The sequence below is a fragment of the Globicephala melas genome, chromosome 14, assembly GCF_963455315.2.
Source record: "Globicephala melas chromosome 14, mGloMel1.2, whole genome shotgun sequence".
NCBI lineage: Eukaryota > Metazoa > Chordata > Mammalia > Artiodactyla > Delphinidae > Globicephala > Globicephala melas.
Window position 1 is genome coordinate 38798919 of NC_083327.1, and position 1153433 is coordinate 39952351.

Below are 1153433 nucleotides of genomic sequence, written 5' to 3' on the forward strand. Positions count from 1 at the left end.
CACCTCAGTGCCAGTTTCTCCCCTCCTTGCCCAACATTAAGATGTTCAAATCTAAACCTGGAATAGTGTGGCCATGTTCAGCATCTTCAAAATAAAGGCAAACCTGAGATCCCCCCTCCACCCACAGATTACATTTAAAGTCAGATTTCCAAACATCTGAGGACAGTGTCTGTTTGAGTGTCTCAGTGGGATTACTAAATTACATTTGGCTTCCTGTGATGAGGTCTTTTCCTCCCCACACCCTGGCAATTACTTGCCAGTTAACACAATCAAATAACCACCTTACGGCAATTTTTCATTTTGAATGTCAGGGTAACATTTTCCTCACTCTCCTCTACCCACAGTTTCCTGTATTTTCAAGGCTTGGGCTGCCCCCCTTCCCCTCTTATTCAGCTTAAAACTGGGCAGGGCTGGGCTTCCCTGGTGGCGCAGTGGTTGAGAGTCCGCCTGCCGATACAGGGGACACGGGTTCATGACCCGGTCCGGGAAGATCCCACATGCCGCGGAGCGGCTGGGCCCGTGAGCCGTGGCCGCTGAGCCTGTGCGTCTGGAGCCTGTGCTCCGCAACGGGAGAGGCCACAACAGTGAGAGGCCCGCGTACCGCAAAGGAAAAGAGAAAAACAACAACAACAACAAAAAAAACTGGGCAGGGCTATGGGTAGTGAAGAATATTCATGTGAATGTCTGAGTGAAGGACTTCTGCCTACCTCCTTTCTAAATGCACCAGTCAGATGGAAGCAGTAAGTTCAACAAGGGCTGCATAAAAAGCCTTACAAATCAGCAGGCTGTCATGTTGGGAACCCAGATTACCTCCTGGCACTATCTGGTGTCTCCAGAAAACAAAGCCCTCTTGTCCAGGAAGTTCTGTACCACCTACGCATTCATTCCCTATTACCCCCCCCAGGGCCCACCTGGGAGAAATGTTAGGTGGGGGTGAGTCAGCAGCACCTGCATGGTGCTGTCCTCCTGGAAGAACTTGCACTGGTATCTCTGTCCATTTTTGTCCTAGTGACCGGCTCACCTCAGGTGGATGCAGGCAACCCTGATGACCTTCTACCCTAGTGCCAGAAGACTGAACTCTCTTTCTTACTTTGCCGCTAACTATGTGACCCTGGACAAGTAACTTAACGTCCTTCCACTCCTGTCAAATGGAGATAATGGTGTCGACATTACAGGGGTGTTGAGATGATTAACTTAGGTGAAATACAATTTATGTTAGGTTTCTTCTCATTCATAAACTGGGGATAATACTACCTAACAATATATACTATACTATACTATAATATGATATAATCCTATTTAGTAATAGCCTACGAAGGCTTGAACTCTGTGGAAGGCTGCAAGGAGTGAATGTACCTCAGTATTTTAAAAAATGTTTGATTTGGAGGTTAAAACCTTTGAAACATGATGCCACAAAGGCATGAGTAAAACTACAGCAGGCTTTCCTAAAGTTTCTCCTTTTGGAACAGAAGAGAAAGTAGGGCTTCCCTGGTGGCGCAGTGGTTGAGAGTCCGCCTGCCGATGCAGGGGACACGGGTTCGTGCCCTGGTCCAGGAAGATCCCACATGCCGTGGAGCGGCTGGGCCCGTGAGCCATGGCCGCTGAGCCTGCGCGTCCGGAGCCTGTGCTCCGCAACGGGAGAGGCCACAACAGTGAGAGGCCCACGTACGGCAAAAACAAAAACAAAAACAAAAGAGAAAGTAAACTGACAAAGAGCCCTGAAATCAAATGTTTGGAAAACTCCACCGTCTGTGTATTCCTTTTGGAGGTTCACGTTACACATTAGTATCTTAAAGTCCTGTGATTTAAAAAGAATGTTTATGATAAACTTGGTATTTTCACATTTACTTGACCGCTTAATAAAGACACTTTTAATCATGTCACACTGTTCATATTCCTGATTCGATGTAACACACTTTGAGATATGCTAAATCACCCTATTCCTAGTGTAGGCTAACCAAGAATTGGATGACACCAATTGCTGTGATAATTTTAGGGACAGATTTTAAATTGAATTGGAAATCAAAATGGGGGTGTTCTGTGACTATACACTTAGTCATCAGAAAATTTTTAACTTATGATTGAAAAAGATGGACTTCTCACAAAAGATGGGTTCTGTATCTTCTGGATTCAGATATACCAGCATCTTGTTTAACCAAAAAAAAATGTCATTTTTGATGTATATGGATTTTTAAATCTAATATGTCTGCTACTCAGGATCATCAAGGCACACAAGAAAGAAGTAGAGAGACCTTTATCCAGATATGCACATATTTTTTGCCACCTTCAGCTGAAGCTGGATTGGGATGTTTGTTTTTGTCATCACAGTTGTGAACACTTTGTCTTTACCCAAGGACAAAAGCCTCCAGAGTTTCACATCCAGCAGCTTATGCAAGAGGGTCTGTTGTTTATATATGCTACCCGCTATGCATGTGTTTTTCTTTTTAATCCTCCACACAACCTTTCAATGTAGGTATTATTTCCTCCATCAGATGAGAAGACTGAGGCTCAAAGTCCTTAGGTTAACTTGCTTATAGTAAGATGTAGAACTGGGTCTCAAAAGCCATGTTGGCTTGTACTCTTTCTAATCCTTATATCACCTTCACTCCTCTTCCCCAAGATGTCTGGAACTTTCTGTGGTGGCAGGATCTCATATTCCACACCTTTTCTTACCTCCGTAAAGTTACACCTGTCTTAGTGCTATAGACTGAATGTTTGTGTCTCTCCAAAATTCATATATTGAAACCTAATCCCCAAAGTGATGGTATTAGGAGGTGGAGCCTCTGGGAAGGGATGAGATCATGAAGGTGGAGCCCTCATGAATGGGATTAGTACGTTCAGAGAGCTCCCTCATTCCTTCTGCCATGTGAGGACACAGCAAATACACATATATGAACCAGGAAATGAGCCCTCACCAGACACTGAATCTGCTGGTGACTTGATCTTGGACTTCCAGCCTCCAGTACTGTGAGAAATAAATTCTGTTGTTTAATAGCCACCCACACTCTGGCATTTTGATATAGCAGGCCGAATGGACTGAAACACTTAGGAGGAAAACCATATGATCATTTTAATCAATGCAAAAAAAGCGTTTGATAAAATTCAGCACCACTCATGATAAAAACTCTTAGCAACTAGAAACTTCAAGTTCATAAGGGCATCTACAAAAAATCCAATAGCTAACACCTTACTTAATGGTAAAAGATTAAACTTTCTCCCTAAGATCAGAAGCAAGACAAGGATGCTTGCTTTCACTTCTACTCAATGTTGTACTAGAGGTCCTAGCCATTGCAGTCAGGTAAGAAAGAGACATAAAAGGCATAAAGATCAAGAAAGAACAAATAAAACTCTCCCTGTTTGCAGATGTTATGATTGTTTATATATAAAATCCCAAAGAATCTACAAAATAACTAATAGAACTAATAAGTGAATTTAGTATAGTTGCACAATACAAAATTATTACAAGAAAATCAATTGTATTCTTATACACTAGCAGCAAAAAATTGGAAAATGAGATTTTAAAAAATCAATTCCATTTATAATAGCACCACAAAACATAAAATAGTTATAAATAAGTCTAATAAAAGATGCTCAAGTCTTCCATGCTGAGAACTACAAATCACTGCTGAGAGAAATAAAAGATATAATTAAATGGAAAGCTATACTGTGTTCATTGATTGGAAGAATCAATGATATTGATTCTTATATTGAGAATATTGATCAAAATTGATTCAATATTCTCCTTAAATTGATCTACAGATTCAATATATTCTCAATCAAAATCCCAGGAAGATCTTTTGTAAAGATTGACAAGCTTATTCTAAAATGTATATGAAGATGTAAAGGACATAGAATAACCAAAGCTAACTTTAAAAAGAACAAAGTTGGAGGACTTACTCTACCTGATTTTAAGACATTATATAGCTATAGTAATCAGGACAGCTTAGTGCAACTACTTTGAAAAATAGTTTGGTAGTCTATCAAAAAGTTAAATATCCAGGGCTTCCCTGGTGGCGCAGTGGTTGAGAGTCTGCCTGCCGATGCAGGGGACACGGGTTCGTGCCCCGGTCCGGGAAGATCCCACATGCCGCGGAGCGGCTGGGCCTGTGAGCCATGGCCGCTGAGCCTGTGCGTCCGGAGCCTGTGCTCCGCAACAGGAGAGGCCGCAACAGTGAGAGGCCCGCGTACCGAAAACAAAACAAAAAAAGTTAAATATCCATCTACTAAATGACCTGGCCATTCTATTCCTAGGTATTTACCCAAGAGAAATGAAAACGTGTTCACAGAAGGCTTGTACAGAAATGTTCCTAGCAGCCTTATTTGAAATGGTTCCATATGGGTAAAAGCACAAATGTCCATCATAGGTAAATGGATAAAGAAACTATCGTATATCGATATAATGGTATGTTTCTCAGCAAAGAAAGGAACAATCACTACATGCACAAACATGGATGAACCTTAAAATAATTATGTTGACTGAAAAAAGCCAGTTACCTCCTCATAAAAATACATGCAGTATGATTTCATTTATTTCAAGGTTTTGAACATGCACACTAATCTGTTGTGATAGAGAGCGGATCAGTGGCTGCCTCAGGAAGGAGGTAGAGAAAGGAATGGATTACCCAAGGGCACAAGGAAACCTTCAGGGGTTATGGAAATAAATGTTCATTATCTTGATGGCGTTGATAGTTTCATGGGGTAAACATTTGCCCAAACTCATCAAGTTGTACAGTTTTAATTTCTGTGGTAAAGTCAGTTACCTTAGTAAAGTTGAAACACATTACACCTGTCCTGGCCCATGTGTTCAGAGCTTGTTCCCAGTTTCCTAAGGATCAGATCATAAGTAGTAAAATAACGGAGGGACTTTTGAGAACTTAAAGAAGGACCATCAAAGGCAGGAGTTTCCATCAAGATTAGACTCATTTTCTTTTTAAACAGGGTTCTTAGCATGGGAAAGCAAAGGAGTGTGTAGGCGCCTGTTGAAGGGATGTTAGCAGGCATTTGCTGTGCTCTGATGGTGCCTGGTGAACAGGACCTGGAGGTGCGGAGGTGCACTGATTGCATGAAGAGGCAGGTGGATGGCGGTGGGAGGTTGAATGACCCAGATGGTGCGGATGAGGGGCCTGACATCACCCAGAGGGTGGTGTCTACTGACAGCCACCTGCCCCTGCCTTGGCCCACTTCTGCTTGGCGTTTTCATCCGTGACTTAAATGAGAACATAAATTATATGCTTGTTAAATATACATTCAGCAAATAATCTATTGAGTCCTACAACATGGCAGGCACTGTGCTGGCCCCGCACAGATAGATCTTGGGAGCAGACAACTGGGCCGCCTAGAGCTTGAACAAGAAAGAAAAGCAGTGAGACATACATACTCACAAATAAGGTCAGGGGCCCGAGAGGCTGCATGAGTCTGGCCTTGGGTAGTTTGAGCTTTGGCTCTGAGAGGAGGGCAGCAAAGAGGATTAGAGCCACAGAGTGACATGGGCAGGTTGGCAGTTAGAATTGACTTCTGCAGACACTGGAGGGGCGCTGGTGAAGGTAGAGCAGGCAGGGGGCCCATGAGAGAGAGGACGGGGCCTGAGCTGGACAAGGGGTGGGGGCCACGCACGCAGCCTCCCAAACGTGCTACCCAGCCCTGGCATCAGCCCCTGCGACAGTAGCCTGTGACACCATGCTGTCTCCCTGGAGGGTGGAAGCAGCAGGTCCCCTGCCCCTTGGTCCACCCCTGCTCTCCAGCTCAGGTTCTGCCCACCCTGCTCTGTGACAGTGAGCATCGTGTGTCTGAGCTTATCTCTGATTGTCCCAACCTGTGCCCCTTAAAAAAGCATGTGGATTTTGGTGTCAACAGATTTGCCTACAAATATTGGCTCCATTACTTATTAGCGATGACTCTGGGCAAGTTTCTAAACTTTCTGAGCCTCCGTTTTCTCTCTATAAAATGGGCATAAAAGTATCTGCCCCGGTAGGATTATTGTGAGGATTTAAGCCTTTTTATTGTGTAAAATTTAGGCCTTTCCTCAGCTTTTGCCCCAGTGAGTCAGGATTGCTTTCTGGCCTTCATTCGAGACACAGGGACAGATGACAACAAAATTAGTAAATGTAAAAGATCAGAATTGGAAATGTTACACATTAGCTTCTAGGGCCAGGACGTCTCTAGGCAGATACAAGGTCCAGTGCAATCACCCTGTTCCATTTGGATGAACGTCATTAAAACCTCGAGGTGGAGAGGTCCTCAGTGGCCCCCATGCTGAGCTGGAGGGGATATCAAGGATGCCGTCTCCTGCATGACACAGGCTGTCCCATGCCAAAGACTCTTGCTTAGTGATTCTCAACTGAGGGATTTTGCCCTCCAAGAAACATCTGGCGATGTCTGGAGACATTTGGTTGTCATGACTCAAGAGTGATACTGGCTGCTGGTGGATAGAGGTCAGGGATGCTGTTAAACATCCTACATTGTACAGGGCAGTCCTCCACAACAAAGAATTACCCAGCCCCAAATGGCAATAGTGCCAAGATTGAGAAACCCTGGGCTAGTAAGAAAGCTGGATTCGAATTCCAGTTCTGTCATTTGTAGCTGTGTGACTTTGGGCAAGTTACTTAACTTCTCTGTGTTTGTTTTTACGTCTGTAAAATGAGGATGATAATAAGACTTAGTGCCCCGTAAGACTGTCATGAGCATTAAATGAATTCATAGTATGTGCAGTGTTTAGATCTGTGACTGGGGCATGGGGAAACCCTATCTAGGAGTTTGGTATTGAACAATCCCCTCATTAGAACCACCAGTCAGAGGTCATAGCTCTTCCCCCAGGGCCTACCCTACCCCCAGGTAAGTCTTCTATTCTGTGGGCTATACATGCCCATTCTCTGTAACTGACACAGCTCCCAGACATGTTACCACGCTGGTCTCTTTGCTGGAAGGATTCTAGCGTGTCATTATTAAAATAAGCCTCTCACAATTGTACCCAACAAACCAGATGTCCTGAAAGCACCGAGGGACCATGCTATTGCCTTCCTGGACTAGATGAACCCTTTGATGAAGGCTGTCTCTGTGGGGTTGGCTTTTATAACAAGAGCTGTGTGTTTGACCAGCTGGTACCTCCCTGCCTTTATTCCACAGAGGAGGGGTCCCAACAAACAGAGTGCTCTGGGTAGAAGTCACAGAGACTGAGGTGCTCCGATGATAAATGATGTACCAAAAAATAATTTTCACTTAGCCTAAAAGTTCAGTAAAACAAAACTCTGCTTTCCTTGAGGTGGAGTGGAGTGTTATTGAACTGGAAAGAACTTCCCGGGAAAGCCACGTCACCAAGTAGAGAGGCCCTGACATCTGCATGCCTCACTCCTCTCCGCTCCTCACTGCCCCTCACCTCCTCGGTGGGGTCATTAGTCTGATTCACTGTTTTTTATCATTTCCTAAACGCCTCAGGGAGTAGCCTCTTCTAGAAACAGGAGCCCATAAAAGATTCTCCTTCGTCTAACAGTTTCATCCCACTGCAGCCTGGAGAGTGACTGTTTGGCACATAAAACTGGGGCCCCTGCTACAGTCAATAGCAAACTTCCCTAAGTCTCCGGGGAGCCCACTTAAGCATTCCTCCCATAGACCTCTGAGAGGATCTGTTGAACTGTAAAGGCTTCAATTTGGTCCAGTTAACCTCACACTGGGCTAACTTCTGCCCTTAGCTGTGTGTTGGCAGCTACCGCTCATTCCAGGTACAGTAGTGGGCAGGTAACAGTGGAAATTAACTCGGTGGATTAAAGGAAAAAATGTTAGCCATGTCCTCCAAGCATGAGGGGAACAATAACTTGCTAAAGCATGCTGATCATAAGTGTACAGTCCACCCAGAAATCTTCATAAAAGCCAGATCAAGTGGAAATGAAGTACGTGGCCGACTCAGAGCACGAGGGAGGTTTGCTTGTCTGTTTTACATTGTCAGGTGCTTTTTACTTGCAGAATGTGTTGAATGGCCATTCTTTTCAGCTCCTATGATTATGTCTGAATCGGTTCCTTTCAAGGCATAAAGCCTTTTTAAACAACGACAACAACAACCCAGTTTTCTTTGGAAATCCTTCCCTCTAAGTTTACTGTTTCAGTGTAAGGCTGCCCTACCCAAGTGGGAAACCTACCGCCTGCTCTTTGCGTTCCCACTCAGCATCCTTTTGGGGTCTCCTCCCCACCCAGGATTACACTTTCCTTCGCATGCATTTGAATGGTGGTTTTTATCCGAGGGCTATGGTTTGTAACCAGATAATGGAAAATGGCACTAGAACAATCAGCTCAGGCCCTGGAGAGCTGCGGTCCTCTGACCCAGCCACTCATGTGGAGGAATCGGGACCCAGATTCCAAACTGCTTTCCCGCAGAACCCTGGAGTCCTCAGGGGGTTAAGGGGAAGGTGAGAGAAGCTGAGCAAATCCCAGCCCCTCTTCCTGTTCAACCAGAGCACCTCCACTCTGATATATTTTTAACTTTTAAAGTTTAACATTTACATAGAAAAGTGCACCTATCCTAAGTGTGCAGCTCAGTGATTTTTACAAACTGTAAACACCTGTGGAACCAGCCCAGCTCTAGAACATTTCCAGCCCCCGGGAGCCCCTGTGCTCTTTTTCAGTGCTGCCCTTGAAAGGGGAGCCACGCTCCTGATTTTTAACAGTATCTCATTGATATTTCTATACACCGAGGCCCCACATAGGTTTTTTTTTAACTTTTTATTCTGAAATAATTATAGATTCACAGGAAGCCGCAAAGATAGTACAGCGAGGAACATAGAGTTTTATATTCTTTTTCAGTGTTAAAAAAATCTTTCTTCAAAAGAAGCTTGAAAAACCAGTGTTGTAGTAGAAAATGGAGAGGTTTTGGAGTCAGGCCTCACGGGGTTGAGTCCACATTCTTTCCCTTAGCAGCACGTGACCCAGACATGTCCCTTAACTGTCCTGAGCTGCAGATAAGGTTCATATCGCTTTCCTGCTGCTGGTAGGTTTAAAGAAGGTGAGACAGTACACGAGCGTGCCTGTAAACTGGGGGGCGCTGCGTGGAGCTGCAGCTTCTGCAGGGCCGGGGCTCAGTGGAGCAGTGGAGGGAACAGGAGTGGTCCAGCACCGCCCGGCCGGCTGCAGCTTCGTTTGGGCTCCAGCCAGTGTCACAGAGCGCTTGGTTACCCCAGCTCTCCCGCCGTTCCTCTGCCTGCTCCCACTGCAGCCACAGCATCTCTCCAGCCGCTTGGGCAGGTGGGGTGCCGAGCAGGTGCAGCCGGGTGGAGGGGAGGCCTGACCCAGCAGGTTTGGGAGGCCACGTCCCACTCAGACTGCTGGGGCCAGTCCCTCACCTGTGGGCTGGCCATTGTGAAAGGCCACCCCACCTCCTACCTGGGGGAAGGGTGTGTCTTTTTGCTCATTAAAGGAGAACTTCCACTATGGATGGGTAACAGAAGGCAGCCTCAAAGAGTGCCCTTACTAAACCGGGAGGAATCTGACGTCCTCTCACGACTGGGAGGGGAGCTGAGGGCGGCCGTCAGCCAGCTGGCCCTGAGTCATCCCAGGGAAGACAAGCTGAGCCCACATGACCCATCTCAGAGGCCTGAACCTGGGCAGATACGTGGCTGGAGCCACCTAAGAGAGAAATCTGGGTAGAGGGATCACCGGTGGTTACCAAGCGACAAAGGCTGTGGGTTGGCTGCTGTCCACTCTGCCCAGCTCAGGCTGTACTTGCCACACCTCCAGGCCAGAGAAGGGGACGGACACGGAGGAAGAACATGCTTCTTGTGTTGCCTGCCATCTTTCAGGCTTCACAATGTACACGCCAGTGCCACCTCTGGACACCAGTGCATGGCCTGATCTGCCTTTTTGAGGCAGCCATGCCATTCTGGGAAATGCCCCCTTTCCTTCCCTGGTGGTTAACCTTTCCGGGACACCCTAGGGTGGCAGTCTTTTAAGCCTAAGGTCAGGAGGCTCTGGGGCAGAAGGGTGAGGATGTGGATGGTGATAATGAGAATAATAACAAGAAGAGACAGGACGGCAGGGAGGAGCGTGAGCAACGTGGGAGAGAATTGTCCAACAAGACGTGAACCTCATCTTCAAGTGGAAGAGGCAGAGGTCTAGATGGCCACAGTTAAGAGATGGCTTTCAAGGCTTGCTCCTGGCAGAACTTTGGTTAAGTATTAAAATGATGATCCTGAAGTGGCAAAAGAGCTCTGCAGTTATTAATGCTGTTTCCCACCATGTACGCGGTACACAGGCATCCTCTGCCAGTAGTATTCCCAAGGCCAAATGCAGAAGCCAATGCAGACCATTTAATCTAATGGGAGATTAAATCTGCCATTTAATCCGGTGTTGGCAAGTTAGCTTCAACAAAACCAGACGCTCACCTACGTGCCATAGGTTTAAGGGGCTTTTATTAAGTTTCATATCTAGCTTATATTTAGTTTGGTTGAAGTCAAGACACACAGTGAAATAATTTAAATTGATGCTAAGAGGCTTGAGGGTTTGTTGTTTGTTTTTTTAAACGGAGAGACATACTTTTTACATTTTAGAAATGCTGCTCATGAGATAATATAACAATGAGATAATGTAAGTGAAAGCCTGTCTGGCTGTGGAGCGCCATATAAATGTTCATCCTTATTGGGTTTTTTTTTCTGTTTCTTGTTTTTAATAGCATACTTTAAAAAAATCGAGGTATAGTTGATTTACAATAATATGTTTCAGGTGTATGACATAGTGATTCCCAATTTTTAAAGTTTATACTCCATTTATACTTATATTGGCTATATTCCCTGTGCTGTACAACATATCCTTGTAGCTTATTTATTTTACACATATATTTGTACCTCTTAATCCCATACCCCATCTGGCTCCCCCCGCTTCCCTCTCCCCACTGGCAACCACTAGTTTGTTCTCTATATCTATTTCTTTGTTATATTCACTAGTTTTATTTTTAAAATAAATTTATTTATTTTAAAAATAAATTCATTTATTTTGGCTGCATTGGGTCTTCGTTGCTGTGCACGGGCTTTCTCTAGTTGCGGCGAGTGGGGGCTACTCTTCGTTGGGGTGTGCGGGCTTCTCATTGTGGTGGCCTCTCCTGCTGCGGAGCACCGGCTCTAGGCATGCGGGCTCGGTAGTTGTGGCTCGCGGGCTCTAGAGCACAGGCTCAGTAGTTCTGGCACACGGGCTTAGTTGCTCCGCGGCATGTGGGATCCTCCCAGTCCAGGGCTTGAACCCGTGTCCCCTGCATCAGCAGGCGGATTCCTAACCACTGAGCCACCAGGGAAGTCCCTGTTTTATTTTTTATATTCCACGTACAAGTATTTATCTTTCTCTGACTTATTTCACTTAGCATGATACTCTCCAGGACCATCCATATTGTTGCAAATGGCAAAATTCCATTCCTTTTTTATGGCTGAGTAGTATTCCATTGTGTGTGTGTGCGTTTGTATATGTATATATATGTGTGTGTGTATATATATATATATATGCCACAGCTTCCTAATCCTTTCCTCTATTGATGGACTCGTAGGTTGCTTCCATACCTTGGCTAGTATAAATAATACTGCTGTGAACATTGGGGCACATGTATCTTTTTGAATTAGTATTTTGTTTCTTTCATATATATACACCCAGAAGTGGAATTTCTGGGTCATATGGTAGTTCTAATTTTAGTTTTTTGACGAATCCGCATACTGTTTTCCATAGTGTCTGCACCAATTTACATTCCCACCAACAGTGTACAAGTGTTCTGTTTTCTCTACATCCTCGCCAACATTTGTTATGTGTCCTTTTTGACGATAGTCATTCTGACCGGTCTGAGGTGATATCTCACTGTGGTTTTGATTTGCATTTCTCTGATGATTAACGATGTTGAGCATCTTTTCCTGTGCCCATTGGCTGTCCTTACTTCTTTTTCCCCCAGCTTTATTGAGATACAATTGACTTACAACGTCATATAAGTTTAAGGTATACTAGGTAGTGATCACCACAATAAGGTTAGTTAACACATCTACCACCTCCCACAGTTAAATTTTGTGTGTGTGATGAGAACTTTTAAAATGTACTCTTAGCAACTTTCAAATATACAATACAGTATTGTTATTTATAGTCACCACGCTGTATAATACATCTCCAGAACTTATTCATCTTATAACTGAAAGTTTGTACCTTTTGACCATCTTTACCCATTTCCCCCACTCCCTGCCCTTTAGCAACCACCAATCTGTTCTCTGTTTCTATGAGTCTGGTATTTTTAGATGTCGCGTATAATGAGAGTATACAGTGTTTGTTTTTCTCCCTCCTTGTTGTTCTATCTGTCCTTTTGCAAAGTGTTAGCTGGCTGCCCCACCGACTTCTGTAATTCTGCTCTTCCCTCTCCCTGCCCCTCCTGCCACATTCTCAGAGCAGAACCAGCCACTTGGCCCCAGCCATGAGGGGTCAGTTTCATGGAGGCCACTTCCAGGGCTCACTGAGGGAGGGTAGATTCTATCTTGCTAGACCTGGGTGGGGCCTTGGAGGTCTTATGGTACCACCCATCCCGTGCAAGATGAGGAAGTGAAACCAGAGACGCTGGACATGACCTTCTCAATGCCACAGAGGGAGTCAGTGCCAGATCCAGGAAGGAACTGTCTGGGATTCTTTTTCAATAAATTCTCTTTTCCCCATTCTTCCTGTTATACACCAGGATGGAAAAAGGTGCCAACTTTTCTGGACACTCAAGACTCATGTGGCAGTGAAGGACACAGAAAAGCCAGAGAACCCAGCCTGGGAGGATAGAAGATGCCACTCAGGACTCACTAGTGTCCAGGAATGGAGGGCAAGATGGCAGAGGGAATGGGTCAAGGTCCTTAGAATGTTCCACTGGAATGGTTCTAAGTCCTCAGGAGCTTCAGAATGAAGACTGAGGTATCTCTGTAAAAGATACGCTGAGAAGGCTCTTTCTCTTGGCAGAGTTCTTTTTTTTTTTTCCTTCTATTTTTACCCATTAAAATGGGGAATTTCAAGGATCACTTGCAGGAAGGGGAGAGGCCTATGAGGAGAAGGGGAGTGAGTCATTGCTGAAAACTGAGGACTGGGCGGGGGAGGGGACTGATGCTTTGTTTCAGGGAAGATGAGGCCTTAGTCACAGGATGTGTCAGTTATTCCAGCTTGGCAAATGGCAGTGAACCTAGAAGGACTTTCTTTCACACTGGAATCAGGAACCTAAGCCTTAGGATATTTTGAATTTAAATAAAAAACATTTTGCTGGAAATTGAAAGAAAAGTGAGTTAAAAGGATTAAACACTTTTGGAATAGTTGAGTCTGTGGGTTCCCGCCCAGGCATTACCTTAAGAGAGGAGTGTGTTTAGGTTTTTTTCATTTGTAAACCATTCCATCAGAAATCCGTATGTGGTGCATTTTGCTGCATGAAATTTTTAAATGGTAGATGATTTTAGCTATTTGAACATGTAGATATTTATCAGAAATACAAAAACAAAGCCCTTTTTTCAGATCCTAATATACAGTTAGAGGCCCAGGATCAGTCTTTAATCAGAGGCAGTCGAGAGATTATCGGCATTTAGAGGTCTGGACTATGCTCAGGACTATGGTATGTATTAAATCAAAACCATATCTCACTTCTGGAGGTAGGTTTACATTACGAGTGATGATCTTTAACTTCATTCCAGATGATTTATTATATAAGTGAGGCATAGAGTTTGGCTCATAGCAGATAATTCATGTTCTGCAGTGGATCTCCAAGTTTCCAGAAATATCAAGTCATCTAGGTGGCCAGTCCAGTGAAACTGAGTCACTATGATGTGGCACATGCTTGATAATTTGGCCACACCCCCAGGCTTAAACCCCAGAGGCAGCCAGAGAAACGTATGCGTGATTCACGTCTTTCATCTGTGACTGTCTCCTTAAATTGTGACTTCATTTCCATCAAATAACCCTTCAGTGGTTCAAACCTGTGACAGTGGCACCCGGGGCAGTTCAGGAATGGGAAAGAAAGGCTTCTGTTTCCTCTTGAAGCCACATGCCTGTGTGAACTGGACACCTGTACTTCCGTGTTCAAATGAGAAATGCTCTCCTCCCCGGAGCCCCAGCTCCATGCGTTCAGATGATTTATAGCATCGTAAGAAGGTGTGGCCATGTGAGCCACGTCAGAGCATGTTAATGCTAACAAGACATGCATCTTTGGAAGGCGCTTAGGAAATTTCTCCAAGGTCCTAAAAGCTAGCCATTTGCCTGCATTAAAATAAACTAGATGTGCACAGTCTTCCAAGTGCCCCATAAATGGCTGCAGAGGAGGGCATGAGCGTGAAGAAAATCACTTGCCTTAATCACTCCGCCTCTTCATACCCTCGAGGAGCCTCAGCCACCAGGCTCACAGGCCTTCTGATGAGGACCCAGTAGAAAGTGGGCCCACCTGCCTCTCCATTAACTTGAATAAACTGTCCCATCTGCACAAGTGAACTACCTTTTCCACGTTTAGACCAATGTCTCAAATTTCTTATAGGCAGGTAGTTAGCCCCTGACTAATTCATATGCACAAACTAATTGGGCAAACGTTAAGATTTGCTAAAAAACCTCAGGCCTAATACAACCCGGTGCGGAAGTGGGTCAAGTAGGCCAAATGCCTATCTGTTGGATGACGCTTCCTTAAGACAAGAGGCAAAGAAGCCAAGCTTTCCTGCAAGGTGGATACAACCTTTGTAAATGGCTGATGACTGTATCTCACTCAGAGCACCCAGGATATGGGACAGGGTAGGACAGAAATGACAAATAAGTCCATCTCACATGCCAAATCCAAAGAGCTACTAGTGGCCACCTATAGCACCTTGTTAAGAAGGATTCTGGGGCAGCATCCAGGCTCACTAGGAAACAGATCTGTGATTGTTTAGCCAAGTCTGCTTCGGGCACAGGATGGAGAGGCAGCAGAGTTTAGCATCCTGGGTAGGTGTCTTAGACAATAGCTGAGAATTCTGTTGATCAGTTCTTCCAGCAGGGAAGCCAGATCAAATTTAACTTGGCCTCCAATCTCTACAGGTTTTCTCAATATCCAATACAGACTGAAAGAAGCTCCTGCAGGCCACGTAAGAGATTTCCTCTAATCAGGGAGAGCCTTGGGAGCTGAGGAGATTCCTTAAGCTTTCATAGCTTCCTCATGCTTGTGACTTTCAACGTCCGTCATCCGTTTCCACAGAGGAATTAGCAGTAAGTTTTTAAATGAAAGGGGAACTGATTGCTGATTTGCTTGTTTTGAGGGATGAGGTAAAAGTGGAGTCGGGGAGACTGTGCTTTGCCCAGGAGCTGGTCATGGGGGAAGAAAGTGCTCTTTGTTGGTGGTAGCAGCTCTGGAGTGGAAAGCAAAGCAGGTCGAACACCTGGGCCTGTGTGCTGGGAGCTGTGCCGTCCTCCTGGGAGGATAGGTGATGGAGGGGGCGGGCAGGTGAGAGGGAGGTGACACGGACACTGAACAGGTGGGAGTCCCGTGTGATTTTTAAAACTACATTGAGAATGTTTTCTGACTTTTCCTCTTATAAAATGATGGTTAAAGGAAAATATTGATAATTTGATTATATAAGTGGCAATAAAAGGAACTGACCTACAGTTTAGGTAAAGAGGACATGCATGTAGGTATAAAAATGTCAGCTTCACAACCGAAGACTTGGCCTTTCCTTCTGTAGAAACAGAAGCTATTTCTACTTCTAAATCTGTAAATCTACAAAACTACACAAATGGACTAGAGCATGCTGAAGGGTTTCTTCCAGTTTATTTTTTATTTGTGAATATCATGAAGGCTACACGGATCTCTAATTTCTAAATCACAAAAAAAGTTTCTATCCCTATTAAACTGGCTTCTTTCACTATTCTATATTCCTTCATAGAGCACTGGGGCAGTACTCAGTTAAGTCTTTTAAGGAAATTCAGTATAAATTCTTTTCACGGCCCAAATATTCTTTGAAGAATGAAGAAAAACAAAATATGCTCATTTTCCTTGGAAAATCAGCTGAGGCTATTTTTTGAACTGAAACTCTTAAAATTAAATCATTTCACTTGAAAGAAGCCAGAACACACATTCGTTCTCGATGCTCCCTGCCTCTTGCCGGGTGGACATGTCCAGAGAACTGCCGTGCCAGAATTCTACAAGTCTGGTCTTTAAACCTGTTTTCCAAGCCTGCCCTCCAGTTGTTTGTGGAGAAACATGCCTTTCATGGTAAAGGGAAACATACCCAGTGTCAAGTTCCATGCTGTTAACTCTAAAATTAGAAAGTCTTGGTGGGAGGAGGGCAATGAGTGTAGGAATGATGGTAGTTACTCAGGAAGAAACTTAAATTAGATGGGACTGTACAGATGTTGTAATATGTGTTTTGTTTTATTTTTCTCACGCAGCTGGGGATTTTTATAAGAGGAGCAAGCAGGGGGTGGGGTGCAGGGTGCGCTTCCAGGGAGAGTGTGAGGAGAGAGCTGTGGCCCTTGGTTTACAGTTTGTAACAAAGCAGGAAGCCCTATCCCCCACCTGGCCCCAATTCCTTTCACCCCATAAATATTCTAGTCCTCTGTTTTCTTGATTTTTACTTCTTTTTAAAACATTTTTTAAATTTTATATTGGAGAATAATTGATTAACAATGTTGTGTTAGTTTCAGGTGTGCAGCAAAGTGAGTGTTGTACATGTATCTCTCCTTTTTCAGATTCTTTTCCCATTTAGGTTGTTACAGAGTTGAGCAGCGTCCCCTGTGCTATACAATAGGTCCTTGTTGGTTACATATTTTAAATATAGTGGTGTATACATGTCAATCCCAAATTCCCAACCTGCCTACCCTTCCCTCCTGGTAACCATAAATTCCATTCTCTAAGACTGTGAGTCTGTTTCTGTTTTGTAAATAAGTTCATTTGTATCATTTTTTTTAAGATTCTGCATATAAGTGATATCATATATTTGTCTTTCTCTGTCTGACTTACTTCACTCAGTATGATAATCTCCAGGTCCATCCTTGTTGCTGCAAATGGCATTATTTCATTTTTTTAATGGCTGAGTAATATTCCATTGTATATATGTACCACATCTTCTTTATCCATTTATCTGTTGAGGGACATTTAGGTTGCTTCCATGTCTTGGCTATTGTAAATAGTGCTGCTATGAACACTGGGGTGCATGTATCTTTAGAACCATGTTTTTCTCTGGATATATGCTCAGGAGTGCGATTGCTGGATCATATGTTAATTTTATTTTTAGTTTCTTAAGGAGCCTCCCTACTGTTCTCCGTAGTGGCTGCACCAATTTACATTCCTACCAACAGTGTAGAAGGGTTTCCCTTTTCTCCACACCCTCTCCAGCAGTTATTGTTTGTAGACTTTTTTGATGATGGCTATTCTGACTGGTGTGAGGTGATACCTCATTGTATTGATAGTTTTGATTTGCATTTCTCTGATAATTAGCAATGTTGAGCATCTTTTCATGTGCTTCTTGGACATCTGTGTCTTCATTTTCACTTCTAAAAGCAAAGTGGAAAGGGCAATGGATGGGTGATAGGTAGGTAGGTAGGTAGATAGATGTGTGTGTGTGCACTTAACTTCGGGAAAGTTCTGAAAACCTGCAGTTCTACCTCTGAACTTTCCCTGCAAATCAACCTCCTCTTATCTTCTTCTTCCCAGTGTATTTGTCCCCAGGACACTGGGGCGTCCTGACCTGTCTGTGTTTCTGAGCAAATCCATGGCGGTGTGTGTCCCAGCTTCTGTGTTTCTGAGTATCCGGCTGCCAGAGCTGCAGAGATGGGGTGGGAAAGAGAAGGGGTGTGTGTTCAGGCAAGTTCTCCTTCTGCTGGGGCAAGGGTGTGGCTCTCTTTCCTTTGGCTTTACCAGAAGGGGAGGAAGTAAGTAGAGCTCCTTGCCCTGGTCCAGGTAATGTGAGCAGTTTTGCCCTGCAACCAAAGCAAAGTTTCACCAGACCCATGCTATGCCTGTTCATTTGTTTACCTCTTCATTTGTTTAGGTCTTAGGTCATTTTACCTAAACGTTAGGTCTTCCCTTCCTGTCTACCGTGGTCAATTAGCCTCTGGAGCACAGGGACTAGGCTTTATTTATCTAAGTCTGTCTTCGCGGCTTGGTACAGCATCTGGTACCTAATGAGAGTTCAACAAGCATTTGAACAAGCCAGATCTCTTCAGCACACAGTCACTGACGTCTACCACATGCAAGACCCATACTCAGGACTGTGAGTGGGTGCTTGGGGGGTGTCACTGGTGAGTCAGGCACCTTGCAAGGTCACAGTCAGGTGAGGGAGAGGGAAGGCACCTGCGGAGGGGTGCAGACACATCCCTGAGCCTCTGAATCTGATCCTTGCTTCTTGGTGAAGTCTGCATATTTTAAATCCAGGAAATACTCATTTCTGAGTGGTGTTTCAGGTTTGTAGCCTCCATACTTCTAACATCAGCCACAGCATCCTGCCAGCTGCCCTTTGTGAGGCCCTTCTTTCTCCAGTCTTTGAGGACGCTTTGATTTGGATCCAACAAACGGCCTCCTTCCTCCCCCAGATTCTGTGACACCTCATCCCCATTTCCCACAGCCCACAGCTCTCGACGTGGAGACCTTCTAGTGACCAACCTGGTGCTGTTCGCAGCAGTGGTTTGTAGTAAAACAGCTAAAACTAATCTCAGGTAGAGCATGGGCTTTGTTCTGGAAAACTCCGTTGCTACTGTTGGTCTATAGAGCAAAGGGCTCCGAGGACAAGATCTGTAGCCTGGCCCGCTAATGAAAAGCGTGAGAGGAGTGGGGTGTAGGGGAGAGGGCCACATTTACTCTCACTAAATAAAAAATGGAAAAGGCCAGCAGAGTTCTGTTGGTTGCTAGCTGGCAACAGTGGTGAGGGACACAGACGGAGGCTGGGGTCTGGTTTTGAGCCACCAGAGGAGCACGGAAATTGTGGACAGAGTTTGCTGCTTTGTTTTAAACAATTGAGATGATGCTGCCAAAGGGGGAAAGTTTGAAATCTGAACCTCGTGGCCGAAGTTACTGGCCAATTCTCCTTTTATTTGACATTAAAATGTGGTGTAAATAAACACCCTTAGGTAGTTTGGAAATGTAATACCACAGGGAGGTCCCACAGGAGGCCCAATGGGGCCACCTGTGTCTGGAAGCCCGCAACCCCTCCGCACAAGGTCTCTATTTTAATGTGATTCCTGTCCAGTGGTGGGTGAGCTGGAGGCATCTTCTGTGCTTGTGTCTGGGCTGTAGATGGGGAGCTGGGGAGAAGGATGGCAGTGAGACTGTTCTCCAGCCTGGCTCTGGGACTTGACCTTGGAACAGTGAGACCTTTGGAAAAACTAGAGAAAGCTATGGACATATCTTTTTTGTTTTTTTTTTCTAACATCTTTATTGGAGTATAATTGCTTTACAATGGTGTGTTAGTTTCTGCTTTATAACAGAGTGAATCAGTTATACATATATATATATGTTCCCATATCTCTTCCCTCTTGCGTCTCCCTCCCTCCCACCCTCCCTATCCCACCCTCTAGGTGGTCACAAAGCACCGAGCTGATCTCCCTGTGCTATGCGGCTGCTTCCCACTAGCTATCTATTTTACGTTTGGTAGTGTATATATGTCCATGCCTCTCTCTCGCTTTGTCACAGCTCACCCTTCCCCCTCCCCATACCCTCAAGTCCGTTCTCCAGTAGGTCTGTGTCTTTATTCCTGTCTTACTCCTAGGTTCTTCATGACATTTTTTTTTCTTAAATTCCATATATGTGTGTTAGCATACGGTATTTGTCTTTCTCTTTCTGACTTACTTCACTCTGTATGACAGACTCTAGGTCCATCCACCTCATTACAAATAGCTCAATTTCGTTTCTTTTTATGGCTGAGTAATATTCCATTGTATATATGTGCCACATCTTCTTTATCCATTCATCTGATGATGGACACTTAGGTTGCTTCCATCTCCTGGCTATTGTAAACAGAGCTGCAATGAACATTTTGGTACATGACTCTTTTTGATTTATGGTTTTCTCGGGGAATATGCCCAGTAGTGGGATTGCTGGGTCATATGGTAGTTCTATTTGTAGTTTTTTAAGGAACCTCCGTACTGTTCTCCATAGTGGCTGTACCAATTCACATTCCCACCAGCAGTGCAAGAGTGTTCCCTTTTCTCCACAACCACTCCAGCATTTATTGTTTCTAGATTTTTTGATGATGACCATTCTGACTGGTGTGAGATGATATCTCATTCTGGTTTTGATTTGCATTTCTTTAATGATTAATGATGTTGAGCATTCTTTCATGTGTTTGTTGGCAATCTGTATATCTTCTTTGGAGAAATGTCTATTTAGGGCTTCTGTCCATTTTTGGATTGGGTTGTTTGTTTTTTTGTTATTAAGCTGCATGAGCTGTTTGTAAATTTTGGAAATTAATCCTTTGTCAGTTGCTTCATTTGCAAATATTTTCTCCCATTCTGAGGGTTGTCTTTTGGTCTTGTTTATGGTTTCCTTTGCTGTGCAAAAGATTTTAAGTTTCATTAGGTCCCATTTGTTTATTTTTGTTTTTATTTCCATTTCTCTAGGAAATGGGTCAAAAAGGATCTTGCTGTGATTTATGTCATAGAGTGTTCTGCCTATGTTTTCCTCTAAGAGTTTGATAGTTTCTGGCCTTACAATTAGGTCTTTAATCCATTTTGAGCTTATTTTCGTGTATGGTGTTAGGGAGTATTCTAATCTAATACTTTTACATGTACCTGTCCAGTTTTCCCAGCACCACTTATTGAAGAGGCTGTCCTTTCTCCACTGTACATTCCTGCCTGCTTTATCAAAGATAAGGTGACCATATGTGCGTGGGTTTATCTCTGGGCTTTCTATCCTGTTCCATTGATCTATCTTTCTGTTTTTGTGCCAGTACCATACTGTCTTGATTATTGTAGCTTTGTAGTATAGTCTGAAGTCAGGGAGCCTGATTCCTCCAGCTCCGTTTTTCGTTCTCAAGATTGCTTTGGCTATTTGAGGCCTTTTGTGTTTCCATACAAATTGTGAAATTTTTTATTCTAGTTCTGAGAAAAATGTCATTGGTAGTTTGATAGGGATTGTACTGAATCTGTAGATTGCTTTGGGTAGTACAGTCATTTTCACATTGTTGATTCTTCTAATCCAAGAACATGGTATATCTCCCCATCTGTTTGTATCATCTTTAATTTCTTTCATCAGTGTCTTATAGTTTTCTGCATACAGGTCTTTTTTCTCCTTAGGTAGGTTCATTCCTAGGTATTTTATTCTTTTTTTTTGCAATGGTAAATGGGAGTGTTTTCTTAATTTCACTTTCAGATTTTTCATCATTAGTGTATAGGAATGCCAGAGATTTCTGTGCATTAATTTTGTATCCTGCTACTTTACCGGATTCATTGATTAGCTCTAGTAGTTTTCTGGTAGCATCTTTAGGATTCTCTATGTATAGTGTCATGTCATCTGCAAACAGTGACAACTTTACTTCTTCATTTCTGATTTGGATTCCTTTTATTTCCTTTTATTCTCTGATTGCTGTGGCTAAAACTTCCAAAACTATGTTGAATAATAGTGGTGAGAGTGGGCAATCTTGTCTTGTTTCTGATCTTAGTGGAAATGGTTTCAGTTTTTCACCATTGAGGACGATGTTGGCTGTGGGTTTGACATATATGGCCTTTATTATGTTGAGGAAAGTTCCCTCTATGCCTAGTTTCTGCAGGGTTTTTATCATAAATGGGTGTTGAATTTTGTCGAAAGCTTTCTCTGCATCTATTGAGATGATAATATGGTTTTTCTCCTTCAGTTTGTTAATGTGGTGTATCACGTTGATTGATTTGCGTATATTGAAGAATCCTTGCATTCCTGGAATAAACCCCACTTGATCATGGTATGATCCTTTTAATGTGCTGTTGGATTCTGTTTGCTAGTATTTTGTTGAGGATTTTTGCATCTATGTTCATCAGTGATATTGGCCTGTAGTTTTCTTTCTTTGTGACATCCTTTTCTGGTTTTGGTTATCAAGGTGATGGTGGCCTCGTAGAATGAGTTTGGGAGTGTTCCTCCCTCTGCTATATTTTGAGAGTTTGAGAAGGATAGGTGTTAGCTCTTCTCTAAATGTTTGATAGAATTCGCCTGTGAAGCCATCTGGTCTGGGGCTTTTGTTTGTTGGAAGATTTTAATCACAGTTTCAATTTCAGTGCTTGTGATTGGTCTGTTCATATTTTCTGTTTCTTCCTGATTCAGTCTTGGCAGGTTGTGCATTTCTAAGAATTTGTCCATATCTTCCAGGTTGTCCATTTTATTGGCATAGAGTTGCTTGTAGTAATCTCTCATGATCTTTTGTATTTCTGCAGTGTCAGTTGTTACTTCTCCTTTTTCATTTCTAATTCTATTGATATGAGTCTGCTCCCTTGTTTTCTTCATGAGTCTGGCTAGTGGTTTATCAATTTTGTTTATCTTCTCAAAGAACCAGCTTTTAGTTTTATTGATCTTTGCTGTCGTTTCCTTCATTTCTTTTTCATTTATTTCTGATCTGATCTTTATGATTTCTTTCCGTCTGCTAACTTTGGGGTTTTTTGTTCTTCTTTCTCTAATTGCTTTAGGTACAAGGTTAGGTTGTTTATTTGAGATGTTTCCTGTTTTTTAAGGTAGGATTCTATTGCTATAAACTTCCCTCTTAGAACTGCTTTTGCTGCATCCCATAGGTTTTCGGTCATCGTGTTTTCATTGTCATTTGTTTCTAGGTATTTTTTTATTTCCTCTTTGATTTCTTCAGTGATCACTTCGTTATTAAATAATGTATTGTTTAGCCTCCATGTGTTTGTATTTTTTAACAGATCTTTTCCTGTAATTGATATCTAGTCTCATAGCGTTGTGGTCAGAAAAGATACTTGATACAATTTCAATTTTCTTAAATTTACCAAGGCTTGATTTGTGACCCAAGATATGATCTATCCTGGAGAATGTTCCATGAGCACTTGAGAAAAATGTTCATTCTGTTGTTTTTGGATGGAATGTCCTATAAATATCAATTAAGTCCATCTTGTTTAATGTATCATTTAAAGCTTGTGTTTCCTTATTTATTTTCATTTTGGATGATCTGTCCATTGGTGAAAGTGAGGTGTTAAAGTTCCCTACTATGAATGTGTTACTGTCGATTTCCCCTTTTATGGCTGTTAGTATTTGCCTTATGTATTGAGGTACTCCTATGTTGGGTGCATAAATATTTATAATTGTCATATCTTCTTCTTGGATCAATCCCTTGATCATTATGTAGTGTCCTTCTTTGTCTCTTGTAATAGTTTTTATTTTAAAGTCTATTTTGTCTCAGATGAGAATTGCTACTCCAGCTTTCTTTTGATTTCCATTTGCATGGAATATGTTTTTCCATCCCTTCACTTTCAGTCTGTATGTGTCTCTAGGTCTGAAGTGGGTCTCTTGTAGACAGCACATATATGGGTCTTGTTTTTGTATCCATTCAGCCAATCTGTGTCTTTTGGTGCGAGCATTTAATCCATTTACATTTAAGGTAATTATCGATATGTGTGTTCCTATTCCCATTTTCTTAATTGTTTTGTGTTCGTTATTGTAGGTCTTTTCCTTCTCTTGTGTTTCTTGCCTAGAGAAGTTCCTTTAACATTTGTTGTAAAGCTGGTTTGATGGTGCTGAACTCTGTCAGCTTTTCCTTGTCTGTAAAGGTTTATTCCTAGATATTTTATTCTTTTTGTTGCAATGGTCAAGATTAGGTTGTTTATTCGAGATGTTTCCTATTTCTTAAGGTAGGATTGTGTTGCTATAAACTTCCCTCTTAGAATTGCTTTTGCTGCATCCCATAGGTTTTGGGTCGTCGTGTCTCCATTGTCATTTGTTTCTAGGTATTTTTTGATTTCCTCTTTGATTTTTTCAGTGATCACTTCGTTATTAAGTAGTGTATTGTTTAGCCTCCATGTGTTTATATTTTTTACAGATCTTTTCCTGTAATTGATATCTAGTCTCATAGCGTTGTGGTCGGAAAAGATACTTGATACAATTTCAATTTTCTTAAATTTACCAAGGCTTGATTTGTGACCCAAGATATGATCTATCCTGGAGAATGTTCCATGAGCACTTGAGAAAAATATGTATTCTGTTGTTTTTGGATGGAATGTCCTATAAATATCAATTAAGTCCATCTTGTTTAATGTATCATTTAAAACTTGTGTTTCCTTATTTATTTTCATTTTGGATGATCTGTCCATTGGTGAAAGTGGGGTGTTAAAGTCCCCTACTATGAATGTGTTACTGTCGATTTCCCCTTTTATGGCTGTTAGTATTTGCCTTATGTATTGAGGTGCTCCTATGTTGGGTGCATAAATATTTACAATTGTTATATCTTCTTGGATCGATCCCTTGATCATTATGTAGTGTCCTTCTTTGTCTCTTCTAATAGTCTTTATTTTAAAGTCTATTTTGTCTCAGATGAGAATTGCTACTCCAGCTTTCTTTTGATTTCCATTTGCATGGAATATCTTTTTCCATCCCCTCACTTTCAGTCTGTATGTGTCTCTAGGTCTGAAGTGGGTCTCTTGTAGACAGCACATATATGGGTCTTGTTTTTGTATCCATTCAGCCAATCTGTGTCTTTTGGTGTGAGCATTTAATCCATTTACATTTAAGGTAATTATTGATATGTGTGTTCCTATTCCCATTTTCTTAATTGTTTTGTGTTCGTTATTGTAGGTCTTTTCCTTCTCTTGTGTTTCTTGCCTAGAGAAGTTCCTTTAACATTTGTTGTAAAGCTGGTTTGATGGTGCTGAACTCTGTCAGCTTTTCCTTGTCTGTAAAGGTTTTAATTTCTCCATCAAATCTGAATGAGATCCTTGCTGGGTAGAGTAATCTTGGTTGTAGGTTTTTTCCTTCATCACTTTAAATATGTCCTGCCAGTCCCTTCTGGCTTGCAGAGTTTGTGCTGAAAGATCAGCTGTTAACCTTATGGGGATTCCTTTGTATGTTATTTGTTGCTTTTCCCTTCCTGCTTTTAATATGTTTTCTTTGTATTTAATTTTTGACAGTTTGATTATTATGTGTCTTGGCGTGTTTCTCCTTGGATTTATCCTGTATAGGACTCTCTGTGCTTCCTGGACTTGATTAACTATTTCCTTTCCCATATTAGGGAAGTTTTCAACTATAATCTCTTCAAATATTTTCTCAGTCCCTTTCTTTTTCTCTTCTTCTTCTGGGACCTTTTTAATTCAAATGTTGGTGCGTTTAATGTTGTCCCAGAGGTCTCCGTGACTGTCCTCAGTTCTTTTCATTCTTTTTTCTTTATTCTGCTCTGCAGTAGTTATTTCCACTATTTTATCTTCCAGGTCACTCATCTGTTCTTCTGCCTCAGCTTTTCTGCTATTGATCCCTTCTACAGTATTTTTAATTTCATTTATTGTGTTGTTCATCGTTGCTTGTTTCATCTTTAGTTCTTCTAGGTCCTTGTTAAATGTTTCTTGCATTTTCTCTATTCTATTTCCAAGATTTTGGATCATCTTTACTATCGTTATTCTGAATTCTTTTTCAGGTAGACTGCCTATTTCCTCCTCATTTGTTAGGTCTGGTGGGTTTTTATGTTGCTCCTTTTATCTGCTGTGTGTTTTTCTGTCTTCTCATTTTGCTTATCTTACTGTGTTTGGGGTCTCCTTTTTGCAGGCTATAGGTTCGTAGTTCCCGTTGTTTTTGGTGTCTGTCCCCAGTGGCTAAGGTTGGTTCAGTGGGTTGTGTAGGCTTCCTGGTGGAGGGTACTAGTGCCTGTGTTCTGGTGGATGAGGCTGGATCTTGTCTTTCTAGTGGGCAGGTCCTTGTCTGGTGGTGTGTTTTGGGGTGTCTGTGGCCTTATTATGATTTTAGGCAGCCTCTCTGCTAATGGGTGGGGTTGTGTTCCTGTCTTGCTAGTTGTTTGGCATAGGGTGTCCAACACTGTAGCTTTCTGGTCATTGAGTGAATCTGGGTGCTGGTGTTGAGATGGAGATCTCTGGGAGATTTTTGCCGTTTGATGTTACATGGAGCTGGGAGGTCTCTTGTGGACCAGTGTCCTGAAGTTGGCTCTCCCATGTCAGAGGCACCGCACTGACTCCTGGCTGCAGCACCAAGAGCCTTTCATCCACACGGCTCAGAATAAACGGGAGAAAAAGTAGAAAGAAAGAAAGAAAGAAAGAGGATAAAATAAAATAAAGTAAGATAAAGTAAAATAAAGTTACTAAAATAAAAAAATAATTAGTAAGAATAAAAAATTTTAAGTAAAAACAAAGAAACAAACAAACAAAAAACGGACAGACAGAACCCTAGGACAAATGGTGAAAGCAAAGCTATACAGACAAAATCTCACACAGAAGCATACACATACACACTCACAGAAAGGGGAAAAAATCATAAATCTTGCTCTCAAAGTCCACCTCCTCAATTTGGGATGATTCTTTGTCTATTCAGGTATTCCACAGATGCAGGGTACATCAACTTGATTGTGGAGATTTAATCCGCTGCTCCTGAGGCTGCTGGGAGAGATTTCCCTTTCTCTTCTTTGTTCGTACAGCTCCCGGGGTTCAGCTTTGGATTTGGACCCGTCTCTGCGTTTAGGTCGCCTGAGGGCATCTGTTGTTCGCTCAGACAAGACGGGGTTAAAGGAGCAGCTACTTCAGGGACTCTGGCTCACTCAGGCCAAGGGGAGGGAGGCGTGCGTATGCGGGGCAAGCCTGCGGCGGCAGAGGGCAGCATAACGTTGCACCAGCCTGCGGCACGCCGTGTGTTCTCCCGGGGAAGTTGTCCCTGGACCCCGGGACCCTGGCAGTGGCGGGCTGCACAGGCTCCCAGGAGGGGAGGTGTGGATAGTGACCTGTGCTCGCACACAGGCTTCTTGGTGGCTGCAGCAGCAGCCTTAGCGTCTCATACCCGTCTCTGGGGTCCGCGCTAATAGCCCTGGCTCGCGCCCATCTCTGGAGCTCCTTTAAGCAGCGCTCTTAATCCCCTGTCCACGCGCACCAGGAAACAAAGAGGGAAGAAAAAGTCTCTTGCCTCTTCGGCAGCTCCAGACTTTTTCCCGGACTCCCTCCCGGCTAGCCGTAGTGCACTAACCCCTTCAGGCTGTGTTCACGCAGCCAGTCCTCTCCCTGCAATCCGAGCGAAGCCCGAGCCTCAGCTCCCAGCCCTGTCCGTCCCAGCGGGTGAGCAGACAAGCCTCTCGGGCTGGTGAGTGCCGGTCGGCACTGATGCTCTGTGCGGCAATCTCTCCACTTTGCCCCCCGCACCCCTGTTGCTGCGCTCTCCTCCGCGGCTCCAAAGCTTTCCCCCTCTGCCACCCACCGTCTCCGCCCTCGAAGGGGCTTCCTAGTGTGTGGAAACCTTTCCTCCTTCACAGCTCCCTCCCACTGGTGCAGGTCCCGTCCCTATTCTTTGTCTCTGTTTATTATTTTTTCTTTTGCCCTACAGAGGTACGTGGGGAGTTTCTTGCCTTTTGGGAGGTCTGAGGTCTTCTGCCAGCGTTCAGTAGGTGTTCTGCAGGTGTTCCACGTGTAGATGTATTTCTGATGTATCTGTGGGGAGGAAGGTGATCTTCGCGTCTTACTCTTCCGCCATCTTCCCCCTCTCCCCTGGACACATCCTCCTGTTCACAATACATACCACACACGAGCACAGGAATAGATGCAGTTTCAGAGGAATCCCGGGTCCCCTGAGCTCATAATTCCTTTGCTCCCGATGGTCTGGCCTCCCTTCACCTCCAAAATCAACTCTGAGTCCTTATTCCAGTGCTCAAACCTCCCAAGGCATGGCCCAACCTCCCCCTCCCCCCATGTCCCACTGCACGTTTTTACCAGGCACAGAGGATTTGGAGATTCCTTGAAGGTGCCGGGCACATCCAGGCCCCAGGCCTGTGTTCCTCCTGTGCTCCTTCTGCCTGCTTCTCTCTCTCTCTCTGCCAAATCCCAATTCACCCCCCAAGGTTCCTTTGCACTGATGCTGCTTGAATGAGAGCTTCCGCAGCCTTTCAGATGGAAGTGATTGCTCTCTTGTTAGCATTTTCAAAGTGCTTTGACTTTATTACACGCATCAGATGATAGTGGCTATTATTTCACCTCCTGTGTGTGTCACGTGACGCCATCTACACCAATGGATTATAAGCTGCTTGAGGTCAGCCATGTATGTCACTCTACCATGTCACTCTACCATGTATCCTCCTTAGGATCCAGGATAATGTCCAATTTTGAGGTTTGAGGGGCTTAGCAATGCTGGAGAGAATAGATGATAATGGCAAAGAAGCTCCCCTGCCTCGAGATGAACAGGGATCTGGGCAGGGAGGGGGCTGCAAACGACAGATGCCTGGAGTCCTGCAAAGACATGAAAAGAGCTTGGCTCTGTGTGGCTGGCAGGCCCCACCCAGCAGAGCCCCAGACCCTGACACCTTTTACGGGGCTAAAACGCAAAGGGAAAGCTCAGAGAGTGCAAGATGGCTTTTAAAATGGGCTTTTAAAAATGATTATAATATACATTTTTGCATACGGCATCTAGTAAAAGTTTTCTGGCAAAAAGCTACCATCATTCATATTTCATGTGAAACTCCAGCCCCTTATAGCATTTTTGACTCTTACAGTCCCCCCTCTCTTTTTCTTAAACCAAAGGGTTCTTTGCTCTTTACCAAACAATTTAGGCCTTGTTCTCATTTTTCACTTGGGATGTTTTAAACGCTCTCGGGAAACAGTCCTACCATTCAGAAATTCCAAAGATATCCGTGAGCCTTTATTTTTCTTCAAGGTTACAGGAATTTTCCCTGGAAACTATTTGAATTTGCGTAGAATTTTTGCCTTTCATGTCTCTTCCTGCTTTTAAAATGAGTTTCGGTAAATCCAAGTCTCTGAACTGATATTTACTTATTTATTTTGCCACATTTAGCCTGTCTAAATATGCTTTGTCATTAAAAAACAAAAAGTAATTTCAGGCCCTTCCCCTAAATTTTCTTTTAAAAATTAACTGGGCAAGATATCACAGTGTGTCATTTATTACCTTCATCATTAAGCTGGTATTGACATTAAAAGAGGAAGCCAACTGAACATTAAAAAGACATCTTTTGGCATGTCTCTTCACAGTCTGAACGAAACCTCGAAAGCCATTCCACCTTCTGGTCCCAACTTTGTTAATTAGACCCCTGAGTATGCCAAATTTCAGGAACTCTTTTATCTTTATGCTGAGACGCGACTCCAGAGAGAATGAAATACATTGGGTTTTCTGGTGCAAACAAAAGTTTGCACATCTGAGGCACCAAGGGCAGGATGCTGCCGACCTTGCTTCTCGCCCGACATTTTGGAGCAGAAAGTGACAACCTTGGCACGGTGGCCTCTTCCATACGACAAGTGTGCTGGCTGCAGAGTCACTTCTGGATCCCAGCAATCTGTCCCATCCAGGCTCAGCACAAGCTGTGGAGCCCAATCTGGAGACAGATTCTGCAAACAGGCTCCCGCACTACAACTGGGGACCCGGGAGGAGGGATTGTGTGTGGCTCTTCCTGGGAATGAGACCACTGCCTGGCCTGGTGGGCCCTTCCGGGGAAGAGTTGAAGGAACCTCTAAAGAGTACACAAAAATGGAGAGACATCTCTCCTAGCATGGCCCTGAAATTAAAAGCGGCACCTGGAGGGTCCTGAAATGCTCTGTACGTGCTTGTACAGTTGGGTTTGATCGGGTTTAGTGGGAAGCTCACAGGTTTGGGATCATGTGACCTGAGGTCATCACACTTCCTCCTTTAGTAGCTCTGCATCCTCAGGAATGTCATTTAACTTCTCTGGACCTGTAAAATGTGGAGAAAAGCATCTGCTTCTCTTCCCTCTGGGTTGCTGTGAAAAGTGAGTTGATGACCTATAAAATGCCACTAAACAGAGGTGGTGGCCTCATGACTATCTGGGGCTCTGGGCTAAGAGTCCGTACTCAGAGAAGGTGCCCTGACCTCCAGGCAGCTAGCTTTTGACTTGACTTTACCGAGACATTTGGCTGCATGGTTATTTGTTGAGGCTCATCACCCTGCTGTATTCTTACCTGTCCTCCTGCATCACCTGCGACCTTTGGCCGAACACTTCCCACACCCCTCCATCTATGCCTCTGCTACTGCCTCTGGAAGATGAGTCTGTTCCCTAATTCTGCCTATCTCGAGGAGACCTATCAGAGCAAATCAGATTCATTCACTGAACCAGCATCTGTTGAAGCTCTACTCTGTACCCTAAGGCAGAATCATGAATGAAAGGAAACTCCGGCCCTAGAAGAAGAGACCAGTGATCAGTCAGTTCTGGGCAATGCAGTTAGGTTACAAAAGAAGAATGGGGACAATGCCATGGAGGCTACGGTGAGCCCTACACTTAAAGAGCAGGGTTAGAAGGGATCTTCTTGCCAACATAATTTCATAGACACCTCTACAAAGGAACCTGTGCTGTGCTCATCGAGGGAGAGATGGTGAGAGCAGGAACCGTTCAGCCTTCTTGCAGAGGGTTGGTCCCCGAAACACCCAGAGACCCGGGAGAGAGAGGTTTCCACACTTCTTACCAGGTTCTCAGGCCTATTGTCTGGGGAGTGTCCTGAGCAGCCTGGAGTGGAGACGTCCTGTACCAAACGTAGGGTTATATAACACCCAGACGCTTTGCTAACTTGCCCACTGAAAGTCGTTTCTTATTGGGGCCAAAGTAACACTTAGCAGTCACAGTGTTTGATAAGGTGATAATGAGTGATCAAGCCACAGCACACCAGAGAGAAGTCAGGAATGCAAGAGGTCAACCTTCCCTGACTCACCGGTGGGATGACTTTTCCCAGTCACACCTTGCAGCTGGTGGAGAGGTCTCATCCCATCCTCTACCTATAGCTGAGGGGAGGACATCATCTGGATACAGATAAGGTGAGCAGGGACAGGTGGCCATAGTGCCAACTAAATTATACAGAAATTATTTCATTCATTCATTCTTCTGTTCACTTATAACTAGTTATCAAGTGCGCTGGACTTGGTGGGATATAACCAGGAAATTGCTTCTTTTTTTGTCTCTCTCTTATCACTGCACTTCCAAACTGCTGTCAAATCTTCTTTCATTGGGCGACATCTCAGGCAGATCCCAGAACTATTCAGTCCCTTTCAGGTATTAATGAACTGTCCTTTTGTTAGAGTATTAAAAAGTCCAGTCCAATATACATTTACAACTGTTTCCTGTCAAATGCAAATTCCTGCCTCTTCCCTCAGCTCAGGTTTGACCCAAGCTCAAAAAGTTTGCATAGCCTTTTATGATTGCATTGTCTCTTGCCTTTCACTAGCTGCTCATGACTCCCCGAGGTAGAGGAAGAGAGGGGAGAAGAGGGGAAGAAGCAAAAATGTCTTTTTACTTGGGGGGTCTGCTGTAACAGCCATTGGTGTCCTCTGAATACAGATGTTCTGGTACAGGTTCTTTCTCTTGGAAGGCACTTTAGTGAGTTCCTTGGATGTGCCCCATCCCCACTCCCCGCCCCATCCCACCCCCAGGGCCTGTGCCTTGCAGTACCTGGACTTGTGATGATGACCTTTCTGGCTGACTCTTAGGACTCCCCTTCAGCTTCAGAGCAATGGGATACCCCACATGGCCGTCTAATGCCAGGTTCGCCTCTCCATAGCAGAGAAAGGCCCTTGGCTGGTCCTGTAGAAGACTCAAGCCCAGCTACCATCCTCAGGGTTCACGTGGTCCACAGAGAAGCTTTCCACCTATTGTCTCAAGTCCCTGTAGCTCAGCAAGCATCCACCAAGAAGGGAGATTTTATCTCTGCTCCTCCCCCACTCTCTGAATGGTCCATCCTCACTTGGCTCAAACATGGGGGAAGCACTTCCTCCCCTCCTCCAATGAGAGGAAAAGGAAAATAAATGAATGCACAATACTTCTTACTAAAACTCCCTTACAATCAATCTAAAATTATATCTATATATCTGTATCTGTATCTCTTGTTTTTGGCCAACTCCTAACAAGTCTTACGTGGAGAGAAGCTGTATCTCTCTTTGGACCACTTGTTACCCATCTCAGTTTTGGGCATCAGCAGAAGTTCTCAAACAACAGAAAATTTCCAATTTAACCCTCTGTTATTCACTAATTCATTCATCCACAATATTTATTTAGCAAATACTCATCCAGTGTGTACTATGTGCCCAGGACTATGCCTAGGTGTACCCAGTAAAGGGCAAAACTGGCCTGGCCCTGGCCTCCTTCTGGGTGTGCTGGGTGGCTCCACCATTGCTGGCCTCTTGAAACCTTTCCAGAACATCTACATTTAATTAATCCGATACCCTATCAACTGGAACTCTGTTATTCAGCACTGATACATGACGGCTTCAAAGACAGTTGTAACTTCATGTTTGTAATAATGGTCCCAAGTGCCGCAAGATCCTAAAGTGTCTTTGAATCATCACTGATAACTTCATCATCATCATCGTTTTAGTGTTGACTGTATTTTGCTGATTTCTGATTCTTTAGCAAAGTACAAACTTAGTTATGTTTCTATTTTAATACTAAATAGACATATGCTCTAAGGTAGAGACGGTTACCTGTAATCAGAATACTTACTAAATCATATCTTCCCATTATTTGACCAGGCTGGGTTCAGAACATTTTCCTGTTTGTTTATAGAGTACATCGTAATTCTATAAAGTGTGCATATGTACATGTGTATGTAAATTTTTTCCAGTTTTTTGGGGGGCATGTGTATTTTATTAGATTGCATTTTCCTGGTATTTTCCCTTTTATCCAAAAAGTAAAAGTGCCCACTTTCCTGGCTTCAATGGATAACTCATTGAAATATTTAATTTAACTTGGTTTTTTTAATGCAAAGTTATGTGTTTTTAAAACCCTGCTCCTGTTCTTGGCACTGCCAGTCAAAAACATTCAACTTAGAATGTCTGCCTTGTTCTTGAAGTTGGAGTCTATGTGTTTTGATTTTGTGGGATTTTTTTTTTTCCATCTCATTAAACCTCAGCAGAGATGAACAGTTTTGATCTTGTGCAGGGAAAAACACCAGCGAGTCTTTAGTGTTGCCAACTATTCCATTTAAAAAGTCTTGCATTTTAACCCCAGTTCCCAGATGTAATATCTAAATCTCGTTAACCTTATAAATATGATTTTTCAGGAGCAAAGAACTTCTCCCTTCTTCCTTATTATGTCTCATTGGCATACTAGCACATAGTCCAAGTGTTGGCAGATAATAATGTCTTAAAGAGCACTGAAGCATGAGAATACCTACATACTTGCAAATGTGTTATGAAATATACCCCATTAGTCACTTTATATTTGAAAGGCAGAAAAATAGGCACTTAGCAACAACATGCTGCCGCTTGGGATTAAAGAAAAGCCATTTTATATCCAGGAAATATTACCCTTTCTTTTGGGGGCTGTCAGTGTAGCACATTTAATTACACAGAAAACTCTCACAAGGAGACTGGACTGTTGATTGTCCACATGCATGATGAATGACAGTAATGACATCCCCAACGATGGCTTTTGGTGGAGGAGATGGGGCTCATTGGGAGCCTTCCGTTCAGGTTCATAAGTCAGTCCTGTGCAGAGGGATCCCGAGATTCTGCTTGAGAGCTGTGCTTTCCCTCTGGAAAGCCCTTCTTTCCTTCCTCTCCTCCCCTCGGAGTGGATTCTGGGGTGGGAGTGCCTGTCCCCAAAACCCAGAAGTAAGAATCTGGCACTTAACACCCTTTCAGGACCCACTTTTCCCCACAGGCCATGAGGGAGAGCATGAAAATGCTGAGCCCACATTAGCATCCAATTAGATTGCATTTCCAGAAGGTTCTCTCTCACACCAGTTAGGACATGTACAAAGTAACAGGAGACAAGCAAAAGTGATGAAGAAGGAAGAAAACGTTCAAAACCTCACTTTCAGCTGGGGAGAAATTCCTTGAAGAACCCTATAGGTGCTTGCCTCTAGGCCAGTGCAGAGGACAGCCCACCAAGCCCCCAAGGCCACTCTGCAGACATTTGCTGAGCCCCTGAGGACAGCCCTGCTCTCCAGCAGTTCCCCTTTGGGCAGGGGAGCTTGGCACCCAGGAGACTTCCCAGAAGCAGGTTGTTCTCTCTGTGTCATGGGGACTTGAGAGTAGGCAGAAATTCCCACTTGAGCAAGTCAACATCTTGCCTTCAAGTCTTGGCTTCCGTTGGTTAATAGAGGGATGTAAAGTGAAGCAGTGGGGATTCGCGCGCATGGGAAAGCCAGGGCTAGAGGAGAGATCGACTCTCCCTATCTCCTTAAATAAATAAAAAGACGGAAAGCAGTAAGGGAGGGAGGGAGAAAGAGATAGAGCCAAAAATGGTACCCACGAGGAATAGATAGTGGCAATGACTGCACAACGATGTGAATGTAATTAATGCCACTGAATTGTGCACATAAAAATGGTTAAAATGCCAAATTTTATGTTATATGTATATACTTACCACAGTTAAAAATAAATAGTGTAATATACCTCAAACCATTGAACTGTACATTTTAAATGTGTGAATGGTATGGTATCTGAATTTATATCTCAATAAAGCTGTTTTTCAAAAATTTGTTATCCATGAGCTGTGTGTGTGTGTGTGCACATGCACATGAGCACAGACACAGGACAGCAGGAGAGACTGCCAATTTCTGAGTTAATCTACTTCGGGTGGAGACGTCAGAGTGAGGACTAGACAAAGGTAGGGAGGAGAAATGTAACACGGTCTGCTCCCTGTTTACAGATGCCCTGGAGGAAGGGAGAAAGATGTAAAGTACATGCATGCTAAAACAATATCATAATAGTACAGGCTTCAAATAGTTTTATAAGAGGGAGGATTCTCTGCTCTCTATGTGCTTTGTTTTCAAAGTCGGAGGCGTGGCCAGCTCTGCCTGTAGAGGCTGGTGTGACTGGTATGAAGGTGTGGCAATTAAAGATCAAGCGAAGCTCCCATTTTCCCATGAAGCATCTGATTGTGCTTAGGAATGCAGCGCATCTCTTTTGATTATGCCTTGGAGCCAATGTCCCTTTTCCTGGAGGCACACCTTCAAGGTCAAGGGGGCGTGGTAGAGGTGATGCTGGGTCTGGGTCAAAGACTGCCTCCCTTCCTGGGAGACTTTGAGTGGCTGGTGGGTCGTCGCCTGGGCTTCTTTGGCCATAAAATGCTGCTGCTGATACCTCCCATGTCTTCTGCCTGGAGTAGTGAAATCCAAACAACATGGAAAGTGAGCCTTCAGTAAACTGTGAATCACCGCCCTTGTGGAAGTTGTTCTGGGCGCACATAATAGAAAACCTAATAAGTGAGCGGAAAAAAAGAAGGCGCTGAGTTGAGAGGATACTGGGAAATCTCTCAGAAACCACGGGCAGGGAGTGAGGGTCTGAGAGCTGGGAAAACACGCAGCTAACTCCCTTTGGCTCCTCTGCACATTCACATGTCCTCATTTTCCTCCCTCTCTGCAGATCGTCTTCTTTTGTTCTGGCTTGCAGGCCAAATATGGTCACCCCGTGGCACCTGCGATTGCACACCCTCCATTCAAGCCATGAGCCCAGACTTTTCTCCCAGGTCCTCATTCACATCGGTTCAGCCTGGGCTGGGGGTGCACTCCTTGTCCGACGAGCCGTGAGTGTGGGCAGGGGTCACACCTTTGTCCATCCCTGTTGGCATGAACTGGGCAGGTAGCAGGAGAGGTGTCTTCTGCAAACACGATGGCAACATCTAGTGGCCTGATTACAGCAGTCAACGGAAGAGTGAGATATGATTTTAAGAACCTCCTCTCATAGTGTCGCTGTCTCTGCTGTTTTCTGTGAGTCCTGTCCTGTGAGCTCTGTGGAGCCTGGCCCTGGCTGGGCACTGAGGCCAAGCAAAGTGAACCAAGGTGAGGCTGGAGGCCTGTCAGTGAGTGGGGCTGGGCCTGTGGGGTGCCTCGGGGACCTTGAAGCCACCCTGCAGCTCCTCTGAAATGGGACCAGGCTGTTCTGCTTGTGCCCGAGGGTCCGTGTTGTATTTCTCACAAAATATTTTACAAATGAGTGTGGGTACAGGTCATAGAAACCCATTTTAAGCTATAGCTTCAGCAAAAAAAGGAGATTATTCTGGGGCTGCTTTTCTGGATCCCTCTGTCCTTTCCCTCCTGCTCCCCTTTGAGCCCTTCTTCTGTTTCCCGGTTGTCCACTCAGAGACAGACATGGTGAGTCCTGCATTGATCTCCTCCCATGAAAGGACAGTGGGGAAGATGCTGAACTAAGGGCTGCTGACTTTTTTTCCTTCTTATTCTTTCATTGCCTGTGGTCTGCAATTACCCGTTCCCCTCTTGGCCTTCAGAGCTGTGAGAGGGTGAGCAGGTGTTGAGAGCAACTCCGTTCTTTTTGAGTCAATCTCATTACGTGGAAAAGGTCCAACTCTCTCTGGGGAGCTGGCAGCTCCTCCAAGGCCAGACCACTCGGCAAGGCTCCCAAGAGCAGTGCTAGCCTGTTTGGCGTCATGAGGAGCTGGGCCAGGCCTGCTCGCCTCGCCTCCATGAGCAGGTTGCTTCTCAAACAGATGTACAGATAATTGGATGCCTTGGACAGACTGCAGTGGTGTAAGGTAGCCACCTTACCAGGCTTGCAGGAAAGAAAAAAGAATGACTCTCAGCTGAGGACACTTCTGCCCCTCAGGTCTGTGCCGTCCTTCCATCTCTCTTCCATCCTTCTCTGCTGTTGGACACAGAGAAGCCAGTGACTTACTTCTGGCCTTAGGCCTGCTCCATGTGCCATAGAAGATGCTGGCGGTGGGAAGGGCAAGGGAGAGAGGGAGGGGAGGTATAAAGGAGAGCAGGCCTCTTCGTTGCCCAGAATCTAAGTGGGCGAACACATTGAAGGTCCCTGCAGGACTTGAGCCTTAAGGATTAACTCTTAAGAAGCTACCAAGGTAAACAAGTACATGATTACATTCACGGCTAGTTATTTGGTAATAATAACTGGCATCTGTTCCCAGCACGGTTCTAATCAGCTTACATTTGTCAGTTCGTTTAATCTTCACAGTCCTACAAGGTAGACACTTAGATTAGCTCCATTTTACAAATGAGAAACTTGAGGCACAGACTGGTAAATACTGTGCCCAATTTCATAGGGCGAACAATGGTAGAACCAGGATTTGACCCCAGATAGCTCACCTCCAGAGTCACTCCTTCAACTGCTTCCCGCGTTATCAGCCTCTCATGGTACAAATTAAACACGGAGGACAGGGTGGAATCAGTCTTTGCTCTTGTGTGCTGTGATAATATAAAAGATGCTACTAGGGAGAAGCAATATTTTTAAAGTCTAACCATTGGAAAAGCAATTGTTAGCAACAAAAAGTTTCATGACCCATTCAAACCTCAGAGGTTAGTTTCCGATTCTGCTAACTTCCCACAAGAGTAAAACTGGCTGTTCTCACTGCTGTTAACAGAGAGGAGCTGTGACCTTAATGTGCAGGGGGAGGGAGGGCCAGTCATTATTTAAGCAATGTGATCTGATGGGAAGGCGGTGCTGGAAAGTGAACAAAGGTGGGAATTATTGCACCGCAGCTCTCCCTGACGTTTATTGTGATTTTAAAATCTGTGAGCATATGGTAACTGCTGGAAGCATGGAATAGCAGTTGGAAACCATAGACTTAAGGAACAAACAAGCTACTCTTTTTTTCTTTTTTGAAAGGGAACATGCTATTTTTTAAAATTGAAGTATAACTGATTTACAATATTATATTAGTTTCAGGTGTAGAACATAGTGGTTCAATATTTTTATCGATTATATACTCCATTTAAAGTTATCAGAAAATATTGGCTATATTCCCTGTGCTGTACAATATATCCTTGTAGCTTATTTATTTTATATGTAGTAGTACCTCTTAATCCCCTACCCCTATCTGGCTCTTCCCCACTTCCCTCTCCACACTGGTAACCACTAGTTTGTTCTCTAATATGTGAGTCTGTTTTTTATATTTTATTTTTTATCATTTTATTTTTTAGATTCTACATGCAAGTCATAACATACAGTATTTGTCTTTCTCTTGTACTACTCCTTCACTTTACGTCACCTTTTCCCACAACCCATTTTTGCTCCCAAATCTGAAGAAGACCCAAGAGGAAAGTCCAGAACAAGATATCTCCTCTTCTTCAATCCATCCCCCACACATCATGTAAAAGAGTTTTTCCTCTCCTGTAACAGAAGTTAGCATTTTGGTTCTTGGCTATGGTATTTCTATGTGCTGTGCCCTTTCCTGGTTTCAGTTGGATCTTAAATTCCACCTCTTTGTTTTATAGGGCTGGATGGAGAGCTGGAAATGTGGGGATGACATTTTGTTTGAGATCCATGGTGGCCCTTGGGAATTCAGGCCAAGGGCTACTTCTCTTGCCAGTTGAGGGAGCCCCACTGTGTGGCTAGGCAAAACCCACCCCCTCCCCTACCTGGTTATCCAACAAACTCTGAATCTTTCCCCTCTTCTCTGACTCCTTTGGGTGCCTCCTGGTGGTGATGTCCATCCCCCTCTCTGGGCCTGGTGCTGACTCCACTTAGCCCCTGTCTTAGTCTGTTCAAGCTGCTGTAACAAAAATACCATAGACTGGGTGGCTTATAAACAACAGAAGTTTATTTCTCACAGTTCTGGAGGCTGGGAAGTCCAAGGTCAAGATGTCAGAAGATTTGGTGTCTGGTGAGGGCCTGCTTCCTGGTTCATAGACGGCTGTGTCTTCTTTTTAAAATTATTTATTTATTTATTTATTTATTTATAGCTGCGTTGGGTCCTCGTTGCTGCACGTGGTCTTTCTTTAGTTGCGATGAGCAGGGGCTACTCTTTGTTGTGGTCAGCGGGCTTCTCATTGTGGTGGCTTCTCTTGTTGCAGAGCATGGGTTCTAGGTGTGCGGGCTTCAGTAGTTGTGGGATGCAGGCTTCAGTAGTTGTGGCTCGCGGGCTCTAGAGCACAGCTCAGTAGTTGTGACGTGTGGGCTTAGTTGCTCTGTGGCATGTGGGATCTTCCCGGACCAGGGATCAAACCTGTGTCCCCTGCATTGTCAGGAAGATTCTTAACCATTGCGCCACCAGGGAAGCCCCGGCTGTGTCTTCTTGCTGTGTCCTCACGTGGCAGAAGGGCTGAGGGAGCTGCCTGGGGTCTTTGTTATGAGGGCACAAATCCCATTCATGAGGGCTGTACCCTCATGACCTAGTCACCTCCCAGAGGCCCACCTTCTAATACCATCACTTTGGGGGGATAGGTTTCAACATTTGAATTTTGGTGGGGGGCGGGGAGACAAATATTCAGTCTCTAGCAGCCTCTCTCACTATCTAGTTTACATGTTTTGTCTCTTCTAAATGATAAGATTCTGGAGGGTCTGAATCATGTTTTCTTTCTTTTTTTTCTTTTTAATCATATCTGTTTTTTAAGATCTTCACATAATGCCATATGACTCCCTAAAGTTTCTAGAATCTACACAAAAAAATTGACCAAGCTTCTAACTAGTCAAAGCAATGAAGAAAATACAATTAGATACAAGAATCACAGAGTTCACAAAATAAAAACAAAGCAGTGATTATAAGTAACTATGCAATAAATTTGACAATCTGGATAAAATGGATAAATTTCTTTCTTTCTTTTTTTAATGCAGCTTACCAAAACTGACACAAGAAGAAATAGAAACCCTGGAGTCTTTATCTATTAAAAAGAAATGATTTTGTAATTAATCAGAGGCTTAAAAGCATTAAATTCTATACACATTCATATGACATTTCAGCAAGTTAGAAACAGAAGGAACCTTATCCAACTTGATAAAAGTGGAGATCAAATGACAGAACTGCCCATGAGGGACTTAGACTTGGGTCACAGGCAGAGTTGCCCTGTAGCTAGTAGTGTGGAACAAGTTAGGGACCGTTTTCTCTGACTCTGGCACCTTGTGAAGTGGGAGTTTGGGCATCTAGAGACAGCATAGCCATGACATTCTTATGTCCACTGGCAGGGCTAAGGCTCTGCCATGCAGTTTCCCAGACAATGGGCATGAATGAAATGGGCATCTGGGCAGGACAGGGAAAGCTGTGTTAGGTGCCTCCAGAGGAGTGAAGTCAGGATAGCAGAAGGGGTTATGACTGGAAGGGATATGCATGGGGCTTCTGGGGCACTGGGAATAATCTCTTTCATGATCTGGGTGCTGGTTAAAGAGATGTGTTCAGTTTATAAAAATCAATTCAGCTATCCCCTTTTAATATGCACACTTTTCTCTCTGTGTATTACACTGCAATAAAAAAGATTTTAAAATAATTTAAAATGCTTTTAGCCTCTATGTGTCCAGCACCAGGAGTTACAAAGATCCCAGTGCCTTGGCCTTTTCCCTTGAAGTTCAAGGGACTCAGAGTCTAGGGACTCCTGAGCCAAGGGGCTCAGGAAAGCTCCTGTAGAGAGGCCACGGTAACACAGCGTGAGAAGCACTGCTTCAGTGTGGCTGCAAGGGGACTGGGAGAGTCAGAGAAAGGGGCCCGAACGCTGCCATGGAGGGTCATGAAAAGTGAGTTTTAAGCTGAGGCTTGGAGGATGGGTAGGAGCCTTTTCCGTAGGCCAATGTGCAGATGTTGGGAAGGGGAGGAGGAGAGATGGTGGGAGGGAGGACATTCCAGGTCCATGAGAAGAGAAGATAAAAAACTGCCAATCTCCAGTCCCATCAAATACACAGTCACGGTAGAATAAATAATGTCCCTCAAAGCAAAATATGCAGCCTATTAATATAGGCTTATGACAGCTATTGGACACATAAGACTTACTGAGAACAGGGGTGTGAACCATGTTTTCTTTTTTTTTTCTTTCTTTTTTTTTTGCGGTACGCGGGCCTGTCACTGTTGTGGCCTCTCCCATTGCGGAGCACAGACTCCGGATATGCAGGCTCAGCGGCCATGGCTCACGGGCCCAGCCGCTCCGCGGCATGTGGGATCTTCCTGGACCGGGGCACGAACCCGTGTCCCCTGCATTGGCAGGCGGACTCTCAACCACTGCGCCACCAGGGAAGCCCCACATATTTTCTTTATTCACTGCCTGCCTCACTCCATCAGCAAGCAGTGCTGTCACCCACCGTGTCCACATACATTCATCTGTTTTAGGCTTAATGTTGAGCACACTGCCTTTGATCAAGAAATGAATCCACCACTTTTCAGAGATTTTCCTGTTTTCTGAATCCCCTTCTTCTTCCCTAACCAAGTTGCTTTGGGAACTAGGGAACTAGCTGCCCCTCCTCTCATAGTGAGAGAGGTCTGGAAGTCAGTTTCATGGGTAAACTGAGGCTCCCCCAGGTGCTTGCCCTTTCACGTAACAAGCTGTCCCAGAAAAACCAGTTTGGACAGCAACTTCTTGTCTAAACACATCTCTAGAAAGCCCCATACAGAGAACACTAGTTTCCTATGTGATATCCATTCTCTCCTTCTCTCTTAGAAACAGACCCACAATGTTATTCCAGATGGCATGTATTCAGTAAAAAGACTGTGATTCTCTGCCTCTCTTGTAGAAGATGAAAGCAGAAATTGTTGGATGGAACTTCTGGGAAATACTTTTTTGCCATTCCATCCTACCTGCCTCCTGTCATTTGAAATGTGGATGTGATGGCTGGAGCTGCAACAGCCATATTGAGGTCACAAAGAAAAGACTAAAAGAATCACAAAGACGCAGTACTAATTTTTTTGATTCTTAAGCCACTGAACCAATGCCAGTAATTATCCACACCTGCATTTCACATAAAAAAATAGACCATTGTGTTCGAGTCACTGTAGTCAGTTCTGTTACTAGCAACTGAAAGCAATTCCTAATTGATACACTGAATTAGAGAGAGGGTAGCTCAATGAATACTCAAAGGCCTTAGTTACAGGGAGCTGAACTCTTATGAAGCCACAGTTCTCAGAAATTCTTCCTTTGCTGACGAGCCCTAGTGCCAATCTTCTCTGAGTTAAGTGAGATCTTTGTGGTATTCCCAAATTTAACTTCTTCAGTGAAAATGAAACATGAAAGCCACCGGGCTCCCTCCCTAGATAAGCAGCTTTAGGAAAGCAAGTCATCATCTCCCTTTGACGTGTGGTCACCTGGTAAAAGCATTGCTGATACCATGCCTGTGAGCTACATGTTGAAGTTCTCCAACATCTGGCAGCTGAGCTGCTACTGGCTTTTTTAAGCACGAGTAAAACCAAGCATTCAAATGTTCCCAATTTAGCCCCTTAAGCATTACGTTGGGTGCCTCTACCTTGGCCCACAGCTGCCAGCAATTCAAAGCTCTTTCTTATACAGACATTTTCAGTTTTTTTAGTTTGTGCATTCTCCTCATTCCCAATGGTGGTAAAGTCACACTGGGGGAATTTTTATAGAGGCAGTCACTGTTGTGTCTTACTAGCCATAGGTTTCCCTGGGGCTGGGGTGGTTAGAAGAGATCAGGAAAACCTGCCACGAAGCTGGAAGCCCCGTGTCCTCTTAACCCCTTGTAAAGAGCCGATTCCTCACTGTAGCGAGGCCCTCATCTCAAGCAGCCAGTTTTAAGTCATAGTGGTGTCATCGGGGTGGTGGTGGGAATAGCAAACCCCACTTTCTTTCTCCTTCACACCTGGGCAGGGTGAGAAGCTGGGTCGGTGGAAGGCACAACTGTGGAACAGATGGACTCCATCCTCAAGGGCCAACCATCGCATCTTGTGGACCCCTTCATCCGCTGATGGTGCTGCCCAGGACCTGAGGGTTCTTAGACCACCCTTTCTCCGGTCGTGCTCCAGGTTAGTGCCACTTTCTGCAAGAAATGTGTGGAATCAGAGAATATCAGCACTAGAAGGTGCTTCAGAGACTGCCTCACCCCACTTTCTAATTTGACATATGGGTAAAATGAAGTCCATAGCAGAGAGATGACTTGTCTCGAGTCCCATTACTAATTAGTGGCCTAGCTTTAGGTCTTGACCTTAGGCCAGTATGTTTGTCCCAGTAACAGATTTCTTATCTAGTGTTCACTGTGTACGGGGTGCTGGTGTAAGATATATATGGGGGGTGTGTGTGTGTGAGTACAATCTTTCCCATTTTATGCATGAGGAATATAAGGCATGGAGAGGTTAAGTAACTTGCCCAAAGTCACAGCTAGTAAGTGACAGAGTCAGGATTTGAACTCAGGCAGTCTGGCTCTTCTCTTGAGCACTGCACTACCCTGACATACTAGTGCCCAGTCTTTATTCACTTCCGGTCCAGGGGAGGGATCTCTAATAAATTCCTTGGCCAGAGGATTCCTGGCTTGATATCTTACCCCTGGAGGAACGTTTCCCAAAACATGATAGCAAGTGGTACTAAACCAATGAACCAAAACTAAAACAAAACAAAAATAAATTCCATGGTCAAATAAATTTGCAATGTTGTATTAAAACAAGTTAAACAGAATTGTTCTTACCACAGAAGTTCTCAGGGCCTTTAATATGCTAATGGACATTGTGAATTCTCTAAGAGAGTCTAAAAGCATTTCCTAAACATTTTGGACCATAGAACATTTTTTCATGCAATGATGTCATCACACAACCATGTGGCTTCTGGAAAACTTGATTGAGTAAAAAAGGCAAATTGTGACTTCTTATTATTACGAAAATAGTTTTGACCTGAAGAATCCTCTAAAATGGAAAATAGTTTTGACTCAAAGATACCCCCCCAGGGTTCCCTGGAATACACTTTGAGAACTGATGTCCTAGAAAATAATATATTAAAAATAAGACTTGAAGCACATGATCATGGGCTAATTATCAACTTACCCTTGTAAAGGACAAGGAGAAAAGCAAATGAAAGAAGATAGGTGTGTTTTAAGAATCGGTCTCTCATTCTACTAACTCCTTATTTTCCCTTTTTCTTTCTTATCTTCTCTTCCCTCTCTTCTTTCCATTTAAAAATTCCTTGTTGCTCCATAAAGGATTTAAAGTAGCTTACTCTTCCAGTGAGTCAACATTCTTGTTGACAGAGACGTATTTAAGAATAAGTAAAGTGTTATTTTAGTGGGGCTCCTGACCCTTCACCCTATCCCCCCAATTCTCCTCGACTTGCACCCTAGAGGTCAACCTGAAATTTCTATCATTAGCATTTTGTTTATCTGGGTAAAGCCGTGTCTTTCTAGAAAGAGGCCTGAGTTCAGATACGATTTGGATGTGGCGGGAGGTGTGACACGTTGGGCTACAGCGCCTGAGCCTTTGCACAAGTGGCTCAGATTAGGAAGCTCGTCCTGGATGAGAATCCTGAGGGACTGGGACTCAGGATGGGGAAGTACTGCAGCGGCTACCTGCATGAGACGCTAGAAAGCGAGGTGCCCCAATGAGAAGTAGCTGCTCTTTCCTTTTTAGGGAGATATCCAAAGGTGCACTTTATTCATTTAACAATTTTACCGGGGGTCTGCCCTTGATCTGAGGTCACTGTGCATTTATACTAGACCAGAGGTCTTTGAACCTGACCTCAACCTTCAGGACAAAGCCAGTGCAGCATTCGGAGAAACCCAGACCAGGTGGGAAAAATGAAATATATGTCCGACTGGGTGGCACAGGGTCCTCCTTTGTAACACTGGCCAGTGCAATGTAATGTCCTTTGCTTACAAAGCAGTTACCCTGCGGGAGAATGCTCCCTTCCCCACAATCTGGGACCAGATGGAGAATCACCAGCTGGAGGGACAGTAAGTGTCCTCTCCCTCTTGAGAAGAGCACCACATCCCACGCTTCTTTGTCTTTTCCATCCTCTCGGTTTTGGGGCTCCTGCCAGGTGATGCTAACACTGAATCACCAGCTCTTATACTTGCCACTGCCGTGTACCATATGGTGCACCGGAGCCCCAGGTGTGTGCCGGGAGAGTCCTTAGCTGTTTGCTTGGAGCGGGCTTGCACGGTTGGTGTGCTTCTCATCAAGGCAAACCCATCCAACTAAGCATTTTATAAACAACAAAACAAGTTTTATTAGGAGTTTCCCACATACATTAGTAACACATACTCCTTTTAGAAAATACAGATGAGAAAACGGAAAAGTTGTCCATAATCCTATCACCCAGAGATAAGGACAGCCAGCTTTAGATGAGAATCCGTCCTTCCCTCCTTTTCTCTATCTCTCGCTTCCTAGGCAGCTACCGACACCTGTGGAAGGTCCCAGGTGAGGTCCATATGTGGCCAGAGGAGTGGCCACTATTCCACCCTCCCCTCCTTCCACTGATTTGCAGCAATGGTCTACACAGCAGAAGGGGCCAGATTTTGTGTGTGAATTCTCAGGCTTAGAGGGTAAATGGAGAGGACGGCATGGAGTTGGGCCCCTTTCTGCCTCAGGGATGGATGGATCTGATGGGGGGCAAGAAGGGGAGGAGGAGAGGAGCCCACTCCACAGCTCTGGGTAGAGTTCAGTGTGTCCCACACAGTGAGGATTCTGAGAACTGCAGCTCTGCTCAGGCAAGTGACGGGAGGGAGGATGTCCGTTCTCCATCATGTATTGAAGCTGTTATTTTTTCTCTTGGGACACCCCTGTTGTGGAGTGGGGTCCTCAGGCAGGAATACCACCCTCTCGGCCAAGTATCTGCCACTTTTAACTCCTGGTTCCTGCACTCACCATTGATGCTGCTTTGGTATTCCTTTTAGACTTCCTAATTTGAAGTCTATATTTAGTTTTTTCTGCACTAGAACACGCACAGCAGTTAAACATGAAATCCAAGATGTCATAAACCAGCAGCCTACTACTATTCCATATAAAATGTGTGGGGAGACATCACAAGCATTCAGGGGCTGTGATGAATCACCTCAGGTTCTCAGCATCTCGCTTAATTCTTCAAATTAAGCAGGGAAAGAGCTGGGGAACATTGGGCTCTTCTGAGGCCAGCACCGGCCAGCTAGAGCGAATCCTCTCTGCTGGCTCAGCTTCTCCACCAGCAGCCCCTACTGGCTCACCTGTTTATTCTGCAAGTAGCATTAGGAGACTCATGGGGAAATTTTTGCTTGGGGGCCCAGGATTTATATTTCAGAACTTCTTCCCCTCATTAGAGCACCGGATTCTGTAAGGAGAGTTTGAAAACAATAGCTCTCAGTGCTCTTCCAATAATACTCTTGATAATAATCCTTGGTAATTTCAATATCCTCAAATGCAGTCTTTCTCTTTTTTTTTTGCGTTACGTGGGGCTCTCACTGTTGTGGCCTCTCCCGTTGTGGAGCACAGGCTCCAGACGCACAGGCTCAGCGGCCATGGCTCACGGGCCCAGCCGCTCCACGGCATGTGGGATCTTCCCGGACTGGGGCACGAATCTGCATCCCCTGCATCAGCAGGCGGACTCGCAACCACTGCGCCACCAGGGAAGCCCCCACATGCAGTCTTTCTAATACTTAGACTCCCAGTTCCTCAACTTCCTTTCCTCCCAGTGATGGAAGGAATTCCTTTATGGAATCTTTTTTTTTCCTATCTCACATGGAATAGTGCTTTTATTTATTTATTTTTAAAAATTTTATTGGAGTATAGTTGATTTACAATGTTGTATCAGTTTCAGGTGTACAGCATAGTGATTCAGTTATACATATACATATATCCATTCTTTTTCATATTCTTTTCCCATGTAGGTTATTACAGAATATTGAGTAGAGTTCCTTGTGCTATACAGTAGGTCCTTGTTAGTTATCTATTTTATATATAGTAGTATGTGTATTTTAATCCCAAGCTCCTAATTTATCCTTCCCCCCAACATTTCCCTTTTGGTAACCGTAAGTTTGTTTTTGAAATCTGTGAGTCTGTTTCTGTTCTGTAAATAAGTTCATTTATATGGTTTTTTAAAAATTAGATTCCACATATGAGTGATTTCATATGATATTTGTCTGACTTACTTCACTTAGGTGAAGGAAGGTCCACCCATGTTGCTGCAAATAGCATTATTTCATTCTTTTTTATGGCTGAATAATATTCCATTGTATATGTGTACCACATTTTCTTTATCCATTCCTCTGTCAATGAACATTTAGGTTGCTTCCATGACTTGGCTATTGTAAATAGTGCTGCAATGAACATTGGGGTACGTGTATCTTTTTGAATTATGTTTTTCTTCGGATATACACCCAGGAGTGGGATTGCTAGATCATATGGTAGTTCTATTTTCAGTTTTTTAAGGAACCTCCATACTGTTCTCCATAGTGACTGTACCAATTTACATTCCCACCAACAGTGCAAAAGGGTTCCCTTTTCTCCACACCCTCTCCAGCATTTGTTGTTTGTAGACTTTTTGATGTTGGCCATTCTGACTGGTGTGAGGTAGTATCTCACTGTAGTTTTGATTTGCATTTCTCTAATAATTAGTGATTTGTATTTCTCTGACAGTGATGTTGAGCATCATTTCATGTGCCTTTTGGTCATCTGTGTGTCTTCTTTGGAGAAATGTCTATTTAGATCTTCTACCCATTTTTTGATTGGGTTGTTTGGGTTTTTTTTCCATATTGAGCTGCATGTGCTGTTTGTATATTTTGGAGATTAATCCCTTATCGGTCACTTTGTTGACAAATATTTTCTCCCATTCTGTGGGTTGTCTTTTTGTCTTGTTTATGGTCTCCTTTGCTGTGCAAAAGCTTTTAAGTTTAATTAGGTCCCATTTGTTTATTTTTGTTTTTATTTCCATTTCTCTAGGAGGTGGATCCAAAAAGATATTGCTGCAATTTATGTCAAAGAGTGTTCTGCCTATGTTCTCCTCTGAGTTTTATAGTGTCTGGCCTTACATTTAGGTCTTTGATCCATTTTTAGTTTATTTTTGTGTATGGTGTTAGGGAGTGTTCTATTTTCATTCTTTTACATGTAGCTTGTCCAGTTTTCCCAGCACCACTTATTGAAGAGGCTGTCTTTTCCCCATTGTATGATCTTGCCTCCTTTGTCATAGCTTAATTGACCATAGGTGCGTGGGTTTACTTCTGGGCTTTCTATCCTGTTCCGTCGATCCTTTATGGTATCTTGGCCACTCACACCCATAGCCATGCTCTTGACCTTGCCATTACTAACAACTTTGCTCCCTTCATAATCTCAATTTCAAATGTCCCACTCTCCCATCACAATTTCTCCTTCCAGCTCAGTCTTCTATTCTCTATTCTCTCTATTGAATGATTCTTCAACCTCACTGAGATCTGCAACTGATGGATCTACTACCGTTTCGCTGTTCCTCACCACCCCATCATCACCCATGAGCCCTCACTGCCCTCCTTACCCACTTAGATTATGTGGTGCCTCATTATCACCCTGCCCATTAATATACAATTGATTCCCTTCGACCCCTCCTTTCATTGTCCCTTCTTGGCAAGACCATGATCCTGGCTGAATCTCCCTCTGCCCACTGTGTCAGCACCTGCACGGCCAGGCGTGGCTACCTGGTCTTACTTTAAGTCCATCACCACACCTGCAGGTGGGTCCTTGGTGCTTGCTTGGCACTCCTACTTCATTTCCCTACACTATTATTCTCCCACTCTTGAAGACACTGATTTCACATTTTTCTCCTCCCTCCTCAAACCCTCAGTCATCTTCCCCCATCCTCACTCTTCTTCCCCCATCCTCACTCTCAGCTGATGGCCTTGCTTCCTGGTTCAGTGGGATAATAGAACAATGAGCTGACAAGTTCCACGTTCCCACCACCACACCCAGTCGCCCACCCTCATCAGAGCCTATCCACTCTGCCTTCCCTCCTAGTACCGGGATGAATTTCCCAAGAGTCGATCAGCAGTGGTCCTCAGTCCTGACTGGCAGCATCAGCATCACCTGGGAGCCTGTGAGAAGTACCAATTCTCCAGCCCCACTCCAGACCTGCTGAATCAGAATTTCTGGGGTGGGGGCCGGGAACTGTCTCTCTAAGTGATTCTTAGGCACAGTGAAGTTTAAGAAGCGCTGAGCTAGATCCCTTTCTCTCTCACCTGCTCAGGGGTTATGCCTCCAGGGGTGGTCCCCTCTCTCTTTTGCATCGTCGCACTTTTTCCTCTTTTGGATCATCGTCCATTCCATCCTATAAACAAGCTGGAGACAAAACACACAACCTCTCTTGATCCCAAATCCCACTTTAGCTACCACGCCATTTCTCTACTTGCCTCTTTCTCTTGAAATCCCCTCAATCAGTTTTTTGCTCCTACCATCCCCCAAAATGAACTTGTTAAGGCCATTTTGGCAGAAATTGGCTAGATGGTCACCCAACTCTTCCCTCTTTCTGGCGACACGACTAAATGACATTTCCCAATTCCTTTGCATGTAAATGAGCCCCGGTGACTAGTTCTTGGCATGGGAGCATGGACCTTCAGGCTGAGGCATTTGAGCAAGGGTGTGCTTCGATATAGATTGTCCCTTCCCTTTCCAAGGTAACCATGGAGGCCACACACTGAAGATGGACAGAGGCTGGGTACCTGAATCACCACATGGAAGGCCATCCACCAAGCACTGACTGGACTGTGACAGATGTGAGAGATAAGCATTTTCTTACCAAGTCACTGATTGAGGGTTATTTGTCACAGAAGTAAGCCTGCGTAATAAAATTACCAGTGACCACCAAATTTCTAAATCCAATAGTGAATTCTTTGTTATTATCATGTGACCAAAGAGCAGCATTTGGCAACGTTGAACAATGGTTCCTTCTTGCAAAATTTTTTTCATATATTCTTGAGGGCTCTTTTTTTCATTTTTTTAAAAAATTCTTAACTCACTATAATATCCTTTGCTAATTCTTCTTCATGTTAACTGCCTCCCAGCCCTCAGTCCTTGGATCTCTTGTCTGTTAGTACTCATTCCTCCGTTAATATCATCCTCGCACTTGGCTTTATGCACCTTCTCTACAATAATGATTCCCACGTTTATATCTCTAGCCTGGACCCAAGGCTTGCTTATCCAACTGCCTACAAGGCATCTCCACTTGGTATCCACCAGACACCTCCAACATAACATGTTCCAAACCAGACTCCTGATGCCTTTAGTCCTGCTTCACGCGTCATCTTCCCCTTCTTAATAAAAATGTTAGCTCCATCCTCCCACTTGCTTAAGTCAAAATAATGGACTAATCCTTGATTCTGTCTCTCATTTCCCACATCCCATTATTATCAATTCCTATAGATCTTACCTTAAAAATATCCCGGGGCTCATCTCACCCTTGCATGGGTGCTGTCAGGGTTCAAGGCACTGCTACCCTCTCTTGCTTACACTCTTGCACTATCCTCCTAATACTCTCCCTGCACACATTCTGTCCTGTCTCCACGCTGTTCTCAATAGAATATCCAGGATGATCTTTAGACACCAAAATCAGATTACGTCACTTTTCTGTTCCAGTCTTGCCCCACCCCTAGTGTTTTCCCAGATCGCTCAGAATTAAAACCAAAGTCCTTAAAATGGCTCTCAGGCCCTCCATGAGTGGCTCCCCATCGCCTCTCTGACTTCATCTCTTCTGACTCTCTCCTTGGCTGGCTCTGCGCCTGTAACACTATCTTCTTTGCTGTTTCAAGCATATTCTTGCCCGGAATACACTCGCCCAGTTAGTCATAGCCCACTCTTGCACTTCCTCCAAACCCCTGGTCAAATGCACCTTCACAGTGTGGCCTTCCTTGATAGAAACTCATGCCCACCCACCCCTGCACCCCCTGTGCCTCTTAGCACTTATCACCACCTGGCACACTAGACATTTTCTTATTTGTTTGTTTATTGTTTGCCAATTCTCACCAGAATGTAAGGAGAGCAGACTTTGTCTTCTTCATTCTGTGTCCCCAGAACATAGAACAATGTTAGGTGCACAGTAGGTGCTCAATAAATATTTGTAGAATGAATGAAAGAATGAACAGCTAAGCAAGCCAGCTGCAGCCTCATTGGCCCAGGAGAAGAAGCAAATCTCGCCAGTTGAGTTGTGCATGTGCACTTTATTTCTGGTGAATCAGAGTCCTTTCTTGCTCTCCCAGTGAATTTTGTCCCAAGGATCTTGTCTTCAAAGCCTCTTGTGTACCCTGTTTTGGACTGTCTTGGGAGACCTGTCTCTTCCTCATAGAACTGGCCTTGTAGACACTTGGTGGCATCGTTATGTGACTCTCCAGCACAGGCCTTTGCTCGTGAGGCTCCAGGGCTCCGTTTGACACTGCAGGGAGGCGTGATTCCCCCACCTGCTCTCCTACCAGGCACACTCTGAGGTCTGACCAGGAGAGCAATGGACAGCACTGGGTTCTACTTTTGAAAAACTGTAGGCAAGTAATCACGGAAACTTCAGAGGAGAGGAGGGAGGTTTGACGGTCCTTTCAGTCACAGGATTCTCGAGGAGAGATGACAAGACTGGGCAGGCTGCTGGAAGGTGCTGCTTCCTGGTCCTCCCCGGTCTCTGATGCTGTCTCTGGGCAAGGTTGTTGGAACCAGAAAACACACGGCTTTGTTGACAAAAAGCCTGTTTATTCCTAGTACACTGGACACTTTGTTCAGGAATAGTTCATCCATTTGAAAATATTGCCCTTGTAATGGTGCCAAGGTCGTTGCCTGCTGGGGTTATCAGCAGAGTACGGGCCAACTCTGCCTGGGGTATTTTAATAGGTGTATCGCTTCCCTGCCAAAGTGACTAAAGAACATTGCATAGTTAATTTGTATTCAGTTCTCTCCCTGCATGCATTCTTAATATTCAGTTTTTATTGGGACTTTAAGAGAAAAAAAGAGAAAGAAATGAATAAATAGGTTAGGATACAATGAGCTGCTGTAAAAAGGAATTTTAAGTGGTTCTGACTCATTTTGGAGTTCTCTGTACCCATTTGATAATAACAATATACTTTGCAAAGCATTGGATGGTTTTCAAAAAATTTTTATACTCATTCTCTCCTTTGATGCTCAGATTTACTCTGAAAGGAAGGGTGATGTGTCCTCTATTTTAGGTGAGAAGACTGAGGCTCAGGGAAATTAAATGGCTTGTGTCAAACAAGGTCAAAGAATTAAACATGATGGAATGAGCATTAGGATCCAGGTCTCTTAGCGCCTAGGTCAGAGCATGTCCATGCCATGGTGGCGAGCTGGGTGGTATAGGCAAGTCTCTGGAGGGGAAGGATCTAGCTGGGTTTGGTCAGAGACCCTTGAAGTCCAGAAGTGAATGCAAATGGAGAGCTGCTTTGTCGGTAGCTATGGCCTTCTGTGTCAGCCAACACAAAATAATAAACACAGTTTCTCATCCTGGAAACAGTGTGGAGACCCTACCTGCTGAGTGGCTGATGAGCATATAGCAGGTGTAGCAGGGCCTGGGGGAGGCAAGCATCCCACGCAGCAGCCCAATGGCACTGTGGGAAAATCTCCACCCTGGGCTTCAGGAGACTGGAGTTCCAGTGCCAGCTCCACAGGGCATAGGTCTACTGTGTGATCTTGAGCAAACCCTGTGTAAGATAGTTTCAATCACCTAGGCTCACCCCCTGGTAGAGACAGCTAGCTTCCATCGCAATGTAGCCATGGCTGGCGTAAAGAAATACATAGCTGGCCCACCAAGTTTGTGAATGCCACGAAGCTGGAATGTGTAGCTAATAATGACAAGTGACAGATCAGTTTTCTAGAAGATCTTGAGACTGGCTGGAACATCGGGATGGAACCTCTAAGGTAAATGGACACAGTTGTACTCGGGTTTAACAACAATTGCATCAGGGGCAGCATTTGTTATCGATTCACATCTCTTCTACTCTTAGAAAGGATTTGGGAAAGCAAAATGCACATGTTTGGACTGGAGAAGATTTATAAATTTTAGTTGACTGGAGGCTCAATGTAACTGGGGCTGACAAAGACGTTAGTGCAACCATGGGCTCTACTGACAAAGGTATAGAGCCTAGAAGGGCTCACCTTGAGCTTGCACGCACAGCCAAGTGAACACTGGGCTCCATAACAACGCTCTGTAAGAGGATCAAACAAACTGGAGCCAGGGTAAGCGGTGGGGAAATCGTGGTCTATGTCAGGGGCTATATGACCTGCAAAGAAGAGTACTCATTGGGGTGACATGATGGTGGTCGTCACGTAATTAAATGGTCAGGAGGACAAGGAGGTACATAATCTACGTGGAAAGCTGCAGGGCTGGAACAAGGCTGGTGAATGGAAACTGGAGGAATGCAGAGTTGAGATGTAAAAATGGGGCCAGGAGGCCTTGAAAGGCAGTGGTTCTGGCCCATCAGATGTGCAGCAGCTTCACCTCCTGACGGGGGTTCCTGCCCCGTGTGGGGCTGGAGCTAGGGGATCTCTTGACCGACACCAGTGATCTAAGAAAGGAGAGAATGCATGTGATACAAACTCTAAATGGTCTGTGAAGGTGAGGTCACTCTGCTTGAGGAGCTGGGGAGACTGTCCAGGCCTTCCTTCATCAACACGCGCTTTCCACTGTCTCAGGCAAGGGATAGAAGTGTGTCTACACTCACTCTTCACTAGTCTAGAGTGGGTCTCTAGGCCCTGCCCCTCCCTCTGAATAGGTCTGGAGACAAGGATGTTGCTTTGCCAAGACTTCTGAGTGTGTTTTATTTCCGTCTCACAACTGAGGACACGGAAGTAGCAAAGACTTCAGGGTCGGGGAGAAATCCAGAGGCAGCTCCTGAAGGGGCCCATCCTTGAGCGGGAGTCTGTTCTTAGCACATCTAGTGAGCCGGACGCTCTGTGAGTCTGGCTTTACTGGGGTATCTTTATTTATGGGATCTGTAGAATTAAGGTTGAGGTTTTTCTCTTTTCTTTTTCTTTTTAGAAGTTTCTGGGTTACCTGATAGGTCAGCTGAACTAATCTGGAGAAAAGAAATTTGTCTTTCAAACAGAAATGTATCCTTCAAACAATCCGCGAAGGCTGTTAGGCTTGAGAAGCTCTTAGGCTTGAGAACAGGTGAGAATGATGCCCAAAGCTTCCGGCATGAAACCAGATTGGCTTCTGACTAAGGAACCTTCCTGACGTGGGTATTTGCATTTTGGCAGGAAAATACCTGTGGCACACACACCTCTGCTGTTTGTTCCTTATAACCCACAGTTGGGTTTCATCTGGACTCCCTCCCGGGGCCCACCCAAGCCGCCTCACTCTAAGAATCACAACTGCCCCTGACCAAGCACAGGGGGCGCTCTTAGCCAAGTTTCTATCAAAAAGCCCTGCCCAATCCTGGACCTGGGGGAACCCATCTACAAATTGGGCTGGATTAAGCAAAGACTGTCTCCTGGAAAATGTTGTTAGTCCTGGTCAGTCAGGTGGTCAGTGGCTGGCTGGAGCTGGGCATGAGGCAGAGCCAGGGTTGAAGCAGCCATTTCCTGCCATGTGCTTTCAATCAAACAAAAACTTCCCATTCAGTTATCGTAGCTGAGAGGGAGCCTGATGTGACTGTGGGTGCCTGGTGTCTCCCTCCTTCCCCTCAACAACTGTGATCTCCCTGGGATGTGACTGCTAAGAGTGAGTTTGTTTTCACAGATTCCACCACAACAAGAACCAGGATGCTCTTAGAATTTATTAGACTCTTTGGCATTAAAAGTAGTGAGTGGTTTTAAGTGCAAAGTGATGGTCATGAGCAGGGTTTATAATCGTGACTTGTATAGTATTTGAGACATGCTGTTCTCTCAGTCTTTTTGAAAAGAGGTATAAGTAGGCCATGGGCTATGCTAATGAGTATTTTCACCGGGCTCCCAAAAGCTTCCTTTTAGATTTTGTTAATGATAGACATGCTTGTAGAGTTGATGCTTATTATTTTGAATCAAGGGCTAATGCTTTATTCTTGTCATTACTTTTGCAAAACACTAAAACTCACTCTGAAATTAAAGGTTTTTCATAATTTTTAAGACAATGGTTTATCAACAAGGAATTGCATTTGGCTGTGAGGGCCAGAGACCCGAAAAATGGAGACATAACCAATTAGAGGCTTTTATTTCTCATGTTAAATAGAAGTCTTAGGGCAGCGTCCAGGGCTTGATATGATGGCTTCACAATGCCGTGAGGGGCCCAGATTCCTTCCATCTGCCATCTTTAGCATGTGGTTTCCATCCTTGTGGTCATCAGGTGGCTGCTGGAGCTCCAGCCATCAGGTCCACATTGTAAGTGGAAAAGGGAAAAAAAAGTCTAAGAGCAAAATGTACATACCAGTTGGTTGGGTCCCACCCAAGAGCTTCTACTTATGTCTCATTGGCTAGATTTAGTTCCATGGTCATCTGGCAAGGGAGGCTGGAACACGAAAATATTGAGTCAGGCGTATTGATACCTCAGACAAAAGTAGAGTTCCATTAGTAAGGAAGAAGTCAGGAGAGTGTGTAATGGTCTGTGCTCTACAGAAAGGAAAATTTCTCTAATTTCTCTAAGACATATTCTATTGGCTTAACATTTTATAGTCAAAACCTATTAGAATTTCATATGAATTTTTCATTAAAAAACCACATCATGTACAATCTCTGATAGGATTTCCATAGCTGACCTACCATCACTTCAAACTAAAGCCACTCACTGAACTCTTAATCATCCCACCCAAACGTCTCTGTGTCTGCCAGTTCCCCAGACCCAAAACCATAGTTTACTCTCTTGTACTCTTTATCCTTCACATTCAGCCAGTCACAAGTTTTAGTCTCCAGACTATCTCTTAAGTCTTTCTGTTGCTTTCCACCCGCACCATCGGGTCAGCTGAGCATCCCTGCAGTCAGGCACTGTGCTAAGCTCTGCATGTGCAATGATCATTAAAGCGTTTGGTCTTGCGCTTCCCTGGTGGCGCAGTGGTTGAGAGTCCGCCTGCCGATGCAGGGTACACGGGTTCGTGCTCCGGTCCGGGAAGATCCCACATGCCGCGGAGCGGCTGAGCCCGTGAGCCATGGCCGCTGAGCCTGCGTGTCCGGAGCCTGTGCTCCGCAACGGGAGAGGCCACAACAGTGAGAGGCCCGCGTACCACGAAAAAACAAAAAAAAACAAACCAAAACAAAACAAAAAAAAGCATTCGGTCTTATGACTTCGGCCCTGCTTTCTTGTCCAGACCTGCCACTCCTTGCTGCGCACACAACACTTGCTCAGACACTGTCTTCTTCCTCCTGCAGTGTGCAGTCAAAATCTGTTTCTCAGAGGCCTCTGCAGCCTTGTACTTCACAGTACCCCTTTTGACTTTGCTGGATTAGCTGGCCATGTGGAGGGAGGGTGGATTCTAGAAAGATCCCTGTTAGCCATTTCCTGGCACTGTGACCTTGGGCAAAAATCCCTGGCTTCAAGTGGTGTATGGGCAACAGTGGTGTATAGCAGGGAACACTTGAGTGTGTTTGTCAGAACCAGGAACAGTAAGAAAATCTGAAAGAACCTTCTGTCTTAAGAAGGTACTTGACCCCCTTTGGATCAATTCAAAGAGGCTTCAATGACTCTTAAGAGGATTAGGCCAGAGGACTTCAGTGAAACTGTTGTGCTTTTGTTCCCTAGGTGGAAGCCCTTCACAAGTGATGCACACAAACAATACTTGGGGTGGGACAAGAGCTTTATAATCATCTGTCTGGGGCCCATAATGCAATTCAGCATCTCTTAAGAGCTTCAGAGTCTATAAACATTTTCAAAATATTTCATTTGGGCTTCCCTGGTGGCGCAGTGGTTGAGAGTCTGCCTGCCGATGCAGGGGACACGGGTTCATGCCCCGGTCTGGGAAGATCCCACATGCCGCAGAGCGGCTAGGCCCGTGAGCCATGGCCGCTGAGTCTGTGCGTCCGGAGCCTGTGCTCCGCAACGGGAGAGGCCACAACAGTGAGAGGCCCGCGTACCGCAAAAAAAAAAAAAAAAAAAAAAAAAAATTTCATTTAACCTTCACAATCATTGAAATGCTTGGGGGAAAAAACCCACATTTTAAGATTTCTCTTGCAGAAGCATCACCAGCACTGTCAACAGCCATTTAAAAGGATGCAGTCTCCAGACCTGTCACCCTCTTACTCTCACTCATTTTCAAGCTATTGCTTGGAAAGAGGCGAAGTGGATATCATTAGCTCCATCTGCAGTTGTGGAAATTGAGAGAGTAGTGAAGTGACTTTTTCAGAATCATAGTAGTAAATGGTAGAATTGGGAAGCTAAGTCTGATCATCTGGCTCTTGTCCTGTTGAAGTGATAAGGAGAGAAAAGGAAAAAGGTGACAATGAAGGAATAGAAACCATCTCATCCTCCTTCTACTCCTACCCTAACTCTTGCTAAGACTTCAGAGTAAAAGGAAGAAGAAAATACATGAGGAGGGTCATGCCAGGGATGGAAGAGCGGAGTGTGTGTTATGGAGAGGATGGGTGTAAAGCAGGTGGCAGTGTGAAGAGAGTGGGGTCATAGTCCCAGAAGCAGGATCATGGAAATGGCCTTGCAAGACCAGAGCAGGAAGACAACGATCTTCCAAGTACCTTCAGGCAATGTGCATTTAACAACTGGATTTGGCCTGTGGAATTTGTCCTTTTAGTTGTCCAGCATCTGTTCACTTTTCTCCTGTTAATCACATCCTAACTTCCTACTTGGGAACTACCACTAACCCTGTTCTCGATCTATAGATCTCTGAAGGAACTGAATCTACCCCTAGCCCAGGAATCAAGAACCTGACCTGGGCCTAAGCTAATCATTCTATCAAATTTCCTTAGGCAAAGTGATCGGTTTAGGAATGAGCAGTGGTCCAGTTAGAGCCAATGATATTTTCCCAGATATTCTGGGACAAAGACTCACTTTCTACTGGGTGTGGACCTGGAAGTGTGTAGTTCTGGGAGTTGCTGACAGCCGTCTGATGGGCATGAACCTGTTTCAGAATGGCTTCAACATTCAACAAGAAGTGAGCAGAGAGATGGAGATAAAATTGGACCCTGATAAACTTCCTTTGAAATCTTGTATAAAATGATCTTCCTGAAGTTTTCAGTTATGTGAGCCAATTGTTTTTTGTTGTGGTTAAACCCAGTTTGGGTCATGTCTTCTCTCAACTGCAGTCAACTGGACCCAGTTTCATAAAATAATACTTTACATACACTATCAGCAGAATCAAGGTTTGTCATATAAATTTCTTCTAATGGAACTTCTTTTTTCATAGAATTGGGAAGGTTTGCAAAGTGTTTCTGCTTCTTGCTCCAGGGAATGGCAGATATCAGACTATCCTCCCGTCAAGGACAGCCATAAATCTGTGCTTAAAACACTGCTGTCTGACATGGAGAAACATCACGGCAGCCAGGATTGGAGGCGATTATCTCTGAGAGAATGAAATACAATTCCGATCAAAAGGCCAGATTTTTGTGGAAATCGACAAGCTAATTTTAAAATTTATACGAAAAGACAAAAGGCCAAGAATAGCAAAACTACCTTGAAGAAGAAAAATCATTTTTTAGCACCATCAAATATGAAGACTTACTATAAAGCTACAGAAATTAAAACAGAATGTCTCAAATATAGACAAATAGACCAAAGGAACAAAGTAAAGATTCCAGACCCAGAAATACACAATCATTTTATTTTCAACAAAAGTGCCATTGCAATGCAGTGGGAGAAAGATGGTCTTTTCAATAAACAATATCCTAGGTCAGTTGGGTATACATCTAAGAAAAACTTGACACCTACCTCACACTATACACAAAAATCAATCTCAGCTGGATCACAGAGCTAAATGTAAAGGATAAATAGTAAACTTCTGGAAGATAATCTAGAATATCTTCATGGGCTTGGCATAGGCACTTATTTCTTAATTAGTGTGTTCTCTGGCCTATTTATCTTAAAGGAAAATACTGAAAAGTATTGAAAAAATTCAATTCAAAATATTGAAAAATCAACCACTTGACTGTATTGGACTTCATTAAAAGTAAAACTTTCACTTATTAAAAGAAACTATTAAATAAATGGAAATACAAGCCATGGAGCGGAAGAAGATATTTTCTATGTATATGGTTGACAATGGACTTGTATCTAGACTATATAAAGACTTCCTATATGTCCATAAGAAGACCATAGATAGCTCATTTTTTTAAAAAGGAACCAAAGATGTAAATTGCCCTTCACGAAAGAGAGTAATCAAAATGGTGAACAGACATAGAAAAAGATGTTCAGCATCATTAGTATCAGGGAAATTAAGTGAAAATGTAATACAAGTTAAAACCACAGCACTCCACATATAAATACTAGAATGACTAAATTTTAAATAATTGACAAAAACAGGTGTTGAAGATTTGGAGGATCTAAAATGCTCAGACACTACTAGTGGGGGCGCGGGGAGAAAAGGATACAAGTTTGGAAAACTGTCTGGTGGTGTCTGCTAAAGCTGAAGATGCCCTATGATCAGCAGTTCCACCTCTGGGTATATATTCAACAGAAAGATACCTACAAGCGTGTTCATCTCAACACTATTTGTAATAAGCAAAAATTGGACACCAGATCTGGGGTGTCCACCCACTCTGGGGTGTAGTAGACTGTGATAGATCATACCAGTCATGGCTGAACTCCTTCTCGCTGGCTGTCTTCTACTGTGGAGGCTAAGAAATTCTAAGTATTCACTTTCTCCACTTCCCTGGCAGTTGGAATGGCCATGTGACATAGCCGTGCCCAATGAGAGATCAACAGAAGTCTACCGTGGAGTTATTGGTGTAGTGTTTGCTTTCCCCTCTTTTCTTTCTTCCTTGAACATAGATGTGATGTCAGGAGCCATCTTTACGCCATGAGGCCACACATTTGGAGTAAAATACTAACCTGTAGCGATGATAGAATCGAAGATAGATGGATCCTGGGTCTCTGACCTCATCGCTGAGAAGCTAAACCAACATCAGCAGCCACTTACCTTCTCATGGCTTGTGTAAGATAACCCCCAACTTGTTTAACTTGCTGTCAGTGAGGATTCTGTTATGTGCAGCTGATGGATACAGTTATAACTGATCATGTGGCCGATGATGGCAGGTAGTCAGGGAAGTCTTCCCTGAGAGTTAATGTCTAAGCTGAGGTGTGCAGGATGAACAGGTGTAAGCTGGGGGAGTGGTCGTGGCAGAGAGAAGGTACTCCAAACAGGGGAGAAGCACAAGAAGAGGTGAAAGAGGACGTGACAGTTGTAGAGAATTACAAAAATTTAGTTTGGCTAAGGCATTGAGTGAGAATTAGGAAAAGCTGAAGTTTGAGCAGTAGGCCAAGGTCAACCTTTAAGGATGATTGTCAGCCCCATTAAAGAAGTTGGACTCTATCCTGAACTTCAGTGGGGAACCACTAAATACTTATTAAAGAGAGTGATATGATAAGATTTCTATTTTAGAAAGATTCTCCTGGAGTGTGGTGAGTGGCTCAGAGAGAGCAAGTATATAGGCAGAGAGAGCAGTTAGAAATCTATTTCAGTGATACAGTTGAGAGATGATAGTACTTACTAGGTGCCAGATGTCATTTTAAATGCTATACCTCTATGATAGCGAATGGGATAGGAACAATTGTATTACTTTGAGAGCCATTAAGGAGATAAAATATGGAGTATTTGATGATTTGATAAGGAGTGATGGAGAAAGAGAATTCATAATAAGTTTATGTTTGTGGCTTGGTTATGAATGGATGGCGACACCCTTCACTGGGTTAAGGTATGTGGTACGGAAGCATGTTTTGGTAGAAGGGGTAAAATAATTAGGATTTGGACACACTGATTTTGAACTGCTGTTGGGACCTTTTATTAGAGATGTAGGTCTGAGGATGAGGAGAGAAGTCAAAGCAGATATAGATTTGGGAGCTACCAGATGGATGGGACATGCATATTATGTCCCATCTTCTCACATTCTTCTGGCGCCACTGCCTCTTGGACCCTCAACCACTTGTTCTGCTCCAAATGGGGCCATCACCGGTTGAGTGAAGCTACTTGCATTCAGGCAGTTATGCCAGACCCTCCTCCTTGGCTGCCACCTCACAGTGGCAACATATTGTAGATTCTGGCTCCTCCCACCACTTCCAGACTTGGATGAAATGGCTTACCATAGGCCATGTGTCCTGGCATTTCAAACGAAGTATTGAATATAGGAAACAAAGCGATAATAATGGATGAGAGGTTGGTGTGGGTACAGCAAAGGTAACAGTCATGGGATCAGAGAGAGAGAAACGCTGCATCCTTTTAGAGTAAATTTTAGCAGAGGATATATAATCCTTATGTCAAGAAAGAAAGAAGCCATGGGAGATTTGAGGAAAAGGCTAATACAAGTGAAGCCAGGGAGGCTCTGGCTGGAGTGTGGCCCAGTGCATGGAAAATTAAACAGGAAGCAAGTTATATTCTTCTTATGACTCTGGGCTTTCTCTTGTGTAACTTCATTCAAATTTTTGTCCATTGCTGGTTTTCAAGGCTACTGTTGAGCTGGGGAAAGGGAATGGGACTAAGCAAAGTCAAAATGGCACAAAGATCACTGCTCTTATCAATATTCAAACATTTTTCTTAAATTAATGTTCATAAGGTTAAAAAAATTTTGTCCTTGTGATTTGTAGATATTTTGGGAAATGGAATAATCTTATATTTGCTACTAGTCAATAGCTGATATATTCACTTTTTTCAGTTTTGCTCTTATTGCTTACAAAATGCCACAACAACTGTCACTACAGTTTAGTTCCTTATACTGATAGCTAGTATTGACAAGCAACTATATGTAAGTTTGTGAGTATGGGTATGATTGTATGTGATGTATGTGTGAGAGAGAGAAAATGAGAATGAGAGACACAGATAGAGAGACCCAGTGACGAGCAGTGAGAATGTAGTGGGTTTAAAACATCTGAAAATTCTTTGATGCTTCTCCCACTAAGAGGTAGGGTGAATATTCCCTCCCCTTGATTCTGGGCCTTAGTGACTTGTTGATCAACTGTAGTGACTTGTTGGCCAACAGAGTAAGGCCAAAATTATACTTTATGTCTTCTGCTGCTAGGTTACAGAGGGCAATATAGCATCTGCCTGGTTCTCTTGGGATTCTTGCCTTTGGAGCCCTGAGCTGCCATGGTCACTAGCTGTGGAGAAGAAGTCCCAGCTACATTGAGAGCCCAGGTGTAGGTGTTCTGGCTAACAGGCCCAGTTGAGGTCCCAGCCAACAGTTGCCATCAACCACCAGACACATGAGTGAAGATGCCTCCAGACGATGCCTGTCCCCAGTTGCCGAGTTCCTCTGCTTCAGGTCTTTCCAGCTGAGACTGACATTTTGAAGCAGAGGAAAGCTGTTCTTACCTAGCCTTTTCCAAATTCCTGACCCACAGAATCTTTGAACATAATGCAACGGTTGTCTTTTACTGCTGAATTTTAGATAATTTGTTATATGGAAATAGATATTTGAGACAGTTAATCATGATGCACTTTCATTGCAACTGAACACGGTTTGCAGTAACTACTCTTACCATGAATAAACAGAGGGTTTTATGTTTCAAATATATGTCTATTTTATCTCTAATAGTTTTTATTTACCCTAAATAAGGAAGAGGATGTAAATTTTAGTGGATTCTGCAAATTAAAAGCTCCCAAATACAATATTCTTTCCAGGCCTTCCACCCAAAATACCAAATACATGTACATGTGTATGGTATGGTTTATATAAATATTACTCATTATGCTGAAGTAGGAGCATACACATAACACTTTCATACTCAACTATCAAGTAAATGTTCTTCATTTTGATTTAGGCTCAGAGGATGTTTGTTGTGGTCTAGTATGAGGCCTGTGCTGAGGGAGGCTAACATGCTAGGTCACTGGAAGGCAGAACAGAAAGGACTAGAGAAATGAATGTAGGGGAGATGGTGCTGGAAGCAAGGGACAGAAGACAGGGAGGAGAATGTTCCAGTTCCAGTAGAGTCTGGTTAGAGGTGACCAGATTTTCTACTCAGATAAAGTAAGAAACTCAAACTAGATCTCAAAGTAAAATTCCCTGTGGCCTATACATAAAACACACATGTAAAACAATGTGTCTTTGAAAGCTTGAAAATAAAAGGATAGGCAAGATCATACAAAGCAAAGGCAAATAACAGAAAAATAGAAACTGGAATTCCTAAAATTAAACAAGGTTGAATTTAAGGCAAGAAGCATGATGTTTTAGAATGATAAAGGTGTAAACCACAACAAAGACCTAGCAATTATAAATAGATATTTAGTAAATAATATAGCAACAAATTTATGAAGCAAAGGGTACAGAACATACAAAGAGAAACAGAAAAATATTAATGGTAGAAAAATTTAATTCTTTTATCTGAGCCCAGACAAGTACATAAAAATAATATTAAAGACCTAAGGAACATAAGGAACGCATATTCAAATACTGTATCAGAGAATGCAACTTCTTTAAGGTACTCATGCAGTAGTCACAAAACGTGACTCTATTAAACTAAAGAATACTTCATTGACTTGCAAAATGTAGAAATAGTGCAGGTCAAATTCTCTGACAATATTTCAATAAAACTGGAAATTGATTGTTAAATAATACAAATCTAAAAACCTTATCGTTTGGAGGATTTAAGCTCTCCATTTCCTTTTTGATCAAAGAGGAAATTAGAAAGCATAGAAAATCTACAAAGTAATGGTAACATGTATGTTACATATTTGAACCTATGGTATATAGCTAAACAGTGCTCAGAAGGAAATTTGAAGTCCTAAATATTTATATCAGTAAGCGAGAAAGAATAAAAATAAATTAAGAATCAAGTTCTGGAAGTTAGTAAAAGAACAACAAAACTAAGGGAAGCAGATGGAAAGAATACTAAAGATAAAAGCTTAACTTATTATTCGTAGAGACTTGGATGGATCTAGAGACTGTCATACAGAGTGAAGTAAGTCAGAAAGAGAAAAACAAATATCGTATAGTAACGCATATATGTGGAACCTAGAAAAATGGTACAGATGAACCGGTTTGCAGGGCAGAAATTGAGACACAGGTGTAGAGAACAAACGTATGGACATCAAGGGGGGAAAACGGCGGGGGTGGGTGGGGGGTGGGATGAATTGGGCGATTGGGATTGACATGTATACACTGATGTGTATAAAATGGATGACTAATGAGAACCCCCTGTATAAAAAAATTAAAAAAATAAAAACCAAACAACAACAAAACTAAGGCAAGCAGATGGAAAGAATACTAAAGATAAAAGCTTAACTTACTACATTAGAAAACAGAAAGATGGCAATACTACCAAATCAATCAATCCAAGATCTGGTTCTTTAGGGGGAAAATTATAAAATATATATAGATGTTAGGTAATCTAATCAAGAAAAGGGGCAAAAACACAAATATACAAAATTTTAAAAAATGAACCATAAGTAGCTGCTTTGCTTAACTATGCAAATAAATGGCTAAGTGGATGTTTTCCTAGAAAATGTAAGTTGCCAAAATTGGTCAGAACAGAAAGAAAAATCTAAACAGACCAATTAACATGAAGGAATTAGAAAATGTTTTTAATGACCTAACCCCCAAAGAGCAATGGGCCTATAGAGTCTCTCAGGCAAATTCTATGAAATTTTTAAGAAACCAGTAACTCCAATGCTATTTAAATTGTTTCAGAATGAAGGAAAAGAATCAAAGGTGCAAATTCTTTTTATGAAACCAGTGTAAGATTGATGTTAAAACCCAACAAAAATAGCACCAAAAGTAAATAAAATCATAGCCTAATCTTACCTACAAATAAGATATAAAAATCCATAATAAAAGAAACAATTCTATTAAAGCCAGGAAATAGATAATAATATGTATTATTACCATTATTTCACAATATATTGGAAATACTAGCCAACATAATTAAAGAGAAAAAAAAGAGGTATAAAAACTTGGAAGTAGGAGGTAAAATTATCATTCTTTGAAGATAGTATTGTTTACCTGAAGAATCCAAGAGATTCAACTATTATAAATAGTAATAAAATTTATTTAGAAAGCTTGGTATAAAGTTAACATTAGGAAAATAATAATCTAATTATGTAGAAACAATAACCGTTTAAAAATGTGATGGAAAAAAGACCTCATGTTGTACAAAAAATAAATTGTTCAGAACAAATTTAAAAGGGAACTGTGCAAAGACTAAGTAGAGAAAACTTTCAAATGCAAATGAAGTCTTTAAAAAAGGAAAGATGTTATGTTCTTGGATAGGAATATTCAACATTGTAAAGATGTCAATTCTCCCCAAGTTAATCTGTAACTGTGAAACAATAACAATAAAATTACTATCAGAATATTCTTTTAGAATTAGATAAGCTGATTATATACTTTTATACTTTATTTGAAGAAAAATAATTAGTAGTCTGAAAAAATTTTGAAAAAAAATAGATATAAGAGATGTATTAGTTTTCTATTGCCACAAAACAAATTACCACAAATTTAGTGGCTTAAAGTAACACCTACTTAATTAGCTCACAGTTCAGTAGGTCAGAAGCCCAGGCATGGCATGACAGGGTTCTCAGCTCAGGGTCTAGCAAGACTGGAATTCAGATGTCAGTGAGGTGGCATTCCCTTCTAGAGGATGGACTAGGGAAGAATCTGTTTCCAGTCTCACTCAGATTGTTGGCTGAATTTAGCTCCTTGTGGTTGTAGGATTGAGGACCCCATTTCCTTTCTGGCTGTCAGCCAGGAACTGTTAGGTCCTAGAAGCCTCCCATATTCCGGGCCACAAAGCCCCTTGCATCTTCAAGGCCTTCTCCATGGTAAATAGACATTGCAGCTAGAGAAGGAGAGAGGATAGGAGGGTCACATGAATCCTTCACATGCCATCGGCCAGAACTCAGTTATATGACCATGCCTAACTCAAGGGAAGAGGGAAAACGTAGTCTACTTGTGTACCCAAGAGGAAGAGGAAATATATTGGGTTAATAACTAATAGTCTCTTCCCCAAATCCCTCACACCTTACACCAAAATTAATTATAGAGGGATGAAAGAGTAAAATATTAAAATGGAGGGAAGAAAGGAAAGAAAACATGGGAGTTTTAAAAAATTTTTTAAAGTAATTTTCAGAAAAAAAAATTATAATTATTAAAAAAATAATCTCAGAATGAAAAAGGCCTTTCGAACTGACTAAAAATGTAGAAGCTATAAAAGAAAAAGAATGATAAATTTAACTAATTTTAAAATTTTAAAAATTCTTCCTGACAAAACAAAAGAAAAACAGCATAAAGGAAAGACAAGTCAAATTCTAATTGGGAAAAATCTAGCACATTGCTATCTCAACCAAAGTGCTAATTTCCTAACGTATAAAGAACTCTCAGAATTTTAAAAGAGCAAAAACACCCAATAGAATAATGAGCAAAGGATGTGAACAGACAGTTCACAGAAAAGGAATAAAATGGTTCTTAAAAGTATGAAAAGATTCTTGACTTCATTTATATAATAAGAGAACTGCAAAGCTACATCTTTAACCTGTCAGACTGGCAAAGATGAAAAGATGGATAACGCATTGTGTTGGCAAAAGGCTGTAAAGTCACGCTGCTGGGGGTATAAATCGGTCTAACCTCTGTGGAAAGCAATTCAACAGTAAAATTTAGCACATCTTTACCCTTGATCCAGCAAGCCCACTTCTAGGCATTTATCTTTAGGAATTTATGTACAGATATACATAAATGAAAAGACAGTAAATATACAATAGTACAATAGTCATGGCAAAAGATTGTAAATACTTAAATATTCATCAATGTGGAAATACAGGGAAGTACTATGGAGCCATAACAAGAGTGAGCTGTAATATATAAAGTCATGGAATACTAGTCAAGATACACTCTTAAGCAACAGAAGCAACGTAAGAATAGTATATACAGGGTTAAAAAACAAAATTCATCCGAGTAAAATTTAAAGATCTTATTATTTTTATTCAATGATTCATGCATCAGGCAGCATCTAACCTAGCAGATAGAAAGGAACTCTGAGGAGCTGTATGACATGTTAAGATTTTGTAGGCAGAAGGCAGCAGGAACAAGGAAGTTATACTAGCAAAAATCGGATTGGTTATGGCAAGGTCGCTCTCCTTTAGGGGCTGGCAGTGGTCTCTCGGGCAGATTACCTAACTAGTGCTGTTCAAGGGATTCCTGATTGACTGGTTTAAGATTCCATTTCTGGGAGTGGCTGCAACTGTAGTTATCTCATTATGGTGACACAAGTGACTCCATTTGGGGTCTGTTGTCTTGTTTTTACAATTGTATGGAAGAGTAGAATAGAGATTGACTTCTGGGAAAGGAATGGGAATTTAGAAGATAAACAGGTGGCTGTAGGAAAAGGATGCAAAAGAAACTTTTGTTTCCTAATATACCTACCTTTTTACCTTTTGCACTGTTTGAATTTTGTGCAATGTACATGTATGGTCCATTAAAAAAGTAAATAATATATATTTTTAGATTTTGGAAGCAAATGTGTTTTTTGGGTCTTCCGAGAAGCAAACCACAAGGTGAAATCAGACATGCAAGTGACTTATTAGAGAAAATGGGGAGGGAGCCGGAAGCAGCAGGGAAAGCCCCCAAATGGTGATGAAGGTCTGACCCCTGAGAAGAAGAGTGGGAAGGAAGGAAGGAAGTTCTGACAAAACCAATGGGAGTCCTTAAGCCAAAATCACCAGTGGGAAGAGTCCCACCTCCCACAGGAACGGGTGTGCCTTAGTCTCCCTGCCCTGCTTAGTCAATGGCTGGGAGCAACACCTGGAAAGGCAGCCTCAGAACTGTTGATGGACTCAGAGCACAGCAGACGGGGCCTTCGATGAGTGGCATTCCCAGCAGCAGATCCAAAATCTGTTCTGACCATCCCTTTACTGAAGTTTGCAAATACTTCCCTTTTTTTTTTTTTTTTTTTGCAGTACGCGGGCCTCTCACTGTTGTGGCCTCTCCTGTTGCGGAGCACAGGCTCCGGACACGCAGGCTCAGCAGCCATGGCTCACGGGTCCAGCCGCACCACGGCATGTGGGATCTTCCTGGACCGGGGCACAAACCCGTGTCCCCTGAATCGGCAGGCGGACTCCCAGCCACTGCGCCACCAGGGAAGCCCTTTTCCTTTTTTTTTTGCAAATACTTCTCTTACACGATGATTTACTTTGATTTTATAGTTGCAGTGACTTGAACTTTTCTGTTTTAAAACACTAACATGTTTTTCTTTAATCATTCGCTCATTCATTCATTCATTGATCCAACCAGTATTTATTAAATACTTACTAAATACTATGCATTGCGCTAAGTGCTGGGGATGCAAAGATGAGCAAAACAGACACAGGTCCCAGACTTGTGAACTGTATGGTCTGCTGAGGAGGCTGACATGAATCAAGTGATCAGACAGCATATAATTTCAAACTCTAGTAAGTGCCATAGAGAAAAAGTATAGAGTCATGCATGCATCTAACACCAATCTGGAAGGTTGGAGAAGGTTCCCCCAAAGAAGTGAAACACTAGAAGTATACGCTCATTGGAAAAACAGAGAGTACAGAAGAGTTTAAAGAACAAAACTAAAATCACCTATAATTCTAAAACCCAGGGATAACCTCAACTAGCAATTTTCTTCATCTTTTTTTAAATGTAATTGCCCAACACAGCATTGTCCAATGGAAATAGAATGTGAGTCACACATGTAATTTTAAATGTTCTAGAAGCCATATTTTAAAAAGTAAAAAGAAACAGGTGAGATTAACTTTAATAATTCAGTTTATTTAACCCAATATATCTAAAATATTGTCATTCAATATATAATCAATATGAAATTATTAACACAGTAGTTTACATTATTTTTTCTTACTAAGTCTTTGAAATCGCATATGTATTTCATACTTACAGCACATCTCACTTTGGACTAGCCACATTTCAAGTGCTCAATGAGCACATGTGGCTAGAGTCTATTGTATTAGATAGCACAAGTTATATACACATATATAGTACGTATACATGTATGTAGATATATATACACATATAACATCACATTTGAGATCTTAATGCATATTCAGTTTTATGTCCTATTTTTTCAGTTAACATTCTATCATATGAATTTTCCCATGACAGTAAATATTTTAAAAAATCATCCTTATGCACAGTATACGTTACACAGATCCACTATTATTTATTGAACCATTTATATATTATTAGATATTTAGGTTATTATCAACTTAATATATAAATCATGCTGGCTGCAATGAACATTTAATAAACACAACTCTTCATCTGTATCACAGCTTGTCACCTTACAATGCATTCCTGTTGGAGTTGCTTGGTCAAAGTGAGTGAAGGTTTGTAAGGCTCTTGAGACATTTCATAAAATTACTTTGAGAGAGGCTGTACTCATGGCATCGCCAGCAGCCCTGACAGTGTATGTCTTACTGTGACCCTGGCAACAATGACCATTGTAATTTCTTCTAAATTGTTAATTTGATTTGCCAAATTTGGCATTTCCTTATTTTCACAAACAAATCTTTGAATTCCAGAGAGGCCGAGCACTCTATCTTTCTCTTCATTAGCTAATTCATTTCTAATTTTAAATTACTAATTTTTTTTCTGTTAATGTGAATCCGTGGGGCTTCTTGCATTGAATGGGGGAGGATTAGTTCTGACATTTATGTTTATTTTATTTATTTATTTATTTTAAAGAAGATGTTGGCGGTAGGAGTTTATTAATTAATTTTTGCTGTGTTGCGTCTTCATTTCCGTGCAAGGGCTTTCTTTAGTTGTGGCAAGTGGGGGCCACTCTTCATCGCGGTGCGCAGGCCTCTCGTTATGGCGGCGTCTCGTTGCGGAGCACAGGCTCCAGACGCGCAGGCTCAGTAGTTGTGGCTCACGGGCCTAGTTGCTCCGCGCCATGTGGGATCCTCCCAGACCAGGGCTCGAACCCATGTCCCCTGAATTAGCAGGTAGATTCTCAACCACTGCGCCACCAGGGAAGCCCCTATGTTTATTTTTATAAGCTAACGTGGTTTGACTGCAAATTCCACCAACAATCGTTGAGCTTTACTCATTGGGTGATGCTGGCCTGGGTGTTAGAGGAGATACAGTGAGATGTGGCTGCCTCTCACAGGAAGCTCAGGATTGTGAAGGAGAGAGGCAGGCACACATGCAGGCTGCTGACCCACCAGGCTGTGTGCACAGATGGGATGGAGGTTCAAAGGGCCCTTGAGAGCACAGAGTGGTGCTGGTTAACTTACTCCAGATGGAAGAGGCTTCATGAGTGAGACAGGCCTTGAGGAATATGTAGGATCCCATCACGTGGAGTAGGATGAGAGGGCACCCTGGCTGAGGGATGGGCAGAGACAACAGAGGTGTGGAAACACACCTGGTATTTGCAGAACTGGGATGAGTCTGATAAAACATCAGTGGTGGGAGATGACGTGGGAAAGGCTGCCGGGCTCAGGTTCCAGCAGAATTTAAATACCTTGCTAAGGCTTTACTTTATAGACTTTGAGGATTGGTGGTGCTGTTAAGCCGTTCTTTTTTCATATGAGGAAAGAAAATCTGAATTCACAGAGCTAGCTTTTCAAGGAAAAGGGTCTAAAGAAAGGAAAGATTGTATGTCGTTAGATCTTCTGCATTCGCTTCCCACGTTGGTAGGCACCCCCAAGGTCAGCGGAGGATGGAGAATGGTAAAGCAATATGGAATTGTAATCGACTAAGTTCTGATTCAGATAGAAGAAACTAACCTGAAATCCAGTTTCTTTACAACACTTTCATCCACAGCTTTTTGCAAATTGATTTCAACTCATGATCTCCTGTGTCATAAATGAACGTGGCCGCTGAGCCAGTGGGACTTCCTGATGGAGACTATCTCATAAATGATCAGATCTTTCCACCTCAAAAATAACTAGGAGTGAAAGTGAGGTGGCCTCAGCTCCCTTGTGGGTATGTGCCCAGAGGGCAGTGCTCCTGACAGGCTGGGCCCCCTCACAGGCTTCCAGCCACCAGGCGCGTAGCTGGAGAGACTGTCTTCCCTGAAGTCAGCCTGGCGAGAAGAGACTGGCTTTGGTTCCTCAGAACCACACCCAGTGAATGCACATGCATGCCCTAGAGTGGCCAAACATCCAAGACAGTATGACAAAAGAAGGTTCCTTGTGGTGACAGAGGCTTGCCTGTCATGGCCACTGCTCTGTCAAGTTCCAACTTGAGCCAGGTTCCATCCCTCCTCCAGCCCCTCCACCTCCACCCCCTCCACCAACCCTGCCCCCACACCTACCCCAGGGTCTAGTTCTTTGGAGGAACATGAATTTGGCCACCTTTAGAATAGGCCAACCACTGGCTACTTCTGAGTCAGGAAAGCTGGCTGTAACACTCAGGGCTTCCATGACCTTCATTATCCCAAAGCCTAAGCAACAGTCTCTGAGCCCTCCCCACCTCTGGGGAAGGAAGAGGGGACAAGGCGTCGTCTAACCAGGTCTCTAGTCTGGAGAGAAGCACCTAGAAGCAGGGAAACCCTCCTTCCAGCACAGATAAGGAGGTCCTTTCCTTTCAGAACCCAGGTGTTGATGAGATTAATAAGGCATTCTACTTGCTAATTCAAGTGGAATACACAAAACCCACCCTAGCACTGGGTTCTACAGTTTTGGTTGAGGCAGTTTTTACAGATGCTAATGAACCGCTCCATTTGGCATCTCAGACAGACCCAATCCTCAGGCGATTTGACACTTGCTAATGATTGAAACTCCCTTTGGCTCCAGAAACAGTGGGGGCCAGACAGTGCAGTGCTGGCTGATTAGAAGCCCATTGGGCAGGCTGGGGCTGGGGTAGTTCTCCACCTGCCTTCGTTCTTGGGTGCAGGGTGAGTGCAGTGGAAGGAAGGTGAGAAGGTGGTGCCTCTTCTTGATGTCTCGGTTTTCTTCTGAATCCTCCATCTAGAATTCTCTGCGCAGGGGAGAGGGGCAAGAGGATTCATACACTTGCGTGTGTGCGCGCGCACACACACGCTCCACATGTCTGCTTGTGACTGTTCTCTATCTTGTCAAATAGGCTCTGTGAGGGGCTGGTGAAGGCTGGGGCACACTGTGGGGAGAATGTCTGATTGCAACCCACTCTTAAAGATTAATCCTAAATCTGTCGGTGTGTGTCGGCAGAGAGCTGGGCGCGAGACAAAACAGAGGATAAAGATTTGCATCAACATGATTGCTTTTTAAAAATATGACAATTTGCGAAGGCTTTACTGTCTGTTTAGAGTGAAAGGCACTCCTTGTAATTTACAGAGCAGTTCTGCAAGAGGGCTTCAGGGCAACTCCAGAACAACTGCCAGTAGAGGGGCACAACCCAGGTCTTCTGATTTGGCTGATTCCACACGAAGTTTCTTTTGTCATCAGCTCTGCTCACTCTGCCCTCTGTGTGGGGAGGAGGGGAAGTTGAGCAGAGGGAACATTAAATATTAGGAAACCGAAGGAAAAAGCAAAAGAGCCCGATATGGCAGTCTGCCCTCCGGAGGTTTGCGGTCCAGGAATGATGAAGGGAGACTGCCACCTATGGGCCAGGTTCCAGGGGAGCCCGCACGTGGGGCTCGGCCAGAGAGACTCCACACAGAAAGGAGGCTTCGTGGAACAGTTAGTCACCGCACCCTCTGCTCTCAGACAAAAACACTCTCAATTCATTCACAACAAATCAGCCTTTTCCTGATTTAAACAGTGTCTTTCCCCCACAATCGCATGATCCTGGGAGCTGAGTTCTGTATATATAATAGACACATCTGGACCCACCACCACGTTAAACAGCTGTGCACATCGTTTGGCCGCTCGGTGCCACAGCAGACGTCACTCCCGCACAACACCTACAATTTTATGGCTTCTTAATAAAAATGAATCAGCCTAATGGATCAGAGACAAGCATCGTCTTGCTGTGCCAACCTAGTAGAAAAGCAATAGGATAAGAACAATCGGGCAAATATCAAACACATTACAGAGGATGCCTGTGAGGGGCGGGAGGGATGGGAAATGAGAGTGGAATGGGGCACAAAGGAGAAAATAAAGTAAAATAAAACTAGAGAGGGGCCTCGCATGTGGTAATGGTAATGGAAGAGTATCATTGAATCAACTCTGCTCCCAAAGTGGAAAAAGAAAATTTACAGAATTTGAGCTTGTATGAGGGGGGATCTATTGTGTTATAGTGGTTCCAACAGTATCACACAGTTGTCCTTTGATATTTGATGTGTTTGTGAATAGCAAATTCTATCATTTCCATTCCATTCTACAATCAGATCTGCCCTACAATATTTACACAATAGTGGATCTTGACCGATGAAGCAACCCGGCTTCTGTCGCAGAGAAGGGAGTGGTGTAGGTGTGTATGTGTGTGTGTGTTTCTTTGTGTATATGAGTTTGTGCACATGTGTGCCATTGTTTATATAGATGTGTTTGTGTATGTAAGCATGTGTTTGTGTATATATGAAAGTGTGTGTGTATTTAGTAGAGGAACCCAGGAAGGAATATTGTTCTGTAACTCCAAGCCAAAGGGGGTTTAAAGCCCCTATGCCCAGCGTTGCAGCACCTAGAGGAAAGCTAAGCACACCCAGGGAAGCAGCACTCTCGAATAGGCACAAGTATAGGCCCTGGGCATAGATCAGAGAGGCAGAGCTAGGCTGTAGAACTTTCTACAGAAATCAGCAGGTGAAACTTGGGGTGTCAGGTCTGTACTTCTGGTGAGTGCCAGAGGAAACACAGGAATGAATCCATCCGAAGTAGGAGAGAGATTTCCCAGCGCACACCAGGCTGGGTGAGGGAGAACCACCCAGGACCTGCAGAAGAAGACAAGAAGCAGGGCCAGAGCCAATCTCTTAGCCCCACTGGTTGAGGGTTATTATTATCAGTTCCTTAGGGAAGAGGAACTAGCCATTGATATCAGAACCTCCAAGATGTCCTTTAGGGTGCTTTGTACTTAGGCACATAATAGTGCTAAATTCTCATAAGCAGCTTAGTCATTCTTGTTACCTTTTATGATGTGTATATTCAAGGACCTCTCTAGACGTTGTAGTATTAGAACACCTGGGGTAGAAGGCACCTCCCACTCCACCTTAGAGATGTGAATCATAACCAGGAAGATTTTGGTATCTTTAGTGTAGTATTGGTAAATAATATGTATGATTGTATCATTTATTTAAAATTTTATATAAATGATATCACATATAAATATTTACTTTGCATCGTTTTAGCTTATCACATGTATTTTAGATTTATCGATGTAGATGATACAGATCTAGTTCACTCATGTTAACTGCTATGCAAGGTGACATTGTATAAATAATTCCCATTTTATTTGCCCATTTTACTCCTGAAGGTCAGGTAGCTTGCTTCCACTTTTTAGCTGTTACATGGAATGCTGAAAAGAACGTTCTTTTGTCTGTATTTCCTGGGCCAGTGTATCTCGTGTACCAAGGTGGAATCGTTGGTCACAGGCTATGCATGTAGTAACCTTACCAGGTATTGCCCAACTGCCCTGTGCAGTAGTGAGATCACTTTACACTTCCACTGGCAGTGGGTGAAAGCTTTGTGCAGTAGTGAGATCACTTTACACTTCCACTGGCAGTGGGTGAAAGCTTTGTGCAGTAGTGAGATCACTTTACACTTCCACTGGCAGTGGGTGAAAGCTTTCATTTCTCCGTTCTCACAACTGGTATTGTTGGTATTGTCAGAGTTAAAATTTTTTTCTCCACTCTAATAGGTGTGAAACAGTATCTATTTGTTTTGCACCTTCTTGACCACTAGTGAAGTCAAGAGTATTTTCATGTGTCTATTGACTGTTAAATGTCCTTTTCTACTAATTGCTTCTTCATACCCTTTGCCTTTTTTGCTGTTTGGTGATTTTTTCTTGCTTATTTTTAGGAACCTATTATATAATTTGGATAGTTATCTTTGTAATGTTGGCTGTAGTTATCTTTGAAATGTAGGTTGCTGATACTTTTTCTAAGTCTGTGTTTGTCTTTTTACTTTGTTATTGATGTCATTTGTCATGGACAAGTTTTAAAAATTATGTCGTTCAATTTATCACTTTTCCATGATGATTTTCACTTTGTGCCCTTCTAGGATGTTGTATATGGTTTCCATAGTCTGTCTAAATGTATACAGCTTTCCCTTAACATCTCTGAAATTTACTTTTGTGCATGCTGTGAGGTATGAATCTAATTTTTCCCTTTGAAAATATTATTAGCAAATAGTCCCAGTGCCATTTATTAGTCATCCTTTCCCCACTGATTTGTAATGTCACCTCTGTCATACTCCAAATTCCTATGTATATGTTAGTATTTCTTGTTTTTTCAGAAAACCTGTCCCATGGATCTATTTATCCAAATGCTGATATCAGAGTATTTTAATTACTATAACTTTGTGATAAATCTTGGTATCTGCTAGTGTGAATCCTTTCTCGTTTCAAAATAGTTTTGGCTGTCTTGGCTCTTTACTCTTCCGAGTAAGTTTTATGATCTGCTTATAAGGTCAATAAAAAAAAATTCCCCCAGGATTTTTAATAGCATTTATTAAGTTTGTGGTGTAAATTTAGGAAAACTACTACTGTTAAGCTCTTGTCTTCCCATACATGAATATGTTACATCTCTCCATTTATTCGTTATTTTTATGTATTTCAATAAACTTTTAGAGTTTTCTCCATGAAAGTTTTTCACATCTTCTGTTAACTTACTCCTAGGTATCATATAGTTTTTTAGAGTGTTGTAAATGGTATATCTTTTTATTTTATCCTCATTCTTGAATGATAGTTGGTGTATAGAATTCTAAATTAACAAGTATTTTCTGTCAACAGTCTGAATGTATTTCTGTTAGTGACCTAGGAATAGAAGGAAAATCCCTTAACTTGAAAAAGAGTATCTAGCATAATCCTAAACAAATATTTTTCTTTATGGTGAAATGCTAAAAGCATCCCAGTTAAAGTCAGGAACAAGAAAAGGAAAAATATTCAGGTGCAATTGCATCCTAATTACGAGGAACAAACAATTAGACGTGCATTTTTTAAATTATTTATTTATTTTTGGCTGCATTAGCTCTTCATTGCTGCAGATGCGCTTTCTTTAGTTGCATCGAGCAGGGGCTACTCTTGGTTGTGGTGCACGGGCTTCTCATTGCGGTGGCTTCTCTTGTTGCGGAGCACAGGCTTTAGGCTCGCAGGCTGCAGTAGTTGTGGCGCACGGGCTTATTAGTTGTTCTGCCGCATGTGGGATCTTCCCGGACCAGGGCTTGAACCCGTGTCCTCTGTATTGGCAGATGGATTCTTATCCACTGCTCCACCAGGGAAGCCCAGAAATGCATTAAAAAAAAATACATATAGCTGGATTTATTTAAATTAAATCTGAGCTTCAGTCTTTTAACTGGCCCATTTACGTTATTGTGATTACATATTGTGATGAATTTATTCTTTAAGCTTATTTCATGCTTTCCATTCACCATGTTGGTTTTTTTTCTCTTTTTCTGACTTCTACAGAACTGATCGATTCTTTTTCTTTCAAGTGATTATATTTCTACTTTTTCCTGCTTACTGTTAAATTTAGCAAGCATACTGTTCAACAATCTGGTAGGTTAATCCATACACCTCACCTTCCTTTCAAACTAAATATTGACCTTAGGACGCTTCATCTCTAATCATTCTTCTTCTCTTCTCACATATTATTGTTTCTAGTATTTTAGTTCCATCTTTTTTCATAACTTCTGTTAGTGCTTTTGTTACGATTATTATGGACATTCAATGCTTATTTAGATTTACTGTATATTTATCAATATTTTTACTCTCCATTTGCTTCTTTTTAAAACATCTGTGTTGAGATATAAATCACACACTATACAATTCACCCATTTAAAGTTTACAACTCAGTGGTTTTTAGTGAATTCACAGACTTGCACAACCACCAGCAGAATCAATTTTAGAACATTTTCATGACCTCCAAAAGAAACCTCATACCCATTAGCAGTCACTCCCCATTTTCCTCCAGTCTTCCCAGCCCTAGGCAACCACTAACCTGCTTTCTATATGCATAGATTTGCCCATTCTGGGCATTCATAGAAATGGAATTATATAATAAATGGTCTTTTGCGACTGGCTTCTTTCATTTAACATAATGTTTTCAAGTGGTATCTTGTGATTTTGCTTTGCATTTCCTTACTGACTAATGATGTTAAGCAACTTTTCATGTATTTATTGACCATTTGTATATTTCTTTTAGAGATTCAGATCCTTTGCCCATTTTTAAACTGGGCTATTTGTCTTTTTATTATTGAGTTGTAAGAGCTCTTTATATATTATGGATACAAATCTTATCTGATACAAGATTTACAAATATTTTTTCCCATCCTGTGGGTTGTCTTTTCACTTTCTTGATGGTGTTCTTTGAAGCACAAAAGTTTTTAATTTTGATGACCCAGTTTATATATTTTTCTTTTGTTGCTTGTGCATTTGGTATCATATCTAAGAACGTTTTGCCTAACCCAAGGTCATGAAGATTTATCTCTATGTTTCGTCTAAGAATTTTATAGTTTAGCTTTTACATTTAGGTCTATGATAATTTTGAGTTAATAATTTTTGTGTGTAGGGTGAGGAAGAGGTCCAACTTCATTCTTTTACATGTGGCTATCCAGTTATCCAAGTACCATTTGTTGAAAACAATTATTCTTTCCCCTTTGAATGTTTTGCACCCTTGTTGAAAATCAGTTGACTATAAGTATAGGGTTAATATTTGGACTCAGTTCTATTCTTAATCCAGTATCACGCTGTCTTCATTACTGTAACTTTGTAATAAGTTTGAAATCTGGAAGTGTGAGTTCTTCAACTTTATTCTTCTCGTTCAAGATTGCTATTCTGGATCGCTTGGACTTACATTTGAATTTTAGTACTATCTTCTCAATCTCTAAACAAAAAGCTAGCTGGAGTTTTTTTTTTTTTTGGTACGTGGGCCTCTCACTGTTGTGGCCTCTCCCGTTGCGGAGCACAGGCTCCGGACGTGCAGGCTCAGCGGCCATGGCTCACGGGCCCAGCCGCTCTGCGGCATGTGGGATCTTCCCGGACCAGGACACGAACCCGTGTCCCCTGTATCGGCAGGCGGACTCTCAACCACTGCGCCACCAGGGAAACCCGCTAGGCACTGCATTAAATCTGTAGATGAATATGCAAGTATTGTCATCTTAATAATATTAAACCTTCTAATCCATGAGCATGGGATGTCTTTCCACTTATTTAGGGATTCTTTAATTTCCTTTAAAAATATTTTATAGTTTTCAGAATACAAGTTTTGCACTTTTGTACTTTTTTTGTACTTCTGTTAAATTTATTCCTAAGTAGTTTACTATTTTTGATGCCAGTATAAATGGAATTGTTTCCTAATGTTATTTTTAGGTTGTTCGTTGTGAATTTTTTGCTTCTTGAATCCTTTCTCACTGGTTCATTTTTCCTATTCCCTGAAGTACATCTTTATGTAGTTCTTTCTTAAAGAATCTGTGAATGGAAGATTCTCTTAGCCCCTGTGTGAAAATGTCTTTATTTTCTTAAATGATAATTTAAGTGGGTATAGGATTGTAGGTCAGCAATTCTTAAGATTTCTTCCTACTTTATTTTGGCCTCAGTTTTTGCTGCTGAGATGTCAACTCTTAGTCTAATTGATGTTCCTTGACAAACAATGTCCCCCCCCCTTTTATTTTTACTGGTTGTTTTAAGTTTTCCTAAGTTTTTTTTTTTGAAGTTTTCCTTAGTTTCACCATATGTATCTAAGTGAGGTTTATTTTATTTATTCTATTCAGTGTTTGTTGTGCTCCTTCAGTGTGAGGATTTGTGTTTTTTAATTAATTCTACAATATTCCCAGCTATTACCTATTTTAATATTGCATTCTCTCTAATCTCTTTCGAGACCTCTGTAAATGTTATATTTTCTCATTTTATTCTCCATTGTTTTTAGTTTTGCCATAAAGAATCTCATTCTGAATTGTATTTTGAATACTTCTCAGATCCATATTCTAGTTTTTTGTTATGATTTTTTATTTACTACAAAGTAAAGGAGATAACTCTCCTCAAAAAGAATATTAAATCTTAAAATGGAGGACTTGAGTTTCATCCAGTGGGAAATTTTTCCATTAAGAAGACACTATACCTTCTCCAAATATACCCTTTAAATATAGAGAATTGTTCTAAGGTGGCTATAATTTTTTAAATATAAATATTTGTTAAATGATTGGATTTATGCTAAGGGGATATCTCTGAAAATGTTGGAGGGGAAAATCACATATTTCATGATTTTACCTGTTGAACCTGATAGATCAGTAGGATGCCAACGAGCATATGCTTGGGGTCAACCAGACTTGAGTTCCAGTGCCAGCTTTGCCATTGACTAGATGTGGGACTTGGACAACTTATTTTAACCTTGCTGAACCTTGCTGAATCTTAATTTCATCATTCATAAAATAAACCCTTCAGCCCTGACATGAGGAATGAATGATTAGGTACATGTGAAGTGCCTTGTGCGAAGTCCAGCCAATGGCAGGTGCTTCCTAAAAGATTATTGTTATTTCTTGCATAAAAATCTTAATTAGAGCTAGTGCCATCATGTGAGCTATCCCCGTTTAGTATTTGAGATCTTCTCATTAGTCATGACCAATCATAACCCCTTTGCTATAATTTTGGTCTCCCTAAAATACGCGGATTAATAATCCAGGTAAGGGCTGGAATAATTGCTAGTGGAAATGTCTGTGATAAGTGATATTTCACGCACTTTTCTCCTGCGGCAGTCCCCTTGGGCAGCTATTGAAGGCCAAAAATAAAACATTCTGGGGTTCTTTCTTGCAGCAGATGGTGTAATGCAAAGTCTATCTTGGAGGCACACCCTATAAGCAAGATTTCTAGGACTCTTAAAAGAAAAACACTTAGAAAATTGATTCAGTCAAATGGAACTGCTATAAACATTCTTTCTCTGTAATTTTTCAAACTAATATATTTAATTCTGTCTGGCAGTGTCCTCTAAATTGAATTCGCATTAGATAGATGAGTCCATTGCATGAATATAATATATTGATGCAGGAATTACTCTGCCTTTGGTGGGGGTGCTCAGTATCTCCAAAAGGTGAGGCTGCCTTGCACTCACGGGGTGATGGCAAATATTGCCTTCACAAGGCTGTTCTCATGAATTCTTCCTCTAGCAATAATTATGGCAGGAAATGGGATCTTTCCTGTATGCACATTTTAGTGACTAGCATCCCTATATGTGTAGTATATTCAGATCTTTTCATGGACCTTGATTGTACAGCCATCGGAATGTAGAATAAATCTCATCTTTATTAAACAACATCAATTATCCTATTAACTGCAACCCACTGTTGTACGTGCCTGATAGTATGCTGAGCCCACACATATATTAATACATATTTGTATGTATATGATATATATTATATTTAGTCTTCACCATAACTCTGTGAGGAAGGTACTATTAGCCCCATTTTATAGATGAGTAAAATGAAGCCCAGGGAGTTAGGTGCTCAAGCCTGTACAGCTAGGCAGTGGTGGAGCTGCAGCCACCGGGAAAGTCATCTTACCTTCACCGTATGAACATGGTGAGACTTGAAGGTGCAGGGCTGCCCTCTCTTTGTTCGGGGGCCATGCTTCTACTCACCAGTCTCCCATCTAACACCTCTAGATATATTGTCAAAAAGACTGAAATTCAGAAATTTTAGCTCTGCTTAATTTAAATTGTATAATTACCTTACCTTTTACTTACCTTAACTCCACTGACACTTAGGCCAATAGTTCTGCCCCCTCTGCCCTTCCTTCTTTCCTTTTTCTTTCTTCATGTTTGCTGAGGGCTTGGGCATAAAAAGAGAAGGAGGAGAAGAAGGAGAAAAGAGCCTCTCCACTTGGGAAGCTTGCATTCTAGGTGAGCAAACAGGTGCACAAATGTGAAGCAGAGAAGGACGTGACAGTGTTTGGGGACATACTGATAATGCCACAGGTAGCACAGGCAGGACCATAACGGTATCTCCAGCCTCTTCCTCACACGAAGTTGGCCTCTGGCCTGCCTCTCTCTGGTGGGGTTAATGCGCCATGTTCCCGTGCTGTGGCCCTCCCAGCCCCTTGCCTTGGCTCTGTCTTCCTCCTTTGCTGCCCGTACCTCATAGGGCCTTTCTGGTAGAGCAGGAGCCAAAGTACCCAGACCAAGCTGACAACGTAAATTTCAAACCACTTGCAGTAAAATGGAATTCCACCTCCTAAGCTGATGGAAGGTACAATTAGAACATTACACTGGCATTAGCACACAGACTAATTTTTATATTTCTTTAGAGGGTTCTGGAAACACTGGGCCACAAGCAGGCATTTCAGAAGGACCTCCTTAAATTTTGATATCATGATTATAAAATAGATTTCTAGTCTCATCCTCTGTACTAGGTGATGTTAATCCGTTTGAGCTGTCACAATAAAATACCATAGACTGGTGTCTTAAACAATGGAACTTTGTCTCATGGTTCTGGAGGCTGGAAAGTCTTAGATCAGCGTGCCTGCATAGTTGGGTTCTAGCGAGAGTCTTCTTGCTGGCTTGCAGATGGCCATCTTCTCACTGTATCTTCGCATGGCAGAGGGAGGAAGCTCTGATGTCTCTTCCTCTTCTTATAAGGCCACTAATCCCACCATGAGGGCTCTACCCTCATGCCCTCATCTAAACCTAATCACCTCCCAAAGACCCCACCTCCTATTACCATCACATTGGGGGGTTAGGGCTTCAACACATGAATCTTGGGGGACTCAATCATTCAGATTCTAACATAGGTAGAGGTGCTTTTAGCAGCACCCAGGCTCTCTTTTCTCCTGGTCACCTTCTTTCTCCTCTCCCCCGCTTACCCTTCCTCCATGGGCTGAGTCTTCACACCTTTCCCGGGTAATTCACTAGCATGTGGGACATTTACCTTTCAGATCAGAATAACTAATCTTCCTAAAGTAGCTGCCTTCTACCACTAGTTCGTAGACCAAAGGAGGTATCTTATGTAAATACTTTATTCCATAGAACTTCTGAAGAATCTAGCTCAAACAGATATTTTTCCTTAAAATTAATTTTTGCAATACATGCACAAAATCGAAGAGTACAAAAGAGCATAACATTCATTCTTCAAAACTCATCAAATGGTATATTCCAATAGAGCTGACTTATAAAACTGGAAAAAAACTGGTTATGATATTAAAAACAAGTTCCTCTCCCATTCCTGTCCCCAGCCACCCTATCCCTCCCTGGAGGCCGCTGCTGTCAGGGAGTAGGGTATAGGCTTCCAGAGATATTCCCTGCATGCCATCATAATAACGTATCGTGGAGATGATTCCATGTCCCTGGGCAGCGTAGTCTCCCCCGTACTTTCCCCCCGTACGGATGGGCAGCGTAGTTTCCCCCATATGGATATAGCATAGTATCTGTACCAGTTCTTCTTAAAGAACTTTTAGGTTGTTTGCAATCTTTTGTTATTTTAAAGAATACTTCTATATAAGCATATGTATAGAATAAACTCTTATAGTAGAATTATTGGGTCAAATGGCATGTACACTTTAAAGCTGTGAAATAATCTAAATATACAAAAAGTATAAAGAATAATGTAACTAACACTATACCCAGCGTTATTACATCTCAACAAGGAAAATCACATTTCCTTTAGGAAGCACTGAAGTGTACAGTCACTAACTCATGGGTTATGTATTAATGATTTGGAATAAGGAGGTTATCTGATTTTGCTTTACGATCTGGAAGCCTGAATTCAAATGTTGCTAGGATTGTAAATGTATTCCATCTAGTGGCCTCATCAGTGTCCCAAGTGGATTGTGTTTCTAACCCATCAGGTGTGTGTTCCTGAATACGATTCTTTGGTGTACTTGACTGTAAACAGTGAGACGACCGAGGCCTAGCCTGACAAGGAGTGGGGGCTGGTGAGAGACCTGAATTAGCTAAGAGGTGACTGCTTGCACCACGCAGAGTCCACTCCAAGTATCCAGCCATACGAGTAAGTGACTTTACAGGGATTAATTCTATCCCTTATAAAATGGAATGAGCTTTCAATTTCATCCTTATCTTTTGAATTGATTGTGGCTTAATCTCTTCGTAAAGGCATATGTATGTGTATGTGTAGGCATAATTTCTATTATACTGTATTGTAGACCTCATACCTTCTGCAGGGATTTTAATAATGCTTTTCTGAATAGGAAGCCAGGGTTCTCTCCATGCCCCATCCCCTGCTCTCACTGTGTTCACTTTCTTTGCACGTTGCACATACAGGGTTAAGATTTTTCAGTTTTCCTTTGAATAATGATTGCAGTATTAAACACAGCCTCATAACGTTCAGCCCGCTATTTGTGTAGATGGCTCTCCAGTGCTTTTAAATTTACTTAATTAAAATTCTAGAATGATATGATTCCAGTGGGTTACATTCATCTTACTCTTACCTTCTTCAATCAGTTTTCTCTTATAACCTTTTTCTTTGCAAGAATTATTGAAGATGACTGCAGCCTAGCAGACTGCTTAACTCATAATTCATTACTTAAAAAAAAACCCTCATAATTAAAAGCATTCATTGTTAAGCACAGTGGAGTTAAACTCAGCTTGATATTGATGCAGTGTCTCTCTACCACAAGGATGTAGCTAACCTATCCTCAAAATGAAAAGGGAGAGGCTTCAGTTTTCTGAGATTTCCTATCCATCTTTTCTTTCATTTTCCTTTTTTCTTTGAACTGAAATTATCCCATCAGTTAGCCACCGAGTTTGATTTTATAATCTACTTACAGTTCAACAGGAGGGAACAAAGGATGTGCACCATCTTTTCCCTTTATGCCCAGAACATAGTAAGATTAGCAGATCACAGTTCATTGCCTGGGCATGCAAGTATAGCCATGCACAGGACAGACCTCTGGTACCTCTACGTTTCTCCCTCCCTTAGTGACAGAAAACCCACTGGATTCCAGCAGCAGCTGAGCTCTGGCAGCCATTGGCCCCAAAGCTCTACCTCCTGCCTTTCAGTAGGTAGAGGCCAGCTGGGGAGGTGACCAATCGGGTGGTTTGTATCCAGGAGAACATGGCACAGTTAGCTATTTAAATCCAGCCAGGATGATGTCAGCAAGCAGAGCTGAAAGGGTTAGGAGAAAGGCTAACGGAGAGGAGAAATCTTGTCAGGCTGTATTATTACAGAAAGCTGGGCTGAGGCTAAGCAGAGACTAACACACCCACCACCTGTGCCCTGAGCCCAACTCCCAGTGCCTCCGAACTGCCTCCTCCCAGCCTCGAGAAAGGAGGAATGGCTGCAGAAGATAACCTGATGGTAAATTATGTGGGGAGAGTTTAATTCTTACATGATTTTTTTTTAACTGGAAGAGCAGGTCTCTACTTAGATGAAAATGCACAAACCATCTCTGGTTTGCAAATTGCTGGGGTTTTACAGGAAAGCTGGGCTGACTCTCACCCGCTGATAAGAGAAAAGCATTTGTTCCCGCCTCTGGAAGTCTGTGGTCCCAGTAACCCCGGGTGAAACTTGCAGAAATGGTTCTCAGCTTAGATGCCGTTTTGCAGCACGAGCAAAATGTTCAGGCTCAGGAAATGATGCTAAAGACATTTTGAAAAATGTAAGATGGGCCTGACACAGCGCTGGCACAGGATATATGATGGAAGCAGCGTGGTGAGTGGTGATAACAGCCCCTGGGGCTTGGCAGGGAGCTGGTTTCACACCCCAGCCCGACCAACGCCCCCCTCCAGCAGGAGCCTCATCGGACTCAGGGGTGAGAGCGGAAATCTGGCCATGCCCCTGGAGGGCCCAGGCAGGGGACAGGCCCTCAGGAAGGAGGGTGAGGTTCCTGAGAGCACCTTCTTATCAGCAAAGACTTGACGATCCCCCTGTACACACATCACACTTCAAAAAATTGTGTCGGTTTTGGTTTTTCTGGGCCCTGCTCACTCCTACTTTTCCAAAGCACCTGCCGTAGACAAAGCTGGCTTGGGGACAAGAGGGGATGCGGCATTTTTCCTTAGGGTCCCTCAGGGAGAGGCCACACAATGCCTCTTACACAGGTGCTCAGTAAGAATTAGATGGAGAGGACACTCTGATTACTGCTAATGAGGGGGTAAGTTAATAACGGCGAGATGCCTGTTTCCGGGCAGATCCGCCCAGTGTGATGGGACCTGCAGTTGATCTGCTTAGGAGGGTGGCTTTTCTTCCAGATGGCCGTGGCCTTTGTGTCAGGGAAGGGCTTTCCTTCAAAGACTGGTGCTCCACAGTTGCCATGCAGATTAGGGGTCCGTTTTTACTTGCCACTCTTAAAAAAATAAACATTCTGGGCACAAGAAAGGGAGCTTTTCAACCCTGAGAGTGTTCTGGATGTTGGAGTACATGTGGCAAGACCCTCTCTTAGATAATGAGCAAGTGCTCCCAGCACTTTGGAATTATTCCTTGCTTCCACCCCAGCATTGTTCCGACAGCTCTGTTCTTAAAGATTAACTACCATTCATTTAGTAACTTTTGCTGTAGAGAGGGGAGGGGAAAACTTGATGATATGAATTTAGAGCAATTATTATATTTGGTTTGTGTTTCTCCTGCAATGCTCTTCCTTTAAGGAGTAAGCAGGGAGGTATTAATATCTATTTGCCATTTTGTTTCCCTAATGTTTTTATTGCTGCTGTAATTTTAACAAGTATGGGAAGGCAAAATATTTGAGAACCCCTTTAACCCCTTTAATTTGTCTCATGCAGAATTGAGACAAATTCTGCATGAATTCTGAAGAGGTCACTATATTTAAATGATTCAGTATAGGTAACGAAATGATGGAAAAGAGCATAATTCCATGATATTACAAAATAAACAGAGAGTATCTCTTCTCTGTCAAGCATGCCCAGGCACAGAGAGATAAAAATCTTTATATAGATACAATTCCTGCTTCAAGGTGCTCAAAATCTAGCGAAGGAAACAGACATGTATACAAATAACTGTAAGACACGGCACGTACGTGACAAAAGTAAAAGTGTAAACCGTAGAGCTGAAGAGAGCTGAAGAAGACATGACTCATTCCAGGGGTGAGCCTCTGAGTCGGACCTTAGGGATGACGAGGATCTCATCAGGCAGAATGTGGGGTGTCGCATGTGAAACTCCGCAGCCTTAAAAAAAGAATACCCTGAGTCCATATGCACAAATAGAGCAAGCTGTCCAATATGGACTACATAAATGGAGGTCTATATGCACAAATAGAGCAAGCTGTCCAATATAGACTACATAAATGGAGGTCACTTAGCAGTATATGTAGAACTAGAATATATATATGTGTGTGTGTGTGTGTATATATATATATATATGTATATATATATAGTAGTTGAGCTTATTTTAAGCTCTAAGGACAGACTGGATTAAAATCTAAACTCAGTACTTTCAGTGAATTGTGTCATTGTTGAAAATATTTTCTGTCCCTCCCTGAGGGAAGGTTATTCTTTCCCATTCATTTATACCAGGCTGGTCCTGTGACCTGCTTTGACTAATGAAATAAGAGCAGAAATGAGGTATGTGCCTCCTGAGTACACACTTTAAGAGCCATCATTTGCTTCAGCCGTGTTCTCCTTTCTCTGTATTCTGATGATCAGGTAAGTCCGACTAGAGGTGCTCCTTTGGCTTCAGCCTGGGTTCTGGAATGAAGACGGCATGAAGTAGGGCTAACTGTGGTCGACATGGCTCATTAGCATAAGCAAGAAACAAACCTTTGTTAGTGTGGACACTGAGATGTTGAAGATGCTATTACTATAGCATCACTCAGTCTGGGTTGACTGAGAGACACCTGGCAACGAACGGGATCTTATATAACTTCTTTAAACCTCAGTTTCCTAATCTATAGAATGGGAAAAATAATACTATCTACCTCAGAGGATCATTGTGAGGTTAAAACAAGTTGATTTTAAAGCACTTTACATGATGTTTAATTCATAATAAGAATTTAGTGTTAGTTATTTTTAAATAGGTACACAAAAATGTCTGGAGGAATATACACTAACCTGTTAAATAACAGTTCTCTCTTGAATGTGAGATTACAGGTGACTTTCTAATTTTTTTTTGAATTTTCTTTTTTATGCAGCAGGTTCTTATTAGTTATCCATTTTATACACATCAGTGTATACATGTCAATCCCAATCGCCCAATTCATCACACCCCCTGCCGCTTTCCCCACTTGGTGTCTATACGTTTGTTCTCTGCATCTGTGTCTCAATTTCTGACCTGCAGACTGGTTCATCTGTACCATTTTTCTGGGTTCCACATATATGCGTTAATATACGATATTTGTTTTTCTCTTTCTGACTTACTTCACTCTGTATGACAGTCTCTAGATCCATCCACGTCTCTACAAATGACCCAATTTCGCTCCCTTTTTATGGCTGAGTAATATTCCATTGTATATACGTACAACATCTTCTTTATCCATTCATCTGTCGATGGGCATTTAGGTTGCTTCCATGTCCAGGCTATTGTAAATAGGGCTGCAATGAATATTGGGGTGCATGTGTCTTTTTGAATTATGGTTTTCTCTGGGTATATGCCCAGTAGTGGGATTGCTGGGTCATATGGTAGTTCTATTTTTAGTTTTTTAAGGAACCTCCCTACTGTTCTCCATAGTGGCTGTATCAATTTACATTCCCACCAACAGTGCAAGAGGGTTCCCTTTTCTCCACACCCTCTCCAGCATTTGTTGTTTGCAGATTTTCTGATGATGCCCATTCTAACTGGTGTGAGGTGATACCTCATTGTAGTTTTTTCTTTTTTTTTCTCATTGTAGTTTTGATTTGCATTTCTCTAATAATAGTGATGTTGAGCAGCTTTTCATGTGCTTCTTGGCCATCTGTATGTCTTTGGAGAAATGTTTATTTAGGTCTTCTGCCCATTTTTGGATTGGGTTGTTTGTTTTTTTGATATTGAACTGCATGAGCTGTTTATATATTTTGGAGATTAATCCTTTGTCCGTTGATTCGTTTGCAAATATTTTCTCCCATTCTAAGGGTTGTCTTTTCATCTTGTTTGTAGTTTCCTTTGCTGTGCAAAAGCTTTCAAGTTTCATTAGGTCCCATTTGTTTATTTTTTTTTTTTATTTCCATTACTCTAAGAGGTGGATCAAAAAAGATCTTGCTGTGATTTATGTCAAAGAATGTTCTTCCTATGTTTTCCTCTAAGAGTTTTATAGTGTCTGGTCTTACATTTAGGTGTCTAATCCATTTTGAGTTTACTTTTGTGTATGGTGTTAGGAGTGTTCTAATTTCATTCTTTTACATGTAGCTGTCCAGTGCTCCCAGCACCACTTATTGAAGAGACTGTCTTTTCTCCATTGTATATCCTTGCCTCCTTTGTCATAGATTAGTTGACCATAGATGTGTGGGTTTATCTCTGGGCTTTCTATCCTGTTCCATTGATCTATATTTCTGTTTTTGTGCTAGTACCACATTGTCTTGATTATTGTAGCTTTGTAGTATAGTCTGAAGTCCGGGAGCCTAATTCCTCCAGCTCCGTTTTATTTCCCTCAAGACCACTTTGGCTATTTGGGGTCTTTTGTGTCTCCATACAACTTTTAAGATTTTTTATTCTAGTTCTGTAAAAAATGCCATTGGTAATTTGATAGGGATTGCATTGAATCTGTAGATTGCTTTGGGTAGTGTAGCCATTTTCACAATATTGATTCTTCCAATCCAAGAACATGGTATATCTCTCCATCTGTTTGTTTCATCTTTAATTTCTTTCATCAGTGTCTTATAGGTTTTTAAATTAATTAATTAATTAATGGCTGCTTTGGGTGTCCATTGCTGCATGTGGGCTTCTCATTGCGGTGGCCTCTCCTGCCATGGACCATGGACTCCAGGCATGCGGGCTTCAGTAGCTGTGACTCAAAGGCTCCAGAGCCCAGGCTCAGCAGTTGTGGCACACGGGCCCAGTTGCTCCGCAGCACGTGCGATCCTCCTGGACCAGGGCTCGAACCCACGTCTCTTGCACCGGCAGGCAGATTCTCAATCACTGAGCCACAGGGAAGCCCGAGTGTCTTATAGTTTTCTGCATACAGATTTTTGTCTCCCTTGGTAGGTTTATTCCTAGATATTTTATTCTTTTTGTTGCAGTGGTAATTGGGAGTGTTTCCTTAATTTCTCTTTCATATTTTTCATCATTAGTGTATAGGAATGCAAGAGATTTCTGTGCATTAATTTTGTATCCTGCAACTTTACCAAATTCATTGATCAGCTCTAGTAGTTTTCTGGTAACATCTTTAGGATTCTCTATGTATAGTATCATGTCATCTGTAAACAGTGGCAGTTTTACTTCTTCTTTTCCAATTTGTATTCCTTTTATTTCTTTTTCTTCTCTGATTGCTGTGGCTAGGACTTCCAAAACTATGTGAATTTTAGTGGTGAGACTGGACATCCTTGTCTTGTTACTGATCTTAGAGGAAATGCTTTCAGTTTTTCACCATTGAGAATGATGTTTGCTGTGGGTTTGTTGTATATGGCCTTTATTATGTTGCGGTAGGTTCCCTCTATGCCCACTTTCTGGAGAGTTTTTATCATAAATGGGTGTTGAATTTTGTTAAAAGCTTTTTCTGCATCTATTGAGATGATCATATGGTTTTTATTCTTCAGTTTGTTAATATGGTGTATCACATTGATTGATTTGCGTATATTGAAGAATCCTTGCATCCCTGGGATAAATCCCACTTGATCATGGTGTGTGATCCTTTTAATGTGTTGTTGCATTCTGTTTGCTAGTATTTTGTTGAGGATTTTTGCATCTATATTCATCAGTGATTTTGGTCTGTAATTTCCTTTTTTTGTAGTATCTTTGTCCGATTTTGGTATCAGGGTGATGGTGGCCTCATAGAATGAGTTTGGGAGTGTTCCTTCCTCTGCAATTTTTTGGAAGAGTTTGAGAAGGATGGGTGTTAGCTCTTCTCTAAATATTTGATAGGATTCACCTGTGAAGCCATCTGGTCCTGGACTTTTGTTTGTTGGAAGATTTTTAATCACAGTTTCAGTTTCAGTGCTTGTGATTGGTCTGTTCATATTTTCTGTTTCTTCCTGGTTCAGTCTTGGAAGGTTATACCTTTCTAAGAATTTATCCGTTTCTTCCAGGTTATCCATTTTATTGGCATAGAGTTGCTTGTAGTAGTCTCTTAGGATGCTTTGTATTTCTGCAGTGTCTGTTGTAACTTCTCCTTTTTCATTTCTAATTTTATTTTATTTTTTATTTTTTTTTGAATTTTATTTTTTTAGACAGCAGGTTCTTATTAGTTATGCATTTTATACATATTAGTGTATATATGTCAATTCCAATCGCCCAATTCATCACAGCCCCACCCACACCCTGCCACTTTACCCCTTCTAATTTTATTGATTTGGGTCCTCTCCCTCGTTTTCTTGATGAGTCTGGCTAATGGTTTATCAATTGTGTTTATCTTCTCAAAGAACCAGCTTTTAGTTTTATTGATGTTTGCTATTGTTTTCTTTGTTTCTATTTCATTTATTTCTGCTGTGATCTTTATGATTTCTTTCCTTCTAGGAACTTTGGGTTTTGTTTGTTCTTCTGTCTCTAGTTCTTTTAGGTGTAAGGTTAGATTGTTTATTTGAGATGTTTGTTGTTTCTTGAGGTAGGACTGTACTGCTATAAACTTCCCTCTTAGGACTGCTTTTGCTGTGTCCCATAGGTTTTGGATCATCATGTTTTCATTGTCATTTGTCTCTAGGTATTTTTTGATTTCCTTTTTGATTTCTTCAGTGATGTCTTGGTTATTTAGTAACGTATTGTTTAACCTCCACGTGTTTGTGTTTTTTATGTTTTTTTCCCCTGTAATGGATTTCTAATCTCATAGCATTGTAGTCAGAAAAGATGCTTGATATGATTTCAATTTTCTTAAATTTACTGAGGCTTGATTTGTGACCCACAGTGTGATCCACCCTGAGAATGTTCCATGCGCACTTGAGAAGAAAGTGTAATCTGCTCTTTTTGGAAGGAATGTCCTATAAATATCAATTAAATCTATCTGGTCTATTGTGTCATTTAAAACTTGTGTTTCCTTATTAAGTTTCTGTTTGGATGATCCGTCCATTGGTGTAAGTGAGGTGTTAAAGTCCCCCACTATTATTGTGTTACTGTTGATTTCCTCTTTTATAGCTGTTAGCAGTTGCCTTATGTATTGAGGTGTGCCTATGTTGGGTGCATATATATTTATAATTGTTATATCTTCTTCTTGGATTGATCCCTTGATCATTATGTAGTGTCCTTCCTTGTCTCTTGTAACATTCTTTATTTTAAAGTCTATTTTATCTGATATGAGTATTGGTGCTCTAGCTTTCTTTTGATTTCCATTTGCATGGAACATCTTTTTCCATCCCCACACTTCCAGTCTGTATGTGTCCCTAGGTCTGAAGTGGGTCTCTTGTAGACAGCATATATATGGGTCTTGTTTTTGTATCCATTCAGCAAGCCTGTGTCTTTTGGCTGGAGCATTTAATCCATTCACGTTTAAGATAATTAGTGATATGTATGTTCCTGTGACCATTTTCTCAATTGTGTTGGGTTTGTTTTTGTAGGTCCTTTTCTTCTCTTGTGTTTCCCATGTAGAAAAGTTCCTTTAGAATTTGTTGTAGAGCTGGTTTGGTGGTGCTGAATTCTCTTAGCTTTTGCTTGTCTGTAAAGCTTTTGATTTCTCTGTCGAATCTGAATGAGATCCTTGCCGGATAAAGTAATCTTGGTTGTAGGTTCTTCCCTTTCATCACTTTAAATATGTCATGCCACTCCCTTCTGGCTTGTAGAGTTTCTGCTGAGAGATCAGCTGTTAACCTTATGGGAGTTCCCTATTATGTTATTTGTCGTTTTTCCCTTGCTGCTTTCAATAATTTTTCTTTGTCTTTAATTTTTGCCAATTTGATTACTATGTGTCTCGGCGTGTTTCTCCTTGGGTGTATCCTGTTTGGGACTCTCTGCACTTCCTGGACTTGGGTGGCTATTTCCCTTCCCATGTTAGGGAAGTTTTTGACTATAAGCTCTTCAAATATTTTCTTGGGTCCTTTCTCTCTCTCTTCTCCTTCTGGGATCCCTGTGATGCGAATGTTGTTGAGTTTAATGTTGTCCAGAGGTCTCTTAGGCTGTCTTCATTTCTTTTCATTCTTTTTTCTTTATTCTGTTCCGCAGCAGTGAATTCCACCATTCTGTCTTTCAGGTCACTTATCCATTCTTCTGCCTCAGTTATTGTGCTATTGATTCCTTCTAGTGTAGTTTTCATTTCAGTTATTGTATTGTTCATCTCTGTTTGTTCTTTAATTCTTCTAGGTCTTTGTTAAACATTTCTTGGATCTTCTCGATCTTTGCCTCTTTTGTTTTTCCATGGTCCTGGATCATCTTCACTATCATTATTCTGAATTCTTTTTCTGGAAGGTTGCCTATCTCCCCTTAATTTAGTTGTTTTTCTGGGGTTTTATCTTGTTTCTTCATCTGGTACATAGCCCTCTGCCTTTTCATCTTGTCTATCTTTCTGTGAATGTGGTTTTTGTTCCACAGGCTGAAGGATTGTAGTTCTTGCTTCTGCTGTCTGCCCTCTGGTGGATTAGCTACAGGTGACTTTCAATTTTTATTTCTCTTATTTCTTTAATCAAATTCTTTATAATAATGAGCATATATTATTTTAGTAATCATTAAAAAATAAGATATTTCCACTTTGGAAAACTGAACAATAGTACATTTTTCTGTTACAATGGTAATTGCACCAAACTTGGTCCCTTGAAGGAAGGGGCTACATGCTCTGCCCTGTGCGACTAGGGTCTGGCTTACTGGATGCCCCAAGATAGGTGCTCAACACATGTTTACACAAGTGTAATTGATCACGGTTCCTTATCTGGATAGCTCGATGGATAGTAGGTAATGACCTACTATTTCTGAGATGAGAAACATGAAAAAGGTATAAACTGAGAATGTGTGCATTCTGAGTTTCTCATAGATCATTAATGGGGCACTGGGAATACAAATTTGGAGATCAGAGATGGAGATATGAAGCTCCTCTGAAGAGACGTGATTAGTTGAATATGTGGGTATAGAGTGGGAGCATGGGCTTTCAGTTTCACCCCACTCCTCCCCACAAGACCAAGTCCAAATATTTTTCAACAATGACACCCATTCCACAGCAATTTTCTGAGCACCTACCACATACCAGGCACTAATGGTACAGGAGTGAACAAGAAATGTTCAAATGTCTCTGCCCTCGAGCAGTTTATGTTTTACGGTGAGAGGTAGACAACAAGCAATAGTGAAACAAATAATTAAAATATAGAGTGTATTCTATAGTGATAAGGAGGAAAAACATGGAAGGGGAAAGGGAACTCCGGGTGTTGCCATGTTTGACAGGGTAAGTCAGGGTAGGCCTTGCTGAGGACATAACACTTGAGTGTAAGACCTTAAGGAGGTACCAGGTAACTGTGACTACTGGGGAGCATAGTCCAGATAGAGGGAACAGAGAGGGCCAAGGCTTTGAGGTGGGAACATGCTTGTGTTTAGAGAAGCAGCAAGGAGTTCAGTGTGTCTGGATGAGTAAGTGGGTCAGTGGTAGAAGAGTTTAGGGAGATAATGAGAGGTAGAAGGGAGGTGGTGGACAGATCCCATGAGGCCTCATCAGCAGACTGTTGGAGGAACTTTGACTTTTACTCTAAGTGACATGGGAAGCTCCTGAAGTTCGATTAGAGGATTAGGTAGCATAACCTGACTTGTGTTTTAAACTGACCAGCCTGGTTCCTATCTTGATAATGAATGGATAAAGGGAAAGGGAGAAGCTGGGAGAACATTAAGGAAGTTATGACAGTAATAGGTGATGGGTGTGTGGGCTGGAGTGGTGGCAGTGGAAGAGATAAGAAGAGGTCAGGTCCTGGATATATTTTGCAAGTGCAGCCAACATAATATACTCGTGGATTTGATGTGGCACATGAGAGAAAGAGGGAAGCAAGGATAACTCCATGGTTTTGGGCATGAGCAACAGGAATGATGGAGTTGCTGAGAGGTGAAGACCTCAGGGAGAGTGGTTTGGGGTAGGAATTTAGGAGTTCAGTTGTAGACATGATAACTTTGAGATGCCCTTAGATATCCAAGAGGAAATGGAAAGTAGGTGGTTGGCTATGTGAGCCTAGAGTTCAGGGGCGTGATCCAGGCTGAATACGTACATGGAGAGTTCTCAGCAGATCAGTAATGTTTCAACTGTGAGAATGGATGAGATCATCTAGGAAAAAGTGCAGAGAGAAAAGGGGTCTGGGGACTGAGCTCTGGAGCCCCCCACCCTTTAAAGCAGAGGAGAAAAAGACCAAGCAGCAAAGGAGAATGAATGAGTGGTCGGTGAGGGAGGAGGTCAACTGCATCCCAGCATGTTTCTAGGTAGAAGACCTGCTACAGCAGGGTCAAAGGCAATGAGGACCAAGAACCGTCCAATGAATTTAGCCGGGTGGAGGTCACAGGTGACCAGACAAGAACAATGTGGTGGAGGTGCGGGGTGGGAGGTGGGGTGACTGAAGGAGGTTCAAAGGAGAATTCAAAAAGAGGAATCGGAGACAGTTTAAACAACTGTTTTAGGGAATTTTGCTGCAAAGGAGAATAGGAGGCATGGAGCCTCCTGGAGAGAGAGATGAATCCAAGAAAGTATCTTCTTTCTTTTTTCTCTTTTTTAAGATGGGAGAAATGGCAGTGGTGTGTATCCCCATAGCACCCAGCCCATCATACTCATTTGATAAGCATTTGTTGAACTGACATGAGCGGATCTAAGGGTAAGACATGAGCAAATATCCCCATCATCCCTGAATGATGTCAAATAAGTGAAATGAGAAAAAAATTCCGATGCTTCCTATAAGAGACTGAACATTAACACTTGGAGACTTGTGGCTATGGGGATTCCTTTACCGTCTTCCTGTACTTAATACACTGCTTTTTAACAACACAGGGTCAGGATCTATTTTTAAGTGGAAACTTTTGGGTTGAAATTTTTTAAGGGCACACAAATATAGGGAAGAAAATAGCAATGACCCACATTCCCACCAGGCAGAATTAAGTATTATTAACATGTGGGCATATTTGTTTCCAGCCTTTTCATTCGATGCTCTGTTTTTAAAACCTACACGGTGGAATTATGTGCTAAAAAACATGATGTGTTCCAGTGTGTGTGTGCACACTGTGAACTCACACATACATACCTGCTCACACATTTGTGGCTTTTTGCTTGCTCTTTCCTGGAGTTTCCGAGTTGGTAGGTGCTGTGTTATAAACTGCTATGGCAATAATGGAAATCATGAAGCCATGACTTCACATGTCAGTATACAGAATGCACTGGCCGAAGAATACTTTTTTTAAACCTAAAAACTGTAAGTAATCTGTGCACACAGGAAAAAATTCCAACACTACCCTTCTGGCCTACAGTCCTTCGTTTTTTCTTTCCAGACACAACTGGCATTACCAGCTCCTTGTGAATGTTTCCAGAAATAGTACTTGCATATGCAAACATGTATTTTCTATTTTCCTACACAGATGGTAGCATACTGTTGTATACGGTTTGGTACTTAAGCACAGGGTTTTGAAAATTTTGGAAGTGCTTCTTAGCAGTAAGCTTTCTTTTTTTTAAATTTGTTTCATTGAGGTATAGTTGACATATAAAAACAGTAAGTTTTCTACATGTGCAAATTAGCAATCATGCTCTTCCTTCTTGCCTGGTCTCAGACAATTAACTCAGGGTTGTGGGCATGGGGGGAGCGTGTCAAGAATGTTCTACACTAGCTGGACAGGTCCCTTCAAATCACAGACTCCCATGTCAGTGCCACACAGTTTGTTCTGACTCTCTCTGGTTGAACTTACTTCACAGCCCACAAGAAAACCCTTTATATTTTTGGTAGCTAAACCAAAGTCCTGCAGAACACAACAAAACCAAACGGGGAAATTTGGGGCTCAGCTTAAAATACAGATGGGCAAGCCCATACTTAGTTGCTGGAATAACAACCAGCTGGGAGGGTCCAGCTAAATTTAGCTTGGAACCTTACACACTGGTCAGCTCCAAAGTCAACAGCCCCCATCCCCGCCACAGAGCACTCTCCCCCATCTCTGAAGCTGGTAGAGAAGGAACAACCCTGCTTGTCCAAAATGCTGACTTTGCAAAAACCACCTAGTCGATCTGGTGTGACTTAATAGGTTGTAAAAGCTTCGATTTACAGCTGATCAATAGGCAAACAGTGGGATTTGTTGCCGGGGGAATATAGAGCACAGGGACCAGGATGAGGCCAAACAGTGGGAAAGGTTAATTAACTTGTAAAGTTCATTGAAAATTTTCTTTAAGAAAGCAAGAAGGAGAACAAACTGGAACTGTAGGTGGGTCTCGAAGTCAAGGCTGGCCTGAAGGAAAACGGATGTGAGCAGAACCGGTGTGCTCCGCTAGCCCTCCTGGGAGGCCTCCACGTACACCCTGTCCCGGACCCCAGGGGAGGGCTGCAAAGGACAGGGAGCCCCATGCATGGGCTGTCTTGGCTTTATGACGTGGTGGGCCTCAGTTTCCTGGTTTGTTCAAGTGGCAGAGTTGGAGTAGTTGAACCCCCCCAGGCCTGGAATTCTTGGTGATTTGGGCCTCCTACAACTACCTGCCTTGCAGCCTGGAGCTCGCTACACCCTCTACCCTCACTCTCTGGAAACCCAAGTAGGGAGGAGGGACACACAGGGCCCCTAGTGCCTCAAGATGAGACCACGTGTTGAAAACATAACTTGCTAAGTGGGGAGGATTAGGCCCCTGAGAGATCCTGCCATCCGCCCCGGCACTGGCACCGGGGGAGGCCTGACAACTTGCACAGAAACTCAGATGTGAGCTGGGCCTCCTCTAGGAGAGGCACGTGACATACTTTATGGAAAAAACAAGACGAGGTTGCCAAGTGTAGCCTAGGTGGTACCCAGGGAGTGATTGCAGTGAGAAGCAGGACTTCTGTTGTGCTCACTGTGCTTGCATGTCCAAAATAATGTATGTCGTGGTTTCTGTGAGGCCCCTACCCACTGGATGGAGGTAAAGAGAAGCCAGACTGAGTGACCAGTTTCGACTTCGATGCAGTGATCACTACGCTGTCTTTAGGGTGACTTCTGTCTCCATGCTGCTCAGTCTTCCAGGCTCGCCTCCACTCCTCTGCTCCTATCTTAGAAGCTGCCTAGCGGAGGGGCGGCAGCAGAGGCCTCCCAGGATGTCATGGCAGTTGGGGGTGGGATGGGCCCCCGGCCTTATGCTGGTCTGTGCGTGTGAACACTCTCCGGGACCCCTAAGCTGTGTTTGGCTGGTTTGATGTTTCACTGGTCTCAGCTGCCTGTGAACTCCTGGTGTGTTCTTTCTCAGCCTATTTGTGGGCTCGCTGCCCCTCCCTGTGGATCTGGGCTCCCCTTGCCTCTCTGTCATCACAGACACCTCAGAATCTCCGCCACCCTCTTCCCCTGGGTCCCAGCCAGGCTGCCCCGCACAGCCTTGGGTGCAGGGTCACTTTGTCCCCCGCCACATTAGGGCCCTGGCAGATCTCCTGGCTCAAGGGGGCAAAAAGGCGCTCCAGATGCAAGCTAGACCCTCTCTCTTGCTGTGCCCTTCACATCTCGGAGGTGGGGTGTAGGGGTAGACGTCCCCCCCCCCGGAGACGGCGTGCTGCCTCCTCAAGTCCCGGTGGAACAGGGGAGGTCTTGGGGGTGTGCACTGCAGTCAGGACTGAGGGTTCCACAGTCTCACAGGCCTGCTTCAGCCCCAGCTTTGTACTGAACGGGGGTATGGCTTCAGGCCAGGGCCTTGACCGCTGCCTAACCAGGAGAAGGATGCACACCTCATAGGATGTGCTGATGGTCGATGAGATTTTCTGTAAAGCAAGCAGCTCCTTTCTGAGGCAGGAGAGCTAGCGCGTAGAAGAAAGAAGTATCCTTTGCTAGCGAAGCAGCGGGTGGTAGGATTCCTCCCTAAGAATTCTCATCCTGCCCCTGCCCCATCCCCATGCAGCACCTGAACTGGGCATGTGCCAGTTCCTGCTTTTTCTGAGTCTGTTTATCAATGTCTCAGTGACTGAAATACCCCCCTCTGATTTGGCCAATAAGTCATTTTTAAAAATAGCAAATTTTATGTTACTTCAATTATCAAATCTCCTGGGGATGAAGTCAGTTTACAGTGATCTGTCGACATTGCCATAAAGGGCGTGGCTTCCTCTCCGAGCTGGGACGCAGTGTGTGAAGGCGCCAGGAAGGCGGGCGTCATTGGCAAGTAGAGAGCTGGTTATGGCACCTCCCTCAGGAAGATGGTGAAGGAATTTGAAATCAACCTGCACACCAAGTACACTTGCTCCTTCTGCGGCAAATCCAAAAGCAAGAGGTGAGCCGCTGGGGCTCTGGTGCTGTGGTGCCTGGAGCAACACCATCACCTCCACTGTCACCGTGAAGGCAGCCGTCAGATGACTGAAGGGACTGAAGGACCGGTAGACTGCCCCAGCGGAAACGCCGACAGCTAGACCAAATGGGCGAACTTACGTAACCAAGCAAAGAAGGGTCCTGGGGCCGCGCACTGCTTCCTTAGGCTAACCCGCGGCACGGTGTCTGCTGTCTTGGGTCCACTGAGGGTAACAGGGGGACTCCCCAGAGTCGGGACGCCTTCCAGGTCCCTCTTCTGTCGCTGGCTCTCCACTTCACAAGCTCCTCCCTCTCTCTTGACAGCCCACCCCCAGGTGAACGTCCAGTTCCCTGTAGCCGCCTTTGGCTGGAGGGAAGGTTAAGGTAACCGGTTCTTCCACAGGAGGTGTGACCCTGCCAAGCTTTCATTTCAAGCCTTCTGTCGTTACCTTTTTCCTCTTTAACAGGGTTTCAGGTGTCCGTAGGTAGGGGAGGAGAGGTCCATTTTCAGGGCAATGGCTATGGGCCAGTAGGTGCTCCAGAATTGTCCCAGGCCTGGTGGTGACAGGTTGGCCCTTAGGGAACCCTGGGTAGTGAACCAGCGCCTGAGAGTCCCCTGCTTCCTCCAATCAGTGTGGTCCAGCGGGATGGGGCCTGACCCCAGGAGAGCTGATGAGAGGGGGAACTTGGGCCTCTTTTTGCGAGCCTCTCATGTTCACTTTCCTACCTAAAGACAGACCCACTTCCTTCCCGTCTCCTCACATCTGTCCCTACCTTGCCTGCTTTGACCCCGAGACTCCTAGACACATACATTATCATCCAAGTGACAGCATTTTAGATCATATTTAATGATTTCTTTCTACCAACCTTCCTGGCCTTATTTCCTATACCTTACCTCCCCTTTCCCCCGATTTTTTTTTAATTAATTAATTAATTAATTTAATTTTGGCTGCGTTGGGTCTTTGTTGCTGCCCATGGGCATTCTGTAGTTGTGGCGAGTGGGGGCTACTCTTCCTTGCAGTGTGTGGCCTTTTCATTGCGGTGTCTTCTCTTGTTGTGGAGCACGGGCTCTAGGCGCACGGGCTTCAGTAGTTGTGACTCATGGGCTCTAGAGCACAGGCTCAGTAGCTGTGGTGCACGGGCTTAGTTGCTCCACGGCATGTGGGATCTTCCTGGACCAGGGCTCAAACCTGTGTCCCCCGCGTTGGCAGGTGGATTCTTAACACATGCGCCACCAGGGAAGCCCTCTCCTCCGATTTTATTTTTCCCTCTACTGATAAAGTGTCTGCCAAGGAAATGTCATTGGAACCATCCTTTTTGTTAATAGAGGTATTATTTTATAGGAAGTCCACAAGGCATTTTGAGGACATAAAATGCCCCATCAATAATATAACTAGAGCAGAAACATTGACTTGAGACTAAAAACCCAAAAGAGGAATTAGAAACATATTGTTCCTTAACTTCAGGGGCTGGAGAAGGGAAGGAAGCAGTTTAATTTGAGGGCTATTCCTGATGGGGAATTCGGTCATGTCAGGAAAGTTGCAAGCCAGAGGGAAAATTTGGTAAAATCAGAAGAGGTTTGTTGTGTGACAATGCTATTACAATGTCTGCGCTCTTCTTGGAGGTGAACTCAGGCAACTGAAATAAGAGCAGGCAGGTTAAAATGTCAGGTTGCTGAGCTATGAGGAGCTGCCCTCACAAATATGTTGTTTGACTTCTGATTACTTCTCTCCACGATTCAAGTTGTTTAGGTACCTTGTAGAATCCAAACAAGGCCATGGTAGCTCACAAACAGGCTGGTCCGTTATCCGTTTTCTGGAGTGTAAGTTGGGACTTAGGCTCTTCATTCCACTTCTCTTTTAAAAGACAGTTTTATGTTTTGTCTTAAGCCACCACAAAACCGAATCTGGAGGTATGTGGTATCTATATAAAAGGCAGTTAAAATGTCCTTGCTGTCAGATGCAAATTCTTCAGTGCCCACACCCCATCGCCCTTACTGCAAAATTGAGGACAAATACCTCGACCCCGAGTTCCAGGATCTCTATGGAGGGCCTCAGTGGGCCTCTCTGGTTCTTTCTCACTGTTCCCCACATGGAAACAACCACCTTCTTCTTCCGTGAAGCCAGTGCCCATCTTGGCCCCCAAACCAGACCCCGTCCTTTTCTGCATTCACAGTGCGTGTCCCTTTTCATGGCCCTGCCCTCCTTTTGTCTTGCAGTAGATGCATTTACTTACCTTTCTGCCTACTTCTCCACACAAACCGTCTCCCAGACCGCACATCGTAGGGCCTCGGAGGGCAAGGACCGTGCTTACTTGTCTTTGCAATTCTGTGAGTGCTGAGAATAATATCTTGAAATAGTTAAGAGCTGATAACTATATGTTGGTTAGTGGCGTGTCAGAAATTTTTTATAAGGACATTATGAAGATAGTCGTACCTCAGTCATCCATGGGAGTTACCTGTGCTAATTTTTTGAGCCAGAGGCAACAGGAATTCTACAACCTACCAGGTAAGCCCACCTTTTAATTGAATCACTTTCAGAACAAAGCTTTTATTATTTTGGCAAACTGGAAGACAATGCGTCTGCAAATTTAAACATTTTCTCTAATTTCAACTTTCATAAAGTTACAGAAAAGCTTGTTGACCCTTTATAAACTTGGAGAGAGATATTAAGTCAGTTTTTTCTTTTTTTTAAAAAAAGGCTGGTAAGCAATTTGGTCTAAATAGGAAGGAATAAAAAAAAGAAGAAGAAGAAGACTCGGCTTTGAGATGGGCACATTTAAAAATTGTTTTCCTACTTAAGGACTTCCCTGGTGGCGCAGTGGTTAAGAATCCGCCTGCCAATGCGGATTGGGGACACAGGTTCGAGCCCTGGTCCGGGAAGATCCCATATGCCGCGGAACAACTAAGCCCGTGCGCCACAACTACTGAGCCTGCGCTCTAGAACCCGGGAGACACAACTACTGAAGCCCGTGGGTCTAGAACCCATGGTCCGTGACAAGAGAAGCCACTGCAATGAGAAGCCCGCGCACCGCAACGAAAAGTAGCCCCCGCTCGCCGCAACTAGAGAAAGCCCGTGTGCAGCAATGAAGACCCAACACAGTCAAAAATTTAAAAATAAATAAATAAGTAAATTTATTTTGTAAAAAATTGTTTCCCTACTTAAAAGCAAGATTCATGGCTTGCTCAATAACTCATTTGATGAAGGATACCAAACAGCTCTAGTTCTTCTTGCCAACTAATGATGCATACTCTGGCTATTAAAAGAGGCCTTACTTATTTCCCCCACCTTACTCCCAAAAGGAATCGAGTCAGCTTTATACAAATACACACAATATATCAAACTAAGAATAAACAAATAGAGGTAGGGAAAAAGGAAAATAAAAGATAAAGACAAGGATAAAGTTAGTTTGTAGCAATGTATGTCAGAAATTTTTGAACTTTTGAGTTTAGATCCGGGTGTCCTGGGGACCAAAGCAAAGAAAGGAACACAACTCACTGCAAATTTCACAGTGTGTCAAAGCTTAGCTCCTCAGTGTCTGCGTGCCCACCTCTCAGTGGTTTTCTTCATTTGGGTTAGTTAGTCTGGTGCCTGCCGTGATGGGCCACATGTGTTTGAAACCATGGGATAGAGGGGAGTCCTCAGTTTAGCCTGTGGACCTGCTGTCTGTAAGCACAATGCCCATTCTTTTCAAGAGTCAACCCCAGGAGGGTGAGAAAAATAAGTCAAAAGGAGAAGAACTCATTTCCATGCCAGCATCACATGCAGGGTTTTCAGTAGTGATCAAAGTTATGAGAGTTGCCTCCAAAAAGACCCTAGAAAAGTCCAAAGAGGCAAAAGAGTCCTTAACATCTTTTTGACAATTAACATTTTCCTCTTCCTGCCCTCCAGAAGCCATGATATTCTCTGGTGCCTAAAGCGCCAGCCTGCTTTCCCCAGAGTCCTCTGCCAAGTGCCCTGGCTCCACAATTGCCTCTCTTCCTTTTCCAAAGGGAAAAAAGAAAGGTGACACGCTTCTCTCTCAGATAGCCGTGTAAGTAAAATAATTAATACAGTGATGTGCATGACTGATATATACGCCACCCAGGAATAGACTGTATTTTTTTAAGAGTGGCTTTTTAACCCACTTAAAACTCGAATTAACTGACTGGAGGGTTGATTGATTAATAGATTGTGTGTGTAGAGCAGAGTGAGAGATTTTAAAACGATGACACCTTCTTTATATGTCTTTCATGCCTTTAGTGACCATTTTGTCATCCATCAAAGACAAAGGATTTAGCAACTTGACCTCCAGCTTCTAAAAACTGACTACTGTTGCCCTAGTGATATGTGAGACACACTGGAGTCACTAAGCAGTTACCTCACTAAGCCTCAGTCTTAATTATAAAGAGGAATAACAGTAGAAGTTACTTTAGGGAATTTGGACATGAAAGGAATAGGAGTGCTTTTTCTTCCCTCTTTTGCTATCAGCCACTCTCCCTCCCTCATGCCTTCGACAAATGTAAACCTACTAAACAACTGGTTTCATGCTTGAAATTGTATGTCCTCAAAAGCACTTTCCTTCCCACCCTGCCTGAAGTTGCACTGTTTCTGGATAGTATACAGTGTCTGCTCATGTATCATTCCACTGTCCAACTTCCACATATATCTCTCCTATTGGTATTGTCTCATAATTAAGGCTATACGCCTGATGGTTGGCTAGTTGTGCCAACGGGTTGGATGTGGAGTACTCACTGCTAACCACTCAGGATTTAGATGGTCCATGCCCCCCCTGCCCCAAACTGCTTTGTCCTACGTCAGTTGCCAATGGAGCAGAATTGTCAGCAGCAATCATCCAGGGATAGCACCTTGTGAATGGAGATATATATATATATGTATATGTGTATATACATAGATATATGTTCATTCTATGTGCTTTTTTGTATTGAGGTCCAAATTGTGCTTTATTTTGCCCTATGTATAGCTAGGTTCCAGATATGAGCACCTGGGTAATTTTGAGCTTCTCAATAAACAATTCCCAATATTCTGAATATGTTTTAAAATAATCACCAACAGTGACAGAGTACTTTGGTTAGACAAGCCTTCCCAAATAATAACTATAATATTGGGGAAAAGATTTTTAATGAAAATGACTATCAGAAAGCACTGAAGAATGATCAAAAGCTGAGAGAAACTAGACAAGAATCTACCATGGTGAGATTTGCTATTTGCAGCAGCTATTTGCTTTTGATAACTTCCCAATCTCTGTGCAGCTCAGAGGCAGCAAAAATCCACACTCTCACTGGGTCAGTGAGTTAGCTGGCAGAGTTTGGTATGGGATACCACCACATACCCAACAGAATTGCTAAAATTTAAAAGAAAGCTAAACGTTAGTGAGAATATGGAGTAACTGGAATTCTCATATGTTGATGTATAAAGTTGGATATACGTTGGACTACAAAATGGTACAACCACTTTGGAAAATGGCTTGACAGTGTCATACAATTAACATAGAGCTACACTTTGACTTAGCAATTCCATTCCTAGGCATTATCCAAGAGAAATGAAAACATACACACACACACACACACACACACACACACATAAACAAAAACAAAAAAACCCCGCTTGTACAAGGATGTTCATAGCAGCTTTTTTTTTTAAAACAATAGCCAAAAGCTGGAAGCAACTCACTGTCCATCAACCAAATAGTAAGACCTATCTAACAATGGTCCTTCCACTTAAGAACCAGTATGCTCACAATGGGATGCCTCGCAGCAGTAATCGAGAAGGAATTACTCAACAAAATGGATGACCCTCACAAATGTTATGCCGAGTGGAAGAAGGCAGGTTGAAAGAGGATGGTTCCATTTATGTGCAGTTCTAGAACAGGCAAAAATAATCAAAAGTTAAAAAAATCAAAACAGTGGCTTAGCACTGATTGGGGAATGACTAAGAGGAGACATGAGGGAACTTTCTGAGGAGATGGGAAAGTTCTGTATTGTGATAGGAGTGGAGGTTATGTGGGAGTGTTTATTTGCCAGTATTACATGGTTAAGATTTGTGTATGTTAATGTGTAGAAATCACCTAAAATAATGAACAATAATAGTTGTAACTGAGTGCGGGGGGGCGGGCAGTGGAGACACAGATGAAACAAGAATGGCAGAATATTAATAATTGTTGCAGCTGGAGGTTGGGTACATGGGGGTTATTTTCTGTTCACTTTGTATGCATTGGAAATTTTCCATAATAGAAGTTTTAAAAAATATAAGAGCTAAAATATAATTCCTTTTGACTACAGCAAGACCCACTGAACATTATCCAGCATTTTTAATTAGCTGGAGGTTAAAAATGAGAAATTAAGTGGCTTTCATCATGAATGTGTTTCTCTTTATTTCTTGGATCATTTTCATTTGTTTCAGTGTTCAAAAATACAAGAGAGGTCATCACTGTAATGCAGTCTCAGTAGTAAACTTTATTTTATTTTATTTTATTTTTACATCTTTATTGGAGTATAATTGCTTTACAATGGTGTGTTAGTTTCTGCTTTATAACAAAGTGAATCAGTTATACATATACATATGTTCCCATATCTCTTCCTTCTTGCGTCTCCCTCCCTCCCACCCTCCCTATCCCACCCCTCTAGGTGGTCACAAAGCACCGAGCTGATCTCCCTGTGCTATGCAGCTGCTTCCCACTAGCTATCTATTTTACGTTTGGTAGTGTATATATGTCCATGCCACTCTCTCACTTTGTCACAGCTTACCCTTCCCCCTCCTCATATCCTCAAGTCCATTCTCTAGTAGGTCTGTGTCTTTATTCCTGTCTTACTCCTAGGTTCTTCATGACATTTTTTTTCTTAAATTCCATATATATGTGTTAGCATACAGTATTTGTCTTTCTCTTTCTGACTTACTTCACTCTGTATGACAGACTCTAGGTCCATCCACCTCATTACAAATAGCTCAATTTCGTTTCTTTTTATGGCTGAGTAATATTCCATTGTATATATGTGCCACATCTTCTTTATCCATTCATCTGATGATGGACACTTAGGTTGTTTCCATCTCCTGGCTATTGTAAATAGAGCTGCAATGAACATTTTGGTACATGACTCTTTTTGAATTATGGTTTTATCAGGGTATATGCCCAGTAGTGGGATTGCTGGGTCATATGGTAGTTCTATTTGTAGTTTTTTAAGGAACCTCCATACTGTTCTCCATAGTGGCTGTACCAATTCACATTCCCACCAGCAGTGCAAGGGTGTTCCCTTTTCTCCACACCCTCTCCAGCATTTATTGTTTCTAGATTTTTTTGATGATGGCCATTCTGACTGGTGTGAGATGATATCTCATTGTAGTTTTGATTTGCATTTCCCTAATGATTAATGATGTTGAGCATTCTTTCATGTGTTTGTTGGCAGTCTGTATATCTTCTTTGGAGAAATGTCTATTTAGGTCTTCTGCCCATTTTTGGATTGGGTTGTTTGTTTTTTTTTTATTGAGCTGCATGAGCTGCTTGTAAATTTTGGAGATTAATCCTTTGTCAGCTGCTTCATTTGCAAATATTTTCTCCCATTCTGAGGGTTGTCTTTTGGTCTTGTTTATGGTTTCCTTTGCTGTGCAAAAGCTTTGCAGTTTCATTAGGTCCCATTTGTTTATTTTTGTTTTTATTTCCGTTTCTCTAGGATGTGGGTCAAAAAGGATCTTGCTGTGATTTATGTCATAGAGTGTTCTGCCTAAGTTTTCCTCTAAGAGTTTGATAGTTTCTGGCCTTACATTTAGCTCTTTAATCCATTTTGAGCTTATTTTTGTGTATGGTACTAGGGAGTGATCTAATCTTATACTTTTACATGTACCTGTCTAGTTTTCCCAGCACCACTTATTGAAGAGGCTGTCCTTTCTCCACTGTACATTACTGCCTCCTGTATCAAAGATAAGGTGACCATATGTGCGTGGGTTTATCTCTGGGCTTTCTATCCTGTTCCATTGATCTATATTTCTGTTTTTGTGCCAGTACCATACTGTCTTGATTATTGTAGCTTTGTAGTATAGTCTGAAGTCAGGGAGCCTGATTCCTCCAGCTCCGTTTTTCATTCTCAAGATTGGTTTGGCTATTCGGGGTCTTTGGTGTTTCCATACAAATTGTGAAATTTTTTGTTCTAGTTCTGTGAAAAATGCCAGTGGTAGTTTGATAGGAATTGCATTGAATCTGTAGATTGCTTTGGGTAATAGAGTCATTTTCACAATGTTGGTTCTTCCAATCCAAGAACAAGGTATATCTCTCCATCTATTTGGATCATCTTTAATTTCTTTCATCAGTGTCTTATAATTTTCTGCATACAGGTCTTTTGTCTCCTTAGGTAGGTTTACTCCTAGATATTTTATTCTTTTTGTTGCAATGGTCAAGATTAGGTTGTTTATTCGAGATGTTTCCTATTTCTTAAGGTAGGATTGTGTTGCTATAAACTTCCCTCTTAGAATTGCTTTTGCTGCATCCCATAGGTTTTGGGTCGTCGTGTCTCCATTGTCATTTGTTTCTAGGTATTTTTTGATTTCCTCTTTGATTTTTTCAGTGATCACTTCGTTATTAAATAATGTATTGTTTAGCCTCCATGTGTTTATATTTTTTACAGATCTTTTCCTGTAATTGATATCTAGTCTCATAGCGTTGTGGTCGGAAAAGATACTTGATACAATTTCAATTTTCTTAAATTTACCAAGGCTTGATTTGTGACCCAAGATATGATCTATCCTGGAGAATGTTCCATGAGCACTTGAGAAAAATATGTATTCTGTTGTTTTTGGATGGAATGTCCTATAAATATCAATTAAGTCCATCTTGTTTAATGTATCATTTAAAACTTGTGTTTCCTTATTTATTTTCATTTTGGATGATCTGTCCATTGGTGAAAGTGGGGTGTTAAAGTCCCCTACTATGAATGTGTTGCTGTCGATTTCCCCTTTTATGGCTGTTAGTATTTGCCTTATGTATTGAGGTGCTCCTATGTTGGGTGCATAAATATTTACAATTGTTATATCTTCTTGGATCGATCCCTTGATCATTATGTAGTGTCCTTCTTTGTCTCTTCTAATAGTCTTTATTTTAAAGTCTATTTTGTCTCAGATGAGAATTGCTACTCCAGCTTTATTTTGGTTTCCATTTGCATGGAATATCTTTTTCCATCCCCTCACTTTCAGTCTGTATGTGTCTCTAGGTCTGAAGTGTGTCTCTTGTAGACAGCATATATATGGGTCTTGTTTTTGTATCCATTCAGCCAATCTGTGTCTTTTGGTGCGAGCATTTAATCCATTTACATTTAAGGTAATTATCGATATGTATGTTCCTATTCCCATTTTCTTAATTGTTTCGGGTTTGTTATTATAGGTCTTTTCCTTCTCTTGTGTTTCTTGCCTAGAGAAGATCCTTTAGCATTTGTTGTAAAGCTGGTTTGGTGGTGCTGAACTCTCTCAGCTTTTCCTTGTCTGTAAAGGTTTTAATTTCTCCATCAAATCTGAATGAGATCCTTGCTGGGTAAAGTAATCTTGGTTGCAGGTTCTTCTCCTTCATCACTTTAAATATGTCCTGCCAGTCCCTTCTGGCTTGCAGAGTTTCTGCTGAAAGATCAGCAGTTAACCTTATGGGGATTCCCTTGTGTGTTATTTGTTGTTTTTTCCTTGCTGCTTTTAATATGTTTTCTTTGTATTTAATTTTTGACAGTTTGATTAATATGTGTCTTGGCATGTTTCTCCTTGGATTTATCCTGTATGGGACTCTCTGTGCTTCCTGAACTTGATTAACTATTTCCTTTTCCATATTAGGGAAGTTTTCAACTATAATCTCTCCAAATATTTTCTCAGTCCCTTTCTTTTTCTTTTCATCTTCTGGAACCCCTATAATTCGAATGTTGGTGCATTTAATGTTGTTCCAGAGGTCTCTGAGACTGTCCTCAGTTCTCTTCATTCTTTTTTCTGCTCTGCAGTAGTTATTTCCACTATTTTATCTTCCAGGTCACTTATCCTTTCTTCTGCCTCAGTTATTCTGCTATTGATCCCTTCCAGAGTATTTTTAATTTCATTTATTGTGTTGTTCATCGTTGCTTGTTTCATCTTTAGTTCTTCTAGGTCCTTGTTAAATGTTTCTTGCATTTTCTCTATTCTATTTCCAAGATTTTGGATCATCTTTATTATCATTATTCTGATTTCTTTTTCAGGTAGACTGCCTATTTCCTCTTCATTTGTTACGTCTGGTGGGTTTTTATGTTGCTCCTTCATCTGCTGTGTTTTTCTGTCTTCTCATTTTGCTTATCTTACTGTGTTTGGGGTCTCCTTTTTGCAGGCTGCATGTTCAACTTTGGGGCTTCCTTCAAATGGTAGGATAGAAACAGGACACCTATCCAGCACACAGGTCAATGAATCGGTCTGCACACATCAACATCTGCTTCCTTTTTGACATTCCTTCACTAGTCAAGGTCGTTTTAATTGTTGCTAGCAAAAACTTGCACGCCCTCCAAGCCGCACTCAGCCTAAACATGATGAATGCCGGAGCCCGGTAGTAAACTTTATAACTAACATTTCTGCAGACAGCAGACTAAAGAATTCTAATTTTATGAGAAAATTCACAAGTGTTCATGGTAGCAAGTTGTATGAGCATATAATTTGATAAACCCAAAACATTCAATTGTCTAATTTTTTAAAAATTCTACTGAACTATACACTTTAAAATGGTTAGAATACTATGTGTATTTTACCACAATGAAAAATTTATGTAAGAAAAATGTTCCAGATGAAGAGAAAAAATGGTTTTTTTTTCCCTCCACATACTCAATATTTATTTCTTTTGCCTTTGGATGTCACTTGTTACTCAGTATCACAGTTCCTGGAAATAAAATACTTTTAAAAATATTTCCAATAATTGTCTTCAAGTTTCCAACAAGCAAAGATCCAGGATTCCAGTATTCACTGAAATTTATAAACAGAAATGCTTCACGAACAGTTGCGTCATCTGTAAACTTCTTGATGAGTTTAATTTTAGCAGCTTGTTTTATATCAGCCTTTTTATTTCATAATATAAAACCCCAATTTTGGGGTGGGGGGCCAGAAGGAGAAGAAATAGTATGGCTTTCATGCATAAAGAACATTTCAGTATAAATTCACTGAAGCAATCCTTACAGAAAGAGGCGGCATTGTAGAACCAACTTTTCGTAATGTTTTAATTCGGATTTTCTTCAAGTGTATAAGCTTTCACACCCGGAATGTCTCTGGCTGGGCTACTGCGGTGGTTTTGAAATCTCTGTTTCCTGGGAACTCAGTGGTTTTAGAGACAGAACAGATATTCCTCCAGGGTAGCTTTGGGCAACCAGGCAGCAGGAACAACTTAGCAGTCCTGGCCAGGGAGTAGGGCTGGAGTGAGAGGTTTTTGGAATGAATGAATACCTACTACTACTTTCCGTCATTGAGTCATTTGGTCGGAGAGATCAAGTCTTGAGAAAAAGAGTCTGATTTCCTGCGCTTAGGCCTGAGCCTGCCCCTGGCTGTTGGAGTGAGGGGGGATGCGGGTGGGGTTGTGACAGGAGGTTTCTGCCAGAAGGAACCTCCAGGAACTCCTTCAGCCTTCTCAGTGTCAGGACAGAGTGTCTTCAATTACTGGAGGAAATGAAATTCACAAAAGGAAATAGGATGTTGTTGCAGTCGGGGGATGGATGGGTTCACTTCTGAGAGGGAAAGCTCTTCAGAAGGGACTTTCCTAATATGGCCACATGTTACCCACCCATTTCATTTTCACGGATACATCCTCAGGCTCCTCCAGTACAAGAAGATGACCATGCTTATGTTCCCACCCATTCTCAATCATCCTTGCAATACTGGACAGAGTGGGTAGATCGGGATACTTTGGGCTGCAAGGAAAACCTCAACTGGCTCAGACAAGACAAAAAAGTATTATTTCACATAGCAAGTAGTCCTGAGACAGGATGGGTTGAGTCAGTGGCTAAGCAATGTTATCAAGGATACACATGAATACCATCTTTCTGCTCTGCCATTTTAAGTGTGTCAGTCACTGGATGGTGGCGGCAGCTCCAGAGTTCAAATCCCTACATACTGTCCAGAGGCAGAACAAAGGGATTACTGTGTCCTTGTGTCTCTCCGTGAGAGCTAAGAAACCTTTCTCAGAAGACCCTCAGCAGATGTCTTTTCATGCCTCATTGGTCAGAATTGGGTCACACAACTTTTTTGGCCAGTTACCACGAAGGAAAATGGCATTTCCACAACTGGCTTAATCGAGATAGCTGGTAATGGGGCCAGCCTGCCCCAGAGCTCATGGCCAAAAAAAGTAAAATGGACAACTAGACAAAGTTGGGTTAAGTTTTGTGGACACGTCACATTTGTGGCTCCCTATATTTGAGAAATTTCCCACATGATGAGTCCCAGATGGAAGCGGAACTCACCTTCCCAGTTGGTAGGTAAGTTTGGGTGCAGGTATGTTACCTGAACTCCACCAACCAGATACACCTGCACAAGACTTGGATTTAGAACTGAGCAAAGTGAGGGATTAGATGCCAGGCAGATTCCTTTTTCCAGTGAAGCTGGAGGAGCATTTCAGATAGACAATGCCGTTTTCTGAAACAGCTGAGTGGTAACATCTCATGCATTGCATCCACGTTATAGGTGGCAGTGGCCACGGGTCTCCACTGGAGCAATCTGGTGGTATAATTTGGGTATTGTTCCAGGTTATATAGTCTTCAAGCCTGATTTTCCAGCCCTCCTGGGGATTCTGTGAGCTCCCTGTGTCCTTAAAGAAACTCCTTTCTAGCTTAAACTAGCTTGAGTTGGTGCTGTTGTTCATTACCAGGAACTCTGCAAGGAAGAAGTGAAGAATAGCTGTTGGGTAGGCAAAACCATGTCTACTCCAGCAGGGGATCAGTAGGTAGTCAGCACTGCAAACCACCAGGGGGCTGTATTCTGTGGGGTGCACCCCACTTATGATGCCCTGCTGCTGAACCTGGCTTCCTTTCTCCATTGTCCTCCTTGGGATAACTCAATGATTACTACCTTTTTCTGGAAATCTGCTCTTACTGCCTCTCTGTTTAAGCAGTTCCAAATGGCTTCATACCCTGAGAATTTTCCCCCTTGGCCTAATGGGTAGGTGTAACTTAATACTGTGTGGAAGAAACCACAGACCAGTCTAGCCAAGTCAAGCCGAGCATAAATAAAACGGTTAAAAAAAAGAGACGTTGTATATGCATGATTCTGTATCCTCTTACAAATAACTAGAAGGTAATGAACCTTCCTTGCAATTTATTTAACATTTTTATTAAACAAACAAATAAATTTATGGTAACATTAATGAAACTTTCAACAACAGAAGGAAAAATTGCACTTATAATTCTGCCCCTCCTGCTGCCTTGACAGAACTCCTTGTGCCTCTTAACACTATTATTTGCATATACCAATGCCTTTCATTAAGTGGGTACAACATATCTTACCTAACCACCAACTACACTCACTAGATATTTAGGAGGCTTCCAAGCTTACAGACTTTCTTCTATTAATTTTGCATTAAGCAGGTGCAAAACATTGTTCTTCCTCTGAATAATGCAAATCACTGAATCAGATAAACATTTTGAATGGCTTTGCCTGGCCTTGCTGTTTTGCATTGCCATCATCAGTGTACATGTGGACCCGTTTTGCTACACCATCTCCAGCAACGAGTGTGTTTAAAATATCTTATTAATTTAATAGAAGCAAAATGCAACCTTATTGCTCTTTTATTTCGTATATTTTAATTATTATTGAGGTTTTCCTACGATTCTGATCGTGAAGATTCCCTCGTTCGGCATTATCATAGAATGTTCCAAGACAGAGTCAGGACCAGGCTCATGGGTTGTAAATGTAATAGCGGTGTGCATATTATCAAGAATGTTTCAGAAGGTGCCATGTGGTTTTTTCAGGAGATGGTTTTAGGCAGAATTAATCCTTTTAGAGGGTTATTATATTGGATTGTCCTAGTTATGTCAAAGGATGGCCTGGGGGAGGGGACTTCTTCATTTGTTTGAACATTGCTGAACATTTAATTTCAAATTTTCTGCTTCGTACATAATGAAAAGTGTTCACTGAATTTGTGGCAGTAAATATAAACTGTAGTTTTGACATTTGAAAAATTTGAAATAGATTAATATTACAGAACTGCATTAGTTCTCTGTGGCATCCCTCCCAAAAATAGAATTGCTGTTTTTTAGATAAATTACTCTTCCTCTTTTTCTCTTATTTTCTCTGCTGCAAACATAAACAGTCACTTTTTTAAAAAAATTAGCCATTAAAAGAAATTTACATTTTGGCAAACACTGCTTAATTTGGAATGCTAGTATAGAATTTCTCACAGAAAGCTGGGGTCCTGGAGAACAGAATGTTCTTTTTTGAACTGCACTTTGAAAAGGGACACTAACTGTAACTCTTGCTTTTCCAGGCCTTGCCATCCTGGGGGAGGACAAACAAAAAAGTAACAAAAATAGTTTTTGCCTCCAAGTGCCCACCAATGGAAATGCTGTAACCCATGTCCTCTAAGTTCGTTTCTTCCCCTCCCAGATGACCCTCTGGGTAAAACCTGCATCAGTGGTAGCCATTTAATGTGCTCCCACTTGGTACCCCCCCTCTGCTCTGCCCCCTGGTGGCTCAGTCAGCCATTGCTGCCTCCATATAGTTTGACCTTTTGCCCGAAAGCCACCTGCCCTTTGTCGCTGCCCCCACCCTCCTGCCAGCCTCAGGTGTCAGCGGAAGCTGTTCTCGCTGAGAAGGAAAGGAATTTGTTCCTTCAATGCATTACAGCAACCACTGCGCAGTCACTCTCTGGTGAGCTCATGCCCTCAGAATCTTACAGGCCCTTTTCCTGAAAACCTCTATTCAGGTTCCCTTGGCTCTAGGTCAAAGGACATTTAAGTGACACAATGTTATTATTGCCTCAGAAAAAGTCTCTCACCTCTCCTCAACAGCTGGAACAACTTGGATAGTCACGTGCAAAAGAATGAAGTTTGACCATTACTTACACCATATAAGAATTGACTCAATATGGACCAAAGACTTCTTTTATTTTTTTTGCGGTACGTGGGCCTCTCACTGTTGTGGCCTCTCCCGTTGCAGAGCACAGGCTCCGGACGCGCAGGCTCAGCGGCCATGGCTCACGGGCCCAGCCGCTCCGCAGCATGTGGGATCTTCCCAGACCGGGGCACGAACCTGTGTCCCCTGCATCGGCAGGCGGACTGTCAACCACTGCACCACCAGGGAAGCCCCAGACCAAAGACTTTTAAACGTAAGAGTTAAAACTATAAAACTCTTAGAAGAAAAGAGGAAAAAATCTTCATGACCTTAGATTTGGCAATAGGTTCTTAGATATGACACCAAAAACACAAGCAACAAAGGAAAAAAATAATCTTGACTAGGAGTGTGGCCAGCCTTCCTGTATGACTGCACAAAAGAACCACATCTGCTTTTCATCCCGTGGAAGCTCCAGGAAGGTGACCCTACCTAAGAGGTGTCTTTTATCTCTGCACTTGCTACAGAAGCTTCCCCTGTTAGCTCCTGGGGTGGGCTATCTCCTCCGCATGACCAGAGGGGCGCTCCCTTACATGCCTTTCCTGGCTAACCGTTGATTACCATGCCTCTAGCTCCTTCCCAGGCCTCTCGCCTTCACTTTCTTCTCCCTCAAATAGCTCATGGTACCACAGACTGCTGGAACCCACTTTCCTTCACACACCCAGAAAGGAAGGCCCAAGAAACTCCCACAGATTCTTTCTCCCATGTTACAAAGCAGTCAGGGGAAAGATGTGAGGCTTGACCTCAGACTCCGGGCCCTAAGCCCAGGGCTCTTTCTTGGGTAGTTCACACCAGACCTCTGCTAACTGGAGACCTGGGAGGTTGGCGACCCCTGCAGGTGCCTGTCTGCAGGAGCCGATTTGCAGGAGAGCTTTCGGCTCACACTGACACTGACGGGAAAGGAAGGAGTTTCTTGGTGCCGAAAGGAATAGAAAGATAAGAAAAAGAGGGATGAAGGGGTTCTGACCCTTAGCCAGGCCTGTGGACCGGTTTTGAGCCCCCGAGGGAGGAGCAGGTGAGAAGTGAGGATCCTCTGTTTGTGAATGGCTGTGTGAGGCTCTGGGCGGAAGCAGTGCTGGCCCGGGCCCTGGAGACGAGGTGCACAGAGGACCAGGAGAGCCCACCCCAATGCTCCCACTCCAGGCTGGCCCCAGACCACACTCTCCCAAAGAAAGGGCTCCCACAGCTGGGGCAGTGAGATGGCGTGAGCTGAGGAGCGTGATGGGCTTGTTTCTGATCAGAGGTGAGACTGCACAGCCACAGGCACTCCCAGAAATTACTGACAAGAGACTGGCGGTAGGCGGGGCTGGAGGGGGCTGGGGGTGACTGTCAGTGGACTGATACCGTGGAACATACATGGTACACATCATGACACTCTGGCCCTGAATATCATCTTCTCAAGCCCACATTCACTTGTTCATTTATTCAACAAGTATTTATTAAACATCTATGTGTTCTGGCTACCATTCTCGTATCAAGGATACCCAAAGGTGAGCGAGAGGGACAAACCCTGTGCTCTCAAGTGCTTACCATCCTGCTTAGCTGTGCAGTTCCATTCTCTTCTCCTTGGGGTTCTCCTCTCTAGGACCCAAATGAACAAGAAGTATAATATGCAGTGAGAAAAATAATAACCAAGAAAGAGATGGTTTGGAGCGTCTTTAAAAACTTGCTACAGAGGCATTAATCTTTCTTTTTGGTGAGGTTCTCGAAAACAAGGACTGTCTGGGTGTGGGACACCTGGGCTGAGGGCTCGGGGAACATGAAATGATGCTGTTCCACACCGGATGAGCTTTCCTCATGGCAAACCATGACCTCAGAGTGTGTCCTGGCCGGAGAACTAAAGTGTGCTCTGCCTCGAGCTGTTTTAGGAGACCAGCTGGTACAGGATGCAATCACATGGCTTCTTAAGAACTTAAGCCACTTAGTGCAAAGCCTGGCAGATCTTTAGTGTTGGGTGCTAGGCTGAAACAGGAGGTGGCACAGTGCGTGGTGAGCAATGGTTGGCTAGGGGCTTGGCCCCTGCAGCTTAATTAGAGGGCAGGGGAAGGTAGGACCAGTGGGGGGGGGGTCTGGAGCAGCTGCAGCCAATGGGCAGAGAGTAGCAGGGGCCTGGAGGAGCCAGGGGGTCTCCACTCCTAGTAGAAAATGAGCTGCTTCGAACACGGCCATCTATGCCAAAAATTCCTTCTCTTAGTTTGAGTTTGAGCTCTCAAAATCAAAATGGTTTAAAAAATTGAAAAGCTTCTGTTTCTATCCATACCCTAATAAGAACTGTCACAGTGAAGTTAAAAACAACAACAACAACAAACCTGATTGACACACTGTTTATTTTAACAATCTCTGGGTGTGAACTTAGAAAACACCCAGAAAGAATGATTTCACTGAGACTTTCAGTGCTGAAACTTCACGCTTCTTGATCAGTCAAGGCCAATGCACTGTTTTCAAAGTTCAGACAGAAATTGTTTTATCCACACTGCATCATGGGATAATCATCCTGTTTATTTCTGAATTTATATTTCTTCTGTGTTCCCATCATAGCTTTTCACTTTATGAACCTTGTAGAGATGAAGTAGGAAGTGAGGGGGTGAAGTGGTTTATTTGAAACTTTTTACTTTGAGGTCTTGTAGATTCACATGCAGTTGTGAGAAACGATATGGTGAGGCCCTGTGTACCCCTTACCCAGTTTCCCAGTGGTAACATTTTGCAGAACTATGTACAACGTCACAGCCAGGACAATGACATTGTCACTAACAAAATCCATCATTGTCAGATTTCCTGTTTCACATGTACTGGTGTGTGTGTGTGTGTGTGTGTGTGTGTGTGTGTATTTAGCTCTATGAAATGTGAAGTGTCTGGGGCTCTGATGCAAAGTGCTTTGCAAGTACACAGTGATTATGATGAGGTTTTCATTGGTTTGTGGCTTTTACTTTTGCTTTCCTGGTAGATAATATTGTGGACCCAATTTATGTAATATCTTTTATCTGAATAGTATAAAGAGTTGTATGATTCTTCTCATCTCAATGAACATAGGTGCTTAGCACCTTTAGTTCTTAAAGATATTGCTATTAGCAGCCCAGATACTATCAGCTAGATTTGGGACCTGCTAGGATTCCTTCTGCCTGAATGCTGAAACTCTACATTTCCTTGATCACCTGAATTCCCACAGCTAAATTAAACTTTTTTCCCTCTATTTAAATTTTCTTTCTTGTCATATTGCCAAGATAATATATTCTTGGGCTGGTAACTCAGTACAGAAGTACATTGTTTTGAAAATCAAACAAACTGAATTTGAGAGCCCCAAGAAGTGGCAAAGTAAGCCTCCTGGGTGAGCTCCTCTAGGCCCACGGGTCTCCAGACTGGTTAGGGGGCTCCTTCTCAGGGCAACTCATTGCTGTCATCACCCAAGAGCGCTGAGAAGCCTCTCTCTCCTAGGGCCTCAAGCCCTGGAGTCACAGCCTTCTCTGGGGCTGCCAGGTTCTGTGGGGAGACACTCGTACACGGGTGTCACTAGCACGAGAGTCTTGAGGAACAAACTACTTGATGGGTCAAGTTCTTCTCTCCCTCTGTCCCTGCCTTGTCAGCACTTCCTCTGGCCTCCTTAGGCCCCCGGCCACCCTGACTTTCCCCGGGGCAGTGGCCAGCCAGGCCACACCTTGGACCTCATTGTCTGGCTCTCACAACTGAGCCACTTCTGAAATCTCTAGCCCTCAGCCCTCTCTCTGACTACAACCTCCTGCCATGGAATGCTGGAGCTTGGCTGTATCTCAAGGGTCATGTAGTTCACCCTCCACATCTCACAGGTGAGAAAAGCGCAGCTGCTCGGGGACATGCCGAAGCTAAGGAGTGGCAGACGCAGCATTTGAAGCAAGGTCTCCTGACTCCTGGTCCAGGACTCTTTCTACCGCAGCACACTCCTCATTCCCTCCCTCAAGCCACCTCATCTGCTCTGTGCCCTGGCGTGACCTCTGTCCTCTACCCTCCCCCAAACCTTCAGACCAGCACACTTTCCTCTCCCTTTACTCCCCCATACAGCCTAGGCCTGTAGCCCATCCCTTCAGCTTCAGACTTAAGCCTCTGGGCCAACCCCGGTCCTGGTTGTCCCCATTACACACTATTTCTGCTCTTCTTCCCGGGCCACGGGGCATTGTACAGAAAGCCACAGAAGTGTCCTGACTAGATCCACCATGAACTTGACCAGTGGACAACAGGAGGCAGGAGGGAATGAGCAGATACATGTCATCGTCTTCCTCTCTCCTGTGGGCTACCCCAGGGTGAGTTCCACCTTGCAGTCCTTCCAGAGGAGTGCCTGGTTAGTATAAATATCCCTACCCAGTGCCCTGGCTTTCTAAGGGCAAGGGACCATTCAAAGCCAAGGCAAGGAGGTGGGGAGCTGTAGGAGTGTCCAGGGAATGGCAGCAGTCCGGTTTGTCTGAGTACATGGTATGTGTAGGAACATGGCCTCCAGAATCACACAAGCAGGGCTTGAGTCCTAGATCCACCATTTTTACCAACTGTGTGACCTGGGCAAATGAACTAAACCGCAGTTTGCTTGCATGTAAAGTGAGAATAATTGCAGAGCTTCAGGGTTGAAAGATTTGCCAGTTTAAAGTCATCGAAGCACTTACCACACGGCTAAGTGCTGTTATACCCCCCAAATAAATCCTAGTTATTATAAAAAGGTAGAAGCAGCAGCTGCAGTACAGAACCCAGAGGATCTGGGATATACTTTGGTGGTCGACGGGCACACAGTGAGAGCTTGTGAGCAGAGACAGGCCCACCCAGGACTGTGGTCTATGACAGTTACTTGGTTGCTGCCTGTAGGATGGACTTGGAGCAGGAGGAGAATGGAGTGCGGTCAGAGGGACCAGGTGGAGAGCAGATACAAAAAGTGCCAGGATGGCATGGTAACAGGGTGGGGGCACATCAAGGATAGCACCCTGAGTCTCTGAGACTCATCTCTGAGTCATGCATCGTAAGAGTTCTCTCTTTTCCTTCTGCTGTGAAGCCAAGGATTCTTGGGACACCTCTGCCTCCTGTTTGGATCCTGGCTGAGGCCTTCAGACAGGGGAGCTCTGACCTTCACTGGGGCTGGGGTTCTCCATGCTGGTTGCTGCATGTTATAGCTTCCTCAGCAGCTCTAAAAAACGCCGAACCCTTTGCCCTGTGCTCCCCTCCACCAGCAACTGGACCAACATCGGGGTTGGTGCTGGGCACAGATGCTTTTTTTATTTTAATTAATTAATTAGTTTTTGGTTGCGTTGGGTCTTCGTGGCTGCACGCAGGCTTTCTCTAGTTGCGGAGAACAGGGGCTACTCTTCGTTACGGTGCGTGGGCTTCTCATTGTGGTGGCTTCTCTTGTTGTGGAGCACAGGCTCTAGGCGCGCGGGCTTCAGTAGTTGTGGCTCGTGGGCTCTAGAGCACAGGGTCAGCAGTTGTGGCACATGGGCTTAGTTGCTCCGCGGCATGTGGGATCTTCCTGGACCAGGGATCGAACTCGTGTCCCCTGCATTGGCAGGCAGATTCTTAACCACTGTGTCACCAGGGAAGTCCCCAGATATGCTTTTTGAAGCTCTCCGGGTGATTCTAATGGCAGCCACGATTGGGCAGCAGTGAGACCAGGGACCACAGCCTCACTTCAGGACTTGGCACCACAGCACCCTGTCTGGGCATTACTCGTTTGGTTCTCTCGTTCCAATCAGGACGAGCAACTTTCAAAATCTCTTGCCTATCAGGAGACATTCTTTATTAGTTCACCCAGACATTGTGGCAGATGTTGTCGGCATCTACCCAACAGCCATTGCCCCTTCTCCCTGATGAACAGCCTCCAGTTTGGTTCAGGTTGTGGCGGCAAAATACTGAGAGAAGATGGGCTCCTCCCCCAACCCCCAGGGGACGAAACTCAATTGATCTAAATCAATCATAGTCATAGTCATCCTCTTCATCTCTGCCAGCAACTGCTGTGGGGACACGTGACACAGTTCTGGCCAATGAGGTGTAAGGAGAACACAGCTGAGGCGTTGCTGGGACATTTTTTCCTTCTTGGTGTAAAGAGTGTATGGAGAGCACTCTGCCCCTTCTCTCTCTCTTCCCTGCTCTGAGACGCTATCATGTGAGAACGCACAGGTCAGTGCTGCCACCACTGTCTTGTGACAATGTGGGGAGGAGGCATGACTGACACTCCTTAATACCATCCCTGAGCTTCAGGGCCAACCCTGAAATAGCCCACTTTGAGATTTAAACAACATAATAAACGTCCTTGGTATTGAAGCTACTTTTCATAGAGTATCCTGTTATTCACAGCTGAAAGCTTCCAAAAGATATAGGCATCCTCACTTAGTAATGCCTCACAGGTGAGTCTGACAAAGAATGGGGGTTTCTGATGCTCTCTTCTACAGGAGGTACTTCAGCAGTTGTTTTAAGATGAAGCAATTTGTAGCTAAGACTCCTGACTCAATCCCTGAAAACGAGAACCCTCTCCCATCCAATGAAATACTAGGTAGTTAGAGACTCTTTGTGATCACCTGGTAATTAAATGGACCCTCTTTGTTAGCATCCTCAGCAATGCTTGACTTGGCTGCTCCTGCAGAGAGTGGCCCAGGTGGTGCAGGTTCCATGGTAAGATAATGTGTTTAAAGGCAAAGACCGAAGGTGCACAGATTAGAGCTGAGCTCCATTAAATAGACTTTTCATGTAATTTTTTTTTCAGTGAATACACTTTAGGACCTTTCCACAGTCTTGTGTCTATCCAGTTCCATGAAATTAGTTGACTTCCACTGCACTGTAAATTTTCACCAAGTTGCATTCTAATGTATTTGTACCTTTAAATCTGCGTGCAAAGTCTGCATAGGCTATCAATTTGATGAACGCCTCATGGGGATACGTGGTAAAAATAATTAAAGCACCGAGATTCCATATTGGCAAAAGCAGAAAGTATCTCAAACGGAATATTAGAATTCTAAACTGGTGATTTTTATTTCAAGCCAGAAGCAATTATTTCTTCTCTGTGAGGCACATCTTTGTTATGGTCATAAAAACCATTGAAGGAATTGTGAGCATGAAAGAAGTATTTATTTAACTTGTATCTTTTCAAAAATATGTCTAATGTACAAATAAAGACAGGTTACAGATATTAAATATGAAGTATATGTAATGTAAACTAGTATAAACTATAAAACACACTGGTCGTCTGTGGTTGAAAGTAGCTATCATTCTGTTGTACTTCTGCATCTTAGGGTACGTAAAATTATATTATTACCTGCTCTACCACCTATATAATTCTCACCTTAACCGCAAATCCAGAAATCCAGCAGACATTTTCAGGTGAATGGAAAGATTCTTAAGTTCCTCTTGCTCCCTATAGCCCCACACAGGATATACTTTGAGATAAGTGAGGGGAGAAAATGAAGAGCATATCTTAACAGCGTCGGCAGCCTAGGAGGTACCTCTCAATGCTGTGAACAAGAGGCCTCAGCCTGAAAAATTACATTTACATGTGTACAATGGTGTATGACACATGGGACCTGGGCATCAAAAACACCAGGTCTCAGATCACTTTACTAGCTGTGTGACTGTGGGCAGGTCACTTACCCTCTCTGAACCTCAGTTTTGTCCACTCTCAAATTGGGATAATAATCCCCAAACCAACTACCTCTCAGGCTTACTGTAAACTCTAAATAAAACAATAAAAAGGAAATGCTCCAAATGAAAGCAGTTTAGAAACTATAAAGTGCTTTATAAATGTTAGAGACGAAATGTTTTCCTTTTTTTTTTTTTTTTTTTTGCGGTACGCGGGCCTCTCACTGTTGTGGAGCACAGGCTCCGGACGTGCAGGCTCAGTGGCCATGGCTCACGGGCCCAGCCGCTCCGCGGCACGTGGGATCTTCCCGGACCGGGGCATGAACCCACGTCCCCTGTATCGGCAGGCGGACTCTCAACCACTGCGCCACCAGGGAAGCCCTAAATGTTTTCCTCTTTAATACTTCTAAGGTATAAGAAATGTCAACAATTTTGTTTCTAAAATAATTCCACTTATAAGCTTAACTATGTCAAATTCGGTTAAATAGCCATCAGGTAACCATGGAGGAACAGCCAGGTCAATATAATAGGCCACTGCTATGATATCCTCAAGACTTTCCCATGTCGTGCCCTTCAGTGAGGTAAGCTGGGCAGCTTTATTGCTTTTAAATAACTGCTGCCTATAATTCTGCCCTTGTCATTCTTTTCAATCGTTCTGACTTGCCTGGCAGACATTTCCTGGCCAACTGATCCGGTCAGCTTCACGTTCCAGTAGTGTGCTTACGAGGTCTATTTTAGCCCAAGATCCTAGGGTGCAAAGACCATAGTTAGTAATTGACTGAACAACAGGTTTTTAAACTGAAGTTTCAAATGAGATGGTAATTGTATAATCATCAGTTCCAAAATGAAGGTGAGGCAAAGTCTCCAGAGGGCCAGTTACAAAGAAACATACAGACTCCCTGGACCTAAGCGTCCAGGCTGAGGCTAAAAATAAGGAGTCAGAGAGTGGAGGAGGGGGAGGATGTATGAGAAAATTTCTTTGGAGTGTGGGGTTGCCAATTCCCTCATCTCAAACTCAGCAAGAGGGGCTTCCCAGAAACTGCAGTTAGGTGGTCCTGGGAAAACTAAAGCTCCATCCTGGGATAGCATGGAGGGGACTGCATGGGCCTGCACTCTCAGAGTCTCAGGGGCAAGAGATGTGTGGGATTTCCCTGGGACAAGATGTGGGGCCATCTTGGGATCCGTCTGAAGGGTCTGGAGTGAACCCTGGATTTCTAGGGGATGGGAAGGAGTTACAAGCAACCAATAGAATAGTACTGCACCCACCCAGAGTCTCAGGGAGAGAGGTCCCCATTAACAGGAAACTGAAGGACTCAGGAAAGACCCACGTGGGTTGCTTTAATCACAGGCCAGGCACAGCAAGCTCAAAGCCATCAGCTCCAGGAACGAGTGCTCTAGCTCTTGGCTTCTCCTTTCCCAACTTCCTGCCCACCTCCACCCAGGCTGGGTCTTAAGGAGCCTCTATTCAATGGGGAAGTGGTGAGCCTAAGCCAACCGCATCCCCTCTGGGAAAGCCAATTACAGACCTTAAGCCTGAGAAGGGAAGAGAGTGATGTGGCCTTACTTCCAAGTTAAGTTTGATGCATTTGTTTATATCTTGTACCCAACATTAGAATTTTGGAACGAAGCTGTGGTTGAGACTTAGTTACTAGAGGACTATCAGTTGTCTATAAATGAGCAGAAAATACAACTCTACCCAGCTTTCCATCCAGGGGCAGGGGAAGATAACCAACACTGAATATGTTTTTAAATGGCAGTGAGACACAAAACTAAAGTAGCATTTGGGTCATATCTCACAAGTTGTGAACTCGAAGTACTAGTTATGGTTTACATTAAATGGGCAACAGTCCCTTTGCACAATAGAGTCCAATGGCCAGTAAAAAGGACTTGATATGATAATTCAGGTCGAGTCACTAGAAAAGATTTCAACCCTGAAGAATGCAAATGCTTTGTTTCAGGTCCTAAAATTACCCAGTAATCTAATAAGTATTTATTGTTTGTTATATGTGAAATCCTGTTGGGTACTTTGAAGAATAATTAGATTCCTTTAGTTCAGGTTAGTATCATTTCCCACCTAACACCATGCCTTATGCATAGTAAGTGCTCAAAAATATTTTCAATTTAATTATTCTTTACAAGATACTTAGCACCAAGGGATGTGGCATTTTTCCAATGTTGACAACAACACTTCAGCTGAAAAATCCCCATATTTATAAAATGTGGTGCAATCCTGAATGGAGAGTGATTATGGTCTCACTTGTATTTAACACTGTAAAGTGTTGCTGAATGGTCTAACAGGAGAGAACAGAATTTAAACCAGAAACATATAAATGGGGTTCTTCTGCCAGTCAACTGTGATAATGCAGTAGGAGCAAAAAATGGCTGCTGATGGGAGGCCTAGACTTGAATCTACCGCTGTCACTCACTAGACCTCGGGCCCCGATTTTGTTTCCTATGAATGGGGATGCCAGGCTGGCTACCTCAGAGTGCCAGGGACGCTCAAAAAGATACTACACAGTGAAATACTCTTTGTAAACTCTAAAGTGCTTCACAAGTGCAAGGTCTTAATAGTAGCAACAGTTTAACATTCGTTGACTGCCACATGCATAGCACTTTAAATCTGTTTTCTCATTCAATCTTCACAACCACCCCAAGACCTAGCTAGGTACTTTTATTCCCTCCATTTTACAGATGAGGAGAGACTGAGAGGGTTAAACAACTAGTTCAAGATTATACTGAACCGCAACTTGAACCAGTAAATCCTGAATCTTACTCCTAAACACTAAGCCGCTGTCCTGCTTATTGCGATTTAATACAGGCGCTGATATCTCATAGGGGCTCAACAAACGCGGTTCCGTAAATTGCTGATTTAAAAGCAGACGGCTTCCCACCCCCGCTCTTCCAAGCTTACCGGTCGCCCTTTCTCGCAGCACCTGATGCTCGTACTCCCGGCCACGGGCCCTCGCCCACGCTCCTCCCACTCCCCGCCTGCTGGCGCCCACGCCTCAGTGTTTCTACGCATGCGTTGGGGAGACCTGCGCAAGTCCAGTGGCCCAGCGGGGGCTGAGGGACCTCTCGGACCCTCCTCGCCCGGCCCCACCCTGCTGGGCCCCGCCTGCTCTCGGTGGCTGCTGCTGCCGCCGTCGCCGCCTGGGGAAAGCTGGAGGATGAGCTGAGTCTCCGCAGTTGTCACTGTCTCCACCGCTACCTACAGGTGCTTTGGGTCTGGCCGGAAGCCCCCTTCCCTGCGCCCACTCCCAACTCATTCCCTGGCCCACTCCGCCTGTCCAGCAGCTTCCTGGCTCTGCAGGGAGGCGGCCTGGGCGTCCGGGGTAAATAGTTTGTGTACGGTTACCATGGAGACACTGGCCGGCCCGGCCGAGCGGGCGAGCCAGCAGGCTGGCTAGCTGGCTGGCGGGCAGGGTGAAGATGCTGTTGCGCTCTGCTCTGGCCTGGACCGGTGGAGGAGGGGGTATTGCCGGGAGTGGGGAAGCCGCTGTCTGCGTGGGAGGTGAGGCGTCCCCCGCCGGTTCACCCGGCACCCCTCCTGCTGTTGTCCGCCTTCTGTCCCTCTATGGGGAGAGAGGTGATGAGAGTTCCCTGTGCACGCCTGTCGGGGTCGGGCCGCGGCTGTCTTTATTTCTATACACTGAGCATTTAGCCAAGCGCGTGGTGCTTAGTAGAAACTCAGTAGTATTTGTTGAATGAGAGTGATAGACTGAGGGACTTTGTTTAGGCATACAGTGACCCAGCCAAGGTCACACAAATTGTACCTGGGCTCCTCTAGGCAATACATAGGGTCTTCGCTTTTTTTTGTGGTACGCGGGCCTCTCACTGTTGTGGCCTCTCCCGTTGCGGAGCACAGGCTCCGTGGCCATGGCTCACGGGCCCAGCCGCTCCGCGGCACGCGGGGTCCTCCCGGACCGGGGCACGAACCCACGTCCCCTGAATCGGCAGGCGGACTCTCAACCACTGCGCCACCAGGGAAGCCCCAATACATAGGGTCTTAATAAATAAGTGTATATGTAACAATATGCACTAAAATATATTGTACATACATATAATGCCTTTTATAATCCATTCCTATGAGTGTCACAGCATATCTTCCATCTCACCCTGATTTAGAATTATTTTACTTGGTAGAAAAGCAAGTACCACTCTTTATTTGTATCCTATTTTGTGAATCTATAAAATTCTGATCAATTGTTTGACATAGCTGATATTCAGTAAGATACTTAAGATTCTTTTTTCACAAAGCAAAACACCCTGGTTTAAATTTTAAAACTTATAAAATGTATGACAACACTGAACAAATGTCATTTCCTTTCTTTTGCAATTTCTTTTTTTTTAAATGCAGCTTTTCATTCATGAGTAAATTTTTTGTTGTATCCTTTTATCACACAGTGCTTGGACGGTATTTAATGTTTTTTAAGGGCCAGGCGCCATGCTAAAGCACTTTACATTAATTTTGTCATTTAATCCTCCAAACAATCCTATGAAGCAATTACTATTACTACGCACTTTTTACAGCTGAAGAAACTGAGGCTTAGAGATGTTAGAAGCCTTGCCCAAGGTTACATAGCCGCACATTGTCAGATTATTTGAACCTTTATTCCAGCATCTAAGCATTTAATCACTGCTTCTTTGGATACTCATATTAACACGAAAGTCATTCAGAATCATGGTAAGGGTCTTGAGTATTTGATTTGCAGGAAAAAGAGTATGGAGATGGCCAGTCTTTCCCCTGTTGCAAACATCCTGATAGTGCCGTGTTACATTTAGCAAGAAGCCTGTTTCAGATGACTGTTAGCAGCAGAGGTAAAGACAGATCTTTATAATTAGGTATAAACTTATAAATGACAACGCACAACTTTTCCCCTAACCAATAAGAAATATTTTGTTTGAAAAGGTCACCAGTTTCAAATTTCCTACCGCTGGTGGTGGTCATCCGCTAGAGGTCCTGTGGACATCATAAACTCAAGACAGTGATGCAAGACAGAACTCAGCTGCTTCTTTCCCTTCAAAGTGCACATCCCCTCCTGTTTTCTTTTATTTTTTAAAAAAAATATTTATTTATTTGGCTGTGCTGAGTCCTGCGACATGTGGGTTCTAGTTCCCCGACCAGGGATTGAACCCAGGCCCCCTGCATTGGAAGTGTGGAGTCTTAACCACTGGACCACCAGGGAAGTCCCTCCTCCTGTTTTTTGTGTGTGTGTGTGTGGTACGTGGACCTCTCACTGTTGTGGCCTCTCGCTGTTGTGGAGCAACAGGCTCCGGACGCGCAGGCTCAGCGGCCATGGCTCACGGGCCCAGCCGCTCTGCGGCATGTGGGATCTTCCCGGACCGGGGCACGAACCCATGTCCCCTGCATCGGCAGGCGGACTCTAAACCACTGCGCCATCAGGGAAGCCCCTCCTGTTTTCTTTTAAAAGGTCACCTTGCCCTCCCAACCTCCCTAAGTTTGCATACCCAGTGTCACCTCTGCCCCCTTCCTGCCCTCTCAGATGCCAAATCCTGTTGGTTCTTGTGTTCTTGGTGCACCTTACTCATTCTCATCTCTCTTCTTACTCTAGTTCACCTTCACTCCTATGCTTCGGGCTTTCAGTGCCCCATCCACTAATCACAGCATTTATCAAGTCTTACTCCATGCTGGGCAACTTGAAGTGAAAGCAAGAAAGCAAAAAGGGGCTAAATTTGATCTCATATTACCCCATGGCATCAAGAATCAGATGCCATTTGAAATAAAGTCCCTTGTGCTTTCTTAATCCACTGTAACAAATGTCTCCAATTCAGAAGCCATGCAGCCTTCATCTGGATATTTTCTAGCTTGGGTCTGTATTTGAAAATGGAGTCCAGCGATTACACAAATGCTGACTTTAAGCTGTACTTCATGTGAAGAGCTAAGGCTCAGAGTCTGGTGGGGCAACACCAGGTGCGTGGGCAATTCTAACCCAGTGAGGGGTGGGGTGTGCTAACAGAGACCACGGGGGACCTTGCAGAGTATGGCGGAGGGACACCTAGTTGAGGGTGGGAGAGGCATGTCCAGGAAAGCTTTCTTGAGGACCTCTAAGAGTTAGCTGGGTGGTTATATAAAAACTGCCTGATCTTGTCCCTTCTAGTTTTTTCCATCCTGCCCATTCCTGCCATCACATCATGCCTCAACATCTTTTAATTTGCTTATCAGCTTGTATTTACTTTCCTGACCTGCCATTCAGTTCTGTCTCTGCTACAACTCCAGTTTTCATTTCCAGAGCTCCTTCCTCTCCAGTGCACACCCCATATGTCCTAGATACTCTGCCTTGCCTCACTCATTGACTTGGTTGGAAATTCCTCCTCTATTCCAGCCCCAATGTCAGCCATTGTCATTTGTTCAAATTCAGAGCATTTTCCAGAACCTAGCTCAAGCATCACCTCCTCTAGGATGTCTGCCTGACACCTCCCAATCAGAAATCCCTTTCTCTTTCATAATCACATGGTAGTTTATCTCTATTTTTTGTATTGCCCCCATCAGTTTCTACCTTGTATTAAAAGCAGGTGGGTACAAGCAGGACTGATACCCAGCTGGTTCACAGCAAGAAAGCTGCTCTACTTGTGGAAACACCGGCATGTTTCTATATTGGTGTGTAAATAGCTGTAGCCCCAGGGCCTCTGAGTCCCCACCTTCCACCACCCCATCCAGTGGGTAATAGTTTCAATATCAGCCCTGGGCGTATGTCTTAGGTTGTGTGTGTGCATGCTATTGCTTAAGACTTTATCCGCCTCATAGAGTTAATTGAGATGATGTACTTGAGAGTACTTAGCACGCTGCTTGGTATTAAAGTAAATGTTGAATAGCATTAGTGGTTGGTCCTTGCCTGAGAGTGAAGACAGTGAAGTCTGTGTTCCCAGAGATCCAAGGGGAGGAAACAGTTCATCTGTACTAGCTGAATGGATTTGTTCTAGTTGTCAGGAGAAGTTTTGTAAAGTTAAAATTTCTGTGATACTGTTGTGTTATTGTGTTATGGTTCAGGCATACTTTACTATAAATAGACAAGCTTTCAAACTCTGATCGTGTTTTAAATTGGCAAAAATCATCTCTAATAAGAATTTGTAATTTAATAATTATAAAGAAAATACTCCCCCCTGAAAAAAACCCCACTTCTAACTCAGTTCACTTGCATTATTGAACATTTCCATGTTTGAATTAGTTACTAATATATTAATATTGATATGATAATAGATTAACTGAGCAGATACTACATTATTGAAACAGTTTTTCACAATATAGCTGTTAAAGTGGGATTTGCGGGGAAGAGAGAGGCAAAGGGAGAGAGAAAGCTGTGTTAGAATTTGTGGTAAAAATTTACAGACGAAAAGATTTTTAAACCCATTATGTACATCGTTTCCAGCAGTATTTGATCAATCTAAACTCCTGTATGCCCAAATAATTTACAGAGGTCTTAGAATTTGACCTCCTTCATTACTCTATGAAAGGGTATAGTTTTCAATGTAAACTAAAATACAGCCAAGGACAACCTTAGTCAGGAATGATGGTCCATTATTACTCATCCAAAGCACGTTCTCTAATCTTAATTAGTTTTGCCAGATCACCTTTGGACATCCCTAAACTTATTAGTGCCGTGTGGGGCTAAGGCATCACAAACCTCATTTGGTCTTTGGAAGAAACTTGTTCATTGTACTGAAATGTCTTTTTTTCTTACTTCAGTGGGCCTTTTAAAAACAAACCAGCAAACAAACTTGCCATGGACACTGAAGTTAGATGTTGTGGTTCTGAATTTGTATTATTATGCATCAAAAAATTATATATATACACATATATATAGTGTGTATGAAACACTTTATATTTATTTTTAATAATTAACATTGAATATTTTTTAGCAAAGAGGTTATCATATCATATTAGAAGTAAATGTACGAGGCCTGCCACAGTTTTTGTTAATTGTTCTAATGTACATAATTCCGGAGACCTTGCTTAAATTGGAACTCCTATATCAAAAATTCCTAGAATAGTGTTGCTTATCTAGTAATTTATTACTGTTTTACTTCAACACCTGGCCTTTCCATATGAAAGGAACAGCATATTGTTTGCAGTTATCATATTCTTTTCCTCAAAAACTCTTATGGAGGGTAGACAACAAATGTTTTTGTTGTCTGTTGTTAAGTAACACCTTAATGTATAGAATCATAATACAGTTAAGCCCTCTTCAGTTGTCTAAGGAATCACCTGTAGATTCTACTTACAAAAATGGTGTCTTTTTAGTTTCCTTGGGCATATGTCACAAAACTTTTTTCTTTTTCGCAGAAGTTATTCTAAAATTGGGCAACTGAGATATATGAATAATTTACAGACCTCAGTCTCCCTGGAGATACAACTTTTTTTTTTAGTGAACACTGAATGTACTGATTAGAATTAAGTTTTTAAAATCTCGACTCTTTTAAAGTGTAGAGCTGTCAGAGGTGTGTTGCCAGGTTAGCCAGGCCTCCATGGGCACACGAGCATAAAGAAGGATCTGCATTCTCATGGCCCTTATGTGTGACTTTAACTTTTTAACCGAGGGCGGTGGCCTGGGAAAGGATCATTTGATATCGATATTCGGTATTTATTCACGTAGGACATTATCTCAAGTTGAAGGTGATTTGAATCAACTCATTCAAATATATCATAGGCAAATGTAAGGCTGAACCTTTCTCTGAGGCTACATTTATAAAAGCTACATTTTTAAAAATGTACATTTATAAAAGCTGATATAGTTTGGATAGAGGCCCCATCTGACTGACTTTAATCTTTTTTTTTTTTTTTTTTTTTTTTTTGTGGTACGCGGGCCTCTCACTGTTGTGGCCTCTCTCGTTGTGGAGCACAGGCTCCGGACGCGCAGGCTCAACGGCCATGGCTCACGGGCCCAGCTGCTCTGCGGCATGTGGGATCTTCCCGGACCAGGGCACAAACCCGTGTCCCCTGCATCGGCAGGCAGACTCTCAACCACTGCGCCACTAGGGAAGCCCTAACTTTAATCTTATACTAGCATTTTATGTGGAGGGCTGTGGGAAAAAAAAGGGAAACTTCAGTTAAACATTTTAGCAGAACCCCTCTGCCCTGCCACCCAGTGTGTTTTTTATAGATTGGAGACTATGAGATGGTTTTCCCTTCCTGGGGTGTCTTCTTTCACGATTTATCCTCTTTCTCTCCAGGTTTAGCTTTCACTCTAGGTCCCTTCCCTGCGCGTCATTTCCCTTAATCGCATGTATTCCCAAAGGCATCACTGTGCATGTCAACCTATTTTTTTGAAAGCTCTTTTCCCTTCCTGATCTTCTAAGTGTAACTGTGTGGTAGGTTTTTAATTAAAAGTTGTGATTGTTTTTTCAAGTTTAATATACAGGAATGGTTTAAGTATGTATGGTTGGGTTTGAGCACTCCTTTCTAAATGACTGGATGAAAATAGTTGATATTTTGTACCCTATATTTGCAGGGTGTGGTGTCTGCCTGAAGAACATTGCACTTTAAAAGGAAAGATGCTGTCTCCAAATGATAAAAAGTTAGAAAAGCTAGATCCGTTTTACCGACCTTCAGTGTCCGAGCAGAAGACTAGTGCAGAAATCATAAGTGAAGCACGAAATGCCTTAAGAACTGTTAGGACCCAAAGACCATTTACACCACGGGAAGACCAAAGAAAACTATTTGGACGTGCATCTTCAAGAACACCAGAAAATAGACCCCCGTCTTCCTTCAGGTATTTAAAATTTCTCTTGCCTATACACTCAAGTATATATATGTATGAAGATGACATTTTCCCTTAATTCTGGTTATGGATAGTTGCTTTTCTAAGTGTGACTTCTGCTAATTATACCTCTTATATCTGTTCAAGCTTTCTAAAGATATTTCCAGACCTTGGGTCCAAGACGTTGCTTTGGTTTGAAATGGTTAATAATGATTGTCATACCAACTTTATAAAGTAATATGAACAAAGCTTTAAAAAAAATCACAGTATACATTCCTTCTTTTCATTATTCAATATTTACAATCCTCCTAAAAGCAAGAAAAGAGTTGTTAATAAAATGTTTAAAGTACTATGATTTTTAAAAATCGCTTCTTCCTTAAGGCTTATGCATTGAATGCTTTTACTTGTTTGGGGTCTAGAGTTAACTAACATACTAGAAATTTTTAAAAATGATTCTTTACAAACTAACACTTCTCTTCTGTCTCCTATACTAGCATCCATGCATCCAGTTTTGAGTCCTCTGATTCCAGACCCATCTTTGGCACACGTCTCAGTCCACTAGAGCTTGTGAGTACTTTATATTACCACGGGTGCTATGAAATGGAATTGGCCCCAGTACTTGGAATCAGCACTTCTATATGCTAAGAAAATGATCACATAGACCTAAATGTATTAATAATTTGATATGAAAGCAAATTCTTTTATACTTTTTCAAATATAATGGTTTGTATATAATGAAACACGTTTATTATTCACCTATAGTTTCATAACAAAGAGGAATTTTAGAGATATATAGTAACTTGGCAAACAAATGTTTCACAGTATCTTTTAAATTATGCATATGTATTTTATTTTCAGTAGTTACATATACAAATAAATTATAGATGCATGTACATAATCAAAGATTTGTTACCAAAAAAACCCTCCAGCAGTCTTCCATCCCCTTATTTTTCATTCTCCACTCCCCAGTGCTCTCACTTTAAACTCTTTTGGCACATTCTTTTGGTATTTACATCCAAATTTTTAAATAATAACAGTGTCTTGCTGCTCTCTGACTTAGGAGCTTGAGGAATTATCTAATGACTTCCTGCTAGGGAAGATGAAGATTTAACCCTTGTCTGTCTTCCCACACACCTCCTCACAACACATTCACCCTTTCTGTCCCCACTGCTACTCCCAGTATAGATATATCATAATTTTGGTTAGATCCCTTTTCTCTGAGTGTGATTATATAAATTCTGTTTATAGCTGAGCCTTGAACTAATGATGATTAATGATGATTACTTCTCCTTCCCTGCACCACTCTTTGTTTTCCCTGGTGTTAATAATTGCCTTGCTCTTTTAGTTTTGTATTATTATTGTTTCAACTCCAAACTCTTCTCCAGTGGCCTAAATTTCCTTCATATATTCAGACACATGAGGTATTGATTCATCTCCTTGGAGAACTTTTCACACTCCCTCCTGGACCACTTGCCCTGGGCATCTGCACACAGCTTGCTACTCCTTCCTGTGCTGGTTTTATATTTCCTGTATCCCAAGTCCTCCTTTTTCTTGATTTACTCTTGTTTTAGCAGAGTACTCCCTCCAATAGCTTCTTGAGAAAGGGTGTATGGGAAATAAATTATTTGAGACCTTGACTGCTGTTTTTTCTCTCTGGAAGTTTATAGGATTTTTTCTTTTTGTTCCCAGTGTTCTGAAATGTCCTGATGCTGAGCACTTTCAATGTGAAATCTTGTACCCTTCAGCTCTGGGAAACGTCCTTGAATCATTTTGATGTGTCTTCCCCTCTTTTCTGTTCTTTTTGCCCTTTCTGGAATTTATTATTCGGATATAGGATCCCCTGGACTGGCCCTTCAGTTTTCTTATTTTCTCTTTTCTGGTTCTCATCATTTTTTGGATGAGGCTTTATCTTCTAATCCTTTTATTGAGTCCTTTTCATTTCTGCTATGATATTTTTAATTTCCTAAAGCTTTTCCCCCTCTAAATTATCTTTTTTTAAATATATAGTATTCTGTTCTTATTTAATGGTTGCAGCATCTTATCTCAGTATATTAATGGTAGTTTTGATTTTTTAATTGTTTGCTTCTTTTAAAATCTCTGTTGCTTTTGTGTATGTTGGGGGGAGGGCTTAAAAAAGAAATTTATTTTCTCACAGTTCTGAAGATTAGAAGTTCAAGATCAAGCTGGCAGCAGGGTTGATTTCTTCTCAGATCTTTCTCCTTGGCTTATAGATGGCTATCTTCTTCCTGTGTCATCACATGGTCTGTCCTCTGTGTCTCTGTTGCAGTTTTATATTTGCCTTGGTCTCTCTTTTTTTCGTAAGAGACTCTCTTCTGATAGCTCACGCTGCTTGTTTGGCTGTTCTTATTTGAGAGGGGAAGCATGTGGAATGGATTGGTCAACCCACAGGTGATATCTACGCAAACCTGCATTTAGGGGGATTTGGCTGGGCTGTGTTGTTTGTGAGACCCTCAATAGCAATATCTTTAGGGCTTTCCTTGTGGGCTGCTCAATTCTCTGTAGAATGTTTCTTGGAGGATAAAGACTGGTTGCTAACTGTTGGGCTGTACCCTGCAGGCCTGCAACGCCTGTGCTTGCCCAGCTTTAAGACTGAAGAAAGAGCCCAGAGTCAGCAATAGAGACATCAGTTATAGGGGGCAATTTCTCTGGCTCATTAGTTACCAGGGGAACCAGCAGGGGTGCATGCCCTTCACTTCCCCTTTGATAAGCTATCAGGTGGAGATGTTCTGATCTAAAGACTAGAACAGTCACCAGCTGGGTCAGGGGCGAATATGTAGGAAGGTCAGTCATGTGAGTAGGGTTTAGGTGAAGCAGATGCTGCTCGTGCAGGGGATGTACAGAGAGCAAGAGATCAGTCATTTTGAGTGGCCTGACCATACATACACTGACTTCTAGGAGCCAGGAGGAAGAAGGTAGGAATGCCTAGCATTCAGTATGTCAATATTCAGTTAACATCTATGTTTACATTAAGTATCCTGACTCTTGACTGTGCCTGGTTAGCCTGATTCAGAGACCCTCTGTTTCATCCTCTCCGAAGAACACACTCCCCATCTAATCCTGGGTTCAGTAGCCTGACTGCGTAGAGCTGGGAGGGAAGGAGTTACACAGACTTTCAACCAATTTTCCTTAGGCACCCCTGCCTTTATGCCCCTGCTACCGCAAGTACCTGGTGATACCAGTTCCTTAGACTTTCATGGAACTGGGGCGTCAGTCAAGCTGCTTCTCAATTTTTATTACTGTTTATGTGTGTGTATGTTTGTGTGTGCATATGTTTGGGTTTTTTTGTTTTTTTGCGGTACGTGGGCCTCTCACTGTTGTGGCCTCTCCGGTTGCGGAGCACAGGCTCCGGATGCGCAGGCTCAGCGGCCACGGCTCATGGGCCCAGCCGCTCCGCGGCACGTAGGATCTTCCCGGACCGGGGCACGAACCCGTGTCCCCTGCATGGGCAGGCGGACTCTCAACCACTGCGCCACCAGGGAAGCCCCGTATGTTTGTTTTTGATGAACTATTTTAAAGTAAGTTGTAGCCCTTATAAGACTTTTTCCACAAAAATTTAAGCATGCATCTCATATTAACAGGGACAGTCTCCTACACCACAATGCTATCATCACAGATCAGAAAATTAACGTTACTCAGTGGTATCATTTAATGTATAGTCCGTGCCCAAATGACCCCGATTGTTTCAAAATGCATCATACATTCCCAAAGTACTCATCAAAATGCCTCTGTGAGGAAGATTATACTTGTTCTTATATTGCAGATGACAAAAATAAGATTCCAAAATAGGAAGCATGAACCAGTGTGCAATAAGTATTGTATTTTGTCAGCCATCGTTGACGTCTGGCTTCTTGTACCTACAGCCTTGGAAATCACTTGGGTTTTGAGCCAGCAACAGCAAGAGGGCCCCCGGTTTAGCAGCCCAGTAGGTCTGACTTGTTGCAGAGTGGCTCTCCATTCTACAGTTCTGTCGTTTGACTCCTATGCTTTGTTTTTAATATTGCTGTAATTTGGGGGGACTCACTCTTTCCTAAAAATCTAAATTTTTAGAGTTCACATGGTCCCTGTCAAAGTATAGTTCTTGGACTGCAGGATTAGGTGTTAGGCAAAGATAATGTTGGCATTTGCCTCTGTTTAGGATCACTGCAGTTAAATTTCTTTACCGCAGAATGGTTGGGTGCTATGTGCAAATCAGGCTAAGAATAACTCCAAACTCGTTAGTTTGAGTTTTTTTGTTGGAGTGGATTATTTAAGGGTCTCAGGTATATTTCGTTTTAAACCATAATTAAAGTTTGGAGCTCCCGGTCAAAAAAACCTGAAAGTGGCCTCATAACTACCTCCCCTTCCACCTTTTCTCCTCCTTTCCACTAGACCTTTTAAAGAACCCTTTGACTCTGGTGACCACTAAATTGACGAAGAGGGGAGATCAGGGGCAATGGGAGCCCAGGGAGAGGGAGGGAGGTAACGACCCCTAGAGGGTGGGGGAGGGGTGGTACATACTTAAGTTCCTTAAGGATGCAGTTGCTGAAAGAATTTGTGAAGACCTAAACAATTGAATTTCAGCACTTTTTGGATCTGGGACACTTTCTCAGGCTGGTTTGCCTTTTAATAGTTCCTCATGCAGCCCTCAGGCAGGGAAGAGGGACCCATTCCAGCTCCTACATTTAACAAATCCTCTCAACTCTTTGCACCTGTAGGCTGACAGCTCTCTGTCCCCTCCCCGCCCACCCCCTCCCCTTATTGGCCTGTGCTCCTCCCACAGCCTCCAGCAGGTGTGGGCTGCCTACACTTAGAAGCGCCCTGGGCTTCTGAGAATGACAGGAGAACTGACACTCCTGGTCCCGGCTCACCAGGGTTCCCGTTAGCACCTGTAATCTTACAAGTCAGGGGAAAGCACTGCAGTTTGCAGTCTGCCATGAGCATTTATATCCACCTTCTATGTAGGTGTGCCGTGCACAGCTTTCTCTTTCTCAGCAGCTCTCCCCCTTCCCACGACAGCTCTGAGACGTGGGGCTGTTGTGTAGTGATAGTTATTTCCGTTCTGCCACTCGGGTTAGTTAGCTGATGTTCCGATTTACAGGGTTGTATAAAGTAGGAAAAGAGATTGAGGAAATAGGAAGTTTTGTCTTTCATCATTATCATTGTCAAAACAGAGTTCTCCTTATGTTTCTGAAACTTACAAAGCCTAGTTATTTACACTCCAAGTATTTTTTTTTTTGGCTGCACCATGCGGCATGTGGGATCTTAGTTCCCCGACCAGGGATGGAACCCATGCCCCCTGCAGTGGAAGCATGGAGTCTTAACCACTGGACCACCAGGGAAGTCCCCAGGTATTTTTATTAATTAAACTTTTTACTGACATACTGAAAAGACACAGATCATAAGAGTACCGCTTGATAAATTTACGCAAACTCCACAGACTCGGTAACCAGCATTGAAGAAGAAAGAAACAGGTCATTACCAGCACCCCAGAAACCACCTTCCCAGGGTGACCACCGTCCTGACTTCTCACAGCATAGATTAGTTTCAGCCCGTTTTTGTATTTTATAGGAACCGAGTTCCAAGTATTTGACAAGTAAAACAAAACTGAATATATTTTAAAAAGAAAGGGACTTAGAAGCCCATATATACCTTTGGACTAGGGGAGGTCCAGGGTAAGAAAGAGCAGAATGCGAATGTCAAAGCAGTGTTTTTTCTTTCACTGTTTCTGAAACGGAAGGGTGACATTACAGCAGTGAATCACATGCTGGGAGTGACAGAGGAGGCCAGAGGACCTGTGGAGAAAATCATAGTAATAGAAATGCACCTACAATTGCCACATCCAAAGAGGTGTGTGTGTGTGTGTGTGTGTGTGTGTGTGTGTGTGTGTGTGTGTGTGTGTTCTGTTGCCTTACAGATTAAATTACAGCAACCTTCTGAGATGGGAGGTCTTGGACCCCCTTTTCCAGTCCTCATGTAGAGTGGGACCCCACCTTCCCAGCTGGTGATCCGGAGGAGCCAGGTCAGAAGCTGGTCAGGGCCCACCGTGCTGGGATGAGAGTCAAGGCCAGCCAGACCCCTTAAATATTCTAGGGGGTTTGTCTTCGTTGATTGGGTTGTTCTATGAAAATAGTCTTTCAGTCTTCAAGGGACTCTAGCAGTTTTCTCTAACAGGACAGATCTTGAAATCTGACTTTTCCAGTACCTTGGTTATACGCCAGTCACTGGCTAGTATTATGACACAAAACTTGAGGGAGGTAAGGTTCTCAAGTGAAGATTTAAACCCACTTGCAACATTCTCTGAATTATAAAATGAAGTGAATTTTACAAGAAAAAATTTTTACTCTTGTGCTTCAAAAAAGCCATTTTGCTCCACAGAGTGAAAGAACATTTTGTAGAACCTGACATGATAGAAATTGATGGCTTGTTTCGTTTTCCCTTGGAGAATTAAAAATGCTTCACACGCATCACTTTATATTTTAAGTAGTCCAATGAGGTATAGGTTTAAATGCGATACATAATTTAGTAAAGGTCAGTAGTAAAATGGAACTAATTTTTTATTATGCAAGCAATGACTAATTTTGCACTAGGAAAATAATGCCTTTTATCAAGGAGCAGTTAAGGGGATTTATCTTGCCATCCAGAGATAATTCAGTTATTCCCTTCTGGGTAAAAATTAGCATTGCAAAACCACATTTTCTATTTTATAAGATCGTTTATTTAGTACCCAAAACATTTCTAATAGTTACGGCATCTGTAAAAGCAGCCATTTACTTTGTCTGCGTTATTATTGTTTGGCAGACTTCTCAATCTTTGTTTCAGATGCAAGGTACCTGCAGAGTACAGACATTTTGAGATAAGAAAACCTTGAATCCACACATTCAGTACTGAGAAGGTTATACTTATGTATTTCATCTTTCATAATTAAATGTAGAGCACTTATTTGCCTATATCATACTCTTAGATTTTATTGTTGCTATTAGTTTCATGGCCTAAGTCACATTCTTATGAATATTTTGCAACAAATTAAGGAGGCTGTAAAGTAAACCGACTCTTTATTAAACAAATATAACATAATTTATACAGATAGATGAGTGTTGTCTCCTTCAGAATAAACCCCTCTGAATTCGGGATCTTTTTTCCAGCAAGGTTGCCTCAGGATCTAGGGCCTTAGCTTTTGAGACTTAAAAGTAACGTGGAACCAAATCTGGTAAAGGGTGAGCAGCTTACCGAGATATGCTAGGGAGGGAGCTAGCATATCTTGAGTCTCCATAAGAAGACTTGTATATATATCAGTGTCCCTGCAAGAAGGGAACTGCTGTCTCCATTTGATAGCTGGGCAAGTTCAAAGAAGTAAATGGCCCACCCAAGTTCACATAACTAGTAAGTGGGTTTGATCTCAGAGTCATTTACTCTTCCTGTCTATTATGCTGATTATTTTATTTATGCTTTTTTAACTGTGTTTAGAAGAATGTATCTCTATAGTCATAAAACCGATTTTGGGTTTTATTTGGGTCTGGTTTATGAACCGTTTACAGATGTAAATGACCAAGAGGATATAAAAAATATTTTGAAAAATGTTACCGTTATTGAAATAAGCAGATTCTTGAGAGGAGAACACTAATATAGATGTCTGTGTTCTATTAATGTATATGAGAAAATGAGTGAAATTCTGTGTCATATATGATAGATGACCTCACCCATTTTTCTAAATTATCTGACTTGAATGTCACACTAGATTTTTAAAAAATTTGTTAATTAACCTATTGGATTGAGAGTCACTCACTTCACACAGTATGTAAGTGATTTGAGGAACTTTAACTTGATTACTTTTGGCTAGAGAGCTAGAAGCACTTGCTGCATAAGATTGTGCTTTCATAGACAGATAATCTTGTTGCCTTGGGCCACCAGGCAACACCACCAGGCAAAAAGTGGGAGTTTAGGCCCCTGTGAGGCTGCGGCCCCAGGTTGGGTTGGAGGCCACTGCCACCTGGAGGTTAGGCCAGAGGGTGCTCTGGGTGGCACAGTGCTTGGTGCAGGTGGTTTTAAGTCTTTAAGGAACTGGAATTTTGCTAGTAATGTCCCTTTTCTAAGGGTATCAGCATAGAATTTTTGAGATGTAGCAAATAAAACATTTTCATATCATAAGTCCAAGACTACTTATTGCTCTTCTTTTTTGTGACTTTTTAATCTACATTATTAAAAATTTTTTTATATCATTAAAAAGATACTTCTGTCAAGTCCAAAATATATAAAGGTAGTATTTAAATTCCACACAGTTCTTGGCACATGTGGGTGCCCAATAAATGTTTTCTGAGCTGAATCGAACACAAAAATTTACAAAGTATGTTGAATGTACTATACCATATTTTATAGTCTCTTGTAGAGATCTGTTTGCTGGCATGGGTAAACCTTTTTTTTTCAAATACACCAAGCAGGACAGTAGAGTATTTCATACAATATAATTGACAAAACAATGAAAAAGTGTTATATACCTGACACATTAAGCAAGGTGGGCCAACGAGACGGAGAACCAGGGGGCTGGGGAGAAGCCAGGCAGGAAGCCCTGTGCTCCTCTGGAAGTGTCAGGGCCAACTCTGCGTGGTGAGTCTTATTCAAGACAAACTCATGCCAATCATTTAAAAAAAATCTCTTTCCAGAAACCAAAACCTCCAGCATCTCCTGCCACAGAAGAGGATCCCTGCCATTCCTTTCCAAAACCCCCAGTGGACCCCACGAAGATTAGAAGGATAAGCAGTGCCCGGGCGCGCTTACACAGGGCGGCCTCGCAGGGGGCTCTTCTGCCAGACATGACCCTTCCTCCTGCTCAGCGTAAGGCCACGTAACATCCTTTAAAACCTGGGGCAAGCATGTTTCTTGAGTTTGCACACAAGAGTTATTTTTATATGATGTTTTTCAAACTGCACATGATTTTTATGTTAACTTCATTAATCTTGTGCAAAAGCTGGTTAAGAAACATTTTATGGGTGTTTATTAAGGTTTTTTTAAAAAAAGTTACTTGGGGCTTCCCTGGTGGCGCAGTGGTTGGGGGTCCACCTGCCGATGCAGGGGACGCGGGTTCATGCCCCGGTCCGGGAAGATCCCACATGCCGCGGAGCGGCTGGGCCCGTGAGCCACGGCCGCTGAGCCTGCGCGTCCGGAGCCTGTGCTCCGCAACGGGAGAGGCCACAGCAGTGAGAGGCCCGCGTACCGCAAAAAAAAAAGAAAAGTTACTTTGTAGAAAAAGAATATTAGGATAAGTGTTCTTTAATGAATGCATTTACCTATTGATATATTGGAAATCATTTCTAAATTAGAGTTCAAAAAGTTGTTAATTTCATTAGGCATATTTAAGATTCATATAATGTACGCTAAGCTTAGGTCTTTGAAAATACCTTTCTGATCCCATGTGAAAATGTAACCACAAGTTGAATGGGGCTTATCCTGTGGCCACAGAAGTGCTGGCATGTATCTAAACCTGGAAACAGAGAAGCTAAAAACCTCACATCCTAAGGAATGCCCCCAATAATTGGAATCACCCCCTGTCCAGGGCACACTAAGAGTTTTTCAAACTGTAGGAAATGTCCGATTAGTTGGATGACAATCGATTTAGTGGATCACACCAACATTTAAAACAATGAAGTAGAATAAAATAGAATGGAAAATGTCAGGGCACATTGCAGACAATAAACGCTAGTATGGCTTCAAGGACTTTATTTCAGTCACGTACACGTGTGTTCAGGATCATATTACAAGTTTACTATACATTATATTTACATTACAAATTTATCATTACTATATGTAGCCCCAAAAGTTAGAAATCCCCTTTAACAGGGGCTGATAGAATTGGCCCTCCTTCAGTCAACAGGATTGATGAAGAGGAGGGATAGGTTTACACTCAGAGAGAGGAGATAATCTGAAGATGATCCCCAAAGTTACAAGCCACCACCTTAGGATCCTACTTGTTTGACATACAAGCCTTTTCTTTTAATTAGTCACCAACATTTAAATGTAGAAGATCTCATGGAAGAATCTAGATGTATGACTTTTTGTGAAAAATTGGAAGATCTGGCAAGCGCTGGGCCGCTTTCTGTGCAGCCCCCATGGGGAGTGATTGAGCTGAGTAGCCCCCAGCCCCATTAGCCCGGGATATGATCTGCAGTCCCCATGTCTCCCCTGCCCACTGCACTCATTTTCCTGTCTGGTCCCTAATGATCCCTGATGCAGCTGAAGAGGTACAATCAAGGAGAAAGGAAAAGACAGAGACAGCGCAGGGTGTGCGTGCCACACCTCGAAGGCGTACGGAGTGTGTAATGAGGCAATCTGCCTTACCTTGATGTCCCAGTTTGTTTCTCTTCTAACAGTCAATCAGGTATTTATTGAGCCCCTACTAACTGCCAGGTGCCAGTCTAGGCCAACAGAGTCCTGCCCTCAAAGAGCTCATGAGGGGAGACAGGCGATAAACTGGAAAGCCAAGAAGTAAGACAGCAGTTGGGTTCTGAGTGCTGAGAAGAAGGTGAGCTAGATGCTGGGCTAGGGAGTGACTGTGGCAGGAGGAATCGTGTCACCTCTGGAAGGTGTCCTTGAGGAGGTGGCCTCTGAGTTGAAATGTGAATAATGAGGAGAAGGCAGCCGGGCGGAAATCTGTAAACACAGTGCCCAGGCTGAAGCTGAGGCCGGAGATGGGCGCAGACTTGGCTGGTGGACCCCAAGGCCCATGTGGCTGGAAGGGGGAGGGAGCTGAGGACACAGGGCCCAGTCAGGGCCGGGCCAGGGGGGACATGGCCAGGACTTTATTCTTCCTGCAGTGAAAAGCCAGGGCAGGGTTTGAGCAAGGGAGAGACATCATCTGATTTCTGTTTCTTAATAGTAGCTGCACGTTTAGACTCACCCGAGGGACTTTTCAGATGTTGCACCACCAGGGCCCCAGTCAGACCAGTTACATCAGAAAGCATTGGTACTTACGGGAGCCGAGTCCTTGCCAAGGTGAGAGGCAACGGGCTCGGGAGCCACGGTGCAGGGTGAGGTCAGACTCGGATAGGAACAGGGTCACTTCTTGTAAACAGGATGGCAGAGCCGAGTGAGGGTTGCTGAGCTGTTGTTTATCAGCTGTTTTTGCTTCTGAGCCTGAATGCCGCACACATTTAACTCTCGGTGGCTTCCATTTGAAAATCCTGTTGCTTGCTGAGCTGTTGCCATGTGTGTGAAGGTGACAGGAGAGACAGATGTTTCCCCACCAGCCGAGGCACGTCCCTGTTTCTGTTCTTCCATCCACCCTGTGGGCAGTTGCCCCCTTCACCACTCCCATCATCCCTGGGGTCTGCGTCAGCACCCAGGAAACAGAGGCAGTAAAAAGTCATTGTCTTTTAAAAGCACACATCACCCAATTTAAAAAACCATTCTAATGCTCCAGCCTTGGACTCATTTTCCTTTGTACAGGAGCTCCTGGGCTTGTTTCAGAGTCCCTATTGTTTAGAAAAGGTATCCTTTGTTGGGTAACAGGCTCTAAAGGCCTGTGGTGGAGACTGAGACAGAGGGAATGTCCCTGCCCCTGGTGTGAAGTCATTAGTAGCTGACACCTCCCCAGGCAGGGCTGGTTTGGTGCCGTGGCAGGTTTGGAATTCCTGTTTGAAGAAAGTGAAAGAAAAGATGTGTGTCGTCGTGTTTGTAGGGCCAGCAGTTTAATCACTTGTGTTCAAATAGGGTTTTTGGCTGGAGGTGACCGTGTTGCTAACGCCCCCCTTACTCCAGCTGGACGGAGACCGCAGTGCAGGCTCCACCTTCTCACGATCTCTTTCGTCTTAGCCGCCATGGACAGGCTTCCTATGTGGGCTTCCTAAATATCCCCGGGTCTGTATTCTCCATCCCAACACTGCCCCACTGCTTTTATCACCTCTTGCCTTGTCCCTGGTCATCCAGCGCTCCTTTCCTGCTCCACCCTCCGCTCGCTGGGGGGCTGCAGGTGGGTCAGCACAAGGACCCTGGCCCTTGGAGCAGCAGAACGTGGGCACCAAGCGCCCGCGCAGACATGGCTGTGAGCAGCTGCCTTGTCCCTTCATCCCAGTGGGCCATGAAAGACGATGGTTTTCTCTCCGTGTGCCATAAGGGACAAGAGGTCAGGAAGCAAATAAAAATTAGATTTGCATCATCTTCTTGCTGAAAACCTTTCAGAGGGCCCCCCGTGCCTAAAGGAGAGCTTGCCAAACAGTTCCAGGGAACACTTTTGGCAAAAATATTAATAGCTTTTCCTTGGAGGAAGGGTCCTGTGCTCAACCTGTGCCTACTTCCCCTCCCTCTTGGAGAGCCACAGTGCACGTGAGCATAGTAAAGGGTGGGGAAGGCCATCTAGTAAAGTCACCTGTTTCGTTTAAATTCAGCCCAGCATTTTACAAACCTACTTGACTGTGGAATCTGTCTTTTGGGGAACACAGTTTGGGAAACACCGACCTAGCGCAGAAGTTGGCAAACTTCTTCTGTAAAGGGCCAGAGAGTGAATGTTTTAGACCTAGTGGGCCATAGAGTCTCTGTTCAACCTACTCAACTCTGCATTGCAGCAGACTGATTTATGGCTGCTAAAATTCGAATTTCATATAATTTTCACATGTTACAAAATATTGTTCTTTTGATTTCTTTTTTTTTTTTTGCTCAACCATTTAAAAATATAAAAGCCATTCTTAGCTTGCAGGCTATACAGAAACAGGGGGCAGGCCAGATTTGGTGGGGCTGCAGTTTGCTGACTCCTGGTCCAGGGGATGAAATCTTCACTGTGCAGCGTGCATAGTTCTGCCCCAGCCTAACATTCCAGGCCCTTCTCGCCCCTCTCCTTTGCCTGCCTACACCCCCTGCCTCTGGTCTGCGCACCAGCAATATGGAACCCTTAGAGTTCCCCACACCCATCCTGCTGTTTCATGCCTCATGCCGTCTGCTATATAATTCGCTGGACACAGGCATAATGAGAATGGAGCTCTTTGTTCAAAAATCGTTTAGAATTTCAAGATGGCAACAGCAAATCATTAAACCAAGTTCAAGGCCCTTCTAAGCATGGGGTCCTGCTTGACTGTACAGCTTCGACACACTTGAAGCTGACTCTCACGCCAGACTTTTGTTCCCTTTTCTCAGAACTCTTTTTTGGCCTCCTATTAACCCTTTGGAATGCTTTTCAGGCTCCATCTTCTCTATGAATCTTTCCCTGACCAACTCCAACCCCTCAGGACTCCCTTGCTCTCTTACTCGTCCTTACCTGGCGCAGACCACACTGTACTGAATCTCTGTCTGGACGCATCTGCCTCTCTGTTTCCCCTACTAGACTGAACAACTTCAGTAGGAAAAGTGGTTTTCTCTATTTGAAGCCCGAGAGCATGAAACAGGGTGTAGTCTATAGTAAGTGCCAAAGAAAATATCTGTGAAACAGGACAGTTCCTACACGGTAAGGCTACTGGTTGTAGAATCCTTTTGAAGTGTACCATGATCTGTTACAAAATTAGTACAACGTGCTGCACATATTTTCCAGAGAGACCTAGAGCATCGTTACTCATGTTCAGTTGAATGGTGGACATCTAGCAGGAGTAAGAGTGAGCCCCGGGGCCACTTTTTTTTTTTTTTTTTTTTTTTTTGGCTGTACTTGGGCCTCTCACTGTTGTGGCCTCTCCCGCTGCGGGGCACAGGCTCCGGACGCGCAGGCTCAGCGGCCATGGCTCACGGGCCCAGCCGCTCTGCGGCATGTGGGATCTTCCCGGACCGGGGCACAAACCCATGTCCCCTGCATCGGCAGGCGGACTTTCAACAACTGCGCCACTAGGGAAGCCCGCCGGGGCCACTCTTCGCTGTAGTAATAACTGACAGCTCGCTCCAGTAGCTTGTGAAGACAGAGGGACTGCAGCTCCTCCATCCACAAGTAGGGTTGCATTTTTCCCTCTAGGACAGAAGCTCCATGGCGGCTGGGACTTCTCAGTTCACCACTAGACCACCAGCCCCTGCAACAGCATCTGGCACATGGCAGTGGATGCTTCATAAATATTTGTGGAGTAAAAGAAACGAATACTAAAATATAGGGACAGGCTAACAGTGCTTTGTAATCTAAAATGAAGTATGTGCGTTGTAATTCAGACCTAAAGATATTTAAGGTTGTCTGGTGCTGTGGAGAGAGCCCTGGACTAGAAGTCAGGATTCGTGGGTTCCATTAATAATAATGATCATAACTTCTGGGTTTTGAGTGTGCTAGCACCACAGAAGTCACTTTACCAGGCCATTATCACTTGGGACCACTTGAGGAAGGGGAGAGAAGCTGAGTGAGCTGCCTGCATCACACAGCCTGTACTTGACCCCAAGTCTGATGGAATGCCAAGCCCATGCTCTCCCCACCATACAGTCTCGGCTCTCCCCGAACCTGCTCTGTGACCTTAGACTGGTCACCTTACCTTTTGGGTTCTCCATTTTCTCATCTGAAAAATGAAGGTTAGACTAGCCAATCTCTAAGGTTCCTTTCTGTTGTAAAATTCAGTGTTTGGAAAGCACGGAGCTTAGAGGAGCAGACGAGGTGGATTTGTTATTGTTGGTTTTTATTGGTTTGATGGTTCAAGTGCAGAAAAGGAAACCTTGAGTCATTTTGGAAAAGCTTGCAAAACTGTTTCTCTATATGAAGCTCATCCCTCTTGCCCCTTTGAAAAACATATTTTATCACGGACTAGAGTATAGTAGCAGCATCGTGGGTAAGCTCTTCCTAATGTCAATTTGCTGATGAAGAAACAGTGTTGTATTTTAAGTCTAAGGATCTGTAGCCGTAAACACAGTAGGTGTTTCAGTTCAGAGACTGGACTTCCTTTTTGCAACTTTATCTTATTCCTTTTTAGAAAGCCTTCTAAGTGTTTCAGTGCCCTCCTGTGTCCCCGCCTGGGAGTCGTCTGCTGGGCCTCCAAGAGCCGGCCCCTGCTTCTCTGATCACCTTTCTCCTCCCCTTCCCGTCACACACTCCACTTGAGCATGCCAGGCACACTCCTGCCTTTGGGCCTCCGCACGAGCTGTTCCCTCTGCTGGAAATACTGTCCCTCATCATCTGGTGGCTTGATGCCTTACCTCCAGTAAGGGTTTGCCTGCCATGCCCACCTGTTCAAAATTGCTACCTGCCCCAATTCCCAATCCCCTTTTACCCTTCTCCACTTTTCTACTTTTGCTTTTTTTCCATAGCACTTATTATCTATATACTTCATTTATTATGGTCTGTTACTTATTGTCTATTGTGTAAACAGGTGTATTGTTAGGATGTAAGCCCTATGAGGGCAGGGATCTTTGTTCTGTCACTAATGCATCCCAAGTGCTTAGGACAGTGCCTGACATCAGGAAGGTACTCAGTAAATATTTCTGAATGAAAAGTTACTAACATGATCAAATTCAGGAAGAAGAATTGTTATGGGACACAGAAGTATTTATGTGGACTTAGGTAGTTCATAAACCTCAATTAGAGTATTTACCTACAGGTAGACTCAAAGCTAATAGAGCTAAGATTCTATCCATTTTTACCTGCTGTATTGATGATGTCAAACCTAAAATAGTGGTGAGGTCTTGCATACGTTCAGGGAGGCTTTATCCGTACAATTCCAGACTTGATCACTATAAGTCATATGTAGTTTTTTTTTTTTTTTTTTTTTTGCGGTACACGGGCTCTCACTGTTGTGGCCTCTCCCGTTGCGGAGCACAGGCTCCGGACGCGCAGACTCAGCGGCCATGGCTCACGGGCCCAGCTGCTCCGCGGCATGTGGGATCCTCCTGGACCGGGACACAAACCCATGTCCCCTGCATTGGCAGGCGGACTCTCAACCACTGCGCCACCAGGGAAGCCCCACATGTAGTTTTAAAATTGTATAAATTCTTGGATTGAAAAAAATATATTGAAAGGTAGTGATTCCTAAAATAAGAAATGCTTTGACAAAACATTTCCTTGGTTATTACAGCAAAGAGAGTGGAATCCAAAGAAACAGTTACGATGGGGGACTCTATGGTGAAAATACATGGGATTTATTTAACAGAATCAAATGCCATTGGCCACTTGAGTCACCCACCTCAGCTAACGTATGACGGAGACTTCGGTGAAATCAAGGAGCAAGAAATTTTCAAAGGGGCAGCATCCTTGCCATCTCATCTCAGAAGGGGAAGGTCAGTATTCTTTTCATTTAACTTTCCAGTCAGGACAACTATGTCATTTACCAGTTTGCTCTCTGTCTTATGTAGATGATTGATTTGCATTTTCCCCTTTTATGTAAACAAAATTTAAGTTAATGATGCATGAGTAGGGAGAGATGTCTTCTCACAGCTGAATGGGGTTGATTTTACATCTCCCTCTTTAATCCTCAGGAAAACAGTCATACCTGCCAAAGTGCTGCTTTGATAGGACTGTCAGAATAACGTCTCTGCTTTATTTGGGCTGTTCTAGCAAGCCCTTGAGTGATGACTGATCATTCTGTTTGTGTTACTTGGGATTCTTGCCCGGGCTGGAATGTCTCATTACCTCCCTTTAGGTTAGTTCGCTGTTGTTGACTCCACCAAAGAGTGGACACTTGATTTATTTTATTCTGCAGTAGAAACTTGGATTAGAATATTTATTTTGGAAACTAATAGTTAAAACAGAAGAGTCCTGTGGATTTCTCTTATCTATGATATCTCACTACTAATCCCTCATAAAATGAATGATTGAGGATTACTCTATTTCATACCATGTTCCTAGATAAGGCTTTTTTCACCCCAGTCTGTGATCCTTTCACTCCCATCCCATCTAGGAACCCCTAAATTCATACCGTGTTCCTGTGTAGGGCTTTCTAGGCTTCCCCTAGGAAATTGAGGAGCAATTTTCCTACCATATTAAGAAGTTGTAGAGAATGTTCACTGTATGGACTGTGTGAATTCTTACACTGGTATTTCCCTAAAGAAGCCTTGACTAACTGGGGAACCAGGGTGGGGAACAGAGCAGGCTCTGTTTTCCAGTCCCAGCCAGTAGTGATGCTAAGATAGGCAGAAGGTCTTGCACTGGACAGGGGCACTCAGTTAAGAGATATTTTTCTACGACTTTCCATTGGGTCATTGTGGGCAACTGCCCAGTTCGAATTTGCTTAACAAGATTAAATTCCATGGGCCATTTTAAGACCAAATGCTTGTTGCCCTCACTTAGATTTGGGTCTGACTTTGGCTTGTCCACATGTTGTGTGCTTAAAACTCCTCCCACCCCTACTGGCTGCTTGGCAGCGGGTTAGTTTAGCTGAACTGACCTTGTCTGCTGACACAGCCTGAAGAGCTTTGCACACACAGAATTTATATTAGGCAACCTAGTAGTCCTTGTAATGTCGCTTTGCATTCAGAACATTTTTTAAATTAAAGTAAAAATGAAATGTCTCCTTAAGTGGAAGAGGACTTCAAATTGGGACTTTGGGAGTTGAGCACAAAACATCAAACTAGCCATTGCGACAAATCTTTTCCAGTTAGTGAATAAGAATAGGCTGCGGACCTCAGAGCTTAAACATAAAAGGCAGCAGCAAAACTTGTGTTTCTTTCAGCACTGAACTGAAAAGGAAACATTTATCTTGCTGCACCCATCCTTACAGTAATTAAAGTTGACTAGGAAAAACCAGACAAGAGCTGTTTTCTTTTTTCTTTTTTCTTCTTGCAAGCCTTCAGATGTTGCAGAATAATCTGGCAAGCCAGGGTTCATTATGTCTTCCTCAGTCTGGGACAGCAAAGGCATTTTCAGTTACATATTTTATCCCACGAACAGCAAAGGAGAAATCAGTTAGGGGCTAGAGGCACTTCTTCCTGACTGTCCAAAATTATGAGGCACTGGCGGCAGCACTAATTGTTTTCTTTTTGCCTTGTTAGGATGGCTTTTGCATCGTATAGTGATTGCGTCTGTTTTGGGTTTGCCATACACCCTGGCAAGTTTAACTTCCAGTAACATTTTGGCTTTCGGAATCTTCACCTCCTTTAGTCATTGGATGGAACTTTTGCTGAGGTGATTCCCCCACAAAATATTTTTATACAGTAGGATTAAAACAAACCGGAAAATGGAAACTATTCGCAGTTCTTTCACTAATTACATTTGTGAATCAGTCTGGAACACTTGATAGTTGTTTCTGGTAAACATTTAAGTGAATAATTCCAAGAAATGATCTTTGCTCTGCAGTGGAGTATTCCCAGTCTTGATGCTAAAGCCCTACCCTCAATTAACATGTTTCCATGTTTACACCAGAAAGTGGAAAATGAAGACTCTTGTCAGTGAACTGGGCTGGCAGGAGAAGGGAGGGAAGGGATTGCGTAAGTGGAAGAGGGGGCAGCAGGAACCGACAGTGGGCTGAGGGCTGAGAAGGAGTGCGAGCAGCTTGTGTAGGGGACAGAGGAAGTGAGGTCACGCTCCCCGCGCAGGGTCCTTGCTGCCAGTCCAGCGTGGGAGCCTCCACCTTCATGTCAGGACTTCTTGGGCCAGGGAGAGAAAGGAGTAGTTTAATTCAATGAAACCACATTGATTTTAGGGAAACCTATAATTTAGAATAAGCTCAGACCTGGGATGGACTGGAGTTTAACTTTATGCTGGTCATGATGGAAAAAGGACTTGCTGGGCTTCCCTGGTGGCGCAGTGGTTGAGAGTCCGCCTGCCGATGCAGGGGACACGGGTTCGTGCCCTGCTTCGGATAGATCCCACATGCCGCGGAGCGGCTGGGCCCGTGAGCCATGGCCGCTGAGCCTGCGCGTCTGGAGCCTGTGCTCCGCAATGGGAGAGGCCACAGCAGTGAGAGGCCCGCGTACCGCCAAAAAAAAAAAAATGCTGAGCAAGGCATCATTGCAAGCAAGGTGGGCGGGGGGCGGGGAGGAAGCACTCTCTCACTTTCCAGAAGAGAATGCAATCTCTAGCCCCTATTGAACTGTCGTCTTCAAACAGCGTGCCAGTTACGACAGTCTGTGTGTCCGTTTGAGGATTCAGTCAAGGTTTGGCAGGCCTGCTCTTAACAACACTCTGTCTTCTCTTACTTTATGTTGCCATGTTTTGAAAATAGCTTCCATTAGAATATGTCTGTGTGTATATCTCCATCCATCATCCATCCGGTGGTTCTATCTGATGAACCCCTTTATACATCTGCTTTTTAAAACCTTTTAAGGCTTTCTGTATAAACATTGTTCAAACTCTCGTGGTTTGGAAGTGTGATTTTTAGGAGGAAAGCCCAACAGCATTCAGTTGTGGAGAGTCGAGAACTCTTTGTTGGGGGACCAGAGTCTGTGGATTTAGGATTGGTTCTCTCTCAGCCACTTGATTCAGCTGTGTGTTCTTTGACAAGTCTCTGAACACTTTCAGGGAGTCAGTTTTCTAATCTATAAAGTGGAAAAAACTGTGCTCCTTCACTTCCATCTCCTCCCAGCCCTCACTATAGGCTGTGGAATGATAGCTGTTGGTTTAGAGGTGGGTACATGATCCAAGCCAGACCAATTGCATCCTTCCCTGGGACTTTTGCCAAAGCCTTTGGGGAAAGTGCTCTTTCTCCAAGTTCACAAGCTGTAAAGATGATGTTGACTTGGAGCCAACAGTGGCTATTTCATTGCCTTGTGGAGGGTGAGTCTGTCTGGGAAGTGATGTAGAAACAAACAGAGCCGAGGAATGGAGACAGTGACTGAGTTCAAGGATGACATATAAACCCCTAGATCCAGCTGTGCCTGAGGCCACCACATCCACACTGCAGACTGCTCTGTTTCATGAGCCAATATGTTCCTTTTTCTTTCTCTCTCTCTTACACTCTTCTTCCTTCCTTCCTTTTTCTTTTCTTTCCTTTTTTATCTTTCTTTCTTCTTTCCTTTATTGATTTATTTTGACAGGAACAGCTTATGGTACTTAAGATTAGGTTTATGTCGCTTGGAATATTGCAACCAAAAGAGTCTAGTTAACCTACTAGACTTTGTGAAATACAGATGAGGACGGGGGGTAATTTGAGAGCAGACACCTCCTCAGACTCCAGCAAGAAACAAATTTCACTAAAAGCGAGTCTCTTAGTTAAGAGAGGTGTATCCAGTAGTCTTTAATGAAAGAAATGACAGGAGAAGTGGGGAAGCCACAGTAGAGGCCCCCTTCAAGATCCAGAGTGTGGGGAATTCCCTGGTGGTCCAGTGGTTAGGGCTCTGTGTTTTCATTGCTGAGGGCCCAGGTTCAATCCCTGGTCAGGGAACTAAGATCCCCTAAGCTGTGCAGCACGGCCAAAAAAAAGAAAAAGATCCAGAGTGTGAAGTGACACGGGGGAATGGAGCTGAGGGTGACACGCTCTCCTCGTTTCCTGTGATCCAGTCAGTTGGTGTGTGTGTTTATGGGGGAGGGAGTTTGATAGATTAGAACCCAAGGAACCTAGCCTGTAAAGGGGCTTTTCTGTGAGTCATGAAACCTGGTACATACAAACCAAGGGAACACACACTGCAGGTCAAGAAAAATAACAAGACCTGGTGGATGGATGTTCAGGAAAACTAAAGTTGAAGCTACCGAGCACCCCAGTTCTCTCCCTCCATGGGCCATTTTCATTCTTCAACAAATACATGGCTCTGTTTCAAGTATAAGTAATGTTAGCACGAGAGTTAACATGGAACTTGAGTATGGGCTTTGCAAGGAACATAACAAAAGACAGATGAAGGAAATGGATCGCAAAAGGAACTACCCTCCAAGAATAAGGAGAGTTAAAGCAGTTGTCCATAGTGTCAAAGAAATTACAGATAATGTTGTTACCCTCTTTTTAAAAAAAGAGGAAAAGAGCTCTTTGTTGGGTTATAAGAATTCAAATTAGAGATTTTAAGCCCACATAAAGAATGCAAACATGCTCACAGTTCTCAAAAAAGAATGAAAGAAAAATGTATAAACATGGAGAGAAAAGCCACATTAGAAATTAAAAGTGAGAATAAAAGCAGCTGAAAATGCAATCAGACATGGTGGATAAGCTAGAGGAAATCATACATAAAGAAGTGAATAAGAAAATAGAAAAATGATCAGAGAGATTGAGATAGGTGTGGAAGGAACGGCACTTGCATTCCTGAAGAGGAAAGGCATCCTCATCCTCCCCCTCCCCGTCCTCCATCTTACTTTGACTAAGTGCTAGGCACTCTTCCAAGTGATTTACATGTATTAACTCATTTAATATTCACAACAACCCACTGAGAATGGCAGAGAGAATGAAAAGAAAAATATCAACATAATAGAAGACAACTTTCTGAAATAAAGATTTGAATTTGAAGCTCAAATGGACACATCATGTCCCAACAAAATTTGATACGGAGTCATCCACACTAAGACGTCTCCAGTAGTGCTCAGCACCGGAATACTACCCAGTACATAGTACACACTCCATTAGTAATTGTTGATTGGGTGGGTGAATGCGAGAAGGTATCCTATGGCCATCAGGCTGAACAAGCAAGTCACATAGAAGGAAAAAAAGGCAGGCTGCCTCTGGCTCTGTTAGAGCTCCTCTCGGTACCACAAGACAGTGGAGTAAGGCTTATGAAGTCCTAAGTACAAGAAGGATAACCCAAGAATTACATTGCCAGCCAAGTTCCTTCAGCAAAAAGGCAACAGACATTTTCAAATGCGAATGGATTTGGGGACTATGGTACTCGTGCGCTTTCTAGAAAACTTTTTGACAACAAAATGGTGAGTCAAAATTCAGAACTCAAATGGAGAAGCTATGGTAAAAGCATTCATGGCGAGTACTGACTTTGTTTTCATACTGAATTAAAGGTAAACAACTCAGGGGCTTCCCTGGTGGCGCAGTGGTTGAGAGTCCACCTGCCGATTCAGGGGACACGGGTTCATGCCCCCATCCAGGAGGATCCCACATGCCGCGGAGCGGCTGGGCCCGTAAGCCATGGCCGCTGAGCCTGCGCATCCGGAGCCTGTGCTCCGCAACAGGAGAGGCCACAGCAGTGAGAGGCCCGCATACCGCAAAAACAAAACAAGACAAAACAAAACAAAACGTAAACAACTCTGAAAACGATGGTTACGGAACAGAAACCTTGACATTGTAATATTAGCATAAAGAACCAAAACTGGTACTTGGGAGGAAGTGTGAGTACTAATCGCTCCACTTCGTAGTAGGGAATAGATTTGTCAGTAGCTACAGTCTGAAATTGAAATATATAGTTAAAAAAGAGTGATTTCAGCCTGCTAATGTTTTTCATTCTTTTCTTAACTTTAGAGAGATCTTTTAGAAACTAATGTCTCTTGTGAAGACCCATTCATCTGAAGTTCTACAGTTCCTTCAGTTTCACCTCAATTTCTGTTTCTCTGTCATATTCAAGTAAAATTTATACTTCATACTTTTTAATTACAATGACACGTATGGTATGATCCCATTTATATGTATCTTTTATCTGCCCTTCCCTCCAAGTCATCCTTCTGTTCTTTCATTCTTTTGTCTTTTCATCTGAATATATGCAAAATATGTCTGGAAGGATGTTTGCCACACATTAACGATATTTATTTCTGGGTGGTGGGATCTTAGATGGTTTTCTAAATCTTCTTTGTATTTCTTATATTGCCTGGCCTTAAAAAATAATAAATATATCATTTTTTCAAAAATAATGAAGTCATTATTCTTTTAAGAAATTAAGTAAATGTGTCTGAGAAACTTTGCATTCGGAAAAGACAGTCATCGATCAAAATGACTTTGTAGAATCCCACCTTATTTGACAGCTTCCATTCGATAAGAATTTGTTGATAAGCAAAGCCCTGCACTAGCGGGGTTGGGAGATACACAAATGGACCCTGTCCATGAGAACCTTACCAGCATGTCAGGCTCTGAGGCTCAAGTGCGGTCCCTAGACCAGCAGCATCAGTATCACGTGGGAGCTTGTTCGAAATGCAGGATCTCACGCTCCACCCCAGACCTGCTGAATTAGAATCTGCATTTTTATAAGGTATCCAAGTGATTTGAATTCACACAAAGTTTTAGAAGCACTGTTCAATGATTGACTCTAATGCTGGAGGAATGAAAGGAGAATTGAAAGAAAGCGCCTTGGGAGTTTAGAGATGAGAGCACCTAACTCTGACTTAAAGATCAGGGAAGGTTTCCTGGGGTCTGTGGAGTCTGGGATGCCCCTTGAGGCTGGTTTTCAATAGAGGTGGGGCTCTGTGTTCTTTGCTAAAGGAGCAGCATAAGCAGAGGGGGGATTTGACTTGATGGCGGCAGGTTCAAAGAAAGGCAGATGGCCCAGTGTAGCGGAAGCATGGGTCCTAAGGCTGTAGACTGCGTGGAGTGCTGACAGGTTCTCAGGAGAGTGACGCTGGCAGCCGCGTGAAGGACGATTGGAGACGGGAGAGCAGTAGCAGTTCTGGTGGGAGATGGTGATGTGTGAGCTGGAGCAGCCCACTAGGACATTGGGATGGAGAGCGGATTGTGGAAACCGGTGTGCAATCATTTCCACAATAACGCCACGGAAGAGGGTAGTGCCAGCAACTCTCCCCTGTGCTGAAGTACCCGTAGCTGCCGCGGTGAAAAGTTACAGCGCTCTTCACGTGAGGCGCCTTGAAACTGGAGCTGTGAAGGTGAAGGGGAGCGTGAAACTGTGGGCTTTTACTCTAAGCTAAGGGAATTTAAGCCTAACTAAGTTAAGCTAATGTGGTTAGCTACAAAGCAGTGTCTAATCAAGTTTCTGCATATAGAACTTGAGTAATAACCAGTTAGTGATCATTGACAAAGGTACAAGAATATATGCATAATCTTTAAAAATGTATATTTTAAATCTTGGACCATCAACCCAAGGCTATGGTTACCTTTGAGGACTTTATCAAAATTTTGATCTTAGGACCATTCCTTTACAATCATGTTCTTTAATTTCACTGTGTTTCTATTTAACCATTTAAGTAGAATTCTATTTTAGTGTTAGTTATTAAGACAGTACTAATGTCTAGAAACGGTGTATCTGGTGTTTCAGGCTGTGAAGACATGATAAAGGGACCACCACCTTTTGGTGGTGGTACTCTTAAATTGCAGTAAAAAAAAATCAAAGAGACTACAAAGCAGGGGCCAGCAAACTAAGGTCCATGGGCCAAATCCAGCCTATTACCTGTTTTTATAAATAAAGTTTTATTGGAACACAGTCACGCCCATTCATTGACCTACTGTCCCTGGCTGCTTTCACACTATAGCCACAGAACTGAGTAGTTGTGACAGAGACTGAGTGACTGCAGAGCCTAAGATATTTACTACCTGACTGGAATCTATACAACTTGAGTCTAATTCTAAAACTGAAGTGTCATCTTCTTAGGGCAAGGAAAATGTTCGCTCAAATTTCCTAAATTTCTTTTTATCATATATATCCTTTAAAATTTCCTTTTCCATTTTTTTACATGTAATTTTTTCCCAAATGGAAATAAATTTATTATATATTTTTTCTTAATTCCAGATCCCACCGTTTAGTCTGCTTCTTAATATCTTTTTAGCTATTGCTCCAGAGAAGGAGTCAACAAACTATAGCCCTGGAGCAAGATCTGGCCAGCCATCTGGTTGTTTGTTTGTTTGTTTTACAGCCCTTAAGCCGAGAATTTTTTTCTGCATTTTAAAATCATTACATTTTAAATGGTTACAAAAGTACCTACATTAATAGCCTCTGTTTTGCCACTTGGCCCACAAAGTGTAAAATATATACTGTCTGGCTCTTTAAGAAAAAGTTGCTGACCCCTGACTAAAGAACCTCAGTCATAATAATTGGAAGAACTGTCTGAATTATAGCAAAATCTGAATTTTGGAATACTTTTAAAGAAATATACTTTTCTTTCTTTGGAGTATAAATAATCCAGAAGTAGATGCTGCCAATGTGACTGACGCATGTATGGGCAGTAGTAACTCAGTCAGTGTGTGACGTTGCCTTGGCTACAGAGCTTGGTTCTGGTTGTTCAGAGTGAAAGATGGGACTCTTGTTAATGATTGGGAAGAGAGGACCTTGTTTTTGCTCTGAAACATATGGGCTACAGCAGAGAGACCTGGGAGTGCCATACCCACTATGCTTTCCTCAGGACTCCAACCTGATTACAGATGGAACCAGAGGAAGGGCAGAGCTAAGAGAATTGCAGAAAGATGGAGCCAGTGCCCTGATCACACCACACCTAAAACCCACCCCTAGTGCTTGACTTTTGGGTTACATGAGCCAGTAAATTCCATTTACTGTTTAAGTCAGTTAGAATCAGGTTTCCGTTATTTGTAGATGAAGATATCCTAATGAAATGGTCTTATTGGGGCTTTAAGAAGGATTTCACAAAAGAGCTTTAAGGAATATTTTCTGGAATTGTTTTATTCTTGGTACATCAAAAGATATTCCAAAAAAATTTAATTATGGTCTTTGACAGCGTGGAACAGAAAGCTGAGAAGAAGAACAATTATACTGGATGTTTGAATCAAGATCTAGAAACATTTAATAGGCAGAAACCCTTTGCCAAGTATAACACTGAAATTTAATAAGAAGGAGTCCAACGTAGATGGGGGAAATCTGCCTTTAGCTGCATATGGAAGAAAAGACGAGAATTGACCAACACTGTGATGTGACCACCAAAACCGCTCATGCAGTTTTGGGCTGCATCATTTAGAAGCTCTCCTCTTTGCTCCTCAGGCCATATCTTTAGCTCAGTGCTGGGTTCCAGACAAACGGACACTCACTCTGAGTAACTGAACAGGCTGACGAAGAGATTTGATGAGGAACAGTTGAAGGGACTGGAGTTTGTTAATGACAACAGTGGTGACAGCCATGATAATAGTAAACACTTGCTGAGTATTTACTGTGTGCCTGGAACTGTGCTAAGCGATTCCACATCACGTCGTTTAATCCTCACAACAGCCTTACGTTGAGGGGCACTGTTATTTACCACCCCCTCATATGCAGATAAGGAAACCAAAGCTTAGGTTAAAAACTTAACCCAAGGTCACACAGCTAAGAAGTGGCGGAACCATAGGATTTAAGCCGTAGGAGATGAACTTAAGTGGTGACCACGACATATTTAAATATTTGAAGGATGGTCAAGAGGAAGAAGTATAAAGATTTGTTTCATTAATAGAGCCAAGATCAATGGGTAGAATTTACAGTGAGACAGTTCTTCTTTAAGTACAAGGGCATCTAGTCTTGAGCAGAGAGGGAATTTCTTTTCTGGATGCCTCTCTCCCCACTTCATGCTTTCTGTGGGTCCTGAGCTGCACTGCTCCACAGAAACCCTTTTAGGCTTACCCTCTCCAGACCGGACGGTTCTTCCTCCGTCCTCATCTTCCTGGACCTGTCAATCACGCTCACTTTCTCAACATGCTGGACTGCACGAGAGCATGTTTTCTCTGTCTTCTCGCTTTGGACTCCTTTTTCTATTTCTGTCCTTTACTTGTGACTATCTGAGACAAGGCCGTGTCCTGAGCTTCTGGTCTTTGAGCCACTCTTCTGATAACTCTAGTCCCAGTGTACTGCTTTGACTTTTAACGGAGCTCCTTTCCTGATCTCCACATCTCCTTTGCTGATGCTCCGTTTTTCATCAGAAACTCAACATGGCAAAACAGAGATCTGCTTTACCCCTCAAACTGTGCTGCTCTCTAACCTCCCCATTTCTGTTATGGCAACCCTGCTGTCCTGTTCCTCCAGGTCTGCCTTTTCGTCTTTCTTCTGCCTGAAATCATCCACTGAATCCTATCAACTTTTCATTTATAGGGTCTCTTGAATTTGTTCCTGCTTCTCCAGTCCCACTATCACCTTCAAAGAATTAGTCCTTGTTACCTCCCTCCAAGTCTCCTAAATACTTTTGTCATCACAGAACTCCAAATCTCACCATTTCCTCGTATAAGAACCTAGGACAGATCCTTATTGCCCATCTAATTGGGCCCATTGATTCAACACAGAGTTTCAGACAGCTGTTCCTGATACCTGCCAGCAGAAACCTATTCCTAAGTTGCTGGCCCTGTGCAGTTACCCCCCTTACGCTACCCACCAGGCTGCTCATGCTCCTCTTTACCTTCACTCATGCTACTCCCCCCACTGAGAGCAGTGTTGTCATTTGTCGGTTTGACTTTTATGCTTTTAAGTCCCATCCTGTGGTCCACTTCTCCCTCTCAGTAATCACTTCCTCTTCAGCATCCCTCTAGTCCTTGTAACCTGCTGAATTTCACGTTCTAGTATTTGATTAGAGAATCCATTAGAATTTTCCATTAAAAAAATAAAAAACTTCCTTAGTTCCTCAAAGTAGATTTTAAACTTCTGGGCAATGTCTTATACATTCTTTATCACAGTAACACCCAGCACTGGGCTGCTCAGACAGGTGCTTGTTTACTCGGAACAAAAGAGAGAAAGAATATTGACAATTTATTAAGTTCTTCAAACGTACCAGTCACTGTGCTAAGTAGAGACATTGCCCTCATTTTAAGAAAAGGAAAACAAGGCCAAGAGGTTAAGTAACTTACCAAGGCCACGTGGCTGACAATACTTGTACCCAGGATTTGACCCCAGGTAGTTTAGGTCCAGAGCCTGCACACTCAACCACTGTACCATGATGATCACACAGAGAGTTAGTGGGTGCCAACCCTGTGCTCTTCTTGAGAACCAGTAAGACCCAGCACTGTCAAGGTTTGGTATTTGATAAGAAGGACCCTTCTTAATCGCCCCTCCAAATGGGGACACACAACTGTGGTATTTACGGAGGCAGCCTCATCACGACCATGTCCTCAGGGAGGATGGATCAGGGACTTGCATTAGATGCCATGTCCTCAGGGAGGATGGGTCAGGGACTTGCATTAGATGCCATGTCCTCAGGGAGGATGGATCAGGGACTTGCATTAGATGCAAACTATCCTGCTTGATTTCAGTAGCTGTTTAGGACCATAATGAAAAGAAAGGCTTGTCTCTGTGGTCCTCAGACTTTCTTATTTCTAGAATTGAAGTCTGGGAACTTCCTTGGCCTTACACCCTGCCAGACTTTTGGTATTCTGCCTTTTCATAGTGTTGACTTTATTTATTTCTGTCTTCTTTGAGATCTCCATTTGCATCTCTACTCTGAGAGTGTTGACAGAAAGGATCCCATCCCCATTTCTTCCTTGGATTAGCCAGAACATTTTGCTACCAGATCTATGATTTTAGTGTATATAAAAATAAAGCAATTGTTTCAGAGTATTAAATAATTAGACCCTTTTGGGGAGAGTAACTCGATCTTTTCTCTATTGTACGATAAAAGGAAGTGTTAAATCAGGTGTTTTTTAAAAAAGGAAATGTTTATGGAAAAAACGATATTTGGAGAAACGAATCCTTGGGGCTGTAGTCAAGGCCAAGGGCCAAGACACAGCACTGAACATTTGCTGCGGATCTCACTACGCAGGAAGCAGGAGCAGTGGACAGCCACAGATGTTCATGGGTGACCCTGGCCACATGAGTGTGCATTCTTTATGATTTTTGCGGCAAATATTATATTTGATGGCGAAAATGAAATTTTTGTTGTAAAACTTGCGCTATTATTCTCTAAGTAGTTTTTTTTTTTACCTTGGAATTTTGTACAGATATTTAAAAGTAAGTGTTTTAAGTATCAGCTCTAGCTAAAGAGAAGTTATGTCCTTCATAGACCATCTCTACATTGTATATAAGCTTCAAAACAAAAAACCCAGGCATATAATCCTGCTGTTGGCCAGCCACCAAATTTTCATTTGAAACACAGAATATTTGTCATCTGGGGACTGCTAGAATTTACCTTCGATTTTTTATCATGTCAAATATTTCTTAAAAAAAAATTTTTTAGAGAATATTAATTAATTTTAAAATTATAAAATGGAGACAGGAGACTTAGTGATTTGGTGGGAAGAGCAGTGAATTGGAAAAATGAGACGTGGGTTCCAGATCTGACCCTGCCATGCGATCCTCGCCACATCTGACCAATTTGGGAACAGTCTTCTTGCCTGGAGCACGTGTGTACCAGAGTGTGAGAGAAAGAGGTCTTTTCCAGCCCCTAAACACTACTAGGCTTTTGTGATTCAAGCATACCAGAGTTCTTTCTTACTGCAACAGTGACCTCTTGTGGTGTAGATCCTTAATCAGTTTTTTTGATTTGCAAAATAAACTTTGGATTTATTTTGTTGTTGTTTCTAGTAGCTGTATTTCATATTGTAAAGCAAATCTGACTTGTCTTTAAAAGATAAATCTCAGTTGAAAATTAGAGGTTGCTTGAAATGAGGTATGGAGTACCAAACTCCATTTCTGGTTTCTTTAGAAATTATATTTAGCCAACTCTTGACTCTTGACACTTACAAAAAGAGAACTGCTATGGCTTTTGTGCTGAGTGTTGTGTGTATTCCTCTTCCTCCCAGGGACCAGGGGAAGAGGCGTTCAGGGGCCTCCTTATGCTCCCGAAGCTCAGACCGGAGCAGGCTAGACACCAAAACAGGTGAGGCTCTCGTGTTCTTAGAGGTCCCCAGCACTCCTTCATCTTATCCTCAGAATCTCCATCTGTAGGATAATCATTTGCACTAAAGAGGTCTGATGTTGGCTCACTCTTTGAAAATTCCAGGAACTTAGTCCAGCTTGGTCACATGTCAGCATTTATTTTGATAAATTTTTATTATTTTCACAACAGTCTTAGCACTCTTACCATTACCCGGCTCTAGTGCCTCAAGCATCTGTAGATTACAATCTTAATGACTGCACAGAAATTATTTTGCAAAAGCACTTGGAAGGTTGCAAAACTTGACATCCACATTGTTCTTAAGTTCAATACTTGAGTCAAAATCATGGCTCCCTTAAATGAAACTATATTAACTATGTGAAATCAGCCCTTTGCAACTTAAACTGTTTGAGAAAGTATATAACAATATAAATCACAGGCTAGAAATGCTACAGAGTGTATTCATACAATGGAACACAGCAGTTAGGAAAATGAACAGAGCACATTTATAATAGTGAATGAAATGACTACAGACATAACATTACATGAAAAAATTGAGTTGGAAAAACAATGACGTGTTGTTTATGGTTACAGATCTATGTGGTAAACATGTAAAGTCAAGCATGATAAAAATAATCATTGAATTTAGAGTGGTGGTAACCCCTGGGGAGGGGAATGGATGGGGTAGGCACACAGAGAGCCTTAACAATATCTGTAATGTTTATTTCTTTGAAATAAGGAGGAGAATGAAAATATAGTTAGTATTTGACCAAACTATTTGTGGGTACACAGGTGTTTGTTACATTCTTCATACTTTTTTTGGTGCACGTGATCTTTTATGAAACCAAATTAATATTCAGTTCAAAAATATTTTATTACCTTCAGAACTAATTTCTTATCAATCAAATGACTTTTGTGACCAGTGGGAATTTCTGTAGTACTCAGGAAAATCTTAGATAGACTGATTTCCTCATCAGCATTGTTGCTAAGTATCTTACGTGTACATGCTAAAAACAGCAGCCAATAAACATTGTGTCAAGTTTTTGTGTCCAGAACTCAAAGCTGCGGTTAAGAACTATAACAACTGAGACAGCAAAATCTTCAAAACCATGCTGAAATTTCTGCTTGACTTACCCAATTTCCTGTTGAATCATAATTTTTATATTTAGCAAACTGTGAACCTAGATGAAAGTGCTTTCTAAATGGGTTGTTGCCCAGGACTGAGACAAACTGTACTTATTTGTCATCTGTGGATCTTAAAAAGTAGTCACATGACTCTAGGCTTCAGTTTCTAGGGTAGAAGCTGGGTTAGTGTATAAAATGGGAGTTTTGTGGAGAGCAGAGTTGGAGGAGGTGTGGGAGGCGAAAGGCCATAGCCGGACACCACTGCTTGCACAGGGGTTCCTGGGAGAGGGTTGAAAGCAGACTTACACCACAGTGTCTGGCAAACTGCTGTTCTGAGAAGAAACAAGTCTCAGAAACATTCAGAAGGGCCTGCGAGGGCCTTTCCTTTCCAAAGGCTAAATAAACTGCTCTGTGATTTCTGGCTCACCCCTGTAATTCAGCTCTTCCTGGGGTGAACATGTTATCAGTTTTGTTTGTCCTGACAAACGGTTTGATAATCGTGGTTTCTCATAGAGTGGTCCTGCTAAAGAGCATGTCGCATAGAAGGTGAAAAGGCTGCTTTGAACTGATTGGACTTGAGGTCTGTTTTTCTAATAAATTTAAGTGTGTCATAAATAGTTGTCTGTTATATTTTTTGCCTGGCTTATTATCTCCTGGCTTTCCCCTTGCCTTGATATATGTTGAATTTATTCGCATACTTTGGACTTTGACTGTGTCTGATACCTGGGAATATGACCCACTATGGCTTTTTCATATTGCTTGAATAGTCATGTTTACTTTTAGGATCCATAACCATGATTTATCAATGGGAGGGAAGATTCATAAAAGTAATAATCCAAAAGATGGAGATGGTGGTCTGCAATCCTTTTCCTGCAATTCTGAAACCCCAAAAGCTCTGAAAGCTGAAATACTGCACAAACTCACTTAGTGGCAGTGCCTGACCCACCCTGATGGGAGGCCAGTTATAGTCTTTGTTTCTTTAGTGTGAGTATTCCCATGTTTTGCTGCAGGGTGCTGCCTCAGGAGACCCCGCTGGTGGTGGTATGTCATGCAGTGTGGGCACCATATTGCCTTACTCAAATTCAAAATTTTCTGAATCCCCAACCGCGTCTGGTCCCAAAGGTTTTGGCTAAGGGATTGTGAACTGATATGGACTGGTTTTGTCCTAAAGACAATTCAACTGTGTGTTTTGGTGAATTCTTCCTTTGGGGTTGGGCAGATTCTGTGCAGCCTTGCTATTAAAACCATTGACAGCACCTACATTGTTTAATAACAGCTTTGTTGACATCCTTTCTATCTGCTTTGGCTGCTCAAATGCTCTTCATGCCCAGTGTGCATCGGCCCCTCTTGATATTAGGAAGGTTTGATAAAAGCAAGCCTGGACTCACAGCAGCTGGGGGCGGCCGTTTCCAGCATGGAGTGTCAGGGAAAGGCCTGTACACTGGGCGGGAGAGCTGTCCAGGTTCTCTTGGGTGATATCACCACTGCTTGGAAAATTTAATATGTGTTGTGTATTTTTTTCTCAAGAGTAATACAAGTACATGAGAGGTTTGGGAAGATACAGGAGCACATAAAAGAAGATAATAACCTGTAATCCCATTACTTGGAGATGCTCACTGTTACCCCATTTTACAGAGGGAAAGTGAAGCAACTTGCCCAGAGTCAGCTAGTAGGTGACAGAGCTAGGAGTCAAACCCAGACAGTGACTCTAGAACCAGTGCTCTTAGCAGGCTTCCCTGGTCAGCTTGTCTTGGTTTTGAGTTAAAACACCCTAAAAATATATAAGCCACACACCCTTTCACTACTCTGTCTCTCTCTGCAGAACCTTCTGATTGCCCCTATGATTTCTAACTGTCCGTGTGACATTTTTAGGGTCCAGGCACCCACTGCGGGGGCACTTAATTGGTACCAGGTCTGCTCTAAGCAGGCACGGACTCCCTGAACCAGTATAGGTTGGGTGCCAGGTGAGGGCCTTAGGGGGTGGCCTTCAGAGAAGGAAGGCTGAGGATTTTGTCTGTAGCACTGCTGCTTAGTGCCCGGCACAGCGGTGCCCCCTCTGGCTAGACTGTCAGTGTTTTAGACCTGGAGATCTTGCCTGTATGAAATGTAATCATGATTTGCAGTTTCTAATGTGATTTACATTTCTCCCCAAAGTTACCTTCTAGTTTTCCAGTTTGCTTCAGGCAGAATGGCCCTGAAGAGGTCAAGTGCAAGGGCTCTGGAGCTCTATGACCTTGGGCAGGTCACTTAATAACCCTGAGCCCCACTTTCTTCATCTGGAAAATAGTGACAGTTTGGGGACCTCCTCATAGTGTGACAAAAATTAAATACAGGCCTGCTAGATCTAAAGTACACAAGCTGTGGGAGCTATTACTCTTCCACAGCCTGCATCCTCAGGCAGCATCTCTTCTCGGTGATGTGGTGACATCATACAGCCCGATACGCTTCAGACAGTGATGATCTGTTTGTTGGTTTTTTAATCAGGGAAGTGAAATCCATATTGATTGAGTGTTACTAGATGCTAGGCACTGGGCTCAGAGCTTTGCCTATATCATGTCTTTGAATTCTCATAACCCTGAAGGCAAATATTTTAATCTCTGTTTTGCTGATGAGGCTCAGAAAGGATAAGAAACCAGACCCCTGTCACCCAGTGCATCAGTAATGGAGTTGGGATTTGAAATGAGATCTGCCAGCACCCAGAGCTCGGGCTTCCCACTGCCCCACACAGAGCCACAGGCGTGAACAGCACTGGCCTCACAATAACGTGGACATTTTATTTTCTATAGGAAGGATAGCCCCTGCAGGCCTCCCTTTCAGAAAATTTTTCATTAAACATTTTCAAAATCCTTATTCTTTTCATATCAGTAGTTTTCTATTTATTTTATATTACAGAGGGATATGTCTAAGTAAACAAACAAACAAAAAAACAACTCCAAACTCTTTGCCACACTGATAGTAATTTCAACATTTACAAAGCTGAAGACTTTATGCAGTATCCCAGAGTTTAAAGTTCTGATTTCTTTACATTATCTTATCTGAGTTTAATTTGGGATGATTTGATTAGAAGAAATGTAGTTCTAATTAGAATTAGTTGGGCTTCGGGGGCAAAGCGTAATGTAATTTTAGAGTTTGTTAATTATACGGATGGATAACACAGTCTCATGGCGGTGCTCCAGTTATAACTCCTTTTTCATGGCTCTTTCTCCTCTTCTGGGTTTCTATTGCAGACTCAAAACTCGACTTGCAAGAAAAAGATACAGAAATAGAAGTAGGTGAAGTCTTTTGGAATACAAGGATCGTACCGATTTTGCGTGAATTAGAAAAAGGTAAAAAAGAAAAAAGTTGTTTTACATTAAAAGTATCTGCACTTATTTATATGTTCCTCATTGCCCTGATATTTTCAGCACACTTTGACTATCATTTCTGTGAACATGTTCAAAAACAAATGAAGTCATCTATTTTATTTACCCAGTAATGTATGTATTAGATGTTATCAATACATGTAAACTTAATTTTCAATGAGTAAAATTATACTTTAAATGCAGCAAAAGAACCTACTTCTGAAATTCCCTTTGGAATATAAATTATCACCTCCTCTTCCCAAGGAAATGCCAGTTTGAACACTGTAGAGTGGCAGTTCATGAAAAACGGTGAAAAATTAACACATTTCAGGCCTCTGAAACCCTGACTAAGTCTCATAGACTGGCATCCTTGGCAGGTGTGCCTGTGGTTTTCTAGATCCAAACATATACAGTCGGCCCTCCATGGCTACAGGTTCCACACCCACAGATTCGACCAACTGCAAATGGAATTTTGATCCGTGGTGGTTTGAATTCAAGGATGCAGAACCCGCGGATATGGAGGGCCGACTGCACTATGTCATTTTATACAAGGGACTTGAGCATCCACGGATTTTGGTATATGCAGGGGTCCTAGAACCAATCCCCTGTGGATCCTGAGGGAGGACTGTATGTCCTCTTTCCTAAGGTTGAGCATGCATGTCAGGGAGGCCACTCAGAGCAGGAAGTGGTCTGGGATATGCCCAACCCTTACACTCTGGAATGCCCCAGCAAGGAAGGCTCACAGCCCATGGGTCTCTGCCAAGGTGACCTATGGAAAGCTTGACCTATGGAATTCCCCCCCGCATCCCACCTTCTGCCCCCTTGCTGCTCCTCAGGGATTCCACCTCTGAAGTTGAAATGGGCTCCTCTGGAGCTGCAGTCCTGGCCCAGGGCCGAGCCCAGTGCCTGGCCCACAGCACACATGAGGCCCTCACTAACAACTGTGGAATGAGTGCTCCTTGGATGAGCGAACCAGCATGGTAGCCACCAGAAGAAGCCCTAGGAGAAGCAGGGTAAATGAGTCCTTCCCACCAACGAACCAGGGAAGTTGTGCAAAAGACCTACTTCCTTAAAGGTTCAAATGACCTCACGCCTCCTGGGCTCTCTGATGGTGCCTGGCAGTGTTGCTGGTTAATGTGGGAGCCCTGGATGGGGTTTCTGGTCCTGGTGCTGCTAACGAAGCAGATGGCTGGGAATCACCTGATCTCTGTGCGCAGAGGTGCTCTCACCTGCCAGGTGAGGCATAGCCGAGGCTAGAACATCACCAGAGTCTACTGCAGCTCAAAACCCTGAGAATAAGACCATGATGACTCTGTTCCCCCAGGGTCAATCATTTTCACCCTCATGATAGCCTGATTAACATTGGGTCCTTTATTTTAGGAGATGTGCCTAAAAACTAATGGGAAGAGCAATCAATCTGGGCAAAGGTTAAAGAAAAAAACATACCAGGAGGAGCACAGTGGGGAGGATAGGAGCAGCACAAAGGCCTGTCTTGGAGAAAGTCTTCAGCTTGAAGGATTTTAAGAGCGTTCTGAGGGCTCTGTCACCACAGGCACTAACAGAGAAAACTTAGCAGGAGTTTGGGATTTGAAATGTGGATGAATCTCCCTTCTTGGGGGATTATTAAATGCTGAAGGATGACATCTCTTCCATAGACAACTTTAAGAACAGCAGGTGGTGGTAGGACTAGGTTACTTGACCCTTTGAGATCTTTCTTTCCCCCCTTCCTCCTTCCCTCCCTCCCTCCCTTCTTTCTTTCTTTCTTTCTTTGACTTTTTATTTTGACCTAATTTCAGACTTTTAGAAAAGTTGCAAGAATAGTACAAAGAAATCCTGTATGCTCTTCCCCCAGATTCCCAAAATATTAACATTGTACCACATAAGCTTTATCATTCTCTCTCTCCCTGCCCCCCTCTCTCCCTCTTGCTCTCTTTTTCTGTGCACACCCCCCCAACACACGCACACATTGTCTTTTCCCCTTTTTTGAACCGTTTGAGAACAAATAGCCATCATGATACCCATATCCCTAAGTACTCCAGCATGTATTTGTAGAAACAAAGGCATTCTGTTACGTATCTGGAAGTTACAAACCGTATTCAGATTTTGCCCGTTATCCTAATGATTTCCTTTATAGAAAGAAAATACAGTTGTTTGTCATGTCTCTTTCAGGATCTTGATGTATTTGAGGAGAAAAGGCCAATTATTTTATAGACTGCCCCACAAATCGGGTTTGTCTGGTTTGTTCTCACCATTGGATGCTTGTTAGGTGTTTGGGGCAGTGTGCAGCATGAGCGGGGCTGTGTCCTTCCCAGTGTGTCCTATCCGGAGGCACGTGATGCTGATTTGGTCCTTTACTGGTGACGTGGACTTTGATCGCTTGGGGAAGGTGGTGTCTGCCAGGTTTTTCCACTGTAAAATCACTGCTTTTCACTTTCTAGTGAACAGGTATCTTATGGGGAGAAGTTACTTTGAGTCTACCTTGCTTTCTGTTACTCCTCAAACTTTCACCCACTAGCTTTAGCCCCTTGAGGATCTTAATGGCTCTTAGATTCAAGCTGTCTTTTGACGCTACATGGCAGTTCTAACAGACCAACTGGTAGAAAGAGGTAATTTGATCAACAGTTTAAAATTTGACCCGGGAGCCTTCCTTTTTAATTTCTTTTAAGCTAAAACAGCTACTCTTAAGTAGAACCCATCAGGCTGAAGAGTTTGCGGAGGGAAGTATTAGAAAAATACCTTGACGTCTACCCACTGCCACAGAGTAGCCCTCAGCCTGGACTTGGGCTTTGTGAAGAAACTGCCAGTAACAGAAGAATAAAACAACAAAACAAAACCATTTCTTACAGTAGAGCTCAGGTTTTTCCCTTTATTTAAAGTTAGTCTAAGTCATTTCCCATCAATTCATTTATTTAAGCACATAACTGAAAGGCATGGAAGGTTACTTAGCTATTGAGGTTTAAAATTTTTTCTTAGATGTTATTGTTGAAAAGAGCTAAAAATGGCCTGAGTCATTTCCTTCTGCAGGCGCACACTTCCTCTATGCGGGCTTTCAAGAGCACATTATGGTATTTATTTAAGATTGGTTTCCTACTTTTAAATTTTGTGACGGAATCTATCAGAGATAATATTTTTCAACTGAATGCCTTATACCTTGGATCCTTGTATTCCCCTCCTGTTCTAGTTTGTGTGCTACTTTTCTTCCCTGTATGCCTGTTGGTAGGGCTACCACTTGCAAAAATTGCTTTCCTCAGAATCCCAATTATAAAATGAAGTGGTCTAGGTCTCCCGTTTCCTAACTAAAGTCTTCTTTTTATTATCCTCTTTGCTAATACGCACCTCCAAATAATGGTGGATGTGGTGACATTTTGAGATTTTGTTCCACTTGCGCCTTCCTTTCTCAGATAATGAGCATTAGTCTCATAGGAAAATGTTGATCATCGTTTTTATCAACAGACATATTAGAAAATGAATCTGCATTAAACTGTGGTATAGGCTGTCAGTACAGTATTTTCACTGCACCAGGCACTATCGGTACAAAGATGTGTCAGACATGGTTCCTACTCACTTAGCATGACATCTGTTTGAGGGCATTGGACATGTAACACAACATGCATATATATGTGAAAAATAACAGTATTTGTCGAATGTTGCATGGTACACCTTTTCTAGAGGAGCCAGAAAGTAAACAGAGCCTTGAAGGATCAAAATCAGTAGGGACGAGGGTAAGGAGAACATTCTGGGCCCTTGGAACTGTGTGGCGGAGGGTCGACGGCAGAGTCGTGAGCGGAATGCTTCTGGGGCCCTGAGCAGAGCATTGGTGGGTAGCTCATCAGGAATAAAGGAGAGCAGCTGAGATAGTGCAGTTCCGCTTCTCAATACACTCTTTGAAAGGCTGTGTGTTTTAGATAAGCTAACTGATTAGTAAAGAAGTCAACATGGTAGGAGATGGAGCAACAAAATGGAAAAAAAAAATCAGGTAGTTGGAAATGATAAGAAACGGAAAAAAAAAGAAACATAGTTCAGGAATTTGAAGATGTCCGGGGAACTAATTATGGGGTTTTACTTACACCTTCTGTGTTTGACACACTTGTAAACTTGACCTCAATGAGTAAGTTCTGCTTTGCTCTCTTTGCCCTGACAGAAGAAAACATTGAAACGGTTTGTGCTGCTTGCACACAGCTTCACCACGCTTTAGAGGAAGGAAACATGCTTGGAAGTAAATTTAAGAGAAGAAGTATTCTCCTGAAGACCCTATATAAACTTGTTGATGTTGGCTCAGACATGCTGAGCCTTAAACTTGCAAAAATTATTCTAGCAGTAAGTTTTTCCTTCCTCTGGTCTCGTAGACTGTAGCACGTAAAAGTTCTGTTTAATGCTTTATTTGTAAATATTACAAAGAAGATTAGAAATGCAGTGTTTGTTTAGAATCTTGAAAAAAAATTAAGGTGGTAAACTGACATCCCAGAATTTTGACCAGAAAGTACCATCTAAGGAACTAAGGCTGAGTACAGATAAAATGTTCAAATAAACGCTTACACATGGACTGTGGCAAGGCTTTTTAAAAAAAACTGACAACAGGCAAACACAGTCAAAACAGTCGCTCAGGTACCCTGACTGGAGATCAGTATCGGAGAGCAGACTGTGGTTTCTGCTGGGTGCTTGGTTCTATCACGTGATTTAATAAATAACTTCAGGGCTTCCCTGGTGGCGCAGTGGTTGAGAGTCCGCCTGCCGATGCAGGGAACACGGGTTCGTGCCCCGGTCCGGGAAGATCCCACATGCCGCGGAGCGGCTGGGCCCGTGAGCCATGGCCGCTGAGCCTGCGCGTCCGGAGCCTGTGCTCCGCAACGGGAGAGGCCACAACAGTGAGAGGCCCGCGTACCGCAAAAAAAAAAAAAAAAAAAGTAAATAAATAACTTCAGATAACTTGGGCTGCGGTCATAGTGGCCAGGTGCTTTATGAGGCCGCGTGAAACAGAACCAGCTGCTTGGTGGTCATAGAAGGCTCCTGTGAGGTGTTAGAAGAAAAGGCCAGACACCTTTAATAAAAGTATGTAGAAGCTCTGTCTCAAGCAAAATGATATCATTGTTTGAGGGCAGCCCTTTGTTGTCACAGCCATAAACAGTTGGAACCAAAAGATAAGACACAATTATTAGAGACCGTTCTAAGAGAGCCGCTAAAACAAATGAATGAAACTTTGTTTACCTGGTTTCATAAAAGTAAAAGCTATTAACACCCATAATTCATGTAATTTAAAATCTTAAAGTACACAGTGAAGGTGAGTGTTGGCATACTTACTAATAGTTTAGTAAGGGCGCCACTATTTCTTACTTTGAAGTGTTTCAAAGAGCAGGATATTCTGACTACACATGGCATGCAGTGTTTTGGAGAAGTACGTTCTTATTTAGCTGCCACCCTAAACTATTCACCCTCTTTGTAAAAACTGTGATGTGATGCAGAAAGCAACATTTCCTTGAAATAATGATTTCAGTAGTAGTTTAATCCCCTCTCATTGATGAAAATGGATCAGTTTTAATGAAACAGAAAGACCATAAACCACAGGGAGGATTTAAAGTCAGAAGTTATAAGTAGAGATGAAAAGATAACTGCACGCTTGCCCAGTTCCTTCTCCAGCCCTGGATTTGGGGCACCTCCTGGCCCAGGAGACCCCAGTGTGAGGCTGGAGGGCTCTACTGGTGTAGCTGCCCTGGGCTGGACCCAAGCAACCAGCTGCCCAGGGACTGCCTTTGTTTTTCATCCTAGGCATTGTGCTCTGTACCAAGTAAGTAAATAAATAAAAGAGAGAGAGAAAGGAAGAAGGAAAATGCCATGAATTTGTTAATGCTCTGCAGAGAAAATGTCATCTTGGTTATTAAAGGCGCCATTCAAATTATATACATGGCACAATTTAAATATTTTAGGGCAAAAGGCTGCGATCTGCCAGGCAGTGAACACATTCTGAACGAAACATACGTTTAGATAAAGCCCTTTCCATGACACTGACCGCCTGGCTGAATTGGGCAAGACTGCTAGGCTACAGTCCAGAGTGCGGAGGTGGGTGGGCTGTCCTTTTTGATCGAGTGTAGATGGCGGCCAGGATCGACCAACAAGTCCCACTTCCCATTTGCCACGTGAATCTTCTATAATGCTCCAGGCAAGACATCGCTTCCCTTAGACCTTGGTAATGGGGTTCTATGTAAATTTTTTTAAAGGACATCATAAAAAGCTGTTGAAGAAAAAAAAATTTGACAAAAAACTGAAGATAATAGGAGTAAAATTTTTTTAAATAACTTCTGCTAAGATTTTATCTACCAGTTTAATATTATAATTCAGACATTTAAAATTATTTATAGTTAAAAAAAAATCCAGTGAGTTTAATGTTAGTTCTGATTTCTTGCATTCTTTGGTTAAGTGGGGTTTGCCAGATAGCCATTTTCATTTTAACCTTTGTATCAAAAAAATCTTACAAAAATATATCTGCCTATTTTAAGATTTTTTTAGAGTACAAACATATATACAGTGTGAAAGCAACTACATTCAGGAAGGGAGGACAATCTAACATCCTATACAGGGGGAAAAACAGAAAAGAAATAGCAGTATGTCAACAGTGGCTATATATAGTGGCAGTGTTATGAGTGATTTTTAAACTTCCCTTTTCTTTAATTTTCCAAATTGGCTTTAAATAAAATAAACTCCTATGTTTAACATAAAGGTGAACTACCCCACTGCAAGAACCTACTTTGTGCCAGGGAGTGAAAGTGAATAAAATAACCCCTGCCCTGCAGGCTGGCCATGTAGCAGGAGAGACAGAGAGTAAACACTTCAAGTGCTAAAGGGGCTGATGAGCACTGTGGGAAAAAAATAAAGCAGAGTAAAGGGAATGGCCTGTGTTGGGGCAAGTGCTGTTTTATACAGGGTAGTCTGTATTCCTTGCATATAATTTAATGTTTTATTGTCTTTTTTGGTCTCAAAGTCATAATTTTACAGTTACCAAAAGAGAAGGTATAGGAATTTGCTCTGAATGTAAACTGACCTTATAGCAGGCCTGGAAATGGTGGGGTTTGTTGGGGTTTTTCTTAATGAAAACTCTGATACCAGGTGTTCTTTTGTTGTTGTTGTTGTTGTTTTCTTTCCCACTTTTCACTAAAAATATAAGACTTGGAGTGGGGAGTGAGGTTAGTTGTATTCATTCATTTATTCAGCAAGTTTCACTAAGTACATAGCAGATGCTATGTTCCACATGTAGAAAGAGTAACAAATCATGGTTTTGACCTCAAAGGCTCATACTGTAGTGGAAGATTGCCAACAGATTAAAATATATTCCTAGATATAAAGGGCAATATATATTTCCATTGATGCAGATTTTTTTTCTCTCTAGTCAGCTTTTTTTCCCTAGGTTTTTAAACAACATTTTAAAAATACCTAAACATTGAAAACATTTTTTTTAAGTTTCCATTTCCTTTTTTCATCCTGAGAACAGAAAGAATTTCCATTCTGCCACGTGTGACAGTTTCTGAGCCTTCCGTAGCAGAGCTTCTCAGACTTGAATGTACACACGATCCCCTGGCAAAGTTGTAAAATGCAGATTCTGGTTCAGTACGGCTGGTGGGGCCTGAGATTCTGCATTTCTAATACACACCCAGGTGATGCTGAGATGAGATGACATGGCCTGTCTGAGGAGCAGACTCTTCAGTTGCAAAATGGGAATGACTACAGCTAATTTGCAGGGTTTGCTCTGAGATGTCATGAAAAGCACCAGAGCAGAGGGGCAGACAGAAGCTGCTCCATGAATAATACTCACCTCCCCCTTTCTCTCCAGCTCGGGGCTGACCACGTTCACCTTGGTATTTCCTCCAGCAAACAGCACAGTGCCTGGTACACAATAGGAGCTCAATAATATTTGTGGATCAAATATAGAATGAATCTTTTAAAAATATGTCTGACAAATTCCATTATCTTTTTTTTTTTTTACTAGCTGAAAACTCATTAATAAACAATATTGAGGGCTTCCCTGGTGGCGCAGTGGTTGGGAATCCGCCTGCCAATGCAGGGGACACGGGTTTGATCCCTGGTCTGGGAAGATCCCACATGCCGCGGAGCAACTAAGCCCGTGCACCACAACTACTGAGCCAGCGCTCTTGTAGCAGCGCATGGTCTCTAGGCATGCGGGCTTCAGTAGTTGTGGCCCTAAATAAATAAAATTTAAAAAATAAGTAAACAATATTGAAGATAATTTTAAGGATACATTTTTTCTAAAGGAATTTTTTCTTTTTTTTAGATTAATTATTTTTGGCTGCGTTGGGTCTTTGTTGCTGCACACGGGCTTTCTCTACTTGCGGCGAGCAGGAGCTACTCTTCGTTGCGGTGCGCGGGCTTCTCACTGCGGTGGCTTCTCTTGTTGTGGAGCACGGGCTCTAGGCACGTGGGCTCAGTAGTTGTGGCTCTAGAGTGCAGGCTCAGTAGTTATGACGCACGGGCTTAGTTGCTCCGCGGCACGTGGGATCGTCCCAGACTAGTACTCGAATCCGTGTCCCCTGCATTGGCAGGCTTATTCTTAACCACTGTGCCACCAGGGAAGACCCTTTTTTTTTAAGGATACTTTTTAATTATAAAATAATGACCTATATGCCATCCTTTTCACACAGATATATTTATTTGTTCAGATGACCTCATTCCTACAAATATATTCTACACTCTTGCAATGAGGGCACATAGTATTTCCATCTTACAGTAGGTTATGTCTTTTTATGCATGGTGTTCACTGTTATACTTTTGTCACTGCTTAATATGAATAGTATTGATGTTCCACAATTTATTAAATTATTCTTAAATGTTGGGTATTTAGGATTTTTTATTTTAATTTTTACTACTTTACATAAATATGCAGCTAATTTAGACCATTTGATTCAGTCCTCCTATACTGTGTTTTTTTTTTAAAGAGTATACTTCCTTATTGCTTAATTTACTTGAATATTTTTCTGTGATTTAGAAGGTAATTTTAACCTTTGAACGTTACTTGCGATTTTCTCAGAGCATTCCAGAAATAGGCTTAAATATTGTAATAAATACATATGTATTATTTAATCAAATAATATTACTTTTTCATTTTATTTTATACAAATGATAAATATAATTGTACTTTTCCCCTTTCTTTTCTTTCCTTCACCTCCATGATGTATTCTTTTCTAGGTTAGTTTAATCTGAAATTTTAGTATCCATCTTCCTTTACTTTTGTGGAAGGCAATTACTCCATTTACTTAAATTTATCAACATCAGCCCCCCCCTTTTCCTCATATATTCTTTGAAAAATAATAATTTCACATATAAGCATGAGACTTTATGAAGTAAGAAATAAAGGCTTATCATTAAAAGGTGCTTACTCTAAATATCACTTACATTGTTTACTATAAGTGAGTTAATTAGATACCATAGTTGGCAAATATGAGGCCAAAACTTTTGAAAGTTGATTTCCTTAGAACTTTTATTTATGTTTTAAAAATTCTCTTGCCACACTTTTTAAATTAGATGTTTATGTTTAAAAATTATGGTATATCTTTATTTCCCTGCAGTGGAAATGTGATTTCTTTCTCTGCAGCTTAAAGTGAGTGGAAAGAATCTTCTTAATGTCTGCAAGCTTATATTTAAAATTAGCAGGAGTGAGAAGAATGATTCCCTGATTCAAAATGATGGCATTCTGGGTGAGTATTATTCAGCACTACCACTGAGCAAATGTTGTACTTGAGTATGAATGAAAAGTTTGGAGAGCAAAGTTATAATTAATGATAACTGGAATATTTTATTTTCTCATAATATTCAGAAGTTAAGTGATGCCTGTTTTTTCTCTGTCCTCTATGTTTTCCATGTTTCACTTAATGTATCCTTTGGAACCTAGGAGGATAGCCTGCTATTTTTTTTTAAATGCCTGTAGTAATAATATATAATTTATAAAGTGGTTCCTATTTAAAAATTCATTTCCTGGTCTTGGTTTTACTACTAGAAAAAATACATTTAATAGTGTTTGACATAATTGAAATGTTTGATCTTTTGATATAGTAGGAATGATTAGAACTGGGAAAACATCTATAACTGTTGTATAAAATTGACATCACAGTGTGTCAAATGTGTTTCAAATATGTAGATAGAGGAATTTTAATACATTCTAATTATCTAGCTAATAATGTGTAATTCTTTATATACCCTTAAATAATTAAGATGCTTAAATAGTTACCTAAACAGAAATCTTTTATGAATTAGTATTGTTGATCTAAGGGAAGGCAGCAACATGGAAAAGGCTTTAAGTCCTCTTTTTGCAACATAGGATAAATGGTCTTCTTCTTTCTTTTTTTTTTAATCCCAGCAGACAGGGACAAAGCCAGTACTGAAAGAAATTTCTAACACTGAATCAGCTCATTGAGAGTAAGAGACTAAAAACAAAGAAAGGTTCTGACAGATGATCACATTGACATTAATAAAAATTAATGTGAGATAGGCATGTTTAACTTTATCAGAGCTGCCTGGATTAATCCTAAAACCTAGTACTTGTATGTTATTTGGATGGATGTTCTTTAAGTTGTCTTGGGAAAGGGTGGATGTTATATTCGAAGCACCCCTTTCTACTGTTGAGATACTTTTAAAAGTTCCTATCTTGATTAACTTTCCATTCATACAGCAACCAGTATATTCTTTTTTTTTTTTTTAACCAGTATATTCTTAAAGGTTTGTTGAAATTTAACTCTTAAATTGCTTTGATTATTAGTTATTCTATAATAACTCAAACTGTTTGTAACCAAAAATAAAGTTTGGCAAATATTAATAAGAGGCAAGGAATTGTGGGCTTCCCTGGTGGTGCAGTGGTTGAGAGTCCGCCTGCTAATGCAGGGGACACGGGTTCGTGCCCCGGTCCAGGAGGATCCCACATGCCGCGGAGCGGCTGGGCCCGTGAGCCATGGCCGCCGAGCCTTCACGTCTGGAGCCTGTGCTCCGCAAGGGGAGAGGCCACAACAGTGAGAGGCCCGCGTACAGCAAAAAAAAAAAAAAAAAAAAAAAAGGCAAGGAATGGCACTCAGTTAAAAGAACACTTTCTTATTTACATATAATAATCCCATCTTTTTGCTGTCATTACTGTTACAGAGATTTGTCTTAGCTAAAAGTAAGCTTTCCTGTTTATGCCATGTGAGCAACTCTTCACAAACATTTGAATGTAGGTTCTGGCTAACATTTTACAAATCGTATTTGATGTTCACATACAAGTGCTTTAATATCTCTCTTTCCAGCTGTTCTACTCATCCATTTGTAATAATTCATCTTTTTGACAGAATCATTATTGGAGGTCCTGAGAAGTGAAGAGCTGCAAGCTAACACCGAAGCTTTCTTATACTGCATGGGGGTGATCAAATTCATTTCTGGAAATCCAGGATTTCTTCATGAAATGATTGGCAAAGGTGCTGTAGAAATATTGATGAATTTGATGACACAAATAAACGAGAACACCAAGAAGTCTGGTACACGTTTGCCTAATTCAGGCCACTTGTTAGTCCAAGTAAGTATTTTACTTGAAAGAGTTAGACGTGTAAAGTTAGTCTTCATGTTGTCTAATACCACTTACCTGCCAGTGGGTGTATCGGGAAACAGTTGGGCTGTTATCTGTAGCCAGGTGAGGGTGCCCAGCCTCGGGGATCAGGGTGGCAGCCCTAGCCACACCTCTGCCCCGTGTGTGCCCATTTCCTCTGGAAAGGCTATTCCATGGCTTTTCACGGAGCAGGTCTCCAGCATGTAGACATCTATTTCCACTACCCTGCGGAGAAAGCAAGCCTGGAAGAATGAAAAATTAGCACCTCTTCAAAACAATTGCATGTTATAATCAGAATTTTAATAGGCAGAGTGTTAACTTTCAGAGTTTAAGACAGGTCTAGCTTGGAGATTGTTCATGAAGATTGGTAGCTTATATCATAAATATTGTATCTACAATAAAGAAAACAGAATTTAATGACACTGAGTGGACAGTTGTTGAGGGCGTGTGTAGACGGCGGTAGCAAAGCCAGATACATTTAGTATGACCAGGGCAGGAAGAAAAAATGTGTTAGGTGTTAGAGTTTCATAACTTCTTTTGCGGCAGATTAAATTTCATAGTTGAATTATTTTCATTGGAGCTGCTTCAGGTCTCGTGTTCTTCTTTAGAAGAGATTTTACTCTTTAATAGCATTTGTATATCAGATAATAGCATCTTTGGTGTAATAATTGATGAGATTTGAAATGTGCTTGTCAGTTAATGGGGCTTGATCAAGGACTGCGTGCTCGAAGCCTTGGGGAAAGTGTGCTAAAAATTAGATTTAGGCCCTGCCTTAAAGATGCTTAAAGTGTATATGATAATTATTAATTTTGGACTTTGTGGTCTGTCTCCATTTCAGAAAAGACTGTGAAAACCTCCTTTAGTTATGAGTGATTCAAAATTCTACTGGATGTGCCACCTTTTGGCTAGGGAGACTTCAGAAACATTATTTTCATGCTGACAGTGTTATGGAGTTATTTAAATTTTTCCCTCAATGAAAATAGTTATTTGGGTTATATAATTATTATGTTTCTTGTTAAAATGCAAAAAAAGAAGTATGAGGAAGAGTGTAAAAATCACCTGAATTATTTTCACCCTTAGATAATCTACCTCCAACATTTTAGTAACCATTCTTCCATGCATTTTACATGCATATATATTATATACACTTACATATGTATAATTTTATATAATTCTTTTTATCACGAACGTCCTCTTTCTAAGAGTTGTTTTTGCTTGTTTTCTGTCACCCTCTTTTCCTCCTTGTTTCTCCTCCTGGTTCTCCCTGTTAGCCAATATTGTTCACACAGATGTGCTCAGCACCTTTTAATACACTCGTAGGTTTTCTCTTTTTTTATATAAATTTATTTTTATTTATTTGTTTTTGGCTGCGTTGGGTCTTCATTGCTGTGTGCGGGCTTTCCCTAGTTGCGGTGAGCAGGGGCTACTCTTCGTTGAGGTGCGCAGGCTTCTCATTGAGGTGGTTTCTCTTGTTGCGGATCACATGGTCTAGGTACGTGGGCTTCAGTAGTTGTGGCACGTGGGCTCAGTAGTTGTGGTTCACGGGCTCTAGGGCTCAGGCTCAGTAGTTGTGGTGCACGGGCTTAGTTGCTCCGCAACATGTGGGATCTTACCGGACCAGGGCTCAAACCCATGTCACCTGCATTGGCAGGCAGATTCTTAACCACAGTGCCACCAGGGAAACCCCACTCGTAGGTTTTCAAAAATGGAATATTCTGTGCACATCTCTTTTCTATTTTAACAATAGAAAAAAAACTCAATAGACTTATTCTTTTTATTGGCAGCATAATATTCTGTGATGAAGATGTACCTCAAATTCTCAACCATTCTTCCATTGAGATAGTCTGCTTTTAATTTTTACGTAAAAGCTTTTGGAATTCTTGTCTTGTTTTAAAAAGCTCTTTCATATATATATAGTTGTCCCTCAGCATCCATGGGGGACCTGCCCCAGATACTAAAGTCCACAGATGCTCAGGTCCCATACTCGGTCCTCTGTATCCACGGATACAGTACACCGTCCGTGGTTAGTTGAATCTGTAGATGTGGAACCTACAGATAGGAGTGCTGACTGGATATATGTATATGCATTTATATATTTATACATAATTTATAAATTTAAAAATAAAAACAAATATATAAATGTATTTGTATAGAATAAAAATATATAATTAAATCAGTTGGTATAAAGGAGAATTGAGTATTATTGTGACCCAAAATATATCAAATCCAGAGCTAGGACCTCTGGTATGCCAGTAAGTACAGTGCACTTCTCCCTACGCTCCTCTCCTTTCCCTCTTCCCTTGCTTCGGCCTCCTCAAACGCAAAACTGACTCAGTGGGTCAGATGCCCCTTTCTTGTCCCGAGGTCCTTGCGTCCCTCTAGGGCGTGGGGGAAAGGGCACGGTAGTAACTCCCTCCTCGCTGCCCACCACCGCTCACCGGGCACTGTCATCATCTCCAAAGCCTTCCTCTGAACCTGCCTGGGATCTGGCGGGGGAGGGGCTTACACAGCCCGAGGCCTCTCTCAGGAGCGCAGTCAGCAGCCCACATCCCAGTCCAGCAGAAGAAAGGGGCCCATTATTGCCTCCACCTGAGAACGTGCTCCCGCTGTGGTCACCAAGAGCCATTTGTGTCAACTGTACACTGTCACTATGTGTATGTACGTTTACAAATTTGGGGGAAGGGAGGTATTGTTTTAGGGTATTTCATTTGCAGAATCCCCTGAACTGGACATTCCCTTGTGTTTAATTGAAACAAAGAAAAACTGTTTTGTATCATCCAAATGATAAAAATGTAAGCAACTTGACTTCACCGTAAGAACAGATGAAAATCTCTACTCTTGCGAATGTGTCGCACTGACGGGCTTTTTACCAGCTCGCTCATGGGCACATTCACCCCAACAGATCTGGCCGTGGGCAGAATTGTTCAATTACACCAGCCTTCAGAACCGGTAACTCTAGCTCAAGGCATTTTTAAAAAGCAACTTTGTTCAATTGAAAAAATAAATAAATGACTTGCGGCTGTACTAATAGAATAATGTCTGTAAGCCAGAGAGAACACAGCAAGGCAAAAAGATAAGGGCAGGACTTCCTCTCCTTTATGACTTTAACTGCTGCTAAACTTTGTGCATTCTGCCATCCGACCCAGTGCGAGAGTCGTCCTGTCTCCCTAAAGCAGCCCTGTTGGAGGCCATTGAATGAGTAGAAGGCGTGTGAAGCTGGGTCCTGCAGGTTGTGTAGGATTTGGGAAACTGTCACCGAGGAAAAGGGATACGGTGTGTTTGGGGGCTGCTGAAAAGGTAGGTCTGTCCAGAGCAGAGAGTTCCGTGGGGGAGGCGTGGGAGGTGAGATTCAGAGGCTACGGTCATGGGCCTCGAATACCAGGCTGCAGAGTGCAGACTTGGAGTAACACAGAGCGGCTGGAGGTCAGTGCAAGGGGAGGAGGAGATGAGATCAGAGTGGCAGACAGGCGGGCATGCGCGAGATGTTAAACTGATAAAGGCCGAAAAGCTGAAATGTGGCAGGAGGAAAGTGTGTCAGTGGTACGGATGGATTGGAGGGTTAAGATCTCACACACAGCAGCCCCAACTGAGAGGTGTTGCTGCAGTTATTAGATTTTAGACTGATTATAATGGAGCTAAAGGATCGAGATCAAAGAATGGGCACGAAAGATAAAAAAGCTCCTCCACAGCATAGGGGCCAGTGATGCTTAGAGGAAAAAGTACTGAAGTGTTGAGATTTTTGAAAGTTTCCTTTGCATTGTTTCTTACATATATGTATTTGTGTACACGTACATATATGTTTATTACTGCACCACTGACATCAAGAGACATTGATTGCACAAGTGTTTGTGCGGTGGCTGCTTTATGCCAGGCGTGCTTTGGGTGGTTAGTGAGGCAGTGGAGGGCAAGAGAGCTGCCAGTAGGGGCCTACTTTTTTAAATTTATTTATTTATTTATTTATTTTTGGCTGTGTTGGGTCTTCGTTTCTGTGCGAGGGCTTTCTCTAGTTGTGGCAAGCGGGGGCCACTCTTCATCGCGGTGCGCGGGCCTCTCACTGTCATGGCCTCTCTTGTTGCGGAGCACAGGCTCCGGATGCGCAGGCTCAGCGGCCATGGCTCACAGGCCCAGTTGCTCCGTGGCATGTGGGATCTTCCCGGACCGGGGCGCGAACCTGTGTCCCCTGCATCGGCAGACGGACTCTCAACCACTGCACCATCAGGGAAGACCAGGGGGCCTACGTTTTGATGATCCGCATGTCCAGATAATAGTATTCTGATGCCCTATTCTTTGACAAAACTCTGGTACTTCCACGAGTTCAGTTCTACCTGTCAGATGCTTAATAGCATTTTGAGGAGAGGATGATCTTTGGTGCTCAGAGGGACCAGCACCACTTCCCACTAAGTGGAAGGATTAATATTCCCAGTCTGGCAAAACTGGAGACGGGAGTTTGTCTGCAAAATCATTAGCGTAAAGAAGGTTAATCTGTGCACGATCACTAAATTCCAGAACGTTAGGCTTTCGGGAGAGCTCCTTGAAACCTGGAAAATGAGAAATACCAGATAAAAGGCTAGGCCCTCTAGATTCCAGCATTAAATTGCATCACTTAAGGAGGTGACACAGACGAAATAGGGGTTTGTCAATATTAATCTCAGTGGATTATCAGGAGGTGTTAGGGTTCATTTCTGGCTTATAAGGCCCAACAATTGGGAAGGGATAATACAGGAACTGAGGAAAATTCCTGGAGTCACCTCCACCAGAAAGTCTGTTGTCGTTTCCATCGTGCCCCCTTTCTGGGGACTGGAGAAGAGTCTTTTGTATGCGTCACAGTCACAAACAAGCCCCAGCTTCCCTGGTGTCTCATTTGTCCTCTTGTGTCTTGGGGACACTATGTACAAAGCTGCTTTACCGTAATTGAAGCAAATCTCAAGGTACTCACATTTACAGTTAGGTAACTTGTAGGTATATAACGTAACTATTAAACCCAGGTTGATTTAAACTAATGTTCCTATTTTTATGGATTCCTGTGTATTTCCAGCCTTTTCTTCTTTACAGCCTGACCCACTTGATCTTGAGTTCAATTCTTAGAGAAATATATTCTTTCCCTGCTTCAGATTTAACATTTTTGAAGTTAGAACTGTCTGGCGCCCCCCCACCGCCCCCAGATAACATGGTTTCTTTCCTTCGTCTTACACCTGGTCTCTCTTCTCTGACCTCCAAACCTGCCACCCAGAGGGTCCTTCAAGTCCTAATCTTTCACCCTTCTTGCTCAGTACAGCTCCACTGTCCAATTCTTCCTTTTTCTGAGCGGAAGTTTCTCAGGAAGGTCGGTCCTCCCACCCCTTGGCAGTCCCTCTCCTCCACTTTGGCTCTAGAGTGTGGGGAAAAGGAGAGTGAATTAAGCAGAGATTTGACCCTGGGTAGCTCAGAAAATGATAATGTTATTGTCAGAAATTAGAGGGTTACGTAAGGGAACTGATTTGGCGAGAGGAGGGAGGGAAATGATGTAATTAGCCCTCGTGTAAAACTTGAAGGTGCCAGCAGAACAGCCAAGCGGGACTGTCCGGTGGGAAATTGGAGAGAAGACCCCGTGCTTAGCAGAGAAAGTAAAGCCAAAAAAGCAGACTTAGCGTCATCTACATGGAGTTGACCGTTGAAGTCAAGAAAGACGATGATACTACTCAAGGGGAGAGTAGAGGGAGAGAGGAGGGCTAGAGGAGGGCTGAGGACAGGTTCCATAAAATGGCCAGATTTGTGGAATAGGGAGAGACAAGAGAAGTGACCAGAAAATTCAGGGAGGACAGTGTGTGGAAGAGGGTAGAGATTTTAAGAGCAAGGATTGGTCAGCTTTGGCAAGTGCTACGGCAAGCACACGGGGGAAGAGGAATTCCGCTACTGTGTGGGGCAATCTGAGTGGGCAGGTGGGGTCGCGTCCTGTTGCAGGGGGTCTGTCCACACTCTCTTTAAATCTTAAATGATTTCTTTATCTCTGCACTTTTAAATTAAGAGATGTTTTGGGGGCTTCCCTGGTGGCGCAGTGGTTTGAGAGTCCGCCTGCCGATGCAGGGGACGCGGGTTCGTGCCCTGGTCCGGGAGGGTCCCTCGTGCCGCGGAGCGGCTGGGCCCATGAGCTATGGCCACTGGGCCTGCACGTCCGGAGCCTGTGCTCCGCGGCGGGATAGGCCACAGGGGTGAGAGGCCCGCGTACCGCAAAAAAAAAAAAAAAAAAGATGTTTTGATATAGTTGGGTTTTTGTTTTTTAATTTCTAAGCCCTAGAGTAAACTCCCCACCTTGGCTAATGCGAGTTCACTCCTGTATTGTGTATTCCACGTCCCGAGCACATGGTACTGTCGCCTTCCAGAGCGCTGATGGTCCCTCTGGCTTTGGGCCCGGCGGGGACAGGTCTCAGTGCTGCCTCATGGACTAGTGATGGGAGCATAGGCCTGAACTGGCGGTTCAGCTCTGACATTCTGTGAGCCTCGCCCTCCTCACCTCCCAGTGACTGGCCGTGCCTGGGGTAGAGGGTAGTCAGGCGAGTTAAACAAGATGATCTATTGAAGCACCTAGAACAGGACATGGCACGTAGATGGCACTCAGCAGAAATTTATTAAACAAAGTGAGATCAGAATTCCAAAACTTGAAGCTTCGGGCTTCCCTGGTGGCGCAGTGGTTGAGAGTCCGCCTGCCGATGCAGGGGACATGGGTTCGTGCCCCAGTCCGGGAAGATCCCACATGCCGCAGAGCGGCTGGGCCCATGATCCATGGCCGCTGAGCCTGCACGTCTGGAGCCTGTGCGTCTGGAGCCTGTGCTCTGCAACGGGAGAGGCCACAACAGTGAGAGGCCCGCGTACCGCAAAAAAAAAAAAAAAACCTTGAAGCTTCAAAGAGCAATTATTTCTGATAAGAAAAAATTAATCACAACAATTAAGATGACAGAGTTAAAGATGGATTTCATCTTTGTGTATTTTGTGTGTGTGTGGCTTTCCTTTTTATCTTTTAGTTTGAACTCAGTATAGGTTCACAAGATGTTGCAAAAATAGTAGAGGGGTCCTATTTACCCAGTCACCCTGCTTCTCCCAGTGATGACATCTTACGTAACTGTAGGACATTATTAAAAGGGGGAAACTGATATGAGTACGATACAATTAACTGTTTTACTTATTTGCATATTATTTTTGAGATTAGGTGAGTCTCTTTTTGTCACAGTATTTAGTTTGGTTATTAAGCTTGCTAATTTTTTAATGATGTATTTGTTAGTGGGAAGGGGAGCTATTTCTGCTTATGAGGTTTCCTTCCTATAAAGGAATACCCAGTAGTGTAATGACCACTCGGTCATCCAACTGGCATGAGAGAGCGGGCAGTCAGAGCCTACTCTTCCCTTTCCTGGGAAAGGGCTACATATAGGCAACTCTTGTTCAACTTTGACTCTCCACGGATGGCATACCTGAAGATTTGGGGGCAGTCAGAGGTCCCAAACATGTAACGCCTTGGGCTTTGAATTAGAAATAAGAGAGAGACTAAGGCAGATGGGGAAGAAAGTTGAAGGATGTAGTTTATAGCTGAGGTGGGTGTGCTTTCTAATCCTGAACCCCTGAATCAGATTTGCCCACCCAGTCACAGGCCACACCTGCCCCAGGAGGAGCAGAGGAGAACACCTGTGCTCACCAAGCAGGAAGTGAGGGGTGGAGAGTGACCAGGAGATTATGCTAAGAAATGTCACCTCACAAGGAAGGAACATCAGGTGTGGGAAGTAAGTATTCCTATGCCACCTGCTTCTGGGGAGAGCCATTTGCTTTTCAATTGCTGTCATATCTGCTCAGTCTCATCTCTTCCCTGTAGACATATTAGTTGTGGCAATAAAGAAATGTCACTAACTTTAACATGTAATTCTGAAAATCAGTGTTATTACTCTGCAGTTCTTAAAGCATTATCTTTTTCAGACTCATTTTCCTTATTTTACTGCTCTGGCATTCTATGTAGTCTAGATGACATTCAAATTTCAGCTGTATTGATACATATAATGGCCACAACTGGAAGAATCAGCTACCTACCCATTTTACCAAGGTAACTGACATAGTGGCAGTAAATGGAGAAACAATAACAAACATAGGCAAATGTTAAATAAGAGTCTCAAAGTAGGGCACTGGAGCTTGAGGGCAGAACCATTTCCTGCAGAAGTAGGACACTCATGGTAGGAATGTGCCAAATGGGCTCCACAGCCAGGCACCAAGCATTGCTGAGGATTGCGAATTAATATGACTTTCACATGCATGTATCTTAACTCCAAGAAAATGCTTAGGAAGTCTTGGAACTAGTGGTTTCATGTATATAGTGGCATCTTACAATTGGTTTCCTTTTTCTCAGGCAGAGCTGTACTAATCATACATGAGACAATATGAAACTTCTTGGGTTACCACATGGGCTCTGGTTTTGGCATATATGTGGTCTCGATCGGGCACAAATCCAGAAAATGAATATGCTTTCATTAATAGAGGGAGATGGTTTTGCTGAGGTTGGAAAATGGTGTGGCTTTGGTCTTAAATCATTTGACACTGTTTGTGGTCTCTGGCGGCTGTGTTTATTCTTTCACATCATCAGCGGGAAGTGAACCATTTTGCAGTTGGCAGTTAAGTTGAGATAAAGCTCTAGGGATTTTGGTTATGGATATTCCAGATGATTGAGCAATAAAATGAATGCTTTTAGGAGACAGTCAAATGGAGCAGGGGAGACAACAGATGAGGAGTCGTTAGAGCCCCAGATGCCCACCTACCTGGAGCTGGTAGACTTTCTGAGCTTCAGTTTCCTCATCTGAAAGTTGGAGCTCAGGATACCTTTCCTGTCTACAACATTCAGGGAGCAAATGAGATCAAGCTCACAAGATAGCTTTATAAAAAATAAAGTAGCTGCTCATATTTTTTTCATAATAACATTCAATGTATAAAAATAAAATGACTCATGATGCTAATTTTGGTAGAGGAAGCATAATAACTTTCAGACTGTTAGTTCAATTTTCAATTGCATTATGTTCCAAAGTTTTCTTTGAAAGCCGGTTTTTTGAAATTGGGAAAATATTTCTCCAAGGAATAATAATACCATGATTGACGGTGAAGTTCCTGGGCTAGCCAAAGAGCCTGTTCAATTTCTGATGCACCTAAACGGGAATTCTCTGGTGGGCTGTGAGCTGCAAGCCCCTCTGATCTGGGCCAGCTCTGATGGCTGAATGCCTCCTAGGGCAGAAGAATCTGGTGAGTTCCCTGAGGACTGAGGACTCTGATGGAGGGAGAGTGCAAAGGGAGTAGAGAAGTCATCCACTCGAGAAATGAGCAGTATATGGAGGCCCAGGTGGACCAACCAGCCCTCCCCACCGTGCGCACACCCCCCTGCAGTAGAGAATGCTGGGGATGAGGCCACAGCTGCTGGGCCTGCACTGTCATTCTTAAGTTCATCGATCTAAATCAGGAGGGCCTCATATTTTAAGGCAAATATTTCATGTGTTTGCTTAGGTTTTTCAAATAATAATTGGAAACATAATTTAAAATCGATAATGAAGTACCTAAATTGATTTTTTTAAATGCTAAATCTTTTGAATTCTAATTTTGCTTTACTAAAATGCTTTTTGAGCCCTTATAAAATAATCACTTCTTGATAGAATTTTTCCCTTTAAAATGGCTCTCCCAATGTTGACTGCATGGTGAAGACTTTGAGGCCCAACTAATTCAGTGTGAGATAGGACAGCTTTGCCAAACTCACCAGGTGTTTTACCTGGAGATGCTGATTGAGGTTGGGGCCCAACCTGACGATCAAGGAGTTTGGGGAAACCCAGAGAGAAAAAGCTGCCGCAGGAAAAGTGAGCACCACAAAGCTGTAACGTGTGTGTGGCGCAGTCATTTTCCAGCAGTAGATTAGCGACCAGAATCACACCAGCATGTTTCTTCCCTGACACATACCCAACATTTAGGTCCCCTTTTGTCCCAGACATCATCTAACAGCTGCTAATAAGCAAGGACACTTAAATTTTTATCAATCCTTTTTGTGGATTACCAGTTCCACATTCTTCTCCTTTTTCTTCTTCCCACTGGTCGCCTTCTGACTCAGTATATCTGTCCCAAGGGGTTGCACATTAAGTGATGGGAAAAAGAAGAATGGAAACTCCTGTTTTTCAGTTTGCTCTTGCTTGGTGAGATGACAGTTCAGAGGTTGGGAATTGTTCCAGTAAAGTCCTCTAGAAGCTAAACAAGCATCTGTGTATGCATCTGACTTCTACTTCTTTTTCTTTCTTTGTCATAAAGTGTTTGACATGGCTTAAAAGATTATATGCAGTAAAATAGAAGAGTACATAACTCAGTGGAATTAGGAACAATATAAACTAGAATAGAAAGTTAAGAAAGGAACAGATACATTTCTCCCAGCACGAAGCTCGGACTTCGGTGAACTCCTGCTTTGGGTGCAGGCCCAGTGGGTGGGCTTTCCTGCGGGGTGGAAAACAAAGACTCAGCGGCAGAGCACACAGCTCATTAACAATTTCTGCAAATACATCTCTGTTAAAAAGTTGGAGCGAGGCTGAGAGTTAGGTGGGTTGACTTGGAATTTGCTTTTACTGTTACCACAGTATTTAGCTAGACTCTCCTCCCACTGATCTCTTTATATTTTTCCCAGAAAAAGCCACTTGTCTGTGCTCAGCGTTCAGCCCCAGCCCCTCCCGCAGTGAGATCATTGGCTCACAGCCAGCCTTTCAAATGGGGGGCCTTCACGGCTGCATCTGCCTGGCGACCTCCTCCTGACCCTCCTCCCCGGGGATTTAAGCTCTGATTTACCACCAGCCCTCTGCTAATGCCGGCACTTTCTTGTCAGAGGCTTCTTAAAGGGGAAAAGCCTCCTTTTCTGTCTCCTGTCTCCCTTGTCCCTTCATTTCCTTCCTCCTCCTCCTTTCCTTCTTTCCCTTCCTCATCCCCTTCTCCTGATGTGTATCATCCAGTAAGCTTTTTTTTTTTTTTTTGCGGTACGCGGGCCTCTCGTTGTGGTCTCTCCCGTTGCGGAGCACAGGCTCCGGACGCGCAGGCTCAGCGGCCATGGCTCACGGGCCCAGCCGCTCCGCGGCATGTGCGATCTTCCCGGACTGGGGCACGAACCCGCGTCCCCTACATTGGCAGGCGGACTCTCAACCACTGTGCCACCAGGGAAGCCCCATCCAGTAAGCTTTTTATGGGCATATTTATTGTCCTCTGGGTAGGAAAAGGAATAAGAAACTGTTTGGACTGTGGAGGAGCTCACAGTGGGAGAGAAGGTACCTGAAACTAGTGAGTGGTTAGGAGTCTGTGATGGGTGTGGAGCAGGAAGGTCTGTTCACCTGGAAGAGAAGCAATCAACCGCTGAAAAGTCTTCACAGAGGAGAAGTGAGCCTGAGCTGGGTCCATAAACCCGAGCAGGAGGTGAGCACGTTGGAGAGGGGGCGGCAGAGTGTGATGGAGGGGGACATTCTGGGCAGAGGCAGTGGTCCGTTCAAAGGCTTGGAATTGTGAAAGGATGAGGTGCAGAGTCTGAAAGATAGAGAGGGAGGAAGGGGGAGGTGAAGGAGATGAGCTTGAGGGGGGTGAACCGCGCTTTAGGAGTGAATAGCCTTTAGGATACGGATTTTGCCCAGTAGGCCACCGGAAGTCAGAGGAAGTCTTTGAACAGGGAAGGTTGGGTTTCCAGATGCTCCCTCTGGCAGCAGGGAGATGCTGTGGGGAGATGAGCCCAACAGTGGAGAGAGTGGAAGGAGCCCATGCGGGGAGTGTAGAGTTTGGGAGAGAGATGAAATGGGCTTAAACAGAACCAGCAGCCTTGAAGATGGGAAGAAGAGGTAGAACAGGTGATCAATCAGCTGTTGAAAGGGAAGGAGGGAGAGGAGTTAGGAGCCTAGGAAGGAGCTGCTGTCGTGAATGAGATGAGTAGGGAATACACTAGTCCCCCTCCAGGAAGTCCATTTTTCTTTCATCGATTATTTTTTTATTCCTCCGCTCCTTTTAAATCATCTTAAAATCCATCTACCTGAGATATTGTCTGATTCATCCATGGTTTTCTTTCTATTTATACCAGTGTTTCCTTTGTAGGTATTAATCCATTCGTCCATTCCATCAACAAATGTTTATTGAGGACCCACTGTGTGCCAGGCACTAGATTTGGGCCTGGGGGGCACAATGGTGAAAAGACAAAGTGTATCCCCTCACTGAAGCTTCTAGTATAGAGAAATAGACAATAAAACATAATATTAAATAACCTAACATGAAGTAGTTTGTGGGGGGTGTGTGGTATGAGATGAAGTTTGAGGGGTTGGCAAGAGTCAGACCATACCAGGCCCTGTACACCAAGGTCAGGAAATGGAGTCATATTCTAGGAGCAATAGACAAAAAGCCAGTAGGGCTTAGGGTGACAGAAAGGCAAGATTCTGGAATGTGTCTGAAGTTTTGCAACTTGAGACACTGTGTTGATGCTAGTGTCATATATTGAGGCATCACTATGTATTTTTCAAGTGCATGGTATATGTTTCATGTATATTATTCTGCTAGCATCACAACTGACAAATTTGGAAACATTCAACTCACTCAACTCCCTGTGCTCCATACAATGTGATTGATACAGGCAGTAAATAGATAGGGATTTAAAATCAGGTGATGTGTCACATATAAATGTATGCTTCCACTCTTGATTGGGGCCATTTATAAAAGTTATGTATTCGGGGCAAAAGAACCATGAGCTGTCTTAACTTTTTCTGATGAGGTGAGAAAAAGGGTTGAAAGGGAGAAAAAAAACTCCACCAAAACTGAGGTTGAAACAAGAAAATCTCCTAAGAAAAGTCTGGTCCCTCCTGCTGACAGCACCCCCTGCCAGAGGTTGAGTTAGGGAGCCAGAAGATGACAACAGATTGAGGTGCCCAATCTGTGAAGCCTTGGGGGCCAGGGAAGGGGAGGCGTTTGTGTGCACCGTGGGTGGAATGAATGTTCCATGATCTGCCACGGTCTCTGTCTGTCTGGTTCAGGCCAGGATTCACTTGGGCATCTGTGCTGTTTGGTGTCGGAGTGGGGAAGCCTCTGAGTTTCCCTTTGGATTGACATAAACCAGCAGTGGTCCAGTGCCTGGGCTGTCTCTGAAGAAGGAGAACAGGTAGAGCCAGGATCCGATGATGAGAATTTTCCATTTTATGGCAGTGATGGCTTGAATAGACTTAGCTTAATAGACTGCGTTGTCGATCCCTGGTAAAGTGGAATGCTAGAATAGTTTGTTTCCCCTCCAGTGCTTTGGATACTGAACCTTTCCGGGAAGAATTTACTAAATTGCTACGTAAGTGAATTGACTACAAAAGACTTGCCCACATTTATTTGAACATTAATTTTATTTTCTCTGCTTTAAAAGGTAGTGGGTTATATTTTAACAAAATCTTTTTGTTGCGGTTGTTACAAAGGAAAACTAATCAAAGGTACATGTCATCTTAATAATTGTTTTCAAAGTTTATTAATTATGGCTTTATATTTACATAATGCTCTACAGTGTACAAAAACAGTGTTACATTTTTTCCACCTGATACACACAACCCTGGCTGGTGAGCAGGGGTTGTAACCCCCTTTTCACAGATGAGGAACTGAGGGAGCTGAGGAACGAGTGAGTGCCTCAGTCGCTTATTTAGGAAGAGATTTCGGACTTGAATCTCCATCCTTTCACTCCACGGCCAGCGATCTCCCTTCTTCTGCATTTTGGGTGTGAAGACCCACAACAAAGGCGGGGATGGGACCCATGACTTTTGAGCTCCTGTTAGTTAATCAGCAGTGGCAATGCCACGCATGCATCTCATCTCATTGAATCCTAATAACTCCAGGGCAATTATCACCATCCCCGCTTTACTGTTGAGAAAAATATGCTCTGGGAGGTTAACTAACCTAAACTGGTGAGTGGTAGGGCTGGGATTTGACCAAGCCATCCAACTTCCAAGCTGACTCTCTTAACCAGTAGCCTGCCTGTACTATCTCACGAGGAAAGATCACCCTGCATATTTAAAATTATTAGATAACAGCAACTTTCATTTTATGGATTTATTAAATTGTTCTCCATTTTCAGACAAGGGTTAAAGTACATAGCTTTTCTGAACATTTTTTACAAAATAAGACAAATTTGCAAGACATCAGTTCTTGCCACTTGGAAGAGAATGAGACTAACAGTCTTAAATATTCTTTGGCTATAGCATTGTTATTTGATGGTATTTATAAGAATATGGAACAAGGAATTTCTGTCCTGTGGAACTCATGTGGCATGTCACAGGGTCAGTGGATGATCTTATGACTTCTACTAAACCCAGATGACGATTTGCTTAACCCTGGGGTTTTGGTATACTAATTGCTTCTTAACACGAATATTTCATTCATTACTTTTGAACCAAAGTAGGCTTTCTTTGTATTCATTTCTTGGTCTTCATTTTGTGCTACTTGTGCATATAAGGCCCATGTTCTCGGATGGGAGATGCATAACAGGGCCTCGGTTTAGCTACTCATGTAGCGAAACGTATGGTATGAATTATGCTGTGCCGATTAGTGTTGCTGTATTTTCTAATTTTAAAAAATGACACTAATGTGTTTTTTTTCATAGATGACTGCTACGCTGAGAAACTTGGTTGACTCACCACTAGCAAGAAGCAAGTTGCTAAGCATCAGTGCCCTTCCCCAGCTCTGCACGGTGATGGAACAGTACATAGGTGACAAGGAGGTCTGCACCAATGTTGCCAGAATATTCAGGTAGGTAGACTAGGAAAACAAAGTAGCCTTACAAAAATGCTGATGTTTAGATTTAGGGGGTTGTTTTTAATATTTGTGTGTGTGACTGGCAAGGAATCCTGTTTTTACTTTTTATGTCACCTCAAAGAAAAGGTAAATCTAGTGGCCTGAGTTTTTAAAAAAATGATTTAAACTAATGACTTCATTTCTTATGTATTTCTGTTGTGATTCTAAACTCATTGATTTTAAGTTACTGTAACTAAAGCTGTGAGTTGTCCTAGTATTTTTACAAAACAAACAAACAAACAAAACTTCCTCTCTGCTTATCGGAGATAAAGAGCTATATCACAAAACATGGCAAACCTTCTGGTGCGCTTGGAAGCAATGCTTACGGATTTTAACTGAAAACGGAGGCCATTGCTTAGAAAGACTGATCTGACTTAATTTGTAATTGAAGGTCATTTTATTTCAGCTGTTTGGCTGAACTTTGGCTCACACATTCACTAGTCATGTTTACACTTACTTTTCTCCAGAAGCAATGATCACCTGAATCCAGGCTGCCTCAAAGCAAGATGTGGCTAAATTTCGGAACTGTCTTTAAATTATGCATTTATATTTCTTCCCTCACTGCTCTTTGCTATTGTTTTTACATAATGATCCTTCTCAAGAGACCTGGGCCTTTCTTGAACTATAATATTGTAGTTGTTTAATGAAATACAAAATTTCCTGAAGACTGAATTGGTAATTGACCCCAATATGAGGATGTGAGTCCAGCTTTGATCTTTTAGCACTGTGCTTTCCTGTCTGGGTACTTCATTCTGGGTACTTAGTCCCATTTTGAAGCACTATAAAATCATAAAAAGTTTATTTTTGTATATGGTGGCATGTAGAGATCCAATTTAATTTTTTTTTCCCCCACGTGGACAGTTTTCCCAGCACATGTTATTGAATACACCATTCTTTTTTCACTGTGTTTGAATGCCTAGTCAGTAGAACACGAGGTTCCATATACTTGCAGGCCTGTTTGTGGACATTCTGTTTGGTCCGTCTTCAGACCAGTTCCATGCTGTTTTTACTATTCTGGATTTAAGTCTTGCTGTAGGATAAGATGAATCCCTCACTTCTTTTCTCCTTTAAGATCCAAATTCTTATTTTCTCTTCCTCATGAATTGGAGAATCAGCTAAAGTCCATGACAGGAACTTTGGATTTTTTTTTCATGAAACTACATTGACTGTGTAGAGTATCTGGGACAGACGTGGGGATAATTGATTAGCATCTTTATGACATCGAGTCTTCCATCCACAAACATTTGTGATGTCTTCTTCTTTTAATAAAATTGTATAACTTTCTCCAAAAAGATTCTGTACATCTTTTGTTAGATACATTTCTTCACGGTGCTTGCTGCAATTATGAATGCAGTCTTCAAAAAAAACAATTCTAATGAGTGTTGCTAGTGTTTATGGATAGTATTGATGTTTGCTTATTAATCTTGTATCCAGGACATCTTTTTGGTACGCGGGCCTCTCACTGTTGTGGCCTCTCCCGTTGCGGAGCACAGGCTCCGGACGCGCAGGCTCAGCGGCCATGGCTCACAGGCCCAGCTGCTCCATGGCATGTGGGATCTTCCTGGACCGGGGCACGAACCCGCGTCCCCCGCATCGGCAGGCAGACTCTCAACCACTGCGCCACCAGGGAAGCCCCAGGACATCTTGATTAACATTAGGTCTAAGAGTTAGTGTATAGATTCTCTTTGATTTTCTATGCAAATTATATGCAAATAAGTACTTTTGGGTTTTTTCCGATGATTACAACTCTTGGCCCCTGTCCCTACCTTTTTCTTGGGTGTGTGGCTTAGGATGTCCAATACAAAGTTGTGAGAGTGTTGAACCAGCTGACTTTCTCCTGAGTTGAAAGGAAATATTTTTGTGGTTTTGCCAGTTGAAATTAATGTTTGTTGTAGGTTTCTGTAGATACCCTTGGACAGTTAAGGAATAATTTTCTCTCATTAATGGATTTTAAGTTTCCTTGAATACTTGCCTCGAATGTATTTTGATTATGTGGATTTTCTTAACAGATTTTCTCATGTTAAGCCATTATATATTGCTAGATTTGCTTAACTAATATTCTGTTTAGTATTTTTCATCTATGGTTATGAGTTACATTGACCTGTATGTTTCCTTTCTCATACTGTCCGTGTCTGGTTTTAGTGTCAAGTTTATACCAGCCTCATAAAATGAGCTGGGATATATTCCAACATTTTCTCTCTTCTAGAAGAATTTCTGAAAATTAAACTTACCTGTTTCTTGAAAAGTTTGTAGAACTTGCTTGAAAGCTGTTTTATCCTGGTGTGTGTATATGTGTGTGTGCATGCATGCATGCATGCATGTGTGAATGTCATTGACAACTGATTCACTTTCTTTAATAGTTATATGTCTAGTCATATTCCTATTTCTACTTGATTCAGTTTCTAAAAGTTATATTTTTATAGGAATTTGTCCATTTAAGTTTTCAAACTGTATAAAGTCATCCCAAATATTCTATTATCCTTTTAATCTCTATTCTATCTCTAATTATGCCCCTTTTGTTTATATTATTTATTTAAGAAATACTTATACAGTGCCTGCTATGTGCCAGGCAATGTTCTAAGCACTTTCCAAATACTAATTCATTTATTCCTTATAACAGCTTTAAAAGGTGGGTACTATTATTATTATCTTCATTGTACATATGAGGAGACTGAGGCATAGAGAGGTTTGGTAGTTTTCCCAGGGTCACACAGCCATGATTTAAACCAGGTAGTATGGCTCTAGAATTCATACATTTAAAAGCTATGTTACACCACCTCTTCATTTTGATATTGATTTTTATTCCTTATTTTGATGATTTGTGATGTTTCTCTTTTTCTCTTGATCAGTCTTGCCAAAGGTTTGACAATTTATTAGTTTTTGTGAAGAACCAACAGATTATTGAACCACTCTGTTGTATGTTTATTTTGTATTTTATTCCTTCTGTTCTTATCCTTAATAATCCCTATCTTCTATTCTTTGGGGATACATTATATTTTCTTCTGTTTTGATTAGAAATTCCTTTCTTTTCAGCTTTCTTAAGGTTATAAATTTTCCTCTAAATACTGCTGTAGCTGCATCTCACAAATTTTGATTTGTAGTGTTTTTGTTATTATTCAGATATGTGTTTTTCTATTTTCTTATTGATTTGACCCACAAGCTATGTGTTTTTAAATTTCCAAAAGTAAGTTTTTTAAACAGTGTGTTTTTCATTGATTTCTAATTTAATTGTACTTTGACCAGAGAATGTGATCTGAGACACTGGTTCTCTGAAAATTTACTGAGACTTGTTAATGGCCTGTTAACATGATCAAGTTTTTAAAATATTAGTGATGTTTTACCTATTAATCTATCACTTAATGAGAAATTTATGGACATCTCCCAATTTGAGGTAGGTTTGTCAACTCCACCTTGTGAGTTTCATTGTTTTCTTGCTTACTTTTGAAAATTTGAAGCTATTTTCAAGGCTTTTTGCCTTAAGGTCTATCTTGCCTGATATTAATATACCACTAACAGCCTAGTATATTTGAGCATTTTAACATTTACTTCTACTGGAGTCCCAGGAGATTGGTTGATATCCATCCAGATTTTGTGTAAATTTCTTCGCTTGTGTCTTCTGAACCACATGGGCAGTGTAAATTCATACCTTGTACATGTGTTAGAGGCTTCAGGTTTCTGTTTTTCAAAGAACTTGAAAAAAAATCTTCCCTCCTCCCACTCTGTGCCCCCAGAGTCTAGAGCAGACAGCGCGCCTCCTTGAGGCTTCCCTGGACCGGTGTGTACAGTATTTCCAGACTGCTTTTCATGCACAGAACAGTGCTTTGAAGGTCTGCATTTAAAGTGACCCTAGGTATAGTTGAACTTTATTGAAAAACAAAGTTTATTTTTATTTTTTCCATTTGACATTTCTGCAGCAAAGTTACTACTTATCATGACTGCTGTGTAGCCTTGGCCAACTACTCCAGATGTTATGCCTTGTTTTTGAATCTGATAAACAAATACCAGAAGAAGCAGGTCAGTTTTTCATACATTTAATTCTTCAGTGTGTCTTTGCATTGGTGTATTTGTGTAAGCCCATGTTTTTTTTGTTTTTTTAAATATTTATTTATTTGACTGTGTTGGGTCTTAGCTGCGGCACGTAGGCTCAGTAGTTGCAGCCGGTGGGCTTAGTTGCCCCGCAGCATGTGGGATCTTAGTTCCCTGACCAGGGATCAAACCTGCGTCCCCTGCGTTGGAAGGCAGATTCTTTACCACTGGACTGCCAGTCAAGTCCCTGTGTAATCCCATGTTGAATAAGTTTATGTTTTGAATGTATAGGTTTCTATTAGAAGCTTCCATCCGATGTGTAACGAGCTTCCCCAGGAGGCAGAGTTCCATGGAGGAGGTGGGGAGGGAGTAGTTTGAGGGAGAAATGGCCTCAGTAGGATGTGGAAGCAGTAGGAGGATTCACGATTTGGGGTGCAGGGTGGGTGGACCCCCCCCCCCAGTGTTGCTCCTCCCAGTGATCTGTGGACCCGTACATGAGAGGCATCTTTGGGTGGGGTGGGGTTAACCGGGTTATTTCCAGGCCCCACCCCAGGCCTGCTGAGCCAGCTGGGTGCACATGGGCCTAGCCATCTGCACTTTAACAAGAACTGCAGGGACTCCTGATGCAGACTAAAGTTTGGGATCTCCTACGCTGGATATAGTCTAAAGATTCTTCTGGCCCTGAAATTCTCTAATTCCTTGACACTGCTGTATTTAGAAGATGACATTTCTAGGTAAGTATTTAAAGGAAATAATTTGGTTTTAATGGATCGGACAAAAATGTGTATAGCTGTTTAAAAAGAAAAAAAAAAGGAAGAACTCACAAATGACTTCCCCTTAATAAAATTATAATAGTGCAAATGTTAAGTTTTATTAGAAGTTTTTGAATATTCGTTAAATGCAGTATATAAATAAAATGCTTAAAGTGACATCAACTCTTTAGTGGAGACGGTTTATACATGAAGACAATATATATTCATTTGAAATACAGTAAATTTTCAAAATCACATAGTAGGTATCACCAGTTTAAAACCAAATAATTTATGTATATATAAGACCATTTTAATATAAAGCTTTGTGTTTATTTATATTAACCATATCAAAACCACCTCAAAATATAATCCCTGTTTGCCACAAACAGCATTGAACTTATTCTTACCCAGCCAAGTACTTCTGCTGAGAGTGACTAAATTTGTCATATTTTACACTGTTATCAGCTATTTATTAAATGGTTACTAGTGTCTTTTTGGTTATGTAGATGGTAGAGAAATTTCTGTGCTCATATTACACCATTACTACATTTTAAAGGTGATAAAACTTTGCTTAAAGTGTTAATGTTTCTATTTAACTTTAAAAAACTGATTCACAAATAGGCACTTGAGTTCCTGATTCTGAGTATTTGGATTACAAATGCTTTCCCCTATGTATTTTGTATTTTCTTTAAATTACATACCTTGAAAGATTTCCTGGTATAAGAATTTGCTGTGTCAGGTGGAGAATGAATTTGATTAATGTACCTTAAAGTAGTCACAGTGTTAATTTAAGTGTCCATTAAGCATTTATTGATTTAGATTTTGGTACAATGTATTACCAGAACTCTAATCTTTAGACAAGTGAATTAACCCCATAGGAGCTTAGGCACTCCTAGTCCTCGTTTTCTTTTTTAAGGAAAAAATTAAAAGGGTAGAAAAGATAGTTTGCTATAACATTAAAAGAAAATTTCAATATTATATCTAAAAAGGGATTTAGTTATGGATTTTATTTTGTAGTTTTGTTTTATGGGATTCCTTTATGGGTTTTAATTGTAATATTATTTTATCATCATTGTTTCTCTTTTGCTTTGGTGTTTTGATCATGGATGTCTTAGATTAGACATAACCGGAGAAGATGTTTTCAAATGTGGATGAAAGAAAACACTTCTGTTTTACAGTTTGATTTCAAGTTATGTCGTAACCTGTAATCTGTTTGAAAAGGAAGAAAACCCATCAGTTCAGTACTGACAAATAGCCCTGTTGTCTTACGGCATTATGAGCACATAACTGTTTCTCTGATTGTAGCTTAGATGATGGTCATATTTAATAAACAGTGAAAAGTCCTGGTATCCCGCTAATATTAGATACTTGAGATGTCAGTATGGTTAAGGATATGCTTTTTCTGGCTCAAGGGACTAAATGTCTTAAAGTTTAATTGGCATAAAATTTTAACGCACTTCTTACTGAACTACTTTTCACTTTGGACCAATAGTTGTCTGTAAAGCAAAATTGGTGTTTAAAGGCCATATTCTTCTCTATTGATTTATGTTTTAATTTTGTGTTCCTGTTAAAGTTATTTTGGTCCAAAGAAGAATAAAGAGCACCTTGCAAACTAAGTACATTAATATGTTGTTTTCAGAACCATCAAGGAAATGTGTAATTTATCCCCTTAATCACCAAAATTATTTTAATCATTGTGGTAAAATCATATTCAAATATATTGCATATTTCCTTGCCTTCTTAGAGGATATTAAAAATAATTTAACCTCTCCTTGATGCCAAAGGTCAATATTACAGGTATTAATTGTTACTCTAGAGGTTATTTGTCCTACATTGGGAGCATGAGTCTATTGATAAGGTTCTTTTAATGTCTGTTCTTCTTGTAGATTTCTCTCTCCCTTTCCGTGGTTGTTAACTTTGCCTTTGGTAATCATTAACTGTCTTTTGCATTTATTTGTAATTAGCAGGGGAACCTCATAACCGAACTTGTTAAAAGTAACACCTAAATAGTCTAAAAATTGAACATGAATAGGTTCTTAGCGAGAAAGGCTTGAGGGACTCTCTGATGAAGTTTCTCTTGTCCCTTCTCATCTTCAAAAGACAATTCATGTTTCAAGATGTAGCACTCATGTTCCCTTCTCTGTGAAGCCTTCTAAGACCAGCCAATTTTTCCCTCATCAGTGCTTCATTTTATTTTTATTTTTAAAATGTTTGTAGCAACTTTATATGTAATAGTCAAAAACTAGAAACAACCAGATGTCCTTCACTGGATAAATGGCTAAACAAACTGTGGAATATCCATACCATGGAATACTATTCAGCAATAAAAAAAAGAATGAACTATTTATACACACTACAACTTGGACGAATCTCCAATTACGCTGAGTGAAAAAAAGCCAATCCCAAAAGTTTACATACTGCATGCATCATTTTGAAGACTTTAATGTAGCTAGCACACCCAGTTAGTATAGCCAGAGCTAAGGACCCAAGCAGTATGTCCCTGACCTCAACCATTTCACTATTATTAAGAAAAACTAACAAAAACTTAGAACTAGGGTGTGGGGTAGGAGCCTAGATGTCCTGACAAAGTCATGCTAGGGCATTAATGGGCAGGGCTTAATTCTCAAGGAGAATATATCTTTGTTTAAACTTGCTGTTTACTATTTGATTAGAACCCAGACACTATAAAGTTACACATTAATTTGTAGATTTCTCTCTGGTAGACAAGATAACCTCAAAGTTATGTTTTGTTACCTTTAGGCTATTAGCCAGGTGTGTATCTAACCTAGTAATCTTAATTCTAACATTCTTTTTAATGCCTGTAAACCCCCCTGTTCTTTGATTGTTCGTGGAGCCCACTTTACCATTGTATTGGCTTCCCTCATTAAATGAGATAATTTTTTAAATTGTGTTAATTTTATATTTCTTTGAGAGCCATGTTAACTTTTTAAAAATTATACTTTGACTCTATATTGTCTTTTACTTATGTAGAAGAATGAAATATTACAGTTTTGAACCATCTTTGATTTTTTTCTAGTAAGAAAAAATATGTATAATTCATATTTTCCTCAAAACCAAAATATTTTAGAAGAGCAGGGAAATTGTTCAGGCTACAAGGAAGTAGTTATGTGTCCCAACTATTTCCTAAAATCACTAACCAGAAGCTCTCATAGGTCTTTGTAAATATTTCTTCTGTGATTCTCCAAATGGTTATCATTTGCGTAGCTACCTCACCCACTGTTGGGATTTCCTAAGGACACAGTCTTTGTCTTTATAAACCTGAGATGATTCTTGGCATAACAGACTCATGATAAAAGTGCTGAAAGAATGAATTTTGAGTATGTGAGATGCTTTGGAGTCTGTAAAGTATTATACAGTATTTTTTTCTAGTCATCTAGTACTTCTTCCTTAAATGTTTACTTTCTTCTTCCTACTTTGGAGGAGGAAATAATAATTTTCCCCACATTTTTCACGTTGGTGGGCTGCCATACACAATGGCAAAACAGAAATGATGGATCTTAAATTACTTTGGACCAGCACAACATCTTAGGTTCCTGTTCCCCTTGGCCCAGGTGTCCAGTTGGATAAGATTTGTTTTTCCTCTTTGCCTAGTGATAAAAGTGATTTTCAGAAACCGCACACGACATTCTGATGTGAGTGTATTAATCTTTGGTGGCTCAAACTTTGCTCCGTCTGAGGTTTACTTGGACGCTGAGGCTTTGAACTGATCTTTGAAACATACACCAGTCCTCCAGCAACTTTTAAAATAGAGTCATTACTTCCTGGAACTATTTTTGTTTCAGCTCTAGGAAATGTTTCTCTTAGGCTAACTTGGATTGTGGACACATATGTACTTCGGAGGCTTTATAGTCTCTTAATGTACACAGATATCACCCAGGGATTAATAATCAGAAAGAGTCTATAGACTTTGTTCTGAGAGGTTAGTGTTGCCTTTGTCTTAAAAGTCTGAAGACTACATTGGCAATTGGGAGATTTCATTTTTCTGGGCCTTAGCCATAACATAAATTATGAATCATGGGGAGGGGGAAGGGCAAGCTGTGACGAGGCGAGAGAGTGGCATGGACATATACACACTACCAAGCGTAAGATAGATAGCTAGTGGGAGGCAGCCGCATAGCACAGGGAGATCAGCTCGGTGCTTTGTGACCACCTGGAGGGGTGGTATAGGGAGGGTGGGAGGGAGGGAGACACAAGAGGGAAGAGATATGGGAACATATGTATATGTATAACTGATTCACTTTGTTATAAAGCAGAAACTAACATACCATTGTAAAGCAATTATACTCCAATAAAGATGTAAAAAAAATCATAAATCATGTTATGGCTAAGTATATTTTCGAAGAACATAGAAACAAAAATCTAAAACAAACAAAAAGAAAAAGAAAAATCCTCTCTAGTAATAAATGAACTGTCACCTACGCACACCTCCTTAAGTGTTTTTTATCAACCAGGTGAGGAGCTTGGCAGGAAACTGCCCAGCCACTTCCACAGTCCACCCGGGAGGAAATCCTGCTTGGAACTAGGTAGTACGAGAGCTGATGGCTGATGGGAGAAGTAGGATATTTCCTCCCCCATCCGATGTTGTTTCCCATTAAAGGAAAAAAAAAAAAAAGAAACAAAATTGTTTGAGAAAATGTCAAAAGTAAAAATTGTTTTCCAGTTTTTTTTTTTTTTTTACATTATTCATATTCATCTCTTTTCAAGGGTAAAGTCTGACTTCAGCATATGAGAACGGATCTTTTTGGAAAGTCCTTAATCTGTCTCTGTTGAGTCAGTTGATAATGAAGGGTAGGAGGAGCATTTTCACTTTTATTTTCTACACATCTGTGTTGTGGGAATTATTTACAAGGAACATGGATTCATATTATGTTTAAACATGATATTATAAGAACAGTTAGTAGGTATTAAGGTGGTGAGATTTCTAATTCTTTCTTGATTTGAATCAGTGTCTCCTAAACTTGCGGAGCTTTAAAAATATAGGTTCTCACAGGGAACTCTACTCAGTGCCCTCTGGTGACCTAAATGGGAAGGAAATCCAAGGAAGAGGGGATATATGTATACGTGTGGCTGATTCACTTTGCTGTACAGCAGAAACTAACACTATTGTAAAGCAACTATACTCTAATACAAAAAATAAAATACAGGTTCTCAGGCCCCACCTGGGAGATCTTGATTCAGATCTGGGACAGGGCTCAAGAACCTGTTTTTAAGAGGCTCCGCAGGTGATTCAAATGAAGAGCAGGTTGAGAACCTGTGGTATACATTATTAAGATGGCTCCTGAAAACAATTTTTTCCCCCGTATCGACAGCAGAGGGTTTTCTACAAAACCTCAAGAGATTTTAAAGTGATTAAAAAAAAGCAGCCACACAGGGTCAGTCTTTCTCTACAGGCATGTGGCTGAAACTGAATCTGCCTCACAAAGTAGGAACCAAATTAGCAAGACATGCCAGGTGTTGGTGTAGGTTTCGCCAGTGAGTGGTGATAACCACATGCCTTGTGCCATTTGCAACAATAGCTGAGGAGCACTTTCTTAGCCAGAGAAAATGAGATGGGTCATTAGACCCTTACAGGAATTTTCTCTGCCAGATTTGTGTCCAAACAAGTCATCCTGAGACCAAACCCAATTTGATAACTAGGCCATCGCACCAATGGGGCTTGAGGCACTGGTCAGAGTTGGCTACCGGGAAAGGTGAGCACCGGCCCCCAGGACCCTTGAATTGGCTGCAGAAGGGAGGGCTCGTTATCCTCCGTTAGCTAGACAAGCACGAGCTGCTGTTGATTCATTTGTCAGTGAAACAACCACCAAGCTTTATGTCTGCTTTGCGACATTTCAGTAGATAGCCATATCTTAACTGTGTAAGTTTACAACAGATAAAGTTGAGGGCGATTTGTTCATTTTAAATAACGCAGGGTTTGGTTTATAACACCCCCCGCCACACACAGCCCGTCAGTGACGGGGGCATGTCAGAATATGATGGCTGTGGTACAAGCCAAGGGTTTCTAGTTATCAACAGCCTCAGAGAAAAGGAATCCACTCCTCCCAGCTCTTACGAAGGACTTCCCCAAGGAGAACAAGGGAAACTGCTTTGGCTCATGTCTGTCTCTGAGGTTGATTTGTCCAAGATCCGTGGTCCAACTAGTAACTCCCAGTTCCTACACACATAGAACCTGAGACCGAAAAATGCAGCACTTCCATCAGCTGGGTGCAGTGTGTAAGCTAGACTCTAACATTAAGTAAAGCATCTATTTAGAACGCTGACTGAAATTCAATTAAATGGCAAATCTCATTTAGAAACAAGCACATATTGTATGCTTTATGGTATAAACTGCGTTTGGTACAACCAAATGTGCAAACAGATGGGCCTAGTGTCGAAGGCATGGGCAGGGGCTGGCCATAGCAGCCTTGCGAAGCAGACCCGCCTCAGGAGGTGCCTCTGACGTCAGCATTGCCGCATTTAGCAGCTCAGCAAAATACGTTTGGGTTTGCTTTTTTGGAAAAACGTGAAAGGATTTTCCCCCATTTCTTCTGTAAATATCTACTGGGCAGGAGATCTGGTAAAATGTCACAAATAAGACTTATAAGACTGGCACTATTTTGCAAAGGTCACAGTCCAAAAGGAATAACCTTTACCTACATTCCCATCACTCGTGTCCATTGAACAACTGTCTGTCTAACCCTCTCCACTTTTAGATATGGTCAACTTCTTGTGTTTCTTTTTTTAAACAGAACCTCCAAATGCAGGGCAATCATCAGCGCCTCAGAGAGCACTGTCTGGGAATCCCCCGACATGTCCTTGCTTGTGCTGCTTTTAAAGTCATGCCTCTCTCATCCTGTTTAGACCTCTTCCTGGGCAAGCAGCTGTCTCCAGCCATGATGAACAGTGTCTGATTTGGAGCGCTCAGGCAGCGTCATGTCGAAAACGAGACCTGGAATGTCTGGAGAGTATAGGCTGAAAGCAAAAACATCTGCCCTTTTTGGAGCTGTTCACCTCCAATGCAGCCACAGCCAAGGAGCAGGCCAGAGATAGCACGACCTCTCTCTGCCTCCCCTCCATCCTCTCTGGGGCCGGAGAGGATTGGTGAGGGAGGCGCCTCCACCCCTTCCCCTGGCGCCTTTATATGGTGACTTGGCTCCCCGCTTGCCCTCCGCCTCCTGCCTGGCAGGAGCGCGCCCGTGGCTCTCTTCCCAGCCCCTCTGCAGGCACATTCCCAGTGGGTGCCGCGAGCGTTTGGCTGAGCTGGCTCCTTCTTTCGGCCTTGGCCTTGGTCTGTACCCCTGACCGGGCGGGCAGCACAATAAGCCCTTAGCTTGTCCATTCTTTCCAGCTCCTGCTGCTTCGCCCTTGTGGAACTGGCTCTTCCCCCTACTCAGCATGGAACCCAAAAGCCTGATTTATGTCTGCTGACTTAGAAAAGAACTGAGCCCAGTGAAATTCTAGCATCGTCCTGGTGCTTTTGAGTGATAGCCGCATTCAGAAGCATACAGTGGGCGCTCAGTAAACGATTGTTGACGGAATGGATAGATGGATGGAAGCATCAGGAATAATCTCTTCTGGTTTTCAAATGATTTTCTACTTAGATTCTGGTTTTGCGTCTCCAACATCTCAGATTCTTTCGCTTTGTATGGCTCAGCACTTCAGCAAACCATTGACCCACTTTCAGTCGCCTAAGATTAATTAGCATTTCTGCAGCACTGCAGTCTGTCTTCCCGATTGGTAACATTTATCTGTTCTTCAAGCCCCCTATAAGCTCAATTAATGTTGGGGTTTTGTTTGAGGTTGAGAAGTTGGATAAATGTTGCAAATTGCAAATCCTGACTGAGCTGTCAGATCCAGACTGCACGAGAACTTTTTAACCCAGATTTAAACAGGGCATCTTGGTTAGTTTAATTTTCTGGTTAAGAGAGGGTTCTGATTTTAAGTCTGTTTACAGCTCTTTCAGTTTCAACCCATTCTTGAAAACCTTTCTCAAATGTTTTCCTTGACTTAGAAGAAGTAGTCCTCTCCCAAGTAAGTAATGGAGTCTGCTGAACATCGTTGATTCTTTCTGTGACAGCTCGATAGGGTTCCTTCCCCATGGTCAACATGATGCACATGGGCTGTTTTAAGGGTTATTTTAAGGTACTACGGTAGGAAGTGTGTGGGAGTGGGGGAGGAGTGCGATCCCATTGGTGGGCCGTGGGTGGGGAATAACGTGAAGCAATGTAGAAGTGGTCACATGGGGCCAGATGGCGTGTTAGATGCTGGCTTTGGCATTTAATAGGCAGTGGATGTTTTTGAGCAAGGGGATGACGTAAGAGCTGCGCTTCAAGAAGTGGAGTTAACCTTGGTTGCAGAGGGAGGAGCCCGTCGAGGGTCTCTGACAAGAGTCTACAGACGGGGGAGCCAGGGTTGATTTTAAGACGACAGGTTGGAGGGAACTTGGTGACTGGCTGCTGAGGGAAGTGAGATAGGGAGGAATGGAAGATGCCTCTGGGGCTGAGCCTGGGGAAGGTGAGCAGGTGCGCTTAGGTGGTTTTGGAATCCATCTGTGAGTACAGAAGTGATTGTCCAAGTCCTGCCTCTTCTCTTCACCAGTGTGGGACTTTGGGGCCAGGGAGCCTCTTGAAGCCTCAGTTTCTACATCTCTGAGTAGGGGGGAATCTCCTCCATTGACTTTAGGCCAGTCGTTCTCACATGGAAAGTAACAGTCAACATGGTGGCTGCTGCTGGAACTTGACAGAGACCATTCTTTTCAGCAGTGTCCTGCTCCTTGTTTTGTTCCAGTTAATTTTATTTACAGGCATGGGGAGCCCATTCAGACTGAGTAACATGCTTGCTCATGAGGGCATAGCTTATGCTAAACCAAGGAGAACATCCCATAGACTATACCTGGGATGCACAGTTGAGTCAGGCTTTGTCCGGTAGGTGTACCTGTCTGAGCTCTGGTTGGCCGGAGCTGTTGCTGGGCTGATTCCATTTTAAGCAAAATTAGAGTCGATATGAACTGGTTATACTAGACTGCCTTCTTAAAAAAGAAAAATAAGATTCTGTCTCCTGATTCATCTTCATTTTGCTGTTTCAAAACTACATAGTTGTGGTATGAATATGCAACTTTGTGTTCAGTTTAATAAGAAGGCTATAAAAAGTGCAGTGTTGATTTATAGGTGGTTCTCAGATGTTGTCTAAGAATAAAGGAGAGCCTCTGTACCTCAAAGGAGAATGGCCCCTCGATGAAATCGTTTTCTGCACATTGTTTCTCTACAGATTGATGATTTTGGCCTTTGCCTGATTTTTCAAATCTTTACAGGATTTTAACTAAGTGATGTTTGGTAGACTTGAGATAGATTGGGCTGTGGAACAAGAAACCACCTCTCTGTACACCATCCAGGGGCAGTGCTCTGCACGGCGCAGAGGCCACCCGCAGGGAGCTGAGGGGGCCCTGCTAAGCCCTCTTGGTCAGCCTCCTTGTTCCGGATTCCAGATGAGTCCAGACAAGCACTGGCATGGGAGTAAGGAAACACCACCGCCGCCAGCCTCCTGTGAGACTGCTGCTCTTGTGGCCTATTCCCTCGATTCACAGAGAATATATTTGAGAGAGGGGATGGGGGGAGAAAAAAAAAAAGATGCCTTAGCCAACCCTGAGAAAGAGGACAGAAACAGCAAGCACAGCAGTCGCTGCAAGTTTGGTGCTGCAATCTGCCAGCCCATTTGTTGATTCTGCATGCCATCCTTCAGTTGGCACCACTGCTGCCAGGAACCACCCCCTCCTTTTTCCATCTGAAGGAAGGGAGAGAGGTGCTGCGGCAGGGTTAACTCTTCCTGCCCTGAAGCCTAAAGTTTCTTCTTCCCACATCAGGCTCAATAATCTGTGCCATGTTAGGACCCACAGAGATATTTGAATCCAAGAATTTTAGAAGTGGAAGGGGCCCGAGGCGATTTTTCAAACAAGAAAAGCAGCATCAGTCTTCCCAGATTTGACCACATGTGACAGGGGGTAGAGGTCATTTGAATTATGAAGAATGAGGACCTCTAAGGAAACCTGCTGTTTTTTTTTTTTTTTTTTTTTTAACCTGCAGCCAGGGATCTGGTCAGCAAATCAGCAGGGACAGGTGGAGGTGGAACAGGGTCAGAGAAGCCTTCTGAGTTAGACCAACCAGAAAAACAAACATCAGAGGTGGAGGTAAAGCAGCAGAGCTAGGAAGAGGGAGAAAGGAGAAAAAAAAGAGTCTAGCATCCTTCAGAAGACGGCAGTGACATTTTAGGAGGTAACTTGATTAGTCCTGGCAATGATTTAACCAATAGAATGCAGTTATTTATCGTATTCTTTGTGAAGTCATTTAAGAGCACCGATCATGTCTTTCCTGACTTGCTTAATGTGCTTTTGTGGAAATAAGAGCACAATCCAGGGAATACCGGGAAGTCCAAAAATATTGGCCATAACTGCTGTCTAGGGCGTGAGGGAGGTGGCTATCCAGATTGTGGAGATTGGGAACGTTTTGTTCAAATTAGAGAACTGCAAATTGTCACTTTTAGTGCATTGGTTAATTTGTGTACCTAGGTGCTTGGAGCAGTGCCTGGTGCCTCATAAACACAGTGTATTAGTTGCTGCTACTACTATCAGACTACTATCAGTAGTAATAGTAAGTATTACAGTTTTCAGAGGTAGGACTAGTGTAGAGTGTGATTAATCAGAAATCTTGTATCAGTTTGTGTGAAAAGCTCATATTCCTCAATTTAGAAATTCAGTGGAATTTTCCTTCAGGGAGACTAGCTCTCAGAAATAGCCTCTGTCCTGGTTGGAAAATGGTCTGCTTTGCCGCTGGGTGTTGCCAGGGTGGAGGAGTGCACTCCTTCCAGAGCCCAGGGAGGAGCCTGCACCATCGGGAATTACATGAAGTAACCATTGGTTGCATGCGAAGGGAGACTGGAGTATTGTAACGAAACTTCGTGTGCTTGGTTTAGATTTAAGGCCTACAGGCTTCAGCTTCTTTAGGGAACTGTCTGGTGATCGGACACAAACAAGGTGACCCCAGGCCCCGGAAAGGGACGGCTCTAGGTCCTCTGTCTCAAGACATGCTCCTTTTGCCCCGTGCCACATCTCTGCTTTCATTCATTTTTCAAGGTTGAACTTATCATGGTTAACGCTACTAACATTTTATTGATAGTAAAGGGTTCTTAACAGTGCCTGAGGGGAGTTCCCTCGTGGTCTAGTGGTTGGGATTCGGCGCTCTCTCGTAGCCCGGGTTCAATCCCTGGTCAGAGAACTGAGATCCCACAAGCCACGTGGTGTAACCAAAAAAAAAAAAAAAAAAACCCCAAAACAGTGCCTGAATCATCACTCACCACAACCTGTGCTTTACCTGTTTTTTTTTTTCAAATGAATTTATTTTTATTTATTTTTGGCTGTGTTGGGTCTTCGTTGCTGTGCGCGGGGCTTTCTCTAGTTCCAGTGAGCGGGGGCTACTCTTCGTTGCGGTGCGCGGGCTTTTCATTGCACGGGCTCTAGAGCGCAGGCTCAGTAGTTGTGGCGCACGGGCTTAGTTGCTCCGCGGCATGTGGGATCTTCCCAGACCAGGGATCAAATCCATGTCCCCTGCATTGGCAGGTAGATTCTTAACCACTGAGCCACCAGGGAAGTCCCTGTGCTTTATCTGTTTTGTCTTAATTTTGCAACACAATATTCCCCCCATTTTACAGATGAGTTAATCGAGTCACAAAGAAGCTAAGTGAAGTGTGACGCAGGCTGCCTGGCTCTCTTGCTGGGAGTCGTAATCCCTTAGGGTGTCTAGCTTCTTCCTTATTAGCCTTTCAGTCTTTGCTGTGTCCCCTCATGCACTAGCCTTGTCTTCTCAAGTCGATTCTAGCTCTTCAGAGCACCTTGCCTTATCCTTGTTTGTGTGTGTGTATTTCCCCCAGACCCCAGCATTCAAGATATACCCAAGGACTAGCATTCCAGTTGGGGTGGGGGCAGGAGTGGGTCCCCTGACTGGACCACCTGCTGTGATTGGTTGCACACTGCCCAGCTGAGGTTCCCCGCCCCCCCCCCACACCCCCGGCGTGAATGCTCTCCTGGGCCGGCGCATCCTGTTAGACTCCATCCTTTCTTAATGTTGGCAAATGATTCCCAGCTTCACAAGCAGCAGCTTGGCTGCTTCTTCACCAGGGCCAGGGAAGACTTTTTCAGGAACAAGCAGGAATAAGTTGGTATTGGCAGAGCAGACCCAGGCAAACCCCAGTGTCTTGTCCTTTGTCCTGGATCACCCACTCTCTCTAGGCCACACACAGTGCTCAGTGCTGCTCCCATCCCCCAGGTCCCACCTGGAGAAAAACCAACCCAGCCCTTTGCCCTTTGTCCCAGTTCCTTAAGGCTATTGCTGACTACAGATCTGATAAATTAACCTTTATCAGAATCCCTCCTGGTGACATATTTACATTTAAAAGGAGATAATTCCTTTACTGCTCTGAAAGCAGGGTAGGTCGAAGGAGGTTCGTAAATAACAGGCCACGTGAGAGGCATGGGTGTAGGAAGGACTCCAGGTCTGGGTAATCCTGGGTTCAAATCCTGACTCCACCCCTCACTGGGTGTGACCAAGGCAGCTTCTCCAAGCCAGTTTCTTGTCTGTAAATAGCACAGCGCCTGCACAGTGAGCATTAGCACCCTGGCCAGTTGTAGCCCCTCAGTAAGTGTTCCTTTAACCACTGAACTCGTATGTCTGCCTGCTATTGTCAAATTAAGAACATAATTGTTTCTGTTTCTTGTTCATTGTAAAGTGTTCTCAGCTTGGGATTTTTTAGAAACGTTTATTTATTGTGAAATATGGCTCATATACAGAAAGGTGCACAAAACACATTTGTACCATTTAGCAAACAGTTATAAAAGTGTCACCCATGTAACCACTACCCTGGTCAAGAAAAACAAATAGTGCTTTAAAGTGGTGAACACTTTGTAACAGTGGTTCTCACCTGGGGGCCATTTTGCCCTCAGGGGACGTTGAAACATTTTTGGTTGTGGTATCTGGGGAAGTGCTTCTGGTATCTAGTAGGAAAGGAATGCCACTAAACATAAACAGCCCCCCATAGCAAAGAATTATTCAGCCCCCAAAGTCAGCAGTGCCCAGGCTGAGAAAGCCTGCTGTAACACAAGCTGATTAGCAACTATGGGACAAACACAGGGTTTAGAAACACAGTGCTTCAGCAAGAGGTGAACTTTTAGGAAAAGATTTGGATACTCAAGAAACCTGTTTGGGTCAAGACTTAGATTTATATGACACATTGTTAGTAATGTCATCCCGCTCAACTAATTGCTCTCCAGGGGAAAAAAAAAAAAAAAGGCCAGGCAGCATTTCAGATGAAGGATCTGAAGTTAATAGACCTTGCTAACAGCATCAATCAGTTTGTATTCTTTCATTGTTGCCAAATGCTTTTAATCTCCTCTGTCACTTTGCACCAATCTTGGGAATCAAATACTGTACAAGTCAGAAGAAGCCAGATGTGTTCCATTTTACTATTAATTAAATTGTGAATTAATTAAATACTGTCTTCTTCCCAACAACTTGTCCCAACCCCTTCCGTCTTGTGACTCTTTGTCTTTAATTTATTGCAGGATTTAGTCGTTCGTATTGTTTTTATTCTTGGCAACCTGACAGCGAAAAATAACCAGGCTCGTGAGCAGTTTTCCAAAGAGAAAGGGAGCATCCCAACTCTGCTGTCTTTATTCCATACATTCTACAAACTGGATCTGCATTCCCAGAAGCCCCTGCGGGAAGGAGAAGAGAGGCCCAAGGCGCAGAGGCCGGCCCAGGCGGAGGACGTACTCATCAAGCTGACCCGCGTGCTCGCCAACCTGGCCATCCACCCTAGCGTGGGCCCAGCCATCGCCGCCCACCCGCGCATCGTGGGCCTGCTCCTCGCCATGCTGGGTAAGAAATGAGGCCCCCTGGCGGCAAGGGCGTTGCCGGGAGATGGACCGGAGCTCGGGTGCCATGGGGGCTTTAGGAGTACAGTCGGCTAGCTTTAACAGGCCTTCTCAGCTGTGAAGGAAAATTCATTCCTTTTCTGTTCAGAACTGCCTCAAACGTCGTCCAGATTTTTTCAAAAAAGATAAAAAAGAAAAAAATAGTAATACAAATTATTACTAAAACTCACTGTACAATTTAAAAGTGAATTTTACAGTATGTGAATTATATCACAATTTCTTTTGAAAGCATACCAATCAAATTGTAAAAAATTGGCCAAAGTAACCACAGAGTTTAAAATCCCAAATTTTTCCTGGGGTAGCCCACACGATTAAAGTTTATTTATCTTTTTATTTTTTCAGCTTTTTACATTATCAGTAATTAGAGCCCCTGGTCATTCAGGTCCCATTCCCCTGCCCACCCCACATGAGTCAGTTGGAGCTGCCATAACAGAATGCTGCAGACTGGGTGGCTTAAGCAACACAAGTTTATTTCTCACAGCTCTGGAGGCTGGAAATCCAAGATCAAAGTGCCGCTGATTCTGTTCTGGGGAGAGCCCTCTTCCTGGCTTGCAGGTGGCTACATTCTCACTAAGTCTTCCTGTGGCTTTTCTTCAATGTGTGCATGTGCACATGGGAAAGAGAATGATCTTTCTCTTCTTATAAGACCACCCTATCAGATACGGACACCACCCTTCTGACCTCATATAACTTTACCTCCTAAAATCCTTGTCTCCAAAAATAATCACATTAGGGGTTAGGGCTTCAACGTATGAATTTGGGGGAAGGGACACAATTCAGTCAATAGTATTCTACCCCAGGTCCCCCAATTTCATGTCCTTCTCACATGCAAAATACATTCATTCCATCCCAACAGCCCCCCAGATTTTAACTCATTCCAGCATCAACTCTAAAGTCTAAGGTCCAAAATCGCATTTAAATATCATCTAAATCAGATAGATATGATACATCCTGAGGAACAATTCCTCTCCTGCTTGAAGCTGTGAAACCAGACACGTTATATGCAAGATACAATGGTGGGGCAGGCACGGGATAGACATTCCCATTCCAGGCACGGGATAGACATTCCCATTCCAGAAGAGAGAAATAGGAAAAAAAAGAAAGTGTGATGGGTCGCAAGCAAGTCCCAAACCTAGTAAGGCGAATTCCATCAGATCTTTTTTTTTAAAACAAATTTATTTATTTTATTTATTTATTTTTGGCTGCGTGCGGGCTTTCTCTAGTTGTGGCGAGCAGGGGCTACTCTTCGTTGCAGTGCGGGGGCTACTCTTCGTTGCGGTGCGTGGGCTTCTCATTGCAGTGGCTTCTCTTGTTGTGAAGCTGGGCTCTAGGGGCGTGGACTTGAGTACTTGTGGCATGTGAGCTCAGTAGTCATGGCTCGCAGGCTCTAGAGCACAGGCTCCGTAGTTGCAGTGCACGGGCTTAGCTGCTCCATGGCATGTGGGATCTTCCCGGACCAGGGCTCGAACCTGTGTCCCCTGCATTGGCAGGCGGATTCTTAACCACTGCACCACCAGGGAAGCCCCCATCAGACCTTAAGGCTTGAGAATAATCCTCTTTGGTTAGATGCTTTGCCTTGCAGACCCACTGGGACAGTGGCCCTTCCTCCACAGCTCTGTCAGTTAGGCCACCAGGGCTCTGCAGGGCAGTCTTGCCCTCAAAGCTTTGGGGTGGAGGCCAGTGTGGCCTGTTGAAACTGAGGCAGTGGCCCTGGTGATCTCTGAATCACCACTGGGGACATTCTCTTCTCTACTAGAAGAATAGTGCATATTCACAGCCAAATAGCTGTACACTCTGTCCTGTCAAATCCAAGGAGTCTGACAGCCTTCCTTCGTTTGGTCCTGTCTCAGCTTCAGTTCAAATTGGCAGGGTTTCTGCTCACATAATCCCGTAAACTCTTTACTGAGTGATAGGCCAACCACACCCTTGGTATTCTCTCCAGCACATGCTTTCTTCTTTCTTGCAATATGGACAGGCTGAGAATTTTCCAAATCTTCAAGTTCTAGTTCCTTTTGTTTAACAACTTCTTCAGTTCATCCCTCTCTTATATGTTACTGTAAGCAGTCAGGAAGAGCCAAGCCTCTCCTTAAACACTTTGCTTGGAATTCTCAGCTAAATACCCAGTATCGTTGCTCGCAAACTAGACCTTCCACAAAACACTAGAACACAAACAATTCAGACAAATTCTTTGCCACTTTATAACAAGGATCACCTTTCCTGCAGTTTCCAAGGACCTGTTCCTCCTTCCCATCTGAGACTTTGTCAGAGTGGCCTTTAATGTCCATCTTCCTAACAGCATTGTATTCATGATTATTTCTGTGTTCTCTAAGAAGATGGAAGCTTTCTCTCCAGCTCTCTCCTGTCTTTGAGCTTTTGCCGGAATCACCCTGTTGACAAAAAATTAATCAGTAGTGGGCTTCCCTGGTGGTGCAGTGGTTAAGAATCCGCCTGCCAATGCAGGGGACACAGGTTCGAGCCCTGGTCTGGGAAGATCCCACATGCCGCGGAGCAGCTAAGCCCATGCACCACAACTACTGAGCCTGCGCTATAGGGCCTGCAAGCCACAACTGCAGAGCCTGTGTGCCACAGCTACTGAGCCCGTGTGTCACAACTACTGAAGCCTGTGAGCCTAGAGCCCTTGCTCTGCAACAAGAGAAGCCACCGCAATGAGAAGCCCACTCACTGTAACAAAGAATAGCCCCCGCTCGCCGCAACTAGAGAAAGCCCGCACGCAGCAATGAAGACTCAACGCAGCCAAAAATAATAAATAAATAAATAAATAAATTTATATTAAAAAAATCAGTGGATCAAAGAAAGAATTGGAAAATTTTATTCGAGCCAAATTTGAGGATTATAACCCAGGAAGAGCATCTCAGAAAGCTTTGAGAACTGTTCCACTGGTTAGAAATCAAGGCACAGTTACATAAGTTTCTTTGAGGCAGAAGGCTGTACGTCAAATGATGTGTTATTGACAGTTTACATAATCCAGATCTAAGCATCATCCTGGTGGGTCATGTGACCCCTTACAAGATCAAGAAGGAATGTTATCTTTTAAGGAGGGAGTCATCTTGATGCTAGGAGAATGTTGCTCTTTATGGGTGAACAGGTATTCCTACCGATGGGAGAGGTTTGGTCGATGCATAAGGCAGATACACAAAGCACAGTGTGGGGAGAGAGGAGGCCAAAGAGCAGAGAAGAAGTTCTATGTTTAAATTTTTCTTGTCTTGGCATAAAATATGAATTTTATTTCACAACCTTTAACATCCGTATTTCTTGTATACATCTCAGAACTCCTCCAGCCTCTACCCATTACCCAGTTCCAGAGCCACCTCCATACTTTTAGGTATTTGTTACAGTAGCACCTCACTGCTAGGCACCCAAACCTGTCTCAGTCTGTTTAGGGTGCCACAACAAAATAGCATAGGCTGGGTGGCTCAAACAACAGACACTTTCTCACACATCTGGAGGCTGAAAGTCTGAGATCAGGGTGCCGGCGTGGTTGGTTCTGGTGAGACCTCTCTTCCTGGCTTATAGATGGCTGCCTTCTCTCTCTCTTCCTCTTCTTCTAATGCCACCAATCCTATTGGATAAGGACTCCACCCATCTAACCCTAATTACCTCCTAACAGCCCTACCTCCAAATACAGGCGCATTAGAGGTGAGGGCTTCAACAAACAAATTTGGGAGGGGCACAGTTCAGTCCATAGCACCCCCCCTTCCACTTTTTAGGCCTTGTCATTTCCCATGGGCACCTCTGCCTACTAGTGTGCAAGGAAATTGACTGCCATCTAGAGTGATCTACTTCGCCACTACTTACCAGACTCTGAAAGATTGTGTTGTTGTGGAAGAAGCATTCATGCCTGATGAAAATGATGTGTTGGGGTAATCTTTGAACTTTGCCCCTTTGCCACTCATTTATTGAGTCTTCACTGCATAATCAGTCCTATGCTGTATGTTAAAAGAGGTTTGTCTTAGTTTGCTCAGGATGCCATAACAAAATACCACAGACTGGGTAGCTTAAACAATAGAAATCTATTTCTCACAGTCTGTAGGCTGGAATTCCAAGGTCAAGGTGCCAGCAGGGTTGGTGTCTGGTGAGAATCCTCTTTCTGGCTTGTCTATGGCCACCTTCTTGCTGTGTCCTCACATGGTGGAGAGAGAGCTCTGGTGTCTCCTCCTTTTCTTCTAAGGGCACCAGCCCTGTGGGATGAGGGCCCCACCTTTACGACCTCATTTAACTTTTACCACGTCACAGGCCCTATCTCCAAATATAGTCACATTGCGGGTAGGTCTTCAACATATGAATTTGGAGGGGAACACAAACACTCAGGCCAGCACAACGTTTAAAAAAGTATAGGTTGGTATCTGCTTTCAGGGAACTCAGGGTACGTGGTGGGGGAATATCAGGTGTATAGACAAGAAGCTTATGAAAAGTGCCAGCAGCATGGGGTATACAGAACATGGAAGCTGAGAGGACAGAGCCACAGAGCCCAGCTTTTGGCGTGTGGGAGTGTAAGTGACCGTGCCTTCCGTTGTTGTGGAGCTGTGTGATTTATTTTTATTTTATTTACTTATTTAATTTTTAAAATAAACTTATTTATTTATTTATTTTTGGCTCTGTTGGGTCCTCGTTGCTGTGCGCGGGCCCTCTCCAGTTGTGGCGAGCGGGGGCTACCCCTTGCCGCGGTGCGCGGGCCTCTCATCATCGTGGCCTCTCCCGCTGTGGAACACGGGCTCCAGGCGTGCAGGCCCCAGCAGCCGTGGCACGTGGGCCCCAGAGCTCAGGCTCAGCAGTTGTGGCGCACGGGCCTAGCTGCTCTGCGGCATGTGGGGCCCTCCCGGGCCAGGGCTCGAACCCGTGTCCCCAGCGTTGGCAGGCAGACTCCCAACCGCTGCGCCACCAAGGAAGCCCTATTTTATTTATTTTTTAACTGGGGTATAATTGACCGAAAACATTATGTTAGTTCCAGGTATACAACATAGTGATTTGATATTTCTGTACATTACAAAATGATCACTATCATAGCCGCGCAGTTTAAGAAGCATGTTCACATCTGTTACCTCACAGCAGCTGTGCGACAGTAGGTTGTTGTTATTTTAGCCATTTCACAGAGGAGGAAACAGCCTTAGTGAGATAAAGTGACTTTTAGAGGTCACAAAGTTAGTAAGTGACAGGGTTACTCTGCATGTTGCTGATCCTTTTTTGCTGTTTTTTTTTTTTAAATGTTTATTTATTTATTTGGCTCTGCGGGGTCTCAGTTGAGGCACGCAGGATCTTTGTTGCTGCACTTGGGATCTTAGTTCCCTGACTAGGGATCGAGCCCGGGCCCCCTGCATTGGGAGCTCCGAGTCTTAGCTACTGGACCACCAGGGAAGTCCCTGCATGTTGCTGGTCTTAAGGAAGGATTATTAAATTCTGACTGAGGTCTTTCCTTGTGACTTAATCACTTCCACATGATAACTCAAAAACCTACACGTTTAGTGTGGGACTGTCTTCCAAGCTGCTGACGGCACGTTAAACCGTCTGTGCAAACCTGCATCGAGCTGTTCCAGAAATTCAGTTTCTCTAACAACCTCAAAACTTCCAGCACTTGGACCATACTATCTCCCTGTCTTCTGATGATCCTTCTGCATCTGGAGGATCAATTCTTCTCCACCCAGAAGTCAGGGATCCAGCTGCCTCAGAGTCAGCTATGGGGCTCATTAAAATACCCTTTCTAGTTTCTGGTCTTACCCAGAAAAAGGCTTTACCTGAGGGATGGTTTTAGGGTCTTGAAATATGCATTTCAACTACTCCCCTGCTCCCAGTTGATTCTTCTGCCCCTTAAATGTTGAAACCCACTGCTCAGAGAATCACCTTTAGCCTCTCTGGCTAGTGAGGCACTGGCAGGTGTCTGAAACCCACCCGGTGAGTTCTCATCTGCTGGCAGGCCAAATCGCTTCACCTGACTGTAGCTACCTGGGGAGAGCCTGAGGACCTGCCCTTAGACACCTGGACACATCACTGTGGATAGTCAAGAAATAAAGCTCTGGATGATTCATTTTCCTGCAATTATTAATATTCACATGTGAAGTGAGAAAATTCCTGGTCTTATATGTATTTTCTGAGCTTAGAAATTACATTTCTTCCTATGAACTAAAGGTACAATGGATAATTTGTGTTTGACTTCTAGGAAACTGATGCTTTGGAGGCAGAAGAAAGGCTGAGAAGCAGATTTGGCCAGAGCTGAAAGGGTTAACCAGGGGGGCCTGGCTAGAGTCCTTAGGAGGCTAGGGCCTGTCCCCTCCATTCCTCCATCACCAAGTCCTCTGGGAGGGTAGGTGCTCTGTCTTGGTCACTGGGGGATTCCCATGTGAGGTCTCTCCAGTGCACCCTCTTGAGGTTACTGTCACTCGGAAATAGCCTACTTTCTTTCTTTTGCTCTAAAGCGATCAGTGAAACTCAAATCTGGTACTTCGCAAACTTTTTTGTGCGTAGAATCATGCAGGGAGCTTATGAAAGACACAGATTCTTCACCCTACCCTCAGAAGTTGTGACTGATCAAGTGAGGTGTGGAACCCAGGAGTCTGCATTTTTTTAAAGCTCCCCGGCTGGTCCTGATGTGGGTGGTGGAAGGTCTCACTTGAGAATGCTTCAGTCTCTGCATGTTAGAGCTCAGTGCCGTCTGAGGTTAAGCCCAAGTGAAGAAACCCTTCTCTCTAGCCTGCCATGCTGGGCAGTTGTTTGGGCAGGCAGTGGGATCCCTTGTCTGTTTTATCTCCTGAACGATTTGACCTCCCACGTAAAGCTGTGGTGGGGTGAAGTGACCTTGACAGAGGATCATACGCCTGCACCCTCCTCTTGGCAGCTCAGCTGCAGGGACGAATGTCCTGAGCCCTACGAGGTCCCCCGAAACTGGTCTCTGCTGGTTCCTACCTGGAGTCTCTGCATCAGTGCAGAAGGGCGATCAGATCCTGGGAGAAGGAGCTGGTCTTCAGAGCGCCTGCCTCCCTTAGCCAGCCTGGTAGTGGCTTTGGAAAGCAGGTCAGGGCTGGCTTGACTCTGACCTGCTCACTTGCCTGAGGGCAAGGCAGCTGTTGCCCTGATAGTCCCCAGTGCTCACTTAGTCCTCACTCCTCCCAGCCTGACACCTTTGCTGCACTGCACCCTCCCCCCAGGCACGTGGGAAAGGCATCCCTAGGGACCTTGTCCTCCACCTCTCCCCAGCCCTACTCCCCTCACAGAGGAGTTGCTTGTACCCCAGGACTCCCCTCCAGAGGCCAGTCTCATTGCAGAGGGTGTTTTAAAATAAAAAATATTTCTAGTAAGGACCAGCCTTCTCAGCAAGCGCCCAGATGCAGCGATTTGCTGCCTGAGTGGAATCTCCAAATTCCAGATTCTCTTATATTCATGAGTCTGCTACAGAGGGCTGGGTGGGTGCCTCATGCTCTTTGGAGGCAAATTATTGCCCCAACTGGCTCTGATAGGCACTCAGCAAGATGCTGTGGAAAGAGCAGGATGGATGAGTCAGGCAGACCTGGATTCACATGTGTGCTCTATGAAATCAGGCAAGGTATTTTTCTCTAAGCCTCAATGTTCTCATCTGGGAGGAGAAAATGGGCTATTAGGAGGCTGCTGTGGACTAAACTGTGTCCCTCAAATTCATGTGTGGAAGCGCTAACCCCCAGTGTGATGGTATTTGGAGATGGAGCATTTGGGAGATAATTAGGTTTAGATGAGGGCACAGGGAGAGAGCAGCCATCTGCAAGCCAGGAAGAGCCCTCACCAGAACCCAGCCATACTGGCTCCCTGATCTTGGACATTTCGCCTCCAGAGCTGTTAAATAATTTCCTGTTGTTTGAGCCACTCAGTTTACGGCATTCTGTTATGGCAGCCTGAGCTGACTGAAGCAGGTGCACCTTTAGAGTATTAATTATTGTGGGTTTAAATGTAAGTGCATTTAAAGCGTTATTAATAAATAACTTCTGTGGGGTTAAATGCATGGAAAGTGCTTGGTGCTGTTCATGATAGATGCCTAGTAGCTGTGAATGTCTCTCCTCTTGCCCCAGATGCCAGACGTTATCCCTGCTCCCAAACGTGAGGTCCTACAGGGGGGTGGTGACACATAAGAGCTACATTCCTTTTTCTGGTCAAACTAATAAATTCTTCTACCAAGGCAAGAGAAAAAAACAGATCCCTAGACACTGCCCAAGACCTTTTGTCATCAGTCCAGGGATGGAGGGAACCAGGGATGAGAATTCCTCTTTGCTAAGTTTTAGACATTCACTCAAGCCATTCCCCATGAGCCATCATTCTGGACAGCCCTCCTGTTCATTAACAGATGTTTATTTAGTACCCACAGTGTGCCACGCACTTTTATAAGCCCTTCACAAGTATTAACGCATTTAAACTTTGTAACAAATCTGTAATGTAGGTGCAGTTATTATCCCACTTTGCCGACAAGGAAACTGAGGCCCAAGGAGTTTAAATGACTTGAACAAGGTCACACAGCCAGCAGGTAGAAGATCAGGATTCCAGCTCCAGAGTTGCAGCGAAGCAAGCGAGGATACTTTTGGGGGTCCTATGTCCCTACTTTTACCTTGCCTCCCTCAAAAACACCTGGGATCTTTTTACAGATCTTCTAGAAACCTGAGGCCAGTAGGATATTTCCTTGCTGTAGAATCCATACTGAAGTCCAAGATAATTCTGTTCTTTATTCCCTTCCCATGTATTTAAACTAACAAACCAGGCAATTAGGGCCTCATTTATTCTTTCTTTCTCCAGGTATTCATTGAGTGTCTGCCAGGTGCTGGGCCCATGCTGGCTGCTGTGGGTGGAGGAACCACTGGCTGAAGGGCCAGTACGTGTTTTCTGTAGCGTAACAAATGCCTGAATTTCCCTTTGAATAGAGTAAACGTAGAAAGGTCATTCTCTTTAATGAAAAGAAGGCCGAAAGGAGGGAGAATTAAATCAGAGAATGTAAAAGCTCGCAGAGTCCTCCTGCTCAGCTCACAGCCTCCCTCTTATCCCGGAGGAACTTTGGTTTCATACAAGAGATAAAAGGCACTTCCTTACTCATAAAAAAGAATGAAATTTTGCCATTCGCAGCAACACGGAGGGACCTAGAGGGTATTATACTAAGTGAAGTAAGTCAGACAGAGAAAGACATACTGTAATGATTTCACTTATATGTGGAATCCAAAAAAAGAAAACAAACAAATGAAGACAACAAAACAGAAATAGACTCATAGAGATAGAGAACTAGTTGTTACCAGTAGGCAGAGGCAAGGGGGAGGGGCAAGATGGGGTAGGGGACTGAGGTACAAGCTACTGTGTATAAAATAGATAAGCAACGAGGATATATCGTGCAGCGCAGGGAATATAGCCAATATTTTATAATAACTTTAAATGGAGTATAATTTGTAAAAATATTGAATCACTGTGTTCTATACCTGAGGTAATATTGTTTATCAACTATACTTGAATTTTTTAAAAAAAGAGGTACAAGGTACTTCTTAACCAGTAAAACCCAGTGGGCAAATCAGGGCCCAAGACATGCGTGGGCACTGAGGTTATTCCCTCCCAGGCTGGGGAAGGGCTTCCCAGTCAGGCGGTGACCGATGCCTGGGTGGAGAGGGGGGTGAATGTACTCCAGGCACGGGGCAGGGCGGGGGGTGAAGTGGAGGGGGCGTGTGCAGGGTCAGAGGTGAGAGGCAGAGGCTGCTATAGCTAGTTTAGTATAACCAGACTCCTGGCGTTTTCCTCTGACTCCCAGACCCGTATGTCCACCTGCCTTACCTAATCTCATCAACTGTGGGTACTTGAGAAGCACCTCAAGATGTCTAACTCATGACCTTTCCTCCACCTGGCCTTTCTTCCCATTAATTCAGAGTATGGGATTGCCGTCCATCCAATTATGTAATCCAGAAACCCAGAGCTCATCCTGAGTGATTCCTCTCCCTCATCCCCCAATCTAGTCTTCACCACACACTGTCCGTTTTCCTCCCTAAATAGTTTTCCAGCCTGGCTTCCCTGTTCCATCTCCGCCATCACCCCAGCCTCAGCTTTATTTGCCATCTGGAACACCACAGGAGGTTCCGGACTGGCATCCCTGCATCTGCCCTTCTCTGCACTGTGGTCTCAGTCACCAGGAGATGAGTCTGGAGGCTGAGTGGAAGGCAGGGACAAAATAACTAAGGGTCTTATGTGCTAAGCTAAAGGCTCATTCATTCATTCATTCTTGCATTCAGCAACCACTTATTTATTTTTTTTTACAACAATGAAGTTTATTATTATTATTATTTTGCTTCAAAAATTTATCATCTAAGCTTTATTCTGATCCACCCCAAGACACTGAAATGCTACAGTTTTCTGTTTTGTTAGTTGATATTTCCGGGGGGAATTCCAGAGGGAATGATTTCTTTTCTTTTTTTAAATTTTTATTGGAGTATGGTTAATTTACAATATTGTGTTTATATATATGCACACATCCACTCTTTTTTAGATTCCTTTCCCATGTAGGTCATTACAGAGTATTGAGTAGAGTTCCCTGTGCTGTACAGTAGGTTCTTATTAGTTATCTATTGAGCACCGCTCTGTGCAGACACTGTTCTAGATGCTGGGAATGCAGTGATGAATAAAAGAAGTCCCTAGTCTTGTGGAGCTTACACCTTAGAGCTGGAAGACAGACATTAAACACATAACAAGTCAGATGGTCACATGTGTTACAGAGAAGAGGGGGAGAGGAAAGTGAGTAACAGTGCTATTTTATATAGGGTGGCTGAGGAAAGTATGTCCAGTAAGGTGACAGCTAAGCAACAGCCCAAAGGACATGAGGAGTGAGCCTGGATAACTGGAGGAAGGAATATGCCAGACAGGGGGACTATCAGTGCAGAGATTCTTGGGCAGGATCAGGCTGACATGCTCAAAAAGAGCAAGAAGACTGGTGAGGTTGGCATGGGGATGGGGGGAGCTGGGTGCTGGAGCAGCAAATGAGGCCAGGGAGGTAAGGACTGGGGCAGCTGGGTCAGGCCTGTGGGCTGGATGAGATGAGTGGTGTTATCTGAGTGAATTTTAAAGGACCACCATGTTGAGGACAGGCTCAGAGAGGCAAAGGCAGAAGAAGAGAAGCCAGTAAGGAGGTGAAAGATGGACTAGGTGGTAGCAGAGGAGTTGAGAGGCGATCAGACTGCGTGTTTCGAAGGCAGCGTTGATAGGAGTTGTAGATGGATTATGACCTGAGGGCCATTCTTTTGGGAGGGGGGCAGGTCTGGGGAACAGACGTCCAGGGTGGGGGGCCCGGGGGACCTCTGGGTCAGGGCAAACAAGCTCTGCTCAGTGGTGTTGGCACCTTTGTACACAGGAACTAGATCAGCCCGACGTTTCCAGACCCTTGGCTGGAGGGACTGAGCTTAGAGTGTTCCAAACCCTGGCCCAGAGTGGTCCCCTGCCTTTGGCGCATTTCCCTGCAGGAGGAGTCATGGGAAATAAAGCAGCAAACAGCGAGGGCAAACACTGCCCTCACACAGCCCTTGCCTGGGACAACGGCTTGTCCCTGCCACTGCTGGGGTTGCAGTGAGGATGTTGTGGTTTCTGCCCTGCAGTGAGTATTTGACACCCTTGTCCTCACTTTATTTCAGAATCTAAGTCCATTGATGATTGTGAGGAGCTGGTGATCAACACTACGGCAGCGATCAACAACTTATCTTACTACCAAGTGAAGAATTCCATAATTCAAGACAAAAAGCTATATATTGCTGAATGTAAGGTTCAGAGTTGGGTTTGGGTAGATGCATGTTCATTTAAGGTTTTGACTTTACTAACTAAACACAGAACTGGAGGCATTTATATTTTCTGATTTCTGGTGCTACTATCTAAGAGCCTGATTTAATTCTAAGAAAGTTGAATATGGGGACACATTAGTTTCTTAGTTCTGGCTAACGTCCCCTATAGTTGGAATTTTATTATCATTTTTAATTTGAAAATTATCAGTATTTAGCATGATATTGGTTTCTAGTAGTCTTTAAATTGAAACTTAAGTTCACTAATTTTATTTCTCTGGTCACAAAACCCAGTGCTCTTAAAGCTCCTTGTGAGTCACAACATGGATGGAATCCTGGAGGCTGTGCGCGTTTTTGGAAATCTCTCCCAGGACCATGACATCTGTGATTTCATTGTGCAGAAAAATGGTGAGTTAATGACACTCACATTCATAAACAGGCATGTCTTGCCAATAAACAGCTGAGCGGTTTTGCAGCTTGGGTCATGACAACGTGATACTTGTTTCTGCTTTGGGACAAGTGATGCCTCACATTCTGTTCCGTCCATCCGTAAGGCTCTCAGCTCAGGATGCCAAGACGGACCTAGGCTGTGTTCTTAGCGTTTCCCTCTCCTTCACAAGTGGTCTTCTGAGTTTTGAGATGGCGCATGTGTGCCTGTGTGTGTGTGCGTGTGCGTGTGTTTAAGAGAAACAAGTAATCTGTACACATCATTTCTGTCCATGGGAATGGACTCAAAAGACATTCTCCATCATGTACTGGAATGTCTATTATAGTACTGCTTGTAATAGTGAAAACTGGAAATAACCTAAATGTCCATCAACAGGTAAGAGGATAAATACATTACAGTATATTCATGCAACCAAGCTTCTACAGAAATGAAAATAAATGAGCTAGAAGTTCATGTATCACCCTGCGTCAACCTCAAACGTGTAATATAGGAGCAAAAAGGCTAGTAATCGGAGGACATATATGAAATAATGCCATTAAGATAGTTTTAAAACCTGCAAAACAGCCTGGGATATTATTTATGTAATACTCACATGGTAATGGAATAGGGTATAAATGTAGTTGGAAATGATAAACTCCACATTTAAGACAAAGTTACATTTGAATGGTTGCCCCCAAATATAAAATTGAATCTGTAATGTTTTATTTCTTAAACTGGGTAGCAGGTACACAAGAGTGTATACTAAACATACTGTTTGTATGTCTTAAATATTTCATGTAAAAACGGTAAAAAATACCTAATTATTTATGTTCGTGATAGAAACTTTGGATAATACAGATTAAAAAAAAACACTACCCCAGAGATAACTGTTAACATTTTAGTGTATATTTTTTTTTTTTTTTTTTTTTTTTGCGGTACGCGGGCCTCTCACTGTTGTGGCCTCTCCCGTTGCGGAGCACAGGCTCAGCGGCCATGGCTCACGGGCCCAGCCGCTCTGCGGCATGTGGGATCTTCCCGGACCGGGGCATGAACCCGCGTCCCCTGCATCGGCAGGCGGACTCTCAACCACTGCGCCACCAGGGAAGCCCTAGTGTATATTCTTTAGACTCTTAAAAACACACTTACATGTGATGCAGCCTTTGCCAAGCTCACTGTGTGACACATCAGTAGGCCAAGGTCAGCACAGGGTGGCCACCTCTCAGGTGAGCAGTAGAACAGAGCACACACCTTATTCATTCTCCCCCAACCCTTTGCCGAGCCCCTGCTGGGGGATGAGAAGACAGGACAAACAGTTCCATTTCTAGGAGTAAGGGAAGGCTGGGAGCCTGTCCTGATACGAGACATCCCCTACCCTGGAAGTCCGGCCTCACTACAGGCTTGTTTCCTGCGGTCTGCGTGAGTCTTCTCTTACAAACTGTGGCTCTGGAAGACTTCCAGGAAGATCTCCACTGGAGCCTGTGCTCCCCTCTCCCAGGGCTGTGTATTTAAACAAAGTTGCTGCTGGAGGTTCATAAGGGCCCTGGAGAACAACCAGAAGTTAGAGATGAAATGAATGGCACCTGTGTGATTGGAAGGCCCGTGGTTCCCTCCTCTCCATGGGCGGGGGCTCTACCACTGCCTGGGAGGGGGAGCTGATGCCTGCGGCAGATACAGCAATATCAGGGGACAGGGGGCCTGGGGGGCGGGGAGCAGGTTCTGAAGTGGTGGATGTTGGGGAAGGTGCTTCTGAGCAGTGGGTGAAGTCCACTTAGGAAGAGTGGACCGAGTCCCCGAGCAGGGTTTCCAGTTTTGCAAGCTGCTCCCCATTTCCCCTTTGCCATTTGAGAAATGAAACACAGCTGGGGCCCCTGAGCCTTACTGGCCTGCATTCGTTCTCTGCCCTCCCAGTTCACAAGTTCATGATTGCTCTGCTGGATGCTAAGCGTCAGGATATTTGCTTTTCTGCCTGTGGTGTTCTTCTAAACCTCACCGTGGATAAAGACAAGCGTGTCATCCTAAAAGAAGGAGGTGGCATTAAAAAGTAAGTTCAAGGCATGGAGTCCTGACTCTGTCAGGATTCAGAGGACATAGTATTCCGGGGAGCTTGGGTCCCTCTCCTCACTTCTCCCAGGCAGAGGTATTTCAACATTTGGAAGTGCCAAGCTAGGGCTAAAGAGGGGATTTAGGTTCCACTGGATGTTTAAAATAATTCAGAAGTAGGTTATTGCTACTTTAGAGCTGCTTAAATTTGTAGATATGAAATTAATTTTAATAACACTGAATTATATATAATGCATATGAAATATCACAGAAAGTTAAGCATCATGTTAAAAATATAAAAACTAAAGAGATCCTGTCCTAATAACTTCTCAATTTGACTTTTATTAACTCAGGTTAGTGGATTGTTTAAGGGATTTTGGTCCCACTGATTGGCAGCTGGCCTGCTTGGTGTGCAAAACTTTATGGAACTTCAGTGAAAATATCACCAGTGCTTCGTCATGCTTTGGAGATGAGGCCGCCAACACACTCTTAGTCCTGCTCTCATCGTTTTTAGGTAAGACCCTGACTGTGAGCTTTATCAAAATGAGAAAAAATTGTTTTCTGTGACCTGTATGGGTAAAGATTGGTAGGCATTTGGGTGGCTTTGTTTCTATAAATAACAAGAGCATGTTAAAGATGATTATAATTTGGAGCTCTCTGGAAGAGGCTGAATGTTATTTACAGTGGGATGCAAGGGCTTTTAACTCATTGCCTGATGTCATGATTTCTTCTGTGGCTTTTCCCCCTTGTTTGCATTTTCTGTAAACTGCATAAATAGAAGATCTAGGCATAAATGTATTGCTGTTGTTTAAAAAGTATATAGACATTGTCGTAATTGAGAAATACAGCTGAAAGCTACTCTGAATTAAGTCACGCTTTTCATGAACCCGTACGTGTTCATTAGCATCTATGTTAATTATGTGAGGGAGGGTCTGTGAAACTATGTGACATTACAGTGGGGCCCTACATTGAACGGTGGGAAATCACTGATGCAAACCAAAGGAAAGATGAGAGTGTCTTACCTTGAAAAATTTCTATTTTTAGGATAATTTTTTCATCCTGGGTTAGGTCTAACAGCAGTGGTTTGGGTCAGTAAATGAGTTTGAGTGTTTAAATAATCTCTTTTCCAAAACGGAGGTGTCCCTACCATTGCCTAGGCACTGTGCTGGATCACCAAGGCCGTGTGGAAAGACTCGGTTTGACTCAGAGGCTGTGGATTCAAATCCAGCCTCTCTCGGGGGCGGGGGGGGTGACTCGACAGGAGAATCTCTCAGAACCCGTCTTTTCGTCTGTAAAATGGGGACGTGATATCCCTGCCCTGTTGCAGAGAGTCGTGAAAATCAAACAAGCATCCTAAGAACACTCCAGGAAGACCAGAAGGCTGTAGTCAGACAATTCTGAGTTAAGGCCTCGCTTTATCAAGCTTTTAACCTTGGGCTTAACCTCTCTGAGCTTATATTTCTCATGTCTAAGATGGGGATGATTGATGTCCACTTTGCAGACCTGTAAGGCTAATAAATGAGCAGACCTGTACAAAGAACCTGATACCAGAGCCTGACAGAGAGCAAGGCCTCAAATCACGGTTGTGAAAGTGCTTCATAAACGCTGTGTCGTAACGACATGTTATTAAACAGGAACTCGGAACCTGAAGCTATTTGAAAGAATCGGGTGTGCTAGGTTGATGTGAAATTTGCTTTTTTCCAGGTAAATAAAATTTTGCATAAGAGTAGGAAAAATGAGCGTGACTTTAAATCATTGAGGCTCACAGTCTGCTCCGTGGACGTGAAGCTTTCTCAGGTTGCCAGGAGCAGAAGCCTGCTCAACTTGCCTTAATTCAGTTCTCAACTGTGGCAGAACATTGGAATCAGCTGTGGAATTAAAAAACAAAAACAACAACAACAAAACACTTGTTCTGGCCCCATCCCCCGGAATTGATTCAGGAGCTCTGGGTGGGAGGCTGATTATCTGCACCATTAAAAAGTTCCACAGGTGAGTCTGCTCTTCAGGCAGCACTGAGAACCTCTGCCCTGGTTAATGAAGGAGTTGAAGGTGAGGATGTCTGGGGAAGAAGGAAGCTGGGAAACAAGCGCATTGCCCAGAGCCTGCTGGACAGGCACTCAGGACCAGGAAGGTTGTTCCAGGTGGAACCAGAGACCCCCCAGTGGCCCCCTCAGTAGCGGGCGTCATCTGCTCCACCCTGCTGAGACCCAGCCGTGCTCTGTCAGCTCTTGTAGGAAAAGCCCTTCCTCCCCCTTGTTCCCTCTAGGCTCCTGCATGGCCGTGGCTTCAGCTGCCTTGAGTCTTCTTCTTGCCGCGCTCCGTGAGTGGGACTCTGTCTCCTCTGTTGTTGGCATGACTTTCTGTGTCCCACTGGGGAGATGTGACTGGTTCCGTGAGTCACTCTCCTGCGGTGTCGGGCTTTCGTGCCTCAGGCAGCAGCTGCCTCGACCACAGGCTGTCTGTGGTTTGCTTTGGCACCTAAGTCTGGGGCAGTCAATGATATATAACAAAATGGTGGGGCCGTGTGGCACCTTGAAGGGATGTGGGCACGGCCGGCTGCGCGGCAAGGGGCAGCACACCGGGCGGACACTCGACTGTAACGGGCCTGTTCCTACCTCTTCCCTCCCCCAACCTTCCCTACAGCCGGGTTGGGCTTCGCGTGCTTCCCTAACCTTGTACCTTTGCTCGTGCCGTATCCCTTACCTACCTGGCCCAATGCTGCCGGCCCTTGCAGGCCCTTCCCATGAGCTTTTCAAGCCCATGGTCATAAGAAATCTATACTACTTATATAGCAATTAATCATGAGCTGTGTAACTTGTTCTGTATTATTGTTTTGTAACTTTTATCTCTTTTTCCCCACTCTGGTGGAGACACTTTGGGGGAAGGATATTGCCTTGTGCAAAGCAGGTTCTTGATGCTTGTGGATTAACTGACAAGAGTGGTATCTTTAATAGTGCTGTATACTTTTAAAAGCACGTTCATTCTATCCTTGTAAGATCTCTCTAAGGTCATCAGCTAGGTGACAGATGAGGTAGGTAGGTCTAGGAGGGTTAGGTGACTTGTGTAAGATCGTACTGTAGCAAGGCCAGGGCTCTTCATCTGAAAGTAAACATCTAGCCCCTGTGTTTTTCTGCTGTTCCATTACATAGTATACCCTTACCCTACCCTGCCGTGGAAGGGGACAGAGGCATGGGGAACAAAAATCAACATAGTGCATCAGGGAGCCAGGTCATCACACTGTGGAGGACCGGCTGCTTGCTGGCTCTTCTCTCCACGGTGTGGGCATCAGACCCTTACTTCTGACAGGGTTGTAGCTGCGTCTGGCCAGTTGGGTGGCACCAGGTGAAATTGATATATGAGTGAGAGTATACTTAAATTTCAACTCTTCTACAAAAAGAGCTGAAAAACAGGCCATTTTGAAAACAGGATGAGCTGTTAGATCACAAAAGTCCCACACTGAAGTGTGAGCACTGTTTTTAGAAATAATGGTAGGGTAATTGATAAAGCAATGTAATAAGTTAACCAACTTTTTCTTGATGGGGAACTGGAAAAAGAAAGTAATGGTCCTCAATGTGGTTGGGATGTTGACAGTCTTTTAGAAAAGTGGCTTATAAAGAATGTTGTCTGAAACTTCCTGATGTACTGCGGCCGCTTCTTATAAACTCATTAGCAATGTGTTTATCTTGAAGTTCTTAAGTGGTGTGCCCTGGCACACTAGGCTACCGTGAGCTTCTGTCAGGATTGCCTGAAAATGGTGATTAGTATGTGCAGTTTGTTATTGTGAATGTAAACGACACTAGGTTATTTTACGTTCGTCTGTGGTATGTGGAACTTAGCACCTAGGTTATATGACGGGGTAGAGGGGGACCCAGTGTTCAAGTTAGAGGATCACACCAGCAAGGCCATGCCAAAGAGCCATCAGGTGCTTCTGGAACATGTAAGGACTGTGCCTTCTAATAGTCACAACAATAATCGAACCTTCAAGAGCCACCTGGTGCTGAACAGCAAGCTAGGAAATGGTGCAGTGAGTAGAGGAAGCTTTTATTGCTGCTGCAGGATCCTTCAACTGTAATAGATAGAGATTGTGTTATAATGGTCACTGACAAACTTGTTTTGAGTCCTTTAATCCTTTCTAATATCTTACCTAAAATTCTAGTATTTGGAAGTATGTTGTGCACAAAGAAAGTTTAAGAATAATTTGTTATCTAAATCAGCACTTTTCACACTGTGACCAGCATCTTTAAAAAATGAAGTAGCAAAGAAACAGAATATCAGAATATAGTACATGGGGCTTCCCTGGTGGTGCAGTGGTTGAGAATCCTCCTGCCAATGTAGGGGACATGGGTTCGATCCCTGGTCCAGGAAGATCCCACATGCTGGAGGGCAACTAAGCCCGTGCGCCACAACTACTGGACCTACCTCTAGAGCCCGCGAGCCACAACTACTGAGCCCACATGCCACAACTGCTGAAGTCCGTGCGCCTAGAGCCTGTGCTTCACAACAAGAGAAGCCACTGCAATGAGTAGCCCCCGCTCACTGCAACTAGAAAAAGCCCACACACAGCAACAAAGACCCAGCGCAGCCAAAAATAAATAAATAAATTTATTTAAAAAAATATATAGTACATGTAGTAGTATATAAATAAGTTAAATAAGTAAAGTAAGTATTCTATTGTGAAACATTTGCTATTTGTATATGAATATTTAAGTGTGCATATATAGTCATCATGTAATATGGACTTCTTCGGTCACAGTAAAAAAAAAAGTTTGAAAATCATAGACCTAAATTTTTCTTGGATTAGCCTCTGCTATTCTTTGCAGTACAAGTTCCAAAATTTAATACCTAGTGCAATATGACACATTTTAGGCATTTGCTGTATTTACTTTGAAACTTGAGACTGCTTTTATCTTACCTATAGGTATTTGGCCACTTTTGTTATCTTGCCTAACCCAATTTACAATTAATAGGGTCTGAGTGTAGATTAACTAATTATGTGCTAAGCCTCAAGAAAAGTAACATAGTCTTGACGTTAGATTAAAAAACCCTAAAACACTAAAATAGTGACTTGGCTAAAACCATCAAATCCAACCAAAAGCCCTGGGCAGAGGAAAGGACTGTGGGGTGCCTGGGCAGCCCTCAGCCCTAAGCTGCTTGGGTAAGAAGGGCATGAAACAAGAGAATTCATTTTTAATGAAAGTTTAGTGCTCAGAAAATCTGGAGAAGAGTGAGCAGGAAGAAGATCTAGAAATTCAAAAGCACTCAGAGTCTCACAGACTCCTTTTGTTTGGAAGTAGCCCAACGTGAAGGACTTTGAAGGCATTGAACACCATCTGTATTCTCTTTCTTTCAAGGCCCTGATTATCAAATGGGTGGGGAGAGCCAGGTTTGCTTACAGGGGTCTCCATGGAGAGCCTCGCTGAAGTGTGTGTGTCTGCCCGGAACTTATGTCAGAGCTGCATAGCTGTCCACTTGGCTGGAGGAGAGGAGGGGAAGGTACAGACTGGGATTCCAGACTTATCTTATCCTGGATGGTGACACTAACACCAATAGTGCCAAAGTACACTCTGTGTACTGAAAATATTCAGGGTAGAAAATGTGATGTAAACACTAATGAAGCATTTTATGGTAGGATTTTAATTGGCCTTGTGAAAAAAGTTTGCGAATTATGCAAGTAGCAATATTTGTGGTCACTTTAGGACTTAGTGGTTACCACTTAAGAAGGCCTCAGACCTAGGAAGTAGCAGAGCAACCTTCTGACTGGCAGGCCAGTGCATTGTCCTGAAGTCCTTCACATGGGGTCCAATATAAACAAAGAAAAATGCAGTGGCAGGTCGGTGCAGAAACCTCAGTAGCCATTTGTCTTCCTACGTGGGTTGGATATACTTATGACATTCACAGAATTCAGAGTGCCCTTGGATTAAGAAGCAAATCAAGGGCTTCCCTGGTGGCGCAGTGGTTGAGAGTCCGCCTGCCGATGCAGGGGACACGGGTTCGTGCCCCGGTCTGGGAAGATCCCACATGCCGCGGAGCGCCTAGGCCCGTGAGCCATGGCCGCTGAGCCTGCGTGTCTGGAGCCTGTGCTCCGCAACGGGAGAGGCCACAACAGTGAGAGGCCCGTGTACCGCAAAAAAAAAAAAAAAAAAAGAAGCAAATCAAGGTTGTAATATTGCATTTTTTTTTTTTACAAGTGCTTTTCTGCATTATCCATGGACTCACTTGGGATTCTGATACTCCTTAGGATTCTCAGTCTCCCACTTTTCACTTTTATTGGTGAGAGCATAAGGTGGCAGGGAGAGGGGTTGTCTTTTCAAAGAAGTATGTCTGGCTTGCTCTGAAATGAGCAATTTGATTTTTAATCAAGTTTACAGTGTCAAATTCAGCTGTGCTACTTTCCCCAAAGATTTCCTAACTTCTTTTATATCTGTTAACCACTGAAGTAATTAACTTTTCTAATGTGCAGATGAGGAAATAAACTATTAATACTTTGTTTATTCTGAGAAATTGTGATCTGACTTTTGGATGTAGACTTACATGTAAACGTTAGGGATAAATTGAAGTAAGAGCTCAAGTCAATCTAGGATTTTTTTTTTGAGAAGATTATTATCTTTTTTAAATTAAGAGACTAACCTATACTTACTTAAAAGTTTTGTAAAGAACGGAAAAGAGTTAAAGAACTACTCCCATAAAAAAAAAAAGCCTTGTTGGAATTAGAGATGATCCAGGATGAGTTTAACTCATGCCATCAAAAATTAAACTTAATTCAGTAGGATTATGTTTCTAAATAATTGCTGTAATGTTAATTTTTCTGATACAGATGAAGAACTAGCACTGAATGGGAGTTTTGACCAAGACCTAAAAAACTATCACAAACTACATTGGGAAACAGAATTCAAACCGGTGGCACAGCAGCTTCTAAACCGAATTCAGAGTCATCACACCTTCCTGGAACCCCTGCCTGTTCCTTCTTTCTAACATGATGCAGATTAACAACAGAAACAGGAAGTCAGGTCTCCTTCATTCTTAAGAAGTGGCAACATATGTGAACTTTTTTTCAGTATTAACAAATATTGAAAGTTTTTCAGGTACTGATTTTAGTGAGTAGTCTTAGTATTTTAAAAGAAATAAGCATTTCTTCTTGTTAGGTATTATGGAAAAATGAATATACATTTTGTACTTTCTGCTATGAGAAATGTAAGATGAAAATATATGCATGGGATTTCTAAGTAAATGACTTTTTCTTCTATTCTCTATTAAATAATTTAGTTCTAGTCTTAAAATCCTGACTTAACAATTCTAGAATTTAAGTGCTTGTCAGTTCAGTAAATCAACTGTGCAATGAAGACTATTAGGTTTTGTGTATAGAAATAATGGTGGTCAACACTATTAGGAATACATTACTACATAAGCATCTGCACTAATTCTTACAGCATCTAATAATAATTTTCTGGTTAGGTACCAGTATTTTTCTGGTTGTCATATTAAGAGAAGGGGTAAGCAGAAACGTTTAGAGAAGATTGCCTGTGGCCATCTACTCTTTACTAAATAAGTAAAATAGATGGAAAAGGAAGTATTTTACCTTTTTATTTTCATTTGAAATAAAATGAGTAGACCAGACAATTCTTCTACTTATAACTCTCTGTGACTAGGGAGGTGATATAATGTACTAGAAAGAGTGTAGGCTTAAGTGTACGGCAGATCTCATTTGAATCCTAGCTCTCTCCTGCTTGGGCCTTGGGCAAATAACTTAATTTTTTTTAGCTTCAACTGTAAAATGGCATTAATATCTATTTTAATATCGTGTAGTTTAGGGAAAAAAACAAAATGGGCAAATTGTCCAGTACAGTGACTGATGTATAGTAGGTGCTCAATAAATTATGATGGTAGTTAGTTTATTAGTTTGCCACTCTTTGTAGGATAAGTTTGGCCTTTGAATAAATGATAAAAACCAAAGAAATTGAGATAACCGTTGTTATCCCATATTAGCCAAAGGCGATTTGGAAATAAAAGTAGATTTACTACTCTACTCTGTAGGGTGAGAGATGAGCCATTAATAACCAAAAAGCTCATCTCTCACACTGACAAAATACCAAGACTAATGGGATGAAGGCAGGCATCCCAGACTAGATGGGCTCTTAAAATCTATTAGAAAAAACCTAAATTTCCAGGAACAAATAGACTTACCAAGGGCTCCTCTAGTTTGGGGCTCATCCCTGGTTGGGGCTCAGCAAAATCCTCTAGAGACACTCACCTTATCCATAAGTCTTTCATCCGTAATTGTATGCTAGTAGATTCACTCCAATAGTTGAAATCATTTTTAAAAAGTCTGACAGGCTAATCTCTCAAAAACATTTGAAGATCTAAGTCTTTATTTTAACCATAGCAGGCTATATGTTCTACTTTCAGTGAAAAAGCTAAAACTCTCTTCCCCCTAAAACAGCACTCTCTGTATTTATAACTAATATAACTCATAGTGGAATACCATTGTACCTGTTCTCCATGTTAGACTCATGTGCAAGCTGGACCATTTGGAACCATCTACCTGCCTTAAAAATTATGGTGAAAAACACATAAAATTTACCATCTTAACTTTTTTTTTAATTTAAAAAGAAATTTTTTATTTTCGGGGGGGGTGCACTGTGTGGCATGTAGGATCTTAGTTCCCCAACCAGGGGTCGAACCCACATCCCCTGTGGAGGAAGTGTGGAGTCTTAACCACTAGACTGCCAGGAAAGTCCCCATCTTAACTATTTTTAAATGTACAGTTCAGTAGTGTTAACTTTATTCACATTGTTCTGCAACAGTTCTCCAGAACTTTTTCATCTTGCAAAACTGAAACTCTATAATTCATTAAACAACTCTCCATTTCCTCCTCTCCCCAGGCTCTAGAAAACACCATTCTACTTTGTTTCCAAGAATTTGATTTGACTAGTTTAGATATTTCATACAGCATTTGTCTTTTTGTGATTGGCTTATTTTACTTAGCCATAATGTCCTCACAAAGTTCATCCACGTTGTGGCATGTGATGGGATTTCCTTCCTTTTTAAGGCTGAATAATATTTCCTTGTATGTTTATATCACACTTTTTTATCCATTCACTCATCAAAGGACATTTGGGTTGCTCCTCTCTCAGGGCTATTGTGAATAATGCTACTATGAACATGGGTGTGTAAATACATCTTTGAGATCCTGCTTTCAATTCCTTTGGGTGTATACTCAGAAACGAAATTACTGGATCATATAGTAGTAATATTTTTAATTTTTTGAGGAATCTCTATACTGATTTCCACAGAGGCTGTGCCATTTCACATCACCAACAGTGCACAAGGGTTCCCATTTCTTTACATCTTCTCCAACACTTGCTATTTTCTGTTGTTTGTTTGTTTTGCTTTTGTTTTTTGGGGTTTTTTTGATAGTAGCCATCCTAGTGGTTGTGAAATGGTATCTCATTGTGGTTTTGATTTGCATTTTGATTTGCTCTAATAATTAGTGATATTGAGTATCTTTTCATATGGTTTTTGGCCACATATATCATCTTTGGAGAAATGTCTATTCAAGTCCTTTGCCCATTTTTATTTATTTATTTTGAAAAATAATTATTTAAAATTTTTACTGAAATATAGTTGATTTACAATGTGTTAGTTTCAGATTTACAGCAAAGTGATTCAGATATATATATATATATAATACACACACACACACACATACACACACACACACACACATACATTTGTTAGATTCATTTCCATTGTAGGTTATTACAAGATACTGAGTACAGTTCCCTGTGCTATACAGTAGGTCCTTGTTATCTATTTTATATATAGTAGTGTGTATATGTTAATCCCAAACTCCTAATTTATCCCTCTCCCACCCCGCTTTCCCCATTGGTAAGCATAAGTTTGCTTTCTATGTCTGTGAGTCTATATCTGTTTGTAAATAAGTTCATTCATATCATTTTTTTAGATTCCACATATAAGTGATATCGTTATATTTATCTTTGTCTGACTTACTTCACTTGGTATGATAATCTCTAGGTGCATCCATGTTGCTGTAAATGGCATTATTTCACTCTTTTTTTTATGACTGAGTAATATTCCATTGTGTATATATACCACATCTTCTCTTTCCATTCATCTGTCAGCGGACACTTAGGTTGCTTCCATATCTTGGATATTGTAAATAGTGCTGCTATGAACATTGGGGTGCATGTATCTTTTCGAATTATAGCTTTCTCCAAATATATGCCCAGGAGTGGGATTGCTGGGTCATATGGTAGCTTCTGTTTTTAGTTTTTTTTAAGGAACCTCCATACTGTTCTCCATAGTGGCTGCACCAATTTACATTCCCACCAACAGTGTAGGAGGGTTCCCTTTTCTCCACATCCTCTCCAGCATTTATTATTTGTACACTTCTTGATGATGGCCATTCTGATCAGAGTGAGGTGATACCTCATTGTAGTTTTGATTTGCATTTCTCTAATGATTAGTGATGTTGAGCATCCTTTCATGTGTTTGTTGGCAATCTGTATGTCTTCTTTGGAGAAATGTCTATTTAGATCTTCTGCCCATTTGTTGATTGGACTGTTTATTTTTTTGATATTAAGCTGTATGAGCTGTTTGTATATTTTGGAAATTAATCTCTTGTCGGTCACATCATTTGCAAATAGTTTCTCCCATTCTGTAGGTTGTCTTTTTGTTTTGTTTATGATTTCCTTTGCTGTGCAAACGCTTTTAAGTTTAATTAGGTCCTGTTTGTTTATTTTGGTTTTTATTTCCATTACTCTAGAAGAGGGATCCAAAAAACTATTGCTGTGATTTATGGTAAAGAGCGTTCTGCCTAAGTTTTCCTCTAGAAGTTTTATAGTGTCCGGTCTTACATTTAGGTCTGACAGTAGTTCTTTAATCCATTTTGAGTTTATTTTTGTATATGGTGTTAGAGAATGTTCTAATTTCATTCTTTTACATGTATCTGTTCAGTATTCCCAGCACCACTTGTTGAAGAGACCGTCTCTTCTCCATTGTATATTCTTGCCTCCTTTGTCATATGTTAATTGACTGTAGATGTGGGGGTTTATTTCTGGGCTTTCCATTGATCTGTTCCATTGATCTGTATGCCTGTTTTTGTGCCTGTACCATACTGTTTTGATTAATATAGCTTTGTAGTATAGTCTGAAGTCAGGGAGTGTGATTCCTCCAGCTCCATTTTTCCTTCTCAAGATGGCTTAGGCTCTTGGGGTCTTTTGTGTTCACATACAAATTTAAAAAAATTTTGTTGTAGTTCTGTGAAAAATGGCATTGGTGATTTGACAGGGATTGCATTGAATCTATAGATTGCCTTGGATTGCATGGTCATTTTAACAATATTGATTCTTTCAACCCAAGAACATGGTATATCTTTCTATCTGTTTGTGTCATCTTCAATTTCTTTAATCAGCATCTTATAGTTTATGGAGTACATGGACTTATAGTTTATGGTCTTGTACTCTGACAGAGAAATCAAAAGCTTTACAGACAAGCAAAAGCTAAAAGAATTCAACACCTCCAAACCAGCTTTACAACAAATGCTAAAGGAACTTCTTTAGGCAGAAAAGAAAAGACCACATCTAGAAACAAGAAAATTAGGAAATGGAAAAGCTCACTGGTAAAGGCAAACATACAGTAAAGATAGGAAATCATCCAAACACAAACTAGTAGGGAAATTAAAAGACAAAAGTAGTAAAATCATTAAAAGACAAAAGTAGTAAAAGTAGTAAAATCTACAAAAGTAGTAAAATCATCCAAACACAAACTAGTAGGGAAATTAAAAGACAAAAGTAGTAAAATCATCACAATAAGCAGTTAAGAGATATGCAAAACAATTAGATGTAAAATATATCAAAACCAGTAATCATGAGGGGAGGAGAGTACAAATGCAAGTATTTAAAATGCATTTGAAACTAAGATCAGCAACTAAGACAATCATGTATATATATAGACTGCTATACCAAAACCTCATGGTAACCACAAATCAAAAATCTATACACACAAAAAAGAAAAAGGAATCAAAGCATAACACTAAAGATAGTCATCACATAACAAGAGAAGAGGACAAACGAAGAAGGAAAGAAGAAAGGCCCACAAAAACAAATCCAAAACAATTAACAAAATGGCAGTAAAAACATTCATAATGACAATTACCTTAAATGTAAATGGACTGAATGCTCCAACCAAAAGACATAGACTGGCTGAATGGATACAAAAACAAGAACCATATATATGCTGTCTACAAGAGAGCCACTTCAGATCTAGAGACACATACAGGCTGAAAGTGAGAAGATGGAAAAAGGTATTCCATGCAAATGGAAATGAAAAGAAAGCTAGAGTAGCAATACTTATATCAGACAAAACAGACTTTAAAATAAAGACTGTGGGCTTCCCTGGTGGCGCAGTGGTTGAGAGTCCGCCTGCCGATGCAGGGGACGTGGGTTCATGCCCCAGTCTGGGAAGATCCCACATGCCGCAGATTGGCTGGGCCCGGGAGCCATGACCGTTGAGCCTGCACGTCCGGAGCCTATGCTCCGCAACGGGAGAGGCCACAACAGTGAGAGGCCTGCATATCACAAAAAAAAAAAAAAGAAGAAGAAAAATCTCAAACAACCTAACTTTACACCTAAAGCAACTAGATAAAGAACAAACAAAACCTGAAGTTAGTAGAAGGAAAGAAATCATTAAGATCAGAGCAGAAATAAATGAAATAGAGACACACACACACACAAAAAAGATCAATGAAACTAAAAGCTGGCTAAACAAAGATAAACAAAATTGATAAACCTTTAGCCAGACTCACCAAGAATAAAATGAGAGAGGGCCCAAATCAATAAAATCAGAAATGAAAAAGAAGTTACAACAGACTCCACAGAAATACCATACCACAGAATACCAGAAGGACCATAAGAGACTACTATGAGTAACTCTACACCAATAAAATGGACAACCTAGAAGAAATGGACAAATTCTTAGAAAGGTACAGTCTCCCAAGACTGAACGAGGAAGAAATAGAAAATATGAACAGACCAATTACCAGTACTGACATTGAATCAGTAATTTTAAGACTTCCAATAAACAAAAGTCGAGGACCAGATGGCTTCACAGGTGAATTCTACCAAACATTTAGAGAAGAGTTAATACCAAACTCATCCAAAAAAATTGCAGAGGACAGAATACTTCCAAACTCACTCTTTTTGCCCAGCATCACCCTGATACCAAAACCAGACAAAGATATCACAATAAAACTATAGGCCAATATCACTGACAAACATAGATGCAAAAATCCTCAACAAAATACTAGCAAACTGACTCCAACAATACATTAAAAGGATCATACACCATGATCAAGTGGGTTTTATCCTAGGGATGCAAGGATTTTTCAATATCTGCAAATCAATCAGTGTGATACACCACATTAACAAACTGAAGAATAAAAATCATATGATCATCTCAGTAGATGCAGAAAAAGCTTTTGATAAAATTCAACATCCATTTATAATAAAAACTCTCCAGAAAGTGGGCATAGAGGGAACATACTTCAACGTAACAAAGGCCATATATGACAAACCCACAGCTAACATCATACTCAACAGTAAAAATCTGAAAGCATTTCCTCTAAGATCAGGAACAAGAAAAGGATGCCCACTCTCACCACTTTTATTCACCATAGTTTTGGAAGTCCTCATCATAGCAATCAGAGGAGAAAAAGAATTAAAAGGAATCCAAATTGGAAAAGAAGTAGTATGATTATCACTGTTTGCCGATGACATGATACTATACATAGAAAATCCTAGATGCCACCAGAAAACTACTAGACCTCATCAATAAATTCAGTAAGTTTGCAGGATACAAAATTAATATACAGAAATCTGTTGCTTTTCCATACACTGACAATGAAATATCAGACAAAGAAGTTAAGGAAACAATCCCATTTACGATCGCAACAAAAATAATAATATACCTAGGAATAAACCTACCTAAGGAGGCAAAAGACCTGTACTCTGAAAACTGTAAGATGCCCATTTTTTAATCAGACTATTTGTGGGGTTTTGTTTGTTTGTTTTGTTGTTTTTTGGTGGTAGTTGTTGAGTTAAAGGAGTTATTTATATATTCTGGATATTAAGCCTTTGTCAGATACATGATTTACAAATATTTTCTCCCATTCTGTAGGTTACCTTTTTACTGTTGATTGTGCCCTTTGATGCTTAGAGAAGTAAGTTTGATGTAGTTCCATTTATCTATTTTTTCTGTTGCCTTTTGGTCTTATGTCAAATAAATCATTGCCAAATCCAGTGTCCTGAAGCTTTGCCCCCTATGTTTTCTTCTAGGAGTTTTAAAGTTTTAATTTTTACATTTAGGTCTTTAATCCATTTTAGTTAGTTTTTGTGTATGGTTGTAAGGTAAAGGTCTAACTTAATTTTTTTGCATGTGGATATCCAGTTTTCCCAGAACCATTTATTGAAAAGACAGTCCTTTCCTCATCGAATGGTCCTTTTCCATTTATTTGTGTCTCCTTTAGTTTTTTATAGTAATGTTTTGTAGTTTTCGGTGTCAAGTCTTTAAACTCCTTTGGTTAAATTTATTTCTAAGTATTTTATTCTTTTTGATGCTATTATAAATGGAATTGTTGCCATAGTTTCCTTATTAGATTGCTCATTGTTAGTGTATAAAAATGCAACTGATTTTGTATCTTGTAACTTTGCTGAATAATTTATCTCCAACAGGTTTTTAAAATTTAATTTTTTATTTTGTGTGTGTATGTGTGTGTGAGGGGGGAATCTTTAGGGTTTTCTATATATAAGATCATGTCATTTGCAAAGAGAGATAATTTTACATTTCCTTTCTAATTTGGACGTCTTTTTCTTGCCTAATTGCTCTAGCTAGGACTTCTGGTACTATGAGTGGTGCAAGTAGGCATCCTTGTTTTGTTCCTGATCTTAGAGGAAAAGCTTTGTCTTTCACAGAGTATGATGTTAGCTGTGGGCTTTTCACATATGGCCTTTATTACATTGAGATCGTTTCCTTCTACTCCTAGTTTGTTGAGTATTTTTTATCATGAAAGGGTGTTGAATTATGCCGGATGATTTTTCTGCATCAATTGATATGATCATGTGTTTTTCCCCCTTCCATTCTGTTAACATGATGTATTAATTACACTGATCAATTTTTATATGTTGAATCATCCTTGCATTTCAGGAATCTATCTTCATTTTTTAAATGTGCCATTGAATTCTCTTTACTAGTATTAAGGATTTTTGCAACAGTATTCATCAGAGATATTGGTCTGTAGTTTTCTTGTAGCCGCTTTGTCTGGCTTTGGTTTCAGGGTAATGCTGACCTCATAGAATGAGTTTGGAAGTGTTCCCTCTTCTTCAGTTTTTTGGATGAGTTTGGTGTTGACTCTTCTTTAAACGTTTGGTATAATTTTTCTGTGAAACCATTTGGTCCTGGGCTTTGTTGAGAGTTTTTGATTACTGATTTCAATCTCCATACTAGTTATAGGTCTGTTCAGATTTTCTGTTTCTTCGTGATTCAGTCTTGGTAGGTTGTGTGTTTCTAAGTCATCCAATTTGTGTATTGGGTTGGCCAAAAGTTTCATTCGTTTTTTTCCATAAGATGGCTCTAGTAGCAGTTAGTTATTTTTAACGTCATTCGGAACAGTTGTTAGATTGTATGTGACAGCTGTCATATCGGCATGCGTTTAAAAAAAGACATCAAAATTGGTGAATTTTTGCGTAGCCATTTTAATATTGAAGATGGAAGAAGAAACAACATTTTTGGCATATTATGCTTTATTATTTCAAGAAAGGTAAAAACACAACTGAAACGCACAAAAAGATTTGTGCAGTTTATAGAGGAGGTGCTGTGACTGATTGAATGTGTCAGAAGTGGTTTGCGAAGTTTCGTGTTGGAGATTTCTCACTGGACGATGATCCACGGTCGGGTAGACCAGTTGAAGTTGATAGCAATCAAATTGAAACAGTAATTGAGAACAATGAGTGTTATACCTGGTGGGAGATAGCCGACATACTCAAAATATCCAGATCAAGCACTGAAAATCATTTGCACCAGCTTGGTTATGTGAATTGCTTTGATGTTTGGGTTCCACATGAGTTAAGTGAAAAAAACCTTCTTGACCATATTTCTGCATGTGATTCTCTACTGAAATGTAATGAAAACATTGTTTTTAAAACAAATTGTGACAGGCGATGAAAAGTGGATACTGTACAACAATGTGTAACGGAAGAGATCGTGGGGCAAGTGAAATGAACCACCACCAACCACACCAAAGGCTGGTCTTCATCCAAAGGTGATGTTGTGCATATGGTGGGATTGGAAGGGAGTCCTCTATTATGAGCTCCTTCCAGAAAACCAAACGATTAATTCCAACAAGTACTGCTCCCAACTAAACCAACTGAAAGCGTCACTCGACGAAAAGCGTCCAGAATTAGTCAACAGGAACTGCGTAATCTTCCATCAGGATAGCACAAGACTGCATGTTTCTTTGATGACCAGGCGAAAACTGTTACAGCTTGGCTGGGAAGTTCTGATTCGTCTGCCATATTCATCAGACATTGCACCTTTGGATTTCCATTTATTTTGTTCTTTACAAAATTCTCTTAATGGAAAAAATTTCAATTTTTTGAAATTTTAGACTGTAGAAGGCACCTGGAACAGTTCTTTGCTCAAAAAGATAAAAGTTGGGCCTCCCTGGTAGCACAATGGTTAAGAATCCGCCTGCCAATGCAGGGGACACGGGTTCGAGCCTTGGTCTGGGAAGATCCCACATGCTGTGGAGCAACTAAGCCCGTGTGCCACAACTACTGAGCCTGTGCTCTAGAGCCTGCGAGCCACAACTACTGAAGCCCACGTGCCTAGAGCCTGCACTCCGCAACAAGAGAAGCCACCACAATGAGAAGCCTGCGCACCGCAATGAGAAGCCTGCACACTGCAATGAAGAGTAGCCCCCCCTTGCCACAACTAGAGAAAGGTCACACACAGCAACAAAGACCCAACTCAGCCAAAATTAATTAATTAATTAAAAAATATATTTAAAAAAGATAAAGTTTTGGGAAGATAGAATTATGAAGGTGCCTGAAAAATGGCAGAAGGAAGTGGAACAAAAGGGTGAATGCATCGTTCAATAAAGTGTTTGGTAAAAATGAAAAATGTGTCTTTTATTTTTACTTTAAAACCGAAGGCACTTTTTGGCCCACCCAATACATAATAGTTTCTATCCTTTTTTTTTACATTGGTTGTTAATGTCCCATTTTTCATTTCTGATTTTATATATTTGATTCTTTTTCTTAATCTAGTTAAAGGTTTGTCAATTTTTTTGATCTTTTCAAACAACTCTTTGTTTCGTTGTTTCTATTGTTTTCTGTTGTCTGTTTTATTTATCTCTGCTCTATGTTTCCTTCCTTCTGCTAGCTCTGGGTTTGGATTGTTCTTTGTCTAGTTCCTTGACGTGTGAAGTTAGGTTGTTGATTTGAGATCTTTTTGCTTTTTTAATGTAAGAGTTTATAGCTCTAAACTTCCCTCTTAGCACTGCATCCATAAATTTTGGTGTGTTCTGTTTTTAATTTATCTCGAGATATTTTCTAATTCCATTTGTGATTTCTTCTTTGCAATGGCTTTTTAAGAATGTGCTGTTTAATTTCTCCATACTTGTGGGCTTTCCAGTTTTTCTTTCTGCAATCGATTACTAGTTTCATTCCATTATGATCAGAAAAGATAGTTTGTATGATTTCAATCTTTTAAAATTTGTTAAGACTTGTTTTGTGGCTTAATATGTGGTCAGTCCTGGAGAATGTTCCATGTGCACTTGAGAAGAATGTATATTCTTCTGTTTAAGTGTTCTGTATATGTCTGATAGATCCAACTAATCTATAGTGTTGTTCAAGTCCTCTGTTTCCTTATTTATCTTCTGTTGGTTCTATTCATTTTTGGAAGTGGGTATTGAATCTCCTACTATTATTGTGTTGCTATCTATTTCTCTCTTCAATTCTATTAACATTTGCTTCATATATTTAGGTATTTGGTGCCTATATGTTTATAATTGTTATAGCTTCCTGGTGAATTGACCCTTTTGTCTGATATTCATATAGCCACCTCTGCTCTCTTTCGGTTACCATTTGCATGGAATATCTTTTTCCAGCCTTTCACTCTCAGTCTATATGTGTCCTTAGATCTAAAGTTAGTTTCTTATAGACAGCATATAGTTGAATCCTCTTTTTTATTTTATCCATTTGGCCAATCTGTGTCTTTTGATTGGGGGATTCAATCCATTTACATTTGATGTAGTTACTGACAGGGAAGGACGTACTACTGCCATTTTGTTAATTGTTTTCTGCAAGTTTTGTAGCTTTTTTGTACCTCATTTCCCCTCTTCCTCCTTTGTGTTTCACTGACTTTTTTTTTTTTTGTAGTGACATGCTTTGATTTCCTTCTCATTTCTTTTTGTGTAAATTCTAAAGAGATTTTCTTTGTGGTTACCATGGGGATTACATTTAAAAATGTTATAAGAATATTTTAAGCTGATAAGAACTTGATTTGCATACAAAACTCCATTCCTTTACAGTTCTGCCCACTCCCCACTTTGTTACTGATGTCCCCCTAAGTCCCTTAGGCTCTCTTCACTTTTCTTCATTTCTCTTTTTGTCCCTCTGACTTGATAATATCAAATAACCTCCAAGGTTACTAATAGTAACTCTAAAGTTATTGATAGTATCAGTAACTCTTCAAGGTCACTGATTAGTTCTTCTCTGATCAAATCTCCAGTTGAACTCTAGTTTTTTTTCCTTAATTCAATTATTGTATTCTTCAGCTCCAGAATTTGATTTCTTCTTTATTCTGTCTCTTTAGTGACATTCTCATTTTGTTCATGCATCATTTTCCTGATTTGTCAGTCTCGTTCTTTTTTAGTTCATTGAGCATCTTTAAGACAACTGTTTAAAATTCTTTGTTAGGTAAATCAGATTTCCGCATTGCTTTAGGGTTGGTTTCTCTAGGTTTGTTTCTTAGATTTTGCCACATTCTTCTGTTTATTTATATACCCTGTGAACTTTGTTGAGATTTGGGCATTTGAAAAATAGCTACTTCCAGGGACCTATCTTCTTTGGGCATGTGTGTATGCTTTCATTCCAAGATATATATCTGCTTTTAACTGTCTTAGTTTCCCTAAGAGGCTTGTCTCTGTTTCTTCTCAGGAGCTTCCTGTTCCACTTTCTATTTTATTCCCGGCTGTACTCTCTTGGATCTCCTGCACCTGCCTACCGAACTGTAGACTCCCTGCTGCTCTAATGCACCTCTACGCTCACTTCTGTTTTCAGTGGCCCACAACCAGCATCCAAACCATGCTACCACTCCCACTAGTGCTCCAAGTCAGGTGAGACAGAATTCAGTCCCTCAAACAGCCCCCAGACAAGCCTGAATACTGGACACAAGTTCACCTTCTTCCTTTCTGTCCTGAGGGAGGAGCCACGAATTGGGGGTTTCCTCTCAATTGCATCATGCTGTGCCAGGCAAAGGGAAGGGCTAGGACAAGCAAAATGCCCCAAATTTTCTTAACACCTTTTGGTGCAGCCTTCTCCTGGTTTTGTGTTTGCCTGAGCTATAGCTTCCCAAGGGGTTTCTAGAGTTCTCACAAAGGTATTTTGGTCCTTATATTGTTGTTAGCTCAGTGTCTCATGGGGAACAAGGACCTGGAGCTTCACTGGTGATGTCACTCCCCACCTACCTGCCTTTTGCTTTCCCTTGATATTCACTAGTCACAAATATGTGACAAAATCTGAGTATCTTAATGAGTGAAATGTGCTTGGAAAACATGCTTATCCAACAAGTTTTATTTATTTACTTACCTACCAATGGTCTGTTATCAAAATAATTTGAAATAGGTAAACCATTAGAAGAATTAAAAATCTCTTAACTCTTAAATGAATTTTAAGTTAAAAATATCACCATTATTTATATGAAGTTAATAATTGTGGTAAATACATAAATGTTTAGAATTTAATCTCATTCTTATAGTAAGAGATACTGAATTAAGTTTCATCTAATAAAAAAGTTCCCCAATTTTTACCAAAAAACTGATTTAAAAATTGAATCTTGGAAACCTCAACCAGAAATCTATTCATGATTACTTAAGAAAAAAAATTCCTCTTGTGGGGGAGAGTTTTGGTATTCCATAGTGTATTCTATTTTACCATCCCCAGTTATTTTGGAAACTATTAGTTTCAAAGATTATAGTGACATTAGAAATCCTGTGTGTTTAGTTTTTTTTTTTTTTTTTTTTTTTGTGTGTTTAGTTTTGAGAAAACATTGAGTAATAAGAAACACCTGTTAAATGGGAGGTACTGAAACATCAACTTTGTATCACAGGCATGCCTTTATTACTTTCGATATAAGCACACTTTCTTACTCATTAAAATTTCAAATCATGATTTGTAAGTAGTTTATAAGCTTCAGTGAAAGAAGATAATGAATTCAGTTTATCTTGTTTTGTGATCATCCTACTACTGATTAGAACCTCTATTAGAAATTTTGTATTTTCAAGAGCAAGTGCAAAGAACAAAGAGCAGAAGCAGAATGAGTAAAAATTTAACTAAATCCAGTGCAACTTTACTTGTTGGATTCATCTGTATTGCTATGATGAAAAAACCCAGCAGCAGACAGAAAAGGGCAGAGGTATGATGCAAATTCAATGGGTAAGACCATTTGTATATTATTGTAAGCTGACTAGAAATGGGCTTATGTATATCTTTAAATATACTGAAGATAATTTTTATCTAAGGTGATAGTCTTATCTTCTCAATCTTCTCAACAGCCATGAAGGTAAGTACATCCCCTCCATTCAAAACTGTGCCTCCCATCCCACACTATAAATTTATAGGCACTAAATGGAGCTCAGTAAATGTTTTGATGAGTAAGAGAGTTATTACAACAGCTTTGATTAAATTTAGAGCTATTTCTAATTGTTTGACAGTGTCATTTTTTGTTCTGTAGTGGCTCCCTAATTAGCCTTTGTTTCTAATAATTTTTAATAATTCTATTTGACTTCTAAAACATCTCAGTCCACCTCAGTTCAAAATGGACAAGGCATGGGGCTGTACCAGTTATTTCCGAGATAAAACTTTTCTTTATATCTTTCAAAGTGACTTCAAGAGTTTGCCATTTAAGTCTCTCATCTGATTACAGAATTATTTAAGTGTGATGGCTAATGAAAAAGTCAAAAGAAACAGCATAGCTACCGATTGTGAAGTCATGACTTTTTAAGAGACTGAGACAGCAAAAAAATTGCAGAAAAATTATTCTTTATTGAAAAATACCAATAATACTGACAGACTTCAAAAGCAGTTCACGCCTCCAGAATACAAAGTACTTAATACATTTTTTTCAAGCCTGTTTGCATTTCAAACAAAGCTAGCATTTTTGTAAATCAAATTTGATAACCTGACTAAATATATTTTCCAGCTTTATTATTTAAGGAGCTGTACAACCTCTGAAGTGGGGACCATGAGGTGGGCAGGAGCAGAGGGGCAGAATGCACCTGGGACTGTGCAGCAGTCTACAGCAATATTTCCCATAACTTTGGTGCTGGAAACAAAAATACTGTACAAGACAGCTGCCCTCCAGTGTCAGAGAATCTTGGGAAACAGCATATCAAAAGGTAGCCAGCTTTTCTTATAATTTACACGCTTTCATTTAAGATTGCTTTTTGAAGAAAATCTTTAAGAATGCCACTGTAATTTAGTATCATCCAATAACTGAATTAAAAAACTGTATGAAAGAAATGAGCTGTTACCATCATAATGGTCTTTGCCGAGCTGTGAGTAATTTTAGGTGCAAAAAATATTAACACATATGCAAGTTTAATTTGAAACCACAAAAATTATGTATGTAGGCTCAGATAGTAGCAGTGTTCACTTTATTACTAATAGCTTAACTGGAACAGCCACTCTATTCATTCCACCAGCAGGAATAGCAGCACCAATATCTAAAATCCTTTATGTATCAATATAAAAGCTTACATCATTATCAAAGTCCCATTCTTTGCATGCTCCAATTCTTGTTGTTTTTTAACATAGAAGCAACAGGATTTTGAGAGTTACTATTTGCTGTATTAAAAGTTATACAGCATCTTGTACTGTCAAAAAGCAAAATACTGTGAATAGCAGCCCTTCTTCACAGCTCTAAACTTGAAGCTGCCAAGCACTCACTGCTTGTGCCAGCAGTGGCATTTCCACAGTAAAATAGCAGAAACTAAAGGAATCATGGCACAGTGGATTTCTGAATTCTTTTATCTACCATTGGTCCTGGGGCTTAGTACCTTCCCCTTGTAGGACAATATCTGCTGATCGTTCATCTTCTTTAATGGAGGAAAGGCATCAGGTCATATAGCGAGTAATGGCTCTCAGAGCATAAAGGAGTTCTGCTTGCATCCTAGCTTCTATAAGAAGCAGATTAACGTGAACCTGAATATAAGACATTATCATTTAAGATAGGATATATGTATACATATAACTGATTCACTTTCTTATACAGCAGAAACTAACACAACACTGTAAAGCAATTATACTCCAATAAAGATGCAGAAAAAAAAGAGATAGGGTTATAAGCATTCACAGTCAGTTTCAGTGCATCTAATAAACACCAGAAATGTTTTCTGTGTGCCACTGAATAACATCAGTTTCTCAAAACAAAAGCTGTCTGATCTTCTTTGGATAGATGTTTTGAGCTTGTATTTATATTCGATCACATCTCTTCTTGAAGGTTTGTTAGAATAACAACTTCCCTGCCAAATCATCATTCACAAACACTCTCTTCTTTCTCTTAAGCAGTTACAGTGATGCCAGCACTCTGAGGAGAGGCCAGCACACCGGTTCTCCCTGTCTTTATTCTTTTACTTTAAACCATAATGAGGTTCTCCCTTCCAAGGGGTATGTGAGACAGCTGATCTGGAATGTTCTTATCTGGGTTGGTAGAAGTGATGGAAGGGGTTTGAGACCCATTAGATTAGGTGAAGGAGAATAAAGATCACTGCTAAGTTAGAGTAAACACAATAGGTACTTACCTTCTCAGAGTGCTTGAACTGCCTCCAGAAGCTATCATACATTCTTTTGGTAACCTTTTCAGGAGTGCAAACAACAGTTTTGATATAAACTTTAAAGCTACGATCCAATAGCTGGTTAATTTCACCATAGTCATAGTCATCATATCTGTTAAAAGATAATGTGAGAATTTTATGTATAGTCTGTTTTATTCTTATGGAAGTACAGACATCAATAGTAAATGCTGTATTCTTTCCCCCTCTTTGTGTAGGTAGCTAGCCCCCAAAATGACAGCTTTACAATTTTTACGTTTCATTGGGGGTGGATGAATGAGTATAAAGGGGTAAGAAACAGAAGTCAGATGAACAAAAAAATTGCCAGTGCCCAAGCAACATATATTTACAATCATGAATAAGCAACCACACTGAGGAACAAATTCTGGAAACAAAGTTTGAGTATTGCTGATATTAAGAAATTAACAAATTAATCAATAAACTAACAATAACAATAAACTAACAATAAACTAAACAATAAACTAACAATCAATAAATTAACAATAATACTTATTGATACTATTACATGATTATCAATTATAATCTATTTGTGTAAATAAATTTTTTTTCTTATGTTTCCAGGAGTTCTTGGGGTCAGATGAGAAAAAAGGGGGAGAGGTGTCTGAGAGGAAAGAATCAGTCTCTAGATGGCTTCACAGTGTCTATACTTGGGAAAGGCTAAGCCAAGATAGTCGTAGGCACCAATGTCTCCTCTGCCGCACTGGCAGATAGTGCCTAGAACTGAAGTCTCCTAATTGGTTTTTAGTAGAAAAGGAAGAAAGCGGGTCCTGTATAACCATTCAGGAGTCTAAAGTCATAGCCTGGCTACTGATAAAGTGAAGAAGCAAGAGAAAGTGTGACTTTACAGCTAAAATAATCAGAAAGTACCACAGCATGGTTGTTTGTGTATGTTAGAAGGTGGTTTATGATGGCTGTGTTTAAATGTGGCTGAATACCTAACAGGATATGAAAGTTTTGTATTTTGATGAAATATCATGGGAGTAGGTACTCTTTAGAAGGGTACTGTAAGAGTTCTAAGTTCCATGAAGGTAGAAGTATGAGTGTGTCAGGAGATAAAAGATGATACAAAGGGAAAAGATACCATAAATGTTCAGAGACAAACTTTGCCTCTTCCTCTATGCTCTTGGGCCAGCTTGCTTGCTCTCCTCTTCCCTGGAGGCATCTGTTATTTAACTCTTGTCAGCATTCCTAACTCTCCCTCCTGCTTAGCTAGGCAAGAGAAAACACACCAAGCTGCAAAAAATCAAGTTTTTGAAGCACAAAATGCATAAAAATAAGCTATTGGGGAGGGGATGGTTTTGAGTATGTTAACGTAGGTCTGTGTGCATATGTGTTCCAAGCACCTGAATAATTTAGGCTAAAGGAAAATACCTCTTCATAAACATAAGAAAACAGACTAACCTTATTCCAAACATGCAGTGAATATAGTTCCAAATAGCCCGTCTTAGCATTGAGGTATCAACATCTTTGTGCATTGCCATTGTATTATAAGTAAGATTGTAAGCAATGTGAAATTTTTCATCGATCAACTGTCCTACATCTGGATAAAGACGATTTACCAAAGAATAACCATGGTCTTCCCAACAATAGTCCTAAATACAGAGAACAGAACAAATGTGAATAATTAAAACGTGGCCAACTATAGTTCTATGTCTGTCGCTCTTCGGTGCAGTGAAATTACTGGCAGCTGAAATCCACTGCCTTTCTAGTACATCCCTAGCTCTCAGTTTCACTTGCATTCCAGTTTGATGTTTTCAATTTCTATACTGCAACATGCAAAAGTTACATTTTGAACTCAGCGAGTTTAAAAACCAGTGGAATCTCTTCCCCTTACACACAGGTCACCCATATTCAGCTTTCTCTCACTGTTTCCCCCGTCAGCCTCCAGAGATGACCCATCTTGGGAGGCCACTCTCCTTTTCTATTGCTGCAGGCATTCAAATGGTCCTCAAACTTTGTAAATTTTTAATTCAAGGTATCCATCATTCATTCTTTTTCCTCCTACCCACCTCTGATTCTCAGCCCTATTAATTGTGTCTCCTAATTAGTTTTCCCAAATTAAAGTCTCCCTGCTTCCTTTCTTTCCATCTCAAGCAAAACTTAATAACCTCCCACTTCAATGTTACTACCATATTTATTTTCCTAAAACACCTCTTTGATATTATGCCATCACTATGGTCAAAACCTACAAATCTGATCATCACCTACAAATCTGATCAATTTTAAACTAACTTCCCACTTACCCTTTGCTTGAAGGTCTTAGCAGCCCAGTCAGTTTATGATCCCTTCCCTCAACCTATGCTCAGTTATTGCCTACAGTCTCCTCTGCTTACAATGCCCATGCTTTTAAACCATTCAAATCTCTCAAATCCTAATCTCCCTCCATAAAATTTTCCAGTCCACATGATCCCTTCAATTGTAATCTTTTATATTTCATGATACAACTTCACTATTGAGTAAAATATTCTATAATTCTTCCTTGTGCCTAATTCTGTCTCCTTAAACAATGTTAGTTCCTTGAGCAAAGAAAAAAAATCATAGTTCTCAAATATTTTCATAATTCTGGTAGAAGAGTTATAATAGCCCCTGCACAATAATTGGGAAAGTTGGGAACACCAACTCATCTGAATTATATATTTACCTATCTAAATGAAATATATAACAGACTGTTTAAGAAAAACATTTAAACGACAGTATGTTTCTACTGACGGATTGGAAGCGGTCTTACAAAACTACAGCACAGAATAGATAAATGTTTGCTAATTGACGATTCTCAACTTTTATTCTGGAACTAGAAGATACAGCAATTGTTACTCCTGAGATATACTTGCAAAGCACTTAGCACAGTGCCTCCTGCCAAAGTGAAAACAGAGAAGGACCCTGGTATCCTGGAGGACAACGAGGTCCCTAAGTTTCCATGGACTCAGTATATACAGAATTGTACTGGGAAGTTTTACTGTGTATTTCAAAGTTAATGATTATGGAGCTAAACAAACTGGGTCTACCAACAATAATTCTACTCCTTACCCCAGGAACTTTATTTATTCTAAGAGATGGGTGCTAAGTAATTTTGGAATAAGATTTATTTATGTGAATCCTCTTTAAGCTTTAAATTTGAAACCTTTAAAAATTCTCATTGCTTCAAATGACATTCAGTTCATATTTTAAAGGGAATTAGGTTATTGTAATCATGGTTTATTTTCTATGGTATCTGTAAAAACTCACCCAAATTAAAAAGAAAACAAAAAATCTGCTTTCCCTATAAGTCCTAATTTAAGCAAATCTTTCACTCTTTCTCATCCTCTTTCCCTTCACCCCCACACACATAATGCCTGAGATGCTGTGAGGACATTTCTCTTGTCACTCAGGCCTGGTGCATATCAGGGCAGAAATAGCCTCACTTTAACACTGGGGCTCAGTAAAACAGTGCTATAAAAGCAAGCTAGGTTCAAACACAACTATTATTTATTGTTTCGTTAGAGTAGGAACTTTAACTGGGTTTCTGCATACCATCTCTGGGAACCTACCCACTATTGTAATTTTGCTTTATGGGTGAATGTGTTTTGAATTCTGAGCAACTGATTTATGAACTTTAACAATATAATAAACATACCTAAGGGAATTACGTGTACGTAGAAAAGTTATTTTTCTCTGCATTGCTTTCTGTTCTCAAATCCAGATGGCTCTTTCTTATTTTAAGTCAGATTGAGGTATTCCTAATTGAGCATGTACATAAAACAAGTTGTCATTTTACCTGGACTCGAAATGTTGGGACGTGCATTCCATGTCTAGAGAAATCCTTATAGCCATAACTAGTATCCTCAAAGTGACGAGATACATCTCTTGCTGGTGTAACTTCTTCATCATCTGAAATAATTAAAAAAAAAAAAACACTGAAAGCCTTTCAAAAACAGGATGCTAGTTAAAATTCATTTTACCTATAACAAGTAAAAACAGGATTACCCTTTCTCTGACACTGAGTAACCAATATCAACTAAAATAAAGTCTTAAAACTGTAAAGAGAAATAGCCTACTTACTAATAAATGGAATATAATAAAAGTAGATTCTGTTATTAAAAAAATACTCATGGTTAATTTTCTGTTTTTAATTCCTCTCTTTCACAGATCCTCTCTCCCTCTGTGTCCCGACTGTAGTTTATAGATACTAGGTTCTACTGAAAAGTATGTACTCCAAGTATGAACACCCTTTTGAATAATCTTTATGGTGATAACAAATATAAACTTTAAACTTTATGCTCTAAACTTTAGCATTTGGACTATTTTTAATGTCACACAATATATAAAATGATCTCTTTAACAGCTCAAAGGTCCTAGAAACAATTCTAAAATGATGAACAAAGGAAAGAGGTTCTGTGTGTCACTGTTTTTACAATGTTTCCTGCACTGCTTCTAAGCCTTTTCAGATTATCTTCATGTTTAGGGGTCGATGAGATTATAGTTTCAAGTAAATAAAATCAAAGACTTCTCCTCAAGCTAACATCCAACCTCCATTTATACAAATTTGATTTTTTCTTTGTTATTAAGAAACTTGCTTTTAACATATACTCTTTGTCCCACTCTATTATTGTCAAAATACACTGACACACTTTATTAACTTTTTTCCTTTAAATTATCTGGTTTACATATTAAATCCTATAGCCTACATTTGATAAAGGCCAAACATAAAGGATTTACGTTGTTGTTAGTTATCTAAGAAGTAGCTCCTTTTCACAAATCATAGAATTTTAAAGCTGGAAGCAATCTCAGGCCTTTATGAATGCAATTTCCTCATTTTAAAGAAGAGGAAAAAAAGCACTCAATGTTAAATGACTTATATTCACAAAGTTTATTAGCAGTGATTTTAGTATTAGAACCCAAATCAAATGTCCTCTCTCTTAGTCTAGTGCTGTTTTCACTATAACTTCCTTTTCTACCTATGCAATAACCTTTCTAAAAGGAAAGCCATATTTGGATTAAACTTAAAAGCTTTTGCACAGCAAAGATAACCCACAGAATGGGAGAAAATATTTGCAAACGAAGCAACTGACAAAGAATTAATCTCCAAAATATACAAACAGCTCATGCAGCTCAGTATCAAAAAAACAACCCAATCCAAAAATGGGCAGATCTAAATAGAGATTTCTCCAAAGAAGGCATACAGATGGCCAAAAAGCACATGAAAATATGCTCAACATCACTAATTATTAGAGAAATGCAAATCAAAACTACAATGAGATATCACCTCACACTGGTCAGAATGGCCATCATCTTATCTCAAAGAGTAAATGCTACAGCTGTTGCTGGGAATGTAAACTGGTTCAGCCACTATGGAGAACAGTATGGAGGTTCCTTAAAAAACTAAAAATAGAGTTAACCATCTGATCCAGCAACACTACTCCTGGGCATATATATGGAGAAAACCATAATTTGAAAATACATGCACCCCAATGTTCATTACAGCAGTATTTACAATAGCCAAGATATGGAAGCAACCTAAATGTCCATCAATAGAGGAGTGAATAAAGAAGATGTGGTACATATATACAGTGGAATGTTACTCAGCCATAAAAAGGAACAAAATAATGTCATTTGCCACAACATGAATGGACCTGGAGATTATCATGTTAAGTGAAGTTAAGTCAGACAGAGAAAGACAAATACCATATGTCGCCGCTTACATGTAGACTCTAAAAAAAGTGGTACAAATGAACTTATTTACAAAACAGAAATAGAGTCACAGATGTAGAAAACAAGTCTATGGTTACTGGGGGGAAAAGGGGGGAGGGATAAACTGGGAGATTGGAATTGACATATACACACTACTATATACAAAATAGATAACTAATAAGGACCTACTGTATGGCACAGGGAACTCTACTCAATACTCTGTAATGACCTATATGGGAAAAAAATCTGAAAAAACAGTGGATATATGTATAACAGATTCACTTTGCTGTACACTTGAAACTAATACAACATTGTAATCAACTATATTCCAATAAAAAAGGATACTTTTATTTAAATTCTCTTAAAAAACAGACATTTTATTGACTATGTAATGGTTGCTTTTACCTGAAGAGAAGACAAACATGCTCTCTCTTTTTTCTATTTCAAAACGTGAAGCCATCTCTTCCTGACTTGCCTCTTCTTCATCTCGACATTCCTGTAACTGCTTCATCTTTTCCATGAGGGCTTCGACCTCAAAGAAGGAATCACTTACCTGAAAAGAAAGTGCAATTAAGGTTACATATGTCAAACACGGAATGAAACTTTTGAATTTTATTAAGTCTGTTTCATAAGAATTTGCATCTTAATACAATATAAGAAAAGATCTTCTTATAATTTTAATGCACATGGATGAATCAAAAACAATTATTTGGGGCTTCCCTGGTGGCGCAGTGGTTGAGAATCCGCCTGCCGATGCAGGGCACATGGGTTCGTGCCCCGGTCCGGGAAGATCCCACGTACCACAGAGCGGCTGGGCCCGTGAGCCATGGCCGCTGAGCCTGCGCGTCCGGAGCCTGTGCTCCAGAACGGGAGAGGCCACAACGGTGAGAGGCCCGCATACCGCAAAAACAAAAAAACAACAATTATTTGGCCTATTATATATACAGATATTTAAATTTTAAAATATAAGAGAAAAATGATTTTAAGAACACATTCTAATGTTTTACCTTTTATTACTAAAATTAGTAATAATATTACTATCAATGCTAAATTTTAAAAATTTAACACTACTTGTCGATTTAAAACAGAACTGAATATTTAAGAGTTAAGCTTTTACTTGCTCAATCAGTTAAATAAGGTACACAAAGTATAAGTGCTTTTGCATCAACTGTGTACACTGGGCATGTTGTCAATAGACAGGCATACCTCAGGTACATTGTGGGTTCAGTTCCACACCACTGCAACAAAGCGAGTCATGAATTGTTTGGTTTTCCAGTGCATATAAAAGTTATGTTTAGGGACTTCCCTGGTGGCACAGTGGTTAAAAATCTGCCTGCCAATGCAGGGGACATGGGTTTGAGCCCTGGTCTGGGAAGATCCCACATGCTGTGGAGCAACTAAGCCCGTGCGCCTCAACAACTGAGCCTCTGCTCTAGAGCCCACGAGCCACAACTGCTGAAGCCCGCGTGCCTAGAGCCTGTGTTCTGCAACAAGAGAAGCCACCTCAACGAGAAGCCCGCACACCGCAACCAAGAGTAGCCCCCGCTCGCTGCAACTAGAGAAAGCCCGCGCGCAGCAACGAAGACCCAATGCAGCCAAAAATACACTGTACTGTACTGTACATTATACTGTATACTGTACTATACTATACACTATACTGTTTATACTGTAGGCTATTAAGTGTGCAATAGCATTATGTCTAAAAAAACAAGGTACATACCTTAATTTAAAAATATTTATTGCTAAAAAATGCTCAACACCTGGGAACAGGGAGCTTATCTACTAGGGAAGTTTTTAAAAATTCTATTATTTCACTATTATCTCATTTAATAAAGGGATAACTAGGAACAGTACTTTTTCTTTAGCCTTGTACTAAATCAAAGGTGGGGAAGGACAACAATCCAACTCTAAGCATCCTAGCAACTGATGTACTCTCCCTTAGACCATCTCATAACCTTTAAGCTTTGATAAATAATCAGTGGCCATATGCAGGCCTCCAACAACAATCCAGATAGCTCAACAGAGGGTGGAACTGATGGTCTTGGGCGTTGCCAGCACAGCACAGTGATCAACCATGGGAACATGATTTTCCCTCCTGTGCTAATCTCACCATATGTAAATGCTACCTCTTATTTAGTACCTGATAAATGCCAAGCACTGTACTAGGCCTTTTAACTTCTTTTTTTTTTTTTTTTGCCTTTTACCTCTTTAGAGACATTTCATTTAAACTTTACAATAACCTTGTGTTTGACCTTCATTTAGAAATGAAAGAATGGAGGCTCAGAGAGGTTAGATAACTTGCCCACAGTCAAATATACATTAACAGTCAAATACACGTTAAAGTCAAATATATAAATTTAACCTGTCCAAATCTGTTTAAAATAATACAACTGAGAAAATCTGTGCAAAGTATTCAGAAGACTGTAATGTTGTTTCTCTGATTTCAATTTGGAAATATAAACCCTTTTCTCTTTCACTACAGCTAAAGAATGCAGAGGGAATTTTGACTCATCATATATAGAATTCAAATTTGCTTATAGAAAATTCAACTCATTCTGATCTGTTTCAAAGGAATAACATAACTGAGAAAATATAAAAGCCAGAGAAGAGAAGGAATAGAGATAAAAGCATTTTAATAAATTTACATTCACTTTTATATATATTTGTGAGAAGTTAAAACATGAAGTATTTTAAAAGGAGAAATTCCAGATCAAGGCTGATTAAATCTTCTAAAAAGTAATTAAGAAGACAGCCTGTTTCTTCTGTGCAAAAGGATGTGATCAGCATCAGGAAGTTTCTACCACCAAGTTCCACTGTTCTCAGTCTCCCCTCATCTCACTCAGTAGCTGTTCAATACCAGATGGCTCTGATGGGGCACATTGCTGGTGGCTTCTGATCCTAAAATTATTCAAATGTAACCTCCTAGAGGGTCTTATAATTTTGTATGTCCCTTAGCATCAGACTAGTGCTGAGCATTTGGAGGCAGACAATAAATACTTGCTGAATGAACAGGTATGGGGGCCTAATATCTTTTTGGACTTAATAGGGTAGATTTTCTTAAAAGCCAAATGAAAAAATAATATAACAGCAATTACTGTGATTACTCTTAGGATGATCCTATAATAAATAATAGATACTTACCGAAACATTTCCTGCTGAATTGACCTGCATCTCATCCACACTGTGATTGCCATTTGTAATGTCACAGATGCAGTAGTTACTAACAGAAGGAGGTCTGAATGTGTGGCCACCATCACAATGAATTTCTGGACTGATTCCACAGCCAAATGTGAACGAGGCAAGAGAATGATAGTGTGTAAGTAGAACTACTGCATGTACCAGTTCTGCAAGGGACCAGCTGTGCTCTTCAGCTTTCAAAAGTCCCTTGGGAAAAAAAACGAGAACATTTTTATGCTGGGGTATGGTATTGATGAAAGAATACAGTTCATCTTGGTATTTAACCTACTGAAAACAGGATTAGTTACTATATAAAACTTAAGATAAAATTACAATTTGAGGCATGTAGAACCCAGAATTTGCTAATTTTTATGAATATGTATTCACAAATAGAGCTTAAGATAAACTGATAACGACACATTCGTTATTATTTTGACTTTCTGAAATCCTGATTTAAAAATGTAGAATACATTTTGTTTAAAAGCAGTTGCCATATCTCAGATGATGGATTATGAATGCATTAACTATGTTGTTAGTGCAGTCTCAAACCAAATGTAATGAATTTGTGTTTAAAGTAGAAGCTACTGTGTAAAATACGCCTGTTTTTCTTTATTATCAGGCCTCCTCAAGGAATTTTTAAAAAGTGGTTTGAACAGCTTGACTCTGAATATTCTTAAATCATCAAATTATATTTATTTTAAAAATTATGCTCAAGGTAAAGTCTACAGTTCTTCAAAGTCTTACAAATCTGTGTCCATTCTGCTTCATTATCTATTTTATAATATGTAATTTTATATTACTAGACAATGTAACAGACATTGCATTAATCATATTCAAATCTTGTATCTCCTTGATAAAAAGATGCTTCAATTACATAAAAGAATCTAAAATATTCTAGGGAATTCCCTGGAGGTTCAGTGGTTAGGTCTCTGCACTTCCACTGCAGGGGGCATGGGTTCCATCCCTGGTCAGGAAACTAAGATCCCACAAGCCTTGAGGCATGGCCAATAAATAAATATTCTAAAAAAAGAGAAAGACAACACCAAAAATATATTGTATTTTTAAGAATTTCTACTGCATGGTAGATTCTTTTAGAGAATGTCCATCTACTTTTATTCTATTATCTTTATTAATAAATAGAACCAGACAAAACTAGTTTAAAATGGTATTTTAAAAAGATAACACAACAAGATGCCACTTTACATCTATCAGAATGGCTAAAATCCAGAACACTGATAACAACAAATACTGACAAGGATGTGGAGCAACAGGAATGCTCATCCATTGCTCATGGGAACACAAACTGGTATAGCCACTTTGGATGACAGTTTCTTACAAAGCTAATAAACACAAGCTTATCATACGATCCAGCAATCACACTCCTAGTTATTTACCCAACTGAGTTGAACACTTATGTCCACCAAAAAGCCTATATGTGAATGTTTGTAGAAGCTTTATTCATAATTGCCAAAAACTGGAAGTAACCAAGATGTCCTTCAATAGATGAATGGATAAACTGAGGTACATCCATACATGTATTTTTCAGCAATAAAAAATGAGCTACCAAGCCATGAAAAACCATGGAGAAACCTTAAATGCATACTGACAAGCTAGTCTGAAAGGGCTATATACTGTGTGATGCCAACTATATGACAGTCTGGAAAAGGTAAAACCATAAAGACTGTAAAAAAGAGCAGTAGTTTCGGGGGAAGGGGAGAGAGATGAATAGAGGGAGCATAGGAGATTTTGAGAGAAGTGAAACTATTCTTTATGATACCATAATGGTGGATAACACGACATTATGCAGTTGTCAAAACCCATAGAACTGTACAACACAAAGAGTGAACCCCAATGTAAATTAGACATTATTAATTCATCAGTTACAGCAAATGTACTATACTAATACTAGATGTTAGTAATAGAGAAACTATGTGTGTGTGGGCGGGGGGTGGTGGATGGTTGACGGGGGTAGAATATGGGAACTCTACTTTCTGTGCCATTTTTCTGTAAACCTAAAACTGCTCTAAAAATTAGTCTAATTTTTTTTTTTAATGACACCCTAGATATATTCTCTACTTACCTCAATATGTTCTTTGGTAATAAGCCAAGGTCTATGGGCTAACACTTTGTTAAGTTCTCCTAAATTCTGTAGTTTCTGAGGAGCATTCTCTAAACCATTAAGCCACTTGGGGTCTCCACCAACATGAAGGAAATCGTTTACATGGAGATTCACTAAGTAGGAGCACTGATGTCTTGCTGCAGCCTTAAGAGAAAACAAAAAGATTATTCTAATTACACATATTAAAATCTTGAACAACTACAAATCTTTTTCTTTACAATATGCAAAACAGCTAATTAAGTTTTTGATTAGTATGTTTTCAAATTTTCCATATACTACAGAAATGAAGTTTTCATATAAACATTTAAAAATTCATACACTATAGAAAGCACCTCAAAAATATCCCAAGAACAAATAAAATATCTGATCAAAGTATCTGAACTTTAGAAAAATTTTATACCTACTGTCAGAACCTCAGATTAAGAAGAAACTTCAATTAAGGTGCCAACCATAAAACAATGGAATATTATTTATAAATTGAACATGAGTACCACCACTTATGTCAATCTGAACTATCAGTGAAATAATCTTGTGTTCTACTTTATTCTCGTATTTAATAGAAAATGGTTCTCAACAGAGTGTAAATACATATTTCTTTTTCTGTTATATTTGACAGCGTACTTATTTAGAAAGAGGAAAAATAGATACTACCTAACAGGAATTCGATTAGAAGTTAGAATATAAGTATTTATTCCTGTGTTTGAAGCATTAACCATCTCTTAAAAAGATTAATAAAGCAGGCAGAAAGAATTTTTCACTGAATGTTTACAAACCATTATTCCAATGTAGTGCCGATAATGTAGGGGTAATGGCCCATCCATTTGCAGTAGATAGTGTTGAGTTTTTAAGAAACTTTCTAAATATTGTGGGTGAAAAACCATCACTAAGGTAATATTATCCAAACGACCCAAAGCAGCAAAAGAATCTGCAAATAAAGTATGCATCTGTGCGTCTTCACTCCCCACTTGGAGAATCTGTATGAAAGAGAGGAAAACCATGGTTTCAGAAATTGTAAATTGGTGTAAAAGAAAGAAAACATGCAGGGGAAGGAAAAAAAAAAGGAATATGCATGCACTGCACTCTAAGTGTCACCTAGAAGCAGATTAAATTTGGCTTAAAGAGAGGTTATAATTCTACAAATTTAACTCAACTTGTTGCAAGATAGCAGAATAAAGAGTCACATATCATGTAGTAGGGGAAAAACAACAAAGGCCGGACATTAAAGGCCATCTAGATAGGCTGCTTGCAGACTTGACCAGAATCCAGACATCCAGAGCTAAATCCAGAACCCAGATTTAGATTATCAAATTTGCAGAGCTTGCAAACAGACCCTAATGCCTTTCCTTTTAACAACACCTACTCTCCCTCAATTTACAGAGAACCAAAATTAACTAACAGTAAACAATCCCTGTGAAAACAAAGTATAGGAGCATTTACATATTTAGAATTAAAGATCCAATCTAGCATTGATACCAGCCTGTGGAGTTGGCCAAGACCAAGTAACTCGGCTTATGGGCACACATAAGCAACATCTGAATATAAGCAGGTGGCATATTATTGGTCAGAAAAAAGTCTTGCCTTTGCTTGATTAAATATGGGTGTTAGAAAAGCATCATGAAATACTAGAAATCAACATGACTATAACAGCTTTTTAATCCCACATATTCACTGCCAAAACATGATGATTAACTTGTGTAGAGCATATTGTTGACCAACAACTTGTTCAGATGCGAAGATGTGGGTCATGAAAACTTTTCCTTAAAAGCATACAGTTCACTATGTACTTTCACAAACAACATACCTCCTTTTCTGGGATGAATCTGCTTGGTCCGTGTCCTAGTGGTCGAGGAATTCTAATTCCAAGTTCCTAGAAAAGAAAACTACACCATCTCAGGCCTCCAGCAGTAAACAACATGAACTGAGGCCACAGGAATGGGAGAGAAAAACAGCCAGTTGAACAGAGACTGGCTTGTTCTGGTGATTTATTTTCATGGCCATATATATATACCAGATCCTCTGTTTGCATCACATAGCTGACAACAGTTTATAATACAACTCTGACTAAAAACAATAAAACCTGTTTCACTAAAACCAGAGTTTTGCATAAAGTACTTGGCAGAAAGTCTAGAACAGAAAGTTCAGCACATAGCAGCCAACCCTGTGGATTGTCAGTGATACAAAATAAGACCAATGTGTTTGTACATCCAAAACCCAACCAACCAAAATATCAATCCTTGTGCATCTTGTCAGGAAATGAAAAAGCCATAACCTCTACCTAGATGTCTTAAACTGAAAGAAGTATAATTATTACTACATCTATAATAACACTTCAGAAGAACAGAAATACTATGAAAAATAAAAAAGCTATTTAAATCCACAAAAGAGAAAGTAGTACAGGGCATGGTTTCTCTGTGCTTGAGTAAAACAATTTTAGAGAAATTAATTTTGTTTGTGAGTTTTCCTTAAATTTTTAATTTATAGGATCTCATCAACTTTGCTTATATTATATTTTAGAGGAGCTCAACTAATTAAAATATAAATGGTTTTCTGCCTTTTGACATAGTGAACCTAGAATTCTATACTTTATGTGACAGTGTAGTGTGGTTAACAAAAACTGACAATCTACTGTTAGGCTTCCATCTTTTCCCTCAATACAGTGTGCTAATAGAAATAAAACCAAAATGTAATTCAGACTTTTTTTTTTCTTTTTGAGGCTCATGTCCTATCACTCTAGTCTCTAAACAAAAAACCCCCTCCTTCTTTAACAACTAAATATTAACCCTTGCTTATATAATTACATACAAATATTATTTCTACCCTCTCTCTACTGCTTCCAAAAGTCCTTCATGATATAAACCAGATGCTTTCCTTTTAAAGGAAAAAAAGGGGGGAGGGGGCAGTCAGAGAAGAACATGTGGCAACAATTCAAGAAATCTGGTCCAAGTGAATGAAAACCTTTTGAGCAGAATGGATTTTTAAAAATTAAGCAGGCAGGACAAAATTGAAGAGAATCTTAATTAGGAGAACTCAAGATTCAGATTCAAAGTAGGCTGGATTTGCCAACTAAATCTAAAATTTTATATATGTTTCAAATAATCTTGTATTGGAGGTCAGTGATTTCTTACTCTGATAATTCCACACTTATACTGAAGACAGTAATGTCTAATAACCATGCCCCTCATTAGAGGAGGCACTAAATTCACTGGCCCAGCCATGTATGTGTCTCAATTTTAATATCCTACAATAAATGCAAGGAAAAAACCCACATTCCTGCTATTCAATACATCATCTTGGCACAAATGCAGCCATTTATATAAAATGATGACTCTATTGGCCTTTCTGATTTAATTACATATATTTCTAACAAAATATATTGGGCAAGACTTTAAGGCTAAAAATCAATACCCCTTCTCAGTTCTTTACTATCTTATTTAAACAAAATGCATTTTAGCAAACACCCCATTTCAGGGGTTTATTATTCATTTTCTACCTAAGAGACACTATTCTTATGACTTTAGTATACAAAAGGTGGCATTTCAAAGGAGGAGAAATGGATTATTCAACAAATGATTTTGGTACAACTGGAGAGCCACTCAGAAAAAAGTGAAATTGGAGGCTTAAATCATACTTTACTCCACAATAAATAAGATATAAGTGTAAAAAACAAAAATTAAAAACATTACAGTATTAGAAAATACCTGTGGACTTAGGTCTAAGAATGCCACAAAACCAGGAAATCATAAAATATAAGATTGATAAATTTGATGACATAAAAATAAAGACTTTCATATGGGAAAAATAAACATATAAAGTCAAAAGCAAACAGAAAACTTGGACATATATTTGCAACTCATATAGCAAAGGGCTAAATTTTTTTAATACATAAAGACAAATCACTAAGAAAACCCCCAACAACCTCACAGAAAAATGAACAAAGGACATGGACAGTTCAAAGAAAATGAAATATAAATGGCTGAAAAAATGATCAACCCTCACAATAAAACACTGAGATACAATTTTGCACCTAAAATACTGCTTAAGATCAAAAAGTTTGATGATAGGCTGTGTTGGAGAGGGGGTGGAGAAATAGCCATGCATTGCTTATACTTTCTGATGGGAGTGTTTTGAAGTGTGAGGAAAAAATATCAAGAAACATAAAAGGAGTATAAATTACTACAACCTCTAGGAGGGCAATCTGAAATACTGATCAATATTTAAAAGTTACATACCCTAATCAATAATTCCATCCTAAACATTACCCTATACTCACATTTCTAAAATGTCATGTGTAAAAGTATAATCACTGCAACATTGTTTCTAGTAGTACAAGATTTTATAAAGCAACCTAAGTGCTCATCAATAGAGTACTGTTTCAATAAAGTTTAGTATGATCATAGACTAGAATAGCATGAAGTCCTCACAAAGAATGAAGCAGTTCTATACAAGTTGGCTTTAAAAGATCTCCAAGATATATTATGTGGGGGGAAAAAGACAAAGTATATAATATGTATATATTATGTTACTATTTGTAAGGAAAGGGAAAAAAATTACCAATTCCATTTCTAGGACTTTATCCTACAAATACATTAGCAGCATGTGGATTGTGTATGTGTGTGTGTTTATTTTTTAAAAAATAAGACCAGATTCCTAGCACATGGGCCTCAAAACAAAGAGGTTGAAGTATATTGTTTTGGTTTTATTTCTATACCAAATAGATAGTTTATATATCAAACTTACAAAACAATAGCTTTACAGTTCCAAGAAAGTGACTATTAATGTTTCAGAAATGGAATATTTTCCTATAGGCATGCCAAAGGTCTTTCCCAATGGTCCTTTCTAATTCTCAAGTCTTTGAAAGTCTATCCCTGTAGCCAAATTTAGTGGCCATACTGGTATCACTGTCTCCCCTCTTCCTTGCCTTCAAAGGTCAAATCTTTCTTTTCCAGTTCCTTTAGAAATAGATTCTTTTATGTATTTTATGAAAAATTATGTGTTTTAAAACAGGATGTTAAGAAAAAGCAAACATTCTCAGGAACGGACTATAAACCTATTATGCTAAGAACCTCTTACTGTTAAGATCACATTCATTCCTTGGTGAGGTACCAGTCTAACAAAGCAGGGGACAGAATAGAAGAACTGAAGAAAGGAAAGGAATGGAACGGAGTCTCTGATATTTAAGACTCCAATTTCATTATTTTACTTATGGCTAGTTCTAGGTAAAATAGAATTTTATGAACTCTGAAACTGCATCCCAATTTATCCTAATCCAGATACTGTCAGGAAGCAGGTCATTGATTCCGTCTAGCCTTCCACAGCACACAAATTGAGCTCTTATGGGAAAAGGAAACAGGTGACAATTATCTTGAAAACAGCCAGGAAGTCTGGTTCTAGAGTTGGTGTCTTTAATTAATTACTCTCAAAAGCTCCTCTTTAAGAGCATTTGAGGGACTTCCCCGGTGGCGCAGTGGTTAAGAATCTGCCTCCCAATGCAGGGGACACGGGTTCGAGCCCAGTCTGGGACAATCCCACATGCCGCGGAGCAACTAAGCCCATGCGCCGCAAGTACTCAGCCTGCACTCTAGAGCCTGCAAGCCACAACTACTGAGCCCGCGTGCCACAACTACTGAAGCCCGCGCGCCTACAGCCCGTGCTCTGCAATGAGAAGCCACCATAATGAGAAGCCCATGCACCGCAACCAAGAGTAGCCACCACTCTCCGCAACCAGAGAAAGCCCGTGCACAGCAACAAAGACCCAATGCAGCCAAAAATGAATAAATGAGTAAATAAATTTTTTTAAAAAGCTTTTGATACTTAAAGGTCTTTTTAGATACCATTATTATTATACAATAGTATTCTTGATTTCTAAAGGGGTAAAAGTTTCAACTTTCTGGAAAACTCACTTTTGAAACACTTCCTAGTCACATGACAAATTAGTTGCTACCCTATTTTCTAGCAGGTATTGATTACAAAAAAAAAAAATAAGGCACTGCAGGTCTTCAATGGTGTGATCGTAAGCCAAACTAAGTGCACTTCATAACGTCCTAAAGGTTCCTTCAATTGTGCCTTCATATGTACCTGTAAGAAACTGAATTACAGACTTTGAACAAATTTTGGCCAATCTAAATTCAAGGAGGCAGAACTTGCCAACAGCAAATGGCCTTGTTGTGAAATGCTAACCACAGCACAAACCTCACAGGCTCTTGGTGAAGGTGTGGCTGGGAAATCTAACATGGGAACTAACAGTCTTCTCCTCTCAACAATCCTCCTAATCAGCATCTTTGAAGACATAGCAACAGCCTCTGCCATCACAACATTGCTGCAAATCTCTGACGCGATATCTGTTTCCTCTACAGTGTATACTAACACACTAATTTTCACAGTATGAAAATTCTCAGCAAATGTTGACAGCACCACAGAATGACTAATGTATGTAATGTATCACTGTATGAATCTGTGTTTATGAATTTACTGTTCTAATCAGATTTTTCAAATTTCTCAGATACATTTATGAATCCATATGAATATCTTTAACCAAAAAAATGAACAGTTTGCCACAAGTGCAAAATGAGAGCATTTGTTGGCTTACAGTGTCTATCTACATGCAAAACTAGTTGAAAAGTAAAAATGATTAGATCACTTCAATCATTTTATTTTTTCTCACTGCACTTGGTACATTATTAAACTGTCTAGATGTCTTAATACTGATAATCACAATAATATTAATTTTGATATTTTAAAAAATTACAAAAGCAGTTCTGTTTGAAACACATTTCAACAAGGCAAAAATATGCTGTGTAAAAAGTAAAAGTTCCCATCCCACTCTTCCTTATTTATGAGAATCATTGCCTATAGCTGGGTGCTAGCCTTTTGACATTTGAAATTTTTAAATAGAAATGAAGAAATCTAGAAGCATTATAAAGAAATCTTCCTATTATAACGACATGTACTAGTGCTTTTTCTAAAATTGTCATTAACTCTTTTATAGGGAATTTAGAAATACTCAAAGTTCAGGTACCTCTTTTTCCAGTGTCTGGTCTTCTATGAAATACATTCTAGAAAAATAAAAACTCACTGACTTCAAAGTACTGGCTTTGTAAGGCTGACTTAGGCCATATGTGTGCCCTATACTTTAGTCAGGAGTTCCATTCCTGGAAAGGGTTTAATTTAAAGGCACTGTGGAAGCTTGCTATTTGAAAGAGTTGTGTTATTAATTCTTTTGTAAAGTGAATAGTTTTCCTATAAAGCACTACTTCCTAATTTATCTTCCCACATGTTGGAGGTTTTAAAAATGAAATACAACTATACAAAGGTTCCTGGTGTCCCGAACACAATCCCATAGGCTCTGTAATCAATGTGCAAGCTATTGATAAAATGTATCTGTATCTTCCAGTTGACATGGCTATATTTAGAGATTCTAGATCTGGGCAAAAACCAGGATTCTGCACACAAATACCACCAGAAATAACAGATTCAAGCACAATGATTGAGGCTCAAAATGAGAACAGATCTGTTACGGCCTGCAAACAGAAACTGTAAATTCTATTTCAACACTTTCACACTCTTTTCTATGATAAAGTTTCAAAGCAACAGTTATGAGACTTTTTTTAGGTTGTTGTATTATCTGGAAACAAGGAGCACATTATGTATCCATGAATGCTAAAATCTAGAAAAAGCATTTGGTGTTCTATAGCCTTCCATGAATGCTAAAATCTAGAAAAAGCATTTGGTGTTCTACAACCTTCAGGAGAAAGTGTCTTCATTTAAGTTTATATGAATATATGTAGTATATCATGGTGTAGACTCCATTTACAAAAAATATATATACATATAAATACTAACACTGAGTCATTTTAGTGGGCAGTACAGTAGAGAAATTACCTCGTATTTACATTTCTTTAAGTCAATACTTAAAACATTCTGATTTTAATTACTATTTCTCTACTTTCTCCCTTGCCACCTTTTGAATTAAAGCCTTTTAAAGTTTCAAATTTGAGTTAAAGGTGTATTAGTAACTCTCAAATGGTGCCCTATTTGCAGCCACTTAGGAAAAATACAAAATGTTACAATTAAATAGCTCTTTCTGAAGGCCAATTCAGACACAAAAAGAGATAGTTTAATACAAGAGTAAACGCTGTGCATAACGTCATAGAGCTGGCAGTACATACTTATTCTAGGCAACATCATTTTTAACTGACCGAAATATGTTTCTTTTTCTTTCTTTTTTAAAGTAGGAGGCGAAGAGAGTGAGGGTCCCCGAATAATGTGTTTTGACAAGACGCTGAGGGGGAAAAAAATCCACAGGCTGTTCTACCGTGAGACTAGAGTTTGTTAGGTTTCTTCTGGCTTGTGGAGACTTGTACAGAAGACAACGTTATTTTGTTTCGGAGACTTCCATTTAAATGACCGAGGCAGCTGTCCCTCCCAGCCGCAACATTTTCTGCCCGGGGACGACTCTCGGTGGCAAACGCCCCCCCCCCCCCAACACCACTGGCCGCCCCTTCACCTGAGGGGCGCGGGCCAGCCTGCGACGGCCCGCCGGGCAGGGCGGCCGTCCGGGCGGTAGCTCCAGCGGCGCCCTCCCCGGGGAGCGTTCTCCGAAGCTGTTAGGGTGCGAGGGCGGGGAAGCGACGCGACCTCCGTGCAGCCCAAGCAGTTGGCCGGGTGCCCGCCCGCCCACTTGCCCGGTCCCTTGCCCTGGTACCTCGTCCTGGCCGCGGCTCCCGCCACACTGCTTGCAGCCCAGCAGCTCCGAGACGGCCAGCGAGGCCGTATACGCCTCGTTCGCGGCTGTGGCCAGGCGCATGTCAGCGTGAGGACAGCTGCGGACGCGCAAGGGAGCCGCGGCGGCGCGGAGGAGGCGAAAGCTGGCCGGGCTGCCAGTCGGCCTCTCAGCTCAGAGGCTGAGCGCCTCAGTCCGTGCTGACGGCTGAGGCAGTGCGGGGCGGGACGGCGCAAACAAACAAGACACGCGGCCCCGCCCCCTCCGTCACTCCGCCGAGTCGGCAGCCGCGCGCGCCAATGGGGGCTCGCAGCGCCGCGGCACCCCGCCCCCTTGGCGCTGAGGAGCGGGCCCTGGCGGGGGGCGGGCTACGCGGCCGGCCGAGAAACAACCTCTAGGGAACGAACTCCCGCGAGGAGCTAATCCTCGGGTCGGAATGGGCTCGGTCCGCCGGGAGCTGTGCGTGCACTGCGGCTGGAAGATGCAGCGCGAGCCGTCGGGTTTCAGTTGAAAGGCAAAAGTGTCCCTGTCCCAGCATCAGCAGCTGAAAGCTTGCCCTCCCTCCACCCGCTCGGGTCCATTTACCTAGAGCCAAACAGCAACCCACCTCTAGGCTGACCCCGACACCACCAGGGGGAATCAAATTCGCTTCACATTTTATGAACTTTTGAAATTTCCCTTCTTTCTTTCCAATAATGCCCAAACAGCGCCTACTGGGCCGCAGAATGAAGAAACAAGTAGGGGACCATGACCCATATTCAATGTAAAATTATTTTGGGTAAGCTATGTAGAAACTATAAATATCACTCTCCTACACAGATAAGCCTTGGTAGCAGATCTCTAAATTTTTTTTCTTCACAAGTATATTCGAAAGCTTTAAAATTGTTTCCTTATAAGCGCCCTAGGTTCTAAAGAAAGAATCTCTCTCTGAAACCTGATGAGGAACGTGAGAAAACAGGTCATAAAGGAACACAAATAACTGACATTGTTGGATCTGGAACACAAATCTCTCAAGTCCTGTGTCAACACTATTTCCTTACAGGGCTCCATTAACTTCTTTTTAAAAAATTAACTCCTAAATTAGGTCTCTTGTTTTGCATGTTTGCCCCGTATTTTCAAAGGCTTACATGCTCAGGTTAAAAAAAAAAAAAAAAGTTGGAACATTCTGATAGAAGGAAACAAGCAGAGTTTAAGTCAATAATACTGACAGACACAGAACCAGGGCTCATAAATGAAAATAAGTTTCAGTCTTAGGAGTGAGGTTAAAATGTCTCAGAGAAAACTGAGTTACTCTTTGAGCTCTTAAAGTGTCACATTTTAAAAGTAGCAGGTTAAAAATGGTTACTTTTTATTTATCTTCTCCAGATAAATAAAATGATGTTATATGTTCTCATACACTGCTTTTGTAAATTGCTAAAGCACCCAAAATATTTTTACTGGTCAAGAAAAGCAATTTGAGGTTAATATTGACATAGAAGAAAAGGTTACAGAGACGTCCAAGCTCTCTTCCTCTGAGCACAGCCACAAAAACAGTCTAATCTGATGCCCACTCAGCCACAAACACACAGGCAAAAATAAACCCAGTAAACCATCTAATTTGCAGCAATATGACATACCCTCCAAGATAAACTGGTTGTAGATGAATAACGTGGAAACATAAATGGACTTGATGTAGGGGTTGTGAGCTATAGAGCTACTTAATGAGGGAAGTATGTGAAAAATGGCTCTAGAAGAGTTGAGCTGTGATTTTATTTTCTGGAAGGAATAAAATAGTGGGGATTAGCTGTCTAGTAGGGCATAACCTTGTCTGTAACATTAAAATATCATTTACAAAATGGAGAATGTTTACCTTTCTATTTTCTAATGAGGCAAGAAAAAGCATGCATTTAGCTAATGCAAAAATGGTTTAAATGCAAATTAGAACTGCAAACTGTGTATACACATGTGTATATATACATATATGTGTGTATATGTGTGTATGTATATATATGTTCATGTTTGATAATTTGTGCTTGATAAATATTTATTGAAGAAACATGTTGAAATTGAATAGGAAGCTCCAATTAGGATCTTTCTCTTTCTTTCTTTCTTTCTTTCTTTCTTTCTTTCTCTTTCTCTTCCTTGCTTCCTTCCTTTCTTTCCTTTCTTTCTTTCTTTTTCTTTTCTCTCTCTCCCTCCCTCCTCCTTCTTTGAAAGTTTCAGTTTATTTTGATGCTGCCTTACATAAAAAGAAAAATAATTTTAATATATTCTAATTCAGTCCTTACTGAGACCCTTTCAAGCCATTAAATGTCAAGGTTCCTTTATGGTTTCTATAAAGACTGACTTAAGGTCTTCAAAGAGTACTGATTTTTGCTCTTTTTGATAGAGCAGTAACTGTGAATTAGTCATTCTCTTCTCTAACATAAAAAAGCTGCCTCCAAATTTATTAACCAAGAATTCCAACAGCTGTATTGACCTGCAAATATCATTGTGTAGATCTCACTTCTGGAAATGCTTTGTTCCAAATCATTTAATAAAAAGTTTATATTTTCCAAAGATTTCACTACGTGAGTAGGCCAGATGTCCTGAAGGTGCTTCTGCTAATGAACCCCCAGTGCTAAGCATGTAGTAAACCTCCTGAGCACCGATTAGTAATTGCAAAGGACTACATTTTTGATATTTACCACAGGCTATCATTATAGGCCAGCAGCTATTTACAAAATCTGCTATTTAAACATTTCCTTTCAACATTTTTTTCTTCGATGAAGAATCCTGACATCTAATCCAAGAAGTAAATCTGAAATATTTCCTTTCCTCTAAAAATGTTTTGGGAATTCCCTGGTGGTCCAGTGGTCAGGACTCCGAGCTTTCACTGCCAAGGGTGTGGGTTCAATATCTGGTCGGGGAACTAAGCTCCCACAAGCAATGAGGCACAGCCAAATAAATAAATATAAAAATAAAAATGTTTTGGTAAACCTACTCAAACTGTATCAAAGTGAGGTTTTTGCATTTGTCATTAGCAGGAATGGTCTCAACTCTAAATTTTCTCAAGAACGAGATGTTACACCCATGTAAAAGAGTGGTGTCAAATGACTTGATCTGAGCAGAGAGCTATGTGGCATTGAGAGTCCAGACGTGGCCTGGTGGTTCAAGATGGGCTTCCAGAAGGAAGAGATATCTGAGCTAGGGGGCTTAGAGGATTAGTAGAGAGGCCTTGGCAAGAAAATCGGGGGAGTGTTTGGGAGAGTAAAGACAGAGTTCTAAGGCAAAGAAACCAGCATGTGCAAAAGCCCACAGGCAGGGGAAAGACTGAGAGTGGTAGTCCGTTAGGAAAACTGAATAAAGGAAGTTCACTGGGGTCTAGAGCACAGGGTATGGAGAGTAATGGATGAAGTTTAGGTAAAACATAAACAGTAAGAAGGGACCTTGTTTAAGATTCATTAAGGACAATAAATTTCATTCTTAAGAGTAGTGTGGAGTTACTAAAAGTTTTAAAGAGTAGAATGACATCAAATTTGCATTTCAGCTAAGGTTTAGGCAAAACTAGAGGCAGGAAGATGAGCTAGGAAGGCTGCTGAGGCAATTCTGTCAAGGCAAGAGGGTGATGTGAAGAACAATGGAAATGAAACAAAGTGTAGGGATGAAGGTGGATTTGTCTCTCCAACATGATAATAAGTTTCTTGAGAAAGGAAATGATGCCTCATACTTTTGTTTTTGAAATTTAGGAGATAAATCTCAACTTATATGCTCTCCTGACCAAGTGGCTTCCCTAAATCCATTAGACTTTAAAAAATATAGTCACCTAATGAAAAAGAATATGTATATTTTAATAGAAAGAATACTAATCCGGCCAAAACGTATAATCACACTTTCATGGACCACATATTAAATCTTGAATTTTCTCATTAACTAAAGGAATTAAAGTACTATAGATCTGTAGATCTATTCTTTAGAAATTATATTTAATAATTGGTTAGATACACATAGCCATGATTTTAGCCATTAAACCAAAGAACTCCTTTAAGAGGGGGAGTGGGATTTGTTAGATTTATGTGGTTTAAGCATTCCTGAAAAAAATGCCGTATTGTCATTTAAAACATTTTTACTTGGAATGAATGCTGGTTTTTAAGATTACTTCTGCTTACTAATTTTGTCAAGATTTTTCTCCTCTAGCTGATATCTTCCTGTTTTTTTTTAATATATAGCTTGCCTGCTAAGCACTTTTTTCCTTTCAACATCACGTTTTGGGTATGTTGAGATCCTTCTAGTACTGAACGTTAATTTTATATTCTCTTATTTGTCCTCTACTTTTTCACTTCTTCAATTTAATTTTTAGAATTATATTACTTATAAAGGAGCAAGAACATTGACAAATCTTTGCTATCTTTCTCTCCTTTAGGGTTTCTTCTTTTAGAAATGCTCAGTTTTAAATTTCTACATAGGGTTTTAGAAACAGACCATCACTCATATTTGTAAACAAGTAATATTCCAAATAGTGTCAGTGGTTTTAAATTAGAAAATCACTTTCCCTCAAAGAATAAGCATGTTAAATCATGGTCAGGTTTTCCAGGCTAATGATAAGACCAATATATCAGACACTAAGAACTTTACACTTACATGGCAGATACAATTATTTCTATTTTACAAATTTGTAAAACAGAAACTAATGAAATATTGGTAACTTGTCCAAGGTTGTAAAAGTAGTCAAATGCAGACTGAGATCAGAACCTAGGTCTGTCTGAATCCAAAGCAGCAGAAGCTGGGCTGCTTCCTTAAATGAATATTTTTAAAATGTCAATAATGGTATGTTAGCTTAAGTTCTTGATTCTGATGGCAAGAAAAGAGGGCAGGAAGAAAGAAAAATGTATCTCCCTTGCTCATACTCAGGGTGAGATCTGGTTTTAAAAAACAGAAAAGAAAAAATAAATCATGGAATGAGTGGTCTTGGTCTTTGAGAGCTTCTCTCCTCTATTTCTCTACCCCTGTCATTCCTCTCAGTGTCTCCCCAGACCTTTGGTAACTTCATGCTACCCAAAGCTCCCTCAATAGAGTTTACCCAACTTCCTACCTGCTCCTCACATTACCCCTATTCTTCTTAGAATAACTGGTAGGTATTAGGAAGAAAACAGGCTTCTTATACTAACTCACACTTATTATATGAGCACACAGTAGACCCTCAATAAGAGTGTATTGCATGAGTGAACTCCACAGAGACGTTTCCATTAAAAAAAAAGAAGCTTAACTCAACTGAAAACTTAATAATGAATTTCAAGTTCAATATTCATATAATAAAAGATATGGGCCATCCAGACAAACACTCTTGGAGGCTTTGGGGTCACTATTTAGGCAGACAGGCAGGTTCTGCTTGGGAATCAGCTTGTCCTTTCCAGCTCTACCAAGCAAATTCTGTTTTTCATAGTCTCTTCCCATCTTCCCCTTTGGAACCCCAGATATTCCCAAGCTCCTTTGATTTTTCTGTTCCTGTTTTCCTGCACTACCAAGATAGTGACTATATAGGTTTGGGCAATGGTACATATGGCTGACTTGTTAAGTCAGGCAGGTACTTACAAGTCAGACACTGCCTGTATACATACCATAGTTTGACAAATTCATGAACATTTTGTAACCAAGTCTGGCTTTAAACACCCTGAGGCTTCTCTAAAGTGAAGTGACCGTAAAGAAAGTGTTGAGATATCAAAGTTAGGTGGGAAAATTCATTCATTACGACTTTTAGAAGCTAATTACTTTTCAGCATTGTTGTTGAAGTAAATAAGAAGGAATGGATTTAATCTGGAATAGGATGAGGTTCAAGAAAAAGGTGAGTGTAGTGGGAAACTGAGAGTTAGGTCTTTATCCCATATGTTCTTAGGAGTTACTGAAGGTTTTAAAGAAGGACAAAAAAGAAATACCAACTCAAAAAAAAAAACCAAAAAGGTAATGGAAGATACTTAATGTATGACATGTTCAAGTAGAAAATATTTCTCAGGCAGGCCGTGCATATATACTGTATTGTATTTAAAATAGTTTTTGAACATAGGCAGAACACTCTATGACATAAATCACAGCAAGATCCTTTTTGATCCACCTCCTAGAGTAATGGAAATAAAAACAAAAATAAGCAAATGGGACCTAATTAAATTTAAAAGCTTTTGCACAGCATAGGAAACCATAAACAAGACCAAAAGACAACCCTCAGAATGCGAGAAAGTATTTGCAAACGAAGCAACTGACAAAGGATTAATCTCCAAAATATACAAGCAGCTCATGCAGCTCAATATCAAAAAAACAGAAAACCCAATCCAAAAATGGGCAGAAGACCTAAATAGACATTTCTCCAAAGAAGATATACAGATTGCCAACAAACACATGAAAGGATGCTCAACATCACTAATCATTAGAGAAATGCAAATCAAAACCACAATGAGGTATCACCTCACACTGGTCAGAATGGGCATCATCAAAAAATCTACAAACAATAAATGCTGGAGAGGATGTGGAGAAAAGGGAACCCTCTTGCACTGTCGGTGGGAATGTAAATTGACACAGCCACTATGGAGAACAGTATGGAGATTCCTTAAGAAACTAAAAATAGAACTACCATATGACCCAGCAATCCCACTGCTGGGCATATACACTGAGAAAACCATAATTCAAAAAGAGTCATGTACCACAATGTTCACTGCAGCTCTATTTACAATACCCAGGACATGGAACCAACATAAATGTCCATCATCGGATGAATGGATAAAGAAGATGCAGCGCGTATATAGAATGGAACATTACTCAACCATAAAAGGAAATGAAATTGAGTTATTTGTAGTGAGGTGGATGGACTTAGAGTCTGTCACACAGAGTGAAGTAAGTCAGAAAGAGAAAAACAAATACCGTATGCTAACACATATATATGGAATCTAAAAAAAAAAAAAGAAAATAAATATGTTAAAATAAAATGGTTCTGATGAACCTAGTGGCAGGACAGGAATAAATATGCAGACGTAGAGAATGGACTTGAGGACACGGGGGTGGGGGGTGGGACAAAGTGAGAGAGTAGCATTGACATATATACACTACCAAATGTAAAATAGATAGCTAGTGGGAAGCAGCCGCATAGCACAGGAAGATCAGCTCAGTGCTTTGTGACCACCTAGAGGGGTGGGAGAGGGAGGATGGGAGAGAGGCTCAAGAGGGAGGGGATATGGCGATATATGCATACATATAGCTGATTCACTTTGTTACACAGCAGAAACTAACACAACAGTGTAAAGCAGATATACTCCAATAAAGATGTTAAAAAAAAATAGTTTTTGAGGAGCTGGATTTCATCTGTACCTAAAAACATATGTGAAAATGCTTTTTAAATTCTCAAAATGCTTCTGTTTGTGGGCACAAGGCAATAACTGGTTTTAATACGTAACCTATAATTTTACGTCCAAGGAATATATTGGTCTGGCATAATATAAAAAATTGTCTTCTCAAAATAGATTAAAATCAAACCTAATATCTTCAACTTATCCTGAGCCCACAGACTTCATGGAACTGAATTCTCAAGTGTTTACTTCCTTTATAAAACTGAATTTACCCACAGTTAAAATGTTTAGGCTAAATGCATATTAGTAAGTCATCTGCTTAATCACGTCTGAATTTTGAATGTTTTATTCAAACTAGAGATAATTTTAATTCAAAGAAACAAAATCCTAATGACAATATTCTAAAATCTTTTAATCAAGTTATTTTTTATTTATAACAGCTATCCTGACCTCCCTATCCATGCCCCCTCACGATGATTAGTACTACCAAGCTGTGAATAGAGTTCAACAATATGTGCTTTTCTAACAGCTCAAAGAACCCCCCACTCAGTTCCTTTGTGATAATCTTTAGTTGTAGGTCCTTTAATCCTTTAAACCACCTTCTTTCTTTGCCTCCTTCTGAGATCTCTTGTTTTTCAAGAGGGTATTAAGTTGTAGATCCTTAACCTCGTCACAAAGTACAAGGCCACATCTACAAACTACTTGCATATTACTAAGCATTTTAGAAATTAAATGCCATTCACTGGATTTTCTCATCTGTTCTTCTGCCCTCCAAAATCCTCACTGCACCTCTGTGGGTCATTATTCCCTCTGCCCAAAGGATGTGGGTACATTCAGGGCACTGTAATTCAACAAATATATTTATTTTCACTTACCACTACTATCTCTCTATTTAGCTAAGAATACTCAAAAAAAGAATGCAACTTTAAAAATTATGTTTTGTTTTGTTTTGTTATATGAGATTAAGTTTGAACAGAATTCAAGATCATTTCATTTGTAGTAATAGAAAATCTGATTTTCCTAATTTTTGGCAGTTGAGAAACACTAAAATAGGATTTTATTCAGATATTACAAGTTGGAGAAGGTAGTATTCTTTTTTAACTTGTTATATCTCTAATTTAAAAAGTATGTTTCGGCATAGGTTTATGTATGGATGTCAGTGCTATTATTTTACCAATTAACAGAAATCTTAATAATACGTAAACCCTTCAGTCATTCATTATTTATAAATATTTACTGAATACCAATTATATGCACTTAATTTCTTAAATCCTATGAACAAGCAGAAACATCTTAATTTGAGATTGGACATCTATTTTATTTAGACTTAAACCTCACATAAGTCATACAGATTGGCAAATAGATTGGGATTCTGTCAGAGATCATTAAATAGGGAGTCATCTACTAATGTCCAACTCTGAGGAAAAAAACAAAACAACAAACAAATAAGAAAACAAAACCAAAACCCCAGAAGGTATGGCAATCTCTTAACAACCCTTCTAGTTTTAGTCCCCTCAAATTTAAAATGAAGGGCAAATGAACTTCATGATCTCTCATACTTTACTTCAGCTCTAAAGTTCTACTCTGTTAATATAATTCCTGATTTTATCAAGAATTAATATGCTTTACGCTAAACAGAACCTGGCTTCCTCCTACATCAGGCTTCTTTGTACATTACCAGTGATTTCAGAATTGTATTTCTTATAAGTACTTTAGAGATATTATGAAATATTATATTTGAGCTTTCTTTTTCAAGGTAACCTACAAACATCTATAAACAGCAAATGCATTGGAAACCACCAAAATAATAATTTAGATACTGGAGTAAATAAAGCTTCTTCCATCATCTCTGTGAGTGTATGTTTGAACATTCTTGTAAATTTGTCAGTGGCGAGGAAGGGTATAGTTTGTGTGTTCTGGCCTTCTAAAAAATTCATGCCTGCCTGCATCTGCTCGAGTAAAACTATAGTAGTGAGTGGGCTGCTACAGCATGTAGGTACTTTGCTGTGTCAGTCCAGATTTCTCTGATATTATGAATACAAGAAAATACAGAAATACTGTAACTATAATCCATAACCCCTTTATTTCAAGTTTGTTTAAAACATAAGCTCATTGTTCTCACTAATTGGCTTGATAAATAATTTAACTTTACTTATTCGAACTTTAAAGAGATCATTTATTAATAAAACACCAGTTTTAGATATTGTATATAAATCAGAATTCTGGTAATACTGTTTCACTAAAGACTATGTGGACAAAAAAAAAATCAATAACACATTTGAACATCACTGTTTTATATACATGCCACATCTCTTGATCTGTACACTAGAACTCCCAGTAGGTTTGGAGAATCCATGCTAGTCTGTAGCTCCCTATGTTGTTCATCCAAGGCTTGAGTCAGGCTTTAAGGCTCAGAGAATGTTCCCAGGATTTCTGCTGGTTCTAAAAGAGTGCCGGGGAAATCTAATTCAAAGTCTCATTCCCATCAATGCCAAATAGAGCCTTAGAGAAAAGGCTCTTGGAATCACAACAGTTCAATTATGGTTTACTGAATTACAAACCAAACTTGGCTTCCAGTAGAACTTTTATTTAGGCTGTCCCGGATTTGGTCTATAACTGAAAGGACTGTCAATCCTTCTAGCCTTTCTCCAGAAAACATGTATAAAGTCAATCTCATCCTTCAGTGACATACATGCCAATATGATCAATAATAGCTTTTATCCTAAAACACAAAAAGGTGACCTAATAAATTCTTCAGTGATGCACTTTGGAATTGTTATTAACAATAAAGATATTATTGATATCCAAATAATCTTTTGTGTTTGTAATAGGCAGGTCTTTAAATAATGTATTTGCTCTTTACAATTAGAACGTGCTTTAAATGTCAGAAAATTCAACTTTCAAGTATTCAACCAGATTAAAAAAAGAATAAACCACTGTACTCTAATTTGTGCATTACAAATGTACAATTAAAATCTTAAAACCTTAAAATACTGCACTCTAAATTTACAAATTGATGGGTTAAAAAAAATGTAAACTTCAAAAGATAGCAGACAAAAGTATGTGGATCGGAGAAAGAGCAAAGCAGAGTCAAAAGCAGCAGGATACAGTTCAAATAGGTCACATTCAACTTTTGACTTTCCCGAAGAACAAAAAACAAGCTTAGCAACAGTTTTCAGCCAATCAGAAAGCAGACAAACAGGTAAGGACTCAACCGATCCAGATACCAATGCAGTCCAACCTTCAGTGTTTTTTTTTGTTGTTGTTGTTTTTTGCTTTTTTTAAAAAAATTATATAATGTCAGAGCAGAGCACAAGTTATAAAATAGGATAGACTGTCCTGGGTTAAGGAAAGATAAAATCTCTTCACCAACCCTAAACAAAATATATCAGATTTTAGTAATGTAGTGATAATTTTGTTTACATCCTTATTGTGCCAGATCCTGTATAAAGTTATCTTTAAAATATTTGGGTATTTGTAATAATATATAGAATTTTGCGGGAAATTTTCTTTCTTGTCTGTGCATAGAGGATAAGGGTAGGAAGATGTATAAGATTCTTCTCTTCTTAAATTCCCTAATACTCAATTTCTAAAATTCACGGGGGATTGGTGGGGGGGACCCAATAAGAAAATGCTACAGTGCGAATCCAAAAAATGTAAATATGATTTAAAACAACCACATACAAATACAACCTTCAAAACAAGCAAACAACAAATAGTACAGTGCCATTCTATGTAATTTTTCCTCCTTATTTCTATCACTCAATACATATTCTTGAGAGAAGAAAGTTTTCTGAGGATTTAGAAGGGATTTTCAAAGAGTTACAGATTTCATCATTGTAATGTTTAGTGCAAACCTCAGTATTTGCTCAAATTGACAGTGTTACTTGCAATAGAGACACAAAAACACTGTGAAACAATAGTTAATAATTTTCTTCATTCTGCTTTTGGCTTGCCAAATTTATAAAGTATTCTAAAGCAGTTTCTAATATTTTCTGTAAAAATCTTCAAGAACCACCTTTTGTTTTTTTCTTCAAGTACTGCTTAAATCATTTGCTAGTTTTAGTTCCCTAAAAAAAAATTACTTTAAGCAGATCAGCTTGACTTGCCATATCATCAATTATATACTGAACTTACCATGCACTAAAAAACATAAGAAATTTGCTACTGATACTGTAGGGTGCTGTCAAAAATGTATATATGTATACTTCCTCTCAATATTTCATTGTATTCTATACATCCCTAGGAAGGTAGGGGGAAATTAAACAAATATTTGGAGACTAACTCTAGGTTTTATTTATTGGTGATATCCTTACTTTATCCTTTTCCTCTATCCTCAAATGTCACAGATAACTAAGCTATGCTGTGTCAAGAAAAAAAAGTATTTTCAATACATCATTTGGGAAAGAGACACTCTACATCAAGCTCGTATTTTCCTCGGTCTCTTAAGCCTTAATAATTTAAAACAGTATCCATCTAAATATTACTGAAAGTTTCATCAATTACTTAACACTTATGTATCTATACACCAGGGATTGGTTGTGTATGTTTCTGTTAAATTCATGAATCTCTATATGTATGGATATATTGGGCCTATTTATTCAATATTCATTCAACCAATATTAATTAGGCATCTACTATCAGCCAGACATTTTTTTTCTTCCCAGTCTACCTTCTTTAAAAACAATATCCATACCTTCTTCCTTTCTCCACCTTCTTATAATTTCCTTATAAGATCCACCTACTGTAGTCTTTTTGCTCCTAAAGGGACACTTGGACTGAGAAATGCCTTAAACTGCAAAGGCAAAGAGGTACAAAGGGCTTGGAAAGCAGGATTCTGTGTTATGCAAAACACCTGATTGTTATCGTGGCACTTAGGTAACTGACTGCCGGTTGATGGAGAGCTTCAAAACCAGTAACTCAGATTTTTAGTCAAAGATTTTTTTTTTTTTTTTTTGCGGTACGCGGGCCTCTCACTGTTGTGGCCTCTCCCGTTGCGGAGCACAGGCTCCGGACGCGCAGGTCCAGCGGCCATGGCTCACGGGCCCAGCTGCTCCGCGGCATGTGGGATCCTCCCAGACCGAGGCACGAACCCGTGTCCCCTGCATAGGCAGGCGGACTCTCAACCACTGCGCCACCAGGGAAGCCCAGATTTTTAGTCTAAGATTTGATTTGACTTTTAGTCTAAGATTTGAAGTAGATAGATGCTACGCTTCATGGTTGCAGATTTGGTAATATTAACAGCATAGCTAACACATATTTTAGTTAGTATGTGTCAGGTACTCCTCTAAATGCTTTACATGTTTGAACTCTTAACCCTTATAATAACCCTATAGGTAGATGCTATCTTCATTTCAGAAATGGGAAACTGTGAGACAGAGAGGTTAAATACCTAAGGTCACATAGCAAGGGGCTTGAGCAAAGGTTAGAACTTAAGCCTGTCCGACTCCAAAGGCATGTTCTTTCTACTATACCATGATGTTGTCAGATAGTTTCCTTTCCACTGTTACTATTCCAGTGATTGTATGTCCATTAGGAAAGTGGCCAAGGGACCATGAACTTTTCTCTTCATCCCTCCCTATCTTCCCCTGTACTGTTTTCCCTAAATCTCTGTTGTATAATTGACTGTTCACCCCACCCTCTGTGACCACCCAAGTCATTAGAACATCATCCCTTTCTAGGAAATCTAGACTGACTCCCCACTGAGCCTACTGCCAGAATAAGAATGCTCCATAACATCTAGAAAACATTATAACATTTTATGTAAAAGGGAAAAATGAAAACATAAATGAAGACAAACTGGCACACAATCATTAGAGTCACTTTAACAGACTTAAAACATAAGAAAATATGGTAATTTTTCTTAGTTGTTAAATACTGTATTGCCTACACACACACACACAAAAAGTAGACTTCAGAGTGATTTGGTAGGATTAAATCTAATGATTATTTACACACACACCCCTTAAAATGTTTTCTTTCACATTTGAAAATCAGTAATTTTGGACAAAATAGGTGATTATTATACACTATTTATATAGTAATATCTCATTATACCTGAATTGACTCGTTTGACAATCTCAAAAAAAGAATCTAGAACAAGTAAGAAAAAAAAAAAGTAAAATAGATGGTACAGAGTATATATACCAAAGAATATGTACTGTACTCAGAGGAAAACCTTTGGTTTACCTCTCTTAGACACAATTTAGTTTTATTTTGTATAAAATTACAAAAAGCTTGTTTATTTAGTTTCTAATTCCACAGTAATTTAGAAGGAAGTAGGGACTACTACTGTTTACACTGACAGAGAAAGAATGATAGTCAACCATTTGATCACAAGTAAAGAGTCAGAAAAGTTCTAAAAAAGCAGAAATAAGAACTTGGATAGTACAGTAGTAGGCCATTTACTAAAAGTCTACGGCTTTTTTTAAGATTTTTTTTTTAATGTGGACCATTTTTAAAGTCTTTATTGGGTTTGTTACAATATTGCTTCTGTTTTATGTTTTGGTTTCTTGGCCATGAGGCATGTGGGATTTTAGCTCCCAAACCAGGGATCAAACCTGCACCCCCTGCATTGGAAGGTGTAGTCTTAATCACTGGACTGCCAGGTTAAGTCCCCTAAAAGTGTACTTTGATGTAATAAGCCTTAAGGAGCTCTGACAGCACCACTCTCTGACAGATTAGGGTAATAGCTAACCTCCATGATAATGATTCTTACTCATGTTGTAAAAAACACCTACAAATATTTCTATAAGAAATATAATTTAAAAGGTATGGCTAAACTGGCAAAGTAACAGCAATCCTCATAAGTCAAAAATGGCCAATAGGAGGAATCCAAGGAGGTAGGGATTACTGATCCTGGTGGCTATGAATCCCCAGTAACCTAGAGCAGCAGCATAGGGAACAGATGACAAAGCCTAGGACTTGGGAAACTGGGTGGTGCCAAACCCCAAAAGGCTAAACTATCATTGAAAGCATTAACTAGGAAAAACACCCCATCTACAAAAGGAGGTAAAAATTTTGCCTGTTTCAACTTTTGCTCTTGGTAGAAGGGGTAAAACCTCCTCTGAAAATTTATAAGCACAAAGTGGCTCACATATGAGGAGCTGGGGCCTTAAATCCCTTTATCTACCTGGTCTTAAAAGAAACAATCAAAAAACAAGGCAAGGATTCAGTTAAAGTGGGTTGGTTATGTCCCCCAGGCTCCAGTCAGAAATACAGATTATCTCTGAAGGAGATAAAATTCTGATGAATGTGAGCTTACAATAATAAAACATACCATGAAAAAAAGCACCATTAGTGAGGTCTGAAGAAACAATAATCACCTAAGACCTGCAAGACTTCAGGTGTTAGAATTATAGATGCAGAATACCAGTTTAATATGTTTCTTAAATTTTTAAAGGAAATTGAAAGTATGGATGAGGAACAAGAAACCATCAAAAAATAACCAGATTTAAAAATGAATCCAATACAGACTTTACAATAATTGAAACAAAATTCAATAGATAAACAGTGTATTCAGCATAGATGAGGAGAAAATTATTAATAAACTAGAAAGTAAATCTGAAGAAATAATCCAGAATGTTGCACATAATACAAAGAGATGGAAAATATGGAAGAAGAAATAAAAAACATGGAGGATGGAATAGAAGGTCTAATATATATCTAATTGGAGTTCTCGAAGGAGAAAGGCAATATTCTAAGAGATGACGGCTGAGAATTTTCCAGAACTGATTAAAGACACCAATCCTCATTTCCAGGAAGCACAATGAATCCCATACAGAATAAATGAAAGGAAATATATACCTTGACATAGAGTAAAACTGAAAAATTCCAAGAAAAAGGGAAGATCTTAAAGGTTATCCAAGAGAAAAGTCAGATTACCTACAAAGGAAAAACTAAACTGACAGTCTAATTTTTAACAATGGAAGCCAGAAGATCTGGGGGAAAAATATCTTTGAAGCACTGAGAGAAAATGGCCTTTCTTGAATTGTACTAATATATGAAACTATCTTTTAAGAAAGTGAATGCAAGAAACACATTTTAAGAGAGAAAAAGTAAGAGTCTACACCAATATATCCTCACTGAAGTAGCTTCAGTTCAGGAAGAAGCAAAATGATCCCAGTAAGGAAGTGGAAAAAATGCTACATGTCAACAAAGAAAAGGTTCTTTGTACTTAAGATTTTCAATTCATGTGTAAAATTCTCATCTAAGTAGGATAGTACATTCCCTAAGGATCTTAGATAGGTTTGTATTGAACATATGTTTCCATTTTATTTTCTTAGAGTGTAATGGCCAGCTCATATAACAAGCATAGGTTTAACTTTCTAAGGAACTGCCAAACTGTTTTCCATAGTGGTTGAACCATTTTTACATTACTGCCAGCAGTGTATGGGAGTTCCAGTGGCTTTACATCTTCACCAACTCTTAGCATAGTCAATATTTTTCATTTCAGTCAATCTAATGGGTGTAGTGCAGCGGTTCTTAACTGGGGGTGATTTTGCCCTGTTAGAGTAATTTGACAATGTCTGGATACATTTTTGTTTTTCACAACTGGTAGGTAAGTCAGTTGCCACTGACACGTACCTGGTAGAGGCTAGGGATTCTGCCAAACATCCTAAAACATACAGGGCAGCCCCTCACAACAGAGAAATACTTGGTCCAAAATGTCAAGTGCTGAAATTGAGAAGCCCTTGTGTAGTAATAATGCATTGTGGTTTTAATTTGCATATCTTGGATAACTATCGATATTGAACATTTTTTAATGTGCTTATTGGTCATTTATATATCTTTATTCATGAAGTGACAATTCAAATCTTCTGTTAATTTTTTTTTTAATTGGGCTGGTTGTCTTCTTGCTACTGAGTTGAAAGTGTTCTTTATTCTGAATACAAGACTTTGCCTGATATATGTGTTGCAAATATTTTCTTCTAGTCTATGTCTTGTTCTGATGATTTTCTGCTACATTAACTTCAGACAGCAAAAAAATAAAGTCATCTTTCTTCCAGAGACGAGAGCAGGTAGATATTGAAGACAGGGTTAAATAACAGTTTTTCTTTGGTATCCTTGGGTCATAAAAAACCACTTCTTAAAAAGCAATATTAGTTGATGCCACCTGGAAAACTGGGCAGCACATACCATAGAGACAAAGAGAATCCAATACTTAAAAATGATTCCCCCAATCCTAGGATCTGGCAAAAAACAAAGACTGGGCCATGTAAGCAGTGTGTTGAACAAAGAGGTACTTTTAAAAAGTCCCCAAACTATGCTTATTTGTATCAGAAAATAATAGTACCACCTAAACATGCCAAAAAATCTGCAGATGAAGAAATGAAAAAATGGTACTGGAATCACACACTGTGCCTATCAGTGACATGAGAGAAGGTATCTTTGAACTGGGTTTGAAGATTACCTTGAAAAATGTACATTAACTGTCTCATGTACATTTAGAGTCTAAACTGTTCACTTGATAATCATCTAAAATTCTTACAGTTTCAAGACTACTCTGAAATAGAGATTTAGTGTATGAAAATGATTTTAGGATACTTTCTATCCTCTCTGCTTAAGAAGATTATTTATTATAGAACATTTGCAATAATGTAAGCAGTAAATGGGGAACCAAAGTAGCAAAAATGGTCCTGAGTTCTATAAGGAATTTCAGAGAGCTACTATTTCTAAAGATTATAGAGCTCCGTGTCCTAGATTTTTTCCCTAGCTGTTGATAACTAAAGACACTATTAGGAACAATGGAAACCATGGTTTAAAACACAGTAATTATACCGAAAAGGTGGTCTCCAGACTAAATGCACTTGATTCATGGCAATTTTACTTTTCAGAACAATTCTTATGAGTAGCAGGGATGATTTTCCTTTATTAAATATTTTTCTTGAGTGTGAATTATTGCCTAAAATGCCATGAATACAGAATTTTTTTTTTTTTTTTGCGGTACGCGGGCCTCTCACTGTCGTGCTCTCCCGTTGCGGAGCACAGGCTCCGGACGCGCAGGCTCAGCGGCCATGGCTCACGGGCCCAGCCGCTCCGCGGCACGTGGGATCTTCCCGGACCGGGGCACGAACCCGTGTCCCCTGCATCGGCAGGCGGACTCTCAACCACTGTGCCACCAGGGAAGCCCTGAATTTTAAATGTTGCCATTTTTTCTACCACTTCCCCTCCCCCGTAAACATTCCTTTTCCCCAATAACAAGCAGATTTGTCTACTCTCTGCTTTTCTTAGTAAGGAAGGAAATGTTCATTATTTTCCTATATAAATTTGCATTCAATTAAAGTCTATTTTCCTGAGCTTCTTCAACCTCCTCAGTAAAGTTCTTAGATACAGTCAAAGACTGACAAATAATGTAAGTTCTTAGATAGTAGGGTAACCAACAACAGTATGTTGGGTCCCTTCTTTCCCCCTAGTATAAGTGGTAGGTAATAATTAATAAAATGGCCTTTTAACTTGGCCATAGCTTTCCCTGACACTTGGGATTAGAGGCATGTGTCTGCTTCCTCTGATTCCCCATTCTTTGGTCCTGCAATAGCATAAACAAGATCCCTAGCCCTCGAACCCTCAGAATCTGAGCTTTAAAACCTGACAAGTCACTGATAGGACCCCCTGATCCAAGAATCTGGTCTAAGGAGAGGTATAAAAATGAAAAATAAGAAGAATGGGTTCTGGAGAAGCAAGGATATCAGAAAAACTATTTAGGACTATGAATGACCACAGGAAAAAAAAAAAAGAATGCCCACAAAGGCCTGAGCAGTGCTCTATGTCCAGAGCACTCATGTAAAGGTGTAGATGCTAAGTAATTGTTTCCTATGCGTGCAGAGTATGCTAGGAGAAAAAGACAGTGGGAGATTTCTTAAGTGTATCAATAAATTAGGCAACTGGACTTTTTCATGTCTCAAAATACTATCTTCTCGACTGCCTAAAATGATTTCATCCATAAGTTTGAGGACAGGGCAGAAATAGATGAAACAGAGGAAGAATAAAAATGGCCAGGACCTGGATTAGAGAGAATTATTTCAAAAAGGAGAAATAACTGTCTGCAATTCTCAAGATCCTAAGGTCTTGGAAGGAACCATAAAATCTCACATTATATAATGAATATAACTATACATAACTGTGGAACAAAATGAAAATGTATATAGAGTTTTACAGTCCACAAATTTCCCATGGAGTGACTGTGCCATTTCTCACAACCACCTTGTGAGATGGATCTCATTATTCCTGTACTATCCAAGAAGAAACCAGCCAACCTTTAAGTGGCAGAGGCAGAGTCAGATGCAGGTCTGTCTGACTTCAGGTCCAATGTCCTTTCCTTTCCCCTACTCAACAGTTTAAAATGCAGCTTCCGAGCCCGCCCTCAGGGAGCTTACAATACAGTTGATGATAAAAGACTCAGAAACAATGAGGACAACACTAGGCAATGTGTAATTCTGTGTTAAATTACATGCCACAAACTGAAAAATATGCAGCAATGGAGAGTCAGTATGGCTTGAAAGATGGGTAGAGGGGAATGGCACAGGGGAGAGAACAAGCTTGATGAACTCTAGAGACTGAAAGGAACTTGTCTTGTCCCTGGCAAGAGATATGAGTTAGTAAGCAGTGGGAAATAAGTTAGGGTCAGTTTTAGGGAGGCTACAAAGCCAGCGAAAGAGGAGACTAGAGAAAGCAAAAGGCAATAATGGAGCCCTAAAAGCTTTCTGAGTAGTGGTATAAAGTGGTGAAAGTGGTGACTTTCACAAGTGTACAAGATGAGCACAGGCAAAGGAAACCTGAGAACATCTAAGGAAGAGGTAGTGAGACTGTTTCCCTCCTCTTCAGCCTCACAACTTTACCTAACTTCACAGTCTACCCACAGGGATCATTCCTGGACTTGTGCACATGCTCTTCCCTCTGACCACAATTCTGTTCCCTCTAATCCAGGCCCACTTCTCACTGTCAGTCTGAAGTTAGAAATCACTGCCTTGGAGAAGCCTTCCCTGTCCTCCCCCCACCCACTGAGCATAGTAAATATCTCCCTTATATACTTCCCTTGTTAAAGCACTTATCTCTCTGCATTGTAATTCCTAGTGGGCTAGCCAGTCTCTCTTATTAAACTGAAAGCTCCAAAGGTAAGAAATGACCCATCTTGTTCAGCACTGAATCCCTTGGCACATAATGGGTGAATCAGAGGAAGTAAGGAGGGGTATAAGATCAGGAAACAGATTTAGGGCTACTTTCCCTAAGATTATATGAACAGGTAAAAAGACAGATACATGTATAGCCATGCTTAAATAAGGAAGAATGTAATGTGGAAGATAGCCTCAATCTCAGTGAAAGAGATATTCCAAGCCTTCTTTCCTTCTATCTACCCAAAACCCCTTAATGAAGGAGAGGGTTGGATCAGGGTCGTGACAAAGGTAGGAAGAAGATATACTTTTTATAACCACTGCTTGAGGATAATAGGCTGTAATTTTTTTAAACCACATTTTGGCCTTAAAGGGAGTAAAGAATTTAACAACTTTCATTTAACAACTCTCTACAGGGAACACAATGCTTTGCAAGAACCCACACAGGATATTTCAGAGTACACTAAGATAAAAGAAACATAATTCCAGCCCTAAGAAGCTTTATAATCCAATAAAGAACCACACACAATGGAATTATGTTAAAGGTATAAGCAGTGCTATGGCTTCAGATGAAGGGAAGAAGTCAAGAGATCATAAAAAATGTGTCAAGCAGGGAAATGAGGTGACTGAGCTTTGATTTTAGAAGATTAGGAGAAACTTCTAGGATGGTCTGAGTTGTGGGGAGAAGCTAAGGGGAAATAGACTTTAAGACAGTGTAATGGTCTAGTTAAGGGGTAACTGGATGTATGCCAGAGTGATGAGAGTAGAAATAGAATGCAGGAGACATATTCTGTAAAGTCAAGAAGGCAGTATCTTAAAATTTGATTACGAATGCCTTAAACTTATCAGTAAGGAAAATAATGAGTTGAAGTGATACCTGAATCCTCACTGCTAATGTGAGATGAATTTTTGAGTGGGTAAAGGTTGCTCCTAAGGTGACCTCCCCCCGCCCAGCAAATTGATTATGAATTAGAAGAAAATTTATTTCCCAAGAAGCCTTTTGCTTCTTTCCACTTTGTATCTAAACAAATACTGTATAAGGCAAAGGTGGTGTTGTCAAAGATGGTTTTGATGAGATGCTTATGGATAAGATACTGAGGTTGCTTTTATTTGTTGTGACTGTTAACTTATGGACAGATGCCTCCAGCTGTTTTTATTCCATAATGTCCCTCTGCAATTATCTTTAGAGCTTAAAGTAGTATGATTAAGTGAAAAGAATCAGTACTTAAAATGAGAAGATCTTTTTCTTTGTGGATACAAGGTAACAATCAGATAGATTATACTATTAAACATTTATAAAGAAGCAGCAGTAAAGTATAATGACTAGAAGCATTGGCATTAGAGTCCAACAACACTGGGTTCCAAGGAAAAATTAAATCTCTTTTAGCCTTGATGTCCTCACCTGTATAATGTGAATGATAATATAGTGACCTTAGAAGGCCAGAGGATTACACGAAATCACACAGTGACTGGAATAATAAGTGGTCAGTAACTATTAGCTCTGAGAGCTACACAGTAAGAGCTACAATACATCGAACCAGCAGTTCTTATTTAAAATATTAATTAAATAAGTCTTTAGCACAGCGTTTGTGAAATACTCAAATTTTACTCATCCTTTTGGTGTGTGGGGCTTAACAAGGTGCATTTAAGATTAAAATTATTAGGTATCAATGTACTTTTTAAAATTTAGTATTTGTAATGCTGTTTCTTCTAATTACAATGTTTACTAAGTATCTGCAAATAATTTAATATCAAGCACAACCTAGCCTCAACTATTTTACACATTAAAAGAGAATCTATATTTTAAAAACAATACAATATTGTTTTCTATAACAATTCTTTGTCTACCTTTTATTATTGATATTTTTCCAAGAAAATCCATTGGTCAATATGGTAGAGATGGCTAGTTGTCCCTAGTGCTGATTCTCTGCTTCTTCTATGGTTAATAAAACCCCAAATCTTTAGTTGGGTATATTGCCACTCAGAAAAAAGATAAATTATCCAGCTTTCCTTGCATCTAGGTGTGACCAAGTTGGTAAGCTTTGGCCAATGTGATTATAAAGGGTAATGGAGTGTGCATAATAAATGTCACTAAAGTGAGGAAGCACATGCTTATTCTCCTAGTAAATTCTTCCTCTATCTGGAATGTGGATGTGATTCTGGAGCTACAGTGGCCATCTTGGATATCTGTCTTAGAGATGAAGCCACATCTTGAGGCTGCTGGAAAAACACGGAAGGATTTGGGCACCTGATGATTACATGGAGCTTCTGAAGCAGTCCTGGACTGCCTTCATTTACGTAAGAGAGAAAGAAACTGTCCTGTATAAGAATTATTATTATTTTTTAAGAATTCTTATATTGAAAAAAAAAGAATTCTTATATTGGATTTTCTGAACTGGCAGCCTAATGTAATCCAATCCTAAAAAATACAGACAAAATGAAAGCCAAAATTTAAGCTCACTTGTTTTCTTAATAAGTTTGTTCTCAACTTATACATGCCTGGTCTTTTTATGTCCCCTTTCTTCTTATTCCTACTGTAAACTCCCGGACACCTGTAGACATTACCTTTGATTCATTTCAATGGTGTTAAGGGAGGGAGGGAGAGGGGGGTGAGTTCATTCAGCTGCTCCACCACTACCACAGTTATATTCCTAACCTATTCTTTAGTCTACCCCCACCCACTCTAGAGTCTATTTTGCTCTTCATCCTAGAATTTCAACTCCATAAAAGAACTGTCCTCAAAAACAGCATTTATTTGTTCATTACTCAACATATTTTGAGTGCCTACTGTATTCTGTTAGTTGATGAATAAAACAGACCCTGACTTCAGAGAGCTAAGTCAGGCAATATTTTAAAATGCAGATTGAACTGTGTTCTATTATTTGTGTACTACACCTCTATAGTCCCAAATTTTACTAAAGGATCAAAGTGAAAGTAAGTGAATGTAAAAGATTGGGAGAAAACAGATATATGGAGAGGGAGCAGGAAATAAGGAGGTGTGGAGGAGGACTCTCAGGGACAAAGGCAAGATGTAACCGTATAGCAAAGGAAGAAGGAGGGAGAAGGGAAAGGAACACACACTCAATAAATTTTACTGGGCTTCATATATCCTTAAAACCTTTTTCCTGTGTTAGTGATTAATAGGGACAAGCTCATTGTTAAACTTCTGGAACCTTTAGAGAATAGCAACCGCCCTCCTTATTATTATATCTGCTGTTTGCATTGCTAGAAGCAAAGACCTTCACAAACCCTCAGAAAGCTCCCCACTATTCCTTCCCAATCCCAGCGCCTATTTAGAACTTCTACCCCTTCTCACCTCTTACTGGAACCTTCTTCTACCAGTGTCGCCTGAGGAAAGAGGTGATTCAGTAGAATGGGGAGGCAGTGTTGTTGAAATCCCCAATCAAAATTTAGGTTTAATTTTCTCACACAAACACTGCTAAAATAGAATATAACCATCATTTTTGCTACTAACTTTATTGTTTGGCAATAGAGCACTTAAAATTGGCTTTTATGGGTTGTTTTTAGGATTTGCCAGAGTGAGAAAATAAGTTCTAAGTTTCAAATAATTAATATGAATTTTAACTTTGGATTGTCGTCCCACTGTGAGACATAGAAAACCTGAAAATCATTCTTTGCCTAAAATATAAAGATGGTGCTATTGCTGGCCACATGGCTCCAGAAGAATGAAAAAACAAAAACAAAACACCCAAACAATTCAGCTACTGATGTTGGGATTTTGGTGCCTTTCTGTTGTTGTTGTTTTTATCTTAGGTGAGGGAAAATGTATTTGTTAAATACTACTAAACAAGTCTGTGACATTTAGTTCTTAATACTCTATAATATGACATTATGAAAAAATTTTTTTCTTAGATTGTGGTTTTAACACTTCACAAGTAGTTTCTTTTCCTGTTAACTTTTCAGACAACTCTGCTTAAGCTTGAGCTAAATACCTGGAGGAAGTGCTACCACAATTTTAGCTTTCTTGTTTCCAGTTGAGCAGTATTATTCTCAGTATTTCTCCATTAGGAAAGTATCATATGTTTACTTTCTAGCCTAATAAAACTGCTCTAACCTAATAAAAATTTTTGTAGTATATAAAAATTAATATGAAATAATTATGGTAAAATAAACAATTATAAATCTGAAACAGAGAAAAACAGGAACACTCTCCCACCAGTACTAGCAAAAAGGCTTATAGGATGCTTAAAAACTTTCTTTGGCTTTTGTTTAGCACCTGAGTCAGGAAACTCAGGGTCCCTTGTCTTTTTCTACAGGGTCCCTGTCCATAACATGCAGCCAAAACATAACACTTGTTATATTCCTGATATAGCATAAAAAAGCAAGAAAACATTCTAAGTAGTAAAGACAGTCTTTTCCTCCCCCATGGACCATAAGTCCAGAAAAACAAGTTACCTCATTTATAAACCATGCTATTTAAGACTCTGTGATGCAACAATACTGCACTACTCTTTTCTATAAAAATGTATTCTTCCAATTAAAATCTTAGCTCAAATGTTGGCCAGCAAAGTCCTAAAAATCTGGTTTTTTTCCCTCTTATTCTATCAAATTGGATTTAGGGAACAGAAAAAAGTATGTTTTTATTTCACACAGTAAACATCATTAGGCCCTAGAAACTATAAATCTCTACTAATTGGTATCTTTGCATAGCAGTAGTTATGGCAACCTTAATTCATGGGGATGACTTTGAAGTACTGCAAGATATTAAAATCCCCTCTGATTAAACAACGCAATTATATATCCAGCATCTAGTCCACGTCTGATATAATAATCATAGATTTCAGAGCTAAAATAATTATAAAATAAACTGAGTGAAGCTAGAATTGCAATTTGGAGAGTGTCTAAATACAAATACTTTCTATAAATGAAAAAATTGAGAACCAGAGATGAAATACACAGTTTTAATGTTGATGTATTTATCATATTATAGTGTTGAGAAACTTGGAAATCTGTGTGTAAAATCAGGGCTGGTCTTAGGATTTGATAGAGTAAATGGCTGCTTACTTGGTGTAATTTTAGAAGTGCTATTACCAAAAAAAAAAACACATAAAAATGTCACCCAAATTTTCCCTCAGAGATGGAGGGAAATGATCATAGTAAAATGATACCTAGTTGTCTTTCTTTTACATATTTAGTTGAGGTTTAATAATACCTATAATTCTATAAGCAGATTAATTCCATTATTTTCTGTTAAAATGCAAATATAAAACTCATATAAAAGAAAAAACTCAAACTACATAATGGATTCAAACCTTACATAGGCATGTAAGGTGAAAACCATGTAGATAAAATTATCCTTGAAAATCTCTTTTGAAGGTACCAGACTGAAGACAGATAGTCCACTTCTTAATAAGTCCAAAGCAGACATTTTGTCCCTCAGTATTAGAGCTGATGACTGTTTATTTGGTTCAACACCAGTTGGAGTCATTGGCTTGTGTTTAGGAGGCTTGTATAAAAAAGCCTTGTGTAAAAAAAAAAAGAAGTCTTTTAACACTTGAAATACCCTCAGAATGGTGAGACGTTCACTCTATGAGAAGTGATCAGGAACTCAGACCAATGGAGAACATAGCAGATTTCTGTTTCTTATTTTACACTCACTCAGGGGCATATGCTCATTGAGTATAATGTTAGGCAGAATTGCCTATGATATTTATATTAAAAATACATTCTGCCTCACATTGAAAATTCTTTTGATGAACAAGAATAGTTACATTTGCATAAGTTAAATGTATGAGTGATGTAATTCCATTGCAGGGGTCAGTTTTTCCTTAAGACCAGGTTTTGATGGCCTATTAGGGCAGTAGAGAAAAGAACAGGTTCTGTGTCTGTGAACAAGGAAAGATCCCATGGCGGGTGGGGAAAGACCATGGTCAAAGATAAATTTTGCCTACTGCACAAATTTGTTTAGAGTATAGATATGCATATGCTGCATAAAACCTTTAAGTCACAATACCCTACTAACCATAATATCCCACATTCTCAAACATGACAGATAACTGAGAATTTACTATAATTTCCCTTCACTTTTGCAAATAGTAACTATTAGTGTGAAAGTATCATCTTTATATTTTACTGTTTTCAGTTCAAGATGAGGCTGAATTTTAAAAAGTTAACTTGGAGGTGAGAACATCAAATTCATAAAACACAGTGTTGTCTTGTGGCTTTTCTACTAAGTACTGCCAGCAAGTGCTGGCTTCTTTATCTAGCTAAGCACTGCTTAAGTGTCTAAAGTGGGAGGGGTCATAGTCCTATCACTAGTAGTAAAAATCCTAAGTTACTAAATTATATAGAGACAATTTACATGTACAGAGTCTAAACTGGTTGACCCAAATAGCAAAATGAAGTTGACAGAAATGGGAACAAGTATTTTCATGAATTTACAAAATAAGTTTCTATTAAGAGTTCTTTTGGCTACAAATTCAGTTTTTCAAGAAACTTGTTGATAGTCCTCTTTCTCCTAACTAGAGTATTGTTCATGTAGAAAATACATTAGTCAAGTGAATTATTGTGGCCTCAAATCTGAAAAGGAAACAGGGATGGGAGAGGGGAGAAAGCACATTGAGGGGGGTTATTTCATGGCCACACACTGACTGCACCATGGCTGTGGCTGGTATTTCACAAATGTGTATGTACCACCAGCCCAATGGAGTTCTTTAGGAGAATACAGATGGCTGAGCTCACTTGGAAACCATGACTGGGAAAACAGCTAACTGGAAATACATGGCCAATTGATACGAGGTGTTATCTTCAGCATGAAAACCCCAGTTATGGGAAGAGAGATTATTATTTGAATTGCTAGTCTTCAGCTATATATAGCACTAATGAAAATTGTTTAAGCAACAACAACAACAGCAACTCCCCCTTTCTCAAAGGAAATAATTTAAGTTGGCAGGTTTCTTATTTATATGATATCAACTTTCTATTATATTTAAATATACTTCTTTAATTGATTAGCACAAAAGTATCAAACTGAAGGTTTTTTGGGGTGGTGATGAGAACAGAGAAAGGACGAAAGGGTTGAGTTTAATTAATGTTCAGACTTCTGATTTCTCTGTCAACTTAGTTGTTAAATGTGGGAAAGTTATTACGAATTTATCATTTTGGTAGTGCTACTCTACATGTAAACATTTGTCCAAGGACTCTTGAGGCAACTCCAGCAAATTACATCAGGTGTTTTGCTACAATAATTAAATTAAAACAGGAGTTCTTGGTATCACTTCCTTGATTTTATTTTAGCTTCTTAAAAACAAGTGAAATGTTAACCATCTATATGACAAACTAGTTTAAGTTTTTTTTAACAACATATTCTCAGTTTGCAGAGTGTTCATCATTTTAAATTGAAACATAAAAATAGCAGACAACATTTCACCATTTCTTCTCTCCAAGGACAACCCAGCATTTACCTGTACAAGTACCTGTGGCACTAACAAGTAACTAATGAGCCAAAGGAGGGATTTTGAGGGCAATGAAGAAGTGGTAGAAGTTTCTATAACATAAGGAATCAAGGTTCAATCACAAAAATTCCTCATGTCATGGGAAAACAACAGGGCCCATGATCAATATGTGAATAATATAGAATATTTTAATGATGTAGCACTGATTAGTTCAGAATTGATTGCTTAACTAAGAATCCTGGGATCTCTTCTCTCTTAAACCATGTCATAATTCTTGAACTATTTAAAAATTTCATAACAAAATATTCCAACGCAGCATTGAGAAATTATCTTTTAAATGACAGCAGTAAAAAAAAAAAAAAAAGGCAGTAGACCTGGGGTATAAATTAATCAAATTAAAACAATCTAGCAGATAATTTTCTAAGCCTCTAATATCCTTATGCAAACCATTTAGGACACTGATGATGAATGTATGAATGTTTAGATAGGTAAATACATAAATATTTCTAGTTTTGGCTTAAGTACCACTGAAAAATGGGAAGATTTCTGCTGCATAAGATATATTTTATTAAACATACATTTATAATAGATAGTACTTCTACCACAAATTATATAATTGCAAGTATGTGAATTCAATATGTCTGTGTCTTCCTACTATAAAAAATTGAAACAATATAAACACTATAAATTAAGACCTATTTGGAAAGAATTTTTTTCTAACAATGTTTTATTTTAAAAAAATCTAACAATGTTTTAGATCAATTATTATAGATGAGAAATATAAAAGCCTGGTCTTTGTAGCCAAAGGACCAGGAAAAGGAGAGCCTAGTAAGACAGAACATTTTTCAGCAGTAACCACTCTACTTCAGTCAACCACCACCACCAGCACCACCACCACAACAACAAAACTGTGGCCCTATTCTCACCCATGCCCGCAAAGGCTAAGTAGGGAGACTAGACTCCCACCCTTGCCCAGATGTAACAAGGTACCCTAAACTCCCTGCCAGGGTAGTGCCAGAGAAGGCCCAGTAGAGGTGGGATGTTTATCCCCACTGGGCAATAGTGCTTCTCACACCCCATGACTGGCAATGTTAGTGACAGAGACCATGTGGAGAGCCTGGACATCCACTCACACCAGAATAAGCATTCCTCCTTCCCTGTTAGGGTGGTATTGATGAGGAGGCCTAGGGGAGAGTCAGGACTTTTAACATAGCCCCGTAGTAATGAGGCCACTTCCAACTTGTGGTGTCATGGGAGCAGTAACAAGGCACTCCCACTCCTTGCAATCAGGATAATTTTATCATCAGGTGCCTTTGGAGACCTGATGGAGGGCTAGAACATGCACTCCTTCCCAGAAATAACATAGAGTCCCCCTCATCCCTCTGCTTGAGTGTTGATGGAGGCCAAATGGGGAACCTGGATTTCTACCTCCACCTTGCAGGGAAGGCAGTGCTTGCTCATCTCCCTACTGGAGAAGTTTTAGACAAAACCAACTAAAACAGAATACTAAAATAAGATCCAGAATTTCATTACATAATACCCCAAATGTACAGGTTTTAATTGAATATTATTTGTCATACCAAGGACCATGAAGATCTTAAATGGAATAAAAAAAGACAATCAATAAATGTCAATACTCAGATGAAAAAGTCATTAGAATTGTTTTAAAGAAGCCATCCTAAAAAGTCTTCAACAGCAATTTCAAACACTTGAAACAAATTAAATATATAAAGTCTCAGCTGAGAAACAGAAGTTATGAAGAAAAGCCATGAAATGGAAATTTAGGGCTGAAAAATATAATAACTGAAATATAAAACTCAATGGATCGACTCAACAGCAAAATGGAGTGGACAGAGGAATTAGTGAACTAGAAGACAGAAAAATGAAATTACACAATCCACACAACAGAGAGAAAACAGACTGACAAAAAATACAGCCTCAGAGACCTGTGGATCTATAACAAAAATCTAACATTTGTGTTACTGGAATCTCGGAAGGAAAGAGCAAAGACAGCAGGACTGAAAAAGCAATTGAAGAAATAATGGCTAAAAACTCCCAAATTTGGCAAAAGATATAAGCCTACAAATTAAGGAGGCTGAGTGAACTCCAAACAGAATGAAACCAACATTAAGACACATCATAGTCACTTCTGAAAAATAAAAACAAAGAAAAGCAGCAAGAGAGAAATGACACTTTACCTACAGGGAAAAACAATTTGAAGGACAACAGATTTCTCATCATAGAGACCAGAAGGAAGTTGCACAACATTTTTCAAGTGCAGAAAGAAAAAACTGTCAACCCAGAATTCTACACCCAGTGAAAGTATCCATCAAGAATGAAGGAGGAAACCAAGATATTCTCAGATAAAAGGAAACAAATGATAACACCAGTACACTGTAAGAAGTTATGTATATAAAATGTCATATGTAGAGCAAACACTAAAAGATCTGTACTAAGAGATACACTCCAAAAAAAAAAAAAACCTATAGATAAATCAAAATAGAATTCTAAAAAAATTCAACAAACCCAAACAAAGGCAGTAAAAAGGAAATAAAAATGAACAACAAAGGGAACAAACAGAAAACAGAAAATAAAATGGCAGGTGTAAGCGCTAACATATAACATGGATACAAACCCATACATAACATAATTATATTAAATGTAAATGGTCTAATATACCAATTAAAAGACAGAGATCAGCAGAGTGGATTTAGAAACATGACCCAACAGTATGCTGTCTACAAGACACTCACTTGAATTATAACAACATAGGCAGGATGAAAGTAGGATAGAAAAAGATATATCATGCAAACATCAATCAAAATACTGCAAGAAGTTCTGTGGATGGATGGTGGTGTTAGCACAACAATGTGAAGGTACTTAATGTTACTGAATTGTACACTTGAAAATGTTTAAGATGGCAAATTTTATGTGTATTTTACATTTTCCCCCCCACAAAACAGGAATGTCTATATTAACATAAGGTAGAGTAGACTTCAGAGCAAAGAAAATCACCAGAGACAGAGACATTATATCACAATAAAAGGATCAATCCAACAAGAAGATATAGTAATCAAATGTTCATGCACTAAAGAGAGATGCAAAATATTATATATGAAGCAAAACATGATAGAACTAAAAGGAAAAATAGGCAAATCCACATTATAGTTGGAGATCAACATCCCTCTCTCAACAAATGATAGAACTAGACAGAAAATCAGCAAAGATGTAGAAGAAACTCAACAATGCCATCAAACAACAGAATCTATATTTGTAGAACATTCCACCCAACAGTAGAATACACATTCTTTTCATATGCCTAGGAATATGAACCAAAATTGATCATATTATGGCTATAAAACAAACCTCCACAAATGTAAAAGAACTGAAATAAAAGTGTGTCCTCTGATCACAATAAAATCAAACTAGAAATAAGTTACATAAAGATAACAGGAAAATGGAAACTTGGAAACTAAACAAACACACTTAGAAATAATTCATAGATAAAAGAGAACATATCAAGGGATTTTTAAATAGACTGAAGAAATAGAAAATACAACATACCAAAATTTGTGAGACACAGCTAAATCAGTAGTGTGAGGAAAATTTATAACACTGCATGCATACATAAGGAAAGAGGAAATTTTCAAATAGATAATTTAAGTTCCTACCTCAAGAACCTCGAGAAAGAAGATCAGTATAAACTGAGAAGCAAGCAGAAGAAAAGGAATAAGAGGGGAAAATATGGAGACAGTACACAGATCAATGGTTGCCAGAGATTTGGAAGAAGAGGGCAAAATTGGATAGATGAAACACATGAATTTTTTTAGGTGATAAAATTATTCTGTATGATATTCAATGTTAGATATATGACATTATACATTTGTGAAAACCCAAAGAACTCATGGAGCAAAAAGTAAAACAATGAACACAAATTTAAAAAAATCATCTAGAGGGCTGGGGCGTTGGGTCCCAGAAAGGAATGCAGACTGTGACAAGAGAATCTAACTTAAATTACAAATGTATGAAACAACCTCACTGAAGTGGGTAAAGGAAAAATTTGCCGATCTTAGTAACTTCGAAAATGAGTAGAGTCTATAAGACTAAAGCAAAAGGAATTGTATGTAAGCACTGCACAGTCATTGCTGAAGTTGTTTTCCACATGGGTGTGGGTCAACAATTCTATACGGCTATACATATATACTAAAATTGAATGATTAAGTAAATGGATTGTGGATGATGTGAGCCAGATTTCCCACTGTTGGAGGGGGAATTTACAGATAAGGGGAGAAATCTAGAATGATCCATGTGGTAATGGATTAGAGTTAGAAGTATCACTACAAACTCATGTTTAGATTAATATAGAGATGGTTATATACAGACATATTTACAGATGCATATACACAGGTTAGTATACACATATATATTTCCTTACTCTGTCTGCTAAGAGGGCCTAAAAGCAATTAATGACACCCTAGTAGCAACAGTCACACCTTGCTGATGTCTCTCTGGTCATTTTGACAGTCTAAAGCTCATTCTTAAGTAGATTCTATAGGAAGTGATCACAGGAAATAGATTCTCTGAGCTGGTACATTTTGAAAAGTTTGTTGTTTACACTTGAAAGTTAGAAAATCCTTGTCTCACTTTCTTTCCTGGAGTATATAAAATATGCTGCTCTATTTTCTTTTGGTATTGCTATTGAAAAGTCTAATGATAATCTAATTTCTCCCTTATAAGTTAATATCACTATGTCTTGGTAATAATGGCCATTCTGGGTTAATATTCTTAGGCACACAGTATATTATTTCAATATACAGTTTCTTTCTTTTTAATTTCAGGAAAGTTTTCTTGAATTGTAAATTTTAGTATTCATTTTGTTCCCTTCCTCTGATTTCTTTTTCAGTGGCTTTTATTATCTCTATGTTGGCTCTTCTCTATCCTTAATATCTGTCACCTCTCAAAAATCCTTTAAAATTTTTTCCTCATCTCTTTCCTATTTTTAAAGTTTCCTTCCTTATTTTTCACCTTCTATTTCTCTTATGGTATTATTTACTTGGGCTTACGTTCCTTCCAGTTTAATGCATTTCTTGAAATGATTTTTTCTTCTAATTTTTTGCAGAGTTATATTACCTCACTTCTGAGTTTTTCTAATTCTTATTTTTGTTGTTCTTTCATTTATTGTTTTCCTAATGTCTTTTGTTTTAAATAGTAGGTTACAATATTTGACTAATCTTTCAGGCATGCTTTCATTGTCTGTAGAGATACTATTCAACTCCTTATTCTCTATTATAACTTTGTATATTGCTCATTTTTATGTGAAATTAGCTTTCTTGAAATTTTTGAATGAGACAGGACAGATTTTCTAACTTCACAGAATTCCCTTTTCTGTTGTTTTTGAGTAGTTTTCAAAACGGTGACAGCTTGCATTCTGCAATTTTTGGGGGCTCCACTCTCCTCTCCCACAGACTTTCTTTTCTTTTCATCTCTGTTGTCCCTATTCTGCTCAATTTTTATTCTACTGTTTCTCAATATGGGACCTTGTCTTAGAAAGAAGTCACAGAAAGGTTGGTTTTAAGAGTTCATAAAAGCTGTACTGCTCCAGTCTCTTTAGTTTTTCTTACAGTGGATCTCGCACTCACCTACTTTTGTAATGAGCAAAATTCCTCCCCATTTCAGCTACTGTTTGCAAATTGGCCTGCCATATTTTCCATATCTGTTGGCTATTTCAGGGTTTTCCTCTTCTCAGGTCTATCAGACACTGCCCCTTGGCTGCCTTCTACCTCCAGCCCAGGCATTTTCACCATACAGGTCTTGTCTTACTTTACTTCTTCCACAATTGACAATGTTGACCAATCCTTTTCTGAAATCTCCCCTTCCTGGTTTTTGGGATAATATCCTCTTTCAGGTTCCATCCTCTATTTCTGGCCACTCAATATCAATCTCTTAATGATTCTTCTTCCACTGCTGATTTCTTATAAATAGGTGTTCTCCAATGTTCCATCCATCCTCAACCCTCTTCTTACTGTATATTTTCTCCCTGGGTGATCTCACTCTTGGCATAATTTCAACAATGAACACTGATCAAGGCTGTAATTACATCTCACCCTTTCTCCTGAATTTGAGGCCCATTTATCCAGCTACCTAATATATTTCACCTTGATATCCTACAGCCATCTCAAATCCAACACATTAAAAGCCAAACTCATCACCTTCTCCCAACCCATCCCACTGCACTACCTACCAGCTCTTATATTCTATCCTCTATCTCCAAAATGAGCCTCACCATACATCCAGTTTCCAATGCAGAAACCTGCAAGTCCTTGCATAGGCTGCTCTGACTCCTTTACTAATCTCTTGCAAAGTTCTGAATATTTACACATCCTAAAAACTGTCAAATCCATCCCCTTACCCTCAACCCCATCAATTTGGTTCCTGTCCATTTCTTTTCTTAATTACAGCAACAGCCTCTTCTCTGTCTCATTGTTTGTGCCACCTTCCAGACTATTCTCCATACTGGAAAAGTCTGGAAAAGTCTTTCTAAGTTGCAGGTCTGATGATGTTATAATCCTTCATAGGTTTCCCTTTAACTTTCAGAATGAAATCCAGATTCTTCACATGGCATACAAGTCCCTTCTGAATCTCTCCAATCATACTGAGTTCAACTTACTGAGTTCGACTCAAACATGATAACTCTCATGACTGTGCTTTTGCACATGCTAATCTCTCTGACTAGAGCACCTTATCTCCTACCTCTTCAACCGGGTGCTCCTCAGTCAGGCTTCAGGAGCCAGTTGAGGCTATAGTCTTCTACAGAGCCTTCCCTGACCATTCCCTATCTGTGTCCCCTCATTTTCAATCATCCAAAACCTCCTCTGCTACCCCACATACTTCTGGAGTCAAGCACATGTTGACACCACAATAAAACCTCAGGCTTTGCCCCTTTTAGTCATTTTCCTGGGTAAGTTGACCTTCCTTCAGAGCACTTGCCACTATTTATTGCAACTGCCTGTCACCTGTCCATCTCCCCCACGTGTCTGTGAACTCCCTGAGAGTGAAGCCTTTGCCTTGCCTTCTCTGTTTCCCTAGTGCACAGAGTAAATACTCAATAAATGTTAAATAAACAATGTAACGTGAGGCATGATGTAGAAGAACTCTAAATGAAAATGAGAATTTGACTTTGAACCTGTATGGACTGAAGAAAGTGTAACCCATCCTTTGCTCTAAAAGAAAAACTAATGCCTCAACATTCAATAATTCACCCACTGTGGAACATAAGTAAAAAATGTTATATTTACAAGGTTTAAAAAATCTGAGGCAATACTTAAGCTCTGAAAATTCACTGAGACCATGAAAAGAAGAATGTCCTTCATAGATGGGCCCCCCTAAATCTTGTCTTCCAAGATCACAAAGGCTTAAATAAACATTCAGCTGCCCCTAAATGGCCCTGCTTATAGGTAGTGTAGGAGTTTACCACAGATATTCCTCCACTTACTTTGCCTATTCAACCTGAGATCTGTACCATCAGTATTGCTCCAGTGGATTTAGTCAACAAAGCAGTGGAACTACTTCTAAAGGACAGCTGTTAAAATGTAGTGACTATCAAAGAAATAAGGATACATGGTCTGAAAAGGCAGCTACCTTTTCTAGCCTTTCCCTTTAACACCACATTTATAAGATCAGACAGGAAGGGTCTCTCAAAATTTTCCACAGAGGCATTTCTAATCTTTGAGGGGAGAGAACTCCTTCCATAGTGGATAAAGTGATGAACAGCCCAAGAGTAGCTGGCCCAAAGCCAGACAATTATTTATATCAAACTTTGTATCTTAGTCCCTAATATAGCCATGCTTATTTTTAACCTAAAATAATGTTTTAAATTACTTATCAGTTAAATTACCTATTTCTTACTAAGACCTGTCCCCCCTGTAAACTCCACCCCATTTTAAATTCCAGGGAGATATGCTGCATTTACTCTAGGTGGGGAAAATATGCAGATTTCACTACAAGGTGCAACAGAAATATCATACTGGAGAGGATGGTACAGCTTACATACGACTGGAAGTGGCACAATTCCAAGCACATGTTAGATGAGAGCACTTCATCTGGGAGAAACTTAAAGTAATACTTTAAATGTTCATGAGGCAAGATATGTTCCAATTTAAAACACTAAGAAACAGTCCCATCAGTGAAAAGGAAATCAACTTCTAAGTGTACCAAAAGGGCTGTAGGGCAAACAAGAGGAAAATTTGCATCTGTTGAGGTACAAACAGGAGTATTCCATAGAAGGGAATTAATTATTATTAATGGCAAACCCTGTAAATACAAAATAAAACCAAAATCACTGGTCACATCATTCAAAATTTACCTGCAATAAAGGCAAGGCAATAGGCTCAAGTCATGACCTGTCAAATATTTACTCCACTGACATACAACCACATATCCCAGGCTGTAATAATACTCCAATTTGTGAAGTTGAGAACTATAAAAAGTGAGGGGGTGAGTACTTAAAACATTTTATCTGTTTACTTCTTTATCTCCTCCACTAAACAAGAAGTTTCTTGAGGACAGGGTCTGGGACATACTATTTCTATCCTGCTTGCTTAGCACCCTTCTTTGCACAGAGCTGGCTTTCAACAAACATCTGTAGAATGCATGAATGAATGAATATGTGAATAATAGCCATAACTTATGCAAAACTTGGAAAACATCTTGGCACATCAGAGCAGAAAAAGACGGTATCAAAAAAGGAAGAGGGACTTCCCTGGTGGCGCAGTGGTTAAGAATCCGCCTGCCAAAGCGGGGGACATGGGTTCAAACCCTGGTCCGGGAAGATCCCACATGCCACGAGGCAACTAAGCCCACGCACCACAACTACTGAGCCTGTGCTCTAGAGTCCGTGAGCCACAACTTCTGAGCCTGCATGTCTAGAGCCCGTGCTCTGCAACAAGAGAAACCCATGCACCACAACAAAGAGTAGCCCCCGCTCACTGCAACTAGAGAAAGCCTGCTCGCAGCAACGAAGACCCAACACAGCCAAAAATAAATAAATAAATTTATTTAAAAAAAATAAAGAACCCCCTCTTTTTTTAAAAAAAGAGTGGATATTTATGATTTATATTAATATGTTACATACTAATATTTATTAATATATAATATCTGAAGTCAATTATATATTATATTAACACATATTTTAATAATGTAGAACTGAAAGGAAGTTAACTTACGTAAGAACTTTTAAATTTTTTTCAAGAAGAAAATTGCATCATAACAATTAAATGTCTAAACAAACACAAAGGGGAGAAAATCTCAAGATGGCGGAGTAGAAGGAAGTGAGCTCACTCCTTCTTATGAAAACACCAAAATCATAACTAACTGCTGAACAACCATCGACAAAAAAAATGCTGGAAGCTACCAAAAAAGATACCCTACATCCAAAGACAAAGAAGAAGCCACAATGAGACAGTAGGAGTGGCGCAATCACGACAAAATCAAATCGCATACCTGCTAGGTGGATGACCCACAAACTGGAAAATAATTATAGCACAGAAGTTCTCCCACAGGAGTGAAAGTCCTGAGCCCCATGTCAGACTTCCCAGCCTGGGGGTCTGGCAAGGGGGAGGAGCCCCCAGAGAATCTGGCCTTGAAGGCCAGTGCAGTTTGATCACAAAAATTCCACAGGACTGGGGGAAACAGGAACTCCACTTTTGGAAGGTGCACACAAGGTCCTGTGCACACCAGAACAAGGGAAAAAGGCAGTTACCCCATAAGAGACTGGGCCAGACCTACCTGCTAGTATTAGAGGGTCTCTTGCAGAGGCAGGGGGAGGCTGTGGCTCACTGCAGGGACAAAGACACTGGCAGCAGCAGTTCTGGGGAATACTCATTGGTGTGAGCCCCCCTGGAGGCTGCCATTTTCTCCCCAAGACCCAGCCCCACCCAACAGCATGTAGGCTCCAGTGCTGGGATGCCTCGGGTGAAACAACCCACAGGGTAGGAACATAGCCCCACCAATTAGCAGACAAACTGCTTAAAGTCTTCCTGAACACTGCCCTGCCCACCAGAGGGACAAGACCCAGCTCAACCCACCAGTGGGCAGGAACCAGTCCCTCCCACCAGAAAGCCTGCACAAGCCTCTTAGACAGCCTCATCCATGAAAGGGCAGACAGCAGAACCAAGAAGAACTACAATCCTGCAGCCTGCAGAACAGAAACCACAACCACAGAATGTTAGAAAAAATGAGATGGAGAGGAATATGTCCCAGATGAAGAAACAAGATAAAACCCCAGAGAACAACTAAGTGAAGTGGAAATAGGCAATCTATTGGAAAAAGAATTCACAGTAATAATAGTGAAGATGATCCAAGATATCGGAAAAAGAATGGAGACACAGATCGAGAAGACACAAGAAATGTTTAAGACCTAAAAGAACTAAAGAACAAACAAACAGAGATGAAAAACGTATTCCATGCAAATAGAAACCAAAAGAAAGCTGGGGTAGCAATACTTGTATCAGACAAAATAGACTTTAAAATACTGTTTTGAGACAAAGAAGGACACTACATAGTGATCAAGGGATCAATCCAAGAAGAAGATATAACAATTGTAAATATATATGAACCCAGCATAGGAGCACCTCAATATATAAGGCAAATGTTAACAGCCGTAAAAGGGGAAATGGACAGTAACACAATAATAGTGGGGGACTTAAACACCCCACTTACATCAATGGACAGATTGTCCAGACAGAAAATCAGTAAACACAGAGCTTAAATGACACATTACACCAGATGGACTCAACTGATATTTATACTGCATTCCATCAGAAAGCAGCAGAATACATTCGTTTCAAGTGCACATGGAACATTCTCCAGGATAGATCACATACTGGGCCACAAAGCAAGCCTTGGTCAATTTGAGAAAATTGAAATCATATCAAGCAGACTTCCCTGGTGGCACAGTGGTTAAGAATATGCCTCCCAAGGCAGGGGACACGGGTTCGAGCCCTGGTCTGGGAAGATCCCACATGCCACGGAGCAACTAAGCCCATGCGCCATAACTACTGAGCCTGCACTCTAGAACCCGCGAGCCACAACTACTGAAGCCTGCGTGCCTAGAGCCCATGTTCCGCAACAAGAGAAGCCACCACAATGAGAAGCCTGTGCACCACAATGAAGAGTAGCCGATGCTTGCCACAACTAGAGAAACCCTGCACACAGCAATGAAGACCCAATGCAGCCAAAAATTAAAAATAATTAATTAAAAAATCATATCAAGCATTTTTCCGACCATAACGTTATATTAGAAATCAACTACAAGAAAAAAACTGTAAAAAACACAAACGTGTGGAGGCTAAACAATATGCTACTAAACAACCAATGGATCACTGAAGAAATCAAAGAGGAAATAAAAAAGAACCTAGAGACAAATGAAAATGAAAACATGATGATCCTAAACCTATGGGATGCAGCAAAAGCAGGTCTAAGAGGGGAATTTATAGCAATACAATCTTACCTCAGGAAACAAGAAAAATCACAAATAAACAACCTAACCTCACACCTAAAACAGCTATAGAAAGAAGAAAAAACAAAACCCAAAATTAATAGAAGGAAAGAAATCATAAAGATCACAGCAGAAATAAATGAATAGAAACAAACAATAGAAAAAATCAATGAAACTAAAAACTGGTTCTCTGAAAAGACAGATAAAATTGATAAGCCTTTAGCCAGACTCATCAAGAGAAAAAGGGAGAGGACTCAAATCAATAAAATTAGAAATGAGAAAAGGAGAAGTTACAATGGACATCATAGAAATGCAAAGGATCATAAGAAACTACTACAAGCAACTATATGCCAATAAAATGGACAACCTGGAAGAAATGGACAAATTCTTAGAAAGGTACAAGCTCCCAAGACTGAACCAGGACCAGGAAGAAATAGAAAATATGAACAGACCAATCACAAGTCATGAAATTGAAACTGTGGTTTAAAAACTCCCAACTAACAAAAGTGCAGGACCAGATGGCTTCACTGGAGAATTCTATCAAATATTTAGAGAAGAGTTAACACCTATCCTTCTGAAACTATTCCAAAAAATTGCAGAGAAAGGAATACTCCCAAACTCATTCCATGAGGCCACCATCAGCCTGATACCAAAAGCAGACAAAGATACCACAAAAAAAGAAAATTACAGGCCAATATCACTGATGCACACAGACACAAAAATCCTCAACAAAATATTAGCAATCCAAATCCAACAATACATTCAAAGGATCATACACCATGATCATGTGGGATTTATCCCAGGAATGCAAGGATTTTTCAATATCTGCAAATCAATCAGTATGATACAGCACATCAACAAATTGAAGAATAAAAACCATATGATCATCTCAATAAATGCAGAAAAAGCTTTTGACAAAATTCAATGATAAAAACTCTCCAGAAAGTCAGCATACAGAGAATATACCTCAACATAATAAAGACCATATATAACAAACCTGCAGCTAACATCATACTCAACGGTCAAAAGCTGAAAGCATTTCCTGTAAGATCAGGAACAAAGCAAGGATGTCCACTCTCACCACTTTTATTCAGCATACTTTTGGAAGCCCTAGCCATGGCAATCAGAGAAGAAAAAGAAATAAAAGGCATCTACATTGGAAAAGAAGAAGTAAAACTGTCACTATTTACAGATGACAGGATACTATACATAGAAAATCCTAAATATGCTAACAGAAAACTACTAGAGCTCATCAATGAATTTGGTAAAGTTGCAGGATACAAAATTAATACACAGAAATCTGTTGCATTTCTATACCCTAACAACAAAAGATCAGAAAGAGAAATTAAAGAAACAACCCCATTTACCATCGCATCAAAAAGGATAAAATACCTAGGAATAAACCTACCTAAGGATACAAAAACCTGTACTCCAAAAACTATAAGATGCTGATGAAAGAAATCAAAGATGACACAAACAGATGGGAAGACAGACCATGCTCCTGGAGTTGAAGAATCAATATTATCAAAATGACTATACTACCCAAGGCAATCTACAGATTCAGTGCAATGCCTATCAAATTATCAATGGCATTTTTTCACAGAACTAGAACAAAAACATCTCAAAATTTGTATGGAGACATAAAAAACCCCGAATAGCCAAAGCAATCTTGAGGGGGAAAAAAAACAAAACAAAACAAAACAGAGCTGGAGGAATCAGGCTCCCCGACTTCAGATTATACTACAAAGCTACAGTCATCAAAACTGTACATGGTATTGGCACAAAAACAGACACATACGTCAATGAAACAGGATAGAAAGCCCAGAAATAAACCCACGCACCTATGGCAATTAATCTACGACAAAAGGGGCAAGACTATACAATGGAGAAAAGACAGTCTCTTCAATAAATGGTGCTGGGAAAACTGGACACCTACATGTAAAAAAATGAAATTAGAACATTCTTTAACACCACACACAAAAATAAACTCAAACTGGATTAAAGACCTCAATGTAAGACTGGATACTATAAAATTCTTAGAGGAAAACATAGGCAGAACACTCTTTGACATGAATCACAGCAATATCCTTTTCAATACATCTCCAAGTGTAATGGAAATGAAAACTAAAATAAACAAATAGGAAGCAATTAAGCTTAAAAACTTTTGCACAGCAAAGGAAACCATAAACAAAATGAAAAGGCAACCTGCAGAATGGGAGAAAATATTTGCAAACGATGCAACTGACAAGGGATTTACAAACAGCTCATGCAGCTCAATATGAAAAAAACAAACAACCCAATCAAAAAATGGGCAGGGCTTCCCTGGTGGTGCAGTGGTTGAGAGTCCGCCTGCCGATGCAGGGGACACGGGTTCGTGCCCCGGTCCGGGAAGATCCCACATGCCGCAGAGCGGCTAGGCCCGTGAGCCATGGCCGCTGAGCCTGCGCGTCCGGAGCCTGTGCTCCGCAACGGGAGAGGCCACAACAGTGAGAGGCCCGCGTACCGCAAAAAAAAAAAAAAAAACAAGAATAAAGGAAAGGTAGTAAATATAGGAACAACTGATTTTTAAAACTCTGGGACTTCCCTGATGGCACAGAGGTTAAGAATCCGCCTGCCAAGGCAGGGGACACAGGTTCAAGCCCTGGTCTGGGAAGATCCCACATTCCGCGGAGCAACTAAGCCCGTGCGCCACAACTACTGAAGCCCGCGCGCCTAGAGCCTGTGCTCCGCAACAAGAGAAGCCACCGCAATGAGAAGCCCGCACACCTCAACGAAGAGTAGCCCCCACTCACCGCAGCTAGAGAAAGCCCGTGCACTGCAACGAAGACCCAATGCAGCCAAAAATAAAATAAATAAATAAATAAAACTCCGTATATATGAAGTAAAAATATTGCCCAATTCAGTGATAAAGCCTAACTGGTTATCAGGCATCTGACTTAACTACTTTTTCAATTTTCACCAGGTTTTGTGGCATGTCACAACCTTGTTCTAATCACATGATAGAGATAGCCAGTGGAAAGAAGAAACTTTGAATCTAAACATGTCCAAATAGAGTAATAACTGACTCAACTGGGAGCCGCTCTAGGACTGACCAACTATGCTATTAGCTGAGGTAGTGTCTGTCTGCAACAGCACCTTAGGTAGCAGTGAATATATCCCCAGACTAGAAAAGACATATGAATTTTTCTTATCATTAAAAAAAAAGTCATTTCAATTATAATGAGTCATAGATTTACCATCTTGCTAACAAATAGAGACAGTATGGCAAGTCTTTAAATATTAAAAAGCAGATTTAAATTGCAAGAGGAATAAAGTTAGTTGGAATGGTCTAAAAGATTGAGGAAATTCACTTCCTAAGAGAAGCAGACAAATACCAAAGCAGTGTCCAACTTTCAAATAACCAGTCTTTACAAGTGGGCAAGCAGCAGTAGTTCCATCCCATCTCCAAATCACAACAGACTTACACAACCCTTAACCAAGGTTTCTAAGCCTAAGGGCAAACGCTCTGTTTTCCAGTTTGACCATAAGAAGAGCAACTTTCCAAGAGCGCTCTCTCTTTTATTTATTTATTTATTTATGGCCGCGTCGGGTCTTAGTTGCGGCACGTGGGATTTTTTGTTGCAGCATGTGGGCTTCTCTCTAGTTGTGGTTTGAGGGGTTAGCTGCCATGTGGCATGTGGGATCTTAGTTACCAGCCCAGGGATCGACCCGTGTCCCCTGCATTGGAAGGCGGATTCTTAACCACTGGACCACCAGGGAAGTACCCAAGAGTGCTATATTCTTTTAGTAAGCATGTGAAATTAATAAAATACTGGTGTCAACAAATAATCACTCACCACTAGCCTCCCTTCTTTTCCAAATCCTGCTTCCAGTCTCTGGATCCCAGTCTGGTAAGGAAAGGGAAGAAGCAAAAACACAGCTTCTACTGCCTAGATAGGGGAGATATGGTCCTCAAAACATACCTTTCCATAGGAATAATATTATAAGTGGTAGTTTGTTATGGTAAAAGTTGTTCAGTTACTATAACTTTTCAAGTAAGAATGGGCTGAACAGTTTACTTGTGTGAGCTGATTCTTGAAGCTAACCACCAAGTATTAATACTACCTATACAAAGAAATATAAGTTGAGTCCTAAACAACTGATTTATAAACTTATAAACTAACTCCTGTTAAGAAACAGAGAACTCATTTCAGAGATTAGTTTCACAATGGTTTAAAATTCTTTTGGATCAGTAGCTTTAAAATTAGTTTTATGAAATTGCAGGGTTTCATGAAGTTTCAAAGAGAACCAAAATATTTTATTACAAAGATTTACTAGTTTTTTACTTACTGAACATTTGAACTGAGTCAGACTATAATGGTGTTACTTTAATGATAATACAACATATCAGCTGACTATTTTTAACATTAACAGAGTTAGATAAGCTGCAACACTGTATATTAATGAGTAACACTATGTGAATTGACTCTTTGAAAGAGAAAATGTAACCCTTTAAGGAATGTTTAAATTGGGTCACTCTTATCACCTTTACACTGGACTATTATTATGTCAAAGATAGGATTCCAAGGTATGAAAAACATTAGAAGGGTTGAAGAATTGCAAAGAGTTTAGAAATTGCAGTTGCTGGTTTTCTTTTGTTCTGTAATACAGGAGGAAAATGATAAATCACTAACGTGACATCAATAGTTTTTAGGAAAGATGTGAAAAAGGAGTTTCAAACCAAAGCCACACAGGAAGCTGCAATATATCAGAATGGAAATTCCACAAAGACAAGGATTTTTGCTTATTCTATTATAGCCTCATCTCCTTGGCTTAGAACAGTGCTTGGCACTTAGCACCTGTTCAATAAATACTTGTTGAATAAATGAGTGAATGAAAAGTATTCCTCTATACATTTCAGAAATATTTAAGAAAGTTTTAAAGATAACTCTTGTTAATGTAAAACTAATATTTTTGCTGTAAGAAAGTAGAAGATCATCTGTATCTATAAATATAAATGTGAAATGATTAAAATTGATCACAATTCTACCACTCAGAAAAAGCTGCTGCTAACATACTGATATATTTACTTTCAATTCTTTTTCTTAAGCATATTTTTAGAGTTGAGATCAAACATTACTTAAACTAGTCTATCTAGCCTTCATTGTACATTTACATTTTTAGTGTAAGCCTTTTCCAATGTTGAAAACAAGGGTCTTCTTTAATACTTTTTAAATGTTATATTCAAACATTTAAAAAGACTTGAAAACATCTTTTAGTAACAAATAAGTTTTATGTAAAGTACTGGTACTAGCTTATTCTCTAGTCATTGCTATTGATCTTGTGATTCATAGGCTTAAAGGCAAGAGTATCCTACAGGAAACATTACCATCTAGTATGCTGTTTTGAGAGGAGACAGGATATACCTCTAGTTCATTCATTTGTTCATCTACTCAACAAATATTTATTATTGGCTTACTATGGGCTAAGAATACAGTGAGCAAAACTAGAGTTACTGCTCCCATAGGGCTTATAAACTAAATCTTATAATCTCTGCAGCTAGTCAAGGGAGACAGACTAATTGACCAATCAACAAATGAATTTAAATCACAATGGTGGTAAACTATGTTAGGAATAAGAGGTATGTAGTCATATGTCTCTACATAATAGTGAAGGAGTTGGCCTAGACTGTTTGGTAATGTGTGTGTATGTATCAGGAATTGGGAGTAGGAGGTGAGTTGGGAATAATTTTATCTACATTTATTGAGTACTTCATTCAATGTTAGTCAGTCCCTGGACTGGGTACTTTACATGGCTTATTCTCATTTTCTCATTTAATAATCATAGTACCTTATCCATCAATAATTTCCCCCCATTTTACAGATAAAGAAATTGAGTCTCAGAGAAAAGTCAAATAACTTACTTAAGATTATATAGGTAGTAAAGAATGAGGTGGGAGGGGAACCCAGACAATAAGGCAGCAAACAGAGCCTAGAGGCATATGCAACATCCCACTTCCCAGCATAATTAACATTTATGCTGACATATAAAGGATTAGTAGGTGTTAATAAAGCATGAAGGGAGGGAGAACAGGGAAGAATATTCCATGCAGACTGAAAGGCATGAGAAAGGCTCTGAGATAGCAAGGACCTCAGTGAATCAGAGGGAACAACAATAACAAAGACAGTGAACTAAGCAGGAACACAGGGAATGATGGGAAACACAGAGATGAGCTGGAAGAATAGGCAGGACCCAGGCAGTGAAAGCCCTCATAGGCCACATTAAGGATGTTGGCTTCAATCCTAAATGCTATGAAAAGGCACAAGACACGTTTACTCCTTTTATTTGAAATTCAAAAACTTAAGGGTAAGAAAATTCACAAAGGCTGGATTTAATGAAGCAAGGAATAGAAGGACAAATATCTGCTCAGTTTTGAAAATATTTTCTGGGACCTATCATATCTGTACCAATAAGTTTGAACACTTGAGGAACCAAAGTGGGCTTTTAAATACCTTTTAAAATAAACTCAAATGTAGATAAATTCAAAAGAGGTTTGTTTTTTTCCTTCTGGGTCTGATGTACAACTACAGAAGAGGATTATATAAAGAGAGAGTACTAGAAAATGGTCTGGGCTTGGTTGTAACAGGTGTGGGTCAATCAGCTGATATTTAATACAGAGGCATGTGGAGGCCCCAGGTCTGAACTGGAAGCAGGGAATGTTGACATAGATTTCAGACTTAATAGTAGTCAAGAAATGATGGTATCCGAGTTATGAAAATGGAAACAAACATACCATTGAGAATAAGCTGGAAAAACTTGGGCTATTCATCAGGCTGTGGGAGGTAAGAGTAAAGGGAAAGATTATAGTAAAAGGTATTTCCAAGACACAGTCTTAAAATATCCTCCCTATATGCCAACAATCTTAATATAACAAGACTGTATGTCATGTAGAAACTATGTTATTTTCAATTAATTTGACCCTTGGGTAATAAATCTTTTGTAATCTCCATTAACATGTAGATTAGTTGCTATATTCATTTATGCAGTCCTTTGGATCACACATGTTCAGAATGCTTTGACTGCATCTTCTGAATTTTTATTTTGACAATAATAATCAATTTCATCTAGAATATACTTTCTGAAGCAACTGAAGTCTATGATCAATTATCTATATAGTACAGTTGCATTTTACCCAATTTTTTTCAATTTTCAGTTACCTGAAATTATTTTCATTGAAATAAATTCTTTGCCCATAAATTTTACAGTGAAGATTTGATTCATCCATCAGATTTTTACCCATATCAAATTTTATCATCCATATAAAATTTGATCAGTTATAGGATCTATCATTGTGAGTTGTCTTTTGTAACCATTATTTTTACCAAGTCTTATTCTCTCAAGTATGATGAGAAAAGTTGACTTGCTTTTTTTTATTGGTAAACTTACTTTGTACAGTTTTAGTACTTTTCATCTTTATTTTGGATTATTTCTTATCCCAATTTTCCCCTTGTCAACCTTTCCATTTTTAATGTTACCAGCAAGATGTTTCTCTTTTCTTAGTTTTTTTTTTTTGTGTGTGTGTAGGGGGGTGATATCTGGCTAAAATTCTCTGAACAGAGTTCTAAGTTATTGTCAATTTAATTTTCTGTTGATTATTCATATCAATGATGAACCACAAATACACCTAAATATAGACTAACTCTGGGAGTTATGCTTATGAAATAAAATTTAAATGTCATAGATCTTAAGAATATAAAGGAATAATTTGACTAACAAAAACAGGAGGTGAGGGGAAGGGAGAAACAATAAGTTCATTAATTTTCTCAGTTTAATAGAAGAGTACAGTCTAAAGTTCAAACATATGATTTTAAAATATTTTTATACCTGATTCTTATGAGCCTTTAAAAAAACAGTTAAAGCATTCCATTAGAGATCAATTGTGAAGAAATATGATTTTTGTTGAGTGAAATTACTGGAAAGATGAAAAATTATGTTACATAAATTTATATGCGGTATATCCTGACTTATATAAGGATTATCATTTTTTAAAACTGCCAATATAGTAGGCAAGAAAATAATCACTTCAAAAATTTCTTCTATTATTATGAATTTGAACCTTTTTTGCACATTTGTTGACAGTTTTTTATTTTTTCTATTTTTGTCTTTTGCTTTTTCTTATTGATTTTAAGAGCTTTTAATACACTAAGAATATTAACTTTTTTCATACATGATGCAATTTTTGTTTCTAATTTCTGGTTTATATTTTAATTTTATGGTATTTTTGATGTATCTAATTTTTATGCAGTCAAAACTATCTTCTCTGTTAAATGTTTCTTCCCTTTATTTAAAAGACCTTTCCTAACTTGAGGTTGAATTAAATGTCAGTTACATTTGTTAGTGTGAGATAGGTTCAGACTCTACTTTCCCGAAGAAGTTGAACAGTTGTTCCAGCACAGTTATGGAAACAAGCCCCGTCTCCGAGTGGGATATATTTTCAGTGTTCTAGGTACCGATCCTCACCTCTACCTGCCAGTGGTTATGTGGTGTCCCTTCCTCTTCAGCCTATTTTCTGCAGAGAGAAACCTCTCCTTTTCTGGTCTCTGAGTAAAACAGCATAGGATAACTCTGGTCCTAACCTCCCTTTAATTTATGTTTGGCATCCAACTTCCTCCACCTTCCGCTCCAGTCCTTCTTGGGTCCCGAGGTTAAGTTCAGATTCTACTCCCATGTTTTCAAGTTGTAGGGCATTTTTCAGATATGTAATTTGGTATAAACTGCTGAAAGAATATATGAAAATCAAATATGGCTATTCCAATCAACAATATGGTTCCCCCAAATTTAGGCATCAATAGAAAGGAAAAGCTCACCAAGCGCAAGTGCCTGGCAGAGATTGTTTCAAATTTTCCAAAAATTTTATAAATTACTAATCTAATTGCATATGCTATATGATACATGATATATGAAACATGATATATGAAATGTTTCATGATATATAATATATATCATGATATATGAAACATTTATTTATTTAGATGTCTGAAAATATAGACATTGGGAATAGTCTCAAATTTCAGAATTTTTACTGTCAGAATATTTTGTTCAGACAAATATAGAAGAATACAAAGGAGAAAAATAACTTAAAATTTCCTCAAAATAAACTTTCTTATGATTCATAATTAAGTAAATTTCTGATATTTTCTGGTAGCTAGACGCCAGTAAGAGCTTTATTTCTGTAACAGAGGAATCACTACATTAAAAAGAAATTTTTGAAGTTCTGTAGCTATGTATATATGGTGATGGATGTTAACTAGATGTATTATGGTGATCATTTTGCAATATATGCAAATTTTGAATCATTACATTGTATACCTGAAACTAACATAATGTTGCATGTTAATTATACCTCAATAAAAAAGTTTTAAAAAAATGTTCAGGGATTTATTGATTTATTTATTTATCAATCAATCACAGGCTCCGGACGCACAGGCTCAGCGGCCATGGCTCACGGGCACAGCCGCCCCGCGGCATGTGGGATCCTCCCGGTCCGGGGCACGAACCCGTGTCCCCTGCATCGGCAGGCAGACTCTCAACCACTGCGCCACCAGGGAAGCCCTTCACACTTTTATTGATTAAATCTCCTAGAAAGCTAACTGTTAATTCTAAGAATAGGCAATACAGGCAAATTAAAAGTAGTTATAGTCTTTAAATGCCCTGGTAGTGGCAGACAATGGACATTAGGCCAGCCCAAATTCCATTTCTTACCTGCTTCTCCCCTGCTTTTCCCCTGGCTGCCTCTACAACAGAGGCTCTAAGAACTAAACATTTGATTTCCCAGCCTTCCTTGAGAGGTCATGTTACACAGTTCTGGCCAGTGAGACACAAATAGACGTCTGTTAGCACTACCTCTTTCTTTTTTTAAAATTTTATTTTATTTTATTTTTACACAGCAGGTTCTTATTAGTTATCTACCTTATTGCTATTAGTGTATATATGTCAATCCCAATCTCCCCATTCATCCCAGTGCCACCACCACCACCCCCGAACCCCGGCCACTTTCCCCTCTTGGTATCCATACGTTTGTTCTCTGTATCTGTGTCTCTATTTCTGCCCTGCAAACCGGCTGATCTGTACCATTTTTCTAGGTTTCACATATATACGCTAATATACAATACTTGTTTTTCTCTTTCTGACTTACGTCACTCTGTATGACAGTCTCTAGATCCATCCATGTCTCTAGAAATGACCCAATTTAGTTCCTTTTTATGGCTGAGTAATATTCCATTGTATATATGTACCACACCTTCTTTAACCATTTGTCTGTCGATGGGCATTTAGGTTGCTTCCATGACCTGGCTATTGTAAATAGTGCTGCAATGAACATCAGGGTGCATGTGTCTTTTTGAATTATGGTTTCTCAGGGTATATGCCCAGCAGTGGGATTGCTGGGTCATATGGTAATTCTATTTTTAGTTTTTCAAGGAACCTCCATACTCTTCTCCATAGTGGTTGTAACAATTTACACTCCCACCAACAGTGCAAGAGGGTTCCCTTTTCTCCACACCCTCTCCAGCATTTGCTGTTTGTAGATTTTCTGATGATGCCCATTCTAACTGGTGTGAGGTGATACCTCATTGTAGTTTTGATTTGCATTTCTCTAATAATTAAGTGATGATGAGCATCTTTTCATGTGCTTCTTGGCCATCTATATGTCTTCTTTGGAGAAATGTCTATTTAGGTCTTCTGCCCAGTTTTGGATTGGGTTGTTTGTTTTTTTGATATTGAGCTGCATAAGCTGTTTATATATTTTGGAGTTAATCCTTTGTCTACTGATTCATTTGCAAATATTTTCTCCCATTCTGAGGGTTGTCTTTTCGTACTGTTTGTAGTTTCCTTTGCTGTGCAAAAGCTTTTAAGTTTCATTAGGTTCCATCTGTTTATTTTTGTTTTTATTTCCATTACTCTAGGAAGTGGATCAAAAAAGATCTTGCTGTGATTTATGTCAAAGAGTGTTCTTCCTATGTTTTCCTCTAAGAGTTTTATAGTGTCCAGTCTTACATTTAGGTCTCGAATCCATTTTGAGTTTATTTTTGTGTATGGTGTTAGGGAGTGTTCTAATTTCATTCTTTTACATATATAGCTGTCCAGTTTTCCCAGCACCACTTACTGAAGAGACTGTCTTTTCTCCATTGTATATCCTTGCCTCCTTTGTCATAGATCAGTTGACCATAGGTGCGTAGGTTTATCTCTGGGCTTTCTATCCTGTTCCATTGATTTATATTTCTGTTTTTGTGCCAGTACCATATTGTCTTGATTACTGTAGCTTTGTAGTATAGTCTGAAGTCAGGGAGTCTGATTCCTCCAGCTCCGATTTTTTCCCTCAAGACTTCTTCGGCCTCTCGGGGTCTTTTGTGTCTCCATATAAATTTTAAGATTTTTTTGTTCTAGTTCTGTAAAAAATGCCACTGGTAATTTCATAGGGATTGCATTGAATCTGTAGATTGCTTTGGGTAGTATAGTCATTTTAACAATATTGATTCTTCCCATCCAAGAACATGGTATATCTCTCCATCTGTTTGTATCATCTTTGATTTCTTTCATCAGTGTCTTACAGTTTTCTGAGTACAGGTCTTTTACCTCCGTAGGTAGGTTTATTCCTAGGCATTTATTCTTTTTGTTGCAATGGTGAATGGGATTGTTTCCTTCATTTCTCATTCTGATCTTTTGTTGTTAGTGTATAGGAATGCAAAAGATTTCTGTGCATTAATTTTGTATCCTGCTACTTTACCAAATTCATTGATTAGCTCTAGTAGTTTTCTGATGGAATCTTTAGGATTCTCTATGTATAGTATCATGTCATCTGCAAACAGTGATAGTTTAACTTCTTTATTTCCAATTTGTATTACTTTTATTTCTTCTTCTTCTCTGATTGCCGTGGCTAGGACTTCCAAAACTCTATTGAATGACAGTGGCAAGAGTGGACATCCTTGTTTTGTTCCTGGTCTTAAAGGAAATGCTTTCAAGTTTTTCACCACGGAGAATGATGTTTGCTGTGGGTTGTCGTATATGCCTTTATTATGTTGAGGTAGGTCCCTTCTGTGCCCACTTTCTGGAGAATTTTTATCATAAATGGGTGTTGAATTTTGTCAAAAACTTTTTCTGCATCTATTGAGATGATCACATGGCTTTTATTCTTCAATTTGTTAATATGGTGTATCACACTGATTGATTTGCATATATTGAAGAATCCTTGCATCCCTGGGATAAATCCCACTTGATCATGATGTTTGATCCTTTTAATGTGTTGTTGGATTCTGTTTGCTAGTATTTTGTTGAGGATTTTTGCATCTATATTCATCAGTGATATTGGTCTGTAATTTTCTTTTTTTGTAGTATCTTTGTCTGGTTTTGGTATCAGGGTGATGGTGGCCTCATAGAATGAGTGTGGGAGTGTTCTTTCCTCTGCAATTTTTGGAAAGAGTTTGAGAAGGATGGGTGTTAGCTCTTCTCTAAATGTTTGATAGAATTCACCTGTGAAGCCATCTGGTCCTGGACTTTTGTCTGTTGGAAGATTTTTAATCACAGTTTCAATTTCATTACTTGTGATTGGTCTGTTCATATTTTCTATTTCTTCCTGGTTCAGTCTTGGAAGATTATCCCTTTTTAAGAATTTGTCTATTTCTTCCAGGTTGTCCATTTTTTTGGCACAGTGTTGCTTTTAGTAGTCTCTTATGATGCTTTGTATTTCTGCAGTGTCTGTTGTAACCTCTCCTTTTTCATTTCTAATTTTATTGAGTCCACTCCCTCTTTTTCTTCATGAGTCTAGCTAAAAGTTTACCAATTTTGTTTACCTTCTCAAAGAACCAGCTTTTAGTTTTATTGATCTTTGCTATTGTTTTCTTTGTTTCTATTTCATTTATTTCTGCTCTGATCTTTATGATTTCTTTCTTTCTACTAACTTTGGGTTTTGTTTGTTCTTCTTCCTCTAGTTCCTTTAGGTGTAAGGTTAGATTGTTTGAGATTTTTCTTGTTTCTTGAGGTAGGCTTGTATTGCTATAAACTTCCCTCTTAGAACTGTTTTTGCTGCATCCCATGGGTTTTGAATCATCGTGTTTTCATTGTAATTTGTCTCTAGATATATTTTGATTTCCTCTTTGATTTCTTCAGTGATCTCTTGCTTATTTGGTAACATATTGTTTAGCCTCCATGTGTTGTGTTTTTTATCATTATTTCCCTGTAATTGATTTCTAATCTCACAGCGTTTGGTCGGAAAATATGCTTGATGTGATTTCAATTTTCTTAAATTTACTGAGGCTTGATTTGTGACCCAAGATGTGATCAATCCTGGAGAACGTTCCATGTGCAGTTGAGAAGAAGGAGTAATCTGCTGGTTTTGGATGGAATGTCCTATAAATATCAAATAATCTATCTGGTCTATTGTGTCATTTAGAGCTTGTGTTTCCTTATTAATTTTCTTTTGGATGATCCGTCCATTGGTGTAAGTGAGGTGTTAAAGTTCCCCACTATTATTGTGTTACTGCCGATTTCCGCTTTTATAGCTGTTAGCAGTTGCCTTATGTATTGAGGTGCTCCTATGTTGGGTGCATGTATATTTATAATTGTTATATCTTCTTCTCAGATTGAACCCTTGATCGTTATGTAGTGTCCTTCCTTGTCTCTTGTAACATTCCTTATTTTAAAGTCTATTTTATCTGATATGAGTATTGCTACTCCAGCTTTCTTTTGATTTCTATTTGCATGGAATATCTTTTTCCATCCCTTCACTTTCAGTCTGTATGTGTCTCTAGGTCTGAAGTGGGTCTCTTGTAGACAACATATATATGGGTCTTGTTTTTGTATCCATTCAGTGAGCCTGTGTCTTTTGGTTGGAGCATTTAATCCATTCATGTTTAAGGTACTTATCAGTAAGTATGTTCCTATTACCATTTTCTTAATTGTTATGGGTTTGTTTTTGTAGGTCCTTTTCTTCTCTGTGTTTCCTCCCACCTAGAGAAGTTCCTTTAGCAGTTGTTGTAGAGCTGGTTTGGTGGTGCTGAATTCTCTTAGTTTTTGCTTCTCTGTAAAGCTTCTGATTTCTCCGTCGAATCTGAATGAGATCCTTGCCAGGTAGAGTAATCTTGGTTGTAGGTTCCTCCCTTTCATCACTTTGAATATATCGTGCCACTCCCTTCTGGCTTGTAGAGTTTCTGCTGAGAAATCAGCTGTTAACCTTATGGGAGTTTCCTTGTATGTTATTTGTCATTTTTCCCTTGTTGCTTTCAATAATTTTTCTTCGTCTTTAATTTTTGTCAATTTGATTACTATGTGTCTCGGCGTGTTTCTCCTTAGGTTTATCCTGCCTGGGACTCTCTGTGCTTCCTGGACTTGGGTGGCTATTTCCTTTCCCATTTTAGGGAAGTTTTCAACTATAATCTCTTCAAATATTTTCTCTGGTCCTTTCTCTCTCTCTTCTCCTTCTGGGACCCCTATAATGTGAATGTTGTTGCGTTTAACATTGTCCCAGAGGTCTCTTAGTCTGTCTTCATTTCTTTTCAGTCTTTTTTCTTTATTCTGTTCCATTGCAGTGAATTCCACCATTCTGTCTTCCAGGTCACTCATCCATTCTTCTGCCTCAGTTATTCTGGTATTGATTCCTTCTAGTGTATTTTTCATTTCAGTCATTGTACTGTTCATCTCTGTTTGTTTGTTCTTTAATTCTTCTAGGTGTTTGTTCTTTAATTGTTCTAGGTCTTTGTTAAACATATCTTGCACCTTCTCAACCTTTGCCTCCATTCTTTTTCTGACGTCCTGGATCATCTTCACTATCATTATTCTGAATTATTTTTCTGGAAGGTTGCCTATCTCCACTTCATTTAGTTGTTTTTCTGGGGTTTTATCTTGTTCTTTCATCTGGTACAAAGTCCTCTGCCTTTTCATTTTGTCTTTCTGTGAATGTGGTTTTCCTTCCACGGCCTGCAGAGTTATAGTTCTTCTTGCTTCTGCCTCTTTTCTTTCTTATTGAAAGGAACATATTTGTGATGTGTAATAGGCAGCCTCCAAGATGGCCCCAGTGATCCTGGCTTCCAGTTATTCACATCTTTGTGTAGTTCCCTCCCATTCCATATCAGGGTGTGTGACCAACAGAATATGGCAGAAGTGATGATACCTCACTTCCAAGATGAGGTTATAAAAGACTACTCCCCTTCCCTTTTGGACCATTTGCCCTGGAGGGAGCTCACTGCCATGTCAAAAGCAGCCCTATGGAGAGGTCCATGTGGTAAGGAATTGAAGCCTCCTGCCAAGGCATGTGAGTTAGGATGGAAGCATATCTCCAGCTCAGCCAAGCCTTAGTTGGACTACAGTTCCAGCTGTTATCTTGACTGCAACCTCATGAGAGGCCCTGAGCCAGAACCTCCCAGCTAAACCACTCTCAATTCTCAACCCTCAGAAACTGTATGAGATTAAAAAAATGTTCGTTGTTTTAAGATATGTTTTGGAGTAATTTGTTATGTGACAATAGATAAAAAGTACAGTGATGCTGAAAGTATGAGTCATTTGGTAACCCTGAGAGTGAGAACCACATTCTAAGGATGGTAGAGAGTCATTATTAATACAGTTAAGCATCAGCATCAGCTCTGAACTACTTCAATTAAGATTTCTTTTAGAGGAAGACCTCCATCTGCATAAGCCACATGGTAGTTTTCTGTTATCTGCAGCCAAACACATTCCTAAGTGACATACTCAACAGTTCCCAAAACCCAATTACGGTTTTCAAAGATAGGTTCCTTTTATTCAAAGTTCTGACTCTGCTCAGAAGTTCATACTTCTCTTATCTTCTGGAACCCAGGTGTTCATTCCCTGATCCAGAAAAAATACCCAGGCGGAACTGCAGGCACTCCTAGTATCTAAAGGCAATGGTTAGAATTATCCTCTTCATTTAGGAAGCAATTACAATTCTTTAAGTAGCATGCCTACTAATCTTAAAATAAATCCCCTTTGATGTATCCTTTTTAAAGATCCATTCAGCTACACCACAAAACACGGAGAATTCAGGAATGGATTCTAAACAGCTGGATTATACAATCCATAGGAAAACCGGTTTCTCTTAGGATGCTCTGCTTTATCATATGGATTCTAGGAACACGTTTCAGCCAAAGAGCAGGGACTGGCTGTCTCTGCCCTGAATGAAGTACAGAAAACATGAGGCTTAAGCTCAAAAAAATCTCTCCTAAAACCCCCACGTTCCCCCTCCTAAATGTCTCTCTCTAGATGCCAAAAGATGCCAAAACTGTAACACATAACAGAAGGAAAGGTTCAGTTGGCACAGAAGTAAAAGTAACTTAGATCCAGTGACCTTGCTTTGTTTTTTCTTTCCAAGTGTACAATTGCTCAGAGATAGAGGCAACACAGCCCCAGAAGAGGAAGTAAAATTACAGGAAATCCTGATCCACACTTGTCCAAAATCATGAAACAATCTAGGCAACTGGTATTCACTTGTATGATAGCTTTTAAGTTGTCAGCAATTCTTGGCAAATATAAGAACAGAAAATAACTTCAGCAACTCTGAGCTCTAAAAGGCTTATTAGCATGTTCATGGGTCTCTTGCCCTTAAAAAAGGTGAGGCAGGGGAAGGACCTAAGAAAGGAAATTTAGCCAGAAAAGAAACCTTCTGCTCTAAGAAATAACATAATCCAAGATACCAGGAATACTATATTTGAGGAAACACCATATTTAATATGAGTTTTCCAAAATTTATACAACTTCACATATATAAATTTGTAGATAATAACTCCTAAACATTTAACCAACCCAAGGAAGCCATTTCTTAAAATTTAATTTTAAGAAAATTTCATTTTAACTTTGAGATGTAAAAAACATTCCAGATCTTTGAAGCTAGCTGAAGTATACTCCTAGATTCTAATAGGATTAGTCAAGTAAAGTAGGCACAAAATGGTGTTTCATAGTTGCTATTCCAATGATCAGTAGATTTGCCTATAATGTTCATTCAATTGCATATGTTCAGAACTAATATGACATGAACTGATTCCTTGATTTTAAAACATGGTCACTTCTACAACAGCTACATGTTAAAAAGCAGAACAGGCTGGCAAAATTTGAAATACTAGTTCCCATTCCACAAAGACCCACACAGCACTCCTTATATTATACTTAGAGAAGCTATCCTATTTATGCATAATTTTGCTTTTGACCTGTAGAATCTAGGATTAAATTCAGTTCTAATTTTCATTCTCACCTATGCTGCCCCCACCAACCCTACCAATGATTGATAATGATACATTATTATAAAAAATTACTTATGATAATTTTCCTGAAACTTTTCTTCAATTTTACTTTTCTTCCATTCACAGGAAGACAGGTCTAGACCATAACAATGAAAGTGAACTCCACCAGAGGCAAGACAATATGAGTAAGCATGGGGACTTCCCTTTTGTTACACCATGGTACTCTTTGACCTACTTTGGTTTTCTACAAATCACCCCTTTAGTTCTGAGCCTGAAAGCACCAAAGCTAGGCTCTGTTAAGCATCGTGCATTAATAAATGATAACAACACACATACACATTTATATTAAGGAGTAAATATCACCTAATCTGTGAAAAAAGACACCACTAAATAAAACATTAACAAAGGACAATTTTCTGAGGTTAGTTCCCCCCTCTCCCCAAATACATTCTAAAACACTTAAAAGGAGACTTTTAAGGGAAGTATTATAAGAAACGTTGTAATAGCATTTTCATACTAACACTTCATGTGTGCATTGCTGATCCATAGTCTTTTGTTAAAAGAGCCTATTTATAAAACTTCACAATTTCTTAGTTCCCGGACTAGGGATCGAACCTGGGCCCTTGGCAGTGAAAGTTTGGAGTCCTAACCACTAGACAGCCAGGGAATTCTCAAAACATCACAATTTCTAATTGCAGTGAGAGAGGTCTGACCTACCAAGTCTTTTTTCCTATGGGAGAAGATGCATTCTGCTTTTTCCATGGATTAGTTCAGCACTGTGGAGATTTATAAAGATTTTAGAAAAGTGTCATGTGAAAATAAACAGCAATGACAGTGAACTAATCTCTTTTAAAGGGAAAATCCCTGAAAGGCAAAGACAATTCCCTCCTTCATTTACCTTTTTAGGTCAGAAAAAGTAGGTCATTAATGACTATAATTAGTACAGTATCTGTCAGATACTCCATTCTACTTTAACTACATTCAATAGAATACTTTAATCCTGTTTAAATTATGATTAAATGAGATCAGTACTAACTGTGTCATGGAGTCATTTAGTAAGCCTCAGAAAATGTTACTGGAAGGTAGCAATTTTTCCCCCAAGACAAGTGACCAAGATAATCAGGAATAATCACGTTTTTCCTTCCCTCTTCATTAAATTTATGCCAGACAATTTTCAATGTCTCAAGAGGGAAAGCATACACTATTCTTTCTAACTTCCCCTCCCAATCTTGCCATCAGGATAGGCTGACTTCAAATCAAATAAATTTAAATGGTTAATTCAATAAATGTGCATGAGCCTTGATTTAATTTGTGATTAAAGCTGCTACAATAACAGAAAGTTAACATTTTCTTTGAAAACACATTCGACTCAAATATCTTGTAAATATTATTCACAACTCAGATGTATATCTGATTTTAAAATGTGCATAATATAAAATGAAAGCATCAATAAATTTTTTCTAATTTAAAGTTCCCTTAGGAAAAAAGAACAATGAGCTAACTAACACAGAGACTTGTGAACCACAGCTGATGCCACAGATTAAACCTAAATAATTGAAAGGCATGTTATATAAGGAAAGAAACAGCCTTGAACAAAAAATTGTTTTTTCCAATAAATTTAAAGTGTTAGAACTTTTTATTTATGTATAACATAAAAATGAAAAATTCTAAGATTCTGAACATTTTCAATTATAAATATAAATGTATTAATTATTTTAAACAAAAATTAAATGGACATATCAGAACTTATTTCCCCTAAATATTTTGGGCTATGTAGTAAACTTGACTTTACCTTCCTCCTTTAAATGAATTAATCTAACAAATATTTATTTAGCTTTTACTGTGTGCCTACCAAGTGACAGAGAAATAAATGATGAGAAAAACCTGGCAGGGCCTCTACCTACATGAAGCTTCTCTCTAGTGGAGGACAGACATTAACCCAAGAATGATCTAAATGTAATAAAGTATGTGCCCTGAGGAATAATGAGAGAGAATGGATTTAGTAAGGGAAGTCTGAGAAGGCTTAGCCGAGGAAGTTGCAACTGAGTGAGATCTGAAAGATGACTAAATGGAGTATATTAGGGTGAAAAAGAGAGAGGAGAAGCTGTCAAGGGAGAGGGAAAGACACATATAAAGGCTTTCTAGTAAGAGTAAGCAGTCAAAAGCATAGTGCACTTGAAAAAGGAACTGCAGACAGTCCGTGAGCCTGGGCCATACAGAGCAAGGAAGAGCATACTGCAAGATAAGAGGTCAGCAACTGCCTGACCATAGACAGCCTTATAGGGAGGGTGACTATTCATCCTGGTTTACTCCTGTTGACCTGTCATGATCCATCTTCTCATGATGTCCCAGTTTGGATGATAAATTATGTGAGGCCATATATAGAATTTTGCCCTTGACCAAAACACCATCAGAAATCATTATAAGAATTTTAAAGTTGTGTGTGTGTGAGAGAGACAGACATAGAAAAATAGCAGTATTATAACATGAATTTAAACATGAAGGTAAATATACAATTGCTAGAGATTCCTTCACCTACAAAGTCTGAAATGCACTTCACTGTTGGTCTCAGGGAGAACAAGACAACTGAAATGGTACCAAATCAATGAGCAATAAAACCGTTCCACAGAGAGAAACAGCTCTTGGGTGCTTGGTCACTGCTCTGTTTGAGTCCCAGTTCCCAGTTGCCCTACAGAGGTTGAGGGGGCTTCTGGCCTGAAGAGGGGTCAGGTACATGTCTGGGCCCAGGAGCAACAGTTTAAAGAAAAACAAATTGGGGGAGCAGGGGAGAGAATGCAGAAAAGAGAAAGCCCTGGGTGGGGAAAGGCCAGCAGGCTGCAGGAAGGAGACCAATGATTTGCCCCAAATTCCCCATGGGCCATACCCAGTGCGCAGTTCAATGACAATGATGGATGGGAAGGGATGAAGAGGATGTGGAAATGTTCATGAAGGAGATGAGAACAATCAAGAGAAAGTTTAGGGAACTGCTACTGAGGAATTGCCTATGCATCCTCACTATCGTGACATTTGCCTAACCTTTGAATGCTGAGGTCTCTGAGATTAATACTGTGACCACTGCTGTTTTCCCTTTGCATTTTTCTGGTGTACCTTTGCTGATTTAACCTTTTGATGATACCTTTATCAGGTGAGTCTTGTGTTACATCTTCTAATCTGAATATCTTTTCACCAGTCTATAAATTCTTCAGCAGGGGACCTTTATACATTTGTGTAGAAAGATGTTCATTGTATATTGTGAAGTTTATAAAGCATTTTATAGAGGGGAAAAACGAAACTTTCACAAGTCATCTGGTATCTAAAAATACCTGAAAATAGCTATAGTTTTAAAGAGGAAAAAAACCTTGAAAAATTTAGGCTTTCTTCTCTTTTACCCTAACTTTCAGCCTTTTACTTTACTCATATCGATGCTAAATTAAATAGGTGAAATAAAATTGAGCCATGTGCATAATTTTGGATCCAAAGAATTAACTGAAATTCATGACATGGAAATTAACAATGAATAGTCAATCATCATGAAATAGTCTTAGGATCTTAGTGAACTAATATTTACCCTTGTCACTAAACTGGCTTGGTATCTGCCAACCTTTAGCGTTCCTCCCCGCCCCCTTTTTTCCTATAGACTACGAACATTCCAAATAATCAAACAGCTATACCCTTATGTTCTTGAATTATATGCTTAGGGTCAATAAACCTAAGGTGACTCAGGCACTATATCAGACTATAATGGGAGGTAGTATACTTGACCCCAAAGCCTCATGGATTCAGCTATGTAGATAATACTCTGCCCCATGATGGACTAATTGATGTCAAAATAGAAAGTGATTTAAGGACAGTATGTAGTACTTGAGAACAAAAGGCAAGATCTGAAAGCCACAAGTTATCATGAATCACCAAATCAAAACATGGGTCGTAATCAGCTGGTTTTTTAACGAGCTTAGAGAATATCAACTATTAGAAAGAGAGAAAGAGAAAGGAAAGAAAAGGAAAAGCAAAGCAAAGAGAAAACCACAGAGAGTACATCAAGTGTAAACAAATCTACATCACTGATAATATAATGGTGTCAAAATCTGTGTGTTCATAACTAATAACACTCAGTGTTCTGTACTTATGTAAGAGGCAAAACAACAATAAACAGACCTCTCTTTTATACTTTCTACACCTAACTATCAGTCTGCAAACCTTCAGATTACCAAATACACTGTGACAATTTAAAAACAGTTACCAATAATAGTACTGAGTGCTCTTAGTTTTTTCATTAACTGTAACATATAGGCTACCTTTCACATATGAAATTGTGTTATTTGAATAAGACACATGAAATAATAATAATTAGGGGTAGTTATTTACCCTAATATTTACCCCAACCACTTCTCCTGCTATTGGACCAACTTCCTGAGCTGCCAAACCTGAAACTTTGCACTTATTTTTAATCTCTCTCCCCCCTCAGTCCCCAAATTTAATGGAGTATTAACCCTTCTAAATTCTCTTTTCTTATTATCTCTCATTTTCACATCTATTACATTAACTTTCATAAGCTTTTATTTTCCCTAACGATATAGGCATATTTGAGAATCATTATTATTATCAGTGTTCTTACAGGTTTATTAAAAAAATATAGTTTTTCCTTAATGCTGTTATTTATTATGTTGCCTCTCAGCTTTTTAAGAATAAATGTTGTTATTTAGTTTCTCCTTTTCCTATTTCCATTAACTCATTCAATTTTCATAGACCTGTTTCTTTTTATTATTCAATTTTAAAATAAATAGTAATCTATTATGCTTTAAGTAACTAAAATATAAAATCAGTTTTTAAAATCATTTAATTGACCCTCTCACACATTCCCTTCTATATGATCATGAGACAAGGGGAGGAAATTCTGAAGCAGAGTTGTTCTTCTTTCTAAAGTACCTTCGAAGGTAGTATAAGATGACTAGAGGATTTAAAAAAAAGGAAAAAAGAAAAAAAAAAAGATTATTGGGCTTAACAGGGGAAAGGCTACAAGCCAAAAAATAAAATACATATGTACTCAGGTGTAGAAAAGGTTCTGAATCACACATTTGTCTTTCAGACATTTGTGGACAGAGCGATAGTAATAGTCTCAGTGTCACAAAATACTGTCCATTTATTAAAGACAGAAAAATAACAAAACTTAAAAATATAATTTATTTTCTTTAAAATATAGTAATGCCTTTTTCCTATTATAACACAAAATACTATCTATAATTACAGTCTAAAACCAAGACATTGAAGGTTTTTTACAAAGAACTCCTTTTATTCTAATGTAGGGTAAGAGCCTAAAGAAGCTAAGAATGAGATTGCCCCCTCAAAATCTGAAAGTATCTTTTAAATGGATAAAAGAATTACCAATATATACAGAGTAGAAGGTAAACTTATGAAAATAAGATAATACTCTAGAAATTCTGGTTTTGCATGCAAATTAATTCTAATACTCATGTCGACAGGTAATACTTTGTTAGATACCATATCTTGATTTTGGGCTTAATAATATATCTGTAAGCTAATAATAAAAAGACACAAACCTACAATTTCTATTCATATCTCTTTCTCCCTAGATCCTTTGCTGTAGCTTCCTAATGAAGGGAAAAGCAAGCACAAGCCTGTTTAGGAAGCATAGATTAGTTACTACAGTTTTTTGTTGTTGTTGTTGTTTTGGGTTTTTTTGTTTCTTTTTGTTCTGAGGAGGGGGTAGAGGTTTACTATTTCTTTTTCTCCCCTGTAGTGAGGATAAGAGAGTCATGTGAAACCCTCTGGGATAGGATGAAAAAGAAAGTAGGTAGGACGCATATGTGAGTCTATTCTATTTCCCTTAGGAAAATTAGACCAATTTGGTAACTAAGATCTGGACATGTATCAGAGCACTGAGATTATCCGATGGCATTTAAACTTAATAAAAAATTAAGCCAAAGAAGTGAACTAGATAGTCTTCTATTTTCAGGAAAGTGTGACATGAAGAAAATGATTTTATCCTGGAGGGGACTCTGAAACAGCCACTAATGAACACAATGATGGCAAAGTGCTTAAATAACCCAGCAGCAGAGTGGAAACCCAAGAAATTTACCAAATAGTTATTTATTTTTAAGGAAAAAAAAAAAAGCTTAGGGGATTTCTAGGAAGATGATGGAATAAATGCTCATTCCTAGAAAAATCATAGAACAACCAAACTATCAGAATCATTGAAAAGCAGACCCAAAACCTAACAAGATAAAATTAAGAATATCATACAACTCAAATTGGTTAACTTAAGTCTAAGGAACAAGTATGAAAAACTACCCAAGGGGAAGAAAGGTTGCAAGGGGTCCAAGACACCTAAAATGGTGAAAGTTCTTAAACCACTTAAATATCCAATAGATATAAATGAATCCTATTTTAAAGGATAAAAGAATAATGACTGGCCTCACAAGGAACACATTATAGTAGCAAAAGACAGTGTTAAAAGTTTTAGAGAGTCCATGCAGAGAAAAATTGATTTGTTTGGGTCAAGAATCAATGAAGACCTGCAGTACAGCAAACATAAACCACATATGAAGTAGTAAAGAGATACCAGAACACAAAACAAACATTCAGATCTGGGAAAAAAAACAAAACAAACAAAAATCTATTATAATCTCATTACCTCCTTGGATGTGGCTATTCTGGTACAATATTAACAAAATCAATTGTTCCCTTAGATAGGTTTATTTAAAATATATTCTATTTAAACCTGCATTCTAATACCATTTAATTTAGTTGCTTTTCTGATGAATAAAAGATCATATAACTGCAAGAGCCTGCGGTCTGAATGTCCCACTGTCCTGCAGCCCTTACTGTTCAACAAAATAACTTGAATTTCAATGTCTTCCCAGCCATACAACTTCCCCTCCCCATCCACAGAGATTTAGTTTATCTGGGCACAAAGGAATTGTGTCACCTTCACTGTGGACTCCTCCACACTGTAACACACTTCCTTGAGCTCTCATGGCACTCCCTCTGCACAGTGCCCACTCCACCATCAACCTCCAAAACATCACTAATATGCAGTCACTGAGTGTAAAAGTCTTGTATGGACTGAGAAAATCTCCTAAAACTGTTGCTAAATATGATCGTTCTCCAAATGCAAAATAAGAATGAATGTAAACACTTCAAAGGGACCCATTTCATTGGCAGACCCTCATTCCAATAGCTATATGCCAATCTTATCCTCCCTCTCCCCAGACTTTTCTCTTTCATCTCTTCCCTTGTTTCTGAATCCTCGAATCTTGAAAAAGTACTCTCCCCCCCCACCACAACTGCTCTCATCTTGACTATTCACCCAAACAATTTATTTTTGCTGCTACCATCTACCAGATCAGCCCAAAGTGCTACTCTTTTCACAGCCCCAATCCGCCCATCAAGATGTCTTCCTAAACAGCATGAAATAGATATGGTATAGGTATGTCATGTATCCTCTATTTGCCTCTCCAAATTGTCTCTCTGACCTATTCTACCTTGTTTTGTGCTTCAAAATGCTCACCTCTATGGACTGTATCACTGGGGTTCCCTTGCCATCTGGCTTATAATTACACTCTTCCAATGGGAGGGGCTAACAGATTGAAAGGCGGAGGAAGAAGGTCAGGGTATTTATTCCTCCACTTACCTCCCTGCCAGGCTGAGGGCTAGCAGTGAGTATATTCCTCTATTGAAGGCCACAGTTCCTGTAAGGCTGGCAGCCTTCTCCTATAGCTGTAAATGTCATCGTGTTCCAGTAACTTCTCTGAAACCTTGTCCCTTGAAGTTTATAGCTGTTACTAGTCCAAAATGCTTATCATCTTGTTGGTTTCCCTTAACTCTGCCCACACTTTCATTAAACTCTCTTCAGGCACCCCACTTGAGTGTGCCATCCATTTCCTGCCAGAATCCTGGCTGATCCAGCAGGGAGGGAAAGAAACTAATTAAAAATTATATTGGCATCCTTAGAGAGATTACAGAGAATAAAATACTCATAATACAAGAATTGGTTGTTCTGAGAAAGGAACAATCAGAGAATAAGAAAGAGTACTTGAAAATTAAAAACATGACTGCTGAATAAACACATCAATAGAAGCACTGAATAACAGAACCAGGCTGAAGAGCAAATTTGTAATTTGGAGAACAAACTTCAGGGAACTCTCCGAAGTATAGAATAAAAAGGAAAAAAGAAAAGAAAAGAAAGGACATATGGGAAAAGGTTAAGATGGAGCTCCAACTGTCTTCACAGTTCTGAGAAAATGATTTTAATCTAGAATTCTAATGAACTATAATAAAACCTGAGGGCAAAGTAAAAATACAAATATTCAAGGGCCAGAAGGCTTACCCCCCACACACTGTTTAAGAAAAAAATAATAATACTGAGTTTATGCAATCTAAGCAAAATAGCAGTGAAATACCTAAATGGAAAACTAGTTGAAACTGTATCTTCATTACTATCATGCTAGTCCAAACATTATATCAATTATTGCTGAAACATTGCAATAGCTTTTTAATTGGTTTTCATGCTCCCATTGCTGTACCCCTCCTATCCTTTCCCACACAGAAGCCCATGTAATTTTATTATAGTTTAATATTCTATTTTATTTATTTTTTAATGTAGGTAATATATTCACATTGAAAAATACATTCACACGATTTGAAAATAAAAGGTACAAAAAGGCATTACATTTCTAAGACCCAGACAATGGGGTCCCTGCACTTTAGAGGGCCTGTTATATGCCTCTTTCAGGTACACCCCTCCAGTAGGGGAAGAGTACACAGAGCCAAGGACATATTCATCAAGACCATGCTCCAGGTACTTGAACCCTGGGACTCTCTGCCCAGATGGGCTAAGCCCTCTTCCAGGGCTCATAGGTTGTCCACCTTTGGCTGAACACAGGGCCCATCAGGACACCTCTAGGCCCAAGGAGTGGGCAAGTGGTAGCTGTATGTGGGTGTACAGAGAGTCCTGATGTGAGGGCAGGTGTCCAGCCTTCATGGTATGTCTGAGAGTGGGGTTGGGGTAGGAGGACAGGGTGGACAGGCCACATGATGGCCATATCAGAGTGAATCTGGATAACAGTATACTGCAAAAAGCATCAGTCCCATCTTTGTCCCCAGCTAAAAGGTTTCCGTTCCCAAAGACAACCACTGTTTCTGACCCAAGAGTGATCATTTTAAATAACAAATCTGGGGCTTCCCTGGTGGCGCAGTGGTTGAGGGTCCGCCTGCCAATGCAGGGGACGCAGGTTCGTGCCCCGGTCCGGGAAGATCCCACATGCTGCGGAGAGGCTGGGCCCGTGAGCCATGGCCGCTGAGCCTGCGCATCCGGAGCCTGTGCTCCGCAACGGGAGAGGCCACAACAGTGAGAGGCCCGCGTACCACCAAAAAAAAAAAAAAAAAAAAAGTCTTTTAAATAACAAATCTGATAATGTAATCTCCACCCTAAAATTTAGTGGTTCTCCATTACTGTTGGGATACAATCCAAAATCCTTAAAATGGTCAACATGGTGCTTCTCAAACTATAATATGCATTAGAGTCATTGGGGATTCAAGTCTGGTTCAGTAGGACTGGGGTGAGGCCTGAGATTCTGCATTTCTAACAACTTCCTAGGTGACACAGATGCTGCTGGTCTGTAGGCCACAGTAGAGAGGGCCTAACGAGATTAATATTCCTTTTGAAGCTATAATTTCAGCTATCCCAGTTAGGGAAGAGACTTTTGTCCTGGTATACCTACCTCATTTTGAAGCTGCAGCTGATACAGGCAGATGGGAACATGGACAGAAATGGCCCATTAGTAATAGTAGCTAACATTTATTCATTCATTCAACAAATATTTATTGGACATCTCTTTGTATGTGCTACCACTGGCTTAGGGAGCCTGGCAATGAACAAGAAAAAGTCTCCATCTTCATGGAGCTTACAACCTAGTAGGGCAGATAGAATCAACAAGTAAGTTAGTAACGATGTTTGGGGCTAAGAAGAAAAACAAACCAAGATAAGGAGCTAGAAGGTAAGAAGACTTGCTGTTTTCGACAACTGAGTCATATACAAGGATAGATTTAATGTTTTTTGCCGTACCAAGTACTAAGGTAGGCACTATGCTGAGTATCTTAAAGAGATAAAGGTGCTATTATCTCACTTATTTTGCAGGTAATAAAACTGAAGCTTAGAGATGTTAAGTACCTTGTCCAAGGTTAAACAACTAGGGGAACCAGGATATGGACCCTGACAGTATGGCTATTTCCAATTTCTGTATTAATGAACTTTTGCTGAGGAAAAACACAACCCCCAAATCTCAGTGGCTTGCAAGTATGTATTTCTTGCTTCTGTTATACAAGGGCTGGAGCTCTGCTGTGCTCAGCTGGGCTCCCCACGTCTTAATATTCTTGAAACAAGACTTAAACTTTTAACCTCTAAACTGTGAGGTGTTGCCTGCCAGTTTATGACAAACATTAAGTAACTCAAGTACCAATACCACCAGATATACCACAAGAGGATCACTAGACCAAGAGGGATAAGCTAACATTGAATCAACAAAATTTTCCCTTTGTTGGTTTAAAACTCCCAAATTTCAATCACTTAAACTTTTTTCTAAAGTTTAAGAAAAGTAAGCTTAATATGCAGTAGCTCAGTTTTAGCAGTGGTTCTTAATCTTTTGGGGTTATAATCTCTTTGAAAATCTGATAAAACTTGGGCTCTCTCTCAAGAAATAATGCTCATCAGTCTACACAATTTTGCATTCAATCTAAGGGGCAAACAGGTCCCTAGAAAAGCCAAAATCCTCAATTTGAGAACCATTAAATTGTAGCATCTGCCAAAATAAATCTCTTCGCTGAAAACTTCCTTCCACTCCCTGGTGAACAACAGTGATTCTCTTTTACTAATTATTTCATTTAACTAAAAGATACCTAACTCTGATTATTAGCAATCAGAAACATAGTTTTGTAATCTAAGACAGTTCTGCAGCAAAAAAGAACAGGGGCCTAGCTAGCTGTTAAGAACTAACTATTTCAGCTTCCCTGAAGGCAAGTTTTACTTATCAATTATGTGTGTATGAATTAGTCATCAATATTTTTATTCTATGGTGGCTGGTTTTCCGTCTATACTCAGTGGCTTACGAGTATGTTGTTGAATACAACTCTGGTCCTTCAGAAATACAAATATAATTGTAAATTATCCTAAGTCATATAAACCTTTTTTTTTTAGAGGAAGGTAAATTTGCCCACTCCTCCCCCAAATCATGAAACTTTCATAGTGTATTATTGACCTTACTCTATTTTCTTTATAAACACAGTACTATTAAAATGTAAAACCAAACACTGGAGCAAGCAGGCAAGTTGTTAACTTTTGATACTTGAGGGCCCATGTTTCATTATACAACAACTGAATCACAACCTGATTAAGCTCTCAGCAATACAACATACCCAAATTATTACGTGGCAATACAGACAGTTTAAAGTAAACAGAGCTATAAGGATGCTTAAATATACACTGAAACAAGGCCAGCTGTGTCTGTGACTTGATCGCCATTATCTTGAAAGAGAGCTAATACTATGATAGTTGTCCACAGGATCATTTTTAAAAAGGTATTGTATTTAGTCAGTGTTTTTTCAATAAAAAATGGCAATAATATGTGAATTGAACAGATCTAGGGACAATATAAACAAACAGGTAAATTTATATTATTTGCTTTCAGCAGAAGCAATAATAAAATATTTTTTCATTTTGAGAGGCAGTATAGTGTTGAGATGAATAGAACAAACTTCAGAGGCTAAATGCCTCAGTTTGAATCCCAGCTCTCCCAGGTACACTAGCCAGGTGAACAGGGGCAAGTTAGATAACCTCTCTGTGCCTCAGCTTCTTCTTATGAAATGGGTGAGTTAATGGATGACTCCAAGTACAGAACTTAGAATGGCACCTGAAGAAAAAGTCCAAGCACTAGAATGTAAGCTGTATGAGGGTAGTGATTTTTACCTCTTTTGGCCACTGATGTATGTAGTGCCTAAACATAGCAGGTGCTCAATAAATATCTGTGGAATGAGTGACTGATATCACTGTTATCAACATGGTGATTTCTGGATAGATGAAAAAAACTGAACCATTTAAGCTCAGCTACTTAAATTTGGAAACTTTCCCTTTCTTCGCATACGCCCTCCCTCTAAAACAAAAGAGAAACATAAGCATTCTTAAGTTGTACATCCAACTCTTCTAAGGCCCACAGCACCAAAATATGATCGATAAACCAGATTTCAGTTGAGCAAGAGTGCCATCTAGTGCTCATAAAAGCTACAACAAGCTGAGAATTCAGAGTAGATTTTCATAGTGTGAAGACAAAAAAAACCTATAAATGCAAAATTCGTTAGGAAAAAATCTGCTCTATCAACAGCCAAAGTCTTTGAAAGAAAGGTATTTATACAGAAAATTAAAGAATTAAAGCTTTTAAAGTTAGTATATACCATATTAGAAGAAACATTTTAGAGAGTATGCTCAAGATCTACTTACCATAAAGGTCATCCTGCTATGAATAAAGTGGTGCATTGAGCTTATTTTCTTTTCAATGGCATGTGTTTTCTGGTCTTATTAGAAGAAACAGAAGTATCCATTATAAAAATTTTGGAAAAATATAGAAAAGTATAAACCACAGACCAGAGGTAACCACTGTTAGCATTTGGAGTACATATATATATTTATCCTTGATTTAAAATATACATGGGAAAAACATTTTAATTTTCATCAAATATTTGGCCAAGATATTAAAAATGAAATATGAGAATATGATAAATGATATTTTTAAACTAAAATTGAGAGCTTTCCCTACAATTAAAAAAACCCTAGCCTCAACATTGTATTCAGTGGGGTAAAATTTTTTAAAACTTGCTGTCAGTTATGTAATCATTTTGGCCTGGTTTTGCAATAGCCAAAATTTATAAGGACTGGGCTTAAAAAATGAAAAAAGATAAATTATTTCACCTGTTCTCTTTTAGATATCACTAAATTGGTAGTATACCAATTTGAATTTGGGAGATTTGAATTAAAAATTTGGGTTTGCAATAATGTTTAATCTTGTTATTCAATTTGAGAATGCTCATAGAAGTTTTTGGCTTTATTTTTAATTCCCCTTCCCCTCAAATCATTAATACAGCCAAGATTTGATTCACAGCTCATTACATAATCATTAAATGATGAAAAGAAAGCTGTCTGCCACTTCCTACCTTTTGGACAAATGCTGTTTTTACATTTAGTACAAAGAATGGGAATTAGGGAATTTCCTAGGATCACACAGGAATAATAGGGTCAGAAGAGTCATGGGGGAAGATGGAGAAAAAAAGACCAAGAAGCTGCTAGAGGGAGGTGGGCGGGCCTCTCCAACTGAACGTTGGTAGCCTCCAATCAGTGAGGCAGTAGGGCCTTGGGGAGGGCAACTACTGGCCAGGCTGGGGTGAGGCTCCTTTATCTGGAGACTGGTTGCAAGGCTGGGAAGCGGGGCAGAGCCTGGGCTCATACTGTCACTTGCTGGACTGCACTCTCTTCCAGACATTAATTAGGTTCCTGGGCATAACCTAAATTACAACTCTCTTCATAGTAGGCAGCGAGGCCCATTCGTCCCAGCACCTAGTTTCAGGACATAAGCTGCTGTGGTAGGCTGCTTTAAAATGGCTCCCAAGGATCCATGCCCTATCTTCTGGTACTCACTCTATTGTGTAATATTCTTCTAATGAACAGACTAAGGCAGAACTGATGGCATGTCTCATCCAACATTTGGTTATAAAAGACTGACTTCTGTCATGCTAGCATTCTTTTGCTGGTATCTTGTCTCTGGTTCTTCTCAGGTGCTCTCTCTGAAGAAGCAAGTGGAGAGGCCCACATGGCAAGGAACAGCAAGAGCTGCCAGTCAATTACCAGCAAGGAATTGACGTTCTCAATCCAACAGCTCTCAAGGAACTGAATCCTTCCAACAGCCATGTGAACTTGAAAACACATTGTTCCCCACTTAAGCCTTCAGATGAGACCACAGCCCTGGATGGCACATTAACTGTAGGCTCGTGGGAGACCGTGAAGCAGAGGTCCTAGCTAAACTACAGCCAGATTCCTGACCCACAGAAACTGTGAGATAATAAATGTGTATTGTTTTAAGCCACCAAATTTGTTATGAAGCAACAGATAACTAATTCAGTTGTTAAACAAAGAAAAGCTGCTTGAGCCCACTTGAAAGCGCATACCCTGAGAATCTGTCTGGCTTTTGGCAGCCTCCCCAGTCACCACCAAGGCCTAGACCCTTCTTGTGCCCCTGGCACAACTGGGCACTTCTTTTGTGAGTTTACAGATTAGGTTCTCCTCAGTTCACCTGCCTGGTATCTCTCTCCCACCCAAGGGGTTTTGTACCTTCAACATCTGAAATAAATAATAAAACATCTGAGCAAACTTCCTAGCTCCATGCTTCAGTGACCAGACCAATATGGAATCTAAGTGCATGTGTGGCTTCTAAGATAAGCCACCCATCCTGACTATGTATTATTAGTTTTAGTGCTCTTTGGAGTTTACTATTTACCAACTGGTATGAAAATACTTTAGTATTTTAACAAGTATTGCATGCCAGTGCATAACGTCTGAACATCAACCCTAGTTTATGCTGTGAAGTTAGTTCATCACACAATATTCAAGATCTTAGTTCTATTTCCTTTCAGTGAGTTTTTAAATACAATTTATGTAATTTTTGCAACTTCTTTTAGCCAGCTCAATCTTTAAATTATGATGGTATTACCACATGGAAACTGCCAACCTAGAGTTGTTTTATTTATAATGCCCAACAGTATAGTGAGAAGGAGCTTTGACAAAAGTCACAGTTACATGTTCATACATGCACTGACACATAGCAAAAGGAAAGAAAAGGGGGGGGGGGTCACAATAAGGAAACAAAAATGAGGCCAAAATTTAGTCTGCAGGAAAGAACAACAGAGCATTAGTTACAGCCAGTAATAAGAGGTTTGGTTTGGGCATGTTGGGGATAGAAGCAGTGTGTACTTATATAAACAAACAGATAAGCTAAGAAGAAAAGTTAATTATTACATTAAAAGTTATTTGCTCCACTAAGCTGTCTTTATTACCCAACCCATTCTGATCTTTCCTTGCTCTGAATTATTGTAACGCTCTATATGTCGTTTAATTTTCCCACATTGATTTTAAGTCATCTTCCAATATAAAAATAATATGTGCTCACGAACAAAAACAAAAAGACTATAGGAAAACAGATTGGTGCTTAAGGATGTAGAGTCAGACATGCCTCCTAACTCTCAGTATTCACTACTTGAGTTAAGTTGCTTAATCTTTCTGTTTCCTCATCTATAAAATGTAAAACTCACGTCACAGAATGGCTGTAGGTATAAAACTAGATATTGCAGTAAAATGAGCCTTCAAAGGAAGTGCACAGGTAGTTTGTAAAAATTCTTCCAGAATGTGAATGTAAATGTCAAATATAAAAAGGCAAAATATAGCAAGAATTGAGTTTTGAAGATCTGGTGTGACACAGGTAGTGTCACCAGCAGTCGCACCACCTTTAGGAGCACTGAGGACCAAGGAAAGCAGTACCCAAGCAGGCTGGCAAGTGCTTCTTCTCAACAAGAAACCCTAGCTTTTGAGACGTTCATGTTTCCTTTGCTAAATAAATTAGAAATTTAATCTAATTTCAGAGCAAGTGGGTGTATTCATATTTGTTTTGCTTTGGGAAGATAGCTTCCTCAAAACCTGTAACCCACGTGAAATCTTGCAATGTTATATGTCAAATGCTTATAACAAAGCCTGGCATATAGTGAGCACTCAATAAAATTAAGTATTTATTAATTATTATTATAAAAAGAAAAATTAAAATCTCCAATAATCCCACCTCTAAAAGAGAACCAGGGTTTTGGTACTATTTTGTTACAAGCAGGTTTCCTGACATTTTCCCCTCTCTATAAAAAAATATATATTTGGCCTACTATTTTAAAAGTTGCTTTTCCACTTAAATATAATTTTTAATTTTCTTATACATTTTAAAACAACTTTCAATAACTATGTAATAGTCCTTTATACAGATGTACCATAATTTAATTAACTAATAATTTCATTATTGGATATTTAGATTACCAACTTATATATAATAATATAAACACATTTATATCATAAATAATACTACAGAGATTATCATCATACATGTTTTTTCAGATGAGTTCTTAGATGTGGAATTACTGTGTACATACACTCCCACTAACAGTTGCACTACTGTCAACGTACTACCACAAAATTTAACATTTTTAGTGAAAGTCTTGATTTGTTCTTAATTGCTTTTCTCTAAATCATTGCAAAACTCTTAACAGTAGTGGTTGTTTTCAACTTCTTTTTATATTTATCACAGTGCCATAACAGTGTTAGGCACAAAGAAAGATTTTAAATGAATTCTTACTTTAAAAAAGTATTCCCATTTCAGCCTTAGATAGAGAGGGAGGTCAGCTAGAGGTTTAGTGAGTTCAGGAAAGAAAACAATAACCCTGTTATTATTTTAAGAAAGGAAAAAGAACTATAATTTAGTTTCATTCCAACCAATAAAAAGCATTTAATACAAATATGCAGTACTAAAATGACAGAATATTTATCTCAAGGTTTGACTCTTCACATTTTACTACAAAATTACTTCCAAGTTCAAAGAAGGAGCCATTGAAGGCCAGTATAAATTGGAATTAGACACCCCTTAATCAGAACAATTCCCACTAAGGATTTATTTATAATAATAAAATGCACTAAAGGGAACAAAAAATAATAATAAAATAAAGATTAAAATACTCATTGCTTGGTTGAAGAGCCAAACACAACTCTAGCTTAGAGTGAAATTTTTGTTTAGAAATTTACTTTTATACATTAAAATGAAGAAAGAAAAGGGCTTGCCAGACACCCATACTCCAATACTTAGTACAGGCCCAATCATCCAAGATTTGTTTAAATCTTCAGCATCTAAATAAGATGAACTAAACTTTTAATGCAGTATTTAGGGAAAAAAAGCAAATTTGTTAGTAGTTTGTTAGTAGTTGTCACTAATGAAAGAAGTATAATATTTAGATTTTCCATCTTCTTTGACAAGGTTTACTGCCATATTATTATTTTCATCATGCTATACTAGATTTTTAGTGTACATGCCATAGATACCAAACCTCTGACCTAACAAATGGTATGCAAAAGTATACAAAATGGCACTTACTATTATGAGTTTGAAAATATTTTGTGCTTAACAGTATAGTTATAATGGGGTTTACAATTAGAAAATATCAGTGAAATATTTTAAAATCTAATTTATAACATATAGGCAACAAAGTTAACAATGTCTAAACAATTATGTTAGTTTAACACAGTTCAAATTGGGTAATTTCTTAAAATCATTTTATAACTTTAGTTCGTAATTTAAGAAACCAAGATTAAAATGTTCCAATTTAATCAGGTAAATGTTGAACTATGGAAAGGACAAGAAAAAAATACTTTTTACACTATTTAAACATAATCCTTTATGATCCTATGATAATTTTCCAAATAACTAAATAAAAGAATCCAAAGACTTTCAAGTATGCACAGGAAACATACAAGTGGAAAAATGATTTCTATAAGAGCTCCAAGTAATGATATAATCTGGGCTTGACTTCTTAAAAAGACAATAGAAGCCCCTTTTCTTTTTAGCTGTAAACAACTTGCTGTATGACATGTAACGCAATACAACATTTTGGGAAATTTCAAACGTTTATAATCCACGAGAAAAACACTCAACGCTCCTACACCATTTTTTTAAGCCCACAATAGTGCAGTCTTTCAGCTACAAAGCCAGAAGCCAGTTATAAAACCAGTACTTTTCCGCTACTTGTGGGGCGGGGAAGGGGATGTTCAACACTGCAAACGTTAGGGTCTAAAATAAGATCATTGCAAGGAGTTACTACAGCACTCACACTGCCAGCATTGTCATGGCAACAATGAACTAGCTAGGAGAATGCTCTTTTAACATTCAAAGCTAATCTTGAGTCTATTACTCACGGAAATATACCAAATTTTCTTTTAGGCAGTTCACTAAAGAAATCATCTTACTTGGTAATCTCTTAATGTAAAGATAAGCCTTTTATATATCATATTTCCAAGATCACAGTCTTAGCCACCTTCTTGCAATCAGCTGAAATTTATAATGACAACATAATGAAAATTATATGCCACAGTGAAACACAAAGATTCAATAGAGTTCAAATGCAATTTCAAGATGGGTCAGGGTTTAAATAGGAATTTGATATGCAATTTAATAACATCTGAGAATGTGGTTTCTCCTAGAAACCAAAGTTTTACATTTCATCCTGAAGGAAAAATAATTTGGAAAAGAAAGTAATATATATTTTAATAGGAAACATATTAAATTTTTATTCAGATAATGCAGTATAATGATGAAAAGCATGGACTCTGGAGTCTCACAGCCTGGGTTTGAAACCTGGCTCCTTTTCTTACTGAGCTATGATACCTTGGGCAAGTTATTTAACCCATCTGAGCCTTGATTTTTTTCCCTGATGCATAAAATGGGGCTAATAATACCTACTCTTACAGTGTTGTGGTGAAGATTAAATAAAAAGGGTTAAGAATATATGAAAAGGGTTAAGAACTAGGTTTCGCATATAGAATGCCTATTCTTATTACATTCAAAAATACACATTTCTTCGAAACTAGAAAGATTAAGAGACTGCTGAAAATGACTTAAGGTAACCTTGTCCCAATGTGTGGCAGATTCTAAGCGGGGCAGGCATGGGAGCTCAGGAGGAGCCCCAAAGACACCTGCCATGCCCTATGAAGCAAATTCAAGAAATCAAACATGATACAAAATCTCTTCAAGCCCTGTTACTTCTGGGGTATCTTTGGGGCCATGTAATCTTTGCTTAGTTACTTTGTTCTTAAAATCATATCAAGCAGTCTAGGCCAGGCCAGTTATCCCGCCAGAGTGAAAGGACTGTTTTGGGGACTTTCTGCTTAATATGTCAAGCTCCCACTGGGGGAAGCAGAGTAGGAACACTGATAGTGCAGCTTTAATCTCCTCAGCAGACCATCAAGGCAGGCAGTCTCTGCAGCAAATTTGCCTGAAGTATCAGACATGAATCGACTAGGCACAGAGGATTCAGCTGCTTACTGACAGCACTGGCATATAAGTCATCATTTGCTTTTCTACCTTTTTTACCCCTGAAGATACATTGGAGAGTCAGATGTTCCTAAATGGAACAATAGACGAGCATTGTATCAGGGGAGGAATCCGGTTCCCAGAGTGCTAAAACAATGTTTATAAAACCCTTACTTTGGTTCCTAGAGGTGCTATTTCCTCTAGGATGCTATTTCCTAGGGCCAAGAGACCTGGAAAGTAGGTGAAAACTTTCCCAGTTGCCCAGAGACTTGGGGTACCCTAAAGGGCATATGGTGCCAGAGGGCTCAACTTCCCATCTCCTCTCCCCCAACTGCACTGTGAGGGCAAAACAGAATACTAATAGTTAATATTCACTGAGTGCTGAGTTACAGTAAACATTGCACTTGTTACCTCATTTAATCCTCACAACTCTGTGAGGGAACTGAGGCTTAAGCAGATTATATAACTTGCCCAAGGTCACAAAGCTTGGCAGAGTAGGACTTAGAGCCAGGTCTGACTAACTCTAAAGCCCATGGTTTAAGCATGCTCCTTTACTGCTGTCCAGGTATTAAAGCACAGGCCTTGGCAATGGACCTCTCCATGTACACTTGACCCCTGGATGACACATGCACCTGTTTGCCTGCGACCCCTCCCTACTGGTGCCACGTTGACATACTAGAATGGTGCTGAACTCCAAGGAGGGGATGGATGCTACAGATCTGCCATCACCAACGGAGCAAAATTCTGAGTAAGTCCACCACTTACCCTGAGGCAGTGGTTGGTTAGAAGCATCCTTTGGTAAAGTTGGACATAGCATTAATATGTTAATATATTAAAATTTACTGTACAAAAGGCAATTAGGGGTGTAAATACATGTGGATACAAAGAGTGGGATATATGAAAGTCAATTATAAGTCAATACATAAAAATCCTAAACTCTAAACAGAAAAATCCTAAAGTAATGCCAGTTTGGAGTTTGACTCATTAGCTAAAAGACCTAGATCAAGTTCATCATCATCTTCTTTCTTATCACCAATATTCATCACCATCATCACCAATATTTACTGAGCACTTACTGTGTATCAGGCCCACTTCTACATACTTTACTGTTCACTTAATTCTCAAAACTACCCTGTAGAGTGGTATTATTATCCTCATATTACAATAAGTAAACAGTCTCAAAAAGTTTATTCGTAATTAACTTTGTACAGTATATCAAAGTTTACAAAATGCTTTACCAATATGATCTCCTTTAATTTTTATAATCACATCACAAGGCAGATATTAAAATTATGTCAATTCACAAATGAGGAAACAGACTACAGAGGTTAATTTATTCATGGCTGGTAAAGAAAATCCAAGATCTTTAAACCCTTCTGAAGCAACATCTCTAGTCAATGTGAGAGTCTGTATATTTAAAATAGATGGTTAGAAAGAAAAAAAAAAAATCAAGAAAAAGCAAAAGCTTCTTTTGTTTTTAAAGTAGAATAATGATTAAAATTAAGAGACGCTTACAGCCTTTTCTTTGATATGCCAAAAGACAGATAAGCACAGCGCTTGGCATATAGTAGGTACACAATAAATACCTCATGAATGAAATGAGAAGAAATATTCAGTGCGTTCAGTGGTAAAATCTATACTGCCTCAATAAAATTTCAATTATTTATGCTCAGAATCTCTGTCATCAAGAAAACTGAATAAATACAGATTAATATTTTATAATTTAAGACTGCCAATGTATACATTACTTGTTAGATGAAAAAATAGACACACCTTAATTTGGTGAGGTGTAATCACTATCAATGACCTTGAGAGATCTTATTTTGTGAGAAACCCCGTCTCCCTATCATTTAAATCACTTTTTACTTTTGAAAGGCTTCTCTAAATATGTCCTTCGGTACCACTGATCACATCATTCTACCACTATTTTGCAAGGCTTGGCCTTTATCACATGATCGGAAGAATTTCTGACTGTGTTTAGGCTATGAATAGCATTTGAAAAATTACTCAGTTATAATTATAGACAGCTAACACCTGCCAACTTGCTAGAAAATGAAATCATGTCAAGTTTAAAGACGACTGCAATGCTTGTCAAACAGTGAAGTGTGAAAACAGTAAATGCTCATTTTTAGTGGGGTAAACTAAGATTCTAATCAGACTTAACTGAATATTACACATAGAATTGACAAATTATCCTAGCTATTTAAGAAAGCATATGTATATGTATGTATGTGCATATTTTATATATATATAAAATACATATGTATATATTATATATGTATAAAATCTTGTCAATTTAAACAATTTTTAAGTTAAAACATTAATGCTATTCATTTAATGAATATGTATATATGAAAGTTGATTTGGGTAATATAACTAACAAAACTCACACCATAAATTTTATTTTCCTTTAGTATGGTTTAAAAGCTTAGGAAGTTGTTTGAAGGTAATTTTATAATATAATATTTTAAAAATCTATGAAGACCTTTCCCTTTTAAAATTAAAAAGAGTCAGATTTAAAGAAAGCATAAAACTAAAAGTATTTCATTTTTCTAAGGTAATTCCATATTTCATTGCAATCTTATTAGATTTTTCTATAAGTAATTGTAGAAAAGAGATAAGAACATGAGAAGACATGATTCTTGTGTTGCCAAATTTCACAAGTCTTTTTCATATAAACTGAAACATGTCACAAATGGTGACAGTCTACTAGCAGTATACAGGCTTTCAACAATAAAAACGCCTATTGTGAAAGTCCAATAAATGGTCCTAACAGCTAGCCTACAAAAACTCCCTAAGTATTTTCAGTGAAAAAGCATTTTTTTAAAAAACAAGCATCTTTTTTTTCTTTGAGCAATATTTTTTAACACCTTTATTGGAGTATAATTGCTTTATAATGTTGTGTTAGTTTCTGCTGTATAACGAAGTGAATCAGCTATATGTATACATATATCCCCATATCTCCTCCCTCTTGCATCTCCCTCCCACCCTCCCTATCCCACCACTCTAGGTGGTCACAAAGCATGAAGCTGATCTCCCTGTGCTATGTGGCTGCTTCCCACTAGCTATCTATTTTACGTTTGGTAGTGTATATATGTCCATGCCACTCTCTCACTTCGTCCCAGCTTACCCTTCCCCCTCCCTGTGTCCTCAAGTCCATTCTCTATGTCTGCGTCTTTATTCCTGTCCTGCCCCTAGGTTCTTCAGAAACTTTTTTTTTTTATTTCATATGTGTTTAGCATACAATATTTGTTTTTCTCTTTCTGACTTACTTCATTCTGTATGACAGACTCTAGGTCCATCCACCTCACTACAAATAACTCAATTTCATAAAAAACAAGCATCTTTTAAAAGACTGTTTTTCTATACACAAATGTCATGGTAAATGTATCTTTATTGACATTAGTTTAACTTGGTGTAGTAACCAACAGGAAAAAAAGCAAAGCATAAAATAATGTTCCCATAGTGTGGGTTAAACTTCCAGTCTGCCCATTGCCCCTAGTAATACCATCATCAAATATTCTGAAGAACCCTCAGATGCCCCTGAGTTTACTGTGCTAGTGTAAATGAAGTAGTAGTTCATAACATCAAGGTCAATTAAGGTCTTTCTCTCTTAATGTAATAAATGTGATCTACAAAAGCTGGGTCAAAGTAAATCCTATTTTCTATTGACTTCAATTAAAAACTAAATATTTGGGGCTTCCCTGGTGGCGCAGTGGTTGAGAGTCTGCCTGCTGATGCAGGGGACACAGGTTCGTGCCCCGGTCTGGGAAGATCCCACAAGCCGCGGAGGGGCTGGGCCTGTGCGCCATGGCCGCTGAGCCTGGGCGTCCGGAGCCTGTGCTCCGCAACGGGAGAGGCCACAACAGTGAGAGGCCCGCGTACCGCAAAAAAAAAAATAAAAATAAAAGTAAATATTTTATCATGGTGTGAAAAAAACAGACTGATTTGAGAAACTGTGACAAAGAAGAGATTATAATTGGTGGCGAGGCTTGCTTGGTGCTGATATACATCCAGCATAACTTTCATCCTTTTATGCAATTTAAGTACTGCCTTCCCTCCACCAGCATCTCCCTTGTCCTTCCACAAATTCTAAAATTTCCCCGTGCCTCTGTTTCCTCCAGTACATGCTAATTTGCTACTCATAAACACTGTTTTTAGATATGAAATTATTTATGATTAAGACATAACACCAAATAGGGCCCCATTGTTTCAAAGTTCTAAGTGATTAATAATCCTTCATCAAACCGAAGATTCTACAGCTACTTTCTGTCACATCAAAGTTTCAACAAATCCTTAAGTTGGCTGTTTAAGTTATTATCTACTCAATTGGTTAAAAGATATCCTGCAAATTTCTAATGGCTTACAAAAGGAAAATAAATATAACCCTAAAACAAAGAGAACAGCACATCTATTTTCAAATTCTTTTACTCCAAGAATGATCTGTATAGCACTTTAAGGGCACACAGTATTAAAGACAAGAAAATAATTCTAATTAAGCTAAACTATTGTTTCAGGGAGTCCTCCTGACATAAACAACCCATGACCTTAAATTGAAATCTAATAGGCAAGTGTTTAACATCCCATTTCCCTACAAAACACTACATCTCATTTATAAACAAAAACAATGTTAGAAAAATATTTTAAAAATTGATCATTCTGGTTTTTTATTTGTTTGTTTCCATGCTAAAGACCATTTGGGGCACTGTAACAGGAATAAAATATTTGAAATCTGAAAACTTAAAAAAAAAGAGTATCCGTGTTAGTTTCAATCTTTCTTAAAAGTCAGAACAAAGGAAGAGGACACTGAGGGTAGATAGTGTAGATATGATTCATCCTGTAAGCCAGTGAGTAGAAAGAACATAGGCTTTTTACTTTGTTTTCAAAGCATTTAGAAAAAAAAAAAAGTTAAAGATTTGCCTTCAACTTCTTTACATTCTTCTTCCAAAGAAGCCCAAACAACCTGAGGGTAAATAGTATTCTCCTCTGAGCTCAAAAGCAAAGAAAGAAAGTGGTCAAAGATAGGAATAAGAGGAAGCAGGAGGCTTTCTGAGGGAAAGGGACTGAGTTCTCAGTGTATCAATAAAATAAGGAAGGCCAAAAAACAGTGGATATGGAAGAGAGAAGCTCAGTGTAAACACTGAAAGAGGACTTTCATATTTGCTGTGATACCTAAGAGTCAGCAGTGAATGTTTGAGATGGACTACCTTAAATTTTTGGCTTTGACTAGACACGGCAGTAAAATAGAAATAAAAACAAAACAATCATCTTAAAAGGCCAAATCTGCTTCTAGAATGTTCCGAATCTGTTATATTTTATAGCATCATTATAAATTAGTTACATTTCCAATCTAATAGAATCTAAATTATAACTAGACCAAAGCAATATATTACCTAGTTAGATATCAGTTTTATTGGCAGCCTCTGACTAACCTGTCTTCTGTCCCTCTTCTTCCTCACCAACAGAAACCTTTGTTCACACGATGGGGGCTCTTCTGGCTCTTAGGGGCTGAATGTGGATTAATCCAAACCAAAAATAGAAATGCCCAATTTCTTTGCCAGTTACTGGCTTAGTAAAGGGCATGTGACACTGGTCAATAGAAACTGAGAAGAAGTCTGCTGGAAGGTTTCTGGGGAAAGCTTTTCTTCCCTAATAGAGGCATGGGAAAAAAACTCTTTTCCTCTTAGCTGCAAATGGTCAATGACTACACATGGTGCCTGGAGAACAAATAGATAAAAGGCAAAAAGGTAACATAGTTCAGCTAATGAATCAATCTTTCAGGCTTGAAATAGCCTAACTTCCAGACTCATTATGCGAACAATAGGAGGTTTACTAACCTCTTACTGTTAAACCTACAAACTATATATTACCCAATGGATACCAACTGGATACTCCAACTGCAACTCTACAACTATAAATATGCACCATACCCAACAACTAAAGTTTCATTTCTCCCTGGGGGGTAACAATCACTTCACTAAATGAAAGTCTCCTCCATCCCACTTAAGATAAATACTTCTTACTTGGTCTAAGTTTTCTACCTTAAGCCAAGTTACTTTCAGATAGTGTTAATTGCTGACAGGCATATAAGAAAATTTGTTTTCCTTTGTCATGGTATAGAAATGAAAAGGATCAAATGACTACTCTTGGAAAAGTACTTGGCTATTTTGGATACTCCTCATGTTTTGATGAATATACACATACTCACATTTCCCCCCTTAATTACATGTATCATAAAGACAATAGCTCACCAGTGGACTATAATAGTATATTGGGCCACTCCATTCATTTGCTTAGGGAATCAAGCATATCCAAAAGGTATTATGGGTGTAAACAAACAAACAAACAGCACAACTAAAATCTCCTATGAGAACAGAAGACCTTCCTCTAAAACAGGGAACAAATCTAATTGATCTTCCAGTCCTGACTATAGTGCCTGGCACAGAATAGTTCTCAAAAATGTGTTGAACAGATTTAAGTATGCTGACTTGAAATCAATAAATTGAGAACAGGAATACAAACAGAGAATGCTATCTCTCAATGTGCCAATTTTTTACATGTTTAGCCATTCTGAGTTGAATCCATTCTACCACCACCCTACCATATCTTCCTGACCATACTCCTCTGAGCTGACCTATAGCAATTAAGGGCCCCTTCAGGAACAGCTGCAAGAATTGCAAATGCAGTTCAGCTTTTGCTGCTTACTAGTGAATAACAAGGCATTACAGAGCACTACATTATTTTGTTTCCCTTGTGAGGCTGCAGCGTTAAGTGGACGCCAGATGATGCTGGACATTAAGTAACATACTTAAGTTTAGATTCTATCCTAAAGGATTTTAGGGAGGAGAGAAACATGGTCAGCTTTTTATTTTAGATAAATAGCTCTGCAATTACGTGGAGGATGGATATAAAGGTGGTTGAGAAAAGTGAGAGATAACAATGTCAGGAGTAGAAAAGTGGTGGCAGGGGCAGAAATCCCTTTAAGAGCTATTTCTAATCAGATTCATCATAGGCAACTTAATCTCAACATGTCCAAAACAGAACTCACCATTCCCCTCAAGTGACCCTCTACCACTCTTTTGTCTCCCGAAATGACTTAATTATTCACCAAGGAGTTCAAGCTAGAAACTTTAGAGCCATCCTTGATTTTATTTTCCTCATCTCCTATATCCAATTAAATACTATACCCCATAGGTTCTAACTCCTAGCTATCTCCCAAATCTATTCACCTTTTTCCACTTTGCCCACTACATCTTACTCCACCATTTTTGCTTTGGACTAGTGAACAACCTCCTAACTGTTGTACATTCACTCTCGACCCCCGAAATCCATTCTTCAAATTGCTTCCAAAGTGATGCTTCTAATACACCATGTATCATGTCACCATCTTGCTCAACACCCCTCAGTGGCTTCCCATTGTTCCTAGGATAAAGCCTACAACTCCTAACATGGCCCACAAGATCCTCTGTTCTCTGGCTCCTGCCTAAAAACAGAATTCCTAACTTTATGGGTGTTTCTTATGTGCTAGGCACTGTGCTATGCTTTATAAGCATTATTTCATTTTATTCTCATTGTGAGGCAGGAACTATTAGCATCACCCTCATTCTGCAGGTGAGAAAACTGAGTCAAGGAGAGATTATGTAACTTACCTAAGGCTGTAGAGTTCAGGTCTGACTCCAGAGCATGTACTTAAACTTTCACACTCTCCTCACACTGTATGCTCCAACCACACTGCATTACTTTCCACTCCTAAATTCACCTGCTCTCTCTTACCATGAGGCCTTCACACACACTATTCCCTATACATAGAATGTCCCTCTCACAAATCTCATTTTTGCCTGGATAATATCTATTCATTTCTGCTTAAATGCCATCTCTTCAGGGAAGTCTTCCTTTACTATCTAAAATTATATTGTTTATTTGTTTATGGTCTGTCTCCCTTCAGTAGAATGTCAAAATTGTTACCACTGATTCTCAGTTCTTAGAATGGCATTCATCAGGGGTTCAATTAACATTTGTTGAATGAAGGCATGAATGAATGATGTAGGGATGAAAACTCCCTAATCTAGTAACTTCATCTATTCAGACTAAGAAACAGTATTTATATAGTAGCTTCCAGGTCCCAGTCAACACTCTTGAGAACTAACAGCTGAGCCTGCGCGTCCGGAGCCTGTGCTCCGGGAGAGGAGCTCTGTCTCTCCCACAGGCTCTGGGAGAGACAGACACATAAACATGTGATTATAGCCCAATATAAGTAAAGTGCCTGTTAGAATTGTAGCTGGAATAATGTGCAATATATGCAGAGATGAGAAAGAAGGCATAAATTGATGGGAAATCTTTACAGTAGAGATTCTTGAATCCTTTTGCAGGATGAATGAGTCTTGAAATACATATCACACAGTCCATGTATTTCTTTTATGAAAGGGGAGAGCAGCATCCATTACATATGGGGCACTTTACATCTCAGTTATCATAATTTATATTATTTATTATAGTAATACACTTCTGTATTGTTATTACCATTTTATAGATGTGGAAATCCAAGCTTAAGAGAGGTCAAGTAACTTAACTCGTTCAAGGGTATGCAGTATATTAATAAAGGAGGAGAACCTGAGCCCAGGTCTGACACCAGTACCACTTTACTTACCATTATGTTAGTCCTTTGACCCTGTACTCCCCAGAACCTCATTACTTCTGTTTTCAATCTAACTCTTAACAAAACTGGTTATCTGGTTTCCCATTCTAATATAAAAAAAGTAGCAAAATAAAAGATTCAGGAAGAGACTGAAGTGAAGTATACCAACAGTAAGGTAAGGAACAGAAAGACTATAAAAATTGAACACACAAATTCAAACAAAATGTATCATACAGGCCTACATATACATTCCACCCTCAGCTGTACAAGAGTATGTACTTGATGTGCATAATGATGACCCCATTATGAAAAAAAACGGTGGTTGTAGTCACTACACTAAAAGATAGAGAAATAACTTTTGATGCTCAAAGAGGTAAACTTCAAGTACTAGAATAATTCCTCTCTAGTAACTCTGGATAAATATAAATTGTAACTATTGTTTCCACAGCGTTTGTGAGAAGAAATATCCAGAGATCTTAGAGTCTTCATTTTATACACATTATTATTTTTCTGTTGCTTTAAACTGAATTCAAACCAAAACAGAAAAACTGTTCATCTTAGCTTACATATATACCCAAGTAAATTATAAATTTAAAAAACTTCTCATACTGTGACTTTGAACACATGTGGATTGAGTAATTTAGACTGATAAGCTTAAAGACCATTTCTGACAATTCTTAATATCTAAAAATCTTTCCCTTAAAAAAAAACCTTCTAATAAATCTTCTAATAAAACAAGATAAATTGAATATGTACAAACAGGAGGAAAACTATAACATCCTTTATCCTTTGCACTCACAACTTAAATAGGTATGTATGTGAAAAAAAAAAGAATCAAACAACTTAGGCAAACACAGAGAAAGCTAGTTAAGTAACTGACCATAACAGCCTACCATTCACTCAACCTGAATCCAATTCTTCAATCTGCAGATGTCAGCTCCTTTATAACATGGGCTTTTATTATTTTATATAATTCTTTCAGGAAAAAAAGGTTGCATTTAGGGAACAGATTCTCGGGTTTTTTGCTTTGTTTTTAAGAACAAGAGGAAATTGTTTCACCAGTTATCTCGAACAAGCTGACTAGGAAATATTTCTTTATCATTTTAGAGGGTTTTACACGTGAAACTTTCCACAGAGAACACTGTTTGTAGCAATGTGAAAAGCATACTGGCTACACTTCCCAACAACACATAAAAATGAATATAAGGAAAAGTAAGTATTTATTTGTAATTAACTGTAATTTTCACATATTTTGCCCAGGAGGAATGCATTTCTTTTTAAATTTTTTTTTATACAGCAGGTTTTTATTAGTTATCTATTTTATACATATTAGTGTATATATGTCAATCCCAATCTCCCAATGGAGGAATGATGCATTTCTGCTAATACTCTCTAGAAAGACAATACTTGTTTAGTTGTATTTGAAAATTACTTTTACTTTAGTTCACCTTGTCCAATTTTAACCCCAAATTCAATGTTTTACAAAACAGTCTAAATTTAAGATGTTGAGTGGTTCAAATTATAACAACCTATTTGAAGCAAATACAAAGTGAATATCTGCAAGTAAAACTTCACATTACTAGATAAACAGTTGTACTTATAATGTTATTTCTTACCTGGACGCTCTTCAGAATAAACTCACTTTTCTCTCTTACATCTTTAAAGGGACACCTCTTAGAAAGCATAAGCAGATGAGCAAGAAGCTTATTCAACCCATCCAAAGAAACAGCATTTGCAAGGCCGTCTGCTGGACGATAAGGTGTCTCTTTCACCAAACGAAGACACTCGGTTTTTCTCACAATGATCTGCCTAATGTTTTCCAGTGCTGTCTCTCTAGTAGTTGAATCTCTACTGCACAGTCCATCCCATCTCACTTCATTCTCTCCTTCAGCCATGACAATTGGAGTTTTTTCTTTGCTGTCTTCAGTTATCTTTCAGCATGTCCCCCAAAGCACTTTGCATTTTTTAAAACGAGAAATGTAAGAATAAAATCAGAGAACTCGAATCGTCATGAAAACATACGTCTGGGTGACATTTGGAGGCAGAAGTGTCTTCGATCTACAAGATAGAGCTCGCCCTCTCCTTCTGCCCGGAGGGGCAGTCTTCTGGTCAGAGACTGAGAAAAAAAGTTGGAAAGTTGAAACCTTACAGCGCTGGCTTTGCTGGACAGGCAGTGTCGGGAAAGTGTTCTCCTCCGTCTCTCGGCGTCAGCGGATATCCTCACGTTGTGGAGCTGTCAAACCCGTACTCTGCCCAAAAAGGCTGGTAACAGCTGAACGCTCACCAGCCATTCGGCGTTTTTTGTCTGTGCAGCCACGGTGTTCTCGGGAGCGTTCCCATTCCGCCCCTCCTCCGGCACCAGTCCCCGCCTTCCGCAGCTCCTCCCTCCCGGCCAGGCGCTGGCTGGGAAGGCTTGCTGAGTCCTGGCTTGCTGGCCCCGGCGGCCAGAGACCCTGGCGCTCCCGGGTGGTCGGCAGCCTCGTGCAGCCGCTGTCTCGGTGGCAGCGTTGGGGGAAATCGTCTCCGGCCTGCCGGTTCCGGACTCCCCGGGCAGACGCCGTTTCTTTTCCAATCCTTGCGTCCTCGCTCACCGCCCGCCAGGCCAGACAAGCACAGGGCGGCCCCGCAATCCCCGAGCGCGGGGCTGGGCAGCGAAGCTGGTGGAGCGGCTGGGCCCGCGGCGCATAACCCGCCCCTTCGCCCAGCCCCATCGGTGGGGCTCGGCCCAGAGGGCGGGAGCGGGGAGGGAAGATGGGGTCCTCACCCCCAGCCCCTCCCCTTTCTCCGCCCGGCACAAACGAGGAGCCGCCCCCGCCCCTGCGCCCTGTTCCCCGCCCAAGCAGACGCGACCCGCGGAGGCAAAGCCATTGGAAAAAACCCCGCCCTCCCACAGGCTACCTCCAGACCCCAAGTCCGCGCGCGGCCGCCAACCGCTGCCCGCCGCTACGCTTGCGTGACGGCGGGCAGCGCGCATGCGCCTTAAAAGGCAGTTAAGCTGCGCCGGGGGGCGTTTTATGTGCTCTGAGGTTTGGATTCTTTGGCCTGAACAAGGGGAAAGGAAAATAAGGGACAGCTGAAGTACACAAGCACTGCAGAGAGTGTAGCACAGACGTACACCTGGAAGTTCTTGAATCTAAATTTAAGGTCAGCCTAAAAATAGAAACGGTCTCTTTATTACGCTAAACCCAGGTTTAAGAAGGCAGGGCGTACTCGCATTGACTTCTGGGAAGTATAGTTTTGGTGCCCTCGGCGCGTTCTGTTTGCGACAGAAACTACCGCCCCCGTGAGCCACTGCGACGTAGCCTGTGGCGGCCTGCGAGCCAAGGGTTAGCGTTGACGGAGATTGACTGAGAGCGTCGGTTTGGTGAGCACTGTGGGCTTGGTTGCCACTTTTCCTTTGACAGGATTTTTCCTTCATTTCCTCTGGGATTTTAGAAACCAAGCCATCTAGGGCTGTATCCTTAGTCCAGGGACTTCTGTTAGTAATCTACGTGGGAAGGACTAGTCCGGGTGCCCAATCCCGAGGGCGCGTTGAGGCGAGAATTTGGGAATGGTTGCTATCCTGAGGGTCGGAGGGTGCAGCATAAGGCCAGGCAAGGAGGATGCTGTGGAACCGGATGCTCCGCGCTGCTGCCTCTACTTCCGCTCTCTCAAGTGGGCTCGCGCGGCATGGATTAAGTACCCCTATGCAATTGCACCTGTTTGCCATTGCACAGGGGTGTGGTTTATTTGCTCAGTTAAATGTCATCGCAAGCCAGGCTTTCAAAGAGAGTTGTAAAATCCCTTTTGTATGAGACTAAAGGAGAAAGAATCCCCGGTATTCCTAAATATGAATTTTTGCAGGCTTTAAGGATACAATATGAAAAAAGACATAAAAATCTCCAAAATTTAGTATTTTTTAAAGATTCAATCATTTGTTTACAAATTACTGTTTGATTTTAAAAAGTCATTCCTCTTGAGGAAAGTCGACGTTTGAAGTGTTGTCAATGGACTGAAGACCAAATTAGGTTTTAATCCTTCACGTTGCAGAATAGATGTGTTTCTTAAAACTTAGCCTTGTTAGGTACTAAGTATGCAACAGTGGAAAAGACTGTTATCTAGTTAAACTAATGGTTAAACATACTACACATTACACACATTAAACATATAGTACTATATCATTGGGATGGCTAGAAAGATCACTTAGCCCAGTCTTGGGAAGTCAGGGAAATCTTCATCTCAGGGAAAGAGGGCCAAAAGAACAGCATATGGTGAGGCCCTGAGTGAGAGAGAGAAGATAATTTCAGGAAACTGCAATAAGCCAAAATCATACATATTTTGAGAGGGATAGCTTTTTGTGTATTGATGTACTTTGAAGCAGCAAAGAGAAAGGTACTGGGAATTTTCCAGATAGTTTCTGAAAGTCATCTATCCTTGAACAGATTTATAGTTCTGATGAATTGGTTTAATTTGGAAAGCCTTTGACATTCCAATGTTACTGGTTTAAAATCAGAATTTTAAAAAATGAGAACTTCTTATAAGTATGATTTCAAAAACCAAAAAAGCCATTCCTTTTTTTTTTCTTTTTGAGGGGCTCATCCTCCTTTGTCCAGCCCACAAAGGGTAGGGTAGTTTCCTTTTTTTTTTTTTTTCTTGCGGTACGCGAGCCTCTCACTGTTGTGGCCTCTCCCGTTGCGGAGCACAGGCTCCAGACGCGCAGGCTCAGCGGCCATGGCTCATGGGCCCAGCCGCTCCACGGCATATGGGATCTTCCCGGACCGGGGCACGAACCCGCGTCTCCTGGATTGGCAGGCGTACTCTCAACCACTGCGCCACCAGGGAAGCTCATAGGGTAGTTTCTTAAGTCCGAGTCTCCTTTTTGCTATGTAATTGAATATGATCTCATTCATAGCCATGGTTTTGCCACCACCTATGACTCTTAAATGTATAGCTCCATCCAGCTTCACCTTTCAGCTTTCTTATATACATCTTCTTGATATTTCTTGGATATCTCAAAAGTACCTCAAACTTAACATGCCTAAAACCAAATGCATGGTTATCACCTGTGAATCTGATTGTTTTCCAGTGTTCCCTACTTCACTTTAAGACACTACCATCCACTTATGATGAAAATTTGAAACCTAAGCATTAGTACTATTTTTTTAATAAATTTATTATTTTTGGCTGCGTTGGGTCTTCGTCGCTGCGTGTGGGCTTTCTCTAGTTTCAGCGAGCGGGGGCTACTCTTTGTCGCGGTGCGCGGGCTTCTCATTGCAGTGGCTTCTCTTATTGTGGAGCACGGGCTCTAGGCGCGCGGGCTTCAGTAGTTGTGGTGCACGGGCTTAGTTGCTCCGCGGCATGTGGGATCTTCCCAGACCAGGGCTCGAACCCGTGTCTTTCTTAATGTCCTTCATACCTCTGTATCCAAATTATTATTAAGACTTATCAATTTTATCTCCCAAATATCCCTCAAATCCATCCTTTTCCATGCATCTACATAAGCACGGTCTTTTCTAAACTGCCATAATCTCTTGCCAAGACCATTGCAATAGTGATTATTCACTCTGGCCTTTCTCCATTAGTTCTCCAAACAGTAGCCAGAATAACTGTTTCAAAATTCAGATTTCTCTTAAAACCATTTAGTGATGTCCTGCCTTAATCTTAAAGGCAAAATTTCTTTATAAAGCCTAATGTCATTTGGTCCCTTTCCACCTTTCCAGCCTCACTTAGTCTACCAGTCTCCACCTATCTGTGCTTCAGCCATACAGATCTTTCTTCAGTCACTGGTTCTCATATTCCTTTTTATCCATTTGTTCACTCAACAAGTATCTGTTGAGTGCCTACTATATAACAGGACATTGAGGTTATACTACTGAGCACAATGTACAAAAGTCCCTACTCTCATAATCTTACATTCTACTAAGGAGAGATAGACAATAAAAATGTGACATATATAGTAAATGAAGACAAATGCAGTGGAGAAAAATAAGAACCAACTCAGAAGGGGGATGGAGAGTGCCAGGTTTTGGGAGGCAAGGTTCACTTTTAAATAAGGTGGTCAGAGAAGACCTAATCAAAAAGGGTCATTTGAGGGGATCTGAAGTAGGAGGAGGAGTAAGTCATGCAGATGCCTGGAGGAGGAACGTTTCTGTGAAGAGAACAGCCGGTGCAAAGGCCTGCGGGTCCTCACATTTGACAAATAACAGTGTGGCAGGAGAGGAGAAAAACATGAGGTCACAGAGGATGGAGGTCATGTAGGTGATTGAAAGAACTTTGACTTTTTTGATTAAGATAGGAGGCCATTGCAAGGTTTTGAGCAGATGGGTTGCATGATCTGACTTTTTAAATTGATTACTTCTTTTAAATTGTGTTGATCATGGACCATGGAGAAGCAAGCGTAGAAGCAGAGACACTAAATAGAAAGGTAAGGTAATAGTCCAGGTAAAAGATGGTAGTGGTAGTGGGCCAGGGTGATAGCAGTGGAGGCAGTGGGAAGAGGCCAGAGTCTGAATATATTATGAAAGTATAGCCAACAGGTTTGCTGACAGATTGGATATAAGGTGTGAGAGTAAAAGAGTCAAAGATGATTACAAGTTTTTAGCTTGAGCAACTAGGAGGGAATTACCGTTCAGTGTCATGGGAAAGTCTCCAGATTTGTGTGTTGGGGTAGCAGGGTAAATCAGGAGTTTGGTTTGGCCGTGTTACGTTTGAGATGCCTCTAAGACATTACAGTAGAGGTGTGGAGCAGGCAGTTTGATAAATGAGTCCAGAGATGAGGGTAAAGATCTGCCTATAGATATAATTTTAAGCTTCACAGTAGTGTTTTGATAGTAGATAAACACCGAGAATAGCTGGTATCACAAAAAGAGGCACTCCATGGAGTTTGGGTCGATTTGGATTTATCTGCAACTATGCAGGATTTGCCAGTGAACCGAGAGAAAAACCTAGAGTGTGGCATCCTAGAACGCAAGTGAAAGTGGTTGAGGAGGAAGGAATGCTAAGTTATGTTAAATGCCGCTCTAGGTCAAGTGAGATGAGGATAGCTGATCACTGCATACAGTTACGTGGAGCTCACTGAGGATCTTGAGAGCAGTTTCAGTGCGGTAAAGGGTAGAAAAGCCAGAAGGGTGTTTTATTTGAGAGAATAGAAGACGAGCTAGAGACAGTGAGTATGGTACTGTTTTCTTTATCCAGACTGTTCCAGCCTAGTCTTTGACTCCTGTTCCTGTAGATCTTAGCTGAAATATCACTTTCTGAGAGTTTCCCTGATCTGATTAAATGCCCCTATTGCATACTCTTATTGTGCTGTATACTTTACTTGCTAATAAGTTACAAATGTAGTTTTACGATTGTCAGTGTGATAATTTGACTTAAGTGTATCTGCTTCTAAAGCTTAAGCAGGCCAGAGCAGCGGCTGTGCCAGTTTTTGCACATCTTCAGCTCCGAGTACAGTGTCTGACAGAATGAACTTAATAAATACTTGACGAAAGAATGAATGGAAGAAAAATGTAATGTCAGAATTTTCAAAGGTGTTGCACATTTACCTGTTGTTTACAAAAACACAAGATAATTAATGGATGGAGGAGGATATTTTATAATGAAAACATTTTAGAAAATTAGTCTTGAAAGAGAACAAAACTGGGACTTCCCTGGTGGTCCAGTGGGTAAGACCACGCTCCCAATGGGGGGGACCCGGGTTTGATCCCTTGTTGGGGAACTAGATCCCACATGCATGCCACAACTAAGAGTCCTCATGCCGCAACTAAAAGATTCTCCCATGCTGCAACTAAAGATCCCGCATGCCACAACAAAGATCTCGTGTGCTTCAACTAAGACTCGGCACAGCCTAAATAAATGAATAAATTTTTTTTTAAAAAAGAGAGTAAAACTTTTATTGCTAGTGAGTTGTAGTGCTCACCCTCATGAAATTGGATTTGCTGATATCTTTACCATGTTCCTGCATGTCTCATCCTGTTATAAGATAGTCGCACATATTTACGTAGAGTATAAAGTAGAGGATATCCTCTACTTTATACTCTACGTAAAAATGCGCGACTATCCTCTACATTCATTTATGCTTTAAATGAATAGTGCTCTAGTCAGTAGTGCTTTCCTCTAGTCAAGGAAAAAGCTGACTGGCTGGTCTCCGACAAGAGGCTTTCACTATGAAATTCATTGATTAATTGACTGTAAGAAAAACAGGGCTTCTAAGTCTTGTGCACTTACAAACACAATCTTTCTACATGCACCAGAGTTTGTGAGATACACACACACACACACACACACACTTGACTGATGAATTTATCAGGATGCCAGTTTATTGATATACTTTGAGATATTTGTCAAGTAGATAGCATACTGATTCTCTGACTAAGGGGTTTTCTGTTTAGGAAGATTATATGAGAAATCAGGTTGCTTAGGAGCTTGGAATCACAACAAAGGAAATTAGATGTATGTTGTGGTCACTTAATAGCATTAAGCTCTGAGAACCTCTACAGTAGAGCTTAAATTGCCTCCAATTTCTGCCCATCTGAGTTAAATTTTTCTATTCCTGACAGCTATTCTTTTTGATGAAAACATTCTGTCTTTAAATATGTTAAAACATTTATATTGTGGCCTAGTCTCTGGTCTTAGAGCCATTCTGTCTCTATAAGCTAACTTTGCATATATCTGCTCTGGTCCATTATGTACTGATTTATAGTTTAGCCTTCTGAAGGTAATATTATTTCTAAGTTTTTGTAGGCCCCACATATCACAGGGGTGTACATTGATGTTAAGCTCAACAATGAGGTCTGAGCTAGAGATGTATTATAACTATCAGCCTATTAGAGTATTTTGTTTTATTTTGCTTTTAACTTACCATGTCTGTGTGCTTACTGCGGTTCAGGCAGTCTGTTAAATGCTTTGCACTTATATTATTTGGCCCTTACATAGCTAAAAAAAAAAAAAAGAAATGCTAGAGTTCATCCAAAGCTTACTCTTAACCATTATGTTAGTGTTATACTATAACCATGGGAGCAAATACAATTGGCTATGGTGAGGATGCAGAATAAGAGCCACGGTAGTTTGAAACTGACCAGAGAAGGAAGGGAATAACCAGGAAATGGGCAACCAGGGTTGAAAATTTCAAGAAGAAATGACTAGTCAATATGGAGAATGCTACCAACATGTCTAGAAGGCTAAAGTTACTGAATGGTTTGACAGTAGGTAGTCTCTGTTACCCTATAATATATGCATCTGGTGTATATTCCCATATTAATATTGAATTACTATGCTGTATTGAGATAAAGACTGATTGACTTGGGTTGGCCTAGGGTAAAACCATGCTGCTCCCTGAAGATAGGAGAGTCTCTCCTAAAGGGCTGGCATTTCTCTTGTTCACCTCTACCAAAAATGTAGGTTCCAGATCAGGAAACTACAACTTGGATAAAAGGATTTAAGTGGGGATAGGTAACTCTGGATCCTTCTGGGTTCTCTTTCCTAGGTTTAGTCTTTAAGGAGGGGATATGGTAAGCATGGATTCTTGGGTGGTGGGTGCTAAAATAGTGCTCACCAGTTGAGGGTAGATCAGGAACTATGATAGAACAGGGCCTAAAAGCCCCAGAGAGAAAATCCTAACTTTTAAGATTCACTGCCTGGTTACTTTTTTGGTGTCTGTGCTTTCTTCTCTTTTATTATATTTTGACTTTGGTAAAGTCTTATTTAAATATCATAACTTTATCTTTGTTGTATCAAGATATATAGGGGAAAGAGTCATAATCATAGATCTGACAAGGCTCTAGCATTATAAGGGGAGCAGCACCCTTCTCCCAGTGAGGCCAGTGAGGAGGGACAGCGATAATGAGATCTCCAAGGGGAAAGTGAATATTAAGGACAAGAACTGGAGCTTGTAGATTTAACTCATAAGTTCCTCTTCTGCATGTAGAGATTCTTCTTCCATTGTCAACCTCAGAGGATCTGAATTTTATTTATTAAAGAAGGCAGTGCCATTTTCCTATCAGAAAATGACCTTTTTCAGTGCACTTACAGGGGAATGGAGGAATGAAAGCCTGATATTTGCATTCATTTGTCGAGTATTTATTGAAAACCTAATATGGACAAGCTCTATGATTGGCACTAATTATACAGCAGCATAATTAAGAAGCTGCCATTAAGAACTGCCCTTAAGCATACAACCTGCATGGAATGTAGACTGTTCTTTGAAGAAGTTTGGCTGAACAGCGAGGGATAGAGATAGGATAGTAGCTGAAGGACTGTGTGAGTGATGATGAGAGAAGGGTGATGTTTAGCAGGTAGACTCAATGGGATTTGGTGACTGTTTGGATCATGGAGATAAAAAAAGGAAATGCCTGGGGGACTACTATCCAGATGGTAAGGAGTAACTCCTTCCATTAATCAGAGTATGGAATATATTAGGAAGACCAGTCTTGGATGGAAAGATACTGAGTCCAAGTTTGCACATGTTAATCATCTTCTTTGAGGGACTTATGAGTCATTCAGGTGAACAATGACCAGACTGCTTATGAACACCTTCTGTACGTGAAACCCTAACTGTTCTTTGTGAGATGTAGCTGTAGATTCAAATAGTGAGAAGAGCATGGACCTTGGAGTCACAGTATCTTGGGTATGAATCCCAACTTTACTTCTTACTGGCAGTGTGAATTTGGTCAGTTATTTAACCTCACTAACTTTGAATGTGGGAGATGAAATAGCCTTAGTTTTCTTACCTGTAAAGGGAGGATAGTACCTGCCTTCCCAGGGCTGTTGTGAAGATTTAATGAGATAATATAAAGTTTTAGATTAGCAATTGGCACTCAAGAAACAGTATCATAAATCACAGCAAGATCCTTTTTGACCCACCTCCTAGAGAAATGGAAATTAAAAAAAGAATAAACAAATGGGAGCTAATAAAACTTAAAAGCTTTTGCACAGCAAAGGAAACTATAAACAAGACGAAAAGACAACCCTCAGAATGGGAGAAAATATTTGCAAATGAAGCAGCTGACAAAGGCTTAATCTCCAAAATATACAAGCAGCTCATGCAGCTCAATAACAAAAAAACAAACAACCCAATCCAAAAATGGGCAGAAGACCTAAATAGACATTTTTCCAAAGAAGATATACAGTTTGCCAACAAACACATGAAAAGATGCTCAACATCACTAATCATTAGAGAAATACAACTCAAAACGATAATGAGGTATCACTTCACACCAATCAGAATGGGCATCATCAAAAGATCTACAAACAATAAATGCTGGAGAGGGTATGGAGAAAAGGGAACCCTTCTACACTGTTGGTGGGAATGTAAATTGATACAGCCACTATGGAGAACAGTATGGCGGTTCCTTAAAAACCTGAAAATAGAACTACCATATGACCCAGCAATCCCACTACTGGGCATATACCCTGAGAAAACCATAATTTCTAAAGAGTCATGTACCACAATGTTCATTGCAGCTCTATTTACAATAGCCAGGACATGGAAGCAACCTACGTGTCCATCGACAGATGAATGGATAAAGAAGATGTGGCACATATATACAATGGAATATTACTCAGCCATAAAAAGAAACAAAATTGAATTATTTGTAGTGAGGTGGATGGACCTAGATAGAATCTGTCATACAAAGTGAAATAAGTCAGAAAGAGAAAAACAAATACCATACGCTAACACATATATATAGAATCTAAAAACCAAAATGGTTCTGAAGTATCTAGGAGGCAGGACAGGAATAAAGATGCACACGTAGAGAATGGACTTGAGGACACGCGGAGGGGGAAGGGTAAGCTGGGACAAAGTGAGAGAGTGGCATGGACATATATACACTACCAAATGTAAAATAGATAGCTAGTGGGAAGCAACCGCATAGCACAGGGAGATCAGGTCGGTGCTTTGTGACCACCTAGAGGGGTGGGAGGGAGATGCAAGAGGAAAGGGATATGGGGATATAAGTATACATATAGCTGATTCACTTTGTTATACAGCAGAAACTAACACAACAATGTAAAGCAATTATACTCCAATGAAGATGTAATAAAAAATAAAAATGAAAGAAACAGTATCATCAAAATGATCATCTTTATGTAAAATAGTACTTGTCCTTCAACTTGATTGATATTAATGAAATATTTATAAGGTGCTTTGTGGTTGAACTGAAAAGTGTTATTTTGTATAATGCTACTATTGTTGGCATTCTCTAAGATTTTATAATGAGATCCTTGAATTATATTTCATTTTTCCCAAATTTACAACTTAGCTTTAATAATATTTTATATTTTAAGCTTCTTAATTGGGGAAAGTTGCTATAAGTAAAAATATGGCAATTATGATTTTTCATAAAACAGCAAAATGAGAGACTACTGTATTTCTGAGCAAGGACTCCATGTCCAGCTTTGTTATAGAAATTTTTAAAAACACCATATTTCATCTGTAACATATCTATATGATATAAAAAATGTAAAGAATGTATATTTCAAGAAAATATAATTACCAATCACATAAAATTTTATTTAATGTGGTACAGTTTTATACTGCTTAATTCAGAGCTCTTATTTTTATAATGTCTACCTTATTTTTCTAGCCACAAATAAAGTAAATAGATATTATGGAATTTAGAAGAACTTCTCCAGGTCGGTAAAACTGAGTGGTTCTTTTTTTTATTGTTGAGTTTTAGGAGTTCTTTGTATATCTTGGACACAAGTTCTTTATCAGATATGTTTTTTGCAAATACTTTCTCCCAGTCTGTGGCTTGTCTTTTCATTTTCTTGCCAGTGTCTTTTGCAAAGCAGAAGTTTTTAATTTTAATAGAGGCAAACTTGTCAGTTTTTCTTTCATGGGTTGTGCTTTTGGTATCCTAAAAGTCATTGCCAGACTCAAGGTCACCTAGATTTTCTTCTATGTTATCTTCTAGAAGTTTTATAGTTTTGTGTTTTATGTTACAGGTTTATGATCCGTTTTGAGTTAGGGTCTTTTTGGTGAAAGGTATAAGATCTGCGCCTAGATTCATTTATATGTTAAGAAAGTTTCTGCTGGATCTGAAATTATTAATTACTTTGATCAATAATATTAAAAGGTGACAGAAACTTTAAAAAAACAAATAATATACTGAATATTCACAACTATATAAGTTTTGTTCTTCAAAACTGTTCAGTGAGCGAGAGGCTCGAAGTCAGCCCAAAGATGGGGCCAGGGAGAGCTTTATCTGAAACACATCAGGAGACTGGACTAACAGCTCCATTTTAGTGCCGCTCTACTGTTATCTATTGTTAACATGTGCAGTTGGCTGAGTGCTGTATGTGCAAATTGTTTGGGGAGACTTCCTACAATTAGGAATATTTTACTTCAATTAATACACCCTGTTATTTGTTCACATTGCTATTTCTTTGCTACTTTGCCTAGTCATACAGGCTTGCAAAAATCCACCTGTGGTGGATTTTTTTTTCTCCAATAGTTTCACTCTTTTATACTGTGAAACAATGACGCCATCTGAACCTTAAATATCTCCCTATATTTTGACTGACTTCAATTTTGTTTTTAAAGGAAATTTTCCTAATTATCTGCCATTTAGTAATGTGAATAGGTTTGCCTTGAAATACTTGGTTTTTCTTACTTTGGCTTGTTGGGAAACAGTTTATCAACCAATTGTTTATTATATGTGTACCTTGGTGTTTATGTGTTGCCCAGATGAATCATAAAGGCTTTTAAATGTTGAGTCTTTAGATTTTATTTTTAAGGTGTCTGTAACAATATTGATTTGAATTATGTTCTTTTAAGCCTTAAAACACCTACTTTCTGAAACACTGTCATACATACTATTCTCAGAAAAGAATTCTTTTTCTTTTTTTTGTGTTATTTTGCTTCTATCTCTCAAGAATAAATGAATGAACCACTTAAATCAGATTTACCCTTTTAATATTTTCTCCAGTTCCTCTGTCTTTGATGTTACCAGATTTACTATAATATGCTTTGAATGTCTAAATCTCCAGTATTTCTGGCATACTTTAATAGATTAAACAATTTATTGTTTTTTAAAAAAATCTAGGGCTTCCCTGGTGGCGCAGTGGTTGAGAGTCCGCCTGCAGATGCAGGGGACACGGGTTCGTGCTCCGGTCCGGGAAGATCCCACATGCCGCGGAGTGGCAGGGCCCGTGAGCCATGGCCGCTGAGCCTGCGCGTCCGGAGCCTGTGCTTCGCAGCGGGGGAGGCCACAGCAGTGAGAGGCCAGCGTACCGCAAAAAAAAAAAAAAAAAACTATATTCATTTTGCCCTTATTTAAATATTTGTGAGCCGACTCACTATATGTATATGTGTGTGTGTGTATATATATGTATATACACAATTTATGACATGTACATATATGTGTGTGTGTATATATATATATACATATACACACACATATATATATACACACACACAATTTATGACAAATTTTATAGACCAATCTCACTGCTGGCTTCATTCTTTTTTTTCCTACTCTTATTTTCCTTATCCACATATTTTATGTGAATATATACATATATAGAGGTAAGGTATTAAAATTTTGTGTCATTGTGTCATTTAAAACTTCAAATATTTCAAACAAAAAGAAAAATAAGAAAAATATAATAAAACCCTTTTACCTACCTCTTGGAATGGATAAATTGTTAATATTTTGCTTCATTTGCTTGCTTCATTCATTTAATTATAAAATCTAATCTTTTTATTGAAGTATAGTTGATATACAATGTTATATAAGTTACAGGTGTACAATATAATGATTCACAATTTTTAAAGGTTATATTCCATTTATAACTATTATAAAATATTGGCTATATTCCCCATGTTGTACAATATATCCTTCTAGCTTTTTTTTTTTTGGCTGCGTTGGGTCTTCGTTGCTGTGCATGGGCTTTCTCTAGTTGCAGCAAGCAGGGGCTACTCTTCGTTGTGGTGTGCGGGCTTCTTATTGTGGTGGCTTCTCTTGTAGCAGAGCATGGACTCTAGGCATGCGGGCTTCAGTAGTTGTGGCACGTGGGCTCAGTAGTTGTGGCTTACAGGCTCTGGAGTGCAGGCTCAGTAGTTGTGGCGCATGGGCTTAGTTGCTCCGCGGCATGTGGGATCTTCCCAGACCAGGGCTCGAACCCATGTACCCTGCATTGGCAGGTGGATTCTTAACCACTCCACCACCAGGGAAGTCCCCTTCTAGCTTATTTTATACATAATAGCTTGTACCTCTTAATCTTCTATCCCTATATTGTCCCTCCCCCTTCCCTCTCCCCACTGGTGACCACTAGTTTGTTCTCTATATTTGTGAGTCTGTTTCTTTTTTCTTATATTCACTAGTTTGTTGTATTTTTTAGATTTCACATATAAGTGATATCATACAGTATTTGTTTTTCTCTTGGGGTACATGTATCTTTTTGGATTAGTGTTTTTGTTTTTGTTTTCAGATATGTACCCAGGAGTGACATTGCTGGGTCATATGGTAGTTCTGTTTTTAGTTTTTTGATACACGTCCATACCATTTTCCATAGTGGTTACACCAATTTACATTCCAATGAACAGTGTACAAGGGTTCCCTTTTCTCCACATCCTCACCAACACTTGTTTTTTGTGTTCTTTTTGATGATAGCCATTCTGACAGGTGTGAGGTGATATCTTATTGTGGTTTTGATTTGCATTTCCCTGATGATTAGTGATGCCGAGCATCTTCCTCTTGGGAAAAATGTCTGTTCATTTCTTCTGCCCATTTTTTAATGGGGTTGTTTGTTTGATGTTGAGCTGTATGAGCTATTTATATATGTTGGATGTTAACCCCTTATTGGTCATATCATTTGCAAATATTTTCTCCCTTTCAGTAGGTTGTGTTTTTGTTTTGTCAGTGGTTTCCTTTGCTGTGCAGAAGCTTTTAAGTTTAATTAGGTCCCAATGTTTATTTTTTGCTTTTATTTCCTTTGCTTTAGGAGACAGATCAGAAAAAAAAATATTGCTGCATTTTATGTCAAAGAGTGTTCTGCCTCTGTGTTCCTCTAGCAGTTTTATGGTTTCTGGTCTTACATTTAGGTCTTTAAACCATTTTGAGTTTATTTTTGTATATGGTGTTAGAGAATGTCTAATTTAATTCTTTTATAATGGAAGGAAAAATTACGTGTGTGGTGGAAGTGCCCTTGGCAATGTAATATATTGTCTTTGTGTTTAAAAAAATTTTACAAAACAGACATCTTATGATATGTCATTGTATAACTTGCTTTTTTCACTCAATAATATATTTTTCAAAGCTTATCTATGTAGCTAAGTGTAGATTTAGTTTTTGAATTTTAGCTGCTCTATGGTGTTTCATTGTATGAATATGACAATTTACTCATTTCCCTGTTAATATATATTTAGATTATTTTTTCATTTTTTTCTATTGCAAGCAAGGCTACAATGAACATCACTATACATATCTCCAAATTAACATACGCCATTTTCTCTAGGGTTCATTCATAAGTACTAAGAAGTGGAATTGCTGAGTTATAGAGTATATACAGCATCAGAACTTTCAAATTGTCTTCCAGAATTTTACATCAGTTTACCTTCCCACCAGCAGTGTGTGAAAATTTTCATCTCCCCACATCCTTGTTATATATTGACAGGTTTTTATGCCAACCTAATGGGTATGAAATAATTTTTCATTGTTGTTTTAACTTGTGTTTTCCTGATTACATTGTATTTCCTGAAGTTGAGTACCTTTTTGGTTTTTAGCTATTCATATTTTCTCATCTGTTAACCACTGTTAATATCTTTTGTCCCTTTGTTAATTGAGCTGTTTGGTTTTTTTCTTAATGATTTGTAGAATAGGAGTTGTTTCTGTAATTCAGATACTAATCTTTTATCTGTTATATATGTTGCTTTTTAAAAAAACTTTGTCAATTGTGTCTTTTGTTGCATAGAAATTTTAATTTTAGTACAGTTTTTAATCCCTTTTCCTTCTCCTTGTTGTAAATTGTCTTGTTTGTTACAACATCTTTCTTACCCAAAGTCTGAAACATATTCTATATTTTCTTCTAAAAGAGTTCTGGTTTGTTGTTTACATGTAGGTGTTCAGTCCAGCTAGAATTTATTTTTGTCTTTGGCATGGAGTGGAGATATATGTTTATTTTTTACAATATGGGTAGTATGTTACCTCAGCACAAATTGTGACTGGTTAATCCTTTCCCCATGAAAATGCCCTCTTTTTCATAATACCAAATTCCTATATGTACCAGAGTCAGTTTCTGGACTCTTTTCTGTTCATCAGTCTGTTTGTCTCTCCTTACGCCACTGCTTTGATTACTAAAACTCTATAGTAAATTTAAGGACTTAAAAATTTTTATTTGACATTATCCCAGTGTTTCTAAACTCAAGATTTATGGCAAAAGCTTAAGTAACATTTCAACATGTTTGTAAATTTGCTTCCCTTTTATTAGAATTTTAGAAATAGATGAAAACTTCAAGATTACTTAAGTCAACCCTTTTATTTTATATAGAGAGAAAGTTGTAGAGAAGTTAAGCTACTAATTAGGATGAGGTCACAGGACTAGTTAGAACTCCATATTATTGCCACCATACCAGCAAATCCAAATGTAATGCCCCATCAGTAAGTAGCAGTGCTTTGGAGGAGTCTCTGACCCCAGGTATTTAATGTTCCTCACTTTTCTCATTTTGTTTGAACCTAATTGTATTTCCTTATATTCTTCTGTTCAAAAAAGGATAGATAATGGCTGTAAAACTTCTCTTGTGATATGTTCTTTTTTTTAGACTTTATTCATTTAGAACATATAAGAGACAAATTCTGTTTCTTGCTCTAAAATAATTTTATGCCAGTTGTTTGAATTCTGTTACTCAATTTTACTGTCTCTTCTATGAACCCTCCTTATTTCATGAGTTGTGTTAATGAGAAAAATTATAGTATCTACCAAATAATTTGGTTATATCATGATTCTGTCAGGTACTTTTGAAGGTACACTACAATTTTGGGGTACCATTTAGTCAGATACACCAGAGTAGTTATTTACTAAATCAAGTGAACTTAAATGCATGAATACTATAATCTTTAACCCTTGTTTTATAGGACAGTCTCTTTACTTCTCTTCCTTTATCCTCCTCCACTGGAAATATGAATTTCTATGTATGCAATACGGATGCTTTAGACAATTTTCTCTTTTTTTCCTGTTACCAGTTGTTATTTTGTTATCAATTACTTATCTCATGATATTTTGATAACTGTCTTCCGTGTAGAGCTGCTTTGAAGATTCTGTATATAGACATTACCTGAAGTCTGTTCTGTGGAACGCTGATTTCTCAGGAGGACCCCCAAAAATGTTTTCTGTTGCAAATAAGTTTGGGAGATACATGCTCTATCTCTGTTTTGAAAAATTCAAAATGATAGTAGAATGTTAAATATACTGATAAAATTTGCTGGTGAAGAAGTTGGTTAATGCTGTTTTACTAATTTCCCCAAATTAGTTTAATTTTATTTGCCTGGAAATCTGTTTAATTTATGGAGTAACTCTAATTAATATCCTATAAAACTAGTATTCTGTAGGACACATTTTGATAAATACTGTATAAACCATAGTGAGTTGTAGATCTATAATCTTTAAATATTTAGAATAATAAGTATATTTCCTTCTTTTTATTTCTTGTCACATTATCTTTATAATTTGTTTTCTTCCTTTACAGTGTGGCTCATCCCCTGTCACCCAATCATTCCCTTCCTCCAAGCCAAATGTTTTTATTCATTTAGCTGATCTTTATTGAGCCCCTAGAGAGCACATGTTAGAAATACAGAGATGAATAGGGTGAAGTTCTGGCCTCGAAGACCTAACACACTGATTTAATAGAGCAGAGGAGCCCCTATAGGGGATAGCCCCTCACATCTTTGTGCAGCTGTAGAGATCCATGATCAGCACTTTGCATTTACTTATTTAGTAGCATGAGAAAAATGTTCTCAGTGTATGGTTTTATGAAGAGTTTAATCATTGAATTTAACATACCAGAGATTGTAAGGCACAGCATTACTTTATGTGCCACAATGAAAGAAAAAATGTTGCCAAATATAATTTAAAGTTGAATCCAGATTTCAGAGAAGTAGAATGTATGCATTACATATACTAATAAATGTTTGTTAACTATTAGCCTTAGATGTGTTTCATTTTATGTATTTCTACATTAATTGAATCAAGTGCAACAAATGCTTATTGAATGACTATCATTTAATAAGGCCAGTGGATAATAGAGTAATGAATAAGATATGGTCTCTGCTCTTAAGGAACTACAGAGGAAGGCAGATGTGTCCAGACCTTGCTAAAATAAAACTAAGTTTCTTAAAGCAATTTAATTAAATCACACAAGCTATAATTAACAAATATGTTAAAGCTAATGCTAAATTAATGACAGTTGATGGCTTTGTAAAAGTTAAAAATATTATAGATTGGAGAAATAGTCTCAAGACATGGTGAGAATTGTGAACTTTAGGACTTCGTCTCAGTCTAAGCAAAGCTCCAGTAATGTCTTAATTTAAAATAGCTCCAGGAGGGCTTCCCTGGTGGTGCAGTGGTTGAGAGTCCGCCTGCCGATGCAGGGGACACAGGTTCGTGCCCCCGTCCAGGAAGATCCCACATGCCGCGGAGCGGCTGGGCCCGTGAGCCATGGCCGCAGAGCCTGCGTGTCCGGAGCCTGTGCTCCACAACGGGAGAGGCCACAACAGTAAGAGGCCTGCGTACTGCATTAAAAAAAAAAAAAAGCTCCAGGAGATCAACTCGGTGCTTTGTGACCAGCTAGAAGGGGTGGGATAGGGAGAGTGGGAGGGAGACGAAAGAGGGAGGAGATATGGGGATATATGTATATGTATAACTGATTCACTTTGTTATAAAGCAGAAACTAACACACCATTGTAAAGCAATTATACTCCAAAAAAATTTTAAAAAATAAAATTGTTCCAGGCAATTTGACAGTATGTATCAGAAGCATCAAAACTGTCTTTAACTTAAGTTGTATCCTAATAAAACTTTAACTTGTATCCTAATAAAAAAAATTGGTAATTTACATAAATATTTATCTACTGCCACTAAAAGAACCCTATACTTTAAAAGAATATTTAATGATACAAGAAAATGTTTATCGTATATTGTTAAGTAGAAAGGCAATTTACATAAACATTGTATGATACAATCCTAACTTTGGTTAAAATAATAAAAGATTGACTTAATAGATACCAAAGTATTAATAATACCTTAACAATCTTAGATTGCTAGAGTTTATCGTGATTGTTATTTTCTTCCGTCATTCCCAAATTTTGTAGAATGAGCGTGTATTACTTTTGTAATCGGGGAGAAAAACAGTATATATATTGTTTTCAGTTTTTTGTCAAACCTCTTTCCAAATACTCTCACCCTAATCTCTCAGCTAGCACAGTAAAATATTATGGATTTATATATAATGTAAGTATAAAAAGTTGTTAGCAGTATTCATATACATAAGAATAATATTATTAATGATTGAACTTATCAGTGCAAATGCCTTTGGCCGTGCCTTTTGGTTTTGCTGTGCTACAACCCTTGTATACCTTTCAATGGAATGTAGTCTGCGGCAATAGGAAGTTTTTAGTTCGAGGTCGAAAGGAGGCTGAGTCTGTCTTAGCTAAGGCTCATCTGAGCTGGACTGGCAAACTTGGCTGGTTGCCATAATGAAAGCAGGATTGGAGGGTCAACCCCAATTTTTGTGGGATACCAGATTAGTAGTAGTTTAGAGCAAGTCCAAAGGCCCACATTGGTTAGGCATTGCATTTATTTCTCCTCAGACTATGCCCTCTTCCTCTTTCTCCCTCCATGTCTAGCACAAAGTCTGGCACATGTTAGGCACTCAGCAAATAGTGTTGGAATTGAAGTGGGATGAAAACTGAAAATTATGCAGATTCCTAACATTTCCTTTACTGAAAAGTCATCTCAATCTTAAATGAAGTGAGTTATGCTGACACAGTCACAGGTGTAGTCTCTATTTGGATGCAAGAGAAGTTCTTAGGAACAATAAAGATATCTCATGTTTAGCCATCATAATAGGGTCTTCTCTATGCCTCTTGTAGTTTGGCTGCTAGTGGTACATTGGGAGGCCCTCAACACTTTCAGCATTTGGCACAGCTAGCTAGAAGTAAAGGATGAACATTGGAAACTAATGAAGAATTGGAAGCTATAAGAGGAAGGTCATACAAATTTTCATAGGTGCATTTTAAGTAAAATGTATTTTAATTATCTTAAGTAAGCTTCTGCCTCAGCTAGGCAGGAATATCTGGTTTGTCCTTTTTCCCTCTGTGCTATTCAATAACATATGCTATTTCTCATGTTAAGACCTTAACAGCTGTGCCAACAAGTCCGGTTTGGAAAAAAGTAAGGGCTTAATGGTGTCTCTTTACAGATCAGCCTGTCAACAACTCTGTCCATCAACAGATTACTTCAGCCCTTTAGAACAGTTGTTCACTTCAGACATACATGTCAAAAGTTGGTGTGGTTAAGATACTGCAGCTTGCTAATAGGAATAAGAATTGGAATTATAAATTTGGAGCTCTGGATGCTAAGGAGACAAACATGGGTGTGTTGCTTTTGGAAAGAATAACTCAGGCACTACTGTTAGTGACTAGAGCCCTCTTTTGTCTGAATGGCATAGGCATCGTCCTTTTACTTCACATTGAGATGACTTGTCACTAGGATTTATCTTAGAACTCTGCATGGCTTTTAGGCCTTTAATTCATTTCAGTTTAGCAAGCATTTATTAAGTATTGAATTAGGTGCTAAAGTTATAAAGGTGAATGAGACTTGATCCCTGTCCTCAAGGCTTTCAGTTTAATGGGGAGGACATGAACAGATTATTTCAATATAATATATTAAGTATATAGGTATGCAAAGGGGAAGCTTCATGGACAGATTAACTGATAAACTGTGTGTTGCATAATGGGTAAGAATACTGTAGGAAGAGAATACAATATGAACACTAGAAATGTGTTCACTCAGTATAGGCAGGCAGGAGAAAAGAATTAGATTGATAGAGAACGGGTCATCGAGGCCCTGAGAACATGCTTGATCTTTATCCTGAAGGCAGTGAGGAGTCACTGAAGAGTTTTAAGCATTGAAGTGACATGGCTGGATTGTAATTTTAGGTAGATCACTCTAGAGGCAGAGAAGAGTATAGTTTTAGTGGGACACGATCAGTGTCAGGGAAATCACTTTAGAAGGCCATTGTAGTAGTCGAGGCAAAAAATGATGAGGGCCTAGGCTAGGGCACCTAGTTAGTGGTGGTAAGGATGAGACAGTATAGGTGATTCAAGAAGTGTTGTAGGTATTGAAATCCTCAGGACTTGAGGGTTGAGAAGTAGGGGGATGATACTATTAAGTGAGATTAAAAATCTAAGAAGAAGGGCTTCCCCGGTGGCGCAGTGGTTGAGAGTCCGCCTGCCGATGCAGGGGACACGGGTTCGTGCCCCGGTCTGGGAACATCCCACATGCCACGGAGCGGCTGGGCCCGTGCACAGTGGCCGCTGAGTCTGGGCGTCTGGAGCCTGTGCTCCGCAACGGGAGAGGCCACAACAGTGAGAGGCCCGTGTACCGCAAAAAAAAAAAAAAAAAAAATCTAAGAAGAAAAAGAGTTTTTAGGGGAATGATGATATATTAAGTTTCAGATATGAGTTTGAGGTGCCTCTGGGACATCTGAGTGGATGTGAACTTTTAAAATTCAGAGAAATGGTGGTCAGTACTTGATAAGAAATAAATTATCATCTTGAGTAGATAAAAAGCAAATATATTAGGGCAACCCCCAACGTAATATTGTCGCTTGAGGAGGGCTGTTTGTAAGGAAGGCTTTAGGTATAAAAATTGGGTTTGTACAGCGGCAGTGTAAAGTTACTATAAGTAAGTTAAATATTGTGGGGAATGGAGCATTCTACTTTGTGAAAAGTCATCTTATATACCATTTATAGACTACTGTTTGGAAACTTCATAGTATGGCATGATATTAGAACAGTAGTAGATATAGTTTAGGTTTTGATAGTTCAAAAGGGACTTTTGGATTTTGTTGTTTCTCAGTATCATTATGGACATCAATGATTATACTAACAAAATTTTGGACGTGATATTCAACGTATAAAGATTTTTAGATATCAGTAAGATTTGCCGAGTGCTAACTATGAGTCAAGCTCTATTCTAAGAACTTTGTATTGATTCATCACGTATAATTCTCTGAAATACGTATATAGACTTATTATTCCCATTTTATAGGTAGGGGAAAACCATGGAAAGTTTAAGAAACTTGCCTTAGATCACACAGGATTCACCCCCAAGGAGTCTTGCTGCAGGGCCCACCTCTTAGCCACTATGCTATACTGCCTTATCAAACAGTACAGGTTACAAGTACCTTTGCTCATCTGGGAGAATGGAAATGCATTATATAAACAAAAGTCCCTGTAAAGGTAAAATTTCTAGAAATGTAAGGCGGTAAGAACTTCAGAAATAGTTTAATGTCAAGAATGTGGCGTGTGTGTGTGTGTGTGTGGAGAGAGAGAGAGAGAGAGGAATTACATTGCTAGTTAGGAGGAATGAAAACCTGACATGTCAGAAAAATTTGGGAAACAGAAGTACAGGAAGTTGAATTATTACAGGGAGGGAAGGGAAGAATTTATGTCAGAGATTAATATATATATAAAGGCTAAGTTATAAGGAAACTGAAACTCCGAGAAAAGAATGATAAAGAGTTTATCACTTCTACTTCTACCACTGTATATTTACATAATACTTTATATTTTCCAAAGCTAAGAGAAAGGAAGTAACAACTAAGATTACATGCTATGTAAGTGTCAGAAACAGGAAAGAACCCAGGTCTTACAACTCAATCCATTACATCATATTCCTTAGTAGAACCATGCAGATTCAGTCCTCAGATCCATAGAAATGGAGGGGGAAATGCCTCAGCAAAGAATTAGTCATCATTGCTAAATCCAAGAGAGTAGCAATAGCAACAGGGATGCAGTGGTAAAGAATGAACCAGTAATGCTATAATCGAACAGATTGCCAAGCTTCTAGAATCTGATAAATCTTTCCTGTTCATTGATGTATATGACAGGAAAGTCACCAAAAGAAAAGTACTTAGGTATATGAATAATTGTTTTTCTTTCTATTCTTTTTTTTTTTTTTTTTCGGTATGCGGGCCTCTCACTGCCGTGGCCTCTCCCGTCGCGGAGCACAGGCCCCAGATGCACAGGCTCAGCGGTCATGGCTCACGGGCCCCGCCGCTCCGCGATACGCGGGATCTTCCCGGACCGGGGCACGAGCCCGTGTCCCCTGCATCGGCAGGCGGACTCTCAACCACTGCGCCACCAGGGAAGCCCTTTCTTTCTATTCTTAAGAATCTGCTGTTGGTGGTTACCCTCAGAGAGGGGAAAGCAGTAGATGTGGTTGGGAGTCAACGGTCTAGGAGTAGAAATGTTATTACTTTTTATTTTGTTCTTCTCTGTGCTGTTTAAGTTTTGTTACCTGTGGGTATACTACTTTTTAGAAAAACATGTTAATAGGAGTTTCTGTATAATTGGATTATGGGCCACTTAAAAAAAATTGTTTTATTAAATATTACATAGTACATAAACCGTGCTAACAAACTTTATCCCAAGAGTTACCAAGTAGGTTGACATTGACATTCAGAGTGAATTTTCCACAGATCCACATAGAAACAATATTTTTTTAAAAAACTGTTCTTTTTTAAAAAATTCTTATTTATTTTTTGGCTGCGTTGGGTCTTCATTGCTGCATGTGGGCTTTCTCTAGTTGCTGCACACAGGGGCTACTCTTCGTTGTGGTGCGCGGGCTTCTCATTGCGGTGGCTTCTCTTGCTGCGGAGCACGGGCTCTAGGCGCCTGGGCTTCAGTAGTTGCAGCACGTGGCCTCAGTAATTGCGGCACGTGGGCCCTAGAGTGCGTGGGCTTCAGTAGTTGTGGCGCACGGGCTTAGTTGCTCCGCGGCATGCAGGATTTTCCCGGACCAGGGATCAAAACCGTGTCCCCTGCATTGGCAGGTGGATTCTTAACCATTGTGCCACCAGGGAAGTCCCGAAACAATATTTTTATAACATGGTTGGAACATCAGTGGCACTATAAAACCATTATTCTCTTGTTTCTATGGGAAAGTGAATATTAAATTATAGGTAGGGATGTGGGAAACTTTACTTTCTACAGTCTTAGAAAAATCCCTATACTCATGTATATACATATATGTATGCATTTACTCCTGGGATAGGAAATAGCTTTCCTGAGTGAAAGAGGTACTGTGGCAGGGAGTGGCAAGAGTGAGATTCAAATTAGAATTCTTTTATCAATTGCTCTAGACAGATTGCGCTGTGAGAGGGATTTTGAGGACCTTCATCTACTAAAAGTAGGGAGAAGCCAGCAGTTTGGCTGTATAACTAGTTTATATGTAAGTCACACATTTGAATTAGGGAACTCCTCACAGTGATCAATTGGTGCTTACTCTCACTCTAAAGCCATTTTAGTCCTTTAACCACCTGTTTGGATGATATGCTTGCTATTCAATGAAATTGCAGTTTTCTAAGTTCCCAGAGCAATTATGGTGTGTAATTTGTGCAGTGTTTTATACTACCCTTGGAAAAGATGGAAAGTGCATGTCTGAACAAGGAATACACTCCTTTACTGGAATATTATAAAAGTGCTAAAGGAATTTTTTTCACGGCGGCATTGTTAGGAAGGGATCAGTTTTTCTTAGAAAGGGCCAGGTATTCTGGATATAATGAAAATATTAAGATAGTATGTTTGTGGCCTGTGCGTGAAAGAAAGAACACCAAGTGTTGGACTGGGACTGTAAATCATCATCTTTGGCAGGAGCAAAGTTTGCTCTTCCTCCTGTTGTGTCTGGACTGTTACCAGGGCCTGTGGTGAATTTTGCAATCTAGTTCTCAAAGTCCCAGTGAACACTGAAGCATTTACATGCACTCTGGGGTACAACTTGTCTGATCTCACTTGTTGGTTGTTTTGTTTGTTTGATTTATATTTTTTTATGGATAAGATTTTTTTTATATTTAGAGTGAATAATTAAAAATGTTTAATGTGATGGGAAGGAAAAGGATTTTTAGAATTTTAAATAGTCTTTATTTTGTAGTTCTTACTTTTAAAAACAAATCAACACCTATATGAAATTATGTATGAAGTACCTTTGAGAGCCAGAAAATAGCCACTCCACCCAAAAGTTTCTGGGCAGGCATACATTCCATTTACTGCATTTTAGTGATTCTAAGACATTTTTTTCACATTTAAAAACACTTCTAAAATAGGGATACATCTTGTAATCATTATTGGCCTGGATTGAAATCAGATTACTTCAGAAAGGACTTGCATTTGCCTCTAGCAGTCATTTGCACTACTACCTGAGACCATTTTAAATTAAATTCTCTGTTTGAGATTTATATTTTTTTGTTTTGTTTTTTTATTTTTACCCCACTGGTAGTGTGAATTCAGACTGTAAAGCTGTGTAAGAATTGTCTTTTGGATAAAATTCCCTCTACCTGGTGCCCAGTACTTGAAAGGTAGAGGCATTCAAGTTTTCTTGCTGTCTCTTTCTGCTTTGTGGGTTTAGTTGCCATTTATTCTACACAGTATTTGTGGCCCTTCTGTTGTTCCAGCTTTACATGAGAGGTCTCCTATTTTTCTCTTCTTGTGGTATGTGAAAGAATAGTGCATCTTACAATAGGTGGTGACTTACATTTGATAAAAGATCCATCAGATGCTTGCTTAGGCCCTTACTGTACTTCTTCAGAGCTTGTTTACTCGCATTGTAGGCACAGTTGTAATAAACTCAGTGTCATTGTTACACATTTCTTTGCTCATTCCTCATCAGTGATCTTCAAACTTTTTTGCATAAGAATCAATTGGGGAGTGAAAATTATATATTTCTGTGCCTTATGCTCAGAGATTATGTTTCTGTGGACCTGGGTGATGCCCAGGAATCTTCACTTTTATTAAATATCCTCAAGGTATTCATACCTAAGTGATTGAAGAACCATACTTAGAGAAAAACTGCATACTCTATATCTAAGTGAATATTCATGACTTCAGCTGCCATCTATATATACTGATGGTTTTCAAATCCTTATCTTTAGTCTAAACCATTCTTCTTGGATGCCAGATTCATCTATACAACTGACATGTCTCTATTAAAGGCAGAATACACTCTGATCTGGGGTACATGGGCTCAAGTCCCAGCTCAGCCACTTATATAACTCTGTGACCTTTGGCAAAGTTACTTAACTTCTCAGTTGCCTCATGTAAAATGAAATTAATATAAATACCTCATAGGGTTGCCTAGACGATTCTGTGGATCAATACATGTAAATTTCTTTGACAGTGCCTGGCACTAAGCTCAATATAAGTGGTAGCTGTTTTTATGTTGTTATTGTCCCACAAGTATGTCAAGCATGTCTAAAATGAACCTTTTTTTAATCACCGCGACACCCCTCAAAATCTGTTTTCTGCTTTGACTAGAGATATATTTAATTTCGCCCTATCATTAATTTTCCTCATCCCAGTCATACATTCTGTGAATTCAGTATCCTAATTATCTCTAATTTGTCCCCTTCTTTTCATCCCCATTTCTGTTGCTTTGGTTCGGCTCTTTATTGCCTCACATAGCATTCTGGAATAGTCTTCTGTCTGGACTTCTAACCTCTGCTTGTTTTTCTCCATTCTAACTCACAGAAATCTTTATCAAAGGCAATGTGATACTGCTACTCCTCTGCTGGGTGGCTCTCATTGCCTGCGGGATAAAATCCAAACACCTGTGCCTGGCTTACAAGCCTCCTCAGATCTGGTTTCTGCCTCCTCTTCTGCAACACTCAGGCACATTTGCAATCTTCCAGCTTTGTACATTTCTTGTAGTAGCTTGCCCAAAACACCACATCCTCTCTAGCTCTTATAACTTTGCATAAATCAGCAATATAGCATGGTGGTTAAAAGTGAGAGCTTTAGAGCCAAACTGCCTGAGTCAAAAGTGTGAGGTTTAGAGCCAAACTTTGAGCCAAGTTCTGACTTTGCCACTTTAGTTGTGTTGGGCAAAACACAGTTTTTCTGTGCCACAGTTTACTCATCTTTAAAATTGGAATAATTGTGCATTATAGAGTTGCTCTGTGGATTTTAGTAAATTAATTCACATAATAAGCATTCAATAAATGTGAGGTATCCCTAGTTTTATTATTACCGTGCTATTTCTTTTGCTTATACACTTGATCTTTTTCTCTGCCCATTCTCTCACTTTCTTTTGACTGTCAAATCCTACTCATTCATCCTTTGTTTTTCAGTTTAAGAACTAGCTCCTCCAGGAAGCCATCTCTGAAACCCCCAGACTTGTTTAGATGCCCGTCCTCTGGGTTCCCATAGCACCCTTTTTAGTATAATTAAGCTATGAACATTTTAAGGGCTGCCAAGGACTATGTTTTACATCTTTGAGTGGTTAATGTATAAAGTGTGATTGTTTTATTGTTTCTTACTTGTTTTAGGTTGGGAAAGCAATTAGAAAGGGGAGGGATATATTCTACTAGAGTCAAGTAGACAGTTCATAAGCAGGCAGGAAGAGAAGAGATAGCAAGAGGTGAAAAGACAGAAAACAAAATCTGTAACAGTCTGGAACTTTCCAGTGAAAGGGCAAACAATCCAACAAATATCAGTGTGGTTCTCTAAGTATGATTGTGCATAATTAAAATTCTATTGTGATATCCTTAAGGTTAAATTGTGTTGAGTATACTCTATCTAAAATGAAAAAAAGTAGGTTAAGCATTTTAGAAATATTTCTTTTAAAACTAGTTGAAATAAATTTTGGCAATTAAATAGGTAAGCTTTAGTTATTTATCATTGTCCAACAGCTCATTCGCCCTTGGGCTGCCTGACTAATCAGTACTCCCGTAATTAATTCTGATTATTGTGTGTGCTCTATCTGTGGGAGAAAAAAAAATAGTAAAGGCCAAGGAGGATTTGTAGCAACTAATCTGAGTATTGTTAACTTTAAAATTCATTATTTGTTGACTCAATTTCTAAATTCTTTCTACATGTGATAAGTTTGCCATCAACCATTCTAAAGGGTGTTGACCCAAAACAGACTGCCAGATATTTCTCCAGCAAAAATGGGTTTATTTGGGATCAGCAGAAAATTACAATTTGGAGTCTGCAACTGTGGTGAGCCCTGTGCAAATCCCTGCAGCGCAAGGGAAGGCAAACTCTTTTATAGAGGGGAAAGGAAGTTGGGAGAGCTATAGTAAACAAAGAGTCTATGGCTTTTCATTGGCTGAATCCTTGACAGGAAAGAAGAGTATTTCTTCTACCTGCTGGACTCAGCTATGTCACAGGGCATAAGAGCTCCCCCTTCTGATCTCTCTACTCTATTTAATTGAGGTTTCTGTTTATTAATTTTTTACAAGAGAAATGGTTAGAAACACAATATACACTGTATGCAAAAGTATATACCAAGGTATAATATGTGATTTTTTAAAACTTAGGATAGTATTTATAGAATTGTTGGGTTTAACTATGACAAACATTAGTGTAAGAAGGTAGGGAAAAGTTGTTGACATATCAAATTAGTTTCAGGGGATTCATTTTACAAGTATTTTTTGGATTAGGCCCTGAGGATACAATGCCCCTTTGCAGAGCAAAGCAATTTAGATTGTAGAAGCTTACAGAAGAAATAAACATAATTGTCCTCCCTGAGATTATGTTGATATAAGAGGCATAAGACCCTTAAAAATGAAAAGATATAAGTGCTTCTACAAATATCAATATAAGCCATTGATACTCTACATCTTCACCATTTTCTACCTCTGTAGAAATCTAATTAAAAGGAAACTATTTTAGTAAGTTTTTGTTTCTTATTATAAAACTAATATGTATTTATTGTAGAGAATGTATAAGGTAGAAATAAGAAAATAAAAATCTATTGTCCATCTAGTAACATTTAATATATTTACAATTATTATTTATTGTATATAATATATTATAATAAATATTATTTAATACATATATAGTCTTTTATGCTTATCTTTGTCCTTTTTAAAAATTGAGCTATAGTTATATAATTGTATATCCTTTATTCACTTTATATTGAATCAGGAACACTTTCTCTGGACTGAATATTCAAGATAAAGTACAGGTAAAGATGATGGAGAGTCTAATCATTTAAATAATCTCAGACATTTTTAAGTTTTAAACTTATTTATATTCAAGTTCAGTAAGGAAAAATTTAACTTTCTGATTATTAGATAAAATGTTCATAAGTCTAGTTATCTTAAATCCACAAATTAATATGTTTGCTGGAAATCAGGTAGCTCTTACAGCATAGCATTGAGAATTAACTGTACACGTAACAATTAGATGCTGTATTGTAATTTATAAAATATTTGTAAAAGATTGCTTTGTACTCTTTAAAAAACAAGATATTTTACTCATGTAATCATATTTCTTCTATTCAGACTCATTTAGGATAATGAGATTGAAGAATGGTCAATAAAATTTTAATAATTATGAAATAAGCAAACCAATTTTATTGGGTATACTGCTAGCTAACTCACCCCCTGTGTTTTTTTCTCCCTTTTCATTGTCTCTTGTTTGTCTTTTTTCAACAGTGAGATTGCAAACTATTTGACTGCAGAAGCTATGCCCTGTGTGTTTATTTCTACAGGGCATAGCATATTAGATGTAGATACTAAAGAATTACTTGTTCTTACTTTGACTTTGTCTGTGGGCACCTCAGATTCAACTATATCTAAAACAGAGTTCATTGTTTTCCATCAGACTTGTATCTCCTTTTATATTATTTCTTATTTCTGTTAATGCCACCACCATCTCTTTACTTGCCCAAGTGAAATTTTGGAGTGTGGTTTTGATTCTTTCCTCTCCCCCATTTCACATATCTAGTTGGTTCCTAAGTCCTTTTGATTGTATCTTCTAAGAATCTTCCATGTTGATCTCATTTACTACAGTCTTAGTTCAGGCCTTATATTTTTTCTCATCTTAATTACTTCAGTAACCTCCTAAATTGTCTCTCTGCCTGTAATTTCTTCTCCCTCCAATCTACCTCAGGGCCATCTGAATAAACTCAGAATACAAACCTGATCATGTTATTCCCCTTTATATCCTTTATTAGCTCCCTATTGCCTGATCCTATAAAATACGAACTACTTGTGTGATATACCAAATCCTTTGTGGTTTGGCCCTCATATACCTTTTTAGCTATCTCTTATTGCCAACATTTACTCACTATGCTCAAGCCAAATTCACTAGGATCTGTCATGTCCCTCAATGATTGTATCTCTTAATTATGTTTTTCCAAATCTTGTGTTCCTGTTAAGCCTTTTATTGTTTGCTTGTTTTGATCTCTGTCTTTCACATCTTTCCTCAATGTCGTAAGCCTTTGTTAAACAACTTATATTTAAGAGTGGAGCACTAAAAAACTGATTGGAAATTCCAAATCCGTCCAATCCATTCATTTTATTGTCTTTAGTATCTTTGTTAACTTGGGCTAGTCATATTCCCTTGATAAGGATCTTCCCGTCTCCACTTGGATATGTAGACTGCCAGTATTCTGTGTACTGAATCTTCCTCCTTTCAGTCTGGTTCCCCACCCTCACCTGTGCTGAGTGTCTCCCAATCCAGAGATACTCTAAAAGTCCCTCTTCATTAAAACAACAACAACAACAACAACAACTACTGGTCTTCTTCCCAGACGAGGGGATAAAGCAGTCTTTTGGTTGTATGGAGAAGCAAAGGAGATTTGGGCATATAATTTACGTCTAAATTAAACTTTCATCCTATTCTCTAGGTTTCAGCCCTATCTTAACAACTTACAAATTTACTACAGAGGTGTAGCTAATTCATGAGCCATTTTGGAGGTTCTATAGGGTAAACTTAAAAGTCACTTTTATTACTTGAGTTAGGAATCTGCCTTTTTGCATTAGCTAAGTCTGTTATTACTTGTACATCTGTTTTCCATTTTCCAAAGTTATGTTGTTGTCATCTTTTCTGATTTCTTTGTCCTTTCAGGTTTATCTTTTTTAAAAAGTTTTAATATTATTTTAGTGGGTTTTGAAGAGGAAGCAAAAGTCAGTGTATATGTTCTCTCTCCCATATTTACCTAAACTACTCTTTCAAAACTGTTCATAATTCCAAATTATTTCTGGCTTTACTTATCTCTCTGTCAATCAGAGTTAGATAATCCCTCTTCTGTGCTCCCATAACACTCTGTGTATGCTTTTGTTATGGAACTTATCCCGTTGAATCATATCTTGTTTTTAACTTGTCTCTCCTGCCACACATCGTTGTACAACCAATCTCCAGAACTTTTTCATCTGGCGAAACTGAAATTCTACAACTCCCCATTTACCCCTCCCCTCAGCTACCATTCTGCTTTCTGTTTCTATGAGTTTGACGACTCTAGATACCTCATATAAGTAGAATCATACAGTATTTGTCTTTCTGTGACTGGTTTATTTCACTTAGCATAGTGTCTTCAGTGTTCATCCGTGTTTTAGCGTGTGTCAGAATTTCCTTCTCTTTTTAAGGCCAAATAGTATTACATTGTATGTATATACATTTTGTTTATCTGTTCATTCATTGATGGACGTTTGGGTTGTTTCCACCTTTTGGCTATTGTAAATAATGCCATTATGAATATAGGTTTACAAATATCTATTTGAAACCATGCTTTCAATTTTCTTTTGGATATATATACCTAGACATGTCATCATTTTTTATGACGTTGACATTTTTTAAGAAAACAGTCCCCCCTTTATAAAAAATAGAATGTTTTCCATTTGTGGCTTTTGTGATGTACTGAGATTCAGGTTACACATTCCTGGCCAGAATGCTGCATAAGTGATTGCAAATATTATCTTCTGCTTTTCTTTTGTCTTTCAAATTTTTTCATAATTTCTATATGTTGTAGAATGAATTTTCATGTAGTCTTTGTATCTTTTCCTTTATTTTCCTCCTGCCTTTAAACACAAAATATCTTGCCCCCTTCTAAGATTATTTTAACTATTCACTGTTTTTTTTTAATAATTTTTAAAGTTAAAAAAATTTTAACTCTGTAGGTTATTTGAAGTTCTGTACTGATGTGTGCTATTATGGAAAGGTTTAACTGGATTTTTTCCCTAGTTTTTCTAACATCATTCATTGAATGAACAACAAATGAAACATTTGTTGAATCCCATGGAAGTATTTATGTGAAGTTCTTAGATTTACTAATTTCTATTGACCAGTCAGTTTTTATATCACTGTCTTAACACCTTAGTTATTATATGTTGTAAATAATAGGTTGTAATATCTATTAGAGCATCTGTAAGGCAAATTCCTTAACCTCAAATTATTCTACTCAATTGTAAGAGTACTTTTAAAAGTAATATACATTAAGAATAAAATAAAGTTAGTCCAGCCTTTACTGTGTTTGCTCTTTGGATAAGTTAATCTAGATGCATACACAAAGAAAACCAGATAAAAGAAGCAGAGCTGTTGATCTTTCTCCAGTCTCTCCAAGGAAAAAATCTAAACTTGAAAGAATTACCAGTACGGAAACAGAGAGTCCTCCATTTCAAGAACCCATTGTAGTATCTCTGACTGCTTCCTAAATGCTGTCTCCCTAATAGTCCTATGAGATTACACAAAGATGATGCCACCAGCAGGAATAGACATTGGTTATTTAAAGGGACCATTTTGGAACAATTACTTCCCTCAAGAACGAGTGAAAATGCTTTGCAGTTAAGTATTTGTGTCCAGCACATTCTTTAGAGGGGATAGTTTCTTCATGCAGTGGCACCTTAGTTGCAGCCAATTAAGGTGTCTTAATTTTATACACCATAGAGGCAATGGATAATTTCCCTGATTGTTTACAAGCTGTCAGGAATGGTTCCAGGCATAACTTGAGTTTTCCTAAGCTTTACCAGGCTACTGATACAATTGAGGCCCACATTTTACAGCCCTTTGCCCCTACCTGTGGGACAGAATACTCCAACAAGAATTTCTGAGGTCTTTTCAATAACCTACAGCTAGACCTCATACCAAACATTCACATTCCTTGGAGGATGGGGCTTAGGCAGCTCTCTGTATTTTCAGAAAACTTCCTCTAGAAAATTCTCTCATACATGCCATGAATATGTCCTTTCCAGCTGCTCTGTCACTCTCTTGCTGTCTCTCTCTGGCTGAACAGTACTACCAATGCAACAGAACTCTTAAAGTGCCAAAACTGTGTTAGTGACCTCTGGCAACTTCCCCCTTCATTGGAATATAACATCTTATACAAAGCAAGGCAGCTAGTGCCTCAATCTTTTATAGAGATCTTGGTGAAATATTTCTCACTTTTTACTTCCAGCCCTCTCTCTTCCCTACAGCCATGTATAAGTAGATGGGACTCGGTCAGAGATGAATTAAAATGACCACCACCATACTCTACTCAGAATCACTCCTCCTCTTCTCCACCAATTAAGGCTTTGATTTTGGATCAGGGTTTCTGTACATCTGTCATATTCCTTCAGAGTTTTTCTCCTAGGATGCCTCGGTTCTTTATGTAAATAAGCTTTGAGTAGTTTTTAAGCACTTGTTTATAATACAGGGCTAGATTGTAAGGGTTAAGCTGGAACCCCTATTACAGTGAGAACCCCATGGCTTGTTTTCTCTCATTTCTTTACTGTTTCCTTTCTTTTCTTCATATACCAGTAGGTTATTACTCTGCTTATGCCAACTTTCAGATGTGTTTACACATTTAATTTAAATAAACTTTGGTCTAATTTTTAACTTATTGGTATCTTCTGAGTAGTCATTTCATATACGCTAAAACCCTTGAATTCTTTTTAATTGGTGCAAAAATTGACTTTGTAAAATAATACTATATTTGGGACAGAGGAAGCAGACAGTCCTCCCAAGGACTTCAGTGTATAGTGACTAATGGCAAAATTTCATTCTTTTCATTATTGGAGAGATTCAGCAGGAGCTGAAAACTGAATCAGATTTCTCGAGTAACTCCAAAGTTCTTTGTATAGTTTCAACCACATACCTCTCTCTGAAGATGTACAACCATGTTCAGAACATCTGTACTTTGGGGCCCTGCCTTTACTTTATTGTGAGCCAGCTGTAACTAAATTTGCTCTCTTATTTTTTGAGGGAACAGCAACTTAGATAGATGCAGTCTCCCATGGGGAGCAGACAGTGTCTAAGCAGCAAGAACCCAGAGGGACAGAGACATGGTTAGTAAATGGTAGCTGGTGCTAATAACAAAAGCAAAAATGATCGCCTCCTAAGATCAAAGAGCATCAAGTATTCTAGCAAAGCTTCCTAGGCTCTATAACCTCTAATTTAGACTGATGAGAATGTCCTGGAAGACTACACATCATGACAGTGGCTAAAGTAGAAAATCCTATTGAGTGAAGTTATGTTCCCTGCCATCCCAGGAAATACAGTCATGGAAGTATCTTCCTTTGCCCTGTGAATTGGGAAGGTAGTGAAATCACTGAAATTTTACAGTTCTCAAAAATTAAAGTAGGCTAATTATAATTCTACAAAGGAATTCTAAATTTACATTTTAAAGCAAGCTTTCATTCTAAAAATTGTGCTGGTAAATTGTTTTGTGTATAAACAATTTTCTGTTTCTTTCAGTGTGGTTATGAGTTAATTTATTTAACATTGACTATAATCTATTAAGTAGAATACATTTCTAAAATATTTAAATTACAGAAAGGAAAATAAAATGATTTGGGAACATTTAAAAATTATCTGCTAAGATGGTTAAAAGAGCTCTCCAACAAACATACAAAAAAAGCCCAGAATGACAAGGTAAAGCTATTTTGGATTTTCAGATTTTGGAACCCTTCTAAACTACATGATTAGAATGCTAGTGCATTAAGTGGAGTTGTGTCTTATTCAAGGGTTAGACTCAGAAATTGATATATCCAAAATTATCCTTGAAAATCCCTTAGGAGGCCAGTACATTAGAGTCTTAGAGAATCATGTTATGTGGGTGGCTTGTGTTTCAAAGCTGTGTTGTCTTTTAGAATATATACTTTTCTCTCTGAACCCTAGAGTCAAACTCTTTTAGAGGGGTGCTCAGATGATGAACTTATGATCAACTGAGAAACCAGCAAATTCACACCACGCATGTAACGCTCACTCCAGAGCATATACTCATTGAAAGTCAGGCAGAATTGTCTATACTGTTTATAGATTAAATAGTCATTTTTCTTTCTTTTACTGCTGAATTTATTATAGTTGAATTTGTGATAATTAACTTCGTAAAGACAAAATTCCACAGTATATGATTATGTATTTATTTTAAAGTTTCATCTGAATTTTTGTCTAATGTTTTTGTCATTCACATAGGAAAGAATGATGCTATACTGTGCTATTCCTTTACTGGCACAGTACAGAAGTACAGATAATGGATTCTGAATTAATGCACAGTATAGTAGGAAGCTATCGTAAACCTCCAGAAAGAGTGTTTGTTCCATCAATCGCCCAGAGTGTTGAATCATCTCAGACTCACTATTCTGTGAACTTAGAAGTTACCTCTCCTAAAATGCTTCGTAGTCCAAATAGCCAAGGTAATGCTAATATAAAATCTTATTTAACATTAGGGGAATGGTACAAAGTATGTTATACAAAACTTTCCATTTTTATATAGAAAATAAGATGATTGTGTATTTAACTAATCTTAGTAAAACTGCTCATTTTGACTCTGTTTCTTAAAGTTTCTGTAAACTTAAGTTACTTAACATTTTTTTATTTTGGCTTCTTCAGCTATAAGATGAAAATTAATATAACCAGCTAAGCACATATTACAGGCTTATCATTAAAACGTCATTAGAAAATAGGAAAATACTCTCTGAAGAATAAAAGGTCAGATTTTCAGAATCCTTCTAATAAACAAGATGATTAGAATACTAATGAATTAAGTAGAATTGTCTTAGTCAAGGATTAAATTCAGTAATTTCATATATCTGAAATTACCCTTGAAAATTCTTCATGAATCCAGTACATTGGAGTAACTACAAAATACAAGTAATATAACTTTTAAAATACAAGCTTAGGAGGATCTTAAAATTGAATTAGGAAAACATTTATGACTCCAGGCATACCTACACCATTACAAATTACTTTCTAAGATGATGATAGTCACGTTCTTTTTTAATCTTTTATAATAATGGTTGCCATTATTAAATAGACTGGCTTTGTGGAGCAAAGCAACTGAAGAAATAATAATCCAAATCAAAAAATAATCTCTAGCAGACATCTTTCTAATTGGATATAAACTATTTGAAAGTTAACTTATAACATTTATTTATATTCAGTTATCTCTAGTTTTTTATAATTTAAAGTTGTAACTGAGAAGAAAATGTAAGACAATATTTGAAAATTTTATAACTCTGAGCTTATCTGAATCATGAAGATATTAATATAGCTGAAAAGAAATCACAGTAGTACATGTGTAACACTTATAATCTTTCAAGCCTGACATCAGTTAAACCACTAGGTTGTAATTTTTTCTTAATGGAAGAAACTATGTTCTATCTCATATGTCCTAATTATTAACATTATATCTTGGACAAAGAAACAATAAATGTTTCTGGTTTGACTGAAACTGAATACATGAAGAACTGAGAAAAACTTTTAACTTTAAACCTAAGTTTCCTTGTTAATTAGTGGGCACTATATTTTAATTTTCTTTATCCATGCTCATACTCTTATGCCTCCCAACCTTCCTCCCTTTCTCTCCCTCTCTGTCTCTCTCTCTCTCTCCATATACATATATACACACACACACATATATACATATACATATATACATATCTTTTTGCCTTAATTTGAATATATTTATTTTATTAAATTTAGTGATTATTAGCTTTCTCATATCTCAAATTTAGGAAAGTACTAAATACAATCATAAATATATTGTTTTTGTAAGATATGTTAGAATTTGTCCCTCTTTAAAGTTTTGTCATTTTTCTTTTTGATGAGGAATATAAATTACTTATTTTTTTTGGTTCACTAACAAAAACATACTGCTCACTTTTATATGCTACTATGATTGTTAAGTGTTCAAAAATTCTCACTTAAAATATCAAGTAAATTTTTTTTCAACAGCTCTTATTTTAGCCTTAAAAACTCTTCAGGAAAAGATTCATCGTTTAGAGTTAGAGAGAACACAAGCTGAAGATAACCTGAACATTCTTTCCAGAGAAGCGGCACAGTATAAAAAGGCCTTGGAGGATGAAACAAAGGAGAGAAATCTGGCACATGAGGAACTAATAAAGCAGAAAAAAGGTAAGAACATTCAATAGTTCTCAGAAACAAGTGGTTACCAAAGTTTACAACTTAAAAATAATAAGCCCAGTCTAAGAAGATTTACTGAAATATCTTTGTTCTTATATGCATTCCAACATTGAGGGCTTGTTCTCAGACATTTTGGTATTTGCATTAAATGGATGTAATTTTGAACTTACCTCTATTATATCTGTTATCCCAGTTCATAAATTTTTGAGATTAAAAGAAAAATTAGACAAGTTGTGTTTAAGAATTATAATATTTTCAGAATACCAACAAAATGCAATATGTTATTAGCCCATAATATAATTGGAATACTTCATATTTTCACTAGTTTTTTTTTTTAATTAGAAAATATAAAGCAATACTAGTAATTAAACAACATAAAACAATAAAAATTAACTTAAAAAATTATATTTAACTTAAAAGATTAATTGGAAGAAATGGACAGGTAGGTGGAGGCTTCTGTGGAAATTATGAAAAGGACTTCTGGACATCTGTTTTAGAGATTTAGAACATAAGTTCTTTATATAATTTCACTTAAAACTTGTGGCTTTTTTTTCCTTGTAACACTACATCACCCTCATAAACAAGGTTCAAATTTGTGTTTCAACTTATAAATAGAATGAAGAAATGGGGAGGAAAAAAAAACATCCCAAGGTAATTGGACAAAAGTAGAAGAAAGAGCTGAGGAAAGTAACGAATTAAAGAATTAGAACGAGGTTGCTTATTATAAATAGAATTAACTGTGCAGTTAGTAGTCGAGAACAGAGGAAAATGGGAATGGTAGAATGCATATACCTGAGTTTCCTGAAAGAGAAGAAATGTATTGTTAGGAAAGAGACTTTAGGTCCTCTATTTTCCAGATGGTGTTGTTTCCCAGGAAGAGCCAGGTTTTTTGTTATCCCACAGGTCACTGACATCCTTCCTTTTCAGAAGTATGCCCTCTGGGAGTTTATGAGGAGGCAACGTTAAATTGGTTATATATAATTAATGAGATACACACAAAATGTATGTTCATAACTTTGGGAGAGTCAATATTTAGAACTAAAGAACTCTTGAACTTTTAGCTGTTGATTGAATTCATAGAATACATTTCTTGTTATAACTCTCTGATCTATGTGATAACTAACTGACTCATTACTTTTTCTTTTTCATAGATATAAGTATGCAGTTAAGCTCAGCCCAGTCTCACTGTACCCTTCTAGAGAAACAACTAGAATATACAAAGAGAATGGTTCTCAATGTAGAGCGAGAGAAGAATATGATCCTAGAACAACAGGTGACCATATTTTCTATAGTAATATAATATAATATATATTTTTTGTTGTGTATTTTTTTTAACAAAGTGAATCAGTTATACATATACATATGTTCCCATATCTCTTCCCTCTTGCGTCTCCCTCCCTCCCACCCTCCCTATCCCACCCCTCCAGGCGGTCACAAAGCACCGAGCTGATCTCCCTGTGCTATGTGGCTGCTTCCCACTAGCTATCTACCTACGTTTGGTAGTGTACATATGTCCATGCCTCTCTCTCGCTTTGTCACAGCTTACCCTTCCCCCTCCCCATATCCTCAAGTCCATTCTCTAGTAGATCTGTGTCTTTATTCCTGTCTTACCCCTAGGATCTTCATGCCTTTTTTTTTCTTAAATTCCATATATATGTGTTAGCAAACAGTATTTCTCTTTCTCTTTCTGACTTACTTCACTCTGTATGACAGACTCTAGGTCCATCCACCTCATTACAAATAGCTCAATTTCGTTTCTTTTTATGGCTGAGTAATATTCCATTGTATATATGTGCCACATCTTCTTTATGCATTCATCCGATGATGGACACTTAGGTTGTTTCCATCTCCTGGCTATTGTAAATAGAGCTGCAATGAACATTTTGGTACATGACTCTTTTGGAATTATGGTTTTATCAGGGTATATGCCCAGGACTGGGATTGCTGGGTCATATGGTAGTTCTATTTGTAGTTTTCTAAGGGACCTTCATACTGTTCTCCATAGTGGCTGTACCAATTCACATTCCCACCAGCAGTGCAAGAGTGTTCCCTTTTCTCCACACCCTCTCCAGCATTTATTGTTTCTAGATTTTTTGATGATGGCCATTCTGACTGGTGTGAGATGATATCTCATTGTAGTTTTGATTTGCATCTCTCTAATGATTAATGATGTTGAGCATTCTTTCATGTGTTTGTTGGCAGTCTGTATATCTTCTTTGGAGAAATGTCTATTTAGGTCTTCGGCCCATTTTTTAATTGGGTTGTTTGTTTTTTTGATATTGAGCTACATGAGCTGTTTTTGTATTTTGGAGATTAATCCTTTGTCCATTGCTTCATTTGCAAATATTTTCTCCCATTCTGAGGATTGTCTTTTCATCCTGTTTATGGTTTCCTTTGCTGTGCAAAAGCTTTTAAGTTTCATTAGGTCCCATTTATTTATTTTTGGTTTTATTTCCATTTCTCTAGGAGGTGGGTCAAAAGGATCTTGCTGTGATTTATGTCATAGACTGTTCTGCCTATGTTTTCCTCTAAGGGTTTGATAGTTTCTGGCCTTACATTTAGGTCTTTAATCCATTTTGAACTTATTTTTGTGTATGGTGTTAGGGAGTGTTCTAATTTCATTCTTTTACATGTACCTGTCCAGTTTCCCCAGCACCACTTATTGAAGAGGCTGTCCTTTCTCCACTGTACATTCCTGCCTCCTTTATCAAAGATAAGGTGACCATATGTGCGTGGGTTTATCTCTGGGCTTTCTATCCTGTTCCATTGATCTATCTTTCTGTTTTTGTGCCACTACCATACTGTCTTGATTACTGTAGCTATGTAGTATAGTCTGAAGTCAGGGAGCCTGATTCCTCCAGCTCCGTTTTTCGTTCTCAAGATTGCTTTGGCTATTCGGGGTCTTTTGTGTTTCCATACAAATTGTGAAATTTTTTGTTCTAGTTCTGTGAAAAATGCCAGTGGTAGTTTGATAGGGATTGCATTGAATGTGTAGATTGCTTTGGGTAGTAGAGTCATTTTCACAATGTTGATTCTTCCAATCCAAGAACATGGTATATCTCTCCATCTATTTGTATCATCTTTAATTTCTTTCATCAGTGTCTTATAATTTTCTGCATACAGGTCTTTTGTCTCCTTAGGTAGGTTTATTCCTAGATATTTTATTCTTTTTGTTGCAATGGTAAATGGGAGTGTTTTCTTGATTTCACTTTCAGATTTTTCATCATTACTGTATAGGAATGCCAGAGATTTCTGTGCATTAATTTTGTATCCTGCTACTTCACAAAATTCATTGATTAGCTCTAGTAGTTTTCTGGTAGCATCTTTAGGATTCTCTATGTATAGTATCATGTCATCTACAAACAGTGACAGCTTTACTTCTTCTTTTCCGATTTGGATTCCTTTTATTTCCTTTTCTTCTCTGATTGCTGTGGCTAAAACTTCCAAAACTATGTTGAATAAGAGTGGTGAGAGTGGGCAACCTTGTCTTGTTCCTGATCTTAGTGGAAATGCTTTCAGTTTTTCACCATTGAGGACGATGTTGGCTGTGGGTTTGTCATATATGGCCTTTATTATGTTGAGGAAGGTTCCCTCTATGCCTACTTTCTGGAGGGTTTTTATCATAAATGGGTGTTGAATTTTGTCGAAAGCTTTCTCTGCATCTGTTGAGATAATCATGTGGTTTTTCTCCTTCAGTTTGTTAATATGGTGTATCACGTTGATTGATTTGCGTATACTGAAGAATCCTTGCATTCCTGGAATAAACCCCACTTGATCATGGTGTATGATTCTTTTAATGTGCTGTTGGATTCTGTTTGCTAGTATTTTGTTGAGGATTTTTGCATCTATGTTCATCAGTGATATTGGCCTGTAGTTTTCTTTCTTTGTGACATCCTTGTCTGGTTTTGGTATCAAGGTGATGGTGGCCTCATAGAATGAGTTTGGGAGTGTTCCTCACTCTGCTATATTTTGGAAGAGTTTGAGAAGGATAGGTGTTAGCTCTTCTAAATGTTTGATAGAATTCGCCTGTGAAGCCATCTGGTCCTGGGCTTTTGTTTGTTGGACGATTTTTAATCACAGTTTCAATTTCAGTGCTTGTGATTGGTCTGTTCATATTTTCTATTTTTTCCTGATTCAGTCTTGGCAGGTTGTGCATTCCTAAGAATTTGTCCATTTCTTCCAGGTTGTCCATTTTATTGGCATAGAGTTGCTTGTAGTAATCTCTCATGATCTTTTGCATTTCTGCAGTGTCCGTTGTTACTTCTCCTTTTTCATTTCTAATTCTATTGATTTGAGTCTTCTCCCTTTTTTTCTTGATGAGTCTGGCTAATGGTTTATCAATTTTGTTTACCTTCTCAAGGAACCAGCTTTTAGTTTTATTGATGTTTCCTATTGTTTCCTTCATTTCTTTTTCATTTATTTCTGATCTGATTTTTATGATTTCTTTCCTTCTGCTAACTTTGGGGTTTTTTTGTTCTTCTTTCTCTAATTGCTTTAGGTGCAAGGTTAGGTTGTTTATTCGAGATGTTTCCTGTTTCTTAAGGTAGGATTGTATTGCTATAAACTTCCCTCTTAGAACTGCTTTTGCTGCATCCCATAGGTTTTGGGTCATCGTGTCTCCATTGTCATTTGTTTCTAGGTATTTTTTGATTTCGTCTTTGATTTCTTCAGTGATCACTTCGTTATTAAGTAGTGTATTGTTTAGCCTCCATGTGTTTGTATTTTTTTTACAGATCTTTTCCTGTAATTGATATCTAGTCTCATAGTGTTGTGGTCGGAAAAGATACTTGATACAATTTCAATTTTCTTAAATTTACCAAGGCTTGATTTGTGACCCAAGATATGATCTATCCTGGAGAATGTTCCATGAGCATTTGAGAAAAGTGTGTATTCTGTTGTTTATGGATGGAATGTCCTATAAATATCAATTAAGTCCATCTTGTTTAATGTATCATTTAAAGCTTGTGTTTCCTTATATTTATTTTCATTTTGGATGATCTGTCCATTGGTGAAAGTGGGGTGTTAAAGTCCCCTACTATGAATGTGTTACTGTCGATTTCCCCTTTTATGGCTGTTAGTATTTGCCTTATGTATTGAGGTGCTCCTATGTTGGGTGCATAAATATTTACAATTGTTGTATCTTCTTGGATCGATCCCTTGATCATTATGTAGTGTCCTTCTTTGTCTCTTCTGATAGTCTTTATTTTAAAGTCTATTTTGTCTGATATGAGAATTGCTACTCCAGCTTTCTTTTGGTTTCCATTTGCATGAAATACCTTTTTCCATCCTCTTACTTTCAGTCTGTATGTGTCTCTAGGTCTGAAGTGGGTCTCCTGTAGACAGCATATATATGGGTCTTGTTTTTGTATCTATTCAGCCAATCTGTGTCTTTTGGTGGGAGCATTTAGTCCATTTACATTTAAGGTAATTATCGATATGTATGTTCCTATTCCCATTTTCTTAATTGCTTTGGGTTCGTTATTGTAGGTCTTTTCCTTCTCTTGTGTTTCTTGCCTAGAGAAGTTCCTTGAGCATTTGTTGTAAAGCTAGTTTGGTGGTGCTGAACTCTCTCAGCTTTTGCTTGTCTGTAAAGATTTTAATTTCTCCATCAAATCTGAATGAGATCCTTGCTGGGTAGAGTAATCTTGGTTGCAGGTTTTTCTCCTTCATCACTTTCAATATGTCCTGCCAGTCCCTTCTGGCTTGCAAAGTTTCTGCTGAAAGATCAGCTGTTAACCTTATGGGGATTCCCTTGTGTGTTATTTGCTGTTTTTCCCTTGCTGCTTTTAATATGTTTTCTTTGTATTTAATTTTTGACAGTTTGATTAATATGTGTCTTGGCATATTTCTCCTTGGATTTATCCTGTATGGGACTCTCTGTGCTTCCTAGACTTGATTAACTATTTCCTTTCCCATATTAGGGAAGTTTTCAACTATAATCTCTTCAAATATTTTCTCAGTCTCTTTCTTTTTCTCTTCTTCTTCTGGAACCCCTGTAATTTGAATGTTGGTGCATTTAATGTTGTCCCAGAGGTCTCTGAGACTGTCCTCAGTTCTTTTCATTCTTTTTTCTTTATTCTGCTCTGCAGTAGTTATTTCCACTATTTTATCTTCCAGGTCACTTATCCATTCTTCTGCCTCAGTTATTCTGCTATTGATCCCATCTAGAGTATTTTTAATTTCATTTATTGTGTTGTTCATCATTGCTTGTTTCATCTTTATTTCTTCTAGGTCCTTGTTAAATGTTTCTTGCATTTTGTCCATTCTATTTCCAAGATTTTGGGTCATCTTTACTATCATTATTCTGAATTCTTTTTCAGGTAGACTGCCTATTTCCTCTTCATTTGTTTGGTCTGGTGGGTTTTTATCTTGCTCCTTCATCTGCTGTGTGTTTTTCTGTCTTCTCATTTTGCTTATCTTACTGTGTTTGGGGTCTCCTTTTTGCAGTCTGCAGGTTCGTAGTTCCCGTTGTTTTTGGTGTCTGTCCCCAGTGGGTACGGTTGGTTCAGTGGGTTGTGTAGGCTTCCTGGTGGAGGGGACTAGTGCCTGTGTTCTGGTGGATGAGGCTGGATCTTGTCTTTCTGGTGGGCAGTTCCACGTCTGGTGGTGTGTTTTGGGGTGTCTGTGGACTTATTATGATTTAGGGCAGCCTCTCTGCTAATGGGTGGGGTTGTGTTGTTGTCTTGCTAGTTGTTTGGCATAGGATGTCCCGCACTGTGGCTTGCTAGTCGTTGAGTGAAGCTGGGTGCTGGTGTTGAGATGGAGATCTCTGGGAGATTTTCGCCGTTTGATATTACGTGGAGCTGGGAGGTCTCTTGTGGACCAGTGTCCTGAAGTTGGCTCTCCCACCTCAGAGACACAGCACTGACTCCTGGCTGCAGCACCAAGAGCCTTTCATCCACACAGCTCAGAATAAAAGGGATAAAAAGTAGAAAGAAAGAATTAGAAGAAGAAGAAAGAAAGTAAGGAAGGAAGGAAGGAAGAAAGAAAGGGAAAGAAAGAACGAAAGGAGGGAGGGAGGGAGGAAGGAAGAAAGGAGGGAAGGAAGGACAGAAGGAAAGAAAGAAGATAAAGTAAAATAAAATAAAGTAAAATATAAAGTTATTAAAATAAAAAATAATTATTAAGAAAAAAATTTTTTTAAAAAGCAAAACGGACGGATAGAACCTTAGGACAAATGGTGGAAGCAAAGCTATACAGACAAAATCTCACACAGAAGCATACACATACACACTCACAAAAAGAGGAAAAGGGGAAAAAATCATAAATCTTGCTCTCAAAGTCCACCTCCTCAAGTTGGGATGATTCGTTGTCTATTCATGTATTCCACAGATGCAGGGTACATCAAGTTGATTGTGGAGCTTTAATCCGCTGCTTCTGAGGCTGCTGGGAGAGATTTCCCTTTCTCTTCTTTGTTCTCACAGCTCCCAGGGGCTAAGCTTTAGATTTGGCCCAGCCTCTGCATGTAGGTCCCGGAGGGCATCTGTTGTTCGCTCAGACAGGACGGGGTTAAAGGAGCAGCTGCTTTGGGGACTCTGGATCACTCAGGCACGGGGTGGGGGGGGGGGGCGGGGAAGAGGCACAGAGTGCGGGATGAGCCCGCGCGGCAGAGACCGGCAGGACTTTGCACCCGCCTGAGGCGCGCCGTGCGGTCTCCCGGGGTAGTTGCCCCTGGATCCCAGGAACCTAGCAGTGGTGGGCTGCACAGGCTCCCCGGAAGGGGGGTGTGGATAGTGACCTTTGCTCGCACACAGGCTTCTTGGTGGCGGCAGCAGCAGCCTTAGCGTCTCATGCCCGTCTGTGGGGTCTGCGCTTTTAGCCGCGGCTCGCGCCTGTCTCTGGAGCTCCTTTAAGCAGCGCTCTTAATCCCATCTCCTCTCGCACCAGGAAACAAAGAGGGAAGAAAAAGTCTCTTGCCTCTTCGGCAGGTCCAGAGTTTTCCCCGGACTCCCTCCTGGCTAGCCGTGGTGCACTAACCCCTTGAAGGCTGTGTTCACGCCGCCAACCCCAGTCCTCTCCCTGCGCTCCGACCGAAGCCCGAGCCTCCTATAACATGTTTTTAAAGAACATTTAATGTCATGGGAAGATTGTCATATTAAAAATCTTAAATAGGATATAAAGCTGTATATAGGAAATTTCCAGTTATGGTGATACATACTAGGTCGTTTGGACCAACCTTTTTGTAGAGGAAAACACAAAAAACTGGACAGAAAATTAAAAAGAAAGGGAGGGAGGGAGGAAGAAAGGAAGAAAAGAAAGTACACAAAGGCATTGTAGAGTTAACAAGGTGATGTAAAATCACCAATTCAAAAATCTGTGTGCAGACTTAAATCCAAAGAAGTTGAGCTCTAGAGAGGTTAGTTTCAGGTCCCTTCCTTCTTAGGGCATTTCTGATTCCAGAAGAGTCTGTTGAGAGGCTAAATAATACTTTTGAAAGCCATGGTTATGGGGCTAAGGAAATTTAGAGTCCAGGGCCTGCCAAGAGTAGGAACTGTGGTATATCTTCTGTGCTCTGAATGCTTTGTAATGGTGAACAAGAAGAAAAACAACCCAGATTACAGCTCTGCTCTAGGTTATCAGAGTAATCCAGAAAATCTTAGTCCCCGAAATTGGATTAAAGTGATCCTGGATGGCTAATGTTCCCAAGGACCTCAAATTATTTCTATAAACATCTCTTCTACATAGTGAGAAACTTTCAGTCAAAGATAAACAGGGAGAAGGAGATAAAGCACTATGAAAAGAGATAGCATACATAACAGACTATATAAACACTCTCATAAGTTATCTCCAGCTAGGTACTGGCTCTGGAAGAGAGAGACTTTAAAATAATTATGCTTGCTAAAATCAAGGAGACAGAAGATAGGAACAAAATTTTCAGTAGAGCATTAGAAACCATAAAATGGCAGAGCAGATTTGAGAAAGAACCAAATAAAAATTGTAGAACTAAGAAGTACAATAAGTGAAATTTAGAACTTAATGGTGGATCTAATAGCAGATTAGAAGAGATAATTAGTGAACTAGACACTGAAACTGTCCAGATCAATGAAGAGACAAAACAATAGTAAATTTAGAAAAGAGAGTAAGAGGCAGAAGTTAGAGTGAGGTCAAATTTATCTGTGATTGGAGTTCCAAAAGGAAAAGAGAAAGAATAGGACAGAAACAATATTTGAAGAGATAATGGCTGGGAATTTAAAAAATTGATTTAAAAAAAATCAGACCACAGATTCAAGAAGATAAAACCAAAGTAGGAAAAATAAAAAGAAATAAAAGAAATAATAAGACAAGAATAAAATCCTAAAAGCTGCTGGCGGTGGGGGGAAGGGTATGTTCAAAAGGACAGCAATTAAAGTAACAGTGGACTTCTCAACTGAAAATACTGAATCTGGAAGAAAATGGATATAATTAAGGCAGTAAAAGAAAATAACTACCAATCTAGAGTCCAATGCCTGGGGGAAATATCCTTCAGAAATAAAGGTAAAGTGAAGACATTGTAAGACTGACAAAATCTGAGATAGTTTGTTACTAGGAGATACATTCTAAGGAAACACCGAAGGACATTATTCAGACAGAAGGAAAGGTGTCTTAGATGGAAGGTCAGAGATGCAGGAAGGAATGCAGAACAACGAAGATGGTAAATATATGGGTAAATCTAAATGAATATTGTATAAAACAGCAATAATAATGTTTTATTTATATATTTAAATATATATAAAGGATTAAAATTAATGAGAACAGAAGCTCATAAATTGGGAACTGGTAAATATAGTTTAAGTGTTCTAAGATCTTTGCTTTATGTTGGAAATGGGTAAAGTACCAGTCAATACTGGATTTTAATGGGCAAGAATTTAATAGGTTTTTCAAGGAACTGGAAAAGTGATTCTAAAATTTATATAAAAAGGAAAGGTCCAAGAGTAGCCAAGCTATTCTGAAGAAGAATAAGGTGAGGTCTTACTGTATTGATGGTATCAAAATTAACATGATAGGGCTTCCCTGGTGGCGCAGTGGTTGAGAGTCCGCCTGCCGATGCAGGGGACACAGGTTCGTGCCCCGGTCCGGGAAGATCCCACATGCCGCAGAGCAGCTGGGCCCGTGAGCCATGGCCGCTGAGCCTGCGCATCCGGAGCCCGTGCTCCACAACGGGAGAGGCCACAACAGTGAGAGGCCCACGTACCGCAAAAAAATAAATAAAAATTAACATGATATTTGTATGGATAGACACCTGAATAAAGGAATAGGATATAGTCAGACACACTTATGTGGAAACTCAATATAAAACAAGGATGCCACTGCAGAACATTGGAGAAAAGTCAGACTTCAGTAAACAGTTTTGGGAAAATTGGTTATCTGTGTGAGAAAAAAAAGCAGAAAGAAATTGATCCCTACCATACACGAAAATCAATTCCAGATGGATTAAAGACTTAAATGTAAACGTTGGAATTTTTAGGAGCAAATACGGAACAATATCCTTATGACCTTGGAGTTAAGGGAGATTTTTTAGGCAAGATACAAAAAGTAACAAAGCAGTAGAAAAGTGGGCAAAGTTATGAAGAGGCATTTTGCAGGATAAAAGGAATCACAAATGATCATACATTTATAGAAAACTTGATCAATCTCATTAGTAACCAGGGAAATGCCAATTAAAAGCACAAGATATCTATCTATTCACCTATTCACATTTTACCTTATAAAATAACGTAGAAATTCCTATGCTAGCTAAATATTGTAGATCAGTGACTTTTAACCATTTTTTAAATGTTTTTATTGAAGTATAATTTACATCTAGTGAAATACACAGGTCTTAAATGTACAGTTCAGTGATCATTGATAAATGAATATGCTCATGTAATCCATAGTCCTACCAAATAACAGAACATTTTTTAAATAAATTCATTTATTTATTTATTTTTGGCTGCGTTGGGTCTTCATTGCTGTGTGTGGGCATTTGCTAGTTGTGGCGAGTGGGGGCCACTTTTCATTGCAGTGTGCAGGCTTCTCATTGTGGTGGCCTCTCCTGTTAACGGAGCATGGGCTCCAGGCACGCAGGCTTCAGTAGTTGTGGCATGTGGGCTTAGTTGTGGCACACAGGCTGTAGAGTGCAGGCTCAGTAGTTGTGGCGCATGGGCCCAGTTGCTCCATGGCATATGGGATCTTCCTGGACCAGGGCTTGAACCTGTGTGCCCTGCATTGGCAGGCAGATTCCCAACCACTGTGCCACCAGGGAAGTCCAACAGAACATTTTTATCACCCCAGAAATTTTCTTATATCTCTGCCAAGTTATTCCCTGTTCTATACCCACCTCCCAACAACACAACTACTATTCTGATTTATTTTACTTCAGATTAAGTTTGCCTGTCCTAGAACTTCATATAAATTGGATCATAGAAAATGTACTTTTTTGTGTCTGGTTCTTTGGTTTAACATAAAGTTTTTTAGATTAATCCATGTTGCTGTATGTATCAGTAGTTCATTCCTTTTATTGCTGTATAGAATTTCATTATATAGATATGCCACAAGTTGGTTATCCATTTTTCTGTTGATGGACATTTGGCTGGTTTGGAGATATTATGAATAAAGTTTGGAGATATTATGAATAAAGCTGCTATGGACAGTTTGGAGATATTATGAATAAAGCTGCTATGGACATTCTTGTACAAATTATTTTGTGACCATATGTTTTAATTTCTCTTGGACAAATATCTAGTAGTAGAATTGCTGAACCACAGGGTAGGTGTATGTTTATAAGAAACTGTGAAACTGTTTTCCAAAATATTTTCTTCTAAAAGCTTTTTGTTTTCATTTTTTTCCTGTGATCCATCTGCAATTAATTTTTGTATGGTGAGAGGAAATATTCAAGGTTAAATTTTTTCCATGTGGATGCCCAGTTGTTCCAGCACCACTTGTTAAAAGATTTCTTTTCTCCTGTTGAATTCATTGGGCACCTTTGTCAACAATCAATTGGCAAAGATGGAAAAAGTCTGTTTCTGGGACTCTGTATTATCTTTTGGTCTATTCTTACACTAATACCATGTAGCTTTATAATAAGTCTTGAAATCAAGTAGTGTGAATCTTCCAGCTTTGTTCTTTTTGTTGTTATTATAGATCCTTTGCACTTCTATATAAATTTTATAACCAGTGTAACATTTTCTAAAAAATAAGTCTGCTGAGATTTTGATTGGGATATTGTTAAATCTATAGATCATTTGGGGAAAAATTGATAACTCGAAAATATTGAATCTTCTGAACCCTGAACATAGTATATTTCTCTATTATTTCAGTCTTCTTTACTTTCTCTTCATAGTGGTTTGTAGTTTTTATGAGAAGTCTTGCACATCTTTTGTTAAATTTATCTCTAAGAACTTTGTATTCTTAATGTTATTATGAGCAATATTGGACTTTTTTTCATTTTTCTATTACTAGCATATAAAAATGTAATTGATTTTTATGTGACTTTGTATCCTGCAGCCTTGCTAAATTTATTCTAGTAGTTTTCATATTTTCAAAGGATTTTCTTTATACACAATCATGTCATCTGTGAATAAAGACAGCTTTATTTCTCCTTTTCCAAATTTTTTGGCTTTTATTTCTTTTTCATACTTTATTGCTCTGGCTATTACAGCTAGTATAGTGTTAATTAGGAGTAGTAAGGACTGACATCTTTGTTTTGTTTCTGATCTTTGGGAGAAAGATGCCAGTCTTTCACTAGGATATTACCTCTAGGTTTTTCATAGTTGTTCCTTATCAAGGTGTGGAAATTACTTTCTATTCTTAGTTTGCTAAAAGCTTTTATTGTGAATGGGTATCAAATTTTGTGAATTGCTTTTTCTACATCTAGTGAAAGGGTCATATGATTTTTCTCACTCCTTCTGTTAACATGGTAAGTTACACTGTTTGATTTTCAAATGTTAACCAACATTGCATTCCTGGTATAGACCCCAATCAATCTTAAAATAGTATTCTTTTTTTACATTGCTTGATTCAGTTTGCTAATATTTTGCTTAACTATTTTTGTGCCTTTGTCCATGAGGAATCTTGGTTTGTAATTTTCTTATAATGTCTGGTTTTGGTGTTATGGTTTTGTTGGCCTCATAAAATTAGTTGGGAAGATTCCTTCTTCTATTTTCTGGAAGACCTTGTATAAGAGTAGTGTTATTTCCTCCATAAATGTTTGATAGAATTCAAATTTGATAGATGCTATCTGGGACTGGAGTTTTCTTTAAATGTAAAGTGTTTTTGAATAATGAATTCAATTTATTTGTAACAGAGATTGGGCTACCCAGATTTTCGTTTCTTCTTGTGTCTTTAGAGAAGTCCCTCTTTCATTCCTGATATTACTAAGTTGTATTTTTGCTCTTTTTAAAATTATCACTCTACCTATCACTTTATCAACTTTATTGATTTTTTCAAAAAAAATTTTTTTAAAGTTTTACGTTCTATTTCATTGATTTGCACTTCATTTTTATTATTTCCTTCCTTCTATTTATGTAGGGTTTAATTTGCTATTTTATCCCTACCTTTGTATGTTAGAAACTTAGATTATTGATTTTAAAACTTTTATTATTTCTTTTTAAATGTTATATCTTGTGATTAAAACTATCAAGTTCACTGTAAACATTGCTTTACTTGCATCCCACAGATTTTGATATTTTGTATTTTCATTATCTTTCAGCTAAAAATATTTTTTAAGTTCTCTAGTGGTTTCTTCTTATATTCTATTGACTTCTCTTCTTGTACTTTTTCCCTTCTCCTTCTCCTTTTTAGCACCTTCTCTACAGGTTAAAATATGTGTTCTTAACGTACCACAGTCTGCCATGAATTAGTATTAAAACATTCACATGTAATATTAGATCCTTACCACAGTATGCTTCCACTTGTCTCCCTTTGTGCTACAGTTTTCATATATTTTATTTCTACATATGTTATATAACTCACAATACATTGTTTTTGTTTCTGCTTTAAATGATCAGTTTTCCTTTAAAGAAAATTAAGAAACAAGGAGATATTTATCCACATTTTTACCATTCCCAGTGCTTTTTATTTCTTTATGTAGAATCAATTTTTCATCTAGTGTCATTTCCTTTAGTCTGAAGTACTTCTTTTAAAAGTATGCTGGGAATTCTCTTAGCATGTATTTGTCTGGAAAAGGCTTTAGTTCACCATCATTGGTGAACGATAGTTTCACTGGATATAGAATTCTAGTTGATGCTTTTTTTCTTTTAGCACATTAAAGCTGTTCTCTCAATTGTCCTCTGGATTTCATAGTTTCTAATGAGAATTGTTATCTTCATTCCTCTGTGCATAATGTGTTATTTCTCAGGCTGCTTTTTTTTCCTTTTATCACTGGTTTTCCACCATTTGATAATGTGCCCAAATGGGGTTTTCTTTGTATTTATTCTGCTTGGGTTATTTTTTGTTTGTTTGTTTTAGATTCTTGAATACGTTAGTTAATATTTTTCATCAAAATTGGAACATTTTTAGCCATTATCCTTCAAATAATTATCCTTGTCTGACTTCTCTCTCCTCTCGTTCTATAACTCCAATTGAATGTTAGACCACAGGTCACCAAGACTCTGTTTATTGGTTGTTTCAGTTTTTTGTTTTTTAATAGACTATTTTTTTAGAGCAGTTTTAAGTTAATAAAAGATAGTTCTCTGTATGTTTTATTCCTCTGATAGTTACTTTGCTATGTTATAGTTAGAGAGGGGGTAAATCAGTGACTGGTTTGGTCACCTTGTGAATAACACCTTTATTTATTTAATACACGTTTCACTGATGATGTTTTCCATAGTAAGAAATACTATATAAAGATACATAGAAGATTTTGTTCCATTGATCTAATATCTTTTTTTACACATTATGTTTGTTTTTTAAAAGTATTTTATTTTCTTGTTTTTTGCTCATAAGCACCTAAAGTATGTACATGTATGTGCGTGTTTCTTATGACAGATTTATATTATACTTTGAATTCTTAGAAATTGTATTACTCTTGAGCCATTGGCATCACTTGCCAAACTTAGGTTTTGTTTTTTTCCTTTCCAGGCCCAGCTTCAAAGGGAAAAAGAACAGGATCATATGAAGCTGCAAGCAAAACTTGAAAAGCTTGATGTCTTAGAAAAAGAATGTTTTAAACTTACAACAACTCAGAAAACTGCTGAGGTAAGCTTCTACTTGTTTCTTTGAAGTGGTGATGCCAGGAATAAATCTTTAGTATTAAGCATAATTACACTGTATGTGAATATGCAGTAAAATTAGATTCGTAAAACTTCATTAACAACTTTTAGTAATCCAGATATGAATTCCTGCCTATAGAGATGAAAAGTTAATATATTCTATCACAGCATGAATGAGCTTGCCTTTTGATGTGAAATTGTAGTTTTGGTTTCTTCTGCAATGGCAGAACATTTTCATTCGTTAAGTAATTTACCTAAAGGATATTGAAAAGATTGCCTTTCACCACTTACAATTAAGTTAAGCCTATTCTAGATCCTGTCCTGAAATACCCTCTCCTTTTCCACCCAAATCCTATCCATTTCATAGGACTTTCTCCCAGTCCTGCTTCCTCTGTGAAGCCTTCCTTGAGGTTTCCAACACTCAGGAAGCTCACCCTTTGAAATAGTACTGGCTTCTTATTCTAAACTACACCATGGATATAAGATGAAATACTTATGTGTATAAGGTTATACAGTATATACATGGTATGAGTCAAATCATATCATTTCATGTATATTACTGTTGTTTCCCTAAGTACAGCATAAATAGATGTTTGTTGTAATTTGTCTATATTTTGAATGAAACATTGAGACCCAAGACTATAATTGTTTGACATTCTAGACCTTTAAAACCTCCCAAATTTTCATTATTATGATTTTGTTGATGAAAGTTAAAAGAGCCTATGCATATACATTCTTTGCTTTTCCTTTGTTCTTCTTGTATATAATAGCAGGTAAAGAAGCATAGGAAGAAAGCCAAGAAAAATTTAGCATCTTTTGCCATTCCTTTTTCTTACTTTCTGTTTTAATTTACCAAACTATCAAGAATCAATACCCTAAGGACTCTATTTGGAAAAGGAATATAAGATATTTGGCTTTAGTTTTTGTATAATAATCCCAGATTTTTTATTCTTTTGCAGGGCAAGATTAAACATTTAGAGGAAAAACTAAAGGAAGAAGAACATCAGCGTAAGCTCTTTCAAGACAAAGCTTCTCAGGTAAATAGAGCACTATATCATCTATCACATTAAAATCATGTATGTTTTATTGTACTTTATTAACTGAAGCCTGTATTCTAGACTCTAATTTCTGCTTCCTAGCTTGTTATTTTTTGTCTCATTTTGCTATAATACTGAAGTTCTCAATAAGTCAGCCAGTATATTTATATACTTGGATGTATTGCCAAGAGATCTTTTGGTCTTTTGAAATTCTGACAAACATATATATATTCTCAGTTGAAACAATTCCTGCTATAGATTGTTTTCAGTTTGAGATATATAAAATAATTCATTCTCTTAAAAACAGAAAATGATTGTAATTACCAGTAGACCTGGTAACTTTTTCACACAAAAAATAGTGTTTGAGGTTTTCTTTTCTTCCTCAAAAAATATTTTGTCTTTATAAATTGAGATCTGATCCTCATTATAATGTTTTTGAAGAAGAAGGAACTTGTTAAAAATCAATTTAATACATTTTTTTTCAATATTGTAGCTTCAAACTGAACTTGAAATCAGTAGAATTTTGATGTCTTCAGTATCAAATCCAAAGCGCTCCAAGGAAAAGAAGAAATCTTCAAAGGTATGCAAACACTTTATTCTTATCTTGCTAATACTTATTTCTTGCTAATACTTATTTCTTTACCTTTTTAATATTTATACCTATCCATTTCCAAAAAAAATTTGAAAAGATTTATAATACAAGACAATGCTTTGAAATGGGCCTAAAAACATGCGTCAAGTAATGATGGTTTGGGGTGTGAGGACAGAAAATTCCATAAAACCTAGGTTAAAGAAAGTAACAGCAGTTGAGTGCAAAACCTAGCTCTGAGTTTGCTTAACAGCCAAAGCAAAAAGGAGCATATAATAGGCAGTACATCTATCTTTGTGAAATAACAATAAGCCTTCCAGTTTTTCTAGAAAGACAAACATTTTCCTAGTACTAAACTGTTAGAGAAATGTACTTTGGATACTTTACGAAAGAGGCAATAAACAACACAATAGATACTGACAAGCACAATAGATCCTAGAAGCAGTTTTATATAATGTATGCACAATAAAAAGACAAAGATACAGTATTAAATTATATTGTATTATAAATTATAGTCATTTCTCTAGGTAAATTATTTATTTTTTTCTGTGCTCATAGCCTTTGGATTTGCCTAAAAATAAAGATTGGGGAAGTACTTTATAGATTTACCAATAATATTTTGTTTAGATGAGTTGATGTTTGGGGTTTATTATATTAAACTTTCTTATTTATAATGGTAAGAAAGAAAATGTTAATCCCTTTTAATCTCATGATTCTGAAATTATAGTTTTGATGACCATCATTACTGTTTACTCAATATGCATGTAGTGTTTGTGTGTGTTCTTTGCTGTGGGAACCAGGCATGCTATTTGCAAGTTCTGGCCACTGCCATAGGCTCACCCTATGGATACGATAATGGAGGAAATGTTATACTTAACTTTAGCTAGTCATTTATTCCATAAATAAGAGTTACTATTTAATAGTTTGGCTGCATTTTTCACAGATTTTTTTCTTTCAAAGAATTTGCAAAATACAGTAATGAAAAGCATTTTCCCAATGCAATTTATGTTGATTTTTTAGCTTATTTCCTTCCTCAAGTATGTTTTCTTTCTTGTCTCTACAGGAAGATTAGAAGCTGCAAAGCCAAATAGAAAATCACTATAAGTAATTTGCAAGTGGAAAAATTATTGACTTAATTTTGTATTTGTGTTTTATGGCATCCTTTGATGAGTTAGTGGAAAAAAAATTTTAATAAGGTACAGGGAGAAACAAGGTAAAAGAAATGAAGGAAAGAAAAGGTAGCTGCTGGAAGAAAAGAAAAAGTAATTAACAGCAAAATCACTTTTAAAAAGTAGTTAGTTCAAGTCCCAAGTTCATAGGATCTGCCTGTAATAATGCCTCCCTTTAAAGATGGCAGGGACACTTCGTTGCTTGCTGAAGGTAGGATCTGATTTTGAGACCTCTATGAGAGTCCTGCTTGTCTCACTGACACTCCATATCCTGAATGTAGTTCATTCAATTCATACATCTTGATTTACATAGACTAGTACCTTTAGGTAGTAAAAAGATAAATAACACAGGAATTTACAGAAAGGCAGATAAATATACAAATATAAGACAGAGTATAATAAAAACTTAATGAAGGTATAAACAAAGTACTGTGGTGCTGTATAGATAAAGAATATGTGAAGGGGTCATGCAAGAAGCAACATTAAAGGCAGCCTTGGAAAATTAGTAAGTATTGATAGAGATGAGGAGAAGTGTTTTACAGTCTGAGAGTATAGTTGGTTTTTCCACGAAACGATAAGTAATTGTCCAGTACTGGGTGTGAGATGGTGTCATATGAGACTGAAATTGAAAATATAGCTTGAGGTGACATTATGACTGATCTTCGATGCTATGTTAAGAATTTGAACTTTTATTCTATAAGTCATTGGGAACCATTGCAGGCTTGTAGGCAAATGATTAGAGCTATACTTCTAGATGGTAAGCGACAACAGTATAAGGTGAACTTGGAAGTAAAGAATCAGGCTGTTTGAATGTGGTAAGCAAGATGATGGAAGCCTTTCCTGTGACGTTTTCATTATTCTCTTAAAAGGTTAGACTAATCAATCAGAGATCTCATCCAATATAGTAATTAAAAGAATTAAATTTCTTTTACTCTTAATTATAACTGCTTGAAATAGCCTTAGACCAGACCATTGTTTTCCATTACTTGAAATTACCGTTCCTGAAGTACAGAGGTTGAATGGTTGTCCAGGGTCACCAGGCAACTCTGAGTGAATAAGAACTGACTCACAAACTTGTGATTTCTCTACCTCTAAGCCATTTTATTTCTTTAATTTTCAGAAAAAAAAATTGAATGTTTATAATAGTTAAGATATCTAAATTTTCATTTAGAGTTCGGAATATTTTGTTTTCATTATGGAATATGCTCAGTTTATTGATTATTCTCTTGGTGAAGTGTTAACTAGAGTGACCAATTCACCGCAGTTTGCCTGTGACTTTCCTAGTTTTAGTACTGAAAATTCTGTATCATGGGCAAATTGAGACAATTGGTCACCCTAGTTCAATCCTTCCTACAAAAATAATGAAATCATTTACTTTTAAGAATGTAGTTCAGCAGGGCTTCCTTGGTGGCGCAGCGGTTGAGAGTCCGCCTGCCGATGCAGGGGACACGGGTTCGTGCTCCGGTCCGGGAAGATCCCACATGCCGCGGAGCGGCTGGGCCCGTGAGCCATGGCCGCTGAGCCTGCGCGTCCGGAGCCTGTGCTTCGCAACGGGAGAGGCCACAGCAGTGAGAGGCCCGCGTACTGCAAAAAAAAAAAAAAAAGAATGTAGTTCAGCAGTGTCTTTTTAAAAATGTTTCATGAAGGAGTATATATAACAAAAAATGTCTGCTCGAAGGATAATAATGAAATTAGCACTTGGTAGAGTGACCATCCAGCTTAAGAAATAGAACATTACCAGCACTGTTAAGCCCCAGCATATATCTCTCCTAAATTGTATTCCCTCCGTCCAAGGATTAACCACAATTCTGATTTTGCTTTTATCATTCTCTGGCTTTTTTAAAAAAAATTACTTTGCCAAATAAGTATTCCTAAGAAATACATGTTTTAGGGTTATGCTTTGAACTTTATGTAAATGGACTTATTCTGTTCGTGTTCTTCAGCAGCTTTCTTTTTCCACTCAGCATTAAGTTTATGAGATTCTTCCAATTGATGCATATACCTATGGTTTGCTGCTTTTTATTGCTAAAAATATTTTTTCCTTTCTCCTTTCAGTGATCATTTGGTTTGTTTCTCACTTTTTATTATTATAAAAAACACTGTTAAGAACTTTCTTGTACATACCTCTTGGTGCATGTGTTCAGGAGTTTCTCTAAGATGCTGGGCCATAAGTGTTATGCACCTTAGCTTTACGAGATAATGTCCAAAGTGATTGGACCAGTTTATGTTCCAATCAGCAGTTACCATTGTTCCATATCCTAACCATAAGTGTCTATTTTTGTTTTTCACTTTTTATTTTGAAAAATTATATATTCACAGGAGATAACAAAAAAATATAAAGGGAGGTCCCATGTATCTTCAACCAGTTTTCCCCAATGGTAACATCTTTCATAAATATAGTATAAAGTCCAGGAAATTGAAATTGGTACAATACACAGAACTTATGGAGATTTCAATCGTTTTTTATTCACTTAGTTGTGTGTGTATATGTATGTGTGTGTGTGAGTATATGTAGTTTTATATAGTTTTATCACATGTGTATATTCATGTAACCATCACCACAATGAAGATACAGCACTATTCCACCTCTATAAGGTTTCTTCATTCCATCCCTTTATAGTTACACATCATCCTGCTCCCTAACCCTTAGCATTTTCTAATCTGTTTACCATCTCTATAATTTTATTTCATGAATGCTATATAAATGTAATCATACAGTATGTAACCTTTTTTAAAAAAATTTTATTTATTTTTGACTGCGTTGGGTCTTCGTTGCTGCACGTGGGCTTTTCTCTAGTTGTGGCTAGTGGGGGCTACTCTTCATTGTGTGCGGGCTTGTTGCTGTGGCTTCTCTGGTTGAGGAACATGGGCTCTAGGCACACAGGCTTCATTGTGGCACGTGGGCTCAGTAGTTGTGACTCACGGGCTTAGTTGCTCTGCGGTATATGGGATCTTCCGTGACCAGGGCTCGAACCCATGTCCCCTGCATTGGCAGGTGGATTCTTAACCACTGCACCACCACGGAAGCCCAGTATGTAACCTTTTGAGAGGCTTTTTTTGCTCAGCCAATTCCCTTGCAATCCACCCAAGTATTAATACATTTTTAAAAGTTTCTGTGTAGTATTCCATGTTATGGATGTGCCACAGTTTAACCATTTACCTATTGAAGGATATTTGGATTGTTTTCAGTTTTAGGCTATCACAAATAAAGCAGTTATAAACATTTGTATATGGGTTTTTGTGTGAACATAAGTTTTCATTTTTCAGGGATAAATGTCTAAAAGTGCAATTGCTAAATCATATGATAACTACATGTTTAGTTTTATAAGAAACTTCCAAACTGTCTTCCAAAGTGGCTGCATTATTTTGTGCATATGAGTGATCTGGTTTCTCCACATCCTTGCCAGCATTTGGTGGTGTCACTTTTTTTTTTTTTTTTGGCTGTTCTAATAGGTGTATAGTGATGTTTCATTGTAACTTGCATTTTCCTAATGGCTAATAATGTTGCATTTGATAAATGTCTTTTTAAATATTTTTTGTTTACTTTTTCCCTTGTCAATATTTAGAAAACTAAATGTTTAAAGAGAGGACCACCTCAGCAAATTTATTCAAAGTTTGGATCACTGCCTATTGTGGCTGAGAAGGTGAGAGGGGGAAAAATGAGGATACTTGGTCAGATAAACTCAGGCTTTGTTGTAAGTGATATTTAAATGCCATCAGTTATTTAAAATCGTTCTCAACTATTTCTTTTCCCCCGAAGTCTGCCAGTGCAGGCCATTCCAGGAATGCAAGTACCCCAAACCTGCAGACAATGCAACATTACAGGCCACATATCCTTCAGAAACTGGCTGAAGTTTCTGAACCTAGATGTCTCTACAAGCCTTCTAAATCAACTTCTCAATGTGAAGCTGTACCTTCTGACTCAGAAAAGTCCATTTCCATTTGTAACAATTTGTCTGAACTTTTGATGGCAATGCAAGATGAGCTGGACCAAATGACTATGTAAGTATTTATCAGAAGAAGTAGCAAGATATTTAGGTATCTTTTTTTCTTCTCAGTCTTTCAAACAGTGCCACTTATAAATTCTTAAAAGTCTTACTTAGCCATTTGGATTTATTTTGATCTGCAGATTTGTTGTCATTGATTTTTCATTATATTTGTTGTATTTAAATTGCATTTTAATTATCTATGTGTAATTACTACTTTTTCCAATTTAAAGTGTTTCTGTATTCCCAAGATCTGAACTGATAGACAAATATTTCTGTCATTCTAACAAATGGAGTCTGGTGACCTTAAATTGTAACTCACAAATACTTTTATAAGAAAGATTCTCCATTTGTTTTTTATAATCTTTTTAGTTAAATGAATGATTTCATTAGATAAATAGGAAAGCAATTTCTTGTTTTAGATTCTGGCTGGTCTGCATTACACGTTTGAAGCATCCATAGTAAACAATATTCTGTATGGGATATATATTTTAAGCTTCAAGTTTAAATATATATTCAACAAAAATTCCAGAAAATATGTGATTTGGGCGGCCAGCTAGTTGAACTAAGACCTCTGTAGAAGATATAACTAGTTCTATTGGCAGTGTTTCTTTGAGTAGGCTATCACCAAATCTAGGGATTTCTCAGGCAAATACTTCTATAGCTGGAATTCTTCCACAGATTCTACACTAAGAATTCCAAACTTGGAATGAAAAAGAGTCCCTTAATGCCTCTAGCTAAGGACATCAGAATATTTTACTACATTTAACTGTAAACATCAAGGATTCAGACCTTTTTTTTAGGATTCTTTAAGATCCTAAGTCTAATATATTTCTAAATATATCTAATCTCAAAGCATAAGAGCCTGTTTATAATTACCATAGATTTAATTTGATAACCCTACAGAAAGAGGCTGTCTTTGAAGGTTAATATTTAACTCTGATTAAAATTTATGATTGAACAGAATATTGTCTAATTGTGACAAAGACATATACTATAAACTGTAATAGTGCTTGATATTTGCTTTTCTTTCATAGGGAGTACCAAGACCTTCTGAATCAAATGAAAGAAACTGAAAGCCAATCAGTCTGTGAAAACATAGAATGTGAACTAGAACATTTAGTCAAGAAAATGGAAATTAAAGGAGAACAAATTTCTAAATTAATGAAGCATCAAGACAATGTAAGAGGCTTTAGTAAAAGATTTTAATGAAAAGATAATGTATCTGGATTCAGTGTTATATCTCTGTATGACCTTCCAAATTTGAGGCCTGTATGTATGGCTTAGAGAAAAGATGATAGATAGGAATCCCTTAGGCTTATTATAGAGTCATCTGTCCATTGAAATAACATGGCCTCCTATGTAACTCTCCAAGATAATTCAAAGAAAAGGAAACAAGGAAGTTTAGTTATGGGAAATTCCCTGGTGGTCCAGTGGTTAGGGCTCAGCCCGTTCATTGCTGGGGCCCAGGTTCAATCCCTGGTTGGGGAACTAAGATCCTGCAAGCCTCATGGTGTGGCCAAAAAAAGAAAAGAAAAGAAAGTTTAGTTATGTATTCAAAAATAAGTTTGGGAAAATTAAGAGGTAGGCTAGATTTGCTTTACAGCTCTCCCAGTTATCCTTTTAGCATTCTTTCCCCTTATCCCTCTCTTCCCTAATGCCTTAATGAAACCCCTTATGTCAACAGGTGTCTAGTGCATATATAAACCTGGCTTCTGAAGCAGTACCCCAACTCTAAGACTGCTATTTCCAGTTTCCCAGAACAAGCTATGCTGTGTTCCACCTGTGCTCAGCTAGCTCTAGAGGGGTGATGAGGGGGACTCTATCCTTGTGTGTAAATTCTTAACAGCTAAGAATGGCATAACAGTTTTAATATTTTAATGAAAAAATCATGGAATATTATATTTTATCCCAAGACAATGACTCCATTCTTAGTACGATTATGCTACTGGAACAGAAAGCAGAGAAAATCTTTCCAGGAACCCTCAGGTCATATCATGTAGCTATCTGCCTATGGAATAATCAGCATTCATATAAGTTGGTGATATATTAACCTCACAATTAAGCCTTCCCCACTTTTATAGGAAAGTAATAAAAAATGCAGAATTTTACTGCCTTTACTCTTCTATAGCCAATAAAGAAAGAAAGAAGGAAATGAAATTTTGAAGCAAACATTTTCACTTTACTGGCTTTTAAGTCTATAGTAAGTAAAATTTTTGTATGATTGTGTTAGGGTGAAGATTATATAACTTGTATACTTTCTTAGAATCACACAGGAGAAACTTGAAAGGAATAGAAGAATAGTCACTTTTTTTAAATTTAGGAAGTGTGTACATAAATAATATTTTGAAAATATTATTTATATTCCATAATAACTATAGCAGTATAAAATTTCAAGCATTTTTAGACAAATAGAACACCAGATACTTAGCCAATGTCTAGACCAGCTCTACAAATTAGGCTGTGCTTAAGTGAAATAGATTAAGTAATGGAGGGAATTCCCTGGCGGTCCAGTGGTTAGGATTCTGCGCTTCCACTGCAGGGGGCACAGGTTGGATCCATGATTGGGGAGCTAAGCCATGTGGCCTGGCCAAAATAAATTAATTAATTTAATTAAATAAATATTTAAAAATTTAAAAAAGATTGAGTAATGGACTGGACTTCGAAGAAATAGGTTTTGACTAGTTTATAAGTTTTGTTTAATTCTGTCTACCCAATCATTACTAGATACTCCTCAATGAGATAAAGTTATTCCTTTGCCTTTTTTTTTTTAAACTGGCATTCAGTAGTACTTTAAATTCATGAATACTTTAAATTAAAAAAAATATATATATATATATATATAGACTCTATAAACTTGATGTCCATTCCTAGCATCAAATCTTTGCTTTATTGTTAGTGTCACCTGAAAGGTCCTTCTCTCACCTCCCTGTTCTCCAGATTTTTCCCATTTCATATCTTACATAAACATTCCTTCCTCTCAGCTTCTCCAGCCCACATTGATCTTGTCCTACTTTTAGCCTTCTCAGATATATACTTTTTGTCCTACTCAAAGTTATTGTGGCTTGAATTATTCTCTAGTTGTCACATATATGCTTTGATTTCACTAATAAGAGCAGTAAACTCTTTGAAAGCAAAGATTGTTTTATTCATTATATTTTTGTCTAACTAGCACAGTGTTAGGCATGTAATAGGTATTCAATAAATAAAGACTTAACGAACTTTTTAATTTCATGTAATCTTTAAACCATCAATCCAATCCATCTACTGTAAGGTATATTTTAAGTATATTTTTGACTAAAATGTTAGATTTTTTTCTCTCCAGGTCTGCAAACTGCAGCAAAAAGTTCAGAATTTGAAGATGAGTGAAGCTTCAGCTATTCAGAAAGAAGATAGCAACTGTAAAGGATCAAAGAACATAAAAAATAGCCCCAGAAAATGTTTGCTAACTAACTCTCCTCAAAAAAACAGCAACTTTCCTCCAATACGAGTCCATAATCTTCAAATGAAATTAAGAAGAGATGATATCATGTGGGAACAGTAACACAGTAGCAAAACTGTCACCTTAAATGAACTTTGTCAGTGAGATCTTGAACTGTCTGAAGTGGTTTTAATTTAATATACCTTTATGAAATTTTGAATTATGTTTCTAGCCTCTATAAAGTGTCAAATTATATATTTTAAAATTAGTGCCTAATGACCTCCTAAGAGCCCCAAATAATAAATCATTGCTTTCTTGTTTTTCTTATTGACTGAAGTACCTAATCTTGTGTTAGAAACATTGTTCACTTTGCAGATACCTTAAGATAAATTTAAAAAATTATACTAGACTGATGATATTTAAAACTGAGTTAAATTTGAGATACAAGTGCCATAACACTTTTTCATTTAGTAGGCTTGGAACCTTAAGAACCAACATAAAATTAACAGAGTATGGAAAGGTCTTTTAACTTTCCTGGTGCTTCCTCCCTATCTTGTTTTAGAGCTGGGAAATGTTTTTCTTTTTTGGAAAGGGAAAAGCTTTGGGAAGAGGCCTTTAGCCCAAGTTTTTATGTGACAATTACAAATAGGAACCCATAGTTACTTAATTTTTAGATGACAATAACTCAGCTGTGGAAGCCTTCCTCTGCTATTCCCATTCTCTTTTACAAATCTAGCTTTGTTTTTTTTGATCTTACTCCTTTGTAACTATATTTTTGATATTTTGATTAGTGGTGCCATAAGAGATTTCTTTGTACATATATGCTTTATAATAAATTTACATTTGTTGACCTATCTTTCCAGAAGCCTATGGACACTAGTACAACTCTTCTGAACTTATTTGGTTTCTCATCAGAATCCTTTGGGGCAACTAGAGAACTGGAGTCATCAACTGAAGTAGAACTAGAAGACTGACAGAAAAGGCATAACGGAAGTGAGGAACTCAGAAGATAGGGTAGCAGTTTAAGAGATGATGATTCCGAAGGAATTGGGAGGTACATCTTTATCTACAGCTGGGGGCATGTTCAAGCTATAGGTGTGAAAGAATAAAAAGATCAACATCTTGGGGAGCTAGGAAAAGCAATTTTTTAAAAGACAGTCCTTATATCCTCCTAGGAAATCCCAAAAAGTGTGTGTAGGAGAAAGAGGGTAATTGTGGACCCTCTGTTGGGGGAGGAGGAAAACTGTGATTCAGTCTCATTGGGAGAAGAGGTGCTGTTAGAAGACCTTTCCATACCTGAAGTGGGGAGATGACTGAAAATCGGCACATTTATACTTGGAATTGTCCTTGAAAGCACCTAATGGCTGAGATAAAAGTTTCTCTCCCTTTGGTTCAAATAGTACATTTGTCCTTCACCCACTTTCACTCCCTCTCCCTTTACAGCACCTTCAGCCCCAGAGATGTCACAGACTGCTTCGTATAAACTCAGTTTCATCACCTTACCTATTTTTCAACTTTGCCTTTTCTCCTCAAGAATGTGAGTGCTCGGTGCTTTGTGTCCACCTAGAGGGGTGGGATAGGGAGGGTGGGAAGGAGACGCAAGAGGGAGGAGATATGGGGATATATGTATGCATATAGCTGATTCACTTTGTTATACAGCAGAAACTAACACACCATTGTAAAGCAATTATACTCCAATATAAATGTTAAAAAAAACCCAAAACCTAAAACTCCAACAGAAGGTGAAACTAATTAACCAGAAATGAATCAAATAGAGAATTTGAGAATGAGAAAGCAGTGGTAAAGTTGTTCTAGTTAGCATAAGTTTTGTTTTAATAATAATAATCACCATCATCTAAAATAAAATCTTTGGAAACTGTGGTTGTAGAACAGAGGTTAAAATTGACGTTTCTTCAGGTTATTTCCATCGTTATCTCAGAGTTTCATCTTGTTTCATGGTCTTCCTTTTTTTCCTTATTTTCCTAACCATTGTCCTTCCCTTTGAAAGCCATGTGCCGAGATAATCTATCCAAGATCATATTTGCTTAGTTCCTTCAAAGACCCTTTCCTCTCTCTGGTATTAGTCATTCAATTTCCTGATTTTACCCTTAATTTTGATTCATGAACTGCACCTTCTCAGCAATCTTGGCTTCATACTAACTGAATCGTGGCTGTCTTCTATGATACTGTTTTCTACTGAAATCTTGATTCTTTACATAGGGAGACATACATTTTCTAAGTGTTAACTTCTGATTTCCTTCATCTGTTTAAAGAATAATATTAGAACATTGAATAAACTACTTTGAATGCTTGCTTAATATATTCGTCATTTTATATATAAAAACATAAATGATAATTGCTAAGACAGCCTTATACAATTAATTTGAAGTTACTTACACATTTTTAAAAAATCTAACGTTGGATTAAGGTTTTGCATGTGTTCAAGTTTGGAAAGACTTGAACTTAACTCCATTAGATGATGTCTCCTTTTGTGAATCCAATTCCACTATTCTATATACATTCTTCAGGAATTTCCTCTCTTTTTTCTAGAGATCTGTTCATCCAGGTCTCCTCTTCACTGCTTTAAAAAAAAAAAACTGATAAAAAATGGCAGATATGCACACTTGCTGCTGTTGACACTTTGCTCTGTATCTCATTCTAATTTCCTGCCACCAACTCCCAGACTGATCTATATCTTGGCAATTCCCTGTGACAATCTGTTCACAGTACCATCTACTGTTTTAAAGATAAAGTCATTATTGTTACATCCTGAATAACAGTAACAAATGACCTTTACACACCTACTAAAACAAAGACTTGATGATTATTGATACATTTTTCAATCAGGACTAGAGCAAACGACCCTGATGCATGTTATAAAAATAGTAAAATTAGGGCTTCCCTGGTGGCGCAGTGGTTGAGAGTCTGCCTGCCGATGCAGGGGACACGGGTTCCTGCTCCGGTCCGGGAAGATCCCACATGCCGCGGAGCGGCTGGGCCCGTGAGCCATGGCCGCTGAGCCTGCGCGTCCGGAGCCTGTGCTCCGCAACGGGAGAGGCCACAACAGTGAGAGGCCCGCGTACCGCAAAAAAAAAAAAAAAAAAAAAATAGTAAAATTAATTCAAAGGTTTGAAGATTTTTCCCTTTCCCCTTCTTCCCTTCCTATTCCAGAGATACTTCAGCTTTACTGCTAGACTGGCTGCTTTGTTAATGTCATCAAATAAGGCAAAGAGCAGACATATACACATTGTTGTTTAACATACCACCTGAATCAGGAATACAGTAGTCCAGAATATTTTGAAACATATTTCAGGGCTTTTTCCAGCCGATCACCTCACCCAAACAATAATCCATTCCTCCCATTTCTGAGTGCCTGGGAGCAGTTGCCTTTTCAGATTTGGAGGGGACTTGGGTAGCATAAGATAAACTAGATTCTTAGTTTTTTATATTTGGCTTCTTTTTCCCTCTTGTCAGTATTCCACTTAAGCTGTTTTGTATTGTGCACCTTTCTTCCCTTCTCACCAAAGGGCTGACCTCAGGAGGCAGAGAAGAGCAGGCTTTGTTGTAGCTAATTAGAGAGGGTAGATACTGGCTGGCTACCAGCATCACAGTAACTCTTGAAGATCTTTGCATTTAACAAACATTTGCCAAACATTTTATTATGTACAGGGCTCTGTACTAAGTTCACTGTTTTTTTGTTGTTGTAGGTTATTTTTGTTTGTTTTTCGTTTGTTTTTTCTTTCTTGAGAATATGTCTAACAGCTTGAGGTCTTTACATTAGTAAATCATATAACTTTAGTGAATCATAATCATAAATCCTAGAAAACTATGTACTAGGCCAGTTTAAGCCTGATATTTGATATTTAATATGGGAGCTAATTTCTTTGTTTCCTTTCTTACAAGATTATGTATATATATAATATATAAATATATATTTATATATTATATATATATATTTACAGTACACACACACACACACACACCCTCTATATCTGCTTACAGTGCTCATTCCCAGTGTGTTAACCTTCAGTCTTAATTTACAAAGCAAACATCTCAAATCATCAATAATAAAATGTGCTGGTGTTCAGTAATAATGTATAAATTTCATTTTTTTCTTTTTCTATATAAAAATAAAATAAAATTCAATTATGCTTAAAAAAAAAAAAAAAAAAAGAATGTGAGTGCTGTAGTTTATACTTAGCAAAAAACTCACCAGGACTATTAATGCAGCCCTATCTTTCTGTGCCTTTGTTTTCTATGCACTTAGGACAATGGCCGGATAGATTTATCAGTATTGAAGTCATTACTTTTGGAAATGTATTACTAAAACAAATTACCATAAGAAATTAAATTCATTTAAGGAACACTTGACTATTTCAATTAAGAATTGAGACATTTCTTGCAAAATCAGTGTAGTGTAGTAGAAAAAAACATAGATTTCAGAATTAGGAGACTTGGGTTCATGTTGTGATTCTGCCACTTAGTAGTTTGGGCGATCAAATAACTTTTTGGAGCCTCCATTTCTTACTTGTAAAGGTGGGATTATATTACTACCTACTTCATAGGATTGTTGTGAGATTAAATGAAATAACATGTCAAAGCACCCAGCAGAAGTGTTGGCACTGAATAAAAACTCAATAAATGTTAAATCTGAGTAGCCAAAAAAAAGAAAAAATTGTCGTAGAACCTAAGTTTGCATGGGTTAGAGCCTGAAAGCAAGAGCCAAAAGGTACTCTTCAAAAAAGTGAGAATATTCTAATTTTTTTTTTTTTTCTTTTTCTATGTGCCTGGGAGGAAATTGCTTTGGCTTGTTTCCTGGCTCAGGCTTCTAGTGGGGGGTCGGTAAAGAATATAGTCCTACTATGGTGCAGAAATACATAATCACACACAGCAACTTGGTTTGGAGTTTGTGTTGTTGGGGTGACATTTATTAGGAAAGACAATAAGGAATGGTCTCTTGTTGCTCGATCACAATTACTGAACTCAAAATGTATCTCTGCTCACAGCCTGCTGCTTGTCTTTGACTCCTCAGGGGGTGGAGCAAATGATTTCCTTCCTGGATGGGGCAGTCTATGGTCAGTGTACAAGAGTTGCTGTAGCAACCCCGCAGCTGTGCTCTGCCTAGCAGAAACTCGGTAGGATATCATAGATTTTGTTCACTTAAGTAAAAACAGGTTTGTTTGTTATTTATTTAATCAGAAATTGAAAAAAATGAAATTGGAACTTTTTAGCCACGACAGGTCTCAACTTTAATGAAACTGAAACTAGAAAGTTTGAGTGTCTGAAGCAGGAGGTATTGTGACTATTCTAATCCTGGAAATAGGAGCTGGGGTCTTGAATTAACTGTACTTGTGTGGGTCATTGGCAACATTGCCATTTTTATCAGGTTGTAGCTAAAGGTAGGAGGGTTGGAGGGAAATGCTCAGTTTTTAGCAGTATAAGATTAAAGAAGGAGATACTTAATGCAGTGGGCTAACTGGCTAGGATGGTGTGCTTGAAAATTATTTCTGAGTTTTTTGTATAGCCTTCTTACTTTAAAAATAAAATTTTAACTATAAAGTAGTATTCTTAACCCATGATAAAACATCAAAAGTTAAATTAAAATTTGATTTGTGAGACATCAAACTCAGGGGAAAAGGTGGGTTGGTCATGCGCAATGGAAGGAGTGCTCACTGTGGCCAAAAATGCACCAGCTGCCGTTGTTGGTGTAGAGTAAATAGTGAAACTCCTAATGGGGTTTCCTGGAACTCTATTCAGCTGTAACTAAAGCTGTACCTACGGAGAACATTTAATTGTATGTGAAGTTTAGATAAGTATAAGCCGACTCCCAGATGTACAAGACAAACCTATCTAAGGCATAAGAGCATCTGTGAGATGAAAAAAATTCTTTATGAGTGCCATGGCACCTTTTAGTTAAAGTAAAATGAGGATAAATAAAAATAATTGACTTGTCACTGATGTGAAAATAAATTCACTTCTTGGTAATTAAATATACCTTGCCAATGCCTCAGCTTTTTTCTTCATACTTATTTTCATGTAACTTTCCTCCTTTAATTCCTTTTCTTTTTTGTATTTTGTTACATAAGGAGAATTAGACATAACAAAATTGCAAATTTAAAGTTTTAAAATATTGTCTAGACCAGAGTTTGTTTTGAGTATAGCTGTAAATGATTTACTTAAAGAATCAGGTGGATTTTTTTCCTGGTGGGTTTTTTGGGAGTGTTCTCCTTATGGGTACAGTGTCATTGCATTCTCATTTGGTGCAAGAGCCTACTAGATGCCATAGGCAATCATTAGAATTATAACAGTACACCCCCACTGAAGAAATGTATTTTTATTATATATGCACGGTCCATTGTATCCTATGTGTTTAACAGTTTTAACAGAAAATATTAGAGAAGCAAATTGATCTCTTGTTACTTTATGCTCTGAGGTGGGTTTTTTTGACAATATAAGACTTGTAAATGACCAGTTCAACAGTCTGTAATGTTGGGAGACTGGATCCAGGTTGGAGGTGGAATGTTGGGCATTATGAATTTTCTGTCAAAGGAAGATAAAAAGTTCTATGAATGGTATAATCAGCTTTCTAGAATAATCTTTTAAAATAAAGATGAAGTTATCCACCATACTTTCTGCACAGATTTTGCTTGTCTAACTTCCCCTCATTCTTCAAGTCTCAACTAACTGCTGCCTCTAAGAAGCTCTCTTTAAGCCTCCTCTTCACACCCCTACCTGCTCCGAATTCTGGCTTAGCTGCCTTTTCTGGATATTTTTCCTATCTCTGCACTTTGCACATTTTCTTGTTATCATTTGCTTGTTTGTCTTCCCATAGACTGAAAGCTCCCTGAGGGCAAGATTCTTTCTTGCTTACCGCTGTAGCCCAGCACCTAGCATAATACCTGCCCTGTGCAAGTAGCCTCTCAATAAATATTTAATAATTACATTTCATGAAAATACATTAACCTTATTATGTGGTCTCATCCGGAGTGGCCATATTGGGTCAGGTACTGCTGTTTCAGGCACCGGTTCAGCTATTCTGCTGTTTCATCTTTTAAGGATATGTGATCATATTTTACATAACCACTTGTTAAGAATACTTCAGTATTTTATTATTTGTTTCTTTGCGGGCACAGACAACAGGCACTCAGAATGATGCTTTCTTTGATATTATGATGCTAAGAGGAAAAGGTTTGAGAACCAAGGTAGTTCTTTACTTGTATATTGGTGTGTTTGACTTGTTCATTCAGCAAGTATTTATTGATCTCTAATAATCAAGGATTTGTTGATCTCAAGATACTTTGCTAGTTGCTATGGGAGATTCAAAGACACATTATACATGGATTCTGTCTTCAAGTTGCTTATAGTCTGTTAGGGGAGATAAGACTTATACATAAACATACAAGGAAAAAAAGCAATAGGTGACACAGAGGTATAATGACCAGCACAGAATAGATGCTCTAAAAATATTTGTCTACCAAACCTTTGTTTTCAACCATTGATAGATAAAGTTGGCCTGTTTGTATTTCTTCATTCACTATCTTTATATATATGGCAGAATTGGTCTCGGATTCTTAATTTTCTATAGGCTTGTTGATTGAAGGTACCAGTTCACCTAGTAATCTCAAACAAGTACTGCCACATAACAAGCATCAAATTCAAAGACATGAGTAGAAAGAATGGGTATGAAACACGGAAGTAAATGGGAAGCGAGTGGAGAATGAGGGGGGCAAAAGTCAAGCAATAATGATTTAGACTGCAACAGAAAAATAATATAGAGACAAGTTATATTCCAGAGGCCAATTATTGACTTGCACAGAATTATGCAAATGATTGCCAGTCACTTTCCTTATGAATTTAAGCCATTCAGTTTCCTCATACTTCATCTTCCTTATCACTTAGGCCAGGTCAATATTTTTCAAACTGTAGCTCATATCCTATTAATGGATTGTGAAATCAGTTTAGTGGGTCACTACCAACATTTTGAAAATAATATAGAATAGCATTGGAACTATCAGAGTGCATCACACATAGAGGAGGTAGTGGTGTTTCATGAAACTTTGTGAGTACTGAATTATAATTTAAAATGTAGTCCTAAATGTTATTTGGGAAAGAAAAAGCCAGCTCTTAATAAATGTTCAAAGGGAATGAATTTGAAAGATGTTGTAGAGGAAAGTGAGATAGCCAGTTTAAAATAGGAATACTCCTGAGGACTTCCCTGGTGGTCCAGTGGGTAAGACTCTGTGCTCCCAATGCAGGGGGCCCAGTTCAATCCCTGGTCCGGGAACTAGATCCCACGTGCATACCGCAGCTAAGAGCCCACATGTCGCAACTAAACATGCCACAAGGAAGATCCCGCATGTGGCAACTAAGACCCGGCGCAGCCTAAATAAACAAATATATAAATATAAAATAAAATAAATAAAATAAAACCAGGAATACTCTGAAATCCCCTGCTATGGCTTGTGGCAGACTACTCTTTAGCCCAGAAATACCATTTCAGATTTGTTTTGTATGTTCTACAGATAGAAGTCCCATTTTAAATGTAACGGTATTTACATTTGCTGGTCTATAGAATACTCTTTTCAAAACACTAGCCAACCTACATTAGAGGAGTGTTGTTTTTCTAATGTAGATACAAATAAATATATTCAACATGAATTCCTTAACAAATGGCCCTGTTACTCCTCACCCATTGTTTCTATCTAGACAGTGCCTCTGTGTGTTATCTAACCAAGCTTGGGTCTTATGGATAGGAAAGAAATTTTTTCTGTATGGTGCTTGAGACAACTTTAAAATGCATAAAGAAATGAGATTTGTGGGAGAAAAACTGTGTGCATGTCTTGAATCTGAAATGAGCAAAAATTTATCCCTTGACAAACCCTATTTGTCTGAGCATCAACAGTCAACAACACTAAAAAAAATTTAAAACCTGATGTACCACCCACATGACACTCTTTAAAAACATGTCACTTTACTGAGCTGATAAAATATTTTTAAATGAGTGAATGGGAGTACATAAATATCTTACCTGAAAAATACCTTCATTAAATGAACTAACTACCAACTGAGAGGCTGTATTTCTGTGACTTTTGATATCCTTTTCAACATATTTCTTCATGGCCGTATCAGCTCTGGGCTATGGTCAGAACATAGGAAGAAGTGCCATAAGGAAGTGAACATTAGAATGATGTTCATTATAATAGGATTCTAGTCACTTGTGAAAGTTTATTCACCACTACAAATTATTAAAGGTGCTTAAATCATTAAATAGATTTTAGTCTTTATGAAAAGAGGATTGTAATGTGAGCCAGACCTTCTAGTTGTAGTTAAAATAATATACTTTTGACCTAATTTTGTTTGATCTGATTAAGTAAATTTTAGGATAAGTTCTGAAAAACCTTGGAAGATATTCTTTGGTTAGTTTCCTTAAAGTTAAGTGTACAGGGCTTCCCTGGTGGCGCAGTGGTTGAGAGTCCGCCTGCCAATGCTGGGGACACGGGTTCGTGCCCTGGTCCGGGAAGGTCCCACATGCCACAGGGCGGCTGGGCCTGTGAGCCATGGCCGCTGAGCCTGCGCGTCCAGAGCCTGTGCTCCGCAACGGGAGAGGCCACAACAGTGAGAGGCCCGCGTACCACACACACACAAAAAAGTTAAGTGTACATTGACTTGTAGGGTATTTCTCAGAAAAATCTATTACTGAACTAGTACAGAATGTGAATCATTTCTTGCCTGAAATATAAGATTGCTGTTTACAGGGCACTTGTCCAGAATCTTCTTGCTGAATTGGAAAGTATTTCACTTTCCATCACTGTAGGTTCTTTTAACTTCACAAATGTGTTATTCAAAACGTAAACCCTATTGGTACACAGGAAACCCATTTAAAATTAAATTTTAAAACACTCTTGAGAATTCTATGGAACATTTTTGGTTTATAATTTATAATTTCTAGCAAAAGAAAAAGTACCTTTAATACTTTAAAAATATATTTTCAGAGATAGCTAAACCCCAAATATGTAATACATGTGAAAGAATAGCACTATTAATATCTTAAATATTGAATGTTGGAGCATAAAATTAAAAAATTACCTTCATTTTCCCCAAAATAAGCTAAGCCACAAATTTAAAGCTGGGAAATTCAGTACCAGAATTAAAAGAAATTATTTCTAGGTTAAGAAGTTCTATGTTTTACTTTAATCTCAAAAGGAACTGGTCTTTTAAAAACTTATTCTATGATTTTATGTATATAACTCTTTGGCTTGATAAACTTGGAAGAATTTATATCATTATTACATACTATGCTTCTGTCTTGTGGTGTGATTTAAATATTGGGCACCTAAGCTAAATTTTCAGAGAGGGTCCTTTTCGCTTTGTTGTTTTACCGTATAGCTCTCAAGTAGAGTGAGGGCTGTGCCTTTGGTATTTAGGTAGAATGTTTTCCTGTGATTTCTAATTCTCAGAGCCACTTCTGAGCATTTCTACGGATATTCCGCAGAAAGTGAAGTTTGATTCTCTTAATCAGTCTACTAAAGTACTATTGATACAAATTACCACTGACTGAAATAAAACATAAACCACTCAGAGACTAAAGCATTCAGAAAAGAAAAGGAGTTTATATGCAAACAAGATTTGTAAGGGAGTCCAAGCTATAGAAGGATAGCTTTCACAAATTAAAGATATGACAAGTATTTAAAAGAAAAAAATAACTTACAAAAATACCAAGGTCACCAAGTTTACAGTTACTCTCTTCAAGGTGGAAAACAGCAGTTTTCTCACATAATTGTCATATCCAAAAAAGTCATCACATATCTTCAGACATCAGCATTGCCAAAATCAGGGATACTGTTGTTTTTATCAGAGAATAACTTACAGGAAAGACTCAAGGTTTCATTTACTGGGGAAACAAAAACCAGGCCGATTGACTGTTTTTGATGATATTACTTTATCTCAGGGTTGCAAAGTGTGTTTTCAGGGGTCCCCAAGGTCACCCTTGGGTTCAGTGACTCACTAAAGAATACATAGAACTCAGAAAAGCTATTATACTCTCGGTTATGGCTTATTACAGCAAAAAGATACAAATTTAAATCAGCAACTCAAAAATGGATATAAGACAAAGTCCAGGAAACACCAGGCATGAGCTACTACTTGTCCTCTTCCAGTGAAGTCATTCAGACAGCACTTAATTCTAGCAACGATGTGTGGTATGCTTGGAGTATGGCCAACCAAGGAAGCTCCTCTGAGCTTTGTTGTCCAGGTTTTTAAATTGTGGGCTGGTCACATAGCATGGCTGACTGCACATGTGACTGACCTTCAGTCTCCATCCCCTCTAGAGGTTAAGCTGATACTAAATGGCTGAAAGCCCCCACCATAAATCACATTGTTAGCATAGATTATCTGGCAGGGCATAAGACTCCCAGGTAAACTAAAAACGTTTTTGTAAGGCAGAATATTCCAAGGGCTTAGAGGTTATCTCCCAGGAATTGAGCAAGTGTGAAATCTTTTCAGAATGTGAAAAGTTTACACAGCCTAGACAGACTATGTTAATCCTTTACTACACAGTGTTGTTTTATTTCGTTTTCTGATTTTGGAATGTGATGTGCATTGCTTACTCTGGTTAAGGTGTCAATTTTGCCTTCAAATTTCCTCCTAAGGCATGGCTTTGACAACATAAATTTGTTTAGTGTTTTTCTGATTCAATATCATTACTTTGATGTTTTGTTTTTATTATGTAAATTGATGAAAGGTCACACATATACAAAAACCTTGTAATTTGGTTAATAAAACTAGAGTCACATGATACTAAAATTTAGGAGTTAACTTTGTCTGAAGGCTTTGTAAAGTTCATATGATTGTCATTACTTTTATATGTAAAATATTGCTCTTATCAGCTCATATACCAAGACCAGAAACCAAGAACCATCCAGTTCACCTCAAGCAAGTTGCTTGGACCTTGTTTAATAATGAGATTTGAGACATGGCCATGGTTACAAAAGCAATTTTTAAGTAACTGCCTTGCAGAAAGGAGAATATTTTTATGGAACCTATGTAAAATAGCGTCATGGCCATGAAAAGTAAGGAACTAAGTAAAGGTATTTTGTGTAATTTTAACCAATTTTATTATTTTGGAATAGTTTTTTACGTCATTTTCTCCAGAATCATAATTTTTATGTTTCTCTAATAGTGTATTACTTATAAGCTATACTGAGAATTTTCATAGAATTTTTTTTTCTGAATTCCAAAGGCTCTCTTGGAACATGATGCCATTTAAAGAGTGTTTCATTCCAGTTTATACAAGTGTGGCCAATAGAGAGTTTGAAATAAAGAAGAAAGGAATTTTTCTTATATGTCCATTAGATATAGAACATTAGTCATAATTAACTAATTTACTCCTGGGTAAATAATTCTTGTTTTTCTGATTTTAGGTGAAGCAATCTATTTCACAAAGTTATCTGCTTCTGGATTTAAAGAATCCTAGAAATCCTGACTCTGTCTTTGGTAGTCTGACAGGTATTTGTTTGTCATGCTGACATCAGCTTATATTGAAAAGTCTGCTTCCATGAGTCTACTCCCTGTAGAGTCAACAGTTATGAGTATGATAAAAGTCTTTACTGAGGCTTTCACTATTTTCATGTTTCTGCCAGAAGACTCAATTTCTGGTCTGTGTAGCTCATAATAGGGACTTAAGACTAGGCAAATGTAAGGAAAAAGCAGAAACTATCTATGGATGACAAGACTCAGTGGCTCATGTTAATTTGTAATAGCCAACAATGATAGAATAGTGAAGAGTGAAATCCCTTTTTTCTGAAATAACACATAATCACTTTCTGAGGATTTAGTTAATAATTACCTTGAGAGAAAAACTATATTATGGACAGAGTAGGCATTAAGTAGTCTCCATGTTCTTTTAATTTATCCCATAAAACATCTTGGGATTATCAACTGGAAACAAAATATTTCTTTTAAAAAATTAATTTTTAAAAATAGGTTTTGTGCCAATTTTTGTAGATGGACATGACTATTTTTCTGTCCAACCTGAAAGTTACACAATTACTAAAGTATCTTTATTTTATATTAATGCATTTTACTTAAAGGCAATTAAGTTAAACTCCTCTTACTGATTTGCAAGTTCTTTTCATATTGAGGACTTGATAAGCAGGATGACTTTTACAGAAGTTTTGAGCTAATAAATAATCTGGAGTATATCGAACATATCATTTTTAACACTCCTTTTATAGGATAAATGAGCAAACCTTTGTGGCTGTCTGGCAGCTGTTTAGGAAACCCCAAAGACAACTTTGGTATAAAAGACATAGTAAAGAGTTGTTTACTCTGAATTTGGGGACTGAATTTGGGAAATGCAATATCAAAAAATGTTATCAGAGGAGAAAAGATATGAGTAAGCGATTAAATAAAGTTTACAGGCAATATTTAAAATAAACTAAGCATCAAGTAATGATACTTATTAGGGAACTTTTTCAAAGATGAGGAACTTTTTTTTTTTCCCTTGAACCATTTTTATTGACAAAAGTAAACAAACATAGAAGTTAATAAAAATCAGATCTTCTTGAGATAAACTTCACTTAGATATCTTATAAACACTCAATTCAACATCATATTATATTAATTAATATCCTCTGTAAATCAACTCTTACTTCTGACTTTTGTCTCTCTATTCTTGATAACATTATCTCAGTCATTCACTTTCATTTGTATCATTTTTTTAATTAGATTCCACATATGACTGATAGCATATTTGTCTTTCTCTGTCAGACTTCACTAAGTATGACAATCTCTAGGTCCATCCACGTTGCTGCAAATGGCATTATTTCAGTCTTTTTAATGGCTGAGTAATATTTCATTGTATATATGTACCACATCGTTTTTTTTTTTTACATCTTTATTGGAGTATAATTGCTTTACAATGGTGTGTTAGTTTCTGCTTTATAACAAAGTGAATCAGTTATACATATACATATGTTTCCATATCTCTTCCCTCTTGCATTTCCCTCCTTCCCACCCTCCCTATCCCATGCCTCTATGTGGTCACAGAGCACCTTGTGCTATACGGCTGCTTCCCACTAGCTAGCTATTTTATGTTTGGTAGTCTATATATGTCCATGCCACTCTCACTTTGTCACAGCTTACCCTTCCCCCTCCCCATATCCTCAAGTCCATTCTCTAGTAGGTCTGTATCTTTATTCCCATCTTACCCCTAGGTTCTTCATGACATTTTTTTTTCTTAGATTCCATATATATGTGTTAGCATACGGTATTTGTCTTTCTCTTTCTGACTTACTTCACTCTGTATGACAGACTCTATGTCCATCCACCTCACTACAAATAACTCAATTTCGTTTCTTTTTATGGCTGAGTAATATTCCATTGTATATATGTGCCACATCTTCTTTATCCATTCATCCAATGATGGACACTTAGGTTGCTTCCATCTCCTGGCTATTGTAAGTAGAGCTGCAATGAACATTTTGGTACATGACTCTTTTTTTTTTTTTTTTTTTTGCGGTACGCGGGCCTCTCACTGTTTTAGCCTCTCCCATTGCGGAGCACAGGCTCTGGACACACAGGCTTAGCAGCCATGGCTCACGGGCCTAGCCGCTCCGGGCATGTGGGATCTTCCTGGATCGGGGCACGAGCCTGTGTCCTCTGCATCGGCAGGCGGACTCTCAACCACTGCACCACCAGGGAAGCCCTACATGACTCTTTTTGAATTATGGTTTTCTCAGGGTATATGCCCAGTAGTGGGATTGCTGGGTCATATGGTAGTTCTATTTGTAGTTTTTTAAGGAACCTCTATACTGTTCTCCAGAGGAACTTTTGTTTAAATAAACAGTTGAAAGTTATGGCAAAAGCACAAAATGTTAGGCTCTCAAGAGTATTTTGGTAATACAAGAAACCTCTGCTATTTGGGCACTAAATACTTTTTAACTGCTTTTTGTTCCAAGTAGACATATACTCAAAGATTAATTTGTCAATTTAACAGAAAAGAAAATCCAAATTCTAGTTCTGCTCTTTTGGATGCCCTCCATATTTTATAGAGTAGGATTCACAAGTCTTTCCTTCATCTTATAAATAAATTCATTTATATCTAGCTAACATTCTGGCACAACCAGACAATTTTACTTTAAGACAAAGTCATTTTCCTTTTCCCATGATATTTACCATGGGAAATAAAAATTCATCATTTTGCATATACACCTCTTTACAGACACATAAATATTCCTTTACATTTCTTAAAAAGGAATATACCAACATATCTCAGTTTCTCATATATATCTTTTCAACCTATTAATTAATGGTCACTTACAGTGTATAAAAGCAAAGCCAGGGGTATGTTAAAACTATGTTTGTTGACCCAGTATTTATTTCATTCTCCACAAATGACTTGCTTAGATATTGTAATTTGTATCCAAGGATTATTAATTAAATGATGAACTCAATTTAATATTAGTTTAGGAATTAGAGGGAATTCCTTGGCAGTCCAGTGGTTAGGACTCAGGCATTTCACTGCCAAGTGTTCGGGTTTGAACCCTGGTTGGGGAACTAAGACGCCACAAGCTGAGAGGTGCAGCCAAAAAAAAAAAAAAAATTAGAAAAATTTCTATAAAGTTTATAATTAATTAGGTTTTTTGGGGTTTGTGAAAACAAACCCAAGCCTTTCATGAGTTATACTAGTATGCTAACATTTTAATTTACATTGTGATAAGATCAGGAAAGAGACGTATAGTTGTTTTAAGACAGCATTATTAAGCTAGTCGAATTTGTTCAAGGATTCACCTTGATTAGAAATACAAATTTTTGAACTTTGTATTTTCTATTTTTTATACTTAATTTTTAAGAGCTCTTAAAATTAAGTTTAAAAGTAATAAAGTTTATTAATATTTCTCTCTCCTCTGTCAATTTACATTGCATTACTTATTTTGTCAACCTGTAAACAAGGCAGTTGATTTAACTCATAGCTAAAAGGTTTTTTTTCCTTCTGCATATAGGCTTCATTAAGAGAAATATTTTTTTAAGAATCAACAGACTTAAAGCAATGAAAGTTGGATGTTTTCTTCCCTTTCTAAAAATTCTTGAGTTCTCTATTTTAAATTTATAAAAGTGTTCCGTAGTCTCTGTAAGCCAATCAAAAAAGGAATGCAATTAAATTTAAGAGACTTATAATCTAATTTTTCTTTAGAGCAGGATTTCTCAACCTTGGCACTATTGACATTTTAAGGAGATAATTTATTGTTTGGGAGGGCTCTCCTGTGCGTTGCAGGATAGTTAGCATCCCTGACCTCTATCCACTAGACGTCAATAGCACCCCCATACACAAACACAATTGTGACACCCAATAATGTATCCAGATATGGCCAAATGTCCCCAGAGCAGAAAAGGATCAAAATGACTCCCAGTTGAGGACCACCGCTCCAGAAATAGGCAAAGGTGCTCAGAAAATATATGCCCTCACTTAACAGATAAACATATTAATCTTATGGGAAAGCTATGAAAAGAGCTCTGGAGAGTTTATAGCTGGACTTCTCTCTCTTTGTGTGTATGCTATTTTTGTAGTACTGTTCAATCAGATCATGGGTTGAGCTGGGGGCACAACTTTAAGTTTATTAGCACCCTGTTTTTGGACACCAAGCTGTTTCTCACATCTTTACTTGACTCACTTGTGTATTTATGCTTTCTTATTTTCTTTTGAGAGGAGAGAGGGTAAAAGTTATACACCCAGAGCTTTTTAGATTTCTTGCAGTGGTCATGAATTTCTAGGCAAGCCAGTAGCAATCACTCTTATTCAATCACATTGTGATAAGATCAGGAAAGAGACATATAGTTGTTTTAAAACAGCATTATTAATATATAAATTCAGGCTCATTTGTAGAATGGTTATACAAACCAAACAAAACCTTTAAAGTCTCTCTCTACCCTTTGCTCTAAAACAATGTGAAAATAATTTCTAATTTTGTCCATTGTGTATATTCTCTTTGATGGTAAATCTGGTATTGGAATTAGATATCCCTATATAGTGAGTACAACTTTTCTGACCTATTAATCTCAAATAGCATGCTGAGGAAGAGAGAAATTTAGCTTCAGAGAGAAAATTATAATTGTAAACAGACTATTGTTAAAAGCTGTGCCTTCCTTTTGCAAAGAGGAAAAGAGTCTTTTTAAAAAATACACAAAAAGAACCAACAATCTTAGTTTTATAACATTAGCCACAGATGGATCAAATGTAATCAAAGTACAAAAAATTTATTGGCTGATGGTAGCAGCTCCAGATCTCCAGTGGCTGCTCTCCATTCCTGTGGGCACAAAAATATTTTTTTCTTAATTAATTTGAACTCAGAGTGTCACACACATGAAAAACAGCACAGAGGATATCATCAATGGTTAGGCAACAATAAAATAAATCAGTAAAGTAGGGAATGATATGAACAACTTCCCAACTTACTACTGAAACTAGTTATCAGATTGACTAAGTCAATGTCTCAAGACCCAGAAGCAAAGGGAAGATGTATCTCAGATGACAAAAGATAACAAAATCCTCAAGACAAATATAAAGTACAATCAGATATTCTGTCATAAAGACCTCATAAAGATCAGACAGTAAGAACATTAAAATCTATATTATCAACATTGCTGCCACCAAATGAGAAATTAGTGGTTGTGTACAAATCAGAACCAGCATGAAAAAAGACTTAACCAGGAAACAACCAAACAAACATAAAGAGTCAGAAAAAGAAATAGAATCAACTAGATTAAAATCCTGTTGCCGAAAAGAACAAAGCTGAAGGCATAACCCTTCCAGACTTCAGGCAATACTACAAAGCTACAACGTGGTATTGGCACAAAAACAGACATATAGATCAATGGAACAGAATAGAGAGCCCAGAAATAAACCCACACACTTACGGTCAATTAATCTTCAACAAAGGAGGCAAGAATATACAATGGAGAAAGAGTCTCTTCAAATGGTGTTGGGAGAGCTGGATAGCCGTATATAAGTCAATGAAGTTAGAATAGTCCCACACACGTTACACAAAAATAAACTCAGAATGGCTTAAAGACTTAGGTATAAGACATGACATTATAAAATTCCTGGAAGAGAATATAGGCAAAACATTCTCTGACATAAATTGTACCCATGTTTTTTTTTTCCCTAAATTTTTCAAAAAATTTATTTTATATTTTTGGCTGTGTTGGGTCTTTGTTGCTGCGCACGGGCTTTCTCTAGTTGCAGCGAGGCTGCGCTACTGTTCATTGAGGTAAACAGGCTTCTCATTGCAGTGCCTTCTCTCGTTGCGGAGCACAGGCTCTAGGCACGCAGGCTTCAGTAGTAATGGCACGCGGGTTCAGTAATTGTGGCTTGCGGCCTCTAGAGCGCAGGTTCAATAGTTGTGGCGCATGGGCTGTGTTGCTCCACAGCATGTGTGATTTTCCCGGACTAGGGCTCAAACCCATGTCCCCTGCGCCACCAGGGAAGCCCTCTTTTTATTTATTTTATTTATTTTTGCTGTGTTGGGTTTTAGTTGTGGCACACAGGATTTTTTGCGGCACGCGGGCTTCTCTCTAGTTGTGGCATGCAGGTTTTCTCTCTCTAGTTGTGGTGCGTGGGCTCCAGCACACGTGGGCTCTCTAGTTGAGGCGCATGAGCTCAGTAGTTGTGGTGTGCGGGATGTGGGATCTTAGTTCCCTGACCAAGGATTGAACCCGCATCCTTGCATTATAAGGCAGATTCTTTACCACTGGACCACCACAGGAGTCCCTGGACCAATGTTTCCTTAGATCAGTCTCCCAAGCAAAAGAAATAAAAGCAAAAATAAGCAAATGGGACGTAATCAAACTGATAAGCTTTTACACATCAAAGGAAACCATAAATAAAATGAAAAGACCACCTGTGGACTGGAAGAAAATATTTGCAAATGAAGCGACTGACATGGGTTCAATTTCCAAAATAAACAAATGGTTCATACAAGTCAATATAAAAAAAAAAGCAACCCAATCAAAAAAGGGGTAGAAGACCTAAAGAGACATTTCTGCAAAGAAATACAGATGGCCAACAGGCACACGAAAAGATGCTCACCTCACTGATTACTAGAGAAATCCAAATCAAAACTGCAGTGAAGTATCACCTCACACCAGTCAGAGTGGCCATCATCAAAAAGTCTATAAATAATGAATGCTGGATAGGGTATGGAAAATAGGGAACCCTCCTACACTGCTGGTGGGAATGTAAATTGGGGCAGCCACTATGGAGAACTGTATGGAGGATTCTTAAAAAACTAAAAATAGAGTTACCGTATGTTCCAGCAATCCTACTTCTGGGCATATATCCAGAAAAGATGAAAACTCTAATTCAAAAAGATACATGCACCCCAATGTTCATAGCAGCATTATTTATAATAGCCAAGACAAGGAAGCAACCTAAGCGTCCACTGACAGAGGAATGCATAAAGAAGTTGTGGTATATATATACAATATTACTCAGCCATAAAAAAGAATGAAATAATGCCATTTGCAGCAACATGGATGAACCTAGAAATTATCATACTAAGTGAAGTAAGACAGAGAAGGACAAATACGATATCACTTATATATGGAATCTAAAATATGACACAAATTAACCTATTTACTAAACAGAAAGAAACAGACATAGAAAACAAACTTACAGTTACTAAAGGGGAAGGGGGGAGGATAAATTAGGAGTATAAGATTAACAGATACACATTACCATATATAAAATAGATAAACAACAAAGATTTACTGTATAGCAAAGGGAACTAATATATTCAATATCTTGCAATAACCTATAATGGAAAAGAATTGAAAATATATATATGTATATGTGTAACTGAATCACTGTGCTGTACACCTGAAAGTAACACAATATAGTAAATCAACTATACTTCAATTAAAAACAACAACAACGAAAACTATTGCCACAGGAGATTCACCCTAAGACTAGAAAAAGATACACCTCAAAAAGCTCTTGAGTTGCTCCTCAGGGACAATGCAGTTTACTTGGCTCTGGCTGGTGAATACACCTCTGGTAGATAAATACATAAAATCTTGGTGGAATCTCTAGAATTGTCAAAGGAATAGTCAGACACAAAGCATTTAGAAAAGTTTACTTCCAAGAAAAGTTTGCAAGAAACTCCAAGTTTTTAAAAGAATTGGTTCATCAAATTAAAAAATACGGGGGAAACCCCACAAAATTACAAACATTACCAAGTTTGTAGTTATGCAGTCCATGGTAGAAAAGACAGAAATTTTCTCACACAGTTGTCGTAGCCACAGAGGTTATCACAGATCTTCAACTATCAATATTGCAAAAACTTGGTGATAAAGTTGCTTTTATTAGGCAGTCAGTACTTATAAACAAAACCTAAGGATTCTTTTGTTTTGGGAAAGTGAACCAGGCACAGGGACCCTGTTTTTGTTTGCTTATTTTATTTCTTTCAGGGTACAAGTTGTTTTATTTTCTTATTATGATGTACACACTTACTGATAATGGCAGCAAAGCATTGTATCAGTTTTGCTTCCATACATGTTTCCTTTAGTCCTTGGTAGTTACAAATCCTTCCATGAACAAATACTGAGGTAGTTTATTATCACTTAAGGTAAAAGACATAACAGTACAGAGGGGAAAGTCAAAGTTTGAGGGAAGATGCTTTGGATATGAGGGATATTTTTTCTTTTTTCTTGAAAGAAATTGTCATATCTTTGTGGACAAAATAATGGAAACTTAGAATGTATAGGGTTAATATACAAATGACTAAGACAAATCAAAAGAATTTGATTTTGCCTGACAAAAAATCCAGGAGAAGGAGTATAACAAAATTAAATTTGCCAGGGTATTCCAGTGAGAAGGTAAATTGTATGCAAAAGCTGACCTTGTCATACCTCAAAGAAAAATGCATGCAGAATTGTATACTTCAAGAATTTATATAATACTAAGAGGATTGAGGTCCATTTAATCCATATCCGTTAGATGACCTCTTCCAAACAGCCAGGCACCTTGGTTTTTCCCAGAGATCTATTAGAGCAGTTTTTCTCAAAATGCAGATTATGATCCATTAGTGGATCCTAACATTGATTACTAGTGGGTTGTGACTAAAAGTTTGTTTTTAATGAAATAGAATAGAAAATATGAGAATACATTTAGGTAGTACTCTCAAGTTAGTATTGAGACCTCTACTTCAGGTAAGATTTAGTAGAAAAGCCACGCTCCCACTAAAACAATAAATTACAAAGTCATATGTTTAAAGTCATTGGAAAGTTATAGACACAATGAAGACTAGAAGAATTAAAATTCCAGAAAGGGAAGAACCCTCCTAGGTCACTTGACAATCCCTGGCTATTTTATTCCTTAGAACATTTACCAATTCTGGTCACAGTGACTCTGTTTTTGGCATGGGGACTCCACTGGGACAAAGAAAAGCCAGGGGAGTTTTTGAAGGCCATGGATGCAGGCATGACAGATTTGAATTTAAATTCTGAAAAATACCACTGGATATTTGCTGAATGCTAGAGTATAAAATAAACTGGAGAACTGGCCAAGAAAGGCAGAATAAGATCTGCAGTCTCATGGTGAAGAGATAAATTCCTGCTAGCAAAAGGGACTGCATCAAACAGTCCCTCAAGTTTTGGCCAGATATTGAACTTGATGGGATGGGAGGCTAAGCTCAAAACTTTTGAAGGACAGAATTTCAGGGATGAGAAGAAAGGGAAAAGCCCAGCTGTCAGTCAAAAGTCTCAGAAGGCCATACCCAGGAAGGAAGCTGGATTGCAAAGTCATAATGAAATCTGTCCACAGTGCTTAGGAGACAAACTCCCACCAGAGACAGGAAGTCAGCAAGAAACACTTGATGAGTTTTCCTCTCAAGACATTTGCCAGATTTTAAAGCTACATGAGGCGAGAGGCTAATGAGCTAAATTAAAACCTCCAAAGGGCAGACTGAATCTCCCATAGTGTTTACGGGCTGAAAGGAAAGAGACCTTCCAAGCTATTGATCAAAAGTCCAGGTGAGCCACACCTGAGGAAAAATGACAAACAAGAGGTAGACTGTGTCTAACTAAAACCAGAATCCATCCCCAATCTAGTTCAGTTCCTGATGGGATTAAGGTGATCAGCCCTTCAAATTATGCAACTAACAGAGGAAAGGGAGAACCGTTATGAGGGAAAATAACATCATTACAAGTCCCATTTTTTCATTTTATACCCCAAATATGGCATGTAATAGATTATAAGGCTTGAAAAGAGGGAGGAAAATGTGAGTGATAAGAGAAAAAGCAGATAATAAAAGCAAACCCATAGATGATCCAGATATTGGAACTAGTAGGCTGGGACTTTAAAATAATTGTATAGGGCTTCCCTGGTGGCGCAGTGGTTGAGAGTCTGCCTGCCAATGCAGGGGACGCAGGTTCATGTCCCAGTCTGGGAAGATCCCACATGCCGTGGAGAGGCTGGGCCTGTGAGCCATGGCTGCTGAACCTGCACGTCCGGAGCCTGTGCTCCGCAACGGGAGAGGCCACAATAGTGAGAGGCCCGCGTACCGCAAAAAAAAAAAGAAAAAAAAAATGTATATATGTGTGTGTGTGTGTGTGTGTGTGTGTGTGTGCACGCGCACGCAAGGGAGCAAAGGAAAAGATGGACAAAATGGATAAAATGATGGATAATTTTGACAGAATTGGAATCTATAAAAATAATTAAATATACATTACAGATTTTAAAAATACAACAGCTAAAATTGAGAATTCATTGTGCAGTTTTAGCAATAGCTTAGACTGAACAAAAAGAGTTAGTGAACTTGAGGACAGATAAGTTGATAGTACCCAAAACTGAAGCACAGAGACAAAAAGAATGCAAAGAATAAAACTTAGTATAAGAGACATGTGGAATACAGTGAAGCAGTCAAATATATATTTAATTAGAGTCATAGAAGGACAAGAATTAGAGAATGGGGCAGAAGCAATATATGCAGAGATAATAGTCAAGAAATTTCGAAAATTGATGATAGACATCATTCCAAACATTAAAGAAGCTCAGTGAACCTCAGTACACAACAAGGATATATACAAAGGAAACCATAATTAAGTATATCATAGTTGAACTGCTGACAAAGATAAAATCTTAAAAGCAGCAAGAGAAAACAAGGCACTTTACTTTTTCAAAAAGCAACAGTAGGGCAGATGACTATTTTACTGAAATTATGGAAGCCAAGAGATATTTAAAGTACTAAAAGAAAAAAAAACTCTCAATTTTATGTCCAATTAAAATATCTTTAGAGATCATAGTAGAAATATAGATTTATTCAGACAAATGAGAGCTGAGAGAATCCATCAGGAGCAGACCCACACTATGAAAAATATGAAAGGAAGTTCTTCAGGCTAAAGGAAAATGAACTCAAATGGAAGCACAGATCTTCAGGAAAGAAGAGCAGCAGGAAAGATAAATATATGGGTAAAAAAATTTTAATTGACTTTCAAAGTAGCAAAAGTAAAAATATTATGAAGTTTATGTGTAGACGTATAATAAACAGTTGCATGAATTGTAGGAAGGAGTTATGTGGACTTAAACCATTGTAAGATTTTTATTTGGATAGTAAAAGACTGTAAAAAAAATTGCTAGCTTTAGAGTGGAAGACACCATGAAAACAAAAACTACTAGCTTAAGGTAGGCTGTAATAAGTCAAGAATATATTGGAATCTAGAGGAGTAACTATCAAAGTGTGGCCTTTTGATTTAGCAGCATAAGCATCATCTGGGAATTTATTAGAAGTGAAAATTTCCAGGTTTCCCCCAGACCTACTAAATCAGAAACTTTGGAGGTGAGGCCCAAAAATCTATGTTTGAAGAAGTCCTTTAGGTGATTCTGATGCACACTAAAATTTGAGAACTATAGGTAACTACCAAAAGAAAACGGGTATAATTAAAAACCTAATAGAAGAGGCAAAACAGAATAATAAAAATACTTGATTAATCCAGAGTAATGAAGGAAGGGAAGAATAAAGGAACAAAAAATAGGTAGGACAAATAGAAAAATAAATAAAATGAATAAAATACATAGTAAAATACATAGTAAGATTGTGCACTTAAACCCATCTGTAACAGTAATCACATAAAATGTAAATGAACTCAGTGCTCCAATTAAAAGACAAAGATTTTCAGACTGAAGAGACAAAATGACACAGATAATTTTAAAGGATTAAAAAGATACACCATGTAAATACTAACCCCCAAAACAAAAACAAAACAAAACAAAAAAACCTTCTGTGACTATATTACTAATTTGTAAGTTTGACTTGAAGAAATATGACTAGAGATGAAGAGGGACATGTCATAATGATGTTTCAATTCAATGAAAAAAAATTTACAGTCCTATTTGTATACAGCCATAATATAGCTTCAAATATATAAAACTATAATGTCAGAACTAAATGAAGAAATAGAAAAATCCATAATTATTATCAAAGATTTTAATATACCTGTCTCAATTTCTCATAAAAATCATACCAATAAATCAGATATAAAAGATTAAGAAGAAATGTGATCTAATTAACCTAATCGAACACTATTCCCAACAATAGTAAATATATATTCTTTTCAAGAGTATTTGGAACATTTACCAAAACAGATCATATGTTGGGCCATAAAGCAAGTTTAAAATATTTTTAAAAATTGAAGTCATGCAGGGTATGTTCTCAGAACACAGTGCAATCACACTAGAAATTAATAACAGAAATATAGAACCACCTCTAAACAACTTATAGGTCAAAGAAGAAATCACAATGGAAACTAGAAAGCATTTAAATGATAAATAATGAAAACACAACATCCAAAACGGTAATGCAGCTAAAATAATGCTTAGAAGGAAGTTTATAGCTTTAAATGCATATCTTAGAAGACAGGTAAAAAATTAATGATCTAAACGTCCATCTCAAGTGCTAGAAAAAGAAGAGCAAATTAAATTTAAGATAGTAAGATAAATGGTATAATAAATGACTCTTAATAAATAATAAATATGTAAATAATAAATGATAAATCAATAGGTATAGCTCAATTTGTATAATAAATTATATAAATAAATATCAATAATAGATGAATAATAAATGAGCAAAAATCAATGAAAGAGAAGGCAGACATAGAGTAGACACAATAAAACTAAATATGGGGTCTTCCCTGATGGCGCACTGGTTGAGAGTCCACCTGCAAATGCAGGGGACACGAGTTCGTGCCCTGGTCTGGGAGGATCCCACATGCTGTGGAGCAACTAGGCCCATGAGCCATGGCCACTGAGCCTGCGCGTCCGGAGCCTGTGCTCCACAACGGGAGAGGCCACAACAGTGAGAGGCCCATGTACCGCAAAAAAAAAAAAAACTAAATATGGGTCATTTGAAACATTTAATAAAATTATTAAATCCCTAATAAGACTGATCAAGATAAAATAGCAAGTACAGAAATTATCAGTATCAGGAATTTAAAAGAAGACAGCAGTATACATCCCATAGACATTAAAAAGATAAAGGGCTGAACAAACGTATGGACACCAAGGGGCGAAAGTGGCCGGGTGGTGGTGGTGGTGGGATGAATTGGGAGATTGGGATTGACATGTATACACTAATATGTATAAAATAGATAACTAATAAGAACCTGCTGTATAAAAAATAAATAAAATTAAATTAAAAAAAATATAAAGGGCTTCAAACACTCCCTAACAACATACACAAAAATAAACTCAAAATGGATTAAAGACCTAAATGTAACTCCAGACACTATAAAACTCTTAGAGGAAAACACAGGCAGAATACTTTATGACATAAATCACAGCAAGATCCTTTTTGACCCACCTCCTAGAGAAATGGAAATAAAAATAAACAAATGGGACCTAATGAAACTTAAAAGCTTTTGCACAGCAAAGGAAACCATAAACAAGACGAAAAGACAGCCCTCAGAATGGGAGAAAATATTTGCAAATTAAGCAACTGACAAAGGATTAATCTCCAAAATTTATAAGCAGCTCATGCAGCTCAATATCAAATAAACAACCCAATCCAAAAACGGGCAGAAGACCTAAATAGACATTTCTCCAAAGAAGATAGATTTCCAACAAACACATGAAAGGATGCTCAACATCACTAATTATTAGAGAAATGCAAATCAAAGCTACAATGTGGTATCACCTCACCCTGGTCAGAATGGGCATCATCAAGCTGGAGAGGGTGTGGAGAAAAGGGAACCTTCTTGCACTGTTGGTGGGAATGTAAAGTGACACAGCCACTATGGAGAACAGTATGGAGGTTCCTTAAAAAACTAAAAATAGAACTATCATACAACCCAGCCATCCCACTAGTGGGCATATACTCTGAGAAAACCATAATTCACAAAGAGTCATGTACCACAATGTTCATTGCAGCTCTATTTACAATAGCCAGGACATGGAAGCAACCTAAGTGTCCATCAACAGATGAATTGATAAAGAAGATGTGGCACATATATACAATGGAATATTACTCAGCCATAAAAAGAAACAAAACTGAGTTATTTGTAGTGAGGTGAATGGACCTAGAGACTGTCATACAGAGTGAAGTAAGTCAGAAAGAGAAAAACAGGTACCATATGCTAACACATATATGGAATCTAAAAAAAAAAAAAGTGGTTCTAAAGAACCTGGGGGCAGGACAGGAGTAAAGACACAGACATAGAGAATGGACTTGAGGACATGGGGAGGGGGAAGGGTTAGCTGGGACGAAGTGAGAGAGTGGTAAGGTATATAGGGACATATATACACTACCAAATGTAAAATAGATAGCTAGTGGGAAGCAGCCGCATAGCACAGGGAGATCAGCTCAGTGCTTTGTGTCCACCTAGAGGGGTGGGATGGGGGTGTGGGACAGAGACGCAAGAGGGAGGAGATATGGGGATATATGTATATGTATAGCTGATTCACTTTGTTATACAGCAGAAACTAACACACCATTGTAAAGCAATTATACTCCAATAAAGATGTTAAAAAAAAAAAGATAAAGGGCTTCAAAGGGCAACATCAACAAAGTGAGAAGATGACCCACAGAATGGGAGAAAATATTTGCAAATCACATATCTGATAAAGAACATGTATCTAGAATATGTGAAGAACACTTACAACTCATCAGTAAAGAACCAAAAAACTCAATTTAAAAATGGACAAAGAATCTGAATAGACATTTCTCCAAAGAAGATATACCAATGACCAATAAGTACATGAAAAGATACTCAACATCATTAGCCATTAAGGAAATGTAAGTCAAAACCACAGTGAGATACAACTTCACATCCACTAGAATGGCTAAAATAAAAAAGAAAGGTGGCAAGTGTTGACAAAGATGTAGAGAAATTAGAACCCTCCTACAATGCTGATGGGATTATAAAATGGTGCCCCTGCTTTGGAAGAGTCTGGCAAAAACTTTGACTTGAATATTTATAGCAACATTATTTATAATAGCCAAAAACTGGAAACAACCCAAATTTCCACCAACTGATGAACCAGTAAACAAAAGTGGTATAAGCATACAATGGAATAATATACAGCTATAAAAAAGGACTGATATACTGTTACATGCTAAAACGTGGATGAACTTTGAAAACATTATGGGAAACAAAAGAAGCCAGTCACAAAAGACCATGTATTATATGATTCCATTTATATAAAGTTTCCAGAATGGGCAAATCTATAGAGATAGAAAGTAAGTTAGTGGTTGCCTATTGCTGGGGGGTGGGGTGGCTTAGAGAAAAATGGGGAGTGACTGCTAATGGATATGGGGTTTCTTTTTTGGGTGATGAAAATGTTCTAAAATGAATTGTGGTGATGGTTGCACCACTGTGAATACACTAAAAATCATTGAATTGTTCACTTTAAGCAGGTTAATTATATCTCAACACAGCTGTTAAAAATATAATATAAAAGGATATTATGAATAACCTTACACCAAAAAAAATCAACTTAGATGAAATGCTCTTTTAAAAAATATTAAAATGAATATAAAAAAGAAACAAAAATGTGAATAATCATAATCTGTTAAAAATATTGGATCTGTAATTTAAAACCCTCCCATAAAGAAAATTTCAGGCTGAGATGTTTCACAGGTGAATTATTCCAAACATTTAAGGAAGAAATAATACCAACCTTAAACTTTCTCAGAATATAGAGGAGAAAGGAACAGTTCACAACATTTTTTTAAGAGGGTAGTATAATCTTGATACCAAAACCTGACATGAACATTTTAAGAAAATGACAGGCCAATTGTTCTCATGAACATAAATGCAAAAATCCTAAACAACAGTAGCAAAATGAGTCCATTTTTCTTTAAAAAACAAAAAAAGATAACAGATCATTGCCAAGTGGGATTTATTCCAAGAAAGCAGTTTTGTATTAACAATAGAAAATCTGTGAAATTCACCACATTAAAAAAATAAATGAGGAAAGTCACATGGCTACCTTAATAGATGCTGAAGAAGCAATTGACACAATTCAATACCCATTCAAGAAAAACAAAACAAAGCTCTCGGTAAACTAGAAGTAGATGCAGGTTATCCAATTCAGAACATCAAATATATGTCTTGTGTGTCCCCTCACCCAACTAAAGGTCATGTTCTGTAGCCACACTGAGGAGAAAACACTAATGTGTTTGTCTGAAAAATGCCTAGGGGATGGTGGAACTGACTTGGAAGGAACCAGGGTCCTTGAATGTCCAAGAGGAGCAGACAGTTTACACACATTTACCAAACACATTACATTAGACACATTTAAACAATTTTTTTCTTTAAGCCACTGATGACTGTCTTTTTGTTAAAACAGTTAGTCTTACCCTACTGATCCAGGAGATGGTGTATAATGTGTCACAGGAGAAATTTCATTTGTACACAGGAAGAACATGTTGATGATCAAAGATGACCAAACATAGGGCTTCCCTGGTGGCACAGTGGTTGAGAGTTCACCTGCTGATGCAGGGGACACGGGTTCGTGCCCCGGTCCGGGAAGATCCCCCATGCTGCGGAGCGGCTAGGCCCGTGAGCCATGGCCGCTGAGCCTGTGCGTCTGGAGCCTGTGCTGCGCAGCAGGAGAGCCCACAACAGTGAGAGGCCCGCGTACTGCAAAAAAAAAAAAAAGATGACCAAGCATCAAAAATGGTTTACCCAGCGAAGTTATGGAGTACCTTGCAGATCTTTGTGAAGAAGATTGAATTGCCCCATGGTGATACAGGGCCAGCTTGCTCACAGTTTAAATTCTATTCTAGCATTTGCTAGAATAAAAATCATTGTTTTATTTTGGTACCTATCACATTACCAAATTTTAGGGGTTTTAAAAATGTTCAGAACTGTGCTGATTTATGTGTTTTGATAGATGGGCTTTATCCATTTACATTTATTATAGTTACTGATATATTTGAACTTATTTCTACCATACTTCTTTTTGTTTCCTTTTTTCTCTTTTCCTGCCTTCTACTGGATTTAAAAGACCCATTTCCTATCCCTCACCCCTGCTTGTTTGGGAAGCTCTGTGTTGCACTTCCATTCTTTTGGTAGTCACTTTGAAGTTTTTGACATGCATTATACATTTCCCTATAAGACTGAAGTTATTCATTATTTCTCTTCTAAACATTCCTGCTTTAACCCCATTGAAGCCCACTTTACCTATTAAACACCCTCAAACCCTACTCAAGCTAATCTTACCATCTTTTCCTTAGAGCTTAGATTGTACCACTTTTTAAACCCACTTTTAAAAAGGGGGGGGTTGGTTTGTTTGTTTATAGTCGATAGTTAATTAAATGTATTTATTTTTTAAAAGACACTATTGAAACAATTCTTGAGAATCTCTTTTCTGAGACGTTAAATGAGGGCCCAGTGCCTGTCTCACGCAGAGTAGGTGCTCGATAAACGGAACCCATCTTTCCCTCTCCCAAAATAAACTGTTGTGTCCCTAGAGCCTGTCATACAGAGTGAAGTAAGTCAGACAGAGAAAAACAAATACCGTATGCTAAGACATATATATGGAATCTAAAAAAAAAAGTGGTCATGAAGAACCTAGGGGCAAGATGGGAATAAAGACGCAGACCTACTAGAGAATGGACTTGAGGACACGGGAAGGGGGAAGGGTAAGCTGGGACAAAGTGAGAGAGTGGTAGTGTATATATGGACATATATACACTACCAAATGTAAAATAGATAGCTAGTGGGAAGCAGTCTCATAGCACAGGGAGATCAGCTCGGGTGTTTTGTGACTGCCTGGAGGGGTGGGATAGGGAGGGTGGGAGGGAGGGAGATGTAAGAGGCAAGAGATATGGGGATATATGTATATGTATAACTGATTCACTTTGTTATAAAGCAGAAACTAACACACCATTGTAAAGCAATTATACTCCAATAAAAAGTTAAAAATAAATAAATAAACAGTTGTTTGTCTCTTTAACACTAGCCATGAGTGCTCAGCAGGCATAGATTCCTCTGGGTTGGATGCATTTCACGGACAGTTGGCAAAGACCAACCTCTCCTTATGTTAATTTTGTGAATACTGTACTTGACTGTGTAACAAGCTAAATGATGCAGGATTAAATGTTCTCATTTCTGAGCTGTGAAGTGTTGAAAGTGATCAGGAAATAAGGGCAGAATATCCATCCTTTGGGAGAAGAATGTCAGTCTGTGTTGCTGCCCCTCTTGGCTGCTGGTTGGAATGCAGCTGTTAAGGCAGCTGTTTAACTGTTTGCCCAACTTGAAAGGACACTGCCAAGTGGCAAATACTTTTCATAACAACATTTTACTTTTGCTGAGAACAACAACAGTGCATTTTACTGAGCTCCAGCAGTGTGCCAAACATGACAGATTTATAACTCTGCAGGTTCACAACCTAGACTGAACACAATGCTCATTTCCATTTTTAATATTTATAAAAAGAATGAATAGGCTCCCAAAGGTAACCTCTACACAAAACATCTCTACATCTTTCCTATTTGTTGAAAGGGCAGCAGAGTAACTTGAGAAAATGAAATACCTCTGAAAATGAAAATCTTAGAAATGTCAAAGGAAAAAAGGAAAGTTTAAATATTTTACCCCTTCTTGTGACTTTACCCCTTCTCATCCAGGACAGATGAGGGCAGCAGTAGCACAAGAAACACATCATCTACTGAATCTCCTGCAATTCGTGGGTCTCATTCTGGGTCATGAAGTTAATCGATGTTGTTCATTAAAATATTGACACTAAGTACTTAGCAAACAATTGTGTTGAATCTGACAGGCTGTGAACTGGGGTGGCAGTGGGGGTAGGAGGTGGTTATCAACTATTTTATTTCATTGTAAAAGCTATGTGACAAATATCAGCATTCAGAATTAAGAAAACACATTCAAATGCGTAAGTGTGATTTTCTTCCAAACCCAAAAGTACATGGATCATGATCATACGACATAGACCTGCACCCTCAGTCTATTACCCGTTGTCAGAAGCTCATGCCTTCAAAAAGGCTTATGGAGATATACTTTAGGCAAGTAGAGGGATCCTGCGCACACCTCTTGTTTGTTCCAGCTGAAGTGGTATTAGAAAGCAGCAGTAACCACCACTCATAACATTTAGTGTGTAATCCCCTTTACAGCCTTTATGAAGACAACAGAAGTCAGGCAGGGTGGATGCAAACTCATTTAATAAACCCTCACAGTCAAAGCTGGAACAGAGATGTTTCTAAAGGTGAGCTGGGCTGAACAAAGATGGTCAATGGATATTCTAACCTATGTTATGTTTTCTCTACTGTTTACCAAATGGTAATTAACTTGTAAATGACAGCAGTCTGGTCCAGCTGTTTCTCCAAATTACAAAAACCTACATTTCGACAAAACTGACATGATTTCTTGGACAATGATAGACAAAGTCCCATGCACTGGTTAATGGTCACTGAGGAAGTCAGCCACAAATTTTTTCTCTCTTTTTTTCAGGGATCAGAAAATTAGTAAATGCAAACCATGGATGAAAGTTATAAGATTGCTTCCACAGAAAGGATCCAGGTGTTGGAAAAAGAACTGGCTGTACAATTGACAGAACTGAAGTCTGAGACACAAGAACAGGGGACTCTTCAGGGGTCAACTCATCGAGCTTACAGGTAAATAAGGGCAGTGTGAAGGCATGGTCTTAGGGGCTTTAACCCCTACTCTCATCCCATAGTCTCCATCAGAACCCCCTCTCCTTTTTACATGGACAGTTGGCATCATCTCAAGCTCAGACTTAACTGCTGCCCCTAAGGTTTTCCTATATTCTAGAATTGTCAAGGCATTTAGAGGCAATGTGCTACCAAGGAAGAAGGAAAAGTGCTCTTACATCTCACAAATATCATTGTCTTAAAGTTCCAGAAGCTACTATACAAATCATAGTCAATGAAATCTCATTTTCTCCAATGATATTTTAACTGAATTTGACCTTGATTTTGATGAGAAATTTCAAAACGAAAATAATGTGAGGTGTTTGATAATGAATTCTGCAAAATGATGTTCTGTTAGGAGCTATTCTATAGGTAAATGCTGCCAACCATAGCAATCAAATTCTTTTAGAGAGACAGGGTAGCCAATTCAGCCCTCATGGGCCCAGGACATTCAAACTCCTCTGTTTCTGCTACTGCCACAATTGATCAAGAGGAGCAGTTATAAGGACCCTTTTAGGTTGAGTAGCTGAGTAAACACAATGTGGATGGTGAAGGTTGGAGAGGGAAGGTCTGGAGAAGAAGCAGGAAATAGGTGCATTAGTACCTCCTTCCAAAGATGATTCTGAAGAACCAGTATTTAGTGTATTTTATAATTTGGTATTTAAAGCCCTGAGGTATATGAAGCAGATCAAGATTGTGTGATGAAGTGGAAAGGGAATGGAACCATGCAAGTCGTAATTTCTCCCAGCTTTTGTTCCTTTATTTGAAAGGTTAAAAATATGTACCTTGCCTACCTTATAAAGGTCAGTTGAGATCATGCATGCTAAAGCACTTTGAAAACTATAAAACACCATGCAAAGATCAAATGTTGATATTGTTAAAACTTAAATGTCAGGGTGTCAGGCAAGGGGCTGCCCACTGTGCATTGTGGTAAGAAAGGTTTTCTGAAGTCCCTTTTAGGACAGAGTGATGGCAAATCTCTGGATACCTGTATTTCTCCACTCCCCAAAACCACCAAACACTGGACCTGAAGAATCTAACTATTAATCCAACAAACATTTATTGATCACCTTCTGTTTGCCAGGTGTTGTGCTTGGTTCTGGAGTCCATGGAAAATATCCACTCCTGATAATAACTTTAGAATTCTCATTTCCTCCTAGACTACAAAATCTATTGAGAACTGGAGGATAACTGTGCCTTAGTCATCTTTCCTTCCACCCTCCCTCCCTCCCTCCCTTCCTTCTTTCCTTCCTAGCTTCCTTCCTTCTTTCCCATTCTTTCCCTCATCTTGCCCCCATAAGCCCAGGTCTTTGTGGTTGTTAAGTGCTTCATAGATGCTTGCCGAATACATAGATGAATGAATGTATGTTGATGTATGTTGATGAACAAATGAGTGAATCTCTTTTTTTGGCTTGATGTACATACCGTGTTCACCAATCTCTTTTAGGTCATTCGCAGACACTTTGGGGTTAAAGGAAAGGCATGGTCTGAGCATGGTCTAAGCAAGAGTGGGTCAGAGAACTAAACCCAGAACCCCACCCAATCTCCCAGCATGCCAAAGAATTAGAAGACCAAAGGGCAGGGAAGGGATGGGTTTCTTCTGTTTCTCTGACTGCCTTTAGTAGCTGGTCCCCTTTCTAGGTGGTTACTGGTTCTCCACCTCCATGAGGCTGCAGCCAGAATTCAGGTACCCAGTAATCACAGAAGTTATACCTTTGATTTATTAATGCTTTTACCCTTTCAGAGCTTGTGTCTTTTTTCCATCAAAACCAAGACATAGGGCTTCCCTGGTGGCGCAGTGGTTGAGAGTCCGCCTGTTGTTGCAGGGGACACGGGTTCGTGCCCTGGTCAGGGAAGATCCCACATGCCGCGGAGCGGCTGGGCCCATGAGCCATGGCCGCTGAGTCTGCGCGTCCGGAGCCTGTGCTCTGCAACGGGAGAGGCTACAACAGTGAGAGGCCCGCGTACCGCAAAAAAAAAAAAAAAAAAAAACAAGACGTGAGGAGATAAGGGAAGGCATTATTCCAACTGCAGTTGTGAATTCAACACAAATGGATCAAGCTTAGCCTCACGTGGCTGAGGGACCTCCTGACTGTCAGCCTGGTGTTCGTTTCACAGGACCACTGCCTCCAGTGAGGTGAACTGCTGGCAAGTCTATTTTTATCTTCCCTTAAAACTTATCCATGGGGACTGATAACAGTCATATGAACATTAACCATACTTTACTGACTACAGTCCCCCTCAGATCTCAAGGTGGTTTCTCACATGTGTTCCAGAACTATCTCCTGTGGCTCCCTTGCCAGTGTTCCCGAAGTCCCATCTTAAGGAAGTAACATCTGCTCCATGGTTGCAATGTTCCCAAAGCTGCCAAGCCTTGGGGTGTATCTTACACCCAATGGGGAGAGCGCTCCTCTTCCTGATCCAGGATCCAACCTCTTATCAGGCCCCAGGCAGTGCTGCTTGTACCTCCTCATGTCAGAGCCTTTGGTACAAACAACTTCCTCATGATTGGGCCTGGACAACAGTCAGAGGGTGCTTAAGCAGACACTTCTGCTATGCTTTTCCTAGGGATAAATAATTTTTCTGAAGCAGAAAGTTTGGTGAAAATAATTTCCAAAGTATTTCATGTTTGATATTTAAGGGTCATTTTCACCCTCTAGATAATTGAGCAAGAGCACAAAAATAAAAACATTTTGTTTAAATTATTAAATAATGATTTTATGTGTCAGCTACGGTAAGATAGAGGTCAGATAAGCACAGTAGTTGTTAGAAATGTGGTTACTGAAGGAAATATGGGTGGGGGAAAGAAACATCCTTACTATTGTCAGAAATAAAGAGGTAAATCAGGGGTAGAAGAAAGACCATGTTTGTATGAGAAGGAGAGAAAAACTGGCCCAGGGAAAGGTTTAACCGGCATGAGGTGTACACAAGAGAGATTCTGACTAAGACAGAAACTTGTGGCCTTTACATGCCCCCAACATTCCCGTATAATACGATACACTTATTTAGAAATGAGCAGTTGTGGAGTTACAGATTAATCAGGGCCTATCTTTAATCTGATTTATTATAGCTTCTATAATTACAGCTTCTATTGCATAAAACTTTCTGCAGCTCTGTTCAAATGCCAAAGGACATTTCTTACTTTCAAAGAGAAAGGGAACTGGCTCTAAAGAAAACTTTACAGATGAGTAGAACAGTGGGCTATTTCAACACAACAATAAATTAGAATTTGCTAACTTGTTGGAAACTGTTAGCAGGGAAAGCTTATTTTTGCAAACAAACAGCTGATCTTATTGACAGTAGTTACAAAGACAGAACAGCCCAATATTCAGCTCACTGCTGGATCAGAGCAGGCCAATACTTCTTTGGAGAGATCTGATTTTTGTAGTGTTTTAAACTTTACAGTTCCTTGATTTGTGATGTTAAAATTCATTATTTGGAAATTCATTATATGTAACAGCATAATGTGTTATATAAAAACTATCATAAATTATATGCCATTTTCCGTCATAGACCCTGATAGTTTTATTTCCTTCTTTCCTTTTGTTTGCTTGCTCCGTTCCCCACACCCCCAACCCCGGGTTCAGGTGGCTGAGTCAAAACCCCTTGTTATTCAAGCAGATGTCATGCAGAGGGAGCTAGAGAGCTGCCTAAGGAGAGAGTACACTCCTGAAAATTTACCTTTGCTTCTGTTGCAGGTAAGAGTCATTTTGCAATTTGAAAAGTAGATCTGGAATTTGGTGGAAATGTATGAACAAAGCTGGCTTTCTGGCATGTCCTCTGGCCAGGGTAGGATTTTCTCTATATGTGTGGTTTGCAGAACTTGGTTAATATAAATGCTCTTCTTTGTTAGAGACCCATGCCATTTAAGTTCAGCTTAGTTATAGTCACTAAACAATTGACTAAGTTTCTACTAGTTACTCCCTGTGCTGGTATTATGAAGCAATACAACATTGACTAAGATAGTCGCAGACCTCAAAAACTGTTGGCTGACCTAGGGAAGATTCTGGAAATCTCTCTTAAGAAAATAACTCACAACCTGGGGGGAAAGATTTTCCATAAAGATTATTATTGCAGCATTATAATAAAAGTGAAAAAAGTTGGAATTGCCTAAAATTAATCCATTTACATTTAAGGTAGTTATCAGTATGTATGTTCCTATTACCATCTTCTTAATTGTTTGGGGTTTGTTATTGTTGGTCTTTTCCTTCTCTTGTGTTTCCTGCCTAGAGAAGTTCCTTTAGGATTTGTTGTAAAGCTGGTTTGGTGGTGCTGAATTCTCTTAGCTTTTGCTTGTCTGTAAAGGTTTTAATTTCTCCATCAAATCTGAATGAGATCCTTGCTGGGTAGAGTAATCTTGGTTGTAGGTTTTTCCCTTTCATCACTTTAAATATGTCCTGCCACTCCCTTCTGGCTTGCAGAGTTTCTGCTGAAAGATCAGCTGTTAACCTTATAGGGATTCCTTTGTATGTTATTTGTTGCTTTTCCCTTGCTGCTTTTAATATTTTTTCTTTGTATTTAATTTTTGATAGTTTGATTAATATGTGTCTTGGTGTATTTCTCCTTGGATTTATCCTGTATGGGACTCTTTGTGCTTCCTGGACTTGATTGGCTGTTTCCTTTCCCATATTAGGGAAGTTTTCAACTGTAATCTCTTCAAATATTTTCTCAGTTCCTTTCTTTTTCTCTTCTTCTTCTGGGACCCCCTATAATTCGAATGTTGGTGCGTTTAATGTTGTCCCAGAGGTCTCTGAGACTGTCCTCAGTTCTTTTCATTCTTTTTTCTTTATTCTGCTCTGCAGTAGTTATTTCCACTATTTTATCTTCCAGGTCACTTATCCATTCTTCTGCCTCAGTTATTCTGCTATTGATTCTTTCTAGAGAATTTTTAATTTCATTTATTGTGTTGTCCATCATTGTTTGTTTGCTCTTTAGTTCTTCTAGGTCCTTCTTAAACGTTTCTTGTATTTTCTCCATTCTATTTCCAAGATTTTAGATCATCTTTACTATCATGACTCTGAATTCTTTTACAGGTAGACTGCCTATTTCCTCTTCATTTGTTTGGTCTGGTGGGTTTTTACCTTGCTCCTTCATCTGCTGCATATTTCTCTGTCTTCTCATTTTGTTTAACTTACTGCGTTTGGGGTCTCCTTTTTGCAGGCTGCAGGTTCGTAGTTCCTGTTATTTTTGGTGTCTGCCCCCAATGGGTACGGTTGGTTCAGTGGGTTGTGTAGGCTTCCTGGTGGATGGGACTGGTGCCTGTGTTCTGGTGGATAAGGCTGGATCTTGTCTTTCTGGTGGATAGGACCGTGTCCAGTGGTGTGTTTTGGGTGTCTGTGAACTTATGATTTTTGGCAGCCTCTCTGCTAATGGGTGGGATTGTGTTCCTGTCTTGCTAGTTGTTTGGCATAGGGTATCCAGCACTGTAGCTTGCTTGTTGTTGAGTGGAGCTGGGTCTTAGCGTTGAGATGGAGATCTCTGGGAGAGCTTTCGCCGATTGATATTACGTGGGGCTGGGAGGTCTCTGGTGGACCGATGTCCTGCACTCAGCTCTCCCACCTCAGAGGCTCAGGTCTGACACCCGGCCAGAGCACCAAGAACCTGTCAGCCACTTGGCTCAGAAGAAAAGGGAGAAAAAAAAAAAAGACAGAAAGAAAAAAAATAAAGTTATTAAAATTAAAAATTAAAAAATTATTAAAAATAAAATATAAAAAAGAAAGAAGAGAGCCATCAAACCAAAAAACAAATCCACCAATGATAACAAGCACTAAAAACTATACCAAAAAAAAAAAAAACCAGACAGAACCCGAGGACAAATGGTGAAAGCAAAGCTATAAAGACAAAATCACACAAAGAAGCATACACATACACACTCACAAAAAGAGAAAAAGAAAAAAAATATACATATATTTTAAAAAAAGACAGCAACCAAATCAATAAACAAATCTACCAGTGATAATAAACTCTAAATGCTAAACTAAAATAAACATAAAACCAGAAACAAATTAGATGCAGAAAGCAAACCCCAAGTCTAAAGTTGCTCCCAAGGTCCACTGCCTCAATTTTGGGATGATTCGTTGTCTATTCAGGTATTCCACAGATGCAGGGTACATCAACTTGATTGTGGAGATTTAATCCACTGCTCCTGAGGCTGCTGGGAGAGATTTCCCTTTCTCTTGTTTGTTCGCACAGCTCCTGGGGTTCAGCTTTGGATTGGCCCTGCCTGTGTATGTAGGTCACCTGAGGGCATCTGTTCTTTGCTCAGACAGGATGGGGTTAAAGTAGCAGCTGATTAGGGAGCTCTGGCTCACTCAGGCCGGGGGGGAGGGAGGGGTACGGAATGCGGGGCGAGCCTGAGGCGGCAGAGGCCAGCGTCACGTTGCAACAGCCTGAGGCTCGCCATGTGTTCTCCCGGGGAAGTTGTCCCTGGATCACGGGACCCTGGCAGTGGTGGGATGCACTGGATCACGGGACCCTGGCAGTGGTGGGATGCACAGGCTCCCGGGAGGGGAGGTGTGGATAGTGACCTGTGCTCGCATACAGGCTTCTTGGTGGCTGCAGCAGCAGCCTTAACATTTTCATGCCCATCTCTGGTGTCTGCGCTGATAGACACTGCTCGCACCCGTCTCTGGAGCTCGTTTAGGCGGTGCTCTGAATTCCCTCTCCTCGTGCACCCCGAAACAATGGTCTCTTGCCTCTTAGGCAGGTCCAGACTTTTTCCCGGACTCCCTCCCAGCTCGCTGTGGCAGACTAGCCCCCTTCAGGCTGTGTTCACTCTGCCAACCCCAGTCCTCTCCCTGGGATCCAACCTCTGAAGCCCGAGCCTCAGCTCCCAGCCTCCGCCCGCCCTGGCGAGTAAGCAGACAAGGCTCTCGGGCTGGTGAGTGCTGGCGGCACCGGTCCTCTGTGCAGGAATCTCTCTGCTTTGCCCTCCGCACCCCTGTTGCTGCGCTCTCCTCCAAGGCTCCGAAGCTTCCCCCACCTCCCACTCCCCATCTCCACCAGTGAAGGGGCTTCCTAGTGTGTGCAAACTTTTCCTCCTTCACAGCTCCCTCCCAGAGGTGCAGGTCCCTATTCTTTTGTCTCTGTTTTTTCTTTTTTCTTTTGCCCTACCCAGGTACGTGGGGGTTTTCTTGCCTTGTGGGAAGTCTGAGGTCTTCTGCGAGCATTCTGTAGGTGTTCTGTAGGAGTTGTTCCACATGTAGATGTATTTCTGATGTATTTGTGGGGAGGAAAGTGATCTGCACATCTTACTCCTCCGCCATCTTGAAGGTCCCTCCTCCAAATATATTTTCTATCTTTATCCCTCCTTCTGGGACTCCAGTGATATATATGTTAAACTACTTCATATTGTTCCGTAAGTCATTGAGGCTCTGTTAAATCTTTTTCTGTCTTTTTTTCCCCCAGTGCTTCATTTTGTATAGTTTCTATTGCTATATCTTCAAGTTTACTAATCATTTCTTCTGCACTGTCTAATCTGCTGTTAATCACTTCCAATGAATTTTTTATTTCATATAGCTTTCATTTCTAGAAGTTCTATTTCATTATTTTTATTATATAAATTTATTTATTTTTATTTTTTTTGGCTACGTTGGGTCTTTGTTGCTGCACTCAGGCTTTCTCTAGTTGTGGCGAGCGGGGGCTACTCTTTGTTGCAGTGTGCGGGCTTCTCACTGCAATGGCTTCTTTTGTTGTGGAGCACAGGCTCTAGGTGTGCAGGCTTCAGTAGTTGTGGCACTCAGGCTCAGTAGTTTTGGCTCGCGGGCTCTAGAGCGCAGGCTCAGTAGTTGTGGCACACGGGCTCAGTTGCTTCGCGGCATGTGGGATCTTTCCAGGCCAGGGCTTGAACCCATGTCCCCTGCACTGGCAGGTGGATTCTTAACCACTGTGCTACCAGGGAAGTCCCTATTTCATTATTTTTAATAGTTTTCGTTTCTCTTCTTATGTTCACATTTTCCTTTCAATTCTTGAACATACTGAGCATACTAATAAAATCCCTTTTAAAGTCCTTGTTTGCTAATTTCCTCACTGGTGCCATTTCTGGGTCTGTTTCTCTTCATTAATTTTTCTCCTGCTTGTGGGTCATATTTTCCTGCTTCTTTGCATGTCTAGTCATTTTTTTGGACACTGGGCATTGCAGTTTTACATTACTGAATGCTGATTTTTTTTTGTATTCCTTTAAAGATGTTGGTCTTCATTCTGGTGGGCAATTAAGTTTTAGATCAGCTTCACACTTACAAGACTTGGTTTTTAAGCTTTGTTAGAGCAAGTTTAGAGTTACCTTTACTCTAGAGATAGTTTATTTTTCTTACTAAATTGTCACCCCTCTCATGTCTCTGCTGAATACCCCAGGTATTCAGTGAGGACTCTTCACCCTGTCTGACTGAAACGTGAACATCTCCTAGTCCTGTTTGAACTCTGAGAAGTGTTCAGTTTACAGTTCCCTAGTTAGTTATTCTTTGCACAGCCTCATGGAGTTTTGCTCTCTGTATTCAGGGCTTAATAGTCAGCAAAAAGCTCAAAGGGATCTCTATGCAGATTTCTGGAACCCTTTTTCTGCATAACTTTCTCCTCTCCAGTACTCTGCCCTGCAAACTCCAGCCGACTCAGCTTCCCAAACTTGATTTTGGAGAGACCATCGTGCTCTGCTTTCCTACTCTATGGTTCAAAAACTGCCTTCTTCAGGCAGAAAACCTGGGCTCATTTCATTTTTTTCCTTTCTCTCAAGGACAAGAGTCCTGCATTGTCTGTTGTCTCATGTCAGAAAACAGTTGCCTTGTGTAATTTGTCCTATATTCTAGTTGTTTATGATGGAAGGGTAAGTCTGGCCCTATTTATTCCATCATAGCCACTATTATTTTTATCAGAAATAAAATATTTTAAAAGAGTTGGCTTATCTGACTATCTTTAAGTATAAGTAAAATTCTTGGTCTAAGGTTAGAAGCTGTAATCTCACTTGTAATGTGCTTTGTATTTTAGAGTCATAAACTTCAGTTTAAAAGCAAACTTTTAAACTTAGCTTTAGATAATTTTATAGGCTTTTATGTCACTGCTAAAATTGTTCACCAACTGATAAATGAAACTACAATCTGTTGGAATGGCAAAATGCCTACTTGCTTCATTTAAATTTGAATGGTGAACCAGGTTTGGTTTTTTTGGTTTTGTTTTGTTTTTATCAGTTCCTCCCTCCCTCCCCACCCTCTTTAATTGGAGAGCTTTTCTCTCCAAATCAATTTTGAGACAGGTTTCTCAATTTTATTATCTTCATGTAGAAAATACATCTTTCCAAAACAATCAGACTTATTTTCCCATTATATGTGTTCTTAAGATTTAATCCAGTCTTCCTGTTATAATTGTATTCTAAGTGTTCATTTTTTCTTTCCACCTTTGGTAAGAATCTTAACCAAATAGCCTTTATTTATTTTTTTTAAATAACAATATGTACTCCACCCACCTTGCAACATCGTTGAGTTATATATATTTATTTATAAAGTAATATGTTTTAAATAGTAAATGTATACATGTAATTAGTAAATGTATAAGAATATATATGTATATGTAGAAAGTACTCTGTAAACCATGAAGCCCTATAAAAATTTGGGGTGCCATTATTTCCTCTTATTATGTATGCATTTGATTCACCTGTTTATGTATCTTACTATGCATCTATTCAGGGCAGAGTCTAGGTTGTAAATTGTTGAAGTACAAGATTCATGACTTTTGACAACCTGGGGGAGACTCCAGATAGTAAACTAAGCAAATGCTTAAAAAATGGCCTTTTGAGACTTCCAGTTCCACAAACATGAAGTAATGTCATTCCTCCAGGTTGTTCCTAAAAACTCCTGGACATAGCACAGAAAGCAAACATAGGAATATTTTGAAAGGTAGAAAGAAGTTGGGCTGCTTTCCTAAGGGATCTTAGGACTTGAGAAATGACATGGTGGTTAAGTGTTAATTTTTCTTGTTGTTGTTAAAGTATTATACAACGAGAATTACCCAGCTGGCCCAGAGTAAATATTTACACATGCTTAGGTGGAAGAGATTTTGCCATCACAGTAAGATCATGGAGCCACTTTATCCTTTTTATAAGGTAGGAGGCCCATGAACAGAACCTATGGGCTATTATTAGGTATAGTCATCATGCTTGTACATTATACCTCTAGACTTATTCATCCTACATAACTGTAAATTTGTACCCTTTGGCCAACATCTCCCCTTTTCCCCCGGCCCCCCAGCCCCTGGCTACCACTGTTCTATTCTCTGCTTTTATGAGTTCGACTTTTTTTTTTCAGCTTCCACATACAAAGGATACCATACAGTATTTGTCTTTTTCTCTGGCTTATTCCACTTAGCATAATGTCTTCCATATTTATTCATGTTGTTACAAATATTAGGATTCCTCTCTTCCTCATGGCTGAATAATACTCCATTATATGTGTATGTACCACATCTTCTTTATCCATTCATCCATCAACAGACTCTTAGGTTTTTATATTTTGGCTATGGTGAATAATGCTGCAGTTGAACATGGGAATACAGATATCTCTTCAAGATACTGATTTTGTTTTCTTTGGATGTATACCCAGAAGTGGAATTGCTGGATCATATGGTAGTTCTGTTTTCAATTTTTTGAGGAATTTCCATACTGTTTACATAATAGATGTACCAGTTTACATTCCCACAGTGTATCTTGTCAATTTCTTTTAAAGTGGTAGCTAAAGATGGGAAGGGAACTAGTGGCTGCCTTTACTTGCCAGTTCTGCCTGTGGCAGAAGATAATGGTACCTATTTTTAAGAATGAGATTTGAAGGAAGCTTTATATTATAGAAAATACATTTTTCTTCATAGGCTATAGGTAAAAATCTAAGAAGTCAACTCCAGTTACTAAATATCCTTGTGCACTGACTCTTTGCTGGGTCACTCTCCTTCAGAGTCCTAAGAATGTGACTGATCACTGTCCTTGTCAGTCAAATTCAGAATATGGAAGAATTTTGATATTCCCAAAGCCTCTTATTTGGTTCCCAAACAGTATTACACTGTACTTGGAAGCAAATGACACAAGAAATAAGGCTTGTAAATAACCAAGTTCTGTCTTTGCATCTCTCTTAAACAGAAACAAGTTGCCTACATTATGCAGGAGTACAATGTTGCCCTTCAGAGAGCTGATAGATTGTCTGTTGCAGGAGAAAACTTCCTTATGGGAAAAAACAATCCTCCTAACTTAGTGGCACAGGAAGACCTGACTGTTTACACAAATTAGTTATTGTGTCACCTACCCTCACTCAAGACTATTCACCACTACCTGCAGGTACGTGAAACAGTTATATGATGATGCAGTGCCTTCCCAGGATGGGCAGCACATTGTTTTCTCACACCTCTCACTTAGTTTTTGATTGTCAGTTTCTGTGTTCCATCCGCCTTACAAATGACAAGAAAATAATGGGTCACTAGCTTTTTTCTTTGAGACCTTTGAAACTTTTTTCTTTTGGAAGCTTGCTCTAATGAAATTACTCCATTTAGCTTTTTCAAAGATGTTTCTGTTAAACTATTTCATATTCACGCTATAAGTTCTTGTTTTCATGCTCTTGTTCTGGATTTATGCTGTCTAATGTAGATCCACTTTTTTATTCAGCAACATCTAGTGAGGGTCTAATTTATGCTAGGTACATATCCTGGGCCATGTAGGGAATATATAATCTTTGCTGAAAAGTAAGTGGGTCACAGGATGGTAGGAAAAAGGGCAAGTAAATAGTCAACTTAAATACAGTGTGGTAAGTATAATCACAGAGTAAAGAGAGTCACAGAGGAGAGGCCCTAACACAAGATAGAGGCATCAGAAAGCAGTGATGTGATCACGTTTGTTTTAGAAAGATTACTATTTTGCCACCTAATCTTTTCTTACTCCTCTATACTTCATCTCACTGATACAACCAACCACGAAACCTGGCTATCATCCTGACAATATCCCTTCCCCAATCAGTCACTATGGGATCTACCTCTGAATCATCTCTCCCCTGTCACATGGTATAGTAATGATAGTAATGATCTGCTTATAAGTCCTGGGTCCCCCACTAAACTCTGAACTCTTTGAATTTGGTCCATATCTTACTTATCTTTGTATCTCTAGCACCTCACACAATGCCTTGTCCGTTATGGGTGGTTGATCAATGTAGACCTGCCTAGAGGTTAAGGCCACTTAGAGGTGGTGATATCACCAGGTCCCCCAGCTTCAGATTTACCTTTCATGATTGGGCAAGTTACTGAGGCCCACCTCCACCTCCTTCCTCCTCTACAAAGTCAAGGGCTGCTCCTGAAACAAAGTCTGGAAGCTTCTGTGAGAACTGAGTTGATGTGTGATCTCTTGGTTGTCCCCTTCTGTAGGCCCTCCAGTATTTGCCCATCTCCAAAGTGCTGAGTGTAGCTGTTGATGAAGTCCCCAGTGTTGGTCAGGAAAATGAAAAGGTCCCTGTCAATGACATTGACCCTAACATCCAGGGTTCTGTATCTCCAGGCTCTATGAATACCAGCGTTTCAGGTAAGAAGTCTTCTTTCCCCTTGGGAAATGTGGAAAAAAGAAGATTGTGATTTTGCACATGTGCTGTTTTGTCACCTGATCTTGCTTGAAATTTCTCTATATACCAAAAAGTTATATATATATTTTTTTTATTTGGCCACACCACTCAGCCTGTGGGATCTTAGTTCCCCAACCACAGGTGGAACCTGGGCCTCAGCAGTGAAAGCACTGAGTCCTAACCAGTGAACCACCAGGGAATTCCCCAAAATTGTATCTTCTTAATTAACAAGTGTTAATTTAGTATTTTCTGATGGAAGAAAATAACAAACACTTCCCTTAGAAATTATCATCTCCATCCTGGGGACTTCTGGCAGTCCAGTGGCTAAGACTCCACATTTCCGATGCAGGGGGTGCGTGTTCGATCCCTGGTCAAGGAATTAAGATCCCATATACCATGTGGGGCTGCCAAAAAAAAAGAAAAGAATTTATTATCTCCATCTTTATAACTAGACAATTAAAATAGAGGAGAAAAGCAATGAACTTGAAGTTGGGAGTACTGAGCTCTAGGCCTATTCTGTTGTGGCCTCACTGTGAGCCTACATGTTTAAGTCATTTCATCTCCTTGGGCCTCAATTTACTCATCTCCATAATAAACCTTTCAGATGAAGTGATCTCTAAGGTTCTTTTCATTTTTAATTTTACATGATTTTTAAAGACTTTGCTTATCTGAATCAATTTAGTAGTCTTCTTGCCCTTACCTTGTATTACAGATGACTTAGAAACCTGATCAGGTTTTCACTCTGCGTGATAAATTTACCAGGTGCAGCTGGAGAGGCAGCCAACCCAGCTGTGGGGAATCAGAGAAAGCATCTCCCGGGGGAAGTCCAACCTGGGTGCTTAGAGATGAGTAGGAGTGAGCCAGGTGAAAGGAGGTGAAGGTTCTCAGCTTCTCCTAATTTGTTTGTTAACTTATAAATCATATTCTTTGTTTACCCCAAAGGACTATAGGTAGTTCTGTTCCCACTAAGTCATTCCCCAAAAGATATGTTGAGTTTCTCCTGCAGACTGTGAGAAGGGAGGGTCCTGGCTACCTCCCCCAGAAAGCCAGCACCAAGAATTTGTCAGATAGGCCTGGCTGAGTGTGGGACAGTCTACAGATTGTGGAAGAGAAGGTTGGGCATGGAGCAGAATGGTCTTCCCCATCAGCAGAAGAGGTCCTGACTCCAGTTATCTCAAAGGACTCTCCTTTTTCTCTCCCTGACTGGTGTTCATTGGTGTTAATGCTCTTGATTTTGGATTTTTTTTCAGGGCCAACAAGAACAGAAGCTGCTTTCTTTCTGCCCCAACACACAACAGAAACAGAAGAACTGAAACCTCAGCTGAGGCTCCTGCTCTCCCATTTCAGTATCCCATATGACATGGAAGAGCTAAGGGATGCTTCTAAGGAGATAGAACTTTTTTCCTTGGTACTTTATGGATTCTTTCTTAATACAAATATAGGTGTTCATAAAAGAAAATACTAGTATTTGCCACAAAGTTGAATATTCATACTGCCACAATTGTTTCTAGAGTGATAAAATGTAATAAGTGAAATTTAGACTAGCAGTTGAACTTTCTCTCTGTAAGAGTTATGAGCCCCTTGAATATCCAGGCCAGAGAGATTGTAGGATTATTTTTCAGTGGAATTTAAAGAAAATGGTAGGTTATAATCCATAGTAGATAATGTAGACATAGCCAAGATTTGGCAGTTTTATATTGTGGAGTTGTTTAGTGTCTAAAGCCCTTTGATTATCAGAAAGTGTTCCAATAGCTCTCCTATTGGCAAAATTCTTTATATTCAATAGAGTGTATATTGTGTAGTGATTTTTAAAGTCATGCAGTCTAGTCTGCTATCACATGGCGTTGCACCTCCTTGAAAAAAAATCATCCTATCAGAAGCCATGTTAAAACTTGTTTCAAAGGGAAAAATAGGATTGTATATAGAGAACCTCGAATTTACAATAATAAAGTTTTCAGCCAGAGTTTCAACATAAAGATATTTTTCTAGCTCTGGGTGTATAATATTGGTAAATATATATATTTGTTAGGTAAAAATGGTAAGTTGATTAATCCAAAAAGGCAAAGATCAAATCTGTATGTTTTTGAACACTTTTCGTGTAAGAAGGAGCCACTGTTTCATCACCATTTGCTTTGACCTTGCAGTTTTGCATCCATGTGTGTTTGTTCCAGCATTATTTTCCTAGGATTATTTTTATTAGTATGTAACATAGACTCTTTAAGCTCACTGAAACCAGTGGTATTACATGTCCTCTGGTTTCTTTGAAGGTGATGATGTTTAGCTTTTGTCTTTCTTTTCATAGCAACAGCAGCACTGTCTTCAGTAAAGAGTGCTTCTATGGGAATATCCTCACCCTCATTATCAGCGTATTATGATAGACGAAAACCAGAATCAGAACAAGGTGGTGTTTAAAAAGAGTCCAAATAAATAAAAGTAGCTTATGGCACAGTAGACTATCATCGGTGATAACAAAAGAACATGAGGCTACAGAGCCCTCCCACAGAGCAGCCCTGTCCCCAAAGGATAGCTTGTCTTCTTTATATAGAGATAGTTTCTACTTTTGATTTTCTTATAACAGTATTATGCGCAATGCTAATTGTGCTTCCAAGATAATCACACTACAACAAATTTTTTGTGTAGGAAGAATTTCTACAAACAGGAAGAGTGTTTATTTTGGTTCTCTAATGCCCTAGAGCAGCGTCAGCAAACTACAGCCTATAGCCCACCACCTAGTTTTTTTGCAATAAAGTTTTATTGGAATACAGCCATGCCATTTCATTTATGTACTGTCTGTGGCTGCTTTCCACTATAACTGCAGAGTTGAGTAGTTGCAAAGAGACCATGTGGTCTGCAAAGTCTAAAATATTTACTATCCGGCCCTTTAGGAAAAAGTTTGCCACCCTAGCCTTAGACTAGCGCTGTCTCATCGAACTTCCTGCACTGAGGGGTATGATCTGTGTCTGTCCGATGTGTTAACACTAGTCACATGTGGCCTTTGAGCACTTGAGATGTGGGTAGAGTAAATGAACTAAATTTTAAATTTTATTTAATTTTAATAAATTTGCATTTAAATGTTAAATAGCCACATGTGGCTGGGGCAACAGTATTGGACAGCACAGCCTGGGAGGTACCAGCATTAACTGGAAGAATCTTTAGCTCTGTGACTCACTGAACTTACTTATTCCAGAAACCTTTGTTGAGGCCCTAGTGTGTGCCAGCACTGTGGTAGGTTCTCTCTCTCTCTCTCTCTCTCTCTCTCTCTTTGTCCTTTTCTCTGCCTGTCTTTCTGTCTGTCTCAGTCTGGAACTGAGATGTGAGGGGTTTGACTGAGGTACCTTAAAGATTTTTAACAGGCCCCAGCATCTGGACCCTTCTCTCTAGCAATATCCTGGTCAGGCTTCTAGGAGCAGGATTTATCTAACCCTTAGATTTTCTCATTTACCAGGTGCCAGGAAAAGGGAATGTGTTTCCAAAGATGGACAGTTTACTTCCCACTTATGGTCCAACTCAAAATACATATAAATAAATATATTAAATTATTTCTAAACTTCAGAGCAGATACTTGGAACAAGTAACACGACACACAGTTATGGTAATGGGCTGACTGAATACATGTGCCCCTTAGGTATATACCTTTAAGGTCCTGTTACTGTCATAAAATCATGTTTTATGAATTAGTTTGACTCCAGGACTGTTTCAGAGGCAATCAATACCTGTTTCTGAAATTGCCTACAACCTGAGACTTTTTTTTTCTGGGCTCCGCTTCTCTTTTCTCAATCCTGTTTAGGTTTCCCCAAAATTTCAAAACATCTTCATGGAGCAACAGAGAATGCAAACATTTCCAGATTATGATGCTGAGATAGCTAAAGTGGAGAATTTGGGTTTGGTAGGACCTGGTATGGCCTTGAAAAAGAGAGCCAACTGGATTTCCTTTATAAAGGTAAGGAGACCTGTGGTGACAGTCACCTGTGAATGATGTAAGCAGTGTCATAAATTGTCCTCCAGGGAGGCCAGGCAACCTGGCAGCATCAAGTCTGTCAGATCCCTATTATCCCCTCTCCTCAATGCCCTCAGCAAACTGTCCCCTAGGAGCAAGGGTAGGTGCCTACCTGACTCAGGAGAGGCAGCTCAGAGAACCTGGCCTTGTGTGCCAGCATCTCCCAGCTCCTTCCTGCCTCGGGTCTATGTTGAAGTTAGCCAGGCTGATCTGCCTTCTCTGGAAGTTCCCACATACTCCTGTGCCCCTCTCTTTTGTGTCAGAACTCCTTTGTTGTTGTTAGTGACCTTGGCTACTTGGCAAGAACAAAGAATAACACTCAAAGTTATAATTGAGCTGTGTAAATCCAGTTTTTTAGTCAAAAACTATTGATTGACTACATATTGTGTGTCAGGCATGGCCCTTGGTGCTGGAGATACACAATTCACAATAATATGAAAGTGAGCAGATTAAATGAGATGATTTGAGGTAGTGGTAAATACAGTCGATTCTCATTATTTGGGGTGGTTATGTTCTATAAAGTTGCCACAAACACTGAGTTAAATCCTGAACCACAGCTCATAGGGGAAGTATGGGGTTAGGTTCATCATACATAATCAGTACATAACTAGTTACTGTGTGTTTCTGTTTAAAGACACTTTATTTTATATATGTTGTTGATTCATTAACATCAAACTCATGGCCTATAACTCATGCCTGAATGAAGCTTTTTGAACACATTTCCTTCTGTAAGGCACATCACAGCCTTCCTATACTTAGGAACACGAGGGAGCACTTCAGCTCTATGCTTGGGGGCCATTTTAAACAGTGAAATAGCTAACGAAAATCACAAAAAATATTAAAATGTGGCACTAACTAGACCGTAAAAAGGACACTTGTTTACAGTATAAGCTGAAACAAGAAGGTGGAATGTCAACTTGTTTGACCTCAGCTGGAAATACAGAGTTGGGTGACTCAAGCTTTTCACTATTCTGTGCATGTCCATGATTGTCCAGGAAAGCTCTGAATAGATTTTGAGATTACAAATAAGTTTTAGTGAGTAGGCAAATCCACAAATACGAAACCCATGAATAATGAGGATCAACTGTATCATGAAGGAAAGAAAAGTCTTATGTGATAAAGATGGATGGAAGGAAAGCAGAGAAACCACAGATTATTCCTAAATCTGGGACTTGAGCAAATAGGTGGTTGGTATAGGGGAAGCCAGGCTTTCTGTTTTAGATTGTTACACATGCCATTCAAGTATAAATATCAAGGAGATAGTTGGATATAACAGGCTGGAGCTTAGAGCTAGATCTAAATTTGAGAGTTGTCAGTATATTGATATATTGATATTTACAGCCATGGTACTAATTTTTTAAATACAACTTGTGAATATGAAAGGTGAAGTTTTACATGTGGAACCAAAAGGGGTTTTGTGGTTTTTTTTTTTGGCTGCGCTACAAGGCTTGTGGGATGTTAGTTCCCCAGCCAGGGATGGAACCCACGCCCCCTGCATTGGAAGCGCAGAGTCTTAACCACTGGACCATCAGGGAAGTCCCGCCACAAGGAGTTTTTGTGGACAAACTTCTCTTGCCCCATAAATTAAGTGCAATGCCCAACACTGATGGAATTGGGGTCCCTTCTGCCAGTGGATAGTGCTGTGTCATCCCAGATGGAGCTACTGCATCTCATAGGCCAGGTACAAACAGGAACTGCTGTTGCCATCTCCTTCCACAGATCTGTGAAGCCACACAGACCCTTTCCAAGACTTCACATGCACTAGCACACTTCCTAGCACTAAAGGCCAGATCCCATTTCAGAAGGTCCTTGATTCTCTTTGCTTGCAACTTTTACTGAAAACCATTCTGTTATATTGTAAGTTTGTGTGAACATGTTTGTCCACTAGATTAAGGCAAAATGTGATCCTTGGCAAAAGAAGCTTTTGACCAAACTAAAAGAACAGAGAACAGATGTATTAATGCAACTCCAAGCAAAGTTTTTGAAGGTAAAAAAATAACCATGATCCCCTGTAGATAAAATTCTGTTCTCAGAAAATTGAATTCTTTCCACTTTTAAAAAATGTTAGTCATGGTTTCACTACAAAGGCTATATTTGGAATTTTCTAATCTAATCGCCAAACTTTTATATCCTGTTAGCTTTCACTAGAGAGTAACAATTGTCAAAACAGCTGGATTTTAGTACAGCTTTAACACTTAGTCTCTGTGTGATATTGCTGTAGTCACATAACCTCTTTGAGTTTTAGTTTCCTCATCTGTGAAACCAAAATATTGGACTAAATTACCTTTTTTTTTTTTTTTGCGGTATGCAGACCCCTCACTGTTGTGGCCTCTCTCATTGTGGAGCACAGGCTCCAGACACGCAGGCTTAGCGGCCATGGCTCACAGGCCCAGCCACTCCGCGACATGTGGGATCTTCCCGGACCGGGGCATGAACCCGTGTCCCCTGCATCGGCAGGTGGACTCTCAACCACTGCGCCACCAGGGAAGCCCAAATTACCTTATTTTTATTGTGGTAAAAAAAAAACACATAGCATAAAATTTATCATCTTAACCATTTTTAAGTGTACAGTTCATTAGTGTTCAGTATATTCACAGTGTTGTGAAATAGATCTCCAGAACTTTTTCTCTTGCAAAGCTGAAACTCTCTGCCTACTAAACAACTCCCTATTTCCTCCTCCTCCTAGCCCCTGTCAACCACATTCCACTTTGTTTCTGAATTTGACTGCTCTTAGATAGCTCATATACATAGGATCATACAGTATTTGTCCTTTTGTTCTGGCTTATTTCACTTATCAGAATGTCCTCAAAGTTCATCCATGTTGTAGCATGTGACCAGATTTCCTTCTTCCTTGTTTTTCATGAACATTTATATCAGCTTTATTCACAATAGCCAAAAACTGCAAACAATCTGGATGTCCTTCAGTGGGTGAATAAACTGAAGTACATCCATACCCTGAAATAGCAATCAGCTATAAAAAAGGATCAAATTACTGAGATACTCAAGAACCTGGATGAATCTCCAGAGAACTGTGTGAGTGAAAAAAATCCCATAAATACTGTATGAATCCATTTATACAATACTCTTGAAATGACAAAATTATAGAAATAGAGAACAGATTCATGGATTCTATGGGTTAAGGAGAGACTGGAGGGGAAGGGAAGGGAGTGTAACTGTAAAAGGGCAACATGAAGGATCCTTGTGATGAATCTGTTCTATATCTTGACTGTATCAATGTCAATATCCAGGTTGTGATACTGTACTATAGTTTTGCAAGATATTAACATTGGGAGAAACAGAGTGAGGGTTACATGGGATCCCTTTATATTATTTTTTTCCTTTTTTCCTTCTCTTTCCTTAAATTGTGGTAAAATACACAAAACATGAAATTTACCATTTTAACCATTTTTAAGTGTACAGTTCAGTGGTATTAAGTAATTCATATTGTTGTACAACCATCACCACCATCCCTCTCCAGAACTCTTTTCATCTGGCAAACTGTAACTCTTTACCCATTAAACAGTAACTCCTCATTCCTCTCTCCCCCTAGATCCTAGCAACCACCATTCTATTTTCTGTCTCTATGAGTTTGACTACTCTAGGTACCACATATTATGGAAGTATACAGTATTTGTCTTTTTGTGACCGGCTTATTTTACCCACCATAATGTCCTCAAGGTTCATCCATGTTGTAGGATATGTCAGAATTTCCTTCCTTTTTAATGCTGAATAATATTTCTTTGTATGTATCCACAACATTTTATCTATTCATTTGTTGTTGGACATTTGGGTTGCTTTCGCATCATGGCTGTTGTGAATAATGCTACTATGAACATGGATGTATAAATATCTCTTTGAGATCCTGCTTTCAGTTCTTTTGTATATGTACCCAGAAGTGGAATTTCTGGATTGTAAGATAATTCTGTTTTTAATTTATTTTGAGGAAGCTCCATAGTATTTTCCATAGTAGTTGCAGCATTTTACAATCCCACCAATAGTGCAAAAGGGTTCAACTTCTCTGTATTCTCATTAACAGTTGTTATTTTCTTTCTTTCTCTTTTTTTTACATTAGTCATCTTAATAGATATGAGGTGATGTTTCACTGTGGTTTTGCTTTTCATTTCTCTAATGATTAGTGATTTTGAGCCTTTTTCCATATGCTTGTTGGTCATTTGTATATCATATTTGGAGAACTGTCTTTTGAAATTCTTTGCCCATTTTTTAATTGGGTTATTTGATTTTTAAATTGTTGAGTTGTAGGAGTTCTTCATATATTCTGGATATTAACCCCTTATCAGATATATTATTTGCAAATATATTCTCCTATTCTGTAGGTTGCCTTTTCACTCTGTTAATTTTGTCCTTCAGAATTTTTTAAGTTTGATGTAGTCATGTTTGTCTATGTTTGATTTTTTTTTTAAGATTTTTGTGTGTGTGTGATGTGGACGATTTTTAAAGTCTTTATTGAATTTGTTACAATATTGCTGCTGTTTTGGTTTTTTGGCCACGAGGCATGTGGGATCTTAGCTCCCTGACCAGGGATCGAACCTGCACCCCTGTATTGGAAGGCAAAGTCTTAACCACTGGACCACCAGGGAAGTCCCTGATTTTTTTTTTTTGACTGTTCTTTTTGTGTCATATCCAAGAAATCATTGCCAAGTTCAATATCATGAAAAATTTCCCCTGTTTTCTTCTAAGAGTTTTATAAAGTTTTAGGTCTTATGTTTAGATCTTTAATCCATTTTCAGTTAACTTTTGTATATGGTATAAGATAAGGATCCAACTTCATTATTTTGTATGTGGCTATCCAGTTTTTCCCCAGAACCATTTGTTGAAGAGACTGTCCCCTTCTCTTTTGAGTGGTCTTGGCACCCTTACTAAGATCATTTGATTATACACTCAAGGGTTTATTTCTAGGCTCGCTATTTTATTCCATTGGTCTATATGTCTAGTGTATGCCAGTACCACACCATTTTGATTAATGTAGCTTTGTAATATGTTTTGAAATCAGGAAGTGTGAGTCCTCCAACTTTGTTCTTCTTTTTCAAAATTATTTTTGCTATTTGGGGTCCCTTGAGATTCCATATGCATTTTAGGATGAATTTTTCTACTTCAACAAAAATGCCACTGGGATTTTGATGGGGATTGGACTAAATTATCTTTGAGGTTCTTTGTGGTATTAAAATAATTGAAATATATTAATATGTGTATCGTTGAAGTAGAAGTTCAGCTCTGGGACTATTATTTGATTTTTTTACCTCTAGAGGAGGAAAAGGAACATTTATTCAGCACTTACTACATGCCAGGCATTATTGCAGCAATCCTAGGAGAGACCTCACTAGCGTTCTTGTTAGGTTGACTTGTCCTGCTTTGCATGAAAAGCCAGGATTCCAGCAGGAATATGAGCCCAGGTCTGTGTCCTTACAAAGCCTGTGCTTTTCTCACACTACCCAGCTGCCTCCTCCTCTATCTCCTCACAGCTTCCTAGGAGTAGACAAACCCAAAACTGATGAGTGTTTATCTTTTCACTGGTGCCACAACACGTGTGGGGGTGCACCTGCTGTTGTGTTGAGGGGGTTGTCACAGAATTTTAAATGAGTTGCTGTGTACATATGAATAGGTACAGTGTTGAATGGAGGAACATGCCTAAGGGAATCATGATGTTTGAGTTTACTTTTATTTTTTAATTGAATAAAGTCCCACCTGGGACTTCTTTCTTATTCATGAGAACATGACCAGATTCTTGCTGAAAAGTAGGGAATAACCCTTCTCCCAACCATCCCTTCTCCTCTCTCTTCTACTCAAGATTTCCAACCCTGAGAGAGTAATGCAAGTGCTCCAAGATCATGCTGCAAAAACAGTCTCGCTGGCTTCGTCTCATCCAACATTTGTGGCTTCCCAGGGTTTGCATCAGGGCAACTATGACCAAATCTGGGAGACTATTTATAGCAACATCAACCTCTACCAGGTACAACAGGAAGAAATAACCAATACGCCTTTCTGTTCAACTCACCACCTGTGTGTAGACCTTAGAAATTTACTTTGGTAGTTTTTTTAGAGATCCTCCCCTAAAAGCTGTATACCTAGCTGGGTTTGTTTTCATTATAAAAAGTATTAAATGATAATTTGAAAGAGGGATGTAAAGAGGTGTAATACAAGATGTTCTTGCTGCCGGGACTTATACTCAACCAGTAAATACCAATGCAAAGTTGCACAGTCTAGTGCTGAACACTAGATGAGTTGGACAGATGTTAAATATTGTATTTAGAGAGAAAGTGATCTTCACAGGGTTGGTTCTATTGGGGGAAGTCTCTTGAAGGAGGAGAAAATTGAGCTGGGCTTGAAGGAAGCATAGGGCTTAGGGAAGTGGTAGTAGAGAGGGAAGTGGGGAGCCTATTTCAGGAGGGAAGCATGAACCACAGTGCAGAGGAGATACGGTATATGGAGTGTTCAAGCTCAGTTAGGTTGAGTGGAAGAGTCACGTGGAAATAGAGTGAAGAGAAGTTTTTTTGGGGGGTGGGGGGGCGGGTAGGGGCATCTTGTGAATGCCCAGAATTCCAGACTAAGGAAATTTGTGCTTAATCCTATAAGGGAAGTGATATATATACAAACCTGTATTTTAGGAAGATTAATGTGGTAGCAGGCTATTAGTTGGATTGAAAAAGGGAGAGATTGGAGGCAGGGCAGCCAGTTAGGTAGCTGCTACATAGGATAGGCATGGAGTTTGGCAATGAAAGGATGTTTCTACACAAAGCTAGTGGGTACTTATCCTTACAATGGAACTATAAGATTTTTGAAACTATAATTGGCTATTATTCATTTGTTGCTCTAAGGGAAGAGTTTTGTTTCATTTGCTTATTGAAGATGGGAAGACCTGGTATGTTTATAGTCTGAGAGGAAGGAGCAGTGGAGAAGAGATGGAAGACATGAAAGGGTAAATCTGAGAAACAGGTGACCCTGGGGAAAGAAGAGGGTATGGGATGAAGAAACCAGGTGGAGGAGTAATTTTGAGAAAAGGAGAATGGCATCATTTCCCTTGAGGTGAATGAGGTACATAGAATTTTCAGGTGCAAAAGATAAGATGCTGGAGCTTGTGAATGGCCCCGGCTGTCTCAGAGAGAGAGGAGGAGGAGGTCTGAATTAGTGAGGTAGAAGGTATGAGTGGCACATGAGGAGGGGTATCGCTGTGGGGGGAAGGCCACAGGACCACCAGCAAGAAAAGAATATGACGATGTAGCTCAGAGAGCCCAGTCGAAGTAAGAGGGCATGAATTTGTAGTGAGCCCATTCTGCCTAATAGTTCTATTACTTTCACCCCTAAAGATAATTGTAGAGTGACTAAAAATCACACATAAAGTCACAGGTATGGAGAATTTTAGTAAAATGCTAGAGAAAGAAGCACTGTCATGGTCCACCATCCCGGGGTGGGTATGGGGGAAAGTGAAGCCTGAAATGCATCTAGTGAGTTACAGACTGGCTGTAAGCAAACACATGCTGGAAGCATGCCTCTGTGTACACACATGCACGCGCACACACACACACACACACACACACCCCTTCTATACCTTTTTAATCTGTGTAGACAAAAATCTAGAGAATCTAATGAAAAATGAGTTGGCCACACAGACCAGGAGGAGATGCAGCATATCATAGCATGGCTTTCCCTGGCCCCTGAATTCCCTGACAGGGTATGCAGCTACCAGTGATACCCGCTCCTCAGCTAATATCCTGCCAGAGTTGAGAAAACAGCCACATTTTTCCTAGTCCATTGCTGTTTCGCACTGAGGTATATGTCAGCATTCAAGAAGACCTTCTACTAACAAGGGGAAATTTAAAAACATCTGACTCTTCTGCTTCTTGAACCAAACTTGTGGGGGAGGACACAGGGAATAGGGAAGAAATGAGGAGAGTGAAGGCAGAGTGAGCCCAGGTATCTCTGAACAAGACCTCTGCTCCTAGGATCCTGACAGTCAATGATGCTGATGAAATTACCTGGGAAGTTCTGGTATTAACATCTGAGAGCCATCACCACAAATCTGTTTTCTTCCTTGGCTATGAGAGTAGGGGGAACTAACCTCCTGGGGGCCGATAGTGGTAAAAGGAGGAGGGAGGAGGGAAGGAAGGAAAGAATACCACTTCCTCTGGCTAGTTACTGGCTAGTTGTTCTTGGAATTGACCAAAGGGAGAAAAATGTGAACACTGTATTTTCAAGCTGATTTATGGTAAATAGACCCTAAAGAGACTTAGAATATCTATAGTTCCTAGAGGTGGAGCATGGGGAGAAACATAACATACACACACACACAGATTACCCTACATATTAGTGTCATACAAGTTTTCCAGTTTCCCATTCATTCATTCAGTGATAATTGCATGGGTACTACCTTTTGTGCCATGAATTGTGCTGGGCTTAAGGAAAGAAACATGCAATAAACGAGTAACAAAGAAGTAAATCTACATCTCTAATGTGTGGGTGCCATGCAGAAAACCAAGAAGTAGAGGGCAGTGGGGTAGAGAGGAACATCCTCTGATAGAGAGGTCAGCCAAGATCTTTCAGAGTGGGGGGTATCTGAGCTGAAATTTGATGAACAAGGAGTCAGCCATGCACACAACCTGGAGAAGAGCTATCCAAGTAGGGAACAGAAAATAGCCCAGGGTTTAAGAAGGAAACCCTGAGGCAACAACCAATAGTTTTCTACCTTCCTTCACATTTTCCTGTGGGTGTTACTTTGTGACCTCCTCCAGTATTTCTGCTTTGGTCAAGCGCTTTATGCAGTATCAGAGCACCAATAGTAGTGTGTTGCCATTCTGAATGTTGAATACTAGTCAGATGAGATTAGGATTAAGGAAAAGGTGGCAACTGGGAGGAGTCACAGGAATGTGGATATGAATTTTAAAGCTCTGTTACTATTTTGCAAGCACATAGCAGTCAAGTATGAATTTTAGCACGTGTATGCTGGGCAGCATCCTGATTCTGAACACCAATACCCTATGAAAAATAACTTTCTTAAGGGCCTTCTGCATGAAGGAAGGCAAACCTCAGAGGACTGTTCATTTTGACAGCTCTGAGAGAATACAGACACTAAATGTAGTGCAACTTCAGAACAGTTTCTGAAAAATTCTTAGTAAATACTGTTGGCCAGTAACCTTTCTTCAGAGAGTTTTAAAATGTTTTGTATTTACTATTAGCATTGAAGGCTTTTCTTTAAACACAATTCTAATTCCACATACACTTAAAGATCTGGGTTTGGGAGATAAGAAAGGTCAGATTTTCATGTCCTTGTTAATTGACAACGATGTATAACTAGAAAGAGTTAATTCTGATCCAGATGGACTGCATTTTGGAATATTCTTTTGAAGAAAACTTAAGATAATTTAACTATAGTCCTGATCAGAAGAAGGACCAGCTACCCCTGCGTAGATACTCCCAGACCTGTAATTCTATTACTGTGTCCAATTCCATTCTTCTCAAAAACACCTGATTATTAAAATGGCTATGTACAGACATTAAATACTGCTATCGACCATCATATTTCTAAAGCTACAGTTTACGTTGGTCGCTGTTCTTTAACTTTATGGAGTGGTGAAGTGGCAGAAAACACTGCATCCTTTGTCTCTTCTGCTTCTTCTCACTGGCCACACGAAGGAGGGAAGAAGGGGACAGCCGTTTTCCCCATCTGTGTTCCTGCCCCCCTCCATCTCCAGCGATAATGCAATATAGTGAGTACGTGGCGTGCTCTCACAAAAGTGGTGTTGTATGTGGTAGCTCCAATGTACAGGAAGTTTAGGGAAACATGAAACACCTTTTTCCTGGCTTTCGTCATTAAGTTCAATAGGACATTTTAAAAACAAACATTTTCTGATGACAATAGTGACATGTATTTATCACAGAAAATTCGGGAAATATAGAAAAGTTCAAGGGAGAATATAAAAATCACCCATTATTCTATCACCCAAATATAACAACAGTATTGTTAACATTTGGTATATATCCTTCTAGTCTTTTTACTTTGTGGGTATACACAAGTAAACCGTAGAGACATTTGGGCAGGTGGGAAATACATAATAGGCTTACTTTTCCCCTAATTATTCCCTCCACTCTACCTCCCACTCCACTGCCCCTGCCAATTTTCCGGGAGAAAATGAGATTGGCAATCAGTGGAAATCCCTGAACTGTCAAAAAACATGAACTCAGCCATTCTGGTTTCAAAGACCCAGCCACAAGGCAGTGTAAATGTCAAAGAATTAACCTACCCAGGAAGAGAGAATGAACACAGGTGGTATTGACATTCTGGTTTCTCATTAGCCCTCTGCTTAACTACGCTGTGTCCAGTTCTCTTAGGGGAATACACTCATGGACTTACGGCATTTCCTAAGCAGTTTGCTTCTGTGGGCTGTGGCTGGTTCGCTTTTCCGGGAGGATGCTGGGCTGTCTATCTTTACTCACCCTAGCCTGCTGTGCCCGCTTCCTTTCTTCCTGGCAATCTGCCGGTCCAACAGTATTTTTGTGGTTTGTTCAGTCATTCCTTCAAAGTTTCTTTCACTGTAACTTGACATCACTTCCTATTCCTTCCTGTGTAATTCTGGGTAATTTTAGAAGCAGCTGAAAAAGTCACAACCCCACAGAGAAAAGCTGTGACTCCTAGGCTTCCGTCTGGAGCCATATCAGGCAATGCTGAACACAAGAGCAATATAAGTCCCAGAGGTAAAAGGCTTTGGTAGAGCCCCTCTCACCCAATATTCTGGGTCAAATAGAAACTATCAAAATTCAACCCCCCTCATGGATTTCCTATGAATTTTTTTTTATTTTAAATAACAGAGAGATGATGATCCTGTGTTCCTATATTAAGGAACAGGAGTGCACCATGTCACCTCCTAGGGTCCTCTCCAGTCCTTGGGTTGTGGGATGTTTACACAGAAATACACTGATGTACATACTTACCTGGAACAGACAGGAGCTACCTCTGCCCACAGGCAGAATGGGAAGCCATTTAGAGATACCCAGTTAGACAACTTTCTCTTTCACTGTCTCTTCCCAATATCCCTGTCCAAAGTTTTCTTCCCCACTGCCTGTCATAAAAACTGGTAGTCTATCTTTAGAGTCCTGGGGACTTTATTAGTTAAGATTAGGTTTGTGTGTCGGTCGTAGTTAAAAACAAAATAACAGAGGATTAAAGGAGATGGAAATTTCTCTATTTTTCCCTCATATTAATATCCAGGGGTAGGAAGTACAGAGCTGATGTGATGACTGCTTCATGGAGTCCTCAGGGGCCCATGCTACTTCCATCCTGAAGTTCCAACAAATGTGGCCTCCATACCTGAGATCAACACTTGGTCTGAGATGGAGCTCCAGCTGTCACATTCATGTGCTAAGCAGCGGAACGGAAAATGGGAATGGGGAAGCTGCCACTTGAGGGTGATTCCCAGAAGCTGCCACATGGCATTTTTACTTTCATTCCATTGGCCAGAACTTAGTCACATAGCTACGCCTAGCTGCAAGAGAAGCTGGGAAAAGTCATCTTTATCTGGGTGGCCATGTGCCAAGCTACATATTCAAGTACTGTGGGAGAAGAGGAGAATGGATATTGGGGAACAGCCAACAGTTTCTACCATAAGGACTTGCTGGAATTCTGAGAACCACTGTTAGAATACAAGTAACCCAGCTAAGCCATTGACAATCAGTGTTTTCATGAGGATCAGTGCCACTATGAAAGAGCACATCTTATGAGAATGGGGTATATGCCCAGGTTCAGGCAGAGAGGGCAACTAAGAAAGGGGCTGCCCAGAGGGCAGGGGTAGGACCATAGGTCAATATCACCTTCCTCACAGTTTTCCTTAAGGCCCTGGGTACATGACCTCATCGTTCTCAACATTAGGAAAGATGTCTATGGAAATAAGTGTAAACCACAGATTCTTGTAGATCCTACAGGGCTGACTGACTACTGCCATCCCTGGCCAGGAGAGAACTGGCATATACTGAACACCTATGAGGTACCAGTCACTGAGCTTTACCCACATTCTAACATTTAATTCTCACAGCAACTTATTTTTCAATTTCATGCTATTTTACAAACGTGAAAACAGGATCAAGACTTTAGATGATTAAATCATATAGCTAAAAAGTAGAGGAGTTTAATTCACTGATCTCCCTCAGCCTGGGACAAGACTAGATTAGAGAGGTTCGAGGTTCCAAACATCTACAAATATGTGTGTCCACTTTTCATAAGATGAATCATAGTAAAAACAGCGACCTCTAATTTATTGTAGAAATCCAGATTTTCATAGGTCAGGTTGAAATGGATCATAAGGCTGTTCTCCTTGTTCATCTAAATGTGCCTTGGATCATGAGATTTAATTTTGTGATGACCCAACTTTGATTTTGTTAATAATATTGTGAATGTTCATGTAATTCAACTAATGCTACTTTTTTGCTAGAATGAAAACATGAAGGAAGATGATCTTTCAGTGGAACGAGATGAAAATGACCCAGCACAAATAAGTCTTAGCCAGTGTGCTAATGAGCCTGTCAAGCAGAAGAAAGAAACAGGGTCAAATTAAATCATTTATTGGTGACTCAAGGAAATGGAACAAACACTGTGGAGAAAATTGAGTGACTGATTAATATGTAGGTTACATATTAACTCAAAAATATTTGAAGCTGAAATAAAAGCAAGAGTGTTACAGCAGACCAGATAACTAATGTTTCACCCTAGGACTGAATTTTTAATGAGAGTGATTGCTAAGAGAAATTTCTTTTTGAATTTATACATATAGAGCCATTATTTTCCTTCCAGGGCATTGTTAAAAAGTGGCTATTGTGAAGTTAAATAAAATGACTTCAGTATGGTATATGTGAATTTTTTGAACCACTTTGAGGAGAAAGGCATTTGTTCTGTTTTTCCTGCCTGCTAAAGGTACAGTTATGCAGTGGCCCTACAACTGCTGGGCTTGGATGATGGGACTGGGCCCATTGATAGAGATCCTGTCCTGATGAGGGGGACCTACTTGTCCTTTCTGTATCTGCGCCACCTGAGGATCAGGGAGCTGCAGGTATGCGGATGGCCTTGCATGTATCTGAATTGCTTGGTTGTCTGGAAAGGGGGCTTTCCTGCTACTCTGGTAGTAATGCATTTTTACACTTTGTTCTTTGTTCTGATTCTTCCATGAAACCAGGCCTTTTGTGGGGTGGTGTGTTCCTTTTCCAGCAGTAGGGTTGACCTGCCAACTTCTGGGGCCCCAGTGAGTTTCACTCTGTAGGGTGGGCCAGCAAAGGCAGGGTCATGACCCTGTTCTTTCTTTGTTTCAGCACATCTGCTTAGGAATTCTGAACTGTTTTAGATCTGTTGAGGGAACACTGACGATCAACACTTCAGGCCTTACCTTGGTTGCAGGGAGTCTGGTCCCCACCTCAGAAGATAGTTTCTGGGTAAATGTGGCAAAAGGAGGCGTGGGCACCTCGCAAGGCCTAAGCGCTCACCACTATGCCCATGGGACATCTGCCGAGCACAAGGTGAGGATTCTGCCACAATTTTTTCTTCCATGATTATCTCATCTCTCAAGCCACCTTCTTCTTAACACCTGGAATCAGTTAACATGATGAAGTAACAGGTGGGAGTTTCTAGGGAAATAGCTTTTCTGAAAAATGGTGTTGAAAAGGGAAATGACTTTTTAACCCACAATAAAAGGCAGTGTCCACTTGAGAGCAGGACATGGGCAGGGAACACTCAGCCCTGGAAACCACAATAGGAAGGAAGGAAGGCATTTCAGCTGCTGGTTTGTCCACTTGATAGTGAACAGAGCAAGAGGGGCCCTTTCTGTTATCCTGAGAACCACGTCCTTACAGAGAAACTCTTGTAAGACCCTCCTTGACATTGCTAGAGGTACTTTTTTTTTTGCCTCTTTCCTGTTCTCTAAACCCCAATTTAAAAAAATAGGTTAAAAAACAAATGTAGAAAAAATTTGAAACAGGGAAAAATCTATCCCTCCCAAAACCTACTTGTCCCTTGGTGCTTTTACTATCTCTTGAATATGTTTTTCTATAGTCTAAAAGATTCATATTAAATCCCTTTCTTTGGGACTAAAGTTGAAAATGCATACATTTTCTTGAAATGTCGTAGACACTCTTGCAATATTTTCATCTCAATCTCTAGAAGGTTTATTCCTGAAGGTGGGGTTTAATATGGATTTTATCTTCTTAAAAGATAACAACTTGACAAATGTGAAAAATAAAATCTATTTAGCTGCTAAATAAGTCATATTTTAAGCTTGTATGACCCCTGACTTATGATTGTCATGTCTTATAAGGGTATGAAATCTTATTATCAAATATTGTTAATATGCAGTCTGCAGCAGTGCTGTCCAGTAGAAATATAACACAAACCACAGGTATAATTTTAAAATTTCTAGTAGCCACATTATAAAAAGTATAAAGAAACATGAAATTAATTTTAATAATGTAATCTATTTAACCCAATGTATCCAAAATATCATTCTAACATGTAATCAATATAAAGAAATCATTGATGAGATATATATTTTTTCATACTAAATCTTCAAAATCTAGTGTGTACCTTATATGTACAGCACATCTCAATTCAGACAAGCCACGTTTCAAGTGCTCCATAGCCACATGTGATTAGAGCCTACTGTATTGAACAGTTCAGCTCTAGATATTGGAAAACATTTCCTTATTTTTCCTACCTAGTCACCTCGAGTCCAACTTTCACTCAGTATCTGGGAGACTCCTCTTTTTGGTCTCCTTCCCTAATGATTCCCCCCCTCCCATCTCCTCACCATACACAGACTTCCCTTTTTACCCCTCTGCCCTCTTCCCTTGATCCTAGTTCATGGTTTGTCAAGTCCAGTTAGTATGTTCCACAGTGGAGCTGGAGAGGAGGGTTAAGACACTTTGGAAACAAACACACCCATAAAACAAACACATCTTTCTGTTGCTGATATCCAGCCTGTCTTATATCACAGCTGTAGATTAAAAAAAGATCTTTCTTACCACTGAGCCCATCTCCCAGTTTGTTTGTTCTGTGATGGGGTGGGGCGAAAATGAAGGAGGAGAGGGGAGACAAATCCTATCCTGTCCCATTAATTGTAGGAGGAGCTTCTCAAGGGTAATACAGTTTTTCTTCCCTATGCTCTCATAAATGATAGGAATAACATCACCCTTAAGAAGCTGCCAGCAGCTACTACTTCAGTGTGAGAAACTCAAGGAAGTAGCCTCTTTCAGGGTCTTTAATAGGACCATGTGGTTTACTGCACTCCATGTATGTGGCCATGTCAGCATTTAATCTAGAATGTCCAGAATAACTATGTGATTCTTTCCCATGTAGAAGATGGAAGGAACAGATGCTAATATGTTGGGTTGATCTCACCAGGCCAGGGCTGAGGCTACTGGGAGCAAGATCGCTGGGCTTACCAGCCAGGGGAGCTAACATCGAAGAAGCCCCTGAGATGGAGACCCTCTTCCCTGGGCCCAGTGTGTTTGATCCCATGAAGAAAGTCTGGGGCCATGTGTTTGCTCAGTGATAATACCAGAAAAGGAAAGCCCCTACAACCTGTCATGGACACTTTGCCATGTGCCTCCTTTAAGCATGTGGCAGGGTAGAAAGGGCCCCAGAATGAGAGGCAGCAGGCTTCTCCTGGCTGTTTGACCTTGAGCATGTCTCTTCAGACACATAGGCCTGACACCTCATAGTGTGTTCAGGATCTGCCTGGACTTGACATGCTGGTAGCAGAGACTGTTGTGAGCAAGTAGTGGGAGATGAGGCTGCAGAAAAAAGCGGACCATGAAAGGCTAGGCTCTCCTCAGGATGTGGGACTAATTCCAAGGTTGGTGAGGAACAGAATTTTAAATAAGAAAATGGCACTCCTCATTGTTTTATAAATTCCTCCAGATCTTTGCCCAAACATAATCACATTTATTCCCTTGCTTGAAGTCTTTATGAATTTTCTGTTTCTCACAAGATAAAGTTCAGGCTCCTTGGTGAAGTTTACAAGGCTGGGTGCAAGCTGGCCCCTGCCAACCTTTCAGACCTCATTTCCCCCCACTGTCCCTATACCTTCATTCTTACAGAGCTGGGCCTGGCCTTCCTCTGAATGGGCAGAGCTGTTCATGCCTCTGGGTCTTGTGCATAATGGCCCTTCTGTCCCTCACCTCCTCTTTCCTTGATAAAGGCCTGCTCTATTCAAGTCCATCCAAACATTACCTCTCTGAGAAGTCTTTCTTACATCTCTCTGCAGAGCTGAGTGCTTCTCCCTATGACTTGTCTACCTACATTACAGCACTTGGCTCATTCTAAAACTGTTGGCTTATCTACTCCCACAGGCTATGAGCCTGTCATTCATTCATCCTCCCATTCATTCACCCCACAAATGTTCTGACCAATAAATATACTAGGCACTAGGGATACAGCAGTAAACCAAACTGTCACAAATCCTTGCCATCATGGAACTATTTAATGGAAAAAGACATTAAATAAATAAGTAAGAAACATATATAGAATGCCTAATGGTTTGGCACCAAAGCTTCTCCAGACATCCTAGGCCCTTGCAGTTGGGAGGCGCCAGAGGGCTGTGAGCAGAAATGAGATGTGTCACTTCCAGTCCAAAGCATGTAAGAGCCAATCCATGACGCTCCAGCATGTCAAGCCACAAAACAGAAACATCCTGGATCCCTGGGTCACTGCTAGAAGAGAGAGGCCTAGAAAGCAACTCATCCTGCAGTGGGCTCTGCCTGAGTGATACATTAATTTTAAGTATTGGCTACTGAGCTTTGGGGTTGTTTATCACAGAATAACCTAGGCTTTGTGGACTGGTGAAGATGGTGGTAGAAGCTGTGGAGAAAAATTAAGAAGGAAAAGGGGATAGAGAGTTGGTGATGGGATATTGCCAGGTGTAAGTAGGGTGATCAGGGAAGGCCTTACTGAGAAGGTACTATCTGAGTAAAGACCTGAAGGAAATCAGGAAGCAAACCATGTGACTGACTGAGAGAAGAGTGCCAGGCAGAGGAGAGAGCCAATGCGAAGGCTCTGAGGCAGAACCATGTCCAGCAGTGTTGCAGGAACAGCAAAGAGCTTAGTGCAGCTAGAGTGAATGAGGGGGAAATTGTTAGGAAATGAGGTTAGAGAGATTGGAAGAGTGGAACAGGTTATGCAGAGCCTTATGGATCACTTTGAGGACTTTGAGTGAGAAGGGAAGCCCTTGGAGAGTTTTGAGCCAGAGAGTGATGTGATTTAACTTACATTTTAACACTTGTGCTGCTGTATTGGGAATAGACTGAAGGGCTAAGCAGAGATTCGTTAGGAGGCTATTACATTGATCAAACTAGAGACAGTGCATCTGGGAAGACAGCAAGATGAGAAATGGTCAAGTTCTGGATATATTTTGAAGGTACAGCCGCTATGATTTCCAGGCAGTTAGGATGTAGAATATGAGAGAAAGAGAGAAGTCAGGGTTGATTCCAAAGTTTTGGCCTGAGTATCTGAAAGTTTGGTGTTGCCATCATCTAAGATGTGGTTGGAGCAGGTTTATTGGGAAGATCAGGATCTTGGTTAAGGGCATTGAAACTTTGCCATTCTTAATAGATGTTCAGGTGGCAAAAGGAAGTAGGGAGTTGTATATATATCTTCCACATAGTAGGTATCTAGTAAATGTTTGTTGAACAAAAGAAATGTTCTGTTCGTAACAGAATGGTTGTGAGGTCACAGCCAGACAATATAAATGAAAGTGCTTTGCAAAGTATATCATGCTGTTCAAATGCAGAAAAAATAGCTATGATAAAATAGCTATGATAAAGTATCACTCTGCAGGTGAGGTGGAGACTAGAAGATATTTTTTATTTTCGTTTTAAAAGATTGTAGCCAAAGGATTGGGTCAGTCACCCAACAAAGTTTGATGAGTTCTTAGACTGGGTTATAGTAGTAGTAGTAGTAGTAGTACTATTTATTATTTGAAATTAATGAAAAGATGATTTAGAAAAAGCAGGCTAGCCAGAGAAGTATTGTCTACATTGCCAAAAGGCCTAAACTTTTTACTAACAAATGATGGCAGAAATCAATAGAGTGAAAAGAATTAATGATGGGCACCAATTTTCCTATAGGTACTATACTCAAATAGTTATTTTGGCATCAGTTAATTTTCAGGCTTAAAAACATATGAATCATCCCAAAGATCAGATTATACCTTAGTCAAACAGGTAATTATTGCCACCCTTTTCTTGCCACTCCTCCAAGAATAATATTGAAGGATCAACTCTCTACACCACAAAAACATTAGAAGGAAGGTCTTCCACATGGCTGTGGAAGAAATGAAAATAAAAAGGAAATATTATAGTGACTGAGCCATAACCCTATGTGAGGTAGTTTGGCCATCTTATCTTCACAGTTCATCTCCTGTGGACATAAGTGTACATTTCAGACTCAGGAAGTCAGGGAGGGAAAGGAAAGAAATATGTATGTCTATATAAAGGGCTTGAACCATGACTTGGGGGTGGGAAAAGTGGAAAAAAAGACCATTTAAGTAGATGATGGCATTACAGTCGGCATCCTGACACTGTTACTGCTTTCCATCAGCTTCAGAACTCAATCCGGTAGCCATTTCTTTAAAGTCTCAGAAAATTCCCCTGTACAAGAACACTGGGAAAGAAAGGTCTTTTCCAGTAAAGTGGATAAAACATACCACATTAAGTTGTCCCTCTTTTCCTCAGAGGAGAGCTCATTTTGCATAACAGGCTATAGGAGCTAAATGCCAGCAGAAGCTGACATGCTAGCTTATAAATCTAAGCAAACACTTTAATTTTTGTATGTTACATGTAATTTTCTCAGCATCATTTCTGTTTTCCACCGGTGCCTATCATTTCATAAAAAACAATATGTTCACTTTTGGAACTCCTAGTCAAAGGAAGCTCCTAATTATTAAAGGTCAGAAGTCAGATTTTTTAAAGTCAACCAGCCAAACAGACAAAAACCACTAAGGGCTCTATTTAACACCTCCCACCTCAAAATATATAGGCATATACAATAGTATCTGAAAATTCAATAAGCACATACACCTCCCCAACACACACCATTTTAGAAAAGATACAGTTTTGTTTCCAGCTCAGGTCCCCCATTTGTTGGAGACTGTAACTTGGTTATAGTTCTTACTGTTGTTTAGACTCTGCTTGTTGCCCAGTGGCATTTCTGCCTTACCCACCACTGGGTGCAGGGCCCTGAGGGAAATTAATGATTTTTTTTCTAAGTGACAAAAAACTGATTGACCTTGGGGAAACTGCGGTTAGAAGCAGAGATATTCCTGAGTTCCTAACAGAAAACCACCAGGATGCAAAAAGCCCTGGGTAGGAAAATGCCAGACAAGCCCCAGAGGGAGAAATCATTAGTCAGGGTAATCAAATAACCCGTAATCTGTATTCTCTCTTCCTTTTGGCATCACTCAAATTTATCCAGTTTTAGAAGTAGATGAGGTAAGAATATTCCTATTGGAATAATATGACTGCATTAGCATTGCATTTGGAAAGAACTTAGAGTTTCTAGACACATTGCAACACTTGGAGGGAAATTTAGCAAGAGTTTGTGCTATTTTGTAATATATGTAGACTTTAATTAAGGATAATTCATGTTCATATTGTTATAAAAGGCTGCTCTAAGAATGTTTGACAATTAACCTTTCAGATCCCAGACAGAATTAATTTAGTATTAGATTGAATTCTTTGTTCTGTCTTTGCCACAGACCATTTGGGATCTGAATCATGGGATGCAGTGCTGGCATCCAACATTCCAGGGCATTTAATTTCAGCTCTTAGCTTTTATCTCTACTGGTCATCCTACATTCTAATGCATCATTTTTGCTGATGTTAGTTTACACTACGATTCGACTATTTCCATCTCTTAAGAACTTACTTTGATTGAAATACTTAGTCACATGAGCATCTCTCGCTGAGCTAGTGAGTATACGGTCATCCATTGTAAAATGATTTTCCAACTGCTGCTGTAGAAATTCCTGACCAAAGCCTTTCTCTTGTTCAAGTACGCACCATATACTTGATAATTATTAAACCTGAAAATCTCTTACTTTTGAATATTTTATTCTGAAATAGACCACTTAAAATTTTAAGCAATAATGATGTCGACAGTGAAAACTTACAGTACTATAGTGGGAAAATATTTTAGCTGAATAATGGCAATGATTACACTTATTGATTTAAGTTAGTAATTAACATAATTAAGGAATATCTTAGAAATTTCCCTGAAAAATTTTGACTTGGCTGGCATCAATTGATACAGCAGGTTAAACTGGGTTTGTTGTTAAACCACCAGGGACCTGTTTTTACCGAAGGAGAAATGTGTGTTTTGCCTTTAAATTACAGGTTTGCAGACATTTTAGTAAATATTTCATGTTAACTGAATTTTGGTTATATTTCTAAAATTAGTCTTTTAAAACTAGAAGTAAAAACAAAAACCTCTGTTGATTTAAAAGTCAGCAAGTATGAACTTAGCACCTGGTCTTGCCCATGGCTCTTTAACCGATTCTCAGGAATCCCAGTTACCCATTCAGTGTTTTCCTTCCTGAGAGGGAGCTGACAATCTGAGGGGTCCATTTCTACTAGGAATAGCTTCATAGAGAGACCTGTCTCTGGTCATTTTCATCCATTTCTCTACCAGGTCACAAAGAGGGCAACGAGTCAAATGTTGACCAGGACTGGGGATGGGCCCATGCAGGTATGGACAGATTTGCCGTGCTGTATGACATGTGGACTTGGGAAGCAACTCTTCTAGAAAACAAGCGCCAGGTAATTTTACCTAGAAAACAAAACATCTATTGAACATTCTTATAAACCCCAATATACTTTTTTAAACCCAGTGGGTCTTTTAGAGCAGTTCCCAATAAAATGAATAATTATTTAAATAACCTTAGCTAGTTGTAAGGATGTGAGTAATAAATTTTATGTTCTTTACTGTGGTTCTTTGTTACAAAAAATAAAATGTGAAGGATATGACTTTATCATAAGGGAAATTTGTTAGAGGGCTGTATAATTCAGGCCCTTTTATAATATGTATGCTTTTATCGAGAATGAATGATGATTCCATTCATGTTCATTGTCCTGTCAGGGACAAGCCTCACTTTGCTAAACACAGACAAACTGACTGACCTTATTATGGCCTTTAGAAGGGTATGCCACATGTGGGTGGGTGAGAGCAGTTGGGCAAGGATTTCCAGAATGGAAATAATAGGATTTGAAGACTGGATGTTGGAGTGAGAGAATGAGGGTGGAATTAAAATGACTTCCTCGGGCTCAGGGAGGAGGCTGTTAACTGAAACAGAATGAAAGAGGAGGAGCCTCTTTAGAGGGGAAGGTAGCATTGAGTCTAGGACACAGGTGTGTGAGGAGAGTTTGCTAAAACCCAGGTGTGAATGTTTTGCGGGAGCTGTAGGTTTGAAGCTCAGGAGCAGGTATGAGCTGAAGTATGAATGTGGAAGTTGAACCATAGTGATGAATCGAAATGTCTAGGAAAAGCCAGAGATGCCTGAAATGGGTTCCTGGGAACACTTACATTTAACGGGAAGGTCATGGAACAAGAATCCATGAGAGGAACAAGAAGGAGGAGCCAAAGAGACTGAAGAAAAAAAGAAAGGGATAGTGTTAGGAAAGCCCACAGGAAAAAAACGTTTTAATTAGGAGGGGATGGTTTCCTGTGTGGACGTGAAACATCAAGAAAGGTGAGTCCTAAAAACCAGACAGTGGGGTCAGCCATCAGGCAGTCATTGCCAGCTTTGTAGGACTCTCTCAAAAGCGTAGCAGAGATGGAAGCCAGTTACAGTGCATTGTGATGTGGTCGGAGGATGAGGAAGTGGAAATGTTTTCTTTGAATTGTTTTTCTAGTAGAGTAGAGGGTTTACCATTTCATCTACGCTCTGGTCTGTTACTCATGGAGATGTAGGTCACCCACTTTTGAAAACAACTGGCTGGACTTAAAGGGTGCAAGCCTTGGCCTTGAAAATTGTTCCTCTTTTCAAAGACAAGTGGCTTCTAGAGTTTGCGTCTGCAAACTTGATCTGCCAAACAGAACCTTACTGTGATCAGCTGAGTAAATGCGCGATTTAGACTCAGTGTAGAAACTGGAGAGGCTGCATTAAACGTGAAGTAATACAGAATCCTCAAACTCGACAAGTTTATTGGGCCAGACATGAGTTTTAAGCAGCCCCCCTTTTCTGTACTCTCCCCACCTCCACTTTCAGTTCTTCTAGGCCTTTTATGGAGGCCCCAGGCAGGACTCAATGGCAGAGAAGAATAGAAAGGCAGAGAGTAATAAAAAACAAGTTTCTTCTTACTTTGGCCTAGGGTTCATTCTGTGCTAAGCTACCAGGGCTGTCCACTGGTTTCTTCTGTGGTATGTGAAATTATTTTAACTTAAAACGATCATTGAAAATATCTCCCTCCTTTCTACCCCAAGAATGTGTTCCCTATAGAAACTGAGCTGTCAGTGCCCCCAAACTGGAAAATGCGGCTTTCTAAATCAGAAATTGTTGAAAGGGCCTAATTTTAATGGATAAACCAGATTTTTATCTAAAGTACAACTGTTTTCCCCCATTACTGATTCTACTGCCAAGTGTCCTCAGCTGTTTTTTATCGTTAACTATATTGGAATCATTAAGTCAAGAACTGTTCAAACACATTGGCTTGTCTTGAATCCTTAAAGTAGCCATATTATGTGAAAGGCTCATAAAAATAGAGCTGGTGTGAATTTAGGTGGATTAAGAGACTCAGAAGCTGGGCATCAGCTGTGCCAGTTCCTGACATTTATACCAACTGCTAATTCTCTCCACAGCCACCAGAGGACACATTTTCAGGGTAATTTGAATTAGTGTTTAGAGCACTAAAAAAAGGCCAAAAATTCTGTGACAAGATGTGTCTGACACTGATTTTCTGTTTTGCACTTTCATTTGACCTAAAATACTGTTTTTAAAAGTATTTTAAGTCCAAGAAATAAAAAAAGACTGAGGTAAAAAATATAAACACAGTCCGGTTTGAGATTATTCACTTTTCTATTTTCTCCAATATTTGATGCCTACCGTCAGTGTGCACCACGTATTACTTTGCCTGAGAGTTGGCCCTTGACATACACAGGTGACATTTGACAGGCTAGGAAGACTTCTTAGACAAATACCAGCCCAGAGTTTAAATGGAAATGGGCCAGTTAGCAAACAGATAATAAATAGCAACTGTGAGGCAGAAAGATCACAGTCCTACCCCTACTGAGAAAGAATTCATAATAAAATTATGCAAAGGACCATCTGAGAGCTTTTCAAGGTGGAGGGCAAAGCTTGAAAAAGGCTTGTCAATTTAAAAAGAGCCACATTTTCCTTCTCAACAGCTAGGGTTGCCAGGTAAAATATGACAATATTGGGGACATACTGAAAAAGTATTGGTTGGTTATCAGCAATTCAAATTTAACTAGATGACCTGTATTTTTATTTGTTAAATCTGGTAATCCTACCAACAACAAAGTGATAGTGGCAATTTAGCACCAGCCTCTGCAACCTGGTATCACCAGATTGGAATCACCAGCAAGAACCCTTACCACAAACTTCCCCTGCCAAATAACCAAACAATAGGGCTTATTGTACAAAAACAGGTCAAGGCAATACAAATACTATAAACCAGCTCCTGGGATTGCCCTGGCCCAGCCAAAAAGGTTTAAATTCGTCCAGAATGATTTAGGGAAGTTATTGTTTCTTTTCTAATCTTCCCCTAGGCTATTGAGTGGCACCCTTCTTACCCCATCACTCCTTCGTTTCTGCTTTGTCTTCTGCTATTTAATAACTGAATGCTATTCTAGAGTAGAGCCCTGTGGATGGGATAAGGTCATTTAGATCACCCTGCTTGCTTCATTTTCCCTGGGGTTCACTTAAAGGCAAGGGAGCTGCACCTTCATTTCACACTCTGAGCTGTGTGAGTTTTTAACCTGTGGAGCACATTCTGTGTCCTAAGCTTTTAGCCTCTTCTGGTGTTATCCTTTTTATACTGAGGTTGACCCAAGGCCCTTTGAACCAATGTTTCCCAAAGGGCATCCTGCAAAACTGGATGCTAAATAAAGTGCCCCAGGCTCTCCCTGCTTGAGCCTTAGCATTGAAGCCCTCAGACACTGGACTTCTATTACTAAGGCAGTATTTGATTCCTAGTCTGCTATTGATTTTCAAGTGTTTACCTCCTTGGGAGCTTCAGGAGTTGTTATTGCAAGATGGAGACACTCCTGGCTTTTCCTGCCACTTGGTTCCTTTACTCCCCGCTGCACTGTTGCCACCTATATTCAAGTAGTGCTTACACCCTCTCAATTCTTTCTGGTCTTGCATTCTTAGCTATGGGCTCCACACAATGAAAGGGGCTCTTTATCTCCTTTTAGGAAATTCCGTAGTTTGTTAAGAAGTGAGCTGGCTTCCTGGCCTCAAACTACCAGGAAGACCAACACCCAAGGAAACAAAAAATGCTCTTTCTCTAATGCATCTCAGCGTGTGCTAGGCTGTCGGGTGGGTAGAAATTGCAGGCTCAACAATCCACTCCTTGCTGTCAATTAAATGCACACACTGGGCACACCTGTGTCTTTGGTGATACAGCTACCTTGAGAGCTGAGGCCTTTCAGAAGCGTGAAACCTCCATTAGAGGAGTGGGTCAGAGAAGACTGGGGAGGGACATGTTGAGCTGAAACTCTTGGGGGGAAGTTGGATTAGATCGGCAGAGGAAAGGGATCTGTTCTGTTGTGAGACCATTGGGAGTAAAAGTTCAGAAGCTTTCAGTTAGAGTTGATTTATCCATCAGGTAATATAGACGTGGTGTTTAGGATCTAAGAGCTTTTCAGGGACCATTGAAAATATGTGAGATCTGAGAGGAAAAAAAACATGCATTACTCGGAAATCCAAAAAGAAAATACAAAACAGTTATCAATAAATGCTTAACTGACATGTCCATAAAATGTTAAAACTTTAACTGAGCACTTGTAAACATCTCATTACATTTGAAAACAATTTATAGATCAGATTTTCTCACTTCATAAGAATTCTCAAGTACATACTACCCAGAAATCATAGCCAATCATTAATGAAATGTATTGCTCATAGCCAAATAATTTGAAAATTATAAATATCATTTAACATTTTTACAGAAAAAATTGATTGGGATGTGTTTTAATGTATTTGATATAATGTGGTTCAGAGTCTCCAAAAGTAAGTGAGTCTAAGGCCTATGAAAGTTTTTTATTTTTTAACATCTTTATTGGAGTATAATTGCTTTACAATGATGTGTTAGTTTCTGCTTTATAACAAAGTGAATCAGTTATACATATACATATGTTCCCATATCTCTTCCCTCTTGCATCTCCCTCCCTCCCACCCTCCCTCCTATGAAAGTTTTAAAACAACCCTAAGACAGTAATTACATTGTTCAGAACTACTTACATATTGGCCCTTAGGTCCCTGTTTGGGATTCCAGCCCAGTGATCTCTGAAGAGCTTTTTCTGATTAGCACCATGACTGATTACACACAAATAGAATTTACACAGAGAACAGAAATTCCTTAAGTGCATAAACAAATGTAAAAACAAAATAAAGAGCATCTCTTTCTGAATTCCCACGCTAAGAACCCTCTTCAATGGTTAGTGCATGGAAGCTTCCTTCGGCTTTTAGAAAAGACTTGTGAACTCCACTAAAACAGAAGCTCCCTCGATGCTCTTGAGAGTTCTGTACGTAGGCCTTTCCTAGTGAAGTCTGATCTGGGATAAATGCCTTTATAGCTAGAGGGCACTTTCATCCTCAGCTTGCCACTCTAACCCCCTCCCCCACCATTTCTACATAGGTGAAACTTCGGCAAACTGTTAAAGCGAAAGGGTCATAAATGGGACTGAGGATGTAGAAGAGGGGTGGAAGCCACCTGCTCACCTTTGGTGATAGAGTAAAATGGGGGAGGGAGAGTGGGTCTGTGGAAAAAGGTATTGGAGATAAATGGATTTGATGAAGTGACATTGAATGCACTGTCTCATTGGAGCTTATAATTATTAGATGTTATATTATTCATTATATTACCCCCCTTTATTTGTGGAGAGCAGAGGAAGAGGGGACAGCGGTGAAACGAGTGCTTTGTCCCTCACCCTCCCTAGCTTGGTCTGTGTTGCACTGGTGCGGCAGCTGCCCACCCTGGCCTGGTACCCAGAGGTTCAGAGCTGTCCCTTTCCTGTTGATGGTGGGGGTCTTTCCAAAGCATGGAATGGGTGGAGGCTCACCTCTCTCTGCTGGGCCCTGTTCCCTGACTGTCAACCTTATTTGAAACTTCTTGGCAATTACTCTGAAGCCTACCAGCGTGTGTTGGACCCAGAGGAGAGGTTTGCCTTAGCACAAGTGATCACTGACGTCATACACAGGTGCCCAAGGTTTGATCTCAGCTACCCTTACTTCATTAAGGCCTACCGAGAGGAATGCACCTGCCTGAGGCTTCACCTGCAGCTGGTGAGGGGCTTCCTTACGTGAGTATATTTGGGTTTTAGAAGATTCCATGTGAGAAGAGGATGAAAAACACAGGCCAGAACTGAGAATCGTGTTTTCCTTTCAGTCCCAGTCCAGAATCTGGGTTTTCTAGGGCAGCACGTACACGATGTTTATTTGTAAGCTTATTTGCATTGTTGAATTCCAAGCATGACTACAATCTTAAAGGGAGGTTTCCAATCCTAATTGCATTTAACAATACCAAAGAATTGACAACCTGTTTTCATTCAGTCACAGAGTTTATAGTGAAAGAAGGATGAAACCTACCCCCTTGTAAGACATTAAAGTGTAAAATTATATTTATTTTTTAAAAGGTTGCAATTATTTCTAGGACACTACAGGAAATGATCACAGTCTGTGTCCTCTGGGGAAAGGCTAGGAGATAACGATTGTTGCAGTACAGTTACCTTAGGCCTGCTTAGAATTTTTTCATTGTAGTCAATTATTTGACAGAAAGAAGTTTTCTTGTGCCTCTTAAGATCGCCTGAAGCTGGTTGCCTTTGCTTTCCCTGGCTGACCCTCGGCTCAGACTAAGACTAAAGACAAGCATGTCTCTGTGTGAGTGAATCCTTAAAACCCATGTCTGGGTGAAAATTAGCCAAATAATGAAGAGATGCAAAGGGCTGATGTTCTGTTCTTATCATGCCAAGGCTCATAACTCACATCCATGGGAAAGTTTGACTTTTCTAATTTTAACTTTTATGTGATATTTCTAGATAGAGTGTCAGTGGGAGTATGTCCAGAGGCTTTGGCGTGAAGGCCATCCAGATGCTAGCAATACATTTGGACTTCCCCTTAACATAATTTGCAAATAACTCATTTCCATCAACAATAGCTGGTAAGTTGGTGTTGTCTTTAGACATTTTACATTTAATTTCTGGATAATTTAAGGGCATGATGTTAAGCCTAATACTATTCTACAAAGCACCTCTCAAGTATTTGGAGCTGAGAGAAGTAAATATAAAAGTCACAGAAGAGGGATCCCTTTGCATACTCAATATCTATTTACTTTGTAAATAAAGAATAGGAGACTAGAATTTAGACTTATGCCACTGGGTGCAGAATCTTCATTCCCTTGAGGAGTCCTAAAAAACCCCGGTTGCTCTTGAAATGCTGTCGTAGGATTTATCAGAGGTGCCACACAAGCCAACATATGTGAAACACAGATGTGCTTTAAATTTCTCAAAAACGAATTTCCTTATTCTAGCAAGTGTCAACAAAAAGGTTTCTGCAGGCTTATCTTGTGATACCACCTCCACCCCTTTAAGGAGCAGATTAAATTTCCTGAGATCATTCAGAGAGAGTACATGAAGTCACCCCCTTGATATGTGGTATGATTCCCCCTCACCATTCCTTTCCAGGCTTCAGGGGTACAGAGGAACCAAGAAGCTGGTGACAGGCTCCAAGTTGGTCTGTGTAACCCAAGATCACAACCTCTCTGTTGCTCCAAATGGGTGGAGAAATTGTCCAGCTCCTTTCAACATTCATCAAATATTTTTGAGCATCTACATGTTCCAGGCAGTGTGCTAGGAGCTGAGGACACAGAATGAACAATGCAGGCATGGCCCTATGCTCCTGTGAAGTGTATAGTCTAGCAGTACAGGCAGACTTGCAGTAAGAGATTGCCACAATGGGCTGTGATGTCATCTTGGTCCATCATTTCATGGACAGGCATCCCATGGGTAGGGTGCCATGGGATTTCATAGCTGAGGTTCTAACCTTTTCTTTCTTTCTCTTGAGAAAGAACCCTGGGAGCTCCAGGCACAAGACTGCATTTTCTCCAAAGACCTTTCACAGGACTGATTTTTTAACTATAGTAAGTTTGAGACCACTTCTACTGTTCAGGAAGTGGTTTTTGACAGAACATGCTAGGACTATATGGATACTAAAACCTGTCAGAGTGTCTCAAAAGCAAATGATATTTACTTGATGAGATTCCTTTCCAGACTTAGGTTTGTATTTCCTAAGATCTAGGAGTAAGAAGAATCCCATTTGCATGGGTTTAAGAAGTATTTAGATATAGAAAGGCCCTTGACTTGACTGGTGCTATATCCTTTATTTCCAAAGCAATAACCCACAGAAAAGTGTTTTATTATCTCTGGCCTCATTCATTCATAAAATATAACATTTTTATGGCAAACATGAATGATTCCAGCAGTTGTGTACAGAACTTAAAAATCGTCTTCATCCATCATCATTTTGGGGGAAAAAAATGGATAAAGAATCGGGTGAAAAATAGAAATAGTCATGGAAAGTACTTGTTTAATATTTAGATACTTTTATATTAAGTTATTTTGTTTTCAAATATTTGGCTAAATATTGATTACTGAAATGTTGACAGGTTTGCCATATACAATCTTAGAATCCCTTTTTTCAATTTTATTGAGATATAATTGATGTACAGCACTGTATACATTTAAGGTGTACAGCATAATGATTTGACTTATAATGAATCTTATTCTTTTTGGCTTTTAGAGTAAACTATGTCTTCTAGTTTTAAAAAGGTTCACATTAAAGCAAAAAGCATGTTGTGTAACTTGATGGGCTCCCTGGACAGCCTCTGAGACCCCATTGAGCTTCCAATTTTTTATGATGCCCTGGATTATAAGAGTGTTTTATTGGTCTCAAAAAATATGAAATCCAAATACCTGTAGAAACATTAAGTTCTTCACTGTGTAAAATCGTCATTAATTGTTTCTCTTCATTAAGCCCAGCTTTGACAAACATTTACCTGCTGGAGTTCCACCCTTCCCTGGGCCTGGCTTTGCACATCCCCAGAGCCCTTGAGCACCTCCTCAGGGAGGCCTGCCACACCTGCAGGCCCACATCAGCCAGTGCCCTCACCTTGCTAGAGAGACACATGCTGCAGCTGGCCCTGGATGTGTGGCTCACTCCAGCCAAGCCCAAGTCCTGGTACGGCGCACAGCTCCAGAAAGACGTAGGTTCTCTGAAAGGCGTAGGTGGGTCCTTGGCAAAGAGAATGTTTCCTCCCAGATGTTACTACTTAGCTTTGTTTTTATGTTTGGCTCTATTCCCCTCTATCTGGCCAGGGACAGATCATAGTCCTAGGGCTTGACAACATTTTTATTTCTATTTTTTTTTCATTTTTGAAAAAGTTTCTAGTTTTCATTTTCAAAGTTTCTAGTTTATCAGGATGCTGCTACAGTTATAATTTAAAGGGAGATGTACTAGATATGGGGAAAATATTTTCTGGTTTATTATTTATATTTTTAAAATATCTTTTTAATTAAATTTTTTTCTTTCTAAGATTCTTCCTAAAATGTACTCTTTTGTCCTGAGCTGAGATCTGGTAGAGGAGAGACAGCACTGAGTGAGGAGTCAGTGACTTGGACTCAAGTTCAGTCCTGCATTAACTTGCTGTGTGACTCTGAGCCTTACTTTCCTATTTTTTAACATTATGTTTGTGTATTTGAGGGGAGGAGGGTAGAAGTGAGCTCAATGATCACTAAAGCCCCTTCCAGCTCTAACGCTCTGTGGTTCAAACTGTGGCCCAGTGCCTTACATGGTGTATGTAATTGGATTTTAATTTTTTTCTTTTTCTGTTAAGGCTATCACAGTTGAGCCTGGGTTTCTAATTTGACCTTACTTGCTATTAAGATGAAGGAACTTTCAGGCTTCCCTGGTGGCGCAGTGGTTGGGAGTCCGCCTGCCAATGCAGGGGACACGGGTTCGTGCCCCGGTCCGGGAAAATCCCACATGCCGCAGAGCGGCTGGGCCCGTGAACCATGGCCACTGAGCCTGCGCGTCTGGAGCCTGTGCCCCGCAGCGGGAGAGGCCACAACAGTGAGAGGCCCACGTACTGCTAAAAAAAAAAAAAAGATGAAGGAACTTTCAAGGACCCCAGCTGCCAAAAATATTTGTTCCACAAGTCTGCCTCAGCCTCCTATCTCCTCCTGCCCAAACTAAAGTTTTATTTTCTTTTAAATTAATGTTGAGTTGATCAAAAGTAAAATTTAGAATTGTAGCAAAAGAGGAAAACAGAAAATTACTCTAAATATAACAATTCAAATGCATTTGTAATCATTATTTTTCTGAATTCAAGTATTCTTCATATACATGTTTTACATAGTTCTTTCTAATCATATCCTTCATACACTATCTCCTGTTTTTCTCAGTTAACATCATATTATATATTCTTCTGTATTGCTAATAGTCTTTATACTCACTCACCTTTACGACCACATAATTCCCTTAAGTGGTGAATCATAACTTATCCAACCATCAATGGGCATTCAAGTAGTTTCCAATTTTTCATTATTATTAAAAGTGCTATAAGGTACATCTCCATGCTCACAGATTTTTCCGTATTTTGAATCAATTCCTTTGGATAGATCCCAGAAGTGGATTTGCTGAAGCAAAGTTTAAGTCTTTTGATTTATGCTGGCAGATCACTTTCCAGAAGAGTCATGCCACTGATAGTGTATGCCACTGATAGTGTATAAGAGTACCAGTTCTGCTATACCCTACAATGTTAGTTATAAGCATGTAATGTCTGTGCTAATATATACATACTATATATAAAGGTGGCATTACACTGCTGATTTTCTTTCCTTGCTATTTGTTGAGATTAAATATTCTTCCAAATGTCTTGTTACTAATTGTATTTTTTATGAATTTTCTGTTCTTTCCCTTAGTTTATTTATCTCTTGGAATCCTAATGTCATTCCTATCCACTTACATGGGCTCTTCTTTAAAAAAAAAAAACAAACTTTAACCCTTTTGTCCATCATATTTTCTGCAAATATTTTCCCCAATTTGTCTTTTTATTTTTTAACAGAAACTTATTTTCATGTAGTCAAATCTATTTGTCTTTTCTTTTGCAATTTCTTGTATCCTCCTAAATCCAGAAAGCAAAAATTCCTCCAGATGTTTCATATTTTATCTTATTTTATTCTAACTTCTTAAGGTTTTATCTTATTTCAAAAATATTTAACTCCTTTGAGTGTTCCACCTGGAGTGTGTGTGCATGTATGTGTGTGTATATGAGTGTGTGTGTGGTGTAAGGTATGGCTCAAAATAGAATTTTTCCCCAAATTACCAGCCATGTATCCTACTACCATTTATTGAGGATTATTTTCACATTGTATTATGGTAACAGATTTTTTTTCAAATGTATTTTTAGTCCTCTTATAAATCGTAGTGAATATATGGTGTACCTATCCAGTCTCTCATTGATCCCACACTTTATTTTATTTTATTTCATATTTTTGACCGCACTGCATGGCTTGCAGCATCTTAGTTCCCCAACCAGGGATTGAACCCAGGCCCTTGGCAGTGAAAGTGCCAAGTCCTAACCACTGGACCACCAGGGAATTCCCCACACAATTTTAATTGTTATTATTTTTGAAATGTGTTCAAATTGGGACCTAGAAATGATAAATATTCAGATTAATCTTTTGTATTGGGACAGAAAATGGGGCAGGTATTGCCCTCAGAAGACAAGCAGGAAATTAGTTTAATAAATCTCTTTATCACTTTGGAAGACTTCAATTGTCTAGAAATTGCATCTCTGAGTAGGCAAGGACTTTGGTAAATAAGTGGATCTACCCTTGGGAAGCCAAACCAGGAAAGGCAAACTAGGGGGTCTCCAAACTGGGTCCTTGCTGGGAGTGGTATATTAGAGGGTAGCAAAAATGCCAGAGCAGAGGAGGTGAGCAAGGCAGAAGGACATTAAAAGAGCAATGTGGTTATTTCACCAATCACCCAGGGCTGACTGAGTGGAGGAGCACTGCAGAGGCAGTTTGGTATACTGTAAAACTACAGCTTGGGGGCTTCCCTGGTGGCGCAGTGGTTGAGAGTCCGCCTGCCGATGCAGGGGACACAGGTTCGTGCCCCGGTCCGGGAAGATCCCACATGCCGCAGAGCGGCTGGGCCCGTGAACCATGCATGGCCGCTGAGCCTTCGCGTCCGGAGACTATGCTCCGCAACGGGAGAGGCCACAACAGTGAGAGGCCCGCGTACCGCAAAAAAAAAAAGAAAAAAAGTACAGCTTGAAACTAGGAAACCTAAGTTTATTCTTGGTACTGTTGTATGACCTTAGAAAATTTCAGTGTTGCTTCAGACCCCTCACTGGTAAAATGGAAATAATAGTATCTGTGATGCCTAAATCATAGGTATCTTGTGAAAATAAAAATGAGTTAATATATGTGAAAATACTTGAAATTTTTAAAACTTCAATTAGAGTTTATAAGAAATTATTAATATTATTATTATTGGCCACTAAAATACTTGAAATATATCAGATACTTCTATTTAGGTCATCTTTATCATTTCTCTCTTTATTTTGGCTTAAAACATTTATGATAATGGTAATAGCAAATACTCTGTACCAAGCACTTTTGCATATATTAACTCACTTAACCCTCTCAACAACCCTATGATACAGTTTTGATCTATCAGTTCCTATTAGGTGCTGTTATTATCCTTATCCCCACTTTGCAGATGAGGAAACTGAGAGACAGCTAAATTGAATAAGTTGCCGCAAATCTCACAGCTTATGAGTGTCAGAGCTAGGACTTGAGCCCAGGAACTCTGGATCCAAAGTCTATGCTGCCGAAGTATTTTTCTTAATATGTCAAATTTCTGTGTGTGTGTGTGTGTGTGTGTGTGTTTTAAAAAGTATTCTGTTTTCTTTCAGCTGTTTTCAGCTAAAGTGATGGGCGATCCCTTCCTCGTGGGGGAGATAGGCCTGCTTGCATTCAAGTCTGCAGCAGACGTAGGACAGAACCAAGGCCAAGATTCTCATATGCTGCTCCTACAGACATTTTCCAAACTTTTGGAACTCTTGACCCTCTGGCATAGACTGATAGAGATGAGTCTGGGGAGTGTACACTTAGCACGGTCAGTAGGGGGACTGAGGATCCAGATGGAGGATAACAGACTACGGGTCCCCCTACCTGCAAGCCTTGCCCCATCTGTGCCCCAAGAGTAGCCAGAGTGAGCTTTCTAAATGGCTGAAATGATGACCTCCCTTTCTCCCTCCCTCCATTGTTCATCCTCTCACTCAGGCCTCCCCACATGCCTCTCTGACCACTCAGCTAGGCTGGGTTCTCCTCCAAGCACCCGGGCTTCCTCTTCATTCAGCCATTGCCTTTTAATTAGATGCTTAATATTGGTTTGTTGGTTTTCCTGCTAGTGTAAGCTCCCTAGTATCCTATCAGGGGTATGAAGCCTGACCCTCACTGGGCACTCAGTGAATACTGATTGTATTTGCTCTCAAATATAATGAAGTTGAATAGCAGAGCAGAAGCAATGGAGGGCCTAAAGAAAGGAAAGAATGAGTCAGTGACAGCATCCAGGTCTGGCAGAGGTATGGAAGGTTCAGCAGGCAGGGGGAGAGAACACTTAGTGAGTTAGGTTTTAGGTATGAGCGTGAGATGATGGTAAGACATTTAAGTGAACATGTTCCCCAAACTGGAAAAACATGGAACTTGAAGATTTGTTGCAAACGTGTATGAGTTCTTTTGTGTTCTGTCCCCATGAGAGGCCCTGAAGACGCAAAGAGTCCAATCATCAACCATCAACCACTGTCTAGGGCCTAGTGTGGCCAGGGTCTGTACTGGGGACTTTACATGCACTAGTTCATGTACTCCTCAGAATATTCTTTTGATATGATAGCTTTATGATGTCCTTATGATATATTATGATATGATAGCTTACAAACATGTTACCAGCAGGAAGGTAGAGGCTCAGAAAAATTAAGTAATTTGCCTAAGATCAAATAACTAGAAAGTAGTAGAAGCAGAATTCAAACCATGAGCCCAGATATTATTAACTGCTATGATACTACCTCCTCATAATTTCTGATCCTTGTTCTCAGGGAGTTCACAATGTAAAAGTTCCCCCTAATAAAGTTTAGTATGATATTTTAGTCATATGAACAAAATACTATGGGAGCACAGGAAATAGTGTATTTCACTCTTTCTAAGTGAATCAGAGAAAGTTCCATAGAAAAGGGCCTAGGGATGATTGTGTAACTCCAAAATTCATATGTTCAAGCTCTAACCCCTAGTACCCCAGAATGTGACCTTATTTGGAGATAGGATCTTTACAGAGGTAGTCAAGTTAAAATGAAGTTATCAGAGTAGGCTCTTATCTAATATAACTGGTGTCCTTATAAGAAGAGGTAGTTTGGACACAGACATACCCAGAAGGAATACTGTGTGAAACCACAAGGACAAGATAGCCATCTATTAGCCGAGAAAGGCCTAGAACAGCTCCTTCACTCAAAACCCTCAGAAGGAACCAACCCTGCAACACTGATCTTGGACTTCTGTCCTCCAGAACTGAGACAAATTTCTGTTGTTTAAGCCCCCCAGTTTATGGTACTGTTTCACAGCAGCCTAGCAAACTAATACAGGTGCCATTTGAACGCAGCCTTAATGTACCAAATTCTCAAGATGAAGATGTGTGTTAGAATGGGGGTAAGAGAGGAAAGGAAGGCATTCTAGACACAGAAGCCTGAAATGCCAGAGCAACATCTGAATGGATCCTGGCTGCAAGCCATGGACACGTGAGAGTAGAGCTCAGAGTTGAAGCAGGACAGAGATGGGGGTCACAGGTTCTTACACAAGGGGGTGATGGTTAGGGCCTGGAGTTGGATGACAGACTCCCTAAGGAGGGCATGGAGAAGGTGAGAAGAGGATTAGGTTTAGAACACCAGGAAACAGGTGTTGAAAATAAAGAGGAGAAGCCGGAATGTAGCAGCAGCAATGGTGGCGGGACGGGGGCAGCAGTGCTTGGCTGCTCAGCCAGTGCCCTGGCATGGGGTGGGTGCAGCCCTTTGTGGTCCGCCAGAGCCACAACCGTGTCATCAACAGCCCGGGGGAACGTCTAGCAGGGGCTGTGCACATGCGACTGGCGCCACTGCCCTTCCGAGCCATCCGGGTGACCCACGTGGGGTCCTGCAGTGTCTCCAACAAGGTCAGTGACATGGCATGGGTGGTAGAGGAGGGCTATTTCAACAACCAAAAAGAGGAGAAGCCAGTGAAGACTGAGAGAGAGTAGTCAAGAGGCAGAAGCATGGAGATCCTGGATCCAGGAGAACAAAAATGTTCCTCAAGGAGGAGACAGGCCAACCATGAGGAGCTCTGAGAAAAAATGGTGAACCTCCTATTGAGGGCAATATTGGTGACCTCAGGAGGGCTCTGAAGATAGAAGCCAACTTGTAGGAAATGAGAGTTGAGGAAGTGCCCAAGCATATCTCCTCCGACCTTAACTACTGTCTTTAACTGTCAGAGCTTAGGGCAGACTCAAAACCCTTGTGACTCATTCACTTCACACCGGACTTGGCTTACTTTTGTTTTGACTTTTGCTTTTGTGCTTATTCAGATGGTTTGGTTTTCTTACCACTTACTTTCCTTTTAGGGGAAAATAATAGCAAATGTTCTTGGCTTTTTTTTTTTTCCCTTTTAGTCTTATAAGGACTTGGCATGTGAGATGGGTTTTGAAGAGTTCCATTTGTATCTGAGGCCTGTTCACTTTGAATTTGCATCACACGAAGACAAGGTGGTCCATCCACCTCCTGTCTTTATGATCGCTCTGCTGGAGGACAGTGACCACATAGATAGGTGAGCCTAGAGAGGGTCAAAGTAAAAATAATGTAACAGTAGAATGAGTGGCCAGTAAAAACTAATTTCTATCACCGCTGGCCATGCAAATGCAATTGCATTCTAAATTCTCTCCCTTATAATCTATCTGCCATGATGTCAATGTTTTTCTTTTCCTTTCTTTCTTTTTTTATTTTTTATACAACAGGTTTTTATTAGTTATCTGTTTTATACATATTAGTTTATATATGTCAATCCCAATCTCCCAATTCATCCCACCACCACCACCACCCCTGCCACTTTTCCCCCTTGGTGTCCATACATTTGTTTTCTACATCTGTGTCTCTATTTCTGCCCTGCAAACCGGTTCATCTGTACCATTTTTCTAGGTTCCACATATATGCGTTAATATACGATATTTGTTTTTCTCTGACTTACTTCACTCTGTATGATAGTCTCTAGATCTATCCATGTCTCTACAAATGACTCAATTTCGTTCCTTTTTATGGCTGAGTAATATTCCATTGTATATATGTACCACATCTTCTTTATCCATTCATCTGTCGATGGGCATTTAGATTGCTTCCATGACCTGGCTATTGTAAATAGTGCTGCAGTGAATATTGGGGTGCATGTATCTTTTTGAATTATGGTTTTCTCAGGGTATATGCCCAGCAGTGGGATTGCTGGGTCATATGGTAATTCTATTTTTAGTTCTTTAAGGAACCTCCATACTGTTCTCCATAGTGGCTGTATCAATTTACATTCCCACCAACAGTGCAAGAGGGTTCCCTTTTCTCCACACCCTCTTCAGCATTTGTTGTCTGTAGATTTTCTGATGATGCCCATTCTTACCGGTGTGAGGTGATACCTCATTGCAGTTTTGATTTGCATTTCTCTGTCACTCAGATGGACTTCTTTGCTTCTATATGTGTATGTGCAGGTTTGTATTTGTGTGTGTATGTTTTAAACACTAATCCAATCTTGGCAGTTTTACAAAAGCCTACCTTTGAGCATATATTTGCTAGTTAATCAGAGCCTACTCATCCTTTTCTGATAACTAGGGAAACCTGATGCTGTCCAGATACAGAGCAATTAGGCCTGGAGCCTGCCTTCATGGGATGAAACACTGCTTATGGACAGACCAAATTCAGGCTTGTGGCTGAGGAGCAAGGATCTCAACATATCCAGCAGTTTGATCCATACATTTACATGTTGAGTAAGTGGTGATCCCCACCCTCAACTTCACCTTTCTGTTATGAGAGAAATTCCTAATTACTTTCACATTTCTTCCGTTAGCTCTTGTTCCATCCGGGAGTGGAAAATATGCAAGTGACCCTTGCATGCCAAGCTACTCAGAAAAATGCTTTAATGGTGGCTGTCCAGCAGGCGTCCTTCTACCACACTCCCTGAGGGGCCCGTCATGCTGATGTCAAGGTCAACCTGTAAGATAGAGAAGCCTGAGGCGTGCTACCACTACCGCCAGCTACTGTCAGGCTGCCCCATTGTTTCCTCCCTCCCCCTTTCCCTCCCTCCTCCTTCCTCCACTCCTTCCTCCTTTCCTTCTTCCCATCCTCCCCTTTTCCCTCCTTGTCTTTCTCCCTTTTTTGACCATTTTTTCCCTATCTTTTTACCTTCTTTCCTTCCCTCTTCCCCTCCCTTCCTTCTTTCCTAATACAAACTGACATATGATCAAATTCTTACTGGGTCTCTTAATTTTCAGTGGTTTGCTGATAATTTTTCCATTGTATGTGACTCTATAATATTGACAAGCTAGAATCAACCAGCAGAAAATATCCTGTTCCTCCACCCCTACCCTTTGTGGATAAATGATTCCATTGTTTTCTGTTTTATCCTTCCTGTATTTCTTTTTGCAAAAGTAACCAGATACATTTGCCCTTCTTTTTTTCACAAAAGGTAACACAAAATATATTCTCTTTCTTTTCTGAATTTTTTAGTTGTTATTGATATAATTCACATAACATAAAATTCACTCCTTTAACGTATAATTCACAAGACCATGCAATCATCACCACTATCTAATTCCAGAACATTTTCCTCATTCTCAAAAGAAACCCTGTATCCATTAGCAGTCAATCCCCATTCCCCACTTTCCTCAGCTCCTAGCAACCAGGAATCCACTTTCTGTCTCTACAGATTTGCCTATTCTGGACATTTCATACAAATGGAATCATACAATATATGGCCTTTTATGTCTGAATTTTTTCACTTAGCGTAGTGTCTTCAAGCTTCATCCATGTCGTAGCATGTACCAGTACTTCGTTTTTGTTTTGTTTCGTTTTTTACTGATGAATAGTATTTTATTATATGTATATACCACGTTTTACTTATCCATTCATCAGTTGACAGACATTGGGTTGTTTTTACTTTTTAACTATTATGAATAATGCTGCCATGAACATTTATGTACAAGTTTTTGTAAGGACATATGTATGTTTTGAGTTTTGCTAACACTTTTTATTATCTCTCTTTTTTATTTTAGCCATCTAGTGAGGGTGAAATGATATCTCACTGTGGCTGTGATTTGTATTTTTCTAATTACTTATGACATTGAGCATCTTTTCATGTGCTTATTGGCTATTTGTATATCTTTGTTAAAGACATGTCAATTCAAATCCTTTGCCCTTTTATAAAATTGGATTTTTTTTATTATTGAGTTATAAGAGTTCTTTACGTATTCTGAATACAAGTTCTTTATCAAGTATATGATTTGAAAATATTTTCTTCCATTCTGAGGATCATCTTCTTACTTCCTTGATGGTGTTCTTTGAAACAAAAGTTTTTCATTTTGATGAGTCCAATTTACCTATTCTTCTTGTATTTTCTCCATTCTGTTTCCAAGATTTTGAATCATCTTTACTATCATTACTCTGAATTCTTTTTCAGGTAGACTGCCTATTTCCTGTTCATTTGTTTGGTCTGGTGGGTTTTTACCTTGCTCCTTCATCTGCTGCATATTTCTCTGTCTTCTCATTTTGTTTAACTTAACGTGTGTTTGGGGTTTCCTTTTCGCAGGCTGCAAGTTCGTAGTTCCCATTGTTTTTGGTGTTTGCCCCCAGTGGGTGAGGTTGGTTCAGTGGCTTGTGTAGGCTTCCTGGTGGAGGGGACTGGTGCCCGTGTTCTGGTGGGTAGGGCTGGATCTTGCCTTTCTGGTGGGCAGGGCCGTGTCCAGCACTGTGTTTTGGGGGTGTCTGTGAACTTAGTATGATTTTAGGCAGCCTCTCTGCTAATGGGTGGGATTGTGTTCCTGTCTTGCTAGTTGTTTGGCATGGGGTGTCCAGCACTGGAACTTGCTGGCTGTTGGGTGGAGCTGGGTCTTACCATTGAGATGGAGATCTCTGGGAGAGCTCTTGCCAATTGATATTACGTGGGGCCAGGAGGGCTCTGGTGGTCCAGTGTCCTGAACTTGGCTATCCCACCTCGGAGGCTCAGGCCTGACACCAGGCCTGGTGTCAGGCCTGATCCTGTCAGCTGCACAGCCAGGTACGTGGGGATTTTCTTGCCTTTTGGGAAGTCTGAGGTCTTCTGCCAGTGTTCAGTAGGTGTTCTGTAGGAGTTGTTCCACATGTAGTTGTATTTTTGATGTATATGTGGGGAGGAAGGTGATCTCTATGTCTTACTCGTCAGCCATCTTGAAGGTCCCCCTGAAATAGGAGACTCCACTAAAGACACCAACCTCCACAAGAGCTAGAGGTGCAGAGGCATTTTTTTCAGAGGGTTTGCAGCTTGCTGGAATGGCAGAAAGGGAGAAAAAGAGAAGATCCTCTAGGGCAAGGGAGGAGAAGTAAGACCCACAACTGCAACCGCCATCGCTTTCGGGACTGGGCCCAATTTACCAATTCTTCTTTTGTCACTTACTCTTTTGGTGTTACATCTAAGAAACCATTGCTTAATCCAAAGTCAGGAAGATTTACTCCTATGTTTTCTTCTAAAAGTTTTGTAGTTTTAGCTCTTACATTCAGGTCAATGATTCATTTATGGTTAATTTTTATATGTAGTGTGAGATAGGGGGTCTAACTTCATTCTTTTTTTTTTTTTCTTTTTTTTTTTTTTGCAGTACACGGGCCTCTCACTGTTGTGGCCTCTCCCGTTGCAGAGCACAGGCTCCGGACGTGCAGGCTCAGTGGCCATGGCTCACGGGCCCAATTGCTCCATGGCATGTGGGATCTTCGCGGACCAGGGCACGAACCCGTGTCCCCTGCATCGGCAGGCAGACTCTCAACCACTGCGCCACCAGGGAAGCCCCAACTTCATTCTTTTGAGTGTACTTATCCAGCTGTCGCAGTATCATTTGTTGAAAAGACTCATTTTTCCCCATTGAATTGTCCTGGCACCCTTGGCAAAAATCAGTTGACCGTAAGTGTAAGAGTGTATTTCTGGACCCTTAATTCCTTTTTTTTTTTTTAAAGAATTTTTACTCCAAAGATAAAAAAGTAATAAAGAGGCAGAGAATCACATAGTTATGCACTAATTAGATTAGGCATATTGATAATATTCCTTTGAAGTTGTAGATGGCAAATTTTTTACTTTCTTTTTTTAAATTACATTATGATTTTATTAGTATTAAATATAACAAAAATTAAAACATAAAGTTATCACATACAGTGCTAGATTAACATTTAAATACAACATATAAAAAATCACAAAATAAGAAATGAAAAAACAAAAACCAGGTAAGATTTATTTACACAACAGTGTAAAGCAACTATACTCCAATTTAAAAAAAAAGATTTATTTAACGTGGTAGGTGTGCTTGCCTGTTCATAAGTTCATGCCAGTCTGGAACACAGGAGGATAATGCTACTTGCATATCTGCTGCACCATTTAATCCATTCCTTTCCTTTGTTTTTTCTGGATTAAGACTGAAAACCCTAGCTCACACAAACTAGTTGTTGTGAATGGTAATAAGAGCAGGATACTCTTTCGACTTATCAAAGGAAAGTCTTCCTTTATCTTAATCCAAAATGCGATAAACTTAATGTTTCATAATCATTCTTCAATGTATATGAAGAACTGAGCTATAATAATTCATTTTCTTCTTCAGGCACCAAGTTGAACTCAATTATTGATTCTGGGTTTCGAAAAGCGAATGGATCTTTTACCCAACAATTTTGCCTTAATGTTTCAAATTTCTCTTCTGGGAATAAATGGTTAAAAGTTTGACATAGAGAAATGAGATGCAACAATATCTCTAGTTTTATTTCTTCCAAAATGTTTTCATTAATAACATTCTCTTTGATGTGATTCAAAATCCTTGGAAACATGTAGTAGCTAGGATGGTTGCTTTTTTTTTTTTTTTTTAACATCTTTATTGGAGTATAATTGCTTTACAATGGTGTGTTAGTTTCTGCTTTATAACAAAGTGGATCCGCTATACATATATATATATCCCCATATCTCCTCCCTCTTGCGTCTCCCTCTCACCCTCCCTATCCCAACCCTCTAGGTGGTCACAAAGCACCGAGCTGCTCTCCCTGTGCTATATGGCTGCTTCCCACTACTATCTATTTTAAATTTGGTAGTATATGTAAGTCCATGCCACTCTCTCACTTCGTCCCAGCTTACCCTTCCCCCTCCCTGTGTCCTCAAGTCAATTCTCTATATTTGTTTTTCTCTTTCTGACTTATTTCACTCTGTATGAGAGACTCTAGATCCATCCACCTCACTACAAATAACTCAATTTCGTTTCTTTCTATGGCTGAGTAATATTCCATTGTATATATGTGTCACATCTTCTTTATCCGTTCATCTGTCGATGGACACTTAGGTTGCTTCCATGTCCTGGCTATTGTAAATAGAGCTGCAATGAACATTGTGGTACATGACCCGTTTTGAATTATGGTTTTCTCAGGGTATATGCCCAGTAGTGGGATTGCTGGGTCATATGATAGTTCTAATTTTAGTTTTTTAAGGAACCTCCATACTGTTCTCCATAGTGGCTGTATCAATTTACGTTCCCGCCAACAGTGCAGGAGGGTTCCCTTTTCTCCACACCCTCTCCAGCATTTATTGTTTGTAGATTTTTTGATGATGGCCATTCTGACTGGTGTGAGGTGATACCTCATTGTAGTTTTGATTTGCATTTCTCTAATGATTAGTGATGTTGCACATCCTTTCATGTGTGTGTTGGCAATCTGTATATCTTCTTTGCAGAAATGTCTATTTAGGTCTTCTGCCCATTTTTTGACTGGATTGTTTGTTTTTTTGATATTGAGCTGCATGAGGTACTTGTAAATTTTGGAGATTAATCCTTTGTCAGCTGCTTCATTTGCAAATATTTTCTCCCATTCTGAGGGTTGTCTTTTCGTCTTGCTTATGGTTTCCTTTGCTGTGCAAAAGCTTTGAAGTTTCATTAGGTCCCATTTGTTTATTTTTGTTTTTATTTCCATTTCTCTAGGAGGTGGGTCAAAAAGGATCTTGCTGTGATTTATGTCATAGAGTGTTCTGCCTATCTTTTCTTCTAAGAGTTTTACAGTGTCTGGCCTTACATTTAGGTCTTTAATCCATTTTGAGTTTATTTTTGTGTATGGTGTTAGGGAGTGTTCTAATTTCTTTCTTTTACATTTAGCTGTCCAGTTTTCCCAGCACCACTTATTGAAGAGGCTGTCTTTTCTCCATTGTATATTCTTGCCTCCTTTATCAAAAATAAGGTGACCATATGTGTGTGGGTTTATCTCTGGGCTTTCTATCCTGTTCCATTGATCTATATTTCTGTTTTTGTGCCAGTCCCATACTGTCTTGATTACTGTAGCTTTGTAGTATAGTTTGAAGTCAAGGAGCCTGATTCCTCACCTCTCTTTTTCTTTCTCAAGATTGCTTTGGCTATTTGGGGTCTTTTGTGTTTCCATACAAATTGTGAAATATTTTGTTCTAGTTCTGTGAAAAATTCTATTGGTAGTTTCATAGGGATTGCATTGAATCTGTAGATTGCTTTGGGTAGTATAGTCATTTTCACAATGTTGATTCTTCCAATCCAGGAACATGGTATATCTCTCCATCTGTCTGTATCATCTTTAATTTCTTTCATCAGTGTCTTATAGTGTTCTGCCTGCAGGTCTTTTGTCTCCTTAGGTAGGTTTATTCCTAGGTATTTTATTCTTTCTGTTGCAATGCTAAATGGGAGTGTCTCCTTAATTTCAGATTTTTCATCATTAGTGTATAGGAATGCAAGAGATTTCTGTGCATTAATTTTGTATCCTGCTACTTTACCAAATTCATTGATTAGTTCTAGTAGTTTTCTGGAAGCGTCTTTAGGATCCTCTATGTATAGTATCGTGTCATCTGCCAACAGTGACAGCTTTACTTCTTTTCCAATTTGGATTCCTTTTGTTTCTTTTTCTTCTCTGATTGCTGTGGCTAGATCTTCCAAAACTGTGTTGAATAATAGTGGTGAGAGTGGGCAACCTTGTCTTTTTCCTGATCTTAGTGGAAATGGTTTCAGTTTTTCACCATTGAGCATGATGTTGGCTGTGGGTTTGTCATTATTATGTTGAGGTAAGTTCACTCAAAAGTTCATTGCTGACTCTGAAAGAGCAGTTCTAAGGGGGTTAGAGTGAAAGCCAGACTGCCAGAGTTAAGGAGTGACAGAATGATAGCAATGTAGAAGTAGGGCATATTTACAGCTCCTGCATTAGTCTGCTGGGGCAGCCATATCAAAATACCATATACTGGGTGGCTTAAACAACAGAAATTTATTTGTTCATAGTTCTGGAGGCTAGAAGTCCAAGATCAAGGAGCCAACATGATCACCTTCTAGTGAGAGCTCTCTTCCTGGCAGATGTCTGCATTTTCACTGTCCTCACAAGGCAGAGAGAGAGAAAGTTCTGGTGTCTCTTCCTCCTCTTATAAGGACACCAGCCCTGTCAGATTTGGGCCCCACCCTTATGACCTCATCTAACCCTAATTACCTCATCTAACCCTGATTACCTCCCAAAGGCCCCATTTCCAAATACCATCACTGGGGGTTAGGGCTTCATCGTAAGAATTTAGGGGGAGACACAAGCATTTAGTCCATTATAACTCTTTAAGAAGTTGGGTCAGAATTGAAGAGGAAGATTGAGGGGTCGGAGAATTAAGAATAAAATAGATGTGATCATATTTGTAGGAAGGGACTGGAAAAAATGAAGAAAGTGAGGATAGAAACAAAAGATGGTCATGGTTGAGATTTTGAGTGCAACTTGAGGGGGTCAAGGATTTAAGGGTTCCACTTAGCAGCTTCTATGGTCCAGGCAAGGCAGTGAGCTAAGTGATGGATATACCTGAGCTCATGGGTCCTCTCAGCAGCCCTAGGAGATGGAGGACATCATCCCCTTTTTCTAGGTGAGGAAACAGGTTTTGAAAGGTTAGGGGACAGAGCCAAGATCACCAGCTGAGTGTCAGCACTAGGATCTGATTACAGAGCTTATTTTCTTCCCTCTTAGCTCACTCATAGCCTTTCAAAGACCTCTTGAGTCTTCTGAACTTGTATATTCTACTATTTCCAGGAGACTGGGATAGCCCAAGAGTCTTCAGAAAAAATCGAGATGGAAACTTTAGACTTTTTAACCCAAGATTTTTTTCTTTTGTCTCATTTTCCTTAAGTGTCCTTCAGTAATTCAGCTATGGAGAACTTATTTCTTTCTTTGAAGAAGAATAGTCTTTCCTTTGAAGGCTTAATATTTTTCTTTCAGTTAGTATTTTAGACAAATGTAAAAGAATTCCATCCATCATGCCCTGTAGTTCCATAACCAATAGGAATATTGGAAGATACAGATTTCCCTTTTTTTCTTCCCCCTCTTCCTTCCCCACCCTCCCTCCACCTCTCCCTCCCTCATTATTACATTATGCAGGGCAGCATATACAGCCCACCTCCATATGCTTAGGCTATACAAGAATGGACAGGCCTTCCCTGGTGGCGCAGTGGTTGAGAGTCCGCCTGCCGATGCAGGGGACACGGGTTTGTGCCCCGGTCCAGGAAGATCCCACATGCCGCAGAGCGGCTGGGCCCATGAGCCATGGCCGCTGAGCCTGCGCGTCCGGAGCCTGTGCTCCGCAACGGGAGAGGCCACAACAGTGAGAGGCCCATGTACCGCAAAAAAAAAAAAATGGGCACCCTGAGATGATTTTTCAGATCTTGCAGCCATGAAGTTCATCAGCTGTATTTCTTGAGAGGCCAGTATACAAAGCACTCCAACTAGCCACCTTGTAAAATGGAGAGTTTTTTCTCAGAGCACCTTAGACAACTCTATTTTGGAAATAGTCACACTTAGTGCCTCACCCCTTCATTGTGCAAAATGGTATCTCTCTTCCGTTTGCTCCCTTACTCTCTCCTCTCCTCCCCTTCTCTTCTCTCCCTTCCACTCCCTCCCACCCCCAGTGTATCCAGCCATTTACATGTATTTGGGGTCACTTATGGCTGTGAGATAATTTTATAGTCAGTACCACAAGACTTACAAATCCAACAAATTTAATTCACTTTGGTTTGAAATATTTTAGGAAATAACTTGCTCAGGTCTGAGAAATCATAGTGGAATGGGTCCAACCAGAAGAAGAAATTCCAGAATTGTGAATGGCATAGAAAGCATGCTGTTAGCTGCAACTCCAAAAGTCCCAGACACACTTATTTATCCTTCAGAAAGATTCCAGGCTACCAAAAGGTACTGCACGGGGGTGGCGGTGAAGGGTTGTTTATAATAACAAAAGTGTCCTCTTTCAAGCTAGTTAATAACAGTATTATGGGATTGAATGATGCCTAAACTCCCAGAGTCACCAGCATGTGTTAAATTTTTAAGACCTTGTCTGAAAACGTTATAAAACACCAAGAAGGCTCAGCTCCTTCTAATATGCTCCAATCTATGAAGGAGAGTCAACGGTTCCTAATTTCAGACTCGACTCTTCTCCCTCTTCTCCTTTCTCTTTCTCTTCCCTTCTTCCCCTCCTTCTTCCCTCTCTCTATATTTTTCGAACTCCAACGAGGGTAGAACATAAGGAAGAAGAATATGAACATGTCCAAATTTTCCACATCTTAAACAGAAAAGCACAGAACTACCCTCACTATTCTAACAAGGGTTTTCCCATTGCTTAGAATAATAGAATGGTACATTGTCAGAGAGGCACGGCCTCTACAGACATATATCTATAAACCAGGGTTTCCGTATTATATCTTGATCTCGTATTCTGTAATAATTTGTATTACAGAATACAACATTTGTATTCTGTAATAATTATGAATGCTCTGAATATTTTATTGAGGCATACCAATGAGACTCTAGTCTAATTCTGGCAAATTTAGAATGAAAAAAAAATAACAGGCAAAGCCACTCTACTCCTCAAGATGCCCTTAATCTGACACATGGCCAGAGTTTGAGTGCTCTAAATTCACATTCCCAATGTGTGGATGGGAGATTTAAGACCAATGTGTCTAGTCAAGAGGACCCTTAGGAGGCCACTTCAGTCCAGGTACCCCTACAGTTCAGACCAGGAGGGCACAAAGGGACCTTGGGAGTACAAACACTGGGCCAGGCTATGAAGTTTGGGAGTGAGGAGGGACTGATGATGCATGCCTCAGGCACATGGGGGTCCCCAACAAGGATGGTGACATATCAGCATCCCCACTGAATATAAGAGAAACACTTGGAGCAGGTAAGAACCACAGAAACAGAGCCACATGATCTCCTGTTGCAGTGCCCAGTATGCAGCCCCAGGTGTTCCTGTCCACCAGTCTTATTGTTATATGTCCATTCACCTCCTGCCTTGGGCTCACATGTCTCTGTTCACTTGTCAGGGCTCTGGAAGCTTTCGTGTCTATTCAACTAGAAAAGGTGGGGCTGCGGGACATTGTGCTGAACGCCTTCCTCCTCAGGAAACAAGCCATGGCTGACAGAATGAAGAACCTCGTGAGTGTAGTAAGAAGGGCTCCCTAAAGATCTCATCATCTTTTACATTTGAACAAATAAAAATTTTTAATTTGGAACCTGTTGCTTTCAGCCTATTTGGTTAGAACTATTGAAAATATAAAGAAATGAAAAAGAGAGTTCAATAAGAAATAGAAAGGAAGGAATTCAAGCTAATTGCAGTCTAGTTTTTAAAATATGTGCATTTTTCCAAGGGCACATTTTGTTTTGTCACTTTCTAAGCAGACCTAGTTTCAGCACCTACTCTGGAACATTTGACAACTCCTGAGTGACCCACAGGTGCTTAGGGCGTGTAGACAAGGTACACAAGGGCTCTTGCCATCAAATTCACCTGTTATCTTGGTTTTTCAGACACTACCACCATGTTTCTATTAAACAGTTTTATACTAACCTAATCTTTTGAGAAGTATTATGAAATTCAAACCTTTGTCAATTAAAAGTGTTGCTTAATTTTATGGATATTATTTCATTATTCATTAATTTTTTGATGAAGAAGTCCTTAGGCTAATATATAGTTATTTGGGAATGAAATGACAAGGTTCACAATCTCTAGGCTTTGTTCATACCTGTGACTGAAAAGGAAGGACTTCAATTTACCTAATCAAGTTCTACAAATTGGATATGATGGAGGCTAGACCTTCTAGATTACTGCTGAGCAATAATGGGGGCAAAGGACTCCTTTTGATAAGTAATTAAGTAAATTACTTTTTTAACTAAAATATTCAAAAAATATTGACCAAGTGAAAAGTATATTAGCTCATTAACTGCCCTTCAGGAATATCCAATGCCTATCAGATTAGAAAGGGTTCAGACAATATAATTGTCAGTTTTGTCAAGGTCTGGGATTTTAGCCTACTTATAAGCTAATAAGTTAGCCTGTTACTGTTCTGAGGATGCTGGCAGAGGACACAAGACTCCTAGGTCAGAGACAAAGAACTTTGTTACTCACAGCAGAGCCAGCCTCATGAGCCTCATGTTTGCGCCATTTCCTTTTGCTTCCGAGGTTCCACAGGGGCAACATGGAGGAGCCGAGGTACACGCAGTTTTGTGTCACAGTTGAGTAACATTGAGCTTGGGAATCCACCTGCTTTTTTTTCTAGAGAGAGGTGTTACCTCATCCCTCCAGACTGCTCTCTGCAAACATAACCCTGAGAAATGGTTCAGGTAAAGAGTGGTAAGGGCCTTGAATTCTTGGCATACTCACAAGATGTGCTGGAGTAGGAAAGACCCACAGAGGAATATCCCCCAGTAGGTTGACCTTCAGAAAGAATATGTCAGCTGTGTGGCCTTCTCCTGCTTTAACTTAGCTATAAGTTTGTACAGATGTATTAGCTTGGGGAATTCTTATAGCCAACTGTCTAATAGGAAAACTGTCATTCTCTTTTATCACAGGATGAAATTGGGAAAGTCAAGAGAGATGTTATAGCTGAATATTGCCAGAAGTAAGTATAGTATATGTGAACTACACATGCTGATTTATGACTCTGAACTCAATAAACAACAGTATTATACAGAAATCCATACAATTAATCAGCTGGTTTGTGTTTAAATAAGCCACAGTCCTACTGGATAAAAGCAAATTAAACTGCCTTCTGACACACGGAGGAAGCAGTATCAGAAGTGATGGCTAAGAGGCACTTGGAAGAGATCCATGTCTCTGCCTTCAGACAACAGCAACCTAACCAAAACAGACGTTTCTTCTTGACAGAGGTCCTCTATTCTCTTTGAAAAGTCTCCAGGGACTTATATCCTGGAACTTCCGTGAGAGATGGAACAACTTAGATTCACCTCTGTACATCATCTCTTCTTCTGACTTTTTAGATTCAACCGCCACATGTCTCACTATGCTCTTCGGGGGCAGATCATGGCATACTGCAACAGCCTGAGAGCCCTGCTGGACGATTTCCCTACCATCAGAGATACCTTTTTCGTGGTGGGACAACCACAAGAAAAGAAGGGGTCGAGGGACTCCAAGGAGGGCCTCAAGCCTGACCCCAGGTGCAGAATTCTCTTTAGAGCTTGTTATTCCCCCTCCCCATCCCACTTCTCCTAGGGGAGAGGTTTGTTAAGTTTGGTATGGAAATCTTGCTCCCTTTAATGTATTTAACCTTGATCTTCCGGTCCAGAAGGGGAAAAGAAAGAGCTAACACTCCAAGAATAAGTGTATCTTTGTATTTGAACGCAAAAGGAGTTCTTTGTTTATGGGCTGTTTGACTGCTTTTTCAATCTATGAAGTTTTGTTTACCCCTGGAGTACCCAGAGATTTTCATCAGTCACACCCTTTTACATAGGCCAGCATCTAAAGTAAGCAAACAAATAAGTAAACCTGATCTTGAACTGTTTCTGGCTTCAAATATTTTACTCAGTGGAGTAGAAGAAATATTCAGGAAAAAACAAAACAAAACAGTGATACTCCAGTGCTTTGGATAAATCAGTGTCCTTCCGTACTTCACTGATAGAGAAAAATACATATATGTAGAATGATATTAAGTGATAAGAGTGGAGCTGCTTCCATGCCTTCTTATCATGCCTTATCTAGTTTTCCAGATGTTCATAATTCAGCCTACCTAGAGTTCACTCACTTGGATGGAGGAGTTGGCATACCTGTGCTGTAAGTGACCAAATCTCCTTTGAGGAAAAAAAAAGGGGGTATTACACAGTTACACAGCCTCCAAGAGGGAGCAAAAACGCCCTATAGGGTGAGCTGCCTTCCCTCCTTACTCTTTCCCTTTTGGCATGGGCACAGAGTTTAGTTCTGAGTAAGAGTAATAATAAATATGATCACAGAACAGAAAGATGGAAGGGAATTGAAAGACCGTTTGTATCAGACCACTCTTTCACTCACTTATCATTCATGGATTATTCAACCATTATTTGTTCAGTGCTTAGTTAGTACCAAGTACTTTGTTATGTATACTGGAGTTACAAAGGTGAATGAGTCATTTTGGCTCTGGCAATAAATTCAGTCTAGTGGAGGAAATCTCTATAAACAAACAAGTCACTTCACAGATTTCAAAGATAACATGTTAGAGTTATGTGAAAGTCCCGTGAGGACACAAAAGAGGAAGTGTTGAACTCTAGCCCAGGGCCTCAGGGAGAAAGTCAAAGAAGAGGTGACAAGTAAGTTGGAGTTCATCAAGGAAAAGGTGATGGTAGAACAGACTAGAGAATGCTAGAGAATCAAAGAAGTTGAGTCTCTGCCCTTGACTGACTGATAGCTGGCTATCAAAATAGTGGCCAATCTGACCTTGATACTTATAAGATGACCAGTTTGTGGATTACCAGTGTTTTGTCTCATGAGCCCAGCCAGTACATTCACTTGGGTAGAATTCAGGATTTACCTAATGGAAGAATGCATTAGAGAGAGAAGCAGGGCAAAAAATACTTCAGGAGACTGATAATTTTGCTGAAAGTTTGACTGGACATCTATTGCCCAGTGAGGCTGAAGTGCCTCTTTCTTTCATATAAAAACATCACAGGATAATCCTCTAAGACTTCTTAGTTCCATTTTCTCATCCACCCAATAGCCATGTCAACCATTTATAAACCCAATCTACATTTGGATCAAATTTTAAAAATAGTTTACAGAACTCTAACCGTGAGTTCACTACATTCTTATTTAGGATAAATGGATTAAGGAAGTCTATTTTGGTTTCTAATCTGTTTTATTTGCAGCCACCAAATAAGGAGGTCAGGATGTAGAGAGGGAAAAAAAAATCTCTCCAACTTGCAGGTTTTGCTCTATTCCGTTATTGGTTTTTTTTTTTTTTTTTTGTAGATGATGTGTGTTACCTAAAGATTAAGGGAAACAGTCATTTAAATGGGAGAGGCTAGAGCCCTAAATCGTCTGGTCAGTTAATGTGTGATCATTTCAGGACAGGGCTTTGGTCTAGGAAAGTGTGAGCAAAGGGAGTGCCCACCCAGAGCCCAAGTCATATAGTCAGGCAGTGGATGAACAGCAACTGACTGATACAGATTCAGCAATTCTCCACTACACCCATCTCCTGCTTCCTAAAACCTCTAGATTTTAACATGTCCCTTTTGATACACTCACATGACATGGAACATGGAGAAAGGAAGTTCTGTCTTCTGTGGAAGTTTGGAAAAGGTACTGTATATAATTCTAACGCTAACCCTAACCCTAACTCCAAAGTCTATGATTCCATGCATTGATTATTAATAAGAAATGAACCTCAGCCACAAGAAGGTATAATAGGGAGAGCCATGGCCCAAGAATTAGAATGTTGGACTTTACCCGGCATAGTCATAAGTTGTTCTGAGGTCTCGGGCAAATCACTTTTCTTCAATCTCTGGGCTTCAACTTTCCATCAAATAAGTGAGGAGATTGTAGCAGCTCTCTGAAGTTAAACATGCTAAGTTTCTTAGTGCTAAATTGTCTAGAGCTTTATTCCAAGGAATAGGACTGCTCAGGAAAGACTTGCTGGGAAGGGAGCCATCTAAGAATGTTCATGAAATGATCAGTGGGAATCATCCCAGGTCAAGATTAACTAGAGATAAAGGGACAGAGTCGAGGAATGAGGGTCATGGAGAACAGAGGTCCTCACCTTATTCCTAAAATAAGGAGTTGTGTTAGATCAAGGATAAGAAATGTTTTATTTTAAATGTCAATTCTGTGTCCTGCTGTATTAGTGTCCTGCTGAGGATTCTAAGACATCCCAAACTTGTGATATTGTTGTGATTGATTGGCAATGTCATACCATGGTCAAGGAAAGGGAGAAAGGAGGCCTCCCTGCTTGTGTTTGCCATCCCCTTGACTAGAAGAGCCCCGTAGATTCTGTAGGTCTAAAATCCTAAGATGCTACTCAATCCTTAAAGGCTGTAACATACTGTTTAGTTTTAGCAGAGACACCTGCCCCTAAACCAGAACCTAAATAGAAGAGGAGCCAAGGGAAGCTCTCCTCCAAAGAATGATGCCCCTTGAGGGTTCTATGTCCTTCATGGCTCTAGAGGAGACTGGAGTCTGGAGACTGGGATGACACTTGGCCACACTCCCAGGAGCCATGGCACTGGCTGATAGAGGAGCGAAGCAGGGACAGAAAGAGAGGACACTAACATTCAAGCCCCTACTGTGTGACAGCCAGATCCACCACTATGCCACACTGCTGCTTTATGAGGATTAGAAGAAAGCACGGTTTCCCCCGGGCAGGGGTAGCCCCATGCCAGGGTGCAGAGCTTGGCAAGTAAAATATAGGCTGGATCTCAGCCACTGCTGGTTGCCTCAGGGCACAATCTGAACAACAGTACATGGTAGCCTTGGTGCCAAGCACTGTATAGCAATGAATTAGACATGGTTCTTTCCCTTCAGGCAAGGGGAAATAGGCAATTACAGTAAGTTGTGATAAAGAATAAGATTAAAGTATAAAGAAAGCACTCACCAGGAAATATTCAGTATTATCTGAAGGAGCAGGGAGGTGGGGATGAGGAGCTAGGTGGGCTTCAGAGAAGAGGGGACACTTAACCTGGGTCTTGAAGGATGACTAGTGTTTCAGGTGCACAAGGAAGAGAAATTCAGTTCATGCTGGGAGACCTGCATGTGTAATGGCAAAGAGATATGAGACAGCATGTGGACCTCCCAGTGGCTCCTGTCCAAGGTATGTGAGGATGAGTTGGGGAAGCAGAATGTACAGCACGAAGGGCAACCATCCAGAAGTCTGCCATTTGTCCTTCAACAAACAGGGAGAAGGGGGCAAGATGATTGTCAGCGACCATTTAGGAACCTACTAAAACTGTACAGACAGGAGATGTTTAGGAAGTGAAATCAGCTAGGCCAGGTGCTAGATTTAATGCAGAACTGAGTGAAGAGAAGGAAGAGGAATCTAGGATGTCACCCAGAGTCTCTGGCTTGGGTGAATAAAAAGATGGCAGTGTTGCTGTTGTTTATTGGGTACAGAGTTTCAGTTTTGGAATATGGAAAAAAATTTTTCTGGACATAAATGGTGGTGATGGTTGCACTGCAGTGTTAATATACTTCATGCCACTGAAATGAGCACTTAAAAACAGTTAAAATGGTAAATTTTATGTTATATATGTTTTATCACATTTTATAATGGAGGAAAAAAAGAATGGTAGTGCCATTAAGAGGAGAGATATGGAGGGGGAGATAATGAATCACAGCTCAGAAGCCCCTGTTGTGAATTTCCTCCCTTGGTCTCCCAGCAAGTCTCAGATGCTTCTTATTCTGGATGTTTTCCACTTTCACATACTTCCATTCCTCCATGCTTCTATCATAGCATCATGCTCGCAGGTCTAGCTGCCTCTGGAATGTAAGATCCTTGAGGGCAGAGATTGTCTTCACTTCATATCCTGTGTGTGTGCCTGTGCCTTTGACCTTGGTTTGAAAGGGAGGATGGGGAGGGGAGAGTGAGCCCACAGGAAGTGGGGGCAGTTCCAGCCCCTTTAATTCAATTATGAAATAACAGACCATGTCATCATCTGCTGCTAGGAATTTGGTATGAGGCTTAAGGAAGACTTGGAGTTGTTAAAAAAGGAAATGGACATGAGAGCTGATCAAAGGAAAGAAAACCAATTTTCCCTGGCATGACACAGCTCAGGCTGGAAACCATTTTTTTGTTGCTGCATCAATGCAATTAGCGGTGTGAGTTCCTCTAGCTGTGCTCAGCAGCATGCAACTAGAAGCAGAAAGCAGACTAGCTAGAGGGATCCAGAGCTGGGGTTTTGCTAGATAAGTGGGTCACGAGTACAAAAAGGCAGAGAACCGAAGGTGCTGGTGGGAGAGTAGTTCATGTGCTTGGCTGTGAGACCCAGTGTGGATAGGGAAGGGAGTAGTGGGGGTCAGAATGGAACTGACAGATGGAAGGGGAGGCCAGAGGGCTGGATGACGTCAAGGAGCATATTTTGTGGGGATGAAGGAGGTTTAGTGGGAGTGAATGAGTGAGAAAACTGGAAGAATAAAAGGTTGAGCTGGAAAGTAGAATATTTGAGTTTAAGTCTTTAGAGGTGATATGGTTCCCGGTGATGATAAGGTCTGGAGTGTGGCCCTGGAGTGGGCAGTGAAGGAGAATGGAGGTGAAGGGGGTGATGTCGAGCAGGTCAAGGAATTGTCAGACCACTGAGTTGGTGGGCCATCACAAGCGGGGAAGATTCCTCCTTGAAGGGCTGAGAACCAGGCTTTGCTCCTGCACTGAGCACCGAAAGGTTTCTGCTGCCCTCTCTGTCCCCCTTCAGTAGAGGGCTACCTGCTGCAGGCAGGGGTAGAAATGGCAGGAAATAATGGATGAGAAGGAAAGGATAACATTTGGTAGAGGGCCCTGTGGCTCCAGGAACACATGTGCTTCTCAGAGGCCAAGACTGAGTTCAGCCACCCTGCTGCACGCCCCATGGCCCACAGACCTGTGTGCTCGGACACGGGCCTTATGACTTTTTATTGTTGATAGTCAGTGTTTCCTTGGGGCACCTTCAAACAAATAATAGAGATAAGACGAGCTTAAGCTGGTTTTGACCTACTCCAGGACAGGATAGTCTGACTTTGTGGTTGCTGAAATAAGAGAAGTTCTCCAAACTAACACCACCATACTTTGTTCCTGAGCTTCAAATTACCTGATTAAAACCCTGAGACTTGAGACTACTCCAAGTAGAGTTTTAGTAATTTAAAAAGTTTCGTATTCAGAATGTTTGATATCGAAAACATTCAGCCCTCAGTTAAAATGAATTACATTTTACTTTAAGAAATGGAAAGGGTCATCTGAGTGTCTCCTAAGGACCCAGAAATAATGACAATCAAAAAATGCCCCTATGATTTCCAAAAGGCTCCCTAGAAGGTGAGACCCTCCCGTTGAGAGTCCTTGCTATAGACAATGGAGTGGGAATGGAAACTGGGTACAAGAGAGCAATGGGATCAATAGGACCTGAGGGATAAAGAAGGAAGGATCTAAAAATGACTCCCTGGTTTCTGGTTTTGAGGACTTGGGGATTGTGTTTCTTTTAACACAGGAGGAAGCCTGGGATCGGGGTGCGGGTAGGGGTGAGGAGTTCAGTTCTTGCCTTTTTTGACCGAGGTGCCCTGAGGCACTGCCAGCCAAGGTGGAGCAAGTTGGGACTCTGGAGCTGTGGAAGGGCTTCAGAGGAGCTGGAGACATTCTGTTTCCCAGGCCAGGTAGTGGGTACCTGGGCTTGTGTGAATCCTTACACCAGACATATATGAATTATGTATTTGTATGTAAACCAGTAACGAAGAGATAGCAATACTGCTGCCTAAGAAATGATCAAGTATTTGAAGGAGGAAGAAAGGAGAAAGAAGGAAAAGTGGGCCAGAGTCTAGAGAACCTGGCAGGAAACGTGGTGGGGAGAGAAGGAAAATAGAGGCTGGTCTCCAGAGCCTGGATTCTAGAACTAGACGGACCTGCGCTTAAATCTCAATTTCATCTCTTAGGAGCTGGATAGGAAAGATCTACGTAGCCTGGTAGGGCCTCAGTTTTCTCATCTGTGGAACAGGAACGACATAGGAACATCCCAAGGTTGTCATAAGAATTAAGTGAGAAAATGTCACCCGAGGTATGGTGCTGGCACTTAATTTATGCCCTCCGCTTCCTTTCTTATTACACCTTTCCCTCCCCCTGTGCCCACTCTTTCCTCCCGATAACAGCTGAAGCTAAAACCAGCCCAACTGCTCTTCTCCTGTTGAGTTATTTATAACTGTGGCCACTTGTGAGCAGCCTGAAAAGGAGGGCTGCTGCCCTTGGGCTTAGACGCTGGGTGTGTGTGTCACCACAACGTGGGCTCTGGGCTGTGGCTGGAGGGCGGTGGTATAAGTTCATGCCAGACGCCCCTTTTAGAAAGAGAAATGCTGTACTCCCGGAGTTTTCTTCTCATGCCGCAGGAGTTTTCAGCCCTGGCCGCGACGTTTGCTGCCTGCTGACGGGAAAGTCTTCCTCAATTTATGGTTCATACCCCATCCTTCTGAAGTGCTGATTATGTTCAAAACTCTGCCTGAAAAGGTTTGTATTTTTTTATGTGTGCCAGAATGGAAATTGGCTTTTTTATGTCCCACAGTTAAACATATCAATTTCAGAGAACATCTCTTTTTTTTTTTTTTCAGGAACACCTAATAACTGAAATCTCACAGCTCCTCATGTTTTTGCCTGCTTTATTATATTTTCCCTTGTGCCTCATTATTTCATAGTTCTGTTTCTCCATGGTCATTACTGAACACTAATTGGAGCTTCCGACATTCCTTATTAATCCTTAATTTCCTCCACAACGCCAAGAAAATCCCACCCTGATGCGCTGAAACTAAGGAGAGGTTGAGCTCGCACTTAATCACAGTCATTAGCTGGTTCCTGTTTTTTGAGGGGTCCCTCCAAGTACCTCATTTACTGATGGAGGGTGACCATTAAAAAAGAGTAGATATAGAAATACATAAAACATTCAAGTATTAGTTAAATAAAATGCAATGTTGAAAATGGCAATTTGGGAACATTCTGATTTTTCTTTGTAAGTGAAAACCTGTTTAGCAATTTAGGTTTCTTACCCTTTCTTTCTTCCCCCCAGGTTTATTGAGGTGTAATTAACAAATAAAATTGTATATATTTAAAGTGTACAGCATGATGATTTGATATACATATACATTGTGAAATGATTACCACAGTTAAGCTAATTAATACATTTATCACCTCACATAGTTACCTTTTTTTTGGAGGTGAGAATGCTTGTCTAACTCTCTTAACAAATTTCAAGTATAAAATACAGTGTTATTAACTATAGTCACCATGCTGTACATTAGATCCTCAGAACTTATTTATCTTATAAATAAAGTTTGTACCTTTTGACCAACATCAGCCCATCTCCCCCATCCCCTGGCAACCAACCACCTTTCTATAAGTTTGACCTTTTCATTTTGATTAGATTCCACATATGAATGAGATCATACAGTGTATGTCTTTCTCTGTCTGGCTTATTTCACTTAGCATAATGTCATCCAAGTTTACCCATGTTGTTGTAAATGGCAAGGTTTTCTTCTTTTTTATGTCTAAATAATATTCCTGTGTGTTTGCATGCATGTGTGTGTGACGTTTTCTTTATCCATCTACTGGACACTTAGGTTGTTTCCATATCTTGGCTATTGTGAGTAATGCTACATGGAAGTATGAATAATCTCCTTGATATACTGATTTTATCTCCTTTGGATATATACTCAGAAGTGGGATTGCTGAATCATATGGTAATTTTACATGCAACAGAATGAAACTGAATCCCTATCTTACACCAATCACAAAAATTAACTTCAGGTGGATTAAATACTTATCTGTAAGACTGGAAACCGTAAAATCAGAGAGGAAAACAGGGAAAAAGCTCTTTGACACCAGTCTTGGCAATGATTTTTTGGATACAACAACAAAAGCACAGGCAACAAAAGCAAAAATAAACAAGTGGGATAACATCAAACTAAAAGGTCTCTGCTAGTAAAGAAAAAACTCAACAAAAGGAGAAGGCAACCTACATAATGCAAGAAAATATTTGCAAACTATATATCTGATAAGGGGATAATACCTAAAATATGTAAGGAACTCTTATAACTCAATAGCAAAAGCAAAAACAAAACAAAGAAAAAAATTTTAAACCAATAATCCAATTTTAAAATGGTCAAAGGACCTGAACAGACATTTTTCCAAAGGATATACCAATGACCAATACATAAATGAACAGGTGCTCAGTATCACTAATCGTCGGGGAAATGCAAATCAAAACCATGATGAGATACCACCTCACACCTGTTAGGATGGCTATTATTAAAAAAAGACGAGAAAACAAGTCTTGGTGAGGGTGTGGAGAAAAGGGGACACTTGTGCACCTTTGGTAGGAATGTCAATTGGTGCAGCCACTATGGAAAACAGTATGGAGATTCCTCAAAAAATTAGAAATAGAACTACCCTTTATTTCATTCATTCACGGAAGAATTTTTAGGGTTTTTAAAAATATATAAAACTACTTCCTTCTGCAGTTAAATCATAATTTTTCTCTTTTCCTTCACTGAATGTTGATATTTATGATCCATTGTTTGTTTTTCAATCATGTGTTTAAACTGTGTTGATAAGTAGTTATGTTTTGCTTACAGGTATTCCCTCAGGGTAATGTTGTCTGAATATGAGTCCCTGCTAGGAATTTATTTGTGACCCTTGTAATTCATTGATAGTTAGTCATACAAACACATTTTGATGTGTTTTTGGCCTCCAATGGCTTTAAACAAAGAGAAACACTTTGCTTTAATTCCCCAGCCAGAGTTACCTTGTCCAAAGACATATATAACCTGAGTTCATGAAAAGGCTTGTTCTTTTTTTCAGATATTATCCTGTATTATACTGTGAAAATGTTTATCTAAATATTCTTGTTTAAATATATTATTCCTAATCGATGCTCATATATTTTTATATCCCTTTAGAAGCTTCTTGAAAATTATTTCCTTGTATTGATTTTACCCACAGGTAGCTTTTAGAGCCTTAAAGCTAACTCTACAGCTGATAGCCCGTCTCCATGACATTGTGGCCTACCTCTTCAGTTTGGCTAAACTTGGAAATCATCCAAATTTTGAATTTCCTCTAAGTCCTAACCCTCTGAGAGACGACTGGGGAGGAACTAAGGGTATTGGTAAGTGATTAAAGGTGATTAAAATTGCCTTCAATATTCAGTTGAAATTCCATGAAGCTCTTTTTTTTTTTCAGCTTTATTGAGGCCTAATTGAAGAATAAAATTGTCATATATTTGAAGTGAACAACTTTATATTTGATATACATATACATTGTGAAAGGATTTCCCCCATCTAGTTAATTACTATGAAGCTCTTAATACCTGGAAAGACAGGACTAAAATATTTCCTCATAAATGACAGAAGGGCAAAGGGAAAGTCCCATTATATACTGCCTCCAAACGGATTGATTCCACATTTACAGGTTAAACCATGAAGTATGCCAAGTCAGAATTTGGGGGGCCTGGGTTTTTACCCTGCCTCTGTCACTTGGTTTACTAAAAGCTGGGCACTTTACTCCCTGGCTCTATGTTTGTCATCTGTAAAACAGGGGTGACAACACCTGTCTCAGGGAGATGTTCTGTGGATTAAAATCTGTAAAAATTCTAGAAGGATGTACAAGTCCCCATTAAATATTAGCTTTGCTTTCATTCCCTTTCCCCTTCTGGGCTTCGTGAACTAATGTGGCAAGGTCAAGGCCAAGCATTCACTGTCAAGAAGCTTGCAGACAGCCCTCAGTAAGCTAACAATGACCCGGTAGTCCTGTTAGTAAGAATAGTTGAGGCTTTTGTTTTATCTGCCCAGTGCTAATCCGTGAACTCTCACTCAGCACAAGTTCTCAGATAAATGCATGAGGTAAATTAAAGACACTGAAATGCTTAGTAAGCTGGGTTTATCAGAAGCAGTGAAACTGGTCTTACTATTTAAATAATTTGACTCCCATCCTAATTATGTCATTAGTCATGTAAATATTAATCAATTAACAGCAGTATATTATAACATAGTAGACAAGGATTTTAAAGTGTGAGAAGAGCCAAAGAAATGAGGTAACATGCCTATCTAAACTTAGTGGTCTTAAAACAAACATGATATAATCTGAACCTATTCCTCTCTGGGCGGTGCATCAAGGAAATGTTCGTGGGAGATTCTGACTTGTTCCACGAGGAAGATTGATCCTATATCTGAGGAGAGGCAGCATGAAGAAGGGAAGGGGTTGGTGCTACCTCAGCAGAAAGCACAGAATTGTTGCAGGCCTACTAGCAAGTCTTCAATATAAGCATCAAGAGATTACAGAAGTTCCAAAGAACTCTTAGCTCCTTTCCTTTTGCTAATCTGGGGACTGTCGTAAGGGGTTAACTCAGAAAATAAACTAAGATGCTCTGCAGTGGAGCTGGATGTTGGGAGGGTGTGGGGCTGGACTGTAGATGAGGGACAGGAGAAAGGAGGATGGGCAAGGAAGAATGCTATCCCTGCCCTTGAGAAGATGAGATAGAAGCCAAGGTAGGGCCAGAGCCATGTTTCCAAAAGAAGTCACTGCATAGGAAGTTCTGTAGCAACTGGGAGGGAAGAGCCCTCAGGGAGGGTGATCTGGGAGGACTTGTCCTCACTTGAATCAATGGAGGAAAATAGGAGGGCTTGTCCTAAAGGGGGACAAGAAAAGGATACTGGCAAAGATAACAGGCAGGACTACACATGGCCAGTCCAGAGAGAATGATGAACCCACCAGTGCAACACTGAGGGATAGTGGTAAATGAGGCCAAATTGTTGAGGACCTAGAATTGAGGATGAAGGAAATTGGTTTTTTACTACTTAAATGCTTATGAACCGGAAACCATTGAAATAATTGGGGCCCAGGCTTTCCAAGGTGTACAACTAGAGAGACACACCTTGTCATGTTGCCAGTAAAAACATTTGTGCTCCAGGGAGAATGTGCAAAGTTTTACATACTCTGCTTCGCTGAAAATAGATAAAGAGCAAACTGAACTAAAAAAAATTCCATTCTAAGATAATCATCTTTTTTAAAAGGCTAGGCTGCTCAGTTCCTGGCCTGCTTCCCAGAGGAGACAAGGAAAACTAAGGTGAAAAGAGGAGACGGGTCTGTTCATAGACCCACCCAACTCCTTTTAGCCATTTCAGAGCTGTTTGGAGTTAAAGTGACTTTTGAAGACTTATGTGCTTTAAAATATCTTTTAAAGAGACACTTCGAATTTCAGCTGTGGTCCTCCCACTTGACTGAGGAAGCAGCTATGAGATACTGTGGGCTAGTTCTGTGGACCCTGCCAAATTTTCTCCTTCCCTGAAAGCCAGCAACTCCCTTTGGAGTCAGTGTGAAGCAGAGGGTGGAATCAGAATGTAGGAGTTTACATTATGATTTTCTTGTAAAGGATTAGGAGGCCAATTAAACCCAGACACTACACACTGAACTCAGGGTTTCATGAACAAAATGTACTGGCTTTGAGTATTCACATGGAAGCAGGGCCACTGTGATTCTGCTCTCTCTGTCTGATTTCCCAAAGGGAACCCTCCTGGGGAAAGGCACAAGAAGAGGCTCATTTGTTTCCCGGCGGAGGGTCTCCTCCCACCACCCCCATGACCACACGGCAACCATCTGCCGCCTCCTCACAGACAGGCTGCCTTCCCTGCCTGTGCCTGCCATCTCTGCTCCCACTGAGCCGTGTGAGCCCACAAGAAAGGGAGACCCAAATGAAGACTGTTACCAGTGCGTAACAAAGAAAAGGTAGGCCCTCCTCCACACCTGTACTTTAATGATAATGCCACCTGTCAGCACAGAACAATTTTGCTGGGAAGTGATCGTGTAAAAGTGCACACACAGCATTATATAAACAGTAATGGAAATAATGAAAAGAGAAAAATCACCCGTAATCCAACCATTGTAACAAGTGAAATATTTTTATTTATCCTTACTTCCTTCTAGCCCTTGCCCAAAATACATTTTACAGAGCTTTAATCACAGGGTATGTACAACTTCGTATTCTTTTTTCATTGTCATTGCAGGCGATGATAAACCTTTCCCCCTGGTTGCTGCATAGCCTGACAGAGTGTATTGCTTGTAGACCAGCCACGTTAGACCTTGAACAAATAAGGCTCACTGACCATCACTTCTCCCATCCAGTGCAACATTCTTAAAGTTCTTGTACAATTTGATCTGTGACTCCTCTTCTGGTGGAAGTTTCTTTTCAGCCCAATATGACCATCAGATTTATAGAGGATTCATAAAAACTCTAATGATTGGCCCCAATTCTTTTGTGGCTGGGAAAATACCCAAAAAACATTTTTCTGTGGTGTGTAAAACATCAAATGGATATAAAATCTGGACTGCTCATCTTTTCCTAAAGCCAAGAGCATATATTGCAAGTACATATTAGCAACCATTCTCAGACCTGGCTCTGCCCTGATCAGGCTCTCAGGGACAGCCTCCCTGCTCCCTCAGTTCCCCTGCCTTCCATGCCAGAAATGTAGGAAGAGATCCAGTACCGGGCCAGATAGGGTACAAGGCTGCTCAAGTCTGGATGAGAGGTTGACATAGAGTAACTCCGGAAATGCTTCGTGGATCTCCCATCTCACTTCTGCCATGGGCTACAATCAGGGATGGTGATCAATTTCCCAATCCTTCTCTTCCCATAGCAGGGATGTCCTCTCAAGTAGAAAACTATCACTGTGCCCACAGGGAGCTGATGAGCACTTCAGATCAGCTGACATTCTGGTAGCCCTGGAAATGGGGCCCACCCACCTGCCCCATCAGTGCTCCCTAAGGGCTTGTCATTTTCTTGCTGTGCTCTCCCATTCTAAGCAGCTCATTTCCTGAGCCAATAATAGAGATGCTAGTACAGCCATCTAGACCCAGGCCAGGTTCCTCAAACCAGTATTGAGTGCCCCAAAAGGCCTCTAACTTAAATTTCCATCCAAAACACATATAAATCTTTTGCAGTAAGGGTCCAAGAAATAAGCCAATTTAGGATCTCCCACATCTACTCCTGAAATGATGAGAATCTCCTAGAAGGATCTATGTATGTGTCTGTATACATGTATACATATATGTATACATATTTTTGCTTGCCTTGGATGGTCCTGAGTCTTCTTTAATCTATGAGCCATTGACAGGATGAGCCAGTGACAGGGCTGATTTGAATGGCATGGCTATGAGAAATGAGTGCTGGTTTATAGTAATTTCAAGCCCCTAATAGACTTACTGAGGCCTATACTTTCCCATTCCTTGTAATTTCTCTTTTTCAATCTATTTAGAGTCTGTAGCCTTATAAACACTGAAACTTTCTTTCAACAGTATGTTCTTATTCTGCTGAAAAGCAAAGCAAGCTATTACATTCCTGAGGGAGGAAGGAAGGAAGGAAAGATAAATCAGACCCTGGGTTCTAGAACATAAGGCTTTGCTGATCTTGCAAAACATATAAGTAGTATACTCACAAACAAAGAGAAGTCAATTTAGGTAAAAAGTTAGCTTTGGAGGTGAAATGGTTCACAGGGTAGCTAGGGTAGCCTGTGTTTCACAGTGAGTAAAATGTCGTCCATCTTCTAGGGTCTGAGCTTCAAGAGCTGCAGAAAATGATTGACAGCCTCCAGAGACCCCAAGACCCCACTGTGGTGTCCCAGGTCCTCCTCCTTCAAAGGGAGGTTATGTTTCTGCAGTTTGATGCTGCAGTGAGGTACCTCATCCGGTAAGGGCTGGAGTGCTAATCCTGTCCAATAAATTCTGTGGGGCAGGTGTTTCTGAGTGATCATGGAGGGAGGCCACTCTTGGCACTATTAGATAATGAGCTTTAAATAGTCGGGGGCACAACCTGATCCAGAACACTGCCGCTACCAAACACGTTCGGCTGCGGAGGCTGTCCAGGTGAACTGTGTTTTTGTTGGATAATAATATTCTTGATTTTATTAAATGTGATTTCAATATAGTTAGTTTGCATAACAGGCTGTTTTATTGGGAATCACATTTTTTATACTTCTGAAGGTGATCTTTCGTAAGAGTTTTATTTTTCAGCCCTTAATTACCTTTCAAAAGCACAGAATTTTTCACTGCACATCTGAAACCAATGGAAATCACCACCTGAGTTAAATTTATAAATAAGTTAATTTACCTCTGGCCTTGTAGGTATTAAATACTCTGCATTCAAAAAGAATGTTTATTTGGTTAATTAATCATGACTGATGAAAAAATTAGCTTGGATTAAGAGTCACAATGTTTCCTGTATAAATAATAAGCTGTGTATGGGAAGGGAAGAGGTCAGGCCTGAGGGTCTCTGCTTATTCTTAAATTGTCAAAATTAATTAACTTCATTTGATAAATTCCCAGTGTGAGTATTTAGTCAATGAGGGGGACCTGGGAGGGCAGTGCTTTTATCTGTGGATTATAATCACTTCCCACCATTAGCATGAGTGTCCATAGAGAATAGAAATGTGGGGCTTGTACTGAACCATATTTTCTCTTTCTGCTCTGCTTTTTCTTACTCTGAGCATCATGGGACTCTGCATTTAGAATGCAAATTCAGCAGGACAAAAAATCAGGCTAATTTGTTTTCTTTTGATTGACAAACAGCTTTGGGAGCTGTAGCTTTGTCAAGCACGTAGGATATAAAGGTTTTGACTAATTGTCATGATGGCCATTCATTAGCCCTCTGGGCTCTGAAATCTCAAGTCCGAATTTGCAAGGAATTTACATAGGATGAAGAAATAGGACTATACCCCAGAAGTTCTTGGATTCCAGCTCCATGTAGTTCAGCTTGCTCCGGTTCTCCCAGGGGAGCCCCTCTGCTTCCCCCAGGAACTGCTTTATGGGGCTTTCTCTGCCCTGGTGCTCTCAGTCTGCAGGAATGGAGGGCACTGTGTCCTATGACTGGTTTCAGTATATTCAGTATACTTTTCAGAGGACCTCAGAAGGAACCAGGAGTCCTTCATTCATAGCATTTCCTCCAGCCTTTTTTCTTCAGAGGTCTTTGGGGTGTGTCTGTGTTTGGAATCACACAGCCAGTGAGTAGCAGACCAGAATTAGAACCTATGTGCATTTGACTCCAAAGCCTGAGAGCTAGGATGGATGCCAGACAGCAGCAGGACTGATGGAAAGGGAGACTCCAAAGAGAAGGCAAGAGGCAGGAGGAACGGAGAAGCTGAAAGATAAATGTCTTTCCGCTTGAGGATTTTACTTAGTGCTGAACCTGCAAGCAAGGAGAAGTCCTTAGATAACCAAAAGAGACAGGAAGCTTGGAGAAGTTCCCTCGCCCTTCCCAGAGCTCACCAACTGAGTAAATATGACTGTTTACCCCAGGGAACTTTTTGCTTATGTAAACTGAAGACTTCTCCTGAGTTTGAAAAGAAGGAACTGTTACTGGAATGAGAACAGCATACTTCCATAGACCAGGGGAGGAGAAGAAGCATGTAGCTCAAGGACAACAGGACAGTGGCCCCGTAGAGTCCCCTCATATCTGGCCTCTGCTTCTCTGTGGCATAGACCAGCTCAGATTGCAAGAAAGTTTAATGTTTCTAGGCACAAAAGTTTCACTCTGCTCCTGTCGACCTGTCCTCTGCCAAGGACCTGATAGAAATTGGTGCTGTCCTCTGATGGCATCAGAATCACATTGCCCAGGGCCTGTCATTCACCTCTGGGCATGTCCACCAACCTATAAGAGTTATTTATTAGCCAGAGCAAGAAATGCCTGAGGATTGAGTTTATCTTTAATTTCAGATGAATTAATCATTTGCGCCAAAGGTAAATGCTTCAGTAGTACAATTGGTTCTAATCAATCTCATCTGTTTAAGTTAGAGATCAGCAAACTACTGCCATAGGCCCCTGCCTGATTTTGTAAGACCTGTGGGCTAAGGATGTTTGGGTTTTTTTTTCTTTTTTTAATTAATTTATTTTATTTTTGCTGTATTGGGTCTTCGTTTCTGTGCGCTGGCTTTCTCTAGTTGTGGCAAGCGGGGGCCACTCTTCATCGCGGTGCGCGGACCTCTCACTATCGCAGCCTCTCTTGTTGTGGAGCACAGCCTCCAGACGCGCAGGCTCAGTAGTTGTGGCTCACGGGCCTAGTTGCTCCGCGGCATGTGGGATCCTCCCAGACCAGGGCTCGAAACCGTGTCCCCTGCATTAGCAGGCAGACTCTCAACCACTGCGCCACCAGGGAAGCCCTAAGGATGGTTTTTATGTGTTTAAATGGTTGAGGGAAAAACTCAAGAGTAGTATTTTGTGACACATGAAAATTATGTGGAATTCAAGTTTCTGTGTCCAGAAATGAAGGTTTTTTTGGAACACAGCCAGGCGTATTCATTTATAGATAGTCTCTGACTGCTTTCACACTAGAACCACAGAGTTGAATAGTTGCAACAGAGATTATATGATTCACAAAGCTGAAAATATTTACTATCTGACCCTTTAAGAAAGAGTTTGCCACTCCCTCCCTGATTTAAAGGATTGAATTCGTTTGAAATTCAAGAATGGAGGGAAACCAGAAAAAAAAAAAAAAGTCCCTCAAAGGAATTCTATAGGACAGAATAAAACATATGGCATGCAGAGTGCCCCTGATCTGAGTGTATTATTGATGTTCAGAGTGAATACGGTAAAAAGGAGGAATTTAAGGAAATAAACCAAAGGTACCTTAACTTTCTGCGATAAGCCTGATTTAAGAGTTCATCAAGCAATCTCTCAAGAAGCAACACCAATTTCTTAGTCCTCGAATTTGTGTTGGTTTTCTCTTCATTTTTCAGTTTATCTTTATGCTCACCTAGTTTGAGGGTCTCTGAACACACAGATATTAAAGTGTGCTTCAGGGTTATCTGGGGATGTCTGGGCGACACAGAGAAGGCCCCATGTGCTCCTGGTCTCCAGCGCCTGAGAAGTGAAGAGCCACAACTTTTGCCTGGCCTCCTCCGGCCACTTTGCAGGCGTTTTTTGGGTTTCATTTTCTTTTTCATATCCTTGCATCCAGGAAAAACCCTAGCATGTGTCCCATGAATTCCCTGCTCCCTGTGGCTACAGCCAGCTAGCCTGGGATCGCATTATGGCTGACTGTGTCACACACAACATGACTGGTATTCTAGGAAACCCTTGACCACTTATTGACAGTAAGGCGGCTGGAGTGTGGCAAAACAGTTTGGAGAACGTGATACATCTATCCTTGTATTTTAGTGGACTGCTGGGGAGACATGACTTTATTAGGGGCTAGCAGTTGGCAGGTGTAGCACTGGCACAAGCAACAAGCTGACCTTTCATTCCTGTGAGTTTCCCTGTATCTTGAGTGCTGCTGGCAAGCTGCACTGGTCAGACCTACCCCAACGGAAGGCTCAGGCCAGGTTTACCAACTGAGGGTCTGAATGAGTTGTCACAGTGAGCTGTTTTCAGTATTTCTAAAGACATGATGAAAAAGACACGTTTGCCCAAAAGTTTTGCAGGTAAAGAAAATGTCACATTTCTTTCTTTTTTTAACTGGAATCATAAGAATGAATGAGATAAGGAGGAGAGGGAACTTGCTTTGGTTGAGTTCCCGCCATGTGCCAACTCTGTGGAATAGCAATCATATCACCATCTTTACAGATGAAGAAATAGAGAGAGAAGTTGCATAACTTGCCCCAGGGTCACAAGCTTGTTGTAGCAGACCTTACATTCACAGGGTTTTTCTGACTCCAGTGCCCTGTTCTTTCCTTTATATCATGTTTCTTCATCTCTTCCTACAGCTCAGATCTTAGGCTAGGTGTTTATGTGGCTTTGAGTTAAAAACAGGAGAATGCTTAATTTGGTAGAAAAATCTTTCAAAATATGGGGTACATGGAGAGGAAGGAAATAAAAGAGGATATAGTGCTAAAAATGTTAAGTATCATTCTGAGACCCCTTTCTATACATAGCATTACATTGTACAGCTCCCTAATAAGTAGTACTATTGATAAAGGAGAGATGGCACCTATCAAGGACAGTGATCTAGACTGAAGAATTAGGAACGTGAGGAAAAGGTTAACCAATGATTTGACTAACGGTGGTGCCTAGAATCTGACTCTCGTCTCTCTAGAGAGTGTATCATGTGCTATGGTTCTCTAGCTTAGAGTAGCAGTCATATTTACATCTGAACTGTATTGATATTTTTTAATAGTCTCCAAGCATCTATAAATTAATAGACCTAGTACGTGTTTGGGGCTCTAAAACTCTGCCAAAAATTGTGGTTGTTTGTGGCACTTAGTAGTTAAAAGTTCTGCACAAACTTACCAAGATAAGAGAGCAAGTCAATGTTCTATGTTCTCTTATGTGAAAATCAGTCTGGTGCAGCCACAAGAGGAGACACAGGAGAGACTCAGGAAAACAAAATTATTATACTCAGTTCCTAGAAACATCCATCATGCCATGTCATACAGGGCCACAGGTCGGGAGCAAGGAGAGTGCTTAGGCCATGACCTGGAAAGGCAAGGCAGGGCAGAGGAACAGTTTAAGATCGGCTACTTTGAATAATTCCAGCGGGCTTTGGGCTGTAGGAGAGGTCTCTAATTGCCTGTTAACTAGCCCTGGGATGATTAAAGGAGAGAAACATTGCTTCCTGGGTTGCAAGGGTCAGAGGACGTATGGCTCAGATTGGTTAGTTTGCATATCAAAGGCATGCTGGGCCCTTAGCTATCTCTAAGAATTAGCTATGCAGGGAAGGGCAGTCTCTCCCCAGCCAGCAAGGGTTTTTAAAGATGTTAAAACATCTTTTAAGATATAAGCAATACAGTCAACAGTAAGGTACGAACAAAGCTGGACCCAGAGGCTGAGAGAGAGAAAATAATTTTGTGGATTGGTGGGAGAAAAGCATAGGAATGACATGGAAGGAGTCAACCAGGAAGAGGTTTGTGGGATATTGGGCTTCTGTGCTCTTGATTTAGGCTGAAAATAAATGTTTCCATTAGAATACTCTGCTTTTTGGTACTGTTGGCTAAAGAAAAATGCACAGCCTAAAAATTGCAAATGTTTTATTCCGGGAACCTTACTGAGGACTATAGCCCGGGAGACAGTCTCTCAGATAGCTCTGAGGATCTGCTCTGAAGAGGTAAGGGAGGAGCCAGGATATAGAGGAGTTTTTACAGCAAAACAGCAAAAAGAGCAAAAAACCCATGTGGTTGAACATCAAAGGACTACTGCTAATCACAAAAAACAGACATCACAAGTTAATGATTTTAGTGATTTTCTACATATGGGAAGATGCAAGAGTCTGGACTCATTAAAATTATTTCTTAGATATGCATCTTACCTATCTAGGGCCAGTATCCTGTTTTTCTCTATCCTGAATTCCCCTCAGGGTGCACCGTTGGGGGGCAGCTGTATTGGCTGATGACTTGGTGGCAGGCAACATTCTTTGTTTAGTGGAATGGCAGGCGACATTTTTTTGTCTGCAGTACCATTATTTTAAGAAGATATATACAACCTATAAGGGAGGTATATATATAGAAAGTGCCTTGGGAGTTTAGAGGAAGGTCAGAAGTGGCTGGATAATGAGCTCTGCCTCACTGGGCCCTACTGGGCTAGAAGGTCAGATCCATGGGGGACCCATCTTTGTATCTCAGACAGTTCCTGACACAGTACCCAGTACATAGTAGATGCTTGATACATCACTGTCACATGGGTGTTGAATGAATCATGGGCCTCTTGGCAGGGCTCATTGAGAATCATGAGAAAGCATGTGAATGATATGAGAAACAGGAGAAAATGTTTATATATCCATTGAGCAACTCCAAGAGCCATCCTTGAGCTATCAGGATAAGTCAAAGTTTTTATTCAGTGTCTCAGTATATAACTGTATGCAACTATCTTTTGTTAATTCTCACAAAAACGTGAAAAGGGTGGTATGATTTTTGCACTAGTACAGTGGTTTGATATGCAAATAATAGAGTTACCTTTATCTGTCTTTGAACTTAAGTTCATAAGCCCCTACTTCTGCTGACAAAAAGATTAAACTTTTCAATTCCATGTCATTCAGCCACATTTACAGTTTAAAGTGGTCAGTTTGAGATATAAAATCAATTAATTCAAGATTATCCCCTTTTACCTTTGTTTTAATTGCCTCCTCTTTACCCTGTTGGTGAGGGAGGGATTCCGCCCTAAGGTTATGGGGATGGCCAAACACATGACACTAAATACTGGACACATGGGATCAACAGCAGTTTACTCATCACATGTACTCACAGCTGAGGGGAATAGAACATAGCATGCCATGCAGGGCCACAGAGGATTTGTACTTGTGACCAGAGTGAACAACTAGGGGCTTGAGAGGCAGGCTTTGTAGTATCAAGAGGATATAGTGCTTCCTGGCTCCCATAGGAGGATGTGATTGGTTCATTTGAATAATTTTGTGGTCTGGCAGGGAACTGAAACCACTACTTGGGGATAAGCAGGGATTGTACTTGGTCCCTTTGATAAGGAAGTTTGTTTGACTAGGGGACCTTACCCGTGGGAGCAGAGTAGGCAGGGGAACTTATAGTTAGGTCATTCAAAGCCCTCCCAATATTACCAGATGTCAAGGCAGCACTAATACTGGACCTTACCTTAAGCCTTACACCACACCCTTCTCCTCCTTTATCCTTCTCAGAGGTGATCTAAATTCCTGGGGGTGCTTATAAATCATCCCAGCAGTTGAAGAGGAGTGGCTACCTCACCCATCTCTGTCCAATCCCAGATCTCTTCTGATTGGTCTGCTGCTCAGCACCCCACTTGGACACCCCCTTGTGGGGTCTTAGGCACTCCTCAGGTCTTTCCACAACACTTGACTATCTGCTCATCTCTGGGAGCCTGCCTCATTTCCATCAGTGCTAACATCTCCCTCAGTCATTGCTAATCTCCTTTTTCTTTGTTTTTTTTTTTTTTTGCAGTACGCGGGCCTCTCACTGCTGTGGCCTCTCCCATTGCGGAGCACAGTCTCCGACGCGCAGGCTCAGCGGCCATGGCTCACAGGCCTAGCTGCTCCGCGGCATGTGGGATCTTCCTGGACCGGGGCACGAACCCGTGTCCCCTGCATCGGCAGGCGGACTCTCAACCACTGCGCCACCAGGGAAGCCCACTAATCTCCTTTTTGATATCTGCTTTATGCATGACTTGGCAAAGCCCATGGAGGATTTAGGCAAAAGATCCCTTCTGTCCTGGGGATCTTTTGGATCCCCCCGAAACTGATCCTGTTTCATCATCTTTTCTTGGGCATCCACAGGATCTAAGCTCTAGAGACAGTCTTTCCTTGCTCGCTAAACTCATTTCCTTTGGGGCAAGAAAATGATTGTAATTTATCAAGCATACTTCCTTCTCTGTGACTTACGGTATAAATTCCATGCTCTAGTCTTCAGGATTTTTGGTTCTTGATATGCAAAGCCAAGTTTTGTTCAAAACAAAACAAGAAGCTTTCTCTCTCAAACCCCAGGCTCTTATTATTTAACTTAAAATTTGGTTTTACATATCAGGAATTGCTGTCTCAGCTACTGGTCTTAAAATAAATTCAACAACTGATGTCTTTGTTCTAGAGCTACAGCTGAGCTGTCCAGTACAGTAGCCACATGTGGCTATTTTAATTTAAAAGTTTAAATTAATATTGATTTTGGTGATATAAGACTTAAAATTCAGTTCCTCAGTCATGGTAGCCACATTTCAAGTGCTCAACAGCTATATGTGGCTAGTGGCTACCATATTGGACAGTCAAATATGGAACATTTCCGCCCTGCAGAAAGTTCTGCAGCTAGACCGTGCTAGTCTAGAGGATAGCTACCTTTCCCTTGAGGGCTGTGAACTGTGAGAGTGAAGGGCAGTGTGTAAAGAAAAGGGAGTGAGGGATGATGTTGCTGAGGAAGAAACCTGTTGATATCTCAAATTGTTATCTTGCTCCAGTAACCTTGAAGAGAGTTTTGAGCTTTAGAAACTTGAGTAACTGCTGTTAATGAGATTCCCTTCCTGTTTTAGTAGAAGAACATTTTTGGCAGCTGGAAATGCTCCTGCCTACCAGTCTGTCACAGATGACATGTAGCATGGGTTGCCGCCACTGAGCAACTCTCTCGTGAAGAGCATGTTTGCTTCCCAGCTCAGCTTGCCACAGCTGCTGGATCCACAGAGCCTCCAGGTGTGTTGAGAGCTATTTATATACCAATCAAACGTGCATTGTGCTGGAATGCCCTTTAGCCTTCACTCACGTGGTAGAGTGGGCTAGGTCCCCATGGCCCGCTGTTATTCCCAGTCAGGTGCTCTCCCTCTAAACCGCTCAACAGGCTAATTGGGACAACAGCTTATCTGCTCACAGCTGGTAGCAAAACCAACACCTGATCTCTTCCATGTAATAAATAATAATGATAGCAATTACGATAACGTAAATTAGGTCAGCAGCTGAGTTGTGAACAGCCCGGTAACAACATGCGTCATCGAATGTAATCCTGGCAACTATTATTGCTCCTAGGCACTAACTATGTTATCCACCTGCTACAACTAAAGAGTTTGAGGTTCTAGAAGGCCAGAGATCAAACTGCTGCATAGTCATGGCAACACTAGGTCACAAACTGTATTAGTTATCTATGGCTTCAGAGCAAATTACCCCCAAATTTAGCAGATTGACACAATAAACATTAATTATCTCATATAGTTTCTGAGGCTCAGGAGTCTGGGAGCAGCTTAGCTGGGTAGTTCTTGTTCAGGATCTCTCATGAGGCTGTGGTCAAGGTGCTGCACCTCTTAATGGGAAGAGAATCAAAGAATTTGTGGACCGGGACTTCCCTGGCAGTCCACTGATTAAGACTTCGCCTTCCAATGCAGGGAGCATGGGTTTGATCCCTGGTCAGGGAGCCAAGATCCCACATGCCTCGTGGCCAAACAAACAAAACATAAAACAGAAGCAATATTATAACAAATTCAATAAAGACTTAGAAATGGTCCACATTAAAAAAAATCTTTTTTAAAAAAAAGAATTTGTGGACGTATTTTTTTTTTTGGCCTCACAGTGAGAACTTAGTTCCCCAGCCAGAGATCGAACCCGTGCTCCCTGCGGTGGAAGCTCAAAGTCTTAACCACTGGACCCCCAGGGAAGTCCCTGTGGGCATATCTTTAAAACCACCTCACAAGCCCAGATCTTTTGACTCCAAAACCTCCAACTTAATGTTTTATGTTACAAAGCTAAGCCAAGCAATGCCAGCATCAACCCCAGGTAAGTCTCACATTTCTACCTTCCATAGCTACAAGACAGCGACTCTTGGCCCAAGCCTTGACCCTCATCTAGACCCGAAGACAGGGTTGGACCGTGACCGTTGCGCCTGCTCGTGCTGCCTTTGAGTGTTGCCTGGGGTTAGGTGGATGCAGGTGTCCTGATTCCCTGCTACCTGAATCAACTCCAACTCCGGGAATTGTCTGAAGCCAGTACCGAGTCTGGAAGTGTAGAATGGGGTCAGGTGGACAGGCCCACTATATCCAGGACTGCATGTCATGCCCCAGGGAGTAGGGGATGCCTTGGCTGTTGGACAGTGATGTGGAGAAGACAGAGGCCCATGTGTAACGTTGTGGCATTGGTTTTGAGTTGATGCCTAGAACTGGAGCACGATGGAGATAAAGGACAAATATTTAAGGTTTGTAATATTGAAAAAATTTGAGTAAGTTTACTTTTTTTTATTATAAATATGTACTATTGGTTTTATACTATTCTGGGACTTCGAAATACTGGTGTTGACTATTTACACTGAAATCTTAAGTACCCTCAGTGTTTAGTCACTTTCTGAAAAATCAGTTTAAAAAATAAGATTATTACTCTCTCCTGCGCATCATCCGGGACTATCCATCAAGAACTATTTCTACATAATAGAGAAATCATCCCACAGCGTTCTGGTGTGCAGACACAGACATCTCGTTCATATACAAATGTCTATTTCTTATGGACATTATTATGCAGCATTATTATATTTATTATTTGGTTCTTTTAGGCATTTGTGCTGTTCCCTTGGAGAGCATTTCTGGAAGATGGAGGACCATTTCCAGTTACAAGTAGCAGCCCAGATACCCTAGAATATAAGATGCAGGTAGGATAGGTCTTCCCACTTGTCACAGAGAGAGCCGAATGCAGACTGCAAAGCAGGTGTCATTGGGTCCGTAGGTCTGATCCTTCATACTCTAGTCAGCGGTGAATAAGTTATGAGATAAGCAAGGTGTTTGGTTATGAAACTGTAAACCCAGTGCTGCAAGGTGAGTCATGTTTTCTTATGACACAAGAAAATCATGGTTTCAGCTGGCATCAGACTTGAAACAGCTGAAATACTCATGGCTAATAATGATCTGAGGGAGTGGTCATCCATTTCTGATCACTCTCGGGAACTCTTAGAGTAACTCCCAGGCTGGCAGTTCGGAGACGTGTGACTACTGACCAACCTACAGTAGTAGGAAGAGAACTCTTTAAGCAGGACTCAAAGGGAGAATTTCTTTCAATTATATGTTTCCCCCTGATTATTTAAGCAAGTATTATTGTGTTTTCATTTTTTTAAATAGAAAATATTTAAAAAGTATTATTAACAACATTAAAGTCAATGGCACATTTGCTTCAAAATAATATGGAGGTGGGGAGTGATGAAGATGGGGCAGGACTGGCCATAGGTTGGTGGTTCTTAGGGCCGGGTGATGGGAGCTATTCTGTTTGCTTTTGTATGTGCTCAAAAGTTTCCATAAGTGAAAAGATTTTTTTTTTGAAGTGAAATAGTAAGAATGGCTTAAAAAAAAATTAATCATAGTCCCCCACTAGGGGACGGTCACAGTTCATTTTGGTTTTTTTCCAGTATTTTCCCTGTGCATACATGTATCACACTATACATACACCACATACGGACACCACCATAAGGTTTAGGAAACTTGGACTTCCACACAGAGCCGAAAGTCTGATATGTTCAAGGGGGACTTTGAGCTAGATATGTTGCTCTGATTTTTATGGATTTTTTTTTTAATAGTTGAGAGCATGGGGCTTGTAAACACAACTACTCCTAATTTTCTCCCTCAAAACCACGTGTAAAGGATACATAGAAGTGTTCAAAACGGATGTTTTGGTTTCATTTTGTTCCTTTTTGTTTTTAGCTATGCCTCTGTAGGCTGAGTGACCGTGACCTCAAGGTGGCTCATGGAGAGCTGGCGGACAAGCAGCTGCTAATGGAAGATGTTCTTCTGAGTAACTATCATATGATCATGGAGCATCCCCCAGGATGGCAGGCCACACTGGACAAAAATACACAGGTATTCTTGGTGAACGGTCTACGTACTTGACCAGTGCTGCATTGTACTGAAGGACCTTTCTATCTGGGAGATGGACTAGATAGCTTCATCCATCCCATAGCCTCTCCCAGGGTCCTGGGACTGTGCTTATGCCGCACAGGAGCAGCAGTGAAGCAGGGGTAGCCCGTGAGAGCCCCTCCAAAGTATGTTCTTTCACAGCAAGTCCCATGATCAGTGGTATATCTATTTCTTTTAATTTTAAAACTAGAACAAACTTCATGGGGGGCGGTCCGTTGAAACCAATTTGAACTCCAACTGGCTGCTTTTCCTTGTGAGTCTCACACATTTCGGGCTGGACTTGGCAGGGTATGACAGAGGCCCCAGGTGAACATCTTCAGCCTGGCTCCTGTCTGCATCACTCCGCTAGCCCATGGACTCCTAAGCAAGCACTCCCTTCTCCGGACTTGCCTCCCTGAAGCTCTAACGTACCAAGAGCCAGTAGTCCTCCTAGTATCATAACTTGAAACAATTCTGCATGATTCTGGAACTAGACAGAGACTTGTCTGGACGTGGGGTAAGCTAGCCAGTGCCCCCGTTTAAAGAGTCCCCTTTTCAGAGCCAAAGTCTCTGCACCAGCCATTTCCATTTCCTTACCTTCCATCCACTCCTAAGAAACTGTGATCTGTCTTCTTCCTCATCTCATCAAGACTGCTCTCACTGAGAGCACCGTGGTCCTTGTCACTAAATCTCCTGGATACTTTTCAGTCCCCTTCCAACCTGAATCCTTAGCCGCATTTGACACAGTGTGTCCTTCTTGAAGCCTCTCTGCCCTTAGCTTCTAAAGCACAACTCTCTCCAGTTTTCCTCTGACATCGTGGGCCATGCCTTCTCAGACTTCTGTGTCAAGTGCCCTCCCTCTGCCAATCCTGAAAATGTTGCTTTTTGGGTTCTGTCCCACTGCCAGGGCTGCATTTTGACTTAAATGACTCTAGCCACTTTTGTCTTTGTGGGCCCATTTCTCCATTAAAAAACATGAAGAGTTATAGTTTACAACTGTGTTAATATAAAGAAAAATATATTAATATCATAAATTATAGCATTTTATTCAACCTAAATATTCTTTTTCTTTCTGATTTTAAAAGAAATTAAAACATTTTGTGGGCCCTAAGCACTGTGCCTTCTGTGTCTAATCAATAAGTTGGCCCTGAACACTATTAATAGATCATTATTAATTAATAATGTCTATGATTGAGATCTGTTCAGAGGCTTTATTAACTATTAATTTCTTTAATTCTCACAATAATCCTATGAGGTAGGTACTTTCATTATTCTCATTTTACAGGTAAGAATACCAAAACTCAAAAAGGTTAAATGATATGCCTAAAAGTCACTTGCCGAGAGAGAAAAGAAACGCAGGTTCCAACCTAACAGTCAGGCCCCGGAGCTCCCTCATACTCTTATCCATGATATTGCTCCACTCCTCGCCCTCTCCATGGGCAAACCCAGCTAATTTTATAACTTGGATGGCTTTATGCGATGATTCCAAAATTTATATGTCTAGTCCAAATCTCAATCCTATCAGATTCATATGTTCAACTGCCTTGTTCCATCTCAGAGATACCGTGTCCCAAACTGAGCTCATTTTACTGCCCCTAAAGGTGCTCCTCCTTCCTTATTCCCTGTCAGTTAACCACCACCTGCCCAGTTACCCAGGCAAAAAAAATCTGGACACCCATCTTTGATTTCTGTCTATCATACCCCACAATCAGACACCAAGTTCTACTATCCTATTATTTTAATATCTTTCAAGTTTTCTCCATCCTCCCTCAGCACTCCCCTCCACCAGTCCAAATCACTGTCATCTCCTAATGCTGGGCCAAGATCATAACCTCCAAAGGACTCCCTGTATTCCCTTTGCCTCCTTCACGTCCACTCACCAGGATAGTATTTTAAAATGCAAACCCGATTATGTCACTTCCCTCCTATAACTCTTCAATGACTTCCAACTGCCCTGAGAATAGAGTCTGGGTGCCTTAACCAGATCTTCACAACCTGAATCATGCCAATATCTCTACCCTCAACTCCTTTTATTTTGTCAGATGCACCATGCTCTCTCCTCAGTACCTTCATGCAAACTGGCCCCTCTGGTGGAAAACTTCCCTGTCCTCCCACTCTCTGCTTCATCATCTGATTAACTCCTACTTATCCTTCAGATTTCAACTTCCAAACCGCTCTTTCAGAAGCTTTATCTGATCTCCCACCTTTGAGCCAATACCCCTCTGTGCCAGTTAGGGTGCACCTGCTAGAAGTAACTAGTCATGACTTAAATTAGAAAGTGTATTAATCTTTCCAAACAGGTCGAGAAGGAGGCAGTTCATGTTGGTGCAGGCACCCAGCTCTGCCATCCTGGGTATGTCAGCAAAATGTCTCCCTCATCCTTGTAAGATGAAGACAGGAGCAAAAAAGCTTTCTCCTTAAGGGGCTTTGTCTTTTTATCAAGGAGGGAAATCTTTTTCAGAAGACTTCCAGTAGATTTTTCTTGTGTCTCACTGGCTAAAACTGAGTCACAAGTCCATTTCAGGCCAACTAGTGGAAAATGAAGTATGCTAGATGTGCCAACTAAATTCCACAGCGGGATTCAATGCCTCACCCAGAGGGAGCATTTGCAAAGCTGGATATAGACCAAGTAGTGCCAAGACCAAGAAGCCTGCCAAAGGGCCCTTTGGTCCTTCTGTTTACTCTCTTTTGGCCCTGTTTCTGATGGATTACCATCTTTCCCTGACAATTCTGCCCTCCCCTGCCTTGTTCTTTATCCTGTTTCCTGTTCCTTCTCCCATCCTGTAAAACACTTAGGAAGAGAAGACTTCTCTTAACAGGAATATATTAACAAGGTAAGTTTGCTTTTAAACTATTATTTATTTTAATTGGTTTTATTTTATGATTGGTTCCATTTAAGAGTATTTCAATATTCATAGACAATAGGCAGCCCTGGAATTTATACTGCCTGTGACTTAGGACTCTAGGTTTCCTGTCCCAGCTATGCCACCAGTTCTATGACCTCTTAGACTTCAGTCTCTAAGACTCCCAAGTGAAGGTGATGGATTAGCTCAGGACCTTTAGAATGGTCCCAGGAGCCCTGGGTTCCTCAGAGGCACCTTGGGGCTTTTTGAGTGGAGGGGCCCAACTACATGGCCTGTAGGCAGCCCCCTCCTTGTCACCACGCTTGGCCTTGGTCTGTTGGATATCTTGGGTCACTGAGTAAGATTTCATTTGCTGAAAGGCTTCTGAGGATAAAATAAATTTGGAAATGCATGAATTAGCTGATTGTTGAGGAGGTAGGCTACTAGGTGGAAGGGTTGCCAGCTGTTGGTGGGAGTTCACTCTCCCCTTGGTCTTGCTTGTAGTTCTTCCCCTAACCACCTCTCTTTCTGGAGGCCCCACCCCCATCCTACCCTCCCCATATGTTAATAGCACTGATCTAGGGTCCAGTTACATCATGTGGTGGTTCTTCCTGTTCCTGACCAGGAAACTTGAGTGTCCAAGGTATTGTTACCTGAATGTCCTCTGCGTCCCTTCCTGTCATAACATCATGGTCCAGGTGTGCAAAGGAAAGCTCCTTTTCCTATAACTGAGACACTGTCTTCAGGCTGAGGGTGGGATACAGGTTCCCCTTCTGTCTGTCACTTTCTGGGTAGCCCTGGCCCTCACATCGCTGGTGCAGGAGAGCAGGGACCTGAAAACCTTATTCCCTCCACGTCCTCCTGGGCTCACAGCAGCCCCTCAACAAACACTTATTTAATGAAAGCACCAAAGAATGAACGAACAAATCATAATTTTAAAGTGAAATTTCCTATTGAATAATAAATTCAAATCAAGAGACATGTTCTCTGCCTAACTTTTAAAGGATGGGAGGAGGAATAGGAGATAAGATAAACTTAAGTTTCCATTTCCTTACCCATAAAATGGGTAAAATCCCCAATTTAAAGTTATAATATAGCTCTACCACGATGGGTTGTTAAATCTTGAGTGTGTGGAAGAGCTCTTTCCAAAATGCAGAGGCTAAATATGAAAGGCTCAATTTTTCAACGGCAGATAAAATGTTGGCACCCAAGTAAAAGAGTTTTAAAGTGAGTGGTTCACAGCTCAAGCAGAAACTTGAAATGGAGACATTTCTCTCCTTTCTATATACTGTCTATTCAGGAAGGACGCTTACACTCTCTAAGCTCTACATGTGCTGCTGGCCTGTAAACCATTCCTCCTGGGGAGAAAAGTCATTCTCCAAAGACTTCATTCTGCATGAGCTGAATGAATGTAAAAGGTCATCCTGTAGGGGTCTATGACTAATAAAAAAAAAAAAGAATTTCTGTAATGCTTTCAGCCAGATTTGTCCAGAGTACAAGGATTCAGAAGTCGGTTCCAAAGCAGCCCAAAGACCTCCAGACTGCTGGGGGGCCCATGTGATGCAGTGATGTCCCTTGCTTTGCTGAGATCATTTCTGGTGCTCTGGAAGCAACTGGAAGCGCTAAAGGAGCACTGGGGCCGACTCAAGCTGTGAGGCCGGGACATCAATTCTCCCTCTCTCCACAAACAGTTCTCGGAGCTCTATGGGTGAGTGTGCTCAGGGGGAAATTCATGTGAAGGAGTGGAACCTGGGATCTGGCAGATGACTGCCCTTGCTCTGAGGGTGACGTTTGGTCCATGAATTTGGCATGCCTAGCCCCACTGATCACAGAGGAAGCTGGGCAGTGTGTCTCTGTGAACAGTGCTTTACAGGAAAAGCTGAGTTCTATTGACTGCAGGGACAGCCCTGGGTTCCACTGAGCAACACTGTATATCATTTTCCCAGAGTTCTGTCCCTGGGAACTGGTGCTTCTGAAGTGTCCCTTCAGTGCTAACTCTAAGCTTTTTAGCTCATAGGATCCCAGCGAGAATTGAGTGGGGAGTGCTGCTGCCGTGACCTCCTCTCCGCTCTCTGCCCCATTAGACCCAAGTCTAATGAGTCTCTGAGAGCCTCAGGCATCACAGCCAAGGGTACAATATGGTGCAGCATGAGGTGTTCAGTATGCAGAGTGCTGGGTTGTTTTCTCAACTTCAAGCCCTGGCTGGGGTGACTTAGCTGGTGGGAAAGGCATGTGGTTTCTGCCATGTGTCTGTAACCAAACAAGCATTCACTAAGCACCCAACCACCCCCCCAGGGCCTTACTGAGGGTATTTGGGCTCACTTTGGTGGCCTAGTCCAAATTGTCTATCTTATGAGTTATGACAGTCAGCTTTCCTGGTAAACAGGGAGTGAGGAGACTTGTCAGTATTTTGAAGAATGAAGACTGAAATTAAATGTGCCCAATGGGAAAAGGCCTCACGATTTAATATTGACTAAGGGAGTGGTAACTGTGGTGGATTTAGATGTCGATGTAAGTGTCTGTGATGACTTGGGAGGTTTATGCATGATGACAGGAAACAGAACATGAATGAAAAGAATTGTCAGAGAATCTGAAAGAGAAAAAATGTTTGTTAATTTCTGTCTCTCTTCTTTAATAGAACTCACATTCTCTACCCTAGCATGAAAGCTATAGCTAGGCGGATCGGGAAAGAAGATGAATTTGAAGGACTTATAATAAGTAGTAAGTCTACTCTTCCCCCTAAAGGAGCTTCAGAAATTGAAATAAAAACTCAGCAGGTATGCAGGAGCTATTTTTTTTTCTTTTTCTTTTCTTTTTTAATAGATCTTTATTGGAGTATAATTGCTTCACAATACTGTGTTAGTTTCTGTTGTACAACAAAGTGAATCAGCCATATGCATACATATATCCCCATATCCCCTCCCTCTTGAGCCTCCCTCCCACCCTCTCTATCCCACCCCTCTAGGTGGTCGCAAAGCACCGAGCTGATCTCCCTGTGCTATGCGGCTGCTTCCCACTAGCTATCTATTTTACATTTGGTAGTGTATATATGTCTATGCCACTCTCACTTCACCCCAGCTTCCCCCTCCCCCCGCACCCCGTGTCCTCAAGTCCATTGCAGGAGTTATCTTGAACTTGACTTGAAAATTTGCTTTATGACATTAGCATGTAAAACTACAGATATACCCAAGTGGTGTTTTTGCTAAGAAGATAAGTGTTTATTGAGGGTTTGTAAATTGCTGAACAGACTCTGAGGAAACTCAGTATGTAAAGGTATGTGGGGCTTTGATTAAGCAAATAACTACCCTTTAACATCTCAGTTCTGTAAGTCTAGGTTTTCATATTTTTATTTTCCTCAAATTAAAAAAAAAAAAAGACAATAGAAAACATAACCACTAGCATCTTAAACATAAAATCCTGCACACAGGTATCTCCCCTGCAACACGCACATTCATGGAAGTGGAATATTTAAAATAGCTCCTGTGATTGTTTTTCCGAGAATAAGACAACACAATTTCTGTACTAGTCTATTTGGTGTGTGTTGATGGTCTATGTGGAGGGGTTGTTTTCCCAAGTGTTTGTTCCTCTTGGTCCTGGGATGCGGGCTCTGCCTGGCTGTGCTTATTGTAACAGGGAACAAAGACTCTAGCTGGTTGGGTGTAAGTGCAGAGGTGCATGTCCACTGAGCATCCAGGAGAACTCAGCACTCGCCCCCACCCCCACCCCCTGCCCACACACACACCCCAGTCCCAAGCCCGTTGCTTACCCTTCTGAACTCTGCTTCCTCTCTAGCACCTGGGTCCTCTGACAGGGAGAAACGTGGGCTTTGCAAGCATAATGGGTAGAGTAAGAGCTCAGGGGTATTGGAACATAGTTTTTTCTTGATCATGTATGGAGTTTTAAATCTTCCCGTGAAATCCTCCTTGGTATCTAAATTGAGTTTCAGACCTAAGCGCTTCTTATAATAACAGCTCATGAAATTCCTGGCCACATTTAGAGACTCCAAAACACAAGAGGTCGCTTCGGACATTGAGCACTTTGCAATTGAGCAGAACCTGGTAAAAAGGGATATATTTTATCAATCAAGATGTGGGCCAGGAAGAAAAGATGTCTGTCTCCAAAAAGGTGCATCTACCCCACTTGGGAACCCAAAAAAGGAACCGTTTCTTCTTCCCCAGGAGAGAGTAACAAAAGGACTGGACCCAGCCCAAGGCCCTTATGCAAGAATTTAGGAGCCTAGAGTATAAGCCAATAGTGGAGAGTGGCTCTCAAACTCTTACGCTAGCTTCAGAAACTTCTGGAAAATCTTGAAATTCATATGATCCAGGAGGTATTAAGTTAACAGAGAGATAACACTAGTTGTATCAGAAAAGTCCAAGGAGCAGCATACTCTCCCTATAGGTAAAGTATGTTTATTTTATTACTTTATAAAATAACATTTTTATTTTTTTTCCTAATTATGAAAGCAATCCATGTGTCCATATTCATGGAAAAACAAAAACAAAAACACTACAACGCCCAGAAAATAGTATAAAAATTACTTTTTAACACCTTGGCCCAAGAAATAAGTACTTAAAAAAAGTTTTTTTTATTGAAGTATAGTTGATTTACAAGGTTGTATTAGTTTCTGGTGATTCAGTTATATATTCTTTATCAGATTCTTTTCTGTTGTAGTTTATTATAAGATATTGACTATAGTTCCCTGTGCTCAGAGAGAAGTACTTTTACCGTTTTGATATATATTCTTGACTTAAAGGGCTTTTAAGTAGAAAACATTTGTAAACTTCAGTCTCTGCTGATTAACTCATAGCTGATATAAAGTTGAAATGGCGGAAACACATAAAGCTTTTTCTTATATATAAGCGTATATAAATATATATCTTAGAAATACATATATTTGGGATAGGAAGACAATCAAAATTGTTTCATTTGAGGTCTAAAGTCAGGGTGACTTAATGGGCAAGTGACTAGTACACTCCCACAGGACTCTCACAGGGGCACTTGGGGTTTAATGCTTTGTAGGTTCCATCTTGTACTCTTCATTTTCACTTAGAATTTGTATTTTGTAAGTGGCATCCAGTGAGTCAATGGAGGATGCACCAAAGGCTTGTAGCCTGGGCTCACACACACTCCTGCTGCCTCCCCACCTTGCCAGGAGGAGTTCTCAGCTGCCTGCTCCTCTGCCCTCTGGCACCCCAGGCACCACTAACTTCCCCCTCACCATCTGCATCCAGCAATGGCTGCCACTCCCCACCCAGTGGGGGCCTGAGCACGGCGAGGGCATGTGTGGGGCATGTGTACCTGACAGTATTTCAGGGACCCCAGACTGGCAGCACCAGGCTATGTTTGATGGGTGACTCACTGGGTGTGAGCTTGTTGCCCATCCCTGGGAACCTAGAATATCCCAGGGCAGAGGTTGCAATACCCTTGGGGTTGCCCATCCGCGGTAGATAGGAGCAATGGGCCTGAAGGAAGAGGAGACGCCCACCTCAACTTCTTCGCCCCTGGCTCGGCATGAAGCCTCAGTCCAGTAGCTAGTAGACCAGGTGCATTCATGCACCAGTCACAGGGTGGGGCCCCTGGTACCCCTGCGCGCATCCCCATGCCAAGGAGCCAACATTAAAAACAAAAACACTGTGACAGGTCAAGAGAGAGACTGAAGAAGAAAGAAGAACATTTTATATTTTATAATGTTGGTACTTACATTTTATAAGTACCTTTAATGGCACTTTTTTCCTGCTTTTTGAACAAGGCCTGCGTTTTTATTTTTCATGGGGCACCATAGATTATGTGGCCGGTCCTTTCTGAACTACAGTGTCTACTCCTAACTCCTACTAATTCTGTAGGAAAATCCACAACCTTTGAGCTAAGGGGAGTTGTTTGACTAACAAAATAAATAATGGTTTCCTTTTGAGACAAGGTTCACAGACATTGTAATGTTAATTAATAACCTTTGTGGGCATCTAAGACACTGTGGTTTTATCAGTGCTTCGAGCAACTGAATTCTGTAAGCAGGACTTTGGGAAAAGGCTTTGCAGTGAGAGAGCAAGCCCCCACCAAATGGGCATCTCTGACTGTCACCAGAGAGTGGAGTGTGGTTGAGCTCTGATTACAGAACATTTAACAAGACACAAAGCGACTGTTGTTTGTGCTGTGTTTGCTGCATCCAGGCGGTTCCCTTCTGAGTCCTTGGAGAAAATCCACAAGCACAGGGCAGGTGCAACCATCTGCACGTTTCAGGGCTGTGATGCTTCTGAGACTTCCGGGTGGGGGCCCGGGGGGGAAGTGTCTTTGCTTGGCAGCTGTGCTATGTGTTGCCTTGTGCAGGGTGCTTGTCAGCTGTGCTTGGAAAGGGCCTTCAGTAAGGGGCTGGTGGGAGTCAGGCAAAGGGGAGGGGTAGAGTTATTTTTAATGGTGGTAAGGTTGATATTACCAAACCTTACCAAAACCTAGAGTATACTGGCCAATTCTAAAGTCTTGTTCAGAGTCTGTACTCTTAAGATTTTTTAAATAAATGCCAGTAATGAGGGTGTTTTGTTATTGTTGGGTTTTGTTTTTGAATCATGGTTCAGCATGATTCGGTGGAGAGGCCTAGGTCTTCTCCTGTGCTGAGTTCCCCTAGTACAAGTGATGGAGTCCCCACTGTGTGCTAGGGGTGCTTTTATATTCTTCGTCTTAGTCTTCCTGAGACCTCTGTGGGCTGGGTATGTGGAAGAGGGTGATAAAACCTGGAACTCGCACTCACCTACTGTTCATCTCAGCAGCAAGAAGCAGCCATAGTGGATTGGGCTTCCAACAGGGGCTGCTTCTTCATGCAGAGATCACCATTTGTGGTCAAGGTTAGCTTGGGGCTAGGGGTTTCTCCAGAGGGAGTTGGGAATGGAGAGTCTTGAGAACAGGGGACATCACAGGCTTGAATATTTCTCCCCTATTTCCTTCCCTCCTCCCCACCTTGTCTTGGAGCTTAATCTTTTTATATAGCTTCTGAATGAGCTTCCAGTTTGTCAGTGAACATCTGAAAATGTGGCAGCCACACCTGGTCTGATGCTAGTTCTTGGTAGCTTGTGCTCCCCTGAGAGTGATCAAAAGCAGCCCCAGATATCCTCACGGCTTGCTTAACAGAGAGATGGGCACCACTGATTCAAAAAGGCTCTGTCATTCCCCATCTTTGACATTTTGGCATTGAAGTAATTTTTAATTGATCTTCTAAATTTCTCTGAGAAGTTTATAAGGCCAGCAGCCTCCAAAGTGGAGGCATATATCCCAGGGGTGTGGGAAGAAAATACTAGAACTTCTAAATAGATTATGTCTGTATGTAAGAAGCCCATGTTTCGCGCTACACTAAGGCGTCCTGAAGTGACCACGGGGAGGCAATGCACAAGAGAATAATAAGAAAGAGTAGAGTTGACGGTACTAATCCTAGTACATGCTTATCTTTAGCCACATTATGGGGTTAAAAAAGATAACCTAATCACATCTAAGAAGTCAGACAAAACTTTTTTTTAAGTCAAAGAAACTATTGGGAATGTGGATTGAGATTCATTCTTATTGTTGATGAATCTCACCCTATGTACATCATGCTTTGCAATATTAGCCATCGATAGTACTGGAGGTAGTTATGAATACATAAACAGACATATGTTAAAGGTGAGTGAACAAAAATGCTTTTCTTGAAGAAAGCACAATCAAAACATTTGGGAGAACATGGGCTAAGTCAGCATTTCCCCAGAAGTGTGCCCTGGAATACTAACTCCTCAGCATGTTAATGCAGTAGTTCTCCCAACCCCCCTTCACTAACAGACACATGGATTACCTGAAGCTTTCCATTCCTTTGGTAGCACAAGCCAGCAAAGTACTCACTAATCACAGCCTTTGGGTTGCATATGTTTACCTAGCATCATTGATCGTTGTTTGCTCCAAACCTGTTTGTGCCAGTTTTACTTGTCATTGTGTTTGAGTAATTTAATTATTATGTAAACCAATGAAATAGGAGTACAAAAAGAAAGATCTGTTCTCTAAAAACTAAGTTGAAATAGATAAACTGTGGTACATCCAGTCAACGGAATATTACTGAACGCTAAAAAGAAATGAGCTATAAAATCATGAAAAGACATGAAGGAAGCTTAAATGTATATTACTAAGTGAAAGAAGCCAACCTGAAAAGGCTACATATTGTATGATTCCAACTATGTGACATTCAAAAAAAGACAAAACCATGGAGACAGTAAAAAGATCAGTGGTTGCCAGCAGTTGAGAGAGGAGAGAACAATGAATAACAGAGCACGGAGGATTTTTAGGGCAATGAAACTATTCTGTATGATACTACAGTAGTGGATACATGCCACTATACATTTGTCCAACCCATAGTTTCACAAGAGTGAACTGTAATGTACACTGTGGACTTTGGATGATAGTGATGTGTCAATGTATGTTCATCAGTTGTAGCAGATGTACCACACTGGTGCGGGATGTTGATAGCCGGGGAGGCTGTATGTTTTGGGTGAGGGTGCAGGGGATTTATGGGAACTCCCTGAATTGTCTGTTCAATTATTCTGTGAACCTAAAACTTCTTTTAAAAAAACAAAAGATGATGCTTTTGGATTGTTTCATGGTCTTTAAGATTTCTCTCCATAAAGAGAAACACGCCGAAAACACACACACACTAGAAATTGTAGACCACACACTATGTCACACTATGTATTATGATTTATAGAGGAAAGATGGTACAGAACTCCAGTGAGTGGGTACATACAAAGAAAAAGCCTAGGCTCTATGTTAGAAGATTGGCAAATGTTTATATTTGTGTTTGTTTGGGTCTTTTTTGTGGTACGCGGGCCTCTCACTGTTGTGGCCTCTCCCGTTGCGGAGCACAGGCTCCGGACACGCAGGCTCAGCGGCCATGGCTCACGGGCCCAGCCGCTCCGCGGCACGTGGGATCTTCCGGGACCGGGGCACGAACCCATGTCCCCTGCATCGGCAGATAGACTCCCAACCACTGCGCCACCAGGGAAGCCCTATTTGTGTATTTTTAATTTAAATAAAATGTTTAAGATAGTGCATGTCATTTTTTAAGCATTCTCTGGTTTAACAGACTTCTTATGATTGACGAACCAACTCTTAGTCTTGATTGCATTGGACAGGAGGATTTCTACTGTGTTTTGCAGGGGTTAGGGAAGAAGGGTTTTATTTGCTTTTTAAAAATAAGTTTTGGAAACTGGGAGTAAATAATGTTAGAAAGGTTCCTTTACTCCAGACTTTCTCAGAGCCTTTACTATCCTACCGTGTGTTGAATCTCCAGAGAGAGAGAGTATGAAATGTTCTTTGAATTTATTTGACCACAGAACCCTTTTATTCCCTTGGGAATATCTTTCATCACCTCAAAGAACTAGTGTTCTGGGAAGCAGTTTGAGAAACACAGGAGTACAAAATTCATACATATGCTTGAAGCAATAAGGTTTTCAACCTACCAGTTGCCCCCAGCCACCCAGCTGATCAAGAGAACAACGTGATTGGCAGTTGTGTGCCTTCAAATTTCAACTCTGCCTTGGCTTAGGATGCAGGGGCCCCTCAGGTGCAGAGCGTTGGTGGTTGTGTTAGAGAAGTGAAGTGCTGCCAAACCAGGTGCCCTTCAGAAGGAGGGGGCTGTGTGGGTGTGGGGTGTTCAGAGAGGAGGAGAGGGGAAGTCGTTTGGCCACCAGGAAGTCAAAGTTTCCTTCAGTCAAATGACCTAGGAACAGAGTGAGAGGGAAGAAAAAACCGCAGTTGTACCCCCAGTGTGCTATCTCCCTCCCATCTCCATGCATTGTCTTAAAGAAGCCATGCACACACACACCTAAAATGGGACACATTTGGAAACCACCAACACCACCTGGCCAGGAACTGTTTCTCTGGGATGAATTCTTCTCATCCTGACTTCGCCTGACTCCTGCCTACAGATGCAGGTGCATGTCTGCACTTGAACTCAGGAGGAGGAAGCATGAGGGAAGAATTCCCAACACTTCAGTAAAATATTACCCCCTTAGCTGAACCCATAGCTAAACCCCAAACCAGCTCTGTGGGCATTTGCCAGGTGAAGATCCCCAAACTAGAAGTGTGTGGCCCCTGGCAAGGATTATCTGTGAACCAGAGACCTGCCAGGAGAGTACCCTGGAAAAAGTATCCAGTTTCTTATCTGAGCATTTCTGAAACATACATGAGCTCTGTCTTGTCAAAGTTTAGACTTATGGAAGTCTTAAACATCTTAGAAGTATGAACTTCTAGGCACAACATTAACTCTTGGATTTTCTACTTCAACTATGTTAGGACAGTGGTGATATGTCTATTCACCTTTATTATCCTAAAGAAAAAGCAAAATCAGATTTATTTATGATGGAAAGTAGCCAATTGTAGAAGAAATGTTGAGTTCCATTTTGAAAAACAGGACCCCTGATAAATAATAAGTGCAAATACCAGAGGCTCCTGCTCTGTCATATCTACATTTCGGGGAGGATTTTGCTGGACGCTTGTTCTTGTGTGCACTGAGTCTCCCGTCTGAAAATGAAAGTATGAGTAGGAAATCTCATCTAAAATTAGAAACAGGTGGGGGCAGGGAGAGGCCCTGTGGGTACACTTGCTGGTGGCCAACCCCACCCCCAACAGAAAAGGGAGTGGGGCGGGGCTTGGCTTCCACCTCTGAAGCCCTACGGCTCTGTCAGTTTCAGGACTCCCCCGGAGTGGGAAGAGGAGAGAAATAGGTGAGTGAGGTTAAGAGGTGCAAGCTTCCAATTACAAAGTAAGTGAGTCATGGGGACAAAATGTACAGCAGAGGGAATATAGTTAATAATATTGTAATAACTTTGGTGACAGATGGTAACTAGATTTATGGTGGTGATCATTTTGTAATGTATAGAAATATTGAATCACTATGTTGTGCACCTGCAACTAACACAATGTAGTAGGTCAATTATACCTCAATTAAAAAAAAAAAAAAGACTCTCCTGGGGCCATGGGCGAGGAAGTAGGCCTCACACAAAATGATTAGGTACACAAGTACTTTTGCTCTCCCATATGGAAGTTAAAGAGTGTTGACATACTTCATTGTTCCAGCACTGTCATATTATTTTTAAATTTGATTTTATTTTTTAACAGATAATGCATTTACCTGGTTCAAAACTCAAAATGACATAAAACATATATATTTAGCAGGCTTGTTGCCACCATTGACCCCCTTCTGCCACCCCTATGTAATCATCTTTTTCAGTTTTTAATATATCCTTTTCAGTGCTTTTTATATATATACTATTTCATTCTTTTATTCAATGCCTATTTCCTAAGCACCTGCTATTTTCTAGGCTATATATTTTAAGCACTGTTTTGGGCATACAGTAGTCCTCCCTCTTCTGTAGGGAGTATGTTGCAACACCCCTAGTGGATGCCTAAAACCAGGGATAGTACCAAACCCTATATATATAGATATAGATATAGATATATATGATTTATATAGTATACTGTGTTTTTTTCCTATACATGCATACCGACGATAAAGTTTAATTTATAAGTTAGGCACAGTGAGAGATGAACAATAACTAAAAATAAAATCGAACACTTATAACAATATATTATAAAAAAGTTACGTGAATGTGATCTCTCTCGAAATATTGTACTGTACTCACCCTTCTTCTTGGGTTGGTGTGAGACGATAAAATGCCTACGTGATGAGAGGACGTGAGGCGAATGACGTTGGCATTGTGATTTAGCACTGGGCTTCTGTTGATCTTCTAACGACAGGTCAGAAAGACGATCGTCTGCTTCAGGTGACCCTGGATCATCGGGCCATTATGACGTCCATGGTTGGATGTCAGGAGACTATGTTAGTGGTTGGGGATCCCGGGTGGGGCGGGATGGAGCAGGATGGCCCAAGATTTCATCGTGCTACTCAAAATGGTGCTCAATTTAAAACTTACGAATTGTTTATTTCTGCAAGTTTCCATTTAATATTTGCAGACTGCAGTTGACCACAGGTAACTAAAACTGCAGAAAGCAAAACCACGAATAAGGGAAGACTACTGTACATCCTAACTGTCATGGAGCAAAAATCCTTACTCTCATGGAATTTATCATCTAGAAGGGGGTAGACAGACAATAATCAATGAACATAAGAAATAAGAAAATAATGGAGTGAGGAGGATGGTGGTGTGAAGGTTCAAAGGGGCACATTGTAATTTTAAATAGGGTAGTCAGGATAGACTTCACTGAGAAAGTGACGTTTTGAGCAGAGTTGAAGAAGGTGAGGGAGTTAGCTGTGTGGGTATCTGGGGGAAGAGCATTCCAGACAGAAAGACAGCCCATACAAAGGCCCGAAGCAGAGCATGCCTGTCATATTCATGGAACAGCAAAGACCCAAGTGTGGCTGGAGTGGAGAGAGTGAGGAAGAGTAGTAGGAGATGAAGTCAGAGAGGAAGCATGAAAGGACAACAGACTGTGCAGGAGCTTGCAAGGACTTCAGTGTTTACTCTGAATGTGATGGGGAGCCTGTCCCAGATTTTGAGTGGCATGATCTGACTTACATTTGAATAGAATCTCTCTGGCTGCTATGTTGGGAACAAAGGGTGGAAGAAGGGAGAGGCTGGTTTTGAGGCTATTGCAGTAATCCAGGCAAGAGGAGATGGTGAATCAAACAAGGTTGGGAGCAGTGGAAGTATTAAGTGGTAAGATTCTGGGCATATTTTTAAAGTAGTCACTGATGAACTGGGTATAGGGTTTGGGAAAAAGAGAAGAGTCCATGATGACTCCAAGGCTTTTGACCTGAGCAACTGGGAAAACTGAATTGCCATCAGTTGAGATGGCAAGTTAGGGAGGGAAGATCAGAAATTTAATTATGCACAAGTGAAATTTGAAATGCCTTTTAGACATCCAAGAAGAGATGCCAAGTGGATATTAGATCTAAATTTGAGGGTTGTCAGTATACAGATGGTATTTAGCCATGATACTAAATGAGATAGCCAAGGGGGTGAGTGCAGATAGGAAAAACAAAAACGGTGAACCAAGGGCTGAGTCCTAGGACACTCTAATGTTAAGAGCTGGTGGTAGAGGGGGGAGGCAGGAGGAGAACCAGCAAAAGGAACCTACAGGGAACAGTGAGGTAGAGGAAAACTAGGACAGGGTGGTGTCCCAACGTCTGGTGATGGAAGTTTCTCAAGAAAGAGGAAGTGAAAAATTGTGTGAAATGTTATTGGCAGTCAAGTAAAACCACTGGCTTTAGCCATGTTGAGGTCACTGGTGTTTATGACAAAATCAGTTTCAGTGGAGTGAAAGGTAAAAGCTGTGTGAGTGGGTCTAAGAAGGATTTTGAGAGAAGTCACAGACATTAAGTATAGACATCTCTTTCTGAGAGATTTGCTAGAAAGGGAGCAAAGAAATGAGGCAAAAGCTGACAGGGGAAATGGGGTCAAGTGGAGAATTTTTATGAGGTGGGAGAAATGTGTGCTCTTGTGAATGATTCAGGAAAGAGGGGAGAAGTGATGCTATCAGAGAAAGGCAAATATTTGGACCAATGACCTTGAATAGACTTGAGGGGATAGCCTCTCCCTTTATTGTTATTTTCTGTATCTTTCTTTTAAAAGAGAGCATTTTATACCCACTTTTCTACACCTTGCATTTTCCGCTTAATCTATGGTTCTTTTCACATCAGTACATGGAGAAATTCTTCTCTTTTTTTACAGCTGCATACTATCCCATTGGAAGGATATACTACAGTTTGTGTATTGTTTCTAAGTTTTTGCTGTCCTCAGCAATGCTATTCTGAATAACTGTGTATATGCCTCATCACATGTGTGTCAGCCCTGTTGCTGCTTCAGTGCAGGAGCTAAAGTTCATCTTCTGCGGCTCTCAACATTTCTAATGTGTGACTCTTTCTTCTCTCTTTTGGATTTCCTCCTCTTTTTTTATTAACTCTGCATTCAAATTAATTTTGCCTTGTAACACCAGGAATGTACTTAAATAGATAAATATAATAGCTCTTCATTTATTTCTGATCGTTGTGTTAGGTCCAAATAATTGTTCAGATACATATAGGGACTTTATGAAAACAGATGCCATATAGGATCAATAATTATATTTGATTTGGGATTTTTAGTTATGGTAACAAAATATTGTTCACTGGACTTCAGAGGTACTTTTCCAAATCTTTTTGTTAGGAATCTTGTTAGAGATCTTCCTTATTCCCATGTTCTGGAGGATCCTGTGTCCTCAACCACCACCTCCCCTCCCCTGCCTCACCCATTAGTTTTTGTGTATTTGGAAGTGACAGCTTGTGTCCAGTGTTATGTCTCAGACAGTTGCCATCTCGTAGCTATTAATGGTTGTTCAATATTTTCTGGTACTGGTGTTGGTATGTTTCTCCCCTAGACCTTTGGAAACACCAAGTCATGAGAGAAAACTTTTCAGTTATCAGACCACAAATAGTTGAAAATTTTGTACAGAGATTACTGGAGAATTACCAGGATGGTGGACTAGAGGTATGTACTGAAAATTAGTCATTCTAGAGTGTGGTTTGCTTTTTTTTTTTTTTAACATAAACGCAAACAACAAAGACTTTCCCTTCAACACATCTCCTAATGCTTCCCTTACTCCCTTAGAGTTGAAGATGTGAAAACTGAGGCTGAACTCAAAGTAGAAATCACATGTTACCATTTTAATTTTGGAAAAAGACTGATTTCTAATTAAGTTGGGAGAGTAATTAGAATATACATGTTGGCTAATTTCAGATTTGACCAATTCTTTAGAGTAACCTTGGAGTTTATGGATGAGTTGTTTTTAGCAACATTTCCTGTTATTGATTTTTTTAATATAAAAATTTTAAGAGAAAAACCAAAATAACCTATGAAATCACTACCTAGAAAACTTCTTTAAATGTGCAATATGAAGAAAACGTAACACCTCAGAGAGGTAACATTTTCACCCCTGTTCCACTCCATCATCCCCAGTTTCCTCTCCCAAAGGAAACCAGTATCAACAATTTGTATGTGTGTATATGTATTTGAATTCATAACTACTCCATATAATATGTATTTAACAATAATATATATTTAATACACACAACAGGCATACACATAGTCCTTGGAGTTTTTAACTGTTTACTATTGACAGGAGGTACCTTTCTAAATCAAAGGAATCTGCTGAAAAGGCAGTATGAGAGAGTGTTTGTGGATATTTGGCCATAACAGAGTTTTTAGGATCTTTAAGGAATTAAGCCTTAAGTGCAGTAGGTAGCTGTGAATCCAGTGTCCTTTGAAATTCAATCATTTTTAAAAGCCTGCCTTAGAAAAATGTGCTCAATTTTTTGGACAACATTTTCTCCACATTTACATTTTTCTAAGCTCTCCAAATAGTCCCCATAATTTTATAATAAGCACTTCAGTTCTTATTTATAAGGTAGAGAATTCACAAGCTTGCTTAGAGATACACTATTCCTCAGAATTTATATGTATTTGTTTTAAGCTTTCAATTATACCCAGTGTGGTGCTGTGTATTCTGATGAGGGGGTGAAGTAATTCTTCTTGGATCCCTGCAGTTCAGTGATCCTCAAGCAGAAGTACAGAGGTGATTAAGGTGGGGTATGCTCAGAAAAATGTTTGAATCAAAAACTTTTGTGGCTTTCCTTAAAAGGAAGGAAATTCTGACACATGCTTCATTATGGAAGATATTCTGTTACATGAAATAAACCAGTCATAGAAACATAAATGCTGCATGATTCCACTTAGATGAGGTACATAATGTAATCAAATTCATAGAGACAGAAAGTAGAATGGTGTTTGTCAGGGGCTGGCGGGTGGGGGAATGGGAAGTTAGTGTTTAATGGGTACAGTTTCAGTTTGGCAACATGAAAAGAGTTCTAGAGATTGATTGCACAACGTTGTGAATGTACTTAATGCCGCTGAACTGTATACTTTAAAATGGCTAAAATGGCAAATTTAATGTATGTTTTACTGTGATAAGAAAAGCAAACAAAAAGTTTGTGGCTCAAGATCTGCTCATCCCTTATCTATGTACTTCACCCCAACATTGAAGACAGGATCTTCTGGGAAAGAAATGTGAGTATTAGTAAACAGGGCAAACCTAGATCAGGCACAGCTGAAACTGAGGGCACACTGAAGAGGCTGGTATCAGCCTGCGGTTGTCTTGGAATAACAGGACCCCAGAATGTTAGGTCCCTCCAAAGTCTGTGCCTGGTGGGCTTCTAGTCTCTTCTGGATCATCTGCAGTGACTGGGAGCTCACTCTCTTTCAATCCCCACCCATACCTCCCCACCCCCATCCCTGGCAACTCTTGTTTCAGGCACCTCTTACTGAGCTGGATTTGGCCTCCCCACTGTCTCCACCATGGATCCTAGTTCTGTCTCTGGGACACCACAGATCACGGTTCTGACCCCTCACAACAAGCCTTGAGATAAATGAGGGCAGGTCAGTCAGAGAAGCTCAGTTGGGCCATTGCTAGCATGCATGAGTCTTCTGTAAAATTACAAGTTGGGCCAGCTCCAGGAGGACAGACCCAAACAGGTGCCCCTCTGGGTGGTGGATAACAAATATTTACCCATTCCTTCAGGCCGTACAGCCTATACCAGGGCACATGGACAGGGAAATGGTGCTCCCCTCACCTGGGTGCCCCTGCGCAGAGCAGACTGCACTGGTGTGCAAGGAAAGCCTGAGCCCTGCCTTCCCTTCTTCAGCCTAAACCAGCTTCCTTTCCTTCAACCTCTATGAGTGCCCCACCCTCCTGGTCAGGATCCTCTAAATTCAAGGTTGTCTGGCCAGCCAAGAGTACCCTTGTCCTGGGTGCTCTGCTTTGATTAACGCCCATGAATGTGTTAGGTTTTGTCACAGCTGACTTATTAGGCTAACAGCCACTGAAGCCCACACATGGCCTTCAGGCATCCTGCTACTGCCTTATTATTAGCTTTGTTCTTGTTCAACTTGGTCCACTCTTTGAACCTCTTGAAATCTTTAAAACTCTGGATTTTTATCATCCACCATACTCTCTCCCTTCCAGGTTCATGTCAGCCTACCCTCGGTATCTTCCTTCAAGCCTTTAATAACAGTGTATGAAAGGACAGGCCCCAAGTGCTGTGCTACCCACTCTGGGTCCCCTCCAGGCTTAACAGGTACTTTGGGCACAGTCTTTCAGTGACCAGAAACTCATCCGGTTGTCCTTTCATCCAGCCCATGTTCTCCGTTTGTCCAAAAGGACATCATAAGAAACCTTCTCAGATGTCCTGCTGAAATCCAGATACACTGCATCTGCTATATTTCCTGAGGGAAAAGTTTAATCTGATCTGACTGTTCTTGAACCCACGTTGGCTTCTTGTGATTTTTGCTTCCTTCTCCAAATTCTTCTCCAAAACTATGTTGAATGAGAGTGGTGAGAGTGGGCAACCTTGTCTTGTTCCTGATCTTAGTGGAAATGCTTTCAGTTTTTCACCATTGAGGACGATGTTGGCTGTGGGTTTGTCATATATGGCCTTTATTATGTTGAGGAAGGTTCCCTCTATGCCTACTTTCTGGAGGGTTTTTATCATAAATGGGTGTTGAATTTTGTCAAAAGCTTTCTCTGCATCTATTGAGATGATCATATGGTTTTTCTCCTTCAGTTTTTTAATATGGTGTATCACGTTGATTGATTTGCGTATATTGAAGAATCCTTGCATTCCTGGAATAAACCCCACTTGATCACGGTGTATGATCCGTTTAATGTGCTGTTGGATTCTGTTTGCTAGTATTTTGTTGAGGATTTTTGCATCTATGTTCATCAGTGATATTGGCCTGTAGTTTTCTTTCTTTGTGACATCCTTGTCTGGTTTTGGTATCAGGGTGATGGTGGCCTCGTAGAATGAGTTGGGGAGTGTTCCTCCCTCTGCGATATTTTGGAAGAGTTTGAGAAGGATAGGTGATAGCTCTTCTCTAAATGTTTGATAGAATTCGCCTGTGAAGCCATCTGGTCCTGGGCTTTTGCTTATTGGAAGATTTTTAATCACAGTTTCAATTTCAGTGCTTGTGATTGGTCTGTTCATATTTTCTATTTCTTCCTGATTCAGTCTTGGCAGGTTGTGCCTTTTTAAGAATTTGTCCATTTCTTCCAGGTTGTCCATTTTATTGGCATAGAGTTGCTTGTAGTAACCTCTTATGATCTTTTGTATTTCTGCAGTGTCAGTTGTTACTTCTCCTTTTTCATTTCTAATTCTATTGATTTGAGTCTTCTCCCTTTTTTTCTTGATGAGTCTGGCTAATGGTTTATCAATTTTGTTTATCTTTTCAAAGAACCACCTTTTAGTTTTATTGATCGTTGCTATCGTTTCCTTCATTTCTTTTTCATTTATTTCTGATCTGATTTTTATGATTTCTTTCCTTCTGGTAACTTTGGGGTTTTTTTGGTCTTCTTCCTCTAATTGCTTTAGGTGCAAGGTTAGGTTGTTTATTCGAGATGTTTCCTGTTTCTTAAGGTAGGATTGTATTGCTATAAACTTCCCTCTTAGAACTGCTTTTGCTGCATCCCATAGGTTTTGTGTCGTCGTGTCTCCATTGTCATTTGTTTCTAGGTATTTTTTGATTTCCTCTTTGATTTCTTCAGTGATCACTTTGTTATTAAGTAGTGTATTGTTTAGCCTCCATGTGTTTGTATTTTTTACAGATCTTTTCCTGTAATTGATATCTAGTCTCATAGCGTTGTGGTCGGAAAAGATACTTGATACAATTTCAATTTTCTTAAATTTACCAAGGCTTGATTTGTGACCCAAGATATGATCTATCCTGGAGAATGTTCCATGAGCACTTGAGAAAAATGTGTATTCTGTTGTTTTTGGATGGAATGTCCTATAAATATCAATTAAGTCCATCTTGTTTAATGTATCATTTAAAGCTTGTGTTTCCTTATTTATTTTCATTTTGGATGATCTGTCCATTGGTGAAAGTGGGGTGTTAAAGTCACCTACTATGAATGTGTTACTGTCGATTTCCCCTTTTATGGCTATTAGTATTTGCCTTATGTATTGAGGTGCTCCTATGTTGGGTGCATAAATATTTACAATTGTTATATCTTCTTCTTGGATTGATCCCTTGATTATTATGTAGTGTCCTTCTTTGTCTCTTCTAATAGTCTTTATTTTAAAGTCTATTTTGTCTGATATGAGAATTGCTACTCCAGCTTTCTTTTGGTTTCCATTTGCATGAAATACCTTTTTCCATCCCCTTACTTTCAGTCTGTATGTGTCTCTAGGTCTGAAGTGGGTCTCTTGTAGACAGCAAATATATGCGTCTTGTTTTTGTATCCATTCAGCCAATCTGTGTCTTTTGGTGGGAGCATTTAGTCCATTTACATTTAAGGTAATTATCGATATGTATGTTCCCATTCCCATTTTCTTAATTGTTTTGGGTTCGTTATTGTAGGTCTTTTCCTTCTTTTGTGTTTCTTGCCTAGAGAAGTTCCTTTAGCAGTTGTTGTAGAGCTGGTTTGGTGGTGCTGAACTCTCTCAGCTTTTGCTTGTCTGTAAAGATTTTAATTTCTCCATCAAATCTGAATGAGATCCTTGCTGGGTAGAGTAATCTTGGTTGCAGGTTTTTCTCCTTCATCACTTTCAATATGTCCTGCCACTCCCTTCTGGCTTGCAGAGTTTCTGCTGAAAGATCAGCTGTTAACCTTATGGGGATTCCCTTGTGTGTTATTTGTTGTTTTTCCCTTGCTGCTTTTAATATGCTTTCTTTGTATTTAATTTTTGACAGTTTGATTAATATGTGTCTTGGTCTATTTCTCCTTGGATTTATCCTGTATGGGACTCTCTGTGCTTCCTGGACTTGATTAACTATTTCCTTTCCCATATTAGGGAAGTTTTCAACTATAATCTCTTCAAATATTTTCTCAGTCCCTTTCTTTTTCTCTTCTTCTTCTGGAACCCCTATAATTCGAATATTGGTGCCTTTAATGTTGTCCCAGAGGTCTCTGAGACTATCCTCAGTTCTTTTCATTATTTTTTCTTTATTCTGCTCTGCAGTAGTTATTTCCACTATTTTATCTTCTAGGTCACTTATCCATTCTTCTGCCTTAGTTATTCTGCTATTGATCCCATCTAGAGTATTTTTCATTTCATTTATTGTGTTGTTCATCATTGTTTGTTTCATCTTTAGTTCTTCTAGGTCCTTGTTAAATGTTTCTTGCATTTTCTCTATTCTATTTCCAAGATTTTGGATCATCTTTACTATCATTATTCTGAATTCTTTTTCAGGTAGACTGCCTATTTCCTCTTCATTTGTTAGGTCTGGTGGGTTTTTATCTTGCTCCTTCATCTGCTGTGTGTTTTTCTGTCTTTTCATTTTGCTTATCTTACTGTGTTTGGGGTCTCCTTTTTGCAGGCTGAAGGTTCGTAGTTCCTGTTGTTTTTAGTGTCTGTCCCCAGTGGCTAAGGTTGGTTCAGTGGGTTGTGTAGGCTTCCTGGTGGAGGGTACTAGTGCCTGTGTTCTGGTGGATGAGACTGGATCTTGTCTTTCTGGTGGGCAGATCCACGTCTGGTGATGTGTTTTGGGGTGTCTGTAGACTTATTATGATTTTGGGCAGCCTCTCTGCTAATGGGTGGGGTTGTGTTCCTGTCTTGCTAGTTGTTTGGCATAGGATGTCCAGCACTGTAGCTTGCTGGTCGTTGAGTGAAGCTGGGTGCTGGCGTTGAGATGGAGATCTCTGGGAGGTTTTCGCCGTTTGATATTATGTGCAGCTGGAAGGCCTGTTGTGGACCAGTGTCCTGAAGTTGGCTCTCCCACCTCAGAGGCACAGCACTAACTCCTGGCTGCAGCACCAAGAGCCTTTCATCCACACGGCTCCTTAATTTGGGATGATTCGTTGTCTATTCATGTATTCCACAGATGCAGGGTACATCAAGTTGATTGTGGAGCTTTAATCCGCTGCTTCTGAGGCTGCTGGGAGAGATTTCCCTTTCTCTTCTTTGTTCTCACAGCTCCCAGGGGCTCAGCTTTGGATTTGGCCCCGCCTGTGCGTGTAGGTCGCAGGAGGGCGTCTGTTCTTTGCTCAGACAGGACGGGGTTAAAGGAGCCGCTGATTCGGAGGCTCTGGCTCACTCAGGCCGGGGGTAGGGAGGGTCACGGAGTGCGGGGCGGGCCTGCGGCGGCAGAGGCCAGCGTGACATTGCCAGCCTGAGGCGCGCCGTGCGTTCTCCCGGAGGAGTTGTCCCTGGATCCCGGGACCGTGGCAGTGGCGGGCTGCACAGGCTCCCCGGAAGGGGGGGTGTAGATAGTGACCCGTGTTCGCACACAGGCTTCTTGGTGGCGGCAGCAGCGGCCTTAGCGTCTCATGTCTGTCTCTGGGGTCCGCACTTTTAGCCGCGGCTCGCGCCCGTCTCTAGAGTTCTCTTAAGCAGCGTTCTTAATCCCCTCTCCTCGTGCACCAGGAAACAAAGAGGGAAGAAAAAGTCTCTTGCCTCTTCGGCAGGTCCAGACTTTTCCCCGGACTCCCTCCCAGCTAGCCGCGGTGCACTAACGCCCTGGCCCTGCAGGCTGCAGTCCTCTCCCGGTGCTCCGACTAAAGCTGGAGCCTCAGCTCCCAGCCCCGCCCGCCCCAGCGGGTGAGCAGACAAGCCTCTCGGCTGGTGAGTGCCGGTCGGCCCTGTTCCTCTGTGCTGGAATCTCTCCGCTTTGTTCTCCGCACCCCTGTTGCTGTGCTCTCCTCCGCAGCTCCGAAGCTCCCCCACTCCGCCACCCGCAGTCTCCGCCCGCGAAGGGGCTTCCTAGTGTGTGGACACTTTTCCTCCTTCACAGCTCCCTCCCGCTGGTGCAGGACCCGTCCCTATCCTTTTGTCTCTGTTTATTTTTTTCTTTTGCCCTAACCAGGTTACGTGGGGGGTTTCTTTCCTTTTGGGAGGTCTGAGGTCTTCTGCCAGCGTTCAGTAGGTGTTCTGTAGGAGTTGTTCCACGTGTAGATGTATTTCTGGTGTATCTGTGGGGAGGAAGGTGATCTCTGCGTCTTACCCTTCCGCCATCTTCCCGGAAGTCGATGAGATTAACCTGGGCCAAGTTTTAAAGCACAAGTCGGAGTTGGCCAGAGGAAGAAGGGCTGGGGAGGGAAGGCAGCAATCTAGGAAGGGAGTTATAGCAGAGTTCAGAGGAGGAGATTGTAAAGGTAGGCAGGGCCAGATCCTGAATGGCCTTGTGTGTAATCCTTAGGAGTTTGGATTTCATCCCAGAGTCAGTGGGAAGTCACTGAAGCATTTTGTCAGCAGAGGTAGGTTTTAGAAATATCATCAAAACACCTTGTGTGTGCCTGATGTTAGATGGATTGTTGTGAGGGGCTCCGAGAGGAAGCAAACCACAGAAGCACAGTTTGCTCCCAGCAGGGTCAGACTTTTGCCATAACAAGGCCTGGCACCTACCATGCTTCACTCCAGGCTGGATCTCCAGAAGAATCCATGGGGCAATCTTGTGCTCTTCCAGCCAGTGCCACACAATATGGTTCAGGTTTAAGAGTTGGTGAAGAAATCAGCCCACTGGAGGGCACTGGGCCAACGGTCATGACTCTGGTTCTTATGCAACCCAGGCGCCTGCCTTCTAGGGGAAGTTGGCAGATGAAGCCCCTTTGTGCTGCACTTTGACATCAAGCAGACTTTTAGTGACCTAGGAAGGCAGGGGTGAGTTGTAGAACAGCTTTTGAGAAACAAATTGCTCTCTGAGCTCATAAGACTTGCCAACAGAAGCACATAGGCTGTAGTCCCACAACAGATGCTGCTCAGGTGGCTCCAATGCTGCTTCTGGGAGGCCAAGTACCATCTGCAGAAGCAAAGTTCATCTGGAGAGAGGGACTGCTGGGAACTGGGAGTCTCCCTGCACCTCTCTGTCACCTGTCAGTCACTGCTGCCTGTCTGCCCCACTCAGACATGGTCCATGTGCCCATTGCAGATGCTCTGGCAGGGCCCTTACTCCTCTCCCTGCCTTCCCCTCACCCCCTATATGCCATCGCCTTGAGCTGATCTTTCAGCCCAGTCTCCTGAAGCCTCAGCAGAGCCACTGAGGGAAGGGAGCAACATGATTTCTCTGGCTTCTGGAGATGCTCAAGGGGAGTCCTGGCTATTCTTACCTCTTTGGTGTAACACAGACTCATCCAAGGCTTTCTCCTTGGCTGGTTAAAATAGCATGCTGGCTAAGAGAGGATGGCAGAGGGCCATGGTGGTTCAAGTCTGCATTTCTGTTTGTTTGGGATCCTATATCTGCAGTGGCTATGGAGGCATTAGTTTGAGAAGTGTTTGCCCTGTGGAGGCCCTGTTGGCATGCTCAAGTTTGGGCACTGCTGTTCAGGACAGAGAGGGGTGAGTCACTGTGGCTGACTCCAAGCACTGGGCCTGGCCCACCTGGATGAGGTCACCAGCCACACCTTGATGGCCCCAATGTGGTCTCATGACTTCTCAAGGCTTCAGGCTTTCAACACACTCAGTCTGGGAAGTGCTCTCTTTGTCAATACTAATTCATGTAGCCTTGGCCCTTTCACCATAAAGAAGTAAAGGTCCAGGGGATGGAATCTTGGTGTCCTTTGCCTTGGTGTCAGCAGTGGACTCTGGCTGTCCTACTGCTCACTTTCCAGGACCAGGATGGATTGCCCTCACCCACCTCCTCTGAGGGAACCCCTTGAGGAGGCCCTGGAGAGTGAGGGTGGGAGGCTGAGCGCCTCCCCTGACTGCCTGGCTCCTGCTCATAAAATCCCCCATGAGCAGAGGTTTTCATCTACTGTTTCCATTATGCATGTCTTGAGTGCATCCTGCCAAGCTGCTATAGTTGATAACCTTTACCGAAGCTTTACTATTTTTAAATTAGTATATACATTTTATTTAGGCATACATTTTTATATATAATTATTATAATTATATATACATTTTATGATTATATTAGAAAATAGAAATATGATGTATTAGAAAATACACTCATAATGTTACCCTCATTGATAGCCACTATTATTATTTTGGTGTCTTTCCTTCCAAATTTTATTTATAACTTTTAAAAATTCATGCACTTTTTTTTAACAAAATAAGATTATTCTATATGCCTTTTTGTTGTAGTGTACTTTTTTCACTTGACTATATGTTATAAACATGTTTCCTTGTCAATAAACATACATCCACAGCACAGTTTTTGGTGGCTGTTTAGTGTTTCATCCTATAGATGAATAAGACGTATTCAACCTGTTTTCCATCATTAAGTACCTTAGGTTGTTTCCATTTTTCTTTTCTATTGGAAGGGCTACTCTAAAGAACATCTGTTAACATATATTTTTGTGTATAACTTTTATTATTCTCTAAAAATAAATTCCTGGAAGAGGAGTTACTGGATCAAAGAGCATGAATATTTTAAAACCTTTTCACAGCCGCTGCTGGTCTGCCCTCCAAAGTACTACACTGACTTCTCCTGTCAGCAGTGGTGAGCGAGCCACTTTCCTCACTCCATCAGTACTGGGTTTTTATCAGTATTTGCCATCTCCGCTAGTTTGCCTGACCTGGCAAAGCGTGTCTGGGCCCTCTCTGGAGGTCAGTGGCACAGAGGTTGCACTGATAGGACAGTGTCACCAGGACAATCAAATCAGAGCCAGGGGAATCACCCCAGGCTGGAAGGAGAACCTAGTTTGTGCAGCAAACTTCCAGTGAGCCTAGAGCCGTCCAGACCCTGGAAGTGTCACAGATAAAGCTCATCAACTGAGCAGGCTGAATCTTGGAGTGGGCCCCATAGGACTGCCAGATACACACACAAACACACTCACTGATACGTGTTGAGGGACACATACAGACCTATAGAGACCTATACAAACACTCACGGAGAGAGACATACACAGAGAGGTACAGACACACAGAGAAACACACACAGACATGCATTTATGAATATAGACACACACACACAAATGCACACAGACACACTCGCTGATACAGACACACAGAGACACACAAGCACTCCCATGGACGTGCAGGTCCTAGTCAGGTAGATCTGCCCTACCTTCCACATATTGGCTCCCATTTCTCTTGGAGTCTAAACCTAAGTCTGCCTTGGACGGTTGGACTTTTCCTCTGTTCCTTAAAGACCACCTCTTCAGAAAGGGTGCCCAGCAGCCTAGAGAAAGGGATGGAATGGGACTGCCTAGAGAGGGAGAACTATGGCCCTTTGACCAAGGCAAGAAGTGCCCCTGTCAGAGGCCCCATTTCAGAGGCCCCTCTGGCTCTGCTCCAGCCCCACCCTTCCCCACGGCCAAGGGGACGTGCCCACTCCTATCCCTGGCCTTCCTTCTGGACCGTGCTCCGGATACCTGGGCACTGGAATTCCTGGCCCTTCCCCAGATCATCCTCCCCAGAGAGAGAATGGGCCTCACCACCCGTGAGCACACCCTGGCCTGTGGGGTAGACAAGGACATCTGTGCAGGGGTGTGGACAGCCAGGGTGTCTGCTTATATGCATGCAAGCCCCCCTCCCACCCGTGTGATGTGAGGTCAAAGGGAGGAAGCAAAGGGGGTCAAACTGTAAACTATGGGTTGGAGACTAGCTCTCCCTGACCATATCTCAGCATAGAACTCAGAGTAGTCCAAGGATGATAAAAATCAAACCTGGCCTCCCGAGTCCCTTTGAAGGTCTGTTTTTCAAAGTAGGAGAATTAAACATTTTCATTTTAATAGTTTGATTTATAACCTTTAAATATATAGAACACTTAGACACGTGGAACGTGGGCATCCGTTTGTACTCTTGTCCCTGGCCCTGCAAATGTTAAGAGCAGACCTGAAAGAGAGACTTTCAAGGCTACAGAGCTGATGTTTTTCCATGGAGGAGAAATGGAAGTGGATCTGTGAGCCAAGGTAACATGTGCCTTGAGCTCTGGTGTGGTGGGGCTGCCTGGGGGAGCTGCTGTGAGCGATGCCCCTTTTCAGATCACTTTCAGGAAAGACCACCTCGAGACCTGCCTCCTTTCCCTGGGTTGTGATGTGATGGCCAAAGAATGCAGCAACTTCGAGAGCTACTCCATGTGTTAAGAGCATGTATTGGAGCATGCTAGGCAGAAGCTCTGCCAGAAAGAGCAAGTATGTTCCCAGACAGGCAAGAAGTGCATTGGGGAAGGTGTGGGGAGGGAGGCCCAGGAATCACTCCAAAGAGGAAATAAAACACGGTGCAGTCTGGTGCAGGGAGGTGTTCTTATGCAAGAATTGAGGGTAGATGGCCCTCTCCAACGTTTTCTTCTCATTGGCTCATTTCCTTGGGCTCTGATCTTCTCAGCTGGGAAGGTGATGGCCCCAGCAACACTGGGTTGTATGCTTTGGAGGGGTCTAGTGGGGAATATAAGAGGTAAGCAGTAAGGCAGCTGGCCCCCAGAGGAAGATCCATAGCTGACCTTCCCACCCTCAGCAAGCCCAAGGGACTTTGTGCTGTTCCTGGTTCAGCAAAGAAGCTAGGATCCTTGAATGAACTCTGTCTTTAGGATGCACATCATGGGTCTCACTGATGAGACTTCCTTAAAATGAGATCCCGTCCTAAAGTTCAGTGGAGCAACAAGCACAGTCCTAGCTCCAGGTGGAGCCTGAGGATCTCAAAAAGAAGCACGAATAACACAGATAAGGGCTGTCTGGAGCATGGTGCACTGAATAAATATTTGAGTTTGGGTATGCACTGCTTTCTCCTCTTTAGGAATTAGACATTATACGAAGAGGTCAGAGGCCACCTGAAGACAAGGCTGGTCAGGTAGGTCAGTTATTACTAAAAAAGTTCTCCATTTCTCAAATCCACAATCTCAGCAGTAGTCAGACATGGGACATCCTGGTGTCATTTTCTTGTGCCCCTTCCTATAGAAATCCCATCAATGACTGGTCCACTGCAGAGACATCCAGGGAGTGTGCCTGTACTTTTTAAGCAATGAGGGCTTTTTTTTTCTTAGTTTTTTGGTGACTTTTGTTATTTTTTTATTGCTTTGTTTTTTCTTTCTGTTTTTTTTTTTGGGGGGGGGTGTTTGTTTTCTTTTGAGGCCAATGTGCCTTCTGAGGAGGAGGTATATAGGCTAAGGTGTCATGGGGAGGCCAGTTTGGAAATGGAAGCCAAGACAGTTGAAGTATTTTCTCCAAAGTACTTAAGTAGCATCTCTTCTGGGTTCATTCATTCAGCAGCCATTTATCGAGCACCTACTATGTGTCTGGAACTGTTCTGGGACCCTTAAGCCAACTTTAGCTTCTTCTGCCCACACTTGCACAACAGGATATTCACCTTCTTCATTAAGTTCAAAGTAGAATACCAATTCAACATCGATATATTGATACAAAGGACTCTTTTTGCAGTGGCCGTGTGGAATTCCTGAATTATTTTCCATTAAAACAAAATTTCTGCTACTAGATTGCAGAGCTCAGTCACAATATGATCATGGAAGTCACTGCTCTGACTCGACTCACGGATTGGGAGGAGGAGACTCTGGATCTCAAAAAGCAAATTCGAAAAGAAGTCCAAGAAGAATATGAAGCATTAGTTCAAGCTTTGTTTGTGACATGTTTGCACATCAAAGTAAGTGACCTGGGTCGGATGTCTGGGCAGTCCTGTGGGGACCCGGGTGTACCTGACCCCCGCGGTGGCTGTACGGAGAGATCAATAACAGAGTGAGCTTTGTGACAGCAAGAGATTGTTGGGCCCAAGAATTCTCCAGCTCCAGGCTTTCACTGCAGAGAATGAGTCAGCAATGAGTGGTCATTATTTTCCCAAAAGAGACACTGAATTTTAAATAACTTAGATATTTGCAGTTTTCCTCACTCTACTGCCATGTTGCCATCTGATTGCCGTTGAGGGAAGGGGGAGTTTCTTCTCCCAAACCCCAACAGTTTATGTCACTGTTTTGTCTATTGAATGACCATCCAAAACAGGAGAGCACAGTGCCCTGGGCCAGGCCAAACCCCAGTGTAAGTGTAGGTAGCAACAGCCGCCTCCTGGAAGCTCACTGGGCAGATTCAGAATCTGAATCAGCTTTCAGAGATTTTACAACCTTCAAAATGCCCATCAGCCTTTCTCTCACATCTGGTGTCAGGGAGCTGCTGACCTGTCAGTAAAGGTCCAGGCAGAAGAGGAGTGAGGGGGTTCCCATGTGCCCACAGCACTGTGGAAGCCTGTCACTTTCTTATGATGTCTGAGCAGCTGTAAGATGGAGACCCATGCCTAAAATGGGCTATTGTGGAGCCTGGTCCCCCTGCCCTACAAGTGAGAATTTCAGTACAAACCTACCACCCCCAAGTCCATGGCTTCCCCCAGACCTGCCGCCTTCTCTGCTATTAGATGTTCCTCAGAGCCAGCCCCATTTGGGTCCTTCCCTTACTCCCTTCCCCCAAAGGATTCCAGGATGGTCCCTGGAGTTGGTCCATTGAGAGGAGTTTCCACTGATGCTCTGCCTTGGTCTGGTTATTCCAGAGAGGAATGGACCTTTCTCCTTACTGTGAAGTGTCCACAAAACACAAATGCTTACAAATATTAAGGTATCCAAACCAACATGCATTGGGCCTGGTGCTGCAGGAGAGAGGTGAGCAGACAGTGAAGTCTAGAATTTACTAAGCCATCTTTCGGGTGTCAAATTGTTGGAAAATGTCTTAGGTTCTTTTTAGTTTCTGCCAGATTCCTAGACAAAAAGGAAATTCTCCACTTCTCTCAGGCTCAGTGAGTTCCACAAGCCCCTGAAGGTAGGGGAATCGCTGTTTTACCCCAGGGTCCCAAGAAGATGGTGAAGCTTTTGCTGTGTGGCCAGTAGCCAGGCTTCCTGCTGTGGCTCCCCGGCACTAACCTCCTGTTTCCTCTCCCGGGAAGTGGTTTAGAGGTGAAAGGATATCCCACAGTCACCCCTCACCCAAGGATGCTGGGTCTCCAAGTTGTACTTACTGATGAGCGAGCTATTTCACCATAAGCTGTTAGCCATAGACATTCGGAACGGGCTGTTTCACAATGAGATTTCTGTTGGAGCCTAAAGAGGAAGGCAGCCAGCTTGATTCCTTCCTCTAATTTATCTATTTTTATTTTATTTTATTTTATTTTTATTTATTTATTATTATATTTTTTTGCAGTACGCGGGCTTCTCATTGTTGTGGCCTCTCCCGTTGCGGAGCACAGGTTCCAGACGCGCAGGCTCAGCGGCCATGGCTCACGGGCCCAGCCTCTCCGCGGCATGTGGGATCCTCCCGGACCGGGGCACGAACCCATGTCCCCTGCATCGGCAGGCGGACTCTCAACCACTGCACCACCAGGGAAGCCCTTAATTTATCTATTTTTAATGGAGTTCCTTGTTAGTGGCTCATGGACAATGTCTTACCTGGTCAGGTTCTGCTGGGTCAAACTGATAGCAAAAATCCCTAGGTTCAAATTCCCAAGTAACCCTTTGTGTATGGGTCAGTGGGGGGGGGGTGGCTGGGGGGTGGTTTGGTTTTCCGCCTGTGACCTCCCATTCTTCTACCTGCTCAGCTTGTCTCGGCCTCTGACAACCACAGGCTCTGAGATGTGCGGGTGATGAAGCCCTGCGGGTTGAAGACAACACTAAAGGGGCCGCTAGTGAGGCTTCTAGACAATACCCGATGGAGTAATTGTCTGGGTGGATGTTGTTTTCATGTGATATTATTTCTGAAAGTTGGGTTTTAGGGGGCAAAGTGACTCTTCCTCAGCTGACCTTCCTGAACTTGAGCCTGCAATTTGCAGAAGCTGGATGAGAATCAGCTTAATTTGATCCAGAAAGTGTGTGAGCTCATCGGTGAAGTAAGAACAGAAGGGACTGACAATACGAAAGAAAGGCCTAAAGAAGAAATGGGGCTCCACCAGACCTGACGAAGAAATGAAAGAAAATCCAGCCATAGTATGTGATCTCATTTTGAGTGGGGTATCAGCATTTCATCCTAGCGTCTGACCCCACTGCTCACTCTGTTTGCATTCCTGTCCTGTTTCCCTGAGAAATCTTTGTGTCAGGCATTTGAAAAGGGCACTGGGTCTCACTGCACAATTGTCTCATCTTCTGGAAGGCATGTTTCTGATGTCAGGATTCATGTCCTTCCTGAGAAAAGTGCTGGGGGCAGCCTTTTCTGAAAGGCTTTTCTAAGCAGGAGCAGCTGCTGGCCTTGGAGCAGGACAACTGCAGCCTGGCCGCCCTGGTGTGCAAAATGAGAAGCCTGGGCCACTGGAGGCTGGCGGTGCAGCAGGCGCACTTCCGGGGCCAGCTGAGCAGGGCTGAGAAGGTGAGAGCGCTGGGGGAGGGAGGCCCGGCCCAGCAGGGGGAGGGGGTGGCACTGGCCTCCTTGGCTGCAGCTGCTGTGCTGGTGTCAGGTAGCAAGTTTTCCTGGGAACGGGCAAGAGCAGAGCCTGGGGAGAAATAGGAAAGAGCCAGAAGCAAATGGCAAAGAAGCAAATGAGAGAACAGATCAGAGTTTAGCACAAGGGAAGGGAAAAGATGGAGCGGGCAAGCTTTGTCAAAACACTGCAAATCCTTGAGTTTCAAGCATGATGATCTGAGGAAAATGAAGGAACAATAAGTGGAAAATCTGCTTTAAGGAAAATTGAAACCAGAGCACATATCAATAGTGGTTTGGAAACTTTTACTTACTGTTTCTGAAAGTCTTTATTTACTCTGATCTGTCACACTGTTCTTAACTGAAATCAAGGAAGCAGTGGCCAGCAGGAGCTGTGTTCTACCAGAAATTTTAAAGAACGATGGATGATGAAGTGGTTTAGAGACTCCTTGGGAAGCTGAAAATACGGAAAGGAAACTTATATCCTACCTTACTGTGTTTGGGATGTTCACAGGAAGCTATGCAAAGTAAAAAAGAGTGTTTGAACATCAAACTAATGGCAGAACAAGAAGTGCTTTTATTTTGTCAACAGCTATTGGCTCTAAGGCAGGCCCTGGCCAGGGCTCAGGCAGACAACGTGAGGATATGCAAGTAGCAGGAGAGCCAGGTGTCTGAGCTCAGAACCCCTCTTCCTCCCTCTCTTTGAACACGCTCTGGCGACCATACGTGGCACTCCGTTGCCTGTAGCAGTCACCAGAGGAACACAGTGTGAAGCCAAGCAGACGGCACTACTGGTGAAAGATGGCCTGGACCCTGGCTTCCCTTCTGCCTTCTTTCCAGCCCAGAAACCGGGGCAGTGGCCAAAAGGCTTTTGTTCTTATTCATATTTGGCTAAAATAGTGAAATATAGCTCATAACTAAGATTGTTCTGTGTGTTTCTCTGAGGATCTTTTTTACCCAGAGGGTATCTTGGGGTCTGGGTCTCTGCCTCTAACACATTCCTTTCACGCTCCAAGCATGTTTTCCATGAGTGTGGCCCTGCCATCAGCGTTATGCCCCAAGCAGAGAGTCTTGGTTTCCTTTCCTGATGACCCACACTAAGTCTTAATTTCAGAAGTTACTGATGCTCTATAGGGCCTGGCACCAAAATAAAGGCTTTTTAAGTCTAAGCTCTTAATAACTGTGCCAACCCTCTGAGCATGAATGAAACAGAGACCCTACGTTTAGAGAGAGAACAGCTGAGTTCAAATAACAGCCGAGGAAAGCTGGGCATATTTTAAAACATAAAATATAATTTGTTCCTTTTGGACCCTAATTCTTCCATTATTGTGTGCCAGTGAGTCATGATGTATAATTATATAAAGTCACCCTACAAATATTAATCATCATTATTAATATTATAATTAAGGATTGACCTTCTAGTGACTGTTGATTAGAAAAATTTCAGAACAGAACCAATTATTACTACTCTTTTCCTTTTCCAACCATCTAGAATCTGGCTTCCTCAGGGCTATTTTGGAAGTCGAAACAGAGACAGGATTAGCACCTCCCTTCCCCACTCACTGTACGTATTGCATCACCCTGTGTCTCCAGGTTCAGCCCTTCCATTGCTATTGCGTGATAAAGGCGGAGTGACAGGGAAAATGCAGGTTGTGGTAGATATGACTATTTGGTCTTGCTACTGGCTGGCACAGGACAGGATAGAGCAGCTGGGCTGTGGTACCCTGAGCCCAGGAATACTTCACACAGTTCTGCCCCTGGGCGCTAATGGAGGGGACAGTTGTGTTGGCCAACCTCTCATCCCCTGCCCTCTGCTGAAAAGAAAGACTCTGTGCCTTTATTTCCTTTGGCCTTTTCCTGCCGTAGGCTGAATTGCTGAAAGAATTAGAACACAGAGTGACCCAGGAAGCTCGCCACCGGCAGCAGGTGGATTTAATGAAAACCTCTAGCATGGAGAAGCTTTTGGAGGATGTGGAGCAAAAAGAACAGCACCTGCAGCTTCTTACTGAAGAGTCCAAGATGACTTCTAAACTGGGCCAGCTCCAGCAGAAGAAAATTCAGAGAGAACTCTGACAGGTAACTCCAGTGAGAGGTAGTAAATCAGGGTGTACCAGCCACAGCTGTTTGATTCTTCCCCTGTCTTTTCCGTGCCTCTCATGCCTCCAGAGTGGTGTTCCTCACCTTTGGCACTCCCAGGAACAGCAGGGAAATGGAAATATCTGTACCTGGGTGATTGTTCAGGCTGCTTGTGACAAAAGATGATGGCTTGACTGCCACGAGGCCCAGAATCTTGGCGTCTTTGTAAGCCACTTGAAAAACATATTTCTACCTGGCTCTAATCTTTGAACTAGGAGGCATCTTTTGGAAAATCTCGATGAATAATCTGGAAAAGCAGCAAGTATTATGGAAGCTATTATAAGGGAATTTTATTCATGGTGTTTCTGGAACTACAGAAATAAAAAAGGAAAGGCAAAGTGGTTTCCAGACCCAATATGTTATTCTTAAATATACCCCACAGTTGGGGCTTTCCTGGTGGCACAGTGGTTGGGAGTCTGCCTGCCGATGTAGGGGACACGGGTTCGTGCCCCGGTCCGGGAAGATCCCACATCCCACGGAGCGGCTGGGCGCGTAAGCCATGGCCGCTGAGCCTGCGCGTCCGGAGCCTGTGCTCCGCAACGGGAGAGGCCACAACAGTGAGAGGCCCACGTACCGCAAAAAAAAAAAAAAAAAAAACCCCACAGCAAAAAAAAAAGGGAGGAAATAATATAGTGTACATGCGGACTAATGCAAGTCCCAACAAAGGAGACCACAGAATGAAATTCAACACAAAGGGAAAAAACAAAAAACAAAAAAAACTGAGCACCTTCTGGGGTAGGTACTTCACACATATTCATTGAATGAATAAGTCAGTTAATTCACCAGAGATATTAGGAAACAGAAATCAGAAGTTTAAATGATTGCAAGTGTTTCAAGTGCTCAAGGAGATCAGTAAGGAGAATTTTACAAAAATAAATGACAAAAAAAAAGGATAAAAAATGTATCCTCTCACAGTTCAGGAGGCCAGAGTCTGAAATCAAGGTGTGGGTCCCTACAGGAGACTCTGGCAGGACCTGTTCCATGGCTCTCCTAGCTGCTGGGGGCTGCCTGCCATCCCCCGCGTCCCTCCGCGTGCAGCTACAGCTCTTCAGTCCTGGCCCCCTTCCCTGTCTCTCTCTCTCTCCCTGTGTTTATACTTGCTTCACTTTTTGTAAGGTCATCAACATTGGATTTAGGGCCCACCCTTTAATCCAGTATGACTTCATCTTAACTTAATCACATCTACAAAGACTCTATTTTCCAAATAAAGTCACATTTTGAGGTTCCAGGTTGACACTTTGTGGGGGACACTATTCAACCCATTACACTATTACTTTTTTTATAATTAAAAACAATTAGGAGATGATAAAAATAAATTTAAAAAGAAAAAAATGCCTGTGATCTATGCAGATAAGGCACGCTTTGGACCTAGCGACTCTCTGGCCAGGGGACTCTGGGTAAGGGTTGCAAGGGGAGAGCAAACACAAAGTTAGCCTCTGGTTGTGGGCCCTGTGTCAGGCCTGGAGACAGTGCTCAGAGCATTCCCTGCACATGATGAGTTGAACTCAGCATAAAGATCTGGAAGAGAGATCACATCTTTGCTTGAAGCCATCCCGGGGCTCCCACAGGTTCTTGGGGTAGATGCATGGCTTGGCCTACAAGGTGAACTGGTTCCTCCTCCCTCCCCACTTCCCCTCTAATAAAATAAACATAAAAGATATGACTTTTGTGAGTAAACTTCTGGCTATTATAAGGTAATAAAGGGTTCCAAGGGCTGCCTCTGTCCCTCTCTGATTAAGTTCTTGACCTTCCTGGAGCTCCTGATTTTCAGAAGGCTGAGTTTAGCCTGACCAGGATTTCACGAAGACTTGTATTCCTGGGGTAGCCTGGGACCCACACTCTCCATAGTAATACCCCAACCCACCCCTCACAGTGAACTGACAAAAGTGTGCACCAAGAAGCATCTCTGCTTCCCAAGCACTTTTCCCTTCAGATGAGAAGCCGGCTTGCCCACGAGCGTAGCATGGAGCTGGATGCTTTCCAGTGGATGGAAGAGCTACAAAGTCAGCTTAGTGACACTGAGAGATCCTCTGCCCAGAGGAGCTCACCAGGCGGTAAGGATACCCTTTCTCTCTCTAAGCTCTCAGGGTCCAGGGTTGGGATTGAAGGAGGGCCCCAGGGACTAACGATAACAAACCAGTGGTTATTGAGTGGGTGCTCCATGCTTGTTGAATGAATGAATAAACCTTCATCCTCGGTTGCAGTCAGAACTTTCTACTTCAGTTCACCTTGGAGTACTGATAGGCTCTACTAAAAAGTTTCAATCATAAAAACTGGTTCCAGTTGAAATATGTCAACTAAAGAACATTGTGTAGTTCACTAGATTTTGAAGCATCTTAACACCTTGGTCCTATAGAGGAGTAGAGTTTGCCACCCTAATATGTCTCTTTGGCATATTGTTTTAAGCTGGTTGTCTCTGAGAAAAAGCAGACATCGGAAAGAAGTTGCCCTTTTGTAAAAACTGTTTACAGTTGTAAGGGTGTCTCCCTCTTCAGTACGAGGAAGAGGAGGATGACCAAATCTCTAGAAATTTATCTATGGAAAAGACAAATCTGTGTAACAGTCTTACCCTTGTTTATTGTGCTTTTCCTGGTAACCTCCCATAGCTGACTTTCCCCCATCCTCATCATCCTCTTCTGTCTTTAGCTGAGGATGGTATTTAAGTTGAGAGCTTCGGCAACGTTGGCAAGTAACTCAGTTTTCCTCAGTCTCTCCCATGTATACATGTTATTAAACTTTTGTCTGCTTTTCTCGTGTTAATCCACCTCATGTCAATTCAATTCTTAGACCAGCCAGAAGAACCTAGAAGGTAGAGGAAAATTTCTTCCTCCCCGATAGGATATTAATGACCACATTTCTCAGATGTTATTCAGAAAGTACATCATGATTCTTGGGTCCTAGGGTCTTGAGGAGTATTATGGAAATGGCAATCAAAACAGCACTCCAGACAGTGCAGCCAGCAAATAGCAAAGAGGCCAGACTCCGGGATGTCTCTAAACTAACTTCTTCCCCTATAAGATGAGGACTAAATAAATTCCAGGTTCTCTTCTAGATCTATCAAAAATATTACCCAATCAGTAGCCACGATCAGCCTATTGTTAAGGTCAGCCAAGCTCCTCCCTTCTGTTCCATAGCATAGCTGGTGGGTGAGGGTATGGACTTTGGGGTAAGACAGCCAAGGTTCAAATCCTTCCTCTGTCACTGCTAGCTGTGTGACCTTGGACAGGTTAATTCACCTCTCTGAAAAATACCCACCTCAAAGGTGTATTCTGAGGACTCAGTGAAACAATGTGTGTCTGCCACAGAGTGTAGTAGCACTAGGTCATTGAGCAAATGTTGGTTATTACACTTGCATATATGTGTGTCCTCCTTTATGTGTTTCCTTTTGGCTACTTATAGTGTGAATGATGTGAGAAAACATAGCCTGTCAGAGGCAGAAAGATTCTTTTCAAAGGTCAAGATAGTTTGGGTTTTCTAAGAACAAGGCTGGGCTTGTTGGTAAAGCCCCAGGGTGCTCCTGCCTGCCGGTGCCTGCTGCCTGGGCCCTGACCGTGGGGCTGGCGTCCCCCGCCCCAGCCCAGGTCCAGAGAGGAAGCAAATCAAGAGCGCCCAAGGGCCCTATTTTGACCACCCACCCTGAGTGGTTCTGTCCTTGCACTCTCCTCTCCACTCTCGCTGGGGTTTTTTGTTTCTCCCTTTCCCCTCTGCCTCCAGCCCAGCCAAGCATCTTTTAAATTCCTTTCTGAGTTAACATGTCCTCTCAAACTGCCATCTGTGTCCTCTAAGACCTGCACATTTACAAAGAAGGACCAGAGTGGGGCAGGAGGCAGGTGGGGGGAACCCTAATTCCCAGGATTGGGGACACGGCAGGAGTAAAAGAGAAGCCTCTCTTTCAGGAAGCAGAGGTAGAAGTTACTCCCAAGTCTCAGCCCCTATCTGTCTCCTGCAGCGACGGGAGGGGGTTTGCTTAGGACTTTCTACATGTTGTCTACTGAAGAAAAATGCACAACCTAAAAGCTGCAAATTAAGTTTTACTTGGGGAGCTTACTAAGGACTGTAGCCCAGGAGACAGCCTCTCAGATAGCTCTGAGGAACTGCTCTGAAGAGGTAGAGAAGGATCCAGGATATAGAGGAGTTTTGCTGAAAAACAAACCATGTGGTTGAACATCATAAGATTACTGCTAATCACAAAAAAAACAAGTTAATGATTTTAGTGCTTTTCTATGTATGGGAAGATGCAAGAGTCTGGGCTCATTGAAATTATTCCCTAGGTATGCATCTTAACCATCTAGGGCCAGCTTCCAGAGCAGAGAATGTTTCCTGTTTTTCTCCATCCTAAATTCCCCTCAGGGCACACTGAGGGGAGCAGAACTGCAGTAGCTGATGGCTTGATGGCAGGCAACATTCTTCATTTACTGGAATGGCAGGCAACATTCCCTTTCCAGAGTGTAGATTCATCAGAGGTCATACCTGTCTAAATTTAGTACCAAGCACTAGAGGACAGCCAGATATTACCTATACTATTGGTGCTAAAAGGTAAAAGTCAGCCATTACCACTCCTTTCTCAGATGTCTAGCCAGAAGCGTGAGGTGACCCAGGTCTCTCTCCTTTCTGTAGAGGTGGTCACAGCAGCCTCCCTGCTTCCCAGCAGAAGCAGAATTAAGGGGCAAGTTCTCTTTACTTAGCATTAACATGGATTCCCCTTAGGATCTTGTAACTCCTGAGAAATTACAATTTGTTCTAGTTCAGTTACTCTCAAAATGCTTAAGGAAAAAAATGGAATCAATTGGCTTACAAAACTGAAATGTTCAGAGATAGATTGGCTTAAGCTGGCTTGATCAAGGCTTGTTTTTATTTTTTGAATTTTTATTGATTTACAATGTTGTGTTAGTTTCTGGTGTACAGCAAATTGATTCAGATATATACATATATATATATACATATGTGTATATATATATTCTTTTTCATATTCTTTTGCCTTAGTTTATTACAAGATATTGAATATAGTTCCCTGTGTTATACAGTAGGACTTCTTTGTTTATCTATTTTATATACAGTAGTTAGTATCTACTAATCTCAAACTCCTAATTTACCTCTCCCCCCCCACCTTTCCGCTTTGGCAAGCAGAAATTTGTTTTCTACGTCTGTGGGTCTATTTCTGGTTTGTAAAGAAGTTCATTTGTATCACATTTTAGATTCCATATATAAGTGATATCATATTTGTCTTTGACTTACTTAGTATGATAATCTCTAGGTCCATCCACATTGCTGCAAATGGCTATACTTCATCCTTTTTTAATAGCTGAGTAGTATTTCATTGTGTGTGTGTGTGTGTGCATGTGTATCTCACGTCTTCTTTATCCATTCATCTGTTGATGGACACTTAGGTTGCTTCCACGTCTTCTCTATTGTAAATAGTGCTGCTATGAACGTTGGGGTGCATGTGTCTTTTCGAATTATAGTTTTCTCTGGATATATGCCCAGGAGTGGGATTGCTGGATCATATGGCAACTATTTTTTAGCTTTTTAAGGATCTTCCATACTGTTTTCTATACTGGCTATACCAATTTACATTCCCACCAACAGTGTAGGAGGGCTCCCTTTTCTCCACACGCTCTCCAGCATTTATTATTTGTAGACTTTTTGATGGTGGCCATTCTGACTGGTATGAGGTGATACCTCGTAGTTTTGATTTGCATTTTTCTAATAATTAGCCATGTTGAGTATCTTTTCATGTGCCTGCTGGCCATCTGTACGTCTTCTTTGGAGAAATGTCTATTTAAGTCTTCTGCCCATTTTTTGATTGGGTTGGGTTATTTTTGTTTGTTTGTTTGTTTTTTGTTTTGTTTGCGGTACACGGGCCTCTCACTGTTGTGGCCTCTCCCGTTGCGGAGCACAGGCTCCAGACGCGCAGGCTCAGCGGCCATGGCTCACGGGCCCAGCCGCTCCGCGGCATGTGGGATCTTCCCGGACCGGGGCACGAACCCGCGTCCCCTGCATTGGCAGGCGGACTCTCAACCACTGCGCCACCAGGGAAGCCCTGGGTTGTTTTTTTGTTATTGAGTTGTATGAGCTGTTTGTACATTTTGGAAATTAAGCCCTTGTCAATCGCATCGTTTGCAAATATTTTCTTCCAGTCCGTAGGTTGTCTTTTTGTTTTGTTTATGGTTTCCTTTGCTGTGCAAAAGCTTAAAGTTTGATTAGGTCCCATTTGTTTATTTTTGCTTTTATTTCTATTGCCTTGGGAGTCTGACCTAAGAAAACATTGCTACAATTTATGTCAGAGAATGTTCGGCTATGTTCTCTTCTAGGAGTTTTATGTTGTCATGTCTTATATTTAAGTCTTTAAGCCGTTTTGAGTTTATTTTTGTGTATGGTGTAAGGGAGTGTTCTAATAACTTCATTGAGTTACATGTAGCTGCCCAGCTCTCCCACCACTTGCTGAAAAGACTGTCTTTTCTCCATTGTATATTCTTGCCTCCTTTGTCAAAGATTAATTGATCATAGATGTGTGGGTTTATTTCTGGGCTGTCTATTCCATTCCATTGATCCATATGGGTGCGATCAAGGTTTGAACTATTTCTTGAGGACTGATTTCTCTCTGCATCTCTGGGCCCTGAGCAGTCTGAGAGTAGACAGGAAGTGGAGCCCCTTGGGAAGCAAGATGGCTGCCACCCCTGTAGCTTCCATCCTCTGTTCAAGCTCACATGGCAGGAGTGGGGTGTGGAGAAGGGACAGTTAAAAGCAATCGAGCTCTGACTAGGCTGACTCAGGTCATGTGACCAATTTTGAACAAATCACTGAAGCCAGAGACTGAGATGCCTGGTAGGCTTAGGCCCAGCTCACATGTTCTCCCCTGGAGCCAAGGGTAGGGTCAGCTCACTCTCGCCTCCTCTTCACAGCAGCTGTTTTATTTTATTTCATTTATTTTTAATTGAAGTATAGTTGATTTACAGTATCATATTAGATTCAGGTGTACAACATAGTGATTCAATGTGTTTATAGATTATATTCTATTTAAAGTTATTATAATGCAGCAACTATTTTAAATCTTCCTGGTCTCTTCAGACTTTCAGACACTGTCCTCCTCCCCTATCAGATGGGAACTCCCTCTACTTCTTGTCCCCAGCCTACCTACATCTATACTCAGCTGCTTCTCCTTCCCTCCTGTTAAAATGGAAAAGGTGCCCCCTTTCTTCCTTGGGACAGTTGCTGTTAACAGCATCCCATGGGCTTCTGTCTTCTCAGGGGTCTTGAGCTAATCTTTGTCTGCTTCCTCTCTACACACTCATGTTTCCCACACATCTATCCTTCTGATCTAATAACCAGCAATGACTTGTTGAGCATGTATGTGCCATCATCATAAAATCCACCATAAAATAAAATTAACATCTAACCAGTTGAGCCAGAAATCTGAGAGCTATTCTTCCTCACCCTGTAAATCTAATTAATTACCAAGTTCTATTAATGTGAGTATCTCAGTCTGTCCACTTCTACCCACAAGTCCAAGTAACCCATCATCTCTTTCTCTTTCACTTGGTCATGGACCCTCAGGCAAAAGACTCCATCCAGGTTTTGACATCTTCAGTCAGAACTGATGAAGCTGGATCAGAGGCCCATTTTAAGCTCTAAAATTTTATGAATTAAATCTAGGCCTGTACATTGTAACCAGAGATACAATTTAACATTTTTCACATTATAGGCCTTATATCCCTGGCTCACTACTCCCTAAGTTCTGCTTCCACATCATCCAGATACAGCCAGTAACACCTTTTAAAGACTCATCTCATGGGCAGTAAAATAACAAGAAGGATTCAAAGGCCAAAGACTGTAAGTAATCATAAATTTGATTATGTATATGAAACAATGAAAAATGTAAATATGAAATTATGGATTTAGGGTCACTTCAAACTTACATTAAAAAATTGTGTATCAGGGGCTTCCCTGGTGGCGCAGTGGTTGAGAGTCCGCCTGCCGATGCAGGGAACACGGGTTCGTGCCCCGGTCCAGGAAGATCCCACATGCCGCGGAGCGGCTGGGCCTGTGAGCCATGGCCGCTGAGCCTGAGCGTCCGGAGCCTGTGCTCTGCAACGGGAGAGGCCACAACAGTGAGAGGCCCGCGTACCATAAAAAAAAAAAAAAAAAAAAAATTGTGTATCAGGACCTTATCTCAGTGGTTGGGTCTTAGAAAATAAAATTCTGGATTTCTCACAAAGGGAATTTGTCCATGAATTGTTGCTGAATCAGTGTGTTTATGTGGGAAGGAAGGTCTAGGGCTTCCTACTCTGCCATCTTGATGACATCACTCCTCAGTAATAAAATTCTGATGTTGAAACAATTAAGTCCAAAAGCTCTCACTCAATTACAGTTCAGTAAATGGGTATGAAAGTCAGTACCAACACCTTGCCGTGTTCTGTCTCTGAATTTTTTTTTTTGATTATCTACAATAATTAACTAGCAGCATCAGAGCCTTTATCTGAGTTCCTTGGCAGAGCAGAAATAAAGAATTTCAGAAGTCATCTTAAAACACGTGAGAAATCTACCCTCCAAAGAAATTCTTGGAATGCAGATTAGTTTGAAGTATAGCATATATTTGAAGTTTTTTTTTTAATATTTCAGCTCTTAGCTTATGTAAAACACTATTTGCATCCTCTTCCACTGCCTTCTCTGAGTGTAATAAGTATTACACTCTTTGCTCCACTGTTTTTCAGAATCCCCTCCAGAGGTTTTTATATCTAGTCAACACATTTAACAGTTCCTCCCCTCTTACCTTGAGAAAAATTAAGAGGAAAAAATATAATCATTCTGTCAGAGAAAATATGCCATCCTAAGGCCTCTTTTGAAACTGATGGTCTAGTTAGTGGACCAAAAGTTTGTTGCAGTATTTTTAGACACAGTTAAGGGGAGACACACAGAGAGGGAAGAAGCAGGTCAGGAACATACCCAATTGAGATCCTTGACCAAGTAGGGCCACATTATCAATACCCACCTTTTGCTTGGCCCACCAATCTCTGTGCAGTCATCTTTCAGCAAAAGGTGAAGTTCTACTATATGTCTATTTGTTTCTGCAAAGCCCTTTCCAAAAGGAAGCAACATTCTGTTGATTTGTATGGGACCACAAGGCTTTTAAGATTCACTCCATCCCCATTTCACTCCCCAAAGCAAATGTTCCTGCAGTGGGGCAGGTTGCTGATCACAACTCTTATGGTTGTGAAAGCTGCTAAGTAGCTAACTACATTAGTGGACATCCACTAGGTTTTAGAGATTTAGAAGGGTGATGGTCTAAGACTAATTGTTGGCCACTTTACCCTACTAAATAAACTCTAATAAATAAGGAAGTGTCTTATGGGCCCATTGGCTTGCGTACAGTATAGAGACCCCGAGCAAAAAGGCTGAGGTCCAGGAAAGCCACAAAATTAGTTGGGGCCTCTTCAAATCTATCTAAGGTCTGACTTCTGAAATAAGGCCTATGAGACAAGTGAGATAAATACAGATTGAGAGGAGTTTATACATGGCTGAGATATAAGAACACCAATGATTTTCTTTTAAAAAGTAGCACTGCACCAACACAAATGATAAAACATTAAAGAATTTATTGATTACTCCAAATATGGGATATCTTTCCTTCCTTAGCTGGAAATGGCTTTCCATTGATGGATTCATTCCTGACCAGTTCCCTTTATAACAAGAGGCAAAATATGTACAAGAAGGCACACTAAATGGCCTAACCCAGACTGAACCAATGACCTTGGTCTTATTAATTACAGTGACTTGTAATGATGCTATAACAAGAATTATTCACCATCTTTTTAAAAGGCTCCAGTATCTACTTAATATTTATATTGCAGGTACCTATTAAACACAAAAAAAGAATTGACCATGTCTTCCTACCCAATGTGGCAGAAAATGTTCAACTTTCAGGTTTTCAAGTTAAAATGGCTCCATCCAGAATCCCATTCAGACCTGACTGGTAATCATATATCCTTTTTCCAAGTTTTATTTCTATGAGCATTTGAATGAATAAAAATGATTCTAAATTCCATTAAGCCTTTTATCTAAATTTTACTATCTGTATTGTGAAGATAGCATGGAAGAACTGAGATGAGTACATGTTGTTGTCCCAGATGAAGTAGGGTTTGGCCCTGAATTTTAAAACATAAGAGTTGATTTGCTTTTTGTTTTTGTTTTGCGGTATGTGGGCCTCTCACTGTTGTGGCCTCTCCCGTTGCGGACGCACCGGACTGGGGCAAGAACCCGTGTCCCCTGCATCAGCAGGGGGACTCTCAACCACTGTGCCACCAGGGAGGCCCTTGATTTGCATTTCTACAACCTAGGCCTTGCCTCTGGTCAATGAGCAACCTCGTAATATGGGTTCTAGAGTTACTGATTAGGTGAGAGAGCCAGGAGAGAGGGCATTGCTACCAGACAGTATTCACAAACAAGTGAAAAACCAGGACAGAGATTAATCCAAAGAAACTTCAAAGCACTTATTTCTATTTGTTTCACTTAAGAACACCATTCTCTATTAACAGTCTTTTTTTTCTTCCTGTAAACGGCAAGACACTCTTCAGACTTTTGTAAAGTCCTAATCCAAGTCTTTTTGTTCAGACAGGAAAATTTATCTTGGGTAAAGGAATAAATAAATAGATGAATGGAACAGAAGAGACTAGAGAAACATATTTACATACATAAATTTATATATGATATATGTAGCTTTTCAAATTAAGGAAAAAGTTGGGTCTATTTGAATTAGATTAAATCATCACCTTACACTATACACAATGAATGCCAAATGGATTAAATATCTACATGCACACACACATGCACACGCACAGACATACAAACTTATTTCTGAAATAGGACATAAAAAACAAAAGGAAGATTGATGACTTTGACATCAAAATTAAAAATTCAACATGATATGACCAGGTATGATACCACTTAACGATTTATGACCTCTCAGCTCCAAATTCATCCTTCACTGTCTTCCATGAAATAATGAATCTGGACCCTGTAAACGTTTCTTCTTTGTCACCTGGCAAGATGTTAAGCTTTGTCAGGATAGGGTGCTGGAGGGACCCTGGAGAAGGAAGAAGGGTTTCTCTTCCAGGTTCTGGGGTCCTCCTCTAGGCAGGCTCCTGCAGTATGCATGGCTTCTGCAGCACCAGGTTCCTGTAGCACACGCAGCTTCTGCAATGCCCAACTCCAGTGGTGCATGCAGTTCCCTGGTGGAGTGCCACTGGCATGGCTCCTCCTATGAAGGAGCTTCTCCTGCCCCAGCACCCCTTTGGATGCTTCACAGCCTCAGTGAACTTCTCTGCCATTCAGCCTTGGCCACACCCTCTCCCATGAGGTCTGGATGTCAGCCCAGGAGGGTAGTGGTGGCTCCCTGTATCTGATATTCCTATATCCTTTAGAGCTCTCTTTATTGCTTACCAGCCAATCCTCCCATTACTTCAATCCCTTGTTAAATAATTCTTTATATTAAACTTTCCCCATTTGATTTCCATGTGATTTCTGTCACCTAAATGGCCCATGACCAATATAGAACTGATACCAGTAACGGAGTGGTCCTAGGAGACAGACCCACAAAGATGGGGTTTGGGGATTTGTTTGGTTACATCCTTGGGCTTGAACACAATGCCAAGCTCCTTGCTAAGGGGAAATGGAAGGCTGTGTGTAATCCTTTGCATGCAGTGGAATGACAATTAACCGAGCTACCACCTCTCGTAGACTGTGATGAAGTACCTGCTGAAGCACTACCTTGGGAACCTAAAGTGCTCCTACATTGACTCTCATGGCAGTAATGATGACCATAAGGACTGTGGTGTGGGATGGAGTTTTTTTTAATGCACTTCAGCACTTAGGGAAGAAAATGACAAGCTCAGGTCCTTTGATTCCCAGCTCAAATCATGGCCCTGAGAACCAGAAAGCTTTGATAGTAGCCTTTTAAAATCTCTTATTTCTTGTAGTTAGGAGGATAATACTGCTAAAAGTCAAGCACAAATTTTAATTGTGCAAAATGCTAAATTACCAAGATAGATGAATTTACAATCTTGTTGTTTCTCACTGCTGTTGAAACGGGCTCTCTCATTTCAGTGGTGATGATGCACTTCCACAGTAGCAGAAGCCAACTGCCAAGACAAGGTGGGACATCTATCATAAAGGGCAGCAGGGACATGTGAGTAGTCAAAATGCCTTGGCACACAGAGATGTTTGGTGGTTGATGCACCTCCATGAATGAAATCCTATGGGCAGCCAACTATTGATAGAATATTGCTTGATCTACACAGGAGAAACTCTGGTAGCCAAAACCTGACGTGAATAGGCACAATGAAGAGTTACAGCCTCTCATCCAGATTCCAGACCTAAGTCAATTCACAGACCAGGGCCCCTTAACTACAGGAGGATAGATCCCCTTGAAGGTACATACCATAAATCTTCCTCCATTTTCCTAGGTATCTATAATTATTTGCTAGAGTGACTGTTCATGAGAGGAAAAAAAAAAATCTAGACCATTTGGCATTTACTAGGTACTACCTCTAAATTAATTCTACCTCTAAATTAATTCTAATTCCTGGGAGCCCAAAACACCACTATGGCTCACCAGTCAAAATGAAGGCTTACAGTGAGGTGATAGCTTAGCTCAGGTCCAAATTACAGTAGACCCAGTTGGTCCAGTGTGGTTATTTCCCTACTTCCTGAATGTATATAATTGGAATAGACATAATTAGCAACTGAAAGGATTCCAATATTATTCTCTGACCCATTAGTTAAAGGCTCATTATGGTAGGAAGGGATAATGAAAAGCCCCTGGAACTTCCCCTTTCTATCAAGAAACTAGAAGCAATAACTCTGGGGAAATTGCAGAGATTAATGCCATCATCAAAGACTTGAAAGTGAGGGTGGTGATACCTTTAACATCACCACTTAACACACCACTTTGGCCTGTGCAGAAAACAGATGGATCTTAGAAAATGACTAGGGACTATCAGGTTCACACCTTAACCAAGTAGTGATTCCAATTGCAGCTGCTATCCCAGATGCAATATCTTACTGGAGCAAATGAGTATGCCCTTGGCACTTGTTACGCTGTTATAATGCCTTTTGCTCCATATCAAATTGCAAGGAACACAAGAGGCAGTTTGCTTTTACCTGGAAGGGTCACAATATACCTTCAAATTCTTGCCTCAAGGCTTCATCAGTTCTCCTGCTCTGTCATGATATAGTTCATAGAGACCTAGAGCATCATGATATTCCACAAACATCACACTGATCCACTACATTGACAAAATTATGCTGACTGGATACGATGAGCAGGAAGTAGTAAGTACTTAGGTACCTTAGTAAGACTCGTAAGAACTAGAGGGTGAAAGATAAATCCTACAAAACGTAACTGCAACAGAGTTTCTGGGGGCTTAGAGCATGATGAACCCCCAAGATGAAAGCCATATTGCTTCATCTCACAGTATGTTACCATGAAAAAAGAGGTATGATGCTAAGTAGGCCTTTTTGGATTTTAAAGGCAAACATATACTATATTTGAGTGTGCTACTTCAACCAACCTAGAGAGTCACCCGTAAGACTACCAATTTTGAGTAGGAAGTCACTCACGAAGGCCCTGTTGTGAATTTGAGGTAAAGTATAAGCTGCTCTGCCATTTAGGTCGTATGATCCAACAGAGCCAATGATACTAAGTGTCCAGGCATATAGGGACACAGCATGGAGCTTCTGTCAAGCACCAGTAGGAGAATCACAGGGCAGACCCCTAGGATTTTGGAGCAAATCTTTGCCCTCTTCTGAAGATAACTCTTCTCCTTTTGCACCTTGGTAGAGACTGAATGTCTAACCAAGGGAGATTAGGTGATCATATAGCCTGAGCTTCCCATCATGATTTGGGTGTTGTAGGACCCACTTAGTCATAAACTTGAGCATGCACAGCAGCAGTCAATGGAAATGGTATACAATAGACTTAGCTTGCTTGAGCTGGTCTGCAACATAAAGTGTCCTTGAACACGTGGCTCAGACTCAGTATCAACTCAATCCATACCTCTGACCTGAGGTGCTCTAACAACTAGCTGGCCAAAAAAGAAAAAACAAAACAAAACAAAATCAAGCCTGCTTTATAGATAGGTCTGCATATTGTTGGTTCCACCCAAAAGTGGGCATCTGCAGCACCAGGGGTGGACCTGAAGGACAATGGTGAAATAAAATCCTCCCTGTGAGCAGAAGTCTGAGAGTACATTTGGTTGTCCACTATGTCTGAATGAGTGATGACCACAGCTACAGATCTATACTGATTCATGGGCTGATGGTTCGGTTATCCAAGGACTAGGAGGAAACAGGATTGAAAGTCTGGTGATAAGGAAGTCTGGGAACAGGTATGTGGATGGACCTGGGAATGGTCACACACTGTGAAGATATTTGTGTCCCATGTCAATGTCCAGTAAAGGTCATCCACAGCAGAGGAGGCTCTTATTAATCCAGTGGGCAAAAAATAATGTACTCCGTGGGTGTCAGTCAACCTCATTCCCCAGCTACCCTAGTGCTTGCTCACTGCGCCCATGAACAATATAGCATTGGTGGCAGGGCCAGAGGCTTTGAATGGGCTCAACAACATAGACGTCCCCTTCCTAAGGCTGGCATGCACTACTGACAAGTGCCTAATCTGTCAAGAGCTGAGGCCGATACTAAGGCCACAGTACTGCACCAATCCCATGGGTGATAGTCATCCACCTGGTGGCAGTTTGATTACATTGGACCCCTTCTATCATAGATGGGGCAGAGATTCAACTTCACTAAAATAGACATGGATTCTGGACATGGATTGCCCTCCTGTCCGTAATGCTTCTTTCAGCATTACCACCTGACCCATGTCATGTACTCACAGAATGCCTTACCCACCATCATGGCATTTCCTATAGCATTTCTTTTAACCAAGGAAACAATTTCACAATCAAGGAAATGCTGCAGTGAGCTCATGAAATTAACATACCCCAACACTCAGAAGTGGCTGGTCTAACTGAAAGGTGGAACAGCTCAGAGTATTCGTGTGTAACAGTTGGGAGACACCACCCTGCAAGGATGGAATTCTGTCTTAAAGGTAGCAGCTGGCTTGAGACGGAGTATATGGGTCCAAGATCAAGGGGTGGCACCTCTCATGATTATACTCTCATCCCAGCAACCTCGAACTGTGCTGGTTTGGAGGTCTTAGTTTCCAAGGGATGCTTCATCTAGGGACACAACAATGGGCCTACTGATCTAAGATGAGACTGCCGCTTGGCCAGGATTCTTTTGCCGCTAAACCAATAGGCAGAAAAAGGTCTTACTACACTGGCTGGAATGATCAATTCTGATTACCAAAGGCAGGTTGTATTGCTGGTACATAATTGAGGCAAGGGCTATATCTGGAACACAGGGGATTCTCTGGGTACCTGAGAAACAGAAAAGGTTAACGAAAAATGACAGTGACCAAAACAGGTAGGACAATTAGAGGATTCAGAACCTTTGGTAATGAATATTTGGGTCACTCCACCAGGTGAAGAACCCTGACCAACTGAGGTTCTGACAAAGGGCAAAAGAAATATCGAATATATAGTGGAAGTTCATTAATTTAGAAACAAGGGCTTTGAATCTACTCCTTGTTGCCTGCTCCATCAATTATTATGGTGAAAATGGAGCTGGGCCATATGAATACTTTTTTGCTAGGTGGCATGTTTTGTCAGTAGAAGGTACTGGAGGAATTTCTCTTCCTGGTTCTGGGTAGACTCTTAACAGTGCCCAGCTCTAGCAGCGCATATAGCTTAGCAGTACAGTGTCACCTTACCCTGCACCCCGTTGGATGACTTCACAGACTGCCACTGATGTAGTATCTCCTCATGGATAGCTTCCCTGGCACCATCGCCAAGGGATTTACAGCTGTCACAAGCTTCATCCCAAGAGCCATGGTTGTATCTTGATTTCTGGAATTCAGCCACAAGGAACACAGATAGTGGCTATTCCCGAGATTTGCTATTTTGTGTATTCTTTAGAGTTCTCTTTACTGCTTTGCAGATTTTTATTTCTTAAAATATTACAGATAATATGCCCCATCACTCCAATCTACTCCTATAGTTAATACTTTTCTGTCAAATCTTCCTGTTCATATTATGTGGCTTCTGTCTCCTGCTGAAACAGACACCAAAATCAAAGACTTGAAAATAATGATTGAAGAAAGTCCACTGACCATGGGTTAGCACCCAGCATATTTTAAGATTAAAAAAATCTACAAAATGTTAAGATGATAGAAAAACAGGCAATTCACAGAGGAAGTACAAATTAATTATAGTAACCAAATAAATCATTCTACTTACTGGAATATTAAAATTTAACTTTGCCAATATCAAGTGGTAAGGATACAGAAAACATTCTGATATCTGCTGGTGGGGACTGGAAGGCAATCTCAGTGTGTTAAAAATTTTAAAGTGGAAACCCTGTGACGTAGGTGTCCATTTCTCCATGTTTACTCTAGAGAAATATTCATACATAAACAAGGTGACAGGTACAAAGACATTCTTTAGAAAACAGTAAAAACTACAAATTACAAACAACCTAATTGTGCTTCAATAGGTAGATACTTACAATATTCACACTACATATACCAACAGAGAATTTAAGAATTTGGTATAGCTAATGAGTGGAAAAAAGTTGCAGGATAATGTTAAAATAAAAATTCATATCATATATTTTTTTAAGGGTACATTTAGTTATGTGTATATAAATTGCTGAGGGGAAGAGTTTAACACCAAACCAATTCTAGTAATTACCTCTGGAAAGTGGAGGAGGGCAAGGAAGGGGAAGGGGCTAGGGATGGTCAAAGCAGACTTCACCTGTAATAGTTCAAGAAAAAAAAATGTATTTATTACTTAAATAATTAAAAATTAAGACTAAAGTCCTATCTCGAACTTTTTCTTCTGGCCAAGATGAAATAAGAGACTGGATATACCCTGAAACAAATGAAAAACTAGACAAAACACATTAAACAGTGGTTTTCAATACATTGGACTTTAGGCAAAGAAGGATAGTGATCCCTGAAGGAAAGAAAACCACCGACCCAGCTTACTGCCTTGAATTTCTAAGCCATGATGCAGGAAGGAAACAACCAGGCAGAGCTCAGTGGACTTCCTGAGTTGAGGAGATGGAGCTGAAAGTTAAGGGAGACGAAGGGAGATAGAGTTCCCAGGGCAGAGGACCAGGGAGGAGAAAACTACACAAAGTGGAACTCCAGAGATTTGCAGAGTGCACCCCTCCCCTCAAGTGTTCAGCAATGTACTGGTCAGCACATGTACATGAGGAAACTACCCAAGAAAGGTTTAGAGGAAACAGTACCTGGAACGCACACAAGTCTAGGAATAGAGGCTGTTTCCACTAGCCCAGACCAGAAAGCCTCTTAATCCAGGAGGCACTACGTACACAGAATTGGGGAACAATTAGCCCTAGAACAAATGCTCTGGTCTCACCTAACAAAGCTTAAAAGCAAGACCTGAAAGGATCCAACTGTTTCCAAGTTGGATCCAACTGTTTTCATAGTTTTCAACTATGTCCCAGAACAAAAATAACTGGCATCCAGCAAGTTAAAATTTATGTCTGGCATGCAATAAAAAATTAGCAAGCCTACAAAGAAGTAGGAAAATATGACCCATAATGAGGGGAAAAAAAAGTCAATGAACAGAAACTGACCCAGATGTTAAAAGCTGTTATATGTTCAAAAAGTAAAGATGGAACACGCAGAAACGTGAAAAACACCCAAATTGAACTTTTAAAAGTGACGACACCTGAAATGAAAAACACACTGGGTAAGATTAGAAACAGATTAGACATAGCAGAAGTTAGTGAATTTGAAGATGGTAATAATCTGACATGAAACAGAGAAAGATTTTTTAAAAACCTAAACAGTGCATGGGTAAACTGTAAGTCACCTTCTAGCAGCCTCTGTGTAATTAGAGTCCCCAACACAGAGAATGGAAAGAACAGAAAAAGATACCTGACGAAATAGCTGAAAGTTTTCCAAATGTGATGAAGAACCATAGATCCAAGAAACTCAACAAACCTCAACCACAAGAAACAAAGAAAACTACAGCATAGCACATCACAATCAAAATGCTCAAAATGGTGATAAGGAGAAAAATCTTTAAAGAGGAAAAAAAAAACATGTACTGAGGAACAAAAGATAAAGATGAGATTTCTCATAGGACACGATGCATGTGAGAAGATGATAGATCAACATCATTAAAGGGCTAAAAGCAAAAATGTCAACCTAGAATTCTATATCCAATGAAAACGTCTTTCAAAAACGAAAGCAGACACACAAAAACTGGAAGAATTCATCAACAATACCTGTACCATCAAAACTAGAAATGTTCAAGGTTAAAGGACATCCTTTAGGCAGAAGGTAGATAACACCAGCAACAGGTTATCTATACAAATTAAGGAAGAGCACAGGGATGGTAACTACATGGGGAAATACACAGGACTTTTCATTATCATAAAAAAAAAACCTATTGTGAACACCATTCTTATCAAAATAACAATTTGTCTCTAGCAATGTTTTGGGGAGCCTTCAATACACTCTTCTGGATTTTAAGGCTGATAGGTATTTATTCTCTCTTCTTAGTCCAAGTTCTGTGATTTAATATAGAATATAATGTTGCCCCAAACATGGGCCTAAAGAACCAGATTTCACATACCAGCATGTGGCTTTGTCCTAGATATTTATACCAAAGACTCTGAACAGAAACCCAATTTTACTTTATATGCAATCTGAATAAGGCAGAAAGTCACAAACAAGCTTTCAGATATCTAACAACAGATGGTATTCTGATAAATACTTGCTTAACTAGCACATAAGTAGATGATTTCTAATGATTTGAGGAAGATCAACTTGCATGTCAATCCCACAGGCATACCAAGTCCTCCCTTCAACTATCATTTCTAAGGCTCTGTTCTCCACTGATGAATATGTCCCTTAGTTACTATCTGCTAGTCTTCAGGAGCAATGAAAAACTGAGGAGACAAGCCATCCCCCAACAGACTAAGGTAAACTCACTAGCATTAAACTTCATAATCAAAATATAAAAACATACTTTAGTTAATAAAAAAGAGCAGATTAATCCAACAAACATGTAGATTTATTTAAAATCAGTTTGGTACATGATACAGATTGGTTTTGCAGTTTTTAATGAACTGAAATAGAAATTTCTAAATACAGCAGTGTCTGTGCAACAAATATCTGTAAGGTAAAATAAGGGATTTTAATAGACCTACAATCTGCATGAACAAATCAGATGAAAAATCTGAAAAGGTTTCTATATACCTTCTGGATTAAAAAGAACCCAAAAATTATTAATGGCTCAAGATACTAAACTGCTAAAGGAAGAGGGGAAAAGCCTGTGAGTTCTGTTGTAAGAGCTCTTTTTGTAAAATCTAATTCCATATTATGATTCTGTTAGAGTAGTATTCAAAATTACAGAAGATGAGAGGCTTCATCAGCTATATTTTCACAAAAGTAGCTATAGTGTTAACATTAATGTGTGGCAAGGTATTCCTATCTAGGTAAATGACAATTATACCATTGTAGCTAATTTTTACCACTTTGGGAGAATGGAAATTCTGTATGTTTTCAACTGAATCTTGTATCTTAAAGCACTCACTAAAAACTAATAGCCATGGCACCATAATAAAATTTTTTGTGAGGTACCTAAAATATTACTACTGAGGGAAACAAAAATGTGAGGTAAGCCTACCTTTCCCCAAAAACCTTTGAAGCCAGAGATTTTAAACAATTAAGGCACTTGAAAACATTAGGTATATGTACCAATGTGCAAGTAAAACAAACTTTAGCTGTACCAGCAAGTAAAGAAGAAACAGTAAATCTTCATTTTAAGAACCTTTAATTATCTAAATGTAAGGAATTCTGGCTTATGAAATGGACCAAAGCAACTTGTCATTTCTTACTATAAAATATTGAAAACCAAGTGCTAAACACAGCCACTATAGGCTAAAGAAACTAAAACAAAAAACCTTAATGACCTAGAAAAGCAAAAGCTCATTTTAAACTGATTTAAGCCTCTGAACTAATCCAATGTGTCAAAGGCAGGGAAGAAGTATCCCTCTAAACCTGAAAAAACTAGTGCTTCATAAGGTAGCTAAAGAAATAAAAGTATGCATGCTTATACTACAGCAATTGAAACTCAGAAGAAAAGGATGGAAAAGGAGAAAAAAAGTACAACCTGTTTATCCAGGGCAATCATCATTAAAAATCTACAGTAATCTGATCAACTAAAATTTTTCATGAAATTACACTGCTCACGTTTGCTGTCTCAAAACTTAAAATGATTGTCTCATTTAAAGAGTTAATAAATGATTCTAAAACAACTTCTTTCTTTCTTGCCTTACAGAAGTTACTTTTCCAGAAAGCTTCGTGGAAATCCTTTTAAGGTACAACAGTGTTAGGATAATTTTTTGAAGTACAAAGGAAAATATAATTAAATCAACTTTATCTCTATACTTTTTAACAGCCATAAACAAAACGTTGGGAGATTCAATAGATGAAAGCTTTTGACTTTGTATAACATCCTTTAAATTACTCAGGCTTGAAATAAAGTAGGTAAGTTTTCAATTAAGTACTAACAGTATGGTATCTAAAAGCAGGTTTACTACTGCTCACATCAACAGTTACATCCTCAGACCAACCTTTCCCTTCATTAATGTGAAAGAACAAATCACCAACATTTTAAGTTACAGTCTACCTTTCAGTCTGTCTTTTAAGGCACTGTTCTTTATTTTCTCAATGATATAAGGTGCTTTACAAGTATGAACAATAACCTGCTACACTTTAATGTTTTGTATCCTTTCCATTCATTTCTTTAAATCTGGAATGTAATTCCCTGTGTGGCATCTTTTTTCTAATGTAGAAAAAATAACTTATCAAGCACAAAATTTTACTCTAAGGATATTAAATTTATAAATTTATTCCACTTTTGCAACGATAGCCCCAAATCCACCTGATTGATGCTCATTTGGCACATTCTTCTCAATTCTGGTCACTAAACTACATCCTGAGTTAGGATGAAAAAATGCAGCTTTCAGGCTTTAAAATAACTACATTTAAATTGCCAAAAGAGTCATGAGGTTGTCTGCGCAGGACAATGTTTTCCATCACTTACAGAGTTACATTTGGCATGTCAAGAAGAGAGAACATAATCCCACAGCAGCAGCCATTTAAAATAAAAGAAGACAGCCACAAGGATTCATGCAGAATATTTTACATATTCCCGTTGAGCAAATAGATTTCACTGATTTTTCTTCAAGGGCGATGCTCCTATATGCATCCTTTGAAAAATTAAAGATCCTAGAATAGCGTCTTCCATGTGGGACATCTTGAAAGATAATGTTTTGGTTTCAGTGAGTTACACACCAGTCCTTGTTAATTTAGCGGGTCTGTTTACAGAGTGTGGTAGTTTCGTTCTTTAGATTTGCAGAATTTATAGAGAAAGAAAATTACAGCCTGCACACCCAAGACAAGGACAATTCCGCCAATGAAACTGGCTGCATCAAACGTAGACTTCCGCGCAGGTTGTGTAGTCGGAGCTGAAGTGGTATTAGTTGTACCTGTTAAATGAGATGAAAGAAATAACAACACTTAATAAGTCTCATGATCCTCTATAATTTCAAGACTCACCTGAGCTTCTTTTTTGCCATGTGTTAAATTCTATGAAGTATTTCCTCTCGTGTCAAGTCTTTACAGCTTCCTAATTGAGGAAGACGACCATTTACCAATCCCGTTCTTCATTCTATCCAGCAACATCAAATGGTCAATGCTGCTATATAATTTCAAATATGAAAATGACAAAAATGACTCTCCTGGCACATTATGCCCTGGGAACATGTCAAGCACTTTTAAAACCTGGTTTCTTCAGACTACATATTTTAGTTAATTGCTAGAGTAAATATTAATATTTGTGTTTAAAATTTATACAACTTTTGCATTTTACTAAATATATAAGGTAAATAAAAATTTGATTAGTTTTTCAAATTACAAAAGTAATCTTAATAATCTACAATTATAATCTTATAAATCTTCAATTTGTAATTCTAACAAGCAGAACTCACCATTAAAGACATTTAAATTTTACTCTGAAAATGTTATAATGAAAAAGTATTACCAAAGGAAATAAAGCACAAAAATTTAAATTCCTTTTCAGGCAGTAAAATGTTTCAACAAGAAACAAAACAAAAATTCCTTTTCAGAGACTAAAATGTTTCAAGTGGAGCACCAGCCACTTTAACAAAAAGCAACTTCTTTCTTTTTTTAAAATTTTTGGCTGTGCCACGCGGCACACAGGATCTTCGTTCCCCGACCAAGGGATCCAACCCACGCCCCCTGCAGTGGAAGTGTGGACTCTTAACCACTGGACCACCAGGGAAGTCCCAACAATTTTATATTTAAAATAAAGTTTATTTTCTTAACTGGAATAGCAAATAAACACTGGTTCCTGTGGCTGTATAAGTTGGCCAGCTTTAAAATTAATTACAACTGTTCTGTATTTCTTCTTGTGAAGACAGAATGGCTTCGCTGCAATTTAGAGAAAGGTAGCACAAGAATGAAACCAAAAGGATCAAAAAACCCATAAAATATTCATGAGAATCAAAACAGTATTATAAATATGGCTGGAGGGAAGGGTTCCTAACCTGTGTACCTACAGTGCCCTGTGGCATAACCTAAATATGATTTAGTTAATAACATGTCAAATCATTAATTAATAAAAAGTTAATTTTCACACACACTATCAAAGGTTATAAAGGAATATAAGAAATGGTAAGAAATATGAGGTGCACATTTGGTAGTGATCTTGGCTTTTTAGACCCTTCACAGCAAAAAGGATGGCTATATTACCTTCACTCAAATTGCCATGGTCTAATACAGCACACAACAAATCCCTAACAATAATCAGTATTTAATTTTTAAGTTATAAGAAATTAGATTTCACCTACAGGTTGTACTGAAAGGGTTTTGGAAAACCATTACTGTTTAATTCTAACATGTCATGCCAAATGTGATTACACTTTAAAAATCCAGAAGAGGACTCTCAGCAAACCTATCTTATTGCTTTAACAGCCTACTATCTTGGTCCTCCAAATACAAGAGATGAATTTCAGTTCATAACTATTCATGAATAAAATTGGACAGTGATAGCAGAAATAGTAAAAGGCAACACAGCACACACATCCTACCCCGCTGTTAGTTTAAAAAAACCTCAATTACCTGATGTAGTAGCTGTGGTGGAAGCTGTAGAAGGGGAAGGCGGAGTTGTGGTTTTAGCTGGAATGTAAACAAAATGTATTAAAATTTTAAATTTCTCAATTATCTAGCATCTTTTAGAAACACTACTACCACTTCAACATGCTTTCAAATTGTTTAGAGAATAAAGGCCAAATCTCAGTTAATGGTTCAATAACATATCTATGCATCCAAAATATTAGCTCTGAAGTATATTTTAAAACATTAAGCAATCAAAAACTTCTATCTATGTTAACATCTATGTACATATCTAGGTATAAAAATTTATGTATACACTTGGATAAAGTTGCAAAAAGACACACAGAAGGGCAAGAATTAGTATTTAGGTGAGGGAACTACAAGTTCTTTCCCAATAATCTTGCTTCCAAGACAAAAACTATTAACTTTAATAAGTCAGGTAAGAAACAAATACAATTCAGTCTATGTAAGTATCAAGATTTGCTTATCTTCTTCATTTCCAGGGCTTGGCAAACTTTTCTTAATGAGGCAGACAGTAAATATTTTAGACTTTGTGCACTGTGTAATGCACCAGCAGTCAAAGACAACAAGCAAATGAATGGACATGGCTGTGTTCCCAAAAATTTTATTTAAAAGAACAGGTGCCCTGGGGCCATCATTCCCCATCTAAATGATATTAAGAGCCCAAGGGTAAGCTCTCTCTACCATACTGCATGAGTGTCTCTAAAGAAATGCACTCATGGGAAGAATCAGTTTGAATGTAAAAACATTTTAGGAACTAAAGCACTATATTGAGACTTCTGATAGTATCGATACTACTAATAGATATTAGCAAACGCTATGATATGTTCACACACATTTATTTGTACCCCTTTCTCTCTAACTGTAAGCACCGCGGTCCAGCTCTTGGTTGGACATTTAGGTCATCTTTCATTTCTGCATGCTATGAACATCTTACAGGGTAATATTTGATCTCATCTCTGATAGGACTGATTCTTATACAGAATTCCTAGATTAGAGGGTATGGTTATTTTAAGACTCATAATCCCTTCAAAGTTTTTGTTGCTTATACATTCTGTGAAACAAAAAATATACTTCATAAATTAAACATATATCAAATTCTTTTCAATCTTAAAATACTAATTTTGTCTGACAACCTTAGGGGAAAAAATTTGCAAATTTGCTATTTGTTTCTCACTACCACCCTCTGAACATGGTAAAAGATATATATATATATATATATATATGTATTTTAATTTTGAAATCTGCACTGGTTTAAATCTCTGAAGCACCAGAAGCCCACTACATAATCAATGAAGGCAGAGCTATGAGGTTTAATTTTTGGGTATTTGTAAAAGTTGCCCTTTTAAAAAAATAATTCATTTTTTGAAATAGGCAAAACATTTACATATTTTTACTTTTAACCAAAGTATTACACTGGTAAAATTTTCAAAATCAGGCACTACTTAGGGAATACCTTGTTGACCTACCCTATGTTCCTTTCATTTAAAAAAATAATTCATAGGTTATAAAAGCTGCTACTGGTGATAGAAAATTTAGAAAATACAGTAGAAGCATTTAAGTGACTCTATCATTCTGAGAAACATGTTACTTCCTGCTGGCCATTTTTCTAGACATGTATACAACAAAAAAATAAAATTGTACTGGAACTACTTAACACAGTTTGTTTTCTACTTAATATATTTTCCACTGTATTTCTAATATAATTTAGTCATTCTACTGTAAGATATTATGTTACCTATAAATATTTTTATTTATGTTTATAATACTTATATTATTTGTACTGGTGTTAGACTATATAATTAACCTCACTGAAAGCCTATCTACATAAATCAGATTCTCCTTGCATCGTTTCTTTAACAGTTCCTTTATTTCTCACTTGCTCTCTTCAGCAGCTGACATGGAAAGAGACCATATAAAGGCTGCTCTTCAACCACTAATTACCACTCAATTGATGCATTTTCTGCAAGCAAGCCCTGACCTCCTTCCACTTCACAGAACCAAAGAGAGAAAACAAAAGACACTCAAGGAGATCACAGGAGAACCCAGTGTAGAGTAAGTAGAACTACATCAAGATTCATAAGGAAGAAATGAAAAGCAACCCACAATAGTTTTGGGGAAACTATTTCCTCCTCTGCCCCTCTCTGTTCATATCCTACCTTCTGGAAATCCGTATTCTTTCAGTATCTCTGCTTTCATCAACTTTTAACACATCCTCCTTGTCAATGACTTCTGGTGGTTTTATCAGCACACAACTGTTTGCTCTCCAAAATACTTTCTGTAGAATTTGCAGATTTCCATGGAGTGACTACTCCCATTGTAGCCATTAATTCAAGCTGCCAACATAGTATCACTGAGGGTACGGGGGGATGAGCTGTGCCAGCAGAAGCTGGTACAAGCTAGCTCAACACTGCCAAAGTCTTTCAAAATGAGTTCTAAGCCTCGTTACACCATTTGACTACTTTTTCCTCTGAAAAACTACACTTAAAACGCCTACACACACAAACACAGGTTTTCTTAGGCACACGTCTCTGGGCTTACTTCTCTGCCCATCCCTACTCAGTTTCTTATCCAGTCCTCTTCCCACCTCTTAGACATTACTGTTCCCAAGAGCCTGGTCCTCAAGCCCTGTTCTCTCTCAAAGCTGCTCCAGTGGACTCTACCACTGCCTACAATGGTTAACTTATCTGTGCTGTGTAGCAGAGTTCTCCCATCACCTCAATCATCAAGTGCTTTCCTTTCTACTTCCTAAGCCAATTTGCATACATCTGCAACTCCTCCGCTATTAGTTCTCTAGAATTACTGCAATAGCATATCTCATCTGTGTTCACTCTTGCCTCTTTCCACTCACCTCTCTACACAGTTAAAGTAAGTTATTTTATTAAAATGCAAATCTCATCATGCTTCAAACCCACCAGCAAAGTATACAATGGCACGTCCCAATCTGGCTCTTGACCTGTTGACTGTCCAGCTTAACTTGTTCTCGCCTTGTACTGGACACTCCAAATGCCAATTCCCTGACTTTATTATACTCTTTTACCTCTCCTTCACATGAGCTAACCAGCCTGCTCCACTTGGGAAGTTCCTCTCGGATTTTACCAGTGTAATTTCAAGACTCAGTCAACATCTCCAGGAAGCTGTCACCACATATTACTCAACACACACACCTTCCTACAAATCCCCCAACACACTGTGCTTCCCGACCTTTCATAGTTCCTACAACAGACAAAATACTATCTTACTTGTGTTCCTATATCCCTATCTTCTAGCCTAGTACTTGTCGTGGAGAAAATGTTTTTTAATTATTTAGTCTTACTATCAAATTGGTAAAGATTTTTACAAGGAGATATTATTTAATTGCTGTTGAAGATGTGGTAAAAAACTTTCCAGTTGTTGATAGGAATGAAAAGCATATCTTTCTGGAAAGCAATCATTATTAAGAGTCTTAAGATAATCATATCCTCTGACAGAGAATGCTGTTTCAATCAATCCTACCAGAGATGACAGCAAATACTTTCCTATAAGATATTCACTGCATGAAGAATGAAAGATGATCTAACTATCCAACCAAGAGTAGATGGGTAAAGTGCATACAACAACGTGTGCAGTTAACAGGGAGAACAATTCAAACCTGCATGGCCATATCATCCAATTTCCTAATAAGTATATTTATTTAGATACACAAAGAGAAAAGTCTGGAAGAACTGAAAACCTTTTGGTGTACCTATGGATGATGAGAATTAATTTCCTTTAGGCTTCTATATTTCCTTAGAGTTCCACAAAACGCACAAAAAGCTGTTTGCAGACTCAATGTACAAAGCTATGGCAAATCTGCTCAAATTCAATGAACGTGAAACACTATAGTTATGTTTCACTGTCCCAAATAGTACACGTTAATGTAATTACTGTAGTCCAAGACTACGTCTACTCATTTTTAAAATCATACTGATTTTTAGATATTTAATTACTAAAGTTATTCATCAAAAAAAGCTTAAAAACCTTCAAAGGAGGGGGAAAAGAGTCAATTATCTTGTATTACCTGTAGAATTGGTTGGCAATGGTGTGGCAGTGGGCACTATTTAAAAAAACAAACACACATGTAAGTCAAAGCTGTCTAAAATATCACAATCTGTAACACTATTTCCCAACCTGCAGTCATCTGAGTGCCACTTTCACAATGTTTTCATTTAAGTGCCACATATGGAGTAGATAGTTGCTCTGTCCCAATATTGGCCTTCCCTTCTTTCGAAATAGCACCAATTTTTAGTGACACCCTCCCATGCAAAGACATTTCTTAGCCTCCCCTGCAGCTAGGTAGCCATGTGCAACTGCTAGGAAGTATCTGTAAGGTAGGGGTCTCTCACTTTCCCTTCCTCTTCCTGTTGGCAGGAAAACCATTTTGATGGCTGGAACATAAGCATTCACCTTGGAGAATAAGGTCAAAGCCATTTCTGAGGAATGACACAGTAAAAACCTAGAAGGAGCCTGGGTCTAATGGTTGTAGAGATGCCTCTCTAGCCCTCTAGCTGCACTGAAACCCAGATTTCCTTTACACAAGAGCCAAACTAATCTATCAATTAAACCATATTAATTTGGGGTTTTATGTCCTTGATAGCCAAAACTAATTCTAACTGATACATCATCAAATCAGTAGAATTACTTATTCAGTTTTTCTTCAATGTATTTTAAAATTCTATACTTAATCTTACTTCTAAACAATATTATCATAAAATCACAGGTACACACACATTAGATATTAAAACTGTTTGTTCATTTACCACCTAAACCATATTATGGACTCTACATTGGGTATAACTGATCTCATACTAATCAAAGTTTCAGTTACAAAGTTCAAGTTGGGATGGGGGGAGGCGAGAGGAATGGGGAAACCCCTACCAAAATTAAACAGTTACAGGTAGTCTTTCAAGGTTACTGACACACTCCAGAAAAATCTTTTATTCTATTTATTATCTACACACCAAATTAGGAGTTTGACTTTCCAATTAATTTATAATCTTGTTAGAAAAATCAGTTTTCATCTAGGAATTTTTAAAAACTATTTCCTGGGCAGAGTAAAGGTTAAATAACCAAGTTCCCCAAACCAAAGTACAGAAAATGGAGGAATACAGAGAGGATTCATTTAACCATAGCACAAACTGATCCAGACTGTGATAATCACCAGTACCATAATCAAGAAAGTGCCAGAACAAGGTTGTCCAGGCCTGTAAAATGCAAATAAAGAGAGGGTGTAAAATACAGTGAGTATCTGGAAGAGTTAAAAAAAAAAACACAGAGGAGGAGATATCTGTACAGCACTCCACAGTATGTACCAGCAAATGACTAAATCAAGCTTCAGAACACTGTCCTTTCAGCAATCAATATGAATATACTATTCAGATCCAAGTTTGTAATGAGATTAGAATTATGGAAATGCTTTAAACCAAATATTGAAATAAGCCTTCCCGAGGCAATGATCTTCCTTACCTCTTTGTAGCCACTTTTCCCAGACGCCAATGTGAATACTTACCAGTACAGAATTCGGTGCTGTTCACCACCTTGCAATCACTAACTGTTGAATTATCTGAACAGTAGCTTTTACCTGTTATTGGAAGGGGACGGGAAGAGCAACAATTATTCACATTATCTTTGACTTTGTTACTATGCTCCAGAGTTGCTTCCAAAAATCGAACTCAGGTATAAACTCTCTAGAAGTCCACAGATAAACAAAATACTTTGTTATTATCTTTTCCCCCTTGTTTTAGACATATTACACAGGATCTCTCCAAACATCCTTTTAAAATCCACATGAATATACTGAACAGATAAGTCAGAAACACGTATATCTCAGAATTGTGGTACTATACCAGGAAGGTTGCTAGAATCCACAAGAGGGCTGAGTCAGTAGGGGGAAGTCCTTAGAAACTAATAAAGGCTTAGTAAACATGAGAGGTGCCCCATAGCAGCAGTGGGATCTCTGTTCCAGATCTCTGCTTTAGTCTTCTACACTTTCTAAAACCACTTTCCTGGATGGGAAGACTTGTAGCACCAGCAAGGGAAAGCCTTCCCCAACATATCCTACAGTAAGGCAGGCATTCAATCTCCAAAACTTGCCAACTCTGCCATACAAGAGGGGAGGGGCACACTCTTAAATTCCATTTTATCACCTAAAGAAAAGTGACCCTTATACAACAAAAAAGTTAATTTAATTCAAACTTAAGCTAATACCTTAATTTTAAAAGAGGCTTTTAAACTTTGTTACGTAGTGACATAATTGCCAGAACTCTTCAATTTTTCAATGAAGAATAAAAAGCTTAACATGTAGCTTTGGCTTTTTCTTTATATATAAAACAAAAAACCTGAGAAATTGTTTTACTGATAAGAAAAAAATGCAACCATCTTACCTTAAGAAAACAGAATAATTTATGATGTAATCCGGTGGTTCTAACAAAAACCTTATTGGCATTTCAAACTATCTCCATCTAGCTCTTTATCCCTCAATCAAATTAAAGACAACTTTAAAACTTAACAGTAGCACAAAAAAAGTCACTCTTTTCCCACCTCATTCTCCCATATCTAAGTATCCAACAATGCTTCATAAGGTCTCTTTATAGTTCATCTAGTAGGACATCTACAGAAGATAAATGCCTCAAACATTTTACTGGGGAACAGTTTTCAGGGGAAAATTCCACAGCTTTCTCTCACAGCTAATTTCAGAGTACTAGTACACTTAACCTAACCACAAAGGTCTAAAATTTCTTCTCCTTTTAAAGCTATCGAGCCTTAATTATCAAGTCTAAGAAATTAAAGGGGGGAGCATGGGAGACAACAAAAGATTTTAGGGAGAGTATTAAGCAATTGGTTTAAGTTTAAAGGAAAAGTATTTGATTTGCAAAATAAGTAATGCACACCATCCCAAATGTTTTACATAAGTTTCAAGTGTTCAAGAATACCTTGCAGTATTTTTTAAATGTTAGAACAAAACAATACTGAACTCTCAAAATTAAAGCAATCCCAAAGTTTCTTACCTTTACACTCTATCCAAAAGCAGGTAGTGTTAGCAGCATTAGGGTCAAAACAGGAAACACAGTTGTTGCGGCTTTCACAGATTTCTGGGGGTAGGAGTGGGGGTTAAAATATATAAAATCAATTAATTGGTATCTTATTTTGAGTTTGTACTAGTTACCGTTTTTAAACAACAGCAAGTATTACATACAGTACCAGACTTACTATTGCAAGAAAATGGCAAAACTGTATAACCCATCCACAGATGAATGGATAAATGTGTTATACACATACAAGGGAATACTATTCAGCCATTAAAAAAAAAGAAATCCTTTTATACACTACAACATGGATGAACCTTGAGGACATTATGCTAAGTGAAAATAGCCAGTCACAGAAGAACAAATACTGCATGATTCCACTTATATAAAGTATCTAAAATGGTCAAAGTCTGAAGCAGAAAGTAAAATGGTGGTTGCCAGGAGCTGGGAGAGGGGAAATGGAGGTTTGCTGTTCAATGAGTATAAAGCTTCAAGGAAGATGAAAAATTCTGGAGATCTTCTGTGCTAATAGTTAATACTGTACAGTACACGTAAAAATCTATTAAGAGGGTAGATCTTACGTGTTCTTTTAAAACCACACACAGAAAAAAAAACATTATAAAGTGGCTTACTAAAAAATTCCTATCATTATAAAAAACTTATGAAGCCAGAAGTCAACTCAAGAGAAAGGGGGGAAAAAGCATAAGCTAGTGGGAACGCTCAATATTTCTTGGTACCTATCTAAACAACCCCTTTTTGCACAGCAACTATTTCAGACACTCAAGAGTTTGAGTGTTCCTTAAAAAAGAAAAATACTGGAAAAAAGGCTGTTGCGAGGCCAACACTATACACAAGGAAATCACTGCCCCAAAACATGAGATGTGAACTGCAATTTTTAATAGTAATAAAGATTTATTACAGGTTGAACCCAAGCTCCGATGATGCCTATCCTGAAAAATCTGAGATCGGTAATTCATAAACGGTCCGCTCTTTCCGGGGTTTTCCATGACGGGAGGATAAGAGACAACACATCTGGAGGGGGCTACAGTCACATAATTTAACAAGTTAGCAAGGTCTTTGTCAATAATTTAAGCCAAACGGCTCTGAGACAGGACATCTAAGGCAGCTAACTACAATTCAAAGTCTGGACAAACAAATGGACTATAGAGTTAGGCTCTATACATTTTCCTAGAAGCTAGATGCCTCCAAAAAACATTCTCATTTGCTTTCCCCGTGCCTAAAAAATAGTTCTGCATAAACACATTGCATTTCAATATTTATCAGAGATTGGTACATACACCGTACCCTTTGGGGAGTGGCAGGGAGTCACAAAGTAGAAATAAGTTCTTCAGAGGTTTGTATACACATGAAAAATGCTAGTTGTTTAAAATCTTCTGTGCTTGATGATGAATATTTGGGTAGCATAGTGTATGTTATTTACAATGAACTAAACTTGCTGCCTTTCAGGCTGCAGTTTATCCAACCACCACTTAACATAAAACACAAATCATCTCCTTTGCACTCATTTCAATTACACAAGTGCAATTAACATATTTCCAAGCCTCTCTTTAAACACACACACACCCCACCCCAACGCCCCCCCCCGAAAAAAATTCTAGGAGGAAACTACCAAATAAGCGGAAAACAAATTCTGCTCTATCATCTTAGAAATAGTGCAGTTAGAATCTCCAGTATTGTACTGCAATTTCCTTTCTTCATTAAAAGATGTTTGAATTTTACCATTACATCTTTCTAAATTTAACAAATAACATTAAGTTTACTATATATGTCATTAAACTCCTACAAAATACAAAAACTAGAGAAGATATTGTAAAACAACGTGATCGGCCTAAAAAAAAAAGGTAAAAATTCTTACACTTCAAGTCTTCGGTCTATATGCCAGTTACTCCTTACCGAATATTAACTAGGATAACCAATCACACTAGACTGCAAGTTTTAAATATCTAAGGTTCTTCACCTTAATTTAAAATTTATCTTCCCTCCTCTCGTGCGTGTTGTCACGGCATTGACAATTTCTGCTGTAAGATTCAGTGTATGCCTCAACCAGTCTCCAAATCGACTGCAGAGCTTAACAAAAGGTCCTGATCTAGTTTTAGAAGAACGACAAACCTGGGTTCCAATCTCAGCCTCACAATCTACTAAACACACGGTTCTGGCGGAGTTACTTTATCTCCATCCACCTCCTAGGTTTCACCACTTATCTTCTAGTTTAGCCTAAAATACTAACAGATACATGCGAAGCACCGGGTACACGAATGGGTACTTTTTCTCCTTTGCACACAACACGGAGTGCAAAATTTTAATTAATTAAATGCTCAAGCCTCAAATATATCCCATACCTATCCGCAAAACCGATATAATTAAATATCAAACGACTTATTTTTTCAGACCTAGGGCTGAGACACCAGCAAACATTAGTTTGCAGCGTCTCTTTCCTTCTTTCGCCAACTTCGGGAGAAGCCTCCCTTCGAAAAGAAGACCTGGGTGGACAAACGACTAACCCCAGAGAGAGGGAGTTCGGTCTCATCGCCAACTTTGGAGGCGGTAGCCTCGCCCCATAATCAACCTCACTGCCGCCACCACGGAAGAAAGCCACGTCCCCTCTTCGGAGCCTGAAGTGAGGATGGAGATTACGAGGCACTTTTAAACAACACCTCCAGGCGGGCAGGACACTGTTGGGCCGGAAACAGCCCAACGGCCCCAAGGCTCAGCCGCCCCTTCCCCCCGGGGCGATCCCCAACAGCGGCCACTTCGGCCCGTCCCCGGCCGGACTCGGACGGGCCGCCATGTTGCCGGACCGCGGCCCGCCCCGGCCCCGCGCGCACCACCGGCAGGGAGAGGGCCGGCGGGGGGGCGAGAGCAGAAAGCCCGTTGGGCCGGCGCCCACCTGGTGCTGGAGTGGTGACCGTCGGGAGGGTCAGCGGCGGCACCGGCTTTGTCGTGTTGGTGGTGGTGGTCGGTAGAACCGAAGGTGCAGTCGTGTTCGGGGCCAGGGTGGTGTTCTGAGCTGCGGTCATCACGCAAAGCGAGGCCAGGCAGCCAGCGGCCAAAAGCAGCGGGCGAAAGAGCCCCGACATCGCGTTCTCCGCGCTGGCCTTGGAGCAAAAGCTAAGACACCCAACGTTGCGCCCGTCCCTCCGTCTCCTGCGGCGCCGCCTCTCAGACCCGGCTCCCCCCGCGGGAGCGCGCCGGTGTCACGTGAGGGCGGCGTGCGGAGGCGGGGAGCCGGCGATACCAACTGGAATCCTACGGAAGGGGGAACAGAGGAATCGAGAGGAAACTGAGGCAAGATTTTCCCCAAAGCGACTGTACCGGCCAAGCGAAGAAACTGCCTAGACACAGGAAACTCTTATCTGCCCTAAGGTTGCCACACAGGGCGCGGCTGGGCTTTTCTCGTTCCTGTAATAGAGAAGGCTTCCCCCCGGCTTAGATGGAACAACCTACATGATGTGGCGACGGAGTCCTGGCGAACGACCAGCTTGGTCCCACGTGACCTCCGGGGCAGCACTTCCCAGACCTGAGACCCGCTGGGCGGAAGTTGTTTTCAGGCGTTTAGTTGAGAAAGAATTAAGTTAGTACTGTCCTCCCGCGTTCCCAACGTGCTTGCATAAGTATGCTTCGTAGGACCCGCGCTTTTTTCCTTGAAAGTCGATTTTGCTGGAATTCTGTAACCTTGTGCTGGGACACCCCAGGGAAATGGAGGCACCACGCGGTTAAGGAGTTTCTGCTCCGCCGCCCACGTAATGTGAGCGGCTGAAACACCGAAAGCGGTCTCCTGCCTTCCAGCCGAGAACGCACACTGTCTACCTCTGTTACGCTTTCCCACCCTGACTTATCTAAATCTGGCGATTTCAGCCAGCGGTAGCAGCAGCCAGTCTGTGCCACAGCTGTAGTCGAAGAATCAAAGAAAGAAAGACGCTACGGGTTGGAAATCCATCTGGTCTGTTCCCACCCCCACTTTACAGGTGAAGAAACCGAAACTTAAAAAGAGACTTGACCGTAAAGCACAATTGCTTGGCGTCAGGGCCGGTTTTCGAAATGCCTGTTAATATTCTGTCACAGCTCAGGCTTTTAGTAAGGGTGAGCGCCATCTGATGCCCAACTCACAAAAATATTCAGAGGTGCATCCATGCTTATATCAAATGGTAAAACTTAGGTTATAAAAGCTGTATTTAACGCTGTTTTCAGCTATTTGTATTTATCATCTAATTTTAATTACGTGCATTTAGTCTAATAAAATAACAACATCAGTTGCTTTTGAGATCTGCTTTTCTATGGAAACCCCAAAAAAGAAGACTGCATAAGTGCTTTATCATTTTTTACCTAAACTTGAAGCCTTTCCTAACCCTAAAATCGAATCAGTGCGATGCTTCTGTACCCTCATGACTATGAATATTTGTTCCATCAACTACACTAGTTGGAGATTTGCTTGGATGTAAACAAGAAACTCGGTTTTTGACTGATCCGACCTATGGCCAGAAGCGTGAGAGTACAGACAAGTAAGTAAGTGAGGTCTCATTATCAGCCTTCAAACAAAGAAAGGTATTTCTTTTCTCAGGATATTTCTCACACGGTATTTATTTAGCACATAACCATCTGACACCAGACCAAATGAAGGCACGAGTCAACTTTTTTTTTAATATTTATTTATTCATTTGGTTGCGCCGCATCTTAGTGGTGGCTCGCAGGCTCCTTAGTTGTGGCATGCATACTCTTAGTTGTGGCATGCATGTGGGATCTAGTTCCCTGACCAGGGATTGAACCCCGGCCCCCTGCATTTGGAGCACAGAGTCTTAACTACTGCACCACCAGGGAAGTCCCTCATTGTAGTTTTGACTTGCATTTCTCTAATAATTAGCCATATTGAGCATCTTTTCATGTGCCTGTTGGCCATCTGTATGTCTTTTTTGGATAAATGTCTTGTTTAGATCTTCTGCCCATTTTTTGATACAGTTGTTTGGTTTTTTTGTTACTAAGTTCCATGAGCTGTTTATATATTTTGGAAATTAAGCCCTTGTCGGTTGCATCCTTTGCAAATATTTTCTCCCAGTCCGCAGGTTGTTTTTTCGCTTTGTTTATGGCTTCCTTTGCTGTGCAAAAGCTTTTACATTTGATTAGGTCCAATTTGCTTACTTTTGTCTTTATTTATTTTGCCTTGGGAGACTGACCTAAGAAAACGTTGCTACGATTTATGTCAGAAAATGTTCTGCCTATGTTCTTTTCTAGGAGTTTTATGTTGTCATGTCATATTTAAGTTAAGCCATTTTCATTTTATTTTTGTGTATGATGTAAGGGAGTGTTCTAACTTCATTGATTTACATGCGTATAATACAGTTTTAACATGTATTAAACCTTGTGTAATATTTAAATAACTTTCAACAAAACTAGAGAAGGATTAACAGTGAGCTAAAACTGTGTATTCGTATTCTTACTGTTCACACTGATTAGGATTGGTGATAAAATACTAGATGCTCTCCACTTGGACTATGGTATTTCCTTGATAATTGTTCCAGGGTTTCATTACACTTTAAAGCAGGTGTTCTCAACCTTGGCTGAAAATAGGAACCACCCAGACGTTTTGAAAAATACTGATGCCTGGGTACTGATTTAATTCATCTGGAATAAAGTCTGGGCTTTAGGAGTTGTAAAAACTCCCCAGGTGTTTCTTGTCTGCAGATTAGGTTGCAAACCACTACTTTACCCTTGCTTCTCAAAGCCTGGTTCATGAACCAATACCATTCATACCACTTGAAAACTTGTTAGAAATGCAGGTCAGGCCTCACCTCAGACCTCCTGAATCACAATCTGCATTTTAACGAGATCCATATGTGCACCTATTAAAGTCTGAGAAGACTGCTTTGTACTATAACCTGTGGAGAACTATTCTCCTAAGTGGCCGCAATTCTTAGTGGTGAATCCTCTACAAAATTACATCAAGCAAGACATGTTGTGAAGTTTTTGTTTCTTTATTTGGGTTTTTGCTTGTTTTACAAAGGTATGTAAGGTTATGGTACAAGCAACACAAAACTATTGGATATGCAGGAGTCTTGGAGCCCAGCCTAGGTTCCCTTTAGGCTGCCACTTGAGACACATTTATTTTTATTTCTATACTGCTTTAAATCCTGGGCAGGCTAGAGCTTTCCGCATTATATCTCTTAGTCCTTTAGGAAACAGAAGGAAGACTTGTTAATAACTCATTCCTTAGGAACAACCCCCGAGTTCAAAGTAAACTACACCCAGGCAGCTTTCTGATACCAGCATTACGCACTACTTCCCCCTGTGCGCAGGCATCCTTTGTGCTCCTCCCAATCCTGTCTTGGAGTGCTGCTTTTCAGTCGGAACACACCCTGATGGATATTCTGCTTATTAAAATGTTCAACTGATTCTGTACTGAATGGTAAAGATCACTGCCCGAGCAGCCCAAGCAAGGGTCCCAGTCACTCTTCTGAAACCCCAGACTGCCCTGTTGCCTCTCTAGAAGCGGAGGGCTCACTTCCAGCCCAGCCAAGAGCTCTAGGACCCTGCACCAGGCCTCTAGTTGCTATCCCTTCTGATTGATCAGTGTTTGCATACCTCCCTGCTGCTTTGATGAAATCAGAGTTTCTTGTCTCATCATTTTTTCTCATTCTTTTCTGTTGTCACACTTTAGTGTTTAATAACTTTTTTATTTGTTCTGCATACCTGTATGCCACAAGTCTCTCATGTATCTTTGACTTTAATATATCCCAGTGGTTCTTAACGTGTGGTCTCCAGGCCAGCAGATCATCATCACCTGGTACATGTTAAAAATGCAAATTCTCCAACCCACTCCAGATCCACTGAACGGGAAACTGGTGTGAGGCCCAGGAATCTGTGTTTTAATAGGCTCAAGCATTTCTGATGCTCACTGAAGTAGAAGAACCTATGATTCACCACGTTTTCAAAGCCCCCTATCAAGTGTCAAACTTTGTAATTTGTGTTTTAGTGTTACTACTGAGTTTGTTACATTTTGTATGATGTATAAAATTTATTGGAGATATGGACCAACTAGATTTGCAAGTTTAAGTTGCGATTCCATTTTGGGAAGGGTAGTGGATGGTATAAGCAATATAGTAGTTTAAAAAATGAGTTTCCATGAGGGAAAGAGTATCACTAGGTTGATAGAGATTAATTTTAATTTTGAGGGTATACCTTTGAATTAATTCAGTCAATTGGAAATTAGTATGTTAGTGAGAATAGCTAACACTGAGCATAACAGGGACTTGCTGTTTCTTGAAATGATGATGATGTTCTTTCTATCAGTGGCAGTTTCTCTGTTTTTTGTGGGTTGACATTCCAGATGGGAAGATAATTTTTATCAAATTTCTGCTATGTGTCAAGGATCATTAGTGGTGTCTTCACAAATTATCTCAATCCTCAAACCACCATGAGATAGATGTACCCCGATTTTACTAGTGAAATTGAAGCCCAAAAGTAGATAATAGTATTGATTTTATAAATTTACTCAGGGAACCACTGAAGTTTTAGAGCCTGAAGGGAGCTAACAACTTCTTTACTCCTATTTGTTCTTTTTACAAATGAAGAAAATGCAAGGTTAAGTGATTTGGGCACCATTTTGCTAGCTAGCTGGGACTAAAACAAACACACCTGATTTTAAATATGTATAAAATGTAAATAGTATGGAATCCTGAGGTTGCCAGCCTATTCATTCATTAACAAATAGCTGGCATTGTTTGGAGTTGGGGAAAACATATTCTTTAGATAGAATTTAAAATATTTATCTCAAATCTCCCAAAATAAACAAAATGAAACGATACCACACTCTGCTTATTCACATGGCTTGGCGTAAGACAGAGCATATGTACTTGACTTGGCCATATCAGCATTTAGGGCTAGGTCACATAGCTAACATTTTGTACAAAGCATCAGAATGCCTTTACTCTCATATTTGTAGACTTGGACAAATTTAAAATTCCTTCTGTTTAATCAAATCGGAATCTTTCATTTTGGTTAAATCAAAGTCTTATATTTGGAGTTAATTGGGATAAGCTTCTGAGTCCTCTGTAACAATCAGTTTCTCCAAACGATATAGTTAAACATAAATCATTCTAAGACAATATATTCTAAGACAGAAGTATCAGTGCATGTACCTTTAAATGATGGCAGTAAGAACCACTGCATATACAATCTGTGACTAAAGTTTCTACACAGCCTAAAAGTGGGAAGTGAGAACAAACAAAGTGACCATGAACTTGCCATCCTTTAGCGGGTTAGCAGAGTTCTACCTTTACATTGCAGCCAAACTGAAAAATAAGGGGAGCTAGCATCAGTTTCTTACACCCATGCAAATATCCCAGTTCTTTCACAATATCAGATAGATGCTTAAGGCCCTAATATGCAGGTTCATTGCCAGTAAGAATTGCTCTGCTGCTTGTTATTACATGACTCATGCCTGTAATGTTTTAACCAGGACCTTTGCAACGTGTCAGTTTCTTTCATCCCATGCTTCAGGAGTTGCTGAGAGCCTCTGCGGCAAGCCCAGCGCCCCTTTGTTTGAGGTGTCGCTAGTGTGACTGAAGGAACCCCTCCAAAGGCCCAGGGAGTGGATCTGGAGGCTTCATACAAACAGCTTGAATTCTCAGGTTGGCCAAAACTCCTAAGAGTAGAAGAAGAGGAGATACCTCCTCTTCAGTGTTTCCCAAATCTGGCTGTTAATCAGTCATTGAGGAGTTTTTTAAAAATACGGGTTCCTAGACAACACTTTGAAGGTCATATACCAGGATTTTATTAATCATATGTGTATCGAGCACTTACAGCATAATTGGTCGTATTGTAGATCCTGTCTACAAATTCCTGATCCCCTGAACCCTCACAGCAGCTCTGTGTGGTAGGTACTACTGTTTTGAGATGAGGCAATAGAGGCACAGTGAAGTTCTTACCTGAGTTCATGCAGCAAGGGAAGGGCAGAGCCAGGATTCAAACTCAGGCTGTCTGGCTCTAGAACACACATTCTTAACATTCTGCTGCCCCTGGGTCACTTGAGAAGGTGACACAGGCAGCACGCTTCCTCACCGTCCACCTCAGAGCTTAGGATAGAACCATATGGCAATAGCAATGAAGCTGTTATTAGAGAGAGAGAGAGAGGGAGGGAGGGAGGGAGAGACAGGAAAAGAGAGAGAGAGGGCAGAGAGAGAAAGAGAGAGGGAAGGAGAGAGAAAGAAAGGAAGGAAGGGAGGAAGATAGAGGTATATATAGATGCCCGATGGGAGCAAGGGAGTAGGTTAACTATAAAGGGCTAGCCAGAGGGAGGCTTTTGTGGTGCTGAAAAAGTTCTGTGTCTTTATTGTGGTGCCACTCACACAGATCTACAATATACAGGATAAAATGACAACTCTGCCATTGTCAGTTGCCTGGTTTTGATGTTATACTGTAGTGTAAGATAGGACCCCTGGGGAAACGGTGATCTGTACACAGGGCTGCTCTGTTCTATTTTTGCAATTACTTGTGAACCTATAATCATTTCAAAATTAAAAGTTTTTAAAAATCCTTTGCCTCCCTTTGGCAAGCCCCAGGTCAATTAGGGGGCTGTCTCCTTAAGATCAGCTCAAAGAGAGATTGTGCTTGGAAGACTAAACCTTCACTTAAGGGCAAGAGAAGTGCAGTGGGTCTGGGCAGAGCAGCAGTTCGACAGCAGTGGTGGCGGCAGCTGAGCGCAGTCACCACTAACAGAGGCAAGCACCTCACTGACTGCAAAGAGGGGGCTGAAACATGTTGCTTATGTCTTGCAGTGATTCCCAAGTGCCCAGTGCCCAGGTGGCTTAAATAAGAACCTCTGGGGAGAGAGCTAAGCAAATGCGCAGAATCCCTGTCCCCCATCTAGAGACTCTGCAGGTCAAGGACAGGGTCCTGTAGTCTTTGTCAAAAAGCTTCCCTAGGGGACGTGGGTTTGAGAATCTCAGCTTAAGGGGCAGCTGATAAAGCTGGATCCCAGTAACATCTCAGGAGTCCACCACCACAGGGACTATAACCCAAGCCCTTGGTTTTCATATGGTTGGTATGGCTCAGAGACAAGCATTCTATTCATAAAACCATCTAAAGTGTATATCCTTTTCTGAATGTTATGTATAAACAACGAAATATTACAATGGATTTTTTTCTGTTGCCTCTCTGCTATTTGGTTATTTACCCATTTTCTTATGGCAGAAATATAATTACAGACACCAACATAATTCTGTTATAGGTACAAATGTTTTAGGATTCAAAGGCCATTAGGTACTGCTGCTAAATTAAGAATGGTTTTGACTACAAGTAACAATAATTGACCAACAAACAGGGATCTATTTGTCTCAGATAGCAAGAAATCTAGACATAGGGAGTTGCTGGTATTGGTCCCGCAGCTCAAGAATTGGGGCTGACACCTCTGTTGTTCTCTTGGCCTTTCCTTCATGGCTCCAGCCTCTCTGCATTCAAGACTGGATAGAGGGGAAGCGGCAGGACCACTGGCATTCTGCTGCTGTCTCACTGGCCAGAACAGTATCCCATGGCTACTCCTAGCTGCAAAGGAGGCTAGAAAATTGTGTATTTTGCTTTAGGCAAGAAAGGAAAATGGGGAGGGATTGGGTGTTGGGAGAGCTAACCTACAGCATCCGCCACAGCTTTCAAATCAAATTTTAACAAACACTTTAATTAAATGTAGAAACAGCTGATCAGATATACAATAATAAATCGTCAGAAAATACTGATATGAAGGTTAGGCATAAAACTCTCCACTGTCAATAATTACACATTGTTGTATTGGTCTTTCGTTCTCTGTTGGAACCAATTCTAGTTGATGAAGAACATCTGTTCCTTCAATCAATTGCCTATATAGGAGAAAAAAATGGAAAATTCAGTCAGTGATAAATTTTCACATTTAGCTTCCATTCCTAAATTGAGTCCTATCTAGCTTAGCTAAGGCTGTTTCCTACAAATTAAATTAACATCAGTCATAAATATCTTAAATAGCTCTAGATATGTCCACTTTGCCATGCTCCTCCACACCTGCTCCGGGACCCTTCCAGTCTGTTATCCTCACTGCCATCAGAGCGATCTTTTCAAAATGCTAATGTGGTCTCACCTCCCCCACTTAAAACACTTCAATAATTTCCCATCATCCTTATGATAAAGACCAAAGGCCTCTCGCATGGCCGGCCTCCCCACTCCCCTTGAGGGTGCCTTGCAGCATGCTCCCTTGCTCTGTCGGTTCCAGCCAGACTGGCTCTCAGCACTTCAGCCACCGCCCCATGTGCCCTTCCTGCCACAGCTGTCTCCTTTGCTCTTGCCTCCCTCTGTCCCCTGGCCTGGTCACCTCCTGGCCTTCCTTCAGATCTTAGCCATCACTACCTTGGGGAATGTTTCCCAGACACCGCCCCCCTCCCCGCCCCGCTTATGTCAAGTTCCCCCTCTCCCTTATAGGAGTGATCAGTGATAAATTTGACATTTATTTCTATGCTTCTTGGATTAATTTCTGATTCTCCCCTGAGGGCAGAGACCTTTCCCATAACCTCACCACCAACATCTAAATAGTCATAAAGTCTTTTTGAATCTAATTTCCAAATATCTGTTGAATTTTTCCATTTATCCCTTGCTCATCTGTACTGCCAGTGCCTTAGACTAGGACTTCCAGCCAATTAATTCCTCACTTCTGCTAAAAAGAGATTTTTTTCAGAACAAGAACCTGGTCATGTTGCTCCCAATTTAAATGCTTTTGCTTAGTGCTCAGTACCTAGCACAGAGTGGGCACCTCATTGCCATCCACTGAATACATGAATAAAAGACAGCCCAGAGCCATGCTAGTTTGGGTCTCTGTACATGTTCGCTGGCCACAAGCCAGAACTCCCTGAGTGGAACTAGACTTCTGATGGTTCTCTCAACTAAAAAAAGGCAGCAGAGGCCAGAGAGATAGCTCTATACATAGGACTGTGCCCTCTGCCAGTATTTGGGTTGAAGCAGTGGTTAAGGGGAAGGTGCAATTTCCATTTCATGATCCTTTATGGGGACAGTGTCAGTGCTGACACTGACCATCTCTAGTCATTTCTTTTCTGGGGGGCTCTATTTTTGCCATCCCAATTAGAAAACATGACACAGAGCAGGACACAATATACATTCTGAGGATGAAGAGCAGGGAATAAATGGACAGATTCACCTCTGTCCAAAGAGGCTGTGAAGGGCTTCCCTGGTGGTGCAGTGGTTGAGAGTCCGCCTGCCGATGCAGGGGACACGGGTTCGTGCCCCAGTCCAGGAAGATCCCACGTGCGTGGAGCGGCTGGGCGTGTGAGCCATGGCCGCTGAGCCTGAGCGTCCGGAGCCTGTGCTCCACAACGGGAGAGGCCACAACAGTGAGAGGCCCGTGTACCGCAAAAAAAACAAAAAACAAAAAAACCCCAAGAGGCTGTGAAGCCTATTCTCCATATTGGTTTCACAAATACTGAATGAGCACCTACTGTGTGCACCTTTCCACTGTGACAGGTGTTAGGGCACAAAGTAAGTGAGACTCAGTTCCTATTCCAAGTTGTTCACAGTGTGCCAAGAGGACAAAGAGGCAGTTTGATTTTGGTAGTTAGGGGGGGTATTTCTGACCTAAGCCTTGAACAGGAGTTTGGCAGACTGAAGGAAGGCAGAACGTAACAAGACAAGCAAAGGCCCAGAGGCTGTTCTGGGAGGGATGGTACTCTGGTCTGACTGCAGCTCAGCTGCCCTGTTCAAAGCTTCCAAATCTACATCTCTAGCCCTTGCCCAGCTTGAATACCTACTCCTGGTATTCAGGAGCTGCCATCTGCCTGTCATACAGGTATCTTCACTTGAAACATAACTTGTCCATCTTGAATTCATGATCTTCTCTCCCATATCCTCCTTCTTGTATTCTCTACTGCAGTGAATGGCACCAGCCATCCACTCAGTTCCAAAATCCTAGGAGTTCCTCCAGATCTTCACTGCCCAATATGGTAGCCAATAGCCACAGGTGGCTATCTAAATTAAATTAAATTAATTAAATGTAGTTCCTCAGTTGCACTGGCCACATATCAAGTGCTAAGTGGCTTATGTGGCTAGCGGCTGTTATATTGGGCAGCACAGATCATAGTACATTTCCATCACTGCGGAAAGTTCTATTAGATACCATTGCTCTATACCTTTCCCATAACCTCACCACCAACATCTAAATAGTCATAAAGTCTTTTTGAATCTAATTTCCAAATATCTGTTGAATTTTTCCATTTATCCCCTGCTCATCTGTACTGCCAGTGCCTTAGGCTAGGACTTCATTTATGGCCTACTATTACCATCGCTTCTTTTTTTTTTTTTTTAAACATCTTTATTGGAGTATAATTGCTTTACAATGGTGTGTTAGTTGCTGCTGTATAACAAAGTGAATCAGCTATACATATACATATATCCCCATATCTCCTCCCTCTTGTGTCTCCCTCCCACCCTCCCTATCCCACCCCTCTAGGTGGTTACCATCGCTTCTTAACTGGCCTTTCTACCTTCATTTTCATCCTTTGCCAATTAATTCCTCACTTCTGCTAAAAAGAGATTTCTTTCAGAACAAGAACCTGGTCATGTTGCTCCCAATTTAAAATTCTCCATGGCTTCCCAGCCCCTTCAGGTGGGGGCCTGTGCTCAGCAGCATGGCACCCACAGCCCTTTGAGAGCCAGGACTTGGCTGTCTCATCTTCTCCAGCCTCTGCTCTCTCCATTTCCCCCTGGGCTCTAAGCTCTAGCCAAACTAGATGACTGGTAGATAGGATACTCCTTAGGGCCTCTCTACAGAGGTTCTTCACTCTTTCTAAAATTTATTTTACTCACTTTGCTTTCCAGCCTTCTCTATCTGGCTAACTTCTACATGACTTTCAGTACCCATTTCACCTTCTCATGAAGCTTCCCGTGACTCCTCCCCACTTTAGGGGTCCCTTATAATGAAATTAATTCCTCCCCAGCACTATCCCCAACGTATACCCCTTTGACCTATGTATGTGTGAATGGAGATCTTACAGGCTTGTATTTTGATATTCTTTCCCTGTGAAACCACAGGGCAGGGCCATCAACAAGACTGTGGGTTGATGCAATCTCCCCTAAAGGGCATTCCCAGTGTCATCCATCTGAAGACAAGGCAAGTTCATGTACCAGAAACTAGGGCTTGGAAGGAGGGTCTGTCTCAAATAGGAAAGGAAATTTCTGTATCTCTCTGGACCTTGGTAACCATGTCTGGGCTTCTGGAAGCTCAGATAAACCTGCGGGTGCTCTGTGATGATAGGGAAGAGAAAGCATCTTCCACTAGAGGCAGTTCTACAGCAGGGAAGGAGGGTAGTTATATTTTGAAGGAGTTAGTTATATTTTGTCAGATTATCTAGTTGCCTATTATGGTATTACTTTTCTGCTTCTCCCCTAGCGTTCTGTCAGGTCTTGTTTAAATATTTCAGCCCAGACTCAGCTGTTACTTGGAGGCTTAAGGGAAAAAAATTGAGATTATACTTAGGCTAGAGCAATAAAAGCAGTGCAGCGTCTCCCTGAGGCCAGTGTGTTGGTGATAACGAATTAGTGCAAGAGATTCCCCTAAAGATGAATCACAGGGAAAAAGGCAATCGCCAAAAGGAGACCAAGCACTCCTCCTCTCCACTACCATCCTGTAGGATCTGCACTGGCTTTTACTAAGGAGTTGGAGGGTACTTATTGCCTTGCCCTCTCTCCTGTATTCCCAGTGCACTCTTTACAGGGCTTGCATGTTCATGTCTCACTGTCACAGTTGTTGGGTTTTCCAACACACTATATAGGCTCCCCGAAGGGCGGAAGTTGTGCCACATCACTCTTGCCCCAGGACTGAGCACCGGGACTAGCACTTGTTAGGTGCCTAATAGAATGCTGGTTGAATGAATGGGTCAGAAGGCCAGCAGCAGTGAAGGCTGAAAAAAGATGTGGGGCCAGAGGATGGAGGACCTGGAATGCCGCTCTGAACTCTAGGCTCTATGCATCTGGGGGTGGAAGTGGTGAAGGAGTCACTAAATTTTTTAATAGTAGTCATGTTTGCATTTGAGAAAGGTACCTTTTGGAAGGATATAAAGGATCACCTAAGCATATGGTTGAGGGCAAGGTACTACCAGCAAGATGACGGGAAGATATTTAAAAGATCTAAGAAATTGTAAGAATTATTTGGATTTAAAAAATAATTGAAGAATGCATTTTCAAAATCAGAATATAGTTTATTAAGACCAGGGAAAATGGAGGAAAATGCATTATTTTAGCTTATGTAGCTGTTAAAATCATCTCTTTAAAGAAATCTCCTTTGGATGAAAATATACTTTCTGCTTTTTTCAACCTGGAAATATCACCTGCATTACACTGAAGGAATAATTGTGCTTAAATTTTTTTTTAAATTGTGCTTAAAATTAACATTGGCCTGGAATTTTTTCTGAGGATGAAGAGTCAGTAATTATCCCTGTGGAGTAGCTGGAATAATCTAATATTCAGAAAAGTTCTGACACCTTATACATCATTTCAGGAAAGACAAAGTAAGCTTCAATTTATATTCATTTCAGTAATCAAACAGATATGAAACACGGGAGTGATGAAAAGTATAGTCACCATCCATATTAGGTCCACATGCCTGTAAGCATCTTGCTAATAATATTCTAGTAATTATTACCTGAGATATTTCCATATTTTAAATTGCTCAGTAAAAATAAAGTTACTTGTAGCTTGGATGATTTTATCTCTCTCTTCACAGTGTTCATGGACAATTACATAAATGGCTTCACCTCACTTCTGCATCTAAATATATCTACATTATTAAGAGCTATGGTGTTATTCGTAGTTAAAAGAATTGACAATATCCTTGAGGCTGAAGATCCATAGAAGGATGGATGATGGATGGATGGATGGATGGACAGGACATTATACTGGCTGTGCCTAAATGGTTTCCATGCTTATTATAGATAGCAAGCTTCTTATGAAATACTTATTTCTGAACATGTTTGTCTACAGTATTTGTATTACTTTGGCTTTTAAATTCTATTTTTAGTTACCCGTAGACTATGTACAATACTTACCCGCATCTTTTTGAACCACATTTTTACATATATGAATATTATATAGACGAACTTACAATGCACATACCCAAAAGCCACATATTTTCTATCTAGATAGGGAGTTGCTTGTAGTGTGATGTAGAATTGTGACCCATTGCTGTGATGGCCTTTGTTGACCATTCCAAGAACTCCCCTTTTATTATGAGGGATTGAGAAGTTTTCATCTAGAAAAGACAATATGCAATAGGTCACTAAAATATTTCTATTTTCTTGATTGATACTAATACATAAAGCACAAACAATGCTTGGTAACAAGGGTTCTCAATCATATTTAGCAGTATATTCCAAATTGTAAATATTCTATTTGTTTCATATTACTTTCACTCAAGTGGGCTGTTAAAAAAGAGAAGCTGGAAAATCTTAGACCTATTTGAGCATTTACCTTTAGTTTATCATTAATATAGCTAAAAACAAGTGTGCTAAGAAAATGTAAAAAGAAGAACTTGAAATTAATAAAATAAAAGGAAGCACATACCTTTTTTTAGGAATAAAAGTCAGCAAACATTCTTGTATTGTTTTGGCAGTAATATTTTATTCAAACTATCAATGTGATATTAAAAATGACTCCTTGCAAACAAACAAACAAAAAAATGACTCCTTGGAGAAACCTTTCACAGACAGACCCTTCCCCTCACAGCATCTTCTGCAGACCTCTATTATAGTCTTTAAAACACTTTATGTAATTGTTTACAGGCTGTTTCATGATTGTGAAGGCAGGGGTTTTGTCTCATCATCGCTTTACCCCCAGGGCCCCCTAGCACATTACTTGGCACATGTGTGGCCTTAAATATTGATGATGAAAATAAGTTAATTTATGCTTATTTTTAGTAGTCTTTAAACAAATTTTAATTTCAAACCTTATATGGGTTGACCAAGATTTTGTGGAAAGTGATTTTTTTAGTGTAAGATTAATAAGTAAAAAAATTATATGGTGATTATTGGGCCACCATTTTCAGGAAGAACCATTTCCAGCATGAAATAAGATTTGCCTCCAAACTCAAAAACACAGAAGGAAGTAATAGAAGAGAAATTCAGTAAAAGTTTTCATTCAATAACTTTATCAAATTCTGGGAATAACTGAGAGATATGAATATTAACTGTCAAGATTTTCTTAAACTGCAATTGCTGACTATTCTTATTTTGAGTTTCAAAGCTAAGACAACAAAGCAATTAAGCCATATCTATGGTGGTTACTTTTAGCTTGTTAAACTGCACACTGAATAAAGACCTCTGAAATCTTATGAAATGAAAATAAAGTATTTTTGTGCAAATATATCTTTATAATTACATTGATACTCCATATTCATTTCAGTGGAATAGAGAATAGCCCATTAATTTCATAGAAAATCACATGGCATAGAAATCTGCCCAAGCAGAGATTCAGAGTTTTAACAAAATGGTATTTGTCATTGCTCTTAGATACTATGATCAATTTTTCTTAAATTCTGAAAGTGACTGGAAAGAAAATTTATAGAGTTATAACATTTTTACCAAAAATTCTGTGATTATGGGAGAACTTTTAAAGCATTAAGGGTTTAACTTTGTTTGAAATAGAAATCAGAATTCACCTGCTGAAGAAAATCAGTTTCTGAATTTATTTAATATAAAACTCATTCTGATGTTTATAATAAAAGCAACTACTGCTTTCTCAAGTTTGGGGAAACTGCCTCTATTCTCTCTGGTAAGGGAATAAGCAGACAATTTGGGACATTTCTATATAATTTTCTGAAGACAATAATGTCAAGTAGAAATTGGACTTGAATCCTGCAACATCAATTTTTTAAACCTACTGCCCTAATTTTACCAGCATATTTAAATAATAATAGCGATTCACTAATTACTTATTGTTATATAAAAGTAAATTGGGTATGCTACCTAGCATTCTTAAACTGCTTTAATGAAATATTTTATTTTTTATATTTTTAATTGAAGTATAGTTAACTTACAGTATTATATTAGTTTCAGGTGTACAGCGTAGTGATTCAGTATTTTTACAGATTATATTCCATTAAAAGTTATTACAAGATAATGGCTATAATTCCTGTGCTATATAAGATACCCTTGTTGTTCTTCTGTTTTATACATAGGGGTATGTATCTCTTAATCTCATATCTCTACCTTGCCCTTCCCCCCTTCCCTCTCCCCTCTGGTAACCACTAGTTTGTTTTCTATATCTGTGAGTCTGTCTCTGTTTTGTTATATATTCATTTGTATTATTTTTTAGATTCTACATATAAGTGATAACATACAGTATTTATCTTTCTTTGACTTATTTCACTAAGCATAATATTCTCTCAGTCCATTCACATTGCTACAAATGGCAGTATTTCATTCTTCTTTATGGCCGAGTAATATCCGATTGTGTGCATATATATATATATGTGTGTGTGTGTGTGTGTATATATATGTATGTGTGTATATATATATATATATATATATATATACCACATCTTCTTTATCTATTTATCTGTTGCTGGACACTTAGGGTGCTTCCATAGCTTGGCTACTGTAAGTAGTGCTGCTTTGAACATTGGGGTGCATGTATCTTTTCAAATTAGTGTTCTTGTGTTTTCTGGATGTATACCAGGAGTGGAATTGCTGGATCATATTTTAGTTCTATTTTTAGTTTTTTGAGGAACCTCCATACTGTTTTCCATAGTGGCTACACCAACTGCATTCCCACCAGTAGTGTACAAGGTTCTTTTTCTCCACATCCTCTCCAACATTTGATATTTGTAGACTTTTTGATGATGGCCATTCTGACTGGTGTGAAGTGATACCTCAGTGTAGTTTTAATTTGCATTTCTCTAATAATTAGTGATGTTGAGCATCTTTTCACCCGCCTCTTGGCCATCTGTATGTCTTCTTTGGAAAAATGTCTATTCCGGTCTTCTACCCATTTGATAGGGTTGTTTTCTTTTCTTTTCTTTTCTTTTTTTCATATGGAGTTGTATGAGCTGTTTACATGTTTTGGAGATATTAACCCCCATCAGTCATATCATTTGCAAATATCTTATCCCATTCAGTAGGTTGTCTCTTTATTTTGCAGATGTCTTCCTTAGCTGTGCAAAAGCTTTTAAGTTTAATTAGGCTATTTGTTTATTTTTGCTTTAATTTCTTTTGCCTTAAGAAACAAAGATGCAAAGCAATCTACAGATTTAATGCACTCCTTATCAAAATACCCATGACATTTTTCACAGAACTAGAACAAATAATCCTAAAATTCATATGGAACCACAAAATACCCCAAATTGCCAAAGCAACCTTGGAAAAAAAAGAACAAAGCTGGAGGTACCACCCTCCCAGACTTAAAATATACTACAAAACCACCGTAATCAAAACAGCATGGCACTGGCACAAAGATGGACACATAGATCAATGGATCAGAATAAAGAGCCCAGAAATAAATCCATGCACCCATGGTCAATTAATCTATGACAAAGGAGTCAAGAATATACAATGGAGAGGAGAAGAGGAGACAGTCTCTTCAATAAGCTGGGAAAACTGGACAGCTACATGTAAAACAATGAGATTAGAACATGCCCTCACACTATATACAAAAATAAACTCAAAATAGATTAAAGACCTAAATGTAAAACCTGAAACCATAAAACTCCTAGATGAGAACATAGGCAGAACACTCTTTGACACTGAAATATTTATTTTAAAACATGTTGATTGTGTACATGACGTTAGGAATAAATAGCCAAGTGTTTATCAGTACTTGAATGGATAGATTATTTGGGTATATTCATAATATTAAACAGTAGTGAAAATGAGAGAATTCCAGCTATAAACGACATGGATGAATCTCATAGGCAGTGATGAACGAAAGAAACAAGACACAAAGAATGCCTGCCATATGAGTCCATTTATATAAAGTCCAAAAATAGTCAATAACTCTGTTATTTAGGGATCCATACACAAGTGTTTAACAAGAAAAGCAAGGAAAAAGTCAGGTTAGTGGTTACCTCTAATAGGGAGATGGAGTTATTATTGAGGATGGACAAATGGGGTGCTTCTGGCATGCTGGCAGTTTTTCTTTCTTGACAAAGATGGTAATGTGGGGGGTTGCTTTATAATTTTTAAGTTTTTTTAAAATATATTTTTTAAAATATTTTTATTTATGTATTTACTTGGCTGCGCCTGGTCTCAGTTGCAGCATGCAAACTCTTAGTTGCAGCATGTGGGATCTAGTTCTCTGACCAGGGATCGAACCCAGGCCCCTTGCATTGGGGGTGCGGAGTCTTAGCCACTGGACCACCAGGGAAGTCCCTATAATTATTTTTAAATTGTACATATGCAGTTTCTCTATATAAGATAAATCTCACAATTAAAAACAATGAATAGCCCTTAAATGGCTACCCAGACCACATTATCTTCAGTTCTTATTTCTACTAAAAAATACTTTTGCATAACTTAGTTGCATTATTGAATATTGACAGTGCATCAGGCTCTGCTTTTTATTAATGTTTACTTTCATTTAAAGACAAGGAGGGACTTCCCTGGTGGCACAGTGGTTAAGAATCCGCCTGCCAATTCAGGGGACACCATTTCGAGCCCTGGTCCAGAAAGATCCCACATGCCACGGAGCAGCTAAGCCCGTGGGCCATAACTACTGATCCTGGACTCTGGAGCCCGTGAGCCACAGCTACTGAAGCCCATGCTCCTAGAGCCTGTGTTCCGCCTGTTCGCGCCTGTACTTTAATCTGTTTAAATGTCTGTCTGTACAAAAACACTAAAATCCTGGAGTGTAGAAACTTGGTCACATTATCTTTGTTTTCTAAGGTCCTAGTACCATATCAGCACCTAACTAAGAGTTTAAAGTTCTATGAATAAATAAATGAGTGGTGTCACTTGAATGATTTCATTTGATAAAGCTGTCTCCACATGAATTTAGAAGGAAAACTAGCTTTTACTTTTCCCTTTTCCTTTGGCCATTGATTATTTTTTAAACCTTTTCATTGTATTAAAATATAGACACAAAAAGCCATGGAACACTATATTTAGAATTATTGTTAAAGTTATTATAAGGCAAATACCCTTTTAACCACCATTCAGACCAAGAAAAAGAACTTTGCCAGCCTTCCCTCCACAGGTTCTACCTCTATCCCTTTCTTTTTTTACACTTTATCTGTTAATGAACCTAAGCTATTTCACCTCTAGAATTTCTCCCAGGCCAGAGTTTGCCGATTGCACACACGGTGCAGTTCAACAGGTTTCTCTGTTCCCTGTCCTGTGGGTTCTGTGCTAATAACTTGTGTTGAAGATGCAGATTGTTTCACCTTGATTGATATATTAGGGAGGGAATGACTTGAGCATGATGAATCTCACCCCTGCTTTAATGCACTTCCCTCTAGGAGAATATATTACTAGGAGAACCACCAGGCAAATGTAGGAAACTGCCTCTGCTGAACTGAGCTAGCTACCCAGGAACACACACACCTCAGATGTGACCAGCCACATCCGTCACCACGTATGAGCTGCGTCCACCCACATCTGGAGTTACAGCTTCCCTCTGGCTGCAGATAATGCTCCTTCCGCCACCTCAAGATCACTCACAAGCTGCAGCTCTTCCCATGCCACCTCCACAGATGTCAAGGAGTTTTCAGGGTAAAGTGCCTTATTTATTATGGTTCTGATGTATTTCTCGACCACATAATATATATAAAATTGTGTTACTGTTTTTATTAGGTTATTAACTTACTTATTAATGTGTCACCGAGGAAGTTTTTTTACCTCAGTTTTGCCATAAGTCCTGTGGTTTTCATTTCATGATTTTACATAGCACAGATTTTTAAGAACACATTATAGCAGAACTGATTGCATTTCTCGCAGATTGGAAGCTAGGTCCAACAGCTTCATCAGACTCTTGTTCTATCCCTTTGGTAGTGTGTCCTCTCAACAGAAGGCTCATACTGTCTGATTGTCTCTGTGTTTGTGAAGTTAGCAGACGCTGATGCAGCCAATGCCTACATCCATTATTTCCCTGGAGGCAGCGAAATGGTGACATTCTAATTTTGTTTTTCCTTTTCATTCTTAATCGGAATACTTTTATAACACGATGTCTCCCCTTATCTACAGTTTGGTATAGTTCCTATAGGAAAGGCAAGATAAATGCTTGATTCTTTACCTATATTTATCAGTTTTCAAGATAATGAATTCATTTCCTATCATTCCCCCAGAGGTGAGCAAGTAGGTTTTATTTTATAATATCATTATGAACTCATGGATTTAAAACATTTGTTGGGTTTCAATCAACTGTAATTACTATTCAAATTATTTCATCTTTGGCCAGTGAGAGACTCTTCAAATTGGCTCCTGAGCCCTTTGCCATGACCCCAGTAAATCTTTAATAGCACTCCTGGCTATCTGATGCCATGATAGCATGACTGAGGTTCCAGGCTCATTTCAAAATTGCCTGTCTCAGAACTGGAATCTGCCATTTGTCCCAGAGGCCCTGGTTTCTTTAATCAAGAAATGACATTTCAAAACAACAATCTAAATTGCAGGAGTCTCTGTCATTACTCGGCTGGTCATTGTTTGCAGATGAATTCCATGGGCAGAACTATAGATACAGGTATAGATTAGATATAGATATAGATACAGATATGATACTTCTTGAGTTTGAAGTGATATTTCTAATTCAAATTCAGGACTATGGAATATTTTACTTATTAACCTCTGTCGTATTTCATCTGTATCTCCTTTCTTCCACATTGAAGATTCCAGTTCTCAAGGACACAGGAAATGATGAAATTAGAAATTCCCGTAATTACTTACTTGTTTTTTCCTACATTATATATATAACAATCTCAAAATAATATTAATAATACCATCACCAGTAAAATTTACTGAAAATAGTTTAAAATTTTGCATATATTCTCCCCATTTCTTTCATTTAAAATAAATTGTTAGACTAAGCATATAGTCATTGTATACCATACTCTCACCCTTTTAATCCTCATTAAATTTTAGCTTTATAAGTAACTATACGATTAATGCTCACCACCAGTTCTTCTTTCAGGGTCCCTCTTGTAATTTGGCTGAATGAAACTCATGCTACAGTCACTGATTCCTCAGGAAGGACTCATGACAACACTATTCCCTAAAGTTTTACATGTTGATAACTCTGTGTGCCCTTTATAATTCAAATTCAGTGTGACTGGATACAAAGTCCCCAGTTCACTTTTCATTTCCTTGAGCATCCTAAATATATTACTGTATTTTCTTCTGGCATAAGAGTATGATGATAATGTACTTTTCTTCCCCTTATAAATCACTTGCTGTGACTCACTACCTGCCCAAAGAATTTTCTTCTTTTTCTTTAATATCTAATAACGTTAGTAAAATATGTCTGGTGTTGGTTGTTCTGGTTCAGTATTGTCCGGTACCTGTGTGTTCTTTCAGTAAGTAGTTTCAAGTTTTTAAGCAGATATTTTTACTTGAGGTATAAACATGCAGTAAAATGCATATGTCTTAGATGTTCACTTTGATGCATTTTAACAGTTGGGTATAGTTGTGTAATCACCACCCAAAACAAAATATAGAATATCAAATCCTTTTTTATTTCAGGAAAGTTTTCTTTGATTATAATTCTTAGTGTTTGTTCCGTTCCCTTCCATTGGTTTAATTCCTTAGGAATACTTATCATCTGTATGCTGGATCTTCTCTTTCTATCTTTAGTATTTATCACTTTCTTGTAAATCCTTTTTAGCTTTCTTCATCTCTTTTTGGTTTAAAAAAAATTTCCTTCTTCTACCTTCTACTTCTCTTATTTTTTTATTTTTGGGCTATGCCACATAGCATGTAGGATCTTAGTTCCTTAACCGAGGATTGAACCCATGCCCCCAGCATTGGAAGGGCAGAGTCTTAACCACTGGACTGCCTATTTGGTCTTGTGTTCCTTCTAATTTGTTCATTTCTGAAATTTTCTTTTATTGTTAATTCTTTTCTCTAGTTCTGTAACCTCATGTCTAAAGCTTCCTCATTTTGATTTATGAGTTCTTTCCTGTCTTATATCATTGTCTTCATGTCTTTTAGCTCGTTTTGAAATTGTTACAGTTTTGCTCTGTTCTGTGAGCCTTCTTTCTAGGGTACTTTCATTATCTGTAGCGATGTTACTGTGCTCTTTTTTTTTTTTTCTTAAATAATCATGAAAATTTCTGCTGCTTTTTAATGCAACTTTAGTTTTATGTAAAATTAGTATTCCTCAATGTTTAGAAGTAGGTGTGGCTTTAGAAGGAAGGTAGTTTTCCTAACTTCACAAAGTTCCCTCTTCTGCTATTTTCATGTGTTGTTCAGCTGTGTGGCAACTTGCTTTCTGAGATTTCCTGACTCTGTTGCCTTTCCCTCTTTATCACTGTTGTCCCGATACCTGCATAATTTTTATTCCATTCCCAGCACTTCTTCCTTCCTGAAAGAGAGGCCTTTCAGATCGGTTTTGAGAGTTCGCAGAGGTTAGACTGCTCCAGCCTCCTCAAGCCTTATGAGGGGCTCCGTGCACTCAACTGCTATTGCCTATTGTGGAGTTCTATATTCTCAGCTCTGTCAGATGCCCTGCTTTCTCTCACATACATGCTGATACCATGCAGATTTTGTGGCTGTTGGTAGTTTGTCCTTACCTGTTTATATTTGGAATTCATGTAGATACCTTGTCACCTAGTTTTGTTGTGTTATCCATGGGTCTTTAGTTTTCCTATCTAATTTTTTTGGTCTGTATTTATGTTGGGATTTCAAAAAATTAAAGAACTATGCCACCACCACTATCATCTTTCCAGAATCCCCAACAGCAGTCTTAGTAGGATGATTATCAAGGTACCAATTCTAAGTGTGAGCATGGCAAAGTACAAGGCTTAAAAATATAAATTCCCTTCTACCCCTACAATCCTAATTCTAGAAACTTATCCTAAAGAAATAACATAATTAGGCAAGTGAAAAATTTTATGTACAAAGCTGTACTGAACTGGACTGGGATGCCTTCCCACCTACCCTATTTTAAATTCCCACTTTTAGTATGTGTACTTGTAGTATATTACCCCAAACACTATCTAATTTGGGGTTGTGAAATCATCCAGTCCTGTTAAATTTGAATAATCAATTAAAATGTGACTGACAAAATTTAAAGATACATACCTTCAAATGTTGGTCCATAAATTGACTCTCCACCATCTCCTTTTCCAGCAACTATATCTGAGAAACAGCAATAAATAAACATTAACATTCTGAGACTAAAAAAGAAAATACAGTAATGGCAGGGAAAGAATGCTTTATGATTCCACTTACAACAATAACTAGAGTAAGTTACCTAATTGTTTAATATCTATACCATGAAAATATTTCTATAATGATTTCACTTGTATTTTGTAAGTAGTTTTACATTTATGATCCCATTTTTTCCCCTCATAACTCTGAAATAAGTTAAATTTAATGCAAAACCTTTGAAATGATGAAGTATTAAATTATAATTGTGGTCACGATTTAAAGAGTGTGTGTTCATATAAATTCTGCTTATTTCACAAGTTATTCCATGATACATCTTGCTTTTCAGAAAAATGGAAAGATTAAGCTGAGAGGATGAAATAGGAACAGTAAGGTCTTTTTAACGCAAGAATAAAAATAGATACTCTAAAAAGAATTAATGTTCAAATTTTTATTCCTTGCCCTATGGTGATATAACTCATGTATCTGGTATTTTAGAAAAGAAGTTCCTTCGTAATATAATGAGGTTTTTTAAAAATGATATTTATAGGACTTGTTTCACATGATATGCATTATATGCATACATTGGCTTAGGCAATGATCCTACTATAAAAATCCTCCATGCACAAGTTATTTTATCAATTCACAGCTACCAGGGAAGCAAAGCTAGCTTTAATGAAACTAGAGGTCTCTGAGGTCTGTGTTTTCCCCATCACCCCCTTTACTTCCTTCAGCTCTGTAGACCACCCTCCTTGAATAGTGCGCAATAAATAACTGTTGAAGGACTGTGCCATTTAAACTCAATATGAGTACTTTATAATAAAAGAGTCTGTGCTATTTTAAAGAAATCTGATGCAAGCATGGGGAGAGAATTTATGCAGGACAGGGGCATATAGCATTTAAATTATACTATTCATAAAGCTGGTTCAGAAGTTAACTGATAAACCTTAAGTCTCCAACTACTCTGCCTGATACTTCTGCCCCCACCCTCCCACTCACCCCCAGCCTATGGCTATTCTCAGGAGCCTGCTGCAGTAGCCCCAGGCTAAATCCAGATGTGTGGAACTTGAATGTCCTCTAGCACCAGTTCCTTCAGCTCAGGCAAATCTGCCCAGGTGATTCCCCTCCCTTGCCAACTTATGTAAATACCAGTGACACTCCCTTGCCCTCTGTCTCTAACACCTGCCATTACTCTTGCCCTTTGCTTTAGATCTCCCAGGTGAATATTTTATATTGACACCATTTCAATCAGTATTTAATATTTTTTGTGTCCATAACCCACCCCCTTGAATTCAGCTTTGGATATCTAATATTTCTATACTTCTGGCAACAAATTCAGCAATGCAGAATAGTGGTTAAAAGTAAACTTCAAAGTCAGATGATTTTGATTTCAATCTTGATGTTGGTTACCTTTTCCAAAACTGTTTCCTCATCTATATAGACAGGGATAATGGGAAGTGCCTCCCAAGTAGTTCTGAGGGTTAAAGGCAGTCATGTAGGGAGAGCACATGGTGTGGTGCCTGGCAGAGTGTCATGCTCCTTCATTAGTGGCCATTATTATTGTGCAGCATCACACACTTATGGAATGTATCCTCTCATTATCATCTTTACCATCATTCTGATGACCATGATGATGATAAAATGTATTAAATTATATCTCAAGAGATCCTTCTAAAGGCAGTAGGGCTATGGGAGCCACAAAGAGGCTTAATAACTGCCAAAGTGGCTTCATAACTTGGTATCTTCATTAACTTCATACTTCAGAAATGAACAGAATATATATTTCCTGTTTAACTATCCATTCATTCATTCATTCTTTTAACAAATTCTTAAAAAGCATCTACTATATGCCAGGCACTGTTCTCCAACCTGAGGATATAACATTGAACAAAATAGATAAAAATCTCTGCCCACATGGAACTTATATTCTAGTGAAAAGAAACAGACAATAAATCAGTTAACAAAGAAATATTAATAGTATGTCCAGTGGTGAAAAGTGCTAGGAAGAAAAATAAAGCTGGGTAAGGGGATAGGAGAGTAGCAGAGAAGGGGGTGAGGAGAGGTATATGAAGAGGAAGGTGGCAGTTTTTGAATAGGGTGGTCATGTAGTCCCTGCTGAGATAAACTCAGCAAAAATCAGAAACAGATCAGGGGTCGATGCAAGGGCATACATGGAGGAATAGCTGGGTGTAGATATCTCAGGCAAAAGAAACGACAAAAGACCTCAGGGCACACATATGCTTGATGTGCTAAGGAACAGCAAGGAGCCTAATGTGTGGAGCAGAGTGAGCAAGAGGGAGAGGTCAGAAGATGAGATGGGCTTGGGGGGAGAAGGACGGCTGTGTGGGGCCTGTTGGTCCCAAAGGGCGAGCAATAGTGCCTGGAAGCATCCTAAGGCACAACACCAAACCACACTTAGCTCCTGTACTCCGAAATTCTACTCACAGCCCTGTGGGAATCTGACATCTGAAGGAAGAGAATACTTAAAAAGCTTGGCACTTTCAATATACCATGTCATTGAATCCTCACCACAACCTGTGATATTATAATTATGATTAAGAAACTTATTCAGAGATGACAAGTGCCTTATCCAGCATGGTACAACTTGTATGTATCAGTTTGGATTTGAATTTAGTAACCAGAATTTCTTTTGCAAACTGTCCTTAAACATCCCTGCCTTGTGATCTGAAACCATGACCTGAGACCTATACACTTACTATTTGGAAATTTTACTTCAAATAAATAGACAAGTAACATGGCCTACTTTTCCCAAACTTTGCTCTGGGGCTCACAGCGGTGAGGGGAGGTCTAGCCAAAAGCAAAACAAAGAAGAACACAGCCTCTGGAAGCCCAACACATCAGAGTCAACACTGAACTAAGTATCAGGAGACACTGATATGGGCCCTTTTTTTTTAAATTATTTTTTTTAATTAATTTTTTTTTTTTGGCTGCGTTGGGTCTTCATTGCTGCTTCGGGCTTTCTCTAGCTGTGGTGAGCAGGGGCTACTCTTCGGGCTTCGGGCCTCTCTCTAGCTGTGGTGAGCAGGGGCTACTCTTCGCTGCGGTGCACGGGCTTCTCATTGCAGTGGCTTCTCTTGTTGCAGAGCACAGGCTCTAGGCACGTGGGCTTCAGTAGTTGTGGTGCGCGGGCTCAGTAGTTGTGTCTCGCGGGCTCTAGAGCACAGGCTCAGTAGTTGTGGGGGCAGGCTTAGTTGCTCCGCATCATGTGGCATCTTCCCGGACCAGGGCTCAAACCCATGTCCCCCGCATTGGCAGGCAGATTCTTAACCACTGCGCCACCAGGGAAGTCCCGATATGGGCCCTCTTGAGGATTGTTTTATACTAACAAAAAATGGAGAACAGTCTAAATGTTCACCAATGGGAAATTAATTAAATTGGCATAGCACTATGATGAAAAATTAGGCAGACCCTGAACATTTTATGTGTTTATGTATATTGACATATGAAGATGAATACTATATAAAGTGAAAAATAATAAGGTTAGAAAACAGTATTGGTGATATCTTAGAGAAACTGAGGAAAAACAGTTGATTTACATACAAGATACTTGGATTAAATCTACATTTTCCTCCTTATCAGCCTCAGAATGTTCCAGATTATAGAAAAATAATGAAACATTATTAATTTAAGCCCCTGCATATTTCATCAAGTTCAAGCAAATCGCCTTCCACACTAAGCCAATTAATTTTAAATTGCTGCCTGATTGCTCCCTATGGGATATCTCCTAAAAAGCCTCCAAAATTGAATTTTGTGCTGCTAATCAGGCACCTAGTCTGTGTAAAGCCAAAGGACTGACCTGAATGGAAAGCAAAGATGCAGACCAAAATGCTTTAGATCTTACTGCAGTTGTAACAATGTAACATCTTTGGTGAGAAATAAGCTGTTTTTCTTTCATTCTGTTTTCAAATTCCCACCTTTAGTATGTTTCTTAAAAGCACTGTATTTTCTACATACACCTTTTTTTAGGTGAGCATTTAAAATTATCTTTTGGTTAAAAAAATGTTATCCTTTTTTCTTAATTTTTGAATTTTTTTTTAATACAGCAGGTTCTTATTAGTTATCTATTTTATACATATTAGTGCATATATATCAATCCCAATCTCCCAATTCATCCCACCACAACCCCCGCCTCCCTGCTTTCCCCTCCTTGGTGTCGATACATTTGTTCTCTACATCTGTGTCTCTATTTCTGCCTTGCAAACTGTTCATCTGTACCATTTTTCTAGATTCTATGGCTTAATATACGATATTTCTTTTTCGCTTTCTGACGTCACTCTGTATGACAGTCTCTAGGTCCATCCATGTCTCTACAAATGACCAAATTTCGTTCCTTTTTATGGCTGAATAATATTCCATTGTATATATGCACCACATCTTTATCCATTCTTCTGTTGATGGGCAGTTAGGTTGCTTCCATGACCTGGCTATTGTAAATAGTGCTGCAGTGAACACTGGGGTGTGCATGTGTCTTTTTGAATTATGGTTTTTTCTGGGTATATGCCCAGTAGTGGATTGCTGGGTCATATGGTAATTCTATTTTTAGTTTTTTAAGGAACCTCCATACTGTTCTCCATAGTGGCTGTATCAATTTACATTTCCCACCAACAGTGCAAGAGGGTTCCCTTTTCTCCACACCCTCTCCAGCATTTGTTGCTTGTAGATCTTCTGATGATTCCCATTCTAACCAGTGTGAGGTGATACCTCATTGCAGTTTTGATTTGCATTTCTCTAATAATTAGTGATGTTGAGCAGCTTTTCATGTGCCTCTTGGCCATTTGTATGTCCTCTTTGGAAAAATGTCTATTTAGGTGTTCTGCCCATTTTTTGACTGGGTTGTTTGTTTTTTTAATATTGAGCTGCATGAGCTGTTTATATATTTTGGAGATTAATTCTTTGTCCGTTGATTCATTTGCAAATATTTTCTCCCATTCTGAGGGTTGTCTTTTCGTCTTGTTTATGGTTTCCTTTGCTGTGCAGAAGCTTTGAAGTTTCATTAGGTCCCACTTGTTTATTTTTGTTTTTATTTCCATTACTCTAGGAAGTGGATCAAAAAAGATCTTGCTGTGATTTATGTCAAAGAGTGTTCTTCCTTGTTTTCCTCTAAGAGTTTTGTAGTGTCCGGTCTTACATTTCAGTCTGTAATCCATTTGGAGTTTATTTTTGTGTATGGTGTTAGGGAGTGTTCTAATTTCATTCTTTTACATGTAGCTGTCCAGTTTTCCCAGCACCACTTATTGAAGAGACTGTCTTTTCTCCATTGTATATCCTTGCCTCTTTTGTCATAGATTAGTTGACCATAGGTGTGTGGATTTATCTCTGGGCTTTCTATCCTGTTCCATTGATCTATATTTCTGTTTTTGTGCCAGTACCATATTGTCTTGATTACTGTAGCTTTGTAGTATAGTCTGAAGTCAGGGAGTCTGATCCCTCCAGCTCCGTTTTTTTTTTCCTCAAGATTGCTTTGGCTATTTGGGGTCTTTTGTGTTTCCATACAAATTTTAAGCTTTTTTGTTCTAGTTCTGTAAAAAATGCCATTGGTAATCTGACAGGGATTGCATTGAATATGTAGATTGCTTTGTGTAGTATAGTCATTTTCACAATATTGATTCTTCCAATCCTAGAGCATGGTATATCTCTCCATCTGTTTGTGTCATCTTTGATTTCTTTCATTACTGTCTTATAGTTTTCTGAGTACAGGTCTTTTACCTCCTTAGGTAGGTTTATTCCTCGGTATTTTATTCTTCTTGTTGCAATGGTGAATGGGATTGTTTCCTCAATTTCTCCTTCTGATCTTTCATTGTTAGTGTATAGGAATGCAAGAGATTTCTGTGCATTAATTTTGTATCCTGCAAATTTACCAAATTCACTGAATAGCTCTAGTAGTTTTCTGGTGGCATCTTTAGGATTCTCTATGTATAGTATAATGTCATCTGCAAACAGTGACAGTTTTACTTCTTCTTTTCCAATTTGTATTCCTTTTATTTCTTTTTCTTCTCTGATTGCCGTAGCTGGACTTCCAAAACTATGCTGAATAATAGTGGTGAGAGTGGACATCCTTGTCTTGTTCCTGATCTTAGAGGAAATGCTTTCAGTTTTTCACCATTGAGAATGATGTTTGCTGTGGGTTTGTCATATATGGCCTTTATTATGTTGAGGTAGGTTCCCTCTATGCCCACTTTCTGGAGAGTTTTTATCATAAATGTGTGCTGAATTTTGACAAAAGCTTTTTCTGCATCAATTGAGATGATCATATGGTTTTTATTCTTCAATTTGTTAATATGGTGTATTACATTGATTGATTTGCATATATTGAAGAATCCTTGCATCCCTGAGATAAATCCCACTTTATCATGGTGTATGATCCTTTTAATGTGTTGTTGGATTCTGTTTGCTAGTATTTTGCTGAGGAGTTTTGCATCTGTATTTATCAGTGATATTATTCTGTAATTTTCTTTTTTTGTAGTATCTTTGTCTGGTTTTGGTATCAGGGTGATGGTGGCCTTGTAGAATGAGTTTGGGAGTATTCCTTCCTCTGCAGTTTTTTGGAAAAGTTTGAGAAGGATGGGTGTTAGCTCTTCTCTAAATGTTTGATAGAATTCACCTGTGATGCCATCTGGTCCTGGACTTTTGTTTTTTGGAAGATTTTTAATCACAGGTTCAATTTAATTACTTGTGATTGGTCTGTTCATATTTTCTATTTCTTCCTGGTTCAGTCTTGGAAGGGTATACTTTTCTAAGAATTTGTCCATTTCTTCCAGGTTGTCCATTTTATTGGCATAGAGTTGCTTGTAGTAGTCTCTTATGATGCTTTGTATTTCTGTGGTGTCCATTGTAACTTCTCCTTTTTCATTTCTAATTTTACTGATTTGAGTCCTCTCCCTCTTTTTCTTGATGAGTCTGGCTAAAGGTGTATCAATTTTGTTTATCTTCTCAACCAGCTTTTAGTTTTATTGATCTTTGCTATTGTTTTCTTTGTTTCTATTTCATTTATTTCTGCTCTGATCTTTATGATTTCTTTCCTTCTACTAACTTTGGCTTTTGTTTGTTGTTCTTTCTCAGGTTCCTTTAGGTGTAAGGTTAGATTGTTTATTTGAGATTTTTCTTGTTTCTTGAGGTAGGATTGCATCGCTATAAACTTCTGTCTTAGAACTGCTTTTGCTGCATCCCATAGGTTTTGGATCATCATGTTTTCATTGTCATTTGTCTCTAGGTATTTTTTGATTTCCTCTTTGATTTCTTCAATGATCTCTTGGTTATTTAGTAATGTATTGTTTAGCCTCCATGTGTTTGTGTTTTTTACATTTTTTTCCCTGAAACTGATTTCTAATCTTATAGTGTTGTGGTTGGAAAAGATGCTTGATACGATTTCAATTTTCTCAAATTTACTGAGGCTTGATTTGTGACCCAAGATGTGATCTATCCTAGAGAATGTTCCGTGTGCACTTGAGAAGAAAGCGTAATGTGCTGTTTTCGGATGGAATGTCCTATAAATATCAATTAAATCTATCTGGTGTATTTTGTCATTTAAAGCTTGTGTTTCCTTATTAATTTTCTGTCTGGATGATCTGTCCATTGCTGTAAGTGAGGTATTAAAGTCCCCCACTATTATTGTTTTACTGTTGATTTCCTCTTTTAAAGCTGTTAGCATTTGCCTTATATATTGAGGTGTTCCTATGTTGGGTGCATATACATTTATAATTGTTGTATCTTCTTGGATTGATCCCTTGATCATTATGTAGTGTCCTTCTTGGTCTCTTGTAACATTCTTTATTTTAAAGTGTATTTTATCTGATACGAGTATTTCTACTCCAGCTTTCTTTTGATTTCCATTTGCATGGAATATCTTTTTCCATCCCCTCACTTTCAATATGTATGTCCCTAGGTCTGAAGTGGGTCTCTTGTAGACAGCATATATACAGGTCTTGTTTTTGTATCCATTCAGCAAGCCTGTGTCTTTTGGTTGGAGCATTTAATCCATTCACATTTAAGGTAATTATCAATATGTATGTTCCTGTTACTGTTTTCTTAATTGTTTTGGGTTTGTTTTTGTAGGTCCTTTTCTTCTCTTGTGTTTCCTACTTAGGGAAGTTCCTTTAGCATTTGTTGTAGAGCTGGTTTGGTGGTGCTGAATTCTCTTAACTTTTGCTTGTCTGTAAAGCTTTTGATTTCTCCATCAAATCTGAATGAGATCTTTGCCAGTGTAGAGTAATCTTGTTGTAGGTTCTTCCCTTTCATCATTTTAAATATATCATGCCACTCCCTTCTGGTTCGTAGAGTTTCTGCTGAGAAATCAGCTGTTAACCTTATGGGAGTTCCCTTGTATGTTGTCGTTTTTCCCTTGTTGCTTTTAATAATTTTTCTTTGTCTTTAATTTTTGTCAATTTGATTACTATGTGTCTTGGCATGTTTCTCCTTGAGTTTATTCTACCTGGGACTCTCTGTACTTCCTGGACTTGGGTGGCTATTTTCTTTCCCATGTTACTGAAGTTTTCGACTCTAATCTCTTCACATATTTTCTCAGGTCCTTTCTCTCTCTCTTCTCCTTCTGGGACCCCCTATAATGTGAATGTTGTTGCATTTAATGTTGTCCCAGAGGTCTCTTGGTCTTCATTTCTTTTCATTCTTTTTTCTTTATTCTGTTTCACGGCAGTGAATTCCAGCATTCTGTCTTCCAGGTCACTTACCCGTTCTTCTGCCTCAGTTATTCTTCTACTGATTCCTTCTAGTGTATTTTTTATTTCAGTTACTGTATTGTTCATCTCTGTTTGTTTGTTCTTTAATTCTTCTAGGTCAGGTCTTTGTTAAACATTTCTTTCACCTTCTCGATCTTTGCCTCCATTCTTTTTCTGAGGTCCTGGATCATCTTAACTATCATTATTCTGAATTCTTTTTCTGGAAGGTTGCCTATCTCCACTTCATTTAGTTGTTTTTCTGGGGTTTTATCTTGTTCCTTCATCTGGTACATAGTCCTCTGCCTTTTCATCTTGTCTATCTTTCTGTGAATGTGGTTTTCGTTCCACAGGCTGCAGGATTGTAGTTCTTCTTGCTTCTGCTCTATCCTACTTGCTTGTATTACTTTTTAACCTGGAATATTCCTGGTGACACACTTTAGATTTGTTTATTTTAAAAATCAGGGAATTTTTTTAAAAAGTATGAATATCTTAATTCATCATTTGGCCATATAAAACATCCTTTAAATATATATGTAACATCTAATATTAAATATATCTAATTCTGTATGAATTTCACAAAGGCAGATAAACAAAAGTTTGGACATTTTGATTTAATGTTGCAACTAAGTTGTATTTAAGCTTTTAAACTCACCTCCTCCTTGTATCCAACCATTCCGTACCACTCGATGAAAAATGGAACCTGTGTAATGTAGCCTGATGCCACTTTGGGAAAACCCTGCTTTTCCTGTGCACAGGATCTGAAAATTTTTACATGTTTTGGGACATGCATCACAATACAGCTAAAAATAAAGAGAAAAGGTTTCATAGATTAAAAACTTAACATTTTGACAGAGATTGTCACTCCCCCCAACTTATTAAAAAACAACAACCAAAAACCTCTTACCTCAAAAATCAATCTTCCGATTGGATAAAAATCAATAGAAATGTCCAAGAACACAAAATCATGCTATTAAAATTAGAGAGAAGAAGGTAATGCAGGTCAGTGTTTTAGCAGAAAGTTTTAGAAATGACCAAAAATATAATAGAATAATGTTTTCAGTGATAAGATGATTGACAGCATTAACAGTAGATAATGTAACAGCAAAATTAAAAGAATGACTTAAGGATGTTTGTTTCATTATACCAAAATTTTACTACCTAAATAACATGCTTTTTAAAACCCTTAAGTGGTAAAGCTCTGAAGCACATTAACCTATCACACAAGACTGACAGCACATGGCCTATATATCCACTGCATCACAAACTGGGTGTGGAAAGGAACACTGGTCATTCCCTCTGGAAAAAGCAGCAGACTGGGAATTCTTTTCTTTCCTGAGTAATTCTGGGAAAAGATCCAACATGAGCCCATGGATTTGGTTACTGTGTGTTCTGGATTTTCAGAGACTGCACAGATTAGCTGAGCAGAGCCAGGCCATAGTCTTTCTGAGCAGGAAAATAAGGCCACTATATGAATAGGAGGTACCATACCAGGGGTAGGAAAGAGAGGATGATGTGCTTTTGAGTTATTTCATTCATGACCTCATACTCCCAGATACCCCCAGCTCTTGTTTTCAATTGACATACTTTCTGGTAGAGACAACTAACATTTGTGAGCCCTTGTCTAGCCCTACAAAGAGGCATCAAAGTGAAAACACTGTTGTCCATCACAGTAGCATTCATTTAGGGAGCAGAACACATCTAATGGAATACATTTCAACTCTTAGGCACCATTCTCATATATAAAAATGCTGCCTGATTTAACAAGTACATAATTTGCCCTGCCCTATTTCTTAAGAGTCTAGGAGGCATAAATGAAATCACTTTTAGTTGTATCACTATCATTATTTTATGTCGCTCTAAGCTTTTTTTTAAATTAAAAGACTGAAATAGTATTGTAATATCTGGCATCCAGGAATGAAGTATTACATCCATACTTATTATAATTAATTGTGCCTCTAAGCTTCTGTACTACAAGTTCTTAATTATAAAAGAATATTATAACTTTAGAATAAGAGGCATAGTATAGTAAACTTCATAGGCTTAGGAGGAAAAAGGACATATTGCAAGTCATAATTGATTTCTGAAGTGAGTGAGTGCATTCAGACATCATTAAACTTCCCTGGGCATCAATATATTATCTTTATGTGGTTGTTAAGAGTAGATAATTCTAAAAATTCTAATGAAAAGAGAGTGACTGTGACACAAGATAATGTCACCTAGCAGCCAAACCTAATTGTCTGCTATATCGTTCCAAACCAGAAGTAAACAAGTCCCTGGGTTTTACTCAGCACAAAAAATCTAGCCTCTGTGCAAAAAATCCAAGGATTTTCTCCGGAATCTGGGTCCTCTCTCCATACTGCCACTAATTAATTCAGGCTGTCATTATTTCTAGCTCACACTATTATAGCAGATTTCCAAATGGCCGCCCTGCCACCAAGCTTTCCCCACTGTACCCTGTTTGGTCACAGCCCTAAAATTTTTTCTGAAACACCAAAGAAGATGTTGTCATACTCTTGATGAAAAGTTCTGTTGGCTTACTTCCTTCTGGATGAAATCTAACTAACTGGTTAAGAGTGGACAGTAAGTTCAACCTTTCTCTAGTGGATCTGGTTTTGGGGTTTGTTTGTTGTTTGTTTTTTTTAAACATCTAAGCACCTTTCCTATTTGAGAAACTCCTCACAAGGTTGCACCAGCCTCCGGAGAACCTCCTCTCTTTCCCCGCTACGTGTGAGCCAGGGTGTGGGGATATAACCTGGGCTCAACTAGTCAGGTGCTCCTGCCCGGGGCCTTAGATGTCTAGGAAGTGACAAAGACCCAAGGAGAGCTGAGAAGTTATGCTTGGTGAAGGCAGCATTAGGGCCATTGGGCACCCATGGCAGCATCCTGGCTGCACATTCCTGGGGCATGACTCTGGCCATGTTTTCCTGCTGCCAGGTCTCCCTTGGTTCCTGCCTGCTTTCCAAAGCTGGTTCTCCAGCTTTCCTGTCAATTGTGAGGTTACCAACATCCTTTTTTTTTTTTTTTTTTTGCAGTATGTGGGCCTCTCACTGTTGTGGCCTCTCCCGTTGTGGAGCACAGGCTCTGGACATGCAGGCTCAGCGGCCATGGCTCACGGGCCCAGCCGCTCCGCGGCATGTGGGATCTTCCCAGACTGGGGCACGAACCTGTGTTCCCTGCATTGGCAGGCGGACTCTCAACCACTGAGCCACCAGGGAAGCCCCCCCAACATCCTTTTAATACATACTTTTTCTCCTCAAGTTAGTTAGAACAGCTTGTACTGTTGGCACCAAGAATCCTGACTGATTCTCATTTTCCCAGTGTCGTTTCCCACTAATTCTGGCCTCCCTGCTGTCCCCTGCCATTCCCAGAGTACACCATGTACTTCTAGACTCCTGACCCTTTGGGAATGAACTGCTATGAATGTTAACTTCCTCGCCACACCCTAGAGTTTCAAGCATTTTCCAAGTGCATTGTTTATTCAACAAAATATTCACTGAGCACCTCCAGTGTTTCAGATTCTGTTCAAGTCAGTGGTTGAACAAGGGTGAACGAGACAAGGTCTTTGCCTTTGCACAACTCAGATCCTAGCACTGGGTCTTTATGTAGGCACAGGCCACCATGGGCGTGAAATAATTTTCAGCATGTGGTAGCTGTTGGCTACAAGGTTTCTGAGCAAAATTACATACTTTTACCTCTATTGCCATTCCACCCTGATGGCTGTCTCTTGCTCTCTGGACCTCACGCTTCCTAGCTGTCCTCTGCCATTGGAAACCTCCCCAGTGCCATAGCTTGTCTAGTCCTGCTCTTGACAACTATGTGTCATGCTTTAAAACATCACCTTCTCAAACTTGCCATTCTCTAGTGCAGTAGCTGTCACTTAGGTGTTAGAAAGTATTAATTAAAATATTTCATGCTAAAGGTGAATGAAGGATAGGCTTGACCTTCTCTGAGGGGGAAGGTCTTAATATTTTTAAATAGATGATAATTAATGCATATACGCTTCTAGCTGGGAGTAGAAATGTTTGAACAGGGATGATCTTCTCCCGGTGCCATCTGCCTGCTGTGAGATAGGCTTGCTTTACACACCACCAAGCCAAACCCTGCCATGAATCCTTTGCAACTGGATCATAAGGTCATTGAGAACTTAACCTAGTCTCTTACTCTTTTATATTCCCTTTGCTAGGTTATCAGTAATTAATGGTCAATCAATGTAAATGCTCAAAGATTCCACTATTTTCCTTTAAAAAATTAGTGCAACTTGCCTTCGTGTCTCTTAAGAATTTGGCAGAATAATCCATAGTAAGTGCTTCGTAAAGTGCAGGAGGCTTAAAATCAACTATATCCCACACTTTGTGGGCCCATTTCTGAAGATCAAGTGCATCACCCAGGAGCTGATCGTTAATAAAACACATCACATAGGAAGAATATTCCCAGATTTCTTTCTTAAGTTCCTGTAAAGGAAAAGGACCAAAAAAATGTAGTGGGGGTTGGGGGTAGGGATGGGGGGGGAACTTAGCTAAACCCACAAGCCAGAGCTTGAATCAACCCTAGGACTGAATCTTTAAAATATATTTTTTGCCGTCTTTCAGAATTTTGCTCTCAAAGGGAATTTAAGAACATTTTCAAGACTCTGATGGTGTTGAAATCAAAGAATGACCTAACAGTGATCTTTAAAATGGTACGATCTTAGAAAATAGATGGTAATCTGGTAATAAAAGTCTGTGTGCATAGCATACTTGTTATATTAATTTGAAAACAAAATGCAATCTTTTAGCTTCATTTCTGAAGCACATTTTACTGTAGGCATAGTTGGTTAGGGGTCCTAAATAAGACATGGTTTTCAATGGGAAGGATGGAAAGAACGCTTTTTTGATGGAGGGAAATCAGACCAGGTGAGGAAATGCCTCCTGAGGGCCAGCAGCAGTTTGCGGGGCACACCAGGGGCCGTGAGGAAGAGAACTCACCTTCCATAACAATTTTTTTTTTTTAACTCAAGTAATTTATTTATTTATTTTTTGGTTACGCAGCATGTGGGATCTTAGTTCCCCAACCAGGCATCAAACCTGTGCCCCCTGCAGTGGAGGTGCAGAGTCTTAACCACTGGACCACCAGGGAAGTCCCTCCTTAACACTTTTAAGCCCTAAGCCCCTAAGAATGAAGTGCATTGGTGTTTTTATCCATACAGCACTGCCAGCCAACCTCCTAACCCTCAGTGTGTGGCCACTGAATAATGTGGCCTCTGAGTAGATCTGGTTTGTTATTACCCGGTGCCAGTCCTGGCAAAGCCATGCATCATCTGGGACAGCTGTTCTCCAATTTTAGTGGGCAGTCAGAATTAGTTTCCTGAGCCCCACCCCAAGTTTCTGATTCTGGGGTGGGGCCCGATAATCTGCATTTCTAACAACATCCCATGGGACGCTGCTGCTGCGGCTGGTCTGGAGACCGCACTTGGAGAAACGCCGGTTTGGGGAACGGTTTGCCTTCAGCTGCCAGCGTGCTCCATTCCCCGCTCTTCTCTCAGGAGGAGCTCGCTTCAGACTCCTCACTTCCTAAACTTGTTCATGCTGAACTGTCAATCGCTGAGCCTATGGGTCAGTACTCCCTGGAATGTTGAAACTCATCAGGGTTCTCACATTTTACAGGACACAAAACTTTAAAAAGGGGAGGGAAAGTTTAATTGTGGATATTTTAGCTAGCCTGGTAGGAGAAATGCAGTAGCAGGTACACTTTATTCGGAGGCTGAAAATTACGTGCCTTGTCTGGGTGTCTTCTATACATGAGGAGCCCTCATCGCCTGCCTTAAGATAGCAGGCTGGACCCGATGTTTTCTAGGGCTTTCCAGCACTAAGATGTATGATGTTGCCTTTTTTTGGAGGGGGAAAAAGGGCCTTCCCAAAGGCTCTGAAGCCATCCCTCATGGTTGGCATTACATTATACTGAGGCACTGAGGCCAGTGCAAACTAACCTCAAATGTGCTAAGAAGCACTATGTATAACATAAGACAATGCTTATGTGAAAGGAGAACAAAAAGCTGGCCTGAAGAGGAAGAAGAGGTTAAGGTGGCAAGTATCCAGGAGATGAAGGAGGGGGAAGGAAGAAAAGAAAGACAGGAGTTAAGGATATGTGGGAAGAAGCAGCACTGATGACCTAGGAAGCCTCATTCAGGCCCCATGAGAAAAGCAGAAGGAAGAGAACACAAAACAGCTCAAGGTTAGCAACTCAGGCTGACAAGGGTCAGAAACTGCAGAATGGAATCCACACCAGTGTTTCAGAGTATGGTGGGAATACGGAAGAGGAGTGGGTGCAAACCACGAAGCATGAAATCATGGCTCTCCTGTAGGTGGAGAGCACGATACGATAGGCAGTTTAGGAAGTTTGATGATAAAAATGAAGAAAAACATATTGTTTTACGTTAGGGTGCCCAACTGTCTGAATTTGCCTAGGACCGTCCCAGCTTTAGCATTGAAATTCGTGCATTCCAGCAAACCCCTCAGATCCAGGCAAACCAGGACCACTGGTCACCCTAGTTGTTGTAATGATTAGAGTTAATATTTATAGAAGTCATTAGAATAGTGCCTGGCATATAATAAGCACCATAGGTAAGTGTTTGTTATGGTTCTGTTTGAATTATATAATGAAAATGTACTGTGGCTGTGAAAATGGTATGAGACTTAACATACGGTATTCCTGACTCAGTCTTGCACCGTTCATGTGACTGAGCAGAGAGTGAAGTAAAGCAGCACCATCTGCATGGTAAATCACAGGACATCCTTGTGCAATCTAGCACAGGACAATCAAAACTGCTCTGGTCAGGGGAAATGGGATCTCCTCAGCCACTGAGAGATGCGGTTGGGCAGGGAAGCCAGGACTGGGACTCTCCACAGGACTAGGCCAAGGGTGACAAGCAGGAGGCGTACCCATTCTAGTCTGCCCCCCAACGTGAGCTGTATCTGAGCCAGGATGCCACATGTTCCAGGCAGCACTACCAGTTAATCAGGGATGGCACCAAGAGGAAACCAATCTGCCATCCCTGGATAAGCTCTGCCAGCCTTAGGGTCTGGAGTTCTCCAAGGGTACTGTTAGGGGGGAGAATGCAGAGAAGGAAGCGTCCATTAGGACACGGCTACCCTGTGGGAAGTTGGCGCCTACCATCAGAGCTCCCCTAGGCAACCCTACATGCTCCCGGGCTATATCTGTGCTGGACACCACTGAAACCTTCCAGAGTTAGGGCCAAAAAGAGTGCCAGGCCACAGTAACCTGAGTGCCCGGGTGTCACAGGAAGTATAAGTAAGTGATATGCCGGGAAAGAGGGGTAGCCATCGGCAGGAGTAAATAGCAGCACTGAGAGTTTAAAACTTACCTTTATCACATGCTTTCCAAAAGAAAATTCTGTAAATGTTTGACTCTTTCTTAAAATCAGCTGGGTAAAATGACTGAAATAATTTAGGAAAAGTACGTAATTTAGAGAAATAAAATCTAGTTGTATCAAAATTACTGCTTCAGTTTTTCCAAACCAATGCATATGTAAATAAATCAGGCAAAACTTGGCTCATTTCCCACACCCCAAATATCCTTTACCCTTTTTTTCTCCTGTAGATATTGATCCCATGCAAATTCTTGAACAGGAACTATTATAGGGTCTTCAAATTTGGATGGATAATTACTCTTCAGACTCTAGGTTTCAAAATAGAATAATTATTTTAGAGTAAGTTCTCTTTTAAAGTAGAAATCATTCCCCCCAGTTTTTATGGGGTCTTCAGGAAGTTTTATGCAACATACACCCAAGCCACAGTCTGGCTTAGATACCCCTCGCCAGCTCCCAGAGGCCCCTGTGCTTACCTCCAGTAAGTCCCTCCCCAGTCCATACTAATTGGTCTCTCATCTGAAGAGAATAAGCTCCTTGAGGGCAAAGACTATGTCTTAGTTTCCCACTGGCCTCAGTATTTGGTACATAGTGGACCATCCACACATAGCAACTGCATAAACAAATGTACAAGTGAGTTTATGCCAATAGTTTTGTGACCTGCCATGTTCTTTTAGGACCAGTTTTTCCCTAAATTAAACTCTTACTAAACCTCAGTGGATCTATGGATACTTTTTTTTTTTTTTTGCGGTACACGGGCCTCTCATTGTTGTGGCCTCTCCCGTTGCGGAGCACAGGCTCCAGACGCGCAGGCTCAGCGGCCATGGCTCACGGGCCCAGCTGCTCCGCGGCATGTGGGATCCTCCTGGACCGGGGCACGAACCCGTGTCCCCTGCATCAGCAGGCGGACTCTCAACCACTGCGCCACCAGGGAAGCCCCTCTATGGATACTTTTAACTAAAATAAATGTTATTGCTTTAATTCACTGACATATGGAGAATGACCAAAAGGATATTGTTGTGGTTATACCCCTTGGGAAAAAGAGAAGTAAATATTAAATGTGTTTTGGTCTAGACATTAAGCATGTATTGACTTAATGTATTTTGTTTTGTCTATAGGAATCAGAGAAAATTCTTACTGGTTAACAACATCTGTCAAAAAAAAAAGTTTTGGTTCCTGTTATGTTACACTTTGCCTCCTCCTAAAGCAAGGGAAGACAGTTGAGGCAGTAACAGTTAGGCATCACCTTTCTGAGCAAGTCTGAGAAGTAAATGGACCAACAAGGGAAAAGTGTCATCTGGCCACTTCTGTTGTGGTCTAAGGGGACACTGACTTGGCGTGCTTCACCCAGGGTGGACAGTCCAAGGGGGAGAAAGCCAGGATGTGAGTGTACCCTGCTTTGGGACCAGGGGTAGCAGAAGAGGGCAACAGCAATCTGGCCATTTCCTTCTTAGTCTGCTGTACCCAACCAACAGCTGATGTGTCCTTTTTCTCAATTCCAGCGTCTGTGCTCTGTCTGAGGCAGTCATACAGGATGACTGCTGTTTCTGAGGGACCATCTGGAATAACTAATAAGCCCAATAGTTTTCAAATTAAGCATACTTAATCATGCTTTCTTCATAATTTGTTCCAGAAGGGACTACATTATGTAATACTCTTTATAAATCTAAATCTTTCAGTTAATTAGGCATCAGGGATTGCTCACAAGTGATCATGTTGGAAATATATTCAAGGATCCTTTATTAACAGAACTAACTGAATTTACATTCATATATTTTCATATTCAAATAGAGCTATGGTAGGCAAAACTTAAGAAAGTGAAAATTAACATTATTAATATAATAAAGACATTGTTTGCTTGACTTAGTGTCCTCTGCAACAGGGGTTGGCAAACTGTGGCCAGCAGGCCAAAGCTGGACCACTGCCTGTTTTGGTAAGACTTGAGAACTAAGAATAATTTTTAGATTTTTAAACAGTTGAAAAAGAATCACAAGAAGAATCATTTCATGTCCTGTGAAATTATATGCAAGTCCAATTTCAGTGTCCATAATAAAAGTTTTATTGGAAAACCACCATTCATTTACATACTGTCTGTGGCTGCTTTTGCACAAGGACAGAGTTGAGTAGTCATGACTGAGAACCTATGGTTCCAAAGGCCTAATAATTTTATATGTGGACTTTACAGAAAAAAAATATGCCAACGTCTTCTCTACAGTGTGGAGAAAACATATGCCTTCAGAAAAGGAGCTAAGAAAAACAAGAGAAAAAAAATCCCTCACACTTATTAAATACAATTTGAGCCATATAACTTTGCTGATCCTATCAGCCCAGCTAACACAGTCCATAATTTCTACTTCTTTTAATGATCCATGTATCATTTTCACAGACTTCTTATCACTTGTTCTCTTCATCTTAATGTAAACTTTACCTATTTCACAAATTAGTCACTATTTCCTGACTTGATTTAAATTCAGACTGTAACTCTGTGGACTTGGAGCAGGTAAGAAGTTAGGAATTTCTTAAGATTAATTCTATTTGGGAACATTTTGTTTCAAGTATCCAGCTGGGTACTTTGGGAGGTACAGACATGAATAAGGCATTGTCCTGGAGCCTATTGGGGTTTTGAAGGAGAGAAGCTTGGCATAATCTTACAACAGCATTTCTGGAGCAAACCCCAAAGAAGTGCTGAATTTTACATTTCAACATTTTATACACTTCTACATTTCTCCTGCATTCGGGTTGTAGGAATGCTGCGGCATTACTGACCTTGCCTAATTCTTCCAGTTACTTAAAGTGTTTTTCATTTTACATTGTTCTGCATGTTTACAAAGAAATGTCTGTAGTTTCCAAAGCACTTGTGGGTCATTTGTTAAGAAATCCCATAAGCACCTAATTCAACTGGAATGCAGTGACTGCTATAGAAACTTTAAAGAAAAACAACAAAAACCCTCCCCGAATGAATAGTTTTCAAAAATCACTTGGGAAAGGAGTTTGTAAAAAAATCAGCTAGTTATATGGTAACTTTTTTTTCACAAAGTTTTAAAATCTATAATTTCAGTTAAAAATTAACGTAGGAAGGCCCGCGTGCCGCAAAAAAAAAAAAATTAACGTGGGATAAAATGTGTGTTATTCCCAAAAAGGTTCTGAACGATTCCTTCGCTCGGATCTCTCTTTAAAGGTAGCCCTTCTCGAAGTGTAACTCCCGCCTGGACCGGCCCTCGCCCTCTGCACGCAGATATCCATCCAGAGACAGCCCACCCCGGCCGGCACATCCCCTCCCTGAACCTCGACCCCCGCCACCAGGAGGCGCACGACTCGGAAGCGGGACGGGCCTTCCCGCCCTTGTGGTTTCTTCGCGGTTACCTCAGCGGCGCTCTTCGCAATTTGAAAGCTGGAGCTTTTGAAGAGCCCCACCACCTTCACCTGCAGCGGCTGCTCGGGCGGCGTCTGCGAGCTGCTCGCCATGGCTGCGCGCAAGGACTCTTCGGCTCACAAACATAGCGCGTCGCCAGGGCAACCGCGCGGCCCCGCCCCCGCCGCTCGCCGGAAGGAGGGGGCCGGGGGCGGGGCGGTCGGCGAAGGTCCGGCCTTTCCTCAACTTTGTGCCTGTTGCTGTTGAGGCGTTCGAGAAGCTGGAGAGGGCGCGCGGGCGGCCGCCACCAGCGACGAGCTTCGGAGAAAAGGAACAGGGACCCCACGCCTAGCGTGCGTCAGCGTGGTTCGCCGCCGCCGCCCCCCCCATCCACGGACCTCCTCTGGGACCCCAAGCCCAGGGTCCTCCAGCGCGGTAGTCGCCTCCAGTCAGCGCCTGATTTCACCGCAGATCGCCTTTCCGGGTTGCCGCGCAGCCAGGTTGGGGCCAGCCGGCCGGTTGCCCGGGTAACGCGGGAGTCAGTCCCCGGGCGCGGGCACTTCGGGGCCGCGGCCTTCCCGGGAGAGCGGGAGTAGGGCGAGCACCTGTGCGCGGTTCCCCGCGGGGAAGGCCGCCCGCCCGCCGCTGTCCCCAACGCGACCGTCGCTGCGGAGGCCGAGCCGTCCCGCGCCGCCGAGCGTCCCTGCCATGAAGCCCAACTTCTCCCTGCGACTGAAGGTCTTTAACCTCAACTGCTGGTGAGTGCGCCCGCCGACCCGGGTCTGGGGCCGCCGTACCCCTCGCCAGAGGCAGAAGGCCTTTCGCACAGCCAGCCCACGGCGCTCCCCTGCCCTACACCCTCGGGGTGCGGGGCAACCCCTACTTCCGGGGCCCGCGCCTGGCCCCAGCCGTCACCTCCCCTGCGCTTTTCGTCCTCAGGGGCATTCCCTACCTGAGCAAGCACCGGGCCGACCGCGTTAAGCGCCTGGGAGACTTTCTGAACAGGGAGAGCTTCGACCTAGCTCTCCTGGAGGAGGTGGGGCCGCGCGGAGCTGGTGTGGAAGCCCGGCGGGAGTGGGGGCGGCTGGGGCGCGGGCGGGGGCTCCCGCCCTGGGGGAAGGACCGGCAGGTATCGTCACCCCTCCCCTCAGGTGTGGAGAGAGCAGGACTTCCAGTACCTGAGGCAGAAGCTGCTCCCCGCCTACCCAGCAGCACACTACTTCAGGAGGTGAGAAGCCCACTGGCCCCGAAGCCTGATCTCAGAGCTGGAGGCCCTGGGCCCTGCCAGCCAGCCCTTCCCCGTGCTTCCTGCGCCCGCCTCCCTCTGCCCCAGCGCCCTCTCTTCTGAGTGTGGGAGCAGGAGAAGGTGGAATGAGGAAGACCTAGCTCTTCAGCTCATCAGATTTATCATCAGGCCATCCTGTCCGCCCACGTAAATGCCGTCTCTTTGAGCTTTGATCTGGGGTGGTACCAGCAGCAGAGGGAGAAACAGTAGCTGATAAGAGCTGGGAGACGAGGGAGGGGGAGGGGGCTGGGTATTTCTCTCCTTGCTTTTGTGGCTCTTGACTAGGACTTGGCTTTTCAGTGGCATCATTGGCAGTGGTCTCTGTGTCTTCTCCAAACACCCAATCCAGGAATTCACCCAGCACGTCTTCACCCTCAATGGCTACCCCTACATGGTGAGCCTGACCTCTGACCTCTTCCACGTCCCTTCCCCACCCCGCCGCCCTGTGACACATGGTAAAGGAGGTGGCCTTCCTAGGGCTGCAGGGGATGGGCAGAAAGAGGGTAGCAGTGCCCTGAGTTCCCGCCCCCTCCTGCCTACAGATCCACCACGGTGACTGGTTCTGTGGGAAGGCCGTGGGGCTGCTGGTGCTCCGTCTGGGTGGATTGGTGCTCAACGCCTACGTGACCCATGTGAGTGAGGGCGGCAGTGCTTAAGGCTGGGACAGGCGTCCTGGTCCTGGGAGGGAGAAGATGGGACTCCTCCTTTAGCCAGGCTGCCTTGGGGTGAGGCGTGGCAGCAGGATCTCCCAAGGCCAGTAGGCAAGGTTCACACATATTTTACCAAGCATCGTGCCAAGTGACAGATGCAAGCTTGATTTACTCCTGCCCTTGGGACCCTCAGTCTCATCTGCAATTATCTCCTCTATCTTGTTCAGCTCCATGCCGAGTACAATAGACAGAAGGACATCTACCTAGCACATCGTGTGGCCCAAGCTTGGGAACTGGCCCAGTTCATCCAGTGTGTGAGCCTGGGCTTGACAGGGGAAGTGGGATGGGGTCCAGGAACTGAGGGTGGCTAAGGCCCTACTTTTACGGCAGAGCTGGTGAGGGAAGAGTTCCTGCCTTACCATCTTGGTTCCCCCAGCCACACGTCCAAGAAAGCTGATGTGGTTCTATTGTGTGGGGACCTCAACTTGCACCCAAAGGACCTGGGCTTCCGCCTGCTGAAGGAGTGGACGGGACTGCAGGATGCCTATCTGGAGACTCGGGACTTCAAGGTGAGGACCTGCCTGATTATTTCCCCACCTACACCCTCAGCCTCTCTCCCTCCTCCTTCCCCCTGCATCCTCATTCAAGCCCACTCTTCACCTAGGGCCCTGAAGAAGGCTGTACGATGGTACCGCAGAACTGCTACGTCAACCGGCAGGAGCTAGAGCAGTTCCCCTTGGGTATCCGTATTGACTACGTGCTTTATAAGGTCAGACGTCTCCCTGCAATGTGCCTTCAGTCTCTGTCTCTCTTCATGGCATATCAGCCTATGCTGATTCTTTGTCCAACTAGTCTAGTCTTTATCAGTGGCGGCTGGAGAATGGGATAGCCAGGAACTGGTTCTCTGCGAAAGGCGCTCTCAGAAATTTCTCTGGCTCTTTTTCTAGGCGGTGTCTGGGCTATACATCTTCTGTAAGACTCTCAGAACTACTACAGGCCACGAGCCTCACGGCGGCAGCCCCCTCTCCGATCATGAGGCGCTGATGGCTACTTTATGTGTGAGACACAGCCCCCCCCAGCACAACCCCAGCCCTACCCATGGTGAGTCAGCCCCATCCTTTTCCTTGGCCCTTCCCCATGGGGCAGCCCCATCCCTCCCTCAGACCCTCACTCTCCCTCCCCACTGTCCCGCTTTGTTCTAGGACCAGCAGAGAGGTCTCCGCTGATCAGTGTGCTACGGGAGGCCTGGACAGAACTGGACCAGGGCATGGCTCAAGGTCGCTGGTGGGCCACCATCGCTGGCTACGTGATTGGTCTAGGGCTTCTTCTCCTGGCGTTGCTGTGTGCCCTGGCGGCTGGAGGAGAGATCAGGGAAGTTGCTGTACTGCTCTGGACCCCCAGTGTAGGACTGGTGCTGGGGGCGGGTGCATTCTATCTCTTCCACGTGCAGGAGGCCAAGGGCTTGTGTCGGGCCCGAGCTGAGCTCCAGCATGTGCTGGGAAGGGCAAGGGAGGCCCAGGACCTGGGCTCAGAGTCCCAGCCAGCCGGGCTCCTGGGGCAGCAGGAAGTAGACAGAGCAGAGGAACAATAAAAGCTTGACACTTTGGTGGCACTGCCTTTTTCCTTGTAGAGGCAGTGATTGGGGCCAAGGGTCGGTGTGATTGTCACAGTGTAGACCTTCAGGCTCCTACACAGCTGCCCTCCCTGCACACTCCCCCACCTCCCCCCTGTAGGCAGCCAAAGTCCTGTTTACGGCAGAAGCTTTTTTATTGTAAACAGTGAGGCCTCTCCCAGGCAGCCCTGATGAACAGGGTGGCACTGACCTGGGGTGAGGCAGTCTTCCTTGCAGAGAAGAAGACAGGCAGCCTACCCTCTTCTAGCCCTGGGGTCCTGGCCCTGAGGCCAGCTCACTGAGCCTGCGCTCCTCCTGGAAGCGGATGAGGGCATCTCGCTGGTTCACCACGTCCACTAGCTTCCTCAGGACCTGGTCCTCAGCCTGCCGGTCAGCAGCTGTCTTCAGGGTTTCTGAAGGGAGGGGTGAAACTTACTTAGAGAACAGAGAACGGGGAGGACGGCAGGAGAGGCACAACCTAATCCCGGCCTGTGTGACTTCTACAACCCCAGCTGTTTCCCACTCTGAATTTGGTTTATCAACACTAATGGTTTTCTAGCATTGTTTAGCAGCAACACCACTTTTAAAGGAATCTTGTGTAAAAGCCCAGTTGTGCAGCTGTGATTGAACTGAAGGCGCAGAATGTGGGCCTGGAGCCCCATCCTCTGGCTTCCTGCAGTTCAAGAAGCAATTCAAAAGGCAGTTCAGCCTCAGAGGTACTCAGACTAGAGGACTGTTGCCTGGGCAGTATCTGAGATCACGAGGCTTGTGCAAATACCAGCCTCTCCCCACATCCCACCTACCTTCCCGGTTCATGTAGGTTCGCAGTTCTTGGTCCAGCTGCCACTGTTTCTCCTCCAAGTTCAGCTCCTGCACCCTGTGGGGGGCAGGGATAGAAAAGGCACAGGTGTCTAGGGTGACCGAAGACCTGGCTGTGGGGCCTGGCTCACACGCCATCGCCCCCCGCCCCAACTCCGACACCCCTTACGTGATCATGAGCTCAGCCTCCTCGGCCACCAGGCTGTTTTTCTTCTGAACAAGCTGTAGCAACTGTTCTAGCCATAGTGCCTTTTGCTGTTCGGGGGAACCTGACAAGAAGGAAGAAGAGGGGCCAGTCAGGCTTCTAAGGAGGGTCACAGGAATCACGGCATGAGGAGCAGAACCTGCTGTGGGCCACAGCCTGGTAGTCTGGGGGTCGCTGGGGGTGGAACACAGGGCCAGGAGGCAGAGGTGTCCTAGGCTCATTTATCCTCCCTGTCTTCACTCACTGCTCCGGCTCCTCAAAGCCAGCTCCAGCTCCGTGCCCTTGGCCTCCAGCTCCCTCAGGGCAGCCTCGATCTCATTTTGTCGCCGTTGGATGGCCTGAGTACAAGACAGAAGGCCCAGGAGTCTGCAGATTGCTCAAGAACAGAGTCCCGGAGGAGCTCTGATCCCCAGTCTCAGAACCCTGATCCCGTTAGAACCTCCGGGAACCCCTAGGCCGCACCTGAGCCTTGCAGAACCGCTTCATCTCCTCCTCCTTAGCACGGCGCAGCAGAGTCCGACGCCACGTTGGGTAACTGTTCATGGTGCCAGAGTTCTTAGCCAAGTTCCACAGAACCTATGACAGGGTCAGGTGGATAGGGGTTGGGAAAGCTGCATTTGAAAGGGACCAGAAAGACCCTGGGCTGGAAGTGGGATAAGTTCTGATAGAAAAGGTGGAGGCCTAGAGACATGAAAGAGTCAGCCTGGGTGAGAAGACATTCAGAGTCATTTGGGCTCAAGAGGATGGGTGCTGTGGGTTTCTCCCGGGCAGGGGCCAGGGTATATTTAGTGGATGTGTGCTGGCTTGGGCAGAATAGGTGGCCAGGTTCCTCCCACTCACCTGTTCTGTGTCTGAGTCCAATGGCACATCTTCCTCTGCTTCCTCGTCACTGGAGCAGGGACTCTCTTCTTCCTCCTTCTCCACGGCCACAAGAACTGAGCAGAGAAGTGGATATGGGCTGAGATCCGCAGGACCTCCCTCCCCATTCCCCACATCCCCTTCCAAGAATCCGAATACCACCCTCCCATCCCCACCCTGGGCCAGCAGCTACCTTGAGGGCTCTGGACTGGCATTCCCCAGCCCACAAAGCTTCCCTCTAGGGCCTGGCGGGCCAAGACGGAGCAGCTTCGGGGCGGCTTGGGTGGAGCCTCCATTTCCGGGTCAGGGGTGAGATGAAGGGAGGATAACCGCTGGCGTTCTGGGCTGGAGAGGCGGATCAGCTGACGGGTGGGCTGGCTTGGGACAGGAGTGGTCCCCTCCTGGGGGGCCCCGGGAATCGAGGGGCGTGATGGCATGTTATTCTCACTGTGTGTCGGAAGGTCCTAGAAGAGCCACCATATGCTCTGGTCAGTGACCTGGCCAGGGTGGGTTGAGGCAGCCCCTTGAGACAGATGTGGGCCCTGGCGTTCATTCATTTATGCCGTCTACCGAACAGTGTGAGGCAGTGTTCTAGATACTTGGGATTCATCAACAAGTAAGACGGTACAGAGATCCCTGCCATCATGCAGTTTACACTAGTGGAGAACATTCAGTTACCCCCAGCAAAGTCTCGGGCTTAGAGAGCCCTTTCCTCCTTCCCACCCTCCATCCCACACTTCCACAGCTTTTACCTGACTCTCAGGGCCTCTGTCGCTGCTATCCTCTTTGTGGCCTGGCTGGGGCAGGTGCTGGAGGCAGTAAAAATGTCCTGGGAAGGCGGGAGAGGGGAGGAGCCATCAGATGCAGGCAGCCCGGTGAACAGATGTTCGGTTTATCAGGGAAGGTGGGGGTGACAGGCCTCTGCATTGGCTGATAAATTTCTACCAGCCTCCTGGCTTCTCAGAACACCGCATTTGGGGCTTTGGAGGGGACAGAGGAGACGGAGCTCAGGAGAAGAAAGTGTCATCTTCAGCCTGCTTCTACCTCATGCCCAGCACCCCGGTTCCCCTCCACCTTCAAGCTCCTGGCCCCCCCAAGCAGGGCCAGACCCAGAGTCCCTCTGAATGCCTCCCAGGCCCACTCACCATCTCCTGGGTGCTGCCCGTAGCCACTTGGCCATAATGTGGCCTCACAGATATGGCAACGGAAGCAGCTCCGGTGGAAGAAACGGCCATTGGCACAGAGGCGTTCCAGGATATAGAGGTGTTCCCCACACAGTGCACACAGATCCTCGGCACTGGCCTGCACCAACCCCCAGGCCGCAGGTCAGCTGGAGTCCGAGGCAGCTGCCAAGTTTTTCCCTTCCCCTCCCTGCCCTTCCAAGGCCTCTGCCTGCAGACAGGGCCCCTGTTCTCACCTCCTGGTATTGGGATGGGGGTGTCACCGGTACATCAGGCTCTGGGACAGGTGGCTCCTCAGTACTTGGGGTCTCAGCCTCTACCTAAAAGGGTAAGTGCTCAGGCCCAGAGGCAGAGGGGCAGGATCAGCTGGGGAGTCCATGTGTACAGATGAATAGAAAGGACTGGAAGGGAAAGGGAGTGAGACTAGGAAGCGAGACTGGATGGTGCGGGGGGAGGTTACAAGGAGCTGGGGTGGCGAGCAAGGCCTGGGGGGACAGGATATGGGAAAGAGTACCTCAGGGAAGGGACTGTCCGGCCCCTGCGTGCATTTACCTCCACACGAGGCTTCTTGCCACCAGCATCCTCCCCATTTCCCTGCAAGAAGTCCTACGTTCTGAGCCCCCAGTTCTCCCCTTCCCCCATTCTGAACATCCTCATCACCCCAGGGATCCCCACAAGGAACCCACTGCCCAGGCCAACCCCACCCAAACTCCCCACCTGGGCCCGGGTCCGTTGCAGGGTCCTCTGCAGTTTGCCAAGGAACAGCACAGCGCTGGCAGTGCCTGGGGAGCCTTGGCTGACTGGGCCTGCTGGGAGAATCAGGGTAGATAGGGGGCCGATACTGTACCCCCCAGAACAGACAGCTATGTGCCAGCCCAGAAGGATAGAGGATACCTCTCCCAGGCTGTCCCGTAGAGGGCACGCTCTCACTCACACTCACACACACACATACACACACACACCCTCCCTCCTCTCTCTCTCACACACACACACACACACACACACTCACTCACTCACTCACTCACACTCACTCCCTCTTCACCCCACCCCATCCTCCCCACCTCCGGGTCACCTGGGTTGTGAGGTGTGCTCTTGAAGGCACTATGGAAGTGGCTGAGGTAGGCAATGAGGCCCAGTGGGTCATTCCCTGCCACCATTGCCTGTGCGGACAACACGGGCGTGATGCCCAGCTCATGCTCTGCCATCTTCAGCGCCCAAGAAGTCGCTTCCAGAGCCCCGACTCCCTGCAGCTCTGAGGGTTCCCTGTGGGGCGTCAGGGAGAAAGGCCAGTGGGAGACCAGAACTTGCCCCATGGAAGGGGGAGAGAGCAGTAGGGGAGGGACATCGGGAAAGGGAGGAGAGGGCATAAAGGGTTTTTATTCTCTGTGCTACCTACCCCCCACCCCTCCCATGACAACAGCATCTGGCCTTGGGGGGCTTCTACCACTCACAAAGCTCTCCGTATTGAATGCATTTGATTCTCATGGGCAGGCAGAGTCAGGCGGGAAATCTATCTCTAGGGAAGCAAAGTGACTAGAGCAGGATTATTAGCAAGGGGTGGCCTGGGACGCAGCTGGGTGTGCTAACTCCTACACAGTGATCGCCCACCATTCCACACTGCCTAGAGAGGGAGGAGCTATCAGGGACCCCCAAGCCCAATGCCTGACTCACAGCAGGCCGGGCCGCAGCCGGTGCACGAGGGCACACAGAGCCAGCCCATCCACCCAGGAGGAAGACAGGTCGGTGACGTGGACCCCTGGGTACCCAGCCGTCTGCTCCTGGCACCAGTGTAGCAGCTCCTCCTGGGTGGCCACCAACGCTAGGAGAGGAAGCCACGCTGTACTGAAGGCACCAGGGCCCGCAGAGAGAGCCCAGCTGCTGGGTGCGGGGTCTATATGGGAGGGGAAAGCAGGGACCCACGCCTACTGGGCACCAGCCTAACACTCACTGTCAGCAGCACCTCCTTCATCCCAGTTTTCTCATTTGAAAAAATCTTTCTGGCAATAAAGTAGGGGAATGAATAGAGTGAAACCACTGCTGGCCACAGAGAGGGCAGCAGGCTATGAGCTGAGGGGCAAGGGAGGCCCAGAGATTAAAAGGAGAGGCAGGTTTGGGGTCTGCAAGGCGGGAAGGGGCAGACAGCTGAGAACAGTGCAGCTCCGCTGCCATCCAGCTGCTGCGTTACAGCGGCTGTTAAGAGTGCTGAAATACTCCACACAAGTTGGCAAATGGCTGCTGCTGAGCACCCCACTGCCCTGCACTCTCCAGGAGGCCCCAAACATCTCCACCACCCAGCAGTGCTCCAGCACCCTGCTCCCTGCCGCCAGCGTCTACCACTGTTCTGATCATTGGTGCTCGTGCCTCACTGCTTGGTAAATATTTTGGACATGGCCCCGGAGGAAGGCCTGCTCACCAGTGGCCGGCTTTCTTGAGTCTGTCTTGTCACTCATTCTCTGCACAGGCTCCTTGGCCTCCACATCGTACAGGTCTCGTACCTAAGGCAGCCCCTTTCAGGTCTCCAGGCAGGCGGACCACACACACCCCCGCCGCCCCCGCCCCCAGTCCATGGGGGAGGGGCTGCCTGGGTGGGACTCACCCGCAGGGCAGGGACTGGGCAGACCACAGGAGGGAAGGCCTGACCTGGGGTGCGGGAGCTGACCCGGGAAGTCTTGGCGGGTGGTGCCAGGGGTTCTGACCTGACTGGGGGTCACGGCCCGGAGGTTCAGGTTGGGATAGCGGGAGGCTGGGTCCAGCCCATACTGGGCCACATTGCGGTGCATGTTTTCTGGGGATGTCTGTGACAGGAGCTGGTACAAGCTCTCTCTGGGAGATGAGGGCGGGATCGGGCACAAGTGGGAGGGCACCATCAGCACCCACCCCTCCAGAAGTGCCAGGCCTTTCCTTCGTTCTCTTTTCTCTACGCCCCCATCTACTCAACCAGCATCCCCGACCCTACTCCTGACTCTTCCTATACCCAGCCCTGCCCCCACCCCGCCCCCCAACTCCCCAATTCAGGCCTCACCTCTCTGCCAACACCTCTAGGGGCCCAGCGCCCTCTGCCCAGCGCTTCACCATCCAGGCGGCGTCAAAGGCTGCCAAGAAGCCCCGGGCCACTCCAGTGCCCAGGGGCCAGAAGGGCTGCAGGGGCAGAAGGACAGGAAACAGCTCAGGGAGAGTCCAACAAGGGTGTCCACGCCCAGATGACTGCAGGGCCATAGCAGAGGGGGCCCTGACACACCAAGCCACCTTCTGCTCCTCCTTACAAGAAGCAGACCTTTTTATACCCCCTCCTTCCCACGAGGCTGCTTCCTCCCCCAGCCAGGGAACCCCTGTGCCTCCTCACAAGGGGTCCGGAGAGCCCCTCCCCAATCAGCGAACACTGACCCCTCACCTCCACCAGGCAGTCCCCAACCAGCCCCAGCAGCAGGCGGGCGCCATGCTTCTCCTGCACCCGAGCAGAGCTCTCTGCCCGCATCATGCTTGTGAAGTCAAAGGCAGAGACGTCGGGCCGCCCGTGGGCATCCTGGGCAAACTCCAGCTTCCCAAGCTTGCCGTGGGTGGCGAAGTCGGCAGCTGCCCGAGCAAAGCGCTGCAAAGCCTCGGGCGCCACGTTGGCACTGCCCAGCAGCCGGTCGGTCTCCGGCCAGTCCTATGTGGCCAACAGATCAGAACCAGCAGGGTCAGTTGGGCCATCACATCCCCTTAGGTGTAGAAGGTACACATCCTGAGGCCCCAGGAACGGGCTTCCCCAGACTACACAGCAGTTGAAGGCTGAGCTGGGAGGAGAATTTGAATGTCCAGCCTCCCACACTCGAGCCCTGTCCTCAACTCTCAGCCTGCCGCTCGCTGGGGGTCCCAGGTCCCACCCTGCCTCCAAGGCCCAGTATCATTACTGTTACCATACACCTGCTTTGGACAAGTCACTGAACTTCTCAGAGCCTGTTTCCCCATCATTTAGAGATAACGTACCTAACTTCTCAAGGTACTCGTGTGGATTAGGTGAGAAAATGAACATAAAACTCAACAAAGTACCTATCACATAGTAGGTGTTCAACTAGTTCATTCAGCAAATACTTTCAGGGTGCTTACTACATAGCAGGCACCATTCTAGGCACTGGGAATCATCAGTAAACAAGAGACGGACAAAACCCCTGCCCTCATGGAGCTTACGTTGTGTAGTCCTGTGGCTGGTATAAGGTGTTTAGCCCAGAATATGATTCAGGTTGCCACGTAAGTCCCAGGGGAGAAGAGCTTATCGAGGTGGAGGAAGCGCCATCGCAGAGAGGAGGGACTCCCTCCACACCCAAGGAGAGACTGTGTCCAGGCCTGGCCCCTACCTCCCAGGGCCCACCACCCAGCCCCTCCCTGCCTGGGCCCGGGCCCCACCTGACGCAGCACCCCCAGCCGTAGCAGGCACTGCTTCTTGGCTGTCATCACAAAGTAGTGGGTGTCATCCTTGTAGTACACGATGTTCTCCAGATCAATGCCTGTGGGGATAGGGCAGGGTACGAGGAATGTGCCTCGTCATCATGTGTCACCTCTCCAAATACCCCAGCCATGCTTGACCTCTGAGAGCTGGGATCACAGCTCAGCCTGCAGCAGCACCTCTACCCACACACACACAGGGGGGGCCCATGAGTTCTGGTGGCACAGCGGACCATCTGTCCCAGGCCCAGGAGGCCTAAAGGTGTGGAGCAAAATGAGAAACTTGGGTGGGGTGGCAGCTGGGCGATGTGCACCACATAGTCCACAGGCTTGCAGAGGACAGCCCGGCTTCTCCGACCGGGATGTGCACACTCCAGGGGGCGTGGCAGTGCGAAGCCAAAGTAACCATAGGGCATCTTCTGGAAGTACCACTTTCATTTTGAATATATAGCATTTTGTTTTGCTTTGTTTTTTTGAATTCCTGAATTTTATTTTATTTATTTTTTATACAGCAGGTTATATAGCATTTTTATATTAAAGCATATGTAAAGAAGCACAAAGCAAAATCCCATGCATTTTGCGAGAGATTTCTAAGACTCGTCATGCTGGGTGGCTGAGTGGGGCTGTGGCTGCTGAATCCCTGGGGGCTCAAGTTCTTTGCTGCCATGACCACAAAGATGGAAAAGTACGGGATTCCTTGGACTGTGGACAGGTCTGAGAGGGAGAGGTGGGAGGCAGGCCACAGTGAGGCACGAGGGGGGCAAACCCTGTGAGGGTGGTCCTGACCTGTGGCTTTAAGCAGGCTCTGGAAGAAGCTCTGGTTGTAGATCCTGGCCACGCCGCTGATCTCGGGCACCTGTGTCTCTTCCACCGTGCGCCCGTTCACAAAGTTGGCCGTGATGCCAATGGCCAGTTTGCCACGCATTTCCCGCACTGTGAAGCCTAGAGGTGGGGACAGGGGGGTGGTGGCAGGAGGACGACTGGTGTAACAGCCTAGAAAGGCCCACAAGGAGCTCAAGATGCTGGCTTCTTCGAGGGGAGGGATCACTCACCTTCAGGGACGAATTTACCTCCAGCTGCAGAGATGAGGACATCAAATTCATAGTTGGCCAGTTGGGCTGGGGGGCTGGGCTGGAGCTGGGCACGCCAACCACTCCCTGGGGCAGAGGGTGTGAGTGGCACAAAGGTGTGGAAATCTGAAGGGGCCCCTGTATTCCCAGGACAATCCAGTGAAATAATTCAATAAACGTTTAAAGGGCTTTATGGTTTAGAAAGCAATGACACACTATCAAATTACACCTTCACAACAGCCATGGAAAGTAGGTAAGGAAAAAAATACTTGGGGGTCCTCGGGAGCAGAGAAGTACTTACCCTTTCTGGGAGGGGGCTGAAGGCCAGTGAAAGTGACACCCCAGTGAATTTCCACCCCCAGCAGTAATGCAACTTTCAACAAAAGCAGCTGAAGTTGCCGGATGCCTGGAAGGGAGAGGACATTAGGAACAGGGACCCCAGGTTCCCACAGCCTTCCCAAGCACCAGTGTGTTCCTGGTCAGAGCCGGAGAAAGTCTTAGAAATCACTCAGTCCAACTGCCCATTTTACAGGTGAGGGCCCTGAGTCCTGAAAGCCGCCTGGCTGAAGTGAATCTTATCCACCCTGCCTCTTGGCCGGCCCAGCAGCAGCCCCCTGACCCCCTCCACTGGCCTGTCTCTAGGCCCAGGCTCACCCGCCCCTCCAGGCCACCACATGGTGCTCACTGATGTGGTCCAGGGAGCCTGTGCAGAAGCGCCCATAGAACTTCTTGGCGCCGAGTGCCCGAAGGTCATGGATAGTGAAGGGCCAGAGGTGGAGCACGTTGTGACGAGAGAACTTGGTGCGCTTTTCCACCAGCACCACTCGGGCCCCAAGCATCGCCAGCTCCACAGCAGCCCGCAGCCCACAAGGTCCAGCACCCACCACCAGGCACTGCGAATACACAAGGCAGCATCGGCATGGCATCTGGCCCCTCCTCTGACTTCCCCCACTCTCCAGGCCCCATCCCAGGCACCGGGTACCCACCTTAGTGCCGGTGCAGGCCCGGCCCTGCTGGTAGACAGGCTGGCTTGCTCTCTTGTCCAGCTTGGCCCACAGCGACTTGGCACTCCAGTAGTTGAGCTGGGCCTTGATCTTGTGGTACTGGGGCAGCCCCCCACCGGGCTCCAGCCCCAGGGCCCTGCATAGCCCCTGGAAGCTGCTCAGCACATCCTGGCACAGCTGGGCCTGCAGGACGCTCTCAAAGTGGGCATGTGCTGGGTTGATGGAGGTGGGTGAGGCCATGGAGACCTCGGAGGCTCCCAGGGAGGGGCAGGGGCACGTGGCTGCTGGAGAGAAGGAAGGAAGAGAAGGGAAGAGGCTGGAGAAAGGAGGAAGGGAAAAGGAAGGGGAGGAGAAGAAAGTCTGGTATCCCCAGGGAGCTCCAGGTCCAACCCTGATTGGCTCTGCTGCTCTCTGCCAGCTGCTCCAGTGACAACTGCTATCCCTTCCACTCCAAGTGAAATTTGCCAAATTTAGAAATGAAAAATCAGCAGTCCTGGGCACAGAGGGCACGCGGAAAGCCAGGGAGCCTCCAGCTCAGCCTTCTTGCTCAGGGATCTCCAAGCCCTGCTCCATCTCTGGGGCCCAGGGGACAGGAATTCTTACCCTGCCTTCTCGGGGCCCTGGAAGCAGAGCACGGGTAATTTCTCGGATGTGAAGAGGGCAGGGTGCCCAGGAAGAGAGCTTTCCGTGCAGTACAGACAGGGACAGATCTAACACCGGCAACCCCAGCTGCTAGGCACATGTACTGCCCTATCTCACCCCAAGCCTCCCTGTGCCCAGCACCCTCGAGGGACTCAGTGTGACGCTGGGTGTGGGGTGCATCTTATGCCAGGGGCAAAGTTCTCCTCCTTAGCGCTGCTCATTGCCTCACCACGGGGAGGAGATGGTCTCTAACCCTGTAGGTTCCACTTCCCACCACCAAAATACTGCACGGAACAGCCCCAGGATGTTGCATCTGACTGAGTAACACACAACTGGGTCTATTTCTGACTCACTGTGGTCAAAATACTTCCCTTGTGACTTGCCACTGCTCCAGTGGGCCACAGTACGGCTGGGGGACTGCGGGGGCGACAGGGCAGCAGGGTTTGCCCCTCCCAGCTTCCTCTCACTCCCATTGACGCCCCACCCCATCCCTGCATGCTCTCCCAGGAATCTCCCGAAACAAGGCCTCCCTTTGTCCCCTTCTCCCTCGCTCGGGCCCCCACGCAACTTGAGGGGTGTTGGAGAGAGCTTTCTCACGCTGGGACCCGGAGGAATCAGAGGGCACGGGGATTCCTGGAGAACTGCCCACGGGGGAGTTCGAGTAGGAGGGTGGCACTCATGGGGGGAGATCCTTGGGCTGATCCCCCTCACGCTGCTCGGTCGCCTCACCGGTCCCTGCCCGAACCCAGCGGCCGGGCCGAAGCAGGAGATGAAAATCGCCGCCGCAGGTCACCTGGATGGGGGCGGACGGAACGTCAAGAAGGGCGAAGGTCTCTCTTAGGGGGTGGGAAGGAGGAAGACCTCGGCGAAGTGGGGAGAGGGGGGACCCAACCTGGAAACACCAGGACAAATAATGTGCGAGGGGTGGACCGGTCTGGAAGGATGGAGAGGGAGCTGGACCATTGGCAGCGGGGGTCGGGGGTACTCACACTCCAGACCGTACAGTTTGGAGAGGGGCTGAGCAGGACGGAGGTGCAGAGAGACGGGCCGGACCGGCCAGGCGGAATTCAGGAGCGCCGCGAGCCACATTTCCCCGGAGGCGCATCCCTACTCCTACCCCGAGCCTCCGCGGGCGGGGGCCGCACATTTGGCGCAGCTGGACAACTTACCCGGGGGCTCGGGAGCCCGTAGGGGCCGCTTCCTGCCAGGCGGGCGTCCCAGTCCGGCGGGTTGGGGGATGGGGACGGAGGAAGGGAGTTGGAGGAGGCGCGGACCAAATGCCGGGATTACAGGGCAGCACGCAGTGTGTAGGCTCCCGCACCAGGGCACGCGGCCCGCAGAGGCTTTATTCGCGCCTCATTAGCATCTCATTACCCGGCGTTTCCCGGCTGGGGGCAGCCAAGGGCCCGCCCATGGCTGCAGGGTGGTGCCCGAGGGCGTGGCGCAGCCGGCGCCGCTTTCCGCTTGAGGGCCGAAGACCCGGGCCCCGCCTGGTGGGGGCCAATGAGAAGCGGGTCGGAGGCATCCGGAGCCCTACTGCGCACCCGCGGCCTCTGGCTCCTTCTCAGAGCCTGCGCCTGAAAGCTAGCGCTTCCCGGGAGGGCGAGGCCACCCGCCCTTGCGCAGTACGTACTGCGCGGCCGCCCCCCGAGAACTGGGCGGAGAGGGCGCTCGGATTGGGCAAGAAGTTTGCAGAAGCTGTTGGATCCGTAGGTAGCATCTGCGTCCTCCTCACCTCTCCTACCAGGAGATCCACGGCCCGGGCGCCCCACGATGGATCCAAGCTCGGGGTCCGCCTCCCCTGCAACCAGTCTGCCTCTAGACCCGGGCTGCGGGCAACCGGCACGGATTTAGAGCCCTGGAAACTCGGCAATCTGCAGCTTCCACAGCGGCATGAGTGAGCGGGCAAGAGGGTCTTGGGCGTGAGGGTACTAGACCGGCGGAAATGAGAGGGGTGTTTGGGTGAGAGGCTAGTTCCCCAATATTCAAGAATGCCTTGGAGAAAGGACCCACAGAGCTGTCAGTGCTGAAAAGGGCTTGAGAGACCTTTGGGATCAACTTCCTCATATTCCCCATAAGGAAACAGCTGAATGTGAAGGTACTCTTCCAAGGTCATTCAACTAGTTAATATTAATAAAACATCAATCTCATTTGTTAAGCATCTACCATGAATATTACCTTAATCTCAGTGATCACATGAGTCCCACTTTACTGAAAAGGAAACCGAGGGTCACAGAGGTTCTGTGACCCGCAACAAAGTTACACAGCAAGTGGCAGAGCTGGTATGGAACCCAGGTCTATCTGGACTCCACTACACCAGTGTTGATCCAATGTGACAAATGAAAGGCTGGCATCGTAGAAGCTGTTTCTTGTTTAGAAGAAGTGACATAATAAACACTAACAAAACAGGAATGAATGGGAGGGTCCTCCCCTTGAGATCCAGGGACAGAAAAAAAATGGTTACCCTATGGCTCTTCCCTTCTCTTTATTCTCACTTTGCATTTTGTCTGGAAACCCTCTGAGAACAAGCAAGACCTGTAATACTTATACTGCTCCCAGCTTGAGCTGAGAAGCAGGCAGGGAAGGGGAAATGCCTGCTCTCTGCCAGGAGAGGCCTGAATTCAGCCAGGTCAGGCTCAGGAAACTAGGACAGCCTCCCAGTTGGACCCATTCTAGCTCTTGAGTATGACTAGTTGAGTATGACTAGTTATTTGGCTTGAAAACAATTTGCCAAATATCTAAATGGAGGACACACCTGTATTTAAATACATAGTGTAAGAAGGGTTCTAAAGCCCAGTCTGAATGGGTTACCAGGCTTTTAGAATCACTCCATTTCCCTTTCATTAGCTGATGGTAAATAAGCAGCTGCGCTGATTTAGTGGATTAGCTGAGGCCCAGCAGGGGCCCTTGACTCAGTGACTTGTGGTCTCAGCCAGGCAGGGTTGTGTGGCTCTCTGAATGGCAGATGGTAAAATTTGTCTTTAAAAGAGATCACAGAACAATAATGACTTCATCAATGCTTAAAAAACGGCTGACTTGGGAGTTTCACTTTATGTTAATTAAAGATACACAGTGGAGCAAAGATCAATGGGGAATATGTTGGTTTGTAATCTAGAAGATCTGGCCAGATGCCAGCTTTGCTTCATACAAACTTACGTAACCTTGAAAAGTCACCAACCACCATGCTTCAGTCTTAAATCTAAATGGAGGCAGTTTAATTACTCAACCTCATCAACCCATTTTGATTCTAAAATCCTATTATTCAATGTTGGTTACTCTAAGAAATGTATAGTCCAGAAGGCCCAAAACAAGTTCTATTTAGATTTTCTTCAAAAAAAAAAAAAAGACCTCTAATAAAACTAAAAGAATAAATTATTATTTATCTACAAGTGTTTCTCTTCTTAATTAGAATCTTGAGTCATGATCCACATTATATGTGTATATGAAACTAAAAATACTGGCACAAACACACTGGCTAATTCATATTGGGTCAAATAAGTGGTTGATACGTGCAAAGTCAGTTTGTGGTTTTTTGGTCATGCGACACAGCTTGTGGGATCTTAGTTCCCTGACCACGGATCGAACCCGGGGCCTTGGCAGTGGAAGTGCCGAGTCCCAACCACTGGACTGACAGGGAATTCCACAAAAAGTTAGTTTTAAAAGAATCACATTCTAGGACTTCCTTGGTGGCGCAGTAGTTGGGAGTCTGCCTGCTAATGCAGGGGACACGGGTTCGAGCCTTGGTCTGGGAGGATCCCACATGGCGCAGAGCAACTAGGCCCATGAGCCACAACTACTGAGCCTGCGCATCTGGAGCCTGTGCTCCACAACAGGAGAGGCCGCGATAGTGAGAGGCCCGCGCACCGCGATGAAAGAGTCGCCCCCGCTTGCCACAACTAGAGGAAGCCCTCGCACAGAAACGAAGACCCAACACAGCAAAAATAAATAAATTAAACTCCTACCCCCATCTTCTTAAAAAAAAAAAAAGAATCACATTCTAATGTTTTTGCAAATAATCACTCCAGCAGTGGCCTAGGTCAAAAGCCTGAGCCATTAAAACCGGATCCCTTTCCTCTAATCCACATCATGTTCTGTCTTCCTGCAATGCCATCCTTACTTCACCTCCTAACCTTTCATCTCCTGAGCCTGGAGTCGGAAACTAGATCCCTAGCACCGCAGGTGACGGTTCTAAGCCACCCTATATATGACTTTACACCTGTAGGTCAGCGTGTTCAAATACCACAGCCATGGTCCTGGGTCAGGAGCCATAGCTGCAGTGTAACCAGGCAGACACAGCTCCTAATGTAAAAATAATTATCAGCTGAGACCAAAGTGTAGCGTGCTGTGGACGGATATGAAAGTGTGGCTTGATTGAGATCAGAGGGTCAGGGAGGATTAGAGGGTGAGGAAGCAACACTTGAACTGAATTCTGACAGATATGCAGACGTTAGTGAGACAGAGAGTAGGGGGAAGAAACCTTTCAAGCCTGAGAAACTGCCCGCCTTAAAGCCTAAGGCAGGAAGTTGCTGGGTATGTTTGGGGAACAGCTAGGAAGACAGTGTGGTTGGAAGTGAGAATGGGGAAGGGACCCAAGAGGAAGATGGGTTGGGGATTTTATTCTGAGTGCAGTGCCAAACTGCAGGATTGTAAGCAGAGCAGAGATAACGATCGTGTTTGCGTTAATAACATGATATCCACGCACTTAGCAAGGCACTCTGCTTGATGCTATGGGCACAATGGTAAGCCCAGACAGATCACCATTTCCAGCAGAGAAATGGGTGGGGGAGGGGAAGAAAGGCAGGCCTTGGCAGGAGTCCAGGCAAGAGGAGATGGTGATGGTGTAGCAGTTGGGATTGAGAAGTGGATGGACTCAAAATATAGTTTGAGATGAAACTGACATAACTTGATGACGGATTGGGAGTGGGGGTGAGGAGGGGCCCATCAAGAATGACTCCCAGCCTTCTTTCTTGGCTGGTAAGAGTGAGAGAATCGAAAATTTCAGTTTCTCATTCTTTCTTACCCTTCCCTGCAACTTTATCCTCTATATGCCGCTTTTTATTCAAATGCCTTCCCCAGAAGTCAAAGTGTGATGATTGCACAGACTCCGAGATAACACAGGCGACAAAGATTAAAAATACAAATATGTTCAAGATCTGTTTACCTTCCCATATTTTTGTTACGAGAGTGCTTTCATACTTCAAACATTAAGATTACAGGAAAATCTGTTCCGAAGCCACTTAATCATACTAGAATTATCTATGAGAGGTAGATTTTTAAAATGTAAACATTCTTGTTTATATCCCTAATTTAGCCTAAGGACACTTCAGTATAACTTTTCATCTAACAAGGATAAAATACAAATGAAGTAAAACCAAGAGCCAAACTATTCATTTGGAAAATCTTCAAATCCATATTTTAAATCGAATATTATGGATATTAATTCAAAATAAATAATAAATCTATGTTCTAAGACCGGGGAAGTTCCCTGAGCTCTGCTCAAATTTTTCCCTTCCTACATAGTAGTAGAAAGGGATTACAGTAGTATTTTTCACTTACATTAAAAAAGAAAAAAGCTAAGATCTCTTGCTAATGTTACCTAAACTTGTTACCTAAAAGCTTTCCTGCTCTGGTACATTTCCAGTGAGAATGGTGATATGTGCACATAGTCCAGTCAACTTAAGTGTTTGTTGCTTAATTATGTGTAAAGAATTTGAAAGCAAGATAAACTATTGCAGTGACATTCCAGCTTCTTTTAGAGGTCATTCCTTTATACCTGCTGTTTACAAAAGGCAAGGGGGATTTTTTTTCTTTTTTAGAGGTAATTCCTCCAAACCTGCTCTTTACAAAAACAAGACAAAGCGTTTTCTTTCAATTCTTGAGAGTTTAGGCTTATTTTACTTTGGAAACTGAGGATGAAATTTTACCTGAGTACTTATAAGGGTAACAAAAATAAAGTAAATCAGACTTCCCTGGTGGCGCAGTGGTTGAGAGTCCGCCTGCCGATGCAGGGGACATGGGTCCGTGCCCCGGTCCGGGAAGATCCCACATGCCGCGGAGCAGCTGGGCCCGTGAGCCATGGCCGCTGAGCCTGCGTGTCCAGAGCCTGTGCTCCGCAACGGGAGAGGCCACAACAGTGAGAGGCCAGCGTACCGCAAAAAAAAAAAAAAAAAGAAATAAAGTAAATCTGCCCAAAATATAAAATATCCTCAATCAGAAGTTTAAAAAAAGTTCAAACAGAAGTTCAGGTTAATTAAAGCATTTTCGCTTTAGTAGTAACTTACAGCCAATTGGTAAATTTCAATTAAGCTTTAAATGAATAGTAGTAAAATACTGACCTAAGTATTATTAATATGGTAGTTACTGCATTTCTGTAGAAAGATTGTAACTTTTACTATTATTGTTCTATGTAAAAAGTTTATGATTGTATGCTAAAATTTCAGACAGACCCTCAATTTTAGTCTAAAAGGCTCTATTACATAAAGCAGATCATATGTAAAGAGAAACCCAGCTTAAAGTTTCAAAAGGCTGATGGTATTAAGCCCATCTGGTGGAAGCAGCCACCCCTGTGCCCCAGTTCTGGCTCTGCCACTTACTGTGTGACTCAGGCAACGGACTTCATCTGTTGGGGCCTCAGTGTTCTCATCCATAAAACAGGCATAATAATATTACCTCGTAGGAATGTCATGAGAATTAAGTAAAATATGATTGTGCTGCAAATGGGTTACAGGTGTGTCCCAGACACTGCTTCCCGCCTCACTCCAGCTGTCGTTGTTACTGGCTGAATTGTGTCCCCCCTACCAAATTCACGTTGATGTCCTAACCCCCAGTACCTCAGAATATGACTGTTTGGAGGTAGTGCCTTTAAAGAGGTAACTAAGTGAAAATGCGATCACTGGGGTGAGCCCTAATCCAGTATGAGTGGTGTCCTTATAAGGAAATTAGGACAAACACAGAGGAAGCCCATGTGAAGACACAGGGAGGAAAAGATGGATGGGAGGCCTCAGAAGAAACCAATCCTGCCAACACCTTGATCTCAGACTTTCAGCCTCCGGAATTGTGAGAAAATAAATCTCTGTCGTTTAGGCCACCCAGTCTGTCGTATTTGTTATAGCAGCCCTACCTAGCAAACTAATATGCCGGTCATGGCCAGCGGTGCCTGGAGTCCTCTAACTGAAGGGTACTGGATAAGTCTTTTTTGTGCACCATGGTACGGAAAAGGTTTCAGAAGCCCTAAGATACAGACCTAACACACCTGGCTTCCTCCTGGCCTACAGTAAAGACTCAATATGTGCCAGATATTGTTATTATTCCAATTTATGAAAACCTAGGTGTAAGCATCTATAATGAGACTCTCACATTCCTCAGCATCATTTAACCGGTTGCTCACGTTTACAACACAAGAACCAAATGCAGAAAAATACACAGAGGAGAGGTAGAAAGAGGAGTTTCAAGAAACAGAGGGCCAGGCACAAGAACAACAGCTCATTTTGATGGCAAGAGCTCAAGTCTTCCCAAGGCTAGCCCTCTACTGACAGAAAACCAGAGATTCACCTGCAAAAGTGACAAGGTCGTTTCAGCAGTCTGAAAGCACAATATTCTACTAATCCCCAAGAAGTACCATTTGTATTTCTGCACTTATTAAAACAAGTATTTAAATTGTGCAAGCTTAGCACAAAATAAGCTGTGAAACAATTAGCCAGCAATTTCTCAGACACAATAGAAACATTTTTACGTACGTGTCATTTCCTTTGGGTGAAGTCACCGAACTTTAAAATTGAGGATGCCACCCTGGCGGTTAAGACTCCATACTCCCAATGCAGGGGGCACAGGTTTGATCCCTCGTCGGGGGAACTAAGATCCCGCATGCAGCACGGCGTGGCCAAAACAAACAAACAAAAAAGCCAATGAAACCGTAAAATTGAGGATTTCCTTCAAAGGGGCAGAATGTGTATTTGGGACACAGAAGAGAGGCTTGATTTATAAAGCTATCCTTTTCTCACTTCCCTTTGACAGCTGGTCAGATAACCCAGAACCCTTCCAGAAGAGATTTTTATGGCTGGGACTGGCTCTCACGCTAGAGATGGGTAGGCCTGTGCCACAGGAGCCCCTAGCCACCTGTGGCTACCAAGTGCTCACAATGTGGCTAGTGTGACTGAGGAGCTAGGTTTTATTTTTAATTAATTCTAATATAAATTTTAAAACTGATACTTGTTTCAGTTATTGGGGAAAAAATTATGTCTGAAACTACTTGAATATGTGAATCTAGGTTTTCAACTGTAAATTGTATAAATCCTAAAAACAGATCAAGTGTGTCCCATGAACATTAGCATCCAAACTGAGTGTGCAGTAAATGTAAAATACACACCAGATTTTGAAGACGTAGTATGAAAAAATGAATGTCAAATATTATTATATTTTAATATTGAATATTTACATGTTGAAATATTTGGCACATGTTGGATTAAATAAGCGATTTTATTAAAATTAATCTCACTTTCTTTTTATGTTTTTAACGTGGCTACTAGAAAGTTTTAAATTACACATGTGGCTCACGTTACATTTATCTAAGCACAGAGGCAGACTGTCATAAAGCTAGTTAAACTTGACTTGTAAACAGTCATATGACCATACTTCCTGAATAATTATCCGGCTACCCAGAGTGAGTAGTTAAGCATTTATCTGCTTTAATACTATATATCTCCTGGAGAAAATGTGGGCCAGTAGGCTTTGAAAAGCTGGTAAAAACACTGCACTTCAACAATAAGGTTAAGGTAAATAGTTTAAATGACTAAAGTCAAGAACCTGAAATAATATTTAGGGCATAAGTGTATTTGTAAAAATTATATCTCTAGTCAGGCCTAATATAACATACCTTGGTTGACACATATAAATCATTTATGAATTTCTGAATTATATACAATAAAATATACTTTGCTAGATATGTTAGAAAACTGCTTTCATCTTCTCTCAAACCTTAACAATTCTATATTACTTTAACCTCCCAACGCTTATTTGACTCAGGTGGAAATCAAAGATCTCTAAAACAAAGAGTGACTGACATGAAGATCCTGTTAATTTTAGGGGCGATTACCCCTACTCTCCACCAGCATTATGTTAATTAACATACACTAGTGCCCACCTTTTCTCAAAAATCTTCTACCAGTTTACTTGAGAGAAAGTGGTCAGCGTATTCAATAACATAGGCTGAGCTGGAAAAAACGTAACCCAAACATAATTTAATCTTCTGACGATTATTTAAAATCACACAACTACAGACACACGCTGGCTACTAAGTCTCTGAGGCTCAAAATTATTTTTAAGATTGGGAGAATTTACTTTTAAAAATTCTGTGTCTATTTTGTGAGATTTAACCTACTTTGCAATAAAAATAGATTATAAGTTCCTATCTAAAAAGTTATCAGACACAATACATAGATCAACATTTTCAGAGATCAATTAGAATCCAGTAGAGTATATTTAACATAAATTACACTGAATTTTATATTCCAGGATAATTAAGAAAGCTTTAACTTCACCATGGAGATCAAATATCAAAGCTGACAAAAATTCAGAATTTATTTGGGGTGAATATCTTGATCCAATTTCATACTTTCATTAGCCTTTTAAATTAAATTTTTAACAACCTGCTTTTAAAAAAACATGTAAATCTGTGTTTCTCAGAAAAGTCGAGTTTAGAATTTAAAAAAATAATCCTATTCTTTTGGCTTTCTTGTTTTGTGAATGTTGAGTTAAAATAGACATTTAGGTCATGTTGTCTTTGACTCTATCTTAAACACGACATGATGAGCCCACTGTACCACACAGAGATTAAACCTTGAGAAATTACTCTGTCTTAGGGGATTGGAAGTTATTAAAAGGACAGAGTCCCCAAAGTTGTAATCTGTCATATTCGGCCCCAACTTGTCTTGTAGTGGCAATTGTGTTGCCTAAGGGGGAAGGGACAACGAACCATTGTACCCAATACAACATATGATTTTCTTCGTTCTAAAAAATAAAAAATATAACTGGAAAAGTCAGTAAGACCATGACTATGGCTGTGAACATTTAATACTCACAGAAAAGTTTAATGCAATGCCCCCAAAGAAAAGTTACACAAGTCTTTAAGAGATGTAGTAAATGAAAATGAAAACCATTCATCAATATTGAAATGCTAAATCCAAATCAGTATTAGATATAAGACACGATATACACATCTTGCCTCTTGGATGGACGCTATCGGCTGGCTCAGTGAGCTACCACATCTCTGTAAGAATCTGTAAGTGAGCGTTGCAGAAAGCCTGACTTCAAGCACACAATCCAGTCACAGCGGGCTGACGGAGAAGAGGCTGACAGAGCAGTCAGGCACGTGTTCGGGTCAGCTCTGCTCCTGGCTGAGCGGCGTGGACTGGGGCACCTGGTGGGCGGGTGGTGGTGGAGCAGGCTCCTGTGTCAGCTGTAGGTGCTGAGCCGGATCTGAAGCGCTTGCTAAGTGGAGCTCCCCTGTTTGCTCTTGATGGGCGTGAAGACGTTCCAGAGTTTCCTTGGAAAGTGTGATGACGTGCACTGGCTCGGTCTGTGAGGGTTCCATCTGGCTTTCAATCATATTGAGGCTTTGAATGTGTTCTGTTTGCTCCTGTTGAGCTGAAAGAATTAAGTTCTGCAGTTGCTCTGGCTGCTGCGTGAGCAGGGTGAGGTTAGCAGCCTGGTCTGCCGTCATGTTCTGGGAACTCTCTGCAGTGACGATGCTGATTCCTTGGCTAGGACCAGGCATGAAATTGATGTTATGTACAGAATCAGTTACAAGAAGCTGAATTTCCTGCTCTCCGGAGGTAGAGAGTTGATAGGGCTGCAGCTGAAGAATATTCCTGACCTCTTCAGCATTACTATTGCCGGAAACGCTGCTGGCATCGGACGCGTGTTTCTCTTTGCTATGAATTTTTAAGTGAGCCTTCAAGTTGTCTAAGCGAGCAAACTGTAAGTTACACTCAGGGCAGGAGAAAGGCTTTTTGCCCGTGTGCAGAATGCAGTGTCTCCTCTTGGCACTCGAGTCAGAGAAGGATTTGCCACACACGGTACAGGAATATGGCTTTTCTCCTCTACGAGAAAATATACACTTCATTTTAAAAACAGGAAGATCTGTTTATCACTTCCTGATCATTTAGGGAGAAGCAGTCAAGAAGAGAGGAAAATCAACCTGACTGGGAAGCATAAGTCATGGGTTCTCTTACTAACTTAAGTACTTGGACCAAGTCACGCCTGCCATGGACTTCAGTTTCTAATCTTAAGAAAAAAAAAAGAATGGCAGGGAGGGGTGTTTGAGGACAGGTGGTAGATGGGGCTGTGATGCTGGGTCAGATATGATAAAATTTGATGATTCCACAGTGTGTATTTCAGATAAGAAGGTAAATAGTAATAAATTACACACCAAGTTCTTTTTTGTTTTTAGCTCTCACAGCCAATTTTTAGATTCTAGAAGCCAAATAAATATATATGATTGATTTCAATATTAAAAATTTGAGTAGCCCCTAATTATCTGTGTTAGAAGAACTACTAAATCAAATCCGGAAATAAGTTGTAATGAACAAATAATTTATTCAGAAAATATTAAATATTTAGTTTTGACTGAAGATAAATCAAAATTTAAGAAATGACATCAATAACGCAAACTTTTGCTGGCCAGAATCAGTTTTCCTGATTTGGCCTAAGTGAGGAATTTCTTTATTGAAAAGATAAAACAAAATAATAAACTGCCCAGGAACTTCTACTAGAGTAATAATTTGGGGAAAAGGACTATATAGGGACTGTATGTCACCCTACTGAATGCCAGGGTTGGATGAGGACTCCGTGTGAGAAAAGGATCTGCAAAACTTTACCGATGGATCCTGATGTGCGTCTGAAGAGAACTCTTTGCTGTGAAAGATTTGCCACAGATTTCACAAGTAAATGGCTTCTCACCTAAAAAGGGGAAAGCATTCAGAAATATACATCCAAAATAAAACAAAAAGCAAAAACCACCCCATAGTTTCACAATATAAAAAAGAACAAAGGCACGTGTTCGGGTCAGCTCTTGAACCCTCAGTAAGCATGAGTGAATGAATGAAGCACTTAGCGAGCACCTACTACGTACCTGAGCACTGTGTCCTAGATGCCAGGAGGATACAGAGAAAGTGGGTACGGTTCCTTCCCTCAAACACTTAAACACTGAAACAAGGGGGTAAGTGATTCTACAAAGGACACACATTCGCTCCTGTACAGTCCACCCTTAGGTAACTTACACTCCCACACTTTACTGCTTGACCTTCCCAAGGGCCCCTGAGTACCAGGGAGACTTGTGGATTATCCACATTTATATCTACCTTCCCAGTGTATCCAGAACCTGACCACTTCTCACCACCTCCACTGCCACCCCTGGCCCAGGCTGCCAACACCTCCCTGCAGCAGCCTCCTTGTGAGTTTGCCCACTTCTGCTCTGCTTCCCTGTCGTCCACAATGAATGAGGCAACTGGAGTGACCCTTTACACAGTCAGATCCTATCACGCTCTGCTGCAAGTGCTCTAATGGCTCCCCATCCCATCCAGAGATAAAAGCCAAAGCCCTGGGCCTACAAGGAATCACAGCTCTGACAGACCTGTCCACCCACTGCCACTCCTCACCCCAAACCTGCCTAACCTCACCAGGTACTCTCCCCTGCTCATCACACAGCCCCTGGAGAGGCCCTGAACACCACACCCCAAGCAAGCCACGCTCAGGGCCCTCACACTCATCATCCCCTCCCTCTCCCTGGCATGTCTCCGCCAGGGTCTCCCAGTGTGGTTCACTCTCCACACTGCCTTCAAGTCTCTGCTCAAGTGTCACATTACCAGTGAGGCTTTATCACCACCCAAAGCACCGCCCCAGCATGTCTTGGTCCACTTCCCAAGTCAGTTTTCCCACAATGCTATCGCCACCTTATATACTGTATGTTATTCATTATATCTCTCTCTCCCAGTCTTATGTAGGATGATCTCTGAGTCTGCCTACTCCTAGGACCCCAGTGCCTAGAACTGGGCCTCGCACACTGTTCCAGAAATCCTTGTTGAGTAAATGAATTTCACAGAGTGGGAACTGAGGCCCACATAAGATGTCGTGACTGCTCCGGACCCCTAGTGGGGTCTGGCAATTTTTTTTTTTAAGAAATAAATTTATTTATCTATCTATCTATTTATTTATTTATGGCCGCATTGGGTCTTCGTTATTGCACACAGGCTTTTTCTAGTTGCGGCGAGAGGGGCCTACTTTTCATTGCGGTGCGTGGACCTCTCATTGCGGTGGCTTCTCTTGTTGTGGAACACGGGCTCTAGAGCGCAGGCTCAGTAGTTGTGGCAAACGGGCTTAGCTGCTCTGCGGCATGTGGGATCTTCCTGGACCAGGGATCAAACCCGTGTCCCCTGCACTGGCAGGCGGATTCTTAACCACTGAGCCACCAGGGAAGTCCCTGACAATTTTAATAAGGCTTCAACAGCATTTATTTAGTGCTAGTTTATACACTGCACATACAATGACAGACTGCCATACCCTCCAGAAATGCAACTAAGTGATCCTAATGCAGGCAAGGGAACTATGAATTTGGAAAAAAAAAGAAGAAAAAGAAAAAAGAAAAATCCCACTTAACTATATAACAAGGGATGAGTGAAGTGGGGGATGGTCAGGTAGCTTCCCTTTCACAGCATCTACTAGAAAATTCAGGTGAGATGTTTCCCCAAGTTCAGTCTAGGCAGAGGACACTTGTGACAATTTGGGTGAGTCTGCGTCTTTGCAGCAGTAACTCTTACCACTCCAAAGGTTAAAACCAGGCCACTGTCATTCTTTCCACAGCTTTCCAACCAGAGCTGCGTTCTATTCTGATCTCGGTTTTTCTCCCTCTCCCAATTCCAAGACTGAGTACCTGCTCTGTCCGCCTGTCACTGTAAAGTTCTGTGTGGGGAGCACATACAACAACGTTCACGTTATCATTCAATTCCATCTGGGGTTGCAACACCTCAGGAATTTTGTTGGCAAATGTTTTCAATACTGGAAACTCTTTCCAGAAACATCCTCGAGCACAGTAAGAAGGCAAATTTTCCTAGCCAACGTGAATCTGGGAAAAGTCTTCCTACTCCTCTGGTTCCTAACTTGTTCTGGTAACGGTTACACGGCTCTACTGCCTCCGGTTCACCGACACATTCCTTCTTCCTTTGCCTCAGCTCTACAAGGATGGGCGGACCCTCAACAAAGCACAGAGCTGAGAAACAAAAAGGAAACAAAAGACAGGATCACAGCCTCAAAAAGACACATGTGGTAATCAAGTACAGCGGCAGGGCTGCAGCTGACTGAACACTCAAATGAGTGGTATCAACAATTCTGCGGACAGTATGCGTGAGGACGAGGCAGGAGCTGGCTGGACTGGAGAGAGGCCCCATTCAGGTACTAGGATAAGCAGAATGACCAAACAGCGGGTGTCGGAAATGACCACAGGGAGGACAAAGAGGGATGAGGATTCACTCTGACGAGCGTGGGACCTAAAAGGTGAGGCCAGGCCACAAAGAGCCGTAAATTCCAGGCAGAGGACCTGTGGAACTTCTGGATGTTTTTAGCAGAAGACAGACAGGACAAAGTACTAAGAAAATATATATGTGGGGACGGTGGGTGGGGGCGGCTGTAGGAATCTGTGTAACAGTCTAAGCCACAGTGCCGAGGCCTGGACCAGGAGGTGCAGGAAGCAGACAGAGAGGAAAGAGAAAAGGTGAGGTGACAGGGCCTGGGTGGCAGCGGGGCCAGAAGGGAGTTGGTTACAGGAGGATCAGACAATGGCAATGAAAGGACAGGGCAGAGACACGAGTGCAGGTTTCACCCAGGGGGATGCTGACAGAAATATTTAAGTAACTCAGAAGTTTTCCTTCCAGACCCTCTCCTCAGCTGTGCATGCCACTCATCCCACCCCACTCTGACGACCTGTGAATCCCCATCCCAGCTCCAGAGGGTACCGACTCCTGCGGGCTTGTTGGGTAGCATGGCCGGGTTTCCTACCCCATTGGCTAAAACCCACGTGACCATCTTGGTTAACGCAGCAGCATCCAGCCCCTGACCCAGCCAGGCCCGACAGTCCAGTCTGCTCCGAGTGCACATTCGACTGGCAATCTAGTTCTGTACATCTAAATTCCTCAAACAGCTGCTTTCGTTTTCTTCACAAATCAACAACGTTCACTGTAGAAAACTCAAATAATACTGAAAAGCACAAAGTGTACAAAAAACACTCAGAATTCCCCTGTAGATTGCCACCTCACACTGTGATGAAACCTTTACAGGCGTCTCTGTGCACACACACAGGTGATATACCATGTACACCATGAGATTGGCCAGTGCATGCTGGTCTGTAACGTCAAATGGGAATGGAAAATTCATCTTAAAAAAATGGTTAAAAACAAACAAACAGACATTTTAAAATGGTGTTTTGTGTTCCACTATGTATCTTGTCCAAAATTTACCTAACTAATCCCTTACTGAGGGACATTTAGGTCACTTTTAAGCCTGTGATATTATAAACAATCCTGCTTACGTTGAACATCCTTATGCAAACATCTTTTCCCAACTGGACAGCTTACCTTTTGATTCACATTGCCAAAGTTCTTTCCAGGAAGTTCCCAAATTCCTTTCCCATCAACAGAACTTAAAGATGCCCATTGCCTCACATATTTGTCAATCTAATGGGCCAAAAGAAATGCACATTTCTTTTTCTCTGACAATTAATGCAGTTAACATCGTTTCAGACGTCTACTGGCCATTCCTATGTCTTTTTCTGTGATATGCCTTTCAGGTCCCCCTGCCCAGTTTTCTCCTGGGCACTCATGTTCCCGTATTTGGGCTATTAACACTTCGTCACATATGCAGTGACTCTTTTTTTCCCAGACTAAAAATCTCGTAAGTATATCTCTTCTGTCCACTCTCTTAACTTGAAGGCCTTCATCTTTCTTCCCCAGAGCCTGGTAACTGGCTCATCCCCAGGACCTTCCCTCTCTGACCATCCTCCTTGGGCTGCCTGAGTCCTTTTCAATGCACGAACCAAAATATGCCTCCTCTCTGCCCAAAGACCACCCCCCGCTTCACCAGGGGCCTGCCCCTTGTCAGCAATCTCACTCTAGCTGTTCACCGTGGAATTCCTCACTACGGCCCTCGGATGCCAGCCTCTCACATCGTCAACCCCACGCATCCTGTTCCTGTCTGGAAACACCTCTTCCAGCTTCCTCTGTCTGTCTAGCACTTACTCTGGCTTCAAGACTCAGGTCCTTCCTCTGGGACGCTTTCCCAGACCTTCCCAGGGAAAGTGAAACACTTCTGTCCCTATGTTCACACCTCTACTGGGGCTCGTATCACACTGTACTGAGGTTCTTACTAGATCACATGTAAACTCTGGAAAGGTATGTTACACTGAGGGACCCCCAGGTCTCTCAAAGTTGGGGATGAGCAACATTAAAGGATAGTCTGAAAACATGGCTGAGATTTAGGAAGCTTCATATCCAATCCAACAAAATGAGGCTGTGAATGAAAGCTGTGGCTCAATTAACTGTGTCACAGGCAGGGGATCTACCTGGGAGTAGTGGGAGCCCACAGGGGAGGATCAGTGTTTACCTAACACCACACAAGGGACAGGGACACTGGAGGGCTGGGACTCTACTGCGGTCAGAGGCCATGCACCAGGCTTCTCCATGACCTGGGCTAATTCTCTGAACTTGCTCCCAGCTCACCAAGCAATCTTGGGATCACTAACTTGGTTTGCAGGTACAGTGATGTCAGGAAGGCGGTACTGCAGACAACAGAGAGGTGCAGTCCCTTTGTTAAGTGAACACACTCCTTTGCTTGGCATGGCTTGGCTCAGTTCCTGAAAGCCTGACCAGCTCCAGGTATGGGGAAAGAACTGAGCTGCAGCGACCTCGTTGGCACTGCCTGTCACCTTGTTTCCCTTTCAAATTGCATCCATCCCCCCCACCCCCGCCACTGAACATGCCCTCTAGGGAAGAAAGCACCTCTTGTTTATCTCTGATTTTTTTGTGCTTGGCAAAGGATATCTAACCCAGAGAGAGTTTGCACTTAAAGAGCTAAGAGAAGAGAGTCTTGGTTTTCCCATGGGTGTGGCCCTCTCGGCAGGACCCGCCTGCCCTGCTGGCGGCTGTCCTCACCACTGTCCATGGAGGCTGAGCGCCAGCTCTGCCAAGCAGCCTCTCCCAAACCTTCCTCTCTGCCCGGGGAGCAGGCAAGCGGCACCCCAACTCTTTTCAACACCAATATTGTGCATATTCTCCAGGCTAAGGACAGAAGGGTCACAGTCTCTGCTTCCAAGAGCCCAATCTTTTGACGGGTTTGACCTCTTATCTCTCAGTCAGACAAAAACTTTACAGAGTCCCTGTCATCTCCTCTCCCACCCATCGCATCCTCCACTTCTCTCTTCTGCTCCTCAGGGTAGTGGGTGGAGCAGAGTTTGCTGGGATCCTGGAAAGAGGACTCGTGCTTTCACCCCCAGTTCAAGGCCTGGTTCTCCTCAGAAAGACCAGAAGCCTCACTGACACCTTATGATCAGAAGATGAAACGTCTCACCCCGGGCACTGCGCCACGTAACCGAGACAGCTTGGCTCTCCTCCACCTCCGCCCTCCCGCGGGGGTTCTCTTCACAGCCCCATACGCTGCCTACAGGCCTGTGTGTAAGCACGGGAATCTCGACCGCTGCTCGCGGTGCCCCCTGAGCTCGGGCACAGATACCCAGCCGTCTCCTCCGCTCATGCACCGGGGTGCCAAACAGACGTCTCACGCCCCATGTGTCTAAAGTCTAACTCTCCATTTGTCCCTCCGTCTTCCCCGGGTTCTCACCCTTCACGGGAGTCTTCCTTCAGAATACATCTGGCGCTGGGCCACTCACCGCCTCCCCACCACTGCCGCCCTGCACGAAGCCCTGCGCCAAGCCCCTGTCCGGCACCACCTCCTAATGGGTCTTTCCACCCTCCTACGGGCGCCTCCGCCCCTGCCTCACCCCACACCGGCGGCTGCTGTGATCCTATTAAAATTCTCTGTTACATCATGTCACTCCTCGCAGTAAAGCCATCCCGTTCAGAATAAAATCCAAAGTCTTCACTGTGCCTTCAGAAGTTCTTGGGCCTAAGCGCACAGAAAACCTGGGGAGCTTTTAAAAATGCCAATTCCAAGGCCTCATCCCCAGTCACTTCGATCAGAATCTCTGGGGGTGGGACCAGGCTTTGTCTTTTTAAAAGCTTCTCAGGGGGTCGAAGCACACAGCCAGGCCGGGAACCCCGTGTCACACGGGCTCCAGCAGCCTCTGATGTCCACCCACACTACACACTCCTACTCCCACCGCCCCGGCTCTGCCTAGGACGCTCTTCTCCGGGGTAGACACGATGGCTCACTCACTCCCCACAGCAGCAGATCTCCATCTAAGATGGTACCTCATCAGCAAGGCCTTCCCAGACAAGCCCCCATGTCAAAGGGCAGCTCCCCCTCCTGCCTCCTGCCCCTACGTTTAGTCCTTCAGAGCACTTATCCCCACCTAACAGGTTACTCACTCGCTTGTTCTTTGTCTCCTGTTTGAATGTTAACCCCTCAAGAGCAGGGGCTCTGTCCATCTCAGGCAGTGCTGTATCCTCAGGGCCCACAACAGGGCCTGGTACCCAGTGCCTGGTACTGTTCAGTAAATATGTGTTAAGTGGATGAATTAAATTTCACAGAACCTACTAATGATGTCTGTAGAAAGACTGTATAGAGATCCATTTTCATAAAACTCATACCTTATGAGATATTTAAGAAAGTAAATGACTTTGAGAAAAATTGTGTTTTCAAAAAAATGTCCAAAGCAACATAAAGCAATCTGATATATAATGTTGGCAGACAATTTAACAGAATCATTAAACCATCAATCTAGAATAGGAAGCTTTTCTTAGAAAAACTAACAGGTTTCTTTTTAAGAAATGTTTCTTTTTAAGAAATGCTTCTTACCCAAAGTTCTAAAAGGCCCACATTTTTACTTTTCTGATCTTAAATGAAAGAATTTGACCTGCCCTAATTGATCCTGCCTCCTCTTCAACCTGGAAGCTGATTTTTCTGGAGGTGGTGATGCTTAAGTTCTAAGTACTGGTTCTAGGAGAGAAAGCGGAAAAATCCTCAGTGCCTGTGCTGCCTTAGTGTCTGCTTCGTTTTCTAAAAAGTTTATCTTGATAATCTTCAATGCTGAGGTAAATTAAAATTTAAACACGCAACCTGATTCAGACTTGTACTATTTTGTGGTATTACATGAGGTTTCATTTATGAACAATGCTCAGTAAGTACGCTCCATTTTGCTAACCTACAGACATGTGATGTCCCCACAGGATTGTGTGACAGCATTCTGCCTGGGCTTTTTATGGGACCTACTTATAAAATTCCCACACAATTTACAAAAACACAGTCTGAAGAGGGGACTCCCAGTACTTCATTTCTCGCTCCCCTAAAAACATAAAGCACACTAGAAAGACAGGGTGAGATGGACTTTTACCTGTGTGTGTCCGCAGATGTTTCTTTAGCTGAGACACATCCATGAATTTGCGGCGGCAGTGGTTACATTCCGGTAACGAGTGGCCTTGTCGCAACAATAAAAAAAGTGTCAGTGCATATATGCTGTCCCTGCATTTCTTCAGTGATTTGTGTTAAAGCACTTCCCTGAAAAATAATCACTTTAAATATGGTGCTTTAATAACACAACAATTTTAAAATTAAATTTGGTAACAGTTAATAGTTTCCTAGGCATCTCGACTCACTGCTTCCCCATCAGAGGTGGGACCCTTCCAGTCTCCCTAAGTGTTATCTCCTTTTTCCCTCAACGCACTGGTGTCACTGTGGCCAACCGATCTCAAATGATGCTCCCAATCCCCCCTCCATTTATTATCAGTTGGCAGGAAAGAAAAAAGGACAATAGGTGGAGTCAGGCTGCAGAGAGCCTGGACTGACGGCTATGGGGTGGTGACACCTCTGTCCAGGCACCACTAACAGCTAATTGACTGGTGCCCTCTTAGTCAACTGGTGCCTTGAACAATACCAATTTTGCAGGGTTTCTGCGTGTGGCACCGAAACTGCAATATAAAAATTTAATATAAATCACAAGGTAGCAGAGAGTAACCCAAGGACACCTAATTTAGATTGCTTTTTAAGAACTATTTCCCTAAAAACTCATTTATCTTCTACAACAGGAACCTACTGTTTCGGAAACAATTTGTATTTGCGTTTCTCCCCCAGCCAATCCAAATTTTCTCTCACTGTATTGTACCTGTATGAACTCGGTAATGGCTCTTTAGTTGTCTTTTCTGGCTGAAATATTTTCCACACTGATCACATGTAAAAGACTTCTGTCCTGCCAAACAAAACACGCAAAAAACTATAAAGAACTGGAATGCTCACTAATAAGGTAAGTATCACAGTGGGCCCAGATCCCCATTTTCTACAAATAACACAAGTGACTTGTCTACAAACCCAAATGCCTTCAGAGTCTACCACAGTTACATAAATGTGCAAAAGCATGTAAGGCAACAGGGAGTGATGGAGACCGGGGCAGAACTGGAGAATTCAAGTTCCCCCGCAAAGGCATCCAAAGTAAAATAATTCTAAACTCTGGTGCTTAAACAAGTCATGACTGCACACTGCACTGCCGGCAGCCAGTTTATAAACCCTAGTTTAAGGCTCGATGCTGTGCAGAACTCTAAACTACACTCTGACAGGTGCACAATTCTGTCCTTCAACGGTATCATGTGGGGAATGATACGAGGCTGAGAAAAGACCATTAACATCACGGTAATGCCCACCCCAGGAATGGGAACCTGGTGGCAGCTGGCTCCCCGGCGCAAGCCCGCTACCTGAGTGCAGGCTCATGTGCTCCAGCAGCGAGTGCTTGGTGGTGAGAGCCTTGCTGCACACGGTGCAGGTGTACGGCCGCTCGCCTGTGTGCATCCGGGTGTGGACCTGCAGGGAGTGCTTCTGGGCAAAGCCTTTTCCACACTCATTACATTTGAAAGGTCGCTCCCCTGGAATAAGAGCCCCAGAAACATGATGTAAGTAAGAATCTGCACATCCTTCTGTCCCCTCCCAAATTAAAACAACAGTGAACAGGAGAGACAACATCAGCAATAACATTTTGCAAGATGGAGCTAGACGGGTCCTACACCAGCGGTGAGGAGCGCTGAGATACACACAACCTAATTTAAGACAGAGCCTCCACAAGGTCAGGAACTGGTGGCACCTGTTATCTCTGAAAATAGGGGTGAGGGAGGATAAATGACAGTCCGTTTCAAAGGTAGTTAGGCCCCCCAGGTCCAGTCTCCTACTCCATGTAACCAGGAGACTGACCCTCTCCCCAGCAGAAGATGGAGACTGTTCTCTGAAGAGGGTAAATCGGATGAAGGATCTCTGGACTAGGGGTCTCAGGGTTAGAGGTCTCCTAGCGCAGTGGAGCCACTACGACAGGGAGAGCAAGTCAAAGTTCACATCTGGGATGAGACTCCCCCCAGCCTTCTGCCCCCTCCTGCGCTAGACGCAGACAGCCAGGCCCACAGCCCCCAGGTGGGAGGTGGAGCATCTTCTCCTGGAATGCGAAGGGCCGGCAGTAAGAGAGCTGAAAACGTGATGCCGGGTATCAGCAAGATGCCTGCAGGCCCTGTCTACATCTGCAGAGTTGCCAGTAGCTTTTAGCAAACCATTCTTGCATGTAATTAAACATGATTTAAAAAAAATCTTTTAGCAAACCATTCTTGCATGTAATTGAACATGATTAAAAAAAATCACCAGACAGTCAAGGAAGGTCTTTAGTAGTAGAAATAGATACCAAAACCGATAAGAGAAAAAGCAGCTTGCAGAAAACAGACTGCCCAAAGTGAAGAAAGCATTAAAAATTAAAAAATAAGTAAATGTTGTTATTAACAGGCTCACAGAGGATTCTAACTAAAAACAAACAAAAAAAGAATTTAGAGAACAAAAGGGCTCCTAGAAGTAAAAAAATATAAGAGTAGAAATAGAAAAACAATAAAAGTTGAAAGATAAAGTGGAAATCTCCCAAAAAGTAGAGCAGAAAGTGATGGAAAATAGGAGACAAAAGATAAGAAAATTAGAGGATGAGTCCAGGAGGTTCAACATCCAAATGGGAGGAGTTCCAGAAAGAGAGAGCAGAGTAAACAGAGGGGAATCATCTATGAAATAATTCATGAAATTTTTCTGGAACTAAAAGGTGGTTTTCCAGACTGTATGGATCTACTGGTAACCACTCAAACGGAAGAAAAGAGGCCCACACTAAAGTGATTCAATGCAAAATTGCAGAAACCACTGGGAAAAGGGAAGATGCTACATGCTGCTTTCCTTAATGAATCTCGTAGAACTATTTAACTCCTTAAACTAGCCTCTGTCACAGTTCAACAAATATTTCTCAAGGGTCTATTGTGTTCAAAGAACCAAAATTCAGGGTCTCAGTCTATCTGTACTTAAAATCTCCCGGGAGCTTTTAAAAACACCAACACTCCAGGCAATGAAATCAGAAGCTCTGGGGCTGGGACCCAGGCCCTGGTAGTTTTAGAAGCTCCCTTGGAGACTAAAACATGCAGCCAGGTTGAGAACCACACTGCTGGATGCTGCCAGGTCATAAGACAGCAGGCTGCTGGATGACAGGTTTTAAGTACCAGACCCTATACTTATGCTTACAATTAGGTTGAGGGGTAGATTACAGGTATATAACTACAGCCTGACCCAAAGCAGAGTGAGTTAGGTACGTTAAGAGAGAGCTCAAAGGAGGAGGGATTTCTGGCTAGGGCTGCACTGTCAGCCTAGCCACCATCTGAATGGTGGCTATTCAAATTAATTAAAATAAAATATTCAGGGGCTTCCCCGGTGGCACAGTGGTTGAGAGTCCGCCTGCCGATGCAGGGGACACGGGTTCATGCCCCGGTCCGGGAGGATCCCACATGCTGCGGAGTGGCTGGGCCCGTGAGCCATGGCCACTGAGCCTGCGCGTCCGAAGCCTGTGCTCCGCAACGGGAGAGGCCACAACAGTGAGAGGCCCATGTACTGCAAAAAATAAATAAATAAATAAAATAAAATAAAATATTCAGTTCTTTAGTCACACTCACCACATGTCAAGTGCTCAAAATACACAAGTGGCTAGTGGCCACCAAAATGGACAGCATAGATATAGAACATTTCCATACTCACAAAAGAGCTATTGGCCAGTACGGGGCTAGAGAGACCAAAAAGGAAAAGGCATTTACAGCTAGATGGCTGAGTGAGAGAGCTGTCCAGACAGATCTGGGCAAAAACACAGCTATGGTCAAGATGAGGAATCTTCAAGAATCATAAAGCATATTAACTTTGGCTACAGCTTGATTCCTGGACATTCAAGCCTTGAACCAACAACTTCAAATAAGTAGAGAGGTTCTGGAATCAGGTTCCTTGGGTTCAATTTCCACCTGTTGCTACACGGATGCCCTGGTCAAGTTACCTTCAGCTTTCTAGACTTAGTCTTTGCATCTGCACAATATTAACTGTCTCACAGGACTGTTGTGAGAATTCAATGCAATAACATGTATACTTTATTACAATGCCCATCACATAGACATTGCACAATAAATGAAAGCTGTTATTATTGTTACTTCTCCAAAACATATTCCAATAAGCTGTGAAAGAGTAATTACCCGTGTGGCTTCTCTGGTGGATTGCTAAAAAGTGATTATACTTAAACACTTTGCCACAGTCTTTACAACGGGCCTCGGGGCCACCGGGGCGCTTCCTCCTTCCACAGACCCTCTTGGCTGAACCCTGGTCGTCTTCATCCCCAACTAGTTTATAATCTTTCAGTTTGACGGACCTCCGAATCCTCCGCTTGCTGCACCGATTCTGGTTGTCCTGCCCATCCTGGATCTTGGGATCACAGTTCTCATCTTTTTCAGCTGGCATTTCCTCCCCTCTACCTGGCTCACAAGCTGGCTCAGATTCTTCCAATTCTTTTGCTGGAATCTGTTCATTCAGTACACCATCGTCTCCCTCTTTAACCACAAAGTTTTGTCTATTCTGAACTGAATTGTTCACTCTCAGCTGTATTTCTTCCTCTGCAGCCAGTTCTGATTTCCCCTCCTGCAGACTGTTGACTTTTCTTGGTCTTCCCCGTTTCCGCTTTGGATGATCATTTTTCTTATTAGAAATAACAACCACTGGAGCGCCAGCTGTGTTCAAAGTCGGTGGCTTTGGGGAGCTATGATTATTTTGAAAGTCTGTGTAAGCCTTTACCAGGTCATAGACTTTTAAGAACTGGGCAGTAGCCAGGATTTGTTCTGTACTTTTCTCACTGGCCTGGAGACAACCCGTGTAGATAAATTCCAGCAGGATACTAAACGTGTCGGCAACCATGCCTTCCAGCATATATATGGACTGGCCAATCTCCCCCTCTTCAGCAAACATCATTGAGAAGTATTCACTACTGGCAGCAAGTAAGGCTTTGTGGGCCCGGAAATGCACATTCTCCACGATTAAAGTAATGTCACAGAGGAAGCCTTTCTTCCTCTGATCCTCGAAACTGGCCAGGATGGTGTCACTGTGAGTGTCTGAGTGTACAACCAGCTGCCCAGAAGGCTCTGATGATGTTTCTGCCATTTTCTTTAGAAGCCCAAGAAGGATTAAACCTGAAATAAGAAAATAATGTTTAAAAAGGAGGAGGCATTCTCTAACAAGATTAATCCCAGCCCAAAGGAACCTACTAGTCACTTCACTTTGTTAGCTAAATTTCATCATTTACCACTTTTAAAAGACTATTTAAAAACTTAGCTTTGCGTTCTCATTCCTATTGTACCATTATCCACCCAGCTGGGTGAACTTCCGACATCCACGTGACCTCTCAGGGTCTGTTTTCTGCTCTGTAAAATGAAGGAATTGGGCTCAACCATCTCTAAAGTCCTTCCCTGCACTAACTTTCCATAGTTGCACAAATAGAAGAATGAAAACTACAGTGTCGTCGATTTTACATATTATTAGCCATTTTGTCTGTGACACAAAAATAGAAAGAGCGAAGAAAAACAAAGTGAATTGGGGTAGCTGCAATGAAGTAATAATAACGTATCCGGCCTCCCTCTGGAAAGGCGGCGCGGACCGCCCAGGCTGGCGCCCGACGGTGCGGGGAGCTGAGGGCGCGCGATTCCCCGGAGCCCGCCGAGCTGGGAGCGGGCCGCGGGGGAGGCCCCTACCTCCGACCCTGGACCTCTTGGGCCGGGCCCGCGAGCTGCCGGCTGGGGAGGGGTCGACACGGCTGCGGTGCCGCGCCACCGACGGATGGCCAGTGGCGGACCTACCTCTCCGGACGCCCTGCAGAGTCCAAATCGCGGGTGGCCCACACGGGGCCTGGCGGGCGCACCCACGCCGGGCCCGCCCAGGCCCCCAGCTCCGCCCGGCCAGCCTCTGCCGTCTCCGGGCCGCGCGGCTTCCGCCCCTGCGCCGCCGCCGTCGCCGCAGCCAACACGGAAGCGCCGGCGCCGGGACCCGCCTGCGCGGACGCCGGACCACGTGGCGCGCGGAGGCGCCCAGGGGCGGGGCGGGGTGGAGCAGAGCCTGAGGTTCCCGGAGGCGCCGCCAACGGAGTCCTGGCAGGTCTGGTGTTTGAGGTGAGTGGGGGGCAGAGGGCAGTAGCGGCGTTGTCCTCTGCAGTTATGGAAGTTTTATATCCTATTAGTGGCTCACTGACACCTTAATCAATTTAGTCTTTTCTCCTTTCTGGACGCTGAAGCCGGCTTTCAGGTCTCTCATGTGTGCCGAATGAATGAAAGCGCCTTTACGTTCACCGTCATCGTCGTCATCATCAGCATCAGCATCAGCATCAAAACCATCATCCAATGCCTGAGTCCAAGGGCCTGAAGAGAGAGCTGCAGTCAAACAGATCTGGGTACTGAGTGATCTTGATCAAGTTACTTATCCTGTCAACCTTGTTTACCTTACTTGTGAAATGGAGAAGTTGACACCAGTGCCAACACTGGGTGGCTGTGGGGTAAACAAGATTAAGTATGAAATGGGCTTAATTGTTTAATTCATGTCTACTATCATTAAAATGATCATTATTGTTCAGACTTTCAGCATCTTTCTTCAGTAGACTATTAAGGGTTTCTAACTAGCCTGAGTTGCAGTGTTGTTCCCTCCAATACACAGGAATACATGAGATCTTTCCAAATGCAGATCACATCCAGAGACCGAAGTCACTGCCCTGCTTAGGATCCATTTCTGGGCTCCTTTTTCTGTTTCATTGATTTATTCATCTATTCTTTCCCCAAGACAATTACAGTAGCTTATACTCTTGTAGTCAGGTAGTGTTAGTCTTCTGACTTTGGGCTTCTCCTTCAATATTGTGCTGGCTAGTCTGTGTTTTTTTGCCTCTCCAAATAAACTTTAGAATCAATTTGTAGATATCCACAAGACAACTTACTGAGATTGGGATTGGGATTGCATTGAACATATAGATCAAGTTGGGAAGAACTAACATCTTGACAATATTGAATCTTCCCACTCAGAACATGGAATATCTCTCCATTTCTTTAGTTCTTTGATTTTGTTCATCAGAGTTTTGTAGTTTTATTCATATAGATATTTTACATATTTTGTTAGATTTATACCTTAGTACTTATTTTATTTGGGTGCTAATATAAATGGTATTGTGTTTTTAATTTCAACTTCTACTTGTTCATTGCCAATATATATGAAAACAATTGATTTTTATATATTAACCTAATATCCTGCCATCATGCTGTAATCACCTATTAATTCCAGGAGGTTTTGTTGTTGTTGTTGATTCTTTTGGACTTTCTATATAGTCATTGTCATCTATGAATAAAAAAAAAATTCCGCGCTTCCCTGGTGGCACAGTGGTTGAGAGTCCGCTTGCCAATGCAGGGGACCACGGGTTCGTGCCCCGGTCCGGGAGGATCTCACATACCGCGGAGTGGCTGGGCCCGTGAGCCATGGCCGCTGAGCCTGTGCGTCCGGAGCCTGTGCTCCGCAACGGGAGAGGCCACAACAGTGAGAGGCCCGCGTACCACAAAAAAGAAAAAAAAATTCCTCCTCCCCAATCAGTATACATTTTATCTTCTTTTCTTGTCTTACTGCATTAGCTAGGACTTCCAGTGTGATATTGAAAAAGAGTAGTGAGAGGGTACAACCTTGCCTTATTTCTGATCTTAATGGGAAATCTAGTTTCTCACAATTAGGTATGATGATGATGTAAGCTGTGGATTTTTGTAAATGTTGTTTATCAAGTAAGGAAATTCTCTAGTGCTATTTCACCAAGAATTTTTATCATGAACGGGTGTTGGATTTTGTCAAATTCTTTTTCTGCATCTATTAATATGATCATGTGATTTTTCCTCTTCAACCTGTTAATATGATGGTCTACATTAATTGATATTTGAATGTTGAACCAGTCTTGCATATCTGGGATAAATTCCACTTGGTTGTGACGTATAATTCTTTTTATACTTGTTGGATTCAATTTGCTAATATTATTGTTGAGGATTTTTGCATCTATGTTCATGAGAGATATTGGTCCATAGTTTTCTTGTAATGTCTTTGTCAGGTATTGGTATTAGGGTAACGTTGGCCTCATGGGATGAACTAGGAAGTATTCCCTCTGCTTCTGTCTTCTGAAAGGGACTATATAGAGAACTGACATAGTTTCTTCTTTAAATGTCTGGTGGAAATCACCAGTGAACCCATCTGAGCCTGATGCTTTCTATTTTGGAAGGTTATTATTTATTAAGTTTCATTATCAATATAGGCCTATTCAGATTGTCTATTTCTATTTCGTATACCATAAAATTATCATAAGGAACAAGGGAAAAATGAAAACAATTTTGGAGGGAAAGTCCCTGGTGGTCCAGTGGTTAGGACTTGGTGCTTTCACTTTCGAGGGCCCAGGTTCAATCCCTGGTTGGGAAACTAAGATCCCACAAGCCACGCAATGCAGCCAAAAAAAAATTTGTTTCTTTGGACAAACAAAAACTGAAATCACTGACTGTCAACAAACCCTACCCTAGGAAGGAAAATAATGCTAGGAGGAAAGTCTGAGTTGTAAGATGGAATGGTGAGAGACGAAAAATGAAAAATCTAAACAAACACTGATTATGAAAAGAAAATGCCTAATTTGGATCGCAAACAAGTAGACTAGATCTAAAATATTGAATAAAAATAGCATTTAAGATGGGAGCTGGTGATTGGTATTAAGTGTTTTAAGGATAGAGGTATTGATTGCCTTTAGAGTAAGTATTCATGTTAAGAATAGTGGTAACCACTCAATGGATATAAATAGAATGCAGGCACTTCAAAACCCTTAGAGGAGAAAACGGAATTAAAAAGTCCTTAGTCAATACAAAAGAAGGAAGGAACAGATAAAAAAAGAATTGGAGAATATGTTGAAAAGTTAGGCAGGGCCCTTACAAGGCCTTTTATGCTGTATTAGTCAGAGTTATCCAGAGAAACAGAACCAATAGGATATATAGAGATTTAGATTTATTATAAGAAATTAGCTTATATGATTATGGGGGCTGGGAAGTCTTAAATCTGCAGTCTAGGCCAGCAGGCTCAAGACCCAGAAGAGCTGATGGTGTAGATGAAGTCTGAAGGCATGCTGCTAGAAGATTCTCTTTTGCTTTGGGAGGCTGGTATTTTTGTTCTATGCACATCTTCAACTGATTACATAAGACCCACTGACATTATGGAGGGCAATCTGCTTACTCAGAGGTCATTGGTTTACATTTTAATCTCATCCAAAACACCCTCCAAATTGACACATAAAATTAACATATACCAAGAGTAAGGAATTTTGATTTTATTTTAACTGAGATAGGGGGCCATTGGAAGATTCTAAAATGGGACTGATGAACCTGATTTATGTATTTTAAGAGTATCCAGGTACTAGATGAAAAGTAGATCCTAGAGGGACATGAGTAGAGGTATAGAGACTAGATGAAATCAGTGCAAAACATGAGAAAAGTCCAGACTCATGGTATATTTTGGAGGTAGTTCTCTTTGACAGGGCTTGTTGAGAGAGTGGATGTGGGAGTGAGGGAAAGAATGTGATCAAGGTTAATCCCTAGGTATGAGGCCAAATCAACTGAGTATACGGTATTACCATTAACTGATCTGGTGGAAAACTGGAGGAAGAAAAGTTGGGTGGATAACAAATATGGGGTGGACATATTGAATTTGAGATGTCAACTAGATAACCAAGTAAAGATACACAGTAGGCAATTATAGATAAGAGTCTGGAGTTCAGAGGTGAGAAAAGAATTTGAGATATTAATATTTGAGTTATCAGGGTATAGCCTATAAATTGTTGTAAGTAAAATCACTTACAGATAAAGAGGGAGTTTTTCTCTTTCTCCACCAAATCCATTGTCCACCCTTGTCTCCATCTTTGGCCCTGGGAGGTTGCAAGGACTTCATCAGCAGAGCCCAGCACATACTGGCTTCTGGGTGGATTGAGTCAATGGAGAACTTGGCGGGAGTTTGAAGGAAGGAGAGGGCCATGATCAGCTGGCAATTGAAAGTTGGTGAAAGTCCTTTGCCATTACGAAGGGCATCAGAAAACATCTTTGTAGGCTATGATAGTTGACTGGTAACCGTAGCTGGAAGAAACTATAGTCCAAGGCTCATTATGACTGAAAGGGATTTGAAGGGAACAGAAAGGCAACTGACAATGTTCAATGCCAATGGGGCATTTTCTAGGGACTATAAAGCACTTTATAGGGATTTTATAGCACTAATTCAGTAGTGCTCCAGTTTCTAGGCTCCATATCTCCTGTACACAGGGGTGGTGTGTATCTGTTTGTATTTTTATCTCTTACCCTAGTCTGGGAGAGTTCCTTGTAAATATGCACATGCCTGTATAGGCTAAGCAGTTTTCAACATGCCTGGCTCACAGGTTTGGGGAATGTATGTGTTCCTTAAGCCTTGGGATGACTTTCACCTCCTGGTTAGAATATCAATTTTGAAAGGTCCATTTAATTTAGATGTTACCCTTCTAAGTATTATTCCCAGAACCACCCATAATTAAGGGACCTCAGGCTTTGCAGATATACCTCTACTCAGGCCTTCATTTGTAAAAGCAAAACACAAAGACCAAAAAAGATAAAACAAAAAAAATCACCCACAGTGAGACTAAGGCATACCTATATAAAATATATCTCTCATTTTTTTCCCTGTTCTTGAACTCCTTCTCCTTCACCAATGAATTTATGAAAACTTTTAATAAATGCACTGAGAATAAAATGAAATATATAATAAAACTGAAAATGTTTTTGAAAAACCATAGTATTTATTACTTTGAGTTTTGAAGAATTTAAAACCACAGCTCACAACATATCCTGAAATTAATTCTTGGTGCCTTAAAGAATTAAATATAACACACACACACACACACACACACACACACACACACACACACACACACACGAAGAAAACGAAATAGAATATTTATTAAATCTCTGAAGATAGAAGAACTTCCAGAGCTTAGAAAAGTATTCAATATCGTAAGAGGAGGATGAACAGCTCTTACTTTGATACCTAAAAAATAGGACTTATTTACTGTGTATATTACATAAAGAATTCATGCAAAACAATTTAAAAATACCCAGTGAGTAAGAGCAAAGGGCATGAAAAAATAATTCACAAAAGAAGAAATGCAACTGATGACCAACATATGTAATAATGTTCAATATCACTATTAATTCAAGTTAAAGTAACAAGGTTCTGCTTTCCGCCCATTTATTCTTATGGGTCTCAATTCCTGTTACTAAGCCGCCTTCCAAATAGCAATTCACAGTGTTCCCAGGAGTGCCCAAGAGCACCACTTTCATCACTATCATTTAGCATCATCATCTTAGTTTTTTTAAATTCATATGCTTTCACCTTGTACTTTTGTTTCCCAGAATTTATATCAGGCTAATAATCCCAAATATGGTGAAGGAAGTTTCATTACAGCATTTTAAAATATAGTACAACCGTACATAGTCTAGCAATAGGAATGGTCAGATATAGTATATCCACTTGATGTATCTGAGTGTTAATTGGAAAGGAAGTGCAAAATCCTTTGCCTACTTTTCCGTATTTCACTGACTGTAATTATATTACTTTTTGTCTTAGGGTCTGTCAAATGGGCACTACCTCTCCTTCCTGGGTGAAATTATATGTTCTTTTAGTTGTAGTAAATATGACATCTAAACAAGCTATGAAAGAGGCACAGGCTGGTTGAGCACTCTCCCTGACCCTTGGATGGGCATTGCCTCAGCCTCTTCCTGAAGTGGTCGGGTGGCAGCCTTGAGCGTGGGGGTAATGAGCCCCAGTGAGCACCGAGGGCTGGCCACTCACCCTCTTACTGCTTCACTCAGCGAAGACATTCAGGGTCCCTGGACACCCAGTCAGAATATTCTTTCATCGTATTCAGGACACCAGTTGATGGATTATTTATAATAATATGCAAGCATAATTTCTAAACAAAAGATTTTAATAACAGGTTTTTAAATGATGCATGTTCTCCTTTCTCATTGGAGAAATGTCATTCTCCCTTCCTAGGGACACAGACCTCTTGACCTAACTTGCTAAAGGAAACACAACTTGCAACCATTACAGGTGGGGTGTGCATGCATGTAGGGGGTGGGGCTAGGGAGTCTTGGGTTCAACAGAAAAAATTTTCCTGTGTCTTCTGTAATATTTTTATATTCTAAAGTACACGCACACGCACACGCACACGCACATGCCTGCACGAGTGCCCAAAGGGCTCTGGCCAATGAAATGCCCTAGGAATACTGCCACGGTTATGGTGGTTTCCGAGATGGACTTACAGTGTAGGAGGTGGTAAAGGAAGAGCAAGGCTCTGGAGTCAGTCTGATCAGGGTCTGAATCTGGATTCTACTACTTATGTGATCTTGGGTAAGAAACTCTTCTCGTGTGTATTAATACAATGTGTGAGAATTTAATAAGGTACTGTATGTAAAGCCAGTAGCACACAGCAAACAGCCTGGAATGGTAGCCCTGTCTGTGGTTATTCTAAATAGAGTCCTACATGTAATGAACTGTAATTTGCATGTGAGTGTTAGGGACCTGGAATGTCCAGAGCTATAAGCTGCTCTGGAAATTTGATTCCCCACTCCCTACCCAATGCTCCTACCTGCTACACTCTATTAAATAGATTTACTTGAAGGAAGACACTCTGTGGAGACAGGGATGAAAAGGGAGAATCACATGGCATTTGGTCCCTTGCTCAGCTCAGGGATTAAGTTTCTCCCTCCTTAGGAGAGAGGGAGCATTCATCCCACTTCTGTGCAGAACTCAGCAGCTCCAGAACAATGATGGATGAGCTGTGAGATTTCTCACTCCCTTGGGTTTGTACAGTTCTCAGAGTGAAGCCATATTATAGAACAAGGTCCCCAGAAGATGGCAGATATCCAGTGGGTGTGGACTTGCTCTGGAGCCTGTGAGATACTCCCTACCTCTCAAGAGATTCCTGGGGGTACTTTGCATGACTACTGCCCTTCATAAAGGTGAGGGAGCTGAAGCAATAAAGTTTGGGTTTAATTGCTAAAGGAAACTTCGTATACCCATAGAAGAAAACACAATGGCTGAGGAGGCCTGTGGACACGTTAAGAACACTGTGGGAAGATGGTAAATTAGCAGTACTAAGAACTGTGAAGAGAAGAGTGAGTGGTGCCTTACGTTGCTGGTAAAACCTGGCAGCTACTGACAGCTCCCAGTCTCCTGAAAAAATAATGATTCATCTATGGGTATATCAGTAACTCTTCAAAGACTTTTGGGGTTTATCCTAACTTTGACAATAGGCTTCTAGTTTTTGTTTAAAACTTGTTTTATTATTAAATATATCATATAAAAATATATAAAACAGGCTTCTAGTTTTTAATTAACGTTGTTGAAATTGTAGGTATCGGAGACAACGTGAATGAATCTGAAGGGCATTACGCTAAGTGAAATAAGCCAGACAGAGAAAGACAAATACTGTATGGTATTATTTATATGTGGAATCTAAAAAAAAAAAAAAAAAGGTCATACTCATAGAAGCAGAGAGTGGAAGAGTGGTTGCTAAGGGTTGAGGGGAGGGGAGAAATAGATAGGAGATATTGATCAAAGGGTACAAACTTTCAGGTATAAGATGAATAAATTCTGAGGATCTAATGTACAGCATGGTAACTGTAGTTAATAATATTGTCATCATACTTGAAATTTGCTAACAGTGATTCTTAAGCATTCTTACTACACAGACACACACACAAAGTAACGATGTGAGGTGATAGATGCATTAATTAACTTGATTGTGGTAAATATTTCACAAGGTATACCTATATCAAAATCATCACGTGGTAAAGTTTAAATATGTATAATTTTATTTGTCAATTACACCTCAATAACGGTGGGAAAAAAGAGCTAAATCATTCATTTTAGAGTTTAAGAAACAAAGCCTCGTCGAAACTGAGATTTACCCAAGGTTAAATAAGATAATGGTTGTACCTTTCATTTTTTTAAAGAGACAATCTTGCTATTTCACATGCTAGATTCTTATAGTCCTGCTGAAAAACTGATAATCTTATTTTTAAAATCTCATTCAAATTCAATTTAGTAATTTTCCTCTAGCATATACTTCTTGATAATGTCATGTGAAAAGACTCCAGATTTCATCCTTCTCAAATATCCAGGCGATTTCTAACTACAGAATAATGTATCAAGTAAAGCAGCAGCCATTTAGTTACCTCAAAATCCATTTATTTTGTTGGGAAAATGATAAAGTATCTTTAGGTTCACGAAGTTTACCAACAACTCCCTATGTTAAAAGTGTAACCAATATTTCTATTTTATTTATATCCATGTTAATTTTGTTTCTTGAAGCTTTCTAACATTTACTGCATAAATGACTTTACATTTAACAGAGACTGACTTTTCTGCTGAAAATATTAAAAAGGAAAATGAACAGTAGATTCATTAAGTAAAATAAGTTACCTAAATATTCTAAATGGAATTCTAAATGGAATAACTTTTGTTAAAACCTCAAAGTTCAGGCAAAGAGCAATAAACTTTACAATTATATGAAAACGTAGGCTTACAGAAGAGCACTCCTTCCTGGCTGGCAGAGGTCTGAATTCATTTGAAGTCTCGCAGCCGTGTTGTATCACTCAGGAGGGAAAAGTACGTCAGGGAGGGCCAGATTTTCAATCTATTTGCTTTTTATCCCTTTCAGGTAACTCTTAAGATTCTGGGTGCAGTTACCCAAGCATTCTATCCATTGACTGGGTCTATATTTCTAAGAGAGAGAAAGGTCTGTAATTTATGATCGAAGTCAATGGGTCTAAACTGAGGTTCCTTGTATTTTCTGGTCATCTTGGCACCCAGGTATGTAATGAGTTCACATCTCTCCATAAACTGCTCCATCTTCTTCTTATATTTTTTTCTTGTGTACTCAGAACCTTTGGGATTAAAGGCTGTAGAAAATTTCACAGGACTGTGAATGTTTTTGGTTAGGTTAGTGAGTCATTATATTAAAGAGAAGGAGAACTTCGTGTGTGATTGAGTTGCACAGCTATGGCCAAGAAGATATCCAAATCCCAAATAAGATTTGGGGATTATTCTATTTTAGATCATAATTGTCTCTATTCACCTTCCTATATGGAATGGATTATTGAGTGCTGATTAGGTTACTCGTAGCCCCTGCTTTAAAAACTAGAAACTCAGTTTTGATATTTTTGCTAAAATATTTGCTACCAACACCGCACACACCCCATGCAAGTGACCAACCCAACTCAACAATCCTATTTATTACATTATACTACAATTAATATTAAATTAGTTCTGAGTAGCATATCATTTCTAGCAAAAAATAAATAAAAGACATACCTTTTAGATGAAATGCTATATAGAGTAGCGCAGATCTCTGTACACTTAAGAAGGGGAATTTGGGCTTTAAGCATCCTGCTGCATTCATGGCTTTAATTAGAGCAGTTGCGATACCCTGCAGGTAGGGAACGGATTATGTGTATATTTGAGTTTGTTTTATTTTCTTGTGGCAAATAGATAAAGAGGTTAGTTATTCTTTGCCTCAGATAGCCTCCTGGGGTTGAGGATGGAGCTTACAAAGATAGTTAAATGAACTCTTAGCCAGCAGGACAGAAACACAAAATACATTTGATTAGGAAAAATAAAAACTACAAAGTGGCTTAGCGCCAGCTAGGTGATGGATACGTGGATTTCATTACACAGTTCTATTTTTATATGTTTGGCATTTTCCATAACAAAAAGTTAAAAAAGAAAGGAGGGGACACTGGGCTTTGAGTTGTCTTGGCCCATCTCTGCTTCCATTGCTCAGAACTGGCCAGCTTGCCTCCCACCCTCAGGACCCTGGGCCACCTGACCAGGAATTCCAGAGACCACAGTTATCACTGCAGTCGAGATTCTGGAGCCCCAAGCAGGAAAAGAAGAGAACACCCTTTTCTGGGTGAGTGTCATCTTGCCTTTTGATATTAAACTAGATTGAAAGCTAACCATCTAGGGGAGCTGAAAAAAAGCAAAGTTAGGATTAGGAATTTGTAAGAAAGGTATGAAATTGTGCCGTAGGCAACTGTTTTATAGAAAAAAATTTTTTAAAACCCTTTAAAATAGTGTTTGGCTACTGATAAATTTGACTATATTCAGAAAGAGGTATATCTAGAGAAATAAGATGTGATTGAGTAGATAGCTTCATCCAGATTTTGAGCAAAGTATGTGTTTGGTGGTTCAGTTGTGGTGACACCTCAACTCAACTCTTTTAAGCAGGGGAAAAAAACCTCTTAGAGACTGAATTTACACATTTCAAATTAAGAAAAAGTTTTACAGACACTGAAATTCAAAATAAGAAACAAACTACAAGTCAGATGTAAATAATTATCTTACTCTTTTTTCACTGTAGTGCAGGTATTTGGGAATTAGCTATGGAAACAGGGGCTTTTCTCACATTTTATTTTCATAACCACTCAAAACCAAAATAGGTTGAAAGTGGATTTGCAGGGCTTCCCTGGTGGCGCAGTGGTTGAGAGTCCACCTGCCGATGCAGGGGACACGGGTTCGTGCCCCAGTCTGGGAAGATCCCACATGCCGCGGAGCAGCTGGGCCCGTGAGCCATGGCCGCTGAGCCTGCGCGTCCGGAGCCTGTGCTCCGCATTGGGAGAGGCCACAACAGTGAGAGGCCCGCGTACCACCAAAAAAAAAAAAAAAAAAAGTGGATTTGCAGCTTAAAATCAGGAAACTCTGCCTAGAATTTCATTGTTACCAAAATAAAAATTATTGTTAAAGAAGAGATTGCTGTAGTCTTCTAAAATCTATGCATAGAAACTCATGTAAGTGAACCTGTTCGAGATATCCAGGCAAAGGCAGACTAGTGAGATACATCGGTTCCTTTAACGGGGGAAGTTTGTAAGGAAGCTTCTGATCCCAGTATTTCAGTGGTGACCTAAGAACACAAAATCCATTAGACAGATGCCCACAGATGTGCTCATTGTGTGTACACAGGAAGGTGGATACACAAGAGACAGCTGAAAGATAATGTTCATTGCCTGTTTTTCTCCGGTGGAGAAAATGATACAAGTGGGAAGACTGGGGCTCCTAGAAATTCATGACGGCCAGCTTCGCCTGGGTCCCTAGCCCTGCTCAGCTCTCCTCAGTGTTCTTATTTTTCACAGCAACTATATAAAGCTTCCTTTATTGCCCTCACATTTCTAACCCTCCCAGTAACCCCCACATGGGGGCCAGGCTATCCAAGGAGAAGCATCAGAATGAAACTTCCTCAACTGCTCACCACAAGCAGAGCCACACATAGGCTCCTTTCTCCACACTGGAGCTTACCTCCCAGCTAAGATCAGTCTCCACACATTCTTTGCAGCCCTGTTCCACCCTCTCTCCAGAAATCTTAAATAGCAATTTCTCTCTCTCTCCCACCTTTGGCATTTCCTTCTTTACTGGATCCTTCCCAGGCACCTGCATTTTAACATGCTCGTACCTTTCCCATTGAAGAAAAAAGAAAATCCTTTTTTCACTCCTTCACTCCTTCAGTCCTATATCCATTCCAGCAATTAATGTCTTTTCTCTTTTTACTGTTAAATTTCTTCAAACATTGATCTTCACTAGAGGTCACAAACTACTGCACAAATTCTATCTGCAGATGTGATTTGATCCACACTGTAATTTTTAAAAAACAGAATCAGTCACAAAAGTTTAAAAATCAGATAAATGTAAGAAGAAATTTGGTTTCCAGCTACTTGTGAAAAACAGAAATGTGTGGCAGTAGGTAAGTAACTGCTGCCCCTTCAGCTATGTGTATGTATATATGCACGTGTGTGTGTGTGTGTGTGTGTGTGTGCACTCACATATGTATCTATCCCAGCATGATGCAGTTAACATAGATATTCAGTAAATGTTTGTGACTTAGTGAATGGTCTCACCTCAAAAATTTCTCAAGTTTTTCTCTACTCTCACAGATATATATACGATCACGATATTCTAAAGCATAGTGAATGCTACCAGGTACTAGGGCTTCGTATCTGAAAGACAAAGGAACAAACAAAAACAACTATGTATTGTATAATTAATATGCAGTACTGTATAAATAAAGTGTCAAAATATTTTATTTTTCTATCTTTGCCACTCAAGGAAGAAATAGAACATTTTCCAGTTAAGCAATAGTGACCTTTTGATCAAAATGTTAAGACTGTTATATGGACCACTTATTCCGAGTAGAGCTGTCATCCTGTACTTGCACGAGGGCAAGGACTTGCCTTTGTTTGCCATCCTGATAGGTCACTGGACAGTAGCCCTGGAGCTCGGCACACTTAGGGAACCGGCTCTTCAGCTCCGACAGTGTCAGCCTTTTGGGCATCATGTCGGCAGACGGGAGAGGATGAGGTGCTAATGGAGGCACGTATAATTCGGGGTTCTCCAAAAATCTCTATAAGAAAAGATTACAGCAACGTGACCGCTTGAGACAGGAATACTATGCCAATGAGAATCCACTGAGGCTCTCTTGCTACTGTCCCCATTTTCAGTAGCAATGTTCGTCCTTCAAACCATCTGAGAGCTGCTTTCTGCGCTACTATAGCTCCTTCCCTGACTGCAAGTGCCTTATAGTAATACTTGCAAGTGATTTCATGTAAGGTCTCTCCTACTTTCACTCACTCACTCACTCACTCACTCACTCACTCATCTACTTATACAGAAAACATTTGTTGAGCTCTTACTATGTCCCAGGCACTGGAGTGCATAGTCTTCCTGTCCTACAGTATAACTAACTAGGTGGGTGCCCTTTGGCAGGTGAATTAGCTTCTCCAGCTTCAGTTATCACTCTAAAATGAAGGGAGCAGACCAGGTACATGACCTCTAATGTCATTTCCAGTTTTAAAATTCTGTGATTATCATTTAAATAAGCAGGAAGAAATAAATGTCTTTTTCTTAAAGTGATAAAAAATTCAAATTCTTCAGAGGAAAATAAAATGTTCAGAGGCACCTGATTAGTTTTCAACTACAACCTTTTTATATCACCAATTTATGGTCATTATAATATCAGAACAAGTCTGTATTCTGTTGCATTAAATAGCAATATATGGTACACAGGAAATTAAAGTGATAGAAAAAAGTTGAAAGCACAGGAGACATACGTCGGTCTTACTTCATTTCTACTGACTCTTGACTTCCCTTCTGCACCCTTTGAATGGAATCCCCACCCAGATGCTCAGCATCCCCTTCACAGGCGGGCTCACCCTTGGGTCTCCCTACCTGTTAAGCTGACCCAGGTGGAGGGTCCATCACTGACCCTGAACTTCTGCTTTGTGCCAAAATATGTCTTGGGATGCAGTCTTAGGACTGGACTCTGAGTTGCCTCATTGAATCCAGGGTCACAGTTTCCAAAATTGGGTCTCCTGGTCCCCAATTCCTGGGTGTTCCCAGCTGTGCCCACCCCTTCCTGTTTGGTGAATTCTGAGACCGGTATTTTCTTTCCCTGGTAAATATTTGGAGTTAGGAACAAACTTACATTCAACTTCTCCTGAGAACTCATTTTATAATAGTGCCCTCTGAACTCTGCTGCAAATTCCAAGGAATCAGTTAAAGAGCAATCAACTAATTCATGTGATTCTGCCAGGCTGACAGGGCAGAACTGTCCAAATTCGCCAAGGCGAGAAATCAGTTCTTCAGGTGAGATACATAACTTGTCAATGCAGGCGGCTTTTCCTGTTATTAACAGATTAACTATTATTTTTTTTTCAGAGAAAACACAATCATTTTCAAAATGAAAATAATTTCAATTATGCTAGTACTATACAAAGGAGTACACATTGTAAAATTCCACAGAGTAAAAAGTAAAAACTTCTCTTCACACCTCCATCCTCTCAATCCAAAATCCCTTCTGAGAGGTAATCACTGTTGAGTTTGTATCTTTTTCAGATTTTTTTATACATTTGCATATACACATATATATATTTTTTGCATATAAGATGCTTGTGCCACTATACTGTAAACATTATTCTGCAACTTGCTTTTATCAGTTAGTCATGGCCTTTGACACCTTTCCATATCAGTTTATATGATTTACCTAATTCCTTTTAATTTATGCACAGTATTCCACTGTATAAATGTACATATAGTTTACTCAACCAATTATCTGTTGATAAATGTTTTTGGTTGTTTTTAATTCTTAGCTATTATAAACTATCTATATGTTATAAACTATATATGTATATACACACACATATATGTACATGTATAAATACATAGCCACTTACACACACACATCAATTTGCTACATATTTAAATTTTTTCTATGGGATAGATTTCAGGAAGTGAAAACAGTTTGTTGACATGATGTTACTGACACAAACCTCTCCTTGTGCCTTGACGGCTCCCAAGACAGGGGAAGAAACATTTTCCCAAAAGTAACTAGGTTTACCCTAACAACTCTATTTAAAAAAAAAAAAAAGCCCCCAAATTCATTCAATGGACAAGTTTAAGAGTTTCCTCTCTAGTATTCCACTAGAATGGGGACTCCAAAACAATATGAGATGTTACAGAAAATAAAATTACTTTTTTATACATCTTAATTATAATGAGTAAATTTTGATCCCAATATATTTTGTTAATGGTCCTTTTCACCAGTGAAAACTTTCACTTTTTTTTTTTATTATGCCAAGGAAGGTCTTACACTAACACTAAAATTATGAAGAATAAATCATGGATTAATTTGTTATGTGACAGTGTAAACATAAAAGTAATCCTTAGGATTGGAGTGATGTGTCTATAAGCCAAAGAATGCAGAGGATCGCTGGCAACACTGGAAGCTAAGAGAAAGAAATGAAACAGATACTCCCCTTGAGCCTTCAGAGTGAGGACAGCCCTGCCAATGCCTTGATTTGGGGCTTCTGGCCTCCAGAACTGTGAGAGAATACATTTCTGTTGTTTAAGTCACCCAGTGTGTGGTAATTTGCTACAGAAGCCTTGGGAGACTAAAACAGGTACATGAGACTATGGTTTCTGTCCTGTTGGCATTCTTTCTTGCCTTATCTTGTTCACTTGGTATAGCAAGCTGCCATGTTGGAAAGGTCCATATGGCAAGGAACTGAAGGTGGCCCCCGGCCAAACAGCTGGCAAGAAACTGAGGCCCTCAGTCCAACAGCCTTCAAGGAACGAAATCTTGTCAGCAATATATGAATGGGTATGATAGTGGATTCTTTCCCATTAGGGCCCTCAGGTGAGATCTTAATCCTGGCCCACACCTTGACTGTAGCCTTGTGAGAGACCCTGAAGCAGAGGACCCAGTTAAGCTGCGCCTGGATTCCTGCCCCACAGAAACTGTGAGTGACTGTGTGTGTGTGTTGTTTTAAGCTGCTAAGTTTCGGAATAATTTGTGATGAAGCAATAGACAAACAAATCCACTATTCCATCCATTGTTTATGATACAAACGAAAAGGCTAAGAAGCCCCAACCATCCTTTCCTAAAAAGAATATTACACTATAATACTACACTGGTGTAATATTATTCTAAAGTATTATAACGCACAGTACTATGGTATAATAATAGTGTTGTTAAAGTATATAGTATTATATAGTGCTATAATATTATACTATATGGTACTACATAGTTTTACACTTGTATGTTGCTCTTTAGCTCAGATGTGCTGACCTCACCAATCCTGACAGGTTTAGTGGCAGGGTAATTTAGACTCAAATCACTTTAAGTCCTAAAAGACACTCAAGTATCTCTTTTTCTGATTCTTGGGATAGTCTTGATGACATGTGGCAATGTCTATATATCCTTTTCTGGAATGTGGCAGAATGAGGAGGAATCTCTTTAGTTTTCTAGCCCTGACCTTGCTCCATCTCATTAGTGAGAATAAACTGGCCCCCTGACAGGGGAGGGTTATTTGAATAACATACAAAGCAAGTGGAGAATATTAAAAAAAAAATCAAAACTAAATTCAAACAATCAGGTATAGATTATCAGGTAGATGCTAAAGCAGGAAAGCAAGAGGGCAGCTTCAATTAGATTAAACTACTCAAGGCAGAGGCAAGTATATCTGGAATAATGTAGTGGATACTGTGGTGCCCCATCCGCACCCCTCTCTTCAGGGCTGATGCACCCATCCCCCAGCTGCTGGAAATATCTGTGCTAACGGATCACAGCTGCACTGGGAATGGCCCCTCTGTTACAGGTTACACCCCCTCCTGGAGTGACCTTTGGTCAATGACAAGCCAATGGGAGGATATAAAGCCTGGCCTCTCCCCCCAGTGTGGGAAATTTTGAAGGTCCATCCTAGCTCTAGTGCTTCCCTATAGCATCCAGGGAGGCTTCTGTTTCCACCACACTGCAGGTTAGTTTCTCCCTCTGCTCGGTTCTACTAGCCTCACTTCCCCACAGGTTTATCTCCTAATTAGAGTTGACATAAAATACAGGATGCCCACTGAAGTTTGCATTTCAGATAAACAACGAACAGTTTTTAGTATAAATATGTCCCATACATTTGGTAAATAATTAGACTAAAAAATTACTTGTCATTTATCTGAAATTTAAATTTAACTGGGCATCCTGTATTTTTATTTGCTTAATCTGGCAACTTGACTCCTGAGAGTACTTCCTGATAAAGCTTCTGCACGCAACTTTTCATCATGAGTCTGTTTTCAGGCAACCCAATCTGAGGCAGGAAAGGTGAAGTAGGGTAACAGAAAGATGAATGAGGCACAAGTTTTGCTTTCAAAGCCTGCTGTGGAATGTTCTACTAGTGTGATGCTATCCAAAACTTATTGGGAGTAGGTTTCTAAAACTCAGTTCTCTCTTCCCTTGCACTCTTATCTTCATCCCTTGTAATCCTCAGGTGAAAACAAATTCCCAGTCTGCAGACAAACAGGAACCAGAGATGCTGGTGATGCCCAAATAATGAAGCAAATCAAGATTCAATGAAGCCATTATTATCAGACTCCTCACTGCATTTTTCCTTGTATAAGATTCTCTGTGTCATGTTGCTCCCTCATACCTCCTTATACCTTCTCCGTATTTTCCAAAGTTAAACAAAGTCATTAACCAGATGTCTGTGAAACCCCTCCAGACAAATTCTTTGGCATCATCACTCTTTTTAGAGATATGAGATATAGATAACTGCCCTTCTATTTTGTGTATTTGGGGAGAAAAATCAAGAAACTTCTAGGAATATATAATCAAACATTTTGTTTCATGGATTCCAAATACAGATTAAAAACATTCTATGTTCAAATTAAATTTTTAATAGAATCAACATTTACATACTACTATAATTTCATAGTAAATAGTAAAAATAACTAATTCTAGATTCCTAAACAAAATTTTGCCAAGTGTCACTCCACAGACCCCTGCCCTCGTATAACTACCATTCTTGAAACTAGCTTCTTACATGGCTTTCCAAACACCATAAACTCTTCTAGTGAGAAACCATGTCTTGTTTTTAGGTGATAGGTTCACATAGACATTGAATAAATGATAGCTGCCCCATACATCCTCTAGTTGGCTTGCGGGCTATGTTAATTGATAATCCTCCCTGCCATTGAACTTAGAACTAGTTAGCGCCTAGAGACTTAGCTGGAGAGCTAAGCTGATAGCTTGAGTAGAGGCAGTCATTTATTAGAACAAATATACATGCCCACATAATTGGAAAATACTATGTATTTAAAATACTGATTAAGGTCATGGGAACAAATGTTCACATTGAATGAATTATGGTAACATGAGTTAGGCATGCATAGACTTCAAATTCACATTTTATTGTGTTTTCAGAGTTACACGTTTTCTTACCTGCTTTTATTCTTCCCAGGTATATCTGTATGTGTTTATTCACCATTTTAACCTTCTTAATGACTTCATTCCATACCCACCATTTGCTGCGAAAGCCATCAATCACATACCAGTTCTGATGTTGTTCTTGATAATATTGCCTAATCTCATCAATATTTTTGCGGTACTTTGAGTTCTTGACAGCTATAATCTGTGAGCTGTTATGCAATGGATAAGGCAAACTAATAGAGAAACAGAAGGAATGGAAAAAGCTGTTAAAAACCTGCTTTTTCTGGTTGAGTAAAGTTTATTCCTTTATCATTGTTTTCATCACATACATTACCTTGGTTCCTTTTCTTTTTCCAGGAGCAATCTTTTGAAAATCTCTTTGGAAGGCACATCCAACTCAAAGATGACCATGGGGATGACTGACCTGGCTTCCAAGAGACTCACTTGATATTTAGATACAGGGTATCCATCAATGACAACACTAATAAGGAGAAACGTGAAAATAAAAATTCCAGATGTCTTTTCTCTCAGACCTTCCTTTCTGTCTTCCGGAAACAGTCTATCTTTAAGATTAGCCCCGTACTGTTCCTATGTAACTTGATTAATCTTGTCACCTTGCCCTCTTTGTCTCTCTCTTTTTTTTTTTTTTTGGCTGCGTGGCTTGAGGATTGAACCCGGGCCCCAGCAGTGAAAGCCCGGAATCCTAACCACTAGGCCATCAGGGAACTCCCTTTATCTCTATATTTTTAACCTCAGTCAGCCCAAGAGCCAGAAGGAAGGCTGCATACATACAGACACAGCTCTGATTCATACACTTAGCATCATAGAGCTAGGTTTTAGCGGACTTCGAGAGATAATACATATTATACCTTGAACATTGTATTACTTAATTGGTGCTACTATTCTAGCATGAAACAGTGGAAAGAGTATAGGCTTCAGAGGCACACAGACTTAGATTTGAAACCTGGTCTGACCTCTCTGAGCCTCAGTTTTCAGTAAAAATAGCAAAATAATGATATTTAACCCTTAGAGTTATCTTAAAGATTGTAGATCAAGTTTGTAAAGCAATTAGTAATAGACTAATGGACATTCCTTATAAAAGAATGGCCAGCAAGGGAAGAATTATCCAACCCTGATCTTAATGTTGTAGTTTTATAGCAAACAGATAGTGTAAAATTTTTGTACTGAAAGGTCAGTGGCAGTAAGACAAGGTGTCTTGTAAATCAAGATTTTAAGAAGTACATTAAAATGTTTTAAAATTAAAAGAAAAAAGGTCCTGGCACAGTTAATAGTATTTTAGTAAGAGATTAAGCAAATACGGAAAACACTGTGTTCTAAGCTTTCTTTTGTAGTAAAATTCTGTGAGGAGGCTGGGTGTGGAAGGGCACATGGGGAGTTGGTGAGAGACCCCTATGGTATCTGGGAGAGAACCATTCCATCAGGACCCATCAGGCCTCTGAGCAGAAATGATGGAGAATTTGTTAGTCCAACCGTCTAAGGTAATGAGTGCCACTAGCAAACTGAGAAGAGGACTAAAGGCTGTCTGCAAATTCCAAAGTCAGGAAACCGACTCTGAGGTGCCTGAGCTGGGCTTGCTGGCTGACGTCACCAGGAAGGGCTGGTTAGTCCTCCCTCAGTGCTCTCCAGCTAAGTCTCTAGGCACTAACTAGTTCTAAGTTCCATGGCAGAGAGGATTATAAATTAACATAGCCCACAAGCCAACTTGAGGATGTATTGAGCTGCCATTGTTGGTTGTTTTTTTAAAAAAATTATTTATTTTTGGCTGCATTGGGTCTTCGCTGCTGCACACGGGTTTTCTCTAGTTGCTGAGAGCAGGGGCTACTCTTCGTTGTGGTGTGTGGGCTTCTCACTGCGGTGGCTTCTCTTGTTGCGGAGCGTGGGCTCTAGGTGTGCGGGCTTCAGTAGTTGTGGCTCGCGGGCTCTAGAGCACAGGCTCAGTAGTTGTGGCTCATGGGCTCAGTTGCTGCGCAGCATGTGGGATCTTCCCAGACCAGGGCTTGAACCCGTGTCCCCTGCATTGGCAGGCGGATTCTTCTTTTTTTTTTTAACGTCTTTATTGGAGTATAATTGCTTTACAATGGTGTGTTAGTTTCTGCTTTACAACAAAATGAATCAGTTATATATATATATACATATGTTCCCATATCTCTTCCCTCTTGCGTCTCCCTCCCTCCCGCCCTCCCTATCCCTCCCCTCCTGGCGGTCACAAAGCACCGAGCTGATCTCCCTGTGCTATGCGGCTGCTTCCCACTAGCTATCTACCTTACGTTTGGTAGTGTATATATGTCCATGCCTCTCTCTCGCTTTGTCACAGCTTACCCTTCCCCCTCCCCATATCCTCAAGTCCATTCTCTAGTAGGTCTGTGTCTTTATTCCTGTTTTACCCCTAGGTTCTTCATGACATTTTTTTTTTCTTAAATTCCATATATATGTGTTAGCATACGGTATTTGTCTCTTTCCTTCTGACTTACTTCAGTCTGTATGACAGACTCTAGGTCCATCCACCTCATTACAAATAGCTCAATTTCGTTTCTTTTTATGGCTGAGTAATATTCCATTGTATATATGTGCCACATCTTCTTTATCCATTCATCTGATGATGGAAACTTAGGTTGTTTCCATCTCCTGGCTATTGTAAATAGAGCTGCAATGAACATTTTGGTACATGACTCTTTTTGAATTATGGTTTTCTCAGGGTATATGCCCAGTAGTGGGATTGCTGGATCATATGGTAGTTCTATTTGTAGTTTTTTAAGGAACCTCCATACTGTTCTCCACAGTGGCTGTATCAATTTACATTCCCACCAACAGTGCAAGAGGGTTCCCTTTTCTCCACACCCTCTCCAGCATTTATTGTTTCTAAGTTTTTTGATGATGGCCATTCTGACTGGTGTGAGATGATATCTCATTGTAGTTTTCATTTGCATTTCTCTAATGATTAGTGATGTTGAGCATTCTTTCATGTGTTTGTTGGCAGTCTGCATATCTTCTTTGGAGAAATGTCTATTTAGGTCTTCTGCCCACTTTTGGATTGGGTTGTTTGTTTTTTTGCCACTGCACCACCAGGGAAGCCCGCCATTGTTGGTTTTTAATGGAAAGTAGCTCAACTCCTTTGTCCTGTGAAGGATCACTTGAGAGGCCCTCAGGATTAGGGAAATTCAGCGTGGCTGGGCAGTTACTGTCCTGGTATTAAGGTGAAATAAAACCTTTGTGATTTAACCTACGTTGTCCTCACTAAGATCCCTCGTATGCAAAGCTGAATGCCAGAAAGGAGGTAACACAATTTGCTTAAGTCCCAGGGCCTTCTCTGGGGAAAAGACTTGACAGTCCAGAATCTGCTCCCTGATAACTGAAATTAGAACTGTCAAAGACTTGATTAAGGACCAGTGGTAGGGAAGGACAAGGAGGCGCCTAATATAAAACAGCCTTGAGTAAATCAGCAAGATTTTAAGTCAATGACTTGGGCTCAAGAGCAGGGCCTTAGGTTTTATCGGCTTTTACTACTGGCTGGGACCACTGGCTGTGCCAGGGAAGCCGTGGTGGAGCGGAGGAGGGTAAACTGAAGACCAGTTCGAGCACAGGGCTCTCCTGTCCAAATGCAGCATCAAGGGAGGGGCGCTGCTTCCTGTGCAGAGAGCTGGGCCAGAGAGAGACCATCTCCACGGGACCAGTACCACCTGGGGGGACAGGGGAGGGCCACGCCTTCATCACTCCATGGGGCAGTGAGGAGTTCTGCTGGGCTGTGGAAGTCACACAGGCCACCCTTATGGATTGTGTAAACCTGGAGGCTCCTGGACAGCTCAGGGGTTGCTGCAGGGAGGGAAGTGGCCTGTTGGCTCTTCTGGTGTTCAAGCCGAGTTTTAGCTTGACAGAAAATTAAAACATGTAACCATATAGGTGTCCAGAGTTTGAAAAGCACATCACACACACTTTACAAGAGCTTTAAACTCTGTTTACGATTAAGTGTTTTACATTCCAGTGAGTAATTTCTTCAGAGATGTAACTCCATCCCACTCCCTCTCCACCTCCACGGCCCCCACTTACCCTGCAGTGTTACTTATACTTTCCATCAGAGATAATTCTAAGGCCTGAACAGCCAGTTCATCAGGCGCTGTCATTCCTTTATGAAGATGCCAATTTAGCATAAGTGCCAGCTCTGTGTCTGGTTGGTGGTTTAATACATAACGCAGAGCGTCTCCTATTGACAAACGCTTTAAGCCATAGTCACTTGAAATTTTTTTGGCAACTGAAAAACATTAAAACTTTAAACTTATTCCGTTTCACAAATTCATCAGTTAATCTCAGTTTCAGATTCTGGTTAATTGACATCAACAGCAAACTAATCTTCACATTCCTCAAAGAAATTTCAAAAATTAAAATTGCTACATCTTATTGAATTAATACTGTTCAAAGGTCGATCATTATTAGCACTTCAGGTATGTGGCTGATGGGTCTGGTTAGTGAGCCAACTCCGTGAGGTTTTCTATAACCAAACCATTGAAGTGGTTCTTTTCCTTCTGCACGAGGTAGCAACACTTTTGAGAGCTTTATAAGGCATCCTATGTGTACCATTAATATTTGGTATTATGTCCAAAATAACAATTCAGTGCTCCTTGTGTCACCGGATTAAACCATTTCCCTATGTCCATTTACGGACTCCAGGCTGCAATCAGGCTAGCTTACCCTATACAGTTAGGCGGCAGTTAATCCTTAGGAAGTAATTTTTAAAAATTATAATGGCATATCTGACATTTTAATAGTAATTTATAGCTTATGAGGTAATATTTCTTCTGTGACTTTTTTTGATATTTTCAACTATTCCATCAAGTGCGTAGAGCGGGTATTGAAGTTACAATTTTATAGATGAGAGAACTGCAGCCCACTGCAATGGAATAATTTGTCCAAGGGCACATAGATGTTGCCATTTGTTGAAAGAGGACTCAGGCTTGGCCTCTGCTTCTGCTAAGTGAGACCACAGATAATAGCTTCCAGTTACTGTTAAATGTGGGTGTGCTCTGACAGGGTCTACAGACCCTGCTTCATCACGGTCTGGAGACAGCAGTGTGTAGAGGACACTGAGACTCATCTGGTCCCACAGGGAATACAGGTTAACTGGCCACAATTAGGGCCACCCGGGAGCAACTCCCCTGTGAGAGCCGCAGAAGGCTTCATCTCAGCTTTGCCACAAACGCGAGAGTCACACCTATTTTTCTTAAGCTATGAAAACAATTAAGCATTTACAATTTGACATTTTGTTTAAAGATTAACCTCTATTTCAACAAAAATCGAGGAATCAGATTGTCTAATCTACATTTTACTTTTTGCTGTGGTTGTGGGATCTTGAACGTTAATGTACAGCTTTCTTTGGGAAATATCATTATCTTTGTGAACTTTTAGAACACAACTATTAAAGACTCTTAATCATGTTAAGACGTTTAAATGGGGAAAACCCACTTTTCATCTGAAGAGCTAAAACACAAAACTCCCTATTATTATTTCTGGTGAAAATTAATCTTTGACCTCATCTCTCCCTTTCATTCTCTATGCCGTCAGTCATTAAGTCCTGTCATTTCCTTTTTAAATATCTCTGGTATCTGCCCTTTCCCATTTTATTATCATTGCGACCAACCACTGTTCATGTGGTTATCATGTCACACGTCATCTTGAAATACCACACTCACCTATTGTTGGACTATTTGCCTTAAAAAAAAAGTCTCAAGATATAAAAAATTCAAACATTATAGTTTACCAAATGCCTTTTTCAGTAATGATTAAGATAATGGATTTTCACTCTTTAACTTATTAATACAGATTATATTTATAAAATTTTAAATATAATTTTTATGCTAATAAAATCTTAATATAACTGTTATTTGACTATATTTATAAATAATATTCGTTTGTAATTTCTTTTTTTGTATTATCTTTGTTAGGTTTTGATATCAGGGTCATGCTAATTTAAAAATGAATTTATATTTTTTATACTTTTTTAATTGTATGGACTATATTCTTTACTTTAAAAAAAACTGAAAATAAATTGGTCAGTTTATTTTCTTTCCCCTTGCTCTGGAAAAGCTTATAAAAACACAGTAAGTATCTCTTGAATTTTTAATTCTTTGAAAGTTTGACATAATTTTCCTCCAAAACCATTTGATTCTGGGCTGTTTTGGAGTGGGGTTATATTTTTGAATGCCTTCTCCTCAATGGTTATTGGCCTAATAACGTGTTCTGTCTCTTTTTGAGTCAGTTTTGATAGTTATCTTCCTGGAAAAGTGGTCCTGGTCTTCAGGAGATTCTTTTATGCTTAAGGATAGTAAAGGCAAAAACACCCTTACCTGTAGTTTTCCCAGATTTTGGAGGCCCCAGAAGTGCAATCCTAATGGGCATAGTAGGCTTAGGTTTGGGTTGGCGGATATATTTGATTGGGTTCTTCATAAATTTTTCTTTAGTTTCCTTACTAGATAAAAAATAAATATACTGACGATGGATTACAGGATGAAGTAGATTCCCTGAATTTTCAGCTGGCTTGATTGTCTCTCCTTCACTTAGCTGCAATATATGCAAAACTGAATTAATAAGTTAGCTTTATTTTAAACAGCATTTCCCCCAAATACACTTAAAAAAACAAATTTGTAAAATCTTTCTTATAGAACAAGAAAACTAATTATAATCAAGTACTGATATTAAAAAACTGTAAAAAGAATTAATTATTTTATACTCACATGGAATAAATGTAGTTTTTCTTAAGTGTTCCAGTTTCTGACAACTATAGTTATTCTACTTCCTTTATAATGTGTTTAGCATATACTGAATGTTTCTGCCAAGTAGTGTAAAGGTGTTTGGATATATTCATGGGCCAATTTATCTTCACAGACAGGTCCATTCCTAAGGTGGCGTAATGTACAGAAATGCGTCCTCCCAAAATCATGGTTTGAAGCCCTAACCCTCAAAGTTACTGTATTTGGAGACAGGGCCTTTGAGGAGGTAACTAAGGTTAAATGAGGTTATAAGAATGGGGCTCTAATCTGAGGACTGGTGTCCTTATAAGAAGAGAAAAGAGACACCAGGAGTGCATGAGCACAGAGGAAAAGCACTGAGGACACAGTGAGAAGTGGCCATCTACAAGCCAGGAAGAGAGGCCTCACTAGGAAAACCATCCCTGCTGGTACCTTGATCTTGGACTTCCAGCCTCCAGAACAGTGAGAAAATACATTTCTGCTGTTTAAGCTACCCAGTCTGTGGTATTCCATATGGCAGCATGAGTATACTAATACAGGTGGGGTCCTGGGTTATATATGGGAGTGTACTGGTAGGACAAATCCTACTAGCTTCTCTTCTACATTTTTATACAGATGAAATCCCACTCACACAAACATCAAGAGCAGACACAAAAGGGAAAAATACACCTAAAAGGCAGCCTAAGGTGTCGGTATGGAATGGAGAGGGAGGACTGGTCCCACATCTTTGCATTGGTGATGATGACGACTGGGTAATTAAATGGATATCTTTTTATATCATCAGATGGCCAAGCATCAGTCATCCCTGGACTTGACAGAGTAGGTGAGAAACAGTATGGTAATATTGCTCCTCCCCCAGAACTACACCAGGATAGTTGTCACAGGTCAATGGTGTTGTCAGCATCATCATTCTTGGGCTGAAGTAATATTCATGGCTGGGAGTAAATGTTAGGGATAAGAAGAAACTCAGGGATGGGGTGGGAATGTCTGCTCTATTTCTTATACTCGGTAATAAAAGAAAAGCTGAAAGTTTAATGATTCCATTTCAGATTCGAAAATTAAGTGCGAATTCTTACAATAGTTTCTGCTATTGCCCAAAATATCTAGCATGTATCTTTCTTCTCCATAGGTCAGAATACACAAGGTGTCATCAAATCAGAAACATCAAGTGGTCAGGCACCCAGAAAGATTCCCAACAGCCCTGAAAAAATGATTTATATGTTTAAACCCTTCCTATGACCATGCACTCATTTCTCCACAAGGCATCTTTATACAATCCTAATTATGTTTGGACATGGATCCTTAAATAGGGTTCTGACTTTGATTGCTTCTTCCCCTCTCTTGTCCATCTCAAAGAGAAGGTTAGGGTGTAACTATTTTTCAAAAGCTTTCTAGGTGATCCTAATACATGCTTAACTTTATCTGATTCTCTATGGAGGGAACGGTCATAATGTTTCTATATTTCAGCATGATATTTGAAAAGGTCTCTCTTGACATCCTTACAGTGAAGGTAAAGAAGATATCACAATTAAGTAGAATTGAAACTGATTGTATCAACATCAGCCAGGAAGGAGGTTTCAAGTAATATGCACATGGCTCCATTTTGGATCCCTTCCTCCAAAATACTTTTTATCAGTGACCAATACACGTTAATAACAACAACTTATATTAATTGAGCATTCACAATAAAACAAGCACTGCTGCAAGCACTTTACAATAATTAACTGATTTAGTAATTGTAACAATATCATGAGGTAGGGACTATTCTTATTCCCATTGTGCAAATGGGAATGGCTCAGAGAGGTGAAGTAATTTGCCCAAGGTCACTCAGCTAGTAAGTGGTGGTTTTGAACTCAGGCAGTCTGGCTCGAGAGGCCATGGTCTTCTCCACTGTGCTACTTCACTGATGGAAATAAGAAGGTACACTGGTTGAGAGGGCAGGTCACCTTTACATGACATTCTTTTATTGTCTTTATAGCACTTAATACAACCTGACAAGAACTTATTTGTTTACTTATTTATTGCCTATCCTCCCTCTCCAACCCAGCTAGAATATAAGGCCCATGACAAAGGAACCTTGTCTGTTTTATTCACTGCTCTATTCTCAGGGACTGACACAGTGGCTGGCATGTCCTTGATTAAGATTTGTTGAAAACCATCCCACATTTGAAGTTACTGAATTCCAATTACATTAAATGTTTGTCCACACTGCCTAAAAATACAGTGCTTAGAAATAAGTTTGTGACGAACATTAAAGGCACATTTTGTATGGGATCTCACACTTTCCAGAGAATTTTATATTCTTGCATTTGATCACAGTGGCCTGATGGCAGTATTCTCCCATCTTAAAGGTGAGGAAGCAGAATCAAAGAGTTTAAAGGACTTGCCTAAAATTAGATAGCAAATTGTGTCAGAGCTCAGCTCGCTAGATGTCTAGTTTGAAAATATTTCTACTACCATCTTCTGCTACAGAGTTAAAACCAAGTTGGAACTGGATGATCTTTACAGAAATAGACGAAAGAAATTTAAACCCTTCAACTACTTTCCTACTTCAGAAAGGCGAAACAACCACACATATTTTTATAGCTAGCTAAGAATACTATACAATGCTTACAATTTTTTGAACTTATCCACTGTCTTCTTAGACATGCTTTAAAAAAAAAAAGAAACAAGAGAAAGGTTTTCAGATGCATTTGCTGACATTACCTTTACAGGGTCCCAGTAGCCAAATGAGCTTATATACTTGTAGGTAAAGCTGAGCATTTTCTGGGCAAGGCGGGATGATATTGGATAACATTTCTCGAAAATGCTTGCACGATTCTCCACCAGCGGTTTCAGTTTCATATTCAATATGTATTGTACAATGTGGGTTTTCCGAGCTCCATTAATGAGAATTACTGGTATCAAAAACTTCTCAAATTCTTCCTAATGAAAAACAATCATAAAACCAAACATTTTTAGTGGGAAGGAGGCTGGCAGTATTTAGTTACAGCACATGGACATTGCTAGTAACTGATTACTTCAGTCTAGAGAACAAATATTTTTCAGCTTCCAAGTAACTGCAGGTTGGCAGCTAAAACTTTGACCCTATGTGGCTTCCACGTTGCCCTTGATTTATTAACTAGTTTTTATGATTGTAAATGGTGCTGACGAAAGGGACCTAACCCCTAAAAATATACATTTCTTTTGAAATGTTAAAAAGAAACCAAGGCATAAACCAACTCGCTTTTGTTTCATTCTCAAACGTTATTTTTTGAATTATGAAAAACGAAAAAGTAATAACCTGTATTATTTGTAAATTATTCGTATCTGCTTCAAATTTTTCTCTCAGTTCACCTCTCAGGCGTTCGACCGCATCAATTTCCTGCTCTTCATCTTCCTCACTCATCACTTCCTCATCTTTTGGAAATTCATCAAGGATGTTGTCAATATCATCTTCCTCATCTTCAGGTTCTTCCTCGCTCATGTCTTCATCTTGTCTGACAGTCTAAGGAGGAAAATATTCCCTTTTACTATACATATAAAATATGGAACAAATGACACTGCTAACTAATCATCTGGGATATTTTGGAATAAGCGGGTATTGGTTAGTATGGCATGCAACGTTCATCAACTGATATAGTAAAGTTTCAAATATCTGGCACCCAAGAAATTTAATGCCTTCAAGACTCTAACACCACGGTGATCCCATAAATAAATACCTAGACAAGATATTAACTGCTAATATTTAATGCTATAGTTGTCAGAACATTACATGTTTCTCATGGTCTTCAGTAACAATATTTAATGCAACTCAAAGAGTATATAAAACACTCCCTAGCTGTGTTAGCTTGGACAAAACCAGTTTCCTCGTCTGTAAAATAGGAATAAGGAAAGTACCTCCCTCACGTGGTTGTTGGTAGTGCTAAAATAAGTTAATACATGCAAAGCGCTCAGAAAACTGTCTGGTACATGGTAAGCATGCAAATGATAGCTGTTATTCCTATTCCTATTATTATAACACTATATTATGTTATAGTTATTATTGTCATTTTGTATAAAGCACTGTTCTAATAGAATAGTACATGCCCCTGAGGAGGCTGCAGCTTATCTGAGGAAACCAGAATTAACACATAAATGATTACTGAAGACCACAACAGGATACTGATACTAAGTGGTGTTGTAAAGGCTCGAAGTGCTACAGTCCAGTTTGCGTAACACTGAACCCTGTCCTACTGATCCTCCTGCACTGCCTCTATGCACGTCGCCCAGAATTATCCCTTGTCCCGGATGGAGCACTGCCTTCCCGTCGGAAACCTGGGAGTTATCTTGACTCCTCACTCTCCATTATTGCACATCCAGTTTCTAAGAATAGGAATCCTAAATAATACTTAAGACTCTCTCCTCCTTTCTAGTCCTGCTCTACTGTTTGCCCTCTCATTACCTCTTGCCTGCACACTTTTGATTAGCTCGCTATTTCCTGATCTTTCTAACTGATTAGACCCTGGTGCCTTTAAAGGCGCCTGGAGCTGGGATTTGGACTTGCAGGTGCCGGGAGGAAGAAGAGAGGACAAAGGGCCCTTCGCTGTTCTGTGCCCAGGCTCCTCTTTCCCCGGAAGGAGTTTGGCGTTGGAACTATGTTTCTCAGTTCTTATTCTTTTTTATTTGAATTTTGAAGCCATTTGGTTCTCTTACTACTTTTTCCTTTTTCTTATATTTTGACAATTTTTTAGTTTGAGATTTGATTTGCTGACGATCACTGGAGGCATGGTGGGATGAGTCCACACTACGAGCTGCAGACATCTTAGTTTCAGATGAACTTTTGCTCACCTCTCCAGCTCTATTTAATAGCTCTTCCAACTTGTTTGTTAATTAAAAAAATTAAACTATATAAGTTTAACAAGAAACTTTCAATTAATTTAAATGCTATATTGTAGTTTCCATGAACTTTTTTTTTGCTCTCTGGTTTTTCATACCATCCTGTTTTTGTTTTATGGATACAAGTTCTTGAATTATTTAAGGCAAATTGGAATTTTTTAAATGTTTAATATATTTCCTGTATTGTCTATTTGTTTTAGAGTCAATTATTCTGTTTGTTCATCTTGGTTCTTCCTTGTATTGATAATTTCAAATATATGGCAATCCTTGGTTGTCTATTCATTTTTATGAATGAAGGACTAAACTGATTAATTCAGAGCAACTGTAAGCTCTGGGTATGTGAGCAGGACAGGTTGTATCATGCTTCCATTTAAGATGTGAGGATGAGAAGAGGCAGGCAGGCTGGATCTTGTCCCAGATGATGAAGAGTACCAACCAACATTCTGTGGCACCTAGAATTTTCTAGACAGATTATTTAATTACTTTAGAAATTATTTACTTTTTTCTTCATGGGGACAAATGTCACTGTTACATGAGGAGCTGGTGGGATCAACCTTAAAAAATTTTCTGCAATTTACCCTCTTGGACTTTCTAGATAATCAAATATATGCAAATATTAAATTTTGTTCTTACTTTTCAGTATGTATGCTGTTTCTTTTTCTGATCACGTTGCTGTGGCTAGTTCCTTTAAATTTTTTAAAAGGTTAATAGCCTAAAAATCTTCATAGAAGACCACCTGAGAGACCCACAGGTTAATTCTTTTTAGAGAAAAAGGTTTTAGTTTTCTGTAAGTGGCATTTTGGTCCTCTGGAACAGTGCTGCTTTTTTTTCTTCTATCTAGTATCTCTCAGTCCTTATGTTAGGAGATACATGTTCTAAAATTCATCGTCTCAGAGATCTGCCTCCAGTATGAAGGAATAAGTTCATTTAGCCTCTAGCAGATAATAACCACAAGCCATGGACAACACACACACAAATACACACAGATTTTTTTTCCCTCTCTCTTGCTCCAGAGGGCTTCTGGAGAGTGAACAGAGGCAGATTTTGTAGAGTAGTCAAAATTTGGAGGGAGCGATAGGCTTAGGGTCAGTTCTCTTATTTTGTGCATTTGCGTGGAAGGCAGCCTCCGCTAGAGTGGTGGTGGCAGAGGGGGACTAAAACTCTGATAGAAAGCTCTGTCTTTTGTCACCTACAAATTGGCACTTGCCCTCTACCTCTATAAGAAATAAATTATGAGCTGCTGCAGCTGCTGACCTTCAACAGCCCTGGAAAGAAGTTCAGGATGGATCAGAAATGAGGCACTCTGTGCTCTAGAAAAAACTGGCAGAACAGGTCTTCAGATAGTTAGATATTTTTAGGAGATGATTTTATGAGCCCAATTCTTGCATCTCCTCATATCTAGAAAAGTGATAAAATCCTTCATGGCTACTCCTGGCATTCTCCTGCATGTGGCTACACTACACTTGGTAAAAGGGACCCAGGCACCAGAGAAAGAGCTAGTGTACAGGATGAGGGCAAAGATTCTGGAGCTAGGGGTAAGAGTAGAAGCAAGGCCTCCAAGGAATTGGAAGATATGCATTGTAAATCTGTATGAAGCCACTGGTTTATAGAATATTCTTCAGTCACATTTGGAGACTAAAATTCCACATGATGGCGACATTTTCCTATAAAATTAATGGAAGTAGTCACCTTGAGACTTTGAAGTGATTTCTAATGTTAAAAGTGTTTTATTTGTTGCTAAAAAGTCAGACAGCAAAGGCAATAATGTTAAGGCTGAGAAGACAAACCTGGGAAGGGCTTTATCTGCATATGGTTCCCTAACTGCTTGGGAAAAAGGTGAGTCAAGAAACTGCATATTTCTGTACAGAGAGGCAGATGATGAGAAGACCCCTGGTTCTGTGCAGGAAAGCAAGCTCCAAGGTCCATGTGGAGTCAGGATGGATTCAACTCAGGTTGTCACATTAACTGATTATAACAATTGTACTAAGTGATCCTTGAGATGCTGCACTGTGTTTAGTCTTTCCTTGTCTGAGACAGTGGCAGTACATATAAAATTCCCATCAAAAAAGTTAAAAAAAATACACAGTTTTAATCTCAGAAAATCTCAGGAACTCTCATAAAAAAATCTCAGGAATTGTCTTCCAAAAGTCAGTTTGTATAAATTAATTGTGGGAGATACACAGCCAATTTTTATAAAAGATTAAGTCTCAGAAGAGCTAACTTACAAAATCTTATTTTGTTTATAAGACAGAATATTTTATCTGAGGTGCTTGGCTGTAGCATTTGGGTCAGCTAGGTCAACTGGGGACTAGCTCGTCTCTAAACAAAACGAAATCCATGATCTTCAAGGTTTATCTTTTCAAAAAATCAGCCGATGGAAAAGAGGAGCTGTATTGAACATCCTGCACAGTATGTGACTCTGAGCATCTACAGGCTCTGCCCCATTCCATTCTTTACCTCGAGGTAAGCTATATTTTAGCCCCAGCACAACTTCACAGGCTCTCTGTCTAGACCTTATACCCAAGCTCCCAGCCTATCTCCCTGTAGCAAGAGCTGAAGTGTGAAAAGCACAAATGAAAATCCACAAGAAGCATAGTTTAATGTAGTATCATTATATTTTGTATTAGATTATTTAAACATCTTGGTTTTCTTTCTTTAAAAAATTTTTGTTTTTCTGATTATAAAAGTAATAAAAGTTCATTGTAAACAGTTATAGAATACCAAAAAGTGTAAAGAAAATAAAAATGATATATAATCTCAGAACTTGTACATAAACTCTATATCTCCATCAAGACTTCTATGCATCTTTTTGATGCTCAACGTCACTAATTATTAGAGAAATGAAAATCAAAACTACAATGAGGTATCACTTCACACAGGTCAGAATGGCCATTTTCAAAAAGCCTTTGAACAATAAATACTGGAGAGGGTGTGGAGAAAAGGGAATCCTCCTACACTGTTGGTGGGAGTGTAAATTGATTCAGCCACCATGGAGGAGAGTATGGCGTTTCCTTAAAAACACTAAAAATAGAGCTACCTTATGATCCAGCAATCCCACTCCAGGGTATATTTCTGGAGAAAACCATAATTTGAAAAGATACATGCACCCCAATGTTCACTGCAGCACTATTTACAATAGCCAGGTCATGGAAGCAACCTAAATGCCCATCGACAGATGAATGGATAAAGAAGATGTGATACATATATATTAAATAGAATATTAGCCATAAAAAGGAATGAAATTGAGTTATTTGTAATGAGGTGGATGGACCTAGAGCCTCTCATACAGAGTGAAGTAAGTCAGAAAGAGAAAAACAAATACTGTATGGTAACACATATATATGGAATCTAAAAAAAAAAAAAAAGGTTCTGAAGAACCTAGGGGCAGGACAGGAATGAAGACGCAGACATAGAGAATGGACCTGAGGACACGGGGAGGGGGAAGGGTAAGCTGAGACGAAGTGAGAGAGTGGCATTGACATATATACACTACCAAATGTAAAATAGATAGCTAGTGGGAAACAGCCGCATAGCACAGGGAGATCAGCTTGGTGCTTTGTGACCACTTAGAGGGGTCGGATAGGGAGAGTGTGAGGGACATGCAAGAGGGAGGGGATATAGGGATATATGTATACGTATAGCTGATTCACTTTGTTATACAGCAGCAACTAACACAACAATGTAAAGCAATTGTACTCCAATAAAGACGTTTAAAAAAAAAAAGAAAAAAAGAGAGTAGCAGAAAAACAACAAGAAACAAAACAAAAAAGGAACGAAATTGGGTCAGTAGAGACGTGGATGGACCTAGAGATTATCATACTAAATGAAGTAAATCAGGCAGAGAAAGACAAATATCATAAGATATCACTTATATGTGGAATCTAAAAAAAAATACAAATGAGCTTCTTTACAAAACAGACGCAGACTCACAGATTTAGAAAACAAACTTATGGTTACCAAAGGAGAAAGGTGCAGGGGAAGGATAAATTAGGAGGTTGGGATTAACAGACATACACTGCTATATATAAAATAGATAATCAACAAGGACCTTCTGTATAGCACAGGGAACTCTACTCAATACTCTGTAATAACCTATATGGGAAAAGAATCTGAAAAAGAATAGATATATGTATATGTATAACAATCACTTTGCTATACACCTGAAACTAATATAACATTGTAAATCAACTATACTCCAACGTAAAATAAAAATTAAAAAAAGACTTCTATGCATCTTTTTATTTTACATTGCTGGGATTTTATATATGTGTAAAATATATATGTTTTAAATATGTGTGTCCTTTTTTTTTGCAAAAAGCAATTTTATTTACTTACTTCCTCTTCTTTCCTTTTTCTCTCTCTCTCTATTATAAGTTCAGCCCTTCTTTTAGAAATCATGTCATCCTGTTAAAGAAAGAGACATTAAAAAATATTAATGGATAATAATAAAATTACTTTTTTTAAAAAAATTTATTTAATTTATTTATTTTTGGCTGCATTGGGTCTTCGTGGCTGCATGCAGGCTTTCTCTAGTTGCAGCGAGCTACGCTTTGTTGCAGTGCACAGGCTTCTCATTGTGGTGGCTTCTCTTGTTGCGGACCATCGTCTCTAGGTACACTGGCTCAGTAGTTGTGGCTCACGGGCTCAGTAGTTGTGGCACACAGGCTTAGTTGCTCTGTCACATGTGGGATCTTCCTGGACCAGGGCTCAAACCCGTGTCCCCCGCATTGGCAGGCAGATTCCCAACCACTGCGCCACCAGGGAAGCCCTAAAATTACTTTCTATATATTAATTTTTTTTCCCAAAGGGGAATAATATTTGGGTAGAAGGATACTTTCCAGAAAAGCATGTGATAGTGGTAATTATGTCACTTACATCTTTGGACCTCTGGACCTCTTGATCAGCTACTTCCCTCCAGAGGGATAAATGGTACTTGGGATCAGTCACTTTTTCTATAAACTTTAGAATTCCTTTTCAAAATGGATTACTTATTTGTTTCCTTTGGTGGAGAGGTAGATTTTGTACATGGAGAAACAGGGAAATACTTAGAGGCTCTTTGTTGAAAATGTTTGATAATCTTCCATCATATTATTAAGATGTAATTGCCTAAAGAATCCATGTGAGAAAAGCACATGTACTTTGGATGCATTCACACATATGGTGTATAAGTAGTCCTCCAGTCCTTCTAGGGGTCTCTAAATCTAATGCAATGAATAGGTCCTTTGATATGACCTTAAGGTTTGCATGAAAACTAACCAGCACCCCTTGGGTTTGGGGGCTCATTGGCTCAGGACTCTTGAAACTGGAGTCCCCTTAAATACTGGGAGATCAGAGAAGTGCCTTAAAGACATGCCCTGGGGGCTCCGGTCTAGGCCATCAGGACTGTGCTCCTTTTATCTGACAATTACTGAGTATACATTTCAGATAATTTATGTTTTGTTGACATTCAAGAAATATTTGTAGATAGAATTCTAAAACTGAATTGAATCAAATTAATATAGTTCATGAGCCCCAGAGAGATTCTGTAGCTTTTCAGAGGGTAAGAGTTATAAAAACTCTAATTTCCTTTTTTAAAACCAGAGTTTTACCATAGGTGCTTTAACTGTAGAGTTATGAAAATACAGTCTCCTTTGTGTTTTCATAACATATAAGGAAACCACTGTATACACCAAAAAGAAATGCAAAGTATGTATAATAAAGCACACACATATTATGAGTCTGTTTCTCCTCTGATCCTTTCACTCAAATAAGTAGTGGTCAGTGAAGTTTAACTAATTATTGCATGTCTGCCAGGTGCCATCACTGTTCTGAGCACTGCACATGTATATTCTTTCATTTTCTGCTCAAAATATACTGCAAGGCGGACAGCATTATCCCACTTTATAGATGAGTTAATAAAGTCAGAAGGTTTAATTCACATAGTATAACACAGCTAGTGTGAGGATGGTGTAAGAAACTCCCAGATAAGGGTATGAAAAAGCACATTGTATGATGGAGCTGTAAGGAGGGTTTGTATTTGTTCCAACTGAGAAATAAAGTTAGAAAGAGGGTTTGGAACAGGATTGGGAGGGCTTTAAATGCCAGACTGAGGAGTTCAGATCTTAACAGAGTGACTTGATCAAAACAGAGTTTTAGGAAGATCAGGTTGCCCGAAGGATGGCCTGGAGGGCCCAGATATGAAGTCTGGTAGGACAATTAGGAGGTCATCGTAGGAGTGCTGGGTGTGAGGTGAAAAGAATCTGAACCAGGGCAGAGCTGTGGGTATGAGAAGAAAGGTGTAAATCTGCTCTTTCCTGTTCCATATCCCTGAAATCCTCAGGGCATGTGATGTCTAGGCTGGGGCTTGATTGCTTTAGAGCTGCTCCGTCCAGTATGGCAGCTACAAGTCACTTGCAGCTCTATTAAAATTAAATAAAATTAAACATTTGATTTCTCAGCCTCACCAACTAAATACATTTCAACTGCTTAATAACCACATGTGTGGCTAGTTGCTGCTGTATTGGACAGTGAAGATACAGAACATTTCCATCAGCACAGAGAGTTCTCTGAGAACACTGGTCTAAAGGTGCCAGATCCCACAAGGAGGTAACATGCAGCTGTGCTTTGGTATGCCCTCTTCTTTCTTTTCCATTCTCATGTTTATAGAGCCTCTTGCCTGGCAGACACTTTGGCCCACTTTCTTCAGAGATCAGCAGCAGAAAAGGGAAGGATGTCAGGTAGAATGGTGTGAAGCTTGATGTCTTGCCACACCTCTCTCCTGACTTCCACAGTTCTTGGATGGCTGAGAGATTGGCTTTGATTTTGTATGGGACAGGGATGGCCTGGGACGTGTAATCTTAGTGTGGTGGAGCAAAGGGATGGATGGCAAGATGGATAGAGGGATTTCCTTTGGCAAGATGAAAAGATGAAAAGAACTTGACAACTGTGTCTGAGCAGTGACAGAGGAACTTCATGGTTTTAACACTTTGTTTATAATTTAATAAGTATCGAGTTGTGATAAGGTATTCAGTAATTTAAGTCACAGTAGCTGAAAATTGGAACTAACTGATTAGCTCTCTGACACTAAAGAGAGCTTTCTTCCATACTCTCCCTGCCAAATGTCCACTCAGTCTACGCTTATCTATTGACAAGTAGCTCACTGCCTTCAGTCTTTGTTCTTTTTGGAAAGTCTTACTAATAATGAAATACATCTCCCTGTACTTCCTCCTACCAATGGTGCTTCTTTCCCCCCACATGGAACAATGACATACTCTCTTCAGTATAAAAGACCGTCACATAATTTAACACACTTCTCATGTCCCATCTTGGTCTTCCTAGTTCCAGATTTGAAAGCCCTATTCTTTCTACTCAACCCAGATCTATAAATGTGTCCTTTCAAGACATGTCATACATATGGAATGAATCATAGAGTATGTACTATTTTCTTTGCCTGGCTTCATTTACTCAGCATAATGATTTTGGTAGTCATCCATATTGTAGGGGGTATCAATAGTACATTCATTAAAAGTACTGAATACTACTCCATTATATGAATATACTATTTATTTATTTATTTTTCCAGCTTTATAAAATTGTAAGATATTTAAAGTGCATGTCATGAAGATTTGATACGTATACATTGTGAAAGGACTTCTCCCATTTAGTTAATTAACACATCCGTCACCTCACATATTTATCTTGTGTGTGTGACAACATTTAAGTTCTACTCTCTTGCCAAATTTCAATTATACAGTAGTACAGTATTACCAACTATAGTCATCATGTCATACATTAGCTCCTTAGGTCTTATTCATCTTATAGCTGAACTTTTGTACCATTTTATCAACTTCTCCCCATTTCCCACACCTCCCAGCCCATGACAACCACTTTTCTAGACTGTTTCTATGAGTTTGATTTGGTTTTAGATTCCACATACAAGTGATACCATGCAGTATTTGTCTTTCTCTGCCTGGCTTATTTAACTTAGCATAATGCCCTCAAGGTCCATCCATGTTGTTGCAAACGTCAGGATTTCCTTCTTTCCCATGGCTAAACAACATTCCTGTGTGTGTGTGTGTGTATACACACACCACTTCTTTATCCATTCACCTGTTGGCAGACACAGGTTGTTTCCACACCTTGGCTATTGTGAATAATGCTGCTATGAACATGGGAGGAGAGATATCTCTTTGAGATAATGACTGTTTCCTTTGGATATATATACCCAGAAGTGGGATTCCTGGATCATATGGTAATTCTATTTTTTAATTACGTGTGGAACCTCCATACTGATTTCCACGATGGCTGTACTAGTTGACGTTCCTACCAACAGTGCACAAGCGCTCCTTTTTCTCCACATCCTCACCAGCATTTATCTCGTCTTTTCGATTTTAGATACCCTAACAGGTGTGAGAGGTGATATCTCATTGTGGTTTTGATTTGCATTTACCTGATGATTAGTGATGTTGAGCACCTTTTCATGTACCTGTTGTCATTTGTATGCCTTCTTTGGAAGAATATCTATTCAGTTCATCTGCCCATTTTAAAAAATTGGATTTTTTTTTGATACTGGGTTGTATGAGTTCTTTATATATTTTGGATTTTAATCCTTTATCAGATATATGATTTACAAATACTTTTTCCCATTCCCTAGACTGCCTTTTTATCTTGTTGATGGTTTCTTTTGCTGGGCAGAAAATTTTTTAGTTTGATGTAGTCCCGCTTATTTATTTTTGCTTTTGGTGTCAAATCAAAAAAAAAAACCATCATTGCCAAGATTGATGTCAAGAAGCTTATCCCTCTTTCTTATAGGAGTTTTAGGGTTTCAGGGCTTTTGTTTCAAGTCTTTGATCCATTTTGAGTAGATTTTTGTGTATGGTGTAAGATAGGTGTTCAGTTTTATTCTTCTGCAGCAGGCTATACAGTTTTCCCAGCACCATTTATTGAAGAAACTATCTTTTCCCCATTGTACATCCTTGGCTAGTTTGTCATAAATTAACTGACAATATATGCATGGGATTATTTCTGTGCTTTCTATTCTGTTAAACTGATTTATGTGTCTACAGTCTGCTATTGTACTGAATTTTTCAGTTTGGTTATTGTATTCTTCAGCTCTGTGACTTCTGTTTGGTACTTTCTTATATTTTCTATCTCTTGAAAATTTCACTTTGCTTATGCATTGTTCTCCTGACGTTGGTGAGCATCCTTATGACTATTAGTTTAAACTCTTTATCAGATAAATCACTTATCTTTGTTTCAGTAAGGTGTGTTTCTGGCATTTTATCTTGTTCCTCCGTTTGGAACATATTCCTCTGTTTTTTCATTTTCTTTGACTCTATGTGTTGGTCTCTGCCCATTAGATAAAACAGCCACCTCTCCCTGTCTTGACAGCGTGGTCTTGTGTGGAAGATGAACACAGCTCAAGCTGGCCCCTGCTCTTGGCCATCTCTTAAGCCTTTGTACTTGTTTAAGCCACTTTATTTGTTTTTAGTTGCTCCCAGTAGTTGAGGGGGTACCATGACCTATCAGTGTCCCAAATGGGAGGATCACAGTCAGCATAGGCTGATTGGAAGCTAGACACTCAAGCAGCAGCTGTTTTGATGTAGGTGATGTGGGTATTTTCTCATTTGCCCAATGTGTAGGAGTCACTCAGCTAATTTCTGGATTTCTTTCAGAGTGGATTGAGTTCAGGAGGCTCCTATGTTGCCACCTTGGGCTGGAAGCCAAGGGACCCTATCTGGATATTTACCACATTTTGTTTATCCATTCATCAGTTGATGGACATTGAACTGTTTCTACTTTTTGGCTATTATGAATAATGCTGTGTGAACTTCCACATACAAATTGTTACATGGACATGTTTTCATTTCTGTTAGATAGGTTCCTAGGAGTGGAATTGCTAGGTTCTCTATGACACTTTTGAACATTTTATGGAAACCTCTCAGACTACAGTTCAAGAAAAGATGTTGTAAGCTAATACCTGGATTTGTTGTACTACAGGCTAAAACGGCCTTGCTGGATGGTGTCACCATTCCAGGAGCTAGTGAAAAAGTCAATGAAAATTTTAATTCTTTGTGTTTCAAGATCTGCTCCACTTGCTGCCTCTTCAACGGTGCTCCAGTGTCTGGTATAAGGATACTTTGGTGCTACCACTATCTTTAATTTTACTTGCCTTGGAGTGAGAAACATTAACATGTAGATAATCATAAAGCCCTCAAATAATTCTTAACTCTTTAATTATAAATTGTCTTAATATTTGATGAAAATGTCTTCATACTGAATGTGGTATTAAAATCAGAAAACTACATTTTTGTAAAGACCACTTTATAAACTGGATAAATGCTGAACACATTTACTCTCATGCTTTTTTTTTAACAGATACATACCTTGATTTTTGCCTTCATTTCTTTGATGAGTTTTTTCCTTTCTAATTTCTTCTTTTGTTTCATTTTCCACTTTCCAATTTGGGTAGGAAGGAGGCGATCAGAAACATCTTGATGATCAATTTGTATAAAAACAGCAGCATCTGGGAAAAACCCATATTTCCCCAGAAACTGGACCTCGTCAGGATATTGCGGGAAACCATCTAATACAAAACCTGTGGAACTAGGTGGAAATTTCATAACTTACTTTATTGGCTTAAAATATTATATTATAACTATTGATTTAAAAATGAAAAAAGTACTGATAACTTTCAACTTTACATAAGACACCCAATGAATAACCAGTTTCCTATAGTACCTTTTAATTTTTTAATATTTCTACATGCTGTTTCTTCTCCCAAATGTACTGAGTTGGATTAAAATGATAATATTTTATACTTATATTTATAGTATAAAAGTACTGTCAATCAGTTTATAGACAATTACTATTAATTAGAAGCCTACTAAAAGTTGTGAGAAGATCACAGGGAAAGAGAAAATAAGTTCTCTGCTTGGGACAAGTGACCAGCCTAATGAATGTGTCACCGTTTACATAAAGAGTCTACTTGGCTGCCCTCTACCCCTTTATTGAGAATCCTTACCCTTTAGTCATTTTTCTTCTAATGATGTTTCTTTTCATGGGAAAGTTCATAACCCTCTTCCCTGGCTCCCTTTGTAACCAGCGACAATTATTAATGTTGTCTTGGCTCATGTGTAAGATGATCGTATTCAGACAGGATCATCAAACTTGCTCAAGTATGAAGAAACTTTAAGAATCATGAAAATAACTTGGAATGTTAACACATTTTCATTAGGGAGTATTTATAAAAACAATCAGGCTTGGAGAACCTGGCTTGGTTTAGTTGAGAGGTTTAATATTGGTCCCTTTTTGAATGAAAGTTTATCTCATTTATCTAAGATTTGGTTTAACTATTTATATTTAAATATACGTTCTCTTCTTCAAAGGAATAGGACTTTCATGAACATTTGACAGTTTCAGCTCTTAACTGTTATTTAGAAATGTTGTTTTCTTTCTAATTAAGTGGGCAAATTTACATATATTGGCCGTAAGATATGTGTTGTTTTCTTTAGAGGTGCCTTCAGCAAAGTCTCTTCTGTTCTAGCTGTTACTTCTTTGTCAATTACATCTAAATCTTTTACCCCTACACCCAAACTTTCTTCTGAGTTTTGATTTAGAATTTTCAACAAGCTGCCTAGTTTCTCCATCTGAATGCCCTTCAGGAATTATATATGCATCATACTGTCAAAAAATCACGCTCACTGTTATCCTTCCACACAGCTCTTCCTCTGACTCACTAGTATCCAGGTGCCAAACTTCAGAGACAGCCTTCAACCCCCTCTTGCTTCTCACATACAAAACCGAAGTAATGTAACTAATGTAATTAGTTACATTAGATCTCTAGGACAGATGCCTTTTTAAAACATGTTTTTTCCTGATTATAAAAGCAATAAATCTCACTATAGAAAAATCAGAAATAAAGTGATGAAAAAAGGACAAAATTATCTGCAACCTCATATCCAAGAGGTTACTGACATTTTGTTTTGTTTCTTTCTAGTTGGTTCTTCATTTGTTCAACTTTCTATCATATTATAAATAACTTTGTATCCTTTTTTAACATAACTGTTGTATAATAAAATTTCTTATGCTATTACAGTCTTCATTGTAATAAGTCTTAATGTAGTGCTAATGTTCAGCTATTTTATTTAGGCTATTACAATTTCACTTTTACTTTTCTTCAATCCATACGCTTTTTTTTTTGTTTTTGTTTTTAAATGTATGTGAGGTCAGGAGCTAAGTTAATGAAGAAAAACCCATGACTATGTTGCTGCCAGCAACATGCCTAAGTTTACTATGACTATTGATCTAATTTAGGGAACAAGAAATTAAAATTAAAGTGACTAATAATCCCACTACTTGGTTAGGCCAGGGACTAAGTGAAAGAGAGTGACCAGAGGAGGACTGAGACCTGCCAGTTATTTGAATTCTCTAATGATAAAGTTTTCTTATCTCCAGAATGAGAAAATAAACTTTCTGTCCCAGAGGGAAGTTGTAAGGATTAAGGAAATTAATATGAATAAAATATAGGAGAACAGTATCTGGCACACAGTAAGTTCCATATAAATGTTTGCTATTATCAGTACTGTAAGTATCATTTCACTTTCTTCTGGTGGATACTGAGGTAAGAGATTCTGGTTAGGAAATAGAGGTGAAGCCTTAAACTCTGGTGGCCTGGAATTCTTAGTTTGTTCTGTCTGGCGTCAGGCTTGTTCCTGGCTGTTGGTAAAGGGATGAGACTATGGACAGCTATTTAGCAGTGTGAACAACCACTGCAACAAAAACAAAGAGCGTTGCTCATCAACCAGTTATACAGGGGTTAAGTCACAACCCACTGCAGTCACCTACCGACAGCGTACCCTGAAAAGAATTCAGGATGAAAAAACAGGATGAGGCACTCTGTCCTTTGGATAAACAGGCCCCTAGATAGTTAAATGCATATCTCAGGAAGAATTTCAATGACCCCAGATTCTTGCATTTTCCCATACATAGAAAAGCACTAAAATCATTAACTTGGGATATCTGTTCTTCGTGATTAGCAGCAATCTTTTACCAAGATATATGCTTAACTACATGTATATCCTAGCCAAGAAATTCATACATGTGTACTGGCTCCTCCCCTACCTCTTTGGAACAGGTCTTCAGAGCTATCTCCCAGGCTACAGTCCTCAGTAAGACCCTGAATAAAATTTAAACTCACAACCCTCAGGTTGTGCGTTATTCTTTAAGTTGACAGTGGAATTAACTAATTGTTAAAAGACTACAAGGCAAAGAGTCTGGTACGTCATGAGTGTACACAGGTTTAGAATATGGATCCTTAATCACAACTACACATTATAATCCCCTGGGGAGCTCCAATGCCCAGGCCCCAACCTCACACCTCTAAAGATTTTGATTCAATTATTTTGGGGTGGGGTCCCTGGCATCAGTATTTTTAAAATAATCCTCTAGATGTTTTTTAAAATTTATTTATTTATGTATTTACTTTTGGCTGCATTGGGTCTTCGTTGCTGCATGCCAGCTTTCTCCAGTTGCGGCAAGCAGGGGTTACTCTTTGTTGTGGTGCGCGGGCTTCTCATTGCGGTGGCTTCTCTTGTAGGGGAGCACGGGCTCTAGGCGCACAGGCTTCAGTAGCTGTAGTTTGCGGCCTCTAGAGCACAGGCTCAATAGTTGTGGCGCACAGGCTTAGTTGCTCCGCGGCTGTGGGATCTTCCTGGACCAGAGCTCCTGGACCAGTGTCCCCTGCATTGGCAGGCGGATTCTTAACTACTGCGCCACCAGGGAAGTCCCTAAATAATCCCCTACATGTTTTTAATGTGTGGAATCACTAGTTTACATGAGAGTAAAGGAGAAAATTCTTAAATTTATGTTGGATTACGTTTTTAACTTTTAAGAATAAATCAAATAAAAGTCAATAAATGTATAAAAGCCTATATAAATTAAGATACCGTATGGGTTCCTTAAACCACCACTCAGAGAGAATTGCTTCAAGGATTTCGGGAGGCAATGGCTCATTTTCTGTTAGATTTAATCTGATTGCTTCTTCTTCTTCTGTAAGCTGTACTTCCTGAGGTTACAAACAAAAATCAGAAAACAAAACAAAAATTTTAAACTGTATATTAATAAATAATACTATGTTACATAGTTGATTAGGATAAGAACTGTTTTCCTCAGGTCAGTTTTTTCAAAAGTATTTACGTATTTATTTATTTTGGCTGAGCTGGGTCTTAGTTGCAGTACACGGGACCTTCGTTGCAGCATGAGGACTCTTAGTTGCAGCACGCATGCAGGATCTAGTTCCCTGACCAGGGATCGCACCTGGGCCCCCTGCATTGGGAGCATGGTGTCTTAACCACTGGACCACCAGGGAAGTCCCTCAGGTCATTTTTTATACTGTTGCTCATAAACATTTAAAAATCTGAGCTCTTTTCTTTAAACCAATATTTAATATGGTTTTAAATATTAAATGATAATTACTATTGCTAAGAGGAGTTACTAGCAATTAGCATGACTGATTTTCATACATGGTCTCAGGATACCTGTCTCATCATTTTTACTAAAACCTTGTTCAGTCTATATCACACACCTATAAAGCTTAACTGATTTTTGTCGTCTATCTTATAATTATTCAACCAAGATCCTGATTAAAGGATGGGCCAGGCAGGCAGTCATCTGGAATATAATCTGTACCTGCGTCCATTTATAGGAAATCATTTGAGAAGAAAAGGGTCCAGCTATATCAGAAATGGTTAAAAAGTGAGTTAGAATTAAGAACTTTCTCTTTATACCTCCAGATAGAAAACACCTAAGAGATATATACAAACTTTCTTATGAGGCATCATTAGAAATTAATATTTTGAGATATCCACTGGCGCTGGGACAGATTTTTTATGACGTTAAATAGAAAACGGAGAACACAATAATGGAAAACCTTACAGTCTAGGTCAGACATATCAAATAGCATAGTCCCAAATAAATGCTATATAACACTCTTGTCAGGAAAAGCTTTTCTGTTTTTTATTGGAGTCATGTAAAACTCAGTATTTTATATTCTAGATGAGCAGTAAGATCTGTATTAAACATATGGGGAGGATGACTCTTAAATGATTTTTATGGGCTATTTTTTTCTTCTTAGAAACTTTATAGAGTTTGTTTCTTTTTTTTTTTAACATCTTTATTGGAGTATAATTGCTTTACAATGGTGTGTTAGTTTCTGCTGTATAACAAAGTGAATCAGCTTATATTCTTCTCCCCCTAAGTAACACCAGTAAGCACAGTTATCTGCAAGGAGAGTATTAATATTCCTACCAGCTTCTTTGTATTTTCTTCCTCAATTGTAACATTGGCCTGAATTGCAAGCTCTTCAAGTTCTTGTTTTGCTAATTGTTCATCCTCAGAATCGTCCTCAAATTCAGGTCCAACTTTCTTCTCAGTTTTAAGCATTAATTTTTCTTGAAGAAATTCTTCAAACTGGATATGAAAAATGCCCAATTCTTCTGCCAACTGTCTTCCACATACAGTTTTGCCAGAGCCATGGGGGCCCAAAAGGCATATTCTTAATGGAGGAGCCTGCCACAGGGGGTGGGTCAGGGGGTTGGAGGATAGAAGGAGAGTGAAGAAAAGGAAGCTTTGAGAATTTAGAAAACGTAAGGCTTATTATTAACTGCCCTCCCTAAGACTGAATTATCACTTCACAAACTCAAGGATGTTTCAGCATTAGGATACCAATTAACATGATTCATTGCGTCAACCATGGTCCTCAGGGATCATCAACAACCATAGAGAATCTTGATATCAAGTGCCAAAAGGCATTTAATAAAATTAAATTAATTTTGTTCCTTTAAAAAAGTTTTAATTAAGGAAGAATGGAAAGGCACTTTCTTAGCACGATAAAAACAACACAAAACCTCTCTACCAGACAAAAAGCCCATTGATACTGGAACACTAGGGGTCCCTTCATTAACTCCTGTAATCTCTGTATTGGAGATAGGGAAGCCCCAAAACCAGAGAACCCACAGAGATCCAGATGTATGGATTGTCCATTGATGCTTAAATTGTCAAGAATAACGGTGAGAGTTGGGATGGAGGAGCAGGGAAATCTTTTGTGAATGTGGGGAAATGACCATGATATTGGTAGGTGACGGCAAGGAGGAGTGGGAGATGGTGATATATCTGGATGGAATAAGCCTCCAAGGGGCTGGCAGTAACGGATTTCGAGTAGCAGAGGGAAGCAAGGAGCACAGTCTCATCACCTTCTGTCCTTGTGAAGGAAAGGTTCAGAGAAGAGTTTAAAGGTGCAAGTATACCAGAGAAATACAGGGGAAAGACGAGTCAGGTATCTTGAGGAATAGGGAAATTTAAAAAAAAAGAAAGAAACTTAAGAGATTTAAGAAGATAGCAAGTCCACAAAAGAATATCTGAAAACAGAAATATCAGAGAAAAGAAAGAGATCTTAGAGATTAAAAATGTGACTGCTGAAGTAAAAAGTTCAGTAATACTGTGAAATTCTAAGATTCCCTAGCATGAAAAACACATGACTTCAGACTAAACATGTACCATGTGTCCAGTGCAATGAATAAAAAAGATTCTGGACAATTTTAAGAACACAAGATAATGAAAAGAAGCTCTTAAAAGCTTTCAAATATTTAAAAAATGAAGCTGACTTACAAAGAAATTAAAATCAGCCTAGTGACACTGGAGGCTACCTCACAATAAAGCAATACCTGTAATATTCTAAAAAGGAATGGTTTTCAACCTAAAGTCTATGTCCATACTAATTGTTAAACATATATGAGAACCAAATGATGACATTTTCAGATATGAAGAAAGTTAGTTGAAAATGTGTTTCAGCAAAACAAGGGTTTGAAAAACCCACAAAAGCAAGAGGAAGACATGATGTAAATATCCATTGACTTTGCCACCCAGCATTTATTCACTCTTCTTCTGTTAACCACATCTGGATTCCCCCCAGGAGACCACCCTTCATCCCTCTCAGTTTATGTGCTTCCAGTGGAACTGATTCCATCATTAGTTAAAGAATTGGGCATGACATTAAAAGATGCTCAACATCACTAATCATCAAGGAAATGCAAATCAAGACCACAGTGAGATATCACCTCACACTTGTCAGAATGGCTATTGCCAAAAAGACAGGAAACAAGTGTTGGCAAGGATGTGCACTGTTGGTGGGAATGTAAATTGGTGTAGCCACTATGGAAAACAGCATGGAGGTTCCTCAAAAAACTAAAAATAGAACTTTCTTGTGATTCAGCAATTCCACTTCTGGGTATTTATACGAAGGAAATGAAAATACTAATTAGAAAATATATATGTACCACTATGCATTTCTTTGCAGCATTTATTTGCAATAAACAAGATATGGAAGCAACCTAAGTGTCCATCGATAGATGAATGGTTAAAAAAGATGTGGTACACACATGCACACATAATGGAATATTACTCAGCCATAAAAAAGAATGAAATCCTGCCATTTGTGACAACACTGATGGACCTAGATGGTATTATGCTAAGTGAAATAAGTCAGGCAGAGACAGACAAATGCTGTATGATTTCACTTATATGTGGAATCTAAAAATCAAAACAAACAAACATAACAAAACAGAAACAGACTCATAGACATACAGAACAAACTGGTGGTTGCCAGAGGGGAAGGTGGGTACGGAGATGGGCAAAATAGGTGAAGGGGATTAAAAGGTACAAACTTTCAGCTATAAAATAAATATGTCCAGGTTGGCTGTACAGCATAGGGAATATAGTAAACAATATTGTAATAACTTTATATGGCAACAGATGGTTACTAGACTTAACTTGGTGATCATTTCACAACATACGTAAATGTAAAACCACTATGTTGTACACCTGAAACTGATATAATATTGTATGTCAATAAAAAAAGAACTGGTCATGTGATAAGATTTAAGTCAGTTGATGAATCACTTGAGAAAAATAATGAAAAAGAGAATGGTGAATAGTGAAAATAGAGTGGTATGAAATTATGTAGGTGCAGTCTCACACCATACTTTTGAATCACATTTTAAATCCCTCAGTGATGAAATTGCTGAAGTGACACCTCACTCATCCACAGGCTAAACCTCTGGCAGACAGAGCTGTGTGGAATTCAGAGTGGATACGTAGCTAGGAAGTGAAGGGATGTAGATACATGACAATTTGCAGAAAAAGTGTGGACTCACCATTAAGATTTCAGGCTTCTGTCCACAGGGTTACGAGTAAAACAAGTCAATAGATCGCAAGTAGTGAAACAGACTAAGAGGAAAACAAAACACCAAAAGAAGACAAAAGGCCACATTCCTAAGTGACTCCCATCACCAGCAGGGCCAGGGCACAACCATCGGCATACTTCAGTCATCCCTATGGGACGATTTAGGTCCATGAAAATGGCCCAAGTTATCCAGAAGAGTTTAAATTGTGTTTTATAAGTTCTGTTTAACAAGGCATTAACGTTACTGAAAGTTATAACAGTATATTGTGATTTATATATTTTGATCTTGTAGTCCCATTCTAAGGAATTATACTAATAAAATAATTAAGAGAAACGAAGGATCATATGCCCAAAGATTTCCTAAGTACCATTTCATATCCACAATGGCAAATTCACACTATAAAAATTACTGTGAAAAAATGTCTAACAAGAAATTAGTTAAAATGGTATGTCAAAATGATTAGGCAATAAAATAAATCCAATACATTTACACACAGTAAATTCAGCTGTGACTTTCTACTTCAGCTAAAAAGATACCATGTGTTGGTCTGACACAGGCATTACTGAAGAAATCCAAATAGATAATTAGATTGTGTTATATTCCAAAAAGTTGTTCTTGGAACCTAGATATTTCCATACCATGATATTAGATTGGGGACTTTACTACTGAGTAAAATGGTAGAGGCTGGTAATAAGTCCCTAAAAAAGTACGCAGGAGCGATTGTCAGGATGCGGATATTGTTTTCACCTTTAATGGTTCATCATGCGCCACATACTCCTCAGGTTGCTCCAGAAACTTTTCTTTAGCCTCAGGACTTGAAAAGTAATAGATCTTTTCTCGATATTTAGCTGCTTCTTCTGTGCTGCCTGGTTGTAGGATGAAGTTTTCTTTGAGAGCCACTGGACAAAAGTGCTTTGTATCTCCCAAATGCCTTCTCTTCTCTCTAATTCTATCTTCATTCTAGAAATATTATTCAAAGTTTGGAGAACACTATTAATGTATTATTCATGTAATACTGAAGAGGGAATTATAAAAAATGCAACTTGAATAGTATTTGATCCGTAACAATATCCATTTAAAACAATCCACAAAAGACCAGTTCTTATACTATTTAAATTAATCAAAAAATCAGGTTCTCATATCCCTCTGAGTTCACATCCCAAGCGTCTTTATTTTATAAAGAAAATGAAGCAGCACTGAGAATGAAGGCATCCCCAGCCCTCTACAGACAAATGTGTAGTAAAAAACCCCATAATGTGCTGGTGCAGGGTCACTGTGAGGTCAGTTTCTAAAATAAAATTATTTCCAAGAAGTAAAAGCTGAGTCAGGGTCGCAACTTCTTACGCTTTGAAAATGAAATGGGAGATGCCTCAGGATTTGCTTTGTTTCCTACTCAGTGGCTATATATCAAATAATTTGGAACTATTTTATTTTGTTCAATTGGAAATGTGTAATATATTTTATTTGTGATAGATGAAGAAACTGTGTGTAAAGTCCCTTAAGGACTCTTGCAATTTATTTAAAGCAAAGTACATTTAAAAAATAATTTTCTGTGTTGTACAATACATGCTTGCTGTAAAAACATTCAAAACTTATCACAATGCATAGAGTGAACATTTCCTCTCACCTTCTTCCTTACAATACTATATTGACACTCAGTAGTTTTATGTGTATCCTTCCAGACCTCTTTTTCTAAGTTTATCCTACACATCTATATACAAAAATAGACACAAATTTAGACACAAATACATTATTTTTAAAAATGCCAATGAAATAATACTTTACGTGATTATTCTACAACACACCTCTTTCCCCCCCCCCCAAGCAAGATATAATAAACAACTTCATGTAAAGGAGCAAAAATAAGACTAATCTCTACTTTTCTTGTGTCATTCTTGTTCAATTTTTGTGTCAGGGTTATGCAAGGTTCAAAATGAGCTGGAAAGTACTGATGTTTTTCTATGATGTGGAAGATTTAAATAACATAGGACTTATCTAATCAACAAGAACTGTCCTATAACTCCCTACAATTTTTTTGTTTGTTCAGCTTTTATCTTTCACCCTAAGCAAATTTTAGTAATTCGTATTTTGAAAACACTTTTCATTTTGACTTAAACATTTATTAAAGTTGTAATTTAAAACAACCATCTTTTAAAATCTGATTATATACCCCTTTCTATCTCAAATGTTATCTACTGCTCCTTCTTTTTACCTCATTGCCAGAAGTTTGTCTATTTTATTGCTCTTGTCAGTGAACCAACTCTTCATTGTTTTTGAAGTTTGTCTATTTTATTGCTCTTGTCAGTGAACCAACTCTTCATTGTTTTTGAAGTTAGGCCTACTGGTTTTATTTGGTTTTGTTTTCCTATTTCATTAACTTTTGCCTTTAATCTCCTTTCTACTTTCTTTTGGTTTATTTTGTTATGCTTTTTCCTAGGTTCTTGAGTTGGATGCTTAATTTCTCCAGTCTTTCTTGTTTTTCAATAAATGCACCTAAAGTAAGGTTGCCAGACTTAGCAAGTGAAAATGAAGGCTCCCCAGTTATATTTGAATTTCAGTTTAAAAAAATGTGAGGTAGATGAGTGGTGGGTGACAAGGTTGGGGGGTCTTTTTGGAGCAAGGGATTCTGGGAAGATGGTGATCTACAGACTCTCTCTTCCCTTCTCTGCCACCTCAGTGGTAAACAGCTGCTGGGGCAGGTGGCTGGTAACCATGGACATGAGGGGAGACAACTGTACAACACTCTTTACTGCTATGAGGGGGACAAGTACCTGGAGACAAACAACAGAGGGACAAGAGCATTAAGATGCCAAGTCTTCGGAGGAATTTTGCCTGTAGAAATCTGTGGATTTCCTGGGGGAACGTTAGCATCAACAACTACCACCCAGGAGTGTTTGTGGTCTCTGTGGCCTGCAAGAGACCAAGAAGGAGCTGTATGGGCGGGAGGAGTCCTCCCTGACCCTGCATCTGGGTAAGTATGAGGAATCCAGGTAGCTGAGCTTGTCTCAGGCCTCAGCAACAAAATAGGTGACCTATCTGCTGCTATGCTCCTGACCGATGGGGAGAAAAGTCACTTTGCCTTTCATAATTTTTGAGAATGTTGTCACCTAAAGCACTCCAGCAACAGTCCTGAACTCCACTGAGCCAAAAAAAAGAAAAAAAAAAAAAGAAACAAAACAACCATCCTTCTCAGGAAGCCTGGCACACACTGCAAGATTAGTCAGATCAAACAGACCACAAAACTCTGCAACACAGGCAGGGAAGAAACCCAATCTCAGAGTAGAAAAATGATGGAGACATTTACAGAGATTCATGTAAACACTAGAAAGAGTTCATGAGCACCAATAAAATATGTAAATGAGCTGAGGAAGAGAGTGAGCACTTGTGGTGGAATCTGGCCCCCAAAGATCCCCAGAACCTGTGACTATGATATCGTATGTGCGTGATTAAGTTAAGGATATTGAGATGGGAGGATCATGCAGGTGGGTCCAATGTAATCACAGGGTCTTTATAAGAAGGATGCAAGAAGGTCAAAGGCAGAAGGAGATGAGATGATGGACAGTAGAGGTTGAAGTGATGAGTTTTGAAGATAGGGAAGAGGCCATGAATCAAAGAATGCAGATGACCTCCAGAAACTGGGAAAGATAGGGAAAGGCTTCTCCTCTAGAGGAAGGAACATAGCCAACACTGATTTTAGCCCTCTAAGATTCATTTCAAAATACTGACTGTGAGAACTGTACAATAATTTGGTTATTTTAAGCCACCAACTTTGTAGCAATTTGGTACAGCAGGAATAGGAAACTAATACTCCACTCTAGAGACCCCAATGAATGTCTTAAATTAGAAGGCTGAGTGTAAGACAAGTCTACACATATTTGAACAAACTCTACAAATGTAAGAACAAAAAAGTAAGAGATGGAAAATTTGGGGAAAAGATAAAATATTTGGAGGATAGATCCAAGAGACCTAACTGATATTAAGTATTGTGGAAGGAAAAAATGGAAGAGATGGAGGAGAGGCAAGAATTAATTTGCCACAAGTAGAGAAAGAAATAACCTCAGATTTAAACACACGCCAAGTGCAGGCAGAACTGATAAGGAAAGACAAACACTTGGACACACCTTGATGCAATTTCTGATCTCTGAAGCAACATTAGAACTGTTGTTTCTTTTTCTATTTGTGTGTCAAAAGCGAAATATCTTTGTTGTTGATCTTTCCTATTGTAAAAACACTGCATCTCGAATGTTAAAAAATCAGACAATATAGATAAGTATTTATCTATATTATTACTTGTGAGTCCCTCACTCAGAGATAACCACCATTAACACATTCAACAGCCTGACTGAGGTATAACCGACATTAAAACACTTACATACTTAGTTTATAATTTGATAAGTTTTGACATATGTTTGATACATGAAACCATCACCACAGTCAAGATAATAAACAGATTTGTCAACTGCATAGTTTGCTCCTGCCTCTTTGTAATCCGTCCCTCTTGTCCCTATTTGCCTCCTATCTGCTCCATCCCCAGACAACAACCGCTCTCTTTTCTATCACTATAATTAGTCTGCATTTTCTAGAATTTTATGTAGGTGGAATCACATACTATGTATTCTTTTTTGGTCTGGCTTTTTCTCTTAGCATAATTGTTTTGAGATGCATCCAGGTTGGTGTCTGTATCAGTAGATCTTTTATTTGTTTTTATTTTTCTGTGTGTGCTATTCCAGGTCTAATTATTCCCCGTTCCTAAGACTAGACTCTTTTTAATATACTACCCAATGCCCTGTGAATTATGAGGTTTTTCCAGTCTAGTTGGTGGGAATAGGCATTATTTCTGGCTCTGTGTGAGATCCAAGTACTGGTCCCACTAATCTTTGGTACTTCCCAGGGCCCTGAGTAGTTTCCTTACATGCGAAGCTGATCAGTGCTCTGTTGAATACTTGAAGGGGCTGCTCTGCAGGTGTCCAGAGCTCTCTCTGTGTACAGTTCTCTCATCTCTGGTCCCTTCCCTTCTAGCTGCTTTGGTCTCCAGGGGTTCTCTGCTCTATCTCCTCCAATCCTCCAATCAACGAGTCTCCCTGGCTCTGTCTGGGTCCCTCTTCCCTGTACCACAGCCTGGACAAGGTACATGGCCTTACAGACAGGAAGATGGGGAAATCGTAGGGTGCACTTCATTTATTTCCCACCTTTCTGGGATCACTGTGCTTCACTGTCTCATGTCAATGTCTTGAAAACTGTTTCATGTATTTATCCTATTTTTCAGTTGTTTCAGGCAGGAGGGTAAATCCAATCCCTTTTACTCCATCTTTCCTGGAATGACTGTTAACATTTGAGTACATACCTTCCCAGAATTTTTATCATGAGTTAGTGTACATTTTTTTGCTTTTGTCTGTATAGCACCTTTCTTTCCCTTTTCAAGTAACATGACCCTTCTCCCTCTTCTCATGGAGAACCACTTCTTCCACATTCCAAGGTTCTCAAATGGACCAGACAGTCAGAGTAACTCCTCACCTTATAGCCACTGAGTGCATGTGACTGAGGTTGGCTCAATCATATACAAAGTCCTCTAGTTACTATGATTAATAGGGGCAACTGACTAAGCTGGGAGAAGTGAAATTCTTTCTTGTGATTTTTCCAGGTGGATGTAATGACAGAGTGTTGTCTTTCTTCCTAGATCAAAATTTCTAAGGATGTTCTCCCAGAATTCCTGGCAGCCATGCCTGCCTTATTTGGAAAAAACATCTTCGCAGATGTAATTAAGGATCTCAAGATGACATATCACTGTTCATTATCCAGGTGGTCCCTAAATCCAGTGACAAGTGTCCTTATAAGAGAAGACACGGAAGAGAGGCCAAGTGCAGACTGAGGCAGAGGCTGAAGCCAGCACAGAGGCAGCCACAAGCCAAGGATTATCTGGAGCCACCAGAAGCTGGAACAGGCAAGGAAGGGTTCTCCCGGGAGCCTTTGGAGGGAGCATGGTCCTACCTACCAACACCTTGATTTCAGAGTTCCGGTCTCAAGAACCGTGAGAGGATAAATTTCTGTTGTTTTAAGTCTTCGAGTTTGTGGTGCTTTTTTTTTTTTTTTTTTGGCCATGCCACGCAGCATGTGGGATCTTAGTTCCCCAACCAGGAATAATTGAACCCATGCCCCCTGTAGGGGAAGCATGGGGTCTTAACCACTGGACCGCCAGGGACGTCTCTGTGGTACTCTACTATGGAAGCCTTTGGAAACTAATCCTGCAGGTAAAACTGATCTGTGTTATGGTAAATTAGGAACAGTGGAAGTGAGGAAAAGACACTATATTATCAATGAAGACCATACTTAAAAATTTAAGTTTTGAATATTACAGACAGCTTGAGAACTGTCTGCAGATACAAGAAAGACACCGTGTTCTTGCAGACCAGAGGAGGGCACAGAAGAACGGCAGAAGAAGGATGACTGAGAGGAGAGAATCTGAATATTAGTGGGACAAAACGCACATCCTTTAGCCACCCTGACTGAAGGTCTCAGCAGTTCCTTAGGATAAAGTACCGAAAGCTGTTAGCAGAATCATATTGTGTAACATTTGTTGTTTGACACATACATATTTGGGTTTAAGTTAAGCAACAGTAAGTTAATTACAACTGAGTGTTTATCTACCCATTTTATTGATAAAGACCGGAATTAAAAGAATCACCTCCTATTTTATTATTGATAGATGCCCGAACTGGGAGGCTATCAGTTGAGAAGAGTGACCAAAATTGTGGTGCCAAGGGAGAAGATTGGGGCCTAAAATGAGCTGTTCCCATTTGAGCAAACCACTCATTGTTATCATGCTCGTAGCCCCTCAAAGATGCCATTGCTGTGCTTTGTATAAAACACCCACGTCTGTTAAATCTTTTTTGTTATTAATTTTTATTGGAGTATGGTTGCTTTACAATGTTGTGTTAGCCTCCACTGCACAACAAAATGAATCAGCCATACACATACAGATATCCCCTCCCTTCTAGGTTACCACAGTGCATTAGGTAGAGTTCCCTGTGCTATACAGTATGTTCCCATCAGTTGTCTATTTTATACATAGTATCAGGAATGTATGTGTGTCAATCCCAGCCTCCCAATTCCTCCCACCCCACCCCTTTCCCCCTTGGTATCCATACATTTGCTCTGTAAGTCTGTGTCTCCATTTGTGCTTTGCAAATAAAATCATTTGTACCACATTTCTAGATTCCACATATATGCATTATTATACGATATTTGCTTTTCTCTTTCTGACTTAACTTCACTCTGTATGACAGACTCTAGGTCCATCCACGTCTCTACAAATGACCCAATTCCATTCCTTTTTATGGCTGAGTAATATTCCATTGTATATATGTACCACATCTTCTTTATCCACTCCCCTGTCAATGGACATCCACTTTTGTTAAGTTTATAAAATATTTCTGTCTCTAATACCTATAGACGTTTCCAGGGGGAAAAATTTAAAGAATTCTTTTTTCATGGGCGTAATATACTGCCTAAGTAGCCCTGGCATTTCAGAGGTCAAATGAAGCTGGGTGGAGGCAAAATGTGTTGAAAATGTTTATAAAATTGAAGATCGCTGCTTGTTTTCTTGGAGTCTAAAAGTGCCCGTTACCACTCTGGATATGTGCGCTTTCAGTGATGTGACCACGGTGAGGGGCAGGAACCAAGACTCCTACCTCTTCCTCCTCCTCCTCTTCTAGCTCCTCATCACCTTCGGCCTCAGCCTGATAGTCTTCTGTTTCTTCATCATAATCGTCCACAGTTAACTCCCAGCCAGCATAGTGGAAAGGTTCTGTAGAAAAAAGAAGAAGTAGTTGGGAAGGTATTTTTAGGATAAAAGCCTATTAGCATATTACAGTAGCCAAAGATTAGGAAAATTAATTATAGGGACTGGTCTCTTAGCTTAAATGTGTATGCAAACAGGCCTTCACAAATTCTTTAAGTGACAACTGGCCAGTTTGGCCAGTGCTGTTTGTGCCTCATGGCTGTTCTGATTGGTGGGTGCCTGCACTATGACAGTTGTTAAATATTTTAAATATCATCCCTGGTTATACTGACTGTTTTGCTTCACAAACCACAGGCTTTAAACTTTCACAGTACTTTTAATAATATTACCTGCTCATGACAATAAATGTTATGATTACAGACAGCCCTTACTTTCCATGGCCTCAACGACTTTTTGAAGTAGTTCCTCTGGAGTTTTGTCAGCAATCTCCAAGTTTAAAACTTGAGTAACAGAGTCACTGATTGCTGTTTCCATCTGCCTCCAGGTGTAGTAGAAAGATCTGACACTCTCTTTAATTGGCTCCATTTCAGGAACATCAGGATAAGCGTCTTCTGGAAACTCAGGTAGTACAACTTTTGAGTAAAAGTTAAAGGAAAGAAAAAAGAGCCTTCAGGCATTATATCTTTAGTCATATTGCCAAAATAACTTATACTTTATAATACTTTAAAAACATTTGGGGCTTCCCTGGTGGCACAGAGGTTAAGAACCCGCCTGCCAACGCAGGGGACATGGGTTCGAGCCCTGGTCCGGGAAGATCCCACATGCTGTGGAGCAACTAAGCCCGTGCACCACAACTACTGAGCCTGTGCTCTAGAGGCCATGCGCCACAACTACTGAGCCCTCATGCCACAACTACTGAAACCCGCGTGCCTAGAGCCCATGCTCTGCAATGAGAGAAGCCACTGCAGTGAGAAGCCTGCTCACCACAACAAAGAGTAGCCCCTGCGCACCGCAACTAGAGAAAGCCCACGCGCAGCAATGAAGACCCAACGCAGCCAAAAATAAAAATATATTAAATAAATAAATTTATTAAAAAAATTTGAAAGAAATAAACTTAGTGTTCTAAGCAATAATATACATTTATATATTCATATTTCAATTATACTTTATTCCTTGTATTGGCTGTAGATGAATTATAAATAAAATCCAAATTATTTGGATAATTAATATCAATTTCATATGGCAACTTTAACTGTTAATAAAATGTATAACATAAAATTTGATGAAAAACTGTTATAAGTTGGCTAGATACACTTTTAATATAATAAGTTAGATAAATAAATATAACACACATCAACTGGCATACGACTGACATAGAAAGAAACAAGTAGGAAGTTGGTACTATGCCTAAAATTGTAAGAGAATATGAAAAGCACTTTTATGCACTAACTACTTTTATTTGATAATCTAACCTGTTTCAGATAATTCTTTAGTTTCTAGTCCCTCTTTGGATCCTTTTGGAATTTCTGTTCCAACTGTAGTATCCTCGGTAGGCTCAGACACTTAAAAAAAAAAATCTAATAGTGTTTGAATTTTAAAACATTCCTTTATGAAGTTCTTGGCACAAAGAAAATTTCAAAACATAGTTTAAATTGTGTATACGATATCTAATTGATAATACGGTTCTTGTTAGGTAAAGTATTGAAACTGAGTCCCCCTAAAACCGAGTTCCCCTGCCTAGTTTATGGTTAACCTCCCTATTCAAAACTTTATTCCTTTTCTTGTCCCCTCTGACCTCAATCCTGTGCTAACTGAACACTAATCAACCAAAGTCAGATAACATCATTAATGTACAAACTCAGGTTGTTTCTCCAGGGCAAGACCCCTGATCATGCACCCCCAGAGCAGAGGCTCATAAACAGTAGGCATCCTGACCCCTGAAACTACGATTAAGAAATGTCACAAGATGACAATTAACTACAGCTTCTTTGTTCTTCCCCTTTAAAAGCCCCCAACTCAAAGACCAAGATGGAGTAGATCTGAGATTCATCTCCCACTCCCTTGCTTGGCACCCTGCAATAAGCCCTTACTTTGCTGCAAACACCCGCTGTCTGAGTTTGGCTTCCTGTGCCGCGGGCACACGAGCACACTGCTTGGTTTCAGCAAGGCATAAAAATACATAATAGTATAAGGCAGAAAATGAAGAATATTCTTAAGTACACAAAAGGACGTTGACCAGAATAACAATTGGTACATACAATTTTGACTGATGACTGTTGTTAAATATCATTCAAACTCCTGTTCACATGGCATCAAACTTGCAGTGCCTGATAGTTCTTTTAATTTCTTGAGATACCCGTAAAGATATACCAAAGGATCATAAAGTGGCAATAAAGGGCGATGATATGCCAAAGTCTCAGCTGTGGGTGTTGGTGTGGTGAAACTGAGGAGCGTCTCAACTAATACCACTGCTGGAGATGTAGATCAACAACTGCTTTCCTGGATGATATAAGACATGATCCACATACAGATCTAGCATAGCTAGTTTCAGGGAAGGAAGGACTAATAATCTTTCTTCTCAGCCCATATAGTCTCTCCTAGTTCTGAGACACAAGTTTTGTGTAGACCACACACACACAAATGTTTTAAATATATATGTAGCCATTCTGTAATACTGTGGAAGCTGTCTTTTAAGTTAGCTAAAGTAATAGTTGGGTCCTCTTTCTACAGAATCTGTAACGTTTAATACTCAGGAGAACAGGGAGTAGAATGGGACAAGCCTAGGGCTGGCCTGGTGGCAGCATATTTAATTGTAAGGTGTTCAATTACCTAAAGAAAAACATAACCCTGACAAAGAGAAGAAGAACACCAAGAATATACAGAAAATTCTAAACTGTCTTAGCTTCTCTGGCTTAATCAGAGAATGCAATAGTTGGAGATGAAGAAGATCCAGCTTCAGCCTAGAAAAGCCATAGAAGATGATACTAAATATCATAAATTGAATCAGGTTTGTGCACATTGAGCTGACCTTCAGGTCTATATCTGAGAGTGCCTGGCAGGAAGTTTAAGTGAAAGGAGTATATGCGTGTTGTGTGTTTGTTGGGGGGAGTGGGGGTGGTTCTTATAAATACTCTACCTACCCTTCCTGTTGGTTACCCTACTCTACCTGCTCCATTCAGGGAGAAGTCAACAACAACAACAAAACAAAACAGCAACAACAAGGCCTATGAAAATATGCTATAATGAAGGAAAGAGAGTATTGATGCACAGATTCAGATGAAGAGCTTGCTTTTGAAGAAGATTTCTCATATAAAGCAAAATAAACTAAATTTTAGAAGATATGTACTTCGTACACTCAAAAAGCACAGGAGGACAACAGAGTCTGTGAAATAGGAGCCATGAGGCAAAAGGAGAGACCAACCTAAGATAAAGGCAGAAATACAAGAAAGCTAGTTGAAATAAGAACACAATGCAAGAAAATCTAAAATGCAATAGCAGAATTGAAATACGCATCAGGAGAGAGGCAATAAGGAGCAGAAAATAAGTCAGTGATGTGGAGGATAACAACTCTCCAAAAAATACAGAGAAAAAGGACAATGAAATGAAAACTATCAAGAAGAAGATTAATGTGGTTGAAAAGCAATAACTATCTAACTAAAAAAATAATAAAACGTGATCCTGAGAAAGGAATCTGAAACAATAACTGAAGAAAAACATTTTGAGCCAAAGACTGTGGTATGGAGACAGGAGGACAGAAGATGTTTGATGACATCTTTACACTATCAAACCGACCCTGGGGACTTCTCTGGTGGCGCAGTGCTTAAGAATCCACCTGCCAATGCAGGGGACAAGGGTTCGAGCCCTGGTCCGGGAAGATCCCACATGCCGTGGAGCAACTAAGCCCGTGCGCCACAACTACTGAGCCTGTGCTCTAGGGCCCGCAAGCTACAGCTACTGAGTCCACGTGCCAAAACTACTGAAGCCCGTGTGCCTAGAGCCTGTGCTCCGCAACAAGAGAAGCCACAGCAATGAGAAGCCCACGCACTGCAAACAAGAGTAGCCCCCACTCGCTGCAACTTGAGAAAGCCCGCGTGCAGCAACGAAGACCCAACGCAGCCAAAAAAACAAAAACAAGAAAAACCCTGGACTCAGGGATGAGACATGTCCCTTATTTAATACAGTGTTTTGGCATTTCTGTTACTTGTAGACAAATGCAGTCGCAATGGATACAGATGGAATAGTCTTCCTCTTAAGCAAGGTCAGCAGCTCTGCTTCTTAATTTAAAAAGTCAACCCTACCACTTAGTTACTTGATAGTCGAAGCACATGATCAACCCTTAATCAACAACACTGAACGTCTGTGCTCCAGAATTTAAACTTTGAATTGTTTGCTACTTAAATCTGGTCAGGTTTCTGGATAATGGGGTGGCAGGAAGCGATTTGCAAAATGTTCAGTGGTTGCTCACTCCAGGCTGCCCAGCCTGGTCCTGACAACTCAACATGGTGAGGTCAGGCTTTATGTGAGAGAGATGCATTTGACTGGAGAAAACCTGATCGGACCATGGCATTGGTTTTTGGATGGCCGTTAAGGAACCACTGGTCTTAGGGACACACTATCCGTGCAGTTGTCATTATGAGCATTGCTCTTTATATACCCTAGGTGTCTGCTGTCCCCTGTTCCTTTTCCTTGAATTACACTTCTTGTGATGGATTCAGTTGTGCCCCCCACAAATATATGTTCACATCCTGACCCCTGGTACCTGTGAATGTGACATGAATTGGATACAGGGTCTTTGCAGAAGTAATTAGTTCAGGATCTTGAGATGAAATCATCCCAGATTTAGGGTGGGCCCTAAATCCAACGACTGGTGTTCTTGTAAGAGGAGAAGACACACAGAAACAGACACACACACACACACACACACACACACACAGAGAGAGAGAGAGAGAGAGAGAGAGAGAGAGAGAAAAGGCCATGTGAAGATGAAGGCAGAGACTGGAGTAATACAGCTACAAACCAAGGAACACCAAGGACTGCTGGAGTAACCAGAAGCTAGGAAGAAGCAAGGAAGGATTCTTTCCTGGACATTTCAGAGGGAGCATGGCTCTGCCGACACCTTGATTTTAGACTTCTAGCCTCCAGAACTGTGAGAGAGTAAACTTCTGTTGTTTTAAGCCACCAAGTTTATGGTAGCTTGTTAAAGCTATCCTAGGAAACTGATATATTTCCCAATAGTCTGCTTGAAAACAAGCACTGGAGAGCAATGTGGAATTCAGTGAAGATTTAGCAAGGGAGAGATGGAGAGACTTTGTACCACACACCCTGTGACAGACACTGGTGGTAATTCACCCAGCCTCTGTGTTCCTCTTCTTCCTTCCTGGCAGACCTGTGCTTTTGTTCCAGTGTTTACCCTTCCCCACATGGCTGAGGGAGTGGGACCCTCTCTCCAGCTCCAGGAATTTACCCTGATTGGTTTAAGCCCCAAATGCTGGTTCCTTTCCTTCTGATATTTGGGGAGGGAATGTAACTATTGATTTTGAGAGTGCTAAGATTCAGTTTCACTTAATTTGAATTAGGAATCCTGAGCTCTGGTCTTTTCAGAACATAAGGCAGATGAGGAAAACATCTCTAAGTTCTAGTCTGGTAATGATGATGGTAAAGCATCAACTATGAGGCAGACTCTCTGCTGGGTGCTTTAAAGAAATGTTCTTATCCATATAAAAACTCTGCTAGGTAAATCTTCCTAGCCCTGTTTTACAAATGAAGAACTTGAGGTGCAGGATAACTCTATAACTTGTCATATAGCAGCCAATGTGAAATTTTTAAAATGTCCATAAGATCAGATTGACCACTTGCACTTAGAGAAAACTCCCATCTCCATAAGCCTCTGGCCTCTGCTTTGCTCTCCAGTTTCACCTCCCACCTCCCTCTTGCTCACCATGCTCCAACCACATTCAATTTCTTCCTTGACCATGTGAAGCTGTGCCCACCTCTGAGCCTTGGCAGTGGAGGGATCTTTGCCCAGATCCTTTCAGCGCTTTTGTCTTGCCTCAAATATCATCTCAGACGACACTCTTCCTTGACCATAATGTTTAGTGTTGCCTCTTCCAAACCACCCCTGGGGTCTCTACCTTGCTCATTCATTGAACAAACACTTACTGAGTTCCTACTATATCCCAGGTACTGGTTTAGTGTCTTCATAGATTTTTCTTCATGGTACTTAACACAATCAGAAATTATCCTAGTTATTTACTTGTTTATTCTTGTTCTTTACCCCATAGAATGATGGCTCCTTGAGGGTAGGGCTCTTGACTGTCTCGGTCACTGCTGAGTCTGTACTACCTAGGGCAGTGTCCGTTGCTTTGCATGGCACTTAGAAGGACTTCAATAAATACTTGTTGAAGGAATGGATGAATTTCCCGATGTTTATTACTAGCTGACTCTATTACATGTGCATGAAGTGCTTGGAATGAAGCACTGTGATTTGAGCCAATGGTTACTCTAAGCTCATGTTCTTGCATGTAATTGGCCTATACCTAACCAGTACATAAAGAAAGCAAATTGGGAATGAGAAAAGTTATTAAGCAGCCTCGGAATGCATAGGTGATTGCCCTTTAAAGTGTCGATTCTAAGCAATACATGTGTCATTCCATTCTAAGGCTAGAGTGACGACAGGATTGAAATGAGACTTCAGTCATCTTATTTGACAGAGATATTGATTATCTTGTGGCCCAAGACAGAAGCCAAACTTCAAAGGAAAAGATGTGTTCCCAAGCAGGAGATATAAAAAGCCTGCTTTGGGTATGTGTTAGTTTCCTGTAGCTGCCAAAACAAATTATCACAAACTTGGTGGCTTGAAACAACAGAAATGTATTCGCTCACAGTTCTGGAGGCCAGAAGTCAGAAATCAAGGTGTTGGCAAGGCTCTGCTACCTCCGGAGGTTCTGGAGGAGAATCCTTTTTGCCTCTTTGACCTTCTCCTGGGTACTATCATCTCTTGGCTGGAGTCTGCATCACCCAATGTCTGCTTCCATCTTCCAATTGCCTTCTCCTCTGTGTGAGAGGCTAATCTCCCTCTGGCTCTCTCTTATAAGGACATTTATGATGGCATTTACAGCCCACCTGGATAATCCCACATAATCTCCCCATACCAAGATTCTTAGGAACTTCCCTGGTGGTCCAGTGGTTAAGAATCCACCTTCCAATACAGGGGACATGGGTTTGACCTCTGGTTGGGGAACTAAGATCCCACATGCTGCAGGGCAACTAAGCCCATGCGCCGCAACTACTGAGCCTGTGCGCTCTAGAGCCCATGCGCCACAACTAGCGAGAAGCCCGTGTGCCACAACAAAGAGCCTGTGCACCGCAACAAATATCCCACGTGTCACAACTAAGACCCTATGCAGCCAAACAAACAAACAAATAAATACTAAAAGAAAAAAAAGAAAGATCCCTTAGGGCTTTCAAAGCCTCATTAAAACAAAACAAAAAAAAAGTTCTTAATTTAGGGACTTCCTTGGTGGTCCAGTGGTTAAGACTCTGCACTCCCAATGCAGGGGGCCCAGGTTCGATCCCTGGTCAGGAAACTAGATCCCACGTGCCGCAATTAAGAGCCTGGATGCCGCAACTAAAGGATCCCACATGCTGCAACTAAAAAGCCTGCATGTTACAATGAAGATCCCACGTGCTGCAACTAAGACCCTGCACAGCTAAATAAATAAATATTTTAAAAGAAGATTCTTAATTTAGTTACATCTGCAAAGACCTTTCTTCCAAATAAGGTAACATCTACGGGTTCCAGGAATTAGGATGTGGACGCACCTTTGGCAGCCACCATCAGCCTACCACAGGGAACTCTGGATAAAGTAAAAAAAAATTCCAAAAGTAATGGATTTATTATGTTAGACAGGATAGTATTTTTTCCTTTCTCTTTTTTATTTTGGTAAAATACACATAACATAAAATTTACCATCTTAACCATCTTTAAGTGTACAGTTCAGTGGTGTTAAATACATTCACGTGGTGTGCAACCAACACCACCATCCATCCTCATAACTGTTTTCATCTTGTAAAACCAAAAACTCTATACTCATTAAACAATAAGTCCCCATTCTCTCCTCCTCCCAGCCCCTGGCAACCACCATTATACTGTCTGTCTTTATGATTTTGACTATTTTTAAGTATCTCATATAAGTAGAATTATATGGTATTTGTCTTTTGATGGCTAGAAAAGGCAGTTTTAAGTCAAAAACAAATTGCCTACTTAAGCAATTTACAGGAGAAGACTTTGTGGAAAAGGACCCTTGGATGGAAGAAGTAATCACTAGTTAAACCAGATGCAAGCCCTTCTGTGAAACAGAATATGGTTTAACAGGGACAAAACAGACCCACGATTTCACAGACACTAATTGCTTCTGGAGAAGCCCAGTCATGTCTACAGAGCTGGCTAGAACTGACCCTGAATGGAGTAGGCTACTGGCTTTAGAACATCCAATTTAGGTTGCCTGGGGGAAATAATGAGATAAAAGGCAATGACATTAAATTGTCCCCTAGATCTGTTACATTATTAAATACCAACTGTGAAACATTGGGGATATTGGAAATCTGGAAACATTTAATGGACATTTGTGTCACATTTAATGGATGTCAGTTTCTTTTATTTCTTTTGATATTTTATGGCCTGTTTCCTTGTAAAAGGTAGGTGGGTGGGAAGATTGTTGTCAGACTAATTGGTTAAGCACTCAAGAAAATAATGAAGTTTCTGGGTGAGAGTTGAAGTCAATAAAGGTGTGGGATTCTTAAAAAGGAAATTGGGTATTTCATCCTGTTAGCTCTTCTGTCTGGCACAAGGTTCTGATTTTATACTTACTGTCCCATAAACCTAATGCCAATCCCTGTAGTAAAAACGATCTATGTTAAATTTGAGCTTTCTCATTGTAAAAATTCCCCTTAGTCCTGGTTCTTTTACCAGCTAACAGCAGGTTTTCATCCCTTAATTGCTCCAGGGCTGGCATCTAGCTGCAGGTATCTGAAAAACTTTAGTTTGTAAGAGTAATTTCTAATTCAATATTAATTGTGCTCGGAAGCATTTTATGAGCCCCGCTTCTACCACAGTGAGGTACCCTATCTTGCTGCTTAAGCCCACTCTCCAGCCCTGAGAGTGACTTTTGTTGGAAATCTGTAAGATTCCTTCTTGCCCTGCCCCGACCCACCAAACTGGACCTCTGAGGAGGGCTGGCTTCATGGGTGTATGAGCTGTGCAGTTGCTCTAGATCTCTCGCCCAGAATGGTCTCATACTTAGTTTAATGCACTTTGGTTGTCATTTTGAAATTTTTAATAATTTTATCTTTGAATTGAGTTTTGTAAGCAAAATCCAAAGGGACTCCAATGGGACAACAGGGCAGGTGTGTGAGCAAAGATATGCACGATCTCCGTCTGCCATTCTTTGCCATCTCATTCTCATGAGTGTTCCTGATGCTCTATCATGAGCATAGAATTCTAGGGGACCCACGATATGTGGGAGTAAGTGTGACTTAGTGGCTTGGGGTGGGGAGGATGCTGACAGCCCTTGAGAGACCATGGTCCCCCTTTGAACTAGAACTTGCTCCAGATGCAGAATGAAGGTGATGGATGGCATTCAAAGAGACATGAATGACCATGGAACCTCATCACGTCTCTTCTTACTCATGTTACTTTCCTGTATTAGCTAAACTGAAATGATGTGGGGCTCATAAAATGCTTCCGAGCACAGTCAGTATTGAATTAGAAACTAATCTCACAAGCTAGATCATTTCGGCTAGACTGAAAATGATGACACAGAAAGAAAGGAAAAGATAGGGCAACCCAGAGCTCCTTTTCCTTTCAGGCTTCCCTTTCCTTAATCATTGGGAAGCTAAAAGTAGAGGGCATTGCTAGAATATATGCATATTAGGAAATGAAATAAGAAGCTGAGTTAGTTTTGTGTATGAAACTGACTTAGTATTCTGGTAAGAATAAAATACATATGCATGTACAAGCTGCAAAATACAAACTGTGTAGTTTCAATGATTCTGCATATGAGTTAAGTGCTCTTAACGTTTGCATTTAAAAGTGGCATTGGGCAACATAAAGATGAACGGTAAAATTCATGCTAATAACTTAAAATTTTAATTTTTCTTTACTTAGAATGACATTAAATAGCAAACAAAAAGTACTATGACAAGTTAAAAGAGAGACCATGGAAGAAAAGAAAGAGCTTTATATTTTCGTACTTTTAATGGCTCTTTTCCCCTGCTTTTTGAACACTGTGCCCCACAAATTATACAGCAGGCCCTGCTTCTGAGTGTCAACCCCCTGGGCAGAGCAGACTCAGCTTTCCTACCACACTTCCAGCCATGTGATTTGGACTAACCGACTGCACTCTGGGGGCACATCTCTCCATTCCCAGCCTGCTTCCATTTTATACCATATAAACACATATATACACACATGCACACATATACATGCCAATGGACAAGAGTGGAGTTAAGGATACGACCCTTAATGAAGTCTAACCTGATTCATGTTCTGTTTCAGGGACCTCGAAAGCTTCAGCCTCCTCAGGTGAGGACGCCCTGGTCTCCTCGGCTACCTCAGGGGCCTCAGACCCTTCGTGAAGTTCAGACTCCTCACCTTCAATCTCCTCGTCAGCCTCAGTTTCTTCTGCTTCTATAAAAAATGAGAAGAAATAAATTATTTAGATTAAGTCAGCAAATATTTAATTGGGAATGACCCCTGGAGCATGAGGCTTAATGAGAAAGATAGATACAGTCTCTACATATTGTATCTATTAAAATGCAGTAGTAAAGGATGATAGTAATATGCTCAGAGTGCTATGGGAGCACCGGCCTAAGGATTCATTCAAAATGGGGAAATGCATATAGCATTCCCAAATATTATAACAGTCAAAGACAGGAAACAGTCCAAATGTCCATTTAAAAGGGAATGGCTATACCTGCACTGTCTGATATGTAGTCACGAGCCACATGTGCTCATTGAGCACTTGAAATGTGGCTAGTCCAAACTGAGATGTGCTGTAAGTATAAAATACACAATGGACTTCAGAGGCTTTGTATGAAAAGTGGAATGTAAAAATATATCAATAATTTTTACATTGATTACATGTTAAAATAATAATTTGGATATAATGTATTAAATAAAATATACAGTTGGCTCTCTGAATCTTCAGGTTCTGTTATCTGTGGATTCGACCAACCACGAATTGAAAATATTTGAAAAAAATTTTTAGAAAGTTCCAAAAAGCAAAACTTGAATTTGCTGCATGCTGGCAACAATTTACATAGCATTTACATTTTATTAGTTATTATAAGTTATCTAGAGATGATTTAAAGTATACGGGATGATGCGTTTAGGTTACATGCACATACTATGCCATTTTATATATGGGACTGGAGCATTCATGGACTTTGGTATCCGTGGAGGTCCTGGGACCAATTCCTCATGGATACCGAGGGATGATTGTAATTAATTTCACTTGTTTCTTTTTTCTTTTCATGTGACTACTAGAAAATTTAAAATTATGTATGTGGCTTGCATTTTATTTTTACTGGGCAGCACTAGCCTAGACTATATATTTTCTCACAGCTAGTTACAAATTATAATAGAGTATGTTGATCAGTATGCTAAAATTTAAAAAACATCACTCCAAGTTTTACATAGTTGCTGATGACACCTATAAGAAATAAATGCATAGAAGTCTTTGAGGAAGAAGATGGGGTAAATGGTGGTGTTAGAAAACCCATCTCTTCAATTCCCTTTAATATATTTTTTAAATTGACTCTTCAATTTTCTTTAATATATTTTTTAAATTGACTGAAACAAGGTATTTTCTATGTAAAGATATGAAAAACTAAATGAGCTTGTTTTCTGGACTCTTGTGGGAATTATTCCCTCCCCTGCCCCCTGCCCAGTGAGTACCTTCCAAGAATCACATTCTAGGGCTATGAGATACCTCTGGCACCTGGATTTTTAATCTAAATTGGGGTGATTAAGCACAAAGAAAAAAGCATCCTGAAGTGTCCTTATAACTTGAAGTCTGACCAGGATTGCCAAGCATGTGGCTTCCAAGTATGTGAGTTGGAATGTGGTGAATCTTTTGTGTTATATGTAGGATCACAAGGAGGTAGCATCATTTGCTGAATTCTACTAGGGTGAGAGATGAAGTTATATATACTCTACTCCAGAAACTCAAAATGTCTTTTAGCTGAGTATCTCTTATAGTAAAAAAAAAACTTATCATATACCTCCAACACGCATATATTTGGTTATCTGTAAGTTGTGTTCTTATCCACATTAGGTACATTATAAAGTGTATATATAAAATGAATTTATATAATGATGCTGAAAAATGTAAAAAGTTTGAAAACTTTTCTAGAACCCTACTGGATAATCTGTGTTCCATGTGAGTCAGGAATGAACTGAAAAGTGTTCTAAGATCCTTGTACTATCTGTGATTTTTGATTAAGTGTATATTGTATTAGTTATCTATTGCTTCATGTATATGTTGTATTAGTTATCTATTGGTTCATAATAAATTACCCCCAAAATTAGTGGTTAAAATAACAATAATCACATATTGCCCTCGCAATTACTGGGGTCAGGAATTTGGGAGTGGCTTAGTTGGTGGTTCTGGCTCTGGATTTCTCATGAAGTCACAGTGAATATGTCAATTAGAGTTGCAGAGGTCAATCTGAAGGCTTGACAGGGGCTGGTGGAGCCCCTTCCAAGGTGAACACTCAAAACCAGAACCAAGGTCCTCCGGGAGCAGAGAGAAGCACGGCCAGAAGTCCTGACCCACAGAATTTTGTGCAGAATAAAGATAGTGGTTGTTTTACAGTTTGGGGGTGGCTGGCTGCACAGCAATGGAACACTGAAACAGACTTTCTTCACTCTTCTGAGCTACGGACGGCTTTGTCAGTCTGGTGAAACTTATGGATTCCTTCTTAGAATAATGCTTTCAATCTCATAAAATAAAATAAGAAGCCAATTATACTGAATACAGCTATCAAGATATCAAAAAATTTTTTGTGGTATAGGAAATGTGTGCATCTTTGCTAATGCATTAAGTAACAAGAACTAGCAACTGGTTGAATAACTACCATAATTTTGGAATAGTGACACACATAAACAAGACATCTAAAACTGGAATGAGATATGAAAATATCTTTGTTTCTACTGGTGACAAAGTCAAGGTGCTGCTAATACTATTGTGGTTTGTAGCCTATATTAATTATTAGGTGAGTAAAATACAAAATTTCAGTTAAGGGTTAGTAAAAAATAAAGTATAATTATTTCCCCATTCAAATTCACAGACCTCTGAATTTTATCCCCAGGTTTAAAACTCCAGTCTTAAAAGAAATTTTTAGAGTAAGTTCTTCTATAATGGAGATGGAAGTTTAAGTATAAAGACAATGGGTATAGTAAGAGTTTAGCTGTTTTCTCAACTCCTACAGGATCCTTTTAATAGAAGTAATTCCAACAGCCATGTCACCTGTGACAAGCGCAACCCTTTGAAGACGCGCTGCACATGCTGTCCTACTGTGTACCCCTCTTACAGGGTGGATGAGTAGGTATCTGTGTCAGGATTCCTTTTCCTATGAATCCAGTACTGCTGTGACCATATAATTTATTATCCAAATTGGAACACTATGGGAATGAGAGGGGGGTCAAACAAATACTTCAGGAACCTGGGTATGAACCTAGACTCTCATGGGCAAATTGGGAAATAAGGTCACCCTGTCTATAATTCACTGGAAGTACTGCAGCTGTTGGCAGTCACAATACAAAATCAAATGGCATATTATTAATCATATAATCTTATGTTTGCCTTTTGCTTTCGCATGCATAGCTTCCAATAGCTTTTGATTTTCTTCTTCTATTCTCAATGTCTCTTCTTCGGCTTTTCTGAAATGAAAAGGTCCAAAATTTAGTTATCTTTGGAAATTCAGATATCTCACAATATTATAGAATTTAAGGCTTATAATGGTAAAATTAAAGAGTAGGTCATTTATAATATTCATTATACTTTTTACTTTATAATGTAAAAGTTTAATTTACTCATACTGAGGCTAGTTAGTTTTCAGAAATTTTGGGTTTTTTTTTTTGTAAGAAAAGTTGAAATATTGTATTTTAAAAACTTTGGCTATTAATTAGGAAACCTGGAAAAATTAAAAAAGGATTGTCTAACTCCAAGCTGGGATAATTTGTATCATTTTCCCTCTGATTAAATGAGAAGTGTTCACAACATAGAGTTAAATGAAAAAAGGTATAATATAAAACTACGTATAATACAAATTTACTTTTGTATTTAAAATGTATATAAATGATGATTAAAAGACAAGAATAAAATGAATCAAACTGTTAATAGTAATTATCTCTAGATGGTGGCATTCTGAGAGTTTTAAACTTTATTTCACATTTTTTGCACTTTAAAAATTTTTCCATATGAATAAGTAGAAAATTTGTAAATTTACCTTTGTAACCAGAAAAATTATTTTCTGATTTATTTTCTTTTTAATATAGTAATGATGAAATTTAAAAAGACTTGGGATAGGGAAACAAATATCTGGAGGGAATCTGTCTTTCATTAGGGTTCAAGGACTAAACCTGCCTTAATGATGAAGACAGGTATAAGGAAAGTTAGTAAAATGATGGAGAAAGACTATTTATTAAAAATTAAAACATGCATACCTTTGACCTAGAAATTCTGTATCTAGGAATTTAGCCCTCAAGTACTGGCATACTACTGCACAAAGAAGCATGTATAAGAATGTTGACTGCATCTTTAAAAATAACATCAAAAAAACTGTATCAAGTATTCACAAACAGGGGACCAGTTAAGTGGAGTAGAGCCCATTCATCTCAACAGCCCACTCTGGGGCAGTCTTCTTCAGACCGTTCTATAGGTTGGTCATTCTCTCATATTCAGTGCTTTTTTGTGTGTTCTTTTTCCCCTTTCTTTGAAAATCTTTAATATATTCTCTTCAAAGATATTACTACACCTCTCCTCCCAACAAGCATGTTTCTTGTTAATAGGGGGTGTTCGCTCACTGTGTTCTAGATACAGTCTGTGATCCAGACTGAGGTCTTGGTGTAATTCGAGTTCTCTTTGTTCATGCCCCAGACTTCTGAGACTACTGAACATTGTTTGTGCATGCCTTCCCTACTTTGTTTTGTGTGAACTGGCAATCCTTCTACTTAGTCAGGTAGGGCTCTTTTGTGAGACTTTCCTCATCCAAAACCTGGGTACTGTATGCTGCTGCTAAGAATCTAAGACCTGACAAGAAGGAGGAAGAATTTTGCTGCCAGTTTCTAGCTACTTCTATATACTACTTGGATAGACAGTCAAAGACAAATGGTGATAACAGAAATTATTCTGCATTTGACTCATACATTTGAAAACTGATGTTGGAAAATCTAGAATCAGCATGTCTGTAGATATATGGCCAAAGATGTAATTCTAAATCCTGTTATTCTTATCTCTTGTCCAACCAAGTTGCAAGGCCTTTAAATGCATCTCTGACCATTTTTTAAAAAAAATTGTTTTAAATTTCATTTTCTGCAGTATATGAGAAAAAAGCAACATAGAGAAATGGAGAAAAGTCTGCTTCAACCTGGGCAAGTCTTTTCCATTAAGAAGTTTATAAAGACATAAAAATTTAGAATCAAAAGAAGTAAAAATTGATTATAGAGATAGCTCGGAAAATTCCATACGGTAAGAGGGAGGTGAAACTTAAGAGTTGGGAGACAGTGGAGATGTCTTTTTCCTTTAAAAAAAACCTTATAGATTAAATGTATTTTAAATTATCTACTTAAAATGTAGCAAACCTTCAGCCTAGAAATCACATGAACTTCGTTTTACTGTTATGTCAATAGCTTCATATGTTCTTAAATATTTGACTATTTCTCATACACTGGAAAAAAATTAGGTAATCCCTTAAATCCTAGCAAATTGTAGCTCCATTTGTAACAGAACTTTTAAAAGCTAAAAGTAAATGTAATAAGTTTGTAATTATTGTCTTAATACTTTTAGTCAATTTTACAAACAATTTTATTAACTAATCTAAATTATACTTTATGTATTTTCGTGTTAAGTTCATAAAGGAACGGCCAATTTAGGTGAACAATGAACATCAAATAACAAAATCCTCTGACACACAGTTATCAGTTATCCCCCCCCCCAACAAATACCCACTTCCCAGCTCCATAATTCCTAGAGTTTAAAGAGCTCTCCTAAGTCCCAGCACAAATTGCTAGTATCTGAAGGGGAAAAGGAAATAACATTTGAGAAAGCTCCTATAGGTGTCATCATTAATAGTGGGAGGTTTAATGGGTTAATATAAATAAATTTAGTTTTTGAATGTCTCAGCCTTTAACGCTTGGAGAAGTAGGAATCTCAGTGGACTAATGAAAAATTTTAGTGTCTAAAGAGCTTGTTTCAGGAAGGAAGAACAATTAGCACATTAAGACACTCTTTCTTTTTCTACTTTATTTTCCAGTCTGAAGAACTTGATAGTTAAAGTTTAGTCTTGACCCCAGCCATGAACAGATGGAAGTGTGTCCACATTTTGAAATGTTCTTCATTGCACCCAGATTAGAGAATGAGCTCTTGATGTTGAACCTGTCAATTATAATAAGTAGTCTTGCTCTTTCCTTATGTAGAACTTAGGCTTTGGATTTTAGTCATATCACACAAGTGTATTTTCACTTTTTATTATATTATTTCTTTCATTTGTGGATTCTAGATAGCAAAATTATAATATTTAAGTCACAGATAAACATGGTAGAAAAAAATATCTTCCCTGTGCTCATTTTTTTACAGTGTCTTTGGAAAGTAGATATTTGGTTTAGAATGTCTGATGTGGGGCTGTGAAAACAGCCACAACTCTGTACTTTAGAGATTATGGAAGTATTTGTGAAATTACTGCTTTTCTTAGAATTAGAACTGGATCTAGTTAGTAGGCCACCATTTTGATGCTAAAGACATTTCATAAATATAAATTGTAAGTACATATTTAACAGCTATAAGAGGTTAATTAACCCAGTTTATTGTGCCAGGCAGATTTTACCTTGCCGCTTCTTCCTCTTTTCTTTTCTTTAGTAGTTCATCCAATAACCTTTCTAAAATCTTAGAGTCAATTTCTTGTTTATTCTCTAAATACAGTCTATTAAATAAATATTTTCCTGAAACACAAAGAGAACAATGTTAATTTTGAAGCTCGATAAAATATAGTGAGATATATTTTGGAAAATAACAATGAAAAGATTATTTATATCTATATCCAAATATATTTTCCTTTAAGCATTTATTTAAATAGAGCCCAGATTCTTTAAGAGACCATCTTAAATCCTTTTTTTTTTTTTAACATCTTTATTAGGGTATAATTGCTTTACAACGGTGTGTTAGTTTCTGCTTTATAACAAAGTGAATCAGTTATACATATACATATGTTCCCATATCTCTTCCCTCTTGCGTCTCCCTCCCTCCCACCCTCCCTATCCCACCCCTCCAGGCGGTCACAAGCACCCAGCCAATATCCCTGTGCCATGCGGCTGCTTCCCACTAGCTATCTACCTTACGTTTGTTAGTGTGTATATGTCTATGCCTCTCTCTCGCCCTGTCACAGCTCACCATTCCCCCTCCTCACATCCTCAAGTCCGTTCTCCAGTAGGTCTGTGTCTTTATTCCTGTCTTACCCCTAGGTTCTTCATGACATTTTTTTTTCTTAAATTCCATATATATGTGTTAGCATACGGTATTTGTCTTTTTCTTTCTGACTTACTTCACTCTGTATGACAGACTCTAGGTCTACCCACCTCATTACAAATAGCTCAATTTCGTTTCTTTTTATGGCTCAGTAATATTCCATTGTATATATGTGCCACATCGTCTTTATCCATTCATCCGATGATCGGCACTTAGGTTGTTTCCATCTCTGGGCTATTGTAAATAGAGCTGCAATGAATATTTTGGTACATGACTCTTTTTGAATTTTGGTTTTCTCAGGGTATATGCCCAGTAGTGGGATTGCTGGGTTATATGGCAGTTCTATTTGTAGTTTTTTAAGGAACGTTCATGCTGTTCTCCATAGTGGCTGAACCAATTCACATTCCCACCAGCAGTGCAAGAGTGTTCCCTTTTCTCCACACCCTCTCCAGCATTTATTGTTTCTAGATTTTTTGATGATGGCCGTTCTGACTGGTGTGAGATGATATCTCATTGTAGTTTTGATTTGCATTTCTCTAATGATTAATGATGTTGAGTATTCTTTCATGTGTTTGTTGGCAGTCTGTATATCTTCTTTGGAGAAATGTCTATTTAGGTCTTCTGCCCATTTTTGGATTGGGTTGTTTGTTTTTTTGTTATTGAGCTGCATGAGCTGCTTGTAAATTTCTGGAGATTAATCCTTTGTCAGTTGCTTCATTTGCAAATATTTTCTCCCATTCTGAGGGTTGTCTTTTGGTCTTCTTTATGGTTTCCTTTGCTGTGCAAAAGCTTTGAAGTTTCATTAGGTCCCATTTGTTTATTTTTGGTTTTATTTCCATTTCTCTAGGAGGTGGGTCAGAAAGGATCTTGCTGTGATTTATGTCATAGAGTGTTCTGCCTATGTTTTCTTCTAAGAGTTCGATAGTTTCTGGCCTTACATTTAGGTCTTTAATCCATTTTGAGCTTACTTTTGTGTATGGTGTTAGGGAGTGATCTAATCTCATACTTTTACATGTACCTGTCCAGTTTTCCCAGCACCACTTATTGAAGAGGCCATCCTTTCTCCACTGTACATTCCTGCCACCTTTATCAAAGATAAGGTGACCATATGTGCGTGGGTTTATCTCTGGGCTTTCTATCCTGTTCCATTGATCTATCTTTCTGTTTTTGTGCCACTACCATACTGTCTTGATTACTGTAGCCTTGTAGTATAGTCTGAAGTCAGGGAGCCTGATTCCTCCAGCTCCGTTTTTCGTTCTCAAGATTGCTTTGGCTATTCGGGGTCTTTTGTGTTTCCATACAAATTGTGAAATTTTTTGTTCTAGTTCTGTGAAAAATGCCAGTGGTAGTTTGATAGGGATTGCATTGAATATGTAGATTGCTTTGGGTAGTAGAGTCATTTTCACAATGTTGATCCTTCCAATCCACGAACATGGTATATCTCTCCATCTATTTGTATCATCTTTAATTTCTTTCATCAGTGTCTTATAATTTTCTGCATACAGGTCTTTTGTCTCCTTAGGTAGGTTTATTCCTAGATATTTTATTCTTTTTGTTGCAATGGTAAATGGAAGTGTTTTCTTGATTTCACTTTCAGATTTTTCATCATTAGTATATAGGAATGCCAGAGATTTTTAAATCCTTTTTAGAAGGTGTATATGGGCATGTCATAAATAACTAAAACATAAAAAGAGGTAGTATAATATATTCTCTCCATGGAAATTCTCTTTTCAAATATATTTCCTTAAGATGCAAAATTACAGAATATTCTTGGCCCCCTCATCAAAGATTAGTTGACCATTATATGTGTGAGTTTACTTCTGGGCTCTCTGTTCTGTTCCATTGGACTATGTGTCTGCTTTTCTGGTGGTACCATACTGTTTTGATTACTATAGCTTTATACAAAGTGACAGAACAATTAAAATTTAGTTCTGCTATCTTTATGTACTTAGTATTTCCCATTTAAGGTGAAGAAGGACTAATATATAGTTTTGCCCTCAGCCTCATATATTTTTCATTTAGAAGTTACAATGCTGACTGGGATGGGGTGTTAGATTCTCAGCTCCAAAGAATAATTGTAAGGGCCTGCTGGAACATCAGGTGATCCCACACCATCTGTGGCCACCTACTCAGTGGATGGATGCCTCCTTTTGTGTACCTCTAGGTCATGAAGGGACTACTGGTGTGGTATTTGTACATAGGGAAGGTGGAGTGTTTTTCATTTTATATTTTAACTAAAAATATTATCAGCAATAAAAACTTCACTTTAAATTGACATGATAAATATTTACCAACCATTGTTTTCTGTGTCTGATAAACAGATGACTAAATCGGGTAGAATTCCTTTGTCGACTAAGACCAGCCACAGTTCTTTCATAATAGGGTAGTTGTCCAGTATCCATCCTCCATATTTTGGGGCACCATAAAACCTATTCTTATTTTCTTCAACTACCTGTGAAAAACAGCAAACTGAAATTACCATCATATCTACCCAAGTAAAGGATGCTACCTTGATATATTACTTTTGTGGACCTTAATCAAGTATCTTTTGAGTTTTTCTGACTTTCAGAAGGAAATAAAAAGAGCCACTTAATTTTAAAAGAGAAACTTAATTTTAAAGCAATAAAACTATAAGTTTTAAAAGTTAAGAACAGGAAGCAAAAGCCTTTCTTAAATAAATATAACAATACATGCTTACTATATGTTATTCAGTATTACAGAATCCAAATTCTGATTCAGAAGGTCTAGGGTAAGGCCCAAGAGTCTGTATTTCTAACATGCTCTTAGGTGACAATGGTCCTTGGTCCACTCTTTGAGTAGCAAGGTCCTAGCCCAGTTTGCCTTTTTTAGTGACAATGCTCTTCACTTCCTTTTTGCTTTTCAGCCTTCAATGTGAAAGGCTTCTACCTGCCACCCAATAATAATAACTTCAACACAAGTATGGAGATTAGATGTGGATCTATGAATATACCAATTCTGAAGGCTTTAAACAAGTTTGTGGGCCATCAGGAAATCACAGAATATTAGAAGTCAAAGGGGAAGAAATCTCAAGAAGACTGGTGTAACTCTCTGGCCTATGTAGAATTTAAGATTATCTGCTTTTTGAATTTCCATCTGAATGAAGAGTATTTTGAAAAAAAGAATTTTAACACTTTGAAATGTTTCACATAATAGAATTGGGGGAAAAAAGCTATAATGAAGAAGTATAAGTGAAATAAGTTAGAGAAAGACAAATACTACATGATCTCACTTATTTGTGGAATCTAGAAAAACCAAATTCACAGAAACAGAGAACAGATTGGTGATTGCCAGAGACAGGGCTGGAGGTGGGGAAATGGGTGAAGGTGGTCAAAAGGTACAAACATCCAGTTATAAGATAAATAAATCCTAATCATGTAATGTACAGCATGGTGACTATAGTTAATAATATTGTAATGTATATTTGAAAGTTGCTAAGAGAGTAGATCTTAAAAGTTCTCACCACACACACACACACACACACACACACAAATGTAACTATGTGAGGTGACCATGTTAACTAAACTTATTGTAGTAATCATTTTGCAATATATACAAATATCAAATCATTATGTTGTACATTTTAAACGAATACAATCTTATATGTCAATTATATATCAATAAAACTGGAAACAATATAAATGGCTAAAAAATTTTACTAAGTTTCAAAGATATGAAAATTAAAACAACATCAACATATAATTTATAGTTTCCCTATCTCATTCAATTTTTTTGAAAAAAATTTAATGGCTTCATAGTATTTAGTCAAATGAATAAACCCTAATTTGTTTAATCATCCTCTTCATGTTAAACATTTATATAACTTATAATTTTATTATAACATTGTGATGATATGATGGACATCTGCATATATAAATCTTTGTCTAAGTATATATTTCTTTAGGTTAGATTCCTATAAAAAGTGTTTTTAGGTCAAAACGAATAAAGGAATGAACATTTTAAAGGCTTTTTATATACATTGTCATGTTGCTTCCAAAATGTCTATAACAATTTTCACTCCTATGTGACTATACCATTACAGCCTCATTAGTATGGATTGTTATAAGTTTTAAAAAAATCTTTGCCAATTTGACAGGTAAGAAATTGTCTTTTTTCATATTTTTATTGACACTTGAACATTAAAATTTTTCAGTTAACCATTTGTATTTCTTCTTTGATGAAATAATCTGTTTACGTCTTTGCCTGTTTTTTACATTGGTATTAGATTTTCCTTGATTTGTAAGAAATCTTTATAATGAGGAATTAATGTGTCATATTTATTATAAATACTTTCCCCAGTTTGATGTTTGCTTTAAAATTTTGATTTTCATGGTATATTTTTTAAGGAAAGGGAATCATTGTTAAGTAGCATCTTCATTGAGATTTTGCTCTAAGAGTTCCTCCATGGCATTTGTGCCTAGAGTACTTGACCATTCTAAGATCATTTCAATATCACTACACTTCCTTCTGGGTAAAAACATGCCATTTTTACATTTAACAATTAATACGGAATTAATTTTGATATAAGCTGAGAATCTAAATTGTTTTTATCCTACCAGTTAATTTTATCAACACTATTAAATAATTCTTCCTTTCCTTTTGGGTTGTGATGTAAACCTTAGTATACACTCAGTTTTTATCTATACTGAGGTCTGTTTCTGTGCCTGCTCTGTGGTTCTGTTAGTTCTTGTGTGATTATCAGACTTATAAAGCAGTGTAACATCACATTTTACTAGTTGGTAGAGCAAGTCTCTCTCTGTTATACTTTGCCAGACTGTCCTTACCAATTCTCAACTATTGGTTCTCCCAAATAAATTTTAGAGACATTTGTCAGTTTTCAAAATACATTGACATTTTTATTATAATTGCATCAAATCTATAAACTAATTTAAGAAAGATACCTTAATAAGATTTTGTCTTTACATGTAAGAAATTAGTAATGACCTAGTTTTTAAAAATAGGTTTCCTACTCAGAGATCATGAAAATTGATGACAGGTAGAACAGTGTCCTGCATTGGTCTCTGTTCTCTTGAAAAAGACAATCTGATATGAGCTTTGATGTTAAAATCCCACGTGATTTAAACTCCCCCACAATCCCAGACTCACAGTTTACCATCTATTGACACTACTCATATTACTACATCAGAAGTGTTTTAGTAGTACTCCCTGTAGATTTGTATCCTCCAGAATAAACACTGGAAAGAATGGAGCAAATTATCAGTGAAGGGCAAGGATGGGATGTTCACAGTGCTAAAGACATCCCTGACTTGGATATCTCCTCCTTTGGGATGCTCTGTCTCACCTCCCAGGATGAGATAATAGCCTTGACCTTCCTGATATTCCTATACCTTGTACATATCTAGTTACCACTTAGCACATGAGAGTTAATTATTGGATTCTATGTCAGCCTTTCCTACCTGACTGATAGCTCCTTAACGGAAAGAGCTACGTTTAATTCATCTTTGTGTCCCCAGGCTCTAGCACAGTAGGTACTCAGAATGTTTCTGAAGAAATAAATTGATGACAGAACAACCTGAAGAGATATAGAAGTTGAAAGATCTCTTTGGGAAGCTCAGAGGGGGATAACAATTTGCCTTGGGTAGAGCCTGGGGCTCAAGGATTTCACCCAATGTGTTACAGAGTGGTTCTATACTCTCAGAGAACATTTTTTTTCTTCTCATGATTTTAAACTACATCATTTTCAAATTACAGAGAAATACATAAGTTCATTGAACGACCAAAACTGATTTGTTCTCTTTAACTTTGCTCTGAACGCTTACCCAAGCACTCTGTACAAAACAGATCCATATGGTCTTTATAAGCCTTCTGATTTGATATGGGTAGGACATAGTACCTGAGGCTTTATTTTCCCCTTAGATTGGAAAATCCGTGGTGTGTCCATCCATCTCCCCCATGAACATGTTCAAGGTGGCTGGATGAAATTAGTTAGCTAGGGAGCAAAATTTGTCTTGGTTTACAAATAACCGGCTCATAGATGAAAAAGTAACTTTGGTACTTGCTTCATATAAACTATCTTTTAACCAACTGGACTGAATTAAAGACAATAAAAGTTAATGAAGAATAAATGTCAAAGCTATGAAATTATATTGCACATTTGTTGATAATTATTGAAAATTTATAAGCAACTGTTCACTGGGGTACATTACACATAACAATGTTGACTGTAAAATGCACATGAATTTGAAGGCTACAGATTTCAACACTGTCATACAGGATTCTAAAATAATTGTACATATACTAGGTTAACATTTTCTCAGTTACTGTGAAATCAATGATAAAAATAAAGAGCCTGGATTTCTTACCTCTTGGAGAACTTCGTCTAAGATTTCAGCAATTTTTTCATGTGGCTGTTCAAAGTTCATGTCCTTTGCCATTTCAACCGTCTCCTTTATTATGGAAAGAACTTCTGGATGATCTGCAGTTACCTCCTCTATCACATATTCTATTACATCTAAAGTAAAATAAATCAATAAATTAATGCCATTAATAATTTTAGTAAACAATGCTATTTGCAATAGAACATGATTGTAAATACCTAACCCAAGGAAGTACTCTTTGTGTTCCTGCAGCACATGCCCGAAAAAGGGAGAAATAGACTGGATGGGAAATAAGTCAGGAATCACAAAATAACAGAGCAGTGGCTTAAAGCCAGTGCATCAGAATGAAAGTGAATGAGGCATGAAAAAAGTCATGTCAGGCAGGAGTCAAAACTCAGGAAGCCACGGAGAAGACGTAGGAAACAAAGGCTTCCAGGGGTCAGGCTAAAACTTGGGCATCTAGGGAATGAGTCAGAAAACAAAATAAATACTTCCAATTATAAGCATGAGACTAAATGGGACAATAAGAGGACGGGAGGTAGGCAAGTTGGAGGGGATGGAAGAAAGGGTGGCATAGGCTGGTTTTTGAAGTGTTAGCCTTGATTCTTGTCTCATTGTGTGCTGAATGTTTCCTTACACGACTGAGCTGGCTCACAGGCTGCACCATGATGTAAACATTCATCCACTCCTCTAATGGGACATGAGATTGGCAGCTCCACCTGACTCCTCTACCTCTGCCTTTCCAATAGTGCCTCCTGAGCTGCCCCAAGGCTCTATCCATCAGGGTCTCATGCGAGAGCCCAATTGATCCTTGCCCAGAAAAACCCCAAAGGACCTTTGAAGAGCAGCTGCCTGCTGCCATCCCTGTCGTAAAGTGAGAAGTCTGTTCTCAGGGATAGAGAGAGCCAGCAGTTTCTGGAGAGCCAGAGTGGAAGAGGCAGGAACCCAAGATCTTCCGATAGCCAGGGAAAGAGGACATGAGGAGGCAGAAATAGCCAGGCAAAGGTACTAAATGTGACAGAAGATGCTAGTGGTCTATCCAATATCTGGTCTCCTTTTCCTTAGTAACAGAACCCTGATTTTGTTAGGGTCAGCCATGTGCCTAGCTAAAAACACTACATCTCCTAACTTCCCTTATAGTTTGGATGGCTGGTAGATAAGATGCAAGAAAAATTTGGGAAGGGGAGGCGGTGAGTCTTCTTGTTTTCTATTTAAAGAGGAACAACTCAGCTGGATGGAATGCCAATTTTTTGTCCCTTGTCTTTTCCCTTTTCCTGCACACTGATATGATGGCTGGCACGCTAGCAGCCATCTTGTGAATTATTACAGTAGCCACATGCCAGGAATGGCAGAAAAAATAGATCTCCTATCTTCTCAATATTCTTGTTCACAAAAACAATATATCACATGTTATTTTTTCTGTGTTCCTGCATGTCTAACTGTTCATATTATAGTAGCCTTTAAGATAAAGTAAGTGGATATTAATAATACTTTTTTTTAAAAAAAACCACACACATGTTACTCCTTCAAAATTCTAAAGGAACTATTTGTGATTTTTAGATCCACAGTCTAAGAGAACCAAATTACCCAAATGTTAATTTACCTTTTTTTGAATCCAACATTAGATCTTGACTAGAGTCTTGTTGACTTCTTTGAAGTGTAGACATTTTACTTGTTTCTTTTTCATCTGTGAATAAAACTCTGTTAACACGTAAAGAACAGTATTTAAAGTGTAGGTGAATCCCAAAGAAGATTGTGATATGGGTCCAGGGACCCAGGACTCATGTTCCCAATTTCTTAAAAAATTAAAATAACAACCATAATAATCAAATAGGTAAACATATCTATCAGCAGTAGAAAATAAAGATAATGACTTAACTTATGACAAAACCAAGAGTAATTTCAGTTTCATATAATGCCAGTGGATGTAAATTGAAAAAAAAAATCAAATTTTCCCTTCCTTAGGTAACTAACAGACTCTTGGCTCCAAGAGGTAAAGGCTGTGCTTATCTCAGACACAGGGGGGAGAAAGGGTGCCTTTTACCAGGGTACACTGGCAGTGTTGGCATCCCTCCAGCAGTGGATAGAGGCACTGATGACTGCTTCTACCTTGGACAGCTTCCCCCAAAGAGGGAACAGATAATACAAGGGAGGGGCTCCCTTTGTGTATGTACTGGTGCTGGGAATTCCGCAGCAGCAGAGATGGGGTTCCCAGATGCCACTTGGCCAAAATTTTAATTTCTGGATCTTCTGTTAAGTGTGTGTGTGCGCATGCATGCTGGGGGAGGAGGAGTGTCATATATAAGTTTCTGACAGTGCCCAGTTCAATTCCTACTCAGCTTGAAATAAACACAAGGCAAAGACACATCTATCTGAATCAGGAGGAGAAACCAAATAGAAAAGATCAGCCCTACATTATATAACACAATAAATTATATATGCAATTAAAAATTAAATACAAAAAGGTCAGACCAATAAAAAAAAGAATATAAGTATATATATTAAATCTCTGGTTGAGAGGAAGACTTTTTAAGCCTGAAAGTAAATGGAAGAAATCAACAAAGGGGAAGTAATGATTTGACTATGAAAATGTGAAAAATTCCTCTACTTCAAAAACAGCAAGCTGATTTAAAAGACAAACCATCCAATTTGGAAAAAAAATATGAAAAATAAGTGAGTAATATAGAAAATGTATATAGGAACCATATAACTGATACAATTTAGAAAAATGGGCAAAAGACAAAAATGGTCACCTCAGAAAAGAAGAAATATAAATGGCTAACACAGTATTAAAATACTAAACTTCAGAAATAGTCAAATAAAAACTAAAATAATATTTAAAAAGAGAAAATACCGAGGAAACTATAACATGTAGTTTGTATATTCCTGACGGGAACATAATTTGGAACAACTTTATGCAAAGCAATTTGACTGTCTGTAGCTTCATACTCATCAAACTAGTGACTCCACTTATGTCAACATGCAGACAAAACTTCATGCAGAAAATTCATTGGAAAAAAATTTACTGGAGCATTATTTGTATTAGTAGCAAAAAAATAATTTAAGTTTTCGATGTAATGAACTAGTTAAAACTATTACCTATAAATAGGGAAATTGTGCAGTAATTTTAAAGGAGGGTTAAAATATTTTCTAATGAAATTATATAATTAAATGTAACATTATAAATAAAAAATAAAGATAGTTTATATTGTATGCTCTTGATTATATAAATGGAAAAGTTTTATAAGGGTAAATAGCACTAAATGATAACATTTCATAGCTACAACTTTGGGTTTATGATGCTCTGATTCCAACCCATTAAAGGAAGCAGAGAGCTTTTAAGAAAATTTATTATTGTATGATAATAATTGTGTCACGTCTGGAAACATACAAAAAAATCTGGGGGGCGTTCTAACTGTATTAGGCTTGCTGGGTTCTATTTTCTTCTTCATTCTGGTAAATCTATTTCTGTTCTACAGCTGCTCAGTTTAAATCTGTAAGAGAGAAGCTAACTCTTTTTCTCTTAAAGTTTCCAATTTGAGGGAGGGGGTGGGTAATTTTAAGCTTCAATATAAACATGATAAAATATGGAATAAATGGGAATAAGATCCACAAGCATGGCATTAGCAGCACATTTTGTGACCGTCTTTATCATCTGACTTCATTTTGGCTTCTTCACTGTCCTCTAAAGAGCTTTCTCTTTGGGATTCAAGAGTGAACACTGCAGTGAAAGAATAATGTGCTTTATCAGCTAATCTGTTTATATTAGAAAAGATTTGGCTAATAATATTAGCAACATTGTCTTTATCATCTTCATCAAATGACAGATGCAACTCTTCTGAGCTTTTATATGCATCAGTTGGGAACTCATTTTCCTTCCTTTCAAATTCTCTTTGAGGGTCTTTTGAAGTTGACTGGGCTGAAAGATAGTAATTGGCTGTGTTAGCAAAAGGTAGCTGGGGGTAGGTAGACAGCCTTGGGCGTGTGAGTTCTGACTCAGTCAGTGTGGCTTTGGTGAATCATTTGGTCTCCTTGTCTAAGCTTCTACTGGGCAAAATGAGGATAATTAAACTGAAAACATCACTGCAACATTAACTGAGATAATGGGTGTAAACAATGAACTTAGAAAAGGCTTGGCACACAGGAAGCCTGCTCCATATTAGCTGCCATCCTCTGTATTATTATATAATTTTCTGTCTTAAAAAACCTCAGTATTCTCCACTGACAAAATTTCTTAAAAATATATTGGAGTGTGTGATGAATTGGGAGATTGGGATTGACATATATACACTAATATGTATAAAATGGATAACTAATAAGAACCTGCTATATAAAAAAATAAAATAAAATTCAAAAATTCCAAAAATATATATATATATAGGAGTAAAACCCCTAGCAAACAAATTCCAATTTTTTAAATGTTAAAAAGGGTTACCTTATTGTCAGATTTGGAATAATTAGTGAATTTGAAAAGAGATTTAGGTTTGTAGCATATAAGAGATATCATCTATTTCTATAGTCCAGTGAGAAAAGGCAATTTGTGGAAAGATGTAAAATCTGTGATATCATGCCACAATTTGATGTGAAAGGAATCACTACAGACTCCGAGAAACATTACTGAACACTGTTCATCCTCCAGAAGCCCTGCTTCCTCTCTCCATCCACGTTTCAGTTAAATGTTCCCTCTTCAAAGATGTCTTCCCTGGTTATCTTAACACTCCAGTGCCCCTACCCCAATCACCACCTGCCCGATTACTGTGTTATATATTTTTTCTATCTGTTTACTTTTTCCCCCTCTACCCCCCATTAAAATGTAACCACCTCAAGGACAGGAGCTTCAAGTGTCTTGTTCACCTCTGTTGCTCAGGGTCTAGAATCATGTCTAATACAAGAAGGTACTCAAGTGTTTTTGAATGAATTAAAGAATTCATTTTTGAATGAATTAACAAATGCATTTTATCCAGGCTCAAACAGATTGAGTAACAAGCCACCTTAGTAGTCTGGGTCAATACTTCTCAGGCTTTAGTTTGTGAGTTGTCCAAGAGTATTTATCTTTAATTTTGGTCTTAATTTTGAAGATAATATGATAAATACATAAATACATTCTTTTTAACATCTTTATTGGAGTACAATTACTTTACAACGTTGTGTTAGTTGCTGCTCTATAAAAAAGTGAATCAGCTATACGTATACATATATCCCCATATCCCCTCCATCTTGTGTCTCCCTCTCACACTCCCTATCCCACCCCTCTAGGTGGACACAAAGCACCAAGCTGATCTCCCTGTGCCATGCAGCTGCTTCCCATTGGCTATCTATTTTACATTTGGTAGTGTATATATGTCCATGCCACTCTCTCACTTCGTCCCAGCTTACCCTTCCCCCTCCCCGTGTCCTCAAGTCCATTCTCTGCATCTGCGTCTTCATTCCTGTCCTGCCCCTAGCTTCATCAGAACCTTTTTTTAAGATTCCATATATATGTGTTAGCATACGGTATTTGTTTTTCTCTGACTTACTTCACTCTGTATGACAGACTCTAGGTCCATTCACCTCACTACAAATAACTCAATTTCATTTCTTTTTATGGCTGAGTAATATTCCATTGTATATATGTGCCACATCTTCTTTACCCATTCATCTGTCAATGGACACTTAGGGTGCTTCCATGTCCTGGCTATTGTAAATAGCGTTGCAATGAACATTTTGGAATATGACTCTTTTTAAATTATGGTTTTCTCAGGGTATATGCCCAGTAGTGGGATTCCTGGGTCATATGGCAGTTCTATTTGTAGTTTTTTAAGGAACCTCCATACTATTCTCCATAGTGGCTGTATCAATTTACATTCCTGCCAACAGTGCAAGAGGGTTCCCTTTCTCCACACCCTCTCCAGCATTTATTGTTTGTAGATTTTTTGATGATGGCCATTCTGACTGGTGTGGTGATACCTCATTGTGGTTTTGATTTGCATTTCTCTAATGATTAGTGATGTTGAGCATCCTTTAATGTGTTTGTTGGTAATCTGTATATCTTCTTTGGAGAAATGTCTATTTAGGTCTTCTGCCCATTTTTGGATTGGGTTGTTTGTTTTTTTGATATTGAGCTGCATGAGCTGGTTGTATATTTTGGAGATTAATCCTTTGTCAGGTGCTTCATTTGCAAATATTTTCTCCCATTCTGAGGGTGGTCTTTTCATCTTGTTTATGGTGTCCTTTGCTGTGCAAAAGCTTTGAAGTTTCATTAGGTCCCATTTGTTTATTTTTGCTTTTATTTCCATTTCTCTAGGAGGTGGGTCAAAAAGGATCTTGCTGTGATTTATGTCATAGAGTGTTCTGCCTATGTTTTCTTCTAAGAGTTTGATAGTATCTGGCCTTACATTTAGGTCTTTAATCCATTTTCAGTTTATTTTTGTGTATGGTGTTAGAAAGTGTTCTATTTTCATTCTTTTACATATAGCTGTCCAGTTTTCCCAGCACCACTTATTGAAGAAGCTGTCTTTTCTCCATTGTATGTTCTTGCCTCCTTTATCAAAGATAAGGTGACCATATGAGCATGGGTTCATCTCTAGGCTTTCTGTTCTGTTCCATTGATCTATATTTCTGTTTTAGTGCCAGTACCGTACTGTCTTGATTACTGTAGCTTTGTAGTAGAGTCTGAAGTCAGGGAGTCTGATTCCTCCAGTTCCGTTTCTCTTTCTCAAGATTGCTTTGGTTATTTGGGGTCTTTTGTGTTTCCATACAAATTGTGAAATTTTTTGTTCTAGTTTTATGAAAAATGCCATTGGTAGTTTCATAGGGATTGCATTGAATATGTAGATGGCTTTGGGTAGTAGAGTCATTTTCACAATGTTGATTCCTCCAATCCAGGAACATGGTATATCTCTCCATCTGTTTGTATCATCTTTAATTTCTTTCATCAGTGTCTTATAGTTTTCTGCATACAGGTCTTTTGTCTCTTTGGGTAGGTTTATTTCTAGGTATTTTACTCTTTTTGTTGCAATGGTAAAGGGGAGTGTTTCCTTAATTTCTCTTTCAGGATTTTCGTCATTAGTGTATAGTAATGCAAGAGATTCCTGTGCATTAATTTTGTATCCTGCTACTTTACCAGATTCATTGATTAGCTCTAGTAGTTTTCTGATAGCATTTTTAGGATTCTCTATGCATAGTACCATGTCATCTGCAAACAGTAACAGGTTTACTTCTTCCTGATTTGGATTCCTTTTATTTTTTTTATTCTCTGATTGCTGTGGCTAAAACTTCCAGAACTATGTTGAATAACAGTGGTGTGAGTGGGCACCCTTGTCTTGCTCCTGATCTTAGAGGAAATGCTTTCAGTTTTTCACCACTGAGAACGATGTTGGCTGTGGGTTTGTCATATATTGCCTTTATTATGGTGAGGTAGGTTCCCTCTATGCCTACTTTCTGGAGGGTTTTTAAAATAAATGGGTGTTGAATTTCGTCGAAAGCTTTTTCTGCAACTATTGAGATGATCATATGGTTTTTATCCTTCAATTTGTTAATATGGTGTATCACATTGATTGATTTGTGTATATTGAAGAATCCTTGCATTCCTGGGATAAATCCCACTTGATCGTGGTGTATGATCGTTTTAATGTGCTGTTGGATTCTGTTTGCTAGTATTTTGTTGAGGATTTTTGCATCTATCTTCATTAGTGATATTGGCCTGTAGTTTCTTTTTTTGTGACATCTTTGTCTGGTTTCTGTATCAGGGTGATGGTGGCCTTGTAGAATGAGTTTGGGAGTGTTCCTCCCTCTGTTATATTTTGGAAGAGTTTGAGATGGATAGGTGTTAGCTCTTCTCTAAATGTTTGATGGAATTCGCCTGTGAAGCCATCTGGTCCTGGGCTTTTGTTTGTTGGAAGATTTTTAATCACAGTCTCAATTTCAGTGCTTGTGATTGGTCTGTTCGTATTTTCTATTTCTTCCTGGTTCAGTCTCAGAACGTTGTGCTTTTCTAAGAATGTGTCCATTTCTTCCAGGTTGTCCATTTTATTGGCATATAGTAGTAATCTCTCATGATCCTTTGTATTTCTGCACTGTCAGTTGTTACTACTCCTTTTTCATTTCTAATTCTGTTGATTTGAGTCTTCTCCCTTTTTTTCTTGATGAGTCTGGCTAATAGTTAATCAACTTTGTTTAGCTTCTCAAAGAACCATAGTTTTATTGGTCTTTGCTATTGCTTCCTTCATTTCTTTTTCATTTATTTCTGATCTGATCTTTATGATTTCTTTCCTTATGCTAACTTTGGAGAGTTTTTTTGTTCTTCTTTCTCTAATTGCTTTAGGTGCAAGGTTAGGTTGTTTATTTGAGATGTTTCTTGTTTCTTAAGGTAGGATTGTATTGCTATAAACTTCCCTCTTAGAACTGCTTTTGCTGCATCCCATAGGTTTCGGGTTGTCGTGTTTTCATTGTCATTTGTTTCTAGGTATTTTCTGATTTCCTCTTTGATTTCTTCAGTGATCTCTTGGTTATTTAGTAGCATATTGTTTAACCTCCATGTGTTTGTATTTTTTACAGTTTTTTTCCTGTAATTGATATCTAGTGCTAACAGCCATAAAAGGGGAAATAGACAGTAACACAATAATAGTAGGGGACTTTAACACCCCACTTTCACCAATGAACTGATCATACAAAATGAAAATAAATAAGGACATACAAGCTTTAAATGACACATTAGACTAGATGGACTTAATTGATATTTATAGGACATTCCATCCAAAAACAACATAATATACTTTCTTCTCAAGTGCTCATGGAAGATTCTACAGGATAGATCATATCTTAGGTCACAAATCCAGCCTTGCTAAATTTAAGGAAATTGAAATCGTATAATAAATTCATTCTTTATCATCTAGATGATCATTTGGATGGTATGTTATTTCAACGCTGGTCTTTTTGATGTTGTTTTTTATAATCTCTCCGGCACCTGGTTGGCCTCTCTTACTTGTTTATAGGCTAATAATAAAGAAGAGAGGCAGATTTATTAGGCAAAAAATGTGTTTTTGCCTAGCAAAAGCTCAATACTGCCATGTAAGAAGTAATTTCCTTGATATTTAAATAGTTTCAAGCATAGAAAGTCATGGCAAGCTTCCCAGTTTATATAAAGTTAGTGAAACTCTGATAGCAAATTCTGACAAATAGAGCATGTACACACACACACACACACACACACACACACACAAACTATAAATGAATCACACTTCTGAGTATAAAAAAAATTCTAGATTAACAGCTAAAAGAAATTCAGAAAATCAGAAATACAAGAATGGCTTAGTGTTGGAAAATATATTAGTATAATTGATCAAATCAGTAGGTCAACGGATTAGAAATTTTATGATCATCTTGATAAATTCTGAGAAGGCATGTGATAATGTCCAACATCCATTCTGGATAAAAATATTTAATAACGTTATGAATAAACATTGACGAGATCCCTTTACTGAGGCCCACTATCACTTCCACCATTTAACATCATTCTAGAACTGCTAGCCTACATAATTATTCAAGAAAGGAAATAAGCATAAATATTGGGAAAAAAGGAGTTGAAACTATGCTTCTTTTCAAACGATAAGATTGGCTATCTGCAAAACTCAAGAGACTCAACTAAAAATCTATCAAAACTAGGAAGTAAGTTTAGTAAGGTGGCTTGTTACAAAGAAACATAAAAATCAAACAGCTTTCCAACATACAGGTAATAACTACTTGGAAAATGTAATAGAAAAATAATCCCATTTAATAGTAACAAAATGACAAAATTTCTAGAAATAAACTTATTAAGAAAAGTATTGACAATACATGAAGAAAGTTATAAAATGTTAAGGAAGGATAGAAGTATTAGGCCAATAAATGGAGATTTAATCTGTCTGCATGAGAAGATTTAATAGTAAAGATGTGAATCCTCATCAATTTATTGTATAATGTTAACACAATCCTCCCACTAGGATTTGCTGTAAAACTTGACAAAATTCTCCAAGCATCCCAAAGCCTAGTACAGCTCCTGGCACCCAGTATGTACTCATTTTATGGATAAATGAAAGAATACCCAGGAATAATTTTAAAACAGAATGTTTTGAGGAGGAACTTGCATTACTGGATTTAAAATGCATCATAAGATTTTAATAATATTTTGCATTAAAGGTTGTAATATAAAGATCAAATCACAGAAAGTTCAGAAGTTTACACACACACAAACTTAAGATAAAGTTGCCCTTTCAAACATCCAGTAGAATTATGGATAATTTAATAAGTGTTATTTGTAAAATGCCTCACCATTTAGAAAAAATGAATTTAGATCTCTAGCACAAAATTTATGACAGTAATTACATATTAATTAGAAAGAAGCATTATTTTAAAATGAGATAATGCAATTTTGTATATGCCATAGGACCATAATTAATCATTACAAATATGAATAGAAGAGAGAGGGGTGAAGAATGCATCACATTCTTATCAGTGAATATCTCTGGGGAGTAAGTATGAGTGACTTTTTCTTCCATGTGCTTTTTCCAGTTTTCTGTGATCACTTGAGAGACACAGGAGATAAGAATACAGACACTGATTTGAATCCTCATCACTTGCTGCCTGTGGTCAAATCATATAACTCCTCTGAGCCTTAATTTCTTCATCCACTAAAAATAGAGATATAAATACCTACCTTATCCATATGGTTATTGAGGTTATAATTTTATAACATCATTTTTAAGGTGCAAACAAAGCTTGTCCACTTGCTATTTGACTTATGTTACCTGCCTGGCCCCTCTTGGCAACTGGGTTTGCCACCCTAGTCTAGACATAAATATTTAAGAAATCCTTCTGCTAACAGTTCAAACAACAGCAACAACCTACTTCACAGGTCTATTATGAGGATCAAATACGAAAATACATGTAATGCATTTAGCATAGCCTCAACATATAGTAAATGCTCAATTAATTTAGCTATTATTTCTTTCGTAATGAGGAAAATTTTATTAGGAAAAGAATATTTGAAATTGAGGCAGTGATGGTTATAGTAGGATGATTATATAGTAGGATGGTTATAGTATGACAGTATACTGCCACAGCTTCTGGGAAATCCAAACAGTGGTGGTTAAATCTAGTCTAAAATTGCTGGAGCTAATCTCAAATTTTGGATCCAGATCTTTGAATGTGAGGAAGATCCCACAAAATGTACAGGAAGTGCTGCACTGAGAGTATTCCATTAAGAAGAGATGTTTAGATTAAACTACTTTCATGTGTTCTAAATGGTAGATATAAATTCTACCAAAACCAATCAATAAATTTTCAAAAGTAGCCAAGAAATGAAAACTCTCATTTTTCCTGGAGAAAACTAGAAACTCGCCCTCCCCCCAACCCCAGACCAAAACTCTGTGTCTATTTTAAAAATAATATGATAAGCAGTGAGACTCAGGAAGAGGAAGAATGGTCAAGAGAAAGAACTCTGGGACTTTGGAAACGAGGGTTCAAGTCTCAGCTATGCCACCAGCTGGGTGAATATATCAGGAAGCCATTTAACCTACTGTGCCTCTGTTTCCTCATCTGTAAAGTTACGTAATTGTGTTAATGGATCACCAAGTCTTTTTCCGGTTTCACTGTTTTATAACTTTTGGATTTGAAATTAATATTCCCCAAATAGAAATATTTAATTACAATCAAGGCTGATACACAGCCTAAAACAACAGCAACAACAGCAACAACACAAACTCTACGAGTCAGGTGAAGTGTTTTCATCACAACTGGTATAAATAAAGGTGCAAATTCTGCTCAGTCTCTGCCCAGCAAGCAGATCTATTAAAGTAAAGAAATCTGAATTTGGAAACTCTGATTCCTTTCCTTAGTCGTCCAGAACTGAAATCTTTTTCTCTGTGTAAGATTCAGGTTTATGTATATTCATTTCTTCAACCACTTATTAAGAGGCTGCAATGCAAGTGTGCAAGGTGCCAGGGATATCAAGACAAGCAAACCAAGTTCTTGCCTTCAGGTAGTCAAGCTTAACTGTTGACCTAAGCTTAAAACACACATTTTAAACAGATAGTTCACCTTGTTTTTTAGCTTGTAGTTCTGAGAGAAGCCGCTCTTTCACAGCTTTAATGGCTGCTTCAGTGGCCTCAGCTATAGTATTTCTGGTTAGCGTTTCGAGGGCTTTATCAAAACGTGGTTGGACAAGTTTATCGTAGTCAACTACCTGCAAAGAATATTTGAGAAAACCAACATAAGCACAAGTTACTCTGAATATTAAGCACACTGTTCATCTACATCTATTTCTATAGCTATACCTATCCATCTCAAAAATATTAATGCTGCTGGAGGTATGTTATTCTCAGAATTCAGTGATTTTTGAGTACTTGCTTTCACGGAAATTCAATATATATATAAATATATATTTATATTTGTATGATCATGTAATATACATTCAAATTACATGTATATTTTTAAATCAACATTTTATGGATAATCTACATATAATTAAAGGCACCCATTTTAAGTACAGAGTTTGATGAGTTTTTACAAATATATACATGATGACCACAATCAAAATATAGAACATTTATATCACCCCAAAAAGTTCCCTCTCATCCCCCTTTATAGTCAGTTCCTGGCACCTGGCAACCACTTTGTTTTCTGTCACTATAAATTAGTTTTGCCTTTTCTAGAATTTCATATAAATAGAACCATACAGTGTATAATCTTTTCCAAGCTTTCCTACCTTAGCATAATGTTTTTGAGATTCATCAGTGTAACTGTATATCTCAGTAATCTATTCCTTTTTGTTTTTGAGTAGTATCATTGTATGAATATACCATAGTTTTTAATCCATTCATCATGGACATTTGGGTTATTTCCAGTTTTGGCAATTTAAAAGTACCAATGAACATTTGTGAGAAAGTCTTTTTGTGGACATTACGTTTTCACATCTCTTGGATAAATGCTGAGGAGTAGAATTACTGGGTCATATGATTAAGTGTATGTTTGACTTTATAATAAATAAAGCACTAAACTGTTTCCAGAGTGGTTAAGGCTATTTTAAAGTCCTAGCAGCAAAGTATGAAAATTGAAGTTATTCCACCTCATCACCAACACTTGGTTTTGTGAATCTTTCACATTTTAGCCACCCTAGTTGGTGTGAAGTCTCATTGCAGTTTAAATTTACATTTCCCTAATCACTGACAATTTTGAGCTTCTTTTTATGAGCTTATTGGTCATTCACTTACCCACATGTTTTTAAGCATATATTCAACTTCTGCCTAGTTAAAAAATTAGGTTAGAATTCTACATATATTTTGAATATAAGTCCTTTGTTAGGTAGATTATATACTTAATACTGAATGTTGGGATGTTAGATTTATATATGCCTTTTAAGTTTAAATAATATTTCCATACTTCTAGATTCAATTTTGCTTTTCCTTCAATATGCTTATATTACTTTATTCCATGCCAACAAAAATACATCCACACCATCATTTTTAATGGATGAACAGTACTGTATTAGATGAATATATTACAACTTAATATTTAACTAAAATACCAATTATATTTAGATATACATGATTTTGTTATTATAAACTAGGTTATGAAGAACATAGTTATGTATATGTCTTTGATAGTTTCTTCAGGAAAAACATATAGTTCAAAGGATATGTATAGATTTTAGGCTTTTATATGTATTTCCAACTGCTATCCCTAATGATTATACCCTAACCAGCAATGTATGAGAAATGTACTTTCCCAATCCTAGCCACACATCAATACTGGTCGTTAATATGATTTTTCAACAGTGAGATTGACATGACATATATCTGTTTTTTTTGGCCTCTCCCTGGTTATCAAGGTGATACTCCTTTTCTCATGTGTAATGGCTATTTGGATCAACTATTTTGTGAACTGCCTGTTTACTATCATTTTCCATTGGGGCTTTTACATATTGATTTGTAAAAACTCTTTACATTTTAAAATTATAATTCTTTTGTCTGACACATACTGTGATGGTCTTAAAACATGTCCACAAATGCTTTAATATTCCTTTCTTCAGAAGGTGAAGCCTAATTCCCCTCTTCTTTAGTGTAAGCAGGACTCAATGACTTACTTTAAATGAATATAGTATGGTGCATTTTTCATTTAAAAAGGGAAACAGGGGCTTCCCTGGTGGCGCAGTGGTTGAGAGTCTGCCTGCCGATGCAGGGGACACGGGTTCGTGCCCCGGTCCGGGAAGATCCCACACGCTGCGGGGCAGCTAGGCCCATGAGCCATGGCCGCTGAGCCTGCGCGTCTGGAGCCTGTGCTCTGCAACGGGAGAGGCCACAACAGTGAGAGGCCCGCGTACCGCAAAAAAATAAATAAATAAATAAAAATAAAAAGGGAAATGGCAAACCACAGAGTGGTAGAAAATATTCATAATGTTTATTAGAAAATAGTCATAATGTTTATAATAAAAAAAACTGTACACAGACAACATAAGGAACTCCTACCAATAATATGCAAAAAAGTTAAAAATGGGCAAGAGGCTTGAACAAAGTGAACAAACACTTCAAAAAGTGAATATCTGAATAACATATGAAAAAATGTTGAACCTCATTAGTCATCAGGGAAATGCAAATTAAAACCTCAGTGAGATATACCCATTAGCATGGCTAAAATTAGAAAGACTGACCATAACAAAAGTTGGCAGGAATGTGGAACTCTCATACACTGCTGGTAGGATAGTAAATTAGTAGAACTGGTCTTGAAAACAGTTTGGCATTTTCTACACAAGTTGACTATGTATGTATACCTTATGTCCCAGAAATTTTACTCCTAGATATACCTTCAAACTATATAAAGATATGCATGTATACACCAAGAAACAGGTACAAGACTGTTTATAGCAATGTTATTCACAATTCCCCGAACTGAATCAACCTAAGTTTTATTGACACTCAAATGGATAATAAATCATAATATAATTCAATCAATAGAATACAATAAAACAATAAAAATAAGCTATAGCTATAACATGCATAAATATCACAATTATAATGTTAAGTGAAAGAAGCTAGACACAAAAAACATAAACTGTTTTAAGTCCATAAAGTTAAAAAAATATGCAAAGCTAATCTATGGTATTTGAATGTGTGCTTACACGGTAAAACCATAAAAGAAAAGTACAGAAGTATCATAAAGTTCAGGGCGGTGGTTACCTTTGTGGAAGGAGTAAGAGGACTGATATTAGAAAGAGGCATAAGGCGGTTTCTGGGGTTCCGTGTCTGACCTAGGTGGTGGTTACATGGGGGTTTGTTTTGTGATATTTCAATGAGCTTCACTTTTCTGTACGTTTGTCATATTTTACAATAAAAAAGTGAAAAGCAAGTAGGAAATGTTACCCCTGTGTTTAAAAGAATTTAATAGCATTTGGAATAAATTCAAACTCCTTCCCAGGGCCTGCACTGTCTGACTACATCTTCAGCCATCTCCACCTTGTGCTGTTCCTCCTTTCACACTACATGCTCCAGCCACACTGGCCTTCATATAATTCCTCTACATTCCAATCCCTCATCAAATCCTTTGGCTCTATCTTCAAATTATATCCCAAATCTGCCCACTTCTTACCACCTCTACTGCTATCACTCTGGTCTAAGCTAAAAGTAATTTCTCTTCACTTACCGAGGGTGGAGAATAAGATCACTGAGGGGAGAGGTCAAGGAACTGTCAGGTCAATGTGTTGGGAGGGTCATCTTTGTAGATAGTGAAATCACCAAGAATGATGACAGTAATGAGTGTGTGGAGGAAGGGTCGGTGGGCCAGGAGGGGTGTAACCCAGGGAACAGGAGATGAGTGAAACCAAGAAAGGTAATGGGTGGCACAGTCTGCATGACATAGCAGTCAAATCTGGGGACTTTCGGGAGTGGCTATGGTCTGGAAGCTGCACTAAAGCATTGAGGAAGATGCCTTCCCCACTCTAAGCCCAGTGGAACAATTACCCAGTTGACAGTATAAAATTAAGAAAGCCAAGCACAGGGAATTCCCTGGCGGTCCAGCAGTTAGGACTCCGTGCTTTCACTGCTGAGGGCTCAGGTTCAATCCCTGGTCAGGGAACTAAGATCCCACAAGCTACGCTGCGCGGCTAAAAAGAAATTTTTAACTTAAAAAAAAACAGAAGAAAGAAACACCTATCAAGCTGCATCAGAAGAATGATTTATTAAAGCTGGAGTTTGGGGGGGGGGGTTAAAAAAAAAAAGAAAACTGAGTACAAATCCTAAAAGTCCTAAAATCCCACAAAGTATAATCAAGTATAGATAGGTAGAAAGCTAGTTAGGTAGCTAGCTAAGTAGTTACCTTTCCTTTGTAATGTTTTGCAAGCAGATTGCTAAGTGTTGTTTTCCCTGAAGACTGAGGTCCAAATATGAACACTTTAAATGGTGGTGCTGGCATAGGTGGAAGAAGATAGGGACGTGGGTTCAATAAAAATGTTTTTAATGCTTCTTCTGATGAAAGCCAGTATATTTTACCTAGAAAACTTAAAAAATGACATTATCATAAACAACTGAAAAGAGGTATGGGCAAGTTTTTAAATTAAATTCTGAAAATCTTACTTACCTCACAGAAAATTCTGGCAATCCTTGAAAAATTTTACCTTCTTTTAAAGTCACCGGACATGTATGTCCCCATCTGCTTCTCTGCCATCTGTATCTCGGTGCAATAAGTTTACAAGCTGCAAGAGTACGGAACAGCTCATCCTGTTAATAGCAAACAACATTAAAAATGTGGGCATAAGTTTGGCTGAAATTCACATTATTATTTCATTTCTTCTTTGATCATGTTCTACTATTTAAGAAATAATTCATAAAGGAAATTTTGGTTTTTTCCTCAATTGCAACCATTCTGTACTTGTCCAAAATTTAATAAGACAAATAGTTTTCATTTCTGTTTTAAGACCTTGTTTAAATTTTACTGAGCATTTTCTCTTGCAGGGTAGGATGAGCATAAGGTGGATAGAGCATTTTCTATTATCTGTTTCAGGAAACAGATTCTGAAAAATTCTTATTGAAAAGGTTTGAAAACATACCAGAATCTTAGCTAATTTACATAAGTTTTAAAATAGGAAGATGTTACATGCAGATTTGCATTGACTTAGCTGTTTCATTCTTCTTAAATGTAAAGTCTCCCTCAGCAATCCTCTGTTCGTCACCTGCAGAGTAGCTAAGAACCACTTCTCTACCGACTGCAGACTGCTGAGAGGGTCACTGTCCTAGCGCTACCTTGGCAGGGACAAGAGAACTGGAGGGAAACGACATGGTAGGCAACTGCTAGGGGGACAGGTCCAGGCTGGCTCCCTCCCACCTTCAGACATGGATCTCACATGTATTGCTGGTTCCAGAGCTGACTGTGGAGGACAGATGAGAATGGAAACTCTGGTCTTGCCTGCACTGCTGCAGTATATGAGAGCAAAGAGGCATGCTGGTTTCGGGGATGTTGCATGGATGTCCCCACCTGAAGGCTGGAAGAAGCTACATGGGAAGGAAACTGTCAATGCTTAGGGGAGCTGAATGACACTGAGAACCTTGTCGGTGGGGCACATTTGGCTACCACCCTTCTCCATGAGTCCACAGACAACGAGCTAGGGACTGAAATGTACCCAGTTAAGACAGGAAGCAGGCACTTTTTCCTTATCATCCCTATTTCCTGTCCAAACTTGAAGAAAGTGTGTGAATAGCAGACCATGCTCCTCTCTCAACTTTGAGCCCCCGAGGCTACATATCTAGCGGGGGCTGAGGGGCGATGAAAAGATGAGCTTTCAAATGAGTTTGATATCACAGCCGTAAAAATGATCATGACTGTCTCTGGTTAAAGGCAGACTGAACACATGCATTTGTGTTTGCTTTTTTCCTAAAACCTTGCAAAAATGACAGCAGAGGAATGAAAAAAGAAATGAACTCACGAGGACACGGAGACTGGGAGAAGAGACCAGAGGAGCTGACAGCTAAGCAGCCGCAGCTATACGCTTTTGTCAACTAGAAAGCAGAAGTATGTAGCAGCCGCAGCTACACACTTTTGTGTGTAGCTCCCTAGGCCCTCAGAGCTCATTGTGGTGAGCCCTGGAGACCCGGCTGGACAGATCTTGTCAATATTTCTTTACCTTGTAGCCTAGCTCCTTGGTCTTCTCCTCCAACAAGGCGTATCTCTCTGTTCCGTGCCTGCTGCGCTCCCGGTGGCCAACCACGTGCTTGTTCGTGATGAGATGTTCGTTCCAGCTGCTTCTGATAGTGGTTATGCTTTTCGATTTTGGTGTCAAAGTGCTTGAGCTCTTCCCAAAAGGATTCCAGTTCCTTCTCTGTGAAGGTGGCTGACCTGGCCGGGTCCCACAGATCCATCAAACTCTGCCTTGGCGCCGCAGCCCCGGTGGCCGACTTTCTGCAGGTGGTCGAAGTCCTGGCTTATGTCCCGCAGCCTGTCCTTCACTCGGCATGTCTGCTCTGCAGCACGTTCTCCTGGCTGTGGGTCATGTCGGCGGGACTGACGACGTTTTCCTTAATTTCTTCTGTCCTGCTCAGGGTCTCCTGAAGGTCCTTATTCTCCTGGACCTTCTCCCTGTGATGCTGAAACTCCCACCACGACTGGTCCAGTTCTTCATTGAAAAACCTCCCGAAGGTCTTCGCCTTGTGCCATAGCTTCTCCCGCCGGGGGTCCTCCAGGCTGTGGTCCTCGGTGCCGGGGCTGAGGACGTTGCTGCTCACGGCCGGCCTGGGGGTCGTTTCTCCCGTCCCGACCAAACTTGGCCAGGATAACGTTGAGACTGCTGCTAAGTTTTGCTTCTTTCTCTCCATCTTCAACTAAGCCTTCAGCCTTCAATCTCTTCCTCTTGAATTCGTCCCTTTCGCGTATGTATCTTGAAGCTCAAGCTTGTATCTTGATCAGCATGGAGCTCGCACAATTTCACAGGAGAAAGATTAAGCCGCTGGGCCTTCCCCCACAGGTGATTCTGCTTCTCCTGGCGGAACTACCCCCGACCCGGGCTCGCGCTCCGAGGGCTGCGCGGGCTCATTCTTATCCCGCGAGAACTTGCCGCTGTCGCCGGCGGCCCGCCAGGCCCGGGAGGCGGCGGCGGCGGCGGCACTAGTTGCCGGAGCTCGCGCAGCGCAGCTCGGACCTTCCGCGATGCCGTCTTCCTCCTCTGGAAGCCGAGACCCCGGCAATTGCGGGTCGGAAAAGCCCCCGGGTTTTCTGAATACTTTAAAATTTCCCTTCAGTTATGACCTAGAAGTGACTCAGTACAGAGCTTCTGTGTGCATCAGGCCCACCTTTCCTCCTCTTCAGCACCAGTTCGTGTTACATATTCCAGGTATATTCAGCCATTAAGATCTAGGGATTACACAGTACAGGATAACAAAATGACCTCTTTCCTTAAATTTATTTCCACAATTTATTTGAATTATAATATCTATGATTCTGGTATTAGTTTTTTTATTTCTATTTTTATAGGTGAATCTAAACTTCCCAGAATAGATCATATCCTCCACTTAAAAGTCCTGGTAGCCCTTTTAGCACTTGGCAATTATAATTTGATCACCATCACATCCACAATACATCAGGGCCAGGAACACAGTAGTTATTTTAAAAATTGGTTGAATGATTGGGGAAACGAATGAGTATAGAGTTGAGGGCTTTTATGTCTTTTCTTTCTTTGGTGCTGCAAAATTTTGAAACTGAACTTGGGTTTCTTTATTTCTTATTATTCCTGTGGTTGGTTGATCTGATTTTATTGTCTTTCTTTGTTTCAAAACTTTTGTTGTGTTTAGTGTCTACAAGAATATTGTGCCAATATTACAGCTTCCCAAATATCAAATCCATTTTTATAAAAGGTATCCTGAGAGCCTTTTAAACCTTGAAAGGATACAAATTAAGGTCACAACATATAGTGAAAGGGTAGACTTTCAAACAGTTAAAAATAACTTACATTTTCCATCGTGTCATTAATTTCTTCCTCTGCACTCTGAAGTTTGGTTAAAACAGCTGCTCTTTTTAGGTTCAGATATTTAAGTCGATCCATAACTGTCTAAATTTAAAGAACAAGTCTTTTAATACATTGGCATTTGAACATCTCAAATGTCCTGAAAAAGTCATGAGCTCATGTGTAGAATACTGCCTTGTTCTTCCTAGCTTCTGGTAGTTTGCCGACAATGTTTGGTGTTGCTTGGCTTGTAGATGCATCCCTCCAATCTCTGCCTCTGTTGTGACATAGCCATTTTCTCCCTGTGTTCATGCGTCTCTTCTCTTATAAGGATGCCAGCCATATTGGATTAGGACCAATCCTAATTCACTATGGCCTCACCTTAACTTGATTACATCTGAAAAGATCCTATGTCCAAATGAGGTCACACTTACAGGTATTGAAGGTTAGCTCCTCAACATATATTTTTGGGGACACAGTTCAACCCATGAGAGTCTACCCTTTGGTCCCCAAATATTCATGCCCTTCCCTTGTTAATTCCCTAATTTATGTGAGAATCCTTATCTCATTGGTATTGAGCTTCTCCATGTAACTTGTTCTGGCCAATAGAATGTGGGCAGAAGTGCCAGGGTGCCATTGCTGGCCGGGGCCTCTAGGCTTGGCAAGTTTCAACCAGGCCTGTTGGAACTTCTGCCCTTTACCTTGAGGAAAGTGTGTCCCAGGTTGTAAAAAGTAGTCAAATTCTGGATATATTTTGAAGAAGAAGCCTGCTGTATATGCTGATGGGTTGGATGTGGGATATGAGAAAAAGAGAGGAGCAGCTGGAAGGATGGATGTGACATATACTGAGAGGGGAAAACTGTGGGAGGAGTGTATTTGGGGCAGGGTGGTGGTGATGGCGGATCAGGACTTTTATCTTGCACATTTAATCTGAGATGACAATTATACTTCCAATTGGATATATTGGATATATTTAGTAGCAGTTGATTATACAAGTGTGAAATTCAGGGGAAAGGTCTGGTATAGTAATTTGAATTTAAGAGTTGCCAGCATTTAGAAGGTATTTAAAGCCATTGGGTTGGATGAAGTCTCCTAAGAAATGAGGGTAGACAGAGAAGAGTGCTCAAGGAATGAGTTCTGGGATCCTCCAACTCTAGAGGTTAGAGATGTAGAGTGTTAGAGGTAGAATGAGCTATAGTAGTGTGGGGTCCCAGAAGACAAGGGAAGAAAGGAGCAGGAAGGAAGAAGTGATGAGCTGGGTCAAATATTGCTTCTAGGTGAATTAGATGAAGACCAAATAGTCACCACTGGCTTTGATCAGGAGATCACGGATGAGCTTGGCAAGAGCATATTCTAAGTGAGGAGCTTCTCCCTAATTTGGTTGCACCACCAGCATTATTACTTATGTGGCCACCAGCCATATCAAACTAAAAATCTGGGCATTGCTTCTGACTTTTCTCTCTCCTTGTCCTCCTACATTAAGTAGCTCCCAGGTCTGTCTTCTGTCCATTCCCACAGTCACTACCCTAGGTTAGACCACCATCTCTTATCTGATGTGCTGCAAAAGTCAGAACTAGTCTTCCTCCCACCAACCTGCTTCTCCTCAGTTTTTCCTTTGCATTGCAGTCTGAGTGATCTTTCTTAAATGGAAGTAGAAGCATTTTACTCTCTGGCTTAAAACCTTTCACTGGCAGCCCACTCTCTCATGATGAGGTCTAAACTCTTCAGCATGGCTTATGAGGCCTTTCTTGCTGCAACCCCTGCTTATTCCTAAAGTTTTGGCACTACTCCACTCCTACTCCATCCCCCTAAAAACTCCTCCATCTTCCAGTCCTTCATTCATTTCCTAGAACTCACTAGGCTCTTTTTTGCCTCTGGGGCTTCACACAGACCCTTCCCTCAGCCTGGAACACTGTCCCACCTTCCTCCCCTCACCAGCCCTCACGGTCTAATTCTTACTCATCCTTAGAGTTTCAATTTAGAAATAATTACAGACACATGGCCTTCCTCATGAGATTAGGTCCTGTCCTTTTGGATACTGTGTGAGGGGAGGGACTTCTCTGACCCCTTCCCATCTGTATCCCTAGAGCTTATCATAATGCTGCACACCTATTAGGTGTTTAAGAAGAAGGTAATATATTATTTTGTATTGGACTGTATATTTTTTGCTTTTATTTTTTTATGTAATGTATATTTTTGTATTTTGTAATTTTTATGATGCATATTATTTTGTATTATTTTTGTATTTTGTACTTTTGTGTTTTCTGGTTATTTTAAAACCATGAGTGTGTATAACTTTTAAATCAGAATGCAGATATTTTTAAAAAAAGGCACAAGCTTATAGATACAGAAAGCAGATTGGTGGCTGCCAGAGGTGGGGGGTGGAGGATGGGAGGTAGACAAAATGGTTGAAGGAATTCAAAAGTATAAACTTTCAGTTATAAAATAAATAAGCCCTGGGGATGTAGTGTACAGCATGGTGATTATAGTTGATAGTACTATATTGCCTATTTGAAAGTTTCTAAGAGAATACATCTAAAAAGTTCTCATCATAAGAAAAAAAATTCTTTATGTATGGTGTCAGATGTTAGCTAGACTTATTGTGGTGATCATTTCACAGTATCTACAAATATCGAACCATTATGTTGTATACCTGAAACTAATATAATGTTGTATGTTAATTATACCTCAGTTTAAAAAAAAAAAGAATGAAGATATTTACATTTTGGGGAAAAAAAAAAGTACCTTCTCTTCCTTACATTCTAAGTGGGAAGTTATCACATGAAATATATTTAAATGATGTATTTAGTATGGTTACCATAAACAGAAGAATTACTATTATGTTTTTGCCAAAAATCATGCATTAGTCTTTCAAATTCACACATTTAAAAAAAAACCCTTTCCCAAACATTTTTTGCTTTTTTTCTGATCATAAACATCTTGAACAAAAATCTTTCTGTATATCTCCATGTATTTCCTTAGAATAAATTACTAGAAATTGGGCCTCTTTGGACAGATGATAGACATTAAAAAAAAATCTTTTGGGGCTTCCCTGGTGGCACAGTGGTTGAGAGTCCTCCTGCCAATGCAGGGGACACGGTTTCGTGCCCCGGTCCGGGAAGATCCCACATGCCGCGGAGCGGCTGGGCCCATGAGCCATGGCCGCTGAGCCTGTGCGTCCGGAGCCTGTGCTCCGCAGCGGGAGAGGCCACAACAGTGAGAGGCCCGCATATTGCAAAAAAAAAAAAAAAAAAAAAAATCTTTTGGATACATATATGCCGTATTATTTTCCAGGAAGATTGTGCCCTGTATGCTCCTACTGAAAGGGTACAAGAGCATTTCACAAACCCTCCCCACAATCCTGGATATTGGATAAATTTGTTAAATCTGCTAAGAAAATGCTGCATTTTATTCTTTGTGCTGTTTGCATTTCTTTGACTAATAATATGATTATAGAAGTATAAAAAAATATATTATTAGACATTTCTTGCTAAATTACCTGCGTATGCCCTTTGCCTGTTTTTTCTATCGAGATATTTGCTTTTTTCCTATTGAAATATCAGAAGTTTTAAAATATTTACAAAAGATACTCAGCATTTGTTTATAATAAGTATGGAAACTATTTCCCCTCATTGTCATTTGTTTAATAGTGAAAATAATATTGTATTTTCAAATATGCATATATTCTGTTTAAAAAAAGCTTTATTGAGATATAATTCATATACCATATAATTCATCCATTTAAAGCGTACAATTAAATGGTTTTTAGAATATTCAGAATTGTGCAACCATCACCACAATTAATCCTAGGACATTTTCATCACCCCCAAAATATACCCTATACCCATGAGTAGTCACTCCCCATTTATCCTGGGATCTCCCACAGTGGTAAACCCACGCCCCCCACCGCCTGCCACTAAGGAACCACTTATCCATTTTTTGTCTTTGTAGATTTACCTATTTTGGACATTTCATGTAAATGGAATCATATGATATGTGATCTTTTGTAACTTTTCTTTACTTAGCCTGTGTTCAAGATTCATCCATGTTATAACATGTGTCAATACTTCATTCCTTTTTATTGCTGAATAATATTCCATCGTATGAGTATACCACATTTTATTTATCCATTCATCAGTTAATGGACATTTGTGTTGTTTCTACCTTTTAGCTATTGTGAATAGTGCTGCTATGAATATTCATGCACAAATTTTCATTTGAACACCTATTTTCAATTCTTTTGGGTGTATACCTAGGACACGAATTGCTGAGTCACGTGGTAACTCCATGTTTAACCTTTTGAGGAACTGCCAAACTGTTTTCCAAAGTGGCCACATCATTTACAACCCTACCAACTATGTACGAGTGTTCCAATTTTTATACATCCTCACCAACACTTGTTATTTATTGTCTGTTTTGGTTTCTGTTTTTAATTTTAGCCATCTTAGTGGATTTGAAGTGGTATCTCATTATGGCTTTGGTTTGCATTTCCCTATGGCTCATGTTAAGCATCGTGTCCTGTGTCTATTGGCTGTTATCTGCTTTTCCTTTTCTTTGAGGCACTTTTGGTCACACAGAGATTTTAAATTCAAATGCGGTTTTGATTTAAATATGGACAGATGAATAAATACCACATCAAAATTTTAAGTGTCAAGATGAATTTTTCAAAAATAAGTGGTATTAAAAAAGTAAATCTATTAATGATATTTATTAAAATAAGTATAATCCAGTTGATACTTTTTTGATTTTCCAAACTGTGGCATATTCTTACTGAGCATTGCACTTACCATGAAGAGCTCCTCTGGGGGCTTATTTCCGTCTAGCTCAATGAGATACTGGGAATCGTGTTCAGCCATTACTTCCTGCAGATGATCGAACACAAGCCTCATCATTCAAGATCATTGGCAAAAGATCAGAATCTTAATATACCATGAAGAAATATTTAAAGCTAAATTATTTGCTTTATACTTGACATAATAGATGTTATTTTCAGGAGAGCTTTTACAAAAGCCTAAACTAGTCTTCTTACCATGAATTTTACTCTTTCTGTTTTTTCCATTTTTCTCTACAGTGAAGTCTTAGAGTCTTTCCCAACAGAAGTGTTTTGGGGCATCTATCTCTCTGTATGTATTCATAGAATAATAGAATAATAGAATAATAATAGAATAATAGAATAATTTCTACCAAACTGCTAGCTGAAGAATGGGGTTGGTTCATTATAATAGAATAATAATAGAATAATAATAATAGAATAATAGAATAATAGAATAATTTCTACCAAACTGCTAGCTGAAGAATGGGGTTGGTTCATTTCACTTTTTATTCTCCTGGCTGTGGGTGATGTTCAGTATCCAGATATCCATCTCTGTAAACTGCCAAACCATAACCTCTGTGCAATTTTCCGTTAGACTTTCTTCTGCTTAACATTCATGGAGCATCTTTAGCCCTTATCTGCCATATGGTTTGTAAATGTTTTGCCTTGCTATGATTTATCTTTTGACTTTGTTTATGGTGTCTTTTGCAATATAAAATATTTTTATGATGAAATCTGTTCTCATTGTTTCTGGATTTCCTTCCTTGCTTAAATTAGATTTTCTCTATCTCAAGGATATATTAATATTCTTATAAATTTTCTTCCACTATTTTTTTTACCATTAAAATCTAAAATCCAAGGGATTTTATTTTTTGACATTGGCAATGTTGAACTGTATCTGAGTCTTGTGTTCCCAGAAAGTAGGGATGGTGGGGAGATAAGACCCACCTCCACCTTTCCTCAAAGACTCGGATAAGATCCATCTCCATCTTTTTTCATGATTCCCATAGGACCTGACGGTGGCTCCCTTGTTTACCTGCCTCCATAAAAACCCAGCCCCCTTACTTTTCTTTGAGAAAGTCCTCCTTAATGAACATTCTCCCTGTTGCAATGGTCTGAACAAAATCATCTCCTTAAATGTCCAGTACATTTTGTCTTTCATAATACTGCGCAAGGTCAGGTTCTAAGTATTTCTTTTCTTCTAGACAGAAGGCACATTATGTCTGCATTATTTATTTAACCATAAATAACCATGCTCTGAACAAGGAAGTACATTATGCTTTTCTGCATTTCATATACTTTCCTTAAGCTAGATTCTTAAGAATGGACTTACTAAGTCTAAGGGTAGGAACAATCCTAAGGCTAAAGATCCTATACCAGGTCTGACCGGGAGTCAAGGTGGGATTCGAAGACAGGCGAGAATGAGGACTTAGCCTTGGATTACTCCTGAACTAGGATATAAGCCAGAAATGATGCAGGTTACTTTGCTCCCACTTGCTTTCCTCATGTCTTTTGAAGGAACACTGAATTTTGGTGGTATTGGCCTTCCAAGTGAATTGACATCTCAGCCAGGTCAGAGGAGACTGGAATTGCAGGCTCCTACCTTTGAAGGCTCTCCCACCTCCCTCCACACACACCAGCACCTTGGAACTACCTTACAAGGCAAGCTATATACTATTCAGCAAGCATCACCTAGGCCTAACGTCTAGGTTCTTGGCTTTGAAATTCTTGCACTGCTGGCACCAGGGCAATCGATTCTTATCTATGCTTTGCTGTAGGGCTTAGAATTTTTCCACTTCTGGGCTTTTTTCAGACGAGCTGTCTAAAAACCACCATACTAATTTCTATTCCTTTCAGCAGGGTATGAGAGTGTGTGCTTTACCATATATACTTGCTAGAATTAGTAATTCTTATTCCTTGTTCATCTTTTAAAATTTGATCATGGAAATATCTCTTAATTTAGATTAGCCTTTCTTTATTATCAGTAAAGCTGAACATTTTTCTACAGTCCTGTTACTCTTTTGTCTTTCATTTTTGTGAATTGTCTGCTCGTATTTCTTGCCCATTTATCATCGGGAGGGTAAGACCTTACAGGTTTTAGAAAAATCATTTCTATGACCTTTTTTTTCACATTTAAAAAATTGAAGAATAGTTGATTTACAATGTGTTAATTTCTGCTGTACAGCAAAGTGATTCAGTAGACATATATATACATTCTATTTTTAATATTCTTTTCCATTGTGGTTTATCACAGGATATTGGATATAGTTCCCTATGCTATATAGTAGGACCTTGTTATTTATCCATTCTATATACACTGGTCTGCATCTGCTAACCCCAAACTCCCACTCCATCCCTCCCCCCCCACCCTCCCTCCACTTTGTTAACCCTGTCTGTTCTCTATGTCTGTGAGTCTATGACCTTTTACTATATCAAAGCTTTAAATCTTTTATCATAGTTGATGTGGATATTTTTCAAGTTTGTTGTCTTTTTATTTGAGTGAGGTGTTTTTTAAAAATTTATTTCCAGAAGCTTTACATGTAATGAAACGGAAGCTGTTATTCTTTTTCCTTCGTGATCTCATCACTTGTTCAGCTGACCATCTGTTAAGCATTTACCACTCGCCAGAATTTGGGCACTGCCCTGGGCATTGGTGATGCTAGGATGTGAGACTTGGTCCCTATCCAACCTCCTGCCCATGAATATAGTTTTCTAATCTTCAGAATCTGATATTAATTATGCTTTATTTGATACCCAATGCCAGCCACTTAAGGAATATGTAGAATATTTTTGTTGAAGGAGAAAGAATATTATAGATAGACATGTAAATTACACTTAAGAAGCTATGTTTAAAGGCCGGGAATGGAAGAAGAAGAAGGGAGGAATCAAAGTCATACATAAGAAAACAAAAGCACTGAATCATTATGCTGTACACCTGAAACTAACACAATATTGTAAATCAACTGTATTTCAATAAAAAAAGAACCAGTTTGGTTCTCATTTTTTGGCGGGGGCGGGGTGGGCAATGGTGATGAAAATGATCCATTCATTTGTCTCTAAAGATATATAAACATTATAAAACAGCATGAAACAAATTCTTTTAGTTTCTCTATCAGATGGGAAGAGGTAATTTGAGGACTGTTTTCTATTTTCTTTGTATTTCCATTGCTTAGCATGGTATCTGGCCAAATACCAGAAAATAAATGTTTGTTGAATAAATCTCCAACATAAATTGGACAGAGTCTGCCCTGGATTTTTAACCATAAAAATATGCTTTTCAATAATCATAATTTCAGTAATCATACTTTTAAAATGCTAATTATTTTAAAAATTTCCTATTATAATATATAATGGCCTTATCATGTTTACAAATAATCATCTTTGAATGGGATAAACAGAGAAACCAGTCTGGGATAGCTCTTCTTTAGACTGCAATTTAACTAAATTAACAATTCCTTTTAGAATAAAAGATACACCTCAAGTGTACATTTGTTTTGATAAACCCATAAATGCTTTCACAAAACAATCTCTTGACATGGACTTTCCAGCCTACAACCATAAATAAATTCCCCTAATGACTTTTGAAAAATGCAATTTTCAGCAACATTCCTGCTTCGTAAGAGTAAAATAATATTGTTCTGTGAAACAGCTTTTGGAATGCAATCTTATTCTGATAGCATTTTACCAAGCTCAAGAGGAGGAGAATCAGGTAGATAATACATGAAGTGAAGAAACGTGAAAGTTATTTCAGGGTTAAAACACAGATCTCAACATTCCCATTTTCAGCAATATATCTTGTTCTTACTTCTAAAGGGTGAAGAATTATTTCCTTATAAAATTTAACAATGTGTTCGATATTTTCCAAATAATCCTCAGGCCTCTGAACTAGATGTTGAAGAATTTCAGCCACCATCTGCATTTCAGCAATAAATGCCTAAATGGAAAAGATGTTAAATATATGTTAGTCGTTACTTTATTTACAAGTCATATCCCTCCCTCCTTATACCTAGATGCCCTTTTGGGATGAGAAGAAGGGAGAAGGGCAGATTAGAAACAGGATTTTTATTTTAGAGACATAGAACACCCCTGAAGTTCCTTAATCAGATGGAATAAAGCTTTAAATTCACTTGGATACTTACTAATTTCTTTTTGCTCCCCAATAAGTAGGGAAGAGTAAAGGAATAACATCATATTTTTAGAGACAAAGAAATTAGATTTTTTATGAATACCTGAGCTTGTAGCTCATTCATTCATTGATTCATTCATTTAATAAAGCTTAAGTGCCTACTCTGTGCCAGACACTGTTCGAGGAGCTTGAGAGATGACAGAGAACAAAACTGGGGAACAGAACAGAACTGAGCCCTGGGGCTCAGAGAGTACATGTCCCAATTGAGGAAGACAGAGTATAAATAAGTAGACAAACAAATACCTCACAGGTTAGGCTGTGGTGGTAAGAGCTAAGAAGAAGATGATGCAGGGGAGAGGGGATGGAGAGTGATGGGAGAAGGTGGTCATGAAAGGGTTCTCTGAAGAAGTGACATTTGAGTAGAGCCACACAGATTTCTGGGGAAAGACTATTTCAAGGCAGAGGAAATAGTATGTGTAAAAGTTCTCAGCCCAAGGCCTGGTAGGCATTCAATATCATATTTATTATCTTATTATCATATTTGTTATCTTAATTACAATGGTATGCTTTATTCAGGCTAAAATGACACACTTTTTTTCCTATTTGCTGTGAGGTTTACCTTTTTAAAAAATCTGGTATATAGATGCTGACTTTTATCTAATGCCTTATTTGCACAGGGAAGATTATTTTATATTTTTAAAATAACAGTTTTTAAAAATTGAGATGTAATTGACATATAACATTACATTAGTTTCAGGTGTACAATATAATGATTCAATACAGTTGATCTTTGGGCAACGTGAATTTGAACTGCATGGGTCCACTTATAGGAGGATATTTTTCAATAGTAAATACCATACTACTACATGATCTGCGGTTGTTAGGATGTAGAACTGCGGATACGGAGGTTGGATTGTAAAGTTAACTTGGATTTTTAACTGCATGGAGGGTCAGTGCCCCAACCCTGGAGTTGTTCCAGGGTCAGCTGCATTTGTACATATTGTGAGATGATCACAATAAGTCTAGTTAACCTCCATCATCATACATAGTTACAATTTTTTTCTTGTGATGAGAACTCTTAAGATCTACTCTTAAGTGAAAGAACGAATGTCAAAAATTCATTTAACCTATTAGTGAGGGAACCAGCAGGATGACAAAGCTGAAGTATCTATAATAACTGAAATCAGAGTGCAAAGTTTGATATCCTGCTTAATATCCTACAGGGCAATAAAACTGTAGCCTTTGGGGCTTATCTTTTCCACTAGACAAATGATTTGTGATGTAGCCATCTACAAATTAACATCTGACTTCACAGAGTCTAGGCCCTAATAGAAATAGTATTTATTCATAATAATTTAGAAATTATAGAAATTATTTTAAACTATTAAACATTATAAATAAATAAATTTATAATAGAAATCACAGGTATATTTCAGTAGGGCAAGGACTGGCAAACTATGACCTGTCCCACCCCAGTAGGCTAAATCCAACCCGTCACCTATTAACAGATTTCTTTATATCAATTTTCCTCATTAAGTCATGGTAGAAGATTCTTTTGAGGCCCTATTGCATTATGCTTACTAGTACTGAATTTAGGATTGTTGTATCAACATTATATGTGAAATTGGGCTATAGCTTTCTTTTCATGTGCTCTCTTTGTCAGAGTTTGAAATCGGGGTTATACTAACTTCATAAATTGGATTCTGACTGGGCTACCTTCTTCTCCATATTACACTTGTCTTATATGGCTCTAACTCCTCACTCTAGCTTACATAGTGCTTGACACATAGTAGGTGACCAGTAACTCTCTGTTGCTATGAAATGAAGCAGATTAGCTGTCAGGATATGGAGGGACTTCCATACTGACAAGAAGGATGATCTTAAACTTGATGACCTCTACATTATGATCTAATGGTTCTTGAAAACATGAAATATTTTTGCTATTTCCTCAAGACTAAATGAAAACTTAAAGAAAGTGTAATTTTCTCTAGCAGCTGCTATTTTTTAATTATTTATACTATCATTTAATTTAATGATAGCAGTTTAAAAGTGTAGTATCTGGTATGGGGATATTACCTCTTCTTCCTCTTGCTCTTCTTCCTCTTCCCTTTCCTCTTCTCCTTTTCCTTCCTTTTGGGCTTCTTCCTTCTTTCTCCTACGACTCTCAATAGCTTCAGGATCCCACTGATCTCTTGTGAATATGTATCCTGTACTACTGTGCTGCCTTTGCCCCGAAATTCTTTGGCATAAATCATAGTCAGGACACTAAGGAACAACATTAGTAATTACATAAAACATTTTGAATATGCCTTTACTTCCTATTCACATATTATGCAGTATCTAAACTCCCAAATTCCTCAAAACCCTGAGCAAATTCAATACTGTTAATGGCATTTTGAATCAGATTTTATCATATACCAAGAGAGGCACAAGATACAACTTTTATGCTATGACAACACTTTTCTTTACCCAAAAGTAACACATGTGAGAAAGTATCAGAAGCTTTAAGATTAAAATAAAAAAAGAGGGTTAGAATAACAGTAGAAAGAGCCAGAGAAATAGAATAGAAAATCAATTTAGTCAGCAAAGGTACACAGGAGGATTCTGTCAGATTAGTTTGAAAAAGCTGAGAATGGATGAAAATGGGGGAATAGCCACAATCTTATGACAAAAAAAATATATCTTGTATTTATAGTATTTACTATCATTTACAGCTTTATGGATGAAGTAGTTCATAAAATAGCATCAATGAATGGGACCTGAAAGGTCATCTAGTTTAGTCTAACCTTTTCATTTTGTAAATGAGAAAACTGAATCTGGATAGTAAAACAGGACAAAACCAAAGTCTATGAGTAATTTTCTCATTTCAAGTGCTTCCACGTGTGTAATATTTTACTCAATTCTTAAACTAACCCTGTAAGAGAAATAATACAATATGATTAAAGCCATTTTGCTGATCAGAGAAGGACTGCTCTGGCAGGGTAAGGTCACAATGTCATGAGGGGAAACTACAACTTGGGACCAGGCCTTCTGATCTGTAGCCCACGCTCTGTGACACATTATTAATGATAAACTAAGGTTTTGAGCTGTAAATCCTGCTCTGAATATTTTTCACGATAAACTCTGGATGACATTCTATAGTAGTGGTTCTCAAACATTAGAGTGTAACTGTATACAGAGGACCGTAAAAAAAAGATTTCTGCTTCCCCTGTGATTTATTAAGTCTAGAGTGAGGCTCAGACATTTTAGCAAACATTGTCAGTGATTCTGATGCCAACAGTTCATGCATCACACTTTTGAGAAACAAAGGAAGCAAGAAACTTTAGAACTTTTCGTGCTCATTTTCTGATTTCTTCAGACTACTTCTATATGGAGATGGGATGGGTATTTACTGAGGCAAGACTTTTATTTAGGGTTTCTAATTTTTTCACAAAAAAAGATCTCAACCCATTCTGGTAATTTAAAAAAACACATGTATATTTGCCCTCATTTGGCAACGCAGAATACCCACATTTTGGGTCCTTGACAAAGACTATTGTCTCCTGTTTTCACTTATAGGAAGTGATTTATTAATCTTAGGGTGAATCTGAAGGTATGCCTGGGAGCAGTGATCCTCAAACTTCAGCAGCATCCATGTGTACTGGAGGGCTTCTCAACACAGACAGCTGGATGCTACCCCAACAGTTTCTGTAGTTCTGGGGTGCTCCCTGAGAATCTGCATTTCCAACAAGCTTCTTGAGTGCTGCTAATGCAGTTGGCTCTCAGACCAAATTCTGAGAACCACTGCTGTAGCAGATCACTGGCCCTTAATGCACTTTTTTTTTTGTTTGTTTCTTTAGTATACAGACCTCTTTAGAATATGATGAAAGCCATAGGCTTTTGCTTCAGAAAAATGTCCATGCACATAAAATTTGCATATAGTTTCAGAACGTTCATGGATGCTTAAGGATTCATGGATCCCAGGCTAAAAACTTCTGGTCTAGAAATCCCAGACTCTATTCCCAAATAAGGCCAAACCATCAGAGAAGTGTGTGCTGTACTGAAGTTCTATCTCCCATGAGGCCCTCTGATTATGCCCCAGCTACCTGTGGAAACTGCCATGGACACCCACCATCACACAGTATCAATGGGGTTAAGGACTTCATTCTCTACGTTAACAATCCTTATGTTGAGACCCATGTAAGATATATCTCTCATTTTGTTTTTCCTGAGGAATGGCTTGTCTTTTCATGGGCAATGCGGATTTTATATAACTGGTCACATTTCCCCTTCTGCTTTGGTTCATCAAACTTAGAACCAAATTTATGACCCAAATTTAGTGAGCATTTGGAGCCTTATGGCCTGTATATCTCTGTGTTCTTATTCCACCCAGTCTTAATTTCCTATATAATCTCTGTGTTCCATGGCCTAGACCTTATATTTGGTTTCAGTTAATTGTTTGAGATTTTTTTTCTCTCCATTATACATATGTTCACATGGGTGACATTCTGAAGGTCACACAGGGATTTTGATTGGCCTCTAACCATGACATTGGGCTGGGGCTGCAGATGACCCCAACACCCATCACTGAATGCCACCTGTCTCTCACAGCTAGCCCAAACACACCACTGAGTCCCTGCACCTGAGCTGAGGACCATCTAATTTATTCTGAGTTGTCAAACCCTTTGGGGAATCAGGCAGGGTATTGTTATAAACGGTTATCATTCATGTTCATATAAACAAGTGGTCCTCACCTCACTGCATTCTTACCACAACCCTATGAAGCAGCTATCTTTGTATCATCTTTGTGAAGAGGAAATTGAGGCTCCTAAATGTGATTTACCATGTTCTACAGCTGGTAAAGGAGAGAAATGGGAACAGGACCAACCCATCAGTGTTCTTTAACATTCGTACATCCAATAATTTGTTCATTCTTTCATTTTATTTAACTGGCAAACATATTAGGTACCACTTATTGTGCTAGTTGAGGTTTACAGGAGTGAGACATGGTTCCTGCCGCCAAGTAAGGCAGAGTCTAGAAGAAAATGGACAATTACAACACAGTGAGGTAATATGATAGAAAAGAGCAACATGAATGGTCATCAGAGAAGTATTTAACTTTCCTGTGATGAAGCAGCTGTGGGGGAGAGAGAGAGGGAGAGAGAGGGAGAGAGAATGAGAGTTAGTTAATGTTTGTGTTGGTGCGGAGGGGTTGGTTTTTGGGGAAAGTTCTGCAGAGATGATGCCTGAACTGGCGTTCAAAGGATAACTGTGATGAAGCCTGGTGAAGAGGCAAGGAGGTGTTTCCCGTGGATGGAGCTACAGGTGCAAAAGCACAGAGGTATGACAAAGTATAATTCAGACCCTATAACTGACGCATAAATTATTATTTTCCTAACTCCTTAAAACAATTAAGAACATTCCTTGAATTTAACTATCAAAAAGAATGGTTATATATACCATACTAGAAACACAACTAATATTCTTACCTTAATATTGATTATAATATCAGGTTTCAAATTTAAATTTCTAATTAATTCTATTTGCTGGAAAATAGTCATGGCATCCTGTGAAAGTGACGGTATTTCAGTGATAATATAGCCTGTAGAGTAAAACATAATTTTAAAAGTTTTATAATATTATCAATGTCTGAGAGCATGGATTTATTATTATTACTTTATAAAAATATCATTTAGTTATTGATGAATACTAATGCTGGTCTTAAAATCATCTGTCAACATTTAAAAATTAATAGTTAAGGTTATTGCCACATGAATTATAACTCTGAATAATGTTTTTCTGACAATAAATAAAACCATTGGGCTAGGAGGAGACATCTTTAAAAATTCCAAATCAATTTATTTTAGGCACATGAGGTGCCTAGAGAAGGAAGTTCCATGCCAATAATTCTTTAACTCATGTTAGGAAAGCTCATATGATGAATGGTAAAGGTATATTATAGTGGGTTGCATGGCATATTATTTTTATTTCTTGAATTAATATTTCATAATACAATGGAATATATATGTATATGTTTATATAAGTTACAGAGAGTAATAAAATACCCATGTAACCCTCATACATTTTAAGAAACAACATTATCAATATGATTTTGGCTTAGTACATTTATTGGCTTGCATCCCTACCCAGAAACCTATATCTTCTCATTGAAATTCATCCTGGATACCATCATCATATTAGTTTCCTTAATATATTTCTTTAATTATGTCACTCTCTTGCTTGAGAAACCTTTCTCTTGTTAATAAATTCTTAACTCTGTTGCTGGGAATTAAAGTCCTTCGAACAATTTTTCTGCTGTTTTATAGAATATTTTTTTCTTGGAGGAACAACTGACAGACAAATTATGGTTATTAAGCTTTGATTTTTGGCAGACATTTTATAAAAACTGAATGGAGTGAGGCTGTCAAGACTGACCAGTGTCTCCTCTGGGACATGATGGCTAGCATTAACCCCTTGGTCTGACACATTGCAATTGTGGGTGCTGTGGTGAAGGGACTGCATGACTTAGCCCTAGATTGAATTCAACCTTGGGTAATTCCAGAGACCAGTCAGTTCCCAGAGTTCATGCCCTCCCCTTCTAAGAAACAAGGGATTACACAAGACCTTCCTCCCATTCCCTCTGCTGCCAGCACTGCCCACATTTGTCTATTGTAAGTGGATGACAGAAAGATGCTTGGCACTCTGTTTGCTGTGCTCTCCAGCACCCTGCCCATTACTACAACCACTGCCACTGCCCTGAGAGCTTATCAGGCATTCCAAGTGTGACTGTTTGCAGGCATGCCAAACCTTGGGTGTACATGTATATTTGAATGAGTTTCATACTTGATCTCTTCCCTGGTGGAGGCAGCAGAAGAGTGGGTTGTTTCCACGGGGTCTGACTGTCTCCTGATAGGCCATTATTTGGGTTGCCTTAATGTTCTGAGCAATGGATTTGGGGGCTCTACCCAATGAGAGGTGGCCAGTATCATCATATCCAGACCCTGGAAATCTGTCTATGGAAGAGTTGCGGCAGAGACAGTTACGTCGCTTGTTTATCTCACCTTTGAAGATTTACAGTGGAATAACTTAGTTCTCTGGATCCAATTCTGGGAAGATCTCAGGGGGATACTTCTTAGAGCTGCTGAGCCCACTGTCAACCTCTCTAATCCCAGAGACATGTTGTGAAGATGGAAGCATAGGTGAGGATTCCACCCTCCGTCCCACTTCTCCTCGACACCATTACCAAGCCCTTGCACTCCATGCTGAAAACAGAGGAATGGTAGACCCCATGCCACTCCTTGCTGGAAGGCTCTGCGTATACTATCATAGGCAGAATAGGCACTCAGCAGGCTAATGCCCAGCCTGCATCACCCCCACCAGGGGAAAACTCAAAGACTGTTCACACCACAGCCCAGGGGAAACCAACAGGCCCATACCGTCACTTTGCGCCCGCTTCCTGGCACAGTGAGAAGAAGGAGGTATTCCCTATAGCCACAGAACTGAAGATGGTATGCTACTGCTTTTAGATCGAAGTGTTGAGAGATTCATGGATATTGGGCAGCTTAGCATCCAGCCTGTCCTGATAGTCATCTCACCTCAGCCCAGCCTGGCATGAGTGGCCATATTGGTGACCAGTGACTTACAGTACCATCCACAATGTGCTATACCTGGGGCAGGGACTGCCCAGACCAGGGCTGTCCATCAGTCACGGAGGAAAATGATTTTTTCTGCAGTCTAGAAGGAGGATGCAGAGAAGGGCTTCTCAGGGTGCCCAGGAATTGACTCTACCATTTTCTCTTGGGTGAGGATGCAGCGCATGGAAGCTGATTTTGTCTCAAGGCCAACACAGCATGACAGGTTGTGAGTGAAGGGATTATAACTGTAGATTGTGTAACTTTTTTCTAAATAGTGACAGAACCTCCAAGTATAAAAGGGCTCTGGTACAGAAAAATATTAAGATTGGATCTGGCAATACTTTACTGACAGCACATTAGCTGTCTTTAGGGATCTTGGAGTCATCAATTACCCAGGCTTACCCAGCCCCTGACCCAAGTTAATATCTCTATTTTGAAAGCCCTTCACTTCCAATATTGCTTCTACCATCTACCAGGCTGCTGGGTAAGACCAAACATCAGAAAGAATCCTTGCTTAGCAGAGAGTTTCAAACTGTGTTTAGCAAAGTGCTAGGTTCCAAAGAAATTCCTTTGGGGCTGCTGTAGGACAGGTGAGGGGAGGCTGGGCAGAAGGGGCTCAAGGTCCTGCCTTCACTGTAGCCTTTAAACGAGCCCAGTTGTGCATGACTAGACCGTGGCCATGCACTTGCATGCTGATAATGTGGAACTCAGACTCAAGAAATCATTTATAGGGACTTCCCTGGTGGCACAGTGGTTAAGAATCCACCTGCCAACGCAGGGGACACGGGTTCGAGCCCTGATCCGGGAAGATCCCACATGCCACGGAGCAACTAAGCCCGCGAGCCACAACTACTGAAGCCCACGTGCCTAGAACCCGTGCTCTGCAACAAGAAAAGCCACTGCAACGAGAAGCCCGCGCACCGTAATGAAGAGTAGCCCCCTCTCGCTGCAACTAGAGAAAGCCCGCACGCAGCAACAAAGACCTAATGCAGCCAAAAATAAATAAATAAATTTATAATAAAGAAATCATTTATAGCACTCTCCTCTGCAAGCTCTCAGGATAAGTACCAGTGCACAGGAAGTCTAGGGGAAAGAGGAATACATTAAATGACAGCAGGAGGTGCAATCAGCAAACTCCAGACGGTAGGAAACTCTAAAAGACAAACAACCAGTTTTTTCAGCATAGAAAACACAAGATGATGTAAAGAGGTAGGGGCAACTTACAGATTAAAAGGTACTTGTGACATACTGATAAGTATCAATATGTGAAACCTGTTTGGTTGGATCCTGCTTCCAAAATCAAACAAACAAACAAACAAAAAACACCAACTAGAAAAAAAATATGAGGCACATAGTGAAATTTGACAATAGACTGATTAGTAGATGATTTATTGTTAATTTTTTAGGTATGATAATAGTAATGTGATAAGTTTTAAAAGAGTCCTTATCTTTCTGAGATACAGACTAAACCATTTACAGATGAACTGATATGATATGGATTAGCTTCAAAATAAAGTAGGTTGGGGGGAATGTATGCAGAGGCATAGATGAAATAAGATGAAACAACAGTTGTCATTGTTGAAGCTGGGTTTTTGACACATGGGGGGATTTTATATCATTCTCTACTTTTGCTTGAAATTTTCTGTAATAAGAAGTTAAAAGGGTTATGAACACTGTGAATGGCAGAGCTGAGTAGATTTATTTTTCTCATGTTTTTTCCTTTCTCTTTTTGCCAATACTTATAATTTATGCCATTTTTTTGTTGCCATGTAAGTCACTCTAAATTTTCTCAAGAGGTAATGTGAGGTAAAGAATAAACAAAAAGATATTTGCCTATCTAACTTTACATATGCATTTTCAGTTTCAATCATTATACTTTTTGAGGTCATTTATTGACCTATGTCAGAATTCCGTGATTTTCCTTTTTACCTTTTTGTTCATTTTACTTCCCACATTCTGGGCGTTTTTCCCAAGTTCATCCTCTTTATTACTGATCAGTAGATAGATAAATGGATAGATAGCATATTTATATGAAATAAAGGAGATGATATCGGGATATATATCTATATATGTATGAATAGATATAGTTCATTCTGTACATAATCTATATATAGATCTACCTATAGACATAGATGATATACATATATATATATATTTTTTCATTGTACTGCACTTTATTTGTATTCCTTTATTTGTATTCCTGTATTCTTTTTGAAGATTGAATCATATAAACTTAAAATTTGAAAACAAATGTAGATTCTGAAGAATAAAAACAAGTGAACAAGCAAATAAAACTATTGGAGTTGCTCAACTGAATTCGGACTCTGGAATTCCTTTCCTATGCCAGGGCAAAAAAAAAAAAAAAAAAATGCAATTTCAGGAATTACTTGTGCCTCAGATAAACCACGAGTTTTAAGGCTGCATTGATAGCCACTGCTGTATAAAAATAAGCATACCAAAGTGAGAGACTTCTGGGGAGTTGAGCTTCTCCAACATTAGCTTTGTGACAAGTTCATCTGGAATGCTTTGGCCACTGATCAGCATCGACTGCAACTAAGAACAAACACAGATATTGTACATGATTGTATAATGTACCTGTGACACACAGCTTTTAAGGAAATTGTAACAATTTTGAAAGTTAGATTTGTTTACCATAGCTCCTGATTCAGTGTCACTGGCAATCTGTTCTTCCAAAATTGGTAAAGCTAAAATATGAATTCAAAATATTAGCACAAATTGTTATTAGAATTTCCAAGTTAAGAAACATATTTGTGTGTTTTTTAACTAGTAACAAAGATTAATATTTGTGTCACTTTAGGGTTTACAAAGCACATTTATACACATTATGTCATTTAAGCCTAACTAAAGTATAAGGTAGCAGAATGTATTCCACAGAAAACTTGTCTCTGACACTCACTAGCTAAAGGATCTTGGGGAAGATAACTTCCCAAACACCTTTGCACCTTGCATGCTTGTGCCCTGTGTAGTATGCAAGGGAATATGAGGATGAAATGAGGTTGTATATGACAGTGATTTGGAAATTACAAAGTATCATACAGAGTATACAGTAGTATTACCAGTCCAGATACTTTTATAATCATATGTAGTTACATCTACAGCCCATTAATTTTGCACATTGATTGTATAAAAGGAAAATATGCATCAAGAAATGTTAAAAATAGATGAACACTGAAATTTATCTAGCAAAAAGGGGTCCTGAGGCTGAAATTCTAATAACTTGGTTCCTTTTTAAGAGGAGATATTTCATTCCATGATGGAAGATATCCTGGGACAGAAATGACAGGGGTATAACTTAGGGGAGGACCCAGGAGCTGATTATGTCCCTAGCTGCTAATAATCTATGGAAAGTTTGGCACTTTTTAAGATTTCCTACAAGTGAATTTTATTTTGATAAAAAAGGGGAAAATTTTAAAGTTTGTGTGTGTGTGTGTGTGTGTGTTACATGTTGCAGAATTGTCCTCTCCCCCAAGTTGTACCAGATCACAATATCACTAATGGCATGTGAAATGCTCATTTGATAACATTCTTGCCAACAATGATGGTAGAAACTTTAAAGATTCACTGCCAATTTATTAGGCAAATATAGATCAGCATTATTTTAATTAGCATTTCTTTGAGTAACAGTGAAGTTAAACTCTTTTCTTATATTTGTCCATTTTTATTTCCACTTTTATGAATTACAGATTCACTCTTTTGCTTATTTTTCTATTAAGGCACAAATGGTTTTATTGATTAAAAGAATATTTATATACAAAGACATCAACCCCGGTCATATATATTGCAAAGAATGCAAAGCAAATTATAAATAATAAAAAATAAAATTTATCATTAAAATAATTAAGTCCTAGAAAATCTCCCCAAGAGCAGCTGTGAGAGTTCCATCTCTTTTCACATTTCACAGGGAGACACCCAAAACACACATATCCCCAATAGTTCTAAATTACAGAATTAGAGAATGGGAAGCAGTAGAATGGAGTCAAAGATGTTTCATAAACGTCCTAAATTCTATGACCAAAACTAAGACTAACAGAAGGGCAAAACATGTTTGATGCTATTTTAAAGATAATGTTCACTGTGTTGATAGTGATGTGTGATAAAGCAAATATAGCAAATATTAATAATAGACTAATAGATAGTAAGTAGATGGGCATATGGGTGTTCACTGTACAATGCTTTACATTTTAATGCATATTTGAAAGTTTTCATAATAAAATATTTGGGAAAAAAGATAAAATTTACCTTCTACGCGAATACACTTCCATGCCTGTGTTATCTGTTGGGCTAATGTTGTCTTACCAACCCCCTTAAAAAGAAAGATATTATTTAAAACCCAATAGAATAGCTATTTGCCAATAAAACAGATATTTTTAAAGATTCTATTGATGGTTACTATAATTACATAATATTATCAAGTAAAATTTTTTTCCATACAATAAATAAAGAATAGATCCTAGATACTTATAGCTTCATTTTTCTCTATTAACTGTCCCGTTTGCCACGTTTTATGAAGTGATTTTTTTTTTTAATTAAGAAAACAGCCCTGAAAGCAGGAAGCTGTACCATAATGGTATTCTAGGTATTGCACTCTTCCGATTGTTAAATTTTGTAATTTTGAGTACAAATCATTTTGATTATATTGAGATTCATCATTTTATTTCCTGCCTAAAGTTTATAATTGTGAATGTCTTGACAGACTTCCATTTAGTAACTTTCAAGAGCAAAAATTCCTTCTTAATGGACATCTTTGAAAAGTATCATAGTTTAAAGATAGAAGTTCACTTTAATGAAGTAACACTTACATCTGATTGCTTCCACTGTTGACTTTTAAAATTCTATTGATTTTAGAAACATAATAGAAGTTACTGGAACCATTTCTTGACCCTGTCCCAGGGTCTCTAGAAAATCAAGTCAGCCCTTAGACTCTGCTATTCCGGAGAGGCTTTATATTAACCACCTCAGGCCCTCTAATGGTAACTACCAACTAAGCTCAGAGGCTGAAAAAAGCTCTCATCTAGAGGTCCTTACTAGAACTGCCTAGGAAGGCGAGCTATCTTACGACAGCCATTCTTGGTTTCTTCCTGTTTTGCAGAAAGATAATACATAGGTCCACTAACACACTGTGGGTAAAGATGAAGCACATCCCCTCTCAGGAGCTTTAGACACTGATGAGAGTATCCTCCATTTGTCTCTTTAGTGTCCTGTCTTCACATATCCAGAGAGCCTCACAACAAATTTCACAGAAAGTTTTATATGAAAATTGAGTGTGAAATAACCTTGGATCACATACTACTAACAATTGTCATGGTGCAGTACTTTGATGAGTTAATTTATTCATAATATAAAAGCAAAGATAAATACAATCTAGGTTCCTTTTCAATAATAGTATACAAGAGGAGAGAAAGTTATAATTTACAACCAATACTATTTCAGAGTTTGTCATACAGTGAAAGTCTAACAAACACTCAAAAAAAAATTAGCACACGATGTGGTTTTCAATCTTATATGGTAACATGAGATTATGACTTTAAAAAATTAAAAAATATATTAAATAATAAGTTAGAAGAGATAACTTACTGGTTTCCCAAATACAACAAAGCAAACAGGTTTAGACAACATAAAGTTTTTGTCAGCTTCATCTTCATTAAATATATCCACAAAAGGATGCTCTTCTGTCTTCTCTTGAGAAGTCATAATACAAAATACTACAGTAAGAAAGAGTAAGATTGTTAAAGTGCCTAATTTAGGAGGAACGGGCAGGCAGGTTGGGAGAACTAGAATATTCTGTGAATTTACTTAGCCCAGAAGCCATTCCATGCCACTAAGAGATGGATTTTGCCAATAATGGCAAATAAGTTAAACTGATCTATTAAAACAATAATAGGTTCATAGTTTGAGACAGAAAGCAAAAGCCAGCTATATGCTATATAAGACAGCTAAAATAAAGTATCTTTGAAAGACTAAATTAAGGAAAAAATACATACATGTATATATTCACATGTATGTTTTGATGTGTGTATTCTATTAAAGATCAAATTAATGCACACACAACCAGCCAAACAAAAACCCAATAGCAAATGCTTTAAAAAATCAAACTAAATATGTTATATGTGTATACACATATAAATTTGTCAATGAGTATGTGTGTAGGGCCTACTAATGGCTCTAATTAGAAATCCTAATGGAAATGAGAAAATACGTAGAACTGAAAAATAATGAACATAATATATATCAAAATATATAAGCTCACAACTTAAGAAGTTAGAAAAAGAAAAATATATATTAAAAATTAATAAAATAGAAAAACATTATATAAAGAAGGGCAACAAAGCTAAATAGCAGTATTTTGAAGAGATTTACAAATAGAAAACTCTGTCAAGATTGATCAAGAACAGAAGATAGAAGGCACAATTAAATAATATTAAACATTGGTTTTTTAGAGGTGTGTTTTCTCACATCTCAAAACTAAGATTCTCCTGCATTTTCATTGTTGTTGATTTCTTTCATTAATCAGAGACTGTTCTCCATATTATATTAATTCTTTGAAATTTGTTGAGTCTTGCCTTATGGCCTACCCCATGGTAATTTTCAAAAAAATTGTCTACATCAAGTTTGTGAATTTTATTGGTTAAATCTTCCATAATGCTTACTGATTTACTGTCTACTTGATCAAACAATATTAGACATAGGAGGAAGGACCACAGAGAAAATAATGCTGCAGATATATAGATAATAAGAGGCTATCATAAAGTTATCCCAAATAAATTTGAAAACTTAGGCAAAATTGACAAATTACTAGAAAAATCAGCTTCTTAAGAAACAGAGAAAACTTCAGTGTTCTATAACCATTAAGGAAACTGAATTGGTAACTAAAAATCTTCCCATAAGGAAACCAGATGGTTTTATTGAAGTGCTCCAAGTCTTGCAATCTTATAAACACTCCTTCAGAAAAAGGATAAAGTGGAGACTTCTTACTTAATTTATGGCTCTCATATAACCTCCATACCTATACCAGAGAATAGTCCAAAAAAGCAAAATTATATGCCAACTTCATTCATGAACAAGATTTTTTTTTTTTTTTTTTGCGATATGTGGGCCTCTCACTGTGGTGGCCTCTCCCGTTGTGGAGCACAGGCTCCGGACACGCAGGCTCAGCGGCCATGGCTCACGGGCCCAGCCGCTCTGCGGCATGTGGGATCTTCCCGGACTGGGGCACGAACCCGTGTCCCCTGCATTGGCAGGTGGACTCTCAACCAATGTGCCACCAGGGAAGCCCCCCATGAACAAGATTTTTAAAAATCCTAATCAAAGTATTAGCAAGTTGAATCTAGCAATATATGAAGAAGATAATAACATCATGGCGAAGTTGGGCTTCCCCAGGAATTCAAGGATGGTTAGTATGAGAAAATTAATTTATCATATTAAAATAAATTTAAGGAGAAAAACTATATGATTATCTTAATAGATGTAGAAATAGTATGAGACAATTCAACACCCTTTAATGTTGAATAAAAGATAAACCTCTTAGCAACTAATAGAAGGGAACTTCTTTTATTGATAAAGGGTATGAATGAAAGACACCCTTATATTTAATGATTAAATATTTAAAATGTTCTTTTTAAGACAAAAGAAAGAAAAGTGTAATTATTCCCAGTTGATATGACTGTCTACATAGAAAACCCAAATATGTCACAGATAAATTTTAAGAATAAAATAATCCAATTTGCTAAATTCAAAACCATTATACAAAATTCAGTTGCATTTCTATATATCAAAAATAGCTAGAACATGTAACCAAATACAAATATGACTTAGCAGCAAAAATATAAAATAAACAGGATTAAATAGTACAAAAGATATACAAGCCCTTTATGGAAAAGTTACAAAACCTTATGAAAATACTTTAATGAATAGACTTGAAAAATGAAACAAAACTTTGTCCCAGTGGTCTGGGACATTGTTCACAGAACAATGAAAAATGGATTGGAGGGGGCTATATACTTCCAGGTAAATGTAATATGATTACATTTCTCTGTGGAAGTTAAGAATATTCAAATGGGCTTAATATACCAATATTATTTTAAGATGACAATATGAAATAAGATGTAGTAAGAAGTATTACTAGTATATTAAAAAGATTTGAGATGAAAACTTCAGGAACTAAAGGGCTGAAATTTCAAGTTTTTAAAAAATACCATCAAAATAAGTAATGCTAGTATAAAATGTAGTTGTAAAGGAGAAAATGCATCTAAACCTCTTAGAGTGATCATGCATTTATTAAGGAGTCTCCGTAAAGCACACTAAAGCCAGGGCCATAAGGCCTGGGATGGGGATATCTAGTTGGATGTCTAAGTACCTTGAGTTTTGAACCCCAAGATTACTCCCAAATGCTCTGTATTAACAGAAGCAACCTTCTCATTTACGGAAGAGAGCAGCCTCTCCATGCCTCACCTGAGGCAGATGCCTCAGAAGACAATGCTCGACTCTTACAACTTATTTCCCCTCATAGCTTCTAGAGCAGTAACTGGGGTCAAGTGTCAGCCCAGCCCAACTGGGGAGGCACTGGACAGGAAGAAAGGTGTTATGCACCTAAAGAGCTCCAGGGCCTGGCTATGAGTGTACCAACAGGAACCAGGAGAACACGCCTGGGAAAGATCTTGAGGGTGTCAGGTGAGGGGAATGCAGACTGGATAGGAGTTTATTGATAGTGGGCTGTCTCCCGTGACTCATAGTTTAACATCCTAGCTAGGACACCTGGAGCAAGTCCTAATTCACTGCTGGTAAGGTTACTTGAAGCTTGGAAAAAAACAATGGGATATAAATGCCAGAACTGCCTTGACAGGGCACAGAGGCAGGTGTTAAATACTCACAGAAGCGGCATGTTAAGTGGATTTATTATTGTTAGGCCAGAGAACCATCAGCCTACTCTGCTGTTTGGATGGACAGAGGGCACTCTTTTCATTAAGATGTTAAGGAATGAGCTAGTAAGGGAGCACTGGCATCATTACGAAGCTCAGTGATGGCTGTCCGTTTTGGGGCCAGGATTTAAAGTAAGGGAGAGGGCTTCCCTGGTGGGGCAGTGGTTGAGAGTCTGCCTGCCAATGCAGGGGACACAGGTTCCTGCCCCAGTCTGGGAAGATCGCACATGCCGCGGAGGGGCTGGGCCTGTGAGCCATGGCCGCTGAGCCTGCGCCTCCGGAGCCTGTGCTCTGCAACGGGAGAGGCCACAACAGTGAGAGGCCCGCGTACCGCAAAAAAATAAAATAAAATAAAAAATAAATAAAATAAAGTAAGGGAGAGGCCGCTATGATACTGGGTTCTCATGTGTCAGTGGGGATGACAGGGTCTGGAAGAGCAGAGGCCAGGTGGCAGCCCTTAACTGTGAGAAACAAAGTAGGTATAATTACCATAATGGGCAGCAAGCCCAGAATGGCCACAAGCAAGACCCACAGAGATCTGCGGTGATAGTGATAAATCATGGGCTCCCTAGGGGTGAGACAGCTGAGCAGTCAATGAAAGTGTTGATTAACTTACATTTCTAAAAACGAAAAAGGGTAAGTGAACCAAAGGCTGATGTCAGCAGCCACAGTGGAAGTCATGATTCCTTCATGATTCCAGAGCCCATTGACTGAAGGGACGGCAAGGAGTCCTCGAGGATCTAGCCTACAACTCCATAGCAAGTATTTATAATAGGGATTCCCCAATCCTTCCCCAAGAGAACCTACAACAATTAACCAGAGAAATAGACACTGTGGAAATAGGAATATTCTCCTCTTTGAACAGTTATAGGACACAGGGTCTCAGCTGACATCAATACCAGCAGATCCAAAATGCCATCATAGCCTCGTATTAGAGCGAGGGCAAATGGAGAACCAGTAATAAATGGAACCTTGGCTCAAGTCTGTCTTACGGTGCATCCAAAGAGTCTGAAGGATCACTCGGTGGTTATTTTCCTGGGCCTTGAGTGCATAACAGGGACTGCAGCTGGAAAAACCTTCACAGGGATTCCCTAACTGTGGAATAAGGGCCACTGTGGTTGAAAAGGCCAAGTGGAAGCTCATGAAACTGCACACCTGCTCCTTAGCCTCTGCCCTAGATAAACAATAGTAAATCATCCTGAATGAAATGGAAGAGTGCTATCCCAAAACTGTTTAAAAGATGCATTGTCCTGTTTAATTCTCTAGTCTGAGTTTCTGCAAAAACCAGATCATGACAGATGATATTGGACCACTGTAAACGTTAAGTAGGGGCAGCCCCAACAGCAACTGCTGTGCAGAGAACTTTACTAGATGGACACAGCTTCTTATACTTGATATATAGCTACTCAGCTGGAAAATGCATTTTTTTTTCAATACACGTCAAGGAGGAGGATCAGAAGCAGTCTGTATTTACTTAGAACAGTCAGCAATGGACATTTAGTCTTACACTGGGACTCTCCTGCTCTTTGTAACAAATATAGTACAAAGGGGTCTTGTTGATCCACAATATTGACAATATCAGACCTGGTGAGTGGGAAGTAGCAAGTGTTCTGGATGCCCTCATAAGACGTATGGGCAGCAGAAAATGGGAAATAAACCTACAAAGATTTGAGGACCTGTTATATTGGTGAAGTTTTAAAAGGCCAGTGGTCTGGGACATTCTGAGACATTCTCTCCAAGGTAAAGGACAAGTTACTGTACCTTACAACTTCTACCTCTAAAAAAGAGGTGCAATATTTTGTAAGTCTCTTTAGTTTTTGGAGACAGCATGTAGCACATTTGGGAATACTGCTCTGATCCATTTAAGGGGTGACTTGGAAAGCTGTCAGTTTTGAGTAGGGCCGAGAGCAAGAGAGAGCTCTGCAGCAGTTTCAGGCTACGGTGCCGAGGCCTTGATTCATGGGCCATATACCTGGCCAGATCCCACGATGCTAGAGGTAGCTGTGCTGGGTAGGACACCTTTTGGAATCTTAGAATGCCTGGCCATGGGACGTCACACGAAAGTGCCCATCGTGAGCTGGGTATGTCAGACAATCAAGTCCTCAAGTTGGGCAGGCACAGCAGTAATCCACCGAATGAGAAAAATGGAGCACTGGGATCAGGCCAAATACATTTCATAAGCAAGCAGCCTAGACGCCCCCATGTTACCTATCTCTGGTTCACCAATGTCCCTTGGCTCATACCTCATATGGAATTCCCTGGGAACAGCTGATAAAAAAACGAAAAAAAAAATCATGGATGAATCACGATATATTGGTGCAAGCTGTAAACGGAATGCTTTCAGACATTAGTCCCATTCAGGAGTAGCCCTGAGAGATGGTGATTAGGGGAAATCCTCCTGGTGGGTAGGGCTTTAAGCAGTATTCCTAGGTCCTCAATTTGGAGAACAGTGCTGAATGGCTTGGTGCAGGGCCTGGAAGGAGCAAGACTGGATGATAAGAGAAAAAGGAGCTCTGGGGAAGAAGCATGTGAATGGGGCTATGAGAGTGGTGTAACAAACATGATATATGGTGATCCCCAATGAGTCACACCCTTGTATAAGGAGTTATTGCACTGGCAGGTGGAGGTAGTTGCTGCTGCATAATTGGGGGCAGGGAGATATCTGTATTTTTGATAAATGGATCTATCTTCCTTTTCTTTTATAAACTGGGACCACACACCGCCTTGAAGAACCAGTGACAAGGTGCTGGAAATTTAATGTGTGGGGAGGGGAGTGACTATGGTGGCACAAAGAGAGGAACGTAGCAGATGTTATTAGTGCCCTGCCCCTATCCACTTGATATGTGCCTTTTCCAGGGATGGCCAGCCCAACTTCCAAGGGCTGGCATGTGTGATTCTTTGTCTAAGGACTCTTTGTCTAAGGACTCTTTCTAGCTGCCAGAACTTATTCTGCCTGAGCACAGGGCAGACTAGAAGTTACAGGGAATTAATGTTCTGCCATAGCAGCCCTCAACCAATAACTGATGGGAGTTGGTGAATAAATACCCCAGCTCCCTTTCCCCTTACAAGGAATAACTGGGACAGACATCCAAGCATTCCCCAGTGAATTCAGCCCACAGAGAAATTTGCTTGATAATATTCCCTTCATTAGCTTCCTTCCCTTTCCTGCTGTTGTTCGCTAGATTATTGCCCATGTAAACGATTTGTCCTCAAATTTTGTCTCAGGATCTACTTCTGGGTGAACAAAACTAAGACCAGGTTCGAATGAAAGTGCTTAATTATACTATAACATAATAATTGAAAACTAAATATTGGAAAACCAGAGTTCTACAGTTATTTCGAGTTGTTATCCTAAATAAAAACATTGTGCAAATACTTAACTCATGTTCAGAAGAGTTGGTTTCCATTATGAAGTGGAACAGAACTAAATATTTTTCCCAGTTAAAAGATCTAAGTCAATGCAAAATGCCAGAACTGACATGGCCATCTTTCTAGTTCTTTTTTTTATTTTTGCGGTACGCGGGCCTCTCACTGTTGTGGCCTCTCCTGTTGCGGAGCACAGGCTCCGGACGCGCAGGCCCAGCGGCCATGGCTCACGGGCCCAGCCGGTCCGCAGCATGTGGGATTTTCCCAGACCGGGGCACGAAACCGCGTCCCCTGCATCGGCAGGCGGACTCTCAACCACTGCGCCACCAGGGAAGCCCCTCTAGTTCTTAATAAAAAGGGTCCCAAACTATGAAAGAAAATGTAAAATAATAAATAATTAAATGTTAATTTTAAAAATTTGTAATTTCTTAATTTTGAATTTACAATATAATCCCTAATGCTACATTATGGATTTTAAAGTTTCCTTACACTTATAGCAGTTGAAAAATCCTCTAGCAGTGGGTTCTGCGGTTAACAGGGGGCCCATCTCCTGGGAAACCTAGCACTTCTACCTAGGCTGGGTTAGCTGTCACTAGAGTACATCTTACATCTCACAGTAGGTGCTCAGTAAGTATCTGTGAAATGAAGACATTGATACTTGAAAAGGGAAGTGGGTTTAAAAAGCGGAATTTCCGGAGATCCCGAAGTTTAGTTTTGCAAGAAAAGGAACTGGTCTGGGGTCCACGCAGGAGGTGGAATTCCATTCGTGCGACACCAAAATGCATCCGAGCGGTGGACTCCTACCCCTACTTACCTGGCCGCAGCGGACCCCAGCGGACCCCACCAGCAGGCCGTAGCCGTCTCCAGGGACTCTCTGTGGAGCGGTTGCCAAGAGATCTGCTGAGCGGTTGCCAAGAGAACCCAGAGCTGAGAAGAGCGCAAAACCTCTCGGGGGGCGGGGCCTCGGGAGGTGGGGCTGTGATTTATTTTCTCATTTTCAATATTCACTTTTGTACCTAATTTTGTATTCATAATTATAATACACTCCTTTTCACAAAAATGGAAAGTGATGATCAAAGAGGGTACAAGCATTGTCTATTTATGTTCACGCACATCCAAAGGAAGAAACCTTATTATTTTTTTATTTTTATTTTTTAAGAAACCTTATTTTAACGCAGAACTACAAAGCCAGTGCTACACTGCACTGCATTACACTCGGCAGCTCATTTTTAGAATTTACAGATGGTTAACCTCGTGCACAAGTATGTGGCAAAGTTGGTAATTTCCAACTTTAGATTATTCAAAAAAAATTGCTTGAACCACACACCCTCTGGACAATGTGGGTTTTGTTGACTCTCCTAAGGGTAAAATAGACAACAAAGAGGGCGAGGGCGGCGGGGAAAACACACTCAGTGAAAGAACATTGTTAGGTTTCCAAGAACGCAGAAGTAGGCGGGGAAAAACAGACCAACTTGGAAATGGATCTATCTGCAACTCGGAGAACCCCTTCAAAAGAAGCAATCCAGTCCCAAAAGATCTACTTTTCTAAAGAGAAGGACCAGATAAACGAGAGATTTGACTAAACCAGCAGCTCCTTTAGCCGCCCATTTTTTCTCTTGCCAGTACCAAAGATGGCGCTCTTTGCTTCCTCCCTCGGCAGTACGCAGGTTCTGGGAACCTCTACACGACCTCTCTATGGTGCACCCTCCAGCCCCGCCCCCTCCGTGCCTGGGGCTGGGCTTGCCTGGAGGTGGAGCGTAGGATCCGGAAACACTTAAGCGTGTTAGCTGGTTGTCTATACATTTGTCGACCAGGCGGCGTTTTTCTCGGCTGAAGCTGGGGTGCAGGGTCTGAGACGTCTTCTCTTCGAGTCTCCTGGGGTAGAGGACAGAGGCTGCCACAACCTGGGCCGCGGCCTGGGGCCCTGCCTTGGGGGCCCCCACTAGCTCGGGCCATGCCTGCGGCCGCCGCCCCCATTATCAGCTCGGTTCAGAAACTGGTCCTGTACGAGACTAGAGCTGTGAGTACCCTGCGCAGTGGAGCGCGGGCGGGAGGATGGCGGCCGAGTAGGTGTGGGGCAGAGGCAGCATTTACCCCCCCAGCCCCCCCATTTTCCCAGTTCCTTAATCCCAGCGGCGGGGAATATGCCCGAGGGGGCTTCGCCCAGTTATCGCACCCAGGGCTTTTGCACGTAAACATTTCCACTTAAAAGCCACGGTCGGAACACACTGGCAACAGGTGTTTGTGGTATCTCAGTAATTGTTAATGAGGTTTTATACGAGTTACTGAATTCTTTGCAACTTTCAGAAAGTCTTAGAGTTCTACAGTTCACTGGTTACAATACAGGCAGGGGTATGGAGAATGTTTCTGACCTGTGAATCGGTAACTTGTCTGTTTTCTTATTCCATGGCATAGCATCGCTGTGATTTATGTTAATTACGTGCGCTTTTATTGCTGACATTTTTGGTTCTCTTTATTTGAAAGGAAAGAAAAACTTATTCTGTTTAAAGACAGTTGATTTTGTTGGGGTAACATTATTTTGCTTTTCACTTGACTTTTTTCCAACACATTTTATTTTGTTTTATTACTTCAAATTGCCATGAAAATAGTTGCTAGTAGAATAAGCAGATTCGTTTTTATGTTTAGGTTACTAGTTCCCTAAAATTTAGGGAATGGTGTTTATAGAAATACGTACTTTGTCATTTGTGTGGTTGGAAAATAAAGTATACTTTTTTAAATTGGGGTAACAGTGGTATTAGGGTCTGTGTTTAAATTACACTTTATGGTAACAAGATTGCATGTGCTGGAAACCTGCACAATACTCTTCCTTGTGCTATAGAGTGTCTTATAAGGCACAGTCAGCGGAACTTGGGTTGTCTCTACTAGATAGAAGAGTATAAGAAGGTACTTATCATAACAGTTTCTCGGTTATAACAGGGTCCTGATAGCTTGTCTGCCTCAGGTCATCATTAGTGTAGAAACACTGTTGACCCTAAATTAGTTTTGGTGACAATTTCATTTGATTAGATCCAGACCAGCAGATGAAATTACCTAATATACTGTATTTGCAAATATATTCAGTTGTCCTCTGAGGAGAGCTCTACAGAAGTATCATTTTGAAACAAAACCTTCTGCTTTCTGTACAAGTGCTGATAAATATCCCTAGGTAGAAATATACATACTATATTTAAAATACAGAAATTTCAGCCCATTAATAAGCTGAACATTCATGAGGACTGGCTGAGATGCAAGTGTTCTTTCTAAAGCACAATTCATATTATAGGGCTTTTCTGCTAACCCTTCAGTGGCTCCCATTCTGAGGAGAGTAAACTCTATATCTCTTAGTTGCCTGTTTAGTTACTGGCAACTAAATAGATCCTAGGAATTAAAAAAAAATGGTAACAGGTTGTATTAATGAGACTAATAGCTAATGCTTTTGGAAGAGTTGTATGCCAAGCACTGGTCAAAGCACTCTACATACTTTATTATTTAATCCTCATAAAACTTCTAAGGGGCAAATGTTGTTGCTCTTCCTGTTATTATTTGGTGAAGAAGAAAAATGAGGCAAAACAGGTTAGGACAGTGCTGTTGAATAGTGTGGTCTGGCAGCTGGTGCCAGGCATAGATGGTTTGTAACTGGATGGCAACAAATTGCATATAGAAATTGAGAGTGATTAGAAACTTTTACATCAATTTGACAGAGTAATTGTATTTCAGATGAATCAGCTAAACATTGGGTTTATGGTTTATGTCTTTGGCTTTCTGTTTTTAGCTTTCTTATGGAAATTTCAAGCAAATACAAAGTAAACAGAATGGTATAATAAACTCCCGTCTGGCCATCACCCAGCTCCAAAATTACCAACATTCTGTCACCCTCTATTATCTGTAACTTGTTCCACTTCCCACCCACAACTTATTCTTTTATATGGTTCTTTTTCTTTAAAATTTATGTAAATCAAAATGCACAAATCTAAGCTATAGAATTCGGACAGAAGTATACATGTGTTAACCACACGCTTATGTTGCTGTGGAAAGTTCCCTTGTGTCCCTATCCAGTCAACTGCCCCCTTTCCCTTCCTGGCAACTGATATTCTGTTTTTAAAATGTTAGATTAGATATGCCTGTTCGAGAATTTTATATGAATGGAATTGTACAGTACACACTCAAGTCTAGTGGCTTTTGCTCAGCATAATGTCTTTGAGGTTCATCCATGTTGTTGTGTGTATCAGTAGTTTGTTTCTTCTTCTTCTTCTTTATTTATTTATTTATTTTTTGCGGTACGCGGGCCTCTCACTGTTGTGGCCTCTCCCGTTGCGGAGCACAGGCTCCGGACGCGCAGGCTCAGCGGCTGTGGCTCACGGGCCCAGTCGCTCCGTGGCATGTGGGATCTTCCCGGACTGGGGCACGAACCCGTGTCCCCTGCATCGGCAGGTGGACTCTTAACCACTGCGCCACCAGGGAAGCCCCTCTTCTTATTATTGAATAGTTGTCCATTGTATACATATTCTACAGTTTGTTTATACGTTTTCCCTATTGACTTAGACTGTTTCCACATTTAGACTGTTGTTAATAAGCCAGCTGTGAACATTCTTGAACAGTTTTATTTGTAGACATATGTTTTCACTTCTCTGGGTAAATACCTCTTAATGAAATTGCCGGTCATAGGGTTGATGTTAGGTGGTTGCACCATTTCACACTCCCATCAGCAAGGTATAAAAGTCTCCATTGCTCCATATCACTGACAGCATTTAATGTTGTCAGTCTTTTTAGTTTTAGTTATTCTAGCGGTGTATAATGGCATCTTATTATGGTTTTAATTTGCATTCCCCTAATGACTAGTGATGTTGAGCATCATTTCATGTACTTATTGGCCATTTTTATATCTTCCTTTTTGAAGTGTCTGTTCAAGTCTTTTGCCCACTTTAAAAAATTAGACTGTTTGCCTTTTTATTATTGATTTGTAGGAGTTCTTTATATATTATGGAATCAAGTCCTTCATGATATATGTATTGTGAATATTTTCTTTCAGTCAGCAGCTTGCCTATACATTTTATTAATGATCTTTTTTCAGCTTTATTGAGGTATAATTGACAAAATTGTAAGATATTTAAGGTGTGCAATGTGATGATTTTATGTATATATATATAATTTTATATACATATATACACATTGTGTTAGCAATCTTTTGATGGACAGAAGTTTTTAATTTCAATGAAGTATAATTTATCAGTTTTTTCCTTTCATAGTTATTGTTTTCTGTGTCCTATCTAAGAAACCTTTGCCTACTCCCTGAGCACAAAGATATTTTCCTATGTTTCCTCTAAAAGATTTATACTTTTAACTTTACTTTTAGGGGTGTGTTTCATATTAAATTAATTTTGTGTATGGTGTGATGCAGGGATTGCATTGCTTGTCTATTGTGGAACAAATTACCTCCAAACTTAATGGCTTTAAACATTTCATATTTCACAGTTTCAGTAGATTGGGAATCTGAGTGTGACTTAGCTGAGAGCTTCTTACTCAGGATCTCATAAAGTTGCAGATGTCAGGTGGGCTACAGTCCTCTAGACTGGGCTGGAGGATTTACTTCCAATATGGCTCACTCACATGCTTGGCAGTTGAGCTGGTTGTTGACAAGAGGCTTCAGTTCCTCACCTAATGGACATTTCCACAGGACTCCTTGAGTGTCCTTATGATGTGGTAGCTGGATTTGTCCAGAAAGAATGATCCAAGAGAAACAAGGGCAAAGCTGCAATGTCTTTTGTAACCTAGCCTCAGAAGTCACACGCCATCATTTCTGCAATATCCTATTGTTCATGCAGACCAGCCCTGTTCTGTGGTAGGGGACTATACAAGGGCATGAATACCAAGAGATGAGAGTCTTTAAGGGTTCTTGGAGGCTGGTAACCACAGGGATTGAGGTTCACTTTTTTCCATACATCAATTCTCCAACCTCATTTGTTGAAAAAATTATCCTTTATTGATTTTTTTGGTATTCTTGTGAAAAATTAGTTGAAGAAATGTGAATTGATTCCTAAACTCTCTATTTTGTTCCATTGATCCATTTGTTCTTCTTTATGGCCTTTCCAGCTTCTCTTGCTTATTATGGTTTTATAATCAGTGTTGAGATCAGGAAGTGTAAGTTTTCCAAATTTATTTTTTTCCAAAGTTGTTTTGCCTATTCTAGATCCTATGCATTTCCATATGAATTTTACAATCAGCTTATCAATTTATAATAAAAAGCCTGTTGGGATTGTGATTTGGATTTCATTGAATCTATAGATCAAATTTGGGGAGAACTGAATCTTGATAATATTGAATCTTTCAATCCATGGTGTATTTCTCCATTTAATAGGTCTTTACCTTTTCTCAGCAATATGTTGTAGTTTTCAGTATGGAAATTTTATGTCTTTAAAAAACCTATTCCTAAGTATTTTATGAACTTTTATACTACTGCAAATGGAATTTTAAATTTGATTTAACAATTGATCATTGCTAGTATATAGAAATTGATTTTTATATATTGATCTTATATCCTGAAACCTTGCTAAACTCACTGTGTTGAGAAGCTGGAGCTGGTGTATTGAATTAAGAATATGCAGATTATGACTTGCTGAATGAGGGGGCACAAGCTATCCACAGGGGTTTGGCAGGTAGCTCCCTCAGTATCTGAGTTCTCACTTTGGGGATGTGAAACCATGAGCTTGTTTTGATTGAAGGCATAGTTCGAATACATCCACACAAAGGAAGTAGAGTCACAAAATTTATTACTTATATATCTCAGAAATGTGTGGGGAGGCACAATGAACTGGGGGAAGGGCAGTCCTCCATCTCAGTTCACAAGCAAACAGGAGATAGAAAGCAGGGTAGCAAGCACCTAGTACGTTTAAGGTGGTTGGGGTAGAGGTCACTAACTTTTTGAGGGCTTAGCTCTAAGTGACTGTTTTAAAAGGTGCCCTGGGAAAAGCAAAGCAGGAATTTATGGCAGGACTCTGAAGCTTGGTGTTTATCTAAATGTCCGCACTGTTGGTATGAGCAGGGTAGAACACTGTAAAATGCCTAGGCAGCAACTCAAAATAGTGTTTTTTCTCATCACACTCATTCTAGTAGCTTTTTTGTCATTTCCTTAGCATTTTCTACATGAATATTTCTATCATTTAGGAAGAGGAACACTTCTTCCTTCCCAGTCTGCATGCTTTTTATTTATTTTTTTCTTGTCTTATGACCCTGGCTAGGACTTCTAGTACAAAGTTGAATAGAAGTGGTGAAAGCAGACATTTTCTTGTTTTGTTCCTGATCTTGGAGGGAAAGTATTCAGTCTTTCACCATTAAGTGTGATATTAGCTGTAGATTTTCATAGCTGCCCTTTATCAGGTTGAGGAAGATTTCTTTCCATTACTAGTTTGCTGAGAGGTTTTTTTAAATTTTATTTTATTAAAAAATTTTTTTAAATGAGTATACTATTTTGTTGACATTTAAATTTCACCAACAATGAGCTCAAGTATATGCTGGCCATATGTTCAGATTTTTGAAATAAAGATAAAGAAACAGACAGCTTTAAGGGTGCAGTGTATTTAACACTGCACAGTATATTCAACAATTAGAGACAATCGGGGTGGGGGGTTAACTATATAACTATACACTTAGGAGCACAAGTATAGGGACAAGCCCTGCTATTGGAGGAAAAACCCACCATTCAGGACTGAACAGAGGTCCTTGGTTGCTGACAGAATCTCCCCTTGACTTCAGACTTGAGACAAACCAAGGAGTCTGTCAGTATACAAAAACCACTGAATTCAGAATAAACAGGATAGATTGGCAAGAGCCGATTCAGATTGTGAGCAGGGTTAGCTGGAGGCTGGAAATGTTGCAGGTGAAGTCCAGGATCTGTAGATTAGAGTAGCAGTCTTCTAAAAAATGCTTGTTTCCAAGTTCCTAAGATGCTTTTCCCAAACAGGAGGAGGTCTTTTTTTTTTAAATCATGAATAGATGCTGAAATTTGTTACATGTTTTTTCTGCATCTGTATATGGCATTTCCTTTCTTTGCTTAGTATGGTGGATTACATTAATTCATTTTCAAATGTTAAAAAAAAGAACCCTTGAGGTTTTTTTTGTTTGTTTTGTTTTTTGGTATATATCACTTGGTCATGTTGTGTTATTGTCTTCATATATTGCTAGACTCTATTTGCTAATAATTTGTTAATAATTTGTTAAGGATTTTAACCTTTATGGTCAAGCTTTTGATTTATCATTTTCTTTAACATCTTTGTCTGATTTTGGTGTCATGGTAACTCTGGCATCATAAAATGAGTTGAAGTGTTCCTTTCTTCAGTTTTCTGAAAGTGGTTGTGTAAGATTTGTATAGTCGATTTACAATGTTTTATTAGTTTCAGGTGTACAACATAGTTATTCTATATTTTTATAGATTATATTCCATTTAAAGTTATAAAATATTGGCTATATTCCCTGTGCTATACAATATATCCTTGTGGCCTATTTATTTTATATATACTAGTTTGTACTTCTTAATTCCCTACCACTATCTCGCCCCTCCCCCCTTTCCTCTCCCCACTGGTAACCACTAGTCTGTTCTCTATATCTGAATCTGTTTCTGTTTTGTTATATTCATTCGTTTGTCTTATTTTTTAGATTCTACATATAAGTGATAACATATAGTGTTTGTCTTTCTCTGTCTGACTTACTTCACTAAGCATAATACCCTCCAGGTGCATCCATGTTGTTGCAAATGGCACAATTTCATTCTTTTTTATGGCTGAGTAAATTCCACTTTACACACCCCCCCACACATCTTTATTCATTTGTTGATGGACACTTAGGTTGCTTCTGTATCTTGGCTATTGTAAATAATGCTGCTGTGAACATAGGGGTGCATTATCTTTTCAAATTAGTGTTTTTGTTTTCTTCAGATATATACCCAGGAGTGGAATTGCTGGGTCATATGGTAGTTCTATTTTTAGTTTTCTGAGGAACCTCCAAACTGTTTTCCATAGTAGCTGCACCAATTTACATTCCCACCAACAGTGTAAGAGGGTTCCTTTTTCTCCACATCCTCACCAATTTGTGTTCTTTTTGATGATAGCCATTCTTACAGGTATGAGGTGATGATATCTCATTGTGGTTTTGATTTGCATTTCTCTCATGATTGGCATCTTTTCATGTGCCTGTTGGCTGTCTGTAAATCTTTGGAAAAATGTCTATTCAGGTCTTTTGCCCATTTCTAATCAGGCTGTTTGTTTTTTTAATATTAAGTTGTATGAGCTGTTTGTATATTTTGGATATTAACCCCTTATCAGTCATATCATTGGCAGATATTTCCTTCTATTCAATAGGTTGTCTTTTCATTTCATTGATAGTTTCCTTTGCTGTGAAAAGCTTTTAGGTTTAATTAGGTTCCATTTGTTTATTTTTGCTTTTGTTTCCTTTGCCTTAGGATACAGATCCAAAAAAATATTGCTGCCTATGTTTTCTTCTAGGAGTTTTATGGTCTCTGGTCTTATATATAGGTTGAGAATCCATTTTGAGTTTATTATTGTATGTGGTTTGAGAAAATGTTCTAATTTCATTCTTTTTCATGTAGCTGTCTAGTTTTCCCAGCACCTCTTATTGAAGAAACTATCTTTTCTCCATTTTATATTCTTGCCTCCTTTGTCATAGATCAATTGACCGTAAGTGCATGGGTTTATTCCTGGGCTCTCTGTTCCATTGCTCCATGTGTCTGTTTTGATTATTGTAGCTTTGTAGTATAGTCTGAAGTTAGGGCAACTGATACCTCCAGCTTTGTTCTTTTTTCTCATGATTGCTTTGGCAGTTTGGGGTCTTTTGTGGTTCCATATAAATTTTAGAATTATTTGTTCTAGTTCTGTGATAAATGTCATGGGTATTTTGATAAGGATTGCATTAAATCTGTAGATTGCTTTCAGTAGTATGGTCACTTTAACAATATTAATTCTTCCAGTCCATGAATATAAGATACCTTTCCATTACTTTGTATTATCTTTGATTTCCTTCGTCAATATTTATAGTTTTGAGAGTATAGGTCTTTCACCTCCTCGGTTAAGTTTATTTAACCCTAAGTATTTTATTTTTTGATGTGAATTTAAATGAGGTTGTTTTCTTGCTTTCTCTTTCTGATAGATAATTATTAGTGTATAGAAAAGTAACAGATTTCTGTGTATTAATCTTGTGTCCTGCAACTTTACTGAATTCATTTATTATTTCTAATAGTTTTTTGGTGGAGATGTTAGGGTTTTCTATATATAGTATCATGTCATCTGCAAATAGTGACAGTTTTACTTTCTCCCTTCCAATTTGGATGCCTTTTATTTATTTTTCTTGTATAATTGCTGTGGCTAGGACTTCCAATACTATGTGGCAAGAGTGGGCATCTTTGTCTTGTTCCTGATCTTAGAGGAAAAATTTCAGCTTTTCACTGTGAGTATGATGTTAGCTGTGGGTTTGTCGTAAATTGCTTTTCTATGTTGAGATATGTTCCATCTATATGAACTTTGATTAGAGTTATTACCATGAAAAGGTGTTGAATTTTGTCAGGTGCTTTTTTTGCATCTATTGAGATGATCAGGTGATTTTTATCCTTTTGTTTTGTTAATGTGATGTATCACATTGATTTATGGATATTGAACCACCTTGCATCCCTGGAATAAATTTCACCTGATCATGTGTCTGATCCTCTTTATGTATTGTTGAATTTGGTATTTTGTTGAGAATTTTTGCATCTATATTCATCAGACACATTAGCCTGTAATCTTCTTTTCTTTTCTTTTTTTCTTGTAGTGTTGTTGTCTGATTTCAGTATCATAGAATGAATTTGGGAGTATTCTGTTCTCTTAAATTTTTTGAATCATTTGAGAATGCTAGGTATTAGCTCTTTATATATTTGGTAGAATTCCCTTGTAAAGCCATCCAGCCCTGGACTTTTGTCTCCTTGGAGGTTTTTCTTTTATTACAAATTCATTTTCACTACTGTGATCTGTCTTTTCAGATTGCCTATTTATTCCTGATTCAGTCTTGGAAGAGTGTACATTTTTAGAAATTTAACCATTTCTTCTAGGCTGTCCAAGTTGTTAATATATAAATGTTTGTAGTAGTATTCTCCTAAGATTTTTTGTATCTCTGTGATATCGGTTGTTATTTCTCATCTTTCATTTCTAATTTTGTTTGTTTGGGTCCTGTGTTGGTTTTTTTTCTTGATGAGCCTGGCTGAAGGCTTATCAATTCTGTTTATCTTTTCAAAGAAACAGCTCTTGTTTTCATTGATCTTCTTTTTTTCCTTTGTCTCTATTTCATCTCTGATCTTTATTATTTCTTTCCTTCTGCTGACTTTGAGCTTTGTTCTTTTTCCCCTTATTCCTTTAGATAGTAAGTTAGGTTGTTTATTTGAGATTTTTCTTGTTTCTTAGGTAGACCTGTATTGCTGTAAACTTCCCTCTTAGGACTGCTTTTGCTGCGTGCTGTAGATCTTGGAAAGTTGTGTTTTTATTTTCATTTGTATCGGGGTACTTTCTTATTTCCTCTTTGATTTCTTCATAGACTCATTGACTCATTGGTTTTTTAGTAGCAGGTTGTTTAGTCTCCACGTGTTTATGTTTTTCCCGTTTTTCTTTATGTACGTCATTTCTACTTTCCTACTCTTGTGTCTGGAAAAAATGCTTGATATAATTTTTGTCCACTTAAATTTGTTGAGACTTGTTTTGTGGCCTAGAATGTGGTCTGTCCTGGAGAATGTTCCATGTGCACTTGGAAAGACTGTATTTTGCTAGTTTTGGATGAAAATTCCTGTGGATATCTATTAATTTCAAATGGTCTAATGTGTCATTTAAGACTACTGTTTCCTTATTGATTTTTTTGTCTGGATGATCTGTCCATTGATGTAAGTGGTGTGTTAAAGACCCCTACAACTAGTGTATTATTGTCAATTTCTCCTTTTATGTCTGTTAATATTTGCTTTATATATTTAAGTGCTCCTATATTAGGTGAATATATGTTAATGAATGTTATATCCTCCCTTGTGTTGATCCCTTTATCATTATATAATGCCCTTCTTTTGTCTTTTGTTATAGACTGTTTCAAAGTCTATTTTGTCTGATATGAGTATTACTACCCTACCTTTCTTGTTTTCATTTGCATGAACTATTTTTCCAGCTGTTCGTTTTCAATCTGTGTGTTTCTTTAGCTCTGAAGTGAGTCTCTTGTGGGCCTCATATGGATGGGTCTTGCTTTTTAATCTGATCAGGCACCCTGTGTCTTTTGATTGGAGCATTTAGTCCACTGACATTTTTTTTTTTTTAATTTTTGGTTGTGTTGGGTCTTTGTTGCTGCGCACGGGCTTTCTCTAGTTGCGGTGAATGGGGGCTACTCTTCATCGCAGTGTATGGGCTTCTCATTGAGGTGGCTTCTCTTGTTGTGGAGCACAGGCTCTAGGTGCACAGGCTTCAGTAGTTGTGGCACACAGGCTCAGTAGTTGTGGCTCGCAGGCTTTAGAGCGCCAGCTCGGTAGCTGTGGCGCTTGGGCTTAGTTGCTCTGCGGCATGTGGGATCTTCCCAGACCAGGTCTCGAACCCGGGTCCCCTGCTTTGGCAGGCGGATTCTTAACCACTGCGCCACCAGAAAAGTACAGTCCATTGACATTTAAAGTGATTATTGTTAGATTTGTACTTACTGCCATTTTGTTACTCGTTTCTGGTTGTTTTTGTAGTTCTTCTCTCTTCTTTTTTTCTTTTAGTTACTTCCCTTGTGGTTTGATAATTTCTTTAGTGGTATGCTTGTGTTTCTTGATCCGTTTTGTGTATCTATTGTAGGATTTTGATTTGTGGTTACCATGCGGTTCATATATGTTGACATATTGACTATATCTACTTGTTTTAAACTGGTAGTCATTTAAGTTCAAACACATTCTAAAGGTCTATATTTTTTTACTCTCCTCCCCACGTTTTGTGTTTTGATGTCATGTTTTTATATCTTCATATTTATCCCTTAACTATTGTAGTTATAGTTGATTTCACAATTTTTTTGTCTTTTAATCTTTATACTAGCTTATTTAAGTGATTGATCCACAGTCTTTACTGTATATTTCTTTCCTATTGTGATTTTTTCCTTTCTTATAGATTCTTACTTGTAGCCTTTTCTTTTCCACTTAGAGAAGACCCTTTAACATTTTTATTTAGGGTGGGTTTAGTATTGATGAACTGTTTTAGTTTTTGCTTGCCTGAGAAGTTCTTTATCTCTCCTTCAGTTCTGGATGATAATCTTGCTGGGTAGAGTATCCTCAGTTACAGGTTTTTCCTTTTCAGCATTTTAAATATATAATGCAACTCCGTGTGGCCTGCAAAGTTTATGCAGGAAAATCAGCTGATAATCATATCAGATTTCCTTTGTGTGTGACTCCTTGTTTTTCTCTTGCTACCTTTAGAATTCTTTTTTCTTTAACTTTTGCCATTTTAATTGTGATATGTCTTGGTGTGGGTCTCTTTGGCTTCATCTTTTTGGGGACTCTGTGATTCCTGTGCCTGTATATCTGTTTCTTCTTCAAGTTCAAGAAATTTTCAGTCAATTTCATCAAATACATTTTTTTAAAAAGATTTATTTATTATTTATTTTTTTAAATTTATTTTTAGCTGCATTGGGTCTTAGTTGCAGCATGTGGGATCTTTGTTGAGGCATGTCGGATCTTTCATTGTGGCATGCGGGCTCTTTGTAGCACATGGGCTTCTCTCTAGTTGTGGCATGTGGGTTTTCTCTTCTCTAGTTGTGACACGCAGGCTCCAGGGTGTGTCAGCTCTGTAGTTGTGGTGTGCAGGTTCCAGAGCACATGGGCTCTGTAGTTTGTGGCACACAACCTCTCCAGTTGAGGCATGCCAGCTCAGTAGTTGTGCGTGGGCTTAGTGCCCTGCCACATGCGGGATCTTAGTTCCCTGACCAGGGATCAAACCCATGTCCCCTGCATTGTAAAGTGGATTCTTTACCACTGGACCACCAGGGAAGTCCCTCAAATACATTTTTGACCCCTTTCTCTCTTTTCCTCTGGCATTTGTACACTTGATGTTGTTTCAGAGGTTCCTTAAACTGTTTCCATTTTTTAAATTTGCTTTTTTTTTTACTTCCTAGATTGGGTGATTTGCATTATACTGTATTCCAGATCATTTATGCATCCTTCTGCATCATCTAGTCTGCTGTTAATTCCTTTTAGTGTTTTTCAGTTATGGTATTCTTTTGTTCTGACTGGTTCTCTTTTTATATTTAGTTCCTTGTTAAAATTCTCCGTTTGTTCATCTATTCTTTTCCCTAGTTCAGTTAGCATTCTTATTACTAATGGTTTGAACTCTTTGTCTGGTAAATTACTTATCTGTGTTTCTTTAGTTGTTTTTTGTGTTTTTTCCCTCATTTTTTTATTTGAAAGAAATTCCTCTGTCTTCTCATTTCACTTAACTTTCTCTGCCCTGTGAAATTAGGTGAAATAGTTACCTAGCCTGGTATTGAATGGTGTCCTGTTGTGGGAGTGTCCCTTTACAGTCTGCAGGTACCCAGTGGCTTTGGTGGGAGAGCTAGATCTGTTGTGAGCATGAGTCATGTCTTTCCCCGTGGTGTGCTGGTAGCTATCACCTTGGTAAGAGGTGGGCCTGGGGATGGAGGGGTTGGAACCATAGCCAAGCATGAACCAGGGCTTCTCTCTGCTCATTGGCCTACACCACCCTATCGGCGGGGTCAGATCCCAAGTTGCTGGAGGGTCAGGTCTGAGCTGGTTCTGTTGCCTCTAAGTGTGTGCTCTCCCCCCTCCCAGCTTTGGCACCTTCACCGCAGAGGGGAGCAGTGCTGGAGAAGAGGGGCCAGAGTGGTGCCTGCTGTAGGCCAGGGTGCGCTAGGGCAGTCTCAGCACACCAGTCAGAGTTCCATATTGCTTCCAATCTTTTGCCTCCCTGAGCACCAGGAATGGCTGCCCTTGCCCCATTCAGATGTCCTGCTGATCCAAGCTGGTGATGTCCCCCAGAGTTGCACGCTCTCCTCAGTTGCAGCAAGCTTTACCCTAGTGTTCCATAGAGCAAGAGAGTCTGGCGCCAGTGCTTATCTCAGGCCGGCGCGCGGTCATGGGAAGCTGGCCAGAATCCTGGTCAGTTTCAATCTGCTTCCTCTGCCTTGTTTCAGGAGTAAGCGAGCATGTGTGTGCTCTTCACAAGTGAAGTCTAGGTTTTTACAGCCCTGCTGTCAGTCCCACTGGTTTTCAAACCAGTTAAGAGGACTTGACTTCCTGGTGTCTGACCCCAGGGCTGGGGTGCCCAATATGTGGTTCGAACTACTCACCCCCTGGGGAGGATATCTCCAAGCCCATGTAACCCCCCCCTCTTCTGTGTCCCCTCCCAGGGGCCCAGGTCCCAAACTGATTGCTTCTCTTCCCTTCCTACTTGACACCATGTGCTCGCTCTTAGAGTCTTGGCTGTATGAGTCTTTCTGCCAGTCTCCAGTTTTCAGTGAGAATTGTTCCACATGTAGATATATTTTTGGTGTGTTCATGGGGAGAGGTGAGCTCTGCATCCTCCTATTCTGCCATCTCGATCCCCTTCCTGTTCGATTTTTTATAAGTTTGCTAGAATTTACTACTGAAAGCATTTGGACTTGAAGTTGCTTTGTTGGGCAAATTTTGATAATCATTTTTTATAGTAGGTATAGAGCTATGCAGAGTTTCAGTGGGTCTTGAATCACTTCTGATAAGTTGTGTTTTTCAGTAAAATTTTCCATTTCATCTTAGTTGTTGAATTTACTGGCATCAAGTTGTTCATAATGTTCCCTTATTAACCTTTTGATCTCTATAGGATTTGTAGTGAAGCTCCTTCTTTCATTCCTGACATTGGTGTTTTGTGTTCTTTATCATTTTTTTGGATCCACCTTGCTAGGCATTTATCAATTTTATTACTCTTTTGAAAGAACCAAATTTTGACTTGGTTAATTTTCTCTATTGTTTGTTTTCTGTTTAATCAATTTTTGCTCTTAGGCTTATAGATAAGCCTCTTCCTCTTATAGATTTTGGGTTGATCAGTTCATTTTTTTTAGCTTCATAAGGTACAAATTTAGATCATTGACTTAATTTTTGTCTTTTCTAATATAAAGCATTTAAAACTATAAATCTAAGTAGAAAAATAGTCAAAAGACTGTGGAAAAAGTATTAGTAGCCTGAACAATAGATAAAGCAGTATATTCTTATATACAAATTTTTTTAATAAAACTGAAAAATGAAACACCTGACAAAAAGGACAAGGACCTGAATAGGTGATTTGCCAAAAAAGTATGACTATGAAATGATGTTCAACTTGCTAATAATTAAAGTAATAATGTGAAAATAGATTCCCATTTTTCACTTGTCAGAATGGCAAAGATTGGAAAGATTGACCAAGTCGTTGTCGACACGTGTATGAAAGAAATGGGCATTCTTGTTTTGGTTGATGGGGAGGGTATTAATTGGTTGTGAAGGAGTTAGGGGACACATTGAGGAACAAAAGAGACAGTGAGCAAGATAGGGTGCCTCTTATACTGAGCCTTCATTTAGAAGGGAAAGTCGGTAGAATTGCCCCGAGGTGAGGTTCGTGTTGGCATTGTCACCTTGTGTTTAGAGGTGGATTTTGAGGACTGTTTGGAGAGGAAAGGGAGATGGGTTGCTAGATAGCGTGCAAGAAATACAGTTCTGGCCTTGGGAAGGTTCTGCTTCCTCCAAAGCTTTACCTGTTCTGTCATTCAGCACCTTCATGTTGTCCTTTGGCTCATGTGACCCAGGCCTACAGATAAACTAAGGCCAGATCCTGCCCTGATGCTCATACATCCCAGTGCAACTAGGAGTTGCCCACAGGTGATTAGCAATCTGAAGTTATCCTGGAAAAAAACTGCAGTTTACCTTAGATGATTTCCAGTTTCTAGCCTTTAATACATGATGCCCTAGGGGTCTTACCATTGCAATAAGTGACCATTTCATAACAAAGAAATGAACACAAAGCAGTTAACTTTAAAATTGGTAGCTGAACGGAACTGTGGCAGATTTTTGTGTCTGCATGTGTTTTGTGGGAGTGAAGTTGTTAAGATAATTTTTACTTTTGCTAGCTCAGAATTGTTAGTGTGTATGTTTGTATCTTTGTGTTTATTTAATTCCTGCCTGGTTCTAAAAAGATTTAAGGAAGCTTCTCCCTCCTCCCCACACCATCACATGAAACAGAATAAAATAAGTAAGAACCACTTCATGAGGAATGTAGCTTATTTAATTAGCCCTTGATTATTAGTCTTGATTTGGGAATTAGGGGATAGGAGAGGACAGCATAGGATGTGGTTCACTAAGGGACTGTGGAACTGGGAACCAAATGATATAAACTGGAGAGAGAATCAAGGTGAGGATAGCAGATTTAGAAGATGTGATTGGGGGTGACAAAGTTTCCACTTGTTTCTAGAGGTGATTTGACACTTGCCCATCAGTAAAGCCCTGAAGCTGTGAAGAGTGAGCTTGGCGACATCCCTCTCTATCAGAGGCTCCTTTCCCTTTCTGGACTGCGTTACCCGTTGTGGGATTGCAGGAATCAGAGGTGGCAGGCCTGCAAGATTGTTAAAGATTGTGAGAAGTAACTTCGTGATGATCTTTAAAAATAATACCTTTATTCTGAAAGTTCAAGTGAAGTTTAGTATTAATTGAAGCTGTCAGACAACCTAAAATGTCTCCTTTTTCAAGGAGGCTGATTTTTCTTCCCTCAGCTGAAAAGTGAGTGATTAATTAGCCTGTCATTATCAAAGGAGATGATAATGTTAGTAGATACCGAATTTCCTGTTAAGTGGATTACCTATTGTATTCCATTTGGAGTTCAGGTATATATTTTAGAAAGACATTCATCTTTAAATCAAGTCACCACTGTTAAAGCTACATATTGAAATTTTAAGCTTTTTCTTGATACTTAACTTTCAGAAGAGAGCCAGCTCAGATCATCTTCTATCTTAATAGGCATTTTAAGGTAGCTTTTTTTGGTATCCTAATTTTGCACCCCAGTTCTTGCCAAACCGCCACCCCCCAACAAATCTACTAACATACACAGATGTTCTCCCCCGCGGAGTCGATTCATCTCATCCGCGTCTATGCATGCATTCAGGCAGTCTAGCTGATGTGTGCCTGATTTATGGAAGTCTTGTACACTCCAATTACTGCTCCCTTTTCCTTCCCGGTTGCTTTTGGGCATTTTATTTACCTCCTTTTTCACCTTCACCATTTGAATTTCAGACTGCCAGTACTTGAGATGACCTTTCCTTCTTCCTACAATCTCTAGTTATTACTAAGAATTTACAATGAATTTAACCCCAACTTTCCAGATATGTAAGTCTCTTCTCAGCACATTCACATATGTTAGGTATTCTTACTGGCTTCATCTTCTTGAAGCAGTGGCTCAAATCTGGACTGGTTGCTCCCAAGGCCTCCAGCACAGCCGCCATCCTGGATCTCCCTTGACCATCATTCAGCAACCTCTCTTGTGATGATCTCCTGACTTTCCCAGAGCCTGTATTTTTTTCTTTCTTGATTTATGCCCTCATTTTGGTGGAGCACCTCCTTCAGTTGCTTCATGAGAAAGTGAAACTTGTGTGACTCAGATTGGGACTTCAACCCACAGGCTGGGACTCGAATCCAGCCAAAACCCAGGTTGGGACTTGAACCCACAGTCTTTTAACTGAGATTACACCCTGGTCTCAGGTCTTAATGAAGCTCAGGTTCCTGATGTCTCATCGCAGAAAGAATTCAGGGAGAGACATTGATAGGTAAGAAGTGGATTTATTTAGAGAGAAACACACTCCACAGACAGAGTGTGGGCCATCTCAGAAGGCAAGAGAGGCACCAGGGTACAGGGTTGTCAGTTTAGGGGTGGATAATTTCATAGGCTAATGAGTGGGAGGAGTGTTTCAGCTATTTTGGGGAAGGGGAGGGCATTTCCGGGAATTGGGCCACCACCCACTTTTTGACCTTTATGGTCGGTCTTGGAACTGTCATGGTGCTTGGTGTGTCATTTAGCTTGCTGATGTGTTACAATGCACATGTATGCAGTGCAATGTATACTGAGGCTCAAGTCTAGTGGAAGTTGACATCTGCCATCCTGGACCTATTTGGTTCTAATCAGTTTATGTCATGTCCTCGAGCTATGTCTTTCTTTTAAAGGTTGTGCCCTACCCCCTTCCCTCCTGTTTCAAAAGGGTTCATGGACAGGAAGTTTTTTGAGCCCATACATTTCTGAAAATGTCCTTATCCTACCCTCAGGTTTGATTGATAGGTTTAATGTTGAATTAAAGATTGAAATTAATTTTCCCTTAAAAATTTGAAGGCATTATGTCCCTGTCTTCCACCTTCAGTGTTGCTGTGGAGACTTTCTAGTGTTCATTCATTCATTTATTTATTTATGGCTGTGTTGGGTCTTTGTTGCTGTGTGTGGGCTTTCTCTAGTTGCGGCAAGCGGGGGCTACTCTTCGTTGCAGTGCACAGGCTTATTGCAGTGGCTTCTCTTGTTGCAGAGCATGGGCTCTAGGCATGCGGGCTTCAGTAGTGTGGCACGTGGGCTCAGCAGTTGTGCCTCACAGGCTCAGTAGTTGTGGCGCACAGGCTTATTTGCTCCACGGCATGTGGGATCTTCCTGGACCAGGGCTCGAACCCATGTCTCCTGCATTGGCAGGCGGATTCTTAACCACTGAACCAGCAGGGAAGTCCCAGTGTTTCACTATTCTTGATCTTTAGTTTGAAGCCTTTTTTTCCCTCTTTAGAAGCTGTGCTAGCTCCTTTTTACCTTCAGTTTTCCGAAATTTTACACTCCTACCTCCAGAGATAAAAGATGCCACAGATTTCCGTGCCTTTGGAGATTCTGTAGTATAAATTAGATTGCTTCTTGACTTCCCACAGCTCTCTTGGGCATGCTTTTCAGTTTCAAATGATTTTTTTTGCTGCTACTTCATTCTTTCTTTTGCCCTTGGGGCTTATGTCTAAAACAAATGACCATAAAAAACTTTATTATGATTTTCGCAAGGCTTCTGGGAGGAACAGAGGTGTTCACTCCTCTGTCTTTACCCAGAAGGCTACCCATTTGCTCTCCACCCAGCTCTGCTGTGGATTTTGCCCCCACTTCACGGAGACTGCCCCTTGCCCCTGGAACAGCCACTCACAAGCTCTTATTGTCAGACCCCCTGGACACTTCTCTGTCCTCATCTTTCTTGACCTCTCAGCATCATTTGATGTGGCAGTGACCGCTCCCTTCTTTTCCAAATCATCTCCCTTTGCTTTGATGACTCCAGCTGCCCTTCCTCTCAGTCTTCCCAGCAGGTTCCTTCTCCATATTCAGCTTCTAAATAATTTTATTTAGATTGCCTCAGGCTAGGGGTTTTTTTGTTTTGTTTTTTGTGGGGGGTTTTTTTGGCTCTGTTTCTATCTTTACTCTCCCAAGGAGGTTAATCCAGTCCCATGACTTCACTTTAAATGCCATTTATGTGCTGATGACACCCTCTGAGATCTCTCCTCTGAGCTCCAGACTCAGTTCCCACTTGATCCCTTTGGGAATGTTGTAAACAGAAATCTTGTTTTTCCTTCAAACCTGCTTCTTCTCCAGTCAAGCCTACATCCGTAAGTGGCACCACCATGTAGCTAGTTGCTCATCAAGCAAAAGTAATTGGATTGATTACTCCTTCTTTTCCAATTTAATCCATTAGCAAGTTCTATGCCCAGAATCTATCTTCAATTTATCTTTGCCCTTAGGTGTCTAGCCCAGTGCCTGGCACATGAGACATTCACTGGTAAATGGCCAAGTGAATGATGTCAATAGGGAACCAGGAAAATTGGTGTTAAAAATGTGAACTTTTAAAAATGTTCTGAAAGACAGTCTTTGCAAGTAAAGGCAGAGGGACTGTTCTAGTTTAAAAGACATTTTTAATAAAAGACCTGGGACTTCCCTGGTAGCACAGTGGTTAAGAATCCACCTGCTGATACAGGGGACACGGGTTCGAGCCCTGGTCTGGGAAGATCCCACATGCCGTGGAGCAACTAAGCCCATGTGCCACAGCTACTGAGCCTGCACTCTAGAGCCTGCGAGCCACAACTACTGAGCCTGCAAGCCACAACTACTGAAGCCCGTGTGCCTAGAGCCTGTGCTCTGCAGCAAGAGAAGCCACCGCAATGAGAAGCCCACACACCGCAACGAAGAGTAGACCCCGCTCGCAGCAACTAGAGAAAGCCCACGTGCAGCAACAAAGACCCAATGCAGCCAAAAATAAAATAAATAAAAAAGACCTGGTAACCAGATGCAATGCAGGATCCTTGATTGAATTCCATTTTGTTTTTTAAGCCAGCTATTTGGGGAAATTTGATGGATTGTATATAGGTAATATTGTATCAGTGGTATTATGATTATGTGGGAGTATGTCCTTGTTTTTAGGAAATACAAGTTGAGGTTTTTTTGGTTTTTTTAAAATTTATTTTTATTTTATCTGTGGCTGCGTCAGCTTTTTTAAAAAAATTAATTAATTTATTTATTATTTTTGGCTGTGTTGGGTCTTTATTTCTGTGCGAGGGCTTTCTCCAGTTGCGGCGAGCAGGGGCCACTCTTCATCACGGTGCATGGGCCCCTCACTGTCGTGGCCTCTCGTTGCGGAGCACAGGCTCCAGACCACAGGCTCAGTAGTTGTGGCTCACGAGCTCTAGAGCGCGGGCTCAGTAGTTGTGGCTCGCGGGCTCTAGAGTGCAGGCTCAGTAGTTGTGGCTCACTGGCCCAGTTGCTCTGCGGCACGTGGGATCCTCCCAGACCAGGGCTCGAACCCGTGTCCCCTGCATTGGCAGGCAGACTCTCAACCACTGCGCCGCCAGGGAAGCCCCTAAGTTGAGGTTTTTAGGGATGGTGTATTACGATACCTGCAACTGGTTTTTCACGTGGTTCAAAAGGGAAAAATGCTTATCTCAAGAAGGAAGGAGAAAACAAATGTAGCAAAACATTAACAATTGGTGAATCTAGGTGAGTGGTATACGGGTTTTCATTGTACTATTCTGTTCATTTTACTGTGGGTTTGAAAATCTTCAAAATAAAAAAATTAGAAAAAATCAGCAGTGGAGAAGAATTTAAGAAAAAGATATTTCAGGGCAATTTTTAAGCCCCAGAATGCTGAAATTCATTTTGAAGCATAATATTAAATATAATAAAGCTTAAGTATATACATAATTATAGAGCTGATTTATTTAACAAGATGGAAATAAAACCAAGTAGAAATAAGGCCTTTCTGGAAAAGTTACTTCTTAAAAATTTGATGTGAAGGTCGATGGTGAACCGCCCACCAGAGGGCAGTGCAGGAGAGTGATTCTGTGCCCAGCTGAGAGCTCTGGTTTTCTTTCTCACTTCACTGGATCCACAAGAGGTCGCTCCTCTCGGCACAAAACATTTTCAAGATTCTTAGACCACTTTAATAGAGAATGTGGTGCGTTTAATGTTGTCCCAGAGGTCCCTTGTCAAGATGCTATATATAAGCTCAAGTTCAGACCACCCCTTTGAGTTACTCATTGCTGAGTTCTCCCATATGTAGGCTCGATGCATGTGTTAATAAACTGTTTTTTTCTCCTTAAAAAAATAAATAGAGAATGTGGATAGTTGCACTGCTTTCCGTTTCTTTCTCTCCACTCTGATCTGCCTCTGAATTCTTTGGATTTTTGCCTTGGCCCCTCTGCTTCGTGGAGTAGACTTCATGCAAGTGTCTGGATAAGAGGGGTGTAGATCTGCCCTCCTGTGTGTGCGCCAAAGGCCAGTAGTGCATTTGCCCACTCGCGTCCCAGGAATTATATCTGTCTTTTTATTACAAACTGCCAAATCATAGTCCTACTACAGTTCATCTTTAGATTCCCTAGGATCTATTGAAATTCTAGGAATTTCACTCAGGGGTTTTACCTCTCTTAAAGCTGTGATGTGCCTCCTTTTACTGAGTGGTTGACTTAAAAGGGCTGTCTTTCTGTGTAGGGAACCAAACAAGGTGGGTTAGTATAAATGTTGTAGAAAGTTACCCAGCAGATTAAATGATTAGTCCATGGTGAGTGGTTGTTCTTTCACTTAACATTTACCCAGTGCCTGTGGAACCAGATTGTGCTACTAGACTAGAATTTAAAACCACAGGGGTTAGGGGGTTAGCCCCAGACTCCTGAGCTGTTTATATTTAGGTGAAGGGGGCAGACCTGCCCCAAACAAATTTGGACAAGGTGCTCAGAGGAAGTGCTAAATTCAGATATAAGCAAAAGTTCTTTGGCGGGGGCAGGTGGGAGGGGGTGGGTGTCACGTGCCCTATCTTGGCTCAGTACATCAGGTCCTATCTAGAGGTCCTTCAAGGCCAAACTCAGCATCAGGACAATACCAGCCTCTCTGGCTAGCTTGCTCTGACCCTCCCGAAATGAGTGAAGTGCCCTTCCTATGTTGTCATCACGTCCAGTTCAGACGTCTATTACAGCACGCTGTTGTTCATGGTTGTTAATTTGCATGCTCATCTCTCCTGAGGACAAAGACAGATTACTGATAGATTTGTGCATTTTCCCCACTCTGGTTCCATTCTGGTGTTGCATATGCTTTTTTCCCTCTGGGGTATCTCTTTTTTCCTCTCTTTTGGGGATCTTTTTCTCAAATACAATGGCATAGGCTCGCTGACATCTTAAAAAGTAAAGCAAAGAAAAGGAAGTAACACTCATTGAGTGCCTTCTTTGTATTGAACACTATTCACTGTGTTAGGTGTTTTATGAGCATCTTCTCCTTTAATCTTGTTCCTCTAACAAACTCGCCAAGCTTCTTCCCCTTTCAGGTCTTTGCACTTGCTATTTCCTTTCCTGGGAACTGTTTTTCCTCAAGTCCTCAAGAAGGTGGCTCCCTTTTCTGCTAACAAACATGTATAGTTTACAAACCATTCTTCTGAGGTTGATTTTATTAGGCTGGTGACCCTGTTCTCCTCTCAGGGGTGGGTAGGGTCTCAGGGAGGAATTCGCTGAGGTCATCCCGAGAACGTTGGACTTATTCCCTCTCACTGTGTCCTTGCCCTTCTAGCTGCTTCCCCAGTGCATCCTGGTCACTGGATGTCTCGAATTAGTTTACTAATTTTTATTATAATTGCTCTATTTCTACCTCATGATAATTGGTACCGTCATCCAGACTCTACCTCTCCCTAGGAGATGAGGGATTCAGTATTTTGGTTAGCTTTCCCCTTAAGTCTGGGCTAAGCCATCATCTTTTAACATAGAGTTTTGTTATTTATAATCTGGAAGTCTAGGTCAGATCTTTATAAACAGATATATACTTAATAATTTAAAAATCCATCTATTTCTACAGATTTAGCATTAAAACAATATAACCAAGTGCTTATATTCTGTTGTACATATCTTCTGTTATAAATTCTTACTTTAAAAAATCTTCCCCATCCTTTGAGGCTTAATTCAAGTCTTAACTCCTCTGACGTTTTCTGCATCTGTAGTACCCAACATTAATCTTTCCTGCTCTGAGGTCCTGTGGTCTACATACTTCAGTTTGGCCATTAATCTAGAGAATCTTATTTGTTATTTAATTGCTTTGTGTATCTGTATCTATGTGACCTATGAGATGGTTAGATGCCAGTTGATGGTGGCAATGTGTTCTCAGTTTTTGCAGTGTTGAAAAAGTGTCACTTCAAAGGACTTTTTTGAAGCAAAATATCTTTAATTTATTTTTCCTAATGGAGTTTTACTTATTTTCTTAAACACAATTCAAAACTTATTCATCTGGTTTAGGTTTTCTTAAAAAGCATTTTCTTTGAATATAGGATGATTATTTTTCTGTATTTTTACACACACTCCAAGGAAGTGTGTCAGAAAAGAAAGAATATTAATTATTTCCTGTAGCTTATCTATAAAAAGCCATTTGGGAAAGTACACTCATTTTAATCTTTTATAGGACTTAGGGGTGGATTTTTATAGTTGTTATATTAAAGTCATTTTTAGTCTTCTACAGAAAATTTGTAAAGATTTATTTGATTAAAATATCAATATTTGATATTGATTTATATCAATTAGCTATAATTGTGTAAGCATTCCTAATTATGTGTTGAGCTTTCTAATTCTTACCAGAGCTGCTGCTTCCTGGTAAAGTTTAAACATGAGTCTCCAATCAGGTTAATCTCTGTATAATATAATTAAATTCATCTGGCCTGGTTACTGGGTACATTTTAAATATCAGACTGATGCTTATCATGACACCACTACGAATATTTCAATTTTAAAGTTGACCTTTTAGAATCAGCCTTTCTTTAATCTGCCAGTTATACTTAACAGAAATATTTCTTTTAAAAAGTAACCTGACTTTACTGTATTTAATTTAAAAAATTGAAGTGACTATAAAATGTGTATAAGGCAAACTGCCTTAAAAAAACTAATGACATTTCTTTTTATTTATAGAGATACTTTCTAGTTGGGAGCAATCATGCAGAAACAAAATATCGTGTTTTGAAAATTGATAGAACAGAACCAAAAGATTTGGTAATAATTGATGATAGGGTAAGTATCTTGAAAACATGAATACAAACAGAAACTACTTGTTGTTTACAGGATATGAAATATCCTTACAGCTTCTAGTGACATATACTTTTTTTTAATCATACATCTAAAAATTATAATTTTTCATGGTTGGCTAGAATTTGAATCTTTTATCTGGTTTCTGGAAATTACTGATGTCGGAAAGTATGCCAGAATTACACTTTGTCCCTCATTTTGATTTGTTTTACAAAGCAAACTCTTTGGGTAAGATAATGAATGTATTTTCTTAAAGGAGTTCCATTTTAAGGATTCAATATAATTCTTAGTATTTCATCCACCAAAGAGATTATTTATTACTCTGCTTTAATATGAAGCTACTTGAAGTCACAAAGGACTGGTAGGGTCTCTTCTGATCACTTGCTGGAGAAATGTTAAGCTCTTCTTATCCAGATGTTACATTATCCAGAGTTGGAAATACAGACTTAATTCAGGTGGCTCAAAAATATGAGGCTTTTAGTCAAAAGGGAAATACAATAAGGTGGAATTGGCCAGTTAATTTTAACTCTCAAATGAGAGCACCTAACTGACCCTTCGTATTGAGGTTCCTGTCTGTGAATATTTCTGAATCCATGTAGATGCCTGGTTTTTCAAATATGTTAGTAGCTACAGTTTGGAAGCCATTTTACATAAGCTCTTTGCAAAGCTATTTTCTATGTTATAATAATTTTAGATAAATTGTATTTTGTGACTTCCTGTACTCCTGGGTGTCGTGGTTCCTATCCCATCCCCAACACACACACCATCTGGGAGTTTTTATTAATATAATGTAATGATTCTTGGCTTTCTTTGTGGGTAGGAGTGGTTGATCAGGGATCTCTTTGAGAATCTAAGGAAAGCTATGGGCCTTCTCATAAAAATGCACATATGCACGTTTAACCAAAACTTTGCATACAATTTTAAGGGGTTTATAGATTTCTTGAAACTTGTCTGTGGGTACCTTATATCTCTGAATCTCTGTCCAGAAGATAAGGTTTTGATACACCTTTTTAGTACAGCAGCCTGGGATCCAGGAACCACCCTTAACTGCTAACGTTAAAGAATTTGTTGGCTTTAATAAAAAGAAACGAAATTGAGTTATTTGTAGTGAGGTGGATAGACCTAGAGACTGTCATACAGAGTGAAGTCAGTCAGAAAGAGAAAAACAAATACCGTATGCTAACACATATATATGTGGAATCTAAAAAAAAAAAAAAAAAAAAAAAAAAAACGGTTCTGAAGAACCTAGGGCAGGACAGGAATAAAGATGCAGAGGTAGAGAATGGACTTGAGGACATGGGGAGGGGGAAGGGTAAACTGGGACGAAGTGAGAGAGTGGCATGGACATATATACACTACCAAACGTAAAATAGATAGCTAGTGGGAAGCAGCCGCATAGCACAGGGAGATCAGCTCGGTGCTTTGCGACCACCTACAGGGGTGGGACAGGGAGGATGGGACGGAGACGCAAGACGGAGGAGATATGGGGCTATATGTATATGTATAGCTGATTCACTTTGTTATAAAGCAGGAACTAACACACCATTGTAAAGCAATTATACTCGAATAAAGATGTTAAAAAAAAAAGAATTTGTTGGCTTTTTTAAATTGTAGCTTAGTCCTGCACTATTATGTATACTTCTCTGAAATAGCTAATGATGTAAAGTTGTAGGCAACTTCTAATTTTCAGGGGTAACTAAATAATGAACCTAAAAAGCGAGCACAACCTTACAGATTAAATTTGCTTATTTCTAGCATGTATATACTCAGCAAGAAGTGCGAGAACTTCTTGGCCGCTTGGATCTAGGAAATAGGACAAAGATGGGACAGAAAGGATCATCCGGGTTATTTCGAGCTGTTTCAGCTTTTGGTGTTGTAGGTAAGAAACATGCATCCCTCTTACTACCTCTTTTTTTTTTTTTTTTTCTACATAGACTCCTTGAAGATAGTTTGCAAGGCTTATATTTATATAGGTTTATAAATATGACCCATCCTCTGTGGCTTTGGTTGTTTAAAACTGAATTATCTATCAGCCAAGTATCAAACAGCCTTTATATAGCATCTGCTATGTGCTTAGGACTGTGTTCAGTTTCGTGTGGGATAGGAACAAATGTAGCGATGGTGTGGACCTTTTAAGGAGTCTGTCTTGTCAAGGAATGAAAAAGTAAAAATTGGCTTGGACTGTAAACATCAGCTGGAAAAACAGATACAGGTAAAACCAGCTTTTAAATTAAGAGGAATCTCTCCCAAGGACGTGCTACAGTGTAAAGTGTCATAACCCCTTTCTCTGAATGACAACTGCTTTCTTACTGAGAAACTTTGTTCTCTAAAATCACAGACTATCAGAAACTTTGCTCTTTAAAATTGTGTCAGTAAGAGAAAACATGCCCCTCTTGCCTGTATGAGCTAAGTCATTTTGACACAGAGAAGCAGCCTCGATTGACAACTCATGCAGAGTTTCAGATAAGGGGTTTCTGGACACAACAGTCTACAGCTCTGCTAACTTTGCTGCTTTCAAAGAAATGAGACCACGAGTCTGCTTCACAATCTAGACTTGATGTTTATCTCTTTACATACAGTCTTGCTTTGGTTTGAGTCTCTTTGTTTCAATTTTACCTAATCGTGTCCCCAAATCCTATAATAACGCCTATATTTATTCATGAACAAATATAGAAATGGCCTTGGCCTTTAAGTAGTCTGTGGTCTGGCTTGTGGGGCATTTGTGAGATGCCTCACAGTTCTTCTGGTGTGTTGTCCTTAGTGGGTCAGTAAACCTGTCTTTGCTCTACCATGGGTTTATCCCGGGGAATCTTAAGATGATTGGACTAGGATGGGGGACAAAACCCAGTGCATATGAAAACAACTCCAGGATTGGAATTAAGAGCCCAGCTGTGTAGTCAAAGGTAAATGGTATTGGAGATTACATAAGAGGTAGACTTTTTGGACCTGGAATGACAAGGAAAGATTTCCTGAAGATGATGAGACTCAGGCTGGACCCTGGAGGAGAAGCAAGATTTGGATGGATGTGGGGAAGGGAGGAGAGAGCTCCAGTAGGGGCAACAGCAGAGGTGCGGGCATGAAGATGCCCATGGGTCCTGGGATGCTGGCAAGTAGTTGGGTGAGGCCAGGTCACTGGGACCTTGGAAGCCAAGCAGAGGGCAGTTGTATCTCAGCTTCCCTGTTGGCAGAGCCTTATTTTGAGTCTTTTTTTTTTAACACTTACAAAATTATCTCTCTGCTTCTTAAACCTACTGGACTGTATGCAATATTGACTGAGTGATTGGTGTCTATAGATGCTAACAAAATTAATATGGTCTGAACTATGCTATATAGTTTCATATTCTCATGTTCATTTTTTTGATTAGTACTTTCTCTTTGGTGACCCTATATTTGTTGAGACTTTGATCATTCATGTTCCGCCATATTTGCAGTTCATTTTTCTCCGTGTGCTCTCATAGCCCTTCGATGTGTAATCCATTTAGGTGCATTTTGTGCCTTAGGCGGCTGCCAGGGAAAGTTGAGAGTGGTAGGTGTGATTGATTTCCTCTCCGTAGGACTGGCCCCTTCTCTGTACATTCTGCTCAGTCTTGACAAATCCCTTGAGGTTTCATGTTTAATGGGTACCTGTTTGTGGGCGTGTGCATGTCGGTGTATGTCAAGTGAGTTCATATGTTTAAATTCCATACATTCCATATGTGTTAAATTCCACTTTCAATGTTACTTATATGTTAAAGAAAAAAAACTTGTAAGTAAAATGTGTCTCAAATACAGTAGGCTTAATTAGTTACTTAATAGGTTAAATTCATTCCTTTAAATGCTGATACTTTATTACAGCTTTTTAAAATGGAAATTTCCTAAAGTGTATGTAATATCGAATGCCTCATTAGCCAGGGTTAATTATTCAAAATTGAACCTTCCTTGATGATTAAGTATAACGAATTGAAGATCAGTTATTGACCTATGTTTAAAAATAGCTGCCCTCGGGTGTTCTGGAGTTGTATTCGGCAGTTTGCCTTTACACTAAGGGGCCTCTAGATGCTGTACTGTGTTGTTGTAATGGTACTTTCATCATTCTTCATTGTTCTGGGCATATTTGCTTTTAGCAATATTCCTTGCCTCATTTTATTTTATTTATTTTTATACAGCAGGTTCTTATTAGTTATCTATTTTATACATATTAGTGTACATATGTCAATCCCAGTCTCCCAATTCATCCTTGCCTCATTTAAATCTGTTGATAACTAAGCTTATAAAACCAAAGCTTTATTTTAATCAATTGATGACCAGGTTTATAACCAGATACTCATTTTATACACAAGTATTAGTTAATAAACTTTGGGTAAGGGCTGAAGGTGTCTCCGTGTTTCTCTTAGGTGGCATTCTTAGGTATTGTGGTAGCAATTTCTCTCGCAATTTGAGGCCTCTTTGAGACTGTCCTTGGATGGTGAAGTCACTAAAAGACTAACCTACCAGTAGAGTGACACAGTAATGTACTAAGTAAGCATTTGTTATTTTCAGGGCAGTGCACTTTATGTATTCTAGTTCAACCATGTAAATAAAGCTTAGAATCTTTAAGAGTAAATAGGGAGTAAATAAAAGGCTATGATTTGTCTAGTACTGCCTTAGAAATAATGAGGGCTACTGAAATAGCAAAACACAAAATGCTTATCTTTGAAAAATGTATAGTCTGGTTGTCAAAATAATACATGTGTGAAAGGACTAGAGTGGTTGTCTTCTGTGACTGAAATATTTTCTCTCAACTTTTTCAGCATGCCTAATTTGTGAATAGCACTTTGGCTGGGATGTTTTGGACTGTTATCGTGGTTAATTTAATTCACAATCTATAAGAATCTAGAGCAGTGCTTCTCAACTATCTGTAGTAAAGGACCAACCAATTTTTTCCAGAAATGTGTCACAGACCAACACAGGATCCTACTGTGCATAGCTTGTCTTCAGCTTGGGCCACATGTGATTCATCACATAAGTTCAGTAATACCCAAACTAGTCTTGCCTGTTCAAGGCAAGTTCATTGATCATGAACTCAGATGTTTCTAAACCCTTACTTTCAATTCGTTTACTTGTCTTTTCATGGGCTGGTACCGAAAGCACAGGGACCATTACTGGTCCCCAGACATGGATTGATCCTGTCCTATAGCTACCTTGCCCATTTCTGACCTGCTCCATTGTTATTTGGCAGCCAGCAGGAGGCTTGGGAGACCACTGGATGGGATCATGAGCATCCCTCACATAGTTGTTTTATCTGGTCCTGGGGCACGCAGATGGAGTCGGTGGCTGGTGGCCTGTAGTCCTTACTACTCTCAGCTCTGTGACCATCCAGCCCCTTTTGATATATGTCCTTTTTCTGCGTGTGTCACCTGTCAGAAGATACTCTTGTAAGCTGCTAGTACAATGTCATTATAGCAGACTAAGTGATGGACTCAGTTGTTCTTTAAAGCAACACCCTTAGAAATAGATTGCAGATCCAAGATACAGGGAAAACAACAATAAAGTGTGAGCCTCAGACTAGTAAGGGAACAGTAGATTTGGTGTTAGAGAGTCACTTTGGTCCCTTGTGGTTTTTGATACTTCTCTGCCAGAGTGCTGTTTTCCCTGAAGGCTTTTTTTTTTTTTTTTTGCGGTATGCGGGCCTCTCACTGTTGTGGCCTCTCCCATTGCGGAGCACAGGCTCCGGACGCGCAGGCTCAGCGGCCATGGCTCACGGGCCCAGCCGCTCCGCGGCATGTGGGATCTCCCCGGACCGGGGCACGAGCCCGTGTCCCCTGCATTGGCAGGCGGACTCTCAACCACTGCGCCACCAGGGAAGCCCCCTGAAGGCTTTTAAGATAGTGACGAGCTGACACGGTGACCTCCCAGCAGGATACTGCCCTCTTCCCTGTTGGTGGGCTTGTGGGTCCTCTCCAGCCACCAGAACTCCACACCACTCCATCCTCTCACACTGTCCTTTTTTATTTACTTTGCTTGGTTTCCAACTCAAATGACACAGCCTTCTCTACTCAGAGAGAGAGAAATCACTTTTGCTTGATGACTGTCATCTAGGCATCTGGGAAACACTCAGGGAAATTGGTCTGGGATCAGAAGTACGTAGAATGAAGATGAAAAAACTTGTTCTGATTTTCAGTATGTTAAAACGATGAATAGGCTGACTCTTGACAGAGGTCTATGCCAAGCTAAAGCCTTTTAATTGTTGGTTATATTTGATAGGAACCTTTTAAAAAGGAGTGATGTTTCCAACTGGTAGTAAAAAGGAAAAAGAAAATAATCTCATAATATGCTGAAAGCATTTTATGCTGGTAGAAAATATTCTTTTGTGCAGTATATTTACTTCATCAAAATTATGAAGGGACATGTAGGATGAAATAGAGCTGAAAACATAAAATTAAAATTCAGTTGGAATGCAGGTTGGAAGAAATTATTATAGAGAGGTTTTTTTCTATAAAAAGTAAATATATAGCAAGAACAAAGGGGAAACTCATTCATCTTGGGAATATTTATTATTTAAAACCAGTTAGATTCTCTTTTTTGGGTGTTTTTATGCTGCTCCCAAGCCCCTTAATTTTGTAGGTTTTAGCCTTCTAAAAGGATAACTGCTTCCTAACTTTTAATGAGGTTGACATTAGCTTTTTCTCCTATCTTAAATCCTTTAGCTTTAGTCAGGGAATTTTTAGCTAGTCTCCAAGGGGAGGTGGGGAGGAGCATAAACGAACATTTTTTAAAAATGTGCTTTGTGGATCTCTCAAATGTAAGTATTTTTCATGGTTTTAATAGAAGTAGCCAGGTTCATAAAATCCATGAGGTGTCTTTTATATATTTTGGCTCATTTATGTTAATATGTTCAATTACTAATTTTCTTTTTTGTCAGTTAAGAATAACAAGACACAGACAATGAGTATTTGCCAAATCTAGAGCAGCCATTTATAGCACCAAGATCCTAGCTCAGGCTTTATAGAGTGCAACAGAGAGAGAGAGAGAAAGAGAGAGTGAGTGAGTACACCCACACATGCACATAAGAAAGTTAGTTTTGAAAAATGGTTACGCTATATATAAGATCCTTGGTTGAGTTTTTCTTTCAGTGCTTTGAATATGTTATCCCACAGCCCTCTGGCCTCTGCTGTTTCTGATGGGCAGTCAGCTGTAAGTGACCGTATCTGACTCACCCTGTCAGTGAGTGGGGGTGATGGGATCCAGTATTTGTGCTGGGGTAAAGCCTCCACTCTACAAGCAGGACTGGGTAGAAGAAAGGAGCCCCCACTTTCAGATGTGCTTGCCTGGAATAAAGCGTCTGCAGCACAGAGCTGGAAGGAATGGGAAATGCTGGTGCCCTGCACCTCCTGAGCAGAAACCAAGGCTCTAGACTGAGAGCTGGGGAGGGAGGAAGGGGTACTGTCTTTTTTGGCGACACCTGCTGGGAGTAGATATTCTGTCCCACTGAATTGGGAGAAGGGTGTAGAAGGGAAATAAATGATGTTTCATATGTCACAGACTTCCTGTTCTTTCCAAGATGTAGTAGATTTTCTTGAATAAATGTTTCTCCACTTGCTGTATGCCATTAGGAGAATTTCCAGAAACTTTCAATGTTTTGTTTTGTTTTTATAATTTTTACCAGTTGTGGTTGTTTCACTGGGGAGAGGCTCTGCTGAGCTCCTGACGTAACCAGTTCAGAAGTGTTCCCCTCCCTCTCCCCGCAACCAACCAAGAGAGTTAGTTTTAACTCCCAAAGCAAAAGTTCTGGGAGCCAGAACATTTTTAACCAAGACTGTGCGGTAACTAGTGTGTTGCTGAGAACTTAGTGCTACTGAACATTAATACATATGGTCTTTCTTTAATCAGGTTGTTTAGAGCAATATTTTTAAGTGAGATAAATATTTCTAGAGAATAATTCTAAGACAACTGAAAATCTGTATGGCTGTAAATCATAGAAAAAATAAAGTAGGAAATGTGTCAAAAGTCTTTTGCCTTTTAAACATGTATCTAAAAGCATTACTAAGTTTAGGAAATGTATTTATCTTTCTTTTTTTGTTGTGTAGGCTTTGTCAGGTTTTTAGAAGGCTATTATATTGTGTTAATAACCAAAAGGAGGAAGATGGCAGATATTGGAGGTCATGCAATATATAAGATTGAAGATACAAATATGATCTATATACCCAATGATTCTGTACGTATTACTCATCCTGATGAAGCTAGGTATGTACTGGTGGTAACTGCTATTTTTTTAACCTGGTAGACCAATTAGAAAATAAAACATAGTCAAAAGATTATAAATGTTATGTTAAAATGTAAAATACTGGCTCAGAATGCTACAGCTTTTGTTCAAGTGCTATTAAAAACCCTCCATTAAAACAATTGATTTGGGCAAGAATCAACAATGGCTCCTAAAACCATTAGGTGAGAGGTTATTATTGAGGAACAGATATTCACTCAGTCTCAACATACCATACTCCATAACTATCTTTATTATTTACAAAGAGAAAAAAATGACAAACATACTCACCAAATGATCAAACTTAGCATCACCAATAATGAGACAAAACTGACATTATTTACCTCTTAACGTGAAGCAATGGGAAAGACGCCCACTACCTGTGTAGTTTTCTTACTAAAAATATTTAACTTAAATCTAAGCATGAGGAAATAATCAGATAAATCCATATTGTGGGACTTTCTGTAAGACACTGGCCTAGACCCTCCAAAAATGTCAATGTGCAACACAGGAAGAGCCAGAGAGTTGTTCTAGAGTTTAGAATAGACATGACAAAGTGCAACACTTGAATTTCTGTTAGATCCAGGATTAAAACATGTGCGTGCATGCTCATGTACACGTGCGTGCGCGCGCACACACACACACAGCTATAAAGGACTGTACTGGAACGGTTTGTATATGGACTATATACTAGGGGATATTGGATCAGTATTAAATTTTGGGTGTATAATGATATTGTGGTTACTCAGGAGATTGTCCTTGTTCATAATAGATATAAAATAAAATATTTAGGACTGAGGTTTCATCATGTCTGCTACTTACTGTAAATGGTTTAGAAAAATAAAATGTACATGTATATTTAAAGAGAGAGAATGTATGTGTGTATAAATGTATAATGAGAAATGTTCAACAGTGAATTCAGGTGAAGGATATACTGCTGTTTATTACACTACTTTTTCCCCCAATTTTTCTATGGATTTGAAACCTTTAAAAAGTTTTGGGGGGAAATTACTGGAACCTTGGGCATGTGGGGAAAGGCTATTAATAAATTAATAAAATGATAGAGAAAAGACTAGAATTGGTTTATTTTAATATTATAAAGGTTAAAATGGAACAAAGTTAGGCATGCTTATAAGTTTTTAGGGAAGGTAACAGTTTAGATTTTAATTTCACTCAGTACTTTCATGGTGTTGTTCTAGATACATGAACTGGGATTTAAAGGTGGTGTGGCTCTCTTGTTTAAGACCCTCTTAGATAGTGGTTTTCTGGACCTTTGTGGCATTGTCTTTGGTATTTGGAAGTGGAGTATTTAAAACATAATTTGTTTACACAGGGGTAAGTAGAGTTTACCGGATAGAGTGGACTTTTGTCTTATACTAACAAAAAAATTATGTCTCTTATAGCTTATAGGCAGGCATAGTATATTGAATAAAAGTGAATCAGAGAGGAATCTAAAAAAATGATACAAATGAACTTATTTACAAGACAGAAATAGACTCACAGACATAAACAAATTTACCAGAGGGGAAGGGGGGGCAATAAATTAGGAATTTGGGATTAACAGATACACACTACTATATATAAAATAGATAAAAAACAAGGATCTACTGTATAGCACAGGGGACTATATTCAATATCTTGTAGTAACCTATAATGGAAAAGAATCTGAAAGAGTATATATATACATATACGTGTGTGTATATATATATAACTGAATCACTTTACTGTAGACTTGAAACATTGTAAATCAACAATACTTCAATAAAAAATAAATTAATTTAAAAAAGTGAATCAGATAGGCCAGTGCATAGAAATCCAAGGGTTGGGGAAAAATTAAAGAGGTTTATATTATTTATAAGCCTCATCTTTATGATTCTTTAGCTGAGGATAGTAAAACAAATGACATTCTTCTATATAGTGATACGACTATCTTTAAAGAATGAACTCATCTTGTGATTAATATTGTATAGTAAATGGAATAATCCAGAATAAGATACAATTATTTTAATAGCTTGTTATAGGTGGACTTATACTATTACTGGATAGGTAAACTTTTACCATACTTACAAAACTATGTAATCCAATAATGCATTTAAGTAAAAATGTTTGGTATGATATTAGGAAATAAAGTACCATAAAACATTTCATACAAAATGATAAGTAGATGTTACCCCTCTGATGTATGGTTGTATCAACATTATAAAATTTGCTAGAGCAATTCACCATGTTAAAATATTGTTGGGAAAAATTATGACTATCTTAATATATGTAGAAAATGTATTTGAGGGAATTACCTGGCTGTCCGGTGGTTAGGACTCCGCGCTTTCACTGCCGAGGGCACAGGTTCGATCCCTGGTTGGAGAACTAAGATCCCACAAGCCGCACGGCGTGGCCAAAAAATATGTGTGTGTGTGTGTATGTATTTATATTTATATATATATTTTTCATATATATATATATATATGACAAATTCAATACCCATTTGTGATCAGTGTCTTTAAAAGGTTGAAATGAATATGAAAAAGTGTTAACATTTATTAATCCTGAGTGGTAGATACATGGACATTTTATTCTGCACTTTTTTTTTCAGTTTAAAAAAACTTTGCAGCTTAAAATTATGGTGACCCACAAACATTTCTGCTTGTTTTTGTTCCTCTGCTCTCTCCAACCTCAAAGCATATTGTGAAAACAAGAACAGTATTTACTTCTGTCTTGCCCAAAGTCTAAGCGCCCTTTGTATGTAAGGGCATGACTTTCCCTCTCTGGCATAATCAGTGATGAGGAAGCGGTCAAACTAAAGTTAAGGGTCTCAAGTGATGATCAGGATACTTAGAAATTGCTCCAGTTGAAATCTCTTCTCCAGTTATGGATTGAATTTCTCAGTTTCATTGAGTGTATTTACAAATATAAATGTATATATGTGTATATGTTAAGCTATGAACAAATAATGGTGTTGTGTGAATGCAATATGCTTTGGGGTTTTTTGGTCATTTTTTTCCCCAGTTTTATTGAGATAAAATTGACATACATCACTGTGTTACTTTAAGGTGTTCAGCATAATGGTTTGACTTAGATATAATATATTGTGAAATGATTACTGCAGTAGGTTTAGTTAGCATCCGTCATCTCATATAGATACAATAAAAAGAAAAAGAAAAAAAAAGAAGAAAATTTCTTTCCTTGTTATGAGGACTCAGTATCTACTCTCTTAACTTTCATGTATATCATATAGCAGTGGTAACTATAGTCATCAGGTTGTTAACTATAGTCATCATTTTTTTTCAGGTATCTACGAATATTTCAAAATGTGGACCTGTCCAGCAATTTTTACTTTAGGTATGTTTGAGCTGAATTTTGCTCTTATCATTCTCTTAAATGTTTATATAATTTTCCATAGGGTAAAAACAGAATCAGTAGTACTTAAGTTATTCTTTTTTTTAAAATAGCCAAAGTTTTTCATCTAAAATAGTACAAATACAAGTATTTCCTCCTTTTAAAAATCTGATATTTGAAATTTTGAATGGATAAATTGTAATTATTCTCACTATAAAAATCATCTTTATTAGAATTTTAAGGAAATATTCTTATCTTTTAGTTTTGAACTACAAAAATGAAATCTGCATTCAGTCTATATACAGAGTTGTAACAGTTTCACAGTTTTCAATTTAACAATCTAGCAAAATTAGGTAAAAATAAATTCAAAATAAGAAGAACTGTTGAAATACCAACATACCGCTACTGGCATTGTAAATTACTAACTTTCCTGGAGAGGAACGTAGCATTAAGTATATATGAAAATATGCCTGAAGGTAATAAATCAGGAGATAAAATATTAATCCTTATTTGTAAAGGGACATTAATAGCTTCTCTATTTATCATGGCCCAAACAAGCAAACCAACAAACACAGGGACAACCCAAATATCGATAATTGAAAAATAAGCAAGCAAAGTATAGCAGAGCATCATGATAAAATATTATACCACTGATGATGTGACCAATATGTAGGCCAGGTAAATAGAATTTTCCATGTAGCCAAATAACTTTCTTTCAGCTATAATGTCCAAACTCAAAAGTAGAACATAAAATAGCATATAGCAATAAGGACTTGAGTCATGGGACTAGAAGAGGACCCAGAGTGTTGTAGCTATTGGTGTTACATACTTTTGGGGTACTTTGCATTACTTTAAATTTATTTTTAAACTGTTAATATAGTTAACCATTTCTTTATGAAATAAAGAAAAACTTGTCTACTGTGTAGAGTGGATTATGTCTTCATTGATGTGAAACCGAAGACAGTTAATTAATTTAGCAATAGTATAGTGAAGGGCTCCTAAAGAAATAATTTTTGCTTCCACCAATGTTTATTGAAAGTATATTTCCATTGTATTTGTTTCCATCATTTGCTTTTCAGCCTTTATTGCTTAATTATGTTTATAGTCTCTGTGAGTTATTACTGAAGCTCAGTGGTACTGTTAGAAATGGTCTTCTCCTGATTCACCCTTTTCAGCTTCGTCTGCATCCCCATACTGAGTTCTGAACAAGTCATTCCATAAGTAAAAATATGAGGTTAAAGACTTCTGGAAAGGTTATACTGCATTGTTATGATTCAGCTAGAATAAAGCAGGAAGAATTGATTGTTAAAAGTAAAAGCCCGGGGCTTCCCTGGTGGCGCAGTGGTTGAGAGTCTGCCTGCCAATGCAGGGGACACGGGTTCGTGCCCCGGACCGGGAAGATCCCACATGCTGCAGAGCGGCTGGGTCCGTGAGCCATGGCCGCTGAGCCTGTGCGTCCAGAGCCTGTGCTCCGCAACAGGAGAGGCCACAACAGTGAGAGGCCCGCGTACCGCAAAAAAAAAAAAAAAAAGTAAAAGCCCAACTTCTCTCCACCCCCCAGCTTTATTGAGATATTATTGACATATGTAAGTTTAAGTTGTACAATGTGATGATTGATACATGTATAGATACATGTATATATTGCAAAATGATTACCACAATAAGGTTAGTTTACACCTTCATCCCATCACACAGTTGTGATTGTGTGTATGTGTGTGTGTGTGTGTGTAGTGATAACATTTAAGATTTGCTCCCTTAACAAATTTCAAGTATATAATTCAGTATTGTTAATTATAGTTACCATGCTCTGTACATTAGATATCCAGATCTTATTTATCTTATGGCTAAGAGTTTGTACCCTTTGACCAACATTTCTCCATTCCTCCCCCTGCCACTGGCAACTACTATTCTACTCTCTCGTTCTATAAGTTCAGCTTTTTAAGATTCCACGTGTAAGTGAGAACATAGTCTTTGTCTTTGTTTGTCTAACTTATTTCACTCAGCATAATGCCCTCCAGGTCCATCCATGTTGTTGCAAAAGGCAAGATTTCCTTTTTTATGGCCAAATGATACCCCATTATTTATATATGCCACATTTTCTTTATCCATTTATCTGTTAATGGACTCAGGTTGTTCTATGTCTTGGCGGTTGTCATTAATTCTGCAGTGGGCGTGGGGGAGCAGATACCTCTTTTGAAGATAGTGATCTCATTTCCTTTGGATATATACCCAGAAATGGGATTGCTGGATCATATGGTAGTTTATTTTTAATTTTTCAAAAATTTATTTAATTTTATTTATTGATTGATTTTGGCTGCGTTGGGTCTTCGTTGCTGTGCGCGGCCTTTTCTCTGGTTGCCACGAGCGGGGGCTACTCTTCGTGGCGGTGCGTGGGCTTTGCATTGCAGTGGCTTCTCTTGTTCCAGAGCACGGGCTCTAGGCATGCAGGCTTCAGGAGTTGTGGCACGGGGCTCAGCAGTTGTGGCTCACGGGCTCTAGAGCGCAGGCTCGGTAGTTGTGGCACACGGGCTTAGTTGCTCCGCAGCATATGGGATCTTCCTGGACCAGGGCTTGAACCCGTGTCCCCGGCATTTGCAGGCGGATTCCCAACCACTGAGCCACCAGGGAAGCCCTATTTTTAATTTTTTGAGGAAGCTTCATTCTGTTTTCCATAGTGGCTGCACCAATTTACATTCCCACCAGCAGTGCAAAATGTTCTCTTTTCTCTACATCCTTGCCAACCCTTACTGTTTCTTTGTTTGTTTTATAATAGCCATTCTAATAGGTATGAGGTAATATCTCATTGTGGTTTTGATTTGCATTTCTCTACTGTGATGTTGAGCAACTTTTCATGCACTTGTTGGCCATTTGTATGTCTTCTTTGGAAAAATGTCTATTCAAGTCTTTTGCCCATTTTAAAATTGGATTATTTGTATGTTTGCTGTTGAGTTGTATGAGTTCCTTATGTATCTTGACTATTAACCCCTTAATAGTTAGATGGTTTGCAAATATTTTCTTCCATAAGTTGCCTTTTTATTTTGCTGACTCTCTTTTTCTGTGCAGAAGCTTTTTAGTTTGAAGCTTTTTAGTTTATTTTTGCTTTTGTTGCTTGCTCTTTTGGTGTCATATCCAAAAAACATCTTTATCAAGAACAGTGTCAAGGAAATTTTCTCCTATGTTTTCTTTTAATAGTTTTATAGTTTTGGGTCTTACATTTAAGGCTTTAATCCATTTTGAGTTAATTTTTTGTGAGTGGTGTAATACAGGGGTCCAATTTCATTCTTCTGCTGGTGGTTGTCCAGTTTTCCCAGCACCATTTATTGAAGAGACTATCGTTTCTCCATTAGTCTTTTTGGCTCCCTTGTCAAATATTAGTTGACTATATAGGAGTGGGTTTATTTCTGGGCTCTCTATTCCATTGGTCTAGGTGTCTTTTTTATGTCAGTAACACACTGTTTTGAATGCTATAGCTTGGCAGTAAGGTTTGAAATCAGGAAGTTTGATGCCTCCAGCTTTGTCCTTCTTTCTTAAGATTGCTTTGGCTATTAGGAGTCTTTTGTAATTCCATACAAATCTTAGAATTGTTTTTTTTCTATTCCTGTGGAAAATGTCATTGGCATTTTGATAGGGATTGTAGTGAATCTATAGATGCCTTTGGGTAGTATGGACATTTAAACAATATTAATTCTTCTGTTCCATGAACACTGCATATCTTTCCATTTATTTGTGTCTTATTTTTTTCATCCATGTCTTATAATTTTTAGTGTACAGATCTCTTACCTCCTTCGTTAAATTTATTCCTAAGCATTTTTTATGCTCTTGTAAATGCGATTGAAAAACCAACTTTTTTTAAATTTAATTAATTTATTTATTTATTTTTGGCTGTGTTAGGTCTTCGTTTCTGTGCGTGGGCTTTCTCTAGTTGCGGCGAGCAGGGGCCACCCTTCATCGCGGTGCGCGGGCCTCTCTTGTGGAGCACAAGCTCCAGATGCGCAGGCTCAGTAGTTGTGGCTCACGGGCCTAGTTGCTCTGCGGCACGTGGGATCCTCCCAGACCAGGGCTCGAACCCGCGTCCCCCACATTGGCAGGCAGACTCTCAACCACTGCACCACCAGGGAAACCCCAAAACCAACTTTTTAATACAGATTTTACCCCTGTGAGATTAGATGCTAGTAAAACTAATGGCTCTATCAAGCAGATGTGGTCAAATTTAATTTCACAGATGAAATCAATCAATTTCAAACAAATAAATAGTAAATCAATAATTTGATAATTAATAAATTGAGGAAGAAATAATTAAAATATGTATGTGAGTCTCCAGACAAAATTGTAACCGTCTTAAAATATGACTAAAATACTTTCAAATTTGTGTAAACCTAAAGAATTCTAGGTACTGTCTGAAATTCTGTGCTAAAAATATATAGCTAGAGATACTTATAAAAATTGTTAATTTTGTGCAAATTTTGTTTGCACAGACTGTTACAATTTTTTGGATGACTATTATGCTTTTCAAACGTATTTTACCGTGATGGCTTGTGTTATTTGCTTATTCTTGTTTTATTACTAAGTCAGTTATTGTACCACCAGTAATAATTAATAGAATTCTTTTCATTCATAGGTAAACTAGAGTACAGACCATGTACTGTTGCAGTGGATATTGTAACATTTTTAGTACTCCATTCAGATATATATGAGAGTGTGACCCCTTTGTACAAGGCCCTGAAGTTAGATTAATGTCAGTGTGAAGCAAAAAATGCACACTGCAAATCAATTAATGTAGGTTACTCACATTGTATTGTATATTTCTAGTTATGCAAATGCCTAAGTCATGCAGTGATTTTTAAATTTCTAATTATATTCATGGTTTACTGTGTTTTAATGTGCTTATTTGTACAGCATTGCTTCCAAGGAGACTAACAGGTGCTAAGTAATTTAGTTCATAGGTTTTAATTCCTTCTGGGAGCCAAGACTATGAAATATGTTTTGCTTTTCTAATTCTTATTAAGTTTCAGTTCTTTTCTCAGTTACAGCTATGATTTGTCCCACTCACTTCAATATAATCTCACTGTCTTGCGTATGCCCCTGGAGATGTTAAAGTCAGAAACGACCCAGACTCGCCAGGAGAGTTTCGACATCTTTGAAGATGAAGGATTAATTACACAGGGTGGAAGCGGTAGGTGGTTTTCAGCACATCCAATATATGTTAATGTGGCATCTATGAAACGGCATCTCATTAAATTCACTCATATTTCTCCTTTCCTCTTTGCTCTTTGTCCTTATATCAGGTTGTTTCAGGTATAGGAACTTGACCAATTCATTTTTATAGAGATCATGCATCACCAAATGAATTTCATTTGTGGGCAAGCCAGAAAATTGTATACTGATGTTTTCTAGCAAAATTTCATGCACCTTTTATGGAATACATTCAGTTTAGTCCTTGAATGGAGAATTTTCTTTTTAAATATTGGAGAATACACATCACCACCTTATTTTTCTTCATAGAGACCAATTGTGTATGGGTTGAGTTTTAGAAAACAGTTACCATGGCTTGCCTATTGTATCCTAGACATTTATATGTCATATCTCTAATCCTCATAAAAACTCTGCTCAGTAGGTATAATGCTACTTTGAAGAAATAAAGGCTAAGTAGGAAACTGAGGCCTAGAGATTAAGATCACAAGGCCAATGTCTAGAGGAACCATTGCAATAGGTCAGAGGCTGTTCTGACTTTGATTGGTCTCAACTTGCCCCTCTGGTCCCTCACAAGCCCTGCTTCTGTCAAGACCATTGTGGGATTACTGCAGGACGTGTGTGTGACTAGTCTAGGGTGGCCCTGGACATCTGGGACTAACCAGTCACAGAATAGTATTGGTACCTTTATCCCTGGATTTGGGGGTTGGTCTAGAAATCTAAAGCCAGAGACATTGCTAGAGTTAATGTTGTGAAGGAATTGCTTCAAACTTAAGACAGTTTAACTGAATTGGGCTTACTATGGAAACATAAAAAGTTAGTAGTGTCTTTGGGTGCCTTCCTCAGTGTGCCTTCTATATAGTGATGGAGATGTGAGTGCAGAGGTAGAATGTAAGTTCCAGAAGGTTTGTCCTTACAGGACACACAGAAAGAGGCTGTACTCTATTAGCATTTTGCCAAAGGTTCTGGTCCACTCTAAGAAGACTTAGACTGTTACTTAGACTGAATGCCGTCTCTGTTATTGCCTTGACTCTTGTTAGTTTATTAGATTGAATATCTCTTGAGCTAAGGCCAAACCCAGTGCACCCTCCCTACCCCAAAACATCTAGATCACGTAAATTTGCCATGGTTCAGACATCTGGATTGTAACCTGTACCCCTAGAGACAGGTGGAGGGTAAAATAATGTGTGCCTGAATATTTGTCACATCATTTCTTCTAAATATCATACTTAGTAATAGAAAAGCTAAAAGTATTACCAAATTTGCACTATGTCTCATCTCACATCTGAATTTGAATATCTGTTCTGGGATCTGAATTAAGCCTCTGAAATCTACTTAATTTTTTACTATCTGTCAAGCAGTTCTACTTGATAGATATGAATAACTGTGTATTAGGTTTTTATAGCTGCTATAAGAAATTACCACAAACTCAGTGACTTAAAACTATACAAATATATTATCTTATGGGAGTCAGAAGTCCAAAGGAGGTCTCAGTGGACTAAAGTTAGAGTGTCAGCAAGGCTGCGTTCCTTTCTTGAGACCCTAGGGAAAAATCCATTTTCTTGCCCTTTTCATCTTCAAAGCCAGCAATGGCCAGCCGAGGGTTTTCCCACATTACATCACTCTGACACACTCCTGTTTCCCCCTTTCACTTATAATGACCTGTGATTACATTGGGCCCACTTGGACAATCCAGAATAGTCTCCCCATCTTAAGGTCATCTGATTAACAACCTTAATTCCATCTGCAATTTTAATTCCTTCTTGGCATTGTAACATAACATATTCACAGGTTCTGGTGATTAGGACCTAGACATCTTTTCTGTAGGGGAGGGATGCATTATTCTCCTACTACACAGGGGGAAACTGATAGGAAAGAGAGGGTGAGGGTAATAGGTATCGGGGTAGGTAGAAAAGGAAAATAATACATTTTTAAAAAATCTCTAATGTGTCAGGCAGCAAGTTAGTCACTTTGCATATATTATTTTTTTAATCTGAATAATATCTCTGTGGTGACTACTACCATCATTTCACAGTTTAGAAAATTGAGGTTCTGAGATGTTACGTAACTTGCCAAAGGTCACAGAGCTGGTAAGTGGCAAAGACAGGACTCCAATCCATTATTCATGCTCAGTGTAATGTCATTGAAGAGGTAGAGAAGGCTTAGTTTTTATGAATAAAACCAAAGTGTTTGTCATAGTATATAAACACTCTTAACATACATGTTTTGAGAAGAGTATTGACTGCCTCTATCCAGAACTGTTAACGATCTTTTAAGCCATTATCTTTTAAATATACTTGTTTTATTTTGTACTTTATATAAGTTTTGTAAAACTCATTGATGTTTAATAAATTTATTTGGATATCCTGAAATCATGCTTGATGAAATTAGTTTTGTTGTATAGAAAAAGCTTGATATGATAACAACTACCACTTATGGAAGTATCAGTAAGACACCAGACTTGTTCTGAGCACTTTATGTACATTATCAACTTACCTCATCTTTATAACAATCCCAGGATACAGGCACAAATGAGGAAACAGGGGCACTGGGAGTAAGTAACCCTCTTGGTCACACCTGTCACCCTGCTGATGAGGCAGAGCTTGGATTTGGACCCAGGCACTCTGACACCAGAGCCATGCTCCCAGCTGCAGTCCTTGCTGTCTCTTGGCCTTATTCATGTATTTGTACACCTCTCCTTAATTTCCCAGCTGTTTTCTTCTCTCTTAGGTTAAAAACTCACAGATCAGAAAATGTGTGTTTTCTTTAACTTTGTACAGAATCAGCACAGTGTTCTGGGCAACGAGATGAGTTATATCTACTGAAAACAGCAATGATATTGATCAGGCATTTTGAAATTAAAAACAAAAGTTTAAGAACTTAAAAACGAATGTCAACCAATTTCCTTATCTTTCTGATACCAACTCTTATTTTTCAGGTGTATTTGGGATCTGTAGTGAGCCTTATATGAAGTACGTGTGGAACGGCGAACTTCTGGATATAATTAAAAATACTGTCCATCGTGACTGGCTGCTGTATATTATTCATGGGTTCTGTGGGCAGTCAAGTATCCTTTTTTAAAAAAATTAAGATACATATTATTAAACTTATGCTGTACCGATTTATAGAAAGCTATGTATGAATTATAAGATTACAATTGTCTATGCATCCAACAGATAGATTATAATTACCTATGCATTCCACGTAGTTGAAATACAAACAGGAATGCAGATCTACTATGTACACAGACAAATAACAAGGAAGAAAACCTATGTGCATAGGAAGTGATACAGGTAGTAAGTATCATTCTTACCGAAGAGAAGGAGCAGAATCCCTGACAGGTGGGGAGGATGGGGCAGGCTCACAGGAAAAGTTGAACTTGGCCTGGCCTCAGTCAAAAGGCAGGCCTTGACAATGAGATTGTGGATTGGGGAAGCACCATGAATGTAGAGATGGAAAAGTTCATGGGAGTGTACTTGTGGCTTGTATATATCGATAAAACCCCTGGGAGGTACAGTGTAGTGGGAAGGAGATCGTTTAGGGGGAGTCAGACTGCCAGTCGCCAGATTGCTTTGGTGGTCGGACCAAGGACTTTGGGTTTGGCGCTAGAGCTTTTGAAAATTTTTTTTCAAGAGGGTAACATACAAATTAGTACTTAGGAAGCTTGAGTGGATAGCTATTTTCAAGGTGGATTAAGTAAAATGAGACTAGAACAAGGGACACTTGTTAGGAAAAGATTGCAGTGGTTCAGGCATAATGTAATGAAGGTCTGGATTAGGGCATAATAGATTAAATAGACATAGGTTGAGCCTTGGATTAAGCCGATGAGTTCAATTTTATAAATACCTTTTGTCCTTTTATTTAATTTCGCTATGTTGAAACCTCTCAACGTGTGCTATTACGTTATGAGGTTTAGGAAGGCAGTGTCGTCTTTCTAGGAGTGGTGGTTTGGTTTTTCCTGTCCCCTTTTGAGATCATGTAGGGCATTTGTGCGCCTAGCCTGCTTTCTAGTTGACATTCTTCTTTGTGTTCTAGGTTTTTTTAAAAACCTAGAGTGAAAACTTTAAAGGAGTGGTTGTTTTGAGACCATTAAGTGGGTGAATGTGATGAACCAATATTATGCTTTCTTGCATCAGACCTTTTGGGAGGAGTGGAGTCAGGGGGTAGAGCTGGAGAGATTAGCCTTGAAGAGGACCTGTGCTGCCTTCTTGGTGGCAAATGAGGGCGAGGAGAGGCTGGGTGAAGACGCAGAGGACTTTGGGAATGAAGATGAGTGAGATTTGTGTGCTACACTTGAAATGGCTCATTACTTTATAATCATTTTCAACCAATGAGTGGTATTATATGATTGATCATTCACTGAATAATGAGATTTGGCTCTGAAATACTCTTTCTGCTTCCAAAAGTAAAATCAACCTGTAAAAGCATACAGTTTGCACCACCAAGGACACTAAAAGGAATGTGCTACAGTTGCTAAAGACAGTTTCTAAAAGGTAATTCTAAACTGTTTTGTATTTCTCAAGAGCTAACTCAGGGCCTGGCATAAGTACAATAAATGGGTTTTTTTAAAGTAGTGAATAGCACCATAGATTATAATTTTAATCGTTCAATAATTGAAATATAATTTCAACGTTCAATCGTTCGTTGAAATGTTGACTCCAGTCTCCCAGTTATCAAGCATTTAATGAATTCTGGAAGTCTACATGAGATAAAAGTCATTGCTATTTACTGAACGTTTGCTATAGGCCAGGCAGTAGTAACCATTACACACATTACCTAACCTAGTCTTCCCAACCACCTAATAAAATTGGTTACATTTTTTAGTACTTATACCATTTTACAGAAGATGAAATGGAGGCTCAGAAAGTTAAATAATGTGCCATAATTAATAAACGTTATTTTGATTAAACAATTCCCAGTGTTCAATTTTGCAGTTAGGTGACAAATTTGGGTACTCTCACTGTATTATACTAACTCCATTCCCTCAGAGTTATCTATTGCTTCATAATTCAAACACCCTGTTAAGTGACATTTGCTCACTTTGACAGGTATATTGTCTCTGAAGACTAAGGAAGGTTTAGTTGTACCTGTTTACATCCATACTTGGCTATAAGGAGGGACCACAGGTCTTCCCTTGGCCGATAACCCTACATCTGGTTACCATTTCCTCTGAAGTTCATGGAAACCACTCCTTAGTGAGATTCGTTTTTGCCTTAATACCTGCATAATTGGAAAGAACAGTTAGACCCAATGTTGTTCCATTCTTGGGTGGAGCTTTTTGGTGTTCTTTAACCTACTGGACAAAGTATATTGGGTGTAATGATTCTCTTAGTTTGGTGTGACAGTCATGAATGCTAAACAGCTTTAACTTGATTTCCAAGAGCTGTTGATCTATGGACGACCTGTGTATGTCACTTTAATAGCTAGAAGATCCAGTAAGTTCGCTGGGACCCGTTTTCTCAAGAGAGGTGCAAACTGTGAGGTAAGATGGGAAAACAACAACACTGCTGGCGATTTAACTTTTTACATCGGCTTTGCTGGCAGGTGAAGCAAAGTGGAATTTTAGAAAGTGGAATTTCTTAGTTTGGGACATTATCAAGAGAATAATGAATTCTCTAGAGTATCGGAAACTTGTGAGAAATATGACTAATGTACAGATATTCTGAAAAATCAACTATCTTAGAGTTATGCAATACCTTAGGGGGTTATGAAATGTCTAATGTTTTGGAGGATGAGTCATTTCTGTAATATATGAAAAAATGTAGTACATATTTAGTGGAGAGACTAAAATAGCAAAGCACCTCCACCCAAGGAATAAATGGAGGGGAGCACTCATTGGGAATGCATCCTTGATAAGAAGACTGAGTAGAGCAAGGCATGGGAAACCCTTTACCCCCTTCCCTCTGCTTTCATTTGGCTCAAGACAGACTCCTTCTCTACTCATCCTTAGAAAATAACAACAAATTTATCTGTCCTGCCTTCAGTCATGTAATGTCCTTTGAGTGTTCCATCTCTCTTTGCAACAGACAACTTGAATCTTAGGCAGATGTGTGATTGAGTAGACAGATTGAGCAAGACATTGGGTTTTGATCCTGCCTTAAAATAGCAACATTTGTTCTTAAAATTATATCAGCAGTGAACATAGTTATAACTGGTGCTTTAAGAAAAAAGCAGAATTTTGCAACTCTATTTTTTACTTTTGAATATTTCAAGGGTAATTAAACAGGTATATTATTAATGCCTCTAAAATTATTCTTTGTCATATCATCATATACTTTTATAGGTAAAGCTATCTCAAGATTTTTTTTTTTCTCTCCGTCAGGCATCTTTTATTGGAATCTCTTTCTTTTGTCCTTTTATTCCTCCTTGGTCTTCAGAATTGAATTCTTATATTTCACTGGTCTTCCTAACCTCCTGTATAATTTCATGTGATTGGTTTTTTTTGGTCTCCTTCTCTGCCATTTATATCACTCAAGCTGTTCTCTATCTATTACTTGTATTATTAGCTACTTAACTTGATTTTTCCCTTGTCTATTCTCTGCTATTTTTAATTGCTTCCTTTATTGCATTTTAATGATTTTCCTTTTTTTAATATGCACATTGAATGTTGATCAACGTTTACCTCTTTTAAAACATTCTAAGACTAGGAATTGTATTTTCATTGTGTACTTGAAATTTTTTCCATTAAAAAATTCTAAGGATATAAAATATTTTTAAACGCACCTTTCTTTCCAGGGTGATGTTGCAAATGAAGTGGAAACGGAACAAATACTCTGCGATGCTTCTGTCATGTCTTTTACTGCAGGAAGTTATTCTTCTTATGTGCAAGTTAGAGGATCAGTTCCCTTATACTGGTCTCAGGACATTTCAACTATGATGCCTAAGCCACCTATTACATGTGCGTGGAACAGTCTTTTTTTAATAGTAACTCTTCTTTACCCACATATAGAGATAATGAACTACTATCACAGAAATCTCATAAATGCTTGGGTTTTAATGAAGTTTTAGTACTGAAGAGTAGATCATTTAGAAGAAGGACTACTAATATTTTTATGCAATAACTTTTATATATGTATTTTTAATTTTGGCCACTAGTAAATTATTTATATTATAAAATATAAATGTAATTATTTATATTCAGAAATGTAAGAATCATTCAAATTCAATAAATACATGAAGAATGATTGATAAGCTCGAGAGGAATTTGAGACATGAAACTACCAGAAGATTAGTTGAATTGCATTTCTTTAAACATTATAATGCAAAACAAAACACTGTACTTCTTTTATTCTTTCTTTACAGTTTTCATTCTGGTACTTACTCATTTTTTTTGTCCCCCCCAGTGGATCAGGCAGATCCATTTGCCCATGTGGCTGCTCTTCACTTTGACCAGATGCTTCAGAGGTTTGGCTCCCCCATCATCATCTTAAATTTAGTGAAGGTATGATGTGCTATCTGTTTGGTTATGAAATTCAGTTACACTGGACAACATGGAGGGGTTTAACAAGCCTGCTTTACCTCTCCCCAGAGGAGAGACTTGTGGATTTATCATGCTATGATGGCTCACGGTGTCTGAGCCTCTGTCCTTTGGCCTCTGATTCCATGTGGCCTCTTCCCTGGGTACGTGGGAGAATCCGTGGTGTGTTCCCTAGGGAAGAGAGCAATGAGCGTGTCAGTCTCCTGATTTTCTGGGGTGATTTTCTAGGTGCAGGTGAAATTCTGCCTCAGCTTCTAGGACAGCTTGGAGAAGGAAGCATGGAGGTCAAACAGCCACAGCCTAGCCTTGATACAACCACTTCGTTGACCATCCACAAGATCTGCTGGGCAAGATAATATGTGGTAGTGGGATCTAAAGACTAGATTCAGAAATTGGGTGTGGTTGTAGCTCAAGGATCGGGTGGACAGAGTGGTGGCCTGGCTTCATAATTCTGTGCTTCCTTGTCAGAGTACACTGGTCAACGTATCTTGTGTATATGAGTAGGCAGTCAGGTCAAAGGCCGGGGTAGAGGGCAGGGCGACTAGATAAGAAGAAATGAAAGGAATCCAAATCGGAAAAGAAGAAGTAAATCTGTCACTGTTTGCAGATGACATGATACTATACACAGAGAATCCTAAAGATGCCACCAGAAAACTACTAGAGCTAATCAATGAACTTGGTAATGTAGCAGGTTACAAAATTAATGCACAGAAATCTCTTGCATTCTTATACACTAATGATGAAAAATCTGAAAGAGAAATTAAGCGAACACTCCCATTTACCATTGCAACAAAAAGAATAAAATACCTAAGAATAAACCTACCTAAGGAGACAAGAAACCTATATGCAGAAAACTATAAGACACTGATGAAAGAAATTAAAGATGATACAAACAGATGGAGAGATACCATGTTCTTGGATTGGAAGAATCAACATTGTGAAAATGACTCTACTACCCAAAGCAATCTACAGATTCAGTGCAATCCCTATCAAACTACCAATGGCATTTTTCACATAGCTAGAACAAAAAATTTCACAATTTGTATGGAAACACAAAAGAACCCAAACAGCCAAAGCAATCTTGAGAACGAAAAACGGAGCTGGAGGAATCAGGCTCCCAGAGTTCAGACTTTACTACAAAACTACAGTCATCAAGACAGTATGGTACTGGCACAAAAACAGAAATATAGATCAATGGAACAGGATAGAAAGCCCAGAGATAAACCCATGCACATGTGGTCACCTTATCTTTGATAAAGGAGGCAAGAGTGTACAATGGAGTAAAGACAGCCTCTTCAATAAGTGGTGCTGGGAAAACTGGACAGCTACATGTAAATGAATGAAATTAGAACACTTCCTAACACCATACACAAAAATAAACTCAAAATGGATTAAAGACCTAAATGTAAGGCCAGACACTATCAAACTCTGAGAGGAAAACATAGGCATGTACACTCTATGACATAAATCACAGCAAGATCCTTTTTGACCCACCTCCTAGAGAAATGGAAATAAAAGCAAAAATAAACAAATGGGACCTAATGAAACTTAAAAGCTTTTGCACAGCAAAGGACACCATAAACAAGATGAAAAGACCACCCTCCGAATGGGAGAAAATATTTGCAAATGAAGCAACTGACAAAGAATTAATCTCTAAAATTTACAAGCAGCTCACGTAGCTCAATATCAAAAAAACAAACAACCCAATCCAAAAACGGGCAGAAGACCTAAATAGGTATTTCTCCAGAGAAGACATACAGATTGCCAACAAACACATGGAAGAATGCTGAACATCACTAATCATTAGAGAAATGCAAATCAAAACTACAATGAAGTATCACCTCACACCAGTCAGAATGGCCATCATCAAAAAAATCTACAAACAATAAATGCTGGAGAGGGTGTGGAGAAAAGGGAACCCTCTTGTGCTGTTGGTGGGAATGTAAATTGATACAGCCACTATGGAGAACAGTATGGAGGTTCCTTAAAAAACTAAAAATAGAACTACCATACGACCCAGCAATCCCACTACTGGGCATATACCCTGAGAAAACCATAATTCACAAAGAGTCATGTACCACAATGTTCATTGCAGCTCTGTTTACAGTAGCCAGGACATGGAAGCAACCTAAGTGTCCATCATCGGATGAATGGATAAAAAAGATGTGGCACATATATACAATGGAATATTACTCAGCCATAAAAAGAAATGAAATTGAGTTATTTGTAGTGAGGTGGATGGACCTAGAGACTGTCATACAGAGTGAAGTAAGTCAGAAAAGGAAAAACATAATACTATATGCTAACACATATACATGGAACCAAAAAAAAAAAGGGTTCTGAAAAACCTAGGGGCAGGACAGGAGTAAAAACACAGACGTAGAGAATGGACTTGAGGACACAGGGAGGGGGAAGGATAAGCTGGGACGAAGTGAGAGAGTGGCATGGACATACATACACTACCAAATGTAAAATAGATAGCTAGTGGGAAGCAGCTGCATAGCACAGGGAGATCGGCTCCATGCTTTGTGTCCACCTAGAGGGGTGGGATAGGGAGGGTGAGAGGGAGACGACGCAAGAGGGAGGAGATACGGGTATGTAAGTATACATATAGCTGATCACTTTGTTATAAAGCAGAAACTAACACACCATTGTAAAGCAATTATACTCCAGCAAAGATGTTAAAAAAATCAGAAACCAATAATAAAATAATACTGAATTCTATATTTTAAAAACAAATCATGGCTGTCTCTGTTGCAATGAAGTGAAATGGAAGAATCTCATTCTGTGGCCAGGAAAACTCTGAGTGTATGAAAAGCAAGGGTTTTGTTATTTTATGTTTGTGGCAGTTGGCCGACAAACTAGTAGTATCTGAGATTATTCTGAGAAGTTGGTTAGTAAGTATAATTCAATTTAATTAAAAACCAAGTAATCCTATGTCCATTTAGTCCACCATTTGACAAGCAGTTCTGAAGGTTTCCTTTGTGCCAGGGCAATCATAGAAGCAGTGGCTGCCTTCCCAGGGCTACCAGTCTAACAGAGGAGATGGTAAAGTGATGCAGAGGTACCGACACTGGGTTACGATGCTATGAGAGCTTATAAGGGGAAAGAAGTCTTCCCTGAGGAAGCGATGACTCAGCTCAGCCTGAACGAAGAGGCATTAACAAGGCCAAGAAGAAAGGAAACAGCAGGTACAAAGGCCCTGAGACAGGAGAGGATTTGGTGGATTTAAGGAAGAAAAGGCTTGTCTGGCTGGGTCCCAGAGGATGAGGGAGTTATGCCAGACATGCAGAGCCTTGTAGGGTGTGTTAATGAGTCTGGTCTTTATCCTGACTTTCCAAAACCATTGAAGGTTTTGTATGGCTGAGAGGATAGGTGATCAGATTTCTGTTTTGATAGATTGTCCTGACCTCAATCTAGAGAATGAATGGATTGGTCCAAGGCTAAAGTCTATGTTGGAAGACCACATAGGTGGCTGTTAGAATTATCCAGAAAAGGGTAACTGGCCTAAACTCGGGTGGTGTGGTAGAGGTGGAGAGAAGTGGACACAGGCAGTAGACTCAGTGATGAGCTGGGTCTGATATGAGGGAGAGGGAGATGTCAGGCTTGATTCCTAGGTTTCTGGCGAGTATCAGGTGGATGGATGGTGATGCCATTCACTGAGCCAGGGACTGTGGACTCAGTCTGTGAGGGAAGATGGTGAGTACGGTTTGGATGTGCTGAGGTTTGAGATGGATTGAGTCCTGTCAGAGGAGCTGGCAAGTGAGTGGCCAGTGTGTGAGATAGAAGCTCAGGAGAGAGGTCTGGGCTGAGATGTGATTTTGTGGCTCATGTGTGTCCCAGCGATATTTGAAGACATGGGCATGGAGGTGATGCCCATTTAGAGGGTTCAGAGTGGGAAGAGGGAAGAGCCTCCAGTCTTGTCTTGAGGACCCCCCAGCTCTTAATGTCCAGTTAGAGCAGGCAGAGTCTGTAAAGGAGCCTGGGAAAGAACAGACAGAAAAGTAGGAGGAAAACCAGGTGAGTGCCGTGTTATGACAGCTAAGAGAAAGCGTGTTTCATGATGAAGGAAGTAAGCAATCGACAGTGGCAAAGGCTGCTGACAGGTCAAGTAAGATGAAAACAGGAAATATGCTCCTTGTGTTTCCAACTCTGAGAGCACTGACTGAAGTGGACTGAGCTGTAGGAGGACTTCCCTCGTCCTGGGGAAATGAAGTACCTAATGAGAAATGAAGAAGAGTTGGTGTTTTCATCAGTTTTTTTTTTTTTTTAAGAGAGCATAATGCTGTGTTTAAAAGCCTGTGAGAAGGATCCATTTGGGATCCTTGAGAGGGTATAAAACACAGGAGAGAGAAAGGACGATCAGGGGCATCATGTGCTTCAGAAAGGAGGAAATCTGAAACATGGAGGGAGGAATTATTTTAATGGGAGGACAGAGAATAGTAAGGGTACGTGTGTGTGTGTGTGTGTGTGTGTGTTGTGTACGCGTACATGCTCCTTCCTGATAACTTTAACTTCTCCTTAAGGTAAGAGGGACGGTCACCTGCTCAGAGCAGAGGTTTGAGGGTGGTGGAAGTTTCACAGCCTTCATGTATGTGCGAGGGTGGATTGACCAGAGACCTCCAGGAAATGCTAAGGGCTAATTTCAGGTTGGTGATCAGGATTTCTTTCTTTTTTTTTTTTAATTAATTAATTAATTTATTTTTGGCTGCGTTGGGTCTTTGTTGCTGCACGTGGGCTTTCTCTAGTTGCAGTGAGTAGGGGCTACTCTTCATTGTGGTGCGAGGGCTTCTCATTGCAGTGGCTTCTCTTGTTGCGGAGCATGGGCTCCAGGTGCGTGGGCTTCAGTAGTTGCAGCACACGGGCTCAGTAGTTGCGGCTCGCGGGCTCTAGAGCGCAGGCTCAGCAGTTGTGGTGCATGGGCTTAATTGCTCCGCGGCATGTGGGATCTTCCAGGACCAGGGATCGAACCCGTGTCCTCTGCATTGGCAGGCAGATTCTTAACCACTGCGCCACAAGGGAAGTCCCCCAAGATTTCTTAAATTCTGCTATTGCCTGACTTTTCCTGGCAGGGCTTGTGTATGGCTGTGAGCACAGAGGAAGTAGATAATTGGGTTCGTTCAGTTCTGCCAGGCAGGCGTGATGTAGCAAGACAGATAATAGGAGTTTTGGATGTTGGCGGAAGTCTAATTGAAGCAGACCATAAAACCTGAGCTGGAGGAGGGGGAGTGTTGGAGAGGGTGATGAAGAAAGCAGTGCTGTCGGTGGACTGGGGTCCTGGTGAGGTGGGGTGTTTAAAACAAGCCATCTGAAAATAAAAGAGGTTCTGGATAAGAAATGTTGAAGGCAGAGGAGTTACCTGTGGTGATGACTTGATCTGAGATGTGAGGGTGGGAAGGATGGCTTAGCTAGAGTGGAGGAGGAACAGGTACTGGGAGCCGCCCAGGAGGGGGGCACAGACTGAGATCCAGTTGCGGGGAAAAGACCGTAGAACCAAGTGCGAGGGTTCAGAGGAGCAGGGCGTGTGTGTGTGCCTGTGAGCGTGTGGCTCCGGAAGAGGGGAGTGGGGAGGAGGGGCTGGGGACAGTGAGGCAGGAAGCTTTATTTCTTCCTTTGTTGCTCTTTGCTTTATGAAATTATTGCATCCTATGAGGGATTGACTTTGTAAAATAAATCATTCAGGTATTAAATACATCATTTTTTAGACTTTGGTTCACATCAGTTCAGAAGTTTCATTTTCACATCTCTCCCCCATCAACTCAGAATAACATACGGCAATAGGTGGATGGTCCACAGCCTCAGCCTGATATTGAACAGCAGCTATAAGAGATATAATCAAAAAATTCAAAAAGGAAAACTCTAGTAATAAGAACCCTCATGAACACTTTTCTAGTAAGCTATAAGCCATAAGAGATTGTTAGTATAGAAATAAATTATTGCTGAAGCACTAAATTACAAGGTTATCGCTAGAACATAAACATCGACCTTAATTAGTGCATTTTCTTCATATTTTAGAGTCCTTATAATGTGGTTAAAAGCTATGGTTAAGTGGAAATTCAGTTTATGATGTTTGAAATAATGTATTTCTCTATTAAATATGCAGGTTCAAAATATAATATCAGATACGTGTGGTTGTAAAGTGTTCCTGCCCAGCTTTCTCAAATGAACATTTATTTCTTAATATTTGAAGGGCAGTCAGTGGATTTTAAAATTGTCCTTGTTTATTGTTTCATTGCCATAAAAATCCTGGCAATAACTAGAAAATTGTTTGGAGATTAAGTTGCTGTTTTGTAGAATAGAAAAAAATGTTTTTGTCATTAGTTATCTTATTCATAGGATAAAAGAAGATGTTTATTCAGTTCACTTAGAACTCCTCATTAACTTGTCAAAGAATGTGTGTATGTGTGCGTGTGTGTGTAGCATGATATCAACAGATATTCACTCTTTATTCTGCCTCCGCATGAAGTGTCTAAAGTGGAATACTTTTCTTGATTTCTCTTTTGCCCTGTGTTGTGCACTATCTCCTGCCCTCCCTCCACTCCACCATGTGGAGGTTTGAGACACTGCTTGTCAGACATTTTGGAGCAATCCTTATACTGTCATTGCTTCTACTGGGGATCAGTAGGAAGCCAACCAGGGATCTGATGTCATTGTACATCAGAGGACTTTAATCCGGGGTCCATGGACGGCCATTGTGGGGGTGTGTCTCTGAACCCTTTGAAACAATCACTTGCATATGTGAAGTTTTCATCTGGTTGTTAAAGGGGTCTGTGACCAAAGAAGGTCGATGAAACAATCCACTAGCTAATCCACTGTGGGCAGACTATGCATAAAGCAGATTCTTTACATAGACATGATTGAAAGTTGATGAAATAACCTTATCTCTCTGTCTCATTAAATGTCAGATTTGATATAAGAAATTCAAAAACTTTTTGTTTCTCTAACTGGCTTAAAGTGCTTTTGAGAAAATTACAGGTATACAATTTAATTTTCTCAGATGTAAAAATAAGCTAAATATTTGTTCATCCCAAACTGATTTAATGCTGTTCTTAATCAATTCTTAACTAATTCCTCCATACATACAGCTGTGCAAAATAGATACCCCTTTTCTGTTTCCTCAGTGATTATCTAATTAAATTCATGACAGTTGAAAAGTAATCACCATGGCTGAAAACAGTGTAGACCTATTTTGATGCCAGCAATAGTACCTCAGTGCTGTATCCATATTGCTGAATTAATTGTTTTTTGTTTGTTTCTATGTGAAGTCCTGATCAGGATAACAATAAAGTTAATTTTTATTAATCCTTACCATGTGTCATATGCTCTGATAAGAAACTATCATGTTTCATCTCAGTTAAACCTCACATTAATCCTTTAAGTGAGATACTTCTGTTACCCATTTTACAGACGAAGAAATGGAGGCCAAGGAAAGTTGAGAACCTTGCTCAAGGCCATGTGGCTGGTAAGAGGCAGAGCCAGCACTCCAACCACAAAGCTGGACACTATGCACCAGCTCCTCTTGAATGGGAGGCAGTATGATATCTAAGGAGCTACAGCAGGCAAGGAGGTGGACAGTCAGGTTTAGTCCCATGAACGCCTCTCAGCGTCAGTTCATCCAGCCACAGTGTAAAAGGGGAAGACATGGCTGCCTTGGCTACCTCACGGGGATTTTATGAGAGTCAAGTTTAAAAGCCTATGAACGGGATTTCCCTGGTGGCCCAGTGGTTAAGAATCCGCTTGCCAGTGCGGGAGACACAGGTTCAAGCCCTGGTCCGGGAAGATCCCACATGCCGTGGAGCAACTAAGCCCGTGTCACAATTACTGAGCCTGCGCTCTAGAACCCGTGAGCCACAACTACTGAGCCCATGTGCTGCAACTGCTGAAGCCCACGTGCCTAGAGCCCGTGCTCCGCAACAACAGAAGCCACCGCAATGGGAAGCCCACGCACCGCAGTGAAGAGTAGCCCCCGCTCGCCGCAACTAGAGAACGCCCTCGCACAGCAACGAAGACCCAACACAGCCAAAAAAAAAAAAAAAAAAAAAGCCTATGAAGGCTGCGAAAGCATTCTCCGCTCTGCCAGTTTGGGGATTAGCCATCTAGGCCCAGTTGATTTCTCTCTGGTCCTTAGCTGACTGGGGTTGGAGGTTCCTTTCTTCTGGTCCTTGGGAAGTTCTCCTTTGCCAAAGTGGAGTGCGGAGTGTGTAGGACAGGCCTGTGTAGGGTGAGCTGGGCTTCTTGGGACTGTAGGAGGTTATGAGGAAGAAATTGGATCTCCTTGAGTCTTTAATGCTCATTATCTGTTGACTGTAATTCAGTGATGCATTTATTTCTTTGCATTATTTTAATTTGAGTAGGTAGGTTTCATTTTTGTATATTTAGCACTTCAGCTTTTTGTCTTAGTGGCAAAGTTATGTTAAAAGTCTGTTCCTCTGATTTAAGGTAGTTAGAACACTGAAAATGTTTAATTTTTGGTAAAGGAACGAGAGAAAAGAAAGCATGAGAGAATTTTGAGTGAAGAACTCGTAGCTGCTGTGACCTACCTCAACCAATTTTTGCCTCCCGAGCACACGATTATTTATATTCCTTGGGATATGGCCAAGTACACCAAAAGGTGAGCAGATGCTCATACGTCTGGTTATATTTTCCTCTTCTTGTGATGTAAAGTAGCAGGAAGCTGATCTCTCTGGTAAAGTGAATGTTACTTTTTTCATTTCCTTTGTGAACCGGCTTGAGGGGCTGTTTAACTGCTGGTGTATAATTTGAGGGCTTAAATTAGTTGACCAAATTCTTTTTGCCCACCATTTTTACCATTTAGAAATTCTCTTTGAAGTATCTAGTGACCTCAGAACATCTTTACTCTGCTGCTTTTCCTTAAAGGCATTAGCTTCACTTTTTTCTATTTCATTCTTTCTCCCTGTTTAATCACTTTCTCAGACACCACTTTCAGATGATCTCACGCATGGATGAACCAGTACTAACTCTTGACTGTTTATAGTAAATCCAAACCCCTTAGTGTAATGTTAAAGCCCCATCACCTGGTTGGTTCCAGAATGCATAACTTCTTCTTTATTCCCGGGGCTGTTCTGTTCCTGACAAGCTAACCTTCATGTTCTGTCCCCAGTGCAGCAGCCAAGGTCCAATTCTGGAACCTTTGTTCCTGTTGTTTCCCCCTGCCCTCCACTGGCTGCTTTCCCACCTCTCTGTCAAGATCTGATTCAAAACTCATCTCATCCAAGGAACTTGCATTCATTTACTAGGGGTCATACAAACATTAGGTTCATATTGAGGTCTCCGTTATTTTTAAATGTCACTGTATTGTTTTGCACTTGACTCATTGTACTTTTTTCTGAATCATTTTATGTAGTTAGATACATGTACATGTGCGCACACAGAAACACACACACACACACACACACACACACACACACACACACGCTTTCCCATAGTATAAGCCTGGTTGCAGGTTGGTGCCATTAGTAGTAATTTATTTTCCAGTGTTTTCTTCCCCTTCCACGGCACTGTGCATTGTGCTCTCTTCACATTTCATGAATCCATATTTAACTGACTGCACCCTTGGGGAGCGAAAGGCTTTGGGAAAAGCTCTTGCAGGGGAATGTCTTGTGCCGAGTTTAAGGCTTGCCAATAGTTGCTATCGAGTTACAGGCCCTTCATGTCTCCTTGTGCCAAACCTTGCTAGTTATTGAGTACACATTGCATTCTAGAAATTAATTCTTACAATGTTCCTATTGAGTACAAACCAGAGATTTTAAAAATTAAATCCCTGAGTATCATTACTGTAGACTTTGCTTTAGATGTGAGAATAAATATGTATTAAGACGTGGGCTGTTCTCACTTCTCTCATTCTTCCTCCTTGCCCTCAGCAAGCTGTGTAATGTTCTGGATCGCCTGAACGTGATTGCAGAAAGTGTGGTGAAGAAAACAGGCTTCTTTGTAAACCGCCCTGATTCATACTGTAGCATTTTGCGGCCAGATGAAAAGTATGTATGGTGTTTTAAAACCTAAAAGAAATCAAGAATTTTGCTCTTACAGATAAAAAATATTCTAAATATGAGCAGTTTGACTCCTTGGAAGATGGATGACTTTATTCCTTTGGGGAGACAAGACACGCAGCCCATGTGACTGTGGAATGAACGTTCACGATGGCATGCAGTTTCCTCTGCGGGTATATACCCTGAGATGGAAGCCATGGAATCTCTTGCTTCTTAGAATAAACATTACATAAAATATTTCTGTAAAGTAAAATTTTCTGTAATGAATTCTATTCTTCAGTATTAAATAGAAGCAGGAAAAATTTTCTAATAAACCAGTGTATACGTTAGTATTTAAACTAACATTTTAATGAAAATGTATCATTGTATTATAGTTAGTTGCTCACAAGTCTTTCCTCATTACTACTTTGTGAGCACCTTCAGATCAAGCAAATGTGCTTTATTTATCTTTTAAGAGACCAATATTATATATTTCCAGTATTTTATTTTCAGTTAGTAAAGTTAACTATAATGGTACACACACACACACACACACACACACACACACACACACACACACACAGCAAAAACAAAAAACAACCAACTACTAATGTGTACATCTTTGCAAGTAATCCTTTTGTTATAGTTTGAATTTCGGGGCACCTGTGACCAGGGTCCCCAGGACCACTCCCAGGCTCAGTGATTCACTAGGAGAACTCAAAGGACCCAGCATATCGTTGTTCTCTTGGCTGTGATTTATTACTACCAAACACAACAAAGCAAAATTAGCCAAGGGGAAAGGCACATGGGATGAAGTCCAGAGGAAATCAGGGGCATGCTTCCAGAGTCCTCTCCTGTAGAGGCACACAGAGAGCGCTGATTCTCCCAGCGACTTGTGATGTGTGTGTGAAATGTTGCCAACCAGGGGAGATGATGAAAGACTTGGTGCCAGGGTTTTTATTGGAGGTGGTCCTATAGGCAGCCTCTGCCTGGCAGCTTCCAAAATTTCAGACTGGCAGAAGGAAAGGATGTTCAGCAAACCATGTTGTTTCTACAGACGGCTTAGGCACATTGAGCCACTCTTGTCTGTTCTGGGAATGGTGGGAACTGAAGTTCCAGACTCCAGCCAAGGGCCAACCTTGTAAGCAGGCCTTTCTGAGGATAGCAGTCAGGCCTGCTGTGTTATTTTCTTCACTGCACCTTGTTTTAAATAATTAAAATATTTTAAATAATTAAAATAGTAATATCATTATATAGTACTTATGTAATAAGAACATTTCCCCAGGCATTCATTAGCATGTGGAGAAAGTATGTAGGAAAGAAAATAATAAGGAAGACTGTAAAAACAACCGAAGGACTGTAACAAAGCCCCATGAAGAAAAGCTGGAGGAGGTGGGGCCTCCTGACGTTGAGGCGAGAAGGATCAGGCTTGGAAGATTTTATTATAAAGTTGCCCTGCAATTATTAGTCATGTCTGTAGAGACCAAACAGGAAATGCGCTTAAATTAAAGCATGAGAGATTTTGGTTGAACATGGATGACAAAATGCTAAGAGTGTAGGCCTGGAGCAGGTTAAGATGCTCCTTTCCTGGTCTCCCTTTAGAGCATGGATAGCATTCTATCTCTGTGACTTGCATATTCACTTTCCTGAGAGAATGAAAGTAAACTGAATCAGCTGATTATTCAGGGGCATTCAGCCCTATTACTTTGATTCTTAATAAAGAGCTAGTACCAAATATGAATATAGATTATGTTATTAAAAATTTTTAATTAAAGCATGTATTTTTAAACACAGGTGGAATGAACTAGGAGGATGTGTGATTTCCACTGGTCGCCTGCAGGTATAGATGACATTGTATTAATAATGAATAGAATCTGTATCCACAGTGTATGATGTTTTCTGAAAGCAACCATGGAGAGAGATACTGCTTATTGAATGCAAAATTATTAATCATTTGAGAATGAGGGTTTTTTTTAAAATATGTTTATTTATTTTTGGCTGCGTTGGGTCTTTGTTGCTGCATGCTGGTTTTTTCTAGCGGCGGTGAGCAGGGGCTATGCTTCATTGTGGTGCACGGCCTTCTCATTGCGGTGGCTTCCCTTGTTGTGGAGCACAGGCTCTAGGCATGTGGGCTTCAGTAGTTGTGGCATGTGGGCTTCAGTAGTTGCGGCTTGCAGGCTCTAAGAGCGCAGGCTCAGTAATTGTGGTGCACGGGCTTAGTTGCTCCGCGGCATGTGGGATCTTCCTGGACCAGGGCTGGAAGCCGTGTCCCCTGCACTGGCAGGCAGATTCTTAACCACTGCGCCACCAGGGAAGTCCTGAGAATGAGTTTTAAAAGCCTTACTGCTAGTGTTTAACTCTTGCGAAGGATGTGTAGCTGAAATAATAATCGCCCACAGATTTTTTCTATATAGTATAAATTTTGTTATTGGAAATAAAACCATAAACAGAAATGTGAAAAGAATAAATTAGAAAAACTTTGGAAAATGAACCAAATACAACAGTATATATATTAATTATGCTTTAAGAATGAAATGGCCTCACCCACTGAATATTTTAGTTTGTACAGTAAAGGAGATAGATCAGGGGAAAAAGCACATATTTTACTAATTGATACATGTGGAAAATGTCAGCTATTTTTATCTTGTTAAACTAAAGAAAATAATTCAAATATAGACTAGAGGGTGCAATGATGCTGTTGCAGCAGTATTAAGTGAACAGCAAATATAACCTTTTATAATGAAAAAAATGTTCTTCATTATTTGTTCAGGAATAATACCCTGCCTGCAGCTATCTTCTATTGCTTAAAGAAATCTAAAGTAGGATGGAGGTAGTTTTGGTGACTGAATAATGAATGACAGTTCAAGATGTTTCTCTTTAGACTGGTGTTCTTCGAACCAACTGTGTGGACTGTTTGGATCGCACCAACACAGCACAGTTTATGGTGGGGAAATGTGCTCTGGCTTATCAGCTGTATTCCTTGGGCTTAATTGACAAACCGAATCTACAGTTTGATACAGATGCAGTTAGGTGAGCCTTATTTTCTGCCTTTTGAATGCTGGTAATGACAGAAAGCAAACCTGATTAAGAAGGACTTTTATGAACCTGTTTCTCCTTTCAGCTTCTCAAAAACCATGTTGTTAAAAGACATTATTCAAATTAATTTGGTAATATATATTTCTGTTAAAGCCTTGTGTATTGTTACCATGGTTTTTATTTTCCTATTTGTGTTAATTATCAATAAACATTATGTACTTTAGATAAATCCAAACTAGTGGGTTTTTTAAGAAATAAATCCAGACTGCATTAGGAAAAAAAAGTAATAAGCCTTCATGTTTTGAATTAAACATATAAGACAGATAAAACATTGATTCTTCAGTAAGGAATACTGTTTATTCACTGGCCATTGGGTCCATGACATTGTGTGAAGTACCATTTCTTGAAAATGCAGTGATCGCTGTTATAGGTCCTCTGAGATAGTCATAAAGGCTCTGTCAAAAAAAAAGTGATGAGCTTACAAATGGCCAGGTCCTCAGATATCACTGCACTAAAAAGTCTTTGACAGGCACTTGAAGAAACATAAGTTTCAAACGTGTATTTCTAGGAAAGAATATGGTTTGTTTGTGACAAGAGCATGTCCTTTTTCCCAAAGGCAATTCAGAGAGAACAGAAAATTCTGTCGTGGGAGGTAAATTGATTTGGCAGGCTGCAGAAAGTTAGGATTCTTTTAATAGAGTTAAAACCACCTTGGTCTGGCTTTGATGGGTTATGCTTTTGGTGCCCCTGCTTTTTTATATATATATATATATAGCATTTTCTTTGACTTTGTTGCTTATTAGACCATTACTATAAAATATAATATATTTTGTATGTGCATATATCTTCAAGATGTTGAAGAGTCTACTTGAAAAGAAAGGCTTAGAGGAATTCATAAAGTAAAATACTTGTTTTGAGTCCACAGCTAAGTGAATACGTGTGTAATACTTCGGGTGAAATTCTTTAGTGTTTGTATGTTTTGCTTAGGTTATTTGAGGAACTCTATGAAGATCATGGGGATACCCTGTCTCTTCAGTATGGTGGTTCCCAACTTGTTCATCGTGTAAAAACCTACAGAAAGATAGCACCGTGGACCCAGCACTCAAAAGACATCATGCAGACCCTGTCTAGATATTACAGCAATGCCTTTTCAGGTAATTCTGGAGTTATATGCATTTCTAAGACTTATCCTGATGTGCATTTTTCTCTTATACTTTTTTTTTTAAGCTAACTGGTTAAAGTCAAAATTAAATATTTTAAAAGTTTAAATAAAACAGTCTGTCACTTAAGAGGTACTCAGTAAATATTTGTTCAGTAAATGAATGAATAAACTTTGTATTTTAAATAGGGCACTTTGGTCACCCATAATTAGAGCTTTTACGTACTTGAGAATATTTGATTCCTTGGCTTCTGCCTTGTTCTGAATTTCTGCTTGCAAAACATAGATAAATTTGTTCAAGAGTGTTGAGTAATTATTTTAAATAGAGTTCATCATTTTAACAATTGTCTAAGAATGTAAATATCACTGATTCTTTTAAATGTCAGCTAGAAATGAGTTGTAACATTAACACTAAATTTTACTCTTATTTTATGACTTGGGAATACTAAAAGAAACAGGTGGTTAAAGTGGCACTTTTCCTGCCTCCATTCTGATGGGATTTCCAAAACAATAGATAGGAAAGTGATTGTGAGACAGACCCCACGCACAGAATTTATAAAGGAAGTGCTCAGGCTGATTCCGTGAGTCTTGGACTCTTGAACCAGATCGAAGATAAAAACGTTTACAGAATGTAGAGAAGAGATTGGTAAAGAGAGTCTTCGGAGTGTACTGTTGCCGTGCAGTGACTGTCACCCACCCCTACTCCTTCACCTCCAGCCTAGAGAGAACTAGGACTCTGGACAAGCTTAATGTAGTGTTCTGTTGTTGGAGGGACCCCATGGAGCTGTTGGCTTTGGACTGCTGTGTAGCAAAGCTGAAGCAGAGGGACGGGCTGAGGAGAGGGCTGCCATGTTGGGAATGGCCAACCCTCCCAGAGTTGGTTAGGCCAAAGGATCCTTGAGTGTTCATAGGTGCCCAGAGGTAGGCCTCACGGGGGAGAGTGCTGGCATGGCGTTGGCGTAGGTCCTGGCCAGAGGGACCGTAGCAGCAGGAACCAGGAAGTGATCACTGGATTCCCCAGGAAGGAGTAGCAAGAAAATGCCTGATGTGAGAAGATACATGTGTTCACACCAGGGGAACTGCAGGAGAGTCCCCAGTGTTCGGAACCTCAGAAGAGTGCCTGAAAATATCCATAAAAGAGTCAGCTTTCTACATTTCCTATGCCCAGAGAGAATGCAAAGGCTAAACTGCTACTAACAGTTTGGTATACTACTGTTCAAGCATGTTAGTTTTCTATGCTATCTAACAAATTACTAAAAAGTTAGCAGCTTAAAACAACATGTATTCATTATCTCATGATTTCTGTGGGTCAGAATTCCAAGCACAGTTTAGCTGGGTTCTCTGCACAGGGTCTCACAAAGCTATAATCAAGATGTCAGTCAGGCTGTGGTCTCATCTGGAGGCCTGATTCAGGCCTCCACTTCCCTGCTCATGTGTTTGTTGGTGGAATTCAACTCCTTGCAGTTCCGCGTGGACTTGTTCCTTGTAGGACTCATAGCGACTTGCGTCTTCATAGCTGGCATGTGGAAGACGGTCTCTAGAATGAGTCTGCTAGCAAGACAGAGTCTTATATAACATAATGTAAACATTGGGGTGACATGCCATCACTTTGCCATATCTCGTTGCTCAGAAGCAAATCATTGGTCCCACCTACACACAAGCACAATCTGTATCAGTTTCCTAAGGCTGTTGTAACAAAATAATACAAACTAGATGACTTAAAACAATAGAAACTTATCTCACAGTTTGGGGGTAGAAGTTCAATGTCAAGTTGTCAGCAGAGCCAAGTTCACTCTGAAACCCATAGGAGAATGCTTCTTCCTAGATTCTGATATTTTGCCAGCAGTCCTTGGTGTTCCTTGGCTTGCAACTGCAGCACTGCAATCTCTGCTTCCATTGTCACATGGTCTTCTTCCTTTGTGTGTTTAGGTCTGTGTCCCATTTCCCTCTTCCTGTAGGGACACCAGTCATACTGGGTTAGGGTCTACCCTAATTCAGTATAACATCATCTTGACTTGATTATGTCTGCAAAGACCCTAATTTCAAATAAGATTACATTAATGGGTATTGGGGTTTAGGGCTTCAGTATATTTTTTTAGGGAGACACAATTCACTACACAGCACAGATTATGACACTAAGGCATGAACAGCAGGAAGTGGGGAGCATGGGGGTCACTTTGGAGTCCACCACATCAAGTAAGACCATCTCTATTTACACACTATGGAGGGGTCGGAAACAGGTTGGCAGCCTGGCGGGCGTGGGAGGGATGTGCAGGACAGACCTAGAGGTCCTGGGTGGTCTGGCCCCACCTACCTTGCCATCCTGCCTTTCACGCCATTCCCATCCCCCATCACCGCTCTCCAGATACACGGACCTTCTCACTGTTTCCTGAGTAAGTTAGGCTTCTTCTGCCACAGGCTCTTGCTGCACCCATTGGAACACATGACTGCAGTCTTTTGAGCTTTAGAGCTCACTCTCCTTTCACTTCCTCAAGGAAGGTACTCAGTTTCTGTTCCTGTAACGTTCTCTACCTTTGTAGCACTTGGCACAATTGCACTTAAATTGTTAACTGTACTATTAGTTGTGTTGTGTGTCCCCCCCTCCCCTACCGTGACACCCAAGAGCTCCGTGAGCATCTCGTTCACTATGGTGTCCCTAATGCCTTGCTCATGGCACAAGAACTATTTATGGAATGAATTAATAAATGCATGAGTTAATCCATTCCCTGTGTTCTCTCAACTTCCCCTTTTCCCTGAATTAAGAAATTGACAGGACTAAGTATGTCAACCTAATAACATGTAGCCTATCAGTAATGCTCTTAGGCTGCTCAGATCATGTCTTTCGAGTTCACTGAGAATTACGCCCATTGAACAACTCCGGGTCAGCTCAATGTATAACATAAACCACAAAGCCACTATAGACCTTTAAGAGTATTTAGATATTCCTCTGTATGCATGACTCTTGAGCTGGATTTAGGAACTTGACAATCGAAGTATATTAATCCAAACAAAAACTAAGAGTTAGGAAAGTCAGATTTAGAAATTCAAGCCAGTGGCATACCTTTAAATTCTAGATTTCTAAAGCAAAAATATTAAAGTATTCCCATCATCCTTTGTTATACCTACTGCTGTGGTTCTCAATGAAGATATTAATATTTATTGATGTATTCCAATTGGCTATAACATGTATTGCAAATAATTGATTATTATAAAAATAACACATGGTTTCACTTGTTTTTATAAATTAGAATGGTTTTAAGATGATCTCTCTAAAGGCATCTCACTGGCTATGCTTCATTGTTTTACTAGTTTCCTAGGGCTTCTGTAACAAAGTACAGCCACAAGCTGGGCGGCTTAAAACAACAGAAATCTATTGTTTCACAGTTCTGGAGGCTTGAAGTCAGAAATCAAGGTGCCAGCAGGCCTGTGCTCCCTCTGAAGTCTTCAAGGGAAGATCCTTACTTGCTTCTTAGCTTCTGGTGGTTTGCTGCTGACCCTTGGCTTGCAGCACTTTAATTTCTATCTCTGGTGTCACATGACATTCTCCCCTCTGTTGTGTCTTTGTGGCGTACTCCTCCCTGTGTGTGTGTGTCTCTTCTTATAAGGACACCAGTCATACTGGATTACGGGCCTGCTCCACTCCAGTGTGACTGTATCTTAACAGGATTATCTGCAAAGACTTGATTTACAAATAGGGTCATATTCACAGGTACTGGGGCTTAAGACCTCAACATTTTTCTTGCGGAGGACGCAATTCAACTTACAACAGTTGTGTAAGTTATGTGCCAACAAATACATATACCTCTCGGTGTATGTTATCATGAAAAAGGTTTAAAACTGCCCTGATGGAAAGGGTCGTCCACTCTTCTGCCCTCTCCTATCATGGTTGTCCCTGAATTGGGAATCATTATTGACACTTAAGGATCAAGTAATGTGGTTTTTTAAAAAAATAAATTTGTTTTATTTATTTATTTTTGGCTGCATTGGGTCTTCGTTGCTGCGTGCGGGCTTTCTCTAGTTGCGGCGAGCGGGAGCTACTCTTCGTTGTGGTGCGTGGGCTTCTCACTGTGGTGGCTTTTCTTGTTGCGGAGCACGGGCTCTAGGCACGCGGGCTTCGGTAGTTGTGGCTCGCGGGCTGTAGAGCGCAGGCTCAGTAGTTGTGGCTCACGGGCTTAGTTGCCCCACAGCACGTGGGATCTTCCCGGACCAGGGCTCGAGCCCATGTCCACTGCATTGGCAGGCAGATTCCTAACCACTGTGCCACCAGGGAAGCCCAAATAATGTGTTTTTCAATAAGATTAGAGCACAGAGAATGAATGTGTAGCTGTGCATGATTAAAAAAGAAAGGAGAACCATTAAAAGACAGAGGATGGTCATGAATAAGTAACATGCACCTGATGGAAAGGTAAAGCAAAATTATGCACAACTGAAAGAGAAACTATTATGAAAGGAATTATTTTATGAATAATGTGGCTAAAACAGACTTCTTTATTTTGAGAAGCATGGTGTCATTGGGGTGTACAATTTAATTTTAAGTTACAATGGATATTATATAATGGTAATATAGTAATAGAACCATTTTCTTTAAAGCACTCAAAATAACTTTGTAAATGTTAATCTCCTCGTGTTATGCCTCTTGGATAGGCAGGAAGGTACTTGAAATTAGGTTGTTAGGAATTTTATCCTTGGTTCATGTAGACAGATTGATGCTATGTGGGTCACCCACCTGACTCCCTTTCACGCTCATTTTGATAAAACCTGTTCTTGAGGCTTCACATATTACCATCTTCTGGGGTTTGTCTCTAAGAAATGTCCGTTGATTTCTAATATAACTGGCTACATAAGCAGTTACAGGACGCCAACAAGGAAAGAATAGGTACCTAGGTACTCCCTTTGGATATTAGGAAGAACTTTATAATTATAATTCACTGAAGGACCCTGTCAAGCTCTTTCTAATTTTTTTTTTTACATTTATATTTGAGTTAAGCCTGACTTTTTTTTTCCCTGAAGCTTGTTGAACTGAAATCCTATTATAAGAAAAAAATAAAAAGATAAGATACCTGCAACGGTTAATAATAGACCAGCTGTATATATATATATACACACACATATATATACATGCACACAGCTGTAATTTAAATGTGTGAATGTGTGTGTGTGTATCCATGCATGGAGGGGAGCCATGTTCTCCTCAAATAGAGATTTAAAAAAAAAAAAAGCTTGTGGGGTAAAGACTTCAAAGCTCACCATGCATGGAATGCAGTGATTACAGAAAACAGTGTCGAGATGGCATCGCCAGCATTATGGTAGTGCCGTGAGGTAGTGGAGCAGTGTCTTTTCCTTTCTGCCCACCCCTGAGAGAGGGACATGCAAAGGAGCATCTGAGCACATTTTTGTTTATCAAGAATACTGAGGGCTTCCCTGGTGGCGCAGTGGTTGAGAGTCTGCCTGCCAATGCAGGAGACATGGGTTCGTGCCCCGGTCTGGGAGGATCCCATATGCCGCGGAGTAGCTGGGCCCGTGGGCCACGGCCGCTGGGCCTGCGCGTCCGGAGCCTGTGCTCCACAACGGGAGGGGCCGCGGTGGTGAGAGGCCCGCGTACCGCAAAAAAAAAAAAAATACTGAGCTAGCCTTCTAAGGTCATCCTTCTAACAGCAGGTTTAGAGTGAGTAAGCTATATTTGGCTATAGCAGAAAGAAGACATTTGGAAAATGTTATGTTTTAACAACATTTGAAATCACATTAATAAAACTCTGGCTAAAACCCAACTGTCCACCTGTTCTGCAACCAAAGCTGTTAAACGTGGCAAGAGAAGAAGTTGGAATTATGACCCTCAGTTTAAACTGACTGCAGTTCTCTGAAGGATACTCTAAACAGCCTGACAGTCCTGCTAAATTTCCCTAATATGTTCATTCTTTCACTCTCCAAAGTGACCATTCATACCTTGTCCTCTCTCCCTAAACCACTCTCAGCTGGTATCTTTGCTTCATTCTTCATTGAGAAAATGTCATGGCGGGGGGGACTCCTTCTTAGCGCCGAATGCAGAGCCTGTCCTTATCTGCACCCACTGTTTCTACCTTATATCGTACAGCTCACTGCCACATATGTCAGTTGCTCCCCTCTGCTGCCTCATTTCCATTAGCATAAAAGCACACCTTATGTTCTTCGTTGAATCTTTCCTCCTGTCCTTAATTCCACACCCACCACTAGCTAAAGTCCTATTTCTCTGCTCTCCGAAAGCAAAACCTCTTGAAAGAGTTATCTGCACACCTGTTTCCTCTCGCATATCCTGTTCTCTCCACCTGCCTCACTGGGCCTCTGCCCTGTCATGCCACCGAACCAGTGCTTGTCAAAATCACCAACAATCCCCCATTGCCAAATCCAGTGATTCCTTTCCTGTCTTCACCTTACTCGGGCTTTCAGCAGCTTCTATCACAGTTGAGCTCTCCCTCTTTCTTGAAACTCACCTCTGTGCTGTCTCACTCAGTCGCCCTGGTGACTTCTCCTGCCCTATTTCTAAACCTTCCTCATCTCTTTCTATACTTTCACCTTTGGGGCATCTTACCCAGCTTTTAAGTACCATGCATTTGACATTCAAATTCATATCTCTTCCCTTGACTCCTCCACTGAACTCCAGACTTATTTATCTACATGCCTACCTAGCAGGCATTTCCTCCAGAATATTGTGGCAGTTTTCTATAGGTGCCGTAACAAATTATCACAGACTTGGTGGCTTAAAACAACACCTGTTTGTTATCTCACGGTGCTTGTGGGTCAGAAGTCTGGGCACAGCATTACTCAGCTGTGTTCTCTGCTTAGGGTTTCACCTGGCTGAAGTCAAAATGAAAGCAGTGAAGTCAGATGAAATCAAAATCGAGTCAGAATGTGGATGCTGATCTGGAGGCCTCCAGGCTCCTTCAGGTTGTTGGCAGAATCCCAGGCAGTTCTAGGGCAGATGTCCCTGTGGCTGGGGCTCATTCTTGGTTTCGGAAGGCTCCTTGCCTTGTGGCCCACTCCATCTTCAAAGCCAGCAACGGTGCATAAACCCTTGTGCTTCGAATCTCTCTACCTTCCTCCTCTGCTTTTAGAGGATTCCTGTGATTACAGTGGGCCCACCCGGATAAGACAAGATAATTTCCCTATCTTGAAGTCAGTGATTAGTAATTTCACTTACATCTGCAAAGTCCCTTTTGCCATGTAATGTAAAATATTCATGGGAAACTAGGGAGGAAAGGTCATGGGGCCAAGTTTCTTCCTACCACAGATATCTCAGAAGAATCTCAAACTGATCATTTCTGAGACAGGAGCTCTTGACTCTGCCCCAGACCTGTTTCTTTATTTGTTTCGTTTTTTGTTTCATTTTCCACCTCAGCTCCTGCTGTTCAGTTCAGAATCCTAGGAATCATCCTTGAGTTCTTTATTCTCCTTATCCTCCCCCATCTCATGTCTCAGCAGATCTTTTTGGCTCTAGCTCCAAAATATATCCCAGACCCTTCTGCTGTGTTTCATCCTTACTCCTGCCGGGCTGGTGCGGACAGCTGTTGGCTCTCATCTGAACACCTGCAGTGGCTCCTGATTCCTCCCTCTGCCTCCCTCTTCTCCTCTTGCCCTTCACAGCAGCCAGAGTGATCTTTTCAAGACTTAGATCTTATCACTCCCCTCTCAGAAAACCCTTACAGGGCTTCTGATTGCATTTAAAAGTCACGCTCTTTACCGTGACCTACTAGGCTTTGTGTGCTCTGCCTCGGCTGTCCCTAGTCCTGCTCTTTCCTTTGCTCCCTGCCCTCCAGCCCCCTGGCCTTCGTGCTGTTCCTGGAGCTGCCCAGCCTCTACCCACTTCCCTGACCACCCGACCTGAGTGTCCCTCTCCTTTCTCATCACTCTCTCGTCACTCTTTTATTTTTTTCATAGAACTTACATCCTCTGGAAGTACCTTGTACATTATTTACTTGTATATTCTTTTTGTTTCCCACTGTGGAACATAAGCCCTACGAGAGCCAGAAATCAGCCTTGTATAGACTGTATCCCTAGTGTGGGACATAGTAGGCTCTTGGATAAATGAATGAATGGTGTATTTTTTTTAATTATGAAAGTAATATATGTTAATTATAATTATAGAATAACTCACAAATCATGTAATCCTCACCTTTCAGAGATAGCAACTTGTTCATATTTAGCAGAACGTGATCCTTCTAGTTTTACTATACAGGTACTGTGTATCTGTTTTTGCCCTTTTGGATAATGTGAGTAATCTTTATGACCCTGAATATTCTTTTACAGCATGATCTTTGGTAGCTTTTGGTAGGCTTGTAGCAGTCTGTTCTTTAGAAGCAGCATAGGGAGGTTATTTGTTTTTAGTGTGCATTTAGGTTCCTTTTAAACAAACATCTTCGAACATATACCTTTTTTGCATATTTTTTATCTTATGGAAATTTCAGAAGCATATTTATTAGTTCAGAGTATAGATATTTTCAGGACCTTTGAAAAATAAATATATTGCCAAATAGCCTTACCAAAGGATATAGCAGTCAAGTCCCCCTCAGCAGAGTATAGGAGAGCTCATTTTGAAAAGTATTTGCCAACTTAAAAGGTAGAAGATGGTATATTGTTTTCAGTTTGCATTTGTTTAATAACTAGTACAGTTGAGTTTATGTATGTTCATTGTCTACTTGTTTCTTTTATAAATTGCATGTTTTTCTTTTTCTGTGAGGGTGTTGATCTTCGTTCTTCTTACATTTAATTGGTATTTATTTCAACGTACAGTGTGAGTAGGGATCTAACGTCACTGTCCACTCCCCCACAATGGTTAAACAGTACTGTTTATTGAATAGTGTCCCTTTCCATTACTGATTTCAGAGGCCACTTTATCACGAACTTAATTTAATATTAGGTCAACAAACATTCTAGTTTCCAAGTTAAAATTTTTGGCTAATTAAAAAGAATTGTTATATTCAAGCCTGACCTATTTAAATACAGTGCATAATAAAACTGGTTAGTGTTTAACCTGTTTGGATGGAGTTTGAAAGGTGCATATTCTTTTTCCCTTTAGAGCATGATTGATTACAAAAGTAGATAGTCATTTTGCCCTCTTGTTATCTGCAACTGCAGAGAACCTACCTGTTTTAAGCTTTTATCTGTGTCCAGAGTACTGCTGTCTTCCAGAAGGTGATAGCCTTATTTGCAGTCAAAAGTAGCCAGGAAGATTCTCCGGCTCATTAGGGCTGGCCTTAGATTCCAAGCTTAGTATGTGACCATAAATACTATGGATATATTTTAAGTTATAAAAACAGCAGGACATTCAAGAAGTCTCCATTATGATCCTTGGAAGGAATATCCTTTATTTGGTTATGTTTTTCAATCTTACATTTTATTATACTTGCTAAAAATTAAAGGAAGCTATTAGTAAGCTTAATAAAAAAGAAACTCCTTGAAAACATGGCTGAAAAATGGAAAGCTTCTTAAGATAGTATTAAGATATTTTGAGGTACTGCAGAATATGAATTATTGTGCCATTAAGGCCATTCAAGAAGCATAAAGAATATAATTACTATAAAAGCAGTATGTTTACTTTCATATTGTGTTAAGAGGGTGAAAATTGGGGCAGTAATGCCTGTGTCATTTAGTACTTTGATGTTTTCACTCAACAAATGGAAAAAAGCTCCAAATATATTGATCATATAAACACATCCCTTTTATATATTACTTTTAGCCTAAAAGGTAAGTGCTGTTTTAATGGAATGCTTCCTGTCAAAATATATAACTGGAATACATGTTTGATGTACCGTATTTCATTTATGCTTCTGCCAAAATGACCAAATAGCCCAATGAGAACAATGTTGCTAATTTCAGATTTTTCTGTGTTTCACTATAGCTGTTGGAAGGAAACTGATTTTATGATAATGCTATCCTGTTTCAAAAGCAGTCATTTCTATTGTGCTGTCTTTTTGGTTCTGTGCTCATTTTCAGAAATAGGTTATTATTTGTATTGTGGAAGCCTGCCCCAGACTTGAATATACAAGGGATCGGAGATGAGAATGGAAAGAAGGAAATGAGGGGAAGGAGTGAAGGATGCTAGGGAGGGGACAGTGCAGAATGGGAAGGATGGCTCATGAGGCGGCTTCAGTGCTTATCATCATTTTTACCCAAATATAATTGGGAAAAAGAAGAGATACAGCATATATATATGTAGTCAATTTTATTAGTTCATATTACCTTTGAAAAGGTAATTTTGGAGTGGTTGAATGGTTAGAATGAGGCTGTTTTCCATGTGCTCAATCTGCCTTCATTATCAAACACAGCTGTAGGAGACAGAAAATGTAAACATTGTCTCTGCTAAAGAAATGGAGAATGTCTTTTCATGGATTAAAAGCAGAAACTTGGAAGCTGACTTGTTCAAGGTTGTGCAACAGAATATGGGTAGAAATTGGGTCACTTTATTTGTCTCTGACATCTCTACTTGTCTTTGCAATAAAGTGAAGATGCCCTTTGTTTTAGGTAAACTAACACACAGTGAGAATGTTTTCTAAAAATACAATCACTAAGGTACTTGGCAGTTCTTGAGGATTTTTAAGAGTCTCTCAAAATTCAAGAAGCAGTTTATGTTCACTATCCTCTGTGTTATGAGAGGTACAGAGTAAAAAGGAAACATTTTGAAGCAAGATTTTAATTCTCAAAATCTTGGCTGTTTTAGATTTTGTGTATGTGTGTGACTTTTGAAGTATAAATGCTATTATTTTCAGAGGTATGTTCTATGAAATCACAGTTGTACCATTATCCTCCTAAGAGAACATTCCCCTGAGTTGTTTATGTCAGTAATGGATTTCCTGAAATACATATTTTTGCTTTTTAGATGCCGATAGACAAGATTCCATTAATCTCTTCCTGGGAGTTTTCCATCCCACTGAAGGGAAACCTCATCTCTGGGAACTCCCGACAGATTTTTATTTGCATCATAAAAATACCATGAGACTTTTACCAACAAGAAGAAGGTATTTTTTTTTTCCTAGTCTACTATGTAAACTCAGATTTGATGTTATTATGAATGTGAGATAGTTTTCTTTTTGAGAAATGGTCATATAGGCTAAAGTAGTCAGTCTTGCTACATGTTTGCCATGAGGAATTTAGTATTGTTGATGTCCTGATAGTAGGTTTGGGAAATCATCATTAACAAATGCAGTTGTTTGGCATTTTCCATAAGATATAAAGTTTCAGAACTTAACCATTGAATGTAATTTGAAGCTACACTCGAGCAAACCATTAACATCATTTTTGACTGGTTCCCACAAATGTGGAATGATAAAGAACTCAACATTTCAGGAGTCAATCTTAGACATCCTCACTTTGGAATTCCAACTCTTTCCTCCAAGAAGCACAAGGAACTCTTGGTGACACTAGGGAGGACAGGAAACTAGAGCGGTGGCGTTAAGGGCAGATACCACTCCCACCACCCCTACTGCTCACTCTGAGCTTTCTAGAGTCATTCACCAGTATCAGTTATTTTGATGACAGTTAAATTGGTAGTAATAGTCCCCAAAGAAATGAACTGTTTCCCTGAGGTGTTTTGACAGGACGCCCTGTAGCCCAGGCCTCAGGGTCAGGTAGAATTGGAGTCTCTGCAGTGGTGTGACCTTGAACTAGTTATTTCATCTCTCTAAGCCTCATTTTCCTCATGTACAAAAAGTAAATGACAGGACACACATCACAAAGTCATTGTGAGGATTTAATAGAGGACTCTAACATTTTTAATTGAAGAGTCATGTACTAATAATGGGCAGCATTTTTCACATAGGAGGTTGGAGCCTGGTGCCTTCTGCTCAAAGGCCTGTGATGTCAGGTTTGCTCCTAACGCTCTCCTCTCACAAGATCGGTGTGATGTAGTCCTTATTTTGTGCAGAGATGCCTCTCGAGCACTACAGGGGTCATTGCCAGTCTGGGCTAATTGTGTGGACAGACCACAAACAACTGGTGAATTAGCAAGTGCTGATGTTACAGCTGTTACCAAATTCTGTGATACTTCAGGAATATTTAAAATATTAAGGAAACGTCAGAGTTTATATGTTTCTCAGCTTTGTACTTTTAAGTACATATATTATTGGAATAGCCAGCTTAATACTTGAGCTTACTTTCCCTATAAATGAAGCAGTTCTGGTTTTTCCACTACATTTAAGATTAATAAATGATTGCTTTGAATTTTTGCTGACAAAAAATCTGGAGCTAATTACGTTTATTTGATGAGAGAGAAGTGTAAATACCTATATTTAGCTTTGTTGATGCAGCTGACTATGGGTAAATGTGGCTGACTTCCTAAAACTTTATATTAACTTAAAGTATTGAAGCTCTTAAGATACAACTTGGGAACAAACAAAACTCGATTTTCTGTTGCTGAAATTAGCTAGTAAATTACAAGCATAAGTTAAAACCACTTGCTTACCTTGAGTAACTACTTGCAGTGTTGGCGCTTATTTGTGGGAATAAAAGGAAGCTGATGTTACATTCCCATTTTAAAAAAAAAACAGGAAACTGAAGTGCAGAGAGGATGTGTCTTGACTGAGATTATTCAGCTAGTTAGATGGTACAGCAAGGATTAGCTAGAAGTCTCCCACTGAAAATAAACTTTTATCAAAGTAGATACTATGTCTCTCACAGTTGACTTGGTCTCCTGGTTTGTTTGGGTTTTTTTCTCTAGAATGTCAAAATTCCAAAAATTGGTTTTTGGCATCAACAATTGATACTCCTCATCCACAGTACTTATAAAGACTGTCAGATAAATTTCAGGGCTTTATTTTGGACTTTCCAGTTATTTTGATGACAGTTAAATCAGTATTATAATTCTCAGAAGGAATGAACAGTTTAGCCAGAGGCAGTAACCAGACAGGAGCATGGACGTCAGGGTAGAGCTGAGTTGGAATTTCTGCAAGTGTGTTACATCTGGAAAACTTGTTTTCTAAACATCTGGAAAACTTGTTTTCCCAACTGTAAAATGGGGACGACCATACACACCTCACAGGTCATTTTGAGGATTAAATGAGAAAATGGGCGGGAAGTACGTAGTACTGGGTCTGACACACAATCAACACAGTCCTGAAGCAGCCAGGTTCTGGAGAGACTGCCTGCGGTTAATACCTGTGTGACCAGAGGCAAGGTCCAGTTCTCAGTTTCCACATCAGCAAAATAGAGATAATGGTAGTGTCTGATGTGTAGGTTTTTCTGAGAATCAGATGAGATCGTATAAATCCTTAGCACATAGTAAGTCCAACAGGTGTTTGTATTGTTATTATTTTTTAAAGGGATTACATTCCCTAGTTGTAACATTTATTAAAAATCATATAGGATGGCCATAAAATCTAGAAACTTAGATAATATTTTATCACTTATAATATCAATGAACACTTTATTATGTATTCGCTTGTGTTTCCAGACTTGGTGACCATCATGTATTTTATACTGTGTTTACCAATGATTTATTCTGAAACAACATTTTTATTGAATGATAAGGGAAGGGGGGGAATAAACCTAGCTCTGCCTAAAGTTTGTCCAAACCAATCCTCTTGAGGTAACTACTTTTGTGACTCAAAACCCCATGTTTATTGATCTGTTCAAAACCACTGATTGAAGCTTTATTCTGAAATAGGTTAATATGTCATATATCATCTCAGATGCCATTTATTGAATGAGTGTTGATAATGTCACCAAGATATTTTTAGACTTTAAGCATTAATTATCTCATTGACTCAGAGTTGGGAGGCTTCCTGGCTCTATTCTCTGTCTGGTATGTGAGTTCCCTCTGTGTATTCCCAGACTATGCTTGTCTGGCCCTGGTTTGTCAACAGGGGCATGTCTGGTTGAGAGGTAGTTGTTTTCGGACAGTTCACTTACATGATTCTTCCTCATATCATGCCGATATCTACTTCTCTATAACTTTACCTAGTAATCTTAGTTCAACCCCTGAGACCTTGAGAACACAATTTCCTCATCCACTTGATAGTCTTTTAAATAGATGAAGACAAGTTCACATGTTCTCAAAATCTCTTCTTCTCCAGGTTAAAAATGGCTCCACTTTCTTAGCTGTTTCTCCTATACTGTAGTTCTAAGTCTGTTTAGCATTCGGAAGGCTCTCTTCTGTATTCCAGCCTATGTCAGTGCTCTTTTTAAACTCTGGTATCCAGACCTGGGTCCAATAGTAGTCAGAGTTTGGTCCGATTTGTGCCAACTGTTATGGGACCGTTGGTACCATTATTCCCCTTGTCCTGGATAATCTATTTTTTAATCATTAAGTGTAAGATTACATTAACTATTTTCAGTAATGCCATTGTAATGTTAATTCCTTGGGCTTCCTATCCATTGGGACTCCCAAGTCTTTTTAACATGTCCTACTGCCACGCCTTATCTGTGCCGTCTTGTCATGCTTGTATATGCTTTGCCTGCTTCCAAAAAAAGTATGTAAATATATATCCTTTTTATTAACTCTTTCCTCGAGTTTTGTAGCTTCTTCAGAATTAATCAGCTGGCCATCTTGATCCTACAAGTCCTTGATGACGTAGGGTAAGTCCTTGAATAGAGTAGGGTAGATGGCAGAGCCCTGTGGGATACCATCGCACAACTCCTTCCACCTTAACATTGTTTTGTGATGTTTGGTTGGAATCATTTAGACAGCTGTAACTTACTATGCTGTCAACGCTTGACTGTCCTGTCATCCTGCTCACATTTCTCTGTATTGTTCACATGTATCAATATCAACTTGGCTTTGCTCAAGTCCATATATATTATTTCAGAGGGCTCCCAAGTTTACTAGGGGAATTAAAGAGTCTTTTAAGATCTTTCTAACCTTTCTATGTGAGCCAGTGGAATTGAACACTCTTAATACTGGGGACTAAAAAAGAGAAAAGAAGCTGACTTACTAGGTATTTATGCAAAGGAGGAAGTGGCACCAACCTGTACTCTCCTGTCCTCTGATACCTGGTCCCAAAGCAGATTTCTGTCCCAGTGCAGGTGCTCTTCCTCTGGGTGAAAGTGCCTGGTGGGTCGGGTGATGAAGGTCCCCCAGTCCTGGGTTCAGTCCTCTTAGATGCCCTCCTCGTCCATCCATCTCAGCCCAGCTTCCCCAGGGCAGGTATTTCTTTGGGCTTCTTTGCTTGAGACCCACTCAGAAGAGTTGGACCTTTATTATTTATTTGTTTGTTTGTTTATGCCTCACCGTGCAGTATGTAAGATCTTAGTTCCCTGACCAGGGATTGAACCTGTGCCCCCTGCACTGGAAGCGTGGAGGCTTAACCACTGGGCCATCAGGGAAGTCCCAGAGTTGGACTTTTAAAAAAGTATTGTTAAGTTGCTTTATCTTGCTTAGGGAGATACAGTCTAGTAATATTAAAAAAAAAATTATGGCCTGGTCTCAAAGCACTAATACTAAAAAAAAAGCACTAATTAAGATGATCCTCTTAATTCTTTTTCTCCACATGGTACATTCTGAGTTAAAACACGTTCTTTATAATGTTTACTTCTTTTTCCTAAGTAAGCTCATTGTGTGCACCATTTTTTAGGAAATTACTTAATGCAAGCAGATACATTCTCTTGCTCATGTGCGAATTCTCTCTCTCTCTCTCTGACACACACACACACATCCATGTCTTTTTCATTCCCCTGATCCGATAGTCTGAATAGCCTGGTGTGGCTTGTTTTTGTGAATAGATGTGGATTCATAGAAGCCACTGGTCATCTTTTTAGGTTACTCACAGTATGTCTCTAGTAAATATTTGTTTCATTATCTCGCCTGCACTGACATCACACTTATCGCTGTACAGTTTTTGGAATCTTTCACCCTCTCACTTTTGAACATCAAGACTGCATTTGCCCATTCCCATTGTCAGTTCTGTTCTTCACTGTTTCTTAAAAGATTATTGATCTCAACTGTACCAGGACACTTGAGTGCTCTTAGAGAGGTTCTACTGCTTCCTTCCACCTCTTAGGCTGTGCACAGTTCCCTCTTATCTTGTGTATTTCTCTTTCCAGCATGAAACTTACTATGCCTGGTGAAGATGGAAACAATACTGGAATTAAGTAGCTCTATAGTCTCTGTCATTATTTTCAACAGGGCATTTCTAACATATAGAGCAGTACTTGATACACAGTAGGTGCTTAATAAATGTTGAAAGACTGAATGAATTCTCTGTAAGCAGCAGACTTATCCCTGTTCTGTTCTTTTCATGCTTTTAAAGCCTTGCTATTCAAAAAGTAGTCTAAGGACCAGCCCCTTTGGCATCACTGGGAGCTTGTCATAAATGCAGATTCTCAGGCCCCACCTGCTGAATCAGAATCTGCCTTTTCACAGAATCTCCAAGTGATTTTTGTGTGTACACTGATTTTGAGAAGCGCTGCTCTAAAGCATAACTTCAGTCTCAAGGCAAAACTTTAGGAGTCTTTGCTGTTCTCATAGTACTACCCACCTTACCCCCACAGGTCACTAGGCTCCCCGGCTCTTGTTGGTCATCCTTGGTCACGTATCTGCTTGCCATCTCTAGGAGAGTTCTCTACGTTGCCTATTTCCTTTAAATACTCCCCATTCATCATAATCGGGGTTATTCAAGGTCGTAATGTCAACATTTTATTTTTAGAAAGCCTTTCATTTATTTTAAATGATCTTTTAGCATTTTTGGCTGTAGGCTCTTTTTTCTGAACCTTTTGAAAATCTGTTTTTTTTTAAATTTGATATCCCATTTTACATCATTCCCCTTCCTAGCTCTCATTAGCTTTGATATAGCATTTTCCTCATAAATATCCATTTCATCAGAATTTGATTTAGAATTAAATTCAGTGTTCAGAGAAAAGGCAGTTCAGGATCCTTTCAGATTCTCTGAGTTTTCTAGCAGACCTCCAGATGATTGAAATTCCCAGCCTTACTCTGACTGGCCTCTATAATCAAGTAGTGAATGTTTACAGTTAAAGATTAACAGGGGCTATACTATTTTTTAAGGAAATTTGTTCTTTAGGCTTATCCATTTACTTAATGATTTTGCTGAACTGTTTAACCATATACACAGACCCAGACACATAGAGCAGAGTAGAAAAAGTAATCTAACTCTGAGATAACTACGCGCAGGAGAATCCTACTTGTAGGACTTGGGTCGCAGTCCCGCTGCTCACCGGGGGGCAGGGTAATAAAGTACAGTAAACAGCAGCTCATAGAGTCTGGCTTAGTATACCCAAATCATTTTTAGCTAAAAGTAGGTAACATCACAGCACCTTGACTCTCAGACGTGTACATGGCATTTTTGTAGATCTGTGATGTAGTTGAAACAAGAAGGGGTTGGGAAAGGAAAGAACATGTTGAAGACCTACTGTGCCAAAAGCTTCACAGCCGTGTTTTTAAAAGCATCTTACTCTAGACCATACACCCTTTTATCCAGTGAATTGTAGAAAATCTACATTTACATTTGGGCCATCTTATCTCTTTTTTTTTTTTTTTTAATAGTTATACTTACTGGTGGACACCAGAGGTAATAAAACATTTACCACTGCCTTATGATGAAGGTAGGTATACTGTTTCTCTTTTAGTTTTTATACTAATATGTTTTGGAATTATTCTTAAATGAGCTTGATGCATTCAATTCTTTGCATATAATATTTTATTAGAAAGAAATGAATGACTACTCGCTGTTACGTTGCTATTACAATAGATAGGAGATTGTAACATCTTAGCTTTTTTAAAAAAAAATTTTATTGGAGTATAGTTGATTTATAATGTGTTAGTTTCAGGTGTACAGCAAGTGAATCAGTTAAATATACATCTGCTCTTCTTTTTTTTTTAAGATTCTTTCCCCATATAGGCCATTACAGAGAATTGAGTAGAGTTCCCTGTGCTATACAGCAGTTATCTATTTTATATATAGTAGTGTGTATATGTCAGTCCTAATCTCCCAATTTATCCCTCCCCCCTACTCCCCTGGTAACCACAAGTTTGTTTTCTACATCTGTGACTCTACTTCTGTTTTGTAAATAAGTTCACGTGTACCTTTTTTTAAATTCCACATATAAGTGATATCATATGATATTTGTCTTTCTGTGTCTGACTTATTTCATTCAGTATGACAGTCTCTAGGTCCATCCATGCTGCTGCAAATGGCATTTGTTCTTCTTTATGGCTGAGTAATATTCCATTGTATCTATGTACCCCATCTTCTTTATCCATTCCTCTGTTGATGGACATTTAGGTCGCTTCCATGTCCTGGCTATTGTAAATAGTGCTGCAGTGAACATTGGGGTACAACATCTTAGCTTTTTTTTTTTTTTCTCCATCAGAGGCATAGCATTTTACTTTCAATCAGGATTCAAACCTAGTACAGAAACATTTATACCAAAAGGTAAATTTGTTCAAAAGGTAGAAATTTAATATAAAGATCATTTTGGAGGTTGTATACCCGACAGAGGAGCCACCAACTGCATCTGGAGTTCCTTACACGCGCTCTGTGTACCATTCATCACTGTCACACTCTGAGGAGCTCCTAATCTGCCTCCTAAAACCTTCCTCCAGCCTCAGAGAGGAGAGGAGTGAACTCCTCAGAGGGAACGCACTCAAGATTATAACTCCGGGCCACAGAATTTCCTCTGATCTTTCAGGAGGAAAACAGTAAATAGAATTAATTAATGAATTAATTAAAATTTTGAATTGCCTCCCCAAATTGCAAGCATTTATAGTTGGGAAGTTCTAATTTTTTTTTTTTTTACATCTTTATTGGAGTATAATTGCTTTACAATGGTGTGTTAGTTTCTGCTTTATAACAAAGTGAATCAGTTAAGGGCAGAGATTGTGTTATACTTTTATCTAAGTAGCCTGATATGTTATATTGTATCTTACAGTTATTAGGTATGTCCCTCAAATGTTTAGTGTATATAATATATTAGTTCATCATTTAAAATTAGTACTTGATGTATGTCTAGATATTTGGGGGGAATGGGGAGGAAGTGAAGACCCATTCACAAGGAGAAATAAAAACTTTTCCTCTATCTAAGCAGTGAAAAAAAGTACAGATGTGTGTATAAAAGTACATTTTAGTCACTGAAGTTTAAATTATCAATTTGTCAGAAAGGCAGGAAAATTTTTATATTAAAAGAATATAATTTGTTCCCAAATTAAATAATTGACCAGTTTGCAATAGAGTTTATTCTTGATTCTGTTACTGATTCCTCTGACCACGGGCAAGCCAGTTTTCCCAGTTGTGAAAGGATATTAAGATCTATTGCCAATCTGGAACATTCCAGTTGAGGACTCCATCTAGTCATGGTTGACCATCCCAACTTTGGGTGGTGAAGGCCATAAAGTAAAAAAGGTTGCAAATGACTTTCGGTTCTTAATAAATTATTAATTAACTTCTAAAAAGTATTTGTTACCTTGAAATTCTGGGCAAAATCATAACTCACATTGCTAAGATTTGGTTGTTCTGGGAAAAAGGATAGGACTTCAACAGCCTAATATTGCCCGTAAATAGGATTTGAAATATAAAGGAAAATTTAGTGAAATTGCATAATTTTTATCTAGAAGGCAGAGGGTATTTATTTAAGAGCAAAAAGGAATTTAAAGAACTGAATAATTGGATTTCTAAAATAATTCCCCACTCCTACCCCCCTTCCAGAGGTCCCCACCTCCTTAGAGTTTGTCACGCTCAGCTTTGCAGTATATATTCTGTGCACATATGTTGTTCCTCTTCCAAGTGTGAAAGTGCCAGAGGTAGGAGCTGAACTTGTTCAGTGCGCTCCACTCTCTGTGAACACAGTTGATATTACAGAAATATTTGAGAGATGTAATCTAAAGGCTTTAAGAGTAACAGGCAGTATCTCTCTTAGTTATCTGTGCTGCAAACTTAAAGAAGTTGATAGTGAAGAAGTTTCACAAATACGAAGAGGAGATTGACATCCACAACGAATTTTTTCGACCATACGAGCTGAGTAGCTTTGATGACACCTTTTGCTTGGCTATGACGAGTTCAGCGCGGTATGTTGTGAGTTCTCTGAAACTGGAAGAATTGGGGAGCTATAGTTTTCCTAGTTTGTACAGCTATATCTTACTTTACTCGGAATCTGTTCTGTAAGCCCGCTAGCAGGTGGTTGTCCAGCCTCTGAATTCCTCCTGCGATTGGGAGCCCGCTACTCAGGAGGCTGTCCTTCTACAGTTAGACAACTGGAGTTAAATTCTTCTCTTAGATAAGTTGAAATCTGCCTCCCTTCGGTCCTAATTTTTCATTTGGAATAAACTCAGCTTCTTAAGTTGAACTTAGAAATTGAGAGCCAGCATAAATTAGTGGACAAAAGGCATAGTCTTTGGTATTAGAAAGGCCGGAATGTGAATCTTAGACCAGCCATTGCCTACCTGTGTGACCTGGAGAAAATTATCCAACTTATGTGAGTCTGTTTCTTCACTTCATATAGAGAGGGGTGTGTATCACACCGTCACACATGCACCAAGTGCCTAACATAGTACCTGGCACAGGTGGGTTACTAATAAATGGTGACCCTTATTATATTACTGTTTTTATTAGGCACAGGACAAGTCTAGTTCCTCTTCTGTGTGATAGCCCTCTAGATATTTGAGAAAGCAATATTAATTTTTTTCAGGGTAAATATCCTTCTTTCTTTCATAACTCATATGACATTGTTTATAGACATCTCTCCACCTTTGAACATACTTCATTTTTCTGTCTCTTTTCGAGTTTGGCGGAGCCTTTTAGGAAGATGATGGTACTAGATTAAGAAAATTAGGCAAAGAAAATCAGTTTTTGATCATTATGTTTTATACTAAAGTTTACATTTTTGTACTTACATTTTGTATTTTTCATTTACTTCAAATGTGATATATGTATGCCTAAACTTAACATGGTACATGTGGAAACATATTCCATGGTTTGTTTCCTAGAAATCACTCTATATTTTGCTTCAGTTTCAGATAGAAAGTTTGGAATTTTCACTTGCTTCATTTTCAGTTACCTTGTTAAAGTTTAGCAGTTGTAACTGTAAGGTTATTGTCATTTTCCAGAATTTTTCAACTCAGCAAAAGGTGAATGATATTACTTATATGTGTATGTACAGATATACAATCGATTTTATTTATTGGCAGCAGTTAATGCTCTGTAAAGTTCCTGCAAATACTGAGTTAGAGAACACTGAACCACTGCTCTTAGGAGAAATACAGGGTTAGTTTCCTGAAAACATCTGGTCATAACATTTTCCTCAACCAATCAGTACGTAATCTTATTTTGTATGCTTCTGTTAAAGATACCTTGTATAATATATATTGTCAATTCATTAACATTGATCTCACAGCCAACAGCACTATAACTCAGGCCTGAATGAAGCTTCTCTAACTCATGTATTTTCTCTGTAACATACAACTTTCTTCTGCTTAGAAACACCAGGCAACTTCCGCACTATGCGTGGGGGCCATTTTAGACAGTGAAATCTCCAAAAAGCACAAAAATGTGAAAAATATGGCACTAAATAGACTGTGAAAAGGACACTTGTTTTCAGTATGAGAGCTAAAGCAAGAAGGCAGAGTGTCACCTTGTTCTCCCTTGGTTGGGAATGTGAGCGTTGGGTTACTCTAATTTTTCACTGCCCTGCACATGCGCTTGTCTGCGAGTGATCACAAAAGCTCTGAGTGTTGCCTTTGGGATTACAAATAAATTTTAGTGAGTAAGCAGATTCTCAAATATGGCATCCACAAATAATGAAGATGGACTGTGTATGTTCAAAAAGAAAGAAAGAAAAATTAAACCACTTGCATTTTGAAAACAACATTTTCAAACTGTTAAGTAGGCATTTTGAGTCAGATTCAATATTACTTTCTTTTCCTTCAAAAAATGTAATATTGAATCACACACTTGGAGAAGTATCCTTGCCAGAAGTTATGAGTCTTATCTGCATAAATCATGCAACTGTTGCCTTTTTGGCATCTGTTAAAGGGCTTCAGCGGTAATAGTAAAGTAGGCCCTGTATCGTGAGGAAGTAGCTTCAGCTTATCTCAGTAAGTGGTAAATTAACAGTTTCTATTTAAAGTGTTCCAACAGTGTTTTAATGAATTAACCCCAGCCTAATGAGGTAGGTGTTGATACTTCAATTCATACCACTGCGTTTTTGATCATTATGTCCGCCTCCTTAGGTGGTATTGTGTAATAAAAACATTGTCCATAAAACTGAGCAGCTAAATGTCTTGCCATTGGTTTTATGAGTTTAATTTTACCCGAAAACGAATTCGTGATATACAACCAGAGGGTATGCATCTTAGCAGTAATTCAGATGCCAACTTGCCTCCAGTAAACAAAATCTTAAATTCAAAACTATTGGGTCTCTTAATCAGAGAAAATTCACAGTGAGGACTGCTAACATTGAAGTTACTGAGTACCATTAGTTCATGGGGTTTTATGGCCCAGATTACCTAAACTCCCCTGATTATTTGGCTTAGAATATATATACCTCCTAGGGCTAAGAAGGAATCGTGTAAGAATGTGAATTGAGATGGAAGTAGACAGTCCTCTGGATGGACAGTGATTCACATGGAATTTTTTTCCCCTTTCTTCAGTGACTTCATGCCTAAGACTTTTGGCATTGATCCAAGTCCGTTTACAGTGCGTAAGCCAGATGAAACCGGAAAATCAGTATTGGGGTAAGATTTGCATATAGAATGAAATTTTAAAGATTCATGTAAAATAATATAGCGCTTACAATATAATTTCCACCAAAAACTAATAACTTCAAGTCACATAGTTTGGAGCAGTCCATTCACTGCATTTATACAGGTAGCTTTTTTATAGCACTGGGATCATTAAAAAGCGTTAGACACTGAAAGTATAATTCACGGGAATTCCAGCAACACGATGCATTTTACTATTTTAAATCAGGAGTTTCACAGATGGCATAAAGGCAGGTAGCAGATATTATGTATGTCCTTTAATAACTCAGCATCCTGTTTCCCACAACATAAAATACTTAGGTAAAAATTTATATTAGTTGTATTTATTTTCGTTGGCATCCTGAGGCAACATTAAAGCAAATGCTCAGAGGACTTAATAGATTTTCTGTGTATTACTGTAACATTGTTTTGGGGATGACTGCTATTATATGCAATAATATGAGGAAGAGAACAAACCATGTTTACAGTCTTTATGCTTTGAGACTGGAATGAAATGTGTTCTAGCGTAAGAATCTCTGTTACTGCCACTGACCTGAATAATCCCAGTGATAAGATTTCTCCTAGGCCCTGGGCAGAAACCCTGGCCAGCCTGTAGATTCTGAGTCCTAATTGTATTTGGGAGTGTGTACAGGGGCCTAATTGGATTCTAGCTACGTGTGATTTATACAATGAGATATATATTACTGTTTTCCAGATACACCATTTATGTGGCTTAAATATGTGGCCTTAAATAGCTGCATGTTAAGCCCTGGACCAGATGCTAAGAGGAATTTAAAAGAAGGTTAACATCCTCAGGACATTTAGAATTTAAGGAGTTCCTGGAACAAATATGTAAATGATCAGCTCTATTAGTGTATAGTACTGAAATGTATCAACTTTAATTTTTAGTTGCAGAAAGTCAGAAATGAATTTATTTTCTGTAATATCTAACCCGTGGTTAGATAGTATTGCATGTTTCTTTACTAGAAAATGCAGAATATTATGGTATTTTAAGTCCCTTGCAGAAAATTTTTTAAAGTAAGAGTAAAATATTAAATATATTTAATATTTTTCATAAACACCAAAAATATTACCATAAAATGTTTTCTGAATTAAAACAACATTCTTACTACTCTCAAATTTGGCACTAAAATAGAAGTAAATAAGTGTGGGCTTTTTCTATGTTTTTCCCCCCATCTACTCCCTATTATTAGAAGGAATGTTCAGAAAATATAGTTATTTAGTAATAAAACAATTTAAAATCTTAGTTTATATTCATCATTTGCTCATTACTTTGGTACAAGTAATCAGCTGCCACTGTGATTGCTAAAAATTCATAGGAGGGACAGAAATATACATGGATTTGGCTATCGACCCATTCTTGAAGCTTCTACAAATTGTAGGTAATTTTACTAATATCTCAAACATAATAGTCTTCTATTATGGTATTATAAATTTTGAAAATACTGATTTCACTTACCAAAGGAAGACACAGTAGCCAAGTGGTGAAAAGACTTTTCTGCACACTACAAGCACATACTTGTTTATTTTCTGAATTTATAACAAAGCTTAAATTCATATAAGGTCAGCACGTACATGATAAAATATTAAACTTTTCCCTTTAGCACAACTTGAATCCAGAAGCTGGCTCCTCATGGTCATTTTCTTATGCTTCACCAGGACTAAGGCTTTGGGACACAGCGATACACAGTAAGCGTTGAGGGTTCGGTTTACAGATGGTTCACATCCGTATTCATCTTTTTAAAGAAACAAGAGCAACAGAGAAGAAGCTGTGTTACAGCGGAAAACGGCCGCCAGTGCCCCACCGCCGCCCAGCGAGGAGGCCGTGTCCAGCAGCTCTGAGGACGACTCCGGGACCGACCGGGAGGAGGAGGGCTCCGTGTCCCAGCGCTCCACGCCAGTGAAGATGACTGACACGGGCGACAGTGCCAAAGTGACGGAGGTCAGGGGCCGAGGAGAGTGTGCAGTCCGGCATGAGGCTCATCTCCAAAATCCCACTTTCAGTTAAAAGGCTGAGAGCAAGAAAAAGTCACATTACCTCACTCATACCTTTCTAATGCACAGTGTTGCAGGCACTGCAGAGATGAATACATTTGACAAAGACATTACTGAAAATGGTTTCTGAAACTGGTGTTTTTGCTTCCATGTGTAACAGTAAATTTCTTGTCACTTCAGAATTCTTAAGAGAATCCTGTCCCTCTTTGAGCAGCCCATCCACTTATTACTTTGGTACATTAGCCCATCCGTTTATTCCCTTGCTCAGCACATGGTTGGAATGCAGGGTTTGAATCTAGGCCTCACAATCTTTGCATAACCCCAGTGGGAAGTTCATCCTGTTCAATTTGACATTACCAATAAATTGAGGGGAAACAAAAGGCAAGTAAACCACAGAAGAACCAAATTTAGCTTTTGGGAAATTTGCTTTCTAGAAATGGCCAAAAGTCATTAAAGCTAGACGCGTTGCCATGGGTTGAGGTTGGCAAACTACAACCTATTGGCCAAAACATCCTGCTGCCTGTTTTTGTAAATAAAGTTTTATTTACAACCAGCCATGCCTATTTACAGCCATACCTATTTGTTTATATATTGTCTATGGCTGCTCTTGCCCTATAACAGCAACAGAGTTGAGTAGTTATGGCAGAGACAGTATGACCCAAAGAACCTAAAATATTTACTGTCTGGCCCTTTACAGAAAATGTTTGCCAACTTCTGCACTATACAAAAGCAATTAGTAATTACCTAATAGTTTTTTACCCTAAAATAAACTATTTTAGTGAAAATGAAGTCAGATTTTAAAAAACCATTAACTGAGAAATTTAATGAACCAGGTTGAAGAAACATTGTGATTGCCTTTGTGGGAAAATTCACAGGTTCATTTTCTTCATCTTTGGAAATTATTAAGATTCTAGATGTCTAAAACTTCTTCCTGGTTCCCTTTTCTTTTGACCCCAGAATGTGGTCCAGCCCATGAAAGAGGTGTATGGAATCAACCTCTCAGATGGCCTCTCAGAAGAAGATCTCTCCATTTATTTAAGGTAAAGTATTTTCATGAGAGATTAAGGACAAATGCAAATGTAATACAATACCTTATATCTAGTGTAACGTTTAAAAATTGAAAATAGTCAACAATACAGAAGGAAGTGAATTCCACTTGGAATAAAATAGTAGCATTTAGGTCAAATTCTGAAACAATTTATATTTGGAGTTAAAGGCCTACTTACTGCCTGAGACTCTCAGGGCCCCTCAGTGATAAAAATTTATGATGCTTACATGTATTTTCACTGCCCATAAGCTGCAAACTGAAGTTTAAATACATCTCTGCATTCCTGCATTAACAAATCCTCAAGATCAAGTACCTTCTTACAGAACGAACTTGGGATACAGACAACTGAGGACCTTGTATTCCCTTCAGCTCGGGGTTGGGGTGGAGAGCTGCTGGTGGGAGTGGAGGCTGAGGAGGGAGAAGGAAGCAGTGATGTAGGGGCACCAATGCAGAATGTTATCGACCTTTATTGGGAAGACCTGGCTAAAAGGAGGCGATCTACCAAAAGGTATTCCCTGAAATCACGTATGTAATTTTGTGTGTCTGTGTGCGCTTGCAAAGATTCATAGTTATCAGATTCTCAAAAGAACTCCTCGCCTAGAAATCCTTAAAACCCTGACGAGACCACTGTAAACGCCCCCTCAACCTAATGTATGCATTAAGAAGACTTAATTATTGCAGGTGAACATGGACCCACTTCATCTAAGTTTGGCTTATGTAAACTGTAATATAAATGAGCACTAACCTCCAGGTCTTTTTTAAGGAGGGTATTTGTTTTGCAGAATCCATTGAACTGGATATTTTCAGCTCTCTGCTTCATACTAGTAAGATCTGCTGTAGAATATGTGAAATATAAAAATGTATGGCATTTCTTGACTACAGAAGCACTGGTATGACTGTGCATCACTGTCTTACTGGAAGCCAACTGAGTCGTTCAGAACTCAGCCACACCCTCCTCACTCCTGGATACACAGACATGCATGACATTCATACAGCTGTCACACTCCGTAGCTCAACTCTTTAGCAGTTAGTTGAAGTGGGCCTTCATGAGCAGCATGATCTGGAAGAACGATTTATCTGGGGTTAGTGACTGAGTAATATGACTTTATTGCAGAGAGCATAAGTGTACATGTCAAGGCTGTTCACTTGCTGAAGATAAAAGTTTGGATAAGAGTAATCAAAGTTTTTTATAGTGCTGTACTGATCGAATAATTGGTAGTTTCTTCAGCACTTTTCCTGACTTTTAAAAAAACCTCATAAAAACTACAAACTGCATCCCTGAGGGGAAGATGGGTGCATGTAGCCCAGGCCACACTTCAGATGGGTACACTTGAGAAATATCAGTGGCCCATTGCCAGGCATCCTCTTACCTTGCCGAGCTGGCCTGGGGCGAGTCCCTTTGGCCTTAGCTGCAGGTCTGGATTAGTGTCGTTGGAGGCTTCTCTGAGGGGGATGGTGGGGGGACAGTGGTGCTCAGCAGGTGGTCTCCTTAGTCCCCTCCAGCTCAGATGAAAGTACTCTTCCGAGCGGCTGGCGTATATATACCCGGGGATTCCTGTGGTTTCCTGAGGAAACCAACTCCATGCCCTGGGTGCTTACAGCATCGTTGCTCCAGGAGATGGATCCCTAGCCCGATCTGGCATTTCCTTGTTGTTTGTCTCACTGCAGACATCCCCGTCCCTGCCACTGCCTCACGTTTCCCCATGCTTCCTGCTGCTGTCACCCTTAGATATGCGAGGCCTTACAAGATCATCTCCCTGGCTTCAGGAACATTTTGGCTCAAGTTCTGTATCACGTTTGAGTAAACGGGATGCAATGAAATACACGTTTTGTTTCATTCCTATGTCCATGGTTACGACTTACATTTTAACCCATTCCTCCTTTACTTCTCATAAACCCACTCTAACATCAGGCAGTCATTTATAAATCGAGTCTCGTGTCACATAGGGTACTCTTGCATGCTTTTCTGACATAAGCATATAACTGTCGTTTGAAGGCCCATATCATTTTGTGCAATCTACTGAATTTGTGGCGGGTAGTTCTTTAGCTTTTTATCTGTTATAATTTGTAGATTTGTGCAGCTGGGGCAGAGTCAACATAAACAAGACAAGAGCAGCCAGCAGTTCTGTTCCAGGTGCCCAGATGGAGTTATAAAATTGTAAGTACTAGATTAGACTTGTAAAAAAAAAAAAAAAAACTTTGTATTCATGCCATTCGGGGTGCTTTTTTTTAAGACTTTATGAGAAAGACATTGTCTTGTCCCCAAATTAGTACAAGCACTAAAGCATCTCCTCCTGGTGTAATACCGTATCCGAGGAAAACTGGGCAGCTGTGGGGATGGGGAAAAGGTTGGGAGCCTTGCCTTGCCTTTGGAGGTGGGACTGGAGTTGGTGGGGATTTTCCTCCAGAAACTCTGCTCTCCAGTGGATAGCAGTGGGATGTAAAAACAGCTCTGACCCTGGAGACAGGCTCCTCAAATTCAGTGCAAGACCCTTGAGGGCAGGAGTGGTTTGTCTTTTCTAGCTCTATCTTCACCAGTTCTGTTAACTTGCTGTTTAGTGAATAACTTGGAGTTTAGTAAATTCTTAAATAAATAGAACTAGGTTCATATCCTGACTTAACACTCTGCGACTTCTTTTTTTTTTTTTTACCTTGAGCAAGTAACTTAAGTCCTGTGGGGCTCAGTTTCTTTGTCTGCAAAATGGGTTAATGGTAGCACCTGCTTCATAGGAGGATGGTGGGGCTGAAATGAAATCATGCATGCAAAGTGCTGAGATCAGTGTCTGGAATACGTCCTCAGTACGTTGTGATCATCACCATTGTCCCTTTCTTCTTCCTATTTGTCATTGTTCTCTGCTTGTTGGGACCAAACAAAGCAAAGGTTGTGACCAGGAGTGGCTCCTGATGCCATATGATCAGCTGAGTTTCCTCTATAAAAAGGGGTCACTGTGGTGATTAAATGAGGTAGGATATGCAAGGCATCTAGATCAGTATCTGGCACAGAGTTGACATTTAGTAAATGTTCTCTTCCCTTTTCTTGGTACAACTTTATCAGTTTGTTTAGTAAATTATTTGATAGATACTGACTGCCTGACTTCTCCATGTACTACATCTGCGTGTTCCTAATTGTTAAGAGGCTACTATAGTGATCCAGGCAAAGACTGGTGCCTTAGAGAATAGTGGCTGGGAGGATTTTGGAAATGGGATGAATCTAGGAAATATTAAAAAGTGAAATAGACTGGATAGTGAAATAGTTGGGTATGGGGAAAAGGCCTTACCGAGGATGGCCGTTAGGTTTTTTGGAAACAATATGTTTGATTCATTCATTCATTTAGCAAATAGGTATTGAATACCTATTCGGACCTGTGTTAGGACCATGGACAGCTGCCATTTATCAAGGTAAGGAGCACCGTAGGAGGAACCTGTTTGCCTTTCAAGGGGGATCAAAGTGGCCATGTTTAGGAGGCAGTTGAATCAACTGATCTGGAACTCAGAAAAGAGCCTCTGGGAATGTGAATGCATGTTGGTGATAATTAAAGTCTCTGGTTAAAGATGACACCACTTAGGAAAAGAGAATAACAGAGTGAGAAAAGGTCTACAGCTGAGTCTTGAGGGGATCTGAGTTTAACGCTGAGGAGAGAGAGATGGCTAATCAGAGAAGGGGAAGGAAAACCAAGACTGTTTTATCACAGCCTCCAAAAGGACTATTTATCCCTTCTTTCTCTCCCCTTCACTATTTTTTTTTCTCTTTTTTAAAAAACATATGAACAGGCTTCCCTGGTGGCACAGTGGTTGAGAGTCCGCCTGCCGATGCAGGGGACATGGGTTCGTGCCCCGGTCCGGGAGGATCCCACATGCCGCGGGGCGGCTGGGCCCGTGAGCCAAGGCCGCTGAGCCTGCGCATCTGGAGCCTGCGCTCCGCAACGGGAGAGGCCACAACAGTGAAAGGCCCGCGTACCACAAAACAAAAACAAAAACAAAACATATGAACTCCTATTAACTTAGAGACAGTTTTTCTTTCGTAGATCTAATTAGCATATGGAAGTATGAGCTCCCAAATGAACTGATAAATATGTGGCCAAAGAAGGAAAGTATTTCAATGTGTTAGTAAAGTAAGAGACTCTGTTAACCAAATTATTCAAATGATTCTTCCATTAAAATAGTATGGCACAACTTAGGAGGAGCAGGTGATGAAGTGAATATAGCATTACAACATAAAAGGAAAACATGTTCCCACATTTCCTTCCACACTGTGTCTACTTTGATCTGTAATTGGTCTTGCTGTTAAGTTACTTTTAAATTCCTTTTCTCAAAACATTTAGTGTTTGCGTTTCTGCGTCTTAGCACAGATGAAAACCATGTGAATCTAGGATTTTTTTTTAACGTTTTCCACTTAATTAGTAAAGAATCGAACATGAGTGTGTCTTGGTGCAGCATCTTCAGCAGGATAACAAAGAGCTTGGTAGGCTCTGCATTATGTTGTCATGGCAACTGCCCGAGAGTGTTGTTTTTTGGTGTGTGTGCACGCGTGCTTTAAATTGAAACTGTAACGAGGTTCTTAAAATGTCAGCTCTTCAATTTTAAATTTCTAAAGCTATGCCAAAACCAAGAGAAATTAGATTTATATGAGATCCTGGAAATTCTCATCTTATTATGTTTTGGGTTCTGGTATTTTTTAAAATATATTGATAGTAAGTTTATTTTAAGTTTATATACATATATATGTATCAACTCATCTCTGGACAATTCATAATCTTACCAGTTTTTCTTGAAATTATGAGGCAAACCAATACTCCTTTTCTAAATATGAGGTATACAACAACCAATGTAAAATATATTGACAGTAAACAATAGGCAAGGAGCCAGTGGATTAGGGGCTCCTGAAGCAGAGGTGCAGAAACCTGCATGGGGAGCTGGGCACGGTCACCCAAGCTCTTGCAGGACATTTCTTAGAAGCGGATGTTAAACCCCAAACTAGTCAATGTCTGCACCGGCAGCCCAAACACTCATAGCTGTATTCTGTGAGTGTGACCCTCTCTTTGATTCATGCCACTTCCTAGGTGTATGGGTGGTGATTAGGGAGAAATGACATCAGCCAACATTTCCTGAGCAGTGTGTGATGGGCACTATGCTATGTACCTTAATCTATATTAATTCAATTCTCACAGTAACTCTAGGAAGTAGGTCTTTTTTTTTCTTTTCATTTTAACATCTTTATTGGAGTATAATTGCTTTACAGTGGTATGTTAGTTTCAGCTTCACAACAAAATGAATCAGTTATATATATACATATGTTCCCATATCTCTTCCCGCTTGCGTCTCCCTCCCTCCCACCCTCCCTATCCCACCCCTCCAGGCGGTCACAAAGCACCGAGCTGATCTCCCTGTGCTATGCGGCTGCTTCCCACTAGCTATCTACCTTACGTTTGGTAGTGTATATATGTCCATGCCTCTCTCTCGCTTTGTCACCGTTTACCCTTCCCCCTCCCCATAGCCTCAAGTCCATTCTCTAGTAGTAAGTCTGTGTCTTTATTCCTGTTTCACCCCTAGGTTTTTCATGACATTTTTTTTTCTTAAATTCCATATATATGTGTTAGCATACGGTATTTGTCTCTCTCTTTCTGACTTACTTCACTCTGTATGACAGACTCTAGGTCTATCCACCTCATTACAAATAGCTCAATTTCATTTCTTTTTATGTCTGAGTAATATTCCATTGTATATATGTGCCACATCTTCTTTATCCATTCATCCGATGATGGACACTTAGGTTGTTTCCATCTCTGGGCTATTGTAAATAGAGCTGCAATGAACATTTTGGTACATGACTCTTTTTGAATTATGGTTTTCTCAGGGTATATGCCCAGTAGTGGGATTGCTGGGTCATATCGTAGTTCTATTTGTAGTTTTTTAAGGAACCTCCATAGTGTTCTCCACAGTGGCTGTATCAATTTACATTCCCACCAACAGTGTAAGAGGGTTCCCTTTTCTCCACACCCTCTCCAGCATTTATTGTTTCTAGATTTTTTGATGATGGCCATTCTGACTGGTGTGAGATGATATCTCATTGTAGTTTTGATTTGCATTTCTCTAATGATTAGTGATGTTGAGCATTCTTTCATGTGTTTGTTGGCACTCTGTATATCTTCTTTGGAGAAATGTCTATATAGGTCTTCTGCCCATTTTTGGACTGGGTTGTTTGTCTTTTTGTTATTAAGCTGCATGAGCTGCTTATAAATTTTGGAGATTAATCCTTTGTCACTTGCTTCATTTGCAAATATTTTCTCCCATTCTGAGGGTGGTCTTTTCATCTTGTTTATGGTGTCCTTTGCTGCGCAAAAGCTTTTAAGTTTCATTAGGTCCCAATTTGTTTACTTTTGTTTTTATTTCCATTTCTCTAGGAGGTGGGCCAAAAAGGACCTTGCTGTGATTTATGTCATAGAGTGTCCTGCCTATGTTTTCCTCTAAGAGTTTGATAGTTTCTGGCCTTACATTTAGGTCTTTAATCCATTTTGAGCTTATTTTTGTGTATGGCGTTAGGGAGTGATCTAATCTCATACTTTTACATGTAGCTGTCCAGTTTTCCCAGCACCACTTATTGAAGAGGCTGTCCTTTCTCCACTGTACATTCCTGCCTCCTTTGTCAAAGATAAGGTGACCATATGTGCGTGGGTTTATCTCTGGGCTTTCTATCCTGTTCCATTGATCTATCTTTCTCTTTTTGTGCCAGTACCATACTGTCTTGATTACTGTAGCTTTGTAGTATAGTCTGAAGTCAGGAAGCCTGATTCCTCCAGCTCCGTTTTTCGTTCTCAAGATTGCTTTGGCTATTCGAGGTCTTTTGTGTTTCCATACAAATTGTGAAATTTTTTGTTCTAGTTCTGTGAAAAATGCCAGTGGTAGTTTGATAGGGATTGCATTGAATATGTAGATTGCTTTGGGTAGTAGAGTCATTTTCACAATGTTGATTCTTCCAATCCAAGAACATGGTATATCTCTCCATCTATTTGTATCATCTTTAATTTCTTTCATCAGTGTCTTATAATTTTCTACATACAGGACTTTTGTCTCCTTAGGTAGGATTATTCCTAGATATTTTATTCTTTTTGTTGCAATGGTAAATGGGAGTGTTTTCTTGATTTCACTTTCAGATTTTTCATCCTTAGTGTATAGGAATGCCAGAGATTTCTGTGCATTAATTTTGTATCCTGCTACTTTACCAAATTCATTGATTAGCTCTAGTAGTTTTCTGGTAGCATCTTTAGGATTCTCTATGTATAGTATCATGTCATCTGCAAAGAGTGACAGCTTTACTTCTTCTTTTCCGATTTGGATTCCTTTTATTTCCTTTTCTTCTCTGATTGCTGTGGCTAAAACTTCCAAAACTATGTTGAATAAGAGTGGTGAGAGTGGGCAACCTTGTCTTGTTCCTGATCTTAGTGGAAATGCTTTGAGTTTTTCACCATTGAGGACGATGTTGGCTGTGGGTTTGTCATATATGGCCTTTATTATGTTGAGGAAAGTTCCCTCTATGCCTACTTTCTGCAGGGTTTTTATCATAAATGGGTGTTGAATTTTGTCAAAAGCTTTCTCTGCATCTATTGAGATCATCATATGGTTTTTCTCCTTCAGTTTGTTAATATGGTGTATCACGTTGATTGATTTGCGTATACTGAAGAATCCTTGCATTCCTGGAATAAACCCCACTTGATCATGGTGTATGATCCGTTTAATGTGCTGTTGAATTCTGTTTGCTAGTATTTTGTTGAGGATTTTTGCATCTATGTTCATCAGTGATATTGGCCTGTAGTTTTCTTTCTTTGTGACATCCTTGTCTGGTTTTGGTATCAGGGTGATGGTGGCCTCGTAGAATGAGTTTGGGAGTGTTCCTCCCTCTGCTATATTTTGGAAGAGTTTGAGAAGGATAGGTGATAGCTCTTTTCTAAATATTTGATAGAATTCGCCTGTGAAGCCATCTGGTCCTGGGCTTTTGCTTGTTGGAAGATTTTTAATCACAGTTTCAATTTCAGTGCTTGTGATTGGTCTGTTCATATTTTCTATTTCTTCCTGATTCAGTCTTGGCAGGTTGTGCCTTTCTAGGAATTTGTCCATTTCTTCCAGGTTGTCCATTTTATTGGCATAGAGTTGCTTGTAGTAATCTCTCATGATCTTTTGTATTTCTGCAGTGTCAGTTGTTACTTCTCCTTTTTCATTTCTAATTCTATTGATTTGAGTCTTCTCCCTTTTTTTCTTGATGAGTCTGGCTAATGGTTTATCAATTTTGTTTATCCTTTCAAAGAACCAGCTTTTAGTTTTATTGATCTTTGCTATCGTTTCCTTCATTTCTTTTTCATTTATTTCTGATCTGATTTTTATGATTTCTTTCCTTCTGCTAACTTTGGGGTTTTTTTGTTCTTCTTTCTCTAATTGCTTTAGGTGCAAGGTTAGGTTGTTTATTCGAGATGTATCCTGTTTCTTAAGGTAGGATTGTATTCCTATAAACTTCCCTCTGAGAACTGCTTTTGCTGCATCCCATAGATTTTGAGTTGTCGTGTCTCCATTGTCTCCATTTGTTTCTAGGTATTTTTTTATTTCCTCTTTGATTTCTTCAGTGATCACTTCGTTATTAAGTAGTGTATTGTTTAGCCTCCATGTGTTTGTATTTTTTACAGATCTTTTCCTCTAATTGATATCTAGTCTCATGGCGTTGTGGTCAGAAAAGATACTTGATACAATTTCAATTTTCTTAAATTGACCAAGGCTTGATTTGTGACCCAAGGTATGATCTATCCTGGAGAATGTTCCACAAGCACTTGAGAAAAATGTGTATTCTGTTGTTTTTGGATGGAATGTCCTATAAATATCAATTAAGTCCATCTCGTTTAATGTATCATTTAAAGCTTGTGTTTCCGTATTTATTTTCATTTTGGATCATCTGTCCATTGGTGAAAGTGGGGTGTTAAAGTCCCCTACTATGAATGTGTTACTGTCGATTTCCCCTTTTATGGCTGTTAGTATTTGCCTTATGTATTGAGGTGCTCCTATGTTGGGTGCATAAATATTTACAATTGTTATATCTTCTTCTTGGATCAATCCCTTGATCATTATGTAGTGTCCTTCTTTGTCTCTTCTAATGGTCTTTATTTTAAAGTCTATTTTGTCTGATATGAGAATTGCTACTCCAGCTTTCTTTTGGTTTCCATTTGCATGAAGTACCTTTTTCCATCCCCTTACTTTCAGTCTGTATGTGTCTCTAGGTCTGAAGTGGGTCTCTTGTAGACAGCAAATATATGCATCTTGTTTTTGTATCCATTCAGCCAATCTGTGTCTTTTGGTGGGAGCATTTAGTCCATTTACATTTAAGGTAATTATCGATATGTGTGTTCCCATTCCCATTTTCTTAATTGTTTTGGGTTCGTTATTGTAGGTCTTTTCCTTCTCTTGTGTTTCTTGCCTAGAGAAGTTCCTTTAGCAGTTGTTGTAGAGCTGGTTTGGTGGTGCTGAACTCTCTCAGCTTTTGCTTGTCTGTAAAGGTTTTAATTTCTCCTTCAAATCTGAATGAGATCCTTGCTGGGTAGAGTAATCTTGGTTGCAGGTTTTTCTCCTTCAACACTTTCAATATGTCCTGCCACTCCCTTCTGGCTTGCAGAGTTTCTGCTGAAAGATCAGCTGTTAACCTTATGGGGATTCCCTTGTGTGTTATTTGTTGTTTTTCCCTTGCTGCTTTTAATATGCTTTCTTTGTATTTAATTTTTGACAGTTTGATTAATATGTGTCTTGGCGTATTTCTCCTTGGATTTATCCTGTATGGGACTCTCTGTGCTTCCTGGACTTGATTAACTATTTCCTTTCCCATATTAGGGAAGTTTTCAACTATAATCTCTTCAAATATTTTCTCAGTCCCTTTCTTTTTCTCTTCTTCTTCTGGAACCCCTATAATTCGAATATTGGTGCCTTTAATGTTGTCCCAGAGGTCTCTGAGACTGTCCTCAGTTCTTTTCATTCTTTTTTCTTTATTCTGCTCTGCAGTAGTTATTTCCACTATTTTATCTTCCAGGTCACTTATCCGTTCTTCTGCCTCAGTTATTCTGCTATTGATCCCATGTAGAGTATTTTTCATTTCACTTATTGTGTTGTTCATCATTGTTTGTTTCATCTTTAGTTCTTCTAGGTCCTTGTTAAATGTTTCTTGCATTTTGTCCATTCTATTTCCAAGATTTTGGATCATCTTTACTATCATTATTCTGAATTCTTTTTCAGGTAGACTGCCTATTTCCTCTTCATTTGTTAGGTCTGGTGGGTTTTTATCTTGCTCCTTCATCTGTTGTGTGTTTTTCTGTCTTTTCATTTTGCTTATCTTACTATGTTTGGGGTCTCCTTTTTGCAGGCTGAAGGTTCGTAGTTCCTGTTGTTTTTTGTGTCTGTCCCCAGTGGCTAAGGTTGGTTCAGTGGGTTGTGTAGGCTTCCTGGTGGAGGGTACTAGTGCCTGTGTTCTGGTGGATGAGGCTGGATCTTGTCTTTCTGGTGGGCAGGTCCACGTCTGGTGGTGTGTTTTGGGGTGTCTGTAGACTTATGATTTGGGGCAGCCTCTCTGCTAATGGGTGGGGTTGTGTTCCTGTCTTGCTAGTTGTTTGGCATAGGATGTCCAGCACTGTAGCTTGCTGGTCGTTGAGTGAAGCTGGGTGCTGGCGTTGAGGTGGAGATCTCTGGGAGATTTTCGCCGTTTGATATTATGTGCAGCTGGGAGGCCTCTTGTGGACCAGTGTCCTGAAGTTGGCTCTCCCACCTCAGAGGCACAGCACTAACTCCTGGCTGCAGCACCAAGAGCCTTTCATCCACACCGATTCTTAATTTGGGATGATCCGTTGTCTATTCAGGTATTCCACAGATGCAGGGTACATCAAGTTGATTGTGGAGCTTTAATCCGCTGCTTCTGAGGCTGCTGGGAGAGATTTCCCTTTCTCTTCTTTGTTCTCACAGCTCCCAGGGGCTCAGCTTTGGATTTGGCCCCGCCTGTGCGTGTAGGTTGCCGGAGGGCGTCTGTTCTTTGCTCAGACAGGACGGGGTTAAAGGAGCCGCTGATTCGGAGGCTCTGGCTCACTCAGGCCGGGGGGGGGGGGGGGTGGTAGGGAGGATCACGGAGTGCGGGGCGGGCCCGCGGCGGCAGAGGCCGGCGAGACGTTGCACCAGCCTGAGGCGCGCCGTGCGTTCTCCCAGGGAGTTGTCCCTGGATCCCGGGACCCTGGCAGTGGCGGGCTGCACAGGCTCCCCGGAAGTGGGTGTGGATAGTGACCTGTGTTCGCACACAGGCTTCTTGGTGGCGGCAGCAGCGGCCTTAGCGTCTCATGTCTGTCTCTGCGCTCCGCACTTTTAGCCGCGGCTCGCGCCCGTCTCTGGAGCTCTCTTAAGCAGCGTTCTTAATCCCCTCTCCTCGCGCACCAGGAAACAAAGAGGGAAGAAAAAGTCTCTTGCCTCTTCGGCAGGTCCAGACTTTTCCCCGGACTCCCTCCCGGCTAGCCGCGGTGCACTAACGCCCTGCAGGCTGTGTTCACGCCGCCAACCTCAGTCCTCTCCCGGCGCTCCGACAGAAGCCGGAGCCTCAGCTCCCAGCCCCGCCCGCCCCGTCGGGCGAGCAGACAAGCCTCTCGGCTGGTGAGTGCCGGTCGGCCCCGATCCTCTGCGCTGGAATCTCTCCGCTTTGCCCTCCGCACCCCTGTTGCTGTGCTCTCCTCCGCGGCCCCGAAGCTCCCCCACTCCGCCACCCGCAGTCTCCGCCCGCGAAGGGGCTTCCTAGTGTGTGGACACTTTTCCTCCTTCACAGCTCCCTCCCGCTGATGCAGGACCCGTCCCTATCCTTTTGTCTCTGTTTATTTTTTTCTTTTGCCCTAACCAGGTACGTGGGGGGGTTCCTTGTCTTTTGGGAGGTCTGAGGTCTTCTGCCAGCGTTCAGTAGGTGCTCCGTAGGAGTTGTTCCACGTGTAGATGTATTTCTGGTGTATCTGTGGGGAGGAAGCTGATCTCCGAGTCTTACTCTTCCGCCATCTTCCCGGAAGTCATCTTAAACATACTCTTAACATTTTCTGTATCTAGAGGATTTGTCCCAGAATACGTCTCCAAAGAGATCAAGTATGGCAGGTTCCCAAAGTGTTGAAGCTGGAAGGAGAAGCTGAGAGGTGTGCTGAGGAAAACTTCTGGTCATCACCACAGAAAAGGCTATTTCTTCCTGTGATGTCGAAATCTCAGCTTCTCTGTACACCAGTGCCGAATCGATCCTCGGAGACAGAGCTCTAGGAAGTAGGTCTTAACTATCATCTTCATTTTACAGATGGGGAAACTGAAGCACAGAGAAGTTATGTAACTTTCCCAAGGTCAAACAGCTAGCAAGTGGAGGAACAGGATTCAAACCCAGATGAGCTGGCTTTCCATCACTAAGCTGTAAATGCCTAGTGTTACCAGCTGCTCTTATACCCACAGTGGTAAAAATACTGGGTTATTAGTGTGAACAACCCTCATTTTGATCTTCTAACATGATCTAGTTTGTAGGCAGCTCTGTATGCAGGCATAATGTTTCAGCCCCATTGAGCTTGGAAATTGTTTTTAATATTTAAAGAGAATATACCTTTACTCTTTTCCTGGTACCCAGCATATTGTCCCAAACGTAGACATGCTTCCTGGGCAAGCATACTTTGCTTGACTCATAACATGATGTGGAGGTTGTTTAAGCCATCATGGGAACAGTGCTACTGCTATTTAGAGTTACTGTCATCCTAGTAAGTTGTAGGTTCTTAGAGGGCAGCCCATCTTTGTGTTCCCTGCTGCCTCCTGAGTAGTACCTAAATTGAGTGCTCAGTAAATGTTTGTTGAAATGTACTGACTCTCACCCCCCACCCCTCCCATTACCATCAGAGCCTGCATGGGCCCCATGAGCATCCCTAGAAACCCACCTCACCCATCCTTGAACACTTTTTAGTTCTTCCCCTATTCTATTTCCTGCTCATAAGCCCTCTGCCCTCTCCTGCCTTCTGATAGAGGAAAAAAGTAAGCACACCAAGGTTTTAGCATTTTTTTCTCTATCCTGCTTCCACTTGCACCTGTGACCAAATGCAGAATGAGAAGGGCCTGCGTGGAAGGACTCGCTGTGCCAGGGCGGGTGGGGTGCTGTGTAGCCCAGCGGTGATTTGCTGTATTCATGCCAGAGCACCCTGCTCTCATTGTACACTCCCACCAGTTCTGAGGAGTTTTTAACTAAGCAGCAAGTGCCAATCAGTGTAGGTTAAAAAGAACATGAACTCGCCTATTATTAGTGCCTGCTGTTCCATGGTTCACCTATTCTAGGAACACGTCTCACTTGTTTAAAATTACCTCTAAGAAGTGGTTCAAAATGTAATACATAGAGTTTGGGTAAAATGTGTCTAATTTAGGATTCTTCCAATGCAGGATGAGCTAAATAAGTGTGTTTACTGTTTTAGGACCCTACGGTTGAGTTTATTCCCTAAGTACATCTCACAGTAAGTAGCATTTACTGACCTTAGAGAGAATGCCCCTGGGAATGGGCTTCTGCTAGGGGAAGCATTTCACAAATCAGAGCGTGCTGTGACACAGAATTAGGGCACCTTTTCACACCGATGAGGTGAGCTTGACACTAGGCCATGATTAGCTCAACTTTGTTACTTTTCACGGTTTTCAGTGATGAGTCCCTACATACAAGTCACTCTCTGGGGTTCCCCACCCCCGCTCCTGCCTCATTGATTTCATCTAGTCCTCTGCAGATAGTGCTGTCTTCTCTGCTGCCGGCTAAAGAAGTATTTCTGCCTTAATGGCCTTGTTATCTTTCCCAAACACCCGGGAGTACAGTCTTTAAAGGTTCAAGGATTAGAGCAGTTGGGAGGCAGTGATCAATGATTAATCAGCTAATTCCCTCCACAGGTGGGAGATGGTAGGTGACAATAATTCCTCAGCCCAAGGAAACTAGGCTGTGACCTCTTCCCTCACCCCAGAAATTACCATAGAAGTCTTTCTTTCTCTTTGATTCTGGCCTTTACTTTTCTCTCTTTAACCCTCTCCGGCTTTTCTTATAAATACTTTTCTAATTATCTCTTTCTGCTTTCCCCTTACTCCCTATTTCTTTTACTTTTAGTTCCTCTCTTTTCCCCTCTTTTTCTTTTGCCATTCTCTCTCCAGCCCTGCCAGGGTATTTTTAGCTCTTTTTAAATACAGTAATCTCTCCACAACACAAATTTCCTTCCTGTGTTTTCCGACAGTGCTTTTCAGATTGTAATTCTGGACTCATTAGTGGGCCATGAACTTAATTTAGTAGGCCTCCACGTAACAAAATGAAACAGAACTGAACTGAATCCAGTAGAAGGCTCCAGTGCACGGCACATAGTATGGTTAAGTCTCGTTTCATGAAGTTTTATTTCTATACATAAATGTAGCATTGTGTACCAATTTGCCATGCAAAGTGCATTTCTCACTGTGCATAACAGTCACAGGTTGGATTTCTATGAATGCACCTTTTCTGAAACCACATAACTTAAAAATCTTAACTCTGTTCCTTATATCTAGGCACTTAATGAATGTTTGTTGATTGGATGAAAATATATGTGAACGATTCCTGTTGAGAATAATTAGGCAAAGAGAGGAGAGAGGTCACGAAGAAAAGGGGTCAGGAACAGATGAGAGGTTTCTGTGGTGTATCCAAAGTGGGTAAAATAAATGCAGGCCTTGGAAAATACACTCTTGTTACTCACAGTGAATTGAGAGCTGGGATGACTAACCAAGGGAAGGAGGTGGCAGGAAGCTACACTGAAAGTCAAAATGAAAAGCTGTTAGATGGAGAAAGGAAAAACAGAAAAAAGTTGAATGCCTCTTTGTTTGAATATTGTCTACAATAGCACTATGTATACTATGTAAAACAAGAAAATTTAATGGAACAGGGTGACTTTTTTGCACCTTTCAGAGTAGGCTGTCCTGAAAGGTTTCTAGCATATAAGGAATAATAAATGGAAATTTAATTGTAGGTACTTGTGTAATTAAATTAATGTATCTAAAATGACTTTGATATTTTAAAAATTTAGTATATTGACTATTTGTTTTTGGTGATGCAAAGCATACCATTTATGGGGATTCTGTAGGTTCACACGAGGACTTGAGTACCTCTCCTTAATATGGGTTTTTCTTTTTTTTCAAGAACCTAGCTAGCACTTCTATAAGGTAAGGTATACTTACCTTCTAGGTAAGGCATTATAGGCATTAAATGACAGGTATTTATTGACTGTTCACTATGTTCCAGGTTAGGTGTACGTACAGTAATACACAGTTGAGTGAGATATAGTCCCTGCCTCTGAGGGTTTACATTGACCCGGGGATGCGGGGGGGGGGGGTCAGTGATTCCAGGTGTAGGAGGTGCTGTGAAGGTGTTAGCAGAGGAGGCTCGGGGGGTGCAGAGAAGAATCCAAATCAGACAGATTCCTGGGCAAGCTGACCCTCAGGCTAAATTCTAAGGGAAAAATGGAGTTGCCTGGTTGAAGAAGGCAGAGAGGGCAGAGGGTGAAGACCACACACAGCTTTTGGAGACCCATATGGAATTCTGTGTCTAGTGCAAGGGGATTGTCAGCAAGGAGGCCAGAGAGACAGACCGGCAGGAACAAGATCAGAAAGAGATGCTAAGTGAGAGAGAGTGACCCTTGTCCTAGAAGCATGTTTTAATCAGGGGAGTGATAAAGGTCACTCTGGAAATAGCATGGAGAATGGATTGGAGAGAGAGAAACAGCATATCTGTTGGAAACATCAGGACAAGAAAGTGATTGGAGTCTGCTTGCTATTGGCAGTTGAAGTAAAGGGATTTATTTTGTAAAGGCAGACTCTGTAGGGATTGGTAAATTTTGGTAATGGATTAGATGTGAGGAATGTGTTAGAGGCAGGAGTTTTCTAGCTTAGTTGAGTAGGTCTGGTTACCAGGATTGGAAGTACATGACAAACGTAAATTTGGGAGCTAAGGTCGTTCGTTTGTGACCATAATAAGGTCAAGACGATTTGTCTGGGGCTCAAGAGGTTTTAGATTAGAGAGATTCAGTAATTTTGTGGATTTTTTTCTGCTCTTGATTTAAAAAGCAAGTAAGTTAAATTTTGTATCTTTCTCTGATGGGGGTCTGAGTTAAATAGGTTATTATACATGGTTTTTAAATTTTCTTGAGATCCACGGTCTGATTAAAAGGAAAAAAAATCCTTCAATTACTGATAGAGATGAAGAATTTATTAGGGTTTTAAATGTATTTTTAGCCCATAAAACACTGACTTATTTTTTTTACATGAGCAAGCAGGTTAATCCTGGGGGAACAGATTTGCATATCTGATACGGCCACGTGAGGGTTATTACTCATTGGTTTTCTTAGCTCTGCATACAAGAATCACATTTTGTAACTGTTTAACCTTTTGTTATTTTGTTAGTTTACCAAATTATCATCAATTCTGTGTATGGAAGGTGAGTGGGATGGTTTCGGGCAGCTGGAGTGGCCACCGCGCCTTCCTGACAGCCTTTCCTTTTGCACGATGATGTTGTATGCCCAGGTATGATGTGTTCATTGCCCTTGTCTTCTCTGAGCTTATGCAAGAAGTCTTTCCAGTTAAGATAAAACTTGGGTTGAAATACAACAAAAACCATTTTAATTTTATATTTAAATGTAGGTCTGTCTTCCTACGTGTGACTCAGGACCCTTTGGGGCTTTTACACATGATTTTAAAAATAAAGTACACGTCCCATCAAGTCCTAATTGTGTTCAGAATCCACCAACAGGCATCAATAGTCTTTTAATGTTGTATCATAATTTTCTATGGTTAACATTTTAGTAGTATTATTCGTTTTCCTTATGGTTTTATGAAGAAATTTGAAGAATACTACCATGCAAATCAATTACATTATGTTTTCAAAATTAAAAGTGCGTTCGTATTTTGTAATCACCCTTCTTCCATCCCTCCCAATTTATGGGAATAGAAAGTCCTTGGTTAAAAAAAAAGAAAAAAAAACCCACTATGTGGTATTTTTAATCTGAAATTAATCTTAAAAAAACCTGTTAGTTACTCGAGGCAAGGCTTAACTGCCTTTGGGTCCCCAGTCCCTAGCATAATACCTTGTGTGCAGTAAGCGTTAAATAAATTATGAATGAATAATATTTGATATTCAGTAGTTTTACCTCTTTAAGGAATATCATGCAGTAGTTAAGTGTGAGGGAGAAAAAGGGAGAAATGTCAGTGTTAACAAATTGAAGCAAACGGCAAGACAAATGATAAATATTTGTAAGTTTTTATTTCACTATAATGTATTTTCAGTTTTAGATGTAACAACAGAGTTCTTGGCAGGTCTCTCATGATTTTCTTAATTGACAAACCATTGATGTCCTTATTAGTTAATTTATACATTATGTTAGTAGGACAGGCTAAAATAGGATCATGATTTTCTTTTTAAATTTAATTTTGTCCAGCTTTATTAAGATGTAGTTGACATATAGCATGTGTAAGTTTAAGGTGTACAATGTAATGATTTGATATCTGTATATACTGCAAAATGGTCACCATAATAAGGTTAGTTAACACGTCCATCACCTCACCTAGTTAAAACTCTGTGTGTGTGTGGTGAGAACTTTTAAAATCTATTCTCTTAGCAACTTTCAATACACAATACAGTATTATTAACTATAGTCACCATGCTGTACACTACATCTCCAGAACTTATTTATCTTGTGAGTTTGTACCTTTTGACCACCTTCAGTCATTTCCCCTATCCCTCACCCCCTGTCTCTGGCAACTACCTACCAATCTGTTCTGTTTCTATGAGTTCAGTTTTTGTTTTTGTTTTTGAGGGGGTACTTAAGATTCCACATATTAGTGAGATCATATGGTATTTTTCTTTGTCTGACTTACTTCACTGAGGCATAATGTCCTCAAGGTCCATCCATTTAACAAAAGGCAAGATTTCCTTCTTTTTTTTTTTAATAGCTGAATAATATTCTTTGTGTATATATAACACATCTTTATCCATTCATCCATTGATGGACACTTAGGTTGCTTTCATGTCTTGTCTATTGTAATTAATGCTGCAATGAACAGGGGGGGTACATATATCTTTTTGAGTTAGTGTTTTTGTTTTCTTCAAATAAATAGCCAGAATTGTGATTGCTGAATCATATGGTAGTTCTATTTTGAATTTTTAGGGGAACCTCCACACTGTTTTCCATAGTAGCTGCACCAATTTATATTCCCATTAATATGTACAAGGGTTCCCTTTTCTCCACATTCTTGCCAGGACTTATCTTTTTTTAAAAAATAAATTTATTTTTGGCTGCATTGGGTCTTCATTGCTGCACATGGGCTTTCTCTGGTTGCAGTGAGCGGGGGCTACTCTTCATTGTGGTGCACGGGCTTCTCATTGCAGTGGCTTCTCTTGTGGCGGAGCACGGGCTCTAGGCACATGGGCTTCAGTAGTTGTGGCTCACGGGCTCTAGTGCTCAGGCTCAGTAGTTGTGGCGCACGGGCTTAGTTGCTCTGCAGCATGTGGGATCTTCCTGGACCAGGGCTCGAACCCATGTCCCCTGCATTGGCAGGTGGATTCTTAACTACTGCACCACCGGGGAAGCTCTATCTCTCCTTTTTGATAATATTCTAATAGGTGTGAGGTGATATCTCATCGTGGTTTTGATTTTCATTTCCCTGATGATTAGTGATGTTGAGCACCTTTTCATGTTCCTGTTGGCCGTTTGTATGTCTCCTTTGGAAAAATATCTGTTCGAGTCCTTTGCCCATTTTTTAGTTGGATTATTTGTTTTTGTGCTATTGAGTGGTATGAGTTCCCTATATATTTTGGCTATTAACCCCTTATGAGATAACGTGGTTTGCAAATATTTTCTCATTCCATAGGTTGCCTTTTCATTTTGTTGATCACTTCCTTTACTGTACAGAAGCTTTTTAGTTGGATGTAGCCCCATTTGCTTATTTTTGCTTTTGTTTCTTGTGCTTTTGGTGTCATATCCACAAAATCATTGACAAGACGGATATCAAGGAGCTTTTCTCCTATGTTTTATTCTAAGAGTTTCATGGTTTCAGGCCTAACATTTAAATCTTTAGTCCAATTCTGCTTTTGTGTATGATGTAAGAAAGGGGTCTATTTTCAGCTTTTTTTGGATGTGAATATCCAGTTTTCCCAGCATTATTTATTGAAGAGATTATCTTTTCTCCATTGACTATTCTTGGCTCCCTGGCCAAATATTACTAGACTATGTATGGATAGGTTTATTTTTGAGCTCTCAATTCTGTTTCATCAGCCTACGTGTCTGTTTTTATGCTAATAGCATACTGTTTTGATTATCATAGCTTAGTAATATGGTTTGAAATCAGGAAGTGTGATGCCTCCAGTTTTATTTATTATTATTATTTATTTGGTTGTGCCAGTTCTTAGTTGCAGCATGTAGGATCGTCATTGCTGTGTGGGGGATCTTTTAGCTGTGGCATGTGGAATCTAGTTCCCTGACCAGGGATCAAACCTGGGCCCCCTGCATTGGGATCCCGGAGTCTTAACCACTGGACCACAGGGAAGTCCTGATGCCTCCAGTTTTGTTTTTTTAAATTCTTCTTTCTCAGCATTGCTTTGGCTTTTTGGGATCTTCTGTGGTTCCATAAAAAATTTTGAATCATTTGTTTTATTTCTATAAAAAAATGCCATTGGAATCTTAACAGAGATTGTAATGAATCTGTAATTACTTTTAAACATTATTTATTCTTCCAGACCATGAACACTGGATACTTTCCATTAAATTACATTTTCTTCAGTTTCTTTCATCAGTGTCATATAGTTTTCATGGTACAGCTCTTTTACCTCCTTGGTTAAATTTATTCCTAAGTACTTGTTTTTGATTCTATTGTAAAGGGGATTGTTTTATTTCTTTTTCAGATAATTCATTGTTAGTGTATAGAAACTGAACTGGTTTTTTTGTATCTTGATTTATTATCCTGCAAATTTACTGAATCCATTTATCAGTTTTTTCCTGGAGTTTTTAGGATTTTCTATCTATATATCAGCTGCAAATAGGAGTAATTTTACTTCATCCTTTCTGATTTGGATCCTTTTTACTCCTTTTTCTTGCCTTATTGTTCTGGCCAGGATTTCCAGTACTGTGCTGAATAGGAGTGGTGAGAGTGGGCACCCTTGTCTTGTTCCTGATCTTAGAGGAAAATCTTTCAACCTTTTATCATTGAGTCTGTTAGCTGTGGGCTTGTCATATATGGTCTTTATTATGTGGAGGTATGTCCCTTCTATACACAACTTGTTGAGAGTTTTTATCATGAATGAATGTTGAATTTTGTCACATGCATCTATTTGAGATGTCATGTGATTTTTGTCTTTCATTCTATTAATGTGATGTATCACATTTACTGATTTGCATGTTGAACCATTTTTGCATTCCAAGGATGAATCCCACTTGATCATGGTGTATAATAACTTTAATGTACTGTTGAATTTGATTTGCTAGCATTTTGTTGAGAATTTCTGTACGTATATTCATTGATGATATCGATCTGTAGTTTTCTTTTCTCCTAATGTCCTCATCTGGCCTTGGTATCAGGGTAATGCTGGCCTCATAAAATGAGTTTGGGAGTGTTCCCTCTTCAATTTTTAGAAGTGTTTGAGAGATTGGTATTAATTCTTCTGTAAATTTTTGGTAGAAATCACCAGTGAGACCATCTGGTCCTGGGCTTGCTTTGTTGGGAGGTTTTTATTACTGATTCAATCTTCTTACTCATTATTAGTTCAAAATTTCCATTTCTTCATGATTCAGCCTTGGTAGGTTGTATGTTTCTAGGAATTTATCCAGTTCTTCTAGATTGTCCAGTTTTTTGGTGTATATCAATTGTTTATAGTTGTCTTGTATGAGCCTTTGTATTTCCGTGATATCAGTTGTAATGTCTCCTCTTTCATGTATAATTTTATTGATTTTGGTCCTCTTTTCTCCTTGGTTATTATAGCTGAAAATTTATATGTTTTGTTTATATTTTCAGAGAACCAGCCTTTGGTTTTGTTAATCTTTTCCATTATTTTCCTATTCTCTATTTCATTGTTTCTACTTTAATCTTTATTATTTCCTATCTTCTGCTAACTTCTGGTTTAGTTTGTTCTTTTTCTAGTTCCTTGAGGTGTAAAGTTAGATTGAGATCTTTCTTTTTTCTTGATAAATGTGTTTCTCTCTGTAAACTTGCCTCTTAGAACTTCTTTTGCTGCATCCATGAGTTTTTTGGTATGTTAGTTTATATTCTTGTTTGTCTCAAGATATTTTTTGCTTCCCTTTTGATTTCTTCTTTGATCCATTGGCTGTTCAGGAGGGTGTTGTTTAATTTACATGTCTTTGAGTTTTTCAGCTTTTCTCCTGTTATTTTTAGTTTCATTCCATTGTGGTCAGAAAAGATACTTGATGTAATTTCTGTCTTTTGAATTTGTTGAGAGTTGTTTTATGACTTATCATGTCATCTAGCCATGAAAATGTTCCTTGTGCTCCTGAGAAGAATGCATATTCTGCTGCTGTTGGATGGAATGTTCTGTATATGTTTCTTAGGTATATTTGTTTAATAGTATTGTTCAAATCCTGTTTTTTAATTTATTTTCTGTCTGGATTATCTATCCATTATTGAGAGTAGGGTATTAATGTCCCCTACTATTATTGTATTGCAGTTTATTTCTCCTGTTAGTATTTACTTTATGTATTTAAGTGCTCCGATGTTGGATGCGTGACTGTTTACAATTTTTGTGTCTTCTTGGTGGATTAACTCCCTTTATCATTGTATAATGACTTTCATCATCTCTTTTGACCATTTTTAACTTAAATTCTATTTTGCTTGATATGGTATAGTGACTTCTGCTTTCTTTTGCTCACCAATTGCTTGAAATAACTTTTTCCATTCCTTCAGTCTCAGTCTGTGTGTGTCCTTAAAGCTTAATTGCGTTTCTTGTAGGCAGCATATTGTTGGATCTTCTTTTTTAATTTATTCAGCCACTCTGTCTTTTGATGGGAGAATTTAATCCATTTTTTTTTTTGTGGTACACGGGCCTCTCACTGTTGTGGCCTCTCCCATTGCGGAGCAGAGGCTCCGGATGCACAGGCTCAGCGGCCATGGCTCACGGGCCCAGCCGCTCCACGGCATGTGGGATCTTCCCAGACCGGGGCATGAACCCGTGTCCCCTGCATCAGCAGGCGGACTCCCAACCACTGCGCCACCAGGGAAGCCCAATCCATTTACATTTAAAGAAATTATTCATAGGTAAGGACTTACTATTACCATTTTGTTCATTGTTTTGTAGATCTTTTGTTCCTTGCTTCCTCTCTTGCTGTCTTCCTCTGTGATTTGATGACTTTTTGTAGCAATATACTCTGACTCCTTTATCACAGTCTTTTTTGTGTCTACTACAGATTTTTCCCTGTGGTTACCACGATACTTACAGAAGATATATTTGTAGCATCCTATTTTAAGGTGATAATAACTTCAACAGCAGAAACTTTGTACTTTTACATCTCCCCCGCCACCCGTGATGTGGCAGGTTACTGATGGTATGATTTATACCTTTTTAATATTACATACCGAATAACAAATTATTCTAGTTACGGTTATTTTTAATATTTTTTAACTTTTAAAGTAGAGTTGCATGTGAATTATGCACCACCATTACAACATTAGAGAATCTGACTTTGACTATATATTTATATTACCAGTGAGATTTACACATCCATATGTTTTCACAGTGTTAATTAGCATCCTTTTATTTCCACTGCCCAGTGAGCTCCCTGGCCAGACAGGGCCACCAGCTCAGCTCTGCAGATGCAAAGAGCCTCTGGCTGGGATCTGTGTTCAGTTGTAGCTGCAGGGAGGAATATGTTCTGCCAGGATTTGAGTGCTGGTTACTGTAAGCCCTGCCCCCCTTCTCAATTTCTCTGATTCTCCATGATCAAGCTCCAGAGATTTCCCCAGTGATCCCTGTGAGGTGAGACCCAAGTGGGCCCCCTGGGAAGTACCCTGCAGGGCTGGGGGAGCTGGATATTTACTTTGGGCTCTTTTTCCCCCCACTGTAGAAACTACAGCCCTGGGGGCCCTCTTGTGTGGCCTTGTGACCATCCAGGGGATGAGCAGTGCAGCCAGAGTGTAGCCATTCCTTATTCTTCTAATGCTTTCCTTCTCGGTCTCTGTGGGTCCAGGGGGGTGCTTCTACTTCACCCCCTGGATTCTGGGATTTTCACAATGGTGACTTGTCTAAGGATAGTTGGTTTTCTTGTGAGGGGGATGATGCTGGGGACAACCTACATTGCCATCTTGATCCATGATTTTCTTATTTTCAGTTCAAATCGCTGAAGCTCTTCAAAAGAATCCCTTGATCAACATGCCTAGAATTGAATCAAGATTTCTTGATTTCCATTTGCCTGTTGTTTCTAAACACATGAAACCTTAAAAGTTTTGCTTTCTTTTTGTATTTAACTTACTCTTAGAATCTTACAATTTAAAAAAATTATGGCAGTTTGATCTCAGTTGGAAAGAAGGGAAATTTTTACATTTAAAAAAATCTTCCTTCTCAAACCCACTTTCCATTTGCTTGCAAAAACACTCTTTAATAAGATGGTTTACATCCATTAGTAAAGGGTCACAGTTTCTATTCTGTATGTGTGATGTCACCAAAACACTAATTAAGCCCCAGAATATCTGAACAAAATGTATCCTGTCCTTATGCAGGAAAAAAGAGGACTTGAGACTATCTTGACTTTCTTAACCATCTTGTTTTACTATTTATAATTGTGTTAGAAGTTCATTGCTTAATGTCAAAATTAAGTCAGTGCTTTTTAAGCATTGTACATCAAAGTAATATCTCTTTAAAGATAAAACTCAGGCTTATTTCAAAAGATGAATAGCTAAATTGGTAGTTCCTTTATCATGTGGTTAGAAAATAGGGAAGTAAATTGACTGAATAGTTAATATGTTCGGATACATTTACTTTCAGTAATAGAGCTAGGAAAAAAATTCTGATATCTTTTTGGGAACTCTAAATAAAATTATATTTGAAGCTTCTCAAACCAATAACTTTATCCTTTATACTCTCTTCTACTCATTATTACTCTTACTTGTCCAAAGATTTTGCTTTTGTTTCAAACAGTTTTAACATAGTAGGTATTATTTTTCTTGGATTTTCTCATGCTGTAACAAAAATCAGTTATTGGTTTATTTATATATCACATAGATGGTATAATTGAATTGTTTACTAGTTTATTTTTCATTTTAGCGTTTAATTTCTGTTTTTACATGGAATCTTGGATATTTCCCAACAGTCTCAAGAGAAAATCAATTGGTGTCATCTGAATTCTTCACATGCTTCTTTCCTCCCAAAAGCCATCTGTAATGGCTTCTAGAGATACATAGATAACAGATTTGTGTGGAAAGGTGCAAGACAGCATTCTCAGAATGTCCCATTCGTGTACACATGTGTGTTTAGCATATTAGGATTGTGAAATTTGGGAACTGGAAGACGTTTAGGGGTCACTGGACTCAGTCCTCTGATTTTCTAAGAAAACAAGCCTGGAGAGGGTCTGCGGCTCATTCAGAGTTACAGAACTCTTAAGTGATAAAGCCGGGACTCAACTTCATTTCTTTGGGACTTAAACCCAAAGTCCAGTAACATGATAGCCTGAGCCAGGCAGCTGGAATTCCTCCAACCCATACTCCTATTGGGTGCAGCTAAAAGTGGGGGAGCCTCCCACAGGCAGCATGGACAGTAACAAATAGTGAAAACTAGCACCTCGTCACCAAAGGAAGAAAAAGAAAACAGTAAAAAGCATGAAGCAGTGAGGCTCAAAATGTGGTTTGCAAACTCCTGGGGAGTCCTCCAGCCCCCACTGAGTCAAGTCCTTCTCTCGCCTGGCTCCTATAATGAATGCACCTCCATCCCAGGCCAGCCTTCAGCATTGGAAGGGCCATGAGGGAAGGGGCAAGGGCCTGGGAAGGCGGTGGGCGGGTGGGGAGGGGTGGAGAGGCAGGCCAGTTACACTTAGTAGTTTTTATTGCTTCATTAAGTATCAACCCTTGAATGTATGTCTTTCTAGTATTCTTTGGGGCAAAATGGGAGATACACATAAAAGACTTCTGCTGTATATCAAAACATGATGGTTGTCAAGGAAAAGCACATGTGAGAGCTGAACTCATCACTTTTTTTCACAGAACACCAATTAAAATAATGACTGACAAACTACGGTTCTTCAGACGAGTATTTGGCAGACACTTTTTCAGAGTAAGCCTGTCACTTCAAGAAAAACAATTGAAAGTATTTGTTACAAGTGATAAAGTTAGATATTTCAAGCCAAAATCAGAATTTTGGAAAACTTGTATCCACCATCATTAGGTTTTTCTGGTGAGATTGGTAACGATCTTAACAAATGTGATTTTTTTTTGATATTGTGTAATAAAATGCCTTACATTTGGAAGATCTTCATAACTCTGAGTCAATATTGCCCAAATGACCTATGCATGGTATTAAAAAAATCATCCATGAATAAGAAAACCCATTCCAAGTGTAAGACAGACCAATGGGTTTTAAGATAAAAGCATATGAAAAGTTCATTGACATGATATCAGATTCTACACTGCAACTAACCTTTAAGAAATTTGTCAAGTTTTGATGTAGCATCAAAGAAAAATATCCTCAATTATCTGGGAAGACTATTAAGATAATTCTTCCTGGGCTTCCCTGGTGGTGCAGTGGTTGAGAGTCTGACTGCCGATCAGTAGATATAACCCAATAAACCAAAGCTTTTTGGAATCCTAAATAATGCTTTTAAGAGTATAAAGGGGTCCTGAGACTAAAAAGGTGTACAATATTTGACCATTTATGTCAGTATGCAGCACTAAGGCAACCAGGGCATTACTACATTATAGCTTTGTTCAGTCCTTACCGGAGGAGTGATATTCCTGACCACTTGAAATGTTTCTTTTCTATAGTTTTTTGTTTGTTTAAGGAATTAAGGAAGCAAATAGTTCTGAGACCCTCTGATTCACTGGTTCCTTTATTCACTTGCTCACTCCTTCATTCAATGGCTTTTTTCACAGATCTAGAACAAAAAGTTTTTAAATTTGTGTGGAAACACAAAAGACCCCAAATAGCCAAAGCCATCCTGAGAAAGAAAAACGGAGCTGGAAGAATCAGGCCCCTGACTTCAGACTATACTTGCAAAGCTACAGTTATCAAAACAAAGACATAGGTCGATGGAACAGGATAGAAAGCCCAGAAATAAACCTACACATCTATGGCCAATTAATCTATGACAAAGGAGTCAAGAATATACAATGGAGAAAAGACAGTTTCTTTAATAAGTGGTGCTGGGAAAACTGGACAGCTGCATATTCCAAGAAAGGGAATGTTCTAATTTCAAACACCATACACAAAAAGAAACTCAAAATGGATCAAAGACCTAAATGTAAGACTGGATGCTATAAAACTCCTAGAGGAAAACATAGGCAGAACGCTCATTAACATAAATTGCAGCAATATCTTCTTTGATCCATCTCGTTGAGTAAACAATAAAGTAAACAAATGGGACCTAATTAAACTTAAAAGCTTCTGCACAGCAAAGGAAACCATAAACAAAATGAAAAGACAACCCACAGAATGGGAGAAAATATTTGCAAACAAAGTGACCGACAAGGGATTAATCTCCAAAATATACAAACAGCTCAGTATCAAAAAAACAAACAACCTGTGGCTCCATATCAAAAAAACAAACAACCTGATCAAAAAACGGGCAGAAGATCTAAATAGACGTTTCTCCAAAGAAGACATACAGATGGGCAAAAAGCACATGAAAAGATGCTCAACATCAATAACTATCAGAGAAATGCAAATCAAAACTACAATGAGGTATCACCTCACACCGGTCAGAATGGACATTATTTTAAAAAATCAACAAATAATGCTGAAAGGGGTGTGGAGAAAAGGGAACCCTCCTACACCATTGGTGGGAATGTAAATTGGTACAACCACTGTGGAGAACAGTATGGAGGTTCCTTAAAAAACTACAAATAGAACTATCATATGATCCAGCAATCTCACTCCTGGGCGTATACCCTAAGAAAACCATAATTCGAAAAGATACATGCACCCCTATGTTCATAGCAGCACTATTTACAATAACCAAGACATGGAAACAACCTAAATGTCCACTGACAGATGAATGGATAAAGAAGATGTATATATATACCATAAGTTTGTTTTATTACTCAACCATAAAAGAGAATGAAATAATGCCACTTGCAGCAACATGTTGGACCTAGAGATCATCATACTGAGTGAAGTCAGAGAAAGACAAATATCATATGATATCACTCATGTGGACCTAATTTTTAAAAAAATGATACAAATCTTTTTTTTTTTTTTTTTTTTTTTTTACAAAACAGACTTATAGAAAACAAATTTATGGTTACCAAAGGGGAAATGTTGGGGGGAGGGAAAGATCAGGAGCTTAGGATGAACATACACACACACTGCTATTTATAAGATAGATAACCAGCAAAGACTTACTGTAGAACACAGAACTCTATTCAGTATTCTGTGATAACCTATATGAGAGAAGAATCTGAAAAAAATGAATATATGTATAACTGAATCACTTTGCTGTACCCCTGAAACTAACACAACATTGTATCAACTATACTCCAATAAAATTAAAAAATTACAGAGCGCTTACTGTATTGCAGAAGTCACAGGGAAGGATACAAATATGCACTAGAATGTTGCCTGTTTAATCACAACAGATGGTCTTCCTCCTGCACTACACACACTGAAAGCCCCAAGGGGTGTAAGAGCCAAACTGTTTTTTCACTCATAGAATAAATCGTTTAATGCCTTCTGCAAAGAGCCCTTGCCACAAAGCTCATTAGTGAACAGTTACATCATGAAAGTTCTCTCTCATCTCATTAAAATATAAAATTGATTCAGAAGTGAGAACATACACTCACAAATATGTTCTGCAAAAGATAAGTCTGTGTCTCAGGGAAGATGCTTGTGGGCTTGGCTCTCTGTGATTGTTGCAGTTCCCTCAGTATCAGAAAGAGTGTGATTCAGAGCAGCAGTCTGTTAAGAACAGAAAGACAGCCATGAGAAATGAGATCATGTTCTCTGAATACCCAAGGGCATGCTTACATTTTACTTTTCAGATAAGATGCTTAGAAAGGTTTTATTTACTTAAACCAAGCTGCTAAAATTTTGCAGACCTTTCTCATGTGCAGACTTGGTTAATTTTTCATGTCACATGAAGTGTTGAGATAGCTGGGAGTATTTATCTCAGAGCTTAGAATCATGTGATCATTCCCTCAAGTAATACTTGAATTACTGTCCAGTGAAGCAGGGCTTTTTCAAGTTGTTTTGGGATCAGTAAGTGGGACATATAGGGAGGAAGATTTAGGGTCACTGAAGAGAAAACCTTTTCAACAATTAGAGCTATCAACAGTGAATTGTATGGATGGACCTAGAGACTGTCATACAGAATGAAGAAAGTCAGAAAGAGAAAAACAGATATCGTATATTAACATATGTATGTGGAATCTAGAAAAATGGTACAGATGAACCGGTTTGCAAGGCAGAAATAGAGACACAGATGTAGAGAACAAATGTATGGACACCAAGGGGGGAAAGCAGAATGGGGGTGGTGGGATGAATGGGGAGATTGGGATTGACACATATATACTAATATGTATAAAACAGATAACTAATAAGAACCTGCTGTATAAAAAAATAAAAATTCCAAAAAACAATGACATGTAAACATTCCATCATGAAAAGTCATGAGTTCTTCTATCACTGAGAGTCCTCCAGTAGAGGCTGGATAACCTTCTACCAGCAGTGTTGTAGAGTTTCTTCTTGTAATCTGAGGTTGGATAAGATGATTTGCAAGAAAGGTCATCTCTAGGATTCTGTAATTATCATTATCACAGCCATGAGACATCTGCTGGGTGGGATCATCAGCAGAAAGTACGTGATTTATTCACATATTTATTAAGCACCTACTATGTGTCAGACACTGTCCTAGACACTGGAGATACAGTAAAGAACAAGACTGACAAGGTCTCTCAAGGCACTTATGTCCTAAGATAGGCAGACAAGCACTGAACTAATAAACAAGACAATTTCATATTAGGATAAATGCCTTGAAGAGCACAAACCAGGATGATGGGAGAGACTGGTTGGGGCAGTTAAGAGTCAGGAGCTGCTTTAAATTAGGTTTTGAGGAAAGTCTCCTTGAGGAGTTGAGGTTTGAACTGAGACCTGAATGCAGAGGAGGCGTCTGTCCTGAGATGACTGGGGAAGAGTGTTCAAAGCAGAGAGAACATGCGCAGAAGACCAGGGCAGAAATAACCTTGGCATATTTAAGAAGCAAACAGAAGACATAGAGATGGCCAACAGACACATGAAAAGATGCTCAACTGCTAATTATTAGAGAAATGAAAATCAAAAATACATTGAGGTATCACCTCACACCAGTCAGAATGGCCACCATCAAAAAGTCTACAAATAGGGCTTCCCTGGTGACACAGTGGTTGAGAGTCCGCCTGCCGATGCAGGGGACATGGGTTCGTGCCCCAGTCCGGGAAGATCCCACATGCCGCAGAGCGGCTGGGCCCGTGAGCCATGGCCGCTGGACCTGCGTGTCCGGAGCCTGTGCTCGGCAACGGGAGAGACCACAACAGTGAGAGGCCCGCATACGGCAAAAAAAAAAAAAAAAAAAAGTCTACAAACAATAAATGCTGGAGAGGATGTGGAGAAAAGGGAACCATCCTACACTGTTGGTGGGAATGTAAGTCGGTACAGTCACTAGGGAGAACGGTATGGAGGTTCCTTAAAAAAACTAAGAGTTGCCATATGATCCAGCAGTCCCACTCCTGGGCACATATCTGGAGAAAACCATATATAATTCGAAAAGATACATGCACCTCAAGTTCACTGCAGCAGTATTTACAATAGCCAAGACATGGAAGCAACCTAACTGTCCATCCACAGAGGAATGGATAAAGAAGATGTACATATATACAATGGAACATTACTCAGCCAGAAAAAAAGAACAAAATAATGCCATTTGCAGCAACGTGGATGGACCTAGAGATTATTAAACTAAGTGAAGTAAGATAGGGAAAGGCAAATATCATATATCACTTATATGTGGAATCTAAAAAAAATGATACAAATGAACTTACTTACAAAACAGAAAGACTCGTAGATATAGAAAACAAACTGATGGTTACCAAAGGGGAAAGTAGCAGGGGGAGAGAAAAATTAGGGGTTTGGGATTAACAGATACTATTATATATAAAATAAACAATAAGGTCCTACTGTATAGCACAGGGAACTATATTCAATATCTCGTAATAACCTATAATGGAAAAGAATCTGAAAAAAAATGTGTGTAAGCGTAAAACACACATTTGCTCTACACCAGAAACTAACATTGTAAATCAACTATACTTCAATTTTTTGAAAGCATATAGATTAAAATACAGCAAAAACATTTCACTAAAAAAAAAAAGCAAAGCCAAGTGAGAGAGGCACAGAGGAATGTGCTTTGGGATGGACTGAGGAATAGGTAGGGGCCAAATCTCATAGGAGCTTCGCTGTTATTTATCCAGCGAGAAGCATGGGGGGTTGGCGGGGAGTCGTTTTCAGTGAGGAGTGGCATGCTCTAATGCACTCTCTAAAGATGACTATGGGTGCTTTCTGGAGGGTGGATTGTAGGGGCCAAGGATATAAGCAAAGAGGGGAACAGGAGGAAACTCTTGAGAAGTGTGGTTTCACAGAAGCCAAGAGAAGAAAATGTTTCGAGAAGGAAGGAGTGGGCAGCAGTCTTGAATACAGAGAAATTAACAGGGAGGTATTGATGGCCTTGAGGAGCAAATGTTTATGGGTGGTAGCTTTGCAAGCCCACTGCAGTGAATTTAGGAAAAAACGGGAAGGGGGTAAGAAAACATGGGGAGCAGAACCCATTTCAAAAATGCTGTGGAGGGATGCAGAGAAATAGGACATTGGGAGGAGGGTATAGGGATCATTTCTAGGATGGAGCTACTACAGCAGTTCTCTGTGCTGACAGGTGGGGGTCTGCAGAGAGTCAGATACTGGGGGTTCTGGACAGAGTAGTTAATTGCAGGAGAGGGATCCTTGAAAGGGCCCTGTGAATTGTTTTGCCTCTTTATTGGAATCCAAAATTTCGTTATCTTTGATGTTGATTAGTTTGTCGGAATGTTCTTGTATTAAGTTGAACCATATGAAGTTACCAATACTCATACATTTTTGACCTATGAAAACAGCAGTGGCTTATAATTCTACCTAATAGAATTAGGATTTTCGACCTTAATTTAGACAGTTTCTCCCATAGGTCTTTATAGTTTCTATACATTCTTAATTTGGAAACAGTCTCAAACTTATCTCAAAGTTGCAATTACAAGAACAAAGAATGTTTCCCTCCCCAACCAGAACCATTTGAGAGTAATTTGCAGACCTGATATTCTCTCTCCCTAACATTTGAGTAGGTATTTTGTATAAATAAGAAGATTCTCCTATAAAATCCCAGTACAATCTAGTAAAATCAGGAAATTAACAGCAATACATTGCTGCCAACTAATCCTTCAACCCCATTCAAGCTTTTGCTAAGTTGTCCCAATAATGTCCTTAATCTCAAAAGGAGCTAGTCCAGCATCTCACATTGCAGCTAGTTGTCATGTCTCTTTAGTCTCCTTCATTCTAGAACAGTTCCCCAGTCTTCCTTGATTTTTCGTAACTTTGACTCTTTGAAGAATACAATCTAATGACTTTGTAGAACAGCGCCCAGTCTGAGTTTGTCGTGGTTATCTTTGGCAGTTTGGTAGCAGCCTTCAAATTGGCCATACCTCCTGTTATTCAAACCCTCATGCAGTCTCCTCCCTCACTGTAGCAGAGTTGATCTTTGTGACCAAGAGCATTAGACCAGAAGTGGTTAGGTTATAGAAGCGATCTCTTGGATCACTTGTTCTGGGGCAAGCAAACGTCCTATGGATAGGCTCAGATGGCAAGGAACAGAAGCATGTAGCCAACAGCCAGTGAGAAACTGAGGCCTGCCAACCATGTGAGTGAGCATGGAAGTGGATTCTCCAGCCCCAGTTAAAGATGGATTTAACTGGGGGAAGTGGATTCTCCAGCCCCCTCAAGATGACTGTTGCCCCAGCCAGCAGCTGGACTTCAACCTTATAACAGACCTAAAACCAGAATCACCCAATTAAGCCACTCTCAGATTCCCGACCCCCAGAAACTCTGACATCATAAATGTTCATTGGCTTAAAGTACATAACGAATACAGGCAGGAATATCACAGAAGTGATGGTGAGTTCTTTTTATTGCATCCTATCAGGTGGCACACAATTTCAATTCATGCCATTACTAATCATCTTTATTTCAGTCCCTTGATTAAAATGGAATCTTCTCGGCCTTTCCACTTTTTGCTCTTTTTTTCCCCCCTCTCTTTTAATTAATGAATATTTTATGGGAGATACTTTGAAATGATGTAAACATCCCTTTCTTCATCAAACTTTCAATTATTTCATTTATCTATTTTTCTCAGTATGAGATCTTGGTTTTCTGTTTTATTCGATGGGATATAGTCTGTTACTGTCATTATTTATTTTGATACTCAAATTGTTCCAAATTTCACCTGCGTCCCTTCATCCTGGCTCTTGTGTTCTCTGGACACATCCTCATCATTCTTTAAATATATGCTTGATTTCTGGCACAAGATGTTCTAAGCTCATCATGTTCTTTGCCTGCCCCAGCCCTGAAATCAGTCATTTCTCCAAGGACCTCAGGTTCTTTTTAGTGGAAAATGGTATTAAAGCCAAGGTGTGGGCACTATTGCCATTGGGGTGTCATTGCTCCCAGGCCCACTCAAAGGACATATATATATACTTACATATACTCATAGATGTAAATATATAGACATATGCAAATATATACATATATGTATATACAAATATATACTACATATATCATATAATATAAATTATATATTTGTAAGTATAATACAAATAAAATATAGATATATATCTTTAAATTCATACTGATGTCTCTAATTGGAGGGTACTCTGGGGTTATTCCGTCCGTCTCCCTTTCCATATTAGTGACCTCCCTCTCCAACAGTGAGAAACATGGCTCTGTTACCCTCATTATATTTATCTGATTCATTCCCTCGTATATAACCAGTCTTCCGTCACCACTGCATCCACCCCTTCCCCCACATGGATGCCCTCTATTCAGGCACTGACACCTTTTCAGAGACACCACCCTCATAAATGCCCTCCTTATCCCCTTGGGCCCCAGGCCACCACTCCACATGGATGTTCACACCCACTTCTCCCTGCTCAGTCTCTGACATACCACCTCAGGCTGCCCCTACACGTGGAAGCCCTCCTCACTCAGGCCTAAATTCCCCACACTAGATCTACCCTTCTCACCCAACTTGGGCTCCAGCACCCCACAGGCTGTCACAGGCTGCCTCTCCTTGCTCTGCCCCCATCTAATGACTTTAGGGGTGACTTGTTCAGGGGAGGAAAGGGAAGAGCAGGGCTTTGTGATTTCAGGAGGATGCCAGCATGGAAAGGGACATTCTGCCCCCCCTCAGCTCAGTTGTGAATTTCGTCTGTAGTAGTGGGTTCCAAATTTCTGGTTACACCAGAATATCTTGGGAAGCTTGCTGAAATACAAATCTCAAGCAAACAGAAGACAACACTAAAAAACAGGGAGCAATCAAAGCGTCCTTAGATAAGCTGTGACAGAGAGAGAGGCATGGACATATATACACTACCAAACGTAAGGTAGATAGCTAGTGGGAAGCAGCCGCATAGCACAGGGAGATCAGCTCGGTGCTTTGTGACCACCTAGAGGGGTGGGATAGGGAGGGTGGGAGGGAGGGAGATGCAAGAGGGAGGAGATATGGGGATATATGTATATGTATAACTGATTCACTTTGTTATAAAGCAGAAACTAACACACCATTGTAAAGCAATTATACTCCAATAAAGATGTAAAAAAAAAGCGTCCTTAGAAAATGGTTAAATAGATTATAGGGAGGCATTCAGTTTTCATTTTAGACTTTTGGTTTCTCTTTACATTTTCTACATTTATACCTTTATATTATCAATACTAATGGATTATGGGCCATGTTTTATAAGTTTCTATATTAAAAACATAATTAGCAAGACTTGTTTTTTGAAGTAATACAAAATACAGACTTCCAGACCCTATAGCTGGAGGTTGATTCAGCACACCTGGGCTAAGACCTGGGCATCTGTGCTTCGTAAAATTCTCCTTTGAATGTAGTGATCAGCCAGGTTGTGGAACCCCCGCTCCATCAAATCCTCCACAGGAGTTCCCTCGGCAGCTGTGTCTGAGTATCCACTGGGCAGCCTGCCCAACACCCCGTCACAGATGAGCATTGACAGAGATGAAGCCATATGAGCGTTCTGAAAACTCAGGACAGGTAGGTTTTGGTTTGAAGGCTCATGATCCTACTGATAGCTCCTTCCAAAAGTCAGTTTTGTCTGATCCTTACTGTAATTAAAGTGAAGGATAACTCTGAAAAGATGCAGGTTAAGTACTCTTCAAAACTATCAAGGTCATCAGTGACAAGGTCAGTCTACTGTCACCTCCAAGAGGACCCTAAGTGGAGATGACAACTAAATATAATGTATCCTTGATAAGTTCTTGGAAAAGAAAAAGGACGTTAGGTAAAAACTAAGTATGGTTTTTACTTAATAATAATGTGTCAATATCAGTTCATTAATTGCAAGAAATGTACCATCCTAATGGAAGACGTCACATGGGGAAACTGGGGTATGTATGGGGTATGTCGGAACTCTCTGTATAATAGTTCTATAAATCTGAAGAGGTTCTACAATAAAAAGTCTTAGAAAAAAGATGGAGGTAACAGGAGATGTAATGAAGTGACATGGCAGACTCGGTGATAGCACTCTGTAAATCATCAGGAAAAGGTGAAAATATTCAAATGGGCATGAAGAATATAAGTAGGTGTCATCACTTCCACGTGGGAGATAAGACACAGGGCCATTACTGCAGCCCTGCGTCTCCAGGAGTGACAGGCCACTGCTGCTGCTGTTCCAGGAAATTTGAGGACAGCAGGGACAGATTGCTCCCAAAGGTCACCGTGGAAATGTCTGATAGATGACCAGTTGCCCTGAGGGAGAGTCTGGGCCTGTGTACAGGCGGGGAGGAAGGATGACTCTGGGAGGGGCAGTTGTATTCTTTGCCCTTTGAGAACAGCTGTTACAGGCTTGATGTGCAACCTGTCCTTTACTGGCAGAACAGACCCAGTGCTGTGCAGGGTAACCAGTTCCTGTTGCCTGTGGCTCAAAGCCAAGCTCGGTGCTTTGTGACCACCTAGAGGGGTGGGATAGGGAGGGTGGGAGGGAGGGAGACGCAAGAGGGAAGAGATATGGGAACATATGTATAACTGATTCACTTTGTTATAAAGCAGAAACTAACACACCATTGTAAAGCAGTAATACTCCAATGAAGATGTAAAAAAAAAGCCAACAGCAGCTGAAATGTTCACATTATGGCCTACAAAATAGTGCAGCCAAGTATCATTGGGTGCTCTCCTGGTGTTTGTAATACTAGACACAGCTGAAACAGAGGAAAAACTGCATTTCTTTTTATACTAAGGCAATATATCCTACAAAATGGGAGGGAAATCCTTCAATTTATAAATTGCATCCTAAATTGGAGGCATTTTACCTGTTTCAGGTCCAAAAATCATCTTACTTTGTTTGTCTAAAACCAAAAGTCCTTTTAAAAACACAAACGACATTTTAATTTTACAGTTGTCAGAGAGAATGTAGAAGAGTATCATTCTGCCATACATGGACCAATAAGAATACTAACAGCTATGGCCCAAACATCAGAAGTACCACCATTGCCACTCATGTATGTGCTTGTAGTAGACTGTCCCTTCTGTCTCCTAGGGCAGTGAACACAAATGTGCCCAACTGCTGGAAGTATCCCCTTGTTGCTAGAACCATCCAGGAACAGGGTTACCTAGGTGCCTCTGTGCTTGCTCCCGGCTAAAGCAAGAAAGAGCTGGAGCTTCCTGTGCTTTTGCACATTGGCTACGTGGTCTGAGTTCAGTTGCAGAAAACATAATCCACTCTAGGTAGATTAAACAGGAAGTGATTTATTATGGGATTTTCAGTGGCTTTCAGAATCACCAGAGGGCTAAAGAGACAGATTGTAGACCAAGCTGCCAGGAATGACTCCGCAAAGCACATGGCAAATCATCAGAGTGGCTGCTGCATCTGCCTAGATCCGGAAGGTATCACAGCAGCTGCTGGCTGCAAAACCAGCCACCTCAGCTATAATCAGGAAGCTGCCACTGGGGTGGCCAACTCGAGAGCACATTGCCTTTGCCAGTCTGCAAAAAGGACACCCTACATGTTGCTTCTTCGCATATGAGTCAGTTCCAAATCAGACCCCTGTGAGTACAAGTGGTGGGTAGAACCTAAATCGCATTTTGAACCCAAATTGCAAGGGAGTCTGGGATGTTATTTTTTGTTTTTCAGCCTCTGCATGCAGGAAGGGGAGTTCAGATGGATACTGAGGAATCTAATTTATGTTATCTGTCGGAGTCTGCCCTGCTAGCTACCCAGTTATCTACCCAGTTATCTATGCATATTCCTCTTGCTATAAGTAGAACCCACTCCCTCCCCCATACGTCACCGCATCCCACTCAAAGTCCAGGATCTCTGGGTTTTGTGCAGCTCTCTTTAAGTCCAGATGAGGCTTTTTGTGATCTAGTGACCTATAAATTAAAAGACTGCCTGTCTGCTCTCAGTATACACTGGTGGCAAAGGAGGATTAAAACTCTCCAGAAAGGGAGAGAATAGAAACATACAATTGCCATTTGTATTAGCAGTCATCAAATGCCACTAGGCAAGAATGGTGAAAGCACCCTGCTCGCATGATGGAGTGAGGTCCTTGAGTAGCCATGGGAAGGACTCCCTTGTTCATTAAAATCATGACCCAAATCTAACTGATATCCTAGCCATCTCCCATTAGCTGCAATAAAAGTAAAGCTGATAGGCAGTCATTTTTTAATTTTCCTAACTTTACCTGTGTTTCTTTCTGCTGCCATAGTTGTAATAATGCTTGATTAGCCAGATGTAAGTGAACCGTGAGATTAAGGGCTCTACCACATTCTCCGCACTTCCCCCAAGTCTCTGCATCACTAGGATAGCAGCCACATCTGGACCTTGTGGTATTCACCTGTCTCTGAGGAGACCAAGTCCTGATGGAGTAGAAATGGGAGTTGAGCTGGAAAAGAGTTTCTCTGAACAAAGCCCTGGGTAAGGAGAAGTGGTGTGGCAATGCCTCCCTCCGCAGCAAGGACAGTATAGCCATGCAGGCAACAATATGTCACATTTAGGGACCATCCAGCTTTGGGGATGGGTGAAAAATATACTTTAAAAACAGACATGCCTAGTTGGTTCTGGGAAGAAGACGGCAGCAACATAGTTTTTTAAATCTCTGAATCATCACATAAAACAGAACAACTAGGGAGCACAACCAAATACACATGGGCAGTATTTACCTCAAACCGCCTAAGTTATCCACAAATCACAAAATATAAGCAGGTGGTGGAGGTAAACCGCCAACAGCCAGAAGACCTGCATGATATTCGTGCTGTACGAGAGGAAGGAGTCAGGAGGGGACAGCAGGGCATCTGACAGACCTGAGACCAGGAGAGCCCCAGAGTAGCTAACAGGAGTGCACTGGAAATGACTGCGGGCTAATCTGAGCACAGCAGCTGAAACTGGGAGGGGTTTTACCCAATTCAGTGCCAGCTGAGCGCAGGGACTCTTGGTGGGTTCTGAAAAGAGCTGAGGCAGTCTGGGCCAGATTAACTCCTGAACCCGACGGCCAAAGCTCCCTTCCAGGCCAGGGCACCCGTCTGAGGAGAAAGTGCTGACAGTGGAGTCAAAACTGGGCAGGACAGTGGCAGGAGGGAAAGAGAAAGTCCAGATAGAAGAGGGGAAAGAGAAGAGGTAAAGGAAATCTCAGAAAGCAAGCTGCCATGTTTTTAAACAAGTTAGTCAGATTTTCCTGAACTACACTCCATTCTAAAGGTTCAGGAAAATTTAATTTTGCATAATGAGCAACAGAAAAGTATCAAGGTCCAAACCCATATAAAGTTATTAGGAGAATGAAAGAACACAGAGCAGAATAACATCCCTCCGTTGAAAGCATGCCAGAAAGACAACTTGATAAAAGAGGTCAAAACTGAAGCATACTATTTCAAAATGAGCTTAAAATACAAAACGTTAAAATTCAAAAAGAAATGAAGAAAAAAAGATTTAGGAGAAAGTGTCAAATATTGGCAATAGGCAAGGAAGATTTAGCATGGATAGGAGGAGTCTTGATGAAGAAAAACAAAGCAAGGGAACAAAAAAAAATACTAAAAGCAGTAATGCCAATTTTTTTTCTGAAATATAAAACTACGTGTTTGAATAGCACAACACATACCTGAGAATAGTGACCAAAAATGATACAGTATAGTATGTTAACTGGACTTTAAAGGAAAAAGATCCTTTAGACATCTAAAAAGAGAAAGTGACTTTTAAGGGAAAGAAAATTAGATTCTTCTCAGGCTTTATGTCAGAGAAAAAAAACTTTATGTCAGAAAAAAAAAAAATGGAGCACAGATGGTCCCCAGCTTACAATGGTTCAACTTAAAATTTTGGGGCTTTACGATGGTGCAAAAGCAATATGCGTTCAATGGAAACCATACTTCAGATTTTGAATTTTGATCTTTTCCTGAGCAGTGATATACAGTATGATACTCTCTTGTGATGCTGGCTCCCACTGGACAAAGATGGGAAAATTTGCACTTCAGTAAGGATATTAATTACAGTAGGATGGAACTCATCAAATATTTTTAAATCCATGAGTTTATGATGATTTTCTAAAAATCTGGTCACCTTAGAAGGATGATAAGGAACTATTTCATTATCTGGAAAAGAATCAAGCATATGACTCTGAATCATATGAATTGTACCGTTGGGTAACCAAACAAGAGATGAGGAAAAAAATCTTTTTAAAAAAGTGTGACAGGGCTTCCCTGGTGGTACAGTGGTTAAGAATCCACCTGCCAAAGCAGGGGACACGGCTTCGAGTCCTGGTCCGGGAAGATACCACATGCCGCAGAGCAACTAAGCCCGTGCGCCACAACTATTGAGCCTGCGTTCTAGAGCCCACGAGCCACAACTACTGAGCCCACGTGCCACAACTACTGAAGCCCATGCACCTGGAGCCCATGCTCCGCAACAAGAGAAGCCACCGCAATGAGAAGCCTGCACACTGCAATGAAGAGTAGCCCCTGCTGGCCGCAACTAGAGAAAGCCCATGCACAGCAACAAAGACCCAATGCAGCCAAAAAAATAAATAAAATAAATATATTTTTTAAGTGTGACAACTGATAAATGAAAAAAAATAAGATAATTATCATCTGGCAATCCCCAGTGAACTAATGGATCTAAGCATTGCATATCAGTGACTGTGGGCATCAAAAAAGATAAACAGCTAGACACTGTGGCCCTCCTGATGACACAGCACTCTACCACCTGTGGTCTCGCCACAGCAGTTGAAGCAAATTCTCACCAAGCCTCTGGATCCAATTGCTGGCTTGCAGGAAATATAAAGGACAGAGGAAGATTTTTGAACTGCATCATGAATATGCCATCAGCAAAACCCAGACGAGAGAAACTCTACAACCTGGTTTCTTCGACAAATTGTAAGGAAAAGATAGGAGGGAGAATCTGTAGATTAAAAGGCCTATCACACTTTTAAACTATAGTCTCGGGATGCACATTTGAATGAAAAAAAATCTTTTTTTTTTTTTTTTAAAGTGCAAAGAAGTGCTTACTGTAGAAGTCAGGTTGATGGCTACTTATGAGGGGAGGGAGGGGTTGTGATGGGGATGGAGCACATAGAAGGGGCTTCTGAGTTGGCTGCCAAAATTTTGGTGTCTTGACCCAGCTTGTGTTTACCTTCTAATAATTGTGTGTGTTTGTTTTGTGTGGTTTTCTGTTATCTGTCTTATTTTATAATAAAAAGGTGAAAAGCATTGATAGACTTGAAGCACAGTTTTCCATGATAAATATTAGGTAAGCATTGTTAGTTTTTTTTTCTCAATGTATATGTATGGCAGTGATGTTATGACATTTTAACCAAAACCTTTACTCTCACAAGCTCGTAATAGTCTCTAAGGCTCTTATGTATAACAGTGTAGAATAGAAAGTCACATGTTAAAAGCAGTTGTACTTTTGTTTCAGTGTCTGCACAGTGGAATGGACATTGTAAAAATGAGGTCACATGGACTCATTTGAAGTATATCACTGTGGGGAGTATTGAGATATATATATATATATACACACACACACACAGCCCTTCCCTCAGCGTTGTTTGAAGAAAATATATGTATATATTAGTATATATAAGCATAACTGTTACATATAAATATATCTGTACATAACATACATGTGTATGTGTATATACATACATAGACACTTTTTTCATCTAGTTGATCTGATGAAAAATAAGTCTTCACAAGATAGTTTTTTGTCAATCGTACCTCAGTAAAGCTTAAAAAGAAAAAAAAAGAGTTTAGCAGCCTTAGACATTCACAGGCATGGATTTCTTTGATATCTTAAGGTCATTGTGTACTTTGATCTATAAATAACTTTTCTCTCTTGTTAGCGTGGCTTAGGCTTAGGCATTAAATCCTAACTTTTGTGAGACTGCAGTGCCTTTCTGGCTGGCCTGTCACTGACATGGCTCCCTGACACGTTGAAGGCAGATAAGTGTTTGAGAAACACACACAATAAGAGTTTTGCTGTCCTCACACTCCATAACCAAATGACATACTCCTCTCCTGTCAAAATCTATAAAGACCTAGTCTACAGTAAGCAGCTGAGATTCCTTACTGCTGAGCCTTTGAAGGGCCTTATATACAGACAGGGCTGCCTGCACCCCTGGTCTACAAGACTGTACATTTTATGTTCCATCATCACCGATTATATTCTTGAGTTCCTTCTCATCACCCCTTTTGCTCCTTCTAATGGTGGGTTGTTTAGGGACTGGCATTATTGTCATATTTGCTTTAATGCATTTTAACCTGCTTGTGAAATTTCTAACCTCTCTTGCAGTATCTCTGCTGGAGGACGGTTCAGTCATCCTATTGTAATAGCAGCTGCTCAAAGGATTTGGAATTTGTTTGGATTTGAAGGAATCAGATTTATACACTATTCTGTATCTCGCTCATTAGCTCTCAATGGCATAACAAGACTGAAAATTTAATTGGACTTTGGGGAAATCATGCATTAGGTTCGTAGCATTTTGTGTGTATTATATAGACTTGCTGTCTTAGCAGGAATAAAAAGTAAATTTTTTTTTTACCTTGATGATGTTTAGAATGTCATCAGCAGCTAATAGCATGGCTTCATGTCCTAATACATGGATAAGTGTTTGCCCCTCAAGCCTGTTGCCTTTACTGTGATGTCATGTATGTCTACCCAAAGACACACGCAAGTGCCCTTGGTTGGGGGGTCGGGGCAGTGCGTATGTGTGGAAGGCAGCAAATGTGCTTGCCCATATCTCCAACACTGAAACTGGCTTGACAGGATGTATGAAAGCAAATTACATAGGCAGAGCCTGCTTTCTAGAATCCCAGGATATGGGGACTGTTTTGCCTTTTGTTTCGTTTTATTAGAGGTGGTTTGAAGATTGACACATTCCTCTTGATTTCAGGCCATTTAGTGAGTTTGTTCATCTGAGTCATTGTTTTCTCACCTCTAAAGGGGGATTAGAACGCACCCGTCCTGCCTCAGCCTTGTTTTTTGAGCTACTTGGATAGTTTGGCCCTGGTAGAAAGCACCTCAGCTTCCCCTCAGTGCCCCGTCCACCTTATGGTTATCTGAGGCCAGACTTCCGCTGGAAATCCTACCTCCCTGTCATCTAGACTCTAGATTCTAGAGCAATCCAAATCACACTGCTTTCAGGTTCTGAATTTAGAAAGCCAAGGTAAAATCATCTTCCTTAAACAGACGCCATTCATTCATTCAGGGAGTAATTATTGAACACTTACTGTATGCCGAAGATTCTTCCGGGCATTGGGGATAAAGAGGTAAGCAAGATAGAATTCACATCGTGGAACGTATATAAACAGATAAATAAAAGATCAGATAGTGATAAGTGCTATGCAGGGACATATTACATTAAGGCAATGAGTTTAGAAAGAGATACGCAGAATTTCTGAGAAAAAAATAGCAGGAAAGAGGTTCTAGAACAGTCTGTCCAGTGGCACTTTCTGTGATGAAGGAAATGTTCTGTACCGCACTGTTCAATGCAGTAGCCACTAGCCACATGTGGTTATCAGGAACTTGAAATGTGGCTAGTGCTACTGAGGAGCTAATTGTTAATTTTAATTAATTTAAATAGGCACATGTGGCTAATGGCTACCATATTGGACAAGCATGATTTGAGAGCTACATTTTGGACTTAGGTGTCTATACTTGTACACTGAATGGGAGGAATATGTAGCATTATCTTGATTTTTTAACATGAAGTAAACACATTCTCACCGTATCATCTTAGTAGAATAGATTCGTGACTAGACTTCAGTGTATGAGTACTTTGTTGGAAAGATACAAGCAACCTAATAAGGGAAGTAACGAGAAGCGATGGATGGTCACAAAAAGATGTTAGAATGGCACCCACAAACTGAGGGCTAAAGGCTCTAAACAATATTAAAAGCTAGAAAGAGAGAAAATCATTGCAGGGACTTCCGTGGTGGTCCAGTGGTAAAGAATCCACCTTCCAATGCAGGGGACACGGGTTCGATCCCTGGTTGGGGAACTAAGATTCCCACATGCCACAGGGCAACTAATCCCGCATGCCACAACTACTGAGCCTGTGCGCTGCAAACTACGGAGCCCACATGCTCTGGAGCCTGTGTGCCGCAACTAGAGAGAGAAAACCCGTATGCCACAACAAGAGAGAAGTCTGCGCACAGCAACAAGGAGCGCGCACGCCACAACAAAAGATCCCACGTGCCACAACTAAGACCAGACACAGCCATAAAAATAAAATAATTTTTTTTAAATGATTGCATGGCAATGTGTGCCGTAGGCCCCTCTGCCAGTTAGGAAATAATAGCCCTTGTTGCTTAATAGAAATTACAAAGCCGGCAGAAAGACAAATAGAATAATAAAGGACTTGTGCTATTAAGACATTTAGCTGAGGTTTTACCCCACTGAGACTGGAGCATCTGCTCAACTTTGATCCTGCCCTAATGATTGTTTTCTCGCAGAAGGTAGAGGAAAGTAATGAGAAGAATGACCTAATGCTGACCATTATCTGCAAATAAGGCTATTGGTCAGGGTCTTCCATAAGGGCCTCTTCACCTGTAATATTCTTTTTTTTTTTATTTTGCAGTACGCAGGCCTCTCACTGTTGTGGCCTTTTCCGTTGCGGAGCACAGGCTCTGGACACGCAGGCTCAGCGGCCATGGCTCACGGGGCCCAGCCGCTCCGCGGCATGTGGGATCTTCCCGGACCGGGGCACGAACCCATGTCCCCTGCATCAGCAGGCGGACTCTCAACCACTGCGCCACCAGGGAAGCCCTGTAATATTCTTTTGATCCTGTCACACAGTCATGAACCAACAGAACCATTTGGTGATGTGAAAACAGCAACTTGGGAAAACTTGGAGTTTGTGGTAGCAACAGAAGGGATCACCAGGAAGGGAAATATATCCTGTGATTAGAACCATTACTAGGGCTTCCCTGGTGGCGCAGTGGTTGAGAGTCTGCCTGCTGATGCAGGGCACACGGGTTCGTGCCCCGGTCCGGGAAGATCCCACGTGCCGCGGAGCGGCTGGGCCCATGAGCCATGGCCGCTGAGCCTGCGCTCCACAACGGGAGAGGCCACAACAGTGAGAGGCCTGCGTACCGCAAAAAAAAAAAAAAGAACCATTACTAAATTTTCTGGAAAAGCCAAATGGGTTTGGTGTGTGCCAAAATGCTCATCCTAGAAAAAGTATAAGATTTTAACATATTGGAAAAGTATCACATGTATAAAATTATTGAAATTATACAAGTATTATCTAGTTCTTCTATCACCAACCACAAATCGTCATATCATTACTAAATCCAGAAGACATTTCAGTCTGACCAATTAAATATTTTCTTGTCAAACCAACATATGCTTATTGGGTACTCAATATGTATAAGTCAGAAATACCCTCAATGGGAATTGAACTTTTAAAGGGACTCAAACTTTCGTTATGCATCCAAGTGTAAGATACCATTACCATAGGACATGGTCTTATTATAACCAAACGAGTAATAACACATTTAAGAGCGAGCATAAAAGGGCACCAGTAAGGATCTTCTTTAAAAACATGTAGTGTGTCTAATGAATTTCTGCCTAAAGTGTTTCTCTTCTGTGAATGGGAACTGCAGTTAAGGCTAAGTGTCATCAATCCTTGGTGTTGAGTACAGTGAGCCCATAAATGAACTAAAGATGACCGCAACATTCCTTGAGAGGAAATACAGAGGCTTCCTTGAAGATGGGACTAGGTTTTGTAGATAAAATGAGTCTGCAAATTTGTAATTATAATAATTCATCTCCAAAAAGACTACTAGCATTTGAATTAAGGACAATAAGTCTTATCCCTTTGAGGACTATGGGGAGAAGCTGAAAACAAAAATTCTGTTTATGGACAGGAGAGAAATGTCGGACGTTTCTTCCACCATGAAAGTGCAATAATAAGCCCTCTCTCTCTACTGGAATGAATAAAAGAAAGTAGCCTTACAATTTCCACATCATTTAGTGTTTAAACACTGGTCTTTTCACCCAGAAACAAATGCCATCTAAGCTAATAAAAAGACTATTACATGTAGTGTTGGAAGTGTTATTGGGGTTACCTCCATCTCTTTCCAGTGCCCCTCAGAGACAAGGTGCCCACCAGCAGCCCCTTGTGAGGGTCCTGGATGTTTTTGTATTTCTTCCTTGCCTTGCATAAGCCAACGGGGAAATCAAGTGTGAGGACATTAGGAAATGTAATATTGCTCCTCATGTCTTTACAGTTAAGTGTTAAATGGTGCCTGCTCAATGTAGGATTAGTGGTAGTATATCATTTCAGAAGAAAGTTTCTACTTAAAAATGTTCAATGCTGTTGACTGACCACAAATAAGATTTTATTTAGCATTTTAGATTACAGTTTGGTCTCCTTAGACCAAAGATTCTCAAACTTTAGCAAGTAGCAAAATCAACACCACAGTGAGGTGGTGTTGAAGCCCTAAATCCACCTGCCACTCAGTCTGATACCATTTAAGGCTGATGTTGACATTTCACATTTAGAGTGTTTGTAATGGTTTTTCATTACTCCACGGGGCATTGAAGCAGTTTACTGAGAAGTAGGGTGAGGACTCCTGATTGATTTACTGATAAGAAACCCCAGGCAGTGGGTGGAAGTGGCTGGTCTGTGGCCCTGTTCATGGTTGTCCCAGCCCTGCTGCTGTTCCCCCTACAGCCTGCCCACCCGTGTATTCAGCTGAGCTGCTAAAGGACAAAACAATGACTTGATGACTTGGATTCTCCTTTTCTCAGCTGCATTAAGGTTTAGTTCCCAGATGGTATCTCTCTGGTGTGATGCCTGCTGGAAAGCTCTTGGTTAATGCACACAGGGTTGCAGGCAGAGGTCTAGCTTCAAAGCACAGAAACCATTAGTCCCATTTTTAAATTGACTTTAAATGTCTCATCTGTGAAATGGAGGGTGTAGACACTAGACAGGTGTGGATGGTGTGGTCCAGGAGTTGCTGTGGCCGGCACTTTGACGACAATCTCTAAAACCGCTAATGAAGCCTCCTTTTTAAGTGTTCAGGTTAAAATGGTTTGACCCTGAATATTAACAACCGTTAAAGAATTCTAGCATCTTGCTTTGAATTATGTACATGACTGAAGAGTTGCTATGATTTTGTGAGGGAAAATTGAGAGGAGTTCATATATTAATCATCCCAACCATTTGTAATTATAACGTTACTTTTGTATTTTGAAGACAAGCACTGCTGCCAAGCTGGAATTCAGATTGACTCAGCTCAGGATTCTTTCACCTGGGTCTTTTTTTTTTTTTAAACTTCGAGTAAATTACTATCCTTTGGTTTTTATTTATTTAAATAAGGGTGTAGTCTAAGATCATGTGAAATTATTAGAGTGCTTTGGAAAAATGAGTATTTCATAAGCCATTTACCAAATTTGAGTTTAAATATATTACCCCAAGGTCAAAACAATTAAGGTTGACTTCCAGAAAGAATATTCCACCTTTAGTTGTATTTTATTTCACAGCGATTTTAAGCAGAGTCTCCAGCCAAGGCAGGATGTGTTAGTTTTCTAAAGGCAGAGTACAGGGAGCTACCTTGACTGTTTTCTAGGAGAGTAAGAAAGACCTAAGTGTAATTGTAACTCATCCTATGAGGGTGGAGGGTTTTACTGGACAACTCTTGTCTCCCTTTGTGTGTCGCTCACTGCACCTTCCTAGTGTCCCACAAAATGTTGACGTTGCAAGTACAGTCCTAGCTGGGTCTGAGGTTCAGTTCTGCTTCTGACTGCAGGGAATCCCCCCCAGCTCCAGGGGTCCCAGCTCACCAAACAGCCAGGCGTCCAGGATGCCTTTCTGGTCCTCTGATAAGATGTACATGAGCAAGACTGAGGTCCCAGCCCAGCAGAATAGATTCTCCAGATCTTTTCTCTTTGTGGTCTTGGTACCCTGATGTGGAGAACCAACCCCCCACTCCTCCGCAGGGCCAGCCCTGGGCTAAGTGGGGGAGTGTGCTGTCGTTGTACCCCCAGTCCCTCACAGGGTGTAGCGTACCATCGTCGCCTACCCATGGCCTGCCTCTTCTTGACCTTCCCACACACGCTCACTCTGCAGCACACCTGACTTGGTGGTTGATTCATCCCTACAGGGCCTGCCCCCAGCCAAGGAGGTAACAACTAGCAGGTGCTCACGCTGCGATGAGTTACGCGCGTGTCAGGCACCCAGCTGCATTTTAACAAGGCCTTTTTTGGAGACAGCGCCTTCCCCAAGGGTGGATGGAAATTTCAAGCACTATGGCAGTCTAGGTGGGGTGGGAATGGAAGGATATTTTTGAATAGAGAGGTTCTTGGGTGCTTTTCAAATCATCCCAGAAAGGAAGGAAGCTGCCTATTACAGATGTACACTCTCATCCAAAAAATCTGAAGCCAGATGTGTTTCAGAATTCAGAATTTTGAGGGTGTTGGCATATACCTTATAAGAACATCCCCAGTGTGATCTGAGGCTGATAAATAAACACATTAATATTCACATGAAGTGGGCCGAGTACTGTATGTTGTACCACCAGATGAGTTTCAACTGAGTCGGGTTTTGCTGGCAAAGTAACGTTTGGTTATTACAGCTTTTAGGATTTCAGAATTGCAGCTAAGGAATTGTGCACTGGTAATTACTAACAATAGTACACTTCTGTTGAGCACTAGTAGTGTGCCAGGCACTATGCTAAAGGAACACTTTGCAGATATAAACTCATTTACTCCTGCCATCAACCTATGAGGTAGGAATTATTAGTATCCCCTACTTCACCGATTCCTACTAATAAGTCCTACTTAAGAAAACTATTGAGTACATACCAGGTACCAAGGAAAGAGAGCGAAAAGTCTGTACAGCCCCTACCTCAGGTTACTTAAGTCATGTGAGGGAGGCAGATGGGCACACAGACGTGGGTGTGCCCAGGGCTGCGGGAACAGAGGAGGGGTGCCCCTCCAGCCTGCATGCCAGGGAAGGCTCCCTGGGCAAGTGCGGGTCCTGCTCTTTCAGGCAGAGGAGGAAGCCAACCGACAGGGAACAGGGAGGTCACTAGCACCACTTGTTACTACTAAGTTCACTCGTTCAAGGTCAGTGGCTCTCAAGAGCTTTTGAGGTCAAGGTCCCTATGGTCCTTTATTTTCTTTAATGTAGCTCTGTCCTCGCTTCTCTTCTATAGAACACCTATCTCAGCTTTCTCCCAAGACAACATCTATGAAGTTCAGCCTCCTCAAGTAGACAGAAAATCTACAGAGATCTTCCAAGCCCACATCCAGGCCAGTCAAGGTATCATGCAGCCCCTGGGCAAAGAAGACACCTCCATGTACCGAGAATACATCAGAAACCGCTACCTGTGAAGAGACAGCAGGTCCCCAGAGTGGCGCAGAGGGGGGCCAACAAAGTCCCATTTACTTATGCTCTAACTTGTTTGTCTCATCTTAAAAAGGTAATTTCCCGTCAGTCCTTTACATCAGAAGGCTTTTACTCTTTTTGTAACTGGGGAATTACAAATCATTGGTAGTAAAGAAATGACTGCATATTTTGCTGTCGTTGCCTTTGCTTTATTTTAGAGATACTTTGCTTAGAAATGTGGTTAATCTAGTATCACACCGTCACACTAAGATGTTAACAGGTATTTATTGAGGAGCGGCTGTGTGCCAGGCCCTATGGTAGAGTCTGGGAATATCATAGTAAGCAAAACAGGCCAAAATTTTCCTCCTGTGTGAAACGAAGGCAGAGTATTTTTCTTTGTAGTTAACATTTTAAAAAATTTATTCTGATGGTTATGTTAACTTTATGTCTTGATTTAAAAAATGTGTTCTTTTGAAAGCCCTCGTTCTTAGGAAATAAACACTGAAATATTTATAGATAAAGAGACAAGATGTCAACAAAATGCTCTCCAGTGGTTCAGGGAAAAAGAACACATGATAAAGCAAATGCAGCAAAATATTAATAAATGGTAAATCTGGAAAACAGTAAACAGTTCTTTGAACTTCTGTGAATATAAAATTATATCAAAATAAAACATTAAAAATGTATCACTGGGCTTCCCTGGTGGCACAGTGGTTGAGAGTCCGCCTGCCGATGCAGGGGACATGGGTTCGTGCCCTGGTCTGGGAAGATCCCACATGCCGCGGAGCGGCTGGGCCCGTGAGCCATGGCTGCTGAGCCTGCGCGTCCAGAGCCTGTGCTCCGCAACGGGAGAGGCCACAACAGTGAGAGGCCCGTGTACCACAAAAAAAAAAAAAAAAAAAAAAAATTTATTACTCTGCATAGCTTTTATGGTGAGCAGTTGCATTACATAATTTGATATTTGATGTCTAGTCAGGGTTGACATGCCATGTATACGTATGGTTTGCTCTCCACAGCCAAATATAATGTGGACAACTTCCTGCATTTTCTGACAGTTTTACACAAATGATTTGACCTTATTATGTCTATGCTTTTTTTTTTTTTAATAAAACAAGTTCTCAGTTTTCCCTTCTCACAAGTAAAGAAAACCAAGCCATCTAAAGGGAGGACGAAAATTGATCAGCCTTTTGTCCTGATGTTCAGGAGGAAAAGAAAATTATCTAGTTACTACAGAGTATAACTCCTCATGATGTGTAACACTGCTTGCTTTAAGTCTGCTTGCGTGACCTTTAAGGTATCACCAATTAAGTGACCTTTAAGGTATCACCAACCCCGAGAGTCTGGGATTCTATGCAGTGTTCTGTGTTGCAGATAAAATTCACAGATGGTTTTGATCGATGCCATCGTAAAGTCAGGATTAAAGGATGATGAAACAATTGGCAAGAGGAGTTTTGGTTGGCACAGTTTGGATATTGTTGGGCTGCACCCCGCAGGCCTGCAAGGCCTGTATAGGTCCAGCTTCAAGACTGAAGAAAGAGCCTGGAGTCAGCGACAGAGACGTCAATGATTTCACGGATAGGGGGAGCTTACACATATGAAGCAAGGTCCCGGAGTGACACCCCACCACGTGGGCCTGATGGCAGGCAGGACATGGTGGCAGTCTTTGCTCCCAGGGAGGGGGGCTGTTACCAGTTATAGGGGGAATTGATGTCACGTGGCTCATCGGTTACCAGAGAAACGAGCAGAGGGGCAGGCCCCTCACCACCCCTTTGATAAGCTATCAGGTGGAGCTGTCCTAATCTAAAGACTAGAACAGTCGCCGGCTGCGAGGTTCGGGGGGCAAGTATGTAGGAAGGGCGGTCATGTGAGTAGGGGGTAGGCGAGACAGGCGCTGGTGGAGCGGGGGACGTACAGAGAGCAGGAGATCAGCCACCTTGGGCGGCCTGCTCATACGCTCCCCCTCTGCGTACCCTGCACAACGCTAACAATCTTGGTCCAGCCCTCTTCTGCGACATTCCTGGGGTCAGGTATGTGGCAGGGGTGGGGGCGGTGGCCGGTGGGTGGGGGCCCTGCAACCAGATACCACGATACAGTACAGGCAGCTGCCGCCAAAGAGAATCGAAAGCAAGATAGTACCTAGTATGCTAAGAACAGTCATTCGCCAGGACGTGGGCAGTTTTGGAGCCAAGCACTTACCAGGTCAATGGAGAGGGAGTCATTGTAGCTGCGCCCTATCCAGTTACCAGAAAGGTAAGGCCACCCCTGGTTTTCACAGACCCAGACGCACCCTCATGGGGAGGGGAAGGCCCAGCTCTAAAACATTCCTGTGGCCTAGCCGGGAGTCAGCACAGTTACAAGTGTGCCACCCCATGTTATGTTCAGTGCCACTAGGGGTGGACCCATTAGGTCTTTCCAAACAAAAAATAATCCCACTAGTCGGACTTATGTGTCCAGAAGCCAGCCTATTCCACTCCACGCTGCACAGTCCAGGGAGGCTCACAGGCAGTCACCCTGCTAAAACGTCTGATTCGTGGTATGGTAACATTTACTGACAGGGGTCTTTGTGACATATTGGCATGCAGGACAGGAAGATGGTCAGTCTTTCCCTCCCCCCATTGTCAGTCATCCCCACACGGTTGCATTAGCTGGGTCAATTTTTCATGGAAGTCCAGAGGAAGAGGAAGACGCCAACAGTATCTCACTGTAGACCCAGCAATTAGACTCATTTCACAGTGAGGCCATTGTTGATGCTCAGCCCTTGAGTAGACTTCCTCTGCTCAGGATGAAATGTAAGCCATCTAACACAGGGGAGATCATGACAATTAAGCAATATACAAACAGTAACTGCATTCTGAGCGCCTGTGGTTTCTGTCCTGGTCTGCAGTACAGTTCAGAAAACTCACGTTTTCAGTAATACAGGAATGAGTCTAAAATCATGTTCACAATAACCACCTAGTTTTACCCTTGTTGTAACAACCACAGCTACTCCATTTTGACTTTCAAATGCATTCCCCTCCTTAGTGGCCAAAGTAGATGTGCAACGCATGTTCAGTAGGCCACACAACAGGCCACTGTGTTCAGTAAAGTTTAAGTTAAACCATGTGTAAACCTGAATGATTTCCCATACCTCCACATGTGAAGATTTTTCCATAATTTCCCCTTTTGATTGCAGGACTTTCGATAGCCCAAAGTACCTATCCCACAAAGCCAGGGTGAATGCTGCCTGCCTGCCCTAGGTCCAGATCACGTCCCTTTGTGTTAGACCTCCTTTATATTTGCCTAGATATCCACGTTGGGGAAAAACTGATGAGACATGAACAAGCTCAGAGGTAGCTGATGCAGAATTCGAGGCTATACATTTTACGAATTATTGAATTGTTACACAAGCAGACTTACAGCAAGCAGTGTTACACATCATGAGTAGTTATACTCTAATAACTAGGTAATTTTCTTTTCCTCCTGAACATCAGGACAAAAGTGTGGCTAATGCAATAACTTTCATAAATCTAGACCTCAATTAGCAGAACTAGAATTTAACATCCACTGAAACATAATATTTTTCTCTCTAAAACTACCCTTATTTCCACCAGACACAATCAAATCAAGACTAATTTGCTTGCAAAATAAGTCTGGTCAGTGGACCACATAGGCTCCTCCTAACTGGCTGTGGTGGAACTCCTCAGAAGGAGTCTCAGACTGAATTCCCAAAAGGCTTCTCAAAGCCAGGAAAGCCATGCCAAAGGCCTGCCATCAGACTCCACACCTCAGTGTGGAGGTCCCCAAAATATCGAGATTCCTGTACATGCCAGGAGACAGTCTTTCCCATTCACCTGATTGGGCTGCTCAGAACTACGAGTCTCCAGTTTCTGGAGGGATCAGGCAGAGAGAAAAGAAATACGTTTCAGTTCTACCCACAGGTGTAGTTTACCAAATTGCCGTAAGTCATAACTAACTTGAGGGGAAGGGTTTCCCTATATCTAGAAAACAGATCAATCTAGTAATATTCCAGACAAAACCCATAAAAATTTTAACGATATTCACCAGTTCACTCAGTAACCAATCCTTCCATTAACTTTTTATGAAGCCATCAGGTTTTCCATTAGGATTCTCTCATTTTTTAGCCAGTTCAGCAGTATGATCTGAAATTTATCAGAGACCTCTACTTGTCAAAAAGTTCTTCTTATGAACTTTCTTGAAGATGAAGCACTTTTTGCAAAAACATCAGAGTACAACAACTGTCTATAAAAGACTTAAAAAGGCATGGTTAAACACCCGATTACAATGTAATTGATAAAGAAACTTTACTACGGTAACTAGAATTATAACTGATTGTAATCTTAACCCTGAAAAGCCTTAATCTCTGGCAAAAACCAAGAAGCAGGTAATTGTGGACTGTTTTGTCATCCCCACATTTCCTGATTGCAAGACTTATGCCCTAGTCTTCCTATTCTAAGAAGGCAAAAGTAGGTAACTTAGACACACCCAGCAGTTAATGTTCCAGTACTTTATCCTATTTGAAGTGACCCAGATAGTCAATGAATTCTCTTCATTTAACTTAGTTTAGTTTTAAGATACCCAAATCTGGACAGACTATTTTAGACAGACATTCCAAAAACATGATTATTCCTATAGAGTTTACCTAGAGGCTCTTACCTCATTTACATTTGCTTTAAATGTCATCATATCAAGTTATTTTACTTGCTGACAAATTCGCAACAGATATAAGGTCTTACTTGACCTCTAGTAAACCTAGGTACAACAGTATTATACTTAACATTCATAACTCTAAAGATAAGCCTATATTAATGAAACCAACAAGCTTAAACTAGTTTTAATACCAGGTATTCATTCAGTAGTGAATATTTCCCAGATCATATGCACCTGAAATTCATTATGGCTAGTTTCCTTTATATCTCTGAGAATTTATATAAGTGCTTAAATTTTCTTTTAACCCAAATAAATAGAGCTCATCCACACACCAGTCTTGGTAATGTCATTTGGAGGCAGAGACACATCATATTTATAAGGAATACATGGACATATGTATATCTATATAGACAGATCTCACAGTTTTCCTTCTAGCATTTAAAATGGTCTCTTTTTTTTTTTTCTCTTCACTCTCAGGGATCAGATGATTAAAGTTTCTGAGAGCCCAGATAGATCATTTACATCTCAAAGGCACAAGAAATATCAATTCCTTCTAGAAAGCTAACTTTCTCTAAGGGCATATGAAAAAACCAGTTTTAGAATGTCAAAAGAGTCCCATCTTGGACATTTTCAGGGATTTTTTTCCCCTAAATAGCCAATTCAGTTTAAACAAATGACAGTAATAGACAATACGTATCATTCACTCACGTTCACATGCCTCATTTTCAGAGGAACATGAATCAGCATTCAAGTTAACCTTCACCTCAGCTGTTAGCTCAGCCTCTGTGGCTTTTCTTAATATAAAAAGCAATAGCCAACCCACAGCTTGCTGCCACCATCTTATTGTCTAACCTTTTTCCCCACTGTAGTTGTTGCCAGAGCTGCTCCAGGGCTTTGCTCAAAACCCATCAACCCCCCTCCCCACCTTTAGCAGGAGTGTCCTTGTTCACAACCCTCCAACCCCTGCTTTAGCAAAACTGTCCTTACTCAAAACCCGCCAGCCCCCCTCCTCACCTTCAGCAGAACTTAACATAAATCTTTAAGTTAAAGGGTCCAGAGATAAGAAAGCTACAAACAAAAGAACCCAGATGGAACCAGCTGAGACCAAAATAGCAATGAATCTGACCTCCGACAGACGCTGAGTCTCATTATACGTTGATTTTACTACATTAGCGTATTAAATGACATCTACCAGAGGCCATGATTGGACATTAAGGACCAAAAGAAGGATAAAAAGGAGGTGGTACCCCACTCCTTCAGGAAGAGCCATGCCCCCTCCCTGGAAGACTAATGCAGACGCCTCCCCTTCATCAGCCTCACTCCTCCTCCCTTTGTATTTACTCTAAAATTAAATAATTTTCGCCAGGTGGGTGAGAAGTTGATCTGTGAACTAAGTTCTGCTTCTCCATTCTTTGGCCACTGAATAAAGCTTATAATGTGTGGATCTCATCTTCAGATTTGTTATTCGCCTATTCGAACCCAAACAGAAAGAACCCTCCCTTACCAAGACAGCCTCAGCCGGGCTAGAGCTCAAGCAGGGTCCATACAACTTAATTTGGTAACAACTGTTGGTGCCCAACGTGGGGCCCATTCCATCAGGTAACTCAGGGCTTACTCGCTGACTCAGGGCCAACAAAGCTGGCTAAACAACTGGGCAGTTGGCCCCAATTCGCGACCTCTGGGCCAGTGAGGGCTCCTAAATTTAGCCTGAGATCGAAAAGCTGCCAAGGACCAAGTGGAGTGCTCCCCAGGTAGACATCCCCTCCCCTAGCACATCTATAGCAAGGGTGCTTGCTACCGACTGAGGTAGTGTCCAAGGGACACCCGACACAGGGGGCCCCGACCACACTTCGGCTGATAAAGCCAAGATTGGTTGTAGGGATTAGCTGGCTAAGGGAAAGCATCTTGGCCATCTAGTTGGAGCCAGACCTCTGTCTAGAGAACTGGACTGGGTGGTTGGTTGTCTAAATTGAGCCAGTCCTCTGGTGAGGGGCGAGGTGACATACAACTGGTCATCTGGTTGTACCAGTTCCCTGTAAGGGGATTGCACTGGACATGAAGCCCTCCAGAGGGCATCATACAGTAAGAATATCTCTTTGTTTTGTGTGTGTGACCTAAGCCCTAGTCTCTGTTTTTGATGCAAGTGAATCTTCAATCTCTGTTCTATGGGGTTTTGTTTGTCCTAATGCTCCTGGCAATACTTGCTGCATCTGTGGGCACAGGCTGGGCACTTAAAGGCCACTAGGAGACTCACCACCAAAAAGACTCCCGTGAAAGTAAAATTGGTCACGGACCAGGGTAGATGATCATTAGGCAGTCTGCTGGCCAGAAGCAAATGTCCGCGTAAGCAGGCACACCGTAAAGCACTCACAGCCCCACCCCTGAGGTGTTCCCACCTCTAGGGTATAGTAAAAAATGCAAGAGCATGTCTTCTGTGTTGGTTCATCTTGCCCTAACTTGCCATCCGAAGGCAGGGTATATGTCTCTGTCAGATAGGTCTCTCCACACTACCCTTCATCACAGATGCCTAGGGAGCTCTCCTCTGAGACAGATCCTTTAAAAATCCTTGTTTTTGCTAGATTTCAGGAACATCACTTTGCCTGGCTGGGGAAGGAAGATGAGGACCCCCACACTGTCGAAAGTCCGTGGATCCTTGTAGCTGAGAGTGTAGAGAACTGGACACATGCCAGATGTGCGTTCAGTCTCCCTACCTGATTACCCGTAACTGAAAAGGGACAAGCCCTTTTTGAACAAGCCTCCTTGACTGCTGGAGAGGCTCTCTGGGCAATTTATCTGATTAGAGAACCCTTATTTCCCACTCGCCCTTCACCCTATCTCGGCGGGCTGCTCACTGAAAGCACTCACCCACATCAGGTATCTCCTCCAGCCCCATGGTGGGTCTGGGAACATCTAGTTGCTGACTTACGAGGGGACTTTATAACTAAGGTCCTCTTAGACAGCATCACCCCTTTCAGCCCCTGCAAAGATTTGGTTCAGATTTCAGTTAGAGCGCCTAGACAGCTTGGTGTGGGCCAGATCTTGTGGGATCTGCATTGCCACCAACCCTAGGAAGAGACCACTGAGAAGTTGGAAACAGACTAAAAATAACAACTCCCCAATATGGGTAACCAAGCCTCTATCCTGGCAAAAGAGCCACTAGGGTGCATTCTCTGTAACTGGAAATTATTCTAGTACCACCCACTAACAAAGAGACAGCTTATTTTCTTTTGCAGCACCATATGGCCCCGACGTAAATTGGAGGATAGAGAAAGTTGGCCAACCAAAGGCTCTCTGAACTCTAAAATGGACCTCTATTGCCAGTGTTTAAAGAAAAATGGGATGATCAACACCTATTTATGATAAAAAGTCTCCAGAAAGTGGGCTTGGAGGGAACCTACCTCAACATAATAAAGGCCATGTATGACAAAACTACAGCTAACATCATACTCAGTGGTGAAAAGCTGAAAGCATTTCATCTTAGATCAGGAACAAGAGAAGGATGTCCACTCTTACCACTTTTATTCAACATAGTGTTGGAAGTCCTAGCTACAGCTATCAGAGAAGAAATAAAAGAAATCCAAGTTGGAAAAGAAAACTGTCACTGCTTGCAGATGACATGACACTATACATAGAAAATCCTAAAGATGCTACTGGAAAACTACTAGATCTCATCAATGAATTTGGTAAAGTTGCAGTATACAAAGTTAATACACAGAAACCTCTTGCATTCCTATACACTAACAACGAAAGATCAGATTAAGGAAACAATCCCATTTACCATCACATCAAAAATAATAAAATACCTAGGAATAAACCTACATAAGGAGGAAAAAAACCTGTACTCAGAAAATAAGATACTGATAGAGAAATCAAAGATGACACAAACAGATGGAGAGATATACCATGTTCTTGGATTGGAAGAATCAATATTGTGAAAATGACTATACTACCTAAAGCAATCTACAGATTCAATGCAATCCCTAACAATTACCAAGGGCATTTTTCACAGAATCAGAACAGAAAACTTTACAATTTGTATGGAAACACAAAAGACCCCAGATAGCCAAAGCAATCTTGAGAAAGAACAGAGCTGGAGGAATCAGGCTCCCTGACTTCAGACTATAATACAAATCTACAGTAATCAAAACAGCATGGGGCTGGCACAAAAATAGAAATATAGATCAGTGGAATAGGATAGAAAGTCCAGAGATAAACCTACACACCCATGGCCACCAAATCTATGACAAAGCCAAGAATATACAACAGAGAAAAGACAGCCTCTTCAATAAGTGGTGCTGGGAAAACTGGACAACTACATGTAAAAGAATGAAATTAGAACACTCCCTAACACCATACACAAAAATAAACTCAAAATGTTCTAAAGACCTAAATGTAAGTCTGGATACTATCAAACTCTTAGAGGAAAACATAGGCAGAACACTCTGACATAAATCACAGCAAGATCTTTTTCAATCCACTGCCTAGAGTAATGAAAATAAAAACAAAAATAGGGCTTCCCTGGTGGCGCAGTGGTTGAGAGTCCACCTGCCAATGGAGGGGACGTGGGTTCATGCCCCGGTCCAGGAAGATCCCACATGCCACAGAGCAGCTGGGCCCGTGAACCTATGGCCGCTGAGCCTGCGCGTCTGGAGCCTGTGCTCCGCAACGGGAGAGGCCACAACAGTGAGAGGCCCATGTACCACAAAAAAAAAATAAAATAAACAAATGGGACCTAATTGAACTTAAAAGCTTTTGCACAGCAAAGGAAACCATAAACAAAAAGACAACCCTCAGAATGGGAGAAAATATTTGCAAATGAAGCAACTGACAAGGGGTTAATCTCCAAAATATACAAATAGCACATATAGCTCAATATCAAAAAAACAACCTAATCAAAAAATGGGCAGAAGGCCTAAATAGACATTTCTCCAAAGAAGACATACAGATGGCTAAAAAAAAAAAACCACAAGATGCTCAACATCACTAATCATTAGAGAAATGCAAATCAAAACTACAATGAGGTATCACCTCACACCAGTCAGAATGGCAATCATCAAAAAATCTACGAACAATAAATACTGGAGAGGGTGTGGAGAAAAGGGAACCCTCCTACACTGTTGGTGGGAATGTAGATTGGTGCAGCCACTACGGAGAACAGTATGGAGGTTCCTTAAAAAACTAAAAATAGAGCTACAATATGACCCAGCAATCCCACTTCTGGGCATATATCCAGAGAAAACCATATAATTCAAAAGGATGCATGCACCCTGATGTTCATTGCAGCACTATTTACAGTAGCCAGGACATGGAAGTAAACTAAATGTCCATAGACAGAGGAATGGATAAAGAAGATGTCGTACATATATACAATGGAATATTACTCAGCCATAGAAAGGAACAAAATAATGCCATTTGCAGCAACATGGATGGACCTAGAGACTTTCATACAGAGTGAAGTAAGTCAGAGAGAGAAAGACAAATATCGTATAATATCACTTATATGTGGAATCTAGAAAAATGGTACAGATTAACTCATTTGCAAAGCAGAAATAGAGTCACAGATGTAAAAAACACTTATGATTACCAAGAGGGGCAAGGGGGGGTGGGATGAATTGGGAAATTGGGATTGACATATATACACTACTTTATATAAAATAGATAACTAATGAGAACCTACTGTATAGCACAGGGAACTCTACTCAGTGCTCTGTGGTGACCTAAATGGGAAGGAAATCTAAAACAGAGTGGATATATGTATAACTAATCCACTTTGCTGTACAGCAGAAACACAACATTGTAAAGCAACTATACTCCAATAAAAATTTAAAAAATTTTTTAATAAAATAGGATGAGATCCCCTATGTCCAATTTTTCATGGCACTTAGCCAAAACAAGGGCCTCCATAAAAATGGTGAGGCTATAGCTCAAACATCACTCTCCCATCATTGGAATCTCAGCCTGAGGATCCACTTGACTTCCTCCCTCTGCCAAGGATAGCTGCCTCACCTTCCAACAGTTCACCCAAGACTCCTGAGTCATCTACATCTACCCCTACCTCTCCTGAATCCCCAACGTCCTCCACTCCCTCAAATTCACCACTTCCCTACCTGGTGCCCCCTCCTCCTCCCAACAGGTGAGCCCCCCTCCCTGACTCTCCCACCTTCATTTCTCAGTGGGCCTCCCTCAGGGACTAGTCCAATGCACACCCACAGCAGCGTTCAGTACCAGCCCACTGGAATAAACAAGCTGTCCCCCTTCAGGAGGCCCCCAATGGAGAGGGCAGACTCACCACCATTTATGTACCCTTATCTTCTTCAGATCTATACAAATGGAAGGATCGATCGATCCAAGGGTTTACAGGAAGACCCTGTGGGAGTCCTTAATTTAGTCCAGGGAATATCCCACTTGAGCAGATGTCCAAACCCTCCTAAGCATCTTATACTCTGGGGAAGAAAAGGCACTGATTTTAACTGATGCAAGGGAGGAAGCTGATAAGACCAATCAAAATAATGTGGGGCATGCCGTATACCAGCCCGGAGTCCAGGCCATTCCTGACACGGACCCTGGGTGGGACCATCAAGAGCAAAGCGGTCAGCAGCACCTCACACAGTTCAGGGATTTGATTCTTAAGGGCATTCATTCAGCTGGAAAGAAACCCATTAACTGGAGTAGGGTTCAGGGAGTCATCCAGGGATGGAAGGAAAATCCCTCGGCCTTTCTTGAGTGCCTAAGAGAGTGCCTCTGAGCTACACAATGTAAAGCTGGAGTCAGGGGAAGAGCAGGCCATTTTAAGTCCCATTTCATTTCCCAGAGCACCCCAGACATTAAGAGAAAATTACAAAAGTTGGAGATAGAGCCCACCACATCCACTTCCCGGCTGGCAGAATCAGCATCTTGGGGGTTCAACAACCGGGATCCGGAGGCTGATGCAAAGGGAGATACACGAGAGCAACGAGCTGTCAGTCCTCTGGCCTCAGTGATTCAGGGTCAGTGGACCTCCCAAGGATGACGTCCCCCTCCCCAAAGGACCCTGTGATGTCTACGAGTTGCCCCAGCTTTTAAAGACCATATGCACAAGGGAGAGAACAGCTTCAAGCCAATCAGTGGGCACACTGCATGGAGGAGGGCCACTGGAAGGGGAAGGCCCCAAATGTCTCGGAAGGATACTAAGTGGACCACCATGTCCTGGTCCATCCTCACTGGTAGCACACATAAAAGAGAAGGAGGACTGAAGGGCCCAGGATCTCCTCAGAGTGCCCTGGAAATTGCCCCCGAGGAGGCCTGGCTGACCCTGACTTAGGGGGTAAAAAGTTTGACTTTATAGTTGACACAGGGGCCACCTACTCAGTCTTGAATACCTGACAAGGCAAAATGACCAAAGATAAAGATAATGGGAGTGGGAGGGAAGCCACAGGAGCACAATTTTATAGAGCCCCTTGAGTGTGATTTGGAAGGGAAAATGTTATCTTACTCTTTCTTATGTGTCTCGGAATGCCCAAATGCCTGTAATAGGAAGAGACTTACTATATAAATTAGGAGCTACAATTTATCTCAGAGACAAAAACCTTCCCATTGAAATACCTAGAACTCCCTGCCATTCTGTAGCTCTAGCGCTACTGCCCTCTGCCAAGAATAATGGCTCAATTAACCTTGGGGAGATTAAAACCTCCATTTGGGCCCATGACACCACACTGCGGGCAGAGCCCGGAGAGCACCAGTAATTGTTGTCAGGCTGGGACCTGGCTACAATCACCCAAATAAAAGACAATACCCCTTAAGCAAAGAAGCCTTAGGGGCATTAAGCCTGTAATAGAAAGCTACTCAAACAAGGGCTCCTTAGACCCCACCAGTCCCCTTGCAACACTCTGATACTGCCGATTAAAAAAACCAAATGGAAAACAGGCTAGTTTAGGACCTTCGAGCTGTAAATGAAGCTATGGAGGAAATTCACCCCATGGTGCCCAACCTGTGCCCATTACACTCTACCTTAAACCCCGAGAGGATCTGGTATTCAGTATTAGACTTAAAAGACACCTTCTTTTGTGTGCCTTTAGCCCTGAAATCTCAACACACTTTTGCACTTGAATGGCAGGATTCTGGAAACTTGAGAAAGCAATTGTGCTGGACAGTTCTGCCCCAGGGATTAAAAATTCCGCCACCCTTTTCAGAGAGGTTTTATCTGAGGATCTTGATGACCCTGAGTTAGAACAGGGGTCTATACTTCAATAGTGGATGACATTCTAATCCCCAGCCCTGCCAAAGAGCTTTCCCACCATAACACAGTTAACGCCTTAAGTCATCTGGCTGAGAGATGGTGTAAAGTTTCAAAGGAAAAGGCCCAGATCTCCCTCCAGCGGGTAGAATACTTAGGATTCAGAATAGAAAAGGGGCACAGGACATTATCCAAGGAAAGAATCGATTTGCCAGATGTCACCCCCTCGTATGAGAAAACAGCGCCAAGATTCCCTGGGGATGGCTGGGTTCTGCTGCGTATGGATCCCCGACTTTTAAGCCCTTGTATGATTAAAAGGGAAGGACCTTGACCCTGTTGAGTGGACCCCCGATTGTGACCAGGCATTCCTGGAATTGAAAAACCATCTCACGGGAGCCCCAGCATTAGCTTTACCCGTCCTGAGCCGCTCCTTCTGCTTATACGTACGTGGGAGGGAAGGAACGGCCCTTGGGGCGCTTACACAAAAACTGGGACCTCTGACTCAGGTTGCAGGCTATTTTTTTAAACAATTGGACCAAACTGCTAAAGGAGGGCCCCAAGCTTACAGGCTGTAGCTGCTACTGCTCAGCTTCTCAGAGAGACTAACACATTAATTTTCGGACAGCCCCTGACCATCTGGAGCCCACACTACCTCCAACCCCCCCTAAAGGAAAGGGGAGCAGATTGGTTACCCCTGGTCAAAGGCTCCAAGTCCAAGCCATGCTTCTAGACAACCCCCTGTGACTCTGAGGACCTGGAACATCCTTAACCCCACCTCCTTGCTACCTCAGGTAAGTCCAAAATTAACTGACGATTGTGAGGAAGTTACAGAACAGGTTTACTCCAGCAGGCTTGACTTAAAGAGCTCCCCTAGAGAGAATGCAGAATTGGAACGGTTCACTGATGGAAGCAGTTTTGTGAAAGAGGGAAAACCAGAGGCAGGATGTGTGATGGTTTCCATCACTGAAGCGGTGGAAGCTAAAGTCTGGCTCTCTGGCTGCTCTGCGCAGAGGGCCGAATTAACTGTCCTAATCAGAGCACTAGAACTGGGGAAGGGGAAAGTCGTCAATATCTACAGTGACTTTAAATAGGCCTATTCAATCCTACACGCCCATGGGGCCATCTGGAAGGAGAGAGGAACGCTGACCTCGGGAAATAAACGGATGAAAAGGGCGGGGGTGGGGGTGGGGTGGGGGTGGAGATTACGCAACACGACAAAGTAGGCGGCAGTTATTTACTGTAGAGGCCATCAAAAGGGAGCAGCAGAAATAATAAAAGGCAATAACAGAGCAGACACGGCAGCTAAAACAAACAGCAGAGGGTGGGGACAGACTTCACTCCTACCGGCTCCCCCAGACCCTAAAGTCCCATGTACACCCCAAAAGAAAGAAAAAAGTCTTTGAGATGGGGCTATTTTAAAGGCCCAGGATACCTGGGATGGATGGTTAAGGATCACGGGCGGCCGTTCTTTCCGTCAGCTTTCGCACTCCAAGCCCTCCAGGAAGCTCACCAGAGCACACATTATGGGCAGGAGGCCCTGTATCAATGGCTCATCAAATCCATGACTACACCCAGCTTCTGAAGTCTCCTTAAACAGGTGGTTGAAACTTTCCCTATCGGCCTCCAGAATAACTCCAACACTCACCGCCCCCCCCCCCAAGGTCAAGGGAGTGACCTCCACCCAGTACAGAGGCACATGACCAGGTCAAGACAGGAAGATTGTCTACAGTCATGCCCCAGCCATGAGGAAACTTTGGATATTTGCTGGTTTTGACTGACAGCTCCGGCTGGTTGGAGGCACTCCCCATCCGAACTGAGACTGCCTTGGAGGTCTCTAAGGCCCAAGAAAATAATCCCTGGATTTGGGCTCCCTAAATCCACTCAAAGTGATAATGGGCCCGCCTTTGCTTCTCAAATTACTAAGGGAGTCTCTAGAACCCTAGGAATAAAATGGAGTTTACACTCCGCTTGGAGACCACAATCCTCAGGAAAAGCAGAAAGAACAAATCAAACTCTCAAAAGAAATTTAGTCGACTATGTCAAGAGATTCATCAGCCCTGGGTCTCCCTTCTCCCCATAGCACTTTTGAGAATGCAAACAGCCCCTAAAGGAAAGCTCAGGTTAAGCCCATACTAGATCATGTATGGGAGGCCCCTCCCGAAGGGCCTGGCACAAAGCACTCTGACGTGCCATCGCTCTAACCAGTCTTGCTGCCACTGCCCCTATCAAATGCCCCTACCTAAGGGAGGAAATGGCAATAACACACTGGGGCTGCACTGGACTCTGAGCAATGCTTCTTCCATTACCCCACAACTTAAGTGCCCTGGGATCGACGCCTATGGAAAACTCGCCCATTGGTGCCCTCTGGACTAATTCCACGGATACACACAAGAACCAGATGGGAGACGCACTTATTGGGGAGGGAAAATGCCCATCGTCTGGCGTTTAGTATGTGGCCCTCCTGAGGCCAGGGGAAAAGCCACTAGTTAAGAATCCCCCAGTGACGCCTGCTATGCAGGTGGGCCTTTCTCCCCACACTGCAAGGAAACCCCCCCTTGGGCTAGCCACTTAGGGAGGTGGTTCAACTCCTCAGAAGTGCACCAGGCATGTGCTCCCCCTGGGTACCTATTCCTTTGTGGCCCGAGCATAAACCAATTGCCCCGTGAGAACAACCCCAACTCCTCCTTCCCTTCTCCAGGATGGGGTCTAGCCTATCCTTGTTTAGATAATGCCCAATTTGGGGGACAGTGGATGCTAGGCCAGCTAAGTTCGCGGAACCTAGTGTCGGAACCTAATATCACTCAGCCCCGATATAAAAGGGCAATAGGACTCATTCTGGCAGGAGTAGGGATTTGCTCTTGTACTGGTGGCCCCCTGGGGAGGTTTCACTTACCATGAAATCACTTTACAAAATCTCACACGGGGCCTTTGAGGACATGTCTAAAAATAGAGGGGATGCCTTACAAGGACTCTAAACTTCTTTGGACTCACTAGCAAACGTTGTCTTGATAGTAGGCTAGCCCTTGACTATCTCCTGGCTGACAAACGGTAGGGGTGTGTGTGTGTTAATATGCTGCACATGTTAATAACTCTGGTCACATTGAGGTAAACATAAAAAAGATATATGAGCAAGCTCAGTGATTACATAGATATAGCACATGAGGTCCAGATCCAAGCTCTGTCTAGAATATGGTCAAACAGAGCCTCTGCAGTTTAACTTGGTTTCTTCCATTTCTAGGCCCACTAATTGCTATTATCCTCCTGCTTACTTTTGGGCCTTGCCTCCTTAACTGCCTTATCAACTTCATTAGCAAACAGTTTGAAGCCATCAAACTTCAGATGATACTAACACAACGGTACCAGCAACTGGGACTGCAGCTGGGTGACAATCACATATTTTAGGCTAGTGAGGTAATAGTTCTGCTCCTCTAATCCAGGGGAAAACTGCACCCATGTTCAACAGGAAGCAGCTTCAGAAGACAGACTTTCGCCCAAGCAAGGTCCTGGAGTGACACTCCACCCTGTGCGGCAAACAGCAGCAGGACAGAGCAGAACAGGGCTCGACTTGGCAGTAGCTTTTCCCCCCCGGGGGTAGGGGGAGGTTACCACTTAGAGGGAATTGATGTCAGGTTGGCTCATGGGTTACCAGGGAAACTAACAAAGGGGCATTACCCTCACCACCCCTTTGAAAAGCTATCAGGTGGAGATATTCTAATAGATTAGAACAATCACCAGCTGGGTCGGGGGCAAGTATGTAGGAAGGGCAGTGCCCCTCAAGAATGAGGAGCAACAACAAGGAAAGGGGGGTATTTGTTGCCAGAGCTGCTTCAGGTCTTTGCTCAAAACCCATCAACCCTCACCTTTAGCAGGAATATCCTTGCTCAAAACCTGCCAACCCCCCTCCCCACCTTTAGCAGGAGTTAACATAAATCCTTAAGTTAAAGGGTCCAGAGATAAGGAAGCTACAAACAAAAAACCCCAGGTGGAACCAGCTGGGACCAAGATGGTGACAAATCTGACCTCCAACAGACCCTGAGTCTCATTATACATTGATTTTACAACATTAGCGTATTAAATGACACATGAGCACATTAAATGACACATCTACCAGAGGCCATGATTGGACGTTAAGGACCAAAAGAGGATAAAAAGGGGGTGGCACCCCACTCCCTCAGAATAAACCCTGTCCCTTCCCTGGTAGATTAACACATACGCCGTCCCTGTCATTAGCCTCAATCCTCCTCCCTTTGTCTTTACTCTTTAAAATTAAATCCCTCTCTCCAGGTGGGTGAGAAGTTGATCTGTAAACTTAGTTCCAGCTTCTCCATTCTTTGGCCACTGAATAAAGCTTGTGCTGCTGTCCTTCTCACCTTCGGTTTTGTTATTTACCTACTCGAACTCGAATGGAAAAAGAACACTGCCTTGCCGAGGCAGAGAGCCTTGGCCAGGCTAAGGCCCGAGCAGGGTCCCTATGACTTAATTCGGTAGCATAATGGTGGCCAACATCTTCCCAAGAGCGTTGGGGTGTCTATGAGCTCTCCGTACTCACTTGGCGCCCCCCACTCATCAAGAACAGCCACCACGGGGCCCCACAAACTAGTGGACGGCCACCCCAGGATGCCCCCTGGAACTTTTGGGCCCCCCCCCGTTAGTGGACGCTCCCACAGGTTTCCAGTCCCCGTCCTTATTTCCCAACATCTCGGCACTCACAGGAGTTTCCTCAGTCCCCTGGCTACTCCACCAGTTGTTGGGCTGGACTCCACAGGCTTGCAAGGCCTGTACTGGCCCAGCTTCGAGACCGAATAAAGAGGCCAGAGTCAGCGACAGAGACATCAATGGTTCCATGGATTGGGGGAACTTACATGTCTGAAGCCAGGTCCTGGAGTGACACTCCACCCTGTGCGGCAAACAGCGGCAGCGCAGAGCAGAGCAGAGCTCGACTTGGCGGCAGCTTTTCCTCCCGGGGGTAGGGGGAGGTTACCACTTATAGAGGGAATTGATGTCAGGTTGGCTCATGGGTTACCAGGGAAACTAACAAAGGGGCATGACCCTCACCACCCCTTTGAAAAGCTATCAGGTGGAGATATTCTAATAGATTAGAACAATCACCAGCTGGGTCGGGGCCAAGTATGTAGGAAGGGCAGTAATGTGAGAAGGGAGTAGGTGAAGCAGGCCCTAGTCAATGAGTGGCCGATCATACAGATATCTATAGCGAGAGCTTGCTGCTATGGTGCGGGATCTCACCCCAGTCTTCCCAAATCCAAGAATACTCCCAAGTTGCAGGGGAGATGTCAGGTTATAGATCAAACGTGGATCTTCATTTTTAAATTTATTTTTAATATGGCTTCCCCGAGGTCCATCTCCTTATGATAAGAACAGAATCTTCATGAAGATCTGGAACCTAGGTCTTCTTTCATAACCTTTTTTTTTAGCTGTAAAGTAAGGATAATAATCCAATCTGTTGGTGTATTGTGAAGTTTCGAGGTAATGTGTGTAAAACAGGTAGCTGTGGTTCCTGGCCCATTTAACCTCCAGAAAGAGGTTAATGACCTCAAGGAGCATGTAAATGAAGAGAATATATATTACAATGAAAGCACTGAAAAGCTAATATGTGATAGAAAGTATAGAGGCTGCTCTAATTTTCAGACCCAAAGAGAAGAAACATGTAACAGTTAAGAGCATGAACTGAGGCCGTCATCACTTACAAGTCACCAGGGGCTTCGAACAATCACTCACTGTCTCTAAGCCTCAATTCGCTCATCTGGTCTAGAGAGTTGTTGAAAGAAATAATATAATACCTGTAACGCATTGGGCATGGTCTACCACACAATAAATATTCACTAAATGTTGGCTTAAGATCACTGATAATGTATAATCACCAGCACTTGCTAACCTGGTACCTGAACATCATCTCAAACCAGGGCCATGTATGCACCCATCATGCCCTAGTCACTGAGAAAGGAGAAGCCTCCCTACTACAGCTGGGCATTGAAGATTTTAATTCTTGAAAACAAGCAATCTGAATGAAACGTGAGACGTAATAGATCATAAGTATCAGCAAAAAATGAGATCCTGTGAAATAAAATTTTGTTGACCATGCTATCACACGTAAGAGCAAAGTGAAAATGTTCACATTAATGTGAGTGTGACCCTCCTAGCGGTGTGCATGTGATGGTGAGAGGACATGCTTTTTTTTTTTTTTCTCATTAGGACATGCTTTCTTAAAGACCCTTTGTATAAATCTAGATGCGTTAGAGGAAACCATGTTTCATTTTGTCAAACCTAGAGATGCTTTGGTCTTCGTTGGACTTTTCCATCCTGCATGCTGCTGCCATGCTGTTGGGAAGGCTGGAAGCATCTGGCATGAACGGTCTGGCATGAAAAGTCCTTCTTTTGTTTTGTGGCAAAATTCATATGACTGTAATCTGTCCTCAGAAGAGCTTTATTTTAGATTTTGTAGGTCCAAATTGAAATTACTTTACATGAAATCCATTTCTCCATAGAAAAGTGACTCCTCTCAGGATTCAAATAGACTTTGTTCTTTCTTACATGTGCATAAATGAATTGCCACTTGAAGATGAGATTCTGACTTTAGTTTTGCGGGTGGAGAGTTCGACAATCATCCTGTATCTTACCACGTCTCACCGTAAAGCCTTTCTTCCTCACTCAGTTTTCTCCTTCCTAGAGTTTAGCAGAGGCTGAGTCAGAAGTGTTTTCTCCTTTTGGAAAGCAACGTGTGTCACAGTTGTCCTCACACGTGTCTCTGGGGTTGGCTGCTCAGAATGAAATTGCTAGAGTGGCCAGAGAAGGCGAAGCTGGCCTCGTGTCCCAAACATGTTGTTCTTGAAATCACGTTTTGCTCTTTTAAAATCAGTTTAAAATACGTTCCCTTTTACCGGTTTACCCCCGTGGTACTTTTTATTTGTTATGTTGAGATAAGTATGCTTGTCAGAATCTCTCCTGCCTGACAAACAATAAGGCTAACTGATGATTGTTATGGTTAAATAAATCCTTCATTGAAAGAAGAATGATCTGCTTTACCTCCTTATTGAGACTTAATTCCCTCCCTTTGGAAGAGGTGATGGACTGTTCTGGAAGCTGCACACATTGCCGTGTGCTCCCAGGTAGGTCAGGTGTGTCTGTCTGCACATGAGCAGCTTTCTTCAATAGACTCTTGATTCCCCTCATCATTTCCAGAAGCTGGAGGGCCATTAACTAATAAAGAACAGCAAGCTATCATTTAACTCTTGCTACCCCTACACAAAATATTTTTATAGATTCATGTCTTCAGTATATTCATCTGAGTGGACTCCCATGTAACTGCCAGCCAGTTGGTAAATAAAACTGTAGTCTGAATTGATCCTCGGTAGTTGAAGAAGACTTGCATCACAAAGAAAATTACAAAACGAAACCCCTTGTATTAGTTTATAAAGAGAGAAAAGGACTGGAAAATAGGATTTGCTAAACTAGGCAGCAGCCAAGATGTTGGTCAAAAGCAAGACAGACATGACATGGATAATGGGGAGAGGATCAAAGATACTGTTGCCTCAAGATTAGTTGCAGAAACGAGGAAGGTGCCTCAGTCTGCATTTCCTTTACGGCTAAAGAGCAAGTCATTCTGGCACTCCCTTAACACAATCATTTCTTCTTTTAAAATGAGAATTATAATTTGAAAACCAAGTTTTCTTCTCTCCCTTGTCCTTCTCCCCGTTCCCCAATCATTGTATTTTAGAAGTGTCTGGGATGATGATAAAATTAGCTGTCTGGTCCCAGGGTAGCAGAATATCTAAGACAGGCACATCCCAAACATCCCGCATTCAGGCAACAATGGCGTAGTGCTATCACCTCTGGCTACAGTAGCTGGATGGGGCTCTGGGTGATCTCCTGTGGGGAGGGAGTACATGCTTAAATTTGTTTGGGAGATCTCTGGCTTATGTCAGAAGATGTTTCTGGAAGTGGATGGAGGAAGGAAGGTTTGTGTGTGTGCTGGGCAGCTGGTATGTGCCTGCTGTTTTGTCTAGTGTGTCCCTTCTTCTGAGGGGTGCCCACCCTTCACACCAAGCACCTCTATCCCTCCTTCTGCCCCAGAGTCGACAGGGCAGGGCAGGGGAGTGAGACGAAATTCCACTCCTCCTTTCTTCCTTTTCTTGAACTTACTGAGCACCAGCAGTGTGTTTGGAGCAATGCGAGCTGCTGGAGTTTAATGAGTTAAGGGTGAGGAAGGCCGTTCCTTGTCCTGAGGAGCCTGCAGCATAAAAGGAAAGACAGATGTGTAAACAACCTCGTACAAAATGATTTCTCAAAATCATGGCTCTGCACCAAGCTGCTGGGGCCCAGAGGAGGGTGTAACTAACTTCTAGGGTAATGAGGAAAATTTCCCTGAAATTGGTTTTAAGAGAATGAGTAAGGGTAGCAGAGAGGGCATTCAAAAGAACCATGGAAATAAGGAGTACAGCCTGTTTGGGGGGCTGGAAACTCATGAGGCATTGTGGGACATGGGGATGGTGGTGGAAGGAGGGGGATATAATGGGAAGGGAGAAGGCAGGAAACAAAGTTGGAAAGATAGGTCAGGTGAGATGGGGAAGGGCCTGATAGGCTAATGCAGTGGTTCTCAAACTTTTGTTCTCAGAGCCCCATTACAATCTTAAAAATTACTGAAGACCCCAAGAGCTTTTGTTTACATGACTCCTATCTATCAGTATTAACCACATTTAGAAATCGAAAGTTATAACTTTTAAATAAGTATTAATTCATTAAAAATAATAATAAACCCATCCCATGATAACATAAACAGCATATTTTTATGGAAAAAAAAAACTTTTCTGAAACAAAAACCCACAATAATAAAACCATCACATGTTAACAGAAATAGCATTTATGAAAAGTAATTTTTCCAAAACAAACAAAAAAAGTTTAATGAGGATTGGCATTGTTTTACATTTTCAAATCTTTTAATGTCTGGCTTAATGGGAGACAGCTGGATTCCCCTGTTTTCTTCTGAATTCAATCTGTTTTGATATGTTGTTTTGGTAAAAGCTTATGAATAAAACTGATCTTCATACAGATATGAAGTTGGAAAAAGGAGGAGTATTTTAACAGTCTTTGCAGATAATTGTGGATATTCTTTCTTACTGCACCAAAACTCAATAACTGGTAGTTTCTTAAAGGATTCGTTGCACTGTGGACTCTGAAACTGTAATTGAAATTTTCAGCCTGTGACATTAAAATCCGTTGGTGTATCTTGCACTTAGGATGGCTCTCTTACCCATGCTTGATTTTGTAACACCGTGCGTTGGTTATTTGGAAAGTACTGGCTCACTGAGTTAGGCAGATCTTCCAAATATTGATACGTTCATTTACAGCCAACCAATCCTCTAGAAAAGCTTTTAAGCATTGGGAAACTGCCAAGCTCATAGCGTAGATATAAGTTTCCCAAAATTCTAATGTTTGCTTGAAAGCTCAAATTTTATCAGTGGCAACAAATACTGCCAGTTTTCCAAGTAATGACAGGCAGGCTCACTTTGTTCATTTTCCAAAAAAAAAAAAAAAAGAGCGGGGGGTGCCAAATACTCAAGCCTCATAGTTTGTTTGATAGTCCCCCTTCCAAGTGAAAATGGTCTTCCATGGGGCTTCCCTGGTGGCGCAGTGGCTGGGAGTCCGCCTGCTGATGCAGGGGACACAGGTTCGTGCCCCGGTCCAGGAGGATCCCACATGCCGCGGAGCGGCTGGGCCCGTGAGCCATGGCCGCTGAGCCTGCGCGTCCGGAGCCTGTGCTCTGCAACGGGAGAGGCCACAGCAGTGAGAGGCCCGCGTACCGCAAAAAGAAAAACAAAAAAACAAAAAAAAATGGTCTTCCATGAAGAGTGGCTAGTTCAGCTCACAACTCAAGTCACAATTGCCATATTCCTCAAGGCAGCCACAGTACTTTAGGTACACTTTCCATATCATCACATGGAATATTTCAGAAGACTGTATTCCAGGGTGGAGATTTAATAAAATTAATAGTTTTTGCTGCTTTACTGGGGACATTTTTACGCGAAGCTGGTGGTTTACTGAGAGCGTGCGGTGGTGAAGCCCACTATCCTGCAGATACAGATAGTGTCCCTGCTTTGATTGGTGCCAAGATTCCAGCAGTTCTACCCCCATTGCATTTGCACCATCAGTGTCAATGTTAACACAGTGAGAAAGGCAGATAATATCATATCATTATGAGAAGAGTTTGACTTGGCCGACTCCTTGGACGGGTCCTGGGAACTCCAACGGATCCACACGCTGCATTTTGAGAACTACTACGCTGAGAGATTAGAGGCTTCAAGTGGTAAGTAGTGGACAGTTCGGACCCACTGAGGGTCTTGAAGAGAGTGCTTTGGTTGGACATGCTCCCCTCTGGTCACTCACAGCACTCGGGCTTCTTACAGCACTTACCACGCTGTTCTGTAGAGTGTTATGTATCTGTCTCCCCAAGAAGATCGCACCCTGAGAGAGAGCCACGTCACACTCACCTGCACCTCCCAAGCCCAGAGGCCCCTAGCTGGGACTCAATAACCACCGTTGCATGAATGCTTTGAGGGTGACTCTGGCTGCACTGTGACACTGTGGAGGCTCAGGACCTGCAGGTGACTTGAATCATCCTCTTGCCTATGAGGGTTTAGCCCATTTAGAAAAATGTGAGCCCATTCCTGTTTTTTGCTTGTTTTTTTAATAAATTTATTTATTTTTGGCTGCGTTGGGTCTTCGTTGCTGCACGCAGGCTTTCTCTAGTTGTGGCGATGGGGGGCTACTCTTCATTGCGGTGGCTTCTCTTGTTGCGGAGCACGGTCTCTAGGCACGTGGGCTTCAGTAGTTGTGGCATGTGGGCTCAGTAGCTGTGGCTCACGGGCTCTAGAGAGCAGGCTCAGTAGTTGTGGTGCACAGGCTTAGTTGCTCCGTGGCATGTGGGATCTTCCCGGACCAGGGCTTGAACCCGTGTCCCCTGCATTGGCAGGCAGATTCTTAACCACTGAGACACCAGGGAAGCTCCCATTTCTGTTTTAAAATATGTCCAAGGAAGCTTTGACTGTACCTTCTTTTAACCCCTCACTTTCCAACCTGTTTCAAGACTATCTCCTGCCAGCCAGGGGTGTTCTAATTACGGACTATATGCCTTGTTTTTCTGGAGAAGAGATTGATGTGAATATAGAATTTGCTTTTATTTATCACATCCAAAAGGATCAGCTAGTACAGAACCGTAGTTTTGTTGGATTTGGTCATTGTAACATACTAAAAATTGTATTGACAATGTTAAAAATTCTTAACTATGTACGTTTTCAACCCTTGTTACTGACTTTTGATGGCTTTTTAGCAGGGCAAGGTAGACTAGAAATTATATTAATGTGCCTTTTTTTTTTTTAACTATTCACTTAACTGTGGAGAATCATAGTGTAACTTTCCACTACCAGATGAACTAGCTTCAGGGGTCTGTTTTTTTCCAGAATATGGATGACCATTTTGTTAAGTTTGGTTTTGCCTCAATAAAATCTAAAGCCTCTGAAAAATCAATCTGAGAAAAGACACTGCGTGTTGGCAAATCATGTGTGCTAAAAGCGTTATGAATCTCTCTTCCCTGATTATGAAGTCATCTTTCACTCAGTTCAATAAAACATTTAATTTTGTCTGTATCTTCAGAGACAGAAATTCACAGGTCAGCTTGTTCACAGAAAACATTTAGTAAATGGAAGTATATGACCTTTCCAATCATCATTTCAGGTCAATTAAGGTTGTGTAAAAAATTCTGTTTTATCTTTTCCTCATGAAATTTTTGGGACAGAGATCTGGGTCAGGACTGGCTGCAAGTGGAAACGTCCCATACCCGCATTTACCCCGGTGATTTCACGCACTCTAGGGGGCCAGGAGCAACCCAGGGCTATACGAAACTATTTTTTAATAGTGGCACTAATCTCCACCTTATGTTCTGGGTTGTGATATTTTTTGATTCGCAGTTGTGGCCCTTGGGAACAGGTTTCCACTTGGCCATCCCCACTCTGAGAACTTCTAACTCACTGTCCAAGGATCTAATGTGGAGGTTACTCCAACTACCAAGTATATCTGTTCCAGTTATACACTCAAGGTCTGGAGAAACATCCACCATGGGCCCATTGGGTCCACAGTGAGCTGGATGATAGACTGGCCTCCATTTATTACCTGGCCCCTGTGAGTCCTCACTCTAACAGGGAGAACCTGACACCACTTTGCATCTCCAGGGATCGCTGTCAGCTCAGATCTGTGTATAAGAGTCGCTGAAATGTCTGAGTAGTTCCCTTTCCCCAGTGTCCAGTCACTGATGTAAATGGCCATAGGTCACTTTGGGGAAAGCCAGGGGGAATCACCACAGGATACACAGCTGTGCGTTGCAGCACTTCTTCAGTTGGTAGGCGCTAGATCTGAAAATTGCTCATGTCTGGGGACTGAGCGAGGGAGTGTGACGTTTTATTGGGGTGTCCTCGGCCTCCTGCGCCTTCCTTCTTTCTCTGGCTGTTAGGCAGCACTCTTACGGGTTGCCCATTTTCCCCCAGGGACACCACACCCTACACATCATCTTCACCTTGTGGGTCAAATTCCTTGGCGGCTCCTCCCGATCTAGTGCTCATTACAGCACTTGTAACCTCCGGGCTCTGGCAGGTAAGTGCTGCGGCCTGACCTCTGCAGTTTAGGTCCCCTCCCTCCCCGCCGTTATCAACAAGCTCAGCTCTGCAGCAGCCTCTCCTGTGTACACGAAGTCCTGGCCAGCAGAGGAGACCTCCACAGAACTTCCTAACGTTGCCGGTGCCCCCCTCAGCAGTGCGTTCCTGACGCCCTTGCTGAAGGGTATGTCTTCGGGCCTCACGTCATAAATCCGGGCCAGCGTTCCCACTTCCCTCAGCCTCTGTACTGCTTCCTCTAACAGCTGCCAGAGCAATTCAAGCATTTCCACTTTGCTCAGCACGGACCGCCACTCCCCTGGGCTTCTAAGAGCCACCCCAGCAGTAACTTTGTCTCATCCTCTAGGGTTCTTGCCAGGGTATTAAATCTTATATTTCAAGCAAGTCTCCCCAAGTCAATGTACCAAGTCTATATTCTGGTCTCTTGACCAAGTCCCTCAATAGAGGTGAAACCCTTGTAGATGTGATGATTTAGGCATCAAAATCCAAACCTAGGGCATTCTCCTGGCTCCTGCCATGCATGCATGCTAATTATTACAGCTCCTTTGGTGTACAGTCCCATTCCCCTCTTACCTGCCTAGCACATCCCCAGCCAGGTTATGCCGGGATTTGACCCTGGTTGTAGGCCTGGTGACCAGGCCAGAAACTGTAGGGGCAGGCCATGAAGGGTTCCTTGTTGCCTTGCAGCATCTTCTAGCATGGGGAAGTGCTAGCTCTTACCACGGAGAGGAAGTTCTGCAAGGCCTGTGAATTCAGGGGGTCTTGCAGAGCCAATATCTTCAGGGGCATCCATCCATATGTCCCTATCCCACAGTCCAGAATCCCAGATTTTCTCAGTGGGGATTCTGACCTTAGCATAACAAACCTGCCCTGACTGAGCATTTAGGCATTTCTGGAGCTCTGTGACTCACCTCCGCTCTCCAGTCCTCAGAAGGCTGCTCAGCTGTGTCTACTCTTCACAGCAGAAGAGAAGCGCCTCTTTTTAGCTCCTCCCCAAGAGGCCCTCTGGTGCTCACACTAGCCTTTAACTGCTTGTTCATGGCCTTCCATTTCTCATTGTCCCTCTACAGACCATCAACACAACAGCATTAACCAGCTAACCTCACTGTCCACGTAGGCACTGTCCCATCCACGCCTTACAAGTTCCTCCATCATCACATCTGCAAGGGCACTCACCTCTACCGGAACGTTTCCCAGGTCACCACCAATGAAATCTTTAGCAATTGTGCACTGCCAAGGAATGTGGGGACAGTGTTCTCTTTGCCCCCCATGACGTGCATGAATTCATCTTAATACCTATTTTCTTGGGTTGCTCCTGACTAGTGTTGCTGGATAAAATGCAGAATATCCAGTTAAATTTGAATTTCAGATTAACAACGAGGTTTTGTTTTCAGCGTAAGTTTCTATGCAATATTTGGGACATACTTAGGCTAAAAAAAAAAATCATTGTTAATCTAAAATTCAAATATAGCTAGGTAGCCTGTATTTTTATTTGCTAATCTGGCAACCTACTCCTGATACCACTTGTGTTGGTTCAGGTTCTCCAAGAAGCAGCAGAGATGTATTGGGGACATGTCTGTAAAAGATAAAGGAGAGGAGCCCAGAGAAGTCTCTGGCACCTGTGAAGGAGAGGGCACATGGGAGGAGGACAGGGTAGGAAGAGTCTCAGACTGTACAGTCTGAGGAAGGTTTGACCAGGCTGCTGGGGAGTCCTCAAGCCAAGGTCACCCCTCAGAAGACTCCTGCATCACTCTCCACTGCCCCTGCCCCTCAGTATCGTCTGGGAGCAGCCTGCAGGAAAGTGGCCTCAGGACAAAGGCAGTGGTGGACCCAGAGGGTCAGCAGCTGAGGTATCAATCTATTATGCTCCCCATAGCAGGAGATCTAAATGGCGCATTTCCTCGGGGGTCACAGCAACAGATTGGTTCCTCTGTCAGTTCAAGTTCTTTAGGAAGCAGATTCGAGTTAGGAACGTGAGAGGTCTATTGGAGGACAAGTCTGTGAGAGATAAAAGGAGACAAAGCAAGACTGGGCAGTGAAAGTCTTAGGGTTGCCATGCTGACCTCAACCTGATGTGGAGCTCCAAAGAAAGAATGCCCATTGCCTCACTGAGTGGAAATGACTAGTCCTTAGCACCCTTGCCATGCCCTGTCGTTGGCTGGGGGCTGTCCACCAGTGTCATGGCCTCAGCTCCAACACTGCACCGATGCAGCTTGGGTGTCAGCCAGCTGCACTCCTCACAAATGAATGGCCCCCTCTTTCTTTTTTCTTTTTGGCTGTGTTGGGTATTCATTGCTGCACGGGCTTTCTCTAGTTGCGGCGAGCGGGGGCTACTCTTTGTTGTGGTGCGCGGGCTTCTCATTGCAGTGGCTTCACTTGTTGCGGAGCGTGGGCTCTAGGTGCGCAGGTTCAGTAGTTGTGGCTCATGGGCTCTGGAGCGCAGGCTCAGTAGTTGTGGCGCACGGGCTTAGTTGCTCCGCGGCATGTGGGATCTTCCCGGACCAGGGCTCAAACCCATGTCCCCTGCATTGGCAGGCGGATTCTTAACCACTGCGCCACCAGGGAAGTCCAGGCACCCTCTTTCTTGAAGGTAGGTCTGAAAGGTGCACCTCCATGGCTACCAGTCACCACTAGACAGAGTTCTGCACCATTTGTCAAGTACCCGTGACTGTGCTGCTGCAGTGACTACAACAATGAGTAACACCTAGTAACATCCCTGCCCTCAGGACCTTATGGTTTAGTTGAGCAAGGAAGAAAATCATAAGAAATAATTCTAAAGCAACGTGGAGTGGTAGCAGTGCTGGTGTACTATAATTTCAGGGTATGTTTTTGGTCTAGGCTCAGCTGTTAGGTTGCTGATGACTTTCAAATGATATGGTCGCCATTCTGATTGAGACAGTGTAGCACAGAGGTTAAGGTGCAGGATTTAGAGACAGAGAACTTGGGTTCAAGTCCCTGATCCAGCGCTCAGTGAACAGGGACTTTGAGCAACGTTCAACCTCTATGGGCCTCATTTTCTGTTTCTGTTAAATGGGTAGGATATAACTTTTAGAACCTCACTTAATTTAACCTCATGTAATACCATAGGATTACATGAGACATTCTGTAATGTTTAGAAGAATTCCTGGCCCATAGCAAACGCTTCCTTATGCTAGAATTCTTACTAAAAACTCATCTGAGATTCCCCAGCTGGGAAAAACTTGCTGAAAGGTTGAGAAGTCTACAAAGATTAAGCGATCCTCTAAATCTCAGCACGTAGTTCCGCTCTGGTTTGGAGTAAAAGATTAGAAGAAGCACAGTGGGAGGTGGTGAGAGGCCAAGGAGAGCTACCATTCTCAAGAAAAGTTCTGACCACAGCACTAACAAGCCAGGTGGCTGAGAGGCAGTTTTCAAAGAGGGGGGGTCCTGTCTCAGACACATAGCCCTGGGGTGTCACTAAACTTCTGCCGATTGCCAGTGCCCTTGTAGCAATGCACCCCACTCCTGGGACAGAAACCCAAGAAAAGCAGGGGCTAGAAAGGTCCTTTCAGCCACGCAAGAGGCTCCTTTCTGGACTATAAAATATTTGCTAAAAGAAGGGTACAGAGTGGTTAAGACTGGTATTTGGAGGAAATGTCATGGGCTCAGAAGGGCAGGCTGCACTGGGTGGGAGGGCAACCTGCCTCTGTGGGGAGGACATAATTGGGCAGCCTTATCCATCTGCATATAGCAAAGTGGAGCATTTTTATTCGTTATAATTCCAGAGTGGCAAATTCTCTCTGGCAAAGGTATCAGAGAAAGACATCACATGGTGGGGAAGAACACATGTTGAGAGCTTGGAGTGCGTGAGCCATGAGGCCTGGTGGGTAAGAAGGCGGGGGAGCACAGTGGCAAGAGAAGTCTACACTGTAGGAGGTAGTACAGAAGGAGAGAAGAGTGTGAGGTTGAGAGTGAGAGGAAAGTCTGAAAAGGATTTTCAAGAACTGGGTTTGAGGAGGGACTTGACTAGGTTTTAAGTGTGCGTATGCGTATATTTTTTGCATAAACATATTTTACATAAATATATCTAGTGTACTGGTTTTTTCAATGTGACGCCAGACTGAGACTGGTCTCAGAAGTGGCTCAGTTGTATCTGGGTTAGCCGCATGTGCCCCCGAAGGCTGAGCTGATTGTGTCCGCGCAGCCAAGGAGTAGGGAGTTCACCCTGGAATCAGATAACCTAGGACTGTGGGCGAACGCCAAAGGTCAGGAGCCTGAGGGCTCTTACTATTCGCACAGTGCCAGTGGGGCAGCAGTGTCCCCTCCCTCCTGGCCCACAGTGCTGCGAAGCACAGCTGAGGCTGCTTCTCTGGTCAGACAGGCAGCACCTTCCAGAACCACAGAGGAGAGTCACACTCTGGCGGCTGGACTGGGTAGTCCAGAGCAAAGTGACCTTGAGATTTTCCCTCAACCGAATGCATGTCGATAGGATGGAATAAAATGTTGTCCAGTCTCTAGGATGCAGTCTGCCCCTTGGGCCCTTTCCATCGAGAGTTGCACTGCTGAGAAGTTAGGAAGGGGTGATTGAGAGGGATGAGACCCTAACCTCAGCCCAGCAAACAAGGATTCCAACTCCTGGGGATGGTGCATACGTATGAAGAAAACAGGGCTTCTCTTTATTGGGGTGGGGATTTCGGGGCAAAGAGCAGGCAGGAAGGAGCCCTGCGGAAGGTGGAGCCCTGGCACCCACACCTGGCTGATGAGGGCCCCTGTACCTGGGAGGGAGCCCAGTTAGACACGCCAGAGCCCTGAATGCATCCTCAGCCTTAGGAGTGAGCCGCAAATCTCAACGCTTCCGGAGGTGAGCGCTCCCGGGCGCTTTCTGAGCCAAAGACATCTGGCTGTTGACCCTCACCATCCCCCAGCCCCACAACCAAACTTCTACAAGGCTCTTCCTGTCTTAAGAGGTCCCCACCCTCCTCCAGCGGAGGCCCCCGAAGGCTATGAGAAGATGGCTGCCTCACTAAAACGAACGCATTCACTTACTCCTCAGCTTAAGCACGTCTCCAGCTAATTCATTCAACAATATATATATATTTTTTTTGCTGCCTGTGCTATGTGCTAGACTGGATGGAAGCTTAGAGAGACTATAGAAGTAGGGACCAGGTCTCCCCAAGTGTGTCTGCCACTTGTCAAAAGGAAAAGGTGGCTTGCCATATGGCAAGGTAGGACCATTATAGGATTAGGCCTGCCCACCTGCTCTGTCTAGGCTCTTTGCTAGAAATTGAAAATACACTGGCAAGTAAAACAGTTCCTTTCCTCAAGGGATTTACATTCTGTAGAGAAGACAGACAAGAAAGGGGCACTTTCGATCTGTAATGTAAGCGTGGTGATAGGTGGTAAGTACAGGACGTCAGGAGAGAGCACACAGGAGGGCACCCAGGCCAGCAGGATTTCGCTGGGTAGGTGGAGACAAGATTTAAAATAAGGATTCACATGGACACATTATCCATTGATTCTCCATTGGTGCCCAGGAATCCCTTCATCAAGGTGCTATTGATTTTTTAAATTCATTAATTTACTTTTTTTGGCTGTGTCAGGTCTTAGTTGCGGCATGCAGGATCTTTTTGTTGCAGTGTGCGTGCTCTTCATTGCGACGTGTGGGCTTCTCTCTAGTTGTGGCGTGAGGGCTTAGTTGCCCCAGGGCATGTGGGATCTTAGTTCCCTGACCAGGGATCAAACCCATGTCCCCTGCACTGGAAGGTGGATTCTTTACCACTAGACCACCAGGGAAGGCCTTGTGCTATTGATTGTTGATCGGTGTATACAAGTCATTTAACAACGCCTGAGTATTCATACAGCAGGGCTGTGTTGTCAGACTGAAGGGGACCCGGGCTGGTTGGGCAGCGTGATGTGGAACAAGTACCATTGCTGCAGGTAAGAGGTGAGAAGCAGAGCTCAGTCAAGTTCCCTCGAAAAGGAGAACTCCTATACACTGGGTCATAGGAGAAGCTGGCCCCAGAGCACTTGACAGGTAGCTCAGGCAGCAACAGCTCTGCTCAAACAGCCGGGCCTCATTGGAGGTCATGATGGGAATCAGACAATCACTGTGCTATGTCGTGATAAGGTTTGTTTTGCAAAGATTGTTGACTGTTTTTTCATTGTTTTCATCTTTCAACACCGGCACATATATCACCAGAGGTTTTGGTATTAGAATGTTATGATCACACACACAGAAAAAAAAAAAAGTTGAAAATTGCTGCATTATAGTCTAAACCTCAGAGAAGCAAAGGGGTCACATTTTCTGCTTCCAACCACGGTAACAACAAACAACCCAGTCTGAGCCCATTGCACGCCACTGTCTTGCTCTGAGAGGGTAAAGCTCACCAATGAAAGGGTTTAATCAAACTTTGCCTTTTGCGTAAATGACAAAGTGATTTCTCTACACATTTTTTGAAAAATTGTTTTCATTATGAGAGTTTGACTTTACTCCCACTTTCTGAAGAAAGGGCAGAGGAGATATTAACAGAGTCTTTGGCACTGCAGGTGACAAATTATCCACAAAAACTTTCAAGGCGGTGCAACTCTTCATTGCAGTGCACAGGCTGCGCATCGTGGTGGCTTCTCCTGCTACGGGGCGTGGGCTCTAGGCATGCGGGCCTCAGTAGTTGTGGCACACAGGCTCAGTAGTTGTGGCTCGCAGGCTCTAGAGCGCAGGCTCAGTAGTTGTGGCGCACAGGCTTAGCCGCTCCGTGGCATGTGGGATCTTCCCGGACTGGGGCTCAAACCCATGTCCCCTGCATTGGCAGGCAGATTCCTAACCACAGCGCCACGAGGGAAGCAGTGCAAACACAACCCAGGACCACAGCCTCCTCACAGATTAGCTGCCTGAGGACGGAGAGGCAGCTCCTTGCCAGGGGGGTTCTTATGTTCCTACACTTCTGGTCCTCTGGGGTGGTATTTAGCAGTGACCTCACAGGCTGGAGTACTTTGAAGATTACACTCTTTGGGGATCCAGACACTGAATTTGAAAGAGCACCACTCACTCTGCACCAGGCCCGGCAAATGCCCCCAAAGCGAGCTTCCCCTCAGGTCACACAGATGGTGTAGTCTGAAATGAGGAGCTGCCGGAGTGACTCTGGGGCGCTGGGAAGCTGTGAGTGGAATGGCCTCTGAGAGCTGGAGAGGCAGTTTAGAGCCATAAAGGGCCTTAGGAAATTGCTGTTCCCTCTCCAGATGCTCTTAAAGGACTACTTAAATATCTCCACCATCAAGTCCAGGTTTATCTTAATTCACTCTCCTCAAGTCAACCCTGCCCAGCGACAGACGGCAACTCAGAGGCTGGGCCCTGCTGTGCTCGGGGTTGTCCCTGCAGAGCACAGGCAGACAAGTTCAAGTGCGAGTTTGATTGACAGGGCTTTGCGTAATCATTCACTCCTTTGCTCCCCCTCTTCCCTCACAGCCAGGCCATTTAGGGATGACAGCCATGACAAATGAAATGAGAGGAGTCTTTCTATACTGGTTTTCAAGAGCCAGTGACAGGGAAGAAAGGGGAGGACTAAAATGTTTGAAGATTTTAAAAAAAGGGGAAATTCTCTTTTGCTCCCCCTCCCCCCACTGGCCTCACCCCCCGCCCCCCCCACACACACACATGGGAAAAATGATGGGGAAACAAGAATAGACTTTGGAGGGTCCTGGAGAGAGGGGCTGTGGTAGGTTAGAATTTCCAAAGATGTCCCCCATAACAATGTCCCCCATCCCACATGCTGTCCTTACGATGTGACTGTGACAGTTTTCCCAAAGAGAGGTGGGGTCTATGTCCCCTCCCTTTGAGTGTGGACAGACTAGAGACTGTGCAGATCTCTAGGTCCTGTCTGATCGCTGGGCCCTGCAGAGTTCTGCCACCACACCTAGCCCATATTCTTTGCATATGTCTCTGGTGATAGCTCTATTCCAAGAACAGGCCTTCTATTTAAATTTTTCAGGCAGTTAGAAGGAAGGTTAAAGGTTCTTCCTGAGTCTTTTGGGTCTCGATTGTTTTCCGCTCAAGGTAAATTCTGTGGCATTTGGGAGTGGCCAATTTTGCTCCCCTATAGTCTTCAAGCTTAATTCTCTAAATTATTCATTTGAAAATCATATCGTGGGGACTTCCCTGGTGGTCCAGTGGTTAAGAATCCACCTTTCAATGCAGGGGACGCGGGTTTAATTCCTGGTTGGGGAACTAAGATCCCACATGCTGCAGGGCAACTAAGTTTGCGCGCCGCAACTACTGAGCCTGTGTGCTCTAGAGCCTGTGCACCACAACTACAGAGCCCGTGTGCTGTAACTACTGAGCCCGCGCGCTCTGGAGCCTGTGCGTCACAACTAGAGAGAAGCCTGCGTGCCACAACGAAGAGCCCACCCGGCACAAGGAAAGATCCCCACGTGCCGCAACTAAGACCCGATGCAGCCAAATAAATAACTATTAAAAAAAGATAACTATTAAATCATATTGTGGCTGTCTCTAGTCAGAGGAATTGTGGGTGAATCTGTTTTGAGATGAACTTGGTGAGCTTCTCTAGTTCTGATTGGGACAAAGCCAAGAGGAATGTTTTATTTGGTTCAAGTCATTAACAAGAGAAAACAAAGCAAAACAACCAGAGTCGAAGGTAACACAAAAGTTGGTGTTTGATTCTGACCTTGGACCGCTCCCTGGGCAGTCAAAACTTTATACAATAACTTTCCAACTCTGGCTTCACTTGGGAAAACAATTTTCATATGTTGCTTTAAAGCATTGGATCAAATGAGGTAAGACTCCTTTAGGGATTACAGTTAAAATGTTATTACAGTTAAAATATCATTGCTTTCCCTGATTCTTGTAATTAAAGTCTGCAGCCTCATTCTGGGGAAGATGATGAGTTTTCATGTTTTTCCACGAATGATGCAGTGTGTGAACCGATAAATATGGAGAAGGATGATACTAACACACATTTACTGTGCCCACACGGTTACTGATGGACAGAGCTCCCTTGCACAGAGCGCACCACATTTTCTAGATTCAGGGACGTATTTCCAAGATGGCTGATACAGCCCCTGACCTCCCAGCCCTGGGGGTGGGGAAATGCAAGGTATAAAATTATAGCCGGCAGGTGTGGTGGAAAAGGCAAGGGGAGAGCAAAAGGAGGGGGCAGGGTCTTGTGGAGAGTGGCCTGGAGCTGATATTCCCAGGAGTGACTGCCTGCCACCCAGAGCACTTAGCTCTAGGCATGATAGTGGGCACATTCCTGGGTGGGAATAGGAACTGTATGTGCAGTGAAATTCTGCCGTACATGCAAGCGGGGTACGAAAACTTCAGTTGTCCAAATGCAACCAAGCAGGACCCTATGGGGCCTTTCTGGGACAGACCCCTCCCCCATATCCCCTGCTTTAGCTCCTCTCTGAAGTGCACAGATAATAGTGTCTAATGCACATTTCCTGAGTTGTTTTACAGATGCTGAAACCTTTCCTGAGTTGTTGTACAGATGCCGAAACCCCGATCAAATGGAAGACGTTAACTACTTGATGAACATGAGCGCATAGCCCCCAGACCTACTGGAGCCTGAGGATTGATAGTTAACTCCTGTGACCCCACCCTGTTACCTCACCATCAACCAATCGGAGAATTGTGCACGAGCTAATCAGACACCCTGGGACTCCCCTCCCTCACCTGGCCTTTAAAATTGCCTCCCTGAAATCCATCGGGAGTTTGGCATTTTGAGCACGTGCTGCCCTGGACTCCTTGCCTGGTGCCTTGCAATGAATGCTGCACTTTCCTTCACCACAAGCTGGTGTCAGTAGATTGGCTTTACTGCGCATGGGCGAGCGGACCCAAGTTTGGTTCAGTAACACAAAAGCAGGGTGAATAGAAAACCTTTTTCTACCTGTATTGTCACATAAAGCACAGAAATAAAGAGAGCGAAACACACACAACTGACTATATAGGAACTTGAAGTCCCAAATGACTGAAGGCATCTCTTCCCAAGACCCTCATGCCCCCCACCCCAGGCCCTTTCTAACCTTCCCGTCCTCCAGGAAAAGGGCCGCACAGGGGATGGGAAGCAGTCACCGTAGAGCCAAATTGCTGTCGTATCCAAGCTGGCGTTACGTTCAGGAGCATTCCCGGGGGTTTACTGTAGGCACAGTCCTGCTTGTCCTGTTGTCCCCTCCCCTCCTCTCCCAGGAAGCCCTGGAGGCCTTGGAACCTTTCTGGTGGTGGCACCACAGTTGCTTTTCTGGTTGGTTGCGTAGGGAAGCTGAATTTGCCACCTCGCTTCCCCTCCACCCTTAGCCCTCGATGTATAAATGAGGAAACTGAGACCTGGAGACACTGGGTGACTCACATCACATGATGAGGGTGTTTGAGAGCCAAGTCAGGACCCCTTATGTATTGCCCTGTGCTCTTCTGCCTGCTGTTATATATCACCAGACTATAAACATGAGGGTGGGAGTATTCCTTACCTTTGTGTTGTTGAACCCAAGTTCTTGTACCTGATGCACAGTGAGACCAAACAGACTGAAATGTCAGAGTTGGGAGCTGAGAAAAATTTATTGCAAGGACTGAGCAAGGAGAACAGCAGGCTTGTGCTCAAAAAGCTCGAACTCCCCCACGGTTTTTGGGGAAGGGTTTCTATAGGCAAAATTGGGGTGGGGAAGGGCTGCAAGGGTGTGTGACCTTCCTCTGATTGGTTGGTGGTGAGGTAACAGGTTCCAGGAATCTCAGTCATCAGCCTTCTGGTTCCAACCAGTCTGGGGTCCACGGGCTCAGGCTCAGCCTGAATTTTTCACCTGGATGGGGGCCTTAGTTCCTGTAGAAGAACTCAAAGATATACTGTTATGTATATTCCTTGAGGAGGAACCAGGACCCTGCCCAAAGTCTGCACTATTGTTTGCTCTTCCCTTGTCTCTGCATCCCCTCCCTTCTGTAATTAGTAACTGTTTGAACCTGCCCTTTGGAACTCAGGGAAGGTCTAGGAGGCTGAAGCCTTTTACCTACAAACAAGAAACAGGGGACACGGAAAGGCTTTTGTGCCCGGGAGAGCCCCACGATTTCAATCCCCCTTTTCTTAGATACCCCTCAGTCTTGTGGGAAACAGGTATAAGAATAATAAACTCAGCAGAGGAACTTGGTTTGAGGGGGACTTGGCTTTATTTCTTTGCATCGACCTCAGTACCTAACGCATGCCTGCTACATAATAGGCCCTCAAGGAACGTGTCTGAACCAGTGAAGGACCAGTGGTTGTTCTAGATGTGCAGCTGGAGAGGCAAGTGGATGTGGGCTGAGGGCCCAAACTCCCGCTGGTTCCCAGCATGTGTGTGTGGCTGGCAGGCACGGGAGCACTGGCTGATCCACAGGTTTTCTCTGGCTGGTCTTCTAGCCGCTGAAAAGATCTCACCTCCCAGGAGAGTCTGATTTAGCAACTCACCCTTCACTTTTTAGGAAACTTTTCACCAAAGAAGATGGCTTCAACCTCTGAGATTAGCTGGATTTGCTATTCATTTATGGTTTAGAGTTTATTCTTCAATTTCAGCACTCCCTTCAAGACCTTCTTTTCCAAAAATAGCCTGTCAGTTCAGTAGTTTGATTTCTGCTGTCCTGTTGCTTTAATGCATGTCTCTGTAACCTAAAAAAAAAAAAAACCAAAAAAACACATGTCTTAGCTACTGATCTCAGCTGTGCTCTCTCTGTGGGAGCTAGATTTATTTTTGTTACAGAGGTGTTTTTCCTCCCCTCCCTGTTTAGCAGTTTGTTTGCTGCCATTAAGAATAGTTTTGTGATTTTTAAAATATTTTATTTACCCGAGAGCAGTCAGTGCTGGGAGGAGGAGCTGGTAAAGAATCCCTGATACCAGCCCGGTTGCACCACTCCAGATTCATGCAAATCCCCCGGCTGAGGACAGATATGGCAGCACCCCCCATCCCACTGCTAACGGGGCGCTTTCACACCTGAGCTGGTCCTGTGCGACATCCACCTGGCCAGGCCACTGTCCACCTTGGCAAAATGAGAGAGTATCTGCTCTCCTGACACTGCTAGCTGATTGGGCATGTGAGAACCACCTGGGAGCTCTGATAAAATACCTCAGCCCTGGCTCCGCCCTGGGACTCTAAACTAATTGGTCAGGGGCTGGGCCTGGGTACCAGCATTTCTGAGTTTCCCAGGGGATCCTTAAGGGCAGGAACTGGGGAGCTAGGTTAAAGCCAGGACTGAATGGCTTTCTTGTTGCCTGTAGCATCAAAACTTCTCACAAAGGTTGTGAGTACTACAGAAGTTTGGATAAGCTGCTACCTGGAAAGTCTCTGACTCAGTGAATGATGATGGTTTGAGCCCAGGAAATTCAGTGGGGAAATGAAAAAAAAAAAGCCTTGCTCTATACAGCTATTAACAGGCTCTCAGCCAGATGCTTAAAAAAAAAAAGTTAGAATTAAACCATCGCTTTGGAAACAACCTTCATGTGAAATTAAAAATCACCACCACCACCACAACAACAAAAACACCAGTTAGGTTTTCAGACATTAGCAGTGATAAAGGACACTTAGTACAAAAAGTAGAATAGAAGTTGGCGGCCCTGACCTCAGTCTTTCTTACTTACAAGGTGGCTTTCCAAGAAATTGCTCCATATCACTGTCAAACAGCCTCACCTCCGGCCTCTCGATTTGCTCTGAAGATCAGCCAGTGAGAGGCTGGAGACATGGTGCGCTAAATTGTACCCACCCCTCAGCCCAGACCAGGAAAGAGTGTCCTATCCTAGGCTCTGAGCTTTCGGGGGCCAGCTCTGGCCCAAGCCCCACCACGCTCCTCCCCACGGACCAGGAATCCAGTGGGTCAAGGGGAGGTGCGTGCTCAGAGTTGTAGACCCTCTCCTGGGCCAGGCACCAAGTATCCAGAGCTCAGTATACCCTCCCTCCACTATGGACTGAATGTTTGTATCCCCCCAAATTTATATGATAAAACTCTAATCCCCAATATTATAGTATTCGGAAGTAAGGCCTTTGGGAGGCAATTAATGGGTCATGAGAGAAAGAGAGACCTCGTGATGGGATTAGGGCTCTTAAAAGAGACACAAGGGAGATGATCTCTGTCTTCACCGTGTGAGGACACAGCAAGAATGGGGCCTTCCATACACCAGGAAGAGGGCCCTCACCAGGCATTGAATTAGCTGGCACCTGAATCTTGGACTTCACAGCCTCCAAAAGTATGAGAAATAAATGTCTGCTGACCAAGCCGTCCAGTCCATGGAAGTCTGTTAGAACAGCCCAAGCAGACTAAGACACTACCCCAGTGTTCCTGAGCCCTCTGCTGGGCCCTGAGTGGGCCTCTCCCCCAGGCCACTGTCCCACAGCTGACTGCTTTGCTGGCACTTGTCTCCCGGGGCCTGAGGAGTGGCCAACGGTAGCTGTTTGCAAGGGTATGGACATGTAGGCTGGGGTGCCACTTGTGTGGAGATGGAGCCAAGGGTGGGACAACAGGATGAGGTGTGCCACAGACTGGCCTCGCTGTCCCACTGCATTCAAACATTGCACTGAGATCCTAAATTTGAACCCTGTCCTTCCAAGCCATTATGAAGATATATTTGTCAAAATGGGAGGATAGAACATACTTTTCGGGGCAGTTCATGAGCTTGATTTATAGCTTCTACAGAGTTAGACCTATGGAGTATAGGCCTTCCGTTGTGCTCCTGTGTGGTGGTTCATAATGTAATGTATACATAGTGCTACATGTACGAAACACACAATCCAACTGTCTTCACATGTCAAGGGCCTTTCTGCATTTTTATTATATATTATGAAGGACCCGTGTATAGAGATCATTTCTATTAGTCAAGCGTTTCTATTCATCCTGATCAGGTTTTCCACCCCTTGACTTGCAAATGCATTGTGCTCCTACAGTTGTGTGAGAAGCAGTTACTTTATGAGGAGTGGGCCGACGATAAAACCCCTACGGCAGTCTTCCGAACAGCTGGGCGAATGTGAACAAGTAAATAATTTCTTCTTCAGTGGAAAAACAATTCCACAAGCACCTGCTTCCTACCTCAAAGTCAGTCACTCTTCCTTTGAGTTCCAGTTGGTGCACATTCCACAGTCCTTGCAGAAATGTGTTTTGTTCCTGTCCTCTCCACTAGGTTCAGATCTCCTCAAAAGCAGGTCCTGCACCTTCCTCCTCTTTAGAGTCCCAGCACCCACGGTGCTGGCACACGGTGTCCTTGCTTCTGTAATGGTCAGCTTTCTCAAACATCTTTTCTTTAATATGAGTGATTCTATCTATTATTAGCACTGTGGTATATTGCAACTGTATATAAAAATTAAGCCATCAGAATTCTGTTAACTGTTATTAAAAGAATAGATGACTTTTTAACATAAAAACTTATGTTAAAGGATGTGGGGAAATATTTTTCATATATGGCAATTCTCTCACTATGTAAATCTTTCTACACATCTCTGATTATTCTCTTAGATAAATTCCTGGAGGTGGATCTGCTGGGTCAAGGAACATGCATTTTTTTTTTTTTTTTTGCGGTACGCGGGCCTCTCACCGCTGTGGCCTCTCCCACTGCGGAGCACAGGCTCTGGACGTGCAGGCCCAGCGGCCATGGCTCACGGGCCCAGCAGCTCCGCGGCATGTGGGATCTTCCCGGACCGGGGAACGAACCCACGTCCCCTGCATCGGCAGGCGGACTCTCAACCACTGCGCCACCAGGGAAGCCCAGAACATGCATATTTAAAAAGCTATTATTGATTCACATGACCAAGCTACTGTATTGACTGTCTAACTCAGTGCCCTCCCTCCTCCAAGGCTTGGGAACCCACCTGAGGAGAGGGCCTGAGCTACTCTCTGATGCTTCCTCCTCCCTGTCACTCTGCTGCTTCCAGGTAGCAAGGGGTGGGAGAGAGAGAGAAGGGGCAAAAGCCTTAGCACCTGGTGTGGTCTTGTCTGGGGATGCATGTCCTCTGGGTATCGGGCATCTTGTGGAATATGTGGTTAAGTTCTTCAAGACCCTGGGGGATGCCTCCCCTCAACAGTTATGCCACATGGAGATGTGCTTCCATTGGGCCTTGCCCCCCCTGCCCCCAGTTCCAGCCCACCTTACAGCACCCCACAGGCTCTTGCTGCTGGTTGTCCCCTGGACGGGGAGCCAGAAAAGCAGCACAGCCTGGCTTCCTTCCATGGCACCCGCTTGGCCCCAGGCAACTCATGCCTCCTTATCACACCAGATGACAGTGGTGGGGCGAGAGCAGGCTGCTTCTTCTCTTTGTGGAGCCATCCCTAGCCAGTTCCTTTTTTCCTGCTCAGTACAGAACACAGACCAGTAGTTGCACTTTAAGCAAATGTTCAGGGGTTGAGAGGCCTTTCTCTCCTCAAAGACACTCCCAAACTCTGCAATCCGTTCAACTGGGATGTGGGGACAGGGAAGCGCTCTCCCCTGGGTCAGGAACTCCCTATGCCACATCTAATTTCCACGTCTTGGGCTTATAGAGATTTGTGAGGAGGTGGGGATGCGGGGGTGGGTGGGGGATAGTAGGCATGGGGTTAACAGAGGCTGTGGGGACGGGTCTGGGAACCCTCTGTAGGATGGAGAGATAGGTAGGGTCTCTGCACCTGGATTTTAGCCCCAGAAATCAGACGATAGGAAAAGTTCCACTGGAAATTCTCTTATAGTGATTGGTTAAGTAATCACGATAAAATCTCTATGAGGGAATAAAATATGGCTGTGATTTAAAGACACATGTATTTGGTAATTCAGAGGACTAAAACATATTTCTCATATATATTTGGTCTTTGTCCACAGTTTCTGGCTCACAGCTCCCCAAACCCTTGAAATTTCCTGAGTAATAAGAGCAAGGAGAACATCTTTTGTTATAATATTTGGTCTCTTGACTTCAGTTCTTGAAGTGCTTCAGAGCCATAAATGTGAAATGGGTGTCTTGTTATTCATAACAAGCCCCTTTCCACTGCAACTGAGTTTATGTTAATGAGGTAACTTTTGGAAAGCATCTAAGGATGGGGGCTGGTTGCCCGGGCAACCAATCAGGAATACAGGGTTGGAACTTTCAGTCCCACACCCTGATTTCCAGGGAGGGGAGAAGAGCTGGAGGTTGATCAGTCACCAATGGCCAATGATTTAATCAATCATACCTATGTAATGAAGCCTCCATAAAAACCCAAAAAGAAGGACAGTGTTCAGAGCGTTTCCTGGTTGGAGAATACATGGCATTATGTCAGTCTTCAAACATCACAAGGACAGAAATTCCTTTGCTTGGGACCTCATCCTGTTTCTCTTCATTTGGCTGTTGATTTGAATTCTTTAATATCTTTTGTAATAAATCTGTAATCTATTGAGTAAACAGGTTTGCTGAGTTCTGTGAGCTGCTCTAATAAATTAATTGAACCCAAGGAGAGCGTCATGGGAACCTCTGATTTATAAGCAGTAGGTCAGAAGTACAGGTGAAAATCTGGACTTGTGATTGGCATCTGAAGTGCAGGGTGGTCTTATGGGCTGAGCCCTTGTGGGGAATCTGTTGCTACCTCCAGGTAGATAGTGTCAGAATTGAGTTGAATTGTAGGACACCCAGCTGGTGTCAAAGATTGCTTGCTGGTAGCAGGGAACCTCCCCTGCTCCCCCCTGCATCTACACATTGGAATTGGGGATTGGGTACAGAATCCTCTTAGAAGCCATTTGAAATCTGAAGACTACTTAATAGGAAGCATTTATTGATATACATTTAATGATTTTTGCTACACGAAGAACTTAAGCTCCAAAACCACATAATCCCATGTTTGTAAAATACATATTTTATATCTATAGATGCACAGAAAAAAATCATTAGAAGAACATTCACTACGTCATTGTTTGCCCAGAAGGACATAATTGTAAGTGATTCTCTTCACTGTCATTTTGAGGCTTTTTACATTTCTACGAGCATGTTACTTATTTTGATAAGTTAAAAAAAATTATTTCTGAAAAATAAAATTAAATGTTAACCTCCCTCCTCTCCACATCCCCCTCCAAATGTTCTTTTTCCTTATTAACTTTGGAGTTTTCAGTACCAATGAAGCTGTTCTCCGTCCAAGCTAATGAAGGAGCTGAAATAAAAGCCACAAGTGCTGATGCTAAATTCTCAGCAATCAGCAAGAGCACACACATGCAGGACCTGCTTCAACAGAGGCCAGTGGAGCTCAAATACAGCAGCCTTATCAGCAAGTGTTTGAGGAGGAGTGCCTGGAACAGAGGTCTGCATCCGGAGCCACACTGGAACCACCTGGGATGCTTTAAAAACAACTGATATGGGGGCAAAAGAAGTAAAGACCTGGAGTGATTCCAATGTGCAGCCCAGGTTCAGAATCCCTGCCCAGGGGTGGGAGCCTCACCTGCAAGCCTGTTTGCCCAATTGTCCAGGCACTTTCTCTGGGAGTTTCCCGTGTCTTTTCCTATGCCAATTGTCTGAAAGTATTTGATTACAAACATAGTCCCCAAAATTATAACTAAAAGTAGGAGGCAGGAAGGTAAAGATTTTAGGCTATATGCTGGATTGATTAATGTCCCCAAAATATTCATGTTAACCTGGAAACTTTAATGTGACTCTATTTGGAAATAGGGTCTTTGGAAAAGTAATCAAGTTAAGATGTGGTCATACTGGCATTAGGGTGAGCCCTAAAGCCAATGACTGGTGTCCTTATAAGGAGGGGGAGATTTGGAGATACAGAGACACATACAATGGGAAGAGGGCAATGTGAGGGTGGAGACAGAAATAGGAGCAATACAACTATAAGCCAGTGAATGCCAAGGAGAGCCAGCCACCACAAGGAGCTAGGAGAGAGGCAGGACATGGAGTCTCAGAGCCTCCGGAAGGAGCCTACCCTGCTGACAGAACTGTTTCAAAATTCTTCCCCAGAAGCAGAGAAATGATGCCCCATTACATCTCTGTAAGAGGGAAGTGCTCTCCTCAGCACAGCTCTTTTCTGGACCTCAAAGGTCTCACCTCTGCATGCCCAGTTCTCTTTGTGTGCATGGAAAAAAATGCATCTTAGATAATACATGTCAATTTTCTTTCAATTATGCGTAGCATAGGAGCTATTTGGTTTGCAAGGTGGGAAAAACCCCCACTATACATTTTTCTGCCATTGCTTTTCCTAGCTCAGTCAGGAGACTTTTCTTATTAAGAGTCACTCACCTGGTAACTAATGAGAATTGCCAGCCTTTGAAAAGCAATTACTTCTAAGTAAAATAAGCACTTCTCTGAAAGAGTCAGAAAAGGCTGTACATATTATAAACAAGGCACTATATGAGCAGGAGTTCGCTATTTCTGCTTCAATCTTGAAAAAATTCTTTCATCAGGATTATCTTTAACAGAGAATGAGAGGATGGTGAGGGAGGCCTTAGGTGGTCATTTATTTCCCAGCTTTTTGGGCAGCACCAACTATGTAAATTAAGTTCCATTCAACCAGATGAATAATTACTGCATGCCATCTATGTTAGGGGCTGGGGATGCAAAGAAACTGCTGCCCTCAGGAAAACCACAGTCCACAGGGAAGGTGGACAAGCCACAAAGGATTAGAGCACAAGGGTAGTGCAGCAGCATCTATGAGCTAGAGACATGGCAGGGAGTGACCTTCTAACTAAACACGGTGCATGGAACATGGAATTGGAAGCAGAATTGAACTCTGCTTCCTCCTGAAACCACTGAAACGAGAGTAAAGGAATACAAATAAATATGCATAAACCCCAAAGGACACAGAGAACTGGGGAGGAAACCACAACAAATGTGAAATATCATCCAATTTGGTAGGATGGAAAACAGAGGCAGGAGAGGAAGAAATCTTACTACCAAGTGCCTACAGAGGATGGAGAATTGTAGACACCTGAACTATGGGATGTGACGGTGGGCACGACGTGAAACACAAGAGGTTTGGTTGAAATTCTGTTTAAGGAGAGGTTAGATCCCAGGTCACTCGCCAACTGGAGTAGCTAAGAGGCTATCCCTGTCTACCCAAGTAGGTAGGAGACTTATGGTTGGAGAGCAGGACCTAGAGGGGCTGCAGTCATAGCAGAGAGTGGGGCAAAGTGCTGTTCTGAGAGTGAACATCGACATCTGAACCATGTGACTCTCTGCCCTCTTCCTCTGTCCCCACTTCCAGGAGGCTGACACCAGGTGTACAGTCCTCAGGCAGGAGACTAGTAGATTCTGGAAAAGATGAATGGCCCCAACGAAAAGATATGCCTATAATGACAGGTGGTGCTTCCGTGGTCTGGGGAATGGAAAAAGAAATCCAGGTCCTTCCTGAATCATCTCATAATCCTACAGATCTCCAGCCTAAAGTCTACACATACATGGACAAGCCCCTCCCCCCATGGCCACACAGAGCTTCAGTCAACCTTTCAATGTTTAGTGAACAGTATACTCAGGGAATTCCCTGGGGCTCCAGTGGTTAGGACTCTGTGCTTTCACTGCTGAGGGTATGGGTTCAATCCCTGGGTACAGGTTCAATCCCTGGTCAGGGAACTAAGATCCTGCAAGCCTTGCGGCCAAAACCAAAAAACAAAAAGTATACTCAGATGTTAGAGGAATGTTTTTAACGTGAAAAATAGAAATCAAAATAAATAAACAGCAAAAAAACCAAACTCAGCAGAAAGAGAAAGGAAAACTAAAAACAAAAAGTCTTAATAGCCTTGGAGAGAATGTATCCCCAAACCAAAAAGAGCCTGCTATTAAAAAGGAATGTTATACACACTAGCCAAGAAGTAGCAATAGAAGTAACCTAAATGTCCGTAGACAAATAAATGGATAAAGAGAAGGTGTTGTATACTACATACAATGGAATGTGTTTCAGCCTTAAAAGAGGAGGAAACCCTGTCACATGCTACAGTAGAAACGAAAATTGAGGACATTATGCTAAGAGAAATAAGTCAGTCACAGAAGGACAAATACCGCATGATTCCTCTTTCATGAGGTATCTACAGTAGTCAGACTCATAGAAGCAGAAAGGAGAATGGTGGTTGCCAGGGCTGGAGGGAAGGGGAAATGAGAGGAGTTGCTGTTCAGTGGGCACAGAGTTTCAGGCATGCAAGATGAAAAAGTTGTATAGATTTGCTGTACAAGATATAGATGTGGCTAATAATACTGTACTATACACTAAAATTGTTAAGAGGGTAGATTTCATGTTTTGTGTTTTTGTGTTTTTTTACTAAAATTTAAAGAAACAGGGAATTCCCTGGCGGTCCCATGGTTAGGACTCCAGGCTTTCACTGCCAAGGGCCTGGATTCGATCCCTGATCGGGAAACTAAGATCCCACAAGCCACACAGTGCAGCCGAAATAAATAAATAAATTTTAAAAACAAACAAAAAACAAAGCAAAACTCTGCTCTGGCATATACCAGCTGTGTGACCTTAAGTTAGTTACTTTACCTTTCTGAACCTCCACTTCCTCATCATTGCGAAGTGGGGATAATAACTACCTTGCAGAGATGTTGAGAGGATTCATCGACAGAATGTACATAAAGCACTAAATCCAGCAGCAGAGGACAAAAAAGAGAGAAAAAAAGGAATGTTGGGAGAATGATATAAAACTCATCGGCATTAAAAATATGATAGCAGAAACAAATAATGAGGTAAGTGACGATTTAATTATATGGAAAATAGCATTCAGAGGTGTTTGATAGTTCTGTTGAAGAATTTGTGATGATATAAAAGCCAAGCTAGAAAAAGAAAAAGGCAATTAATATCTGGGAAAACAAGAAAATTGTATAAGAAAGGAAATGGAATTGTATTATATGTTTGGGTTGGCAGTGAAGGACAGTCTTGTGATAAAAATAATGTAAACACTGAACATTCACTGAAAACGTGGTATCACTGAACTGTAAGGTTGCAAGCCGGGAAAGTGATGGCAGGGTAACAGAATGCTAAATCCTCATAGTAGGAAGTCAATAATTACTGTATAAAATTGATAAATCAGGGAAGAGTGCTGTAAACATTACTTGGAATCACTGAGTGGGCCCCCAGCTTATAAGAAATAATTGGAAGAGTTGAGAATGTTTTTTTTTTCCTGGGGAGCTAGGCTCAAGCTAGGAATTTGGGAAGAGCCATAGACTACTATTTTTATTATATGCTTTGTAGTATCATTTGACTTTTAAAACTATGTAAAGGTCTGACTTTGGTGAAAGAAAGAAAGTTTACTAAAAGGAGGTAATACCAAGGAGGATGTGATTACCTTTATTTGGAATGTGCCCACTGTACTAGTCAGTTTGGACTGCATAACAAAATACCATAGACTGGGTTGTCTGAACAACAATTTATTTTCTCACAGTTCTGGAGCCTGAAAGTTGGAGGTACAGGTGCTTGCATGGTTGGGTTCTGGTGAGGCCTCTCTTCCTCCCTTGTAGATGGCCACCTTTCCCCCGAGCCTTCACATTACCTTTTCTTTGCACATGCTCAGGGAGAAAGAGGGGGCAAGAGAGCAAGATCTTTGGTGTCTCTTCTTATGAGGGCACTAATCCCATCTGGAGGCCCCCACCCTCATGACCTCACCTAACCCTAATTACTTCCCAAAGGTCCCATCTCCAAATACCATCTATTTGGCATTAGGGCTTCAACATATGAATTTAGAGGAAACACAATTCAGCCCAAAGCACTCAATAAAGACTTCTTAAAGGGGGTAACATTTAGGCTAGTACAGAGGGTAGGCAAATAGGAAAGGGCAAGCTTTGTACACAGACATTTCATAGCCTGTGGTATGTTAGTGGGGGTGCCTCTTTCCACTTACGGTGTTCTGCAGGAGAAATTTTCCTTAAGCACAAACCTAGATATTCTCAGCCCCTTTTCCTCCCGGCCTCTGGGGAGGTGCAGTCTCACCCTCTGGTTGACAGACCTGAACCACATCCTCTAGCTTAGCTTTAGTCAGCAATAGGTATTTGTACCTTTATCTGCCACTTCTTTTATTTCTTAATTCTTCCATTTTCCAAATTGTTCCCAAAACGAGAAAGGAAGAGGAATGACACATTGTGGGGGGGGCCTCCTTGATAAGGTATTGGGGAACCTAAAAATAGTTCAGAATTGTTGGAAAAAAGGCTGTGTAGGGATTGCAGTGGAAAGAGGGAGTGCAGTAGATGTTGCTGACCTGAGAGAGCAGCATGAATGATGCACTCGTGAAAGCCCCGCCAACAGCCAGGCTTCATTCACTTTGCACCTGGCTGAGGTGGGAAGGATGGATTGGAGGGGTTCTACTGCAGGTTAGGAAGTGACACAGAAATGCAGACAAGGAAGTCAGGACTTTGGGAGAGGATGTTGAGGGGAGGGGATGAATCTGAGTTTTAACTAAAAGTAGAATCAATAGAATTTGGTTGAGTGAGTGAGAGATTGGAGTTGAGAGTGACTCCTGGATTTCTGGTTCCAGCTTCATGGAAAGTATATTTCTCCTCTCAGAGATCTCACTGCTCACCTGAATGACTCAATCCAACACAGCTGGGGGACCAGGTCCCAGGACACTAACCTGGGAAAAAGGTCTCTAGTCCCTGCTAACCCTCCCTCCCAGCCTAAATCCTTTGGCAATTCCACACCTTATATTGTACTGTCTAATCCTCACTTCTCCAATAGAGAGGTTAAAGAATCAGAAAACTTTAAAAAATATATAATTTTTTATTTTAAAAAATATTTCAAACACAGAAAAGTTGCAGAAATTATACAGTGTCTTCCCATATGCACTTCACATTGAGTCACCAATTATCATCTCTCTAATTGTTACTGCTAAACTATTGATATATGAAAGGAAATTGCATGATTTTTGCGTCTTTATCCCTAAACATTTCAGCATATATCTCCTAAAAACAAGAACATTCTCTTCACAACCACAGTATAATGGTCAATTTTAGGCACTTTAACATTAATACAATATTATTATCTAACATATAGTCTATATTCAAATTTCACCAATTACCCAATAATGTCTTCTATGGCAACTTTCCCCCCAATCCAAGATCTAATTTAGGATTATGCATTACATTCAGTTGTCACGTCTTTTATTTCATTGAATCTGGAAAAGTTTTGGAATTATTTTATCTTTGCCTTTCATGACATTGACAGCTTTGATGAACGCTGGCCAGTTGTTTTGCAGACTGTTCCCAATTTGGACTTGTCTGATGTTTCTGGATGATTATACTCAGGTTATGCATTTCTGGCAGGATTACAACATAAGCAATGCTGTGTCCTTCTCAGTGCATCATATCAGAAAACACACCAATGTGGGTGTGTTCCATGTTGGTGACGTTAACGTTGATCACTTAGTTAAGGTGGTGTCAGCCAAGTGTTTCCACTATAAAGTTACTATTTTTCCCTTTGCAATTAGTAAGTTATCTCTGGGGAGAGACTTTAAGGCTTTCATTGATGATGCTTACCTGAATCAATTAGTACTATGATGTTGCAAAATGTTGATTTTTGAACTCTGTCATCCATTCTACATCTATTGGTTGCCCTTCTATTCTAAAGATGAGCCTTCCCCTCTTCCTCATTTGTTTATTTAATATAAATATGAGTTAATAAAATTTTTTCATGGTTGAAATCCATCATTAACCTTATTTATTTTGATGCTCAAATTGTCATAGATTTGGACACTAGGAGTCCCTTCAAAATGTTTCCTGTATTCTTGCAACATACTGCCATCGTTTTGAGCATTTCTTACTTTCAAGAATAACACTATGCCCATCCCTGGAATCAACAATTTCTCCAGGAAGTCCTGGCTCCTTTTGGTTGGAAATGGTATTTAGAAGGCAAGATCTGTGTTTATTATTATTGAGGTGTCACTGCCCCTTCAGTGGTCAGAGCCAGCAGTACCCACTAATCCCAATCCAACACCAACCACGAATCCCAATCCAAATAACCTTTTTGCTTTTCCCTCGTCCATATTTGTGTCTTCCTTCTCACATAGTGATAGTCCTGAATCCTCTGTCCAAATCAAAATATTTATCTTTGCTGATTTCTACAACATCCACAAAATAATTTCAGAATTGCCACATCCTTACCTCTACCAACAACAAGCATACTGAGAGTTTAAGATTTTTTTTGTCTTTATACTGAGGATGTATAGTTAAAATACTGCCTTCAAAAATTAATTGAGGGCTTCCCTGGTGGCACAGTGGTTGAGAGTCCACCTGCTGATGCAGGGGACATGGGTTCGTGCCCCAGTCCGGGAAGATCCCACATGCTGCGGAGCGGCTAGGCCCGTGAGTCATGGCCGCTGAGCCTGCGCATCCGGAGCCTGTGCTCCGCAACGGGAGAGGCCACAACAGTGAGAGGCCCGTGTACCACAAAAAAAAAAAAAAAAAAAAATTAATTGAATTAGTTTTTTATTTCTCTTCTGTGGGATTACATTACTTACTTGAAACCCGGTCATTTGTTTCCATTTGAATTCAATTTTCCTCAACTCCCATCCTTGTCAGTTTAGTTAAAAATAACATTAGTGGGCTTCCCTGGTGGCGCAGTGGTTGAGAGTCTGCCTGCCAATGCAGGGGACATGGGTTCGAGCCTTGGTCTGGGAGGATCCCACATGGCGCAGAGCAACTAGGCCCGTGAGCCACAACTACTGAGCCTGCGCGTCTGGAGCCTGTGCTCCGCAACAAGAGAGGCCGCGACAGTGAGAGGCCCGCGCACCGCGATGAAGAGTGGCCTCCGCTCCCTGCAACTAGAGAAAGCCCGCGCACAGAAACGAAGACCCAACACAGCCGAAAGTAAATAAATAAATTAATTAAAAAAATACTAATAACATTAGCACAATTTCAAAATCAAAACTAGGTAAAATGTTATACTCAGAGAAATGTTACTCCCTCCTATACCTCTTCTACTCCTTTCTACCTTTCTCTCAAAGGTAACCAGTTTCACTAGTTTTTAATTATTTTTCCTATGTTTAATTTTGCAAAATACACACACATGTGCATGCATGCACATATTTGCGCACACACACGTACATATTCTTATTTCTCCCTAGTAGGCAGAGTATTTTTATTCAGCAACTATCTTGAACAATATCTGAGAGGTACTCTATGGACACAAGAGGTCAAAGACAGGGTTGTGATCCTCAAAGACAAACAAAAAAATATACAGAAGAAAAAAGAGAATGCAAGGCTTCACATGAGAGAATAGTTAAATTGAAGAAGAATTTAGGCATCTCTTCTGTCCATCTCTGGTCATCCCTTGATCGACAGTCATCCCTCTACTGCTTAAGTACCTCCAGAGACGGTTAGTGAGGCAATAAAACATGGTGGTAAAAAAGCGGACACTCTGGAACCAGAGACCTACCATTGACTAACTGTGAGATACTGGGCATATCACTTAATTTCTGTGAACCTTGGTTACCTTACTGTAAAGTGCATATAATGGTATCCATCTTATAGGATACTTAAGAAGATAAAAGTGCTTAGCAATGCATATGGTACACTATGCATGTTAGCTTTTTTTCACTTGAATTATATTGATGTCACCTTGGGGCAGCCAACTGACACCCTGAATGTAGGGTTGCCAAATAAAATACAGGACACCCAGTTAATTTTAATTTCAGATAAACAACAAACACATTTTTAGTATAAGTAAATACAAATTTTTAGTATGTTTATACAATATTGCATGAGACACAACTATACTAAGAATCTATTTGTTATCTGAAACAAAAATGTTTCTGGGTGTGCTATATTTTTATGTGGTAATTCTGGCAGCCCTACTCAAGCGCAGCTAAGAGAAAGGCTGTAGGTGCCAGAGTTCCTCAGAGAAGGGAGACATCACTGTGGAGGTTAAGAAGTTTATTCAACTTCTAGTTGAATTCTAGTTGAACTTCCTAAGGTAAAACTTTCAAAAAGATAAAATCATACTCTCATACAAATTTAAAATGAACACATTAAATATTTTAATAAATTAGGTACTAGTAAGATGTTGAAACTGGCTTAGAGGAGAATGAAGAACACAGACACAAACATACACATGTGTGCAGAAACAATTATAGCGAGACTGGACAATATTTATTTGCATTGCTATGGATAAGAACCATATCCATTACTCTCAGTTTTCTTTAACTTCTCCTCCTATTGAGTTGTGAAAATGCCTGATCATTAGGGAGACACAGGTCCACTAGACAGGGCCCAGAGCATCACTGTAAGGACATCCAGTGATCTTTTTGCTCATTTCCAAATCTTTGGTTATTTTTCCTGACAGTCCTTACTAATACTTTGCTCCCAGAATTCGGCACAGGAGAATAAAGCATACATGAAACACAGTTAGAAATTATACATTCTTGTTTAAAATATCAGTTTGGTGGATTAGTAATTATAGGAATTGAATAATGCAAGAGGCAAACTTAATTGTTAAAAACCTGAGTCGTGGTGCCCCCAGTTTCTCCTCAGGTATTTAGTAAAGTGTCTCCAAACTTGCTAAGTTCCTAATGAAACAGCTGCTTTTAATTATGTGGAAATGTCAATTCATTTTCTAACAGCAACTTTGTTTTAGTACCCAAAATGCTCACTTAACAGAGAAGAAATGGTTATCTTGAGAGAAACTACCTGGACTTCTATGAACTCAAAAGAGCTTTTGTGGTCTGAGCTTAAAAACAGAAACAAAAGAAAACAAAAGACTAACAGACAAAAATCTTGGGGAAAATGTTTTAAAATCAAAGTGCTTTAATTGGATGGCTCAACCAGAAAAGGAAATAATTCAGTGATTTACACGGCAGATTGCCATAGATAATGCTTTGTGAAGAATCCCCAAATTAAACCTTTTGCATTAGAGAAACCACACTTAGAAAAAATTTTAAATTATGGTAAAATATACATAACATTAAACTTTCCATTTTAACCATTTTTAAGGGTACAATTCAGTGACATTAAGTACATTCACAATGTTCTGCAACCATCACCACCATCCATTTCCAGAACTTTTTCATCATTCCAAACTGAAACTCCTCACCCATTAAACAATAACTCCTCATTCCCCCTCCCCCCAGCCCCTGAAAACCCCTGTTCTACTTTCTGCTATATGGATTTGACTATTCTAGGTACCTCATCTAAGTGGAATCAGAAAATATGTGTCCCTCTGCGTCTGGCTTATTTCACTTGGCATTAATGTCTTCAAGGTTCATGTTGTAGCACGAGGAGCCACATTTTATAAAGACAAGTCAATGTCCCAAAGATGACTAACTAGGCAGGAAAAAAAAATCCTTCCCACCTAATTTCAACCCTCCACCTGTACTTTGATGACCAGTCTTACTGAGGTTTAATATTCACCTTAAGAGTACAGGAGTGGACTCTGATTTCCTTTGTGGCATTTTCATTACCTACTTTATCAATCGATGTTAAGAGAGGCCCTTCCTTTCACCATTTATTAAACTCCCTTATATTCCCATATACTCTGGGGTCAGGGAAAGGGCCGTGGACTTTATGTAACCTTGGGCAACTCAGCTAACTTCTGTGACCTTCAGTCATCAGTGAGATGGAGATAAGAAAAGTCATGACCTGACAGAGTTGTGTGAGAATTGAAGGCTACGTCAAAGTGCTTTCCAAACTGTAAAATATTGTACAAATAACAAGTCAGGCTGATCAGAGGAGGCCCTTGTGGGGCACATGAGTAAACCACTGTCCTTCCACAAAAAGCCGCCCAAACTGTTTTTAAATACAATCTACCCTTTAGTCCAGAACAATAAGACAACAACTAGGATGGCGGTGGTGTCTGAGTTACATGAGATATTTTTCCTCCTGCAGTCTCACCGTTACCCTGAGGATCACAATATCGGCAACTCACTGAGTTATTAAATAAAGTGGATAATATTTAACAAAAAATACTGCCTTGCTCATTGCTCTGTGAGACTAGCAGACGGTCAACTCTGGGTGACCTGCTGACGGCGAAAGGACTAGAATGGATAACTGTGCCCTCAGAGAAGCAGACTCTCACTTTGCCAATAGCTTCAATCTTCCCACCACTATCTGTCCAGAGTTGCTAATGAGTGGCAAAATTGACTGCTCTCACCTCCTCACGAAGCAAGGGCTCGCCTCTAGTGCAAGTGCTAATGGGCCCTGACTCTGTCTCAGCAGGAGGCTGAGAAGAAGAGTCCTGAATAGTCCACTCACTGTCACAGAATATTCCAGAGCCAGCTATCAAGGGAACAACCATTCTCTCCCCAGCTTTTCCTGCTTGCTCAGAAGTCTCCAGATACTGCTTTTTGCACCAGGGTCAACACAGGTATCTCATTGTGCCAACTCTCACGTCTTCAGCAAGCTAGATTAGACAGGGACTCAGCGACATGATGTATTTGATCACAGGCCCCTCAGAGAGCAGAGAGCACTGACCCCAGGAGCCCATCCCTGGACTGGGTCTCCTTCACCACTTTTCATCCTGTTTCCCCAGCAGATGGGATAATAGCTGCTGTAGAAATGCTGAGCACATTGGACATGCATAGGATGAAGGAAACGTTAAAAACTTGATTTCAAACTGGGAAGTTTGGAGATGCCCACAAAAAGAGGTAGACTGACATCCATTGCCGCTCTGATGACTGTGTGCTGGTATGTATGTGCAAGCACTTTGAGAAAGACGTGAAAGGATGCACAGCAGGCTGGGACGGACTTTACCACAAGGTGATGATGGGTCAGGTGGAGGTGGGGACCCAACTGTCAAAAGGCAGCTTCCTCCCAGTTTGCTTCGTAATAACAAGCATGGATAACTTTTGTATTAAAAAATTCAATAAAGTGAAAGAGAATAAACAAGGCTTTTTCTTGTTGAACAACGGTATTTCATATCCTGCAGAACACTTCATTTTACAGTGGAGATGAATCACTCCCAGTCTCCTGAAAGCCTAAACCACAAAATGTGGGTGTGTTTGCCCCTTCCTAGGTAAAGACAATGAATTTCAAAAGTAAATTGGTTATTTCATAACACCCTAAGGCCCTGGTTATCTAAGAAGAGGGTGTTGGAGATGGCAATCCTGAACGGCTTAGAAAGTAAAGCGATGTGTGGCCCGTGGTTATAGTTCCCGGTTGGCCTGGCCTGTCAGCCTAGAGGCATCACCAGGACACTGAGTTCACTGGCTCAATAACCGAGACAGTTACTGATGCAGTTAAGTTGCTGTGGCCTTTTGCAGCCACTTTACAGCTGGAAGACACACTGGGAGCCAGCAACGACTTAAGCTTGGTTCACTCTGAGGAAGCAAAGTGCCCATTCTAAAGTTTCCCCTGCCTGGGGCTCCCTGTACCTGGAAGACACAGCCTCAGAACCTGCTATAAATTTAACTATAAACTAAGCAGTGTGCACATATCCTTTGCCTTAGAACCCATCTTCTCTGGCCTGCTGGAATCTCATAGCCCATCTTACAATCTTTTCTATTAGATGAGTTTCATGAAATTCTGCAGGGAGAAATAATGGTCAGAAAAGTAATCTTCGTAACAGAAATTTTTACAATTTAGGGAAGGAACTCATTAATATTGTTGGATGAAGCATCCCTTATTCAAGGATGACAACAAATGCAAACAGAATAAAATAAAACCTATACCTTCTTTCACATGGCTCTAGAGAGTCCTGGGTCAAATTATGCCTCTTAGAGTAGAACAGCAACATCAGTTTTGTGCTATAACAGTCAGCCCTGTCTCCCAACAGCAACACCAAAGGAGTCCTGCCATAGACGTTAGATCAAGAAGATGAAGGATGAGGGACTTCCCTGGTGGTCCAGTGGCTAAGACTCCATGCTCCCGACGCAGTGGGCCTGGGTTTGATCCCTGGTCAGTGAACTAGATCCCACATGCCGCAACCAAGAGTTTGCATGCCACAACTACAGATCCTACATGCCACAACTACAGATCCCACATGCTGCAACTAAAAACATCCCACATGCTGCAACAAAGATCCCACATGCTGCGACTAAGACCCCACGCAGCCAAGTAAATAAATAAATAAATAAATAAATAAATATTTTTATATATATGTATAAAGATAAAGGATGAGAAAAGAAAAAGCAGGGACTCCAAGGACAGAGAAGGTGGTTAAATTGTATGTAACAAGGGATTAAGTTGATATAACAGCAGACCTTTCCTGAGGGAAGAATTATCAACTGTGGACTGGACCCCTAAGAACCATTAGAGACCCTCTTTTTCTTGGCAGTTAGATACCTCCTTCTTTTTCTATGCTGCTACAGATCACTCCTTCCCTGTAGGGATTAAAGACATTGGGGCTTTAAGGACTCTTCTTGTTTTGTTCCCTAAGACTTTCTCCCTTTCTGGCTTCCCAGAATTCATCTTCCATTTGTCATCAGTGATTTGAATATGGCCTTGGCTTCCTACACGGGGCAATACATGCTCTGTCCTGCTCTGAAGATTTATGAAAGGATACAGATTACTCAGGGTTCCAAGAAGGTCTCATGATTTCTTTTATCTCCATCCACAGGGGTGAGTTACCAAGATGTAGTATATACAAATTTATCATTCCCTTTCCAGCTTTTCCCCAAAATACATTTTTGCCCCTTGTAACCTGCTTGGTCTGACATCACATGTTGAATGAGTCAGAGCTGTCTCACTTAAATGCAGCTAACACTAAAATTGCGTTATCGATTTCTGATGCTCTCTTTACTTTTCCTTGATGTTGGTTTGTAAAAGTTGGTTCAACTAATATTACTCTAAATATGTAATGCTGGCATTAGCCCTGTCTCTTTCCTCACTTGCCTTGCTTACTGTCATTTATTAGTCATTTTTACGTCAAAATATTTTTTCTTAAGATTTCAAATAATGGATTTTTCCATTCTAAAATAGTTCCAAATGTTATCTAGTTTTTCTCTTTTTTTTTTGGTCATAATAGGACACATCCATGTTGATATGGCATATTCCTTCTGACATGCATAGGGTATTAGTAAACCAGCATTGATAACGTACAGTATTGAGTACTGAAAACCTACTTGAAATCCTGGTTCCATTTCTTACTACTTGCATGAGTTTAGACAAGTTGTTCAGCTTCTTTGGGCCTCATTTATAAATTGCGTTTCCTCATTTATAAATTGAGCTCTTTGCCTTTATCACACAGGGTTTTGTGAAGCTCAAATGAGGTTATGTAGATAGAGGTGTTTTGTTAATATCGTTCCTACTACTCTCTGACACCCCTACTCAGCTCTCTTAAATTGGAGACATAACCCAATAAGGGCAGAATGGTCATATGGAGGAGACCATGAGAAGGACCAGAATGTGAAAAAGGCTATGATGTCTGCTTCTTTGTCTCCTGGCTAATGTCATCTCATCCTTCAAGACCCAGCCTAAAAAATCACCTCCTGCAAAGACACCCTTGAATTCTCCAGATAAATGTGGACTTGCCTTTCTTTGTTCTCCAATAGTATCTACCATAAAATTCTCTCCAACTCTGTAACATAGGTGCCAGAAACCCACAAGCCCTAGAAAATTCAATAGTTAGGAAATTAACACCTTATTTGAAAATGTAAATTGAGTAGTGGAGGTTATAAGTGACTCTGTGACACTATTTATTACATTCACTAGAATAAAATAATAAAGGTGGCATCTTAATATTAGTAACAGTCTGCATTAATAGTTATGTACATTATATGATTAACATCCATTTAAGAGAAAAGTCGTTAAGCTTTCTCTTCCTAAGCTGTTTCAATGAAACACTTAAAAATGAAAATTTTACTTTCTCATAGATAGTATGTCCAATAAAAGGGATTCTCTTTTGTGTCTGCTTTGCCACCCAAATGTTCAAAGCTTTTCTGATTTTATATCTTGGAGTTGTTGGCTCCTGACTTCTAGTTCTCACTAGAAGCTTGGAGAGTTGAGAAGCTTAGCTGCATAGAACTATCTCAACTCCCCCACTCTTGCACAAGGCTAAAGTCTATGCTCTGTCCATGATAACTTCATGCACTTCCCTTCTGAGAGCCAACCTGGTAAACATCTCCACTTCTCTCTCTCCTGAGGGAGTTTCCCTGTTTCTTTGCTCTCTCTCTCTCTCAACGTTGCGATAAAAATGTCTCCATTTCAACTCTGCCATTCACAATATCTCCCTTGTCTGCTCTCAGCCTCAAGCTCTGTCCTCTCCACTTCCTGCGTCTAATTACCTCAAATGGGAATGATTTAATTCATAAATACTGGAACTGGAATTCCAATCACCTCTTTAGCATCTGTATCTCCCACAGACTATGAGCTTCCTGAGGGTAGGGCATCTTCTTATGCACCATTTTGTCTTTTGCATCAAGTACAAACTCTGAGGCAAGTACAGACCCTTGATTCATGTTGATTGAGGGGACACATACTCGCTAAGAGACCCCTTTTTTTGCCCTGGTCTACTTGTCAATTTCACTCAGATAAAGTAAACTTTCTTTAATGTCCTCTTCCCAATTATAATTTCAGTTTCTAAATTAGAAAGCTGTAAAAAAAAAAAAAAAAAAAAAAGAGCTACAGAAGGGTAGGAGGAAAAGAAGGCAAAGGATATAAAGAACAGTTCTACCTAGCTCTAGGGGTAGGTGGAGAACCAGGTTGGCAGGGAGTCTTTGTAGAGCAGCCCAGGAGGTTAGGACAGGCTTGGTACACTTCAGGGGAAAAGTCCAGGAATGTGCCACATGTCTCCTGCTATCTGCTCTCACAGTGAGGACTGTCTGGGATTCTGACCCTCCTGCAGGCTAACCTAGCCATATTGGATACCTGGGATGTGGCCTGTGTATGGGGTTGGAAGCCCAGGACCAGTGCATCTGCACAGATTGTTCTACCATATCCATCCCCGACCCTTCTTAAAGATCCAGTCTTATAGCTTCTTGTGAAGCCATTAATATAAGAGTTCACTCCGAGTACTGATTTACCCTCAGCTTGGGTACTATCCCGGACTGCCCTGTGCCAAGGTATGCACAGTTACAACCTCTCTGCTCAGCATGAATGCACTCTGGGGGTGGGAGCAGGCTGTCTTTATAGGAACTAAGCAATACTCTAATATTTTTTCTCTTGCACATGAAAAAGAGGAAAAAAGCTCAAAGAAGCCAAGTTTTCAGGACAGAGAAGCCAATGCCATTCCATCACTAGAAGCAGGCTGTGCTAGTACAGGGGTGATGTGCAGGGAGGGAGACAGATGTACTGAGACTCTTGGCACTGGGGACAATGGGTACCAAGTATTCAAAAAGAAATCACTTATTGTCACTATCACAGGTTGTGAAAACTTCCCAGTCTACCAATGCAAACTTGTGGATATTTTCACAACAGAATTAACACACAGAGTCATGTTAGTCAAAGGACCTAGAAAAAAATAATGTTCCACAGGTTACAGTTACTCCAAGACCATGCCAAAATAGTGGATCTAATTTTTTTGAGAAGTCAACTCAGTGAAACAATTGGTTTCACTCTTTTTTTAAAAATTAGTAGACTACTTTTATAGCAGTTTTAGGTTTACAGAAAAATTAAGCAGAAAGTAGAGTTCTCATATAACCCATTCCCCACTTCCCCACACACAGTTTTCCCCAAATTACTCTCATCTTGCATTAGTGGGGTACATTTGTTACAGCTGATGAGCCAATATTGATACATTATTTATTATTATATATTTATATGTTTATTGTGTAGGTACATACATATTTATTATATATTTATTAATTTTATTATTACATTAATTAAGGTCCACAGTTCACATTGATTCTCTCTTCGTACTGCACATTCTATGAGTTTGACAAATGCATGATATCATGTATCCACCATTACAGTATCTTACAGAATAGTTTCACTGCCCTAAATATCCCGTTTTCCATCTATTCATCCCTCACTCCCTCCCCGCCAGCCCCTGGCAACGATTGATTTTTTGCTGTCTTCATAATTTGCTTTTTTAAGAATGTCAATCATATAGTATGTAGACTTTTCAGAGAGTCGTTTTTCACTTAGCAATATTCATCTAAGTTTCCTCCATGTCTTTTTGTGCCTTGATCACTCATTCCTTTTTACTGCTGAGTAATATTTCATTATATGGATGTATCACAGTTTGTTTATACACTTACCTATTGAAGGACATCTTGGTTGCTTCCAAGTTTTGGTAGTTACAGATAAAGCTGTTATAAACATCTGTGTGCAGGTTTTTGTGTGGAGCTAGTTTTTAACTCCTTTGGGTAAACACTGAGGCGCTCTATTGCAGGATTGTATGGTAAGAGTATATTTAGTTTTGTAAGAAACTGCTAGACTGTCTTCCAGAGTGGCTGTACCATTTTGCATTCCACCAGCAATGAATGAGACTTCTGTTGTTCCACATCTTTGCCAGTGTTTGTTGTTGTCAGTGTTTTGGATTTTAGCCATTCTGATAGGTGGGTAATAATATCTCATGATTGTTTTAATTTGCAGTTCCCTAATGACATATGATGGTGAGCATCTTTTCCTATGCTTATTTTCCATTTGTATATCTTCTTTGGTGAGATACCTGTTTGGATCTTTTACTCATTGACTCTTTTTTGTTTAATTGATATTTTAACTGAATGAGCTAACTGGGAGAATTGCCTAGACGTTGCCTCCTTATAAGTAGGGATTTGCAGCAACTGCAACAAATGATTGCTTTAGAATAGGGCACTAAAACCAGACCTGATCCATACAGATATGTGGCTTTTACTTTGTTTTTCGGTAATTGTAAAACACCCCAAACTAGTTTTTCTAGAGGTAATCAAGAAACATTTCCTTTTCTTAGGGAACCCCCCTACACTGTTGGTAGGAATGCAAGTTGGTGCAGCCACCTTAGAAAACAGTATGGAGGTTCCTCAAAAAACTAAAAATAGAGTTGCCATATAATTCAGCAATCCCACTCCTGGGCATATATCCAGATAAAACTATAATTCAGGGCTTCCCTGGTGGCGCAGTGGTTGAGAGTCCGCCTGCCGATGCAGGGGACACGGGTTTGTGCCCCGGTGCAGGAAGATCCCACATGCCACGGAGCAGCTAGGCCCGTGAGCCATGGCCGCTGAGCCTATGCATCCGGAGCCTGTGCTCCGCAACGGGAGAGGCCACAACAGTGTGAGGCCTGCGTACCGAAAAGAAAAAAACAAACTATAATTCGAAAAGATACATGCACCCCTATGTTCATAGCAGCACTATTCACAATAGCCAAGACATGGAAGCAACCTAAGTGTCCATGAACAGATGAACAGATAAAGAAGATGTGGTACATATACACAACGGAATACTACACAGCCATAAAAAAGAATGAAATAATGCCATTTGCAGAAACATGGATGGACCTAGAGATTATCACTAAGTGAAATAAGTCAGAAAGAGAAAGACAAATACCATATGATATGATATCACTTATATGTGGAATCTAAAATTTGACACAAATGAACCTACCTATGAGCAGAAACAGAGTCACAGACATAGACATAGAGACATAGAGAACAGACTTGTGATTGCCAGCAGGGAGGGGAGGTGAGGGAGGGATGGACTGGAAGTTTAGGGTTAGTAGATGCAAACTAGTATATGTAGAATGAATAAACAACAAGGTCCTACTGTACAGCACAGGGAACTATATTCAATATCCTGTGATAAACCATAATGGAAAAGAATATAAAAAAGAATGTGTATATATATATATATATATATATATATATATATATATATATAACTGAATCACTTTGCTGTACAGCAGAAATTAACACAACACTGTAAATCAACTATACTTCAATAAAAAAAAGAAACTTCCTTTTCTCTTTTTTCTGACATTTTAAAATACCACTTTTTTCCCCTCATTAATAAACTAATACATTTTATGAAAGAGAAGGAAAACTCAAACCATTTTTGAGCAATGAATGGAATTTTTACTTGCAATAGCAAAGCATAAGCCAGGTTCTGTTCCAGCTATCAGAACAACCGGCTCCCAAAACAAAGAGGGAAATCTTTATAGTTCAGGTTGTGTGTCCTCAGCAATACTGATGGGATACAGCTGGGTCATTTCGATAAAAGCTAGATGTTCCTGACCTTGAGGCTAACTCAGGATACAGAGAATTGTCCCCTTCTTGGCCTTCAGGAAAATTGTTATTTGAGACTTGTGCCTGAATGCAAGGTTTTCCATAATGTAAGCTCCCTCCATCACTTTTGTTAACACTTAGATAAATATTCCCAAAATCTTCCAGAAACACTGATTTAATTCACATGCTTACCAAGCAGATAAACAGTACCTGCATCCTTATCCGAGCAGTTTAATTGTTTAAAATCTTTGCTAATTTGACATATGAAAAATTGGCACCTTGTTTTAATTTTCATTTTTAATGACTATGTTGAACATTTTCCTTTCTTTTTCTTTCTTGGATTCCTTTCTTTCTTTCTCTCCCTCCCTCCCCCTTTCTCCCTTCCTTCCTCTCTCTCTCTCTCTCCCCCTTTCTCCCTTTCTCTTTCTCTCTTCCTCTCTCTTTCTCCTTCTTTCTTTTCTTTCTTTCTTTGTTTCTCTTTCTTTCTTTCATTCATTCACCACTGGTATATTTCTTTAGAGAATTGTCCATGTAAGACCTTTGCCTATGACAGGTAGCTAGGGTTTTGTCTTTTGTGGCTTCCTGCAAGGGGAGAGGTGACCATAGCAGGTAGGGGGGTTGCTGGGGCATCACTGAGGTAGGATATCAATGATCTGCCAGAGAGAGCATCCTCCACACTGGAGTACTCTAGAGCAAGAAGGCGCCACCTTACAAGGGTCTACAAGGGTAGATTCATTATTTGGAGTGACTATAATCTGTGCCCCATAGACTTCGGACATCTGGCTTATATTTATATTTAGAGAATCCACCATCTGATAATAAGTGCACACAGATGAAGTCTCTTTTGTTCCTAGTTTCTTATTTGCCCCCTTGCTCCAACCCTGGAGGCAAAGTGAGGCGGAAGAGAGGTGGCCTGTCAGGTGGGGAAATAGTGAAGAAGCCAGCTATGCTGTCTTGTACCACTGCAGGTTTCTGAGCTTGAGTTAAGGATACAATTGGAAATGAAGACTGAAGTTTTGATTTTAGACAGAATTGGACTGTTTCATATCTCAAAAGACCAGAAAAAAACAATGGGATCTAGAGATTTCATCCAGGGATGGGCATGAATGGTCTAGCAGTGTGGCTATGGAAAGGCAGTAGAGGAAAGAAAATAAAACTGGTTTTTGTTTATACCCCACAGAATCCATGTATTAGTTTCCTTTGACTGCCATAACATAGACATCCAAAATCAAGGTGTCGGCAGGGCCCTGCCCACTGTGAAATCTCTGGGAGCGGGGAGACCCTTCCTTGCCTCTTCCAGCTCCTGGTGGTCCCAGAGGTTGGGACTACCTTGGCTTGTGGCAGCAGAATTCCGTTTTGTTTCCATCTTCACATGGAGTCTTCCCTCTGTGTCTGTATACCTCTGTGTCTTCAGATGGTGTTCTCCCTGTGTTTCATGTCTAATTTCCCTCTTCTTATAAGGATGCAGTCATATCAGATTAAAGCCTATTCTAATGACCTAATCATAACTTGATTAAATCTGCAAAGACCCTATTACCAAATAAGGTCACATTCACAGGTACTGGGGAGTTAGGTCTTCAGTGTATCTTTTTTTTCTTTTTTTTGGTGGGGGGACACAATTCAACCTACAATAGTCCACCTTGTCGATAAAGACTCTGGCTATGCTGACTTCTGAAGCCATCTCCACGTGATGCTGCTTTGTTTTCCGCTCGCGAAGGGGCTCACTGTTTCATTCTCCTTTCCTTTTGCCCTTCCTCTTGTCCTCTCAGGCTGTCCTCTGCCTGACTGTTCTCTGAGAGAGTAAACAGGGCAGAGACTACTCTGAGCAACTTTCAGTATCAACTCCATCGCACAGCTTCATGTCCATGGGGCCCTAGTAAATGCATTTTGGTTGTGATATGTGTGTTTTATACATATCTCCCTAAAACTCTCATAGTTAATCAGGTAAGTGAACATGGAAATGTCAGCCCGGAGGGAAGTTCAGACACAATTTTAAAATTTCAGTCTATACTGCACAATGTCAGAATATCATTCAGCAAACCTTAGGTTCTTACCATTGCAACAAAAAGAATAAAATATCTAGGAATAAACCTACCTAAGGAGACAAAAGACCTGTATGCAGAAAATTATAAGACACTGATGAAAGAAATTAAAGATAATACAAATAGATGGAGAGATATACCATGTTCTTGGATTGGAAGAATCAACATTGTGAAAATGACTCTACTACCCAAAGCAATCTACAGATTCAATGCAATCCCTATCAAACTACCACTGGCATATTTTCACAGAACTAGAACAAAAAATTTCACAATTTGTATGGAAACACAAAAGACTCCGAATAGCCAAAGCAATCTTGAGAACGAAAAATGGAGATGGAGGAATCAGGCTCCCTGACTTCCGACTATACTACAAAGCTACAGTAATCAAGACAGTATGGTACTGGCACAAAAACAGAAAGATAGATCAATGGAACAGGATAGAAAGCCCAGAGATAAGACCATGCACATATGGTCACCTTATCTTTGATAAAGGAGGCAGGAATGTACAGTGGAGAAAGGACAGCCTATTCAATAAGTGGTGCTGGGAAAACTGGACAGGTACATGTAAAAGTATGAGATTAGATCACTCCCTGACACCATACACAAAAATAAGATCAAAATGGATTAAAGACCTAAATGTAAGGCCAGAAACTATCAAATTCTTAGAGGAAAACATAGGCAGAACACTCTATGACATAAATCACAGCAAGATCCCTTTTGACCCACCTCCTAGAAAAATGGAAATAAAAACAAAAATAAACAAATGGGACCTAATGAAACTGCAAAGCTTTTGCACAGCAAATGAAACCATAAACAAGACCAAAAGACAACCCTCAGAATGGGAGAAAATATTTGCAAATGAAGCAACTGACAAAGGATTAATCTCCAAAATTTATATGCAGGTCAATAACAAAAAAACAAACAACCCAATTCAAAAATGGGCAAAAGACCTAAGTAGACATTTCTTCAAAGAAGATATACAGAGTGCCAACAAACACATGAAAGAATGTTCAACATCATTAATCATTAGAGAAATGCAAATCAAAACTACAATGAGATATCATCTCACACCAGTCAGAATGGCCGTCATCAAAAAATCTAGAAATAATAAATGCTGGAGAGGGTGTGGAGAAAAGGGAACACTCTTGCACTGCTGGTGGGAATGTGAATTGGTACAGCCACTATGGAGAACAGTATGGAGGTTCCTTAAAAAACTACAAATAGAATTACCATATGACCCAGCAATCCCACTACTGGGCATATACCCTGAGAAAACCATAATTCAAAAAGGGTCATGTACCAAAATGTTCATTGCAGCTCTATTTACAATAGCCAGGAGATGGAAACAACCTAAGTGTCCATCATCAGATGAATGGATAAAGAAGATGTGGCACATATATACAATGGAATATTACTGAGCCATAAAAAGAAATGAAATTAAGCTATTTGTAATGAGGTGGATGGACCTAGAGTCTGTCATACAGAGTGAAGTAAGTCAGAAAGAGAAAGACAAATACCGTATGCTAACACATATATATGGAATTTAAGGGGAAAAAATGTCATGAAGAACCTAGGGGTAAGACAGGAATAAAGACACAGACCTACTAGAGAATGGACTTGAGGATATGGGGAGGGGGAAGGGTAAGCTGTTTCAAAGTGAGAGAGTGGCATGGACATATATACACTACCAAACGTAAAATAGATAGCTAGTGGGAAGCAGCCGCGTAGCACAGGGAGATCAGCTCGGTGCTTTGTGACTGCCTGGAGGGGTGGAATAGGGAGGGTGGGAGGGAGGGAGACGCAAGAGGGAAGAGATATGGGAACATATGTATAACTGATTCACTTTGTTATAAAGCAGAAACTAACACACCATTGTAAAGCAATTATACTCCAATAAAGATGTAAAAAAATCATAAAAATATATTTAAAGTAACATTTCCAAATGGCAGAGCCATTTCTCTGAGAAAAGAAAGGGAAATTTCCTCCCCCAAGAAAATCCTCTGACAAGGGTTTGAATGATGGGGAAAGGAAATTAAAGGTAAAGAGGCATTAAAAGCAAAGTCTCAGCATTTCTCTCCTGGGAACAGAGAGTAGATGGTGAACGGCAGCCTCATCGTATGTGTGCTGGAACCAAACTGAGCTTCTTCCTCCAAAACTGTGAAGGCTGGGGAGGACACAGGAAATAAACCATTGAGGGCGTGACGTGTGTGCAAAAATTAAAATCAGCAATAATCTGATTCTGTAATTTTATCACTGAAACACATCAAAAACTGTTACCAATGTTGGAATTTTAGAGATGATGAGTACTGAACCCAGACGCTGGAGTGAAAAGGGCGTGGAGAAGGAATTACCCTGCTGAACTTAGAGAAAATATTTATCTTCAGACAAGCATAATATCTTGCAGACTTCCCACAGCCTTCTGCATCAATTTCCAAGTTCATTTGCAGTTTTTAAAACTCTTCATTTCTTCCGAGATCCCATCCATCCATCTGTCCCTCTATTTATAAATCCACACATCAACAGTGTTTGGATTTAAATACTGGCTCTACCTCTGGGTGATCCTAGACAAGTAAAATAATCTCCTTGTGCCTCAGTTTCCTCATCTGTAATGTGGAACTATACTTATATGGCTCTTATAGGGTTTTGTATTAAGTCAATTAACAACTATTTGTCCCTTAATAAGCTCTCAATAAATTTTAGCTATATTGTTGATTGTAAGAGCAGACACAAATTAAAATTAAGGGGCTTAATTCTCCTTGTTGAAAATAAGGGAGGATATTTCTCTTCCCCTCATCTTTTTGTTTCAGAATTCCTTTCTCTTTCCTTTTTAAGTGTACATAAATCTTTATTATGACTAAATAAGTTGTTTAGTAAGGTTTGTTCTATAGATTCCTCTGGTGCCATCTCTGGGCTGGTAACAGTCTAAAGTTGTCTCCCGCGATTAAAAATTCTCCTACATTTCCTGGTAGAAAGGGGAGGGCACAGAGTTTTTCTTGTGTCTCCTCTTTCTCAGTTGCTTCCAGCTCAAGATAATCCTTACTCCAGAGTGGCATATTTTGGGGTGGCATACTCTGAGCCCCTTCAATGTACATCACATTCTGGTTTAATGCTTATTCAACAATAAAACTTTTTTGTCTCTACTAACTTTGTAGAGCGGATTTCTGGGTTGAGAGGAGATTTTGTTTGTTTTACATTTCCCCAATACCATCCAATAAAACATTACTAAGTACCTGCTCTGTGCTCTTCCTTTTCATTGTAGCAGAGAGCTGGGAGCGCCATGGGGGAATCGCCTCAGCTCTTTTTTGGCCAGTCTCTGATGGCCAGTGATCTACTTGCTTTTCAGAGAGCAAGTGTTGTAAGGGGTCCACAATCTCTTAGTACCCTCATAATGATATTATTCCATCAGTTTAGTTTAAAGATTCCTCCTCACTAATTCTAGTTAATGCTTACTAAATGCTTGCTATGCACCTGCCACTGTGCTGTGCATTTACCTACATTATCTTATTTAATCTTAACTATCACCCTGTAAAGTGGGTACTATAATTCTCACCATTTTATGTATATGGAAACTAATAAAAACAGATTAAATGACTTGCTCATGGTCACAATGGTGATGGAGCTGGGATTAAAACCCAGGACCCTCAGGCCCTCAACATCTGTTAGGACGTAGCAGCTGTGAGACATGAAGGAGGAACAGAGCAAGGGGAGGCTCCTAGAGGAGGGTGGTGCCCAGGAGATGGGCCAAAGCGGGGACAGGGAAGTGGGGCTTTCAACAGTCAGTCTTCCTCCCACCCCAGGTCCCAGTGCCGTTCTCCAGAGAACCACAGCTGAGAGATCCTCTTGTCTTTCCACAGCTGGAGGAGGGAGTATCCAGTTGTCCCTCCCCAGGTATCCAGGTCCCTCCTACTTTTCTTGATTGTACTGGGACACTGCAGGGGCATGAGGGAAACATGGATACATGAAATTGGTCAGAGATGGAGCCAAGTCACGGGGGCACAGCCAGGAGCTGTTGGGGGTGGAGGTTGCGCACCTGGCTGGGAGGTAGTGGAGTCCTGTCTCTAGGCTACTGGCCTAAGGGGTAGCTGTCGTGGTTCCTGATGGGGGTTCTGGGGCTTCTGGCTCTGGGCAGAGTCATCATTGGCTCCCCCAGGGCTCCAGGGCCTTGAAGTCACCTCCTGGTGGGGAGCCTTTGCCAGGTACAACTCTTGGCTCTTCCACCTGGCAGGCCCAAGGCAAAGGAGGAAAATACAAGGGTACAAAAGACAAGTTAAAACCTCAAATTACTGCTCAGCCACACAAGCACACACATAGCCCTATACATCCTTCGATTTTATACAAGAAGGAACGTACGTACTACATTAGTCAGCTGCTGCTGTCCCCTCCTCTCTTTCTCTCTTTTTTTTTTAACAAGATAGTTTAGAGCTCTTTTCATGTCGGTATATATAAGTCTGCCTTGTTCTTCTTAATCATGGCTAATTTATTGAATATTTATCCTCCTGACAAACTCATGAGGTACATACATTCTTATCTGTAGTCTATAGGTGAGGAAACCAAGACTGCAAAGGCTTGAGTGCTCAGTCCAAGTCACAAAGGCTATCAGTTCAGGACAGTAGCACCAGCACAGGGGCCACCAGAGACGATGCTTTCGAAACTTCCAGCCCAGTGTCTGACACCAGCAATGCTCAGTAGTTGATCCTTCTCGCTCTCCCTGAGGAGCACTCTGTGAGGCCCTGGACAAGAATTGAATGGGATGTGGGGCACCATGTCTCAAACTTGGGGCAGAGGAGGCCTTGGGACAGCCTTTCCTATTATGCCCCTGACCCCCATCATGGCCCTGTTCTTGCCAAGTCAGCAGAGCTTGTTCAACCCTCTCAGTGCTCCCTACTGGCTAGAGAATGAAGGCCCCTCCTCGTGAATGGCTCCCTTGGAAGGATCTGCCTGGTGGAAAGATTCTCCTCCTGAATGAACTACTGCTGACAAGCTGGGAGCCACCAGCTCCAAAAGGGGGCAAATGAGGCTGTAGAGGGGCATCTGCTACCAGCACACCCCTTCTCTGTGCTGTCCCACAGAGGGATTAATGCAATAGAGTGAGGCCAGGCCCTTGATGGGAACTGCACTCTTGTTTTCTTCCTTCCACACAGATTTGCTTTCGTCTCTTTGTCTTTTCTCTTGGGATAAAACGTTAATGAGAGGAGGCTGCTACAGCCCTCTTGTCTGACTGCCCCCTCTCCTCACACTGCCATTTGTCTGAAGTCCAGCTGCCGCAGGTAGGTAGGGGCCAAAGGCGTTTTGTGCAAGAAGGCAAAAGCAGCTGGGAACTTCTTGAGTGGAGTGTATTCAGAGTCCGACATCCTTTCATTCGGAGTGACAGAGAAAGATTAGGCATCAGAAAACCATCAGTGTGGGCAAAGCAGCCGGACCACTGAGGACATGTGCCAGGCTGTGCAGGGATCTGGAGGGATCCTGGAAGTGCTCTGAAGAATTCTCATAAGAAAAGCTAACATTTTACATGTGACTCAAATATTCATTAAGTAAAAATAGACTATCTTTTCTTTGGAATGGAATCATTTTCAGAAGCTCTGCTCAATTTCCAGTAAAACTCTATGGGTTCGGATGTTCATTATTCTCACGATAGTGTTTTTTGTTTCTTGTTTTGCGGTACGTGGGCCTCTCACTGTTGTGGCCTCTCCCGTTGCGGAGCACAGGCTCTGGACGCGCAGGCTCAGCAGCCATGGCTCATGGGCCCAGCCGCTCCGCGGCATGTGGGATCTTCCCGGACTGGGACACAAACCCGCATCCCCTGCACTGGCAGGCGGACTCTCAACCACTGTGCCACCAGGGAAGCCCTCTCACGATAGTGTTTGAATTAGGATCACGGCAGGCTGGCTGCAGGCCAGTCAATTACACAGTCGGTCATCAGTGCACAAGGCGCAGAGAGCCAGGGGACACGGTGGCAGCAAACAGGCATTTGAAATCTAACCATGCAGGGAAACTCAGTTTGAGGGTATTGCTTTGTCTTGCAATTCTTTGTGAAAACTTGTATAAGAAATATCAGGTTGTTTTAAAATAAATTAAACTGAAATCTGCTGAAATTCCTCCACTCTGAGAATAACCACTAGAGGCATATCCTTCCAAACTTTTCTCCACTGTTTTAGTTTGCTAGGACTGTGCCATAACAAAGTACCACAGACTGGAGCTTAAATAACAGACATTGACTTCCTCACAGTCTTGGAGGCTAGAAGTCCAAGATTAAGATGCTGGCAGGTTTGGTTTTTTCTGAGATCCCTCTCCTTATCTCACAGATGACTGCCTTCTCTCCATGTCCTCACATGGTCTGGCCTCTGTGTGGACGCATGTATGAGTCTGAATTTCCTCTCCTTCTAAGGACACTAGTCATATTGGATTAGGATACATCCTAAAGACCTCATTTTAACTTAATTACCTCTTTGAAGACCTTGTCTCCAAATACGGTCCAAATACAGTCCAAATACGGTTCTGAAATATGGGGGTTAGGGTTTCAACATATGAATTTTAGTGGTATGCAATCCGGCCCATAACATCTACTAATCTTTATGTAAAAATATTCATTTTTTCCCCAAAATGGGCACCATAACGAAATTACTATTTTATAACGTGCTTTTTAAAAACTTTAATATGTGTTATTTCTATGCCAATAGTTGATGACTAGGTTCTGATTCAAGATTAATGGTCTTGAATGAGTAGAGGCATTAGCTTCCCACTTCTTTCTAAGACTGAATTAATAACAATAGCTCACATTTACTGGGCGCTTATTGTGTGCCAGGCACTGTTCTAACTACTTCGTGTGTGTTCAATTATTTAATTCTCACTATTCTGTGAGATGGGCATTATTATCTCCATTTTTCAGATACTGAGGGGTGAAGAGTCAGTGCTGTCTCGAGTGAGGAATTAGGAGGCTTTTTCTTTCCTGCAGGGAGGGCCTGGAGTGAGTTAATAGAAGCAAGGAAGGACCAGAGAGGAGAAGAAGCCGAGGTGGCTCCCCTATGGTAAGGATGCGACGGCATCCACACCCTCCAGCGAGGTCCTGTCCTACTGCAGGTACCTGCACGTTTTGACTCCCACTCTAATCCCTGGGTGCCCTTATTCCCAGCCCCCAGCAGTGCACCTCATGCACAATAAACTTGTATAAATATTTGTTGAAATAAATAAACACTAAGATGAGCATCTTGAAAGGCTCTCTCATAGAATCATTCTTATGTTTTTAAAGGTTGTAAAAATATTTTAAAACTTCCCAGGGGTAGGGGGCGAGCATTCTCAGTTCAGAGAGTTCCATTTCTGGCCACAGTTGAATGTAACACATTTTTATTATTAAGTGGGAGAAAGGAACTAAAGAAGGGCAGAAAATCCCCCTGTGCTGCTTGAGAAAAAAAAAAGCTTCAGCTAAAGGCAGCAGCATGAGTATGATTTCACTTTACCTTTTTCTTTTTAAAGTTTTTTTTTGTTGATGTGGACCACTTTTAAAGTCTTTATTGAGTTTGTTACAATACTGCTTCTGTTTCATGGATTTTCAGCCGTGAGGCATGTGGGATCTTAGCTCCCGGACCAGGGATCGAACCCTCATCCCCTGCATTGGAAGGTGAAGTCTTAACCACTGGACCACCAGGGAAGTCCCTCACTTTACCATCTGCAAAGCATTTTCAAGTGGTGGAGGTACTCCAGGCCTAAAATGGAGATACTTGCTCACCTAGTATGAATGACAGTGCTTTCACTTTCCCCCATCACCATCTAACTCTGTTTCAGACACACTTTTCCCACAAGATCATCATCAGCCTGGATCTCTCATTCCAGCCCAGACAGCTTCATACACTCTTCTACACCAGCTCTCTCCACTAAAACCCTACAGAAAGGTCACTTCCACCAGGAAGCCCTCTCAGACCCACTTTCCCAGCTCCTCTCACTCAGCCCTTCCTTTGCCCCATGAGTCCACAGATGCCTGACACAGACACACAGAAATCCCATACCTGTGTCACCAGCCCTGATGAACCTATATTGCCAGAAACTCCTGAGTCCCAGTCCCAGTGTCACGTCTACACACTGCAGGATGCTTTGTCATGATGACAGATGAGCACTGTCAAGGTTGGCCAGTCATTGTCTGTGTCCTTCCTTTCTGTTTTACCCATCAGCTTTCTAAGAGTTCTGAATCCCTGGAATGGCTGCTCAAAGGGAACATGACAAACATTCACCACCCTCATCTTAGTGATCAACATATCCTGATGCTTAGTTATATATAAAACATTTACAGTGTCATTATAAAAGACACAGCTCTGGAACAGCCAGATGGAATAGGGCAAGGTCTGGGGAGTGAGAGAGTCCTGAGTGCCAGAGCTTCTGCCCCTGTGGAGTGGGGGAAACCTGAATGCTTAGTTGAAGTTTAAAAGCCATTTTGTTGCCTTCTTTTCTATCTGTCTCCTTATTGCATGAAATAAGAAGAAATGAAGATGTACAGAAGGAATGATTGGCTGTGTCCTTTGGCAGCTCGTCCCTCCTATTTTTCTATGCTACCCAGGCTGGATAGACTGATCTCAGTCATAATTGTGAAAAAACAATCCTAATCACTGCATCAGCAATTTCCCATCTATCTTACCAAAAAGATAATTCCCAGGTTCTGAGTGATTTTTCCTCTCTCTCATACACAAAATATTTGTTAAGAGAACAAAAAAATGTGCATAATCCTTATTTGTATGGCTTCCCTGTGTCCCCTGAAGAGGACACACTGTACAGGAAACACAAAGTACTACACTTAGGGGAGTATAAACAGGCAATTCTGAAGAAATGATTTTAAACAAATAATTGCTGAAAAAAATACAGCTTGAAAGTATTTTAAAAAAGGAAGAAACCCAAGAGACAACTGATTGCCTATTGTCATATGTTGCTTGTCCTTCAAGGAGGAAACAGGTTCAAACTTTCCTTCTACTGCTGTTCAGTATGTGCATGATGGCCATAAGCCACTCTTCTCTCCTCACTACTCGGCTTTCTTCCCTTGCATCGTACAGGTTCTCACAGGGTGAGAACACCCTGGGCGTCCAGAGAATGACGCAGCCTATAGGACATTGGGATGCAAGATAAGGTGTTTTCTATCTACCTGATAACTGGTCTGAACCAATTACAAGCCGTGTGTGTGGAGCTGGCAGCTTCCCAAACTTCTGAGAAAGAAAATGGTCTCTTGCTCCTCCAAAGTCGGGGGTGTGGAGGGAGCAGTGAGCAATGGGCAAGAGCTGCTACCAGGACCCCCTGAGCCAGTGGTGGGCAGTGGGGTTCACTGAAGCACCTGCCTTCTAGGCATCCTGGCCAATCACAGCCCAAGAGGCATGCTGGAGAGGGAGCCAGCAGAGAGGGCTGCCTGCCAGGGGCTGAGATTCAGCCCTGGTGAAGGAGTTCTCTTCCCAGTCAGGAGATCTGTGGTCCAGTCTGGTGACCTTGGGGAAGTCACTTTAGCTCTTGGAGTCTTGATTTGCTAAACCATTAAGTGTGAGATTTACCCAAGTAATACTAGAGATTTACTCTGAGGATAAAACCAGAAACGTGTATTAGACACTCATTAAACTAAACATACTCTTACCATATGATCCAGCAATCATCCTCCTTGGTATTTACCCAAAGGAGTTGAAAACATGTCCACACCAAAACCTGCACATGAATGTATATAGCAGCTTTATTCATAATTGCCAGAACTTGAAGAAAGCAACCAAGATATCCTTCTGTAGGTGAATGCATAAATAAACTAGGAGATCCAGACAATAGAATACTATTCAGCACTAAAAAGAAGCGAGCTATCAAGCCATGAAAAGACCTTAAATGTATATTGCTAGGTGAAAGGAGACAATCTGTAAAGGCTACATTCTGTTTTATTCTAAATGCATGACATTCCGTAAAAGGCAAAACTATGGAGACTGTAGGAAATCCAGTGGTTGCCAGGGGTTTGGAGAGAAAAGAGTGAATGCATGGAATACAGGGGACTTTTAGGGTAGCAAGATTATTCTACCTGATACTATAATGGTGGGTATGTGTCATCATACATTTGTCCAAACCCACAGAGTGTGCAACACCGAGAGTAAACCCTAATGTAATCTGTGGACTTTGGGTGATTATGATGTGTCTACGCAGGTTCATCAAGTGTAACAAATGTATCACTCTGGTAGGGTATGTTGACAGTGGGGTAGACCATGGCGGGTGGGTTATATAGGAACTCTGTGCTTGCCTCTCAGTTTTTCTGTGAACCTAAAACTGCTCTAAAAACAATTAAGTCTAGGGCTTCCCTGGTGGCGCAGTGGTTGAGAGTCCGCCTGCCGATGCAGGGGACATGGGTTTGTGCCCCGGTCCGGGAAGATCCCACATGCCGCGGAGCAGCTGGGCCCGTGAGCCATGGCCGCTGAGCCTGCGCGTCCGGAGCCTGTGCTCCGCAACGGGACAGGCCACAACAGTGAGAGGCCCGCGTACCATTAAGTCTAAACTGTAAAGTCTAAAAATATGCCTGGTAGCATTACTTATCTTTTTTTTATTACTCGTGATTGGTGACCTCAATTGTAGAGTCAGCTGGTACTGCTTGACTAAGTAATTAAACACAGTCATATCGTCAAACTCATTTTTCCTATACTGGAAACTTTATAATTAATAGTAACACTTACAGGAATAAATGACTATTACTCACAGCATGCCCCAGATTGAACTGAAGACAGCAACGTTTGGAAGCGACTTGAAAAGTGAACTTCTTATCACAGCTCTCGAATCTCACATTCAAATAGGACGATGGTGGCTGGAAGAGTGGGTGTGCAGGTTCCTGTAGGAACCCAGGCTTTGAGGGAGGGCAAGCTCAGGAGGCCACAGGCCAGTGTACCCTGTACATCTGCAGTGACTCTGCTTGAGCTCAAAGCAGGCCCTCTGCCTGACACACCCATGAAAACACCAAGGGACCACGCAGGGGCGATGAAGAGCGGGGAAGGAAAGCTGAGGTCAGGTTTGATCTGGGAGGCAGGGGGAGAAGCCCAGGCAGGGGAAGTGCTTGCTGGAGCCAACCGCTGTGGCAGAGGTAAGTGGGCAAGAACAGGGAGGATTCTGTAGCAACTGGAGCAGGGCCTGGGGAGGGCAGGTGCAGGGGAGACAGCCTGTACCCCTGCTCTAAACGTACACTGCGGTTCTCACTGACCTCCCAGGCCTGCCCTGCCTTGTGCACAGCTCAATATTGGCTTCTGCTGAGGTTTCAGGTGAACTTGGCCTTTGTCCAGCACCACAGATAAAGCTGCCGGCCCCCACTTCTCGTGTTCAAGAAATCTTGAGGCCTTTTCTTGCCTCGTTCCTGCCTCTTGCCACACTCTTGTCCCTCACTTTGGCTCGACCGATCCCCTGCCTACAGTTGAGGCCTGCCTGCTGCAGCCCCTGTCTGTTTAAAAGGCCACATCTCAATCCAGGGGTGTGGGTGAGACTTTTCTGTTATAAAGGACAGGGGCACAGCTCAAACCCGCTTATGCCATGAGGAAATTACAGAAAGAAGTGGCAGGAATATCACTGAGGGCCTCAGGACCCCCTGGATGGAGGGGCCCAGAGTCTGGGGGACTCTTCCACCTATTGACTTCTGCCGACTTCTTTTCTCTTGCCTCATGCTATGTCTTGCTACTGACTAGCTTATCTTCATGGCAAAACAAACACGACTTCAAAACTGACGAAAAAGCATGATTTCAATAAAAGTTTCCAAGTTTTACTATCTACAGTTTCAGCTTTCAGAGTCTCTCTTAGTCCAAAGTTCAAGGATCCCATGAAAGCCCTTGATAGACACCTGGGGTTAAATACCCATCCTAGACTGATCCGTGATGGCCTCAGGGAAGACTCATACATTCCTGGGGCCAAATTTAGTAGCCTATTGGTATTCCTGACCTTTCCTGTCTTCTCTACCTGCCCACCAAAGAGACTGTTGCTTTACCCAGAATTATTAATTTATGCAGAATTAAATTAGAAGTCAAAAAGAGATAATATATGTTAAGGTACTACATCCATGTCCAGTGATGCTATTTTTACTATGTTTATTCATTGCGGAATCCCGCAGGCTGCTGCCTGAGGGGAATTCCCTCTTGCTAACCAGCTTGGTCTGCATCTTTTATGAGACAGAATAGGGTTCAAGTGGATTGTATGGAGAGGCTGCGGAGGTTGCAAAAGAGACAGGGGTGGGAGGGAAGGAGAAGGGAGGACTAACTGGCCACAGAGGCGAGAGAGTTAGGGGGTGGGTTGCTTGGAAGAAGCTCCGGAGAATCTGGGGGCAGTGAGGGAACTGGGGGCAGGCAGGAAGCAGGGTTTGCAAAGTACTGGGGTGGGCTAGGGGCTGGACCATATTTAATGTTCTTCAGGAAATGTGAATAAATATTGCAATACCTCTATATTTAATACTGGCTCCTGAACAATATATAAGTCCATGCAGAGAAGGGGCCATGTGTGGCTTTATTAATGTCAGATACAAAAATGTACTGAATTCTAGGGCTCATAAAAATGCTGATGGTGGTGATCGCAGTGGTGGTGACGATGCTGATACAAAACATTTACTGAACATTTCCCACGTGCCAGGCTCTGTGCTAAGGGCTTTACATGCATTTGATGTTCCAAACAACACTAGAGGGAAGGAATATCCTAAAAAAAAAAATATCAGGAAAATGAGGCTTAGAGACGTCAAATAACAAGTCCAAAGACACACCTGTTAAGTGCACTTGGGTGGTGTGACTGTGGCTGTGAAGTGGAGCCTATGTGAGGTGCTGACAGGGTGGGGTTTCTGCATGGTAAGAGATTTGTCCATTTCTAGAAAATGGGTACTGGACAGAAAACCCCGCTAAGTCAGGTAACTTTAGCCCTGGCAGGGTTATAGCTTCTGCTGGACTTCTCTCAGCTGTCTGGGTCATATTAAGATGTCCTTGTGCTGTTTTAAAGTCCTTCCTCAGTCTCCACTGACCTCTCTCCCTGAAACCCAAGCCCTGATCTGGCCTCCCCAGTCACCACTGGCAGTGTGGCCCAGTGCCACCTGGACCTAGCCATCTCGCCATCTTACCTGCATGCCCTCCTCTAAGTAGTAACCAGCTGGCAGCACCACCCCTCGCCTGACCTGTATCCTTGTTAATTTAAAGCAAAGTGATATGGGAGGATGGGGCAGCATAGAGTAGGCCCCAGGGGAAGCAGGACAGTAATCTTTGGGAGGCCTTACAGTGACAACGGACCTCTCCCTTGCCCCACCACAGTGAGCAACAGAGGTCGCGCGACAGAATCATGGGGAGAACCCAGAGAGAGAAGAGGCTATCAATGGTCACCACTCTGCCAGGAGGGCTAGGATTGTGAGAATGTGTAGGACATAGCCTGGGAATGCAGCGGGTTCCGGGGGCTGAAGTTCCTGCAATTTCAGGTTGAGGTAAAGACAATGGAATGTTTTACTCCAAGGTGGCCCAGGACCATAGGTTCACTGCAAACCTGTTTGTCTTAGGATGCTTTACTAATGTCGCAAAGTCCTTATTACAGGTCACATTTCTAAGTCCACAGTCCTTGTTTGGATCATCTCCAAGCCCAAAGTTCAGTCATAGAGCAACTCACTGAGTACACGTTACATAGAGACTTACACTAGGCAGCCCATGGTCAGGGGAAGAATTTGAAATGATAGAAATCTCCTCTCTAGCAAAAAGGATACAAACTGGGCGACTTCCTAGGGTGGTAGTTAGCCCAGGCCCTTCTCCGAGAACTTCTCAGGGTATTAGCAAAGGACTCGTGTCTCTATCCCTGAATACCACCGGCGGCAAGGAGGACCAGGCTTCCCCTGGAGCAGCAGGATGAGGCTGGAAGGAGGACCCCATGGGGCCATCGATTCCCTCATCATTATGGTCAAGGCAGTTGTTAACTATGACAGCCAAAGACCCATTAGTGATAATGCAGTCAAAATGGAAACTCAAAATGGCTCAAGCCCAAGACAAGAGCAGAATCTGTGAATTAAGAGATTGAGTCATCCTTTCTAAGCCTAGGAAAAATATATCAATTTATAGATTGCCACCTCAGTACCTGAGAGGGAGTTCAGAGAAAGAGAAAAAGAGGAATTTGAAATTGGCTTGTATTCTGCTAGGTCATTATTACTCTTACTATCGATTTTATAATATTACCATGAGCCAGGCACTGTTCCAAGCATTTTACATGCATTAACTGATTTCATCAGACCACTATATGACCACCTCGCTGATAGTGGCCAGTATGGGACTGCCCATTCCTTCAAATCTCTCCTTGATTTCTGCCCTTTACAGTATAATGCTTTCAGGACCAGTAACTACAGGCAATATGGGCTCATGTGATGTAAGGAATACCTTAGTCATTAGCCTCTAGTGAATGCTTGAAAATCTATCGCGAGCATGTGATGTAAGGAATACCTTAGTCATTAGCCTCTAGTGAATGCTTGAAAATCTATCGCGAGACACTAGATAAAGATATTGACATTGGTTACATGCAAATCCATCTGTAACGGATAACTCCGCATTTTTTTTAAAAGGCTGTGAAGTATTAATTATGTGTTAGGCGCGACTATAAACATTATTTCATTTAATTTTCACACGAGGCAGGTGGTATTTGGCGGGAATTAAAGTTAAGAGAGACTCAAGAAGCTCATGCAAGCCCTCCTAGTTAAAAGGTGGAGGGAGCAGGATTTGAGGCCAAATCCTCTAACACCCAACATGTTCTTGCTCCTGTACCTTACAGCCTAAGCTCTGTATTAATATGTTTTCATCTATTACTACCTGATTATATATTTTTAATAAATAATGACTTTTTAAAACATAACGACAGTACAATTTTCACACTCAACAAAATTAACAATAATTTACAATAAAGCACATGTTCCATTTTCCCTGGTTGTCTCAAATATGTCTTTTTAAATTAAGACTTGTTCAAATTAGCATTCAAATGTGTGAGGTGAGCTACACACCTCATTTGGCTAATAGGTTTTTTCCCCCTTTGATTTCTAAAAAAATTTGAACTGAAAAGTGGAAAGAATACTACAATGAACACCTGTATATCTTTCAAGAAGAGTCACAAAAGTTGGTATGTGTCTTAAATCTCTTTTTTATCTATAATTGTTCCACTTCTCTTTTTAAAAGAGAGTAATTTATTTCTGAATTAAACTACATGATTTGACCTGTAGAATTTCCCGCATACTTAATGTTCCTGATTAAATTACTCACGGTGTCATTTAATGTGTTCCTCTATGTCCCATATTTCCTGAGAACTGGGAATTACATCTAGAGTTTGATTAATTCAGGTTTTCTGTCTCGGGGGAGGGGGAGGATACAACTTCATAGGTGACGTTGTGTACTTCCATTTGTATCACATCAGGATGTACGTAATACCTGGGTCATTTAGCCTTGATCTTTGTGTTTAGATGGTGTCAGCAGGATCCATATATCATTTAATTTCCCATCAACTTTTAAATTAATGGCTTTAGCTGCCATTGGTGATTGTTGCCTTGAACCATTATTTTGTTAGGATTTGCACATTGGAGTGATCCCAATTTTATCATTCCTACTGCACTTACCAGTTGTGTTTCTTACATAAAGAACTTCCCTGTAGCAAATATTTGGTTGCTACGAGGTACAAACCATGAGCTTTGTTTAGGAAAGGCAGGATAACTACTTGATTCCTTTCCTTTCTTTGTCAATTTTCAGAATGATGAGTTGGTGTTCTGGCAACTTCCAAAGTAACTAAGGAGGGTCTACCTACTGTGGTACTCGGGCAGCGGGGTGGTGTGTGTGTAGCAGATATGCAGTATCATTATGAACCCAGAGAATTTTACATATTGATGTAGTTCAATCCATTGCAGTGTTTATGTTCAAACTGTCTTATCTTTGGTAAATGGGGGCCCCTTCAGGTTAGCTACCATGTCATTTTGATGTGACAGTAATCTTTGACAGCTTCCTTGTTTTCAGGCATGACAAGATGTTCTAGCTCTAGAAGGCCTTGTTCCTTTTAGCAGGAAATGGCATCTGGAGACTACAATCTGGGGACAAGGGGTGTTTGTTGTTATTGAGTTACCACTGCTTCTAAATCTTTTCAGTTGAAGTCACTAGGAAATATCAAAGTTTTAGAAAAAGAAAAGTAATCGTGAGTTAATACTGATATTTTCAATTTGAAGAATTACAAGGTTTTATTTAAACTTCCGATTTTATTCATTTATATGTCTATGTTTTATATTTTTACATGGAAAATCTTGGTTCCCTCCTAGTGAGATTTGGGCAAACATACTTGTTTTATCCTATTTTCTGGTTTCAAAATAATATTGCATTGACCAAAAAGTTCATTTGGGTTTTCTATAAGATGTTATGGAAGAACGGGAATGGGAAGGAACTTTTTGGCCAACCCAATAATATCAATATTACCACTGCTAACAAGACCACTGAATGCAGAGTCAGGCTTCTTGACATCTTCGTGGTTCTTCTACGTCCTTGTGATAGATCCTACTAGGGGTGTGTAATGAAAATACTGTGGCTTAAAGTCATTTGAAATAAGCATCCTATAAGTGGTTATACCATCCACTAGATACACAAATACTTTTTTTTTCAGTTTACTGTCCATTTTTAGGGGATTCTTTTTATTTAGTTAATTAAACATTATATAAAATATTTACTGGTTCTAAAATCAAACTATAAAACAAGGTGCATTCAGAGAGCTCTAGCGTCTATTCGACTCCCTTCCCTCCTGTTCTCTCTCCTCTCCAATGGTAACTTTTAAAAAAATGAGTGTGTGTGTGTGTGTGTGTGTGTGTGTGTGTGTATGTATATATATGTGTACACCCATGTTATATGTATATATATACACACCTATCATACATATACTATTATAGTTGACCCCTGAACACCATGGGGGTTAGGGGTACCAACCTTGGGCATAGTGTGTCTATAATTTATAGATGGCCCCCCATATCCATGGTTCCTCTCTATCCAAGGTTCTGCATCCTCTGATTCAACCAACCACATAATTACTATTGTATTACTATGGAAAAAATTCACATATAAGTAAACCCTTGAAGTTCAAACCTGTGCTATTCAAGGGTCGACTCTGTGTGTGCGTGTGCATGTGCGGGTGTGTGTGTGTCCTAGAGATCACTCCATAGCAGTTTATGGAGACCTTTCTCATTGTCTTTGACAGCTGCATTGTATTCTACTATAAGCATATTCATAGTTTATTCAACAAATTCCTTGTTTATAGACATTTGGGTTGTTTCCAGTCTTTGGCTATTACACACTGGGCAGAGCAAACAGTTTTATGCATATATCATCTAGTATTTTTTCTAGTGTGTTTTGAGGTAGAATCCTAGAAGTGGGGTGACCGGGTCAAAGGGCAAATTCACCGGTAGTTGTGCTAGATATTGTCAAATTCCTGTTCCTAGGAGTACCATTCTAAACCACTCATAACTAGTGTGTCCTGAGTGCCTGCCGTATGTTCAACACTGTGGTGAACTGTTTGAATATTAACATCTGGGAGATTGTGCTGCACTCGACCTTTGGAAAACATGACTGCTTTGCTAACCAGCTAAGTTTTCAGTTAGCTTGAGGCTCCTGCTTTCCTTCTCCTCTTCTTTTTTTGTTTTTTTGGGTTCTTTTGCAGTACGCGGGCCCCTCACTGCCGCGGCCTCTCCCGTTGCGGAGCACAGGCTCTGGACGCACAGGCCCAGCGGCCATGGCTCACGGGCCCAGCCGCTCCGCGGCACGCGGGATCCTCCCGGACCAGGGCACGAACCCGCGTCCCCTGCATCGGGAGGCGGACCCCCAACCACTGCACCACCAGGGAAGCCCTTCTCCTCTTCTTTGAAATGATAGTTCAGTTTGGTGTTATAAGCATCAGGGCTATGGGTATGAGCAGAAATGTTCCCCTCAGAGTGAGCTCCAACGTCTTGTGAAGCTGCACCACCTGCAGTGAGAGCTGATCTGTAGCTGGAGATATCTATATTGTGTCAGGCCTGATAGACAGACGGTTCCAAGCATAAAATCTATCACACAGGTGGGACTTATTCACAGCAACCAAGAATGAAAGAAAACCACAAGCGAGTCAGTATTTCTGGGCGCAGATTCTGACAAGGCTTATACTAGAGATCTGCAGTTAGGAGGGGATTAGAGGTATATAGTCCTTACAACCCAACTCCATAGCCCCCGGCTCCTTCCTGCACTTCCTTTCCAAGTTCCTCTTCTATTGTGTCATTAAAAACTGTCCTAGGTAGGCACTCCTATTTTCCATTTTTTAGATCACCTTTCCATACATGAAGTGGTTGGTGGGAATGGGAATCTCCCCCTATACTTTACTTATTTAATCCTCATAACAATAATTATATGAGACAGGTTATCTGCACTTTCTAGATGAGAAATACAAGGTTCCAAAAGGGTTGGGACAGGCCCATTTTCAAATATTACATAAGTAGTTAAGTCAACCTACGCCTTTAACCACTGCAACGAGATCAAAAGCCTGTGAGGGGGACGCAGCACAAGGAGGCCAGCTCTAAGAGCCTGGTAATCGTTGCACCCTCTAATTTTCATGTATTTCTTACTCTGAGGAAGTGGACCCCAGAAAGGCCGGATAATAGCCTGCACCATGGGTTCATTTTTCTCATGAAGTCCCAGAGATCATCATTTGTCCCTGTTCACGCTGTCCTGCTCAGCCATTGATACTGATATCCAGCCACCCATAGACTCAGGCCTCTCCTGCTACTGAATCCGGGGAAGACAGGCCAGGCTGGCCAATGCCCTCAGTGGGCAGATGCTGGAATGCATCTTCCATGGCAGTCATATGGCATGGTGTGAGCACCCAGTGCACCTTCTCTCCCTTACTTCTTGTTCCTTTCCCCATGCAGTTGTTTCTGATCAGATTCTTGATCCTCATCATTCCCAACCAGAAATGAACACCCATGCAACTCCAAGGGCCTCTGATTTGAACTCTCTGCTAATCTGGACAGCCAGTCCTAGGACCAGGATGCGCCCACCCACTTCTAAGTACAGAAGCCGACCACAGTGTCCAGACGCTGGGTGCCTCCACATACTTGGCAGATACTCAATGAACGTCCATTATTACTATTACTGGCAGTAGTATTCAGATTCTTAAGTTTGGCATGTGATTATTCCAGGTGATAACCGAGACCTACCAACTTAGCCACAGGATTCCACAGATCTATGGAAATGGTGGGGGAAGGGAATGGGTGATCAAGTAACATCTGGAAAAACCACTGCCTCATGGATTTTGATGGTCATTAGGTCCTATGTCACTGACCAGGAGATCCACCACAATTACAGGGAGGCTCTTCTAAGCCAAGGATCACACCTGCCTCACCTTCTCTTGGTCAATGGTGCCTTCCAAGGTTTTGGAGCCTAATAGCATCTGGATCATTAACACTTGCTATTCCAAGTGGTATGACTTTACCAGAAACCACAAGTGTGCAGTGTGAAGGCTCTGATTTCACAGCCCAACCCTTTGGAGGGATATCGTGATAGTTTTCTCCATTGGTTTTGTGAAAGACTTATAGGAATGATTCTAGCTGTGGTGCTGGACCCAGGCTATGGCTGGGACACATTATAGAGGAAGAACCTGGAAGCTTGAACCTGTGGACTTAACCTTCTACTCGGTGTAACAATAAGCTCTTTTGGGAAATTGACAGGAAAAAGCCAATAAATAATCTGTCACACAAACCTGTCCACCATCATGAATCCTGGTTAATGATGAAATGATCATATAGCCATCTAAGCCAAAGACCAAAAAGTCATTCTACATTCTTCCTTTTCTTTTTCTCCATTCATCTAAGCAGTCACTAAGTCCTCTTAGTTTCACCATATTAACATTTTTTCAACTCACTGCCATGGCCTTAGTTCAAGCCTTCGATATTACTCAGCAGCTTCAATTATCTCCTGTCAACTGTCCTAAGCCTTCCATCCAGCCACCAAAGCTGATCATGTCACTCTCATTTTTAAAGTACCTTTCACATCTCCCATGGCCCAGAGTATCCAAACTCCTTAGCACAGAGAGAAGCTGCTCCCAAATCCCCCTCCCAAGCTCTATCCGCTGCCAAATTCTCCAGCCTCATTTCTCACCACTCCCCACATGTACTCTACGAGTCAGTATAAGCTGGGATATACTGTAGTAACAAACAACTTCCCAAACCTCTGTGGCTTAACATACCAGAAATTTATTTCTTAATCATGCAAAGACCACTGTGGGACCATATCCTCACAAAGGAGATGAGAAGTATAATCTTGCATGTGCTCAGGAAAGAAAAGAGAACCAGAAACTGTTGAACAGTAGTAATGTCCAACTTGTGCTGTGGCCTCCTTAACATACCCTGCCCTGTGAGGCCTCTGTGCCTTTGCATTTGCTGTTCCCACCCTCTGGAATGCCTCTCTCCTTCCTCCTTTCCCATCTCTTTCTGCCTTTCTTTCTCTGCCAACATCTCCTGGGAAACTCTCCTACTTGGTTTTTGGAACCCAGACTTTGTCTCCTCCATGAAGCCTTCCCTGACAGCCCTCAGGCCCAAGGATGAATGGTTTGCACCCTCTTCAGTGCCACAACATTCTTAGAATATGGACAAGTTATTGACTTCCCATGTTGACATGGTTTGTTGAGCTGTTCTTCCTGCTTCCCAAGATCCTAACAGAGTCCCTGGCAGTGGCAGTTGGCCAATAAGTGTGTATAGAACGACATTGAGTGAGTGAATGTGGCCCTTACTGGGGAGGGCTCAGGTCTTTCTCGTGGACCCCATCCCCATTAGACTTTCCAGGTCCAAGCAGGTTGGACGCAGCGGTCCATGTCAGAGCTGGTGTCCTCATGTCTCTCTAAACCCTCCACCTGTAAGTCAGAAGGGCCTGTTATCTTCCTTGGGCCTAGCAAGCACTGCTAGGAGCAAACAAAAGGTTAGGTTAATTCTTTGGATTTCTATGAATATTCTTCCCACTCATTCTTGAGGCCAGGCCCAGGGTTAACAGAAGAGGGAAATAATACTAAGAGGGTAGGAGCTTTGGAAAAAGGAAGAAAAGGTGAAAAGTAGCTTAGGTCACCCAGGGGGTAAAGGCATTTCTGCCCTTTCCCTCTTAGGCATAATCACCATACATTATGTCAACCTCTGCGCAGTGAGACTCCCATTGACCACTTACCCCCAGGACCCTGAGAGAAGGAGATACTACATCAGTTCTTTCCTGGAGAAAAGGGAGCCCTTCTACACTGTTGGTGGGAATGTAAATTGGTACAGCCACTATGGAAAACAGTATGGAGGTTCCTTAAAAAACTAAAAATGGAGATACCATATGACCCAGCAATCCCACTCCTAGACATATACCCGAAGAAAACCATAATTCGAAATGATACATGTACCCCAATGTTCACTGCAGCACTATTTACAATAGCCAAAACATGGAAGCAACCTAAATGTCTATTAACAGAGAAGAGGATAAAGATGACATGGTACATATATACAATGAACTATCACTCAGCCATAAAAAAGAACAAAATAATGCCATTTGCAGCAACACGGATGGACCTAGAGATTGTCATACTGAGTGAAGTAAGTCAGACACAGAAAGACAAATATCATATGACATCGCTTATATGTGGAATATTTTTAAAAAAGGGTACAAATTAACTTATTTACAAAACATAAGTAGAGTAACAGATGTAGAAAACAAACCTATGATTACCAGAGGATAAGGCAGGGGAGGGGTAAGGGAGAATGGGATTGACATATACATACTACTGTATATAAAATAGATAACTAATAAGAACCTACTGTATAGCACAGGAAACTCTACTCAATACTCTGTAATAGCCTATATGGGAAAAACCTTAAAAAAAAGAGTGGATATATGTATATGTACAACTGATTCACTTTGCCGTACACCTGAAACGAACAAAACATTGTAAATCAACTATACGCCAATAAAAATTAAAAAAAAATTCTACTTTCCTTCAATTGCCTCCTGGACTTTCCCACTAACGTGGGCTGCTTCCACTGGCCTCTACTTCTTCTAGTAGGGCTCAACCAACTAGATCTCAACAACCCCATTCTGTAAACTTAGTCTCAAACCACCTGGCTTCCTCTTTCCTGTCCTTGAAAACTAATTTTCCAACTAATATTCCAGTCTTTTCTCTTTTTTAACATCTTTATTGGAGTATAATTGCTTTACAATGGTGTGTTAGTTTCTGCTTTGTAACAAAGTGAATCAGCTATACATATACATATATACCCATATCTCCTCTCTCTTGCGTCTCCCTCCCACCCTCTCTATCCCACCCTTCTAGGTGGTCACAACGCATGAAGCTGATCTCCCAGTGCTATGCAGCTGCTTCCCACTAGCTATTTTACATTTGGTAGTATGTATTCTCTGGAGATCCAGTTTACGGGCAAGGCCATACTAACTCAGCATTCTTGGTGAACTATAATGATAGTAATTGGTATTTCCTTCTTATTATTATCTTCCTGATAGCCTGTGCATCTAGGATATTTTTCCCCTCATCTTCCTTCTCTGTCATCAAAACTCATTTTGCTGTTCTCATTTCATGTACTTAACAGCTCAGAGTGAGTTAGTGTGGCATCTGTGCTTTCCCCCTGGCTCGCTGTGTCTTCTCAATTAGTATCCACAGTAGGTTTAATTGGGATAATATTTATCTCTGCTTCTTGCTCATTAATAAAGATATCACAGCAAAGCAGACTCCTGTGACAGCCCTCCTAAGCCATATCCAGGTGTATGAATGTGAGAAGAGGGCCATTTGATTATTTGTGTGATAACTGACATAATAATGTGTTCATAACCTTTTCCCCGAGGCTCAGCAACCTCTTCAGAAGCAACTGTCATACAGTTATTAGCTACTTTCAAAACCACATTTTTTAATCAATAAAGCACTTAAAAGATCTTTAAAAAATATTTCCTTCACTGTTCCACCCTCTCCACATCTTCTCATTGATCCAGAGCCCCTAAAATGGAAAAATATGAAAACAAGGTCAAAGGTACAGAGCAGGAAGAAGAGAAAAGGAATGGTGAGCAAGCCTTCTGTGGGGTCACCAGTGGCTCCCTGACATGGGTTGGAACATATCTTGTTTGCCCTGCCTTGAAAGGTGACTGTTGGGGTGTTTTTGGTTACCTACTGATTTTCTCATCTAAACCAACTGGAATACATGTTTGAGCAGGGAGATTTCATAAACCAATTTAGAGCCCTCTATCTGCAATATTTACTGTGAACTCTTCAGTTATTAATTCCAGAGCTCAAGGGTATTTAGACAATGCAAAAAATTCTTGTATGTGAAATATCTCAGTAGGGTCACTGAACATGATTGTTATACATTACCAGTGTAACTGGTGATAAGAACATAAACTGTTCTCCTACAGAGATGTCCCACATAAACTGTTCTCCTACAGAGATGTCCCTAAGACATCTGTAAAAAGGGTAAAAGTGACACAGAATATACTTGGGAGGGGGACACAGGTATTAGTAATAGTAACTTACAGTTGGTTACATGGAGGCTCTTAATTAGGGAGGTGTCAGAGGTTTTTCAAACACCCCAAAGATTTGCATCCAATTGATCAGGGGCTGAATCCACACATGTGTATTTTGAAAAAGCTCTCCTTGTGTACCTCTTCCTTTGGAGAAGCACCCATAACACCTCATGGTTTTCAAAGCTCTTTTCCATCCTACACAACCGCTTGATGAGACTGCCTCCACATTGTCAGGTTCAAGGTCATTTTTCTTATCTTATCACTTGGCCTCTCAGTTGACCACTCACCCCTTCTGGTCAGACACTCCCTTCTTTTCTTGCCTTCAGGGACACCACATTCTTCTGCTTTTCCTCTGAACTCAGTGACTATTGTTTCTGTCTCTTTTGCTGGACCCTCTTCCTCACCATCATCTAAATGTTGAAGAGCCCCAGGGCTCAGTCTTTGCATATCTTCTCTCCTTAGGTGACTCATCCAGTCCCATGGCTTCAAATACCTCTTCTACATTGCAAATTCCTCATTTCTATCTCCATCTCCTATCTCCTCCTGCATTTTGGACCCCTATATCCAACTGCCTGGCTAACATTTCTCCTTGGATATTTAAAGGACATTGCAAACCTAAAGTGTCTTAAAAAAAAAAAAAAAAAAGAATTCTTGATCCCTCCAAATCTGCTCTTTTCCTAGGCTTCCCCATTTCACTCAACCAGCTACTCAAGCCAAAAATCTGACCTAACCTTTATTCTTCTTTTCCCCACATATCCAATCCATCAGCAAGACTCATAGCCCAGAAGTGTCCTTTCCTCTCCATCTCTCTCTTATCGCTCAGGGCCAATTCACCATCATCTTCTACCTGGACTCATGCAACAGCCTCCTAACTGGTTGTCTTCTTTCCACTTGGTTTTCACTTTCCTCACAGTGACCAGAGAAATCTTTTTAAAACAAAAATCAAATCATGACATCCCCCTCTCATGAAAACATTCCTATGGCTTCCTATCTCTCTTAGAATAAAATCTCAATTTATTACTGGGTTTACAAAGGTCTGCAGGACCTGGCCCCTGGCTCCCTCACCCCTTCACTCACCATATTCCAGGCATGCTGCCCTTCTTTTGGTTTCTCGAACACTCCAAGTTTATTCCTGTAATAGGACCTTTGAACTACATGTGTCTTCTACTGATTGACCTTCCCCTTCACCTTTGCATGGCTGGTTCCTTCTTGTCATTCTGATCCCAGCTTAAATGTTACTTCTTCAGAGATGCCTGCTCTGACTGCCCCCACTCCCAGTCTAAAGCAAATGCCCAGTCCCTTCTTCCACACTTCCATGTTTGTTCATCTGCATACTATTTACCCCCTATTTATTATTTTTTCATTTATGTATGTACCTTAGAATGAGAGGAGAGACCTTGTCTCATGCTCATTTGAAATATCCCCAGCCCTAGATAATTGTTGAATGAATGAACCAATTTAACTTAACTGTAACAACCTGGCTGTGAAGGAGGCTTGATCATCCTCTTCTACAGATGAGAAAAATGTCATGCGTTTGGGCCAGATGACTTGCCCAAGATCCCACAGCTAGATCAGTGGCAGGTCAAGTCTTTCAAGTCTTACTCCAGCCCTCTTTTCTGCATATGTTGAGTCTGCCTCTACATGGGGAATTCCACCTTGCAAAAATGTCCTCATCTTCCTTTAAAAATTAAATGTCCGGGGAATTCCCTGGTGGTCCAGTGGTTAGGACTCCACGCTTCCATTGCAGGGGGCGCAGGTTCGACTCCAGTTCAGGGAGCTAGGATCCCCAAGCTGCTTGGTGCAGCCAAAAAAAAAAAAGTTAAATGTCCTGCACATCAATGCAAAATAAAAATGGTGTGCAGACTGTGGATCTCAGTGAAACGAAAAGCGACCTTTGTTGGAGTCCTAAGGGTCAGTGGATTTCTTCTGACCAAATGTGATGTAACCTCCAGGAAGGGAACGTAGTAGAGCACAGAACAATTACATTGGGGCTGTGTATGTGTGTGTGTGTGTGTGTGTGTGTGTGGTGTGAATGAGTATGTGCACACACCACTCCTCATCTGCAGCTTCTTTGTGCTTGTACTGAACCAAGGCTCCTAGGATGATTCACAGTCACCAGTATGCATTCCTTGAACTGAACCTGCAGCACCTCCTTCACCAATCACTGCTCACCTAGGAAACAAGCCCAAGGAGAAAGCCTGAATGCACCACAGGGCAGAGCCTGTAGGTACCCCATGATTAGAAAAATGGGAATGTCAATTAGTTTTCAAGTTGTGAAGAAAGTCTTCAGGTTCTGTCTTTGGTAGGTGATCACCTGGCCATTCTTTTTCCAGTTGAACCAGTTGAAGTACATGCATTGACAATTGGCAGCATTTATCCCAGCCTGAGTGTCTCAGAAAATGTGTAGGAAATTGTCCCCATAGCAACGAGGAGATGGCAGTTCAAGTCTGCTGTTCCTGCTGGGTCACAGAATGCAGCAGGTGAGTTCTTCTTCTTCAGACCAAAGCTCTCCTTTATAAGGAAATGTTCTTAAGCATACCTTAACCTCCACGTAGCTTCCAGATCTGCCAGTTCAGAAAACACAGCCAGGTCCTCACAGCCATATTTCTAAACTCTTCCATAGACATCCAAGGAGCAAAAGAGGTTTGAAATCTGCTCACTCCTGATGGCTTTTCTTAACCCTCTGATTACTCTGGGCTCTCTGGTCTGTTCTGTTTGCCAGCTAATTGCAAGTGTTAGCGCGTGGACTTGAAACCCCAGCTGCTACCCTCCATTTCCTTTGGTCTCCATGCTTGAGCCATGGAGAATAGCTGGCTATGAATAGCTATAAGGATTAGCAAACCCCTGTTGTTCTGGGGACTCTACCCTGAGTGGAAAAAACTGACTGAGGAACAGAGGAAGTTAGCTGGAGGTTCTACCAGCTGTATGACACTGAACAAATCCCTTAATCTCTCTGAGTTTTAGCTTCCTCATTTCTAAAACAGGATTTACACATTAGAGGATTGTTGAAAGGATTTAGTACAAAAAGTAGAGAAAGCACCTAGTGCAGTGCCTGGCCAGTGTTAGCCCTCCATAAACTCTGGTTCTCTTCCCCTTGATACTCCACTCCTAAGACCACACCTTCCTCAGGAGGACAGACTTTCTAGACAGAGGCAAAGAATTTCGGGAGGAGAGAGCTTCCTTGATGGGCAGGGAGGGAGAGAAGAGGGATGGTGGACACCAAAGGATGTTGTTCTTTGCAGTGGAGTTGTGCGGCATGTGCTGGGTGACATCCAGCCAGAAAAAAACCCATGAACATGTTTTGGGATATTTGGTAGAAATCTTCCAGTTGGTTTTTTAAAGGCTGCTGAATAGCACTTTCTTGGTTAACTGACATTTTCTTTAATCCTGTATTGCATATGAGTTCCACCAGAGCTGTGCAAACAAGGTTTGAAATCCAGGGGCACAGGAGGACACTGAATAAGACTGATGAGGAGGGGCTTCCCTGGTGGCGCAGTGGTTGAGAGTCCGCCTGACGATGCAGGGGACACGGGTTCGTGCCCCGGTCAGGGAAGATCCCACATGCTGCGGAGCGGCTGGGCCCATGAGCCATGGCCGCTGGGCCTGCATATCCGGAGTCTGTGCTCCGCAATGAGAGAGGCCACAACAGTGAGAGGCCCGCGTACCACAAAAAAAAAAAAAAAAAAAAAAAAGATAGCGAGCAAGAAGAAGAACACAAATTACCTGTATCAGGAATAAAACAGGGACATCACTACAGCTGGTAAAAGGATAATAAGGTAATTTTATGAACAATTTTATATCACTATATAAATTTGACAATTTAGATTAAATGGATAAATTCCTTGTGTAATATTTTCCAAAACTGACACAGGAAGAAATTTTTTAAAAATGGAATATCTCCTATATTAAGGAAATTGAATTTGCAACTACAAACCTTTCCACTAAGAAAATTCCAGGCCCAGATGATTTCACTGGTAGATTCTATCCATATTACTAACATTAAACAAAATCCATCAAAAAATAGAGAGGAGAAAACACTTCCCAATTCATTTTGTGGGACCTCCATGATACTGATACAAAAATCCAATAAAGATATTGTAAGAAAAGGAAATTACAAGATCAATAATCCTCATGAACACAGATGCAAAAATGCATACAGTAAAATATTAGAAAATAGAATCTAGCAATATATGAAAAAGATACATAATGACCAAGGGGTATATCCCAGGATATCAATTCATGCTCATCAGAATGACTGAAATTAATAAGACTGAAAATGCTAAGCATTAATGAGGATATGGAGAACTGAAGCTGTCATATATTGTTCTGACAACTTTTTATAAAGGTAACATAAGTACCATATGATCCAGTCATTCCATTACTAAGTATTTACTAGGAAAAATAACATGTCTGCAAAAATTTATGCATGAATTTTTATAGTAGCTTTATTCATAATTGCCCCAAACAGGAAACAGTGCAAATATCTATCAAGAGGTGAAAAGATAAATAAATTGTAATATATCCAGTTAATTACTCAGCAATAAAAAGGTACAAACTACTGATTTCAAGCAATGGCATGAATGAATCTCAAAAACATGAGGCCAAGTGAAAAAAGCCAGATAAACCAAGGATGTGCTGTATGATTCTATTTACAGGAAAATTATGAGGAGGTAAAACTAATCTGTGATAGTAGAAATCAAGGAGTGGTTGTGTCAGAGGGCAGGGACTGTTTATAAAGGGGGCTGAGGGAACTTCCTGGATGGTGATAGAAATCTTTAATGTCTTGATTGGAATGTTGATTACATGGATGTATTAATTTGTCAAAAGTCAATGAATCATACACTTAGTATTTGTGCATTTCCCTCTAGGCAAATTTTACTTTAGTTTTAAAAGAATAAGAAAAATGAATCACAAAACCAAACCAAAACAATCCAGCAAGCAATTTTCTCCAACTGAAAAATATCTTAAAAATTTACCCAAAGGAGTTGAAAACTTATGTCCACACAAAAACATGCACACAGTTGTTTGTAGGAAACTTATTCATAATTGCCAACACTTGGAAGCAACCAAGATGTCCTTCAGTAATGGACAAATAATCTGTGGTACATCCAGACAATGGAATATTATTCAGTGCTAAAAAAAAAATGAGCTATCAATCCATGAAAAGACACAGAGATACCTTAAAGGTATATTGCTAAGTGAAAGAAGCCAATCTGAAAAGGCTACACTTCATATGACTCCAAATATATGACATTCTGGAAAAGGCAAAACTGTGGAAACAGTTTAAAAAAAAATCAGTGGTTGCCAGGGGTTTAAAGAGAGGGAGGGGTGACTAGATGGAATACAGGGGATTTTTAGGGTATCGAGACTATTCTGTATGATACTAAATGGGTGGATACATGTCATTATACATTTGTCTAAACCCATAGAATGTACAACACCAAGAGTGAATCCTAAATAAACTGTAGACTCTGGGTGATAAGGGTGTGTCACGTTAGGTTCACCAGTTACAAGGGTACCACCCTGGCAGGGGATGTTGATAACGGGGGAAGCTATGCACGTGTTGGAGTGGGGGGCATGTGGGAACTCTCTGCACCTTTCTCTTAATTTTGCTGTGAACCTAAAACTGCTCTAAAACAAATACATTTAAAAAAAAAAATAAGAGAAAAAAAAAGAGCAGAAGTAATCTCTAGGTGGATCAATATAACATAAAACATAGGAATTCAGCTTTCTGTCTGTTGTGTTAAGTGCAGATGATACAATGAACAGTATAGCACAGACTGCCTACAGGGAATGTTCAGTCTGGTGGAGAAAGACTAAAATTGATTATGCAAATAATGGTGGGCAAGTTGGACCAGTGCTGTAAGAGACAAGCTCAGGAGGTGTAAGATTAGAAGTGGAGCACCTAGGGACTTCCCTGGTGGTCCAATGGGTAAGACTCCACATTCCCAATGCAGGGGGACCAGGTTCGATCCCTGGTGGGGGAACTAGATCCCACATGCATGCCTCAACTAAGAAGCCCGCATGCCGCAACTAAAGATCCCGCACGGTGCAACAAAGATCCCACATGCCACAACTAAGACTCGGTACAGCATACATACATACATACATACATACATACATACATAAAGTGGAGCACCTAACCTAGTTTGAGGACCAGGGAAAGATTCCTGAGGAAGTGACACTTACGCCCTAGGGAGATGTGTTAGCAAGGCAAAGAACCAGAAGAGGACTCCAGCCAGAGAGAGCTGCATATGAGCAGACCCCAGGTGGTAAGGAATGTGGCCAGTGTGCCCTGAGCACAGACAAGAAAGAGAGAGTGTCAGGAGATGGGGCAGGACAGCAGGGCCTCCTCTCAGAGCCTTATGTTAAAGATGTGGTGTTTTATCTTAAAAGCAGTGGGGAGTTGCTGAAGGGGAGAAGCATGGCAGCAACATGGTCAATTTTGTCCTTTTAAAAGACTACCGTGGGTGCAGCATGGAAAATGGTCTATCCCAGCACTATCCATTAGAAATAACAAGAGCCACAAATGCAAGTCACATATGTAATTTAAAATTTTCTAGCAGCCACATTTTAAAAATGTAAAAAATTTTAAACCCAGGAATAATCTTAATAATATATTTTAACTCAACAATCCCAAATTATTATCATCTCAACATGAAGGAATGTAAACAATTACTAGCGAGCTAGCTTTACATACTTTTTTTTTTTTCTCTCTAAGTCTTCAAAATTCAGCACGTACTTACAGCACATCTCAATTCAGGCTGGCCACATTTTCAAGCGCTCAGTAGCTACATGTGACTAATGGCTACTGTAATGGAAAGTGCAAGTATAGGCTGAGGCAGAGCTGGTTAAGGGACTTCAGCAATTTTAAGGCAAGAGAAGTTGGTGACTTGAAACAGGGTGAGTAGCAGGGGTTGATTTGAGAGAAAATTTTTAGAAGGAACACGAGTGCTTGGTGACTGGTTATCAAAGTCTCAAATGAACTCCTTTCTCTAGTAGTCAGTCCCTGCCTTACTTAACCCATTTGATGTAGTTGATCATTTCCTCCTTGAAACATTTCCATCAATTGACTTCAAGCACATCACACTCTCCCACTTTTCCTTCTACCTCACTGACTCCTTCTTCTCAGCCTCCCTTGTTCTTTCTTCTTCATCTCTCTGCCCTTTAACACAGCAGGGCTCCAGGGCTCAGGCCTGTACCAGTTCTCCTCTCTATCCATATCCATCCACTGCCCTGGTGATCCCATCTAGTCCTGTGACCTTAAACACCATCTACATGCTGGTGACTCCCACATGTGTATCTCCAGCCCAGATCCCTTCCCTGAACTCCAGATCTATAAATCTCTCATAACTCATGTCCAGTTTTGTTGGCACTTTCTTCCTTCAAAATCAACCTCTATACTCAATACTCTGTAATGATCTATATGGGAAAAAAATCTCAGAAAGAGTAGATATATGTATATGTATAACTGATTCATTTTGCTATACAGCAGAAACTAACACAACATTGTAAATCAACTATACTCCAATAAAAATTAATTAAAAAAAAACTTTAGTGTTCTCTGTTCTACTGCTATCAGCCTAGTCTAGGCTCTTGGAATGTATCAGTGAGCAAAACAATGACCCTTGCCCTCAAAGACCTTACGTTCTAGTGGGAGGGGGGACAATAAACAATAACATAATAAATAATTAAATTATACAGTATGTTAGAAGTCGATTAGGACTAGGGGAAAAGATAGAGCAGGAAAAAGTAGAAAAGGGGAAAGCAGGGGGTGGGAGTGCTGGTTGCAGTTTTAAGTAGAGTAGTCACAGTGGAGGAGGGGCAGAATCTAACTTTCACCTTATAGAAGCTTCTTTCTGACTTCAGTGTTGAGAATGGAATGAAGGTGGTCAAGGGTTAGCCATGGAGGAGGTGAGAAGTGGTCAGTTTCTGCTTCTCTTTTGAAAGTAGAGCCTAAAGGATGTCCTGATGTTTCCCTCATTACCTGTGAGAGCTGAGAGAAATTCTCTCTAGAGGGTTATGTTTCTCCCTCTATTACCAGTCAACATTTTAAACACTTTCCAGAAAGAGAGAATTTTCTTCAGTTCACAAGATTATTCCTAATAAAATGAACAACATCACGCCAGGATGCTGGGCTGTTGGCCAAGCTCACTTGAGCTAAATAATAGGTGTCAAATCTGTGCCTCAGTAAAGCAGCCCCCATCTCCACGTGACTCCTGCATGGGCAATGCTGCAAGTGTTCAGGAGGGGAGCTAGAATTAAGGGCAGAGTTCTGAAAGCAAACTGCCTGGGTTCAGATACCAACATGGACACTTACTACATGTGTAACCTTGGACAAGGGAATTTCAACAGCAGTTTAAATTATGGGTAATAGTCTGTTCCTCCTAGGGTTATATGCATAATGCGTACACGCTAATGATCCCACATTTGCAGTCCGGGCACATTCTCAGATGTGCCCAAAACCAGCCAGGAGGGACAGCAAGCTCTAGAAACCCTCTAACGCCTGCCTGCAGGCTCCATCTCCTCCTCGTATCAGTGTGGCAAGTGCCCCTCCCAGCCAGTGCTCAACAGCACCACTTAGGGGTAGCCTGGCACTTCCCCAGCACAGCATGGAGATGCAGAGTCCGGGCATCCTCTCCTCGCAGATCTCCCAGGCAATGGGCACCTTCGCATTCTGTGTGAGAAAAACTTCAGGAGGTCAAATGATCCTGTAGAGTCAGGGATTCCTAGGTACATAGGGATGTAATCTGTAAATACTCCCACAGGAATGTGGGGACTTTTTTCCCTTTTAGAGGGTCTCCGTGAATCCAGACCTGCTCAGGAATGACAGTCACAGTAGTGAGTGAACCGGAGAGCAGAAGACGATGCATTCTTTGTGGAGATAAAGTGGTGACGTGAGAGGTGCCCAAGAATATTTTTCACACCAAATGTGTGAAAATAGCTGAAATGTCAACACTGTATTTCGTTAACATCTGTTTTTCTTCATCTGATATCTCCCTTTTATTTTGTTATTTTAAGTATTCCTTATGTTTCAGGATAATTTCCCTTCGCAGTGTAAGCAAATGCCTGGGAAAAAATATCTAAAAATGACTTTTAGTCATTTGGAGCAGCAAAAGCAAAAGTAGCAACTGAATCGAAGCCAGCTTAAAATTAAATTGCTGGTGCTTGCTTGCAGTTTAGATAAACAAATGTAATGTAAACCTTGCACTATTATTAGGACTGAATGGGGACGCCTGTGATCTGGAAATGTAAGAGGAGGAAGAGTGGTGGAGATGGGGGCTCTTCCACATGACGGGTGCTGGCATGGCTCCTAAATCAACTGCAACCCTCCTCAGGACCCAGTAATGCAAGGTTTCTCCTCTGTCACTGTTATATAACAGGACTACACATGGGTGTGTGCAAGCATGAGCTCACACATCCAGACACTGCAAACACACACCAACGTGATATGCGTGCACACACGTACACCCCTATGTGGCACAGGAGCACAGTATACATCCCCACTTACACACACCCCTATACAACACATAGGCTCCACAAATATAGCTCACAAAACACACGTGAACTTGTGAACACCTCATGAACATGTGTGCATCACCCACATGCTAAAACCACACAGCACATGAGCAACACCCACCCACATCAAGCATGTGTAACACATAGCTGCAACACACAGACTTTCCTCTTGGTCCTCACAGGTCACAGTCTCAATATGTTGATAGAAGCAGCTCACTTGGGCAGGGAAAGTGTTGCCTAAACCATCTCAGCTTTGGTTTTGCCTCAACTTACAAGTCTCTAATAACCTAAAAGGCTGCTACAAATATCCCCAAATCATTACGATGGAGCCACATCAATACTTTATTCCCAGGAGAGTTGTGAAAACTTTTGAATTAAAATCAAGACAGTCTTTGGACTAGGGATGGGACAATGTGTTCTTTCTATAAAAAAACTGAACATAGTGTTAAGTGCTGATACAATGCAATTTATTTGAATGGTATGTGAGAGCAGATATGAGTGAAACTTGGGACAAGTGGTTTCAATGAAAAATTTTGCAGCTAGAAAAATCACCCCATGTATAAGACTTGGACTAGAATTTTCAATATACCCCTATGTATTTCATGGCTTTCAAAAATATACAAATGTATTATCTAGAATTTGGTTCAGCTGTCAAGTGACAGAAAATTCAAAATAGTAGTGACTTATACAAGACAAAGAGGAAAAATAATTCTCATGTAGATATAGGGCATCCATGCCTGGTATGAATGGCCCATAACCATCAAGGACCCAGGGTTCTTTTCTCTTATTGCCTCAACATCTTCAGCATTATGGCTTCCACTTCAGGATCCAAGATGGCTGTCCCAGCTCCAGCCATCATGCTTACATTCCAGCCAGCAAGAAGGAGGAAAGAGAAGAAAGCATGCTTCTTCTTTTCAAGGACACTTTCTGGAAGGTGCCATACAACACATCCACTTCTATCTCACTGGTCAGAATAGTTACTGTGACTACATCTAGCTGCAAGGGAGGCCTAGAAATATGCTATTTATTCTAGGTGGCCATGTGCTCAAATAAAATTGGAGGTTCCATTACTATTGAATAAAGAAAGAATGGATATTGGAAGATAGCTATTGGTTTCTGGCACACATTAAAAAACAAAAAAGCATAAAAATAGCCTCCATTCCAAGGTAATCACTGTTAACACTTTGATATATAGCATATATATGTAAATATATGTATATATATAATTTATTTTATAAAACTGAATTCATACAGTATACCCTGTTTTTTTGGTTTTGTGTTGTGAATATCTTTTTATGTCTATATGTCTATCTTTTTAAAAGCTCAAAAGAAAAATTTAATCCACCTCCACCTATAAAATAAGCATATTATACAAGTCATTTAAATCAATTATTCTTGCTTGAAGAATCATTCAGTTTGGGGTTCAGGGTAGGGTGTAAATCTATATCGAGTGAAAAGCCAGGAGAGTTTGAGAATCTATGAGAGGGTAGGTCCCTGGCTGAAGGAACTTTGGGGCTGCAGACATCCTGAGAATGCAGGTGTGAAGAGGACTCTTGGTGGGGACTCACCTCTGTGGGACGAAAGTCTAGAGGAAGGGAAAGCAGGTCCCTGCTGGCTCCCTCCTCATCTCCAATCAAACACTCAACTGCTGCTGGCTGCAGAATTGAGCTCATTTGGGAAAATTATTTTATGAATTCTGCTGCTTATGATACTTAGGCTTTATTCCCTTAGCAACCTCTCCTAGGTTTCAGAATCCTTCTTAAAAGATGACGGGATTACAGTTCAGATAAGCATCCAGAGTGGTGACTTATCTTAGCAGCAACTCAGAGATTCCCGCTTGCTCTCATTGAATAGGCTGCTTTATCTACTTGGTGCCCACAAGTATGTCATAGAAAAACAGGCTGCTTTCTGCTCTCCACTCCCTGCTGTCTTCCTAAAGCATTGATTCAAACCAACTCTCTGCTCAGAATCCTCCCCTGGGTCCCCATTTCCTCTTGCACCAAATCCAAACTCCTCCACTTGACTTGCTGTGCACTCCAAAATATGTTCACTGGCCGGACTGATCTCCCCTCTCCAGGACACACACTGTACTGACGCCAATACCATCTAAGGTGCCTTCCTCAGAGCTGAGACATTGTTTAGGAAAGTGAGACTTTGAGAACCAAATGGACTCTCTTATAAGCTGCGTAACAGTGAATGTTAGTTAACCCCTTTGACCCTCTGCTTCCTGGTGTGTTAAGTGGGAATAATAAAAACAGTCCCATGGGGGCAAAGTGGGTAAAACTAGATCATGCATGTAAAGTGCCTTGCACTGGGTCTGGCCCCTGGCAAGGGCCTAAGTGATTGTGACTTTCCTCTCCCCGTCCCCTCTCAACCTTTTCTCTCAAAGTTTGTGTTCCAACTGGATGCCATTGCTGGCTGTGTTCCAACTGGATGCCATTGCTGGGGCTGGTCTGTACCTTGCTCCCTCTTGGCTGGGTTATTCCATTGCCCGGAGCCTACTGGCTTCCCTTGCAGCTGAGGCCCTAACCTCTGACCCCACCTGGGGAGGTCTGTGCCAGAATTTGAGAGTCATGACCTCCCAGCTCTGCCCAAAGGCTCTGCTGTCCTCATGTGCCAAACCCTCCTCAGGTAGATCATACAGACCTTGGCCAGAGAGTGAGGTTTTGACTCTCAGATGAGACTGCAGCCTGCCTCAGGTCCCATTCCCCTCCCAGAAACTTTTGTCTCCCCAGAAGATCTCTGTCCTCTCTTTTCCCTAATAAATGACAGGAAAACTCTACTGCAAAGCCATGTATGTACCTTTCTCAGGCTAGAAGCCAAAGTATACATTATCTTTCTTTTAAAAAAACAAACTTTATAAAAATATGATATACCTAAACAATCAAAACTAAAGTAAAAAAAGGGAAAATCGGAGAAATTTCCCTTAACTCGGACACACAAACAATTTTTGTGTGGAAACTTTGTGAGCTATATAAAAACAGCATTAAGTCCTAACAGACTGAGGTTAAGAACAGATAATTCAAATAAAAGAAAATTCAGATTATTTAAAAAAAGAGAGACAAATGGTCAACCTTAGTGGTCATCAAATAAATATAATTTAAGTCATTAATGCGGTACCACTTATGCCCACTGAATTGAAATAATGTTTTAAAATAATAAAACCCAGTGCTACAAAAGCTGCAGGGAAACTGGTATGCTCACAGAGTGCTACTGGCATTGTAAACTATTACAGTCATTCTGAAACGCAATTTGCCTGAGCATTTCAAGAGCCATGAAAATGTTTCTGCCCTTTGGCTGACAATTTTCACGTCAAGATAATCACACAAATAAAAATAATTATGTGCATGAAAGTAATCTTTGTGGGGTTACCTACAATGGCACACATATAAACAACCTGAAAGTCTAACATTAGGAGAACTGGTCAATTAAATGTTGCTCTATGTCCTCAATGTAATATTGTGCAGCCATCAAAATGATAACTGTAAGGTCCCTTCCATTTGTCAACTCACCATTAGCTGATGTCCTCCTCCCCAAGTTTCACGAGGAATTTGAAGGCAATCCCTTGATTTCCTGGCTCCCCACTTAAAATTTACATGTATGGCCCCACCTGCATTCCTCATCCTTCCTGTCCCTGTCCCTTTCTCAGATTAATCTCTCCACCTGTCTTCAGACCCTGTCTGTCTTCTCTACCATCTCACTCCTTCAAATAGGTACTCTCTCTGAAATCAACCTTGGCCTCTCAGCCACCTCTTTCCCTTTCAAATCTCTTCCATTTTTAAAAGTAAACTCTCCCTTGAACTTACATCTCTGTCTAACCACTGCTCTATTACTCTCTTCCCCTACAAGCCAAACTTCTTAAAGACATCACACTCCCCTTTCTCACCCCTCCTTTACAGCCTGTTCACTTTCTCCTGGCTGCCCGCCATTCCTGCCCTTTTACTGAAGTCACCAATAACTTCCTAGCTAAATTCAGCTAATACTTTTTCTTCCTTGACCTTACCTCATTTGACCTCTCTGGGTATAAGTTGACTCTCCTCCTTCTGAAACTCACTCTTCCTTTGATTTCCATACCCACTCTCTTTTCTCTGACTGAGGCTGGGTTTCCATGATAGGTCCTGCCTCTCTGACTCTTCTCAACTTCCTTTGTGGTGATCTCTTCCTCCATCCATGCTGTAGGGACCGCCCCTGGTCCTCTTCACTTAGGTTTATCAGTTCCCTTCAACTGGAGTCAGAGGAAGGGCATTCAGATTCACTTCCCAACCATGTGGAAGAGTCACTTCACCCCTTAATCCTCAGTTTGTCTTCTGTAAGATGAAGATAGTAATAGGGTCCACCCCATAGGGTACCTTAGCAAATGGCACACATTCAGTGAGTGGTAGCCTTATTAGTAGTAGTATATGGCACCTTAATCTGCTTTTCCAATCTAGATTCTCTGCTGAGTTTCAGAACAACCCCTCTATTTAACATCCTACTGGAGATCTGCGCTGGATGTCCTACCTCAAACTCAATATGTCCCACCTCAAACTCAATATGTCCCCAATTGCATTAGCCATTCTGCCCCTCTCCAATCCCATTCCTGTCCACACCTGAAAACTGGAAGTCATCCTTCATACCTCCTCTCCCTTTATCTGTGTCTGTCTACCATTCCACTTCCAGGAATGTCCCATAAAATACTCCAGGTTCATTTCCCAATCACAAGAATGGTGAAATGTTGAAATGGTGAATGCTGAAAACTCTGAAGTCCTAGAGGAGGTTACAGCTAAGATGGAAGGAGCTGGGTCCCTGATTGATCATGTGAAAGGCTGTCTACTGCTCAGGAAACCTGTTTTGGGTTCATGTAAGAGACAATCCTCTAGTATGTTATGCCACCAAGATTTGTAGAACTAACTTTTATAGCAGCTAGATATGCTTTAATATAATGTCCAAAACATGTGAAGGATCCATCAGCTTCTCCAGTCGCTGCCGTCACTACCCACTGTTAAGCCTTCAGGATCTCCTGTACAGGTCACTGCAACAGCCTCTTAACAGGTTCACCTAACCTCATTCTTGCCCTTCTCTACTCCATTCATTGTATAGTTGTTGGTGGGGCCTCCATGGGTTGTAAGAGGGACCCAAATCTGATTATATCAACCACCTTGCTTAAGAACGTCTGTCACTGGCTCCCCATCACCTTCAGGATAAAATCTCACTTCCGCCATGACGTAGGAGGCCCTTCATGAGTTGCCCCAACCTATCTCATGTACCTATGTTCCTGCCCTCTTCATCTGACATGCCAGCCACAATCAACTGCCCACAGTCCCAGCGACCTGCACCAGCCTCACCTGACCTCATGCCTTTGCACATGCAGCTCCTTCTGCCTGGAACACTTGCATGCCTTTCTTACCTTCCATGACTGTTACTCATCCTTCAAGATTCAGCTTGAACATCATCTCCATCATCTCCTCTGAGAGGCCTTTCCTGATTCCTCTAGGTTGGGTGATAGCCTTCTCTCAAGTGTCCCCATTACTCCTGTGATCACCTCTTTTTATTAGTATGTACCACACTTTTCTCACAGAATCCATTTACTTGTTTCTGAGGACAGGCACCTATTGTGCCACCTTGATTTTCTAGCACAATGTTTAGCATGTAGTAGGCACTCAATAAGTGTTTACTGAATGAATGAATGGCTATGCAAAAGTATGAAAAATAATTATAATATAACATATAGAAATATTGACAACATACCCTTTATTACAAAGTGAAAACTTAAATTGTGCACTGTACATATAATACATGCATACTATGCAATATACCTACATCAAATATATATGCGTGTGGATAAATTTTGGAAATAGTCATTCACTAGACATGTATTGAGCACCTCCTCTGTGACAGATCATACTGATGAAAAGATTAATTAGAACTTGTCCATCCCCTCAAGAAGTTTACAATCTTGGGAGGGAAAAGCAATCCTGGTTAGCTGATGGGAATATGGATGAAAGTTTTTCTTTCAAAATTCCCTTTAATTTTTTTTACAATACATTTTAAAAGCAGCTTACAAAACAGAAAAAAAAGTCATCTATCAACTGCTGCTCATAGTGATTTTGAAGTTATAACCTCCATCATTTTGGATACATCTATCCAAGGTAAGGCCTCTTTGAGTTTTGGAGTCTACATACCTTTGCATACATTGAGTCCATGTTTGTTTTGCTTTCCCATGAGATTGTTGCTATCTTGTACACAATGTACTTGCTGGTGACCTGTGTGCCCTTGGACAACTCATTTCACCTCTCTGAACTTCACTTGTCACATCTGCAAAGAAAATAACCCCAAACTCCATGTAATTGTTTCAAAGAATAAAATGAGGTAATGAGTATGAACCCACTGTGTGAGCTTCAAAGCACTTTGAAAAAGTAGGGCACAGCAGATTAGAAGACTACCTCCTTGTTAATTTTCAAATATACCGATAGAACCAACTTATCATTCTCATATTCAGCTAGTAATCTAAATTGTAAGATTATACATACCTCCACAAAACTCAATAAAGTTATTTTCACTCTTTACGAACAAAAACGTGTCTTTAAACGTTATTATTTTTCCTGATGTATTTCTCATGCAAAAAAAGAGGTGTTGCTCACCAACTGAATTAAAGAAAAAATTTCAACTGTACTGCACAATGTTCTGGATCATGTGGACATGTAATAATAATAATGTAGCCTGGTCCTTTTCTAAAGTTGGTGGGAATATCATGTGATGCTGACCTCCCAGGATAACAGCCCTCTGGAGTGATGACTGCTCACCTGGCATGAAGCAGGAGCATCCCTGATGTGTTTGGACATGCTGAGGAGGTAGGTACCTTGGACATTATGACCCATCGTTGATGCTTTAGGGGGAGAGGAAACCATGGGGACAGGTGGAGGCAGAGAAAAGGAGACATTTTTAATAACATTTATCTGCCTCAGCATGTGTCCCCAGAAGATTACCTCCATCCAAGACCTTGGTTCTGGCCATACAATTTAGAGTATTCAATGCCCCTTGTGATTCCTGCCTCTTTCAGCAATGACCTTTCTTAGTAACGGCTTCATACATCTCACTAAGCACATGCTCTCTTCCTGAGCTGTCAGCACAAGTATCTGTATACCAGCAAATAGACCTATACTTCCCAGTAGAAAACTGTATTTTTTATTTCTAAGAACCAAGTAGAGGGAGTGTGTGTGTGCGCATGAGTGTGTGTGTGTGTGTGTGTGTGTGTGTGTGTGTGTGTGTAGATGCCCAGAGAGAGGCCAGAATTGCTGGTAAGGGTCTTTCCAACCCAGTTTTATAAGGTCTAGACAGTTTGGCTGACTTCAGCTCTGATTTTGTAAAATAGAATTGATTTGCAAAGATCTGGGCCAGGAGAGGGCACACCTGGGAAGTGGCTGTGAACTCAGAATAAGGGACAGGAAAAATACCTGAGAGCTACAGAAAAATAGAGGGTCCAGGGCAACCAGAATTTAGAGCTCCTTGATGGGGCTACTGAGTTCATCAGGGCTAAAAGGGAACCAAGCGTCAGCTTTCATCTTGGGACATAAAGAAGGTTCTTGTGAGCGTGGAAAATTAAAGGTCACAGAGGACTGGTCAGTGTCCTGAATCTGAAATTACACTAAGTGATTTGAAGCTGGATTGTTGCTAAAATTCCCTTATTGCAACTATTCCAAACTCCAATCTACAATTTTTAGGAGCTTCACTGCATGCTAAACTGACAATGAAATGGTATGATTGCTAAGATGAGTGTTCTCAACCCTGGCTTTCCATTAGAGTCTTTAGGAAATTTGGTGCCTGGTCCTCACTCCAGGACAAATGAATCAGAATCTCTGGGTGAGAGATCCAGGAGTCAGTAGTTTTAAAAAGCTTTCCAGGTAATTCTAATGTGCAGCAAGGGTTGGGAACCACTAGCTGAGCCTGAGGTGGGCAAGAGATAGCCAGGGGAGCAAGAGAAAGAGTTGTGGTTGAGAGGTTGTGATTCCTGGGCATAACCTCAGAGAAGGAAAGTTTCCTTGTGTTTATGCTTGGATAGTACTGGAATATAAAGGCGCCAGAGGATATGTTGGGTGTGTCACAGAGGTGGTAATGAGTTTAACCTGTGCCTATGAGCCAGAAACCAAACTTTGCACATCCCAAAACATAACCAGGATCAGACAACCTGGTGGATGAATAATACATTTAGTTGTGTGTTTCAGTCAAGTATCAAAGATTCAGAGTAGAAACCCACTCAAGAAACCTCAAGATTAGGAAGGTTTGTAGTAGAGACTACAAATACTAATTTCAAGGGATCCAGGGATCTAGACTCCCAGAGCTGGCAACCAGATACTCAGGGACTGAGGTCATTCCCTCCATCTCTCACTCATTTGATCTCCCTTATCTCTGTTCCTCTCTGCACATCTGCTTCATTCCTCCATTGCAGCTGTCTTCCTCTGATTCTCATTTCACACAAGGTTCAACATGAGTGCTGCAGCCCTAACTTATCATGATCTTTCAGGTCCAGAGCCCAGCACTGACTGACCATTGTCACAATGTTTCTTAGTTCAAATTTTCAGGAAAGGAATCTGGTCACTGTCCAGCAAATAATGGCTGGTCTTGTCTAGCCTTGGGTCAAGCATCAGTCTCTTCCCATAAGCTGGGCTGGGGGTGGAAATTGTCACATGGTTCACAGGCTGAACATTCTAGGAGATCACTGGAAGGGCAGGTTCTTGTGAGGAGCTGTGGGCAGAGTGGCAATGAAGTACATCTAATACCCATCCATAACCAATGAACCCATACCTTTCTTCTTTCCCGTCTTCTGCCTCCCAGGAGATAGGTGGGTGTGGGGGAGATAAGGAGGAGCTTGAAAGAATGTGCCTGTCTGCTGTCAGGATCCAGTCTAGCATCTGAGAGAGGTAACCACAGACTGGCACGACCAAAAGACAGTCTACAAACCCTCAAACAGCATTTATGTACATGATTATATGGGTGTTGTCCTCCTCCTGAAACTACTGAAAAGTCAGTCCCTTCTTGGCAATAGTGAAAGCCTGAAGATGTCTGAAACACAGGATCTCTGTTTGCTCAATTTTATTCTCATACTTTCTACTGCCTTGTGACATGTAAAAATGTAACAAATTCAGTCACTAAGAAGGATTCTCCTTCCCTTGGGCCTTTATCTAATTGTTTGAAAAATTTGCAATTAACATGTGATTACAGTGGTTTGACAGTTTGCTTGACAGCTCTGAAATAACATTCTTGGCTTTTAGTTGACAATCTTTTACTGAAACTCAAAATGATACTTTCCAGAAACTTAGAACTTCAGTCAATTTGAAGGTTCATGAGAATTTTATAAACTCCCCAAATGGAGAAATTGTATGTAAACTCATCTTATGGGCCAACACTGGCTAATGCAGCAAAGAGCAGCAAAGAATTGAGTGGTCCTATAGTTTTCCTTCTTTTCTTTAGTTAAGTTCAGTTGCACAGGTGCAGGAGGGCAGGAGTAGTCTGGACTTGGGGGCCATTTTTAGAGGGAGAAGGCCAGGATAAAAATCCCCCTTCCACTCCAGCCTGTAGACAGTCCGAATATATTTTTTCTTTTGGGGCCCCTGGGTGTAGAGGCAAAGTGAAGCCAGGAGAGAGAAGAAGGTATACAGGGAAAAGTAGAGGAAGGACCAGTAACAAATGTTGTCTATTTTCACCTTGCCCAGAGCATGTGGTCCCTGAAAATCATGTCTGTGGCTCTGGCATAATACCATCATGCCAATATGCAATCATTTATTCTAGAGTCTTAGATGGAGTCAACTATTTTAGCTTTTCCCCCAAGTACAGCTATTGGAGATTCTGGATAATTAAAAAAAGAAGAAGAAGTCTAATACTTGTATTTTACTGACAAAACAAAACGCCTTTAAACCAAAAGGATGATTTATCGGAGCTGAAAATAAAACTCCTGCCTACTGAAGTCTGGTGCAGCTGAGTTATCACTATTTTCGTCCTGTAATTTGTTTCATAGGGTACTAATTAACAGGGCAAAGTCTGTTGCCAGCAAAGTAAATCACATTTTGCTGTTTTCTTCTTTTCTAACAAGACCCAGACCTGGTCTTTAATTGAAGAGCAAGTTCCAAGAGCACTATTAGCTAGTGCAGTTGGGAAACATTCGACTGGGAAGATCATGGTGAAACCTGCTGTGTAGAGTTCAAGAAAGATAGTGAGGGACAGGGAGAAATGGAGGGAGAGAGAGGAATTGATTGCACAGGTAACCTGCAAAAGAAGAGATTGTTTTCCTCAACTGTTCCATCTTTTCTCTGTTCCCCACAACTTGGCTTTTCTCCTCTGGCTCTACTCAGCTGACACACTGTACCAGAAACATCCTTAAAACATCCTTTAAAAAAAACCTCATCCTCCCCCACCACACACACCAGTTCATTCCTGTCCCCCAAACAGTACTTTTCCTTTAAGGTAGCAACTCTGCGTGCGATTGGGCCTCTCTGCCCCCAGCCTCCCCCTTCTCCAGGCCTTTTCCTTCAACCTGTCCCCCTCAGTGACCTTTGACTCGGGGCCTTGCAGCCTGGCCAGTGCAACTCATCCCTCATCGCTCCCCTCCCATCTCACCCTCCTTGCCTGCCCTTAGTCTCCACTCTTTTCTCCCTTGCCTCTTTCTTCCATCCCATTCCTGGAGGCTCCGGGCCGGCGGCGGCCCTCTGGTTTCTCCTCCCTCCTTGAACCCTCTGAGACATCCTTTGGAGAGGGTATATGGTGAGGGAGCTTGCTGATGGGCGGGCGAGGAAAGCGAGTGCCTAGCTCGCACCCTGGAAACAGGAGCCTGACGTCACCACGCCCTGCCTGTCAATCTCCAGCGGGCGCGCTGCTCGTAACCGGCCTTTTCTTGTACTGACTGTGTCTCTGTAACTCTCAGCGGCGCCGGCACAGCTACCAGCGCCCTGCACTCCTCTGCGCGCCGTCCCGGCCACCTCCTTCAGGCGTCGGCTCTGTCCGCGCGGGCAGCGCATCCTGGCGCCCAGCCACAGCGCTCATGATCAGCGATTTCCTGAAGCCCTGACTCCCCAGGTGAGCAGCCCGGCTCTCTAAAGGAACTCTGAGGGCGTGCAGAGGGGAAGGGGTGAAGGATGGCCAGGGGATGGCTCCTTCCTGGAGCCAAGCATGACGCCACACACCCTCCACCTACACAGACCTCCTAGCTTCTCTCCCCCGAAACCGCTTTCCCAGGGGGTCTCTGGCCTCCGGGGTCCGCTGTGCTCCACGGTCGCAGAAACTTCGCTTTCAGCACCGTGGACAGCTACTCCGCCTCCCAGTTGAGGAGAGCGCCTGACCGAGCCGGTCAGAGCCAGGGCGGCACTCACTGAGGCTGACACTACTAGCTTGGTGCGCAAGATGCGTGTGCAAATACAGGCATACTTACGTGATCTGTGTGTATGCGAGTGCGTGTTATTCGTGTGTATATCTGTGCAAAAACTCAGATATCAGTGCGGGCATCCCTTGTGCATTGCACTCACACGCTCACTCACTCAACAGGTATTTATTTTTGGCTCTCAACCACTGCTTCCTCGCTCTGCTCTGGGGTCCCGGGGTGGGATGGGCAATATGAGCGGGGGAGCAGCGCCCGGCGAAGTACCCTGGCGGCGTAAACCGCACACCTGACGCTTGTTCTCCCTGTCCACGCAGGGTGTAGCTTCCCGCCGTGATGAACGCGAGCTCATCTTCGCTCAACGACTCCCAGGTGGTGGCAGTGGCGGCCGAGGGTGCGGCGGCAGCGGCCACCGCAGCAGGAGCGCGGGACACCGGTGAATGGGGGCCCCCGGCAGCCGCAGCCGCAGCTGCGCTGGGGGGCAGCGGCGCAGCTAATGCGTCGCTGGAGTTGTCTTCGCAGCTGCCAGGGGGGCCGACGGGGCTGCTGCTGTCTTCAGTGAATCCATGGGACGTACTGCTCTGCGTGTCTGGGACGGTGATCGCAGGCGAAAATGCGCTGGTGGTGGCGCTCATCGCGTCCACACCTGCGCTGCGCACGCCCATGTTCGTGCTGGTAGGCAGCCTGGCCACCGCCGACCTGCTGGCGGGCTGCGGTCTCATTCTGCACTTCGTATTCCAGTACGTGGTGCCCTCGGAGACTGTGAGCCTGCTTACTGTAGGCTTCCTCGTGGCTTCCTTCGCTGCCTCCGTCAGCAGCCTGCTGGCCATTACGGTGGACCGCTACCTGTCCCTCTACAACGCGCTCACCTATTACTCGCGACGGACCCTGTTGGGCGTGCACCTCCTTCTCGCTGCCACCTGGACGGTGTCCTTAGGCCTTGGGCTGCTGCCGGTGCTTGGCTGGAACTGCCTGGCAGAGCGCGCCGCCTGCAGCGTGGTGCGCCCGCTGACGCGCAGCCACGTGGCACTGCTCTCCGCCACCTTCTTTGCGGTCTTCGGCATCATGCTGCACCTTTACGTGCGCATCTGCAAGGTGGTCTGGCGTCACGCGCACCAGATCGCGCTGCAGCAGCACTGCCTGGCGCCGCCCCACCTTGCCGCCACCAGAAAGGGTGTGGGTACGCTGGCCGTGGTGCTGGGCACTTTCGGTGCCAGCTGGCTGCCCTTTGCCATCTACTGCGTGGTAGGCAGCCATGAGGACCCAGCTGTCTACACCTACGCCACCCTGCTGCCCGCCACCTACAACTCTATGATCAATCCTATCATCTATGCCTTCCGCAACCAGGAGATCCAACGCGCCCTGTGGCTCTTGTTTTGTGGCTGTTTCCAGTCCAAAGTGCCCTTCCGCTCCAGGTCCCCCAGTGAGGTCTGAAGGCTCCCTCCATCCTCTAACCAACACCACGCCCCCAACAAGCCAGCCTTTGGTGAGCTTCTCAGTGCCTGCTGATGGACTCTGAGATCCCATACTGCGACTCTGACTTTGGAAAGAGATAATAAACATAAGCACAACAAACTCACAAGGACAAAGAGGCTTGTTGGAACTTTACATATACAGTGTATACATGTGTACATATATATACAAATATTTGTATCTTCTGGAGGTGTTCAGGATGTGGAATTTCCTGTTCTGTGAAAAAACTAACAAAAAGGCGGTTGTATACTCAAATTGTACATCACACTTGTCAAATGAAGACATTCCAATACTGCTTAATTATGGCACTTTATTTTTAGCTGCTGAACTGCCAAAACAGTGTTGCCATTTTCAAGGGCAGGGGAAGGGGGGTAAAAGTGTATTTTTGTTGTATGTGATAGACTATTTTGCTGCATATGCATCAGTAAATTACAACATATTTTGTACACAAATAAACACATTATAAAAATGTAATTTTTGGCATGTGACTGATGATAGAATTACTATTTAAGAGACAAATTATTAGTGTATTTACTTTAAAAGTTTATTATGTGTTATCTCCATCCTGTGAAAATCTTAAGGTAAAAAATCACACACATTTGCACATTGCTCATAAATTGTCACTGAAACACCTAATCCAGATTATTGGGGAGGTACAGGAACTGAGTAATATATTCCCATAACGGTATTCACAGGACACTAAAGGGTTATTTGTGTATCAGTGCAAATTAATCTACGCCCTTGGTTACTGGGTTTGGAAGACAAGCTCCAGAGGATGTCTGAAACCATTCCTTTATCTTACCACATGTGCACTTGTGAATCCTGAAACCACAAATCTTAGATGTATTTTTTCCAGTTTGGAAAGAATTTTAAATGTTGAAAATTCATATTGACTGAGTATACTGTTACTGGCCAGGTCTTGTAGCAAAATGCACAGCCTTATAAAATAAATAAATTCATCAAAGACAGGATTCCAAGATATACTGTGTTCATGAGGTAAATTAAGATAAGCCCAGTAGCCCACTTTGAGGCACTCTTATCTTCAAAGTACAGGACATTAAACTAATATCCTCAAGAACTAAATATTCCGATTCAGAATTGTTAAATTGTTCCCCTCCTTCCTTTCTTACAGGTTATGTGAGTATAAATAAGATAACATATATGGACATATTCTGAGCACCTGTGAAGACATATGCACACAAGCACAGGTAGTTACTGGTCTTAGGCCTTAGGAAAACATATACAAGCAAATTTTTTCATACAGTCCACAAATATTTATTGAATGCCTACTATCTGCTAGACACAATCCCAGAGCTGGGAATACAGATGTGAACTAAATAGAAGAAAGGTCTCTGCTCATAGTGTTATCCTCTAGTAGGGGAGATGGCCTACAAGCAAATAAACAAATATATATGAAGAGATTTATTATAAAGAATTGGCTCGTGCAACTGTGGAGGCTGAGAAGTCTCAAGGTGTACAGTCAGCAAGTTGGAAACCCAGGAATGCTGCTGGTGTAGTTCCAATCTGAGTCTGAAGTCCTGAGAACCAGGAGAGCCCACAGGTTCAGGACCCAAGAAGAACTGATGTTTCAATTAGAAACCAAAGGCAGAAAAATACCAATGTTCCAGCTCAGACCAATCAGGCAGCAGGAGTTACTCAGCTCTTTTGTTCGTTTCTGGTCTTCAATTGATTGGATGAGTCTCCTCTACATTAGAGAAGGCAATCTGCTTTACTCAGCCTACTGAGTAGGCTGACACACCCAGAATAATGTTTAACCAAATGTCTGGGCACCCCGTGGTCCAGTCAAGTTGACACATAAAACTAACCATCACACCAAGAGAACACGGTAATCCAAAATAAAGGAGAAAAAGTGTTCCAGGAGGGAGGAGTCAATTGGGTCAAATATTGCTGAGAAAATAAGTAAAATGAGCATTAAAAACAATGACTCTAGATTTTGTAATGTGAATGTCATTGGTGAACTTGACAAGAGAAACTTCAGGAGAGTGGGGGCCGGGGGGGGAGGATTAACTGTAGAAGGTACAAGAGAAAATGCACAAGCAATCTAGTCTCCAACATCTTGCAACAGAGCTGTGACCTTTTTAACAATATAAAACACACTAAGTTTTATAGACTTATAGTTTTATAGTGGCTGTAAATTTAGATCCAGTAGGATCAGCGTTATTGCTCATTCATCAAATTAACATTTTCTAGCTATTCAGCAACATCAGACACTCTTTCAGGCCCTATTAGTATCCAGGATGCTTTCAAGTGGATTGAAATAACAAAAGCTCTGGCTGTAAACTTTTCCAAACATGTGGTGGGGAAACCAACATGATTTCAGAGATGGAACAAAGAAGTCAAATTATTATACATGTTATAATTACAGAGAAAAATTTCTTGCAATCAGCAAGTTAAGAAAGTTCACCACTAAGATAGTAAGACAGTCTATGGATCTGACTTCAGTCCACTTGGTATTAATATTCAATATCTCCCCTAGTCCTAATCAAAACGTTTGAGAGAGCCAAGAACAAGAGGACACTAAACAATCAAGCTGTTAATATCCCTGGCTTACGCAGTTGGCCAGGCTGTGTGATGTCAAGGGTCTGGATATTAACCTACTTGATGATGTAAGGATAAAAAACTGTGAGTATATCTTGAAACATTTCTAGGAAGGAATGTCACATATTCACTTGACCCATCAACTATTAATAATCTCTATTTTAAGACCCTATGCTAGTTGCTGGAAGCATACAGTCTTTGAGAAAAGCAAGATTCACTCAAATATCCAACCACTTACCCATTTTGCTATCTGACAGGCATCCTAAATTTAATACATTTAAAATAGAGCCACTCATCTTTACCTCAATAAGTGCTCTTTCTCCCTTCTTTATCATCTAAATTAATGGCAATGACATCTTTCTAGTTGTGCAGACCAGAAACCTTGGAATCACACTTACACTTCCCTTTCTCTCATACCTCCCATCCAACGTGGATGCCTATTGCCTTTATTTTCAAAGTATACCCAGAATCTAGCCACTTCTCACATTTCCACCACTATCATCATCTCTTACTTGAATTACTGTGGTAGCCTTCTCGCTGGTCTCCTGGCTTCAGTTCTTGTGCCCTTCAGTCTATTGTCTGTACAGTGGCTCATCCTACAAACAGTTGCTCTCTTGACTACCCTTCAGATCAAAGCATGGGTCCACTAGCAGTACAGTCTGTCTCAAACGAACAAACTTGGGGAAGAATTATTTAGGCTCAAGAAATAGGCCTCCAGGAAGAATTTCTTTTTTCTTAACATATTTATTGGAGGATAATTGCTTTAAAATGCTGTGTTAGTTTCTGCTGTAGAACAAAGTGAATCAGCTATACATAAACATATATCCCCATATCTCCTCCCTCTTGCGTCTCCCTCCCATCCTCCCTACCCCACCCCTCTAGGTGGACACAAAGCACCAAGCTGATCTCCCTGTGCTATGTGGCTGCTGAGGAAGAATTTCTTGAGTCTAGAAGTGAGGACATAGGCTCTTTACCCCCACAGCTGGAATAGGAATAGAGCAGGAGCCTCTGTAGCCTGAGGCCCAGGGCAGGGCTTCACTTGGCCCAAGGTATTAGTTTCCTGTTGCTGCTGTAACAAACGACCACAAACTTGGTAGCTTAAAACAATACATATTTATTCTCTTACAGTTATGAAGATCAGAAGTCTGCAATATATTTCATTGGGCTGAAATCAAAATTTAAGCAGGGCTGCACTTTCTTTGGAGGTTCTAGGGGGAGAATCTGTTTCCTTAAAATTTTCAGCTTTTAAAGTTGCATTCTTTGGTCTGTGGCCCCTTCCTCCATCTTCAAAGCCATCAGTGTATTATCTAGCTTAAGTGGTTACACTACCTCCTTCTGTAGTCAAATCTCCTTCTGCCTCCCTCTTATAAGGACATTTGTGATTACATTTAGGACTTGCCCAGATAATTCAGGATAACCTCCCCATCTCAAGATCCTTGATTTCATCACATCTGCAAAATCTCTTTTGCCATATAAGGTAACAGTCACAGCTCTGAGAGCAGTACTAATGAAAAGTACAATAATAAAGGCATATACAGAGTGTAAGGATACCATAGGAAGGTCAGAGAAATTCTATGGAAATCCAGTAGGAAGGCAATACTGAACTGAGTCAAGAAGAACAAAAGAAGTTTTCAAGGCAAAAGACACTGAAGGGGAGTGTACCAGACCAAGAGGACAACATGAAGCATAAAAGTGTGGCCCATTCAGAGCAATGCAGGCCATTCAGTATAGCTGGAGTGTGTAAGAACTAGAACCCAAAGAGGAAATAATGGGAGATAAGTCTGGAGAGGTAGGCAGGAACCAGATCACAAAGAGCAGTGCTGGGAATGGATTGCAGGTGGAAAAGACTGGAAGCCAAGAGACTATTTTAGAGACCAGTTGCAGCAATCCAGGTGAGAGCTGATGTCAGCATCAACTAAGGGGTAGGAGAAGGGGATGGATTCAAGAGGTATCAAAGAAGAGAGTGTCTTTGACTAAGTGAGTGATTATGGGGATTAAGGAAAAATTGAGGAGTCAAGGATGTTCAAATGGGGGGATAACACTGAGATGGGAACATAGCAGGAAAGGCAGATTTGAGAAAGAGGGTGGTGAATCAAGTTTTCTACATATTAAATGTCAGGATCTGTGGGAATATCCAAGTGGAGGCAGCTGGGCCTGTGGCATTGGAGCTTGCAGGGTGGCGGGAATGGAGACATAATTTCAGTAGTCATTGACCTTAAGGTGGAAGTGAAGCCACGGGAGGGAATGAGAAAAGGCCAAAGTTACAGTCTGGACACAATAACATATGGGAGTACCGTGAAGGAAGCAAAAGAGAAAAGGAGACCAAGGAGGATCATCCAGGCGAGACCTTTGGAAAACCAAGAGGAAAAAAGTTTTAAGAAGGAAGTGATCAAGTGTGTAAAGCATGCCCAGAGGTCAAGTAAGAGAGGGTTTGGAATGTGCTAGATTTAGGAACATGGTGGTCACTAGTGACTTAAGTGAGAGCAGCTTCAATGGAGAGTGAGATAAAAGCTAGATTGCAGTAGATTGAGGAGGTAATGGGAATTTTCTAATTTTTTTCAATATATTTAACTTTAAATGGAAGGACAGAAATAGGGTGGTAGCTTGAGAGAAATACTGGGTCACAAGATAGTCTTTGTTTTTTAAAGATGGGCAAGAATAGAATACATTATTAGACTGAGGAGGAAGTACCATGTAATTGGAATGTCAGAAGACAGCAGAGAGAGTAAGATGCCTCACAGAGGGAGGCTTCACAGGAGAATGGGGTCCAGAACATAATGTGATGGGGAGAGAGGGACTTAGACAGGAGGAGGTGGAGACACAGCTCCCCTGCTCTGACAGGAGACAAGGTGGGAATTATTGGTACTGATAGAGCTAAGTTTATAGGTGGTGGGAGGAAGTTCACAGAGTTCTCATCTGACACCCTCAATTTATCTGAAGGAGGAGTGCCAGTTAAGAGACTATTGCGAGAAGTATCAAGAACCTAAGGTGATGATTTTGGGGACAAAGCTGTGAATTTGGGATAGTGTAATCATTTAATCAAAATTAAAGGTCAGACCACACCAAGTACTGCAAGGATGTAGAGCAATTAGAATTCTCATATACTGATGTTGGGAATGTAAAATAATACAAACACTTTGGAAAATAGTTTGGTGGTTTCTTAAGAAGGTAAACATACTCCTCCTACCATATGACCCAGCCATTCCACTCCTCCTAAGTATTTATCCAAGAGAAATTAAAGCATATGTCTATATAAAGACTTGCACATAAATGTTCATAGCAGCTTTACTTGTAATAGACAAAAACTGAAAACAACTCAAATGTCCATCACAGGTAAATGAATAAAAATAAACAAACTGTGGTACATCCATACAATAGAATGTTACTCAGAAATCAAAAAGGATGAACTATTGATTCATGCAACAACATGGATAAATCTCCAAATAATTATGCTGGGTAAAAGAAGCCAGGCAAAATGAACACACATTGTAAGATTCCATTTATATAAAGACCTTGAAAATATATAGTGACAGAAAGCAGATCAATGGTTGGGATTGGGGGAGTAGGGATGGGAAAGAGAGAGAGGCAGGGATTGCAAAAGGGCACAAGGTAACATTTTGGGGTGACGGATAAGTTCATTATCTTAATTGTGATGATGATGTCATGGGCGTATACTTGATATGTCAAAACTCATTAAGTTGTATACTTTAAATATGTACAGTTTATTATACATCAATTATACCTCAATAAAATTGTAATAAATAAGTATCAGAGAAAGAATCATAGTAAAATAGCATCTAATTGAAAATAATGCCGGATGGAAATAAAATATAAAGTTCCAATATGGCATGATTCATGTGTCAGAATAAGTTATGCTGCAGTAACAAACAACCCCCCAAAATCACAGTGACTTAACACAGCAAAGATTTCTCACCTATACTATGTTAACTGCACTGCCTGGGCAACTTCCCAAGACAACTGTTCTATATGCAGCAATGTAGCCATCCATCTTCTGACTCTATCCCTACAACAGGAGGTTATCTCTATAATCACTGGGGGAGAGGGAGAACTGGAGGGTCTCACACCAGCAATGCAATGCTTTGGCCCATAAATGACACTTCCACTCACAGCCCATTGGGCAGAGCTAGTCACATAGCCCACCTAACTACTAGGGCATGGGGAAAAGTAATAATCCTGAATGTTCAGAAAGAAAGGTGAATCAGAAATGGATGAATTCACGAAGATTTTACCACTCATGGTTTCGAGAACAAATACACTGTCTCTGCCATCCCAAACTGAACATCAAGTTGCAGAGAGAAGAGATTCACAAGATTCAAACACAAATCTTCAATTATTTAAGACTAGACAGAGGTTTATCGCCGTTTAATAAAACTTTACATTGTGGGGCTGTTGGGTTCATTTGAAGGAACAGAGTGTAAAAACGTCAAGACGTGAAGTGAGCATAAAGGAAATGCAGTTCCAGACTGGACCTGATTTTCTAACCTCAGTCAGACTTTGCCCCTGGTCACACAGGAGGGGAGAATTGTGAAGGTTTAGCACAAACCCTTCTCCACAAACAGACTAACAAGCCCAAGCCCATGTTTTGGATATGTTGTTGAGATTTTGTGGGAAAAATTGAGGGAAAGAGTGCAAATTGATGGTGATCAGAGAATCCAGAAATATCTGAATTCTACCACAAACTTACTGGGTCCCTTAGGGAAATAGTGAGGGACAATATCCTGTCAAAATTATTAGCTGTTGAAGGGAAGGAAGGAGGAAGGAAGTTAGCTGTGACTGTGAGCTGTGGCTCTGGCACACAGCCTAAAGGCAGAGCATCCTTAGAAGCTGGGCTGGGTTGTATAAACCGTCCTGTTCTCTTAAATCAAGAATGTATAAATGGCCTCAGTTCAAAGCTTGACTTGCTTTGCCCAATTTAAGCCCTTAATACACAAACCCAGGTCTCAAATCTTGCCGTTAGTGGTTATAAAAAGAAACAAAACCAACACCAAACTTCCAGACATGGGAAGAAGATAATCAGAATGAGAGAGAGACGGTGAGAGAGAGAGACCCAGTGGCCAGTTAGCCTGCACCTGGTTGCCTCAGAGGATGGCGAGAAGAAACCGGCCAGGCCTCCACACAAGGAGCAGTTCTGTCCCTTCTACTCCAGCCAGAAGGAAGGGAGTATGCAGTTGGCCATTTACTAGATGGGCCAATTGGATCAGTGTTCCTGCCAATTAAGGGTAGAGAAAAGAAGATGGAGAGAGAGAGGAAAACAGCAGCTTACATGATGCGGTCATCTGGCTTTTTAACTAGCTGTCAGGCCATGGGAAAATTCTTATTTGTTCAGTGGGGAATCATAATAGTTATTACCTTCTAAGGCTGTTGTAAGGGTTAAATGAGTTAATATATAAAGTTCAGTAGTGCACATGGTAGCATCATGTATGCCTTAGCTGCTATTGTTATTACTGTTGGTGAAAGCAGACTTCACGAATACTGAATTTCACCTAGTCTAGATTTTACAGCCTTAAGTGCATTTTGCTTTCCAAGTTTCCCTCTACTGCACCCATAAAATATTTTTCATATGTTATCTGTTTTCAGTAATCTTCAAATCTCAAAAATGCCTTTTCAATATCTTTAGCTACTGCTTTGAAAATAATTTGAATACAACGTATGATATTCATATAACATTTTTGATACCTAGTTAAGATTTATCCCCAAAACAGCAATCCAAATCAGCATTATGCCCATTTTTTCCAATGAATGAAATTGAGATCTACATACTTGCTAAAAAATATTGATCTTTAATTTTCAAATAGAATCTTGATATTTAGGAATACCTGAGCAGAACAACATTGATGCTGATTATATTACCTCTGCTTCCCTGAAAGCAGATTTTTTTTATACATAAAACCAAACAAAAAATTAACCTGCACACACACACATCCTCTCTGACTTTGTCTTTCTGTTTCTCTCTCTTTCACGTACACACACACACACACCATGTCTCTATTCTCTGTGACTTACCAGGGCTCACTCACTAGGATATACTACACACCCAGTAGTTGTTTGTGTTCCAGGATGTTCTGCAGAACTCCATTATTTTCTAGAGCAGTGCAGCTATAAGAAAGGAATCTGTCTGGATGAACTTCATAGGTGTATAGGAGAGCCAACATTCCCAGAGTGGTGGCTGGATGAACACATTCGAATACATATATGTAGGTGGAAGGAAGCGGGGACAAGGACCTACACTCACTAAGAGAGTCCTCTGAGTACTGTACTTATCAGTCCAGGCATGTTGTGTTGAGGGAAAAGGGTTTATGGCCATTTGAGTATGCAAGTGAGAGCCATGTCCTGGAAGCCTTCCTGTGTGTGTTGGCTTAAGTCCTAGTGTAACCAAATTCAAGAATGATTATAGTGCCTGGTAGTAGGGTATTACTGTAATATTCAAGTGAACCTTGTATTAAAAGAATAATTGCCCCTAGATGTTTTTATTATTATTAATGGGAACACACAGTAAATAAACACAAGACAGCATTCTTTCCTTCACTGGAAGTGTTAAATTTGTGTTTTGCCAATATTTTACACAAAGATGCTTATGAAAACATTGGCAGAGGTAAAGACAGCTATACAATCATGTTTCATAACATACTGGTAAGTCACATTTCCACCACTGTGAATGCACATCCACTTTATTACTGAAACAGCTGACAGCTGATAATATTATCTTTTGTTGCTGAGACATTTAAACAGTGTGTGACAGGTGTCACTGGACAGGCTGGTACCATACCAACAGAACTTTCTATATCATGCAGTGTGCACGTGAAAACCAATCTGCCTGGGCTTTGCAGATTGCACTTAACTCCTGGAGCTTGTGGCTATCTGTGACTTCCTTCCTCTCCAGTTGTCAAGGGAGCCAACTGGGTCTGCTGGGGGTTTCGGCTGTAGCATCAGAGCCAGTCAGGACTGGAGGGACCTGAGAGACCATCTTGTCCACTCACTTGGGCTTCAGACTGTAATACTGTCTTTGGATTCAGTTCAGAGAAAATGGGTCATTCACCCAAGATTGCACAGCTTGTAAATGGGGAAGACAGGTTTCCTCTTTTTCCTCCCTATCACATGAAGTATTTGGCATTCTGTCAGTCCATATAGACTCACGTGTTCTCTCAACTACCTTTACAGTCCCTCTCTGCCCCTCCCTCTCTTCTCAGAGATGTCCCTTTCTTACATCCTAGCAAAGCAGCTGGGCCAGGACTCCATGCCAACTCTAGTGCCTGGACTGAGAGCTCTGAGTGTTGTTAGGATCGGTGACTCAGGCTGGACTTTTGGCAAGGAGGGTGCTGATGGAGGTGTTTGCAAAGCCCGACACTATCTCTTCTGGACTTCAAACCCCAGGCTCAGAGTGAATGGTCCTACCACTCCAGAGTCCTGGCCATTCAGTGTGGTGAAAGAAGGGAGTTTTGACCCTAGACTCTGCTTATCATTCTCCCAAAGCTCAAAGTTTGGCCGCCTTTCTTTCTGTCAAGACAGAATGATACCACCCAGGAAGCAGTCTTGTGGCAACTTCCAGCTCCACTGTTGTGGAGGACAGTCTTTGGCTAAGCATTCAGTCAATTGGTAGACAAGCTGAGTAATCAGCTTGTAAATCAGATGTCCCTAAATATCAGAGCCAAACTCTCTTGTGCCCTATAATTCAGTCCAGGATTTGCTCTGTATGTTGTTTATACTTGAAATACCATCTTCAACCACTAAGTCATGCAGTTGACCATCTTCAGGACTTTAAGTAAAGCTTTTAGCCTAAAGAGTCAAGAGTTTTCTACCTCCCCCAATTAAGCTAATGTAGATTAATGAGTTAAATTACAAATTTTTATTCTATTAAAAAATTAGAAGAAAATATGTGAGTACCTATCTTTGACATCTCTGGAGTGGGGAGGATTTTCTGAGCTGAAAGCAATGAACAGAGTCACAAAAGTACATAAGAAATTAAAGTATGTGTGCTAAAACAAACCTGTCATAAACTAAACCAGAAGAAAAAGAACATAGTAAATATTTAAAGTGTATATATGACAAAGGGGTTACTCTCTTACATTTGAAGAATTTTTATAATCAAGAAAAGCTAATGAACCCATTAGAAAATTTGATAAAAATATGAAACATATTTCATAAAGGAAGATAAACTGTTCAATTATATTACCCAAGAAATGTGAAAAGAAGCAGCAAGATGCCATTTTTCATCTAGCAAGTCAGGTACTTTTTTCAGTGAAAGTATCAAGTATTGACAAAATAATAATCATAATGTCTTGTTGACTTTGAAATATATGTAGAAGTAAAATGTAAGACACAACATTTCATTGTATAAGAGCAGAAATTTATGAAGTAGAAAAAAAACTGTATGATGGAGAAAATTAACAGTCTTCTCATTGTTTGGGAAATGGTAACAGTACTGTATTAGTTTCCTCTGGCTGCCATAACAAATTACTAGAAACTGGGTGGTTTTGAAAACAACAGAAATTTATTCTCTCACAGCTCTGGAGGCCAAAAGTCTGAAATCAAGATTTCGGCAGGGCCACTCCCTTTGAAGGCTCTAGGGGAGAATCCTTTCTTGCCTCTTCCAACTTCTGGTAGCTCCAGGCATTCCTTCGCCTATAGCTGCATAACTCCAGTCTCAGCCTCCATCTATACATGGCCTTCTCTTCTCTGTGTCCTCTCCTCTTCTGTCTCTTACAAGGACCTTTTTCGTTGGATTTAGGGCTCACCCAGATCATCCGGGATGATCTCATCTACTGAGATCCTCAATTATATCCTCAAAGACACTTTTTCTAAATAAAGTCACATTCAAATATGTATTTTAATTCAGCATTTACAGTTGTTCTTGGTGGAAGGATTGGTTTCTTACAAGCTAGTCCATCATAGTCAGAAGTTCCTAATACATGCTTACTGAGTATCATTTTGTTTGGATGTATTCCAGAAGAATGTATGCTTTCTCTGTTTCCTATGTATATATTTTAAATTTACATTAATGGTGTTGTGTTGTGTGAGATCCCCTTGTGTTTCTTACCTTTTTCTCTGAGTGCCATGCCTCTGAGCTATCCCTGTGGCTGTGTAGACTCTAAAGATTATGCTTCTCACTGCTGAATCTCACAGTGTGCTTCCACCACATTCCAGTCTCCCAGTAATGGCACCCAGGCTGTCTCCAACTTTCTAAAACCACAAATAGTCTCGAAATGAGCACTCCCAAGTATGCCCCTTTACTGACCAGTCTGAGAATTTCTTTGAACTATATATACTCAGGAGCAGAATTACTGGATCACTTGACCCAGAATTTCTGACTCAAATAATTACTAAATTTGACTAAGCAGTATAATATTGCTCTCCGGACTGGTTTCATCTCTATATTAATTGCTCAATATCACAGAAGTGTGAGTATTTGGAATTTCCCATAAAGCAAAATGGATACAGTAGTGATGCTAATCACTTTGTTCTCACGCCACCTCCACCTGCCCTGTACACACACACCTGCTTCCTGCTCTGGCCTCCTTAGTTTTACCAGATGGACTTATCCCCACAGGCCACAGCTGACTGGACAATGATGGACACCTTGACCATGTTGAGCCAACCAGATACTTTCTACCAAAAATTTGGGATAAGGACACTGAAACACTCAGTTAGAAGATGGTGGACACTTGAACTGAAAGTTTAGAGTCAGAACTACTCTGGTTCAACCACCGTCAACAACTTTCGCACTGATAATTAAGCAGGGAGAATCAGTCGAGAGAGAGAGAGAGAGACAGACAGACAGACAGGCAGACAGACAGGCAGAGAGACAGACAGACAGAGACAGAAACAGAGAGACAGAGAGAGAGAAGCAGTGAATGGAGCCGACATGTAGCTGCACTAGAAATGGAAGAAGCAGTTTACCTGCTGACTCCCTGGACCTGGACCTTGTGGGTCTTCCTGAATTTTGTTCCCCATTTTGGATGCCTACAAGGTTTGTGACCTACTGAATTCTTTTTTAAAAAACTGACTTTACCTAACTTAAATAGGCTACTTTCTAGTAACCAAATAGCTCCTAGGAAAATATATAGCTTATTTGCTTGCCTTAGTAGACAGAGCACACTGATTTTTGTAAATAAAGTTTTACTGGAACACAGGCAGCTCATTCATTTATATATTGTCTATGGTTGCTTTTGCACTACAAAGACAGAGCTGTTACTGTATGGCCTACAGAGTCTAAAATATCATCTGGACCTTCACAGAAGAAGTTTGCTTACCCCAGGCTAATCTTTAGATAACTCAGTGGCATCATTATGAATATCGTCTCTTGCAATCTGCCTTGGTCCAGTGTTGCGCTCAGGGTTTCTTGAGGTGTATAGAGGGCTACTTGCCCAACTCTAAATGCCCCCAGAGAGCTGTGATGCTCTAGCAACTGGTTTTCTCTCTCTCCCCCTCAGGACCATTCTGCTCTGCATTGTTACTTCTCTCTGCTCTTTGGGTAGGATGGCAGCACCATGATTAGCTGTTCCTGTGTCTATCACCTCTTGCGATGTCTGCTGGACCCTCCCCTTTCCTCCTCCTTTCCTCTCTCTCCTTTCCCTGCAGCTTCTCACTTTGCACTTTTGTCTTTGAACATTGAGTTTTAGGGCCAGTACCAGTCATCCAGTGCTCTGCTAAGGAGCTATCTAGACATACTGTCTCTCCTTCAGTCTTCTTATCTGAGGTTCTTATTGATTATTTTAATTATAGTTTAGTTTTATGTTCAGACTGCTGACACCTCCACATTGTGGAAAGTGCTGGAAACAGAGAAGTGGAAAAGTACAAAGAGGATTTCAACAGTTCTGCAGGACACATTAGATACTAGGCACTGGAACAAAGGTGGAGATAGACCACCCCTCCTCTGCATCTTCATGCAGATTCCACTTGGCCACCTCGCCATACCTCTGCCCCATTCTTCCCACTTCCACACAGGGCTGCGCTGGGCCAGAGTTCCAGATAGCCCTCTTTACATTTTGTCTTGACACAAAGACCCCACCCTAAACTACACCCTGCCCTTTAGAATCATCGCTCTAGCCATCTTTGGGGTGAAGTATTAAGAGAGGACAGAAGCCCTAGACATATGGACCCATCTAAAGTCCTCAAATGGTAGTCCTATATATATAGTAAGCCACTTGTATTGTAATCAAAAGGGTATAATTTCTGCTCACGGCGGGGCTGGCACCCTGGGAGTCAGACTTAGGCCTCAGCCCTGGCTCTTCCTTTGCATGTGTGACCGCAGATGAGGTCCTTCACCTCTCGGGCCTCAGCCTGTTCATCTGCAAACTGAGGGGTTTGGACTGAGATGAGTTCTGAGTTATCTTTTATTTTAGCCTTGTCACTCTGTTTTGAGCAGTTGGCCAGCCAAGATCCCATCTCTGATGGGGCTTAGAGAGATGCTATGTTGGCCGAGAACCAGCTTACTCTTCAGGGGATCCCTTGCTTAAATAACTTGGGTGGGGGTTCACTATATCCAGAGGCTGCTCTGTGCTTTCTGGCTTTGACTAAGGCAGAAATGCTTTGAAAACTGGTGGAATTTCATGTTCTAAAAGTTCATCACAGGGCTCCACCTGCATTAGAGAAAGGTGTATGAAGAGCAGAGAAGTGAGCTATTCTTGTCAGCTCCTCTGCTTAAACCCACAGTAGCTCCCATTGCCACTAAAGTCAGACTCCTTCACATGACCGGCCAAACTCTTCATCAACGAATCCCTGGCAGCTTCTTCCCATGGACCTCTCCTCAGCCAAGCCAGATGCCTTTTAGTGCTTGAATATGCTGCTCTCATCCACCTCCAAGGCTTTGTATGTTCTGTTACCTTCGACCCCAACCCTCCTCCCCTGCCCTCCCCACCTCTTCCCAACTGGTGAGTAATACCTCAGGTCCTAGTTTACACAGTTCCTCCGCCTCAGACGAGGCTAGGTCTCCACAGGATGTTCTCCAAGTGCGCTGAGCATCCCCCAGCCTGGTAGTCTTCACCCTTTCTGGCAATTATTTCTCTAAATTGCCTCTCCTTGCTAGATTCTTAGTTCCAAGGGACCCTGTCCATCTTGTCACCACCATATCCCAAGGCCTGAAGCAAGCCTTGTGTTTAAAAGGTATTCAAAACATACATGGTAAAGGAGGGCCAAGGAATGAATTTGCTTCCTCTTCATGATGAGAAACACCTTCCTTCTTAGGCACTGCTATGGCGATTGGCCCAGAAGCCTTAAAAATGATCCAGTTAAGTGGCTTTATTAGCTGAAAGCTAAATGATGGGGAGATGTCTGGTGGCAATGGGAGGGCTGCAGGTGGGGCTCTAAACCATTCTGGTAGCTGGGATGGTAATGTTATTAGATGGTGTCAGCACATCACAGCATAGGGATAGGATATGGCTCAGCTGATCAAATAACTAGCTAAAAAGCGAAAAGCGAAGAGACTCTTTCCAACTCTTAAACAAAAGGGGCATTAAAGGGGCATTAAATCCTTTTCACTTTGATCTCTTGACTCACTAGTCAAGTTAATTTCCAACTGTCTCAGGCCCTAGGATAGCAGGTTCCTCGCTCCCTGTCCAGAATCCTAGAGTGTCCTCAAGCAGCTGCAGCCAGCACAGCTAAATCACACACTCCTGGGAAAATTCTGAGGTCCCAGAGGCAGAGGGAAGCCAAGAGGCCAGCTGGGAAGCCTGAGAAACCCCCTTGTTACTGCAGGTTCTTCTCATTATAATCTCTATGAATAGCAGATATTCATAGAAACAAAGTGTCCATTAAATAGTATTTACATAAAGACACACTGCAACCGAGCTCCTTACATTTTCAGAGGCAGCTAGTACAGCTGAAGAAAAATGCTAAGTGGTTGTGTTAAGATAGGGGCATGTTTGATTTCTTTTTATTTTCTCTGTATTCCAAATTATTTTTGATGAAGCACATAGATTTAATAATGGAAATATTAATTTATAGTAGAGAAAATATAAAATGGGGGCTATATTGTCTAGTATTAAAGACAACATAGTATTGTGACCTTTATACAAAAGTTAAAAATGTAGTACTTGGCCTCTTATTCCAAATTTCTAGTTCGGTCTCCTGCCAGGATTCTTAATACACAGCAGCAAGGTCAACTCTTAATCAACTCTTAATCATCATAGCAAGAGCTGGGATGATGTGGGCTTCTAGCAATCATCTCTCTGTAAGAACCACCACCCTGCAACACATTTTAGGACGAGGAATGACCCACTCAAAAATATGCTTGCTGGTGGAGCTTCTGGGTGATCCCTGGGCAACCTCAGCCCACCCGCCGTCCGGATCTTATTAGGCCCAAGGAATCCATGGTTGAACACTAGGAGATTTCCATATAATAATGATTCTGTGATTTTTCCAAGTCCTCAGGCCCCTCATCGAATAAGAATTAACCATGATTCAGTACCTGATTCTCACTGAAAATGGGCATATATGTACAAGCACAAGTACACTTGCACATATAAGAATATATAATTATACCCCTACCTTGTTCCCAAAAGTATTTAAGATATATATGAGATAAACCTTAAATTAGTTTTGCCACTTAACATATCTTTCCCTGAAATAAAGCTTCATGAATATTTATCTTATATTTGCATAAAAAGGCAAACATCTTGTCATGCGACCCTTTTGTTCAGTTGGTTCACATCACTCAAGTTCATGATGAGAAACTGTCCTATTTATACACAGAATGTTAGATTTGCTTTTGATTGAAATGTGGTTAAGATCAGAAAAGTTGCCCTGTTAAGAATTTTGCTTTTCCTCAGTGACATCCACTTCAAATTCTCATTTCATGACTCTTCAGATTGTTTTTGGTCATGAAAATAGGGGCGCATACCTTTTAAATTCACACATACAAGTCCAGTTGTTCTAATACCTCTTGCATAGAAAAACACTCTCTGCTGGAGATGTCTGCCTTCCCCTTTGTCATCTCATCACCCATCATCAATAAAAGCCTCAGAGTCAAAAAGTAGAAGGAAGCAATTTTCTTGCAAAGCAGGAAAAAGAAGCCAAATCTCCAAAGATGTCTTTGACCATCCAAAAGCTTAAAAGTTGGAGAAAACATGTTCTGTTTGAGCACTACAAGCAGGGGTATTACCCCAATTACACCCACTTACAATCATTGCATAGACTGAATCCCACTTGGCTGAAATTCTGTTAGTTTGCAGGCAACTGGAGCTTAACCTGCCTGGGTAACAGCAGGGCAGGGCATGCTCTAGGCCCAGCCACTCCAGCCTGAGGGATTCAGGGACCAGGCAAACAGTGGGAAGTCATTGCAAACCAAATTAACCTGGAATAAGGAATTACAACCACATTTTCTTTTTCATTCAATGTTAATGAACAGCTATCAGTGCTAGGCACTGACTGTTGACAAGTCAAGGATGCCTAAATCCTGATCCCCACCCTCACTGTGCCCCTGAGACCTGCAATTTGTCCTATCACTAAAGTAATTCTCATTACAGAAGCTTGGGAACGTTTAGTAAATTAACCAGTGGGAGCGATGAAAAGTTAGGAAATGTGGTCACTGATAAACAAAGGTCCCTCAAGAGCCATTCAGAATAGCCTAGAAAATGAGTTTAATCATGCAGACCAGAGATAATTCTCCAAATTACTTGTGGGGCACTGACCATCAGTCCTGCCTCTAAGCCCTTCTTGATTGTCCACTTAATGGGTCAGGCAACAGCCAGGTGCTTTAGATCACTGGCTCTCACCTAAACTGCACATTAGAATCACCTGGACACCTCTTAAAGCTTTGAATGCCCAGGTTAAACCCCAGACCAATTAAATTAGAATCTCTAGGGACGGAATCTAAGCATCAATCAGTATGTTGTTAAACTCCCCCAGATGATTCCAATAGGCACCCAAATTGAAAAGCCAGTGATTTTAGATAAGTAATCTCATTTAATCTTTAAAACCACCTCATGAGGGGGTGTTTTCCATGCCTAGCCTATACAGGAAGAAACAGTCTGAGAGATTTTGAAATTTACAGGTAGTTTCTAACCTACATTTGTCTGATTCCAAAACTAAGGTTTGAACAAGAGCTTTCCTTACATTAACATCTAAGGAAAGCAGCTATTCAAATGCTGATCTTGATGGATCAGAATTCAATGACACATTAACAGACTAGTGTGCTAGCCTCAGAAGCAAAAAGCAGCATTCCTAGTGAATGGAGCCCAGGAAGGAAATTTGTGGTTAAGGGGAGGAGGTTGGTGTGTTCCAGACTTCGGTCTATGACACTAAGATGCCTTAGTCCCATGCCCTGGAGTATGTCTCTTGTTTAAATGTTGGTTTCATTGTGTTGTACTGAAATCTGGCTAGGGCCTGATAGATATATGCTATTTTCCTTGAAGAAGAAATTACCCTTAGCAACAAATAGGACATCAGTGGGAGGAGAAAGTCTCTTTTCTCTTGAGTTAGGTGCTCTAGGAGCCCAAAGCTCTCTGAGAATGGTCTGAATCGTAGAGGAAAACTTGCATATACCTTAGTGAGGCAGGCTGGGGGCCAAGCAGCAAGGCACTTCCTATTCTTAAACCTGACTACTGCCAACTGAAGAAAAATGCACAACCTAAAAGTTGAGAATTATGTTGTATTCAGTGGACATTCTGAAGACTTCAATCCCGGGACACAGCATCTCAGATAACTATGAGAGACTGCTCCAAAGAGGTAAGACGTGGTGGGGGGTAGGGGGGAGTCAGGATATATAGGAGTTTTTGCAACAAAGACCAGGTAGTCAGAACATCAGAAGATTCCTGTTAATTAAAGAAAACCAGATATCTCAAGTTAAGGAATTTAGCGCTTTTCTATGTATGGGAAGATGCAGGAGTCTGGGCTCACTAAAATCATTCCTTTGATATGCACCTCAGCTATCTGGGGCCAGTATCCTGCTTTTCTCCATCCTGAAGCCCCTCAGGGTGCACAGCTGGCGGTGATTGCAGTGGCTGAGGGCTTGGCAGTGGGCAGCCCATCTGTCTCCATCCTAAGTTCCCTCAGGGCTCACCATTGGGGGCAGCGAGGCGACTGTAATGTGATGGCTTGATGGCTGCAACATCCTTTGCTTACTGATACGGCAGGCAATATTTTTCATTCACACTACATATCCTATTCCTTGGACAGAGCTTTTTAAAGATGCAAACTCCCAGGCCCCACCCCAGTCTTAGAGACCAATCTCTAAGGGTGGGATGGAAGTGTGTCTTTTTTTTTTGCGGTACACGGGCCCCTCACTGTTGTGGCCTCTCCCGTTGCAGAGCACAGGCTCCGGACGCGCAGGCTCAGCGGCCATGGCTCACGGGCCCAGCCACTCCGCGGCATGTGGGATCCTCCCAGACCGGGGCACAAACCCCTGTCCCCTGCATTGGCAGGCGACTCTCAACCACTGCGCCACCAGGGAGGCCCAGAAATGTGTCTTTTTATAAAGTTCTCCTAGGTGGAAATCACTTAGTTGGGAGACTTTTTTTTAATTTTTGGCTGCGTTGGGTCTTCGTCGCTGCGCACGGGCTTTCTCTAGTTGCGGCGAGCGGGGGCTACTCTTCGTTGCTGTGTGTGAGCTTCTCATTGCGGTGGTTTCTCTTGTTGCAGAGGACAGGCTCTAGGCGCACGGGCTTCAGTAGTTGTGGCATGAGGGCTCACTAGTTGTGGCTTGCAGGATCTAGAGCGCAGGATCAGTAGTTGTAGCGCATGGGCTTAGTTGTTCCGCGGCATGTGGGATCTTCCCGGACCAGGGCTCGAACCCGTGTCCCCTGCATTTGCAGGTGGATTCTTAACCACTGCGCCACCAGGGAAGCCCGGGGGACTATGGACAAAAGATGATTGAGCTATATTTTGTAAGTCTAAATAACTAATAATAGTATGTTCCTATCTGTGTTTATTTCCCTTTTGTTTTCCCTCAGCCCATAGCATAGCCTTGTTTAAACGTGCTAGCCAAGTCTATTGTGTATTATGAGTTGTGTGTCCATGCTTGTGCCAAAGTGTTAAAAGTAAAGTAACACTTCATCTCTCTGAGCACCAGTTTCCTCATCTGTTAAACACCAAATGAAATAAAGAATGTATATAATGCATTTAATACAATGCCTGTAGGTCCCCAATGCCTTCCCTACATGGTGATAAGTAAAAATGCTCATCTCTACTATCTTTCTGCTGTGAAAGGAAGCAACTTGCTCCCATCCTTGGTCAAGGAGAGCCATGCCCAGGTGGAGGATATTAACAATCAATTGGGCAGCGAAGGCGGCCCAAGGACACTGGGCCCAGGTCATGCATTGGACATGTATAAAAATACAAACCTGTATCTGAATGATGGAAGATTCACTATTCACATTCCATAGTAGGTCTGAATGATAGAAAATGATTCAAAGTTGGATTTCTTCAATCTGCTAGTGCCACTACTGTATGTAAAATAAAATTTAATTTACACGAAATTTTATCTCCTGCATTAGACAAGGTCAAGTATTTATGAAAGAGAAATTTCCTAATGTAAAACCAAGTGCAAAGATAAATGATCAGCTGGGAGCTCTACCAGATCTCATTTTCCTTGTTTTTGGACTCATGTAGACCCAAACTACCAGAGGTGTCACCATCACATTCAGCAACTATTATTGTATCTACTATGTCCATGGCATTGTGCTAGCTGACAGAGCCAGTTTTGGGTGGGAGTGGAGGACTGGGATACACGAAGAGAAATAGTGCAGACGTCCTGCCAAAAGAGTCAGGCAGCCAAATTACACTAAGAACCGTGGCCACAAGGCCCCGCACCATCTGCCCTGCCCACTCCTCTGTGCTCATTCTGCCGCATCTCACTGGCTCTTTTCTCTTCCTTGGTCCCAAGCTTGCCCCCACTCAGGACAGTTGCCACGTGGTCCCCTCCATCTGGAGTGCCCTCCCAACCCTACGCACTTCTTGCAGACCCTACTTCTCTTGATTGGAGGAGCCCAGCACTGTCACCTCTTCAGAAAGGCCCTTTCCTGACCATCCAAATTAGGATTCCTTTTCCTTTCCTCTGCTGGTAATCTCTCTCCCAATCCCTTTCTGGCTTCCTTCATAGTATGACACCTCCCATCATTTATTGTTATTTTATTTATTTGTCTGTTAACTGGGGTTTTATTTGTCTCCCTCCCAAGAGGTATCCTCAGTACTTATCATTATGTTTTGAACATGGTTAGTGCCCAATAAATAACTTAAATGAATGATTATCAAGTCACAACAAAGCAAGAAGAAGATTCAAAATTATAGAAATTAAAGGGATCAGAGTTCAGAAGAGGAAGAGAGAGCCTCCTGGTGCAGAGAGAAGATGGTTGGGGTCCATTTTCTGAGTGATAACAGGCCAACAGTCTCATTAGACTTGAGAGAGTGGGTGTTGGTCTCATCCCTAGTGGTCTCTTGGCAGAGAGCCACAGGGCTAATCATCTAAGAAGCCACTGGGTGTTTGGGGGTGTCTCTGTAAGATGCCAGAAAACAGTACAGTATTTACAGTGACCTGGGCCCCTCTTAATCAACATGAACTTGACTCTGAGGGGTCCAGGCTGAGTAACCCTGAAAAGCCATTCCTTATATCACAACCAAGACTTCCTTAGTGCCTACAGCATCCTTACTCTCACATTAAACATTAATAACTCACATTTATTGAGCACCTACTTATGTGTTAGGCACTAGCTTTACCGTTTAATGTGCCCACAGCAACCCTATAAAGCAGATATTACTCAGGAAACTGAGGCAGAAAATAGTTAAATGATTTACCAAGGTCACCCAAGCTAGGAAGTGGTAACACTGGGGCTCTATCCCAGGCATCTGACTCCACAGCTTATACTCTGAAACCCTGCGTGACCCCACTTCTTAGAGCTGTTCATACACACTGCTGGCTGACTGTACTCCTAACCACTCTAACTCAAATGGAGTTTGCTAAATATTTAAAAGCATTCTTCAGTTTGACAATCTATTCTGGGAAACTATTAACTTTCTCTTTTGAGAATGTGGAAGCTTAATTAATTTATCCATGACAGTGGTGTGGTTTTTACCAACAGTAGGTTGTTTTTAACAAGCTGATTTTTCAGCATCTTCCCAGCATAGGAAAAGATCCTGTCATGGTCTTACCCAGCTTGGGGGCCACAGGGTCAATACGCGGATTTGTTGAAAGTCTTCAGAGGTGTCTTTCTACCACTTGATGAATCCTCCTCCCCTTTCTTCAACAAGCTGCCTTTTGGATTTCTTCCCCAACTTGGCTGGCATACAATCTCAAATTAAAATGACAGTTGGAAGACTGGTACACATAGTCATGTGCCCAAAGCTCACGTAGAAGTGGTAAATGCTGCTACTGCTGAGAAATTGCTGGTAGCATGCAAGGATGCCAAAGCCCAAATCCTCAATCTTTCTCATCCAAAATAATGCAGAGGCAAAAAAATCACAACTTCCCTGAAAACTCAGAAGTGGTGTTGGCTTTTTTTGTATGATATTGGCATACAGTTATTGGAATTGTGCATACTGCTGGGACTGGGTGTAGAGGAGAATGAGTCTTTTTGGTTTTCTGCACAGAACTGCTCTGTAAACTCATCCATGCCAATATCAACATCTGGATCTATTAGGAGAAAGTATGGGGGAGTCCAGAGCCCCCTGTGGTCTTTTCCTCACATGAGTGACAGTTCTCACAGGAACCAGGCATGCCCAGAGCTCTACTGCTTTTTTATCTCAAAACCCTTTGTTCTGATAAAATGTACAAATATATACATGTATAATGTCCTACACAACACTAATAACATGTTGCCAGAAATGTGTGCTTTTTCACCTCTAAGTCTGTTGCAGTTCAAAACAGGATTCTTCCCCCTCATCAGCCTATAGAAAAATATAAATTTGCTTACGGCCAAATTCCAGGAAACCACTGAAAGGTATTTTTAATCCTAGGTGAAGCATCAGATTATACCTTTTTTTTTTTTTCCTGCTTGCTTATTGTAACAAAGCCATTCTAACAAGTTCTTCTGGAGGCATTTCTAAAAGTCTCTAAATAGAAGCAGACAGAACTAGGTCTTTTTACTAAGCTAGAATTTTCATATACACCTTGAGATATGTTATAGGTGGTCACCTGGTGGTGGTGACCCTAAAATGACCTGACTAGTAATAAAAGATGTCAGATCCTGAATACAGCTACATCACTGGGTGATTGATTATTATAATTCCTTTAGAAAATGTTTTTGCATCATCTGCTAAAGTTGGACATATGCATACCCTGCACCTCAGCCATTTTCATTGCCATAGAATTGGAATTTTCTGAGGCAGAGCTCAGGCTTTGTAATTCTATCAGATGCTTCAGATATGCAGACACGTGAAGAATGTTCATAGCAGCACTATTTGTAATAGTCAAAAAGCGAAAACAACCATAGTGTCTATCAACAGTAGAATGGAAAAACTGAGGTCTAGTCACAGAATAGAATTTCATTTCAAAAATTAAAATGAAAAACTATTTCTACATACAACAACATGGATGAATCTCACAAACATAGTGCTTCATGAAAGAAGCAGAACACAAAAGAATGCATCTTGTTTGTGTCCACTTGTATAACAAAGTTCAAAAGTATCAATGGTGGAAACACTGTAGTTGCTTTGCAACTGTTACCTGGGCTATATATTTTGGGTTTGGTGTACTCTTCCATATGTGAGTTATACTTCACAATAAAAAATGATTTTTTAAAAGAAAATTAATAAACTATATATAAAATAGATAACCAACATGGTCCTACTGTATAGCATAGAGAACTATACTCAATATTTTGTAATAACCTATAAGGGAAAAGAATCTGATAAAGAATATATTTATATATAAATAACTGAATTGCTGTGCTGTACACCTGAAACTAACATGATATTGTAAATCAACTATACTTCAATTAAAAAATTAATAGGAAGGAACTAAAGTCGATGCATATGGTCCATATTCTCAAACAATTTGGGAAGAAATCTGGTTTCATCTATGTCCTTTTTCCCATTGAAACCTGAGCATATGAGGCCAGAAGCCAAAGGCAAAAGTGGGTCTTTCTGGGAGCCTTTATGATTGCTCTAAATCAGATCAACTCCTGAGTTCCCAGTTCCACCTGTGAAAGATACCTAGTCTTGAACTCAGGAGTTCTAAATTCCATGTGACCAGCTTCCTTTTGCTTTTTACTTGACGAACAAATTGCACTGCCAAGAAAGTGTCAAAATTCTATCAAGATTAATTATGCAATTTCTGTCTATAAATGATATACCTCCTGTACCTGGTGAGACCCACCCATGCACTAATAGTATATGACAGCTGCATCACCAACAAAGCCTCCCCGGCCTTCAGTTCTCTTCAGAGGTGAACGCTTCCTGCTTGGGAGGTGCTGACAGGCCCTTTAACAAACGTGAATCCAGTGAAGTCTCAAACCTGAGACAGTGTGACTGCCCAGGCTCACCCAAGGACCATCCCGTGCCACCAGTGGGTAAAGAGGGGAATTCACCACACTTCCACCTTTTCAGAACAAAATACATTCCTGTTTGAGGTTTTGGAATTTTTTTCATGACGTTTTTTATTTTTTAAAAAGAGTTAAAAACTTTATTATTTTTTTGGTCAAGGTCATATGCAGTGTATTCCTGTCCAGAGACTGGGGAACCAACAGGCACCCCCTTCATGAGTGTCCTGAACTGAAGACTCAGCTGTACCCTCATCCTGTTACTAAGGCGAAAGGGACAATATCTGTTCTCCAGGTTTTCCTTGTCTCTTTATCCTCTTTGAATGAATAAAGAAATGACTGAAAGCTAAAGTTTTGAGCCTTAAGAGAAATAAAAATTCTTTCAGCATTGGCTACAGACTCATTCTTTCCCAATGTATTTAGATTGGGAAAAGGAAACAGCCACTGCACTGGAAAGAAAAAAGAAATTGTCCCCTCCGCTACTCCTGTGAACCACACGCCCAGTTCCTCACTCAATTCCCACTTGTTCTGAGTTCAAAGGAAGATGCCAGAAGAAATGAGAGCAGAGACTAATCAGCATATGCAGCCCTTGCTCTCTAGAGACGTCCATATAAATATGGAAGGTGCTGACTAAATATAAGAAGGAACTATAAGATAATGGGCCTGGGATTTTATTTTATTAATCTTTTACTAGTATTATCCAAACAAACTCTACATCCAAAGGTACACGTTTTAGTAGAGGCTACACCATCATTCCACTGGTGCTGATTCTATTACAAACACTTTGGTAATACAAACAAGTTTGAACAATACAATTTTGAATTTGTTTTTGCATGCAATGAGGACCTTTTGAAATGTAAGAATTGGAGGAAATATTTGTGGATGATTTTATAAAGCCAGTTCAAAGAAAGTGGCATGTTCTTTGCTTTCCCTAGTATATTGTTATTGGGAAAGAAAGGGGGAAAGATCAGGAACAACAAAGGCAAAACCAGGGGCTGGAAAATTCTCCAAACCAGTGGTTCTCAAAGTGTGGCCCCTGACTGGCAGCCTCAGCATCACTTGGGAAGTTTTAGAAATGCAAATTCCCCACCCGACTTTAGACCTACCTACATTTCTAAATGTCCCCAGGGTTTTTAATAGTCTGATTCCATTTTTACTCTTTTTTCTCCTGTTTAAAAATAACGACTAACACCTTTGGATTTATTTCAAGTCATCCTTTTGGGGTACTTATGTGCATGGACCCTGTCCCCTTCATTCTAAACTGTATGATTTCACATTAGTATAGAATAACCCAGTCCTGCCTTCCTGTGTGTCACTAGGCTGCCCAGTGTGAACTGGGTCACTTCTGTGGCTCACTGATCTGGTTTTTCCATAGCTGGTAGAAGAAAAAAGGAAAATCAGGAAGCAGCTTGTTTCTCATCTTTAATTAATTGTTCCTTCCTCGCGGAAAGGCTATTAGAATTAAACCAAGATTCCCTGACCCTCCGTGGGAGAAGAGGAGCTATTTTCCCATCCTAGAGCCTGTGAGTATGCTGGAAGGTGGTGGATGGGCTTGTTGGAGGGGAGGGTGAGGGGGGGCCAGGGTGGGTATGAGGGTAAGGAAAGGTGGTAGTAAATTCCAGAGCAGATCAGGGGAGAGGGACCATGAAAGACACCCTTGGGGGAAACAGATCTGGAAGCCACAGTAAGAAGAGGCCTATCTGATTCTATTCAAGATGTACTTTGTCTTCATAAAACCATTTTGGAGCCTTTTAAAAGTAAATTCAATGAAGAAGCATTACATGATAGTGGATGCTCTCTCTCCGGCAGTACTTTTATCCTTATTCCATTTTATCATAGAACAATTAGTTACTGGACAGATGCTTTTGATCTCAGTATGGAGAATGGCAATGTCAAGAAACAATACACATAAAAAATTATAACTTCTTTCAACCGTTTCTAATGAGTGTTGGAAGGGGGAAGAACTCAAAACATTTGCAAAACCAAAAACTGCTTTGGGAAAGCAGTGGGAAAGCACTGAGTAATTTTTCAAATTTCTCTAATCTGTTTCCACAGAAAGAGGATGTGCAACAATCTGGAAGACAGATGGGGTTGAGGAGGCGGGGATTCCATTTCCAGCTCCATCAGGGAGCCGTGGAGTGAACTTGGACCCCCAGAGCCCTTGGCTCCTCAACTGTAAGGGTTGGTATTTCCTCTCAAAGACCCATTTCAGTTCCAGCTCCCTGAGTCTAAAAAAATTTAATAGCCAATAGGTAGAAACAACCCGAATGCCCATCAACTGATGAATGAACAAAATGTGGTCTGTTCATACAATGGAATATTATTCAGCCATAAAAGGAATGAAGTACTGACACATGTTATAACATGGATGAACCTTAAAAACATTATGCTATGGGGCTTCCCTGGTGGCGCAGTGGTTGAGAGTCCACCTGCCGATGCAGGGGACACGGGTTCGTGCCCCGGTCCAGGAAGATCCCACATGCCACGGAGCGGTTGGGCCCATGAGCCATGGCCGCTGAGCCTGCGCGTCCGGAGCCTGTGCTCCGCAATGGGAGAGGCCACAACAGTGAGAGGCCCACGTACCGCAAAACAAAACAAAAAAAAACACATTATGCTAAGTGAGAAAAGCCCGTCACAAAAGACCACATATTATATGATTCCATTCCCAGGGAATGGAAATCTATAGAGAAAATAGATTTGTGGTTATTTAGGGCTGAGGGATGGGTAGGTGGGGAGGATAAGGAGATGATAGATAAGGTCACAGAAGGGTTTTTTTGAGGTGATGTATGACGGTCATACAGATCTGTGAATACACTAAAAACCACTGAATTGTATACTTTAATTGGGTGGATTGTATGGTATGTGAATTATATCTCAATAAGACTATTTTCTAAAAGTCTATTAGAAAATGCATTTTCATAAGTTGCTAAGTTTTCTACAGGAAACAAACTCATGCTGCTAGACCAAGAACACCTTTATGAGATGGATAAGAATTATTATTTCATATAAAGCAAGTTTCACAGGGCTTAATACCACTCCCTTAAGATAAAATCTGGAGGAAAATTGAACTCCAGGACTTTGGGCATCGAAAGGGAATGACACAAACTGAATAGGTGGAAAAGTAGAGAAATGAGGTGAGGAAAAGTTACATGAGAATCAGCCCAAGGAGCTGACTCTGCATTTGGAAGGTCAGTGATGTGAAAACAGTGCCTGAGTGAGAAGAGCGGCTGCTCAGTGACCCCGGAGCAGGGGGAGCAGCCAGGCCAGCAGTGGTGAGGACAAGTGAGAAAGCTGGCACTGGCAGGTAACTTGGCAACATGCATGGGGAGGGGCGAAGGACAGACTGGGGGTGGGGGCCGGAAGCAATTACTAGATTGCCCAGCTGTAACCACCCCAGCGCAGGAGCCCATCTGCTGGCTGAAAGGCGTTTTCAGGTCAGAGAACTATGGCTGGCCCTCAGCAAAATGCCCTCAGCCCACAAAAGCAAGCCCGGAAAAACTGACCACACCCAAAAGCAGCAGCCTGAGTCAGTCCTTGGCTAACATTCCAAATTGGAAAACGAATGTTTGCGTCTGTTTTCTCCTTTGAGAAAACAGATACCATGTGGTACCGATGTACTGCACAGCCATAATCCTAGCAAGGGGGCTGGGGATTATGCAGCACAACAAGCAAGCCCCTCCCCCATTCTCACAAAAGACAATGCAGCCAGACCCCGCTGACTCATCAGCACTAGCGTGCAATTTACAGGGAAGGGGCTACAGGAGGGGGACCAAGGGCAGCAGAGAGCTTGAATCTCTAAACTCTCAAGTGAGAGCCCCCTAGACTCCAATCTGGTCAGCCCAAGGCAGTGGTTCTCAAGGCATAGCCCAGGACCAACAGAATCAGTATCGCCTGGGAAATTGTTGGAAATGCAAATTTCTACTGAAAGAAATTTGGGGATCGGGCCCAGCAATCTGTTTTAATAGGACACACGGAAGTCATTCCCTATTCCAGTGACCCTAATGCTGAGCACCTGGGAGCCATATCCTATAACCTTTCTGGGGAATGTTGAGGTGGGGGGTCAGCGGGGACTTAGTCTGAGTAAGAGAAATCTACAAGTGACATGCACCAAGGACAGAAAACCTCTGAGCTTCACCTGAGCCCTGCTCACCAGGGCAGACTTCTGGTGTCTCACTTTTGTGAGTGGAACCCAAAGGGTGAGCCAAGGTCTCATGCAAACCCATCTCCCCACCTCGGCACTCCCCACCCTGCTCCACCCTCCACAAACCTTCCATGGGGTGATTATTACCCGAAACAGTCCCAACACTCAAATAGTGCTTTTCCAGTAGGAAGTCCACTCACATATGTGCGTGCTTGATTTATTCTATGTAAGAACCTTGTGAGGGAGGGCACTCCCCCCAAGAGACAAGGAAATGGAAGAGAGGGGTACCAGGATTATACCCCATTATTCTCTCAGGTCTGAGTGATCTCCCCTGAACCCCGTACCTTCCTGGAAAATATCTCCTCAAAGGTTACACAACTGACTCAGAGACTAGAGACGTGGTGGCCTGCAATGTGAAAATAGATGCTAGAGACTGCTTTGCTCTTTCTCCGAGGGGTCCTTAATCCCTTCCAGCCTGGGCCATGAGGCACTTCTGCTCATCAACCACCCTGGTGGTGGGTGTATGGTTTAGTCTGTGTGCATGCACCCTTGTTTCAGGCCTCCTGGCTTCAACAGCCCTTGCTCCCAGCAATGGGCCATTTGACTGGCCTGCAGGGGATTTTATCTTATCTTCTTCACCCCTCATGCATTCCACAGTTCTGGTCCTGTGGACCAGAAGGTCCTCCACCATGTTTTTATTTGATAGTAATGGTGTCAGGTAGTGTTTCACTTAACTAATTATTTGAGGAATTGTTCCACTGTAGCATTCTACAGCCTCTTATTATGGAGAGAGAGATTGTTACAGGACCAAGGTACCTTTGGGAAACACTGTGTACGTTTACCTTGCACAGTAGGTTGCTAAAGGCTTTGAGAATTCCTGCAATCAAGAAACCTACTGAACTTTGTTTGCCCATTTCCTCCCAAGTGTAGTTGATTACAGAACTAGTTTTCATGGGATACCTATCTACCTCTCCCAGGACATGAGTGTTCCATGGAATGCATTTAGGGTGACAGGACCCTACCTTCTCCCCCATCCTGTACTTAACTCTGTTGGGTTTGTCTGACACATGTTCACTGTCCATAGCCTTCAGAGGACCATAGCTCTGATTCTTGGGCTCCGCCCTAGCCCAGCTTCCTAGGTGTGGAAGCACCCTGTCCCTGGAACCTGGCTGCTTTTCATTAGCCTCTCCCAATTGTGAGGAAGGACAACTTCCTGTTTTGAGTCCACAGCCCACTCAGGCTCCCCACTGAGTTCCTGGTTTCCTGTCTGAAGGGTGTTTCTGTGTTTCCTTAATTCTAGGACAGAGAAGACTGTGGTGTTCTGAGCTTGGTGAATGGTCAGACCTTTCTTGAGGCAGGACCCCAGCCCTACCTCTTCCCTCAGGGATTCTTTTGTGAAGGATAGGTCAGGCAGAGTTTCCCACTTGTTAGAGATTTACAACCAGAGAAACACAGCCACCTTCAGGGACATTAAAATGGAGCTTGTAAGAAGTGACTAAAATGCAGACCTGGGCTTGAGAGGGAGGTCAGGGCCAGAGCTAGAGAGTGGAGCTCAGGAGGGAAGAGAGTGAGGGACATATAGCAGGGCTTCTTAAAGGTTGGAAGGGAGGATGAGAACATGAAAGGTTTGAATTATGAGGACCAAATTCTAAAGAGAATCAGAGAGCTCACTTGGCATCCTCGATCTGAAAAATTCCTCATTTTATTCTCATTAGACTCATTAAATTGAGTACAACTTGGAAATGGCTCAAGTTGACACTACAAATAACTGAGAAGTTTCACAGCAAAAAAGAGAGAGGCAAATACAAGTTACCATTTTCAAATTTTTTACCAGAGTTACAAAAGAAAGAATTGATGGAACCTGTCAAACTTCTCAGAATAACATTTTATAGAATGCTCTTCTGTATACCTTTGGGAAGCAGAGAAAGGAAAACACGCATGAGGTAACTTCTACAGAATACCTGCAATAAAAACTTTGGCTATCTTCTAGAACTTCTTATAAATGACAACTCATTTTTAACCTTAAGATGACTTTCAGCTCACCATCTACAGCTAGCATCTAAGCTCTGAAAACTATCCCCAATCCACACATTACTCACTTCCAAGCACTGTGGATTTTAGAGCCCTTTATCTCTAAGGAAATATTTCTACTTGTAATAGTGATGTCCTATAGGAGCAAGCCAAACATATTAGAGAGAACCAATGTAATTAGTTATTAAAAATAATTAACTATAAAAACAAAAATGTAGATCAAAACTGTATTCAATACTGAGTGAAGTAAGTCAGAGAAAAACAAATATACGATATCGCTTATGTGTGGAATCAAAAAAATAGTACAAATGAACTTATTTACAAAACAGAAATAGAATCACAGATGTAGAAAACAAACTTACGGTTACCAGGGGAAGGGGTGGGGAGGGATAAATTGGGAGATTGGAATTGACACATACACACTACTATATATAAAATAGATAACTATTAAGGACTACTGTATAGCACAGGGAACTCCACTCAATACTCTGTAATGACCTATATGGGAAAAGAATCTAAAGAAGAGTGGATATATGTATATGTATAACTGATTCACTTTGCTGTACAGCAGAAACTAACACAACATTGTAAACCAACTATACTCCAATAAAAATTTTTTAAAAAACTGTATTCACTCCATGTCAGCTCAAAATGATTTGAAAGATGGAGTAGAGTGAAGGAGGGAGGAAAACTCATAATCTTAATGATCTTAAACATTCAGCCATCTAGGTGTTTTTTTTTCCTGCATTGAACAAGCAGCCCCTAACCTCCTTCTTTGAGGCTTTGGCAAATGATTACTTCTGAGGTAGCAGCACCAAATCTAATGTACTCATTGTCAGAAAAGCCTGAGACTACATTATATTTCTTCTAAATTAGTCACCTAATAAGACTGGCTCCAAGTAAAAATCAAAAGTGTGTGCTCCTGCTATCTTTAGCTCTTGGGAAGGAAGAATCTGTCTCTTGCCTTTCAGAAGAGTCAGAAGCCCCTTAGCTGCTGATAGAATTATATACAGCTTCTCTCTGGCACTTTCACAAATTTAGCACTTGCACAAATATAATAAGGGGTCTGGCTGGGTACACATGCAGCATGCTCCCATAGGAGCCCACATTTATGTCCTTGGCCCATGGAGATAACTGCTCTTGGGGCCAGCCCTGAGGCTGGCTGTCTTTGTTGGTAAGGTTCTCTCTCTCTCTCTTTTTAAATTTTTATTGGAGTATAACTGCTTTACACTGTTGTGTTAGTTTCTGCTGCACAGCGAAGTGAATCAGCCATACGCATTCACACATCCCCTCCCTCATGGCCCTCCCTCCCACCCCCATCCCACCCAACTAGGCCATCACAGAGCACCTAGCTGAGCTCCTTGTGCTATACAGCAGGTTCCCACTAGCTATCTATTTTACATATGGTAGTGTACTCATGTCAAACCTAATCTCCCAGTTCATCCCACCCTCCCTTTCCGCCCCCGTGTCCACACGTCAGTTCTCTATGTCTGCCTTTCTACTCCTGTCCTGCAAATAGGTTCATCTGTACCATTTTTCTAGATTACACATATATGCGTTAATATACGATATTTCTTTTTCTCTTTCTGACATACTTCACTCTGTATGACAAACTCTAGGTCCATCACATCTCTACAAATGACCCAATTTCATTTCTTTTTATGGCTGAGTAATTTTCCATTATATATATGTACCACATCTACTTTATCCATTCATCTGTTGATGGACATTTAGGTTGTTTCCATGTCCTGGCTATTTTAAATAGTGCTGCAATGAACATTGGGGTACATGTGTCTTTTTGCATTATGACTTTCTCAGGGTATATGCCCAGTAGTGGGATTGCTGGGTCATATGGTAGTTCTATTTTTAGTTTTTTAAGGAACCTCCCTACTGTTCTCCATAGTGGCTGTATCAATTTACATTCCCACCAACAGTGCCAGAAGTTTCCCTTTTCTCCACACCCTCTCCAGCATTTGTTGTTTGTAGATTTTCTGATGATGGCCATTCTGACCGGTGTGAGGTGATACCTCATTGTAGTTTTGGTTTGCATTTCTCTAATGATTAGTGATGTTGAGCATCTTTTCATGTGCCTCTTGGCCATCTGTATGTTTTCTTTGCTGAAATGTCTATTTAGGTCTTCCACCCATTTTTTGATTGGGTTGTTTTTTTGATATTGAGCTGCATGAGCTGTTTATATATTTTGGAAATTAATCCTTTGTCTGTTGCTTCCTTTGCAAATATTTTCTCCCATTCTATGGGTTGTCTTTTTGTCTTGTTTATGGTGCAAAAGCTTTTAAGTTTCATTAGGTCCCATTTGCTTATTTTTGTTTTTATTTTCATTACTCTAAATGTAAGACCAGACACTATAAAACTCTTAGAGGAAAACATAGGAAAAACACTCTTTGACATAAATCACAGCACATAAATCACAACAAGATCTTTTGTGACCCACCTCCTAGCGTAAGGTTCTCTCTTATCCATAGAACTGGTGAAGACAAAAATCAAAACAAAGGGTCAGCAAAGAAACACTCAATTTCTTCCCTGTTCTTCTACAGACACACTGTTTTAAAATGTATCTAGGATCTATCATAATCAGGTATGGAAAAACAAGCAGACACATAAATGACAGTTATGAAGGAAGAAGTTTTTACTCACAGATCCCTAGAAGCAGGAGGCATAGCAGGCCACACAAGGCCACATGGGGAAGCACCAGTGTTGGTCAGGAGGCAGGAATGAAGGGAAAGCATAGGCAAAAGACTTTATTGTGGTTTTCGTAGAAAGGGATGGATGAGCAAGGTAAGCAGTTTAGGATTGGCTAGTTTGAATAATTTCAGCAAGCTCTGAACTACAGGGTAGTCCCTAGTTGTCCAGTACCTGTCCCTGGGTGATTTAGAGAGAATATTAGCTTGGTGTGTGAGTTAATAAAGGAAGTAACTGGGAATATGGACTTTGGATTGGTTGGTTTGCATATGAAGGGTGTGCTCACAGGCAAATTGTTTACTACCTCTAGGAATTAGCTAGCTCTGGAAGGGGCAGTCTCTTTGGGATTAGCAAGGCCCCAAGATGTCAAAGTATCATAAAATACAGAAAAAGTTAAAAATCACCTGATGTCCCTCCCTGCAATTCTCATTTCTTCCTTCCTCCTCTCCAACAAAGGACCAGTCTGTTCAGTGTAAGCTCACTAGCCCCCAGATGTACAGTACTATCCTCTCATCTGTGCAGGAACCCTTCTCACAGTGCTGCCTTAACACATTGCTTAAGCATCCTGGTTGAGAACCAGAGTTAAATATACCTGCACATCAGAATCATTGGAGGAATTTATTAAAAATATAGTTCCTCGGTCCCATTCCAGACCCACAGAATCAGAATTGTCCAAGGTAGTGCCGAGGTGTTCTGTGATGGTTAATTTTTTGTCAAATTGACCCCAGGGTGCCTAGATACCTGGTTAAACATTTTTCTGAGTGTGTCTGTGAGGGTATTTCTGAATGACATTAACATTTGAATCAGCAGACTAAGTAAAGCAGATTGCCCTCCCCATTGTGAGTGGAGTTCATCCAATTCATTGACGGCTTGAATAGGACACAAAAGGCTGAGTAAAGAGAGAACTCACGCTCTCTGCTAGACTATCTTTGAGCTGCGACACCAGTCTTTTGCCTTCAGACTTGGACTGGAATTTACACCACCAGCTCTCCTGGTTCTCAGGTCTTCAGAAGCTTGTTGACTGCAGATATTGGGACTTCTCAGCCTCCATAACTGTATATACCCCTCCTATGGGTTCTGTTTCTCTGGATAACCCAAGCAATTACACCTTGAAATTCTATCAAATGCTTCAGATCTTCAGATTTAGATCTAGGGTATGTATCCTCCAGTTCCCTGCCCTTCTGGTCCATGAAGACTTCTCTGCCTCAGCCCACACAGAGTTTTCCTTTCTCCTGAATGCTTGGCACATTAATTATCAGAACTACACATTTTTCTATATATCTGCATTTTCACTGTCTTGATTACTATAACTTTATATTAAATCATAAAATCATGAAATATAAATAAAGAACTCCAAATATGTTATTTTTAATCAAAATCAATTTTTTATTCAAAATTGCTTTGGCTATTCTAGGTCCTCTGCATTTCTCTACAGATTTCAGAATTAGCTTGCCAATTTCTACAAAACTCCTTCTGGGATTTTGATTGGAAATGCATTGAATATACAGATCAATTTGGGGAGAACTGACATCTTAATATCATTTAGTCTTTCCACTGTAAGCATGGTATGTATCTCTATTTACTTAGGCCTCGTTTAATTTCTCTAAGCAATATTTTATATTTTTCATTGTACAGGTCTTGCACATATTTTATGCCATTATAAATAGTATTATTAAATTTCAGTTTCTAAATTATTCGTTGATTATATATAAAAATTTGATGATTCGCCTTTTATCCTATGACCTTGCTAAATCCATTTATTAATTCTAATAGATTTTTTGTAGTTTCTTAAGATTTCTTTACCTAGATAATAATGTCATCTGTAAATACAGTTTTATTTCTTTCTTTCTGATCTATATGTCTTTTATTTCCTTTCTTATCTTACTATACTGGCTAGGATCGATAGTGTTGAATAGAAGTGAGAAGAGTAGACATCTTTACTTTGTTCCCAATCTTAGGGGGAATGCATTCAGTCTTTCTCTATCTAGTATAATGTTAGCTATAGGTTTTTTATTGATAATCCTCATTTTGGTGAGAACAATTTCTTCTATTTCTATTTTACTGAGAGGTGTTGTGTTTTTTTTAAAATCAGTATTGAATATTATCTAATTCTTTTTATGCATTAGATCTGTTGAAATGATCATACTGTTTTTCATTTTTAGTCTGTTTAATGTGATAGACTATACTGACTGATTTTTGTATGTTAAACCAACCTTGCATCTTAAAGTGGATACAGGCCTTTAATGTCAGTGATAATGTCAGTGCATCTTAAAGTGGATACAGGCCTTTAAAATTCCTGTCAGTTGGCACTTATGCTGGCTTTTTTTTTTTCTTTCTATTACTTGTATTGATAATTTTTAGATGCGAAAATTAAGGCTCAAAATTGAGTAACTTGTCCAGTAGTTAGATTTGGGATTCAAACTGAAATAGGAGGGAAGGGGGCAGGGCACAACCTTTAAAAGAATGGCATAGCCATTGAGGATACGACAAAAACTGGTTAGAGCTGATTAGGCCCAACATGGTGAAAGATTTGACTTCCAGTAGACCTTGAGCCTCATTATACACTCACTGTAATACATTAGCATGCTAAATGACACACCCACAAGCACCAGGACAGTTCTGAGGCTGACCATAAGAGGCCAAAAGGTGGGCAGTGGCCCAATTCCTGGAAATCCCCACCCCTACCCCAAAACAGTTGGAATAATTCTCCCACCAGTTAGCCTGTGAAATTACTCAGCCCATAAAAACTAACCACCTCTTATTTCAGGCCTCTCTCACCTTTTGAGATGGACCACATTCTGTCTATGGAAGGTATATCTCTCTAAATAAATTCACCTCTTACCTATCACTTTGTCTCTCACTGAACTCTTTTTGCAACAATGAGACATAAAGAACATGAGTTTCTTTAAGTTCTGAAACCAGATGTTTGATTTCAATTAAAAGACAGTGTGTTCGAGTCCCAGCCCATGGGTTCAAGTCCCAATCCAAGTTGTGTGGCTTCAAAACCACCTTATGTTCATGCTGCCTTTAAAGGGAAGTGACTTCTTTTCATCTTGTGTAAGGATTCTGTATCAATTAGAAATGCATTTGGCTTCATGGAATAAAAGACCCAATATACAATGGCCTATTCAAATGGATATTTCATTTTTATTTTATTTTAGAAAGTCCAGATTTATGAACTTCAGAGTTCGCATGATGGCTCCTCAATGACACCAGGGACTCAGGCTCCTTCTGTCTTCCCACTCAGCCCTCTTTACTGTTTGCCTGTCACCTCACGGGTATGAGCTGGCTTGTCCACCTCTAGCACTGAGACAAGTTCAAGGCAGGAAAGAGAGGATGGGCAAAAAGCAAAAGGAGATTGCTGCCTAAGTCTACCCTCGTTAAAAGAATGTCCCAGAAACAACAGTTAATTAATTAATTACTTATGCTTATACCACACTGGCCAGAACTGTGTCGCGTGGTGACTGAAAGATCGGGAAATGTAGTATTTCTCCCTAAGCACACTGTCTACCCCCTCAGGGTATATTGCTGCCCTGTGCAAAACTGTGTATAATCAGTAAGAAAAGAAGAGAGAATAGATATTGAGTGGGTACTTAGCAATGTCAGCCACAATGTCTCTCAGGGAGAACTGATTATTCAACAATCAATAACCCTAGTACACTGGCTAGAAATGAGAGTGAAGTTCTGCTTTGACTATTTCCCACAGGCCACCAGGTAACAGTATAATCCTATGGTTATACACAAGTTTGACTGAATTATAGTCAGGGTGACTCTCCTTAGAGGTGTAGCTTACCACTCCAGCCCAAGCATTTCATCAATGGGGATTCTGTGAAACCATCTACAGTGTAAGAACGCTGAACTAGAGGTTGCAAAGAGGCTTGAGTCAAAAGTTATTCAGGTCTTTAAAGCAGGAGATGACCTGCTGCCAGTTTTCATAAATAAAATTTTATTGGGACACAGCCATGCCCATTTAAAAAAATATTGTCTGTAGCTATTTTCTGTCAAAAACAGTGCTAAATACTTGCAGCTGAGGCCTATGGCCCACAAAGCTGAAAATACTATTATTTGGCCCTTTGCAGCAAAAGTCTGTTGACCTCTGCTCTAACACAATGCTGCCCAATAGAACTTTCTTTGATGATGGAAATGTTCTGTGTCTGCCCAATATGGTAGCGACTAGCCACCTGTGACTGCTTGAAATGTGGCTAGGGGGACTAAGGAAATAAAATTTAAATTTCATTTGATTTTAATTAATTTAAATAGCTTCATATAGCTAGTGGCTACTGTATTGGACAGTGCAGCTTTAAAACGTTAGTGCATCTTAAAGTGGATATAGGCCTTCAAGATCCCTGTCAGCCAGGCACTTATGCTGACTTTCTTTTTTTTTTTTTTTTTTGCGGTACGCGGGCCTCTCACTGTTGTGGCCTCTCCCGTTGCAGAGCACAGGCTCCGGACGCGCAGGCTCAGCGGCCATGGCTCATGGGGCCAGCCGCTCTGCGGCATGTGGGATCCTCCCAGACCGGGGCACGAAGTCGTATCCCCTGCATCGGCAGGCGGACTCTCAACTACCGCGCCACCAGGGAAGCCCTGACTTTCTTCTTTGCTATAATTTCTTACATTAATAAGTTCCTTACACCTTGGCAGCTGAAGAAGCAGAGACTCATCCAAATTAACTAACTTGCCCATTGTTACAGTGTTAGTTAATGACAGACCCCACAGTTGAACAGAATCTCCATAGAGCCCATGTGTGATGCTTGCCAAGAGTGTGGTGAATTCATGTTTTGGTTCTCTAGGAGTTTTGGGGGTGGTATGGGTGGGCTTCGCCCTGTGTAGTCCTGGCCTAGGTGAAAGGCGTGTTATTAACATCCTGTCCATCCTTGGCTCCCTGTTGCTCTTTCTAATATGAGATGATAGAAGGATTTCTGCTCTAAAAGATATTCATTATTTTACCATGAATAGTCTTTCTGGCAAGGGTCTGAAGAGCTGTTTATGCTCCAGACTGCTCATTAAGATCCATTCTCTCCCTGGAGAGAGAAGACAAAGGGACCCCAATGACTTCCATTCTTTTGGGGGACCAGTAGTTGCATTTAAGTTGTACCCAAGAGGTACCAGAAAAGGGGCTCAATAATGTTGCTGACTGAATGGCTCTTCCAGCCAAATGTAAGTGGTTGTACCCAGAATACTAGCAAGGAATTAGCCCAGTGCACGTACAAAATGCAGCATTCCCTCCTCTGCGGTGTGGGTCCATGGACCGCTCTGCTTTTCCTTGGTTAAATGGGAGGTGCCTGTAGTCTTTTCTGCACTGGTTGTTAAATACCATTCCTCCCCCTCCTCCCACCCCACACCTTCCCCAGTTCTCTATTCATACTGGCCTGGAAACCTGCTTTTCCCATAAATGAAATAGTAAGAAAGGAATATAATCTGTGTTCATATCCATGTCAGCATGGAAGGAAAGTGTTCCCTGGCTGTGACAAGGCCTGAGTCATTCAGGGGCGGGTTCTGACCCTGGTGTGGGCCTGCAAATTATGGAAGTTAAAATGTGTGAGGGATGCCCATTGCCAGAGGAATCCTGTGATGTAGCCTCAGCAGGAAGGGTATCACTCACAATAGTAACAAAACACAGAATGTACTGAGAAATAAGCCTGGCATGCCATCCATGAGACCTATATAAAGACAACAAAAAGGCTTTATGAGAGACAAATGAAGAAGGGCTCTGTATAAGCCCTGAATATGGGGCCTGAGAGGACTGCTAGATCACGGATAAAATGCCAATTGTTCTCTCATTACGGGTAATAATAATTCTACCTTATGGAACTGTGGCAAAGATTAAATGGGAGAGTTCATATAAAGATCAAGGTCAGTACTCATTATATATTAACTACTATGATTATCAGTTAATTTTAACCAAACAAAACCTATTTTTAAAGGAAAGCAGAGAACACTAGTATGATTTAAAACATACCAGATATTTAAGTACGATTTCAAACAATGAGTAAAATAAACAGGTTACTGACATAAAGGTGGACATGTAAATAAATAGAGAATAGAAAGTGCTGGAGACTTACTCATTGTGAGAATGTAATCTATTCTAAAGGAACCATCACAAAATAATGATGAAAAGAAGGATTTGTTCAATATTCTTGGGATAACAATAAGCTATTTGGAAAGAATAATTTAGATTAACTCTTCATACCACACAATGAAAATAAATTCCATATGTGTATTAAAGAGTTAAACAGTTCTTATAAAACACAGAAAAACTAGCAAAAAACAAAACTGAGTGATTATCAGGTCTCTGGGGGATTAATTAACTTAAAGCTATGAAGTGATCAAAGTGTTAAAAATAAGACAACAGGCGCAAAATGAAGTTGCTTATGCTAAGCCCCACATCACAAAACCAAGACTTAATTACAGTTTCAGCCTCTTTCAGACATGAAATCTTAACGCAGTCAATCAGGAATCGTCTGATCAGCACTAGTTAGGTAATCTGCCTGAGAGATCCCTGCCATCCCCTAAAGGAAAGTAACCTTGCAATAATCAACTCGCTTTTTGCTTAGTATAATTTCCTTGTTTCTGTTCCCTTCTGCCTATGAAAGTCTTTCATTTTGTACAGCTCCTCAGAACTCCTTTCTATCTGCTAGATTGGATGCTGCTTGATTCAGGAATCATTTAATAAAGCCAACAGGATCTTTAAAATTTACTCAATTGAATTTTGTTTTTTAACAAAAGAAAATACAAAAGTAAAGATCAACAGAACTGACTACATAAAAGTGTTAAGTTTGACAGGACAAAAACTGAAAGAAAGTAATAGATTAGAGGAAATATTTTTGTTCAAAGTCCAAAAGATTAATATTTATATTATATGAAGAACTCATGAAGATATATTAAGAAAACATTAAGACTGACATAAATGAGAAATGATACATACAGTCCACATAAGAAGAGATATAATTAGCAAAATACATATGAAACAGTGTTTGCATCTTCCTCCTTACCTAAAATCACCACCAAAACAAAATGCTAACATAAGAGGGAAGCATTAGAGTCTATGTATTAAATTGGAAAAATGTAGAAAATCTGACAAAACCCAGTGTTGATGAGACTGATAATACTTGCACATTTGTACATTGATATAAGTGTTACTGAAATTTGATACAGAACTTTGAACTCTGCAAATCAATTTGTCAATCTTCAAATCTTTTGACCTTGTGTATTGTGTGTATATATATTTCAATTCTCTTTATATTATGATGCTCTGACATCTTAAGAAAACTTTCTGGCTGGGAAAAGACTGCCTCCCTGGCTAGCCAATTCTTAGAGATAGCTAAGGGCCCAGGAGGGAGCAAGCCTTTGATATACAAACTAGCCAAGGCAGTCCTCTATCTGGCCTGTGTGCAGAAGGCCATATTCCTGTGCCTTTATCATCCCAGGGCCTGGTCCATACTACTAGGGACAACCCCTATAGCCCAAAGCCCACTGAGATTATTTTAAATCACCAATCCATACCCTGCCCTGCCTTGCCTTTCCCCCTGGAAACCCCAATAAAGGCTGTTGGAGGCAGCATTCTCCTCCATCCTCTCATCTGCTTCCTAACCAACCTGGTCAACACCTTCCTGGTGTTTTCCACATGTCCCAGTGCAGCATGCTGTGCCTCCTGTCTCTATGACCTGTTAATATAATAAACTTTCTTTTATCCTGAGCCTCTTTCTTCTTGTGGCCACACATGACTGACCATCTCAGAGTCAAAAATACAAAACACCCTGAAATACCATTTGAGGGAAATATTCCAAAAGAAAAATAAAATGGGTTTACTGCAGCAATATCTATAATAGTGAAACACTGGAAACAACCGAAGTGTACAATGGCAGGGAAATAATTAACCAACTTATGCTATCTGTAATTAATATCATTTAAAAAGACAATTATGAATATATTGTAAAAACATTAAATGTTTATATGATATAACATTTAGCATAAAAGCAGCATACAAGTACAAAATAATGAAAACAATTTGATATATTGTGGTAGAAATATTGTGAGTGAATTTTTTTCCATTTTATATTAGTAGCTATTGATAATGATATCTTGTCAATGCAATTTAAAAATTTAAAGTTTTATAACTAATAAATGTAAGTATGTTCTAACATTAAGCACTATGGGTATCTCAAGAATATAATATGAAAACGTCTGTACCCATTTGAATGATTACTTTTCACTCTTTAAGTTAAAATATAAAATGGAAGAGATCTTTCCTAGAATTAATATCTATTTTAATATGACTTTTAAATTGTAAATCTTCTTAAGAAATGATGACTGGAGTGATGAATGCCAATTTTCCCCCAAGGCCAAGTGGAATACCTTCTATGGCCCATGATGACCCGGAAGAATTCAGTGCCCCAGCTCTGGGTTCCCACAATCCTTTTCTTCTCTGCTAGATGTCAGAGAGGCTATCTCAGCCCAGTAACAGTGGAGCCCAAGAAGTCCATTCCTCTCTGGGATCCACTTCAATAAAGGGGTACTTCTCCCCAACACTGGTCTTGGCAAAGGTTTTTTGGATATGACACCCAAAGCACAGCAACGATGGCAATAAATAATTGGGACTATGTTAAACTAAAAAGCTTCAGCACAGCCAAAGAAATAACCAACAAAATGAACGAGCAACCTATGGAATGGGAAAAAACATTTGCAAACCACACCGATAGGGGGTTAATGTCCAAAATCTATAAGGAACTCATACAACTCTAGAGCAAAAAAACAAGCAATCCAATTAAAAAATTGGCAAAGGACCTGAATAGATATTATTACAAAGATATTCAAATGGCCATGGTACCTGAAAAGGTACTCAGCATCACTAATCATCAGGAAAATGCAAATCAAAACCACAATGAGATATCACCTCAAACCTTTTAGGATGGTTATACCAAAAAGACAAGAGGGGCTTCCCTGGTGGCGCAGTGGTTGAGGATCTGCCTGCTAATGCAGGGGACACGGGTTCGAGCCCTGGTCTGGGAAGATCCCACATGCCGCGGAGCAACTAGGCCCGTGAACCACAACTACTGAGCCTGCGCATCTGGAGCCTGTGCTCCGCAACAAGAGAGGCCGCGATAGTGAGAGGCTCGCGCACCACAATGAAAAGTGGCCCCCGCTCTCCGCAACTAGAGAAAGCCCTTGCACGGAAACGAAGACCCAACACAGCCAAAAATAAATAAATAAGTTTAAACATGCATTGGTAAAAGCCTTTACAATATGAGGATTTTAGCTACTTCAGCATAATCTAGCCTATTCTGACTGGTAGAGAATCTCTGTCATCACTTTCTCTTAAAAAAAAAAAAGAGAGATAACAAATGCTAGCAAGGATGTGAGAAAGGGGAGCCTTTGTACACTGTTGGTAGGAATGTAAATTAGTGTGGTCACTATGGAAAACAGCATGCAGGTTTCTCAAAATAGAATTACCACATGATCTAGCAATCACACTTCTGGGTATATACCCAAAGGAAATGAAGTCACTATCTCGAAGAGATATCTGCACCCCTATGTTCATTGCAACATTATTTACAAAAGCCAAGATATGGAAGCAACCTAAATGTCCATCAATAGATGAGTGGATAAAGAAGTGTGGTATACACACAGACACACACACACACACATACACATACTGGATTCATCAGTAGTTTGATTGATTCAGCCATTTGTGACAACATGGATGAAATGAGCACATGATGCTAACAGAAATAAGTCTGACAGAGAAGACAAATTTTGAAAGATCTCATTTATATTTGGAATCTAAAAAGAACCAAAACAGAGAACAGACTGGTGTTCGCCCAGGGGCAAGGTGTGGGGAAATTGGTGAAAGTGGTCAAGGGGTACAAACTTCCAGTTATAAGGTCAATAACATGACGACTATAGTTAATAATACCCTATTGTATATTTTAAAATTGCAAAGAGTAAATTTTAAAAGTTCTCACCACACACACACAAAACTGTAACCATGTGAAGTGATGGATGTGTTAACTAACCTTATTGTGGCAACCATTTTGCAATATATACATATATACCACACTGTATACCTTAAACATATACAATGATCTATGTCAATTATATCTCAATAAAGCTGGGAGGGAAAAGGATACCTCTGAGACAGAGGGACAGTGAAATCTGAACTGGGTTCAAAACCTCCTGGCAAGTGTATGATTTTCAGTTTGGTCAGGAGCTGAAAAGAACTAAGTATTCAGTAGTCATGGTATTTCCAATTCACACATAGACTAAGACAGAATTTTTACAAAGTCTAAAACAATAATGATAATAATAAGCATTCAGATTCCCTAATAGACCCTCCATAAGTTTACATCAAAAAGTCTCTCTCCTTTTCAGGGGCTTCCCTGGTGGCGCAGTGGCTGGGAGTCCGCCTGCCGATGCAGGGGATATGGGTTCGTGCCCCGGTCCGCGAAGATCCCACATGCCGTGGAGCGGCTGGGCCCGTGAGCCATGGCCGCTGGGCCTGTGCATCCGGAGCCTGTGCTCCGCAACAGGAGAGGCCAAAACAGAGACAGGCCCGTGCACCGCAAAAAAAAAAAAAAAAAGTCTCCTTTCTGCCTAACAACTCTTCCCACAGAGATGATGTGATAAACATACTATTTTTAGCCACAGGCTTGTTTGCTCTTATGGCCACTGTGATTACACTGTGATTATGTTCCCTTTTTTCTTCAGTTGCTAGGAAGCTCAAAGTCAATTTGTAGTCCACTCCAGCTGTCGTACAGGACTTTAATCGTGGGTAGCTATCTCAGTGTTTTCACACCACCCCTAACATTACTTTCTTTTCATTCCATCATTTTCCCTTTTTGCAGCTTCTTCAACTACTTTTCTTTTATCCCATTATAGACAATGTTATAAATTTACTCCAATCCTTTTTTTTTTTTTTGACTGCGTTGGGTCTTCATTGCTTTGCGTGGGCTTTTCTCTAGTTGCAGCAAGCCGAACTTGCAGAAACACACAAATTAATCAAATATTAAATTATGCCTGTCGTCAGTTCCTGACTCTACTCCTTTTGGCACCTGACAAACTGAAGAAGTATAGTTGGGGACAGGTGCCCTGACTACCCTGAGAGCCCTTGACATGCTCCCTTATTAGAAATGCTCTAAGAAATTCAACTGCAGGATCAAAGCCATCTCTGATTTAAGCCCTAAAACCATCCCCACAAAATTAATTTATTCAGTCCTTTTAAAAAGTGGAATTAACATTTATTAAAAAACCAACTTTATGCATTGGTTTATACAGACGTATAAGTTTTGACAGATGTATACATCTGGGGATCTATCACCCCAACCAAGATGTAGCAATTTTCCATTACTTCAAAACTGCCTTTCCGCTACTTTCCAGTCGATCCTTCACCCCCATGCCCTATTCCTACCACCACTTACCTATTCTCTATCATAAGTTTGCTTTCCTTGTAGAATTTTATGCAAATACAATTGTACAGTATGTACTATTATGTGCCTGACATCTTTCATTCAGATTAATGTTTTTTTTTTTAATTTTTATTTATTTATTTATTTATGGCTGCTTTGGGTCTTCATTGCTGCGCACAGGCTTTCTCTAGTTGCGGCGAGCGGGGGCTACTCTTTGTTGTTTCGGTGGCTTCTCTTGTTGTGGAGCACGGGCACCAGGCACGCGGGATCCAGTAGTTGTGGCATGCGGGCCCAGCAGTTATGGCTCATGGGCTCCAGAGCACAGGCTCAGTAGTTGTGGCTCACGGGCCCAGCTGCTCCGTGGCATGTGGGATCTTCGCGGGCCAGGGCTCGAACCCTTGTCCCCTGCATTGGCAGGTGGACTCCCAACCACTGTGCCACCAGGGAAGCCCCAGATTAATGATTTTAATTGATACATACATGTTGTATGTATCAGTAGTTTGATTATTTCCACTGATGAGCAGTATTCCATTGTATGCATGCTCCACGTTTTGCTTATTTACTCATTTGTTGATGGATATTTGGGCTGTTTCCAGTTTGGGGCGCTTATGAATAAAGCTGCTATGAACATTTACATAAAAATATCTTTGTGGACATATATTTTCATTACTCTTGGGTAAATACCCAGGACTAGAATTGCTGGGTCATATGGTAAGTATGTTTAATTTCATAAGAAACTCCCAAACTGTTCTCCAAAGTGATTATACGATTTTACACTTGCTCTGGCAATGAATAAGAATTCTAGTAGCTTCAAATCCTTGTTAACACTTGATATTGTCAGTCTTTTAAAATTCTAGCCTTTTTAGAGACTGTGTCATGGTATTTCATTATGGATTTAATTTGCATTTCTCTGATGATTAATAATTTTGAGCATCTTCCATGTGCTTATTGGTCTTTTGTATATCTTCTTTTGTGAAATGCTTGTTCAAATCTTTTGCCTATTTTTTCATTGGACTGTCTTCTTATTGAGTTCTTTACATCTTCTGAATACAAGCCCTTTATGATGATCGGCAGATAGATATAGATAGCCACAAAATATTTGCAAATATCTGTATTTATATTTAATAATAGATATATTTCATATATTTGTGAATATAAATGCAGATATTTTATTTTTTCATATATTTTTATATGCAATATGATATATATTTACATGTGTAACATTTATGATACATATACATTTTAAAATATTTTATCTCAGTTTATGCCTTTCATTTTCTTAATATTATCTGTTGAAGAGCAGAGCTTTCAGTTTTGAATAAATCCAATTTTTTTTTAAGGTGTGATTTTTGTGTCTTAAGAACTCTTTTCCTACCCCAACGTCAGAAAGACTTTCTCCTATGTTTTCTTCCAGAAGTTTCATAATTTTAGCTTTTTTATTTAGGCCTCTGATCAATTTTGAGTTAATGTTTGTATATGGTGTGACATAAGATTCCAGGTTTGTTTTTCTCTTTCCAAATGGACACCAGCATCGTTTGTGGAAAAGACTATCCTTTCCCCCACTGAATTACGTTAGCATCTTTTTTGAAAATCAAAGGACCATATATATATGGTTCTATTTCCGGGTATTTTTTCCTGTTTCACTGATGGATATAACTACCGTTATGCCAATACAACACTCCTTGATTACTGTAGCTGTACATTAAGTCTTGTAGTCAGGTAGTATAAAATCTCCAAAGTTGTTCTTTTTCAAAGTAGTTTTGGCTGTTTAAGGTCATTTTGTATTTTTATATAAAGTTTAGAATCCATTTGTGAATTTCTATTTCTAAAAATGGCAGCTAGAATTTTTATTTGAATTGTGTTCATTGACTCTATTAATCAGTTTGGAGAGAACTGACATCGTAACAATGTTGACGGTTCTAATCCACGAACACAAGTAATGAAAGGCTATATGATTTCTAAAGTGCTGGGTATTTAACAGTCCTGAGTGAACTTTCTGTTACTATACTTTTCATACATATGCTTTATTTCTCACTGTATGTTTGATATTACATTATTATATTTAAGAAAGCACTAAAATTTGCTTTTTATTTTCTAAGTGGTGAAACTCTTTTATGGAGGTGTTCTTTAATTTTTCTCAGCAATGTTTTGTCATTTTCTGTATAGAGGGTTTGGATGCCTTTGCTAAATTTATACCTAAGTATTTCATCTTTTCTTGGATGCTACTGTAAATAAATAAATGGTGTTATTTTTTAAAATTTATATTCCAACTCTGTTGCTAGTCTACAAAAATACAATTAATTTTTTAAAACTGAAGTATAGTTGATGTACAATGTTGTGTTAGTTTCTGCCGTACAGCTAAGTGATTCAGTTATACATATGTATATTCTTTTCATGTTCTTTTTCATTATAGGTTAGTACAAGATATTGAATATAGTTCCCTGTGCTATATAGTGGGACCTTGTTGTTTATCTATTTTATATACAGTAGTTTGTATCTGCTAATCCTGAACTCCTAATTTATTAAATACAATTATTTTTTGTGTATTTGACATTGTATTGAGCAACCCAGCTAACTCAGTTTTTATTTCTAATAGCTTTTGGCTGATTCTTTAGGATATCCTACATACATGGTCATGCCATCTGCAAATAAAGACAGTTTTACTTCCTGACTCTTGAATTAGTATGGCTTTTTTCTTACCTTATTGTACCAGATAGTATCTCCAGTAAAATACTGAATCAAAACTGTGAGAGTGGCTACCCTTGCCTTCTTGATATTATGACAAAAAAGTGTTGTCTTTCACCATTAAGTATGTTGTGCATTGTAGGTTTTTTTGTAAATGTCCTTCATATATGGAGAGGCTTATCTTTGCAGCTCATCTCTGATGGCTCTGTGCTTCTTTCTTTCTTTCTTTTTTTGTGAAAGAGAGCTCCTCTTTTAAGATTTTTAAAATTTATTATTTATTTATTTATTTATTTTTGGCTGCATTGGGTCTTAGCTGCGGCACGCAGGATCTTTTGTTGCAGCGTGCAAGTTCTTCCTTGTCCTGCACAGGCTTCTCTCTAGCTGTGGTGGGCGGGTTTTTCCTCTTCTCTAGTTGTGACACGCAGGCCCCAGGGTGCGTGGGCGCTGTAGTTGTGGCGCGCAGGTTCCAGAGCACGTGGGTTCTGTAGTTTGCGGTACGTGGGCTCTAGGTGAGGCGTGCGAGCTCAGTAGTTGCAGTGCACGGGTTGCCCCACAGTATGTGGGATCTTAGTTCCCTGACCAGGGATCGAACCCGCATCCCCTGCGTCGTAAGGCAGATTCTTTACCACTGGACCACCAGGGAAGTCCCATCTGTGCTTATTTCTGAGGACACGTGGAACCATGAAACAGACCCTTAGGCCAAGATAGGAATGATAATTAGTAATTTATAATGTGCTATTTAAAGTCCAGAACTTCCCTAGGGGCACCCTATATCAGCTTGTCTACATTGTTTATTGAAAATGTATAGATTGATGGCTTGAACCTGGTTTACTGTATACACAGCCCGGTTTTGGCTTTATGAGAGCAGAGAAAGGAAACTAACTTGGAATTTTTATGGCGGTTATTGGTGGGGGCAGAGTGAGGGTTTGTGAGCACAGGGTAAAAGGTCTTGTATGGTTTGAACCTCCCACCAGCAAAAGAGGAGGGAGTATCTGCATTTTTTGTGGGCTTGTCCAGACGTGTAACACAAAGAGGGAGGACCGAGGCCTAAAAGCTGTCAGCAGTCAAACATCAAAAACTGGAATCATGGGCTTCCCTGGTGGCGCAGTGGGTGAGAGTCCACCTGCCGATGCAGGGGACACGGGTTCGTGCCCCGGTCTGGGAGGATCCCACATGCCGCGGAGCGGCTGGGCCCGTGAGCCACGGCTGCTGAGCCTGCGCGTCCAGAGCCTGTGCTCTGCAGCGGGAGAGGCCACAACAGTGAGAGGCCCGCGTACCGCAAAAAATAAAACTGGAGTCAGACACACATGATGAATTTGTCCATATTACCTAAGTTGTCAAATTTAGTGATACAAAATTATTTATAATATTCCTTAATATCCCTTTAATTACTGTAGAATATGTAGTGACGTTTCCTCTTTCATTCTTCATATTGACAATTTGTGTTTTCTCTTTTCTGCTTGATTGGACTAGCTATAGTTTTATGAGTTTATTTAGTCTTCCAAAGAACCAGCTTTTGGTTTTATTAATTTTATTTATTGCTTATTCGTTCTCTGTTTCATCAATTTTCTCCGTATTATTTCCATTCTTTACTTTTCTTTATATTTACTTGTGTTTCACTAGCTTCTTAAGATGAAAGCTTACATTGGTCATTTTAGAGCTTTCTTTTTGCTCCGAGCATTATTGAGTTATGATTGATAAATAAAAATTGTATATATTTTTATGTATAAAATCTGGTGTACAGCAGGATGTTTTAATATACGTATTCATTGGGTTACCTTTCTTCTTTATTAATACAGGCATTTAAAGCTAAAAGTTTCCTTCCAAACATTGCTTTAGCTGCACTCCACACACTTTGACGTATTTTCATTATCATTCAGTTTAAAATATTTTCTTATTTCTCTTATGGTTTGTTCTTTGACCCATGGGTTGTTTAGAAAAGTGTCACTTAATTACAAATATCTGGAGAGTTTCCAGGTTTCTTTTGTTTGTGATTTCTAGTTTAACTTTGTTGTGGTCCAAGAATATACTCTGTGTGAATTCAGTCCTTTTAATTTATTGAGATACTGTTAATGGCCAGCGTGTGGCCTACCTTGGTGAATGATCCATGTGTATTTGAAAAGGATGAGTATTCTGCTCTACAAATGGTGAAAATTTAGACTGAATGGTCAGGAAGGGCTTTTCAGGGACAGTCATAGTTAAAATGTGTAAATGACAAAAAGGAACCAACTAGGTAGAGACCAGGGTAAGGGCAGACTGGACGGAGGGAGTGGCTGGCGCAAAGAACCTGAGATGGGAGGTGGGTCCTATAATAACTGCCATCCGAGGACAATAACCTCCACACAACTCAGGCTCACTCAGGTTTTGGAGAGCTTCTGTCACACCTGGACTGCTGGTGCTTTATATCCAAGGGCCTCCTTTCTCCCCTGACCAGAAGCCAGTGGAATTGAAGAGATCTGCATCCAGTTACCCAAGAGGTGGGCGTGCCTCTGGTCTTTGCCTCAGTTATGATTTCAAGGCAGCTGTCTTATCTCAAGACTCACTAAAATAACAATAGATCTAAAATAACAATAGCAGTTATCACATATTGTACAGTACCAAACACACACACAGTAGACTCCGCTTAATCCTCACAACTACCTTACGAAGTAGGTATCATTAGTCCTTTCACATGTAAGGAAAGTGAAGTTCAGTGAGGCTGAGGAATTCTCCCAAGTTCAGGTAGCTAGAAGAGGCAGAGCTGGGTTTTAAGCCCAGATAGCTCTGACTCTAAAGCCCATGCTTTTAACCATTAGACCCCACTGCCTCTCTTCACCCACCCGCCATGTCAGTTGTGACCCCGAATCCCTGTCTTAGTTCCAGTCTTGATGCTGTCAAGTTTCTCAGCACACTGAGCATGGAGCCCTGCCTTGCTCCTGCTGATTCTCCCGGTCTGGACACAAACACATGACGGGAACCTGCTCTATCCTGACATCCCCAATCCCATTGCCCACTTCACTGTGTGATGCTGGCCTGCAGCTGGATGTCCCAGGCCTACAGCAGGGGCTGTGAACACTTTACCATACCAGTGGGATTCCAGTTTTTGCCTTCTGGCCTTGGCCTCCCTGACTAGGGCCTGGGTCCAGTTCCAGGTCTTGGCCTCTCACCCACAGCCTCATGCCGCTGTGGCTCACTACACTCCACGTCTGAAGGACACACACTGCCCCTCAGCTTCCACCTTCTACTGGGGTTCTGTGACGTTTACATTCCTGAGACTTATGGGGACTCCATTTGACTTCACACCTTGAACATCATCTGCAGCAGTAGACACCCAACCATTTTCATCAGAAACCCCATCAGTAAAACATTTCTGCACCTGTGCCCCTAATATACGTACATTTAATTATATGTAAATCAGAGACACGCACTATTGTACCAGTATATTATATACTTCATAAAGCACAAAAATATGGAAAATGTTAAATCATAAAATATAGCACTCACTAATATATGTTTAATATTTAATATATATAATATACATTGCAATATTTTCCACCTTAAGAATTCCACCTTAAGAATACCTGTGTGGGGGCTTCCCTGGTGGCGCAGTGGTTGAGAGTCTGCCTGCTGATGCAGGGGACACGGGTTTGTGCCCCGGTCCAGGAGGATCCCACATGCCGCGGAGCGGCTGGGCCCGTGAACCGTGGCCGCTGAGCCTGCGTGTCCGGAGCCTGTGCTCCGCAATGGGAGAGGCCACAACAGTGAGAGGCCTGCGTACCGCAAAAAAAAAGAATACGTGTGTGGGACTTCCCTGGTGGCTCAGTGGTTGAGAGTCTGCCTGCCAATGCAGGGGACATGGGTTCGAGCCCTGGTCCTGGAAGATCCCACATGCCGTGGAGCAACTAAGCCCGTGTGCCACAACTGCTGGGCCTGCACTCTGGAGCCCGTGCTCCACAACAAGAGAAGCAACTGCAATGAGAAGCCCGTGCACCGCAACGAAGAGTAGCCCCCGCTCGCCACAACTAGAGAAAACCCATGCACAGCAACGAAGACCCTACACAGCCAAAAATAAATTAATTAATAATTAAAAAAACCGTGTGTGTGTGTGTGTGTGTGTGTGTGTGTGTGTGTTGTGAGAGTTTTATTTTCTCATTCTTTAATACTTTTTATATTTTGTACGTATAATGTATATACACACTAATATTTTCTATACCAAGGTTTTTTTTGTGGTTCACGTGAAGGCTACACCCTCCTCTGGAGACCCCTTAACCACAGGATCCAAACCAAGCCCCTCAGAAGCTGTCCTGGCTCTCCGCAGGCAGACCTGCCACCTTCTCCATGCCGACCCAGAACTCCGCCTCTGTCAGCTTTCCCCATTACTCCCCTCCATCCCAACACATGCTTTGGAGTCAGAACCCCTAAGGTTAACTACAGATGGCTGCTTACCAGCTGTGGGACCACGGACAATGTATGTAACCTCTACAGGCCTCAATTCTCACCTGTAAAATTGGAACAATAGCATGAACTTTTCTGGTGGTTGTGAGGACAGAAAGAGGAAATACCTAGAAGGCGGCCTGGCCCAGAGACAGCGGTCAACAACTGATGACCATCACCATCGTTTTGCCAGGGGGCTCACTACTGCCTGCAGCTGCTATTTATTCTGATCTCTGCTGCCCTGCTGAGGGCTCCTTACCTTCTAGTTCAAGGGCTACCTTTCCTGACCGCTCCAGCCCTCTTGGCCTTCTCCATACTCTCTCTCCTCTGGCACCCCCCCAACCTTCTGCACTTAGGCCCAGGTATCTGCAGGTTACCAGTTAACTATTTCTGTTTACTCTCATTTCCCCATCCAGCTTACTGCTCCAAAAGGGCAGGGGCCAACAGAGGTCCTGCTCCTGGGTGCTCACCACAGGTGGCAGGTGCTCAGGCAAAGCAGATGAAGCAGACATGTGCCCTCAGACTGCATGAGTCTACAGTCTTCCTGAACCACCATCTCCTGGCATTTTGTCACCCTTTGTCCATTTGCTGAAATCACAAGGTTGCATCTGCTGTCCTATGAAATCCCACAGGCTCCTACAGAAGAGGCCACTCTAACCAGACACTCCAGCAGATTCTGCCAAGCTGGGATCAGCATCTAATCACGTTTCCATCACAACACAGTGAGAAACATGTGACTGGCCCTTAGCAACAGTTTCTCAAGAAAGCTACCCCTATAGAGAGCTCATTAAGTTAACTGAACAAACGTGAGGCAAAAGCTAAAAACAGACCTGTGCTGTCTGAAGCCTCATGCAGCACGTGGCAGAAGCTGGAAAGGGCAAGGATGGAGCCTGGCTCCCAGGATGAGCAGGGAAAGAAAAAAAAAATCTGCTGGGCAGGCAGCCCCTGGGTGGGTCCCTATCCCTATCCCTGAGAAAGAAGAGAGCTCTGGACTTCCTCCTGGGGCTGAAGACCCTTTGGTGAGGCCAGACCAGCCCCGCCCTGCCCCACACCCCAACACACACAGACAGCTGCTCCCAGGTATGAAAAGCTCTCCTCCACTCCCTAACCCCTAAGTCATTTGGAACCCAGGGCAGGGTAACACCAGGAACTGGCTTTGAAGAGCAACTTAAATAGTGAAAATTTTAAATTTAAAATTCATTTCAATTCAGTAAACCTCAGGCACTTACCATGTGTTCTGGGTGACATAGTCCTCACTCTTAAGAGGTTTACAAGGACAGATAGGTTACGTAACAAGTACCCACAACTCAGGATAACACACAGTAAACGCTCTAATGGGGGAGCAGGAAGAGCATTCTGGGAGCAGAGAGGAAAAAGGAGGAATAATACTGAAGGGGGACAACAGGTAATCAGCGAGGGCTGCATGGAAGAGGCAGTACTTGTCCTGGGGCTTGGCTCCTGACTCCTGGAACCTGTGAGTTGTCTTCCTCAGGGCTCAACTGAATTCACCAAGTACTGGTTAACTGGTTAAATAAGAAGGTATTCCAGGAGTTTGGTTATTGCCTATGCGTTGGTTGCCGAGGGTAGACTGGAAATGCTGCAGCTTCTTTTGTCTTTGGGGAACCTATTCAATGCGGTTAGAGAGACTCAAACCTCAGAGAGCAGACACCAAGGACGCTGCTCCCTTGCACCCTTTGCTAGTTGTCCCCCTTCCTTATGGAGACCAGTGGGGTAAAATAGACTCCTTGGCTCACTTTGATGTAAACATAGGAAAGCAAACTGGGGCAGCACACACCTGTGAGTTATGGCTTTTAAAATAATTTTGAAATGCAAAACAGTCTCAGCTACCTTCACTGACTGCTTGCCTTCAAGCAAAATCAGCACAAGGGGTTAATACTATTCCCTTTGCCTGGAGTATATAAAAGGCAACCTTCCTGTATTAAAGGAGCAGCAAACCTGGAAAGAGGAGAAAAGAAGGATGTGTTCCACCCCTGACATTCTGTATGTTTCAAAAGAACTCAAGACAGCAGGTGAAGGAGTAGGCAACTTTAACCTGAAGGTCTTAGCAGCCCATCACATTAGGAAACATGTCCACAAATGCACCTACGTACGCACTCAGACAGAGAGGGGAATTTCAAGAGTGTCTAGAACATCAGACATGCAGGCCACCAGAGCTTGGGTCAAAAATCTCTGGCTCCACCGCAGCTGGTGAAGGTGTAGAGGGAAGGGTGGGAGCCGCTGTGGGGTGTCAGCAGTAGGAATTCAGCTCTCATTTTCAAAGTCACCAGGAGGCTCCATCCCTAGAGGCAAACTCTTGAAAGGAAGGGGCAGCTCACACCTGCTTCAGACAGAGCCACACTCAAAAGCAGGGACATATGCCTGTGGTTATCTCTCAGACACACAGACGATGTAAAAGTTGTGACAAAGGGGTCTGTGAGGCCTGGAGACTGTGGCAGGGCTCTTCAACGAGAAAATGTGCACCGTAAAGCACTATACCAGGGGTCCCCAACCCCCGGACCCCAGACCCCGGACCAGTACTGTTAGGCACCAGGCCACACAGCAGGAGGTGAGCGGCGGGCGAGCTTTCATCTGCCCGTTCCCCATCCATCGCTCCGCATCACAGCCTGAACCATTCCCCACCCCCACCCCCCACCGCCGTCTGTGGAAAAACTGTCTTCCACGAAACCGGTCCCTGGTGCCAAAAAGGCTGGGGACCGCTGCTCTATACAAACGTTAGGATTTAGTGTTTAAGGAAATTAACATCAACATTACTTCAGCTGAAATGAGTAACTGTCGTTCCCAGCCTCAGAGGAGCTAGTGCTGTTTTTGCCTCACTCCCACCCGCCTCACTGAAAATTAATCAGTTCATTTATTTATTCCTTTACTCGATTCATTCAATACGTGCCGTTGAGCACTGAATACATGCAGATGCCCTCAAGAAATTCGCAGCCTGGTAAAAATGTTCCAAAGGTACTAGTTACACCAAATGCATAGAAAAGGTCTGAAAAGAAACACGCCAGAAGTGGCTTCCTCTGGGGAGGGGAGCAGGATGGGGGTATTAACTGAATTCTTTACCAGTGAAAGACTCAACCAAAGCACCCAAGTGTACCTCTGATTTTTGAAAAATGACGCCTCTGTAAGCTACCTTTTCATATGCAACAAAATGAAAAAATTTTGATCTTGGAATAAGCTGCTATTTCAGTGAGTCAGAAACTTCCTGAAATAGACGTGACCACTGCTGGCAGCTGTTCCCAGCTGAGTGAATTCACTCCTGAGTGAATGTCCCAACCTGCAGGTTGCAAGAGCACCAAACAACTTTTAATTATGTCCTCCTTCACACTGTCCTCTTGGAGGCCAAGCAAGTTCTGTTTCACGTGAGTGGAGCTCCTCGGGCTCATTTTAGTTCCATTTTCAACTTCCCGTTGACCCCAATTCCTCTCTGGCCCCAGGAATTAAGAGGAACACACTGGAACTGTGTTCCAGCTACATAAATTCTAGGCCTCAGAATGGCCGTGCATGCTGACAGTCATGTACCCTGTCCCTGGGCCCTCCAGTTCCTGCTGTCCTGCCCTTTCAGATGACCACAGCGTCCGTCAGCCCTCTCAGGTGGGCAAGGCCAGGGGCTGCTGAAAAAGGTCCCTTAAGAGGGTGTCCCAGACCACCCGGCCATGCATGCTGGCTCACGGTGCCCACTCCCCACTAGAGGACATGGGGAAGAAGACTTCCTAAGTGTCCTCTGAGAAGTTTTAAACAAGCAGAAGCCACTTAAACAATGAATGGTAGAATTAACATATAATTCATTCGTTCTCAAAGTATAGTCCCAAGGCCGCAGCATCAGCACGCCCTGGGAACTGGGTAGAAATACAAATTCTCAGGCCCTGCCCCACACCTACTGAATCAGAAATTGGGGGTGGGGTGCAGCAAACTCAGTCTCATCAAAAGCCCTCCAGGGGAGTCTAGTGCAGGCTGAAGTGTGAGCAGCACTAACATAATTATCTGAAGCTGCGATGAGAAATGACTGGTTCCCTTTACATGAAAATTCTAGAAACTGCTCAGTTTGAGTGCCTGCCTCAGAGAGTGTGTGAGTGGTCATTGCCTCAGACACTTAATTCTACAGATGAGCTAAGTTATTTGAGGATGTCTGCTAGGGCTGCCATTACAAAACGGCACCAGGGACTGGGTGGCTTAAACAACAGACATTTTCTCTCTGATCTAGAGGTTGGAAGTCCAAGATCAAGGTGTCGGCAGCTTTGGTTTCTCCTGAGGCATCTCTCCTTGGCTTGCAGGTAGCCGCCCTCTTGCTGCCTCTGCAGAATGGTCACCCCTGCATACATGCATGCCCCTGGCATCTCGCTATGCATCCTCACGGCCTCATCTTATAAGGGCACCATGTTGGATCAGGGCCCACCCTAACAGCCTCATTTTAACTTAATCACCTCTTTAAACCCAATCTCCAAATACTGTAACATTCTGAGGTACTGGAGGTTAAGAATTCAATGTATAAATTTGGGGGGATACATTTCAGTCAGAACAAGAGTCTTCTCAAAATGGACTGTTCTATCCAGTTTTCACCAGTCCTGTCTGAAACACTTTTCCGGGGCGTGTGGGACCAAGGAGAGGATGACTGGATTCTCTTTCCTTCTCCTTGGCTCCCTCACCCCCTCACACTGCTTCAGGCCTGTCCACTACAGGCCCAAAGACCCCTGGGAAGGACAGCCATGCCATCGGCTGAGAAGCAGACAGGAAGAGGAGGAAACGGAGGGGGAACGGGAAAGAAGAAGGGAGAAGGAGAGACTGAAAAAAAAGAAAGGAGAAGGACAAAGGGTGAAAGCATTAATGAGCTCTGCAGGGAGAGGCCTACCTGCCTTTGTTTCCAGAATCAGAGATTCTAACCCCACCCAATGTGGAAGGCCAACCAGGGAGCCAGCCCAAAGCTATATCACTTATGAGCTGGGTGGTCTTGGGTCAGCCATTTACACCCTTGATATCTCTGCTCATTCATTTATTGTCTGGTTCATTCATTTGTTTGTTCACTAGTTTATTCGATCATCCATCCTACAGAATAAGAATAGGCTTTAGACACTGTCCTAGGTATTATTTCCTTGTTGGTCAAATGGGAATAATAATCCCAATCTGCAGAGTTGTTAGGAGGATATGAGACAAACACCTAGCAGAGTGTCTAACCTTTTCGTGACTGGTTTGTGACTCTCACCTCACGTGAATGTAAGCCCTTGAGGATAGGGACGTGGTGTGTGTTTGTTCCCTCTGTCTCCCAGCACCTGGAGAGTGACTGGTGCTCAACAGACATTTGAGGAAGGAAAGAAACTTGGGATGAGGGGGGCAGAGAAGAAAGTGAGGCAAGCATGGCACACTGAGTGCCCACTACCATTGCTTCTACCTCTTGGGATGGCCCAGATCCCGAGGAGTCCTGAGGACAGAGTCACGTTAGCACCAGATCTTGGAACCTCACCACTTCCCTCCTTCCTCAGCAAGGCTTCTGGGAACAGAAGGCTATACTTCTGAAGACATGAGGGATTCCAGGTCAGCTGTAGACCAGTCCACAAAGCAACTGAATTTGTCACCAGTGAAGCCCATTAACAATTCCCGGGAAATAAAAATAGAATCTGGGTAATAAAATAAAGTCTAACCTTTTTTCTTTTCCTTTGCGCTTGTCTAGCTTCATTCGAAGTGCCCCCGACTCTTCAGACCAGAGATCCTAGTGTGAAACTGCGGCACCCAACACCTCAGCGCGGCAGGCCGTCTGCGTGAGTGCTACGCTCGACACTGCAATCCAAGATGGCGCCAGGGGCGGGCCGCGCGCAGAGACGCGCGCCCCGCACGGCGATCAGGATCCGCAGCCGTGAGCATTGCAGCTGCGTGAGAACTCCGCCCCCTCCCTCCCCTCACCCCACTGCCGCAGATGAGAACCCTACTAAGCAGTCCGCAGCCTGTGGGAAGCGCATGTGCTCTAAATTAGTAGCTCGCACCTCTCTGTCCTCCGATCAAAGAAGAAAGCTTTCCGTTGCTTCTGAACCAAACTTGGTCTCATTCTATTGGCTCAAACGACACTGAGCAGGAGAATCCTTGTTGGGGACTGACTCCGGTGGGTCCATGACAAAATTTCTCTTTGACGCTCTTCCAATTTCACCCCCCTTTCCTATACCCCTTACTCCTGATGCCCACGGGCTGCTGGGGCCCCGCACCCTGAGGGGAAAAGGGAGAGGATGAGGTCAGAGCTCTGAACTCTCCCACACTATCCCCTTTGCACTTGCCAAGGCTTGTGTCCCTCCTGATAATTCCAGACATCTGGCCTGTGGAATGAGCTGAAGAACAAATTCTCACCGTGGTGTAAGAAACATGGTAGGATGGTGTGTTACCCCTCCCAAGGGTCCTTGCCCTGCCGCCGGGCCTGTGCTTTAAGCCACAGACTGTAATTACAGAAAGTTAGCACTGGGAGGGATCTTTTTTTTTAATTTTTTAAAATTAATTAATTTATTTATTTTTGGCTGTGTTGGGTCCCTGTTTCTGTGCGAGGGCTTTGTCCAGTTGCAGCGAGCGGGGGCCACTCTTCATCGCCGTGCACGGGCCTCTCACTATCGCAGCCTCTCCTGTTGCGGAGCACCGGCTCCAGACGCGCAGGCTCAGTAGTTGTGGCTCACGGGCCCAGTTGCTCCAAGGCATGTGGGATCCTCCCAGACCAGGGCTTGAACCCGTGTCCCCGCATTGGCAGGCAGACTCTCAACCACTGCACCACCAGGGAAGCCCTGGGAGGGATCTTACAGACCAGCCAGCCCAACCCTTCATCTCCAACGGCCAATTGCAGCCCCACAAAAACATAAAATCTAATACTGATCCCCTGAACAGAATGTCTCTTTGTGACTCCCTGAACCCCAATTTCTGAATGAGCCAGGCTGTTGGTGCTGACATACATTTTTGGCTTGGCAGAGACAAGTGAAGAAATTCTCTGTTCCATCTCGTTGCCTTCTCAGTGTCCTCAGACACTGCCAGGTATTGTCCTATTCTCACCTCTAATTGGACAAGAATTAATTTCCTGATACATGCGGCTCTCCCGAGAAACCAGTCCCACGACCAGAGCCGTCAGGCTGGACTGCCGTGACACCAGCCCACCCAAGACCTTAGACCCCCAACTCCCCTCCTCTCACACACTCTTCCTGGGGACCATAAGAGAAAACAGAGTTTGCCTTCCTTCTTCTTCGGGCAGAAATTGCCATAATGGGGAGACAGCCCCTTCCAAAGCTGTTTTTATCATTCAAAATTTGAGAGCCTGTGTTTCCTGCATCTTAGCAAAGGAGGTGGGGAGTTAAAAGGCAGGTCCTGGCCTTCTCTGTCCTGGGCCCCAGGCTAAACGGAGAGCTGTCCCAGCACAGAGGGAGCCATGCTTAGGCCTGTCCCTGCAACATGCATCCCCAGCACAGAAGCTAAACACAGAGCCGAGACAGGAAGAGTCTCTGCTTCATTTCCACAAACTCAGCAGCAGCAGAAGTGGACTAATGCTGAGGTGAATGAACGCCTTACTTCAAGGTTCTGTGTAGGGTCCTAGCAATGCATTCATACATCATGTTTTTGTAAACTGTGTAGATATTTTATAACCTCAGTGAAGACTTTCCCTTCTGCCATCCCCTCCAACATACTCTTGTAGAGTGATGGAGACATTCTGGGCATGAGTTAAGGAGAAACAGAGTAAGGAATATGGGTTTCATGGGACATTTTGTGGTCCACAGTTATTTCCATGTCTTGTTAGATTATTGCTAGCCACCCTGAAGAAGAGCTTCCAGGAAATCTTCCACTGCCCACTGGGCATTCTCCTCTGCCCTCCTGACACAAATGTGCAAGGCTAGGGGCTGTGTAGCAATGCGAGCACATACTGGAAGAGTGGCGTATTGAAGGAGAATCAAGGTCTGGAATGTATGAAGCCAGAGGCAAGTCTGTGGAAAATTCATCCACTTCTTACAGCTCACATATGAAAGAAATTTGATAGCAGTTTTCAAACATCTGACAAGCCTAAACATTTACATGGCATTGCCAATGAAAAGTTGTGAAGCTGGAAGAAACTTTGCTAAAATACAATAAGAAAAAATAGGCCAGGTTTGATCAGCCAAGTCAGAGGAAAGATGAAGTATCTTTCTCTTCTCTCCATTAAAAATATACTACACTGAGAGTTAAATAATTGTAAGAATCAGGGACAAATAATTATAAGCCTTTATTTTATTAACCCAGAAAAACTACAAGTAATGACTTTCTCTATTCAGCTAACAACTTGGCTTATGGTTTATTTCTGAAGAAGAGATCATAAAGAAGATTGTTTAATGACTGTAAATCAGTGTTCAAGAGAATTCACTTACTCATTCAACAAACATTCATGCACCACCTACTATGTTCCACTGTATTCAATACAATTTTACAGTAGTGAAAAAGAAAAAAAAAACCTAAAAAATCATTGTCATATGAAGAGGTGATCAAAGAGTATGCAAGGAAAAGATAAATAAATGAAGAGAATAAAGCATTATAAGGGTGTTTCAAAGACTTAATTAAAATAGCATATTGTTGGGCTTCCCTGGTGGCACAGTGGTTAAGAATCCACCTGCCAATGCAGGGGACATGAGTTCAATCCCTGGTCCAGGAAGATCTGACATGCTGCGGAGCAACTAAGCCTGTGCGCCATGACTGCTGAGCCTGCGCTCTAGAGCCTGCGAGCCACAACTACTGAGCCTGTGTGCTACAACTACTGAAGCCTGCGCTCCTAGAGCCCATGCTCCACAACAAGAGAAGCCACCACATTGAGTAGCCCCCACTCGCCGCAACTAGAGAGAGCCCACACACAGCAATGAAAACCCAACGCAGCCAAAAATAAATAAATTTTAAAAATTAATTTTTAAAAAAAAGTTAAAAAAAATAAATAAAATAGCATATTGTTTGAATTTTATAATGTTTGTGTTATATTTGATTTGTTTGTGTTTTCTCATTATAAATAAATACTTTTATACCTAACTTTGTAATGTGTGTTTTTGTTTTTAAGAGGACCTCCAGAACTATGTAAGCTTCATGCCCCAGATAACCTGGATGGAGCCCTGTCAGGGAGTCACTAAGGAAACAATTTGAACCCACTATATAGAAGTCAACCATGTAAGGACAACCATGACATTCTCCCTGTGGCACCCCCAAACAGCTATGCCATATAAATAAGGCAACTGAGCACAGAGAGGCTTTAGGTTCATAAGGAATAGAGAGTTACATGGTTAAAGGACATGTTCTCACTTGGGGGTAGATAATGCACATTAACTTGTGCGTTGGTGCCATGTGAGTTGATACAATGTGAGTTGTGAGTCGGTAGTTGGGACTTCAAAAGAAAGGCAAGCCCCAGTGTCAAGTGAACTCTGCCCCTGGTTCTGGAAGATTGGAGCTGGGGTGTCCCTGATGGGAACAGGGAATTGTGTCCCCCTGCAAGGATGCATCAGAGAACTGGGGCTTCCCCTGACCTCACTCAGAGGAGGGGAAGACTCACATCTCTGGGATGAATCTCCTGCCCACTAGTCTGAGCCTTATAATGGTTAGGAGTGCTTTTTATCTCCTGAGTCTACCTTGAGAGCTCATTGTTCTTGACTTTGGTTTTTTCCCTTTCTTTTCAAGTTATTTTATGTTTGGAGAAATGAAACATCAACAAAAAATCAACATGCTTCTGTAGGGTGGAGGGTGGCTAGAGCCCAGGCTTGTGCTGAAGGAGGACTGGGACTTTCATGGGGCCCTGAGGAAGGTTCAACGTGACAAATGTAACCAGCACAACTAGCATCCAAACCCAAGAAGCCTAACTTCCGACTCTGCACCAGGAAGCGTGTGTTCCTAACAGCCTCCCTCACCTATCTGGCCTTCCATATGCATCACTTCTGGTACATATTTTCTGTGGAAGAGAATGCTAGGTGTATGCCATTATTCATTCTTGCCGTCTTATAAAAGAATAGAATTTTAGGCCGTTCCCGCTGTATGCCCAGCCTCCCTTGCAGCTAGGCACAGCCACGTGGCTAAGTGCTGATCACAGTCATGTAAGATGAAATAATGGGAACAAATTCCAGGTGGTGCCCTCGAAGGGAAGGAGACTGCTTTCCCCTTCCCCTTCTCTCTTTCCCAAAGCTGGAATGCAGACCTGGTCATTGGTGTTAGAGCAGCTTACACCACAAGATGGAAGCTGAGTTTTGAGGGTGGCAGTGCGCTGAGATGAAAGGAGCCTGGTGTCCACCACCATGGAGCCACCACACAGCCCTGGACTGTGATGTAAGAGAAATAAACTCCTAGCTTGTTTTGTCCACGCTTGTTCCAGCCTTTGCTGCAACACCCAAACTTGCACCCTAGTATCCTTTCCACCAGGCAGTGTAGTACAACTGGTTAGAGCCAGCCTCTGGAGTTAGACAGATCTGGGTTCAAATCCTGGCTCCATCACAAAGGATGGCTCTGGTTCTTTTCTGGTAATTGCTATTCATCTTCTTTGACAGCCACTTTGTAGACCTTCCTAAGGGACAATTATTCATACGCCATATATACTCAGCACAGTATGGGCTCGATAGTTGAGCCCAAAGACTCATACTGTTGGGCTCAAATCCTAGATCCATATGTTCCAACTATATTACCTTGAGCAAGTTACTTACCCTTTCTGTGCCTCAATTTCCCCATATGTAAATGAGGATACTAATAGTGCCTCCCTCATAGGATTTGGTGAGAGGTAAGACAGATGACAGCTACCCACTATGAATGCAGAGCAGACCCAGCTTCCTAAGACTTAAAGATCCCTGGCACAGGACCTGGCATATGATAAGCATTCAATAAATGTTAGCTGTTGCTGCTGCTTATTATTGGTTTTATTATTCCCAGGCTGAGCACAGAGCTTGGTGCCTAAGAGGTAAATGCTTTCAAAAGGATGAATGAATGAAGATCTAAACCATATTCTGTGTAGTGGAATAAGTCACAAAATAAACCAAATACCAAGGTGAGGTGTTTTACCCCAGATTGATCACTGCCCATCGGTGTCTGTCAGAGACACCTCAGTCTGCAAACCCTCACGAGAGTCCCTCAAGCTTGAAATGAAGGGTTTCAGTGTTGTTTACGCTCAATCAAAGCTTAGACTATGGCTCCCTATGGACCTTGTCGATAGCGGGGATCTTGTACAGCCCTGGGGGATTGTCCACGAAATGCAGATGTCCAGGCCACTTTTACTCTGGGTATTGACCCCTGCTATTTGGTGCAACCATAAGAATCTGTGATTCTTATTCAAAAAAGGTGAGTGTAATTCTCACCAGTGATGAAGCTGCAGTAAACTATCTCAGTCCAGGTGTTCATGAGGAGCTGACCCTGCGTGGGGCATCACTTCTGGTACAGCCCTGCTTGGGCACCAGAAGCCGACTCCACAAGTTCCTCCTCTGACAGACAACACCACGGTTTCTAAAGAAACAGGGACTGACTTGAACGAGGCAGTTGGCCTGGATTCCACAAGGCCTGAAGGTCTCTGCTCGGAGAGCTGGAGTCGACCAGAGGCAGAGCACAGAATCAGACCCCTGGGTTTGCCATTCACATTCTGGATCCATTACTAGTTATATGGTCAAATTTCTCTCTCTGAAACTTGATGTTCTCATCTGTCAAATAGATATAATAATGGTATCTACCTCACCGGTGGTTGTAAGAAATAAATTAAACAATGTGAAAAGCGTATAACAATGCCTGGCACATAGTAAGGCCACAATAAATGTTTACTATTATTCTTGCTGTTTTTAGTTTTTGGCTGGGGCGCACAGCCAGATGCAGTGGTCTGTGGGTTGTGGTGTGGTTTGCCCTCCTTCCTGCTTCTGCGCCTGACCCAGGCCATCCCTCCAGCCCAATGACTCTGCTGGCTCCATCCTGACCACCAGACAGTGGCCCCACTGGACCAGCTGTCACTGGGAACACATCCCCAAATCTCACCTCCTGCCTTAAGTATGCCCTGCTGTGGTTTTAAGTTAAAAGCAAATGGAAAAGAGTTATTTCAAAGCATTTTATAAATTACACTTGAAGTAACAATCCAGTTGGGCCCAGCCTAGTCAGCACTGTTTTTCTCTTTTCTCCTCAATTCTTTCCCCTCAGAGACCTGAGGGCAGATTTTTCTGGAGGAGGGGACTTTGCCAGGTGACCCCTCTATTACAGTGTGGGCAGGTTGGTGCAGGGGGCCCCCGGGGGCACTGCCAGGCGCTAGCTCATCCACGAAGGCTGCCAGCTTTTCTAAAGTTCTTTATCAGTGTTTAACCCAGAGGTCCGTCCAGGAACAGTATTCCTCCTCTCAGCCGGCCAACAGGATTGTATAAGGCAGGGAAATACTGCCACCTGTTGGTCATCCAGAATCCCTGTTTGAGCACAAACATTCTGCTGTACACCCACTTTGTAAATATTACTCTAGCCTTTTACTCGTGCTAGATACTTAGAAAATTCAATATCTTATATTTCTGCCCAATGTGTCCATTTTAAACAAATAGACCTAAAAATTAGTAAATAGACTTAAAAATGGCCTGTCAATACCAGCTCCCTATTCTCAAAATCACCTCTGCATAACCAGGTGTCCATTTCATATACAGTCGTCTACAGTCAGGCTCCAACACCGCCTGCATCCACAGGTTCTGCATCCCACAGCAGGCAGACTGTGAGGGACTGGAGCAACTGCAGTATCCTCTGGGGGTCCTGGAACCAACGCTCAGCAGACACTGAGGGATGACAGTGCACTTATGAAAGTTTTGTAGGATCAGAGGAGTAAGGGAGTCTAGAAGTTCAAGTTCAGAGTTCTGGGCTCTGTCCTTGTCTGGCCATTGATTAGCTGTGGGACTGGGCGAGTGCCTTCCCCTCACAGGCGCTCTGGTGGATGGGGTAAGCAGGGACTTCCAGCTCCAATACTATATGGTTCTGGGTACCTAATAACATGTAATGGGAAGGCACTGCAAGTGAATTTTCTGAACTAAGCATAACATTAAAAATTATATTGCAAAAATTCTATTTTAAAAAAAATGAATAGAAAGAGTTCTCTTTGAGGCCTTCCCCAGTGGGTCATTACCACCCTGCAACAATTAATTGGGCCTGCAGAAAAGAGGCACCTCCAAGCAAGAGAATGACTGTGGAAATGGCTGTGTGTCCATTCTCCCCGCGTTTGTCTGAATGGTTCCCCTCTCGACCTTTCAAACAGAGAGTGGGGTGTGCTCAAACCACCATTGGCTGCCGCCACCACTAGGAGCCCAGGTCCCCCAAAGAGCGCAGCAACTGGGGCTTCCCCACATGGGGAACCCCTGGGGTCATCAGCCAGAGACTGGCAGTAAGGGATCCCTCCTTACTGCCCAGGACACCTGTGTACAGGGCCCTGGGGCTTTGAGGGTTTGTGGCACAAGTTAGGACTTTTTCTCACACTTGGTAAACACAGGACATTGCAGGTTGGACAGTCAGCCTCAGAAATGGAAGAACAAAGGGGGTTCAGAGGTACATATACAGTCCTGATTTGTCACATCTTCAAATAAAAATTTGTTACACATTTGCTAAAATAAAAAAATCAGTTATAAATTACAGTAATAAAAAAGGACCTTATCCCGTAAAATTTTCAAAATACTACTACGCCCGTTAAACACATCTGTTAGTTTTTAAATGTGCTTACTTATTTCACCTAATTCATCCTCAGATGTCCTGTCTCAGAATTGAGCTTGGGTTAGTTTGTGCCTCAGACTCCAGTGTTTCCAATCATCAGAATAGCTTGTCAGCCACACCTGCCAACAGCAAATCTCTTTCCTCAGTTAAGCCCCACCCAGTGATGACTTGAGAATTTGAGGCCTAACCTCCCCAGATGAGAGTCTGTTTCACAGTTCCCACCTTGTCTCTCTAAGTCCCTGTTAAGTAACTTTTGTAGCCCTCAGAGCAGTGGTAGTCTGGTAAATGTTGAATAGCCACAGCACCCACCCGCTGGGGCCAGGAAGCCCTGATCTGTAGTGTTTGCCAATTTCCATGGTGTAAATGCTCCTGCTGTGGCCAGTTTCAAGCGACTGTGATGTGACTGAGCACGGAGTTGAGAAGAAAAGTGCACAACTGGCAAGCGCCAGCCCCATCCCACCCCGACCCAGCACATCTCTGCAAAGTGAACTCACGTTCAGAGCTGATGATTTCTGAAAGACACACTTTCCCTACATGTTTGTATACAGAGCAGAAAATAGTATCTCTCAAACAAAACATTATTGTGGTAATCTGCAAAAACGTCGATACACAGTTGTTTTTTTCACATACATGCCCCCGAGAAAGCCTTGGGAGAGTCTCCCCAGTTCTTGCGGATGCAGAAAACAACAGTGTAGGTAGGAGGAAAGGGAGTCGCGTATTTCATGACTGCAAAATCAGGAAAGTGAGAGAAAAGTCTGGGAAGGAGGACTAGACGCAAGGAAACAGGATATGCGCGGGTTACGGTTGAAAGAGGAACTGGGTAGCAGTCCATCTCAAACTGAAATCTCTCCTCGGGGCCGAGCCCTCGCGGAGAAGCAAGCTGAATGCCGGATGCATGAATAGCAGCTCAACCCGTAGTCCCCGTGAGTCCCTCTCAGCACCCATCAAACCTTAGTGTGACTTGAGAGAGCTCCCACTTCAGGGAAATGAGATATGCAGCAGGGTCCCAGGGAACCCGCGAAAAGATGAACATCAACCTCATTCACACCCGTCTAAGGGGTCAGTCAGCACAACCGACGGTGTACTGGGCTCAAGTCTTCACATGCTATTAAAGCTTAGTGGGAGACGACCAGCCCCAGAAAAAGTCGAGAGGAAGCACACGTGTGTTTTCCTTCTTCCATCCTAATCCTCTCTCTTCCTCTCCCCGTTTTTCCGGCTGCTGGCTGCCTTCCAACGAATAGGCACACGCAAGAGGATTGGCCAGTCTGCTTCAACTAAGAATTCCCTTCAAAAAGCAATTTGCATTTTATTAATGGATCCAGGGAGACAGAAAAGCCTTCAAGAAATCAGCAGTCAGTGCAGGCAGGTCAGGGTGGAGGCTGCTCTGTCTTCCCGGGAGGCCGGGGCTTGGTCCCAAACAGGAGTCTTAAGAGATCAAGGCTGAGGTAATTAAAACAGAAGTCAAACACATTGGTGTTCATATAAATGGTGAGCACCATCTGCGGAGGACTAAATGAGAGTAAACGAGTTTACATTTTAGCATGAACTATATAATGGATATAAGAAAAAAAAAACACTACAGATGACAGTATTTTAGATGATTTATCACATCAGCCGTTGACTTGGTGATTTTCCTTTCTTTCCCTCTTAGATGCTGTATATTTTTTAGATTTATTTTTTAAGTTAAACTGATTAACATATAATTTTGCTTTTAGAATTATCCTTTAAACTTCATTACATGAGATATCCTGAGGCATCGTGGGAACAATTTGGAAGTGATAGTGGGTTTTTTTAATCTTTGCACAAAGCAAATTAATCAAAATTGACATGATTAAGCAGAAACTTCTCCAGCAATGTGTCTATTAAAATGATCTCTACCCAAGGTGATTATGAGTTCCTCATACTTTCTATTTGCTTATTTGTTCATTTGTTTTTAAAAGTTTATTCCTTTTTCCTCATGTCTCACACTCATTCTCCCATCACGTTCACATAAGCAGACATTCCAATATTTTTCATGTATGTATTTTTGCATATCTGTATTCCTATAAATTTTATGTTGTTGTTTTGTATACTTGGACTTTTATTTGAGTGATATTGTGTCGTGTACCACACTCTTTGTTACTTTTTTCCCTGAGCATTGTGATTTCTATATTCATCCAACTTGCTCTCTCGTAGTGACTTGGATGAGTACAACTGCTGCAAAGTAACCCAGGCAGTGCACCATCACATTTTACCTCTGCTCTCCTTGTAAAGGACACTGAGTTCATTTCCAACACTTGGCCACCACAAACAATACTGTAACGAGCAATCTCCTCATGGACCTGGTGAGAGTTTCTTTGAGATAAACACCCAGGAGAGAATTGTTGAGTCATAGGGGATGCATATACTAAATTTTTCTAAGTAGGACCAGAAACCTTCTTTGTGTTCTTTCCAGAAAGAATGAACCAGTCATTCCTTCTGTTGAGTGGTGAATAAGGTTTCCTACATTCTTACAAATATCTGGCATTATCCAACTTCATATTTTTGCCGGGCTAATTAGTCTAAATTAATATCTCGTTTTCATTTGCATTGATTACTAATTATTTGAAGCTTCACTTCCTATACATGGCCCAGTGTTATATGATTAGCTTCTGGGCTGGCTATAAATGTCCTATTCCTATCCTTTTCCCATTTTTCTACTGGGGCTTGTCTTTTTTTTTTTCCAAAAGTTTCTCATATGGTCTAAATATTAATCCCAGGTTTAGCTTAAATTTTGAAAATGTTTCCTCTTGTCCTACCTTCTCTCCATTAACTTTGTTTTTCACTGAAAAATAACGTTTAATTTTTAGTTAATCCAATTCATTTATTTGTTGTTTGTTATTTTTGCAATGTGATTTGTGCTTTTAAAGATGCGCTTAAAAAGTCTTTCCCTGCTTCTGGGTCACAAAGATAACTCCTGTATTATCTTGGATTAACCTTATAATTTTATCTTTCATATTTTCATTTTTAGTTTATCTCTAGTCCACCAGTGATATGGCATTGTGTAGGATCCAGTTTTATTCTTCTCTATAAAGTGAACCAGATCTCCAAACATGTTTTTACTAAACAGTCTGTCCTTTGCCTAGGATTGTCACCTCTATCCTGTAGTTTCCACAAATACTTGGATTTGTCCCTGAGCTCTCCATTCTGTTCCATTGATCTATTTGTTCTTACTCCAAAACTAAACTTAAAAAAATAATTTGGTTTTGTAGTACGTCAGTATCTAGTAGGATTAGCCCCCTCCCTATCTTTACTATTCTTTTTTAAGACTGATTAGCCATGAATTTTTATTTCTCCATATAAATGTTAAAGTTAACCAAATTCCTCAAAAAAATTCAGCTGGAATGTTGATTGAAATCGCATTTGATTTATAGCTTACTCTGAGGAAGAATTGACATCTTTATAATACCACATCACAGCATTCAAGAGCATGGACTCTCTCTCCATTTACTGACATATTCTATGGTGTTTATAACAGTTTAAACGTGTTCTCCATAGAGTTATCATGTAGTCTTGGTCAAGTGAATTCCTGGATACTTTATGGTTTTTTGTTTCTATTATGAGTGGTATCTTAATTCTGATTATATAGTGTAAGAGATGCCGTTTTTACAGCTTGATCTTTATTCAGTAATATGGCTAAATTTGTACTACTGCTAACAATTTATAATTTCTGTTTATTTTTCTAGAAAGATGATTATATCTACTGAAAACAATGAAAGTTTCAACTCTTCCCTTTCAGTCTTTAAAGAACATATATTTTTTTCCCCAATAGGTTGTTCAGGATCACGAGTCCTGTATAAGATAGTATTAAGTAGTATTAATACTAATAGTAGCAGTAGTCATCATTGTCATCATCTTCGTCTTTTATTAGTATGTAAGGGATATTGTTTTGATCCCTATCTGAAAGGAACTGTGTCTAAAGTTTCATCATTATGCATAAGTATATTTACTGTATGTAAGATTTTGGTATATAAGCTTTATCAATTCAAGGATGTTTACTTCTACTCGTAGTTTGATAAGAGTTTTTATCATAAATAGGTATTGATCCTTTTCAAAAGCTTTTTCTGCAAAGATTGAGGTAATTAAATAATTTTCCTTTATATGTGTGGAATGTGGGGAATTACACTGATTGATTTTCTGTTGTTGAGCCATCATTTTATTCCCGGGATAAACCTCACTTGATTTTGATGTATAATTTTTACAATAAACTGATGTTTTCAGTGAATATTTTATTCTCTGCTTATGTATCTACGTTCATCGTGAAATGAGTCTATAATTTTCTTTCTCTTCTGTCTTTGCAATCAAGAGTATACTAAATTCATAAAATGAATGAGGCAGCTTTCATTTTTCCTATTTTGTGGTACAACTTGTATAAGATAGGAATATCTGTTCCTTGAAAGTTTGGTGAAATTCACCTATGAGACTGTATGAACGTGGGATTTTTTGGAAGGTATGTCTTTGATGATCTTTTCAATTTGTTTAATACTTGATCTAGTTCAAGCTGTTTTTTCCTGTACCATTTTAACATTTCATATTTTTCTATGAATTCATTTCTTTCACCTAGGCCTTCAAATTTAGTGGCAGATACGTGTCCATGTGCTCTTCCAATCTTTCTGTTATAGTTATTTCCCTCTTTTTAATTCTGTATTTTTAAATTTATGCCTTGTCTTTTTTTATTTTTCCCCTTTCAGTCTTGCGAGAGATCTGTCTTGTTGGTACAAAAAAAAAATTTGTTAATCCTGTCAATCATTTTTTGTTCTTCACTATTTTATTGAATTCTGCCCTTATAATTATTTCCTTCTTTCTTGTTTGCTTTATTGCTGTTTTCCAAATTCTCTTATTGATTGTTCACTTCATTTATTATTAATATTCCTTGTTTCCTGACAAATATATTTGAAGCTGTAAATGTTCCTGAAATTTTCAGTTGAATCCCACAATTTTAACGTGTAGTGTTCACCGTAGTCCTTGTATTTCTTAAAATTTCTTTATTATTTTCTCTGTAACGCAAATGTTGTTTAGTAGTATGTTGTTTTCTAACAAAAGGAATTATTTAGTTCTATTTAGTTGTTTTCTTGTTAGTGTCTGAATGTATTCATTATTAATTTGTTGCCTAAAACATAATCTATTTTTGTAAATGTTCCATGTGTGCTTGAAATCTTTGTTTAATTTTATTGTTAGGTCTTTGATCACTGCTTTTCTTTCTTTCCCTTTTTTTGGGGGGTGGGTGTGTCTACTCGATCAGTCTTTCTCCAGTTACCATTGTAGCATCATCTATTTTTCTCTGTCATTCTCTGAAGCTTTTTTATTAGGTATATATATGCTCATAATTTTTTGTTGTTATTCCTTTTATACATATATCAACATAACGTCTATCATCTATCCTCTGTGATATTTTTTGCCTTAAATTCCTATTTTGTAAGATATTAATATTGCTACTCTAATTTTCTTTTCACTCATAATTACCTGGTATATATTTTTTATCTACTTTCATTGTCAACTTTCTGTATTTTGTCATAAATTCTGTAGATTCTTTTCACTCATAATTACCTGGTATATACTTTTTATCTACTTTCATTGTCAACTTTCTGTATTTTGTCATAAATTTTGTAGACAACATACTGTTGTGTCATATTTTGTTTGTTTTTTAATCCACTCTGAGAGTCTCTGCCTTTGGTGAGTTTAACTTTTTGCTGCTCTAGTTCCACTATCTCATTTAGTTATTTATTTCTTTTTTATAATCACCATGCTATACATTACATCCCCAGGATTTATTTATCTTATAGCTAGAAGTTTGTACCTTTGACCACCTTTACTCGTTTTACCTGCCTCTGGCAATCACCAACCTGTTCTCTGTATCTATGAGTTTGTTTTTCTTTAGATTCCACATATAAATGAGATTATACAGTGTTTGTCTTTCTCTGACTTATTTACTTAGCACAATGCTCTCAAGGTCCATCCATGTTGTCGACTATTTTGTTTGCTCTACTCTCTCTTTCCTCTGTTCCTCAGTTCCACTGCATATATGAAGTTTTCCCAAATGCACTGCTGTCTACATATCCCCACCTTAATTTACCATAATCTCATGTCCTCTTGGGCTCCCTCCCACTCTGCTCCCTACATCATGCTGATAGAATTTTAGTTCTGGGTTTTATGTGAGGGGTTTTTTTCCTTCTGACACCAAATACGTGGAGTCTTTTCCAACACTATTTCTCCAACTCCCCAACACCACCGAGGTGCCCTACAGTTCAATTCTGACACTAACTACCAGAGTTAGTCAGATTCCACAGGTTTAAGGACTTAGCCCTGGAGACTGCCCTCACTTCAGATGCTAGTTACAGGTCTCGGGTTCCCAGTTTACTCATGCTTCTGTCCAATTTGGCTACAAAGTCAGAGGTTTTCACAACCCTTACCCCAGGCTTGATAATTTGCTAGAATGACTCAGAATTCAGGAAAATACTATACTTACTATTACAGTTTATTATAAAGGTTATAAATAAACAGTCAGATTAAGGGGTATGAAGGACAAGGTCCAAAAGGGTCCTGAGCACAGGAGCCTCTGTCCCTGTGGAGTTGGAGTGCACCACCCTCCCAGCATGTGGATGTGTTCACCAGTTTGGATATTTCCCAGACCCCATCATTTCGGGGTTTTCAAGGAGGTTTCATTACATAGGCAAAATTGATGAAGCCATTGGCCACTGGTGATTAACTCAATCGTCAGCCCCTCTTCCTTCTTGGAGGTTGGGGAGTAAGGTTGAAAGTTCCAAGCTTCTAATCAAGGGTTTTTCTTTCTGGCCACCAACCCCCATCCAGAAGCTATCTAGGGGCCTGACAGACCTTGCCTTATTAGTCAAAAGATGCTCTGTCACCTTATCACTCAGGAAATTCCAAGGGTTTTAGGAGCTCTGTGCCAGGAACTAGGGACAAAACCCAAATATCTTTCTTATACCACATTATGTAAATATATTTCCTTCAACCTTAGATTTTAAGACAAAGATAAGCTTTACCAAGATATTTGATCACTCTTACTTCCTATAAATCTTGCTCCATCATTTGGATTTATTTCTTATTTAAATACTTCTTCCAAAAGTATTTTTAATATGGGTCTTTTTTGTGGCAAAACTTCTAATGCTTTCTATGCCTGAGAATATTGTTATTATGTCCTTACATTTGATTAGCAGATTGTCCGGATATAGTAGTTTAATACCAGAAAATTTATCTTTATTTCTTCAAATATTGCCTTTTCTTGTTTTTATTTTCCTCTTTCTAGGACTCTATTCGTGTGGATGTAGACATTTCTCTATCTTCCATTTCTCTAAGCTTTATTTATTTTAAATATGTATTTTCTTCTCCTCTTACCCTTTTCTGTTGCATTCTGGGAGAATTTCTCAATCTGATCTTCTAACTCACTAATCATTCTTTAGCTGTATCAACCCTACTAGTTATCCTTTCTATGGTGTTCTTTATTTTATTGCCTACTTTTTCCATACCTAGTAGTTCTACTTGGTTCTTTTTGGTGACTCTTTATTCTTATTAGTATTGCCCCTATTTCTTTAGGTGTACTTATAGTGCTTATTTTAAATTCTTGGTCCATCTGTTCAAATACTTCTGCCTGATGACATATGTTGTGCAGCTTATTTATTTTTTTGGTAGTTGTATTTCTCTGGTCATTTTGGCCTGTGAGCTTGTGTTACTCCCCTCTCCTCATTTTACCTGTTAATATTTCCTCTACTTTATTTTTTAATACATATTGGGAAAGAGCCAAAGACATGAAACCAGGCCAGTTCCAGTGAATATGGGGAGAAAGGAGGGAATGGAGTTCCTAGGGGCTGCTGGCTTTCCGTCAGGCACCTCCTCTCGTCAAGATTTCATCTTTAAGTCTTTAGGATAAGGCAGGACTGGGAGGAGGTAGTCCCCTAACATGCTGTCCCCCATCCCTGGGGGTGTGGAGAGGGAGAGGTGAGGAATGACTCTCAGAGGTTAGCTGTTCAGTCCACATCTGTTTCCATCACTCTTCCCTCAGCAGGGCTGTTGTGCTGCCATGAATTTGCCCTGCAAATACCTGCACCAATAGTCCAGGCTACGAGCACAGAGAGTCAGGTCATGATTGTCATAAGGCTACTCCAGGGAGATGCAAGGACGGCCTTTTAAAGGCTTTTCTCCAACTGGTCTCTTCACTGCTGCCTCCGGGTCCTGCCACCCCAGGCTGCAGTACCCCCTCCATATATAAGAGTTTAAGACAACCTTCCCAGCAGCTTATTGAGGGTTTTGTTTGTTTCTTTGGTTGTTTTTGTTTGTTTTCCCAAATGCACATTTCCCTCTTGCTTCAATGTTAGCAAGCAGCCTGATCTAGTTTGCCATCTTGCTAGGAACCTAACAGTAAATATTTAATAAATGTTTGTAATTGATTAGCAAAGCTAACAATGATGTATGTCTTTCTCTCCAGGTTTTGTTGTTGTTTTTAAACAGGAAAAGCTTTTCAACTGGTTGCAAGGTTTAGGTATATCCCTGACAGAAGGGGACAGGAAAGAGAAAGGAACGGACTTCTCACTCTGTGCTCACTAGGTGTGGGCACTTGCTAGCTGCTAAACATGTGAGATAGGTACGAAATGTACTCCACAAAATTTGTTTCATTTCTTTATTTCTCTAAATCAGATGATCACTCTGGGCTCCCACCCAGATGGCTAGTGGAAAAGTCAATCTCAGTGATGGCGGGAGCCTCCCCTCCTTAGGGTGATACAAAAGTCCCAAGGGAATGAGTCTTCAGCAGCCTAGAGCGTTCTGGAAAGGGCATCTACTTTTCAATTCCTGCTAGCGTCTCTTGGGGGACTCTGTGTAGTCTTTGGAAAGAGGCAGTTCTGCTGCTTCTCTGCCAGGCACCAGTCCAGGAGGTCTTTTCTGAGATTTCCAAAGCAACAACTAAAAATGTACACTCTCCCTCTTCTCAAATGCACATCACTTTCTGGGGGCTAAATAGAAGTGGAATGAGATCCACCTTCACAGGTCAGAAGCCACATTCACTGATCTTCTCTCAGTTGTAGAGAATTTCTCTCCACTTCCATTTAAAATCAGGACCATTTCCATCTCCTTATCTTCAAATGCGCCTCATCCTCTCCGGGCTGGGACCATCCAGCCTGCTGACCCTAAATGAGTTTGAAACACAAAAGCTTTCTCTCTCCCCTCTGGGGTGTTGAATTTCAGGATGGCAGCCGAGAACTTTAATGACACAATGCTACTTTTTCCAAGGATGAGGCTGGGAAAAGATGAACCAGTTAGGTTTTGTTTATTTATGTTTCTTACCTTATTATGTAGATGTTATGTCAACACCTTCAGCAGTTGCTGCAGTTCACTGCCCAGGTCCTCCTCACCTGGTAGGGAGGGCAAGGCAGTTTGGGGTCACTTTCCTTACCACAGTGTCCAGAGCCTGGCTGATGTGGGATTCAGGTGAGGTGTGAAGGCCTGGTCCCCTTGACTCAAGGTGGCACGATTCTGAAAGGCCATTTGTTGGAGCTGCCTGTGAAACCAGCAGAGGCCTTGTGGCTAATTGTCCCAAGTTGTCTCCCTGCCCACCCTGCTTCCTTGCCTTTCCCTCCACATGTTGGCCCATGAAAGCATTCTCCCAGGAACTTCCTGTACACAGATCTCTGCTTCAAAGACTGTCTCCTAAGATAAGCCCCAAGAAAGAGACATTTATTCACACTTTATAGGTGTGGAAACAGGCTCTGGGAGCTTAAGTAACTTGGTCAGATAGTAAACTTGATATTTGATTACAAAATATGTCTGATTCCCAAACCTTTGGACATTTTTTGTCCAGTGAGGGCAGGACTGTGGAGTAATAACACTCATTCAACTGTTCTTCCCATGTCCTCCCTACCAGGCACCATGCCCCAAACCTATAGCTACATTACACATGCACACATCTTTGCACCAGGGTTACCATCTCTTCCACGTCGAAAATTCCCAAAGAGAAGTGAGGAGCTGCAGCCCATGGAGATATGCTTCAAATGCCTTTGCAGCTTCAGCAGCATTAGGCCAGGCTCTCGGGCTGGGAAAGAGGGCTCTGGCTGACAGGCCCTCCCCTCAGGGCTGAGGCTGTGCTTCCCCTGCAGAGTCCAGAAGAGGAGGGGACGCCAGCCAGGCTCCAGGAATGGCTGCACCGGGAGGTCTCCTTCACCTCCCCTGACGTCCACCTCTTCCATTCCTGAAGAGCTCAGGGCTGTGAGGGAGGGGGAGGGAGTGAGTGTGAGTGTGTGTGTGAGTGTGTGTGTGTGCGCGCACACGCGCGCTGGTTTTCAGATTCCAAGGCAGAGTCAGGAACTGCTGCATTCTTTAAGGACAAATGCCAGGGATGAGGGGAAGACGGCGGAAGAGTAAGACGCGGAGATCACCTTCCTCCCCACAGATACACCAGAAATACATCTACACGTGGAATAACTCCTACAGAACAACTACTGAACGCTGGCAGAAGACCTCAGACCTCCCAAAAGGCAAGAAACTCCCCACATACCTGGGTAGGGCAAAAGAAAAAAGAATAAACAGAGACAAAAGAATAGGGACGGGACCTGCACCAGTGGGAGGGAGCGATGAAGGAGGAAAGGTTTCCACACACTAGGAAGACCCTTTGTAGTCAGAGACTGTGGGTGGCGGAGGCAGAAAGCTTCAGAGCCGCGGAGGAGAGCACAGCAACAGGGGTGTGGAGGGCAAAGCGGAGAGATTCCCGCAGAGAGGATCGGTGCCGACCGGCACTCACCAGCCCGAGAGGCTTGTCAGCTCACCTGCCGGGGCGGGCGGGGCTGGGAGCTGAGGCTCAGGCTTCGGTCGGATCCCAGGGAGAGGACTGGGGTTGGCGGTGTGAACACAGCCTGCACAGGGTTAGTGCACCATGGCTAGCCGGGAGGGAGTCTGGGGAAAAGTCTGGACCTGCCGAAGAGGTAAGAGACTTTTTCTTCCCTCTTTTTTTCCTGGTGCGCGAGGAGAGGGGATTAAGAGCGCTGCTTAAAGGAGCTCCAGAGACGGGCGCGAGCCGCGGCTATAAGCGTGGACCCCAGAGACAGGCATGAGACGCTAAGGCTGCTGCTGCAGCCACCAAGGAGCCTGTGTGTGAGTACAGGTTACTATCCACACCCCCCTTCCGGGGAGCCTGGGCAGCCCGCCACTGCCAGGGTCCCGGGATCCAGGGACAACTACCCCGGGAGAATGCACGGCACGCCTCAGGCTGGTGCAACGTCCTGCTGGCCTCTGCCGCCGCAGGCTCGCCCTGCACTCCGTGCCCGTCCCTCCCCCCGGCCTGAGTGAGCCAGAGCCCCCGCATCATTGGCTCCTTTAACCCCGTCCTGCCTGAGCGAAGAACAGATGCCCTCCGGCGACCTACACGCAGAGGTGGGTCCAAATCCAAAGCTGAACCCCGGGAGCTGTGCGAACAAAGAAGAGAAAGGGAAATCTCTCGCAGCAGCCTCAAGAGCAGCGGATTAAATCTCCACAATCAACTTGATGTGCCCTGCATCTGTGGAATACCTGAATAGACAATGAATCATCCCAAATTGAGGAGGTGGACTTTGAGAGCAAGATTTATGATTTTTTCCCCTTTTCCTCTTTTTGTGAGTGTTTATGTGTATGCTTCCGTGTGAGATTTTGTCTGTATAGCTTTGCTTCCATCATTTGTCTGAGGGTTCTATCCGTCCGTTTTTTTTTTTTAATTTTCTTTCTTAATAATTATTTTTTATTTTAATAACTTTATTATATTTTATCTTACGTTATTTTATTTTACTTTCACTTCTTTCTTTCTTTTTTCCTTCCTCCCTCCTTCCTTCCTTCCTTCCTTCCTCCCTCGCTCCCTCCTTTCTTTCTTTTATTCTTTCTTTATTTCTACTTCTACTAATTCTTTCTTTCTACGTTTTCTCCCTTTTATTCTGAGCCGTGTGGATGAAAGGCTCTAGGTGCTGCAGCCAGGAGTCAGTGCTGTGCCTCTGAGGTGGGAGAGCCAACTTCAGGACACTGGTCCACAAGAGACCTCCCAGCTCCATGTAATATCAAGCGGCAAAAACCTACCAGAGATCTCCATCTCAACAGCAGCACCCAGCTTCACTCAACGACCAGCAAGCTACAGTGCTGGACACCCTATCCCAAACAACAAGTAAGACAGGAACACAACACCACCCATTAGCAGAGAGGCTGCCTAAAATCATAATAAGTTCACAGACACCACAAAACACACCACCGGATGTGGACCTGCCCACCAGAAAGACAAGATCCAGACTCATCCACCAGAACACAGGCACTAGTCCCCTCCACTAGGAAGCCTACACAACCCACTGAACCAACCTTAGCCACTGGGGACAGACACCAAAAATAATGGGAACTACGAACTTGCAGCCTGCAAAAAGGAGACCCCAAACACAGTAAGATAAGCAAAATGAGAAGACAGAAAAACACACTGCAGATGAAGGAGCAAGATAAAAACCCACCAGACCTAACAAATGAAGAGGAAATAGGTAGTCTACCTGAAAAACAATTCAGCATAATGATAGTAAAGATGATCCAAAATCTTGGAAATAGAATAGAGAAAATGCAAGAAACATTTAACAAGGACCTAGAAGAACTAAAGATGAAACAAACAATGATGAACAACACAATAAATGAAATTAAAAATACTCTAGATGGGATCAATAGCAGAATAACTGAGGCAGAAGAACGGATAAGTGACCTGGAAGATAAAATAGTGGAAATAACTACTGCAGAGCAGAATAAAGAAAAAAGAATGAAAAGAACTGAGGACAGTCTCAGAGACCTCTGGGACAACATTAAATGCACCAACATTCGAATTATAGGGGTTCCAGAAGAAGAAGAGAAAAAGAAAGGGACTGAGAAAATACTTGAAGAGATTATAGTTGAAAACTTCCCTAATATGGGAAAGGAAATAGTTAATCAAGTCCAGGAAGCACAGAGAGTCCCATACAGGATAAATCCAAGGAGAAACACGCCAAGACACATACTAATCCAACTGTCAAAAATTAAATACAAAGAAAACATATTAAAAGCAGCAAGGGAAAAACAACAAATAACACTCAAGGGAATCCCCATAAGGTTAACAGCTGATCTTTCAGCAGAAACTCTACAAGCCAGAAGGGACTGGCAGGACATATTTAAAGTGATGAAGGAGAAAAACCTGCAACCAAGATTACTCTACCCAGCAAGGATCTCATTCAGATTTGATGGAGAAATTAAAACCTTTACAGACAAGCAAAAGCTGAGAGAGTTCAGCACCACTAAACCAGCTTTACAACAAATGCTCAAGAAACTTCTCTAGGCAAGAAACACAAGAGAAGGAAAAGACCTACAATTACAAACCCAAAACAATTAAGAAAATGGGAACGGGAACATACATATCGATAATTACCTTAAATGTAAATGGACTAAATGCTCCCACCAAAAGACACAGATTGGCTGAATGGATAAAAAAACAAGACCCATATATTTGCTGTCTACAAGAGACCCAATTCAGACCTAGAGACACATACAGACTCAAAGTAAGGGGATGGAAAAAGATATTTCAGGCAAATGGAAATCAAAAGAAAGCTGGAGCAGCAATTCTCATATCAGACAAAATAGACTTTAAAATAAAGACCATTAGAAGAGACAAAGAAGGACACTACATAATGATCAAGGGAGCGATCCAAGAAGAAGATATAACAATTGTAAATATTTATGCACCCAACTTAGGAGCACCTCAATACATAAGGCAAATACTAACAGCCATAAAAGGGGAAATCGACAGTAACACATACATAGTAGGGGACTTTAACACCCCACTTTCACCAATGGACAGATCATCCAAAATGAAAATAAATAAGGAAACACAAGCTTTAAATGATACATTAAACAAGATGCACTTAATTGATATTTATAGGACATTCCATCCCAAAACAACAGAATACACATTCTTCTCAAGTGCTCATGGAGCATTCTCCAGGATAGATCATATCTTGGGTCACAAATCAAGCCTTGGTCAATTTAAGAAAATTGAAATTGTATCAAGTATCTTTTCTGACCACAATGCTATGAGACTAGATATCAATTACAGGAAAATATCTGTAAAAAATACAAACACATGGAGGCTAAACAATATACTACTTAATAACGAAGTGATCACAGAATAAATCAGAGAGGAAATCAAAAAATACCTAGAAACAAATGACAATGGAGACACGACGACCCAAAACCTATGGGATGCAGCAAAAGCAGTTCTAAGAGGGAAGTTTATAGCAATACAAGCCTACCTTAAGAAACAGGAAACATCTCGAATAAACAACCTAACCTTGCACGTAAAGCAATTAGAGGAAGAAGAACAAAAAAATCCCAAAGTTAGCAGAAGGAAAGAAATCATAAAGATCAGATCAGAAATAAATGAAAAAGAAATGAAGGAAACAATAACAAAGATCAATAAAACTAAAAGCTGGTTCCAAGAGAAGATAAACAAAATTGATAAACCATTAGCCAGACTCATCAAGAGAAAAAGGGAGAAGACTCAAATCAATAGAATTAGAAATGAAAAAGGAGAAGTAACAACTGACACTGCAGAAATACAAAAGATCATGAGAGATTACTACAAGCAACTCTATGCCAATAAAATGGACAACCTGGAAGAAATGGACAAATTCTTAGAAATGTACAATCTGCCAAGACTGAATCAGGAAGAAATAGAAAATATGAACAGACCAATCACAAGCACTGAAATTGAAACTGTGATTAAAAATCTTCCAACAAGCAAAAGCCCAGGACCAGATGGCTTCACAGGCGAATTCTTTCAAACATTTAGAGAAGAGATAACACCTATCCCTCTCAAACTCTTCCAAAATATAGCAGAGGGAGGAACACTCCCAAACTCATTCTACGAGGCCACCGTCTCCTTGATACCAAAACCAGACAAGGATGTCACAAAGAAAGAAAACTACAGGCCAATATCACTGATGAACATAGATGCAAAAATCCTCAACCAAATACTAGCAAACAGAGTCCAACAGCACATTAAAAGGATCATACACCATGATCAAGTGGGGTTTACCCCAAGAATGCAAGGATTCCTCAAAATATGCAAATCAATCAATGTGATACACCATATTAACAAACAGAAGGAGAAAAACCATATGATGATCTCAATAGATGCAGAGAAAGCTTTTGACAAAATTCAACACCCATTTATGATAAAAACCCTCCAGAAAGTAGGCATAGAGGGAACTTTCCTCAACATAATAAAGGCCATATATGACAAACCCACAGCCAACATCATCCTCAATGGTGAAAAACTGAAACCATTTCCACTAAGATCAGGAACAAGACAAGGTTGCCCACTCCCACCACTATTATTCAACATAGTTTTGGAAGTTTTAGCCACAGCATTCAGAGAAGAAAAGGAAATAAAAGGAATCCAAAGCAGAAAAGAAGAAGTAAAGCTGTCACTGTTTGCAGATGACATGATACTACACATAGAGAATCCTAATGATGTTACCAGAAAACTACTAGAGCTAATCAATGAATTTGGTAAAGTAGCAGGGTACAAAATTAATGCACAGAAATCTCTGGCATTCCTATACACTAATGATGAAAAATCTGAAAGTTAAATCAAGAAAACTCTCCCACTTACCACTGCAACAAAAAGAATAAAATACCTAGGAATAAACCTACCTAAGGAGACAAAAGACCTGCATGCAGAAAAAATTATAAGACACTGATGAAAGAAATTAAAGATGATACAAATAGATGGAGAGATATACCATGTTCTTGGATTGGAAGAATCAACATTGTGAAAATGACTCTACTACCCAAAGCAATCTACAGATTCAATGCAATCCCTGTCAAACTACCACTGGCATTTTTCACAAAACTAGAACAAAAAATTTCGCAATTTGTTTGGAAACACAAAAGACCCCGAATAGCCAAAGCAATCTTGAGAACGAAAAAAGGAGCTGGAGGAATCAAGCTCCCTGACTTCAGACTATACTACAAAGCTACAGTAATCAAGACAGTATGGTACTGGCACAAAAACAGAAAGATAGATCAATGGAACAGGACAGAAAGCCCAGAGATAAACCCACGCACATATGGACACCTTATCTTTGATAAAGGTGGCAGGAATGTACAGTGGAGAAAGGACAGCCTCTTCAATAAGTGGTGCTGGGAAAACTGGACAGGTACATGTAAAAGTATGAGATTAGATCACTCGCTAACACCATACACAAAAATAAGCTCAAAATGGATTAAAGACCTAAATGTAAGGCCAGAAACTATCAAACTCTTAGATGAAAACATAGGCAGAACACTCTATGACATAAATCACAGCAAGATCCTTCCTGACCAACCTCCTAGAGTAATGGAAATAAAAACAAAAATAAACAAATGGGACCTAATGAAACTTCAAAGCTTTTGCACAGCAAAGGAAACCATAAACAAGACCAAAAGACAACCCTCAGAATGGGAGAAAATATTTGCAAATGAAGCAACTGACAAAGGATTAATCTCCAAAATTTACAAACAGCTCATGCAGCTCAATAACAAAAAAACAAACAACCCAATCCAAAAATGGGCAGAAGACCTAAATAGACATTTCTCCAAAGAAGATATACAGACTGCCAACAAACACATGAAAGAATGCTCAACATCATTAATCATTAGAGAAATGCAAATCAAAACTACAATGAGATATCATCTCACACCAGTCAGAATGGCCGTCATCAAAAAATCTAGAAACAATAAATGCTGGAGAGGGTGTGGAGAAAAGGGAACACTCTTGCACTGCTGGTGGGAATGTGAATTGGTTCAGCCACTATGGAGAACAGTATGTAGGTTCCTTAAAAAACTACAAATAGAACTACCATATGACCCAGCAATCCCACTACTGGGCATATACCCTGAGAAAACCATAATTCAAAAAGAGTCATGTACCAAAATGTTCATTGCAGCTCTATTTACAATAGCCCAGAGATGGAAACAACGTACGTGCCCATCATCGGATGAATGGATAAAGAAGATGTGGCACATACATACAATGGAATATTACTCAGCCATAAAAAGAAACGAAATTGAGCTATTTGTAATGAGGTGGATAGACCTAGAGTCTGTCATACAGAGTGAAGTAAGTCAGAAAGAAAAAGACAAATACCGTATGCTAACACATATATATGGAATTTAAGGGAAAAAAATGTCTTGAAGAACCTAGGGTTAAGACAGGAATAAAGACGCAGACCTACTGGAGAACGGACTTGAGGATATGGGGAGGGGGAAGGGTGAGCTGTGACAGGGCGAGAGAGAGTCATGGATATATACACACTAACAAACGTAAGGTAGATAGCTAGTGGGAAGCAGCTGCATGGCACAGGGATATTGGCTCGGTGCTTTGTGACAGCCTGGAGGGGTGGGATAGGGAGGGTGGGAGGGAGGGAGACGCAAGAGGGAAGACATATGGGAACATAGGTATATGTATAACTGATTCACTTCGTTATAAAGCAGAAACTAACACACCATTGTAAAGCAATTATACCCCAATAAAGATGTTAAAAAAAATAAAAAATAAGAAAATCTAGAAACAATAGGGCTTCCCCTGTGGCGCAGTGGTTGAGAGTCTGCCTGCCGATGCAGGGTACACAGGTTCGTGCCCCGTTCCGGGAAGATCCCACATGCTGCGGAGCGGCTAGGCCTGTGAGCCATGGCCGCTGAGCCTGTGCATCCGGAGCCTGTGCTCCGTAATGGGAGAGGCCACAACAGTGAGAGGTCCGCGTACCGCAAAAAAAAAAAAATCTAGAAACAATAAATGCTGGAGAGGGTGTGGAGAAAAGGGAACACTCCTGCACTGCTGGTGGGAATGTGAATTGGTACAGCCACTATGGAGAACAGTATGAAGGTTCCTTAAAAAACTACAAATAGAACTACCATATGACCCAGCAACACCACTACTGGGCATATACCATGAGAAAACCATAATTCAAAAAGAGTCATGTACCAAAATGTTCATTGCAGCTCTATTTACAATAGCCAGGAGACGGAAACAACCTAAGTGTCCATCATCGGATGAATGGATAAAGGAGATGTGGCACATATATACAATAGAATACTACTCAGCCATAAAATGAAACGAAATTGAGCTATTTGTAATGAGGTGGATGGACCTAGAGTCTGTCATACAGAGTGAAGTAAGTCAGAAAGAGAAAGACAAATACCGTGTGTTAACACATATATATGGAATTTAAGAAAAAAAAATGTCATGAAGAACCTAGGGGTAAGACGGGAATAAAGACACAGACCTACTAAAGAATGGACTTGAGGATATGGGGAGGGGGAAGGGTGAGCTGTGACAAAGCGAGAGAGAGGCATGGACATATATACACTACCAAACGTAAGGTAGATAGCTAGTGGGAAGCAGCCGCATAGCACAGGGAGATCAGCTCGGTGCTCTGTGACCGGCTGGAGGGGTGGGATAGGGAGGGTGGGAGGGAGGGAGACGCAAGAGGGAAGAGATATGGGAACATATGTATATATATAACTGATTCACTTTGTTATAAAGCAGAAACTAACACACCATTGTAAAGCAATTATACTCCAATAAAGATGTAAAAAAAAAAAGAACAAATGCCATCTGCTGTCAGAGCGCCACTAATAACGCTCCCTCTGGGGCCTTCATTATAACATACTAACCCTCCCTCCCGCTCGTGCCCATATTAACATGCTGCACGCTGAAATATTCTCTAAGCGTAAGGTCCTTGCCTAGCACCTTTTCAAGAGGCGGTCGTGTTTGTTGTGTAGAAGAAACACCCTGAGCCTGCCTGCGGTCAGAAAGGCGCCCCGTGCTGTGAGCTCAACCCCACCTCGCACAGAGGGCCTGGGGCTCTCCCTCAGCAAAACACTGCTTCAATGTGGCATCAAGGAGAAAATGCAAAGAACCCCCTGCTGTGCACAAACCGTGTTGCTCCTTTCTTGCAGGGGATCTGAAATTACCCAGGGCCTGTGTGTGGTTTCTGGGTCCGAGACCAGGCCCGGCTCAGCCCCCATGCTTTCCTGGTGCTTCTCTCCCGTGAGGAAAAGTGACAGAGCAGAGGAGGAGAGGGCGGGGCCTGGGGCGGGGCCCTCACTCAGTGGAGGAATCCGCAGCCAGAGCCTATACCTTGGTGTTGCCCCGTGTGCCATTCATGTGCCCGCAGCTCAGAGTAGCAGCCTCCTCTGTGGGTCTTTGAGGTGATAGCTCCAGTTGTCATGCCTGGTTTTATTTTTTTTCTTTCTTTTTGTCTAAGAGTTTTATTAAAATATTGGAAGGACAATAAAGTTGAGTGGATCACCTTAAGAGCTTAGAACAGTTCCGCCACTTTGGTAGCAGAGAGGGCACTACAACGTCAGAAGCACAGCAGTTTGTGGTGCCCCAGCCTCCACAGGGGGCTTATCCTCTCCTCCTCTTGGTGGACAGCTGTGGTCCCTGTACCCCTGGTGTGTGACTTTCCCTCAGGGCCCCTCCCAGGGCCGGGGAGCTGGGCAACTCTTCCTGCTTCCCGAGCGCCCATTGTACTCATGTGCTCCCCAGGATACTCCGGAGTCCCAAACCTGAACATCAGAGCTGGCAACATGGTGGTGAGGAAAAATAGATTTAACAACCATCATGGAACTTACCAAGTCTAGGGGGAAGACCAACACTGATCACAGAATTAGACAAATAAAACTAAAGTTATAATTGTGCCAAGAAAAGGAGGTACATGGAACCGTGAGAGCATGTAACAGGGGACCTGACCTAGTCAGGCTGCCCTGACTCTGGAGGAGAAGCAGGCAAAGTGGGCGATGGCCATTCTAAGCAGAGGGGACAGCAGTGGCAGGAGGGAGTGTGGCCTTTGAGGACTGGAAGAAGGCCAGTGAGGGTGGGAAGGGGAGATTGACCAGGTGTGCTGTGAGCCCAAGCTAGAGAGGGGCCAGATGGGGCAGAACAATGGAAAGTCTTTAAAGTATTTGAAGCAGTCACAGGAAGTCATCAGATATGCACTTAAAAAAAAATCACTATTGCCTGCAGTAGAGAACAAAATAGGAAGAGATGGTGAAGACCAATTAGGAGTTACCACTTGGACCACAGTGTACAGATGAAGAGGAAACAGGTATTAGAGATCTTTTTGAAGAAGGATCAGCAAGACTTGGTGGATTTGATATGAGGTGGGGGGCAGAGAGAGGTGTCAAGGGAGATATATGGGTTTTGACTTCATAACTGGTTATATAGTAAGAGAAGGGTCAAATCTGAGAAAAGATAATGAATACCCTTCAGACATGTAGTTTGAGGTGCTTAGGGACATTCAAGTTGTGTAGTCAGGGGCAGTTGGGCATCTGTAACAGGAGCTCGGGACCAGGAACCTAGTTTGTAATATAGGTGGTTACCAAAGCCCTGGGCCTGGACGAGGTCGCCCAGGGAGCAGTTAGAGAGTGGGAGGAGAGAAGAGGGCCATGGAAGATGGAGGAGCTCCAACAGTTAATGGCAGGCTGGGGAGCACGAGCCTGCCAAGTAGACTAAGAGGAGCTCCTAGAGAGCAAGAGACAAAGCAAGAGAATGTCAGGGCATGGAATCCAATAGAAAAGAATGTGTTTCATGAAGAAGAGGACTTTGCTTCTGGCCACAGTGGGGTAACAGGGTATAGATTTGTCCCCCTGCCTTAAAGACCGACTAAAACAGATAAGATATATGAAACAATTGTTTTCAGACACTGAAGAACAGGCAGCATGGGACAGCCATCCCTGAGAGAAGAGAAATAAATGAGGTGAGTCCAACACTTGATGCAGTCTACTGCCTGGAGAGAGTTCCAGGCTGCAGGGCAGGGAGGGGGACCCTAAGCAGAGACTGATGGTCTTTCTGGGTCCAGGAGGCAGAGTGAGAATTCAGGGAGACAGATATAGTCTTTTCCTTTTCTTCTTCCAGAGGGCCTGAAGTGCTTTGAAATCTGGGTCTCACACGGGGCCTTCCTAGGGGGCTGGGTGACTTGCGGCAGACAGTTTGAAACTAGCTGCAAGTAGCCTAGGGAGCAGGTAGAAACAGGGCATGCAGCCTCGATGGGAGAGTGACAGAGGGGCCCCATTCTGCTTGGAGAGTACAAGTCTGGGGGAAAGAGGGTAGCTGGTAGCTAGGCGTTGGGTAAGGGGGTGATAAGGCTGCATGGATTTATACTGCCCCTTGGGACTTTCAGGGACTTTCAGGACTAGCCAGTGTAGGCACCTCCCCTCCCCTGCTGGGGTTGCTCTTACTTTGGCTTGTCTTTGGAGAAACCTATCTGGAAATTCAACATTACACCCATATTTTTTAACTTCCCAGTAAGAAAGCAGCTCACCGAAGCCCACCCACCAGACCCAGAAGCCCACCTGCCAGATGTGGACGCCCACCCCTGTGGAAGAGACACAGCTGCCTTTTTTTTCCCCTCCCAATCACTTTAGCATGTTGTAGTTTATGCAGTGCCCAGGCTGACCTTCCTTGTGGGTGGCCCAGATGGCATACCTCAGAGGCGGTGACAGGTAAAGGTCTTCACCTTCAGACAGAGGAAGTGATCCCCAAATTAATCTGCCAGGGGGCATGAATGATGAGCCAAAGAGCCAGGGCTGCCACCAAGAGCCTCACTTCAGCAATGCAACCTAAGGGAGATACAAAGCCAAGAATCTCCAGCTAGAAAGTCAGCTCAGAGGGTGGGCCAGTGGCCTGTTCACTCCTAGCAGCACATGTGCCCCGCCAGGCAAGGAAGCCTGGGAAGGACAGGAGACGATGGGGTGGGGAGAGGATGGAAGCATATGAGGGGAGATCCAGGAGCACACACAGCTCTTGTCACCATGCCTGCCTTGAGATGCTAACTAACTACAATTCTGGTTTGGCGTCCGGATGTGTTTTCCTTGAGAGCTGGGTGAAGGGAAAGGCTCTGTTCATACAGTGTTCATCACTCACCGCATTAATTTTCTGAATTTCTGCTTAGAACATTTGTGCCTGTCAGATAAGAGAGGAACTCAATTAGACTCCAAATGTCACCATTTCTGGTAATTACCATCATGCACAAATAATGGAAAACTCTCAACAATGGGTCTGATTTGAAACATTAACTTTCAAAAATGCTCACAAATGAATCATTTAATCTACAATCAACTTCTATTTTATTTTCTTTCTCCTAGAGATAGAAAATAGATAATTACTGAGAAGAGAATTGGGGAAACTTTCCACGCAGATAATTTGTGTTCAGAAACATAGAAACAAACATTTTTCTGCAATGTACAAAATGATTCCATACATAATGTTATCATTGTAGAAAACCTTTTAAAATGGATTCAGTGCAAGAAATTCTGGTTGAAAAACATCTGTGATTTAAGGCATGTCAAACTTAAAATATGCATGTATGGGCGTGTGGGTCTATGTGCGTGCTCCCCATAATAGAGTCCCTGTGTTTCTCATTCTGTACGTGGCCCATGTGTAAGTGGGCATGATGATTATTAACAAAAGCCCAAGTTGCTGTACGAAGGAGAGTGTCTGATAGAGCAACACAAAAAAGGAGCATAAAGCCAGCGACTGCTATGCACTGGGGGAGACTTGGTAACTATAGCAACTTGCTTTAGAAGTTGTTCTTTCCCTGCCCAAAATAAGGTGGGCCCTGTCAGCCCTCCCCACACTGCAGGGAGAGAGAAGCCATTCAGGAGAGGCAGCAGGCCAGCCCCACAAAGGGCACATGGAGGAAAGCAGACTTCCCTAAGTTCTGACACCACATGGGTCTGTGAAGCAGCAGATTAGGAACAAGAATGAGGGGTGCAATTGAAGAAGGTGAACATAAAGAGTGGATTCTGAACTCCTGCAAACAGAATGGGAATTCTGTCAGGAATACGTCCACCCAGCTGTGACCATTCTGATGTAAACTGGCACATGACATGGAAAAGATCAGCACACACTCAAGAACTGAACCCAGGTGGGGTCAGGGTATTTCTATCAGGCTCCTGGGTAAGCCCTCACCCCTTCCACAGGGAGGAGGGACTGGAGTTAACAACAGAACCCCACCATATATTAGATTTTTTTAGTTGTGGCGATTTTTAAAAAATGTTCAACTGTTAGTAAACCAGATAGTTGAACACATAGGGTGAGCTCATTTCGTCTCATCAAATCCTTTATACTTGTCATTAAAAAGCCTGGAGCCAGGAGGAGCTTCAAGATGGCGGAAGAGTAAGATGCAGAGATCACCTTCCTCCCCACAAATACATCAGAAATACATCTACATGTGGAACAACTCCTACAGAACACCTACTGAATGCTGGCAGGAGACCTCAGACCTCCCAAAAGGCAAGAAACTCCCCACGTACCTGGGTAGGGCAAAAGAAAACAAAAAACAGAGACAAAAGAATAGGGATGGGACCTGTACCAGTGGGAGGGAGCTGTGAAGGCGGAAAGGTTTCCACACACGAGGACGCCCCTTCCCGCGCAGAGAGGGCGGGTGGCGGAGGCGGGGAAGCTTCGGAGCCTTGGAGAACAGCACAGCAACAGGGGTGCGGAGGGCAAAGCGGAGAGATTCCCGCACAGAAGATCAGTGCCGACCAGCACTCACCAGCCCGAGAGGCTTGTCAGCTCACCCACCGGGGCAGGCGGGGGCTGGGAGCTGAGGCTCGGGCTTCGGAGGTCGGATCCCAGGGAGAGGACTGGGGTTGGCTGCGTGTACACAGCCTGAGGGGGCTAGTGCGCCACGGCTAGCCAGGAGGGAGTCCGGGAGAAAGTCTGGAGCTGCCGGAGAGGCAGGAGACTTTTTCTTCCCTCTTTCTTTCCTGGTGTGCGAGGAGAGGGGATGAAGAGCGCCGCTTAAAGGAGCTCCAGAGACTGGCCCGAGCCGCGGCTATCAGCATGGACCCCTGAGACAGGCATGAGACGCTAAGGCTGCTGCTGCAGCTACCAAGAAGCCTGTGTGCAAGCACAGGTCACTGTCCACACCTCCCCTCCCGGGAGCCTGTGCAGCCCGCCACTGCCAGGGTCCAACTTCCCCAGGAGAAAGCACGGCGCGCCTCAGGCTGGTGCAACATCACGCTGGCTTCTGCCGCCGCAGGCTCGCCCCGCATCCGTACCCCTCCCTCCCCACGGCCTGAGTGAGCCAGAGCCCCAGAATCAGCGGCTCCTTTAACCCCGTCCTGTCTGAGCCAGAACAGACGCCCTCAGGCGATCTACACGCAAAGGCGGGTCCAATCCAAAGCTGAACCCTGGGAGCTGTGCGAACAAAGAAGAGAAAGGGAAACTCTCCCAGCAGCCTCAGGAGCAGCGGATTAAATCTCCACAATCAACTTGATGTACCCTGCATCTGTGGAATACCTGAATAGACAAAGAATCATCCCAAATTGAGGAGGTGGACTTTTGGAGCAAATATATATATATATATATATATATATATATATAGTTTTCCCTTTTTCCCTTTTTGTGAGTGTGTATGCTTCTGTGTGTGATTTTGTCTGTATAGCTTTGCTTTCACCATTTGTACTAGGGTTCTGTCTGTCCGTTGTTTATTTATTTATTTTTTAGTATAGTTTTCAGCACTTGTTATCATTGGTAGATTTGTTTTTTGTTTTGGTTGTTCCCTTCTTTCTTTCTTTTAATTACTTAAAAAATTTTTTTAAACAATTATTTTTTGTTTTTTATTTTAATAACTTTTTAATTAAATTTAATTTAATTTTATCTTTTTCTTACTTTCTTTCTTTTGTTCTTCCTTTTATTCTGAGCTGTGTGGAGGACAGGTACTTGTTGCTCCAGCCAGGCATCAGGGCTGTGCCTCTGAGATGGGAGAGCCAAGTTCAGGACATTGGTCCACCAGAGACCTCCCAGCTCCACGTAATATCAAACGGTGAAAATCTCCGAGAGATCTCCTTGTCAACGCCAAGCTCCACTCAATGACTAGCAAGCTACAGTGCTGGATACCCTATGCCAAACAACTAGCAAGACAGGAACACAACCCCACCCATTAGCAAAGAGGCTGCCTAAAATCATAATAAGGTCACAGACACCACAAAACACACCACCAGACGTGGACCTGCCCACCAGAAAGACAAGATCCAGCCTCATCCACCAGAACACAGGCACTAGTCCCCTCCACTAGGAAATCTATACAACCCACTGAACCAACCTTAGCCACTGGGAACAGACACGAAAAACAACGGGAACTATGAACCTGCAGCCTGTGAAAAGGAGACCTCAAACACAGTAAGTTAAGCAAAATGAGAAGACAAAGAAACACACAGCAGATGAAGGAGCAAGACAAAAACCCACGAGACCTAACAAATGAAGAGGAAATAGGCAGTCTACCTGAAAAAGAATGCAGAGTAATGAGAATAAAGATGATGCAAAATCTTGGAAATAGAATGGAGAAAATACAAGAAATGTTTAACAAGGACCTAGAAGAACTAAAGAGCAAACAAGCAATCATGAACAACACAATAAGTGAAATTAAAAATTCTCTAGAAGGGATCAATAGTAGAATAACTGAGGCAGAAAAATGGATAAGCAACGCAGAAGATAAAATCGTGGAAATAACTACTGCAGAGCAGAATAAAGAAAAAAGAATGAAAAGAATTGAGGACAGTCTCAGAGACCTCTGGGACTATTAAATGCACCAACATTCGAATTATAGGGGTCCCAGAAGAAGAAGAGAAAAAGGGACAGAGAAAATATCTGAAGAGATTATAGTTGAAAACTTCCCTAATATGGGTAAGGAAATAGTTAAGTCCAGGAAGCACAGAGAGTCCCATACAGGATAAATCCAAGGAGAAACACGCCAAGACACATATTAATCAAACTATCAAAAATTAAATACAAAGGAAAAAATATTTAAAGCAGCAAGGGAAAAACAACAAATAACACACAAGGGAATCCCCATAAGGTTAACAACTGATCTTTCAGCAGAAACTCTGCAAGCCAGAAGGGACTGGCAGGACATATTTAAAGTGAGGAAAGGGAAAAACCTACAACCAAGATTACTCTATCCAGAAAGAATATCATTCAGATTTGATGGAGAAATTAAAACCTTTACAGACATGCAAGAGCTAAGAGAATTCAGTACAACCAAACCAGCTTTACAACAAATGCTAAAGGAATTTCTCCAGGTAGGCAACACAGGAGAAGCAAAAGACCTACAATAACAAACCCAAAACAATTAAGAAAATGGTAATAGGAACATACATATCGATAATTACCTTAAATGTAAATGGGTTAAAT

General features: G+C 40.7%; 14 protein-coding genes, 1 long non-coding RNA gene, 3 other non-coding genes and 1 pseudogene across 43 annotated transcripts; 10 read left to right on the top strand and 9 right to left on the bottom strand.

Moving 5' to 3' along the window:
- Window positions 1-75740: 75740 nt before the first annotated feature.
- LOC132593382 (uncharacterized) lies at window positions 75741-83552 on the bottom strand. The gene is made up of 3 exons (XR_009558821.1): window positions 83431-83552; window positions 80398-80482; window positions 75741-75928 (listed from the first exon to the last, which is right to left on the bottom strand). It is a non-coding gene; the product is annotated as an uncharacterized lncRNA (long non-coding RNA).
- A 40182-nt stretch (window positions 83553-123734) lies between these two features.
- ARMC2 (armadillo repeat containing 2) lies at window positions 123735-257469 on the top strand. 4 transcript variants are annotated; one of them, XM_060283959.1, is made up of 18 exons: window positions 123735-123895; window positions 130149-130409; window positions 130892-130964; window positions 139055-139226; window positions 146342-146543; window positions 159704-159780; window positions 164130-164228; window positions 168385-168560; window positions 173839-173941; window positions 175559-175782; window positions 190427-190572; window positions 194532-194631; window positions 209002-209317; window positions 220992-221114; window positions 221427-221540; window positions 223468-223600; window positions 223953-224113; window positions 250871-257469. In XM_060283959.1, the coding sequence occupies exons 2-18, from the start codon at window positions 130192-130194 to the stop codon at window positions 250912-250914; spliced, it is 2481 nt and encodes an 826-aa protein (XP_060139942.1). In that variant the 5' UTR covers window positions 123735-123895; window positions 130149-130191; the 3' UTR covers window positions 250915-257469. The 4 variants fall into 4 exon arrangements, with proteins under 4 accessions (XP_060139942.1, XP_060139941.1, XP_030738735.2 ...); XM_060283958.1 differs by lacking the exon at window positions 250871-257469 and adding an exon at window positions 242832-243894; XM_030882875.2 differs by lacking the exon at window positions 250871-257469 and adding an exon at window positions 230414-230692.
- SESN1 (sestrin 1) lies at window positions 244918-352449 on the bottom strand. Of its 3 annotated transcripts, none has more exons than XM_030882879.3 (10): window positions 351372-352449; window positions 259510-259575; window positions 258482-258682; window positions 257670-257852; window positions 255554-255796; window positions 252818-252965; window positions 250500-250612; window positions 248147-248337; window positions 246695-246839; window positions 244918-246095 (listed from the first exon to the last, which is right to left on the bottom strand). In XM_030882879.3, exons 1-10 carry the CDS (start codon window positions 351648-351650, stop codon window positions 246009-246011), a joined length of 1656 nt encoding a protein of 551 aa, XP_030738739.1. In that variant the 5' UTR covers window positions 351651-352449; the 3' UTR covers window positions 244918-246008. The 3 variants fall into 3 exon arrangements, with proteins under 3 accessions (XP_030738739.1, XP_030738744.1, XP_060139943.1); XM_030882884.2 differs by lacking the exon at window positions 351372-352449 and adding an exon at window positions 266410-266649; XM_060283960.2 differs by lacking the exon at window positions 259510-259575.
- Window positions 286658-286773, top strand: LOC115867026 (U12 minor spliceosomal RNA). The gene has a single exon (XR_004044935.1). It is a non-coding gene; the product is annotated as a U12 minor spliceosomal RNA (small nuclear RNA).
- Window positions 352450-353037: 588 nt separating the features above from the next.
- On the top strand, window positions 353038-415018 carry CEP57L1 (centrosomal protein 57 like 1). Its single transcript, XM_070043444.1, has 11 exons — window positions 353038-353119; window positions 386130-386350; window positions 387891-388070; window positions 389231-389352; window positions 403116-403232; window positions 404206-404283; window positions 404777-404863; window positions 409608-409685; window positions 409802-410043; window positions 411065-411209; window positions 413353-415018. Exons 2-11 carry the CDS (start codon window positions 386188-386190, stop codon window positions 413569-413571), a joined length of 1431 nt encoding a protein of 476 aa, XP_069899545.1. The 5' UTR covers window positions 353038-353119; window positions 386130-386187; the 3' UTR covers window positions 413572-415018.
- Window positions 415019-418486: 3468 nt separating this feature from the next.
- Window positions 418487-535719, top strand: LOC115866882 (uncharacterized). The gene is given in 26 exon segments (XM_060283504.1): window positions 418487-418583; window positions 445408-445571; window positions 449195-449305; window positions 456721-456915; window positions 457989-458142; window positions 459430-459587; window positions 461967-462119; window positions 464488-468144; window positions 474611-474800; window positions 475090-475225; window positions 475482-475685; window positions 482845-482972; window positions 489430-489551; window positions 498149-498303; window positions 499347-499501; window positions 499582-499727; window positions 507778-507938; window positions 509066-509177; window positions 510588-510637; window positions 511017-511193; window positions 511735-511806; window positions 518053-518170; window positions 520655-520817; window positions 525251-525389; window positions 533624-533777; window positions 535615-535719. Coding segments are annotated over 10 exon segments (1215 nt in total). The 5' UTR covers window positions 418487-418583; window positions 445408-445571; window positions 449195-449305; window positions 456721-456915; window positions 457989-458142; window positions 459430-459587; window positions 461967-462119; window positions 464488-468144; window positions 474611-474800; window positions 475090-475225; window positions 475482-475685; window positions 482845-482972; window positions 489430-489551; window positions 498149-498303; window positions 499347-499501; window positions 499582-499727; window positions 507778-507813.
- On the bottom strand, window positions 493974-494046 carry TRNAE-UUC (transfer RNA glutamic acid (anticodon UUC)). The gene has a single exon. It is a non-coding gene; the product is annotated as a tRNA-Glu (tRNA).
- Window positions 535720-536633: 914 nt separating the features above from the next.
- On the top strand, window positions 536634-587212 carry LOC138842306 (coiled-coil domain-containing protein 162-like). Its single transcript, XM_070043449.1, is given in 14 exon segments — window positions 536634-536642; window positions 536750-536905; window positions 539242-539294; window positions 542423-542561; window positions 543756-543842; window positions 566453-566506; window positions 567149-567313; window positions 569474-569563; window positions 569565-569627; window positions 569872-570003; window positions 571921-572130; window positions 574124-574244; window positions 579893-580020; window positions 587048-587212. Coding segments are annotated over 14 exon segments (1572 nt in total).
- A 4126-nt stretch (window positions 587213-591338) lies between these two features.
- On the bottom strand, window positions 591339-605817 carry CD164 (CD164 molecule). The gene is made up of 6 exons (XM_030882872.3): window positions 605459-605817; window positions 602533-602616; window positions 601035-601106; window positions 599547-599582; window positions 595493-595549; window positions 591339-593838 (listed from the first exon to the last, which is right to left on the bottom strand). Exons 1-6 carry the CDS (start codon window positions 605646-605648, stop codon window positions 593672-593674), a joined length of 606 nt encoding a protein of 201 aa, XP_030738732.1. The 5' UTR covers window positions 605649-605817; the 3' UTR covers window positions 591339-593671.
- On the top strand, window positions 597362-650843 carry SMPD2 (sphingomyelin phosphodiesterase 2). 2 transcript variants are annotated; one of them, XM_060283499.2, is made up of 13 exons: window positions 597362-597562; window positions 604960-607070; window positions 624032-624284; window positions 647107-648038; window positions 648220-648316; window positions 648432-648508; window positions 648866-648959; window positions 649108-649197; window positions 649443-649525; window positions 649652-649784; window positions 649880-649984; window positions 650163-650316; window positions 650418-650843. In XM_060283499.2, exons 4-13 carry the CDS (start codon window positions 647989-647991, stop codon window positions 650804-650806), a joined length of 1272 nt encoding a protein of 423 aa, XP_060139482.1. In that variant the 5' UTR covers window positions 597362-597562; window positions 604960-607070; window positions 624032-624284; window positions 647107-647988; the 3' UTR covers window positions 650807-650843. The 2 variants fall into 2 exon arrangements, with proteins under 2 accessions (XP_060139482.1, XP_069899546.1); XM_070043445.1 differs by lacking the exon at window positions 604960-607070.
- Window positions 613029-648001, bottom strand: PPIL6 (peptidylprolyl isomerase like 6). Of its 3 annotated transcripts, none has more exons than XM_060283502.2 (8): window positions 647292-648001; window positions 644144-644239; window positions 640828-641016; window positions 637470-637532; window positions 637218-637323; window positions 627807-627863; window positions 618700-618835; window positions 613029-613412 (listed from the first exon to the last, which is right to left on the bottom strand). In XM_060283502.2, exons 1-8 carry the CDS (start codon window positions 647391-647393, stop codon window positions 613301-613303), a joined length of 861 nt encoding a protein of 286 aa, XP_060139485.1. In that variant the 5' UTR covers window positions 647394-648001; the 3' UTR covers window positions 613029-613300. The 3 variants fall into 3 exon arrangements, with proteins under 3 accessions (XP_060139485.1, XP_060139486.1, XP_030738727.1); XM_030882867.3 differs by having other exon boundaries at window positions 613031-613412; window positions 637218-637365; XM_060283503.2 differs by lacking the exon at window positions 644144-644239 and having other exon boundaries at window positions 637218-637365.
- A 130-nt stretch (window positions 650844-650973) lies between the features above and the next one.
- On the bottom strand, window positions 650974-662637 carry MICAL1 (microtubule associated monooxygenase, calponin and LIM domain containing 1). Of its 13 annotated transcripts, none has more exons than XM_060283487.2 (26): window positions 662201-662637; window positions 661761-661824; window positions 660372-660670; window positions 660071-660278; window positions 659687-659791; window positions 659368-659472; window positions 659102-659257; window positions 658277-658377; window positions 657282-657539; window positions 656913-657028; window positions 656587-656713; window positions 656304-656385; window positions 655562-655709; window positions 654963-655153; window positions 654608-654699; window positions 654443-654484; window positions 654127-654210; window positions 653855-654011; window positions 653462-653538; window positions 652903-653173; window positions 652692-652786; window positions 652314-652427; window positions 652096-652189; window positions 651816-651915; window positions 651631-651704; window positions 650974-651240 (listed from the first exon to the last, which is right to left on the bottom strand). In XM_060283487.2, the coding sequence occupies exons 3-26, from the start codon at window positions 660627-660629 to the stop codon at window positions 651092-651094; spliced, it is 3204 nt and encodes a 1067-aa protein (XP_060139470.1). In that variant the 5' UTR covers window positions 660630-660670; window positions 661761-661824; window positions 662201-662637; the 3' UTR covers window positions 650974-651091. The 13 variants fall into 13 exon arrangements, with proteins under 13 accessions (XP_060139470.1, XP_060139469.1, XP_060139467.1 ...); XM_060283486.2 differs by having other exon boundaries at window positions 660372-660673; XM_060283484.2 differs by having other exon boundaries at window positions 660372-660705.
- Window positions 662638-671065: 8428 nt separating this feature from the next.
- On the bottom strand, window positions 671066-686548 carry ZBTB24 (zinc finger and BTB domain containing 24). Of its 3 annotated transcripts, XM_030882860.3 has the most exons (7): window positions 686396-686548; window positions 684749-685732; window positions 681932-682099; window positions 681349-681432; window positions 680581-680664; window positions 672905-672986; window positions 671066-672127 (listed from the first exon to the last, which is right to left on the bottom strand). In XM_030882860.3, exons 2-7 carry the CDS (start codon window positions 685701-685703, stop codon window positions 671407-671409), a joined length of 2094 nt encoding a protein of 697 aa, XP_030738720.1. In that variant the 5' UTR covers window positions 685704-685732; window positions 686396-686548; the 3' UTR covers window positions 671066-671406. The 3 variants fall into 3 exon arrangements, with proteins under 3 accessions (XP_030738720.1, XP_069899561.1, XP_030738725.1); XM_070043460.1 differs by lacking the exon at window positions 672905-672986 and having other exon boundaries at window positions 671847-672127; XM_030882865.3 differs by lacking the exons at window positions 671066-672127; window positions 672905-672986 and having other exon boundaries at window positions 680615-680744.
- On the top strand, window positions 686376-687163 carry LOC115866944 (basic salivary proline-rich protein 2). The gene is made up of 2 exons (XM_030882874.2): window positions 686376-686704; window positions 686801-687163. The coding sequence occupies exons 1-2, from the start codon at window positions 686376-686378 to the stop codon at window positions 686952-686954; spliced, it is 483 nt and encodes a 160-aa protein (XP_030738734.1). The 3' UTR covers window positions 686955-687163.
- Window positions 687164-694496: 7333 nt separating this feature from the next.
- Window positions 694497-815799, bottom strand: AK9 (adenylate kinase 9). 4 transcript variants are annotated; one of them, XM_060283563.1, is made up of 39 exons: window positions 815682-815799; window positions 808161-808288; window positions 806826-806889; window positions 805218-805270; window positions 805022-805118; window positions 800421-800533; window positions 797029-797217; window positions 794632-794760; window positions 790801-790875; window positions 786020-786118; window positions 782662-782801; window positions 782401-782581; window positions 778132-778276; window positions 767681-767764; window positions 766063-766211; window positions 762017-762173; window positions 759084-759198; window positions 755843-755919; window positions 752512-752664; window positions 743450-743539; window positions 742409-742609; window positions 741928-742043; window positions 734987-735199; window positions 731307-731567; window positions 729947-730065; window positions 726386-726605; window positions 720357-720425; window positions 714448-714651; window positions 713871-714089; window positions 710763-710976; window positions 708472-708673; window positions 704741-704887; window positions 704419-704639; window positions 700138-700334; window positions 698888-699057; window positions 698555-698653; window positions 697464-697566; window positions 695979-696093; window positions 694497-695566 (listed from the first exon to the last, which is right to left on the bottom strand). In XM_060283563.1, the coding sequence occupies exons 2-39, from the start codon at window positions 808275-808277 to the stop codon at window positions 695364-695366; spliced, it is 5520 nt and encodes a 1839-aa protein (XP_060139546.1). In that variant the 5' UTR covers window positions 808278-808288; window positions 815682-815799; the 3' UTR covers window positions 694497-695363. The 4 variants fall into 4 exon arrangements, 3 of the variants coding, with proteins under 3 accessions (XP_060139546.1, XP_060139544.1, XP_060139545.1); XR_009558739.1 differs by lacking the exons at window positions 694497-695566; window positions 697464-697566; window positions 743450-743539 and having other exon boundaries at window positions 696025-696093; window positions 698555-699057; XM_060283561.2 differs by lacking the exons at window positions 694497-695566; window positions 695979-696093; window positions 697464-697566; window positions 743450-743539 and having other exon boundaries at window positions 698539-699057.
- Window positions 749491-749563, top strand: TRNAG-CCC (transfer RNA glycine (anticodon CCC)). The gene has a single exon. It is a non-coding gene; the product is annotated as a tRNA-Gly (tRNA).
- LOC138842318 (alpha-2-macroglobulin receptor-associated protein pseudogene) lies at window positions 784139-785651 on the bottom strand (annotated as a pseudogene).
- An 819-nt stretch (window positions 815800-816618) lies between the features above and the next one.
- On the top strand, window positions 816619-953656 carry FIG4 (FIG4 phosphoinositide 5-phosphatase). The gene is made up of 23 exons (XM_030882838.3): window positions 816619-816887; window positions 840327-840425; window positions 842196-842319; window positions 848486-848642; window positions 851944-851994; window positions 857016-857164; window positions 860120-860248; window positions 862563-862663; window positions 863917-864079; window positions 864525-864622; window positions 873136-873269; window positions 874540-874656; window positions 876442-876487; window positions 877529-877677; window positions 878671-878837; window positions 889692-889830; window positions 896307-896365; window positions 898676-898823; window positions 901404-901487; window positions 903261-903456; window positions 904467-904549; window positions 906629-906715; window positions 952725-953656. Exons 1-23 carry the CDS (start codon window positions 816822-816824, stop codon window positions 952900-952902), a joined length of 2724 nt encoding a protein of 907 aa, XP_030738698.1. The 5' UTR covers window positions 816619-816821; the 3' UTR covers window positions 952903-953656.
- A 106604-nt stretch (window positions 953657-1060260) lies between these two features.
- GPR6 (G protein-coupled receptor 6) lies at window positions 1060261-1062564 on the top strand. Its single transcript, XM_030882788.2, has 2 exons — window positions 1060261-1060423; window positions 1061039-1062564. Exon 2 carries the CDS (start codon window positions 1061058-1061060, stop codon window positions 1062153-1062155), a length of 1098 nt encoding a protein of 365 aa, XP_030738648.1. The 5' UTR covers window positions 1060261-1060423; window positions 1061039-1061057; the 3' UTR covers window positions 1062156-1062564.
- Window positions 1062565-1153433: the final 90869 nt, after the last annotated feature.

Bases quoted from the DNA above. Each gene is read 5' to 3' on its own strand.
- ARMC2 (XM_030882875.2), top strand. From the start codon at position 130,192: ATGCTGTCTCCAAATGATAAAAAGTTAGAAAAGCTAGATCCGTTTTAC. The intron at 175,783-190,426 runs GTAAGTATTTTA...TTTTTTTCATAG, and splicing joins CAGGCCACTTGTTAGTCCAA to ATGACTGCTACGCTGAGAAA. The intron at 221,115-221,426 runs GTAAGGTTCAGA...CACAAAACCCAG, and splicing joins AAAGCTATATATTGCTGAAT to TGCTCTTAAAGCTCCTTGTG.
- SESN1 (XM_030882879.3), bottom strand. From the start codon at position 351,650: ATGGCTGAAGGAGAGAATGAAGTGAGATGGGATGGACTGTGCAGTAGA. The intron at 250,613-252,817 runs GTAAAAGCAACC...TAATTATTTCAG, and splicing joins CATGTTTGTCTTCTCTTCAG to ATGATGAAGAAGTTACACCA. The intron at 248,338-250,499 runs GTAAAATGACAA...CTCTGTATTTAG, and splicing joins TCCCAACATTTCGAGTCCAG to GACTATTGTTGGGAAGACCA.
- CEP57L1 (XM_070043444.1), top strand. From the start codon at position 386,188: ATGGATTCTGAATTAATGCACAGTATAGTAGGAAGCTATCGTAAACCT. The intron at 389,353-403,115 runs GTGACCATATTT...TTTCCTTTCCAG, and splicing joins ATATGATCCTAGAACAACAG to GCCCAGCTTCAAAGGGAAAA. The intron at 411,210-413,352 runs GTAAGAGGCTTT...TTTTCTCTCCAG, and splicing joins TAATGAAGCATCAAGACAAT to GTCTGCAAACTGCAGCAAAA.
- CD164 (XM_030882872.3), bottom strand. From the start codon at position 605,648: ATGTCGGGGCTCTTTCGCCCGCTGCTTTTGGCCGCTGGCTGCCTGGCC. The intron at 602,617-605,458 runs GTGGGCGCCGGC...TCCTACCCCCAG, and splicing joins GGTCACCACTCCAGCACCAG to AAATCTGTGAAAGCCGCAAC. The intron at 599,583-601,034 runs GTAAGTATTCAC...TTTTTTAAATAG, and splicing joins CAGCACCGAATTCTGTACTG to TGCCCACTGCCACACCATTG.
- PPIL6 (XM_030882867.3), bottom strand. From the start codon at position 647,393: ATGGCGAGCAGCTCGCAGACGCCGCCCGAGCAGCCGCTGCAGGTGAAG. The intron at 641,017-644,143 runs GTAAAGGATATT...TTTCCTTTACAG, and splicing joins ATCTACAGGAGAAAAAAAGG to GAACTTAAGAAAGAAATCTG. The intron at 637,533-640,827 runs GCAAGTTGCACT...TAATTTTAATAG, and splicing joins AATTCTTAAGAGACACGAAG to CATGATTTTGTGTTCTTGGA.
- SMPD2 (XM_060283499.2), top strand. From the start codon at position 647,989: ATGAAGCCCAACTTCTCCCTGCGACTGAAGGTCTTTAACCTCAACTGC. The intron at 648,039-648,219 runs GTGAGTGCGCCC...TTTCGTCCTCAG, and splicing joins GTCTTTAACCTCAACTGCTG to GGGCATTCCCTACCTGAGCA. The intron at 650,317-650,417 runs GTGAGTCAGCCC...GCTTTGTTCTAG, and splicing joins CAACCCCAGCCCTACCCATG to GACCAGCAGAGAGGTCTCCG.
- MICAL1 (XM_060283488.2), bottom strand. From the start codon at position 660,629: ATGGCCTCACCCACCTCCATCAACCCAGCACATGCCCACTTTGAGAGC. The intron at 655,154-655,561 runs GTGAGTCAGGCA...GACGCCCCACAG, and splicing joins CGGCTGCGGCCCGGCCTGCT to GGAACCCTCAGAGCTGCAGG. The intron at 652,428-652,691 runs GTGAGTGGGAGG...ACCCTGTCATAG, and splicing joins TGGACTCAGACACAGAACAG to GTTCTGTGGAACTTGGCTAA.
- ZBTB24 (XM_030882860.3), bottom strand. From the start codon at position 685,703: ATGGCAGAAACATCATCAGAGCCTTCTGGGCAGCTGGTTGTACACTCA. The intron at 681,433-681,931 runs GTAGCGGGCTTG...TTTGTTTGGCAG, and splicing joins GCACATGAGCCTGCACTCAG to GACAGAAGTCTTTTACATGT. The intron at 672,128-672,904 runs GTAAAGTTTTGC...ATTTTCTCGTAG, and splicing joins ACGCACATCAGGATCCATCG to AGGAGAAAAGCCATATTCCT.
- LOC115866944 (XM_030882874.2), top strand. From the start codon at position 686,376: ATGGCCAGTGGCGGACCTACCTCTCCGGACGCCCTGCAGAGTCCAAAT. The intron at 686,705-686,800 runs GTGAGTGGGGGG...TAATCAATTTAG, and splicing joins TGGCAGGTCTGGTGTTTGAG to TCTTTTCTCCTTTCTGGACG.
- AK9 (XM_060283563.1), bottom strand. From the start codon at position 808,277: ATGACTTCTCAAGAGAAGACAGAAGAGCATCCTTTTGTGGATATATTT. The intron at 766,212-767,680 runs GTAAATTAACAT...ATTTTACTTTAG, and splicing joins AATGTTGGATTCAAAAAAAG to ATGTAATAGAATATGTGATA. The intron at 762,174-766,062 runs GTAAGAAATCCA...TGTTTTTCACAG, and splicing joins TAGACGAAGTTCTCCAAGAG to GTAGTTGAAGAAAATAAGAA.
- FIG4 (XM_030882838.3), top strand. From the start codon at position 816,822: ATGCCTGCGGCCGCCGCCCCCATTATCAGCTCGGTTCAGAAACTGGTC. The intron at 877,678-878,670 runs GTGAGCCTTATT...TGTTTTGCTTAG, and splicing joins TTTGATACAGATGCAGTTAG to GTTATTTGAGGAACTCTATG. The intron at 906,716-952,724 runs GTAAGTACTAGA...TCTCTTCTATAG, and splicing joins CCAGATGGAGTTATAAAATT to AACACCTATCTCAGCTTTCT.
- GPR6 (XM_030882788.2), top strand. From the start codon at position 1,061,058: ATGAACGCGAGCTCATCTTCGCTCAACGACTCCCAGGTGGTGGCAGTG.